The sequence below is a fragment of the Halichoerus grypus genome, chromosome 8 (assembly GCF_964656455.1).
Source record: "Halichoerus grypus chromosome 8, mHalGry1.hap1.1, whole genome shotgun sequence".
NCBI lineage: Eukaryota > Metazoa > Chordata > Mammalia > Carnivora > Phocidae > Halichoerus > Halichoerus grypus.
In genome coordinates this window covers 118,206,485-119,325,858 of record NC_135719.1, presented here as the reverse complement: position 1 = coordinate 119,325,858, position 1,119,374 = coordinate 118,206,485, and the positions used below count along the sequence as shown (strand labels likewise).

Below are 1,119,374 nucleotides of genomic sequence, written 5' to 3'. Positions count from 1 at the left end.
AGAAAACTTTTTTGCTTCAATTGGGGTTGTAGGTGGAAGTAGGTTATACATTCATCAGGTATAGAAAGTAAGTGAAAAAAGTCCCTCCCATCCCTGTCCCCTCAACCCAGTGCTCTCCCAGAGGCCACCAATGTTACCAGTTTCTAGTGTATAGTTCCAGAGCTATCTTACTGTGTAAACTAAACAGCAATGACTAAAATATTCCATGGTGAAAGATATGCCATAATTATTTAACCAGTCTCTTGGATATTTTAGGTCATTGCTATCTTTCACCACTACAAACTATGCTGCAGTGAATTATCTTGTCCCAAATCCCCTGGACAAGGATGAATGGATGTGTGCATTTGGCAGATATTGCCAGTTGCCTTCCAAAGAGGTCATAGCAATGAACTGTTCCACCAGCAGTGTAGGACAGAACCCACTTTCCCATATCCTTGCCATTGAACTTTGTGGCTCTTGGCCAGTCCGATACATGAAAAATGGTACTGAGCATTTTTTTAAGCTGCTCATCATTTTTAAAAATCTGTATGTCTTTTTAATATCAACCAAATTGTAAATCTTCAAAACCAAGTGTAGGATCTTTGGGGAAAGTAGAACTGAAGCTTAAATTGTTTTCTTGCCACCCTCTTAGAGCATGTGTTTACAGTATAATACTTAAGCCATGGACTGTAGCATTGCTGCCATTATCTCCTTTCCCCAGATACATGACCTCCTCTAAATTTCTCATTAAAAAAAAAAAAAGTTCAGAAATTGTGATGAAAGTAGACCTGAAAATCACCTGGTATGGACATGGCACAAAGATGTATCACAACACAGATAATTAGAACACCCAATCTAACTCTAGGATAGGGGACTATAGACTATGTTTAGAAACCTGAGACACTCCAAAGTTACCAGTTATCTTTGGCTGGAGCTTAAACGAAGTAGGTCAAATGCTTTTAGACTGTCTTCATACCCAAGCAACCAAATATGAATAGTCCCATAACCCAAAGGTTATGGCCTTTGTTGGTCATCATCTCTTCCATAGTAATAATGACTGACCTGTCCTTAAAACTTCCAATTCCTCTACAACAAATTCATTCCACATCTGGTTATTGAATGGCTTTCTTCAGAGGAGGGCTTTCCTGCTCGTTTCTTCGTGTTGTTATTTCTGCTTGGAACCCTTCCTTCACAACCTCCCAGTCTCTACCCCACCCACCAGTCTACTGTTGTCAAAACCCTTTCTTCAGGTTCATTTTATGTCCCATTTCCTCTACAGATTATTTCTCTGGCTATATACTTCCTCTTCATCCTACTTAAAGGCTGAAATTCTTCAAGGTTCTATCCATTCTCTCTTGACCCTTATACTCTCCCATACAATCCCATAATTTCAGCAATCATCTTGGCTTGCTGAGTTCTAAACCAAAGCTGTCCCTCTTAATTCCTGTCCACATCAGACCTGCCTTTTGATTGTTTCCAGGAAGTCACCCACATGGATGACCATGTGGCTAATATTATAAAAATATTAGCAAGTCCAAAATGGAACACATCCTATTCCACCCACAAACCTGATCTTCCTCCTTCAGTGATTTGTATTACTGTTATTATCACTGTTAGGCATGCTGCCTGGGTTAGAAACATCAAGGTTTCTCTGTATTGACTATTTCTTCCCATTCCTCATTCAAACCTTCTGGTGCGTACCATGCATCAAGCATATATCCAGTTGGAAGCCAAATGCTATTATCATCCTACCTTTCCAGTCAGAAGAACCTCAATTTAAAGGAAACAGGAACTCAAACAATGGAAATTTGGCTCCTGCTATCTTTTTAGAAGTAAATTGTTAAACTGATATGTCACCTGCATGAGATTGCACCCACAAAGAACTGTAGCTTTTTTTTAGAGAGAGAAGTGACCATAGAATACATTGAATGCATCTCTTATTTTTTCATTCAATTATTTATTCAACAAATAAATACTGATTACAGTTACATAGTGAGCTGCATGCTAGAGATATAAAGATGATCAAAATAGACAAAGTTCATGTGCTCCTGGTACTTACAGAGTCCTCACAGATGTCCAGTCACTTGCTGTACTCACATGTAAAATGTTATTTGAGCAGAAGTCCAGGGTGTAAATGAGAGCTCTCGGGAGGAGCACTGGATATGGGCTCGAGGGAGATCAGTGAAGACTTTCCAGCAGATGTAATGCCCAGTATATGAGTGGGGTGGGGGGGTTTCCCGGCAGAATGAACAGCTTATCCGGGGGTCCAGAGACAACAGAGCATCTGACTGAGAGAAACTAAAGAAGTCAGCTGGAACCCAGTCAGGGTGCTGTGACAAGGTCATGTGATGTCTTGTAAGCTTGTTAAGGAGTTTGGGATTTAACCCATCGGACAATAGAAAGACACCAGAATGTTTTAAGCAAGAGAGTAACATGATGTGACTTAAATTTTAAGATCATTTGGCTGCAGAAGGAAGCACAGTTCAGGGGAAAGAGTAGAAGCAGAGATGCTAGCAAATATGGGCAGTACTGAGGCTTCCTGAAGCCCTTAGAATAAAGTCCAAAATCTTTCTTTCTTTTTTTTAAGATTTTATTTATTTATTTTACAGAGAGAGAGCACAAGTAGGGGGAGCGGCAGGCAGAGGGAGAGGGAGAAGCAGGCCCCCCGCCAAGCAGGGAGCCCGATGTGGGGCTCGATCCCAGGACCCCAGGATCATGACCTGAGCCAAAGGCAGACACTTAACTGACTGAGCCACCCAAGTCGCCCCTATAAAGTTCAAATTCTTAACAGGGCTCACAAGGACCTACCTTATTAGATCCCTGCCTACCTCTCATGTCTCACCTCCCACCCCACCCCCTTCTTTTAGTTCCCAGATGTGGCATGTTCTTTGCCCCCTCTGTGCTGCCTGGCCCACTTTCCCCTCTTCACCTGGTGACTCATCCTTCAAGTCTTGCTTAACCATATGCCACTTGGTTCAGGAAGTCTTCTCTGACCTCTTCCCCCTTGCCCAGATTAGGACACTTCTGCCAAGTGTCCTTGTAGTGAGGGCAGGAACAAGAGCTGTCTTGCCCACTTCATATTCCCCATGCTTGCAATAATCCTAAAACATAGGGGCGGGGGTGGTGGTGGCGGTTAATAAATGAATAATCTGATGGTGGCCTGAAGAAATCTATGATACAAAGGGCACGCAGAGGAGGAGGAAGCTGGCAGCAGGTTCTAGAGGGAGGAAGAGAACCAGGAGACTAGAAGTCATAGAGGCCAAGGAAGTAAGTTGACTTCCAGCTCCATGTGGCTCTTTTTACTCTTGAAAACCACCCCCGAAGAGTCAAGGAGGAACAGACTCTAAACAAACATACCTCCAAACAGAAATGAACAATATAGGGGCGCCTGGGTGGGTCATCGTTAAGCATCTGCTTTCAGCTCAGGTCATGGTCCCAGGGTCCTGGGATCGAAGCCTACATTGGGCTCCTTGCTCAGCGGAAAGCCTCCTTCTCCCTCTCCCACTCCCCTTTCTTGTGTTCCCTCTCTCGCGGTCTCTCTCTCTGTCAAAAAAATAAAATCTTTAAAAAAAAAATGAGCGATATAAAGATTTAAAAATAGATGGAGTGTTACTTCTGCTGTAGAAGGTGGAAAGGAAGAAAAGATGAGGGGGATACAAGTAAGTTTGCTGATTTGGTAGCCGAAGGACCATGTTCTCTATGAAGTCAGAGGAGAAGTCACCTGTTAACAGCCCAAGGTTGCTGATGGGTTGAGTGACTTGAGAAGATGGAGAAGACGTGAACCACGTGTTGTAAGCTGAGAAGCAGTGTTCTGTGAAGCTTTTGAAGTTTATTTGGGCCTCTGTGGGTGAAGGGGTCCCTGAGAGCTGTATTCTGGGGTGGGGGGCAGAGAGACTGGTTGCCATTAGCATTTTTATGCAAGTATTGCTGGTAAATTGCCTAAAGAGCTCTCAGAAGACCTTAAATTCCCATGGCTCCAATTACTCATTTTTTTTTTCTTTTTTTCTCATTCTAAAGCAACATCCACTTTTGTACCTAATTTTGTATCTGTAGTTTTGTATTCTCTTCTTTTTTTTTTTTTTTAAGGGAGAGAAAGAGAGCATGTGCATGCAGGGTGGGGGGCAGTCAGAGGGAGCGGGAGAGAGAGCATCTTAAGCAGGCTCCATGCCCAGCGTAGAGCCCAATGTAGGGCTCCATTTCACCACCCTGAGATCATGACCTGAGCCGAAATCAAGAGTCGGATGCTTAACCAACTGAGCCAGCCAGGCACCCCGTATTCTCTTCTTAAATATGGTCCCACAAATTGCCTACGTTTCTCTGGATCCATCCTTGACTGTGGGGAAACAAGTGATCAGGCAGCACTGAAGCCAGCTGACGTTGAGGACCAGTGGTTGATAGTGGTTCTAGACTGCCAGGCTGTGTGATTTTCTCCAGAAATCAGAGATTTGGATTCTTCAAGGCTTGGCTTTTGCTAGACAGGTGTGATAATAGGACAAGGGAATTAGCAAGGGGAGCTGGAGGAGAAGGAAGTTAGGTTAGAGTGGGATGTTGGAAGGTAACATATCTGAGGAGCAGCAAGTTCATGTAATGACAAGGTGTCCAGATGTGACCCTTCTCATGGGAATGGGAGACCAAGGAGGAGTGAAGGAGAAGGTCAGTGCTGAGGAGATCAAGGAACTGAGTCTGAGTGGACATACAGCACACTTTCAAACACTAGTGCTTTGGGCAACCCATATGTACCCATGGTTATCATCCTCCTACAGTACCATGATGGTATTTGAGTCAAGATATTTACTGTCTAATCATGAGGCAGAATTCTCATATGTTCAGTAAACAATCTTTCTTTCGTGCCAGACTGACATTAAACCTCTATGGTAGGCATGGGCCCTGGCACAGGAAAGGCACTTCTTCTTTGGGAATTCCCAGAGCTGGGCCATCAGTGCACATGTCTGGACTATGTGAACAGTAATGCCCTTAGACCCAGGCAAGAAGGGCTCCTTCCCTCAGTCATGCACTTTAAAAAACCCTACATTTCCCAAAAATGCACTTGAAAGTAGTAAATTTATTTAAGAATGTGTGAACATCTCTGTTACTTGGGCTCTGATGCTCAGTTCTGACATAACACAACCTGATACCCTAAACATCTGCTCTCATGCCTAACACTGTTAAAGCCCCCAGGAAAACAAGTTTGACTGCCTCCAAATGCTTTAAAGGTGTTGTAGATGGTGCCGCTGCTCCTGAGTGCAGTGAGGGTTTGAACAGAGGAAGCGACTGGGGAGAAGAGAAGGCCAATTAGGCACATTCATTCTCAGCATGAGGATCACAGATACTTGCATTAAAATGGGTATCATTTTCAGTAGTGCTGAGTGTCTATTTTTTCTTGTCTCTCTTCTTTTTCCAATGTGTGTGCTTGCAACACTTGTATCTGGAGGCTAAATAATAATTCATTTAACCTTTAAATTGATAGACATGAAGGTGTAGAGGAAACGTGAATGAAATATAATATCCATTGTTTACACTGACAACTAAATGGACATTGAATATTAGAATCATGAATAGTTTTATTTTTACAAAAACTCCTAGAATAAATTTTCAAAAGGTAAAAAACTTAGCTTTATTTAAATAATTTTTATTTAAAATGTTGATATTTGGGGCATCTGGGTGGCTCAGTCGGTTAAGCATCTGCCTTCAGCTCAGGTCATGATCCCAGGGTCTTGGGATCAAGTCCCACGTCGGGATCCTTGCTCAATGGGGAGAGCCTGCTTCTCCCTCTGCCTGCCACTCCCCCTGCTTGTGCTCTCTCTCTCTCTCTCTCTGTGTCAAATAAATAAAATCTTAAAAAAAAATAAAAATAAATAAAATGTTGATATTCATAGCTATACTGTAATTTTTTTAAGATTTTATTTATTTATTCATGAAAGACAGAGGCAGAGGGAGAAGCAGGCTCCCCGCAGAGCAGAGAGCCCGATGCAGGACTCGATCCCAGGACCCTGGGATCATGACCCCAGCTGAAGGCAGACACTTAACCAACTGAGCCACCCAGGCGTCCCTATACTGCATTTTTCCCTTTAATTTGAATAAACAATTATTCTAGAAGGAAAATAACCTAAGACATTTAAGGTAATTTTTATTTTTGCATTTCTTTAATTTACATTTTTATGAAAACATTTAAATTGCATTTATTTTAAATACAATTATATTTTGTATTTTTTAAATTCTTTAGGTAACTAATTACTGCCACTAAAACACAAAATATTGGATGATTATAACAACATAACGATTTCGTTGAGATGGAAGCCATATGGAGCAGAACCACCCTCCCACTTTCACCCCATTGGACTATGAAATGAGCAAGAAATAGGCTTTTATTGTATTAAGCCGGTAAAATTTAGCATTGTTTGTTACAGCAGTTAATCTACTCCTCCTATCCAAACAAGTTGTACCTCATGTTCTATGATCTCAGCTGATTGTTTTGTCTAAGAGATATCATATATCCATGTATAGAAAAAATAGATTATACACATAGATTAAAATTTGGATAAACACCTATGAAAGTATTATAACCAGGACTATTAAGACTCTGCACTAGGATGTTAGATTAGTTATCCCTGTGGAGCTTGAAATTAATGGAAGATGACAGATACTTGGAGTGGAGAAAAATACAATCAAAGCAGAGTCAAAATGTCACGTTACAGATGAGGAAATTGGATGAAAGTAGGTCAAGAAGACATCTGCCTTAAATCAGGAGTAATGATAGGGGAATGTACGTAAAGAAAAAAAATGGTAGATGGGGTGCCTGGGTGGCTCAATCAGTTAAGCGTCCAATTCTTGATTTTGGCTCAGGTCATGATCTCAGAGTCCTGAGATTGAGCCCTACATCAGGCTCTGCACTGAGCATGGAGCTTGCTTGAGATTCTCTCTCTATCCCTCTGTCCTTTTCCCCACACCCAAAATAAATAAATAATTTTTTTAAATGGTAGAACATCAGCATTCAATATATGGCTTAATATATGTCAATATAATACTATTGTATCAGGACCTAGATTTCAACAATAAAGACCATTTATTGTGTCATGTAAAAATAAGTCTCAAGGGGGGATAGCTCCAGTCTTGGTTAATTCAGTGACTCACTAATTTATCATCAGCACCCCAGGTCCTTCCATCTTTCCCTCTACCATCCTCAGCATATGAGCTTGTTCTTTTGGCCATCTCAGCTCCATGACTCAAGATAATTGTGATAGATTCAAATGTCATATTCAGCCATGACAACATCCAACAGAAGAAGACAAAACATTTCTTGTGCCTCACTTTTTAGTCAACATCAAAACCTCTCCCAGAAGTTACCAACAAGGATCCTTCCACATCCCATGGGCCATGATTGAGGCACATGCCTTTTCCAAAACCAATCATTTGCGAGGGAAGTGTGATCACCATGATTACCTTGGACTAGCAGTTCACAGCCCTACTTGCACATCAGAATTACCTGGGACTTTCAAAAACTTTTGCCCAAGAATACAACAATTAAATATTAATCTCTGGGGTAAGACCTAGTCATTGGCATTTTATGTTTTAAAGTAACCTAGGTTTGAAAACAACACTATAATGAGTTAATCAGTCACAGACAGTGACAGTGGCAGCCCACACAGTCTACTGAAAGTACTAATAATTTTCATATATTGAAGTATAGTTGACATACAATATTGTATTAGTTGCAAGTGTGCAACATAGTGATTCAACATTTATATACATTAAGAAGTGGTCACCATAGGAGCGCCTGGGTGGCTCATTCAGTTAAGCATCTGACTCTTGATCTCAGCTCAGGTCTTAATTTCAGGGTCATGAGTTCAGCCCCATGTTGGGCTCCACGTTGGGCATGGAGTCTACTTAAAAAAAAAATTTGAAATGGTCACCATAATAAGCATAGCTACCATCTGTCACCATACAAAGTTGTTACATATTATTGACTATATTCCCTATGCTGTGCATTAAATCCCCATTATTTACTTATTTTATAACTGGAAGTTTGTATCTTTTTATCTCCTTCACCTATTTCACCCATATCCCCCTCACCTCCCCTCTGGTACCTACTAGATAGTTCTCTGTATCTGGGTCTATTTCTGTTTTGTTTGTTCATTTGTTTTGTTTTTAGGTTCCACATATAAGTGAAATCATATGGTGTTTATCTTTCTCTGTCTTATTTTACTTAGCATAATACCCTCTAGATCCATCCATGTTGTCGCAAATTGCAATATTTCTTTCTTTTTTATGGCTGAGTAATATTTAATTGTGTGTGTATATATATGTGTATACATGTGTGTATATACATGTGTATATATATGTGTATACATGTGTGTATATGCGTATATGTGTGTGTACATGTACATGTATGTGTATACCTACATATATGTATATGTAGATGAATAAAGAAGATGTGATATATACATACATATATATGTATATATTATATATGTGTGTATATATGTATACATGTATATACATATATGTATATGTACATAATATGTATATACTATATGTGTGTATATATATGTGTATGTGTATAAATGTATGTATATGTACATATGTATGTATATATATAGATGAATGGATAAAGAAGATGTGATATATATATATATTTTTTATCCATTCATCTATCAATGGACATTTGGGTTGCTTCCATATCTTGACTATTGTAAATAATGCTGCAATGAACATAGGGGTTCATATATCTTTTCAAATGAACATTTTTGTTTTCTTCAGGTAAATACTCAAGTAGAATTGCTGGATCATATAGCATTTCTTTTTTGGGGGGGTAGTCTGTTTTTAATTTTTTGAGGAACTCCATATGTTTTTCATAGTGGCTGCACTAATTTGCATTCCCACCAGCAGGAAATCATTCATTTTCATTTCCAAGGAAAATGTGAAAATACTGTGCTTTTTAAAAAATGAAATTTATTTCCTATCAATCCTTCCCAGGGGCAACCTCTTTTATGTGTTCATTGTATATGATTTTAGACCTTTTTCTGTGCTTTCACAAACTTACGTATATACCCACAGAAAATATATGGTATCATGATATATGTGTGTAATCTTTAAATATAAATCTTATCTCCCACACACATTCATCATTCTGCATTTCATCAATTTATCCAATCGTGTGTGTGTCTTCATATATGTGTGTATATACTTTTTAATAGAATTATTTTTTGTAATTATTAAATAATTATTACCCCCAAAGCAAGTATACTAGTACTCCATTGTATGATTATATCAAAGATTAGTTTTCCCCAGATGGACATTTAGGTTGTTTCCACCTTTTTGCTAGTATGAAAAACGCCTCCTTACACATATATGTTAATGTTACTGCAGATATTAAGAAGCAGAATTGTGGAATTGAAATGGCTTCACCATTTCTTCCACTCATACCAGCAGTATATAAAAATATCTACTTCCTAGACTTTTACCAACATTTTTTTAAAGATTTTATTTATTTGTTTGACAGAGAGCATAAGCAGGTGGAGCGGCAGGCAGAGGGAAAGGGAGAACCACACTTCCCACTTAGCAGGGAGCCCAACAAGGGTCTCGATCCCAGGACCCTGGGACCATGACCTGAGCCGAAGGCAGATGCTTAACGACTGAGCCACCCAGGCACCCCAGCATCCAGCTCTTGATTTCAGCTCAGGTCATGATCTCAGGATTGTGAGATGGAGCCCTGCCTTGGGCTCCACGCTAAGCATGGAGCCTGCTTAAGATTCTCTCTCTTCCTCTCCCTTTGCCCCTCCCCTCCTTCTCTCCCTCTTAAAAAAAAAGGTTAAAGCTCTTTATATAATATGGCTACTACTTCTTTGTCTGAGATACATCTATCACTGCAGCAGATGCCCTGGTGTACCAACCAGATTCCCCACTTCAGAAATGAAACACCTATACCCCAGATGCTGGGAGTGTTGGCAGCTGATAGCACTCAGCTCAGTATCTCTCTAGAACTTGCCCTCATCAAAAAGAGCCACCTTGCCCAGGTCATGCCCCCTCCCTGGCTCCCTGGAAGCTGCCCACATCCAGTGACTGGGCAATGTGGTCTATAAAGGCCACCCTTCTTTCCTCAGTACAGGACAACTCTGTTCCAGAGCTCCCTGTGAGTTGAGGATCATTGAAGCCTTTGTTTTGACTGCACCACTAATCCACTTTGCCCTCGGCCCAACCATACTTCCATCAATCCCCCATAGTTATTGGTCCCAAGAGTACTCCCAACAAGCTCCCTGTGTGCCATTTCCCAGGATACCTGGCTTAAATTACATGTATGTTCACCAATATCACTTGACTTTTAACTTTATTTCTGGTGTGTTTTTTAGATGTATCCCAACATTCCCATATGCTTTTTGCTCTTCATGTCTTAAAAAGGCCTTCCCTATTCTAAGGGCTTAAAGATATTCTCCTACATTTTCTTCTGATGCTTTTACTTTTTCTTTTCTTCTTAATCCATCTAGTACTTGTTTTTTTGAGTGGTGTGAAATCAGGAATCTAACCTTATTTTTCATTTGGATAGCTATTTGTCTAACAACGTTGAATAGTCCATGTTTTTCTCATTGATTTGAAATGCCACCTCTACAGTGGTCACATCCTCACACAACTCTTCCCCCTCACCACAGCTCAATGCTGTGAGTGAGCATCTGACCCCAGCCAAATCTGAGGTTCTGTTTTTTAAAAGATTTTATTTATTTATTTATTTATTTATTTATTTATTTATTAGGGAGATAGAGAGCACAAGCAGCGGGGAGGGGCAGAGGCAGAGGGAGAAGCAGACTCACCACTGAGCAGGGAGCCTGACTCAGGGCTCAATCCCAGGACCCTGAGATCATGACCTGAGCCGAAGGCAGATGCTTAACTGACTGAGCCACCCAGGTGCCCCCTGAGGTTCTTTAAATACTAAAAATAGGAAATTCTGCAGTGCCTCTTCAATGGTAGACAGAAGGAGATGTGAAGCTCGATGGTTTTCCACAGTCAAATTTCTTGCCACTTACTCTGAAGTGAAGTCCACATCCAGAGAAAAGGAAATATTGTAGAGAGAGGGGCAGGGGGATGCTTGATGCCTGATCTCTAGTTATTTCTGAGCTACATCCCTGCCCTTTCCCACTTTTCATATCCAGCCTTTCCTTGAATTTATGAGCAAAATATTCTGTTATTTGGCTTAAGCTTGCTCAAAATGGGTGTCTACCTTGTAACTACAAGAGACCAAATACACATGGTGGGTCTTCCAAGGTTTGGAGGCATGGCAACACTGAATACAGAGCTGAGTTGGACAAGGGCTAGTTACCAGCCAAGGTCATCTGTGACAGCTAGTCTTCCCTGAGGTAATCTGTGCTCTGGAACTGTTTGCTTCTTGACTTTATATGTATCTTTGGTTTCCTTTTCCTTTAGTTTCCCAGACAAGTTTTATTTTTTATTTTTTAGAATTTTTTTAAAAGATTTATTTATTCCAGAGAGAGAGAGCAGAGGGAGGAGCAGAGGGAGAGACAACCATACTCCACACTGACCACAAAGCCCAACACAGGGCTCGATCTCAGGACCCCAAGATCATGACCTGAGCCGAAACCATGAGTCAGATGCTTGACTGAGCAACCAAATGAGCTACCCAGGTGCCCCCAGACAAGTTTTATTTTTAAGAAATTTAGGCCAGTCTCACTTGAGTCAAAGGGAAGAATTTTCCTCACCTGGGCTAGGCTAGGTAAGGGCTCCAGCGTATAACAGAAGCCAGGAATCATGAAGGCAGTGGGCCTGCAGCAGCTAGAGAGACACTTAGGAGCAGAGAAGTCTGGGACGACTGTGATCCCTGAGTCCTTCTCATCAGGAGCTTGTCTCCTATATCCTGAGGGGCACTCTGCCAGGCAAGAAGCCATATCCAGAGCACGAGTAGTCGGGAAGGAAAATGACCTCTATGGTCATGGGAGAATCTAATGAGAAGCGAAGTTGAACGGTAACTGGGTCACCAGATTCCTAATGTTGCCTGTGCTGGGCCAAGGCCTTTCCTTTGCTTGGTTGTTAACTTGGGACAAGTCTCTTCTGGAAACATGACAAGAGGCCAGGGCTGGGACTTGTTCCTCACCCAGGCTGCGCAGACTAGACAATGCTTTTGGTGTTGAGCAGGAAGTTACAGAGGTGCAAGATGAAGCCCAAGCACACGGTGGTTCCCCAGGAGTGGTGTGAGGGAGACTGTGTCTCGTGGAAGTGCCTGAAGGCCACAGGAAATGACAGAGTCTGGATCTGCACAGGGGAACAACTGTTGTTTTATATTATGAAAATACCAACAGCATGTAAATCAATACCCACACCTGATTTTTTTTCTCATTTTTAGTATTCTTTGCTGCTCAGCTGTCATATATTTGGTGTCACAACTGTCAGGTACAAATGCATCCAGGGACGCCTAAGTGGCTCAATTGGTTAAGCGGTCTGCCTTTGGCTCAGGGCGTGATCTCTGGGTCACGAATGGAACTCCCCCACCCCCCCACCCCAGCATCAAGTCTGCTTCTACCTCTGTCCTTCCCCACCCCCATGCTCTCTCTCACATGCTCTCTCTCTCTCAAAAATATAAATAAATAAAATTTAAAATATATATATATTTCCCTGGCCAAATAACATTTCACAGGCTTCTTTAAGTGAGAGGCAGTATATTTCAAGTAGAGTCATTCTTTAGGAAAGAAGGGATCTATAGTATGGAAGTTACGATTAGGAAAATTGCACTGGAGCAGTATCTAGGTTTTCCAGAGACCAGGGTTAGGCGATACCGCAGGGGATGGTCCCACCCCCACTGCAAAACTCCAAAGGAAGGATTTCTCCACCAAACGCCATGACCTTAAGGTTAGCCCTCAGCCCCCAAAGTTCCTAAGGCTATTAGACTAGGGAGAGCAAAGTCCTACCCTCTTGGGTGCCAGATTCTCATGCAAATTGCCTTCATCTGTGTCCCCAGCTCATCTGGATTCCTCCTAGCATTAGACCCTGAGGCTCTTACATTCAAGCTGCCATCTTGGCCCTGAGGTCTAGGCTCTACTCCCACACTATTCCCAACCCCTGTACTCCAGATTGAGGCTAAAAGCCCCTTGCCTCCAGCAATTGACCCCATGTCCCCTGAGCATCTTAGAAAAATATACAAAGAGGTTTTCGTATTTCAGATATTTGATGCAAATCAAAAATAGGATGACCTTCATTAAGCCAATCATGCTAGCAAGTAACCTGGCAAACATGGTAAGTTTATAAAATGTAATAGCCCAAAGGATTCTAAACACACATAATGTAAGGATTCTATATAGTTTAAGGAACAGTCTTTGAATGTGTTATCACTGTGTTCTCTGTGAAAAAGATGTTCCATAGAAGACTCCAATTTAATAAAAATGACTATATTTGAATGTGTGACAGTGGAGGAACCCAGCCTTGGGAGCAGGTGTACTCAAGAGCCGTACACCACCAATCCCAATACCAGTGTTGTCTGGATGTGGCAGCTGGAGCCAACGCCTTGCAGCCCATGTGGCTTTGTTTCTTCTGCTTAAAGCCAGCCCCCTCTGACACGCATAAACATCCCCACCCCAAGCCCGCCCCTCTTGCCTCAACGTGCCACTGCTTAATAGCGCTTAAAGGAGCACACAGGTGTGAGTCCTCATTCTCACACCCATGGTCTGCTTGTTCTCCCTGCTGAGCAGAGAGCAACTCTGCATGCTTGCCTTCCATGGCCCCCACTCCTGGTTTTTTGATTTATGCTTGTTCCTCCAGCCCAGAGGACACATCCAGGATCATCCATGCCCTGCATGCTCTTCACCAGCCCTATCTCCCATCCTTGCATGGTCCTTGCCTGTTTTGTTTTGTTTTTTCATCTCCTCTTTTTTTCCCTTTATTTTTCGCCAGGCTTTTCATGGGGACCCAACAGCCTGTGAGGCACAGATTGTAGGTCCCAGTAGTGAACATATATTAGTTGAACCCCAGTATTACCCCCCCACCCACCCCTTTGCCCATTCATGTTCCCGGATGTTTCCTTGAGGGAATGTGTTGCTTCCTCCACCGAGGGAAGCAATAGAGCACAGCAATTGAGAGAGCAGATTCTAGAGTCAGACTACCTGGGTCCATTCCACCATTTAACCAGCTGTATGAACTTTAGCAAGCTACTTCACTTCTCCATGCCTCATCAGTAAAATGGAGATAAAAATAGTACCTACCCCAGAGAGTTCATGTGAGGGTAGCTAATCCTAATTAATTTAAGTGCTCTATGTTAGCTACTATTCTTCCCCATTGGGTAGGTTGGGTGGGATGGCCCCCAGCTCAGGTGTGGATAATGATTGACTTAAGCCAATTAACATAGCCCATCTGTAGTATTCATTCAGGTCAATGAGGCACAAGGAGATTTGCTGGGGCTTCAGGAAAGAAAAGTTTCATCTTTTTTCAGGACCATTTCTCTTTCCCTGATTTGCACAAACCAACAGTAAAAAGACATTTGTGAGACGAAGGAAAATTGAACCCCAAGAGTTAACTTCTATTCAAGAATTATTAATGTTTTCAGGAGTGACAACAGCATTGTGGCTGTATAAAAAAAGTTCTTATTTGGATATGCACATTAAAATATTTTTGGGTGAATGTACAATGTCTGGAATGTGCTTGAGAATATCCCACCTCACCCCCAGAAAAAAACGTTACGGGGGAAGTTGACAAAACGTTAACCATGTTGAAGCTGGATGATGGGTAGGTACCTGGGGATTCATGATACTACTTGTTATGCTTTTATCTATTTGAAAATCTATGTAATAAAAAGGTTGTTTGGTGTTTTGTTTTTTTTAAGTCTCCTTGCTATGGAAGGAAAGGGCATTTTTGTCACCAGAGGCCCTTTGGATGCTTTAGAACTAGAACCAATAACATGACTTTTTGTGTCAGTCAGCTGAAAGATCAGGCACATCTGCACCTGCCTCTTCTTGGTGAACTTTAGCACTTGAGGCAAGAAGCAGGTGATAGAGACACAGCATAGGAGAACAAGGGAGGCCAGGAGAGAGAAGAGCTGTGATTTTAGGTCGAGGATTTATCAGGGCTGGTCTTTGCGCATCTATGTATCAAATTAAATGAAGTTCTATATTACCTCTGGCCTTAATCTGTAGCGGAGATCAGCATCTGTGTGATTTAAGTCCCTCCGGTGATATCTTTGATGATAAAATGGGAGAGCTGGAAGAAACTAGAATAAATATCCAACTAAACCACCTTATTTTGCACCCAGATGCAATATTATAAGAAGGTTATGGGTGGGTGGGTCGGGTGAGCTACTACTCATTAAACTAGAAGGCTGGCTTCCCCACTTTGTTCCATTTCTCCCTGGCTACCCTGACAAAATAAATAAGGCAACAAGATGAATGCACAGTTTTTATTTTCTCTAAAATTTTAGGTAAAGAGAACTTTGTAGAAAGAAACCATCTACGTGATTGAAAATGAGAAGGCCCAAACTTACTCAATATTATGTCAATTATATCTCAATAAATCTAGAAAAAAATGTTTTTCAACTCTTAAAAAGAACCGGAAAGAGAACATGGGAAGGTCCAGCTTCATGCAGTGGCTCCAGGATGCTCAGAGAAAGAAACCAAAGTCGGCCAAGAATAAGCCAAGATTTTCCTGAGTTGGTGTAACCTCTAGAGTTGTGACTAGTATCTCAAATTAAAAGGAGCCCAGAGTTTGGGTCTATAGCCCCGGGAAATACAGTATGTCACTCTGACGCTCCTGTCACATCAACTGAGCATGCTGGCTGGTGTTTCTGGTAATGGTGAGGAAACTGACTTAATTTCCCACACTCTTCTGCCATCCCTGTGCCCAGCCTGGCATCTGGCCAATCTTCCTGCCCAAAGAGGGCAGCTGACTCTGCAAGTCTTGGAGAAGAAGGCTCCGTAGGTGTGTGAACATCTTGTTCACCATGAGCCAGCCTCACAAGAGCGTTGGGTGCGCAAAGGTTTCTAGAAGAGTCGGGAGAATCGGAGCAGGGCAGGATTCTCAAGAGCAGCCAACCAGGAGGATGGTCCTTCCGAGGTGGCCTTCTCCTTGGTCCCCTTTCATTAAGGCATGCACTAGGCCTGATAAAGCTGTGGCTCCTCCACCAGCTCTACTCCCACTGGATTCCTAGAAGTTCACAGCTGACATTCCACAAGCGCTCCGCCGTTTCGTTATCTCGAGCCTTTGGAGACACCCAGGCCTTCTTGCAGTCACTGGAGGGCAGTGAAAGAGAATGAACATCCAGGAGTGGAAAACGACAGTCTGGAAAAGTTTATGGCCTCTTTCTTAGGATATATTTCTAAATGTGTAAGATACATCAGATGAAAAGGAACTAAGTGAACTGAAATGTAGTTTTAAAGTATTTTAAAAACAGGTGCGTGATAGAGTAATAAGGAGGCTTCTTTGTTAATGTATTCTATAACAAGAGCTTGCGTTGCGTCTGATAGCCACCAGCCTTTGAAGTAGGGGTGAGCAGAAGTGACACCGTGAGACATCTGCACCAAATGCCATGTGATGCGAAAATATTTCGTTTTATTGGTGACAAAGGCACAGGTAGCACTGTGACTCCTGCAGTTTACGGTCTACGTTTGTCATCAAAGGAAATGTCAAATTTCAGGGGGAGGTTAGTGAAATTGAAGACCCAATTATCTTCCCATCCAACTTCACAGACCCCTTGAATTCTATCCGTAGATCCACCTGTGCCTGATGAACCCCAGCCTAAGCACCCTGTTCTCTTTTGTTTTGGGGGGAGCAGGGGATGGGGAAGGGGCTAGATGGAGGAGGAGGTGGGGGCAGAACATAGCGCTCATGATGTTTTTCTTTAAATAGTTTTTTTTTTTAATTATAAAAGTTCTGTACAACACTTGGAAAATACAGTGCTGACAAGGAAGAAAAGCCTATTTACTTTTTCTTATACTCTTGTTTGCTTTGTGCATGAATATAGACTTTCTCTCTTCCGTCTACACAAAACTAGGATCATATTGTATCTAGTATTGAGGGAGGATATGTTTCTCTTGTTAAAAATGTATATTTTAGGGACACCTGAGTGGCTCAGTTGGTTAAGCATCTGCCTTCAGTTCAGGTCATGATGCCAGGGTCCTGGGATTGAGTCCCACATCGGGCTCCTTGCTCAGTGGAGCCTGCTTCTCCCTCTGCCTGCCACTTGTGCTCTCTCTCTGACAATAAATAAATAAAATCTTTTTTAAAAATGTATATTTCAATTATCAAGTTATAAGAAATATGTGACCTTTAAAAAAATTTTTTTAATAAGGAAATACCTGGAATAAAAGGTTAAAATCCTCCTTCACACTCCCCTGACTCTCAAACTCCCTGGAAGTAACTACTACTTACAGTTTATTGTGTATCCTTCCAGACTGTCTTCTATGTATTTACAATGAATACTTACATAGTTCTGTATTGCAGTTTTTTCTCACAATATTATATCACCGACATTTTCTGATTAATTGAATATTATTTGGAAATGTTTTAGCGACTGTATAATATTTTATCACATACTTAGAGCTGTGATGTTAAACACCTAGATATCAGGGTAGCATTGTCTTAGAGAAATATGATGTGACCCACATGTGTAATTTTAAATTTTCTAGTAAAATTTTTAAAAGTATATTTTATTTATTTTTTTAAAGATTTTATTTATTTATTTGACAGAGAGAGAGACACACCGAGAGAGGGAACACAAGCAGAGGGAGTGGGAGAGGGAGAAGCAGGCTTCCCGCTGAGCACAGAGCCCAATGCGGGGCTCGATCCCAAGACCCTGGGATCATGACCTGAGCCGACGAAGGCAGACGCTTAACTGACTGAGCCACCCAGTGCCCCAAAATAAATAAAAATCTTAAATAAATAAATAAATGGTGTGCCAATGAACAGCCTTGAACAAATGGGACAGAATAGCAGATTGGGATGGATCAAGTCATGGAATGGGAAGGAGATTTAATCTTGGGCTTCCTTTTATTCCCAACCTCTGATTGCCCGTTGAGTCTGTGGCGAGATTCAACAGTGAAATGTCTATTTCTGCATTCCAACTGATGATGCCAGTCTTGGCATTACTGGGAGAGAGTTCACCCAAGGAGAGAGGTGACCTTGCCCCAGTGCTTTGTGCTAAGTGGTATTAAAGAATTCATGAAAGAAGGCGGTCAAAAGCTTCAAGGAGAGAAAAGGATCCAGAGGGCCTGTTAATGTTCTTTCCAAGGCATAACCAATAGGGACAGTCCTTTCTAGAAGCTCTCAGAAATCTACAAAGCTTACCTGGAAATGTGGTACACAGGTATAAAACAAAACTTTCTGATGCGAGCTCCCTTGGAAAAGTAACAGCACTTGGTTTGCAGGCCCAACCCAAACCTGGATTCCATGATCAGGCACAAACTTGGCCACTAGGGTCGGGTGCAGCGCCCAGGGAGCCCTGTGCCTCACCACATACCCAGGTGATGGAGAAAACCAGGACCGCCTCCACGTACCTGAAGTACTTGCCACTCAGCGGCTCCAGGCCCTCAGCCAGGGCGCAGTGCAGGCTGGTCTGCGCCCCCTCCCGTGCCGACTTGACGAAGGGGGAGAAGATCCTCCAGAGCAGGCACAGCAGGAAGGAGTGTCGGACTAGCTCAGAGCTGACGACACCTGGGTGCACAGCGTAGGTGGTGACCCCCGTGCCTAGGGCAAAGGAAGCATAGTTAGTTCGGGGGCACATCTGAGCCCAAAGAAACAGCTCATCTCCTGCAGCAAAATGCACAAGTGGGAAGGGACTCAGAGAACGAAACGCCAGGTTCAGAAGGTGCCTCTCCTAGCCAGGTAGAATCTGATAGGAATTAATTGATCTCTCCCAGAAAGATCTATTGCCTTCTCAGCCTTCTGTGACCCACAAGGAGTGCTTGCTTGAAGGTCCTTTTATTTCAATGTCACCTTTACTCTGTGGCTTAAGTATTAATAGTAGAAAAAAACACAGGTAGTAGTAGGAGGAGGAGGAGGAGTATCAATTATTAACAGTGGTATCCTTAAAATTTCTATAGAAGGGGCTTAGGGGAAGCAACTAGTTAGAAGGCAGGAGGCTAGGACCTTGTTTTGAGCTGCAATTGCTGGGCAAGTGCATTTTATGGGGTATAGATTGAGGGGTGTTGATGGAGATAATGGATGTTAACAGGACCCCAAGACACCCCCTGGTGCCTGTACTATCTTTAGTACTTATTATGACCAGGGGCTGTGCTACGGGCTTCACGGCCATTATCTTATTTAGTTCTCAAAGAGGCTTGGAAGGTGTCCATTTATAGTTGCGGAAACTGAGCTTTCATCACAGACAGGCTATGTAAATTGCCCAGTCGTACCTTAACAGGCTGCAGGACTAAGGTCTGAACTCTGATGAAGAGTAAAGAGCATAGACTCCAGAGCTAGACTATCTGCATTTGAATCCTGGCTCAGCTAGGAAATTTGCTTGGTCAAGTTTCTTAATATATCTGTGATGAGATATAGCTATCTCTTCATTTGTAGAGTGGGGGAAACCTACCTCATAGGAATGTTGTATTAAATGAGTTTAGACGTGTATAATAATATGGCACATACAAAACTCTCAATTATTATTATTATTATTTCTTCTAACAATTACCCTACTCAACTATCTTCTGCATTCTGATAGTAAATACCATTGTTCCCAGACTCTGACTGATTCCCGGTGGCAAATGGTCTCCAGATTTTATAGATTCCTAACCCTTGTTCCAGTTTAAGCTTCACAAGGACAAGAATTATTTTTAGTCTGTTTATAACCTCATTCTCCTTAGTGTATAAAGCTACCACTGAAAGGTGCATGTTTGACATCTTGACTTCAGAAGTTTCTGTGAATCTCTAATCTAAACAGAAGACCTTGCTTTTGCTATCTTAGCCATGGCCCTTTCTCCAGTCTTACCTTGGAGCCTCTTGGCCAGCTCACGTGTAAAAAGCACATTGGCCAGCTTGCTGTGGCAATAAGCCAAACCTCGGCTGTAGCGCTTCTCACCCTGGAGGTCATGGAAGCGAATCTTGCCAGCATGGTGAAGCACTGATGACAGGTTTACCACCCGTGAAGGGGTGGACTCCTTCAGCCGCTCCAGGAGCAAGTGGGTGAGAAGAAAGTGACCTGCAAGGAAAGCCAGCAAGGGAGACTGAAGAGTGGCATGGTAGCCCAGGCTCAGGGGGTGGAAGCTGATGACAGGACTTCAGTAATAGCTCACTATCTTCTGGGTATGAACAAATTTTGGTGCTGTGATAACTCAATGCAAATGATCATTCAGTGTGAGCTAGTGTATTCCTACACTAGCTAGGCCCAGAGCTAAACTACAGATAAGGCAATACAGACCTAATCTGTATTTATTTGTCCCTCTGCCCTGTCCCAGTCAGAAGAAATGCCGCCTGCTGGCTTCTGGCCACCCTTTGGCCATGATCACACAACTGAGGGTCCAGGTACATTCATGTACGGAAGGAAGGATGGAATAGTCAGGGAAAATAATTTGCCTAAGACCAGAGAACATGTTCCATGATCTCCTCACTAGAGCCATCACCTTGAATTCTGAACCCCAGCCTCATTCATACCTTAGGTCTTCAAGGTCTGCCTCTTCCATGGTCCAACCCTTGACTTGCTTGGCCCTCAGTTATAGATGTGACCCTCTCCAGCCAAACACAGACTCCTGCACCCACCATGCCTGACCCTGCTTGGCAAGCCTTGCACTACCACAGCCCCATCTGAGAATGACATTCTTCTTGGTATCTCTCAAGTTTTGGGGTTTGTCAATGGTACAGGTAGGAGGATCTCACTTTTCTGTACTGGTCAGTGGAAAAATAGCAAAAAACCAATATGTCCAGTCTATTTGAATCCTGGGGTCTGTGAAGACCACTAGAGATTCTCAGTACTCGTATAGGGTCATCTCCATATAGAAAACAAGATGGGGTTTGTCTTGTTTTTCAGTCACTTGAAAATACTTACCTGGGCACCTGGGTGGCTCATTCAGTTAAGCAGCCAATTCATGATTTGGGCTCAGGTCATGATCTTGGGGTCCTGAGATCAAGCCCTGTGTCAGGCTCTGTGCTCAGTTGGGAGTCTGCTGGAGATTCTCTCTCTCTCTCTCTCTGACCCTCCCCCCCAACTTATTCTTTCTACTTCTCTCTCTAAAATAAATAAATGAATCTTAAAAAAAAAAAAAAAAAAACTTACCTAGGTGATTGACTCCCAAGTGGGTTTCAAAGCCATCAGCTGTCTTAGAATATGGACACATCATCACCCCTGCATTGTTGATCAGAATATGGAGCTGCTTTTCCTCTGTAGAGCAAAACCAAGGAGACCCTGTAGTTAGCACAGAGCCTACTAGCTGCCTGTTGCAATCCTGAGTATTTTCTCCTTGCCCTCGGATCTATCTCAGTGATATTTAATAAACACTGTCATTGGGTTTCTAAATTTAGCTACTGATATCTTCCTGGACACCACTCATTCATCATTCATTCATTCATTCAGCAAATGTATACTGAGTACTGACTCTGGGCCAGGCCCACTAGGCTATGCACTGGACATATAGTCATAAAACAAGACAGACATGGTCCCTGTCCTTCATTAATTTCATAGGCCTTGGTGGAAGCTAGTCATTTTCCAAAATACAGAAGAATTCTGGCAACAGCTAGTGCCTGTGGCCACAGAAGGTTGATTCTCAGGATTAGAGAAGAGAGTGACATCAGGGCCACACCTTGATGCCAAGCTGCAAGCCCAGACAGAGAGCCCGACTTTCCCATTGTTGAGGAAAAGGATGATAAGGATCCTGCCCAGCTTGTCCACTGCCAGTTCCTTGCCCTGATGGTTCAAGTGGCAGAACCTGTCCAGGGGGATTCATGGTGGCTCTGATGTAAGGGTCCCAGGTGGCGCAGGGTGGAGCAGCCACTCCCACACCCAGCTTCCTGCTTTTCTGTCTACTCACAGGGGCCTTACCTGCCAGAAAGCCCTCAGCAAAGCCTCGGATGGATTTGGTATCAGATAGGTCCAGTTTCCGCACCAGCACCTGGGAATTCTTTGTATCAGCTCGGATTTCACTGGCTGCAGACTCCCCCTTCAGTACATCTCGGCAGGCAATGTATACTCGGGCTCCTGGGGCCAAAACAAAGAGAGAATAATATGTTCAGACCCTAGGCTGAAAAAGAGGATGTAAGCTTGTGACTAGGGGACAGAGCATTCTCCCAGCCCAGCCATTCATATACGGTGAGGGGCTAGTTCACCGCCTCAGCATTCTCAAAAGTAGAACTGCTCAGTCCCTTTGCTGTCAGCTTAACCCAAGCCTGGGAATCCTGGTTTTTACACGCTGGTATTTAATGGCTTGGTACCTCCTTTTAGCATAACTGATTTGACCAATATTATACATGGACGTCATTATTTCCCTTTATACACTAGGGAAAGAGAAGGGGGGGAAGTTTGTTTAAGGGTACCGAGTAAGTTGGTGTCAGAGCTGGACTTGAATTCCAGGTTCCTTGAATTCCTGACCAGAACCTCCAAGCCCAGGAGGAAAGAGATGGAAATGTGGACAGAAGTCCCAATGAGAGGGCGCCTGGGTGGCTCAGTCGTTAAGCGTCTGCCTTCGGCTCAGGTCATGATCCCAGGGTCCTGGGATCGAGCCCCGCATCAGGCTCCCTGCTCGGCAGGAGGCCTGCTTCTCCCTCTCCCACTCCCCCTGCTTGTGGTCCTGCTCTCGCTGTCTCTCTCTCTGTCAAATAAATAAATAAAATCTTTAAAAAAAAAAAAAAAAAAAGAAGTCCCAATGAGAAAGGCAGGACGCACTGTCCTATGAACATGGAAGGGGAACGACTTGCCTCTGCGAGCCAGCTCTCTGGCTGTCTCCTTGCCGATGCCCGTGTTGGCGCCGGTGATCACCACTACCTTCCCGGGAAGCTGCACGTTTGATCTACAAACCCCACCAGCAAAGAACTTCCTACAGGCAAGGGAAACAAAAGCATTCATGCACCATCCTTCCCAATTCCAGACTGAGAGCAACAGAAAATCCATCCAGCCTCAAAGAGAAATTTCTTTAAGTTGTCATCAGGAGACCCAAAGAAGCTAATCTTCAGGGGACACTGTTTTCCCACTGGGCATCCTGCTCATCAGCTCAGGTTGGAAGGTCATGTGTCCAGAAACTACAAATGATCATTTGGACGAGCTGAATAAGTGCTCTTGAGCCAGGGCCAATGGAGACCTCCCTTGTTAGATAACACAGATGCCTAGCCCTCATCTAGAGGTTCCCAGAGGTCAGCTTCCTCCTCTAACCTGCATTTAAAACATGTGGATGATGAGCATTAGTGGAATCAGTGGTCCTGAGCTCTAGGTCTTCAATAAGCGTCAACAGTGAGTAACTGATTAACAGCGCTACAAATACGGTCTTGGGCTTCCTCTCCAGTTTTAGAGAGCCGACATCTTCAGAGGTTTTCTGCTGTCCTACTAGAGATTCCATTCTAGCCACAGCACCCAGAAAGAAACTTACCTTGTTCAGATGTCTGTGCAGAGAGCATCCTCTCACATAAAGTTGATTTGACGACTTCCAAAAAAGAGGATGGGAACAGGGCAGAACTAACATTTCCTGAGCATCATCTGACTGCCCGGCACTAGGCTAGGCACTTTCTGTAGATAACTTATTTCAATCCTCTTGCCACTCCATCATTAGCCCCATTTTATAGTGGAGAAGACTGAGGGTCAAAGAAGTTCAAGTCACTTGCTAGTAGTGGCAAACTTGGAACTTAAACCCAGGTTTCTATGCCAGGACCTAGAGCAACACTCTGTTCCTGATATGTCCATTTAATCTTCTTTATTGTCAGCAATTTTCAAATTTTTCACTCAGAACACACATTTCTGTGACACCTTCAGACATCCCACAGCAGAAGACCCATCCTGAATCATTAGTTGAGGGAGTCTCAAAGGTAAGAGAGTTTGTTTCCTTTGCAAAATGCCTGGTACTTAGCAATGAGTCCCTCAGCAATGACCTCCCATAATAACCCAGCAGGGCTACCTTGATCAGGGGCAGTGAAGAAAGGACCTAGGGACCTTCAGAGAAACCCAAGGGAATAGAGTGAAAGAGCAAGCACTCCCACCTCGGTTGTCTGTAAAGCGACTTCATAGGGTCAGCTGTCCACAGCATCACATTCAAAAGAGCCCCTTCTCTCCCAGCCCTAGGTGCTTCCTTCCCATTTTCCCACCAGGATATTCCTGACGACCTCCTTCCTGCTTTTTCTGCCTGACCTTCCCTCCCTCAGCCTCCATCCCTTTCTCTTCTTTCAGCAGCTGAGAACTCATCGATTTACAAGCTCTGTGTCTCCCAATCCAGGGCTTTGCAAAAATATTCCATGAGTTACTGAAATAAGACAAACCTGATGGATGGAGCTCTGAAGTACAGGAAAGAAAGGAGGAAGGTGAGCAGTCCCAAAATAACCAGCATCTTTTCAACTTCTTTAGTTGCTGCTGCTTTAGCAAAAGCAACTTGGACTCCAAGTCTGGTTCAAGCTCCTGGTCTGACTCCAACTCCTGGCTGCTTGGCGCTGCCTCTCCCTCCTCCAGCTCCTCTCACTCCAGGGTGCTCGGCAGCAGCCTGACTCTATCTAAGCTTGGCCCAGAATCCTATTTAAATCCGAGAGCTGTCAGAGCACAGCCTGCTGGGAGTTGTAGTCCTCGGGGAAGAGGCCAGTAGAAGGGGCAGAACGTCACACTTACTGGCAAAGGGAATGAGGGAAAAATAGAGCAACTACCTGCTAACTCTCCACCCTCAATTATTTCTCTTATCTGTGGAATGTGTTCTCCCAACATCCCCCACCCCTACTCCTGCAAGACAGAATATTTTTAACTTTAGCAACAGACCCAATGACACTTGGAATACAAGTGTGATTAAAATAGAAAGAAAGAGAAGGCAGAACCCCCCAGGAGAATGGTAAGAGAAGTCAGGAGGGTGGTTTCCCTTGGTGGGAAAGGTGTAGAGACTGGGAGGGCGCATGTTGGGAACTCCTGTGGGGTAAATGTTCTGTTCTTTGCGGTGGGTACTGGTTACAGAGGTGTGAAAATTCATTGCGTCGTACACTTGATTTGTGCACTCTTCTGTGTTTTATGTTATCCTTCAGTGACGTTAACACACATGTGTACATGCCAAGGAAAGAGTTTCAGTGCATGGGTTCTAGAGTGGAGTTCCTGGTTCAGATCCCAGCCAATCTACTTACAAGCTCCATGGCCCTGTGTAAGTTACTCAGTTTCCTCACTGTGCAATGGGTATGGTAAAAATATATACCTACCTGTTTTTTAAGTATTAAACTAATTAAATAGAAAATTTGAGACAGAAACTGGCATATAGGAAATACAGTGAAAGAGTTGGCTGTTTTGATTAATTGTATTGATTCCTGTCTCCTTTGCTCTGCCACTTGCTTTACTCAAGGGTTTGGGGCAGAAAAGGAAGAGGTAGTGAACGGGAGTAACATTTCAGTTGGATGCTATTATTTTTTTTAAAGTAGGCTCCCAGTGCAGGGCTTGAACTCATGTCCCTGAGATCAAGACCTGAACTAAGATCAAGAGTCGGGCACGCAATCGACTGAGCCACCCAGCTGCCCCTCAGTTGGATGCTATTAAAGATGAGCGAAAACACAAGACAAAAAGCTATTAGAGCCCTCCAAAAATGTGTGAGAGGGTGGGAGGAGGGTTCACAGCCCTTGCTCACTCAACATCCCTCTCCTGGACGGGATGACAGGCAAGAATCAGAACAGGACCCCAAGAGTCGTGCCCTAGTTCTGCTCCTTCCTGTGAAGCTCGAGGAGGCTCCAAGAAGATGCATGTGATGAAGAAGGCCCCCGTGGCAGGCAGGTGTTCCCTCCCTCATTCATCCATTCAACATATACTTTCTAAGCACCTGTTGGTGTCAGGCATTGTGCCGAGTATCCTGAAGACAGAGTTCCTGCCCCTTGGGAATCTCATGGGCCTGATGAACAGAACAAGGCATAATCAGATCATTCCCAGGAGGAATCTCTCTTGACTCCCATGGTGCCTGTCTCCTCTCTTCCCACTTCTCCTGCTCTGACTCCAGTTCAATGCAGCCATGCCAGCAGCAGAGCCCTCAGAGTCCCAGGAGCCCCTGAGATCTTGCCACTGGTGCTCCCCCATGCCCCTCTCCTAGCAGTTGATGTCCAGTGAGCCAGCATGGTCCAGCTGACTGGACAGAGTCCTCTTCCCCCATACTTGGTGACCCTGGGTCTGCAACACCTCACAGATTTTGTGTGAAAACAAGATCTGTTGGTGTTTTATGCTTAGAGTCCTTCCTTGCCGTGAAATCAGGGCCAGGGTCAGCCGAGAAACAGACGCAATGCCATAGCACCCGAAGGAAAGTGCATCTCATAACCTCACATCTGGATAATTTTGTACTGAGGTCTTCCGGCTCTGCAGTGCTACTGAATCAAATCCAACGTCTCCTAGTTTGTGGAGATGATATTCAATTTATCTAGAATTATGGAAATACATAGTTTGCTAAAAACACACATTAAATATTATAATCCAAAGGCCACCCTCAAGCAATTGATTAGTCCTACCAAATGCTAAACTATGTTACAAAGCTGTAATAATTTAAAATAGTGTGATACAAGCAGGTGAATAGTCAGACAAGTCAACAGAACAAAATGGAAAGCCAAAAAACGGACCCTGTGGGTTAGGGGAGGCGGGAGACGGATTATTCAATAAAGTATTAAGCTACTTAGGTAACCAGCAGGAAAAAGTAAACTTGACCCTTACCTTACTCTTTACATCAACCTTTCAAATAGATCAAAGATAAAAATATAAAAAATGGAACCATTAAAGTATTAACAACAGCCACTGGACAAATTTGAAAATAAGGGAGTGGTAAGACCCTTCTAATAAGATAGGAAACCCAGAAATCAAAAAAAGAAATAAATCTTCGGGGCACCCGGGTGGCTCAGTCGTTAAGCGTCTGCCTTTGGCTCAGGTCATGGTCCCAGGGTCCTGGGATCGAGCCCAGCATCGGGCTCCCTGCTCAGCGGGAAGCCTGCTTCTCCCTCTCCCACTCCCTCTGCTTGTGTTCCCTCTCTCGCTGTGTCTCTCTGTCAAATAAATAAATAAAATCTTAAAAAAGAAAGAAAGAAAGAAAAAAATCTTCATGACAAAAACTACCATACACAAGGCAACATGAAAGAGAAACTGATGGGAGGGGTAGGATATCACAACACGTACTGCAGACAAGAGTCTAATTTATTTAGTATTTAAAGAACTCATACACATTACTAAGAAAAAGAATAAACAACCCAATTGAAATAACAGTTTTTAAAAAAGATTTTATTTATTTTTTTGACAGAGAGAGACACAGCAAGAGAGGGAACACAAGCAGGGGGAGTGGGAGAGGGAGAAGCAGGCTCCCTGCAGAGCAGGGAGCCCGATGCGGGGCTTGATCCCAGGACCCTGGGGATCACGACCTGAGCCGAAGACAGATGCTTAACAACTGAGCCACCCAGGTGCCCTTGAAATAACAGTTTAAAGAAAAGGAAATACAAGTGGCTGTCCAACCTCACTCATGACAAGAGAGATACAAATTAAAATTACATGAGGAGCTCCTTTTCACTTAACAGACTGGCAAAGACCAAAAAGATTATCACATAGTCCATTGGCAAAAGCATGAAGAAATAGTGATGGACTGCTAGTGGGAGAGTTGACTGTTACATTCTCCCGAGAGAAGTGTGATAACATCTAATAAAGCAAAGCATACACCTGTTGACCCAGATATTCCACGTCCACTTATTTGTAAGACTGTCATTGCAGCAAAATGTGTAACAGCAAAAGCTAAGAAACCAAACTAACCACAATAATGCAGACAGCCACATACACAACAGATACTATGCAGCTGTAAAAAAGGAATAATTACTTTTTAAAAAACACAACTGATAATAGAACAATCTTTGAGACATGTTAGGTGAAAAAGCTGGGAGAAGAACAGTGTATATAATATGCTACCATTTGCTTAAAAAATGGAGGGAATACATGGACAATATTTGTTTGTATCTGAATAGACTATCTCAGAAGAGATGACAAGAAATGGCTAATGATGGTTGCTTCTAAAAGGACAGGGGGACAGGAAGAGGAAGGTTTTCACTGAATGTACCTTGTGTATCCTTTTGTACCTTGTGAACCTATAACCCATTGCTTCTTAAAAATTAAATTAAAGTTTTGAACAAAGAGATCCAGATCACTTTGAAACAAACTTACTGGTTTAATTTCATTAATCATTGCAACATCATAAAACAAAGCTATTTCTCAAACCAGTATGGAGACATTCTTAAACATGTGTTGCCACATTAGCAGGACTTACTTCATCATTGTAATCCACACTGAAGGACAATGGAGCAGTGCTTGTTTTTAGGGACATTCAATGTGAAACAAACATAGATACAAATCAGAGAGAGAAGAGGATGAAAACACCAGGAGAACTAGTATGGGAACAGATCTGAAATTCAGGGATGAAAAAGTACTCATCAGTTACAACACCACTGAGAAAGACCCTCTTCCTGCCACTGGTAAATCACAGGTCAGAAGGTAATGCCATTACCTTCTAGGGCATGCTATGAAGCTGGGAAGCTGCTCCATAATTTGACCTTTGGTCCGAATTTAAGCGGAATCATACTGCACTGGCCACCTGGTTATCCCTGTCCTGATTGCTCTGGAAAGGAGCCTCTTATGAATTAGAGCAAGAGAAAGAACTGTAAACCTTTCTTTCCTTCCCTCCCCTCCCCTAGTCTTAAAGTCACAGATTCTAGAAGCTAGACAAGTAAAAGATTCCAAATCCAATCTTCCTACTGCAAACCATTCCCCACTTTCCTGAAAGGGCTCATGCAACACCACATAGATATTTCCATTTCCAGCCATGAGGAGCTTGCTGCCTTTTCCCATGTCTCTACCCCAAACGTCACCAAAAAGGAAGCACATTTTTGTATTTATTTTACTCAGTAATAATGATTGTTCCCTTCTCTTGATTTTAAAAGCTGAAATAAACACACTATCTTTCAAAAGAAAAAAGAAAGAAAGGAAAGAAAGAAAAAAGAAAAGAAGATAAAGGAAAAAGAAAAGAGAAAAAAGAAAAAAGAAAAGAGAAAAGGAAAGGAAAGGAAAGAAAAGAAAACAAGAGAAAAGAAAAGAAAAAGAGTTTGCTGCTAACATGCCCTTCCCTACAGCAGGCAGTATGGACATTCTGGGCCAGATAATTCTTTCTCTTAAGGTTGTCCTGTATATTGGAGGATGTTTGGCAGCATCTGTGGCCTGAACCCAGTGACATGTGACAACTGAAATGTCTCCAGATGTTGCCAACTATCCCCCGGGGGGCAAAATCACTCCTTTGAGAACACCGCCTTCCAGGATGGGCCTTCAGGATAACAGAATGATACAACTTCAGTATGTGTATATTGAATAGGATTCGAGCACAGTAATGTTTTGCTTAGTGTCCCATACCTTTGGCTCAGCTGGAGTCTAACCAAGCTAACCTGCTAATCTGATCAGTCAATAGCAACTCCTCAGGGCCTAGGGGTGCTACCCATCTCCTAATTCTTCTGCCCTTCAAAACTTTTTCTGGGCGCCCGGGTGGCTCAGTCAGTTAAGCGTCTGCCTTCAGCTCAGGTACCGATCCCGGGGTCCTGGGATCAAGCCCCGCATTGGGCTCCCTGCTCGGCGGCAAGTCTGCTTCTCCCTCTCCCTCTGTGATCACGTTCTCTCTCTCTCAAATAAATAAATTAAATCTTCAAAAAAAAAAAACTTTTTCTTTTCCCAGCTTAATTCTGTCTATCTCTGATCACTCCATTTGTCTACTGTGGCTGGGATCTGTACACACATAAATTTCAAAAACACCTCTCCTGAAGGAACTTTCCAAGCATGATGGGAATGAACGATCTATATCTTAATAGGAGTTTGGGTTACATGAATCAATGCATTTGTCAAAACTCAGGGAATGTACACAGAGATTTGTGCATTTCACTGTATGTACATTTTACATGAAAAGAAAAAACCATAGACAAATACTGAACTCTAGTTGATGATATGCATCTGAAGTTTTTAAAGGGAAAGTGTCCCAATGTCTGCAATTTACATGGAAGTGCATTAATGAAAGAAGACGGACTGGCAGATGGAGAGAAGAACATTTATTCTGCTTGTTTTATATATGTGATAAATGTAGCATAATGTAGAATCTAGGTGATAGATGGATGATTGCTATAAAATTATTTAAACTTTTATGAATGTTCAACATGTTTTCACATTAAAATGTTGGAAACACGCACACACCATTTGTCATGGAAAATCAAGAAACAACATTTCAGAATGCAAAGTTGGAATACATCACCATATTTACTCTTTTGCTTTTTTTTTTTTTTAACTTTCTAACATCATGGAAATTTTCTTCAGCTGAAGGAATCTTTGATCCTCTTTAAAGTCCAACTTAAGTATCATTTCTTCTTTATGGGTTTCACCCACCGTATCCATCATTCCCTTCTCTGGCTCCCACCCACTGTATTTTTTTTTTAATATTTTATTTATTTATTTGACAGAGAGAGAGACACAGCAAGAGAGGGAACACAAGCGGGGGGGGGAGTGGGAGAGGGAGAAGCAGGCTTCCCGCCGAGCAGGGAGCCTGATGTGGGGCTCGATCCCAGGACCCTGGGATCATGACCTGAGCCGAAGGTGGCCGCTTAACTGACTGAGCCACCCAGGCGCCCCCCGCCCACTGTATTAACCTCTCCCTTAAGGCAGCAGTAATAGTTTAATTTGAAGCTGAGTTAGGTAAATTCTTGTTTCCCCCATTCAGAGACAGAAACAGGACCTATGTCTTTGTGTTTTCCCAGAACCTAGAGCTAAGGTCTCCAAGCAGCTAAATTTACAGTAATCTCTCTCTGGTTATTAAATCCTAGAATATTCTAATTCAATTCTTTGCAGCTTTGTGAGTACCGTAAAGATTTTGGTTCTAACAGAAGTGAATTGTGAGTCACTCCTACAAATGATACTTAGAAAAAGGACAAACTGGGGCGCCTGGGTGGCTCAGTGGGTTAAGCGTCTGCCTTTGGCTCAGGTCATGATCCCGAGGTTGGGCTCAAGCCCCGGATTGGGCTCCCTGCTCAGCGGGGAGTTTGCTTCTGTCTCTCCACCGGCTTGTGCTCTCTCTCTTGCTTGCTCTCTCTCTCAAGTAAATAAATAAAATCAGGGCGCCTGGGTGGCTCAGTCATAAAGCTTCTGCCTTCGGCTCAGGTCATGATCCCACGGTCCTGGGATTGAGCCCCGCATCGGGCTCCCTGCTCCACGGAGAGCCTGCTTCTCCCTCTCCCACTCCCCCTGCTTGTGTTCCCTCTCTCGCTGTGTCTCTCTCTGTCAAATAAATAAATAAAATCTTAAAAAAAAAGAAAAGAAATAAAATCCTTTTTTTTTTTTTGTAAAGTTTATTATTGAGTGATAGTACAAAGCTCCCGAAGAGGGAGAGGACCTGAGAGGATTGCCCAAATAAATAAAATCTTAAAAGAAAGGAAGGAAGGAAGGAAGGAAGGAAGGAAGGAAGGAAGGAAGGAAGGAAGGAAGGAAAGAAGAGAACAAACTGGGCTCTGGGGACTGAAACGGGATGTAAAGCAGAAAAGAAGCTAAGGGTTTTTTTTGCAGTTCAATCTTGGGAAAATTTTGGGGGCGCCTGGGTGGCTCAGTCGGTTAAGCAGCCGACTTTTGGTTTTGGCTCAGGTCATGATTTCAGGGTTGTGAGACTGATCAGCCTGCAATGGGCTCCACGCTCAGCAGGGAGTCTGCTCGAAGAATTCCCCGCCCCCCAACCCCGCTCACGTGCTCTCTCTCAAGGATGGGTCTGGCTTATGAAATAAGACATCATCAGAAGTGGATCTAGATGTCTATTCTACTTAGAGGACTCTTTTAAAGAAAAAGAGTATAATATTATGAATAAATATCAAGCACAAGAGTGAAAACAGGAGAAGTCAGTGCAAGAAAAGAATTGAATAGCACATTACAAATTCTAAAAATCTGACAATTGCCATAAATACCACGAAATCCAGAAAATGACATTATAATTTTATTAACTAACTGGCTGACACACTCAATTTCCTTTTTCTTATTTTTTGGCTGCATACTTTGAATGGCCTCTTCCTATGATGATTTTATAAAATCATTTTCTATAGAGAGAATAAAAAGATAAATCAGCCTTTCCTTGATCATGGGTTATCAAAGTTGTTTTAAAAATATTTTATTTTTAAATGTTACAGAAAAGTTTAAAAACAGTATGGAAAGATCCTGCATACCTGTCACTTAGCTTCCCCTAATGTTAACATCTTAAATAACCCTAGTATTATCAAAATCAGGAACATGTTGATAGAATGCCATTAACTAAATGGCAGACCTTATTCTAGTTTCACCAGTTTTCTCATTAATATTCTATCTCTGGTCTGGGACCTAATTCAGGATCCCACACTGCATTCAGTTGTGATGTACAGTGATGCCTTTGAAGAGTACTGGTCAGTTATTTTGTAGAATGTCTCTAAATTGGAGTTTTCAGATGTTTTCTCATGCTCAGATTGAGGTTCTCCTCAAATGTGCTTTTAATTATTGATAGTTGCATAAATTGTGTGATTGATTTCATACACAGTCACATACACTTGTGGTCTGTAGCATTGCTGCCCTAGAAACAGGAATTCTGATCAATCATTTTTTCATGTATTCACATAAAAAAAAGAAGAAATGGTACATTTTAAAATTGCATATGCTGCATTGTTGAATAATTTCCATTTTGATGAGGCATGGATGAAAGAACCAAATATTGCACTTAAACTTTTACCTTTTTTTTTTTTTTAAGATTTTATCTATTTATTTGAGAGAGAGGGAGCACAAGCAGGGGGACCAGCAGGCAGAGGGAGAGGGAGAAGCAGGCTCTGCGCTGAGCAGGGAGCCTGACGAGGGTCTTAATCCCAGGACACTGGGATCATGACCTGAGGCAAAGGCAGATGCTTAACTGACTGAGCCACCCAGGCGCCCTACCTTTTCTGATGATTGGAAGAATTTTCTACTGATTAGCTTCTAGCTCCATACATTTCTTTTTTATTTTAGGATTTTATCATTTATTTATTTGAGAGAGAGAGAGAGGGAGCGGGGGGAGGGTCAGAGGAGAGGGAGAGAAAGAATCTCAAACAGACTCCACAACAAGCACAGAACCTGATGTGGGACTCGATCCCAGGACCCTGAGATCATGAAGTGAGCCTAAATCAAGAGTCAGATGCTTAACAGGTTGAGCGACCCAGATGCCCCTGGCTACATACATTTCAAACCTTATTACTCATGTCCTACCCACATGATTGCAGTGCTTAGCACCATGAAATGCAGTCATACTGTGATGCAATCTCTCCTACACCCACCCCTAAAAATCAAAGGGAGATTTCTTTTCCAGAGCAGTGAAAAGCCAAACAAGTTGAAGGTTTCAGAAAGTTATTCTGCCACATTTATTTTAACAATCCTTGATCATTATATTTTAATGATAAAGATGTAACCTAATCATTCTATCTTTTGATTTTACATAAAGTTGATCTAGACCCCTTTCCTGTATCTATTGGGAAGACCAAGAATCTCCCTAAGGTTTCTGTGAATTCCTGGGGGCTTCCACTGTGTGTGCAGTAGACATTCCAAAAAGGTTTGGAAAGAAGGAGGGGGTTTACAATTTGGCAGCATAAATGACAATACAGAACTTTTTTTAAATTTAAATTCAATTAGTTAACATATAATGTATTATTAGTTTCAGAGGTACAGGTCTGTGATTCATCAGTCTTTTTTTTTTTAAAGATTTTATTTATTTATTTGACAGAGAGAGACACAGCGAGAGAGGGAACACAAGCAGGGGGCGTGGGGGAGGGAGGAGTAGGCTTCCCGAGGAGCAGGGAGCCCGATGCAGGGCTTGATCCCAGGACCCTGGGATCATGACCTGAGCCGAAGGCAGACGTTTAACAACTGAGCCACTCAGGGGCCCCTGTGATTCATCAGTCTTACATACTACCCAGTGCTCATTACAACACATACCCTCCCCAATGTCCATCATCCAGTTACCCCATCCTTTCATCCCCCTCCCCTCCAGCAACCCTCAGTTTGTTTCCTATGATTAAGAGTCTCTTATGGTTTGTCTCCCTCTCTGGTTTCATCTTGTTTCATTTTTTCCTCTTTTCTCCTATGATCCTCTGCCTTGTTTCTGACATTCCAAATATCTGTGAGATCATATGATAATTGTCTTTCTCTGATTGACTTACTTTGCTTAGCAAAATACCCGCCAGTTCCATCCACATCGTTGCAAATGACAAGATTTCAATTTTTGATGGCTGTGTAATATTCCATTATACACACACACACACACACACACACACACACGTATATATATACCACATCTTCTTTATCGATTCATCTGTCGATGGACATCTGGGCTTTTTCCATAGTTTGGCTATTGTGGGCATTGTGGGGTGCACGTACCCCTTTGGATCACTACATTTGTATCTTTGGGGTAAATACCCAGTAGTGCAATTGCTGGGTTGTAAGGTAGCTCTATTTTCAACTTTTTGAGGAACCTCCATACTGTTTTCCAGAGTGGCTGCACCAGCTTGCATTCCCACCAACAGTGTAGGGGGGTTCCCCTTGCTCTGCATCCTCGCCAAAATTTGTTGTTTTCTGACTTGTTAATTTTAGCCATTCTGACTGGTGTGAGGTGGTATCTCATTGCGGTTTTGATTTGTATTTCCCTGATGCTGAGTGATGTTGAGCACTTTCTCATGTGTCCGTTGGCCATTTGGATGTCTTCTTTGGAGAAATATCTGTTCATGTCTTCTGCCCATTTCTTGATTGGATCATTTGTTCTTTGGGTGTTGAGTTTGGTAAGTTCTTTCTAGTTTTTGGATACTAGCCCTTTATCTGATATGTCATTTGCAAATATCTTTTCCCATTCTGTCGGTTGTCTTTTGGTTTTGTTGACTGTTTCCTTTGCTGTGCAAAAGCTTTTTACCTTGATGAAGTCCCAGTAGTTCATTTTTGCCCTTGCTTCCCTTGCCTTTGGCGATGTTTCTAGGAAGAAGTTGCTGCGGCTGAGGTCGAAGAGGTTGCTGCCTGTGTTCTCCTTTAGGATTTTGATGGACTCCTATCTCACATTTAGGTCTCTCAACCATTTTGAGTCTATTTTTGTGTGTGGTGTAAGGAAATGGTCCAGTTTCATTCTTCTGCATGTGGCTGTCCAATTTTCCCAACACCATTTGTTGAAGAGACTGTCTTTTCTCCATTGGACATTCTTTCCTGCTTTGTGGAAGATTAGTTGACCATAGAGTTGAGGATCCATTTCTGGGCTCTCTATTCTGTTGCATTGATCTATGTGTCTGTTGGACAATACAGAACTTTAAACAGTCCTGTACTTAAAGTCCTTTGGCCACCCTGATACAACTTTTTTCACTCGTCACTTTTACCTGTAAATTCTAGTTCATGACATTTTTCTTAACTCTCTCTCTCTTTTTAAGCTTTATTGAGGTATAATTAAGAAATCAAATGACAAGATATTTAAAGTGTAAAATGTAGTGGTTTCTTACTTCTCCTCTTTGGTGAGTCTTATCTTCTATCCTTTTTGACTGTTCGCCTGAACTCCCAAATTCCTGTATCTTCTCATAAAGACAGTTTAGCTATTTCTTTATTAAACTGTCTCTTCAGGCATCCTTCCCCTTCCTAAAGATGCTATTAAGGTATTTTCCCAAAACAAGACAGTTATCACCTCTGAGAGAAACTATGTTTTCCAGCTTTTAATGCCTTTTTATTTGACTTCTTACATAAATAGTAATAAAACAAAATTTGTACCACTTTGTAACCATGATGCATAGCAAGAAACAAGAGAGCATGAGAGTTAAGCCCTCATTTAAGGCCAGACTTCTTGGGTCCAAAATCCTGGCTTTACTCAACAATAAAACAGTAAGTAACACAATTAAAACTGGGCAAAGGATCAGAATAGACATAGCTCTGTGAAAATGTTTCCGAAAATAAAATGGCCAATACATACATTCAAAGGGGCTCAGCATCATTAGTCATCAGGAAAAGGTAAATCAAAATGACAGTGAGACACCACTGTCACCTACAGGATGACTAAAACCAATAGACAATAACAAGTATTGACAAGGATGTAGAGAAATTGGAAACCCGTATGGTGTTGGTAGGAATGTAAAATGAAGTAGCATCTTTAGAAAATGGTCCCATAGTTCCTTAAACATGTAAACATAGTGTTAACATGTTATCTAGCAATTCTATCCCTAGGTATATCTCCAAAATAAATGAAAACATGTATCTACACAGACTTGAACACAAATGTTTATAGGTATGACGTCGTTATCTTCAGTGAGCCAGCAATGCCCTGGACCCTCAGTCCCTTGATCTCGTCATCTCCAAGAACCTCCTCCCCTACCTCATCCCTGCCCCTCAGTCTGTCAACACCTGGAACCCCCCCACTAACTTCCTACATTCAGATCCCCACCATCCCACGGTACCTCCTCCTCACCTAGCTCTCTTGTGGTGTGAATACCCACACCATAGTTATGTAGCCCCAGGAGGACCTCCAGAGCACTGTAGCCCCTCCTGCCATTACTTCCTCAAATTATTCAACCGAGATTCCACACTCATCACTTTAGTCATTCTCTTGCCAATAACCCTCAACCTCCTGACCCTCTTGTCTTTCTGCCCCAAGAGCCTGAGAAAACCCCAACTCTCAATGAACCATCCATCTGTCTGCTTTGTGTGGCTGGCTGATGAGAGCTGCTACAGAAAAATCACATTGCCTTGCATGTTGATGCCGTTATAAATACATAGCCACCAGCATCACCCAGGGCCTCCAATTAAACCGTCAATCCTTTTTTTTATTTCCCTAATCACCACTAACCTAATCTCCACAACGATTATTTCACATGTTTGCTACTCTTAAACTTCTTGCCTTTCAATTTCAGCATGTATCCTGGCCTCTTCACACGCATACACACATACAAACAATAGGGACCATCAGAAAGAAGATTTTTCAATATTCTGCCACCAACCTCATAAATCTTTTTGAATTTGTGCTCATCATGTGTTTCTCTCTTCCTAAGATAAATTTCTCTCCATCTCATCATTTATATTCTCAAAAGCAGTGTATGAGAATTACAGTCGCTCCACATTCTCATCAATACTTGGTATGGTCAGCCTTTTTATTTTAGCCATTATAGTAGATGCATGGTGGCATTTTATTGTGGTTTTAATCTGCTTACCCCTAATGACTAAGGATATTGAGCATTTTTTCTGTGGCTAATTAGCCATCTGTGTATCTTCTTTGGTGATGCACTGTTCAAATCACTTGACAATTTAAAAAATGGAGTTATTTTCTTAATCCTGAGTTGGGGATTTAAAAAAAAATCTGACTACAAATACTTTATCAGGTATGTGATTTGCAAATATTTTCTCCCCATATTTGGTTTCTTTTCATTATCTTTCAAAGAGTAGAAATTCTTAATTTTGATGAAGTCCAACTTACCAATTTGTTCTTCTTTGGATCATGCTTTTGGTGCTGTAAGTGCTACTTCTTGAAGTAACTTGTTAATGCATTCTGTTACACCACAGTCCCCAGATTCCCTCCCGTGCCAGTTATCAATTTGTTGCCTCTCAGCTCCAATTCATCCTTTTTGCCTGCCCTGTGAAAGCAGAAATGGACCCTAGAAATATGTTTTTCTTTGCCGACTGGCATGATGTTAAACCTGGGTGAGACATTGCAGGAGGAAAGGGGTTCTCTTGCTAGTTCTGCTGGGCTAGCCCCGCAGGTTTCTGTAGCACTAGACTCTCGTGCTCACACGTTCTCTATCAGCACTCAGAGGCCGGCAGCTTCCTCTTTAGGGTTTTGTAACAAGGTTCCTTCCGCCAGACACCTCCCTGTGGACAGCTTTCCCTGGCACCCTACACAGTGGGCGTCCAGCAACGTCTCTGCCCTTCAGTACACTCTACCTATCCCTCTCCAGCAAGGTCTGGGAGTGAAGGAATCTCTTCCTCAAGGACTCTCTCTCAGCCCCAAGTGGTGGCTGTTTTATATTATATTGTATTATTTCTATTACATCTGCGATTACATTTTTAAAATATTATATTTTTAGTTGCTCTTTTAATCTTCTTGAGTGTTCTCTTTACTTCTTCCTAGCCCACAGGTGGGCAAACCACGGGCTAAATCCAGCCTACCGCCTGTTTTTGTGAATAAGTTTTACTGGAACATGCTCATTCATCTATATATTGTTTAGGGCTGCTTTTACACAGCAACAGCAAAATTGAGCAGCTGTAATAGAGACCAGATGGCCCCCAAAGCCTAAAATATTTTTTTTCTGTACAGAAAACATTTAGGGGCGCCTGGGTGGCTCAGTCGGTTGAGCACCCGCCTTCTGCTCAGGTCATGATCCCAGGGTCCTGGGGCCGAGCCCCGCATCAGGCTCCTTGCTCTGCTTCTCCCTCTGCCTGCTGCTCCCCCTGCTTGTGTTCTCTCTCTCTCTCTGACAAATATATAAAATCTTAAAAAAAATTTTTAATATCCCCTATACTAGCCAGTTCCTCATTAGTCCAATTCCATTATGTTTCATCATTCTTGATATTAAACTCTCTCTGTTCAAATTACTGTGTGGCTTCTCTAATTTCATTGGGCCCAGTCTAATGCCTCACCAACCTCTCTGTCCCTTTGTCATTGTCCATTTTCAGGCTCACCTTCCTCTACCTATCCCATAATGTTAGTGCTCCCCAAGACCCTCCTCTCTGCTTTCTGTTATAGCCCCTCTAAGCCACTTGTTTGCTTACTCATCTTCCATTATTGGGTTTAACCGATGGTTTTTAATTTGGGTTCTATGAATGAAATTGCATGCAAATTTTGTGTGGATGTGCAAAAGCACATACATGTGGGGAGGTCTCCAGCCTCCTCTTTGGGCAACATGGCTTAGTAGTCAAGGGCACAGAGCCTGGATATATCCTTCTTAAGTTTGAATCCCAGTTCTGCCACAATGGCCTGGGATAATTTATTTAACCTTGCTGTTGCCTCAGTATCCTTGTCTGTAAAATAAAATAAAAAAAATTGTAGTCCTACCTCATAGAGTTACTATGGGAATTAAGGTAGTTAATATATACAAAGCACTTGGACAGGGCCTGGCACATAATAAGCACCATTTAGGCATTGGCTATAATCGTCATTTCTAGCACTCCCTCTTGCCCCTGTGCCACAGCTAGACCAGTGTTTTCTTGTTGTAGTGCCCCTGCTTTCTCTGACTCTGAGATCTCCAGTGGGCTCTTCCCTCTGCTCGGAGCACTCTCGCCTGTATGTTTGCCCACTAACTCCTGACCTTCCCTCAGGCCTCAACTCAAATGTATTTCTTCAAAGAAGCTTTTCCCGATCTCCAGACCAGGAGGAGCTTCATGCTATGACCTCCCAAAACTTTCTTTTCCCTAATAACCCTCATCACAATTTATTCATGGTGATCACGTAAAGTTCCTCCCCAACAGGCCATAAGCTCTGAGAGGGCAGAGGTAATTTCTGCCCGGCTCCCTGCTGCACCTCAGCACAGTGCCAAGGAATAGCATAAACATTCGTCAAATGAATAAGTGAATGAATAAGGAACAAAACACATGAAAGTCTTTTAATGAAGGTGTAAAAACCTATGCATATATTAGGTACCACAATAATGAGCATATGACAAAATCTGATGATTATTAGATAATCTATCATGAAATCAGTAGAAATTTATATTGTGTGAAGGAAACCTCTTCAATTTCTATAAGATATATTCATTTAAATTGAGCTTGGAACATGTCTTTCAATCAAATGGAAATGAATTATCCAATTACTGACTTGTTACAACATCCCCTACCTCTACCTCTTGGAAACCAGATATAAGCCTCAGATGGCAGAGCTGAAAGGAATAATTGAACAGGGAACCTGCTTGTTCTCAGAGAATTTTCATGGCCTTAATTCAAGACAGGATTACAGACTTTCATGAGTAAGCAAAACCAACTGTGCTAATCTGAGAAATTCATTGCCACCCTGGGAGTTAATGTATCTAATCCAAGTCACCAGGAAAACTGTGTTCTATTATCAATTAACACTCAAACAGCAGGAAAATGATGATAGCATTATAATACAAAATAGACACAATAAAGTGATTCTCCTGGGAATGTCTTCAGGGACGGGTTGCTTACAGTCCCCTGGATGAAGGAATCCTTAAGGAGGAAGGATCCCCACCTCCCCTCTTCCTTCCCAACCGTCAGACTCCAACCGCTCCTCTCCTGTGTAATCAGCCTCGGAACACTCCCCAGACGCCAATCTTTGATCTCCAGGAGAACAGTGCGGTAACTGCTTCACTATGATTGGGGAAAACTTAACCAAGATCTGGACTTGGGCACCGGGAGCTAGAGGACTGGGGAGGGTTCACGACAACCCTGGCGGCCAGAGGGCTGTGGGAGAGTTGGACGATCCTAGAAGCCCCGGTAGAGCCTAGATGGCTGGGGATTTGTTGCGTTAACTAGCGCAAGGGTCAACTTGTCTGAGCAGCGCGGAAAGCAGCGCCCTCATGCCCAAGCTGTGGACTACATTTCCCAGACGGCTTTGCTCCCCGGGCTGTCGTACTAAGATTAGGGCGTGCCTGGGAGGAGCAGCGCGGTCCGCGAGCACAGCTGGGGCATCTCGCTCAGCTCCTACCTACGGCCACAGCAGCCATCCCACAAGATGATCGGGATCCTCCTGCTCCTACTCCTGCTCCTCCCCCTTTTCCTGTACATCGCTGCACCCCAAATCAGGTCTGTGCAAATGTATTGCCTTCTTTGAGAAGAATTCAGGAGGACGTTAATCCTCACCGAAGCTCTGTTTCCAAAAGAAGGAAAAGGAAAATCCCTGGGGGGCTCCAAGTAGGTCGAGGCCGGGAGTTCGGTTGGTCGGAGGAGGTCCAGCTCTCCTGGATGCGGGGGGGACGAGAGCAAGAGACCCCGGGCGGTGGGAAGGGGCTGTAGTCCGGACCCCCTCACTCTGTTTCTCCCGATCCCTTTTTTCGTCTCAGAAGCCCTTGCTTTCTGCTCCAGAGAACCCCGAGTGCAAGGCTACCTCAGACACTTAAGTTTCCAGCATTGGGAGATTTTAGACCCTGAAATGGGGTGTGGACCTTAAGACTGTTTTCCCCTTAGCTCCCATCCCTTGAACCAGCCCTGTCTAGTTTCTTGCTTCCAGCCTTTGAAGTACAATGGAGCGATTCGACCTTTTGCTCTCAGAGACTGTCCGTCGATGGGAATCGTGCTATCTGCAGACCCGTTGCTTGCTCTCTTGTGGCAGTTAGATTCGCCTTTTTTTCTGGGCGGATGTTGTAGAGGAAAGAAATGAAAGGGTTTCATCATGAGCCGTATCCTGCGTTCAGAGCAGAAGTATCTGGGGACCTGAATCATGCCCAGGGTTTGGGGGTGAGGCAGAGAGGATGAAGGGTAGTGGGCTCTTGACCTGGTGACAGATCAGCCAATGGCTGGCTGAGTGCCGCAGAGAATCGGCGGAGAGCTGCACAACGGGCGCCTGCTGATTGGTTCTGAGTAAATCACCCGTGGTGACGGTGAACCAGAGACTGTAGAGACAGAGTCCTTCCCCCGGGGCTGGGGGCGGGGGCGTGGTCACCATCCACCCTCGTGCTCCTCTTCTAGTTTTATTTTTCCTCCCTTCTGAACACCTAGTGCTCCCACTCAGATGAGAACGCTTTTTCTCTTTCCACCCCAAGGTAAGATCCTTTTACCCAAATAGAATTCCAATGAAAAGTTGAGCCTGCACTGAAAATAGTGCTCACACCTCTGCGAGGTTTTTCCGAGGAAGATTATACTGCAAGGGTCATATCCCCAACCACCTGGCTAGGTCATGGGAGCTAGCCTAGAGCTGGACTTTTCAGCTGATTCTCTTTCAGTCCTGTTGGTAAGGAGAAGAAAGAACTCAGTAGAGGTCCTGGTATGTTGTTGCTCCTGGAGCTAAAACTGAAAGGATGTGAAAAACTGAGCAGGGAGGCTTGTTCTCTGAGGAGGAAGATATCTTTTGGTGAGCACCAGTTTGCTTCCTTATTGGCCTGTGTGCACTAAGCAGATAACTTTAGTGGCTAGGAGTGTGTGCCTTGCAACTCCAGGTTCAATGAAAAAGGCTGAAATGCTCTTTAAAAGGGCATCTCCTGGTCAAGAGATTCTTTTAACTTGAGTCTTGAAATTTGTGGAGAAGAAAAAAGAACAATCCTTGTTTGTGCATTCATGTCTTTGGAAAAGAAAGGTAGTATAGTGCTTAGGAACAAGGACACTAATTAAACCAGGACTTGAAACCCAGCTCCCCTTTATACTGATTTACGTCTTTTCTTTGTTTTATTTTTGATTGTGTGCGCGTGTTTCTGTTTGCTTTACGCCAGCAAACAAGCTTCCATAATTTTAACTTTTTGTGTTGGATTAGCTGCGTATCAAGACCATAAAGTGCCAGTTGTGGACAGATTGACATAAGTGGACCAGTTCTTGCTTCTTCTAGGCTGAGTCTTATGATTCCCTAAGCCTGTCAAAGAGCTCAAACTGAAGCCAGGTGCCTGGATAATCACATATTTATCCAGTTCTTGTACTGCAGGGGGCAGCGCTAAGGTTTGCCCTTATAATAGAATCGCTTTTGTTCTCGAGCAAGAGCAGAAATTTTTTGAGCAAAAAAAAATCTTGAGCAAGAGCAGAAAATTTTTATTCAATCTTCCTTAAATCTATAAAAAGACAGCACTAGAAAGAACCAAAGCAAACTTTAGCCTTGGGATCGGAAGACATGGTAGTTACAGGAACCTCTGAGACAAGGAAAATGAAGAACTGATGAGCTCTCCTTCTCCCTACAGGAAAATGCTGTCCAGTGGGGTGTGTACATCAACCGTCCAACTTCCTGGGAAGGTCGCTGTGGTCACTGGAGCCAACACGGGCATTGGAAAGGAGACAGCCAAAGAACTGGCTCAAAGAGGCAAGCTTACTGCTTCTGATTCCCTCCTACTCCTGCCATTTTATCCCTCACAAGGATGACCATGCTCATTATTTCCTCCCAATCTTGGAATTCAAGAACTTTCCAAGTGTCCCACAGATTCACTGGTCTGAACGTAGTATTAATGCTCTACATATAATGGACACTTAATATTATTGATTTATTTTTCTTTTTTGATTTGTTCATCAAATACCCCTGTCATGAAGTAGGGGTAAAATTCCCATTAAAAAAAAAAAAAAACAGTAGAAAATAACATTTATAAGTCTATGGGTCTATAGTGTCCACTCAAAAGCAGAGCTGACAGTGTGTCTCTTTTATATATTGGTTGATAGGAGCCCGCGTGTATTTAGCGTGCCGGGATGTACAAAAGGGGGAATTGGTGGCCAGAGAGATCCAAATTGTGACTGGGAACCAACAGGTGTTAGTGCGGAAACTGGATTTGGCTGATACAAAATCTATTCGAGCCTTTGCTAAAGACTTCTTAGCAGGTAAGTATAGAACTGGAGATTATGTTGTTGGTCTTGCAATTAACATGGCAGACTTAGTTAAAGGAAAAGATCCTTCTCCCTCTTTAATACATAGAAATACTAGATAGGGCACCTCGGTGGCTCAGTCAGTTAAGCATCTGCCTTCGGCTCAGATCATGATCCCAGCGTCCTAGGATCGAGCCCTGCATTGGGCTCCCTGCTCCGCGGGGAGCCTGCTTCTCCCTCTGCCTCTGCCTCTCTGTCTCTCTGTCTCTCATGAATAAATAAATAAAATCTTAAAAAAAAAAAATTAAAGAAATACTAGATAAATTAAAATAAACAACTTTCATTCGTAGCGGAACTCCTTCGTAACAAAGGGGAATCCTCAAGAAGCAGCAACAAAAAATGAGTTTAAAAAGTCATAGCAGTGCATAAGAACTAAAACCAAAAACCTCACGGGAGTATCAGAACTCAATATGAGCTTTAGGGTCTGGAGTCTAAATACTCACACGGACAGAAGATGAGGCCTCAGGCCCTGAGAGGAGGGAGCTGTATCTTAGGCTCCACATAAGGTTGGGAGTCACAAAAAGTCACCTGGTCCATGGTACAGGGGTTTAAAAAAAAACATAGGCCACCAGCTCCAAGACATGGCAAAGAAGCTTATCTTCTCTTTAGATGGCTAGAGAGTCATCTGCAAGATATTAGAACCTCAAGTTGGCATCCTCTGTGGGGGAGAATTTATTACATCACCAAATGGTGTAAGAATCTTGAGCTGAGAAGTTAACATAAAACCCTGTAGCGTCACATCAAAATCAAACCCAAGAGTATTCCGTAGGCATATCCCCTCGTAACACAGGGATCTTGGCCTCCATAGGTAAACAACTTCTACAGATATGAGCTCATAGTTAGAAATTACAAATCACATGAAAAAATCACGAGAAAGAGTTGTCAAATGCAACAAAGAGGTGAAACCAGTATTTCTTTTGGCACCTTTTGGAGTTCTCCAGTGGCAAGGGGTGCATACAGATCAGCCTCTTTGCTCTTGCTTTGGAATCTTCTGATTCAGCTCAGGAAGTCTTTCTATTGGGAGAGGTGAGCAGAACATTTTCCCAAAAGCAGTGAGTGAGTAGCTCCTTAATTGGAAAGATCGGAAAGGCCATTTGGTTGTATGAGATGGAATTTTGCTCTGTAGTAAGTATGTAGGATGCAACTAAAGTCTTAGACAATGAAAAACAATACAAAATACATATGAAGGGGAAATGGAGGAAAGACTAAAGTCCTGCATCCCCATTTTCAAAGCCTGGGTGTAAGGCAGGTTTCTCAGATATAACTGCTGTGGCTGGCTGCTTCCACATCACATCTCTTCCCTGCAGAGGAGAAGCATCTTCACATTCTGATCAACAATGCAGGAGTGATGATGTGTCCCTACTCTAAGACAGCAGATGGCTTTGAGATGCACATGGGAGTCAACCACTTGGGTAAGAAATTTGGCCTCATCCCCAAACTAGAGGAAGCCTAAAATTCTCCTTGGAAAACTCAGGGGTCAGGCTGAGCCAGCCGCCTCTGGACCCTAATAGACCATAAGTGAATAGTAAATACTATGGTCCTGCCTGAAAGCTCAGAGGTAAACTTAGGCCCACTCAAGCTTCCACCTGCTTTTTAATTTGCAATCCAGATTCAGTTTACCTTGGGGCATTTTTGAACAGCCTAATTGGACTGGGGACTGTGGTGCTTTCTTTGTGGTGATCCTCATGACCAGCATCAGGTAGAGGCTGCCTGCTCTTAAAGAGTAATATTAATCAAAGTTGGAAGGAGACAAGACTTCATAGTCACATGATCCAGACCTCCCTCATGGAAGGATGGCTGTCCTATTTCCCCAAACCCTCCCTGAGCTTGTTCTGTAGTTGATAATGAATTAATGAGGCAAACAGCCTTGTTCCTGAGTTCTCTGCAGGGCTCACCATGACTCCCTTCATCCTGGCATTGGCCCTGAACTCTGTTAATTCTAGTTTTTCTCATAGGTCACTTTCTCCTGACCCATCTGCTGCTAGACAAGCTGAAGGAATCAGCCCCATCAAGGGTAGTGAATGTGTCTTCTCTAGCACATCACCTGGGAAGGATCCACTTCCATAACCTACAGGGTGAGAAATTCTACAATGCAGGTCTGGCCTACTGTCACAGCAAGTTAGCCAACATTCTCTTCACCCAGGAACTGGCTCGGAGGCTCAAAGGTAGGCTTAGAAGAAGTAAGTATAGAGATATGAGTCAATGGGAAGTAGCGAAAAGCCACAGGAATACATACTGTTTTCTGGAGCCCATCCCCTGGACAAACCTGCTGCCATGACTATAACTGGGTATTATTTTAGTAAATAGTCCACAGCTGAATATTGGACGTGGCTGGCAGGAGATGGGGACATTCTGACTTTGAGTCATAAGGCTTGGCTTTAGCACTTACTAGCTGTGTGACCTGCAGCAAGATACTTAACTTTTCAGACTCATTTCCTCATAAGTAAAATGGGACTACTTTATAGGTTATTATCCTCATTAAATCAGGCCTCATGAACAAGCAAGGTTTTTTACTCATAGTGAGACTAGCTAGAAGGGAAGGACCTGGGGGTGCCTGGGTGGCTCAGTCGGTTAAGCGTCTGGCTCTTGGTTTCTGCTCAGGTCATGATCTCAGGGTTGTGAGATCAAGCCCAAGTTCAGGCTGTGGGCTCAGCGCAGAGATTCTGTCTGAGATTCTCTCCATCCCTCTCCCTCTGTCCCTTCTGTGCATGTGCTCTCTCTCTCTCAAATAAATAAAATCCTTTTTTTTTTTTAAGATTTTTTTATTTATTTGACAGAGAGAAACACAGCAAGAGAGGGAACACAAGCAGGGGGAGTGGGAGTGGGAGAAGCAGGCTTCCTGCAGAGCAGGGAGCCTGATGCGGGGCTCGATCCCAGGACCCTGGGATCATGATCTGAGCTGAAGGCAGATACTTAATGACTGAGCCACCCAGGCACCCCTAAATAAAATCTTTAAAAAAAAAGTGGGGGGAGGGACCTGAACTGGCACTAGATACAACCATTAGGATAAAAGAGGCACTGGGACTATGGTGGTGGTGGTGGGGAGGGGGAGTGTCTCCCTAACAGCAAAAGGTTAAATAAGTGAGAAATGTATGCTCGAAGAGGGGAGTCTCCAATCACAAATACACAGAGGTCCTTAGCACTCTCTACTCTGAATTTTCGATAAAAAGAGGGGTAATCCAGGGTGGACAACTGGAGTTGCTTAGCAGTTGAGGCAGGCAGAATTTTGGCTCAAGGAATCAGACACAGGAGCCCCACCATTGGAACAGGGTCATCAAACTACATGGAAATTAAATGGGTTACAGAGTGGGTGGGATGAGGCATCTGAGGATGTTAAGGAACATTCCAGGCAGACGGAAGAGAATGCACAAAGGTCTGGGCTCGGTTTGAGTAACTGAGAGGCTGCTATGATTAAAATGTAGAAAGCAAGAGGAATAGAGGTCTGAGCTGAGATGGTGAGGTAGACAGAGGCAAAACCCTTAGAGGCTATGGTAAGGATTTTAGTGGAAGAGCAGTGGAGAACCTTTAAAATGAAAGCCTTTTTAAAATGGGGGCAGGAGTGTGTGCAGCAGGTGATTTCTGTAGTCTAGGTGAGAAATGAGGGTGGCCTGGACTAGAGTGGTGGAGATGGAGGGTAGTGGACATTTCTAAGAGATATTTAGGATGAGAAACCCCCAGGGCTTGTTGATGGATATGCATGGTAAGGTAAGGAGTTGTCAAGTACTGCTCTGTGTGCCTGCCTGATTGGGAGTTAGGGAACACTGCAAGATCCAGGTTTGGCCTTGAAAGTGTGAAGTTAGTTTTGGACCTCTGTGTCAGCATTACTACGGGTCATCTAGAGTAGATGTCAAGGGACACCTGGGTGGCTCAGTCGGTTAAGCATCTGCCTTCTGCTCAGGTCATGATCCCAGGGTCCTGGGATCAAGCCCCATGTTGGGCTCCCTGCTCAGCAGGGAGTCTGCTTCTCCACCTCCCTCTACCCGTCCCCCCCCGCCACCTTGCTTGTGTGCAAGTGCACGCTCTCTCTCTCTTGCTCACTCTCTCTCAAATAAATAAGTAAAATCTTAAAAAAAAAATAGAGTAGATGCCAAGTTGGAAATAATATATGTCCATTGTCCTTTATCTGCAATCATGAAATCTACAAAGATCTGAAAATTCAATTTTTTCAGAACCTTGACACCAAAGCTCATTTGGCAGCAAAACCTCCCTTGTACTAGGGAGATTAGGTAATAAGCAGTTTATATATGTTGTGTCATATTATCTTTCTAAAATCAGTAAAAATTTGGAAACCTCTCTGGCCCCAAGGTTCTAGTAAAGAACCGGGGACCTGACCTAGCATATGCAGAGTGTCATAGTGTCATTTAGCACTTACCGTGTACCAGAGACTATCGAGGCTCTCGTACATATGAACTCATTTAATCCTCAAAACCACCTTGTGAGGTGCAGGTATTAGGATTATCCCCATTTTAAGAGGAAACTGAGTCACAGCATCGAGCTTGCCCAGGGTCACAGGGCTCGTGAGTGGTATAGCTAGGATTTGAAAGTGGGCAGTCTGACCACAGAGTCCATGCCCTTAGCCACTCAGAGTCAGCCAAGAGTTCCAAGGAGTACAATGTGTATAAAAATGTGCATGCCATATAGTTACAGAGAGGGAGTTTAGCAAGCCATGGGAACGCCAGCATTTGAAGTTTGGGTAGAAGATGAGGGACTGGTCCGCGAAACTGAGAGGAAGCAGCAAGAAAGGTTTGGAAAACCAGGAGTGTGGGGTCATGGAAGCCAATAAAAAGGCAGCTTTGAGGAAGGAGTGGTCCCTAGAGTTAAGTGCTGCTGAGAGGTTGAGTCCTGGCTCTGCTGTTTCCAAACAGGTGTTTTTTTTTTTTTTTTTGAAGATTTTATTTATTTATTTGACAGAGAGACACAGCGAGAGAGGGAACACAAGCAGGGGGAGTGGGAGAGGGAGAAGCAGGCTTCCCGCTGAGCAGGGAGTCCAATGCGGGGCTCGATCCCAGGACCCTGGGATCATGACCTGAGCCGAAGGCAGATGCTCAATGACTGAGCCACCCAGGCGCCCCTCCAAACAGTTAATAACCTCTTTGAGCTTTAATCCTAACCTATGAAATGGGGAGGTGTAAATTACTGTGAGGAGTGTTGTGGGAAGGGGGTCTTCCTGGGGTGGGATGTTTATTCATGTCCTCTGCTCTCCTTGGCTATCCAGCAACATTAAGTCCTGCCTTCCTTTCCCTATGGGGCACCCCCCAATTAGGCTCTGGCGTTACGACATATTCTGTCCATCCGGGCACAGTCAACTCTGAACTGGTTCGGCACTCATCCTTCATGAAATGGATGTGGTGGCTTTTCTCCTTCTTCATCAAGACCCCTCAGCAGGGAGCGCAGACCAGCCTGTATTGTGCCCTCACTGAAGGTCTTGAGATTCTCAGTGGGCATCATTTCAGGTACGAATGCATCTGGTTTTGAAGATGGGGTTTTTATGGCTCAAAGGAAATAATCTGGATTTGTCTGGTATATTATACTCCTCTTACAAAGTACATTGTGTGACCTAGCTTTTGTCTTTTGACTAGTGTTTTTACCTTGTAATAAGGGGGTTGACTCACTTGCATTTTTCATGGTACTGCGAGGTTTGATTTTCTCCATGGCTATCTTTTATTATGCTTTCTGGTTGTTTCTTTTCTTCCTACCTTTTGTTATGTCCGTCTAGTTTTCTTTGTTCCCTTTTGGACTCTTGTTCTTTTTTTTTTTTTTTTTTTTTACATGAAAAAGAATTTGAATCTGTATTTCTCTATTGTCTTCGGGACTAAAAAAGTATCGATTGACTCCCTTCGTGAATAAGTGAAGACTTTTAAAATTGTTTATTGTAGAGAACTTTGAATATGTACAGTAATAGATAAAATAACATGTTGAACCCCCATATGCCCATAATAAAGCCTCAACAACCATCAAGCCATCCCCATGCACCAGCCCTTCCCATATTTTTTTTCCCTCTCCTATTATTCTGAAGCAAATCTCAGACATCACATAATATTGAAATGTTAGCATGTTTTTACCCCCCACCTTCAAGATTATGTGGAAATAACTTGAAATTTTAGAGAAAGGGCTGTAAATAAATTAAAATTGGAAAGAAAGGTAGACAGATCATGAAAGGCCCATAACTCCAGGCTTGTGAGGAGCCACAGAAGTTGTTCCAGTAGAGAGAGAAATAATCTGCTCTGTGCTTCAGAGAAACATCCCTGGTGACTTGGTTTGATGAACAAGTAAATAACCCAAGCGAGAGAGAATGAGTTCCTGATTTAGGGTAATGACAGTTGGAATACAAAGAAGGGTTAAGTGAGAGAGGTCCTGAAGAGGCAGAATTGTTACAGCTTGATGACTAAATGAGTGAGGGGTCTGGGAGGAGTTAGTGACCTGGGGTCAAGCCTGACTTACTAGGAGATTGATAATGACATTAACTGAGACAGCAGACATGGAAAAATCATGTGTATAGCTTAGGGTTCTTTGATTCCAAAGCAGGGAAACAGACTCATGCTAACTTAAGCAAGAAGGGAATTTATGAAAATATGGGGGAATTCTTCTAAAAACCAAAGAGAAGACTGAAGAGCCAAGCTTAGAACAGACAGAGTGGCCAGTCAGCTGCTGCTAGAATGAGTATCCGCCAGCTGTCTTCAGTCTTTGTTTTGTTGCTCACCATTCGCCCTCTAGCAAGGAAGCACTAGATCTTCCATCCTCTCATCCTCACTCCCTTGGTTAGGGGAACACAGACACTTGATTAATGGGGTCTTCAAAGTGTGGGAAAGAGGTAATTCCTCAGAAAGGGATCAGGTTGCTGTTGCCAAAAGAATGTGGAATGGAGGCACCTGGGTGACTCAGTCGGTTAAGCATCCGACTCTTGATCTCAGCTCAGTCTTAATCCCAGGGTTGTGAGATTGAGCCCTGGATTGGGCTCTACACTGGGTGTGCACACTGCTTGAGACTCTCTCTTTCCCCGCCTCCCTCTGCCCCTTCCTCCCCTTAAAAAAATGTGGAATGGATCAGGTGCCCACTGTGTAATAAACCTGGCTCTGTCCATGTTGAGTGTGTTATCCATAAGACTCCATGTGAGTAGAAGTGTGTAGCACGTAGTTGGAAATGTGGGTCTGAAATCCAGGAAGATAAGTTTACATAGTTTTATGTACTAGAATGATTTTCCATGGGTGACTGGATTCTTCTTCCCTGGAGATTTTAAGGTTTTGACTAGTAGTTTAAAGAAAGTCAGCCCCGGGGTGCCTGGGTGGCTCAGTCATTAAGCGTCTGCCTTGGGCTCAGGTCATGATCCCAGGGTCCTGGGATCGAGCCCCGCTTCGGGATCCCTGTTCAGCAGGAAGCCTGCTTCTCCCTCTCCCACTCCCCCTGCTTGTGTTCCCTCTCTCACTGTGTCTCTCTCTCTCTCCGTCAAATAAATAAATAAATAAATAAATAAATAAATAAATAAATAAATCTGTCTTAAAAAAAAAGGAAAGTCAGCCTCAAATCCATGACATAGTAATTATTTAATTGACTTTTGAAGAGCCTTTCCAGTGCCATGGATTCTTAATTTTAAGCATTTTGAAGATCCAACATCAGCTATGTTGACCACTATCAGGAAATGAGCATAAGTCTGTCTTGACTGAAGCATTAGAAACCTTGTGCTGCTTATTATTCCTGACTGAAACCACAAATCTACTTTTTGTCTCTATGGATCTGTCTGTACTGGGCATTTCCTATCAATGGAATCATATAATATGTGGCCTTTTGTGACTGGCTTCTTGTTTACTTGGCATAATGTGTTCACTGTCATCCATGCCAGAGCGTGTATCAGTACATTATTCCTTTTAATTGCCAAATAATACTTCATTTTATGGGTATACCACATTTTATTTATGCATTCATCAGTTGATGGGCATTTGAGTTATCACTTTTTGGTGATATGATGCTGTGATATTCATGTACAGATTTTTATATGGAGATTTCTCTTGGTTTATATACCTAGAAATGTAATCCCACTGAAATATGGGTTATATGTCAGCTCCGTGTTTAACTGTTGAGGAACTGTCAGACTGTTTTCCCAAGTGGCTGCACCATTTCATGTTGCCACCAGTGGTAGACAAGGGTCCCAATCTCTCCACGCCCTTGCTTACACTTCTTATTGTCTGTCCTTTTGATTTTAGCCATCCTGGTAAGCATGAAGTAATTTTTCTGCTTACGTTTTTCTAGTTTTTCTCTAGTTTTCATTTGCATTTTCTTGCTAATGACGTTAAGCATCTTTTCATGCGCTTTTTGTCCATTTGTTTATCTTTGTTGGAGAAATGTCTATTCAAATCCTTTGCCCATTTTTAAAATGGATCATTGTCTCTTTGTTGTTTAATTGTAACAGTTCTTTAGATAGTCTGGATCAAGTCCCTTATCAGATGTGTGATTTACAAATATTTTCTCCCAATCTTTGGCTTATCTTTTCACTTTCTTTATGGTGTCTTTGGAAGCAGAGAAGTTTTGATGAAGTCTAACTTACCAATTTTTTCTTTTGTCACTTGTGCTTTTGGTGTAATATCTAAGAAACTATTGCCTAACCGAAGGTCATGAAGATTTACTACTGTGTTTTCTTCTAACAATTTTATAATTTGAACATTACATTTTGGTCTATGATTCATTTTGAATTAATTTTTATATATGGCATGAGGTAGGGGTCCCTATTCATTTTTGCATGTGGATATCCAGTTGTCCCAGAACTGTTTGTTGAAAAAATTATTCTTTCCATTGAATTTTCTTGGTAGCTATATTAAAATTCCTTGGGCTGGGGCACCTGGGTGGCTCAGTTGAGTGTCCAACTCTTAATCTTGGCTCAGGTCTTGATCTCAGAGCTGTGAGTTCAAGCCCCACATTGGGCTCCATGCTGGGCATGGAGCCTACTTAAAAAAAAAAAAAATTCCTTAGGCTGCCACAACAGAATACCAGAAATTAATTTTCTCAGTTCTGGAGAATGGGAGTTAAGATCAAGGTGCCAGCAGGGTTGGTTTCTGATGAGGCCTCTATCTTGGCTTACAGAGGGCTGCCTTCTTGCTGTGTCCTCAGATGGCTTTTACTCTATGTGTGCACACTCCTGGTATCTTCTCTTCTTATAAGGACACTAGACCTATTGAATTAGGGCCCTACCTTTATGACCTTACTTAACCTTAATTATCTCCTTAAAAGCCTGATCTCCAACTATAGTCACATTATAGATTCAACATACGGACTTTGGGGAACGTGATTCAATCCATAACAGATTTATCAAAAATCAATTGACCATAAATGTAAGGGTACCTCTACACTTTTAGCTCTGTTCTATTCATTTATATGTCTATCCTTATGCCAGTAGCACGGTGTCTTGATTACTATGGCTTTGTAGTAAGTTTTGAAATTGATCTTTTTATGTATACTGGTTGATACTTCCCAAAATCCTACTGGGACTGTCAGCACCATGACTGTGCTGATGCCATAACCACACGTAAGTAGTTTACTGTGGTATTCGAATACATTTTACAGCATGTCATAGCTTATGATGCAAGGCACTTTCATGTCCATTGTGTCATTTGCTATTCATCGTAATCTTGCAAAGAACATAAGGCATAATGCTGTAAAGGCTACAGAGGCTTACAGAGGCCAACTCATTTCTACAGTCTTACGGAGCCTTTGGTTCTCAGTGATGGTCTTTTTACTCAGCAGTGGCAGGTTGTGCTGCTCATGCTGGTAAGTTCCCTTAAACAGAAGTACTATACTTACCAGGCTTGTTTTGTAATTGCAAAGATATCTTTAAGTGGTGTTTCTCAAACTTTGGTGCATTTTAGAACCATCTGAGGAAGTGGTTGAAGACAGATTCCTGGACCTCTACCCTAGAGATTCTGATTCAGCAGGTTCAGATGGGGCCTGAGAATTGGCATTTATTTTTTTTTTCTTTAAAGATTTTATTTATTTATTTGACAGAGAGAGACACAGCGAGAGAGGGAACACAAGCAGAGGGAGTGGGAGAGGGAGAAGCAGGCTTCCCGCTGAGCAGGGAGCCTGATGCGGGGCTCGATCCCAGGACCCCGGGATCATGACCTGAGCCGAAGGCAGACGCTTAATGACTGAGCCACCCAGTCGCCCCAGAATTGGCATTTCTAACAAACTCCCAGATGATGCTCCTGCTAGTCCGTAACCTGCTCTTTGATTAGCAGCGTCTTTATGGACGTAGTGTTAGGAGTTTGCTTCATGTGCTTATTTCAGACTTGCCAACTTTCCTTTCCACCTTCAGAATTTGCTTAGAATGTCCTGGAAGCAGTTCTCTTGAAATAGTATATAACTTTTTAAATTGCTTCTTACGTAACTTAAAAGATAGCAATCGGTTTATTCAATCACTTTTCAAAAAACCCTTTATTGAATACCTGCTGTGTACTAGATGCAGCTAATTCAAAAATGATAAAATTTTCTGGGCAGTGCAGTGTTTGAATACCCCTCTGCATTTAATGGGGACTAAAATAATTGGGATTACAGCAATGAAGGGAAGGTGTATGAAACATACAGTACCTTATTGTTACATTTCTTTTATGCTATCATCTTTTCCTTCATTGTTTATGAGGCTGGCTTTCTTATTTGAGTTTAAAAACAGTTATAATTTGGGGGTGCCTGGGTGGTGCAGTTGGTTAAGTGTCCAACTCGGTTTCGGCTCAGGTCGTGATCTCAGGGTCATGAGTTTGAGCCCCACATCAGGCTTCATGCTCAGTGGGGAGTCTGCTTGCGATTCTCTCTCTCCCTCTCCCTCTGCCTCTCCCCTGGTGTGCACTCTTTCTCTCTCAAAAATAAATAAATCTTAAAAAGAATTAAAAAATAAAAAGTTATAATTGCAGGTAGACCTGAAATAGTAAGTTTTGGGGGTGGTTTTGTTTGTTTTTACCACTCCAAGCATCTGTAACCAATGTAATCTCAGCAGCGTGACACTGTACAAGGTCCTGTGTGAACAGGCTGGACATACACAGGTGTCAGGCGGGCACTGATATTATAGTTAAATATATACATATAAAGGAGAATATAAAGACTAAATGCTATGTATTATATATCAGACATTCTGGTCAGAGGGAGTATAGTGAGGAGATCTAAATGGTAAATACATTTTCTCTGGGGTAAGGATTGGCGAATGAAGAGATAAAGACTGGCCCTATGAAGTGCATAGAGGACATGTCATCCCTAGGTTGTTTTTCTGTCACATTCCTTGTTCCAGGCAGAGAATAGACTCCATTCATAAACCTCTGTTTTAAGCCTCTCTCTTTCCCTTCTAGTGACTGCAGGGTGGCATGGGTCTCTGCCCAGGCTCGGAATGAGACAATAGCAAGGCGGCTATGGGACGTCAGCTGTGACCTGCTGGGCATCCCTATGGACTGACAGGTGGTAGCAGGTGGACTCAAGAGAAACCCGCAGCAGACTACTCAGTACTCCCTGCCAAAATGATTCTCCTTCATGACGGCCAAAACCTTGAGCACAAAGAAAACAAACCTTCCAGCCTTTCCTGCTTGATGTCTGATAAAAGCCCAGTGTAACTGCCAGATTCATCAAAACACGTTGCATTAGTCCAGATTGATTTTGCTCTTGTTACTGCCAGACGTACAAGAGGTATCATTGGATAAGATCTTCATATGACCTGCAAACTCATATTCGCCTTCTGAAACCTACTACCTAGGAGAATCTTAGCTATGGCAGCGTCAATTTATGGCAGTTTGGATTAGTTTCTACCCTCTTTGTTCACAATATAGTTCCTCCCAACCACCAACCAACCTTCATTTCAAGAGAACCACACTGCAGCCCAGCTGAACTCCCAGAATCAACGGTGGCTTGGCTTAAGAGCAGGGCTCATCCCTCACCTATTAAGAAAACCATCATATGCCAACATCTGGATTCTCTCAGGAAACTCTTAACTGAATCTGGATTATGGGATGGGCTTTATCTTCAGCAACCTAAAGCCACTTTAAGACACTTTTACATGTCGACCACAGAAGAGCTTCCTTTTCTAGGAAGTTCATGGGGTTGGGAGGATGGCAGAAATATGGAGGAAAGCAGAAATAAAAATCAAGTTTAAACTGTCATTTTCCTACTGTTTCTCAGGCCAGCAAGTGGGTAAAGAAAGGAGCAGTACAGGAAGATAGATCACGTACCTGACTTCAGTTTACTGACCCCAGACCCATGGAGGCCTTTTTGTGCCTTAATTTCTCTTAGAAAATCAGAAGAAGGGAAAGGCGAGTGATTGTCACTGAGTATATCTTTGTGTGTATTCTTATGTAGTTATGCAATTGGGATTATTTTTACAAAATTCAAAGTAGCTACAAAGGAACAGTATTAAACTGGACCCTGATGCAGGTAAGTGTTCAAAGATGGAGAAAAGAGTGTCATCCAATCTTTAATACAAATGAGTGGAGCTACAAAGGGAAACAGATTGTGTATATGTGGATAACTACTCACCAAGAAGCACATGGGTAGAAGGGAAGAAGCCCAAAAAAGAGAAGAATCCTGGAAGATAATGCATACAGTGAAGGGCCAGTTAAGGATTAAAAAAACAAAACAAAAAAAAACCAGCTAAAGATGGCAATATGTAACTATGGAAGAATTGAAGGTGAGCACCTGAGTTAGCAAGACTGATACTGCACTGTCTTAACAAGCACCAATCAATCAAGGGGGCAGAAAAAGACCCCAAAAAAACCCAATTCTTTATTAGGCAAAATTATCCTAAGGACTGATATTGGTAATTTATAGTCAATTTAATAATCTTCAGGGCATTTCCTGACATTATCTTGACAAGATTAAAATGTCTATTTGCTAAAAACCTACATTTAATTTGGAGAACTCTTATCAAAGGTAATGCTGCCATAGGAAATTGGAGGAATCAGTAATGTTCCCATCACTTGTTTGGAGTATGTTATTCTAATAGTTTGTGATTACCTTGGACTGACAATTACATATTCACTTTGGTGGGGGAAAGAGTTATAGGACCACAGTCTTCTCATATTTGTAAATGCATATTCTTTTGTTGCACTTGTTTTGACTATTAAGGTATCTAATTTAGAAATGGTCGTTTTATGGAAAAATTTTAATAATAGTTAAGTAGCATAATTGAACTCATATTTTACTTAATTTATGTTGAACTGTCAATAACAGAATGTTTTTGATTATTATGTTTTTATTTACCAAAATAAAAACTGTATTAAATGAAAGTTTAGAGTCAACGGAAGAAAACAATTAAATGAAAGTTTAATTATAAGAAGAAAACACTTTTCATTATTATGGTTATACAATCACTTCTCATTTTTAAGGATAATTTGTCCCAGAGTCTAGCCACAGTACAGCCTCAATCAGATGTTATAACTTCAGTTGTGTGATAATGTGATTGTTGATTCACCATTTTTCTACTTGTCTTTTATGATGCTGTTCAAAGATCCCTTTTTTCTATCCGAGGCTATTACGTCTCCTTTTTGTACCTGCCCCTTCTATAACAATGCTGTGGGTCTTATCACAGTACACCTCCACTAACAACCTCAGATTTTGCTATCTCTGTATTCAGTGAACATTAGGAGCTCAACGCGTTTGTTCAATCAGTGGTCAATGAATCAGTCTAATAAAAATAAAGGTCCAGGAGATATAAATCACATCATTTCCCCCTGAACAATCATGTATCTTTTAATATGTTTGGGCAGTTTTATATATTGGGCTGCCAAGCAATATTTCAGAAAAGGCTTCGATAGGAAAATCATTTCATAAGTTGAAAATAAGAATTTCCCGCCACTGAACCATGAAACCCCATGTAGTGCAGAAAAGGACTTCGTAATTGTTAACACATTACACACAGTGGGAAAGAGACCTGAAGACGCCGGGTCTGCCTTGCTCACCACATTATAAAATAACCCGGCGCAGGGTGGCTCTTTTATTCGCCAACATAGGCCCATATCCGGCATGATGACTACGCGTAACATTAACAAAGACTTGCTGAGTGAATGAATGCACTAGGCGAGCCCAGACGCTAGAGGCTGAGTGTGTATTTTGGGAGTCACACTGGGGACCATTTCTGAAAGCATATGACCCTGGTCACTTGACTTCCCCAGTAAAAGTGCTTTACTGCTCCAGGGCAAGCTGGAACCTGGCCCGGCTATCTTTCGAGGGCTGAAAGCTAACGTTTAGTCAGGACGCGAACTGAGGAGGTCAGAGCGGTCATACAGTGCGATGACATCGAAGATGACTTCCAGGCGCTTACTGACACCAAAGTACAGGGTGTCAGCCCTACCCACTGCGGCTGTGGCATTGACAGAACCACCGCCCCCGCCGACGCATGACTCCTGCGTCCCAGCGTCTTCCGCGCCGAACTACAGCTCCCGGCATGCACTGCTGTTCCCCCCCCCACCGCCGCCGGGAGGTGGGGCCCTGGGGGACAGGTCGGCGGGCTGCCGGTCCCGCGGGTCCTCACAGTCCCTTCCGCTGTGGCTCTCTCTCCAACCCTGGACCGGGTATTTCCGGGGCTCCAGGACTGCCGCTCGTCCGGCGTGCTGCCACCCTTTCAGGAATCGCCCGGGCGGGCAGCCCACCCGACTTTCCGTCAGGCTTCCGCGCCCGGCGCTCCCTCAGTGACGGAATGAAGGGGGTGGGCGTTCTGGCTCGGGAGGACCCCGCCGCGGCCCCGGAAGCGCCTCGTCCCGGGTGGTGGTGGCGGCGGTCGCCGTGATGTCTGCGGGGCTGGGCGGCTGACCGCCGGGATAGGAGCGGCACCGGTGCCCCAGACCTCGGTGGCCGCTGCTGGAGCACGGCCTGCGCCATGGCCACCTCTGCCATGTCCTCAGAGCATTTCGAGAAACTTCACGAGATCTTCCGCGGCCTCCATGAAGACCTGCGAGGGGTGCCGGAGCGGCTCCTGGGGATGGCAGGGACAGGTGAGGCGAGGGCGGGACGAGCCATGGGGAACTCGGCCCCGCGCGTGCCTAGGGAATAAGAACCCCCCACCCTTCTCCTGAACCGGGTCCCTCTTCCCCTCCGATGCATGTTCTCAGACACGCCCCCTAGGGTTGGGTGGGTCTCGGCGCTCCAGATTTCCCTGCTGCCACTTGAGGGTGCTCTGGGATGAACCTCTGAGTGTTGTCTCCTAGGGATTCTCCCTCTAGATCCTACTGTAGCCGTCAAAAATTTCTTGTCTCATTTTCACCGTGGCAAGAAGAGCATAGGAGACCTTAAATCTGAGGCCCTATATTTCAGTAAAATTGGTTTCTTTCATAACTGTCTGTATATTTTGTTTTATGCACTTAAAACCATTCTCAAGAGAAGTCCATGGTTCTCACCAGACTGGCAAAGGATTTGTAGCACCAAAAGGGCTAAGAAGCCAAAGGAAAAACAACTTTGGGATTGGTAAATTACCAGGTTTGGGGAGGGGGTGGTCTTTAAAATCGGGATTGTGAGTTCAGGTGTGGTCCTCTTGTGAACTTTTTTATGCTTAGACTGTTTCCTGTCCCTTGATTTCAAAATTCAGGTTGCTGCAAGCTTTGCCTGGAGGAGTTAGTTTTCCAATTAAATCTCTAGGAAGACCTGTCAGGTTCTTTGCCACTCAGAACAAATAGATCTTGATGTCAAGGCTGATAAGACTTTGTTTTGTTGTTTTTACTTAAGGGTCAGAGCTTGAGTGTTTGCTCCGCGAGTTTCCTGGTCATGTGAGTTGAATGACTCTGATGAGAATGCCAGAGAATGTTAAACATATTGAGAGAGACTGCTGTGTGCCAGGCACTGACCTAAGTGCTGGTAATATTGCAAATTATTGCAGTGAGGAGACTTACAAATCCTTGTTCTAGTGGGTTGATGATGATGTATAAATATTAAGAGGAAAGTAATGCAGGGCAAAGGAATGCAAGGGAGGACTCTAATATTAAATAGGGTGGCTGTGAAAGGCTTCTTTGAGAAGGTGGCATTTGAGCAAAGACTTGGATGAATTAAGATAGTAAACCATGTGAAAATTTGGGAGAAGTGAGTCTGAGGAGGACAGAATAGCATTGCAAAGGTCCTTAAGCAGGTATGAGCTTGGTAGGTTCTGGAAAGAGCAAGAAGGCCAATGTGAAATGAGCAAAGGAGACAATGGTAGCAGATGAGGCTACAAAGAGGTAGGCAGGGCCAGATCACGTGTGGACTTATAGACCCTAGTGAAAGATTCGCACTTTTTTCTAAATGTGATGGGATGCACTTAACAGGGTTTTAAATTTTTTTTTAATTTATTCATTTGATACAGAGAGATACAGAGAGAGAGCATGAGCAGGGAGAGAGGGAGAGGGAGAAGCGGACTCCCTCCTGATCCGGGAGCCCGACGTGGGGTTCGATCCCAGAACCCTGGGATCATGACCTACCTGAGCCAAAGGCAGACACTTAACCATCTGAGCCACCCAGGCGCCCCACTTAACAGGGTATTGAGCAAGAGAGTGATGGGATCGGATTTACATGGTTGAAAAATAGACTATTTTTTCAGCTTGTTGCTGAATTAAATTTTGCAGTGTTCATTTCTGGAAGAGTAAATAGTGCAAGAGGGTACTCCATTTTGAAAAATAGAAAACTGAGTTATGTTCACTTTTATCACCTACCTGACCTTCTTATTGCTGCAATGAGGTATGAATATCTACCCAAGCGCAAAATACTCTTAATACAAGTTGCTGGAAACAGACTTCGTTGTTTAATGGGTAAGTAAATACAGTGTACACATAGCCATAGGTTACAATAAGAATTTCAACAGCTTTCAATCTCTGCTCACTACTTTGTTCATACTGTTCAATAAATATTTGTTGAATAAATTGAATTTAGCTGAGCAAACATAGTGCCTCATCTCTGAATCCTTTCTTTCTAATTCTGAGATTACTTCATACACTTTCCAGAATTTTAATTTCCATCATGAATTATTAGGTTCTGAGTAATGTACATAACACAGCTCTTGCATTTAGCTTATGCTCTGTAATTGAACCAATCAGTTTTTAATAAATATTTAAGAATTATTATGTATCAGTCACTGTCCTGGGCCCTGAGGAGTTTCAAGAGTTCTTGCCTTAAATGGGACCAAATTTACAATAAAGTTTGTGATTGGTCCTAAGATAGTTTTGAGACCATAAAGAAAAGGCTTACTTGGGTGTTAGGGGAAGGAAGTTTTGCAGAAAGGAGAATTGAGTATCAGGGGTTTGGTGAGAGTTTGCCAGACAGAGGGGAAATGGGAAGAAGGAACAACAGAATAGAAAGTTGAATACTCACAACCATGACTGGAGCTTAGGGTGTGTGTGGGAGGATAATACTAGATGAGCAAAGTGAGACACAGCCAGATTGTGAAGGGACCTGTATAGCTCATTAAGACATTTGGGCTTCTCACAAAGTACTTGACATATAAAAAGTACTCAACAAAAAGTTTTATTATTCTGTCAAATATTTATTGAGCACCTATTATGCAGCATTCCCTGAGCTAAGCGCAGAAATACAGTAGTCAAAGGCACAGACATCTTTGCTCCTATGAAATGTACAGTGCAGAAGAGAAAACTTAAAGCAAATATTTGTTTAACTTCCATTCATCAAATATTCACTGACTATTTACTATAGGTCAAAAGCAAATAATTACCCAAGTATCTTTCTGTATATAGTTGTGATCATTGTTCTGGATAAACAAAGTACCTATATGAAAAAAAAAGACATTTGGGCTTGATATGAGGAATCAGTATAAGAATTTTAAACAGCTAACTAATATGGTCAGATTTTATTTTACAAGGAGAATGCTGGTGGCTGAATAGAGGATGAAGGAGAGGCATAAGACTCTGGATACAGTGGACCATGTTAGGAGCCTTTGTGGCAATTGTCTGGGTAACATGGGAATGTAGAGAGTCCTAAATCCAATTTCTGAGGCAGAAATTAACCAGACTAATTGGACATGGGGAGTAAGAGAGAAAGATTCAAGGGTGTCTGCATTTTCTCACTTGGTCATTTGAGTGGATGATAAACTTAAATAAGAAATATAAAAGAAACAGGCTTATTTGAAAGCATCAGGGTGCTTATAGAATAGAGAGCATAATGTATATCCAGTCTAGCCTGACAAAGTATTTCTTCTCTTGCCATTAAAAATACCATTTATGAAGAAGATATTATGTGAATTGAGAGGCAATATACTATAATATTTAACAGCAAGGATTCTAGAAACAGACTGCCTGGGTTCAAATCCTGGATCCATCTCTTAGTAGCTATGTGATCTTGGACAACTTACTTCAGCCTAACTAGTTTCTCTCTGCAAAATGAGGGTAAATCATAGTATTTATTTCATAGGGGTTTTGTGAGGATTAAATTAATATATGTAAAGCCCTTAGAATACTGCCTGACAACCCTGTGTTGAGCAAATTTATTAGCACCATTATTCCAACAGCACTTGGTCACTTCATGTCTCTCACATTCTCATAATACTTCAAACTTAAATTAGGCCAATTAATAACCCTACATTGGCCTCTTAGTGTTCAAATGAAAGGAAGAGTTGCACATATCTCACTTTAAATCAAAAGCTCAAAATGATCAAGCTTAGTGAGGAAGCCATATTGAAAGCTGAGATAGGCCAAAAACTTAGGCCTCTTTGACCAGAGAGTTAACCAAGTGGGAATGCAGGGAAGGGCTTTGAAGGAAATTAAAAGTGCTGCTCCTGTGAACACACAAATGATAAGCAAAACAGCTTTATTGCTGATGTGGAGAAAGTTTTAGTGATCTGAATAGAAGATCAGACTAGCCACAACCTTATCTTAAGCCAAAGCCTAATCCAGAGCAAGGCCCTAACTCTTCAGTTCTGTGAAGGCTGAGACAGGTGAAGAAGCTGCAGAAGAAAAGTCTGAAACTAGCAGGGTTGGTTCATGTGGTTTAAGGAGAGAAGCCGTCTCCATAACATCAAAGTGCATGGTGAAGTCCCCAAGTGCTGATGTAAAAGCTACAGCAAGTTATCCAGAAGATCTAGCTAAGATAATTAATGAAGGTGGCTGCACTAAACAACAGATTTTCAATGTAGACAAAATACCCATCTAGGATTTTCATAGCTAGAGAGGAGAAGTCAATGCCTGGCTTCAAAGCCTCAAAGGACAGGCTGACTGCCTTGTTAAGGGCTAATGTAGATGGTGACTTTAAGTTGAAGCCAATGCTCATGGACCATTCCAGAAATCCTAGGGCCTTTAAGAATTATGCTAAATCTATTCTGCCTGTGCTCTATAAATGGGACAGCAAAGCCTAGGTGACAGCACATCTGTCTACAGCATGGTTTACTGAATATTTTAAACCCACTGTTGAGACCTGCTGCTCAGAAAAATGGACTCTTCAAAATATTACTGCTCATTGATAGGGTACGTGGTCACCCAGGAGCTCTCTGATGGAGAAGTATGATGAGATTAATGTTGTTTGCATGCCTGCTAATACAACATCCATTCTGCAGCCCCATGGATCAAGAAGTAACTTTGATTTTCAAGTCTTATTATTTAAGAGGTACAGGGGTGCCTGGATGGCACAGTCAGTTAAGTGTCTGACTCTTGGTTTTGGCTCAGGTTGTGATCGCAGGGTTGTGGGATCGAGCCCTGTGTCAGTCTCTGCACTCAGCGCAGAGTCTGCTTAAAATTCTCTCTCTGCTCAGACACTTAAGCATAGGAAACAAACTGAGGGTTGCTGGAGGGGAGAGGGATGGGGGGATGCGGTAACTGGATGATGGACATTAAGGAGGGCACGTGATGTAATGAGCACTGGGTGTTATATAAGACATGCATCACTGACCTCTCCCTCTGAAACCAGTAATACATTATATGTTAATTGAATTTAAAGATTTTATTTATTTGAGAGAGAGAGAGAGAGCACAAGCAGAGGGAAGAGGCAGAGGGAGAAGCAGGCTCCCTGCTGAGCAGGGAGCCCAATGCGGGACTCAGTCCCAGGACCCTGGGATCATGACCTGAGCTGACTGACAGATGCTTAACCAACTGAGCCACCCAGGTTGAATTTAAATTCAATTAATTGAATTTAAATAAAAATAAATAAATTTTTTTAAAAATCTCTGTTCTCCCTCTGCCCCTCCCCCATGCGTGCTCTCTCTCTCTCTCTCTCTCAAAATAAATAAATCTTTTTTTAAAAAAATAAATACATTCCATTAAGTCTGTAGCTGCCATAGATAATGATTCCTTTGACAGATCTGAGCATAGTAAATTGAAAACCTTCTGGAAAGGATTCACCATTCTTGATGCCATTAAGAACATTCATGATTCAAAGGAAGAGGTAAAAATACCAACTTTCATGGGACTTTTGAAGAAGTTGATTTTAACCCTCATGAATGACTTTGAGGGGTTTGAGACTTCAGTGAAGGACGTAACTGCAAATATGATGGAAATAGCAAGAGAACTGGAATTAGAAGTGGAGCCTGAAGATGGGACTGAATTGCTGCGATCTTGTGATAAAATTTTAACTGATGTGGAGCTGCTGCTTATGGATGAGCAAAGAAAGTGGTTTCTTGAGATGAAATCTTCTGGTGAAGATGCTGGGAAGATTGTTGAAATGACAGCAAAGGATTTAGGATATTACATAAACTTAGTTGATAAAGCAGTGCAGGACATGAGAAGATTGACTCCAGTTTTGAAAGAAATTCTGTGGGTGAAATGCTATCAAACTGCTTCACATGCTACTGAGAAATTGTGAAAGGAAGAGTCCATAAGTGCAGCAAATTTCATTGTTGTCTTATTTTAAGAAATTGCCACAGCACCCTAACCTTCAGCAGCCACCACCCTGATCAGTCAGCAGCCATCAACATCAAGACAAGACCCTCTACCAATGAAGATTATGACTCACTGAAACTTCAGATGATAATTAGCATTTTTCAGCTGTAAAATATTTTTAAATTAAGGTTTGTACATTTTTTTAGACATAATGCTATCACACAATAGAGTACAGTATAGTGTAAACATAACTTTTATATGCATGGAGAAACCAAAAATATTCATTTGACTTGCTTTATTGTGTCACTCACTGTGGTGGTCTGGAACCAAACCTGCAGTATTTCCAGGGTATGCCTGTGCTTTTACCTTCTTATATAGTATGAGATCAGGTGAACTATTGTGGTCTACAAATAGAGGATGTAGGTCCTAGAAATGCCACAGTGGGGCACCAAAAGCAAATTAACCATATGATCCTGGTGAAACTGAAGTTCTTTCCACCACTCTAATGGGTCAAGGTTAGTCGTTCTTGGGTTGATAAATCAAACCATCCATGAAGAAGAGAGGCTGCCACCTTAGTTAAACATTAAGGTAGGCTTTCTCTAGCTATTTCAGAGCTGACTCTTTCATGATGCCACCATCCACCCAGTTTACCCGTTGGTCAGTCTCAAGAGTGAGTCACTTCCATGTGACTAGTTTGGGAAGGCATGTGGGATGGGGGATAGTGTTTGAAATGGCTCACTCTTGTTTTTGGTGCCCATTCTACTCAGTATAAGGTCCTGCAGTTTTGTAGTTAACTGTGGTGTTAACTCTGACTCTCTAAAAAATTAAAAGGTCTGAACAGGTTTTACCTGTTGCTGAAGGCTATTCCCTGGTAGCAGAAAAATGCCCCTCAATGCTATAATGTACAGAAGCCTTGGATTGGGAGTCAGGAGATTTGCATTCTAGAACTAGTGTCACCACACATTTGCTCCTCCTCTGACCTTGGGAAAGGCAGTTTCTCCAGGCTCTAGTTTCCTCAACTGTAAAATGAGGTTAGATTAGATGATCTCTGAGATCCAATTCCACTTTAACATTTGTCGGTTTCACAGTTCTGAAACTAAGTATAAAGAAGCACCTACTGATACCTCTCGGTTGGGTAGAGTTCAACCTCTTTTGAACCTTTAAATATCTTCCTCCCTGGCTTCATCATCAGAAGGGAGAATTTCAGAGGCTTTTTTTTTCTTAACCTTAGGATTCCATAAAGGATCTCAATGTGGTGAAATTCTTAAAATTGTTTTCAAAGGGAGCATATTTCTTTTAAAAGTACACAAGCTGTAGAACACTCCTAAGAGAAGGTCTGCCTTAATGAAATTGGGTAGAGAGTGGAGTATCCCAATTTCAAAAAGACTGAGAGTAACAGAATCACGGAGAGAAATTAGTGAAAGGATCAAGATTCTGTGAGCCGCTCTTTGCCCCCTACACTTATTTATGTAACCACATTCTTTGAATCATTCTAGAGTTAGCCTCTTAAAAATGCAGATTTTCCTATCTTTAACGAAGAATAAAGAAGAAAACTTTATGACTAACAGTTGTAGAAAAATCAGAGCTAGGAAGGAATGCACTTATATGTAGAATATTTCTTGGATCAGAAGTGAGTGTGTTTGGGGGGTGGGGCGATGGGTTAGCCTGGTGATGGGTATTAAGGAGGGCATGTATTGCATGGAGCACTGGGTGTTATACAAAAACAATGAATCATGGAACACTACATCAAAAACTAATGATGTAATGTATGGTGACTAACATAACAAAATTAATTTTTAAAAAAAGTGAGTGTGTTTGAGTGTGGAGATGTGCCTATTCAGAGGAGCGGTGACACTCAGCGACAGCTTATTATGGAGTAATAGGATACCTTTCTGTGGAAGTAGCCATTCTTGATTGCAGATATTATTTCACTGCTGGTGGCTGAAAACACTACTCAGGGATAGTGACAGCTGCTTCTGTGCTTACTTTAGTTACATCATGGATGTCAAGATGCAAACCATTTGCCATGGCTGAACTTTCTCCTATTTAAAACAACAACAAAACCTCGGTTTTGTGAGCCGTGTGGAGTGAGAAATAGTTCACTTGGAGTGTCTTGTGTGTATTAAGGGTATGTCACATGACAATGAAGGAGGTATAGTAAAGGGTGCATTGTCATTTGCTCTTGCAGGCAGTAGTAACATCTCAGGAACACCCTACCAGGTTTAGAGTTCTAGAAGCTATGGGATTTGTAAAAGAAAAAGTAAATTTCCCTGTTCTGGAGGAGCTTGATCTCCAGTTGCGAATATAAAATGTACACATCCAGAATGGCTCATGATCACTTAAAAAACAGCAGACAACTGACATGATAGATACTGTTGTGATTAACAGAATGTAAATCCATATAAAGCATTATCTTGGTATTAGATCTTATATGGGATTGCATTCGAATGCTTAAGATGAAAACCAGGGTAAAGAAAATTAGCCAAGAAAATCTGAGGACAGCATATTGAATACCCATGTGCCATCCCTCCATAAGCCCAACTCAGCTGTTTTCTTTGGCATTGAATAAAATTGCTCTTTTTTCAGTTGATGAAGTGCTAGCTTGTATTTAGGAGTCACAATGAATGAAAAATAGTATAGCTTTAAAAGACCATGTCTGCACACATGACACAGCATGGATGAACTTGAGGACATTATGCTAAATGAAATAAGCCAGACACAAAAGGACAAATATCTTATGATTCCTCTTCTAGGAGATACCTAGACTAATCAAATTCATAGATACAGAGAGTAAAATCGTGGTTACCAGAGTCTGGGGGAATAGGAAGTGGAGAATTAGTGTTCTTTGGGTATGGAGTTTCAGTTTTGGTGGTGAGGTTCTGGAGATGGGGTAGTGTTGATGGTTGCACAACAATGTGAATGTACTTACTGACACTTAGCTGTATACTTAAAAATGGTCAAAATGGTAAATTTTATGTTATATAAATTTTACCAAAATAAAAAAAAATGACCATATTCCCAGGTTGTAAAAGTAATCCCAAAAGATGAACTCAAAAAAACAATTTAAGCAGTGGTAACTTTTTGGTAATAAGTAGATTGATTATATGTAGATTTTCAGGGAGAGTATTCATTTGGACGCATACATTTTTAGAAATCAAACTGTTCATAAGTAGGGCTAATGTTTGCTTGTTACATATGAAGGCATGACCTGCCTCCTGTTTTATAGCTAAAGAAGGAGGTCAGGTCCCAAAGAAAAGAAGAATTATTATCCAAGCTTATCCCAAGGAAAGGTCCCAAATCTAACCCCCTTTGCTCACCGGTGGTTCCCTCTTACACAAATGTTTACCAGGTGATATCATACCAGTACTCCCTTGTACCATTTTTACTGTTACTTAATTGTTTTCTTTGTTGAGAGTTTTTATCATAAACAGATGTTGTACTTTGTCAGATGCTTTTTCTGCATCTACTAAGGTGATCATATGGCTTTTTATCCTTCCTCTTGATGTGATATATCACGTTGATTCATTTGCAAATATTGAACCATCCTTGAATCCCTGGAATAAATCCCACTTGATTGTGGCGAATGACTTATGGGATTTATTCCAGGGATTCAAGCAGGAGTAGTAAGGGAGTAAGGGAGTAGTAAGGGCCATGCAACCATTAATGTATTGTTGGATTTGGTTTGCTAGTATTTTGTTGAAAATTTTTACATCTATGTTCATCAGGAATATTGGCCTGTAGTTTGTTGTTGTTGTTGTTGTTGTGTCCTTATCTGATTTTGATATCAGGGTAATGCTGGATTAGAATGGATTTAGAAGTTTTCCTTCCTTTTCTATTTTTTTGGAATAGTTTGAGAAGAATAGGTATTATCTATTCTGTAAATGTTAGCTAGAATTTGCCTGTGAAGCTATCTGGCCCTGGACTTTTGTTTGTTGGGATTCTGTTGATTACTGATTCAGTTTCTTTGCTGGTAATCAGTCTGTTCAAATTTTTTATTTCTTCCTGTTTCAGTTTTGGTAATTTATATGTTTCTGGTTTTTGTTTTTTTTTAAGATTTTATTTATTTGACAGAGAGATAGCGAGAGCAGGAACACAAGCAGGGGGAGTGGAAGAGGGAGAAGCAGGCTTCCCGCTGAGCAGGGAGCCTGATGTGGGGCTCGATCCTAGGACCCTGAGATCATGACCTGAGCAGAAGGCAGACGCTTAACGACTGAGCCACCCAGGTGCCCCCCCTTTTTTTAAAGATTTTATTTATTTATTTGGGTAATTTATATGTTTCTAGGAATTTATCCATTTCTTCTAGGTTTTCCAGTTTTTTGGCATATAGTTTTTCATAATGACATGAAATTGTATACCTGTGGTGTTGGTTGTTATTTCTCCTCTCTCATTTGTGATTTTGAGTCCTTTCTCTTTTTTTCTTGTTAAGTCTGGGTAGAGGTTTATCAGTTTTACTGATTTTTTTTTTTCCCAAAGAACCAGCTCCTGGTTTCATTGATCTGTTCTATTGGTTTTTGTTTCTATATCATTTATTTCTGCTCTAATCTTTATTATTCCCTTCCTTCTGCTGGTTTTAGGTTTTATTTCTTGTTCTTTTCCTAGCTCCTTTAGGTGTAAGGCACTCTATTGTTTTGGGGGTTTTGTTTTGGTTTGTTCTTACCTCTATTGATTTCTGTGCTAATCTTTATTATTTCCTTCCTTCTACTGGCTTTGGACTTGGTTCTTTCCCTGTTTCCTTTAGGTGTAACATTAGGTTATTTCTCTGAGAGTTTTCTAATTTCTTGAGGTAGGCCTGTATTGCTATAAACTTCCCTCTTAGAACAGTTTTTGCTGCATCCCAACAATTTTGGACCATGGTGTTTCATTGGTCTCCATGCATTTTTTTTTTAATTCCAGTATAGTCAACATACAGTGTTATATTAGCTTCAGGTGTACAATATAGTGATTCAGCAATTCTATACATTACTCAGTGCTCATGATGATAAGTGTAATCTAATCTTAACCCTTCACCTGTTTTCCCTCCATCCCCCCCCTTCTTCGTCCCCTCTGGACATGAACAGTTTGTTCTTTATATTTAAGCATCTGTTTTTTGTCTGTTTGTTTTTGTTTCTTAAATTCCACATATGAGTGAAATCATATGGTATTAGTCTTTCTCCAACTGACTTATTTCACTTAATATACCCTCTAGATCCGCTCACGTTGTTGCAAATGGCAAGATTTAATTATTTTTTTATGGCTGAGTAATATGCCAGTGTGTGTGTGTGAGTGTGACATATCTTATCCATTCATCTGGGATGGACACTTGGATTGCTTCCATGTTTCTTGGCTAGTGTAAATAATGCTGCAGTAAACATAGAGATGCATATATCTTTTCGAATCAGCGTTTCTGTTTTCTTTGGGCAAATAGTTGATTTACTGGGTCGTAGGGTAGTTCTCTTTTTAACTTTTTAAGGAACCTCCATACTGTTTTCCACAGTGGCTGCACCAGTTTGCATTCCCACCAACAGTGCTTGAGGGTTTCTTTTTCTCTACATTCTCACCAACACTTGTGTCTTCATGTATTATTTGATGTACTGTTTGATTTCTTGGTTGACCCATTCATTGTTTAGTAGCATGTTATTTAGCCTCCATATATGTGTTCTTTCCAAATTTTTTCTGTGATTGATTTCTAGTTTCGTACCATTGTGTCGGAAAAGATGCATGATAAAATTTCAGTTTTTAAAAATTTACTGAGATTTGTTTTGTGGCCTAATATGTGATCTGTCCTGGAGAATATTCCATGTGCACTTGAATGTGTACTGTTTTTGGATAGAATGATACATATATGTATGTATGTATGTATATCTGTTCAGTGGAAAGTCTTTCAAACCTATCTAAATGATCAGAAAAATACAGTGAAGGCAAAACATTGCTGTTTTAGTTAAATGTTACTGCTTGGCAGCTGCAGCCTATTCTATTTTTGTTTAAAGAAATTAGTTATTTTTAGGTATTAAAGACATTACTATTTCGTTAAGCATATAAAGACAAAATGACAAGATGCAAAGGACTGAAACAATTGAAAGGGGAATGACTTTCTCACTGTGAGTCAGTGGTATTTGCATCGTTTTACATATTACCACCAGTGGGTATGGCCAGGAAATATGTACCATACCATGCACTCTCCCCAGCAAGCAGAGTGGGTGAGTTTTGAATTTGTTTTGCAGAAAAGCAGTGGATAAGGGTTAATATAGAGAACTGTTTTACAGTGGAGGTGAAAGTGGGACAGGGATTTAAAAGAATCAGTATTGCTAAACATTCTTGTTGATGAAGGCATGCCTGATCCCTCTAGGGGAAAATCAATTGACAGTGATTACCTTAGACCTGTAGTGTTTCTTAGACCTTTGGGGCCAGATAATTGTCATGCAGGAGTGTCCCAAGCATGGGTGTTTTTGTTCCCTGGGCACTGAATGCCATTCATAATATCCACCCTCTCCCCTCCCCCATCATTGTGATAACAAGTTCCAGTACATTTCTAAATGCTTTTTAGGGGTGTCTGGGTGGCTCAGTCGGTTAAGCATTCGACTCCTTGATTTTAGCTCAGGTCATGATCTCAGGATTGAGAGATCCAGCCCCACCCCATGTTGTGCTTGTGCTGGGTGTGGAGCCAGTTTAAGATTCTCTCTCTCTCTCCGTCCTCCTCCCCACCCCCACCAGCTGGCATGTATGCGTGCTAGCTCTCTCTCAAAAAACGGTAAAAAACTTTAAAAAGTACTTTTTAGAGATAATCGATTAAGTACTAGTAGCTCCATCAGGGGAAGGTTGGGCAGTTTATTCTAAGCAGAGGGAATGACCTCTACAAATATATGAAAACAGGACTGAGCACTTGAAACTTGTCTATCTTTTCCAGAAGAGAAGAAGAAGCTGATCAGAGATTTTGATGAAAAGCAACAGGAAGCAAATGAAACGGTGAGAACAGGGAGCAAATCCTTACTTCTTCTACCTGGAGTTAGTCTTTTCCAGAAGTAATGCTTATTACCTGATCACAGATTAACTGTTCCTGTCTGTTGATCTTGATTTTGATTATTTCTTACTAAATAAACCAATTGATGGGGTGAGTGATGAGGGAGTTTGACAAACACAAATGGGTAAAGCTTGGATACTGTCTTAAAATGAGTCTTTGATATAATACATTCCTGATATGAGTAGTAAGGGCATTCTCAAACCTTTACCTGGGTGGTCTTTTAAAATTTCATTTAGGGGCACCTGGGTGGCTCAGTTGGTTAAGATCCAAGTCTTGGTGTTAGCTGGGTTCATGATCTCCTGGGTCATGGGATTGGGCTGCATCAGGCTTGCACTCAGGGGGAAGTCTGTTTGAAGATTTTCTCCCTCTGCCCCCACGCCCCCCATGCATGCTCTCTAAAATGAATAAATAAATCTTTAAAAAAAAATAAAATTTGGGGCACCTGGGTTGCTCAAGCAGTTAAGTGTCAGCCTTTGGCTCAGGTCGTAATCTCAGGGTCCTGTAATGAGCCCTGTGCCAGGCTCCCTGATCAGCGGGGAGTCTGCTTCTCCCTCTGCCCCTTCCCCCACTTGTGCTCTCTCTCTCTCTCTCTCTGTCAAATAAATAAAATCTTTAAAAAATAAATAAAATACATAAAATTCCATTTAAAAAGCTGGCCGTCGGGGTGCCTGGGTGGCTTAGTCAGTTGGGTGTCCCCAACTCTTGATTTCGGCTCAGGTCATGATTTCAGGGTCATGGGATCGAGTCCCAGTTGGCTCATGCTGGGCATGGAGCCTGCTTGGGATTCTCTCTCACCCTCTGCCCTTCCCCCGCATTCTCTCTCTCTCTCTCTCTCTCTCTCTCTCTCTCAAAAATAAAAAGCTGGCCATTAAAATCAGTTATTCTTCTTTTAAACTTACTAAATCACAAAAAATGTACCTCATAAGTGGTTGTAGCCACATTCCCTTCTGTTTTAAAAGACCTCTACAAAGACATTAGCAAAATTAACCAGTCCAACTCTGGCCATCCCAGGTGGATGAAAATAATTCATGGCCTTTTGTGAACATGTCTGGGTATTACATTTTACTTACCCAATAAAATGGAAATCTGGTTTGGACCCTGGTTATCTAGGACATGGAGACAGATGACTGATTTTCAGAAAGAAGAGGAAGGAAGAACCTTGCTGCCAGACCCCTATCATTTTTAGTATAGTAGACTTCAAAGTGCTTCACGATAGCACTTGAACCATAACAAACGAAAAATTTGTTATACTGAAAAGGGAATTTGAAGATTTGTGGAATCTTGAGCAGATTTCTTCAGTTCTTATATATGAAATAGAAGTAGTATCTCCTACCTTATTGAGGACAGGAAAGATTAAATGAGGATTAAATAGGATAATGTATATAAAAATGTTTAATAGGAAATAAGGTGCTTGTTAGTTTTTTCACTCACTCATCACATACTTTTTGAATGCCTGTTCTCTGCATGCTGGGCGCTGTGCCAGGCACTCAGAGAAACGAGGTCAACATGTCACATGTGATCCCTGCCTTCGTGGAACATATGCTTGAGTACTTACTTGCAGTTGTCTGCGGTTTGATTAGTCCAAACTAGGCATATGCCCAGATGAGAGAGAAAAAAAACCCAGCCCATCTACTCACTACTTTCTGCCCTCCTAGCTGGCAGAGATGGAAGAGGAACTACGTTATGCACCTCTATCTTTCCGTAACCCTATGATGTCTAAGCTTCGGACCTACCGGAAGGACCTTGCCAAACTCCATCGGGAAGTGAGAAGCACACCTTTGACAGCCACACCTGGGGGCCGAGGAGACATGAAGTATGGCTCATATGCTGTAGAGAATGAGCATATGGTAAGCTTCAGCTGTTTTTTTCCCCTTAAGGGCCTGTGGCACAAAAATTAGCCATGTTGTAGGGTACAGTTTATGTTATCGGTGCATAGTAGACTCTTGTTCTTCCCACCTGTTTCCTGTATCCAGCTCCCCTTCTCCTCTTGGGTATTTAATGCAGACCTTTCCAAACCATGCTTACTTAGATTTCTTTTTATCTTTTATAAAACAGTGCTTGGTACTTAGTGGAGGGGAGTACAAGTGTTACCTATTCTTACTATATCCGGACTTTGTATTTTGACGCATTGATCCAGTTTTTCACTTATGCTCAAAAAATTCAGTTAGGTTTTTAATTTATCCAGAGTATTGTTACAAATTAACCCAAGCTTTTTTTTACATTTATATCAAGATGGTCCAACAGCAGAGACATAGTAGAGAAGGCAGGATGCTTTCAGGAGGGAGCTCACGGCTTACTCAGTTGTTTATTGTTTTTGTTTTTGTTTTTAAAAAATGGCTTACTCAGTTGTAATGGAAAGCCAGCCAGACTGCCTTTCTAGACTCCAGTATTCTGATTTATAAAATTAGACTGACAGAATTGAAAATCTATATTCTCAAACTGTCTAGAGAAGCTGGACAAGTTCACAAAGATTAAATGTATTGCATTTGAGATTATACTCTACTGTACAAAGTAGAAATGGCCTGGCAAGTGGCCCAGCAGGCAGTGTGGGAGAGAAATGGATGGGGCCCACAAGTACAGACTGCACGTATGTAGAAAGGCTAATAGTGCAGTGTTAAACAATCCTGTTTCATGATGCATCCTGATTATGGTTCAAAAGACATGCAGATGATACTGGCCTGACATTGCTGATGTCAAAACTAGAGAGAATGATAGAAACTTTTCAAAATTCAGTTGTGAAGAGAGACTGGGAAAAGGCAGTCAGGTGGAGCTTTGTTAAAGTAAGATGAGAGGTATAAAGTGACTTTGGGCGTTTGTTACCAAAAATCAACAACAAAAAGGGGAGATAAAGCCAAACAATAATTTGCTTTAAAATTACTAGGTTCAGAAATTATAAGGACAATTTAGATATACATACCACCTTCAGTGGTATTATTGTTCCAAACCTGGGGTTGATTTATATGATCTTACTGTCTTTTCCTGCTCTTCAGTCTAATCAGTTAAAAATCTCCATCTTTTATTTTAAAAAAGCCTTATTCTTTTAAGCTAAAGTAACTGGGGTTTATTTCAGTGTCATTCAGTGGTTCCATCATCCACTGGTCTGTATGCCATATATGAAAAGACTTGTTACTTATCTGGGAAGTCAATATTTTGGTTTCTTGATGGTGGTATCTAGTGCTAGTGGTCACCTGTTTAGTAATAGGCCTTGTGAACCAACCCTTTCTGAGTGTGTGTAAGTGCTTTGAATGGCGAAGAACTTAGCTGTACCCATTTGTCAGTGGTTAATTCCGGTTGACAAAGGCTACTTCTGTCATCATGCCTTCTGTGCTTGGGATTATAGGCAAAGTAAAACTTTGGCAGGGATTTAGAAAATTAGGGCACTTGGGAAATTAGGGCAGCTTACTTGGCCCCTGAGAGCAGTCACCAGTCTAGCAACTTCAGAGTTTTGTTTTGTTTGACCTGGGGTGAAATTCTTTTTTGGGTTTCCAAGACTGTAACCACATAAGTGTCTTCCAAAATGTGATAGTGTTTCAAACTTCTAAGTGATTTCTGTATGTGCTGCAAATGAATAGCTTATTCATGGTCCCTCAATCCTCAGTACCAGTCAGGTGGAAATCTTCAGTGAATTAATCTATTTCTAGGCTGTGGAGTTTAGTTGGTTTGTTGTCCTGTCAACAGTTATAGGCTGTACGTATATTCGGGTAGCTCCTGCACCCCAACTCTGGGCCACTGCCCCTCAGAAGTTGTTAGTCCAGAAAGCACATGAAATCAGTTCAAATTCATCACGAACACAGGGGAAATGCTCTGATATTTTTAATTCTTTTTTTGCCTCACATAAGTATAACAAGCAGTGACATGAGAGGTATGTGATCTTGTATTGGATTCTGATACTCTTATGGTTGATTAGTATCTTTTAAAGTCTTAAAAGTAATGAAAATTACTGTACATGCAATATCCCTTCTTATATCAGAAGGTTCACAAGTCATGTGCTGGCAAATGAACTTATAATGGAAGAAGTCTAACATTTCCTTGCTGTCTGGTTCCCATCAGAACCAGCTACAGTCTCAAAGGGTGTTGCTTCTGCAAGGCACGGACAGTCTGAACCGGGCCACCCAGAGTATTGAGCGTTCTCATCGGATTGCCACAGAGACTGACCAGATTGGCTCAGAAATCATAGAAGAGCTGGGGGAACAACGTGACCAGTTGGAGCGCACTAAGAGTAGGGTAAGTCTGAGCGGATAGGGGAAAGGAGGTGGGCCCCTTATATCCTGATGCCTTGCCACTGCCAGAAGCTACGGCAGTTCAGAATTCAGGGTTAGGACCTCTTAGATGCTTACACTTTCCTTGGCTGAGGGATTTCTCTTGAAAGTAATTTTACCCTTTGGATTTAGAGGTTATTGGAGGCAAAAAAAAAAAAAAAAAGACTGAAGAAACCAGTTTCTGCATTTGTGGAAGATTGTCAAATCTAAGATTGTAGCCACTCTGTTCTTCAATTTCTAGGTTACCAACCTGAGATTTTTCTCATACATCTAGTAGGATATTATGCTGTTCTTATGAAAGCACCATCTACTTAAACATTCCTAGTTTTTTTGTCCTTTAGATCCAAGGCTATTTTCCACATGTCATAAAATAGTACTGCTGACAATTTAGAGGTTCAGTCCTGGACTATATAACTCTGTTGTTACCCACGGTAAGCTAGATCATTGTGGAAGAAAATGGGAAATAACTTAGGCCAGATAAGTATATCAAGACCTCTGAAAACACCTGCATAGGAATTTTAAAAATAGTACAGTTTGCCAATAGAATGTTATATTCTTAACATTATGAGGCAAATACAAATTGAAGAACAGATACTGTCGGCAAGACTTGGATGACTTCCTCCGTGTGGGGACTGGAGAAGATTTCCTCATATCCTAAGAGCTGCAATTCTCCATTCTTAAATCAGAATGATGCCCTTCCCTCCTCAGTAAAAATTCACAAACACGGAATTCAAGGTAAACTGTAGAGAAGGCAACTTGCTTACAGACTGTGTGGTTTTTGACTTTTGAACACATCGGGTAGATTGGTTGAATTTAAAAGCCAAGAAATGAGCTGAGGGATCAACTTACTTATGGCCACTGGGGTATGGGAACAGATGGCAGGTGGCATCTGTTGAAATATCCCCCAGCTATCTAGATATTAACAGGCAATCAAAAGGACATGATTTTTAAAAAAGCTTTTAAAAGAAGGATTCCTTTCAGAATTCCATTTGTCTGTTAGAGGGATTAAAAAAAAAAAAAAAAGAACCAGATCCCAAAAGTGGTAATCCACCAGCCTACAAAAACAAAACCTCAAGAGGCTCCCTTGGAGTTTGGCTGATGAAATTCAAATCTGAAGTTGCCTCACAGTTACTGGCAAAGTACACTTGAGGCCTTTTTTTGTTTTGAGTAGCCAAGGTGAAGGATTAGTTTGGTCCCAGGAGTTCCCCACGGTAACCTTGGGGTATAATAATTCCTAAGCCTACTTATCCAGTACTAAAGTATCTTGTCCTTCCCAGTTTCTTCTGCATATACTCAGGCCATCATTCAAATTGGTTTGAGGGAGTTTTTCAGCACACCCCCTTTAGTGCCCACTGTCAGTTTAGAAACCTCCAAGTTCTACAGTATGTACTTTTAGAAGGGGGAATAATTGCTGTTTTCTCTTCTCAGCTGGTAAACACAAGTGAAAACTTGAGCAAAAGTCGAAAGATTCTCCGTTCAATGTCCAGAAAGTAAGTTTTCAAAATAGAGTTAAGAGAAATTTTGTGACTAAGACATTAAACAGTGACTTGTAAAGGTCCTGATAAAGCAGAAAGAATAAAGTATTATCTTGTCCAGTTAAATATCCCGGGACAAAATCCTTTGTTAAAAGTATATGCTGCTCTGGGGCGCCTGGCTGGCTCAGTTGGTTAAGCGTCTGCCTTTGGTCCCAGGATCAGGCTCCCTGCTGAGCAGGGAATCTGCTTCACCCCCTCCCTCTGCTCCTCCCCCCCACTGTGCTCTCTCAAATAAAGTATATGCTGCTCTGACTTGGAGCAGTGAGAAATTTGTCCACTTTGAATCCCAGCTTAAGATTTTTCAGAGCACATGGGAATAATGGAGCTTCATATTCCTTGAAATATATTTGTGTAAACTTGGTTAGAAAAAAACTTTTTACTGCTACTGCTTAGTACTTGCTTTTGGCTCTGCTTGTCCTTCATGGGAGTCAACCCGTTATCAGGGAGTTCTGTCCTATTAGCAAAAAGTTGACTTTAAAAAAAAAAACCCTGAAGTGGGTAGTATGCACAAAACAAAACTATACCGAACCATGGAACTAGTAAGAGAGTGAGATTTTCCTAAACAATGGTAAATGCCTTGTCAAACAAGAGGAAACCTTCAATTTAGAGTTAACATGAGAACCAGAGATTGGATTCTTTATGTTAACATAGAGTAAATTTTTGAAGCTCTTATACTGCCTTTATAAAGATATCCATTTGGGTTGGTGGAGGAAAAGTAGTTAGTGGTATTATATTTCTCTTTTTTGAAATATGATTCAACCTGATTTCAGAAAATGATTTTTCAGGGCACCTGGCTGGCTCCGTTGGTAGAACGTGCAACTCTTGATCTTGGGGTTTGTGAGTTTGGGCTCCATGTTGGGTGTGGAGCCTACTTTAAGGAAAAACAAAAACAAAAAAAACCCATTTTTCTAGGAGGAGCTATTTATAAAAATGTATATTAAATAAAAATCTCATTGTTCATATTTAAGTAATCTCTAGAGCCAGTGTGGGGTTATCCTTAAGTTACAATTGAAAAAAGCTTTCAAGTTGTCACTTACCAGCTAAAGAACTGCTTGAGTGGCTATGGGATTTAGAAAAAAAAAAAAATTCAATCTGCCTCACAGTATCCAGCCTTGGCCACAGGGTCAAACCCCTAAGTATTAAGAATGGAAAGAAATAAGGTCATCCAGACTTCTGACTGTTCCCTACTTTGCTTCTCTTTGTAGAGTGACAACCAATAAGCTGCTACTTTCCATCGTCATCTTACTGGAGCTGGCCATCCTAGGGGGCCTGGTTTACTACAAATTCTTTCACAAGCATTGAACTTCCTAGAGGGAAGGGTTTGTGGACCAGAACTTTGACCCTCTGAACGAATGGTGTTAGAGATGGGGAAGAAGCGTAGTGCTGCTGTGAGGTAATGGTTCGAGGATGCCAGACTGTGGGAGGTGAGAGGGGAGACAGAAAACCGCGTAACTGTGAAGGAACAGCAATGAGACCAGTATGATATACCAACGTAATAAATGCTGTTTATGACTTCTTTAAATTTACATAGTATTCCAACATATTAATACCCTGTGAACTGCCAAAAAGCACACAAATTTACAGTAGTATTATTGGTCACCAAAATGGAGAGGGAAAGCAAACAACTGTGAGAATGCGCAAGTGTTCTCATTAAGGCAGTATTGACCCAGACCATTTAGTGTCTCAAATGCCTCATAATTCTGGAATGTCCTTCGCGACAAACGTGTCAGCACACAAAATTTCCTAAATTCTCACACGTTCTTCCCTTTCTGATTCATCTGGTGAATTGGGAGTTGGAAGTTGGTCATAGACAATGTGCCCTCCCTCCCTTGTCTGCCCAAAACTTGAAGCAATCACATCCACTGCCAGGCTAGCTGTAGCCTTGGCCTCTTCCTCTGAAGCAGCCAACTGAGGATTGACTTCAACAAGATCCAGTGCTGACAACAACCCTGAAAGAACAAAGTATGACAAAACCTCAGAAGATATCCTAGCTGCTACTTTCAGTGAGGGTCATCCCACTAGACAGAACAAGCCAAGGTAAAAAGTCATTTTCTACTATTAAAATTATCCACTGTCAGGAAGCCCCTTACACCTAACCCTCTTCTGGGCATGAATTTAGGTTCAAATACTGTATACTGGAGTAGGATTAAAATTTATCATCCCTGTTCCAACTAACTTAATAGGCATCGCTGTCAGGCTTTCTGGATAAGGAAAGAGCTTGTGGGGAAGAGGTAGACAAGGATTTTCCAACCTGCTCAGGAAAAGGTATGCTATACTATGTCCAGTATTACTAGATGTCTGGATGTAGTTGTGTAAAGAGCTGTTCCCATTTTTGAACTCTGATGCTGTCTTAAGGCACCCCACATGCCCTAAGTATAGTTATTAGTGCATCTCTTAGTCTTATCCCTGCAGGTCTGAGCTGAGGGAAGACTTGACCATACTTTAATTTGGACTTACCGTCTTGACGGTTTAAGAACTTCTACTAAAGGGCTTGAGAAGGGAAGATTAGACCAGAAGTACCTATCCAGACCTGCCTTCTACTCCCCACCTCCAACACAAAAGCTGAGGTATTTAACTTTTTAGTTGGTTATTCTGGGTGAAGTTAATCTACCTCTTCAAGTCATCTGAACAAACTAGCATTGGAGAAGAATACAAGTATCAGAATACTTAGGGTAGCCATAAAGCCTGGAAACATGGGTGTATATACCTACCAGCTTATTGATATTACAGTGTAATACATGGTATGCTCAATGCCATTATATCTATTTAGTGTGCAGTCCCTTATTAGCAGTGCATAGTCCAAGCATGTTACTGCAGCATTTCCACTGTGCAAGCATCTGGGTGTCTGATGATCTGTCTCATTTCAACTAACTAAACCTGAGTCTTTGGTGTATCCCAGAAGTAATCAAGAGTGTTGGAGCTATTAAAAACGTAATTACCCATGTTTTCCAGACTATTGCCACCCTCTAATTTAAGCAAAGTGCTTTATGTAGCTAGTTAAGTGTCATGATAGTCTTTTGGACTAGAATAATGTAGCAACGGAGGGAGAGACAAGGTGTGACCATTACCCCATCTAACTACTAGATGATACTAACCTCTGCTTGAAGTAGGGTCATTTGGAACCAAAATGGAGGATTGAACATACAGGTTCAGTGGCCACTAACCAAAAGACAACTGTAACATCTAAGATTGTGGGTCTGAGAAGGAGACTTATCTTACCACTGTCAGACCTGATGAACCTAAGCATTCTTTTCCTTCCTTTAGTGCCTAAGGTTCCAGTAGGCTCCAGAGAGACCATTTCTCAATTTCCTTATCTATCCCAACCATTCAAGGGTTTCCCGTACCTCTAGACCTTTCATTGTGGGCTCTCTCTGCTGTTTAGACTCCAATTTCATGAAATGGTATTGAAGTATCATGTGGTAGTTGTTTAAATTTTGCAAGGAAAGGTCATTTAAAATAACCTTCAGGAACTGGAAGCTTTCTGATGGAAATGGAAACTGCAAACAAGTATGAATGTGGGAACAGTAACCTGTGTAGCCACTCTTAATAATCTAGCACTCATTTTACTAATCTTTTGTCAACCATTCATCTTTAGTATCCCCATATTAAAACTCCTATCAAATAAGCTCTAATATAAGGCTTATCCCTTATGAAAAGGCCCAAGATACTGTCCAGCTTTGAAATATCTTTAAGGTTTAACTCCATATTCTCAACTCTAGAACTCACTCTTAATATGTCAGCTGTACTAAAAATTATAGCTACTTGGCCTTGCCTTTTAATCTGAGTCTGCCTTTAGACAATTCAGATGCAAAGAACTACATCGGTTTGGCAGGTTATTCTTGTATTTAATAAGTATTTAAGTAGACAATTTTTTATTCAATACTACCTTAGCATATTTTGATATGAGCCAGGTCCAAACATGCCTCTAAATGACTATCCTTTATTAGCCTGACCATGTGGTTTTTAAAGTTTAAACAAAAACAGTATCTGTAATGACATGGAATAGTAGAAAAAACCTTCCAGCATGCAAGAGGCATCAGCGTATTTACTTAGAGTTAACAGGTTGATCCCTTCTTACCTGTATTGTGTATTTCCTCAGTAATATACATGCCTTCTCGATAGGTCAGTCCCCCTACAACAGGGGTTCCGGTGGCTGGAGCCAGGGTAGGGTCAAATGCATCAATATCAAAACTCAGATGGATTGGCCTTTGTCTTCTTGAGGGGAAGATGATATGAACAGTCATTTGGGTGTGCTTGGACATTGATCCTTCCTACAGTTGCAACTCCTTGATTTTGTTGCTGTTAGTCCTGGTACTTCGCTAATACAGATTTTCAGGTTTCCTATTCTGGAAGTTATTATGTATTACCATATTAGCTTCCTACACACCACCTCATAATTTTGCCATTGGTTCTTTGTGCCTCAGACTAACTCCAATTTATATTTCTGACATAACCTAGGCATTAGAGCCTTTTGCATTAACAATTCTTCACTTCCCTATGAGACTGGGCTCTGACAGAGTCTAGCTTAAGTTAGACTGACCTAGGTTATAGTTGCTCTTATTTTCTCCATGTAACAGCAGCTGAACTTAATTGATTTGGTGTCTGTAATCTTATCTCCCAATTCTAACTTCAGTTTAGCACAGGTGTCCAAAAGTAGAAACTAGCATACAACACATATATGCTAGATAACTAAAATTTCTTACAGCTTAAGAAATGTAATTGCTACCTAGTAGTATGCCATTAATCACTTGGAAATAAAGACTCAGCACTGAGAACATGCTCTTAAAACTAGCTTTTGGCATTTATCTGCCATCTTTCTATATTACCAAGATTTGCTCAATATAAAACTTCCAGATGAAGCAACAGTGAGCTTAGGAAGAAGGGAATAGTTGAATGAACGCTTCCCATCTTCAAAAGATGGGCAGTAAAAATGGAGCTAAAGAGAAATTCATGAGACACAGAGGAGCCAGGCAGTGACTTCAAGGAAAGCCCCTTCCAACCCCAGAGGAAGAATAGGACCTATGTTTCATATTCTCCCTTTCCAAATTATTTGAATTTTTTGTATGTGTACATATTTTGCTTTTATTTTAAAAGAAAAGCTGCTATCCTTAAGAGATAGGCTAAAGTGTGCTGCTCGTTGAGAGTCTGCCCTATTCCCTTTGGGACTTTTCCTTTTGGAAGTAGACATCGTAAGTTACTTACTTGCCAATTAGCAGATCAAATGTCTGTTCCATGACCTTCTGAATACCAAGTCGATCTATGTCTCTCATGGAAAAATACTGGATATCATAATTCTTTAAAATAAAACTGTGTGAGATATAAAGGAAGGAGTCCTTAGTTTAAAGAACATTTTTAATCAAATGCATGTTGGGGTGGGGGTTTGTCCTGTTAGTGACCTACAAGAGATTAAGGCAAGGAACAACCTATCAAAAGGAACCTAAATGGCTGGACAGACCCAGTGCTTAACCCCAGTGTATCAACTTACTGTTCAGGAGGGTCCACATCTCTTAGACCAATATACACAATACTTGGGGAAGAGATACAAGGTTTGATCCAGGAAAATCCTGGGAGTTGTGGCACCTGTCAAAAGAAGAATGGACAGGATTCATTAAGGATTCTTGGTCTCACCAAGATAATCACCGTGTGCTTCCCAATGTATGCAGTCTGCTTTCTCCTACCTACAGGATATGCTTAATTAACATAAGACACACTTGATCTGGGAAAGAGAACTTATAAAAGTGGAAGTGATTCCGAAGGCAGCTGAAGAACAGATTCCTCAGAATTAAAAAATTTCTCCTAAGGTGGCCACAGTTTCTCATTAACTTACCTAAATAACAGGAATACTGCTGATTAGCCCCTTTCCACCCCTTTGTACATTACTGAATTATTTACACATTGGTTCTTGAAACACAACCCGGTTGCCATCTTAAGTTGTCTACAGCCTAAACACAAATTCTGCCTAATGAATAACTTTTGTACTATCCTGGTTTAACTTGGTCCCTCACTGAGGGGAAGGATATACAGATTCTAGTCTATGCCTAACATGGACTCCCATGTCTTCTGAACAGCCTAGGAAAATAATTACGTAGAGGTAATCATGGTTTTGCTTTCCTCTAGACCAATGGGTCTGAGAGTAAGGCAGGCCTGGGAGCCTCTAACCAAGAAGTCCTCCTGCTGTGGGTATATCAATCACTAGAGTTACGACCCACTGCCACTTTCCTTTCTTGCAAGTTATGACACCCCCCCCCCCCCCAGAGCAGGGACCATGTCCTCGTCCTCTTTTTATCCCTAGCATTAGTAGACTGCTTGGCCCATAATGTTTGATGAACAAATGAAGGAATATTAAACATTCCTACCACCACCATCAGCCCATCCTTCATAGAAGTCTTACTGAACTAGTTCCTGAAAGCCCCAGCATAACCTCTGCAAGCCATTCAGCCTTTTCATTTCAGCCCACTGACCTTGTCCTGTAGTTCTCTGAGGAGAAATGAAACTGGCTGTCCATGGAGATTTCCAGATGAAGTGGTGAGGGGTGTATTGATGTCAGCATGGGCATCAACCCAGATCACACAAAGGTCTGGGCAGTGCCGGGCGTGGCCGCTAATGGTTCCGATTGCCAGGCTACAAGGAACAAACACAGTAATTGAGGCCCTCTGCTTGGCACACCTCACCAATAACAAATATCTTCAGTCAGTGCAGCTCACACTTTGTCCTCAGGGCAAAGTCAGGGCCCCAGACTAAGGCTGGATTTGGATGACCAAAAGTCCCTCGGCCTGTAGTACCCAAAGATTAACCTTAAGTGAGTTAGCGAGAAATGGAAGGTTCCAAGGATTCAAAACTTGACTAGTTACGCTTCTAGTTTGACAGATGTCATTGCTGCCCCCAAATCCCTAAAATTTGATCCATTAGCCCTGGCCCAGAAAAGGACCTCAAGTATTTGTTCAATGAATGAAATCCAGTTAAATGATGTGTTCTGTGTGTAACAACTCACAAATATTTAATACTTTGTAAGGAAGACCCAGGAGATCTAATTATTTTAAAAAAATCATTCACTCACTTTTTAAGGATAAAAATTTGCATTATAGTTTTTTAGAAAGTAACAATTTTGACATTTCCTTCTAGGAAGTATAACAAAGACATTAAAGTAACGGGAACCCAATTAAAGACCTCATTTAAATGACTGAATAAATGTTTATTTGCATGTTACCTTCTATATATTAGCATGGCATTCAAATATCAATGTTTATTTTTTTGCCTCTCCTTATCCTTGGACTCTGTGTACATTGGCCAACTGTCGTGTCTCAGATGTAGGAATATAGCTGATGAAATCATGGTTGGAAAGCTGCCCAGCTTCCCAGTAACTGAAGAATTTGACATAGATGGGAAATGCAACTTAAGGGGCGCCTGGTGGCTCAGTCAGTTAAGTGTCTGCCTTTGGCTCAGGTTATGATCCCGGGGTCCTGGGATTGAGCCCCACGTCAGGCTCCCTGCTCAGCAGGAAGCCTGCTTCTCCCTCTCCCACTCCCCCTGCTTGTGTTCCCTTTCTCGCAGTGTCTGTCAAATAAAATCTTAAAAAAAAAAAAAAAAAATGCAACTTAAACACTTTAGGAGCTAACAGCAGCTATCCTTCTTAGTATGGCATGAGATAGCATTTTAAGCTCCATGCTCCACATAGGGCCTTTTTGAAGGATAGCATGGTCTAGTGTGAAAAGCAGTGGATTAAGCCAGAATACTGGGGTTTTTCCCAGAAAGCCAGGTAATTTAGGACAAGTCATTTAGTTCTGCTAGACAGTTTCCTTTTTCTAGAAGAAAGGGATAATAATCTTGTCTTGTTTAAGTCAGAGTTAGTCTGACATCTACGGGAATAATTTATACTGTGTAAAAGGAGCAGGGTGACCTAAAGATGCCTCCTTCCTTTAAAATGTTCAGTAGCTGTTCAGTTTATATACTCATCCCTTCCTTTGTAGAATCTTCAGATAGCCTAGGTTTTAGCACTGAACAGGGAATAGGGAATAGTGACAGGGCTGCAATAGATAGCTATAGACAAAAGAGAAGCCAAAGACTATGATAATAACATTGATAAGCAGTTCCCAAATAGACAATCAGAAGAAAGTCAATAAAAATGAGAGAGAGCACTGGGCTAAGAGGAAGACCCACCTTCTGGTTGATTTAATTCGACCGCTGTAGAGAACCTGGACTGCTCTCTTATTCTACCTAAAATTTTATTCTTAATGACGAAATCTACCTGCACTTAAAATTGTAACAAAGATTCAACTTCTGTTAAGGAACCAGAAAAGTTCTCTGTGCACCAGGGGAAGTTACCAGATTGGCTCTCAAAAGAAAATTGCCTTCAGAGGTCACACTGAATTTGAATCCCACCCTGCCACTTCCTCGTTCTAGAAGTTGGGTAAGTTATCTGACCTCTGTCCCTCAGTGTTCCTAGCAGTAAAATGGGTAAAACTGTATCTGCCTCATGGCATTATGAGGGGGTAAATGAGAATATATATGAAGTGCCCAGTACTCCTAGTATTTTAGTGTTTTTCTTTCTACCAAAAACCTTTATTACTTAGCTCAAATAGGACTTCTCTGGCCCAGAATGATCTCTTTGTTCTCTGAAATTCTGTAGAGTTCAATATATTTTTTTCATCCCATGTATTTCATCTAGTCCTAATCACGATTTCCACAATCCCTAGCATTGCTTGAGAACACACCAAGCAGTGTTCAATAAAGTACATGCTGACTCACTAAGAGAAGGGATCTATTAGTCACCTAGGGGTCCACACTGTGAAGGTAGAGAACATAGTCACATGGCAAGTGGGAAATCTATAACACATTACCAGAAATGCTTTAACAACAACAATAACAACAACAAAAACCCACAAATTCAGACTACTGATGGATCCTTCGAATTCTCCCAAATAGCCAAATGAAAGTCATAAGATGGTTCTTCCTCAAGAAAACTTTACAAGAGATAAGCACAAAATGAAACAGGAACACACTTGTGTCTAAAAACTTTGCTTAGTCTACCTCTGAACTTGACCTCATACTATACAGTGTGTTTTACAATGAAAACCACAGGTGCCTCTAGCAGCTCAGGATTTTAGATATTAAAATGCTATTAAGCACATCATACCATAAAAATTCTGAAGGGTATTGTCCTCTTAATGGGGAAGCAGATAAGCTAACTGATTAGCCCAAGGCACCATACAGTCCAGCCCCCACCAGCCCTGCATCCCAGCCTACCTGTGGTCGCCTCCCACTGTGACACAGCTGTAGCCACTTGACACCGCTCTACTAACCACCTCAGCCAGTTCCTGGTTGGCAAGGCCCACTGAGCGAGGATTCACTATCAGGTTGTTGTAGAGATCATCTTTAGGGACTGGAGTAAAACTCAAATCTCCAAAATCTTTTAGGCGGCAGCCTGGAAGCGAATGGGGGATGATGAGATTAATTGTATATGTTATTCCAACTCTTACTGGTCTGGGCCACATATCAGAACTTGTGACAAAGAGCACGTCATACTCCTTTTGCCACAGTAAAATTCAAAATGTCACGTGACTGGCAGGATGGTCTTAATCCTCCCAGCAGTCCTGTGGGGGTAGATCCCATTAAGAACACCATTTTGCCGACAAACTGAGATTTGGAAAGTGAATTAAATTAATTGCTACTAAATTAGTAGCAATTAGACCTCACATATCCCAGAGTTAGAGTATAAGTAAAATACCAAGAGGGCCCATCAGGATTTACAGAAAATTAAGTAGTACTGTTAATTTAGAGCAAAAATACATAAAGCTTATAACATGAAAATTTCTAATAAAAGGCCAATCTGAGGATCTCAAGCATCCTAAAAGAGAAATGTCAAACATTTGTTACTTACAAAGGTCCCAGGCAGTGTTTTAATTTCTTGATATAAATTTTTTTAAGACTTTTTTATTTATGTTAGAGGGAGAGAATCTCAAGCAGACCCCGCACTGAGAGCAGAGCCCGACGTGGGGCCTGATCTCACAACCCTGAGATCATGACCCCATCGGGAACCAAAAGTTGGACACCCAAGGTGCTCCGCTTGACAAATTCTTAAACTCACTTATTTAAACAATCTGTTAGGCAACTAAAACATACCATTCTATAGACAAGGAAACAAAGTCCCCAAATCTCATAGCCGCTAAGTGGCAGAAGCAGGACCCAAATTCAGGCCATCTGCCCCCAAAATGTATATTGACTACAGTTTGTTTCCCAAAGAATCCCTCTTGATTCCTCCCTGTTAAGAGCAAGTCAGACCTTTTCCAAAAAACCGACAAGATGGCAGAAACGCAGCAGCAGCAGTGAACCTTCCACAGGGTCACCTGCGGCACACGCCTAGACCAGCTGCCAGCCACGTCCTCTGAGTAGCTGACACGGTGCTAGTGGCCGCAGCACCTGCAGAGCCAGCCAGGAGGCACGGCCCAGAGAAGCCAGAGATGGTGCACACACACATGTGGGGCAGCAACGTCCAGCCCGAGATGGTGGGCAGCATGGCGGGCAGCATGGCAGGCAGCATGGTGGGCCTCTGCGGCAGCGAGACCTTCACCCAGGTGGATCGCAGGCTCAAGATGATCAGCCGCTACCTGAGCGAGTCCTCCTCCACGTAACAAGCCCATGAATGTGGCTGGCCCACCATCTGGGCCACCCACTCCTCCTCCCCCTCAAGTAGCCTGTTTGGTCAATAAAAGCATAGACTTCTCTTAAAAAAACAAAAAAAAATAAAAACAAAAAACTTTTGAAATAACTAGTGATATGTTCTGACATTATACTGTAATATTTTCACTCTTAGATTTCACATATTCTGAAGAACTATGCCACCAGTCACTGTACATTGACTTTCTTACCTAAGTACTATTCTTGCCATGTAACTACATACCAATAAATTGGTTGGTGCCATTTTTTGGGGTTAGGCCTAAGTAATCCAGCTCTCTCATGAACAGATCTGAACTATCAGAGAACGTAACGTTACCATAGATAGTAGCTTAAGGCCCTGCTTCTCCAACGAGTCTGGGTATGTTGGGGGGTAAGGGAGGGAAGTGGTCACAGGATAGTAATACTGGCAGAGATTTGTGTTAAAGATCTGGATTAAGATCAGGGGTTCCCCAGTGGCTCAGTCGGTTAAGCGTCTGCCTTCTGCTCGGGTCATGATCTCAGGGTCCTGGGATCGAGCCCTGCATCTGGCTCCCTGCTCAGCAGGGAGTCTGCTTCTCCCTCTCCTTCTACCCCTTCCACTCATGCTCGAGCATGTTCTCTCTCTGAAATAAAATCTTAAAAAAAAAAAAAAAAAAGATTTGGATTAAGATCGGCATGGACCCATCTTGAATTTAAACTGTACAGTTTTGAGCTTTACTTTTTTTTTTTTTTTTTTTTAAGATTTTTAACTTGAGAGAGAACGTGCACACACAGGGTGTATTGAGAGGCAGAGAATCCCAAGCACACTCTGCACTGAGTATGAAGCCGGATGCAGGGCACAATCCCACAACTATGAGATCCCAACCTGAGCTGAAACCATGGGTCGGACAACTTAACCAGCTGCGCCACCCAGGTGCCCCTTGAGCTTTACCTTTAACCCATTGTCAATTCAAAGCTAAATAACTGAGAGAATGTAAAAATTTGAGAAGTAATGACTTGTAACATAAGGCCAACCAAGGGATCAAGGGATCACCACTAAAAAGGATACCAGAAGCAAAACAGAGAACTTTATTCTATTCCCAAAATTAAGATGCAGCTACAGCTGCAGAACTCTATGTATCTTTTGGTCACTGCATTTTATTTTATTGAAGATTTTCATTTGTCAGAGAGCACACAAGCAGGGGGAACGGCAAGCAGAGGGAGAAGCAAGCTCCCCGCTAAGCAAGGAGCCCGTTGCAAGACTAGATCCCAGAACCCTGGGATCATGACCTGAGCCGAAGGCAGTCGCTTAACCAACTGAGCCACCCAGGTGTCCCAGTCATTGCATTTTAAAATATAATCCTAAAAATGCTCAGAGATCTGGAAAACTGAAAGAGAAAGTATTGAAGGTAGGAGAAGAATGTAACAGGCCAAAGCCATTGGGATCTAAGAGAAAAAAAATATGACCAAATAAAACATCTGTAAAAATCCTTTAAAAAGATAAAAAGCCATAAGGGATATGCACTTTACAAGATTGCAGTACAGGGGCACCTGGGTGGTTCAGTCAGTTAAGCATCTGCCTTCAGCTCAAGTCATGATCCCAGAGTCCTGGGATCGAGCCCCACATCAGGCTCCCTGCTCAGCAGAGAGCCTGTCCTCCCTCTCCTGCTCCCAATACTTGTGCTGTCAAATAATCTTTAAAAAAAAAAAAAGAAAAAAATCTCAATACAGGAGGACAGTTTAGATTTAAGAGAAATGAAGCTTTAAATTTTAAGTCAGTATCGGGTCTTGCTATTGGCAACAGTCTTAGGCTGGACAGATTTTGATTGTCAGTTTCTACTTCCCTATCCGTGTTTACCTCTGTACCCCCTTAAGCCACATCAAGCATTTAGGTTCTTACTAGGTATAAGACATCAGGGCATGCCTGGCGTTTTAGAATATTAGGTGTATAAATAGAGAATGTTTATGATCTAATTAATGTTGATATTAACTAATTGTTGAAGACAACTTTAACTCATTTAATCTTCACATGACCAATAAATACATAGGAATCAACCCAGTGGATAAGTAACAGAACTTGGGGGAACACGCAAGTCCAGTCATGGAATCTAGGATGTAGACTCTGATACGATAAGTGTGACAGAATACAGTACTCAGCTCACTATTATTTACTTATCAGAAGAAAGCTGCAGAAAGCCTATAAAAGAACCTAAAGAGAATTTGGCAGTCTTAGATAACGCTCTCCAAGAAGAGAGACTAAATTTCACAAAAGGATTTTGGTCATTAAATGTGTAACTCTGAAGTGGATCACCAGATTAATTCACAGCCTAGACAGTGGGTTCTTTTAAGATTGTCTAACTCCATTTGCTCTCATTCCTTACTCATCAAACAGCCTCCCTCTGGTTATTCATTTAGTCTCCCTGTTGCCCTCCTACCAGCAAGAGGGCTTCCAACCAGTGGATGTCGGAAGGACTGTTGCTCACCATAATTATGAATGGGCATTTTGGTATATACATCACAGCATGAGTCTCTGGGTTGTAAAGCCTGATAAGCTCTGCACATAAAGATTTCTGTTCCTAACTAATTTAAAGAGATCTATGCACTCCTATGTTCATTGCAGCATTTTTACAATTACCAAGATAGGGAAGCAGCGTGTGTGTGTGTGTGTGTGCACGTGTATTAGAGAAAGAAAATGATTTTATATATTTATATTTATATTTATATATACACACACACACACATTCAGCCATAAAAAGAATGAAATCTTGCCATTTGCAACAACATGGATAGACCTAAAGGGCATTATGCTGAATGAAATAAGTCAGACAGAAAGATACCATATGATTTCACTTGTATGTGGAATCTAAAAAAAAAAACAGAAATAGACTCAAATACTGTTGCCGGGGGCGGGGGGGCGGGAGGGTAGAGGGATGGGCACAGTAGGTGAAGGGGATTAAGAGGTACAAACTTGGGGCGTCTGGGTGGCTCAGTTGGTTAGGCGGCTGCCTTCGGCTCAGGTCATGATCCTGGAGTCCCGGGATTGAGTCCCGCATCGGGCTCCCTGCTCGGCAGGGAGTCTGCTTCTCCCTCTGACCATCTCCCCTCTCATGCTCTATCTCATTCTCTCTCTCAAATAAATAAAATCTTTAAAAAAAAAAAAAAAAGAGGTACAAATTCCAGTTATAAAATAAGTCTTGTATAGTCAGTAATACTATAGTAACATTGTTTGGTGACAGGTGGTGAAAACTTATGGTGAGCACTGTGGATCTATAGACTTGTTGAATCACTGTGTTGTGTACTTGAAATTACTACTGTATGTCAACTATACTTAAATAATAAAATTTAAACAAAACAAACCCTTCTGTTCCTGGGTCTACAAAGCTGAGGACCAGACCCCCTGAAGGGATTAGTATCTTGAGAGACCCTGCCTGAGTTGTCCACCCTATAGGACTCCCAATTCTGCTCTTTATTTTCAAAAAAAAAAAAAAAAAAAGTGCCAGGTAAGAACTAAGGACAATGAGTGTTAAAGGACTGAAAGGAAATTCAGATAGGATTGGGGGGTGGGGAGGGGATCAAGGAATGACTCCTCCATCAAGTAAAGTTTGTACCAGCATTGTTTTGCTATTTTCGTTGTTCTCTTTCCTTACTGGTAGAAAATTTTTGTAAAATTGATAAGGAAGTATCTAATGGTGCAAGTCCCTACCCCACTTCCCAGGCTTGACTACTCTAGCTTTGCAGACCTTTATGCATAAACACAATTCATACTATTTTTAAATAAGGTTGTTGGAGTAGGCTTAACTGCTGTACCTAACCTTCCCCAAAACAATGGCTCATACTCAGTAAATTGGTTTCTTGTTCATTTAACATCCGGGGTGACTGTTCTAGGTTAGCAGGAGGCTCTCCTTCATGCAGTGATTCAGAGACCAAGCTCCTTCTGGCTTGTGGCTCTTCCATCACTAGGGCCTTGCCATCTGTGTAGCTAAGGTTGGGTCTCCCTGGGGTCAAAGCAGCAGGAGAGGAAGTAAGCCCTGAGAAGGCACATCTACTTTTAAAGGCCCTGGCCTAGAAAGGACTGGCATGATATATTCAGGGCACTAAACGAGAAAAATATGCAGCCAAGAATACTATATCCAGCTAGGCTGTCACTGAAAATAGATAAAAAGCTTCCAGGACAAACAAAAACTAAAAGAATTTGTGAACACCAAACCAGCCCTACAAGAAATATTGAAAGGGGTCCTCTAAGTAAAGAGAGAGCCTAAAAGTAACATAGACCAGAAAGGAACAGAGACAATATACAATAACAGTCACCTTACAGGCAATACAATGGCACTGAATTCATATCTTTCAATAGTTCCCCTGAATGTAAATGGGCTAAATGCCCCAATCAAAAGACACAGGGTATCAGATTGGATAAAAAAAAAAAAAGCAAGACCCATCGATATGCTGTCTGCAAGAGACTCATTTTAGACCCAAAGACACCTCCAGATTTAAAGTGAGGTGGAGGAAAACCATTTACCATGCTAATGGACACCAAAAGAAAGCTGGGGTGGCAATCCTTAGACAAATTAGATTTTAAACCAAAGACTATAATAAGAGATGAGGAAGGAAACTATATCCTACTTAAAGGGTCTATCCAACAAGAAGATCTAACAATTTTAAATATCTATGCCCCTAACATGGGAGCAGCCAATTATATAAGCCAATTAATAACAAAAACAAAGAAACACATTGACAACAATACAATAATAGTGGGGGAATTTAACACCTCCCTCACTGAAATGGACAGATCATCTAAGCAAAAGATCAACAAGGAAATAAAGGCTTTAAATGACACACTGGACCAGATGAACCTCACAGATAAATTCAGAACATTCCATCCCAAAGCAACATAATACACATTCTTCTCTAGTGCCCATGGAACATTCTCCAGAATAGATCATATCCCAGGTCACAAATCAGGTCTCAACCGGTACCAAAAGATTGGGATAATTCCCTGCATATTTTCGGATCACAGTGCTTTGAAACTAGAACTCAGTCACAAGAGGAAAGTTGGAAAGAACTCAAATACATGGAGGCTAAAGAGTATCCTACTAAAGAATGAATGGGTCAACCAGGAAATTAAAGAAGAATTTTATGTCTTTTTTTTTTTTAAAGATTTTATTTATTTATTTGACAGAGAGCGACATAGCGAGAGCAGGAACATAAGCAGGGGGAGTTGGGAGAGGGAGAAGCAGGCTCCCCGCGGAGTAGGGAGCCCGACGTGGGGCTCGATCCCAGGACCCTGGGATCATGACCTGAGCCGAAGGCAGACGCTTAACGACTGAGCCACCCAGGCGCCCAAAGAAGAATTTTAAAAATTCATGGCAACAGGGGCGCCTGGGTGGCTCAGTCTTTAAGCATCTGCCTTCAGCTCAGGTGATGATCCCAGGATCCTGGGATCGAGCCCCACGTCGGGCTCCCTGCTCCGTGGGGAGCCTGCTTCTCCCTCTCCCACTCCCCCTGCTTGTGTTCCCTCTCTCGCTGTGTCTCTCTCTGTCAAATAAATAAATAAAATCTTTAAAAAAAAAAAAAATTCATGGCAACAAATGAAAATGAAAACACAACTGTTCAAGATCTTTGCGATGCAGCAAAGGCAGTCCTAAGAGGGAAGTGTATAGCAATACAAGCCTTTCTCAAGAAACAAGGAAGGTCTCAAATACACAATCTAACCCTACACCTAAAGGAGCTGAAGAAAGAACAGCAAATAAAGCCTAAACCAGGCAGAAGAGAATCAATAAAGATCTGAGCAGAAATCAATGAACCAGAAACCAAAAGAACAGTAGAACAAAACAACGAAACTAGGAGCTGGTTTTTTGAAAGAATTAACAAGATTGATAAACCCCTGGCCAGACTTACCAAAAAGAGAAAAGACCCAAATAAACAAAATCATGAATGAAAGATCACAACCAACACCAAAGAAATACAATTATATGAACATATTATGAGCAACTATATGCCAGCAAATTAGACAATCTGGAAGAAGTGGATGCATTCCTAGAGATGTATAAACTACCAAAACTGACCCAAGAGAAATAGAAAACCTGAACAGACCCATAATCACTAAGGAAATTAAAGCAGTAATCAAAAAAATCTCCCAACAAACAAGATCCCAGGGCCAGATGGCTTCCCAGGGGAATTCTACCAAACATTTAAAGAAGAATTAATATTTATTCTTCTGAAACTGTTCCAAAAAATAGAAATGGAAGGAAAACTTCCAAACTCATTTTATGAGACCAGCATTACCTTGATCCCAAAACCAGACAAAGACCCCATCAAGAAGGAGAACTACGGACCAATATCCCTTATGAACATGGATGCAAAAATTCTCACCAAAATACTAGCCAATAGGATCCAACAGTACATTAAAAGGATTATTCACCATGACCAAGTGGGATTTATTACTGAGCTGCAAGGTTGGTTCAACATCCGCAAATCAATGTGATACATTAATAAAAGAAAGAACAAGAACCATATGATACTCTCAATAGATGCAGAAAAAGCATTTGACAAAGTACAGCAACCTTTCTTGATTAAAACTCTTCAGAGTGTAGGGATAGAGGGTACATACCTCAATAGCATAAAAGCCATCTGTGAAAAACCCACAGCGAGTATCATTCTCAATGGGGAAAAACAGAGCTTTTCCCCTAACGTCAGGAACACAGCAAGGATGTCCACTATCACCACTACTATTCAGCATAGTACTAGAAGTCCTAGCCTCAGCAATCAGACAACAAAAAGAAATAAAAGGCATCCAAATTGGCAAATAAGTCAAACTCTCACTCTTTGCAGATGATATGTACGATACTTTATGTGGAAAACCCAAGACTCCACCCCAAAACTGCTAGAACTCATACAGGAATTCAGTCAAGTGGCAGGATATAAAATCAATGCACAGAAATCAGTGGCATTCCTATACACCAACAACAAGACAGAAGAAAGAAATTAAGGGGTCGATCCCATTTACAATTGCACCCAAAACCATAAGATACCAAAGAGGCAAAGAATCTGTGCTTAGAAAACTATAAAATACTCATGAAAGAAATTGAGGAAGACACAAAGAAATGGAAAAACATTTCATGCTTATAGATTGGAAGAACAAATACTGTGAAAATGTCTATGCTATCTAGAGCAATCTACACACTTAATGCAATCCCTATCAAAATACCATCAACTTTTCTCAAAGAAATGGAACAAATAATCCTAAAATTTGTATGGAACCAGAAAAGACCCCGAATAGCCAGAGCAATGTTGAAAAAGAAAAGCAAAGCTGGCAGCATCACAATTCCGGACTTTAAGCTCTATTACAAAGCTGTAATCACCAAGACAGTATGGTACCGGCACAAAAACAGACATATAGATCAATGGAACAGAATAGAGAGCCCAGAAATGGACCCTCAACTCTGGTCAACTAATCTTCCACAAAGCAGGAAAGAATGTCCAATGGAAAAAAGACAGTCTCTTCAACAAATGGTGTTGGGAAAACTGGACAGCCACATGCAGAAGAATGAAACTGGACCATTTCCTTACACCACACACAAAAATAGACTCAAAATGGTTGAGAGACCTACATGTGAGACAGGAATCCATCAAAATCCTTGAGGAGGAGGGGCGCCTGGGTGGCTCAGTCGTTAAGCGTCTGCCTTCGGCTCAGGTCATGATCCCGGGGTCCTGGGATCGAGCCCCGCATCGGGCTCCCTGCTCCGCGGGAAGCCTGCTTCTCCCTCTCCCACTCCCCCTGCTTGTGTTCCCTCTCTCGCTGTGTCTCTCTCTGTCAAATAAATAAATAAAATCTTTAAAAAAAAAAAAAAAAAAAAAAAATCCTTGAGGAGAACACAGGCAGCAACCTCTTCAACCTCAGCTGCAGCAACTTCTTCCTAGAAACATCGCCAAAGGCAAGGGAAGCAAGGGCAAAAATGAACTATTGGGACTTCATCAAGATAAAAAGCTTTTGCACAGCAAAGGAAACAGTCAACAAAACCAAAAGAACTGACAGAATGGGAGAAGATATTTGCAAATGACATATCAGATAAAGGGCTAGTATCCAAAATCTGTGAAGAACTTAATCAAATTCAACACCCAAAGAAAAAATAATCCGATCGAGAAATGGGCAGAAGACATGAACAGACATTTCTGCAAAGAAGACATTTCCAAATGGCCAACAGACACATGAAAATTGCTCAACATCACTCGGCATCAGAGAAATACAAATCAAAACCTTAATGAGATACTACCTCACACCAGTCAGAATGGCTAAAATTAACAAGTCAGGAAATGACAGATGTTGGCGAGGATGCGGAGCAAGGGGAACCCTCCTACACAGTTGGTGGGAATGCAAACTGGGGCAGCCACTCTGGAAAACAGGATGGAGGTTCCTCAAAAAGTGTGTAGAGCTACCCTACGATCCAGCAATTGCCCTACTGGGTATTTACCCCAAAGATACAAATGTAGTGATCCGAAGGGGCACATGCACCCCAATGTTTATAGCAGCAATGTCCAGAATAGCTAAACTATGGAAAGAGCCCAGATGTCCATCAACAGATGAATGGATAAAGATGTGGTGTGTATATATAAAATGGAATATTATGCAGCCATCAAAAATGAAATCTTGCCATTTGCAATGACGTGGATGGAACTAGAGAGTATTATACTAAGCGAAATAAGTCAATCAGAGAAAGACAATTATCATATGATCTCACTGATACGAGGAATTTGAGAAACAAGACAGAGGATCATAGGAGAAGGGAGGGAAAAATGAAACAAGATGAAACCAGAGAGGGAGACAAACCAAACTCAATCTCAGGAAACAAACTGAGGGTTCCTGGACTGGAGGGGGGTGGGAGGGAGGGGGTGGCTGGGTGATGGATATATGGGAGGGTATGTGCTATGGTGAGCGCTGTGAATTGTGTAAGACTGATGAATCACAGACCTGTACCCCTGAAACAATACGTTATAGGTTAATAAAAAAAAATAAATGTTGTAAGTTCCAATAAATAAATAAATAAATAAAATAAAATAAAATAAAGGCCCTGGCCTAAAAGTGGCACATCACACCTGCTCACATGGCACTGGTCAACAAATGCAGGTCTAACCTCTGTCCAGAAGAGAATGGATTTTGGTAGACAGCTAGCCATCTCTGCCACAATCCCTACTTTTAATTTCTACTGCCATAACCTTTAAGTGATTAAGAACTCACAATACCAAAGCCTATGTTGCTGATTTTTTTTTTTTTTTAGATTTTATTTATTTATTTAACAGAGGGGGAGAGAGAGAGAGAGAGAAAGCACAAGTAGGCAGAATGGCCAGCAGAGGGAGAGGGAGAGGATGAAGCAGACTCCCAGCTGAGCAGGGAGCCCAATGTGGGTCTTGATCCGAGGACCCTGGGATCATGACCTGAGCCGAAGGCAGGGGCTTAACCAACTGAGCCACCCAGGCACCCCTATGTTGCTGATTCTTAACTATTCTAGTTCATTACAGAGCTGAATCGGTGAATACACTAGGCCATCCTGATACAGCCTCTTAGGAGCTTTCTCCTCTAATGCGCTCTACCAGGAGCATCATAGCACCAAAAGAACAGCGGAGAAGAGCCCAGGATTGGTTTCTAAAGAGTGAACAAGGTTCTGAAAGAAGAAATGTACAAGCCATGTTTGGAAACAGTTGAGCAATTTAATAGAAATGAGAAGTTTGCATATTGGAGTAATGCAAAGCAGGCTGAAGAGAACAGGAATTGTAACCCACAGGGCAGCATTTCTGAGGAGTGGGGAGGCTGATGAGGTTAATTTTTTGTAAGAACAGGATGAACAGTAATAATGAAGCTATTACTTTATCAGAGTGCTGTGGCGAATTCTTCCAGCTCAGAAGGCCCAAGAAATGGTCTGATTTTTAAAGAATCTCAGAGTCCTAGTGAAAAGAGCAAATATTACAACATGGGAAGAATATCTGCCTGTCATGCTTGAGAGAACTGTCCCCTTGTCAAACTTTTTGTGCCTCAGTTCAATTCATCAGCAAGTCTAGATCAGATGAGACGACGTTCCATTGCCACTCTTCTAAGAAGGCATTGTAGGACAAAACAACCCTAAGGCTTCAAAGAAGCTCTCATGACAAACAGATTTGGAACCAACCTGAAAACGCTCTTGTTTTTTACTTGCGGTGGGGGAAAAAAGTAAAGCTCTGTACACATTGGCACAGCCTCATTGCTTCTCTCTGCAGTGCGGGTCATAAAAATCCATGAATACTAGTGATCTTTTAAGCCCAAATGTTACCTTTGGTCTTGATAAACCTCTCCAGGCTCCATCAGAGTGGAGCGAGGACACAAGCACCTCAACAGAATGATGCAACCCACTGGTGGGAAGAAGTCAAAACAGCCCTCCCTGACCTTAGCAGTATCTGGGGACAGCACTTCTATTTCAGGGCCCCAATCACTAGGGAATCCCTGAAGGAAGCCAGTGACAGGGAAAGGAACAAAACTGTCTCCATCCACCACACTGTTCTAGATGCTTTACAGAGAGCAGCTAATCCTCACATCCTTGGCTGCTATCAGCATCCACACAGTGGAGAGGAAGAAACTCGGCTAAGTGAATAGCTCCAACTGTGTAGGACAAGCCTGAATCACGCTTTCACTAGAGACTCACATGAGACAGTGTTCTGAGTCAGCGGCCCCTAAAGGGGCCCCGTTCTGTTTCCTGCTCTGACTTCCACTTACAGGAAGCTCTAACTGCTTCCAAGGCTCCCAGCAAGGCAAGAGAAATGGGCTCAAAAGGGGGCTGACACACGGGAGAGTCTACCACACCACAGGGAGCCCACTGGCAGAACAACAGACTTTGAGAAAGCTAGGAACTGAGTAGTGTGCAGTTTTTTCAAACTGTCCCTGAATAGGATGGCATGTTTATTATGACTTGTCAGGAATAACAAGTCAGTGAAACTTGAGAAAAATAAAGACACAGATCTCACTTGGTGCTGGGAGGATACTAATGGCTTTTAAAAGTTATAAACTCAAATATTGTACATGACAGATTTAGCCCCAAAGGGAATTCCTGGTATTATAAGGGAATGTAACTGCTAATCCTTAGAACCTCAAAACCGTACCTCTAAAACCAGCTTATTGAAAACAAAATTGCAATGTTACCAGAGGTCTAAGTTAGGAAAAGAGGGCCAGAGTTACTTCAGGCCATTTGAAGTAAGAGTTTCTCTCCTATCTCTAAAATGTGATTTGCGGGGCGCCTGGGTGGCTCAGTCGTTAAGCGTCTGCCTTCGGCTCAGGTCATGATCTCAGGGTCCTGGGAGCGAGCCCCGCATCTGGCTCCCTGCTCCGCGGGAAGCCTGCTTCTCCCTCTCCCACTCCCCTTGCTTGTGTTCCCTCTCTCGCTGTGTCTCTCTCTGTCAAATAAATAAAATCTTTAAAAAAAAATAAAAAAATAAAAAATAAAATAAAATGTGATTTGGGTAATAACCTTTGAAGAGGCTATTACTTAAGGTAAACTCATTTGATTACCACTAAGAAAATGCAGATGCCTGCATTTTAGTTAGTGCATTAAACTGCCAGAGACTGGACAACGTCCAGAATCAGGTGTCCCAGAGGCCTCTAAAAATCCACCCTTTGCTTCTTAGACTCAGTCTCCGAAATAAGTTTAGCACATCGGAAAAAGAAATCCTATCACGCAGATAATACCTATTTGTTCTAGTTAACTTCTTCTGGGTCTCCGAGAATCCTGCTCCAACCAGGGCTCTCAACATCTCCTTACCCCTCACCCGGTTCTCCGAGGCAGCGAGGAACACAGCTGAGGAAGACCAGGGCAGGGAGAATGGCACCCACAGCTTGAGGATTGAAGGTGACCCCAGGCTGCCAGGCCAGTCGTGTCAGACAAGTCCATCTAACATGTACCAGAGCTCACCTCAAGATCAAATGATACAAACATGGTGTCAATAGGTGCTTTGCAGGAACGGGATCCTTGAGTAAAAAAATCCAAATATAGAACTCGAAAATTTAGTTCAAGACCTGTAACTGAGATGACTTCAACACCATTTACAGTTTTCTTGCTACTTGGTTCTCCGGCTACATTGGTCCTTCTTTCCTAAGGAGAAGAGAGTATCACTGTCTGAAGATAAGCTTAGTAAGGTATGCCCTCTGGACCAAACTCGCATCAACCTCAAAGCACCTCTAGGCCATGATGAACCAGCTCAGGCGTTCTCAAATGGACCGTTAGCTGGCAGCACCCCAGCAGCCTGGTTCCAATGCAGGCAGGGGTGGAGAGAGAGGAGGGTGCCTCTGGCTTCCCAAGTCACAACAACATAACCATTGCCTCCATTCCGAACAGGATCGTTGAGCTTCTCTGGAAAAGAGATCTGCTATTGTTAACAGGCTGACAAAACTTCAACCTGCTCCTATATAGAACCACCGGCAGAGATAGTGACAATCCCTGGGGATAAAGTGCTGCTCTTCAGAAAATGGGATCTTTAAGTTCTTCATATTCCACCTTGTTCCAGAAAGGATTTAAAGGGAAACATAGCAGCCCAGTGACTACAGCTTTGCCAGCTAACAGTTCTGATGTACAGCTCCCTGCCCCAGACCCTGGGCCGGCATCCTGGGGAGTGTTCCCCAGGAACCTCAAACCAAACACACCGCATTCCAGACCACTCCGGGCGGAAAACAGAGTGCACACAAGATAGCCACAGGAGGTCAGGTGCCACAACAGACGCAAAAGGAAGAAGTCTTGCCCTCTGGCCCCTAACTTCCTAGAAGAGTCAAGATCGCCAACCAAGTTCAGTTTCTGAGCTTGTCCTATCTCACATGCTCCTTAGGAGTATTACCGGAGGTAACAAGGGAAAGCCTCCACACGCTAACGATTACATCTCAGTTCAACTGGATGAAACATCTTTGTGGTTTTGCGCCCCACCCTACCCTTTTTCTTTTCCTCGAAACGGATGGCGTAACCCAAGACTTCCCAAAACCTGTTTGTAATAGGACTATGTCATTTTGATAAAATCAGGTTTTGGTGAGAAGTAGCAAACACACACGGGCCCACTGATTGCTCACTGAGACTGCTCCTAGAGTCTCCAGTTCTCACACATAGCTTGAATCTTCCACATCTGTGAAATACAAAGGCAAAGCCAATGAATCTTGGAACGTCAGTTCTCTGAAGCCCTAACCACAAAGCCATACCCTTTCTGTAACTCAATTCTTGGGTCACACAGGAAGGAGTTTGCTCCTTTCCCTCTTCAGTGGTTCTGGTCTTGTGGCCGGGGGGAGGGAGCTGGGAAGATTTGGTCTTTCTTCTCCCAATCTGAGCATTACCACACCTTTTATATTAATACACCCTCACTACCAAGAGAGTTTGTTCATTAATAGGGAGGGATAAAAAACTTTATTCAAAGATTAAATTACTTAAACCAACCACAGTAATCCCTTGGGTTCCAGGCCTCTGAACCGTGCTATGTTGGATATTAAAAGAAATAATGCAACATCTTTCTAAAGTAACTAGAGGCCAGCCTAACTTGAAGCAGTTGTCATTAACAACTCAGGTCCTGATTCAGAAACAAATAGGTCTCAAAAAGGGGGCAACAACTGGCTGCTATCACCTACTTTTACATTTAGCTTAAATCATCAGCTGGTAGCCTAATACCTCAAAAGTTGAACAGTGACATGTGACTGTTATTTTGAGTCATACATTCTCAAAAATCTGGAAATCAGCTGGCTTCTGAGGAGCAAATCATTTTGAAAGAAAGGAAATTGTGATCTGGGAAAATTGCAAAGGTCACGATGTGAGTGAAGTTACAGGACAAAGCCAGGACGCTTGGCCCTCTCTCCCTTCAGCAAAGGCAGACTGTGGGCTGACTGTGTGCCTGGCACTCTAAGTCCTGGGGATACAGAGAGGAGGTATGGTTGCAGCTTTCAGTGAGCGCACAGCTTGGTGAGAACAGAGGAAGGTGCCGACTCAGATCCAGGAAGAGCCAGGACTTATCAGAAGGGGCAATATCTGAATCTTGAAAGTATTAGCCAGCAATAAAAGTGGAAAGGGGAAAGGCTTACAAGCAGAAGGGGCACATAATACCTTCAGCCCTACAGAACAATTCACAATTCCCTGGAGCCCAGGGTTCCTGGGAGGACTGTGGGGGGGGTGGGGGGTGGGCAGGGGCGGGGGAGAGGCAGTGGGGAGAGGGGTGGGCCCAGATCCTAAGCAGGGAGCTACTAAGGTTTCCATGTCAGGAAGTGACAAATCAAATCTGCACTGCAGATCTAGTGCCCTGGGGGCCTGAGGGAAATGGATTGGCCCAGAGAAGAGCAACTCCACAAGGGGACTGTAAAGATAAGGCCATAGGAGAGGAGCAACAAATTCCAGTAATACTCAGAGTGGGTGTGGAGATGGGCTCCTGCACACCAGCTTTCTGGCTCTGCTACTAGAGTTGAGAAAGACACAGGGGAAGGGAGTGAAGAAGATGAGAAGTTCAGTTCTGGATAGATGGCCTTGAGGTATTAGAGACTTTCTCATTGAAAATACGTGGAGGGGCGCCTGGGTGGCTCAGTCAGCTGAGCATCTGCCTTGGGCTCAGGTCATGATCGGGGATCCTGGGATCGAGCCCTGAATTGGGGCTCCAAGCTCATCAGGGAATCTGCTTCTTCCTCTCCCCTCTCCCCTTCCCCCCACATATGCGAGAGTGCGCACACTCTCTCGCTCTCTCAAATAAATAAAATCTTAAAAAAAAAAAGAAAGAACACATCATAGGACACCACAGAGATGTAACCTGCAAAGTTCAAACAGACTATACAAATGACCTAGTCTCCTCCACAAATACACAGCAAGAAAGAAAAAACAAAAACGAAGTGAGGAACCTATCAAGAATGTAAGAGATATCAATCAATGTAGAACTTATTCGGTGTATGTGCTGCCGAAGCAAGCACTAGAACTTATTTGGATCCTGAGTCAAACAAACTAAAAAATAAGTGCAAAAAAGACTAAGTCAGTCGAACAATGTCACCATTAACTGGTTTAAGGACAGAAACAAAATAAAAATAGACTGAATTTTCCCTGTTTAAAAGGGAAAAGACTTCTTGTTCCCTTATGAGAATTTCCTTCTCTGTCCTTTTCAAATGCATGTAAATATAACAATTAAATAAGCCTCTTGCCAGTCTCCCAACCCAGGAATGTTTCCCAAGGACTAGGGATTAAGAGACTAACTTCTGTGGACACAGGGGATGGGCAGCCTGCTCCAATTTACAAAACTACCTTCTGCCTTAGAATAGAAGTTTGTTTCCCCTCTGGTGGCTGTTCAAATTTCTATGATAAAGTTAGGATGAACTCTGACAAACGGTACTGTTCAAGTCTTCTAACTGGTGGACTAGTTACTATCTTGAAAACGCATAATGGGCTGCCCCTGCGTGGCTATACAAACAGGCCAGACTTCTTTCTCTTCGAAATCTCTTAGATTGCCTGATTTGATGCTTATTCAATAAACTGTTTTCTTTCTCTACTACCTTTGTGGAAAGGTTCTCTTGGTTAGGAGATTATTTTTTTTTTAATTATTATATTTCCCCAACACTGGGCATTTGATATTAACTTCTTTTGGTGTGATAATGGTATTGTGGTTTAAAAAAAAAAAAAGAAAAGAATTCTTTAAGATTTAAGTAGGCTCCATGCCCAACGTGGGGCTCGAACCCATGACCCTGAGATCAAGACCTGAGCTGAGACCAAGAGTCAGACGCACCCCAAATTTTAAAGAATTTTTATATTTTGAAGATAACTAATGAAATATTTGCAGATGAAACAATGTGAGGTCTGTGATTTGCTTCAAAAGGCATGGAGTAGGGGCACCTGGGTGGCTCAGTCGGGAAGCATCCCACTCCTGATTTGGGCTCAGGTCATGATCTCAGGGTCATGAGATGGAGCTGTGTGTTAGGGTCTGCACTCAGCGGGGAGCTTGCTTCTCTTCCTCTCCCTCTGCCCCTCCCCCTGCTCATGTGCTCCCTCACTCTCTCAAATAAATCTTAAAAAAAAAAAAAGGGCATAGAGTAGGGTGATTGCCATGTATTGATGATTGACACTGGGTAACAGATACAACAAATTCACTAGATCACCGTATCTACTTTTGTTATGTTTGAACACTTCCATAATAAAGTCAAAAAGATACACAGAAGCCAACTGGGCTACAGATTTGAAGCTAAGAGGGGAAACAAGCGTTGGAGATAAAGCTTTGGAGGCATCAGCATACAGGTGACAGGAAAACCAGAGGAATGGACAAAATGCCAACTGACATAACATTAAAGCAAGAGATCAAGGGCAGAACTCTGAGGAACACCAGCGGGTAGCTGAAGATCTAGCAAAGGAATCTGAAGAGCTAAAAACAGAAGAATGTGGGGTGTGTTTCAATAAGGAAGGAGTGGCAGACAGTGATGAATAAGGTAGATGCTGCAGTGTCTACCCTGTTAGAAAGTAGGAGGTCGAAGACCACAGCAAAACCAGTTTCATTGCAATGATGGCCCAGGATGTCAGATGATAGCAAGTGAAAGCATGCAAGGGCAGTGGAGAAGCCAGGATGGTGGCTCTGAAGGGAAGTGACAACAGCCAGAAGGCTACTTAAAGACAAGGGAGGATAGCAGGACAGTAAGGTCTGCAGCTAGTTATTGAAGGGATGGGTTAGAAGTTGAGAAACAAGGGCAAGGAAGGGATAATTGCTGGAACAAGAACACTCAGAAGGCAAGAGAGATAGGACCGATCTAGAGCACAGGGAGGTGGTGTAACCACTCGTTACTTGTCCAAGATCTGTTCTTCACTTCTTCTGCAGAGACAGCAGACCTCTAGCTGGCAACAGGAGGTCTTAGAACTGTGACTAAATTCACCATCTTCCTCTGTAACTGGGTGTGTCCATGTGACCATTGGGGCCAACAGGATAAGCAGAAGTGCCCTGCAACTTCTTGGAAACTTTCCTTAAGGGAAAGCACAAGTTCTCCCTTCACCTGCTTCTATCCATTCTTGCACCCTGATGCCGGATAGAAGGCCACACCATCTGGGACCATTAGATAGAGGCCTTGCTGGTAGAACAGCAAGATAAGAATCTAGGTCTGAACTTTAAAAACAGAGTGGCCAAACCAGTTCTGGACTTCTCTCCAGATCCAATTTACTGGAGAGTGAAATGATTTTTTTTTTTTTTTTAAGATTTATTTATTTGAGAGAGGGGAGTAGGGAGAATGTCACTTCCCTTCAGAGCCACCATCCTGGCTTCTCCACTGCCCTTGCATGCTTTCACTTGCTATCATCTGACATCCTGGGCCATCATTGCAATGAAACTGGTTTTGCTGTGGTCTTCGACCTCCTACTTTCTAACAGGGTAGACACTGCAGCATCTACCTTATTCATCACTGTCTGCCACTCCTTCCTTATTGAAACACACCCCACATTCTTCTGTTTTTAGCTCTTCAGATTCCTTTGCTAGATCTTCAGCAAGGCACAGGAGGGCACGGGCACAGAAGCAGAGGAAAGAGAGGGAGAGGGAGAAGCAGGCTCCCCGCTGAACAGGGAGCCTGATGTGGGACTCAATCCCAGGACCTCGGGATTATGACCTGAGCCGAATGATCTGAGCCACCCAGGCGCCCTTGAAATTATTTTTCTTAAACTGCTGTTATTTTGTGCTTTTATCACATGCAATTCTATCTACCTGACACAGGGAGGACTGGATCCCTCATCCTCTGAGGGTGTAAAAGAATCTTGGTCGATACAACTAATTGGGGGGATGACAGGGAAAAGGGCTGTTAAGGGAGTTCATGCCTGAGTCAGAAAGACAAGGCCGTGAGGATTATGAGTAAACTTGAAATAGCCGTCACGGGAAAGGTCAGAGGGAATACACTAGGAACACAGAGGACTTTAAGAAGTAGGAGACCATCCACTTATGATGGTGCCACAAGACCTGAGAAGGCAGCTGACTGCACCAATCCAGGGATCAGATTGTATAGGGCAAGAAAGGAGATTCTCTACTACTGCTGACCGTATGACCTAGGGAAAGTTTCTCACGGTCTTCGGGACATACTTTTTCGGTTTGTTCATGCTGAGATTTATAAAGCAAAGCAATGTGCTAAAAAGCTGAAAAGAAATTGTTTAAGCACATGGCATTGTTATGTCCTAGGAAAAGCTACAGCCTCGTTCTTAATTCACATTATATTCTAGCTTACTTTAATTCTCCTTTAAATTGTGGTAAAATACACATAAAAATAATCACTTTTAAGTGGTATTAAGTACATTCACATTATTGTATAACCATAACCACCATCCACCTCCAGAATTCTTTTCATCTTGCAAAACTGAAATTCTGTACCCATTAAACAATATTTCTGCATTCTCCCTTCCCCCAAGCCCTGGCAACCACCATTCTGCTTTCTGTCCCTATGACTTTGATTACTCTAGGTACCTCGCAAGTGGAGTTATATAGTATTTGTCTTTTTGTGACTGGCTTATTTCACTCAGCATAATGTTTTCAAGGTTCCACCCATGTTACAGCATATGTCAGAATTTCTTTAAGGCTAATATTCCATTGTAGGTTTGTATCACATTTTATCCATCCATTCATCCATCAATGGGCACTTGGGTTGCTTCCACATTTTGGTTATTGTGTATAATGCTATGAACATGGGTATATCAGTATCTCTTCTAGACCCTGCTTTCAATTCTTTTGGGTATATGCCTGAGGTGAAATTGCTGGATCATATGTTAACCATTTTTAATTTTTTGAGGAACTGCCATATTGTTTTTGACAGCAGCTATATCATTTTACATTCCCACCAGCAGTGCACAAGGGTCCCAATATATCCACATCCTCACCAAGTCTTGTTATTTTCTGGGGGGATGGGGAGGGTTTTGTTTTGTTTTGTTTTTGTTTTTTACACTGGCCATCCTGATGGGGGTCATCATTTGTTTTTAACAAATAGAATGACATAGTAGCAAGAGCCTAGCACGGTGTCCAGAACACGGTAAATGGATCAAACAACTTTGAAATAAAAGGTCTAAGTTAAATTCTTTGCTCTCTATGAAGGAAAGATTGGTTATACGCAATTTGCCAAATCCCAATAATGCCTTTAAGAGATTTACCTACACCCGTGATGTAGGCTTTTGCTACGGCATATTACTAAGCAAATTACTAATAATTACTAATTCTAGAACAGCTTCATCACCTTCCAAAAAGAAACCAGCACCCATTGCCAGCCACTCCCCATTGCCTTCTCCCTGCCAGTCCCTGAACTAATCCACTTTCTGTCTCTATGAATTTGCCTATTCTGGACATTTCATATAAATGGAATCCTAGAATATGTAGCCTTTTGTGTCTTTCTTTCACTTAGTATAATGCTTTCAAGTTTCATCCCTGCTGTAGCATGAATTAGAAATTCATTCTTTGTGGTTCAATATTCAATTGTATGGATATATCCTATTTTTTATTAAAACAACTTAGATCTCCCATAAAAATCCAGATTTCTGGCTTTTCTTGAAAAACTGAAGAGTAGAAGGCCCTCCCCTTCCCAGCAATCACTGGCTAGAGCTCGGTAATAGCATCTTGTTCCCTGAACATTCCAGGCACCTTTCTGTCTCTGGGTCTTACTGTTCCTTCTGCCTGAAGTGCTCCCAGATACACACCTTGTTCCTTTCTTCACCTGCCAAAGGTCTGCTCACATGACTCCTTGCTGAGGCTTCCCCAACTACATATGCAATGCCTACTCTATCCCCAATACTTGCTATCCCTCACCCCTTGCCTTCATTTATTCCACAGTACTCATTATCATCTGACATACTGTATGTTTTACTTAAGTCTGTTTCCAACCACCCTTCATTAGAATGACAGCTCCAAGATAACAAGGCTTTGTTTTTGTCCACTATTATATTCCCAGTACCAAACCTTAGCAGCGCCCAAATTTTTTTAATATAGAAATTAGTGAAAGAACTTGTTATAGTTTTTACTGACTAAAAGCTGCTCCTAGAAAAGTAAACCTGAAAATTATGTTTAAAAAGTTTTGATGCATACTTTATATTACTTACATGTTAAGTTCAATGAATTTTAGCAGATGTATACAGTCTTGTAACCCTATTAAGATATATGCTTAAGATCTAGAACATTGAAAATGATTTTAAGTCATAGTAATAAAGTTGGTCTGTTTACTACAGTCAGGCATGCCTAAAACTTAAAAATGTCCTTAGTTAAAACTTGAGGCTGTTTTCAGAAGTCACGTTAAGGGGCGCCTGGGTGGCTCAGTTGGTTAAGCGACTGCCTTCGGCTCAGGTCATGATCCTGGAGTCCCGGGATCGAGTCCCGCATCGGGCTCCCTGCTTGGCAGGGCGTCTGCTTCTCCCTCTGACCCTCCTCCCTCTCATGCTCTCTGTCTCTCATTCTCTCTCTCTCAAATGAATAAATGAAATCTTTAAAAAAAAAAAAAAAAAAAAGAAGTCACGTTAAGGAATGTGATGGTTCAAAAATCAAAGCACCAAGAGAACAGGGAGCTGCTAAAACCCAAAGAGACTAAGATCTAGTCCTAAATTAACTAAAGGCCAAAGAAACTGTAACCTAATGAGTTATATTAACTTACAAGAAGACTGTGTTAAGTACTAGGGAAAAAGGCAAACAAAAGAATAAGAATTTATTATCAAAGGGCTAGGGAGAGGATGTGGAGTATCCCAGTCCATGTGGCAATTTTTCTCTCACCAGAATTTATAAACTAGATATCAATCAGGATCTCTAAACTGCAAGCAACAGAAACCTGTTCTAGCTCATTACAGCAGAAAAGCAATTTACTCAATTTGGGTAACTCCCAAAATCTTTTAAGAGGGCCAGTATCCGGGTTAAAAGCCACATTACCAGCAATAATGGCTCCAGAAGTCACACTGCAGGACGGTCCTGTAGAGATCTATTGCTGCTATCACCTCCACTGCTAGGGAAAGGCACTGCATGAGCCGGCATGGCTGACCCCATGATGCTGGACAGAAGCCACTGCTGGTATGGTTACCACCCTGCCCATCACAGAATGAATTCTTTGCTGCCCCTTCTTGAATTTCAAGTCAAAGTTTAAGATGCATGCTTCTATTGGTGGAGCCTAGGTCAAGTGCCCACAACTCTAGCTGCAATGAAAATACGGCAGAATGTGGGTGGAGAGAAGTCTAAAGAGGTAGATGAAGGTCAAATTATGGTGCTATGTGTTCTACACTTCAACCTAGTGGTCGAAGGACAAATATCAAAATATAAAACTATTAAATGAAAGTGTATCAGAAAAAATGTATCTAGAACAAGCCTGAGATTTCATCGCTTATTATAGGTTCAGGCTACGTTTTAAAAGTATGAACGTTTAAAGCCAATTTAAAGAAATACAAAGTGAATAATATGGCAAATTAGCAAAGATGGTATATGAATACAAGACTGAAGCATGGATGCATGTAAAAGAAAGCCATGGAAAGACTAAGCAAAGGAGAAATGTCTTAGAAAGCTCATTCTGGTGGCAGCGAAGAATGTGAACCAAGGAAGGTAAGAAAGGGACAAAAGATACCAATGGAAAGTTACAGTCAAGTGTGAGGAGATAGAACGACAGCAGCACCATTATGGTGAAGAACTCTAATCATTTGTGGGGTGGGGGAGGGTGGAATCAACAAGACTTTGTGATCAACAGATGTAACGCACAAAAGGGAAGGAGCAAAGAACTGTGATGGTCTTCTAGTTTGACTTAACTCGATAATGGGTGACAGCATGAAACAGACCATGGAAGCACAGCAGGAGAAACTGATTTGAGGAAGAAGATAAGGAATTTTGTTTTTGAACAAATGGAGTTTGAGACATCTGTGAGAGCGAGATGAGGCTCCTTAGAACAAAGTTGGAGAAACATTAGGGTCAACATTTAAGGGTTGGGAAGAAGAGGAAGATCCCACAAAGGAGTCCAGGAAGGACTCGTCAATGGAGACAAGAGACTCAAAAGAGAGGGGTGTGTTTGGTAACAGAGGATTTCCAGAATAAAGCGGTCAGTTGTACAACAGAGAGGTTCAGCAAAATAAAGGCCAACAAATCAGTGGGCTTGCTCAAGGGCGTTGCAGTGGAACAGCAGGGTGGAAGCCAGGCTGAAGTATCATGATCATACAACTAATGAATGCTAACATCCTCTACCAATCACTGAAAGCAAATACACACCCTTGAACTCACACATCAATCTGTACCAAAGAGTTCTCAGATCTCAGTTCTTCCTGTTAAACTACCTCAGGTCCTCCATCAGTTCTTCCTGAAGCAGACCAGATTCTGGGTCTCAACCAGAAGAGATTCCTGGTCTGCTATCTGACGGAGAACCAAATGGAACAGGAAGAACAAATGTCTCTAGCCTAGCTGGGAGGAATCGGAGTAGCTCCCACGCGGCTTCGCGAACTCCAGGACTCTGGGCAGGTCCCAGCCGCAGTCCGTTTAGATAGTTGTTTCGGTGGCCGGCACCTCTGTTAATCTCCGTTTACAGCTAGCTTTCCCCCACAGAATACTCCTTCAACTTCTGAAGAAAAAAAACAGAGGGCCAAGGACCGTGGCTTTCAGCGCTCACCAGAGTCAGGAGCAGAAGCACCGAATCTGAGCCTTGCCAGAGCAATTGCCTCTTCGTCTCTCCCAGGCTCTCCACATATGCTCAGATAAGGGGTTACCTGAGAGAGGAACCGAGTGTTCTTACCAAACCCAGACACTAACATCAAATCCACTCATTCACGAAAACAGGACGTTTGGCCAATGCCATGGCAACACCAGCAGCCTGTGATATCAGAGCTGAAGGCAGGGAACAAAGGGGTTTGTGGAAGTTACCTTTCTGTGGGTCTTCCCTGCCTTGAAATTTGACCCATGCTGCTCGTTTGAAAGTGTACTTTAGTACTGTTTCACAATACAGCAATTGAAACTTCTCTTGGTACTTCTCTCCAACCTATTTTTGGAGATTAGCCAAAAGCACATGCCACAAATCTGCTGAGTGCCACACTCTTATTAATATGCAATGAGATTCTATTTTGGGCTGCTGGTGATACTGGCCTACCAGTCAGCTACAGGGTAAGGATATAAATTGTAAGACTAAAAATATCTGGAAAAAAAAAAAAAAAGGGAAGACCAAAATAAAAACTGCAGCTTCCCCATCACTTTAGGTTGAGAGTTTATAGAGGAGGTATTTGAGGATGTAGTATTTAAGGGAGAATGGCTTTTCCAGGTTGGAGTGGAAAAATACCATGAGCTAGGACAGGAAAGATCTACAAAGCATGAGTAAGAGAAGCTGCCACAGATGTGCCCCTCCCCCTCATTCAGCAGCCTCAGCTGAATATTATAAATATGTCCTGTGTAAGAGGCCGAAATTGATTCTTGTCAGTCTATTAAGGTAGAATTGAGCACTGAACAGGCAATTCAAGCAAGGCTAGGCCCAGTTCATCAGATGGGCTGGAAGGGTTTATCCAGTGTTTAAAAAAAATAGTGATTCCCAGAGATTGTCCTCTTCGGTGTAAATGCTGCCTTTTAAAAAGGTTGAATGTGGGGCGCCTGGGTGGCTCAGTCGTTAAGCGTCTGCTTTTGGCTCAGGTCATGATCCCGGGGTCCTGGGATCGGAGCCCCGCATCAGGCTCCCTCCTCAGCGGGAAGCCTGCTTCTCCCTCTCACCCTCCCCCTGCTTGTGTTCCCTCTCTCGCTGTGTCTCTCTCTGTCAAATAAATAAATAAAATCTTAAAAAAATAAAAAATAAAAAGGCTGAATGTGTACAGCTGATTTAAAGGGACAGTATCCTCATTTATAAGCAGAAATAGAAACTTCTTCCCATTAGGTAACTGATGACACATTAAAACTAAATCCTCATTTCTCTTTCATCTTTGGTGGTGAACCTGGAGAGTCATTAAAAGGAATAAGAGACCCTACTGAAGAAGGATCTGTAATTATTTAACAGAGAAGAGTTTTGAGTATTCAGCCAAAGACATCATATCTAGATGCAGCCAGATTATAGGAAGTACACCTCAACTCAAGGTGGCTTTGGTGACTTCACTAGTCCTGTGTTTTAGAAGGAAATGATCCACCCCTGGAATGGACTCAATGATCAGCAGAGGAGGTTTCAAAGCAAGAGTGGGGAGGGGATTTGTAGTTCACCTAGATTCCCCACTGATATCTGCAGCACCTACAGCTCGATGCTGCCATGCCTTTTGCACTTACAGCTTCAGAAAAGATCTGTGAATTGTCCTAATATGAATGGAGGAAATGGCCTCAAACAGCAGCTAGAAACATTCAGGTTAGATAAAGGGAAGAACCTTCCTAGCATAACAGTTGGAATTTGGTGCCCTCTTACCAAAAGAAGCGTTCTCTATTACCATATAAATGGCATTTGTCTTTGGGTCAGGTTCTGTAAGTTTAGAGTACTATCCTAATTACAAGACTGCAGTTTTCCTGCAGATTACCTGGGCACTTGTGAAAATGTACATACATGTCTGGGCCCCACCACAGAGCCAATAAATCAGACTATTCCATGGAGGAGCCTAGGAACCTATATTTTTAACAAGTAACTTAAGTGATTTTCATAATCAGGGAAGTTTGAGAAACACTGATCTAAGGCTCTGCTTACATTAATATAAAGCTGTTCACCCTGGGGAGGAAACAAAGGATATGAAGAGAGGAAACTGGCTAGACTGATGCATCAGAAGCGCCTCCTAATTGAGTTCAGAGAGCTAGAATTTGAGAGGGAAAGGCTGACTGAGCAGTTAGAGCTGGGGCTAGCTAGCATTCTTTCCACTGCCTTGCATTCCCTATGCTCCCCACCCCCCGCCCCCACCTCCTTGCCTTCCACACAGTTACTCTCTTTATTGCCGACAAGACTCTGCCTGAAGACTCCCAGATCTTAAACCGCAGATGGGATCTAAGGGAGGATGAGAGGCTTCCCAAGTACAAGCAGATCCTGTGCAGTCCCTGGATAGGAGAGGAGACAGAACTGGTCTGTTACCAGCCATCACAGACATCTAAAATCCAGCCACTTACCCAAATTGGAGAGTCTTTTCATCAAGCCAGCTTCTCTAATGGCAGCAGGACCATACTCCACTCCTTTTCTTTTCTGTCACATAAATTACACAGTTAGATGCAAGGAAAAAGGGTTAGAAATAAGACCCCTTTATTTCACAAAATACAGAAATCTGCTATTCTATACATAGTTCCCAACAGATCCCTCTGAAAACCTGTGACACCATCAGCCCTTCCTTTTATTATTTTCACCTGAGGTCTGATCATTTCAAACACTTGCAGGGAAGGACCGAAAAACAACAATTACTGGAATCAAATCAACCTCCAAAAAAGCCCCTGGCTGTGGGAAGAACAGGCGGAGGCCAAGACGGAGGAAGGGGCTGAGCAGGTCTGGATCTGGTGGTTGGCGGGGTAGGGTGGGGTGGGGTGGGGTGGGGTGTGTGTGTGTGTGTGTGTGTGTGTGTGTGTCTGTGTGTCTGGCAGAGGCCTGAGCCTGGGCTCACTGAGCAGTGAGCTCTCCACGACTGCAGGTTTCTTCCATTGAAGAGAACAAAACAGCCCCTCCCGTCCTCCCGCCGCTAGAGAAGGCAGCGCCAATTTCCCCGCCAACGAATGGTTTCTGAGAACGGACCCTGGAGCCTTAAATCCTCGGTCGCTCTCTTTAACCTCTTCTCTCTCGACTTTCCACCGGGTATTCTGGCCGGTTTCTCCCCCTCCAGCCCCTCCCTGAAATCCCGCCCCTTCCCTCTCCCCCAACACCCCAAGCGGGACCCACCACTTTCTCGCTCCTCGGGAGGAAGGCCGCAGAGACCCGCCAGCCCCCCGCGACCCCCCGCCCGCAGCGCAAGCAGGATGCTCTCCATCTCTTTTCTCCTTCCCCATCTTCTACCAGGGGAAACCCCACGTGCTCTCTCGGTGCCCAATCGTGGGAACCCACCACCTCGTCCTCCTCTCCGTTTCTCCCCATCTTCTCCTCGCCTCCCAGTCCCTCACCCCACCCCCGCTTTCTCCAGGTTCTGCCCCACGGTGCCAAGTCTCGGTTCTCACCTGTCCCTGTGAGAACGGGGCTCCGATCACAGCCACCGAGTGAACAGACTTGTTCAGGACGGAACGCACTTGCGTCCGGAGGAGACGCGAGAGGCTGCTTCTCAGGGACATGACTGGCAGCGCGGGAGGGAGGTGAGAGAGAAGCTGCACTGTGCGGCTCGCCGCGTTAAGTGAGCGCAGCCGCCCGGCGCCGCTTTTCACCTACCCGGGCGCCAGCTGCACCGCCCCGCCCTGTGACGTCACTGCCATCCGGTCCCGCCCCCAACCAGCCCCCGACACACCTTCCAGCAGACCCCGCCCACTGCTCCTGGCCGGGACACGCCTTCGCTGACGTCACCCCGCCCTAGCCCGGGCTCTCCCTCGGGGAGGAGCCCCTGCAGCTGACGCCACAAGGCTAGTGTCAGTGTCGGACCAATAAGAGCGCGGTCACGGACAGGTGTGTCCCGTCTCGGGAAGCGACCGGTACCTGCGAAGTTAGCGAATTCGGCGGAACACGGGAACCAACTCGCAACCTCTCAGATCGCAACTCTCTTCACACATATGCATGCCCGGCAGATGTCAACTCTAGGAAAGGGCTGGCTGCCCGGGCTGGGCTCTGGGCTGGTCTGACCCCACCTGAGTGCTCTGCCCAAGATGAAACCAGCATCCATCTGCTCTGTTCCATCTCAACTCAGGGTCCAAAAAACACACTTACCCATCTTCGGGCTTTGAAGTCTAGGAGATCCAATATAGATAGAGCTCTCTGGGCCGGGCATGTTAATAAAAACTCACCTATCCTAGGTATTTTGGATGGGGAGGTTAGGATTTTTCAAAACAATCACCTTCCAGGTGTTTCCAATTCTTCACCTGAATAACGGGACCACTGGTTATAAAAACCAAACTTAACAACATATCTGGACTATTCCTAAAATTTGGGGAGGCTAAAGAGCTGAAAGTAACTAGAGTTTTAATAATAATAGCCAACTACAGTTCCACGAACGTTTAGTCCTCTAAGAATTCCATAAATCGGGGACTATTGTAAAGAGGAGGAAAGAAGATCAGAGAAGATAACTTTCCCAAAGTCATATGGCTTGTAAGAGACAGAGTTGTGTGACTCCAGATTCCAAGTTCTTATCCAGGGTGGGCTTGCAGGAATTTGGACATTAGTCCTACCAAAATACATTTTTACGTAAACAACAGAAAATTATCTCACCTGATGCCAACTTACATGCTGCTCTCCAAAATAGCTCAGAAGTCTTCAGGGCAACATCATAACTCCAAGGAGCTTTAGTATTATAAGGCAGTTTATTTTTAGAGGATAAATTTTACACCTGTCTCCCCCTGCTGGTCTAACAAAGACATGTCTGAAGCTTTAGCAAATAAGCAGTTACTGTAAGGCAATAGTTCTAAAAGTGTGGTCCTCTCGCCAGCAGCACCAGCCTTTGCATACTTGTCAAATGGAAATTATTAGGCTCTACCCTCAAATTTACTGACTCAGTAACTCTTGGGGTGGAGCACCAGCAACCTAAATTTTAACAATCTCTCCAGGTCCGGGAGCTGTAGGGAGCAGTAGGGGTGTGGTCAGGGATTCAGTCACTGATACTGATACACACTTGTTCAGATTCTTGGAATTATCTTGGTACCTTTTTCTTGTCCATCACCACATCCAATTTTTTTGTCCTTGACTGTATTTTCTTAAATTGATTCAGGCTCTCCTAGACTACCGCAAAACCTCTGTTTCTTGAGCAGCTACTGTGGGTCACCAGATTGACCTTTCTAAAGTACTACATTAATCCTGCATGTCATTTCAGGGGTTTTCTGTTACCTATAGTTTAGTCAGAGGTGAATTACTAGTTCCACATTATTATGGTCGGGGGGGAGGGAGCAGTAGATTGTTATATTACTATTATCCTTTAAAATTCTAATTATTATTGCTTCCATATGTCTGAAATATTTTATAATTCATTTTTAAACCCTGAAAAATAAGTGGTCTGCTTTTGTTTTCAAAATAGGCATTTGTTTTCAAAATAAGTTATTAAAGATACTATTCTAAAGTTATTAAAAGTCATAGTAGAATAAGTTGTTTTAGAAATTTACTTTACAGGGCGCCTGGGTGGCTCAGTTGGTTAAGCGACTGCCTTCGGCTCAGGTCATGATCCTGGAGTCCCTGGATCGAGTCCCGCATCGGGCTCCCTGCTCGGCAGGGAGTCTGCTTTGCCCTCTGACCCTATCCCCTCTCATGTGCTCTCTCTCATTCTCTCTCTCTCAAATAAATAAATAAAATCTTTAAAAAAAAAAAGAAATTTACTTTACAACTTGTACTCTCTTATTGCATAAGTCTACGACTCTTCCTCAGATCCAAAACAAGTTGTTCTGCTTTTCTTCTTCCTTTATTGGAGGACCTAGGTATTCTACCTCTCTAATTCAGTAGCTGCCAACACACTATCCTTGATAGGTTGCTGGCACTGTGTATGTGGGGAGTGGGGCGGGGGAGCTGGGTGAGTAGGTAAGACGTGATCATGATGTTTGCCAATTTCCATGGTGTATATACTCCCAAGCTACCATTGTGATGTCACTGATCGTGGAGTTGGGAAAAAGTGCTCATCATATAGTATTTCTACCATACAGATACGATCAACATAAATAACTTCAAGAGCACAGATAATACCACTGTAGTTATAATTAGGCAATGACAAGTTCTGAATGTATATTATCTTTGTTTTTAATACAATTTACTTGTAAGTTTATATAATTTTATTTTTAATAATGATTTTTAAGAACTGGTTTGAAAGAGTCTTGAAAATGTAACGATAAGGTTTTGCAGGCGGCAAGCATACCTCCAGTATGTCTCCAGCAGACCACTGTTTACTGAAAATCCAAGGGAACTCAGAAAAGACTAAACTGGAAATTCTCAAGGGCTGGGACCATAAATCTTTCTGCTCATCGTTTTATCCCTTCCTGAATACAGTGCTTGGTACATAGCAGGAGCTTGGCAAATAATTGACCTTCCAGATTTTTTATGAAATCCTTACTCATAAGCCTTGGTCTATGGCTCTGATATGGAATGGAAGTCCCCAAAGATTTCTTTCTGAATTTCTACTTTTACATACTAAAGAGCTGAACTCACCAACCACACCTTTAGACTCTAAAATTTAGAGTCTCTTTCATTTAAAAAAATTTATTTGTTCACTCATTTATTGCCAATACTTACTGAGCACTTAGTGTGTGCAAAGCATTGTTCTATGTGCTGTTCATAGAGATGAAGACATAATAGCTCATCACTCCCAGTGCTTACATTCTAGTGGGGAAAAGAGTCAAGTAGTTAAATAATTTCAGATAGTAGTAAATACTATGGAGAAAATAAAGGAGGGAAATGGGACACGAGGTGCTGTTTTAGATAGGGGTATCAAGGAAGACCTCTCCAAACTAACGTTTGAGCCAGACACCTGAATGATGAGAAGGAGCTGGTCATAAAAAGTTCTGGGAATAGAGCCTTCTAGGTTTACAGAAACAGCAAGATCCAAAACCATAAAGTTAAAACATGCTTGTGGATCAGAAGAAGAACAAGAATGCCTGTGTAGGCCCAGTGTGCCCCAATGTGCAGAGGAAAGGGCGTATAGTCAATTGAATCAGATTGATAGGCAGGGAACAGAGGCAGCATTGAAGAGCATGAACTTTAGAGGAAGAATTTTTTTACACAAAGGCAGAGGGTTAAATTGTTCTGAACCTGTATTATGTTGTTGGGAATATTTGGTCCCTTCTTTTTTGCTTTGCTCTTCTATCCCAAGTCTGGGAGAATTAACATAATGACCCTAGGATACAGTTAAGGTAAGGAAGCAGAGGATGAGTACTATAGAGGGTAAAATAAAGAGTCTGTTTACCATGCAGTGGGGACTCCTGGATTCAGTAGAAAGGCTGGATAGAGGGGAATAAAGGAGGGGGATAACTATAAGTGACTGGTTTCATTGCCTGCCCAACCCACAGCCTGGTCTAGAGGCAGCCACCTGAGCCCCTTACATACTCCTCACCGCCCCCAACACCACCACAAAGACAGGAGTTTTCATTACAAGCCTTGATCAGTGATAGGGATGTGAAAGCAGCAATATGGCTGCCAGCAACGTATAAATGAAACTTAGGTGTGAAATCTGTTTTGGCACCAATGGAGGCCCAGGTTGCTAAGGACACCTGAATGCTTTTTCCTTTGTTCAGGTTCCAAACTGAAAACAAGTCTTTTTTTTTTTTTTTTTAGATTTTATTTATTTATTTGACAGAGAGAGACACAGTGAGAGAGGGAACACAAGCAGGGGGAGTGGGGGAGGGAGAAGCAGGCTTCTGCCGAGCAGGGAGCCCCATGTGGGACTCGATCCCAGGATCCTGGGATCATGACCTGAGCTGAAGGCAGACGCTTAACGACTGAGCCACCCAGGCACCCCAAACTGAAAACAAGTCTTGAGCCCTCTGTACCTGAATGTTCTATTTGGGATGTTTTGTAACCAAACTAACATTGAGTTCCCTCCTTGGTGAGTTATAGATAGAGACTACACCAGGTGGAGTTGTCACACAAAGGAAAGTTTATCTGCAGCAAATAAGGAAATCATGGAGATTAACTTCCAAAGTTAGCCTTTGGGGGTGAGTGGGTTTCTTTGAATATTAGGATGAATACTCGGAAAGGGGAGCTTTGTCATTGCATGTAAAGATGGGCATAAGGTTGCCAGGCGTATTTAGAAGACATGCCTACACAGGTATCCCGTGTTATGTTAATGAAGCTTGTATTCCTCCTCGGGCCGAGATTTTAATGGTATAATGAGGTAGAAGTAACCGTCAGACACTCCATGGTCCCTCTGCTCTGGTGTGAGTCAATGGTCAACCTCAAACTGCTCTAGGCCTGTGGAGCTTTTCCTGTTGTTTGCCTCAAAAAGATAAGGTTAACATTCCCATGAGGAAGAAGGGTGTCCACAGGGGTCTTGCTGGTGACAGTTTTAACCTAATTAACCCTATGGGGCACAGTTTCACTTCCTCCCCACTCCCTACCTCCTTCCCTTCACTTAATTTCTTCTCATCCTTCAGGTTTTGGTGTCAAAGGCCCTTCTCTGAAGAAGCCTTTCCAGACCTCCAAAGTTGAATTAAACATAATCATAAAATTTGCTAAGGTTGCTGAATGATTACTATATGCTAGATAGCTACCTGCTCACTACTTCACAGTTGTTATTTAATCCCCATCACAAGACATGAGATAGGCACTATTATCATCTCCATTTCAGATATGGTAACCAATGCTTGCAAAGGCTAACAAATTTGCCAGAGCTCACACAGTAAGTGGCCAAAAGCAGAATCCCAAACCCGAGACAGAGCGAGGGTTTTAAATACCCCTCGCATGGTTCACTTAATCCTCTGAATTATAATTGTCTATTTAAAGGACTGTCTCCTTCTCCTCGAGAGCAGCTTCTTTGAGAGCAGGAATAGTCCCTTACTGTCATTTAATACAGTGGCTAACATGAGAGGTGTTCAATAAATTTTTATTGAATGATTATATATTTTAACACTGCAAAATGGTGTGTACACTATGACTACAATAATTTTTAAAAGTGCAAAAACTAAGAGATGGAATGAGAGAGAAACATGTAACACTGAAAGGTTTTTAGGATTGTGTATAATATTTTTCTCTCATTCAAAAAATTTCTATATTATGTCATCTTTTCAACAATGAAAACATTAAAATAAGAGGACTTAAATGCTTGGGAAATGAAGATTTATTGGTTTAGGTGGCAGGATTATGGATGTATTTTCTTTTATATAATTTCAATTTGATGGGAAAATAATAAACATATCTTATTAAAAATGGACAAGTAATAAGATTTTAAAAATATATATTATTTATAAGAGTATCAAAAACTACTAAACACCTAGAAATAAGTCTAATGGAAGATGTGCAAGACAACTACAAAATATTGCTGAGAGAAATTAGATAAGAACTAAATAAGTGGAGAAATATACCAGGTCCATGGACTGGAAGACTCAGCATAGTTAAGATATCAATTCTCCCTAAATCGACTGATAGATTCAATGCAACCCAAGCAGAATTTTTGGTGAAAATACAAAGAACCTAGAACAGCCATCACAATCTTGAAGAAAAAGATTGAAGTTAAAAGACAACATCATGAGAAATCAAAACCTACTATAAAGCTATAGAAATTGAGACAGATTGATGTTGACACAGGGAAGACAAAATAGAAAAAGAGACCAAAATAGAGTCTGGAAAGAGACTGACTGACACAAAAGTAGTCACTTGATTTACAACAAAGCCACCATTGCAGTCAGTGGGGAAAGATGGTCTTTTCAACAAAGCTATTGGGGTAAAGGCACTTGGGTGGCTCAGTCCGTTAAGTGCCTGCCTTCAGCTCAGGTCATGATCCCAGCGTCCTGGGATCAAGTCCTGCATGGGGCTCCCTGCTCAGCAGGGAGACTGCTTCTCCCTCTCCCTTTGCCCCTCCCCCCAACTCATGTTTTCTCTTGCTCACTCTGCTCTCTCTCTCAAATAAATAAATTTTAAAAAAATCTTTAAAAAAAAAAAAAAGCTATTGGGGGAAAAAAAGAACTTTGACCCTTACCGCCTATCAAAAATTAATTCCAAATGGATCATAAGCCTAAATATGAAAGGTAAAACAATAAAGCTTTTAGGAAAAAAAAGGAATAGAATATTTTCATAACTTGAGGCAGGCAAACTGTCTTGAATAAGATCTAAAACAACATTAACCATAAAAGAAAAGATTGATAAATCAGACTACATTAAAATTAAAACCTCTCTTCACCAAAAGACACCATTAAGAGTATGAAAACATAAGGCATAGAGTGCATTTTACTGCACGGATGATAGCACCTAAATAAAAAATTGTTTTAAATGGACAGATAAGGAAAATTCCACTTCTAAAAGATGGGGTAGGCATATCCTTCCCTATCTTTCCCACTGAGAACAGCTAAAATCCTTGGACATTTTTGGGGTGCTTGGGTGGCTCAGTCTGTTAAGCATCTGCCTTCAGCTCAGGTCATGATCTCAGGGTCCTGGGATTCAGCCCTGCATTGGGCTCCCTGCTTGGCGGGGAGTCGGCCTCTCCTCTGCCCCTCCCCCTGCTCATGCTCTCTTTCTCAATTCCCTCTCTCTCTCAAATAAATGAATAAAATCTTTAAAAAAAAAAAAATCCACAGTGCCTGGATGGCTCAGTTGGTTAAGCAGCTGCCTTCGGCTCGGGTCATGATCCCAGGGTCTTGGGATCAAGCCCCACATCAGGCTCCCTGCTCAGTGGGGCACCTGCTTCTCCTTCTCCTGTTTGCCCTGCTTGTGCTCTGTCAAATAAATAAAAATATTTAAATTAATTAATTAATTAATAATATCCTTGGACATTTTATATGAAACAAACAAAAGACTCTGAAAGGTGGAGAGGAGGCAGACTGACTAGAGAGTCTCACTATGACACAGCAGTGTGTTCCCTGGGTTTTCTTTTTGCCTCATATATTCCAGACTGGGCGCTGGAGTAAATGGCAACCAGGAAATGCTCTATAGAAACCTGCCTTCTCTAGACAAAGAACAAAGTAAGGCACAAACTAGCAAGACAGAAAACTTTTAGACATTACCTACTCTACAGCAGCCAAGCATTACCAAAAAAAAAGTGCCCCCTTCCCACTCCTGCCAGCTGGGGAACCTAGACTTATACCTCACCAGGCTGTAAAGAGGAGCTCCACCCCTGCCACTGGGGTGGTATCAGAGAAGGCTGAGTGCAGAGTGGGGGTTTTATCCCTTTTGAGTAGTAACAGCTTCCCCCAGTGCCACCCCATGGTGTCAGTGGAGTACATGAAGGGGCACTTGGACTTCCACACCCATCCAGAAATTACAAGGAACACCTCCCCACCAGGTGTCAATGGAGGCCAAGTGGAGGACTTGGACTTCCACCTCTACCTAGCAATAATGTGTTAGTGTCCCTTTTCCTCCACTGGAGCAGTGTCAGTGGAAGCCTGTTAGAAGATTAAATAAGATCCAAAATCTCATAATATTCAAAATGCCCAGGTTTCAACTGAAAATCACTCATCATACCACGAACTAGAAAAATCTCAACTTGAATGACAAGACAATCAACAGATGCCAATACTGAGATGACATAGATGTTAGTATTTTCTGATAAGGGTTTTAAAGCAGTCATCATAAAAATGTTTCAACAAGTAAATACAAACACATTTCAAATGATGAAGTTGAAAGTCTTAGTAAGGAATAAAATATATCAAGAAGAACCAAATGGAAATTCTAGAACTGAAAAATATAACTAAAATAAAAAACTCAAGGTATGGACTTAACAACAGAATGGTGAAGACACAGGAAATAATCAGTGAACTAGAAGACAGAACAACAGAAATTACCCAGTCTGACTAACAGAGAGAAAACAGACTGAAAGGAAAAAAAAAGAAGAACTGAACTTTAGGGACTCTGAGACTATAACAACAACAACAAAAAATCTAACAATCATATCATCTGAGTCTCACAAGGAGAGGGTGAAGCTGAATAAAATACCTGAAGAAATAATGGCTGAAAATTTCCCAAATTTGGCAAGACATAAAACTTACAGATTCAAGAAGCTAGCAAATGCAAATAGGATAAACCCAAAGAAATTCATGCGAAGATATATCATAGTCAAACTTCTGAAAGATAAAAACAAAGAAAAAATCTTGAAAGCATTGATGGAGAAACAACACCTTACTTATAGGAGAAGAATAATTCAAATGACAGAGATTTACCATCAGAAACCATGGAGACCAGAAGAAAGTGGCACAATATTTTCCAAGTGCTGAAAGAAAACTGTCAACCGGGTGCCTGGGTGACTCAGTTGGTTAAGGAACTGCCTTCGGCTCAGGTCATGATCCCAAAATCCTGGGATCGAGTCCCACATCGGGCTCCCGGCTCAGCGGGGAGCCTGCTTCTCCCTCTGACACTCTCCCCTCTCATGATGTTTCTCTCTCTCTCTCTCTCTCAAATAAATAAATAAAATCTTAAAAAAAAAAAAAGAAAGAAAGAAAACTGTCAACCAAGAATTCTATATCCAGGGAAAATATCCTCCACAAATGAAGGGGAACTCAAGACAATCTCAGATGAGAGAAAACTAAGAGAATTTGTCACCAGCAGACCTATCTTGAAAGAATGGGTAAAGGAAGTTCTCTGAGCAGAAAGCCAATGACAAAAGAAGGAATCTTGGAACATTAAGAAGAAAGAAAAAACAATGAAAAGAGCGAAAATATGAATAAACATAATAGACTTTCTTTCTCCTCTTGAGTTTCCTAAATTATGTTTGATGGTTGAAATGAAAATTAGGTCACTGTCTGATGGGGTTCTCGATGAATCTGAGGAAATATTAGGCAATTATAAATGGGGGAGGGTAAACAGAGGTAAGGTTTCTACACTTCACTCGAACCAGTAAATCACTGAAATCAGTAGACTGTGATAAGTTTTTGTGAGATCATAGAAAATAGGTACATTGGTCTCTGCCCCCAGTTCCTGGCACAGGGCTTCTCAAACCCTTTTAATTTCCTAAGAACACTAGAGCATCTTTTGTTCTAGTGTTTGGTCTTTGACCCTGGTTCTCGACACAGAGTTCCTAAATCCCTTGGAATTTCCTGGATGACAGCAGGGTCTTTTGTTCTAATGAGGTGATTCTTGGTGGGTTCCTGGGTGGGGGCTGCTCACCAGAAAGACCAAGACATGATTAGAAGCTTGGGATTTTCAACCCCATCCCCCACTTTCCAGAGAGGGGAGAGGTGCTGGAAAGGGGGTTAATGATTCATTGTGCCTACATGATGAAACCTCCATGAAAATCCCCAAAGCAGAGCTTCCAGGTTGGTGAACACATCCACACACCAGGAGGGTGATATACCCCAACTAGAAAGATGAAATGTGTTACACTTATCTTTTTTTTTAATGCAAAGGAAATTATTTTCTCAATCAACTTTACTAAACTGCAACAAGTTTTATAAGTTCTTTTCATTGGCTTTTTATAAAACTGAGATATGATGGACAATACTTATCCTTTTATTAACCTTATTTATTTGGAATTTTTTTACTTATATGGGCCTTTGTTTTTTCTCACCAATTGGTAAGTAGAAGGAGACCTACTCTCAGTTGACATAATAGCAGCAATCATTAATGCTTTATCATAAAATAATAAATATAATAAAAACTACAGTATGAGACAGTATTCTTAGAACAACTACTCAATCCTTAAGTGCAAGCAAATACTAAAAAAGAAGGTTCTATAGAAGGGTTTTAAGAACCCAGCATGGGCCATAAAAATAAAAAGTTAACTGAATTGTTTGATCAGATTTTTTCTTTTTTTTTTTTTAAAGATTTATTTATTTTAGGGGCGCCTGGGTGGCTCAGTCGTTGAGCGTCTGCCTTCAGCTCGGGTCATGATCCCAGGGTCCTGGGATCGAGCCCCACATCGGGCTCCCTGCTCCGCGGGAAGCCTGCTTCTCCCTCTCTCACTCCCCCTGCTTGTGTTCCTTCTCTCGCTGTCTCTCTCTCTCTAGTACATGAATTAAAATCTTAAAAAAAAAATTTATTTATTTTATTTTTTAAAAAGATTTATTTATTTTAGAGAGAGCACAAGTGGGAAGGGCAGAGGGAGAGGGAGAGAGAATCTCAAGCAGACTCCCCACTTAGCGTGGAGCCCAACACAGGGCTCAATCCCAGGACCCCGAGTTCATGACCAGAGTCAAAATCAAGAGTTGGCTGCTTAACCGACTGAGCCACCCAGGCACCTCGATCAGATTTTTTTTACTTACTATTCATGTTCATAGATACTCAGATTCCAAGAATAACTTCACTAGTAGAAATAAGTACCCATTTTACTAAAAGTCAGATTAGTTCTGTGTACTGTGACCATAATGCTCAATTCACTCAAATATATTTTCTGTTTCTTGTAGCCAGTACTCTTTGGAAAGTGTAGCAAAGACTGGCTAGTAGTTGTTCTTACCAAATCACTTCTCTCTCCCCTCTAGGCATACCGATAAACCATGTTTCCCAGCCTCCTTTGAAGTTTGGTATAGACAAGTCAATAAATTCTGGCCAGTGGAATGAGGGTGAAAGGCTTGGCCATAAAACCCTCCCATGCATGATCCTCCATTCTTGCCCCTCATCTGTAGGCCAGATACAGAGGATCAAATGGAGAGAAGCATGATGAGGTCCCAAGGGATCATGAAGCCACTATCTGGAAGAAGCCTGGGTCTCCAAATTACCTCTTGGCAGAAATTCTAAGTCATCTGACCACAAGCATCCACGTGGAACAGAGAGATAATAAATAAACACTTGTGTTCAGCCTCTGAAATTGTGTTTTTGTTTTGTTTTGTTTTTAAAAATAACAGGGTATCTTGACAAATACAGAGTACACATGTTTCTCAAGCTTCCTTTCTTTGCTTCTCCACAATGGAATTCATTAGGGTATTATGACCCTGCAAAAAGATAGTAAACTTTCTTGGAGAAACTTGCTAATTGGTAAGTCTTTTCATCAGCTGCCCTTCTTTGCTGAGGCTTATTAATACTTTGAAATCCAACATTTATTTATTTATTTATTTATTTATTTATTTATTTATTTAATGGACAGAGAGACAGAGAGAGAGGGAACACAAGCAGGGAGAGTGGGAGAGGGAGAAGCAGGCTTCCCGCCGAGCAGGGAGCCTGATGCAGGGCTCAATCCCTGGACCGTGGGATCATGACCTGAGCCGAAGGCAGTCGCTTAACTAACTGAGCCACCCAGGGGCCCCTGAAATCCAACATTTAGAGCTAATCAACACTCCTTGCTCTTATTTTAAAGCTTATTTATTTTCTTTTAGTAATCTCTGCACCCAATATGGGGCTTGAACTCACAACTCCAAGATCAAGAGTCACATACTCTTCCGACTGAGCCAGCCAGGTTGCCCCTCCCTCCTTGCTCTTTTTATTCGGTCATGGTCATGAGAACTTATCACTTTACGTCCCAGATGGCATCTAGCTAAATGGCAAATACACAGGTTTCAATTTCTACTGAGGTCTCAAATGCAGAACAGAGTTAAGATGACATTGTGATCTGACAGAACAAAGGAGTTATAAGGATTTTGGAATTACATTACCACACTATTTATCCCTAATCATTTAATATTCAAAATTAAGTACATTAGGTACCTTTTTTCTTTCAATGATCTACAGTTATGAACCTTCTGAACCCGCACAGATTCTTAATCTTTTTTTGTGCCACAGACCCTCTGTAAGTCTGGTAAACTTTATCACTATGTTTTTTAAAATGAATATAATACATAGGATTTAAAAAACAACTGAATTAAAATACAGTTATCAAAATATTTTTAATATGTGTTGTATGTGTCTCTATGACAGATTAATAAGATATAGAAGGGGAGGTCTAATAATTACTGCAATTTTGAAGTAGTGATGAATGGAAATGACATTTCGAGATAACTGTTATTGTGAAATGAAAATATTTGTGGTTTCTATCAGAGTGACAAGTATTGCTAATACTAATTGGTTTGCTGCCTGCATTCATAACCAAAAAAAAAAAAAAAAAAAAGGTTAAATTTCAGTTAGAAGTTCATGAAACTAAAGATAAACTTCTGATTTTACCCATGGAGTTCAGGTTAAGAACTCTAGGACTGGAGGTTCCCCCAAAACATAGACAGTGTTTCTCTGAGTGGTGGAAATATGGGTGGCTTAAATTTTTCTTCTTTTCTGTATTTTTCAAATTTTCCACAATAAGCAAACATCACTTTTGTAATTTTAAAAGACATCATGTGTTATTTATTGCTTGGTAAGATTCAGAGTATAGAAATAAAATTGGAAAAACAGCAATACTTGAAGACTATCCTTTAGGGGAAAAAAAGGAAACAAAATCCTGGATGAAGATGGAAGATTGCTTGGTAAGATTCAGGGTAAAGAAATAAAATTGGAAAAAACAGCAATACTTGAAGACTATCCTTTAGCGGAAAAAAAGGAAACAAAATCCTAGATGAAGATGGAAAAATGGAACCTGACTTTCATCAGAAACTTAAAGCTGCTGAGACTGTTATGCCATTTATCTTTATAGACAGAGGGATCAATTTAATACATGATGCTGCCTCAGGGCTGAAGCACCATAACTCTAACAGGCCACAATCCACTCTTAGGCCACATCCAAAGTTAAAAAAAAAAAAGAAGAAGAAGAAGAGGAAAAACCCACAGGCTACTACTCATGAGTTTAGTAATTTTATTATCCACACCCTGTGCATCTTCCTCTCTTACTAACCTCCTAGCCAGGACTCATCTGTCTACTCAGTGCTCCACGCAGCGGTTGGGAAGAGAGAACTCCCAGCCAGTGAAATCCAAACTTCTTACCAGGCCCTACAAGACCCTCTAGGATCTGAGCCCCGCACCTACCTCCCCAACTTCCAGATGCAGTTTTTTTGTCAGCCTCTTGACTCCTCCAGTAAGTCAACCTTGTTCCAGCCTCGGGGGCTTTGCCTTTCCTGGTCCTCCAACCTGGCAAATGCCTCCTCCAGAGCTCTCCCAGACCAGTCTGGCTCCTCATCCGTGCAGCTCCAGTGTCCTCACAGACACTTTCCTGACTGCCCTATTGCAAGTCCCCAAGCCAGCCCTGCCCGTCATATTATTGCCAGCAGCACTCCCTGAAGTTATTTCCATATTGTTTCTCTTACTAAGAACGACGCTACTTGAAGGCAGAGACCTTCAATATTGGTCAGCGCTGTATCCTCAGCACCTAAAACTACCTGGCCCAGGAATGAATGAATGAATGAATGAATGAATGGAATGAGCGTATACCTGTGGACTGTCTCCTCGGGGCGTACTCTGGCTTAGAAATAGAAAACGGTTTGCCGAGCGAAAGCGCGTTAACAGCGGTTTTAATCGGCCGGCTGAGTTAGCCCCCTGCGAGGCTCTGGAGTAGTCGGACAATCGCAGAAGCCCGGCCAAGCCAGGGAGCGGAAAACAAGCCCGGAGACCCGAGCCGCAACTCTCGACGCGGAACTGCGGCTGCGCGGAGCGTGGGGCGGGGCGGAGCGAGGTGGGGCCGACGCCGCTCCCCGGAAGTGGGTCCAGAGCCGGCGAGAGGACGCTGGCGGGCGGACTAGAGCGGCCCGGTCCGGCGGGGAGGAGGCGACTCGGCCATGGAGGACGAGCGGAGCTTCTCGGATATTTGCGGTGGCCGCCTGGCCCTGCAGCGCCGCTACTACTCCCCGTCCTGCCGGGAGTTCTGCCTCAGCTGCCCTCGGCTTTCGTTGCGCTCGCTCACCGCTGTCACCTGCGCCGTGTGGCTAGCGGCCTACGGACTCTTCACCCTCTGCGAGGTAATGGCCAGTCGGCCCCTTCCCGCGGTCCGAATCGGGGGCTGGGGTTTGGAAGGGTCTTTGGAGTCAGAGGGTCGAGCCCGGACCTCCTGTTGTTGAGTCGGAGGGCGGGAACTAGCTGGTTCCGCCGCTGGACAGCTGTGAAGTTTTTACACCTGTACTTTATCCCTCATGGGTGGTGCTCTGCGGTTCCACCCGGCGTACTTTTAGCCCTGTAACAACAGCCTAAGGCTTTAACTTGCCTGTGCTCCACGTAGTACACGCTCACAGTAATTCAGTTCCAAGAGCTCAGAACTATTAAGTGGATCGTCCTCATCCATCACTTCCACTCCTCAGAGGAGTCACTGCGAACAGTACTTTATGTAGTCTTACAGAAACTGCCTTTGCCTCCACAGCGTGAGCCTGATAGTTCTTCCTAATGTTTTTCAAGGCAGTCGGCCCCCCCCAACCCCCCTTTCCCCAACTTCAAGTACTTTCTAAAGAACTGTGAAGTTTTGGAGATAAGTTGTTTCTGTGCTCACTTTCCAGGCTCATTCCTATTTTCTGAGCCTCGGTTTCCGCACGTCTAAAATGGAATTGCTCTCTGCCATGCCAGCGTCACAGTATCACGAGGGTCCCGTGCGGTAGCTTTGTGACAGCCCTCAAAAGGAGTCATCCTAATTGTCCTTTTCAGGATGAGTTTAGTTTCATACGTAGTGCCCTAAATTGAGTATTATTATTCCAGGAGTGATTCGACCAGAGCTAGGGCTATTTATTTCTATAATTTGGATCTTGTTTTCATTTAATGCATTCATTCATTTACCATCAAAGCATGGAAATTTGGTGTAGATATATGCAGAATTAAGACTGCCCTAATTTGTACCAAACTGTCTAAAAGTTTGTTCAAAAGTCAGTTGAAATGGTTAAGTTGACAGGACAGTCCTCCTCCTTCCCCCTAAGAAGATTTAATTTATAATGTAGTTGAGTTTAATACTAGCCTGCGTTCTGGCCATGTGAGGGGGAGGGAACAGATCCTAATTAAATGCCCCGACTGCCTTACTTCAACCTTAGAAGAAAACTAAGGCTTAGAAAGAGTAATAACTTACCCAAAGTCACAAAGCTAGTAAACGGCATACTTGGGCTTCAAACCCAGGGCTGTCTGACTATGAAACCCTTTCTTTTCCACTATACTGTCTCCTCTTAGGGGAGAGTTTGCTTAGGCAAAAATTTTAAATAGAAGTTTGTTTTTATGCCAGCTCCTTTTTGTACTGTCTCTCGTCCTGGTATGTCCCACTTACCTCCATCAAGCGTCCACGACTCAGTAACCTTATCTTCCTTAAACTCCACTGCAACACTTCTTGAGGGCTCTGTGCACCAAAGTTTCTATCTTTGTGTTCAAAACTATTTTGTCAGAGTAATGACTCTCAGGAATGAGAAGAAATGAAGGAATTCATAAAAACATGTGGCTTAATTTCAGCCCCAATGAATATTGAATTGTTAGAATTTCAGACAAAAAATTGAAGTATAAAGAATGCAGGTGAGGGTGCCTGGGTGGCTCAGTCATTAAGCGTCTGCCTTGGGCTCAAGTCATGATCCCAGGGTCCTGGGATCGAGCCCCGCATTGGGCTCCCTGCTCAGCAGGAAGCCTGCTTCTCCCTCTCCCTCTGCCCCTGCTTGTGTCCCCTCTCTCACTGTGTCTCTGTCAAATAAATAGAATCTTTAAAAAAAAAAAAAAAAAATGCAGGTGGTAATGAAGTTTTGGGCAGGGATTACCTTATTAAAAAGCTGATATGAATGAAATCCCCTCACTTTTACTGTTCTTTATCCCTTCTTTCCTTCTGGTTTTTGAATTCACAGTTCTATTAAAATTGCAGGTTATTGCCTTATTTATTCCAATCTGGAATGCTTTTCCCCCTTCCTTTTCTCAACTAAGTATATCTGTCAGTAACCACCACCTCTTCTGTTCCAGTGAAATCCTTCTTCCTTAGAGGTCTTCATGGGATATCCTGTGTGCTTTGATGTCTCTTTCTTGCTCTTTCTCTTTTAATCCTTTCTTAGGCACTTACAGTCAGTTTCATAGTATTCTCCAAAAATACTTTATATGTATTAATTTTGCCTCTTACACATCTGTAAGGGCCAGGACTGAATTTTATTTCTCTCTATTCTTCCATAGTGCTTATTCAGTTCAGACTATGAACCAGACACTGTACTAGATACTAGGCATTTAATTAACTCAAAGTAGGTATTTCTGGATCATCAGAGACCCAGCACATAGATTTTTCCATTCTCCATTCATTAATCAACAAGTAATTACCTAGCACAGAGGTCAGCAAACTTTATCTTTAAAAGTCCAAATAGTACATATTTTAAGCTTTACAGGTCTCTGTCTCATAGTCTTCTGTTTCTTTTTCTTTCTTTTTTAAACAACTCTTTTAAGTGTAAAAACCATTCTTAGCTCAGGGTGGACCAGACAAAAATAGATCACAGGCCCAAACACTCTTGATCCAACACTTACTGTTGTGTTAGGTAGAACGAAGTAGAAAAGTATTTTCAAAGAACACCAGGGGCGGTCAGTAGTTAAAGCAGTAAAAACAGATTTTATTCAGAAACTATTGCAGTAGGAGAAAAGAGTGACCTCAGTGCAGAATTGGGCTCAATTCTGAATACAGCAAGGACAAGTAGGAATTTATAGCCAAAGAGCACAGTGGGGGTGTCAGTGGATGGAAAATGACTAAAAGGAAACATCAGGGGTAAAGGGGGATTCTGGCTAACTTGACATGATTCTTGATAAAGGCAGGCCAAGGTGATCAGATGCCAAGGGTTCTCTCTAAACTGACTTAGCAAGATTCTTGGTACAATTTGCTGGGCAATGCAGGCCCAACAAGGATGGACACCAAGGATGATGGTTTAGAAGAGTATGATTAGGGTTAGGTCAAAGAGGGCATCTTGTCAGTAATAAAGAATAGATACTTCCTGCCATCAAGGAATGACATTCATAAATTACTGAATCTGTTTTGTTTCTAGGTCATCAGTGATTTTTTTCTCTGTCCCATCCTTCTAAATAATAGCTTTTTGGGGGAAAAAAAAAAATAATGGTACATAAAAAGAAAATACATCAATAGAAAAACACATTCAACTTCAGAAATGTTAAAAGATTGTAAATGTGTCTTAGAATCAAAGGAATAAATACCTTTTGAGCCCTTAACATGTAAGTTAGTCATTTCAGCTACTCCATCAGCCTTAACACATCAGTTAGTCACAACCCGTAAGAACTAAAAGAGCTCCAAATGATATGATCTTTATTATTTAACAAAAGGAGTCAGGAGGTAGGAGGGCTCTTGAGGTCATAAGAGGCTCTTAAGGGCCTTTTGATTCTTTTCATGTTACTGCTCCTCCACCATTGGTGTACTCGTCCTCGACCTGGCTTTCTGCATGGTCTGTCAGAGTAGCGTGGTTCCATAGTAGTTCCAGGCATCAAACCCCAAGAGGAAGGGACCTTTTCTTCCTTAGATCTCTTTTTAAGATGGACTTCCATTTTCCAGAGGCCCCTTCAGCAGACTTCCCCTCACATCCCATTGGCCAGGTTATGTCATGTGTTCATTTCTAAACCAATCATTGGCAGGAGTGGGAACCAGTCATGATTCCAAGTTCTATTAGGAAGGAGTAGCTGTTGAGTACTATCAGCTACACTGTGCTAAGCATTTTATTATTATGCTGTCTAATTTTGCACTGTATAATCTCTGATGGAGCATGAGAGGAAAAGGTCTGAGTCCTTAAGTTTCAGTTTTGGAAGAAAAACCTCTGAGAGTGGTGTGATGGTAGATACTATTTTGGTGATGGAGGTTCTCCTCCCACACCTCCCACATTTGTTGTCTGGACGTATTTCATCATATGCTTTCATAGCATTACAAAGTTGAAATAAAAGTGATTTCCTCTTCCTCCATGCATGTTCCTTCCATCTTTTCAACTCACAGTAGAACACAGGCTTTTTTCCATACTGCCTAGAGTGGACCAGTTAAATAGCAGAGATCTGTGCGGAGGACCATTTGGTGACCTTACCGCCTGTGTCTGGCTCTCTCTTCAGAACAGCATGATACTCTCTGCTGCCATCTTCATCACCCTCTTAGGCCTGCTTGGTTACCTCCATTTTGTCAAGATTGATCAGGAGACTCTGTTAATCATTGACTCCCTTGGCATCCAGATGACTTCATCCTATGCCTCGGGCAAAGAAAGCACTACCTTCATAGAGATGGGCAAGGTGAAGGATGTGGTCATCAATGAGGCTATTTACATGGTAAGTAGTTAAGTAGTAAGTATTACAGGTTTCTCTGGAGGAGATAGCCCATGGCCTTTGCCTGGATCTAAACTGAGTCTTAATACCTTGATGTTACAGAATTAAACTTGAAGATTCTGTTCCAGTATTGTAGTGTTTCCTTTTTGGATGGCATGTCCATAAACCATGAAAGTGAAACTTATATTGGAAAGATACATTCCTTTGTTTTTATAGAGATTTAGCAGGCTTTCATAGATCGTAAGTTAGCATTTTGACTTTATTTTTTAGCCCAGCTTCAAAATCATCTCTTAGTGTTGTTGCTGCTGACGTTTCATCGTTTTTCATTTAAAGAATGAGAATATACTTTTCCCTCACTTCAAAAGCAATCAAGTGTTCTACTACTTAGAGATAACCATTTATAAAAAAGTTTTTAGCCTTCCCTTGAAGAAAAAGAAGACAAAATAAGTTTCACTTAGATCTCTATTTGGTTTATTTTCTTACAGCAGAAGGTGATTTACTACCTTTGCATTTTATTGGAGGATCCAGTGGAACCACATGGGATATCCCAAGTAGTACCTGTCTTCCAGGTGAGCACAGAACAGTTGTCTAAAGTTTTTTCTCCAAAAAAAATCTGTTGCCTTTCCCCGTTCTCTGCATTTCTCCTGCTACTTATGTTCCGTAGGAATGTAAATTCTTCTTGTCAAGATTATTTGAGGACACCTGACAGCTATTTTTAGTGAGAATTAGTGATTTCAAAAGTTTCTTTCTGAAGCAAATACAGGCTTTCAGAAATACTACAAATTTATCCAAATTTTAGAGAAAAAAATAGCCATTTCTGCTTATAAATCACCATTCATCTACTTTATTAGTCTGCCAGTATAAGATTTTACATTGATGTCATTGATCTACACATACTGTTATACCCAATTTATGTCTTGCTTTTTAAATCTAATATACATATTTTCATGCATCTACAGAGTCCATTATACTTATCATTTTAAATAGTTATCATGTTGAGTATCAGTTTATTTAGCCACTCTACTGCTAGCTTTTGAAATCATCTCCAGGTTATTTTTTGTCTTACTCTTACAAAAAATACTTACACAAACAGGATTATAAGTATATAAAGTGTTTATGTATATAGTTAACTGTGCCTTACTGCCCTTCCTTTTCTCACAAAGGATTTAAGGCTGCTAAGCTAAAATTCTTTTGCATTACAATTCAAAATTATTTTATTAATGTTTATGAACAATTTCATAGATTTTTACAGTTTGAGATTTGGCTCCAGAGATTGGACTACTTTACCATACTTTTTGGAATTTGTACTTGTTTTTCTACCGTCTTGGCTAAAACAGCAGGTTTAGTTATTTGTTTCCTTTAGTATGTAGGTAAAGGAATTTAAAGTTACTAAATTGCTCCTTAAATGACAAAGAGATTTTTCATGTTTCCTTGAATTACCTATCCGTGTTTCCTTTGTTTTAAACTATCCATCTCCTCTGTTAGTCAAGTAGAATCTAGATATTGATTATGCATTTGTAACAACTTACATATTTTGGATAACGAACTTTTATTAAATATGCTTTCCACATATATTTTTCCCATTCTGTGACTTTTCTTTTAATTTTGGTTGTATCACATTTCATTGTGCAAAATACTTTTCAATATTTACATATTAAATTGCCCTCCTTGTCCTTGCAGACTGTTTCACAGCTTGTGACATTTCCAAGAGGGTCTGTCTTTTGTTATTCCTCTTGCTTTCTTAGCCAGTAAGGTGCTGTGTGGCCTGAACTTCTGCCTCTCTGAGCTCACACCTGAGCCATTTAGACCCCCTGCTGTGGGGAGAGATTGAGGTTGCACATGGATGCAGCACTGCTAAGCTCTCTCTTACGTTCATCTTGACTCTGCATTTCTTCCCTTTGGAATTCAGAGTGCCAAGCCCCGCCTGGACTGCTTGATTGAAGTGTACAGGAGCTGCCAGGAGATCCTGGCACACCAGAAAGCCACATCAGCAAGTCCATGAGTCCCAGCATTTCAGAAGGCCAGTATTGTCTTCCATGGGAGATGACTCCTAAGCCATAGTGGCTGGTTTATTTTCTGTATTCTAAACCATCAGGTGGACATAGTCCTAGGAACCAGTATGGATGCAGTGGATCTCAGAGCCATAGAGCAGGTGACTGGGAACCTAACTCATTGTGTGATGTTGAGCAAAGTATTTATGTCTATTTTAGTGATCCCCTTGTAAGGTTTTGCCTACTTTATCAATTGAGGGGAGACTTTAAGCAATATGTCAAAAGTAACGTTGACAAAGAGCACTTTGTGAAATTCCTAAGCACATTCAGGTTTACATTTTGTAGAGATTTGTGGTGCAAGGCAATGGGAAACTGACATCAGATCTCTTAAGAAACATAATTTCCAACTACGCAGTACCCCTGTATAAAAGTCAAGCCTTTCAGGTTCTGGTGAGTAGGAAGAAATGTCCTACAAAAGACTAGTCTCTGTCCACCTAGCTCCTGTGTTCTGTACAGGGTTAATTTATGATGACTGTCTTAATAAACCGATCTCCTTCCAAAACATACACAATAATTGCCTGGTTCACAGACAGCTGCTTTTTATTGACAACACGAACATGGCACATTTCAGCCATGGATGTCAAGCACATTAATACTCTACTGTTACTCAGCATTGTCTATGGTTTCAAAAACATTTTTTGCCAAGAGGGGCGACACGAAAGGCTGGAGAGAAATTCGACTTTGGTTTCCAGACATGTTAAAGAAGGATAAACACACAAACTGTAGAAGCCTTTGATTATAAGGCAGTTTCTTCTGTGTAAAATTAATAAACTACGGGAGGATTCCTGAAGGGCTGGGAGGGAGACAGGGTGGGGGAAATAGCTTGACCCCTAAGTTCAGTGTGAACACAGCTCCATCCTTGCTTGCTTTTTCCTTGGGATCCTAATTTTTTTTTTTAACTCCCAGGTAGATAATATTATCCTCATGGGCTTCAGAGACACTCAGGGTATTACAAACTAGAGCTGTAATTCCTGCCTTTTACACCAGCCCAGTAGGGGTTATTCGGAGCCTGTGGTACATGCGATGTTTGACTTGTTCGAGGTAGAAATGTCTCAGCTAGTTCCCAAATCCTGGGGGAAAGGCAGCAGCAGAAATGGGAGATGGCTGTAAAATTTCCAGCCTTGCAAAGTCAAGTTCATTTAAAAGAGGCAGACACTCTCATGTGCTTCTTTTTTTTTTTTTTTATCATGCTTGTCAGTTTAAAGGGTGAGAGGGGAAGCCTACAGCAGCTGAGGTGTTCAGATAAACTAGTTCCAGCCTTGAAGTTCTTGCAGTGTGCAACACACACACACTTTGTTGAAGTCAAAGGCTTGGTTCTTAGATGCTGCTGCTAAACCCATACAGTTTTCAGCACGTTATTGACAAATGCTCAGACTGCCTTAGAGCTATGAAATAAAACTCTGTTTCTCCAATGCTGGAAAATCAGAGTATAATGAACTCTTTCGTCTTTTTTTCTGTTAGGGGTGGGTGGAGACAAAGATCATCTCCGTACTCAACATAAGGTCTTAGTTGGGGATGGGGGGATATTTGTATCACCAGGATGCTCTTAGCCTATGTGCCTTCTGCCTTTGGACTAATTCCCAGCGGAAGTTCGCCAGAAGTCTTGAGAAGCAAGACTGGATTCTGTTTCTGACTCATCTTTGGTGGCCTCACAAAGCAGCAGAAACCAGTGCATTTGCTTGGTCTTTCAAAGAACAAGGAAACAAGTGATGACCACCCATTCTACAGTAGGAAGCACAGCCTTCACTGAGCCCTGTCTAGTCGTTAAAATGAGACAGGGAGAGGTCATGTTGGACTTACCCCCTGCCCTTGCTTGTACCCAGCTGGGCTGACAGTCCAGTGTGAGGGAGAACAGCTTCAGTCTCAGCAGGGATAGTGCCTTTTCCTTGTCCTGTAAAGACAGGAGCTGCTGCCCCAGAGGGGCACTACCAATGCCTACTCATTTGCAGTGGGGAAGGGAAAAGGTGAGTCTGTTCCTTTTTCTCCAGCCCTGCCAATACCTTTCCCATCTGGGAATGGAAGTCCAGTTTTAGGGAGTTCCAGGCTTTTGTCACAGTTCAGGTGAACTGGAAATTTTAGTCCTATCTTGTTCAGGGATGTTGGGAAAACTTCAAGTATAAATCCCCACATAAGGACCATGTACAATATAAAAGATACTAGCCCTCCCTGAGAGTATCAGTGCAGAAAGCCTTGATTTACAGCACCGATGCCCTCAGTAACCAGTAACAGTGGACCATCCCAGTCTGTGTCTAGAATCGGGCAGCATCCAGAGCTCAGTATTCTGGTGAAAAAAAGTGGTTTCTGTACTGGGTCTGGATTTTTAAAAGTTGGGCCCTGAAACAAGGCACCTAGAGAGTAAAGGCTTCATGGACACTGAAATACACATTTCATAGAACAAACAGGGTGGGGTTGGGGGAGGGCTGTCAGGCCCATCACAGTAGTGTCATACCCCAGGATACAGATCTCTAATCCCAGAGGCACCAGGTTCGGCGGGGGGCGGGGGTAGGAGAAACATTCACAGCAACGTTGGCCCTCTGGCAGCACAGGGAACAGAAGCAAAGAACTGTTGTCCGTCCAGTTCCCATAGCTGGTGGGCAGCAGGTGGGTTGGTGGGGGGCTTCACAGTTGCAGAGCAATGGTTCATGTAGCTGGCCATGATGAACGTAGCCTCTGCAATCTTGAGACAACAGAAACAAAGGAATTGAACCAGCCTTGGCTTGAATCCTGGCTTTCTCACATACTAGCTGCTACACTGGGTGCATAACCGTCCTGGGCTTCAGTTTCTTACCTCGTAAAAATACCTGGGAGAAAATGTCGGGATCATTTCTGTAAGGTTCAGAGGCCCAGGGAAATGGGTGCCTGTTGGTCTGAAGGGCCACTGACACACAGTACCCTCCTGAGAACAGGAGAGGCGATATTCTGCTCTGCTCATCTCCAGGCCAGGGAAGCGGGCCTCCCTGGAGGAAGTGTCTATATCCTCTCCTTTGGCAGGGGTGGTATTAAAAGGAGGAGGTTGGGGAAGCTCCAATTTTAGGATTAAAACAGCAGGGTTTCTACTTACTCTCAGAAGGGAGTCAGGAACTAGATCAGAACTTGGGTTTTGGAGTCTTTGTTGTTTTTGCTAGTCCGTATCTCCTGCACTGAGCAGGATACAGAGGCCTTAAAGCAGAAGAGGTCTCTGGGATGGACTTTAAGACTGTAAGGAAGGGGGAGCACGTGGAGACCGTCCCGCTTGGGGAGCGGTGCTGGCAGAAGGCAGGAGAAGAGAGCGCGCAGAGGAGGAAGCTGGCCGCCCTAGCCCCTGGGTCGGCTGCAAGAGGAGCAAGTGGGGAGCAAGTGGGCACCCGCCTCCAGCCTGTGCAGCGCCGGGCTGCGGGGGCTGAGAGCACCACAGGAGCACCTGGACCAGAGCGCACACCCTCCCAGCCGGCCCCTCACCCGCCAGCTCGGCAGTGGCTACTGAGCTGCTACCCGACCTGAACCCTTTGGAGGACTGATTATAGACAAGACCAAAGTTTTACCTGGGGCAGGGCCCTTCTAGGGTATGGTCATAACCCAGCTTCCTCCCTTCACTTCAAGCCCACCTCCTCAGACCAGAGAGATCCAAGTAACATGGTTTAGCAGCTGTCAGACCCACCTTGGGAGCAGCCATCCGGAAGAGCAACTTCTCAATGTGGCCTTTCGCAGAGCTCTGGTCTGGAATGGATCTAATCACAAGCATGAAGTCATCCCGGCAGCCGCCGAAGGTCATTACTGAAGAGTAGGGGTAAGTGATGTGCACTTGCTGCAAGAAGAAGCCAGTCAGTTCTGGGGAGACTTCCCAGCTGCCTCCTGAGCTGAACCAGCACCCCGTCTCTGCCAGGCACGGGCAGCCTTAACCAGAAAGGGAGAACCTGGAAGTGGTCCTAATGTGGAGATCTACATCTTGAATGTCGATAAGCCGTGTCTAGACTAGAGGACATCAAGGCTTGGGTGGGGTGGGTAGGGAAACCATGGTCACTTAGCTCAGGCCTTTGAGTCTACAGAGGAGAAGAAAAGGCACTGTTCAGGAGAAGGAAGGGTCAGAGAACCAGCCCTTATTCTTTCGTACCATAGTGTTGTGGTCCAGGATGCTGACACCATCCTCATTCACAGCAATCCACACCAGAGTGCTCTCCTTGGAAGACCTCTGTGCAGGCTGGGGAAACAGGAAAATCCCATCAGACATATCCACAGCTAGGGATGCTCCACAATAAGAGCTTTTGGAGGAAGAAGGCACATCAAGGAATCTGCTAGGCAGTGATTTCCAACCTTTGTCTTGGAAAACATGAAAGATGGTATTTGTACAGCATGCTGAAGTAAACAGAAGACATCTGGCCTTGGGGCTCTGGCCACCTAATTACCATCTTGAGAGGGGAGGAGTACCCACAGTACACTGGTTGGGAGGCTCTGCTGCAGAGCAAGGCCAGCCCCAGCGGCTTGGTCATGGGCACAGAGAACGGGCTGTGTTCTCCTAGTGCTCACAAACTGACAGCATAAAACCCACAGTCTCTCCCGGCTGAAGTACATCTTGGTTCAGCCAATTTCCTACGGGCCGAGAAGGAAACAGGAAAGTAAGAATGCAATCCTTTGGGCTTTAGGCTCTACTAGTGAGAAAAGTGGCTATTTGGTGGACAATTCCTGGTATGACTAATTTTCACGGCCGCACCTGCAATAGGGCAATCCAGATTTCCTAGCTCTCCTACCCAAAAGGCTGGGGACAGGGATGGACATGTCCTCATTTTCAGAAGCTTTTCCCAACCTCCCAGACTGAAAGGGTCCCAGGGTACCCTGTTATATGCCTTTATAACACCCCAATACTTCTCCTTAAGCACTTAGGACAGCTTATAAAATAACTTACATGTGTATTTAAAGAATAAATATGATTATTTGATTAACGTGTATCTCCCCTACTACACGGGAAGCTCCACTAAGGCCAGGATGGTATCTGATTAGCTCATCTCTTGCAATCTCAAACAGTGCCTGAGACCTAGTAGCTCAACAATTGTTTCCTGAATGAATGAGTGAATGTCCACTGTCTAATCTATACCGTCAGTGAATAGGATCATGATCCAGCTTTGAGGACATGATACTCTGATTATGAATGAAGTTATGCACACCAGACACCTGGCCAAGAAAAGTTCCAGCTGAAATTACTGCTGGCCACCTGGGCTTCCTGCAGGGGAAATTAACTGTTGCCCGAGTAGTTAAGAGTCCCCTGTGGCCATGCTAAGTCAGTAGAGATGTATTTGTTTAGGTTATATATTATTATTTTACACTTTTTTAAAAATTAAAGTATTCTTGAGGTTGTCATGTCAAGTTTGAACCCTTGTGTGCGAATTAGTTGGTCCTATATTTTTTCTTTAGGGGTAGCACTGAGAAAGAAGTCAAAAAGGAAAGATTAAAGGACGCCTGGGTGGCTCATTCGGTTAAGCGTCTGCCTGCCTTCAGCTCAGGTCATGATCCCAGGGATCCTATCGGGTCCCGTATCGGGCTCCTTGCTCTGTAGGGAGCCTGCTTCTCCCTCTGCCTGCCGCTCCCCCTGCTTGTGCATGCACCCTCTCTCTGACAAATAAATAAATAAAAATCTAAAAAAAAAAAAAAGGAAGGAAGATGAAGGTCATCCAGAAATCATCCTGGCCCAAAAGCAGTGATCATAACTCTGCTCTGGACCATGGAAAAGTGGAGGCCAGAAATGGGTGGAGAAATAGCGCCCCCTGGTGGTTTTGCTAGCGTGCAGGCGGGCCCTGCAGCCTGGACTGGCTCAATCAGGACCAGATGTGGAGTAGTAGCTTGAGGACAATTTTAGGGCACGTTCCTGACGGTGTGGTAATCATTCCTTCCCCTGGAAACCATCGGCACTTACCTGAGCAGCAAAGAGCTTAGCACCAAAGAAAGGCCATTTCCGGGCCACTGTCAGGTAGATGCGGATGCACTCAGGAGGGGAGCAACCTTGCAGGGCTGCCCACTTTGTGGTCAGCAGATCTGCCAGGTGCCTGGTTTGGATGGATGGAGAGAAATGGGTCAGTAAGATGCCAACAGGTTTTCACTGCAGCTCTGAGGCCATCCAGCCCCTGCCTCCCCACAGCAACTCCCTCCGAGACCTTGCAGCCTACCTCAGCTGTTCAGGGGGTGCCCCATGTCTGTAGCGCCTCGGGTAGAACCTGTCCAGGACCTGCTGGAGGTGATGCTGAACCTTGGCAGGGAGTGTGCTCCCAGGGCCTGGTGGGCTGGGCCTCTCTAAGTCCCCATATTCTACCTGGGTTGGAAGCACATGGAAGAAGCAGTCAAGAATCCAGAGGTGGGTGGGGTGGGGCTGGGGCTGCTGGAGAGGAGAAATAAACCATCACTTCATCACTTCATTGATGGGGTGTGGATGGATGTGAAAACACTTTCTGTGAAGAGACCCTTCATCTCAAGTTTCACAGACACTAGAGAAACCACCTTATGGTCCTCGATTATTATTTACATCCACTCTCCTTTTACAGCGGGGGTTAAGTGCCTTATCCAAAGACACAGTTAATTAGTGACAGGCAAGGGAAAACTATGGATCTTCTGGCTTCTAATCCAAACATATGAGATCCAGAACTGAAGATGCTATAGATCCTAGAGTATTGCAGTGTTCCAAATGTGGCCTTTGGAATCACACCCGGCTCAGATCCCAGCTCTGCCATCTGCTGGCCTTGTAACCCTGAGCAAGTTATTTAAATTCTCTGGGCTTCAATTTCCTCATGTGGGGATAAGAACTAACTGGGATAATACATATAAAATACTTAGCAGAGAATCCTCTATGGAGTATTCAGCAAATATTTATTATTATAAAGGTCAACTATTATTTCCCCTTCCTCTCCAGCATGTAGATTGAGGCCCTCCTCTCTCATGGGAACCCCGAGGGCATCCCAGATACCTCTGGCAAGACAGCCTCCTAAAGGTAATAGGGAGAAGAGTGGAAGTCCAAATGTACGTTTCTCTTCCTGATTCTACTTACAATGTTTTACAGTTGTAAGTACAAATCTTATCACATCTGTTACGCGATATACATCATTTCAGTAGCATACTGAAGTACATGGTACAACCCCGTGGGGGAGGGCAGGGAGGCATTTTTGTTTTCGGTATACAGAGAAGGAAACTAAGGCAGAGACCACTGCAGTGACTTGCCAAGATCTCACGGTGGGAAGGTGGCCAGTGCGCAAGGGCAGGGCTCTGCATTCCATGTCCAGAGTTCTGCATGTAATCTCTATCTGCAGTGAAGGGCTGTGATGGTGAGGAGTCAGCTGCCCTCCACAGCCAGAGACAGCCAGGCCGCCCTCCCCTCGGGCACCGCAGGGTCTGCGGTCTCCTGTTTCAGGCTGTGTGCTGTGTGCCCCCTGTGAGTCCAAAGATGGTGCCCTGATCCTCCCAGTTCCTGAACAGAACCTTACCTGGGCCATCAGGGCAGCCATCTCAAGAGCCAGCTCCTTGTTGACAGGAAACCTCCCTGCCACTACCTCCCCGCTAGTCTGGGACGCCAGCAGCAGCCGCTCCCGCTCCGTCTCCCCTCTGACCTGACTCCGAAAGTACAGCCTGCAGGGAAGACGGCGAGAAGCAGCCAAGACTCAGCTGGGATCTCAAATGGATGAGGTCATCTTGGCATCTGTTTATCTTGATTTCCAAAGAAAGAAACTACTCTTTTTATACCATCTGTGAGCCTATTTTCTGTTGCCTCCAGAAAAATTTAAGCACGACCCAGGGCCGACACAGGGCCGTGAGCGCTCATAGCAACAGCGGCCCGGAGTACACCTGACCGCACCACTGCCCTGCTGGGTCTGCTGAGGGGGTCTGCTCCCCGGAGCCACAGCTGCTCAGGGAACTGGAGGAGTTCAAGATGCCAAGAGAATACTGGAAATCATGTGCCTGGAGACAGACCTGGGATGGGATTTTCTTATCTAAATGGGCAAAAAATCATGGTATCTACTTCTGTATTTGCTGGAATTGTTACAGGAGCTATTTATTCTTGAGCCTTAAATATCTAGCGCTCATACAAAATTTCACTCTTCTAATGGAACCTGTGCAGCCACCCCACAAGGGTGGTCCGTTTTCCTGGCAGGGGTGTGTGTGTGTGTGTGTGTACATGCAGTTCAGGGACCGAGAGCCTGAGCTACCCAGGGTCTCACCGAGGATCACCAGAGCCAGCCTGGGCCACCACCTACTGCCCACAACACAGTGCTGTCTGCGGACACGCAGTCTGCCCGGCACAGGCCCGAGGGTGCGAGTGATGGGTGCCCCCCTCCCCCTCCCCCTTGGGCGGCGCTCGGGACCTGTTCTTGTACATCAGCTTCACAACACGTGTGCCACCCTCAGCCTTGCCAGGGTGCAGCTCCTTCAGGGCTTGCTCCCACTTGGAGATGGCATCACAGATCTGAAACAGGCAGGAGAGGACAGTCAGAAAAGGGCCTGAGGAGGGGTACAGGTCCCACCGGGGGCAGGACCCAGGGAGAGCAGCAGGGCAGAGTCGAGTGACTGTCCTCCATCAGGAGGCTGCCATGCAGGCCTCATGCGCCTGGGACCAGAGGTGTCTTACAACGACCCCCCAGACAGAGCGGTAGAGCCCTGGGCATGGCGTGAGGAGAAAGCCTGGGATGCTGCCCCCCGTTGGCCTTGACACCTGAGGGGGCCTCCCCAGAGGCTAGGCAGGCCTCCGTCAAAAACCGTGGCCTCCCATTACCAGCTCCATTTCCCTTCCACCGACCACTATTCTCTTCAACCAGTACACCCGGAGGCCTACTGTGTAACCGAGCCTTACAGACACGCAGACGTTTACAAAGAGGACACGCGTGCAGTAGTTCCGGGAACGGTAAAGGACTGGAGGAGCCTTTGTCCTGTTGCCATAGGAAGAACAGACACGGAACCAAAACCCTCATACTCATCAACACTACAACACGTTCCCACAAACACTTAACATCCCCCATGGCACTAATCCCAGACCACAAGACAAGATAGGTCTTAAATCCCATTCAAGGGCCTTTCACTTGTAGACGCGCCACATAGATCTACCTGCTTAAAATGCGGTTGAACCTGTAAGCACGGCAGAGGCCCTGGCAGCAGGGCAAGAATGAGGGGCAGTGCACAACACATATCAGCGGGTCCGGGGGATGGCCGTCTACCTCTGCGTGTGTATAGGGGCAAGAGCCTCCCTGTCCTTCCTACACCAAGCTGAGAAGCAGCTTTTCCCCTGGATACCGCACAGCCCCTCGAGGGCGGGGGTGGGGGATATGGGGATATTCTCTCCAGAGACAAGGGCAAAAACAACTTTTCTCTGCCCATACAGGTAGGTTTTCGGATGACACAGATTCTGACCAGGGGAACACCTTGGGCTCCCAACCTAACAGTCCGTGGAATAGGAAGGCACCCGCCAGAGGGGCTCTTTCCCCACCGTCCAAACCCTGAAGCCTGGAGGTATCCCAGGAGGGGCTCAGTTGGCTCAGTGGGGGGGCCATCACCTTGATGCTCCCCTGCAGGCAGTGTTCCAGGTCTCTGCCGGAAGGATCGTCTGTGAAGAGGGCAAAGCCAGAGTGGGAGGACTTCCTCATGCCGGTCTCTTGGTTCAGATGCTGGAGGAACTCATCAACTGTGGAGGAGCCATCAAAACCGACCACCTGCACGGGAGAGGGGTTAGTCCCAGAGGAAACTTCCAGAGAGGAGCTCGTTAGGGCTAGTGGAGGGCTGTGAGTCTGAAGGTGGGAAGGCTTGGCTGCAAGGAGCAAGGGCAAATGCAAAAGCCGAAGGAAGCTGGTTTCCCTAGTCACGTGCAGAGGGTGCATGCTTCAGGGACAAGCCCGCCCGCTGTAAGCTGGCGTCAGCAGCTCTGCTGCCCCTTTGCCGCCACGCTTTTGGAGGCCTTTGGTCCCGCCACTTTCTCAGTCAATGTCTCAGCTTCCCTGTTCATGCAGTGGTTTCGAAAGATCTACTTCCCAGGTGCCAAACAGTGAAGCACTTTTGCAATTCAAGCTCCTTTCTCCCTCCACACCAAGTTCATGGTCCCACCCCCACCTCCAAATCCCAGGCCCGCCCTTCTGCTGGTCTGCCTATTAAGAAGCTGCCAAGCCTAAGGAGGTTTAGCACCCACCTGGCCCGAACGTGTTCTCTGGGCTAGGGATAGGAGAGGACCAAGGACAGGGAAGCCAGCGCGGCCTCCTCACCTGGTAAGTCCCATTGGCAAAATGCACGGGGATGCTGAAGGGTGAGGAGTGGTGGAAGGGGTTGCGCAGCAGGATGGACACCACTTCCATGCGGGACGGCCTGGCCTCCCGCTCCCCAGTCTCCAGCGTCCGCTCCACAGCCCGTTGGCAGTAGGCGGCATACTGGCCAGTTTCATTTCTAAAGAGACGGGGAAGAAAGAAGATCCCAGGGAATCCACTCATCTCTGCTACCTTGACCCCTTGGCCGCTGACCCTGACCCAGCCGAGACCCCATCTGCAGCGGGGCCAGTGGTGAGAAAGGCCCCGAATGCTCTGGTCTGCGGTGTTCATCTGTCTTTCAGGGTCTATCTGCTGCAGGCGGCTCACACAGATATTTTCTCCAGAAGCCAGAAGAACGGGGCCACAGACCATGAAAATGTGGGGATGATCTGGGGACACCCACAAAGCATGCATGCGTACACGGACTGGTGTGCAGAGCCGCCCAGGCACGGCCAGACTCCACGTGCCCACTCCTGTACACAGCGACGAGCGAAGTCTCCGTGACCGCCGTGCCAACCTCAGGGGCAGGGCGGCCTGGTCCCTCCCAGTCTGCCCCCCCCCCGCCCCCCGGGCCCTCTTCCCCATGCATGGGCAGCGGGAAAGGACGCTCACACACCTGGGGTCCGCGTGGCGCTGGAGCTGCTGTTTGACGTACCAGAGGAAGTGGTGCTGAGGCAGGAAGAGCGGGGCGCACAGAGCCAGGAGCTGCCAGCACTGCGGGAGCACAGGCAGCATGGGGCGGGTGCCGGCTCTGCAGCACCGGCCGCCCGCACAGCCCTGAGCTACCGAGCCCGCAGCACTCTCCAAACCAGGGCTCCCCCCCCAACCCTCTGTGGCCGCCAGGATGGCCAACCTGGTCAGGCTTCGTCCATCACACGATCCGACCAGGTACAGCCGTACGGAGGCAGCCCACGGGCTACCACGCTTAGAACGTGCCTGCCCAGCCCCCTCCATCCACCTTCCTGCCCCCCACCCCCCTGCAGTCCCCCCGTGGCTCCGGTCGGCTGCTCGCCCCGGGGCTGCTCACCTGTATGAGAGAGCACTTCTGAGGTGGGCGGCAGCTGGTCTGCTTCATGAGCTGGCAGTAGATCTCGCTCTGCAGCTCGGGGTGAACCAGGCAGACCTGCAGGGCCGTCTGGGCCAGAGACACGTGGTAGTCCACCGAGGCTGCTTCCACGGGCACGTTGATGAAGAGCTGGCAGGACTGGCCGGGCAAGGATGGTGGGCACGGGCAGACCCACGGCCCCTCGGTTAGTGTCCTTGGTGACAGTGGGCGGACCGGGCCTCTGTCCCCCCAGGGCCGCTCTGGTTCACCTTCTAAGAGGGAGGACTGCTACTGCCTGAGGGCGTCTGTGCCTGCTACTTTGGGATAAGCATCCTGCCTTCTTTAAACGTGTCCGTTACATAAGCAAGTCATCCATTTTTTTAAGAGAATATTCAGATGGACACAAAGTAGGTCAGACTCTCTCAGGTTCAGAAGCAACCTACACCTGGCCTTTCCTGCTGTTCACTCCAGGAGGGGAGTGCCTCAAGGGGAGTCTCACTGCTCTTCCCCAGGAAGCCGTGAACGCCTCCCCGCCGTAACAGGCCGCGGCGAGGACCCGGGGGGACTCTTTCCCTTCCACTCAGACCCCTCTGTGAGCTACCCCTACCTGCACGGGTTCCACCCCGGCATCACCATGGTGGGCAAACTGCTCCGGGGAGAGCCTGGCCCACAGAAAGGGGGCACCTGCTGCTGGGCCTGCGCTCCGTTCCCGTTTTACCTTGAAGAGCTTGAGAGCCTCCGTCTGCAGGGCCTCCGAGGGCAGGGTGGTGAGGGAGGTGTACAGCCCGTCCTTGCTGTAACACAGCATGGGGTGCCTCCAGAGAGGGGAATCTGCCCAAACCACAGCACCGAGAGCGGAAGCGGTTACCGCTGGTGAGGGCACTTGCCTCCCACCCCCACCCCCTCCTGGATCTGTGAGGAAAACAAGGACAGACTGTCTGGACACAGAGTCGCGCTGGGTTTATACCCACAGAGGGTGGGGCACGCAGGGCACCCCTGCCTCTAGCACGCTCACAAGCGTGGCTCACAGGAAGTGGCTACTGCTTTGCTTGCAGGGTGGCAACAGGGGTGAGTACGTGTGCTTGTGGGTATCTGAGCGCAAGCGTGTGTGTGCAGGGGCGGCCCCTCCCTGCAGGGTCGGGTCTGGATGGAGAGCGCACATCAGCCTGACGTCGGCAAGTCTCAGAGGAGCAGGGAAGGGGTGTGTGGCGTGTGCCGTTAGTTCCTCGGGGTCCTGAGGATCAGGAGCTAACACCCCACACTTGGGTTGGTCTAATCCCAATGTAGGCTTCGTTCATGAGTTAAACTCTTACTATGCACCAGCTACCTTCTTTCCTCAACCCTTGGCCCAGCCGGCAAACCCAGAGCGAGCGAAGTAAAACATTGACCTGGGTCACTGGGAAGTCTGTTCCCAAATCAACTCCCCCAGATACAGCCTGGTCACCTCAGTATCTTCACCAGAACAGGGGCTCTGGAGCTTGGATGGGAATGTCCTTCTATGGCTTAGACGGTTTTAAAACAGCTTCGGGGTATAGAAATGCTTTCTTTGGGTTTCTGACCAACCATCACCCAGCCACCACCCTCCAACCCATGCAGGGATGGCCACCCTTGCCTTACCTGGGTCTCCCTCCCCGTCCATCAGTTTTCCAATGAGCTGCTCATAGGTAGTGCCGACCCGAGCACTGCTGCCCCCTGCAGCCACTGTGAGGTGGTACAGCCACGTGTCCTAGAAGGGGATGGAAGCCATCTGCGGAGACTGGAGTGGGAAAAATGGAGACGAGGGCTCCGGAGAAGTTTCCTTGAAGGGGCCAAGCCCAGGGTGAGCCTAGGCTAGTCTGGTTGGCACAAGTCAAGGCCACCAGTCTCTAAGAGGAAAGACTTGGGATCAGGCAACATGAACCCAAGTTTCTAAGCTTGAGGCACTATCTCATGGTCCCAGTGGAGAGACACTGGTCCCTGGGAGGGAATTCACTATAAGGAATAGTCCCAGTCAGGGAATGCTAGTTGCCAAAATGTCCAGGAAGGAAAGAAACTTGAATCTGGGGAGGTTGGGAAAGAAAGAAGGGAAGATGGGAATCACAGGACCGAGCTAGGCCATGGAGGCCCAGCCCCCTCGCTTACCATTTCATGCTTGGTGCCAATGAGGAGGTAGGTGGGGCTGTGCTCTGGGGGGTGGATCGCCAGGGTGCGGTGGGAGGAGAGCAACCGCCGGCTTCCTCCAGCCTCGTAGTCCTCGTCTGAGTCACAGGATCGATCTACTTCCTCTATGCGCGCGTCCCGCACAGGCAGATGGCCCAGGGGTCGCTGTGGACAGGAGCCTTCCATGAATGGGAGAGCCAGCAGCGAGCAGGGCAGCCTCCTCTCTCTGAACCCTCAGGCCCTGTTGGGCTGGGAATCATGGATGTGGTCGGATCATGGAATGAGGGGCTTAACTACAGCTCCCTGGCTGAGGCTTGCCTGGAGAAGCAGACAGACCCTACGGGTAGAATCTGTGGGCCATGCACACCGGCCATTCAGGCTACAGGGACCCAGCCAGCTCTGTACACTTGTGGTGGCATGAGGTGGGGTCAACAGAAAAGCTGGGGCCTTCCATCAAGGACATGGAGCCACAGGAATGTGGTCTGGGGAAAGCAGAGAGTGGGTGCTGTCAGGAAGCCAGGAAGTACCTTGTCCTCATGACTTCGATAGTAGTAGAAGGTTCTCCCAACAAGAGCACACCAGACCAGCTTGGAATGGCCATGTTTTACCTATAAGACAGAAATTAAGACCAAGTGATTAGAACCAGGTAATCCCAGAAGTAAATCCAGGACTGCCAAAGAGAAGCCAGAGGAAGGCAGGTCTCAGAACCCCTGGTCAAACTCAGGTCCTTAGTGGAGATGCCACCCAGGTGCCCTACTAACAGGACCGGCCCTTTCACATGGAGGGTCCGTGGCGTGTACCCTGTGACACCCCATCCATCCTTGCACCACATGCCATTAAAAGATTAACCAGGCCAATCAGATGTCCTGTCCCAGGAATACGGACACAGCTGTAAGAATGCTGAGGGCGGGGGGGCAAGGCCATGCATGGGGGGCTAAAGCCCCCGGACAAACGTAAATCACGAGGGCACAGCAGGTGCACAAAAGGCGGAGGAGACTGACTCAAGCACAGACTGAAAGTGGAGGCAGAGAGAGAGCCAAGAGCACCGAGCTCGCTCACACAAGTGGCTTTGCTTCCTCATGGCATTCTGGCCTAGTTCATGTGCTTCCTTGTTTACTTCCATTTTCTTGAGGATAACAAGTACTTCTCTGCTCCTTATAGCCAGAAGAGTCCTAACTCAAACACCTTTAGGGCAGGCCTGGCACCTGACGTCTTTGAGTGGCCACACCTGCCTCGCCTACCTCACGGCTTCCCACTATTCATACTGAGGCACGGTGGGCGCAGGTGGGGGTGGGCAGCAACTCCTAATAACTCCTAATAACTCCTAATAACCTCAAAATAGGTCCTTTCCCTCCTGTCCTGACAACAGCTGTGGTGCTCACAACCCTGATCTCTGTGTTCACTCACTGACACTTTGAGTGGTCAGACCCTGTTTGAGGCCCACCCGCTAATCCCGTGAGCCAAGTCCTGCAGACGGGCTGTAAGGAAGGCCGCACTCGGGCGCCTGGCTCCCTGGCCTCTCGGGAGGCCCGCGTTCCTCCTCACCAGCCCCTCTCCTACCTTGGTCAGCCAGCCCTTCACAGTGGGTTTGGTGCCACCCCGCGGCGGGGCTGGAGGCCCCATGGGCTGGACCTTCAGCAGGCTCTGCAGTACTCGGATCCACTCCTCCAGCAGGCCCGGTGAGTCCGCCGTCAGGTAATAGGTTTTCTTCTCAGAGATAAGCTGTGGAGGAGGGATTGGGGGCAGGGGCGGGGAGATGGCAGGATGGCATGCCAGGGACCGGGCTCTGAGGTGGCACAGATCCCTGAACCCACTGGGCCTTCCTTCATCCCACCCTGGGACTCCCTCCCTTCTTTCCCTTGTTCTCTTCTCCCCGTCTCTGCTACCTTCACTCTGTCTCACACATTCGGTCTCTTCTTCCCTCCCGGTACTCACAAATTAGAGTCACGTCCACACGTCTCTAACACATGCTCATTTTGCCCCAGCTTTGCTTCCATCCTAGTCCTATCCAAACCCAGCAGCTCTTTGTCCAAACTGCTGGCTGCTAAGAGCCTGCCCACCTGGAATGTCTGTGCACCTTCCCCTCGAACAATTTGGCAACGGGAGTTCAGTTCCACTTGACCCTGAGGTTTCCGGATGACGTCACTCTGTAAAGACAGGAATGGGGAGGAACACGGTAGGAGCCTTCCCAGAGCACATCATTCTCCCTCAGATCTTAATCCAGGCCACAGGCAAAGGGGAAAGTGATTCCCAAGCTTTCCTGGGCTATGGTATGATGGGTAACTTGTTCTGGATCCTGGTTCTAGCTAAATGGAGCAATGATTAGAGACATGGGTCTGACCCAGGCCTCAAAAAGTACAGATTGAGCCTTTAACATTGGATCAGAAGCCACCATGTTATTACTGAGCTATAAAGCCTTTAAATTCTTTCTACTACATCCTTTACACCAAGTGTGGCAAATAAGTGGCATACACATCACCATTCCCCTTCCCAGTGTGCCCGCACACCTTACTTATCAGCCAGAGCATGCCCACTCACTGAGTGATACGGGCCCAGAATCCAGACACATGGCCTTTTCGCTTTCTTTATACCATGAACGTTGGTTCCCCAAGGAGGTCCTGCCAAACTAGATCTCAACATCCAAGGCTCCCTAATTCCAAACTGTACAGGAAGGAGGTGGAGGAGGTGATGGGCTCTCTGTTAGAACAACCCAGATGATGTGAGGGCAACCTGGGAACAATTCTTTTACGGGACCAGGAATTCAAAGAAATCAACTTCTGAAGTAAGAAGGAATCACCAAGCCAACTCATCTAGAACTGCCTTTCCCTGCTCTGTGCCTGATTTCACTCCAAGAACCAGTGACCAGCCTCATGGTCCCATGTGAGGCTCAAAGCCCCCGGTGCCCAGCCAGGCTGCCTCTCCCCACCTGCCAGTCCTCTGCCCTCTGGCCGTGGGCCCCACCGACCCTTCTTCTAGCCCCTGCTGCACAGTTCTGAGTTTGGGCTGGGGTCCTTTTGACTACTGTCCTGGGGGAGGAGGGTCTCACCGGGGACTTGTAGTACATAATCTGGCCCTGTCTCAGGACAAACCAGCGCCTCTTCCACGTCTTCACCCGGCTCCCCAGTTTTAGCAGGTAGCCTGACTTCTCCAATGACTCCTGCAGGGGTGAGAGAGTACGGGGCGGGGGAAGGAGAGGAGTGGACAGAAAGGGGGAATCACTTGGGGTTTGTAGACGTCATACAAGCCAAAATGGCCCCGTTGAGTTACTGCTTTGTTGTCAATTAAAAACAAATTCTTGAGAAGCTACTAGATGTATTTTCAGGGCACCATGCCCTGCTAAGGGTTCAGAGAGAACTAGCATAAAGCAAGGTGGCCCCGTCAGGGGCTGCATGAGGGAGGCTGGTCAGGGAGGGCATCCCGAAGAGCCAGACCAAAATGGCCTTGGAAGGAAAAGTCAGCTTCCCTTCAAAGCCACGCCAAGGGGAGGGAAAGGCCATGGTAGGCAGCAGGAAGGGAGGGGGAGGTTTGGGGACGAAGGGACACATCAGCCAGGCTGGGGCAGAGGGCTGGGGAATGAGGGATGTGGGTTTGCAGCACGGCTCTGAGCCTCGGGCTTCTTATCCAGAAAATGGGGTCCTCATCCTGAGAGGATGGTGAGGACACGTGAGACAAGGCATGAAGAGTACTGAGCACGGTGTGTGGTGCTCTGTAAGAACCCCGTAAATGTCCGCTCTCAGCATTCCAGGGTGAGAACACATGGAAACGTGTGGGGCTGGTGGGCCGCCACGGGAAAGCCCACTGGCTACTCCCGGTTTGATGAGGAGCTCACTGGGTGCCCTCTCCTTCCTCACAGGGTCTGTGTGTACCAGACTTGGGACCTGCCCGTCCCCCAGCTCACTCCCTGGTGCCTCGCACCTGTCATGGCCCCCCTACCCCCGCCTTCACCATGCCCCAGGACCCCTCGTCTCAGGCTGAGGGCTCCAGGCAGGCAGCCTCTGCTGGAGGCCGGCTCGCATCCTGCCTGGCTCACCCCGCCCAGGCCGGGCCACTCGGCGGAGTAGGACGAGGTCCGCTGCAGTTTGTGCTCTGGCTCGGAGTAGTCGCTGTCCAGCGAGCAGGCATCCGGGGGGATGGCGTAGTCACCTTCTGAGCTCAGCGAGGACATGGAGACGCCTGCCAAGGGAGGAGGAGTCAAGGCCTGGGTCCCAGACTTCCCCAGCTTACACAGCCTAGGAGCTGCAGGAGCCTTCCTCACCGACCCCGGGACCTCTGAGTCTGGAGCTGAGGGTCATGGGCAGAGATCAAGCAGGGGGCCCTGGATAAGCCCGCCCATGGGAGAAGGAGAGGGGCTGCTTGCTGCCCTGCACCCTCCTGCTCCCTCCCCTGTACCTCTCTTGATGGCCCGGGGGCTGCCCAGTCCGCTGGTCTTCCTGGACTCAGAGCAGGGGACCGAAGTTCGGAAACTCGCCTGAGAGCTGCGGTCATCATCGGACCCAGAGGATTCGTCCACAAAAGGCACGGTGCTGATCTGCGTGGCTCTCTGCAAGACAGGCGCCCTCCCCCACTGCAGCTCACCTTGCAGAACATGGCCCTTCCTGTGGGCACTGGTACTCCTGCTCCTGGGGCCCGGGGTGTGGCCAACACGGCCTGTCGGGGCACATGGGTGCCATCGTCTGCCTGGGACACTCCAGACAACTGTTCTGTCTCCACCTTACTCTCGTGTCCTCACCTCCATCCTTCTCCTTAGGCCTCCCGCCCCCCACACGCCATCCTCTCTGGTCCCCAAAGGACCTGCCCCATCCAGGCTGAGTACGCGGCTGCTGTGACCCTTCCTCCTGCCACTAGGGGGCCAGAATGCCCTGCGGGCCAAGCCCGAGACAGGCGCTTTAAACGTAGTATGCCGATAAGGAAACAGGCCATCTCAGTTGGCAAACATTTAAAAAGACTATCTCAACAGTTGGTGAAAGTGCGGGGAAAAAGATACTCTGTAGCGTGATAAAGGCTTTTAGAGGGTAACGTGGCACTACCTGCCAAAATTTACGACATGCCTATCATTCGCCCATAAATTTCCCCTCTAGCACTCTGTCCTCTGGAAATACACATACATGATACTTAAGTGCACAGAGATGTGTTTGCGCAATGATGTTCATCACAACACTGACTGTAGAGAAAAACAGAGATAGGACCTAAACTGTCCATCAGTGGAGGGCGGGTTAAGGTAGTTACGGGGCATCCACACCAACGGGTCCTGGACGGCCCTATAAGAGGAAGCGGAGCTGTGCACGGAGGTGCGGCCGGGAGATCGGACTCACGGTCGTGCGAACAAGCAAGGGGCGGAAGGACATGTATGTTATGATCCTCGTTGTGCGCATGCGCACGGGTGTGTGCGTGCGTGTGTGTTTGTGCGTGTGCGTGAGAGAGAGACAGGGACACGGACACGGACACAGACAGTATCTGTCAGTACACTGGTAAATGCATCAGAGAGCCTCACAGAATAAACAAACCATGAATGACAGTTGCCTCCGGGGTTAGAAATTAGGGAAAAGCAATGTGAAAGAAAATTTCACTTTTGGCTCTTTGATTCTTCTATAAAAAGTTTTACAAAGTATTACTGTTTTGGCCGCAAAAACCAGTAACAAAAGGAGACGAAAATATGTATGCAAACGTTATGTTGCAGTTATAGCTGAGTTTTGTTAAAAAATACAGAGATGTAACTAATGTAATATCGTGTGCCAACTAATACGCAAAGAAAAATACGCAGAGATATTATGAGAGTATACATGGGAATATGTGTTTGAACACGTATGAAATACTCTGGAAAGAGTCCTCCTGGGACAGACGTGTAAAAAGATGGGGAAGACAGGTGAAGCAGGGGTAGGTCTAACATTTAACTTTTCACTTTGCCCACGATCATATGGATGCAAATTTTTGTAAACATACAATTTTTATAATAAAAATCTAATAAATACTAAAAATAAAATGACATATAAATGGTAGCTGAGCTCCCTGCCCAGAGTCCTGTGTGTGCAGAAGCCTGACCCTAGAGCCCCACTCGAGCCACTACATGGACAAGGGGCCTCCTGGGTGGAACACCCCCACCTCAGACAGCAGCTTCTTACCCCCTTCAGGGCGGTGTAGACAGGCACGGTGACATTCTTGTAGACAAGGCCAGAGAAAGGCCCAGGGGATGCAAGGGCAGGAGGGCTTGAAGCTGGAGGGGGTGGGGAAGAGGGATGAGATTAACTCAGGTGCCATAACTCACTCAGGGGCCTGTGGGAGGCAGAGACCTGGGCAGACTGAGGAGGAGATCCACGCAGATAGTGTTCCCTGAAAGAGCACTCCAGGTGACAGGTGGGGTGGCTGTCCTTAGGATGGGGGCCAGGGACTTCTTCAGTCCCACTCTTGCGAAGGTGAATTACGAACCGTGAGACTCTGGAGCTCACATCACGGGGGATTCAGTGGCGGGCCAGCTGACTCAGGAGCCAGAGGGTAGGGATGCGGTTCCTTCAGGGAGCTCATCTAAATCAAGGCACTGGGGAGCTCTCCCACCCCCAGTACTGGGCACTACAGACCGGAAGCCAGTGCAGGTGGGAGGCTGAGCTGGAGGGCCCCGCCTCTAAGGTCCCTTCCAGCTCTGTAATTGGCTACAATCCTGTTAAAGGCCACGCCCACCCTGTAAGTGATGAGCTAAACATTCACAGCTTCCTTTTCCCTCCTAGGTAGCCCGGCTGTGTGATTTCACTGAACTCACCTGTTGGGGGAGGGAACGGGGTGCTGGGTGACACTGGCCCTGGGTGTTGCTAAGAGTCTTCTCCCTGCATGCCCACCCTGTCCAGCATGTGGGGCTCACTTGGGACTCACCGCAACAGGAGGCATTAGTTCTGGGAGATGCATCTGAGAGCCTCATGCCAGCCATGGCCACAGCATAGATCCGGCTCTCCTGGAATGGAAGGTCCCAGAGGGTCAGAGCGCAGCACAGAGCCTAGCCTTGGCCAATTACTGCTGGGGTAATCCTAGGCAAGTTACATCTGAGTGTCCTTTTCCTCAGCGCTAACGTGGGGGTAATGCTCACCTGTCAGTAAACATCTGACACCTGGAGCACAATCAGCATCCAACAGATAGGCATTCCTTCGCTTGCCTCCACCCTGCCCTTGGGGCAAGGAAGTTCAAGAGGAGGGGGTCAGTGACCTATTTCTCTGAATCGTACCCATTTTAGAGGCCCTGGGTCTCAGGCTCTCACCCCTCAAAGCTGGGGTGCTGATAATGAGGAAGTGGGAGCCCCACGGCAAGGGCATGCCCTTTTGTAAGCCTGTTGTTTGGAAACTGGGACACAGTTTCTTCCTACAGTAACAACATGCTGTTCGTGGTTAGGCCCAACCTGCAAAGGCTGCCTGAGCTCACCCAGGACCCTAAGCCCTGCTGTATAGACACACGGACGAGAAGCCCGTCAACTCCTCCCTGACCCCTTGGGATTCCTGGGTCTGAAGCAGGCCCACAGGCCTAGGCAGCTTTTCTAATGGGTTTGATCAAACAACCCAGAGGCCTCGCAGGTACTTTTCCCATCTCTTTCCTCCACTCAAGGTAAAGGGGAAAAAAAGACCCCCTCAGGGGACAGGGGAGTCGCAAGGACTAGGGCAGGTGGGCCTGGTTGGCTCAGGGAGGCAGCGGGGCTGGGGGGGGCTGGAAGGGCTGTGGGGTGCTACTGGGGTGTCCCCCAGAAGGGAGCAGCAGCTCTGGGTACGTGGGGAAAGGAGGGCTGGGTGGGACCTCCCCTGAGCTGAGCGGAATGGTGGGAGGTAAGAGATAGAGGAGCAGCGAGGAACGGGGTCCCAGGAGGGGATTATTCCTGCTAGTGCTGATCATGGAATTCAACCACGGTCAGGCTTCTAACTTCACAGAGGACATGCAAGTGAAGCTTGAGGGATTTAGGTAAAACAGATGTGGGAGTGTTTCACAAAAGTTATCCACTGCCCAACTCACAAGGTTGCTTTGAGGATCAACCGAAAAAGGGCTCTGCACGCTCTGAACTGGCAGATCAGCATACCTGACGCCCTCTGACTGAGAAATGTCCTTCTCTCCTTTCCCAGTCTTGATTTCCCCTCAGATGGTCCCCCCTGAGAAGAGAGGGTGGGCACCTATCGGAGTTTTTTTTAGGAGCAAGTTGCAATGAGGATTGTGAACAGGGGACAACTCCCCCTTAGCTGGTATGGCCGATTGCTGGGTCCCGGGCCCCAGCTGAGAGCAGGGAGGGCCTGTGGGAAGACCCGACACCCTTCACACCTTCACCCCCACGGCTCAGCCGATGTCCCATAGGGAAAGTGTCGTCCGAAGCATCTTCTGTATTTATTCACTCCCTTTTCCCCTGGGTCTCTCTCCCCCTCCCCTCAACCCACACGCAACACGTACAGGCAGAACTCAAGAACTCCTCGGAGGCATCATGGCGGACGGCTCTATTTCGGCCAAATGGCAGAAGTGAGCAGCACTTTTCTCTGGTACCACCTGCTGAGGCCTCCTGTCACATCCCTCACCCGAATGCTCCCTCACTGCCCACCTCTGCTTTAGGATTCGAGAGCGTTTGTAGTTACAACAATGAAAGAGAAGAGGGATGGTTCTGACGGTGGTCCAGCCTGGCCTGGCCCTTCCCTCCTTGCCGACATCCGCTCCACTGCTGCCCCGCCTGCCCCTTTGCTCCTTCTCTGCCCGCTGCCCCTCCACCTCACCCTTGCTCTCTGGGAGGCAGCATCTCATGTGGCGTTCCCATGACCCCAGAGCTTCAGGGACAGGGCAGCAGCAGCATAAGGCCTGAGGACCGGCCCGGGGAGACCTGCTAGGCCTCCCCGCCCTGCGGCCCCGCTCCCAGGTGTGGCTGTGTCTCCGGCCATCGGGCCCCCTTACGGCCCTCAGGGCTGGTCAGCAAGCACTGCTAAGGACATGGCCCATGTGCTTGCAGCGCTGAGGCTCCCCGGGCCGCCAGCATTGCAAACGGAGCCCCTGGCAAGGTGCTGCTGAAAAGGCAGGTCTCCCGGGCAGCGGTGAAAATGAAAGGCGGTGTCGCCCTGAAGTACGGCCCCCAAGGACGCCCTCCCTGTGCTGCCAGGAGCCGGACACTCAGACGTCTCCCACCACAGCAGCATCCGGGGGTCTGAGCACGAGGAAGAAGGGACATCTGCTCTCTGACGTCCCCCAAGAGACAGTGCAGCCAGAAGGCTGGAGCCGGGTCTGGGGGCGGCGAGGCCCACCTCGAAAGCCCAGCCCCTCACGAGCTGCTCCATGGCCGCCGGCAAGGACGCAAGTCTGTGGGGACAGCACCTCTCGGCTCGCCCAGACGCGGGGTCCTGCGCTTGTGCCGGGCCCTGAGCTACACGTTCCACACCCCGAATCTCGTCTCACCCTCCACACTGACCTGTGCAGCCTTATCCAGGTCCACCCACCCCCCAGTATCACGGAAAATGCCAAACAGACACAAAAGCGGAATGAAGAGAATAAAGAATGACCTCGCGTAGCCATCACCGGGCTCTGGTCTTGTTTCCTCGGTGTCCCCATGCCCAGATCCCTGATTCTGACGCAGTGCCACCGGCCATCGTGTCCTTTATCCAGTATTACAATAAGGAGGCGAAGGCTTGCAGGTAAGGACAGCCAGCCCTCTCTGATTCTGTGAACCACGGCCGCAGGCACTCCCTGCCTGCTCGCTCGCTCCATCCTCGCAACGACCCGATAAAATACTGTCATCCCCAGGTCACGGATGGGGAACCGGGGCTCACAGGTGGAGTAACGTGCTCAGGGTCACACAATCAGCAGTTCGACCCCAGTGGTTTGATTCGGAGACCTGAGCTCCGTACCAGCGCACTGCACCACCTCAGAGTCCAGAAGATTAGATGAGAAAATGTGCACCAAGCGCCCAGCTTGGTAGGTGGCGCATGCTCACGAAAGGAGAGCCAGCCACCGTGCAATCACTCCAAGTCCCTGCTAGTCGGCCACGCGGCCCAGAGCCTCCTGGCGCGCTCCGTGTGAGTCTGTGCTCCCTGAGCCGCTCTGCCCCCTGCCCCCTCGCCCAGCAAACAAACTGCCTCTTACCCAGGATGGAAACCGGTGCAGGGGGGGCGTGGGGGGTTTGTTGCCCAAATCCACTTCCTCCAGCTCAGCTCTGGGGGCCTTCGGGCTCTCTCTCTCCTCCTTCTTCCCCGCTGGGGCTGGCTCCTCCATCTCCACGTTCTCTGCTTCCTCCCGGAGCTCGGCTCGGGCCTCGGCCTCAGGAAGGCTGGAGGGGTGGAGGGCTGAGAGGGTCCCAATCTCGATGCTCACCACGTGGTTGAAGCGCTCAGGGCCCACCTGGGGCTGGCTGTGGTGCCGCTTGACCAGCTGGATGCTGTCCCGGGGGGTGTTGGGGACCCGCACCTTTGGTAGCGTGAGGCTGCAGCCCGGGCTACCTTCCCTGGCAGAGTTCTTTGTCCCAGGGAATGTCCCTCCCTGAGCAGTGACCAGGCCCTCCCCCCAGGAAGCCGAACCATGTCTGTGGGTGCGAGGCTTCATGCACAGCCGGCGGGGAGAGCCCTCCCTTCCCAGATGAGGTGGAAGGGTCTTGGCCTCTGCTATTTCCCCAGGATGGACCACGATGGAACTAGAATCCTCCAGGGAAATTCCTTCTTTAGGACCAGAGTCCTTGCTCTGCAGAGCACCTGGGGAAGGTGCAGGCAGAGAGGCCTTCAGGGCACCCTGGGCCTGGGGACCACTGTCCTGCCCTACCGGCTGCGCCCCTGGCCCTGAAGGGGCAGAATCCTGCTCTGGGGTTTCCTGGGCGGCCACCAGCAGCTTCCCCGAAGGTGCCATCTGAAGAGCTGTGGTTGGGGGGAAGAACAGGCATAGTGAGAGCCCCCTCAGTTCAGCGCACACCCTGACACGCGCGCGCACAGCCTGTCCCGCTTACCTTCTAGAGCATCTTGGAGGGCTCCCACCTGCTCCACCAGGTGCTGATTACTGCTCTTCAGGTGCTGATTCTCCATCTCAAGCTGGGCAAAAAGGAGAATAAAGATTTAGAATACTTAGCCGACAGGTTCAGGCATATAATTCAAAACAAGATTAAAATCCTTTTTAAAGATCAAATCTTTGAAAAGGAACACTTGGTGCCCCAGCAATCCAGGGCTGACCCTCCCAGGGAGCCCTGACCTACCCCCTTTCCTTTGTGCTAACCAGTTTCGGTTGGGATAGAATTCCATTTGGCAGCCCCGGCACCTTCTTTTCTAAAATACCATTTTTTTTTTTTAACTGTGAACTAGAATTCATACCCAGGAAACTGCATACCACATCGATGAAGAGCTTGGCAAATGACTCTGAAGTGAACGCTCGTGTGACCACCACCCAGGTCAAGAAACAGGAATTTGCTGGCACTGCCCACAACCCTGGGCTCGCCCTTCCCAGTCACAGGCTTCTTCCTCCCCCGGAGGGCAACCACTCTTCTCAGGGTACCAGACTCACTTCCTTGCTTCCCGGGTTTTATCACCCAGACATGCACCCTGCACACAGTGGCTCGGTTGTACCCATTCTGGTATAAATGGGATTATACAGCACGTACTTCTGGGTCTGGCTTCTTTAACTCAACACACTGTCTACGACACCCTTGTGCATGGTTGCTGTATTTTCTTCTGAAGGAAATCCAGCCCACTTTTTTGAGCACCTTTCAGCAAATATGGAGGCAAACCAGGTATGAGCTCCGCACCCCAAGAGCTCATAGTCTAGTAGGTGACAGGAGACGGGGAGGCAAAAAGAGCCCATAACCCGTGCAGGCATGAACCCCTTGTGTCGGGGTAGAGGAGTTGATGTTTGTTCTTTTCCAAACTTCAATTCCTTTCCCTTTTGTTTAGAAAGAGGTTGCTTTTGTTTCTTGTTGCTAGTAGCATGGCAGCTTCTAGCCCCAAGCTTTCCTAAGTGAGGCCATAAAACTAGAGGGGGAAACAGGACGGCGGCTCTCGGGGGCTGGGGGACGAGAGATGGAGAGATCGGGGACTCAGTGAGTCCTGGGCACAGAGCTGCTGTCCGGGGTGACGAAAGTTTTGGAAACAGTGGTGGTGGCTGCACGACATTGTGAATGTACTTAATGCCACTGAATTGTACAGTAAAAATGGGGAAAAGGGTCAATGACACGTGTATTTGACCACCACCGCGGAGACCAGTTGAGAAGAACGCAGAGGACGAAGGGCAAGTGCAGAGGGTGGACGCAGGGCGTGTGTGCTCTCAGGGCGAGACTGACGGGGCGCCTCCCCGAACACAAAGCCGATCAGGGGCTCTAGGGCGACAGGAGGAAGGGAAAAGTGAAGCGCCGAGTCTCAGTGTTGAAGCTGAGTGAAGGACAAATGGTTAACACAAGGAAGGTCAGTCAAGGCCCCGCAGACAGGAGGAAGAAAAATGCTGGGGGACGGAGGGACCCCCCTCGCATGTCCACTCCAGGCTTCCTAAGATGAGTTTTCCACTTACCTCTGCTAACTTCAGGGTCACCCATTCTTTGATCTTTGCAGCTTTTTCCTGGACAACTTTTGCTTCTTCAGCTCTCATCTGCTTCTGCAAGAAAGGGAAGGCTTAGTTCATCAGAGTGATCACCAGTGGAGTGAATGACTGGAGGCGGGAAACCCTGAGAAGGAATATCAAGCAACTGGGGCGGGGGGCGGATGGAAAAAAAGAAACTCACTTATGAATTTAAAAAAATATTCTTAAAGTGGGAAAAGCCTTCCTCAGCATGATACATACCCCCAAGCCATGAAGAAAAAAGACTAATGAATCTAAACCGTCACTATAAATTACTATATGACAAACAAAAGTTCCCCTAAAATCAAAAGACCAACTGGGGGATGATTTACAACACAGATGACTTATATAAATATGGCTAATTTGAAATGAACAAACCAATAAACACATGCAAAAAGAACATGAACAGAAAGTCAACAGAAAGAGAAATAAAGGGAAAGAAACCCATGAAAAGCTGTTCAACCTAACTGTAATTTTAAAAATGCACATAAAAGTCAGACATTGTTTCCTCTATCAGACCAACACAATTTAAAAGTTTGATATTATCCCAAATTGTCAAGGCTGTTGACAACAACCCCTCTTCTAGAAACTGGCAAAGCCTTTTTGGGCAGCAATTTGATAATATCTGTCAACGTTTTAGATGTATATACCGCTGACCTGACAAACCCACTAGTTAGGAATCATTAGTTGCAATATTATTTGATTAAGCCAAAGATGCACAACTGGACATAACCTAAGTGTCCACAAATCAGGGCTAGGCTAAATAAACAAAATGAAAGTGGAATGCTGTCCTTTGATACACAAGAAATGTTCACAGGGAATACTGGAAGGACCTTAAGGACAACCAGTTGAAGGGGTTTGCAAACTGGCCACCATCCAGCCTTCCACCTGGTTCCTCTCCCCCACCTCCCCCGCCCCGCCCCGCCTCTTTTTATAAAGAAAGTTGTACTGGAACACAGTCATGCCTATTACTTACGTATTGTCTAGGGCTACTTTCCTGATGCAACGGCAGAGCTGAAGAGTTGCCAACAGAGGCCACACGGCCCACAGAGCCGAAAGTATGTCCTCTCTGGCCCTTTACCGAACAAGTCTGCCAACCCCTGACCTCGTCTGACACGTCTGTATGTGGCTGCAGAAACAGAGGCCCAGAGGGTGACATGACTTGCCTCTGTCAGGGTGGGGAGCACCGCTGCAACTAAAGCCAGGTCTACTGACTTGCAGAACAGCATTCTTTCTATTCTGACCTTTTATTATTGGAAAACGATTTTTTTCTGATCTAAGCTTCAGCAGGAATCATTTTGCCCACGAATCCCCAGATGCAGCCACTTCTGTGAACCCCTGAAAAAAGGAGGTAAAGGTATCTCCAAAGTCAAAGAATAACTGATGAGAGATTTCACGGGTGGACATCGTATTTTCCCACGATGTTTCAGAAACACAGGCTGGGTGCCCCAGAGCATACCAAGGCACATCGCACGATTGGTATGTTCAGAGAATGCCAATGGACGATTCCAAGTTTGCCCATGATGGTGGGGAAATACTCCTAGGGCCGGCTGGCACCTCAGGGCGAATTCACGTGCAGAAAATGAAAAGTCATCTGGCCACACCGTGAGGTGGTTTGTGGGAAATGATGGTGCTCGGGCGCCAGGGGATAAGTGGGGAGGCGAGGCTGAGGGCAGAGGGAAGGGACAGCATCGGGGTGAAGTTAATGGGATTGTAAAGGGGAGGAGGCCGGGCACAGGGGACTGGCAGAGTGATGTTTCAGATGCCCTCTCCGGAGCAAAGGGGCTAATGAAGCTGGAACGCTGGGCATGGCCTCTCCTGGGCACCCACGTGTCTGCCTACTCGGGTTCACTGAGAAACTCTGGCCAACCAGCTGACCGAGGCTCACGGTCCAGCTCCGCGCCGCTCCAATACTACGCTGGCAGGGCCCAAGGCCAGGGTGGAGGAGGACAGGCTCTGCTGACCAAACACCAACCTCATGTGTGACACTATACATAGACTACCTGAGTTCATTCTCTGGACAGCCCCAGGGTGTATTATGACCCTTACCTTACAGCTGTGTAAATGAGAATCCGTGACTTACTTGCCTGCGGTCAGAGAACAGCAGGTGCTCGTGGCGGGGAGGGGATTCAAACCCAGATCAGTCTGCCTCCTCGGTCCTCTCCCCACTATATCCCCTGCCTGGCTCCTAACATACCTTCTAACAGTTAAATCTCCATGTGAAAGAACAGTTGCATGAGGGGGCATGCTCCCCACCAGCAGAGGGCTCAAGCAGAGGGGCTCTGTTCAGTCGCAGGGGGCAATGGTGCTGAGCGCATCAGCCCTTACCTGCTTCTCCAGCTGTGCTTGCAGCTGGCCGATGAGCTCATCTTTGCCCTGCGTGGCTTTCAGCAGTTCTTGGTACTTCCGGTGCAGGCTGCCTGCTGAGTCCACATTCTTCAGATTGGACAGTTTCACCTTCTCCTCCATCACACCCACCTTAAAAGTACCATCGCCACATAGGGTTGGCATGTGTGTGTGAAATGGCCACTAACCTGCCCTGGGACCCTTCCTGATGCCCCAGCCCACGATTCCCAGGCAGAGCCCTCACCCAGAATAGGTGGAGCCAATTAATTCCATGGCCATCTATCAAGCCTCATCTGGGCAAACTAAGGACTTGACGAGGAAGAAACGGTCGGGTACTGGGCCATCTCACTCTGGGGGCCCCAACAGGGACAAGCTGGGCAGGACAAACAGCCCAGAGGGAAACTGCTTCAACCTCACTGTGGCACAGATATCTGCTGCTCACTGAATGTCCCTGTGCTTCTCGCTCTGCCCCAGTCCCCTCGTAGCTAGATGGCCATGGACTTCACTCCAGTCAATGGGTCCGAGTGGAGTGCCTCATCATTTCTGGACTGAGGTATTTAAGAGCTCTCTCCCTGCCATGGCAACCAAGGAGGCTGCCTGTTCCAGAGGGTCCAGGCAGAAGATGGAGAGCTCCATCGTGGAAAGCAGAATCCCCAGCTAACCCTCAATGGAGAGGCACCACGACTGAGAACTGAATGGGATAAGCTGCTGAGACCTGTTACCTTAGCATAACTTGGCCTATCTGGACTAATCCAGCCACCTGCTCATGCACTAACCCTTCCCCAAAGACCCCTTTGTGCCCAAAGAGAGCTCCGTGCACCTGAATTAATTTGTTCAGGAGAACTGACATGTGACTGCTGGTTTTCCATGTCCCCATGAGGGGCTGATGGGGGTGATGAGCACGTGCGTGTGTGTCCCCGGGAAGGATCAGGGAAGGCCAACAGCCGTTTCTGCTGCACAGGGCCGCCCCTCCCCTGCGCCGGTTACCTGGGTCTCTGCATTCTCGGCCCTCCGCTCCGCCGCCAGCAGCCTCTGCTCCAGCTCCTGCATCTGCTCAGCAGAGAGGAAGGACAAATGTAGGCGGGGCGTCCCTACGACGACCACGGCCTCAGGGCAAAGTGAGCAAACTGTGCAGGCGCTCCACACAGGCCAGGCTCAACTGCCAACTCAACGGTGGCTCAAGGGTGTCAGGGCAAAGAATTTCATGGCAACCCTCCCTCATCCCAAATTTAGGGGGCAGGTGAGCCTAGAGCTGCTGTCCTCTCTCCCGTGCATGGGGTACCTAGGCAGGTAGCAGGGACGTTCTTCATGAGGCAATGCTGCCCTCAGCCCTCGGGCTCCTCAGCACCGGGTCACAGGCAGGGCCCTGCCACTGCTCACCACGTGCCTGGCGTGCAACACGCTCCCACGTGAGCCGCCACGTCAGCAGTAAGAGAATGTTCCTTCCCACCCAAGGACAGCTCACTGGCTGGGGACAAATATTTATCCCTTATCACGGACATCTCTGACTCTAAATGGCATTAACAGGCATCACCTTATTTGATTTCTTTAATCTTAAACAGAGAGGCTCAGGACACATTAGTACTATATAACGCGTCCCTCTTAGGCACCAGACCTGACTGGGCCAATCAGGTTCTCTGTCCCCAGGAATCTGACATCCGGGATCGAGAGACCAGAGACAAGAACCAGGGGGCTGCATGGGAGATCGTGCATAAACTTCACCAAGTCATGGCTGTTAGGTCATTCTTCCAGTTCCATGAGCTGGCCCAGGATCCTCCAAATTAATTCCATTTGCTTAAGCTAGCCAGAGTTGGAGTTTTGGCCCACCTTAGAAACATCTCTAATACAGTTGCTGGGAGCATTTACATTTTTTAAATAAGATTTATTTATTTTGAGAGAAAGAGAGAGGGATCACGAGCAGGATAGGAAGAGAGAGAAGCTCAAACACTCCTCGCTCAGCACAGAGCCCAATGTGGGGCTCCATCTCCCGACCCTGAGATCATGACCTGAGCTGAAACCAAGAGTTGTATGCTTAACCAATGCACCACCCAGGTGCCCCGGAAGCATTTAATTTTTTAAAGAATACAATGAGGGGGACCTGGCTGGTTCAGTCAGGACAGCATCTGACTCTTGATCGTGGGGTCATGAGTTTGAGCCCCATGCTGGGTATAAAGGTTACTTAAAAAATAAAATAAATAAAAATACAGTGAAATATTGAATAGGAAGGCTTTGGATTCCTGACAAGTTTCCCTAGATTATCCTTCAGCTGGACCATTCAGATCCAACATCTGCTCTGTAGCTCAGAAAACATGGGATTTCCATAGGAAATGATCACTCATATTCAGAACCTTCTGTAACAACTGTCTGATATTTTCAAACTCTTTGGATAGAGAAACTTGTCTTCCTATTTTATGGATGGAGAAACCAAGGTAGAGTGAAGAAGAGAATTGTATTTGAGTCCTACTGCCCAGCTGGGCATTTCTACTTGGGCCAAGAGCAGTCAATGACACTGCTCAGGGCCGGAAATCACTCTGTTATTGACAACACAGTGAGCACTTTTTCCCCTCGAGATTTTACTACTAGAAGTCCCTTTAAAGTATACTATCCGGGGCGCCTGGGTGGCTCAGTCATTAAGCGTCTGCCTTCGGCTCAGGTCATGATCCCAGGGTCCTGGGATCGAGCCCCACATCGGGCTCCCTGCTCAGCGGGAAGCCTGCTTCTCCCTCTTCCCCTCCCCCTGCTTGTGTTCCTTCTCTCGCTGTGTCTCTCTCTGTCAAATGAATAAATAAAAATCTTTAAAAAAAAAATAAAGTACACTATCCAACAATGTCCACAATAGTCAAACTATGGAAAGAGCCCAGATGTCCATTAACAGATGAATGGATAAAGAAGGTATGGTACACACACACACACACACACACACACACATGCACACAGTGGAATATTCTGCAGCCATCAAAAAATGAAATCTTGCCATTTGCAACGACGTGGATGGAACTACATGGTATTATGCTACGTGAAATAAGTCAATCAGAGAAAGACAATTATCATATGATCTCACTCATATGTGGAATTTAAGAAACAAGGCAGAGGATCATAGGGGAAGAGAGGAAAAATAAAACAAGATGAAATCAGAAAGGGAGACAAACCATAAGAGACTCTTAATCTCAGGAAACAAGCTGAGGGTTGCTGGAGTGGAGAGGGTAGAGGGATGGGGTAACTGGGTGATGGACACTGGGGAGGGTATGTGTTGTAATAAGCACTGGGTATTATATAAGACTGATGAATCACAGACCTCTACCTCTGAAACTAATAATACATTATACGCTAATTTAAAAAAATAATAAAGTACGCTATCACTAAAGCAAATGGAACAGAAGGCACCTTCCAGAGCCTGGGGTCTCCTCCCAGCCTGGGCTGGCAGCCGCTGGGTCCCTGTATTGCTGCCGACCCTCTAGCTGTTCTTACCTGCCCAGCAGGGACACTAAAAACTCAAAGCATTTTGTATTTGCCTTTATGCTGGAGTATTTTTTTTTCCTCTAAAACTAATTTTTGAACACTGAAAACATTTCAAACATCTGGAACGTTTTTGAGAAGAGTCTAATGACCACGTATCCATCACTATGGTCCAACATTTACCAACGTCCTGCCATCCTTGTTTGAAAAGAATATTTTTAACACCATCTTCCCCTGGTTTCACGAACGCACGTTTTCTCCACTGCTGCAGGAGTACTCCAGGTGTCTGTGCTGGAATGTCATTTTTAGAGTTTTCGAACTTCACTTAATGCCAGGATCAATACTTTTCACGATGGCAGACTGTTCTTTACACTTGCATACAGGGCCACCCCTCATCTGGGTTCTATTTCTCCTCTCAGCAGGTTCCCTAGGGCCGTGTCCTCAGCTGTCCTTTTATCCGTGGGCCTGGGGTGATGCGCCAGCCAAGGAGGTGCTGGGTTCAGGCAGGTGGCTCTGAGGCGGATCCACTTTCACCAGCTGTGACCAGCACACGAGACTCATAAATCAGGGGCCCTGGCACTGGCCGCGAGCGACCTGATGACGTGCGTTTGGTGCCAACCTGGTGCTTAATCCCCGAGTGCACAGCTCCTTGTTACGCTCATGACGCTGTGAAATGGCAGCCCCAGGGCAGCAGCTGCAGTGGGCCCTCCAGTGCGCTCCCGGCACAGTCCCGTGAGCAGAGCGGTGGCCTGAGCCGAGCGCTGCACCTGCTGGGGCTCAGCCATCCTTGGAAAAGGGGGCTCCGCATTCCTACCACTGCTCTGGTACGGGGAAGCACTAAGGCTTGAACCTGACTGGCTTTGCCACTGTGTGGCTTTAGGTAGGTTCCTTAACTGCTGTGCCTCAGTTTCCTCACCAGGAAAAAAAGATAATGAGTCTCCACCGCCTAGGGTTGCCGGGAAGATTCACACGAGGTGCGTCTCGTAGAGCTCAGGTACACAATGCAGCCCTTACGGAGAAGCTGACAGTAAGTTCCTTGTTGGTTTTCATAGAGACGACACGGAGGACCAGGGAGACCAGTTTGCCTGGGACAGTCTGGTGTTCCCCTGTTGTCCCACAATAATTACTAACCGAGCCTTCTTTTCTCCCTCCAGAGTGCCCTGGGTTAGATGATAAATTATACAGCTGTCCCACTTATGATCCACCTAGAGCAAGAATGGCTTCAAGCCTGAGGCTGCCAGCTCTCGCCTGCAGAGCGTCTTGTACGACCCCCCGTGCTAGGGGCATTTAGCTGACACAGACAGAACTAAACAAGGCCACTGGCTGCGTGTCCAGCACTGGCTTAAGCACTCGACACGTGTCGACTCATTTAATCTTCATCCCAATGGGAAGGAGCTCGTCCTACTACTAGTGCTGCTGTGTGCAGGGGCGGGCAGCGTCGCTAACAGGCCCCGTGGCTAAGAGGCAGAGCGAGGGCTCCCCCCCAGGAGGGCTGGCTCCAGAGTCTACTGCACCGTCAGCCGCCGCGCCTCTCACATCCAAATCTCGCGTGTCACGTAAAAACAGATTCCACACACAATCCCTGGCTTCCAGCTTCCCTTGAAAACTCAGAAGATCTGGACATGCTAGGGTTCCACTTTCTCACGGCAATAACTGGCTTCCTCCTCTTGCTCCAGCACGTTCCCTTGAATCCTTTCCAGAACCCACCTGTCTCACTTACGTAAGTTACCTGCAAGCGTCTGAGTAGCAACCCCCCGTTTTAGCTATTACATGGTTCTAACTCGGTTATTAAAGACGATGGCTTTCGACTTTTTCTTTTTTTACTGGATCTTTTGTTTAATTCAAATCCTATGTTTAGTCCCAAATATTTAAAATACAGCACCGTGGGGCTGCCCTGGTGTCTGACTACAGAAAAGGCAGGAGAGAAAGGGCTCGAGTCTTCTCTGTGGGTTCCCCTGCTCCTCTGGGGCGCATTGGGCTTAAGATGTCCACTAGAAGGACAGCTGAATGAGGCTGAGGCAAGGCCGTGGACAGAGTCTGTGCCTGTAGATCTCACTGTCAGGGGTGTAAGGCCCCACATGGAGCTTACTCGAGGCAGATTCCTGGGCCTTGCCCACAGAGGGTTTTAATTAGCAAGCCTGAGGCACGGACCCAGGGATGTGCTTGGAAAGAAAAATCTCAGGTGATCCCGATGTGGGAGGCCCACAGACCACTCTCTGAAAAACACTAGCCTGGCCACAGGATGCAAAGCATAGCAAAGCTTCTGGGATACATTGTGGGGCCAAGCCCGTATCAGCACAGAGCTTCTCGAATGGCTTCACAGGGTTACAGAGCTCTTTCAATACTAAGGTTCCAGAAAAATACTACAGTGGACCCTATTAAAAATAGGTAGCTAGGAGAATAAAAAGCCTCTCTCTCTCTCTCCCTCTACACACACACACACACACACACACACACAGGATCATACACAGTGAATAAAAGTTCTAGAAGGTATCTCTTCCCAAAGCAAATTGGATCTGTCAGCGAAGGCCAATTCCGTGATGACTGTATGCAGACTTCAACATATTTCCAACTAGTCCTGACAGCCCTAGTACTCTCCTTTCCCAGTACCTGGCCTTTTCGTAAATTCTAAGGTATGTAAGGATATGTTTTTCTGGCCTCTGTGTTCTATCCATACGTTGAGAAGCTGATGCCTACAGAGAACCACCGCCTCTGTACAGTCCATGGTCTGAGGGGGGAGAAGCGACAGTCGTTGTTCTTTTGTTTAAGGGGCCTGAACTGAACCATTTATATGTTCAAAAAAAAAAAGTCTTGAACTACACATTTTTGGTATATAAATGTAAAACTGAGTTATTGCATTTCAAAATCTTGGTTCGTAGAACTAGTAAGAAATTCCAGAAACGAGGAAGTGCACACAATCCTACTGGAATGGGTCTTGGGAAAAAGCTGCTTCAGTGAAAAATATTCAAGCTAAAAAATGAGGGATGTTTCATTACATTACTTCTTCTTTTCAATAAATCCACTCAAATCCCTTTTGGAAGCGGATAGAGAGTAAATAAATAAAATTAGTTCTAATACTGATGCCATGTATTCGTCATGGTCATTCCTACTGTGGAGAGCTCACCTGTGGACAGTTACTACACTCCCACTTTCCTGACGGGATAACTGAAGCACAAGTTTAGCAAGAATGAAAAAAAACCCAAGGGACTTTCATACCATCTCTAGAGCCTCCTAGAACAGTATCCAGTTTTGAATTGATCTGAACAGCCTTTGCGACTTCTTCAGCACAGCAAGGAAGAGAGCCGGCTGGGGGTGCGGGTGGGGGTTGGGGGAGGGGGGCGGACGGCTCCCAGGAAGCAGAGCAAGATGTGAACTCTACGGCATCAGCCATTCCCTCGACTCCTGTCCTGGACAGAAAGTGCGCCCACAACTCAGCTGGCTGCACAGTCTGGGTGTCCATGGCAACGGCACACCAGGCCTCGTGAGGTGAACCGGCAGAAAAAGGTCTAATACTGTTTCCCCTCCCCTCCCCCCCTCCCCCTTAGGCGAGGGATTATGTGGTAACCTTGACACCTTTTCTTTCAGAAAAATTTGCTTTTTAGCACAGATCATTCCGTGCCCAGAATGGCAGTTCTGCGAGAGGGAGGTGGATAGGAGCAGGCTGTGGGGTGCGGAAGGAGGAAGGGCACGTTTCCAAGCCTTCACAGCCCGTGGGTAGTATCTGATCCCAGGAAGGGCCGATCCCCTGGGAAGCACCCAGGCTTGGCCTGCCCTGCATCACAGCCAGCAGTGAGTGAGCGGCCATCAGTCATCCGGGCGGTGCAATCCGCACGGGCCGGCGGCCGAGCGACAGGGCTGCTCAGAGGGACCCAGCTGACCTGGCTCACCCCGTGTAGGAGGGTACTGGTGATGATTAACTAGTAAGCTCTAGGAGCAGCAACACAGACAGGACCTGGGCTTGGCCCCAGCACGAGCTCTCCTGAGAAACCTGAGTCATCTCTTCCCGTGATCTGAAACTTACCTTGATGTACTGGGGAAAATCTCTAAGTGAACTGTTGAACCTGTCCTGTGGGTTTGGGGATGATTGCAGGTGACAGGAGCAGCCCTGACATTGAGCAACATGGTGTTTATGGCTTTTAAAGTTTCCTGCCAAGGGCTCTGTGTTGGGCTAATGTCCTGGTACTCTTCCTTAATTCTTCCAGCCTGTGAGTCCTAGTCAAGATTTTATTCTCTACCCTCTTCCCTTTGCACCCCAGTCTCTTCTGCCCTATGTCTACATGCTTCCCCCCCCCTTTTTTTTTTGCTTCCCCTTTCTTTACCCAAGTCACACTCTGAGCGCCCAACCTTTTTATGGGAGGGCATTCCAGCTACATGACAATCAAAGGCAGCCTGGAAGAGAAGATGGGGCCGATCCTACAAAAGTTCAACCTACTGAGACCCAAGGGGCTGTGGAGAGAGAAGGTGTGTTTATTGATGTGTTTAAGGACCCTGGGAAATAGGGGAGGAAGGCACTTGAAGACATTTTTTATTATGAAATATTTCAGAAAACACATAGAGAATAATATTTTAAAACATGTATCCACCAGTCAGCTTTACCAAATCTTAATTTCTGTCCTCTCTGCTTCCAATATCTTTTAAGAAATGGGCCACTACAGAGAGGTGAAGGCCCCAGTCTACTCCACAATTTCACTTCTAGCATCTACCCCACACTTGGTTGTGTTTACATTTTACCTCATTTGCCTACACCCCTAATCAATAGATAGACTGTCCTGTAGGTTTTAAACTTTATATAAACCATATTGTTCTCTATATGTCCTCCTGATCTTTTTTGTTTAGCGCTGGTGTTTGAGATTTTTTTTTTTAAGATTTTTTTTTTTAAGGTTTTTTTTCGAGAGAGAGACAATGACAGAGAGAGCACAAGATGGGGGAGGGTCAGAGGGAGAAGCAGACTCCCTGCCCAGCAGGGAGCCCGATGCAGGACTTGATCCTGGAACTCCAGGATCATGACCTGAGCCGAAGGCAGTCGCTTAACCAACTGAGCCACCCAGGGGCCCATGGTTTTTGAGATTTATACATGTAGCTCACCTGATTCATTTTTACCTGCAATGTAGTATTCCAAATACATTCAGCATGTTTATCCACTTCCCTGTTGATAAACATTTAGGATATTTCTAATTTTTCATATAGCAATGCTACATTCTTGTATGTGACAAGACATTCTTATGTATGTCTCCTGTGACTGATACATTTGGATTTATTTCTACCATTGCATTTTGTGCCTTCTATTTACTCCTTTTTTTTTTTTTTTAATATTCTTGTTTTTCTTCCTGGTCTAGATTTCATAGATTTTATTCCATTTCCCTACTCTACTGATCTGAAAGTTACATACTCTGTTTCTGTTTATTATCATTATTCTAGACTTAAATTCCAGGCTTAAGACTGCTACTTGTTCCCCAGTATCTGTTCTCTCCTTCTCTCTCACACAAATCAAAGCCTCCAACTTTTAACTGAGCACATCGTTATCCAGAATAAAGACTACACTTTCCGATCTTCCCTGCAGCTGGGAACAACCATGAGAATAAGTTTTGGTCAATGGGATATGAGAAGAAGCAATGAATGGAACCCCCGGGTCATACAGGTAAAGGGAAGGGTGGAATGTGGCCATCACGGGAACCCTCTTCAACCATGCAGCTAACATCACCCTAGGACTACACACCGCTCATGTCTGGGAGGTTACATGAGAAGGAAATAAACAACTGCCGGTTTTAAGCCATTGTATTTTTGGGTTCTTTCTTATGGCAGCCAAACTATAATCTAGCTCATACGGTCAGCACAGATTTTTAAGAAATGTATACTGCCTAGATTCATTCTGCTTCACAAATGTGAGGCTTCACAACTTTCATTAAGTTTGGGAATTTTTAAACCATTGTCTCTCTGAGTAATGTCTCTCCTTCATCCTGTCCTCCACTTCTGGGACCTTATAGGATCTTGTCATCCTAGCGTCCATGTCTCAGCCTCTGGGCCTTTCTCTCTCTATGCTGCATCGGGGACGGTTTCCCCAGGCCCATCTTTCCATCTTTCCACTCATTAAGCTCATCTCGATGGTGCCTCATCCGATGTTTAATCTGTCTGTTGAACATTTAATTTCAATGAAGACATGTTTTGCTTCTAGCAGTTCTATTTGATTCTTTTTCCAGTCTACCTGATCTTTTTGAATAGTGTCTTATTCTTGTCTCACATGTTCAATTACTTCATTACATCTTCAATAATTTTGAACTCATTTATTTTACGGTGTCTTGCCAACAGTTCTTTATTTGAAGTTCTTGTGGGATCTAGTTGTGTATGTGGACTCTAACTCAGGACAGATCATTCTCTCAAGCATTTAGTCGTTTTGGATCATATATTCATCTTTACTATGGGTTTACTATGGGATAATGTGAGGATTCCATGTGATCTGGGTTGAGATCTTATTTCTCCAGAGAGGTTCTGTGTCTATTCCTACAAGGTCTCTGAGAGGTATCACTGGCCCAGAACTTAGGGTTCCCGATCCACACAAATAGTATAAATTCTAATGCTAAACCAATACCATCATCAGACTCTCAGGGAGTACTTTTCTTGGCTTTCTTTTATTTTTTCTGCCCAGAGCCTTGGCTAAGCATGAGAAGCTGTTCTGTCATCTCCCTGTGTTGGTAGATGATTTTCTTTTCCTTGTCTACCTTTTTATTTACAGTAAAGTACTTTGATAGTCCTGACTTTACAGGAAAGTTTCAGTTTCAGCTCCAGCTTCCAACGGGCCAGACCTCATCTCTGTCTCCACAGATTAAACCTCAAACCTCTCATCACTACAGGGAGGCCAGTCACACAGCCTGTCCCACTGAGCTGCTTGAGTTGAGTACCACTTAGGTTTTTCCTCTTCGTTTTGCCCCCTGAGGACTCCTCCTATTTTCTTCAGTGCATGGCTCTGCACTGAGAAGGATATTTTAAATATTTAATCCAGTATTTCTAGGTGTTTCATAGAGGTCTTTTTTTAAAAGGTTATTTTGTGGTTCTGATCACTAGGAACAGAAGTCTCTTTCCTCTGAGATGTGTTTTAAACCAGCTGGGAGACCCTTACTTATCCTTTCCTTCCTTCCCACACCTCCCCCAGTAACATATCCTAAGGCAAGGTTCTCAAACTTTACAGTGTACAAAACTAATTTCTGGGAGCCTGTTAAATATGCAGATTATGAGCTGCACCCCCGGGAGACTTGGACCAGGAGGACTGGGGTGGGGCCCAGAAATGTACATGCTTAATAAGCACTCCAGGTTTCTGGCATGGGTGGCCCCAGGACCACCCTTTGAGAACCACTATCTAAGACCTGCTTTCCTTTTCCTAAGGTGGCCGAATTCTACCCTTTCTCTTAGTACCTGAACCAAAGCCACAGGAACCTGCCAGTCTCTGTTTTGCGAAGCCTGAACTAGGAGACAGCAATGCCAACAGACCCAAAGTTGGCATTCAGGCTGGTCCAGGGCCTGAACTCAGCAGTGGAAATGCAGAGGTAATGCCAATAACCTGTCTTCCTAGACTCCAGGTTGTGGGGCTATCAATAAAACAGGCCATCGGGGCACCTGGGTGGCTCAGTTGGTTGGGCGACTGCCTTCGGCTCAGGTCATGATCCTGGAGTCCCGGGATCGAGTCCCGCATCGGGCTCCCTGCTCAGCAGGGAGTCTGCTTCTCCCTCTGACCCTCCTCCCTCTCATGCTCTCTGTCTCTCATTCTCTCTCTCGCAAATAAATAAAATCTTAAAAAAATAAAAAATAAAAAATAAAACAGGCCATTTCCTCAGGCTTTACTAACCAGACTTTGACATTACTTGGAGAGGAGTGGACTGAATTTTACTTTTGTCCTATGAAAGAAGGGTTGGGTAAGCAGATGGATGATGTAAACAAAGCTAGAAAGAAAAGAGTTGATTCAACTGAGATATATATATATATAGTATAGGTCTCTACTCTCTAGGTAGGTTATGCTCCAAAAATGCTTCTGAAAGTCAGCTGTTTAGAATGCATCTTCCCAGAGAAACGTTACAAATGGTGGTCAGTTTCGCCGACCAGCCCATTCAAACCTATAAAGATAATAATCATTCCCATATTCCATGCCAGAACCTTTATATATGTGACCTGACATAATTCTCAAAATAACTGAAAAGCAGACATTTGTGTACCTGCCTTAGAGGTGAGGGGACTCACCAGGTAACACAGCTAGTAAGTGGCAGAGCTAGTTGGCTCCGAAACCTGTGTCCTTATCATCAGGAAACCAGGCTGCCTTCCACAGGCTCCTATACTTAATAGACGGTGACAGCAGGATGGGAGTTTCCCCTCTTCTCCCCTAAAACATCTTCCTTCCCCACACTGAAAAAAGAAATATTAAGGGAATAAGAGCTACAGTTGACCCAAGAGGTAACAGAGGACCAAGAAGATTTCTATCATTTCTCTGGAGCAGGAAAGAATGCAAGATGACAGCTTAGTAAGCTGCTTTGATTTTGGACTTAAAAATAAAAAAAATACCCTGGGTTTCATTTTGCATGTGTGGAAAGTATCTTATTAAAAGTTCACCTTCCTGCAATGAGTAGTAAATAAGCCCTAGGGATCTAATACACAGTATGGTGAATATAGACAATAACGCTGCATTATAATCATCAAACTTGCTAGGAAACTGGAACTTCATTATTCCAACCACTAAAAAGAAATGACAATTACGTAATGGGATAGAAGTGCTAATTACTACTACAAAGGCAACTATATTATAATATATAAATGCATCAAATTAATGTGTGGTATACCTTAAATTATATAATTTTATAGGTCAAATATACTTGGATTAAAAATTAATACCTCAAAAAAAAAAGCAGCAGCAGAAAGTTCACCTTCCCTAACTCTCCCTCTCTCACTCTGGCCCTGTCTGACGTTGACCTCTGCAGGGAGGCTGGTTAGCTCCCCAGGACTCACCTTGTCGGCCAGCAGCTCCCTGATCTTGCTGGCCTGCAGGCGGAACCGGAAGAGCTGGGTTTCCAGGGCCAGGCAGCGCTTCTGCCAGTCCACGCCGGCGTGGGTCTCCACCTTGAGTTCCGCCATGATGGAGTCAACTTCTGGCTATTCCAGGGATGCCTGGGAAGCAGCACACAGGGAAAGAGAAGAGCAGTAAGTGTGTGAGGAGGAGGGCGGAGAAAATAGGGCTGGGGAGGTGAGTGAGTCATTGCCATGGCCACTTTTCTTAGCTCAGTGTGTCCCGTTCCATCGTAAGCTAGCTGAGCAAACTCAGGGAATCACAAAATCTGAGAAACTGTAAGGAGAACCTAGTCTCATTTTTTTTTTTAAAGATTTTATTTATTTATTTGTCAGAGAGAGAGAAACAGAGAGTGAGCACAAGCAGGGAGGGCGGCAGGCAGAGGGAGAAGCAGGCTCCCCGCTGAGCAGGGAGCCCGATGTGGGACTTGATCCCAACACCTTGGGATCATGACTTGACCCGAAGGCAGACGCTTAACCGACTGAGCCACCCAGGCATCCCCCTAGTCTCATTTTTATAGCAGTAGAAAGTAGGGCCTCATTTGTTTTTCATTCAATTATCCATTTAACAAATACGTATCCATTCAATAAACATTTATTGCCAGACGCTGTTCTAGGCACTGGAGATGCAAAGGTAAATAAAAGAGATCCCTTGATCTTTGAGTTTTCCAAGGAACTCTTAGGAAAGTCTAATTGCAAAATTACCATGTACTCCCAATTGCTAATCAATACGCAGATAAATGGGAGCAGGGAAATGGGGTAGGCTATGGGGCAGGGATAAGGGGGGGATGATGGATGTTTAGGGGAGGCTTAAAGTGAGTGACAGATTCATTTGAGATCACATAGGTAACTGGAGGCAGAACCGTGGTTTCCCGTTTAGTACTGATTCTACTACACCTATATAGATTTTATTTATTTATTTAGTAATCCATCCATCCATCCATCCTTCCTTCCTTCCTTCCTTACCTTCTTCCTTTCTCCCTCCCTTCCAAGTAGGCTCCATGCCCAATGTGGGGCTTGAACTTGAGACCCTGAGATCAATAGTCACATGCTCCACCGATTGAGCCAGCCAGGTGCCCCCACTTATATAGCTTTTTGATGAGAAAAAATGGAATGAAAATGTGATGCTTTGATTTTCCTTGACAATTTTCTATTTAGTTGGGATTCTGTCAGTTGTCATCTAATCATCCTCTTTTGGAACAGATTCTCACTCTAATTTTTAAAATGCAAACAAAACGTTGGTAGATATTCTGCTGTAGCCTCTGGAGAATGCCACACGTCTCTGGGAAGCAATCACACAAATTCAGAACAAATCAAGTAGACACCTATAATATGCCCAGTCAGGGAAATGGACCCAGATGTCTCCTGGACAAATTTTAGAGAAGACAAACTAGGTTGGGGATGAGAAAATGCAGAAACAAAGAGAGGACACAGCAGAGTGAACACAGAGGAGAGATGGGCTGGAAGACACATCCGTCACCAGGACTTTAAATGCTCCCTAACCCCCTGCTAACAATAATGACACTTGGCAACAAACATAAATTTGGTCTGTCCCAAACCATGACATATAATTACTCTAGTATTAGGTGATTTTTAAGGAACGACTTTTAATTGTTTAGGTTAATATTTTTACAAAGTGATCGGTCAGAGATACATATGACTTACAGGTGAAATGACAGAACATCTGGAATATATGCTTTAAAACACTTCATGGTGGGTACCTGGGTGGCTCAGTCGTTAAGCGTCTGCCTTCAGCTCAGGTCATGATCCCAGGGTCCTGGGATCGAGTCCCACATCGGGCTCCCTGCTCGGCAGGAAGCCTGCTTCTCCCTCTCCCGCTCCCCGTGCTTGTGTTCCTGCTCTCGCTATCTCTCTGTCAAATAAATAAATAAAATCTTTAAAAAAAAAAAAAACAGTTCATGGTAGGGGGCTAGCAGTGGTGTGGGGAGGAGATACATGAAGTAAGATTTATCAAATTGCTGATAAGTTTTAAAGTTAGGTGATGGGCACCTGGGAGTTCTTTATACTGGTTTCTCTACTTGAATAAATGCCTAGAATTTTCTGAAATAAAAATTTGTTGTTGTTGTTTTTTAATCCCTTTTCTCTTCTTCAGGAGCCACATGGCCGCAGAAAACCCAGCCACCTCCTGCACTGTTGCCGATGCTACCATGGTGACCAGTGAGCCTGCCCTCCGTAGGTTAACCACCTCACATCTGACTTCTATAAGCATCTTTCTACTATACCACAAATAGCTATCATTTATTGGGTTCTTACTGTATGCCAGGCATGTGTGGCCTCTTTAATCCTCATGACAATACATAAGACAAGGTGCAGGCATTGTCCCTACTCTCGCACGATGACACCGAGGAACTGAGAGGCTACACAGAGAGTTCTAGAGCTAGTAAGTAATGGGGCTGGGATTCTTGTTCCAAAGTCCCTGCTCTGAGCGACTGTGCTCTTTACCCATCCAGAAAATGGAAAGAATTCTGATTTTACAAAGAGTGAGCTGGATTGTTAAGAATACAAGAAATAGGGGCACCTGGGTGGCTCAGTCGGTTAAGCGTCTGCCTTCAGCTCGGGTCATGATCCCAGGGTCCTGGGATCGAGCCCCACATCGGGCTCCCTGCTCGGTGGAGAGTCTGCTTCTCCCTCTCCCTCTGCCTGCCTCTCTGCCTACTTGTGCTCTCTCTCTATCTCTCTGTCAAATAAATAAATAAAATCTTTAAAAAAAAAAAAAAGAATACGAGAAATATTTTACGGGATCTTTCAGGATCCTTGGCACTAAGGTGAACCTATATTCAAGATCTTCCAGGGCATCCTGGTCTCAAACATTCTGACACCATAACCTCCGTAAGCACAGACATTTATCATGTGTCCTGACTTTTCATTTAAAAAACAGGGTCAGTAGACTTATAGAGAAAGCCCCACCATAAAACACTGACGGATCTGGTGTCTAAGTCTTCGGGTTCTGGGCAGCTCAGAACTCTGGACATGTGACCTCAGCCCTGCTCTCCCGGGACTGTCATCCTGAACAATCCGGACATTGTGACCTCCCAGCAATCCCCACCTCAAAAGACTGGGACCGACTGGGACGGGCAGGAAGACAAAAGACAAAAACAAAACATGACCTTCTCTGAGCTAAGATCACAGCTGAAAAGACAAAACAGAACCTTGTGGGGCCTCCAGAGAAGGCCGGGAGGCTTCATCGTGTTTCATTTGCTTTGTCTTTTAAAGGAATTTTGCTTTTCCTCATAGGGAAAAAAAAAAAAAGTGGCAGATCTGAAAGTAGGACCTGGAAGTCTTGCAACCTAGCTCAGGGCTAAGAATTAGCGGTAAAAACACCCAAGCAAAACCAAGGGGCAGGGGAAACTTAATCCTGTGGCATTAAAAGGGTTTGGTGAATATTTTTTTAAATTTTTTATTGTTATGTTAATCACCATACATTACATCATTAGTTTTTGATGTAGTGTTCCATGATTCATTGTTTGTGCATAACACCCAGTGCTCCATGCAGAACGTGCCCTCCTTAATACCCATCACCAGAAAAGTTTGGTGAATATTAATTCCCTCTTATTGATTGTCAAAGCTGCAGCTCCGATTCCATGAGGACAGTGGAAAACCAAATCATCAAAATCTCCAGGAGCTTTGGAAATAAAACACATCAGTGGCCTCTGATGAGCCCTGATATCTGAAATTATACCCAGACTGCAGGGAGTCCTTTCCCAATCAAGCATCTTATGACATCACACTGTTGAACAGATCAAGTGCTCTGCTGAAGCCTCTCCCTTGCCCTGGGAATGTAGTGAGGGGGCTGGACCTGTGCTAGGCTTGTCTCAGCATGTGAGACATGAGAAGAGCTACGGGCATGAGAAAGGGAACTCGAGCAAGGTGCCTGCTGCCAAGCACGTGGCCCAGAGGCTCTGCCGACAGAAGCAGGTGGTTGCCGCAGCAGCTATAAAACATGAGATGTTAAGGCAAAATCCCAGTAAATTGAGCTTCACCTGCTAAGTCACCTCACACTTGTACCTCCCGTGAAGATGTGCAAAGATGAGCAGAAAAGAATTTACAGAATGGTTTTTAACTTTCCAAAGCACCGTGAAGGCGTGATTTCTCCCCTTATCCTCCCCAAATCCCTGAGATGTAGGACAAGTGATATTATTCACAATGAACGGATGAGAAAACCCATCACATCTGTGACTTGAGACACGGAGCTAAGTAGTATCAGAGCTGGGCCAAGCATCCCGATCTCCCAACATACAGAACATCCCCTCTCCATGCAGATGCCGCGGTGGTGGTAGAGTCTCATGCTACCTGGCTAGCCTAACACAGAACATTAATGGCAAAACAGATGGGGAAATGAGAGAAGGACAAAAGCCAGTACAACTGTTCATTTTTTCATTCTGGAAAGTTTCAAATACACACAAGAAGTAGGGAGAATAGTACAGTAAGTCCCCATGGGCCCTCCCCCCCCACCCCCCAGCTACAAGATCAACTCATGCCACTCTTGTGAAACCCACTTCTCTTGATTCCTACTAGTGCCCAGCATGCTAAACTGCTCAGCAGGTGACAAATGACTGCACGGCCTGAGGCCCTGCTTTGGAACTCCCTAAGTCCTCCAGCATCCTGGACTGACAGCCAAGGAGGGTGGTGGAGTATGCCTCAGAGGCAGGGGCTGCGTGCAGGATGGGTGATGTTAGGTGACCTCAGACTCTGGGCCTGTATCAGAGGAAACACAGACTTGACCTGGGATGGCTTTGGCAAGTGTAGGGATCTGACCAGAAATTGACAAGATGCTGAGATTAAATTTAATTCAACCAACTTTTGTGATGTGATTCCTCCGTGCAAGGATGGGGACATAAAGATGAATAAAGATCCCACGGTTTGCACGGCTCAGGTCTATATATCCTGGATATCCTGGAACTTCCCTGCAAAGAGGACCAGCCAAAACAAGACCCTAAAAGGAAGAGGTCAGAGGTCACTGCAGGAGGCTTCCCAAGGTAACAGGAACTCTGTTCTGGGTACAGTTTCCACTGGGCTCTCCCGTGCCACCTCACTATGGTTCACTCCCTGAGTGTGAGGACCTCTTGTGATTCCCACTTGCTAATGATGGGCTACCACCATCTTCTAAAAGTGCTAGACTAGGCTGACCACCTGCCCAACTGTGGGAAAGGAAGAGCTTTGTGCCCCCTTTCTGAGGATGGAGTTGGGGGAAGGGGAGTAGACAGAGGGGCATAGCTCCCCCTGCCCGCACCTTGTCATCTGATCAAGCCAACAATATGTGTTTTACTCTTGGGTGCTGAGCAGCACATTTCACAATGTTGGAAGAGACAGGAAAAGGTGAGGATGTTCCAACCTTCAGGGATCTAAATACCAGAAGGGACTAAGACAATCAGGAATAGGATCCTTTGAGAACAAAACCAGTAAAGAGAAACAGCAGAGTACAGTACTTAAGATCCCCCCCTTCTGGCACCAAACAAGCCTGGGTTTGAGGACTGGCTCTGGCATTAATTAATCTTGTGACTTTAAACCATTTGCTTAACCTCTCTGAGCCTCAGCGCCATTTTGAAGTTGAGAGCAATAATATTTGAAAAGGAGGGCAATAATATTAGGTTGAACCACATGACATTATCAACATTTAACCATTTTTCTGACCTTCAAAAATGGCAATTTCAGGGGCGCCTGGGTGGCTTAGTTAAGTGTCCGACTCTTGGTTTCGGCTCAGGTCATGATCTCATGGCCTGTGAGACTGAGCCCCGCATCCATCTGGGCTCCGCTCTCATCTGAGAGTCCACTTGAAGATACTTTCCCTCTGCCCCTCCCCCCACTTGCACAGGCTCCCTCTCTCTCAAATAAATAAATAAATCTTTAAAGAAAAATGGCAAGTTCATAGACCACACTAGGTTGTATTTTTTTTTTTTTTTTTTTTTTTTTTTGAGAATTACAGGAGGTATTACAAAAGCCTGGCACACAGTAAGCCCTCAATAATGATAGCTACTATCAACAATGAAAAGGCAAACTAATTACCAGTGCCTGGGCATACTAGGAGGTGTGGCCCACAGATGTGTTCACTACCAGATCCACTAGGAGGTGTGGCCCACAGATGTGTTCACTACCAGATCCACCTCAGAAGGGGCAGGAGATTTTTAAAAATTATTTTATCTCTTTATTTTTGAATACTGAACAAAAGAGTATGTCGTACAAAGGCTTCTTTCCCTGCCCCCCGTACCCCAGCCACAGTTCTCCCCAGAGGCAACTGTGTTATGGGGTTTTACATCTTTCAGAGATATCCGGTGCAGACACAAGCATTCCCATATACGTTGCATGCACACACATAAACACAAATGGCGGCCCACCATACACACTGCACTTAACCTATAACTGAGAGGTCGTCCTATACCAGCATACATACCTGACCTATCTTCCCTCCATGCTTTTTCACAGCTATACTGTATTCTATTGTATAGGTATTACATGATTTTATTTAAGAGTCCCTTACTGACAGACATTTGGGTTGTCTGAAACCTTTTGCTAAAACAAACAATGCTGCAACAAATATGTATCATTTCATGTGCATGGGAGTATATCTGAAGGATAAAGTCCCAGAAATGGAATTGTAGGATTAAGTGATACACATTTTTAAATGGCCAAATAGTCTAAATTGCCTTCCCCAAGACTATTCGAATTCATACTCCAGCCAGCAATCAGTGCCTGTTTGCCCATGGAGGAGGTCAGTTTTGAATTTGACAGAAGGGAGAGAAAGCTCAGCTGGGCTCTCCAGAAAATGCAGGACGGTGGCTCAACAGCCAGCCTGCTGTGAACTCACCCAGATCAGGAGTGAGGGAATCCTCCACACATTAACATCAGCATGTATAAAGCACACTTCAAACCATAAGGAGCCCAGAGCTCCCCACATGGATACATAGCCTCATAGAGAGAAGGGAATAGTAAAGAGGAGTGCACCATGGGGGTGCAGAGTAGGAGGTACACGCTTCTTCCCCTGACTTCTGAAGAGGGCAGAGGGGCACCACATTTTCTCAACTCAGCTGCTGGTCTCAATGAGTTTGAGACCACGGGGTGTCCCCCGCCATCACCCGGCTCTAAGCAGGTCCCCTCAGCAGCCTGTGGGAGGGAAGGCGGCTAACAGTGGCCCCCGCATTTGGAATTTAGGAGGCTTGGGTTTGAGTTTTGCCTCTTCCACTTTTTAGCTATATGACTCTGGGTAAATCACAATTTTTCCAGGTCTGTTTCCTCCTTTGTAAAATGGAGGATAATAACATGCAGAAACACTAGAACTGAAGTTCTATAAAGTCTTAAGTGACACTACCATACACAGTGTCTGGCACGGAGAAGACAGTCCAAAAAGCCTGATGAAGGAACCCACGACTTTTCCAAATTGGTAATAAAATGATCTTTCAAGTAGAAATTTTACCTGAAATGAAGGCTGTCCAAAAGAGTTTTATGAGATAGACTCACAGTAAAAGCTTATAGAGATGTCCTGGCAGGGAGAAATCCAACAGGGAGCGGATTCTACTCCCAAGTGCGGGTCTTCACTGCCTCTGCCACCCCCATTAAGTCTTCCTGGTCCCTGGTGACACAGTCCTCTCTAAGGCTCCCAGGACACAAAGCTCCTGCTTGTCACTCAGTGCCCAACTTGTTTTTCTTTTCTGCTTGGCTGACCTGCCCCTAGAAGCCGAGCCTGACCCAACAGAATCCCTAAAAGAACCACCGCGAAATCACAGAAGAGATTACCTGAGCCAGGCGGGGAGGAGAGCGGGAGGGGGGACCGCGAGCGAGAGCCCGGGCACCGCGGAGTAAAGCCGGCAAGTGCGCCCGAGGGCCCTTCCCGGGGGCAACTGGCTCCAGCCGGTCCCAAACTCTCGCTCCTCCCGAGGAAGGCGACTCCTCGCCGCGCGCTGCGGGTCCCCCGAGCCCGACCGCGGCTGCCAGCGCCCCCAGCGCCCCCAACGCCAGGTGGGGAGGCACCTGCTCCGGGATCGCCCCGCGGCCGGAGATACCCCGTCCTCTCCGCCCCGCCAAAGCCCTCCGGGCCGGCGCACACCTCCGAGCCCGTCCCTGCCCGCCGGGCGCGCGCGGCCGCGCAACCTCCCGCCAGCTCGCCGGCGCTCCCGCCGCCCACCCGGCACCCGGGCGCCCTCCGCGCGCGTCCGCCGCTGACCTTGCGTCCTTCTAGCCCGACTCCGCGGCGGCCGCCGGGTCTCCGCTCGGCGGCAGCAGGGGTCGCGGTGGGCAGGGCGGGGCGAGGCGAGGCGAGGGGGGGCCGGGCGGGGTGCCGGCGGGCTGGCCGCACAAAGCCGAGCCGGGCCTCGCGGCACCCCATTCACCGCCGCGCCGCGCCCCCTCCTCCCCGCCGGCTCCTTAAAGGCCGAGCGCCCGCGCGGTTCCTCGGGCGGCTCGGGGAGAGGCACAGGAAATGACCTCAGCAGGCTCCAGCCTCCCACCTCTCCGCACCGCTGGGCTTGTCCCGGGGGCAGGCGGGGAGGGCGGCGGGGTCTCCCGGCCCCCGCCCCGAGCTCTCCGCGGGCGTCCGCACCCGCTGCCGCGAAGGGCGGCCGGGTGCCCCGAGACCCGTTCAGCCCCCGGCGGGCGTGGGACCCTCGCAGAATGGGGCGCAAGACCAGACCTTCCCACCGCCTCCCAAGGAGGTTCCCGCATTTGCTGGCAACCTGTGAGAACTGTAAGGCCGGGATATTTGGAGAAGTCCTTATTTCCAGCAGTCTGTCCCACTGCCAGACCAATGCACTGATTTGTAATTTGGGGAAAAAAGTCACCACAACCCAGAGGGTGACTTGCTTGCTAATGTATGTATGTATGTATGTACGTACGTATGCATGCATGTATATGCATTATTTATGAGAAGGGAGCCGGCCAGGGAGCCAGAAGGCCAACGAAGGAGACAGCTTGGGCAGCTTCAGAGGTCTGCTTACCCTTGTTCTTCAAGGACTTGCCGTCCCTCAGCTCACCAGTACAATCCTACACCCAGAGGAGATTGGAACACTCAACTTTTTTTTTTTTTTTAAGATTTTATTTATTTATTTGATAGAGAAAGCACGAGCAGGCGGGGAGGAGGGGCCAACAACAAGGGGCTGATTCAATAAATTAGGATCTACCCACACAAAAGAAGGTTACACAGCCATTAAAAGTCATGTTTTTAAAGATTATTTTATTTTATTTATTTTTTAAAGGATTTTATTTATTTATTTGAGAGAGAGCAAGCACAGAGGGAGAGGGAGAAGCAGACTCCCTGCTGCTGAGCAGGGAGCCTGATTAGGGGCCCCATCCCAGGACCCTGGGATCATGACCTGAGCCAAAGGCAGACGCTTAAGCGACTGAGTCACCCAGGCGCCCCTAGAACACTCAGCTTTTGGTAAACAAGATGAATATAGAGAATATTGCAGGGAATGATCCACATTTCAAAACTGCTTTCTTCCCCAATCCTACAGGCTCTCTGTCCAGGCTGAACAGAGGCAACCACCACCAGGGCCCATTTCTCCAAAGGGGCTTTGGAAGACTCACTCCAGGCCTTGATGAAGGATTCCCCTGGCTCCACCCCAAGTTTGAATTTGAATCTCTGGAGGTGAGGCTGCTAGATTACCCAGTTAACAAGCTCCCCAGACAATTCTCAGGCATAACTTTGAGAGCACAGATACTTTAGAAAGCTGGTCCCAATAGTTCAGAGAGCCAAGGGCAAAAGTTCAACTGGGCCAATGGGACTCCAGGGGCTGAACTTGCAAATGGATTCATAGCTCCTGGGGATTGAGATAGATCAACCCCAGACTGTGGGACCCTGGCCTCTGCTATCCCTTTAACACTCAGGAAGATGCCTTAGGTAGCCCCAAAGCAAATCTTCTGGAGTTGGTTAGGGTGATTCATTCATTCATTCATGCCTTCATTCACCTTGAATAGCTCATCATGCACATACATTTCAAATAATATGGAAGGGCTAACGATGAAAAATGTCTACCTCCCATCCTGCCCTTGTCCCCCAGATCATTCTCCCCAAACACAAAAGATATTTTATGCATAAAATATGCATGAATACATATACAGTTGACCCTTGAATAGCATGGATTTGAACTACACAGGTCCGCTTATACATAGATCTTTTTCTTTCTTTTTTTAAAGATTTATTTATTTTTAAGGCAGGGAGGGGTAGAGGGAGAGGGAGAGAGAGGATCTCAAGCAGACTCCCCAGTGAGCACAGAGCCCAATGCGGGGCTCGATCTCACACCCCTGAGATCATGACCTGAGCCAAAATCAAGAGTCGGATGCTTAACCAACTGAGCCCTTACATGGATCTTTTTCAATAAATATATTTGAATTTTTTTTGGAGATTTGCAACAATTTCAAAAAACTTGCTGATGAACCACATACCTAGAAATACCAAAAAAATTAAGAAAAATTCAGTATTATTGTAAGAATACAGTATTTAGTACATGTAACATACAAACTATGTGCTGATCAACTGTGTTATCAGTAAGGTTTCTGGTCAACAGTAGGCTACTAGTTAAGGTTTGGGGGAGTCAAAAGTTATACTGATTTTTTACTACATGGAAGTTGGTGCCCCTAACCCTGGCATTGTGCAAGGGTCAACTTTAAATATATTTATATGTATCTATTTATATCCCCTTTTCAACACTAAGGAAGCATCCCTTGCTTTTTTTCTCTTGACATTACCATTTGTTGACTGTGTGTGGCATATTAGCACACTTGGACATGCCTTACTTTTTTTAGAGGTCCCCTAGTGTTCCTAATGATGGATACTTAGGATGTTTCCAATCTTTAGATATTACATGCTTGCTACAGTGAATGTCTAGGTACATACTTCTTGGTCCACATTTATGGCTATCTTTATGGATTAATATTTAGAAGTGGAATTGCTGGCTCTAAACACAATATGAATTTTAAATTTCAATAGATGCAGCCACGTTGCCCTCAGAGGAGACTGCACCCACCTACACTTCGATCAGTGTGTTTTGAGTGCCTCTTTGTTCCCTCCCACCACACCAATTAAGTGATTTATCACAAAGTACAAAGCTTTTAGGAAGGGAGGATTAAATGAGTTCATGTGCATGGATGAGTTTAAAACGCTGCTAGCACACAGAAAGGCTCAAAGAAGTGTTAGCCCCTAGTCTTCCCACCGCACTCCTCCCTGTGACCTCCCCCTTCCTTTGGGCTCTGTCTCAATCCCAGCTCTGTAAACTGGAGCAAGCTCCTTAGCCTCCCTGGGACTCCGTTTCCTTTCCTCTAATACGTGAATCATAATGTCTCTCTTTGGAGTTGGTTTGAGGATGAAATCGGATAATAGAGTTACATAAATTTTAGGATCCAGTCATTGTTCAATAAGTGATAGCTATTCTTCTTCCCTCAAATTTCCCCCCCAGCTTTTATTTTGAAAATTTCAAACTGGGTGCCTGAGTGGCTCAGATGGTTAAGCGTCTGCCTTCGGCTCAGGTCATGATCCCCAGGGTCCTGGGATCGAGTCCTGCATTGGGCTCCCTTCTCTGTGGGGAGCCTGCTTCTCCCTCTGCCTGCCGCTCCCCCTGCTGTGCTCTCTCCTCTGACAAATAAATAAAATCGTCAAAAAAAAAAAAAAATTTCAAACTGACAGAAGTTGCAAAAAACAGTGCATTAAACACCCATATACTCTGCCTAGATTTACCAGTTGTTAACACGGTTGCCACATTTGCTCTCTCTCTGTCTTTACACCTATATAATATCTATTATATTATATTACATTATGTTATATATTTATGTTACCTATTTCTATTATATATTGTGTATATTTTTATATTTACATATATTTTAGTGTATTATATATAATATGTTATAACATATCATTCTTTTCCTCTACCATCTGAGAGTTAGTTGTACACATCATGACCTTTTACCCCTGAATACTTCAACATGTATCTTCCTAAGAACAAAGGTATTCTCTTAATACTATCACACTTAGGAAACCTATCATTGGTACAATACTATCATCTACCATACAGACCATATTAAAATTTCCCCAATTGGGAATATGGATAATGGATAATGTCCTTTATAGCTGAGTTTTATAGTTCTTCAATTTTTATTATTAGTCCCTACCTAATACTCACCAGATGCCTAGAGGAGAATGGGCTCATCCCCTCCTCTGTTCCAAGGAGAGAGTGCCTCCCATAACCCTAGAGCCCAGTATTCCTCAGGGGCTGCAGGTCATCAATAACCAGGCTAGCAGGGGAGGTCCCAGGAGGGGCAGTTTCCCATCTAATGCTGGGGATTGTCCCATCAGCCTTCTTTCTGATGTTGCCTCCTCTGCCTGACCCCAGCCACCGCATGCTGGCAGCCCGGGGAGGTTCTGCCCACCTCCCTACCAACTCTGGTTGGATTTCTGGTGTCTCCTTCCCCTCCCCTCTTAGTCCCAGTCAGTAAAGGCAGCTGTATGGCCTTCAGTGAGGGAAGCCTGGCTCCCCCGTCACACTTAACTGCAGCCCTCCTCATACCACCCCAACCCAGGGAGGAGTTGCTATGGACCTCCAGGCTGGCCTACCCCTAACTTAATTCTGGAATTAAGGGTTGAGATGACGAGACACTGTCTATTCCCCACAATCTTTCTGTCTTAAGTCACCTTCTCTGAAGCCTTCCATGGATCTGAGACTGAGTCAAACTGGCCGCTGACCACATCCAGACAATAACATCAGCTGATGCTGATATCCTTCTCTTCTCCCCTCCCTCTCTCCTTCCCTTTCATTCATTTGTTCATTCATTCATTCATTCATTCATTTATGATAGCTGACTTTGAAGTTGTTCCAGGTACTCCATTAGATGCCCAACTGTAAGCTTGGATAAACCATCGCCTTGCTTCTGGCCTCAGTTTGTCCTGTGGTAAAGTGGGGAAATTATTTCCTCAGCACAGCTACCTTTCAGGTCAGAATATTTGAGAATTGGAGGAAAAGGCAGGATTATGAGAGAGTCACCACAGCAGAGGGGAACTTTGCAAAACTGAAGTAAGGAAAAAGCCATCTTGGGCACTGTCTTTGACTGGACCAGTAGCGGGAGAGAGAGGAGAGAGGTGGAAGGCTGGTGGGAGCCTGCTGGAAAGGCTCCGAGCCCCCAGCCTCCTCTGTGGGTCCATGCAGAAATGGTGCTCACAACACCTAAAGCTCATTCCTGTCTGATGTTCACTTATGACAGTGGCCTGACAGCAGACGGAGAGGAAGAAAGCCATTGTGCGCTCAGAGTCCAAGGCTCAGTTGGGTCACTGAAGCTGAGAGTCTCCTTTTACTTTTCTGAGAGGCCTTGGTGGTCACTCACTGTGAACAGGTCTGAACCAATTTGGTCTTTTGGCGCTTATCAGGTTCCTATACTCGTGGCCTGTGGAGATTAGGGATGAGTGGAGACCGTTCATCTCCTTCTCCATAACCTCCTACAGGTGGGATAGTAAGAATGGCCAAAATTCTGCCAGTTACACAGATTTTTATTAGCAAGCAGGCACAAAAATTCCTACAACCTGCTTCATGGGAGTCAGGGGGTTGGCCCGATCTGGTTCCTCCACATTATTCATGTGAGGGCCCAGATCGTCTTTCTGGCTAACTCCTTCTGTTGAAAACCTCTAGCATACCTCAGCACATTCAGCCCGCTGGTGTAGGCTTTGATGCCATTTGAAGTGCTTATGTAACCACCCTCTAGAGTGCGGATTCCTGATTAGAACACTTCAGATGATAACTAACCCCTCCAGGGGTTATACACATACAGCATATGTTTTAGACTGAAATAGTTAAAGAATAAATTCCTACAGGGTCAATATAACAGCATCCTAGTCTGTGCTTGGTTTCCTGGGCAGTACCGTGGGGAAGAATGGGGACCACAGAACTGGCCAAACAGCAGTTCACGTACCATCTATACCATGTCAGTATAGGGCAGGTGCTTAATTAATTCCTCATTTGTCAAATGATGATAATAATTCTTGCCTCTTACGATTTTTGAAAGGATTAAATGAGATAGTATTGTGTCTGGCAGGTAGCAAATGCTATATAAATGGTAGCTTTTGTTATTCATTTTTTGAACAAATATTTGCTGGAGGTCTCATGTTTATCAGATATTCTCCCAGGTCCCTAGTATCTACTCTACTGGGTCAAGAGGTGGTGGTATCTCAAGGAGCTCTCTCTGTTGCAAGATTGCAATAGATAAGAAAGATGTCTTGAGAGACAGTAATAACTCTAGGAGAACTGGTGAAATGTTGGACAATTCATCTTCCCATGTCCTGTGCATTCTAGAAACCCCACTTCCCAACACCACTTGTTTTCTCTGAGTGAGGCGCTGGGCTCCAGAGAAACCCTTCTTCACTGAAACCCTCCCAAATCAAGCACCCCTTCTTCTGCCCTCAGGGCCTTGTTCTCAGTTGCTGTTGGAAGGAGACTAAAGGAGGAAAGAGAGGGAGAGGAGACGGGGAAGGGGCCTCAGAAGCCCAGAAGCCCAGGGGCCAGTCCTGGTCCAGCCTTCTATCTCAGGAGCCAGAGGCCGAGCTTGGCAGCTCTTGGGTTATGGAGAATTCAGGAGGCAATTCCTACTGCTGAATCTCTGGGAGCAGCCAGGGCAACCATGGGCTGGAGCAGAGAGGCTCAGAGTCATTGTCCAATTCAGGTGGAAGGCAGTGACCAGACATGTAGAGAGATGCAGTGTAGGAAGGAAATGAAATGGTCCAGAGGCAGAATTCTGTGTGTGTGTGTGTGTGTGTTGGGAGGGGGAGGTGTCTTAACTTTGGGCATGGACTCTTCTTTCATTTATTCATTCAGTTATTCAGGAACAAATATTTATGGAGTAGTTGCCATTTTCCAGGCACTGTGTGAGGAAACAAAGTGTAGCAAGTGTGACCAATGAACTCAGGACATAGACTTCAAAACCAAATATGCCTGCCATTGAATCCTGGGTCTTCCCAGTGGGGAGCATGGCAAATGATCTCTCCAGTCCAGCTGTGGGCTCCAGAGCCAGCAGAAGCAGACAGAGCCAGGCAGAGAGCAGGGAAGGGAGAGATTCTACATTTGTAAAACAGCAATTGGTATTCTTTCCCTAGAGGGTAGTTGTAAAGATGGGGATAAAGGGTCTGCCCCAGTGTCCGGCATATCATATGCACCTAGTAAGTGTTACTAAATGGAGGTTTAAAGGACTAGCAAGGTGCCCAGAGACTAGAGACTTGGAAGCTAACAAAGAGCAATGGGTGGAAGGAAGGGCTGGTCAAGAAGGACCCCAATGAGAGGGAAGGCAGTGATTTCCCATCTAACCTTATATCATAAAACCCTAGGGCCACTGATTAAAAATATGGATGGAGGCCCTGCACATTGAGATCAGCAGGCCCAGGGGTCTGTATTTTCATGATCCTTAGACCAATAGGGTGCCTGGTATTGACTGGTTTGTCATACATCATATTCCAACACACCAGTGATCTTCTCAGAGAGGAACACCAGCTCCAGAGGGCAACACAGGGTAGAACTGACGTAATTACAACAGATATCAGTGCAAAATGATCTGTCCAGTGCAGCTGCGAGCTCCCCAGGCAAGAGAGAGCCAGGCAGAGGGGGGGCTCAGTAGGATGGGGGTGCGGAGGGAGAAAAGGAGGTGGCCCCGAGGTTGAAAGGGAAGCTGAGTAGGGAGCTGATAGAGCTTGGGGAATGAGAACTGGGTAAATCCAGCCAGCTAAGTGGGATTCTTGATCATTTGAGAACTTACAACATCAAGGTTTTAAACCAACTGTCTCACTTCTCCATCCGTTCTCATCGCAGTTGAAAACAATGGTGGCTCCCATCAAGGGGCAGGAGGGACCAGCTTCAAGTCAGTGGCAGGTTCTCCAGCAGCCTAGGGAGCCCATGCAGGAAGAGACTCTGGGGTTCTAAGAAGCCAAGGGAACTCAGGCTAGTCAGGGAGCTGGTCGTGGCACCTCGGCCCCTTTTCTTCTGCCCAGTGTGTGGCAGCCTCAGACATTTGAGTTCTCAGGGCGACAGTGTGTCGCCTCTGGGATTCTACTTCCAGAGTTCAAATTCCAGCTCGGGCACTTAGCTCAGTACTGGCAGATAGCAAGTGCTGAGTAGATGCTATACTTTATTATTCCTTCTTCGGCTGATGACAGACCATGGGAGAGGTCTGGTGGGCTAGGGTTCTGCTTTCACACATTGAGTACGTGCTTGGTGAGTGTCCACTGTGGACCGGGAAGAGGGGAGGGAGAGCATCGAGGAACATGTGGCTCATTCCTGGGCAAACTGGACTGTGGAGGGCCTCTCTGTGCCTCTTGGCCTCCCCTCTCTGAGCGGCTGCTTCACCTGACTGGGTGGAGATCTACATGCAGGGCTGTGAGTAGGGGTCCCTCTGCTTCAGGGACACGGGAGCTCCCTTGCAGGGCACCTTCCAGGCTGAGTGGTTCCTGTAAGAGGGAGCCAACAAATGCCGCCGAATTCACAGGGATGGCAAGACATGAAATACTTGGATGGAATGAGCAGACCTAACCCTTGCAGCTCTTCCTCCTTCCTTCCCCCAAGGGTTTATCATGAAACCAATCGGTCAGTTATCTGCTTTGATCAATCAAGCCTTCATCTGTCATGCTTATGATCGTTGTTCTCAGACTCAGGGGCTTTACGACTGTCAGGTCTTAGATCCTATTGGAAGCCCTCTTTGCCAGCTCCTTTTTATGAAGGGGGTTTAGTCCAGGCGACATAATCTGTCTTCCCTCTCAAAATCCCCAAGTTGACCAGCTTCTAGCCAGGACAGGGGAAGCTATCTCTCAGCGCCATCTGGTGGTCAGGATGGCTTGTTTTATTATTTTTCTTTTTAATGATTTATTTATTTATTTGAGAGAGAGAGAGAGCGAGAGAGAGCAGGAGAGGGAGAGAGAATCTCAAACAGACTCTGCACTGAGCACAGAGCCTGATGTGGGGATCAATCCCACAACCCTGAGATCACCACCTGAGCTGAAACCAAGAGTCGGTGGCTCAACCGCCTGCACCACCCAGGCTCCCCAGGATGGCTTTTGTTTTCTTAAAGAACGCGAGCTCCAACATTCCTACTCCCAGCCATGCCTAGGGACAGATCTCTTCCCTTCTGATCTGACCAGTGCATGCTTTGGTCACCTTGAAAGGAAGTGGTTAATGGGGCTTTAACTTCTGTCTAAAGTGGAGACTTTAAACCTTAAACTGTATACTTTGTTCCTGTTCAATGTTGCATGGTTTCAGGGAAGGGGATTGGAAAACTTAGTGGTACTAAAGGATGAAGGTAAAGTAGAGAAAGCTGTAAAGAACATTCTCCCCTGCCCAGCTCTGAACACTTGGTTTCAGCAGTGCACAGACCATCAGCTTGGCACTTCTTCCAGGCATCTCTCACCCAGTCATGGCACAAGAGCGGGAACAGGAAGAGTCTCTGCTGCAAAAGTCCAAGCTGCAGTTTAAGGATCATCTTCCCTCTGCCACAGATAAAGCGACGAGACATGGAGCTAGAACCAGACTGCTCAACTCAGAGTACCGAGGGAATCCACAGATTGAGAGATTTGCTCATGTAAAAGTGAGCTTTGGAGACTTCAGAGAGTTGGTACGGACAGTGCGCCTTTCCAAAATGCAGTTTCCGCATTCTGAATTTCCTGGTTCAGGTCCAGAAGAGGGTCCCTTTCCAATTACAGTGTGGGGACCACCCAAAGGAATCAGGTAGAGCCAACAGGTCTCATACGTAAGAAGGGAGGTTGGTGATGGAACAGAACCCCCAGATTCCTAGGATCAGAAGCAACAGGCTTTGCTCTAGGGGTAACACATGACTGTTGTTCCTTCCAAACACTATGTGTTGCTCCAGTGGCCACTGGGGAGACTCTCAGATGGCTTTGGAATGGTCTGTTCCTGAAAGCAGGAATTTCCCTACAGAGCTTAGGGGATTGTTCTTACGTGCACTCAGGATCTCCCAGGAAAAAATACTCTTGGGAAGAGCATGGCTCTTTGGGAAGCAAAATTTTAGTGTTGAAATAAATCCATTGGAATATTCAGAATAAGAAATTTCCCTAAATATCCTCGCCATTCAAACCAGTGGAAGATAATGTACATATGTAGTAATGTACCTAAGATTGGAAGCTATTTATAGATAAGGATCACTAAAATTTTTCTGGGACCTTTCCCTCCACTCTAAATCCCTGCTTTCCCTGACATAGTTTATGATTTTTTTTTTCTTTTTTAGAGAAGGAGAGAGTGGGGGAGGGGCAGAATGAGAGGGAGAGAGAATCTTGAGCAGGCTCCACACCCAGCACAGAGCCTGATGCGGGCTCGATCTCACTCATGACCCTGAGATCATGACCTGAGCCAAAGTCAAGAGTCGGACGTTTAACCAACTGAGCCACTCAGGTGCCCCGAAAGGTATTCATTTCTTAATGTCAAGTGAAACAATTTCTAGAAAAATGTATGTAACATGAATTATTTTACGTAAAACTGTATGTATACAGAACTACATATATATCCATGTACATAAATGTGAGTGGAAGATTTTTTTCCCAAAACATTAATGGTGTAGAAATTTGGTGTAATGTTTTTAGTTTCTGCTTTGTTCTTTTCTATATTATGCGAATGTCTTACAAGGAATATGAGTCATTTTTCTAATAAACTATTAAGAAGTTTTTCAAGTATTGATTTCATCAGTAATGTAGAAAGCTGAGATTCAGGGAAGTTGACAAGCTGAGATTCAGGGAAGTTGACAACTAACAAACAAGAGTTTTCTCTATAGAGGGTGGTAGAGAGAAAGCCAGGTCATGGAAACAGCTCCGTGTCATAGAAGGCAAATAATCACAGACCTTCCAAGGCACCGGAGGTACGGTAGAGCCACAGTCTGCCAAAGAGCCAGAATTTGCCCTTGTCACTTCCCATCCCTCAAGTTTAATGCCAATCCCTTTGAGTCACAGCCTTGAACAGGTAAACGTCCCGGGGAGGGATATTGCGAGTGGACACGTGGGAGAATTGGGGGTCAATGTTCAGATCAGAGGGGACTCACATGCTTTTGATGTTGCCCGGATCCTTGTTACCTCTTCAGAGCAATTAAGCTACGACCACAATAGCATTACTGGATTCCTGTTCTGCACTGTGTTCTTGTGGTCTGGCAGGTGTCCAGGTCTTGAAGGAGCAGACACAAGTCTGGGGACAGAGTTAACTTGGGCCTAGTTCTAATCCAAGTCCATTTACATCCTGTAAAGGAAATGATGTATTCGGCCACGTTCTCCACTTGAGGGAAGGAGGAACATGTGGCTAGTTGGATGTAATCCAGAGGACTGACTTCATGGGGCTCTGGGCAGGAGCAATATGGTGAATGATTTCAAGGAGAAAGTCCAGAGTCCATTTTCCTTCCCTCCACCGCTTCTCACTCCTCCACACTCACCCATGTTTATCCATACTCCTTAACGGTAGTACCGGAGACCCTCAGACCCTTCCCTTGACGTTCTTGGATTTCTGGGACGTCATCCAACTCCATTCAGCCTGCTTATCAAGTGGCAGGACAGGGAGTGGGACCCACTGAGCCTAGTGTCTTCCTAGAACAAGAATTTGGATTTAAATAGTAAAAACTCAGAGATAGGCTATGGTAGTAATTTTCCCATTATACCAACACCCCAAAGGGCACTTACTGGGTCAAGAAGAGGCCCCCGCGCAACCAGTTCTCTTCTCAGCCCCTGCACTCTGAACACAAACATGCAGGTCCAGACAAAGTACTCAGCAGTGCCAAGTTCTTTTTTGTGTCATTGGAAACCCCACTCTTCTTCCCTCCCTGTCCCCAGACCTGTCTACTGTCTTACCTGGAGGAGGTCACAGCTCTATATACTCAACATAACAACCCACAGATAGGAAAGAAGATCCATCAAAGATGGCATTGCTTCCTTCCTAGGTGTGTATCTTGCTGAAGGACATAAGAGAAAGCAAACCTTGACCTAAGCTGTGGGCAAGAAGGAGGGGCAGAGTCTTTTGATAGAAAAAAGTGTATAAATTTGCATATACTCATCAATTTTGAGTCAAGGTGGAGAGTTTTCTTTATAGAGGGTGGTAGAGAGAAAGCCAGGTCATGGAAACAGCTCCGTGTCATAGAAGGCAAATAATCACAGACCTTCCAAGGCACCGGAGGTACAGAATTTAAAGCTAGGACCAGGGAGGAATGCTTTGTTGTTATAGACCATTGTGTATTGTTCTCATGGCTACGTGCGTAGGTCTCAATCTCTTTACCTGTGTGACCCTGATCTTTAGCACAGTACATTAATGTTTGTTGAATTGACTAAAAAGTTCCTTGAAGTCAGGTCAGTCCTCACAACAGCACAGTGCTTGGGAAGAGAAGACACTAAATACATACTTATTAATTAATTAGCATCTGAGACTAATAGGACACCTAATTGAACTAATTCCCTAGACAACTCAGAGTCCCTAGGATCATCAACCTCTCAGGCTTATGCAGCCTTTCCTGAAGATGGCAGAGTTCTCCTAGAAGGGCCAAGGCAAGGAGGGTAAAAAGAATTGAAACAGGTTTTCTCCGACCCTTGGTGATGCGATCTGCACACCCCACCCCCACCCCTACCCCACCTCCAAGCTGGGTGGCCTCAGAGCCAGCTCCTAAGGCAGAGACCTTTTGCCTCAGATCTACAAAAAGAAAGATTTTCCCACTCTCACCCATCCCAGGACCGAGTGGGGCCCAGAATTGGGACTTGGATGAGATGTTGTGATAGAAATTCTTAGCCTATTAGTGTTGCCAAGTCCCAAGATATCCTTCTGCAATCGTGGTGTCTGGCTGAAGTTTCTCTTTGAACTGATAACAGTGAAGTTGGGAGAGGCACACAGTGCCCCCCCCCCCCCCCCGCAAGGCAGAATGGCTTAGATAGCAGCATAAAAGCTTTTAGTTGCAAAGCCTTCTCAAAAGCGGGCTCCCCTTAACAATATCCCTTTGTCCCTCCTCAGACGACTAAGCTCCTTGTATCCTGGCAAAGGGAGGCACGGAGGGGAGGTGACCAGCTTGGAGTTTAGTTTCTAATCTCCAGGGCAGAAATTCTTTCCAATTTGCCCAGCACCTGGGCTGACTGCTGAGTCGGAAATGAGAGCAGCTGGGGAGTGGGGGTAGCTCTCTCCATGATTCCTAAGTTTTATAATGAACTCTGTCTCACCCTCCCCACCACTACATTTACAACCTTCGCAGTTAAACTCAACACGTAGAAATATGAAGCAGTGTAATTTCAATGTATGTTTTCATATTTTCACTTCGATTTCTTTTAGCATTAGCCTTTCCCCACCCCCCCTAATTTACTGCTAATCTCATGAAACTGCACTAATTTCCAGGGCTGTCTTAGTGCACACACATTAATGTCTTAATGCTTTATGGATGAATTCACATTATCACAGAATGGTGAGTTCTTCATTTTCAGGCTCGAGGTGTTCATGAATACTGAATAGTCCTTATCTGTTGCATTTTCTTTTTGATGACTAAAAAAAGAGAGAGGACGTGACTTTTAAATACCAAAGTAAGAACACACACACACATTATTTTGAGAGCTCTGTGAAAGTTCATACCCCTTTCCCACATAGACATATGGAGAGCAAAACTTCTGATAAATCTGCAGGCAGTTGAGCATTTCCCTGGGGTTTAACTCCTCTTCCCCCTCTACTGGTACCCCTTTTCCCCTTTCAGAGGCATTTTGTGAACATTTGAGGACATTCGTAACAACCTTTTGCAACTCACTTCCCCTTATCACAATTCACCCATTCCTGAGCACAGCTCAGAGTTGGAAAAGTCCATAAAACATCTGCCTGTTTCCAGCTCTATACCAACCCCAGAACGAGCAGTGACTTTATTAAGCAAACTATGCCTTCCTGTCCTGGTACTTTTCAGAGCTTCCTGCTACTTTTTTGAGGCTTATGTGTTTCTCCCTTCACCTTCTTTCATAGCTAAGAGCTCTACCAGGGCACTGAGTCAGGTGCAAATTCCCTGCGCTGTCTGCTTCCCCCATGGCATGGACATTTGCTGCACGGGGCTGTGTAGCAGCCTTTGGCCTCCTTTGGGAAACTGCTCTTTGATTTCTCTCTCACCGCTTACCTCTCAGTCATGATGTGGGTGCTGGTAGAGCCCATGTCAGAGAATCCTGCCGGCCCTTCCTGGCCAAGAGGTGGATGCCTGACTCAACTTAGGTAAGTTTGCCTCTAACAGGAGCAGAAGTGATAAAAAGATTGAAGTCCTGGGCACCTGGGTGGCTCAGTCCATTAAGCGTCTGCCTTTGTTTGGCTCAGGTCGTGATCCCAGCGTCCTGTGATGGAGATCCTCATCGGGCTCCTTGCTCAGCAGGGAGCCTGCTTCTCCCTCCTCTCCCTGCTCATGCTCTCTCTCACTATCTCTGTCTCTTCTCTCTCTCTGTCTCAAATAAATAAATAAAATCTTAAAAAAAAAAAAAAGATTGAAGCCCAATTGTTTAGCCACAGAGCCCTGAGAAGACTCTCAATTACTTCCTACTACCCAGGGTTCCCAATGCTGTTCTGGTTCTAGCCTTTTTGAGTTTGTTTTGCCATCATTCCCTTCAAATCTGTGAGCCCTCTGATCATATCCTTCCAAGAAATTCTTTTCAGACTTAAGATAGCTAAAGTCAGTTTCTGTTCCTTGCAACCAAAGACTCCTAAATGATGCAGGTTCACTCTTTAGTCTATGACCCTTCCTTCCTATTTCCAGAAGGGACAACTACAATTTTCAAACTCCCGATGATTGTCTTGACCTCCTCTCATACTGCTAAGACCATGCCCATATTTCCTGAAAGACAAGAACTTCTCTGCCCTTCTACTAAGCAAACCATCCATAAAGGGGTTGCTCTTGTCCACCACAAGCAATTTTCTTGATGACTTACAAGAGAAACAGAAAGACTTCCTGGATGCTTGTTAGGATCGGAGGCCTGAGGTTTCTCCAGTTGTCTCTTACCCAGCTGGTTTTCCTGTAAAGCTGGTCCACATTATTCCAATCTTGAGATTGCCTTTGGCTTCAATGCTTCCTCGGCTCCTAACCCAGCTTTCCTGTCCCAGCATCTGGGATGGACTATGCAAATACATGTACTATGCAAGAGACAGTTCTCTCTTGGCCTCCAATTTCCATGCTCGGGCTCCCTCCCAGGTCCTTCCTTTTTTTTTTTTTTTTAAATATATTTTTTAAAGATTTTATTTATTTATTTGGCAGAGAGAGAGGGAACACAAGCAGGGGGAGTGGGAGAGGGAGAAGCAGGCTTCCCACGGAGCAGGGAGCCTGATGCGGGGCTCAATCCCAGGACCCTGGAATCATGACCTGAGCCGAAGGCAGACGCTTAACGACCCAGGTGCCCTCCCAGGTCCTTCCTGATCTGGCTATGGGCCCAGTCCCCCCACTGAAATCACCCTCTTGAGCCACATCACTCCTGACTTGTGGTCAGAGGGCAACCCCCAGGAAACCAATTCTCTCTAACAAGTATACAGAAATCTTCCTGTTTCTCTTGAAAGTCATCAAGAAAATGACTTATGGTGGACAAGAGCAACCCCTTTATGGATGGTTTGCTTAGTAAAAGGGTAGAAGAGTTCTTGTCTTTCAGAAAACATGGCTGAGAACCTAAACTATTCAAGACACTTTAGAGACTACAAGGACACTTGAAAGACTCTCTTTTTCCCTACCTGATGTTAGAAGAGAGATGTGGCAAGAATTATCGTTAACTGCCTACTACGGCAGGGACTTTTCACTACGTGGATGTGCCTGACAATATGCTAGATATCTAAAATTATCTTATTTATGCTTATGACAGCCAGGGGTTGGGGATTATTGCCATTCTATTCTGTAGATTAGGATCTAGCCTCAGAAAGTTTAAATAAATAGCCTTAAGACCTCTGGCTAGGATGTGGAGTCTGGACTCAAATCCAGCTTGCTTTGCTAAGACAGGAAGACAAAGGAGGGGCTGCCATCCTTCGGTGTGTGTTAGCGCAGTAGAGCTTGGTTTGTCCCATGCCTTCCACCTGGAATCTGTACTTGAACCACTAGAGTTACTATGACTGTGCCTACCTTCACCTGGCGTCATTCTCCCCACCCCCTCCCACAGCACGGTACGTTGGTCTCAGCATTCCTTGGGTGAAAAGCCAGGGGACCCACCATTGCCACAGATGCTCTTTTTAGGTCTGCTTCTGGTGCCGACTGCTCTGCCCGGTACATACCCAATCTTATTCGAAATTTTCTAGGTGCAGACAGACATAAAGGACCTTGGATGGAATGTCAGAAGACCTGAGTTTGACCTGCATTCTGCTTTTACTAGCTGTATAGCCTTGATCAAACCACGCAATCTCTCTGAGCCTGGATTTCCTCATTTATAAAATGACGGTTAAAATAGCTGCCTTACCCAAAGAGAAAACGATATGTTAATTTTAAGTTATTATATGAATTTTTGTTAGGAAGCAATGATTCCTAATTTAGGAATGAGGAAAACCCAGATTGTGCAGTTAAGTCCATGGGAGAGCTGGATAGAGTAGAGACCGGCTGATGTCAAGCCTTGTGCCTTGGTTTCTCACCCTTCCTTCTTCTTGATTCTGTAACTGGCAACTTGGCTTCTACACTAAGGATGAAAATATTAATATTATATATGAAAACATTTTCTTTGATCTCAAAGTTTATTTTTTGTCTCTGATTTTGAAAGAAATTTAAACATTTTTGTGGGTCCTAAAATATCATGGGCACTAGGCACTGTACATACTGTCCATTAGGATAAGTCCCCCGGAATTCAGATCATCTGCCTTAACAGCCCATTCTGTGTTCTGTGCAATGCTGCCTCCCAGAGCCAGGGAGGGAGCCGAGTCAGCTCCCAGCCACAGACTGAGAAGCAGAGTGGGAGAACTGGGCCTCTGAGGCAAGAGGGCACAAGGGGGTGGGGGGTGGGAAGAGGGCACAAGGGAGGTCCTTCTTCAGTAGGTGGGCTTTGCTGCCAGACTAACCGAAGCCCCTTCTTGCTAAGGTGTTCCTGAGAGGGGACTGTCTCCTGTCTCTCTGATAGTGTTCCAGGGACAGCCCATGAGCCTCGCTGTAGCTCCGATCCCTTCTGCCCACTCCCTGCCTTACTCCCAGCAGAAAACACTGTCCTGTTATTGAAGGCCCACTGTGTACTGAGGACTGTACATGGATTATATTGTTGGGTCATCACAACATACTTATTTTTTTAATTAACATATAATGTATTATTAGTTGCAGGGGTAGAGGTCAGTGATTCATCAGTGTTATATAACACCCAGTGCTTATGACATCACATACCCTCCTTAATGTCCATCACCCAGTTACACCGTTCCCCCACCCCCCTCCACTCCAGCAACCCTCAGTTTGTTTCCTGAGATTAAGAGTCTCTTATGGTTTGTCTCCCTCTCTGGTTTCATCTTGTTTCATTTTTTCCTCTCTTCCCATATGATTCTCTGCCATGTTTCTTAAATTCCGCATATCAGTGAGAGCATATGATAATTGTCTTTCTCTGATTCACTTACTTCGCTTAGCATAATACCCTCTAGTTCCATCCACATTGTTACAAATGGCAAGATTTCATTTTTTGATGGCTGTGTAATATTCCATTATATATATATATATATGTATGTATGTATGTATGCACACCACATCTTCTTTATTCATTCATCTGTCGATGGACATCTGGGCTCTTTCCATAGTTTGGCTATTGTGGACGTTGCTGCTATAAACATTGGGGTGCAGGTGCCCCTTTGGATCACTACATTTGTATCTTTGTGGTAAATTCCCAGTAGTGTAATTGCTGGGCTGTAGGGTAGCTCTATTCTCAGTTTTGGGGGGAACCTCCATACTATTTTCCAGAGTGGCTGCACCAGCTTGCATTTCCACATCACAACATACTTATGAAAGAGGAAACTAACTCAGGGGAGCTAAGAGCTCTTGCTACTGGATCCACATGGCTGTGTACTTCCTACACTGGTTTGAGAAATCCAATATAACTCCTGCCCTCATGGAACCCCAGTGCTTTCCTTCTGGAAAGAATGATTCAGCCAGCCTAAGAACTAGGTTGGATGGGATGGCCTTAGAACTCCTTGTCCACATTGCCCATCCCTAGCTGGAAACACCTTTGTTGATCTTTGAATATCCTGGCTAGGGACAGGAGGTTGACGGAGGACCCACAGCCCCATAAAGCAATTAGAAGACATAGGATCAGATTAGGTTCAGGTAGTTGGAAAGCAGCCCAGCTTCTCACCCAGACTGGGGGAAACTAGCTGGATCTTCAGGTCCCTTTTCTTTGAAGACTCAGTGCTGCTCGGGACCTGTGAGAACCCTTTGTCACTGTGGCATGTGGGAAAAATAAGTTAGAGGGCTAGGAGAGATGGGGCCTAGGCACACCTAAGGTCTGTGTGTGAATTAGAAAAGGACACCTGCCCCCTCAGAATGGACTGTTTACAAAAAGACAACCTCAGGGGTCATTACCTATAAATTAAACAAACAAACCAAAAAAGTCCTTTCCTCTTGGCTGCCATACCCAGTGCCAGAACTGAGGCTTGGAGTGGGGATAGGGTTTGGATTATATTCCCACTCCCTGCTCAGCCCCTATGCAGGACCTAGGACCTGTCTGACCGGCCTGTCTGGTATCAGGGCCCTCTCACTCATTTCCCAAGATCCATATTCCAGAATCTCCAGGCTTTCCAGATGACATCCATTATTTTTTTTCACCTTCTAAGAGAGGATATCTAGACTGACCTCAGAAAGAACAACCTGTTTTAATCTTTTCAGTATAAACCAAATGTGGGCCTTGGAGCTTCAGACCTTGCCTTAGGCAAATTCCTTAATTTCCATAGGCCTCAGTTTCTCCATCTTGAAAATGGGGACAATAAAAATGACCTGGCAGGACTGATTCAATGAATGGATTGCACAGAACACAATGCTGGCACATAGTGGGTCTGCAACACCACGTGGTCCGTGGCCCTCAGGTGGCGGAGACCTGCAGGATGCCCACAACGGCCGTCGTACGCGCAGTCCCCCAACTCCTGCAAGCTGGGAGGTGAGGGGCGCGGGCCGGTCCTCTCCCCCCGGCTCCTGCGGACGCGTCGGCTGCAGGCGGGGAGGCAGGGGCAGGGAGCGCCGAGCACCTCTGCACTGCAGCCACCTGCGCCACGGCCTGGGCCGAGGGAGGGCGCGTTTCCAGGCGCCCGGGGTGCGGTCGACTCCCGGAGGCGGGAGGCGGCGGGGCCGGCGGCGGGGTCGGCGGGGCAGCGGACCCAGCGGGCGAGCGGGCGAGCAAGGAGTTAAGCGGGGCCGGAGGCAGCGCGCCTGTCAGACGCGAGCATGTGCAGTTTGCACAGCATCCGTACTATGGGTGAGTGCCGCCGCCGCCGCCGCCGCCGGGGGCTCGGTTCGGCCCGGGCAGCGGCGGCTGCAGCCCCCGGAGCCCCGCGCCGCCGCGCCGGGCGCCGACACACAATGCGGGACTAGGCGCGGCGCGGGAGGGCCGGCGGGGTGGGGGAGGCACGGCCGGCAACCCGACGCGGGGGGGAGCCGGAGCTCCGGGCGTGGGGGCGGGGAGCAGGCGGCGCAGGAGAGCGCCCCGAGTCCCGGCGCGGGAGGAGGAGCGGGAGCGAGCCGGGAGACGGCGCTCCTGGCCGCACCTGCACCCGGCAGGCGGCCGGCCCTGCCCTGCCCTTGCCCGCAGCCTCGGCCCCGCACCGGTAGGTGCCCCCGATGCCGGCGGAGAGGCCTTTTCGCCGCCGGTAGAGGTGGCCGCGCGGGGCGGGCAGCGCCGAGTGCGCGGGGCCCGGGGATGGTGCAGTGATGGGGGAGACCGGGCGGCCGGGCTGGGGGGTTCTGCCCGATCCCTCTACCTCTTTGCTTTCGGTTTCGAAGCGGCTGCCCCGGCTGGAGAGCGAGCCGCAGATTAGAAGGTGCGCCCGGGCTTGGCTTCCCTGCGGGGGATGGGCGCACAAGGGGGCGTGTTGGGGAAGGGGTGCACGTTGGCAACTTTCCCCGCCTGAAACAAAGGTGTATCGGGGAGGAGGGGGGGAGGAAGGGGCCAGCGGGGATCTCCGGCCCGGAAGGTTGACATCCCCCCCTTCCTCCGGGCGGAGAGCACCTCTGAGGCCGCCTTGGGAGCGCGGAGGGGGGCGCCAGTTTCAGTGGGAGCTAGGGAGCCAGGGCATGGGAGTGAGAAACACCGACCCTCCTGAGTTTGAGGCTGAGGACTTTCCTGAAGGGGATGGAACCGTGCCAAGATGACCCTGCTGCTTTCTCCCCAGAGTGCATGGAAAAACTGGGTGATGGTGGACTGCACACCTGGGTGTCCTCTCTTCTCTGAGTCAGTGCCCTGAGGCCCGGCCCAGCCGCCTGGCCGTCAGCTCTCCATTTGCCCTCTCTGATTCGCGGTCCTCGGGCGGGAGATGCAGGGTTGAGATGGGGACCATTACAGCCCTGTTCATGGCAAGGGCAGGGAGACATTGGTCTCTTTCCCAGGTGTCTTCCTTCCCCTCTTTCAGCGCCCGGTCAGAAGCTGACCCCCTTTCCTTCCTTCCTCTCCCAGGTTTCCTCGGGGGTAGGTTTGGTTGTCTCAGGTACAGAGCTCAGGGCGCTAGGCTGTTCTGATGCCACTTCAAACCCTCCCTGGAGAAAGAGATCAGGACCCCAGGGAGCTGTGCCAGAGTAACCTTGGGGGCTTTGCTCACCAATTCTCCTGTGTTCTCAGCACCGAGTAACAAATGCGCTGTGACTCTGGCCTTTGGACTTTGGTTATATTACCACCTGGATTTCTCTCTTTGCTATAAACAGGAAGAAGCGTAAAATATAGGGCTGAATGGCTTAACCGGGGGGTGGTATACTGTTTTTCTCTCTAGAGAACAAATGGGCCGGCTTCTAGGTCGCTGGTGTCTCCAGCCCCAAGCTGGCTTGCATGTGACCACCAGTTTCCATTCTGTGGCAGGGCGGCCCCCATTGCCTTTCTTCCTCTTAGAAAGGACGGCGCTGTGAGAGTTGGGTTTTCCCCTGGTTGCGGGGCAGAACTACATCTGCTTGCCTGTGGAGACGGAAGGCACTGAGGGTGGTGGGGAGCTGGACTGTTGGGTGCCTCTCCTGCGTGCTCCTGTAAATGGGCTAATGATACCAGTGGTTGGGCCGGGGTAGGCCGTGCTGCTCTGGAGACATGGATGAGGTGGGCTGGGATGAGATTTGGCCTTCCACCCCAAGGCTTTGTACTGGGGACAGAGGGGGGTAACTGGGAGACAACAGGTCCTTGGAGGCCAGATGACAAGCTGATATAATGTTGACTTTGGCCATTCAAAGGCACTGGAGTAAGGGAGGTTCCAGGACCGATGAGGGGTGGCAGGAGAAAATGAAGTCCCCTGAGTCCTACATGTGTGGTGGAAGTCAGGTGCAGGTGCTAGACCAGAGAGCACCACCAGCCGACTTGTAGGGACCTTTCCCTTCTAAATGGGTAGGGTTGATTATTGCTCAGCCCCCCACTGGGTTTATCCCAAGCTGTTTACTCAGAACTGAGAGTAAGGATATGGAGGCCTGACCTCCCCACCCCGGGTGGGGACTGTTCCTCAGATGTACTGACAGTCTGATCGAAAACCATACTCCCCTGACTCCCTCTCTTAAAGCAATGAGGCATGAAGTTTTACATTTGTAAATGTAAAGGACCCAAGGCTCCTTGAAAGATGTGAAGCAAGTTAGGGAAACTTATACTGGGTTTATTTCACTTGTATCAGATTTATATATTGTTTCTAAAGCGAAAGGTGTCATTTTGCAGGAAAGGGCTAAATTACAGCTTTTGTGATAGGTAAAGCTCCGCGCTGGTTTTAAAAGCGTAGTTTTTCATCGGAAGGCACTGCCGCACGCAGGCCGCAAGGGTTTTTCTTCGGCCTCTGCTCTCCGGACATCCTAGAACTCCTTCCAAGTAGGATTTTCCCCGGTAGACAGGGTCCAGCCTGGACATCAGGGACAGTCACCTTCCAAGCTCTGAGAAGGGTCTCTGATGATGTCAGGGACTCTGATGTTACAAGTTGAGACCTGGCTGGGTACAGGCAGTAAAGTGAAGCCGTTTGGTCTTATCAGAGGCCATATCAGATCTGGCTGTCCTTGAGGGAAGGGAAATCTAAGCCCGCCCCCCCCCCCCCTCCCCGCACAGCCTGGCCATTTTCAAATTTGTATTCCTTTACTTTCCTCCTACCTTCTCCCCTCACCCCCGATTTATAGGCAAGGTGGTTTGGGTTTTCTTTTTCTTTCTTTCTTTCTTTCTTTTTTTTCTTTTATTGCAGGAACATTCCTTTTAAGGTGTGGATAATTTCTGTCTTGGCAAACTCTCAGCTCCCTTTGTGGCAACACCTGGCTAAGGAGGGAATGTCAGAAGGGATGTCAGGAAGAAATACAGCCTTTCTGGCCAGGTCTTCTGCTTGCTCTACCACCCCATCTCAGAAGTCAGAGGCTTTGTATTTGAAAAGTGAAGCGGAAGCGGATTTTGGGGACGGGCTAGGAGGCCGCACTTTTGGTTATGGTTTCCCTTTAGGGAAACTGAGCCACACTGAGAGTTAGGCCAGTGGCTGTGGTATGTGTGACGGTCTATGGGGGGCAAGTTTTCCTTTCCTGCGATTTCACCGTGTTTGAGACTCAAGCACTAGAGGAGTCCCTGATAAGATGAAGACCCACCGATGGAGTTTAGGAACCCAGTGTTTGGTTTCTGATGCCCATGGGCCTCAGACTCTGCACTGTGGGATGCTCCATGCTGCTGTGATTTAAGGAAAAGGAAGTGGCTGTCACCCCTGCAACTCACATCCCTGGATAGAGCTGAAGCTGAATCAGTCAGGTCTCATTCCCAGATAAAAAAGGAGGGCCTGCCCTCTTGCCTGTGCTCACACCCATCCTGCAGGTGTGGGCTCCTACTCTCCTCCACCCAAGGCTGTCCTCAATGTTCATTTTAACATCAATCCCCCTATATATACATTTAGTGGGGTTGAGGCCACAGAGTGGTATTGGTCCCCTGCTCCTTCAAAGGATGGTTCTGAAAGGTAACTTTCTACCCTCCTCTGATGTTGGTGTTTCTATCTTTGGGGTTGGTCACAGTCCTGTCTGGCAATGTGAGGAGTAACCGAAGTCATTGCCAATTTCTGTTTCTGACCATCCAGCTGCCCATTATCCTTTACTCTGCTGGCTCCCCAACAGAGAGCTTGATATCCTTTCAGGGCTCTTGGCCCCAGTGTGACTGGTATTGTAGAAGGGACAGCGTCCTTGAAATTAGGGCCAACAGTGTACACGGACAGGACTTGGGTCTCAGGTTGCTCCTTCCTGCTGCTCCATCCTTTAGAAGCATAACAGTTTTAAAAGAAATAAGACTTGCATTGTCAAATCCTAACCTCATGTAGGGAGATCTAATAGAAGGGGGGTGGGGGCGCATAATCTGAGAGCATTTTCTGCCATTCCTTTCTACTTTGGAAGCCCCGCCTTCAGAACACACTGGATTAGCCATTTCTGACTGCTTCCGCAGTTGAGCTTGAATGATGAATGCTTTCTAGCTGGTTCATTCATTCACTGTTTCCTTTCAGTTTTTAAGGGGCACCCCATCACATGAGATTCTGGAATGGTCCGTTTCCATCAGAAAGGTCACTCACCCTGAGTTTTCGTTAAGGCCTCGATACCAGCCCCGAGGATCTAGGGATGCCAGCCAAGAAGGAGATTGAAGAGCCACAAAGAGAGGATTCTTTTCTGGACTTCTGAAGGGTGATTCATGCTTCAAGATAAAATGTGCTTCCTGGGCTCCATGGTTTCAGTGCTTGCACGGGCGGTGGAGGGACGGACCCGGGTGCCTCGAGAAGCCCACCTTATAGACAATAATCGATGTGCTTTGGAGCAATGGTGGGGACCTATTTTTAGCCTACTGCCAAACCCTACCTTCTTTTTTATAGCCATCCTTGGCCAGATCCCATTCTAGTCTGTAGTTCCCCCCTCCCTCTCATTCCCAATCCAAAAGGCCTTTTGAAAGCCAGGACTAAGGCCGCCAGGGTATTGGTCTTACTTTCAGCTCTCTCTTAAAACAAATATGGACAAGAAATATGTCAGCACTGGGTAACACAAGGAGCAGCTCCAGATTTTTGTTTTTCTAACTGTGTTTTTGCCTGCTACAAACAAGGGAATGACTTCCATACGATGACCTATAGGTGCCTTGAAGCTTTCGTAGCGTCTACACAGTTTCTAGCACATGGTGAGTGCTTGTTAAATCATCAGCTGTGGTACATGGATGTGATCAGATACTCAGATTTCTAGGTCATTAGGCAATGATGTCGTTTGTGCAGGAGCCGATGCTTGGCAAAACCTTCCAGAATCAGGAAAATCTTGGATCCCTCCCTGATTCACTTGTGTGATCTTGGACAGCCGATTTCAGCCCTCTGAGCCTTAATTCCACAAATGGAGCTTCGGCTGGTTTCAGTGATCATAACAATGATAACAGTGACAGCCACCATTTATTAAAGACTTACTGTATGCCAGGCATTGGGCTAATCACTTGACATATGTTCTCTTTCTCTCACGGCAATGAGATAGCTACTACTAATTATCCCCATTTTACAGCTGGAAAAACTGAAGCTCTGAAAGATAAAGTGATTGCACATGTCACACGACTAGAAGTGCCCAAACTGGAATGTGAGCTGGGAATCTGTCTGATTCTGTTGTGTTCTATAACCTTGGATCAGGGCATGAAACAAGTCTTGAGGAGAAAGTTAACGTGGAGATAGTGTCAGTAAGATAGAAGAAGGAGAGCTGATGTGGATTAAACACAGCTAGTTAAAAGGAGATGGAAGTACAGAATCTTATTTGAAAAACAACATCCCAATGAATGTTCAGGAAGGAGAGAGAGGTTGGTACCCTGCACTGAGGAAGTAGACCAGATGGCCTGGGAGTTACTATAAGGGGAACAGACTCTCTGCTTGGCATAGGAATGTATCTCATAAACCCCATTTCATTTTGATGCCAAAATTTTTCTCTCACTGAACAGACTCCCTGGGCAGCGTTTTTCTTTCTGTCACCCTACTGCCACTAGTCATAATGGCTTATCTTTGCAGATTCTTGACTCCAGACCTCATCCTCCAACCTGGTTTCCGGGCCTTCCCCTGCTCATCATTAGAGTCCAGCTGTGGAGACCTGATTCTGACTCTGGGGTCCCAGGTATACTCTGCAAAGGGTAGCAAGCACTGGACTGTCCTGTTCTTCTGAGAAAGTATTTGTGGCCACTGAGTGTTCCCTTCAAAGTCACGGGTTAGTTCATTGAGATGATTCTCATAATTTTCATCCATATTTGTTCCAGGCAAATTAACTCTAAGGCTCTTCTACCATTGTGAAGTGTTTGTGGAAGAGGAATGAAGATTGAGGTGGTGGTCTGGGGAGGTAAGCGGACCCCACTTTGAGAGTTAGCATGATGGTGTATAGTGGAGCATCATCCTGGGGGGCAGGGAGATTTGGGTTCTCTTGGCTCAGTGACTCCGGCCACATGACATGAGTGCTTTGGCCTTTCGTTTCCTTATATGTAAGATGAGAATGTTGAAAGAGAGATTCTGTAAATCTCCTCCAGCAGTAATGCTGGCTGACCCAGCAGAGTCTGGACGACTTGGTCCTTTCTCAGGGAATAATTCAGCTGGTCTAGAATTGTAGGAAGTTAGAGCTCGGAGAACAGAGGTGGGGTTGAAGGAGAAAGAAGCCAAATTAAGGGACAAAGAGCAGGAGTTAAGTCCCTTCTTGGGAAGGGGGACTGGGTTAGGTCATTCCTCCTTTGACTGTTTAAGTGGGGCAGCTGAGAGGTGGCATCTGTTTACCCTGTATTCACCATCTCCTGAACTGTGAGGAGCATGCCTTGTCTCTTGTCTTAACACTTAAACTTCACACTCCCCTCATCCTCCAACTGTCCCCAGCCAAAGGCAGCAGGGAAGTTGTGTTTTGGCGTATGTTGCACATTCTGCACTTGATTTGGCAGACTCTAGGGCATGGTTCAACCCAGAATCCACGCCCCAGCCCCCCAGCCCAAGGCTCTGGGACCGTGGCGCTTTGACCGATGCTTTCCAGGTGACTTGGAGTTAGTGAGAACATGCCTCCTCTGGCGGCCCTCACTCCCCCTGGAAGCTCAGCCCAGGAACTCAGGGAGTCACAGCATTTCTGTTCATGGATTTGGGTCATCTCAATTTCCCTTTGAACAAAGCCATTTGTCCAAGGACCCTTGGATTCTGCTGTCTGTTGGTACATCGTCGATTTTCATTTCATCATATTCAAGGTTGAGGAGCAAGTGAATTCCCACTGAACCCACCAAACCAATCTTTTCTGTCCCCGCCTGCCTTGCTTTTCCTCTTGGTTCCTTACTGTCCTTAATCCCATTATTTCCAGGGAGTGGTTACCATACCACTGGGAATATGAGAGATGATTTCAGTTGGTACAGGGACAAAACATTTCATTTAAATAGCTATGTTTCTAATGAGTTAATGAGTACAGAGAAACAAGACTTATTGGGTTGTACTCAGAAAGTGACTTAATTTTGTCTCCCACTGTCCCTTTATGCTTATTCAGTGGGATTCGTTCTTTTCCTGTCCTGGGATGAAAACTCAGGCCCCATAACAGTCTGGGTCATTCTTAGGCAGTAGAAGGTCCTGTGGTCACTGTAAGTCACAAAACATTGCCTCAATTCAATACTTACTCTGTCCAGTCCTTTGTCACTGGGCTGGGAGGGACAGGAAACGGCTTACTTGGGCAGTACTGGTGTCTGCTGGCTTTCAGCTTCCCCGGCCTAGCAGGTATTTGATGCTGATTCTCTCTTGGGGCTGTGTTCATGGCTTCCTCAGAGACTCCTCCCCACCCAGTTGCTGGGATCATTCACTTCTGATTGTCTTGAAAAGAGCAAATTATCCTCTATTCTAGATCATTATTCTTTCATCAGCCCATAAAACCCAGTGATTTACCTCAAGCTTCTTCCAGCTAAGGTCCTACAGTCTGTCTGGGTGGCCCTCTTGGACAAGACCTGCTCGGGTCTCATGCCAGCCTTCTCTTGCATATGATGAAATGAAAATCTCTAGCTATATGTGTATCAAAACCATAATTGTCACAAGAAGCCCGTGACGTCACGGATACTATTGCTCAAGATAAGGCTGCAGCACATATTTAAAAATTTAACTTAAATAAAAAGGTTAACAACAGCTAATACTTGAGTGCTCATAATGCCAGGTACTGTTTGCAGTCCCAGAAACATGCTCTTCCATTTAACCCCTGTGGGGGAGATGCTTTTATTATTTCCATTCTACAAAACGAGCAAAGAGAGGTCGAGCAGCTTGTCCAAGGTCATAGAGTTGGCATCAGAGCCTGGATTCAGATGGGAAGAATCTGAGCCCAGAGCGTGCTTTTTTGACCCACTCCATGCTGTCTCTGCCCACAAGGGTGGTGGGCAGCCATAAGTCATGAGGTGAAAAGCAAATGGTTGGCAAATGCTGCCTTAGGGACGTAAGTGTAGGTTCTTCACTGTGGCATTCAAGCTCTCCGCGTTGCCTTTCTGGCAGTTCCTCTGCCCTTTACAGGAGCCTTATCCCCTTGTGCAAGGACCCTGAGAGACTCATGCCCCGCCCCATGTCTTTTTTCCCCACCCAGAGGGCCCTCCTCTGCTCTTCTGCCTCCCCAAATCAAAGTCCTTTCTCCAAGTCAGACTCATCTTTGCTGCAAGGGTGTATTTGACCAAAACCACTTCAGCTGGGATCTTTTACTCCTCTTGGTATTTCATTACTATATTGGCAATTATTATGTGCTTTTCTGCAAAGAGTAGTGAAGGGCAGTTAGCAAACCCAGATTCTCATCTCTCTGTGCGGTTAACTGCCTGGTGCTAACTTGTGCAAGACCTGAGACCTCTCTGAACCTTGGTTTCAACATTTTTTTCCTCCAAATTTGTATTTAAATTCCAGTTAGTGAACACACAGTGTGTAATAATTACAGGTGTGGAATTTAGTGATTCGTCACTTACGGAGGACACCCAGTGCTCATCAAGAGTGCCCTCCTTAATCTGCATCACCTTTTTCCCCATGCCCTCCATCCTCCCCTCCTGTAATGGTTTCAACATTTGTAAAGTGAGAGTGTGGGTTAGCTCCCTTCAGTTTTCAGTATACCATGATTTATGTTTACCTTCTTGTCACCACTAACCTCTAAGCTCTTGAGGGCAGGAACTGTGTGTCTTGCCGGTCTTCTACCTCCCAGGACTCTGCACAAGGTTTTACACACAAAATGGATTGACTATTAGTTGGTTGACTTGTGGGAAACACTGCTCTAAGTCTGCCCTGGTCTTGACCAACTTTTGTGATTCGTCTTCTTCTGGGTTATCAATGTTTGGGTTCAACCTGCTGCCTTTTGTCTTTGAGAGACCTAATGTAATGCTGTTAAAGCCCACACGCCTTTATCGGCAGTGTCAAAATCTAAAACGTTCTAAAACCAAAAAACTTTTCTTTAACTCACGTTATGGCAATACCGGCTCAGGACGTATCTTCTTTGCAGAGCGTGACTATTCATAGGTCTGACTGCAGAAATGTTAATGTGCTAAATTGAGGTGCTCGCCCCAAACCCTGCTGTGGGGATTATGTAATCCATGGGATGTGTTCTACATCACCTCTTAAAATCTAAAAAATTCTGAATTCTGAATTTGGGATAAGGGATGGTGGTGCTGGGTAGTGTTTGTCCACAGAGGTGCTGTTGGCATTGCAGGTGGGACTGGCCTTTGTTAAGCAGGACACGTCTAACATCAGAGAACCTCACGTTGCCCTTGCCTGGTCGGCCTTGCCCTAATCCCGGCTCTGATTGCAACATGACTTTGTTTACCAATTTGATTTTTTAAAAATACTGCATTATGAGATCGTGTAACTTGATTTGTAAGTGTTTTTGGTGTCTCCTTAAAGTTTGTGCCTCTCTTGCCTCACCCACCTTACCTAATCCCAGCCCTGCATGACTCCTGAACCAAGGCTTTCCTCTTCCCATGTCCCTGTTTCTGGGATGAACTGGTGTGTCCTTAGAGTGGGAGCTACCTGCTGAGTATTTGCGGCTCAGTTCAACCTGTGGGGTCCTGTCGGCTCCTTGGCTGAATCAGCTCTCCAGAGAGACTTGTAAACTGGTTCCTGGAGACATTTCCTATATCTGGATGCTTTTTGGAGCCCAAGTGAGCCTGGTTCCTCTACTTCCTTCTAGGACGTGATGCAGCTACTCACGTGAGAGTCAGTCTGGTTGATAGTTTCTACAGCTACTTTGACCTGACATTAAATAAATAAATAAATAAATGTACACACACACACACACACACACACACACACACACACACACACAGATGCTCCTGGGAAAACATGAAAACAATAGAAAAATGTACAATGATGGAATCTAAAGCGTTCCATTGTGTGTTTTTTTAAAAAGTACTATCTATGCCCAATGTGGGGCTCGAACTCATGACTCTGAGATTAAGGGTCATGTGCTCTACCAACTGAGCTAGCCAGGCGCCCCTCCATTGTGTTTTATTCATCTTTTTTTTTTTTTTTAAGATTTTATTTATTTATTTGACAGAGAGAGACACAGAGAGAGAGGGAACACAAGCAGGGGGAGTGGGAGAGGGATAAGCAGGCTTCCTGCTGAGCAGGGAGCCCGATGCGGGGCTCGATCCCAGGACCCTGAGATCATGACCTGAGCCGAAGGCAGACGCTTAACCACGTAAGCCACCCAGGCGCCCCTTATTCATCTTTTTGATGAGGGAACTGAGAGGTGATAGAGTTGCAAGTGTTTGTAGAAGAGCCAGGCTCAGACGTCTTGTTTCTGGACCTTCCATTGGCACTCCAAGCTGGCAGGCTGCTCCCTTCCTCTTTTCCCAGGCCCTGGCTGTCCTCAGATGGGGGAGGACTCATGAATCAGTTAGCTATCCCCTCTTGATTGAAAGATACCTTTTTTTTTTTTTCCAGCCCTTAGTCCTTATTTGGCAGTGATGCGTGTGCTTATGGGAATTCAGGCCATCTTTCTCCCACCATTAAATAACCATCCCTCTCAGAATCTGAGCCCGAAGTATTTCTGGCCTGCCTTTTAACCTAGTGGAGGTCCTCTGAGATCACTTCTCTATCCCTATTCCTGTCCGTGATTCCTCACCATATAGCATTTTCCATAAATATCCGTAAGCATCCTCTTACATACTGTTTACTCATCTTCTCATCCATTAAGAAGATGTTCCCCAGACCAATCCTGGCACCTATTTCTTTGACTTCTTCTAAACACATCTTTGCCTCCAGACATTGAACTATTTATCATTTCCCAGGCCCTATGGATGCCTTGTGGTCTTTTACCCATCATCCTTAGGCAGGAAAATGCTGAGATATAGTATAATTTAAATTAATCATGGAGATGAAATTTCCCAAAGGTGCCCAATTGAATAGTTTTCTTACACCCCATAAGTTGACCACATTATCTGTACACCCATCATTCAGGAGCCTCGTGCCGATATCCGTAACAGATCGTTAAATTTCTTCCATGGCATGATCTTTTGAAGCCACTGTGATTCTGTTCACCCCTTGATTCGCCTTGGCACTGCAGTTTCCCCTTGATTCTAGGGGCACATGATCTGGAATGGTGCCCCCTTTTTGTCTAGCAAATATTTGTAATGCCTTCTGATTACCCTGAATAAAACTCCTAAATAATACGACCTACATATACACATGTTAAAAAAAATCAATATAATACCCTAAATGTAACATAAAAGAGAAATAAAGGAAAAGTTAGTTACAATACAATGTCATGTATTCTAGTATGTAATTGCTTGGGGACGACTACGCGGGAAACAGAAGGAAGAAGTCAGATGCTTGAGCGTGTACATAGACTCGCGGAGTATAACAGCCACAAATACCCATCACTCAGATACCAGGAGAGCTGCCGCTGAGGTTGACGTGATTTTCCCAGATGGTCAACCACTCTTGGTCAAGTTCCAAAGAATATGAGGTACAGTATCGCCTCGAATTGCACTGTGATGGCATTCCCAGACAATTCAGTATATGTTAAGACCATGCAAAAATCCTCTGTGTTTATTTCAGAAAGGGAGTTTGGTTCTAGATGCAGATGATTATAAATGGGCTTTTCACTTCTGTGAATATCCAGTGGAACATTCTAAAGTCATGTGGGAGAGTTTGTTTGTGGACCGTTGTGGGAATTCCGGATTCCCACCTCTAAGGACCTGTAAGCACCCTCATCCACCATGGTGCTGACCGAGGCTCCCTCCAACCCTGGGGTCCCCATTGAGAACTACTAGTCTGGAAGTCTGGAAGAAGGACTGTGTTCCAGGTCTGGGCTCTAGCACCTCAGTGTTTGCATGACCTTAACTCCGGATGCCTGGCTCTCCTCTCGTGATGGGGGTTATGATGATGCATGTGTCCTGCTGGCATTTGGGATTGGGGCTTGCTGTGCTCTCCTCCATGGCCAGAGCATCCGTGTGTACCCCACAGCACTTTTCCTATCTACAAGTGTTCCCTTGCTGTGTGGTTTTTTTCTTAGCATTTCAGCCTCCTTAGGTCTCTGTTATCTAGGAAAGGAGGAAGGGAGAAAGGATACCCCCTCATCGCTGCTTCTCCAGCAGCTCTTCCATCTCCATCCCTTCACAAGCAAACTTCTCAAAAGAGTTATCCTCAAGAGTCATCAGTACACACTGTCTCAGTCACCTCCTCTTGTGGTGGTTCTTCCTTACTGAATGGCCCCCAGTGACCTCCGTGCTGCTAAATCTCTCCAGCCCCTGTCTGACTTGCCTCTGCAGTTGACCATGGCCCCTGACACCCCCCAGCTCCCTCCTCCCTGACGGGGTCCTTTCCTGGGGATCCTCCTACCTCCTTGGCCCTTGCTCAGACCCCTTCACAGTGCCTTATCCTCGGTCAGCCCCAGATATCACCGCTCTCCCCTTCTCCCCAGCAGCCTCGCTCTGTGTTGCTTCATCCAGCTGAGGGCCCTTGACCTGCCTCCAACCAGAGGCTGTGGGCAGCTCAGACTTGGAGCATCTGAAAGGCAGCGCGTAGTGGGTTATCTCTCCCCCTCTCCTTGTATCCTCTTCTCTCAGAGAATGACACTGCTATTGCCCAAGTCAAAAGTCTGGGTGTCACCCTTGACTCGCGCCCCCTCCCTAGAAATCCCTGCCAAGTCCTGTCAGTCCTGTGTGCTTTATTTTATTTTTTTGAGAGAAACAGAGCGTGAGATGGGGTGGAGGGGCAGAGGGGGAGGGAGAGAGAATCTTAAGCAGGCTGCTCGCTCAGTGAGGAGCCAGACTCGGGGCTCGATCTCACGACCCTGAGATCATGACCTGAGCCAAAATCAAGAGTTTCACTGACTGAGTCACCCAGGCACCCTTAGTCCTACTTTCTTAATAGAATAGTTCTTATATATCTTCAATAATTTGAGTTGGCTGCTCGACTCTTGTCAGCATTCAGGACTGCAACCTCTACTTACTGTCTAGGCTGGATCAACATCTTTGGAGGTGGTCAGCACTGATGCACTTATAGTCCCATAAATAATTAAACATAAATTAATATAATTCTAAGTTCTAAGATAGAGTCATGTGTTTAGAAACAGCAAAATTTATTGGTGCACTGAAGCCATAATAGCTTCTTTCTGACTCCCTCTCATTTTCTCTCCTTTTAAATAATTTTCATTGGTGCCCCATCGCGGCAGGCGCCCTAAGCATGTATGCCCAGGCCAGTCGGGTGATCCAGGGCCACGTAGAATGGCAGCTTCCTGTGGCCCAAGAAGGGCCTTTGCCTCTCCAGCCTTTTCGTGTCCCTGGTGGCCCAACACAGATCCTGAGTAATTGTTTACTGAACATGTGAATGAATGCATGAATAATGAGATGAACTTGAAAGGGCTTAAGTGAAAAGCACTGTGAGAAGTGAAACTTACTGTTACAATTAGTTTTCTGGTGTTTGATAGTAGGATTTCCAAGATTTTATATTTCCAGTGTTTCGAAAACAACCAGCCCCACTCTTGTGCTTCAGTTTTCATACTCCAACCTCCTTAGCGCTGAGTAGTCTGCACATAAAAGATGTGTATAAGGACTTCTGAATTAATAAATGAATTTGTACAATGTGATGGTTTGCTTGATTCCCTTTAGCCCCCAGGGAGGCTGCTTCAAGAGACAGCGGTAACTGTGTGTTGGGACCACACCCAGCTGTGACTGAGGACACCAGGGTGTGTGTGTGTGTGTGTGTGTGTGTGTGTGTGTGGTGGGAGGGAGGTTTACTCTGGAGTCAGGTGGTGGCAATGGTGGTGGGCTGTGGGAAATGGGGCACGCACCCTAGAAAGCCTGTGTGAGATCTCCAAAGGGAGGAATAGGGCCTACAGGCCTAAAAGAAAAGCCATATGAATAGGACTAGCCACAAAATCTGGGGGGTCTGGGGAGAAGAAATATCATATAACACCTCGAAGGCTGTGGCTTAACAAATATAACCTGACTCCTTATGGTGGGCTTGTGGACAAAAGAGATGCCAAAACATCCCCAGAAGATATTAACTACATATAATAAGAATAGACCCAAGGGGCGCCTGGGTGGCTCAGATGGTTGGGCGCCTGCCTTCGGCTCAGGTCGTGGTCCTGGGGTCCTGGGATCGAGCCCCACATCGGGCTCCTGGCTCAGCGGGGAGTCTGCTTCTCCCTCTCCCTCTGCCTCTCCCCCTGCTCATTCTCTCTCTCTCTCTATCTCTGTGTCTCAAATGAAAATAAAATCTTAAAAAAAAAAAAAAAAGTAGACCCAAAAGGTGAATCAGTCCTGCCCTCTGGTATTAGTAGGGAGGCCTCCTGGAAGACTGGTGATCTTGGGGAGAGGAAGGAGTAAATGGATGGAGAAGTAAGAAAAGGGGAGGTCGAAACTGGGAGAGGAAATTTTGGCAGAGGTGGAAATTTTGTGCCCAATGCCTACATGTGATGACTAATGTCATCCCTGGATTCACCCTCTATGTCTGCTCCATCCCTGCCCCACACCGTCTGGTGGAAGGGGCCCCTTTGTTGTGTTTTTTTTCTCCAAAACTTTTTATTTGGAAGTCATTTCAAACTTATAGAAAAGCTGTCAGACTAGTACAAAACACCCAATATACTCTATCCAGATTCAGTCTTTTTGACATCTGGCCTCATTTGCTTTATCACTTAGGTTCCCTTTCTCTTCCCTTTCTCTGGACTATTTAAGAGAGCGTTGCCTACATCATGGCCCTTTCTTTGTAAACCCTTCAGTGTGGGTTTTCTAAGAATAAGAATATCATTTTATATAACCTTCAGCAAATTGAATGTTGATATGATACTTTATCTAATCTGCTGGCGGTATTCCAGTTTTGTCAACTGACTCAATAATGTCCTTTATGGTTTTTCCCCCCTCTCCAGTACAAGGTCCATTCTGGAATCCCATACTGCATTTAGTGGTCATGTCCCTTTAGTCCCCTTGCATCTAGAACTGTTCCAGAGCCTGTCTTTGGCTTTCAGGACATTGACATTTTCGAAGAATATAACATTGTCCTCCCCCTTTAAAAAAAAAATAGAATGTTTTTCCCTTTGGATTTTGTCTGATGTTGCCTCATGTTCAGACACTGGGTTATACACTCCCGATGGGGACATAATGAATGACATTGCGTTCTTTTCAGTGCATTACATCCAGAGGCACTGTCTGGCCATCTGCCCCTTATGTGTGATGTTAAGTTTGAGCTCTTGGTCAAGGTGTTGTCTAATTTCTTCACTGTGTGTTTACTAATTTGCCTTGCTACTAATCAATCTGTGGGGAGACACCTGAAGACCATATAAATATCCTGCTCATCAACATTTTGCCTCTAGTTTTACCAGCCATACTCTCTGGGTTTACAGGTATTTCTGGATCCTAGGCAAGGGGTAGTTCAAAGCTGTCTGGGACCAAACAGGTGGCCCATTTCCGGGATCTCACACAGGTGCCCAGCCCTGTTGAGTAACTGCATTTCCGGAGTAGCCTGCCTCTTCTGCTCCCACCAGGAAGAGCAGCTCATTTGTCATTTATTCAACTGGCGTGTAAGCATGTTCTTGCAAAAGCATCTCAGCTTTACTTGGGCACAGTGGGGCGTAAAAAGAAGGCTCGTGCCCTCTCGGTGTCTTTAAGGAGCCTAGGATGGAGTCAGGAGACAAGACTTGGACTCGCTGAAAGGTAAAGTGCAAATAAGTTGTCAGCACTATGACCCCACCAGGCAGCTCAACCAGAGCTGTCCCATGTCCCTGGAGAAATAGGTGCCCTTAGGAGTTTGGGGAAGAGGAATGAATGGGCTAAGGGGGGTGCAAGGATCTTTCGTTAAGGAGGGTAATCTTTGAGTGGGCACTGAAGAACAAGCAAATATGGGTAAACAGGGAGGAGAGATAAGGGCACTCCAGGAGGGCGGCTGTGTGCACAGAGGCGGGGAGATGGGGTGTGGATGGTGTTACTGGGGAGCAGTGAATTATGGGCCGGCCAGGATAGGGCCAAGTGTTGGCGCGGTGGGCAGGATCGACTGTGCGACCAAATCTTACTGAGTTCCTACTTCATGCGGACATTTTAAAAATAACTTTTCCAGTTCTCAAAGTAATACGCATTCAGTATAGGAAGTTCAGAAAAGCAGACATATATAAAGAAAAAATTTTAATGAGATCATTCTTTCCTCCAGAGATAACTGGTCAACCATGGTGTATTTCCTTCACTTGTAAGGTCTTTAACATTCTTCTGGTATCAGACTTGTTTTGGTTCATGGATTTAGGAGCCCTTCTTATCCCTCAGGGGATATTAACTGTACCTTTAAAAATGTTTCATTCTGTTGACTTTATTTATTCTGTTTTCTACCTATAACTTCTGTTCTCAAATTTGGAGCTTCTTTGACGGTTTTGGTTTTTGTCAAATGTTTGGTGAGTTATGGTTATGTGTTCCTCTCTTTGTATTGTGAGGTTTTTCAGTCACCACTCTGCGAATCCCAGTTCTGTGCCAGTCACTGGTTGTGGGCAGGAGGGTGGGATGTGCCTGCTAGGGACTGGTGTCTTAGGTGTTCCCATTGCCTCCCTGCCCCAGTGTCCGGGTACAAACCTGGGTGGACGGGTGGGGTAGGGGCCCACTTGCCCAGCTGCTCCAGATCCAATCACCAACCATTCAGGGCTTCTCGTGCCCCGCCCCCATCCCCGATGAGCTTGCTCCAAACTTGAAGCCCCCAGAGCCACTCTCCTGACTGAACACAGAACCCTCAGCCACACTTGCTTGGGTTCAGATCCTAACCCAACACTTATTAGTACTCTGACTTTGGGAAAGCTAGGTAAATCTGGGTCTTATTTATAAAGTGAGGATAATGGCCTGTACGTGAGGGTCACATGAGATCATGCATGCAAAGTTCTTAGACTGGTGTCTGCCATAGATGTGCACTGTATGAGCGCCAGTTACTAGGATTATTATTGTGATTACTTGTTTTCATGGTTTTATTTTGGGGGGTTGTGGTTTCTCCAGTTGATTTCCTTTTACCTTACCATCTTACCATCTTCAGGGAGCCCGTATCATTCCTTCTTGTTTTCTGGTGCTGTTATGGATTTATTCTTCCTAGAAAATGTCTCTTCTGTCATGTTCTGGGGCCACGGGGGAGGCAGGCACATGCCCCAGCCCTGCTGTCTTGATATAGTCATGCATTTCCTTCAAGGGCTTTTCTCTGAGTGTGTGCGAGCATGTTATTGTTATCCATAATACATAGCTGGGGGCCTCCCGGCCGGGGCAGGACTCACCACCAGGTCTGGGTTACCGGATGCTGACTCTGGCCTGTGCAGGACTGGGAGGGGATGACTTCTCTTCTCAGCCTTCCTCAGGCTAGTTTGAGGCTGTCCTAATGGATGTAATGGGTCCTCTGTTTCCTTTGTCAAAAGGAATGTTAATTATTTTCAGCAGTCTAATTACGTGGCTAATGAGAGACTGACTGTGATAACATCCCTTTAATTACTCTTGCCTAAGTGCTGTTTGGAGCCATATTTTGAACATGTTGCAAGGCTCAGTGTTTTCACTCTAGATGGAGCTGTCCAGCGAGAGGCTGAGTGAGGGGTCAGGGCTGCTGGGTTTACACTCATGGTGGAAGTGCCTGGCAGCTGCAGTGGGGACCCAGCCTGGTGTATGGGGGCCTGCCCTCTGGGCCATTACTTAAATGAAGGGGACATTCGGATTGGGTCATATGTAGAGCAGACGGAGACCATCACAGCTCCCTCAGAATACCTCATTCCCATCTTTCCCCCCAGCGTCTCTGCCCTTCAGGCTCCTCTTGGCCAGGCCTCCTCACTCATGGAGGACCTGCACCTTGTCCTGTCCCCCATTCAGCACTTGGATATTGAGTCCCTACTGTATGCTTTATCCAGGACACGGGGATGCAAGGATAAGGAACTCGTGGTTTGTATAGTTTTCTATAACAACATTTTATCATGCCCCTCCCTTCTTTGCCCAGGAGAAATGCCACGTATCTGGGTTCTGACCCCTACCACCTCAGATCTGTCCTCTGTAGTGTGGCCTTCCTGTGGTTTTGATGTGATGTCTTTCAGTAACTGGGCCTTCATGGGCAGACCCTTGGAGGCAGCTCTCCCAAGCCCCTGGGTGGACTTGAGTAGGCTGGGGGGGGCAGCTCACATGAGACTGTCCACCGTGAGCACCCACTGTCAACTGTGGGTGGCCCGTTGTTGTGGGTAAATGAAGTCCCCTATTTTCTGTCCATACATCCCCATCTCCTGTGACTCTTATAAGAGAAGAAAGTGCTGGTAAAAACCTGGGCCCTCCCATTTTCTAGCTGTCGTTGAACTTCTTTGAGCTTTGCTTGCCTCCTGAGTAAATCCGAGTTAATGTGTGCCTCACAGACTTGTGGGGGGGATCAATGCGATGGCCTGTGTGGAAACTGCCTGGCACACAGGAGCTGCCTAATAAATGGTCTGGACCTTTTAAACACTCCAAGCAGCACCCTAGACTGAGTTATAGCCAGAGACCCAGGGGCTGGCCTCATTCACCAAGAGCCTCTCCTGGCTCTCGGATGTAAGTCATGTAAGTCACTGTTCAGACAGCGGACAGAGACTTTCATGGAACAAGGGTTCACGGTCCCCCGCCCCTTCCATCTCACAATGGTTAACTAGGGCTGAGCCTGAGGAAGAGAGGGAGGGCAGGGGTGTCCGTTCAGATGAAACACTTGAAATGTGGCTAGTCCAACTGAGGGACAGAATTTTTTATTTTATTCATTTTTAAGAAGTTAAAATTAAAATTTATTTTTAAATTTTTTTTTTTTAAAGTAGGCTCCACATCCAGCATGGAGCCCAACACAGGGACCGAACTCATAACCGTGAGATCAAGACCTGAGCTGGGATCAAGAGTTGAACACTTAACTGATGGAGCCACCAGGCACCCCTAAAATTAAAATTTAAATAGCCACATGTAGCTAGTGTCTATCAAATTGGACAGTGCTGTTCTGGAGTTTGTAGAAAAACAATCTAGTTGTGTATTACTTGTTCTTGGCTTAGGCCTCACCTCCCGGCTTCTAGTTTTCTCATGTCCTCTTTCTAGAAGATAATCAAGGTGTGCTAGGTTGCTGGCAAGGGTCACGTGAATCAAGGAGAAATGACAAAGTCTGGGCAGCATCCAGAAGGGAGATTTGGAGCCTCCAGAGCTATAGACATCCTGCTGAGATGGACGCAGCTTGATAGGCACCTGACCTATCTTATTCTCAGTTCTGCCCCTCACTGTCTGCAAGGGCAGAGCCACCAGTTTGCATGGTGACAGAGGTGGGCAGTTGGCACTCAGATACGTGATTCTCATGCCAAAGAGGCATGATCCAGATGTGGGGAAATCACCTGTGTTAGTCAGGATTTTCTTGATTCCAAGTGACAGAAAACTTAAGCTAGCTGGAGTTAAAAAGGAACATTGACTTTCTTGTTAAAGTGAAACACTCAGGCTAGAGAAGGCCCTAGTAAAGTTACTTCGATTCTTTTGATGAGAAGCAGGTGGAAATTCCAGACCACAGGTCAAAAGATTTCACTTTCCCTCTCTTTATTAATAAGGGCATTGCCAAACAGCTGCCCGGACCCGCAGTTTCCAGCTCTGCCCACTGGGGGAGTCTCCAGGTCTGGGGGGCATGTTTCCTTGGCAACTGGGGCTTTGCCCTGGCCCATCTGGCCCCGTGGAGACCACCAGATGACTTTTGCCATCAGGGGCAGGGAATGTTTGGCCCTGTAATTACACCAACTTTAGCTGCGCTGGCCTTGCTTTTCTCAAACTTGGTTTGTTTTTTTTTTTTAAAGTAGGCTCCATGCCCAACATGGAGCCCAAGGTGGGGCTTGAACTCACAAGCCTCAGTCAAGGCCTGAGCTGAGATCAAGAGTCGGACACCTAACCGACTGAGCCACCCAGGCGCCCCTCAAACTTGTTTTTTAGCTCGCTCCTCCCTCAGGGTCTTTTCACTTACCGTTCCTCTGCCTGGAATGCTTTTTCCAAAGCTCTTTGAAAGGCTTCTTTGCATCTTTTTTGATCTATGCCGAAACGCTACCTCCTTAGAGAAGTTTAAGACTTGCCCTCTAGCATCCAGTTTCTCTGTCTGCACTGGCCTTTCCCCTTCTTTGTGGCCTGCTATCGGACATTCCAGTAAGTCAAGGAGCTTTATTGTCTGTCTCCCCCAGAGGGATGTGGGCTCCCAGGGGGCAGGAACATCGTCTTGTTCACACTCAGTTCAGTGCCTGACCTTCAGCAGGTGCCCCATCAATATTTGCTGACCACTGGAATACAGCACCTTGAATAAACAAATCAGCCTCCACAGGACGTCTTGGATGAGGTCTCTGGTTGTTTAGAAATCTCTGGGGTGGCTTGGCTGTAGGAAGCTGGGAAAAGCAGCACCCTGGGTGTCGTGCTGCTCAGGGAGCCCAGGCTTATCCTCCAAAAGACCCGGGGGGCCTTTTTTCTGCCTCCATTGCTGAGGCAACAACGGAGCAGTGTCCCATCGCTGCAAAGGTGTGGGCTGCTGGCGTCACCTGTGCCACAGCCGAAGGACGTGGGCAGTGCTAGGGAGAGGCGGGCTAGATAAATTCCTGGTCACTTAGTCGGTGGGGCTGTGAGGCCACTGTCCCTTTGCAGCTGCCAGGAGGAGCCTTGCTGGTCTCACGTGACCAGGATTCCAGGGCCCCTCAGCGGCCGCCTGCTGGGATCTGCAGAGGGGATTATTGATGAAGGGGAGGGGCGGCAGCTCTTTACCGTAACACATGCCCTCCTCTGGGACGGCAGCCAGGCGGCGAATTAGGGAGCCCAGCAGCTGTCCAGCCTTTCAGGCAGCAAGCGGCCGCTACCCAGTGCCGGGGGTAGGATGGGAGGGAAAGGGACGGGGCACGGGGCCAGAGACCACCCTCCAGGGTGTAGGGGATGGGTGGTCTGGGTTTGTTCAGAAGGGGACATTGAGAAAGGCGCGTAAGGTAGGAGGGGCTGGATGGGAGGAGGAAGGAAGGAGAGGAGGGTGACAGGACAGAGTAGCCCGCAGGTGAGACAGAAGACAGAGTGGTGAGCTGTCCGGCTGGCAGAGAAACCCAGATCCCAAAATGAGGGGGCATGGCGTGGAAGGATGGGGTCAAATGGAGTGTGTGGGCGGTCTGTCTCCTGTCTCCACCAACCTTCCCTATGCCAGTCAGGCCCAAGGGCTTGGGGCTCCTTGCTTCCCCAGGGGAGCTGAGCAGACACAGGCTTTCCCCTGGGGGGATTTGGAATTCCCGTTGCATTTGTACCTTAGCATGGTCTCTCCACTTGGGAAGTTGCCAAATCCACTTGTGTTCAGGGTTGATTTTACTACAGAACAAGTAAGAGCAGTGGTTCGGGGTCTTGTGGGAAGAAGCAGGGCACTTGGAGTAATCAGAGAGCTCCCCCAGTGGGTCCTGGGGGCATTTCCTCTTTACTTCGTGGGCACCTGGGGTAGGGGAGATTTGAGGAAGAGGGGAGGGTGGGGGAAGAAGGGATGGCGTTTGCCTGCCACTTCCTGGCTTAGGTTCTGGGCCATGGAGATTGCGGGGAGAGTGGGGGCAGGTTTGGTTTTTAGGTTCTGGTCAGAGAAGTGGAGATTCAATCCCGCAAGCCCAGCTTACCCTAAATAGTCATAGGGGAGGGGAGAGAATGATGCAGAGGGAATTTCCTGCCAGCCGCTGATGGTTAAACCTCTCTGGGCAATGAATGCTCTGTGCATGAAAACTGGATGTGCCTTTTGAGAGTGCCAACACGTTGCAGAAATAACAGAATAGGCATTGTTTTTCTCTGACCTGAGCCCGAGCCTGGCCCCTTGCCCACGTAGGAGCCTGCACTTTCTCCGGGGACGCCTGGGACGCTTCCTCGGGTGACACGTCTTCTGTGTTGCCCGGACCCAAGGCACCCCCTCATCTATCCACACCTCGCGGTCCAGGTGATAGCTCTTGGAGGTGGGAGAAGGAGAGCGAGCATCCTCCTTTCTTCCCTCATTTGCAGAGATAGCCCTGCCACTGGAAACCCACATTTATGGTGCTTTGTGGGAGACAGCCCTTTCATGACGTTGGCCTAAAGATTAGGGAAGAATGCGAGACATCCCTGTTTAGTTAATAACACTGGATAGTGCAATCACCCAAGAATTTTTGGCTGGACCCTTCTCAAGCTGGCTTGTCCATCCATCCAAAAGAAATTCCCTGGTCTTGAGGAATTCACTGTGTGGAGGGGGAACCTTTTTGACAATAATAACTTTCAGATGGGACATGATGTTTCAGGGCAAGGATGTTCGAAGTCCTGTGGGAACATCAGTGATGGACTAGCTGGAGGCTTAGGAGGATGGCCTCACAAAGGAGTGAAGAGGGAGCAGGTTCTCAGAGGAGCCCCCGGGGCCTGTTGATGAAGCTGGATGGATGGACTGAGGCTGTCTGTTTACAAATAAGCCGCTTACAGAACCGACTAAGTAGATGATAGTGAAGGAGACAGGTGCACGCAGGCAGGCGCATGGAAAGCAGCTTGAAGGCATGCTGTGTGGGGAGAGGGGGACTCTGAAGCCCGAGGACCAGGGTTTGAGTCAAATGTATAGATTTGGCCTAATCTCTTAATGTCCCGAGAGTCAGTGTTTTCATCTCTAAAATGAGGGGTGGGGCTGGGGTGGGCAGGGGATGATTCCTGCCCTCTCTGCAGGAGTCTTGGGAGAATCGTGAGAGATGATATACTCAAAAAAGTGTAAGTTCTGCCCACGTTAGTTGCTATAAGGGCTCTTCACACATTGCTGTGCTCCAGAAACGTCGAGCTCAGGCCCTGCAGTCCACAAAAGAGCCTCATGCCATCTACACCAGGGGCCTGCTCTCAGGGGCCAGGGAGTGTCAGAGGGGGCTGGGGACAGCTTGCGCACTTAGAGGCAGAGGTGGGACTCTTGCTGGACGATCGCCTCCTCGTCCAGCCCCCACTGGCTCCCTGGGGGAAGAGCCTGCAGACCAGGAAGCAGGAGGTGTCCAGTGCCAGGCCGGCCTCGGAAGGGAGCCTGTTCGGACCGCGGTGGCTTCATCTGCCAGGGGGGCCCCTCAGCCAGCAGCGGGCTCCCAGGGCTGACTAGAGCACAGGCTGTGCTACCAGGATGTGGGCTTTGGTTTCTCTTTCTCTTTTGTCTTGTGCTTGCTGATGTGGCCCACTTAGGGCCCAGGGAAAGGGAAGTGCCCGGGGGTGGGATTGAACTCCCCAGGTACAGGTCATGGTGATGCTGGGGGTAGAGGGGGGGTCGGACATGCCCCACTAAAGCCCTTTCCTCGAGGTAATGGGTCTGGCCAGGCAGGCTGGGAGAAGGGGGGAAGATGGACAGGTGGGGCAGGTTGAGGCTCCTGTTTGGGGAGGAGCCGGGGAGGGCCAGGCCAAGCTCAGCAGCCCATTGCACTTTGCTCTCATCCTTCACTGGTCTCAGTGCGGGGGTGGGGGGGGCCCTGGGGGATGCACCCTCCAGGGCCACAAACACATATGCGTACAGTGAATTTCAGGTCCCAACTCTTGCCCTTTCGCTTCTCCTCGGCGGGGATGGAGGAAGCCGGTCGTGGGCACCCACTGGGGTGGCGCCTCCATGGATGACCCTGCTTGGAGGGTGGGCAGCTTCCACCCCTGTCCCGCTGTAGGGCCGAGCCCGATCTGAGCTCTGTCCTTGGACTCGTGCAGATGGTGCTGCATCCAAGGGGTTTTCAGAGAAGCTGCAGGACCTTCACGTTAAAGTCAGAATCTTTATCAAATGGTCAAATCTTAGGGATATATTAAAAATGTGTATGTGGCGAGGGGCATCATAAAGTCAGATTTATATCAGCTTGTGGTCGGTTATTGATGTTAACAGGAAGGGCCTTAACAAGAGTAGTGATAAAATAGAGTGAAATAAATATTAGGGTGGTGGGATTGTGGGGAGAGGGTCTCGCACACATTTTGTTGGTGTGCTTGTTTTTCTGTGTGTAGCTGTGCTCGACTCCCCAAATGCTATGACACATTTCCTACGTTATGTGCCTTCTGTGAGGTTCTTGACCGCGCTTGAGAGCAGATGTAGCTACTGCAGGGCGAAGGTGAGAGTGTAATTTGAAGCTAAATGAGAAAGGCATTGGAGTCTAAAATTATACCCCCTCTCAGATTTACAAATGTGCACAACATTTACTCTCGGTGCAAGAAGCCCTAAGTCCTAGCCCCATGTGTGAATTGCCTGGGACGCATCCCAGGCTGTCATTGCCGGATTAACAAGACCTGAGCAAGCAGGACTGCACAGAGGAGGTGTAGGGTCCAAGAGAGGGCCTCAGTGGCCTGGGTGGGATGCCTGCCTGGTGCTGAGCCCGGAGCCTGGGCAATTGTAGTGTTTGCCTTGAGGCTCCGTCTCCCCCTGGCCTGGTGGGCAGCGGAAGGTAATGAACGCCTCCTTTTTTATTCCCAGGGACACATGGAAGCCTCCGGCCCACCAGCCAAGGATCAGCTGAGCCCTGGGGCTGATGCTTGCCCCCACTGCTGAGAATGGCACTGAGGCCCAGCCAGGCACCAGGACAAAGGTTAACCCGGGACACTCCTGCACAGCGATCCTGATGTCTGTTCTGAGCCGTGCACTCAGAGGTCTGATAAGTGAGTACGTGACAGGCTCCGCAGGGATCACCAGCCCTCCCTGCCGCAGGGGCACAGACCCAGGTTTGGAGGTTCCAGTTCTGAGCCTGTGTTCTGTCCGAGGGCCTGTCAGAGGGCTGTAGTTCCGGGGTAGGAGGGGAGTGCCCGGCAGGTTCAGGTCATTCCGCATGCTGGAGCCATCTTAGAGCCACATGGCCTCTGAAATATGTGCCCGACCCAGCTGGGCTGAATGAGTGATATCAGACACCCAGCGCACGGGAGATGACATCTTCCCACATTCCCTTTCTTATCTGTAGGCTCGTGGATGCTTTGGGCCTCAGGCTTTACCTCTGTGCATTGAGAACTGTATCTCATCTGGGATTCCAGACTTTGCCCAGAGCCATGAGCGGTTCACGTGGCCTTGGGGAGAGCATCCAGGGCACTGGCAGGAGTGGGATTTGCGGTGCCTTAGCTGCTATGGAGGTGGCCACCAGGGGGTCAAGAGGAGCAAGTCTTCTGCTGCTTTTGGCTTGTGGAGGGGCTCCTCCTAAGGCTAGACGAGCTGTGGGTAGAATGCCTCCCCCCCACCTCTGACCCTGGAGTCTCACCTGTCCTCATATGGCCTTTCTTTCCAGCCTTGGCCTCTGGCTTTTCCTTAATGGTGCTTTAAAACATGATGATTGGCTGCTTTCCCAAGCCCCAGAGGTCTGTCTAGCCTGAAGGCTGTTGTCTGCATAAGGCAGACAGTCCCACTGTGGGTCAGGGACCAGCCAGCAGAACACTCACCTGGAAGACAAGGAAGGAGAGCTGGTGCTTTCGCACTCGCGAAAGGACAAGCTGTTTGGGAGCTGCCGGGCTGGCCCCTGGGGACCCAGAGCCTTAGATTCCAGGCAGGAGCTTGCAGGGAAGGAGAAGGGCACCTAGGTAATTCTCAGCTTTAGGTAGAACTTGCTGGTTGACAGTTTAACACTCAGGGCTAGCATCTATGTTTCCCTCAGCCTGGGCTTGCAAAATCAGTCTGTGGTTGGAGGGCCTTTCAAGTAGTGCGTCGTTGGGGTGATTTGTAGCCCGGGAGGTGTGCACCTGAACTGCGGGGGTGGGGTGGGGGTGCAGAGATGGCCACAGAGACCATGGCGGGTACCCGGGGACTCAGACCAGAGACCAGCTCCCACATCATGCAGAATTCCCCAGGGCAGTCTCCACCATCGGCTTTAGGACTATTGTACCCTCTGGTCCAGTGACCCCACTCCTGGAATTATTCATTAAGAAATCTTTCTTTAGGAAATAGTCCCAGAGAAGAAAAGAGCTGAATTCTTTTGTTAGAGGCATAAAAAAGATGTTTCTCGTGGTGTCATGGTAATAGTGGAAATGGGAAACAGTTGCTCTCTTTTTGTTGAACAGCTAGGTTAAGGAAATTATAGTTTTCCACCTGGTGGAATATCACACCGCCATTGTAATAGTGAGAACATAGGCAATATAACAATTTGGAAAAATGAGTATGATATACTAAGTGAAAATGTCAGGTTACAGGATAAGTACATTAAGGTAACTTGTAAAATAAACACGTGAGAAATATGGCCAGAGAGAAATGATGGTGGCTGCTAGCCTGGTGGGATTAGGAATTCCTTTTCTTTATATGATGCATGGATTTGCTTCTTGTGAAACTGAATGTAATCTGGATGAATACACAACACATGTTAACAGTGACTTTTTCTAAGAGGTGGGGTGATGGGGGACTTTTGCTCTCCAGGTCATTCTTTTCTGTGATGTTTAAATTTTAGGTGTGAGCACATGTTACTTTTATAATCAGGAAAAATAATAAAGATCTTCAAAAATGTTAGAATTGAAATTTTAAAAAGACCATATTTCCCAAGAAAAGAGAATAGAGAAAGGCTGAGGCAGCTAGTTGTTTATATGTGCTCTCATCAGTGTTTATACCTGCCCTGTGTGGGCCCATTCATGCTCTCATTCATTCATTCATTCATTCATGCCCCAGGTATTAGTAGGTCTTATTGCCAGGCACTGTTCTACGCACTGGGCACCCAGCACTGAAAGAGACAGAGGCCCTGACCTCCTGGAACATTCATTCTAGTTGGGGGAGGTAGACAACAGACAAGGAGCAAAATACCAGAAAGTGAAAGTGCTGTGAGGACCGAAACTGGATGATGTCAGTGACAGGGAGGCTATTTTGGATTGGAGACTTGGAGAAGGTCTCAGGGGTGACTGGTTGAGCTGAAATCTGAATAACAATAGAGAGGCAGCTTGCGGTGGGGGGGAGCAGGGGGGGCAACACACAGGATGCCCAGCCTGAGGGCCCCACCTGCCGCCGGGTGCCCTTCCTGGCCTGAGCCCTGGTGAACCTCTGTGCCAAGCTGACTCTGTTCCCCAGGCCCGCTTGCCCCCCTGTGCCTTCCAGCTGGGATTTCCTTAGCATTGGAGGCCTTCTGAAATCCTCTCCAGCCTGCTGATGCTCCAGGTGCCGGGCCTCTCTGGGCAGTGTGATGCTGGTCTCTGCTCTTGGCTAGCATGTGCGTGGCAGGGCTGGGCCTTCTGAGATTCCCAGCCACATTGGGGCAGGCTGGCGGTCAGGAAGGGTCTGGGTAACGTGTGTCCTGGTGAAAGGTCTTTGAATGGCACCTACCTTGAGGCCCTCAGTGGTGGTTGCCACCGTGGTCCTATGAGGGTCAGCTATGGCCCTGGAGGACCACTGTGTGGGTCTTGCCAGAACTCAGCCTTAGAAAGAACTTGACCTCTCAGAATAGGCTGAGAGCCTTCAATAGCTCTGACACCAGTTCTGAGCTTCCCTGATGACCTATCTAGAAGCTCATGTCCTTCTTTCTTCCTGTTGTCTCTCCATATACCATACTAGCCTTCTAGAAGCAGAAACTCAGAAAAAGGTGGTGCCCACAGAGGAGGCTGTAGTCAGCTTCAAGGGCAGCACAGGGTGCTGAGAAGGCTCTGGAGCCAGACTTGCTGGTTTTGAATCCCAGCTCTGCCTTTTCTAGCTGTAATTACTTAGCCTCTCTCTTCCTCAGCTGCCCTGTCTATAAAATAGGCCTGAGTATTATCTGAGTTAATACATGGTAAGCGCTGGGAAGAGTGCCCGATTATTCCTGTGACTTGGGAGGTGGAGGGAGGACCATCCCTGGGGACTTTCCTGGGAGATGCCCATAGCAAGAATGGGTGGAACTCTGTGGCATCTGGGCTAGCCAGTGACCACAGGTACTGAGCTCCACTTGCTTCCCTTCTGGCCCTGAAGCAAGCCCATGTGCTCCTCCCAACCCCACCCCGCCCCCAACCCGACAACCACCGAGGACGCTCAGGACAGTTTCAGACCTTGCATCTTTCACCCAGATGTTAGGGCAACTGCCCACACCCCTCTTTGATTCCACTCACCCCCAGTACAGAGCCTGCCAGGAGACTGGACTCAGAGTCCCCCCACTGCCTTGCCCTCAGGGGCCCCCTAGGGGGCTGTGCAGCTCCTCAGAGCATGGAACTGAAGCAATTTTAGTGCCTGGGAATGGGGAAGTAACTGAGGTGAAAGAAGAAGGCAGGCCTGCCTTGTCTAGTTGCAGAGAAGGGGAATCCCGATTTTTTAGCAAGACGCTCCTCTGGACAGAAGTTCCCAGAGTCATTGTGTTGCGGCACCTTAGCTTCCTGGGACAAGATGGGAGTTTGGGGTAGTACCAAAGGCAATCATCTGGTTTTGCCTCCAGCCTGTCGTGGACTTTTATGGCGTTCTCTTCGTCCCTCTCCACTTGCTCTGCTCTCTGCCTAAGGAATAGCTCAGCAGGTTCCAGGAGCTGGTGAGATCCTCTTAGGGAGCAAGACTCAGAAACCCCCCTCCCTCCCCGCCAATCACCTGTCATCCGTCCCCTTGGAGCGGCAGTGCCCTGCTCTGACAAGTCACCTTTGCTGGAACTCCGTGTTCGCAGGCCCTTTTATCAACAAGTATGAGGGCTCTTGTACTTGAGTGTTGTTCCCCGGTATCCTGCTTGTGAAACCGTCCCCAGCTCTCCAAATTCTTTTCTCCTGTTTTCATCCTTGCCCATGCTCTCCTCTTTACTTCACCTTGAGTTTTCTTTCCCCGGCTGTCCTCTCTCTGTGTCATGGTCCTCAGGATGGTTGCGTTTGTCAGCAGGAGAAAGAGGCCGACGTCCAGTGAGCTGCTGGTTCTTCCTGATGCAGGCCTTCGCAGGGCTTTGATCCCAGTGCGGAGCAAGGAGGTACTGGGAGGGTCTGGAGCAAAGGGTTCAGGTGGGGGGAGGCCTGGCTGGGCCAGGGGAGGGTGGGGGAGCTTATCCCAACTCAGAGTTTACACACTCCTGTGAGTGTGAGCAATGGGTTCAGGGAGCAGAGTTTTGTGAAAATCCAGCCAAGCCAGTGCGGCCTCTCTTGAGTGTCTATACCACCACAGTGTGAGTGGCCGTCCTGGCTCTTGACACGGTCTCATGTCCCTTTTCTCTGTCTTCGCTCCCATCTCCCTGCCCCAGTCAGGACTTCCAGCTTCCCCTGTTTGTCTCGTGCGGAGTAGGCGTGTTCTCCTGGCACAACCCCTCGGACGTGGGCCTGACTTTGCCTAGGTATGCTTCCCCTCTGCCTACCCCTGTTCTTCCAGGGATGGAAGATTCCAGAAATGGAATCCTGTCCTTGGGCTCACCCTGTTCTTTCTCCCCCATCTTCTCTTCTGTTCCACAGCTTGCCCTCCTTCACCCTTTAACAGCGGCTCCTTCCATCTTGCTTCTGTTCATAGGGTTTGGAAGTCCAGCTCTTCCAAGTCACCTGCTCCAGGGGGCTGACTGGAGCCCCTGAGTTGTTACTGACTGGGAAACCATCCTCGGCCATGTCTAGAGATGAGCCCACGAGGCAAGGAGGGCAGGGTTTTAAAGTCAGCATTAAGGTGGGGGCTGACCCGAGGAGTCCACTAGTTCTGTCAGGCCGCTGCATAGGATGAACGGGGATCTCGCCTTGCCTCTCCTCAGCTCAGTCTTTGTTCTCCCATGGGGTGTATGTGCAGTTATTGGTTTCACGGGTTTGCTTGGCTGCTGGGTTGTGCTCTGTGTGGAGGTGAAGACCTGACCTGCTCAGTAAGGAAGGCTGCTAGTGAGAGCAGGGGCAGAATGACGCAGCCTCAGGGAGGAGGTGGTGCTCGAAGTGGGAGAGGCTGACCAGGAAGCCTGGGCTCTGTGCGGGAAATGCAGTCATCCTCTCTTCAGCATTTGCTGTCATCTTAGTGGTGTCTATCTGTTACCTCATTCATCCTTACAGTAACCCCCAGAAGTACTTATTCTTATTATTCTCACTTCACCTATAGGAAAAGTGAGGCACAGAAAGGTCAGGTAACATACCCTACATCCTACAGGTGAAGGGTACCAGGAAACCGGAAAGGAAAAGGCAAGGGGGGAGACCAGGAAGTTAGGACCCGGAGGCCCTGAGTTTAACCACTTCATGCTATTCAAACCCATGAATCATGGTTTGTTGTTGGTGATGGCTCAGGAGGGAAGGACCTGCATGAACTTTATAGGACATCAGGTTTCCTTAGCTTCCTTTGTCTGGTGAATTTGTTGAGCATCTTCTATATATAGCACACAAAGATGATTAACACACAGTCATACAACAAATGTTTTTAAGGTACAATTTTTTTTAAAGATTTCTTTTTTTTTTTTAAGATTTTATTTATTTATTTGACAGAGAGAGACACAGCGAGAGAGGGAACACAAACTGGGGGAGTGGGAGAGGGAGAAGCAGGCTTCCTGCTGAGCAGGGAGCCCAATGCGGGGCTCAATCCCAGGACCCTGGGATCATGCCCTGAGCCGAAGGCAGACGCTTAACCGACTGAGCCACCCAGGCGCCCCTTTAAGATACAATTTTATTTTTATAAAAGTTTAGACAAACTTGTTAGAAAAAGATTTTAGATTATACGGAGAAGTTTAAAGAAGGAAATAAAAATCACTTGTGATGTCACCATTCAGAGATGATGGTGGCTAATTTTTTTGTACATTTGTATGTATGTATGCTTTTGCAAAATCAAAACCATATTAATTATTCAGTTTTGAATCCTGCTTTTCCCCTCTCTTACCATCATATTAAACGTTCATCGAGTGGCCACTAGTGCAGAGTGAGAACTGTTGTCACAGAAGTGAACTGGGAGCAGAGGTGGGCAAACGGGGCAGCCAAGGAGGATTATGGGCCATGGGCCAGGGGCTGGGGGTGGTGGGGGCAGTAGCAATTGGGAAGGGCACCCCAGGTAGCAAACGCAGTAATGCAAAGATCCAGAGCACACGATCTGAGGCAGAAGTGTCTCACAAAGGGCTTTGCCAGCCGTCCCTAGGGGTTCGAGCCTTCCTGTGTGGATGGTAAGGACACACTAGGGGGCCTTACGTGGGGGGAAGCATCGGATTTGTGTTTTAGAAGGACTGCTGTTTCTATACACTCTTCCTTCGCGTGATGAGTGAATTGGAAAGGAAAAGGCCGGGGAGACACCAGCTGCCGACGACGGGGGGCATCTGGGTAAGGGATGGCGACGGCTTGAAGCAGAGCAGCAGCAATGAGAAAGGGGCGTCAAGAAGAAGGGATGATTTCAAAAAGGGTTACGTGGTAGAAAAGGACAGGAGATAATGGCTGACTTGGCAGCTTCGCCATGGGACTTGCTAGGACCAGTAAGATGTTCCTGGGCATGACTTAAGCAGAGTCTTGAAAAGCATGGCGCAGTAGGGCCTGCTTGTCTGTGTGTCTCTGCCCCAGCCACGAGAAAGCGTGCCAGGGACGAGAGACAGGTAGATCAGAGCCACCCCAGCCAAGGATGGGACAGAGCTCCCAGACGACCAGCGGTCTCATGATCGAGGCCAGCCAAGATCCGCCAACCCACAGACACACAGGCTGTAATAATAAATGAGAGTTGATTTAAGCCGCTGAGTTTGGGAACGCTCTGTTATGTAGCAGTGATGAACTGATTAAGAAAGGTCTTTTTTAGTTGAATGCTGTGTGCCAGGCACGGTCCTAGGCACCGGGGATGCAGTGCTGAACCAGACAGACAAGGTCCTCATTCTCAGGGAGTCATGTTTGGGTGGGGATGCGGCAGAGGAAGCTAAAATGACCCCAGGGCCTCTGGCTGCTCACTGGGTGCAGGGTGGGGTCACAGGAGGAAGACGAGTTTTGGGGAAAAGATACTGAGTTTGAGGTGCCTATAGGACGCTTAGGTGGAGGTGTTCAGGAAGGAGTGGGGTACGTAGGTGTCAGACACAGGCGAGATGTCTGGATGGGGACTGGAGGTTGTCAACTTAATGAAACAGGAAATCATCTGGACCAAAGCGAGACAGAGTAAGTGCTCTGTCTATTCAGGGGAGGAAGAGGGCTGTGGCGGTGGGGATGAAGACGATTTGATTCTGAAGGTCACCTGGAAGTTGGGTTTGTACTTGTAGACGGTGAGAGGAGAGGCACAGGAAACAGACAGGATCTGCAGAGGCAGGAGGGAGAACCAGGAGAGCCAGCTAGTGAGGAGAAGGCTGAAAAAGTAGGCTGGAGTGAGGTCCTGGAGAGTCCTGAATGCCAGGCCAAGGATGCTGTGGTGTTTCCTTAGGACATGGGGGGCCACTGAATGCTTTTGAGGAGAGGAGTGCTACTAGGCACGCATGTCTAGGAGCTGGGCAATAGTGGGCAGTGGGATGAGTGCTGAAGTACAAATCAGGAGATGTGGATTCTAGGCTCAGCCTATCCATTCCCCGGCCCTGGGATATGGGGCAAACCCACTTCTCTTGGAGCCCCAACTGTCTCTCTGAAAAAATGGGAGCAAAACTTCCAATTTCTCCACATCCTTGCCAGCACTTGTTATTTTCTGGTTTTTTGATGATGCTTCTTTGCACGAATCTTAATTTTGTAAGAACCAATGACAAAAATGTGAACGAAAGTGCCTGGAAGACCACAAAGCGATGCACCAGGGCGGGTATTTTTTTGGCGAGGTCTGCTTCAGCTGAAAGATGAGGCTGGGATTCCCAGACAGGCGGGCAGACTGCAGGTGCCTCCTGTTAATGTCTGTCCCCTCTCCCACCCTGACGGAGGTGTCCAGCCTGGGGTCCACTGGGATGCGTGTTTTCATGCTCTGCCTTCCCATTCCTGATGCTGCCCTGAACCCTCCCCCCCCCCCCAAACCCGCATCATTTAGAGAGCACCTGCCCCGGAGAGGCCCGTGCTAAGGCTGCAGAACAGAGGAGTGCGAAAGAGGCGCCGCCCTTGGGGAGGACACAGGCCAGCGAGGTGGATCAAGAGGGCACGTGCCTTCTAACAGGAAGCAGGGTGGTGCTGGATAAAGGGCCAAGGGAGTCATCCAGACAGTCACTGATGCAGGGCAAGGAAAAGCAGCGAGGTCTGTGGGCCAGGCCAGCCTTCAGGGAAGCAGCTTGGGGCCTTAAAGCCCAGTGGGGCTAGAGGAGAGGAGGGGAAGGGAATAAGAAGGAGAGAGCAAGGCTCTCTCCTCTGTCAGCCCACTGGTTTCCTCTCAACATTGAAACCAAACACCCAAACCCGCTTAATGGAGCAGTTAAAGACAAATGTGACCACAACGAGCTGCCACATTACACCCATTAGGATGGCCATGATCAAAAAACCAGAAAATAACAAGTGCTGACAAGGATGTGGAGAAATTGGAAGTCTTGTGCCTTGCTGGTGGGAATGTAAAATGGTGCGGCTGCTGTGGAAAACAGCAAGGCTGTTCCTCGGAAAACAAACATGGAATCACCATGTGATCCAACAGTTCTACTCCTGGATATAAATCCAAAAGAATGGAAAGCAGAGACTAGAACAGATACTTGTACACCCATGTTCATAGCAGCAGTGTTCACAATAGCCAAAAGGTAGAAACAAACATTCATGGACAGATGGATAAAGCAAATGTGATACAGATAGATAAATGGATCAATCACAAAGGAATGAATATTATTCAGCCTTAAAAAGTGAAGGATATTCTGACACAGGCTACAACATGAATGAACCTTGCAGGCACTGTGCTCAGTGAAAGAAGCCAGTCACCAAAGGACAAATACTGTGTGATTCCACTTATGAGGTAACTAAGAGTAGTCACATTCAGAGAGACGGAAAGTCGAATGGGGGTTGCCATGGGCTGGGGAGGAGGTGGGGAGGTAGTGTTTAATGGGTATGGAATTTCAGTTTGGGATGATGAAAAAGTTTTGGAGATGGACGGTGGGGACAGTTGCACAATAGTGTGAATGTACTTAATGCCACTGAACTATACACTTAAAAATGGCTAACATGGTAAATGTTAGTATATGTTAACACACACACACACACACACACACACGACAAATGTGATAGGTTGCTTAGAAAGATGAGTGAGGTGGAGTTGTCTGAGAAGAAGTGGAGGAAGGGACGGTGACCCCAGTGGATGGGCCTGATGAGAAATCAGCTGGCAGCCTAGAAATGGAGGTGACTGGTGGGTCAGGACAGCCAACTCTTCCATTCGACCACAGATAATCCATAAAAAGTCTAGGCTGTGTAGGAGACCCCTCCTTCCAAGTAGCGTTTGAGTAGAGTTGGTCAGAGGAAGCCAGTGGGACTTTGAAGTTTCTTCCCTTCCTTTCTCATGCCCACCTGGCTAAGGTAAGGAAGAGGGAATAAAGTAATGAACAGGAAATAGGGTCAAGAATAGGACCGGTCACCCAAGAGAGCGGCAGAGGCAGGTTTGGAATCCCCTGGAGCCCGGCCCCGGCAGAGACTTGGGCTGGGCATGGGAGGCCAGGAGGAGGGGCCCCCTCCCTCCCTCCCTCACCCCTCCCTCCCTCCCTCACCCCTCCCTCACCTGTCTCCTCTGTGTCCCAGCAGCCGGCTCGGCAGCATGGCGTCCGCCGAGCCCCTGACGGCGCTGTCCCGCTGGTACCTCTATGCCATCCACGGCTACTTCTGCGAGGTGATGTTCACGGCGGCCTGGGAGTTCGTGCTGAACTTTAACTGGAAGTTCCCGGGGGTCACGAGCGTGTGGGCGCTCTTCATCTACGGCACCTCCATCCTCATCGTGGAGCGCATGTATCTGCGCCTGCGGGGCCGCTGCCCGCTGCTTTTGCGCTGCCTCATCTACACGCTCTGGACCTACCTATGGGAGTTCACCACCGGCCTCATCCTGCGCCAGTTCAATGCCTGCCCCTGGGACTACTCCCAGTTCGACTTTGACTTCATGGGCCTCATCACCCTGGAGTACGCCGTGCCCTGGTTCTGCGGGTCCCTCATCATGGAGAAGTTCATCATCCGCAACACCCTCCGCCTCCGCTTTGACAAGGACGCCGAGCCCGGGGAGCCCAGTGGCCCCCTGGCCCTGGCCAACGGCCACGTCAAGACAGACTGAATGGGGCTGGTGGGTGGGGCCCGGGGCTCTCTCATGGACCCGGTGGACAGAGGTACCAAGCTGGTGGGGTTACATCTTCTGAACAGCACAAGCCCTGGCCGGGGACCGGCCTCAGCCCCCTAGGGCCCACACATACGCGACGCCCCCCTCACCCCAGCACCCTCCGCTGGGGGCGGGGCCGGGGCGGGGCCAGGTGTGGGGGGGCGGGGGTGCAGGTAGCAGAGGGACTCTGGGAAGGGTCTGTGGATCTCTGCTCGGCTCGGAGGCTGGCGGTCGGAGGCCTGTGGCTAAGCAGCGGCTGGACGCCCCCCCCCCCCGGGTGATTTTGGAAGCAGCAGGCCCTGTCCTGGCTAAGGGGCTCTGAGAACAGGGCAGAAGGTGGGAGGCGAGGCCTGAGGAGGCTTTGGGCTGCTGCGTGGCTTCCTCCCTCTCACCTGGTTTAGGTGGGCTTTGGCTGGTTCTATTAGGCAAAATTCAGGTGCTTGCTTGCAACCAATACCTCCCCGGGGGCCTGCTGAGCTGCAGCCTAAGGAGAGACTGGGCAGCTGGGAGGCTGCTTGGCGGCAGCGCTGGTGTGCAAGGGCTGGAGGCCTTCCCCTGGCTCCTCTCCCCTCCCCCAGGGCTCTGCCGCTCCCTTGGCCTTCAGGGGGCCCCCCGGTGCTGGATTCCCACCAACCTTGGGCTTTTGGAGGTTTCAATCCCTGTGTGTTCGGTGGCGTTTCCCCCTTTTCTCTCTTATTTTCAAGGCCTTTACCACTAGCAGCCCCTTTCTCCATGTCAGTCACCACACCTGCCCCCTTCCCCAACGCCCTGGCCAACACAGCAGCTGCCAGAGATGGACCCTGAGACGGACCCTGCCCACCCTCTTGCGGCCTTTCCCCCACTCTGTCTGCTGTCTGATGACTGGGAAGTCCCCCTTTCACACCTCCCCACCTGTCTGGCGGGCTGTGGCAGTGCCCCCTCCCCATAGTGGCCCAGCTGAAATGGGATGATACCCTCCCCAACACAGTCAGGCCAAGATGCACCCCCTCAGATCCACAGTGGGGACCTAGAGACAAATCAGTTTAGTGGAGTTGCGGGGGCAAGGGGAGAAAGCATTCGGTTTCTTTTCAAGCCAGTCAGAGTCAATAGAGCTTTCTAGGGGATGGAGGGGCCGGCATCCAGTGTTGGAGACCCATGGAGGATGAGTGAGAGAGAAAAAGAAAACAGCCTTTCAGCTTTGGGAGGGTCTTTGGAGCATCCTTAGTGGGAAGGGATCAGCTGGTCCAGCCATAGCCCCAGGCCCTGCAGCAAAACCCCCTCAGGGCTACCCCCATCCCACCCCTCCCAAGCAAGGCTCACCCTTTGAGCTTACTCCTTAAACAGTATTGACCCTGCCATGTTCACGGGCCTTGTCATCTTGGTTGCCCCCCCTCCTCTGTGATGGGTCCATTGCTGGCAGTGGACAGGTGAAATCCTCACTCCAGCCCACTTCTGGCTCTGCCCCCACTCCTCAGAGTGCAGCCTATGCCATGGTACGTGGTCTCATCTTGACCACACTAGGACTCTTAGATAGAAATTAGCCTTTCCCTTTTTATAGATCATTAAAAAATGATAATACCACCTGTGGCGAGAAGCTCCTCTTCCTTGCTGTGCTGCTCCACCTAGACTGCAGATAGCACCAGCCAGGACGTGAGCCAGGGCTGATTGGCTGGGGATGCGCAGGACTGGGAGAAAGGCTAGGAGACTCTGCCTTTGACAGGGTTGCTTTGTGCAGTTGACCCTGGCCAGGACAGGATGAAGGGCATTTCCCAGCCTCTGTGTCCTGGCCAGGCTCCTCAAATCCAGGCATGAACTACATTCTGCAGGGGCCAGACCTACCTTCAATTTTACTGTGGCCCCAATTCCAGGGCTTTGGGGCCTCCAGGGATTCGGGTTTCCATCTACAGGTGGAAGGGATTCCAGAGGAAAAATATTGTCTGGATTCTCTGTCCCCTCTGGGAAATTATTTCCTTGGCCCTGTCCTCAAACTCTGTGATATCTGTTTTCTGGACCCCAACCCCTTCCAGGCCCCTCATGTGGGCCCCTAGACGACACCACCCGCCTTTGACCTCTCCTCCCATGACCGAATCTGTGGTCAGCTTGTTGATGTCTGCCAGCATATGGCCTCCATGATTCTCAGCCAGAGCAAGCCCCTCTATGGCCCATCAGGTCTGGCCACTCCAGATGTTGCCCCATGGGCATTCCCTGGCACCATCTTTTCTCTGGGCCCTACAGACTCCCAAGGACGGGAGGTCCTGCAGTGAACCTGCCTGCCTGATACATGCAGAGTGCTGTTTTTCTGCTTCATCCAGGTGCCCCATGGCTCTTTCTGTCCCTCATAGGGCACAGAGTCCCCAGCAAAGGGAGGCAACAATACAGGGCTTGAGCTCAGGGTCTGCAGGCTCAGAATTCACCAGGGGTAGCCCAGACTTCAACACTTGCTTCTTTGGGTATCTTCAGGGCCCTCATCCCTTAGTGCCCGGGCACCCTAGCTCTGCCAAGCCTTGGGGGTGCTGGCAGGAAGAGTCTGCTGACTGTGAACCTCTGGTGTCCTGGATCTCTCTCCACTGGACATGGCAGCATTTCTGAGTCACTTATGGATGGCCATATGCTGCCCTGCATGGTTGAACCGCTTCTGAGGTCTGCTAGGCATCCTGTCCCTTGTGCCCTGTCCCCTCTGTTGCCAGTGAGTCACAATGGCCTGTGCTTATCTACAGCAATAATACATAGGGAGTGCCCATGAAATCCTCTTGTCCTAGTCCCTCACTCTCTGCGTGGGTCTCCTTGGGGAGGCAGTGCTGAGTGGGTCAGTTCCTGAGAACCTGCATTTATGAAGCTCTGGGCCGTGCAGACATCATTATGGGGAGTGCAGAAAGGAGAGATGCCCGGCCCCCGAGCTATGGCTAAGGCAGGGAGGGTACCTTCCACCCTGAGGCCACCCCAGACCCGGAGGAGCTGCAGGTCCCGGCACTCCCACTTCGAAGTGGGCGGGACTGTCTCCCAACTGCAGCAGCTCTTCAGGACACGTGACTGGTTTGTGCGCCCATCGCCTGCTCTGTCTCCATCGGTCTCTTTGTCTCTTCCTTTTCACATTCGTGCACATCAAATATACTGGTGTTTGTGTTCCAGGACTGGCTCTGATCCATCTCTGTTTCTTCTATTTTGGAGCCCCTTTCCTAGGGGCTGCTGGAGGCCAAGCCCTTCACACTGTGTCATGCTGCTGACCTAAACCAAGAGGACTGTTGGGTGGAGCCACCCCGTGGGGAGGGCAGGTGGTACTCCCTGACAGTCCTTTTCACCGTCTCTGCTCTGACCATCTCAGTAACCAGAATTCTCCACCTAACCCCCCACTCCTCACCACTAGCTTGATCTGGTCCACAATCTTGCTTTGGTCCTAGGCTGCAAAGCCAACGGGGAGGCCTGGGCAGCTATCCAGATTGGCTGCATGGGCTCCGGAGATGAGCTCCTCTAGAAACAGACCAACCATGACCTGGGGTGTCTCACGAGCCAAGAGGGGCCAGGGGAGGAGGCTGAGGATTCTCTAGAGAGCTGAGCCACCAGAGCCCCTTACTTTTCATTATATCAAAAGTGATGCTTTGAAGAAACAGCTCTGCACTCCTCCCTGGCAACTCTTCATTCCCTGAGAGGTGCATTTGGAGGAAATAATCCCTCCCTACTTTGTGTGCCTCTGCTCTGTCTACTGTCCCTCGTCCTCCTCTCCCCCCACCATGCTCCTGCCTACTATCCTACTTCCAGAAAGAGAACGTAGGGTTCAGAAATTGTTCAGTCAGTTCAACTAAACCCAAATGGCTTGGTCTCTGCTGCTACAGCCACTGGTCTTCTGGATGGAGCAGGCAGTGTGCTTTCTGAGTCATTGGGAAGGGCCCTCTGCCTCCCCCACTCCCTTGAAGGTATTCATTTTGTTGACTGAAACCTTTTCCCCTTATAAAAACAAGCAAGCATAAAGCCCTGACAGCCATTTACATGTTAGTATAAACAAATATATAAGGTTATTGCCTTAGAGCAGGTTTTTAGAGAAAGAGGCAAGCATCATGAAACAGGGTCTACCTTATGGAGCTTCAGAGAAAGGCAAGAGGTAGGGCTCAGAGCAAGAAGTCTGAGGGGACCCAAGACCCTTCTTAACTGGCCAGCTCCGTCTGTCCTCAAGAGTACAGTTTGCTTTCTTGATACTTTCCTTCTTCACCTCCTCTGCCCACCCTCATTCGATCCAAAGGGACCTTCTGATGACACTGCCTTGAGGCAAGTGCCCCAGGAGAGCTAATGCCAAGGACCTTGGCCGCATCTTCTGACATTTGCCCAGCCTTCACAAGAGCCTAATCTTTAATTAATAACAATGAGTGAATGACCATAACCTTGCCTTTCCTTCTGGGGTGCCCATCTCAGAAGGGTAGCTTGGTCCCCACCCCACCCCCCTGGTGCAACTGGGAATGGCTAGAGGCCCTGTGTTTGGTGAGCAGGGAAACAGGTACAGGGAGAGGGAGTAACTGATCACACTGCAAGGTAGAGGGACTTATCTTAGTAATTCTAACAACAGCTGCGGCTCTTAACCACTGTCAGCACCGAGACTAGTACTGACGACTGGGACTGCAACTGGGCACAGCACTGAGCGTGTGATGCACGATCTCAAATGTTCTCCCACTTGAGGTGGGTACTGTTACTCGCCTTTTTAACAGAGGAACTCTGGTGGGAACCAGTCCGCAACATGGATTTACCACATTTCTCTGCAAATCACTTTTTTGTTTCAGGGCAAGAAGATGACCCTTTGGGGAGAATTTGTGAAGAGTCAGGTGCCCCTTCCTACTTTGATGAGATTCTGGGCATCATTAGAGTCCAGCCCATCTGAATGTTATTCAAAGGGAAATTAATCTTTAGGAGGGAGAAAGCAGGGGGTGGGGTGGGGGAGTTTGGGTTATGAGGAAGGAGGTATAGGATGCCATCTTAGCCAAGACCTAAAAAAAAAAAAATAGGCACAAGGACTCCTCCTATGGAGGGAGGGTTGTAACATTTTGGCCTCCGGCAGCCCTGGGTTTAGGATTGACATCTTCTTCCCCTCCCACACATGGCTTTATTTTTGCCCTTGGCCTTTCCTCTTTGATTCTATTTCTTTCTCTTAAGATGAAGCCTGAGCCCCTAGCTGTTGGCACTCTCAAAGGGTTTGAAACGACCAGATGAAATCTTTCTCCTTCCGAAAACTCAGGTGCCCCTGAGAATTGGCCTGTCTCATTCAAATTCTTATGGGACACCTCAGTGAGCCAGGTGTCGTTATGGGGGTGCTTATAGCTAGATGGGGAGAAAGACACTGAATGGGCACTCCCAGAGATAATTATGTGATTGCAATGTTAACTGGCCCTCCAAAAAGAAACTTCTAACAGAGGAAGCTGGCTCTTCTACAGAGATAGGTGAGGATTCCCCAGGGAGGAAGGGAGGACACACACACACCCAGCCACCCCCCCACCCCCCCACACACAGTGCAGACCTTCAGGTCAAATGCTGGTGTTTTCAGAGGTGGGCTGGCTGCTCGCTGTCTGGAACTGTGGATGTTGGCTGTGCCTAGATGGGTAGAGTGCAGAAGAAAGCCAGCACACGGTGGGTACGTTAAGAAACGCTTAATGAAAGAAGCCTGACAGTGTGTCGGCCCCAGTAATCCCACCCTAAAGACCAGACTGACCGTTCCAGAGCCCCACAGGCCCCTTTGGGAACCGGAAGCTACAAATCCTATTTGAACAATGACCATCCCTGCCGCATCTGTGCTCACCCCCATTGAGCAACTCACTGTCCTACCCCCTTCTGCCAAACCATTAGTCTCCACAGAGCCTTGCCAGCTTCGCTCTCAGAGTCTCTGGAGCTTGGCCCAAGACCCAGCTCCACCGACTTGTCCATTGCTTCATTCTGGTGATACATTTCTCCGTGTGGGCAAAGATGTCCTTTCAGTGCCAAGCGCTACAGAGGAGGTCCACGGAGAGGCTGGTCTGGCTCTGTGCTTCTGTCACAGCTCTACCTTCCACACAGCAAGGAAGCTTTCTGATTTATGAGGGTCCACCCGTGGGGAAGGGTCCTGAGGCTAAATCTTAGTCTGAGTACGGAGTTGTATTAGTTTCCTAGGCTGCTGTGACAGATTACCATAAACTGGGTGGCTTAAAACAACACAGACTTATTCTCTCACGGTTCAGAAGTCAGAAGTCTAAAATTGAGGTGTCAACAGGGCTTTCCCTCTGGAGACTCTAGGGGAGAATCTTTCTTCGCCTCTTCCACCTTCGGGTGGCTATCGGCGTGCCTTGGGCTTCCCAGGCTTGTGGAGGCCCCACGCCAGTTTCTGGCCACAGGGCCTGCTCCTCTCCTGTCCTGCCTCTTCTAAGGACACTTGTCATTGGCTCTAGGGCCTCTCTCGGTGATCCAGGATGATCTCATCTCAAGACCCTTAGCTCAATACATCTGCAAAGACTCTTTTTCCAAATAAGGTCACATTCACATGGTTCTAGGGGTTTGAATGTGACTAAATCCTTTTTTAGGGGGTGGGAGGGGCACCATTCAACCTCCTATAGGGATTAAGGCGGGGAGATTTCTACTGAAGCCCTTGCCTCCTGTACTGATCAAGAGCAAGAGCTGGAAGAAGTATAGTGTGGGGTAATCTGCGAGAGAACTCAAGGATTGAAGTTGAGAATGGAGCTCTTCAGCCCAAAACACATCCAGCTGCTGTGGTTTTTCAGTTTAGATGCAGATCTGACCATTTCCCCCACTACTCCATACTCTTTAATGATCTCCCATTATCTTTAGTATCCAGCTCTCTGCCTCCTGCAGGCTTATACAACCCTCTGTGGTTTGGCCTCATTCCTCACCTCCCCCTCAGTCCTGCACAAATCTGGAAAGAACAGCGTGTCATTTCTCCGAAGCCCCTGCTCCTGCCCCGGTGCCGCTCTCTCTGGAACACTCCCACTGCTCTCGCAGCCGGCAGCATGCTCTCCATCCACCGCAGCAGCTCTCGTTCAGGCCAACTCCGGGTGGAGCTGTTTCCCTGGAAACTCTCCGTGTGACAGCCCACCAGGGGCAGCGGCTACGTTCTTCCGTTCTTCCCCTGCTGTCGATGCGGCGGGTTTCATGTGTCTGTCCAGCCTACTGGGCACCCGGTCCTGCGCCAGGCCCCCGGCACAGCAGCGAACAAGGCAGACTCATCTCTGCCCTCCCCGTGTGATGCCTTCCCCTGCATTACGGGGCACCAAGAACCCTGATGGGCTGATGGAGGGAAAAAGGAATGAACTGGAGTTAGGGGTCGGCAACTATTTCTATGTCTGATCTAGCCAGGAGAGGGGGTGAAGTGGGAAGTGGGGTGAAGAGCAGCCTCCAGGGAGAAAGGAAGCCAGGTGCTGAGGCTGGGAACGCAGAGAGAGCAGGGTCCCGGAGGGTCTGCATTAGCTTCCAGGGGTGAACAATGGAGTTCATGGGAAGCCGGGCCTGGATCATGAAATGTCTTGTAAACCAAGGCAGGGAGAGACAGATGATAAACAAGAGAATAACAGGTTGTAATACATTGAAAGAGAAGGGTAGGCAAATGAACAGGCAGCTGCTTTAGACTGGGCAGCCCTGAGAGGTCTTTGGGAAGAGATGATACCTAGCCTGAAATGGATAATGAGGAGGGTCAGCCTGTGAAGATGGGGAAGACGTCATGCAGAGGAGACTGCTAGTATGAAGGCCCAAAGGTGGGAATGAGTTCAGATAGTCCAAGGAAAAGATAAAAGGCCACTGTGGCTGGTGCTTGGTGAGGAAGGGGTTAAGGCGTACAGGATGGGGACAGGGGTCAGAATGTGGAGGCCCCTGAAGCCTTGTGGGGGGGAAGGGGACGGGGAAGAAACATGGAGAGAGTTCTTAAGGATGGAGAATTGTGGGACCTGGCCCAGTTCCCCACTCTCCCACCCCCGCCCGGGGAACCCCTCCTGAAGGACAGGACCAGGCAGGGGAGGACTGTAGGCAGAGCCTGGGGTCCCTCATACCCTTATACCCTTAGCATGTGTCCTGTCCTCCTAGAGGCTGGGGCATGGATTGGGTTAGCATGACTGAAAGATGGGTCTGTTTGGTTTCTGCCAACCCATCTCTCTACCTGTTACATAAGCATTCCTGCCCTGGCAAACATGGCACCAGGCTGGATCCTGCAGAGCTCTACAAGCTAAACTTCTCTCTCTCTCTCTCTCTCTCTCTCTCTCTCTCTCTCTCTCTCCCACACACACACCTCACCTCACCTCACCTTACCTCACCTTGCCATCTCTGACCTTTGTGAGATGGGCCTGCAGGGGCCCTCCTGAAGGTACCTGGATGCTCAGGCCGCCATCTCTCCCACAGACCTTGGAGTCTCCAGGGTCTGGCGGTATCGGGACACCCCAGAGCAGGGCAATGCTGGGGAACCAACACAGGAGTGGAATCAGACAGACTTAAGTCTAACCTTGGCTCTGCCACTTATTATCTGTAGGACTTTTGAGGAGACACTGAGCCCCTCTGAGATTTAGCTCAGTGGATGTAGTCCAAATTTAGTCGGTTTAGTTTAATTCACTGGGAACACCGTCTAGCCTCCCCGCTAAGACTGAGTGTAGAAGCAACTGAGTTGAAGGCTTGCAGCAACCCGAGAGAACATTAGCTTCTAGTTCAGTGCAGCAAACATTTTTAAATTAGATATTAGGCATTCCTGTTATTAAAAGTTTTGTGGGGGGGGGGGTGGGCACCTGAGTGGCTCAATCAGTGAAGCGTCTGACTCTTGATCTCGGCTCAGGTCATGATCTCAGGGTCGTGAGATCGAGCCCCACGGCAGGCTCAGTGGGGAGTCTGCTTGGGATTCTTTCTCTCCCTCTCCCTCTGCCCCTCCCCCTGTTTGCGCACGCTCTCTCTCCCTAAAATAAATAAATCAATAAATCTTTAAAAATAAAAAATAAAAAAATAAAAGATTTTGGGCATTGCCCCTAGGGGATTTTTCACTGGTCAACTCTGGCCCACCATGCTCCTGGTCATAGGGTGTCCAGCCATCCTGGTTTGCCTGGACTAAGGGGTTTCCTAGGATATGGGACTTTCTGTGCCCAAACTGGGAAAGTCTTGCACAAACCGGAGCCAATTGGTAACCCTAACTGGTGGGAGTTTAAAACATTCCACCATTTGGGTTTCTTTTGTTTTCTCAGCATGTTCTTTGGCCTTTCCTTCAACTCCTTGAGGTGCTCCTCACAGTGTTGCAATGAATTCCTTTTTGGTTAGTCAGTTGATTCTGTTGCTTGTAACCAACCCCTCCCCTATGCTCTGTGCAGGAGTGAGAATCTTCTGCAGGTGGACAATCCGGATTCCCGCTACACACCTGACTTCTTTAAAACATCTGTCACCTGCGATCGGATCTTTAGCCCCTCCTCCTTCCTAAACTTCACGAGATGCTGCTCATGCCTTGAACTAGTACCCCCTGCCTAGTTCCCACCCCGCCTCCAGGAGACCTTGCCTGTTACGGCCCACGCTTGGCACCGCTGCACTGGTTTTGAGTCTCAGGTTGACTGCTGAACCCTGGAGGAAGCTCTGACCTGGGAGCACCCCAACCTAAGCCCTTCCCTCATAAACGGTAAGGCACCCGGAAAAGCAGATGACCTTTCAAATTTTATATGTACCCCAGGATTCAGTTCTAATCCAACTGGGATTGATCTGATTTCGGAGCTGTCCTTTTCTGCAGTGGGGTCCCCAGTAGTTCTTTAGACAGTCTGCCAACCACCTCGGGGCGGACAGTCAAGGACATCCAGTGCCCACCACCTCCCCCGCTTGTCCGCAGGCAGCGCCCTGAGACACTCTTTCCTTGTCTGGACCTCTTCGATACCAAAAAAGCAAGCCTCTTCCTTGGATCGCTTTAGAAATGAAAATGCAATGACATTAGGTGTGATTTTGCTGACTTTCACTCAATCTGTTCCCCAGGGTCTTAGGCCTGCTGACCAGCAGGACCAGATGGCGCCTTTTGCAGGAATATCTCCTCATTTCCGCCTTTGTGTAGGCCCTGAACATCCTAAGAAACAACTTGTTTTCCTCTTCTGATGGACATATCTGTGCATCAGATGTATTTTTCATATATTTTTCCTTTCTATGACTCTGCTGAAGGCACTTGGCAGCCAATCCTAGTTCACATTTCACATCCTTGAGATGACCTTGTTGCACAGAAGGAAGAAGGCGAGGGGAAGGGAGAGGAAGGGAAGGGGAAGGACCAGGAAATGGAAGGAGCCAGATTGCTTTACGTTCATAACTCTGTTTTGCCACCAGCCCCTTTCTCGGTCTTTCTGGAATGTGGCCTTCTACACTCCATGTTGCCCTGAGAACTTTCTGATTGTCGAATGAAAGACGCAACATCCCAGGCTTTGAAATCATTAGACCTGAGTTTGAATCCCAGGTCCCTGACTTACGTGTGTTATGTAACCTGTTTAAGCCTCAGTTTCTTCATCTACAAATGGTGCTAATACGTGTCGAAACCTCCAGAGCTGTGGAGATCAGATGAGACAATGTTTGACAAGTGCTTGGCATACACTCGGTGTCAGATATGAGGAGAAATATTCTCCTTTGTTAGTTTCACAAGTCAAATGCAAGCAGATGTCACTCCAGCAAGCGTTTCTGGACTCCTGCTGATATGGTCATGGTGGCCAAAATCATGGGCTTTGAATGCTTCTGATCTGAACTGGCCCACTTGTTTTTAATAGGGAGGCCAATTACTTCATCTCTAGACACACAAGTTTTCTCATCTGTAAAATGGGAATGATAAAACCTATTCTATAGGATTATTGTGAAGGTTAAGTTAAATAAAATAATGTGTCTAACATGCTTAGTACAGGTCCATGATTCCTTATTCAAAACCCATGGGATTTTGCAAAGCATTTTGGATTTCAGAAAAATAGTAACATTTATATGCTGTATATTTTGTAGCTTCTGGGCCAGGAGTGAGTCAGTACCTCATAGTTGAACACATTAGTACTTCTACATGGAAATCTAGAATGTCATATTAAGTGGGGGTAAATAAAAACTCTAAATGGCCTTAAAATCCTTACCTGTGAGACAGACAGGGCAAGTATAAAATTCCCACTTGACAGATAACAAACTAAAGATCAGGATAGTGAACTGTTCAAGATCACATTGTTCAGGGGCACCTGGGTGGCTCAGTGGGTCAAGTGTCTGCCTTCAACTCAGGTCATGATCCCAGGGTCCTGGGATCGAGGCATACGTTGGGCTCTCTGCTCAGCAGGAAGCCTGCTTCTCCCTTTCCCACTCCCCCTGCTTGTGCGCGCTCTCTCTAATAAAAAATTAAATCTTAAAAAAAAAGAATCACATTGTCCATAGTTGACAGCATGAGGATTCCTAGGTCATCTGAATCCTAGGGACTCTCCCCATTACAGCACACAATGTGACAGACTCGACCCTACAACCATTCTCTTTGCTTAATGAACTTTAACCCTTGCTCCCCACACACAAAGGGCGACTAAATAGTCAAGTTTCCTTCTCATCTTTCTAAAGGTATGTATGTATATTTCTACATTTTTTTCATATTCTGCCTTTTTTGCTTTGGTACCCGGTACACATTTCTCTGTGTGATATCATCACTTTTTTTTTTTTTTAAGATTTTATTTATTTATTTGACAGAGAGAGAGACAGCGAGAGAGGGAACACAAGCAGGGGGAGCGAGAGAGGGAGAAGCAGGCTCCCCGCTGAACAGGGAGCCCAACACGGGACTCGATCCCAGGACCCTGAGATCATGAACCAAGCCAAAGGCAAGCGATTAACCGACACCCAGGCGCCCCACATATCATCACTTTTAAAAACTATAGATCTCCCAGAATCTTAATATAACCCAGATAGCTTAGCTATTCCCCTATCACTGAGTATTTGCATGTTTCCAATTTTACGCTGTTCTAAAATAATGCACAGCCACTCACTTTAAACTTTGCCTTGGGGATGAACAAGCACATGGATCTGAAAACACCTGTCCCCTGAGCCCCTGGCTTGCTGGCAGCCTTTGGGAGATTGTATTTCCAGGCACTTCAACTATGTATTTGTTGTTCCCAATCAGCTAATCAATTAGGGTTTATTGAGTGTCTGTGCAGGGAACAGGGTGCTCTTTGGTGCTGGAGGAAGCACAGAAGCAGAAGCATAGACACGTGAGATTCTCTGATATATGTGTGTATGTGTAACCAAGCAGGTGTTTCAGCTTCAAACCAAGTTGGGTTTGCATCCAGCCAGTGAGGTCTTCTAAGCAGAACTGGTCAAGATGGTCACCAAGTGTGACATTAGTGATGAATAGCAAGACCTTCAAATAGATCTCTGATCTACCCTCCTGCCTGTCCAGGGTGTTGGTTCTGTTCAGGAAGAAGATGCTAAAAATGAAAGAGTAAGGAAAACAAGGTCAGGGGCTCCATGAAGCCTTCCCTAATTCATCAAGTTTTACTTTCAGATTCTAATGGTGAGGGTGAGCCATTACAAATCAAAATAAGGTACCAATTCCCTGACTCCCCTTGGTGGGGCTCAGCAAAGGGATAAATAAGACCTGGTTGCTGGTTTTGCCTTGCTTCCCCTTAAGCAAATTACTTAACCTCTCTCTGCCTCTCTTGCCCATCCATCAAATGGGAACAACAGTAATGCTCTCACGGGATTCACAGGACTATAACGAGGATTGCTTGAGATCCTGACAAGTGCTTTAGAAAGAAGAGAACATTGCCCACATAATCTGAGGGAGGCTGGGGACCACATCCCATTCAAGCACCCAGCACAGTGTGGGTCTGGCACGCAGTAGGAGCCCAATAAACATTTGGGGAGTGTACAAGGGAATTGGCAGAAGTTACCATGAGCCCATAAAGGCGGAGAACCACACATCATTCCATCAACTCAGAGCCTGAGGAGGCAGCTCCCTCCACTCCAGCCGCACCCCCATATCCATCCTCCCTAGAGCAGTCCTCACCCTGTCACCCCTGTATCTACTATAAGGAGTCCCACATTCAGGGCAGCAGAGATTCAAAGCCTAAAGTTTACCCCCAGGGAGGGAGCAGAGGCAAGCTCTGACCTCAGCCCGTCTCCTCAGGTTTCAAGGGCTGCAGGACTCACTGTCACAAGGGACTGGCCAGCTCAGCCCTCATTTCCCGCTCCTGGCTGCTGAGGCAGGAGAATGTCAGGCCATTGTGTCAGCTCTCTGGCCTTGGAGCCAAGAGCAGCTCTCTAGCCTTGGAGGACACCCGGCACCAGACAACAGCTGTGCCCTGATCCACCTCCAGCTGGGGCCTCAGGAGCTCCATCATCTCCTAGCCCAGCCAGCCTGCCGCTCCTGAGCATTTGGTACCAACAGCAGAGGACCCTCCCCTCCCCCAGCTGGCCTGTGCTAGGGAGCCAGCTCAAGGTGACTCAGGCCCGGCCCACTGGCTGGATTTCCCAAGGAGCTTTCCTGTATTTCTTGAGTCATCCTTATTGTGATATCCGAGAGGACAGGATGAGCTATGAAGGCCTGCAGCCGTGGGGTTCTGAGAAGGGGTCACTTCCCAAAGCCTGATTTCTTTCTTTCTTTCTTTCTTTTTTTAAAGATTTTATTTATTTACTTGACAGAGAGAGAGTGAGAGAGCACAAGCAGGGGGAGCAGCAGAGGGAGAGGGAGAAGCAGGCTCCCCGCTGAGCAGGGAGCCCAATGCGGGGCTCGATCCCAGGACCCCGGGATCATGACCTGAGCCGAAGGCAGACACCTAATGACTGAGCCACTCAGGCACCCCCAAAGCCTGGTTTCCTTCCTCGTGCCTTTGTCTCTTTATTTGCTTTCCGCCCGAATACAAAGTCTAGAGGGCAGGGCACATGGCTAGCTCTTATACTGCTTTCTCATCCCAGTGCTGAGAACTGTGTCTGCCCCCAAACGGGTGCTTCATTAATATGAAGTGAATGAGTGAATGAGTGAACAAGTGAAATTTTTGCAATGTTTACTATAATAAATGATAGTTATTATAAATAAGTGATTATTATAATTAACTTTAAAAAGAAGCTGTGAGGGGCACCTGGGTGGCTCAGTCGTTAAGCGTCTGCCTTCGGCTCAGGTCATGGTCCCAGGGTCCTGGGATCCAGTCCCTCATCGGGCTCCCTGCTCAGTGGGAAGCCTGCTTCTCTCTCTCCCGCTTCCCCTGCTTGTGTTCCCTCTTTCGCTGTGTCTCTCTCTATCAAATAAATAAAAAAAAACTTTAAATAATAAATAAATAAATAAATAGAAAGAAGCTGTGATTTCCATAGTCTTTCAGGATTAACATACATATTGTCCTGCCTTATTCATTGATTATGCATTCATGCAGTCATTCAGCTATTCATTTAACTTTGTGTTTGATCTGTAGGAGTTGGGAATTGAATAGTTATGTAATGCAGTCAGGGCTATAAAATAGGGCTACAAAGTTCTAGGAGTGTCTCTGATGTGGAGATCTGACCTAGTCAGGGAGGTCAGCGGAAGCTACCTGGAGGAAGCCCCATTTGAGCCAAGGTCTAAACAAAGAAAGTCATTAACTGGGAGCCACAGAATACTGTCAGAAGAGGGATGCCATGGGAAAGGTTCAGTGGCGGAAGGGAACGTGCCAGGAGGAGGAACTGAGGGTCAGCTGGGAGGTAAGGGAATAAGACTGAGTCAGCCACCTTGGAGGCGGACAGAGGAGCAGCAGATGTTCAGCAGCATCCAGATGTGCTCAACAGGTGCCTTGGGCCAGGGCAGGGTGCCCTTTAGGAGATGTCACCTCCTCCAGGAGACCGTTTCCAACCCTCCAGTCTAGGTCAGGGCCCTCCTTTGTATTCTCATGGGACTCGGGGCTTCCCTCATTGTTTAACTTACCAAGTCTACTTTAATGATCTGTTTTCTTCCTTTTTGGCCTCCTCATCTCTTGACTATTCATCTCTTGCCACCAGAACCTAACACAGTGCCTAGGACGTGATGGTGTCCCCATTAGGGTTTGGTGAATGGATGCATGGAGAGCCCTCAGATCACAGAGTGCATTGGACAGGCAGTTGAATTTCTGCGCACTCACGAAGCCCCCGCTGTGCTGCAAACAGGAGAGACAGTGGAGGAGTAGGGAGTCGGAAGTCAGAAGGAAAAGAGAAAGCTCAGGGGATGCGATGCAGTTAGTGCTACATGAAGGAAAGAAAGATTTAGAATACCAGCCTTAATAGGAAGGAGGGATGACAGTTGCAAGGAGGATTTGTTTACCAGATGCTGAAAAGAAATTTCAACAGGTAAAGTTGCATGAGTCTACATGGATGAAAAAGAACATCTGCTGGTATTTAACAGATTCTCATGTATTAGGTGCCAAGCACTGTTCTCAGTGTTTTGCCAGTATTAAGCCATTTAAATCCTCATAATGATTGCATGAAGCACTTAACTATGACTCTGTCTATTTTATAGGTGGGAAAACTGAGGAGCAAAGAGTACTCCTCCCTCCCCTCCACCCCACCTCCTGGGCCAAGCAGCCAGGAAGTGACAGAGCCAAGCTCTGAGCCCAAGCACTTTGACCTGGAAGCCAGGCTCTTACTGCCACCCTTTCCCACTCTGGAACCAGCCCCCGCTCTGGTGCTTGTGTACCTGATGATTTGGTATCTTTTCAAAGATCCTCCTGAGAGGGAGGCAGGATTCTTTCTCATTTTGCAGAGAAGAAAACTGAGGCTTAATGACATTAATTTACCAAAGATCAGCCAGCGGGTCAGTGGCAGAGCCAGGATCTGTGATGGCAGACGCCCTTATTGCCTCTCTCATTCCCTCACTGCTCTCGGCTGAGCTCTACACCTGGGTCATCTTTTGTGCCACTCCCTTGACAGCTTGGGAACCTCAGCCAAGGCCTGGCAGATGGCTGTACCCTGTGCACATGGCTGAGTCAGCAGCCCCTTCTCTACTCCCCGGCTTCCCATCCTAACGCTGAGCCTCTAACCCGCCATGGCAGAGACAGGGACATCATCCCAACCTGGCATGGGATTAAAAACAGCTAAATCCATCAACAACTTTTGGGGGAAAAAATAGGTGCAGTTGAAATCTATTTATACTACCCTGATGCCCCAATGGGCAGGATGGCGTCAGCCCAATCTAGGAAAGGTGGTTAAGGATTCAGCAAGTCACTATCCCAGGGCCCCAAAAGGCTAATGTGGAACATTCCCAGCTTGGGCTTGGAGCGTCAAGCAGACTTGCTGTCTCACCAGTTGGATGCCAGGGTGCTCTTCCTAGTGCCGCCCTACCCCTGCTCTCCTGCTTCATCTCTCAAGGGCTCCCTTTGCCCAAAGGCTGGCAGGCTCATGGAGCAGCTGAGACCAGGGAAAGGGGAAGTTGGGCCCAATTCAGTCTCTTTGACACAGAGTCCTAGGGCCAAGTTGATAGCACAGGCCTGTTATCCTGCATCTTGTAGTAACCTGACTCAAAAGACATCTGATGCAAGCTTCACTACTCAGTTCCCCTTTCTAAGGTGACATGTCGCTGTCACGTCTGTGCCTTGGTTTCCCCATGTATGAGAACAGAAACTTCTCAAGCTTCTAGCACATACAAGCTTGACCAAGGGAGCCCTCCTTGAGACAGTAACTGAAAAGATTTCCTTTTGTGGGCTGAGGTAGGGGGCAGGAGACACTTGGTTTTCAGGATCAGGCAGATCTGGGTTCAAACCCTGGATTTGCCTCTTCCTGTCTATGTGATCTCTGAGCCTTGGAAATCATAACCAATCGAATTCTCAAAACAGTCTTCTGAAGTAGGTGCTATCTCTAGTTACATGGGTTTTTTTTCTTGTTTTGTTTTGTTTTTTTAAAGTAGGCTCCACACCCAGCACGGAGCCCAGTGTGGGGCTTGAACTCATGACCCTGAGATCAGCACCTGAGCTGAGATCCAGAGTGAGATGCCTAACTGACTGAGCCACCCAGGCACTCCTCTAGTTACATCTTATAATTGAGAAACTGGGGTACAGAGAGGTAAGTTAACTTGCCCAAGGTCACAGAGCTGGTAGGTAGCAGAGTCAGGTGGCCTAGCTCTGGTCTGTGCTCCTAACCACCAGCCTACACTGAGATGCTTCCTGTGATACCTGAAGAGCAGAATTCTGATCCTGGCCCTGGTAGCAGCTTAAGTCACACAGTCGCTTGGGCCTCATCTGTAAAATGAGGGGAGAAGACCCCTGATTCTACACAATGTAGCACTATCTTAGCCTCTAAGTCGTTTCCGAGAGTGTGTTGTCTCTGCGCATCTGCCCACAAGGTGCTGGGACAGTTGTGGGCAGATCTCTCCTCCTTGCCCACCCCCCCCCCCCCCGCCATGCCCTGCCTCCTAGCCTTGGCTTCAGGGATCTGCAACCAGGGCAGTGAAAGAGCATCCTCCCGGGTCTCCTGGGGGTCCACAGCAGCCCTCTTACAGAGCTCCAGGGTGCTATGAGGAAAGAGGCGCGCTTCTGGACCATGTGGACCATGCCGATAGGTTGCATCACCCCCCACATCAAAGTTTGCTTGGCTTCTTAGTCACACTGCGTGACCAATTTAAAGTAATTCTGAGAATCTCAGTATTGGAGGGGAATGGGCAGCAAGGACAGGAATGCAGGAGCATCCTCTTCAGCAGCTCTAACCCAGCTGGCTGGTGTGCCCTCGTAATGGCCAACTCAGCCTAACCTAGGGCTCAAGCTAGGGTTAAGAGAGTCTGAACCCCTCCTGGTTGGCCCAAACAGAAGTTCTTCCTGAAGTTGGGCTGCAGTGTGACTTTTCTGTCATGTCCACCTTCTGGGGCTAGTGTGGCCCTTTGGAGGATTGCAGGGTCCTTCTCATGGGACAGTCCTTTATCAACTTGAAGAGAGTCCCTGTGTCCCTGAACTCTTCTATTTTCTAGATTAAACATCCTCATTTCCTTTCATTCTACCTCTTAGTAGTTCAGAGTTCTTTGAGGCTTTTTTCTCACCACTCTCCTCCCTCTCTTCTCAATCCGTCCTAATGGATTTTCCAGGAATCCCAACTCAGGATCCCTTTCAAAATACTATTCTCAGGGCACAAGACTCCAGTGCTTGGTAGGCCAAGACTCTATCTATGGTTTCTCTTTGCCATCTCTTACCTCCACCCCCTCCAACTCTCCAGGCTTTCTTCTGGAAACTGCACCCCGCAAAACTCCATCCACGTGGTCCTCGTAGGGGCTGCCATGTTCAGCTATGACTTTGCCCCCAAGGCCAGTTGATTGGCCAAGAGGTTGGCACTATATTTAAGCTGCTCCAATCAATTCATTTCTTGGGATTTGGGGATTTGAGGGCCTCTCTGGTGGCTAAAACTGTGAGATACAAAACTCAGCAGCTATTGGCAGCTATACTGATCAGGACAGAGTGGGCTATGCTGCAGAAATGAATCAATCCTGAGATGTCAGTGGCTTAATCCAATGAAAATGTATTTCCTTTCCATGCAAAGTTTGATGGGGGTTGGGCACTTCTGGGAAGCCCCTCTCCAAGTGGTGATTCAGGGATCCAAGATCCTTCTATCCTGAGGCTCCATCCTCTTAAAAGTCTTTCACTTCCAGCTGCAAAGATGGCGGTGAAGGGAATAAAGGGGTGGGGGGAGGACGTGGAGAAGTCCTGTCTGCTCTGAATGGCTTCTGCCTGAAAGGGATGCACATCACTTCTCCCACATTCTCCAGTCAGGTTTCAGTCTAAAGTCTCACTTAACTCACTGCAGGGGAGACTGGGAGAGGTCATCTTTCTATGTGCTGAGAAAGAAGAGGAAAAAAAAAACAAGATTGTGAGAGGACACTTGCTGTTGCCATGTTTCTTTGCCATGTGCAGAAAGCTGGTCTATACTGAGAGAAGGAGTCACAGGCGGGGTGGGCGGGGGGGAGAGACAGGGAGAAATTTCCTGATTAGACTGGCTCCCAAGGGTCATCACCTTCTCTAGGGCTTGTCTGCTATGTGATACACCACCACGGCATCCCTCCAGGACATTCCTCCTGTGCTAAGCTAATCTTGTATGACTTTTGGTCACATACCTCTAAAGGAGACTAATTATCTAATACATTCCTTGTCTTCATATTATAATGCTATTGATGCAAACTAAATGATCACACACTCTTTTCTGAACCTTTTCACTCGAGTTGTTATCAATTCAAATCTCCCCATCTGGACTCCCTTGTCTAATTCAAGCGACCTCTGATAGCACATATTTTAGACATTATGGCCCATACAATCCCTGTCCAACTATGCAACTCTGCTGTTGTAGCATTGAAAGCAGCCACAGATAGTATGTAAACAAATGAACGTGGCTGTGTTCCAGTAAATCTGATCTTACAAAAAATGGACTGCAGGCTGGATTTGGCACACAGGTCATGGTTTGCCAACCCCTGATCTAGTTGGTCTTCTTAGATCTGAGCTTGGGATTCTCATTTCTCCCTACTAAACAGAATCTTGTTAGCATCAACCCATCCTTCACGTCAGCAGACATATTTTTGGATCCTGACTCTACCATCAGCCTAGCAGCTCTCCCTCCCTGCTCTGTGTCATGTGCATATCAAATGAGCTTTCTTAATGGTTCATCAGACTAGCAGGGCCTTGACAATGTAATGAGTGGTGACCATGCTGCTCCTCCTGAGAAAGGTCACACTGGGAAGGCGGGACCCAAAGGATAAGATACTGGACAGCACTCCCTTCTAATCACTCCGTGCACGGCCTCTGCTGACCTGGGGCCAGCACCCTCTCTGATTCTCTGATTTCATGCAGGGCATCTGACTCAGGGTTGGGGTGGGAGTCATTTGGGGCTGTTTCCTTCTCTGAAGAATTCCCTTATTCCACACTCATTGCAATTCAATGTGATAAACACAACGTCCATTCCATTCCTTCTCTGTGTCCTCCAGCAATCTCTGGACATCCTCCATAGTTAGAGCCGCAGATCCCAATCTTAGTGCTGGGGGGAGTTTAGCAAATCATCAAGTCCAGTACTCTTCCTTTTACAGATGAGAAAACATGAAGGCAAGATGGGGACAACTTGCCCAAAGGCAAGAAGGGCATCTGTGGAAGAGGCAGTCTAGAACCCGGGTTCTTTCTTCCTCCTTCCACATCTTTCCAGAAGGAACCGCCTCCAGTGAGCTTCTAGGCCATGAAGCCCTAGGAGCCCTCCTCTGATACCAGTCCAGTGGACAGAGAGGATAGGAACTGGGGGGCTCTGTATACTGCAGGGCCTCTATCTGGGCCTCACAGCTTGCCATCAAAATGAATAGAAGATCGAGTTTTTCCTGGGATATTCTGGTTTTGGGGACTGTCTCTCTCATCGGCTTGGCTCTAAAGCCAAAAGGACTTTGCATTAGTCATGAGCAAAATGAAGTCCATGAGCTGCTTTATAAATTGTCTTCCTTAAACCAAGTTGATGATGTTTCCTTATGAATTACCATTTCTATATACATGGGTTTTTTTTTCTGATTCCCATGTGTTTTTTTTTCCAACATCAAATATGTGTTGTTTTTCCACTTCAATTCTCCAATTCTCTATCACCACCTAGGTGTCCAACAATTCAATTCAATTCAATTCTGACACCATCTACCTGGAGTTAGCATCAGATCCCAGAAGCTAAAGGACCCGGTCCTATAGACTGTCCCCACTTTAAATACCAGTTGCAAGTAGAGTCCCCAGATGACCCTTACTTCTGCCTGACCAATTATAAATTCAGAGGTTTCTATGACTTCCCCCCCAAGTTTGATAATTCACTGGAATGACTCATAGAACTAAAGACAGTGTTTTATTTATGACTAGCATTTTATTATAAAGGATACAACTCAGGAACAGCCAAATGGTAAAGATACATAGAGCAAAGGATGAGAGTAGAGGGGAGGGTGGAGTTTCCATGCCCTCTTAGGGCACATCACTCACTTCGATGTGTTCACCAACCTGGAAGTTCTCAGAATCTCATTATTTCAGAGTTTTGATAACTCAAATCTCCAGCCGCCCTTCTATCCTTAAGAGTTTGGGAGGTGAGGCTGAAAATTCCCACCCTATAATCACGTGTTTGGTCTTTCTGGCAATCAGCCCCCATCCTGAAGCTAGTTGGAGACTCTGCCCTGAGTCTCCGCATTGGCATAAACTCAGGTGTGTTCAAAAGGGCCCATTATGAATAGCAACAGACATTCCTATCGGGGAATTGCAAGGGTTTTAGGAGCTTTGTGCCAGGAACCCAGGACAAAGACCAAAAAAAAATTTTTTTTTATTATACCATATTATACTATATAGTTCATAAATCAGCCTGATGTTTATAGCTAGAGCCCTAAAAACACACTCTGGACACAGTTTATCACAATCACTAAGAGGCCACCCTCCTCCCATAAAAGGCAAGGATACTCCTTGTCTTAGTACCTGTTTCCTTATTTGGGGTAAAAGACTTGATTGTGGCCATATCATTGTTATCCTCCCATTTCTGACTCCACAGGACTCCCGGTCCCGGAAGCTGGCCCTCTTCCCCTTCACATGCACGGAGCCATCTGCTTGGAATGTTCTTCTTGCCCTTCTTTCCCTGTCAAATTGCAGATGGGTAAAAAGGTCTCAGGGCACAGAATATTTTGTGGTGGTGGTAGGTCTTCTATGACAGGGTGCTCCTAATTTACATTTGTTTCAGGTTTTTTTTTTTTTTTTTGACTAGAAAAAATCATTTTACACCGTCACAGAACAAACAGTTGTACTTTTTGGCTCACAACTTACAGAGCTCATTTAATGGAACTTTTGTTGGTTCTACACATTTCTGACCATCACAAAGAAATTCTTCCCTATGGGAGCTTAGAGGGATATGTGCCCAAACTCCCCTGTGCCCTGAGGCTACATTTGTGGTCGAAATCATATTCATCCTTCCAAGCCCTGCTCAAGTGCTTCCTCCTCTGTGAAGCCTTCGTGGTTAACCAGGTAGAATTGAAACGGACCTTCGCAGAGCACTTTATACTCTGTGCTCTAACAACTTGTTTATGAGGCTGTTTGCCTGCAAAGGCTTTAAGCATCTAGTTGTTTATCTTTGCCCTGAGGAGTATCTGACACATAATGTGGGCTTACTAAATATTTTGTCCTGATCTTTTGGGGAAGAGAAGTCAACCTAATTAGACAAGAACCAGGACAGGACCCAGAGGAAAACTGATGGTGGGGGCAGGGAAGGTGCTCCTGGATAGTCTTCCTCTTTTCAAAGGAGAAGCTAGCACTATCCTCTGCCTAGTTCTGGTTTACTCAGCTTTCTGCATGGGTAGACCTACCTCCCCCAAGAAACACACATAGTTCTATTAATAGATACAACCCAAAGACAACAGCTCCAAAAATAACTTCTTCTTCAAGGTCAGGGCAAAGCCATAGAAACACCATTCTGGTCAACCCACTGAACCAATGGGTAGACATTGGGTCCTAGGTCAAAAGACTCCCAATCCTCATGGATGGGGTACTGTGGAGTGTTAGCAGCGTCATATTATGGCTTTCATGGGACGTAGGCACTTGTTCCTTTGTGGGCTCATCCCTCCATAAAAATACACTTAAAATTGTATTTTGTAACCACATTGGCATAAAGACAAATATAATCCAGCCTTGACTCATTTTTTATATATTCATTATTCTTATATTCATCTCCTGATTTTAAAAGAAATTAAAATTAAAGCATTTTCATGGGTCCCTAAAAGTATCGTGGGACTGCATTAGTCTGGGTTCTCCAGAGAAACAGAAGCAATAGGAGACATACAGATATTGAAGGAGCTTTATTATAAAGAATTGGCTCGTGTGTTATTGGAGGCTGAGAAGCCCACAATCTGTAGTCAGCAAGGTAAAGACCCAGGAGAGCCAATATGGCGTAAGTTCCGGTTCAAATGTGCGATTAAAGGCAGGAGAAAATCAATGTGCCAGCTCAGAGATAATCAGGCAGAGAGAGTGAATTCTCCCTTACTCTGCCCTTTCTGTTCTATTCAGGCTTCCAATAGATTGGATGTGGCCTATCCACACTGGGGAGGACAATCTTCTTTACTCGTATCTATAGATTCAAATGTTAACTTCATCCAGAAACATCCTCACAGACATTCCCAGAATAATGTTTAACCAAATATCTGGGCATCCAGTAGCCCAGTCATGTTGACCCATAAAATTAACCATCACGAGTCCACCCCTCATCAACTTGGCATCCATGTGCATCTCCTTAAACCATACTTATTCTCCAAATAAAGACAGTAAAAAGGCCATAAATCTGCCTAACATGATGCAACCATCTTGCATACAACCAAAAATACACTAACTTCTTCCCCGGAAGAGGAAGTACATTCCTTTAAAGATGTTTACTCTTCTTCTTGATATCCTATAACTTGATTACTAGGATGTAAAATTAACAAATCTTTTAAACTATTATATAAAGACAATACATCTTATGTCCTCATTTCTGTAAATGGTCATGTGGTCATAACAGGTACTTGTAACGATTTTCTTACACTAGGCATTCTGTATTCCTTTTACCTTCAGCAAGCACCTCAGTTAGTCACATTTCTTTACCTGATGGGGTGACCCAAACCTTCATTCCTGTTGGGTCTGGGCCATTAGCAGTCCTGCCTGGATTGAGTTGTTGTAGTTGTTTGCTAACCTTACTCACAGTGCATGGTAATACCAAAGGACACCCTTAGAGATCTCCTATATTCCAGACGTACTCTTCTCTACCTCCATTGTTCATTTGCAGCCCAATTTCCCCTTGTTAGTGAAGACCAATTACCCCAGTCAGCACAGTAACTCGCTTCTCTGCCTGTTGATTCAGGGACATGAGGGGTCCAAACTGGCTGGGCTATAATCTTAACTTCCAGTTCAATGGAATCATTGTCGTGTCTCCTGGTGAAAACATTCCTCCCTTTGGGACAAAGACCACTAGGCCAGCAGAGCATAAGGTCATGGGAACAGGAGGCAAAAATTTTGCTAGTGAGCAACTAGGGGTAACAGTGGGTGTTGCCCCTCCCATTTCCATCTCTTGATTCCTGGACCTATGAATCCTGGCTATGGGGGGAAACAGCCCCATATACCGACCCTAATTCAGAGTTGATAGAGCCTTCTGGAGAACTTCACCCCAGCCCTGCAAGGTATTGCCACCTAACTGGCATTACAACTGAGTGTTCAAAAGACCATTCCACTATTCTATCAAACCATATGCTTCAGAGTGGTGGGGACCTGGTAGTGAATTCCATGAGCACGGACCTATTGTTGCACTTATTTTGCTGGGAAGTGAGTTCCTTGGTCAGAAGCAATGCTGGGTGGAGTACCATGGTGGTGTATCAGGCATTCTGTAAGTCCATGGATGGCAGTTTTAGCAGAAGCATGGCACTACAGGAAAGGTAAATCTGTGTCCAGAGTGTCTATTCTAGTAAGAACAAAATGCTGCCTCTTCCATGACGGAAGTTGTTCCGTGTCATCACCCTACCCCCGAGTAAGTGGGATGATCACCCTGGAGAGTGGTGCCATGTCAGGGGCTCGGTGTGTGTCTCTGTTGCCAGCAGTTGAGGCACTCATCAGTGGCCATAGCCAGGCTGGCCTCGGTGAGAACAAGTCCCTGCTGCTGAGCCCTGCATAACCACCCTGCCTGCCACCATGGCCACCTCGTTCATGAGCCTGTTGGGTGATGGTGGGGTGGCTGGGGAAGGAGGCTGACTGGGATCCACAGGTCATCCTATTCATTTGAATATTAAAATCCTCCTCCGCTGATGTCACCCTTTGGTGAGAATTCACACAGGACACAAATATCTTCATGTTTCCCACCACCCCCCCCCCATTCAGAGAAGTTTATCCACATAATTCTGTGGATAAACTTCAAATTTCCTTGTCACCAATTTTCCAATCATGCTCGTCCCAAATCCCTGACCGTCCAGCCAAACCACTGGCCACAGCCCATGAATTGATGTATAATCACATGTCTGGTATTTCTCCTCCCAAACAAAATGAAAACCCAGGTGCGCTGCCCGAGTTCTGCCCACTGGGAGGATTTCCCTTCACCACTGCCTTCAGGGCTGTCCCAGAGAGGGGCTGCAGTGCCGCGGCCGACCGCATCCAGCTGTGCCTGCACATCATGCAGAACCGTCTGTAAACCAGGCCTGTGTCTTCTCTTCCTCTGTCCACTGACCGCAAGGAACTCCCCGTGAGGTTCCATGTGCGGGCTGGGAGAGAGACCGCGGGGGAGCCAGGGTGGGGGGCCATGAGCCTTTGGGCACTTCTCTGTGTTGTATCTTACTTCTGCCTTCAGGCCAGGGTCTGCTCAAGCAGGATCCTGTATATATTATTTCCTTCTGATGATGCAGTACACCATCATGGTTTGGTGGGTCCTATAACATCTGGTTCACGATGGGGAGCTCAGGTTGCCTGGTGACTTGGTGGCCCATGGTTAAGTGTTCAGTCTTTGCTGAGGCCCAGGAGCAGACAAAGAGCTGTTTCTCAAAAGGAGAATAGTTAACTTCGGAGGATGGCAGGGCTTTGCTGCAAAATCCTAAGGGCCGAGTGCTGTGATTCACCTCTAATGGCCTGCTAAGGACTCCAAACAGCATCTCTATCTGCTGCTGGCCCTTCAAGCACCATTGGATTGGCTGGCTCGTAAGGCCCTAGTGGCAGGACAGCTTGTGCGACAGCCTGGACCTATGGCAGAGCGTTCTCCTTTCTGAGCCCACTGAAAACTAGCAGCTTTTTCAGTCCCTTAGGGCTGGAGTAACACACCCGATGAGGAGTATGTTGCGTCCAAACACTAGAGGCCCACAGAACACTGTGTCTCTTTCTTGGTTGTAGGAGGAGCCAGATGCAACCTATCCTTCACCTTACCAGGGATATCTTGACATGTTTCACACCGCTGGACACCTAGAAATTTCACTGAGGTAAAAGGCCCCTGGATTTTTATGGGATTTGTTTCCTACCCTCCGACATGCAAATGTCTTACCAATAACTCTAGAGTAGTTGCTGCTTCTCGTTCACGAGGTCACTCCGCTACTCTCATCAATGTAACGGACCAGTGTGACATCTTGTGGAAGAGAAAAAGTGATCAAGGTCCCCGTGAACTAAATTATGACATAGGGCCGGAGGACTGATATACCTCTGAGGGAAGATAGTGAAGATATATTGCTGGCCTTGCCAGCTGAAAGCAAACTGCTTCTGGTGATCTGTACTAAAAGGTGTCAGGAAAAAAGCATTTGGCAGCCCAACAGCTGCATGTAAGGTATCAGGGACAGAATTTCTGCAATCCTTCCAGGACTGTGGTAGTGCTTTTGTTTACCATTTTTTCTAGATAGAGGCAGTCCTAGTGGCTTCAGTTGACCTTTCCTACCATAATAATCCTCACTCCACAGGTCAGGGAACCAAGGCGGGGATTAGACCAGCTGCTGAGTATATCTATTCCAATAATGCATTTTGGAACTAGGGAAATAACCACAGGATGGGCTTGAGGACTGCAATGGCCTGAATGTTTGTGTCCCTTCAAAATTCATAGGTTGAAATCCTAACCCCTAAAGGTGATAGTATGAATAGGTGGGGCCTTTGGGAGGTAATAGGAGTAGTGCTCTTGTAAAAAAGATCCCGCAGGGCTCCCTAGCTCCTTCCACCATGTGAGGATACAATGAAAAGTCTGCAACTCAGAAGAAGGCCTTCACCCAACCATGCTGGCACCCTGATCTTGGACTTCTAGCTTTCAGAATTGTGAGCAACACATTTCAGTTTATAAGCCACCCAGTCTGTGGCATTTTGTTAAAGCAGCCTGAATGGACTGAGACAGGGACCCACTGGGCCCACTGGGAAATGAATCTGAGTTAAAATTCCACTATCACTTGACTTCCACAAGCCCCTACTCTGACCACAGGGACATTTTGAGTCTCTTGGAATTAATGTCACTTTAGAATCAACGCCTAGTAGTCCCTGAAGGGCCTGATTATTTCCTTTTTCCCAAAACACAGTTAAAAGTAAAAGTAAGAAGTTAAAGTTGTTAAAAAGTAAAAAAGTTTAAGTAAAGCAAAAGGCCATAGGTCCCTTTGGGGAAGGCTAGGCTAGGAGAAAGTTTCACAGTATAAATACTGGGCTCCTTCCTTCAGGGAACCTGGCTTTTCCTGCATTCATGGGGTTCTGGGTATTTAAACTGGCTCACCTCTGGAAACTAACTGAGGGGGCATGACTCTTATTTTTATGATTCAGGTTAGACTTTTGTTCCTTTGACCTAGACCGTATCTGCTAATACAGATCAAGTAAGAATTTAGTAGGCTTCCTATGTGTTCCTCTTCGAGGAACACCATGATCAACCAGCCAACACCAGGGGTCTATGGGAGTCAGACTACTCTCATTGCTGCTTTGGCTCTGCTGTCCTTTACCATAACCATGCCCACTTTGCCTCTGGCAGTTGAGGGCTGATATTTGACCCCTACCATACCAGGACCCAATTACTCCCACTGCGTTTAGGTTTTTTAGGTTTCCCGGTTCAGTGACAGCAGTCCTGACTATAAGGTCGGCCTATAGAGAAGAGTGATCCCAGAGCTCTTCAAGGATGCCTGGGCTCCCTTCACAAATTGATTTCTCACAGCAGTGGTGGAGGGTATGTCTTCTGGACTCTCCCAGTGTGCGTGAGTAAATCTTTTTTTTTTTTTTTTAAAGATTTTGTTTATTTACTTGACAGAGACAGAGATAGCGAGAGCAGGAACACAAGCAGGGGGAGTGGGAGAGGTAGAGCAGGCTTCCCGCCAAGCAGGGAAAGCCCCTTATGTGGGGCTCAATCCCAGGACCCCAGGATCATGACCTGAGCCGAAGGCAGACGCTTAACGACTGAGCCACTCAGGTGCCCTGGGTGAGTAAATCTTAAATGATAAATCCTCTCTAAAATTCCAATCTCCCTAACCCTTTGACTTTCTTCCTCTACATTAAACTAAGGCTGGCAAGGCATTTCTAATTCACTCACTGTGGGTCACCTCTTGATCCATATTTCAGACAGACAAACTGTTAGAGTCCTTCATGATTCCCTGAGCTGAGACATTAAATGCAGAATTTCTGCCTAGTGAACCCATGTCAATGAATTTGGCCTGATCCAACTTTACGTTCTTTCCACCATTATCCTACACCCCCAGGATTCACTCACACACACGTTCCCCAGATCTCTGTCTGCATAAATTAGAAAACTCAAATAGTTCTTTTGAAGGGTAGCGCACCTCCTCATGGGTCCCATTTTGTAGCTCATCTTTAGGGGTCCACTGGGACTTGAGTCTGGTTGTAGGTCTAGAAGCAGAGAAGTGATGGGGGTGGGTCCTGCATTGTCTTGCATGGCAATGCCTCAGGGGAGGACATTGCCGGGTTAGTGCCCTCGGATGAGAGGGAAAGACTGCTACTGGAGGTGGGGAGGCTGCTTCCTCTGGCAAAGAAGACTCTTCAAAATTTGGGAGCTCAACATCCCTAGCTTCATCAGGGTCTTCTTACATGTCCCCATTCCAGGTTATGGGATCCCATTCTTTCTCAATGTCTTTAACAGTAGACGCCTTGTGAGGGTAGGAGTCAAACTTGTACTGTAATTCAGCTAGTGGCAGGACAACATTCTGTGCTTGATTTGCAGCAGGCTCAGCTCTGCGTCTTCAGGAGATAAGGCTCTCTTCAGGGCAGACACAGAAGCTTTTAGGTCATTTGGCAGCATTTGAGCTGGGAATTCCAATCCCTGAAACTCATCCTTTCCTTTCACCATTTTATCCGGTGATAATAGGAGCAACCAGTCAACCTCGTTATATTCTTTAGTTTTCCATAACGTATGAAAAGGTATGATAGCATTCTAAATACCATTACTTGGTTCCTTGCATCTTATAAGTGGTTGATCAGGAGTATCCAAAGGAACAATTTTGCATATCTCTATTGCCAGATTACTCCATGGACTATCAGTGTTCTTTCTACTACTAGAAATACAGTCATTAGCATCTTTAGGTCTAATAAATTCTAGACACCAAGAACCAATTCAGAAAACTCATTCTTAAATTCTATTCCCCTGGAACCACCTTCAGATTGAAATCTATAGTGGTCTGGATTCTCCAGAGAAATAGAATATATATATATATATATATATATATATATATATAATCACTCCAGTTCTAGGCCAAAGGTCTGAGAACCAGGAGGGCTAATGGTGTAAGTTCCAGTCCAAGTCTGAGATCAAAGGCAGGAGAAGATCAACATGCCAGCTCAAAGACAGGCAGAAAGAATGAATTCTCCCTTACTCTGCCTTTTTTTGTTCTATTCAGGCCTCCAGAGGATTGGATGAGGCCCACCCACATTGGAGACGGCAATCTGCTTTACTCAGTCTACTGATTCAAATGTTAATCTCATCCAGAAACTCCCTCACGGACACACCCAGAAGAATACCGTTTAACCAAATATCTGGGCACTTCGTGAGCCAGCCAAGCTGACACATAACATTAACAATGATGGGACCCTAGGCACTTTGTCTACTGAGTCTACTGGAGCAGTCAGCCCTGAGTGTTAGGGTGTAGATTACATATGGTCCTTTCCTTTGTAAAGGGGACCCATAGGAAAGATGGCTCTGCTCACACAGTGGTCACCTGGGTTCCCTGCAAGGGGTCTTGAGCGTGGAGGCTGGTTCCCATGCATTTTAATGCCCTAAGCATTATCCAGAGGGAGACAAAGTGAGAGAGACAGAGATTTTGCCCCTAAGATTTTCAGCGCAAATCCCACCCACCTATATATTCAAATCACAGACCATAGTCTATGCACCTAAGGCCCATTTCATATAACTTTACATCCATATCAAGGAAGTTCAATCTTTGAGAAAATAAACATTGACCCAGCTTCAAACAAGTCAGATCTCCTGTTTATTTTTAGTTCTCTGGATGTGTGCAGATCATTACCAATGCAATGAAGAAAACGCAGATGCTTCCCATAATTACCCAGCTAATAAATTAGGGCTGAAAGGCTGCTGGGGATAGTGTGTTCTGTTGGCCTTGGCTAGGGAGGGAGCTCAAGGTAGTCCCTGAAGAACAAGTGAGATGGGTGGCATGGGGAATGCATTGGACACTCCTGGCTGGTGCTTCCTGAGAGAAGGCTTGAGTGAGGGTACAGTGTGTCAAAGAGTGGATCTCAAGGGGCCTACATAGAATGAGGAGTGTGTGGGGGGTGTGTGTGTGTGTCTGTGTGGCGCATGGTGTGGTGTGTGTGTGTGTGCTGCATGTATATGTGTGTGGTGTGTGTATGTATGTGTGGTGTGGTATGTGTGTAGAGTATGTGTGTGTGGTATGTGTGGTGTGGGTTTATGCGGTATATGTTCGTATATGGGGTGTGTGTGTGTGTAGTGTGTGTATGTGTGGTGTGGTATGTGTGTGGTGTATGTGGTGTGTATGTGTGGTATGTGCTTATGTGGTATATGCTTGTGGGGTGTGTGTATGTGTGATGTGGGTGTGTGTGGTGTGTGTATGCATGTGGTGTGGGTGTGGTGTGTGTGTATGTGGGTGGTGTGCATATATGTGCCTATAATGTGTGTTTGTGTGTGTGGTGTGTGTGTGTGTGTGGTTATGTGTGTGGCAGGTGGGGTGTGGTACATGTATGTGCATGTCGTGTTTGTGTGGTGTGTATATGTGTGTATCGGAAGGGATGGGGGTGGGAAATGAGGAAAAGACTGCTCGTGGGTTTTGAAATACAGAGGGGAGACTGGTGGTGATGCCATCGATCCCTTGGTGTTTCATGAGCATTCAATGTTTTTTCCTGCCACGACTCTATTTCTCTTTTTTTCCTGGTTGAAATTCTTCTTGAATTCTTCCCTTTTGCTGAAGACAGTTTGAGTTTAGTTTCAGTCCCTGGCAAGTGAAAGAGAGTAAACAGACCATGGAAGAGTCCTGTGAAAGCACATGAGACTGAAAGTCAGGAGCACGGGCTCTGTCACAAATTGGGCTTGTGACCTGGGCAAGTCACTCCTCACCTTTGGACTTAGTTTCTCCAATGGTAAAAAGATGAGTGGTTTTCAGATTTTTGAATTTCATGGACCAGTTAAAATCATCACAAATAACCACGTCACCCACAACTATCACTAATATTTTATAAAGAAAGAATATTTTAATATCAAAAGTGTAAAGGACAAAAATCTCAAAATTGAAAAACAGAATTAAGTTAGATTTAAGAAAAATCCACTCTATCACTTATGTTTTTTCCCCATATTGCCCAAGACTGAAGAAAAAAATCGTTGTAGATGGATACTGCTCCCCCGTGCCTGGAGTCTGGGGACTGTGAAATGGCATGAGCTCTTGGGTCCATCTTCAGACTTGACTCTGGCAGGCTGGATCTTTCAGCTCTGCACCTGCTTTCAGAATGTCAGTGTATCAGAGACCTTTCCCCCTAAAGCACACCTGCTGATGAAAACCTGCTGCTGCCGCTGCTAAAATAGGACCAAGAGTCTGTTCCTGACACTGCTCTGAACACTTTCTTGTTTAGTGTTTACAAAGCTAACTCACTAGAGTTTCACAAAACCTCATGCGACAGGCGTGATTATTATCTCCCTTTTGCAGATAAGGGCAGGGCCTCAGAGACCCGAGGCACGGCCCTCGAAAAGGCTCTCTGAGAAAAGGAGGAAGGCTCGAGGGGAGAGGAGGGACAGAACAAAATATCTTGGGGCCAGAGCATCCCGTCCTGGGCACTTGGCCAAGATGGCTCAAAGTGGCCTTGGTGAGATATCTGAGAGGGGGTTTCATAGCTGGGCCAGGAAAGAAGGTGCTAGGCTGGATGCAGAAATATGCAAATGGCAAACAGACTCTTTGGTGTTATCTCTCAGCCCTGACCCTTGACTTCAGCGGGCTCGACGTGGTTTCCTCAGCCTGTAAAATTGGGTTGTCAGGCCCTACTCTTGAGGCTGGGAAGGAACATGAGATAATAACTTCCTTGACTTTGGAGTCAGGACAAGCCTGAAGACCTTGTCCTCTTCTCGCTCCCCACTCCTCGTCCCCCTGGCTCCCACCAGTCTTCCCCACATTGGTAAATGGCACCACCCACCCAGCACGGGCTGCTCCAGCTGCAGGTCTGACCTTCAGCCTGACTCCTCCCCACGCCCCAGCCCAGCCCATCAGCCAGTCCTCTAGGTCCAACCTTCCAAATATGTCTCCAAATCCCCACGTCTCTCCCTCACTCAACTCCACCGTCTCTGTCTCTCTCTCATCCTCTCCCTGTTCCCACTCCTGCTCCTAAAGCCTGTTCCCAGACCTGCAGCCACCGTGACGGTTGACAATGTAAGCCATGTAGTGTTACTTGTTTAAGCCCTTCAACGATTCGCCATTCTACTCAGACAAAAATCAAAACGCCTAAACTTGACCTGACTGGTCTGGTCCCTGCCCACCCCTCCCACCATCTCAAGTCACAGGTCTTGCCTTCACTCACTGAACCCCAACCCCAATGAACCTGTAGCTCCTAGAACACACCAAGCTCGTTTCCATGGCAGGGCCTCTGCACCAGCCTCCTGCTATTCCCTGTTTCCTGCTTCTCGTCACCCGGACTCAGAGGGGCCTTCCCTGTCCGTCTTATCTAAAGCAGAATTCTACTTTATTTCCTATCACAGTACCTGTTTATTTCCTTTGAGCACTCGTTACCATATGAATCTGTCATTCCATGACTTTGCTTGGTTATTTTTTGCCTTGTTCACTGGATGTCTGTTCATGGTTGTAGGTTTCTAGCACAGCATTCGGCACATCATAGGCACTCAAGAAAATCTTTTGGATAATAGATGAAAGGTCTATTTCACAAGTCACGATAGAATCCCCGCCCACTGTCTCCCTTGCTCCCCACCCCTGACCCCGCCCCACCACCCACTCCACACCTGCTTCTGCTCCTCCAGAGGGTAGGTCACCACCCAGGAGGCTGGGAAGTGCTGAATCTGCTCTCGGGGCTGGTTTCTGACCCCATGGAAAGGGCTCACACAAGGTCTGAAGGTGGCAGTAGCATTGGAGGCTGGGAGAAGTGACAAGTCTGGTGTCCCGAGGGAACGCTTTCCCCAGCCTGGTCTCCCTTACGGAAAAGGGGCCCCCTCTGCTGGACCGTGCAGGGCTGCGAAAGACTGGGTACCACCCAGAGGGAGAAGCTGTGAGGTAGCCAGCAAGAGGTGAAATGTGGTATTTCAGGGCCAGGGAGCTGATGTGCTAATTTGAAAGGAAGAGTGTAGACTCTCCCTCGGGGCTGCAGAGCACCGAGAATGAGATCTTGGGCGTGTTGTTGCCTGGCTCCCCCACTTTCCCCCAGCTACTCTGTGGTACAGAGTGGACTCTCCCTTCCTGCACAGATGCCCACTGGCTTGGCATCCTGGGCATTTGCCCAGCCTTCATCAGGGAGGCCGGCCAGCTCCGTCTGGAAGGTGGTGTCTTGTGACATCTACAGATCCTGGCAAGGAGCCCCACTGCTTCGGGCAAGAATGGATCTGTAGGTTCCAGGAAAGAGGCTTCTGGGGGAAGCGGAGCCACAGTGGCCTTTCTGCACCTCAGGGATCAGACCACAGGAAAGTAGGCCCTCTGGGAGCCAGAGAAGTTCAGAATCGCATTAGCAACATACCCCATCAGACCTATCTCCTCTCCTCCTCCTGAAAAGGAAATACTTAACAGTCTCCGGCACGCTGCCTGCTAAGCTCTCCCCCTGCTCTCGAGTCGGTACAAAAATGTCCTGATGCGCGCACCCCACACAGCAGCCCCAACACTAGACGTGACCAGGGATATAGTGGGGTGACGCTTATGGGATGCCAGGCCTCAGATCAAATCCAAGGCAGAAAAGGCCTGTTACCCCCGGGATCTGGGGGTCCAAGGGAGGAAGAGGGCAGGGGGTGACATCCAGACAAGTACAGCTTGAGGCAGGAACACGGAAGATCCGTTTTTCTGATAACTATTCAAGTGACCCTCCTAGGAGTTAGACAAGTAAATGAAAACTCGTATTACTACAATGGAGTTTAAAAACAGTTTATAGAACCAAATACAACATAGTGAGCACCCCAGGACCTCATTACTCTGTCCTGTTGTGGCCACAGCTCTGTGGGCATCTCACACGTGCGCATTTGCTGCTCACAGGGTTGGGTGTTCTCTCTGCAGTCCTCATTATTCTCGTTTCATTTCTGTGCATGTGCAGGGTCTGGGGCTTCAAAACCAAAATTTGGTCCTCCAAATGCCCCCGGCTCTGTGGTTTGCTTCGAGCGTAGCAGCTTCCAAACGTCAGTGCAATTCCGAGTCATCTGGCCTGCGGATAAAATGCATGTTCCTAGGCCCCCTTCAGAGACGATGATTTACTAGGTCTGAGGTGGGCCCCAAGAATCTGTCTTCCTACAACCATCCCTGGGGACTCTGATGAGAAGGTCCTAAGAACCCCCTTTGAAAAGTACTGATGTCGAAGTCACTGTGCAAGTGGGTTGGTTTCTAATGTTTTTCTATTTAAATAATACTGCAAGGAAGACTCTGTGGAAATGATCTTTTTTTCTTTTACATTATTTTCTTTAGACTTTTGCTTAGGAGGAGGATTATGGAATCAAAGGATAGGAATTGTTTTGTAGTTTTTGCTAAATTAGTCTCACAGGGAATTTGAATAATTGAACATTAAGTTTTAGCATTTAAATTGGTTTTCATAACAATATACAAGTTGCTCAGATTGCAAGTTCAAGATTTATAGAGGGACTGCGCGTTTTCCTATGTAAAGCTTTGTGTGTAAACTATCCTTTGACTATTCATCAAAAAAGGAACAGGATACTGGCCTTTTATAGTTATATCAATTCCTTAGCTATTTTGGATAGAAAGCTTTATTTGCCACATATATTTCTCCCCCTTCTGCGGCTTTCATTTTTGTGTTCGCTTTATTACATTTGGTGGCAAAAAAGGCTTTTAAAAACACATTTGGATCTATCCATCCATCCTGTCCCTGATATCTCTTTTCATCAATAGTCAAAATGGTTTCTTCTGCTCACAGTTGAAACAAACTTGCTTTTCCATTTCCTTCTCTGGCTTTTTATGACCCATTTGAAATGTACTGTAGTGCATGGGGTGAAAAATCTGGATACAAGCTAATTCTGATTTATGCTGATGTCTTGCCATTTAGATGATATTTGTTAAGTAGTGATTCTTACAGCATTGTGTTGATGCTTATTCATTTTACATAAAGTCCTTAAGTAACTTCAGTCTGTTTTTGCAGTCTATTCCCCTGGTCATTTTTTTTGTCTTTACCCTGATAGATTATACTGATCGCTGTCTGGTTATTTTAACTTCCCCGAAACATTTTTTTGGTATTTTGCCCATTCATACTTCAGATGAATTTTACTATTTATTTGTTAAACACTCCAATGCATCTCATTGTGTCTTTAATTTACATTCTATTGTAAACTTTATTTAGATTTCATCATCAAGATCAAGATATAGCTCTTCATTCATTCATATATTCCTTTATTCTTCTCACTTTAAAATTTTCTTTGAAAAAAATCACTTTTTCCAGGTTAAATTAATTCCCAACTATTTACTTTTTGTTTTTTGTTCTTTTTTTCAATGCACAAAAGGCACCTACAATGTGTGTTAAGTTTTGATTAGCTGTTATCTCCTCTTTGTCTGCCTTAGGACTTGGTCCCAACTATTTACTTTTTGGGGGGTGGAGAGATTATTCTTGCGACTAAGCCAGCTCTCTCCTTTCTTCTTTCTTCTCTCCGCCCCACTCCTACTCTCATTCTCATGCTCACTAAAACACAAGCATTTTAACCCCAAAGTCTTGCGATAAAATGATACAACACCCCCGCCCCACCCCGGCAACACTCCCAGCACCGCCCGCCCCCCCACCACCACCGCCCAGCCCATGCTATTTCTTGGCTTCAGCCAGCAGTAGTGTGTAAGCTGCTCTGAGGATTCCTCCATTTGTCTTTCTCCCCTTTCTTTTCCCTCTCTATAAGATAGACAGAATTGCCCTGGCTCCACCTTCCTGTGTTAGGACATAGCTGGTCAAAGAGGACTCAGCATATTCTAGATGTACCATCTCTATTCATTGAATACAACAGGAAGATACAGTGCACTAGGTTGAATAAGCATCCTCTCAAAACTCATGCCCACCCAGGACCTCAGAATGTGAACTTACTTGGAAATGCGGTCTTTGTGGCTACAGTTAGTTAAGATGAGGTCATGTCGGATTAGAGAGGACCCTAAATCTCATGACTGGTGTCTTCATAAAAAGGAGAACAGAGACACGGGCACACACACGGGAGAAGGCCATGCCATGAGATAACAGGGGCAGAGATCCTAGTGATGCATCTACAGACCAAGGAATGCCAAGGACAGCTGACAACCACCAGAAGCCAGGAGAGACCTGGAACAGATTCTCCCTCAGAGCTTCCAGAAGGAACCAACAAATTTCATATTTCTGGCCTCCAGAATTGAGAGAATAAGTTTTCGTTGATTTTAGTCACCCAGTCTGTGGTACTTTGTTATGGCAGCCCTAGGAAACCAATCCACATAGGATCCTCACCTGAAAGCATTCCCAATGCTTTTAATTGTAGGATTATTTAAAACACAGAGAAGTGTCTTTGTAAACCTGCCCCAAAGCAGAGAATGAACAGTCCACTCTGGAATGTAAATACTTAAGAAATGATGAGGTTTTTCCTGTTTCCTAACCAACTACAAGGCTCTTTCTGTAGAAGGTAAACTATTTATGGCATATTCCAAGTTCTAAAAACTCGGAACTCTTCTGCCAAGGGAGGTAGTGTGGTGGGATTCAAAGGGTTCAGAAGGTGGGCTCAGACCACCAGGGTCTTAATCTTGGCTCTGCCATTTATTAGAAGCATAACTCTGAGCAAGTCATAAATTCTTTGAGCTGGACTCCCAATGTGTAAAAGGAGAAAAGAAAAATTTCTGCCTAACATATTTTAGGAAACTGTTGCTGGGATCTGATGAGATAATTTCTGGGAAATTATTGTTTAAACGGTAAAGCATTGGGCGGATGTTACCAATCAATAGTGGTTGCCTGTGAAGTGGGAGGAATAGGGTGAAAGGGTGGGAGGGAAACTTACTTCTCACTGTATCCCCTTTTGTTCCATGTAGTATTGAAAATAATATGTTAAAGAAAATTTCATGTGCAAGGAAGAGGAAGAAGTAAATAAAGCTGTGTGTTTTATTTAACTCACTGAAAGAGGACCTCTAGAGTATGGGCACTGATGACCCATGAGGGGGAATCTGTCTCTCCCAGGCTTCTAGTGTGGGAGCTTCTGGGACACGATCCAGCTCATAGCTCCTGAACTATTTTGCCTGGTTCCTGTTAACTCAGAGTTTGCAGACTAGAGTTGGGTGTTCAGCCCTGCCATGGATTTCACAGTGTCTGATTTATCTTTCTGAAATCTAGAGAGAATGAGGACCCTCTTGCTACATGGCTAGGGCAACCCATAGGATCGCATGTAAAGACAAAGACATATTTGGGAAGACATTTTCCCAGAGCATTTTGAGGTCTTATGCTCATCAAGAGGCAGGGCAAGAAGTGACAGCTTAGATCAGAATCCCCAAGGGATCAGAATGGGAACCTGAGCCTTGTGGTCCACTCAATGAAGCGCTCTGCCCCACCACCTGCCAGGTGATGAGCAGGCCCTCCAAGGTCCTGAGGTCACATCTGGGTCCTTCCCCTTGCCATGTCTGACACTGGCACCAGCCACTCACAGCCAAGACTCCATGCTACCAGTTGTCACCACTGGCCTTCTCCAGCGCTCTATCCCCTAGACGCCATCAACACTAACTGGTCAACATGATACCCTAACTGGGCCTCCTCTCTGTCAACAGAGAAAGCCCTCCCTTCTTCCTTCTGTGGGGTTGAGGGCTGACAGCAAAGTCACTTGAGCCCCTCCACAGGAAGGGTCTGCCCGACAGCCCTCTCCTTCGGAGCACTATGACATTCCCATCTGGCCATGAGCCACGGCCCGTCACAGGCTTTCACCAGAACCAGGGCCACCAGGACAGGATCCTTCCTCACATACACTGGATTTTCTCTCCCTGTGCCCTGATTTATTCCCCATAACCTATAACCTACCTTTCCCCAGCTCCAACTTTCATATGGATGAATCCAAATTGTACACGGGATTCACGTTCTGTCCCAGGCAGCCCTGGGTCGGGTCCCTGTCATCCAAAGTATGTTTTGTGGTGCATAGGAGGGAACTGAAAGGTAGGATTGGAGTCTGTTTCCATGTGCCATTGTATCTGAGCCTTGGCTCCAGCCAAGACACAACCAGGCTTGCTCTCCTCTTGCAAGAGTTTAGTGAGGATGCTTGCGATTCCCAGATAGACAGTAATAGCTCAGAGCAGCAACTTTAGAGTCAAAGACAGACTGGGGTTCAATCCCAGCCCTGTAGCTTACCAACCATGTGATTTTTGAGCAAGTTACTTAGTCTCTCGGAATTGGTTTCTTATTTGTAAAGTACAGAACAGAGCTAGGTTATAGGAATGTTGGGTTAAACGAAATAATGCATATAAAGGTTTGGTACGGCACGTTGTAAGCACTTAATAGATGTTAGATGCTGTTGTTGTTATTAACAGATTAATCTGGTTTCTAGTCATGGCTTCAGCCTACTTGAGCTTTGTGAATGAGTAAGGTATTTCACCTCTGCAGGCACTTATTTTATATAAAATGAGAGGGTGGGTCTTGAGCCTTAATGTTCCTTCTGACTCTAGGATTCTACGATCCCTTTGACCCTAAAGGAGGAATTCCATTTGCCATGAGAACCAACATTAGGATGATCAGATGAGGGGGCTGCCTATAGGGTAAGATAAGAGAGGCTGCCAAAAGTTCACCTGGCTTCTACAAACCAAAGCCTGTCTCTCCCTCCTGGCCTAGATCCCAGGGCAGCAGTGGGGAGGAGCTGTGGGGAGCTTGCCTGTGGAGCAGCCTGGTAGATAACGGATAGAAGGCCAGGCCCTTAAGCCTACCTGAAAAACAGATTGAGAGGTCCAAAGGAAGGGGAAGCACCAAGCAGGGCAAGAGTATGTCCCAGACTGAGTCCCAGTGAGAAAGGAGGCTATGAGGAGGCTGAATATGCAGTTTCTGGAGCTCTCTGAAGAGGCGTTGTGGGCACTGGTTAAAAACCCAGCTGCAGAGCCAGATTGCCCTGGCTCTTCCATTTACCATCTAGCTGTGTGATCTTGGTCAAAGTACTTAACCTCTCTGGGCCTCAAATTCCCCATTTATGAAACAGGGATAAGACTAATAGTTCCCCCTTCTGGGTTCTTGTGGAGAATAAATGTGTATAAGGACTTAGGAAAGTGCCAGGCATATAATAAGTGCTACATAAGGGCTGACTGTGAATATTTTTAGGATATTGGGGAACAAGATATCATTTGGGGCTTGGTCCACTCAGGGCACCCTTGTGTGTAGGTGGGGGAAGGGTGGAGCCTCCCCAAGCTGACGTTGGCGGTCTGGGGCATGGGTGCAGCTCCTATAAGACACCTTCAGGAGACTCACAGAAATAGGGGATCATTCAATATCTCTTACACACCACAGTGGCAGAATATGCCAGAGAAGTATAGTGCCTGATAGTTACTATAGCCCCTCTATGCAGGGGCTTGAGGAAACTAAGTTTACACCATCATCGTTAGGGTTCAAATCCCCTCAAGTAGGAGTATCCTTGGAAGGGCTAAATAATAAATTGTCTCCAGCCATGCAGTGCAAATGAGTTTCTCAGATGAGCCAGTATTTTGGCAGAATCTGAGGGAATAAGAATTAAAATTGGATGGGGCAGGTCAGTCCTACCACGAGCTCTGTGTGGGACAGAAGGTGGGTAGGGCCCTGGGGGGCAGACAAGAAGTTCTCAGTGTGCTTTGGGTGTAATGTGAGGATTACAGAGAGTAAGGAGGGAAGCGCTGGACAAAGGTGGCCTGCTTCAGCTTTGCCCTGGAGCCCCTGGGTCCCTGGGTTGGCAGAATTTGCATGGCCACAGCGGGTGAGGGCTGCACCTCTCGTCCTCCTCCCCTGGTGGACTTTACTTGCCAGGGATATCTCAACTGTATGGGGCTTGGCTGCCTCCTAGTGGCCACTAGGAGAAGTTCTCTTAAAATGGGCAGACAACAGTAAGGTTTTACAAAAGCATCTGGATAGCATTTTACCCTCACAAATATGAAGGTGTAGCTTTTCTGCTTGAGCATGCCCCCCACCTCCCCCATAGCTTTCAGCCACCTCAAGCATATCCATCCCAGCCCCTCCCCAGCCACCTCCAATCCCCACCTTTCGGTTTCCCTTGACTCATCTAATTTCTCCTTTGAGGAGAAGGTCCTGGAGCCTGAAGTAAGGGAGCACCGGGGAGCTCTGACTCCTCCAGGGCCTTGGGTCCTTTCTCTAGCCAGAGGACTAGAGCGTGCGGCTGGAAAAATGACAGCCCCTTCCACAGGGCTTGTGCACCCTCTCCCCTTTTCACATGGTGGTGTTGGCTCCCAGGACACGCCTCAGGCCTGGAACTGCTCTGAGCTGCATTTGCTTCCCAGCTACAAGCCCAGGAGTCTTTACACTTTCAGTTCCTCTTAAAACTGGACCATCCACCGCCACTCCCTTCCCCAAACCAGCACACAATCTGCCCTTTCTCTGCTGCTACGGATACTAGTCATACTTGGCCATTTGAGAGGCTTACCAATTGTTCCTATAGTGAAGGGGGCAGCGGGTAATGAAACCTCCAACAGGGCAAGTTACAGAGGGTCCCACACGTTCAAAGGTCTCACAGTCATGGTCCCCGGCCTTTGGTTCCTAACTCTGCTGAGATCATTGAAAACCCCAAGGGTGAGGCTGACATCCTCTTCCCTCCTCCATACCTCGGCCCAGATGCTATCAGACCCAACAATATTCTCCCTTGTGTGGAGAATATCCTAGCGACTGTTGTTCTGATTATCTTTCCACAGGAAAAGGTAATCTGAGAGTCCTAGTGATTATTTTAAATGTTTGATGTGGAGTGTGTTTTGGTTTTGATGCGTTATTTTGAGAAACCACTTAGAGATGGTTTATTTGGGGCAGCATAAGCCAGCCATGAAAATGGTTTCATTTTCAGTATTAAACTTTGTTTCCCCAGGCAAGACAAAGCAGTTGAGCCTGTTGGGATAATGTCCTTCCTTTCCAAATGGGGCTTTGGAAGAATTAAGGCAGTGAGAGGGGAGAATCCAGTGGAGGGGGGCTGGGTCTTCTCAGATGGACAAGAGCTGGGCTAGGACAGTGGGGAACCGACTTCCAGGCACAAAGTGGGATCACAGCAGAGGGCACCTCCCTTCTGATCCAATGGCACCCCAAGAGCCAACCCAACTCTGTCAGCTTTACCCCTCATGGAAGCCTCAGCAGGGACCCTGGTCACGCAGGGCATGACCCGAGAGAGAATGCCAGATGCTCAGAATGGACAGAAGGGGGAAGAGGGGGTTTGGTTCTGCTTCCTTCTCTCTTAATCCAGTATTTTAGCTTCTCTCCCCTGCCTGCTATTGGTATTCCATTCCATAGGACCATAATAGGTGAGAATAGAGAGGAGCTAATTCAAAGCCTTTAATTCCTCCAGTTACTGCAAGAGCCATCAGAAATACCCACCAAGTATTCATTTGCACTTGGATGCTTCTGAGGAGAGTGACAGCCGCACACTTGGCCTCTCTGGAAGGAAATAACACCCTGAGAGGGAAACCTTGGGGCCTACAGGAGGCTGTGTTGGCACAAACCCCTGGGTCTACACCCTTCCCTTTTTTTACAGCTCCTTACCAACACTGCCAGTATTTGCCACAACTCTCTCCCTTCTCCTCTCAGACTTACCACTTCCTGTTTCCTGTGCTAGGAGTGCCGTGATGTCCACTTTCCCTCCGAGTTCCCCAGTTCTGGCAATGGACACAGCGTCCTCTCCCACCTTGGCCCCTCCCCACCTCTCACTCTCGGCCACCTGAAGGGCTCCCCCTTCTGCAAGCACCATGGGTAGTTCCCGATTGTGCTAGGGGTTGGTGGAGGACATTCCCCAAATAGCATCTGTGAGGAAAACGCCGGTTGGGGAGGTTACTGGGGAAGGATACTCCTAGACGAGGAACCAACTGCAAAACCATGTTGTAAGTACTACCCTAGAGGCTGGTACAGATGGTCACTTAATTTTTTAAATTCAATCTTGCAAACAAATACCCTTACAATCCCTTTTTTTCCCTTTCCTTCCTGCTGGGGACACTGTTTGGAGAGAATGTGATGTTGGTTGCGGGGGCAACGAATGTGTGGATGATGACAAGGCAGAAGGATGGGGAAGTCTGGGTTTCGATGACAGCACTGAGCCACTGAGTGAACTCTGGGATCACCTACCTCCAGACTTCTTGTTGAGTAGATAAAAGCATCTTCCTAGGGTTTAAGCCACTGTTGGTTGACTTTTTGGTTACTTCCCGCCCAAAGCACTGTAATTGATTTTCTTCCATGTATGAGAAAAGGAGTTAAGGGTGACTTAGGGACAGACTCATCACGTCCTGGTGATCAGTCGGGGCAGACTCAACTTCTTTGTGGAAACAGGCAGAAAGCCCCATGGTGGATGGACCCACTTCACCTTCCTTCACTGAACGGATTCAGCCCAGATTTATGGAGTGGCACCTATGTGTCAGGCATCACGGGGAGTTGTTGTGGCTAAAATCAACAAAACTGCACATAGTCCCTGTTCTCGTGAAGCTTAGAATCCAATGAGGGAGTAAGACATTAATCAAATAGTAATCCTAACAAATAAATAATCAGAAGCTGAGCTAAGGACATGGAGGAGAGGAGCAGATGCAGTGAGAACATGCAACACAGTAAATACGATATAAAGCCTGGGAGCCAGAAAGACATCCTTGAGAAAGTGATCTTTAAACTGGGGGCTGAAGGAGGAAGAGAGGGGTGCACCAGGCAGAAGCTAGTGAGGGCTGGTGGACAGGGAACTGTGCATGCAAAGGCCCTGGGACATGAGGGAACCAGGCTGGCTTGAGAGCCCTGAGAGAACAGACTGAGTTTAAGTGGGTTGAAAATGTGCCTTCAGTGCCTCCCCCAAATCTGGCCTCTCCCCTGCTTCTTCACGCATCCCACACTGCCCCCCTGAACGCTGTGTCTTCCAGGCCCTTTGACTAATGTTTGTCCATGCTGGGGTTCTACCCAGTGCTGCCCTTCCCTCTACCCTGCCTTTCAAATGACTCTCCCCTCTATCAAAACCTCCTTTTCCTCCCCATAAACCAAGCTATTAAAGAATCTCTCCTATATTTTGTTCAGAGAGAGAGAGAGAGACAGAGAACCATTGGTGGAATGCAGACAGCAAGCAAAGAAGTTCAGGCAGGAGGAAGGCCCTGGACATCACATGTCCCACCCGGCAGTCTCCTGGCCTCCTCCACGAGACACCTGTAAGCTGGGCTGTAGGTCGGGCTCTGTGGGTGGGCCGACCACTCCCCTGCTTTCCTGGTTACACCTATAACTTTCCCTCAGCAGCTGAACTCAGAAGTCTCCCTACCCCAGGGTTGTGCCCAGGGCTTTGTGGGATGGCTGGGCCATTCTCTGACAAACTGACTTCAAAGGGTCTACAGAGAGGCAGTGGGAAGAGCCTGGCTTGGGAGCCAGACAGCCAGACACCTCTGGGAAGAGGCTGATCCCTAGTGTGCTGCATGACCTCAGGCTGTCACTTAGCTCTCTGGGCCTCAGTTGCCTCATCTGCAAAAATAGAGGAAGATGATCTCCTTTACAGAGTTGCTGTGAGGATTAGAAATAAAAATGTATAAAAGGGGGACAAAGATGAGGTTTTAAATCTGAGCTCAAGGACCGAGGTAGCATGGGGATTAACAGTCCAGTCCCAATTCCACATAGTTTGCCCTACACATCCACTCCCACCTATCATGCCCTGGGTCCTGAGATTTTATTGGAAAGCATGACGATCCCTGTAGATCTAGATCTGCGTTGTCCAATTTGCCAGCCACTGGTCACATGTGGCTGTATAAATTCTAATTAAAATGACATAAAATTTAAATTCAGTTCCTCACACTAGCCACATTTTAAGTGCTCATTAGCATTTCGTGGTATTGGACAGAGCAGATACAGAACATTTCCATCAGCCAAGAAAGTTCTATTGGACAACGCTGACTCAGAGAAAGGAGCCACATATAAATAGACGGTCTATTTATTTTACTTACCATCTCACCCCTGGACCAAGACACTGATTGGGACAAACTAGCAGTTAGAGAATCAACGAGAGGTTGGCACACACGAGTGCACGTGTGTATGCACGCACATGCATATGTGTATGGGGGGTGGACGGGCCACGGGTCCAGCCTTCAGGCCTTCTGGATGATCTCAACACTCACCACTTGCAGGGCTAGACCTGGTAAGTCAAGTCACAGAATGAAAGCCCACCACAGAGTTCTCGACCTTGCCCTCCCTGTGAGACACAAGGCTGGGGGCAGGGAGGAGGCCCACCACCCTGGAATCCAGTCCTGACCCAGGACCCCAGGAGGTTGCTAGTGTTGCTTCTAAGGCCGAAGGAGGAGAAGACATAGAGCTACAAGACTCAAGTGTGCAACCCTTCGGACAGAGGGCCCTTGCAACTCTGATTGCTACCTTGATTCAAGTACTAAGACAAGGACTTGGTGGGTGAATCAAACAGGCTCCTCAAGGAGTCTGCTCTACAAAAGACACATAAGGAGGGCACTGGGTCATTCCAGAGCCTGGGCCTGATTCACACCAGTCAGCTACACTAGGTCTCCGCTCCCTGAGTGCCTCCGTGTTTCTCCTTCACAAATATGACATTCTCTCAAGTTGTCCCCGGTCATGAGAGACATATGGACTGTCTTGGCATCATAGGTGACAGACTTCCTAGCCAACTCCACTTCCTGGAGCCAGAAGTGTCCTGAGCAGGCCATAGCCATGGAGAGAAACACCCAGGGCTCCCAAGCATTTCAGCCCTGGAAATGTGCGGCAGAGGTGCCTGCCCTCATTCATTCATTCACTCACTCATCCATTTCCTTCAGAAGTCACCGGAGCCCCATGCCTCTGGTCTGCTTCTTGGAAGGTCATCTCCATAGTACATAATACACTATTCAGTAAATCTCTGAAGTTAAGAGCCCAAAATTTGGAGTCAGCCTATACAACTCTGGCAAGTTACCTCTGTTTCATCATGCAAGGAATAACAGCACCTACCTCGTAAGGCCATTGGGATTAATGGATGACTTAGCACAGTGCCCCAAATAGGGCCACTATTACTCTTATTACTTCTATTAAGCTGTGGTGACACACAGAGCTGAGCCCCAACTCCAGGGGTAGCTGGAGGGAGCTTCAGAAGAGGGGCCACAGAGGTGGGTCTTTAAGAGAAGCAGGATCCTGCTGGAGAGGGAAGTGGGGAGGACCGTTCTGGGAGGACAGTGGTCTTGCTCAGTCCTTGGGGCTACCTGAATGGGCAGATACCCCAAGTCTCACCCACTGCTTCCTTCCCAAGCCAATCATGAGACACCTGGGCAGGGGGGCTGGTAAGAGGGAGAGAGGGAAGGAAGAGGTAGCCATGATTTGTGCCCTGGCTTGGGTAGACACAAATCTGAATAGCTAACTACCCTATCTTCACATGTCTGGCCAGAGTGTACCCCCATGTTTAGAAAATGCAATTAGGGGTCAAGGGCAAAATGCCATTCTCAATATAAGCTGCCTGACAGTGGTCTCGAGAAAGAGAAGGCACAGCATGGCTTACCCCAACTTATAATAGGAAGTGAAAAGCTGGTCTGGTTCTCAGAACAGCCTCAGAAATCCATTGTCAATCTTCTTGTCCTAATAGTGACAAATAAAATAGTAATAATGGCAATAATTCTTAAAACCTGCAATTTTTCTGTTATCGATTTCCTTATTGTTACAATGATAACTCGTTCATCCAGAATTCAATATCAGGCAACCTCACTCATGCAAAATAAAGCACAGAATCAGAAACCAGGCGAAAAAGCAAAAGCCTGGAGAAGCTCAGGTCACGTGACAAAAGCACTCGGATACCATTTATCCTCATGTTAAGCCCAGTTCTAATACTCTGCTTTGTTTTGTTGTTGTTGTTGTTGTTGTTTTTAAGTAGGAGCCCAACATGGGGCTTGAACTCATGACTCTGAGATCAGGACCTGAGCTGAGATCAAGAGTGGGACACAACCCACAGAGCCACTCAGGCACCCCACCCTGGGTTATTTTTCTATTCATCAGATTGTAAGCAATTTATAGAGTAGGTGCTGGAGATGGGCACCCTGACAGCAATAAGTGGCAATAAGGGAGGAGACAGAGAGACTGCAAGGAGCAGACCAAGAACCACAAAGCACAGCAACTGGATCTGTTTCAGAGGCAGTGGTTGAGGGCACCTGTGCTGTTCCCGCATAATTCTAGGCTCCAACCCATGGGCTCAGAACACACAGCCCAGAAGTCCAACAGGTGACTGATCCAATGGTTTGGACTGTGTTCATGCAGGGCCAACCTGCACCCATGCAGTCTCGACCCCCCCCTCAGCATTTCTTTTCTTTTTAAATTCAATTAGCTAACCTACAGTACATCATTAGTTTCAGATGTAGAGTTCAGTAATTCATCAGTTACATATAACACCCAGTGCTCATCATCCCCTCAGCATTTCTGAGAGATGTGATGTTACTTCCCTGCAGTCTTCCCCTCCACCCCATCACACACACGTGGAGTAGACAGCCCAGAAGGAAAAGCCCTGGCTAGATGTCTGGAGGCCTGAGTGTGACCTCAACAAGTTGTCCCATTGACCCATCATTTATTCTCTGAGCTCTTCCTGTGAAGCTCGATTTCCTCCCCTGTAAAATGAAGGTTGGACTACCTGGGGCTGAGCAATAGTATCACTAATGTTATCAAGGATTTACCACCAGGGTGATATCTAAGTGCTTTATAGGCTAACCTTTAATCCTCTCCACAGCCCTGTAAGGCTCACACAGGGGCACGGGGCCCCAGGACTGTTTTAACAGTCTGCAGTTGAAGCCTTCAAATTCTTCATTTTTAAACAGAAGCCTACTTTTTCATTTTGTATTGGACCCTGCAAACTGTGTAGCCAGTCCTGAGTTCAAGGTCTCCCCTTTACAGGAGCTGAGTAACTCCCGTGGTTCCTAACCAAGGGCAGGGGCAGCACCTGGGAGCTGGTGAGCAATGCAGACTCCCAGGCCCGGCACAGCCCTCCAGAGTCAGAGCTGCACTCTAACAAGGTCAGGTGCAGAGTCTGTGGCCTTCATCAGTCTGTTATTTTCTTCCAGTCTACACTTATTGCCTTAATTGACAGGAAAGATCTCAATTTCGGATCTTCAAGTGAGAGGAGATTCACCTTGCTTGTGGAAGGTGGGCTTCTAAGGGCCCCCAAATCTTTGAACAGCGCGGGCGGGCAACCCCAAAGGCTGTCCGAAGAGCCAGCTAACTCAGAAGTCGCACCCGCTCGGGATCGGGGCTCCCGCGGGCACTAGGGCGGGCCTAGCAGGAGACGGCGGCACAAAATTTAAGGAGGCACGCACGTTCAGGTGTGGACCCTGCACCTCCACGACTCCGAGAGCCTCCTTAAACTTTGCATCCTCGGCTCCTGCTCGCCCCGCCTTAGTCTGACCAGGTGTTTGTGGGACTCTGCCATTAGCTGGCGCTCGCGACTTCCATGCTGCGCCTGCCCCCGCTCTTCGGCGTCGGGAACGCTCCGAAGCGCTGGCCTCCAGTCCCTCCAAGTCCTGGCTAGAGCACCTCCCGTACCCGAAACGCCCGAAGGGGGAGTGCGCGAGGGCTCCGACCGAGGGCTCAGCCCTCACACCACCTCTTTGCATTTTTAACCCCAGGAGGCCCGCAGCAACCCCCTCCTCCTCCTTGCCCCGAAGTTCACAGCTCTACCTTGGGGATTGTTGGGGCAGGCCTCGCCCTCTTTTAATCTCCCCAGCAGCCGGCTCCACCTAGCAACAGATAGCCTCTCCCACGGGCGGAGCTGGGTCGTGGGGGCTGGGGACGCTTTTATGCCGGGCCGCCTGAGTGCAGGTGGGAGACCAGGCTGGAGACTGACTTGTTCCCCGAACTCCGCTCCAGCCACCACATCACCTGGGAGAGGCACGGGATTCCCCACCCCTCGCCGCTGTCGTCGTGGTTGGCCGCGGAGCTGATCTTCAGCGGCACCCATGTCTGAGTTCAGAGGGCCCCTCCCCTAAGACGGCTGAGAAGCTCAGGGGTTTTCCAGGACTAAGGTTCCCAGAGCTGAACCACCTTCAGAAGATTTTCCTTTCCTTTCCGTCTTTCTGTCTTTCTTGGATTTTTATTCGAGAGAGAGAGAGAGAATATGAGCAGGGGGAAGGACAGAGGGAGAAGCAAGCAGACTGCCCGCTTAGCGGGGAGCCTGAGGGACCCTGAGATCATGACCTGAGCCCAAGTCAGACGCTTCACCGACTGAGCCACCCAGCAGCCCCACCAGGAGAGATTTCTCAAATGAGGCTTCTCCAACCCACAAATCAGAATCTTCTGGGGATGGGCATGGTCCCTGCTACTTATGAAATAGAAGAAGGTGCCTGCTCTGGGCAAAGGCAGTCTTGCTGGGATGTGACCTGGCAACTGGACAGAGGCTTTAGGTGAAGAAAAATCCCCCCTCCCTTTGGGAAATGCAGCCCCGAGTCGGGATCACGTGTGTGGAGCATGGCCCTCACTCTGGCTCCCGTTGGCCCTCTTTATGCAGTACACAACCTGCATTGTTAGGAGTGGAGGCCCTGAGTGGGGCTGGTAAAAACCCTACAGGTGATTCTGATGATTGGTCAGGTGGGAGCCTCTGAGGCCTGAGAGCAGATATGACCAGATGTGATACATGGTGGCCACCCCCTTCCTGCTGGGGTTCCTCAGACATTAGCAGGCCAAGGTTCTAGAGCCCACCCCCGCTTTTTTTTTTTTTTTTAACACACAATAAGCAAGAAGAAAGTCTAACCTCCAGGAATAACATTTAGAGAGGGAGGGAAAGAGGGAAGGGGGAGGAGAAGGCGGGGGAGGGCCCTTATCTATATTAAACAGGTCCAGTTCTCTCTGCCACAGACAGCTGAGTCATGAGCATCCTGCCCCACCCCCCGCCCCTCCCGTCCACGAGACCGCTGCCACAAGCATTTCTCCTTCAAGGCTGGGTTCTGGGGGTTAGGCAGGATTGAGGGCACTGGCAGGGAAGCAGGGGATCTGGGCTGTCCCCAGACCAAAGGCTGACTGAGCACCCTGGAGAGAGTGACAGCCCTCTCGAGGAGTTTCAGCTTTGCCAGTGGAGCAGGGGGGTGGGTTTCCGGGCGTTCATGAGAGGGCACTGCACCCGTCCATGCCAGGGAGGTGTTCCCAGCTGGGCAGTGCTGGTATTGCCCTGTAGTATCCTTCATCGTCGGAGAGGCAGCTGAGGTGGAGAGGTGGGCCTATCAATGAGCTTTTACTAGTTACACGTGGTAGCAAACAACCCTCCCTCAACCTCAGTGTCTACAACAACAAAGGCTTACTTCTCACTCACTTGGGCTGTAGTTCTCTTCCCAAGTTGTCTGCATTCCTGGACTCCAGTTGTAGAAGCAGTCCCTATTTGGGCCATGCCGGGCTTGTGGAAAGGGCAAAGGTGGAACCAGGTGATGGTGCTTAAATCTTCCGCTATTATGCAGCGGACCTTCCATTGGTCAAAGCAAGTCACCGGGCCCATCCTGAGTCAGAGGATCCGGGACATATGTATTGCAGGGAGAGGGCAGTGAATAATGGGGAACAAGAATGCAATCTACCACAGTAGGCCCCCTGACTTAGGCCAAGGGGATTCCTTCTCAGGAAGAGTATCCTTTGGCCAAAGGAAACAGTGTGAAGTAGTGGAAAGAACAAGGCTTGGAGTCAGACGGGTCTAGATTTTACCCTGGATTGAGCCATGTACTAGCTGTGTGATGTTGGCCAAGTTCTTTAACTCCTCTGAATCTTCATTTCCATCTACAGAATGAGTACAATACCTAATTCACAGGGAATTTTTGAGGATTAGATGAGATAATATACACTAAATCTTTGGCTCATAGTAAGAGCACAGTAAATATAAACTCTCTACTCTTCTACCCACTGCCCTGCTTTGGCATTTTATCCATAACTATGGGGGTACTTACTACCAATACTCCTACCAACCTCACAAGGTTGGGATCGAATGGAATTGAGGTAATTTATTGAGTCCTACTGTGTGCGCACTGCACTATACAATTTACTTTCATGATCTCATTTATTTTGCCCAATAACCCTGTGAGGTACGTACTTTATTACCCCATTTTACAGATGAGGAAAATAAGGATCAGAAAGGATAAGTAACTTGCCAAATTTCCTGCAGTGGCCAAAATAAGACTTGAAGTTTCTAGAACTCACGTTCAAAACCAGTGCTTTTCAAGAGTGGTCTGTCTGGTACTGCTCCATGACAAGAACAGAACAGAAATTGAGTGTTTGGAAACTTCTATGAGCTGAACATTGCCACGATATTCAAGTGCATGATTGATGCTCATTTCACTGAACGGAATATAGATGAGTTTAGTGGATGCAGAAATCTCTGGTAAGTTGCCTGTGGTGGAGGCTACATTCTAGTTATGCACAGTAGGACCACAAAATAGTCCCTGACTCAGGGAAAATAAAAAATTGGTGTGAACAGATGGGTGTGAGCAGCATTTTGTGTTGGTGGGCCTGTCCTGTCAGCTGTGGCAGACCAGGGGGATATTCATGGTTCACCAAAAGGGTACTTAGGTGGGGCGCCTGGGTGGCTCAGTGGGCTAAGCATCTGCCTCGGCTCGGGTCATGATCCCGGGGTCCTGGGATCGAGCCCCATGTGGGCTCTCTGCTCAGTGGGGGGCCTTCTCCTTCTCCCTCTGCCTGCCTCTCTGCCTACTTGTGCTCTCTCTCTCTGTGTCAAGTAAATAAATAAAATCTAAAAAAAAAGAAAGGGTAATTTGTTTACACTGATGTGTAAGGCCAGGAGGCAGGGTCTGTGTATTGCTCATGGCACCTGGTTTGTGCTTTGTACACAGGACATACTCAATATGAGTCTCTAGCTGGGTGAATGAATGAATGAAATAATGGATGCATGAATGTGTTTCTGGTTGTAAGAGGGCAACTTGATGGATGGCTTTGGGCAAAGCCAGGAATTGGGCAAATTTCTCTTCCAGTTTTTTCTGCTGCCTGCACTTCTAGCCCCCCTCTCCTTCCTTTTGTTGTCTCTGCCCATGCTTCAAAGCGCCTTCAGGGTGCTCTCCTGACTGCCCAGAACCCCATAGGCCCTCCTTTTCTCTCACTGCCCTCCTTCTGGCCACTTCCCAGTTCTGAGTCGGTTCCTGGGGGGGAGCTCCTCCAGCGGGCTGTCCCCTGATAAAGATAACACAGAGCCTACACATCTGGGAAGGGGCTCTGCTCCCTCTGATAAAATCAGCGAAGGTTTCTAAAAATACTCCAGGTAATGCTGGTGTAGACACCTGAGACTGCCGTTATCATACGCTGCTGGTGGAGGCATCTTGTGGTACATTTCTAGAACGCAGTTTGGTGATGTGTATCAAGATTTTTTTTAAGATTTATTGATTTATTTGAGATAGAAAGTTCACAAGGGTGGGGGGGAGGGAGAAGGAGAGAGAGAAAGAATCCTCAAGCAGACTCCCCACTGAGCGCAGAGCCCGGCCTCAATCCAGGACCCTGAGATCATGACCTGAGCCAAAACCAAGAGCCAGCCATTTAACTGATAGAGCCACGCAGGCACCCATATATCAATAATTTTTAAACGTTATACCCTTTAACCTAAAAGCATGCTTTAAACATTTATCCAGGGGTGCCTGGGTAGCTCAGTGGGTTAAGCATCTGACTCTTGGTTTTGGCTCAGGTCCTGATCTCAGGATCCTGAGATCAGCCCAGCGTGGGGCTCAGCGGGGAGTCTGCTTAAGATTGTCTCCTTCTCTCTCTGCCCCTCCCTTTGCTCAAGCTCTCTCTCTCTAAAATAAATTTTTTTTTTTTTTTTAAGATTTTACTTATTTATTTGACGGAGAGAGACAGCGAGAGAGGGAACACAAGCAGGGGGCAGTGAGAGAGGGAGAAGCAGGCTTCCCAATGAGCAGGGAGCCCGACGCGGGGCTTGATCCCAGGGCCCCGGGATCATGACCTGAGCCGAAGGCAGATGCTTAACGACTGAGCCACCCAGGCGCCCCAATAAATAAAATCTTTTTAAAAAACCCACATATATCCAAAATAATAATGGATGTGGCAGAATGTTTGTGTATTAGGGTATTTATCATATCATCATTTCAAAGAAACAGGAAATTCAACCTAAATGGAAACGATGAAATACATTATGATACAGGTATAATGAAATGTTATTCAACCATTAAAATTATGTTTTTGAATTATTTTTAATGATCTGCTAAGGTGCTTATTAGCTATTATAAATGAAAAAAGACAAGTTTCAAGAATTTTTAAATAAAAAATATGTGCATGTAAAAATACTTATCTACCTGGATAATGGGATTTGGGTGGTCTTATCTTTTTTTGGTATTTTCTAAATTTTCTATAATGAGCACAAAAATTATTCATGGTCAGCAAAAAACATAAAAAACATTGTTTAAAGTCTTTTCTGGCTTTGCAGACAGAACTCTTTCCAGCCTGTGTAGTTACTCCCTGAAGGCAGTCCTACTCTGATGCAGGACACTGCTGAGGGAAGTGTCCCTGCATTTGCTGAGAGTTAGCCTTGAAGTACTTACACTGTTAGCCTGTTTTCTGGTCCTAGCATTGCCACTAACTGGCTGTGAGACCTTGGACAAGTCATTTTATTTCTCTGGGCTTTGGGAGTCCTCATTTATAAAATGAGGTGTCTAGATTGGATGATTTAACGGTTAGATTCTGATTCTGTGATTCTGATACATTCATTAAGTCAATGTATTCATTGTGAGTAAGACTCCATGATTTACCTTTCTCTGCTGTATCTTAAACAGTGGATTCTTATTTATAGCTAAAGGAATGACTCTCTAATGGTGGAATTTCACATTGGGCCACCCAAACACTGACCATATAGCTTTCTACAACTCACACATTCTAGATATTATCTGACCTTCGAGAGAGTCAGGATCCTTCCACATTAGCCTAAGCCTTGAGAGGGAGGGGAGTGGTGTCTGCCTAGAAGAACAAGATAAGCTCTTGTGTTCTGAGCTTCCTTCCCTTTCCTTCTCCCTTCCCCAAGTCTCAGCTGTTCACCAGCGTCTGCTTCCTCTGTCTTCCTCCTCTTCCCAATGGTTATATCGGGCTTACGTCAGTGTGGTTCCCTGGTGGGCTAGACAGCTGGGTGAGGAAGGAGTGTGACTCAGGCTCTGAGTCTAGTGAGTCAAACTTGGGGTGGGCTGGACCAGGGGCTTCCCCAGGACAGGAAGCAGGTTATGTATGCAGGAGATGAACAGACCATACCTGGAGCCAAAGAGGATTAGAATTTCCTATTCTATCCTCTCATGTCCTAGGTTTGAGCCCAGCAAGATTTCAGAGCTCATGGGATTCTTTCCTCTTCCCAGCTCAAGAACTGAGAAGAAAGTGCATCATAATTAAACTCCTACCTTGTGTGACCTTGGCCAAGTTATTTAACTGCTTTTGAGTTTCAGTTTCCTTTGCTGGGGGACAAAAAAAAAGGAAAATAAACTCACTTAATGGAGTTGCTGTGCATTAAATAAAACCTAGCACCCGCTACAGACCTGGCTTCAGAAGGTGAGTCTATGTTCATTCTGAAATGGAGTGGAAGCCCCATTCCTTTTGGACTCACTGGGAGATGTGAAGTCAGTCACTGAGAAGGCTGAAGTGGGGCCATTTCCAGGGCAGGAGTGCCCTTTTGTGGTTTGGGAATTGGCCCCAGGCTGGTTCTGAAAGGCAGCCTGGGGTACTTTCTCCTGACAGAAACGTTTCTTCCCTTCTAGGTCTCTGGGGCCTTTCCCCATCCTGGTGAACAGTCCTAAGGGGGCCCTTCACACACAGTGCAAACAATGAACAAGCTGACTATGGATTACTAAACAGAATCAGTATTACTATGTTTCCTTTTGTTTCAGGCTCCAATTGTTTGTCCTCATTTAAAATTTTGGTATTTTGTTCATCCCGGATTTTTTGCACTTTTTATTTTAAAAAATATTGAGTTAAAATATAATTTATCTAGATTACTGAGTTCCTTGCGTTCCCTTAAATTTTGCCTCTAATGATGGAATCTCTCCATCTCTAGCTTTTTTAGGGGGGCTGGAGGGTGGGAGGGTGTATTTTGGAGGCAATCTGTGCCTGCTTCTTTAAACCTGTGACCTTTTTTTGCGAATGGGAACTTTGCTCTGTATCCCCACCAGAGGCCAGGATAAAGTTCCTAGCCTGGTTCCACTGCATCCAGTCTCCCACCCGCATTTCCACTGAGCTCGGGGATGACTCCGAATTCTTGAAAATCCTCAGTTCCGTTGAATTCCGTAAATATTACTCAAGGGCCAGGCAGGCAGCTGGTTAAGGCTGGGGGCGGGCGAAGATGGGCGCCGAGCGCGCTGGGGGCACCTGGATGGGGCACCCCGCCCGGTCGGAGAGCGCGGGGCCGGGAAGGCTCCCGGAGGCTCCGCCAGGGCGGGACGCTGAGAGCTGGCACACTCTGTACCCGGAGGCCTAGCCGCGGACCCTAGCGCACCTTCGCGGGGGCAACCGCGTCAGAAACCCCGACCTGGCGTGACTTCCTGCCCGGGAGGCCCCGTGGCCTCGGGCTCTGGACGCGGGCCAGGGAGGCGCCGCTGCGGAGGCGCTTCCTGGGCGCAGCGGCCGCGGGAGGCGCGGGAGGAGCGCGGTCAGCGCACCTGGAGCGCCCGCAGGCCCGGCGGGCGCGCGCGGCGACATGGAGGACGGCGTGCTCAAGGAGGGCTTCCTCGTCAAGAGGGTGAGCGCGCCGGAGCCTCTCCGGACACCGGCCCGGCGGCCAGCGGCGGGCGGCGGCTCCCGGAGCCGGGTCCCCAGCCCGCGCGCGACAGCGGGCTCGGCGGGCCGGGGGCGGCCGGGGGGGGGGGCCGGGGGCGGAGGGCGGCTTCGGGTGAACGGAGCGGCCGGGGCACAGGCAAGGAGGAGATCCCGCTTGGCCGGTGGTACGGGGTGGGGGGCGGCTCCCGAGGCGGACATCTTAGTTAAAACAACTTACTAAGATGTGGAGAGGACCGTATGTCAGTTTGCTCCCGTAGGGGTGCTCTGTGCACCATCTCCCGCACTCTCCACCGTAACCCCCGGGCAAGGAGGCAGCCCAGGCTGCTAAGCACTTACGGTGTTCCGCAGTCCCCCAGCCGCCCCGCACGTGGAGCACCGCATTCCTCCCTCTCCCCAAAGGAGAAACAAAGTTCAAGGAGGTGAATTAAGCAGTTTGCTCAGGATCTGGGAGCTCGTGGGTGATGGAGCAGGTGCAAACCCACTAAGGTTGACTCCAAGCCTTGATCTGTCCACCGCAGGGTGGGTGTTATCACTGAATGACAGATGAGACCGCTTGCCCCGAGCCCCAGGACTAATAACAACTGGGACCCAACCTCCATCCTCAGTCCTTGCCCACGGCCCACGTGGCCTTTCCCTCAGCTAGCAAGAGTCCAGACAGACACAGAACACACAGATCAAAGTGGAAAATGAACCAAAGAGCAGCAGCAAGAGGAGGTTCAGTTTTTTATAGTTCTTTCAACATTGATGTTGACCCTAAGGGTTTGTACTAACATAACAGCAGAGCATAAAATCTGGGGATGAGCCTTTTGGCTCTTCTACTGAGATTATAGCTTTGGGAGGGAGATGGATGAAGAGGGATGAAGGGGCTCCCCCTGGCATTACCTCCCGTGGAGGCCAGAGTAGCCCCAAAGTCTCCAATCGCTTTCAGGTGAGTAGGTAATGTAGCCATGTTGTGTTGCACATTATTTGATATAGGAGGGCGGGTGTGTTTGCTCAAAACTGTAAGCAGGAAGGCGTAGTGGGAGGCTGATGCCGGATCAAGGGTCAGGGAGCAGGTACCAAATTCCAAGCCACGGCGGTTAGAGCGATAGCCTGTCCCTCCCGGTTTGTGGAGGCAGCTGCACCTCAGAGAGACAACCTGTGGGAGGGCTTCTGCAGCCTCCCACTTTCCTGCAGCTCCTGAGGTGAGAGGGAGAGTGTGACCTGGGCAGGGGGGTTGGTGGGCATTGTTGATTGTCCAGACAGCTGGGGCTATCTGGTAGGGGCCTCCCCTGTCGCTGGGGTTACCTCACAAGATTCCCGCCACCGCCTCCATGAGAGTCAGGGAAGGCCACAGGGAAGGAAGGACATGAGTTCTCTTCAGGATGGCTGCCCAGTCCTGGGTGGCTGGCTTAGGGAGTCCGGGGTACAGGGAAGTGAGGACAGTCAACAGGGCTAGCCCCCAAAGCCCACAGCACGGGCCTGGCTGACATGGGGAAAGCTCATTCCAAAGACGGGAGTGTGGAGGCTGACCCCGAGGCCAGGGGAAGCCACACCCTTTCCTTCCAGGTGAGGGACCTGGCCCTGGGGCGGGGCGGGGGGCGGGGGGGGGGGACACCCTGCTCACTGTTCCCGCCTACGGATCCATCTCAGCTTTCTCTCCCCCTTAACCCCTTTCCTCCTGGGTGGCAACAGCAGCTCTGTGTCCCCTGGAGAAGTTGCAGGGCTATGGCCGTAGGATTCCATACATTTAGGAGGCTTTACAGCCCCGGGGGTGGGGCAGGACCTGAGCTGGAAGCCCAGAGTACAAACAGTCATCACCGGTGAGGGTGAAGCAGGAGACGGGCAGGGGCATGATGGATTTGGCTCTCACTCCCGCCCAGACACGAAAGAAGCAAAGCTCCAGGCAAATGCAGGGCACTCACTTGGCCTGGCTTTAAAGGAGGGTGAGGGGGAAGGAAGCGGGATCAGCACGGGCAAGATTGCTCTTCCTTTAAGAAGACGCTGAGGCCCTTCGGGCGTTGCTGCGGGCTCCGATGACACTCTTCGAAAATGACATGGCAATGTTAACACGCTTTGGCCTAAACATTTCCTTTGTCGGACTCAAACCCAAGGAAATACCGTTAAAGCTTTATGAACAAAGTGTTTTTTTTTTTTTAAAGATTATTTATTTATTTATTTATTTGACAGAGACACAGCGAGAGAGGGAACATAAGTGAGGGAGAGGGAGAAGCAGGCTTCCCGCCGAGCAGGGAGCCCGATGCAGGGCTCGATCCCAGGACCCCGGGATCATGACCTGAGCCGAAGGCAGACGCCTAACGACTGAGCCACCCAGCGCCCCCAAAGTGTTATTTTTATAGTGAAAAAACTGGAAACTACCTATATGTCTCCACAAATAAATGACTAAGTATGCTTATGCAGATGTTTTAAATGCTTATAATATGATAACCCAAAGAGTAAAAATATACAAGGCATTAGGAAAAAATAGGCATAGAAGAAAAAAATCTAGAAGGAGTTCTGCAGGCTAGAAGTCTGAAATCAAGGTGTTGGCAGGGCCATCCTTCCTCTGAAGCCTATGGGGAGAGTCCTCCCTTGCCTCTTTTGCTTTGGTATTTACAGGCTGTAAAAGAAAAACCCAGATTTTTCCTTTCCCTATAGGGAAAAACTTTGTTCCTCCCTATTGTTGTTTCTTTATCCTGTGAGTCTCCTTTACTTTTACCGAATGTGTGGAGGTTTTTCCCCACACCAAGCAATTCTCTGTGGCACCAGTGGCATGTTTTTAACTCAGTTCTGACACTATCTACCTGGAGATGGCGTCACATCCCACAGGTCAAGGGATCTGTCCCCCAGGACTGCCCCCCACCCCTCCGACCCCACTGTACCCATACTTCAGACACTAGTCACAAGCCCGGGTTATCACTTGTGCTTCTGACAAATGGACTAATTGTTTGGATAATTGTTTGGATGTTCCAATGACCATTTCAATTAGTTTGCAGCAGTGGCTCACAGAACTCAGGGAAACACTTACATTTGCCAGTTTACTAAAGGCTTCGATAAATGATACAGATGAACAGGCAGTTGGAAAAGCTGTGTAGGGCAAGGTATGCGAGAAGGAGCATGGAGCTTCTGTGTGCTCTCCGGGCATGCCAGTCTCAGTACCTCCATGTATGCACCAACCCAGAAGGTCTCTGAACCCCATACTTTTGGGATTTTATGGAGTCTTCATCACAGAGGTGTGATTGATCATTAACTCCATTTTCAGCCCTTCTCCCCTCTCAAGAGAATCAAGCTTCTAATTGTGGCGTGTTCTTTATGGTGACCAGCCTTCATCCAGGAGCCTACCCAGAGTCACCTCATGAGAACAAAAAATGCTCCTAGCACCCAGGAAATTGCAAGGGTTTCAGGAGCTCTGTGCCAGGAATGGGGGGCAGAGACCTATATATATATATATATATATAGCCATCATCTGACACAGGCAATCCACGGCATTCCCTGGCCTGTGGATGCACCACTCCAATGTCTGCCTCCATGGTCACATGATGATCTTCTCCCTGTGTGTCTCAGTGTCCAAATTCTCCTCTTCATATAAGGACACCGTTAGTATTAGGGCCACCCTAATCCAGGATGACTTCATCTTATCCTGATCACGTCTGCAAAGACCCCATTTCCAAATGAGATCACATTTGTAGGTACCAGGGGTTAAGAATTCAACATACCTTTTGGGGGCACATAATTCAATCCATAACAAGTACCATCTCTGCTTCTTTGGGGTTGTAGGGTCTTGGGCAAGAACTTTCTGGGCCCTAGTTTCCTCATCATTAAAGTTAGGGAGTACTATGGACTTTTTCAAAGGGTCCCTCCAGCTGTAACATTCCATGCCTCTTAAGCCCAACTGTGGAGGTGCTGTCCTACCTTATGGACTCTCCTCCTTCCCCCTAAAGAGGTTCTGGGGACCCTAAGCTGCTTGTGGTCCAGCGGGCCTCTGGCCCCGGCCAGCTACTTGCAGACAAGGAGCCTGGAGAGGGAGGAAACTGCCCGGTTAGAGGAGGCCTGGCATATTTTTCAGCTGTACCACTGTGGTTTTGGCCTCTGACCCCCTTTACCTGCTGACTTTGAACCAGTTCCTTATTTCCTCTGAGCATGATGTGTTTATCTGTAGCCCAGGGGTAATCGTGCTCTCCTTCCCATTTGGTGGATGTTCCTGCAGCCTCCAGCTGAGGTGCCTGCTGCGGTCTGGCCCGCTTCATTCAGCCCTTCTGCCACAGTGTGGTCAGGGTGATCTTCTAAACATGAGAACCCAAGCTTTTCGTCGTCCTTCTAGTTAAAAGTCTTCAAGGACTCCCCTCTGGCCATGGTATAAAGATCGAACTTTGCAGCATGGAACCTGAAGCCCACTGGACCCGCGTCACTTCCCCTGTCTTTTGCCCACAGGCCTCTGAGCCAAAGCCAGATAGAACCAGATAGAACTTGGAGTTTCTCACAAGTGGAAGTGGCTCAAGCTCTCCCTTCCCTGCCTTCCTGACCTGGCCAACTCCACTCAGCCTTCCAGACTCAGCCCTAGCATCAGCCCTTCCGGGAGCCTTCCTGAGCCCACTCAGCCTCCTTGGAGCTTCCTCCATCAGCAGAGCTGCTTCTTGGGGTTTGCATCGTGACCTGTTTTACTTCTCTGTTGTTCTGTAATAATCAACCCAAAGCTTAACATCTTAAGACAATAAACACTTATCTCACGCGGTTTCTGAGGGGCACGTATTCAGGAACATCTTAGCTGCAAGATTCAAGTCTCTCTTGAGGTTCCAGCCAAAATGTTGCCCAGTGTGGCAGTCTCCTGGAGGCTTGGCTGACCGGAGGATCCAACTGCAAACTCACTCACACAGCTGCTGGCTGGTGGCCTGGGTTCCTCTCCTCTCTGTAGGGGCTGGTCATGATGTGGCAGCTAGCTTTCCCCGGAATACATGGTCAGAGAGAGAGAGAGAGAGAGTCCCCAAGACTGAAGCTACAGGGTCTTTTATAACCTAATGTCAACTGACAAATCATCCCTCTGCCTATTCTCTTGGTCACACAGAGCAACCCTTGTACACTGTGGGAAGAAACTATACAAGGGTGTAATATCAGGAGGTGGGGGTCCTGGGGGACCCCACCAATCGTCTGTCCTAGAACTTACCACACTGGCTGGCATCACTGTCTCTTCCACTGTCTTAGGTCAGAATCTTGTTCATCTTTGTCTCCCTGCTGCTAGCACAGTGCTTGCTGAAGTAGTCGTTAGCCATTGATTGTTGAATGAATTGATAAATGAATGATTTCCCTAGTCATCTCATCAGGATTTTTGTCTATTTGAATTTCAATTCATTTTCCATTACAAAAATAATACATGCTTATTATTTAAAAAAAAAACTAGAAAAGTACTCAAGGCTGTAAATTGAAAAATAAGTTTTCATTCTTGTTGCCCTGTATCCAGTCTTAGTCCTTAGAGATGATAACCATCAACTTTCCTGAGGTATCCCTTCAGAAATTTTCTAAAATTTTTTAAATTTTCGAAATACCTAAAATTTTAGGTATCATATGAAAAAATGTAAGTAAAAGTGCTTTGCCTGTGTCGAAGACCATGGGCGCTGTGATTCTTGGTAGGCTCAGGCTGCTGCGTTTGACCTTGAGGGTTCCACCAGTGACCTTTCCTGCCATCTGTTAGGATTGGAATCCCTCCTCTACGGCCACAGTGGGCACAGTGTTGTTACACAGTTAGAATATTTTGCATTATTTTATCATAAGCAATGATTCAAAGTGTCTCAATACATAAAACCTCTTCCATATCCTAGACAACTTACTCAGCACACATCCTTGGAAGTGGAATTATTGGGTCAAAGAACTTGAACATTTTTTATGAGGGTTGCCAGCTGCTTCAGGATTTCTACCTACACAGTCAGTCCTTTCTCATCAGCCTTTCTCTGCAGACCTTTCTCCTTTGCTGTCAGGATCCGCAGTTGCTCATAAACACATTCCACTCTAGTGAGTCTGAACAGAAGGGGATTTCATGGAGGAATATTAATTATTAAGTAACTCAGGAATATTTGGGAGGGCCAGTGAACCTGGCTGGGATGCTATATAGCTAGGGACGATGTAGCCAGACAAAAATACCCAACAGCACCACCAGACATTTCTGGTGGAAACATCACTGCTGACATTATTTGCCGTTTGTCCCTGATAGCTCTGGGGACTGGTGTCAGAAGAACCTGTTTTTCCAACACTGTTCTTGCCCAAAATTCCGGTTTCCCCCTGTTGCTGCCAGATATGTATCAGTTCCCCGTGCCAGAGAGTGGCAGCGACCTGGTCACCCACCTGTTGCCTTCGTGCCAGGGATTCTGGGAGATGTAGCATTTTGTCCAGGAAAGTACAGAATCTCCATATTGGTTTGTCCTGTTCAACATCTGTTGGTGACAATTTTCTCTCTGACATCTCTAAGCCCCATTTCTCCTCTCCCTGTTGTTTTAGTTTGCTAGAGCTGCCGGAACAAAAATACCACAGACAAGACGGCTTCAACAGAGATTTGTTTTCTCACAGTTCTGGAGGCTAGGGTGCGAGTCCAGCTGTCAGCAGGTTTGGCTTCTTCTGAGGCCTCTGTCCTCAGCTCGCAGATGGGCGACTTCGTGCTGGGTGCTCGCACGGTCTTTCCTCTGTGCATAGGCCTCCCCGATGTCTCTCTGTGTGTCTAAGGGTCCTTTTCTTATAAGGACCCCAGGCAGATTGGGTTAGGGCCCCCTTAATGACCTCATTTTAACCTAATCACCTCTTTAAAGCCCTATCTCCACATACAGTCAATACTGGGAGTTAGGGCTTTAATATATGAATGTGTGTGCGTGCGGGCGGATGTAATTTAGCCCGTAACACCTATGTTTTAAGGTTTAAGATTATTTTGCCCTCGTGCCTTCTCCACCTCACACCTGCCCCCATTCCATCCACTAGGATTGCCTTCTCCCCATACACAAGCTTTTGAGCCAGCAATTTACTGCTAATGCTGCTCTAGGAGCCCCTCAGTAGGGGGTCATCTAGAAAGAGGACCCGAGTCTGGGCCACGTGGAGAGCAGTAGAGAACCCCCGCCGCTGAGTAGCCAGAGCCAAATCTTTTTGTTTCTTTAAACATGTCTACCCACGTCAAGGACCTCTGTTAACCGTCATGTTACATGTCGATCCTAAGCACGGGACAGTGTGGAGAGCAAAACGTAAAATTCACAGCCCAGCGCTCGCTCTGTCAACTCCTTCTACACCTTTTGGTTCCCTAACAGCACTCAGTACACACTGAGCTATTCCAATACCACAGGTGTGAGAACTCAGGGAGACTTTGAAATAAGTAAATGCTAGGAAATGTAAGGAAAGGCATGAATGGGGGAAATGGTCTCTGATTCAGATAAAGTGCATCTCTCTTAGTTAGAATCCAGTCCTTATTGGGCTCTGCTCTGGGAAATATGCCAGGAAAGTTGCTTTAATGAGCGTGTACTAAACCCATTCCTTTCTAATTCCTCAGTAGACATTCCCTCATCTGTTGCTCTTGTTTTAGGAAAAGGCTCTTTAGGGGCGCCTGGGTGTCTCAGTCGGCTAAGCATCTGCCTTTGGCTCAGGTCATGATCCCAGGGTCCTGGGATCGAGCCCCACATCGGGCTCCCTGCTCCGCGGGAAGCCTGCTTCTCCCTCTCCCGCTCCCCCTACTTGTGTTCCCTCTTTCGCTGTGTCTCTCTCTGTCAAATAAATAAAATCTTAAAAAATAAATAAATAAATAGTTTTAAAGAAACATACTGGTGTGAGAAGATGCTCAGCAAAGCTAAACAAAACAAAAACTAGATAATAAAACTATAGGTAACATGGTCCTGGTTTTTTTAAAAACCAGAAAGTAAAAACGAAGAGGAAAAAAGACTATAAGAAAACACAAAGTGTTAGCAATGACTGTCTCCTAGTGGTAGGACTCTCTCTTCTGGGACTTCACAATTTCTTTCAAGGTTTATAATCACAAAAAAGGCCAACTGGGAACTAGAAGGTCAATGCCAAAGGTCTTTGTTACATACTCAAAAGAGATGACAAGGAGATCCAGACAGATAACACTTTTTTCATGAAAATGAAAATAAAAGGTATGATTTTTGACCTGGATCCTTTGGCTATTAAGGACATTATTGGGGCAATTGGTGAAACTTGGATGGGGGTTGTGGAATCGATGAAAATAACATATTAATGGAAATTTCCTGATGTTGATGGTTGCATCGTGGTTATGTTGGAAATATTTCCCCTCCCCTTTTTTGTAGGAGATACACAATAAAATATTCAGAAGTGATGGAACATCATGTTAAAAGTTTACTCAAATGATTCTGTAAAAAAGTTCTTTAATACTATTCTTCAGCTTTTCTCTGAATTGAAATTTTATTTTTTTAAAGATTTTATTTATTTATTTGAGAGAGAGAGAGAGAGAGAGAAATAGAGACAGAGCATGAGCAGGGTGGGGAGGAGGCAGAGGGAGAGGGATAAGCAGATTCTCCACTGAGTAGGGAGCCCGATGCAGGTCTCAATCCCAGGACCCTGAGATCATGACCTGAGCCGAAGGCAGACGCTTAACTGACTGAGCCACCCAGGTGCCTCTGAATTGAAATTATTTTAAAATTAAAAAAATAAAATGAGGTTTTTTTTAAAAACAGATAATGCTGTCCCCCTCTTTGGTCCCCTCAGCCACCTCACTGCTGGGCTCTCCTGTCCGTCCTCAGGGTCACATTGTCCACAACTGGAAGGCACGATGGTTCATCCTTCGGCAAAACACGTTGCTGTACTACAAGCTTGAGGGGGGTCGGAAGGTGACCCCTCCCAAGGGCCGGATCCTTCTGGATGGCTGCACTATCACCTGCCCCTGCCTGGAGTATGAAAACCGACCGGTAAGTGAAGGCCCCTGCTTCCCGGCTCCCCCTGCCTCAGACCCTCCCAGCTCTGGCCTCTTTGGTGAGAGTAATGTGGGTGAAGAGCTGAGTTATCACTGAAAAACCTAAATTCAAGTCCTGCTGCACTATGTCCCAGGTGTGTGACCTTGGGCAAGTAGTTGAACCTCTCTGAGCCTTAGTTCCTCATCTACGAAATGGGGTAGAATAATGACCCCTCGCTATCTCCTGTGATTATGTTGGGGATCATGAGAGATGGCTGTGTTGAGGATCATGACAGAAGGTGATGGTCTGTCAAAGCACTTTGTTGACTAGGAGGCGCGCTACATATATGGGCGCAATCATTGCTACCTTGGAATTTAATATGGTGGCTTTTATCCCCTGAGGGGGTGCATGTTCCAAAAGTCAGGTGCAGTTTCAACCCCACCGTCAAAAAGTTATCTGAATCAATCGTTTTTGAGGGCCCATTATGTGCCAAGAAATTTGCTAGGCTTGGAGGAGTCAAGGAAGAAAATGGTTAGACTGTTTCTCCTTGAATTATTAATCTTATTATGAAAGCAAGTGGTTAAATGAAAAACATTCAGAATTCCAAATGTTGGCACAAACATGATTAGCTGTAGAGAACACTGTATTCCCGAAGAGGAGGAAGATGTAATTAGAGGCTGAGTCAGGTACAGCATTGGGAGGAATAGAGATTTGGCAAAGATCTGAAAGAGGAGAAAGGCAGACGTTATGGGCAGGTGGAAAAGTGTAAAAGTGAGGGGAGAGATCGATTTGGAGATAACAGTGGCCTGTGTGGCCAGAGGGGAATGTTCACCCAGGGAGCAATGGGAGATTGGCTGGGGCCAGATGGAGGAAATGGGGAGCCATCGAAGGTTCTGAGTGAGAGAATGGATGGGTAAAAACGCTCTTAGGAAGACTAAAGTGAAGAACTGCGTTCTGTTCCTAATAAGTTACTAGATCCATAAAGAAGGGATCTTATATTTTCTTCTTTTTCTTTTTTATTTTTTTAAGTATTCTCTACGTGGGGCTCGAACTCACAACCCCGAGATCAAGAGTTACATGCTCCACCAACTGAGCCAGCCAGGCGCCCCACCATTTTCTTCTTTATTACCATGTTTGTTTTTTTTTTAAAGATTTTATTTTATTTATTTGTCGGAGAGACAGCACGAGCAGGAGGGAGCAGAGGCAGAGGGAGAAGCAGACTCCCCGCTGAGCAGGGAGCCTGATGTGGGACTCAATCCCAGGACCCTGGGATCATGACCTGAGCCAAAGGCAGCCACTTAAATAACTGAGCCACCCAGGCGTCCCTACCATGTTTTTCTTCTTTGACTCTTTTAGACTGATTGACAAGTCTTCCAAGTATAAGAAAATATTCATGACCATCCTTTCTGGGTGGTGGGTTTCCTGGTATTTGTTATGTTAACCACTGTACTCTTTTGTAGTTTTGAATCTTTCTCAAGAAAAAAAAGGGAGCTATTAAAATAATGAGGCATGAAATAAGGCAAAAAGTAGGGGGAACACAAGAAAACATTATGAAGGAAATGTCCATAAGACATGGTTGACTGGATGTTGAGGGCAAAGGAGAGGGAGGTGGTGAGGGTCATTCCAGCCTAGGAGGCTGCAAAAAGGAAATGCCCTTCTACAGTTACCCACTGCCAACCTGCACGGGCTGATGATGAAGAAGGACAAGTAGTGTTCTGCTGGGTGGAGGTAGGGCTGCCAGAGAATGCCCAGCCTGGGCAGACTGGGGCTGCACCTTCCTCCTTATCGCATCAGAAGACCAAACACGGTGTCTGGACACATAGCAGATGATTAGCAAATGTTTGCTGAATTAATGTTTGTTTGTTTTTTTTCTTTTTAAGATTTTATTTATCTATCCGACAGAGACAGAGAGAGAGGGAACACAAGCAGGGGGAGTGGGAGAGGGAGAAGGAGGCTCCCCGCCGAGCAGGGAGCCCGATGCGGGGCTCGATCCTAGGACCCCAGGATCACGACCCGAGCTGAAGGCAGACACTCAACGACTGAGCCACTGAATTAATGTTTAAGAAAAAAAACAAATTTACAGATAAGTGAGATGATTTTAAGAGAAAACAACCCTAATTTTCTAAGTGAATTTAAGGCTCTAGTTCTCCATAAATTACACCCCAGAACTTGTAGGTTAACTTGTTGACCCAATGCCCCTTAATACTCTTTAAGGAACAGTAGAAAGCGAAAGTGCTGGTCGAATTGGCTAGATATAGAAAAACTTCCAAAAAAGGACACAAGTTAAATTTGCTAACTGGAGTTGTGAACTTCATGTTAATTCCCAGATTGTCATCTGCCTGGTTCATGAGTCCTTGAGCTGGAAGAGGTCAAGAGGAGCCCATAGGTTCACTAAGAACAAGTTATAAAGCATATATATGTGTATATGTGTGTGTGTGTGTGTATATATATATATATATATATATATATATATATATATATATTTTAAATTATGGAAGCTATAGAAGAGTATGCCTGGATTTCACATGGAATTTTATAGTCTCTCCTGAAATTCTTTCATTAAAATGTTGACTGCCCACTGATAGTGCAGGTACGGGGAGCTGGTTGAATTTGTTCTCCCACAATGCTGATGAGCGAGTCAGTGTTAACTCAGAGGAACAGATTCATGGTATTCTTTGGGACTGTGAGCCAGCCTTGTCTTAGCACCGCTTTTGCTGTTAGTTGAGAGGAGGGATGTTAAGTTTGCAAGCAAAGCAAGTTGGGAGCTAATACATTGGAAACCAGAATGGGAATGAAAGAATGCCTCTGGGCTGCCCCAGTGGCTCAGTTGCTTAAGTGTCTGTCTTTGGCTCAGGTCATGATCCCAGGGTCCTGGGATCGAGCCCTGCATCGGGGCTCCCTGCTCAGCGGGAAGCTTGCTTCTCCCTCTGCCTGCCGCTCTCCCTGCTTGTGTGTGCGCTCTCTCTCTGTCAAATAAATAAATAAAATCTTAAAAAAAAAAAAAAGAATGCCTCTGTTTTACAACAGAAGTGGTAGGCCCAGTCTACTCAGATGACATTTAATAGGGTCAGCATCCAAATCCCACAATGGTCAAAAAAACTCAATGCACATTTAGGGAATGGAGGAGATGCGGCCTACCTCAGAAGGACTCGGCTGACTGCACGGAGCTAGTCTACCGGGCTGCCGGTGTGAGCTCGGGCTGCAGGCCCCGTGCACCCCGCATCCCTCAGAGCCTTCCCGGAGCAGCTGGTTCCGTTCCATGGGTCAGAGCTTCTGAGAATGTTGACCAACTGCAGAACGTGTAGCAGAGCATGAGCTGGTTAAGAGTTTAAACCGTACCCTGTGAGAAGTGTGTGAAAGACTGGGGATGCTTAGACTAAAGACGAGCACGGAAGGGAGCGTAAGGAACAGTGCCTCCGAGGTAGGGGTTCATATCCCCATTTGACAGATGAAGAAAGGCCCGGTGGGGTCCCTTAATGTGCCCAAGCGTCCACAGCTAAGTGGCAGAGCTGGGATTTGCATTCAGATCGGTCTGACTTGAAAGCCAGTGCATTTCCCACTTCAGCCCAGGGGCTGTCGTGGGAGGTAAGGTTAGTCTGTGTGGTTCTCGAAGGCAGTCAGAAGCAGGGAGGCAAAGTGCCCAGGAAGCAGTCCCTACGCTATATAGTCTGTGCAGGAGGGAAAGCTTACCTTAGGAGGCCAAGAGCTCCCTGTGGCTTGAGGTGTGCAAGGGGATCTTTGAAGACCACCCACTGGGATGTGGCTGAGGGGCTGGGCATTCGGCAGCTGCTGGACCTGTGTGTCCCGGGTTGCTGTGGCCCTGTCATCTTTGCTGCCCCACCACCATTCTCTTGCCCGCTAGGCCTCTGAGTGCTGGTCTGACCTGCTGTCTCTTCCTGCAGCTCCTCATTAAGCTGAAGACTCAGACATCCACCGAGTACTTCCTGGAGGCCTGTTCCCGAGAAGAGAGGGACGCCTGGGCCTTTGAGATAACAGGGGCTATTCATGCCGGGCAGCCGGGGAAGGTCCAGCAGCTCCACATCCTGAAAAACTCCTTCAAGCTGCCCCCTCACATCAGCCTGCAGTGAGTGCCTAGCCCCCCCGCCCCTCGCCCTGCACGTCTGTGCGACACGGGGAGGGGGCCCCGAGGTCGCCGCACAGGCCTGTCCAGTACAGCACGGTGCTTCAGGGCCTTTAGGCCCTACCCACCTGCCCCGCTCCTCTCTGACCTCTGGGGACCTCTGCTGCTTTTGCCCCCCTCAGTGTCTTGAGACCCTCCCTCAGTTTCAGCCAGGGTGCCCAGGGCTCCGTCACAGCCCCCCAGGGATCTCCACTCGCCACGTCCCCGCGCTTGTTTGCAGCCTACTGGCAAGAGCGTTGTGTTCAGGTAGCAGCTGTATTCTTGCTCTGTGAGGTTCCTCGTCCAGCCATTCCTTCAGGCAGCAGTTAGAGAGTGCCGACTGCATGCGCTTCGCTGCACGAGGTGCTCAGGAGATGCAACCGGGAGTACCTCAGATCTCATCTCGGGGGCTTTCCAACTCAAGGACGAAGGTAGGAAATGAGAAAAGATCCTCCATGGGTGGCAGGAATCGTCTTCACAGAACAGAAAGCGGGTCATTGGTGGAGGCAGCCCTCTGAAGTAGGGAAGTATGAAAGGAATTCCATCCCGGAGAGGGTTACCTCTGCCGGCAACGCCCCGAAACTCCCAGGTAGCAGAACTGTTACGCCCATCAAAGACACAGGACCAGTCCTTTTCTGGGCTTGCAGAGAGTTCCATGCCGCCCTGAAATCTTGATTGTGCAGCAAGGGTGCTGTTAGACCATGGTGAGCCGCGGGGGGTGGGGGAGCAGCGCGGGGGCAGGAGCAGCGGGGGGTGGGCAGGAGCAGCGCGGGGGGGGGGGGGAGGAGCAGCGCGGGGGGGAGGAGCAGCTGGGGGCGGCGGGGGCAGGAGCAGCGAGGGGGGGCAGGAGCAGCGTGGGGGGGCAGGAGCAGCGCGGAGGGCAGGAGCAGCGGGGGGGGGGCAGGAGCAGCGTGGGGGGGAGGAGCAGCGCAGGGGGGGCAGGTGGGGGGGAGGAGCAGCGCGGGGGGAGGAGCAAAGTGGGGGCAGGAGCAGCGCGGTGACAGGAGCGGGGGGGGGGGGGGCGGGCAGGAGCTGCATGGTGACAGGAGCAGCGGGGGGGGCAGGAGCAGTGCAGGGGGGGGACAGGAACGGGGTGGGGCAGGAGCGGGGCGGGGGCAGGAGCAGGTGGGCAGGAGTGGGCTCAAGTGACAGGTGACTTTGAGAAGTAGCTGGAGGTCACATTTTATGTAGATAATAGAGAATCATTATTGTATGTTCTTTTGCTCTAAAATTAAAAGTCACAGCTGTTTAATTTTGCTACAAAAGTAATACCTGTCTCATATAGGACCATTAGAGCCTTTAGACAAGCAGAAGAAATGAAACATCTGAAAATCCTACCTCTCCAGTTCCAATGCATCACGGAATACCCCCCCACCTTTGTGACGTGTATCACACCGGTTGCCCCTTGCTTTATACCCTTGACCCCTCCCTCATGGTGTTGCTGCGATGAGCGTCCCCTCTCCTTTGCCTTCCTGTAGTCGCATCGTGGACAAGATGCACGACAGCAGCAGTGGAATCCGGCCAAGCCCCAACATGGAGCAGGGAAGCACCTACAAAAAGACCTTCATAGGTGAGCCTCCCCTCTTGGGGGCTGGGGCGGGCGGTGGAAACTGGACCACCGTGACCCGTGACTCGGCCATGCTTGCCCTCCTGTGTTGAGGGTAGAGCGGCCTACGGCCATCGGGCTGGTCTGAGATGGCCACATGTGGGTGTGGCCCTGGGTCTGCCCTTGGGTAGAGCCCAAGGCTGCCCAGAAGGTTAAGGTCAATGAGGTCGCAGCCAAATACCCCCAGGGAGGCTAGTCTGTAGCTTGTTGTCTGACTGGTGCTGCTGCCCTTGCCCCAATGCAGGCTCCTCCCTGGTGGACTGGCTCATCTCCAACAGCTTTTCTGCCAACCGTCTGGAGGCCGTGACCCTGGCCTCCATGCTCATGGAGGAGAACTTCCTGAGGCCGGTAGGTGTCCGAAGCATGGGAGCCATTCGCTCTGGAGACCTGGCCGAGCAGTTCCTAGATGACTCCACGGCCCTGTACACTTTTGTAAGTTAGGGAGGGAATTCCTCTTGCCACTGGGGCAGAGGAAGGAGGAGGTAACAGAGTGAGGGCTGGGGGTGCACAGTCATGGGCGAGAGGCCTAGGGTTGGGGGACCTCTTTCCCCCCAGGTGGAGTGAGGTTTCTGTATCGAGGATTTTCCTTTCCCCTGTGGTAGCCCCCAGAGCCTGGAACCGGGACTTTTTTGGTAACAGAATCCTCATTCTTTCCTTCCCGCTAGGCTGAGAGCTACAAGAAGAAGATAAGCTCCAGGGAAGACATTAGTCTCAGCACTGTGGAGTTAAGTGGCACAGTGGTGAAACAAGGCTATCTGGCCAAGCAGGTACGCCTGCCTCGGAGTGGGGGAGATGGACAGAGGCCCCCAGAGGGTGGGAAGGGCCGAGAGTGCCAGAGGCGGGCGCTCCATACCAGCAGAACCTGCTAAAGCGGCAGCCGCAGAGAGCAGATCGAGAGGCACGGACATGCCCTCTCTCTCTCTCTCTCTCTCTCTCTCTCTCTCTCACACACACACACACACACAGCGTCCCACACACACAGAGTCCCAGGGCTCAGGGGAGACGCGCACACGAGTCACCATCCCAGTCCTGAGAAACCGTGTCCGCGCCACTAGCCGCCGCGTGCACCGGTCCGCGAGAGCGTGGCTTGCCGGCTGGCGTTCTGCACTTGCCGGCCTTCGGCTCCCTGACGCTTCCTGGGCCCTCGGCTTCTTCTGTGGACGCTGCACGCCTCCCTCATACACTTGCTGAACAAAATATAAGTCTTTTGTCCACTCACTTCAGTAGGTTGAAGGGGACGTTCTGTGGTGTCACCTCAGTGTTTAAAAACTGACTGTGGTCACTGCTGCTGACTCTCCCCCGGGGGCCCCGCCTCCCAGGCCCGGGAGTCTAGCGAGCGGGGGTAGCCGGTGCGAGGACGGTGGGGGAGGGCTCCGGAGGCTCCAGGCTGGAGGGCCAAGGAAGCGTTGTGATCTTGGGGGTGAAGGCAAAGACAGTCATACCATCAACATCTCACACATTTAGATTTTAACATAGACTCGGTCATTTCCTCCTTTTTCTGAGGCGGAACGTTAAAGTGGTTTTACCTCCGACGTGTGCGCATATATCCATATGCAGCTGCAGGGTTGCTTTTGATACTTAAAAGCTGGTGCCCTCGGGTTCCGGTTTGCCTGTGAGCTCTTGGTCCAGTGGACACCTGCTGCCTCCCTGTCCTCCTTACACCCTGACCGGGGTCTGGGTGATGCTCCCCTTTCCCTTCAGTGCTGACCCTCTTTGGTTCTGTCAACTCAACTAACTGTGACAAGTGTTTTTGCTCAAGTGTCTCTGAGCAGGGAGGTCGGCGTCACTGCAATCCTTGGGTCTGCAGCAGACTCCTTCCAGAAAGTAGTCCACTGTAGCAAGCTTTGATGCACGGAAGTGGGAGGAAGGGACAGAGCTGTCACAGATGAGCCTTGAACCCTTTCTTTGCCTTAGGGGCACAAGAGGAAAAACTGGAAGGTGCGGCGCTTTGTTCTGAGGAAGGATCCGGCTTTCCTGCATTACTATGACCCTTCCAAAGTGAGTGCCGCACATCCACTTGGCAGCCGGGTGTGAGGCTTCAGACACTTGTCTCCCAAGCCCAGCGGGCAGCTGGCACTTGCTTCCTTCCTCCCAGCGTCCCTGCCCTCACTTCCACTGTGCTCTATGCCTTTCCTCCCACGATCCAAGCCACACTCAGTGGTCTGATCATTTCTTTCTCTCAGCACGCTGTTGCCTGTGCGGAGGGTTATCATTATTCTGAGAGGAAAGCATCTTTTAGTTTTTCCAAAGCTCTTTGTGGGGCTGGGGAAGGTGGGGTGGGCTAAAGGAGACTCCTAACTAGTGCTCCCCAGGCCTCTTCACCCCTTTCTGTGCGGAGATCCCATGAATTCTGCCCCTCAACCCGTTGTCCCCACTGATGGTTGTGGAAAGTTTCTTTTATCATGTACTGTTTAAGCCATAATTTACTAATTGTGATGAGTAATGATTTGATTCTATGATTATGATTTGATTCTAACCGATCAAAGAATTGCTACTCTGAGTTTCAGAAAATAAGTATTATTGTATGATGAGTTGATCGAATTCCAGTCAAAACCAAAGATAAATGGTCTTTGAGCTGGCCTGTCCAGCCTTGTCTTGGTAGATGTATGATTTTCATTCAGTTTTTGAAATATTGAAGAGTGGGCAGTTCCTCCCTCACCAAGCTTGTCAAGAATCCCCGCCCTAAGGGGAGCGCCTGAAGGAGTGAGAAGGAGCCCTCTGGGACCCTGGCAGACGACAGGGAGGGCCGTGGAGCCAGGGAGGAGTGTGGCCCTGCAGGCTGTTGGCAGTGAAACGAAGCGCAGACTTCCTTATGGTGCATGTAACGTGGCCACGTGATGTCCAAATTCGGCCTCATCTATTACAGATGACTCTCACTGACTTCGTCAGCTGGCCTCAGGGTGGTTTCAGGCAACAGGGCAACTCCTTTCTCCCTTTTGTGCATTCACACTATGCCTCATCAGGAATTCTTTCTGCTGCAGGAGGAGAACCGGCCAGTGGGTGGGTTTTCTCTTCGTGGCTCACTCGTGTCTGCTCTGGAGGATAACGGCGTTCCCGCTGGTAAGGTGCAGCTCCGGGCCGGCCTGCAGGCCTCGGGGTGCTCCCCGCCGGTCGCTCTCTCAGTGGCACCCTGCTGATGGACTGAGCGACGGGGGCTCAGTGAGACGGTCTCAGTGAGATGATGAATAGCCCGAGTTTTAGAGCCAATTTCAGAATGAGGAAAAAGGGCGTGTGGGGTCTTCTCAGTGCTTTAACAATGCAACGAAATAATCCTTGTCTCTGGTATCCTTTCCCCTCAGTTTCTGTGCTTACCGGCAGATAAGCTTCCACCTAAGAATAGCAGCCTACACAGTGTTTAAGGGTTAGCAACACACGTTAGTATCTATTAGCACACTAATTTCACAATAGCCAGCTAAGAAAGACAGTATTATTCCCATTTTATGGATGTGGAAACTGAGGTTCAAAGAAGCTAAACAAGTTAAAGTCAAGTCCCAAATCTGTGCCTACTTTTAACATAAACATTCTGGATTCTTGGGTGTGAATGGAACTGTAGATCTGTGGTTAGTGTAGGCAGCAGGCCAAGAGGGCACAGCGGAGGGATGGGGAGTGGAAAGGAGGAAAAGAGGAAAGCAGGCATCTGGTGGGATTCCCTAACCTCATACATTGGTATTTAAGAAATACTTCATCGTGTGTATTTTTGTTTGTGGCTCAGTTTGACTTCTAGCTGAAAGCAGACACAGATATTCACAAATTTTTCTTCTGTCTAGGGGTTAAAGGGAATGTCCAGGGGAATCTCTTCAAAGTGATTACCAAAGATGACACACACTATTATATCCAGGCCAGCAGCAAGGCTGAGCGAACTGAGTGGATTGAAGCTATCAAAAAGCTAACGTGACAAGGAAATGTGTTCCCAAAGGAACAAAACAGGATTCCTCCCTCCTACCAGATGGTACAGACAGGATTTCCTGCAGAATGAGAGTGTGTTAAGACTTTTAGCTTCTTTGTATATTTTGTACGGCTTTGCAGTGAGACTGGAGTTCCTTCGCTCACAATCGGCAGTGGTGCTATTTCCTTCCCCACCTTCCTGTTAACAGCCTGGAAATGCTAGGACCGCCGTTAGGCGTCAGCATCTTGACATTCACCCATCCTCACAGCTAGCCATTCCTCCGGCACCAAAGTAGGTTTCCCTGTTGTAACACTAGCCATATTGTAATACTAAATAAAACACTAGTCTCATGTTGGCTTTCTCTGAAATGCTGTCAAAAACTAACTCCTTCTGTGGAATTAATAAAAACGGACACATTTCTAGCTATTAGAATTCCTGTGTGAAGTTTTTATAGTTTTCAAAGGTTTTTCATGCTTGAGGCTATTCAAATTATTATGCAAGATTATGAAAACATCTCAAGTGATCTCTGTCACTAAGACATGCTTCATCTTAAAATGGGGATAGTGGCAAAATTGTAAACATTGTTTTGCTTTGAAAAATAAGCCTGCATTTAAGTATACACTACAGAAATCATGGACTCAGTTGGAGATTAGTCACACATACAACAAAGAGTAAAACTACAGCATTTCTATGAAAAATGGCAATTCAGAAAGAGACACACAGCAGGAGCTGCTGAAGGACAGAGAAAGATGTAAATGGTAAAATAATTAAGGAATGAAATTTTGGTTTTAAAGTGAACATTAACTGAGACATATAGGTACCAAGAAGCTTCACCAGTTGGGAGGTTAATCTGAAGTAGTGAAAAGTCTGTATCATACAATATCTTTAAAAACATTTTTATTACTTTCAAGTTTATACAGTAATCTGGCACAAGCTACTGCCAGCATTCTTGCCAAGTACAAGTGCTTAGACTTCCTTTAATGAATAGATATGTAACTTACATTTATGGGGAGTAGATACTTCCAAAGTGCTTAAGGAAAAAATTTTCCTTTTAAATAGTGTGAACTGTCTCCTCTTAATCTTGTCTAGAATACCTGACCTGCATGATCAGGAATTCCAAGCTAATGAGGTTTTATTTTATTCCTTACATTGTAAGAGACTGCCTTTTAAAGCACCATTTTCCATTTGGCATTTCACCAAGGTCTAATGTCCCTGGAATTATTTCTTTATTGCTCTTTGAATATCAACAGGTGTTTATCTAAATTAAACTGCATTTGGTGTGATGGCTTGACTCCCAAATTGGCACAACTGCACCCTGTTCTGTATAGGGCTATCAGAATCTTTTGTGTGTTGAAAAAGTAGATGGCCATCACCTTGAGGCAACTCTTGCCAAAGTACTAGTACTTGGATTTTTAAAAAATCCCAAACCATTTTAATTTAATGATTCTTCACACAAAAGTACTAGGTCAAGAGTGTTTGAAAGGATGGCAGCTGAGTAATAACTGCAATGCCTAGCGTGTCTCTGTAGGTTCTCACTGAGTATTATCCATGTACATACTGGTTGTCTTGTTTTGCTATAAAACACAGCAAATGAAAATGTTCCCATTTTTTTCTCAGCTACTTTTGACTTTCAGTTACGATTAAACGAGACCCGAACTATTGCTGATTTTCAGCTGTATGAGTTGATAACCGCTTTAACGCACAGGCAGAATGGGGAGATGAAATTGTCAATTTTTAATGAAAAGTCTTCATATGGTGATCCGAGATTTGGATAAACTGGTCAGTTGTCTTTGTCCATCTGTTCCTCAGGTTACTTGGAGCTGGGTGTGTAGCCTGTCCTCATATTTGAAAGTGGTATTTTTAGGTCAGCAGGTATGTATGCTTTAAGTTTAATTAGGTCTCTCCTTCATGGTGTCAGTGAGGTATTAATCTTTTCTCTGGGAAGGGTCATAAATTTTGCAAAACTGTTGTGGAACTGAGCAAAAGGCTTGCATGGGATAAAAATCACTCACCATGGAGGTCACCAGTATTTCTCAACGATTATGCCTTCAAGTGTAAAAAATTCAGGAAACAAAGTGGAAGTTCAATTCAATTCCCCTGCCTACAACAAACATTTAAGGAGCCACTGTTATATATTGAGGACATTCTTGATGCCACAAGCTTTATAGACTTGTTTTCTGACTCCTCATAAAGACCAAAATGAGAATCATGTGCCAATTTTGAGTACACCTAGATCCTCGTCTAAATATTCCCAGTATGGCATGTACTAGCAATCATGGCTACCTCGCGGCAATAGTCACATGAGGTTATACTTGTGGATTTAAAAAGCTAGTAGAGGCTGCTTAAACAGGGGCAAACCAAATATGGCATAAACTGTCTCACCAACACACTTCTATTTTCCAGTCCCTTTAATACTGAATTAAGTCTAGTACTCAATCAAGGTGGGTTAGGTTTAATCTTTTAAGTATTTAAATAGCTATTCTTAGGAATAATTAATAAAATAAATCTAGTACCTCAAGTATCCTAAGAGATTAAATCTATGAAAAAGACCAAAGTAACTCAACACTTTCTACACCCTGGCTAACATAGCTGTAACTTCAAACCATGTGTTATCTATGAAATCTATTTACTTTTATTATTTATTTACCTTTAGATTCATATACCTTTTAAACAATTAGCTCTTAAACACAAAAATGATGGAAATGTCAAAAAATTATTTCAATTGTGTTTAATCAGATCCCTATTCGTTATAAAGAGCTGAAGCTCTAGGTGGCACCTAGTGAATACGTTAATGGGGGAAAAAAAAATCAAAAGTTGGGCAACGACACTCTAAATAACTAAAGCAGCAGCATCTTTAAAAACAAAAGAAAACAAAAAACTTTACCACCCTGAATTACAAACTCAGGGAAAGCAGCTTAGTACACCAACAAGGGCCAGTGTGATAAATTCTCCCTCATACCATATATTGTTCTCATACCATATACTGTTCAATATTTACCATATATTGGTAAAAGGCACACATCCTATGTAATTTTAAAATTCGCATTTTAAGGCTTTTTTCCCCTAAGAGTCAACTTTAACTGTGGTTAAAATTATTTTCTCTACACCCTCCTTTTGAAAGGATCCGCTATATAGATCTTTTGGTCACCTGCCCCTATATTTCTACATCTAGACTAAAATGAAAGTAATAGAATTAGGGTCTTAGTAATCATAATGCTTTTAACTGGTGACAAGAAGGAAGAAGCCTATAGTTAAATATCCCAGAAATTTATTTAATGTTTGCTTGATACATTTTATATAGAAAGGTTGAGGCTATTTGCTTTGGGTGCCCCTGGTAAATCTCAGGGAGGCACTGAACTACAAAGGGGTGCCAATCTGGAGACATCAGAAATGGAAACCACAAGCCCAATTTTATGACTGTTCTTAAAGATTTGTCTCTAGTGAAGTTAGGCCCACTCCCTTAAAAACTGCTGAATGGTGGAGCTCTTGTGTGAAAACAGCTGACTTTAAGGAGGGCATGTCACGTTTTGGTCTGTTGGAACATTTAAATACTTGGAAATAGAAAATATTCAGCTTTGAAGTTTTCAATACTGGAAAACTTTCAAGTCTAGGGTTTACAGCCAGGAAGGGCTGCTTTGTGTTCCTTAAACTGGACTGTTTCCCACAAAGTTAATCTTCGGCTTTGGCTTCCATTTCTTCTGCATCATCATCTCCATCCACTTCTGCATTCTCTCTTTCAAGCCTCTCAAGCTGCCTTGCAAGTTCGGTCTCATCTGTATCTGTGACCACTTTAGGCTGCGGAAGCAGAGGCATCATTTCAAAGTGAGATAGTTCAACAGTATGCAAATTCCACTTCAACACTATTACTGCCTAGTTTAACTCTTTTTAAAGAACCACCTGTCCTAACAACTCTGCTCTATCTGTTCATTTTTGAGTGCTACTACATCATTAATAAATTCCATTAGATAAATATTGGGAGAAATGGATGAGAGTAACACAATCTAGGAAAAAGAAATATGTGTGTAGTAAAACAGAATATTCCTGTTATCTCTATAAGCCAAAACTGAAAAAAATATGAAAATAATCTCAGTGGCTGTATCTTTAAAACCCAAAAAGATGTCTTGTAAAAATGCATCTTCTGGATTCAAAATAAATTAGTTTCTTTCTAAATAGGTTTCATATTTGTTGAGATGAGGAAAATACACTAATGCTGTTTCTAATCCTCAGATCATATTTTAAGCCTTCCATATTAAATTCTGACAATAATCAATCACTCATTTTTGTTGCCTAATTTTTTCCTTTGGCGGGGGCATAAACCTAACACCATCAGTGACCTCAGTCATGAATAACCATCACACGACAGTTCTCATTTACTCATAAAAAGCCCTTTTAGAACCCTCTGAGTCAATGATTGTTTTAGGCTTAGCAGTGTTATAATCCTACATGTATCTCATGTTTTGAAAAGCCGTAATTAAGGATTTTAGAATGCAAATCATTTAGATGACTTAAATATCTATATCTATCTATTGATCGATCGATCGTAATCTCTAACCCCAACATGGGGTTTGAACTCACAACCCTGAGATCAAGAGTTGCATGCTCCTACCGACTAAGCCAGGCAGGCGCCCCTAAATTTCTTACATATTTTAAGAAAAAGGCAGAATCACTATAGATCTTACCTCCATTTGAACATTGAAGACACCCCTCTTTTCCTCAATCTTTTCTTTAATAACAGCCATAGCTTGATTGAGAACAGAGAGGCCTTCTGTTCTCTCCAGGGTTGTTGTAGTCATCACATACCGAGGAGGAGCTATTAGATTAATCTAAGGAAGAAGACAAATATTCAATTATGAACATACCTATACAACACAAAACTATTAGGATGTTTAAGAACTCTTCCTTTCTGCTGCCTTAACAAATCACCCCAAAACTTAATTTCCAATCCTGTAAGTCAACAATTTGGGGGTGGTCTGTTAGCAAAAGCGAATTGATAAAAGTGATATAATCCAGTATAAACAGTCTACTGCAATACCAAATATGTTGAATTATGACTTTCAGGTGTCTTTGGTAGGTAAACTAACTGTAGCCATCATCAGAATGGATAATTTGTCTCGAAAACAAAAATTCTTACTTGGTTTTAAACTAAACTGATGGAAGAAAATCTGAGATTGTGAATAACAACCATCTGGTTAATTTTATTGCTTAAAAGATTCAGACCAAACTCCTAAAAGATGTGTGTGAATACGAGAGAATATGTTACCCTTTTCAAGGTCCTAGGAGCATTATGGACTCAGGAACTCTTTAAGTTTCGCACAGCTGGCCCTTTGGCACTAAATACGAATCAAAATCTTTATCCACTGTGACACTAGCAGTAGCATCCCTTAGACAACATCACCGAGAACCATTTCTCCTTAACACTTGTTATGAAATACGATCATAAAAAGAATCTGATTTGGTTTAGGTTGGTATTTTAGCAGGGAGAGAGAAAACGGACTACTCACCTTGATGGGCATGGTTTCTGTAGAACAATTCAAACCTGCTCTCAGGGCTTCTTTTACGGCATCAATGCCTTCATAACCGTAACAAGCCACTTCAATATCTAAAATTACAGAAATTCAAAAACTTGTACCAAAAAATGCAAAAAAGTATTTAAAGGTTTAAAAGAAATCAGAGATATGGCAGACACACTAGGATTCAAATACTTATAAAAGTTTTTATCACCCTTTCACAATTAGAAATCTACCCCAACTATTAACTTTCTTAATTATAAATTATCTGAGTAGGCAGTGAAAATATATCTTCTCTTCCACATTGAGCCCCTGAATGACAAAATGATAAAAAATAGAAATTCAACAAACACCTTGATTTCTGGCTATGCTTGGATTAATATGGTGATTCCAATCTCTCCATGCCTCAGTTCCTTATTTGTAAAGTGGAGAGGAGTGTGATAAAGACCGAGTGAAATAATCACTGCAAATTGTTTAGAATGGTTTAGAAATTGCACACCCTCTGCCCAGTGGTTCCACTTTTAGGAGCCTGCCTGACAGAACACTTATACAACTGGGTAAGTGTCTATGTTATAAGGCTGCTAATTTGTAGTGTTTTTTGTAATAGTGAAAAACATGGTAAAACCGAAATGTTCACCAAGAGACAACTGGTTTATTATTCTATGAAATATTGTACCTTGCCATTAAAGAGATTGAGGAAAACGTCCCATGTTCTGAATGGAAGGGCTGCCATGACAAACCAAGTGGAAAAAGCTAGTTGAGGAAAATTTTGCATAGTATGATCCAATCTTTATAAAAGCAATTTATGTCTGAATGTAAACAGCATATATTCCTATACAGTATATGTGTGTAAGAAAAATGTTTGAAAGAACATACTCCAAACTATATTAACAGTGGTTAATCCAGGGAAGCATAAAAGGACAATACTCTACTTTTAAAATATTTTAAAGTATTTACTAAAACAAAATACCACCCCCTAAAAAAAAAAAAAAAAAAGGGCTGGAGCGCCTGGGTGGCTCAGTCAGTTAAGAGTCTGCCTTCGGCTCAGGTCATGATCTCAGGGTCCTGGGATCGAGCCCTGTGTTAGGCTCTCTGCTCCGTGGAGAGTCTGCTTCTCCCTCTCAAATAAATACAATCTTTAAAAAAAAAAAAAAAAAGAAGAAAAAAAAGGACTAACTTAAGGTTAACTGAATGCATATATGACAGTTTTCACTTGTGTCAATATATACATTTTATGATGGTTCAGTAGAAGCAAAAATAATTTAAGCTTTTCTTGTTATAAGAAATAGAAAAACGTGCAGATGCTGATGTAGCAACATATTCTTTGGTAACGCTCATTATTTAACAGCTTTTTGGTTCATGCAAAATATTTTAAACATTATTTAAAAAAATCACTTACCTGCTCGAATTTTGACAGCTTGTGGTGTCAAACGCCTATTAATATTGTTAATAAGTACTCCCCGTTCATCTTCATTCAGATCTAAACTATCCAAAATAGATGGGTCTCTAATTAAAGCAAAACAAAACACACACAGACACAAAAACAACAAAGGCCAAGGTTACTGTACAGATAACTGTGATACCAAACACAATACCACAGAATGATGTTTAAGAGCACAGGCTTTAGTGTCAGAATTGAGTTCAAATCTTAGCTTTACACTTCATTAACTATGTGTTTTGGGACCTTTCCAGACCTTAGTTTCCAAATTGTAAAATTAGAATGAAAACTGTACATCTCACTGGTTGTGGTATTAAATGAGATCATGCAAGTAAAGCACTTAGCACTACTATGACAAAAAGAAAACCCCCAGCTGATTATTTGAAAAAAAATTTTAGGGATCTGGCTAAAGCAAGGAACTTAAAAATGTCTCCTAATATACTGGACATCCCACTATAATTAAACATTTCCACGTAATTAGCAGTCCCTGCCTCAAGGAGCTTGAAAAGGACAAAAACATACAAGCAATTTTAAAATAAAAGTACATCCTTGGAAGTCGGGGGAGTAAGGTATTACTTTCAGTTATGGGCTCAGGAAGGGCTGCACAGACTGAAGGGGCATTTCATCTGGCCCTTCTGAGTGCCAGGAGACAGGGAACAGGGTCACCTCTTAGTCACCACTGTTTATGGAACATGAACAAATGAAAAAATTGAAATAATGACTAAAAAAATGGTAGGACTTTAAAAAGCAAAGGTAGAACTGTTTTAAGAAAGTTGTAAAGTATTAAAACAGAAATGGCACATCAGGCCTAAAAAAGCAGGGGTTAGAGAATGAAAGGTGAAAGAATCTGGGTGGAGGGAACTTTCATTCGGCTAATACTGCTTACAAAATATAACAAGAAGACAAACCACCAGAAAATGAGCAAAAGAGATGAACAGATGTTTCACAGAAGAAATAGTAAACATATGAAAAGCTGTTAACTTCAACAACAACCAGTAAAATGCAAACAAAAAACAAAGTACTATTATACACCCATCAGTTTGGCAAAAGGGAAAATAATCTGAGATATATACCAAACGTTGGTGAGGATGAAGAGAAACAGGAATGCTCATACAACTGCTATTGGAAATATAAATTGTAGAACCAATCTGGAGAGTATTTTGGCAAAACTGAGTAAATTTAAAGATGCATATAATCAATCCTATGACCCAACAACTCTACTGCTATGTATATACCTTAGAAACTCCCAAATGTACATGGAGACATGTACATGGATATTCATAATAGCATGGTTTAAAAAAATGGGAAAAAAAGGGGGGAGGATGACCTAATATCTCTTAATAGAGAAACAAATAAAGCATATTCTTACAATGAAGTACTACACAGAAATTAGTATGAAGTAGGTACACATCTATCACTTTGGAGAATCCTATTAACAGCCTTATAAATAAAACTGTAAGGTACAGAAAACTACGACAACAGAATAAATTCCTTTTTTTTAAAGTTTAAATAAGCTAAGGAAATTTTTAAAATACAAAAATGATTCTATACGTACTTCATAGATACGTATATGTAATAAAGCCACAGAAATGTAAATAATAATGGTGAATACTAATGATAGAATAGTAGTTCCTACTGATGAGTGAGTGGAATGGGTTGGGAGGGATAAAACATTGTTTCCACCTATCTCAAAAACTTTTTCTTAAAGAACATGTGGCACAGAATTATCATTAGTTAAACGTGGACAGTCACTACATGGCTGATGAAGCAAAGAACGTTAAGGAAAAGGGAAAAGATGTATGCCACTGCTGAGCGGTCATGGAGGGGGAGCTGGAGGTGAAGTGAAGGACAGCTGGACGATGACAGCACGCCGAGGGATGAAAGGCGTGCAGGACTGAAGTCAGGGAGGACGGAAATATAAAGCAGTGCTTAATGGTTAGCAGCATAAACTCCAGATGGGAGCCAGTGTCTAGGTCTGAATCGGGACTCTTCCATTTGCTAGCTCTGTGCACATGGACAAATTATTTAATCTCTGCCTCAATTTTCTCATCTCTGAGACATGGATAATAACAGCACTTATGCCATGTGTTGCTGTGAGAAATCTATAAATGTTTGCTGTTGTAATTATTATTATTCTTACCTTTCCCAAAATGTGGTATGAAAAAAAAGTCACATGGTGGGGGAGGGGGGGAGCTGGAAAGCATTTGGACCCCAGATGAGCCGGCCTGCTGGAGGCTCTATCGGTCCCAGGTCCACTCGGCCATTCTGAGAGCTGAGGGGACCAATACCCTTCGGCAGCACAAAGGTTGGAAAGTAACCTCAGTGTAATGGAGAGGCTGCTTGTGGAGCGTTAACACTTGGGCAAGAGTAGGATGTGCAGAAGGAGAGAGACTTAAGTACAGAGAACCAAAGGGGTCCAGCTATTTTAAAGAGAGAGGATACAGTGCTTGCTGCAGGAGAAAGTAGAGGGGAGGTAAAGTTTGCTTTTAGTATAAATGGGAGATTAGAGTGTATTTTTATGCCAATGGAGCAAAAACAACAAAGAGAAAGGCTGAAGACACAAAAGAGGGAATAACAGATAAAACGATCCCTGAGCAGTAGCTGCGCACAGGTGGTATGATTAGTTTGAGAGCAGGAAGGATACGAATTCAGCGTGACAGGAGCGCAGGAGGTAATGACGGATGGGAGAGAAGGTTGCTGAGACAGTGGAAGGAGTAGAGGAGATCCTGGGCAATGGTTTCTATTCTCTTTATAAAACAGGTAGTAGGCATACCAGTTGAGAGTGAGGGAAGGGGGGAGTGGGTATCTGACAGAGTGTTTAAAAGCTCTAAAATAGCCACTCTACGAATGGGAGGAAGAATTGACAAAGAGCAGAGAGAATGTGAGGAAGCAGTGAAGGCGCAGCTGAGGTTGGAGACCATGATGAAAATGCAGTGGCACCAACCTGCAAGACTGTGGTTTTTCCTAGCAGCACCCAGCATTCTACAAGTGCAGAGAAGGCAGGAACATCGATCCAAGGCTGGATGTAACAGATGGAAAAACAGGGCAAAAGCTCATGATATTGGCAAGAAGTTGTTGAAATGATGTACCATGGTATGTCTATGCTGAGTAAGAAAGAGAAGGCAGGAAAGGGTAAAAAGACATGGAGGAAGAAAAAGGTTTGGAATTATAGTCTGGCATAAGAATTAAGAAGACACAGAGTAGGACTAACTATGGGGGAGCTGGAAGGACAGGAGGCTGTCTGTGGTAAAAGAATAGAATGTATGAATTAAAGGTTTTGGAAGCACACCAAATTCTGGTGATAAGACCCAGGGCGAGGCCATATGGAAACTGGCTAAAGTGGCATGGGCTGCAGGTGTAAGGAACTGAGGTAAAGAAAACAAGGTACAGTTGTAGATGAGACATCTACATTGACCAGGAGCGGAAAATGTGAGACGAAACCATACGGTTTACGAAAACTAAGGTGAACACAATTATATATGCTTGGCTACATAGGACTGGCCCGCATTATGGGCCTTTTACATGGAAATACTTTAATCTAAATTTGGCAAGGACTTATTATGTGGGTGTTGTGCTATTATTACATGTCAGGCTCTCAACTTGTGTGCTAGACCCATCAGCTGTGTTATCAAGGTAGAATCAGAGCCAAGAAGGTGTTCTTACGAGACTGCATGCTTAAATGCATCATAGGCACCGTATCCAGGTCTCTTGTATTTGTCATCAAAGACCCAGGCAGTCCTCTGGAACAGGCTCTCCAGTTGCTCATCCTTGGTGTACTCTAACACCTCAGCAACATGACGAAGAATGCTGTAAACCTAGAAACAAAATGAAGAGTTCAACAATTCAAAGATAAGAGATCTTAAAAAAAAAAAAAAAGAAAAGGTATTTTTACATTTCAGTAGACAGCATATAAAACAAACGTTTGGTTACACTACAGTAATTCCTCAACAACAAAGGGTTAACATACAGCAAGTTCTTTTTTCATAGAGAAATATTCTCTTTCCTATAATACTTAACTCAAGTGGGTGTATAACAAGTAGAAACAGCACAAAACTTAGTGTCCTAAGACCCAGATCAAGTTCACTTAGGAACCAATTAACCTCTCTAAATTTGTTTCCTCTTCTAGAAAAGGGAAATACCAGTATCTCTCCTTTTTACCGCAGAGAGATCAAATCTATCCAAATTATAACTGGAAAACATTATACAAATATATAGAATTTGTATATTACACAAAACTTGTTATACAAGTGTAAGCTATTACTATTACTCCGTATGACAGCATGGAACAGGATTGAGATTTTAGTATTTCTTTTGCTCTTTTATCATTTAGCAGTTATCCTTCAATGCACCTATCTCCTACTCACTGCTGTCAAACTCTTTTTCTAATTTCCTAAAAATAAAAGGGCTTAAAGAAGAGAAAGGATATAAGAGAAGAGGTTTTTCACGTTACACGTGAAAGTTGAGTGAGGAAATGTACTAACATTGGTTATTTCATTCTATCACCTTATCGTCCTGATAAGATCTACTAACATACTCATTTTACAATATCCTAAGGGGACAAAACAAAGTTGAAGTTTCCTAGAGCAGAGCTTCTCAAACTTGGTGGAACTTGAGGATCCTGCATTAAGCAGTCGGTGATGTCAATGCTGTTGGTCCAGAGACTACATTCTGAGTGGCAAGGTCCTCGGTTTATGAAGATGGGATTTCACTAATAGTGTTTCCTAATGTGTAAGTCACACTGCAGTAATAGTAAACACATCAGTAAAACAAAGGGGAAGATTTGGGTAATGGCCTTTTGGCTTTTAGATTTTTATTCTCTTATTTACTGGGGTTAATTAAGCAAGATTTCAAAAATCTTCTCTTCATTTAAACACTGTTTTCTTGGCATTTTTATCCTGAGGACAGAAACACACATGAGAGAAAAGAACAAAAAATAAAGAAAAACACAATGGAAACAATGCCATTAAGAACTAAGAATCTAGAGAATGAAAGATAATCTAAATAGAACCAGAGAAGAAAAAACTATAGACAGAACATAAAGAATGAAAAAACAGTTGTTCTTGCTTCATTAATACTTATTGTACAGAAGTAGGAGATTACAGCCAAAATAAGAAAGTGAAACAGAATGGACTTAAACTAGGGGGGAAAAAAACTACTAACAGGCCCCTGCCTTGCTTTCCTGGATTCACATTTTACAAAACCTTGCTTATTCTTTTTTTTTTTTTTTCAAGATTTTTATTTACTTATTGAGAGAGAGAGAATGATAGAGAGAGAGCATATGAGAGGGGGGAGGGTCAGAGGGAGAAGCAGACTCCCTGCTGAGCAGGGAGCCCGATGCGGGACTCGATCCTGGGACTCCAGGATCATGACCTGAGCCGAAGGCAGTCGCTTAACCAACTGAGCCACCCAGGCGCCCAAACCTTGCTTATTCTTAACATACAACAGCTGATTGTCTCTGTGACTCTTATCCCAGAATGGGGTTTAAAGTCAAGAACTACATGTTATGAGAAGTCAAACCAACTGAAATCACCCATAGTTAATTTAACCTAAAATAACTTAGAAACACTAATGCAGTATACTCATTTTAGAATATTAGACGATAAGCAATGCCTTAAGGTAGTACCACCATAAGGTAAAAACACTGCAGTCGTAACTCTTTTGAAATTAAGTCTTCGAATTATCCTATGTAACTCCTAATTGTAAATGGAAATACAGGTAGAGAAAATCCAGGTTTTCATTTTCTGCCAAGAATATTACATGCTGATTATTTATTAAACATATTAAATAGTGGACTAATTTCACTCAAAAATCAGACTTACAGTTTTGGATTTGGTGAATTTATCTTCACATTTGATTGCTTCCTCTGGAGAAACTCTTCTTTTTGACAAATCAATATATCCTGTATGAAAAAATTTTGGGGAAAAAAAAAATCATCTCTGCCCAGGTGCTAGTTTACCACTGTGATAAATTTTTACACCAGATTGTTTAGTTGGCATACCTATACTTATTCCCCACTAAAATCCTATCAATAAAATACTGCATAAGATTAGAGATTTTTGTTTTCAGACATGCATTTGTATCATCATGTAATTGTATATTTTCTATCACTTCAGTGAAAGGAACTAATACTTCCAATTACCCAAATGAAAGCTAGTCAAAGGATTCGTACTTGTCTTTTTGGCATCCACTCATCAAAGGGTCAGTTGTGCTCTATGTATTTTCTATATTCTTGATGCTCCTTCTGCTTCCTGACCAAAACTGGTGCTTCCTCCTCCTGGTGGCCCTGCACTGGCATGGTGTGGCCATGGCATTGGCCTAACCATGCTGTCCATCACCTCCATAAATTAAAATCCCATGGGTACAAAATGAGACAAGCACTTAAATGTATTTTAAAGAATTTAAGAGGGAAAAGTGATCTTTTACATTTACTTACATATTTCCCATGTCAGGCATCACACCTCATGGGCCTGCATAATTTCCTTTACCATTTCTTATAATGCAGATTAAGTAATAAATCCTCTTAGTTTCTATTTACCTGAAAATGTCTTCATTTCTGATTTTCATTGTTGAATATTTTCTTTAAATATTCTAGAATTCTGGGCTGACAATTTTTCTCTTTCAGTGCTTTAAAGATGTCATTCAATGCTCAGCCATTATTTTCAGTAAGAATACCATACTAACAGTAATTTATATTACTGTTCCCCTGTAAATCATGAATCATTTTCCTCTATCTTCAAGATTTTCTCGATCTCTGTTTTTCAACAGTTTAATGTGCCTAGATGTGGTCTTATCAGTATTTATCCTGCTTGAGGTTTGCCAAGCTTCTCCAGTTTGTACATTTGTTTTTTCGGCAAATATGGGAAACTGGTCAGAATTTCCTCAAATATATGTTCTGCCCTTTCTCTCTCTTCTCTTGGAATAGAGCTTTTAATATTCGACAGGTTGCTTTTTCCTTGCTCTGTTCTTCACACTGGTTCTTTTAAATGAACTACCTGCAAGTCTGACTTGAGACTTCTGCCATCTTTACCCTGCTGTTAGCCCATTTGGTGAGTTTTTTCGATATTATACTTTCAATTTTAGAATTTATATTTAGTTCTTTATGAGAGTTTCTAATGTCTTTACTGAGATTTCATTTGGTCATTCATTACAAGCTTATTTTCCTAATATCCTTCAGCAGTTGCAACGTCTGCTTTAAAATTCTTATCTGCTAACTCCAATATTAAGGTCACCTCTAGGTCAATCTCCATTGGTTCCTTTTTCTCTTCTGTATGGGTCATATTTTCCTGTTTCCTCAAATGTTTAGCAATTCTGAACACTGTGAATGAACATTCAGAGAACACAAACATTCTAATAATCAAAGAGATACAGAATACTGGGTCTTGGGTGTGTGTCTGCAGTATATTCCTTTTTCAGAACCTATATAAAATATTCCTAAAGTCCATTTACCTTTGCCCCATTTCCATGTTCCTCCAATAATCTGATTACAAATTTAGCTTTAAATCAAGAAAAAAGTATCTTTTTTTTTTTTTAAAGTAGGGCTCCACGCCTAACATGGAGCGCAACGTGGGGTTTGAATTCACAACTGTGAGAACAAGACCTGAGCTGAGATCAAGAGTCAGACACTTAACCGACTGAGCCACCCAGGCGCCCCTGAATAAAAAAGCATCTTAACAAATATATGAACTAATACTCTAGTTTACTTATCTGTCTCTTCTGAGTTTAGCCACAATGAGTCAACTATCAATTTCTGGTAACCTCTGGGAATAAAAGTCAAGTTATTTGACACAAACTAGCCCTGGGATGTGCTAATTAAACCACTACTAACAAGAGGTCTTGCCTAGATGGGTAACTGGCATTCTTATCTAACAACTTTGTATGTAAAAAAAGTTTAAGTATAAAAGGAGATGTTTTTGTTTTGTTTTTACAACAGTCAGCAATTTACAAAAATAAAATTTTAAATAAACCATTTTAAATCTGAAATTTTATTTTAGATATTTTTATCACTTACCTTTTTCTTTGTCCACTCTAATGACAACCACACACTCATTCCTGCCAATTCTGATGAGTTTGTTTATAGAACGGATACGCCTTCTGGACAACTCACTAAGAAGAATCATGCCTTCAATATTGTTGTATTCCAGCAAGCTGACATAAGCCCCCATTTCAGCAATGGACCTTACATTCACCATCACTACATCTTCCACCTCAGGAAATTTGTGTTGATAAAATCTACAACTTAGACCCGGCATTCTGCATTTTAAACAAAAGAATCAAATGAGTATTAAGGTCAAAATAAAGAAATGTCAATCAATTTTCCACATCTTGCCACTGGAAGAAGTGATTAGTCTTATCTCTTTAAACTTCTTAAATGGTACCAGAAAACAGATGGATGTTTGGGAATCAAGCTTTGTTACTTTGCTCCACATTTTTATAAGGCTTGGGTGATTCTCTGACCTTGGTTTTAGAGGAATCATAAAAAATAATGACCATCTATAAAGTACTTTGAGACCTAAGGATTAAAAGTACACCTCAAGAGTAAAATACTATTTTAATACAACCACTTTAAGAAATAACAAATGATGGTAAGCATCACTACTACTATAAACCTATCAGCAAAACTAAAGCTACTCAGTTCTCTAAGTCAGCTAAGACTATATACTACCACCCACTATATAAAGGGAAGACTCTTCCATCTACTTAAACCATAGTCCTAATCATGTATCAAGTAATATACCCTATCCTTTTAGCCAAAATTACAGTATCGTATGTTAAGACAAAACCTAAAAATTTACTAATCACAAAAATATTAAATATAATTAAATACAACTAAATAAATTCGTTTATTGAACAGATATACCCAATCTTGAGAATAGCTTTATAGAACTCCATTACTATAAAGTTCAAGAGTCTCTTAAAAACTATTCTCTTTGATCTAACCAACCTACTTTCAGCACTCCTTTTATGATCCACAAGACTGAAATCATACCATGCACAGAAGTGTATTTTTAAAAGAAAGCTGTAAAACTAATCACAGCTGATGACTTTCATGTTTTTCTACTAACCTTAATTTACTATTGTCAAGGTTCAGAAAATAGGCAGTAACAGGACCTAAACACCTATGAAAAATGTGCGAAAATTCATTTATTTTTTGAGAGAGAGAAGGACAACGAGCAAGTAGGGCAGAGGGAGAGGGAATCTTAAGCAGGCTCCACGCCTAGCCAGAGTCTGGTGTGGGGTTCCATCTCCCAATGCTGAGATCATGACGTAAGCCAAAAATCGAGGGCTGGATGCTTAACCGACTGAGCCACCCAGGCACCCCAATTTTTTTCTTATTAACTGGGAATTAAGGCTGCCATTACTTGATCTTAAAGACAGGATATCCACATCCAGCTTACAGAACCCGAGAGTTCTGGGGCAGTACTGTTTGAGAACTGTTAACTGCACCCACAAATAACTTCACAGTGGCTTTCCACTGACTTTTACATCTTTCTACTACATACAGGGTCCTACGTGATCTGGCCACTGCCTCTCTCCCTAGTTCTCTCCATTTTATCGTCGAGGAAATAGAAACACAGGCCAAGTAACTTGTTCGGTCATATACTGCTAACAAGTGATAGTCAGAATCTGAACCTCTGAAGCTTGGATCCATAGTCTGTGCTCTTATTCACCATGCTGTATTTTCACTCAATATTACCAATAAATATATTAGTTAGAAACATCTTTTTAAAAAAAGTAACATTAATATACATACTCAGTGTTAAAGCATATACCGTAGATTAATGCAAGCTTTTAGTACTAATCTATCCTGTTTAACAAAAAGAAATAAAGCAGCATATTAATAATAATGGCAGAAATGCATTTCTCTTGTACCTTGACAAAATAGGGATTTAGGAAATAAAGGGAAGTAGACATTCAATGGCCAGAATTACCCAAGAAACTGCTGAGCTGGTTGTTTCATTCTTAAACAGAGCCTCCCCCACCCCCCCTTTGGACAACTGTTGTCAAATATCTGTATGTAAAGCACTAAAGTTTGAGAGCTAGAAGTTTCAAACTGGGTATCAAAGTAAATAATGTCAGAGAAATGTGTGAAACAGTTTTAAAAGATTTAACAGGGGCTAACCACATTTACTTACCAGGTTTATTCAAATAGTAAAGCTGATTAATTCTGGGGAAGCAAGACTTAATGTGATGATTAAAGAACACAGGCAATACTGTAAAAGAATCCTAATGAGAGCTATGAATACTACTGCTTTAAGAGGTACCAATCTCTTCACATTATACAGGGTACAAAAAGAACACAGCTGAAGGTATGTTATTCAACACAGAAAGTAACTATTAAGTACAAAATAGCTCCAGACATGGGTTCCAGCCCTTACTCTTGTATTTACTAGCTGTGGTTGCTTGGGAAATGCATTCCCATTAAACTGTAGTTTCTAGCCTGTGTCATGGACCTCGAAGGTTTGTGGAGTGTATCAAATGAGATTAAAATATATGTAAAAATTTGGAAAGTGTAATGTGCTATACAAATATGACATTAAAAGGCAAAAGAGGTACTATTTCCATTTTGTAACTTAATTTGTTAAACAATTATTTTTGCAGTATCTATGTACTAAGCACTACCGCACTTAAGAAAGATTCTTACCTAAGGAAGTTAAGTATGGAGTGCGAAACAAACTAGTGAGTAAGTAACAATATAAAGTACTATGAAAGGAGTAGAGTGAAGTAATCAAAAGGGAACCAAGAGGGGCGCCTGGGTGGCTCAGATGGTTAAGCATCTGCCTTCGGCTCAGGTCATGATCCCAGGGTCCTGGGATCGAGCCCCACATCAGGCTCCTGGCTCAGCAGGGAGTCTGCTTCTCCCTCTCCCCCTGCTCATGCTCTCTCTATCTCGGGGTCTCAAATGAATAAATAAAATTAAAAAAAAAAAAAATTAAAAAAAACGGAACCAAAGAACAGAAATATTAAATGACTTTCTCAAGGATAAATGCTTAATAAGTACCAGAACAGGAACTAAAACCAAGTCTTCCGATATCAAATCCAGAATACCTTTAACCCACAGAGCCTCAGTATGTCAGAGTACTACAATATGGTATGTGTTCTTCAGTAAAAAAGATCTTTCAAAATATACTAACTGAACTCCAAGCTAATTTCAAATACCCTGCATTGTCAGTAATTTTGCGTGGTCAAATGGTAGGTAGGACTTCTTTCTTAAACCAGTGCATGGTCAAGTAACCATGACAGATCCAGGAAGTCCACATTCCTTTCCAAAGTTAAGTGTATTATGTGATAGAGACAACTTGTGAGAATTCTAATTTGGCTCTAATGCTTACCGATAAGGTTCTCTGAATGCTAGTTTTTAGTATAGGAGTGCTACGCAAATAAGCTTTTAAACTATTTCACTGTAGTTGAAATAGCACCAATCTCTACAAATATTACTGTGTGTCTTTTCGAGATCTTAGGATAATCATTAACCGTCACTTGGCATCAGAATAGGCAATAAAGCTCTATATAATTCACGAACTATTGAAAGACACATAATCACAAGTTTTTTTCCTTGGTAACTTCAACTGGGAGACAAACCAAGACTTCTCTGCTACACCTTTTCTCCAAGAAGCAATGTTTCTTGCTTAATGATAAAGTAGCCTAAGTTTGGGGGATAATAATAGGGGCCTCAGGCTGAATACGTATTTAACCCCCAAATTCCCTTTTCTCTTTAGTTATGCTTAACTGTGAGGCCACAGCGTGTAAGTCTATTCTCATTGGTGCTGAAATACGGAAAACCGATACTAAGACTAGTGAACTCTTCAACAGTATGTTTTAGTATCGATGCAAGAGATGGCTCATTCTATAAAAATGCGCAACTCGATACGGTAATATGAACGCCAATTAGAAAAAAATAAATTATCGGACAAATAAACTATTCTTGATCCTTTTAACCCAGCTCTTGTCAAAACTGCTGCCCACCCCAACGGTCCCTTCAAGTGTCTGGTCTGGTGTCCACTGAGAGGCAGTATATTTGGTGGGGCGGAAGGAAAAAAAAAACCTGGTGGCGGTGGGATTCTCAAGCCCAGAAAGAGCAAAGTGCTCAGCGTCCTGGGGCGGGGGTGTCACAGTGTTTTCCCGAGGCCGCCCCCATCTCAAAGTATCCTCACTTTCAGCATATCGAAGAGGCTGTACGGTCACTTGGCCCACTTTGCTTCACGAGAATCCTCCGCTCGTACCATGACACCGCTGTAACACGGAAGACCCACCCGGCGCCGGCGGGTGGTGTCGGACACTTCCCGCGCAGGAACGGGAAAGGGAGGGGTGTTAGCCCGGGGCCTACCCTCTCCCGACCACCCAAGTCACTGGACACAACTAAAGTGAGTTCTTGAAGAAACCGATCTGAGGGACCAGTCACCTGAGGTATGTGTCTGAATCCCGCGCCGGGATCCCGTGCCGAGCTCTTTAATCGCAGAGACCAGACAGTCCACCCGCACCAGCGGCCGATCTTCCTCGGCGTGCGCTTGGTTCTACCCCACCGCGCATGCGGAACCACCTCGCATCACGCAAGCGCCAGGAGAATAGCGGTCCCTCTTCCTCACTGACCATAGAGTCTAGGTCCTCCGAGAAAAAAAGGAAGAATGTAGATCAAAGGAGGACCTGAAAAGTACGCTTTCTCGATATCTGTCGTTTTCGCTAAGTAACTTTCAAGGCGCAGGGAAGCGGTAATACTCTGATTCCTTGTCCTTGAAGAATTAATCCTCTCTCGAGATTTCAGTCAACCATGAGGTGGCGCTGTGACCAAAGATGAAAAGTGGAAGAAGAGAAGGAGTGTACTCTTCTCTCCTGTTTTTTTTCCACCCCGCGCGTGCAGAGCCTTGCGCAGCCTCCTGGGAGCTGGAGGGGGAGGGGCTAGGAGGAGAACCGGAAGTGAGGGGCGGTTCAGTGCCGGGTTCGAGGCCTTAACATCCGGGCATCGCCTCATTCTTGTCCTCCCCCCACCCTCCCCCCGGGCCAACAGGAAGCGGAAGTGAAGAATGCGTATATACGTAGCCCAGCTGCCCCTTAGCAACGCGAGGGGGTCAGGTGACCCAACCAGCTGACTCCCTTAGAGGAAGACCCTGTGGCTGGGGCAGTTGCAGCCTCGATTGCTCGGCCGGGGATCCGAGCCAAACTGTCATCGTCAGAATGTCGGGCAAAGACCGAATTGAAATCTTTCCCTCGCGCATGTGAGTAAAAGAACGGGTCTAGCAGCATTTCTAGGTTCTTGAACGCCTGTCCCGAGCAGCAGTCCCTGCATACCCTGGACCAGCAGCGAGGTTCCTTGTTTGCTGGGATCTTGAGCTCTCCCCCGTCCCTTTTCGTGAGTCTGGGGCGATGCTCCCTCACACATACCTCTGAGGGAACCATACTGGACAGAGCAATCTCAACCCGTAGGAACAGGCTACCCGGCCTGCTGGTTTTTACGGAGGACCGCTGACTTTATTCATCAATCGAGTCATTCATCCCGTATTCCCTTATTGAGCTGGGTAGTGGTTTTATAGAACTGTGAATCATCGCCAGTTTTGCCTAAGAACTCACAGTTTAACGGAGAGATGGACCAGCTAGCGAGGTCTGATAAATGCTTTGAGAGGGGAAGTTTACTATGGTGAGAAGCACATAGAAGAGGCTTCTAGGCCAAATTGGGGTTGAATCGAATTGCCCTAGCGTGGACGTCAGATTTGATCTTGGATCCCCTTTCTCCTTTTCCAAGATCCCATGAAATGCTACCTGCGGTGGGAAGATACCCCTGAGTTTTCGAGGCAGTCCATTTGCTCCATCACCATTGCGCCTCATTCAGACAGACCTCGGTTAATACCACCCATCAGATTGTAAAGTGGATATTTGTTTACATATCTTTCCCACCGAAATGTGAGCTGTCTCCAGGAGGAGAGAGTGTCTTGAGAATTAATCCATAGAAGGTCTACAAAAAAAAAGCATAGCGCCTTAAGCGTTGGGCCAGTTTTTATTGTTGTTGTTATTATTATTTTAAGATTTTATTAATCTGACAGAGAGAGAGGGAGAGAGCACAAGCAAGGGGAGCGGCAGGCAGAGGGAGAGGGAGAAGCAGGCTCCCAGCTGATCAGGGAGTCCGATGCGGGGCTCAATCCCAGGACTCTGGGATCATGACCTGAACTGAAGGCAGGTGCTTAACGGATTGAGCCACCCAGGTACCTCTGTTTGGCCAGTTTTTAAAGGTTTTGTAGTTTTCTCAAATTTGCCTAACAATGTGTGGAAAGTAAAGATTAGTTATTTGCCCTCTCCTCTTCTACTTCCTCTCTCTCTCTCTCTCTTTTTTTTTCACAGTGAGGAGTAGAAAATCAGGTTTGGCTTTGACATTTAGATATTTGATTGTGGTCCTATTTCTTTGGGGATGTTCTGGGTTTTTTTTCTTCATCCTGACTTTTTTTCTCAGAGAATCTGAGAATGCCTAAAATAAAAGAATTATTTTTCAAACCCCAGACTTATATTTCTGTCTCTTCCAGGTTGGCTGCAGCTCTTAATGAAATGAAAGGGTTTGGGGTTTTGTTTGCTTATTTTTTACCTTCACCTACTGATTTTTTAGCAGGTGTTTCTATTAGGTGGGAAGCAAGTCAGTTGTGGAGAAAGGCACTGTCTGTAAAATAGATAAGGATTAAGGCTACCAGAACTCCCAAACCAATGTCTGCACTGAAAGACCACCAAACTAGCATGGCCTAAGGCTGTGTTCTTTGAATGACCCTGGCACCCATTAAAATGCCTGCCTGAGAAAGCCCAGTGCTTCCAGGAGAATTTATTGTTTGTTCTATCCAATACCTGATGATTAGGCCCCTGACCTCCCTTTCTTAGGGCATTCACTAAAAATGGCTTACAATTATGAATCCTTTCTTTTCCTTTTGAAATATATATCTCTCTCCTACAACTTAGAAGTGTCATTCTCAAGGATCAGAAAGCCATTTCTTTGAAATGTAGTTATTAGGAAGGATGGACGTCTCCCAGTCTCTGGGAGGATAGAATCCTAACTTCCATGATTGCCAGCTAGCAGACACAGCTGGCCAAGTGTCATTTTCAGTGACCAGCCCTTTGTAATTTTTTACTTCTGTGACTCTTCTTGAGTCAGCATTTGCTCCTCTCCCTATTCTTCCTTTAGAATGCCCAACCACTTCTGCACAAGTCAGAATGGAGCTCAGCTTTTTCTGCTACTGTCAGTGGTTACTGAACAAAATCTGTTTTCACCACTTTAATGTCTGGCTGTGTTTTTTTTTTTTTTTTAAGATTTTATTTATTTATTTGACAGAGACACAGCGAGAGAGGGAACACAAGCAGGGGGAGTGAGAGAGGGAGAAGCAGGCTTCCTGCTGAGCAGGGAGCTCGATGCGGGGCTCGATCCCAGGACCCTGGGATCATGACCTGAGCCGAAGGCAGACACTTAACAACTGAGGCACCCAGGCGCCCTGTGGCTGTGTTTATTTTTGATAGTAGTCAGAATGTTAACATTTTTTTGTTTTTACTTTGAGACTAAGAAGTGAAAATGGACTTCTTTGGGCTTAGACAAGAAGACTAATAGGTTTGTAAATTGAAAATTGCTATTTGAGAGCACTCAGCTTGCTGATTGAGAGGAAAATAAGGTGCAGGAAGTTACTGCTTCTCTAAATATTTTCCCCAAGGCTTAGCAGCAGGTATTTTGTCATGTAGTCAGATGTCTTTGATTCAGCTGAAAACAAAGTCATCGTTCTAGCTGAAGGTCGAACTTTTTTCCTAGTGCTGAGCAGCACTAAAACTTATAAAGCAGTCGGTTTTTTAAGAGCTAGGATAGAAAATACTTTAGTGACTTCTGTGTCAGTTCCACCTTACAGTGTTATTCTGTGAAGTGGGGCTGTCTCCCACTTAGGCAGCAGAGAGAACAAAACAAGTTTAGAGTGAAAGCAAAAGAAGCATGAAGGATTTGCAAACAGGAGTCCGTCAAATCCAGGTTCTATGACATACTGGCTGTAAGCACTTAGGCAAGTCACTCTTCACGTCTCAAGAATTAAAATGTGTTTATTTCACAGAGGTGCCATTAGCTAGGAGGAAATCAAAATTAGCATGGTAAATTCAATTTTATCAACCAGCTCACCTTTTTTACTATATTGAATCTGCAGTACTGGGATTTGACTTAAATTTGATCCAAGTCTTTGAGCCCAGATTCTGGTCATTAGTGTCAACAAGATAATATGCTAAATGTACACATTGGAGTGGATAGCTCCAGCTAAGGCTGGAAACTGAACCAGCTTCACTTGGTTAGACCTCCAATGAGGCCAGTCAGTGCAAATTCAACTACTAATAGTAGTTTTCAAAGAGAGGACTGTTCATCTGATGCTATTTGTAGTAGGCAGTGTGGCATGTGGTTGGGATACAGTGGGCCTAGGTTTGAGCTTAGTTTGAGCCTTGGGCAAGGAACTGGAGTCAGAAATGTGTTTCAATCAGTTTTTTTTTTTTTTCCTAGAGTGACTGGGAGAAAGTGTTTCATTTTTCTAAGCCTCATTTTCAAGATAATGTTCAAAGTTTATTCCAGCTATAGAATCGTCTCAGTAACCTTTCCCCAATGGTAAAAGATTTCAGTAAAATCTAAGAATTTACCCAAAGGTCCATTAATACATGCTATTTTGCAGTTGGTATAACACCGGTCATATGAAATTATATTCCCTTATACAAATCACCTTAAGTATCTACATTATACAATCTATTGTTAAATCATATTTCCTACTTTTTTCTTACTAATTTTATCTGGCATATGGTAGCAAGAACAGAAATGTCAATTTCTGCTGTTATTTTCTTGACTTTGGTATTGGGGTTTCTGATGGGAAAAGATTGGAATAAGAGGTAAGAAGAGTTCTGTAGTTTGTCACTTCTCAGAAATATGCGTCATTGATTCCTTGAGTCATTTACAAGTTAATAAAAGTATTGGTAGTAGGATTTTGTCTGATGAAATGAAAATACTTTAATGCCACACTTTTAGTAGAAAAAGTAATTATTGGTTGTGGTATATATTAGAGAAGGTCCAAAAGAGTATTATAAATACAGTAAAAAGTAAATCCATTTTTTCCACTCAGTCCCATTTCCCAAAGGAAACTGTTAGCAGTTTCTGTGAATCTTTTCTAGAATTATTCTCTATATCAATATAAGCATATTTATCCCTTACTTTGCATGAGTAAGAGAATATAATATAGATTATATTCTTCTTTTACCTTCCTCTTTTTTATGGCTGCATATTGTTCCATTTTATGTGAACCATGATTTATGGAACATTTAGCTGGTTTCCACCCTTTTGCTATTACACACAAGGCTGGAGTACCCATCCTTAACCTTGTATATATTTTTGTGTACATGTGGGAGTAAATCTTTAGGATAAATTCCTCACAGTGGAATTGTTGGTCCTGAAGGTAAGTGCATTTCAAATTTTGATATTTATTAGTGGACAGATTTTTTAAAAATGCTTAATACACCTATAATGGAAACACAGACATTATTTTAACTTGCAAATCAAATAAATATTTTAGCTATGGTGGCATCATAAAGTAGGACTCCTGATAAATTTTATTATGATTTAATAAATAACTTTTCCCAGGTATTGGTCAAAGAATTATTTCTGTTTTAAATAAATGAACTTCTTATTTATGGAACACTGAAGATGGAAATCTACAGTATTGAGAAACCAATTAGTTACAACTGTCAGCACAGATGCTATATATTCTTATTCTCATGACATCATAGAGTAAAGCATAATTTTAGTACTATATTGGGGGAAGTATTCTTATGTTTTTTAAACAGTGGGAATAAATATTTTTAATTTTGTTTATATAGGGCACAGACCATCATGAAGGCTCGATTAAAAGGAGCACAGACAGGTCGAAACCTCCTGAAGAAAAAATCTGATGCCTTAACTCTTCGATTTCGACAGATCCTAAAGAAGATAATAGAGGTAGAATGAACTGTGCTTAGAACAGTTATTTATTTTAGAGATATTTAAGGAAAATCCAGCATGGCTATTGGCATTTTAATTTTTAAGTTATTTTAATTAAATTTCTTTCTTTCAGAAGTAGAAATACCATTATGACTGTAACAAGTTTCAGATCATTTAATATAAAATATGGACTCATTACTCTTGCCTGCCAAACCCCACTTGATCCGATCTGGCCCCTGCCTGCCACTCTGACCTCGTTTGGAGCATTCTCCCTGCCATTTTCCTCCAGGACCTTTTCATTACCTTCATTAGCTGTTTCTTCTGCTTGAAATGTTCTTTCCCAGAACTTATGATTTGCTCCTCTGATCATTCTGGTCTCTTCAGAGAAGCCATCCCTGATCACCCAATCTGAAGTGACCACTATATTTACCTCTGTCTTGTTTCCTTATTTTTTTTTTTTAAAGATTTATTTATTTGAGAGGAGAAAGAGAGCAGGAGCACGGGGAGGGGCAGAGGGAGAGGGTAGAGAGAGAGTCTTAAGCAGATTCCACACTTAGTGTAGAGCCAGACGCGGGGTTCGATCTCACAACGGTGAGATCATGACCTGAGGTGAAACCAAGAGTCTGACGCTTAACTAGTTGCATCACTCAGGCACCCCACATTTCCTTATTTTTGTCATAGCATGTACTACTGCATATTTTCTTGTTTGATTGGTTGCCCCCACTAGAGAGTGTTAGTTCTGTGAAAGCAGGGACTTAATCCTTTCAGCACTTATTTCCTGTGCCTAGAACAGTGCTGGCACAGAGTATGTTTCAGTTCAGTGCTTTTTAGGTAAATGAAATGTGAATATGGAAATATATTTAAAAAAATGAAGATTATTCCCCTCCCCCTCCCAACTACCTTTCTCATTTCCCAGAGTTCTCTGTGACACTTTGATTTATAGTCTTTCTGTCTGTCTTTCATCATGGATGTTTTTAGTAACATGCAGCTGTTATACATTACATAATTCAATTCCTGCCTATTCCCCTTGGCAGAGTATAGACCGCTTTCTACATCAATACATAGATCTGCCTCTTTCTTTATAACAGCTGCATGGAATGCCATCGAATGGATAATGGAATTTAACCATTTTTCTGTTGATGAATGCATAGTTTTACTATTTAGTGGGGGAGAGTACTCTTCAGTCCTCATGTCTATGTGTAAGAGTACTGACAACACGGACTCCATCTTTGGCCCTCCCTCTTGTTCGTGGCTGCACTGTCACCTTCCTCAGGGCTATGTGTTGTGGGCTCCATGGAGGTTAATGTTTGCCCTGACCAGAATGCGGGAAGGCTTTGTTCTGACCCTCCCTAGAGTGGCGCGCAGGAGGCGCCGTGTGAGCTAACTATCCCGTGACCGCCCCCCCAAGCCCCTCGCTCTATGAAAGCAGGGGGTTAGAAGGCCTGCCTGAGAGGAGAAGGGAGAGCCGCCGCCCAGCGGTTGCAGCGTGGCTGGGCCTCCATGTGTGCTTGGTGAGGTGCCGGGGAGGAGAGTCAGGAATAGGGCGGGAATCGGAGCAGACTGCAGACCGGAGAAGTGTTGGCTTTGGAAGGGGATGTGTGAGCCGCACATTCCTCCTCTCGGGATGCTGTGTCTGGAGGAACCCCAACAGCCCGAGGGACACTTGGGAATTATGGGCTTGGGAGGGTGGAGAGGGTGAGTGCCAGCCGCTGCACACTGAAGGGAGAACTGTGATGTCTCAGGGGAGTGGGGACCCAGAGGCCTGGGATCCCTGGGGTGATGACTCTGATGAGGAGGAGGTTGTCCTAGAGGAGGAACATGATATATAGACACGCCCTCTGATTCAAACAGAGCCCCAGGCTACCTGCTTGCCTGAGGATGAGGGAGAAAAAATTCCCGCTAGTCAGGGTATGACAGTGAGGGAATATTCTGCCACTGACTCAGTGGAGCAGGTCAGCTGCTTTAGGCAGGGCGGCCGACAAGGGGTGGCAGCGTGGGCGTTGCCACGGTGGGATACCGGGAAGAGGGTATCCTCTTGGAGGTTTGGGATGTCAAAAATGGCCCCAGTCAGTGCTCATTCTGCCTTGCAACAAATATATGCCACAATCCTGGGACAGAATCTCAGGCACTTAGTTAACTTGATTGGACAAATGCTAGAATTAAGATAACTTGGCCTAAAAGGGGTATGTTCCTTGATCTCCAGGGAACAACTACAAGAAATTCTGTGTGAACTGGGAATGAAACCTGCCATTTACACCTAGCATTTTAGAGATCTAGACAAAGAATTACTTTTCTCTGTGGAAGACTTTATATTACAGTCAGCCACGGGGGCATGGTGTGGGACTTAATATCTGTCCTTGCCCCTATGGTTAATCGGTCCATTGCTACCATGGTGGCTGACGTAAGGGAAACCAAAAGAATCCGCCATAAGAGAAATAGGTTGAAAAACGGGAAAAACAAAGGATTCTCCCAGTGATAAAATTGCAGAAATGGGGCCCATCGAGGTCTCTCAAACAATTATGGCAAGATCTAATTTTATACAGGATCCTGAAAGAAAATTCAGACAACTCAATTTGGTCTTGCTGAGCATTATGGAAAGTAAATACCGACAAGATCCAAGGGCTGGGTTAATCGGTAAAGTTCATGGGCATCATCTGGTCAAGTAAGACAAGTGATGCCAGAGACGGTCATTAGTAAAATGCAAGCCTTCCCAATCCCTAAAATGGTAGAGGAATTACAGGCTTTTGGTTTATTGGGTTACTGGAGACTTTTTGTTCCCTATCTAGCAATAGAGTAGATATTAAGACTTTTTAAATGCCTTGGTTAGAAGGGTAAGCCGATGGGATTGGGGTGCAAACTGATAAGAGGCTATATATATATATATATATTTTTTTTTTGAAGATTTTATTTATTAGAGAGCATGAGAAGGGAGAAGAGGAGGAGCAGAGGGAGAGGGAGAAGCAGACTCCCAGCTGAGCAGGAAGCCCGAGGTCATGGGGCTCCATCCCAGGACCCCAAGATCACAGCCTGAACCAAAGGCAGACGCTTAACTGACTGAGGTGCTCCAATAAGAGGCTATCTTAAGGGCAAAAATGGCAGTAAAACAAGTATGGACCTTGGGGGTATTAATGTGAATTAGATGTAAATTCGTATCTAGAAGGGCTTGGCTGGGGCTTGTGGGATCCTGTTAGGATTCTGGTCTCATTTATGGAAGGGAATAGAAATCAGGTGTAGTCTCATGGAAGAACAACTATTAGCTGTGTATCTTGCACTGCAGCAGACAGAAGGAATGAGTGCTGATTTGCCTATGATGGCATGAATTAAGGACTTGTTCAGCAAACCTAAGTGTGCCTGTGCCCAGGGAAGCACCTTCTAGAAATAACATGCTTACCTACAGCGGAGGAGCGCTTGTAACTAACCAACCCACTATCTCAGGAGCTACACTCATTAATAGGGCCGGTCACCTAAGTCGACCCAACCCAACTTCCAGGAGTCGCTGACATCGTGCCTCCCTTCCCCTAAGTAAAGGAAGGGAAAGCCTCGCCTCCGGTGGATGCATAGTATACTGATGGCAGTTGCAGGGGAAACCTGCCTATTTGGCATTCCTCTGCCATTCGGCTGGATTCTGATGTACTTTGGTTTGAAGAAAAAACTAAACAAAGTAGTCAGTGGGCAGAATTGAGAGTGGTATGGATTGAGTTGACCTACGAGCCAGTGCGCATTGATTTGGCTACTGCAGCTGGGCAGTGTTGTAAGGGTTGACAGCATGGATGCTTTGATGGCACAGAGAAGCGTGGGGTATGTTATTTATTTATTTATTTTTTTTTTTTTTAAAGATTTTATTTATTTATTTGACAGAGACACAGTGAGAGAGGGAACACAAGCAGGGGGAGTGGGAGAGGGAGAAGCAGGCTCCTGGATGAGCAGGGAGCCTTATGTGGGGCTCGATCCCAGGACCCTGGGACCATGACCTGAGCCGAAGGCAGATGCTTAACGACTGAGCCACCCAGGTGCCCCAGTTGGGGTATACTAAATAGAGCTCTGTGGGGAGTAGAACCGTGGGAAGGTGTTTGGGAAGTATGCCCTGAGCCTGACGCAGCTGTCCAAGTATGACCTGTGTCCCTGCTCACTCCCCATCCACACTACCAGGCAGTTAGGCAAACGCTCTAGGCCAGGCACAAGTTCTCCTGGAGGAAATGCTGACTCTGTCTGATGTAGCAGAATGGGTTCATCATAAATCGGGACACCGACTGAGGTCCCAGAACTACTTGGCAAATAGTAAAAAGATTATGTTTGCCTTTAAAATATTTCAATCTACAGGGGCGCCTGGGTGGCTCAGTCAGCTAAGCGTCTGCCTTCGGCTCAGGTCATGATCCCGGGGTCCTGGGATCGAGTTCTACGTCAGACTCCCTGCTTGGTGGGAGCCTGCTTCTCCCTCTCCTCCCCACTTGCGCTCTCTGTCACTATCTCTGTCACTGTCTCTCTCTCTCAAATAAACAAAATCTTTAAAAGAAAATAAAATATTTCAGTCTACAAGCTGCTGACAAGGACTGCCTCCAGTACACGCCTGGTCACCGTGCCATACCCTGGGGTGTATTGGGCGGACTACAAGCCTTGTTTCTCGCTGGCAGGTAGATAACATAGGCCCTTTGCCAGTGTTGGAAGGGCTCAAACGTGCACTGACCCACGTGTGGACACTTGCACAGGACTTGTATAAGCCTTTGCCTGTAAAAGAGCTAATCAGGCTGCAACCATAACAGGTTAACAGAACTGGAGAGCATGTACAAACCGACTCAGATAGTGAGCCAGGGACGTTTTACTGGTCATGATGTCCAAGAATGGGCAGAGGCCTGGGATATATTGTGGACTTCCCACCCGCCATACAGTCTCACTGCTGCAGGTCTAACTGGAAGGATGAATGGACTACTAGGAAACACCTTAAAGACTTTGTCACCAGGTGGCGCCCTCAAAGGATGGTCTCCAGTAGTAACTGGCAATTCAACTTTTTAAGGCTGTGCCCATAGCAGGACAGACCTCTGCATATGAGCACCTAAGCAGCGACACCCATGCAGCTCTTGGGTGCAGGTATTGTCGGGAGCTCTGAGGCCTATGGGCGGGGGAGGGACTGCTTCTGTGATTGCTACAAGACTTCCCATCTGGGAAAGCTCTAGTTCATTGGAAATTGACTTGGAATGCCTCCTCCAGGTGGCTTGGTGTCCTAATCCCTTGGGGCCAAGGCCTCACATCTGGTATCCTTAACCCTTCATTATATATTGGTCAGGGCCCAGCACATGCAAGGAACTGCTTCTGAACCTCTGACTCTTGGTGTGGAGGTAGGGTTGTCAGTATGGTTGTGTATGTACAACGTAGATACGTCCTCTGATGATATTAAGGAGCAAAATAAATGGTTTCATCTCCCAGGGAAAATACCAAAGCCAGGGATGGTATAGATTACCTCATGGGGACGAAACCACTACCCTGTTGTTGCTAACTGAAGATTTGCCATATCTGTTGCTTGTAAGACATTTCTTACAGCCCATAACCTTGCATTGTTAATGTTTCTGTTGTGTCTGGAAACATCTTGTTATAGGCCACGCTTACACCGAAGTTTACGGTCGCTCCAACTGCTGCGTCTGTGGAAGGGACCTCTTTCCTGGGGTGTTGGGGAACCACAGTTCTAAGTATTCTCTCTGGTCTTAGAAGTATAATCACAGTGCTGCTGTGGTACAGGGATGCAGGTCACCTCCCAGTACCTGGCTGCATGGTCCTTGCGGAAGAATGGCGTGAGAAGATGATCCGGGCCGGAAGGATGTCGAGGGTGGAGTGTAGGAGTGCTGACAACACTGCCTCCCGTTTCAGCTCCTCCATCTTGTTCATGCCGCACAGGGACTCCGTGGGGCTGTGTGTTCCGGGCCCCGTGGAGGTTAATGTTAGCCCTGATTGAAAGGTGGGAGGGGTTCTCATCCTTCCTAAGTGGTGTACCAAGGGTGCCGCGGACGCAGCTAGTAGAGATGGCTGGCGCACACGTTACGGAACTACCCTGTGACCTGCCCACCACGCCCCCTCGCTCTGTAAAAGTGGTTGTGATGCAGACTTGGCAGGGAACAGGGGTGGGGAGAGCAGCCGTATAGCTGCCTGGGTTGTTTGTCTTCCCGATCCCTCCCTGTCGGTAGGTTACCTGGAGTAAAACTCTGTGTAAGTAGTATGGAGTGGCTTGTACTGTTTTTCCGTCTCAGAGTGCCTTCTCCCTCTGGAGGATACTGTACTGTCCCTCCTCCACCTTCTAACAGTATGTGTGCTAGCATTTCTCTGGAAAGTCTTAGAATCTTCAGGATCTGTCATTTGCATTTTTTTAAAGGTTTTTAAAAAATTTATTTGAGAGTGAGAGAGTGCATGAGTGGGAGTGGGGGGTTTGGGGGAGAGAAGCAGACTCCCCGCTGAGCAGGGAGACTGATGTGGGACTCGATCCCAGGACCCTGAGATCGTGACCTGAGCCAAAGGCAGATGCTTAACCAAGTGAGCCACCCAGGTGCCCCTATTCATTTAAATTTTGATGGATAATTGCCAAATTGTTCTCCAACTTGTAATACTAATTTACATTCCCACCAAATGATTAGTGAGAGGATCTATTCTTTCAGATTCTTCCTAACTGGGTGTTAATCTTTTTTATTTGTTGCCAATCTATTGAGCTAAAATGGTGTCTTTTATTTTTATCCATTTTTTAAAAAAAGATGTATTTATTTCAGAGAGAGAGTGAGCGAGTGAGCCAAGGGAGGGTAAAGGGAGAGAGTGAATCTCAAGCAGACTCCATGATGAGCACAGAGCTTGACGCAGGGCTCGATCTCCCGACCCTGAAATCATGACCTGAGCCAAAATCAAGAGTTGGACGCTCAACTGACTGAGCCACCCAGATGCCCCTAAAATTAGTATCTTTAATTTGTACTACTTTTGATTGTGAGGTTGAACATCTTTTCATGTTTATGGGTAATTTGATTTTCTTGGTCAATTTCTTTCTTTTTGTAGGAGTTCTACAAATATTCTAGTTAGTGTGTAAAATACTAAAAATATTTCCCTCTGGCCTTTAACTTTTTTAAAAAAATACTTATTTGGTCAAATCTGTTAGTCTTTTTTTTTTTTTTTTTTAATGTGGCTTTTGGGTTATATATAGTGCTTAGGAAGGCCTAAAAAGATTAAGAAAATATTCTGTTTTATAGTTTTTTATTTTTTTAAGTTTTATCTTTAAGAATTTCTGGAGTGTGTGATATAAGGAGATAGGGACAAGCTCATTTTGTAAGTGGGTGGCCATTTGAATGGCCTGTTTATGTTACTAAATTTCCATAGAGACCTGCGGCTCTTTCTGAACTCTATTACATTTCACTGACTTATTTGTCCCCATATTGGATGTATTTCCTTATTTTTAATACTTGGCAATTCTGCCTACCTGCCCCCGCTTTTTTTCTTTCAAAAAGATTGTTGGATTTTTTCAAACATTGAATATTCCAGGTTTATATTAGAATCACTATGCCATTAAGATTTTCACTGCACTGCAGTGAATTTGAGAGATTAATTTGAGCACATTAGTATGGACCCATGCAGGAATAAGATAGGTCCTTTAGTAAAGATCATTTTCTATTTCTTAATGTCTTTATTCTAACGTTTTAATTATAAAACATACGGTGTTGCAACACTGTTAGTGACCATAACCAAAACTGTTCAAGCAAAATTGGATATCCATTTTTGTTATCAAGTCAATATTTTAGACACACCTGGTATAAAATACTGGTTATTAAAGGAACATGATATTGATGTTTTTTTCCTTGTACAAAACGAGTTGAATCAGCTGTTGGTTTATGCTTTTCCAGACTAAAATGTTGATGGGTGAAGTGATGAGAGAAGCTGCCTTTTCACTTGCTGAGGCCAAGTTCACAGCAGGGGATTTCAGGTAAGAAGAACTTAATGGGGTGTTTTAAAAAAACAAAGTGCTTTCATGTTCATAATTTCCCTTAAAAGTTACTGTTAATGATAAAACATCTAAGCACTGAAGACAAATGATGGGGTTATATGACCCTAACACCAGTGTCTTTATTATCACACACACGTGTCTGGTACAGAGTTGTAGGCACAGTATACTTAACATTCTGTAGTCTGTTTTCATTTAACATTGTGTCCTAAACATCTTATTTTCACATAGCTGTATAACTTTTCTCTAGATGTACATAATTTATTAACTGTTTCTCCTAATGGTGAACTTTTGGGTTGATTTTCAGAGTTTTAGAATATTAGAAAAGATGCCATGAACATTTTCATGCATATATATTTTTGTTTCTGTAGAATTATTTCCTTAGGATAAGTTTGAGAATGGAATTGGTTTAAAGGGCATGAATTCTAAGAGTTTTGTCATATCAATATATGCTTTATATACAAAGCATGTAAAATGGTTTAGTTTTTGCTTTACAGGGGGGTTTTGCCAGTTATGTTGTGTGATTCTCCCCAGATAAGCTTGTGTGGTAAACCAGGCAAACATTGTTATTTTCCCTTTTTTTTTTTTTTTTAAAGATTTATTTATTTATTTATTTGAGAGAGAGCGAGAGAGAGAGAGAGCACATGAGAGGGGGGAGGTCCTTTAGTAAAGATCCCTGCCGACTTTTTCATCTTTCATCTGAGAAGCAGACTCCCTGCCGAGCAGGGAGCCTGATGCGGGACTTGATCCAGGGACTCCTGGATCATGACCTGAGACGAAGGCAGTCGCTTAACCAACTGAGCCACCCAGGCGCCCCTGTTATTTTCCCTTTAAATTCAGTGCCTTCCTGAGGTCAGATGGCTATTTGGGGACAGAGGTGGAAACTGTTTTCAGGATTTTTTATTTTAGTTGTCTTTACCCAGTGACACGATGTCTCCATTCCTAGTTTGTGTTACTCAGGAGCATTAGCTGACAGGTCTTACAACCACAGGGGCTTAAGCCCTCTTGAAGAGATGGACTTTAATTTTTGCCAGTGTTCTAGCAGCAGAAGGGAATCAACAGTATGTAAGTGGTATGTGAATGCGTTTTAGGGTGGTTATGGTGAAAACACTTTATGATAAGAACAGGTTGGGGAGTCAGACAAAACCAGAAGGAAATTAGGTTCTGGGGTAAAGGAATTGAACTCCTACTTAGCCAAATCTAGAAGGTTTGGACAGCAAACCTAGAAGGAAGGAGTTTTCTCTAAAAAAAAATTTTTTTTTTTAAAGATTTTATTTACTTATTTGACAGCGAGAGACAGCGAGAGAGGGAGAAGCAGGCCTCCCGCAGAGCAGGGAGCCTGATGCGGGGCTCGATCCCAGGACCCTGGGACCATGACCTGAGCCGAAGGCAGACGCTTAATGACTGAGCCACCCAGGCGCCCCAGGAGTTTTCTCTAAATTACATTGGCTGAATAAAAATCCTTAAAGTTACATCTGTGGCACCACATGCCTGACTGAAAACTCAAGCAGTCTGTGTACTTTAAAATCATTCTTTGTTTTCCTACGGTTCATTCTTTGCTCTCTGAGACCTTCCTCTGGCAGCAGTGATTTTCCTTTTTCTGGAAAGACAATTATCAAAACATACTTGTGCTTTCTCACCCTTGTTGAAATTACCTGATGGGTCCCTGTAGTTTCATTTCTCACTCTAAAATCTCAACTAAATCAAGGCCTTTTCTTTTTCTGCAGCACCACAGTTATCCAAAATGTAAATAAAGCCCAAGTGAAGATCCGAGCTAAGAAAGATAACGTAGCAGGTAACTTTTCAACCCTTCAGAATCCTTAGGAAGAAAAGATGACCTTTAAAAATTAACCTGTTTATACGGCAAGATCTTCATGTCCTAATTAATCTCTTCTACTTAGAACAAATTGATTTGCTTTACATGTTAAAATCTTTGTAACTGGTGGTTGCCAGAGGATGGGGGTGGGGGAAATGGGGATAAAGTTACAGTTATACATGAAGAATACCTTATAGAGATTGGCTGTACAATGTAGTGCCTATAGTTAACAATGCAGTGTTGTGTATTTAAAAACTTAGGGTAGATCTTGTGTTGAGTATTAACGTACACACAAGAAAAGGGACACAAATCTTTGGAGGTGATAGATAATGTTTATTACCTTTATTGTGGTGATGGTATCATGGGTGTATGCATATATCTAAATTCATCAAAATGTATACATTAAGTATGTGCAATTTTTTTTTTTTTTTTGCATTTTACATATAGCTCAAAGCTGAAAGGAAAATAATTGTTAACAGCTTGATCTCTTATTACTCAGGATAATTTGATTATTAAATAGGAATGGACACTTAAGGTACCAGGTTCCTAAATTCATTCATTGAAACCAGTTAAATTCCAGTCTTTTGACTTTTGAGTATTTGCTGAAAAAGAAACACAGGGAACAGTGGTGATCAAGAAACAGTACTTCATGGACATGCTTGTGAATCCACATGTTTGTGTTTAACAGGTGTTACTTTGCCAGTGTTTGAACATTACCATGAAGGAACTGACAGTAAGTGTGACTTTGGTAGTGTATGTTTCTGCGTTCTCCAGATTCCTCTTTAAATGAACCTTTTCCTGGAAAATTGGTGCTGGATGGACTTTCTTAGAGTTTAGTGGTTCCAGTGTTAGTATCCTTCTTATACGGTACAGTTGGGACAAGAGTTAATCAGTTAATAAAATTGGGAGTCATAAAACATTATAATGTCTTAAAATATTTTATTTCAACCTAGAAATACATAAACAGTCATTTGCCATTAAAAAAATGTGCAAGCCCATGGCCTTTGAGTATGAATCCACTAATTAGACTTCTGTGTTGTCTTTCTGCATAAACTACACCCATAATGCATTGTTTATAATTTCCAGTTTGAGCTTCTATAAAGTAAAATAAGGTCTTAGACTCTGTGATGCAATCTGAATGCTAAATCTTCCTAGATTTTATAGCTCATTCTCAATTTTTTACAATTGTCTTAGCGTTTCCTAATTTGATAGCATTTGAGTAGTAACACATCTTTATGGAGTCTTTCCAAAGTAATCAACTTTTTTTCATAGAAACAATAATTTTTGGCACTCGTCTTCCACTGGTTCACAGAGAGTGTTTAGTGTAGCTCAGATGAAGAAGTGGAGCAAGCTAGGGAGCCCCCTGCTAGGGAACGGTACTGTACTGTGGGCGTCAGGCTGTGTCACGCCCAAGGCAGTGGGGCCCAGTGGTTAAAAGCTTCTCCTATAGTTATATTTAGAGTAGTTTCCTTGGGAAGAAAAACATGATCACTGTTACTCTTAACTGTAGAGAACAAACTGATGGTTACGGGAGGGGGTGGGGGGCAGGGGTGAAATAGGCGATAGGGAGTGAGGAGCGCACTTGTGAGAGCACCAGGTATTGCGTGGAAGTGTTACATCACTATTCCGAACACCTAAAACTAAAATGACACTATATTTTAGCTGGACTTTCAATAAAAACTAAAAAAAACCAAATGCTTAAAACCTCACGTCGGAAGAACCAGACCTACTGACTGTGCAGCCTGGCCTGGCGTCAGTGAATTCGTTTCTCCTTGTTTGGTATTAGTCTGACTGCTTTTGGGGAAATTTGTGGGGAAGATTATTTACTCGGTAATGACAGACATCGCCTGACTGGTTCTTTCAGGTTATGAACTGACTGGGTTAGCCCGAGGTGGCGAGCAGCTGGCCAAATTAAAGAGGAACTACGCCAAAGCAGTGGAGTTACTGGTGGAACTAGCCTCGCTTCAGGTGAGCGCAGCAGCCGGAGGGCCCCTGGCGCGCGTGGGCATCTGAGGGTCCTTTCTCTGACAGGGTCCCGCGCTTAGGGCTTTAGGCTGTTCCCGGGATTTTATGGGAAACGAACCAGAGACATTTTGATTTCTGAAACGGTGGTTTCCGCACCAGCGTCCCTACCGATGACTAACGAAACGTGTGTGCATCGGTAGACTTGCACTCTTTGGTAGGTGAGAACGGCAGCAGTCAATACCAGATTTAACTGCAAATATAACAGTTTATGCATGAAAGCTATTTTTTCCCCTTTGTGGCCAGTTCATATATATAATATGTCATCGTGCCTGATTCTCTCCCCTTGCCATTTTTATAACTTCAGGCAAATCGGAAGTAAACACATTATAATAGCCTGGAAATAGTGTTCTATGGAAATTGTTGAAATGTAGCCTTGGTTTGCAAATGTTCTCTACAAGTGCAGCCTGCTTAAAGCCAGACAGGACACGATTAGGAAAACTTCATGCTTAAATTATTAATTTGTCCTCTTATCTTAGACTTCCTTTGTTACTTTGGATGAAGCCATTAAGATAACCAACAGGCGTGTCAATGCCATTGAACATGGTGAGTGTGTGCTGCTGTGAGGCTCTTTGTTCGTCCACTTGTCCATAGCTCCATGTTTGCATGGGATCCAGGCACCGACCGCACGGGGAGTAAGACCTTGCCCCATCCCCAGTGGGCAGGGCAGCGTGGGTCAGCCGCACAGGAAGGGGTTAGTAGTAAGTGCTTTAAAAGAGTTGTGTAGGGGCGTCTGGGTGGCTCAGTCGGTTAAGCGACTGCCTTCGGCTCAGGTTGTGATCCCAGGGTCCTGGGATCGAGCCCCACATCGGGCTCCCTGCTCAGCAGGAGGCCTGCTTCTCCCTCTCCCACTCCCCCTGCTTGTGTTCCCTCTCTCGCTGTGTCTCTCTCTGTCAAATAAATAAATAAAATCTTTAAAAAAAAAAAAAAGAGTTGTGTAACCCCCCCCAAGTCCATATACATAAGGGAATGGTTAAGTTAAAAATTCCAAAGTGTTTAATTCATTTCTGGTCACAAATAAAGGACAAAACAATTTTTAAAAACCCTAGTGTTTTCTTTAGTTCTTTCCAGTGATTCAGTGATCTTTTTGAACACATTAAATATTTAACTTTAAATCCCTTTCCTGTAGGCTTTATGTCCTGCTCTTCTCCTTGATTCCTAAACATTTTCCCATTTGATGCATTTATTTTCCATCTCTTACTATTCTGTAACTGTGCTTAGTGTTGGCACGATACTTTCCGTTAAAGAAACTCTATTTTCATTAAAGAAATACTCAGTTTTAAGGTAAGAAAGGAACAAATTTTGAACAGCAAAGAAGTTATTTTGCACGCTGTGTTAACGAGGAAGTTCTCTCATTTTTAAAAACTCAGCACACCCTTCCTGACCAGTTGCTAGTGCCAGACCCTGTAAGTGGAACTGCAAGCAAAACAGGGTGGATAAGGTGATAGTTCCAGCACTCAACGAGTTCACATTTTATTTAATTTCTTTCTTTTTAAAGATTTTATTTATTTGACAGACAGCGAGAGAGAGAGAGGGAGCACAAGCAGGGGGAGTGGGAGAGGGAGAAGCAGGCTCCCCGCCGAGCAGGGAGCCCGATGCAGGGCTCGATCCCGGGACCCTGGGATCATGACCTGAGCTGAAGGCAGACGCTTAACGACTGAGCCACCCAGGCGCCCCCTACGAGTTCACATTTTAGAAGCAGATAGGCAAATTCTCTGTAAAGCAGCACCTTGTGACTAACCTAAAACTCAACTTAGTGCATTCTCTCTGCTTGATCTGCTTTTTAACAGGGATTGTGATTATATTTAAAATAACATCTGTGGTTCAGTGTTGTATATTCATATAAATTCAGTATGTTCAGTGTTACATGTATTGTGGTCCATAGAATTGTGTTGTATATATTGTGTATATTATCTGTCCATAGAAAGGACACTAGAAGGGCATATACTGAAATACTTACAGTAGTTATTTTAGGGTGGTTGGATTATACTTACTTTTATTTTTTGTTTTTGTTTCCTAAGTTTTCTGCATTAAATGTAGATTAATTTTACAATTAGAAAATGTTACACAAATGAACACGGGCAATTTGAAAAAAGGTCTGAAGTTCTCATATATATATTTTTTTAAACCCTAGTCATCATTCCCCGGATTGAACGTACCCTTGCTTATATCATCACAGAGCTGGATGAGAGAGAGCGAGAAGAGTTCTATAGGTTTGTTGGAATTGGCAATTATTGATCATTTTTTGTTTTTCCTATTCAAAGGCTCAGTTTGCTGAGAGACTGTTGGCTTATGTTCTTTAGAATTAGCACAGCCTGCATTTTATTCTGATAAATGAGAAGCAAGACATAATATTGGCAAAGGCTCTGGAGAACTAATCTGTGCCAAGTTTTGCATATATTTAAAATATGGCATCTCCAAAAAGTTAGGCCCTTAGGAGAAACTATTCATAGACTTGATTATTCTTTAAAATGAAATAATAATTTAGATCAGGTGTCTGCCTCATAAAAAGAAACTGGAATTAATCAACAACTATGTATTGCATGGTGAACATGTTGCAGGAGAAAGTATAAAGTACTTGGGGGCATTATGTAATAATATAAATCATACCATTAGAGAATTAGCACAGTACTCAGAGAAATGAGGCATGTACATGAATTGGTTATGACCAACTGGAGCTGGTAGGGACAACAGATACTAAAAGGGTAGTGTACAGAGGTCAGTGTGTCAGGTTCAGAGATGGTGGGAGACAGGTGAAGGCCCGTACTCAGGGAAGACGTGGCCATCTATGATTTATAATCTTAATTATAAAAGGTTATTGTGTTTCTGTCCTTCAGTGACATTCAGGATTGTGGTGATCCAAACTGATTCAAAATTTTAATAAATGTCTGATGCTTAAAAGGTGTTCCATTATCAAGGGATGGATTTCAAGGTTTGAGTCTGGGATGGGAACTTTTAAAAAATTTACTGCTAAGAGTATCAGTCACATTCTTATGCTCAGATTGGCACATGGGATTGTCTTCTAAAAAGAGCTTTCTCTGCAGACATGTAGGACGTGGATAGTCTCCCTTCCCCCCACCCCTTCAAAGTCCATTATCAGCTTAAAATGTGTATATTCTACCTCAAATCTTTATTTTAAAAATGGATTATATAGATCACTGAAATGGAAATAAAAGTAAAATTTTGTTCTAGTTTGTAGGTGTTCATGATCCTTGTTACAAAACTAGCAGAGGTCAGATATACTTAGAACTGAAACAGTGTTCAGAAAATTCCCTCCTTTTGTTTTACAGATTAAAGAAAATACAGGAGAAGAAAAAGATTCTCAAGGAAAAATCTGAGAAGGACTTAGAGCAACGGAGGGCAGCTGGTGAGGTGATGGAGCCTGCTAATCTTTTGGCTGAAGAGAAGGATGAGGATCTTCTGTTTGAATAATCTTTCCCGCTCTGGTTCTTTCATAAGCTCTAACATGGTACCATTTTAATTCACGGTGTGTAGGTTTGGTATGTGTGGCTATTTATTTTTTGGCCTAAGAATTTCACTGGTGGTAAAATTTCCCTGGATGTTGGTTATGGGACTACCTTTGCAAAATCCTAATTCAGCAACCATTTATCACATGAGATTTGTAGCCCCTACCCAGGAACCTGTAGAATTTATTCAGCAGAAGCAGTACCCTGCTCCATGTATATCTGTTCAAGTGATCTGCTTACCAAGCATATTAGGAAATCCCCCTTAGGAAACAGCAGTGGCCTCAGGCCAGCTGTGGCCGTGGCCGCCTGTGTCCCCACCTGCCCCGACACCGACACCGTGGCACTGCTGTCTGAGATCGCTCTGGCCATCCTTGGGACCCTGGTACTTCTCTCCAGCTTTATGAAACCTTCACTGTTTGCCTTGCATGACAGGTCTCTGTCCTGTCTGTCATGGGAGTTCTGCCAATTTTAATGTGATTATGGTATAAACAGTAAAATGATTTAAAAGTGAATTGTTCCTTTTTTTTTTTAATTTACTATCAGTCACGTTCTTATCCTCAGATTGGCACATGGGTTAGAGCTTCCTCTGCAGACATGGAGGACATGGAGAGTCTCCTCCTTCCCCCTGCCCCTTCATAGTACGTGTTTTCCCGATAAGCTTACTGGGATGATTGTTGAATTTTGGGGTATTCATAAACATGCCAGTGAGTTAAGAGGGGTTATTAATACTTTCTTTCCTAATCTAAGAAAAAATAATTCTCATCTGAGAGTAATAAGGTAACTTTTTATAAGCAGTAACACTTGCTGTCTTCCATTAAATAGGAAGATGAGGCATTTGAGTGGCCATATCAGGAGCTGACTGAGGTTTTTCGTGCTGCTTGATTTGGTGAGCCATCCATGTTTACTCAGGCTTTCTTGTACCCAGTCCTGGGCGTTTCTGAGGTGACTGGCTATGGAACAGTTTGGGTAAAATTGTTAACACTTGGCTTATGTTGTTGTACTTAAGTCAACTGATATCGTAAGCCTAGACTTTTTAAAGTACCAAGTAATTTTGCGAACATTTAATACCTGCTACAAAATAATCTTAGTTTTGTGCCAGGCCCTGCTTCAAGTGTTTTATTTATATTATCACAACAACCATAAGACATACATGTTATTTTAATCCCACATTTCACAGAAGAAAACTTTAAGGCCCAAGGAGCTGGAGTAATTGGTCCTAAGTCAAAAAGCTAGAAAGTGGTGAATCCGGGATTTAAATCCAGGCAGTCTACCTTCAGTGTTTTTATACCCTTCTAACCTCTCTTGCCTCCCCTGTATTTAAAACTTTGGGTAAAGGTAAGATCTAAGGCCTGTCCTGGAGGAGCTGAGTTTTGGTAAACCCTGTTTTGAATCGGAGGTTTTATTCTGTAAGTAACTTCAGTAGTGATTGGAAAACCAACAGGTGAGTTCCTAAGCAGTTCAATGTTACCTATTCTCAAGGCTTAACATTTAATCCTCCCAACACCGGAGTGAGGTGTAAATACTATTCTCTCCATTTTACAGATGAGGTAACTGAGGCTTTGTCAGGTCAGACAGCAGAGCTAGGATGCAGGCCTTGGTTCTTAAGCAGTATGTTCTGCCTCTCTAGGAGGCAAAAAATAGCTCAAAGGGTATGAGAGCCCAGATTACTTAATGGTTTTTCACTTAGGTAAATTCAGTGTTCACCTTCACCCGCCGAGGCCAGAGAAGCACCTAGATTTCTCCTGTGGCTTCTTAAAGCTCTTTTTTATTGGCCTTGGCTAAACTCCCTACAAAACTGCGATGACTTTATGGTTTTAGCATATCGTTAACTTAGAAATCAGAAGAAAATTGTGAACCAGATTTGTTGCGTGGGGTGATGTGATCCATAGGGGAAGGGAATGATCATGAATAGAAAGCCAGATGTGTGTGTATGTGTGACACTTTTTGTTGGTATGATTGCCTCCTTTGGGAGATCTAGAGTGGTACAGTAGAAAAGTGAATGTTATGTATTTGTCAACTCACATCCCTAGCCTTTGTCCCCGCAAATCCTTGGCTGCATATAAGTGGAATTTGCCCGAGTATTACATACGTTTTTTCCTAGAAGATGTTTAAGTTCCCAGTGTTACGCTATCTTTAATAAAATTTTTTTAAAACAAGGAAACAGAACCTATGTCTGTGCCAATAGGGGGCACTCCCCTACCATGAAGAATAAATTAAAAGTTATTTTATGTTTCACGCAGAGGTTCCAGTGGACTTATTTCTGGCAAAAACTTGCAGACCGAGTGGTTAGGTGAGTTGAAACCTTGACTAGCAGAGGATGTAAACACAGAACGTACTCAATGGTTTTATTTGAAATATAATTTTACTTTGTTTTTACAATACAGTGTGCAGTATGACAACTCAAAATAAGAGTGCGGATACAAGATAAGAGTACAAAGGAGGATTAACAATAGATGTCAGAAAGGTTACCTTTTATTAAGGCTAAATCCCTGGTTTATAGTTTCCATACACATTCACAAATCTACATTCAAATTATTCCTTATCAATACTTATTCCTTAGGCCATGAGAAAAGGAGAAAGAAAATCCAGATACTACATTTCTCACACAAAGCAAATCTGGATTAGTCTAAATACTATTCTTTTCCATTTGTTCTGACATAGGAAAATTTAGCAAAGGAAGGTATTTCCTTATTTGAACTACCCGTGCATTTTATTAGCTATTGCTATCATTCCTGTAAGTGGTTAAGACCTCCCCCACACTGGGGTCTCCAATCAGAGCCACAAAGGACAGGAAATGCAACTGGCCAGAGCAGCTGGACAACTGGGTGTATAGCAAGGCTTTTTTTTTTTTTTTTTTTAAGGAGGTCAACAACTAAGTTTTCACTTTGTTTAGGGACTGTGTTGAATATCAACACATCCATGTCACTGAGACGGAGAAAAGTTTGGGACATAAACATTTCTGTCCCTCTCCCATTGCTGATAAGGAGAGAACTGTAGGACTTCACTGACCCCCAAAATCTCTTGTCAGCTAAGAGTATACTATGACATGGCATGTGCCTGTGAAAGCACATGGCCCTCGTGTGGCTCTACGGTCTGCAGGGTAACTCAGGAACCGGCACAACAGCTACTTCAACCGCCAACCTTTTAGATCTTAGGGCCAAAAACAGTTGTCCGTTACGAAAAGCAGCTCATAAAACTCCATTGTCTACCATAGACTACCTTTCATTCCTTAAGAGAAAGTAAACTGGAAAACTGAAAAGATTAAGTGCTAATATTCCTTCGTTTTCTCTGTCCTAAACTGGAGTGTTTCAGATCTGGAAAGATAGTATGGCATTCCTTCCCCTGACCCAGGAATGTTACTTTCTTCCTAAGGAACGGTTATCTTGAAAGTACTTCCATATAAGACACATTGCAGCCGACTTCAGGCCATGCAGATTTGAACAGAAAAGGCAACATAACTATCTACATTTGTTCAAGTAAAATTACATAGAAATCAAATATATACACAACAACGAGACAAACTACTCATTTACAACAATTGCTTATGTTAAATTAAGTGACAACTCCATGTTATTCCAGTGTTTAGCTTTGGGAACAGGTAATGCTGTAGCTAAAGTCATAAAAATAAAATCAAGACATTCACATTTGAGGTCGTTTGACACACATCACACCATCCCTAAAGACTTGAAAAGACTACAAATTAACTTTCCATGCCAATTGCAGAAGCTGAATTTTATAGCTACAGCTATAGAGACCGTATGAAAATCCCATTAGCTTAAACATTTATGATTTAGCAAGCCATTGCATTCTGGTCGCTAAGAGGCAGAATTTGATAGGATAAAAACCTGCTTCTGTATGCTTAACCCCCCCTCACCCCCATGTTCTTTTCCTATAATGTTCAAATGACTTTCAGGTCATCCTTTCCTTGTGATCTCAAAGTCAGTTGTTACAGTATTTCCCCTTGGATATAATTTTATTCCAATGCTGAATGAGTGTTACCAATGACCATTTGTCACCTATTAAATATTAGTATACAGCACAGCAGCTATATTTATCCCAGAATTCCAGTTTATTACTTATATATGGCACAGTCATCAAATTATACTGTGCTCATATATAAAAATGCAAAACTGTCAAATGTGCTATGTCCTCTCGTGTATATGAAAAACGATTTGCATCATGAGGAAAAAACAGTTTATATGACCATCTGCCATTCATGAAAGTGTGACTTATACATTCTATTGTACTATGCAGATCAGAGAAGGAAGCAAGGTTATAGAATCACTTGTGATAATTTAAGCAAAAACTTCAGAAAATCATTAAAAAAATCAGCATATGCTATATATATTTAACTAGATCAGAATCTGTTGAGTGTGCAGTGAAATCTGATCCACAAAGTCTGAGCTAAAAAACTGGTGTTTCTAACGGAATGTTTTAGAATTAAAAGACACACAAATGAATTCAAGCCTAACAGAGTAGCTTGAGACCAAAGTGGTGCCATTTTTTTTTTACATTTTAGGAAAATATTTCTGATGACAAAACCAGCCTTCTAACCAAATACTGTCCCGCCCAGTACACAGAAGCACAGCTCCCCCCACCCGGCCCCGCCATGAAGTCCTTTAAGTTAACGTTAAATAGCATCAATATTTATAACTATGTGAGACATGGACCGTTGTGTATATACAGACAAGTTTTTTCATGGAAATAGGACCAGGCAGAAAAGATTTAGGTGAAAACAGAATTAAAAGGGTTTTACATGGATAAAATGGAACTGGTCTGTTGAAAGCTTCCATTTAGAATCCCCAGAGGAGGCAAGAACCTCTAAAGCCATGTACAGAGAATAAAGACTGCTATGCACAAATTGCCTAAGGGAATTTTCTCACTAGTTTGAGATCAAAGAACAGGTCTACAGCTTATTTGGCCTGCCACCTCAGGGTCTTGCTGAAGTATCAGGGCTCTCTTCCTAGTGGCAGTTTGCCAGATCAAGTCCAATCATGTCATAGAATGGATGTTTCCCTCACCTCAGCCAAGTGGATGGCACCCACTGAGGTTCAGTATCAAGTTTGTTAATTAACCTAAGCAGTTCCTGATAGGCTTTATCAAGATCTGAATTCACAATTGCTGTGTCAAAGTAGTGGCCATTGTTCTGTTCCATCTCTCTAGTCTTCTCAATGATTTCTCTCAACTCTTCAGGCTGGAAAGAGAAGACAAAAACTGAGGTAATTCCATTCCTTACCAAAATATACAATGAGTCAGAGATGACTGAAGAACAAAAAAATGGCCTTCTATTGTTTGCTGTCTCTCAAAATATGCCACTTCAGGAGCTCCTCTTCAACCCAGTGATGGCCTCAGTGATTATCATCCTTTGCTCTGGTGTCTTCAGGACTCATACTGAATCATTTGGGACTCAATATAACCTGTTTATACTGCTACTCAGGTTTTCATGTATTTCTGTTTTACTCACTAGAGGCTTCAAGGCAAAGACTGTTACTTAGAATTCCCTACAAACATTTGTTTTCAAGCATTTTAGAACATCATAACCTTTCCCTAAAAAATAACATCTTTTGTAATACAGAGTGAAACTTTCAGGTTGAAGCAAGGTTGGTAGGACCCAAAATGCCATCTACTCTTGGCTTTTTAAAGATCTGCTGTCCTTTAGATCTATTACAGAGTTAAGCAGGGTAAACATTATGGGAAAAGAAAAGGATCAATAGAATGTGTATCTTTCAATGAAAACACTGCCGGTCAACCCAAGATTTAATAATCTAATGTTCTGGGGGAATTAACTTGGCTTTAGTTTAAAGCTTCTCTGTTTTCAGTACACCAAGTAGGTTTTAGAGATGCAAAAAAAGTATTCTAAGAAGAGTTTGGGAAATGATACAGAGCAGGCTACTTTAAAACACTGGGTAAAGGAAACAGCTGTTTCACACAGATGAGCAGGTAGTAAGGTAGGGTGTGAAACTTACACAGAATCCTCTGATTACCAGGCACATGTGTTCAAGAAAGTAAAACTGCCCCCAAATCACCCATCAATGAAGAGGACTAACTCAAGTCCAAATGTCTCCGATATAAAAGTCACACACCAATACTATATTGGACCCACAATACAAAACAACTTATTCAGCTGGTTGAACTTCTTTAACAGTAGGAAAACATATTAAAAATACGACAGCTCCGGCCTGTCCTGAGGCAGTTTCTTGTGCGGCTCTCTAATTTTCATTCTGGAATGTTGTGCATCTGGCTGTGGTACACAGAATCCTTTGTTTCCTAGGGGACTCTCCTACACCATTATAACTGAACACACTGTAACATTCTTGCTAAAACTTAGGTCTACTCATATCTCAAGACTATTGAAAGAACATTCCAGAAGTCAAAACAGAATCTAAACTTTGTGGTGCTAGAGTTGAAATGTAAAGCCCTACATCTCACATAGATTCACATAAAGAACCAATCCACCTAGTTTTTATCAAATTTAAGGCATTATTTTGTCTTTTGCCAAAATGGCTTATACCATTTATTTTAATTTAGGTTTTAATTTCATCCTATTTTTCAAATTACAATGCATGACTAAGATGAAACAAAATGTTTTTGCTCAAAAAGTTCTGGACTGAAAAAACTGGCCTGTAGGCAAAATTGACTGTAACAGTTCATACTACCAGTTTACCACTCTCAGGCCCCCATTCTAGCAGAGAGATTCAGAGTACAATCAGACTAACTGATTATTTACATTCTGCATCCAGTGAGAACACCATCACTTTCCTGATTAGCACAGAGTTAAAATTGAGGACTTGTTTTTATTCAACACTTCTATGTATGATAAAAAGCACTACTGGAAATACCAAAGGAGAGGAAACATAAGTGGAATAAAAAGGCAGTAAGATACACCAGCCTCTATACATTCTCACCGGTGTGCATGGAACATGCACCCAGACAGAACTGATGTTGGGTCATAAAATAAGGCTGAAAACATTTCTGAAAGATTCACATCTTTATAGGCTATGTTTTCTGACCACAGTGGAATTATAAATCAGTAAAATATTTTTTAATCTCCCAATATGTGGAAATTACATACTTCTAAATAACCCATCTGTTCAAGAAGAAAATGACAAACATGAGAAGAGACATGAGAAAAATGAGAAAAAACAATGTCAAAATTTGTAGGATGCAACTAAGGAACTGCTTAGAGGGAAATTTATAACTTCGTTTTAGAAAAGAAGAGGGGCGCCTGGGTGGCTCAGTCGTTAAGTGTCTGCCTTTGGCTCAGGTCATGATCCCAGAGTTCTGGGATCGAGCAGCCCATTGGGCTCCTGGCTCAGTGGGGAGCCTGCTTCTCCCTGTCCCTGCTGCCCCTCTGCTTGTGCTGTCAAATAAATAAAATCTTAAAAAAAAAAAGACTTAAAGATCTAAGTTTTCTTCAGAAACCAGAGCAAGTGCAAATTAAAGCCAAAGTAGAAGTCAGTTAAATAGAAAGACAAATAATAAAATTAACAAAGACAAAAGGCCTCCAACTTTTTTTTTTTTAAGATTTATTTATTTGAGGGCCCTTGGATGGCTCAGTTGGTTAAGCAGCTGCCTTCAGCTTGGGTCATGATCCCAAGGTCCTGGGACTGAGCCCCACATTGGGCTCCTTGCTCAGCAGGGAGCCTGCTTCTCCCCTGCCTGCCACTCCCCCTGCTTGTGCTTAGCTCTCTCCTTCTCTCTCTCTGTGTCAAATGAATAAATAAAATCTTAAAAAATTTAAAAAATTTATTTGAGAGAGGGAGAGAGCACATGTGAGAGTGGGGCGGGTGGGGGGGAGGGGCAGAGGGAGAGAGAATCTCAAGCAGACTCCTGCTGAGTGTGGAGCCTGACACGGGGCTCCACTCCATGACCTGAGATCATGACCTGAGCCAAACCAAGAGTTGGACACTTAACTGAGTCACCCAGGCGCCACTGACTTAGTTCTTTTTCTAAAGTGTTTTAGTTATTCCTTTTAATTTCAATATAAATTTTAAAAATCATCTTTTAACTTTCTATAGAAACACCTGCTGGGATTCTTCTTTTTTGGTAATGGCTTTCTTGAGATAGAATTCATTTACAATTCACCTATTTTAAAGTGAATGATTTCAACTGTTTTTACTATAGTCACAGAGCTGTGCAATCAACACCACAATTTTAGAGTGTTTTCATCTCCCTCTCCCCAGCCAACACCCCCATATCTATAGGAAGCCACTCCCCATTCTCTCCCAACCCCAGCCCCAGGCAACCACTAATCTACTTTAGGTCCCTGTAGTTTTGCCTGTTCTGGACATCCCATAAAACAGAATGATACAATATATGGTACTTTGTGACTGGTTTCTTTCACTTACAGTGTTTGTAAGGTTCGTCCATGTTGTACCATGTATAAGTATTTCATTCCTTTTTATGACTGTTTTTTGAGACTTTTAATAAAGCTGCAGTAATCAAGACTGTGATATTAGCATAAATACAGAATAGAGTCCAGAAATAATCCCCACTCTGCTTCCTGCTACATATTTGGCCAGGTCATTTTTAAAAAAGGTATCAATGTAATTCAATGGGAAAAAGGATAGTCTTTTTCAAGAAATGATGCTAGAGCAATGGAATATCCTCCATATGTGTTAAAAAAACAAAAACACCAAACCAATCACCACCATTACTTCACACTGAAAAAGATTAGTTTGAGAGATTATAGACCTAAAAGTAAAAGCTAACACAAGAAAGGTTTTACAAGAAAACATGGGATAAAATCTTTATAATCTTGGGGCAGGCAAGTTTATTTTAGACAGTACACAAAAATCATTAACCGTAAGAAAAATAAAAAAGTGTGCTTCTCTAAAACACTTCTGATCTTCAAAACACAAAACATTATCATTAAAAAAGATAAAGATTTTGAGAAAATATTTATATCCAGAATATATATAAGAATTTTTACAATTCTGTAAGAAAACAACCCAATTAAAAAAAAAGACATTTCACAAAAGAATATGCCTAAATAACTACATGAAAAGATACTAACAGTCATCAGGCAAATGCAAATGAAAACCTTAATGATAACACTTCACCCTTACTAGAATGGGAAAAATTCTTAACAAACCAACAAAAGCAAAATCTGGTAAGGACGTGGAACAAATGGAACCAAAGTGGGAACAAATGGAATCAAACGGATTTAAAACAGTTTGGCAGCTTTATACAGTTAAAATATACACTTACCCTTTGATCCAGCAATTCAAGAGAAACGAAAACATAGATGTCCACCAAAAGACTATGAATGTTTATTTTATTTTTTATTTTATTTTATTTTATTTATTTATTTGAGAGAGAGAATGAGATAGAGAGAGCATGAGAGGGGGGAGGGTCAGAGGGAGAAGCAGACTCCCCGCTGAGCAGGGAGCCCGATGCGGGACTCAATCCCAGGACTCCAGGATCATGACCTGAGCTGAAGGCAGTCGCTCAACCAACTGAGCCACCCAGGCGCCCAAGACTATGAATGTTTAGAGCTGCTTTAATCACACCAGCTCAAAACTGGAAACCCAAATAATTTTTAACTGATGAATATATTTGTGATATACTTAGCTCATGGTATACCACTCAGCAATACGAAGGTATGAACTACTAGACGCAATGTTGATGAATCTCAAAAACATTATGCTGATCAAAAGCCAGATGCAAACTTAAACTCTATGGTTTAAGTTCCATTTATATGAACTTCTAAAACAGACAAAATAAATCTATGGTGACAGAAAGCAAATTAGTGGTTGCCTAGGGAAGAATGGAGGGGTATTAACTTCAAAGAAGCACGAGAGAATTTTCTAGAGTGATGAAAATGTTCTAAATCTTAACTGGCATGGCAGTGACACAGGTATACATTTTGCCAAAACTCACTGAATAAAACGTATGCATTTTATTGTATATAAAATAATTTCAATGAAGTTAATTTTTAAAAATTAGAGAATTCTCATTAGAAAATCAAGCATACTGTAAAGTGTTAAAACATTTTGGTACTGATTAAGTTCTTCCTTTAAAAATATGTATAATTGGTATCTTTCTAGACCTTACTCAATTGGGGATAGCTAATTCAAAATAAATAATAGGATAAATAATCCCATGAGAACACTATCTGAGACTACCAATCCAAAGAAAGTTGCCTAACCTGTTTTGGAATGGTATATAGCCCTTGCATGATACTGAATCCTTGGAGAAGAAAAACATAACAAAATAAGTGTGCGTATTAGAAAACAGAAAAATTAGGCTGAACAAATAGGAAGAAGTCCACTCTAGTCCATCCTTTTCCTTAAACAACCATGGTATTTGTGGTCTACCAAAGTAGTTACTGGGCACTTAGTTTCATAGTTTTGTTTTCTTTATTGTGATCCCCCTCAAGAACAGCCAGTGACCATGTCTCATTTTTTTTTTTTTTTTGGTATCATCCCAAGTGCTAAGAACAGCAGATACTCTGACTCCACTAATTTATGAACTTACGATTGTGTGGCAAACATGGAAAAGGGTGTTGTGAACACTACTTTAGCCAGCCGACCTATTTAGCCTAAACAAAGCAACCAGAATTATGCTCATCATGTAGGATGGGAAAATCCTTGACTGTCTATTGCCTAAGACATTGAAAAATACAACCTTCACATATAGACTGAATAAGAAATACTAAGTAGATCGAGAATGGAAAAAGATCTATCTTGGGGAAGAAGAAAGACGGTTGGTGGCTATGGTGTACAGCCAAGAATCATGGGAAAGGAGTGATATGCTTTTACTGACTTTTAAGGATCTTATAAAGAAATGTGTTATGATGTGTGCTTATGGCTTTTAAGGAGATTTAGAGAGAGCAAATGAAATGAGGAGAACTGAATGATTCCTCTGTAAAACAAAAATATTTAAGAAATCAGCAAAAAACAAGGAAAAGTATTTGTTACTTCAATATAGTAAGTCACTTGACAGTTTTCATTTCACACATTTAAATAAAGTCAATGCTTTCGGATTAACACATTAATATAATTTTATTATTAATAATGTTTAGTAAAATGTGAACTACCCTCAACCATGTCCTGCATCTAAAATAATTTTTAAAAAATTTACCATTTCAGATCATGTGAGAAGACCAAAGGGAGAAGACAAACAGAACATAAATTTCAATCAGAGAAAAGCAAGATTTGGCTCCCCACATATGCAGAGTATCTGCAGAAAAAAGTGGGTAATTCCTAAGAATCTGCAGAGAACTTTTTTCTTGGGAGCAGAGGGCAGGGGGTTACGGTAATCCCTACTGGAAATAACATAGACCCATGTGAAGAAGATTAAGGATGTTTCAAGGAATACCAAAGGTAACCATACATTTGGGGTAGCTATGGGGAATGTGTGGGGAACAACAAGAGAAGCCCCTGGTTTGGAGAGCTGCCACAGTCCAGCCAGAGGCAACAACAGCAATTTTGGGAAAAGTGATAGGGTAGAAAGAATAATCAGTTTGAAAACTTAAGCTGATATAGCTTTTAAGCACTGTGACACATTATGTCATGACTGTTTCATGTTTACTTTCAATGGAACAGTACAACAATATAATAACTTTACCTTTGGATTCTTGCCCTCCTTGGCCAATAATGCCCGAAGTCTTTCTTGTGAAGGGGGTGCAATGAAGATAATATATGGTTTCAAGTCTGAATTCCGGAGAGTCTTCAAGGACTATTTAAACAAAAGATATTTTGGATATTTACAATAATTTTCATTATTTAACTACTTCCCAATAATATACTTGGAATAATAATGTCATTAAAAAACAAACAAACATCGCCTATGAGTGTTTCCAAACATCTTTGTAACAAACAATTCACAGTATTTCCAGATCCTACCATTCACTGTAAGAATATATTGTGTACCTGGAACACACAAACACATAAAATTAGCTTACCCTGTTTATATAATGAAATAAAAATGAATGACATTGAAGGTCTACAACTGTGATGCTAAAATATCCTCTAATAAGATCACATAAAGATTATAAATAACCATATTCAAAATCCATTTTCGAGGAAGCAGAAATAAGGAGTAATGTTACCATGTGCCAGGGTCTAAACGCAAGCAGAATAGAAAGAGAAACTTCACACACACACACAAAAGAAGTTCTGGAAAAGTACACCCGAAAGAAAGCAGACTGTTTGAATTAGGAGACTGGTTTTGATCCTGCCTTGGCCATTGCATGACTGTGTGTTCCTGAACTGAAGCACTCTACCAAAACAGGGATTACAGGAACATGCCCTTTTCTATCTAAAAACGTCATTAATTAAGACAACGTGCTTTGATAAATATGTTAGCCCAAGTAATATAAGGAATTCTGAAGGCATTCAGTAATTTATACTTTTCTTAAATCAAATGTTTATAACTGAAATAGTAGAGACTAAGCTCTTTTGTCCATTAAAAAACATAGAGGATCAGTGGGGGAAAAAAACGTATGAGAACTTTATTTACCTGTGTACGAAGACTTAAAAGACATATTTTGCCAGAGTTGATCACCTGCCGTACTGAATCTATGCTGGTTCCATACAAATTTTTCTCAAATTCACCATGTTCGATGAACTTCCCAGCTGCTATGTCTCCCTCAAATGCTTGCCGTGATACGAAGTGGTAATCTCTGCCGGCGACTTCGTGGTCTCGCCTGCTCCGAGTTGTATCTAGGCAAACAAAATCAGGTAAAAATAACGGGCATGGATCAGAGGAAGGTTGGGGACAATTGGGGACAATCTGCTAGTCAGGGACAATTTCAATTTTGTAATACAGATGAAATGTAAAAAGATGAACTGAGGAAATCTTAAGAGCCCATGTGTTTAACACTGATTCAGTTTATTTCTAGACTGAGAAATGAACAAAAATGTGGTTTTAGTATCTTAATAATAGTTATATTTAATTGCCTTAACACATTTTATGCTTACACTTTAAATTACTTCTGACATTTAAAACACTGCCACTCATCTTTTCCTAAAGTTTATTTCCACTAAGATTTTTTTTTTTTTAACCCTCCCCACCCCCCAGGTATTATATAATCTAAACAGAACTTCTGTGTTCAGAGATTAGGTCTCAATTTTTGTTCTGCATCAGTTTAAAAAACCAGGAGCTGAGGGGCGCCTGGGTGGCTCAGTTGGTTAGGCGGCTGCCTTCGGCTCAGGTCATGATCCCAGGGTCCTGGGATCGAGCCCCGTGTCGGGCTCCCTGCTCAGTGGAGAGTCTGCTTCTCCCTCTCCCTCTGCCTGCCTCTCTGCCTACTTGTGCTCTCTATCTCTCTGTCAAATAAATAAATAAAATCTTTAAAAAAAAAAAAAAAAAAACCAGGAGCTGATTCCATATTGAACAGGGAATTGTAAGAAGCCCAAATTGAAATTCATTTAGAAAATAATTAGTACCATAGGAAAAACTGAAGTTTCTCAATAATGACTACCTTGAGTTACAAATTCTCAAAAGATTTTATTAAAACAAAGTTCCTCTTTCCTGGGCAAAACTGTTTCAATGAATTGGATGAAAAATTTCCCTCCAGTTAGGTTCTAAGGTGGTCAACTGAAAAGCACAGGAAAATGAGAATGCATCCAAACTTACGAGGAACTGCAGATGCAAAACGGTCTTTTTCTTTGTTCATGAGCCTCTGACGCAATTCATTCTGGCCACAGTTCTGCGGACCAATCAAAATGATAGGTCTTTTCCTATTTGCTGGCTGATGATAAAGTGACATTTCCTCATAAGTTAAGATTTCTTCATTGTCATAATCTTTGAAAAAGAAAAAGTTAAGCCCTTCAGACAGAATGATTGCCATGTTATAAAGATATAGATCTTCCAAAACAATTGGAAAGAAGCACAATTTATTAATAAAAACGCTTAACTTTTTGAATCAAGATAAGTAATAACTGGGTAGGATTGTACGAATGTTTTCCAGTATCAATCTATACTTCCCAATACTATGAAAATAAATCAGACAATATATTAATCCTTCTAGAAGCGTTTATTGCTTCTCTTTTTTCGTAGTTTGAATGTTTTAATACAATAAAACTACTTGTACTGCTTGTACTGTAAAATAGCTAGTTGGCAGCCCATACTCTGACAGAGGGTAGGGCACCAGGGGATGAACTAATGAGAATACGGTCTGTCATTTTTGTAAAATGGGGATACTAATACTACACTTAGAGGGCTGGTTTAAGGATCAGACACAATATATATGCTAAGCACAATTCCTGGCATAGACAAATATTTAAAATAGTAGCTTACAAACTAGTGTTATCAGAGAAAGTAGTTCTGATTACAGAACTTGCAATCAGTTTGTGCTATCCAAACTTGGAATACTAACCTGAGGTCATGATTCAAGAAAAGGTATAAATTGTGACAGGTGGGATAACATTCCTAAAGCCCATAATCCAGATGAAATCAGAGCTGTCAAGTGGTAAGAAACAAAGGCAGACAACGAGCAGCCTGCCATCTTCCCACTCATATTACTTCCCCTGACCAGGAAAGAGCATTAGATGTAAGTCACACTCAGCTGTAAGTTCCATGGGGGCAGGCAATCATCTTAGGCTTGCCAGTGCTTAGCACAGAGTGCAGAGTAGGAACTCAAACTGTCTTTGTCTAAATTCTAGCTCTATATTAGCTTTAAGAACTTAAGCAGATCTTTAATATCTGAACTTCAATTTATTAATCTATAATCTCAAGGAATTTATTGTGAGACCTAAGATGAGGGTATCTAAAGCATATAGTTACTGCCCCTGGAAGAGAATGGTTATTATAAATGATAGTTATTATTAATAAAAATATTCATTATGATGACACCATTATGAATAGCAATGTAATTCCTGCCCTTCCCAAAATGCTGTGCCCTCTGAAAAATCAGAGTTCTTTCTTGTAACATGTACAGATTGTGGCAGCATTTTTATTTATAAAGACTTAGTTATACATCTGTAAGTTTCAGATTTGCAGGTTTTCTGTAGCATAATAGTTATTAGAGCAGAACCAATTTAGTGTGTTTCAAAGAATGAAGAAACAGGTATTAATCACTTACCCAAATACAGAGGAAAGGATTAAAAATTCAATAAATCTTAGCTATACAATGTTTCGATTAGTATTAAGGATGTTTATTTTGGAAAAAAAGTAGATTGAATCTCAGATTTAGTTTTAAATGGGATTTTTCAATAATCTGTAACATTTTATTTTCATGTTTAATTTATGCTGCCTAAAAAAAAATATCTGAAGGTATTGAGAGAATAAGCCTTATAAATTGTTAGGAGTGCCTTTGCTTTATTTATTTGGCTTCTTTCTGACAAGAACCAAAGCAGGGGTAGCAAATTCTAATGCACATAAGGACCAACCAAGAAGGTAATGAGAAGCAGTAAAATCAGGTTGAGTTTATAATAACTGGATGTGGTGGAAACTGTTGAACTAAGATAGTATGTCTCTCTAATAGAGAGACAACAGCCATCACTCAGGTCCAGCAGACTGCTGTCACTTGGGAATACAAGCCCTGTGTTATTAGAGTCTTTGATAAGAAGAGACGCTACACTTAAAATTTTTTTTTAATTTTAGTAATAAAACAAAAAACTGTATGTGCCGGACTCAGCCAGCAGGTAGCAGGTTCTGTGGAATGGGTTGCCTCAGTGACATGAGTTATTGTAGACAAAATACTCATTTTTACTTAAAATACAACGATATTGTTAGATTTTGTTAGAGGTATGTATTAATTTCACAAAGAATTTAAGTAGGAAAAACAGAGAAAACTCTCAATATAACACTATATAATGCCACACTGTACTTTAATTTTTATGCCAGTTTTTCTCTAAGTTCAAAATGCTGCACTACTCATAGGATTCCAAAAGAAAATACTTTCTGCGAAATGACTTTCTTAAGCATATGTTACATTAAGAAGCAAAACAGGACTAGAAATATAACTCCCTGAAAACAGCAGTTTAATTTCTTTCAAGTGTTAGATATGGACCTCTTTCAGATATAAATCCAGCTATATCTAAGAGTAGAACTCACCATCATTTTTTTGGGCGGGGGAAGAGCAGGAGTTGGGGGGAGAGGGGCAGAGGGAGAGGGAGAGAGAGAATCTTAAGCAGGCTCCACGCCCAGTGCGGAGCCCAACTCAGGGCTCGATCTCACAACCCTGAGATCATGACTTGAGTGGAAATCAAGAGTTGGACGCCCAACTGACTGAGCCACCCCGGTGCCTGAACTCACCATCATTTTTATTGGCATTATATAAAACCTTTTTCCTCTTCTTTTTATTCTTCTTTGCACACCATAGTTTTCCTGTTGAACAATTAAAAGCATAACTGTAAACGTGATACTTGTTTCCCTGAACAAAGCTACATATTTCAAACTGAAGAACTCAGTTTTCCATTTAAATTTATAAACACATATTGTTGTATAGAACTATTTTTCAGTGAAATAGTTATAATTTTCCATTAGTCTCACATTGTAGATGATCTTTAATTCTTATATCTGGTCCTTTCTTTAGAGTTCTAAGATAATTAGTATTGCCTCTCATATCACTCTTACCATGAATACATCTTTTTTGACAGTTCTGATATGTAAATTTTTTAAAAAGATTTATTTGAGAGAGAGAGAGAGAGAGAGAGAGAAGGAGTGAACTAGCACGAGCAGGGGGAGGGGCAGAAGGAGAGAGGGAATCCTCAAGCAGACTCCCCAGTGAGTGAGGAGCCCAATGTGGGGCTAGATCCCAGGACCCTGAGATCATGACCTGAGTTGAAATCAAGAGTTGGCTGCCTAACCGAATGATCCACCCAGGTGCCTCCCGATATGTAAATTTAAACATAGTTCCAGATGGAGACCCAAGAAACCTTTCATTAATGTCAAATATTAAGTGTCCAACCTGATTTTTCTGGCTCCTTGTCTTCTTCTATGGTTTGCTTCATGGCTTCCCTTTGCTGCTGAAAGCTTTTCCCTTAATAGCAGGAAGAAAAGACAGTAAAATTTAAGACAAAAGAATGTAAGTTTGTTTTTTAATCAAGGGGAAAATACCAGAAGTAACTTTACATTTATATTTCCTTTTAAATCTTTCTGCCACCATATGAGAGTATGTCAGCTATGATTATAAGCCTCCAAATGTTTAAAGTATTAAGTTTCAACCTCACTATCAACCAATCCTAGGACACGTATTACTAGAATATAGACATATCATCTATTAGAAAAGATAAGTAATAAACCAGTGTTAGAAAAATTAATAGTTCAATTTTTACAAAGCTTTCACTGTGCACTTACTAAGTGGAAAGTACTATGCTGGATCCTGGTTCTGGATCATTTAGAATTATCTCAAATCAAACAAATTAATTCCAGGAGTTAACTTTACAAAATATGTGAACATTCATCACTTTTTGATTTTAAGATACCACTCAATATATTCCCTTGCATTTATTATTCTCAATCCCTTTTTCTTTGTATGTACGTGTATGTTTTAACGATTTTTTTTATTTCCACCTTTAAGGTACCAGTGATATAAATATATGAAAAACATACAATGTTTGTCCTGTCAGAATTAAGATCTTAATATAGGAGGCTCTCAAGGTTTTTGATTTTCATCTTCTTTTCAGATATCTACCTTAAAATCAAATGTATTTTTTCTGGAGGATAAAAGTGGTTTTACTTAGAAAATTTGGATTAGACTTCTACTTTTAAAATTTTTGTATCTTCTTTTTCAAGCCAAGGATTTCTTGAAATCAATAAGCAAATTCCATCTATGTTGGGATAATCTGTAGAATTTAGTGCATTTCGTAAGAACACAAGCAAAAACATTAATACTGAGTTTGGTATACATAAAGTATTAAAGATAACCAGGTTATCTTTAGGAGCTATACAGATTGCATTCCTAGTAAAAACAAGTAACTATGATGACAGGGGAAATTTTAAGAGCATTAAAATTTAAAAATAAGTAAAAAAAAATTTTTTTTAAATAAGTATCTGATTTTGACAGATTCAGAAAAAAATAGGGAACAAAATAATTTTGATCAGTTACACTTTAAAATGTTTAAAAACATTAAGTCATGTACTTCTATGGCACATTTTTATAGTACACGTATGTAGACTGTTGTAATGGCAGTAGACATTAATGGGAGGTGGACAATATGACCTCTTTAATCTTCTAATTCTAACACTTAAAACCATCATCAAACTCAAACTAAGGTGGATCCATTTATTTGTCCTATAAAAAGACTTACAAATGATATCACCCAAATCCCCTTGATGCATCTTTCAGAAACTCAATGTAATCAGTCAATATACTCTAGTTCTAAATATTTATGGGCTAAGGCTGGCATGATGAGAAGATATCAGATTGATATCTGGCACAAGCACTAAGTAGAACATGATGGCTACTCAATACTCCAGGGATTTTAGAGGAATGTCCCATGTCTGTTACTGTGAAGAATCAAGGGTATAGCATCATCCTCTAAAGTTAATAAAAGAAGCCCATTCCTCATTCTCTGAAATATGACTGAGTATAGACAAAACTTGTTTTTAGCTTTTGGATTTTAAAACAGAGGATGTGTAGCTTTCTGTGACCTTATTAATACACATAAAGACCCAACTGCATGAAAAAGTAATTACATCCTTTTTTAAAAGACATGAAAAAGTGAGTTTTTCCTCTGTGAAGGCTTGTATTTTAAATGTTCTTTTAAATATGTTCTACTGTATTGTCTTTTACCTGGAACGAGCCCAGCTAGAGGTTGATTATCTTCATCCCCTTCCCTGTAGGCTTGCCACCAATTTGGATCTTCCTGACTGATGACATGAAGTATATCCCCTTTTTGGAAAGACAGACCTAATTCTCGACATGGAACATAAGGGTCATCTGAGGGGTCATAATCAAAATGAGCTTTCACATGGATCTAAAAGATAAAAAAGGTAAAAATCAAAATAACAGTAATGATAAAATAACAAAATATTTAGCGTAAACATTAAAATGTTACAATTTTTCATTACTGTAAAGCAATTATGAGTTGAAAGCAGGGAGGTTTAGTTAAGTAACAGCAGTATTTTCTCAGGCTTCTGTTTTCTTCAATTAAGTTCATCTCTCTGTTGACTGCAAACATGTACAAGAGTAAAAAACAAACAAAACCATACAAGAGTACGCAGAGCACTGCACTGTTAGCTACTAACAAACCTGACATGCTCAGGGGCCTCAAAGGCTTGAGAGAAGCAGGAGGGAATGTAACTGAGACCCCTTCACCCTACATTCCTGACAGGTGAAAACAATGACTCTGCAATAAGGTATGTAATTTCTAAACCACAACCACCCGGAAAGGCAGACTAAACCTCACCACAACTGTCCCCTTCATAGAAGAGTGTCTGTTTCCCAGGTGCTGTCATCCCTTCCTGAATACACGGTCAATGTAACTGTGTCTTCGACTTCTCTCAGTGTTTCTTTCAAAGGGATGTGTTTAGATTCATAAACAATCACACCCCAAACTGCTAAAATTATCTAAATCAAATTAATTTTTTTTTAAAGATTTTATTTATTTATTTGACAGAGAGAGACACAGTGAGAGAGGGAACACAAGCAGGGGGAGTGGGACAGGGAGAAGCAAGCTTCCCGCCAAGCAGGAGCCCGATGCGGGGGCTCGATCCCAGGACCCTGGGATCATGACCCGAGCTGAAGGCAGACGCCTAACAACTGAGCCACCCAGGCGCCCCTAAATCAAATTGATAATAAATTCCTGTTGTGTTCTATTTGTAGGCTTTGAAATTTAACTAGTGGTACAAGTTATAATTTTTGCTAACAATGTATTTTTGCATATCAAAAAATGTGTTAGACTTATAGCATTAAAGGTAGGTAAGATTCACATGAATCTTCTTGAAAGCTAAGTTATTGCCTATATTCTTTCCTCCAGTATACCTCCATAAGATATAACAAAGTCATCTTAATTCTAAGAAGTTATTAAAGGAATTAATATTAATATTCTTTTGAACTTCTCCATCTGTAATTTTCATCCCATCTGGTTAAGTGGCATGTGGCCATTTCCAAAACCTCTTAAGTAGTCCATTTTTTGTCTAATGAAATCCAACACCTGTACGCAATGAGTATTTCTGCTCCATATAGGTTAAACTGCAGCTCAATGAGCCAAGCAATTGATTGACATCCTAAGAATCTTCTAATTCAGAGTCCTTTTCTATCCAATTGTTACTTGTCTTTCCTTAACTAAGAAGCCTTTTACCCTTGCCAAAACTGAGGCCACCTATCATAAAGATAATAATGGTCTACCTCAAAAACTGTTTTATGAGAAGACAGGATCTTTTTGCAGCTCCTAAAACACAAAATTGACTATTCTCAATCAATGATGATAGACATGAAATTTGATAAAATACTTTCTAAGTGATAAAGATATATATATATATCTATCTCTTCATAATAAGGCATAACTAAGAATTCTCATGAAAGCAGCAGCGTCCTTCAGAAATTATGCTTGAGGGTGTCATTAAATACTTTTATAATTTCAGAAAAATATATTACTACTGTAAAGAGCAAATGAGGAAATCTAAGTCCCAATATATACAAATAACAACAATGAGGTAAAGCAATCAAATGATCCAGTTAAAAATGTAGAATTTACATGCTAGTCTGTTTTGGGGGGTAGCTTTTCATGGATATACTCCGTAAGTTCAGTAATACACAAAATCGTAAGTGTATGGCCCAATGAATTTTCACAAATGAAACACACCTGTACAACCAGCACCCAAATCAGGAACCAGACTGTGACCAGCACCAGAAGCCCTGCCCCTCATGCCCCTTTCAGTCACTAACCACCCTACGTCCTCCAGGGTAAACATCATCCTGATCCTGGAAGCATAGATGACCTTCCCTGATATTGTACTTCATACAAATAGAATCACATAGTATTCACTCTTGGGTTAAATATGGTTAAGAGAACTCATTCATTTAGACCGTGTTCTGCTGCATTCCAACTATAGAGTGCCCTAACAAGCCTTTTTCTTGATGTGAAAACAGAGTTTTGATTAAAATCTTGAAAACTCTGCCAGGTAAAACCAAAAGTGAATTTTAGAAAGTTATACAAAGGTAGCAGAGAGTCAAAACACAGTTGAGAGACTGGTTAAAGAGAGATACATACAATTTTGTAATCTTGGCATAAGATGCAGGATAATCTAGAAGTACCTAATATGTAGGATTATCAAAAAACTGCTTATCATCTCTGTCAATCAATGCTTCCAAAATCTGCTTAAATTGTTGCTTTTTAGCCAAAAAGTCTTGGAAATCTAAATATGGAATTACAGGGATTATTTAAGGTGGTGAAGAGATCATTTTTGTTAGCAGGCTTTTAGAGATCTGTGAAATCAGACTAACTTGGTCACCTGATTGATGATTTTATCAAATAACTTTCTGAAGGCAATACCCAACACATTTTCAAAGTGTTCTCCTCAGATCACCTGCTTGGAATGTTTATCAAATTACTAAATTCTTTTTTTTTTTCAAGATTTTATTTATTTATTTGACAGAGAGAGACACAGCGAGAAAGGGAACAGAAGCAGGGGGAGTGGGAGAGGGAGAAGCAGACTCTCCGCTGAGCAGGGAGCCCGATGCGGGGCTCGATCCCAGGATCCTGGGATCATGACCCAAGCCGAAGGCAGCCGCTTAACCGACTGAGCCACCCAGGCGCCCCAAAAATACTAAATTCTTTTGCCATATCTCAGACTTCAGGATTCTTCATTTTAACTAGCTTCCTTGGATAACTGTTATATAAATGCCATTTAAAATGTACCCTAAGGGGTGCCTCGGTGGCTCAGTCGTTAAGCGTCTGCCTTCGGCTCAGGTTATGATCCCAGGGTCCTGGGGTCAAGTCCCACCATCGGGCTCCCTGCTCTGCGGGGAGCCTGCTTCTCCCTCTGCCTGCCACTCCCCCTGTTGTGCTTATGCACTCTCTCTCTGTCAAATAATCTTTTAAAAAAAATAAAAAATAAAATGTACCTTAAAAATTTTAGGGAACTACTACCCTGAGGGAAACTAATTAGATCACTGTGGAGCCTATATCTAGATCTATGACTTTTGCCAAAGGTCGACAAAATCAGCCAGAGATGCTTTTCTCTCTCCTCTTGCCTAGGTATCACTACCCCTTGACTCCTCAGATTTAGCTGGTTTGGAATGGAGCCTCTCTCTGTGTAGGCTGAAGAAGAGTACAGAGGAGAAATGCTTTGCTTATATAATAAGTTTATCTAGTGCTGTTTAAAATGTACCCCCTAAAATTAAGAGCAAAATTTATTTCACATCAGAGATGAACCATTTGGTTGAGTTAAAGTCTGAGCAATGCCTTGACATGCTCTATGTGACTTCTATCCATATAATCTAACTGATCAATTCTTATTAGTGCTAGAAGTTATCTTCATCCATCTTTCTTCTCCAACTCTGTTAGTGGCTAATTTAGTTTACCATACAAAAAAAAACAGAGCCCCCCCCCCAACTTTTTTAAGAGAGGGAGAGAGAGAATCTTAAACAGGCTCCACACCCAGCATGGAGCCCCACGTGGGGCTCCATCTCATAACCCTGAGATCATGACCTGAGCCGAAATAAAGAGTTGGAGCCACCTAGGAGCCCCCAACAGAGCCCTTTTTCAAAATGGAGAGATGCTGACCCTTATAGAAGACTCGGGTTTAACAATGCTGTAATATCAGTACTAATCAAAACAGTGTTTGCTTTCTAAATGAAACAAAATCTTCTGAATTTCAAATTATAGGATTATAGGATTGTTTAAATACAATTATCTTCCAGCCCAACATTCTTCTCTTTGCCTTTTTTTTAGTACCCATAAGCTCGTAAGCTATTCACATTTGAAGTCCTAACGATGGGGATATAGTAAAGAGATAATGTTTCATCAATTTATTTACATCTTTCCTAAGGGATTCAATACTCCAAAATAATTTTCCTTTTTAATTTTTATTTCTGTATTTCTTATTACAGATTTATTTTGAATTTTAAATTATTGGTGGAAGAGAAAAGAATTTGAAAGTGTATCTTCCTTTAGCTTGGCCTAAACTTTACCCCTCACTCACACTATAAAATTAAGGACGGCATCAAGAAAAGCCTTTGCAGTGTCAAGCAGTTTTCAAAATCCTCCTCCAACCTGAGATTGCTCCTCCCAATGCCCACTCAAGAAGGATTATCTTTGGGTGTCTGGGTGGCTCAGTCTGTTAAGCGTCTGCCTTCGGCTCAGGTCATGATTCCAGGGTCCTGGGATCGAGTTCCTGCGTCGGGCTCCTGCTCAGCGGCAGGGAGTTTGCTTCTGCCCACCCCCCGCTCCAGCTCATGTGTGCGTGTGCTCTCTCTCTCAAATAGATAAATAAAATCTTAAAAAAAAAAAAAGGATTATCTTTATTGTTTGCTTCCATTTTTTTACATGGGAAGTTTGGGGTACGTGGGACATCCAAAAGATTCTTAGTAGAAGGCAGACAGAAATATGAACCTTAAGGTAATAGCAAACTTAAAAAAGCAACTGCCCTAACTTGAAAAGGGATGGCCTTCTAATATACACGGAAATTTTCTATATTTTTGGTATCTCTAATATGTATTCATAAAACCTTACTGCATTAATAAAATTCCAGATCATCTTCTAAATGAGAAAAAAAATTAAGATGAAAATTGGATAATACATTTTATACCTCTAACAGAGAAGTAAATACATTTGACAGCAGGGGTTCTCAACTCTTCCTTCCAACCCAGTTATCTTTATAAATTGTGAATGTGAACATCCTTAAACAATTATTTTTAAATTTTGCAAACACATCAAGTACATATAAACAGACTGCTCCTCTGACCTGCTCTGCCCGCAGTAAATACAACTATAGCCCAGATCTCTCCTTAGAATTCCAGACTGATATATTCTTTCTTTTTTTAAAGGTTTATTTATTTTAGAGAGTGAGAGTGTGTGAGTGCATGGGGGGAGGCAGAGGGAGAGGGGAAGAGAGACTCTCAAGCAGACTCCCCACAAGCGCAAAGCCCTACATGGGGCTGAATCTCATGACCCTGCGATCATGACCTGAGCCGAAACCAAGAGTCAGATGCCCAACTGACTGAGCCACCCAGGCACCCCTGATATATTCAGTTCTATGTTCTCAGTATGTCTACCTGAATGCCCTTCAAACCTGGAAAATGGGCCTCTTCATTTTTCTCCCCAAATCTGTTTTTCCTTCAGACTTCCCTTCAGTAATAACCAGCACCACTATCCACCCAGTTAAGTTCCTCAGGCATTCTTCCTCCTTCCTTCACCCTCCATGTTCATTACAAGGTCCTGCCATCTCTACTTCTAGAACACAGCCTGATCCATTTTCTCCACTGCCACTATCATCCTAGTTTAAGCCATCATCATACTTTATGACGACTTCAGTTTCCTAAATCTCCTTGCTTCCATTATTGGCTCTACTAATTCAATTTCTACACAGCAGCCAGAAGTGTTTTTTTAAATACAAACCAGATCATCCTATATTTAATATCCAAACTCTTGTTCACAGGAGAGACATAGGAAAAGGCATAGAGAGATACTGAGGCTGCTGGAATTCAGAGACAAACTATTTCCTCATTTTTCTGCTTATAAAGAACTTTAAACAGAAGGAAGGTTGCAGATGCAACATCAACTTCAATATGTTCCGTAAGGAATAAAGGCAAATGTGGAATGACAGCCAAAATATAAAGCATAACTGTTATGAAATATTGAGAAAAAAAATGAAACTGTGTCCTCTTTCAAAGTGTTACGTTTTTTGTAAAAGTTAATAACAGATGTAATACATGAGCCTTCCATGTAACTCATTTTGAAGTCTATAATTTTTTAACAGCTTTACTGAAAAATAATTCATATTATTATAAAAGTCACTACTGTATACAATTAGTTTTTAGTAAATTCAGAGTTGTGCAACCATAAACAATTTTACATTTTTATCACCCCAAAAGGAAACCCCATACTCATTAGGAATCACTCCCATACCCTCCTAACTCCCCTTCCCTATACCTAAGGAACTCCTAAACTACTTTCTATCTCTACGAATTTACCAACTCTGGACATTTCATATAAATGACCAATACATGGCCATTTGTGACTGGCTTCTTTCACTTAGCCTAATTTTTTCAAGGTTCATCCATGTTGTAGCATGAATCAGTACTTTATTCCTTTTGATTGCCAAATAATATTCCTTTCTATGGATATACCACATTTCACTTTCCATTCATCATCTAGCAGACATTTGGGCTGTTTCTACTTTCTGGTTAATAAAATAATGCTACTATGCACATTCATGTATGATTTTTTGTGAGGATGTATGTTTTCAATTCTCTCGGATATATACCTAGGAGTGGAACTGTTAGGTCGTATAATAATTAAGTCTGTCTGTTACTACAGCTAGTTGAAAAAATGTTTAACATAAAGAACAATATATATTCTAAAATTAAAGTTGTGCATACTTTGTAAAAGCACTTTTTCACCCTACTCTAAGTATGTTTAAGTTAAATAAACGACCTATAATGACAGAAAAATTCTGACAAAAGTTAGAATTCATAAAAATTCTGGAAGTATGTTCTACTTTTTACTTTTCAGAGTTTAATAAATTTGAAATATTAATATTTCTTTAAATAAAAACTGCTGAATTTACCTTTTACTTGAATGTAAGAAATAATTACAGTGACATTTCTAGGGGCGCCTGGGTGGCTCAGTAAGTTAAGTGTCTGCCTGCAGCTCAGGTCATGATGCCAGGGTCCTGGGATCGAGTTGGGCTCCCTGCTCAGTGGGGCATCTGCTTCCTCCACTCCCCCTCCCCCCAGCTTGTGCTAATATATAAAAAAAATCTAATAAATAAATAGATAAAGTGACATTTCTAATACTCAAAAGTAAACATTCATGTGTAAGTTTTGTGTGGATGTTAAGTTTTTGATTCCTTGGTATTTACCCAAATGAGATGAAAACATGTCCACACAAAAAAACCTGCACAGGGATGTTTATAGTAGCTTTATTGGTAACTACCAGAACTTGGAAGCAACTAAGATATTCTTCGGTAGGTAAGTGGATAAACTATTATATTACCAGATAATGGAATATTATTTGGGGCTAAAAAAAATGAGCTACCAAAAGCTAAGAAAAGACATGGAGGAAACTTAAATGCTTATCATTCATGTAAAAAGCCAATCTGAAAAGGCTACATACTGTATGATTCCAACTATATGACATTATGGAAAAGGCAAAATTATGGGGATCAGTGGTTGCCATGGGTTGGGGAGGGGAGGAAGTGATGAATAGGCAGAGCACAGAGGATTTTTAGGGCAGTCAAACTATTCTGTATGATACAATGGTGGATACATATAAATTATACATTTGTCAAAACCCAAAGGATGTACAACAAAAGTGAATCCTAATGAGAAATAATGAAAGCACTGATTCATCAGTGTAACAAATGATACAAGATGCTGATAGTGGAGGTATGCATATGTGGTAACTTTGTTCAATTTTGCTGTGAACCTAAAACTACTCTAAAAAAATAAAGTTTATTAATTAAATAAAATAAACAGTAGACATCAGACAATAAATAACATAAAAAAATCACTTACTACTGTTTCCTTGGCAGGAGGAGGCTTGATCTGTTGACTAGGAATCAGAACAAATGTCAGAGTACCATGCATATCAGACTGCAATAGAAAGATCAGGTTATTTTAAAAATCTATCTTTATGAAAATTGTTCTATGATGTTATGATGTTATGATCAATATTCCCTAAACTGGACTATTCTGGATCCCCTAGAAGACCTTTTAAATAGTTGGTAAAGATGAATGCCATTTCATCAGGAAGCATAAATTAGACCTTTAATGGACTCCATTATAGTAGAGCTACCCAGGAATGTGGCATTCTGTATTCTGGTCCACTGGAGAAAGCCACTTATCCCAGAAGTCTTTGGTTTTTGTCTTCCATTTTGTGTAAGCTTAGGAAGATCCCACAGTGGGGGTGCCTGGGTGGCTCAGTCATTAAGCGTCTGCCTTCTGCTCAGGTCATGATCCAGGGTCCTGGGATTGAGCCGCGCACTGGGCTCCCTACTCCGCAGGAAGCCTGCTTCTCCCTCTCCCACTCCCCCTTGCTTGTGTTCCCTCTCTCACTGTGTCTCTCTCTGTCAAATAAATAAATAAATAAAATATTTTTTTTTTTTTTTAAAAAAAGGAAGATCCCACAGCAAAGGTTTGGAAAATACCACAGTGCTATAACAGTTCTGGGTTATCTACTCTGGCAAACATCAATTTTAACACAGTAGAATTTGAAATAGTAATTGTGACCAGGATTAGAAAAGTGATGCAAATATACAAATATATTCCCACTTCCCAGATACCCAGTCTCTGTCACCCATTCTGTTTTTTAACTGTATAGTGTTACTGTTAGCTATTATTTCCCAGTACACCACTGACTACCTTGTTCAGATACCTCCAGCCTAAACAGTAATCACAACTTCTGGTCCTGACATAGCAGGGAGCAGTGCTCAACAGAGACAACAGCCAATAAAACAAGGCCTAAAAATGATGACTACTAACACTGCTTTACCAAAGCAATGAATGAGGGCAGGTGAAAATAAGGATGTTTTCCAGATTCTTCAACAAATGTCAGAAGATAGGAGAGATTCTACTGTAACTACTGATGCCGTAAATAAGAATATGAATCTGGTTTGTGGATATATACAAAGTGATAATAAACTGCCCTCAAAGACTAACTATAAAATGGCTTCCTGATTATACTGGCACTGTCCAATAGAACGTTCTACAATGATGGAAATGTTCTATATCTACATCTTAATATGGAAGCCATTTGCTATATACTGCTCTTGAACACCTGAAATGCAGCCAGTATGAATGGGGAACGGAATTTTAAATCTAAATAACTAGCACATGTAGCTATTGGCTATTATGTTGGACAGTGTACATTAATACCATGCTATTACCTAATATTGTTAAGGAAACAGCAATCAGTTGAAGAAAATTAAAAAAAAAAAGAACTTAAAAAATGATTACAGCATGGACTTTGTTTTGTCACTATTTTCCTAGTGGCTAGCACATAATAGGCACTCAATATATATATATCGAAGAATTAATTAGTTATATTAGTGATTTCAGAGGCAAATAAAATATACCTAGTAGTAATAAAGCTCAAAATAAAAAAAATAACAGTGGTAAGCATAGCAAAATAAAACTCTACTAAAAAATACTGTGGAAATAATTACATTATGTGAAATTTAGGCTAGAAATTGCCTAGTGTTCTTAATAATTATTTTTAAAATACTGCATTTTTAAGTCTTTTAAAGTCTTTCTTTTAACAAAGAAAACAGCTTTTAAGAACCTATCAGTTACTCTTCTGTATCAACTTACCAACAAGTCAAAAACCTCATTGACATCTTTCCCTCGAATTTCAATGCCATTAATTTCCAGAACCTCATCTCCTTCATGTAATAGACCACTTTTCTCTGCAGCACCTCCTTTTACTATCCGACTAATGATGACAGAATCCATTTCATTACGAACTGTAGCACCCTAAAAAAAGGCAGTATCTAATTTAAAATAAAAATGTACTTTTTTATTAAACATTTCTTCATTTAAAACTTTTCTATTCAACAATATTAGCCTTCAGTTATCTTGAGAAAAAAACTAACTTACACAACTAGAGTAAGCATGGTAATTAGCTTTGAAAGTTGACCATTTTCCTTACAACATTTTCTGCTTCCGACATGCTGTATGCATCTGAATTCTAAAATCAAGCAGACTTTTGAAGTCTGCAACAACAGAAAAATGCACTTACTTTTAAAAACAATGTGAAGACCTAAAATCAAATTTGTCCTCTATATGCTGGGTGCTATTCAAATGGTTATACTATATTTAGATTTGTAATTAGTGTATACAACTTATAACTATAAAAGTCCTTTTTAAAATTCAAAATATGATTAAGGACTGAATAATCTGGTTTATTATTCAAATATGAAATATAGCTGCACCAATTCAAATTAAAGTGTATTTAAACATTAGTATTTATTACATAAATTGGAAGCACAACTGAAATATATGCCTTCAAAAAATGGAAATATGTAGTACAGAATAAAGCTTAAAAGTAGACAGAGTATGTAACATTTTTCTCCTAAACTTTTATTTTAAAATTTGTTTTTTCTGGTGGGGAAAAAACCTAGTTACATTAACTGCCCATAAAATACAGTCCTTATTTATGTACCACACTATTCAAGACATAATTTGAGACATGAAGATTCGAGACTATTTCTCTGAAAATAAAGAAAATTAAGGCAACTACAGCAGACTTAGAAAAGAGATTGAAAAAAGTTTTACATACAAAACATTAAAAATGCTGGCTAACTGAACATAATAAAAAAATAAAAACATTAAACAAAAACAAAAAATTTAAAAAATATTAACATTAAGGAATACATACTTCTAAGTATATGTGAACCATATAAGTAATTATATTTCAACAGAATTAATGGAAGGCAAAGATCAGAATTTCTAATTACTGTTTTTTAAAAAGCTGGGAGAATAATGAAGCAGATAACTTGTCCCTTCTTTGTTACTCAATAATTATTTTACAAGCTATTATTTTCATCAAATTATAGGTAAGAAAAGATGAACAAATTTTTCTCAACTGAATAAGAACATAAAAGAACTCCAGCAAATGAACCTCAACAAAGAAAAACTACTAGAAACTCAAAGGGGTCTTCAACTACCTGCCAAACATAAGATCCCTGTGTAGAAAGGATCTCAGATCAGAGATGTGGAACACTTACCAGTGGAATATCTCGAGCCTTTTCTATACGAACTATTTTTACAGTTTCTCCTCCATACTGGCCAACGCTTTCATAAACTCTCTCATCTGTAAAGGGTTCTAGCTGCATTTCCTGCTCAGCAACCTTATCGTGGGCCAGTAAAAGTGCCTGTTTCAAAGAAATCCACAGCATTTAAAGTAGCAGCATATTTCTGTAGAGAGATTTTAATCTAATCATGTTGACTAATATTCTAATCATTAAACCTTTAGAAGAAGTGCTATAATTATTTATATATTCAGATCTGTTTCCAAATTTTCTAATGAAGTACAGATGCAACCCTGTATCTTTTATAGCTAATAAAAAAGATGTGTTACATATAACAGGGTAACTCTGGGATGGGTTATGAAAGTCTAAAATGCTTATTAAACTTCATAATAACAAAATCAATTTAAAGGCCCAACACCATAGATAATTAAAATTTATGGAAAATATAACCAAAAAAGGGAAGAATTTTTGTGTAGAATACAAAGTTGTTTCAAAACTAATGTGGTTAATTTTAAATATAAAAATATATAATCAAAAATAAAGTAACGTGTGTGTGTGTGTGTATTCCAACATAGTAATTATTTTGCACTGTGAGTTATAAACCAAACAGGCTACACAGATAATGTCTGAGGTCTCTTCTAGCCCTAAGAGACTTATCAGAGACTTTGAATGCTGGAAAAATCACTTATATATCATTTTGTTCATTTTCTACCTGAAAATGTGGAGCACTCAGCAAAGCAGTTAATTCTTGTCCTTCCTTCTGGTGGACTGGCTTCAAAACAGTTTGCACCTAAGAAACATAAGATTATTTTTCCTAGGTTATAGGAAGTATCACCAACATCTATACAGGTATATAAAAAAAAGATACAATTTAAACTTGTAAGAAACTACCTGTAAGAAAGAAAAGCACTACAAAGTAGAATTATAAGAGAAAAAAGGAATATGTTTCTTCTCACACAGTTTTCAACCTTGTTATCATTGTTAAGAGCATTCTTTAAAAAAATACACTAGGTAAGATTTTGGTATTTACAACTATGAATGACCTATTTGCTTCTTGAAAGTTTCTCCCAACATACCATAAAATAGACTAATAATGATTACATAAGGGAAGAAAAACTATTCTAACCGTTACTAGTTTTTTTTTTTCCCTTTGTACTGATTTTTTATGTTATGTTATAATCCCATACATTACATCATTAGTTTTTAATGTAGTGTTCCATGATTCATTGTTTGCGTATAACACCCAGTGCTCCATGCAGTACGTGCCCTCCTTAATACCCATCACCAGGCTAACACATCCCCCCATCCCTCTCCCCTCTAGGACCCTCAGTTTGACTAGTTATAGTTTTAAAATGTTTATATAACTACATTTTAAATCAGAGATGACACTTTAAAGAGTCACAGACTAACAAGATACACTTACGTGAGAGTAATGGAACAACTACCAGGCCACAGGCACAGGTAATTACATTAAAAAATCTCCTGAGGTTGAGCAATTCTTGTATTCCTAGGATAAACTCCACTTGATAATGATGAATTTCTTTTAGCCTTTATTTCCTTATCTGTAGAATGGCACCTACCATTCAAGGTTCTTAAAAGATTGAGATAATCCATATAAACTGCTTAGCACAATACCTAGGCACATAATAAATTACTACTTTAATATATTTCTAGATGTGAGTTATTCATATTTTAAGATTTCTACATTAATGTTCCTAAATTGGATTGGCCTCTACTCGTTGAGTGCAAGTCATGTACACTGGTTTGCAAAACTACTGTCTGGTTTTAGTATCTAGGTTATACTATTCTAGTACACTGAGGTGGGAAATAGTCTATATTTATGTATTAAAACAGCTTATTTAACACCAGAATTGTATGTTCTCTAATGTTTTAACAGAGCTTGTACATAAATTCATCTGGGCATGGTAGAGTTTTTAAGGGTAGATTTCCTAATGTTACTGGAATTTTTTTCCTTTATGTAACTTGTCAAAGGTTTCTCTATTTTCTTGTACTTTTCAAAAACCCAGCTTCTAAGTTTAAATCTGTCGTTCTTTCCATTTAAATAATCCCAATTCCTTTCCTCTGCTTTAGTTTATTCCCCTTTTCAATTTCTAATCATTTAGGCTGTATGCTCTGTTCATTTTTTTTTTTTTAAGAGTTTATTTACTTAGTAATTTAGAAAGAGTGCTAGTGAGGGGAGGGGCAGAGGGAGAGAGAAAATCTCAAGCAGATGCCCCACTGAGCTTGGAGCCCAACGTAAGGTCAGATCCAGGTCAGATCATGACCTGAGCCGAAATCAAGAGGTGGATGCTTAACCGACTGAGCCACCCAGATGCCCCCAGTTCATTTATTTTCAATCTTCTTTCTTCTACCACAAGTATTTAAAGGTATAAATTTTGCTTTGTGGACTATTTTTCCCCAAAGATGATTCTATATATGTTCTCAGTGTCAATACCTCTGATTTTCTTCCCTTTTCTATTTCCAAACTCAATTACCCACCAAAAAGAGTGCTTTGCAATAATTCAGATAACAAAACCAAAATTATCACCATTTATGAAAACATATAAATTCTTATATAGAATTTTTTATAAAAGTAACTCATGATTAAAACAGTAATTCTCTAATACTTCTGGCTATTTTAAATCATTTTATTTATTTATTTTAAAGATTTTCTTTATTGACAGAGAGAGAGAGACAGCGAGAGCAGGAACTTATTCCAGGGGGAGCAGGAGAAGCAGGCTCAGGGGGCCCGATGCGGGGCTTGATCCCAGGACCCTGGGATCATGACCTGAGCCGAAGGCAGACGCTTAACGACTGAGCCACCCAGGCGCCCCGATTTTAAATCATTTTATTAGTAATTCCCCCATCAAACCTAAGAGATGATTATTTGGGGATTAACTAATTTAATTTGACCACAAGTGGATCAAAGCAACGACAGTTCCCAAACCAGCCTGTTCTCTTGTTTTGGTTCCCAGACAAACATGTTTCTAATTGTAGAGTTCTGTATGTATAAACAGGATAGCTAACATAGCAATTATTATCTTCTTCAAGAATTCTATTAAAGCCTTACTAATGGACAAGTGCAGTAACTCAAAGCTGGAGGCAATTAAATGTTGATTTTTTAAAATAAGGTGCCTTTCTTTTTAAAATACATCAAATCTAGGCTAATTTAACATGAAATTTATGGCCCTGATCCTGACCTTTTGATAGCTGGAAAAAGTAATTCTGAGGGGAAAAGAAACATCTGGATTACAAATGCTAAGGGTATACAGTGTGTACCAAATCAACTCAATAATAATTTTATATACATACATTTTTTTCCTTTTCCTTTTAAATCCTTTCCTAAACATCTCTGAGATCTTCCCTTCTATAGAAATGTAGAGCTCCTCTTAAGTGTTTATTTCCTTTCCCTATTAGTCCATATGTTACCTATTTTAGTGTCCTCACACATCATCAACTATTTCTACAAAGGACTAAGGAATTAAAAGGCTATTCTTAGGGGCGCCTGGGTGGCTCAGTCGTTAAGCGTCTGCCTTCAGCTCAGGTCAGGGTCCCAGGGTCCTGGGATCGAGCCCCGCATCGGGCTCCCTGCTCAGCGGGAAGCCTGCTTCTCCCTCTCCCACTCCCCCTGCTTGTGTTCCCTCTCTCGCTGTGTCTCTCTCTGTCAAATAAATAAATAAAATCTAAAAAAAAAAAAAAAAAAAAGGCTATTCTTACATTGTACTGCTTCCTTTCCAATGGCCTATAAAAATGCTCTAATCTCTTATCTTTAAAAAGAAAATACTCTCTCCTGATCTAATACTCTTTTCTAGCTACACTATTTTTCTCTATTTTCTTTCAGAGCCAAAATCCTTTTTCTTTTTTTAAATTTAATTTTATTTAAATTCAATTAATTAAAATATAGTATATTATTAGTTTCAGGGGTAGAATTCAGTGATTCATCAGTTGTATATAACACCAGTGCTCATTACATCACGTGCCCTCCTTAATGCCCATCACCCAGTTACCCCATCCCCCACCCTCCTTTTCATTTTTAAACTTTTTAAATTATAGAAATGGTATATGTTAGGGGCGCCTGGGTGGCTCAGTCGTTAAGCGTCTGCCTTCAGCTCAGGTCATGGTTCCAGGGTCCCAGGATCGAGCCCCGCATCGGGCTCCCTGCTCGGCGGGAAGCCTGCTTCTCCCTCTCCCACTCCCCCTGCTTGTGATCCCTCTCTCGCTGTGTCTCTGTCAAATAAATACATAAAATCTTTAAAAAAAAAAAAAAAAAGAAATGGTATATGTTAAATGTAAAAAATTGGAAAATAGTTAAACAAAAAGAAGGAAATAAAAGTCATAACCTTCAAACCCAGAGATATTAATCTGGTATATATCCTCCTGTATTATCCTTATCCTTGTTTTTACCAAAATTCACCATGAGATAGATATATGACAAAAGAACCTGTAACTAGAATATATTAAGAACTCTTAGAACTCATTAAGACCAACAATATGACCTTTTAAATGGGAAAAAAATCTGACAAAAGAAGACAGGGAAACAGCCTATGAAAAATGCTCAATATATGTAAATACAAACCAAAATGATATACCATTACACACTGCTAGAATAATAAATAGGAAACAACTCAAATATCCATCAATAGGTGAGTGGTTAAACAAATTATGGGATACTTATACAATGGAATACTACTTACTCAGCAAGAAGTTACAAAATCTGATACATGCAACACATGGATGAATTTGAAAAATAAGTCAGACACACAAGACTACATATTATCTTATTCCATTTATATGAAATGCCCAGAAAAGGCAAATTTGTAAAAACAGAAAACATATCAGTGAAGGCCTAGGGCCTGGGGAGTGGGAGGGAGGTGGTTATTGTTTGTAAAGGGCCAGGAGGATGCTTAGTGGAATCATGAATGCTTCCATAACCTGACTGTGGTGGTAGATTACACAAGTATATAATATGTCAAAACATACTGAACTATACAATAACTGTACCCATTTTAAGCATATGTAAATTATATCAATAAAGTTGGTTACCAAAAAAAATATGCCCATAACCCCAAAACTATGGGAAAATCTGTGTTTATCCATTATACTTACTTTTATTGAAATGAGATCATGCTATTTATACAATTCTATAACTGCTTTGATTTGATATTGATTTTTAAAATATTTTATTTTTCAAAGTCATTAAATATCCTTTTCAATTCTAGAACAGAAATATAAACATTTTAGTTCTGGTTGGCTGTCATTTACAGGATCAAGTCCAAGTTCCTTAGCATCATCAGTGACTTCTGCTTCTTTTCCAGCCCTATCACCTGGCATTCCTCATGCCTTAACCTTTTTGGTCCAGCCCTAAACTGCTTGTTGTTCTCTGCATGCATCATGATGATTATGAATGCTCCCTATGATGACTATGATGATTATGAATGTTCCCTATGATGCTAGCTCTCCCAGCTACCTGAATTGTCAAAGTAATTCAGCCTATTCAAATTAGAAACAATTTCACAGTTTTGCTGTTCTCCCACAACTTTCTATTCATTACTTCTTTCTGTTTCATTGCACTAGCTAATACCTCCAGAAAAGTGTTGAATATTAGAGGTGAGAGTCTGTAGATTGTCTTATTCCAGGCTTAAAAAGCAATGTGTTGGGTATTTCAGCATTACACAGGATGCTCCCTATTGATACCTGATATTATTTTTTTTATTAAGTTAACAAAATGTGCGTGGCTTTCTAAGAATTTTCATCATCAAGGGTAGGAACTAAATATTTTTCAGGTATCTTTTCCGCATCATCAAGTTGATCATATGGTTTCCTCCTTTTATCTATTCATGTAAGTTAATTATTTTAAAATATTTACCACACAGATCCATCATAAGTTAAATTTAAACTTATTAATATGGCTTATCTGGCTTTCGGGATCTGGACTCTTTTAACTTTTAAGATTGTATCCTACCCTTTACTCATTGTTGAAGAAATAAGCCAGACTTCCTCAGTCACTACAGTCTTTGTACCCTTTGCCAATGGAATGGCTTTTCCTCTTTCCTGGATTTCCTGGCAAATTCCCAATCATTCTTCAAGACTCAGCAAATTAAATTTTAATCTATATTTCTTCCTTTCTCCTGTCCTCTCCCCTTGAATCGGACACATCTATCTCATGCTCTTGGTACCTTACAAATACTGCCATCACAGTACTTTTCATTAGACTGTAATTGTTTATTCATTGTTCTTCCTCAGTGATAGCCTAACAACTTTCACTGATCAATGGACACCTGGGTTAATCCCAGTTATTATCTGAATGCTATAAAGAGTATTTGTACTTAAGTCTTTGTGCGGATATGTTTTCATTTCTCTCAGGTACATACCCAGAAATGGAACTGTTGGGTCATAACATATAGGTACGTTAAGCTTTAGCTTGCCAAACACTTTCCAAAGTGGTAGTACCAATTTATACTCCACCAGTAATGTGTGAGAGTTTCTTTTCTTTTCTTTTTTTTTTTTAAAGATTATTTATTTGACAGAGAGACAGACAGCAAGAGAGAGAACACAAGCAGGGGGAATGGTAGAGGGAGAAGCAGACTCCCCGCTGAGCAGGGAGCCCCACATGGGGCTGGAGCCCAGGACCTTGGGATCATGACCTGAGCCGAAGGCAGACACTTAACTACTGAGCCACCCAGGCGCCCCTAATGTGTGAGAGTTTCAATCGCTTCATAAGTTCACTAACATTTGATACTGCCAGTCTTTTTTTTTTTTTTAATTTTAGTCATTTTGGTGTCTATGTAGTGGTATCTCATTTTGTTTTAATTTGCATTTCTGTTAGCTAATGATCTGAACCCCTTTTCATACTTATTGGCCATTTGGATTTTGTCTTCTTGTGAGTGTCTCCTCAAGTCCTTTGCCTATTAAAAAAAAAAAAACTGAATAGTCTTTTTCTATTAATTTGTGAGAGTTCTTTTGGATTCAAGTTTTTGTTATATATATTTATGCACATGTATATATATATCTCAATATCTCAAAAATCAAATAATAAAATAAAATACTATTTCCTAGTCTGCTGGCTCACATTTTTACTGGATAAGCAGAAGTTCATTAAATGAAACCCAAGTTTTCAACCTTTTCTTGATAAAAGCACTTTAGTGACGAAAAAAACCTTGATTTGTGGTTATTAATAAATACTCTAGATTGTCAAAGATTTAATCTGGATCTCAATATATGAAGTTTTCATAGCCTTTATTATCTATTATATAATATCTAATGTTTAACTAACATAAAAAACTATAAAAATACTATTTAAAAAAGCTATAAAAACAAAGCACACTTCCTAATGTTTTAAGACATTCTTTTGCTAAATTTCTTGTATTTTTTTAATTTTCGTGTAAAAATGATACAACTGAAGCATGAGGTACTTTCTTCACTGCATATTAAAATGACTGGAATTAGGAATGCTATAAAAGCAAAACAGTAGGCACTGAGCAGATGAGCAGCCTAGTTAGTCTTAAGCTAGTCACAAAATATCACCTGACCTCACTATCAATATTCAGAAGAATTGAATTAGGTGATTGGTAGCATTTTTCCAGCTGTAAAATAAAGGCAACGTGTCCATTTAAACTTTTAGCATTTTGTCATCAGATTTAACACTTTGCTATGATGAGCTAAGTATATACTTTTCTTAAGTGTTATGCACTGTAAGTTAGGGCTGCCGCAGAGTTGTGCAGACACAGCTCTGGGGGAAGTTATTCACACAGCAGCACAACCACTTAACACTGTGGCCCTGACTAGGTCCCTCAGTTTGTACTCATTTAAGACTAGTCTCAGCCCAAGGTGACTATCAGCCACATATCCTACCATCATCAAAGCAACACAATTCTTGAGTATTACTGAAGATATTTTAAGGATGTGATAGCAAATATTCAGAAAGTCTCCTTGCTATGGTACTTTTAAAATTGTGAACCATGTAAATATGTTCACTATCCTAAAATTAATTTTCAAATTAATTTTTTAAAGTTCTTTTCAACACTTTCCTTCTCTCCCAAAGCATTTACTCTTTAAGCCATCTGCAGGTTCTTTGCCTCACTCAATCCGGGTGCCTCTTGATACGCAGTCAACTCCTAAAACTTTTTAAGCTATGTTGCCTCTTTTATCCTTTTTCTTTTCACCCTTTCTGTTGTCTGTGCCACTTTCTTTAACTGGAGCAATTTTGGTCTCTCTTGCTTATCTCATTCTCTTTCCCACCCATTGTTCTATTCAACAAAACAAAGGCCCAGGAGGTAGTTAGACAAAGACAGGGAAGAGAATGATTATTATTATGCATTCCTCCCAACCCTACACAATAAAAGTTACCTGTATTTGTGAGTAAATAAAATCAAAGTATGTCGATTATTTTGATCTCTGTAAGGAAAGCAATTTTCAGAAAAATCATTTGGGGGTGCCTGGGTGGCTCAGTCGTTAAGCGTCTGCCTTCAGCTCAGGTCATGATCCCAGAGTCCTGAGATCAAGCCCTGCATCGGGCTCCCTGCTCAGCAGGAAGCCTGCTTCTCCCTCTCCCGCTCCCCCTGCTTGTGTTCCTGCTCTCACTCTCTCTCTCTCTCTGTGAAATAAATAAATAAAATCTTTAAAAAAAAAAAAGAAAAGAAAAATCATTTAAGCTATGATAAGTAAAACTGCAGGAATAATTTTTTAATTAAAATTTTTGCGTATTTAATTTCAATAATGAAAGATGAGCACAACGAATGGGTTTCAACTAGCTCTTTTAAATTCTAGTGGACAGAAAATTTCCTCTCTAGAATATGTCCTTAGGTCACACTCTCCTATTCTGGGTGATACAAGACTTCTCTCAGTCACTCTTGCACATAGGATTTTTATCCATTGTATGCACCTAAATAAAGAAAATATATTCTGTGCTCATCTGAAAAAATGCCTCCTAAGATATTTTAAAGGCCTGTAGATCTCAAAGTCCTACCCTTCCTCAGAGGCCATTTACTGTCTTGTGTCTGGGTTCAATGAAATAGATTTACTTAATGGGCTTCCAGAATTTTTAGTTTTTATAATATCAAAGTAACTTAAAATCCTATAATAATGACAGAATTCCATCCCAAAAAACAGGAGATGGCTTATTTATAACTTTTTAAAACCTTCAATTTAAAAAACGTTTGCAGAATACATTAGACACCGAATATCAACATCCACAAGCAGCAGAAACTAGAACTTCAAAGTCAGCATGTTAACGAGAGAAACTCTCACCATACATTAAAATTTAATTTTTTTGGACCTTCTATAGAGTTTTCATACAGGAAAAACTTCAAAATATCTACAAACAACACATTTTAGAAGTTGTATATTTACGACACCTGGTTATCAGATATGACTTTATCTCATCAGTACTCATCTCAGTTTATAATGTATAATGCTTAAAATAAAACTATACACTTAAAAAAGCACTAAAAAAACTTCCCTTTAGTAAGTTAGACAAATATTTATCTCACTATGCAAATATATAATTTTATATATAAAACTAACACTTCTTTTCATGAAACAGAGCTCTGATTTTGAAGTATATATTTTTTCAGGATAAAATGCATGTAGCAAATTTTTCCTAACACAATAAATTATTAACATGTGATCAACAGTAATTAATTCAAACAAGGCTTATAGTCACATCAGTATTTTCCAATAATACTGCCTTACTAACACTAACAATTAGCCTGTCTATTTCAAGCAGATGTTCAGAATACATACCTCTTGGGCAAGATCTTGTGCACTGGAGATAAGAGGAAAAGGAGGACTGGCCTTGTTCATGTGTACTGTGACAGCGTTGTGTATCTTAAATGCATTCTGGAAATCTTTATTTTGTACAAGTTGTAAAAGCAGTGAGATATCCTCCTGGCTCTGAGAATCTACCAAAGTATGTTGGATATGTTTAAGTGAAGAAAACAAGTCTTCCACTTCTAGTAGGAGAAGGAAAAGGTATCCAAAAATTAATTGTTTGTCTTAATTCAACATGTGTTTTAAGATAAACTTTCTTGAACCAGTAACGATTTAAGTTTTCCCAAAAAAAACCTTGCATATATTTTTGAGAGTTAAATCACTATAATTTTACCTATTTTTAAGTAAAACTCTAAAAATTATACAAAATAGAATAACATTTTTTCCAAGCATTTGAAATATAAAATACATACTCACTATAAAAATAAATGAGGAGGAATACAGAAATAAATTTAAAATCACCAATAGTCCCATCACCTAGAAACTTTTTTTAAAATATCTCTGAGTATTTGCTTTTTTCATTTAACAGTACATTTTAATTATTTTCCCACATCGCCAAGTACTCTTTTAAAAACATTATATATAATGGCTCCATGATACTCGGTTGCATGGCTAAACCATAATTTAAATTACCATTACATTAAAATTGAGCATTCAGGTTACTTCCCTCCCAATTTTCTGCTACTATAAATAATAAGCATTTCAATACATAATGATCATAGCTGAATAAAATTTGTCTGAGAGTCTGATGTTTTCTTAAAATAACTCCTAGAAATAGAATTTTTAAATAAGATTCTGACATTTTAAAAACCAAAAAGCTTTCCAGAGAAGTTTTACTAATTTAATTTACATCCCATTAGCAGTATTTTCACTAATATTCAACTTTACAGTTCTATAAAACCAATTTATTTAATGGGGAAGGTGAGATTTAGTCATATTTACCAGGCACTTCTTTGTGGTCCATAAAACTCTTGTGAACATGTTAGTTTCCTAAAATCATACTGAAAATTGTGGGCATGTGTATGTGTGTACATGCCTGTTAGTGTGCATATGCAGCGCACGCATTTTTCTGGGAGAGTGTTATCCCAAAATGGTTAAGAGCCACCAGTTGTTTCTTCCCTGCCCTGCGACAGGTAGATGTGTGCATGTGTGTGTTTTTGTTACATTTGTCAGAAACAGTTTTTTCATTCATCTGTTAACTGTGTCTATGGTAGCTTTTATTATAGAAGTTTTCAACTCTTATATGTTAAGAATGATCCACCTTTTCCTGTGTGATTTCTTTCACTGTTTCTGTGCTTATAAACTCCTTCTGCTAGGTCATTAAATATTTGCCTACATTTCTTTTGGCTTCTTATGGCTTCTACTTCATAATTAACTTTAATCCATCTAGAATTTACTTTGGTATAGATTTGAGGGGAAATTTTAACTTCATTTCTTTTCTTCCAAGTGGTTAACAATTATTCTAACACCACTTATTGAATAATCTTTACTGTTCCACTGATTCATGATACCACCAAAATCTTACATATAATAGGGTCTGTTTCTAGTCCATTGGTCTATCAGAGCCACAATGTTTTATTATAGTAGCATTTCAGTCTTTCCTCATATTGATATGTCAAGTACTTGCTAATTACATTTTCAAAAATGTCTTGACCATTCAAAATGAGTTACAGAATAATTTTTTCAAGGTACTACCCACTCTCTCTCATTCCTCTAAAAAGAGAAGTCTATTGAGATTCTGACTGAAATTAAGCCTGTATGAGTCTGGGAAAAACTTACAGTGGACACTACTGTCTTATACACAGTCACATGGAAAAAACCCTCTCAGCTTAAGTCTTTTTATTAGTTTTCTTCATATACAGCCTGCAGAAAAGCTACTGATTCTTATACATGTATCTTATAATTACTACTATACAGCAGTTAAATTCTTTCATAGATTTGAATAGTTCTTCACAGTTGATTCTTGAGGTTCCTTATCCTTTCCCCCCAAATCAAACCAGATTTAGTCCCTATAAAATATACAGATACACTCTTCAGTAATTTAAAATGCAGCAAATAACTAGGGGAAAAAACTGGAAAGTCAAAACTTGTCAATCGTGTGCCCCAGAGCTAAATAAAACTTGAGAAATAGCTAGAATTTAACCATAAGCTAAGCTAATATCTAGAACACTAGAAAGAGAATATAGATAGGGGAAACTGGGAGATGTTCGTCAGAGTACAAACTGTTGCTTTTAAGGTGAATAAGTTCTGAGGAGCTACATGATGACTATAGTCAAGAACTACTCTCTCATACTACACACACACAGTAAGTGAAGTTATGGATGTGTTAATTAATTGTGCTAAATATCTCACAATGTATACATCAAATCATCATATTGTACACTTTAAATACATACAATTTTACTTGTCAAATACACTTTAGTAAACCTGGGAGGAAAAAAAGAATATGGATTGTCAGATTCCATCAAATTCAAAGAGGTTACCACAGAATTACCTAAGTATATAAAGAATTCCTAAGAGTATAAAGAATTCAATAGGCTTAAAGTATCTTTAGAGCAAAACAGGAAAACATTTAAATATCTTAAAAGGAAAAAGAATTATAAAACCAACAAAGTAGTTAAAGCAGTAATTGTCTACAATCCTAGGAGGACTATCTTAGACTTCACTGGGTGGATAATGAGATTCCTATTTAAAAGTTTAGTAATTATTTAAAAGAGCTCAGACTGGTTGTCAGGGCAATGAGAAAAATCAAGGGCTTCAGATATCACCACTGACTGTAATCAATAAGCAACTTTAGTCAGCACAAAAGATAACCATCTCTCTATTTTCTGTTCAACACCAAGAATATTTAAACTTTTAAAGGCAAAGGAACTTCTGCATTAATGTCTCCTGGTACCAAAGCCACCCATAAGGACACTGCAATACTGACATTATTAAAAAAATAAAATAAAAATTGTTGTTTTATATTCCAGCTATAATTACTGGTGTTAAGTTGTTATACTATACAGCGTTTCAGACTTTTTATTTTTTTAAAGATTTTATTTATTTGACAGAGAGAGACACAGCGAGAGAGGGAACACAAGCAGGGGGAGTGGGAGAGGGAGAAGCGGGCTTCCCGCTGAGCAGCGAGCCCAATGTGGGGCTCGATCCCAGGACTCTGGGATCATGACCTGAGCTGAAGGCAGCCGCTTAACGACTGAGCCACCCAGGCGCCCCCCTTTCAGACTTAAAAAAAAAAAAAAAATGCTGATTTAACCATATAGGTCACATAGTAACTGTTTTGCAATCTGTTATTTTCCAATTTCTTTAAAATAAACACCTAAAATTACTGATCAGATAATAAAAACATTTAACTTTGATACATATTGACAAACTGCCCACCAGATAGGTACTAACTACCTTTTCTTGCTTTATCAGAACAATGATTTTTTAATCGAGGATATTTATGAGAATTACTAAGGGAACCTGCAAAGATAGGTCGTGAGAGTTCTACCTCAAACACAGAATCTCCTTGTCTTCCTGAATGTCATTAAATATAAATACATATGTACTGATTTTAAGTTTATTATAATGTACCCTTCTGGTTAAGAACCACTGACTTAAAAGCTTTATTAACATTGGTTACTATAATATTTTAAGACATGATATACTTGAGACGAAGATAACTGACTGCTATATGGAGTTTTTGTGTCTTTTTTTTATAGTTATTCTGTTTCCTCATTGGCAAATAGTTTTTGTTGCCCTTTTTCTGCTCTGTGGTAAACACAGCATATAATTCTCATATTTAGAATATTTTAAGTATAAAATGAGATAGTATAGTCATATGTCATAGAGAAAAACTAGGGAAAGTAAAGAAGAGTAACTCACACTAGGACGGCTTAATGAGAGATACAACTTGAGATCAATGACCTTATTTCAGATCAGCTCACAGTTAAGACACTGCTCAGATAGGAAATAGGAAATTTTGTTGTTAGTCCAAAATGGATAGTGTAAGGGAATGCAGGTTCCAGAGAAAGATGAAATCTGGCAATTTGTGCATACTGAGTTCTAAAGCCACAAAGACCATGGAGCAGTATAAGAAGAATCCACTTCTTCAAACTTGTAAGGCAATGCTTTTCTGCCACACCAAGGGAATAAAAAAGATACTTTTTTGTTTTTTTGCAGATTCTAGGGTGAAAAGCTGTCCTGAGATGTCTTTTTGCCCCATACAGCAGCATGTAATGTACACAGGTCAGTATTTAGAGGAGCTTATACGTTCTAGCTAAAGATAGCTAGAACCATGTATCTTTAGAAGGAATTTTCTCTAGCTGTTTGTACATCTTCATACACATAATGCATATAATGCATGCGTTTTATTCACCCTCCAAATGCTACTTTTATAATACCATGCAGGAAAGCTGCTCAAAGTACTCTTGTCCTTCAGATCCAAATGTTTTCATTAAGAATGTTTAGTGAACAAGTAGAAAAGCAGACACTCAGTGAGTTAAAACTTCATTAAATATATGTAGATTGACTAGAAGATATAGACTAAACTACATGTAGGTGAAACAAATGAATATCATTTAAGAAAAAATACAAAATACCCAGACCCTGATGAAATTAGTGTTTTTTTAAAGCTTTTTAAAAGGCTTATCAATTTAAAAGACATTAAAAATGATGCTGCCTCTGTCCAATAAGTTTTAAAATCACATAGAAAGCAACAGACACCTACAGCATTAGTCTTAAAATACTAATCACGATATGAGTTCACAATCTTTACTCAGTTCTTTATTAGAAAATTCTAAATGTAATTCTGACAAAGCATCTTTTCTTTGGTATTAAGGTTGATATCTAATGAAAAATTATTGTGGGTAACATCAACTCAGGGATTCTCACTTTGACACACATTCTCATTCACATTTTAGTTTCATATAAAAATTCTTAATTTCAACGGTCAGAATATTTAGTTGTAGGTTAAAAAACCCTTAGGTCCTATATTGTACATCTTTTTTTTTTTTTTTTTATTTGAGAGAGAGAGTCAGAGAGAACGAGCACAAGTGGGGAGAGGGGCAGAGCAAGAGGAGCAAGCAGACTCTGTAGTGAGTGGGGAGTCTGATATGGGACTCGATCCCAGGACCCTGAGATCATGACCTGAGCTGAAGTCAGATGCTTAACTGACTGAGCCACCCAGGCGCTCTTATATTGTACATCTTTAAAAGCACTTTACAAATAATTATTATTCAAGAACAGTTAATTTTGTATACACTTAAAGAAATGTTCCATTGTCTGATGCAGGTTATATTTGTTTACTTAAAACAAAACATTCTGTACAATTCCAGAAGGAATTTTTTTTTTTTAATTTTTTTTTTTTAAAGATTTTATTTTATTTATTTGACAGAGAGAGAGACAGTGAGAGAGGGAATACAAGCAGGGGGAGTGGTAGAGGGAGAAGCAGGCTTCTGTAGAGCAGGGAGCCCGAAGCGGGGCTCGATCCCAGGACCCTGGGATCATGACCTGAGCCGAAGGCAGTCGCTTAATGATCGAGCCACCCAGGCGCCCCCCCAGAAGGAATTTTAAAAATCCAATCAGATACAACTAAATCAGTCCTGTCAAATATGTACCCTCTTCTGTAATTAACAATGAAGATACACAATAAAAAGATGACAGAATCCAGAGAATAGAGACTCCTTTCCCCACTCCCATAAACAGAGACACAACAGAGGAAACACAAGGATAAAGAGCCACATGGACAGAAAAATAGAAAGATACATGGAGAATCACAGGGCTAGCGAGAATGACACAGTGCAGAGAGGGAAGTGGACAAAGAAGGGAGTATTGCAGCAGAGATATAACCACAGTAAGGCAGGACAGAGGGAGGGCAGAAAAGGGGACACTGCAGAGGAGAAGGCGGCAAAGGCAAGTATATCAAATCTGGCTTTGAGGATAAATTCTAGTCTGCCACAGCTTCCCTACAAGAAAGTTCTTTAGATCTAGTTTAAATTCTTTGTCCCACAGTTCGATCTATTTCTTCTTACTTGATGTTCAGTAGAAATTGTTTTAAGTTCCCATCATCTTTTCTAACATTTCTTATAACAAATAATTTAATATTATCTAGATCTATTATATTATCTATTATTTATTATTATATTATCTATTATACATTATCTAAAAAATTACTTCTATTTGGCATTGGAATACAATTAATCAGATAAATACAAACATACACATAAATCCACAAATCTACCCCCCGAACCCTCTCCTTTCCCCTTGGCCCTCTCCTGGTAGCCTAAAATATAAAAGAATGAAGATTTAAATTAGGCAACAGAAAGCAAAAACCAAGAGTTGCTCTATCTGAAATTCTATCATAGGCAGTCATATGGGAGAACTTTTTGGCTTTAAGGGTACAAAATAAAATTACACAAGGAAGCTAAGGAATCTCCATCTCTGGAGAACTTTCGAAGTAATGGTGATCACCACCTACCCTGGATTAGCTTTGCTTATTTTAACTCATGCTATCATTTACACCCAAATGAAAAGACAGTTTCTAGAGATCTATTCTAGCATAACAATCTTCCATCTCATTGTTTAAATAATACAGATTTCCTTAACCTATCTGCAGAAATTTCTGGATTTTAACCAACTTTTAACTTTTTTTCTGAAACTTTTAAAGATTTCTTCTTTTCTCCTAAACTGGACAGTCAAACTGAATATTCATATGAGGACCTTAATATTTCTGAGTATGAGGAAATTATATCAGTTTCCAGTATATCTATCTGCTGAATCAAAATCAGAACATTCATTCTGGAAATCTTTGCTTAAACAGAGGTAGACTTTTTCTTTTTTCTTTCCAAATTTAAGAACATAAAATTCAGATCTTTGATTTTTGGTTGGCAGTGGACCAAGTCAAAATGAATTAAAAAAACAAAAATCAGAAGCTCATGAAAAATCCTGAACAGTAATTACTCATTAACAAATTGGGTTACAAATTAAAAACAAATACCAGTTAAGTATACAGGCAAAGAGAGTTAAGAGAGACAGCACAGGAAAAATCTTATCCCTAAACATGGTAAGACAATGAAAAACTGTCACTGAAGCCCCAAATCTGGGATGAGAATACCTGGGTCCTAATTATTGCTCCATCACTTGTTAGTTGCATTATATGTCACTGGACAACCCACTGCAAGTCTCTGGGCCTTTCTATAAAATGAGTGGGTTTGACTAGGATAGTATTTCTCAAACTTTTGTTGGCAATACACAAAGCTATTTGAAATATAAGATTTATAAATACCTATGTGCAATATATTTTAATGTTTTCTATTTAATCTAGTTCTTAAAAAAATTACTGACTGATAGGATGGCTAAAATTAAAAAACATATAATACAAGTAGAAGCAAGGATGTACAGAAACTGGAACCCTCTACACATTGCTGATGAGAACAGAAAACAGTACAGATACTCTGGAAGCCTCAATAACTTAAACACAGAATTACCACATGACCAGCAATTCCATTCCTAGGTATGTACCCAAAAGAAATTAAAAACAGGTGTTCAAACAGAAACTTGTATGTGAATATGCTTAACACTATTACAGTAGCCAAAAGGTGGAAACAACCCAAATGTTCCATCAGCAGATGAATGGATAAACAAAATGTGGCATGTCCATACAACAGAGTATTCAGCCATGAAAAGGAATGAAGTACTAGTCCATGCTATAACACAATGAATCCTGAAAATAATATGCTATGTAAAAATAAGCCCGTCACAAAAGGTCACATATTGTATGAGTTATAGGAAATGTCCCAAATAAACAAATCTATAAACAGAAAGTAGACTAGGGTTGTTAGGGAGAGGAGAGAATAGGAGTGACTGCTAACGGGTACGGAGTTTCTTTTAATGAGAACACTCCGAAATTATACAGTGGTGATGGTTGCACAATCTTGTGAATATACTAAAAACTCGTGAATAACACACCTTTAAAAGAGTTAATTTTATGGTATATCAATGTCTTTTTTTTTAAGATTTATTTTAGAGAGAGAGAGAGTGTGTGTGTGTAGAAGTGGGGTGAGGGGCGAAAAGTGGAGGGGAGAAAAGTAGACTCCCCGCTGAGCTCAGAGCCCAACACAGGGCTCAATCTCATGACCCTGAAATCATGAGCCAAAACCAAGAGTCGGATGCTTAACGGCCACCCAAGCCACCATATGAATTATATCTTAAAAAATTTGTTATTTTAGAAAAACAAAATGAAAATTTGCTGGTTAAGATCCACAAATTAACTTCAGGGACTAAGAGGTTAGATGATCTCTGGTGGCTTCTGGTTCTTACAAAAGTTAAATTTTAGGGTGCCTGGGTGGCTCAGTCGGTTAAGTGTCTGACTCTTGGTTTCGGCTCAGGTCATGATCTCAGGGTTGTGAAACTGAGCCCGCATTGGGCTCCATGCTCAGCATGGAATCTGCTTGAGATTCTTTTCTCCTCTGCTCCTCCCCCTGCTCCCCCCACCCCCAAATAAATAAATTAAAAAAAAAAAAGCTAAATTTTAGTCAAACTTCAGAAGCTTAAGCTTAGAAAAGTTAAGTAACCTGTCTAATGTCAATAGCAATTAAATGAAAATAAAAAATATTCAAACTCTACATCTGACTCCAGACATCCCTTTCCAATGATTCAATGATGTCCTGCATTTCTGAACATATCATGACACAATGATGCAAGTCTTTGCAAGAAGCAAAAGCTAAAATCTATTATTACTTAATAGGCAGAATGAAGTTTTGATGCAATGTATCAAAGACTGGTATAGCAGTTAATTATTTTTCAGTAGAATTATGCACATTTAACAACCAAACATTACGTGACTATAAACATATTATAATGAATTTTCTAATCTTTACTCTAGATTAGCTCTAATTTTAGCAATCTGAACAAATCAGAAAATTTTCAAACAGACCCAACATTTTAAACATTAAATCTAGTACCCATAAGTCTAATCATGTTACTCCCAGAAAAAAAAGTTCCTCAAGGAATGACTAAAAGAAGCTTGGAAACATCTATAGCAGCTGAGAAAAAATTTAATAATAATTATTAGTTTTTCAGAAGTAGGCTGAACTCAAGGTCACTGGCACTGGAATTTTGTTTGTTGAATTTAAATAAACTTTCCTTAAAGCCAATCTTTAAAAACATTTATCACAGTCTAGCAAAATTCCAGTATATCCCATGGTCAGTCAGAAGTCAAAAAATAACAAAGAAATGTAGAAGATATATTTTACTTTGTAACATCAAATACGGGAATACTATTGACTTTATAGCTGAATACTCAGAGACGTGGCAAAAATAGTAGACACTAATCAAGACTGAAACATGCTATTAATTAATATAATGAAGTATTTTATTCATCCTAATTTTCTGCCCCTTGGCGTACCTTTTATCTTCACACTAACAGCATCTGGTATGAATTAAAAAGCCCCTAATCACGAATTTCAAGGATCTCCTTATTAACCACAAAACATCATGGGTGTGTGTGGGTGGGTGGGTATGCCTTTCCAAAGGTCTCTTCATATGTGATAGATGACAGTGTTTCCTCCTTTATTCCCTTTAAATATTCTATTATATTTACTTGTCTACAACCCTGGCCCCAAATTACTTCTATGTGAATACAAAAACAAACAAAAACAGTGGCACCTGAAATCTAGAGGTATCTGAAAAATGATTCTACTCTACTTCATCCTACTCTAACCTGCTTTGTTATTTTCTCAGAATTTCCCTCATGAAGTAGTTTGTTTTGCTTATGAAAGAGAACAAGACAATGAGATTTTATTTGAAGCAAAGCCAAGTTTTAATAACTCATGCCAATTTTAAGGAAAGCTTCCCTAATATATCAAAATTCTTATAATTTATAATACTAATATTATTTGAAATTAAATTCCCACATCACCCTTTTCTTTTAATAAGGGTCTAAAAATTTTTTAAAAGACTTTATTATTTGTGAGAGTGCATGCACATGAGAGAACACGAGTGGGATGAGGGGCAGAGGGACAAGCCGACTCCCCGCCTGCTGAGCAGGGAGCCCGATGCGGGGCTCAATCCCAGGACCCTAGGATCATGACCTAAGCCGAAGGCAGATGCTTAACAGATTGAGCCACCCAGGCACCCCTTTTAATAAGATTCTGACTGCTTTTAAACAAGCAAGTTCAGTTCATCCTTTCAGAATATTTTCTATCAATTCCATCCCTGCACTTTTATTATTAAACAGTACCTAATTTATAAATCCTTTCATTAAAAACCACTACCCTCAAATAAATAAATAAAATCTTAAAAAAAAAAAAACCACGACCCAAAGTATCTAACCTTCCAATCATATTTTCAATTCTTAAAATAGTATTTTCTCTACTCACAGATAAATGATGATTTATCACTGGAAACTGATGGCTTCCTCTTAAAGAAAGAAATTAGTTGTCGCATCCTTCCCTCATTTAAAACAAGGTGGCTGTTTCTGGCTGTGAAAAGGCTGAGCAGTTGCCTCTGGCATGTGTTTATTAATTAAAATACTGGCAGGGAGACACAACTTTAAGGGAGTACTTCTGTTGTAGTTTGATGTGTTAGCAAATTATGTACAGGAAAAAAATGTTTGGTATAAAGCTATTACACTTCATTTTAAAATGAAAACTTAAAACTCAGTATATCCAAAAATGAAGCTTTGACTGGCAATAACAACTCTATAACTTCCACTAACTTATCATGTTTTCTATAATTAACACATTTGTGTTGAGTCTATCAGCAATAAACCTATTACTTATTTCTCAAAGTATTAAGTATTCTTTTCAAAAATTGAATTACAGATACCTCTTACATTTTTTAAAAAAAGATTTATTTGTGAGAGGAAGAGAGCACATGAGTGGGAGAGGCAGAGGGAAAGGGAGAGAGAATCTCAAGCAGGCTCCATGCTGATCGTGGAGCCCGATGGGGGACTTGATCTCACAACCCTGAGATCATGACCTAAACTGAAACTGAGAGTCAGACTCTTAACCAATTGTGCCACCAGGTGCCCCTGGTATTACATTTTGAACTACTTTAAAACAAAATATGTGAAACAGCCTTAAATTCAAGGACTGCACAAAGGTATTTTTGAAAACCACAGTGGACTGCAAGCTGGAAGAAAATATAGCTGTCCTTTAATCTACACTTGCAGAAAAGTTAGGCAAGCAACATATAAACAGAAATAGGAAAAAGCAAAAAATTTGAGAGAAATGGTCTCCAATCTTCTGTGCTTAGGGAAAAAAAAAGTTTCACTAAAGTGAATCTGGCTTAAGCTGTATTTGTTTCTTTACTGAGAGTACATGAATATTATCTATTAGATAGATTTTTCTGCCTGATCTAAGTAGAGCAAATGGACAAATACATTAATCTTAATTTAAAAATTTAAAAATTTAAAAGAAAAAAGGAATAATCAATCCAGGCTTGGGCTGGATATATTACAATGTAATCATTCTCCAAGTCAGAGAGAATATTTACAAGAATATTTTAATAAAAAACAATGGAGGGGTGCCTGGGTGGCTCAGTTGGTTCAGCGTCTGCCTTCCTCAGGTCATGATCCCAGGGTCCTGGGATCGAGCCCTGCATTGGGCTCCCTGCTCAGTGGACAGCCTGCTTTACCTTCTCCCTCTGCCCCTCCCATCCCTGCTCGTGTTCCCTCTCTATCTCAAGTAAATTAAAAAAATCAAAAAAAAAAAAAGGAGTGGTGGGAGATGAGGGCCAGTAAGAGGCAATCGGGAATTAAATATTTTTACTCTAACAAAACTCTTTGGAAAAAAGAGCATAAAATTCTTTCAGGTAAATGTATTTTGAAAATATGTATTTTTTCTGTTTTCACTATAGTTTTTTTTTTTTTTTAAAGGAGACAAAGTTTATTGAATACACTGTGAGAGAGCAGTGGGCAGGACAGCAAGGGAGATGCTGTCTGCCTGTTTTCACTATAATTAAAATGCCTGAAGGCATTTACCAGACTTCACTATCACTGCACACATCTGATTTTTTAAAACACAGAGAAGCATGCATGTTGCTTTCTGTCAAGAAACGTGGTTCCTTAATAAATTTATAACAAAGAAGATGATGTGATATAGTAGAAACTGTTTCAGACTTAAAACATAGAGACTTTGTGAGGAACAAATCTAGTATATATGGTATCTTTGGGAAAATTACCTTGCTACTACTCCTGGTAGCAAGAGTTCTGATCCAGTGAGTGAAGAGCACACTGGACATCATTCTTTACTCAAACTCTTTGGAGTACACCAACTGCACACCTAGATCAAGCAAATTCAGACTTGGCTCTACCACTTATTAGCCTGGAATCTTAAACAGTGAGTTAACTCAATTTCAATTTCTTTATTTCCAAAATGGAGATTATAAAGTCCTGTTAATAGAATTATTGTGGATATCACATAGGATGGTATGAGTACAGAGCTCAAATGACACTTAAATGAATGGAAGAACAACGACAATGAAAACTCTCTCCTTCCATAGAAAAGTGGAAGTAAAAAAAGAAAAAAAAAAGTGGAAGTAGCTCTATTTTCACATCTATAAATAATAAATGCCAATAAATAGAATACTTAATTTGAGTTAACCTGGTTTTAAGGGAACGCAAATTAATGTATACCCATAACACCAGTTCACAGATTATTCGTGTGTGTGTGTGTGTGTGTGTGTGTGTGTGTGTGTGTGTGTAGGAAGGGAAGGAAGTACGTTCAATGATCAAATATTCTAAGTTTGGAAACATATATTTGACATCAATCTCCCTTGCAGATTCATAATGCATATTAGCACTCTAAAGGATCTAAAGTCCTATAATAGAGGTTTAACTTATTTAACCCACTGTTCTCAAAATTTATTTAGTCCTAGATTTCTTTTTTGTTTACATCTACTAATAACTCATGGTGCTGTTTTGTTTTTGTTTTTGTTTTTTTCACAGAATGGAGTTTGGTAGTTTTGAGTCATGTTTTATGTGTATGATGCCATCGGAACAGCTCCACTTCTTATTGGCAGTCATTAATTAAAGAAAATCAAACAGATTATAAGTTACAGATAATAATTTCATTACAATTTTACAAACTTCAAGGAAATCAAATTCAAAACCTGAAAAACTGCTTTTCAGTAATTTTGATATAAAAGTTTGAGTTTGAAATAAAAGGTGAATTTCAAGGCTATGAATGTTAGCCCACATATAGAAATTTTTAGTTCAAAGATTGTATCTAAAAACCATATAGTGACTGAACATTTTAGCTATATGCTTTAGCTCTATGTGACTAAAAGTAAACAATGATGGTTGGTTATATGGCCTTTGCATGAAAAGAACTTATCTTGGTCTGAATTCAAATTGCTATTACTTACATTCTATTATACTCCTCTTCCTTCCTGTACACATTTATGTTAAAGCAAGAGAAACAAAAGTATTTTCTATTTTTCTATTTCCTATTATACTGCTGTATTTACTTACCTAGTATTTTCACAGCATAATGAGGACTTTCTAAGACAATTCCTTCCTCTGTATCAAATATAGGGTTATCTATTCCAGTCTTTGGAGGAATTTGGGCTAGTTTCTTAAGTCTCATGGAAGAATTAAGGTCAAGTTCTTGTTTTTTCCCTTCTTCTTCTCGCCTACGCCTCATGTCTTCCTGTTGTTGCCGAATACGCTCCAACTGTGCACTTCGACGTACTGGCATCATCCTGGTGCCCAAATCTCCGGGGCAGTCAACAGCCATCTCTCGATGCTTCTGATGTTCCTCTGGTGATGCAAGATCAACATTTTTTACTTCGCTGTCTGATTCCTCAGTAACATGCCCATTCATATGGGATGTTGTCATGGTTATCTATAAAAACCTGTACCACTTTTTATAAATCAATTTCTCCTATAAAGCCAATCTCTTGATTCTGTAGTATAAAATCCATGTTACTTCAAAAAAAAACAAAAAAACAAAAAACTTCTCACATCACATAATAATGCTATGAAATGTATCCATGAAGGAAATCTAAGGGGAAAGATGGGGAAAAAAAGTATAAGAATTACAACATAAAAGTAGATTTTACACAGCCCACTTCCAATCTATACACAATATAGTATCTCGTAAGTGTACAACATTATTTGGCTATATAGGTTAAGTACTTTCCTTTCATTTTACAGATAATGCTGAAAAAATCAAGGTATTAAAAAAAAATCCCCTCCCAAGAATTTGAAGCATACTGTTTAATTCTATAGCTGAGAAAAATCAATGTATCAGAAAGTTTAGCAAAGTGGGAAAGTAATAAAGTTTTAGGTACTAGTCTGGTAGAGAATAGGTGCTTAAGGTTTAAAGATGTTTTGATCATCTTTGTATAGTCTCAACATAGTACTTTACACTCAATTAATACAGGAGATTGAAATAACTTCTTAGTTAACCGCTAAAGAAATGGGCATATAGCAAGCCATGCTGGTGTCTCACTTGAGATTAAGGCAGTATTGTGGGGGACAATTCACTTTTAGGAGTTTATGAGATGCAGGAGATACCTAATGAAAAAGAAACTTTAATTAGCAGCTAAGGCATCTATAGGATAAAATCACATTAAGTGAGAAAAAGACTATGTGGGTTATCAGTCCTTATAACCAGGCACAATAAAAAAAGAATTAAGAGTTAATTCTTTATGAGGACTCATTCAGAGAATATGGTTGATCTGCTACTACCCAAAAATGTTAAAGTCACACTGCACAGCAAATAAGAATATATTGGACTTAGAGACCAGAAACTGAATTTTAATTCTGCCGCTGCCGGTTCTTCTGGTTTTATGATTTAAGACTAGTCAGTTTCTCTCTCTGAACCTCGGCTTTTTTTTCTTAAATGATTTTCTTTTTTTTTAAGATTTTATTTATTTTTTGACAGAGAGAGACAGCAAAAGAGGGAACACAAGCAGGGGGAGTGGGAGAGGGACAAGCAGGCTTCCTGCTGAGCAGGGAGCCTGATGCGGGGCTCCATCCCAGGACCCTGAGATCATGACCTGAGCCGTAGGCAGACGCTTAACAACTGAGCCACCCAGGCACCCCTGAACCTTGGATTTCTTTGGAAAATTTATTCATAGGCTTGTTCTGAGTTTTAAGTGAGATATCATATGCAAGTTTTAAAACTAAAAAATACATATATGCATATTAATTCTTAACATTAATTTGATTCTATTTTAAAAATCCATTATTAACTTCATTCTCCTATTTTAAAAATCCTTCAACATATTTTATTATTTCTTAAAAGATTTATTTATTTATTTTAGAGAGAAAGCATGCACAAACAGGGGGAGGGGCAGAGGGAAAGGGAGAGAAGCGGACTCCAGGCTGAGTGCACAGCCCCACTTGGGGCCAATCCCACAACCTCAAGACCACGACCCAGCAGAAATCAAGAATCAGATGCCCAAATGACTGAGCCACCCAGGCTCCCTACTTCAACATATTTTAGACAAGAAAAATATTTTACTGGATGACACTGGCTTTTCATCTAGCCATTTCTTAGGTATAAGTAGGCAGATTGTTTATGTATGTGTGAACCCACACATTAAATCTAATTAGTCTTCTCTGGGACTTTAAAAATATTTACAATAATAAACCTACTACCTCCTTGAGTTGAGCATCACTTCAGTAAATAGGCTGGTTAGAGCATATGCCAACTCAGCAAAAGCTTGAGTTTTCAAACAATATTCCTAAATGCCAGCCAATCTTCTCTCAAACATCTTGTCACAGACTTCTTAAACCCCACCTAGACTGAGAGGAAAATGACTAGACCAAGAGGCAGGAAAACAGGTGCAAGCTACATAAGCCACTAGCATTACATTCTCACAAGAATTTTGGTAGACTTTCCTGTCTTGTATCCAAATTTTAACTTCTCTCTTTATTTATAACTATGTGACCTACACATAAATAACTTATTTATAATTGGATTGCCTTCTTTTTCAGTAAAATGAAAACTATTAGAATTATATTAGGCTGTTCTTAAGTTTTATATATTGATTATATGTAATGCAAATTCAGCTTATTTAATGTTCTCATTATAAGTAAGCAGAAATGTATGTGGGAGTTACTGTAATCCTATGCTTAATTTTTATTTTAAAAATCTAGGCGTATAGGCATGCCTGGGTGGCTCAGTTGGTTGAGCGTCTGCCTTCGGCTCAGGTCATGATCCCAGGGTCCTGGGACCGAGCTCTGCATTGGGCTCCTTGCTCGGCGGGGAGCCTGCTTCTCCCTCTCCATCTGCCTGCTGCTCCCCCTGCTTATGTTCTCTCTCTGTGTGTCAAATAAACAAATAAAACCTTAAAAAAAAAAAAAAAAAAACTAGGAGTGTACATATGTCCAGAAAATTAAAACTCTCAACTTTTTCCAATTATAATATTTACTGGGGATTAAAAATCGTATTTAATAATGAATAATGTACTTTTTACCTTATATGCTGGTCTATAAAAATATGATCTGAAATTAAAACTCTCAGCTTAAAAACTGTAAGACTGTGTCCATAATTCATCATGATAGATCATGGGAGGGGAGAATTACAGCTCATGCAAAAGAGACGGGGCCAGGTGATCTGGTTAAAAGTTTTCATGCTTGGACTATTATCATGCTTGTCTTTCTGGATCTAGTCTTCTACTCTCAGAAGAATTTCTGCAACCTGATATTAATCTGCTTAAAATTCCATTTTGGTCATTTCCCTTGGAGTGTTCACAGTCTACTGGGAGAGACAGCAAAGAAAATGAATGATTATTCTTCCCCAGTTGGTTCCTCCTCATTAGATTCTAAATTGAAGACAAGAGTCTGGTCTTATTTTTATACCCCCCAGTATTTAACACAATACATATCATATAGAGAATGCCCAGTGAGAATTTGTTCAACTAAGAATGTCAGAAATTCATACAGGATTGCACAGACCATAGACTCTGAAACTTAGTATGTGGTAAGGAGTCACAGCAAACACTCAAAACATAAGGATACATTTCTTTGAGCAATATTTCAAAGAACAACTAAAAATTAGCCAGATAGAAGAGTCTGTTCCAGGCAGAGGGAATCACATGACCAATAAGAATGAAGAGTATGAAAATATAGCACTTTCAGAAAACAGAACAGAATGCAATAAGGCTGGATGGGACAGTGGGAGCACACCGAACATGAATAATGATAAAAAGGCAAGCAGGGGGCCAGACTAACACAGTTTAAGAGCTAAGGACTTAGACCTTTATCTTAAAAGTAATAAGAATTATTACAGGATTTAAAGCAGAGCTGACATGGTCGCATTCACTTCTAGAGGAATATCACTCTGGCAGAAGTGTGTAAGATTGACTGGCAATGAGACCAGTTTGAAGGCAACTGTAAGAAATGAGGTCCTGAACTAAGACAGTGAGGACAAAGAAAAGTTATGTTGAAAAAAACATATAGGTTACAGAATTACTGGAACTTGGTGTCTGCCTTTCATATAGCAAAAAGAGGAGAGTTGAGAAAAAGGAAGAGAAGGAAGTAGTAGTAGCAGCACTTAAACTTTAACGTGTACTGAGCACTTCGTGCTGGAGAATACTGCAAACACTTAACACAGTATTCACTCATTTAATCCTCATTACTATTCTAAAAGTAGTTCCAAATATGCCTGTTTTGTAGATGAGGAATGGGGGCTGAAGCAGGTCTTGAAGATAGAATGGAAAAATAAGCAAGAGGCCATATGAACAAAAGGCAGGAAGATAAAAGGTGTGGGAAAAGTACAAATAAGGCTAGTTGAACTAAGGCAGTCAGCTTGTACAAGAGAATAGCAGCTAGAAAGTTTGATTGGGTCCAACTTACAAAAGGTCTTAAACATAAGTCCCTAATTCTCAAGACAATAAGAAAGTCATCAAAGATTTAGAAAAGAAGAGTGATTTGTACATAAATGTAACTGAGCATTTACTCTTGGCTAGGTACTAGGGTTATAGAGACAGGATTCCTGCCCATTAGCTTATCTACCAAAATGTCCTACAGGGATCTAGAAATTAACATGTCCAGAGTTAAACTCATTATTTCCCTTTAATCCCCTCATATTTCTCCTTAATCTTCTTCCTCCACTCTCAGTTCTAATTAATGCCATTATACTTACTCAGTTACCCAAGACAGCATAATATTTAAGAGAACAGGCTCCAGAATCAGACTACCTAGGATCTAATCCTTGCCTACTCTCCTTTTAAAAGTCTCAGTTGAAATACATCCTCCTCCAGATTTCCATGACTCCCCAAACTGGTTATGTGCCTGCTCTGAAATCCCACAGCCCCTGTCACATCTCTGATCAAACCAGACTACAGCTATTTGTATCTCTGTCTGCCCGCCCCATCAGACTAGAAGCCTTTAAAGGTCAGGAACCATACTGACTCATCTCTGGATCCATGATACTGTCCAGCAGAGGGACCAAGCAAATAGGGAGGCTTCAGAATAGGAACCTAGGCAGTGTGACTCCAGGACCAGTATCTTTGGGTTACTAGATGGATGGCAAATATCCTTAAGATGGAAAATACAGGAGAACAATTAGATAGAAGAGGACAGAAACTGAAGGGTAATATGGGTTTAGTTTTAGACACATTAATTTGAAGGTGACTACAGGTCATATGGGTAAATGATCTACACCTATTAAGCAGGGATCTATCTTATTCATCTCTATAGCCCTGACATCTAGCAAGGGACAAATGCTTAATTAAGCATATGAGTAAAATCGCTCCTATGTTCAAATACCTCTAATGGCTTTCATATTGCTTAGAGAACAGAGTCCCAACTCACAAGGTAAATCCAAACTTTCTATTTCCAACACAAACTTTCTAAGTTTGCTTCCTCATTTGTGTCTATCGCATATCTTTTTTCTTCCTGCCCAAGTACCTTATGAAATAAGAAATATAAACTGCTTCTCCTTTCATCTTCTGACTTCAAGATCTATCACAAGTCCCCATTTCCTTCAAGAAATCTTCCCAGACCGCCTTGGTTAAATAATGATCTCACCAAACAACACTCCAAAAGACTTTATAATGGTCACAAGTTAATTCATGAGGGCCATAAAAGATTCAAAAGTCCTTCCAGAATCAAAGAAACATTATGCTATGTCCTATAGTTCTAGCATCGAAATCATTATAATTCTTAAACAGGCAAACCATGAATACTCTAGCTCACATATGTAGTCAATACATATCAATAAAATGTGGCAATCCGAAGGAATTATACTCTCCCTTTCCAAAACACACACACACACACACACACACACACACACACACACACACACACACACACATGCATGCAAGCAAAAGAAAAAGAAGAAAGTCTTTTGACAATTCAGAAGCTGGTAAATAACTTAACTAGAGAATTACCTCCTTATGTGTAAATAAAAGACCGCCTTATGCAGATAATATAGTTACAGGTTCCTGGCCCTAAGACTATTCTATTCCTCTCTTCTCAACCTTCTAATTATAAGTTGTTTTTTAAATGCCTCAAAAGCCCACATTTCACATCCTCATCAGAGTCCCAGCTCATACCCCCACCCAAGAAAAAAATAAAAATAAAAATAAAAAAGAAGTCAAAACTCTTTACATAGGCCAAAAAACAAGAAAATGAATTTTCAGGTTGGCAGGCCAAAGCTGTTTCAGTGCTAGCTTCAAACCCGTTGGGGAGAAAGAGCTTTGCTTATGTGAGTTGGCTATAGGAGAAGGGGGTAAAGGGAAGCTAAATAGGCTTCAAATAATTAAAAAAAATTGAGACTGGGGGACCTGAAATAGCCTGAAGGATATAGGCCCACTGAAAACTCCACACCAAGAAACAGAACCATTTGTGTGACAGCTGGGGAACATGAAGATGGTCGTCTACACTAGTGTCCAGAACTCTGGATTTTTTTTTTCAATTATCCTTCCTCCCCTTCTCCCACAAGCAATGCCTTTTGACTAGCAGCTGGGAAGTTTCATTTTAAGTGATCAGCATTCCTCTGACATTCTAAGAAGTTGGACTATTTGTTTCCATAGAAACAGCTTTGTCAGCTAACAGAAGATTCAGGCCAAGAATAGTGAAAAGAACTTACGTTATGCAAATTGTAAAGAACTTGTCTACTATCCTCTTAGTTTTTCTTCTCTGGCTTTTCACAGAACGCAGGTTTTCTTACTCTGTAAAAGAGAGGAGAGACAATCAAGTGTAAAGGTCTGCAGTATTTTTTAGGGGGAAAGAGTGAGAGAGAAAGGTTAATTTAATATGATATCTAATTGTTTGCAGATGGCTAGGATTTCCTGGTATGAAGTAGTAAAAATGTAAATCCTCCCCCCCAATATTTAATAGACAGCAATTAAAATCAATGTGAATTACCTGAAATCAGTGAGGAGAAAGAAGTAAGCATAACTGGTAAGACCCTTTGCAGATTATTTTTGATGATACCTTTTGACCTCTAGTTTAAGGTTCAAATAAAAATGCAGTTTATATATTTTCTTTGTTTTAACTACAACTTCTGGACCAATTTTAAATATTATGAATAGCTTACGATGCTGAGAAAATGAGAAGTTAGGGATCTAAAAAGATAAAAAAGAATTTGACAGACAGGAACCATAGTTAATTCAGAGGGGGAAATTTTGATGCTACACTGGACCAAGACAGGAGAGGATCCTGCTGTCCTAATGGAGCTTATATTCCGGCAGAGTAACAGATAATACAGAGCAAACATGATAAGATGACTTCAGATAAAGAGCTAGAGAGAAAGTGAAACTAATATAATAAACAGTGATGTTTGGAAGGGACAGCATTAGATAAGAAGGCCAGGGAAGGCCTATTTTAGAAGGTGATATTTGCACTGAGACCTAAATGACAAAAAAAAAAAAGAAAAGAGTCAGCTGTGGGAAGGTCCAGAAATAAAGGGTTCCAGGTTGAGGGAACAGAAAGTACATTTCTATACAGATATCACCAGGAATCTCAATTTCAATATATCCCAAACTGACCTCAACTTCTTCCCTACTGTTAATTATACCACTATCTCCAAGATCTTAATCTTTTTCAAGCTCTATTATCTAGTCAGTTGCTAAGATCTGTGGATTGTACAAAGTTTTTAGAATCCACTGAAGGGTGGCAAAATAAGCCACCCCAAAATATCCCACTAAAAAATCATGTTCAGAAAATGAAAAGGCATGCTAAAAAAAAGGGAGAAATATTTGCAAATAATTATGTCCACTATAAACATTCTTACAACTCATTAAGTAAAAAAATCCAGTTTTTAAAAACAGAGCAAGAGATTTGACCACTTCACCAAAGAAGATATACAAGTAGCAGAAATGAACATTTGGAAAGATACTCAAAATAATTTTTTTAAAAAGATCTTATTTATTTATTTGACAGAGAGAGACACAGCGAGAAAGGGAACACAAGCAGGGGGAGTGGGAGGAGAAGCAGGCTTCCTGCCAAACAGGGAGCCCGATGCAGGGCTCCATCCCAGGATCCTGGGATCATGACCTGATCCAAAGGCAGACTCTTAACGACTGAGCCACCCAGGCGCCCAAATAATTCATTTTTTTAAAAAACTTTATTTATTTGAGAGAGAGAGAGAATGAGAGAGCAAGAGCGGGGAGGAGGGACAGAGGGAGAGGGAGAAGCAGACTCCCCACTGAGCAGGGAGCCTGACATGGGGCTCCATCCCAGGACCCTGGGATCATGACCTGAGCTGAAGATAGATGCTTAACCGACTGAGCCACTCAGGCACCCCGCAAAATAATTAATTTTTTAAAGACTAATGTACATTCATATACACTGTATTCAAAACAATTCATATATTCACATCATATTAAAAAATCCCCACAAAATGAAAGAATGGCGCATATACCATCTTCTCAAAGAAAAAACTTTAGCTATATCCAAAACTAAGTAAATACAAGTTAAAACTCAAATATTTTTGGGCTAGTCATGCAAAGTATTTAGCTCAGAAGTTATTACTGACAACTTTTTTTTTTACTTCAGTGAGAAAATGCTCCATTTGCTTATATCAAACACAAAGTTGAAGGTCTTTGGAGATATTCAAGACCACAAATTCACAGGAGGAATTGGTTAAAAGCCAAACAGTATCAAAGATATCAAATGGTTGGTTACTTGAACTCCCCCTTATCACCTTCAACAACTTGGTAATAAAAGATTAAATGAGTCCAAAAGGTTAGTCAAGTTTTTGAAAAGGTACTAGGACAAAAGGTAATTTATAACATTTTCAAACTGACCAGAAATGGATTTTTAAACATGTGGGATAAAATTACTTGTAATATGGCTTTCCAGTATATTGCTACCAATCAAGAATATATATGGCCTAGTTAGAGAACAAGAACAATCTTGATAAGGAACAGAGCCAGTGTAAGAGATAGAAGATAAAACCAGAGCTGACTGAATGCTAAGCTAAATTGTTTGAATTTTCTCCTGTAAGCAATGGGAAACTCTGGATTTCTGAGTTTTAAAAAAAGAACCAAAAATTGTCTTTTTAGAAAGTTAAATCTACACTGTAACCAGAGTTGACCAGGGGAAATGTAAGTAGAGTATCCAACAGAGATAATGTTTTAATACTTTATGCATGGAAGGATAAAGGAAGTAGCAGAAAGAATGAAAAAGGGATAATTTCAAACAATGGTTATTACAAAGGATAACTTGACAGGATTTGGAGACCAGTAGCCAAATATAATTCTAAAACATTGAGCATGAAAACTGAACCTGGAAGAAATTATGGGACCTTAAAATAGAAGAATTCAGAGAATAAGGTTTTCTCCTTGGGAGGGAGGGGAGGATGGGGAGAATTGGAAAGATGATAAATTCCATTTTAAAGGATAATTTTTGGCAGGCTAGGCAGGGAAACCAAAGAAAATGGGCTAGAAATGAAAATTTGTAAGTAATTTACATATTCATAGCTTACATTTGTAAAGCTTTTCAGTTTCCATAATAAATTCAAGCACATTATCTCATTTGAACTCACTTCAGTTTCCCTGAAAGGTAAGCAGGTTGGAGATCCCCATTTTCCAGAAGATACGCAGACATTGCAAGTTAGGTCACAGAGCTACAAGTAATAGAACAGAAACTAAAATCCAGATCAGTGAACCCTTATGTGGATCCACAGTGCAATGTCAGTTATATCTCTGTAAGATGAAACCACCCTGTCTACATACTTCTTTCAAAAATCACATAATTACATCATTCTTTTACTTTTAAAATATGATTAGAGAGAATTCATCTTTTCTCTTCAACTGACTGCTTCATAAAATGACACAGTAATTAATTTCACTTATATATTAACAGACTACAAGTTTACTATAACACCAGACTCTGGTAGCATAACATCTATTGCTCAAAGTTTCTAAATACTCAGCGAAGAAGAGGTAGTCAAGTGGAGAAATGATAGAAATGCATATAAATTTCTCATTTGAAAACTGACACTAAGATACAAACATTTCAGTTTCCTAGTGACATTTTAAAAATGTTACTCTCTACTCTGTATTGCTGCAATTTCAGTATGTGCTGCCAAACTAAGCTACATGTCCTACCTTGACAAACTGTTTTTAATAATAAAATATTAATTTATACCTTGAAAAATGAATACCATAAAAATAAAAAAGACTAGACAGACTAATCTTCTCAGATAAATTAGGTGTCCCTTGGGGTCAAATTTAAGTATTTCAAATTGTAACTGTAATATCCTTAAATATGTTAATAATTAATTACCCCAACTAGCATCAATTCTCCCTCCATAATATCTCACATATATCCCTAGCTTCTCATACTACTACCTTAAATCATATTCATATTATCTCTCTCAGGAGTTTTTCTATGAACTTCAAGTCACCCCCATCTTGTTCTATATCTAGTTGCCACTTACTTTGCACAGATGACCCTTGAATAACATGGGGGTTGAGAATTACTAACTACTAACAGCCTACTGTTGACAAGAAACCTTACTGATAATATAAACAGTTAACACATATTTTGTATGTTACATTTATCATATACTCTATCCTTACAATAAAGATAGAGAAAAGGAAATGCTACTAAGGAAATCAGAAGAAGTAAATATATCTATAGGACTGTACTGTATTTATGGGGGGGGATGGGAAGAACCTGCATACAAGTGGACCCAGGCAGTTCTAACCTGTGTTGTCCAAGGGTCAACTGTACTGCTGAGTAACTTTTCCTGAAGCACACCTATTATCATGGGTGTCCCTTTTCAAAAGTTTCTGTTGCCTTTCCCTTTTCTTAAGCTACCATTTACCCCAGGTTTACTATGTACCATTCTTCCACTGTGCTAAGTACCTAGTGTGCATTATCTCATTTAACCCTCACAACCATCTCCTTGCTGAATTTTCTAACTTAGCTTAGTAAAGACACTGACCTGTCCAATGTAAAAAGCTAAATGGCACAGCTGGGTCTCAAACTGAATTCTGTTTGACTCCAGGGTACTTTAACAACTTCTGGAGAACCCATTTCAAGTTCCTTAGCCTGTCATTCAAATGGCTCCCCTTGATTAGTCCTAGAATACTTTCCCCATTTCTCCCTCATCTTCCGAATCAAACTACTTGCTATTTCCAGTACAAGCCCTGCAACTTCCCACCTCCACAGCTTTGACATATTTGTTTCTTATACCCATAAAAAAAAAAAAATCCTTCCTGTTCAATTCTTTATCTGTTAAAATTTCCTTCTACCATTAAGAGTCTTATGAAATCTTCCTTACTCCTGCCTGCTCCCATCCACAACCTACACTTCTACGGTACTTAATCTATGCCCCTGCTGTAGCATTTATTTATACATTTCCTTCTCTCCATAAGTTATATTTCCCTTTTTAGTTAAATCACTAATATATCCCCATACATTCTGGTAGAAGACTCAATATACTCTTTAATGTATATATTCAAATAAATCAGGTAACCTATCAGTTTCTTCTTTTTTTTTTTTTTAAGTTATACCCTTTCTGGAGTCCTCCATTCTCTAGCTCTAAGCTGGATATTTTCTTTGTGCCCAGATTCACTCATCCTTCTCCATTTGCTCCAGGTCTAAGAATGTTGACCTCCACAGACTGCATTACTTATATTTTCTTATCTTCTAGTTTCTGGTGGGCTTGGCTAGGGAGAAGTACCCACTGGGAGGGAGAAGAGAGGGTTGGGTTCTTTATCCCTCCAGCTTCCTCCTGTGATTTGGCAGAGGTTATGTTCCTCTAAGGCCACAGTTCCCACTAGGTGGCTCCTCTCCTAAGGTAGTAACTAGTCCCTTCCTTGCCCATTCAGGCCTAGGCTAAGGCATTCCGCTGTTGGTAACCCTGAGATGCTTCTCAGTTCCCTTATCTCAACCCACGCATATCCTTGTAAACAGTCCCTTCATTAAACTCTCTTCCATTGCTCAGGTTTATTTTGCCATTTGTTTTCTGCATGGGATCTGACAAAAGCATATTCTAATCTGAATTTATTCTCTAAATCATTTTCATTCATTCATCTTTATCCTAAGAAATTCTTCTCACCTCTTTCCTCTTCATCTATTCCCTTCTCCTTGAGAGATCTCTAAAAGCTTCCTAAGAAAGGGTACATGGGGGTAAATTTTTTAAGACCTTGATTTACATGGTACCAGAGCAGATTACATCTTCTTTGAGTTATTCTTTTGCATCCTTGCCCCCAACCTTAATTCCTCACAGCTTCTCATGACTTCTAGGTCTGGCTTTTTGTTGGTTTCCCTAAGGAAGTATTTATAGTGAGAGTGACCCTTTTCTTACAACTAGACTAGGAAGAAAAACAAGCAGCGTAAATGTGTAAAAATATTTACCCTGGTATAAGTGACCAATTGAGTGACCAATCATGTCCCGTGTTGGAAACAACAAAGGAAAAGACATTATGTACTGCTGACTCTATAAACCAGTACAATGCTATGAAGGACAATTCTGCAGTCTACCAAAAATTTAAAATAAACCTTTGATATATCAGTTCTTTTTCTAGAAACCTATCCTATAAAGTATCTTTGAAACAATGTAAGGATGTTAATCTGTGTTTTCAACTATAAATTTAATAAAATCTAAACACAGATCAAGTATTTCCAATGAAAATTTATCATTCTAATTGAGATGTGCCATCAGTGTAAAATACACACCGGATTTCAAAGACTCCATATGGGAAAAAAAATGGATATAACACATCTCAGTTATTTTTAATGTCTGTTGAGATGGTAATATTTTATACATTATGTTAAATAAAATATACTATTAAAATAAATTTCAACTGTTTCTTTTAAAATTTTTTAATGTGGCTGCTAGAGTTGAAGCTCTGTATGAGCTGACAGGGAACAAAAGCGAGTGAATAAAGATAGCTTCAGAATGGTGTTTATATATCATATCACTTTTACAAATGCACATAAAGGATGTTTATAAAGTTATTAACAAAAAAATCTAGAAGAATATGCACAATATTGTTTTTGCCTAGTATCTCTGAAAAAGCAAAGATAACAGACCTCTCAGGTTTTTTTACTTGCACTTATGTACTATTTGAATATCTTACAAAATGCTGACCAAAATAAATGTGTTGCTTTTATAATTTGGAGGAAAAACACAAAGATATTACCTTTTTGAAAGGAAAAAACCCCATAGAAACTTTAAATTACAACTACTGTCTTAAAGTCTATAAAAATTAGCAGCAGCAACAAAGGCCTTTCAAGAGTTTTGGAATCTTTTCACAAAAAGAAGTAATCAAAATGTTATCCCTACAGCCCTAAACAATTTCATAAACAATACAACAATAAAATAAGAATTCCTTAAAAAAAAAATTCTTTTTTTTTTTAAAGGTTTTATTTGAGAGAGAGAGCACAAGTAGGCAGAGCAGCAGGCAGAGGGAGAGGGAGAAGCAGGCTCTCGCTGAGCAGGGAGCCCGATGCGGGACTCGATCCCAGGACCCTGGGATCATGACCTGAGCCAAAGGCAGACGCTTAACCGACTGAGGCACCCAGGCGCCCCCCCCAAAAGAATTCTTAAATAAAGCACTTAAGCAATCATTAGGAGCATGACTCTTTCGTACCCAAGACTTCCTCTGCCACACAACAAATATATTACATCTTTAATTTAAAAATGAGAGCAAACCAGTTTACCAAAAGAAGAGGAGGAATAATAAGAAAAATTTCAAAAGGGACCACCTACACTTTAAAATATAAAAGTCACGTTCATAATTTTGATAGCATTGATTCTTTCATCACGTTAATAATGCACAATGACAAACTCAAAAAATCCCAATTAACCAGACTCACATGACTATTGCTTTGCTTTCTTGATACTTATTTCTACGCCTATTCTATATAGATTTTCTCCATCCCCTTTAATCTTGGGTGTCAATCCTTTAGTCAATTACTTTCCCTGAAACATATACCACGAGTTACAGGTCTGTAAAAACACATTGTAAGAATTCCAACTTTTGACCTCAAGTGATTTACAGCTTACTAGAGAAAAAAATATGCTCTAAAGGTCAGCAAATTAGTAGATGATTACCTCTACCTAGATGACTTATTGGTATGCAATTCAACAACTGGCCATAAAAAAAAATGAGAACCGTTTGCCTTGCCTACCTAATAACTATTTCTGAGTTACCAGAACAAGATTATTAAGCAAAATTGATAATAAATATTCATATCTATTGCTCTCTACAAATCAGACTAAAGAAGGGGCAATGGAGAGTATTTTCAGGACCAGAAGTAGGGTTGTATCATCAGAACAGGAAAGAAGAATCTAAGAAAGAAGACCGATGATACAAATGTCACCAAGTTTAGAATCCATTGAACTACCACTGATGGAGGGCATGAATAACGTTCTGACTCTGACCAGATAGTATCAGAAGGCAAGAAAACATAAGAGGAATATTACGCAACAAGAGAAATAAGAACAAAAGGTCAATTTTAAAGATTACTGTAAATCCTGGAGCTAAAAAGGGTTATTAAAGTAAACTTTCATTCAATAATATAAGTACCCACTTGGTACAAAATCTTGGATAGTCGCCAACAAGAAAAAGATTGCTAAGGCAGAGTCTTTATCCTTAAGAAACTTAAAAATCTAGTGTGGAAATCAGATAAGCAAATAAACAAAACCCCTATATACTGCAATGCTACTTGATAAGTGCTGTACTACAACTGCAGAAAATTCTACAAGAATTACCTGCAGAGTAAGAGCATCCTAAGAAAACTTGTATAAATGGGAAAGAATGTAAGAGACAGATATGAAAGGTGTCCATCACACAACAGGGGGAAAAAAAGTAAACAAAATATTAAGACAAGCATGTTGGTATTTGTAAAATTAGACAGATGCTTTATTTAAATATAAGACTTTAAATTATGGTAATGAAACTCAATTCTGTGAATGCCTATTTAAAAATGTGTAGTAAAAATGATCTAGTGAAAAACATTCTGTAACAATTGAGTCAATAAGAGAAATTGATAAAACCAGGTAAAACTTGGGACGCCTGGGTGGCTCAGGCAGTTAAGCGTCTGCCTTCAGCTCAGTTCATGATCCCAGGGTCCTTCATCGAGTCCCGCATTGGGCTCCTTGCTCAGCCAGGAGCTTGCTTCTCCCTCTGCCTGCCGCTTCCCACCCCCCACCTCTGCGCTTGTGCTCTCTCTGACAAATAAATAAAATCTTAAAAAAAAAAAAAAAGTAAAACTTGATCTCACTACATATGTAAGCTGTTTTTAAATAAGGCAACATTATTTCCCACTGACTTTCACTGTTATTTCAGAGATGAACAGAACATTATTTCAACAATTACAATTCTTCATCACTGACTCAGTCTATGACACCTGATTCACACAATTCCTATAAAATTGCTTAATCAGATTATTGATAATCACACAATCTACTCAAAATATATTAAAATATAATTTATTAAAATGCAGTTCACTGATATTCCATGTGAATGTCACAAAACAGGCTTGTATTCTACCTACCTCTTATCTAACATTTATGGAGTGCTTAATACACACCAAGGCACTATGCTAACCTTTTTTAATTTTTTTTAAAGTAGGCTCTACGCCCAGCATGGAGCCCAACTCGGGGCGTGAACTCAAGACCCTGCGATCAAGACCTGAGCCGAGATCAAGAGTCAGATGCTTAATCAAGTCACCCAGGTGCCCCTATGCTACCCATTCTTGATATGGCATCTCAGTTAATCCTAAAAATAAGGCTCTGAAGGGGATCACAATATGCTACCCAAAATGTGACACTTTGACATAAGGATTTTTTTGAGCTAAAGGCAATTAAGAAACAGCAGACACAGCGGCGGGGTGGGGGGGGGGGGGGACTCTGGGCTCTCCCCTTACCCAGCTAAAAAGCAGGGCATTAGTTTCCTTTTGTAAAGATAACAGAGCGAGAACTCTTAATCCTGGGAGGTTACTCTCATCAATGGAGAAGGCACCAGCTTAAATCTGTATAACAAACCTTACTAAATTTTATCTTTCATTAGTTTCCCCACATATTTACATTCCCACAATTTACATCTCCTAAAGGCCTAAACGTCTTTTCCTTTGTCTTGTCACTTCTCCACAATTTATTGCTCAGTCTCACTGCTTCTTTGGGTCAATTCTTTTCTATGAAGGTCTCAATATGCACAGTTAGTAATAGGTTATTTTTCCTGTTAATCTGTCTTTTGTTTCAGTGAACCTACGAGGATAGAAAAAGTCTTTTCCTCCTCTACATCCCTCTGAATCAGGCACTAATATAATCCCCATTCTACAAATAAGGAGGCAGTCTTTGATGAGTTAACATGCCCAGAGTCACACCCAAGACAAGAAGGTATTGCAGCGTAAGTCTGACTCTATAGCCTGAGTACTTACTCCATGCAAAGACGGTAACTGCACCGTAATGCCTATCAGTAAAGACCCTAGGAAAAGCAAGAAAAAGCCATTAGCAAATTTATCTGTTTGTATCTATATCTTTACAGAGAACGTTAATCAAGAACACGTGAAAGTTAGACACCCCCACTCCCATTAAACATACTTATGGCCGACATAGGACCAACGGAACTGCATTTTGAATCTCAAATTCTAACACATTATAGGGGGTGACTAGGTTAGAACAGTCTCTGGTATTAAGCTCACCAGCAAAGCTAAAGTTTAAACAAGTAAATGATGCTGAGCAAAATAAGTCAATCAGAGAAAGACATGTATCATATGATCTCACTGATATGAGGAATTCTTAATCTCAGGAAACAAACTGAGGGTTGCTGGAGTGGTGGGGGGTGGGAGGGGTGGGGTGGCTGGGTGATAGACACTGGGGAGGGTATGTGCTATGGTGAGCGCTGTGAATTGTGTAAGACTGCTGAATCACAGACCTGTACCTCTGAAACAAATAATACATTATATGTTAAAAAAAAAAAAGAAGATAGTAGGAAGGGAGAAATGAAGGGGGAGAAATCAGAGGGGGAGATGAACCACGAGAGACTATGGACTCTGAGAACAAACTGAGGGATCTAGAGGGGTGGGAGGTGGGGGAATGGGTTAGCCTGGGGATGGGTATTAAAGAGGGCACGTACTGAATGGAGCACTGGGTGTTATACGCAAACAATGAATCATGGAACACTACATCAAAAACTAATGATGTAATGTATGGTGATTAACATAACATAATAAAAAAAAAGTGCAAATTGGGAACAAGCATCTCCTCTGTGCCATATTGGGCAGTGAGATACTAACAGGTCATACCCTTAAGGAGCTTGCAATTTACAGGTTCAAGATTCTTCACTTTAATTCAAGTACATTTTAAACACTAAATCAAAACCAGCTTTCCTCAAAAGGATTTTCATTTTACAAAAAAGACACTGTTAAAATAAGCCTTAAGACAGGCTAAAATACAGGCAAAGTAGAAAAATCCACGGGCTTTGGAGTCAAATAAACTGAATTCAAATCCTTGCTATTGCTTGCAATAAGACTTTGGATAAAACAGTTAATCTCTCCAAGCCTCTGTTTCCTCATTTGTAAAAGGGAGAATACTGATAAAAACCTTACAATGTAGCAGTTAATATTTAAAGTATATACAAAGAATATACATACTGCATAACACATTAAGAGACAGGGAAGGGATACTGTTCTAGTAAGAGTTAGGAGAAAGCAAAAAATACTGTGATTTAGCCAAATGAATTACTACTCTTACCATAAAGTTTAAGTGTAAAAGGAGAAGCTATAAAGTATAAATCGGTAAGGTATATAAAGAACACTCCCTTCAAGATGCCTACAAAGAATTATCAAATTTCCTTTCATAAACTCTTAAGTATCTATTGATTTCTTTTAAAGTGAATCATTTTGAAAAACATCTGCAGGTCACTTGTATAGTCCTTAGATGAATCACCGGGGTTAGAGGTTGAAAACTGGGGTTCACAACCTAATTTCCATGAATCCCCTGATACTATATACATAACATTGTGTGTTTCAGGGGAAGGGTCCAAAGAACCATCAGATTCGCAAAACATTAACAGTAGTTAAATGTGCTAGTCCAGTATTAATAAACTGGAATTTATACAATTTCCAGCAGAGTACACTCACAGGAGGCAATTATTTTATTTTTATTTTTTCTTAAAGATTTTTATTTATTTATTTGACAGAAAGACAGTGAGAGAGGGAGCACAAGCAGGGGGACTGGGAGAGGGAGAAGCAGGCTTCCTGCAGAGCAGGGAGCCCTATGCGGGGCTTGATCCCAGGACCGCGCCCCCCCCCAATCATGACCTGAGCCAAAGGCAAACAACTAACGACTGAGCCACCCAGGCACCCTGAGGCAATTATTTTAAACTGCTTTTTAAGATTTTATTTACTTATTTGAGAGAGAGAGAGAGAGAGAGAGTGAGAGAGAGCATGAGTGAGGAGGAGAGGAAAAGCAGGCTCCCCGTGAGCAGGGAGCCTGATGCAGGGCTGGGTCCCAGGAACCTGTGATCATGACCTAAGCAGAAGGCAGATGCTTAACGTACTGAGCCACCCAGGCACCTTAAATGAATGCAGTGTTAAATGAACTTCTGAAGCATACAAGCAAAATACAGAAAGGCTACTTCTTAGGTCAAATCAAAGTAATGCATTTTTTTTTAAAGATTTTTACTTGGGGCGCCTGGGTGGCTCAGATGGTTGGGCGTCTGCCTTCGGCTCGGGTCATGATCCCAGGGTCCTGGGATCGAGCCCCACATCGGGCTCCTGGCTCAGCGAGGAGCCTGCTTTTCCCTCGGCCTCTGCCTCTCTCCCTGCTCATGCTTTCTCTCTCTCTCTCTCTGTATCTGTGTCTCAAATGAATAAATAAAAAATCTTTAAAAAAAAAAAGATTTTTACTTATTTATTTGAGAGAGCGTGAGAGTGCACACGCGAGAGCAGTGGGAGGGGCAAAGGGGAGGGAAAGGGACAGCAGACTCACTGCAGAGCACGGAGCCCCAAACGGATCCCACCACCCAGAGATCATGACCTGAGCGGAAATCAAGAGTTGGACGCAAACCCACTGAGCCACCCAGATGCCCCCAAATTAATGCATTTTAAGTGACATTATCAAACATTTTCTGTGACAATGTAAAACCTTCAAAATATGAAATCATATTTCAAAACAAATTCTCAGTTTTTTGATGTGAAGTTTCTGATACTATTGTGAAGCCACGCAGTTATAACTTAAATCAAAAAAACCCCCATAATTTAACACAATTTAGCTATAAATACAAACACAATTATTTATAATTCTTATTCTAATAATTTCTAATATTTGGAGTAAGTATTTAGATATACTACAAACTGTAAAAATGCTGAATCTCCTTAATTATTTCTTATCTGTCGATTTGTCACAAAGCATTGTGCAGTAATAAAACTGGATGAAGAGAAGCAAATATTAAGTATCTACTATGTGCCAGAAAATTTCGCTCTGTGCCTTCCACACCTTATTTTAATCTTTTCAATCATCTTCTGAGGTGGCTACATGTTATAAGATGAGGAAACAGAGCTTGGCTGGGAATTACAGAATGGACTAACTTCCCAATTCAGCTGATCCTAAGGTTCTTCCACTAGATTACTATAATTATTTTCATTTCTCCTGCTGACTTTTTGCCTAAAACAAAAGTAGGCAAACGAAGCCCATAGGTCAAATCAGGCACACACTGTTTTTATAAAGTTTTATTGGAATATTCATTCACTTCTTTGGTTGCCTTTGCACTGTCACAGCAGAGTTGAGTACTTGCAACAGAAATGATATGGCCCCCAAAGCATAAATATTTACTATCTGGCCTGTTACAGAAAGTTGTTAACCCCTGCCTAAAAGGATCAAAAATGCCAAGAACTTCAGAGGCCTCAAAACTTCAATGTTTAGGGTTTTTGGGAAAACTATTAACGTAATAAAGGAACTTTAAAATTATATGAGACAAAAGGCCAAATTGCTTGAATATTTTGATTAAATCATATAAGCCCAAACTTATAAAAGTGATAAAATTAAACAGCTTAATTATGAGATTACTGAAACCTTATTTTCATAATAAACTGTTTTCTGTAGTTTGAATTGATGGAGGAAAACTTCACAATTCAAAGTGTTATGAGCATGCATCTTTTTTACCATGCACCCAAATTTTTCATGAACATCTTCTGTAGAGCAAAAGGGAGCCTGGCTTTTTCTAATAAGTAATTTATATTTCACTTCACACTTTATGATTTAATACATTCACTGAATTCATTCTACTCTAAAACAAACATATATGTAATTTCTCAAAGGTCTACAGTTGATTTTCTGGCGTGAGAAAGGAGCCTGGGTTTTTGCTGTTGTGTTTTTTTCAAAATTCCCATTGCTTTTACTCCAAGTAAAAAAACCAATTAAATAATTTTATCTTCATTCAAAATATACTTCGGCATTTAAATATAAATGTATTGTTTAAATAAACAACTTTCCTGGGGCGCCTGGTCGGCTCAGTCGGTTGGTTAAGAGTCTGCCTTCAGCTCCGGTCATGATCCCAGGGTCCTGGGACAGAGCCCCGCACTGATTCACATTGCTTTGGGCTCCTTGCTCAGCAGGGAGCCTGCTTCTCCTTCTCTCTCTCCCTCTGCTTGTGCACACTCTCTCTCTTTTGCTATCTCTCTGTCAAATAAATAAATAAAATCTTTAAATAAACAACTTTCCTAAATTAACTCAGCATGAAGAATGTTTGATTATAATGATACAAATAATATTTTCTTTCTTCATTTATTAATTTTAAACAGGAATTCTGCAGTGGTAAACTACAGTTTATAAACTCCAGTACAGATCAAGAAAACTTAAGTTGTACCAACATGTAAAATTTACATAATTGTTAAGGAACATCTTGACTCCTCTGACTTTATAAACACTTTAGTTCACAAAATCTTATATTTGGTTTCCTTCTTCATTTTTAAGAATGTTAATGTATATAAATCAAAGAATAATCCAAAATTATTTTGTTTGAAACAACTACAGAGCTTTCCTAGAACCAAAAATTAATCAGTGTAAGTCACCATACTAACAGATTAAACATAAGAAATCCACATGATTATCTCAATAGATGCAGAAAATGCATTTGACAAAATTCAACATCTACTCATGATAAAAATCCTAGGCAATACCTTGGAGGAAATTTCCTTAACCTGATTTAGAGAATCTACAAAATTACCTACAGGTAACATCATATTTATAATTTTTAAAAAAGATTTATTTATTTTAGAGAAGTGAGCAAGTGAGTGTGGGGGTGGGAGGGAGGAAGACAGAATCTCAAGTAGACTCCCCACTCAGTGGGGATCCCCAAAGCGGGTCTCTTGAATGTTCTCCTTTTAAGACTGCAAACAAGGCAAAGATGTTCCCTTTCATTCCTCCTATTCAAACTTCTCACTAGACTGTGAGATGTGCAGTTAGTGCAATAAATCAAGAAAAAGAAAAGGTATACAGATTAGAAACAGTTCTTTAGTCACAGACAACAGGACTGTCAACTCAGAAAATCCTAAGAAATCTATCCCCAAAAAAACCCCTAGAACTAATAAATGAGTTTCATAAAAACTGAGGATACAAAGTCAATACAAAAGAAATCAACTGTAATTCAATATACTAGCAACGATCAATTGGAAACCCACGTTTGTTTTTTTTAAGATTTTATTTCACAGAAAGAGAGCGTAGGCGCACAAGCAGGGGGAGCAGGAGCAGGAGAGGCAGAAGCAGGCTCCCTGCTCTGCGGGGATGCAGGGCTCCATCCCAGGACCTGACCTGAGCCAAAGGCAGATGCTTAACCGACTGAGCCACCCAGGCACCCCAAAAGCCACGTTTTTTTAAAAAGACCCTTTATAATAGGACCAAAAAAACTGAAATACTTAGGTATAGATTTAATAAAATATTTGCAGGATCTATATGCTGAAAACTACAAAACATTCATGAAAGGAAGCAAAGACCTAAATAAATGGAGGAAAATACTATGTTCATAGATTGGAAAACTCCATTTTGTTAAAATGTCAATTATCCTCAAGTCGACCTATAGATTAAGCACAATCCTAATCAAAATGCTAGCAGATTTTTTTTTGTGGATATCAACAAGCTAATCCTAAAATTTATATGGAAAGGCAAAAGAACTAAAATAGCTAAAACAATTTTTTGAAAAGAATACAAGTTGGGGAACTCACATTACCTGATTTCAAGACTTATTTTAAAACTACAGTAATCAAGACACTGACAGTAGCAAAGGATAAGTGTATCAATGAAACACAGAAGTCTAGAAAGACCCACAAAAATGTAGTCAAAGGGTTTTTGACCAGGACACAAAGGCAATTCCATGGAGAAAGGAAAGTCTTTTCAACAAATGGTCATGGGACAATTGGACAAATAAATGAAACTCAACCCAAAATTCTCTTTATAATAAAAATTAACTCAAAATGGAACACAGATCTAAATATAAAATATAAAACTATAATACTTGTAAAAGAAAACATAGGAGAAACCTTTGTGACCTTGGATTAGACAAAAAGTGCTTATATACAACGTCAGAAGATCCATAAAAAAATGCTAATACTCTGGACTTCATCAAAATATAAAACCTCTGTACTTCAAAAGCCACTGTTAAGAGGATGGAAAAGGCAAGCAACACACTGGAGAAAATCTTTTTAACAATCACCTGTCAGACAATGGACTATGAAAAACTCTCAAAAGTCAACATTTAGAAAATCCAATTTTAAAATGGACAAAAGAGGGGCGCCTGGGTGGCTCAGTCGTTAAGCATCTGCCTTCAGCTCAGGTCATGATCCCAGGGTCCTGGGATCGAGCCCCGCATCGGGCTCCCTGCTCAGCGGGTCTCCCTGCTCAGCAGGAAGCCTGCTTCTCCCTCTCCCACTCTCCCTGCTTGTGTTCCCTCTCTCGCTGTGTTTCTGTCAAATAAATAAATAAAATCTTTTAAAAAAATAATAAAAAATAAAATGGACAAAAGATTTCACTTCACCAAAGAAGATATACAGATGGCAGATAAGCATATGAAAAGATATTCAACATCATTAGATAAAAACCACGTGAGAAACTGCTACAAACCTATCAGAATGTAAAACTAAAAAAACTGACCATACAAAGTGATGAGGATGTAAAATAACTGGAACATTCTTCATACATTGCTGGTAGGAATATAAAGCAGTTCAGCCTCTTCGGAAAAAAACAATTTGCTGTTGTAACAAATTACCACAAACTTGGTTGTTTAAAAATAACACAAATTTATTATTTTACTGTTCTGTACATTAAAAATCTGACCTAGGTCTCCCTGGGCTAAAATCAAGATGCTGGCAGAGCTGCATTCTCTTTTGGAGGCTCCAAACGTTAATCCATTTCCTAGCCTTTTCCAGCTTCTAGAGACCACCACATGCCTTAGCTTAAGGCTCTTCTCTCCATCCTCAAAACCAAGAACTCTTCATCTATCTGGAGCGGCTTCTGTTTTTATATCTTTTCTTTCTTACTCTACTACTTCTTTTTTTCCCTTTTAAGGACATTTGTGATACACTGGACCCACCTGGGTAAACCAGCATACTCTCTCTATTTTAAAGTCAGTTGATTAGCAACCTTAATTCCACTGCAACTTTAATTTGCCTTTGCTGTAACCTAGTTTATTCACAGGTTCCAGGGATTAGTATATCTTTAGTCTACCTACCACGGGACTGTTTTTTAAGTGAAGTTAAACATACACTTCCATATAACCCAGAAATGAAGACTTATGTTCACACAAAAACCTGTTCCCTGAGATTTATAGCAACTTTTTCAGAGTTAAAAAAATTTTTAAAAATTTTAAAACTAACTCAAATATCCTTCAACTGGTGAACAAACTGTGGTACATCCCTACAATGGAATACTACATTCAGCAGTAAAACAGAAGGAACTGCTGATACACTCACAACATGGATGAATACTCAACTGTATTATGCTAAATGAAAGAAACCAGACTCAAAAGGCTAAATACTGAATGATTCCATTTATATGACAGTCTAGAAAAGACAGACTATAGGGAAAGACAGATCATTAATTGCCAAGGATTACAGGTGAGGGAAGGGTTGATTATAGAAGGGCAGCTTAAGGGAATTTTATAGGTGCTGGACCTATACCTGATTTTGGTAGGTACACAGATCTACGCATTTGTCAAAACAACTGTACAACAAGAATTGTACAAAAACAAAACAAAACTTCATTTCATGTAAATTAAAAATAAAGTTAAAATCTTTTTTTTTTTTTCAAAGATTTTATTTATTTATTTGACAGAGAGAGAGAGAGCAAGAGCAGGAACACAAGCAGGAGGAGTGGGAGAGGGAGAAGCAGGCCCCCTGCTGAGCAGGGAGCCCGATGCAGGACCCGATCCCAGGACCCTGGGATCACGACCTGAGCCGAAGGCAGACGCTTAACGACTGAGCCACCCAGGCGCCCCTAAAGTTAAAATCTTTTTAAAACAAGGAAAATGAAACATCATTTATCAGATTGGCAAAAATTTAAAAATCTGACCATGCCAATCAGACAAATCCAAGCGTGAGCAAAGATGATTTCTATACTGTTATAAATTGTTAAACTTTAGAGGGTAATTTGGCTGCAGCTAGTAAAGCTTAAAATGCACATCAACCTATGGCCCAGCAATTCCAATTAGGGTAGGTATACATTCTAGGAAACCCTCACACATGTGTCTGAGGAGACATGCACAAAGATATTCACTAAACACTGTTTGAAATACTGAAAAACTGAAAACAACCCTTTTGCAGGGGAATGAATTAATGGTGGTCGGTGGTTGTTAAAATAAGAGAGAAATGCATAAAGGAAAGAATCAACCCTGCTAAATACATACAGGAGTTTGAGAAGAATATTTTATTGGTTTGTTTATCTAATAATAGTATATATATAGTGAAAAGAGCACTGTACTTGGAATCTGGAGACAAGTATTCTAGCATTTAGTTCCAACTCTGCCACTAACAAGCAGTCAAACTGTGGACTACTTAACTCTACAAACCTCACTTCCTTTTCCTGGAAAACACTAAGATTATTTCCTAACTCAAGAACTCTATCATTCAATAAATATATAGTCAAAATTTATATATATTCAATATATAGTCAAAAATTATATTCTAAGAACGTTATGTTGAGAAATTTTCCCCAGACACCCTGAAATCAGAAACTATCAGAGAAACAGAACATCTTAGTAAATTGATACATATAATGGACCAAATTTCTTGTTATGTTTGTGCTGAACTTTTTAATCAAGATCATAAATCAGAAAGAGCCTATAAAGAGCTAAACCCACCATACTGACTCAGGTCACCCTCAAGTAAAACTCTCCCATTTTAATATTCTAAAACAAGTTAATATTATTAATGAGTCCATCTTTACTTGTCAAGTTCTGGTCTGTCTAGCCAAAAGTCATTTAAATACATGGTAAAATTTACTTGGTCCTTTTTAGCAAAGATAAAATAATGAATTGCTTTTCGTATTTTTGCCCGTTTCATCTATAAAGATCTTACATTATAATTTAATAGCTTTAGCCTACTACAATAGTTTAAAGAGCCTTTTAAAACTTCATATGCCATGTCCACAGGGAACTAGTAAAAAACCAGTAGTTCATAATCCAAAAAAGCTTACTTAACAATTTCATTACCACCAATACTTAAACTTCAAAAGACACCAATAACCACATGTCATTTGTTCCTATTGCAGAATTTAATAGGTTATTAACTTCTGGTATAATCCAAAGGCATAATTAGGATACTACCATTAAAGCACGAAATTACTTTTTTCTAAAAAATCAGAAATATTAACACCTTTTACCCTGTCAGGAAAATCAAAATTTCGAAAGTCCTGTTCTACAGGATTTCAAATCTAAATTCTCACAATTCTAAAGGAGTACGGAGACAAAACACACACTGTATGCTACTTCTAAAAACCTCTCAGCTATCAAGATTTTAATTTTAGCGCCAACTGCCAAGAAAAACCTTCCGACCGAAACCTAAATTCCGTACACATTACTGTAAGCCAATCAACTAAACAGGTGAGTTACTATTATTAGGAAGTTACATAATTTACGCCAAAGATTGTTTAAAGCGTCTTTCATTAAATGAGGGTTATAATAATTTACAGGCTTCAAAGTTCACCTTGCAAACTTCAAGTAAATTACCAGAAACCATTAACGAGATGAGGCTTTTCTTTAAAAGTGGACACAAGGAAGTAGGAACTGTTTATTTGTTTAAAGAACGCAATAAGCACCGAATACCAGGAGCTGAGTCAGGCAGAGGAACGCTGACTACATTCCGTCTTCTAAAGGAAAGTGTTCGCCCCACCGATTTCCCCCGCCCGGCCTGAGAGGGAGTCCAGGGAGCCGCGAAGCCGGGCACGGGGGACGCCGAGGGCAGGGGACTCCCTGCCGTGTCCCCTGCAACCCCGGCCGGGCTGGCTGGAGCCCCCGCCAAGGTGGTCCCATGCCAAGGCAGAGGGAGCGGGCAGGGCCGGGCAGCGTCCCCCCGAGGGACAAAGGTTGGGCTCACGCCGCCCGGGGCAGCCAGCCCAGCAGCCCCGAGTCCCTCCCGGGCCGAGCGGCGAGTGGGGGAGGGGACAAGCCCCGCCGCCCCTCCCCCCGACGCGCTCCCCGGGACCTGTTGATTAAGATCTCCACAAACAGCTGCCGCTGGTCCGCCTCTTACCTCTGCGCCACCGCGGCCGCCGATCCTCCCGCCCCGGCCGCTCCCACACACTGCACAAACGACAGCTCCCCTGCGGCACTTAAAACACCGGATAAAGAATCCAGAAACTCCCGATTCCCCACCTCACAATCCTTAGACCCCGCCTCCGCCCCACCGCCAGTCGCCGCCGTCGCCGCCGCCGCCAGCGACTCACTCCACCTCGAGACCGCGCGAGACCGGCCCCCGCGGCCGCCGCGAGACCGCGCACGCGCCCCCGGGACGCTGGCGCAGCGGGCGCGCCTATCCCAGTTCCTTCTCGGCGCGCCCCGCCCGCTGCTAGGCCGAGAGGCTGGCGCGGTTCGCCCAATCCCGCGCCGGCGTGGAGAGAGGGCCCACTCATTGGTCCGCTCCGCAGCCCCCAGCGGCGGGTCGCGCGCACTCGCGCACCTCTAAGGAAGGCTGGAGCTGCTTCGTGCTCGCCAGCACAAGGGCTGTGTGGGGACGTGAGGTTTCCCTGAGACACAGTCGGACGCGGGCTGTTGTCGGGAGAGCCCCTGACCTTCCTCTCCCTGGGGGCCCGTCAGCTCCTGAAGAAAATCTGATTCCCCTGGAGGCGACTCCTGGGTCCTGTGAGGCACGTCACACAATCTAACATTTGTTTAAAAAAGAGCCACGACATACTTAAACACGTGGATATGTGTAACGTCCCCACAGAATTCTCTGCTACCGCAGAAGACGCCCAAAAGCTAGCAGCTAGGACCGAGTTCTGGAAACCAGAAAGGAAGGATGCCAAGGGCCAGAGCAGTTGCCCAAAACTCGAGTGAATGCACCTAATGACCTGGGCCAACCCATAAGCAGTGGGGTCTTCAAGGAAATCCAGATAAAGTCTTCAAGATTCCTTAGAAACTGTTAGCTACATCCAAAAAGAAAAAACAGCTGTAGTGTGTATGGGACCTATTTTCTCTTAAATGCGTAAAATAAGTAATAATTCAAGGAAGCTTCCTCTAGCTCCTCCACGAGTTTTTCTTTAGCACAGGGTTTCTCCGTCTTAGCGCTATTGACATTTGGGCCAGATAATTTGTTGTGGGGGCTGGTCTGTGCACCGTAGGATGTTCAGCAGCATCCATGGTCTCTACTTGCTGGATGCCAGTAGTACCACTACCCCGGTTGGTCACCATCAAAATGTGTCTAGACGACGGTAAAGGTTCCCTGTGGCAAAATCACCTCCAGTTAAGAACCACCGACCTGCGGCTCAGTCGGTGAAGCGTCTGCCTTCAGCTCAGGTCTTGATCCCACAGTCCTGGGATAGAGCTCTGCATCCCTTCGGGGCTGCTCAGCAGGGAGCCTGCTTCTCCCTCTCCTCTGCTTGCTGCTCCCTCTGCTTGTGCTCTCTCTCTCAAATAAAATCCTGGCGGGGGGGGGGGGGGATGAAAAAAAGAACCACTGACCTACCTGTTCAAAGAAATGGCCTCTTTAGAAAGATAGTCTCTCTTTACCCATACCTTCCAATTGCCTGGCCCAAAGCAGTTTTGCAAAACACCCCCACCCAAATGAACCCTCCATCTACCTAGACTTGCTTCTCCAGCTGCTTGGACTCCTCTGTCACAGGACCCCACCCTAATAAAATGATGATCACTATCTGTAGGAGATAGCAGCTATTGATCTCAAAATATGTGGAAATGCCTTTGTAAAGTGCTACACAAATAGTATTTTTAATTCCTAAAGGTATTTTCTTTTTAAAAGAGGGTAGACTCAATGGCAGATAGAAAATTTATTCTCTGCTAAATAGAGACATTCCCAGGATCCCCAAATCATTCAAATTACTGGCCTCGTGTGCAAAAAATGAAGGATACCTGGAAGAGTGGAAGGTATAGAAACTGGAGGCAAGGTGATTAGATTTGAGTTATAGTTTTGATGGTTACTAGTTCTGTGATCTGATGATAACTACTGGGATGCATGACAGGTTTGGGGCCTAAATTTTCTCATCTGTAATATAATGAGTTAGCTACTGTTTATTTTTGTTTTTGTTTCTGTTGTTTGTTTATTTTCTAGTTTTAAGATTCTGATAGCCTCTGCATATGGACTCTGACATGGATAGCTTAGGGGGTTAAGAAAATATAATATTCATCCTCAAACAGAATGAAATCGTATTCTGTGGTTTAAAGCCTCCAAAGAGTTATTCATTCTTGGCACAAGGCAGTTCATCCACTGAGTCACTCTGGCAAATTTGTAGCTAAGTATTTTGGGTGAGTAGTAAAAGCCAAACTATAAAGTCAAGTGTATAGTGGAGAGTACCCATAGTTAAATACCCTTCTGCCTTCCTCATTTTGGCATCTGCTTAATCCATTGTTTGCCAACATTCTCTATTATATGTTTATATAATATAATGTTATAACATTTATTTCATTCAAGGCTTGGGGAAATATATTAACATTTCATTTCAGCCATTTGCAACAGGTCTGAAATCTCAGTTTTCAAGATTCTACCACTCACCATTATATGTGAAATCCTTAACTAAAGCTATTGATTATATCCCTTTGGTTTTATCACTTCTATGTACTAGTGAAAGCCAAGTTTCCATAACTGAATTAGCAGCCTACTCTCTTATAATTGTATGAACCAGATGATCAGAAATAATGTAAATTTAAAAAGGGGCGCCTGGGGCGCCTGGGTGGCTCAGTTGGTTAAGCGGCTGCCTTCGGCTCAGGTCATGGTCCTGGGGTCCTGGGATCGAGCCCCACGTCTGGCTCCCTGCTCAGCGGAGAGCCTGCTTCTCCCTCTCCCTCTGCCTGCCACTCTGCCTACTTGTGCTCTCTATCTCTCTGTCAAATAAATAAAATCTTAAAAAAAAAAAAAAAAAAAAGGAGGGGGGGAGCCTGGCTGGCTCAGTCAGAAGACCATAAGACTTTTGATCTTTGGATTGTGAGTTCGAGCCCCAAATTGAGTGTAGAGATTACTTAAAAATAAAAAAAATCTAGGGGGCGCCTAGGTGGCTCAGTCGGTTAAGTGGCTGCTTTCAGCTAGGGTTGTGATCCCAGGGTCTTGGAATGGAGCCCTGTGTCAGGCTCCCTGCTCAGCGGGGAGCCTGTTTCTCCCTCTCCCTCTGCCTGACGTTCTGCCTACTTGTGCTCTCTCTCTCTCTCTCAAATAAATAAATAAAATCTTTGAAAAAAATAAATCTAAAAAAAGAATAAATTAGAATACTCACTAATTCATATATAAGAGAAGTTATGAAACAAGCACTTAGTAGGTTTATTAGTTATTAACTACATATCTTAAAAAGTGTTAAATATATAAAAAAGGCAAACCAACAAACCGTGAACTTTTCGAATTTCACTGGGTTTAGTTATTATTTTGATGTGTTATAGTATTTCTTAACCTTTCCTAAATCTAGCTTAAAAAATTGTCTCTAAGCTAAGGACATTATGCAGTTATTACTATATGGAATGGGAGGTGCCACTGTCTAAGGTTAGAAGCAGTATCATTTAGTACAGGTCAGTATCATTCAAATCAAATAACTTTTCACCCATTAATTAAAAAAATATATACTGAGTATTTTCTATGTGCTAAGCACTGTGCTGTAAGGAATTAAAACATGTGATAGTTACTGTCCTGGAGGAATTTATAGTAAGCTGGGGAAAGGGACAAGACAAGTCCTTATAGGTAAAATACAAGGGAAATTATGGTAAATGAAAATAAAGTTCTCCGTGGACTCAAAGGTAAAGTCTTATACCAGGAGAAGCTTTACTATTTAATGATGGGGGACAGAGAAAGGGACAGAGAATAAGCTATTATGAAAATACACACAATAATAGGAAAACCAAGATCTTGTACATGGCTTTAAAAAGATGGGCATAAAACTTTTTATCAATTTGAATAACTGCATGAAAGTACACACAGAAAAGCATGGGCTTATTATGGGAACATTAAGTAGTCGACAATAACTTCAGGGTAGGATATTCAACATTTAGGATGTTAGTCATTTATCACACTTTCATTGGTACCTTTCTTGGCTGGTCCTGGGCTAGGCTGGGGATGAGCAGACAAATAAAACATGGTCCTGGAGAAATTTTATTTTGAAGAGAGGAGATAGGCAAATTTGGAGCTTGGAAATTTTTAATGAAGGAAAGACCAAGATTGAATGCTAAGAGAAAGGAAATCAAGTTTGTTCTCCTTGAAAATGGCTATAAAATTACCCATATCTTTTCCTCCCCAAGCTCCCAATCAAATCTCTGTTTTGTTTGTAGAACAAATCTCAGCTGCTGTTTTTAATTCACATAGATATGTGAATACCTATGACTGGGTAGGGGTGGTATCTGTGCTGAACTCCAGAGTTGAACTTAAATGCCTCTTTTATCCTCTCTTGGACCGACTCTGAGCTTTAACTCCACCACTGCTTCAAAACAGTCTTTGTCAAGGTCACTGATTAGAGCTGCTTTGTTAAATGCAAAGGTCAGTGTTGAGTTCTCATCTTCCTTATCTGTCAGCAGCATTTGATGGCAGGGAGCATTTTCTCCATTTTGTCCTCTGGGCTCTGGAAACATCATTCTAGCTTCTCTTCCTACCCGCTGGAACCTCCTTTTCATTTCCTTGCTGGTTCTTTATCTCCCCGAATGCTAACAATTGGAGTGTCCCAGGACTCTAACAGTCAATATTTACTTCTCTGCCTGGCTTTGAATCCCCGCTCTACCATTTGGGGCCATTTGATCAAAAGGAGATCACTTAATTTCTCTGAGATTCAGTTTCCTCATTTATAAATTGAGGATAATGAAAGTTGCTACCTCCCACAGTGGTTGTGAAGATGAAATGAATTATATATGTAAAGTGCTTAAAACAGTGCCCTGCACTGTATACATTAACAACTTGTCCTTATTTTTTAAAAAGATTTTATTTATTTGAAAGAGAGAGAGAGAGCAAGCACAAGCAGGGGGGAGGGGCAGAGGGAGAGAGAGAGAAGCAGACTCCCCGCTGAGCAGGGAGCCTGATGCGGGACTCGATCCCAGGACCCTGGGATCATGACCTGAGCCGAAGGCAGATGCTTCACCGACTGAGCCACCCAGGCACCTGATTTGTCCTTATTTTTTTTTTTCTTATTTTTATCGTGTCCTTTATCATTCGCTCCCTACATGATTTCATCTGATCTCATGGCTTTAAATTCCATCTATACGCTGTCAACTTTAAACTGATCTCTAGCCTGAACTTCTGCCTCAAACTCCAGAATCATATAGTTAACTGCTGACTCAACATTTCCATTAGGATTTCTAATGAGCATTACAAATTTAACACATCAGAACTTTTTTTGTCCAGTTTTCTTCATTTCAGTGTATGGTGATGCTACGTGTTTCAGTTGTTCAGGTTTTCTCTCACACGGCACATCCAATCCATCAGGAAATCCTTTTATTTCTACCTTTAAAACATACCCAGAGTCTAACCACTTCTCACCAACCCCACTGCTACCACCCGACTCAAAGACATTATCATCTTTTGCCTGGATTACTGCAATAGGCTCTTTCCCACCCATATTTTCTCTTAATACTACAGCCAGAGTGATTCTGCTAAAATAAAGGTGAAATCAAATCACTGTTGTGCTCAATAGTGTATAGTCCAACACGACCTTCCTGACCTTAACTCTTACTGCTCTTTCCCTTTCTCATTTCATACCAGCCACACTGGTGCTTTTGCTGCTCTTTATATATTCCAACAGCTTCTGCCTCGAAGCCTCTGCATTCACTGTTTCTTATACCTGAAATATCCAATCTCCACATGCCTACTTTCCCTCACTTCCCTTAGGTCTCATTTCAAATGTTATCTTATGAGTGAGCCCCATTATCTCTCATGCCCTACGTCCTGGCACTCCTTACCTCCCTTCCCCAACTTTATTTTTCATTGTAATTATTCACCATCTGACATATTGCATATTTATTATCTATCTCCCCAAAGTAGAATGTAAACTCCATGAGGGCAAAGACTTTGTCTATTTTATTCATCACTACTTATTTTTTACGATTTCCCAGCATCTAAAACAGTATCTGACATATAGATGGTACTCAGTAAATATTTGTTGAAAAATGACTTAATGAAAGAAATAGACATAAGTGGAATAGGGATGATGAAAAGGTCAAAGAAAAACTTCAGCTTTGTCAAATGTTTGGCCTGTAACTAGCCTGTCTTAGGAATAACTTCTGCCTAAAGATGACTGTTTTTGCTCCTAAGTGGTGGTCTGGGTGGGGAAGGAGGAAGAGAGCATGGCAAATGCAAAGAGAAAAGGGAAAAGAAAACTTCTTGCTCATTACCACCTCCTTCCCATGCTTCATGGTTCATTCCAGCTACTATAATAATCCCTCATTTAATTAATACAGCTGAGAATTAGAAAGCAGAAAGTTCCTTCAAAAGTCAAAATCAGTTGCTCTTACATTTTATTCCTGAACTTCCATGAGTCTCTGACAAGCTTAGATATCTTGTTTCTAACTTCTAACAGATTACTATTATATGTGTGACCCTTTGATGGATGTGTCAGTTGAAAGCATACATACCCCGGCCACGAGACAGGGTCAGGGAAGTCAGTCAGGAAAGGAGTTTCCAGTGGAAATTACAGATCAGATAAAGGAGGTAGTTCTAACTAGGAATTTGCAAAAGCTCAGTAGAAACAGACATCTGGGACTTACAAACTTTTTTCTCGTGGAAAAGTCCTAAACTTTAGAAGGCAAAAATCAATTTATAAAGGCAAATCAGAGCAGTGGTCATATGGGGTGAGGCTGGGCTGGAGGGAATTAATTGCAAAGTGGTACATGGAGAGTGATTCATTTAAATGAAATCATGTAGGATGTATTTACATCCAGTATGGGGCTTGAACTCATGACCTGGAGATCAAGAGTCCCATGCTCTACTGAGTGAGCTGGCCAGGCACCCTGCATGTTTTCTTTTTATATCTGATTTCTTTCCCTCAACGGGATGTTTCTGATTCACTCGTGTTTTTGTTGCACTGTTTGTTTTTTGTTGTTGGTAGGTAGTATGAATAGACTACATGTATACTGTATGAATATACCACAGCTTGTTGAAACATTCACCTGTTGCTGGGCATTCAGGGTGTTTCCAGATTTTGGCTATTATGAACAAAACTCCTATAACCATTTGTGTACAAGTCTTGTTTTGAACATATGTCTTATGAACATGTTTTAATTTTTCCTGAGTAAATACCTAGAGTAGAATTGTTTGGTCATATGATATGATGTCTTAACTTTATAAGAAACTTCCTGTTTTCCAAATGAGTTGTACAGGGACCATCATGTATGAAAGATCAAATTGTTCCACATAGTCACCTACACTTGTGGTGGTCTGGTACTGCCTCTTGAAGGACTCTGTTACTAGGTAATAATAGTCTTAGTTGTGACTTTCTTCACCACAGAATCAATTTGTTCCAGATAATCTCTCTCAAGGAAATATTTTCTGTTGTGAGACAGCCACCTCCAAATTAGAAACTGTTAGCTTATATATAATCATAACTTAAAAATGGCCCTAATGGTGATCCCATAGTGGTTGCATGGAAAACTACTTCACTCTTGATTGTGGAAATGGGAAAGAACTCCTTTTCATCTTTGGAGCAACGAAAGGAGGAGGATGAATTCCTTGGGATTGTGGGCCAAGGGGAATGGGTAGAGGATTTTCCTGTCTAACAGAAATATAATGTGAGTCACATACGTAATTTTGTGAGATCTTATTTCGCAGCTAGTTAAGAAAGTAAAAGGAAACAGATGAAATAAATTTATAAATTTTAACTTGATACATCCAAAATATTGTAATTTAAACACATAATCAATATAATTATTAAGATATTTTGTTATTTTTTCATACTAACTCTTCAAAATCTGATGTGTATTTTATACTAAAAGTATTTCTCAATTCAGATGCTAAATTTTCAGCAGTTGAAGTGAAAAAATGTACCCTTACCAAAACAACACATTTAAGTTTAATGCAAAAAATATTCTACACTGCCTCAGTTTTTAAATTTAAATTTAAATCAATTAAAATTAAAAGAAATTTAAAATTCAGTTTCTCAGTTGTACTAGCCACATTTCAAGTGCTCACTGGCTACATATACCCAGTTGCTACCATACTGGAACATATATTTCTAGAAGTTTGTCTGTGGGACAGGAAGGAGAAGATGGAGAGGTGAGATGTATTCTTTGTTGCGCCTCAGGTCACAGTAGAAATACAAGTACTATATGCTATTTGTGTGAAATTTGATATAGATAGATACGTATCTTTTTCCCTAGTTGCATGATTTTGAACAAATAACCTCTGTAAGCTCCACTTTCACCATCTGTCCGTAAAACAGGAAAATAATAATACCCCTCAGATTGTTGTGAAGATGGAGAAGGCATGCAAAGCACATGGGAGAATGACTGGCAGTGTTTTGAAAAGGACTAAGTAGTGGCTTTTCAAAATCCAAATTATTCTTTGGATGGGGACTGTCTATAGTTCTTTTTCTATATTTAAAGGAATGGAAGTTTTTAAAAACCTGTTTGGAAGTGGCATTCATTGATTCAGCAAATACTGTCTCTCAGGCCAGATGCTCAACACTTAAAACCCAAAGACAGAAAGAACACGGTCCCCGCCTTCAAGAACCTCATAGTGCTTAATGGTAGAAACAACACAGTGTTGGGCTAATGTCCAAGTGAGGAAAGTGAAACCAAAGAGAGTAACATTTATCCAACAACCCCAAAGAAAAGAAGCCCTACAGATAAAAATTGAGTTTATGAAGTGAAAACCTTAATAGTTCTATTTCTCTACCTTCCTTTAAAACTGACATCCACAATTATAATAACCAAGATTTAAGAGGTTATATTGGCATGAATTTAAATGCTCAATGATTGATTAGTAGTAGCCTTTATTTCTGCCACATGGAAGACACTGCTTGGTTTTTCTCTTGTGTTGGTTATTTCTTGAGCCATGCTTGTTTTTTAGTTTAGTAGTTTGTATTTATCTGACAAAAAAAAAGATGGAAAAGTCAGTTCAATTCAAAGGTCTAAAATACAGCACATTTTAAAAGTTATTATTGTTAAGTATAAAACATTAAAAAATTAAATATGAGTAAAATAAGTGATCAAAATAAGCAAAATTGCATTTTTAAATATAGTTTCTTTTCTTAATCTAACAATAAAGATCCTCTGGACAGATAAGATCTCATTTTTGAAATCTAGAGGTTGAAGTGATGTTAAAGAAACCTCCTTAATTTCTTAAAATTTTTGTTTTTAAAAGCTATTTCTGGGGTGCCTGGGTGGCTCAGTAGGTTGGCATCTGCCTTGGGCTCTGGTCATGGTCTCCGGGTCCTTGGATTCAGGCCTGCGTCAGGCTCCCTGCTCAGCGGGGAGTCTGCTTCTCCCTCTTCCTCTGCTCCTCCCCCTCCTCATGTGTGTACTCTCTCTCTAATAAATAAATACAATCTTAAAAGATAAATAAAAGCCATTTCTACCCATGTAAGAATCTAATAAATCAAGATGTCAAGATTAAGATTATGGGCTTTTAGTCTTTAAAATTTATAGATGGGTCACTGAATTATTTGCAAGTCCTTAATCTGTCCTAAACTGCATCCCAAAATAAGCCATATGTATATATTTACATACACATGATATATGCTCATTGTAAACAAGGGGCCAAGTAACTTTCACATTTCAGTTGTGATAATATGAAGCCTTTGTCAGTAACAAAATTTTTTCACCATTAAAAAAAACCACCTACTTTTTCTTATATATTGGCAATTCACAATTTAAATATATGGGAGCCACTTTTTAAATTTCAGAAGCCAAGATTTAAATATGGTATGTATATTATTATTTCTGCTCTTCTTTGCATTTGCTGCTCTCTAATAAGACCCTAATATTTGATATTTCATTGTTATAGAATATATATCCATCAAAGGATGAAATCCTTGTAGAATATTGAGCTCTCTTCCAGTGAATTTTTCTTTCTAAATTCTGTAATATATTGAGAAACGACAGGACTTGGGACTCTCCCTAGGTGGACGGAGGTCCCAGCACGCATTACCCTAGCGCCGCTCCGTCACTGTCCACCACCACCATGGGACAATATTATTGGGGGGAGGGGGCAAGAAATGACAAAAGAGCAGGCACAGACTGAGGAGTGTGTGGAGAAACCAGGGTGTCATCGTGCATGGACTTTTGTTATTTTTCGGCCACACCGTCTCCCTCTGGTGCACCACCTCTGGCCCATGGTGTGCATCTGGGTGAGTTCCTGTTACTAAGATAAGTGACCAAGTGCTAAGCTAACTTTGGTGGCAGAGTGACACAGAAGGGTGGGCACCTCAGTTCCAACAGCAGAGCCCTGACGAGATATGGCCAAGTGGTTCCTGCCAAGAGTGTGAGGAGGGAGCAAACAGGAAGAGTAGGAATGCGAATGACGGAATCACGTGTCAAAGCAGTGGCAAGCAATTCTCTTCCGGTGCTTCACCTGACACTCCCTCTAATCCATGTGCTGACATTACATTTTGACCCTTGAAGGATTCTAGGGCGGAAACCACCACAAACTGTCAACATCCCATTCCACCTCTATTGTTACTACAATAGAAGTAATAAGATTCCATGTTCAAAGAGTCAATTTGTTGACAACTTCTTGTGCAAGTGTCACATCTGTCCTTTATAGCTATAGCGACTTATAATTGTAAAAAAAAATTACCTTTTGGTTGTCTTACATGTTTTTTCCATTGGCCTTTTCTTTTTCTGTTTTACTTTCCTTTCCTCGCATCCATTCCCCTGAGAAAAGGGGAGACAGATGAGGCATGAGATTGAGGGAAGTAGATTTGACATGAGGGGAGGGAGCCAGAGGGCAAAAGAAAAATAGTGGGGAAAGTGGAAGAGAGAGAGGGAAGTGAGGAAGAAAGAAGAAAGCCAGAAGCAGGAGAGAAAAAAAGCACAGAAGGAGAGACAACTTAATTTGGTCTTAAGTTAAAAAATGTCTTTATCCTTGCAATGGAGCCCATTGTTAAATTTCACAAACAGCTTCTCTTTTAGGGTCCTCCCACCCTTTCTCTTTTTAGACCTGGTTTCATAAATAGAGACTGAACCTGGCTGCTTAGGATTGCAAGGAATTTGATTTGCAATAGTTCAGAGGAAAGTGGAACAGAAAGATGGGTTTGGATGAAGGGGACATGCCCAGGATTTCGTAAGCAATTTTCCCCTTTCTTCCTTCTCAGCTCTCTATCCTTTACCTAATTGCCCACAATCCTGGGAAAATCCCATAGGACCATAGGTAAGCCTAAGTTTGGGCTCCCCATAAAGAGATCAGCAGAGCTAAGGACAGTAAAACCTAAATAGGTAAGAAATTAAAAGTTAAGAAAAGGGAGAGATGGACCCAGATCCAGAGAGACAGTGTCCATCTGGGCTCTGCCCTGTAGCCTTGTCATAAAAACAGTACATGTGAAGTGCCACTTTACCAAGCCTTACTCAGAAAGGAGGAAAGTGTCAAACTGCAGAGAGGTTTGAGACATGAATAAGAGACCATGGTCCCCAGGCAGTGTGGTCCCGGAGTTGGGTGAACGTGAACCTGACCAGGGTTTTGTTTAATTGCAGTGGGGAGCAGTTCCTGGTTTCTGCTGCCTAGAATAGAAATCAGATTCGCCGACTCATTTTTCATCTACATTCAGTCTAAATTCAATGGGACAAGGGAGTAAGATTCTAATCTTTGCTCTTCTTGGTGTAAGAAGTGTAAAATGTGAATAAGTATGAAAGGGGGAAAAAGTGATTCAGAGGAGTGTGGAAACAGGGAAGGAAATGCCAATCAGAGGGAAAATGGAAAAACTATGTAAGCCTAAGTCAGAAAACATGGGAAGACAGAGAGAGAAGTGGGAAGAATGAAAAAGTATGTGAAAGAAAACAAACGGGGAAAATAATTAATACTTTGTGACAACTGCAAGCCAAATTTGTATGTCGTACCACCCTTGTGATTTAACAAGCTGAGCGTGGAACTCGGCTGCATGTTGGCTGTGTCTTTGCTGAACTCCTGATTTCCAGAGCCCCATTTCAAGCTGTTGCTGAACTTAGAAAGATGGGCCCCCAGGACCACGCACGTATCAGCTCATGACATCATAGCAGCTGAAAGGGCCTTGAGACACCAGACACGCCCACTTCAATCCCTCACCCATATGCACACATATTTGATAGTTGAAGAAGCTTGAGGTCCAGAGACTTTAAATGACACACCCATGGAACAGAGGAAATGCAATTTAGAACTCAAACCTGGGACTTTTCATTCTAGGTGCAGTATTTAACAGCTGGTTTCTTCATCGTTTCCTTCCAGATTTCCTGGAATTCATTTTCCCAGCTTGTGTCATGGACTCATTACCTCCTAGCTATGTTGTCTCCCAAACTCTGTCATCCTCTGGTTAGTTTTGTTTTGTTTTGTTTTTTTGTCTCTTGTCCCCACTGGTAGTCAGTCAACGAATCTTGTTAACTACGTATTCACGTCCTTGTTGCCCTCTGACTCCTTTTCACCGGGTTCATGACGGGCACCTTTCATCCTGGACTATTCTTTTATTTTTATTTTTTAAAGATTTTATTTATTCATTTGAGACACAGAGATACTGAGAGAGAGAGAGAGAGAGAGAGAGAGAGAGAGAGCATGAGCAGGGGGCGAGATAGAGGGAGAGGGAGAAGCAGGCTCCCTGCTGAGCCAGGAGCCTGATATGGGGCTCGATCCCAGGACACTGGGATCAGGACCTGAGCCGAAGGCAGACGCTTAACGACTGAGCTACCCAGGCGCCCCCACCTTGGACTATTCTAATGATTCCCTATCTGTAGCCTCCTCTAGCTCTCTTGGAGATCACAGTCGGAGTAATCGTTCCCAAATACAACACTAATTTTGTTAGTTCTGGTTTTCAGTGGCTCCTCCTTAGCTACCAAACTGTACCATCCAAACTCCCCAGCATGGCCCGAGACTTCCGTAATCTGGCCCTGCTTTGCTTTCCAGCTGCATCTCTCACTGTTCCTAAATGGGATAAGCCTAGCACTGTCCCATTCTTTGATTTTGTTCACACTATACCCTAGATCCAGGATATTCTTATTTCCCCTTCCCTAACTCAAAGACTGCCTCCTTCCTTCATAAATCTTTCATGATTTTCTCTCGAGCAAAAACTAGGTTCTCCACTTCTTTCTCTTAAAGCACCTGTAAGATTCCACTTTATGTTATTTGTGCCCATGTCTTGAGGCCAGGCGATGTCCTCTTAACTATTTTTAATCTCTCTACAGTGCCTCAAATATAATATAAATGCTTGTTCATTTGAACAAAATTGAGTTTGTGCCAGAAGACAGGTGAAAGAATCAGTCATATATAGAATGAAACTAAATCTATCAACAATCTACATTAACTTTAAATTCCCAAGGCTTAAATAACTAGTGCTTCAGAATGGATGTTATATGCTATTGTACTAACTATATGCTAACATAGTAATTAGCTATTAGTGATAAGACTGCTGCATGATTTATCCTTACTTTTAAAAGAGGAAAATATTTGCCTGTTGGAAATCTCTGGAATTTCTCTCAACTTACTGCGATTTCTTTTTGAAATAAAATTTGGAGTAGAAATCGATAGGTGAAAATTCTATATACTGCAAAGGAGATTTTGTATTTTTCTTCTAAACTACAATGGCATTTCCCTACAGTGTTCTCAGGTTCAGTACTACAGATTGGACTATAGGTAAAACCACATTTCAGTGAAGTTCTTCGGGTACTTTGGGACACTAAAGCCCAGTGGGAAGGCCTACAGACAAAAATCCCACTTATAAAAACACCTATGCTCAAATTGTTTGCTTTTTTTTTTTTTTTTGGTAAGACTCTTGAAAATGTGACTAAGAATTGCCTTCACGTGGTCCTGGTTTTTAAAGTAGAAATATTTTTTTTCTTTCCATTTAAGTCCAGTGAAATGTGCCCCTCTGTTCCTTCCATGTGTTCTTTGATGCGCATGACTGGAGCTGAGGTCCACCCCCCCCCCCACTTAGACAGTAGCTGAGAGGTGGGTCAGCAGTAAGCAAGGGGACACAATGTCCACTGGTGCCCATAGGACAACTCCCGTGTCAACACTTGTTGTTAAGAAGTAAAAAGATCCTGAGTCGTGGGAAGAGGTAAGGAAGCAGAAGCCGAAGACGCAAGTAAGAAGAAAAGAGGGGTGAGATGATTTTAGATTTACCAAGAAATTTAGTTGTACACCACTCCCCTTCCAAATCAGCAAGGAGAAAAGGCCCTGTGGTTTGGGTTCTGCCTGCAGAGCTGGCCTGGGAGTGGTTCCTGCCCAGTGAGTCGGATTCAGTACTCTACTGGCACAGAAAAAATGCCAAGATGCCTGCTACTTGAAAGCTAGTGTGTGGACAGGCTTTGAGGAAGAGTTCCTACACTGTGGGACTCAGAGTGGAGCAAAGGGAATTCATCAAAACAGCTCGCTGCATTCCTTTGCTCTTAACTACTCTGTTCCCAGACGCAGAGGTGACTACCAGATACCAGAGATCACAAAGAAATGTAGTGGGATTTCTTCCATACCTGAGGTGACCGAATCAGTTCTCATGCTCCTGTAAAAACAAACAGCACATTTCAAAATGTTGCCAGTGTAACCACAAATATTTAGAAGAGAATGACTGGGTATGAGATAACTGTGAGGCTGTGGGCATCACCCTCCTATGCCTCTCCAGTGTCTGAAAACTCATTTGGGGCTGAGACTGAGCTAACTGCTGCTGCCCAGGGGCTTGTGTAGAGTCCCTTGTGTTGGGAATATAGGCTCTCATAGAGACATGGGAGGGATTCTGGGTGCCTGGCGTTAGAAGGTGCCCACCTCTGCTGGCTTCTTCATCACAATCTCTATGGCTCTGATGGGGGCGACAGCACTAGGAAATTTTGCAGGCAAATAGCATGCCCAAGTATTTGCCCAAGTAACTGCATTTCTTATGGTTTATGGGCTCAGATAGGAGGCTAGCTGTCAGTTTTTCAGATCATTTCACTTTCAGAAATGCCTTTGGATAAAGAAGGTTTCTGCATTCCTGATTTTTAAAATTAATAACAATAATTAAAATACTTATTTTCTTAACCTCATTGGCATGCTGAAACATAAACTTCAGTCACTTAATTTTCACCAAATCTTTGTTTCTTGGCTACATTTTCGGGGGCATTTTGGGAAGCATTGCAGTTTGAGTAAAAGAAAGCACTTGGGAAGAATAATTACCCTCAGACAATAGCTTCCCAGATAAATGTATAGAGACATAATTATGATCCGTTTTAAGGGGTCTGGCAAAGAAATCCCAGGTGGCGGTCTACAATGGATCTTTCTGAAACAGAGGTTAAATTAATAATTTTCTAAGAAGTTTGCAAATAAATGCTCACATAGCCTTCACCAAATAGGTCTGGTGATTTACATGAAGGTTGAGCTTAGCGATAAAAGTTTTTAAGAGACTGAGAAATATTCAGTAAATGTACTTTAAAAAATAGGTGCAAATTAAAATGAAGCCTGACATCATCCTCTTTAAAACAAAGGGAAGGGGGTGCCTGGGTGGCTCAGTCATTCATTAAGCGTCTGCCTTCAGCTCAGGTCATGATCCCAGAGTCCTGGGATCGAGCCCCACATCGGGCTCCCCGCTGAGCGGGAAGTCTGCTTCTCCCTCTCCCTCTGTCTGCTGCTCCCCCTGCTTGTTCTCTCTCTCTCTCTCTGTCAAATAAATAAAATCTTAAAAAAAAAAAAGAAATTTATTAAAAAAAATAATAAATAAATAAAACAAAGGGAAGAGTCATAGTAGCACCATGGTCAGGGTATGAGAAGGAATATAAATGCTTCATACAGTAAATCCTTCACTTTTAAAGGAATTAAAGTGACATTATAGACATCTCCATAGTCTTTCACTCATCTAGATTGAAATTGCTCAATTTACATTTTAAAGACTAATAAATCTGAGGGCAAAATATTCAACAAGGTCATCCTTTAATTTTTTTTTTTCATTTTCCCAAAGTACATGGTTATAAAATGTCACTGAAATCCCTGGTCTTGGAGAAGAAAAATAGATAGAACTTACTTATCACTCTCACAGGATATTGACTTAACCCTACAAACGTCGCAGGAATAAACTGAATTCCATTCTGTTTTTAGATGTAACATCTTTCATTCATATTGAACATTCTCAAATTAGGCTCTAGCTAGTAATTATGTTCCAGATGCAAATACGCAATAAAAAAGAATCCATCCTTGATTAAGTTGAGCTTAAGAGGATTGCTTGGAACCAAAATTTGTTTTTTTCTTTCTTTTTCTTTTTCTTTCTTTCTTCCTAGTAGACTCAGCAGATGAATGATACAGGAAGCTGACAGACAGAAGGGTAGGGCCTTGAAGAATTTGGGATTTGCTAACCTTCAAGATCCTTTTTATCTTTAAAATTCTTTGATGTTTGCCATTTATATAGGAATTCATTTTCTCATTGTTTCTAATTGTGATCATAATAGTTAGACTAACAAAACGTTGTACCTACAGAGCATTTTACATCCTAAAAATTTAAGTTATCCTTACAATTTTTAATATTTAGAAAGCTATTACAAGCTAATCTAATGAGGATTTTTTTAGGATAGTGAGACTATTCTGTGTGTAATAGTACATGTCACTGCATGTGTCAAAACCCAGAGAACTGTGCAACATAGAGTGAACCTTAAACTAGGAACTATAGTTAATGATTGTATCAATGTTGTTTATTATCAATGTATCAATGTTGTTTATTAATTTGTAACAAATGTGCCACACTAATGCAAGGTGTTAATAATAGGGAAAACTGGAGGTAGGGGGAGAGTAAGGAGGTGGCAGAGGGGTGGGTATATGGAGCTCTATGTACTAGTTGCTCAATTTTCTGTAAATCTAAAACTATACTTTAAAAAAAGTAAAGCCTAGGGCGCCTGGGTGGCTCAGTCGTTAAGCATCTGCCTTCGGCTCAGGTCATGATCCCAGGGTCCTGGGATCGAGCCCCACATCGGGCTCCCTGCTCGGCGGGAGGCCTGCTTCTCCCTCTCCCACTCCCCCTGCTTGTGTTCCTGCTCTCGCTGTCTCTCTCTGTCAAATAAATAAATAAAATCTTTAAAAAAATAAAAAAATAAAAAAAGTAAAGCCTATTACTTTTTTTTTTTTTTCCTTTTTTTCTTTTTCAAGATTTTATTTATTTATTTGAGAGAGAGAGTGAGAGAGAGAGAGAGCACAAGAGGGGGGAGCGGGAGAGGGAGAAGCAGACTCCCTGCTGAGCAGGGAGCCCGATGCGGGACTCGATCCCGGGACTCCAGGATCATGACCTGAGCCGAAGGCAGTCGCTTAACCAACTGAGCCACCCAGGCGTCCCAATTTTTTTTTTTTTTTTCAAGATTTTATTTATTTATTTGAGAGAGAGAGTGAGAGAGAGAGAGAGCACAAGAGGGGGGAGCGGGAGAGGGAGAAGCAGACTCCCTGCTGAGCAGGGAGCCCGTAAAGCCTATTACTTTTATAAAGTTTTTTTTTTTAAATGCACTAAAAGCTAATCTCATGCTTTAGGGCATTTATTATGTGCAAAAGGGCAAGGAAAGAAGAAGGTGAAATGACGTAAACAGTTAACTTCGTGAGATTTTGAATTGTGGTGTTTCTGAAGCCTCAGATAAGGGCAGGTCATAGAATTGGAGACATATGGATGAAACAAAACAGAAGGAAGACATCACAGTCATCAGGCCTGATCAATTATTATTTAGAATACATTGCTAAATTGAATGGATTCATTTTTTATCTTGTTTTTTAGAAATCTTATGCTTTTCTGTGAAAGCCATACTCATGCGTGGTAGCGAAATACATTTCCTACTGAGTGGCCCTGTTTCTATCCCCTCCTTCTTATATTCCTTTCTCCTATCACTACTTGAACTGATGGTTGATATTTCCAACTCCCTTCCTTACTCTGTCTCCTGGCTTTTTCTTTGTCTTTGTCCTTCTTTCTCCTCTAACACATCAGACTGACCAATTAGCCCTTCTGGTCATTGTTTAGTTCCCCAAAAGAATTCAATGGTTGTTACCATCAAGAAATAACAGATCAGTGTTCTGGGGGATATTATTTCAGCTACTTCTCCACCCTCAATTCGAAGCAGGATAATTTCTTGAACATTGAACCAATTATTTATTTATTTATTTTCTTTTTTTAATCCAAATTTCAGAGCTCCTGGTCATATAGGAAAAGTTCCTGAAGAAGGCTCCCTTGAGTTTGAACCGATAGTTCTTACTCTGGCTATAAAAAGGAATACTTATTTTGGCTATGGGACCCCAGGAGAAGCCCTCATGAGAGAGTAATTCTTGCTAAACTCTCCTTTGTGTCTAGGACTGGCTTCTTATAAGGCAATGGTTCTCAGACTTGAATGTGCATTAGAACCACTTGGATGTCTATTATAACACAGAAGGCCAGAGTTCAGGATTCAGGAGGATGGGATGGGCCCAAGAATTTACATTTCTAACAAGTTCCCAGATGATGATGCTAACCAACCACACATTGAGAATCATTGGCAAAGAAGCCCTAGATATTAATGCTTTGTTTGAGCAGACAGCCAAAAGTATTGAAATCATTATCCAGATCTACCAACACCTGGAATGTGTTGGCACTTGGATCTAGAGGCTCTAGAATTTCCAGAATTGTGGCAGTCCAGAAGCGAAAGCAAACATTGCTCTGATTTCAAGGTCTGTGGTTCTCCTAAGGATCACCCATGTTCCTTTGCTTTTTTTGACCCCTCCTTAGCCAGGAAAAAAGGTTAAAAAGAAAGCCAGCTTGAGTAACTAATCCTCAGTTGCTTAAGATATTTTTTGAGTAAGAGTTTCTGGTTTTATTTTTGTTTTTTGTTTTTTTTTTTTGAGACAGAATAGCCAACTTTCTTTTATCTACACTATTGGAAATAAATAATTAGTGACAATAGTGATCATTTACTGAGCATCTAATAAGTCTATTTCTCAGAACCCTAAACTGTTTCCATTCCATTCCACTCCTTTAAGGAATCTCCAGAACATACTTATATTTGACTTCACCATACGTTCTGTCATTTATTTTAGCAGTAGATTAAAATTACATACGTAACACAAATGGGACTTGATCCCTGGCAGGAGAATGTCTGAAGTCTATCCAGGACAAATGGCCTGATGCATGTTTTTGAGAAGTTTCCAGGGAGAAAGATTCTACAACCTTCAGAAATTAGTTCTGTTGTTTATTAATATCTAATCAATGATATCCATTAATTATTTTTTATTGATTGGTTATCTGCTATATTGTTTTACTATGTAATCAAATTTTCTTTGTGTTTAGTTACAATAATTTTCACTTTAAATCCACACAGTGAGAGAGGGAACACATGCAAGGGGAGTGGGAGAACGAGAAGCAGGCTTCCTGCCAAAAAGGGAGCCCGATGCAGGGCTCGATCCCAGGACCCTGAGATCATGACCTGAGCCGAAGGCAGACGCTTAACGACTGAGTCACCCAGGCACCCCTTAAATCCACTTTTTAAATTTAGCCTTAAATCTGTACTTCCTCGTACACTGAAGATGGTAATTGTCACCTATTACAGTTTTTCTCTTCAGTTTAAATAACCTCAATTTCTTCACTGCATTGAAAATATTTAATCAGTTTTATGCTTCTTCCCCCCAGTTCTCTGGGTTCAGTTTTGGATGGTATAGTAGAAAGGTTACTTCAGAGGTATAGAATCATCTTTCTACTATATTCAATGTAAGTCAAAACTATGTTAGATCTGTGTTCAATCTAATCTAGAATCTGTGGGCCCTCGCTCAATCCCTCCCTTTCTTTCTTCCTTCCTCCTTCCCTCCCTATTTTAATCAATTCTTTTTTTTTTTTTTTTTTTGGAGTAATTACCAGGTGCCTGACACGTGAGCTTTTTAATATCAGCTTATTTAATCCCTGCAACAACTCTACATGGTCAGTGTTATTCCTAGTTTACAAATGAGGAAACTGAGGCCTGAAGAAATTAATTTAACTTGTGCAAGAATAAAGGAAGCAGGATTTGAACCCAGGGTTGTCCGACCGCAAAGTTCATTCTCTAGCTGCTATGTCTTCCAATTAATGTATCCAATTAAAGCCTCTTAGCATCAGTTTTGATTTTAAATTATGCATGTAATCATAATAATGATTATGTACAATAAAAGTTTAATGGAAACATCTATCAATAGCTATAACAAATATTAATTCCTTTAATCACCAACTATGCCCAAACACTGTGGTTTCTTATCATCCTTTTGTAGAAATAAAATACCATTGTATATACATTTTTCAGAATTTTACTTTTCTAGCTTGCAGTTCCTTATTAGTCATATAGGTCTTTTTATTGAAATTCTCTATTCTTTCCCTAATGGGGATCTGCTGTTCCACTAAATTAACATAATATTTCCTGGTCAGCTATTCTTCCACCAGTGGTCGTTTGGATCACTTTCAGGTTTTAACTACAAAACATGTGTTCAATTAAGTTATTTTCCCTTTGGAATTACTTCTTTGACACATGTTCTGTTAAGTCAAGCGGTATAATCATTTGTAGTGTGAATTGCCAAATCACTCTAGAAAGTTCCCACCATGTACAGTGACCCCATCAGTGTTATAGTTAACAGCTAATTGAAAGCCAACTGGTAATTGCTTAACTTGTATTTCTTTAATTATTAATGAGATTGATTCCTCATTAAGTGTTTATTTGTCTTCTGGAGTAAATTTCCTAATCATAACTTTAACCCATTTGTTAACTGGATCCTTTACAAATTCCCATCAGCTATATCTATATATGGGAGGCAAAACCATTATAGATTATCTAGTTATTATTATTCTCTTCCTGTTTTACTATTATGTATTTATTTACCTAAAATGATTTGGGGGGGCAGATATTTATAATTGTTATACAATCAATCAGCCTGGAACTCTGTTCCCCAAGATCTCTGCCCTTCCTCAGAGAAGCTGTCCCTGACCACTATAAGATATCCTTCCTCCTCCTCAAATCCCTGTTTCTATTCTGTTACTCTATTTTTGTTTTTATCACAGTACATTCCAGCTGGAATAATGTATTTTATTTGTGTATTATCTATATCCTCCACTAGAATGAAACCGCCTCTAACTTATTTTCACAGCCGTATCCCCACACCTAGCACATAGAAAGTGCTCAAACTTTGCCATTGAAAATTTCTTCTGTTGCTTCGAAGGAGGAGAAATGATCTTTCTTATGCAACTGAGGCAATTCAACCATCCCATTTTCTTCTAGTTTATTTTAGTTTTAAAATATTTGACTCTCTTCCTATCTGAAATTTTTTTTTGTGGTACAACATATATCTTTGACCAACATATTCTAGACTTTTGCTTTTTTTTATGTTTCTTTCAAACCTTTATCAGTTTGAATCTATTTTACTATCTTAATTTCTATATCCTAAACTTTTTACTGGTGTTTCTGATAGCCATTTAATTATAATATGGCTTAAGATTTTATACAACTGAGTCCCTCTAGACATTTTCCAGCCCCAATGGTTTCCTTGAGATTCTTACCCTATTTTTTCCACATACTTTCTATAATTGTACAATTTCTATGAGATATACTATTGAGATAATTGGTACTGTATTAAATTTCTAAATTAATTTAGGCCTTATCATCTCTGTTGTCTTAAATATACCTGCCCAGATAGAGAGCTTAGTTTTCCTTATTGAAGTTGTCTTGTGTTTCTGCCATTAGAGTTTTATAATTCCATAGATACAGGACTCTTATCACTCTCACTAAATATTTGATTTTTATTGCTGCTTTTGAAAAATACATTCTTTTTTCAGTGCATTTTTGGTTTGTTAATAAAAATCATGAAACAAACAATATTTTGTGAGTTTATCTTATAATCTGTGACCTTCCTAAAATTGTTTACAAACCAAGATGTTTGATGATTCTCAAATTTTCTAAATATGAATTTCCATTTGCAAAGAGTGATTTTTAAAAATCTCATATTTATCTATCATATTTCTTTGTTCTACTGCAATTGCTAGACTCCCTTAAATTATATCACATAGAAATATTAATAGGAACATCCTTAATTTGTTCTAAGTTTTAAGTAGCACACTTCTAGAATTTCTTCATTAAAAACAATGTTGGCTCTGGTTTAGAATAAATATTCTTTACTGTGCTAAAGGAGAACTCTTCTGCATTTTGTGGCTCTTTATCAAGAATATCAAAGTCTCTCAAATGTATTTAAGGTATCCACGATTTTTTTCTGCTTTTCTTTTAAATAACAATGATATATTGACAGTTTCCTTAATTTTATATTAAGCTTGCTACATTTTGCCTGCTAAGATTCTATGAATTTAACATTTATTGTCTTAAGTAGGATTAATCAAGAATTTTCTTTCTTGTGTTGTCTTTCAGGCTTTATAATCCAGACAAATTATTTACTTCAAAAAATTAGGAGAACATAACATAATTTTTTTATTATTTAAAAGAAAGACATAGCAGCTAGAGAATGAACTTTGCGGTCAGACAACCCTGGGTTCAAATCCTGCTTCCTTTATTCTTGCACAAGTTAAATTAATTTCTTCAGGCCTCAGTTTCCTCATTTGTAAACTAGGAATAACACTGACCATGTAGAGTTGTTGCAGGGATTAAATAAGCTGATATTAAAAAGCTCACGTGTCAGGCACCTGGTAATTACTCCAAAAAAAAAAAAAAAAAAAAGAATTAATTAAAATAGGGAGGGAAGGAGGAAGGAAGAAAGAAAGGGAGGGATTGAGCGAGGGCCCACAGATTCTAGATTAGATTGAACACAGATCTAACATAGTTTTGACTTACATTGAATATAGTAGAAAGATGATTCTATACCTCTGAAGTAACCTTTCTACTATACCATCCAAAACTGAACCCAGAGAACTGGGGGGAAGAAGCATAAAACTGATTAAATATTTTGAATGCAGGGAGCCTGATGCAGGGCTCAATCCCCGGACCCTGAGATCATGACCTGAGCCGAAGGCAGATGCTTAACTGACTGAGCCACCCAGGTGTCCCTAATTTTATCATTTTTTAAAAAAAGTTGTCCAGTGGTTTGCCTGTTTTGTCATTCTTTTTGAAGAACTCCGTAGCACTTCAAATTACTTATAATCTTTTTCATTTCTTTCTTTTTTTTGGTTTGTTTTTGTTTTCTCCTGCTTGTTTTTTTATATTTAAAAAGATTTTAGACATAATTCATTACATTCCCTATTTCATTCTTGCTCAAGTAAGCATTTAAAACTCTGCATGTTTCTCTGGTTTCTTTTTAGGTGTTATTTTGAAATGATTGGATTAACTTTTATCTTTAGAATACAGCAGTGCTCTCTCACATTCAGCTTGCACTTGAGTATTAAAATGATGAAAACAGGGGCTCAGTCGGTTGGGCTCAGTCGGTGGCTCAGTCGGTTGGGCGCCCAACACTTGATTTTGGCTTCAGTCATGATCTCAGGGTCGTGAGATGGAGTCCTGTGAGTCAGGCTCTGTGCTCAGCTGGGAGCCTGCTCCAGGATTCTCTCTCTCTCCCCCTCTCCTTCTGTCCCTCCCGCTGCTTGCACTTTCTATTTAAAATATTAAATAAATAAATCTTTAAAAAGAATAAATAAAATTATGAAAAAATTTTTTCAGATTATGAAGTTGTTTGTTGGAAATGTAGAAAAGCATAAGAAATATGCAGAGAAGAACATGGAGAGAAGTACAAAGATAAAAGGAAGAGCACCCATAGTCACTCTGGGAGATGAGTGCCTTAACTCCAAAACGTGGACACTCTGATTTTATCCTATATTCTTTAGCACACACAGCTGACGCCAGGTAGTCTAGAATGTGAGCTGCATGGTGTGAGAAGTTGACAGGAAAATAAAAATTAGATGAGGTTAAACCAAATGTGGATAATCAAGAGTTGACTATGTCATCATTCATTGTAGCTATAGCTGAGAATCTTCAGCAACAAATGCCAGAGTGGCAGAGACTTGAGAGCATATACTTACTTACATTACTCCCCGTCTCAGCACCCCTGGCGTTTCCCTGCCTCACATACCTGGATTCTTCAGCCTCGAGAGCTGTGCTTTTAAATTCAGTTGTCCTTATTTCAGAGGATCTGGCACTCATCCCTTTGAATGAACTTGTCTCACTTTCTTCTTGAGTCAAGGTAGTATGAAAACATCGTTCACCTTGGAAAGTCAATGTTACATTTGAGATGGTGACATGTTTTGAGGGTTCTCTGAGCTCGTTCTTAGTTTTTGCATCTCGTAGACACCCAGACTTCAGAGTGTTTCCTAGTCTTTCCTTTGAAAATAATAAACAGCAGCAAATCAGGTAACAGAAGAACATCACACAGAAATAGATGATTTATGGAGCAAAAATATCTAATACAGTAATCATTTCATTCATATCTACTGAGTTCCCTCAAGTACACAGGCGCAATGTTGAGGGAATAAGGCTTGGGGGTTGTGTGGAGGCTGATAGTCTGGGACCTGACACAGCACATTCAGAAGCTCATGTGGCCAGGTACACCACTGTCAGCTTACACCAGAAAATTAGCACTTAATTGTAGCATTTCCTTTTTCTGAATTGTCGGGGCAAGGAAGGTTGTCTAGAAATACCTTGCCACTTCCTCCCCAATCTGATGTTGCTCTTAATTTAAAAGTATCTAATAGGTGGGGGCGCCTGGGTGGCTCAGTCAGTTAAGCGTCCGACTCTTGATTTCAGCTCAGGTCATGATCTCAGAGTCTTGGGATCAAGCCCTGTGTCAGGCTCCGCACTCAGCGGGGAGTCTGCTTCTCTCCCTTCCTCTCCCTCACTCTCTGCCCCTCCCCCTGCTTACGCATGCTCTCTCTCTCTCCTTCAAATAAATAATAAATCGTAAAAAAAAAGAGTATCTAATAGGTGACATGAGTTAGGAGGTTCACACTAAGACAAAAGAGGTCGTTTTTCAAGAGACTTAGAACCTATACTTAAAACTAATACCATAAAATCTTTACCTGTTCTCCTAATTTCCTGGGTTCTATTAATGGACCACCTCTCCTAGCCACTCACTGCCTTCCTCAGAATCTGTCCCAGGCCTCTGAGCAATTGATCAGCTGGTTCTAAACACTGTGTCTCTCTACTGTCCTCTCACACCTGCGCATTCCTCCCATAGCCACCACCTCATCCACCACCTCTATTAACTTCCCTGGAAAATAATACAGTCCCCTCCTCCTTAACGAAAAAACTTTTTTTTTTCTGTCAGTGAAAGTAACACATAATTTACATATTTATTGTAGAATATTTAGAAGATCCTTTAAGATATAAAGTGAAAGGGAGAAAATTATTGTTTGCTTGGGGCCACTGGCCAGAAATAACTACTCCTATGGCACATTTCATTCAGGCTTTTTGTCTTTTTATTTATTTTCTATGTGTCTGCTTTGTGACAACATTTCAGTTCTATATCCTACATTGTTCACTTGACAATTTATTAAAAGCATTTTCCTCATGTCATTAAAAATTGTGTGTAAAACTGCTTGAATTTTTTTGGATTTAAAATTATTTTTATTGTAGGAAACAGAAAATTCAGAAAAGTGTGAAAAGGAAAACATTAATTGCCTATAATTCCACAATCTAGAAATAAACTGCTGCTAATAATATGACTTTTCCCCCTCCTATTGCTTGTGAGCATATAAATGTATTTTTATATGATAGGGATCATATTTCATTTTTCACTCAACTTTTTTCAATCATGAAAATTTCTCCAGGTAAAGAAAATTTTTTCCAACAATCTTAATAACTACAGAGTAGTCTTTCACTTAACAAATATTTACTGTCTATGATCTTGTCAGATACGATGATCACTCCTGAAAAAGATTAATACAGCACCTGCCCTTCATGGATTTGTATCAGTTTAGTGATTCTCCTGTGGTGGATGTTTAGGTTCCTTCCAAATTTTCATTATTTCATTTTGACAAACATGGTATAGATTTGGTATAATTAACATCTTTACAGCTAAATCTTCATTCTTATTTCTGACTAATTCCTTAAGGAAGATTCCTAGAAATGGAATCACTGAGTCAAAGGGTATAAACATTTTTAGGCCCTTGATTCATAATGATTTCAAGAAAGTTTGGGCCAATTCTTATCTCTACCATGAATCTATATGAATCCCAAGTTGACCACACCTTTACTAACATTGACTATTTTTATTCTTTCAATTAACAGTTTTATAGGTTTTTTTTCTAAGTTTGCATTCCTTTGATTAATAGTGAGGTTTAACTTTCTCCAGTGTATTTATTGGCAGTTTTCTTCTGTAAAATGTCTATCCTTGCCCTTTATGATTTTTCTATCACGGGCCCCACGGAGGTTTTCCAGCAGTAGGTCCTCAAACTTATGCCTTTATCTACAATCGATGCTACCATCAGATTAATCTTTCTAAAAACACAGTTCCTTCACTCCCTCACACAGAGGGTTTTTATGGTTAAAGTTTGCCCAAAGAGCAATGTCCACGCTTCTTGATTTGGCATTCAAGGTTTGCAAACAACTTTCCAAACCTATATCCTAATATTTTCCACATATATTATGCTCCAGCCAAACTGAACTAAACTTTCTTGGATACGGTTGTGTTTTTCCACTTACTAGCCTTTTCTAAAGCCACTCACTTCTTTTGGCACTTTATTTTTCTATATCCACCCTCACTTTTACCCGTTGAAATTTCACCCCATCCTTCAATGTAGTGCATACTTTTATACACATTTAAACCTTAAAATAGCCGTTATGTGACATTAATATCCTTATTTTGGAGACGAGGAAACTCATGCAGCTCATGCAGCTCCAGTGGTTTGGTCAAACAGCTATGCAGTAGGGCAAGAGTCCAACCCAGGTCTTCTGACCCTGGTCCTGAAGTTCCTTCCATCCCACCATAGCTTTCTGACACTGGGTTAAATTTGATGGTAAGGATAGTCCCTGCCTCTTTCAGGATACATCCTACAACTCCTTTATACCAGGGCTCAGGGCTAATATCCCATTATTAAAATTAGGTTACTCAGAGCACATTCCATAGCATTTTGATAACCAGTGTCAAGGAGCTAACCAAGAAGAGTGATCTTGGTTATCACTCTTGTTCTTGATTATTAAAGAATGAAAGTCTGCCATGTCGCTTACCTTTTCCTCTTGCTTGGCCCTTAGTATGTCATCATTTTCAAACACCACCGTGACCTCTGAGCAGTTTGGGATGTCACAGAGGTCTGTGACTTCTGTGACTTCTGTGACAATATTTATATCTGGGGCTTCTCTGGCCTCATTTTCTGGAACATCTGTGACGTCGGTGATGTCGGTGACATCATCTGTGAAATCTGAGAAATCAGTGCTTTCTGCGGTATGTACGGGGTTTGAACATGTGCACAGGGGTGGGCTCTGTAGAGCTGTGAACGCTGCAATATCCATGATGTCCGTCGAGCCTGTGATGTCTGTGCTATTTGTGATTTCTGAGAGGCTTGAGACTTCTGACAGTTTGGAAGCTTTGGCTTTCTCGTCATTCAAGAGGGAGATGAGTTCCACCCACTGACAAAAGAGGGTGTCCTGTTTACATGCAGGGGCACAGAGCTGTAGGTAGTAGGCTCGTCCACTCACCAGCTTTACTTTGAGGCGCATATTCTCAGCATCGTGCACAGAAAGAGTCACAAACTGCAGAGGGAGAAACCTGAAAACCAACACAAATGTCGTCTGAAGGCCTGACTGGAGACCTAAAAAAAGGCCTTTCCTTCTCTGTTGTATAGCAGTTTGCTGAGTGAGATGCAGGACAACAGGCTTGTTTCCCAGACAGGCCCAGGCTGGGGCAGGCGTGGGGTTGGGCGGTACCTTCTTGTGGCCACCATGTTCCCAGATCTGGCCCTTAGCTTTTGAGGCTCAAAACTTTGATTTTTAGCACATGGAACCAGGCTCCCTGGGGCCATCTCACTCAAATCATACTCCTAAGACTCTGATGAACTAAAAAAATCAGAGTATCAACTACTTATCATGAGAGGTTGTCGGGCTTCATTAATCCTGCAAAGTTGAGAGAAGTTGAGTGATTGCTCTAGGTCACATAGCAAGTTAGTGGCTTGAGACAAGACCAGAGCAAATTCTGATGGAAGCTGGGATGCTGGGGAAGGAAGGGCCTGTTCTAGAGAGGCAGTTCATAATGGATCTTCAGTTGCTGTTACTTAGGTTTGATTTTTAAAAATTAAATACCTCTTTGACTGCTAGCTTGTCATAAGCTATTTTCCCAGACTTTAAGGACATGACTGACTGTCAGTTGTAGCAGAGTGCAAGTGAGAAGCTCCCTTGGAGCAAATGCCATTGGTGTTTTTATTTTCAGCTTCTCAGGGGTAAAGCATATTTTCTGAGAGATCCTTAGCCTCTTCCCTTTGTAACTCACCTGGTGAGCACCAGGTTCTCTGGCGAAGGAGATGTCAGGAGACTTTGAAACAGGGGTTTTGTATCTTTCTGAGCTTCAGGGGTCAGATGTGCCAGAAGCATCACACTGGGGGTCTTGTGGGTTTTACTGGAAGAGCAGATGCCTACAGTCACCCAGTTGGCTCGGTTATGAAGGTAAATGGATTCACCTCTCCTGTTAACCTAAGGCAGAGAACAGGAAGAGGCGTTTTCTGATAAAGTGCATGGCCCGGACAACTGCACTTACCTGAGCAGTGTAGGAAATAAAGTAGAAATGAACCGTGATGATGCATTTGTTCAATCACTTGCTGATGTGAATTCCTAGAGATACCACAGTGAGCGGACAGACACAGTCCCTGGGCCGTGGGGGTTCTATCAGGGAAGGTGAACATCAAACAAGTATGTCACTAATTATTATTGCAGGAAGTATTACCAAGTACAAGTTCAGGGTGCTGTGCTGTAAGGCATATAGCAGGAAACTTGATTTAAGAGGGGAGACCGGTGGTGGTGTGCTGGTAAATGTGTAACAACTATCTCTTGGAAGATAGGCATATGTTTATTATTTACAAATAATGCTATATACAAAGCTTTCTTTATTTTAATTTCAGTATAGTCAATTGATGCTCACAGAAGTCTTCATTGACCTTTGTCAAACTCTTTTATCTGTAACCTTAAGAGCATAAATAATAGTAAAATGTTGTAAAATAATATGAACAATGAGGTTTGAGTATATGAGTTTATATGATTTAATTTTTAATAATGCCTGTGTTTAACAATGGACTTCCAAGTTTCCTGGACACTTACCAGTCAGCCAGCTCCCGCACACCCCACACATAGGGTCAGAGAAATCTCCTCTGAGGGGGAGACCTCTGGCTGAGACCCGAACAATGTGGGAGTTAAACTGGCTGGGTGGACAGGAGCGATTTTCAGGCAGAAGAACAGCATATGCAAAAATCCCAAAGTCTGAGAATCTTGGCCAGTAAAATCTCTGCCAGTTGGAAGAAAAGAACACTGGAAAGTGGCCAGACAGGGATGTGAAGGAAGCCAGAGAGGGGCAACACCTGGTTTCTCAGCTGTACATTAACTCAAAAACACACAAAAAATCACTAAAAATATATATACATATTTTATATATATATATTTATATATATATTATATATATTATATATATATAATATATATTTACATATATATTATATATATTTTATATATAATATATATTATATATATATCCCGTCAGAAAGAGGTTGCAGCCCATACTATGGACCTGCCCAGAGCCATGCCTGATTAACAGAATCCAGAATCCATCTAGTACTGCCCCTGAGGGATGGTGCTCTGGCTCAGGGGCTAAATACTGATAAACCTCAACTGGTCATGGTGATTTTCATCCCCTTGCTAGTGCTTGCTCTCAGCAGGGCAATGTGGCCTAGGCCTGGCCAATGAGACACAGTGGGGGCCTCCTGGTGCCTCTAGGAAAGGTTTCTCAGTCCTCACAGAACGGTGCTATGATGAGAGCATCTCTTCTGTTTCTGGCAACTGTCACTGTCCTGTTTGCCTGTAATGTCCTGAGGGGAGCTAACTCGAGGGGGATAGAGCACAAGAGAGGACCTGGGTCCTTGAAGACTCCCTGCAAGTGAGCTGATGCCCTGTGGCTCTTTTACTTTGACGTAACTGTTGTTCTTTTTTGTTTAAAGTCGGGTCAGGGTCCTGTGGCAACTTGCTGCCCAAGACATACTAACCGTGAGAGGCTGTGTATGTTGAAGGGAATAACTCACCCAATTATGATATGCGGCGTGTCTGTCTATAGAGTGCTACCTGCCTCCCCCAGGGTTCATTAGAGCATGCAAAAGGTTATTTGAAAAGGGTGTAGGAAGAAGTGTGAAAAATAAAATAGGAAGATTATTAGTAGGAAAGAAGCATATAGAAGGTAAAATCATCAAATCATGACTCATCACATGTGTTCTGGGCATTACTTAAATGTGTTCTTTAAACACCTGCCTCTGGTGTTCTGGAGGTGAGGAGGTCTCCTTCAAGCCCAAGGCATCAGGGCAGAGAACACATTTATGGAAGAAGAAGTATCTGCTGTCTCCCCTGTCTTCCCTCTGTAGAATCAGCTGAGGAGCTGCTTGAATGGGTGTGTTTCATGTTACACTTGGTCGAGGCCTTACTGTGCGGTTTAGGGGTATGGCCTGCAACAGTGAACTCATTTCCCCTTTAATGTTGTCTGAAGGTTTTAATGTTGAATGTTTAGAGAAAAGCGAGCACTGCTCTCAAATGCATTGAAATGTAGTTTCATTCATAATGTAGGTATATTTTTATGAGAAGAAAACTCTTCTCCCTCACAATTTGACAATTATCTTTTAATTTCAAAACTAAGAGCTACATACCCAGTTGTGTCATAGATGTTATTCTTTAAAATGTCTTCTAAATCTAGGAAAGGAGCTATCTGAATGCTTTCCTGTGGTAGGACGTTCTGAATTTACTGTAATCTCTTCATGTCATTTTGGGAAGATTATGATAGAATGACAATTATGATGGAGTTAGAACAGAATTCCTAGGTGAGAGTTTGCTGGGAAAATTTGAAATGAATCTTTCTTTACCATTATAATTATTTTAGGTTGGTTAAAGTCCCAAAATTGTTCCCTTTAATTGTCTCACGCATTCCTTTATCACATTTAAAATAATTCTCCTCTTAATCTTTTCAATTTCTTTGAGAAAATTAATCACTGAAGTTATTGGAACTTAATTCAGGGCTCAACTATTATTTACCTGGATAAAATTGCTCTCTAATATGGGAGGAGATACAAAAGGGGCATACTCTCCTCCATTCAACATATTTTGAAGATCTCCTGGATCTTGGGAGGGTGGGACGGAGATGGCATCTTGCTCATTGATCCTTGTGGTAGAGTTCCTATTGTTCTTCTTCATGGTGCTTACATACAAACATTAAAAAGTCGAGGGAATGGGAACACAATGAACAGATACAGAGAAAATTTAATATAATAAATTTGCCTCATTTACTCATTAAGTCAACAAATTTTATCAACATCTATGATATGCCAGGCACTGCATTGGGCACTGGTGATACATCTGAACATGACTGGTAAGATCCCTGCCCCTATGCAGCCTGGGGTGTGGGGCTGGCAACCCTAATTAATGAAGGCAGTTAGAAAAGGCCTCTCTAGGAGGTCGTGAAACACATGTGTCATATCCCCCAAACTGTCATTTTCTGTCTTTCTAATTAATGGTACCACTACCCTTCCCATTATGCAGAATTCTCGAATACTTTTTTTTTTTTTGGTAAGTATGGTATCAAAACTAAACTGAGAACATCTTTTCCTGACCATTCACCCTTGACTGATGCTTAGCTCTAGGTTGACAGGTAAATAGTGGCTTTCTACCTAATCAATGACTGTTGTCTATCTCCTCCATTCTCTCACTCTGACTCTCTCCAGAAATTGCTTCAACAAGGAACAGGGGCTCTGCATCATTGGATTTCACCTTTTATCAGCCAGAAATGACAGAATTCCAAGAGGGGAACAAGGCCTCAGAATGTAATTCTGTTCATATGTTCAAAAGGTCACCCCCTTCCCTCTTCACCAAGCCTATGTCAGTTAGAGGAGGGGTCCTTAACTGGCAAGGAGCTGTCCTGTGTTCCACTGGGGGCATATAGTTACACCTCAGTCCTTTCTCAGAGGCTTGTTTTCCCCTTTTGTTCAGGCTAAGTAAGTAGGTAAGTAGTGGACATGTCTTGTTGCTGTCCCAGCCAGGGTCACAGGATGCAGAGACCACAGCTACCTGACATCCTATGAGCAATGACTCTGGGCACGGGAATTCCCCATCAGACCTCCTGCTGGTGGCAACTCAATGCTTTCCTTTAGCACATCTATGCATGAACAAACATAGGGAAAGTAAAAAGAATCAGGAAAAGCAAGCAAGTAAAATAGTTCAGTGAAGCTAAAGTGTAAAAAGAATGAGACAAAAAGAAAGAGCATTCAGGAAAAGAGAGAGAGAGAGAGAAAACCACCACCACCACCACCACTACCACCATTTAAAACATAGGGGATGAGAAATAAAAATAAAATTTATTTAGTGCTTGATATGTGGCAGGCAGCAAAGACTTTACATGCACTATCGAAAATACTATGAAGTAGCACTCTTAAGATGCTCATTTTATACACCATGCAGCTGAGGCTTGGAGAGGGGAAGTAACTTACCCAAGTCCCCATGCCAGGATTCAAACCTTCATAGTCTGACTAGTCTGACTGATTATGCCTTTGCCCATGGTTCAATACCGCCTTGAGTTCTTGGAAAGATGGACGTGAGAAGTGGCAAGAGTGAGAGGGGTCAGAACAGGTCAGGACAGACGGAAAGGAGGAAAGGGAGGGAGCACCAAAGAATACAGAATGTGTCCTCCTTCTTCCTATTCCCTTTTATTCCTGAATAGTTTTGTCCTAGATCCATTAGCTGGGACAAAGAGATCTGTACTGGGAAGGCAGAGAGCCTTGGCTCAGAACCCAAAGGAGGCAAGAAGACCTCTGTTGTCAGGAGAAGGGAGGTGCAGTGTAAGAAATCAGAACCTAGCAGGGTGAGGAGGATGTCCAAGCAGGAGAGAGGATGGTGGAAGAGGAGGGTAATTGGTTACATACAGGGGAATTGATCAAATAAAATAGGAAACCATGAGAATCGATACTGATATAAATAAATGAATAAATTAAAAGTTTGGTGAAGAACAGAGAATTTACATCATTCAAAGTACCTTCTACCAGCATACTTATTAATTTCAAAGGAGGAAAAAGTAACTTTATAGTGAAGAAGTCACACCATCATAGTGGAGTGATGAACACTACCAGTAATGGGACAAATCAAAATGGTGCATCACCTTACAGGATGTAAGGAGAAGCACAGAGCATTCTCCTGTGATATCCCTCCCAAAGATGCATGACCCGAAACCAACCATTAGGAAATACCAGACAAATCCAATTTGAGGGATATTTGACAAAATAACTGGTCTGTGATCTTAAAAAATGTCAACATAATGAAAGTCAAAGAATGACTAAAAAACCATTCCAGACTGAAGGAGACTAAAGAGACGTGATAACTAACTGCAATTGAGCTTCTGAACAGGATCTGTTAGCTATGCAGCTCATTATTGGGACAAATGGTAAAATTTGAATGGGGTCTCGGGATTAGATGATGGTATTACACAATGTTCATGTTCTGATTTTGATGGTTAAATTTTGGCCATGTAGGAGAATGTCCTTGGTTGTAGGAAACACAAACTAAAGTATTTGGGGGTCACGGGGCATCAAATTGGCAAATTACTCTTAAAAGATTTGGGGAAAAAAGTTCTTTGTACTGTACTTGCAATATTTCTGTATGTTTGTGATTATTTTAAAGAAGTTAATGGAAATAATAATAATATAAAGAAAGAGGAAGTAAAAGGTATAGAGGAGAGGGTGGAGGATGTAAAAGAAGATATGGAGGAGATAGACAAGGTCTGAGGGTTAACACGCAAAAAGGTTTTATTTAGTTACCCCAGGTTTCCAAGAAAAGAGCTTTACAACATCAATGGAAGACTCCTTATAGTGATTGGATGGTAGGAAAAAAACACAGAAAGGCTTGTTGTCATCTACATTTTCTCTCCTTCCCAACTTATCCAATAGCACAAGCCATCTATTCCATCATCACTTTGTTGAGAGACGGTGAAGCTGCCTTAGAGAACCAGAGGACATAGCAAGTGATCAAAGCATCAGATGGATCTTTGGGGGCTAAATATATGGGGAGTCTTCTGGAACACAACAAGAAATCACTAGGAAAGAGCATTTTTTTTTTTTAAATGAAAGCAAGGTATGATGGCAGAAGGAGAAAAAAGGTCAGCAACCTTTTGGGTCAGGGTGACAAGCAAAGTCACAGCAATTGTTCACCCTTCATTTTCCAGAACAGCTGTGATTTCTTACACTTTTGTATCCTTCTGAGCTCAGATTCTCTCACATCAGTTCATGTGCCCCATCCTCTGAAGATCTAGAAAAGTTGATCACTGTAAGCAGCATCCTTGGTACACTGAGTTCCCAGATGAGGGGAAGAGGCAAAGAAAGCTTGGAAAGTAAGTCAAGAAGGAACAGAAGAGAGAATGGAGAAAGGGAAGGAGAAGGTGTGATGAGGTAGAGCTTAATCTGGTCTCATCAGTACGCACCAACATATCTCACCTCAACTCAGGGCCAAGCCACAATCCTCTCTCGGAGATGAAGTTCTTAACTCATTTCAGTTTGGGTTTCCTCCTTTTCATGATGAAGTCTTTTGCGAAGGGAACAAAAATAGAAAATAAAGTGCACACAAAGGAAAAACCATACAAATCCTTACTTTCATTTCATACCTGAGAGGTCCGTGTCTTAGAAAGAGGTTTTCTACCTAAGCAAGGTGGGTGACGTGCTCCTAGGGCTGCCATCTATATTTGAGCTGAGCTGTTGTCAATGATTCTAATTATGGTCTTTTGGTGAGTGGAACCAGTCAGTCATGAGTTCATAGCTCAGGGTCGGCCTGAAACTGTCAAACAGTGGAATCTTGGGCTCTTATAGCCAAGGAAGATATTTGATAATGTGACAAAGGAAGTAATACAGTCTCAAATAACTATTGTAAAATGGAGGGTCATAAGAAGCCCGAGTTATTTTCTTCCTGTAAAAAGCCAGAGTAGCCTCGATTACTAACTTTCCAGCTGGTGGTAGTTGTATGAATGAATATCCTTACATATGGTTACGCTCACTCTTTTATCACTTGTGTCAAGTTCTCCATATTGTGCTTGCAGTCACTACAGACAATACCTTCTCCTCTTCATAAAATTCTGACTTAAAGAACCCCTTCAGGAATACCTGGGCCAGGTGAACAGCGACCATAATCACCATCAGAACTCAAGTGCCATGAGGCCACTATGGAAACTGGTATTGTGGGAATATAAAGGACTCTGGAGTCAGACACATCCAGGTTCATATTTGGGCTCTGTCACCTACTTTTGAGACCTTGGGCATGTTACTTAACATCTCTGAGCTCAATTTCCTCATCTGTAAGATGAAGATAAAATGACCCAACTCAATGCAGTGATGTATAGGAAACAGTGAACACCATAGCTATCACATGGTAAGCACTGACGGCCTATATTGGTCTATCAACACCTGCCCCTCTGTCAAGAAGGTATAATTTACTCAGCATTTGCTAGGTTGGGTTCCCTCCTGCTCACTTACAGTTTCATATTTCCTGAGTCATTCATTCTAAGAAACATATTTTTTCCTCAGCTTAACAACTCTGAAATGGAATGTTCCTTGTGCTGGGGAGGGCGTGGGGGCAACTGCATGGTGGCTGTTGTTTGGCTGCACATGCATGAACTCAGTCATGGTTATTCATATTAAATTATGTACATTGATTGTACTACAAGGGGTGCATTTAATTGCCATTTAAGATGTGTCTCTAAATAAAAAAAATACATGGTGACAAATGAAAATGAAAACAGTCCAAAATCTTTGAAATGCTGAAAAAGCTGATCTAAAAGGGAAGATTATAGCAATACAGGCCTACCTCAAGAAGCAAGAAAAATCTGTAGTAAACAACCTAACCTTACACTTACAGGAGCTAGGAAAACAAAACAAAACAAAGCCCAAAGCCAGTAGAAGGAAGGAGCTAATAAAGATTAGAGCAGAAATAAATGAAATAGAGACTAAGAAACCATAGAACAGATCAATGAAGCCAGGAGCTAGTTCTTTGAAAAGATCAATAAAATTGATAAAACTTTAGCCAGGCTCACTGAAAAAGAGAAGAGAGAAGACTCAAATAAATAAAATCAGAAATGGAGGGAAAAGAACAACAGATACCACAGAAATATGAAAGATTATAAGAGAATATTATGAAAAATTATATGCCAACAAATTGGAAAACCTAGAAGACATGGTTAAGTTCCTAGAAACATATCACCTTCCATAACTGAATCAGGAGAAGTAGAGAATTTGAACAGACAAATTACTAACAATGACATTGAATCAGTAATCAAAAAACTCCCAACAAACAGAAGTCCAGGACCAGATGGTTTCACTGGTAAATTCTACCAGACATTTAAAGGAGAGTTAATACCTGTTCTTCTCAAACTTTTTCAAAAAATAGAAGAGGAAGGAAAACTTACAAATTCATTTTATGAGGCCAGCATCACCCTGACACCCAAACCAGACAAAGACAATACAAAACGAATAAAGCTAGAGGCCAATATCTCTCATGAACATAGATGCAAAAATCCTCAATAAAATATTAGCAAACCAAATCAAGCAACACATTAAAATTATTCCCCATTCACCATGATTAAGTGGGATTTATTCCTGGGGTGTAAGGGTGGCTGAGTATTAGCAAATCAATCAACGTGATACATCACATTGATAAGAGAGGATAAAAACCATAATGATCATTTCAAAAGATGCAGAAAAAGCATTTGACAAAGTACAACATCCATTCATGATAAAAACCTTCAACAAAGTAGATTTAGAGGGAATATACTTCAACATAAGAAAGTCCATATATGAAAAACCCACAGCTAACATCATCCTCAATGGTGAAAAATTGAGAGCTTTTCCTCTAAGATCAGGAACAAGACAAGGATATCCACTCTTACTACTTTTATTCAACATAATACTGAAGCCCTCCCCATACCAATCAGACAAGAAAAAGAAATAAAAGGCATTCATATTAGTAAGGAAGAAGTAAAACTTTCACTATTTGCGGATGACATGATACTATAAATAGAAAGCTCTAAAGACTCCACCAAAAAACTACTAGAACTGATAAATGAATTCAGTAAAGTTGCAGGGCACAAAATTAATATGCAGAAATCTGTTGCATTTCTATATACCAATAATGAAGTAGCAGAAAGAAATTAAGAAAACAATCCCCTTTATAATTGCACCAAAAAGAATAAAATATCTAGGAATAAACTTAACCAAGTCAGTGAAAGATTTGTACTCTGAAAATTATAAAACACTGATGGATGAAGTGAAGAGGACACAAACAAATGGAAAGATATTCCATGCTCATGGATTGAAAGAAACAATATTGATAAAATATCCACACTGTCCAAAGCAATCTACGGATTTAATGCAATCCCTATCAAAATACCAACAATATTTTTCACAGAACTAGAATAAACAATCCTAAAATTTGTATGGAACCACAAAAGACCCTAAATAGCCAAAGCAATTTTGAAGAAGAACAAAGCTGGAGACATCACACCCCAGATGGCAAGATACACTATAAAGCTGTCATAATCAAAACAGTATGGCACAAAAATAGCCACATAGTTCAATGGAACAGAATTGCTCCCCACACTTTTATGGTCAATTAATCTACAATATACGATGGGGAAAAAGATAGTCTCTTCAACAAAGGGTGTGGGGAAAACTGGACAGCTACATGCAAAAGAATGAAACTGGACCACATTCTTCCACCATACACAAAAATAAACTCAAAATAGATTAAAGACCTAAATGTGAGACATGAAACTATAAAATTGCTTTAAAAATACGCAGTAATTTCTTTGACATCAGCTGTAGAAATATTTTTCTAGATGTCTCCTCTGGCAAGGGAAACAAAAGCAAAATTAAACTATCAGGACTACAACAAAATAAAAAGCTTTTGCACAGCAAAGAAAACCAGTAGCAGAACAAGGCAACCTACTGAATGGGAGAATTTATTTGCAAATGATATATCTGATAAGAGGTTAATATCTAAGATATATAAAGAACTTATACAAGTCAACACCAAAAAACACAAATAATCCAATTTAAAAATGGTCAAAGGACCTGAATAGACATTTTTCCAAAGACATTCACATGGCCAAGAAACACATGAAAATATGCCCAACATCACTAGTCATCAGGGAAACACAAATTAAAACAACAAGGAGATATCACTGTACACCTGTCAGAATGGCTAAAATCAAAAAGACAAGAAATAACAAATGTTGGAGAGGATGTGGAGAAAAAGGAACCCACATGCACTGTTGGAGGGAATGCAAATTGGTGCAGGCCCTATGAAAAACAGTATGGAGATTTGTCAAAAAATTAAAAATAGAACTACCATATGATCCAGTAATTCCACTACTATTTACCTAAAGAAAACAAAAACACTAATTCAAAAAGATATATGCACTACTACGTTTATTGCAGCATTATTTATAAAAGCCAAGAGGGGCTCCTGGTTGGCTCAGTCATTAAGTGTCTGCCTTTGGCTCAGGTTATGATCCCAGGGTCCTGGGATTGAGTCCTGCATCAGGCTCCCTGCTCAACTGGAAGCCTGCTTCTCCCTCTCCCACTCCCCCTGCTTGTGTTCCCTCTCCTGTTGTCTCTCTGTCAAATAAATAAAATCTTAAAAAAAAAAAAAGCCAAGGTGTGGGAGCAACCCAAGTGCCCACTGATAGATGAATGAATAAAGATGTGGTATATAGGGGCGTCTGTGTGGCTCAGTCAGTTAAGTGGCTGGCTCTTGATTTCGGCTCAGGTCATGATCCTGGGTTGTGGGATTGAGCCCAGTGTTGGACACCACTCTCCGTGGGGAGTCTGCTTGAGGATTCTCTCTCTCCCTCTGCCCTTTCCCCCACTCGAGCGCACTCTCTCTCAAATAAATAAATAAATCTTTAAAAAGAAAGATGTGATATATAGATATATATAATGGAATATTACTCAGCCATAAAAAAGAATGAGATCTTGCCATTTGCAACAACATGGATGGACCTGGAGGGTATAATGCTAAGTGAAATAAGTCATTCAGGGAAAGACAAATACCATATACTCACATGTAGAGTTGAAGAAACAAAACAAAACAAAAAGCAGACTCTTAAATATGGAGAACAAACTGGTGGTCTTGGGGCGGGGGGGCGGGGAGGGAAATGGGTGAAACAGATAAAGGCAATTAGGAGTATACTTATCTTTTTATTTTTTTTATTTTTTTTTATTTTTTTTAAAGATTTTATTTATTTATTCATGAGAGACAGAGAGAGAGAGAGAGGCAGAGGGAGAAGCAGGCTCCCAAGGAGCAGGGAGCCCGATGCGGGACTCGATCCCAGGACCCTGAGATCATGACCTGAGCCGAAGGCAGATGCTTAACCATCTGAGCCACCCAGGCGCCCGGAGTATACTTATCTTAATGAGCATTGAGAAATGTATAGAATTGTTGAATCATTCTATTGTACACCTGAAGCTAATATAACTCTGTATGTTAATTCATACTTGAATAAAAATAAAATGTGTTTCTAATAGTTACCTGAAAACCTTTTGTTGACACCTTCTGGTGTGGTTAAGAAAGTTCCAGTAGAAAACTTGCAGAAGGCATGTCAGAGGCTTGGAAGGAGATCCCAGAGACTGGAGTGGAGCACTCTTTTAAGAAATGCACAGAGGATGACAGAACAGAGTATGACAGACATTGTGGGGAAAACTTCTAAGTAATAAGAAAGCATTCAGTTATGTAATTAGCAGCATTTTTTTCTTTCTCTGTGGTCCATAACATAATGGATAATTGATGGATCTTAGATTTGATGAAATGCAGTAGTCAACTCTTGCTCATCCAGAAGTGAGTGATAAAGTGTACATTTTTGAAAAAAATCACTCTAAGAAAGTGACAACATGCAGTATGCCTACTGTTTACAAATTCTTGCTAATCTGTGGATGTTCCAAGGTCACCAGGACTAGGGAATGCCCATTCCCAGCACAGTCATTTATGTGGTCCCCAGGACCCCTTCCATGTGAGAACAGTCCCTCCAGAGAGCAATCAGTAATGAACTCCTGAGGGAGCAAGTAATATTGTGAATTTAGGGCCACAGAGAAGGAACGGAAAATGAGAGGGAGGAGAGAGAGTCAATGGATTTGCAGCCATATCAGGCCTTGCCCTTCTCATCCCTTTTGAACTCCAGAATGAAGGGGAGGTCAGCTAAGAAGCTAAACATGTAACAGAATCTTTTATCTTCACTGGTGTGGTGGTTTTTTGTTTCTAAACATTTGTTCTGGAATTATTTTGAGACTTTTGAATTATGTGTAGAGATGGTAAATGTGTGCTGAATTTTAACTAGTTTTATTGTAACTGTCATTTGAGATTACCGATCTGTACACCACAACCCCTGCCCCCACCTCTCCAATTATTCTGGTAATAAGCCGAGATTGCACTGTTCTTGAGACATATGAATTGTTTTGTGAAACCGATTTTGGCCAAACACACACACCACCAAACATTTTGTCAAAGGTCCAAAAGCAGAATCATCAACTGTTGAATTAACTGTTTACTAGGTTTGCTTTCAGTATCTGGAGATAGTATTAAAGTTTTGGTATATATGTGTCTTTCTAGTTTTATAAATTTATATATATTTATATAATACATAAAATATACAATATTGTATATTAGTTATATATTGCATATTATATATAATACATATTAATATTTTCATGTAACATTAAATATTTTTAAAAGCAGAAATTACCAATCATGGTGTGGACCTATTTGGAACATCACAATCTCTTGTAACAGGTACCAAAATTAATTGTGCCCAGTGGCTAAACTGATGCTTGAGACATGATTTTTCTCTTAAAAAGCAGTAGGTAATTCATGGTCCTCAACTCTGATAAGTTCCCCGTGCTCTGCTGGGCTTTCCTGTGGGAAGACCATGGAAGAGTAGCCTGACAGCTCACAGCCCCCCAGTCCTCTTATCCAACCAGCAACCCTTACTGAGATATTGTTATTAATTTTGATGATTCAAAATAATTCTAATTTGTGTGGGCTGGACTTTTACAGATAGTTTTGTTTTCCTAATAATTTAATCGATGGATCAGTTCTTAATATAGCTTTATTGAGATATAATTTACATATTATCAACTTCACTCATTTAAAGGCTATAATTGGGGATGCCTCGGTGGCTCAGTCAGTTAAACATCTGCCTTCAGTTCAGGTCATGATCTCATTGTCCTGGGACTGAGCCCTGCCTTGGGCTCTCTACTCAGTGGGGAGTCTGCTTCTCCCTCTCTCTCTCCCTCTGTGCTCTCTCTCTCTGTCTCAAATAAATAACTGAAACCTTTAACAACAACAACAACAAAAAATAAAGGCTGTAACTGAATGATTTTTAGTGTATTTACAGAGTTGTGCAACCGCCACCATAATCTAACTTAGAACATTTTCACCATTTCCGTGGATACATTTGTTTAATAAGGATAAATGTAGACAATGCATAGTGCACTTATGTTTCTTTTGCATGACCACTGCAGGCTAGAGAATGATATGACCATAGTCATTATGATGAGAAGTCAAAGCAGAGAGCCATTGCAAGTGAAATTTGCTACAATGTCATTCACATTAATAAGCACAATATTTGTGGGGCGCCTGGGTGGCTCAGTTGTTAAGCGTCTGCCTTCAGCTCAGGTCATGGTCCCAGGGTCCTCGGATCGAGCCCCACATCGGGCTCCCTGCTCCGCGGGAAGCCTGCTTCTCCCCCTCCCACTCTCCCTGCTTGTGTTCCTTCTCTCGTTGTGTCTCTGTCAAATAAATAAAATCTTTAAAAAAAAAAAAAAGCACAACATTTGTAGATTCTACATAAATATATTTTAAAAATAAAGCAAGTCTTGTCTGCAAATTCTTTGTGAAAGTTCATACTATCTTGCTTTATTAACATTACATGTACAATAGAGGTCTGCAATATAAAACTCATAAATGAAAAGTAAATTTTAGTATTAAAGTAGCTCAATCACATTAAAGGGTCAATGAATGTATATGTTATAGAATTACAATAAATATGGTTTGAATGAGTATGTGAATTAGAGCAGAGAAACAAAGCAGGGTTGCTAGAGGCCATCCCTGGGAACTTAGCTTCATTTCACAGATACACAGAATCTTTTGTTATAACTTGTTCTAACAGAATTGTGTATTAGTTTTCACAATCACAGTTTATATTTTTCCAATAATTTATGCCTTTCACTAGGCTCCTTAAATGTCTTATACATCTAGTTAAGCAAGTAATGTACCTGAGAGCATGTATAACGTTTTTAACTGTGTTACAGAGCACAGAGGAATCTAATTCCATTTGAGATGGATCCCAACTTATCTGGTCACTAGCAGATTCTTTACATTCTTTGTTATTTCTTTTAATTAGGAACCGCCCCCCCATCCTCTTTTCTTTTTTTCAGCTTTAACTGAATGGAGATTAATTCAGCAGATAGTTACAAAAGGTTACATTTTTTTCTGCAGAATTACACTGTAATTGTCATTCGAAAAAGCATTGTTGGCTACTTTTAGTAAAAGAAAAGGTAGAGAGATTCCATATTAAATCTGATTGCAGACCAGAAACCAATGCCAATAGTTTAAGGGGGAAACCAAGCAGAGAGAAGCAATGAGGTGTCTACATTACAGGGGTGGAACTTCTTCAGCTTTTGCTCCAGACTTTCCATGACATCACCAGACTTCCCTATGTGCATAATGTTTCAAGATCACCAAGGCCCCATTAGGGCTAAGAATACTGTGGATCTGAAGTACACTCACCCGTGGGTGGTGGTAGGATGTCTTGAGTTTCCCAGGAATGAATGTAGTCACTGGGAATTTTTTGAACTGGTGACAGCTTGAGTTTAATGGAAATTGGGATGGGGAGGGAGGAGTCTGGGAGCCAACATGGAAATGTTTTCAGGGACTTTTCTGACTGCTTAATTTGGGGGAGGTCTATAAATGCCCCTGAAATATTCTCTATAATTGTTTGCTATTTACCATTCCCATTGCATCTTTTCCCACTGATATTTTGTTATAAAAATTTTTCAAACCTACAGCAAAGTTGAGAGAATTCTGAACACCTACATTCTCTTGTCTTTCTTCTCTGTGTGTTATTTTTTGCCTGTAATTACATAAAAGGTCTTAAATGGTGGTGTTTACCCATTACTTGTTAAAACTGTTCTCTGTGGTATTTGTGCTTTGACGTTGGTTCTGCACAGCACTTTGAAGCATGGCATTTCCTTAGTTTTTTTCTAAGATTCTTAACACCATAATAAACATATTTTTAGGATTGGGCCATCACAATTTGATGTTGCAGCTCTGGTTGTACTTTTGAGAAGGTTTGGCTGTTGTGGACCTCGCTTCCTCCATGGGATCCCAAGCTAACCTTTCAGCTTTGAACAGAAAAGCCCTATATTCTAGATCTTCTCTTCCATTTGAATAATTAAAAACGACTGTCTTTCCATAAGTTCATTCAAGTCTCACTCATGAGAGAAAATTGGGCTAATGGTTTGGAAAACCAAAATTTAAAAACAATTAGAAAATTTGTTTTCATTTTAACTCGAATTCTCAATGAAATCATTTTTAAGAAAAATTCAGTAACCAGATTTAAGTCTCTGAGGTTTCCTGCTTGTTTTGGTTGCTTTGTAAGACATGAAACTAGGAGGAAAAGAGAAAGATGGAAAGGAAATAGATATTTTTGCCCTTGAATTATTAGAATTCATTCAACTAATGTCCATTTCCTTCTTCCTCAGGTTCTCACCAAAATCGCAGTAATCACACAGTCACTTACATAGACGTGAGGCTGAAATAGATCTCTGGAGATCTCCTGGATGTCTACTTAGGAGAATAGTCTCCAAATAGCAGGTTTCCAACTCTTTTCACATTTCTTTGGCAGAAGGTGTTTATGTCTACCGGGCAGGCAACTAACCACTTAGTAAAAGAAGTGCAGGAAGCCAGGCTGCTCTGGGCATTGTTCTAATGCTCCTGCATCACAATGTGCTGACATAGTCTCTGAAGTAAGAGAAGAGTGCTGGGACGGAGCAGCCCTGACGTCAGCCACTGAGATCAAGTGTTGCCAGCATTCCTGGGGATCCCAGACGGCTCAGGAGTGGTAGTTCTGGTTGTGGTGTGAAGTTTACAGAGGCTTCCTTGGGGAGAAAAGTCAACTTAGCAGGAGAATCACCATGGCAAAGATCTCATACTGAGAAAGAAAACACTTTATATTGCTTACCATTCAATTGATAATTTATCCATTTCCTTATATCCTAATTTTCAGAGACTTAAACATATTTAAGTCACTTTGAGCTTTTGTACAGAAAAGCTTCAAGAGAGTGTAGCATTCTTAGAGAGCAGAGGCATCTTCCTGCCTCCAGCATCTAGTGTAATCTGTACACACGCTATATAGTAGGCACTCAGTGATTATTTGTTGGATGAATGAATGAATATTAATAAATACATGGCATTCTCTCTCTCTGAATGTCTTCTCTCTCTCAAGGCTATAGTAGTCCCTCTTTCCCTTTCTGTGGCTTCAGTTACCAGTGGTCTGGTCTAGAAGCAGATGATCCTTCTGATGATTTGTCAGAAGGTCAATAGTAGCCTAACACTACATCACAGTGCCTATGTCATTCCCCTCACTTCTTCTCATCATGTAGACATTTTATCATCTCACATCTATCACAAGAAGGCTGAGTTCAGTTTAATAAGATATTTTGAGAGAGGCCTCATTCACATAACTTTTATTACAGTATATTGCTATAGTTCTATTTTATTATTAGTTGTTGTTAATCTTACTGTGCCTAATTTATAAACTTTATTATAGGTATGTATGTATAGGAAAAAACAGAGTTAATATAGGGTTTGGTACCGCCCATGCTTTTAGGCATCCACTGGGAGTCTTGGAGTGCATCTCGCATGGATAAGGAGGGACTACTGTATGTGAGTAGGTTGTTTGTCTCTGCTTTTCTGTATGGTTAGAAGATTCTCCTCTTCCCTATCAGATCATCCTCTTCACCCTTGTGTTTTAGCCAAGTGCTGCAGATTCCCATCTATCTAGCCACCTTCTTGCCTGCTCATGAGGATAGAGGGACACAGGAGGATACTAACTGACCACTCAGGCCTGGGGGCCCACTACCTTAGTGAATTTACTTCATTTGGGCCACCATTCTAGACTTAAACACTTGCTTTTGACGAGGCCCAGAGAAAACTCAGTTTCTCAGAATAAACATGAACCATCCAAGTTTTTGAGAGGATGATTATATTCCTGTTTCCTCAAGAACTGTAACTTAATTTGGGACCAGGTGTTGGTGTCACGGAGACCATGGCATCCACACTCATAGGATATATAGCAGGCAGAATTGAGGGGTGGATGTATAACTTCAATGTTTAAAGACATCAGGGCCTGGTGAGGAGAGCCCTCCGCATATAACTGGTTCAGTCTGTAGGCGAGGGCAGCCTCTCTGTGAGCAAGCTCAAAGGGTTTCCTGTTATCTTTGCATTAGACACTCCTTTTCCTGTCTTCTATCCTGAATGTCCCCTGTCAGATAGAAAATTCTTGCTCTCATCATATGAGTACCATTGGCTAGATTTCTAGTCATCCAATTCTTCATTCAGCATATTTATTGCATGATCACCACTTGCCATGTTCCTGTTCTTCCTGCCTCAAGGCCAGGAAACATTTTTGCATAAATCTGATCTCCTCTTTTCCATGTTGATATTAATTCTGACGTACCTTGATGAAACTCTTCAGTATTATCTCACTTCCATTTTTTTAAGGCTATTGGTATATTAAAAAGTGAAGAAATAGCAAAAGAGGGAAATAAAAATTATGATATATTTTAAACATTTACCTTTAAAATATTCTTTTTAAACATGCACAGAATATAAAACCATATGTATAACTTCATTTGGAGATGATGGCACAAGTCCGAATATGAGGTGCTCTGTCAAAGTGAGGTCTGTGACCAATGAGCCTCTGTCCTTGTCCCTCATGAGATGTGCCCACTTGCTCATGCCTTCATGGGCTCCTCTCGGCTGCATGTTCCAAGCTTTCCTGAAGTTTTCCTGTCAGGTTCTGTCTTTGGCTCCCTGGTGAGTGCTATACAAGGTAATTCTGTTGGTCAGTTCAGTTATGAGTACCTACTATTTACAGGGCACCATGCCATGCTGGGGCTACAAAGATGAACAGTCTTTGCCCTCAAGGAACTTACCATCAACTGGGGGAGGGGCCATATAAGCAGACTATTCCAATGAGATGCAGTGATAAGTGGGACCACAGATGAGGGGCACTTAGTCCAGTTTGGAGATTTGGGGAAGGGTTCCTGGAGGAGTTAATGCCCAAGCTAAGTCCTGAAAGATTAGCCATCTTGGGCAAAGGCGTTGAGGCTTAAAACGACATGGTTTGAAGGGGTAACTGCAAATGGTCCAGTGTTACATAAAGCAGGAGGGGAACAGTGGAGTTGGAGGAGGGAGGGGCTAGGTTCCAGATGGCTTTGAATGCCCTAACTGGGCGCTTGGGCCTCATCTGCTGCAGTAGTTTTTTAACAAAGTCTTAGCCTGAGGAAATTTGTGATCTGGATTGATCACTCTAGCAGCAGTGTGAAGGATGGATTTGGGGAGGGCAGTTCTTGGGGCAGAGGAGAGATCAAGGTAGTAGCATTTAGAATAGAAAGGAGAGGGTTATTTAATAACTATTGGTAGAGTTGACAGAATTTGGTGACTAATTGGATGTGGGGAGTGAGAAGAAAGAATGACTCAGAGGTTTCTGGTTTCGGAAACTGGGTAGACCAGAAAACAAAATGCAGACAGAGGAACAGGTGTAGAAGGCAGAGAGAATGAGTTCCTTGTTTGCAAGAATCCTTGTCTAGCATGGTGCCTTGTACTCAATGGGTATTTAGCAAATAATAGACTTTTTTCTTAAACCTTTAGTGCCTTCCCAATGTTCTTAGCAGATTTGGCATATATCATAAGGTGTGTATGTATTTAGTATTACACCCAAGAGCCTGCACATTTGTGAGCATGATCTGGCTCCATCTTGGCTTCAGTTCTAACTATCTCAGATTGTACCCCTATTGCTCATCATACTCTGTGTCCTTTCTGACGTTGTATTCTTTAAGCCCTTTCCTCTGTCTGAAATGCTCTTTTCTCAGTTCTTAACATGTGGGGCTTATTTTCAATCTTTAGATCTGAGCTCAGAGGTCACTTGCTTAGAGACCCCTTCTCCATCACTTTACTAGTGATTGTCTCTCAGCTCTAAATCCACCATTGTGTTCTGCATGGTGGTGCTGGGGCTGGAACTCTGCAAACGGTGTCTTTCACCAGCTGGCTTCCTGTTATGTTCAACGATAGGTTGCATTAGACTACAGGGAGCTTGGAAAGCATAGGGAGGGAAGAAGGAACTTGTGCTTCTTCCTGTTGCCTTTGTGTTTCTGTCAGTGTTGCCCTGGAAACAGCAACTGGTTCTAGCCTCCATTTTTTTTTTTTTTTTCCACTCAGAATTAGCAGCTGGGCAGTGCCTTCTCCTTAAAGGGTTGAGTCCTAGCTCCAAAGGGTCTGACCTCTGAACGTCTAGATTCTGATTACTCTTCCTCCTGCCTCCCAGACCCAGTTGTGATAGTTGCTTCCTGTAGTTATTCCTCTGACATCTTAATGTTTCCTTCGTGCTTTTCCAGGTCTCTAACACTTATTTAACTTATTCGTACAGTGAAGTCTCAATAGGCTTTTTTATTAATGGCTGCACCCTGACTCAATAGTCTTTTTTATTAATGGCTGCACCCTGACACAACAACTTAATATGATCTAGGCCTCCATTCAGTTACTCTCTAACATATCACTGGATTTTCTTCATAGACTTTTCATAATCTATATTTCAAATAATTTTTTTTCTCAAAATCTATGTCCTCCACTTGGATATCAGAGTCTTTGTCTCATTCATCACTGTAACCTCAGTGCCCAGCATGGAGCCTGCATACTGTAGGGACTTAATAAATGCTTGTTAAATAAATTATTGAGTTATTGCAAAAATACTTCATGAGACATATTGGTAGCTGACCATAGAAAATGGCCCAAGTTGAACAATTCTTTAACCTTTTGGCTCTAGGCCAAGTTATTGATGAACATTGTAAAAATGTAATTCTCTGTTATAGAGTGCAGCTTAATACTTCTTATAAGCATGTTAGAATGCAATGCATTATTTAACTTAGATCCATCATCATTGGAATAACAAGACACATAGTTTATTTGCTTTGAATCCTGTACTTACACAAATGTCCACTTTCTATATTTGGGAATAATAAAGACTTACCTTTTTATGTAGAGTTTCATGAAGATCAAGAGTTGGTTGTGGGTTAGGTCCACAAAGTTTTGTTCATTAGCAAATAATTTTAAAAATGAAAGCCATCCAAAGAATCCACTTGTAACATACAACATCATTTAATAGCATTTACTTGGCACACTTACTCTGCTTATGTTCTTTTTCTCATTGTGTGATATGGTTTGAAACAACTAAAACACAGAACCAAAAAAATAGGTTAAAAAGGAACTGCTTGACTTCCACATAGTTATAAGCAAGAATCTGAAGGTGTCATCTAGTCTTTTACTTAAGTATCAACTAAGACAAAAAATTGTAATACATCATATATGTATAATTCTAAAATAACTAGGTCAAATAAATGCAAATAGATTAAATGGCATCGACTTCCATTGTGCCAAGTAGAACCATTTCAGTGAATCTTAAATTTCCCTTGTATCTACTTCAGATGTATTCATATTTTTTATCTCTTTTCTAACTCAGAAGGAGAAAATGTTCCATTTCTTCTCTAGGTTAATTAGGCCCCCAGCATATCCTTAAATCCAGCCCTTGCTTTATCTTCTTTTTCCATCTGGCACCTTACTCTTGCATTTTTAATATGCCCACTACTGTTTTCCTTCTTTCTCAAAACTCACAAATAAAAGTCTTTCTTCCACCTTGTTATCAGTTTAAGCTACCATCCTGTATCTATCTTTTCTCATGTACAAGTTCCAAATAATCTATATTCAACTCTATTTTGCAACCCGGCTTTTGCCCTCAACCCACTATTGAAATTGCACTCTTGCAGCTCACAAATGATTGCCTAGTCAGCAAATCATTTTGAGCCTTCATGCTTGACTTTTTTTTTTTTTTTGGTGGTTGATTACCCTTCCTTCTGGAAACTCTCCTTGGTTTGGGGACATTTAATTACTTGGTTTCTTTTCCACAAACGTCTTTTTCTTTCGTTCTATTCATGATCTTTTTTCTCCAACACTTCAAAATAAGGTGCTCCCCAAGGCCCTGTCCTCTTCTCCTATTATTCTTTCCCATCCACCCTTATATTTTAAATATCACTACCATGTGAATGATCCCCAAGGTTATATCCAGCCAGTATCTCTTTTGTGAACTCCTAACCTACACTTTTAAATGCCAACAGGACATATCTACCTTAGTATTCCTCTGGCATCTCAAACACCTATCCAAACCCATCATCTCCTTCACAAAATTCATTTCTTGCTAATGGTTTAACATTTTCTCTGTCAGCTAAGGCCAAAGAGTTTGATTCATCTCTTACTCCAATACCTTCCTTTTCAGAATTTGAAATCAGTCATAAAACTCTTTCCATTCTTTATGTCCAGAGGCACATTCATCTGTCATGATCTTTCCGCCACCATCATTTGCACCACTAATGTGAAGGCTGTCATCACCCCCCCAGATGCAGCACCAGATCACTTCTTACCTGGTGTCTCACTCCAGTTCCCTCTAGGCCAATCCATCCTCCTTGGTGCTGCCAGACCTTTTTCCTAAAAAGACAGTTCTGATCCTAACACTTCCCTGATCAGGAGTCTCTAAACAGTTTGATATCTCTAGAATAAATCTAGACTTCTTAACCTGGCGTTTAAGAACTTCTTACTTTGGGCCTCAAACATGTATTTTTTGGTCTCACAAATGTATCAGTTTTCTGTTTCTGTAGTTTGATGTTTAAGAGTATGGATTCTAAAGCCAGATTGTTAAGTTTGAATCCTGGTTCCTTCTCTAACTAGCTGTGTGACCATGGACAAGTTTCTTAATTTCTCTGTGCCTCAGTTTCCTCATCTGTAATATAAAAATAACAATCCTATTATTGTTGTGAAAATTCAACATATGAAAAGTGCTTAGAAAGTGCCTGGCATAGAGGTGCCTGGGTGGCTCAGTTGGTTAAGTGTCTGACTCTTGATATCCGCTCAGGTCATGATCTTGGGGTCATGAGATTAAGCCCCGCATTGGGCTCCATGCTGAGAGTGGAGCCTACTTGGGATTCTCTCTCTCATGAAAAAAAAAAAAAAAGCACCTGGCATATAATAAGCTCTATACTATCTGTTTCACTGAACAAATATTTACTGATGCCTATACATATGTATATCTGTCAGGAACTCTTCAAAGGACCTGGGGGTAATATCAATGAACAAAATAAACAAATCTTTGCCATGTGGATCTTACATTCCATAATAAAAATAATTATTTTTAATTGTCCATAATCCTCTATTTCTGGAATACCCTTCCTCCTGCATCATCATCATCATCGTTAAAATTCTACTCTTCCTTCAAGATCCACCAAAATCCCATCTTGCCCCTTGAAATCTTACCTTGTAGGAAGTTCTCACTTGAACTCTTCCAACTCTTTAAATCTGAATTATAGCATTTATCACATTCTATACACTCTACCATGTATTATCAAATATCATGCATATTAAATATTATAGTTATTTGTACATTTTTGTCATTTCCCTTGATGGAGGATAAATGGAAAGCTGTTATCCCTATACATCTTTTAAACAGTAGTATGATGCACCTTGTACCCAAGCACACAGTAGATGCTTAATAAATGTTTCTTCAATGAATATAGGTAAAGAACACTTTGCATGATCTTTCATTTAATTTCTATTAATTAACCTTATGTTCTTTAACTGAAAATATAAAAGACTTAAAATATAGATCATTTTATTTTCAACTCTGGAAATATCAAATATCAGTATCAAATTTTTCTTGTTTACTACTTGGCTTTATTCATCACCATCATTTGACACCTTGTTCACTAGTAGCCCAATTTTTGTTGTTTGCTTTGCTAAGTACACCCTACAGGATATTTAATGTCCCTTGTTACCACCACTTAGAAAGTGCCTCTAAGTTTTTATTACTGGAGCCATGTGGATAGAGTTTATTTTGTTTGTATATTTTTTATATGTAGCACAGATTTTTCCCATTTCTCACTTCCTTCCTAACATGATAAAAAAAACTTCCAGTTACTCACTAGCAATTTTCTGGTTCATTACTTACTCTTTTTCTCCATTCCAAAGAACTGTAGATGTTTGAAATTTGTTTTTATTACATCTATAATAAGAAATTAGTTTTTTTCCTCTGTATCGTTTCTTCCCTCTAAATTTGCTTGCTATTCTCTAGCTATGACTGAAAAGACCAGACCAACTGTAGGTTTTCTTGTATTCTCTAATTTGTATTTTTGCAATGCTGTAGTAAAATACAGAGATATATTATAACACATTTTCAATCACCTTTATACCATTTACCCTTGCCACATCATCTTAACTATTCCTTTTGTCCAAGCAGAACCTCATTAAAATGGCTTGACAATCTTCTCTTTTTTAATAACAAGACCAATACAATAGATTTTTAAATAATGATCAAGGATTTTTTTTTTATTCATTAAGTTTCAGTATCATTACAGAAAATGTTATGGTACAGAGTTGTTTAACATTTTTTCTTTGCTCTTGATTTCCACATGAATGCTGGTAACACTAATATCTGTACAAGATCAGTCTTTGATTTTATTTTTTGTTCTGTACAATTTTAAATGTATTGGTTAAAAAGGCTGTCAGCACTTAAGGAAGCATTTTCCCCCCAGTTTGTTTATTCAAATAAAAGGTATCCAGTTACTCCCGAAGAGTACTGTGCCTCGAGGCTACTGGGGGCGGGGCCTCCCGGATGCTCTGCGGGGGAGGGTTCTCCCTGAGGCAGGGCAGGGCCTCCCCACCCAGTCACTCTTCAGTTGGCACTGTGCACATAAACACGAGATACATGATAAAGAACAAGCAAAAGCTCTCTGAAAAGCGGTTATGAAGCATACTAAGAAGGGAAATCCAAGTGTTGCCTACGCTAGTATAAATAAGCAGACAGCCTTGATTAAGAGCATAATTAGTTGTATTTTAAAGATGAGAAAAACACAAGTTCCGCAGGCACCTACTGCTGTCTACTAAAAGCTATCGCTATCAGACCTAGCATTGAACACACAAAGCAATTTGCAAGAAAGGAAAAATTTGCTTTGATATAATCAGAATAGAGTTGTCTGTTAAGATTTATTTTTAGGTGTTTTTTTCTTTAAAAGGTGTATTTAAATTCTTTTGAAATATAGTTCAAGATGTTGACTATACAGATCAACTTTTATCCGAATCAGAAAAACTAGCTGTGCCGTTGCATATTACAGGATACAGTCAATGATATGTGGACATGCATCAAAGCTTTCTCGCTCTGGTGACCATCATAGCCGTCCAATGACCATGACATCCACCACCTCGCCCTTGTGGAGCTCCACATACTGCTCTGTCTTTGGAGGTAGCATCAACAACCCGTTCGCACTGCGCATGCTCATCAGACGGCTGCTCATCTGATTACCTAGAAAGAAATATCTCATTGTAGCAGCAACATCACAGTGCATACATTTGGAGCCCTTACAGTTCTTTTCAAAATAAACACCAATGAACAGAAACACAGGTCTTCGAGAGGAAGAGAGAAGACGAGGCTTCCCTGTCCCTTTTCCAGGTAGCCTTGCTACTGTATCCTACTCCTTTCTCACTAAACTTTGAAAATAAACATTAGAAATTATTGCTCTAAAGAATAAAACAGGATTTCATAGCATTATGCAAAATGCCACAGAATTTCTCAGTTCAGGCTAAAATGTTATGTTTGTCTGAAAAGAGAGGTTTTTAAAACTTATTTTTAAAAAGACAATTACCATTTCTTTAGTGTTTACTAAGTGCCGGTCAGCACAGCGGGTAGTTTCCTTAACTATCTTATTTAATTTGTACAAGATTCAAAAGAGGTTAGGTAACTTGCCTATGGTCCTACTAACTAGTTGGTGGCCAATTTGAATGCAGGTCTGGAGGAAACACTGCCTATGTATTCAGTCACTATGTTAACTGATGTTTGTACTTGATAGGACCTTGTTTAAAGGGTGATACAGCTTTTCTGGAGACACATCAAAAGTTAGGTAAATATGACTAGAATACTTGGGGATAAAAGTTTAAAGTCTAGAGGAGGTAACTATAGAACTCTTGAGTTATCAATATTGATTTCTCAGTCCTTAAACTTTGCCAATATCTAAGGTATAGTAGAGGCTACAGAGAATCACATTATAATTGAGCTTGAATCTCACATTACAGGGTAGCATGGTCATAGTACCTTCTACAACCAAAGTTTTATACTCAGGACTTAGAGGTTGAACATATAGATAAAAATCTTCTGTAATTCTAGAATTGTATTTCAAAAGTTTATCTAGAAAATATGGTTCCATGGAATAAGTAAATCTTTATTAAAAAATTTGTTTTTACTCTTGTTTTCTTCTTATGCTGTACTGTTTGGAAATAATTTATCTCATCTAATCTTTCAAAAAGGACAATGAAGAACAATTACAAAATTAGGTGTACCCAAGGAAGGAGGTTATACATAAGTTTTGTGTTTTAACAGGATATATGCATAGAAATACCCACTGGTATGAATGACTAACCTGTACTCTGTGCCCAAGGCAGTGGTTCTTGGTGATGCCAAGTCAATATACACCGATGGTATTCTGGGCGAGGATCCAGTTTTACATCACATGATAACTATAGAATACAGAGTAAATGAAAACAAACTTGATCACCTGATCATCTCTTAAAACTACAGGGTGGTGGAAGTTGTGCAAGAAATAAAGTAGACATGGAAAGTGTCCTGGCATTCTGTTGTTTCCACCACTGCCACCTTATGTTCCTAATATAGGAAGTCCAGAGGTTGGGTTGCTCTGGTGAAAAAGAAAAGAAGGCTAAGAAGTTGGTATTCATAGTGGGGAAAAGGGCAGATGGAAAAGATAAGATCTATCTTTGAAGTCTAATTTTATGGGTTGATAGTACAGATACCTCTGACCTATGAATTGAGAAATCAAAGCACATTTTTTTAAACAGTGAAAATAAAAGAAATAGAACTAAACAAACAAATAAGCTCAATATCCATTTATATGTCTGTCAATCTGTCTGTCCATCCAACCAATAAATATTTACTGAGACACTCTTTAGCTACCCATTCATATACCTACCTTTAACATAAAAGGGTTAGTTACTTTCTCTTAAATATTCCCCTAGTGTCCCAATACAGTCCTAAAAATATACCATTTTTGTTTAGCACATCACTGGTATTAAAAGAATTCCTCTGAATGAGTCTTTGCTGGGCATCTTTCATATCTTTCCAATAAGGATAAAATCCTTTCTAACATAGCAACTGCAGTTTACACACACAATATGGAATGACTAATCAACCTTTAACCTAGAGCCATTAAAATAAATCTATTTCATTAAATTCATCCTGAAATCCAATAAATTAAAGTGATAATGTGTTGGTAGCAGGTGCCTAGGAGGTATTCCTTGAACAAGTTTATAGAGCATATAATTATGGACTATAGCCCATCAAAGATTAGTTCAATGTTGGTGAATATAAGACTTATTCATTTGCCATTAGCAAAATAATCATTTGTTACTCTACCTTAAAATGGTCCAGAAACCCTTTATCCAACTAAAACAGGTATTGCTTAGACCAATGATAAAATTATAACTTGAAGATCCCAGTAATTTTGATTCAATTAAGTCTATCTCCAATCCATTCTGGTTATGCTGTTTTTAAACATTCTAATTATTCACTCTGACAATTCCTGCTTTTCCTCTGGAATCCCGAATAAAATTCAATTCTAAGGTGTTTTTCTTTTTTTTCTTGTTTAAAAAAGATTTTATTTATTTGAAAGAGACAGCACAAGCAGGGGGAGAAGCAGGCTTCCCGCTGAGCAGGGAGCCCGATGTGGGACTCAATCCCAGGACCCTGGATCATGACCTGAGCTGAAGGCAGACGCTTAAGGACTGAGCCACCCAGGCACCCCCTATGGTGTTTTTCCTTGATTAAATCACGTTCAACTCTTTCACTTGATATTGCTTATGTTTATACTCTATTTCATATCTACTGAGGGGTAACTTGCCATTATTCCTAAATTATTGTGTGCTTACTTGACGGCAAAGATGTCTATCAGTCCGTCACTCTGTGTATGGGTGTTCTCCAGCATGAAATTACAATGAAATTATTTGCTAAGTGTTTACGCAGATATTTCCGTCGGCAAAGGCACAGATTGGCTCTTGGTAGTTTGGTGGAACAAATACCAGGATGGGATGATATCTGACATCCAGGTTCGACTCCCACTTGTACTGCTAATGGGTGTCTGTATTAGCAAGTTATTTTGCTTTCCTATACCTGTTTGTTCATCTAAAAAATGGGGTTGTTTGTTTTAAAAGAAGATATTTATAGTAATTAAGAAACAAGAATCAACTGCAGCAAGAGATGAAACTGACTAGATTTTTATGGTATTTTACTAAAATGCAGAATACTTTATTAATCAATATATTTAGTTGTACTGACATTATAATTCTGGCATATTATATCACTTAGCTTAAGAAATCACTTACTATGAGTGTCAGTGCTTACAAGAATATGTACCATGAGTAAACACAGATTTTTTTTTTTGGTGAAAAAAATTGATGTTTCACTTCAATGACTTCTTCTATTCGTTCAAAACTGGAGTGGGCTGTGGACTCAGACTGTTTCCTCTGTTTCCTTTTGAATATTTTTCTGACACTCAGTAGTCACTCAAGAGATAAAACCATATTATGTGGTATAATATTACATGGTATGTTCTACATGTAAATGTTTAAGGGAGAAAATCAGAAAAAAAAAGTCAACAGAATGAGATGATAAGCCACAAAATGGGAGAAAATATTTGTAAAAGACATCTAATGGAGGCCTGTTATCCAAAATATACAAAGAATTCTTAAAACTCAATAACAAACAACCTGATTAAAAAATGGGCAAGGGGCACCTGGGTGGCTCAGTCGGTTAAGCAATCAACTCTCGATTTCAGCTCAGGTCATGATCTCAGGGTTGTGAGACTGAGCCCTGCAATGGGCTCTGCACTCAGCAGGGAGTCTGCTTGAGATTCTCTCTTCTCCCTCTCCCCTCCCTCCGCCCCTGTGTGCTCTCTCTAATAAATAAATAAATCTTTTAAAAAAATGGGTGAAAGACCTCAACAGATAACTCATTAAAGAAGATATAGAGATGGCAAGTAAGCATATTAAAAGATATTCAACATCATATGTCATTAGGGAATTGCAAACTAAAACAATGATATATCATTACCCACCTACCAAAGGCTAAAATGCAAAACTCTGGCCACACCAAATCCTGATGTGGAGGAATTCCTGGTGGGAATGCAAAATGGTACAGCCACTTTGGAAGACTGTTTGGTAGTTTCTTACCAAATTAAACATACCCTTACCATACAATTTAGCAACTGTGCTCCTTGCTATTTACCCAACTAATTTGAAAATTTATGTCCACACAAAAACCTGCACATGGGTTCGTAGCAGCTTTATCCATAATTGTCAAAACCTGGAAGTAATCAAGGTATCCCTCCATAGGTGGATGGATAAATAAATGGTGGTATACCCAGACAATGAATATTATTTAGCACTAGAAAAAATGAGCTATGAATCCATTAAAAGATATGGAAGAAACTTAAATGCATATTGCTAAGTGAAAGGAGTCAATCTGAAAAGCCCACACAATTCTGGGAAAGATAAAACTATGGAGATAGTAAAAAGATCCAGGGTCAGCATGGAGGGAGGGATGAATAGGCAGGGCACAGACAGGTTTTAGGGCAGTGAAACTACTCTGTATGACAGGACAATGGTAGATACACGTAATTATACATGTGTCAAGACCCTCAGAATATACAACACCAAAAGGGAACCCTTGGTAACCCTGAGTGGTGATAATGTATCAGTGTAGGCTCATCAGTTGTAACAAATATACCACTTTGGTGCAGATGTCAATAGTGGGAGAAGTTGTGCATGTGTGAGGACAGGGGGTATATGGGAACTCTCTGTACTTTCCATTTAATTTTGCAGTGAACCTAAACCTAAAAAATAAAATTTATTAACTAAAAAAAAGGAGAATATTTTGTTCTTCCTTTTTGTCCTGCCCATCTTATAGAGAAGTGATCTTAAAGAATTCTCAGAGTAAATAATTAATTGCAAATACAGGGCAATAATGTTATCCCTGAGCTGTTAATATGGTATTAAAAGGGTACAAAGAAGCTAAGTAATCAACTGTTCTTAGGGACATTGAGAAAGGCTTCACAGGGGATGCGATATCTGAGTCTTATGACTAGGAATCTTGAAAGCTGAGAAAGGAAATGGTGGTGGTTGGGGAAGAACCTTCTAGAAAAGGGAATAATCACAGTCACAGGCAGGAGATCTCATATCCATTCTGGAAGCAGTAATACATTTAATATGGTGAGAGTGCAGGATGAGACGCAGATGAAGCTGGAAAGGAAAAAAAGGCCTTGGGATGAAGGGCCTCCTATGTTCATGTGAGAAGTTTGGATTTAATCCTGGGGTCATGGGAAGATGGAAGCATTTTAGCTGGAGATGCTTACATGATTAGAGTTAGAATAGGGGTTTAGGAGGAGGCAAGATTAGAAGAAGGGAAATTGTTAAACAAGTCAAGGGTTATAATCTAGTAAATGTTGGAGCCATCATTCAAAGCCAGGCTTATTTGGTTACGTAAGTCAGGGGATATGGATGGTGGAGGCAGCTTTAGGAGAATGGTGAAGATTTGGAAGGCTGTAGTAACGACTGGAAGAAGTTGATCCATAGGATATAAAGGGATCACAAGGGGAATCTGGATCCCTGCTGAGGTATGTAAATTGGAAGTGATAACGTGAACAGCTGTAGACTCTTCTCTAGTTGTGGCCTAGAAATAAAAGTGAAGGATAAAGAAGGGAGGATTGATCCAAGTTTGTGGATTTTTAGAGTGGGCTATTGTGGAAGGAAGGGGCAAAACAAAGTTGACATGCTTGACATGCTACACCACAGGATTTAGGTTGGATGAGGGAAGTGACAAAGCCAGTGGGGCTTAAGGACTGATGGAAAGGGATAGAGGTAAAAGGAGTGTTTACACCTTTTCATATCTATGGAGAGCTAACTTGCCCTTGTCCCTAAATTGTATGCCAGAGGTGGTGATTTTGAGATGGAGTACTTCAGGATATTGAAAAGGGATGTATGTGTGAGTTGTTGCTGAAGTAGAAATAAAGGTATTTAGAATTGTGGAAATAAAGCAACTGATGGTAAGAGGTGAGGTAGAGAGGTAGACTATGATTCACTTGCCAAAGACCTGAATGTCTTTGGAAGGTTTGATGGCAGTAATGAGGAAAAAGTGAAAGCTCCAGAAGATTCAGGGGAATAGGTTGGGACTCAAGACTGCATAGATCGGAGAAGAGAGTTTGTGAGAAAACAGATGACCCACGGGGATTCTATTGGGTGAGGGCCCAAAATAACATGCTCAAGGCCTTGGTTGGTCCTGGAGGCCTGGACTTTGCTCCAGTCTGGTCAAAGCTTCTAAAGAGTGGTTATGGCAGCTTTACACTAACTTTTTTGATAAGTGCTATGAAGTTATGAGGCACTGATTTCATTAGTCTTCCAGAGAAATCCTTGAGTTTATTTGCCTGTAAATCATGTGTCTAGAATTTATCATGTAGGGGTGCCTGGGTGGCTCAGTCGTTAAGCGTCTGCCTTCGGCTCAGGTCATGATCTCAGGTCCTGGGATCAAGCCCCGCATCGGGCTCCCTGCTCCGCGGGAAGCCTGCTTCTCCCTCTCCCACTCCCCTTGCTTGTGTTCCCTCTCTTGCTGTGTCTCTCTCTGTCAAATAAATAAATAAAATCTAAAAAAAAAAAAAAAAAAAAAAAAATAGAATTTATCATGTAACTTTAAAATCTTTGCACATGGATCAGTTTCAAATTAACTTTTCTAAAATGCTTATAACCTAGTTATATTTTTCATTTCCTAATAAGTTAAAACTGATTTACATTTCTTATAGATCATGGACAGTTCTATAATTTTCAATATCTGTTTTTTAATCCTCAGGCCATAATATTCTCATATAACGGGCATCCAATCATATCTTTTTTTTCCCACCACCGTATCTTTTGATGATCAATGACTGATCTTGTCACAATAAACATATTTCTCTCTACAGTTGCAAATATCTTTTCTCTCTACAGTTGCAATTTTCTTTTTCTTTTTCTTTTTTTAAAAAGATTTTATTTATTTATTTGACAGAGAAAGAGAGAGAGAGAGCATGAGCAGGGGGAGCAGGAGAGGGAGAAGCAGGCTCCCCACTGAGCAGGGAGCCTGATGTGGGGCTCGATCCCAGGACTCTGGGATCATGACCTGAGCCAAAGGCAGACGCTTAACTGACTGAGCCACCCAGACGCCTTAGTAATTTTCGAACAAAATAAGCATTTTGTTAAAATGCTTTGTATTTTACTGTTTATGACATCAGACAGAAAGCATTCACCATGTTCTTATAGCATGAGGTCAGTAATGCTGAAGAGAAGAGGTAAGATGGACAAATTAGAGTAGTCCAGTAGAGTTCAACATGCCCATACTCTCCAGGACATGCTGACCTGATCCCATGGGAGATGAAAATATTTTCCCTTTCCCTTCTCTTAATCACTACCTGAGGTGGGCTATTAATATTAATAGGAGTTATCTCAGGTATGTTTCTAGAGAAAAAAGTTGACAACAAGGGGCAGTAGAGGGTACTTTGGTGGGATATTAAGGAAACACAAAAGGATATCCTTTTGTAGAAACATTAGGTTAATAATTCAGTGAATTAAGATGATGTTTCTGATTGTCTACTGAAAACCAGAAGTATTTCAACTTCAACCATAACTGACCAAGGACATAGGGCAAGTCTTTATTCTAAATTGATGTTTGTCAGAATGCATCGATATAAAAGGATGACATTTTTTTTTTTTGTGCTGACCTTTTAAAATAATGCAGCATTGCCCTAACCATAGGCCAGCTGCATCAGATCCAGCACCGTGAGTTACTGACACCAGCGTTTAACAACCATCTCACTTCCTGAAAACAGTAAGGATTGGGAGAGGCTGTGATTACGGCAACCATTTTGGAGAACAGTAATAAGTGGTGTCTGTAAGCTGCGTATTGGCTGGTCAGAAAATTGAGAGAATAGGCTTTACCTTGTTTCAAGAAAGTGAATAAAGTTATGTTCTAAAAGTGGCAGTTATGTCAGGAAAGGTGTGGGGAGGACTTTAAGAGTTAAAAACAAAAGAAGTAAAGAGCCAAACACCCTGATGACCCATTCTGACAGTCCCTGTGACACTGCTCTGTGGGAGAAAGGAGTTTGACTGATTCTTAGACCAATTGTCAATTTCATGGGTTGACAGGAATGAGCAGCGGTGTGAGCAATGTACCAAGGACACTGCTCTGTAATTACTGTTGTCAGTAAGGATAGCTCCCACAATGTCAGTTTTAAAGAAAAGATGGTGAATGTTAAAATGAGAAATAAACAAAAAGATTCATAAGAACTCTGCAAAGTCAAAGAGAAGTCCTCTTTTTCTCTCTTATAACAATGTGGATTTTTCTTATTTCCTAAATTTAGCAAATATGAAAATAGTGAGCAAATTCATATTACTGGTTTAGATGTCTAAGCTTTATAACTCTGACTTTCTGATTTGATCAGAATACTTTTTGTTCATTAATAGCTTTTTTCTTCTTTTTCCATTAAATTTAAAATAAGACCACTGCTATGATTATTGAAACAAAACCCCAAAATAATTTGTTTTCAGAAATATCTAGTCAAACTTTTACTAAACTTCTAAGAAAAGGAGGGTATCTCTCCATATACTAGTCTACAAAATCTCAGTATTTAAAAGGTCAATGTTAAGAATATCTGAAGCCTAGATTTTCTTAATGTTTTATCCTATATATTCTCACAGTAATATTTTATTAATATTTCTTCTTCCTCTTCTATGCCTTGTGTTCTTCCTGTCAAGTAATCATAGCATTCTGTCATATCTGAATTTATTTCTAAGCTCTTGAAGTGTAACAGTTTAGGGATTTGAAAAAAATGGATACATTCATGCAAAAGATTACATTGGGACTCCTTTTTTTACACAATACACAAAAATCAACTCAAAATGGATTAAGGACGTATATGTAAAACCTGAAACAGTAAAACTAGAAGAAAATATACAGGAAAAGCTTTTTGATATTGGTCTTGGCAATGATTTCTAAGATTTGACACCAAAAGCACAAGCAACAAAATAAAAAATAGACAAGTGGAACTACATCAAGCTAAAAAGCTTCTGCACAGCAATGGAAACAACAGTGTGAAAAGGGAACCAAGGGAATGGGAGAAAATATTTCAAACTATCTATCTGATAAGGGGTCTATATCCAAAATATATGAGTCTCTTACAATGCAATAGCAAAAAGACAAATAACCTGATTTAAAAATGGGCAAAGGAGTTGAATAGACATTTCTCTAAAGATATACAAATGGTCACTAGGTATATGAAAGAGCGCTCAACATCACTAATCTCAGGGAAATGCAGATCAAAACCACAATGAGATACCATCTCACAACTGTTAGGATAGCTATTATTAAAAAAACACACAAAAGATAAGTATTGCAAGGATGTAGAGAAACTGAAATACTTATATAATGTTGGTAGGAATGTAGAATGGTTCAGCCACTACTGCTTGGGGGAAACAGTATGAGGTTTCCCCTCAAATTAAAAAGAGAACATATAATAAAGCAATTCTATTTCTGGGTATATATTTTAAAGAACTGAAATCAGGATTTCAAAGAGATATCTATGCCCCCATGTAGCATTATTCACGATAGCCAAGATATGTAAACAACTCAAATGTTCATTGATAGATGAATGGAGAAGGAGAATGTGCTATATTCATACAATGAAATATTATTCAGCTTTAAAAGAAAAATATCCTACCATTTGTGGCAACATGGATAAACCTAGAGTATATTATGCTAAGTGAAATAAACCAGTCACAGAAGGATAAATACTGCATGATTCCAATTTTATGAGGTATCTAAAATAGTCAGTCATAGAAGCATATAATAGAATGGTAATTGTCAGAGGCTGAGGGGGGGCATTGGGGAGTTGTTGCTCAATGGGTATAAATTTTCTCTTCTGCAAGGTGAATGAGTTCTAGAGATCCTTCGTACAACACAGGACCTAGAGTAGACAACATGGTATTCTGCACTTAAAATATGTTAAGAGGATAGTTCTCATGTTAAGTGTTCATACCACAAAACAAACACATAAAAAACCAAACAAAACCACAAAATAACACAGGAAAATTTATGGAGGCATTGGGTATGTTTACTACTTTGACTGTGGTGATGATATGGGCATATGCATATGTCCAATTTCATCAAAATGTTCACATTAAATAGGTGCAATTTTTTTGTATATCATGTGTATCTCAATCAAGCTTTGAAAAAAAGCAATGGCTTGATACTGTAGGTTATATTGCCAAGAAAATTGTTCATTAGTTATACAGAAAGTGTGTTACATAATCAGCTGAGTAGCAGTAGTAAATCAAATTGAAGTTAGTGTTGGTGGAGAAGGGGACTCTAATTTCTAGGTGACTTTTCCTATAAGCATAATTCCTCAGCCTTAGTTCTCCTTTTCCACACAATGTGGTCACCCTTTCCTCCTGATTCACTTGTTTTCTAGTCCATTGATTGTCTTTTTCTGGACTATTTAAAATTTATGAGTAAGGTCCCAGAAAAAGTGAGCAGACAGCAGTGCTGTCCTGTGTGAGCTTGCACAGGGGAAAGGGAATTCTTGTCCTTCCTTCTGTATAGGTTTAGTTTTAGTGTAGTGCTAGCCTCATTCTATCTACCATTTTATCATTACATATCCACTTTCATATGGATTCTAGCTGGAGAAAATGATTCACTTTAGAAGTAGTGGAATAATGTGGGCTGGGAATAAAAGGGACCCTTTTCCCCTCCATTTTCTATCATGAAGGGGAGAATATAACTACATTTTCCCTCAAAACGATATAAAATTTAGATGTTTGTTTTGGGCAATTGGGAAATCATATCCTTAATTGTTATTAGGCTTCAGTTTTGGTTCCTGGTCATTTAGATAACATTACCCTGGCTTTGATGATGGTTGGCCGAGGATCCAAGATGCCCTGCATCTTTCTCAGTGCAGGCACAACAAAGAGATTGCAGGTGACCACGGCTGACACAGGATTCCCTGAAAGTCAACCAAACAGTTATTTATAGTATACATATAAAAATTTGCCAAATAATTCTGACTGTCTATACCTTCATTCATCATAAAGAGTGAGGAGACTAACCACTAATCTTCCTCTTCTAAATCCCAAAGGACTCCAGAATAGAGCTACAATTAACCAAAGGCCACAGAGGGTGTAAACATTAGGTCTACCAGTGAAATGCAGAAACTTCTGATTCCCAGAAGCTGTTTACACCATTTATTTCCACTTTCCTGAGAACTATCCATTGAAAGCCATTACCAATCTTGATAAATTTTAAAGCAGATTCTTTAAATTTGCTATTTTTAAGATGTTTTAAAATTGCCATAGTAATACATGCTCAGGACAAAAACATTTAGAAAACAGGTTAAGCATAAAGAAATGTATCCATAATCCCCCCCTTCATCCAGAAATTTCTTTATATTAAAAAAAACCCTAAATGATTTAAGATGCAAAGGACTTGAAGATGAATACTGTTATGGACTGAATTGTGTCCCCTACAAATTCATATGTTGAAGTGTAGCACCCAATATAAAGTATTTGTAGATACTAGGGCCTTTAAAGGGGTAATCAGAGTTAAATGAGGTCATAAGGGTGAGGTCCCAATCCAATGAGACTGGTGTCTGTGTAAAAAGAGGGAGAAACACCAGGAGCACATGTACACAGAAGAAAAGCTATGTGAGGACACAGTGAGAAGGTGGCCATATTCAAGCCAGGAAGAAAGACTCAACAGAAACCAGCTGTGCTGGCATCTTGGTCTTAGACTTTCAGTCTCCAGAACTGTGAAAAAATAAATTTCTGTTGTTTAAGCCATTTGGTCTGTGATATTCTGTTATGGCAGTCTTAGCAGACTAATAGAAATACCAAGTTCTTTTAAAGTTATAAGAAAAATTTGGGGTGCCTGGGTGGTGCAATCGGTTAAGCGTCTGACTCTTTGTTTTGGCTCAGGTTGTGATCTCAGGGTTGTGGGATCGAGCCCCACATCTGGCTGCGTGCTCAGTGTGGAGTCTGCTTGAGACTCTCTCTCCCTCTCCCTCTGCCCCTCCCTGGCCCCTGCTCTTTCTCTCTCTCAAATAAATAAATAAATCTTAAAAAGTTATAAGAAAAATTTGAGGAATTCAGTTGTACCTTTCCAAGAAGAAAGTGTCATGTGGGCTGAGACTGTCATGCACTTTGAAGAGAGGAAAGTAGGCTATGAAAAAAATGACTGTGCTGAGAATCACAGATTTAGTTTCTTGTGTGGTATTGTTAACTAAACAAACTGAGCAACGCTTTTTTGTTCAGGGTGAGTACCAAATCTTTCTGAATCTAGTTTTACTCTTCTACAAAATGAAAGGTTTGGACTATATGATTCTCAATATCCCTCCTGGGTCTAAAATTCAAATTTTATTAATACTAATACTTTTATACAGTGCTGTTGAACATGTATGTATACACTGGGGGTGGGAGATGGACTAGTAGATTTTTAGATTCCCTTGGCCTGGCTATGTGCTGTTAATTGCATTATCAAAGTAAAAGGCAATGGTTAGTTTAGCCTATTATTAGCTAAAACCATACCTTTAATTTTCTTCTACCTACAAAAGTAGTTAAGAATAGATTTTTTTTTAAGTTGTAAAAAGTGATGAGTAATAATGATTTCAATAGAAAAACAAGTTCAACAGCACAGCAGACTCTTAATAAAAATTAATTGCTTTTCTCTTGTCTCAAAATACATAGATGAAAATTTTTCTGGAAAAGCAAAAAAAAAAAAAAAAAAAGCAAGCTATTGTTTAGCAATGATTACCGGCATTCCTATAATGCTATTGCCTTATAAAATTATTCTATTAAAAATGGATTGCAAACAATTGCAAATAGTGGTTATTTTGTGCTGGGGGAGGGATTATGGATGATATTTCTTAATGTTTACCTGTATTTTCTAATGTTTTTATAGTGAACATGTTATTATAGTAATTTTAAAAGTTAAAAAAATTGCAAGTAGATACATAAATCTTTTAAACTGCTTTAAAAGTTACCAAGATTAATAATGGCTTTAAATGTGTACCCTTCAGGAAAGCAGAAATATAATCATGAATTTTAAAATCCTTTTAAAAGGAACCACTTTACTGGTTCCACAATCTGAACATCTGGGTTGTTGCTGCCCTCTTTTGGTTCATTCAGGCTGGGCAGAGAAAATTGCAAGTGAGAGTAGCAATTTGAAAATAGGTTATTTAATTATCACTTCTTTGGCAGATCAAGTTTAAAAGTAACGGCAAAATAGGCTCCCACTGTAACATTCTTTGTCTGTAGGTCAAGTCATATCTTCTGAAGACAAAGTAAACAGTCTTTTGTAGGCAAAATGAAGCCAGGAAGAGGATCACATTTTTTTTTTCAGAGTATCTAACTATACATATGTTAAAGGCCCTAATAAAGGTCCCAAGGAGTTCTATATTATAGATACATTTTGAGGACTACTTTACTTACCTGTCTTCTCTCTTAAAATTTCCTATAGGATAGAAATCTAATCTCTTTTATGCTTATACATAGGAGCTTTAAAAATGCTTTCAAAACTCAAAACTCAAAAAAATGCTTTTCAAAATTTTCTGCTACCTTCGTTTCTTTATACTCTATTTTGAGATTTAGTTAATATAAAAAGCAGATAAATATCCCAAAGCCACAAGATTTGTGCTCCTGAAAGGAATAAGCAGGTTACTTTCTGAAGGAATCTGTGCCAAGAAATAGAGAATGGGACACTGCTACAGATCAGAGCATAATTTCAAAAGCTGAAAAAATAACAAGTAGACATACAAAACTCCTAAACTGCTTTAGAATTTATCAAGATTGGTAACGACTTTAAAAGCATGGCTTTAACTGCAAGGCAAACATCAATAAAAATTGAAACTGAAAGTCTTTATAAATGGAACCACTTTGCTTTTTCTACACTTTGAACACACAAGTTTCTGCTCACATGGGAGCAAGCATGAGGACAGTGATGTGGTCAGACTGATGATGGCTGGGGTTTGGCTGAGAAGCACCAGCACTAGTAGTCCCTCCTTCTGTATTGCCCCCCATCTCCTGGCCCCAGTCCAAATCTGGCAAGGATCAAAGGCAGCTTTGTATTTTTTTGTTCTAGCATTTACTTGCATGGTTGATTCAAGGCCCTTTCGAACTTTGAACACAATACTGGTACTATGGGAGGTGATTAGACTACTACCTTTGACCAATTTTCTATAAGGAAAAGCAGGTACCCCAGAAAGATTTAGTGACAGCTAACATTTGATTATCATCTTAGGGTTTGGAATATGCTTTGAAAGATACTATCTAATTTGACCTTTACACCAATCGTACAAAGTAGATTTTAGGTCCATTTTACAGATGAAGAAATAGCTTTGAAGAGGTTAAGTGATTTGTCCAAGGTCATGCTTTACGAGCCCAGGTCTTTCAGATTCCAAATCAAGTGCTCTGTTAGGGATTCAAAAAGATTTTGATCATTTTTCCAGAAAAAGCAAAAGAAACTATTTCAATTATTCTTACCTGGTAGTGCAAAGATTATTTTTCTTACACCATCAATATCCAAAGTCGCAAATGTTGTTGGCAGGCTAGAGAATAAAAGACGTTGTTAGTGACTGCTAAGTAATATGACAAGTAAATTAAGTACTCCAGTTTTCTTGCTATGTGGCTCTTCATATAGAATATTTATCATATAAAAATACTTTTTTTTCTGTTGACTCTTCCTTAAACCTTTATACCATGAAGTTTCAAGAGCATTTAAATTAATATGTTTTTAGGGCGCCTGGGTGGCTCAGTTGGTTAAGCGACTGCCTTCGGCTCAGGTCATGATCCTGGAGTCCCTGGATCGAGTCCCACATCGGGCTCCCTGCTCGGCAGGGAGTCTGCTTCTCCCTCTGACCCTCCCCCCTCTCATGTACTCGCTCTCTCTCATTCTCTCTCTCTCAAATAAATAAATAAAATCTTTAAAAAAAAAATAAATTAATATGTTTTTAGTATCTTCCGTTTTCAAGTAACCAAACTTCTTGGTTTTCTGCAGCTTGCTTTTTTCCCCCCTACCTGCTAGTGCCAGAGAAATGTAACTCAAATCCTGGAGTTTCTCCACCCCTCTAGTTAATAATATCCATATTATTTTTGCTGGAGATTTACAACAATCATTCTTATTATCAGAAGACTAGCTGGTAATACATGTCTATCAGATAAATGCCTGCTGTTCAAGCTGAGTAGTCTTCAACCCTTTAAAACTATACTCAGCAATAAACATAAAAACGGCCTCCTATAAGGGAATTTTTTGAAATGTCAAAATAAATAAAATACCATGACTAGAACAAAATTAAAGCAACAGTAATTTAAAATATTTTCCAATTATACTTCCTCAAGATTCTGACATGAATCTTATCTAACATGAATCCTTATCATGGAGGGGGTGTGGGAAGGGATGAGTGTGAGTGGCACGGAGTAGGTGGGCAGTCAAGAATAGTGATTTTTTTCTATTGACTATGTTTTATATGAACGTCCAGCTAAAAATTTCATTATATTAATGAAACTTGAGCATTACAGAATCCCTAGGGAATGATAAAATTTCCATGTAGTTGAAAAATTATCTTTTTCAGTGCCTAAATTGTTTTTATTTTATTATTTTTGCAGCTTGTCTTTCAAAAATGGACCACTCATTACCTTTTGCAATAATACGATGAACATTAACTTTTTTTTGATGACTTAAAACCATCATTAAGTTTTTTGTTTTCTTTTTTTTTTTTTTTAGAGAGAGAGAAAATGGGTGGGGGGGGGCAAAGGGAGAGGGAGAGAGAGAATCTTAAGCAGACTCCACATCCAGCATGTAAGCCTGAGGTGGGGCGCAATTTCACAACCTCTGAGATCATGGCCTGGACCAAAATCAAGAGTCAGAGGCTTACCTGACTGAACCTCCCAGGAACCCCCATCATTATTAACTTATTCTACTCTGCTATACTACAGTGACGTTGGGTCACAAGGGTATATTATGTATTGTTTTTACCTATAAACCATAACTCCACACCACACACTGTGCTTCTTTTCTTTTTTTCCCCCTAGTTTTTCTCTGTGGCTCCCCTTAATGTTAGACTCTGTCATCTTGGCCCTTAAAACTGGCTTTAGGGGGCGCCTGGGTGGCTCAGTCAGTTAAGCAGCTTTGATTTTGGCTCAGGTCATGATGTCGGCTCAGGTCATGATCTCAGGGTTGTGAGATTGAGCCCCTTGTTGGACTCTGTGCTGGGCATGGAGCCTGCTTAAGATTCTCTCTCTCCCTCTGCCCCTCCCCACACTCCCTCTCTTAAAAAAGAAAAAAAAAAGCTGGCTTTAGGTTTGGGAACCAGAGAGTAGTAGTAATAGTTATACTGTCAGAATGATAATAATAATAGAAGTTACTATTTTTAAAGAAACATCTATGCATTATGTCCATTATTTCATTTTAACTCTCACAACAATCCCATGAGGTGACAATTATCATATGTGAGGAAACTGAGACTCAGAGAGATTAAGAAATTTGGTCCAAATCTCTTAGCTACTAGGTGGGGAAACAAAGATTTGAACCCAGATTTCTCTAACTTTATGGCTCATAATTTGATAAGGCTCTTAGAGGGTCTGCTGTGAAGTGTTAGTGGGTGTACTTTGTAACATCTATTTTTGGCTACTCTGAGACCCTTTTTGCTTACTTTCTGATTCTTTGCTGTATTTTAGAAAAGCTAGATTAGATTATCATATCAATTTATGAATAAGTTATTTGGCCACGACTGTTACTATGTGATGAAAATAATGTCCAAGATACGCTCTTGACAACAGCTATGTTCACTGTAGATGACCCATAAAAATTATGATTGGTAGTCCTGGCTGATAATACTCCAAATGTTTTTTTGAGTACCTCTCTGTCTAAAATGAAAGAGGTTAATTATATTCTTAATGCACTGTATGTGGGAAGAGCAAAGCTAAATTGTTCTTGAGCTTTTTATATTTCTTCTTGTTCTACTATTAAGGAGCAATTACCTTTAAATTCTTCTTATCTTTAGACAAGTATAAATTCTGGCCAAGTAAAGGAAGCCCATTTAAACTTCTAAAACATTTTATTAAAGCAAACTAACACACATAATAAGAGTGAGGAAGGAATGCATTATCCTTTCCTTCTATATTTAAAGCCAATTTAAATCATCTTTTGCATCTTGCAGGTAGGTTCTATGATTTCTCTAAAGGTATTCATTTAAAAAGATTCTATTACAACAATACATTTTATCATGCATTGCTATCATGAGTGTCCTATTGCTATACTGTGAAGCTTTTGTTTAAGTTTGAGAAAGCCATTTCCTTGGAACCCAACACCTATTGTTCAATTCTCCTCTTGAGATCAGAACATAGTAGCATTTATACAATGACTGAGGTCACAGTGTTACAACTTTAAGGGAGGGGAATAAACATTAGGAACTGATGAGAGCCTTAATAAGTGGTAAAAAATAAACTGAAAATAAAAATAGTACCAAAACTTTGCATCACAGGTGCTGAGATTAATTTAAATAATAGATACTACAAATATTTCTCCTCTAATTCTCTCTCTCCCTCTGCCCCTGTCCCTCTTTATTTTTATTTTTTTAAAAGATTTTATTTATTTATTTGAGAGAATGAGAGAGAGAGAGAGCACATGAGAGGGGGGAGGGTCAGAGGGAGAAGCAGACTCCCTGCTGAGCAGGGAGCCCGATGCGGGACTCGATCCAGGGACTCCAGGATCATGACCTGAGCCGAAGGCAGTCGCTTAACCAACTGAGCCACGCAGGTGCCCTTCCCCCGCCCCTCTTTTAAATAAATAAATAAATCTTAAAAAAAAACAACCCACAAATAATTCTCCTCTACAGGTGAGGGCAACTAATATCAGCTTCTTTTTCACTGCAAAAAGAATAGTCAGTTCGATTTTTGAGGTTAGTGAGAAGCACATTGACGTGCTTTTGGGATATCCTCTTATTCCAATCAAATTAATACTGCCCATAGGGACAGGAAAAAAAAGCCTCTGCACTCATAGCATAGTAATATTTGCTTAAAACAAAATATTCTTTTTAAAAAAAATATTTATTTATTTATTTATTTGAGAGACAGCGAGCAGTGGTAGGGGCAGAGAATCTCAAGCAGACTCCCCGCTGAGTGTGGAGCCTGATGTGCGGCCTGATCCCAAGACCCCGAGATCATGACCTGAGCTGAAATCAAGAGTCAGATGCTTAACTGAGCCACCCAGGTGCTTCAAGACAAAATGTTCTTAATGAGAATGATCCAAATCCAATAGTTTGAATAATAAAAGGGCTTTGTTAGCAGTAGCAATATTGGGAAACTACAGAAATATAATGTCAAGAATTCTAAATTCTATCAAACTGTGGAGAAGATGTTAGGGTTAATCTTAACTTCATACTTGAATGGCAAAATCATAGTGGTAAAGCCTGATCTCTGTCCTAGACCTGATGAGAGGTACCCAGTAAATCTGGGAGATTAGGAAGGCTGGCTTGACACTTAAAAAAGGTTTCTGGAATTTACTGATGGTTCCCATAGCTCACTCATAACAACTGGTAAGTATCACCTCTCTCTCTCTTCAGATTCACATGAGCAACCATCAGAGTATAGTTCTGAACTAAAGCATTATTTACTGTTGTCCCTGACAGCATGGAGGTGTGTTAGAATTAGAATGCTCACCTACACAGTGAATCCTTTAAATAATGAATGAAAGGTTTATAGAGTAGTAGGGGTCTGAACAGGCAAACTATTGCTTAAAGACATGGCCACACATATTTCAACACCAATGTGTGGCATTCTTTGAGGATTTACAACTGATTACAGAACCTCCATCAGCCCTTTAGGAGATGTGCCAGATCTTGGAATGTAGTTATTTTTCTTTTTCCTGGGAGGTAGTAAGAAACAATATGAAACATTACTTTTGAAGTATTTTTGCAAAGGAAAAAAAAAAGAATCTGAATGTAATCAAGCTTTTAGATCTAACTTCCAGTCTGTAGAATATACTGGAAAGAGAGAGGAACAAGTTAACTACCACTGCAAGGAAACGATTACCCAAATCCATTCATTAGGACAAATGATGCAGTTTCTTCAAGTCAATGGCATGACAAAAAAAGGAGGTAAATGTTATTATTTAACAGAGATTTAACAACAAATACAGTGAGTGGACGTGACTTGAATTCTAATTCAAATAAAACATGTAAGAAGGCATTCTTTTTCTTGACATTTGGGAGAATTTTGAATATGATCAGGGTATCAGATGATATTAAGGTATTCTTATTTATTTTGTTAGGTGAAAAATACCATTGTGATTACACAAGAGAATGCTGCTGTTATTGTTATTATTTTTTAAGATGTATACCAAAATGACATTGTAGAATTTGTTTTAAAACAGTCCAAAACAAACAAACAAAACAAAATAAAAACACTAAACAATCTAGCCCCCTGTCCCCTCAAAAAGGTGAGGGAGGGGAATGATAAAACAGTTATGGAAAGATGTTAATAGTTCCTGAAGCTGGGTGATGGGTACATGGAGGTTTCATTGTACTCCCTACTTTTATGCATTTTGAGAATTTTCTTTTCTTTTTATTTTAAGATATTATTTATTTGAGAGAGAGTGAGAGAGAGAAAGCACTAGAGGAGGAAGGGTCAGAGGGAAAAGCAGACTCCCCACTGAGCAGCGAGCCCGATGTGGGACTCGATTCTGGGACTCTGGGATCATGACCTGAGCTGAAGGGAGACGCTTAACCGACTGAGCCACCCAGATGCCCATTTTGAGAATTTTCATACTAAAATGTTTTTAAAACGAGAGAAAGAAGCAGTATGAAGAGAAAGAGAAAAAGAGAAAGAAGGAACTAGACATGGAAACTAAAGAGAGAAAAGGTTTGGAAAGTTGTTTTGCTTCATTTGTAACAAATCCAGTGATTCATAAGGAAGATGAATTCCATTTCAGATAGGAGCTACCCTTGTGCAAGGAATTCTAATAGTATAATATTTCTTTTATTAGAGTAAATAATCCATAATAGAAAATGTAAAAAAGAAAGCATTTAAAACTTTGTTAGTGAAAGCAAGCCAAACCAACCCCATATATGAGATAATAAGATTATTTTCATACCCGGGTTTCATAAAAACCCTGCCAAAATGGATCTGAGCATGAAGATCAATGTCCAGCACCTGCTTGAGATAGTCCTGCAAATATGAAAAACAATCACTTTATTTTCAAACATTCTAATATCAGACTTTCAAAACTTTACATGAAAATAAAACAAATTTATAAGATTGAAATGAAAAGAAACATCTTACTTCAGTGAAGTTGATTTACTTAAGGCAAATTCCTTCATTTCTTCATTCCTATCATTCACTTATTCTTTAATAAATATTTATTGAGTACCTGGTATATGCTGAGTACTAATCTAGGTATAGGGGGATATAGGCTTGAACAAAAGAGACAATGGCCCCGCTTTCATAAAAAATACATTCTAGTAGAAATAGTTAGATAATAAACCAAATAACCACATTACTTGATGGGTTATTGTTTCTCTTTTAATACAGAATTTTATGTTTGAGAAAGGATGTTAACAAATAAAAAGCTTAAGAAGTTTTGCTAGGTCAGGGAAGCCCCATGTATGTGTACTACATTATTCTCCTTAATGGACTTAAAGTAATGTACACATTCCTTGAGGAAAGACTTGGGCATTGCCCACGGACTGCCAAATCTAAATAAGTCAATTAAAATAAAAAAATAGGGAGGGAGTTCTAAAATAGAAAGTCAAGGGAGTTTAATTGTTCCAAATTTTTATTCTGCCAACAAAAACAACCAACCTAAAGTTACAACTAATCCACAGTGGTTTCACAAAACCTGACCTTTGGAAATGAAAGACAACATTGCCATGCAATTGGTTTTATAGACATAGAGAAAAAAATTGCAGTCCTAAAAATTTCTCAACTCCTAGGTCTATTGCTGAGTTTCCTGTTCATTAATCTAAGAAACCTACTAAAATTGTAAATATTTCACAAGCTTGGGATATTTTATTTTAAAAATCTGTTCCCTTCTATTTCCACAGCCTCAGCCAACATTATCTCACTTGGATTATTGAAATAGGTCTCTCTCCCAATAGTCCTGCCCCCCTCCAATTCATTCCCCCCCAGTAGTAAGAGAGATCTCTTGAAAACAAGTCTGATCAAGTCATCATATAATACATCAAAACTTCCTCTTTTCCAGGAAAAAAGTCTCATCTTCTTTTTTTTTTTTTTTTTTTTTTTTTAAAGATTTTGATTATTTATTTGACAGAGAGAGATACACAGCGAGAGAGGGAACACAAGCAGGGGGAGTGGGAGAGGGAGAAGCAGGCTTCCCGCAGAGCGGGGAGCCCGATGCGGGGCTCGATCCCAGGACTCCGGGATCATGACCTGAGCCGAAGGCAGACGCTTAACGACTGAGCCACCCAGGCGCCACCAAAAGTCTCATCTTCTTAATATCATATCTATGATTCTCATGTTTTCTAGTCCCCTTTTAACAATCATTACTCTCATCAGGCAATCCTCTTCCCATCCAACCCCATTGCTCTTTCTCAATCCCAATCTCTCTCTCTTTCTTCCTCCTCACCCTCTTTTCTCTCTCTCTCTCTCTCCATTCCAGCAAGACTATATCACTTTTAAGTTTCTAAGACTTTCTTGCCCTCAGTCTCTGAAAATGTTTTTCCTTCTGTCTGGAATACTCTTTCTTTCTACCTTCCTCTCTCCACCCCTTATCTCAGTCTCAGTCATTTTCTCAGTCTCCCTTAATTCCCAAGGCTGGATGATAAATTGCTTATCTTTATTTTGAGGTTATATTATCAGATGCAAATTCAGAGTTGTTATGTTTTTCTGATGAACCAGTCCATTTAAATATATGAAATTTCCCTCCTAATATCTTGTAATCCTTTTAACCTCTCTGATATCAATACAGCCACACCAGCTATCTTGCATTGTAACTTTTTTTTTAATTCTTTTACTTTCAATTTGCCGTGTCTTTCTATTTAAGGTGGGTCTTTTATTACCATCAAACAATTTATTGTCTTTTTACAATCCAGATGACAATTTTTAATTGGAGGACTTAGTCCATTCACATTTAATATAATTTCTGCTATATTTGGGTTTAAAACTACCACCTACTATTTATTTTCTATTTGTCACTTCTGTTTTATTTCATTTTTTCTTCTTTTGAATTCATCAATTTTTTTGTTATTTTAATTTCTTTCTCTTCTATTAGCTTGTTAGTTACACGTTCTTTTATTATTATTTTAGTGGTTATTTCAGAGATTACAATATGCATTCTTGACTTATAATAGTCCACCATAACTTGATATTTTTATTACTTCCCAGACAATGCATGAAACTTAAAACATGTTAACTCCATTTATTCCTCTCTGCTTTTTGTACTATAATGTATCATATATTCTATATACATTTTAGGTATGTGTGTGTATATGTGTGTATATATATATTTAACTGTTATATATATTTCTATATATACTATACAGACAATATACACTCTATATTTACAATTTAATATACAACGTTTATATATAAACATATTTTAACCTCATAAGACATTATTATTTTATACAATCAACACTCATTTACATTTAACCACATATTAACACTTTCTTTTGCTCTTTAATCCTTTCTGCATTTCCGTAGCTCCACAATCTTTCTTTCTTTTTTTTATTTAAATAATTTTAATTCAAAAGTTAAAAATATATTGTGGTAAAAACGCAGATAGAAAAATGGAAAATAAAGTTTTAAACTCGTCCTTCCCATCACTGCTACACTTGTCTGTGCATTTACAAACATATTTTTTGAATGCACATGACAGAATACTTTACATACAGATTTGCAACTTGCTTTTCTATCCAAAGGAATATCTAGGACATCTCATGAGCTACCTCCTCTAATTTTAAGTGGCTACATTATATTCAAAATACAGTAACTTAACCCATTGGTAGGCTCTAATTACTTATGTTCTCTCTTTTTTTTGTTTAAACAGTCAATATCTTTTTATTTCCTCTACAATTTTCCTGATAAAAAATTCCCTGTGCTCAGTTTTTATTGGGCTGAAAATGTCTTTATCTTCATTTTTGAAGGAATTTTTTGCTGTATATACAGTTCTACACCAGCCGTTATTTTCTTTTAGCACTTTACAAATGCTATGCCATTGTTTTCCGTGTTCCATCGTATCTGTTTGGATCATTTGTTAGTTTAATTGTTGGTCCTTTGAAAGTAATGAATCCTTCTGGCAAGACTTTCTCTTTGTCCTTGGTTTTCAGTAGTTTTGCTATGATTACCCAGGTATGTGTTTGTTTGTTTTTGTATTTATCCTGCTTGACATTAGCAGACTTCCTTGAATTTCTGGCTTGATGTCTTTCGTTGGTTTTGGAAAACTCTGCCAATATTTCTTCAATATTGCTTCTGCTCACTCTCTTTCCTTTCCTTCTGGACTCCAACTACATGTATGTTAGACCTTTTACCACATCCCATATGTCTTTTATGCTCTTTTCCATATTTTCCATCCCTTTTCTAGAATTTTGAATATAATGAATAGACTCTAGCTTTCCAGTGAAATTCTTCATTTTGTCATTTCTTTTTTCTTAAAAATATTAATTACAGTTTTTAAAATTTCACATGGGACAAAATAAACATCAGTAACATTTTTAGGGCTGTCCTATCTTGTTTTTCTTTCTTGATTTTTAGTGATTTTGTCCTATCTCTAGCATGTCTGGTGATTTTAAAAACTGAAGCCCAAACATTAAATGTGAAAAGAAGTAAAGAGGTTCTAGATGATGATATATTTTTCCAGAAAGGATTTAATTTCCATTGGCAGTTAGTTAAAGTAAACTAAAGATTGCCTGACCTAATCAGAGACTGAGATAATCTAATGCTCAATTTCAGTCTTTGTGAAGGCTGGTATATTTCCAGTTTGTCCTTATACCTAGCGCTTCCAGGGTTTAAACTGAGAGCCTGAGATATTTGCCAGTCAGCCCCCGCCCCCTCCACTACAGGCCCTGAACGCCTAAGACTGCCAAAAATTGTTTTTTTTCTTAGGCTCTTAGCTACTCTGCGATGGTTGGCTTTTGGTCTCTTGTACCATTACACCTCCCCCTATTCTCCTGGCTTAGGAATTAGTAAATGCTACTTCTCTGTGGTTCACTTTTCTGAGATGTTGGTGCCTTGAATACTGGCTGTCTTGGTGGTTCTCTTCAGACACCTGCTTTTTCTTTTTTCTTCTTTAAAATATGAAAAAAAATTATACAGCTTTTATAGTTGTTCTTGGTGGGAGGGTTGGTCCAAATAAGCCACTGTATCACAGCAGAAGCAGAACTCTAAAGAGTTCTATGTGCCCTTATAATACTATGTCCTTCTGATATCACACACCTAGGTTCTATTGCAATTGTCTGATAACTGGTATGTATCCTTTATTGGACTACACAGTTTGTAAGAACAGGAACCTTGTATACATATGTGAAATCCTTAGTGAATAGCACATGCCATTCATTTATTCATTCATTTCTTAGTTCAATACTTATGAGTCTATCATATATCACAAATTCTATATGTGCTAGAGATTTAATGGTGAACAAGAACAGACATGGTCCCTGACACAAAAATGTTCTGTTGTATTTTACCAACGAAGACAGACTAAAATAAGTAAACCAAGAAATAAAATAATTATAAAGTGTGGTACATGATATGAAGGAAATAAGCAGGTGCTGGGATAGAGAATAATGGGCAGGGTGGAGAATAAGGAAAGGCCATTTTAAAAGAGGTAGTGAGGATGAGAAGAATTCAGCCATTCCAAGCGTGAAGAGATGAGAATTCCAGGCAGAGGGACGTACATACCAAAGCTTCTAAAACAGTAAAGAATGTGTCTAGAACTGAAAAGACAATGAAAGGTAGTGAATGAGTGGAAAGAGGCATAAGATGAGGCTGGAGAGACAGGCGGAGGCCATACTTGCAGGGCCTTAAAGGTTATGACACAGAGTTTGGAAAGCAGATATGCTCATTACATATTTGCTAAATGAATGGAAGTATTTTATTTTTCTTGGAAAAAAAAAAAACCCCTCTCACTCTTTTTGAACATGAATATTCATGTTTCTTGTGACAGAGAGAAAACCTGTACCAGACATAGCCATAAAGGCTGAGAATCACCACTGTTCTTAAATTTTGTTTACCTATAGAAGCAGCAAGGATCTCTGTCTGATATTCTGAAAGCTAGAGTCAGATGGGAAGAAGAAAAATGAATGGATGAAGAAGCAAGGTCTTTTCCTCAACTCAGGTAAGAACAAACAACATTAGATAAATTGTGAAAGACTTTAAAATGGGCAACAAAGATTATTGGGTGTCCAGTATAGCACAACCTTCTGGCTTGTGTGTTTTATCATCTTTGAGCTATTTTATAAAAATTAAGGTATTAGAAATGGAATATTATTCAGTGATAAAAAAGAATGAAATCTTGCCATTTACAATGACATGGATGGAGCTAGAGAGTATAATGCCAAGCAAAATAAGTCAGTCAGAGAAAGACAAATACCATATGATTTCACTCATATTGGAATTTAAGAAATAAAACAAACAAGCAAAGGGAAAAAATGAGAGAGAGAAAGAGAGAGAGAAATCAAAAAACAAACTCTTAACTATAGAGAACAAACTGATGGTTACCAGAGGGGAGGTGGGTGGGAGGATGGGTGAAATAGGGGATGGAGATTAAGGAGTGTGCTTGTGGTGATGAGCACTGGGTGATGTATGGAAGTGCTGAATCACTATATTGTACACCTGAAACTAATATAACACTATATGTTAACTAACTGGAATTAAACTAAAAACTTAAAAAAATTAAGGTATAGAAAACTGATGGTAAATAAGATTATTATTCAAAGAAATGCAAATTAACTCTGTCTGTGGAGATATAATTGATTATTTGCCTGTGGATATAAAGCAGTTTTGCATCTATTAGCAAATTTATCTCAGCATTCCTGATTATCTGTATGTGTGTGTTCTTTGAATTCTCCTTTGAACCAGTTGTAACATCTTACTGGTCCCTTCATTAACTAATGAGTTAAATAAAATCTTGACCTGTGTTTATTTTATATGTATATGAAATTCATGATTTTACCTATAAAACATTACACTAATAATTCTGGAGGCTCCACTGAGATGCCCCATGGGTTTACCTGATGGAGCCAGGTAAACTTGATTGCTAGAAAAGTGTACTTTATAGGTGGCTTACACCTGACCATACTTTTCTTAGGTTCATGGAGTCAATGCCAAGCAGCAATAAAACTTGAACTCTGCTAACTTTTGGTTTCTCTAATTTTGTTCCCTTTATTGATTTTGATTCTATTTTGTTTCCGTGCATGGCCAATAAGGTATTCCCCCTTGTGGCAGCCATGATTGGGAATTTGGTTTTATAGGCTGATGATTCCTATAAGTGGATGATTGAAATTTATTCTCAGGTAAGAGAAGACAGAGAATCTGGCTTATTAGTCTTTCTCGCTTATTTGTCTTACTGTCATTTTGAACCTAAACCAATCAAGAACTTTGTGACCTCTAGGAAGGGAAACAGCTCTTTATTTGTGGACCAGTAAGTTTTTTTGTTTCTGTGTTTATTCGTGACCTGTGGTTGAAGTTGTTGAGATGAAGCTGTATTTTTTTTATGTGTCTGTGTATCTATGTATCTGTGATCCACAAAGACATTTATCTCATTTTGTGAGTGTGAAATGTTTTCCTACTTCTGGAAAGTATTCATAAATCATATGCCTATGAGACCACCAAGCAGAGTGGGCCTTCCTCAGGGTGTGCTTTGGATTCAGGGTGCCTCCCTCCTACCATACTCCTCCTACCCCACCCCTCTTCATCTGAGTCTCAATGTGATGAAGGTGTTGGGAGGGGTGATCCAAGAGTCCCTAATCTCCAACTCTCCAGTTTCAGAAGGATCTGGAGAGAAGCGCCCCCATTTTAGGGCCACAGTAAAGTTTGCTTTGCAAGGGGGAAGAAGAAAAATATATCAAAATAATTATATTGTCTCTTAAATTAAAGGTGCTCTGTTCTGATAGACTTAGAGAAATAAATAAGTGCTTATATAGAATCTTCCTAAAATTACCAGATAATAAGGAAATTTAACTTATATTTTAAATGAGCTACATTAAAAGGTATTCTTGTAAGTTTAAGCATCAAAGATCACAAAGTTAAGATAAATCTTTGACAAATAACTTTAGTCATTACGAAAACCCAGCCATGTTCTTTTTCTTATTTATCAGTGTTAAGTATAATTAAGCAAATACTTTTTATTTTGCTTGGGTTTGTTTTTATTAAGTTTATATAGGTTTATTCATCAAATAAGCTAATGCTTTTCCTATGTAATATTTTAAGAATGTGAAAAATGTAAAATTGGGTACAATATAATTGAATCATTATTCTGAAAAACTTTAAATTTCAATAGTAATTATGTTTGTAGTATGTCTGCTTGAAAATAATTTTCAGGATCTTTAAGTAACAAAATCTTATTGAACTGATATAAAATTAATTAATTAACAAATAATTATCAGACACCTAGATGATTTCTAAGTAAGACAGAATACTGGATCATTAATAACCAAGCATAATTTTAAGTTAATATACAGATCTTCCTTCACTTATGGTGAAGCTACCACCTGACCCATTGTGAATTGAAAATATCATAAGTTGAAAACATATTTAATAAACCTAACCCACCCAACATCATAGCTTAGCCTAGCTTACCTTAATCATGTTCGGAACACTTACATTACAGAACACTTCTGCAAAGCCTATTTTATAATAAAGTGCTGAATATCTGATGTAATTTGTTGAATACTATACTGAAAGCGAAAATCAAATCAGAATTATTGTATGATACAGAATGATTGTAAGTTTATCAATTGTTTACCCTTATGATTGTGGCTGACAGGGAGCTGCAGCTTGCTGTGGCTGCCCAAAATCATGAGATTATTGCCCTGCATATTGCTAGCCTGGGAAAAGATCAAAATTCAAAATCTGAAGTATGGTTTCTACTAATACGCATCACTTTTACACCATCGTAAAGTTGAAATTTGTTAAGTTGAACCATTGTAAGTTGGGGACCATTCATACTTTTATTTTAAAGCTAACATACTTTGCTTCTTATTTTTATATGCTAGAGAGAGGCTATATCTTTAGGTCATGTTAATTAATATGTTTGTTCATCTTTGCTACATTAAGAAAGTACAAAAGGGATGCATGTGGCTGTAGAAAGTTATATTCTGTGTGTTTATGAACTTTGCTAATCTGCTCAAATGTTTATATATGATTTCTCAATTATCTAGTTTTCACTGTGGAATAAAAATTAGTTATTTTCTTAAACATTATAATGAAATATGGGTGTTACAATTATGCTAGGGACAATAATGACAGAGAAGTGTAACTATGTGTGTTCTTTTATTTTTCAAGGAAAAAAAGTATTTTTTTTTAGGTTCAGTCCTCAAGATATTTGGTCTCAGGACACTTTACATGCTCTTAAATTAAAATTTATATGGATCCCCAGAGCTTTTGTTTATGTGGGTTATGTCTAATAGATATTTACTGTATTAGAAACTAAAGCTAAAAAATTTTTAAAATTTGTTGTTTCATTTGGAAATAGCAATGACAAAGCCATTTCATGTTGATATAAGTAACTTTTTAATGCATTGTTTTCATAATTTTGAAACTTTCTTTAGTGTTTGGCTTAATAGAAGTCAGTTGGATCCTCTTATTTGCTTCTGCACTGAGTCTGATGTGATATCATATAATATATAGCCACTGGAAAAACTCATGGTACATTCATGAGAGGAGAATAAAAAAGTCAAATAAAGTCTTAGTTTTATTATTATGAAAGTCGTTTTGACCTTGCAGACCCACTTAAAGTGTCTTAGGGACCCTCGTGGGTCTGGGGCCCACTCTTTGTTCTAAAGTAAAGTGGCGGTTTGTTTCAAAATATAAAATAACATAATAAAGGACAAAACTTTGAAAGAGATTTTTTATTTGCCTTGGTTTATAATACCTTTGTCTAAAATGAAGCTGAGAACTATATTAAAATTTTAGTAAGTTTACTCAGGTTTGATGAGCTTATTTCTTTAGTTTACTGATTAATGCTTTCCCCATGAAACTCAAGGTTATTTTTTGTGCAATCTCCTTTTTGTACTTTATGTTTATTTTGCCTTTATTTAAAGAAAAAATAAAGAACAAAGTTTCCTCATTTACAAATGAGCTAAGATTATTTACAATTATGTTACTTTCTGTGCTTATCCCCAATTATTTTATTCTTGCTTTGAAAAATTAGGTAACCAGTACTGTTTCTCAGGTACCCATGATCCTATCTTAATCGAATACCCAGTTCTTTTTTGACAACTCTTTTGATTTTGCCTTCTAAAGAGCAGACCTAAATTTAGTAAAAAGTAAAACTTTCAGAATATCTTTTACACCTAAAACTATGTTTGAAATTTCCTAGAAGGTCTCTAGAAAATCACAGATTTTTTTTCTTTCATCTTATAAAAAGGGATGTTAGAAATAATTAGGTTTGTTTGATATGTTACCATTGTAAGAGTGTCATGTGAGGGGAGTTGCTGTCATATCTGAGAAGAGATGCTCAGTGTGCCCTGGGTTAGATCCATATATGTAAAATGTTAATATAAACATTTCAGAAATTTTGTTTTATGGGACATGACTGGAGATTTGACAATGCCCTTGCTGTCCGTAATGTGTCTGCATCCTCAGGGGAAACACATCAAAACTTTTATGACATAGTTACATACTGTATCTGAATAGAGAATTTTACTTATCTTCTATTCTGATATTATTGGTTACAGTAATAAATTAAGTACAGCTATTAAGTATCTGTCATCTTTAGAAAGTTTCTGTTTTCCTCTAATGCTTGCCTGAAAGCTCTGCTAAAAGCTACAGTAAATAGTTTGTGCCTGCAACAAAGATTCAGAGCACTAGGGAAAAGGACTATCACAGGTACTTTGAACTATTGGCACTTCAGAGAACAGTCTCTTGGGTATAGGCACCTGAGGTGACATAGCTTAGATAACTTTTCTGTAGTACCAGTAGACCGTCAGGAATCCCAGGGCTCTTTAGAATAGAAGCAGATGGGTTCATGAAAGCAGACCGGTTACCCAAGATCTAGCAGAACAAGAATGACATACAGCTGAATGAAATAATAAGGGAAATTTTATTTGTATTTATTTGTTTGGAATATTGTTGATTAATTTTTAATATTCTATTGCTTTATGGCTCTAGATTTGCAAAACAAACTTAAAGAGGCCTATATGGTTAATTAACACTTTTGCTGTTAAATAATCAGGGCAAGCCTCTGAGAAAAGCCTTTTTTTTTGTGATCAGTAATGATCTTTGTGATTATTTTGATCATATGAGGTAGGAGGTGGATACTATCAGGAAAAATTAAGAGACTTTCAAATAGGCAAAAAAAAAAAAAAATTACTGGGGGTCCAATCTAGTGTATCCTTCTTGGCAATCTGCACCTTTCATTGTCTTTGAGCTATTTTACAATTCTGTAGGTTATGGAAAATTTATAGTCATGCATATAATTCTTTAGTTTTCAGAGCAAAAAGCAGATACTGTTTACTTGAAACTGCCAGTGTTTCATTAAAAAAAAAAAAAAACACTTTGGGGCAGAGGTGGAGGTAGGAAAAGATTTTGAGGGAAGCAACTGTGGAAGGGCCATTTCTTCTTGGCTGAGAAGAGGACTGAGGTCTGTGGGTCCCATAAGCAGCAGGAGCCCCTTCTCCCTGCCCCAATACTCCCAGCTTCCCCATGACCCCAGTGCTGCTAGCAAGGCCTAAAGGAGCAAATACCTGAGATCACAGCACTACAGGGACATTCTAGATGTATACAGTGGAGACTGGTGACCATCTGTGTCTCCCTGATTCACTGTTGGTCTCTTGAGCCCTTATCAGTTTCTTGGCATAATCCTTGGTGCAGGTGAGCTCCATAATGGCTTAATAAAATTTCCTGCCAGTTCTGTAGCATAGGTGCTCATAGTAGGATTTAAGCTGAATCAAGTAAATAAATTTCTTGCATATCTGAGTTTCTGCATGTAAGATTCATGCTTGCTAAATAATGCTTTTGGATCTTTCCTTGACCTCCCTATCTTTTCAGTGACTGGTCTTCAGGCTCAGCCCTTGGGCTGATGCAGATGTTCTGTCTCTTAGGCTTTTCTTTCTGCTATTGAAGTACAACTGAAATTCTTTTGGCAACTAGAATTTGCAGGTTGGCAGGAGTTTGCTGCATTTATGCTTTATCTATCTCTTTCTTCCTGGTTCCTTTCATCTCATTTCCACTTAAGGAGGTAAGAACAACAATTATTAGCTCCCATGGAATACTATGGGATGCCTAGTTCCTAAAATTTCCTTCCTAGTAAATTAAAGGTTTAGTGTAAGTATCTTACCATACAGATAATAAAATAAATAAAACCAATATGCATTACTATATTGCCTCGCTTTATTTGTGAGCAAATTCCTAGGACAAATGAAATCTTTGTTAGCATTAATAAAGAAGGTTAAGGTTGAGAAGTGTTCTGTCCTTACATAGTTGAGCCACAATTGCCAAGCCTATGTTTGTTAGAAGCTTGTTGCCTTTTCAGAAGTACTGGAAAAGACAACCTTCAGGTTTGCAAAATAGGTATTGTCCATAATTAAGCTCATTAGCAACCAAAAGAAATTATACATGAAATACTCCCTGGAAACAACAAATTTAACATTCAAGTACTCTTAACTTCAGGGTTTGCTCTTAAGTTATTCAGAGCACCACAGACAATTTGATGGAAATGAAAACAGACAGGTTGAAAATTATTTCTTATAATTCTACCATAATGCAGACCTCAGCTCTGGCCTTTGTGATCTCAGAAGAGGTCTGCAGCAGTTTGCTCCACCTGGGGCTAAGGACTTCTATGAGACTTTGAGGAAAGACTAATCCAGCAATCTGTCTGCTATAAGGAGAATACTACCCACACTTCAACACCTTCACTCCTGGATGTAATCTGAGATGGTAGTCTTGGACTGAGATTCTCTATTTTTCTTCTATGATTTTTGGCTGCTAAAGGGCTATTTTTAGACACTCTAAAACTGGTTGTGAATGAAAGGGAGGCATTCTCTGTTCACACCACTAAATTCTGCCGAACAGTCAGGTTATAAATTTAGGCAGTTTTATAGCTAGATAGGGCAGAGACCAAGAACAATCATATATATAAGATCTAGCTAAAAATGCTGCTCTCGGAAAAAATCTGAATTTTAGTAATAACTGCTATTATGACAATATTTTTATAAATTTTCAGTTTAGTCATTAATATGAAAGAAAAATTAGAAAGGGATTATAGGCCGGCAAAATATTTTGTGTTCTGAAACATTTTTGAGCCAAAACATCAGGTTGGTTATTTTTTTTTTTTAAAGATTTTATTTATTTATTTGACAGAGAGAGACACAGCGAGAGAGGGAACACAAGCAGGGGGAGTGGGAGAGGGAGAAGCAGGCTTCCTGCAGAGCAGGGAGCCCGATGTGGGGCTCGATCTCAGGACTCTGGGACCATGACCTGAGCCGAAGGCAGACGCTTAACGACTGAGCCACCCAGGCGCCCATCAGGTTGGTTATTGTAGTAAAGTATATTTTGCTTTTATAATATTATTCAATGGACCCAATTATCATCATGAACCAACATATTTCATTAAGATATATAAAGTTAATGATACTGAGACACTGAAATTGTGATTTTTAAAGGACTAAGCATATACTTTATGCAAATAACTTAGTCTTATGAAATCCTATACATACTTATATATATGTTTGTATTTTATTTTCATCATTATTATGATTATGATCATTATTATTTGTCAAAAGGGGCAATGGAATACTTAATCCTGTCTTTTCTCCCTGTGAGGAGCTAAGGGTTCTTTATCAGGTTTGGAATATGTGGCAGGGGAGAACAGGATCTTGGGTAAATATCATGTATAAAGGAAGTCCTAACGTTATAGTAAAGTTGAGTAAGCAAAGAAACAGAAATCTTCAAAGGAACATGAAAATCATTTTGCAAGTTGTCTCCAAGCTTTTCCTGAGGTAAGCCCTCTGATCTACCCATACTGCATCCCTTTTAGAACGCCCAGAAATTTCTGAAGCCCTATGGATTTTCAGATTTGTGCAGATAACAGATAACTACCAGACTAAAGTTAATCAAGGACATTACCTTAGATAAATTTTCATGAACCCCACTTTTTCATACCTTTTCCCCCATGGACACACCCCCTGATGTAATGATGACATCAGCACGACTGATACCCTCATTCAAGGCATTGAGTAAGTCATCTGGGCTGGAAAAAAAATAAAGACAAATAAATTAACCACAAGAAAAGATTTTAGATATTTAAATGCCAACTTAACACTAAACCACTTTATTCACTGAGTAGGCATTAATATGGGTGTAGCACTATATTCTGTATGAAGTGGGAATCAAAAAGGTCTCTGCCCAATGGAAGCATAACTCTTATTGCAGAGAAAGAACCTTATAAGTGTGGAAGTAGTGGCTACTGATACTTTCACAGGGCTTTTTGCTCTAACAAGGCAGCATAATGAGGGAGACATTGAGGTGCTGGTAGGCTGTCTAACCATCCCAGTTTGCTTAGGATAATCCCAGACTTAGTACTAAAAGTCACATGTCCTAGGAAATCCCAGGCAAACCGGGATGGTTGGTGACCCTAGGTGTTGGGAGAGGTCACACAAGACTCTTTATAAAGGGAATATGACTTAAGTTAGTTAAGCCTTGAGAAATGGGCCAGATTTTCACAGGTGGAACAAATGAGAAAGGGCCTTATAAACAAGAGGATCAGCCTGTGATGCATCCTCAGTGGAGATTAATATGGGGAAAAAGAACTATCTAGAGTGAAGGACTTGAAGGACTGGAATAGGACATGATTTTGGAAGGCTCTCAAGCTCAAGAATTGGGACTTCATCTAGCAAGACAAGGGTGGTGGTGGGGGTTCCCTAGAAATATGAAGAGGCAATAGGTGTTTATTAGGAAAAAACAAGGAAAGCAGAGACTATGAAATATTCTGAGAGGGTAAAAGGACAGGATGAATATTAGGGATTGAAACTAGGCAGATTCCTGATAGTCAACTGAAAAGACCAGTTTACAGGCCCTTTGATTGCACAAGTCAAAGGTCTCAGAAGAAGAGATGGAGCAATATCAAAAGTCTATCCTCTGGATGTTAGAAGGGTTATAAAGGCATAACTTGAGATTGATAAATTGAGAAAAAAACCAAAGTGCCAGGTATGGGGGCTTATAGGGGGACAGGAAGGTAAGGGTTAGCTAAAAAGAACTATCCAGTTACAACCTGAATTCCATACAAAGGTACTGGTAATACACACTGCACTTGCATTCCCCTTCAAATGACAGAGTACAGAAAGGGAGCCTTTTGAGGAATATCTGTCTAGCTTATACCCTTGTTTTCTGAGAACTTCTTACCCTGTGGGGAAGGGAGGTAGTTCTCTTTTTTCCCCATGGACATCTAACAAGGGAGCAATCCTAGCTTGTTTTTCCAGTTCTTGAGTTTAGTCCCTCTTGACAACTATTTTGCTCTTGGGTTCCTTGAGATAACCCTACATCTTCCCATAAACCCCTCCTTTGCTTAAGTTAGCCTCAATGTTTTTTTGTTAACTTGAAATCAAATGATGTCTCAATGAGATAGCATACATTCCTCCAAATCACTCTTGATTGTGAAATTTTTTTCATGTCCCTTTACCTTAAGGTATTATTTGATGGGGGAGAGAGGGAGAAAGGAGGAGGAAAAGTGGGTGGAGGAGAAGAAGATTTATAAGTAGGACATCATTTCCCTTTTTATCTACGGGTGACAGAGGTAAAGAGAGGAACTTGAGGTTCACCTGAGAGGCTACCTTCAACTCTCTAAGGCTCTAGAAGAGATAAGCTAGTTGGGAGGTGGCATAGCACAGAGATCAAGAATCTAAACTCTGAAGTCAGACTGCCTGAGTTTAAATCCTGGTGCTACTATTTGCTAGATGTAGAATTTTGGACAAGTTGCTTAACTTCTCTTTGCCTCATCTTTCCATCTATAAAGTAGAGATAATATAGGGTTGTTATGAGGATTAAGTGACATAATACATATAAAACAGTTTATGGAATAGTACACAGTACAAACTAAGTTTTAAAGAAAGGTTAGTTGCTATTATTGTTGTACTACTGACAGAAGCTTATCATATAAACATACCTAACACCCTGGCAAAGTTCAACTTTAGCATGCTTGATAGTTTTTATTTAGGAGAATATTTATGACTAACACAGAAGAATATCATAGATTGGGCCTTAGATACATTCAGAACTATATGTGAAAAGTCCAAATGGCTCTATAGCAAGCTAGGCCTGGTTCCAGCCTAAATAGTTTCATTTACTGGTTGGTTCTCTTACTGGATCTGGATAAAATTCTCCTCTCCAAGCACTGGCCTGTCTATGAGTATATTGGGGGTTGTTTGGTTCTGAGGAGAAAGCTCCCAAGGAGAAGACACAAATATAGATAAGTTTGAAAAATGGCTCACACGGGCTTCAATCTACAAACATAGGGACTCTTTAAAATCATCTACTGAATTGCTTATGCAGCCAAAAAGGTACCCAGGTATTTGATAAAGATAGGATCTATGTTAAAACATAAAAAAAAAACAAAAAAAAACCCTTAAAAAAATCCCTTTCAAAGTTAAACTGGTTAGGCAAACATCTTAGAGGAATTATATTCAATAATGGGTATATTTAAAGTAGTTTTGAATTAAGTATTTTGTACAGATTTTTCATCAGTCTTTTTCATTTTACATTAGTGAAAAAGACAGCAACTTATTCTATTGTATTGAAATACTATAAGATATGCACATGATGGGTTCCTGATCACTGCATGCCCAGAGCTCCAGGCCCTTCCCTTGTTGAATATTATTATCATCAGGCTGAGCCAAATGGCTGGTCAATGGAGTAAATGGAAAAACACAAACACAGGATAATGTGGAATGTGGTTCAGGTGAATGGACAATGAATATTATTAACAAAATATAATTTTGTGTTAGTACAAAGAGACATCAGCTAATTTCACCAGTTTTACAATATGTAATTTATAACATGTCAACTTCAGAGGATTATGGTAAAGTCCCTGGAAACAAAGCAGCAGTAACATACACATCTTCATGGTATTAATCTTTGTAGATGGAAAAAAGGTCCTGGGACACGCTAGCTGATGATGCAAATAAACATACATTTCAGTGATTTTTTTTTTCTTACTTGTTTTTATATTATCTGGGGAAGATTTTTTTTCCTATTTTATAAAACTGCAGAGTCATCAGCTCTCCATATGAACTTTTCTAACTTGCAGAAATAAACTAAAAAGGATTTTATGCCTTTTAGTATTCAAAGAACATTTTCAGTGTTGCTTTCTACTTTGTGTCTGGTGTATTCACAAAACATTGAATCTCAAAGTTGGAAGGGTCTTTGGGGGGCTCATTGTGTTCATTATCACAACTGGGTGCATTCTTTGGGTCCTGCTCTTCTCTATCCCCCTCTGCCCCTCTCTTTGACTCTACTTTCTGTTGCATATTTCTGGTGTCTGGGATCTAGTAAGAGATCATGGCTTAGTAGACGGTCAGGTACAAATGTATGCCAATAGTCAGAGGATCTATAACTTCATTTATGTTGCATACTATAACTCTATTTATTGATAATAAGTCTGCGAAGTAGATTGAACAGGTAATATCATGCTCATTTTATAGAAAAAGAAAGTAATATTCTGAGAAAAGTAGCGTTTTATTTATTTTTTAAGTAGGCTCTACGCCCAATGACCTGAGATCAAGACCTGAGCTGAGATCAAGAGTCAGATGCTAACCAGCTGAGCCACCCACGTGTCCCCAAAGTAGTGTTTTAAAGGTGAGGTAGAGCAACGTGGCAGAGCTAGAACAAGAGCCTCTGGATCCTCATTAAGTATTTATTCTATCCCACTGACTCATCAGAGTGACTGTCTAGTTCTTTTAGGAGCATGACATGTCATACAAGGAAAACTCTCATGAGAATGGGCCTTTGTACAAAAGCATCAAATGGTAAGGCAAAAAGTGAGAATCTATCTGTGTTGACTAGGAAAGTGCATGTGTGGACATGTCAGTATAATTCTGGGGAATGAAACAAATGTGATTCTGATCCTATGTACAGATGGAAACTAAAGATTTTGATTAAATGTAACTTTAGGGCTTGTTTACAAGTCATAAATTTGCTCTCTTTTTATGATTCATATTATATTTTAAATGATAAAAATATTTCCAACATAACATAATAGTATAACAGCCATGTATCTATCTTTCAGAATTGACAAATGCTAATATTTCCCCATATTTCATATTCCCTCTTCCCTCATTTTCTTAAGAAATAAAAACAAGTTTGTTTTCTAAAACTAAGCAATTACTCTGAATAATGATAAAAGGAATAGGTAACAAGGATTATAATTGTGGATATTATAGCAGAATAAAAACTATTCATGATTTTTCAGTTTTGTTAAATAGATCATGGTATATTAATTTTCTCAAAGAAGGGAGAGTAAAACTAAAACATCATAATCTGATCTTTTATTATATAATATTACCTTATATATCTTATATGTCTTTTAAATGACATTACTTTGTATATATTAGATCATTTGATATTTAAGAAATAAAAGTAATGACAATAATATGCACATTTTAGAAGAACAATACACTTTCACAGGTATGTGTTAATTTCACAACTCTATGTGGTAGGCAGGGCAGGAGAGGGCACTGAGGTTCACAGTGGTAGTGAAATGTTCGAGGTTACCCTTTGTTCACTCTACTACTCTTTTAAACTATAGTAATATTCACATAATGAAAGGTAATTTGTTATACACAGTATGCCTTCAGATAAAAGCTATTTATCATTTTTATCTAAATATATAAATCCTATTTATGGATGCTATATAGAAATGATAAAAACCGGACAATTTGTACTTTTAAAATTTGAACTATCTTCTCACCATTGCCACTGGAGGGGATGCTGGATTAAGCAGATTAACTTTCCTCAGTATATACCAGTAGCTTCCCTTTTCTCAAAGAGCAGCCACATCTTAAAGGGATATTGTGATATCATTTAATTCTTCCTTCATTAACAACTGTAATTTTAATTAGACTTGAATGGCGATTAATCATTTCTTTAAAGATAAATCGAATACCAGCATTAATCTTGGTTTACTAGCACTTTCCATTTTCACTTGAATTATTAAGTATCTACCCATTGTTCTCTTAGAGTACCAATATTATATAAAAACATTCTAAAAGACAGCTGATTTAGTACAAAATGCTAAAAATTTAAGTACTAGGTGAGAAAATAGAACTGTTAATTGAAGCCCTGAGTGTCACAAAGTCTAGAATCCAGTTTTGTCTCCTGCTAACTGAGATAATTCTGAAAAGCAAACATCACTTTTTGGAGTCTCATTATTCTTATTTGTAAAATAAGAACATTTGGACCACATTCTTTCTATCTCTAACATTCACTGATGTAAACCCACTTGAAGCTGAGTGGAACCCAATTTAAGCACAAAGGTATCATTCTTTCCTTCCTCTCTTTCTTTCTTTTTTTGTATTTCAATAGAACACAGACAGCTTGCTGTTGGTGCCTTGCAATTCATGAGTTGTGATTTCCATGCCTTTTACTTATGATCCTTTTATCTACTACAATTACGTTCACATCAGGGCCATGGTATCCTAGCAGCTTCCTGAGGGCTGAGAATAAATAGAACTCTCAGTAGGCAAAGGAAAATACCAGCAATCTAAGAAGCCAGCAGCTGGAGGGTAGAAGAATAAGCACAATTTAGGACAGCTTCTACTGAAATAAAACTGCTGGGAGAAATAATAATTTCAGCAAGAATAACAACAAACAATTAAAGCACTAATGGAAATAGACATAACATTAAAATGATGTTCTGGAATGAAAAACATGATTTTCAAGTTTAAAAATTTAGTAGATGAAGGTGAATATAGTGCCTAATGCAAACTCAATTAGTGGCCTGAAAGACTAAGTGGTAGAAATATCTCAAAGGAATGGGGGCACCTGGGTGGCTCAATTAAGCATCTGACTCTTGATTTCAGCTCAGGTCATGATCTCAGGGTCATGAGATCAAGCCTCCAGTTGGGCTCTGTGCTCCTCAGGGAGTCTGCTGGAGATTCTCTCTCTCCCTCTCCTTTTGCCCCTCCCCCCCTCTAAAAAATATCTGAAAGGAATGTACAAAACTAAAAATGATGGAAGTCAATGCAGGAAATAATAAGAAACTTGGAAGACAGAGCAAGAGGCTGACATATTATCAATAGGAATTCCATAAAGAAAAAAAGGAACCGATGGAGGGGGAAAAGAGAGGAAAATTTCACTTATTTGAAAAGGGCTTGGAAGTTAAAAAAATTTACTGAGTTCAAGACAAGATTGCCCAAAAACAGAAACCTAAGAATGTCTTGGTAAATTTTGTAATTTCAAGGATAAAAAGAAAATCTTACAAGCTGTCAGACAGAAAGATTGGGCTTATTAACAAAGGAAAAAGAATATTGGCTTTGGACTTCTTACCTACAATACCCAAACTATAAAATAATAGATTACCATAAACATATTCAGAGAAAAAAGGCCTGCAACCTCCAAATCCTATACCCAGTCAGATCCATTCACCTATCAGGACAGAAGAATCATATTTGTGAAAATGCAAAGATTCAGATAATAAATCAACCAGTAATGTTCTGGAAAAATGACTCTAAATGAAAAAAAATAGATCAGAAATCTCAAGATAGGGGAAGATGAAGAGGAGAGGAAGCACTTTTCAAATACATTTACAAACACATAAATAAAACTATACAGCTAAATCTAAGTGAATAATGATCAAATAAACTGGAAAGTTATAATGTATGTACTAAATATGGATTTCCCAGAAGTTGTAGAGACATACTGCAAAAGAAAACTTAATTCTAGAATTCAAAGCATTTTCTCAGCAATACCTAAAAGTTTAGGGGTGAGAGGAGATGGGGAAAGTAAAAGTTCACTGGTGTAGGGGCACACAGAGGAAATAGGAATGCCTTGGAGAAGGGATATAGTAAGCACCTTTTAAAAAATATAATAGTGGAAAAATGTATATTTGATTATGAATATCAGAAATTAGAAGGAAGCATGAAGAGAATGGTAAAGTATAGCACACCTTCCAAAATAGTAAGAGGGCAAAAGGGAACAAATAACACCTGGATCAAACCAACAACAGAAAAAAGGACAAGGAAGAAATAACAAAGTTGGATAAATTGTAAACATAAAGTAAGTTGGAAGAAAAAACATCAAGGGAATCATTTTTTTAAAAGATTTTATTTATTTATTTGACAGAGAGAGAGATAGCGAGAGAGGGAACACAAGCAGGGGGAGTGGGAGAGGGAGAAGCAGGCTTCTTGCTGATCAGGGAGCCCGATGCGGGGCTCGATCCCAGGACCCTGGGATCATGACCTGAGCCGAAGGCAGCCGTTTAACAACTGAGCCACCTAGGCGTCGCAAGGGAATCATTTATGGCAAACTTCATGGTAAAGCAAAATAAATTTTATGCCAGGATCAGGGTTACAGTAACTCAAGGCTCGTGCAAAATCAAGCCTTTTTTTTTTAAAGCTCAAATCCCATTTGAATGTTATTCACAATGGATACGCTAAAAGATGAAAGACTGAAAAAAACCTGATAGGGCAAAAAGACACCAGCCAGGTATAAATAAGTGAAAAAGCAGGAGTGGCATATTAATGTCAAAGTGGAATTTAAGTTAAAAGAACTAAAAAGGATAAAGAGAGGCAACAAATTGTGAGAAAAGGCAAATTTATAAAATTGATACAATAATGTATGGTTGTCTCACAAGACAAGGTCTCATTTTTTCTAGGCTTCTTGATTGCCCTGCCAAATCCCTGCACATTGTAGGCACTCAACAAATCAACTGAATTAACCCTGGCCTCAACTCAATCTCTCTACAGTAGCTTTGGGAATGAAGAATGTACAGCTATTACAAGTATAATATAATATAATAATATTGTCTGCAGATAGAAGATACTACTTAGCATTTATATAATCATAAATAGCACTCTCTTTGAAAGGTTGTCATGTAGAAGAGGTAGTAAATTTATTTGGTGTTGCTCCAGAGGGCAGAATTAAGGGTAATGGATGGAAGAAACAGAGATAAAGACTTTGGCTCAGTGTAATGCAAAAACATCCTCAGCACAACAGCCATTCAACAATAGAATGAGCTGCCTCATAATGCAAGTAAAGATGTTTCTCACTAAAAGCATTGAACAAAAACCTGATGGCTAGCTGTTAGACATTTCTCTAATACCTCCATCGGGAAAAAGAGACTGGACTGGCTAACATTGGAAGTTCCTTTCAATTCTAAGATACTGTGATTCTATGGAAATAACTGAAATTAATATTTTCTTTTCACATATAGACTGAAGTGTAGAGGGAGAAACTGACTAGAGCACTGAAATATAGTACTCATCTTGCAGATCATACTTTTCTTTCTCTCACTTTCTGAACATCAGGAGCATTTGACTATTTGACTTGAATTAAAAAAAAAGGCATTTTTCCCCCCAAAGTTATGACATTCACTTTCAGCTTGGGAAATGGCTATCAATAATAATAACTGTACTTTCCCTGGAATTCTAACTTAATTCTAACTTAACTGAATATCAAAGAAGCTTAAACTTAACAGAAAGTAGATAAAAGGGAAAGGTAAAACAAATCTCAAAATAAATCTCAGAGAATGCAGGTAGCTTTCTTAATACTTTATGTACTTCAATTTCTGTGAAAGAAGAATATGTCTAGAAGGTATGATATCTTTTGATAACATCTTTTCAGATTTCAGAGGGCTTTGAGAGCCCACTTTCAGTTCAGATTTTTGCTTTTTAAAATTTGTGTCTGCCTTAACTTACTATAATCCTGACTCTGACATAATTTTTTTTTTGCTTTATCATGAAGTCTACTATAAAATTCAAAACGAAGACAGAGTCTTTACCCAAGTTTAGATTTTATGGATTTCAGACAGAGCATTCAGAATGTAAATGCAGTTTTATTTTAAAATATTTAATATAAACATGCAGATGGACAACAGCTGTTAATTAGTTTCCTATTTCATCTGTTTCACCAACTGTAGCTGTATCATTTTAAGATGAGTGAAGATGACAGTGGGAAAGTGAGAAAAATTCTAGGATTTGGAGATTAAGGAATAATGTCAGCTGATCATAGCAAGATAACAACAACACAACAAAACCCCCCAAAACCCCAGTTCTGGAAGTATACTAATCATATACTGATTTCCTCAGAGGTCCAGGGTAAATTCCTCAACTACAAGTATTTTCTGGGTATCAACTTCATTATTGATTAAACTTCATACTACATGTAGCCATCATTTAGTCCTTCTTCAGTCCCACTGGGTGTTTAGGCACTATAAAGTCATGTAAAGACAGAAGAAAACATGGTCCCTGCCTTTAAGTTTAAAAGCTAATACAGAAAACATATGATAAAAATTTAGGAAAATGAATGAAATAAGCAATGAAATTAATATCACTGATTGAATTCAAATACATTAATTAAAATGAAAATACATATAAGGTAAAATGGTATAAATATTGAGTGGGACAGAATGATCAGAATTGGCATGGGATAATCAGGAAAGGCTTTCTGGAAGATATTACTTTCTAAGTAAGAAAACAATTTCTAAAAGTACAGTAATACCTGGAGGTCATTTTTAGAAGAATCTAACATCAACTATAACAGCAACTCTTAAGGCTTAAGAAAGGAAACTGTAGTAGCCACCAAAAAAGTCCGTCCCCGAGAGTGGGAAGAATCTCTTATTGTTAAACACATTTGGTAAGTAGAAAGAATATTTTTGGTTCGCCAATAGAAAATGAGATACCTCTCTTAATAAATAAATCTATTTAGAAATCTATGAGAAAATAAATCTATTATGTTGACTCAAAAATTAAAACTTTACATTTTGAGCAGAAAAGGTGTTCATTTCATAAGAGAAGAAAGGCAGTTTATAAAGATGACAAGAATTAAATTTGGATCTAAATTCTCCCTGATAGTTAGAAATTTCTACTTTTAGAACAGTAGGTAAACAACTAAGATGTTAGGATATGTTTGTTTCACAAATTGGAAGACATGAAGCACTGAGCTTTGCCCGAATAATCACTGTACTGTGAAGTCTACCTTGATAACCCCTTCTAAATATGCCAGTTTTATAAGAATCCAGTTTGCTATCTCAGTGCTTGTTCCCTTTCTGTTTCATGCTTTAAGGTGAAGAGGCAGCTTCACAAATTGGCAACAACAGGAGCAGGCAATTCAAATCCCAAACACCAGTCTGTGACAGAGCCAAGCAGGCCCAGCAGATATGAGTGGGGCAGGCTTCTGCGATAGCAATTTTCCAGAAGGGGTAACTCTTTTCTTAATTATGGGAATTTCTCAGCCCTTCAGGCTTGCAAAGTCTAAGTCAGCAGTTGGAAGCTACATTACCATGCTGTTTTAAAGCTGATGTAAAAATATAAACAGCTCAATAGTTAAAATCAGTTTTAGACATGATATAAATTCAATTAATGCTGAACTTCAAGAAATTTTCCCCAAGTGGATTCTGTGTATTTGGATCATGATTACCGCTTATTATATTTAAGAGGTAAATGTATAACATCATCTACTTAAGCCTGAGGGAGCAGTTCCCCAACTTTTTAAATTAGAGGCTTCATAAATCCATTTGGAATGCTACTCCCTCTCCTCCCACTTTATATTTCTTTTTCTTCAGAAATATAAAATGAATTATCTCAGCCATAAAGCTTTACGTTGTACCCTTTTTGGGGATGTGTCTCAGTTACTAACGCAATTCTGTTGTCAGTGCCATACTTTCTGGTCTATTCCTATGGCTACAGTTTTTGGATTCACTGTGAAGGGACCCTGTAAGCTCTTCTGGACAGTTGCAGTTTCTAGGTTCCATGGAAAGAGAGGGTGGTATAGGAAAAGATGGCAGGGCTATCTAAATCTAGGAGATATACTCCTACTAAGTACTACGCATATAGGGTCACCAAGACACACCTTTATGTCCTAGCCTTTGTGGAGCTTATAGGCTGGTGGGAAAGAAAACAGCCCTAACTTAATATAAACAAATCTTTTTTCCACCCTGTTTTTTTTTTTATTATGTTATGTTAATCACCATACATTATATCATTAGTTTTTGATGTAGTGTTCCATTGTTTGCATATGATGTAGTGATTCATTGTTTGCATATAACACCCAGTGCTCCATGCAGAACGTGCCCTCTTTAATACCCATCACCAGGCAAACCCATCCTGCCACCACCCTCCCTTCTAGAACCCTCATTTTGTATTTCAGAGTCCATGGTCTCTCATGGTTTGTCTCCCCCTCCGATTTCCCCCCCTTCATTCTTCCCCTCCTGCTATCTTCTTCTTCTTTTTTTTTTTTTAAACATATAATGTATTATTTGCTTCAGAGGTACAGATCTGTGATTCAACAGTCTTGCACACTTCACAGTGCTCACCATAGCACATACCCTCCCCAATGTCTATCACCTAGCCACCCCATCCCTCCCACCCCCCACCACTCCAGCAACCCTCAGTTTGTTTCCTGAGATTAAGAATTCCTCATATCAGTGAGGTCATATGATACATGTCTTTCTCTGACTAACTTACTTCGCTCAGCATAATACCCTCCAGTTCCATCCACGTCGTTGCAAATGGCAAGATTTCATTCTTTTTGATGGCTGCATAATATTCCATTGTGTGTGTGTGTGTGTGTGTGTGTGTGTGTGTGTGTGTGTGTATATACACACCACATCTTCTTTATCCATTCATCTGTCGATGGACATCTTGGCTCTTTCCACAGTTTGGCTATTGTGGACATTGCTGCTATAAACATCGGGGTGCACGTACCCCTTCGGATCCCTACATTTGTATCTTTGGGGTAAATACCCAGTAGTGCAATTGCTGGATCGTATGGTAGCTCTATTTCCAACTTTTTGAGGAACCTCCATACTGTTTTCCAGAGTGGCTGCACCAACTTGCATTCCCACCAACAGTGTAGGAGGGTTCCCCTTTCTCTGCATCCCCGCCAACATCTGTCGTTTCCTGACTTGTTAATTTTAGCCATTCTGACTGGTGTGAGGTGATATCTCATTGAGGTTTTTTTGATTTGGATTTCCCTGATGCCGAGCGATGTTGAGCACTTTTTCATGTGTCTATTGGCCGTTTGGATGTCTTCTTTGGAAAAATGTCTCTTCATGTCTTCTGCCCATTTCTTGATTGGATTCTTTGTTCTTTGGGTGTTGAGTTTAAGAAGTTCTTTATAGATTTTGGATACTAGCCCTTTATCTGATATGTCATTTGCAAATATCTTCTCCCATTCTGTCAGTTATCTTTTGCTTTTGTTGACTGCTTCTTTTGTTGTGCAAAAGCTTTTTATCTTGGTGAGGTCCCAGTAGTTCATTTTTGCGCTTGCTTCCCTTGCCTTTGGCGATGTTTCTAGGAAGAAGTTGCTGCGGCTGAGGTCGAAGAGGCTGCTGCCTGTGTTCTCCTTTAGGATTTTGATGGACTCCTGTCTCACATTTAGGTCTTTCAACCATTTGGAGTCTATTTTTGTGTGTGGTGTAAGGAAATGGTCCAGTTTCATTCTTCTGCATGTGGCTGTCCAATTTTCCCAACACCATTTGTTGAAGAGATTGTCTTTTTTCCATTGGACATTCTTTCCTGCTTTGTCGAAGATGAGTTGACCATAGAGTGGAGGGTCCATTTCTGGGCTCTCTATTCTGTTCCACTGATCTATGTGTCTGTTTTTGTGCCAGTACCATACTGTCTTGATGATGACAGCTTTGTAATAGAGCTTAAAGTCTGGAATTGTGACGCCGCCAGCTTTGCTTTTCTTTTTCAACATTCCTCTGGCTATTCGAGGTCTTTTCTGGTTCCATACACATTTTAGGATTATTTGTTCCATTTCTTTGAAAAAAGTGGATGGTATTTTGATGGGGATTGCATTGAATGTGTAGATTGCTCTAGGTAGCATTGACATCTTCACAACATTTGTTTTTCCAATCCATGAGCGTGGAACGTTTTTCCATTTCTTTGTGTCTTCCTCAATTTCTTTCATGAGTATTTTATAGTTTTCTGAGTACAGATTCTTTGCCTCTTTGGTTAGATTTATTCCTAGGTGTCTTACGGTTTTGGGTGGAATTGTAAATGGGATCGACTCCTTAATTTCTCTTTCTTCTGTCTTGTTGTTGGTGTATAGAAATTCCACTGATTTCTGTGCATTGATTTTATATACTGCCACTTTACTGAATTCCTGTATGAGTTCTAGCAGTTTTGGGGTGGAGTCTTTTGGGTTTTCCACATAAAGTATCATATCATCTGCAAACAGTGAGAATTTGACTTCTTCTTTGCTGATTCGGATGCTTTTTATTTCTTTTTGTTGTCTGATTGCTGTGGCTAGGACTTCTAATACTACGTTGAATAGCAGTGGTGATAGTGGACATCCTGCCGTGTTCCTGACCTTAGGGGGAAAGCTCTCAGTTTTTCCCCATTGAGAATGATATTCACTGTGGGTTTTTCATAGATGGCTTTTATGATATTGAGGTATGTACCCTCTATCCCTACATTCTGAAGAGTTTTGATCAAGAAAGGATGCTGTACTTTGTCAAATGCTTTTTCTGCATCTATTGAGAGGATCATATGGCTCTTGTTCTTTCTTTTATTAATGTATTGTATCACATTGATTTTTTGTGGATGTTGAACCAACCCTGCAGCCCAGGGATAAATCCCACTTGGTCGTGGTGAATAATCCTTTTAATGTACTGTTGGATCCTATTGGCTAGTATTTTGGTGAGAATTTTTGCATCCACATTCATCAAGGATATTGGTCGGTAATTCTCCTTTTTGATGGGGTCTTTGTCTGGTTTGGGGATCAAGGTAATGGTGGCCTCATAAAACGAGTTTGGAAGTTTTCCTTCCATTTCTATTTTTTGGAACAGTTTCAGAAGGATAGGTATTAATTCTTCTTTACATGTTTGGTAGAATTCCCCTGGGAAGCCATCTGGCCCTGCGCTTTTATTTGTTGGGAGATTTTTGATGACTGCTTCAATTTCCTTAGTGGTTATAGGTCTGTTCAGGTTTTCTATTTCTTCCTGGTTCAGTTTTGGTAGTTGATACATCTCTAGGAATGCATCCATTTCTTCCAGGTTATCTAATTTGCTGGCATAGAGTTGCTCATAATATGTTCTTATAATTGTTTGTATTTCTTTGGTGTTGGTTGTGATCTCTCCTCTTTCATTCATGATTTTGTTGATTTGGGTCCTTTCTCTTTTCTTTTGGTAAGTCTGGCCAGGGGTTTATCAATCTTGTTAATTCTTTCAAAGAACCAGCTCCTAGTTTCGTTGATCTGTTCTACTGTTCCTTTGGTTTCTATTTCATTGATTTCTGCTCTGATCTTTATTATTTCTCTTCTCCTGCTGGGTTTAGGCTTTATTTGCTGTTCTTTCTCCAGCTCCTTTAGGTGTAGGGTTAGGTTGTGTACTTGAGACCTTTCTTGTTTCTTGAGAAAGGCTTGTATTGCTATATACTTTTCTCTTAGGACTGCCTTTGCTGTATCCCAAAGATTTTGAACAGTTGTGTTTTCATTTTCATTGGTTTCCATGAATTTTTTAAATTCTTCTTTAATTTCCTGGTTGACCCATTCATTCTCTAGTAGGATGCTCTTTAGTCTCCATGTCTTTGAGTTCTTTCTGACTTTCCTCTTGTGATTGAGTTCTAGTTTCAAAGCATTGTGGTCTGAAAGTATGCAGGGAATGATCCCAATCTTTTGGTACCAATTAAGACCTGATGTGTGACCTAGGATGTGATCTATTCTGCAGAATGTTCCATGGGCGCTAGAGAAGAATGTCTATTCTGTTGCTTTGGGATGGAATGTTCTGAATATATCTGTGAAGTCCATTTGGTCCAGTGTGTCATTTAAAGTCTTTATTTCCTTGTTGATCTTTTGCTTAGATGTTCTCTCCATTTCACTGAGGGGGGTGTTAAAGTCCCCTACTATTATTGTATTGTTGTCGATGTGTTTCTTTGCTTTTGTTATTAATTGGCTTATATAATTGGCTGCTCCCATGTTAGGGGCATAGATATTTACAATTGTTAGATCTTCTTGTTGGATAGACCCTTTAAGTAGGATATAGTGTCCTTCCGCATCTCTTATTACAGTCTTTGGTTTAAAATCTAATTTGTCTGATACAAGGATTGCCACCCCAGCTTTCTTTTGGTGTCCATTAGCATGGTAAATGGTTTTCTACCCCTTCACTTTCAATCTGGGGGTGTCTTTGGGTCTAAAATGAGTCTCTTGCAGACAGCATATCAATGGGTCTTGTTTTTTAATCCAATCTGATAGCCTGTGTCTTTTGATTGGGGCATTTAGCCCATTTACATTCAGGGTAACTACTGAAAGATACGAATTTAGTGCCGTTGTATTGCCTGTAAGGTGATTGTTACTGTATACTGTCTGTGTTCCTTTCTGGTCTATGTTGCTTTTAGGCTCTCTCTTTGCTTAGAGGACCCCTTTCAATATTTCTTGTAGGGCTGGTTTCATGTTTGCAAATTCCTTTAGTTTTTGTTTTCTGGAAGCTTTTTATCTCTCCTATTTTCAATGACAGCCTAGCTGGATATAGTATTCTTGGCTGCATATTTTTCTCATTTAGTGCTCTGAATATATCCTGCCAGTCCTTTCTGGCCTGCCAGGTCTCTGTGGATAGGTCTGTTGCCAATCTAATATTTCTACCATGGTAGGTTACCTATCTCTTCTCCCAAGCTGCTTTCAGGATTTTCTCTTTGTCTCTGAGACTCGTAAGTTTTACTATTAGATGTCGGGGTGTTGACCTATTTTTATTGATTTTGAGAGGGGTTCTCTGTGCCTCCTGGATTTTGATGCCTGTTTCCTTCCCCAAATTAGGGAAGTTCTCTGCTATAATTTGCTCCAATATACCTTCTGCCCCTCTCTCTCTTTCTTCTTCTTCTGGGATCCCAATTATTCTAATGTTGTTTCGCTTTATGGTATCGCTTATCTCTCGAATTCTGCCCTCATAATCCAGTAGTTGTTTATCTCTCTTTTTCTCAGCTTCTTTATTTTCCATCATTTGGTCTTCTATATCACTGATTCTCTCTTCTGCCTCATTTATCCTAGCAGTTAGTGCCCCCATTTTTGACTGCACCTCATTAATAGCCTTTTTGATTTCGACTTGGTTAGATTTTAGTTCTTTTATTTCTCCAGAAAGGGTTTCTCTAATAACTTCCATGCTTTTTTCAAGCCCAGCTAGTATCTTTAAAATCATCATTCTGAACTCTAGTTCCGACATCGTACTAATGTCCATACTGTGTAGGTCCCTGGCAGTCGGTACTGCCTCTTGTTCTTTGTGTTGAGGTGATTTTTTCCGTCTTGTCATTTTGTCCAGAGGAGAATAGATGAATGAGAGAACAAAATGTGAACAGGGTACCAACGTCCCCAGAAAATATACTCTAAACAAATCAGAAAAGACCTGAAACCAGGGTAAAAGAAAGGGAAAGAAAGAAAAAAGAAAAAAAAAAAAGAAAAAGATAAAGATAAAAACAAACAAAAACAGAACAAAACATAAAAACCAGAATATGATCAAATATGATCAGGCTGGTGCATAGATCAGTGCCACATACTGGATTTTGGATGTATTTTGGTCTGTTAGAAGAAAGTGCCTCCCAAAAATTTAAAGAAAGAAAAACTTATATATGTACAAAAATAAGGGTTAATACGATGAAGGGATGGAATATGACTGTAAAGATGAAAATTATAAAAGATTTTATAAAAGGAATTGATAAGAAGTTGTTTGAAAAAAGAAAGATGAGGTTTAAAAAAAAAAGAAAAAAGGGAGAGAATGCAATGAGGCAGGAGACTAGAACAAAGCCATACACTAGAGATTTAGGGTATATTTTGATCTGTTAGAAGAAACTATATCTCAAAAATTTAAAGAGAGAACAACTTATATATATATATATGCCACAAAGAAGGGTAACTACTATGAAGGGATAGACTATGACTCTAAAAATGAAAAATAAAAATGTTTTTTAAAAAAGGGATTGATAAGATGTTGGTTGAAAAAGGGAAAAAGAAAAATTCAAAAAAAGAAGACAGTTAAAAAAAAATTAACTTTGAAAGACTAAAGAATCATGGTAAAAAAGCCATGAATTCTATGTGCAGTATTCCCCTAGCGCTGGAGTTCTGCCATTGTCATTGATCGGTAAACTTGGTCTTGGCTGGCTGTTCTTGCTGATCTGGGGGAGGAGCCTGTTGCCGTGGTTCCCAAATGTCTTTGCCGGAGGCAGAATTGCCCCGCCCTTGCCGGTCTGGGCTATGTAATCTGCTCAGGTTTGCTCTCAGGAGCTTTTATTCCCTGCAAGCTTTCTGTTCGGCTTTGGAGGATGACAGTGAAAATGGCGGCCTCCGAATCTCTGCCCCAGAGGAGCCAAGAACTTGGGGCCCAACTCCTCAGTGTGCCCCCAGAGAAAAGCAGTCAATCACTCCCGTCTCCCCGGTCTCCAGCCGCACTCCGTGCTCACCCGGCCTGTGACCGAGCGTTTCTATCTCTGGCACACGACCCCGTGTGGAGTCTCCAAACCCAGCAGATCCCTGCGGTGCAGTCCCGCGTTGCTTCTCCCGGGGGAGGAAGGGGAGTCTCCCTGGATCTGCCGCTTGTTGGGTCCCTGCTGGAGGAGCAGTGGCCCGACTGTGCCGCGGATCACGGTTTATGGCAACCCTGAGCTGAGAGCCCGTGCCTGGGCTCCGTCTCTGCAGCCGGCTTCCCCGCTCCGATACCTGAGAGCTCTGCCGCACTCAGGCACCCCCGGTCTTTCTGTGACCCTGAGGGTCCTGAGACCACACTGTCCCACGAGGGTTCCACCCACCGCTTAGCCACTGGAGCGATGTCCCTCCGCGGAGCCGACTTCTTAAAGTTCCAACTTTGTGCTCCGCGGCTCTATCACTTGCCAGGAGCGGCCGATGGAGGCCCGTTTCCCCCGCCATCTATCCTCCCGACTATTGCCTTGAATTCACTTCTCCTCACGACCTACCTTCCAGAAAGTGGTTGCTTTTCTATTCAGAGAGTTGTTGCTATTCTTTTCTTTGATCTCCTGTTGAGTTCGTAGGTGTTCAGAATGGTCTGATCCCGATCCAGCTGAATTCCTGGGACCAGACGAAATCCAGGTCTCCTACTCCTCCGCCATCTTGCTCCGCCCCCCCTTCTACCCTGTTTAAGCCACAAAAGTAGCAGTTTCTCTAAGAAATTTTATCAGGAAAGTGAGGGAAAGAAAAAAAAAAGGAAAAACAGAGAAGAAAGTATGTGCCCAAATGATGACTATCTCAACCAAGTCTGGCCACAATTATCTTGGCTGGAACATATAATACACTCTACTCATTTACCTATCCAAACCTCTTCATTTGTTTTAGACTCTTCTCCATAGTAGGGAAACAGTAGTAGCTCTTGCTGCCTAGGAAGACAAAAGGAGGCTAATAGGTTATTTAACCAGCCATGGGGAAAAGAATACTAGGACATCTATTGTCCCATATTCAAGGTAGACATAGGATGGAGCTTAGAAAGAGTTTATCCCTATAAACTCACACCAATTTGTGCCAATTAGAAATCTCTAGACTTGACTAGTTTCATATTCAGGTCATACTCAGTGTTTCTTCTCTTTTTCTCTTACTTCCTGGCATTTGCTGACTAGCTACCATGCACCGACACTGTTCTAATTGCTGAGGAAACAGCCATAAACAATTTGTTTTACATGCCTACCAGCAGTTGAGGACAGCAGTTGTTTTATTTTCATTTTACCTCTGCTATCAACATAGCTTTGCATATGTCAGGCAATCAACAAATGGTCATAAAATGGATAAAATAAAAATTTAAAGACACTCTCAAATAATTGTGGGTATATGCCAAGATTTAGTTTACAGCTGTTCATCATTTACTTACAATTGAGAAAGGTTAGGAACAACCTAATGTCTGACAACAAGGGATTGTATAAATAAATAATATTAAACTTTATACTGAGAATGACATATAGGCATTTAAATGATATCGCAGAGGACTATGTGATAATAGAGATGGATGTTTATGATACACTGAGTGAAAATGAAAAGTTAAAATAAGACTATGATTTCTTTGTTTTTTTATACTTACACACATATAAACTGTACACACACAGAATTGAAGAATGGAAGAAGAGTAATACTGGGTAATGGGATTATGTAATGTATGTATTAATTTCTTTTCTTTGCTTCTTTTTTGTGAAACAGTATTCTCTAAATTTTCTTCAGTGAACATTTATTTGTTCTAAGATTAAAAAGTTACATAAAAATGTACACTAGAACATCTAGAACAATGGCCCAAGAAGTACATAATAGAACTGGACCAGGACTAGAAGATGATCATGTTATCCCCAATCTAAAATCTTTCAATGTCTTACTACTAATTATAACTCTGTAAACAGTATTAAAAGATACCATGCAGTCAGTACAAAGCTGACAACTTAGGGTAAGTCTTTTCTGCACAGCTGATTTGTAACTCACAGGTTATGTTCCCAGAGTCTTTATATAAAATTGGTTGTTTGGAACTTAGAATACATTTCTAAATAAACATCTATAAGTACTATAGATGTTGGGTATGATTCTAGGGTAAACAAACAAACCTTAATTTAGCTCATAATGTTACTAGTATATTGCTGAATCCCTCTTTAGTACTAGCCTGAATTATGGAAGCAAGATGGAAGACTGAAGAAAGAATGCTGAAATGTAAAGCATTTGCTTATGACATCTTCTCACCTACCTTTCTTTAGTCTTTTCCTGCTGCCAAGTGTACTTCTTGCTAGACCTTCAGTATCTTGCTATGCTAAGGTTCTGATGTGGTCTTGCTTAGTTAGTTTGCCCTCTGCCAAAGAACTCCAAGTTCTTCTTCTCCTTTTTTTTTTTTTTTTTAAGATTTTTATTTATTTACTTGCGAGAGAGAGTGCACAGAGGGAGAGGGAGAAGCAGACTCTCCACTGAGCAGGGAGCCCAATGCGGACTCTATCCCAGGATCCCGAGATCATGACCAGAGCTGAAGGCAGACGCTTAACTGACTGAGCCACCCAGGTGCCCCTAAAGAACTCCAAGTTCTAAGTGATTTGCTTCTGTTCATTCAGTGCAGAGGATTTACACAGATGTTGGATGTCTAGTTTAAACTCATTCACATTAATATGCAAACAACTCTTTGTCAGGTAGAATGCTCTTTAACACAATTGGATCTTTAAATATTAGATTATCAGAAAATGCAGCAAAGTGAATAGAACACATTTAGCCAGTGTATGGGTTATCTGGGCTTAATAAAACACGTCTCCTAAATAGGCTGTATCTTCAGGGTTGGGGAACAAGGAGATTAATGGTACCACTAAACTGTTCTTGTTCTTCCTGCCTTCCCCCCTTTCACTTCTCAAATGCTTTTTCTCCCTTCCCTTCTCTTAAAGTAGTGACAAAGGAGCTTTATATGGTGAGTAGGAAAAAGGTAAGAATAGGGGTGGCCATTTGTGAATCTAAGTTGAGTAATATAGGCCTGACTACCAAATTGTCATACATTCACATTGTGTGCATGCTCTCTTCCCCTCTTTTCCTCTCTCCTTCATCCCCCCACCCCCATAGAAGATACTATGAACTTGGTATAACAAATTACCCAAAAGTAATAAATGCTGCAAAAGCAGCCCCAGCAGCTGTGGAAAGAAAGGTAAAGGAAGAGATTATAAAAGAAAGACCATAATACATCCTCCTGACATTTTTCCCATTTCTATATCACCTAAAGATTTGGATTCTGCAACTCAAGTCCTTATAATTCACTTGTCAATATGTAATTCACAGTTTAAACTAAATTTTCCTCTCTGGCTTTTGAAATGTTCATAGCTACTGTTTACTAAGGGGTTTTATTCATTACAAATGGAGCTAGCCTATTTAGTTTATTAACCTTAATATTAATGAAATGTGGATGCTAACTCCAGTTAAAAAAGTAGGATGGTAGAGCAAAAGGAGAAAGGACCCTGAAGTTAAGACGGGCCTGGGTTGAACTCCTTACTCTGCCTTTTACTAGCTGCATGACCCTGAATAGGTTGATTTTTTTAAGCTTCAGTATTATTATCTCCAAAATGGGGATTAAAGATACTTATCTAGCTCTGTTGTTTCAAGAGGCTTAAATAAGATACATACATGAAAGAATGTAGTATAGTGTTATACACACACACACACACACACACACACATATATAATGGGTACTCAGTAAAGACTGACATGTTTGCAGTAAGGAGACAGGAGATTGGAGACTGGGAGGAAAGAGAGAAGTGGATCAGAATTGAAAACTTTTTTGTAGTTCTTACTAATATCTGTCTTATTTATCTCTGTGGTACCAAAGACTGGTACAATGCCTGATAGAGCATAACCATTTGTAAAAGTTTGTTGAATTATTACAGTCTGCTTATCCACATATAATAAAACCCCAATTCTGCCATAGGTATAGAATATGCACCTTAGAAAGGTAGCAGAATAGAGGGTGAGTTAGAGGGGAACAAGACTTAAGGCATGGAGACCAGTTAAGATGCTAGTCTTGTATGTCTAGACAAAAAATAAATGGAGCCCTGAACTAAGCCAGGATGGTAGGAATGAAGAGATGGGAATGTAGAGAAGAAATACCAAGGAGGGAAAGCCTGTAGGACTTAAATATAGAGTGAGTGGAAGAGAGGAGCTGTGATGACTCTTGTTCAGGTTTCTTCTGGCTTGGGTGACTGGCTGGTGGCTGAGACAGAATAATGAAAGGAAATGGAACAGGGTGGCAGTGGGGAGGGGCAGTGAGAGAGGTGGGGGGATGGTTAGTTTTGGACAGGTTGAGTTTGCAGTGCCTATTGAACTTAAAAGAAAATGCACCTAGTAAGCAGGTGGATCTAGGCATGGAGCTCAAGATAGAGATAAGATCTAGGAGTCATTAGCATAAGAAATTAGAAGGACAGAAAGCCAAGAGTGAGCCATGGGGACCCCTAAATTTAGGGAATGAGCACAGGAAGAGGAGCTACAAAAACCAAGAAAGGATAGACTACAAATGGAGCCTGAAGAAATGGAAGTGGTGTATTGCTGGAGAGGGATGTAAAATTGTGCTAGAGAGACCTACTGGCTGGGTTTTGTAGGTATTTTATTTGTGTTTGTAGTCACATATCATTTTGATAAGGCTTTGTAATCCAGATGAAGAGAAATCAACATTGACGCTCTTCCGTTCTATGTAATAGCCTTTACAATGTCTTTTGATTTAGTCTCTTTTTAAAAAAAAATTCTACTTCCAAATGTGAGTTTAAGCTCTGAAACTTTCCAAAACATTTTTATTACTAGTCTATAGTTTCTAGTACATTTCTAGTACATGTAATGTCAAAGGCAAGATCTATGTTTCAGCTTTGTATCTTCAATAGCCTTTGTCTTAAAATCCATAGTAGATGGCATGATTAAATTGACAAAATCCTTGTTATTTCCCGTGATCCATGGACCAGCAGCTTGGTATCCTTGGGAGTTTGTTAGAAATGCAATATCTTGGCCCACCCCACATTTGCTAAATCAGAATCAGCATTTTAAATAAGATCTTCAGGTGATTCTCATAGGTACACAACACATACTTCCTGACTGAATAATTAATGAACAAATTGTATTGTTCTTATTTCTAGCCTATCTCCAACTTTAGCCCATGTTTTACCTTGTTCAAATTATTCTAAAATAATGGTTATTATGTCAATTCTGCTTTTTAAAAAAGTTTAAAATTTAAGTGAGTTGGGTAGTTCTGCTTGGATTGTAAAGCCTTAAATTTCTACCAAATTGACCCCATTATCCTTCTACCTGAACCTCCTGTTCTGATCAATCTGGCCTGACCTGTAGCTGTTTATTTCTACTTCTCTACTTTATTTTCTATTTCTCTATTTTTTGTTCATTCCATGTTTCCTACTTGATTAACACACTCTTTTTCTAAATATACAAATTCTATTCATCCTTCATGTTTTAACTAACATTGCACCTTTATAAAACTCTGACCATTCTAGCACATAGTGATGATTCTAATTTCTGACATATTTATAGTTATTATCTTGTCTTCATAATGATAGCAAAGAATTGTAGATTGTTAATTTCAAGACTTAGCTTCCATTTTCACCTCTGCCACTAACTTGTATAATGCTGAGCAAGTTCATTTAACATCTCTGGGTTTCAAAATTTGTCTTAAAAACAAAACAAAACAAAAAAACAACTAGGAACCCCAAGAGTATTGTGTTCCACGTGCTGTGAGAAACTATGTCTTACAGAATATATTTTAATATACACAAAATATTTATAAGTGAATGCTTTAAAATATAGTTGTTAACTCTCAGGTATTTGAAGCATCCTTCCCGTAATCTTCACTGTACTCTCTTTTTAAATAAAATGTAGAATAAGCAAAGGCAAAATTTAGCTCAATTTAATCCCAATAAGTTACAGAATCTTAATCTTCAATTTTAACATTTATCATTAAAATTATGGTTGGTGATAAGAATAAGAGCTGAGAAGTAGAATCACAGAATTTAAAAACCAGACACCAATCTTTCTTTAAATACAAGAATAGAGCTCTTACTCCCTATTCTTATCTGTCACAGCTGAGCAGGGGTTCTGGGCTTACTGACATTCTTGAGCTATTTCTCTCCCTGCTTTACACAAAGTGTAGTTTCTCCCATGACCCTTGTGTTTCCCTGGAGAGCTTCACAGAGAGGCTTCTGTATAACATTTGCTTTCATTAGCAAAAGGCTACATAGGAAGGAGAAGAATGAAGTGGGAGGTAACCTTCACAGAGTATCAACAGGCTGCAGATTAAATGTACCTTGTTTCCTTTGCAAAACTTCAACATAGATTTCCATTAGAACAGTTATAAATTCTTTCCACCCGCATTCCATCTCCTCATTCCAACCATTTACTCTGGGCCTCTTCAAAATAGCACTCTCACTGAGAAAGTCTAGATTTGCATTGTTGTATTTTTAAAAAATTGTTCTCAGTTTTATGGAAGATATTTCCATCTGAGAAAAGAATATACACTAGAGATTTGCATATTCTCAGAATTGCCTATATCTTGCTTATCATTTTATTGTTCTTTATATGCTGTTTTCAAGGTATATTTTGGAGTTATATGTAATATCAATATTAATTATTAGTAAATGTCTACCGCAAATCAGCAGACAATTAAATATTAGCATATCAACATAGGCTTTCACTGGTGTACTGGCAGCATAGATAGTATATCAAGCAAGCATTTTTCTTATACAAAAGTACAAAAATAGGAGGAGTAGACAGAATTATAGTACAGAACAGCTTAAGGTAAAATGAAAAACAAACAAACAACAAGCTTCTTTTACCTTATAATATTCCTTAGAGCTCATTAATGAACTTGAAGGCAGGACCAGAGCCAGTTGTGGGTGGGAAACAAATCCTAAACGATCTGGTAAGTTGTTCTCTAGAGTTTCAGGATCTGCTCTGTGCTTTTGGAACTCTTGGGTTCCTCTAACCTCCTTTGGGAAGTTAATTTTTGTCCTCTTTAAAGGTGTATCTACGGATAACTTTTAGGTTTATATGAAAGGACAGGTTATTGGTGGTCAGGCCCAAATTCAAATAAATGCACCCCCCCCTTTTTTTTCCAGTGGGTTCTTTCTACTTCTTTCCAAGGGCTAGGGAGCCTGGGTCAGGGTGATACTAAGCAGCCTGTGACATTGTCTTCACCAGCATGGGTTCTAAGTTGGCTGGCTACTTAGCTATGGGCTTCTCTAGAGCTAAGCATCCAGGTAAATACAAATGTTAAGATTTTAAAAACAATGACATTTGAAAGTATATCTAACAGCTTCTATTCCAATATCCTCAGAAAAAGAAAAAAACAAGGAGGAAAGGACTTTAAAAAGTGAAAGGACATAAAAGCTACTCCCTTTCATGTTAGGATGCTGTGTCCAAGGTTTGGATTATACTGTGTCCAGGTTGGGCTTAAGCTGGGATATAGGTGTCAGAGCGTATCTTGTGAAATGGTAAGGCAGAGCCTCTTCAAAAGCACATTTGCTGGGAAATTCCTACCTTGTCCTGGGGAAGAAGGATCCTGACATAATGAGCTTTATTCAGTTACAAGGTGGTGATAAAGGAAAGGGGCAATTATGGGGGACAGATACATCATGCTATCTGTCACTCAGATTTGTCTCCCAGCTCTGTCTCCACCAGGCTGATGTTTGAGTATTATTAAAAGCAGGTATGCCTCTTGTGAACTGGAAATCCTGGTGAGAGAGGGCTGAGTAGCAATGTCACATGGTAGTGGGATGCTCAGAAAGAGCAGACTTGCTCTTGATCACATGTGAAAATCTGTTGGAAGTTCATATAAAGCCTTGGGGAATTTAGCAGAGGGCTCAGTTAATTTAGAATATAGGGTAATATGCTCTTAGAGATGGGCAATTCTAGTCAATGTGCCTCCATTTGTACTTACAAGTGGGTGAAGGCTACAGAAACTTGGGTTACATAGGATACAAAAAAATCAATATAAAAGTCCTAGAAAACAATTGTACTTAAACTGCAAAGGAGCAGTTAGTGAGAATTTTAACATTCTTTATGTTCTTACTCATGTCTTTCCTGCCTTTCTTGAAACAAGTGAGTGTGAATAGGAATAATACCATCACCATTAATTCCATTAGGATAAAGCCAATGATATAAAAAAAAAATCCTTGGAAACTTTACATACCTATAGGAGAACAAAAATATTTCTCCTGTTGTAATAGACACTCCAGGACAATGTCTATCCCAAAAAGGCACAGACATGTTCATAATTCTTTTGCTTCTGAAGAATGAGATTAATGAAAATTATGGTATTAAATTTCTCTTTAACAACAATCCCACCTAGGTAGTACTCCCAAAATGCAAATGTGTACAATAACAACTTCCAAATAAAATCCAGTACTTACTTGTCTCCCACAATTCCCAAGTTGATTGTGGGATAACCATGTTCCTGAATTGTTGCTAAGAGGGTTGAACGATTGCTGTCTCGAATCTTTCCTGGTAAGAGGTCATCTTCGGGATTTAGCAGCTACAAAGCCAAAAAAAACACCACAAATTATTCTTTTTGGTGTTGCCTATGGTTGATGGAAAAGAAATAGATCTAGTAAGCAGAGTTTACCTTATCTAACATCTACTACAGTATCTGGCACATAGAAGATACATGCCCAAAGGATCTCTGAATAAATATTGAGAGTATAGGAGATTGAAAAAAACATTCTTCCAGAATTAAAAAGCATGCAGAAATTTAAATGGTGACTAAACAGCAGGCCAAATATCACACCTGCTTTGGCTACAGTTTGACAATAGTGCTCTGTAGAGATTGGCCTTCCCAGTGGTTGCTCACCAGGATAAACTAAATAAAACAACCTCCTTTATCCCTCCCAGTATTATTTTCCAGTTTGTCTTTCACTGAGAACATCTGAGGTAGAGACTGTGTGACATGATATTCTCAGGTATGAAGAGAATGATTGTTAATATTTTGTTTCAAGCTTTTTGATCTCTTTTCTGAAGTGAGATCAATAGTACCAAAGAAGCTGAACTTATTTGAAGGAGAGGGAGACAGGTGTCTTGTATCTTTATTAGCAAATTTAAACAAATAATACTTAACTAGACATATGCACAATTATTCCATGACTCTGAATTGAGTCACTCTTTAGAGATTTAATATCTACCATTATATGTCTATGAAAAAAATTATTAGAAGCTTATTCTATGTTAGGATGTTCCAGTGAGGCAGGGTGGTATAGTAGGAAGAGCTTGGGATTCAGACAAGATTCAAATTCAAGTTACCCAAACACATTATGCCTAATGTTCTCGATTATAACATATAGTAATAATAACTATCTTGAAAAGTAGTTGTCAGGATTGATTGAGGTAATGAACACTCAGTTAATACGGGCAAATATATAATAAATATGATTCTCTTCCTAAAGAGCGCATATTTTACCCCACTTGTTCTCATATTTTACTCCTAGATGCCAGTACAGATAGAATTAGTCTATAGTGTGAATACAGATTTAGATTAGGTTATAAAATACTTAAGAGTAGGGATCCTTAACACATGCAGACTTTACCAAAATGCAACTTTAATTTATACATCAATTTCAAGATGGACTTTTGATTTCAGAAATATAAAATGAAAAAAAGTACATCTTGGAAGTGAGGAAATCTGGAATATTATCTTAGGAGGTTGAAGGCAAGCCTGCATATTTTAGATACGTAGGCTATTAATATGACCAATACTCAGGGCTTCATATCTCAGTTCTCCCAAACAATACTCAGTTCTTCATATCTCAGTTCTCCCAAACAATAACCTCTAGCCCTTCAATCTTCCTTCTGACTCAGTGGTGATACCATGTGGCAGGACCTTTGGCTTTGCATTGGAAAAGTAGTAGCTTTGCAACCAACTGTCCCCTTAAAATAGCTAGAGAAAAACTGATCATCTTATTCAGTGTCACCTGGGAGCCTTCCCTTCAAATATGCATTAATTTAACTTAATCAGATGCCATGTGACTGACAGAGCTTAGAAAATTGCTACTGCAGTGCTAATATAGATTAATTTTCTGATCTTAATTAACACACAGTTATTGAAGTCATTATAATTTTATAAAGGCAAAGGCTTACAGCTCTTTAACTCCATTAATTAGACAAATTGCTTCAGAAAGAAAACTGTGTGGTTATATAATTTTTTTTTTTTTCACAGAAGGGTACTGACCACCAACTAAATAAGAGTCCCTCTTATTAGGGTGTTTTCTTTGACATTCACATTCCTTTCTGTTATTTGCTGCAAACAGTTCTCAAAATAACAGAACAATTAAAGATCATTGGAGAACTAGTTATTTATATGTAAAACTGACATAATGAAATAATACCTGGTTAAATGAGGATGTGGGATTTACAGTGCATTTTAAGTATTTTCAAAGAAAACAAGCAACTGGATGGGAGTATAAGTCTGAATATAGAATAAATTCACAATATTTCCTTTTAAAACTTAATCTTATTTTCTGGTATCCTATATTTCTGGTCATCTTTGGAATGATGCCTGAAACTTGTCACAGTTAAAATACAAAAGAAAGAAAAATACAAAGTAAAAAAACATATAAACAATCATCTCCATACCTTGTTACTTTCCTGTCTACCATATATTAAATTTCAATTTCTTCTGTTCTTATCAATGGTGCACTGCTTTCACACATTAAACCTTTGATTCTTTTTATTTCCCTTTGTAGTCCACTATCTTCCCAAAGATTACAATCCTTAAGAACATCCTAATATATCTCCTCCTTGACCCTGTTTTCAGTCACGCTCTTACCAAGGCCCCCCCTTACATTCAATATGTCTGACTGTTTGCAAATCCTTATAATTGGTTATCTTGCCTACAAAGTCTTTCCTTCTGAGAAAACAGAAACATCAATTTGCAAAACTGTACTATTATTTGCATAACAGATAAACTGTACCAAACTATGAAATATAACTCAAACAACTATCTTAAGTCAAATTGTTTTAACACAAACTTGTTTAGATTTATATGCTCCAAGAACAAGGACAAATTGAGACCATGATAACTCTACATGAACTCATGTGCTCCAAAGATAAGACTGTTTCAGCGACTCACCTATTTTACAAATCTGATCAGTCTCTACCTAGACCTTACTTACTAACTTCTACCTTAAAACCACCCCCAGTTCTCATGACCAACTTCAGTTCTCAAACTCCTGTAACTGTCCTTAATTTCCTCCTTTTGGGACACTACCGGGACTGTGCCACAGTGATACTCTCCCTTGCTCAGAAATGTTAATATACACTGCTTTATATAATCAACAGGTTTCCCTGATGGTCATTGTATTAAGACTTTGATAGTCATGTAGGTCCCACCAAGACTTAGTTAGGCAAGAACCCTTTCTACCAGTTCTCATATTGGTTACATTGCACCTCATGGAGGTCTCTTGAGCCTCTTTGCTCTGGAGATTCTTTGTCTATGATGGTAAGTCCAGCACTTGCTTAAGGTCTAATCCTTTTTTGTTGAGCTTCCAAAGCTAGTTGATATCAATTTTGTTTTTTGTAAGAATAAGGTTATGAGGACTTTTTGGTTATCTGATCCAATTTGTATGAATTTTTGTTTTCCTCGTAGAGGTGCTAAAGCATTGATTTGATACTAATCATTCTATTTGTCAGCAAAAAAGATGTAGTTTATTTGGCTACATTGTTGTGTGTCTGTAAGAACTTTTCTTTATGTTTGAAAAACTGGCTTTGGAAGCCATCTCTACCTCTTTCCACTGATTTTTAGGGTCACCTGTTAGGGATTCAACCTCAGTGCTAAGGACTTTAGACATAATACATAAGCAATATTTTCCCTTTTGACTGACCTTAGCTAATGAATTCATGTGTTCATCTAATAATAAACTTGTGCCACCTCCTGGCATAACTCTGGCTTGTTTTATTTTTCTTGCATTTATCTTTCTAAAAAGTATAAACTCGGGGTGCGTGGGTGGCTGGATCAGATCTTAATCTCACGGTTTTGAGTTTGAACCCCATGCTGGGCTCTACACTGGGCGTGGAGCCTACTTAAAAATAAATAAATAAATAAATAAATAAATAAATAAATAAATAAATAAAATAAAAAGCACAAATTCATCAAGAACAATTTGGACCTTGAGAGCTTATTTGGAGGTTCTACTAGGGGAGTGCAGCTACTCGTATACCCTTGACTGAAGAACGGTCCTCCTCTATCGGGGAAGGTCGTCCTCTTCGACCCAGTGCGTAGCTTTGGGAGGGACGCACATGGAGCGGTGAGGGAGGAAGGGGACACCCGCCTAGACAGCCAGATCAGCCGAATCAACCCTGGCGATCAATGGGGTGACAGATGTCACAGCCAGATCGCCCTCACATCCTATCAAGAACAATTTGGAATTCCAGTGGTCATTTTGGAGTACATATGACATTACCACATTTATTCACTTAAAAGCATGTTGAGAACAAAGGGGAATACATTTATGAATATTCAATGCAGATTAGCATTTTTATTGTTGTGCCAAGCTTCAAAATAAAGTTTAAATAAAAATGTAAAAAATTTAAAATTTTTTTGTTCAACCCTCATGAGGAGGTTCTCTGTCTCCTTTCTAAAAGAGAAATCACTATGGACTCTGAGAAACAAACTGAGGGTTCTAGAGGGGAGGGGGTTGCGGGGATGGGTTAGCCTGGTGATGGGTATTAAAGAGGGCATGTACTGCATGGAGCACTGGGTGTTATACGCAAACAATGAATCATGGAACACTACATCAAAAACTAATGATGTAATGCATGGTGATTAACATAATATAATGAAAAAAAACCAAAAAAAAAAAGAAATCAGTTTATTTTAAGAAACATCCTTCTTTGTTTCTGTTCTTCAGGGATTTAATCCCATGGTCTTGATTGAATTACCAAAGGTCCTAAAATTGGCTAGAATGACTCACTTTCCCTTTTTTATGTTTTGAAATGGGTTTGTCTGCATCTAAGACCTTTCCTCTCTTTGCAAAGGGAGGATAATTAGACTTTTATAGTGGTAACTCTTTCCATATCCCTTGCAAGCATCTCCCTTATACATTCCTACTTTTCTTTCTCCCGTTTCTACAAAACTCAATTCACTAATTGATCAAAAACCAGTTCTAGTCATTATGGACACACCTTAGAAATATGCAGAGTAAAAAAAAAATACTCAGTCCGGATAAACAGATCTAACACAAAGAGAGGGGAGAAAGGTCAGATTATAAGCTCTAATGGAGCATGTTCTTATTCTAAATAGCTTTTGATTAAACTCTGGGAAAAAAAGTTTTAATTGAGAGTTAAACTAATTGCCTTGGTTACTGGGTTATAAGAAAAAAGAACATTTGGACCTTCCAAACATAATTTAAGAATTTGGTTTATAAATACAGAGATTTACAAACTGTATTTGAAAAAAAGTCCACATTCTATTTCTATTATGATGCCTTTTTGTACAAATTAGACTGATTTGATAATCTTGGTTTAAAAATTGTCCTGACTTTAATAGTATGTAAGAAATTATACTAGAACAATATTTTAGTTTAATTTTAATCTTCTCAATTTCCTTTCCTGGTTTTGCTACAAGATAGCAAAATTTGTGTTCATCTAAGTCTGAGAATGATGATATGGAATGTGTCTGTGAGAAGAGGCTGATGAGGTCCAAGACATGCTACCCCAAAATATGGCAACTGTTACACTGGATGTTTCAAGCTGAAGGAATTTGAGAAATGGCATGTGTAGGAAGGACTTTCTGATCTTCTCCTTAAGCAGGTCATAAAACCCTCACGTGAGAGGTGCCCTCCCTATGCCTGGAGGAAAGGAGCATTCTTATCTCTGAAGATGAAGGGACTAGAGGAATCTGAATGAACAAGCCTTGCTGTTTCCCTCAGTTTACTATACTTTCCTCATACCCTTTATCCTATTATCTTTTTCCGTGACTTTCCACTCATCAAACCTAATATAAAAAGGCTCACGTTTAACATTTCTTCAGGTCTTCATTTTCTTAGGAAGGCTCTTATGTCACATAAAACTTATATTAAATAAATGTGTATGTCTTTTCTCTTGCTAATCTGTCTTTTGTTATAGGGTTAACAAAATTTAGAACTTCAGACATTAAAAGGCTTGAGGAAAAAAATATTTTTTCCTCCCCTACAAGATGAATTAGTTTTTTAAAGATTTATTTATTTATTTTAGAGAGAGAGCAAGAGAGCGAGAGAGCGAGAGCACGCAAGCATAAGCAGGGGAAGGGGAAGAAGGAGAGGGAGAGAGAGAATCCAACAGACTCCCCACTGGCATGGAGCCCAATGTGGGGGTTCAATCTCACAACCCTGAGATCATGACCTGAGCCTAAACCAAGAGTCAGACGCTTAACCAACTGAGCCACCCAGGTGCCCCAATAAATAAATCTATAAAGAAAAATTGCTTTAACACCAGCTCATTCAGAACTGTAATTATATATTCACAGAAAGTTATACAAATAGTACAGAGAGGTCTCTGTACCCTTCACCCAGTTTCCCCAATGGTTACATTTTATATAACTATAGAATAATATTAAGACCAGGAAACTGACATTGGTATAAGGTATATGTATACTTCTTTTTCCACCTCAACACATATGTAGATTTCTGTAACCTGCCACCTCAAATCAAGACACAGGACTGTTTCATCACCTCAAAGATATATCCCTCATGCTATCCCTTTATAGTCACATTCTCCGTCCTCTCCATCCCTAACCTATGGGAACCACTAATACATTTTCCATCTTTATAATTTTGTCATTTTAAGAATGTTATATAAATGGAATCATATAATGTGTAAACTTTTAAGATTGTTTTTTTTCCTCACTCAGCATAATACCATTGAGATCCATCCAGGTTGCTGCATGTAGCAACAGTTCATGTCTTTCTATTGCTGTTTCCAGTTTTGGGTATTACAAATAAGGTAGACCACTTATATTTAATGTAATTATTGATATGTTAGGGCTTACATCTGCCATTTTATATTTTGTTTGTTCTTTTTTGTTGTTTCTTTTTTCCTTTCTTTTTTTCCCCCCTTCCTCTGAATTACTTAAATATTTTTTAGAATTCCACTTTGATTCACCTGTATTATTATTATTATTATTATTATTAAAGATCTATTTATTTATTTATTTGAGAGAGAGAGAGAGAGAGCACACATGTGCAGGTGCGTGAGTGATGGCAGGAGGGGCAGAGGTAGAGAGGGAATCCCAAAGCAGGCTCCTCACTGAGTGCAAGCCCTACACACCTTGATACCAGGACCCTGAGATCATGACCTGAGCCAAAATCAAGAGCCAGCTGCTTAACTGACTGTGCCACTCAGGTACCCCTCACCTGTATTATTATTATTATTATTTTTTAAAATTTTATTATCTTATGTTAGTCACCATACAATACATCATTAGTTTTTGATGTGGTGATCCACGATCCATTGTTTTCGTATAACACCCAGTGCTCCATGCAGTACGTGCCCTCCTTAATACCCATCACCAGGCTAACCAATCTCCCCCTCCCCTCCCCTCTAAAACCCTGTTTGTTTCTCAGAGTCCCTAGTTTCTCATGGTTCATCTCTCCCACCGATTCCCCCCCCCCTTCATTTTTCCCTTCCTTCTCCTGATGTCCTCCATGCTTTTCCTTATGTTCCACAAATAAGTGAAATGATATGATAATTGACTTTCTCTGCTTGACTTATTTCACTTAGCATAATCTCCTCCAGTCCCATCCATGTTGATGTAAAAGTTGGGTATTCATCCTTTCTGATGGCTGAGTAATATTCCATTGTATATATGGACCACATCTTCTTTATCCATTCATCTGTTGAAGGGCATCTCGGCTCTTTCCACAGTTTGGCTATTGCAGACATTGCTGCTATGAACATTGGGGCGCATATGGCCCTTCTTTTCACTACATCTGTGTCTTTGGGGTAAATACCCAGGAGTGCAATTGCTGGGTCATAGGGTAGCTCTATTTTTAAATTTTTGAGGAACCTCCACACTGTTTTCCAAAGTGGCTGTACCAACTTGCATTCCCACCAACAGTGTAAGAGGGTTCCCCTTTCTCCACAACCTCTCCAACATTTGTTGTTTCTTGCCCTGTCCATTTTTGCCATTCTAACTGGTGTAAGGTGGTATCTCAATGTGGTTTTGATTTGAATTTCCCTGATGGCTAATGATGATGAACATTTTTTCATGTGTGTTAGCCATTTGTATGTCTTCTTCAGAGAAGTGTCTTTTCATATCTTCTGCCCATTTTTTGACTTGATTATTTGTTTTTTGGGTGTTGAGTTTGAGAAGTTCTTTATAGATCTTGGATACCAGCCCTTTATCTGTAGTGTCATTTGCAAATATCTTCTCCCATTCTGTGGGTTGCCTCTTTGTTTTGTTGACTGTTTCCTTTGCTGTGCAGAAGCTTTTTATCTTGATGAAGTCCCAAAAGTTCATTTTCCCTTTTGTTTCACTTGCCTTTGGAGATGTACCTTGAAAGAAGTTGCTGTGGCCAATGTTGAAGAGGTTACTGCCTATGTTCTCCTCTAGGATTTTGTTGGATTCCTGTCTCACCATGAGGTCTTTCTTCCATTTTGAGTTTATCTTTGTGTATAGTGTTAGAGAATGATCGAGTTTCATTCTTCTGTATATAGCTGTCCGATTTTCCCAGCACCATTTATTGAAGAGACTGTCTTTTTTCCATTGCATATTTTTTCTGCTTTGTTGAAGATTATTTGACCATAGAGTTGTGGGTCAATATCTGGGCTCTCTATTCTGTTCCATTGGTCTATATGTCTGTTTTTGTGCCAGTACCATGCTGTCTTGGTGATCACGGCTTTGTAATAGAGCTTGAAATCAGGCAACGTGATGCCCCCAGCTTTGTTTTTCTTTTTTTTTTTTAAGATTTTATTTATTTATTTGAGAGAGAAAGAATGAGAGACAGAGAGCATGAGAGGGAAGAGGATCAGAGGGAGAAGCAGACTCCCTGCTGAGCAGGGAGCCTGATGCGGGACTCGATCCTGGGACTCCAGGATCATGACCTGAGCTGAAGGCAGTTGCTTAACCAACTGAGCCACCCAGGCGCCCCACTTTGTTTTTCTTTTTCAACATTTCCTTGGAGATTAGGGGTCTTTTCTGATTCCATACAAATTTTAAGATTGTTTGTTCCAGCACTTTGAAAAATGTCATTGGAATTTTGATCGGGATGGCAGTGAAGGTATAGATTGCTCTGGGCAGCACAGACATTTGAACAATGTTTATTCTTCCGATCCAGGAGCATGGAATGTTTTTCCATCTTTTTGTGTCTTCTTCAATTTCTTTCGTGAGTGTTCTGTAGTTCCTAGAGTATAGATCCTCTACCTCTTTGGTTAGGTTTATTCCGAGGTATCTTATGGTTTGTGGTACTATTGTAAATGGAATCGTTTCTCTAATATTTCTTTCTACAGTTGCATTGTTAGTGTATAAGAAAGCAACTGATTTCTGTGCATTGATTTTGTATCCTGCCACATTACTGAATTGCTGTATGAGTTCTAGTAATTTGGGGGTGGTGTCTTTTGGGTTTTCCACATAAAGTATCGTGTCATCTGCGAAGAAAGAGAGTTTGACTTCTTCTTTGCCAATGTGAATACCTTTTATTTCTTTTTGTTGTCTGATTCCTGTTGCTAGGACTTCTAGTACTATGTTGAACAATAGTGGTGAGAGTGGGCATCCTTGTCGTGTTCCTGATCTTAAGAGAAAGTCTCTCAGCTTTTCCCCACTGAGGATGATATTCGCTGTGGGTTTTTCATAGATGGATTTTATGAACTTGAGGAATGTTCCCTCTATCCCTATACTCTGAAGAGTTTTAATCAGGAAAGGATGCTGTATTTTGTCAATGCTTTTTCTGCATCAATTGAGAGGACTATATGGTTCTTCTCTCTCCTCTTATTAATATGTTCTATCACATTCATTGACTTGCAAATGTTGAACTACCCTTGCATCCCGGGGATAAATCCCACTTGGTCATGGTGGATGATCCTTCTAATGTATTGTTGGATCCTATTAGCTGGAATTTTGTTGAGAATTTTGGAGTTCAGATTCATTAGGGATATTGGTCTGAAATTCGCCTTTTTGATGGGGTCATTGCTTGATTTGGGGATCATGGTAATGCTGGCCTCACAGAATGAGTTTGGAAGCTTTCTTTTGTTTCTATTTTTTGAAACAGCTTCAGGAGAATAGGTATTATTTTTTCTTTGAATATTTGGTAGAATTCCCCAGGGAATCCATCAGGCCCTGGACTCTTGTTTTTTGGGACGTTTTTGATCACTGCTTCAATCTCGTTACTGGTTATTGGCCCATTCAGGTTGTCAATTTCTTCCTGTTTCAGTCTTGGTAGCTTATAGGTTTCCAGGAAGGCATCCATTTCTTCCAGGTTGCTTAATTCATTGACATATAGTTGTTGATAATAATTTCTAATAATTGTTTCTATTTCCTTGGTGTTGTGATCTCTCCCCTTTCATTCATAATTTTATTAATTTGGGTCCTTTCTCTTTACTTTTGGATAAGTCTGGCCAATGGTTTATCGATCTTATTAATTCTTTCAAAGAACCAGCTTCTAGTTTTGTTGATCTGATCTACTGAGTTTCTGGTTTCTAATTCATTGATCTCTGCTCTAATCTTAATTATTTCTCTTCTAATGCATGGCTTAGGCATCATTTGTTGCTTTTTCTCTAGTTTTTTAAGGTGTAAAGTTAGTTGGTGAATTCGGGATTTTTCTGTTTTTTTGAGTGAGGCTTGGATGGCTATGTATTTCCCCCTTAGGACCGCCTTTGCAGTATCCCATAGGTTTTGGACTGATGTTTTTGTTCTCATTGGTTTCCATGAATTGTTTAAGTTCTTCTTTGATTTCCTGGTTGACCCAAACATTCTTGAGCAGAGTGGTCTTTAGCTTCCAAGTGTTTGAATTTCTGCTACTTTTTTTCTTGTAATTGAGTTCCAGTTTTAAAGCATTATGGTCTGAGCATATGCAGGGAATAATCTCAAACTTTTGGTATTGGTTGAGACCTGATTTGTGACCTAGTATGCGGTCTATTCTGGAGAAAGTTCTGTGTGCGCTCGAGAAGAATGAGTATTCTGTTGTTTTAGGGTGGAATGTTCTGTATATATCTATGAGGTCCATCTGGTCCAATGTGTCATTCAAGGCTCTTGTTTTTTTGTTGATTTTCTGCTTAGATGATCTGTCTATTGCTGAGAGTGGAGTATTGAGGTCTCCTACAATTAACTTATTGTTATCAATATGAGTCTTTATTTTGGTTAACAGTTGGCTTATGTAGTTGGCTGCTCCCATGTTGGGGGTGTAGATATTTACAACTGTTAGATCTTCTTGTTGGACAGACCCTTTAAGAATGATATAGTGTCCTTCTGTGTCTCTAATTACAGACTTTAGTTTAAAATCTAATTTGTCTGATATAAGAATTGCTACCCCAGCTTTCTTTTGAGGTCCATTGGCATGGAAGATGGATCTCCATCCCTTCACTTTCAGTCTGGATGTATCTTTAGGTTCTCTTGTAGGGGTGCCTGGGTGGCTCAGTTGGTTGAGTGATTGCCTTTGGCTCAGGTCATGAACCTGGAGTCCTGGGATCGAGTCCCACATCGGGCTCCCTGCTCGGCGAGGAGTCTGCTTCTCCCTCGGACCCTCCCTCCTCTCGTGCTCTCTCTCTCGCTCTCTCTCTCTCTCAAATAAATAAATAAATTAATTAAAAAAATGAGTCTCTTGTAGACAGCATATGGATGGGTCCTGTCTTTTTATCCAATCTGCAACCCTGTGCCGTTTTATGGGAGCATTTAGGCCGTTCACGTTGAGAGTGATTATTGAACAATATGAATTTATTGTCATCCTGTTGCCTGTAAAGTCCTTGTTTCTATAGATTGTCTCTGTAAATTTCTGTTCTATATCACTCTTGGGGTCTTTCTCCTTTTATAGAACCCCCCTTAATATTTCTTGCAGGGCCGGCTTAGTGGTCACATATTCTTTCAGTTTCTGCCGGTCGTGGAAGCTCTGCAATTCTCCATCCATTCTAAATGACACCCTTGCCAGATAAAGTATTCTTGGCTGCATGTTCTTCTCGTTTAGTACCCTGAATATGTCTTGCTAGCCCTTTCTGGCTTGCCAGGTCTCTGTGGATAGGTCCGTTGTTATTCTGATGTTTCTCCCTCTGAACGTAAAGAATCTCTTCCCCCTCACTGCCCTTAAGATGGTTTCCTTGTTTCTAAGATTTGCGAGTTTTACTATTACATGCCAGGGCGTTGGTCTGTCTTCCTTGATCTTGGGAGGGGTCCTCTCTCCCTCTAGGACACGAATGTTTGTTTCATTCTCCAGATTAGGGAAGTTCTCAGCTATGATATGCTCAAATATGTCTTTTAGTCCTCTCTCTCTCCACCCCTTCAGGGATCCCAATAATTTTGACACTGGAACATTTCATGGCATCACTTATTTCTCTAATTCTGTTTTCATGGATTTTAAGCTGTTTCTCCCAGGCCTTTTTTCCTTCTTTTCTATCAGTTGGTCTTCTAGATCATGAATTCGTTCTTCTACCTAGTTTAACCTAGCTGTTAGAGTATCTAGATTAGATTGGATCTCATTGTAGCACTTTTAAGTTCTGCCAGTTCAGCTTTCATTTCTGCCCTTAGAGACTCTATGTTGCCATTAATTGATTTCTCCATTCTAGCTATCATCTTCATAACTGTTACCTGAAGCCCATTTCCAACATCTTGGTTATATCTGTATCCATTTGTAAATCTGTGGCAAAAGTCACAGTCTCTGAGTCTTTCCTATTTTGGGGGTTCCTCCTCTTAGTCATTCTGTTGAGGGGTGGTTGAGGGAATGTACAGAGTCTAAATTATTGACCACAACCCAAGCAAGATGCACCTGTTTTATAGGGACCTTAGGGTTGTGGCCTCTTGTTCTCCTAGCCTGTCTTCTGGGGGAGGGGCCTGCATTGCTGTTACTCAGGCAACCCTGTTTGGGCAGAGTTGTCCTGCCCCCTGTGGGGGAGGGGGAGGATGGGCTCAGTGAAAACTGGTTTTTGGGGGCTTTCATTCTCTGGGGGCTTTCCAAGTCTCTTCCTAGACTCAGAGCAGAAGAGACTGTTTCCAACCCTCTGCCTCAGAACAGAGAGATCGAGAGATCGCGGTCTGTTTTTCAGTGAGCTCTCCAGGCCACACTATCTCCGTTTCTGTCTGTGCTGCTAGAAACTGCAGTGTCTTGGGTTGTGCGCCCCTTAGCAGCGCTCTCAGCTGTCGCTTCCAGGTCCAGGCACATTTTTGCCCTTTGTGCTTCTAAAACCACCAGCTGCCCTCAGTTCGCATGCGCGACCCTGCAGCTCCAGGGTTCAGTCTGGGGGGCTGCCCTAAAGTCCTTTCCCCACTGCTACCGGTCTGCGAGTTTGTCCCCTGTCCCGAGTGCGGGAAGCAGGATCCCAAAGGCTCCCTCCCCCTTTTCGTTTATCTTCCGATATCTGCCCATGGAATCACAGCTCCCCGCTTCATACCTCGAAACCAACCGCCTGCAATGTTCTGTTTGTAGAGATCCAGATATATCTTCTTAAATCTCAGGCTGATTTCGTGGGTGTTCAGAGTGGTCTGGTAGATATCCAGCTCAATTCAGGGGACCAGTTGGAATAGGGTCCCCTACTCCTCTACCATCTTTTCCTCCTCCATAAGTATATCAAACTTAACATGTCCAAAACAGAAGCCTGATTTCTGCTGCCTAATTTTTCTCACCTGGGTAAGTGATAACTATCCTTAGAACTGATCAGGTCAAAACCTTGGAGTTTATCTTGACTCCTCACTTTCTTTTATATTCTACTTTGAATTCACTAGTAAAACCTGTTGGCTTTACCTTCAAAATATATCCTTATTATTTCTCACCATCTCCACTGCTACCACTCTGGTCCAAATCTCTTGCTGGATATTATATGTTTTTCTAACTAGTCTCCCTGCTTTTTTCCTTTTCTCTCCTATATGCCATGCCATATTGAAGCCAGAGTAAACATTTAAAAATTTAAGACACGTTATGTTTCATGTTATGTTTCCCTTTCTCAAAACTATTTAGAATAAAATGGTCTTATCTCCCCCACCTCACCTCCTTTTACTTTGCTCCTTTCCTTCTAAACTTCAGCCACAAACATGACAAGCATACACCCTACCTCAGGGCTTTTCTGTCTCTGTTGTTCCTTTTGCTTGTAACTCAATTCCCCTCACATGGTTGGCACCACCCTTAGTACCTTCAGATTTCCACTCTAATTTTGCCTCATCAGTGAGGCCGGATTACCCTATATAAAACAGAAGACTCTATCACTCAGGTCTGGAAAGGAAAACCAAATCATCTAGGTATTTCATATGAAGAGGAGTGGAAGAAAAAAGGATTTAATAGGGAATTGGTTACAAATGTGTTGAGAGGGTTGGAGAAACAAAAGGAGAAAAGTGTGTCTCCAATGATCAGGAAGTCACCACTGTCCCTAGGGATGCTGGGGGAAAGTGATGTTACTGAGGATTGAGGAGCTTATACTTCTGCTAACTTCTTTCCAACTTCTAATATTGTGTTAATGCATTCCAATGACAAAACCTAACAGGACGACAGCTGGAAAGAGAGCCCAGGAAATTGGGTTTTCAGCCTTCCAGCCTTATTGTATAGGGGAGAGTATGAAAGGGCTGATGCAGGGTAGGCTTCAACAGGTAATATCTGGCATATACTTCTTCTACTACTAGTCTTTATCATCTTATTCTTTATTTTTCTTCATACCACTTACCACTATTTGTTCATTGACTATCTCCCTTACCCTGCCTCCATCAGAATATAAATTCTGTAAGAATAAGGAATTTGTTTTTCTGGTTTGCTGCTATATCCTGAGCAGTCAGAACAGTGCCTGGCATCAGTATGGTAGCACACTAAATGGGAAGGGGTGGTGGAAATGGTTTGCCCCAGTGCAGCATATTTTATCACTGACTTTGCTTAGAATTGCCAGTGCATGGTGATGATAAAAAGCGGAATAGCTTGTAGTCAGTTTTATTATTATTTTCTAATTTTCTACAGCCAATGCATCCTATTATGTGAGGGTAAAGAGTTAACAAAACCCTTTTCCATCTCTAAGGACAAATTTGAACTTGGGTTAACTTTCTAGTTCTGTTTCCCTAGAAATTTGATAAAGATGAAATGTCAGCTTGTTACTAGGCAGCATTTCTTATGGCAAAAATAATCTGTGATTGGTAACTTGCAAATGGACTAGAAGGAACTATAAAGGAACTATAAATACCTAGTGGGAAGTGACAGCTTTGGGCTTCTGTGAATATGGTGACACTTGTATCTGGACATTTCCCTCATAGGGACCCTGGAAGCTGTCTAAGATTGTTATAAGAAACATTGATTCTTATGTAGGATATGCTTCTAAGTTGGTGGCTCCTATACTCTCCCAGTATAATTCTTGTTCCCTTGCACCTGAATGTCACTTGAAGAAAAAAGAGAATAGCTCTTGGATGGCTGTGTAGATGACTAAGAGGACTAGTTCCACTGAAGATGAAAGTCTGATGCAGCCCTGCTGGACACTGAGTTTCCTGTTCAAAATCCTTCTAAATAAACTGGTTCATGATACAGTGTATTCACATCTTATAAGTCTGATTTTAGTTAACATAATCCCTGATGGGCATTTCAACATGTAATAGATGCTTAATAAATATTTATTGAACAAATACACGAGGTTGGAAATGTATGCCACAGTTATGTAATTACTGGATGGTATTACCTAAATGTTAACATACACAGTTTGTTGAAACAAACAAATGTCTATATCGACTGTTCTGTATTAGTTTTAGTTCACAACTGTACCTCCCCAATTTTGATATAATTCCCTCATCCCAAATAAACACATGTAGTCACAAAATACTGGGCAGGTTTTAAAGACAGTATACACAGACATCTTGTATGGCATTCTTTGGGTTGCCCCAGGCCACTGTTCTGCTTACTATCATACCACACTGGATTCAAAAGTGGACATATGTGAAGGTACTCATATCAGGGGAAATCAGCACTTAAGGGGAGCTTGAGCTGTGACTGACTAAATTATAGACTTGCCACATTAACAGACAAGTGTAATTTCTTTTGGCCTCTCTGAAAATAAATAATTTTTTCCTATTATTTTCTGTGTATCTAAGATCTCAAGCCTTCAAAAGAGATACTATATTTTATTCATTTCTTTTATCCCCATTTTCCAGTATAATGCCTGGCATAGAGGTACCCAACAAACATTTGTTGAGCTAAACTATACAATCACAGAGAGTCATAATAACAGCTAACTTTGGATGGAAATAGGGAAGGAATACCGAGCTATATGGAACCAGAGATTATGGATTTAGAAACATTATTTTAGAATGTGGATTTAGAGATTTAGAAACATTATTCCCTTGGAAAGCTATGATAAATACAGTAAGCCACAGAAAATAGCATCTATCAAAGCCTCTCCAAGGATAATCAAGCCTATGGAGGCAGGAAACTAGGACTACAAATTCTTCCTTAGATTCCATGATGTAAGTATCATCTCTAGTCTTACCCCATCACTTTTCTTTCACTAGCAAATAGTTTTAATACAGAATGCATGATAGCTTTAAAAAGGATAGGTGAGACTATAGTCCAGCCCTACAAAAACATTAGGAAGAATACAAGAAATATAGCTTAAACAAAATTGCCTAATAACTAGTTATTTATGAATTTGCTCATTCTCTTTAGCTTTCCCAACCCCCATGAACTCACTTAGATGCACAAAGCATATAAATATATCACAAATAAGAATAGTTCATTAAGTCAACCAGTTTATTAGAATTTCTTTCTGATGCTAAACATAGTGTCAGTTGGTCCTAGGGATATTAAAATCTTCACTATGTAGATCAATTGAAAAGAATGTTTTGGGTCAATCAATAGTTTTAGGGAATGACCAGTACACCTATACTGGGTATAGAATCCTGATTCATCTCTCCATTAGCGAAACAAATACTCTATTCTTTTCTTTTGCCCTTTCTAAAAGAACTATAAGGGTAATGGAGAGACCTTTGAAAATATTTATTTCCAAGACTTTAAGAAGTTAAAAATAATGATAACAAATAAATGGCTTATTTTCAGAATAAAATTAGAGATTAAAAGAGAAAAAAAAAGAAATCCTGTTAATCTTTTAAAAAATAGTAAGGTCTAAAGGTCTAAAAAAATCTCAATAGTTTCTGATTCTGTTCTTAGGCTTTGAATTACCAGCAGATCCATTTTTCAATATTCCCAGTTTGATTAGAACCTCTGACTTTTTGTATAACCTAAGCAAAACATGGAACAGGAAATTTTTCAAAAGTTTTCAGAGAAAGATTGACTAAATCCCCATCCTAAATCAGGGCTGAAATGACATTTGACATATTGAGAAGCATGCCACTAGAGATGCTATCTTTGGAGAAAAAGAGAAAAGATTATCAAATTCCTCCTGGTGATTAAGGATCACATGGACCTTCCAGGAAGATGAAGGGCTAACCATTGTATCCCAATTCATTGATTTATTTCCCACACAGAGATGGCCCATCATCTCAGCAGCAGGGTAAGTAGAATTCATTGTCCTAATAGACTGAGAACTAAATTTGCATAGTTGAACATCTATAGCTAGCAGTCAACATTCTTTGTTTATATGTACTGAGTGTGTGCAAAGGTCATTGGTTGTAATAGTTTATTCTAATCAATGGAAGGGAACATTTCTCAATATGTAATTTCTAGTCTTCCTCCTTCTTATCTTCTGTACTTGAATTATCCTGAGGCCAATTTAATATCCTTGTTACAGGTATGTGGTAAAATCTATAATCCACAATGTTCTATTTACAACACAGAAGTCAAAAAGACTTTTACCTGAAAGTCCAATTACCTCCCCCTTCCACCCTCCCCCCCCCTTTTTTTTTTACCTCATTCCCTGTCGACATGACTGCAACAACTGGAAACTTATTAACTTCAACCTCTGTGACACCTACAGTTGCCAGAAGACCAATCTCTGAGGGGCCCATATGGGTTCCTTTGGCCAAAACGCATTCCCCTCTTTTAATGTCATGGCCGATGGGTCTGAAAGTCAAAGCAGAACCATAAACAGAGTGATTAAGAATAATATTTTCTCAACTGACTTTAGTGTCAAGGAAGGAGGACATTCAAGAGGAGAAAAAAGTCAAGAGATGAGGCAGGAACAGAATAATAAAATAAAAAGCTTCTAAAAACTATGCTTTTTTAATAAAAAAATTTAAATCACACAATGGAAGAGAGAAATAGGATTTCCATTATTGCTGAGGAATATGTTATTTCACATCTGAAGATTTTATTTATTTATTTGACAGAGAGAGACACAGCGAGAGAGGGAACACAAGCAGGGGGAGTGGGAGAAGGAGAAGCAGGCTTCCTGCTGAGCGGGGAGCCTGATGTGGGGCTCGAATCCAGGACCCTGGGATCATGACCTGAGGCGAAGGCAGACGCTTAACGACTGAGCCACCCAGGTGCCCCTGTTATTTCACATTTGAAAACTATTTTACAAATTGCTTTGTACTAAATTACAGTCAAAAAATACCAACCACAAACTTTCTTTGATATAAGGCAAGAATTTATATGAAAATATCTAGTGGCATTAATGATAAGAGGTCCATAGCATGTTAGCTTTGAGGTGAGGAGAATAATATTGATGAGGTTACAGTCACAGGGCTAATTTCTATTTGGACAACTTAGGCTGGCCCAGGTCTATGGCCACAGAAGTCCACTCAGCTTGGCTTCTTGCCATAGGGATGTGAGAATTGTAGCTTTGTTATAAGCACATTTGAGCAAATTAGTATTGATGGGATCAGGGCAAACGTATTCCAATGTAAGAAAAATAATTTATATATGCACTCCTTATGTTAAGACAGTAGTCTCATTTTTGTATATAAAGAATAGCAGATTATTCTATTCTTATTGGTAGTCAGTGGAGGAGGGGCTATCAGCTAATTGCCTAAAAACTCAACTCTGGGATTATCTGTGTTGATACCAAATTCTGGAGTACCTAGGGGTGGAGGTGGATAATTTTGGATTATCTAGAAGTAGGATTAACTGTGGATGACTTTACTTCTTTCTCATGTTGCTTTTGACTATTTCATTTGCCTTTATTATGTTTATGAAAATGTAGGTAGAGTAGACATGAGCTGTAGAATTAAGAAAATTCATTTTGCTACTTGTTAAAAGTCCTGAACACTAATGGCTAAATGCCTGAGCTGTGGATTTACAATAGCCATGCTCTCTTGAATTTATGATCATGTAGAAACAAAAGTTGGCTATACATTCTATACATTATGAATTTACCTGATATCTTGGCCTGGTCGAGCTTGCACCAGAATTCGCACTTCAAGCTCCTCAGTGCCCTATAATAAAAGCAAGTCATGTAATTTTAAACAGAATAATCTAACAGAATTTTGATCAATACAATTTAGCTACTCAGATGCTTTTATAATCAGATAGGTCCAGAATATATACAAATACAGAGAAACAGAACCATTTGCTACACATTTTGAACATGATAAATTTCTATCACAGGTTTCTGAAAAACTAGGTTTGATGCCAATAAATTTATTTGTAAATCAATAAAAATTTTCTTCATAATTTTCATGCTTTTAAAAAATGTACCACTTCAAATACTGGATCTTATATTGTAAGTAGCATTCTCAAGGGAAAATAAAAGATATATCTATATGGCTACCCTAATAGATACATCGAATGTGGATGGAGATAACCTGTCTCTTCTGTTCCCAGGAATCATGCCAAGTTTCCCAAATATCTGCAGAAATTTCAGCGAAGGACTTACAGTTTTCCTGGTAGTAGGTGTTTGTCTGTAAATTAATGGTGATCATTAATTTTACATTTATGGGCTGTGACACTGGAACTGTGTCTTGTCATCTGTCAGAGTCTGTGGATGCATGTGTTCTGGATTTCAATGCTTTGCTGGCTTCCCTGATGCCAATAAATCTGTTGGATAGTTTTAACAGCAGGCAGTGTGATCTGTATGCCAAGAGTTGAATTTTATAAGCCTTACATGTGGGAAAGTGATTGAAAAGACAATCCCAGACCAAGAGAAGTGGCTGTCTCTCAGCATGCCCAACTTTTACTATTTAGGCAGCACAGAAGAATGTTATTTATTTTAGCTCTAGCTTTTAAGACATAAAATATCTTAAACTACTTCAAAAAACAAGTTAAGATAGCCAGTCATTAAAATATCAGTTGAAACTATTCTTTTATTAGTGGCTGACCCTCTGGTTCCAATAACTGCCACTAGTTTCAGTAAGATGAAGGCCCGTTTAGACCAAGACAATTCCCAGAAGCCTTTAGTGTAGACTAGAGAGGGGGCACTGGCATAAATTCAAGTTTTCCAGGCTGTCCTTTGATGGCAAAGATTTTTCTGAATTATAGAAAATCAGAGTTGAAGGGTTATTTGGTTCAAATGCTTGGCTTAATGTAATATTCAAGAACTTGCCCAAGCATTCTCTGTTAAATTCTCCTTCACATTTTATCAGAAGCTAGTCTTGATGAACAAATTTCTCAGCTATAAGGTATGTCAACAGTTAATATCTCTGCTGTTCTATTTGAGGTAGTTTCCTTCCTTGTTTGCATGTGAAATTTTGTGGATCAAATGTGGTTCAAATTCTGTTAAAATTATAGTAATGATCATAAAAACAGCTCCTGTAACAAAAGATTTTCAAATATAAGGCAATTCCTATTTACTGGAGACCCATACACTACAATGTAAGATCCGAACATTACCAAAACAAACGAACAAACAAACAAAAGACAAAACAAAAACAAAAAAACCCAACCCAACCGGATTAATCTTATAAACATTTCAGAAAATGGGCATGGTTTGTAATACTGCCATAGGAACAGAGCAGTAAGACCTGGTGATGACGTACATCATCAGACTCCCTGATTAGTTCGGTATCTTCTACTTGTACTACTGCATCAGCACCGCAGGGGATTGGAGCACCTGTTGTAACCCGCATGACTTGTCCTGGCATTACCGTCTGAGTCGGCTGAAAATACAAACATGTAAGAAAGAATTGATTTACTTTGCTGTTGCAAAGGAAAAGTCTGCAGGAGATGTATTATTTTTAGAAACAAACCATAGGCTCTAAAGATAGTAACACAGGTTGGAGAAAAGTCTGAGAAGATCACCTAGAAACTATAGATCTATTCAGAACATTAATGTTTATATAGGAAGAAAGAATTATCTAATCATAGGACTGGAAAATGTTTGTGGGGTATGTCTGTGAAACATACCAAAAATACCATGCTGTATATTAAAAGATGCAGATTTCTTTCAGTTAAAAAATAATTATTTTGGCTCTTTCTCATGGGAACCTCCTTTAATCTCTTTGATAACCTGTCTAATTCATCTCTAGTATTTCCATTACAATGATGGTAGAAGCTTAGAATTCAATGCTAGAAGTCCATGAAACTGAAATCTTCAGGGCCTTTCAGGCCTATGAATCTCACCTGCTCACCAGCTTGGGATTCCCCAATGATGAAACGATCTCCTGGACCATCAGCAGCTGTGAGGTGAACAGAACCAAGAACAAACATCAAAATGGACCTATAGCAAGGAATAAGGATCTAGTGTTGGAATTTTAAAATTTGACTCAAATGATCAGATAAAGCTTCAGGAAAATGAATACTTTTCTGATCTCCTAGACCAGATAATGGCGTTATTACTACTGGTTTGATCTTTGTATCCACCATTCAAAAGTACCAGTAGAAGTGATTCTAATCATGCTGTTTCTTGGTGTCACTGGAGATGGTCTTCCTGTTGCTCCATAATTTGATACTTGTACTTTTAATTTTTTTCAAAGATTAATTTATTTAAATGAGAGAGAGAAAGACAGAGCGAGAGAGAGCATGTGCGAGTGGGGGGAGAGGCAGAGGAAGAGAATCTTCAATCGGACTCCCTGCTGAGAGGCTGATGTGGGCTGATCCTACCACCCATGAGATCATGACTCATGAGATCACGACCTGAGCTGAAAACAAGGGTCAGAAGCTCAAATGACTGAGCCACCCAGGAACCCCAAATACTTGTATTTTTTAAATAGAACTATTTCTTCTAGCCTGTCCTTCAAATAAATACCCCCCTTTCTATGGGTATATATTTGTGATGTATGTATACACTATCGTGGATATATCTATCTATACTGATATATTACTATTTATATTCATATTTTTCCATTTTCTACAAATTTCAAGCTATTTCATACTATTTTCTTATTTATCACCCAGTCTGATTTTCATAATAACCGTCGAGTAGAAAGAACATATCTTCTTTTTTACATTTGACATTTGAAGGAAATGAGTCACAGAACGAAGGAACTTAGGTTGACAAGTTCTTGTTAGTAGTAGACCTAGGACTAAAACACAGTCCCTTAATTCCCAATACAGCATTTTTTTTTTTTAAATAATTGGCCAAAATGCTATTTCTAAATCATAATATATAGGCAGCTGTGCATTACAATTTCCATTGACTATTTATTTTTAAATCAGAAGAAACACTTTCAGAATTGAGATGGAAAAACTTATCCATTTTTTTTCTATATACAGTATATATAGAATTACCCCATCCCCCACCCACCTCCCCTCCAGCAACCCTCAGTTTGTTCCCTGTAGTTAAGAGTCTGTCATGGCTTGTCTCCCTCTGATTTCTTTCCATTCTGTTTTCCCTCCCTTCCCCTATGATCCTCTGCACTGTTTCTTATACTCCACATATGAGTGAAACCATATAACTATCTTTCTCTGACTGACTTATTTTGCTTGACATAATACCCTCCACTTCCACGTCGATGTAAATGGTAAGTATTCATCCTTTTTGATGGCTGAGTAATATTCCAATGTGTGTGTATATATATACACAGACACATTTTCTTTATCCATTCATCTATCGATGGACATCTCAGCTCTTTCCACAGTTTGGCTATTGTGGACATTGCTGCTATAAGTGTTGAGGCGAAGGTGCCCCTTCGGATCACTACATTTGTATCTTTGGGGTAAATACCTAGTAGTGCAATTGTTGGGTCATAGGGTAGCTCTATTTTTAACTTTTTCAGGAACCTCCATACTGTTTTCCAGAGTGGCTATACCAGTTTGTATTCCCACCAACAGTGCAAGAGGGTTCCCCTTTTGCCACATCCTCACCAACATCTGTTGTTTCCTGACTTGTTAATTTTAGCCATTCTGACTGGTGTGAGGTGGTATCTCATTGTGGTTTTGATTTGCATTTCCCTGATGCCGAGTGATGAGCATTTTTCATGTGTCTGTTGGCCATTTGTATGTCTTCTTTGGAGAAATGTCTGTTCATGTTTTCTGCCCATTTCTTGACTGGATTTTTTGTTTTTTGGGTGTTGAGTTTGATAAGTTCTTTATAGATCTTGGATACTAGCCCTTTATCTGATAAGTCATTTGCAAATATCTTCTCCCATTCTGTAGGATGTCTTTTAGTTTTGTCGACTGTTTCTTTTGCTGTGCAAAAGCTTTTTATCTTGATGAAGTCCCAATAGTTCATTTTTGCTTATGTTTCCCTTGCCTCAGCAAATTATTAAGCCTTTCTCTAAACTTCAGTTTTCTTGTTGATAAAAATTGGGATAATACTTTAAAAGTAATATCTTTTAAAGCTTTTTAATTCTTTCATTCATTCACTAAATTTCTATACAGTGTTCTATGTCTTAAGTGTCATATCAGATGCTGGGACAGAATGGAGTAAAACCAGCAGACATGGTTTCTATTCTAATGCAGCTGTGATGTTTTTCAAAATCTGGACCAAATATGGAGGTGGACTGTAAACTTGTAAACAATTTTTAAAATGAGAATGAATAGAAATATATTTCATCACACATGGTAAGGATGAATATTGTTTCATGAAACTTATTTTTGTTTATATGTGTGCATATGTACATTTATATATTGTATATGTTATATATATATATTTTAAGATTTTATTTATTTGACAGAGAGAGACACAGCAAGACAGGGAACACAAGCAGGGGGAGTGGGAGAGGGAGAAGCAGGCTTCCTGCAGAGCAGGGAGCCCGATGCGGGGCTCGATCCCAGAACCCTGGGATCATGACCTGAGCCGAAGGCAGATGCCTAACGGCTGAGCTACCCAGGCGCCCCATGTTATATATGTTATATGTGTGTGTATAATGTATTTAATGTGTGTCTTCTTATGGGTGGGGTTAAAGCCATTGATGTAGTGGAGGAGATGGATATTAATCAAATAATCACACTAATGAATATATAAATGCAAATTATGAAAACCATTCTAAAGGAAAGGAATATAGTTTTATGAGATCATACAATGAAAGTGCCTGAAGTATACTGGAGGGTCAGGGAAAGCCACCTTGATAAAAGGATCTCTGGTTTGAATATGAAGGATGAATAAAAGGTAAGTAGGCAGAAGGGGTATGTGAGTGTGTGAGAGAGAGAGAGAAAAGAAGAGGGGGAGGGAAGGAAGGAGGGAGGGAGAAGGAGAAATATGAAGTGGAAATGCTCCATCTAAAGCTCTTCACCTATGTGCAAAGGCCTCTGGTTCATATCCTCCTTATATCTTATGCCCTAGCCACTCTCAATTTCTAGAACTGTAGCTCCCTGAGAATACCAAGATGACTCATATTTCAGCTCCATAATATATGTTACTTTCATTGCTCGGAGTGTCCTTTTTTTTAATCTGTGCCTTCTGATTAAAGACTTCTTAGCTTTTAAGACTCAGCTCAAGTGTCACCTTTTCTATGAAGTCATACCTGACTCCTCTTCCCTCAAGAGTCAGCTACTTTCTCTTTTGTTTCCCCAGCGTATTCCCTAAATAACCCTAATTATGGCTTTTTAATTATTTGCAATTATTTGCTTATTTGTCTCAGGGGAATCCGTAGCACTTTCTGCATAATAGGTATTCAATAAAATTTCAATATGTGAAGTATTAAAAATGTTTAATAAATGAATATGGCTTCTAAGAATCTATTTAGAAGGATGCATGCATACATGAACAAATAAATAATATTTCTCAACACAAAATGCTACATTTTGAATGCCTTCCATTTCCTGCTGGTCTATGTATATAGTTTTCAAATGTGAGTCAAAATTGACTGTCTTTAGAATGTTTAGAAAGACTGCTCTGGTTAATTTTATATAATAATTCGGATATAGAATAGTGCCTAGCTCATCATTGATTTTCAATAAATATTTGTTAAAAGAATAAAGAAATGAATTTGGCATTTCCATAATACTTAGGTGGGGAGTTTGTAAACTGATTTGTACATATTAGTATTGTGTTTTCTAAGTTTTCTTGAATAATTTCAAAAATGTGTATGCTTTATTTCTTCAGCTAGATTATGAGCTCCTTAGATACAGGGATCACTTCCTTTATTTTTTTTTGAAGATTTTATTTATTTATTCATGAGAGACGTGGGGGTGGGGGGGGGGAGAGAGAGAGAGGCAGAGGGAGAAGCAGGCTCCCTGAGGAGAAGGGAGCCTGATACAGAACTCAATCCCAGGACCCTGGGATCACGACCTGAGCCGAAGGCAGACGCTTAACCGACTGAGCCACCCAGGTGCCCCATTTATTTCTTTTTTGAAACCCTCTGCTCTTCAACCTTCTTCCTGTCTCCTGTTTCCGACACATGCAAATACACCTACACTCAAAATGCCTTATATCAATATTGTGCACAAATGCTCCAAATAAATGTCACTGAATAATGAGTGGCTGGAGATCATTTGGGGCAAGCCTGCTATAGAGTGTCAAGAAGGCCAACATCTGAAAGAGTCCTTAAATGAGTCTAAGGAGGAAAGGTACACTGACTGGAGAGAGAATATGTGCTCACTTACACTATGTTCTTCACCTTGCCCTGAAAATTTCTATCTGGGAAACATGTCTCTATATTGCAAGCTAAAGAAGGCTCAGTCAAACCACATTATAGAAGGCTCTTGGTAGCAAGAGAGAAGTTGTTTTTATTATTTCCTTTATAATAGTACTTCTCAACCCTCAATGTGCATACAAATCACCTGGAGATCTTGTTAAAACACAGATTCTGATCCACTAGGTCGGGATAAGGCTTGAGGTTCTACATTTCGAACAAGCTGATGTTGATGGTGCTGGTTAATGAACTACCTTTTTTGAGGAGCAGAGCACTCTAAGAGTGAATTGAATATAGACAAATTCAGACTTAAAGAAAACATAAGGAGTAAAAAATTAGTGAACTACAACAGAAATCCTGATTTTACATTATCACAAGGCTCACTATTTCTTAAAAAGACAGAAAAATAATGATCTATCTAACTTGCTGATATTTATTTTAAAATATCTATTAAAGAGACAGGTAAAAGAAAAGTTGCCATTTTCAAGATGAATTCTACAAGCTTGGGTGGGAAGGAGCAGAAGTGGAGGTATGTTGGCACATGAATCTAAAGCTTGGAAAGAAATAAACTAAGTAAGCCACAGTATGCCATTAGAAAAGATGGATGGATTCCAAGGATTACTGTAGAGGCTTAGAACCCCCTCCCCCCACATTTAGAAATTTCTCTTAATGAGTTTTCTTTTCTTTTTTGTAACTGTAGAATTTAATTTGAAGGAAGTGATAAAAACCAATATAAACCAAATCATATAATGCAGCAAATGCATTATATAACTGATTCATAATGCTTAATGCTATACCCTGAAGTTGCTCCCACTTCTACCTTCTTTTTTTAATGTCCAGAAAACACTTTAGTCTTCTTCACCTGTTTATTTAAAGATTATATCATTTTTAAATGAATACCATTAGATAACTATTTATTGTGGCAATGATCTTCCTTGAGCCCTCTGCCATAGAACTATCTTTCATTTTCATTTTCCAGCCATATGGGAACTCCTTTTATGCCTCTTGAGACACTTTATAGCTATATGTATTTTCAATAATAAAGAGTTTTGACATTTCCATGGTAGGATTGAATACACTGAGACTATAGAGATGGCATAACTTTCAGAGGTCCTAGGAAATATCTTTGACAGAATAATCAGACAGAGGGATTAAGAATTGATTATGGAACCAAACTGTCTAAGACTTGATAATAGGCAACAGGGTAGTAGTATTTATGTGTATACTGAAATTAAGATTATAGAAAGTGTTGGGTGGGGCAAGGGAAGGTGAGAAGACTAGCACAGCAGGATTAATACTTGCTGCAATTATACTGAGGAATTAAATCAGGTGAGTTGTTTGGAATTTTAAATCTGTGGCTTTTTCTTATGGAAAGCAGGAAGTTAAGAGTAGGACAGGTGAGTGAGCAAGCATTTTGAATTCTTTACCATCATCTTCCAGGAAAAAAATGCCCATTTATTGTTAGTATTGGGAAAAGAGATACTATTTCCTTAAATACAGTATTTTAAGTTTTTTGGAATTGACCAAAATTAATTAATTCAAATATCTCTCTGTTCACTTGAGTAATATTTCCACATCATAAGGCCCTCTTCTTTATCCAGAGTGACTTATAGTGAAAGGCAACAGGTTATCAAATGGAAAACCAGCTGTGGCCAGGGATTTAGGTGGAAGAAATAGAAACCCTAGAACATGGCTTTTGTAAAAGAACAAAAGCTCTAAATCAAAGAGGTGATACTGAATTTTAGTATGCACTTTAACCCACTGGAAGGAAGTACACAAAATGTTAATAGTGGCTAGGCAGTGAGATAATGGGTAATTTTAAAATGTTCTTTTTAATTTTCTGTATTTTTCATAAGTATGTATTTCATTCAGAATGTAAAAAAGAAAAATTTAAAATTTACTTTACCCCAGTGGCAAAGATTTGTCTTATATCCTTCCAGAATTGTTTGTTACACGTGGTTCTCAAAATAATTAGTGGCTTGTTCAGACTTTTCCCTCTTTCTAAATCATCTCTGTAAAACAAGTTCTGGAAGGGATAATACACCTTTCGAATTGAAAAGTTTTAAGAAAGCTGAATTTGGGATGTGAGGTACTTTTGCCTTTATTAACATCTACAAAAAAACTGTGAGATAATAGGCATCCATATCTCTAGGGGAAGGTGGAAATGCATCGAGATGATGAGCTTAATCAGTGTGAAGGGAGAAATAACTCTTCAAAAATATTAATAAAAGTATTGATCTTAATTAAGTGATAATATGCTACTTTCATTTTCTTTTACCTTTAAATTCATTCCATCCTTGGGAGAGGTCAATTGTTAAGACTCGAGCCTGTCACCCTCCCCAGCTGTCAGCACCCAAAATAAATCTTTCCCTTTCTCTTTTACCAAAAAAAAAAAAAGTTCACTCCATCCTGAATGCAGTTTTAGGTTTATTAGGTTACAGGTCTTCCTTTTATATCATGATTACTTGATTCCTGCCTTCTTTAAACTCTATTTTTTCTTTCTTTCTTTTTTTAAAGCCGTTCTTATTTCTTATTTGCTCAGTCATTTTTTACTGTCTTGATTTTTCAACCCACATACCTTAAAGCAAGTGATCCTCCAACTGGTTTGGAGTGTTATGCCACATGTTTCTGAAGGATACTGGCTAATGCTTAGTGATCCAGAGCAAGTTAGCAACCTCTTTACACCTACAGGGTTAGCAATGCTCACAGGTGCCACTGGTTATTACTGGAAGGCCTACGGCAAAGGCAGAGGAGAAGAAAAAAGGGAAAATAAAGGGAGTGGGGAGAAAGGAATGGGAGTAAAGGAAGACAGGGGTGGAGAGAAGGTACACGAAGTAGAGAGCCACAACAGCTTCAAGGATATTCTTTACCAAACACTGCCTGTGGGCGGTGTTCTAACACAGAAAAGACTGGGACCATGCCTCTTTGTTCACTGATGGCTTCTGCTGCCTTAATTATGATGTTGGTATATATACACAGACACAGCAAACATTCCCACTTTTGAGATTTAACCATATCCATAATGGTTATCTGTTATGTATTATGTCTCTGTTATATATTCTGTATCTTGGAGATAGCAACACTCCACAGGAAAGAAATAATGTGAACAAGCTGTGTAATAGTCTGTTGGAACGTTTTATATTGTGAGATGTTAGATGTTTTTTATTTGTGTGTGTGTGTGTGTGTGTGAAATAGCTAAAAACACCACCATTTCAAAACAAAAGAATAAATAAGATACCAGATGGTAATTTTATATAAAATTTCTTTGGTAGATTCTATGGTAGCAGAAAGGCTCTTCTAAGACTCATGTAGGCTAATCACTCTTTTTGGCAACTAGAAAAGCTAAGAGCAATAGTTTCTTTTTATTGAGCTGCTGCTATTTCATGCAAAAATCACAGAACAACATTCTGTTTGAGAATAATTCTGTCTCAAATAATTTATTTTCTCCCTTTCTCCTTCTTTATATTACCAAGAATGTAAAAAATAGACTTTCTTATCCCTTTGGTATTTTATTTGCTAAAGTTGTCTATTCTACTCTGGAAGTAAGACTTCTTTTTCATTTTATAGTAATCCTATATGGCTACCAATTATAAATTCAAAACAACTGAAATTTTATTTAATTAGTTAATTTATTTATTTTTAAAGATTTTATTTATTTATTTGACAGAGAGAGACAAAGTGAGAGAGGGAACACAAGCAGGGGACGTGGGAGAGGGAGAAGCAGGCTTCCCGCTGAGCAGGGAGCCCAATGCGGGGCTCGATCCCAGGACCCTGGGATCATGACCTGAGCCGAAGGCAGACGCTTAACGACTGAGCCACCCAGGCACCAGAACTGAAATTTTAGTTGGAGAACAAGAAACAAGAAGAGCCAATGAGGCTATCAGAAGATTGAAATAATTTTCTTTCTGGACAATATTCATTATAATAAGCACTGTAGAAGGAATAAATTTGGAAGAAAAAAAATCATAAGAGCCACTGGGGATTTGTTATTCATGTTTTCAGAAATACTCTAATTTAGTGAGATCAAGCTGAATGAGATGCATCCAAGATAGTATCCCCAAGAAAGAATACACTAGTAGAAATTAATCTTTCTACCACTTTATTTACATAGAATAGGAGAGTAACAATTCAAATAAATGTTAACCTTTTTTTTCAGAAATGGTCTACGGAAATGTGTTTATAAGAATGATAGTGATAATAATAGTTACCATTATCAAACATTTTATAAGACAATTATTGAGTGCTTGTTTTTGGTGCCAGATAATTTACTAAGGCTTTCTAGGGTCTCATTCAATCCTCACAACTTGTTGGGGTAAGTATTGTTATAATTATCATCATTTTACAGATGAGACAACTGAAGCTCAAAAAGTTTAAGTAATTTGCTCAAAGTTATAAAGATGTAACTAGTACTGGGACCCAGATCACCCTTACTTCGCTTTTCAAAGCCCATAACCATAACCATTTGCTATAGTGCCTCCAACACAAAAAGATACCCCTAAGAAATCGTGATGGGACATGGAGGAGATGAATGAATATATTTAATTATAAAAATGAAATTATTTTAATGGCTAGATAGAGTAAAAACAACAACAAACAAGTTAGAGACTCCCTAAAGAACCATTAAAAAGGAACTGGCCTTCTTAACAGCTCTGATAAGCTGGGAAATGTTTTTAGACATTTCTTCAATGAGATCAGCCTTGAGTTAATAACCAATAATAGTTTCTAAGTAATTCCATTGCATTTTCATTTTGGGTTCTTAGATTAGACTTTAAGCAGGCAATTGCTATTCAGTATATGCTTTTAACCTTTATGCAATCTCAGGGAACTCCAAAGGTATGAGCTGCTGGTACCATAGGAGGTTTCAGAGCTTTGAAATACAGCTCTTCCAGGGAATCAGAGGGTTCCCCTGTGCTTGCTTTTTATGAAGCCCTTATTGATGTTTGAGTTTAAAACAGAAGAAAAGCCCACCCTACATGATTCCTGTGTTGGGAATCTGCTCTTCTTTTTTGGACCACATAAATGTTTTCAACTAGAAAACATGGAAAACTTCCAGACCAAGACTGTCTGCTACCTGGTATGTAGAGAGGTCAAAAGAATAAATTATGGTACAGTGTTTCTATCAATTTCTACACATTTATTTGTCAACAAATATTTTCAAGTAATGACAGTACTTTCACTGAAAAGTTTTAATCCAGATTGTTATCTGTGAATAAAATTATTTTGATAACCAGGCAGGAAAAAAGTGTAAAACTCATTGGGTGCCTAGGCTGAGCAAAATATCTGAAGAAAAAAAATACAGTGTGAGTATGATGATACTCAAAGTCCCAAAATATTTACCTCGGACAGCATAGCCATCTTTTACTGATGCTGGAAAGGGGGGTAGGTTGTCTTTTGCATATACATCTTGAGCAAGGACTCTCCCCATTCCATCTGAAAAAAGAGAAAATAAGAAAAATATTGATTTTGAGAGCAATGGGTTAAACAGGCAGTCATAAACAAGGTGGATAAGTGCCTGTCTGACAAAGCTTTTACATGGGCTCAGTCAGACCTCCTGATTTCTATCCCAAGGAGTTGAAGACAGAAGGAAGAGATGTATCCTTGTGTCTGAAATGAAAGATTAGATTCAGTCAATTAATAGTTATGCTTGCAGAGATTATTTGAATATGAGCAGCTACACAGTCATCAAACATGTGTTCAATTTGTTGTGTCATTAATCCTTTAACAACCCAAAGAAGACTTTCTTTAAAAAGCCAATTCTTGAACATTTTCATATTTGTTGATCTGGTAATTTCACTTCTAGAAATCTATCCTAAGAAAATAGATAAATCTTTATGCACATGTTTATTTTAGTTGTTTACATTAGTGAGAAAAGTAAAATAAAAAGATCAATAATATAGAAATTTAAGTAGGCAATGATCTATCCTTATGATAAAATATTATGCAGGTTAAAGTAATATTTATGAAGAATATTCATTGACCAGGAAAATTCTTATGACACATATTTAAAAAACATACGGAATTGCACATGTAGTGTATAATCTTTACTATGTTAAGATAGATGTGTACATGTCAACAGAAAAAGATGAGAAGGGCATACATGAAAATATAAAGCATTTGTTATTTTAGTATATTAGAATTATGTATGATATCCCTTTGCTATACTTTTCTGAAATTTTCCAAGTTTTTTTTTTTAATATTTTATTTATTTATTTGACAGAGAGAGAGAGCACAAGTAGGCAGAGCAGCAGGCAGAGGGAGGGAGAAACAGGCTCCCCGCTGAGCAGGGAGCCCGATGCGGGGCTCGATCCCAGAACCCTGGGATCATCACTGGAGCTGAAGGCAGCCGCTTAACTGACTGAGCCATCCAGGCACCCCCCAAGTTTTTTTATAATGATCAAATGTCATTTTTATATAAAGAAAGTTTTTTTTCTTAAGAAAAGTAAAGGAATTTTAGCCTTTGATTTTGGCTTTATTAACCTAAAAAAATTAGTGATTACAAATAAGCAGAGGGCCAGTAACCTGTCTTGTGAAATGACTATTCAAACTACTCTGGATAAAAATCATTTTCAGCTAGAGCTTAGGAATTTGAACTAGTGCCGAAAAGAATAAAGTTTCAAGAGTCATGACCAATTCCTTAAATCTTCTAGTCAGAATCTGTCTTTATTATTATTATTTCAAAGAGGCAAAATAATAACAAATAGGAGGTGGAGAAGGAAGAAGAGGGGAAGGAAAAAAAAATCAAGCTTGTCTCCAAAGACTATAAGTAATACAGGACTTGATTTACATAAGATGTTCATATAATTGTTTCCAGAGCTAGATGGGAGTCTTTTTGTCTGTTTGTTTAGTTTTTTGTTTTTGGCTTTGTCCTTCTTGCCACCCAAGGCCTCTGATTTCCAGATCCCAGGACCTAGAAGTAAGTACCGAGAGATTTTTAGTTTTGTACTCTGATCCACAGTGACAGTGATACTCTTTCCTTTTAGGGAGGTGACAGCTGAATTGGAAGGGAGAACTTCTTAGCAGATTCTAGCTTCAGATATTCCTAGAAGGTTGTAGTTATTCTGGAGCTACCCTGGAGCTATGGACCTTTATTTAGTAAGTCCAGGGAAGTGGTGAAACCAGAGTCTAGTTTGGATTCACTTATACAAAATTAACTGCCAAATGAAGCTATAAGATAGTTCCTGATGGTATTTGCCCAGGATCACAATAAACCTCCTGGGGTGGCTCCTTGCCTGGAACTAATCTGGCCTGGGGTGGTTCATGAAAATGTAAACTCTACCCTAGTTTAGATCCTAAGAGAATGACTTTGCTAGGATTTTGAATAGCTCATTAATAGTAATAGTTAATAATAAAAGATAGCACAAGGATATTAAGAAGTATAAACTTCCAGGTACAAAATAACTGGTTTGCCTGGGTCTTCAGCTTACAGATGGCATATCATGAGACTAAACAGTATCCATAATCTTGGGAGCCAATTCCTCACAATAAATCTCATCATGTATATATTCCTATTGGTTCTGTTTCTTTGGAGAACCCTAACTAATACAAATGGAACAGAATAGAAAGTTCAGAAATAAACTTTTGTGTATATGGTCAAATGATCTTCAATGGGGGAAAGGACAGTCTTTTCACAAATGGTATTGGTGTTGGGAAAACTGGATATCCACATGCAAAAGAATGAAGTTGGACCCTTACTTTATACCATAGATAAAAATTAACTCAAAATGGATTAAAGAACTAAATATAAAACCTAAAACTATAACATTCTTAGAAGAAAAGATACAGGAAAACTTTATAACGTTGGATTTGGTAATGATTTTTTTTAGAGCGGTGATGAATAGATAAAATGTTTTCTTTATTTTTTCTAATTTTATAATGAAACATTTCTCCCAAACATTTCTGATTTTATAATGAAACATTTCTCCCCATTTCTGTAAGTGGGCCTCAGTTTTTTTAAAGTTTTTATTTCAATTCCAGTTAGTTAACATACAGTGTAATATTAGTTTCAGGTGTACAATATAGTGATTCAATACTTCCATACATCACCAACGCTCATCGCAACAAGTGCACTTCTTAAACCCCTTCACCTATTTAACCCATCCCCCTACCCACCTCCCTTCTGGTAGCCATCTAGTTTGTTCTCTATAGTTTAAGAGTCTGTTTCTCAGTTTTGGTAATGATTTCTTGAGTATGACACCGAAGGCACAGGCAACTAAAGCAAACATAGACAAATGGGGCTACATCAAACTTAAAAACTTTTGTGCATCACTACTGGGCATTTACCCCCAAAATATAAAAACACTAATTCAAAGGGATACATGCACCCCTATGTTTATTGCAGCATTATTTAAATAGCCAAATTATGCAAGCAGCCTGTGTCTACTGACAGATGAATGGATAAAGAAGATGTGGTGTGTATATACACAATGGAATATCATTCAGCCATAAAAAGAATGAAATCTTGCCATTTTCAACAACATGGATGGAGCTAGAGAGCATAATGGCAAAGCGAAATAAGTCAGTCAGAAAAAGACAAATACCATATGATTTCACTCATATGTGGAATTTAAGAAACAAAACAAACACAGAGAGAGACACATACCAAGAAACAGACTCTTAACTATAGAGAACAAACTGCAGATTACCAGAGGGGAGGTGGGTGGAGGGATGGGTGAAAAAGTGATGGGGGATTAAAGAGTACACTTATCATGATGAGCATTGAGTGAATCACTATGTTATACACTTGAAACTAATACAACACTGTATGTTAATTATACTGGAGTTAAATAAAAAATCTAAAAAAAAAGATTATATAGGGAGAAAAACTTCTGTGCATTAAAGGACAAAATCAACAGAGTAAAAAGGCAATCTATGGAATGGGAGAATATAGCTGCAAATCATATATCTGATAAACAGTTAATGTCCTGAATATATAAAGAACTCTTATAACTCAATAACAAAAAGATCAAATAACTCAATTAAAAATGGGCAAAAAATTTGAACAGATGTTTCTCCAAAAATGATCACAAATAGTCAACAACATATGAGAATCAACATCATTAATCATTAGAGAAATGCAAATCAAAACCACAATGAGATATCACCTCATACCCATTAGGATGGCAATTACAAAAAAAAAACAAAACAGAAAATAACAAGTGTTGAGGAGAATATGGAGAAGTTGGAACCCTTGTACACTCTTGGTAGGATTGTAAAATAGTGCAACCACCACGGAAAATCATAAGAAGTTTCCTCAAAAAATTAAAAATAGAAATACCATACGGTCCATCAATTCTACTTCTGGGTTTGTATCCAAAAGAATTGAAAGCAGCATTTCAAAGAGATATTTTCACACCCATGTTCATTGTAGCACTATTCATAATAGTCAAGTGGTGGAAGCAGCCCAAATGTTCATCAACGGATGAATGGATAAACAAAATGTGGTGTATATATTTATATACTGTCACATGATACAACATGGATGGACCTTGAAGACATTATGCTATTAAGTAAAATAAACCAGACACAAAAAGACAAATACTGCATAATTCCACTTACATGAGGTATCTAAAGTAGTCAAATTCTTAGCAACAGAAGGTAGAATGGTGGTTACTAGGGGCTGGGATGAGGGGGGAAAGGGGAGTTGTTTAATGGGTGTAGAGTTTCACATATCCAGTATGAAAAAGTTATGGAGATATGTTTCACAGCAGTGTGAATGTACTTAATGCCATAGAATTATACAATTAATAATGGTTAAGATGGTAAATTTTATGTTAATGTGGTTTTTACTACAATAAAAAAGGAATGAGGTACTGATACATGCTATAACATGGATGGATCTTGAAAATATTATGCGAAGTAAAGAATCCAGTCACAAAAGACCACATATATGATTCCATTATATGAAATGTTCAGAGTAGGTAAATCTATAGTAGAAAGTACATTGGTAGTTACTTAGGGCTGGATGGGGGTGATTGGAGAGGATAGGAGAGAATGACATCTAGTGAGGATGGGGTTTCTTTTGAGGTGATGAAAATGTTCTAAAATTGACTGTGGTGATGGTTGTACGTATCTGTGAATTTACTAAAAACCCTTGAACTATATACTTTAAGTGGGTGAATTATATAGCATATGAGTTATATCTCAATAAAGGGCAAAGAAAATAGATGAAAAATAAGAATATTTATCTCATTTCAACATATACTATATTTAGAAGAACAAAGAACAGTCATTATTTGTAGCACACAATATACCATCTGGTCTTTATAGACCTTCAAATATCATGGAAAGAAAAATAAAACATTTCATCTGGAAAGAAAGAACTGCTTCACATTTAACTAAAGTTATTAATATAAATTTAATAATATATAGAATTAGCCAGTTTTTTTTTTTTTTTTGGACTCATGCTAAATACAGGGGTTGCTATCTTTAAGGTGAATTTGTTCCCTACTGGATTAGTTCTGATTTTGGATGTGGTATCAAGTTAACAGCAGAGATTAAGTTTCTTCAAAGAAAAAAACAATCATTACCTCAAGTTTTGGTCCAAAAGCCTAGGGCAAGGGAAAGGATTGGGAGAAAAATATGCAATTGATTGAAAAATGGTCTGGGCTACCAGTTGGCAGAAGATACTAGAGAACAGAAGGAATATATGTCAGATATACCTCTCAGCTACACAAGCAACTATATCCATATCTCTCAGTAGGGTTCAGGACTAAACAGTCAATGGATAGCTCTTTCAAGCAGTTAATATTAGCCTTGATTCAATGTCTGCCCAGATGATCTATCTTGTAACTTAAAGAGTACACAGTAGTGGTGCAAATCACATGGGACATTCCTGCATACACGTACCTACATGTTAAACCATCCCTTCTCTTTGCCCATAGGTGGAGCCCAAGTATTGGTGTTGAATAAACTTTGGGCATGAGATTTTTAGAAAGAGAGGCTCAGCATTCAACTTGAATGGAACCAGGTAGCAGTAACTTCTCAACTAGATATTATAACGGTTTTTTTTTTTTTAAAGATTTTATTTATTTATTTGACAGAGAGAGACACAGCGAGAGAGGGAACACAAGCAGGGGGAGTGGGAGAGGGAGAAGCAGGCTTCCCACTAACAGGGAGCCTGATGCGGGGCTCGATCCCAGGACCCTGGGATCATGACCTGAGCCGAAGGCAGATGCTTAACGACTGAGCCACCCAGGCGCCCCATATAACTGTTTTAAGTATATAATTTGGTAGAGAAAGCTGAAGCTGTGGGAGCTAAAGGTCTTACTAAAAGATACAATTTCAGGGAAACATGAGCAAAATTCCCTTTTCCCAGTCTTTCTAATCCAGTGAGAGCCCCATTTATAATAAGCAAAAGACAGTTTCCCCAATATATAGTTAATATGCTTTCTAGGAATATTTGGTGGTGGGAGTTTATAGCTCTTCACAGTCTCCAGTGAGCATATTTCAGTTGTAGAAAGTTAGGCGGTGTACCAAGAAGCTATGGTCCTGCTTTCAGAATCTGAGGAGGTCATGTCCATTCTGTTCTATCCTATCCCACACACAATATTCTCTAAGTTCTGTATAATAAAGGATGTATTAAATTTGATGAAGATGATAATAAATGCATATTTCTAGATTCTATAGGGATCAAAAATATTAAACGTAGGGCTGTGTATCACTGGGGACCCTTGTCCATATATACAATTAAGTAATCTCAAGAGGTTGATAAGAAGAAAGGAATGGAAAAGAGTGGTTGATGATTTATACTGTTTTGTGTAGTATGCTCACTTAGGCTGCAAGAAGACAGTGGCAGAGTGCTTCGTTAAAAGGTGATAGACTTTTTATGTTGTCAACAAGATATTCATATACAAGTCAGATTCCCACATGATGATAGTTATTAAATTCTCTATTCTTTGGAGTGCTAGCTTTTTTATACTGGGATGACTGGCCTAAAAAATATCTTCAGAAAGTCTTTATAGATTCACATGGTTGACAATGGACATATATAGAAGGAAATCAAAACAGAGAGCTATTTATTAAGTTGAATACAATTTGTAAGCATTGAATCCAAATGTAGTCTCTAAATGGTATAAGTAAAATATTTAATTTGTTTGGTTGGGCATTTATTCTGGCACAGATAATACTTTTTTCTTGTGTCTAAAGTCAGATGTTAGGATACCCAAGTGGCTTTTAGATATAAGAGGGAAAAGTCACTTATCAAAATGATTTCACAGTTGTAAAGTTCCCTGTGTTGTTAGCTCTAAGAAGGCTTTGGAAGAAGTCAAGGGAAGTTCAGTGATCCAAGAAATTGATTCCTCATCCTCACTTTGGGTAACCAAGATACTATCAGTTTTATGTATCAGGAGTGTAGAAGAATGTGGTAGATAGCAGAAGGCTGAAAAGAAAAGATACTATCTAAGGCTTCCTCATATAAAACATGGATATTAGTCAGTTTGCTGTTGATTATAAATTCCTCAGAAGTTTATTTAAGTTCATTGTGACAGCATTGATACTGTAACATTTAAAAACTATCATCCCTTCCAATCTATGTGAGAGGCTACTGAAGACTACTTTGACTTAACAGCTATCCATTGTATTCACCAAAACAGTTGAGAAGGCAGGCTTGATACATATACTTACTCAGGCCAAATAACTATTGGTAGGAACAATATTAGCTAGGGCCAGGGATTAAGAGGAAAGATGAATGAAACATATGCAGCTTTGGGTTGTTACTGCATTAAAACAAAAAACCCCTTAAAATGAAGCATAGCATATTTAAAGAAAACTTGATGATTATTTAACAGACACTAAATATTTAACATGGTGGATGTCCTCAAGCCTATCCTAATACAATTTATTCTCCACATCTTCATTGTATATTTGAAAGACTAGACAACATTATAGTTCTCATTTATGCATTACAGTCTTCATTTATATGAAAGTTTCAGATGTATAAACTGAAAAAGAGTGAATGATTGAGATGTGAATATCCCTTTGATGAAAACAAGTATATTAATTACTCTCTAGTTACTCCAGAAGTCATGGTTATGGAATAGTACAATAAAAATCCCTACACTTTTAAAATAGATAGCTTGTTCGAAGTGGCATTATGTTGTGTATTTGTATTTTTCCATCTAGGGATGCTCATTACCTGCAAGTGTCATGAGTAAGGGCAAGCATTACATTATGGTTCTTATGTCATAAAATACAAATAAGCTTTGTGCAAAGTTATAGAATTTGGAATAAATGGATGTGTTATGATTACCAGAAATGACTGTCATGATTTAGCAATACAAAAAGATGCAATGCAATTGGTAATAAACTAATTCTTAAGTTGTGTTGTGGTTCCATGATGTCTATTTTATTATTGATTACCATAACCTGCATCTGTGTTACATATATTCATTTCTATATATAATACATTAAGCTTTAAAAATAATAACAGTATCACTCTAGAAAGTATTTAACTTGACTAAAATGAAAAATTTTTTAGGGGAAGTATTTTTAAAAAAATATCTAAAATGTTCCTAAGGTCATAGAAAATATTTCAATTGAAATTAAGTGCTCACTTCTTTTAGTACTTAATGATGGACACTTTGCCACACCCAGGTCAAATAAATAGGGTATCATTGATAAGTGGGTAACATTTAAGTCCAAGGGGTCAGGATTTGGTACAAATAAACAAAATGTTCTTTCTATAGTTTGAACAATTTAAACTTTTCTTTATTGGTAATTTCTTAATCACTATTCTATAAAATGTCAAAAGCTCCACAGGAAAAAAAAGTTTTTTAAATCTAATTTACATAATTTTGAACTACATATCCTAGTATCCTAAAAATAATTCTTAACTTTTTCAACATTGGTTTTATATTAGTATATTACAATGGTTATTAAAAGAAAGGGAAAAGGTAATATGCAAGAAATATTTTATAAAAAGAAAAAAAATACATGCTAAAATCAAGCTCCTCCTTAATGCCCATCACCCAGTTACCCCATCCCCCAACCCCCCTCCCTTCTGCAACCCTCAATTTGTTATATACAACTAATGAATCATTGAACACTACCTCAAAAACTAATGATGTACTATATGTTGGCTAATTGAACTTAACACAAAAAATAAAAATAAAATTAAGCTCCTACATGTAATGCAGGAATAAATAAATAACAAAAGTACCAACTGTGATATTGACTTGAAAAATTACTGGTGGCTTATTTCCATATGGCTAAAATCAAAGTAAGGAAATTAGTAAGGCATTATAGTTTCAAGGATGCAATAGTATCACTGAATTAATCACTCAATGTTGTTTCCAAATGATAAACAAAATGTTAATAGATGACTAGATGACTTTTTTTCTTCTGGCAAGTTAACCAAGAATATCAGGATTCTGTAGGAAAGGAGTTTCTAGACACAGAAATACAAGATTTTTAACCATTTAAATAAATTGTGTTCTCAGAAAAACTGAATTAAAGTTTTAAAATTGCAAATCTATTTCTTTCTTACACACATTCAGATACATTACAAAAAGCATTATTGATTACAAGAGAATCCTTGTGTCTCTGACTTTCTTCCTATGCTTTTTCTCACAATTAAATGAAAGACTATTTGGTTTTCCCTGGCGCATAGCCCATGCTGCTTGGGGTAAGCTAACAGCCTGCCAGGAGAAGAGTCTTTACTTGACAAAACAGTCAAAAAGGTAACTTCTGGTGGGAGGAGCAAGATGGCGGAGGACTAGGAGACTTAAGTTTCATCTGGTCCCAGGAATTCAGCTAGGTAGTTATCAAATTATTCAGAACACATACAAACTCAACAGGAGATTGAAGAAAAGATAGCAGCAATTCTATGAACAGAAAAGTGACCACTTTCTAGAAGGTAGGACGTGAGGAGAAGTGAATCTGAGGTGATATTTGGGAAGATAGACCGTGGTGGGGAGGGAGCCTCTGTTAGCTGCCTACTGGCAAGTGATACAGCAACAGAGCACAAAATCGGAACTTTAAGAAGTCTGCTCCGCTGAGGGACATCGCTCCAGTGGCTAAGCGTGTGTGTGTGTGTGTGTGTGTGTATGTGTGTGGAACCCTTGCTGGGACAGTGTGGTCTCAGGACCCTCGGGGTCACAGAAAGACTGGGGGTGACTGAGTGCGGCAGAGCTCCCAGGTATCAGAGTGGGGAAGCCGGCTGCAAAGATGGAGCCAAGGAGTGGGCTCTCAGCTCGGGGTTGCCATAAACTGTAATCTGTGGCATAGTCGGGCCACTGCTCTTCCAGCAGGGACCCAACATGTGGCAGATCTGGGGAGACTCCCCTTCCTCCCCCGGGAGGAGCAGCATGGGAGTGCACCGAGGCAATCTGCTGGGTTTGGAGACTCCAAATGGGGTCGTGTGCCGGAGATAGAAATGCTCGGTCACAGGTCGGGTGAGCTCAGAGTGCTGCGGAGACCAGAGAGACAGGAGTGAATGACTACTTTTCTTCAAGGGCGCACTGACGAGTGGCGCCCCAGCTCTCGGCTCCTCCAGGGCCAGAGATTGGGAGGCTACCATTTTCATTCTCGTCTTCTAAAGCTGTACGGAAAGTTTTCAGGGAACAAAAGCTACTGAGCAAACCCAAGCAGATTCCTTAGCCTGGCCCCTGGCAAGGGCGGTGCAATTCCGCCTGGGGCAAAGACATTTGAAAATCACTACAACAGGCCCCTCCCCCAGAAGATCAGCAAGAACATCCAGCGGAGACCAAGTTTACGGATCAATGAGAACAGCAAAACCCCAGCGCCAGGGGAATACAGCACATAGAATTCATGGTTTTTTTTCCCATGATGCTTTAGTCTTTCAAAGTTAATTTTTAAAATTTTCTTTATTTTTTCTTTTTCTATTTTTTAGTTGAATTTTTCTTTCCTTTTTCAACTAACGTCAATTCCTTTTTTAAAATCTTTTTTTAAATTTTTCATTTTTAAAGTCATAGTCTATCTCTTAATTATATTTAACCTTATTTTTTATATATATGTAAGTTTTTCTTTCTTTAAAATTTTCTTCTAACAGAAAATTTCTTCTAACAGTTTCTTCTAACAGACCAAAATACACCCTAAATCTAGTGTATGATGTCCTAGTCTCCTGCTGATCACATTCTCTCTCTCTTTTTTTTTTAAATTTTTTTTCATTCTTTTTTCAACCAACTTCTTATCAATTCCTTTTTTAAAATCTTTTTAAAATTTTCATCTTTACAATCATAATCCATCCCTTCATCATATTTACCCTTATTTTTGTATATATATATAAGTTTTCTTTCTTTAAAATTTTGGGAGGCAATTTCTTCTAGTAGACCAAAATATACCCAAAATCTAGTGTGTGGCTCTGTTATATTCACCAGCCTGATCATATATATATATATATTTTTTCCCTTTCTTTCCCCCTCGGTTTTGGGTCTTTTCTGATTTGTTTAGTGTATGTTTTTCTGGAGTCACTGTTACCCTTTTAGCATTTTTTTTAGCATTTTATTCTTTCATTCATCTATTTCCCTCTGGACAAAATGACAAGATGGAAAAACTCACCTCAAAAAAAAAGGACAAGAGGCAGTACCGCTGCCAGGGACCTAATCAATACAAACATTAGTAAGATGTCAGAACTAGAGTTCAGAATGACAATTATAAAGATAGTAGCTGGGCTTGAAAAAAGTATAGATTAGAGAATCCTTTTCTGGAGAAATAAAAGAACTAAAATCTAACCAAGTCGAAATCAAAAAGGCTATTAATGAGGTGCAATAAAAAATGGAGGCTCTAACTGCTAGGATAAATGAGGCAGAAGAGTGAATTAGTGATATAGAAGACCAAATGATGGAGAATACAGAAGCTGAGAAAGAGAGAGAGAAACAACTACTGGATGAGGAGGGGAGAATTCGAGAGATAAACGATACCATAAAGCGAAACAACGTTAGAATAATTGGGATCCCAGAAGAAGAAGAAAGAGAGACAGGGGCAGAACGTATATTGGAACAAATTATAGCAGAGAACTTACCTAATTTGGGGAAGGAAACAGGCATCAAAATCCAGGAGGCACCGAGAACTCTCCCCAAAATCAATAAAAATAGGTCAACACCCTGACATCTAATAGTAAAACTCACAAGTCTCAGAGACAAAGAGAAAATCCTGAAAGCAGCTTGGGACAAGAGGTCAGTAACCTACAATGGTAGAAACATTAGATTGGCAGCAACCTATCCACAGAGACCTGGCAGGCCGGAAAGGACTGATATGATATATTCAGAGCACTAAATGAGAAAAATATGCAGCCAAGAATACTATATCCAGCTAGGCTGTCACTGAAAATAGAAGGAGAGATAAAAAGCTTCCAGGACAAACAAAATCTAAAAGAATTTGTGAACACTAAACCAGCCCTACAAGAAATATTGAAAGGGGTCCTCTAAGCAAAAATAGAGCCTAAAAGTAATAGACGTGAAAGGAACAGAGACAATATGCAGTAACAGTCACCTTACAGGCAATACAATGGCACTAAATTCATACCTTTCAATAGTTACTCTGAATGTAAATGGGCTAAATGCCCCAATCCAAAGACACAGGGTATCAGATTGGATAAAAAAAAAGATCCATCGATATGCTGTCTGCAAGAGACTCATTTTAGACCCAAAGACACCCCTGGATTGAAAGTGAAGGGGTAGAAAACCATTTACCATGCTAATGGACACCAGAAGAAAGCTGGGGTGGCAATCCTTATATCAGACAAATTAGATTTTAAACCAAAGACTGTAATAAGAGATGAGGAAGGACACTACATCATACTTAAAGGGTCTATCCAACAAGAAGATCTAACAATTGTAAATATCTGTGCCTCTAACATGGGAGCAGCCAATTATATAAGGCAATTAATAACAAAATCAAAGAAACACATTGACAATAATACAATAATAGTAGGAGACTTTAACACCCCCCTCACTGAAATGGACAGATCATCTAAGCAAAAGATCAACAAGGAAATAAAGGCTTTAAATGACACACTGGACCAAAGGACTTCACAGATATATTCAGAACATTCCAACCCAAAGCAACAGAATACACATTCTTCTCTAGTGCCCATGGAACATTCTACAGAATTGATCCCAGTCTGGGGCATAAATCAGGTCTCAACTGGTACCAAAAGATTGGGATCATTCCCTGCATATTTTCAGACCACAATGTTTTGAAACTAGAACTCAATCACAAGAGGAAAGTTGGAAAGAACTCAAATACATGGAGGCTAAAGAGCATCCTATTAAAGAATGAATGCGTCAACCAGGAAATTAAAGAAGAATTAAAAAAATTCACAGAAACAAATGAAAATAAACACATAACTGTTCAAAATCCTTGGGAATGCAGCAAAGGCGGTCCTAAGGGGAAAGCATATAGCAATACAAGCCTTTCTCAAGAAACAAGAAAGGTCTCAAATACACAACCTAACCCTACACCTAATGGAGCTGGAGAGAGAACAGCAAATAAAGCCTAAACCCAGCAGGAAAAGAGAAATAATAGAGATCAGAGCAGAAATCAATGAAATAGAAACCAAAAGAACAGTGTTGACAGATCAACAAAACTAGGAGCTGGTTCTTTTTTTTTTTTTTTTTTTAAAGATTTTATTTATTTATTTGACAGAGACACAGCAAGAGAGGGGACACAAGCAGGGGGAGTGGGAGAGGGAGAAGCAGGCTTCCTACTGAGCAGGGAGCCCGATGCGGGGCTCGATCCCAGGACCCTGGGATCATGACCTGAGCCGAAGGCAGACGCTTAACGACTGAGCCACCCAGGTGCCCCAAGGAGCTGGTTCTTGATAAACTCCTGGCTAGACTTATGGAAAAGAAAAGAGAAAGTACCCCAAAAAATAAAAACATGAATGAAAGAGGAGAGATCACAACCAACACCAAAGAAATACAAACAATTATAAGAACATATTATGAGCAACTCTATGCCAGCAAAATAGATAATCTGGAAGAAATGGATGCATTCCTAGAGATATATAAACTACCAAAACTGAACCAGGAAGAAATAGAAAACCTGAACAGACCCATAACCACTAAGGAAATTGAAGCAGTCATCAAAAATCTCCCAACAAACAAGAGCCCAGGGCTAGATGGCTTCCCAGGGGAATTCTACCAAACATTTAAAGAAGAATTAATACCTATTCTTCTGAAGCTGTTCCAAAAAATAGAAATGGAAGGAAAACTTCCAAACTCGTTTTATGAGGCCACCATTACCTTGATCCCCAAACCAGACAAAGACCCCATCAAAAAGGAGAATTACAGACCAATATCCTTGATGAATGTGGATGCAAAAATTCTCACCAAAATACTAGCCAATAGGATCCAACAGTACATTAAAAGGATTATTCACCACGACCAAGTGGGATTTATTCCTGGGCTGCAAGTTTGGTTCAACATCCGCAAATCAATCAATGTGATACAATACATTAACAAAAGAAAGAACAAGAATCATATGATCCTCTCAACAGATGCAGAAAAAGCATTTGACAAAGTACAGCATCCTTTCTTGATCAAAACTCTTCAGAGTGTAGGGATAGAGGGTACATACCTCAATATCATAAAAGCCATCTATGAAAAACCTACAGCAAATATAATTCTCAATGGGGAAAAACCGAGAGCTTTCCCCCTAAGGTCAGGAACACGGCAGGGATGTCCACTATCACCACTGCTATTCAACATAGTATTAGAAGTCCTAGCCACAGCAATCAGACAGCAAAAAGAAATAAAAGGCATCCAAATCGGCAAAGAAGAAGTCAAACTCTCACTGTTTGCAGATGATATGATACTTTATGTGGAAAACCCAAAAGACTCCACCCCAAAACTGCTAGAACTCATACAGGAATTCAGTAAAGTGGCAGGATATAAAATCAATGCACAGAAATCAGTGGCATTCCTATACACCAACAACAAGACAGAAGAAAGAGAAATTAAGGAGTCGATCCCATTTACAATTGCACCCAAAACCATAAAATACCTAGGAATAAATCTAACCAAAGAGGCAAAGGATCTGTACTCAGAAAACTATAAAATACTCATGAAAGAAATTGAGGAAGACACAAAGAAATGGAAAAACGTTCCAAGCTCATGGATTGGAAAAACAAATATTGTGAAAATGTCAATGCTACCTAGAGCAATCTATACATTTAATGCAATCCCTATCAAAATACCATCCACTTTTTTCAAAGAAATGGAACAAATAATCCTAACATTTGTATGGAACCAGAAAAGACCCCGAATAGCCAGAGGAATATTGAAAAAGAAAAGCAAAGCTGGTGGCATCACAATTCCAGACTTCAAACTCTATTACAAAGCTGTCATCTTCAAGACAGTATGGTACTGGCACAAAAACAGACACATAGATCAATGGAACAGAATAGAGAGCCCAGAAATAGACCCTCAACTCTATGGTCAACTCATCTTCGACAAAGCAGGAAAGAATGTCCAATGGAAAAAAGACAGTCTCTTCAACAAATGGTGTTGGGAAAATTGGACAGCCACATGAGGAAGAATGAAACTGGACCATTTCTTTACACCACACACAAAAATAGACTCAAAATGGATGGAAGACCTAAATGTGAGGCAGAAGTCCATCAAAATCCTTGACAAGAACACAGGAAGCAACCTCTTCGACCTCAGCCGCAGCAACTTCTTCCCTGAAACATCGCCAAAGGCAAGGGAAGCAAGGGGAAAAATGAACTATTGGGACTTCATCAAGATAAAAAGCTTTTGCACAGCACAGGAAACAGTAAAAAAAAAACACAAAAAACAACTGACAGAATGGGAGAAGACATTTGCTAATATCTTCCATATATATATATCCAAAATCCATAAAGAACAAAGAACACCCAAAGAACAAAGAATCCCATCAAGAAATGGGCAGAAGACATGAAGAGACATTTTTCCAAAGAAGACATCCAAATGGCCAACAGACACATGAAAAAGTGCTCAACATCGCTCGGCATCAGGGAACTCCAAATCAAAACCTCAATGAGATACCACCTCACACCAATCAGAATGGCTAAAATTAGTAAGTCAGGAAACAACAGATGTTGGTGAGGATGTGGAGAAAGGGGAACCCTCCTACACTGTTGGTGGGAAGGCAAGCTGGTACAACCACTCTGGAAAACAGTATGGAGGTTCTTCAAAATGTTGAAAATAGAGCTACCCTATGACCCAGCAATTGCACTACTGGGTATTTACCCCAAAGATACAAATGTAGGGATCTGAAGGGGTACGTGCACCCTGATGTTTATAGCAGCAATGTCCACAATAGCCAAACTGTGGAAAGAGCCAAGATGTCCATCGACAGATGAATGGATAAAGAAGATGTGGTATATATATACAATGGAATATTATGCAGCCATCAAAAGGAATGAAATCTTGCCATTTGCAACGACGTGGATGGAACTGGAGAGTGTTATGCTGAGCGAAATAAGTCAATCAGAGAAAGACATGTATCATATGACCTCACTGATATGAGGAATCTTAATCTCAGGAAACAAACTGAGGGTTGCTGGAGTGGTGGGGGGTGGGAGGGATGGGGCGGCTGGGTGATAGACATTGGGGAGGGTATGTGCTATGGTGAGTGCTGTGAATTGTGTAAGACTGTTGAATCACAGATCTGTACCTCTGAAACAAATAATATATTATATGTTAAAAAAAAAAAGAAATCTTGCCATTTGCCATGACGTGGATGGAACTAGAATGTATTATGCTAAGCGAAATAAGTCAATCAGAGAAAGACAAGTATCATATGATCTCACTGATATGAAGAATTTGAGAAACAAGACAGAGGATCATAGGGGAAGGGAGGAAAAAATGAAACAAGACGAAACCAGAGGGGGAGACAAACCGTAAGAGACTCTTAATCTCAGGAAACAAACTGAGGGTTGCTGGAGTGGAGGGGGGTGGGAGGGATGGGGTGGCTGGGTGATGGACATTGGGGAGGGTATGTACTATGGTGAGTGCTGTGAATTGTGTAAGACTGATGAATCACAGAGCTGTACCACTGAAACAAATAATACATTATATGTTAATAAAAAAATTAAAAAAAAGATAACTTCTGCACACTGGATGCTCTAATGCAGAAATTAATAAATTCAAACTTAAAAAAAAAAGCTATTGTCAAGTTTTTATTCCTGACAATTCTCTTGCTGGTAATGGCAAATCTTTTCCTGCTACTTAAGTTTTGTCTCTTTTCATTTGTACTAATTTTCTTCCCCATAGTTTGGAAAATCTTGTATATTTACATGAATTTTCATAATTCTACTAATATAACATTAATTAAGAATAGACAGAAATGAGTTATCACTTCTAAAAACCCAAGAGCTTTCTTTCAGATTTTGATTACCATAGGAATCAAATATTTTGATGCTTTCTTCTTAAAAATTTTCTGGTTTTGTTCCATTTTAACTAAAACATTTTTCCATTACCTATATTCTGAATCCTAACTTAATGGTATTAATATAGACTATGGTACTTCAAAATAGATACTGAAAAAAAAGACTGTTAAATAAATTATGCAAATAAAGCATGTATATTTAAAATGTGAAAAGATAATGAGGTATCCAAAAAGAACGGAAAACTAGGAATCAATCATATTTAAAGACTGAATCTTGTTTCAGCCTCAGATATATTCAATAAAAGCTGTGTAAATTAATTTTAAAAATCATATTAAAATTCCTTCTAAGGTTTTTTGATTAAATATGAGTTATTTTTGGGGTGCCTGGGTGGCTCAGTTGGTTGAGTGTCTGCCTTTGGCTCAGGTCATGATCCCAGGGTCTTGGGATCAAGCCCTGCATCAGGCTCTCTGCTCAGCAGCAAGTCTGCTTCTCCCTCTCCCTCTGTCTCACTCTCTCTCTCAAATAAATAAAATCTTAAAAAAAAAAATATGAGTTATTTTCTATCAAAATTGCTTAAAGTGAGATATATTTATAATATGCTTTATTTAAGAAAAGAGGATACATATATGGAAATATATGATGGTGTGCATAAAGGAAGTATGAAATAGGAAGATTAGTCTACCTGCTTGTAACACAGGGATAATTAGGCCAATGTTCTAAGTCTGATTCCTATGTGAGTTAATTTTACTCAATTATATAATTATAAAAATAACTCCCCCACACAAAGAGGTTTTGTAAGTATTGTGATAATAGCACACATGTGGTATATCCACAATATTGGGGAGGGGGGAAGCACCTAGAGCACTATACAGAGAATAGACTGGTAATATAATCTTTGGATATGAAAAACAGCATAATTCTCTAGACATTGTGATTATACACACACATACACACATGTACATGCACATAAAGATACATCACAAATATACAGATAGGGATGTTTATATTTGAGGAATGCAGCGAGAAATATGAAGGGAATCATGTAATCAGAAGCATAAATAGGAGAATTTAATGAGATGTACACATTTTAGAGGTGTAATGAAGTTTATGGACTAAATAGATGAGACCATCTGAAGGCAATTATGAATGAATTCAAATGGCCACACTGATATAAAAACCTACAGCAAATGCCAGCACAGACCAATCCCCAGGAGATATCTGCAGTTAAAGAGGATCATCCTGGATGAAGACCTTACTGGACTGCAGGTAGAAACTGGAGGCAGTAATTTGGATAATAAAAATTTATGCTTTCACTTGAAATATTTGAATAACTGTCTCAACTCTCTGCTTTAATTTTGTAAAGCTCAACCAGAGGTAAGGAGAAAAACAGTGAAAACTGTTTTTTAGGTAAATTTTCTTTTTTTTTATTTTAAAAGATTTTATTTATTTGTCAGAGAGAGAGAGAGCAAACGAGCACAAGCAGAGGGAGGGAGTGGCAGGCAGAGGGAGAAGCAGACTCCCCGCTGAGCAAGGAGCCCAATGTGGGACTTGATCCCAGGACGCTGGGATCATGACCCGAGCCGAAGGCAGGTGCCTAACCGACTGAGCCACCCAGGCATCCCTGGAATTTTAGGTAAATTTTCTAATGAGATAGGGAGCACAGGCCTGAATGACCCGGGTGGGTGGAATGTAAATCTGATTACAACAAAATGCATAGGATCCAGAGATTGTTAACATGGACCAACAAATGCACGTGAGCCAAGGAATTCTAGCTTTGACTTTGTAATTTACAAGTGCTTATCCTAAGGCCACAATCTTAGAATCCCAACATAGAGAAGGAAGGGAAGGGAATCAGTTAATAAATTCCAAATATGACAGCTTTGTGAAAAACTGATTTATATATACTGTTTCTTTTAATAGTACTTCATAATGACCTTACTGGGTAGACATTATTTCTATTTTTAATGTATGAGGGAAATGATACTCAGAAGGTTATGTAGCTTGCCTAAGGTCTCTTAGCTACTTAAAAAGTAAAGCAAGGCAAAGAATATGTCTGATAAGCTCCTGCCAGTGTACCTTACTTCCTTTCTCTTTATTTTCTGACAGCCTCTGAACTGTCAGGAGGAGTTAATGAATTCCTAGCATGACTTGTGAACGACTTTGGAGGGAATCTCCTATGGCTTGGAATCAGGAGCTTCTGCATTTCTTCTAGAAGGCAGTGAATTTCTGCTTTAGATTACTGCCTGAAAATAGGCAGTTATCTATTAAGTAAGACACAGGGAGAAGTCCTTCTGCTATGGTCAGTAATCTAAAAGAGATACTTTACTGTCTGAAACTAGTTCTAATGGGAAAGCTTAAAGTTTAAGCCCTTTATGGAAAAACAAAGAACCCAAGTCAGAGATGCTGAAATCTTTGGTCATGTTATCTTAAATAAGAAAGCCTAGTCCTTGTAATCTAAAATAATGGTCCTAAGAAAGCAGAATTCTTTCTATTGAAAGCTCAAGTTTTTCCAGTGTTAACTGAAAGAGATTGGGAATTATAGGGAGTGGTGCCAGAATATTTTTATCTGCCTTACAGTAAGTAGCTGGTGCTGCACCAAATGTGAAGTTGTAATTTATTCATGTCATGAATTTTATAAGCAAAGAGGATGAATCGTATATGGTAGTCTGACAAATACTTTCATCTATTGTTACTCCAGGTATGCCTCTCCCAAGAAACCAATGCAAGTTTATTTATAATCAGTGGAGCACTTGCTCCTTAAAGGTCTTGCTTGAAGATAGGAGCTGAAAATATAAATATGCTAAAGAATAGACCAGAGACAACAGAAAATTCATCTGCAGTCCAAACAGATTAAAACAAACAAATAATACATATACATGTACATCTAGGCACTTGTTTTTAGAAGAATAACTTTCATGCTGATTTGAAATGTAGCATACTGTTGTGGAATGAACAGCAGACTAGGAGTCAAGAATCCTAGGTTATCCTAGGTTTCAGTCATAACCGTATGTCCAACTTTAAGAACATTATTACACTTCTTTAGTTTTCAACTTCCCCATCTTTAAAGTAAGAGAGACTACTTGATCTCCGAATTACCCTTTCTGTAATATTCTAAGTATTTCATGTATTATACTCTAAAATTCCTTCATAGAGTTACCCCATGTCTCTGACCTTGACAGCAATCACTTTCAGCATTTCCGTACATGTTTATCCTTCGTTTTCTGGAATTACTGTTGATTCTTCTCAGACATAAAAATTTTTTTAGAGATGTTACAGTTCCAAACTGCTTCATAGATTCAATGGTTCTGGACATTTCTCAGGAAATGTGGGCTCTCCTCTATGGGCTTCTCTAATTGTAGGTGTCAGAATTTGCAGAGGTAAAATATTTAGGATTTCAGAGAACTGTGAAGGCCTTTTAGCTTCCCCTTCCCCACTCCCCATACTTTTTCTACTCAGTGACTGAAGGATGAAATTCAATATTTAGAGGTGCATCTAGTAGAAATAAAAATGAACTATGAAGGTTCTGGATAGAAGATCAAAGCAGCCACAACATTCCTTTAAGCCAAAGCCTAATCCAGAGCAAGGCCCTAACTCTCTTCAATTCTGTGAAGGCTGAGACAGGTGAGGAAGCTGCAGAAGAAAAGTCTGAACCTAGCAGAGGCTGCGTCATGAGGCTTAAGGAAAGAAGCCGTCTCCATCACATCAAAGTGCAAGGTGAAGCAGCAAGTGCTGATGTAGAAGCTGCAGCAAGTTATCCAGAAGATCTAGCTAAGATAATTAAGGAAGGTGGTTGCACTAAGCAAGAGGTTTTCAGTGTAGACTAAACAGCCTTCTATTGGAAGGAGATGCCATCTGGGACTTTCATAGTTATAGAGGAGAACTCAATGCCTGGCTTCAAAGCTTCTAAGGACAGCCTGACTCTCTTGTTAGAGGCTAACACAGCTAGTGACTTTCAGTGGAAGCCAGTGGTCATTGACCATTCTAAAAATCCTAGGTCCCTTAAGAATTATGCTAAATCTACTCTGCCTGTCCTCTATAAATGGAACAACAAAGCCTGGATGAGAGCACATTGGTTTATAACATGGAATAACATGAATATTTTAAGCCTACTGTTATGAGCTACTGTTCAGGAAAAAAAGATTCCTTTCAAATGTTACTGCTCACTGACAATTCACCTGGTCACCCAAGAACTCTGATGGAGATGCACAGTGAAATCAATGCTGTTTTTTAAAAAAAATTTTTATTGTTATGTTAATCACCATACATTACATCATTAGTTTTTGATGTAGTGTTCCATGATTCATTGTTTGTGCACAACACCCAGTGCTCCATGCAGAACGTGCCCTCTTTAATACCCATCACCAGGTTAACCCATCCTCCCACCTCCCTCCCCTCTAGAACCCTCAATTTGTTTTTCAGAGTCCATCGTCTCCCATGGTTTGTCCTCCCCTCCGATATCCCCCCCTTCATTGTTCCCCTCCTGCTATCTTCTTCTTTTTTTTTCTTAACATATATTGCATTATTTGTTTCAGAGGTACAGATCTGTGATTCAACAGTGTTGCACAATTCACAGCACTCACCATAGCACATACCCTCCCCAGTGTCTATCACCCAGCCACCCCAACCCTCCCGCCCAACCCCCCACTCCAGCAACCCTCAGTTTGTTTCCTGAGATTAAGATTCCTCATATCAGTGAGGTCATATGATACATGTCTTTCTCTGACTAACTTACTTCGCTCAGCATAGTACCCTCCAGTTCCATCCACGTCATTGCAAATGGCAAGATCTCATTCCTTTTGATGGCTGCATAATATTCCATTGTATGTATGTATATATATACACATACATACATACATGAATATATATATATATATATACCACATCTTCTTTATCCATTCATCTGTTGATGGACATCTTGGCTCTTTCCACAGTTTGGCTATTGTGGACATTGCTGCTATAAACATCAGGGTGCACGTACCCTTTCGGATCCCTACATTTGTATCTTTGGGGTAAATACCCAGTAGTGCAATTGCTGGATCGTATGGTAGCTCTATTTTCAACTTTTGAGGAACCACCATACTGTTTTCCAGAGTGGTTGCACCAGCTTGCATTCCCACCAACAGTGTAGGAGGGTTCCCCTTTCTCTGCATCCCCGCCGAGAACTGTCGTTTCCTGACTTGTTAATTTTAGTCATTCTGACTGGTGTGAGGTGGTATCTCATTGAGGTTTTGATTTGGATTTCCCTGATGCCGAGCGATGTTGAGCACTTTTTCATGTGTCTGTTGGCCATTTGGATGTCTTCTTTGGAAAAATGTCTCTTCATGTCTTCTGCCCATTTCTTGATTGGATTCTTTGTTCTTTGGGTGTTGAGTTTAAGAAGTTCTTTATAGATTTTGGATACTAGCCCTTTATCTGATATGTCATTTGCAAATATCTTCTCCCATTCTGTCGGTTGTCTTTTGGTTTTGTTGACTGTTTCTTTTTCTGTGCAAAAGCTTTTTATCTTGATGAAGTCCCAATAGTTCCTTTTTCCCCTTGCTTCCCTTGCCTTTGGTGATGTTTCTAGGAAGAAGTTGCTGTGACTGAGGTCGAAGAGGTTGCTGCCTGTGTTCTCCTTTAGGATTTTGATGGACTCCTGTCTCACATTTAGGTCTTTCAACCATTTGGAGTCTATTTTTGTGTGTGGTGTAAGGAAATGGTCCAGTTTCATTCTTCCTCATGTGGCTGTCCAATTTTCCCAACACCATTTGTTGAAGAGACTGTCTTTTTTCCATTGGACATTCTTTCCTGCTTTGTCGAAGATGAGTTGACCATAGAGTGGAGGGTCCATTTCTGGGCTCTCTATTCTGTTCCACTGATCTATGTGTCTGCTTTTGTGCCAGTACCATACTGTCTTGATGATGACAGCTTTGTAATAGAGCTGGAAGTCTGGAATTGTGATGCTGCCAGCTTTGCTTTTCTTTTTCAACATTCCTCTGGCTATTCGGGGTCTTTCTTTTTCAACATTCCTCTGGCTATTCTGGTTCCATAAAAATTTTAGGATTATTTGTTCCATTTCTTTGAAAAAAGTGGATGGTATTTTGATGGGGATTGCATTGAATGTATAGATTGCTCTAGGTAGCATTGACATTTTCACAATATTTGTTTTTCCAATCCATGAGCTTGGAACGTTTTTCCATTTCTTTGTGTCTTCCTCAATTTCTTTCATGAGTATTTTATAGTTTTCTGAGTACAGATCCTTTGCCTCTTTGGTTAGATTTATTCCTAGGTATTTTATGGTTTTGGGTGCAATTGTAAATGGGATCGACTCCTTAATTTCTCTTTCTTCTGTCTTGTTGTTGGTGTATAGGAATGCCACTGATTTCTGTGCATTGATTTTATATCCTGCCACTTTACTGATTCCTGTATGAGTTCTAGCAGTTTTGGGGTGGAGTCTTTTGGGTTTTCCACATAAAGTATCATATCATCTGCAAACAGTGAGAGTTTGACTTCTTCTTTGCCGATTTGGATGCCTTTTATTTCTTTTTGCTGTCTGATTGCTGTGGCTAGGACTTCTAATACTATGTTGAATAGCAGTGGTGATAGTGGACATCCCTGCCGTGTTCCTGACCTTAGGGGGAAAGCTCTCGGTTTTTCCCCATTGAGAATTATATTTGCTGTAGGTTTTTCATAGATGGCTTTTATGATATTGAGGTATGTACCCTCTATCCCTACACTCTGAAGAGTTTTGATCAAGAAAGGATGCTGTACTTTGTCAAATGCTTTTTCTGCATCTGTTGAGAGGATCATATGATTCTTGTTCTTTCTTTTGTTAATGTATTGTATCACATTGATTGATTTGCGGATGTTGAACCAAACTTGCAGCCCAGGAATAAATCCCACTTGGTCGTGGTGAATAATCCTTTTAATGTACTGTTGGATCCTATTGGCTAGTATTTTGGTGAGAATTTTTGCATCCACATTCATCAAGGATATTGGTCTGTAATTCTCCTTTTTGATGGGGTCTTTGTCTGGTTTGGGGATCAAGGTAATGGTGGCCTCATAAAACGAGTTTGGAAGTTTTCCTTCCATTTCTATTTTTTGGAACAGTTTCAGAAGAATAGGTATTAATTCTTCTTTAAATGTTTGGTAGAATTCCCCTGGGAAGCCATCTGGCCCTGGGCTCTTGTTTGTTGGGAGATTTTTGATGACTGCTTCAATTTCCTTAGTGGTTATGGGTCTGTTCAGGTTTTCTATTTCTTCCTGGTTCAGTTTTGGTAGTTGATACATCTCTAGGAATGCATCCATTTCTTCCAGGTTATCTAATTTGCTGGCATAGAGTTGCTCATAATATGTTCTTATCGTTGTTTGTATTTCTTTGGTGTTGGTTGTGATCTCTCCTCTTTCATTCATGATTTTGTTGATTTGGCTCCTTTCTCTTTTCTTTTTGATAAGTCTGGCCAGGGGTTTATCAATCTTGTTAATTCTTTCAAAGAACCAGCTCCTAGTTTCGTTGATCTGTTCTACTGTTCTTTTGGTTTCTATTTCATTGATTTCTGCTCTGATCTTATTTCTCTTCTCCTGCTGGGTTTAGGCTTTATTTGCTGTTCTTTCTCCAGCTCCTTTAGGTGTAGGGTTAGGTTGTGTACTTGAGACCTTTCTTGTTTCTTGAGAAAGGCTTGTATTGCTATATACTTTCCTCTTAGGACTGCCTTTGCTGTATCCCAAAGATTTTGAACAGCTGTGTTTTCATTTTCATTGGTTTCCATAAATTTTTAAAATTCTTCTTTAATTTCCTGGTTGAACCATTCATTCTTTAGTAGGATGCTCTTTAGCCTCCATGTATTTGAGTTCTTTCCAACTTTCCTCTTGTGATTGAGATCTAGTTTCAAAGCATTGTGGTCTGAAAGTATGCAGGGAATGATCCCAATCTTTTGGTACCGGTTGAGACCTGATTTATGACCTAGGATGTGATCGATTCTGGAGAATGTTCCATGGGCACTAGAGAAGAATGTGTATTCTGTTGCTTTGGGTTGGAATGTTCTGAATATATCTGTGAAGTCCATTTGGTCCAGTGTGTCATTTAAAGTCTTTATTTCCTTGTTGATCTTTTGCTTAGATGATCTGTCCATTTCAGTGAAGGGGCTGTTACACTCCCCCACTATTATTGTATTATTGTCAATGTGTTTCTTTGCTTTTGTTATTAATTGCCTTATATAATTGGCTGCTCCCATGTTAGGGGCATAGATATTTACAATTGTTAGATCTTCTTTTGGATAGACCCTTTAAGTAGGATATGGTGTCCTTCCTCATCTCTTATTACAGTCTTTGGTTTAAAATCTAATTTGTCTGATATAAGGATTGCCACCCCAGCTTTCTTTTGGTGTCCATTAGCATGGCAAATGGTTTTCCACCCCCTCACTTTCAATCTGGAGGTGTCTTTGGGTCTAAAATGAGTCTCTTGCAGAGAGCATATTGATGGTTTTTTTTTTTTTTAATCCAATCTGATAGGCTGTTCTTTTGATTGGGGCATTTAGTCCATCTACAGTCAGGATAACTATTGAAAGATATGAATTTAGTGCCATTGTATTGTCTGTAAGGTGACTGTTACTGTATATTGTCCGTGTTCCTTTCTGGTCTATGTTGCTTTTAGGCTCTCTCTTTACTTAGAGCACCCCTTTCAATATTTCTTGTAGGGCTGGTTTCATGTTTGCAAATTCCTTTAGTTTTTGTTTGTCCTGGAAGCTTTTTATCTCTCCTTCTATTTTCAATGACAGCCTAGCTGGATATAGTATTCTTGGCTGCATATTTTTCTCATTTAGTGCTCTGAATATATCATGCCAGTCCTTTCTGGCCTGCCAGGTCTCTGTGGATAGGTCTGTTGCCAATCTAATGTTTCTACCATTGTAGGTTACCTATCTCTTCTCCCGAGCTGCTTTCAGGATTTTCTCTTTGTCTCTGAGACTCGTAAATTTTACTATTAGATGTTGGGGTTTGACCTATTTTTATTGATTTTGAGAGGGATTCTCTGTGCCTCCTGGATTTTGATGCCTGTTTCCTTCCCCAAATTAGGGAAGTTCTCTGCTATAATTTGCTCCAATATACCTTTTGCCCCTCTCTCTCTTTCTTCTTCTTCTGGGATCCCAATTATTCTAATGTTGTTTCGCTTTATGGTATCGCTTATCTCTCGAATTCTGCCCTCGTGATCCAGTAGTTGTTTATCTCTCTTTTTCTCAGCTTCTTTATTTTCCATCATTTGGTCTTCTGTATCACTGATTCTCTCTTCTGCCTCATTTATCCTAGCACTTAGCGCCCCCATTTTTGATTGCACCTCATTAATAGCCTTTTTGATTTCGACTTGGTTAGATTTTAGTTCTTTTATTTCTCCAGAAAGGGTTTCTCTAATAACTTCCATGCTTTTTTCAAACCCAGCTAGTATCTTTAAAGTGATGATTCTGAACTCTAGATCTGACATTGTACTAATGTCCGTATTGAGTAGGTCCCTGGCAGTCGGTACTACCTCGTTCTTTTTGTTGAGGTGATTTTTTCCATTTTGTCATTTTGTCCAGAGGAGAATAGATTAATGAGAGAACAAAATGCTAACAGGGTACCAACGTCCCCAGAAAATATACTCTAAACAAATCAGAAAAGACCTGAAGCCTGGGGAAAAGAAAGGGAAAGAAGGAAAAAAGAAAAAGAAAGAAAAAAAAAAAAGAAAAAGAAAAAGATAAAAACAAACAAAAACAGAACAAAACATAAAAACCAGAATATGATCAAATATGATCAGGCTGGTGCATAGATCAGTGCCACACACTAGATTTTGGGTGTATTTTGGTGTGTTAGAAAAAAGTTCCTCCCAAAATTTTAAAGAAAGAAAAACTTATATATGTACAAAAATAAGGGTTGATATGATGAAGGGATGGAATATGACTATAAATATGAAAATTATAAAAAAATTTTATAAAAGGAATTGATAAGAAGTTGTTTGAAAAAAGAAAGAAGCGGATTAAAAAAAAAGAAAAAAAAAGGGAGAGAATGTGATCAGGCAGGAGAGTAGTACAAAACCATACACTAGAGATTTAGGGTATATTTTGATCTGTTAGAAGAAACTATCTCAAAATTTTAAAGAGAGAACAACTTATACATATATGCCAAAAATAAGGGTAACTACTATGAAGGGATAGAATATGACTCTAAAAATGAAAAATAAAAATGTTTTTTAAAAAAGGGATTGATAAGATGTTGGTTGAAAAAGGGAAAAAGAAAAATTCAAAAAAAAAAAAAAACAGTTAAAAAAAAATAAACTTTGAAAGACTAAAGAATCATGGTAAAAAAAGCCATGGATTCTATGTGCATTATTCCCCTAGCACTGGAGTTTTGCAGTTCTCATTGATGGGTAAACTTGGTCTTGGCTGGCTGTTCTTGCTGATCTGGGGGAGGGGCCTGTTGCCGTGGTTCCCAAACGTCTTTGCCGGAGGCAGAATTGCCCGGCCTTTCCCCGGTCTGGGCTAAGTAATCCGCTCAGGTTTGCTCTCAGGATCTTTTGTTCCCTGCAAGCTTTCAGTACAGCTTTGGAGGCTGAGAGTGAAACTGGCGGCCTCCCATCTCCCTCCTGGAGGAGCCAAGAACTTGGGGCCCCGCTCCTCAGTGCGCCCCCAGAGAAAAGCAGTCAATCACTCCCGTCTTCCCGGTCTCTGGCCGCATTCCGCGCTCACCCGGCCTGTGACCCAGCGTTTCTATCTCTGGCACCTGACTCGGTGTGGAGTCTCCAAACCCAGCAGATCCCTGCGGTGCGCTCCCGCGCCGCTCCTCCTGGGGGAGGAAGGGGAGTCTCCCCGGATCTGCCGCTTGTTGGGTCCCTGCTGGAGGAGCAGTGGCACGACTGTGCCACGGATCACAGTTTATGGCAACCCCGAGCTGACAGCCCGTCTCCTCGACTCTGTCTCTGCAGCCGGCTTCCCCGCTCCAATAACTGGGAGCTCTGCCGCACTCAGGCACCCCCGGTCTTTCTGTGACCCTGAGGGTCCTGAGACCACACTGTCCCATGAGGGTTCCACCCCCCGCTTAGCCACTGGAGCGACGTCCCTCAGCGGAGCAGACTTCTAAAAGTTCTGATTTTGTGCTCCTTGGCTCTATCACTTGCCAGAAGCAGCCATCGGAGGCTCCCTCCCCCGCCGTCTATCCTCCCCAGTATCCCCTCGGATTCACTTCTCCGCATGTCCTACCTTCCAGAAAGTGGTCGCTTTTCTGTTCAGAGAGTTGTTGCTATTCTTTTCTTCGATCTCCTGTTGAGTTTGTAGGTGTTCAGAATGGTTTGATCCCTATCCAGCTGAATTCCTGAGACCAGACGAAATCCAGGTCTCCTACTCCTCCGTGATCTTGCTCCACCCCCCAAAATCAATGCTGTTTTAATGCCTGTTAGCACATCCATTCTGCAGCCCATGGATCAAAGAGTCATTTTGACTTTCAAGTCTTATTATTTAAGGAATACATTACATAAGGCTATAGTTGCCATAGATAGAGATTCCTCTAATGGATCTGGGCAAAGTAAACTGAAAACCTTTTGGAAAGAATTCATATCTCAATGCCGCTAAGAACATTCGTGATTTGTGGGAAGAGGTCAAAATAGTAACATTAACAGGAGTTTGGAAGAAGCTGACTCCAACCCTATTGGATGACTTTGAGGGGTTCGAGACTTCAGTGGAGGACATAACTGCAGATGTGGTGGAAAGAGCAAGAGAATTAGAGTTAGAAGTAGAACTTGAAGATATGACTAAACTGCTGCAATCTCATATAAAACTTTACCTTATGAGGAATTGCTTCTTATGGATGAGCAAAGAAAGTGCTTTCTTGAGATGGAATCTACTCCTGGTAAAGAAGCTGTGAAGGTTATTGAAATGACAACAAAGGCTTAGAATATTACATAAACTTACTTGATAAAGCAGTGCAGGATATGAGAGGATTGACTCCAGTTTTCAAAGAAATTCTGCTCCAGGTAAAACGCTATCAAACAGCATCACATGCTACAGAGAAATTGTTCGTGAAAAGAAGAGTCCATTGATGTAGTAAACTTAATTGTTGTCTTATTTTAAGAAATTGCCACAGCCACCCTAACCTTCAGCAGCCACCACCCTGATCAGTAGGCAGCCATCAACACTGAGGCAAGACTCTCTGCCAGCAAAAAGATTGTGACTCACTGAAAGCTCAAATGATGGATAGCATTTTTCAGCAGTAAAGTACTTTTTAAAAATGTTTATTTAAATTCTAGTTAGTTAACATATAGTGTAACAGTAGCTTCAGGAGAGCAGTAAGGTATTTTTTTAAAGATTTTATTTATTTATTAGAGAGAGAGAGTGAGTGCACAAGAGAGAGCACAAGTGGGGAAGGGGCGGAGAGAGAAGCAGACTCTTCTTCTGCTCAATGTGGGGACTCCGATGTGGGGCTCAATCCCAGGACCCCGGGTTCACCTGAGTTGAAGGCTGACGCCCAACCGACTGAGCCACCCAGGTGCCCCAGTAAAGTATTTTTTAATTATGGTATGTACTTTCTTTTTTAGACATAATGTTACTGCACATTTAACAGAGTTTGTATAGCATAAACACAATTTTTATACGCAGTGGAAAACTGAAAATTCATTTGACTTGCTTTATTGCAATATTCACTTTGTATTGTGGTGGTCTGGAACACCTGCAATATCTCCAAGGTATGTCTGTACTTTGGCATCAAATTGGAGAATGGATTGGAAGGATGCTAATTGGGGGGGGTGAATCTATTATAATTATCTGGGAAGTTAATAATAAAGATCTGAACTAAATCAATAGTGGTGGGGATGGAGAACAAGGGATAGATTCCAGAGGATGTAGGGTAAGTTTAGTACTGGTCATGTTAAATTTACTAGCAGCAGGTATACATTTGGTGTATGAGTCTGGAGCTCAGGCAAGGTCTGGGAAGTGATATAGAACTAGAAATCACGTAATATTTGAAACATAAGGTTATGTGAAGTAAAAGTGTAAGATCTGAAAAGGGCCAAAGATGAAAACTCTAAAGAAAGTTTACATTCAAGGAACTGAAAAAGGAAAGCAAGCCTACAAAGCCAATAAAGGAGACAAATACCACATTATCTATCTGTCTCTCTCCTATACTATAGTGAGGTCCGTGGGGCAAGAGTTTCATTTTACTCACCTTTTATGTCCAGGACCCAACATAGTACCTGACATTTAGTAGATGTTTAGTAAATATTTGTTGAACAAACTGAATATGTTTCTATATATGGTATTGTTTTTTAAATACCTAACTAAAGAGCTTGGGAGGTTTAATTATAATACCCTTTTGCATTAAAAATTGAGTTTGGTCAAACTCAAAGGTTGAATGCAAACCTCTCTATTATTTCTCATCATCATGGGTGGAAACACTTGACAAGGAAATTAACCATCCATGAAGAGCTTGCTTACTTATGAGTGACAACTGATTTAGTGAACAAATGAAGGGGAAACAAGCACATGAAGGGAAAAGAGAATCCATTTGCCAGCATTCTTTTTTTCTTTTTTAAAGATTTTATTTATTTACTTGACAGAAAGACACAGCGAGAGAGTGAACACAAGCAGGGGGAGCGGGAGAGGGAGAAGCAGGCTTCCTGCAGAGCAGGGAGCCCAATGTGGGGCTCGAACCCAGGACCCTGGGATCATGACCTGAGCCAAAGGCAGACGCTTAACGACTGAGCCACCCAGGCACCTCAGCATTTTTTTTCTTAAAAGAAAAATAAAAATGGCCATTTTCAATTCTGTTTTTTTCCTTAGAAGAACTGGAATTTCTATTTAAATGTGACTTTGGCATAAACAGTGAGATTATCCAAGGGACTGATATTAAGGGAAACTACCCTGAAATTATCACAAGCCAGGCATGTTAACTTATTTTTATAATAAGTAAAGTATTACTTAAACTTTTTTTCAACTTAAGTTTATATTCATATTTTCTGAAAATGTCTTGGTGTTGATATAAAAATATCTGAATATTTTGCTTTTAATAATATAAAGAAACCTATTTCATTATAATTGCTTTCTGAAATCACATAGTTAATTGCTGACTAAGTCCCCACTCCAGTCAATTTTTAAATCTTTATTTCCTTTAATGAGGATAAAAAAAAATGAAAGAAAAGGTTTCAGCCTAATGATATACACATACCTAGAAGAATATAAGTCAAAGATATATAACTATATAAAAACAACTTTTGTCTAAGTAGGGTTGGGGACCAAAAAGCCAGAACTGGGCATTTAATATTTCACTGGTTTTTGACTTTAAAAAAAAAAAGTTTTATTTATTTACCTAATCTCTACACCCCACATGGGGCTCAAACTCAAAATCCCAACAAGAGTCACATGCTCCCCTGACTGAGCCAGCCAGGTGCCCCATAGGCCTTTTAACATAACTTATTATGTTTTCTACCATTATTTTTAGTATTTTAATACTGAAAGAAGAGCACTATCATGTAGTAAAAAGAAGAATGTAAGTCTTAGCTTTAATCCTATTCCTTTTCTGCTGCTCTGAGTCTGAGATTCCTTGCAGAAAAATTATGGTGTTGGTATAGATGCTCTCTAATGTTCATTGAAGTTTGAATATTTTATGATCCATGAATGAAGTCTTTTATTTGTAAAATCAATTCTTTTGTGTTTATCTGTATAACAAAAACAATTGAGAAACTATATTTTATTCAAATTGCACTTAAACTTCTATGCTGAATTTTTAGAAAAGAAAATGGTTGATTAAAAACTGAAAACACTGGAGAACACTACCTATCCATTGTCTTTCTACAGGTTGGTCTCCATGTGCTTTTAACCTAAGAGCTTATATGCTTCTCACTGAAAACAGGAAGATGGATGAAGCAGAAATCCCAGAGGTCAGACTGGTTGCTCAGTGATCAATGGATAAATTAATATGGTTTTGACATTTTACATTTAAAAAGATGTTTTCCACAAAGGAAAACATGGTTACAAGACACATTCATTATCTCCCATAAAAAGGACAACAGGACATCAGGCAGACATAGAGTTAACTATTTTCCTCACTCGGTGCTGATAACCCTTTCTTTCTTTTTTCTATAAGACTTATTTTATTTAAGTCTTTTTTTTTTTTTTAAGATTTTATTTATTTATTCGACAGAGAGAGTGAGAGAGTACAAGCAGGGAGGAGTAGTAGAGGGAGAGAGAGAAGCAGGCCTCCTGCTGAGTAGGGGGCCCGACGTGGGGCTCGATCCCAAGACCCCGAGATCATGACCTGAGCCGAAGACAGACACTCAACCATCTGAGCCACCCAGGTGCCCCTTTTTTTAAAAAAAGATTTATTTATTTATTTGAGAGAGAGAGAGAGTGGGGGTAGGGGCAGAGGGAGAGAGAATCCTCAAGCAGACTCCCCACTGATCACAGAGCCTGATGTGGGGCTTGATTCCAGGACCCTGAGATCATGACCTGAGCAGAAATCAAGAGCTGAACACTTAACTGACTGAGTCACCCAGGTGCCCCTATTTTATTTATTTGAGAGAGAGAGCATGCATGAGCAGGAGGGGGAGAGGGAGAGAGAATCTCAAGCAGACTCCCTGCTGAGCATGGAGCCTGAGGCAGGGCTTGATCTCATGACCCTGAGATCATGACCTGAGCTGAAACCAAAGGTTGAACACCCAACCAACTGTGCCACCCAGGCGCCCCTGATAATCCTTTCTCTAGTTTAGAGTATTGGTATTTTGACGGACAGGGTAAACACAGTTGATTATTTTCCTTCCCTTTTTTTTTTATGAAAAGGAGGCTTTATACGTGCTTTATTCTATATACCATTAAGATTGATCTTGGAGTTGAGCAGAAATAAGAAGCAAAAAAGCAAAAAGAATGATGATAGTGATTGTGATAATGGTTAATAACCTTTCTCCTTCAGGAAAACCATGTATTTATATTATATGAATCTTACTTGGAAAAAAATGAAAAGAAAAGACAATGGGCAAATATAATAGTACCTCGGTAGTTGATGATTTCTGTCCCAAGCACCGGAGTCATCTCCAGGACTGTGATGAAAGCTTTGTCCATAGACGTTAGAGGAAAAGGAGACATGCGGTGTCTTCTAGCCACCTTGGTGATATCAACAGCACTGTGACCTAAACAGGAAGATAATTAACTAAGACTATGATGCTGAAACAGTGATTACAAAGTGGTAATGTCTTATAATTATCATCAATTCTCATTTTCATATGTCTGTAAATGAACATTACAAGGTAAGAAATTTTCTCCTGCTTCCAAAATATAGCCTGCTTTGGTGGAATATTAAACCAAGTCAGCAGTGTTACATTATGTGTCAAAACCTGGTGAAATTTAATGTTATTGGATAATCCTTTTGAGTGCTTACTATGCATTATGGCATTATTCTAATTAATCTTTACAACAACCTTATGGGGAGGCATTATTATTATCCTTATTTATAGATGAGGAAAGGGAGGTTTATATATTTTGGCCTAAATCACAGAGCTAGTAACAGCACAGACAGGACTCAAACCGGGGTAGTGTGGCTTCAGAGTTAATGTCCTTAACCACATACTAAACATCGAACACTTAATGAGCTAGTTAGTAAAATGAAATACTCAAACTTGAATTTATTTAGGAGTTCATAGGAAATTTTCTTTTTTAAGAAAAGTCACAGGAAAAGATTATTTAGCTACTCAGTCCTTATTCACTCTCCTTCATGGCATTAATATTACCCATACACTAAAACTCCTAATTTAGATCTCCAATCCTAACCTCTACCTTCAACTCTAGATTTAAATGTCATCTAAACAGCCGGTGGATAAGAATGTGTATCTCCAAACTTATAAATCATCCAACATGCACTTGGATGCATAACAGGTAATTGAAACTTAACATGTTCAAAATCAAACTCTCGATTCCCCCACCCTTCTATCTTGCCCTTATGATGTTTTAGTCTCTTACAATTTCCATCTCAGAAAATAGCAACTTGATTCTTCCAGTTATTAATCCAAAATCTTGGAAACATCCTTGATTCTTCTCTTTCTGTCAGAACCGTATCTAAACTACCTTTGAAATAGCTCTAGAATCTGACCATTACTTACTATCTCCACAATTACTACAATAGTTGGATCCATCATTTATTTCCTGGGAAACTGAATAGGCTCCTAACTGATCTCCCTACTACTGTCCTTCTTCCACTATAATTTATTCTCCACACAGTAGTTATGGTGATCCTTTTAAATTTTAAATTGGATTGTGCTAATCTTTGCTCATAACTCTCCAATGACTTTCCATCTCACTCAGAATAAAATATTTGCTATGGCCTATGAAGTCCAACATATTATGGCTTCCACTACCCTCATCTCTTATCATTTCCCCTCTTGATCACTGTGCTCTAACCATACTGGTTCCTTGCTTGTCTTGAGCATGCAAAATACATCTCTCCTCAGGGTCTTTGTACTTGGTATTTTGTCCACTTTGACATCCTTCCCCAGATATAATGGTTCCATCCATCCCTTGTTTCTTTCAGGTCATTGCTAAAATATCATCTTATCAGAGAGGCCTTTGTTAAACATCCTATGTAGAATATTACCCACCATCATTTTCTATTCTTTTTATCCTTTCTTCATGGATATATAAATAAATGCACACACGTATATATGGATATTCATATCCATATGCCTATAATTTATATAATATATACATTTATATTTATTTGTTTATAGCCTTCCTCTTCATAGAATGTAAGCTCCATTGTCTTTTTTGTTCAATGTTATCTCCAGTATCTAGAACAGTATTTGGCACATATTAGGCAATAAAAATAAATATTTGTTAAATTAATGAATCATTTACTGACAAAAGGGGACTTCTTAGTAAGATCACTATATTTTCATGCATAAATAACTTGGCCTTTTCTTTGGAACCTTAAAGGTCTATAGCCCAGATGGTAAACAGAAAAGGAGTAACTGCAAACACAGTTGGTTGGCTATCCTGTCTGCTATCCACAACTCCATTCTTCCCTAGCCACTGTGCAGCGGAGTGTGGTCATATGATAGAGTTCTGGCCAGTAAGATGTTGGAAGAAGTCCCTGGGGGCAGGGTTCCTATGGTGAATAAGAAGATAAAGAGATAAAGCCTTAAGAGGAGAAAGCTTTTGCCCTTCTTTCTTCTTGGAACATGGGTAGATACTGGGAGGTGCCGTAGCCATTTTTTAACCATGAGGGTGGAAACCCACACAGTAAGTATGGAAATATGAGAAGAAAAAAGAGCCTCTCCTGACAATATTGAGTTGCTGTACAAGCCCTGGACTGCCTGTCAACAGGCTTTTGATATGAAAGACAAATAAGCTCCTATTTCTTTAATCCACTTTATCATGATTGTATATACTCCTCAGTAGTCTCTAAGTTCCTAGTCATTGCAATTTATTAAGTTTAATACCCCAACCCAACCCCAGAAGCTGCTTCAGACATATTCACTGAATAAATCAAAGGTACCACCTCAAAGAGTTTCCATTCTAAGATGAATAATATTGTCATAAGTACTGAAAGAAAAAGACATATAAAGATGCTTATACTTATGATATTTCCCTCCAATGGGCAATCATAAAATTACAAAATTTTCAAAGCTTGAAGGGCCTTAGAGATTTAGTGCTAAACATGAATAACATTTCTACTCAAAATTTAAGTGAATGCTTATAAAGGATTATGTATGATATGATTTATCGTTTACTTACAATTTGAAACATAAATTTATTTCTCGCTTTCACTGAAGTCCCAACCTTGTCATTAAATATCATGAAAACATATTGTCACAACCAGTGTAATTGGAGAAAATGATAGAGATAGGTTCTTCTGTTTTTTATTCAGGTTTATAGGTCTCAGAGATGATATTTTCTAAAATATGTTTTACTTTCTTTATGGTGCAAATGTGTAAAACCTTATAAAAGCTGTCCTTTTAAAATGTTTAGTTTCTGAGGAGAAAATTGTACTTTTTAACTGAATAGTTTATTTGTTGAATTGCTTTGTAATAGAATTTTTCTTATTAGAAAGCTAGTTTGATTATCAGTGATATACACAGCTATTCAACAAATATTTATTGAATACATTTTATGAGCCCGTTATGGTTAGGGACTTGGGATACAGAGTGAGATACACCCTGCCATGAAGAACATTATAGCTCAGTGGAAAGGAAAGATGGTAAATAAAAAAATAAGAGCAGGTAGGTAGTAAACCACCTGATGATGGTTCTCTAACCATAGAGACTGGTGGTTCTCTGTCTCTAATTGGAAATTACAATGTGGATATCTACCAGCCCGGAAAAATCTTTCAAATAATTTTGCACCTTATTTATATATATATTTTAGGGCACCTACCACTTCTGTCTTATGTTATAGACATTTATATATTTGTCTTACCTGTGTTAGTCAACTGTAAACTCCTTTGAAGGTAAACCCTATATTTTACTAAATTTTTGGCTTCCATTTTTTAAAGAAACATGATTTCAACTATTTTCAGATGTTGACAGTAGTGATTTACAAGAAGCTTCAAAGTGAAAGCTTCAGAAAATTTAAGAATAGTTATCTCTGACTCCTTTTATTTTACAGGTTATAATCCCAAAGCACTTTTATTTGTCCTGGCCATTACAGAACTCAATCAGACAGGAAAAAGGATCAAGAATTGTTTTTTCCACACCCTAATCCTCTTCTTGATTCTAAGCCCAGCATAGAAAATCTAATGGAAGAGAAAAAAAGTATGTACTTTTATGTCTTGAAGGCGAGATGGATTACAGCCTAGCAGCCAAATTTCCCTGAATGGTCCATAAAATCCAGTTTGGTAGAAGTAGAAAGGAAGGAAAGAAAAAAAAATTTTTTTAAAGTAAGAAGGTTATAAGAAAAGGCAGTTTGGTTTTTGGATAAAAAAATATCCAAAAATTGAGAGAAAATTCAGATAGTTTTTCCTATAAAGCAAAGATGATTTCATGGCCATAAATACATTCTTATAGCTACCTTACAAAGAAATACCAATGGTCACAAAGAGAATCTGTGAGGGCATTAGCTCCATTCAACTCGTGTACACTACAAAACTAACATGAAAATATGTGTCCTATATAGGAGATTATACTGTTCAAGGGAATATTTATTTTAACTTATAATAGTAAAATTAGCTGGTGATCTATGGCTATCACTGATAATTTGTAGGCAGGGTAGCTACTTTAACAAAAATAAACTACAAAGTGCTGTAGGATATGGGATCTTTATATGCAAGTGGGGCAAGGATGGGGAAAGGATGTCTAGACTTAGACATCCCCTCCACTAGTAGATGTCTGAACTGAGCAAAGAATAACAGGTTTGAATTATTATAACATCTAAATTGATAGCATTCTTCTGCAATCAGTTTAATTTTCTCAAGTAGACTTACAGGATTAAAGCAATTCCAAATTAGCCACAGACTGGTGACCTGGAAGTTTCTCTTAGAAATCTAGGTTTTTAGACACCGTCTTTGGGGTGATCCGTGGTGGACGTTTTGAGGGCAGCTGACCTGCAGCCTGCGCTCCCCGGACTGCCTCCTGTGGAAGCCTGAGCCGGCCGTGCCCAGGGCTGGCTGAGACACAGCGTCGGAAAAGAACATCACCGACTGAAAGATAACAAATCCTTTCTCCCTTTGTCTCATAACCATGTGCACCAACGAGAATGCTAATTCACCAGCTGCCCGCCTTAACAGATTCAAGAACAAGGGGAAAGACAGTACAGAAATGAGGCGGCGCCGAATAGAAGTTAATGTGGAGCTGAGGAAAGCTAAGAAGGATGACCAGATGCTGAAAAGGAGAAACGTAAGCTCGTTTCCTGATGATGCTACCTCTCCACTACAGGAAAACCGCAACAACCAGGGCACTGTAAATTGGTCTGTTGATGACATTGTCAAAGGCATAAATAGCAACAATTTGGAAAGCCAGCTCCAGGCTACTCAAGCTGCTAGGAAACTGCTTTCTAGGGAAAAACAGCCCCCCATAGACAACATAATCCGGGCTGGTTTGATTCCAAAGTTTGTGTCCTTCTTGGGCAGAACTGATTGTAGTCCCATTCAGTTTGAATCTGCTTGGGCTCTCACTAACATTGCTTCTGGGACGTCAGAACAGACCAAGGCTGTGGTAGATGGAGGTGCTATCCCAGCATTCATTTCTCTGTTGGCATCTTCCCATGCCCACATCAGTGAACAAGCTGTATGGGCTCTAGGAAACATTGCAGGTGATGGTTCAGTTTTTCGAGACTTGGTTATTAAGTATGGTGCAGTTGACCCACTACTGGCTCTCCTTGCAGTTCCTGATATGTCATCTTTAGCATGTGGTTACTTACGTAACCTTACTTGGACACTTTCAAACCTTTGTCGCAACAAGAATCCTGCACCCCCATTAGATGCTGTTGAGCAGATTCTTCCTACTTTAGTTCGTCTCCTGCATCATGATGATCCAGAAGTATTGGCAGATACCTGCTGGGCCATTTCCTACCTTACTGATGGTGCAAATGAACGGATTGAAATGGTTGTGAAAACAGGAGTTGTGCCCCAGCTTGTGAAGCTTCTAGGAGCTACTGAATTGCCCATTGTGACTCCTGCGCTAAGAGCCATAGGAAATATTGTCACTGGGACAGATGAACAGACTCAGGTTGTAATAGATGCAGGAGCACTTGCTGTTTTTCCCAGCCTCCTAACGAACCCCAAAACTAATATTCAGAAGGAAGCTACGTGGACAATGTCAAACATCACAGCTGGTCGCCAGGACTAGATACAGCAAGTTGTGAATCATGGATTAGTCCCATTCCTTGTTGGTGTTCTCTCTAAGGCAGACTTTAAGACACAAAAGGAAGCTGTCTGGGCTGTGACCAACTATACAAGTGGTGGGACAGTTGAACAGATTGTATACCTCGTTCATTGTGGCATAATAGAACCATTGATGAACCTCTTAACTGCAAAAGACACCAAAATTATTCTGGTTATTCTGGATGCCATTTCAAACATCTTTCAGGCTGCTGAGAAACTAGGTAAAACTGAGAAACTTAGTATAATGATTGAAGAATGTGGAGGTTTGGACAAAACTGAAGCTCTACAAAACCATGAAAATGAGTCTGTGTACAAAGCTTCATTAAACTTGATTGAGAAGTATTTCTCTGTAGAGGAAGAGGAAGATCAGAATGTTGTGCCAGAAACTACCTCTGAAGGCTATACGTTCCAAGTTCAGGATGGCACTCCCCGGACTTTTAACTTTTAGATTGTACAGCTGAGGCAGAAAGTTGTTTGTTGTGTACTCTGTTTGGTAGAAGTTTGTCTTACTGTTTCTTTACTAAGAACTCTTTTTAAATGTGTTTTGTTATTGTAGCACTTTTTACAAGGAAACTCTACTTGACCAGTTCCAAACTGTACAACCTATATGAAGCTCCTCCTCTCAGTGGGTTTCTTATTTCTATGTGGAATCTCCTCTCTTGCAGTGTCCTGTAAATAAAGATTAAATTCCACTCTTTTCTTTAAAAAAAAAAAAAAAAAGAAATCTAGGTTTCTATAAGTAAAACTTAACTTGTCAGTTTTATATTTTCTGGTGCGTAAGTCCAGATATGGGATTTACTATATTTGAGCTTGGAATCTTTGCAGGTAAAGTACTCAAAATGTTATTGAGATTTCCTATCTTCCATGCAGCAGTTATAACTACTAAAAAGACTATATAAGAAGTCAGTGTAAAAACAGTATGGATTCAATCAGGATTGCCATCATGAAGGATATGTTTAAATACTAATGGCAATGTCTATGATGTACAAGGCCTTCAAAGGGGCACAGAAAGTACAAATGGATTCCTTTCTACTGAGTAGAGTAATTAATAAGGATCTTTGTCATATAGCAGTAACCTTTTTCTTATGGCATGGCCATCATGAAATGAGCTATTTATACCAATGAAATTACTTTCCCCAATTCAAATGCATCCTTTGCAATCTGACAATTCTTAATATACAATGTTTCATCTTGGCTTGAAAATCCAATCTAAATTAGAAGTAAATGAAGAAAAGATGCTTTCAAATGATAGAACAGAATATAATAGAAATAAGATATTCTAAAATGTTTATGCTACCCAGATCAATCTGTACCTTCAATGCCATCCCGATCAAAATTCCAATGACCTTTTTCAAAGTGCTGGACAAACAATCCTAAAATTTGTATGGAATCAGAAAAGACCCCTAATCGCCAAGGAAATGTTGAAAAAGAAAAACAAAGCTGGGGGCATCACGTTGCCCGATTTCAAACTATATTACAAAGCAGTGATCACCAAGACAGCATGGTACTGGCACAAAAACAGACATATAGACCAATGGAACAGAATAGAGAGCCCAGATATGGACCCTCAACTCTATGGTCAACTAATCTTTGACAAAGCAGGAAAAAATATGCAATGGAAAAAAGACAGTCTCTTCAATAGAAATGGTGCTGGGAAAATTGGACAGCCACATGCAGAAGAATGGAACTCGATCATTCTCTAACACCATACACAAAGATAAACTCCAAATGGATGAAAGACCTCAATGTGAGACAGGAATCCAACAAAATCCTAGAGGAGAACATAGGCAATAACCTCTCTGACATCGCCCACAGCAACTTCTTTCAAGATACATCTCCAAAAGCTAGTGAAACAAAAGCAAAAATGAACTTTTGGGACTTCATCAAGATAAAAAGCTTCTGCACAGCAAAGGAAACGGTCAACAAAACAAAGAGGCAACCCACTGAATGGGAGAAGATATTTGCAAGTGACACTACAGACAAAGCGCTGATATCCAAGATCTATAAAGAACTTCTCAAACTCAACACCCAAAAAACACATAATCCAGTCAAGAAATGGGCAGAAGACATGAACAGACACTTCTCCAAAGAAGACATACAAATGGCTAACAAACACATGAAGAAAATGTCATTATCATTAGCCACCAGGGAAATTCAAATCAAAACCACATTGAGATACCACCTTATACCAGTTAGAATGGCAAAAATTGACAAGGCAAGAAACAACGAATGTTGGAGAGGTTGTGGAGAAAGGGGAACCCTCTTACACTGTTGGTGGGAATGCAAGTTGGTAGAGCCACTTTGGAAAACAGTGTGGAGGTTCCTCAAAAATTTAAAAATAGAGCTACCCTATGACCCAGCAATTGCACTCCTGGGTATTTACCCCAAAGACACAGATGTAGTGAAAAGAAGGGCCATATGCACCCCAATGTTCATAGCAGCAATGTCTGCAATAGCCAAACTGTGGAAAGAGCTGAAATGCCCTTCAACAGATGAATGGATAAAGAAGATGTGGTCCATGTATACAATGGAATATTACTCAGCCATCAAAAAGGATGAATACCCAACTTTTACATCAACATGGATGGGACTGGAGGAGATTATGCTAAGTGAAATAAGTCAAGCAGAGAAAGTCAATTATCATATCATTTCACTTATTTGTGGAACATAAGGAATAGCTGGAGGACATTAGGAGAAAGAAGGGAAAAATGAAGGGGGGAAATTGGAGGGAGAGATGAACCATGAGAGACTATGGACTCTGAGAAACAAACTGAGGGTTTTAGAGGGGAGGGGGGTGGGGGGAAGGGTTAGGCCGGTGATGGGTATTAAGGAGGGCACGTACTGCATGGAGCACTGGGTGTTATACGAAAACAATGAACTGTGGATCACTACATCAAAAACTAATGATGTATTGTATGGTGACTAACATAACATTTTAATAAAATAAAATTTAAAAAAAAGAAACAAGATACTCATGCAGGTTCTTCTTGATTAAATTAAAATCCTCAAGAGGAAACTTTATTCCTCAAAACAACAAAACTGCCTAAAAGTATAAATAATTATTCATTCTTTGGATATACAGAAAATCTCAAGGAAGAGGCTTGTTCTACCCTATTAATAATACTGCCTTTCTTTATCATACTATTTGCAGCTTGAATTCCTTATATTTCTATTTTCTGGATCTTTCAGAGAAGCAAACCACCCAAAATAATGAATAGGTTTCCTAGGAAACCTAAAGAGTGAAAATGATAGTTTGTTCAGGTTAAATAGCTAGGACCTTTGGTAATTCAAAGGATGGGTGGTTCAGATATATAAGCATTTACTCTTTCATATTTATCTCTCAAATTAAGAGAAATCAAGTTCAAAGCCTAAGGAAACATTGGCAATAGTAGAGTTCATAGGCTTAGGATGACATGGCAGTTTGGGTATCTGAAAATAATTTCTCATATTGTTTTCAATTTAATAGTCTTAAATGTTTTTCTACTTGTTTATCTAAGATAGTGAGCCTCACAGCATTCCTTTTCCTTTTCCTGCACTGAGGCACTATGAATTACTCCACCTTAGGATTCTCATAATACATACTGTATTAACTATATATCTTACAGTAATTATACTTATTTATATACATGTCTATTTTCTTAACTAGATTTTCAGCTTTGGGAAAGGAAAAAGTGTCTTAACGTCAAAGCCCAAGGATGCTGTGCACATAGTGGTCACATAGAAAATTTTTGTTGAATAAGGTCCTAAATGCTTGATTTTAATCACTCTAGAATATACAGCTTGACAAAGATGAGCTGAGAGATAAACACTCATACAATTTCAAACATTATTCTGGTCAATAATTTCAACGTTCCTTTTACTAGACTTGTCCATTTTTAAAAACAATTGCAAACATTTATTAAATAAATTGAAACTAGGGTTTTCTTCTCTTTACCTTTTTGTTTAAAAGTGGTAAAAGGGTCAGTGCAGTAGGGAAATGAAAAAAGAGAATAAAAAATATTTTAGCTGTGGTCAAGCAGTCAGAGAAATGGAAAATTAGCTTTGGGTTCAGTGTATGTACTGCCTAAGTAATTAACACTCTAGGTAAGTAACACTGTAACTAAGTCCTTATAGGTTATCTTTACATCAGGAGGTTTATCTATAGAAAAATTATAAGACCAAAGGAGGAAAAAGTGATTTATTTCCCATGGTCAGGTGTGAACTGTCTTTATAGCTATCTTCCTTTCGTTTTTATTTTCGTCACTTACAAGTAAGCTAAATATATAATATTAAAAGTAAACAGATAAAATTAGCTGAGAGTACAGGGTAAAAAGATTAAGTGAAAAAAATGATATTAGAAGTATAATGATAAAATAGCTAAAGCAACTAAAAAGGATAAAATTATTATTTTCATTTTTTAAAAAAGATTTTATTTATTTATTTGAGAGAGAGCACTTGCGTGCGTGTGCATGCACGTGGGGCGAGAGGGGGGCAGGCAGAGGGAGAGGGACAAGCAGACTTCCCGCTGAGCAGGGAGCCCACTCATGACCTGGGCCGAAGGCAGATGCTTAACCAACTGAGCCACCCAGGTGCCCTAAGGATAAAATTATTTTTAAAAAACTGTAAGTAGGAGTCAAGTGCTAACACACCCAACAAAGGCAAGCAAAGTCTTTTGAGTTGAGGTGGCTGCAGATGATCAGCAGTAATTTTTCATGACTGTCTTTATGGGGTTGGACTTCACTACAAGTGTTTTAAGAACTGAGGGCTCTTGAGGAAGGCCTCAAACCATGATCCTTAGGTTCTTGCCCTTATTAGCAGCACTAGTGCTGTATATAGATTAAATATTGTGGGTACTGGTTATAGCTACTATGGCAAAAGACCAGCTTTCAACATAATCTTCCCCTTTCAGATACAATCTTTCCCTTTCCCCTTTCACAAACTTTCTTTTATCAGATCTTTCTCTTTGCTTACACTATTGGTAATTACCCTCTGCTTTACCGTCATTCTGCTTCAGGAATACAAACAAATATATTATCTGATCTGAAACCCCTTGGTTCATTCTTGTCCTGCTATTGATTTCTGGTTTTGTGCCCTTTTTGGGTCTCCGAACTTCAGCTTGCTTTGTTAGGCTGCTAGGACCCCCTTTTTAAACCTAAATAGCTAAAAAGCTGAGAATTCTCTTATTCCCCAAAGAGGTTGTCAGGATATAATTTCAGAGGCATTAATATAAATGTATGTATGTATATATGTGTGTGTGTATATATATATGTACACACATATATATAAACTTAAATATATTTTTGTTAGCTTCTATTTGGAATGTTTTCGTAAGTGCCACTAGCATTAAAATGCAAAATTAGAATTGTTTTCTTCAGTAGGTCCTTGTTCTAAACATTCTTTAAGACAATGGTAGAGAAAAAGTAATTTTTCTTTAGAAATCATAAGCCATTATATCTCTATAAGTGGAATCTAACAAGTATCTTTTAAAGCCCTTTCTAAGCATTAACTCACTAGTCTCTATAATGCCCTGGGGAAAAGAACCAAGAGAAGTTCAAAGTCATTTTTGTAGTTAGAAGAGTTTTACCAGCTCATAAAAGTCGCATTTCCCTTAGTTAATCTTCTCTAGATGGTGTCGTTTTTCATATTATTAGGTATAAGCACATAAAGCTTCAACTCCAGAATGCCTATCCTAGTTATTAGTGTCAATGACAGACTAATAAAAAAGTAAATTTTGACTAATATCTTTTGTAAGATGTAAACATTGTTAAACATGATCATTAGGCACGTGGTAGATGTCAATTTGTATAGTTGAGAAAGAAAATCTTAGAACAGGTGATCATACAGGCAAATCTAGTTTTAAGGTATTTTGCACATAAGCAGAAACTATAGAGTTTATTCTATATTATTGGGCACTTGGTATGACTCTCATCTTTCAATAGGCCTAAAAAGTGGCCTTTCGATAGGCCTAAAAATTCACAACTAATTCTGCTGATATGAGGGCTATCGTTTTTTAAAAAAGTATAACTCGGGCGCCTGGGTGGCTCAGTTGGTTAAGCGGCTGCCTTCAGCTCAGGTCATGATCCTGGAGTCCCTGGATCAAGTCCCGCATTGGGCTCCCTGCTCGGCGGGGAGTCTGTTTCTCCCTCTGACCCTCCCCCCTCTCTCTCGTTCTCTCTCTCTCAAATAAATAAATAAAATCTTAAAAAAAAAAAAAGTATAACTCACAGTATGACTATAACTGTAGAATTAAAATACAATCCAATGTGTATACTGGAAGAAAATAATTATATGTGTTAGTAGCAGTTATCTTTAAGTAGTAGGATAGGACTGATTTTTTTTCCTTCCTACTTTTCTGTATTATTCAGATTCTTGACAATAATCCTGTATCACTTAAAAATATTTAATAAATGTTTTAAAATTTGAAATAATTATTTTCTTAGCCAACCCTAGCCAATATCTTCCAAAGTCATGGTCCAAATTCTGGGGTTCTAAGGAAATTTCTCAATAGCATCTGATTTAATTGTGTTTTTAACCATCAAAAAAGCTTCCTACATGTACACCTGAAACTGTATGTTAAATATACTGGAATTAAAATAAAAACTTAAAAAAAAAAACTTCCTATTGCCCTAGGGATACAGTTCAGACGACCTAGAGTAATGTGTTAGGCTTTTCATGATCTGTCCTTTCTCTTTGACTTCATCCCTCTTTGCTCTTACATATACCCTTATTCCAGCTATAGCAAACTTAATAATTTCTAGTACACAGCATGATTTTTTTCTCACACATCTGTCTCAACTGCTCTTCTATTTCCAGTCAAGCTAGCAAACACCTGCTTATTTTTTAATACTATAAAGATAAAGTATGAGTCATATCAATATAAGATCTTATAATTCATGTTGCCTAAGTTAGAAACTGGTGGTCATTCTTGACTTCCTTACCTTCCATATCTAATTCCCAATCCTGTCAATAGTGATCCCTTAATATCTGAAAAAATCCTGTATTATTTTTCTATTTCTATTGCTCCAGCTTTAATTCAAGCTCTCATCAGATTCCTGCTTCTGATCTCACCCGGAATCAATCCATTCTTCACACAGTAGTAAATGTTCTTTCAAAATTTCAAATTTAATCTTGTCATTCCATATTCAAATTCCTTTATTAACCTTTACAATAGAATCCAAACCCATTAGCATGGCAACTAAGAGGTTCATCTGCAAAAACTATATGGCCAATTGGAGGTCATCATTTGGTAACTTCTCCAGCCTCTTATTTCCCTTATTACCTTCCTCCTCAAACTGCGCCCCCTCCTCCATCTGTTTGTCACAATGCTTGGTGCATAGTAAGCTCTTCATAAATGTTAGATATTTGCATTAATGGTGCCTGGGTGGCTCAGTCAGTTAAGCATCCTACTCTTGATTTCGGCTCAGGTCATGATCTCAGAATTGTGAGACTTGAGCCCTACGTTGTTGGGCTCCATGCTGGGTGTGGAACCTGCTTAAGATTTCCCCTCTCCCTCTCCTTCTTCCTCTCCCCCTCCCTCCCTAAAGAAATGTTAGATATTTGCATTAATATTATTTTTAATAGAGTTATCATCTGAGATAGATTTAAATTCATGTGGAAAGAACAGTTTGAATAAAGCAGCTGCTTTTGCTTTCCCACATTCGTCTCCACTTTTTTCTACCCTGCTCTGTGCCCCAAAGGGCTAGCATTTATGGATAGAACCAATAGAAACCTTATACCTGTGACTTCTGCTTGAGTTCAACCAATGGAAACCATTGGCAGAAGAATGGAGAGCAGAAGAGTACAGACAAGATATTTATTCCTTTGGCCTCCTGTCTGCTGGTTGGCAGTGGTTATGTTCCTTTAATAAAAACAATTAGCTCTGTGAGGCAGGCCTCTATAACAGACTTATTTTAGACATTTATTCCCTTCCTTGGCTCTTTGAGGCTTAAGAGTAGCAACAATTTCCTGCTTTTGCTATCCCCAAAAGTTCTTCAACTTATCTTGCTTTTCCTTAACCCTGGCTACTCTGTTGTAACTAGTTCCTTTATTAAATTCTCCATTATCCTGTTTGAGTGATACAGCAGCCAAGGTGAGACTGTACACAATATGATTAGGGAAGAATGTAGAGATTGATATTGGTAGAGCACTGGGTTCCTAATGGGGATCAGAGGAAGTTGAGGCTAGAAAAGTAACTAAAACCAGACCATAAAAGCCCTTGAATGCTAGGCTTTGGAGACTGAACTTTATCATGTAAGCCAATTGGAAACCATTTACATAATTTTATCATGTAATCCAACATTTTGAAGTTTTTAACGTAAGAGTGACACCTATAAAGATTTCTTGTAGACAACAAGTTTTACCATAGAAAGGCTGAAAAATTAGCTCAACATCACATGTTTAAATAAATAGAAGACCAGGTGACCAGAATTTGCCTGGTGTGCTTTCTCCTATATTATGCTAGGGGAACTTTCTTTCCTTCAACTTCACTTACTAGAAATAAATTGAATACTCTATGTAAGGCACTTTATTAAACACTAGGGAGTAATGCTGAAGTAAGTAAGATGAGATTCCTATTTCTCAGTCTCATGGAACACAGAAATTAGACAGTGTTTTAAGGAAAAAATAAAATGAACCTATAAATGCTTATGTTTTAACGTTAAAACAAAAAACTGTGTATGATAATGCAGAAAAGGGAATAACTAATTCTGATGGCACAAATGGTAAAGTTCCACAGAGGAGGTGACAATTGAGCTTTAAACAATAAGAAAAAGGGGGAACATTTGAAACAGAATGAACAAAATAATAGAGATTTGGAAGTACTTTTAGAGAATGAGGAATCACCTAATGAGGCTGGAGGTGGAAAGGATGAAATATAAGGCAGAAGGGTGGTCATCTCAGTTAAGGATAGGATTTGAAGAGGCTTAATACTGTAGAAAATGGAGAACTATTCAAGATTTTTTATAAAGAAGTGATACATATTTAAAAATGCAATACTTGACTGATGGTAGCTTGCAAGGAAGAGAGACTGCAGTCAGGCAGAACAGTTAGTATGCTACTACAATCTTACAAGTTAGAGAGAAGGAAGGCCTGAACTAATAGGAACTGGAAAAAGAATATTTAGAAGAGCCATAATAAATGGTTCTATGACTGTGCTTTGGGGAGGACGGGTAAATATTATGATGAGATTTCAAGTTTGGTTATGAGGGTAAGTGGGAATGACATTAACTAAGATAGCAATAAAGGGACAATTTGGAGGGAAGGGTACTTAATTTGGTTCTGATCAGGGAAATGTGAGATCCCACCAGAATATCAAGGGGTGATTCCAAACAAGAGGAGTTTGGAGTTTGGGAGAGAAGGGTTTTTCACCTTGTGTGATTGAAACTCTATACATATGGAACAGTAACACCCCATTTCCTCCTCCTTCCAGCCCCTGGCAACCACCATTCTGTTTTCTGATTCTATGAGTTTGATTATTTTAGATACCTCAGGTAAGTTTTTGCCTTTTGTGACAGTCTTATTTCATTTAGCATAATGTCTCAAGGTTCATTCATGTTCTAGCATATGACAGGATTTCCTTCTTTTTAAAGGCTGAGCTGAGTAATATTCCATTATATATATGTATTCATTCATCTGTTGATGGACATTTAGGCTGCAGAAGCTATTGTGAATAATGCTGCAATGGACATGGGATATGCAAATATCTCTTTGAGATCTTGTTCTCAATTCTTTTGGGTATATACTCAGAAGTAGGACTGCTGGATCATATTGCAGTTTTACTGTTAATTTTTTGAGGAACTTCCTTACAGTTTTCTATAGTAGCTGCACCATTTTACAATCCCACCAACAGTGCACAAGGGTTCCAATTTCCCAATTTCTCCACATCCTTACCAACACTTGTTACTTCTGGTTTTTTTTTTTTTTTTCTTGTAGTGGCAGTTTTGATTTGCATTTCCCTTATGATTAATGATATTGAGTATCCTTTCACATGCTCAGTGGCATTTGTATATCTTTGGAAAAATATATATTCAAGTCCTTTGCCCACTTTTTAATTGCTTTTTGTTGTTGTTGAATTGTAGGAATTCCTTCTATATCCCAGAGATTAACTCATTATCTGATACATGGTATGCAAATATTTTGTCCCATTCTATAGGTTGCTTTTTCATTCTGTTGATTGCGTACTTTGCTATGCATAAGTTTTAAAATTTAATGTAGTCCCATTTGTCTATATTTGCTTTAGTTGCTGTTTTTGTGTCTAATCATTGTCCATTCCAATGTCATGAAGCTTTCCCCTTATGTTTTCTTCTAGTTTTATAGCTTTAGATCTTATGTTTAGGTCTTTAATCCATTTTGAGTTAATTTTTGGTATATGGTATAAGATTAAGGGTCCAGCTTTAATTTTTTTGCATGTGGATATCCAGTTTTCCCAACACCACTTGTTGAGGAGACTATCCTTTCTCCATTGTGTAGCTTTGTTGGCACCTCTGCCAAAGATCGTTTGACCATACATGTGACAGTGTATATGTGGGCTTTCTATTCTGTTCCATTCATCTATATGTTTGTTTCTATGCCAGAACCACACTGTTTTGATTAATATATCTTTGTAGTATGTTTGAAATCAGAAAATGTGAGGCCTGCAGTTTTGTTTTTTCTCAAGACTATTTTACCTATTTAAAGTTCTTTGATTTTTTTTCACTGAATTTTAAAATGGTCTTTCTATTTCTGAAAAAAATGTCTTTGGGATTTTGATAGGGATTGCACCAAATCTTTAGACTGCTTTGGGTAATATGAATATTAACAATATTAAGTCTTCCATGTCATGAACAAGGGGATGTTTTTCTGTTTATTTGTGTCTTTTAGAATTTCTTTCAGCAATATTTTATAGTTTCAGTGTACAAGTCTTTTACCTCCTTGTTTAATTTATTCCTGAGTTTTTAATTTTTGATACTATTGAAATGGGGTTGTTTTCTTAATTCCTTTTGGATTGTTTATTTATTTATTTATTTATTTTAAAGATTTTATTTTATTTATTTGACAGAGAGAGAGAGAGACAGCTAGAGAGGGAACACAAGCAGGCGGAGTGGGAGAGGGAGAAGCAGGCTCCCGGCCGAGCAAGGAGCCCGATGCGGGGCTCGATCCCAGGACCCTGGGATCATGACCTGAGCCGAAGGCAGACGCTTAACGACTGAGCCACCCAGGCGCCCCTGGATTGTTTATTGTTAGCATATGGAAACACAACTGATTTTTTATTATTGAGTTTGTATTCTGCAACTTTGCTGAATTCTTTCATTCTGACAGTTTGCGTGTGTGTGTGTGTGTGTGTGTGTGTGTGTAATCTTTAGGGTTTTCTACATATAAGATTGTGTCATGTGTGAACAGAGATTATTTAACTTCTTCCTTTCCAGTTTGGATGTCTTTTATTTGCTTTTCTTGCCTAACAGCTCTGACTAGAACTTCCAGTATCATATTGAATAGAAGTGGTGAGAGCGGGTACTCTTGCCTTGTTTGTGATTATAAAGGAAAACCTTTCAGTTTTCTACTGTTGTGTATAATTTACCTGTGGGCTTTTCATACATAACTTTTATTATGTTGAGCTAATTCCTTTCTATTCCTATTTGGTGAGTGTTTTTATCAAGAAAGGGTGTTGAATTTTGTCAAATGCTTTTTCTGCATCTATTAAGATGATCATGTGGTTTTTGCTCTTTGTTCTGTTAATGTGGTGTATTCTGTTTATTGACTTTTTTATGTTGAACCATCCTTGCATCCCAGGGATAAATCCACTTGTTCATGGTGTATAATCTTTTTAATGTGCTGTTGAATTTGGTTTTCTTGCTGAGGATTTTGCATCTACATTCATAAGAGATATTGGTCTGTATTTTTCTCATAATATCATTGTCTGGCTCAGGATAATGATGGCCTCAGAAAATGAGTTATTAAGCGTTCCCTCTTCTTCAATATTTTGGAAGAATCTGAGAAGAACTGGCATTAATTCTTCTTTAATTGTTTGGTAGAATTCTACAGTGAAGTCATCTGGTTCGGGGCTTCTTGGTGGGAAGCTTTGGGTTACTGATTCAATCTCCTTACTAGTTGTTAAGTCTGCTTGGATTTTCTACACCTGCGTGATTCAGTCTTGGTAGAATGTATGTTTCTAGAAGTTTATCCATTTCTTCTAGGCTATCCAATTTGTTGGAATATAATTCAAAGTAGTCTCATAATCTTTTTTTATTTTTTGTGGTCTATTTTGAGTCCTCTCTCTTACTCTCAGTCTAGCTAAGGGTTTGTCAAATTAGCTAATTTTTTTAAAACAATGCTTTGTTTTGTTGATTTCTCCTATTGTTTTTCTATTCTCTATTTCATTTATTTCTGCTCTAATATTTATTATTTTATTCCTTCTGCTAACCTGGGGATTAATTCTTTTTTTTTTCTAGTTCTTTGAAATGTACAGTTAGATTGTTGATTTCAGATCTTTCTTCTCTTTTAATGTAAGTATTTACTGTTATAAACTTCCCTGTATTATTGCTTTTGCTGCATCCCTTAAGTTTTAGTGTTTTGTTTTGGTTTTCATTAGTCTTAAGATATTTTCTAATTTCCTTGTGATTTCTTCTTTGACTCATTGGTTGTTCAAGAGTGTGTAATTTTCCACATATCTGTGATTTTTCTAATTTTCCTACTGTTATTGATTTCTAGTTTCATTGCCTTGTTGTTGGAAAAGATACTTGGTAGATTCAACTTTCTTAAATTTGTTAAGGCTTTTTTTTAAGGTCTAACATTTGATCTATCCTGGAGAACGTTCTGTGAATAGGTATGAGCAGAATATGTATTCTGCTGCTGATGGGTGCAGTGTTCTGTGTATATCTGTTAGGTCCAATCATTTTATAATGTTCTTCAAGTCCTCTGTTCCCTTGCTGATTTTGTTTGGTTATTCTATCCATTATTTTTTTAAATTTATTTTTATTTAAAAAATTTTTTTTATTGTTCTATCCATTATTAAAAGTGGTATATTGAATTACACTATTATTATGTTACTATCAATTTCTTCCTTCAATTCTGTCCATGTTTGCTTTGTATTTTTGGGCACTCTGATGTTAGGAGCTTATGTATTTATAATTGTTATATCTTTCATTGTTATGGAATTGACTATTTTATCATTATATAACATCCTTCTTTGTTTCTTATAACAGTTGTTTTTGACTTAAAGTCTATTTTTTCTGATATAAGTATGGCCACTCCTGCTCTCTTTTGGTTACCATTTACATGGAATAATGTTTTCCATCCTTACACTTTCAGCCTATGTGTGTCTTTATATCTAAGGTGAGTCTCTTGTAGTTGCATCTTATTTTTTTTAAATCCATCCAGCCACTCTATGTCTTTTGATAGGGGAATTTAAATCATTTACATTTAAAGTTAGTACTGATAGGGAAGTACATACTATTACCATTTTAAAAATTGTTTTCTGTTTGTCTTGTAGTTATTTTGCCGCTCTTTTCCACTCTTGATGCTTTTCTTTGTGTTTCATTGATTTTTTTGTATCGACTTTTTATTTCTTTCTCATTTCTTTCCTTGTATATTCTGTAGGTATTTTGTGTGTGTGTGGTTTCCTTGGAATGTACATAAAACATCTTATAGTTACAACAATCTATTTCAGCTCATAATAACTTCAATCAGATACAAAAACTCTACTCTTTTACATATTTCCACTCCCACTTTATATTAATTGATGTCACAAACCACTCTTTATATACCGTGTATACATTAACATAGTCTTAAGGTTATTTTTTATGATTTTATCTTTTAAATTCTATACCAAAATTAAAAGTGCTTTACATACCACTATTAAAATATTGTAGAATTCTGTATTTGTCTATATATTTACCTTTGCTGGTGAGTTTTATATTTTAGTATGCATTTGTGTTGCTGTCTGATGTCCTTTTGCTTCAATTTGCAGGAGTAACTTTAGCATTTCTTGGAAGGCAGGTCTAGTGCTGATAAACTCCTCAGCTTTTGCTTATCTGTGAAAGTCCTTATTTCTCTTTCATTTCTGAAGGACAGTTTTGCTGGAAATAGTATTCTTGGTTGACAGTCTTTTTCTTCCAGGACTTTGAATATATCATCCTACTCCCTTCTGGCCCATAAGGTTTCTGCTGAGAAAACCACTGATAATGTGATGAAAGCTTCTTTAGACATGAGTTGCTCTTGCAGCTTTCAAGATTTATTTATCTTCCACTTTTGACAGTTTGTCATGTGCCTTGGTGTGGGCCTCTTTGGATTCATCCTATTTGGAATATTTTGAGCTTCCTGAATTTTGATGTCCATTTATTTCCTTAGATTTGGGTAGTTTTCAGCCATTATTTCTTCATATAAGTTCTCTCTCTCTCTCTTCTCTGGAACTCTCATGATGCATATATTGGTTTGCTTAATGTTGTCCTATAAATTCCTTAGGCTTTCTTCACTTGTCTTCAATTTTTTTCACTTTGCTCCTCTGACTTGATGATTTCAAATTATATTTCTTCAAGTTCTTTCTTTTGCTTGATTAAGCCTGCTGTTGAATGCTTCTAGTGAATTTTTCAAGTCAGTTATTCTTCAGTTCCATAATTTCTGTTTGATTCTTTTTTAATAGTTTCTACATCTTTGTTGATATTCTCATTTTGTTCATGCATTGTTCTCCTGTTTTTGCATAGCTGTCTATCTGTATTCTCCTGTAGATCATTTAGCTTCAAGAATATTACTTCTAATTCTTTGTTAGGAAACGCATAGATTTCTGTTTCTTTGGGGTTGGTTTCTGGAGATTTACTTTGTTCCTTTTTTTTAAAAGATTTTATTTATTTGAGAGAGAGAGACAGAGAGAGCATGAGCAGGGGGAGGGGCAGAAGGAGAGGGAAAGGGACAAGCAGACTCCCTGCTGAGTGGAAAGCCCAACACAAGGATCGATCTCAGGACCCTGAAATCATGACCTGAGCCAAAGTCAGACACTTAACCAACTGAGCCATCCAGGCACCCTATTTTGCTCATTTGATTGAGCCATATTTCTTTGTTTCTTCATGTACCTTGCATTTTTCTTTTCTTCTGAGTTTTATGCATTTGGGAAAACAGCCACATCTCCCAGTCTTATAGATTGACTTTGTACAGAGGAAGACTTTCACCAAACAGCCCAGCTAGAGATTCTGAGGGTTTCATGACTTCTCTTGGCTGTGCATGGAATTTTCTAATCAGAGGTTTGTTGGTTTCTTTTTCAGGAGTCCATAGTCTCTTGTTTCCTCTGGTATCTGCCTATAGCACTGTAATCTCTCTGGTGCTGCAGCAGCAAGCCACCTACTCTTCTTTAATCTCAGTGGCTCCTTGGCATCCAAAGTATGCCAACTCAAGCACCCTAAGTCAAATGAGACAGAAACCAATCCTTTGGATAGGCCTCCCCCTGACCTCTAAACTGGACTGCTGCATATACATGCTGTGCTCTTTTCTCTTCTACCTAAGGAATGAGCTGGGAGTTGAGTGCCTTCTCTCTGTAACAGTGAACCATGTCAGTTTCTGCACTATTTCAGACTCTCCAGTGTCACTGCAAGCTGCCACTGCTCTCACTTGCTTTCAGTGGCCCCTAGGCACACAAACTATGCTGGTTTCATCAGCACTCCAAGTCAGATGAGACAAACCAGTTCCTTAGGCAGCCTTCAAAAAACTGAAACATTGGATGCTGATTCCACTCTTCTCTCTCCTTTTCCCTCCAGTGAGAAGTTGCAAGCTGGGTGTTCTCTGATGACCATAGTGAGCTGTGCTGACTTAGGGGGAGTAGAGATCATAGGTAAAATGAAAATACTCTTCTTTCCCATTTTAATTGACCTTTGCTTGGCTTGTTCTTGGCTTTGCACTCACCTGGGGTTTGCAATTTATTAACTGGTTTGTGGAGTTCTCACAAAGGTATTTTGCTCCATATACTGTTGTTAAGTTGGTATCTCTGTGGAGAAAAGAGGGGTGGGACTTCCTATTCCATGATTGATTGATTGATTGATTGATTTTTCCTATTCCATGATTTATTAACTTAATGTTTTTAGCTATACCAGATAAAATATTGACAATTAAGAGGCTAAAAAGATTGACTAAAAGTAATAAGTGAGTCACAATTTTTCATATGAAATAAAACAAGTAAGATCAAATTTAAATTGAAGGTAAATACTGCTTATGAAATTATTAGGTTTCACAAATAAAAAAAGAAAAATGTTTGAGAACTTGGTAAATAAACTACATGAAGATATATGAAAAAATCTGATTTACTTAGGAGATTAGACGAGAAGGTTGAGAAGGGCAGTGCTTATAAATAGTAAATCTTATAATAAATATTTATGGAAGTGAATTGCTAATTATCTTTAGTTATGTAAAGAAAAATTGAAGAAGTGATGATAAGCAGTTGTTGTCTGATCCAGTAAGTGCCAATCAAGAGGGTAAGGGATTAGATCACAGCAGGAGAGAATTAGGAAAATTTTTCTAAAAATAAGAACTACAAGAAATTAACATACTTCTTCTAGGACTATTTCATAAAAATCTTAAGAATTTCTTCTCATAAAGAAAAAAAAACTTCATTTTTTTCAAGGGGGGGTGAGGGGCAGAGGGAGAGGAAGAGAGAGAATCCTAAGCAGGCTCCACACCCAGCACAGAGCCTGAGGTGGGGCTCGATCCTACAATCCCAAGATCATGACTTGAGCCAAAATCAAGAACTGGTCACTCAACTGACTGAGCCACCCAGGCACCCCCAAAACTTCATGTTTTTGGTGCAAGAAATTTAACTACAAGACTTATCTATCTAGGGTAAGTTGAAAAGCATAAGACTAGAACCAAAAAGTATGATAATATACTTTAGGCAAAAGGTTGTGAATTTGGTGACAGTAGTGAGAATGAATGAAGGAATAATAAGGGCCAGAATGAAACATGAAATAATTTAAACAGAAGGAGCAGTTAAGAAAAAACAGTATTGGTAACAAAAAGATTAATGCTTTTGCTAATGTTTATTGTTTTCCTTCTCTGCTCTCATTCTCTTTTCTTACTCTGGATATTCTGTCGTCACTTCCTTGCTCTGCTTGCCCAGGGTTTTCTTTTCATTTATTTACTCACTCACCAATTCATCCCATTTACTGAGAGATCCTGGGAACAGTACGAGTGAACAAGACAGATGAGTTACTGTAAGGAGCTTAGGGGGGAGTGGGGGGAATAAGTGGAGAAGGCAGAAAAGCACTCTACTGTAAATGGGCTTGCAATAAAGTAAGAGAACTACAGAGTACTAGAGGAGAACATAAGAGAGACACTTGGTTCAGATTTGGAAGGTGACAGAAAGCCTTTTTCTTAACTGCTTCTTCTGTTTATATTTCCTTAATTTCCATAATTTTTCCTTAATATGTCCTTAATATTTGTATTGGGTTTGTTTATTTGTTTGTTTATTTATTTTAGAGAGGGAGAGACAGAGCAGAACCATAAAAATCATGAAGTTCAGTCGATTACTATAAGACTAGCAAACTTTTACACATAAAGTAGGAAAAGCAAAGTCTTATAGAAAGTTAGGAGCTGCAGATAAACGAAATACCTAAAACTTTTCACTTAACAGTTCTGGTAAGAATTTTAATGAATATTTATCTTATTTGCATCCCAATGAACCCTGTTCTATTATATAATGAGTGTCTCCAACAAAATAGTAATGTCTTCAAGTAAACATGTCCTTAATATAAAATTATTTTAAAATTAAAAGTCCATTAGAGACCTAGATAAATGTGCCATTCTTTGAGAACTGGCAAAACAATTTGGAAAAAAGAGTGGTTTGAAAAGGAAAGCAATGCTGAGTCAGTTTTAAATCCAGCCATGGGGAATCCCTTACTTGAATAGTGTCTCAACTGAATCATTATTCTACTTTTTGCTGCTAAAGTAGTAAAATCTCTTAATTCATTCAAAGGAGAAAGTCAATTCTGTTTTTATATAACCCAAAACCTGAAGCCTCTATTTTACTTATTATATAGTTTGTTCAAATAAGAATCTCCAGAAATTAGCATACAATTTTATACATAGTTAAATGAAGAAGGATGCCTTCTTTTAGGCACCAAGTTAGGGCGCAGATAAATTATTTTGCATTTTAGGGATATTTCTGCCTAGATAAGTACTGTTGGCTATTACATTATAGTCAGAATTGAAATGACTTTACTATTTTATGTCTTTATCAACACAACTTTATTAATCCAGAAAACTACTGCCTGAGAAGATAAAACTTGCAAATACTTTTATTATTAATTCTAGAAACTTCTTGAAAGACCCAACCCATTAATTCTTTTTTTAAAATATTATTTTATTATGTTATGTTAATCACCATACGTTACATCATTAGTTTTTGATGTAGTGTTCCATGATTCATTGTTTGCGTATAACACCCAGTGCTCCATTCAATACGTGCCCTCTTTAATACCCAACGCCAGGCTAACCCATCCCCCCACCCCCTCCCCTCTAGAACCCTCAATTTGTTTCTCAGAGTCCATAGTCTCTCAAGGTTCGTCTCCCCCTCCAATTTCCCCTTCATTTTTCCCTTCCTACTATCTTCTTCTTTTTTTTAACATATAATGTTATTATTTGTTTCAGAGGTACAGGTCTGTGATTCATCAGTCTTACACAATTCACAGTGCTCACCATAGCACATACCCTCCCCAATGTCTATCACCTAGCCACCCCATCCCTCCCACTAACCCTCTTATTTTGGCATGGCAATTTCAGAAAAGAAGTTTCTGGCCAGCCAAAAGGGAAAAGGAGTGGAGCAGAGGGAGAGATGGAGCAGAAGGAAATGGAGTAGTATAGGATGGAGAAAGAGAAACAGTTTTAACTCACAAAGAGAATAAAGTTTCCAAAGAGAAGTTACAATTGTGTCTATAGGGTCATTACCTAGAATATGCTTTATCTCAAGAAAGTAAATTCCTACTCCTGACAGTACGGACTTTATGAAACTTTCCCATGACAGTATCTAAGAGATAATTAAAAGGATTCCTGAGTCTCACAGACTTATTGCAGGCAATAAGTTTTCAACTTTTCTGAAATTACCATGCCAAAATAAGACTTAACCAAGTTCTTGGAAACTGAACCTCTTCCTTGGATGCCAAACACGAACAGGGCTTTTGTGAATTAAAATTAGCTCTTCAATAACTTCCCACCTTATTATCATAAAACTTCATCCCTAGAATATGATCCTTTGCCAGAGGCAAATCTGCCCACGTGGCAGAACTCAAGTTAGCACAATGGACGTTTCAGTTAGCTATAGGTAAGAGGGTTAATATATGCACTAATAGTAGATAAGCTTTGGGGTTACTTCACGATTTTGAAATGCTTTGGAAACAAGGTGGGCTTTGACCTCAGAAAGAATCCCAATTAAGAATGGTTAGCAATTTATAGAACTTTTAAGTGCTCTAATGCTTCTTGAGGAAGTGGCTATTATAAAATAGGAGCTCAACAAAAGGAGATAATATAGAGGCTAAAGGAAATCCTTTGTTAATCATGCCAGACCAACAGCCTTCACTAAGATTATAGCCATTAGAATATCCCAAGGACCAAGTCTTCGTTTTAAAAGCAAAGAGAGTTCAAAGCCTCTATTACAGAATGCCAACAATCAGCTCCAGAGTCAGAAAAGAGGTACTGGGAGAATTCTGAATGTAAATTGACTATTGGTTATTTAGTAGCATTGAAAGACCTCAAATGTAATCTTGTAAAAATTTTACATGAAATTACCCACCAGTGAAAGAACAAATTTGCCAATGTACATAATTAATATTGATAGGAAAGCTTTACTATATTTCATGTGTCACCAACATAATCCTGGTAAAAACTAAGGGTGGAACATGGACAAATGCCCAAACCTCAGGGCCCCCTTAAAGACCTTCAAATGGATCATATAACACTATTCTCTATAGTGGGTTTTGTATATGTCTTGGTCATTCTTTGCTTGTTCTTGGGATGTTTGAAGCCTTTTCTTGACAGAGAGCTACAACCCTAACAGTACCAAAATTTTCTTGATTTTGTGTACCCATCCTGGGGAATACTGACCTCTCTAGTAATGGAGGCATCCATTTTACTGGGCCTATTATTAAAGAGTTTTGTAAAGCCCTGCCACTTAGTAAAAAACTTATTGTCAGTCTCACCCCCAATCTTTAGGAAAGGTAGAGAGAACAAACATAATTTTGAAAATTAAATTAGTTAAATTCTTAAGAGACTCTTGAACTTCCATGGTCTAAGGTATTATCCTCAATGCCAATGAGATCAAGGCTTTCTGGGGTTCATCAGCTCTCCCCCATGAATTAGTAACAAGCCAGTCCATACATCTAGGAATATCATACCTTTAATTCTAAATTCCACATGTGCAAGCAGATAGAGCAAAATATTGCATGGGGATTATTCCTGCTATCCACCAAGTCTCATAAATAGGTATGAGTTGTCTTTCCTCAATACCCTTCTAAACAACCATTGCATGACCTAAAACCCAGGGACATGGTCTTTTTTCTAAGAGACATCAGGGAAAGGCAGCTCTGAGGCCCACTGGAAAGGACCTTATAAGGTATGGTCTGCAATGAGCACAGCAATAGAACCCCATAAGATTTGATCCCTGTATTCGTGTCTTGAAGAGGAATAATACATTCTTGAATTTATGGAAGATCTTAAGCTGGGGTGTTTTTAGGAACCCTGTAGAAGCAGACAGTTCTCTGAAAGAGACATCTTCTACCCAAAACCTTTGACCACATGAAATGCAGAGACCTTCTACCCAAGATCCATGGAACAAGACAACTGATTGCCAGGCTTTAATGTGTTCTTTGGTTCTTTATTTTCATTGTTGTTCCCACCCACCTCTAACTCCTCCTCCCCAGTTTAAGGATTCTCTTAACTGTGTTATCTATATTGCCCTATTCTTAATATTGCTCTTTACTTCCTTAATCGTTCATTGGTATGTGTCTAGTACCCAGCTATTATTTACTTGTGAACTAGCTAAAGCATACAACCAAACTGGTTTTATACACATTTTTCTTTGGTAGCCATCCAGATATTTTTGGTTCCACATCCTTGTAATGAATCAGTTGCTTTCCTAGGTAACTGGACTCAACTATTAGGTGACTTTTTCAGATGACAAACTACATAATAGATTAGACAGATGGAAATCCAAAACTCCCTGTAGATCATACCTAGATGAGAAGGTTCTCAGGGATTTTTTGGTGGGAACTAGCTTTTGTAACCAAACTTTAACAGAAATAGAACTTGTAAAAGAACTAGGAAACAATGATGTATTATTTGGATGCTGCCTCACTTTTATACATCTTACAAGTAAGGCACTATATATAAATCTCTTTTGTTTTAGATCTACAAATAATTTCAATACTTTACATTTTATTGTTGGCACGAATTTACTCCTGACTAGCGGCTCCAAAATGTTATAACATATTTGCTAAGCACAGAGGGGTATATTGACCAAAATTAGATCATTGGGTGCTCCCCAATGACTGGTACTGCATTTGTGGTACAAAAGCTTGCTGGCTACCTGCAAACTGGACAGGAACTTATTATCTTGGTAGGTTGATGGCTGCTTTCAGTAAAGTCCCCATCATCATCCACAGTCCATTTTAGCCCATCTGTCTCTTTTCTCAGAAAAAAAGACTGTTGGATAACTTAATTTTTAAAAAAGTAGGAAAAATGGTTTTGATTTAAGAGTCAAAATCCAGTGGAGCACTGGGTGTTATAAGCAAACAATGAATCATGGAACACTACATCAAAAACTAATGAGGTACTGTATGGTGACTAACATAAACATAATAAAAAATAAATTAAAAAAATAAAATAAAAACTCATAACTACAAAAAACAAAAAGAGTCAAAATCCTCCATACTGTTTATTCATAGTGGCTGTACCAATTGTACCAACAGTACACATGGTTCCCTTTTCTCCACATCCTCTCTAGCATTTGTTATGTCTTATCTTTTTGATGATAACCATTCTAACAGGCATGAGGTGATATCTGATTGTGGTCTTGAATATTTTTCCTTAAGGTTACTACATGTTGAGTGCCTTTTCATGTACCTGTTGGCCATTTGTATATCTTCTTTGGAAAAATGTTTATTCAGGTCCTCTGTCCACTTTAAAAACTGGATTATTATTGTTACTTTTGTATTGAGTTGCATGAGTTCTTCATATATTTTGGATATTAACCCCTTATCAGATACATGTTTTCATTTTTTTCCCCATTCCATGTGTTCTTTTCATTTTCTTGATAGTTTCTTTTGCTGTGCAGAACATTTTTAGTTTGATGTCCCATTTAAAAAAATTTTTTTATTTTGTTGCTTATCCTTAGGTGGCATATCCAAAAAAAAATCATTGCCAAGACCCATGTAAAGGAGCTTTTTCCCTATGTTTTCCTCTTGGAGTTTCATGGTTTCAGGTCTTACATTTAAGTCTTTAATCCATTTTGAGTTAATTTTTGTAAGTGCTTTAAGACAGGTGTCAAGTTTCATTCTTTTTCACATATTATTCAATTTTCTCAGCACCATTTATCTTAAAAGACTATCTTTTCTCCATCAAGTATTCTTGACTCACATATGCATGGATTTATTTCTGGGCTCTTGTTTCTGTTTCACTGGTCTATGTGTCTGTTTTAATGTTAGTACCACACTGTTTTGATTACCATAGCTTTCTAATACAGCTGGAAACCAGGAAGTGATGCCTCCCTCTTTGTTCTTCTTTCTCAGGATTGCTTTGGCTATTTGGGGTCTTTTGTGGTTCCATATACATTTTAGGATTTTGTTTTCTACTCTAAAAAATTCCACTACATCTGTGTCTTTGGGGTAAATACCCAGAAGTGCAATTGCTGGGTCACAGGGTAGCTCTATTTTTAATTTTTGGAGGAACCTCCACACTGTTTTCCAAAGTGGCTGTACCAACTTGCATTCCCACCGACAGTGTAAGGTTCCCCTTTCTCCATAACCCCTCCAACATTTGTTGTTTCTTGTCTTGTCAATTTTTGCCATTCTAACTGGTGTAAGGTGGTATCTCAATGTGGTTTTGATTTGAATTTCCCTGATGGCTAATAATGATGAACATTTTTTCATGTGTCTGTTAGCCATTTGTATGTCTTCTTTCGAGAAGTGTCTGTTCATGTCTTCTGCCCATTTTTTGACTTGATTATTTGTTTTTTGGGTATTTACCCCAAAGACACAGATGTAGTGAAAAGAAGGGCCATAGGCACCCCAATGTTCATAGCAACAATGTCCGCAATAGCCAAACTGGAAAGAGCTGAGATGCCCTTCAATAGATGAATGGCTAAAGAAGATTGGTCCATATATACAATGGAATATTACTCAGCCATCAGAAAGGATGAACACCCAAACTTTTACATCAACATGGATGGGACTGGAGGAGATTATGCTAAGTGAAATAAGTCAAGCAGAGAAAGTCAATTATCATATGGTTTCACTTATTTGTGGAACATAAGGAATAGCATGGAGGACATTAGGAGAAGGAAGGGAAAAATAAAGGGGGGGAAATCGGAGGGAGAGATGAACCATGAGAGACTATGGACTCTGAGAAACAAACTGAGGGTTTTAGGGGAGAGGGGGTGGGGGGATGGGTTAGCCTGGTGATGGGTATTAAGGAGGGCATGTACTGCATAGAGCACTGTGTGTTATATGAAAACAGTGAGTCATGGATCACTACATCAAAAACTAACGATGTATTGTATGGTGACTAACACAACATAATAAAATCAAATTAAAAAAAAAACAAAACACCGGGGGGGAAAAAAAAGTACTCCATAAAAAATTCCACTGGAATCTTGATAGAGATTGCACTGAATCTATAGATCACTATAGGTAGTACGGATATTTTATTACTATCAGTTCGTCCACTCCATGACCATGGGATACCTCTCCATTTATTTGTATCTTCTTCAATTTCTTTCAACAATGTGTTATAATTTTCAGTATAGAGATCTTTCACCTCCTTGGTGAAAATTTATTTTGGCTAAATTTATTCCTAAGTATTTTTTTTTTTTTTTTGATGCTAGTATAAATGGGATTATTTTATTTCTTTTTCAGATAATTCACTGTTATTTAGAAATGCTACTAAGTTTTGTAAGTTAATTTTGTACCTTAACAACTTTACTGAATTCATTGATTAGTTCTAACAGTTTTTGGTGGAGTTTTTAGGATTTTCTAAATATAAAATCATGTCATTTGCAAATAGAGACAATTTTACTTCTTTTCTAATTCTGATGTTTATTTATTTTTCTTGCCTGATTGCTCCAGTTAGGACTTCCAGTACTATGTTAAATAAGAGTGGTGAGAATGGGCACCCCTGTCTTGTTCCTTATCTTAGAGGAAAAATTTTCAACCTTTTACAACCTGGCCTTGTAAAATGAGTTTGGGAGTATCCCCTTTACTTCAGTTTTTTGGATGAGTTTGAGAAGGATTGGCATTAATTTTTCTTTAAAGGTTTGGTAAAATTTACCAGTGAAACCAACTGGTGCTGGTTTTCTTTGTTGGGAGATTTTTGATAACTGATTCAATCATCAGTCATCCAACAACAACAACAACAAAATATAGGGAAACTTGACACTTATGAAGACTGAAACAACTTCTTTAGTAGTTGATTTACTATTGTGATTCCTTAGTGAAGGTCTGTGTTGATTGATTGATCACACTCTCAGATGTCAGGCTGAAGACTGGCCACAAGGAGAACCTTGATACCTGAAATCATCTATAACCACACAACTTACTGTCTTATTAGCATGGCATTACTATTACATTGTCTTTATTAACATAACTTCACTATTCCAGAAAACCCTCCCTTATAAGACAGAAGTTGTAAATAACTTTATTACTCATTCTAGAAACCTCTTAAACAGAAAGTATCAAAAGACAATTTACATACCAAGACTCTCAGAATCCCTTGCCTTGCTGTGTCCATGATTCCTTGATGATTATATATGATCCCTATTTAATTTTAACTAAGGTCCATATTAAAAGATCTGCTTTAAATCAAACTTCAAAATCTCCTAAATATCCTGCGTTTGCATTTCCTGAGAAAGTTTTAGTTGAGACTATTAACTTTATTCTAGTGGTATTTTCCCATATCATATGTGATTTATTTATTTATTTATTTTTTAAAAAGATTTTATTTATTTATTTGACAGAGAGATAGACAGAAGAGCACAAGCAGAAGGAGTGGCAGAGGGAGAGGGAGAGGGAGAAGCAGGCTCTGCACTGAGCAGGGAACCCGATGTGGGACTTGATCCCAGGACCCTGAGATCATGACCTGAGCCGAAGGCAGACGCTTAACCATCTGAGCCACCCAGGCGCCCTCATATGTGATTTAAAAATTTGTAAGAAATATATATTTGGCCATTCAGATAAAATATATTTCTCAGATATATTTGGTCTTCATCCACAGTTCCTAAAAATACCTGAGAGCCTTAAGATGAAATGAGTATCTTATTATTAATGATGGTGACTTTTGGACCCCACCCAAGGGCAGGAGACTGACTGCCAGGAGGATCAACCATGTGATTAGAGGGTTGGAACTTTCAGTCCCACCCCTCAACCTCTGGGGAGGGAGAGAGATTGCAGGTTGAATCAGCCAGTTGCCAATGACTTAGTCAATCATGACTATGTAATGAAGTCTCCATTAAAAACCCAAGAAGAAGAACTTTTTGGCCCTTCTTTTATGGAGAGCTTCCACGCTTGGGGAACCAGAATGCTTCCACGTGCCACTGAGCAAGGCCCCAAGCTCCAGAAGGGCAGAAGCTCCTTTGTTCCAGGCCCTGCCCTATGTTTCTCTTCATCTGGCTGTTGATATGTATCCTTTATCATATCTTTTAATAAACTAGTAAATGAAAGTGTTTCCCTGAGTTCTGCAGGACACTCTAGAAAATTAATAGAACCTAAGGAGGAGGTTGCTGGAACCTCTAACCTGTAACTCGTTTGTCAGAAGCACAAGTAATAGTGTGGGGCTTGTGACTAGCATCTTAAGTGGAATTATGGAAGGCAGTTTTGTAGGACTGAATCCTTAACCTGTGGACTCTGATGTTATTTCTGGGTAGACAGTATCAGAATTGAGTTGAATTCATGGACATTCTGCTGGTGTCTGAGAATTGTTTGGTGTTGTATGCGGGGGGACACCCCCAAGTCTGAATTGGGCTGGGAACCCTAAAAGATCATGGAAAGAATAAACTCAGGTTTATTATCAACAGGTTGTTTTGATAATTTTTTTGAGGAGCCAAAGGAAAGTTACCTCTTACTTAGAAAAACATTACCAAAGTTAAGTCCTCCTTCGACAATTCTAGATGAACTCCAAGTTCTAAATCTTAAAAGTTAAGTATAACTTTTTTCCTTTCTCTAGGATCTATTGATGTTTTGTTTTGACAAATTTTTATATATGCTAAAAAAGAAGTTGATTACAGGCATAACTTGTTTTATTGAATGTCATTCTTTTGTGCTTTGCAGATACTGTGTGTGTGTTTTTTTAAACAAATTGAAAGTATATAGCAACTCTGCATTGAGCAAGTCTATTGGCACCATTTTTCCAACAGCATTTGCTCAATTCATGTCTCTGTGTTACATTTGGTAATTATTTCAATATTTCAAACTTTTTCATCATTATTATATTTGTTATGGTGATCTGTGATTGGTGATTACAACTTGCTGAAAGCTTAGAGGACGGTTAGCATTTTTTTAGCAATAAAGTACTTTTTAATTAAGGTATATACATTGTTTTTTAGACATAAAGCTATTGCACACTTACTAGACTACAGTATAGTATAAACATAACTTTTATATGCACTGGGAAATAAAAAAAATACATTTGATTCACTTTATTGTGGTAGTTTGGGACCAAACCTGCAATATCTCTGAGGTATGCTTGTATAATTTTCTTTACCTTGGCTACATTTTGGAAATGTTTTCCTTGAAAATAGGTAATTAAGTATATAAATGAAAAAATGATTAAAGTACAAGGGACGGGATGGGTATACAAGAAGAATTAGTTATAGTTACCTTGCCTAGGGGGATTTCAGAAAACACATCACAGAGGAGCTCACACTTGAACTGAGTCTTGAAGGATAACCAAGAATTTTCTAGCTCAACATCACTCATCATCAGGGAAATACAAATCAAAACTACTATGAAATATCACTTCACACCTGTTGGAATGGTTAAAATTAACAACACAAGAAACAACAGTGAGGATACGGAGACAGGGGAACCCTCTTTCACTGTTGGTGGGAATACAAACTGGTGCAGCCACTCTGGAAAACAGTATGGAGGTTCCTCAAAAAGTTAAAAATAGAACTACCCTATGACCCAGTAATTGCCCTACTAGGTATTTAATCAAAGGATACAAGAATACTGATTCAAAGGGACACATGCACCCCGATGTTTATAGCATTATCTACAATAGCCAAATTATGGAAAGAGCCCAAATGTCCATTGACTGATGAATGGATAAAGAAGATGTGGTATATATATACAATGAACTATTACTCAGACACCAAAAAAGAATGAAATCTTGCCTCTGCAATGACATGGATGGAGCTAGAGTGTATTATGCTAAGTGAAACAAGTTAGAGAAAGACTGTTATCATATGATCTCACTCATATGTGGAATTTAAGAAACAAAACAGATGAACACAGGGGAAGGAGGAGGGAGTGAGGGAGGCAAGCCATAAGAAACTCTTAAGTAGAGAGAACAAACTGAGGGTTGATGGAGGGGAGTTTGGTGGGGTATAGCCTAAATGGGTGATGGATATTAAGGAGGGCACTTGTGATGAGCACTGGGTGTTATATGTAAGTGATAAATCACTAAATTCTACTCCTGAAACCAATATTACCCTATATGTTAACTAACTAGAAATTAAATAAGAACTTGAAACAAACATACAAACAAACAAAAATGGTGTATGTACATATACATGTATAAAATAGATATGCACAGAAAAAAGATCTGTGGCAGCACAGACCAAACTGAAAATAGTTGTTGCCTATAGTGGAAAGAGTGATATTGTGGGATGAGCAGATAAAGAGGAAATTTATACTTAGTCTCTATATTTCTGTATTATTTGGCTCTTCTATAAGAATTTGTTTATGCATCATTATAAAATAAAACATGTTTGAAAAGGAAAAAAAAAGAATTTTCTAGGAAAACAAGGGGAATGGATAATTCATGCAGTGGGGGAAAGGGTCCAAAAGAATAAAGGCAGAACATAGCACTGAGAGAATGAGGAACTGTTAATAGGATCTACATGACTGCAACATTAATAGTTCATGGCAAAGGAAGAAACTAAGGGTGATTAAAGTAGACTAAATAAGCAATGAGATATTGAAGTTCAGAAGTTCAGAGTTAGAACAGCTCATGGTGATGAAAGAATCCTGGGTGTGGCTAGTGGCATGAGTATGAGTTACTAAAGTGGGGTTGAGAGGAAAGACCTTAAACTTACAGAGAGGCTACGAAGTTGGATGGGCTCTCTACATGGATCTAAATGGCTATACGGACCATGTACGTGACTATTTCACCATAAGAAAACATGATCAGGGAAACCTGGACAACTGTGATGTCCATCCAAAGTGGTTAATAGTCTACAAGCCAGTAAGAACATAACTGAAATAAAAGACAGTTCTAATAACAAAGAGATCCATGATAAAGGTGTAAGAGAATACAAAGAAATCTGTTGTCAGTAAGAAATTATTTTTGTTCCTAATCATCATAATCACTATCAATGATCCATCATCATCTCAGGATCAACAATAAATGGAAATCATACAGTAATCATCACAAAATGTCATTTTTAAAGTTCACTTATCTGTATTGTTTTATTTTAGTGAATATTCTATCATTACTCCCCTGACGCAGGTTTCTCAACCTTAGGTCTTAGTAAGGGATTACAGAACGTTATGTCTCTTGTATTGAAGAGCCTCCCTCAGATTCACATGTCTGTCAAATATTGTGGAAACCTACAGTAGTATAGTTAAACATGTTGTTTGAATTTATTTTTATACAACTCTAACATAAAGGTCCTGGGCAAACAATTGCAGTGTGCTTGCCTACCAACTCAAGGGTTTCAAGCTAACATAACAGATTCACAACACAGAAATAGGAAAAACTTACAGTAAAGAAAAGAAAATAAAACAGAAATTTTTATCTATTTGAAGTTCTCCAATTACTTTTGTTATTGTTAAACAATACAGACATTCTATTGGAAATATAAATCATTCTGTTTACTAAAATTCTCAGTGGTATAAGTATCCAATAGACCCATTTAGTTATGGTCCACCTGTACTTCTTCTCTTGATAAAGATCAGGGAGAAGACAGAGTGATATCATTAATTTTAAGTGACAGAAAACAATACTAAATTATTAGCATTTATATAGTACTTTTAGGATCCTAAAACTTTTAAGGCACAACTTTCAATGTTATATCATTTCAAGGATACAGGTAAGGAAAAGCTATTTATATTTCCTTTTTATAGGATAGTAAAATGAGTAATACACAAAGTTAGATGACTTCAAGTTAATGTTATTAGTGATCAAACAAAAAAACAAAGGTTTCTTTATCCTTGGTTCATGGCACTATGTTCTAAAACATGCTGCTTATGAAGGTAGGGTATTTCAGGAATTCATATTTACAAAATGATTATGACTCCTTTCAGGAGTCACTTACTTTTTTTAAGTTAGATTCTTATTGTGGATTTATATTATTATTTTCAGTTAAGTCTGTTTTCAAATATTTTTTGGCAGTGGGGCAATTAAAGAGGGTTCTCACTGTAGTATCATTGAGGAACTCGTTACTACCCTAACTAGAAGTGCTATCAAAATTCTGTTGTCAGCTTCCAGAAACAGTTGGAATGAGGGAAATATTCACTAATATGTTGATACGAATATTTTTAGGAGGTGAAAGCCCTAACATTTATATTCTTTATATAAACTGTCCCCAATTGCTCTTCGTTGTTTCACCAAAATATTTTTAGCTCTTCTTCCTGTTGAACTGCAAACTCTTAATTCAGTAGTCCATCTGAAATGATGACATACTTACTGGCTCTGAGAATGTTCTCCTTGCTGCTGCACCTGGACTGGACCTGCAGAGAGAGCATAAACTCAGTAATTTAGGGCTCATAACATAGATAGCCAGATATGTATGCATACTTAATGGGCAAGCTCCTGAGGTTTAGGAGCAAAGGCTTAATATATCTCAGATATCATAACATATTAGTAAAAATATATTATATTTGTTCCATATTTTTTCCTTACTGTAAAGAAAGAGCAGACTTCTAGAAAAAAATTGGGGGTACATTATAAATGGGACAGAAGCAAAACCAAAGGCAATTTTTTATTGATGTGCATTGAAATTAGTATATGGAAAAAAATAAGTTACCACATATTCAGGTATGAATACAGACCCCTAATCTTAAGGCACTGTGATAGCTCTTGACTAGATTAGTAAGGCAATTCAAGTAATAAAGTTATAATAAAATACTCCATTGTAGTAATTTTTAATTATACATGTTGATAAGTGGAAAACAGAGAAATCCTCATATACAATATTTATGTGTGATTCCAATGACTTATTTACTTATTAAAATAATTGTTTATAAATAAAATATGGGCTATGAAAGATGCCTGTGTTGGAAATCAATAAAATTGAACTCATTTATTTATCAGTTCTTAGGTGTTTATATAAAGTTTATCAATCAGAAACCCTTATGCTTTGATTCAAATAGTTTAGGTCAAAGCGGAACATTCTTTTAAATGTTATAAGTGTTGAATTCAAGAGCCACGTTGGATGGCACTAACATTTGTTAATATCGGAGGAAATTGTACTTAAACTGCACACCTCTTCTTCCCACTCCACAGCAGCTTGCCCCAAATGGATATATATACACAACATATTAATTTCTATTGCTTAACACAATCTACTATTGTAATGAAACAACTTATGAAAGGAATGTTGCAACTTAGGGTGGGTTATGGTTGTCCTTCCCTGAAAAGAACAATTGTTAATGTTTAAAGAAACAACAACAATAATAAAAAAAAAATCACAGACATACACACAAGAAAAACACACACACACACACACACACACCAAAAAAAGGGAAAAAAAGGGAAAAATAATTCCAGATGTTAAAGTTATTCTCTTTTGGCCCAGATTATTTAATTAGTTTTAAATATACTAGAATGAAGAAGCTAATCTGAAAGATAATATTCTTATATTCTTTTACTCAAAAGTTTTATTGAAAAACCATTCTGGGCCAAAGGGAAAGGAAATTAATGACTACTTGAAACAAAAATACAGGGAGGAAGACACGAGAGTGAGAAAAAGAAAAAGAAGAAAGAGAAGCTTGGGGAAGTAAGTCTAGACAATAGAAAAGAAAGTATGGGCTTACAGAAGGGGACATTATGTAAATGCAAAATGTTCTGCTATTTCTTATTGAAAATTCATACTAAGAGGGTAAGAATCACTAATGAACTTGCTGCAAAATAAATAACCAAGTTTGCACACCATGGAATGAAAATAGGTGTAACTAGACTACTACAGCCTTAAAGGAGAAAAGAAACAAACACTAATAGACAAATTAATAGACAAGCTTAATAAAGAGATAAACTACATTTTAGAAAGCAGTTTAAGGAACACAAGAGAAAGCTAACAGAGTGAGAAAAATCTGGGAGAGAGAAGGAAAAAAAAGGGGAAAATGTTGAAAGACAAAAACAGAGTTCAAAGAAGTCAAATGGAAGTCAAGAAAGTCTTCAACAAGATGTAGAAACAGAAGGAGCCCAAACCCATAGCGCAAAGCAATGTTTGCGAATGGAAAGCAGCTCCTTTGATCAGTAATAGTTACTCTTAAGTCGTAGCCTCTATTCCTCCAGAGTTCATCTTTAAGCCCTTCCAATCTAGAGTGGAGCTAGTGTGTGGATAGAAACAAGAGATTTATAAAGAACAGAGCAGTTCAGATGAGTAGTTCAAATTGTCTCATCAAATGTTTCAACAGATTTATATAACATCTAAATGGAAATGGTGGTGAAGAACTAGCTAGCTTTACCAAAAAAAGTCAAACCAAACCAAAACAGCAATTTAAAAAATCCCTCTCCCTGCCTTAGGTGGCTTAGAAATTAAAAAAATTTGTTCATACCATGAATTTAATGATAAAATCCCAAATCTTGCTTTGTGGAGCCTGAGTTTAGAATTATATATTTCATGGTTTTGGAAGAGAAATTTGGATGATAAAAAACAATTCAGTTTCCTGAACAAATTGCTAACAGCAGTATAACCAATGTTTTTTCATTTACATTACATTGGCTATTTGACCCAGATTGAGGGAAATCACTTAAAATCAATGATTTCATGAACTTCTTAACTTTAGTGATCTTGAGTATATATAAAAAAACTGAGGAAAATAATTTTAAGACATTTAAAATATATATCCACAAGCAGATGCCCTCTCTCTTGCATCATGAAACTGGTCATCTTTATAATATTTACCTAATATTATAAAAATCCCAATATGAAGATTTTACCTAACTCACAATGTAATGGGATTTACTTGAAAGAATAAAGTCAAGAAACAATTACTCTTCTTGTTCTCACACATATGGACTAGAAAGAAGGTAACACAGTTCTGTCCCAAGTTTTACAGTTTACTGTTTTTTGTTTTTTTAATCTTACCCTGGCTTTTTAGTCAATGGAAAAAAAAAAGAAAAACAAAGGGAAGTCTGAAAAACAAAATGAAAGGTATGGTACTGGATTATCTATTACTTTATTTTATTGATTATGTTTTTTACTATAATTAAAATCTAACTTTATGGTGTTAACAATTCCCCTTTCAGCTGGAATTAAACTAAAATAATGTGCAGAAACAGCATTATTATATTACAGTCAATGGAGGAAATGAAAAACACAAGAGACTTACTGAAAACATAGGTATTCATTTACTAATCAAGACTGCTTTCAGACATCAAATAATTCATTTAATTCATTTCAACATGTGTTTACATGTGTAATATAATTTTTGCTGAAGATCACATTGTCCAGTAAGAAATCTTAAGCCATGAAACAGAAAACAAAAGAGGGGAAAGCATGTAATAAATGGTAAGGAAAAAAGTGAAAATTCTTTAAACAAAGCTGAGAAAATATTAGCAAACAACCACAATCTTTAGATACAGTTAGAGAAGTGACTTACCTTATGCTTAGGTCATAACAAGAATAGCACAGTGTTTAAAGTCAGCTCTTCATTATGGGAGGTACAATTGAAAGCCATAGGTTATAATAACATGAATTGCTACACAGAAATGAAGACTTTTTCAGCCCAACATGAAAAGCTAACTCTTATGGGAGAACATTTCTACTTATGTTTAATGCAGCATGAAGAACAACTAAGGGTGTAAACATCAAAACACATGAATCTCACACCAGTAAGAGAGACTGTCCAATCTCTCAGGAACACAGAAGATTTAATCTGTGACCATAACCTGTGACACATAAGGGAAGGCACATCACTCTAACACTGAAAGATGCATGCATAATGTATAAACATCCACTGACAACTCTCCCCACCCCCTCCCACTCGTACACACACAAGCCCATTAAGATACAGGGAAAAAACGTAGTGCCAAGCTGTTATGAAGAAAGCAGGATACAAGGAAGCGCAGCAGTGGTCATGTGCTTTGAGAGGTGTTCTTCCCTTAAACCATCCCATCACCATGCTTATTTTAAAGAAGCCAGGAAAAGACCCCTTCAATGCTGCAGTAGCTACGAGCCCCCAGCTTGAAGCTAATGTGTGGAATTTCAATCACCGTTCCCTGCGATGTCAGGGGCTCTCCAGTGGAAGCCAGATGTATAACACCAGTTAGTTGGGTACAATGTGTGAATAACAAACATCCTTTCCCTTCTGCCTTTTGCAGAAGTGAGGGAGGAGAGAAACAAATAAAATAAAGCCCATGTTAAGAATAGGTTCATAACAATATAAGATGTATAAATATTAAAATGGAGATTACATTTGATTGCCGGTTAACACAACTCAGGTTTAAAACTGCTTCTATTTTGCTGCTCACCAGGCTAAATTGTATTCTTTCTCCTTGCAAATATTAGGGATAATTCTTTACAATATGGTTCATACTGAAAAATTCTGAGCAGTTGGGTCAGATGGGGTCAAACAAGAACAAAGGAAGTCATCTTTGATAGATATTAAAGAAAGCCCTCTCTTTCTGTTTTTAGCATGATTGTACTGGCCAGCAGTCACATTTTTAAATTAGAAATTAAGCTTCTGTATATCTGCTTACTTACTAATTTGAGAAATTCTATGGCAATGGTTTGGAAAGGCAATTTAATCTTAATCTTCTTACATTTAAAAAAAGAAACAACAAAAAAGATTATCTATTTAGAAATTGTTACCAAGTTTCCTATGTACTCTTCTCTACTGTCAATAAAACTTATTTTATTAACATGAGTTGTTCCAGCTCATTAGAAAAAAATTTCAACTTTGCTTTTCTATTATTCATGATAATAGTTAACTTCATCCATTTTATTTTTTGGTTTATGTGTGGCATGAAATTTAGTTAGATTTTTAATTTTTTTTTTAGATTCTTAATTTTTAAAGATTATTATATTACCATTTTCTCTCCCTCATCCTATTCTTAGTAGGCCAGAATATCTTGACCTTTCCCTTAGCATGTCTTTATTATTCTAGGCTCTAGGCCCTCCTTTAATCTCAGTTCCTCATGGGGAAAATAAAGATTGTTAAAGGGCTCGAGGGAGATAAGACATGTATCAGGGATTTTAAGCTATAAAGGTAGGAACAAATGTCAGTTGTGATCATGCTATCATCAGGGGAGGTACTGACACCTGTAAAATAACTGTAATCACCCACTCTCCTCATTGTAACTTCCACATCAGCTCAGAATGGAGGCAAATTCTTCTTTTTGACCCAAAGAAAGAAAGAAAATCCATGTATAGTTACATGTTTTTCAAGACAGATTGACCAAAACTTTTTGGAAATGTCATAGCCATATGGCCATATGTACTGGTAAGAATGCAGGCCACATAATCTAAGGCATGTAGGAAAGTCTGAACTAGCTCCTCTAGAATTTTCCTTGTACTCTTGAGGAAGCTGTTTTGCTGTTTTAGACCTTAGACAAACTGTTTCATCTGTCTGGTACCCTTTGTTTATTTTCTGATTCAAATAGTACTTGTCCTTTAAGAACCAGCTTAAACCATACCAGCTGCAAAAACTATTCCCAAAGTTCCTCAATCAGAAATAATTTCTTCTTTCCCTAAACTTTAATATCTTTATTGAAATACAATTTACCTACCACAAAATTCACCCATCTTAAGGATATAGTTTGATGACTTTTAATAAATTCACATGCCTGCACAACCGTCATCATAACTGAGTTTTAGGCTTACCTAAATTCTTAAAGCCTCTATCTGAACTTCTATTATAAGAATGATCATAGTTACTCATATTCCAATTATTGATAAGGGTCCCGAAATATACTATAGGTTCTTGGAGGGAAAGGATCTTACTTTAATTCTCTTTACACTTCTACTATGTCAAATACAGTTCTTTGTATAGAATAAACATTGCTAATTCTGAATGTTTATTTTGTAGTAATCACAGTTTTTTTCATCTCAGCAGATTAAAATTTATTTTTTATGGTTTAAGTATGATCATAGCCACTCCTGTACTATCTTAAAAATGATTTTTACTTATTTGGGTAGGCTAATATGAAGAAATGTAATATAAAAAGCATGTGGATTATAGCTAAGACATATCTGAGCTCCCCACAGAATGATCTTAAGAATTTGGAAAATACATTAAGGTTAATCAAACAGTGACATTTGGAGTCCAATAACGGTTATTCTACACTAAAGGTTTCAGGTCAGGTTAAGCAGATTCCTTATTTTCTAATAGAACAAGATATTCTTTATCTCACATGATCATGTTACTAGAATGACAGATGATAGAAATTTTTGATGCAGGGTGGCTCTTTTGACTTTTTCTACCCTATTAAGCTTATTTAAGAGTAATTTGTCTCTGAAAGAACAAACTTCCTTGAATACCATTTACTCATCAAAATAAAACTTAAGAGGATAGAGAAAAAGGACCTCATCGGCATTTACTTAGATTACTTGCCTCTTTAGCCTACCCAGAAACAGAAGGAAAGAAAGGTTTGGTTTAAACATTAAGCCAACAACTCTACAATCTCAGATCTTTAAATTCTATTTCTTTTTTCTTTTTTTCTTTTTTAAAGATTTTATTTATTTATTCATAAGAGACAGACAGAGAGGCAGCGGGAGAAGCAGGCTCCCTGCTAAGCAGGGAGCCCGATGCGGGACTCGATCCCAGGACTCTGGGATCATGACCTGAGCCGAAGGCAGACGCTTAACCATCTGAGCCACCCAGGCGCCCTAAATTCTATTTCTTTATCTTCTCAATTCTTATATAAAAAATTGAGAATGATTTAGAAAAGCTTTTTTCCATAGTTCCATTCATTCATCATTTTATCTAGATAAATTAGGGTACAAATATTTGGCTCATCTGAGCATAATCACAATTCATTTGTGTTTAATCAGACTTATGTTATCACAACACATATTCAACTGAGGAACTCAGAGTTTTGGTTTATTTATGACATGAAAGGCAGCATGATAAAAAGAACGTCCTTTGCAGTCCAGTGGTATGGTTTCTGATACTGGTTTATCTTTTTCTTAGCTGTGTGACCTTAGACATAACATTTAACATCTTGGAGTTTTAATTTCCTTATCCATAAAATGGGGAAAATTCAGTAGGATATTGTATGTGAAAGTGAAAACTATTATAAGTGAAAAAAAGCAATACAAATCTAAGTCATTATTATTATCCTTATTTAGATTTTTAGTCACCTACATTTACTTAGGTAGACTCTGAGGTACAATGAGAACAAAGAATTTGCTCCAGATCATGCCATGGATCAGTGACAAATGACAGACTACAACTGCCAAATTCTAGACTAAAACTTCAGGAAAAGGCTGAGTTAAGGTCTGAAGTTACCTCTGCAAGGATTAATCTAATGTTGTGTTGTATGATTTTAGTTAAGCTATCTCAATTCGATGGGAATTGATTTCCTGATTTGTAAAATGATAATGTTTCCAGGGGTTTCAACTAAAGATGATGGAGCCCTTGAGAGAACTTGTGGATAAAAGTCAGGTGTCCATTCATTGGGATGGAGAAAAAAATTAAAATTTTTATATTCACCAACCTAAGTAAATTTTATTTATTTCTTTCATTATGAGCTTAGGTGACTAACCACATTAAAATGATAGAATTTATTGCATCAGATTATTATGGATATCTTAAAATACTCTTCATATTCACCAAGATTTCAAATTACAGTAGTCTAATGACTTGCTGCTAGATTTAGTTATTTAATGCATTTTAAAAGAGGCATTATTATCACACAATTTGTTTTTCATAGATATTTTGATAATGATTTTAAATTTAATTAGTTTTCTTTGTAATCCCACGTATTTTATTTTATATGTTTAAAAATACTTTCCTGAAAAGAAGTCTGTAGGCTTTGCCAGATTCCCAAATGGCTCCATAGGAGAAAAAAGGTTAAAAAACTTTGAAAGAGACAATTTCCAAGCTTCCTTTTATCTCCAGGATTTTGTTGCTCTAAGAAATCTTTCCTATCTCCATCTGCTGCCCTTTATCAAATCATATATAAAAGAAGTTGTTCTTTTTTTGAGAAAATTATATAAAATTGGTCATGAAATTAACCAATTGCCCACTTAATAGACCATCTAAGAAACAAAAAAGAAATGTTATCAAAAAGTTATAAGAGCTCAGGCTTATAAAAAATTTCTGCTTCACTTGCTCTTTTCCTATTGGTTTAGATATTTAATTAAATGGAATAATCATTAAAAAAGTCATCACATTTAAAAGTCTCTAACAAAAGGTGAACTTCTACACACACACACACACACACACACACATATCCATAACTAATTATTCTTTGAACTCTTAGTCGTGTGTTGATTACAGATAAAAGCAACAATGCTATTATCTATGTATAACGTAAGCCTTTTCAGGAACACAGACAATATTTGTAAGCAGTACAATTTTACAATCTTTTCCAGAGGACTATTCTTGAATGTTTCCCCACTAATACATGAATTATTATTGCCTTGAATTCCACTGAGCTTTCTTAACTCCTAGGCAAATGTGAAGAACTCTTCTTTTCCAGCACTGACTTCTTCTAAAGCTGGAATTACAGCAGGTTACACAGTTGGTGAAGTGAATTATAATGAACACTGAAAATCAAAAGCCTATTTATGCTGCTTTATACGTAACTTGTTGAGCTCCTCATTCTCAAAGAGAATGCTATGATATGTAGAACATAACTAAGAAGAGAACTGGTTATCACCATGGCTGAAAGGGATACAAATTTGAATATCAATGGTGAATATTCTTAATGCATTATCCATAAAGCTTTAATTCTAAATTGAGTCATTCTCAATGATTTCTAGAAAATTTGTAAATCCCAGGCTGGTCTCCCTTTGGTATCAACAATATTTTTGAGTTGATGTTTGTTCTGAGAATTTTGATGTTGATCATGATAAATATGAGGAATATATATTACCAATTATATAAACATAACAAAGCTGAATAATATAGTTTTTGACTGGTAGGGATTTCAGATTATTCTTGACACCATTTCCTAATCTTTAGATGAATATTTAACTACTTTACAGAGTAATTTATCTTCATTCTAGAGATGAGAAAGCAGGGGTTGTTATCAGCTCTAGTTTACACAGTAAAGTTGTAATGAAACTTAGCCCTCCTGACTTCCAAATTCATTTCTCTGTACACCCTAAATGAGTAAATGACCCTATCTTTCTAATTTACCAGTGGCAATCACTGCATTCCTAATCTGTCCTTGAATTTTCATTGCCTTTTGCTCTTGACTATTTCTCTTGGCAATAAGAACCACTCAGAATAGGCACGGGGATATAGGAGTGAAGGAAAACTGGTATGAAAGGCAGTTTGGGGAGTAGCACTCCAGAGCCAGACTGCCTGGATTTGAATCTTGGTTCTACCATTATTAGCTGTGTAACACTGGGTAAGTTACAATCTCTTTTAGGTATTTGTTTTCTTATGTATAAAATGAGAATGACAGAAATCCCTATTTCATAGGGTTGTTATGAAGAAAGTGAGATAATATGTGTGAAGTGTTTGATTTAGAAGAGAATCTGGCCCAGAGTGAATGGTATATGAGCATTAGCTATTACTATGCTTGTTGTTGTTACTTTTGTTTGGATGATACTCTGGAACTGTAACACAGGATGTTGACTAATTTCTTCGTAATTTTGACAGCTCTAATAAGATCAAGTAAGATTAGGTAAGTATTTGAATAGGAAGTTTAAAAAACCTGTTAGTTTTATGAACTAGAGCCTGAAAGATGGATATAGTCAATAATATAAAACCCTGAATTATTGAGCATTTGCAATTATTACCACTTCCTGGCACTTCTGGAAGAAAGTCACATTGGCTTTCATTAAACATAGAGTTTTAAGATACTGAGTTTTTAACTAGATTTAATATTCTCTTTGGTTTTCATTTAAGGGTAGCAGAATATGTTATAGGCAATGAAAACTCTTCCCTTCTTCTCTTCTAGGTTCTTTGGCTGGTCTAATAATTAAATTGGCATAGGACAGATTAACAGGAGAAAAACAAATTTAATTTTGTACGTATAGGAACCCCAGAGATATAAGGCTCAAAGAAGTGACCAAAGCATTCAGCTTTTATATCTTTTAGATTAAGAAACAATAAATCTGTGAAGAATTGACAAGACAAAGGAGTGTGAGCCAGGGGGAGTAAATTAGTGAAGGAATAAGGTTTGTGTATGTAGTCTTCTTGGAGCTAAAATCCCTATCTCTGGTAGTAAGGATGCTTTCTCCCCTTCTGGTACAGGGAGGGTACCTTTCACACAGGAGATTTATTTTCTGCTTTCTGGGGAGTGTCCTTCTTGAACTGGCTGTTTCTTAAGTAACTTTAACTGCAAATAATCAGTATGTCATATTTTGGGGGTGGCATATAAAGGGAGTAGAATATGCCACCCCAAAATATGCCTTTTTGACATAAAGATTATTTGAGCTGATTATTTTGAGAAACAGCAGACACAGAAGTTCTGAAAATAGAGTGGAAGTTACCCTTTGGTAAAGGAAATTTGTATTTATAAAAGAAATCTCCATTTACAAGGGTGTCTCCCTCTCTGTACCGAGAAAAGGATGATCTAAATCACAAGAAAATGTTATCAAGGGAAAAGGCATGGATTTAAATCTGTATCACAAACCTTACTTTTGTTTACTGTGTTTTCTGGTAACCTCCCCATAACTGGCCTCTCTGCCTCCACTTTATTTTGTCTTTAGCTATATGTGGTATTTAAGCTGGTGGTTCAGGCTATCTTGGGGAGTTACTCTCAAATATACATGAGGTATACATGTTAATAAACTTGTTTGTTTTTCTCTTGTTAATCTGTCTTTTGTTATAGAAGGTCTCAGCCAAGAACTCAGAAAGGTAGATGGAAAATTATTTTCGTTCCTTACACATTTTTTCCCCTACACATTCTTAAATGTCATGTCATATCACTTATTCATTAAAAAAACCCCCAAACTTCTGCTTCTACTGAGTATAATATACCATATAAGAATATGGCTACATAGTTTTCCTTTCTAAATCAAAGGATGCTATATTGCAGTTTTTATTTTTCTAAATGCCTAGCTAGCATTCATAAGGCACATGGAAAATGTACAAAGACAAAGACATTTCTACACTGTATTAATAAAATAGCAATGATTTAGAAAATGTTTAGGATATTCCTTTGAGGACTGGAGATAAGACCTAAATTTTTTAAAGACTTTTATTACAACCCTGTGTGGTATATATTATGTTAACCAAGCCTCTTATGATATAACCAAGTAAACAGTTTACAGATATAGTTTGATATTATTAGACTCTTGTTTACATATGTCCTTTCCATTTTCTCTGAATTTTTAAATTTTTCATGTCTGGGCTAAATCAGATGGAAAAGCAGCAAATCCATTACCATTAAAATTGAACTTTTAGCTTATAAAGAAGAACTGTGTTAAAAGAACTGTGTTAAAAGTTAATTTTTTAAAAAAGATTTTATTTACCCATTTGTCAGAGAGAGAGAGAGAGCGCACAAGTTTGGGGAGCGGCAGGCAGAGGGAGAAGCAGGCTCTCCACTGAGCAAGGTACCTGATACGGAACTTGATCCCAGGACGCTGGGATCACAACCCGAGGCAAAGGCAGACGCTTAACCGACTAAGCCACCCAGGCGTCCCAAAAGTTAATTTTTTAAAAAAAGGTAAATTCATGACTTTTGTACAAATATAAAATGAATGTATGTCAAAGATTTTATCTAAATGTTAATAAGGGGACCAGAAAAATGTTCCAATTGATTCAAAAAAGAATTAAAAAAAAAACATATACAAGGACCATCAGGAATGTTGAAATGAACTTTCAGATTAATTGAACAAAAATCAGTTGCATCTCCAAATAGACACAGTGTGCACTTCTATGGATTAGGATCATTTGCATTACTATTCACATACTACAATTTAGTGTTGTACAATAGATCAGACAATGAAAGAGGAGATGATCCAGAAGGGTGCCCTAGACAAGACAGCCAAAAATCATTTTTGTTTATTTCAAAGTCTTTCACAATTTTACCTGAGAACTTTATGGCCTGGGAGTACCTATTAATAGAATTTGTCTGTTAGTTGAATTCTGGTTTATTTTTGAGTTTGTCCCCTAGTGCATACCTTTGGTTTCTAAGATTGTATGAAATACCAGCTGTAGTCACTTTTAAATGGACTGCAGTTTGTATTTTGACTATAATATTAAAATAGTAGTTTACCATATTAGAAATGGAATACATTTATATGAAATATACATTATATCTTTAAAAAATTTGACTTAAAATATAATTTCCAAGGTTTAATACACAAAAAATTTTTGTAGTTTCTTTTTTACCCAAATCTAGTGAAAACTCAGTTTGAATATAAACTTTTTTTTGTCAAGATTCAGTCATGAAAAATTCCTAAGGGAAAGAGAACTTATTAAAATCAAAGAAATGCAATATAATGTAAAAATTATATAAGATAAATATATTGACCATAGATTACTATGTAATTAAGGTAAAATATAGTATATATATTTTCTGAATAAAGCTTCCTTTTAGACTTTTTTTTTTAAATAGAAAAAGCTAAACATGTGTAAGAAAAAGCCTGAAGAAGAAGGGATATTCTTTCTTAGAACATTGCTAAATTTAGGTCTATCAGTAGTTTGAGTTGTTTCAGCCCACTTTAATTACCTTGCAAAATTTGCATTTTCTCTATATACACTACTGGTTCTATTCCCTCATACTAGTGTAAGCTCATATTTATATAACTCATTCTCAGGATGAAGAAGATAGGTAAGATTATTTTAGATGTGTGCAAATTTTTACTTCAACATAAGCCTGAGAGCTGTAGGTCCAAGAACATGTGCTAATTTGATATGCTAAAGCTAGAGACTTGTACATGCAATGAATCCTTCTTTAAGCAGACAAAAAACAGCTACATGATCTTGGCTAAATTACTTTAACTTTTTAAGCATTAGTTTCCACATGTACAAAAATCAGGACAATGATAACATTCATTTACTGAAAAAATACTTCTTGAGCACATACCCAATGCCAGGCTTAGATCTAGGTACCGGGGTTAAAACCTAAAGAAGATCGACAGGCACCTTGCTACCATAGAGCTTACAGTCTAATAGGAGTAGACAGATATTAAGCACTTAAGCTAATATGTAAATAAGATAGTTTCAGCTAGTAATAAATGCTTATAAAGAAAATAAAAGATAGTAATGAGATAAAAAGTGATTAGCAATAGGGTATAACTTTTAGATAGAGTGGACAAGGAAGACTTTTCTGAATAGGTATCATTTGAGTTAAAATCTGAGACACTTAGAGGAAGATGGATGAGAACTTTCCAGACTGAGGGAATAGCTAGTAGTATGCAAAGGCTCATGCTTTGTTGAGTTTCCACCTCATAGGATTGTTTTGAAAATTAAATAAACCAATGCAGGTGGAAATTTGGTCTATACTTGACATTTAATAATGTCTGATGATAATAATAGAGGTGAGAATGATAATAATAGATGATAATAATAGAGGAGAGAATGATAATGGCTATGATGATTATGATACCAACTATCAAAAGCCAAGTACTGCAACTACTCTCCTCAATCCTTCTTAGTCTGGAAACCGTTTGAAACCTCTTTCAGACCAAAGAAGAGTGTTGTAATTTGTCAGAAGGGCCAAAGATTGGTAATAAAAAGAGGCATAGTAGGTGTTCAGACTTAGGTTTCCAGCTATGTAGGACATAAATATATGTTTTGAAATTAATTTGGTATTTCATAAAAATCAATGAAGGGATCTCTGATAAAAGAGAATACTTTTCTGTTTATTGAAGTTTTAATGTAAATTTCTGCATAAAAGCTCTGTGATACCATATTGTTAATTTGTGATAGCTACTGTACTTGTTAGTATTCTCCAGACAGTGGATCTATACTTCTAAATTAGAAGTACTGAGGCATTTTCAAAGTTTATAAAAAAAAAAATGTATCACATAGGGAAACTAGTGAAAGCTTACTTATAAAGAATATCTATGCTGTTAATCATCAATCATCAATACCCATGTCCAAGTCACATTAAGCTTCATTTGGAACAGAACAATGTTATTAATGATGCCAGGGGGTGTTTTGGTTCAGTATTAGTGCTTTTGTTACTTTTGCATTCCTGTTTTATTCCTTTTGATTTCCTATATATTTATATATAAATCTATGGTATTATGGCTTGGTTGGGGTCAGTAAGAGCAGTTTTTGAGATATATTACCTACTTCTGGCCAGTTTATTTGCTGTTTCAACACAATAAACAGGAAAATGATCATATATATGTGTGTGTGTGTACACACACATACTTAGTATGTAAATAGCTTATTGAAGGAGTTCAAACAAATATCCTCTAAGTGTGCCACTTAGGCATGTGGACTATTTTGAGCTGAAGGCAATCAAGATCCAGGGGGCTCAAGAGAAACTCCTGCCCCTCCTTTAACTACCTAGAAGAATTTATTTTTTATTTTTAACTGTTTTAATTTATTTTTTATTAACATATAATGTATTATTTGTTTCAGGGGTACAGGTCTGTGATTCATCAGTCTTACACAATACACAGCGCTCACCACAATACACACCCTCCCCAGTGTCCATCACCCAGCCATTCCATCCCTCCCACCCCCTCCCCTCCAGCAACCCTCAGTTTGTTTCCTGAGATTAAGAGTCTCTTACTGTTTGTCTCCCTCTCTGATTTCTTCTTATTTCATTTTTCCCTCTCTAATAGAACATATATTGGGGGTCTTTCCCAGAATTAGAGTTTTTACCATACATAAATTTTATATAAGTGACCTATCTGTATAGTAGGGCAAACATCTAATTATCAAACATCTGCTCTTCTTCTTATTGCCCTATGAATTGCCCTCCTTCTTTTTAAAGCCCAAACCCCTATTTCATTTCTTAGCTCAGAATGACATAAATACCTCATTTTACCCTTTGAACCTATCATGTATGTGAGATTCTCTTATGTACAAAATTAAAATTTTCTCCTGTTAATCTGTCTCATGTCAATTTAATTCTTAGACCAGGCAAAAGAACCTTTGAAGGGTAAAGGAAAAATTTTCTTCCCCGACAATTTTTATACATATAGTATGTGTATGTGTGTATTTTATCTCTACTAGCACATACCAAAAATCACTGAAATCATGCTACTAAACCAGTGTTACTTTAAAAATAAATATAAGCAGGACCATATCAGGTTGTCACAGGAGCAAAAGGGATCCTGACAAGTATAGCACCATTCTAATGCAGGGTTAGTATATGCCATATATGTGCAAAGAATATATTTCTAATTTTCTATCATACAATGTATTGTTCTTATATAATGAAAATTCTATGCAAAGGGAATTTGAACTTTGTCATAATTCCTTAATTATTAAAAACATTTTAAAAGATCTAAAGAAACTATAATAAAACATGAACATTTGTTAAATCTAGGCAGTCAGTGTATGGGTGTTTGTTATTTATTCTTTATTGTATATTTCTTTTTTTTTTTTTTTAAGATTTTATTTATTTACTTGACAGAGAGTGAGACAGCGAGAGAGGGAACACAAGCAGGGGGAGTGGGAGAGGGAGAAGCAGGCTTCCCGCAGAGCAGGGAGCCCGATGTGGGGCTCGAGCCCAGGACCCTGGGATCACGACCCAAGCTGAAGGCAGACGCTTAACGACTGAGCCACCCAGGCGCCCCTTTATTGTATATTTCATTAAAAAATGAGAACTGTAAAAAAGAAAAGATAAAAGGGAACTGATTCACCAAAGGACATTTACATGAAGCTGCCAATACCTATAAACCTTTTAGCACAGATTTCTCAAATTTGGAATTTGGGATCATCTGGATACTCTTTTGCCCTCTTGTCTAAGAACAAACACAATGCCAATGTCTACAAGTCATATATTTTTCATTGTTTTTTTCCTTCACTAAGTATATATTAATTGAGAATGTTGTTAAATTGTAACCACTGCCTGACAGTTTCATCATTAAACAATCTACTCCCTCTACCCTTCTCAGGGTTGCTTCAGGTAGCTTTGCTGTGCCCTGCATTGCTCGGTTGTTAAATGAGGAATACAATGAAGTCAAACTCTGCAGAAACTAATTCAGCAGAGCTTTCCAAATCTTAAATTTCTTATACACTAGCTATTCTTATTTTTTTTTTCCACATAGGGAATCCTTTGGTGGTATTCTTTCTATATATGCTTCTTTATTCTTTATTTATTCTATATCCTTAAGGAAACTCCTACTTTCTCCTCTCTTTTCTTCAATTCACTTTCCTTATTATTCTGTTAAGTTTTAACAATTAATATGGGGGAGTTCAAGAGTGATTTTTTTCTCTTTGCTTATCTATATTCTTCACGGAATACGTGAAAAACAAGACAAAAGTTATTGAAAATGAAAGAAAAATAGAAACTGCTGCTGAAAATGATAGACATTTGATTTAAAAAAACTTTTAGTATAACACAGGCTGAGCATCATATTTTTTTGTTAAAATCAGTCTCATTCAATTTTTGATGAATTTATTTTGAACCATCAACACATCCTTCCTCAGTCCTTCCCCTGCATACATATCTGCAATAAGATATTTGGGATTAGTTTATAGTCTATAATGAGAGAAAAGCTATGAAGTTAACTGGTTTTACAAATTTGTAACCCTGGATTCATTAGTATTATGTTTTAACTCAATTAAGGTGAAAAAGGCACATACATTCTTTTTATAAATAGTCTTTTCACAGAGTCACTGTATAACTTAGAAATTTTATAGGTAGAAATATTATACCTAATTCATTTATGCTAGTTTCATCTAGATTATCTCTCCCATATTGCTGTGAGTTAGGCTGACTTAGAATTTAGGCACACATGGTTGGGTTGCCATAGTCCAACACTAAAGCAGCTATGCTCATCCCATTTTGTTCCTTCACAGCAAGCTGAGATATACATATTCATTTTAACAGCAATTATTAAGGTTAATACTCTTTCCTCAGTGGCTGAGATAGGTTGGGTTACTATTCATTGAAAAGGGAAAGGAAAACAAGAAACAACTAGAGATAAAAAAGACAGGTAGTTTCTGCTAAAACACACACACACACACACACACACACACTCACACTCACTCACACACACACACACTCACAAGGAAAGGGAAAAGCACAGAAAAAAGTGAAATGTAGGGAACTGCAGGTAAGAAAGTGGGTGAATGTAAATGAGGTAATAAATAACAAAATGGGGATTCTTATAGATACTCTCTTCACATTTCTTACTTCAATTGACTTTCAAAATACATGGCAGACCTTAAAAACACCAGTATCATTCCTGATCTGAAATTCTCTTTTAAAGCCAATAGGCCATAGTCAAAATGCATAGCTTATAAAATTCAAAAGGTGTGTGTGTATGTAAGAGAAAAGACAGAATCACATCAACACTAATCTTAAAAGCAGCAGCAGAATTTCCCTTTGTGGATGGGATGTTTAAAAGGAAGCCAAAGTGATTTCAAACATAAAGCAATGAGAGTATGACTGCATCCACCAGGATAAATGACTTAGTAAAACAAAGTCCAAGTAGATAATTCTAGCTGGGGAATGTTTCAGACTATAAAGCCTTTGAAATAGAGTTCAGTTATGTCTGAAAGTTAATCAACTGCAAGTTTACTGTCAATTAATTGCAAGTGAAAGGGTAATGATATAGATGGATTGAAAGAGTGGTACTTACATGCCCAAGAACACTTTGGAAATACTACTTTCACTGAATATGATAGAGAATGGCTATAGAGACCCTTGCTATATGGTGGCAGTTGAGGTTGAATGAATGACTTAAGATTATTTTGACCTGTCCTTTAATTCTTGAACTGTGTTACATGGCTCTGTATAGGACTTGGGGAGATTACAGATAAACTTGCTATGTATAAAGGGAAATGAGCTAAAGGAGGCCATTTAGATGCTTCTGGGCTTCTGCTCATATAACACTTTTTGTTCGTTTAAACTTCATTAACCTATATATCAAAGGTTGGAGTAATTGATAACTGTCTGGTTCAATTACTGTACTAACATTAACTTTCATTGGGAACATCCTGATATAAATTAAGCAAAACTTAATAACTTATGCCCACAAAAATGACTTAGGAATATAAAGATTAAATGTTCAATATTTCCTCATAACAACCTCTTGCAGGTTCCAATGGCATCTTTTTTTTTTTTTTTTCCTCTTTCCTACTCTCCCACTCATGTGTATTCTTTGAAGGGATGCCCTTTCTCCACTACTGAGAAGTACCTGTGACTAATTTAGCAGCATCTGACTGCAGAAGACCATTTTCTGCCTCAGTTCCCACTTTTATTCCTGGGGAACTCCCTTCTCTGTAAAGCACTGCACGGAAGTTCATCATTAATTACTGCAGCTTCAATACTGAATTAAAAGGGCTAGACTGCTATAAGAACTTTTCTTCATGCAGATACACACAGCAGCCTTCTCAAAAGCCATGCATTAGTTCATGCCATGCTTCTTAACAAGAACACTTAGGCATGTAGCCCAAACAGAATTAGATTTAACTGCGGTGTGCTGGGATAACAGCAAGTTGTCAAAGAGGAAAAAAAATTTAAAAAGCAGCAAGCTGATTTTTATGATTCTAGGCAATACTGATGCAGAATGGCATCGGCAAAATTTCAAAAATAGACCTTTCTTTTCTGACCCTAGGGAAGATTCAGAAAAGGAAAATTGCTAATATAGTTGAAAACTGTGGTTATAAAAGTCCATATGAATCTAAATCCCTTTTGGGGTTTCATGGAACATGAATCTAAAAATATCTTTAAGGTCTTTCTGAATTCACTCTTGTTCTATAAGCTGCTGCTTATGCACTGAACTATTTAATATGGGAAACTCAGAATACATTACCTACTCTTTATTTTTTTTTGAAGTTTTTATTTATTTATTTGAGAGAGAGAGAGAGCACAAAGGGAGAGTATGAGAGAGAAGCAGACTCCCTGCTGAGCAGAGAGCTCGATGTGGGACTAGATCCCAGGACCCTGAGATCATGACCTGAGCTAAAGGCAGACACTTTAACCGACTGAGCCATCCAGGCGCCCAAATTACCTATTCTTTAAATACTGAAGCAGAAAACGGAATGAAAAACCAGGGCTTGCTTTCTTTCTCCATCCCTCCCTTTCTCTTTTTCCCTCTCCTTCCTCTCTTATTCACTCTTTTTTTTCCCTTAAAATGCAAAACATTTGAGTACCAACATACCTACTTTTTCTGCCCTCTCAATTCCAAGGGATATATACAATATTAGTTTTCCTGTGCACAATACACATCCAGCTCTGTTTTATTATAAAATAATATTTTGTATAATAACCTTACTACTTTTCAGAATTCTTCACTTTCTGTAGTAACAAAAGTCACATGAAAGTCACAGGGAGGCAGAAAATGGTCTTCTGCAGTCAGATGCTGCTAAGTCAAAAGCATTTTAAAAGGTATACTCATAAATGATGCAGGCATATGTATTTCAAAGGTTGTATGTGGTTTCAATTTATCACCCAACGCATTGATACTTACTCCTGGATATAAAATACATCACTGAACATGAGACTGGGTTCCCAAAATATTCAAGCTGAAGAGAAGTAAATAAGTATGATAAAATGAGCATACCTATCAAAAACTGACATTATATATATGTAACTATACAAGTGAACCTTTTAAAACCAATGGAAAGAATACCATACGTTCTCCATTTTTACTTCTAGCTTAGCATATTGATGATGATAGCGTACATCCTGCGGAAAAGCCCTCAACACTTCTCTGTAATTCTCATTTCTGTAATTTTTGTTAAAATGAGAATAAAACGAAAATTCTGTCTTAGATGTTGTGAAAAGATAAAAGGCTATTAAAAAACCTCTTGAATAATAAGTATAGTACACATAGGATTATTAAGACTATAAATATTTTAGATTAATCTAATTTGGAAAATGATAGCTGCAATTTTAAAATTGGGTAGGAAACATTTATTAGATGACCACTAGTAAGTGGCTAAAAATATATGGGAAACACTATTAGTATGATTAAAATGGATTCCATAGGATTCAAAATATGCCCTTACATTCAACTGAATGGACTAAAAAGAAAATATCAGATTATTACATAAACACTATCTCCTTTGCTATATGTTATTTATTCTGACCTATACTGCTTACTGGAGTCCTTTCTTTCAGGGTCTCCTATACAATTCAAATGTGTTAGATAACTTAGCAAAGGAGAGCATTTAAAGGGTGAAAATTTGCATTTTCCTCCAATAAATAATGTTAATAAAGAGTAATATCATGCTTTGCCTTTATCTCTCTTTCCCAAAAAGGTCTGTACTTGGTAAATAAATTAAATAAGCCTACTACCTACTTAGAATAATGATGTAATCTCTGTATAGACAAAAATGTGGCCTAAAGAAATATATTTTTTTAAGATTTTATTTATTTATTTATTTGAGAGAGAGAGAGCACGCACGTGTGAGCACAAGCAGGGGAGGAGTGGAAGGCAGAGGGAGAAGCAGGCTCCTAGCTGAGCAGGGAGCCTGATGTGGGGCTCGATCCCAGGACCCTGGAATCATGACCTGAGCCAAAGGCAGACGCTTAAATGACTGAGCCACCCAGACACCCCGCCTAAAGAAATATTATGGCACTTTTAAAGTTACATAATAAGGCCCCAAGAACTCAAATCTATTCTAGGAAAATCTGCCCTAAGCAAGTTCTTTTTTGTTATTGTTAACAATAATTTGGTGAATTTTAAAATAACTCCCCCATGACTCTTTTGTGAACATAGAATGTTCTATGGCTTTTTCCTATAGGCTTTTTTTTTTAAAGATTTTATTTATTTATTTGTCAGAGAGAGAGAGAGAGAGAGAGAGAGAAAGAGCGTGCACAAACGGGGGGGAGGGGCAGAGAGAGAGGGAGAAGCAGGCTCCCCACTGAGCAGGGAGCCCCATGTGGGACTCGATCCCAGGACCCGGGATCATGACCTGAGCTGAAGGCAGATGCTTAACCGACTGAGCCACCCAGGTGTCCCCTATGGACTTTTTTAATGCTAACGTTGAATAGTTTTAATTTTCAGAGCCAAAGGCACTGTTTCTAGTAATATTCCTGAACACCACAGCCTGAATACATAAATATGATTTAAAAAATAGACAATATTCCAATTTGTAAAATCCTTAAGTGAGGCCCTATATTTAATTTTTGCTACAGTCTCTGTATACCTAATATGGCAATGTCTACTCTGTAGTGTAGATGCTCAGTAGATACTTGATGACTAATCATGACTATTGGTACTGTTAGCAAAACTGAAAGTATAAACAACCAAGTAAGAATAACAACCATATCAATTTTAATTCTTACAATCATTCAGGACATCAAAATCCTTTATAGGCTTTCAAGCTCAACATACGTTTTTTTACCTTCATTTGGCACTCTGAACTTTTAAGTAGAAAGCAAAATGCATATAACATAATCAAGACCCAATTCCTCTAAAATTGTACCACTAAAATTTTTAACAGGACTAAGGATCCTGTTTGCTACATTCATGATGAATTAGCTTTCTCATGAATAGACCAGGCAATAGAAGTCACCTCTTTTAATTCAGTCATATATTTATTTTACTTTGCTCACCTGGATCAAAGATCTATATCTTATTTGCAAGATAATGACAAAGAAGGCATTTAATAAGTCAGAAATAATCAGCATTCACTAGAAAGAGATAGTAGAAATAATAATACCACATAATAGAAAGCTTATTGAAATTTAACTATATAGGTGTAAACCCCTGATATCAACATCCATCTTATAAATTCATTCAACAAACACTGATTGATGATGCTGTGAAGAAGTCCTGCCCCAAACTGCCAGTTTCCCTCTCCCTTTACCTTCCCCTAGTAAATGGATATTCTAAGGAAGACGCCCCATTTGAGGTTTTGGAGGAAAGAAACAGGATAAAAGATTCTGTTGCCATTCAGAATTTGTCAGAATAAAAATGCCTTTCAGTAGGCTGGATTCTGTTAAGGGTTAAAATGCATTTTCCCAAGAAATAATGTTATAAATAGTACACAGATTCCTTCCTTAATCCACATATTTCTATTTGACTCTGAATTCAGTTAAACTATAGTGCTATTTCAGTTTTGAACACTAGTCTAGAAATCTGGTCACCATTTATAAAGTTATTTTCATGGGAAACTGCTTTGCCCCACCTATAAGTTGGTGGGTGCCTGCAGAGTGACATATAATGGAATTCAAGGACAATAGGATGATGGGATTCAGCACATGCTACCCCAAAATACAGCATCTTAGCATGCTGAATAATTTAAACTTAATAATTTTGAGAAAATGGCAGAAGCAAGAGGGTCTCTCTGTCCTTCCTCCCCCCTTTACCCCCAAAACAGGTCATAAGAGTTGCCCTCCCTGTACCCTGAGGAAAGGAGCATCCTGATCGCCAAGATGGAGTGACACTGAGAAGTATCAGAACGAAAAGCTCTTTTAAATTTCCCCCAGTTTATTACCCTTAGCTCATACCCTTTGCCCCATCATAATTCTCCATGACTGTTCTCCCTTCATCAAGCCTAGCATAAAAACATCAGGTTTAACTATTTCTTTGTGTCTTCATTTCCTTATGAAGGCTCTGTAAAATTTACATTCTATAAATTAGTATGCTTCTCTCCTATTAATCTGTCTTTGTCAGTTTAATTTTCAGACATAAGCAGGGATCCTAAGAGGATTGAGGAAAACTTTTTCCTACCCTAAAGTAACAATTACAATAAAAAAGTACTATTCTTATCATTCTGGAGAAAAAGACAAGAAAAATTGGAGAAGACAGTCAACTGGCTGAATGAAAAGAAAGACATATCTCAAAAATAGAAGTTCATATGTATCATATTCAATATACTTCGGCAATGGTTAGGAAAAAGAAACAAGGCAGGAATGGTACAAATGTTGATGTTAACTTAGGTCCAGTTGATAGTGTGCTAATACTTGATTTTTCAGTCAGGTTGTGATAATAACCATAATGCAAAACATATTTTACTGTGCGATAAATGTTGCAGATAATATGTTTCACAGTTACTTCAAACTAAAAATAATTTTACCTTTGGACTTTGGTATAACAATCAGTATTGATAATACAATAATTCTCATTGAGTAATTATTCATATCAGGCACTGCACCAGTTCAATAGTTAAGGTCCCCTAAAATGTTGGTATCATTCCATTTTATAGGAACATGAAGTGCAGACAAGTTAACTTGCCTAATATTACAAAGCTAGTAAGAGGCAGGATTGGGTTTCAGATCAAGGGCTGGGATTCAAATGTAGCCCAGACTGAAACTTTTAAGTACTATGCTGAATTGATCTTTAGTAAGTTTACTTCAATACTGTGAGAAAACCAGTAAAATATTAGTAACTGCCAATGCACGAACATCTCTAGACTATGATGGAAACCTGGTTAAAGTTAATTCTTTTGGAAAACCTAGGAGTTTACTAAAAAAAAAAAAACCTCTAAAATAAAAACATCCTTCACATCCTCAAATCTGAAAATCACATGGTATGCATGAAGCTATTTAGAGATTTTAGTATCAAAGAAAAAGGCAATAAGGAGAATTCCCAAATGGCTTAAAAGTACTGAACTATGTAAAAGCAAAGACAGAATTACTGTATGTTTCACAACTCTAGGAGAGAATTAAGCCCTAATGCACTATATATCCACTGTATGTAATGAACTAACTTCTCTTTTATGAATCTAGAATGGCAACATCTTCACAGGAGCTTGAAAAAACAGCCACACAAATCACTTCTTGTTCTGTGGTTTGGATCAGGAATCCTGGTTGAGAAAGGAAGGTTTTTTTTTTTTTTTTGTAGTAGAGGGAAAGTAATTGAGTTTTATTTATTTTTATTTTTAAAGTTTTTATTCAAATTCAGTTAACATACACTGTAATATTAGTTTCAGGTGTACAATATACTGATCCAACACATCCATACAACACCTGGTGCTCATCACAAGTGCGCTCCTTAATCCCCATCACCCATTTCACCCTTCCACCCACGTACCTCCCCTCTGGTAACCATCAGTTTCTTCTCTATAGTTAAGAGCCTGTTTCTTGGTTTGCCTCTCTACCCCTCCCCCTACCCTTTGCTCATTTGTTTTGTTTCTTAAATTCCATATATGAGTGAAATCATCTGGTATTTATCTTTCTCTGACTTATTTCACTTAGCATAATACTCTCTAGCACCATCTATGTCATCGCACATGGCAAGATTTTTATGGCTAAGTAATATTCCATTGTGTATATATATATATATATATATATACACACACACACACACACCACATCTTCCATATCCATTCATCAGTGGATGGACATCTGGGCTGTTTCCATAATTTGGCCATTGCAGATTATGCTGCTATAAACATTGAGGTTCATGTATGCCTTTGAATTAGTATTTTTGTATTCTTTGGGTAAATATCTAGTAGTGCTTTTGAAAGGAGGAAAAAAGGTAACCAGAGAAAACTGATAAATTCCATTTGCTGAAATCTAGGTTATGCATTCATTTCAATACCCAAATGCATGTTTGTGTGTACAAGCAAAGAAAATTTACATTGTTGGTAGTCAAGAAGATATTTATCTAAATGTTTAAAAATTAGACCAGGATTGGTGGTAAACCAAACCTGTCTGTAAAGCTATGAGTATGAACCAAAGCAGGATATGACCATGAGCTATTCTGAATTCATTAAACCTATGTAGTTTATTGGAAGCTGTGCAAGCATGCATTGATATTATCTCCCATATAGAAGAGACAATTGGGTTAAGAAAGAAGAGAAATGGAGACAGAATGCTGGCTGTGCTACATAAGGGCACACGAAGAAAAAGAAGGATGAGCATCAGCCCAGTGAAGAGTAAAATTCACTTTGATATCAATTTCCCTCACTATTGGATAGGAACAATAAAAACAAAAAAGAGCATTGGAAATTTATATGTTGATCCTTCTTTTGACTTGCCTGCCAATACTCCCTTTGTGTCTTGGTAATCGATGAAGAAGCTTTAATCAGAGGTGTATGTACAACTTATTTATCACTCAATAACACTAGATTCTGACTTCAGTTTTGTTTAAAGCTAACTAAGGAATACTTCCTACTGGCTTAACAATAAACCTCAGCTTTCTATATTTTTTTGTGTACCAATTCTGATTCCCATATGAATTCCCATCTGAATTTATGAGAGCATGATTTTTTATAGACTTTAGTTCCCAGTATTTTTCAAACAGGATGTCAAGGGAACTGATTGGGGTCACAGAGAATAAAGCTATCCTGCTCTAAGTAAACTTTAGGTTCCAAAAACAGGGAAAGTCAATTCTACAGTTTGAGACTCTTCTCTCCTATAACATCCGAGGTCAGTAAGGATTTAGAGTTGTAGAGATTGGAGTAACATATTATTTGAGCCCACATTCAAGAAAAATTAGGCTGCTATCCCTGTTACTTATTTATTTAAAAAATGGAATATCAGAGTATACTGTAGGAATAGTCAGGCAGAGTAGAATTAAAATGTTTTAGAAGTACTGACTTAGATTACTATATACTTTTGGAAATGAGAAAAATGCATGCAAATGTTAGAGACATAAGACACATATATAATGGGATATTTGAAACTGGGTTCTAACTCATGATCTGGTCAATATGTGTTTAATAAATGCTCACTGTATGCTAGATGGGGGAAAGGAGTAAAATCCAAAAGGAGCTAAGTCAATGTCTTTACCCAACCAAGTTTCACAACCTAATTAACAGAGTGAATGCTATTATAAATATACCCATTAGGGAATAATTAAATGTCATTCATTCAATCACTCACTCAGCCACACTTACTGAATATCTACTGTTTGCCTCAAAATGATCTAGCCTCTGACTTACAGCTTTCAAAAAAAAAAAAAAAAAGCAACCTCTGGTCTCTAGGAGCTCACGATGCAATAGATAAAAACAGTTAAGTAAACATATAATTACAACACATCATGATAAATGCAGTTATAGAAGTTAGTACAAACTGCTATGGGGATATGCATGAGATGCTCCTAACTCAGATGGGGGTAGGAGTTGGACGGAGATTATCAGGAAAGGCTTCCTGGAGCTGGGATATATGAGCAGAATTTTAAGGGACAATTACAATTTAGTTAGGTGAAGAAAAGAGGAAAAAAATCAGAGAAAAAGGCAAGCGTAATTCACAGATATGAGGGACCCTGGCAACTGGGAAATGGCAAAAAAAGTGTGGCTGAAGCTAATTTTAACCATGATAGGGGGTGGTAAGAGGAATAGTTAATGAGTTAAGTAAGGGCCAATTCCTAAGGGTTATGGAGAGCCACTGAAAGACATTAAATAGGGGAATGGCATGATTACATTAACATTTTAACAAGTTCATTCTGGTGAGCAATGTAAAGATAAATAAGAGATAGTCATGGAATAAATGATGAGGGTAGAGAAACTGGTTTGGAGATTAATCTAGTAATCCAGATGAGAAATCCAACTAAATCATTGAAAGTCATTCTAGAGAGAAGGGCATAGATTCTAGAGATACAAAAAGGCAGAATCTATAGGACTTAGGTTATGTGGTCATAAGGGATACAAGATAACACCCAGATTTCCAGTCTGAGCCATTGCATAGTGTTATATATTGAAATAGTGCATGAAGAAACAAATTTGGGGGCTGAGTTATGTTCAAGATGCTTATAACTTCAGAGAGAGATGTGGGCTGTAGACAGTTGATCCCAAGGTAGTTACCAAATAGTGACAGTGATATGTGACAGTAATATATGTGAAGCTCCTAGAATTATCCTTGACCAAAGTAAATGCTATATAAATAGAAGTAATAATGATGAATGGTGATGATCATAATTATAACAATAGTTGATTATGAAAACTTTTTGTGGTGATAAAAATGTTGTAGTTGTATATCTATGCTTTCTAATACAAGAGCCACTAGCCACATTGACTACTGAGCACTTGAAATGTGGCTGCTGCAAATAAGAAACTAAATTTTAAATTGAATTAATTTTAATGAATTTAAATTTAAAGCCACATGTGGCTACTGGCTATTGTGCTGGACAATGCAGATATATAGTGAGAAATGAAACGAGAATCTGAGAGTGAATCAAGTTGATCATCAACATGTAAGGAACGGTAGTAAAATAGTCAAATAGGCAGGAGGAAAAGCAGTATAGAGTAATACTGCCTATAAGCACAGTTGAAATTCCTTTCAGAGGATGACTAGGGGTAAGTAGGAGTTTTCTGGAGAAAGGTAGAATGGAGCTATGAAGTGTAGGAGGGCATTTCAGAAAGACAAAATAGCACAAATAATGGCCAACAAGAAAGAAGGAATATAATATAACAAGAAGGTCCCCTTGACTAGTTGGTAGGTACATGAAAGGGAATAAATGGCCAATTGTCCTTGTTTGACAGGGCCTGAGGGGTTTCCTGGAGTACAGAACTTTCAGTTTTAAACCAAAATAGTCCTAGGAGGTGGTGCTTTCAGTGATAAAATCAGGAAAAGTCCTGGGCAAACTGGGAGGAGTTGGTCACTAGAAAATAATACTAGATAAATAGCGGCTGGCCAAAGTATAAAGGATGTTGGGAGAGAGGCAGAAAGGCATTTACTCTTGATACAACAGCTCAGAGGTAGGCTATTATAGCTTTTTTGATTAGATAACTGATGGGAATTAAAGTAGTACTTGGGAAGATTAGTCTGATTTAAGAAGAAAGAGGAACTATCAAAGAGAATCCAATTGTTTAGCTAATGTAATAATCCAAGTCTGAGGTGACTAGAGCTTACACAACCAAGGAGAAGAAAAATAAATTAATGCTTACTATGTCCCAGGGACTCTACTGATTTTACATAAATTACAATTCTCCCTGAAACCCAGATGTAGAAACTTTATACACTTTAGAAAAGTTGATTGATGATTTAAGTATTCACTCCCCATTTCCTAAATATTTTTTGAGTGCCTTCTACAGAAGTTGCCAAATTCATTGTTTTTTGAAAGTCAGGATTTGAAAGTGGATCTGGCTACAAGTTCATTGTATGTATTAGAAGGATTAAAAGGAGATAATTCTTTCTCAAAGATATGCATAGCCTCCATCTTAGTTTTAAGACACTTAAAAAACTTACTAAACCTGTTATCCATGCTTTAATATTTCCTCGTCTTAAACTTTAAAATTCTCATGACTTATTTTCATTGATGACCTCTTTTGTATTTCAAATGATCAGAGTAGATGAGGTAGTATATAAGGATAAGCAGAAATTCACTAGTGTCAACTACAATACTTTGTTTAAAAAATCTTTTTATTATGGAAATTTAAAAATGTATGTCCAAGTAGACAGAAGTACCTATCATCTTTTTTTAAAAAATGTCAATCAATTCTTTTCAATTCTTTTCCAAGAAGGTTTTGATTAGATAGATTTATCAAATATTCCTGTCAAATGTGATTTTCCATTACCTTTATGGCTGGTCACTTATTTGGATGTAAGAGAAAAGTATGTAATTAATTAATTAATTAATCAATTTATGTTTAGAGATGGAGAGAGAGGTGGAGAGAGGGGCAGAGGGAGAGGGATTGAGAGAATCTTAAGCAGGCTCTATGCCCAGTGCTGAGCCCGACATGGGGCTCGATCTCACAACCCTGAGATCATGACCTGAGCCAAAATCGAGAGTTGGACGCTCAACCAATTGAAACACACAGGTGCCCCCTTAATTTTCTTATTTTGACCCAAACAATTTATATACTGTAATTCCTTTTTAAAGGTTCAAAAGTGAAGTAGGAGTTAGGAAACTTTGGTAAGCAGCGGTTGTAGTGTTTTTAAAAGATTCCATTTCTAACAGATTTCTTCACATTATCTCCAAATTCCCAACTATTATATACAAACAGAATGAAAACAGTAAACATAAGAGTGACAGGGAAGAGTGGAGCACCACAGAAAACTATACTGAAATAAATACTAAATTGATTATTAATACATTTTCTAAGTAAGATTTTGTGAAGTAGAAAATATTAGGTGATCATTTCACAGTGTTGAATCTTTATTTTATTTTATTAGTTTCTTCCAATCTAAATAGTTTGTAGTCCTGTTAGTGGTTCAAAAATGGCCCTATTTTTTTTTAATTTTAATTTTTTTTTTTAAGATTTTATTTATTTATTTGACAGAGAGAGACACAGCGAGAAAGGGAACACAAGCAGGGGGAGTGGGAGAGGGAGAAGCAGGCTTCCTCCTGATCAGGGAGCCTGACGTGGGGCTCGATCCCAGGACCCTGGGATCATGACCTGAGCCGTGAAGGCAGATGCTTAATGACTAAGCCACCCAGGCGCCCCCTATTTTTTTTTTAAAGAGGAAATGTTGCTGTATTTAAAATCCAGTTTTCTTCGTTCCCTTCCATCTTTCCTTCCTCCGTTGAATATGCAGATGTACTATCTGCAATTCAACTGAAGTTTCCATTTGCTGAGGCTCCAAACTATCAGTCAGCCAAGGTTTGTTTAGATCAGAATTGGTGTTCTAAAAGTGTGTTGGGTTCAAAGGGCAACTGTTTTGCATGCTACAACTTAAAAATGCCACCGTTTCTTTAGGTAGCTAAAAGTTTTCAAGCATTAAAATAAAAATAAAATTGGGGCGCCTGGGTGGCTCAGTCAGTTAAGCATCTGCCTTCGGCTCAGGTCACGATCCCAGGGTCCTGGGATGGAGCCCCGCATCGGGATCTCCAATCAGCAGGGAGCCTGCTTCTCCCTCTCCTTCTGCCTCTGTCCCTACCCCTGCTTGTTCTCTCTCTCTCTCTCTCAAAATAAATAAATAAAATCTTAAAAAAATAAATAAAATTAAATTTTGGTCTCTGTCCACTCAACAGTAAAAATCAATTTAACTTCAAAATCTCAAATTATCTAAATCAACCTTGCTACTAAAAAATCTAAGACATTAAAGAAAAGGTTTTAAAGGCTTCAATGTTTATTTTTTTTACTGTTACAAATCATAAAAAGATTTATATCTAGTGTATATTTCAGCTTTTCAAATAAGTCAGAAAGAGCACTACAAGGAGATAGTACTAATTCTGGCTTTTGTCTAAGCTAAGTGAATTCTGAAGCAATTTTTTCAAAGGATCTTAAAAAATGAACACTGCTGGAACAATACTGGAGCAAAGCTGAGATTAGTTGGGAATTTGAAAGGTGAGTTCTTTTTTTACTTGACTTGAGGGGATGAACAATCATGTACAACCTGTGACACTGATCTCATTATATTCATGATATTCTACGCATTCTAAATGTGAAGCCAATTCCAAAGGTCAAGACATAGCTAGCAGATTATAATTACATTTAAAGAAGAAATAGTAGGTGTTCAATATATATTTATTGAATGACTAAATATAAGAAAAATAAGAATAATAAATTACAAGAGGAAGGTCTTTCTACTATTTCCTTGAATTAAAGCTTTGTATCTTATAGATACATATCTAAATCCTCTCATAAGATAAAATAAAAAACTATATGATCAGCCTGAACCAGGTAAATATATACTGTGAAAATACAAGACTATTGCATGCCATGCAGAGCTGATGACTTTTAATAACTCCTGAATAGCAGAAGGTGTGGTATTTAAGAAAAAACAATTTTCTGACACTCATTTGGAAGCTTTATGACTTAAGGCAAGATATCTAACCTCTTTGAGCTCATTTTCCTGGTTTGTAAAATCAGGATGACGATAATGTCTTCTCTAAATAGCTGTAGTGAAGACTAATTGAAATAAGATCAATGAGATGTCAAACACAGAGCCTGTCACATAGTGAGTGAATTGTAATTTTTACAAAGGGGCAATCAACTACATGGATTAATATTTGCTGAGCAGTATCAGTCAGGTGAGGTTAGAAATTATCTTGTTCTTGAACAACTTATGGATAGACTCATTTTTGAACATGGCTTATTTTTTGGTCTTATGAATGTCACAGAAGATAGTGACATGAAATTGATAAAGCCAATGTGCTACATTAGGTACTGGAGAATTTATTCCTTTAGTAGGAAGGTCAGTAAAGATGGTATAAATGTGAGGGAAAGAAGAGACTGAGTCATGGAAAGTTTGGCTACCTCCACTGATGCTATAAAATAAAAAATACACTTAACCAACAGTCCCATCAAGAGGCTTCCATATGAAAAATTGAAACATGAGGACATTTCTTGAAATTCTAATTATTAAGACTCATAGTCTAAAATTTTATAAAATAATTGTTTACCAATTTAAGATGAAATAGAAAAAATTATGGAAGGTTATTCTGTCTGGAGGGTTATCATGAATATTAGAGCCCTAAGCAGTTCTTCATGGTCTTACTGGTCTTTATAGCATCATAAATTAAACATAAGTACCACTGATGAAGTCCGCAGAGATGTATCACTGGAAATATAAAAACCCTACCACAAATGACAAAAAGAGAAACATATTTCATGACAAATAAATAAAGCTAATGTGTCACAATAACAAATCCAGATAAAGCCAGAGTTCATTTAAGAGCCGAGTGCTATGGAGCAAATGCTACAGCATACACAATCCCATCCCCCCCAGAAGCCAGTTCCACATTCCAACCTGAGAACCCTCCTGCACACATGCTATCACAGAGAAAGTAATACCCTGATGGATGCTGTAGGCTGTGATTGAAGATGATGCCAATGGTAGACTTCTTATACACTCTCATGGGAAATGGAGAATTGCCTGGATGAAGTGTCAGAAAGAAATGGGTTATATATTTTTTACACTGGGAATCATAATCCTGGGGAATTAAGAAAAGACCTATGGAAAATGTGGTGATGAGATGATATTAATCTTGTCTCTCAAAAGTCTGCTGATAGCACAAGTAATTTATTTGCCTTTCATTACTTTCCTTTCCCTACAGATATATATTTCAAGAAGAAATTAATTCTCTACAAAATCAGTTTTAAGAGAAAAAAATCTAAAACAGCTGAAACTTAATCAGAATTAAGCTAACAGTACTAAATATGTGTAGAAATGTGTTTTGTCTGGAAAAAATTAGGATCTTAAAATTCATAGAATATTAAAGTCCTTTTATTTACTAGCCATATTTTGAGGCACAAATACTCTTTTCTCTTAGTTACTTAACAGTGCCCCCCTGTTTCTCTTAGTTACTTAACAGTGCCCCCTGCTAATAAAACAATTATTTTATAAAGGATATTCAAAATCTGTTAATATTTCAATGAATCTGTTTCACAAAAACAGAAACACACATATGCTATGGTTTTACATAGTAAGAATAAGAAATTAGACCCCTAAAGAGGCAAAAAAAAAAAACATAGTTCAAGTGTCATATAAAATATTTTGTCAAAAGAACATGAATCTCATGAGTGATTATAAAATTAATCTTCCAGATTATAAGAACCTTATAAAAATACAAATATCAAGGAAGCTATTCCCCTGAGTAACCTAATCAGTTTTTTAAAAAGGAATGAGTCTTCCCTTTTATACAAAAACAGGGGAATCATATTAACTTTTCATTTAGTAGCCAATTTGGGATGCTGTGTCTATGGTTAATGGGACAAAACTGTCACTAATTCAATGTAAATCTTCAGCTACCAGAGAGACGTACACAGGCCTACAAACCAGAATCTTTGTCTTTAGCCAATATTAATTTAATAACAAATTGCCTGGCTCAAAGGAATTTTTACAGAATTAAAGTCGTGGTAACAATCAAGTTGGCTACTCAGACTTTAACCATTTCAACATGATACAGTGACTGCCCTCCCCCCAAAAAAGTTACTCAGAAAACAGTACAGTTATTATAAAAATATAGAAAATTCCTTCTGAAACAGCTAACTTTTCCCCTTTGGTACCCTTATCCCTTCCAGCCAAGTGCAAAGTGCAAGGCAAAATAAATTAAGGCAAAAGGAAAATAAAATAAGAAAAATGGTGAGGGCGAGCATGTTGTTGACCATGTAAGATAACACGTGCAGAGTATACCTCAGATACACTATAGGTAGATGAGCACGAGGGAAGCCGAGCCTGGTTTTGCAGTGGGGAAAAGAAAACACTGTTAAAGAGGAAATGATAGCATAGTAAGGGTCTCAGAAGATTAGATGGCTCCATCACCAACACATTTGCCAGATAATAAGAGAGCCTTATAAGCAGACACCTGAGTTTGAAATCTCAAGGTTCAAGCTATCTGAGGAGAGCCTTGTGATAAAAAAATACCTGGCTTAAAAAAAAAAAATCCATGACAGAGATGACTCCCTCTGATCAGATCTGATTTTATCTTGCTGAGAAGATGCTCATTAAGGTTAATCAGAAAGCAGAACACTGGTCATTTTTCTCCTGTGGTACTACACTGATCTTCATTGGTTTAATAACACTAGCAAACTATATGTGAGGTTATTTATAAGATGAGGGCTCTACTGTACATCTTCATATTGCTTTTTAAAGAGGGCACCAAAGCCGGCTCAGTATTCTGATTCTGATGTCCTGTTCCTACTATTCCATTAGCAGTATTACTGAATCTTCATATATGTATATATATACACACATATATATGTATATATATTATGTAGTATATATGTCTATATATTAATGATACATTAATGTATGTATCAATAAAACCATAAGAGACAAAATTTGAAACACAAAACTCTTGTCCAAACCTATCTTTTATCAGAATGCTTTACTGATTTTTTAAAACAGCTGTTTTATACTCAAAAATATATTTAATCTTCATGCTTTGAACTGATAATTTTCTGGCCTGTTCTTATTTTCTAGGTTGTCATACTGCCATGTTTAATTCTCTGACCTCTTCTTTCATTAGGTTGTTACAATGCCAGGTGAATTAAATTAAGTATGCATTCTCTAGTTACAAATTCTTCATGAAGTTACAAAACACAAAGGTAGGGTGGGGAAATGAAGATACAGAAGATGGCACAGTGGAGGAAGCAGAAATGCCCTTATTATCTCATTTGTTCAATGGTATTTCTAGCACCCAGCACAGCAGAATGTAGTAGGTGCTCAATAAGTGTTCAATGAATAAATGAATATACAAACTCTTTTCTTCTATCTAAAAAACTGAACTGTGTGAAATAATGTTGAGAAGGTTTTATATTTACCATCACAAAATCTGTGATAAAATGTTATCACTGCCACTTAATAGGTTACTTTGAGGTATTCCCTAAAATACAGTCAATTCTATACATACTAAGAAATTAAATCTTTTTCCAACCATATACACACCTAATTTTCAGCAAGGTGTTAGTTCTAAGAAAACTTTGGTATGCATGTTTTTTCTGTCTCTGTATATCCATAAAACTGAAAAACTTTATCTTTCAAAACAGTTTAAGTCTTTATCTTTTTTCCCCCCTCACTTCTCCATTTTCTGTTACTAGGGAAATTTACTTGTCAAGGAGATCTTTTATTAGTACCTTATTTTTGTATTAAAGTCAATTCTGAGAATGGCAATTCTGCAATAAACATTTAACACCTCACAGTGTGTGTCATTTCCACTTCAATGATGTCTTAGGTGCGGTACTGTAGGTGATTTTATAAGTATTAGATGAGATTTTTTTTTCGTTCTAAACAGATAGATTTTTGTTATTCAGAAGTGAAACCTCAGAATTGTATTAACAAGTAAGTTAAGCAAATTCTAATGGATTGAAAGGTAGCAAAATTAGCCTGTTTTCCAAACAGATAATACTAAAGTTGATTTACTGTCATTTCATCATTACTGTAGTCTGGTCATATTTGTAAGACACCATCTACCAAGATACTCAGGATGTTACATAATTATTATAAAATAAAGAGTAAATAAATGCATATTATTGATATGAGTAAGTGCCAAAACATCAAACAAGGAAGACTTATTAGGAGGCTCAAATAATATTCTACAGAAGACTCTAAAATTTGTCTGAGAAAGTAGAGTATATAGACAAACTGATGTTTACTCGTTTAAAAGCTACTGAATGTTTATTTAAGGATTAATGTTCCAGCTGTTCTTCCTTACTTCAGTCAGAGTTGGCTGATTCAATGCAGATGCCTTTTAGATATTTAAGTGCTGTATATTAAGATATGATGTATTAGTTGATCATATCAGGGTGTCTTTACCAGTTGCACAAAATTTCCTGTAGATGGCATGATTTTTTGGTGCAGTTACATATGAGAAATCAAAAGGTGGTCTTATCTTTAATAAAATAGAATGAAGTAATAAACAGAAAAATGTGGTGTGCAGCAAAAATACTCTAAAAACACATTTTAAAAAAGTTTAAGAGAGCAAGATTGGAACTTATCTTTTACCCTAAATCTCTGTAGGGGACTCCTCAACAAAGAGGAATTTATAATCTATACTTTATTTCCATGACAGTTCTATATTTGAAGGATTTAACGTTAATCCCATGGTGGGTTTACTTTGTGTGTGTCTGTGACACGATGTGAAAAAAGAGTAGCTAGAAAAAACAATGGCAAACAGATGAATAAAAATGTAAAGATAGAGATTTCAGGGTATTAACTCTTTTAGACATATGCTTCTAGGCAGAACAATCTGAAACCATCCCCCCAAAATGAGCAGCTCTTCTTTCCTCAAGCTCTAAGATGAAGATAATTTTACAAAGCCTCTATTATAATCACTTCTCTGTCATTGTCGTTTTGCACACTAGCTCATTATAGCAGGTCTCAGCAAACTTTTCCTGTAAATAGTCAGGTAGGAAACATTTCTGGTTTTGTGTGCCATATGGCCTTTGCTGTAACTGTTTACCTCTGCTTTTGTAGGGCAAAAGCAACCACAGATTATATGCAAATGAATGAATGTGGCTGTGTTTCAATAAAACTTTATTTTTGGACACTGAAATTTGAACTTCATATGCTTTTTACATGTTGTGAAATTTTGGTTCTCCCCCTATTCTTTTGGTCTCCCTCTATCATTTAAAAATGTAAAAACCATTCCTAGCTTGTGGGCCCACAAAAGAGAAACAGGATTTGGCCCAGGAGCTATAGTTTGCTGACCCCGGAGTTATAGCATTAATTCGATGAATATAAAAAAGCCAAAAAAGCCCCGTAACACTTCATCAAAAATATAAGAACAGTTAGTTCAGAACTAAGACTGCAATGAAAATACTGATCTTAAAAAAATCTATAAAATTACAACTATCTAATCCATTATTTATATCTATCGCATTTCATATTAGTCTTATTTCAGCATTCAGAAAATTGTTAAACATTTAAAAATCATTCTTCAAAAGACTTATCACTTTCGGACTTGATTCAGATATTTTTCTTAAACTTATTAAAAACATAGTCTTATTTTAAGTGATAACTCCTCCCTTAACTTTTTCCACTTCAAGTAACACATCCTTTTATTTATGTTAGCATAGCAAGTACTTATAATTATCATATTCCTTTTACTTCATTGACTTTCTAATTCCTAGTTTGCTTATGTGCCAATAATCTGCTTTCATAAGTCATCTTCCCTTTTATTGTTTGTCAAAGACTTTAAAAAATTAATATATTTGGTTACCCAAAACTTAACTGTATATGTTTGTAGCTGAATAGAAATTTATTTATCACATAAACTGAGTGAAAACATAAAATTTGTGGCTTTGTGGTATTTTTGCTCCTCTCCTTTCTTTTCTTTCTACTTGTCTTTATTTCATGAGCATTTATGTTCTTTTTCTCTGAATATTTTAACACTCAAGCTTTTCAGGGCCCCATCACTCTTTAATTAACTTCAACTTTGTAAACTTACCTTGATTTATATTATCTAAATAAAGTATTAGTTTGTATTATCTTATGTTTTCCAATTCTCAACACTGTTTACACTGTTTTTCTATCTTAAGCCTAACTTTAAATATTCTTCCGACTAGATTCATGTATTTGATTATTTTTTTCTTTTTTTCAATTTAAATTCAATTAGCCAACATATAGTACATCATTAGTTTCAGATGTAGAGGTCAGTGATTCATCAGTTGCATATAACACCCAGTGCTCATCACATCACGTGTCCTCCTTAATGCCCATCACCCAGTTACCCCTTCCCCATACCCACCTCCCCTCCAGCAACTCTGTTTGTTTTCTATAGTTTAGGCTCTCATGGTTTGTCTCCCTCTCTGATTTCTTCCCAGTTTTCCCTCTTTCCTTCTATGATCCTCTGTGCTATTTCTTATATCCCACATATGAGTGAAACCATATGATAATTCTTTCTCTGACTGACTTATTTTGCTCAGCATAATACCCTCCAGTTCCATCCACATCGATGTAAAGGGTAAGATTTCATTCTTTTTGATGGCTGAGTAATATTCCATTGTGGATCTCTCTCTCTCTTATCTCACATCTTCTTAAATGTAAAGACAATTTTTTCCTTTATGTGGGATTATTTTCTAGTTATTATTCTCAACACATTATTAGTCTAAGGATTTGTAGTAACTTTTGAAGTTATTAAATTAGGCAAACTCTGCTTACAAGATGATAATTTATAAAGGCAAAAGATGATGGTTTTATTATTATTAAAATTACTAAAAACTCATGTGGGGTTCAGAATACTTCTGCTTTGTACCATGTATAGAAAATGATGACACATTCTTAATTTATAATTCAAGAATCTAACATATCCTACTTTTTGTTATAGAAGTGCCAATGTAGGATAAAGTATATTTTCATATGAGAAATAAATAAAATTTATTATTATTCTAAAAATTACATCTTAGAATATTCTATTTTATATCACTGATTATCTGTAATAAGTAAGGATGCAGGATTCTTTTCTAAAAAAATAACATATCATATAGATGAAACCAATTGAAGCATTAATGATTTAATTAAATCCTTATTCCAAACATTTGAATGATGTCTCATTTTTCCAACTATTAAATAAAATATTTAAGTACAAACCTGGTTCTGAATCTTTCATCTTATCGAATTACTTAGAAATGTTTCAATGAATTAAAAGGCACCCACAGACTTGCTCTTGTGTATAGATGCCTACAATAAATTTTCGCAAAATGGAATGGTCATTATACGCCGATTTATCTCATTTTAGAAACAAAATCTGTTTATATAGCTTATGGAACTGAGAATAACTTTATTCTGCTTCTAAGCAACAATTTTTAACATGCAAGGGTTATTTTAAGGCATTCTAGGGTAATGGGAATTAAAAGGAAGGGGAGAAACTGAACACTCAGTTATGTATTTGATATGTATCTTCTCTAAACTGAACTCTCTGCGGAAGATACAATTTGCCTTTTGATAGCTTTCCTCCCCATACTTTTCTAGTTAAAGGGAATCTTAGAATGATTTACCTAATATTCAATCTTTTTAGAAAAAAAGGTAATCAGAACAAAGTGTGACCCAGTGAAATGAAACAAAAGATGAAGACATTGGGGTTAGTTATTACATATTGTACCAGGCAGTACAGGTGTTAAAAAAAAGAAATTGAAAAGTGGCATGATATAACTTAATTTTTGAAGCACAAAACTTTTAACTTAATCCTAATCTCACACTAACTCCCTTCCATATAGACCTTAAGAAGTCTCAACTTTCTAGTCTTGGTTTAATAGGAAAAAAAAAATCACTTCTCATGATTGGTTACAGAGAGTATGACACTAAATACATTTATTAATGTTGTCTGAATCTTTTTAGGGCTTTCTAGAATAATATTCAGGTATGTTTAGACTGATTTAATCATAAAATTCATACTAATCTTTTTTGTAAGATAGTGGAATAAATTCTGGGAGTGCTTATGGTTGATCTTTCAAATTCTGTAAGAATATGCATAGAAAAGAACTGGCTCACAAGAAAGTAGAAAAATGAGATACTTGCATTAATTGTTAAATCACTCAATTTAGCAATCAGAATTTAATGATTAATACTATAAAAACAACTTTGGATTTTAGTAATCAGAAATTTAATATAGAGATAGAAATAACTATGTATGGTATATAATTAAGAACAAGCTGAGAAGCCAAGAATTATCATATCACTATTGTTTATTCTACTCTTTATAACAAAACTATTATAGCAATATGAATCAAATGTATGGCAATAATCTTGGGAGAAGTAAATCCAGGCTAGGATGGATAGATACTTTTTAAAAAGCCCCAGGATAGGGATGTCAGAGCTAAACAGAGCCAGAAATTATTTATTGCAATAATTTATCTTTTCTTCTGCCATATTTATACCATATACCATTTTAGAGATTTTATTTCCATTTCTCTTGAAAAGATATATTCAGGAGAAGGATGAAGCATTCTGAGTCTGAGCTATGGGTCACAAAAAATACTATTATTAGTATTGCCTATCTGACACATGTACAGTATTGCGTGGCTATAAGGTATTCTCCTTCAAAGTGCTGTCTTGGGTATATTAGCCTTTATCTCAAGTATTTATAAGATGTTATGACATTGAAGATGCTTACTGCCTAATTTTTTTCAACAAAAGAATCTTATAGCTATTCTCAAAGAGTTTGAGTTAAGAGAAGTCTATTAACTCAGCAAAATGTGTCTACTTGCCAGATTACTATTATGATACTCTAACATTGATCATTTTCCTTGACAAATGGAATTGAATCATCAAGGCTCTATCACTTGGATCCAGCCAATAATTTATAATCCTGCTGACAAATCCAACAAGGGGCAGAAGAAATGGTCAATGGAAAAGCTCCAAGTGAAGTCTCATGAAAAGATTCTCAGAAATTTATACAATTGTGTAAGAAACACAGATTTTGAAAAGAAAATTTTTATTTTGCATTGGAGCCATAAATTATTAAATCAACTGCAATGGGTAGTGTGGCTTAAGTGTCCTCTACCCTGCCAATTTAATCTTTATTTGATAAATGTGAGCATGAAGCTACAGCTAGGAAAGAAAGAAAGAGATAGAAAAGAGACAGAAAGTAAAAAAATGGAGATGAGAGGACAAACCAATCAGATTTGGAATTACCAGTCAGCAGAAGTTTAGGAAAAAAAAAAATCACCGAGTGAAATCGTACATTTACTCTGAGAGAGTATCCTTTCACATTGCCTTCTAGGTGATCTCTGAGCTCCTCCAGCTTTCGATGGAGCTACATGTAAACATCAGAAAATGAATTGAAAAAGCAACTTGTTCTCTTTTCAGTTTTCCTTTTTCCTTTTAAAAATAAGATCATAGCGTTATACATTTCTCACTGCCTTTGGCAAACATATCAAAACATCAAAGATATTTGTATAACACAAGAATACATGCTCAATAAATCCGTGAGTAGGAAGCCAACATTTTATTTTAATTACAGCATCTTTTCTCCCCAAAGTGTTGGAGGAAATAAATACTATAACTATCCTTATAATCCCCTAGAGATTCACTTTAAAATTTTCTATTTGGTAGAAATATGGAGTAAAAATATTTAGAAATTATGAAATTTGTTTTTCCCAAACACACTTTTTGATTTAAAGCTGAAACCATATTAAAGTAAACTGACTGAACCCTAACATGTATCTTTGATCTTAAACATATACATGTGTATATACATAATCATACTGTATATACACTTAAAAATAATAAATGTACAATTATAAGTTGAAGCTCTATACAGCCAAAAGCTGAACTTAAAGATAATTAAACACACGCGCACTTGCACACACAATCCAGTTTATAGCAGATGGTGCTGCACTTATGGATGCCATTTTATTTTATTTCACTCTCAATAATTTTTAAGAAGTTATGTCACGTTTCACCTTTTCACTTGAACCTGGCTCATAATCCATAGTCTAAACAATAATGGACTTATATTCCCTTAAAGACAAAGGTAAAATATGATACCTCACAAGTAGACAGTGAGGAATGCTACTGATGTATCACTGGGATACATAAACTTATATTTTTCTGACTGAATAATTTTAACTTGCTGTGATTTTGAAACAGGCACATAATCCATACTTCCCATCCCCTCTCATTATTCTTAGTGAAAAAACATTAAAAACAAAACAAAACAAAAAATGCTACCCAGTATACAGCAGTGTTAGAGAACAGAGAAGATGGCTTGTCTGGAATAAAGGACACAAACATACAGACACACCTTCATCCATGTGCACTCATGTGCATGCACACACACAAATAAACAACAAAAAAGTAAAATTAAGAAGGCAGAAGAGGCAAGGAGAGGAAGGAGTGCAGAAATTAGTGCTTCATAAATTGTTAAATGGAAATAAATAGGAGGTGTATAAAATTTTGAATTGACTTAATATTAGGCCTCAAGGCAGTTAATGAATTTTGGGATATCCCAATGCAGTGAACTGTCTGTCATTTTGATTAACAGTTACTATTGCTGTTAGGACACATAGGATTGAGATATAAGTAGTAGTTAATCTGGGGGGAATTCCTCTGCATATTTTTAAAATTCAGCAAATTTTCTAACTTGCATTTATGGTGGCAGCATTAATAGTGATCAAGGGCTATGTCTCTGTTTCTAAAGAGTGATGACTGGCTTACCTTTTCATTGTCATTGAATGTTAGAGTATCGAGTGCCCAAGATATATTGACCAAATAGATATTTAACAACTAGCAAATGGGGCCATCAGATCAGAAATCTTAAACTTGTGTATTAGCAGATCACATACACAAATGGGCAAACATTTAGATATATATTGGTTTCCATTGATTGTTATATCAATTTTTTAACTTTAAAAAAACAAATCAAAGGGGATTAAAAGTATTTAAATACTATTAGTTATATGTGAGCCCATTATACCAGCATCATATAAAATTTCTTTCCTAATTCTTAAGATTTATATATATATATATATATATATATATACATAAAATACATGTTACTAACTCATAATATTTTTCTGGAATGAACTACAAATGGTAATGACACTAACATAACATTTAGTTACTTTTTATAAAAAAAGCAAAAAGGGGAGATAATATTCTGAAAATAAATATTAGTTCTCTGTGTAACAGGAACTTAACACATAGTCAGTGACATCAATCAGAGGAACGGTTTACTCTAGAACCCCAAATTATAGGCACCTGTAATGAGACAGTTGCCCTTTCTCTTGTTTGTGGTGCCATTCAAAGCTAGTTATTTGGCAGCTTGCCTTCAGCTGGTTGCTCTATGTGTAGCTGAAACAAACAAACAAAAAATATGACCCAACAGCCAATAAAAATTTTAAAATAAAAAAAATGGGATGGTGAAAAATGGAAAAAGCCCCCTTCCTCCCACCACCCTCCAAAAAGGAAGAAGTGTAGGCTATAGACGAAATCTTGCCAAAAAAATGTTAGAAACATATTTACTTTGAGGGATCCAACTCTACTAGCAACTCCTTTGCTTTCATCCGGCCGTCTAATTTGCTACAATGAGGGAAGATGGGTAAAAAAGACAGAATAAAGAAAAAGTGAACTTAAAAAATTTTCTACACATTAGTAAGTAATACATGCAAAAACATCATTTGACTCTTTGAGGTATCTCTTAGGAAGCTGAGGAGTTAACTAACCCAGAGGCTATATGACATGCTCTGCAAATAGGCTGGTCACTAGAATTGTCCTTATTATAGCATTATTCCTGAGATTAGGAAATGGGCACTTACTTTTGGTTATCTTGGGGCCTTCTGACGTAGCAGTATCTGGAGTAGTGTTACATTTGCATTTGGTTTACGAAAAACAAAGAATTACAAATATATCTATGCAGAGAACTTTGTCTCTTTAAGTGTTATAGTGTCTATTCCATTGTAATATCAGAAAACATCAATGGTATGACAAACATGACTGTTCCCTAAGTGGAAAGATCAGTTCTAACAAGCATCATTCTTGATAGGTGACAGAGTGAAGCCCCTTTGCTTGCTGACCCAAGCACTGAGGTTGTTCAGCTGTCACTGAGATTCCCAATTAAACAATTGTGCTGCCCAACCAGAAAATTTTAATGCCAGACCAATGTTAAATACATTCACTCCCTCAAAACTTTCTTTTATTTCAGTTGAATTTTCCTCTTGGGTAAGGTAGGGGAAACTAAAAGTAAAACTACTATTTTTAAAACTGGTTTCACATCACTATATAAATGAGAAAACGAAGGTTGTCAACACAAAGTGTTCTATTAGATGAGATACAAATTAGAATGTTTTTTTGTTTTTTCATAGAGCTGTAACAAGAACTAATATTTGGTCAGAGAGGAAGACAAGCAAACAAAAAAAGGTAGGGAAGAAGGGTGAGGAAATTTCAGACCAAGTGCTTTTATGCTATGGGTCCTATACATGCAGAATGATGGTCTCCATTCAGACCAACATAGGTCAAGTTAGCTGTGATGCTCCTGTTTTTTTTGGTTTTGTTTTGTTTTTGTTTTTGTTTTTTTTGTTTTTCTAAGACAGTAGAGGAAGCATCAATGTGATAATGTGATGCCAGGTTCCAAGTGTTAAAGTCCTCAGGAAAAATAAGAAACCTGACCATGCTACAAAATTATATTTCCTGGAGGCAGGCTATACATTGTCTTATCCCTTTTAGGATCTCTCTGATAGCATATGGAGATTTCTTAGGAATAATACTGAGAAAACTGAATTTTTATTTTGAAAAAAAAAAAAGCATCTTGGTACATAAGAATTATGTCAACTTTTGGTTTTACTTGATATTTACTAATTCTTCAGCATTAACTAAACGATATACCCAAAAGATAATCACCAATTCTTATTTTTCTTAGTCAATATTTCTTGGTCTAATACTAATTACAATGGCAACACTATAAGAGAGGGCTTCGGAATGGGTAGTGAACTTATAACATCTAGTCTTTCTCTTGTGCTCTTTTCTTTGATCTCAGAGAGCATACTTACATCAAAAATTATTTTCCATTTTAAGTGGAGATTCACAGTATTGTGATTATAAAGATAAATTAGATAATTTCCTATTAAAAAATAGTCTAATGCCTCATGCTGCTTTCTGGAAAACTTTGAGAAACTGAAGATTTTCAGAATTGTTATCTAGTAACAAGTGAACACCACTTTCTACATTGTCTTTTATTTCTAGAAGGCTTAAAATTACATCAATTCCAGCAACATGGGGTATCTTCTTCAAGGTTATCTGTTAATGACAAATCTAGGAACAACACCCACAGTTCCTGAGTTCCAGTTTAAAGTTGTATTCCCTTTATAGACCTGGAAATAAATGGGTTGGAAAAAAATTGATGCTTATAAGAAGATGTATATGTGTCTCTGTCTTATTTATCTGTCTCTCTTTCCATCAATGGAAGAAATTTAATGTTATTGTATTTATGGAAGAAATTTTCCCTGAACCATTTCAGTTCCAAATGCAAGTGCAAATACAGAAACTTAATGAGTTATAAGAGTCACCCGTGAACTCTAAATGTGAAAAACAGACTATAATAACAATTTATTTTTTATTTTAATACCAATTTAAACAAAGATGTTTGGGAACAGAAAGCTCATCTGTCAATGCTTGACATCAATTTTCTGTATATAAATCTGACTTTGTAAATTTGAAACTCTCATAAGACAACTTTAGAAAACCAATGTGGTTATTATCAATGCCAGAAGTGGTTGTAATTCAAGTGTTACGTGATATTTTTGTGGCTCCTGAACCAGGTATAATAGCTAATACTGAAAAACTTCAGAAAGAATTTGAAAAAGATTTGTCTCATAAACTAGAATTTGAGAACTAGAGAAAAGTAACATCAATAGATTTAGTTTAATACTCTCATTTATTCTAGTCAACCCTTAATCATCAATTATGATGGAGTAGTATAAATAAAAGAAATTCACAGCTAGTCCAAATGCCTGATTATTATTTTTCTTTGATAAGAAGTTAAAAGTAATCACAAAAGATTAGCATTTGGATGAGATAAATTACTTTACTCTTCATGATAATTATAAGATCTTCACATCATTAGCTAATTTTATCCATATTTGTCTATGAGGCTAAACATTTTGCACAAGTAACTAAGAGATGTTAAACTGCAAATGTTTTTATTACATATAGGATCACTGCAATATAAATGAAATTTGAGAATTGGATATAAAGAATTGTGGGGGTTATGATTGGTTGAGATTATTAGTTTATATATTTGAAAATTAAAATATTGCAAAACAAAAAATGTTATCACTAATAATTTTTCTACCCTGAAGAAAACATTTTATAAGTATTTCATTGTGATTTCAAAAGTTATAAATCAGGGGGTCAAAAACATTTCAACTTTCTATTCAGCCTGTCAGCTAGAATATATTTAACAAAATATCTATTAAAAATAATCTGAAAATATTGCAATGTATCACCTCTTTTGCAACCTCCTGGGAATCTTTTGTCAGAGATTAACTGCAGAGGAATCTATCCTCAAGGATTAATTACCAGGATGTGGCCTATAAAGCAGTGAAATGACTCTGCTATATGTATTTACCTTTTTTATAAGAGCTTGAATTCTAGAAGTATCATGCAACAGAAGAAACTGCCTGGATGCTAATAAAATATGGGCTGTTGATTACCTTTGATTTAGCCCAATTCTCCAAACCTGAGCTCACTGTAAAATCATTTCCACTTTTAACAAGGTAGAAAATTATCCCATCTCAGCCTCACCTCTCTGGCCAATATTAAGTAGTTGTAAACGTTATATTTGTATTAAAGGAAACATGTAGATTTTGGAGTAGAAACCCAACGTTTTATTAATTTTCAAAATAAAATATAAAACTTGAAAGAAATTTTAGGTTTGTAAAAGCCACATTAAGTCAGGTGCCCATATCACTGGGTATATGTATTCACACTTCTCTTTAGTTAATATAGATTTGTGAAAAAATTTGAGAAAAGATTGTATATTTTCTGTGTTTGAACTCAGGTCTAGAGAGGTTCAGGGGCTTTCTGGAGACATATCAATAAAAAAATGTTCAGTACTATTAAATTCTCTCTCAGGTCTTTTCATTAAACTTAGGCTCTCATTTATGGAATGACTAATACAGATCTTTCCTCTTTCTCTCATGATATATTTTATATTCATTTGAATTAAAATGGCACAGATTAAGCAAACATTTTTCCTTGTTTTTTTGCCCTAGGAATTGAATTGCTTTATTTTTAGAATTACCTAATTTACATTCAGAACTACCCTGAGAGACAAATATTTCTAACCCTATTTTATTATGCTACTTTTTTTAAAGTATGGGTATCAGTGAGAGGAAATAAAATTTTTTTCTTAGAAATTATTTATCTTTTAACCAATACCACTCAGTATATATTGGTACAGCTATAGATTGTTTCTTGTAGTCATGATTTGGAGGAGATTTTAAAAAATGTTTTACTTTAGAGCTCAAAATTTAACCATACTCTTGAAAATAAAGAAATACTTTTGGGATTGGTTAATATTTCAATTAACTATATTTCAGCTCTTTCAATAAAACTGTTGCTTCATCATAAAACAATTCAGTTTCATTTATGACTTATTAAAGCAAAGTAAAAAAGAGGGAAGAAATGAAAGTAAGATAAGTGACAATTATGTGTCAAGGAAAAATAAGTAATGCATTTCTGGAGAAAACAATATGATTATAAACTAAGCCAACAAAGGAATAGAGAAGATCAAGGAAAGAGTTGCAAAGGTTACTGAGGAAATGAGAAGTCAAAAATCAGAATCTTGGTAGCAAGTCACAGATCCACCAACCCACCTCTTCCTGAAAAAATTTTCTATCCTTAAGAAATCCTTCATTTTTAAGGATCTGATTTCTCATGGTATATTAACATTTGAAATTAATTATTTATAGCTTATTATGGATTTAATTTTGATCTTTAGGTTTCAATAATAGCTTTGATTCCAAAACAATCTATACAAAATTAGACTTTTCAGCAAGTTATTTCCTGCCAGAGCTTACAATCCATGTTCTTTTTTTCCAAATTTTTTATATCCCTGAAAAGAAATTATGAAGCCCAACAATGGTGTGGTATAAGAGAAGTACTAGGCACTTTGAAATAACTTTAAGTAGTTCAGTGTATGTTATTAAGAATTATTTATTATTTGTGTATGAAACAGAAAAAATTTTATTTTAAAACTTTCATTGAAATATGATACAATTTTCTACCCAGCAAGATTAAGAATAGAATGGCTTAGCCTAGATATAAAAATGCTCTGGTATAAACACAGTTACAAAAACAAAGATCTTTATGAAGATTTGTTACAAATCTGAAAAGCAGGCAAAAGACATCTCTGTCATTACCAGACCATGTTTAAATAACAAAAATTTTTATTTTTCTGGTTTAAAAAATAATATAGATTATAAAATAACTTGCAATTCCATCCCTATGCACTATTGTTTACTATTTTTTTCTAACCACATATTTTATTTTGAGCATTTTCCATGTCATTAAATACTTCAAAAGATATGGCTTTTTGGGTTATATAAATAACTCATATATGTATGTATAAGTTATTTAACCATAGACATTAAGGTTGGTTCTAATTTTTTATGAATATGAATAATGTTATGATAAATAGTCTTGTACATAAGTCTTTGATGGCTTCTTTGATAATTTCCACTGGATAAATTTCTGGAAACTATGACTGATAAAAATGTAAGTAAAATTTTAAGGATATATCCTTATATATAATGTTCACTTGAAAGGTCACACAGATTTATATTCCTACTACTGTCAATAGGAATACTCAGGTCACTGCTCGTTATAGTATGGATGATTATAATTTAAAAATGGTTATCATTTGGACTGCAAAATTTGTATTGTTTTAAATTTTAAATAGATTTCTAGTGAGAGGATACCTGTTTTCTGACATATTTCTTTGCTGAATTTATTTCTTTTTATAAAATGGCTGTTCCTGCTCTTCAGTTATTTTATTTCTTTTTTTCCTATGAGATTAAAAGAGCTCTTGTGGGCTATCAACACTTTATCTGATAGATTTGTTGTAATTTTTTTTTTTTCCATATCAGCTCCTCTATAAGGTCCTTGAGAGCAGGGCGAAGAAGTCTGTCTATTGCTGTTTTCCCAACACCTAGCATAGTATTTGACATAATATGCACTAAAAAATATTCATTGGATAAATTTCTGAATTAATGTATTGCTTTGTTTTTAATGAAAATAGAATGAGTAGGGACAGGACAGCAGGTAATCCTGAAGTTTTGGGCAAGAAAATACATGATTAGTTTTAGAATATATATCATTTTACAATATAAAGATCTAGAGATTATGTTAGTTTGGGATATGCTCTGTACTGTACTCCTACATGAGACACGGCAGTTAATTACATGGATTTGAATCATGGCTCTATCTAATCAACTCTGAAATCAGCTGCGAAAATAATGTGGCACAGGTTATCTTTGTTCAGCTGCTTTTTGCACAAAACATGCCCCCCAAACAATTAAAAATGAATTTATAGAAAGCAAAGCTATTAAATGGAACTGAAAGGTGGTATTCTTAATTTCACTATTCCTTCTTGTTCTACAGTTCTTAATTTTCTATCTTCCTATAACTTAAATACAACTCTAGTGGATACCAAGAGAAACCAATATTCCATTTAAAAGAGATGAGTTTGATCTGAATGAGAAAGATCTTAAATGAGATTAGAACGTTTTCAGTTGATAATCTCTAACTTTATATAGTAGCATGGAATGCAAAAGCTGAATAAATAAATGTAAATTATTTTATATTAATTAGATATTAATATAATATCAGACAGAAGGGCTAAATAGAATGATAATATTTATTCAAGTCAGTGGAGAAACTTATTTCAAAGGAATGGGATTATAGGCCTACAAGGGAATTTAGAGGCTGATTAATTTAATACCAGAGTGCTACAGAAATAGAAACTGAGGTCTACTAGTTCTCAAAAAAGCTATAAAGTGGCAGACTAGGGCTGATACTCAATATTTAGTGCCTCATAGTGCAATACTTTTACATACTCAATGTTAATTTTTCAAACAACTTTGGATCCATAATTTTTAAATGTCTGCCAATAAGTCAGTCAAATACAAATGTTAAACTAGCTTCTTACATAATATCATCAAACTGAATTCATGAATATGCAAAAATAATCTGTTTTTGGTATCCATATAAATTATAGGAATCAAGGGCCTAAAAGTTCTGCATATACTTTCAGAGGTAAAATTAATACAAGCTGCTAAGTTTAATTAAATGAAGACTAAAACATTTAACTTCCAGAAGATTATTACACCATTGTTTTTAAAACTGGGAAACAGGAAATACCTAAGATATCCAAATAGGGGCTGGAAAAAACTGGAAAAAAAAAGTAGAATGCCAAACAATAAGTAATAATAATGTTGCAGAAGATAATTTTTAAAAATATAAAGAAGTTCATGACATAGGAAGATGTTCATACTACTAAATGAATGAAATAGGTTAAAATATTATATAGTTTAGTAATAATAGCTAACATTTATTGAACACTTCCTATATTTCAAACACTGTGATAAGCTATTTGCATTTTCAAATTTATACCTTAAAAAAACTCTACGAGGCAAATAGTATTATTTTTCATTATAGATTAGATAAGTAACATTATAGAGGTAAAGTAACTTTCTAGTAAGTGATAAAGCTGATATTTCTCACCAGGTCTGTCAGACTCCAGAACCTGAGCTCTTAACCACTGCCTTCCCATTACTATCCATTTAAATAAAATATCTGAATTTTTAGAAAAAATAACAGGATAATATATAGCAAAATTTAGATGTTGCCATTTATTAAGGGTTGTCATACATGAACTCTTTTTTTTTCCTTTTTTCTTTTTTGCTGTAAAATGAGTACATATATTACTTTTTTAAAATTAAAAAAACACCATGCCATTTACAGACTATCTAAACTATAAAACTATTAACTCTATAGCTAATAATTTCTGGTTAACTGTATCTTCTCAGGCTAACTAATCAAAATTCATTTGCAAGTTCAGATTTCAGGATGGCAATTATACATTCACAGTTAAGTTATATTCAGCTTCAATGATGAACATGATTCTGTGAACATTCAATAATTAGAAAAGGATCAGGGGAATTCCATTTTCAATTTCTATGATATATAAAGGCAGATGAATGAACAAACAGAAATTAATGTATAATGCTGCATACTTGCAGAATGTCACAGAATAACCATTTAAAATAATTTGTAAATTCAAAATTAATAGCTAAAATATACTGTTATTATCTAATTCCAGTTTTTTCAAAATATGAAATATTTTACCATACTGGGTAGTACCTTTCTCATTAGAAAAGGATATAAGAGAACCGTCCTTTATTTGAAGCCTCAAAAATCTGTTTTGCTATGAAGCCAGAGTAAATAGCAAAACATACATGTTACAGAGGAGAAAGTAGGCAATAATGAATAAGAATCAGTTATATCTATAGGTGCCAGGCATTTAATGAAAATAAAGAAAAGAGCTTGGTGGGTATACAGAATGCTAGGTGAGTATTTATATATGTCAGTATTAGCCCAATAATGTCAATCTGATTTTTTTAGGAAAAGCTGAAAATTTATATTTTTATTTAAAAATCTCACCAAGTTTAAGTGTTCCAACCTAATTAAAAAAAAAGAGTCACCCCCAATTATATCCCTAATACATGATCTTCCAACAACTATGCTATGACTTAAAAGAGGGCTCTCTGTGTATTTATTAGGACAGGATATCCTGGGGAGAAATCAATTGGTACCCAAATACAGAAGTAGCATCACATTGGAAATGAGTAGAGTTAGCCAGAAATTACAAGTTCTGGTTATGTGTCTTCAAAAGACTCTTAAAGTCTTCTCTCATTTTGAATCAGGGAGAAGAAACTCTGTTCCCTGCCCTAGAATTAATCTGGATCACAGAGTCGGGGTGAATCATTTGTAATGCTTGAGCATGGTACTGGTGGTCATTTACATAAAAAAAAGCAATCTCTGGACTGAGAATACCACCATAACACTGTCTCAACGGAAGATAAGATTCAGCATACATAATTTTGACCTAGGATATTTTCAAGAAACATAAGCCAGTTTACCCATTTTATTGTACTAGTGACAATTTAAGTATGGTCCATGGACCCACGAAGGTCCTCAAGACCTTTTCAGGGGTCCACAAGGTCAAATCATTTCAACAATAGTACTAAAACATTATTTTCCTTTTTCACTAAATTGACATTTGCACTGATGGTACAAAAGCAATGGTGGGTTGGTATCTTAGTGCAAATCAAGACAGTGGATCCAAACAGTATGAATAGTCATTGTACTATTCACTACTATGTACTAATAGTTAAAAAAAACCAAAACTAACAGTTTCAAAAATGAAAAGCTAGTTTCATTTAATCTTGTCTTCAGTGAAATCATGAATACTAATTTAATTAAAACTTGTCCCTTGAGTACGACAAAATGGAAAGTATGAATAAAATACTTCCATTGAATACCAAAGGATGATGGTTTTCTCAAGGAAAAGCACTTCTGCAGTTGAGGTGTAAGCTGAACTAACCAGGTTTTGCACAGAACATTATTTTTACTTGAAGGAATGAAACAATGATGGACAAACTATGATTATCCAGACTCAGATGTTTGGTAGACATTTTCTCAAAATTGAATGAAATAAGCCTGCCAATTTAAGGAAAACAGACAAAATTTATTGCTTTTTTTTTTTTTTTTGCCAAGGATAAAATTTTAAATTTTAAGAAAAAATTAGAATTGTAGAAAACATATATCACCATGAACTTGAGAGCTTCCAATGCTTGCAAGGCTTTTTTTGATCAGCATGGTGGTTATAGCAATGAAAATAAATTTTTAGTATAATATAATGAAATATGTCAACATTTGGAAGAACTTATATTTTCTAAGTGACCAACAAATATATTCCAAAATCATGCCCGGGTATAAGATCCATTCAAAGTTCAAGATGGACCAACAAATTTTAATATATCAGAGTGTAGTATAGTCCGTGAGAGGGTTTTAGATTTCATACTTCAACTAACTTTTAATAAACTATCAATTGTAAATTTTTGGTGTAGTGTCAAAAGAATATCCAGGACTATGTGAAAATGCTAGTCCTTTCTTTTCTAACTACATAACTGTGTGAAGCTGAATTTGTTTTCTGTTTTTTCATATTCTTCAACCAAAACATATCACAACAGACTAAAGTACAGAAGCAGATGTAAGAATCCAGCTATCTTCTATTAAACCAGACATTAAAATATATTTGAGAAATATAAAACAATGCCATCCTTTTCCAACTTTTGTTTTCTGTTTTGGAAAATATTATTTTCATTACAATGTTGTTTATGTTAACATATAAAGGCTTTATTATTCTTATTTTGAAGCAAATAAATAAACATTAAAAAAATTTCTAGATATAACACACATAAACAGAAGCTATTTGGAGTCCTTAATTTTTAAGTGGTCCTGAGACCATTAAGTTTGAGAACTGCCAGATTTGACCCATAATGTTGAGACTATTATTACTCAATATTCCCCAAATGGGGCAATTAACTTTGCACAAAAGAAAACTTACATTTTTATGTCCAGAGAATGTACTATTGATATCACTAATTCTGTGCTTTTCAAATATTTTGGCACTTTTCCACTCTACATATACAACCATAAATTTTTATAATGTCATTAACAGTTGAACAGATTTTGATATACCAATGTTGATATAATTTCAGACAAAAGCAAAAGAAACTTAGTATTTAAAGTAGTCTTACTGATTTTGTTTAGGTTCTTCAAAATAGTAGAAAATAATTTGTGGGGTCCACTTAGCATTTTGATCTAGGCTAGAATTTTAACAACTTCATAAAATTCTCCAGAGACCTGGGAGCCTCAGGTTTAGAACCAATGAAACTAACCATACACATAATCACTCTGGTGTGCACAAAGGAAAATGGTGACACTGTGCAATAGTTTGTACAAACTAACATGACTAAGAAAAAATCTCAAGGGAATATGTAAAGAAAATCACACCGCTTTTCAGACATACACATTAAAAACTGTGAAAATCATTTATTCTTTATCCAGAGTAATCTAAATTCATTTTCTCAAAGGAAAATAATAGAAACCTAGAGTGAAGTCATAATTCTGCATTTTGTTTGAATTAAGATTAGACATTAGTGTATTAATTAACATACCCTTCATATTAAGATATTTCAGTACATATAGTTTTTAATAATTCCATAACCTTTAGTTTTATATAGATAGTATTTATATTTTCTTCCTAAAGAAAAAAAATAACTTGCTGGTTAATCTGGGTACAATTCTATTCTAATCTTTAAGGTATAGAGAATATGTGGCAATAGACTACATTTAGTTTTTAAGCCAAACTAGATGCTTAATGAATCAAAAGATAATTAAATTGGTCTTTAAAAATTATTCCCTATTTTAACAACATCTATTGGGAATGGTGAATTGATTGAAAGTTTTTTTTTTTTCTTTTTTGCTCTGGTCATTATTCTCTACCCATGCCTCTTGATTTCAAATAGAGATGCTGCTACCTTTTATAATTGAAAAATCAACATTCATTTAAGTTGTGAATCATGCTCACTTTATAAGAGAATTTATCTGTTATAGAATTATTCTTTTAGCAAACAATTTTTGGGATATTATCACCGTGTTAGAATCTGAGTCTTCTAGATATTGCTCACTATTATTTAAATGGAATCTACATACTATTTGACTTTTTTGGCTAAGCCACTCTTTTACTTAGGGCAATATAAGATTAAAATTCCAAGTTTTTCTTCAAAGATACTTCACAGTTTCATAAAGCAAGTAGAGTGAAAATCATTTGTCATTTCAGTCAGGTTTCATTAAAAGAAAATAACTGGTAAAAAGAGAAAAGATTTTTTCCCCACATACAATAAAATATTACATCATTTCGGCACAACAAATAAATATTGTTGGAGACAATGCCATTTAATAGATTGTTTAGAAAAGTTGGTTGTCTTCATTAGATTGCATATTAAAAAAGAAATCCAAATGGTGTATTTTATAGATCTTGTTCTCACTATAGCTGGTAATCTTAAAGAGTAAAAGGACAGTCTAGGCTATTACATTGTAGTAAACATATAAAATGTGAACCCAAAATAATGTTTAATATTATAGTTGTTGACTTAAAAAAAATAGAGGCACAGAGGTAAAAGAACAGGAAGTCTTTTAGCTTAAATACTGCCCAGTTGATAAAAAGCTACAGAGGGAAAGTGCTTCTGATGGTTATTCCCAGAGTATTCTGTACTCTTGGTGATAAATCATGGCACTTATACTTTATTGTAATTTGTAGTTGCCTATTTTGTCTTTGTAATGGCAAGAACAATGTCTACTGCTCACCACTGCTTTCCCAGCACGAGGCAAAGACTATTTAATAAATCAATAACCCTGTTGGAGAGGCAAGGACTGCATTTCTTTACAGACACGAAGCTCAGAAAAGTTGAGCAACTTGCTTAAGTTAGTGTGGTTACTAAGCAGAGAAGCCAGCATCTGAATCCATGTCTTCTATTATTAAGTCAAGTGTTCTTTCTACTGATGACCATTCAAGACCATATTGTATTTCTGATGAAAAGAAAATACATTTGCACATATATTTCTGCATATGACAGACTGCATGTCTAATCTGAAAGGTAAAAGAGGGACCTCTGTGGGGTTTGGCTGACTATTAGGTACTAAATTATAAATATCAGCACCAAGATGCAGTAACAGTAACAATATCAAACTCACTACTGTTGTGATTTTATGCAGCATACCATTCCTGGGATGTCTCATACGTATCTCAGATTGAATACATTCAAAACCAAAATGTATTAACTCCTTTCTCTTACTCTAAAATGAGTTTCTTCTCTTATTATTCCTTAATATAGTTAATAATATCACCCTTTACCCATATCTCAAATTAGAAGCCTGGCATTCTAACTTTTCTGCCCTACATTTTTATGCTACAAAATTAAAATAAACAATTCATCTAGAATAGATTTAAGTGCTAAAACCTATAGCCCTGCAATCTGACTTAGTAGGGAAAGGCAAAAAAACTATATTTAAAATAAAAAGGAAGTAATATCTGAAGTTGGATTATGAAGTCACTGAATTAGACTTTTCATGTAGTAACGAAGTTTTAGTCTGAGAGTTCTTGACTGGTGATAACTGGTTGGTGACAACTGTGTTTAAAGTGGTCATTATTGCTGAATATAATTCTCAAAACCTCCACCCAACAGAAAAGCTTTTGTTTTTTATTCATCCTTCATATCCCAGGTGAAATGTTCTCCTTAGAGAGGACTTCTCTGATAATCCTACCTAAGTAAGGTTTCTCTCCTATTTTCTATCAGTATAACTTGTTCATTTCTGCTTAGCATGAATCTCTTTATAATTAAGTTATGGTGAAATTATAATTATTAGAATAATTTATGTTTACCTACCTATTTATTTTAATATACCATCAACTAAACTGTAAACTCCATGAGGGCAGAGATTGTATCTGTCACTGATATAAAAGCACATATAAGAATATTAAGTTTAGGTTTAATTAAGCACTTTTATAATTTGAGACTTTCAATAGATTAATTTGACTTTCTTCACTCCTTCTAAAAAAAAATCAATATTCAAACTAGTTTTTTATTACATTAGTATTCTGGTTCAGCCTTAGAAGTTTAATTTTAAAATTACACTGAAGTACTAATTTTATCTTTGAGGTATATATTCTGGTGCAGGTAAAAATTATCTAAAAGGAAAAGAACCTTATTCCTAGGTAAAAATAAAGAAAAAAAATCCTAGGGGAAAAAAAAAGGTATCCAAATACACTGCTTTATTTGAATTCATTGTTATTTTGAATGCCGAAGCAGTAACTAAGGAAAAAATATTAAGACAAGCTATTTGTTCTCCTAAAGTTTCGTAATGAGCAAATTAACTTAATAGATGTTAATATTTTTATTTTTAGGATTTCACTTTAGAAAATTTGGAATGCCAAGTTATTTTAGAATTGCTTTTAATATTCCTTTTGTAATTAGAATGTAATTACAAAGTTTTAAAAAGGCTCAAGATCTACTGTGTTTAATTAAATTTAGCTTAGATATTTATGTTCACAGTATATTATTAAGGAAAAGAATACTGCACCTTGAATAGTCCCACATTCCTAACATTTGGGTCTTAATATTTGGAGAATGATTAAACATTTATAGTGGACTAAACTTTTAGCTTTATTTCCCAGACTTCAGAAATGAGTATAGCTTGTATAGTTGGGATTGAATGTAAACAATAAATTCTTTTGTTTTAAAAATCTTAAAGACATGAATAAGATTCTTCTAACCAATTCAAGTCTTAGAACTCCATGTTTTCATTCAGTTGAAGATACAGCTGAATGGCACCTGAATGGCATTAACATATATTTTGTCTAGAATATTCTTATAGTTTTTCTTCATTGAAGATTTAGAACCATAATTTTTTTAAACTATAAAATTAATATTGGTTATATTTGACACAAATCCAAAAGTGATGATATACAACAGTAACACTGTGAGGACTTTCCTGAGAAGGTTGTACCACGGTATGTAAAAGCAACTGTACTACACATATGAAGAACTGCTTGGGATTAACTTCTAAGTTAAGTCCAGTTTTAACATTCTAAAACTCATGAAAAAGTTGGAATTGAGGAAGACAGCCAAATAAGTTGTAAATTTGATGACAGAGAAGAACCCATAGTTTGAAAAATTACCTGCAGATCCCCTGAATAAATTTAGTGTACAGCTGATATCTAATACCATATCTTATTAAATAAGAAGGAATGTTACTGTTAATCTTTTGATGCCAATGTTGGATCCATCATATAGAAAACTTGAAAGCACAAATGACTAACTTAACCAGGAAAGGGACATTCCAGAAGAAAGCAGTTACAGCCATTATTAAGTCTGCTACTTAATTTATCATATACATGAAGATATGAGGCAGCAAATAAATGTCTAATCCTTTTTTCCTCCCACATATGATTCAGTACTTGGGAAAAATTATAAGAAATAAATACTAAAAAACTTCCTTCCTCCCCCAAAGGTTGGCATTAAAACTTTCTTTCTAATCAATTTAGATTTGTTTCCAAATACTAGGCAGCAACATTCCAAGTTGAATATGTTTGAAAAAATTTGGAATGATACTAGAGCAGGGAGCTACCCCAGCCTGGACAAGCTAAAAAAAAATTCTTTTGGTGACATTTTTTTATTTTGTTAATCTTACTTTTTATTGGCCAGAAATGCATTCATCCTTTGCATAAACAAATAACTTCACATCTATACTGATGAGTAGCTAAAAAATAACAAGTCTAAAACAAAGAAACAGGGAGCTACAGAAAGTAATACCTGTAGCTGTGATGTAGGAGTAGACATTTTACATGAAATTTCTATTGTCCTACTGTTGGCCTAATTTGACAATCTGTGAAACAGTAAGTGTCAATTATTTTATAGTCCATTCATTTTTCATTGCATTATCTTGCATGCAATCCAACCTTGACAAGCAGAGGGAAATATTGGTTAAATTTCCCAGACTCGTATAGTAGAACAAATTTAAGGTGCCAAGGAACTGTACTTACTTTTGGTGTTGGGCAGGAAGCTGTAGAAAGGCGAGATGTAGCCTGAGCACGAGGCGATTCTGAAGGAGTAGTGCTGAGGGAGGCTGTGTCTCGTGGGAGCACCTGAACGCCACGAGAAATGATGGAGTCTGGAATCTGAACAAGAAAAACAAGAATGGTTTAATATTCTGAAAATACCAACATTAAAATCAATGCCCGTATCTAACTTTTTTTTTTTTTAAATGGCATTCTTTGCTGCCTAGCTCTCATATATTTGGTCTCACTCACTGTTAGGTATAAATGCACCCAACAATTTGGGATAGGATAGGAACCTTCAGTTTTAAAATATTTTCTCTTACCAAATAATATTGCATGAAACTTTTTTAATGAGAGGCAGTCTAGCATTGTAGTTAAGGAGTAAAATGTTCGGCATTCATATACTGGCTCTGCTATTTAATAATTATTTAATTCCTAGATATTTTCCATTTTCCTTTCTCCACACTTTATCCTCTTGGCTCTAAGCTGACCTGTATAGATAGAATCAACAAGCCATTCTGTGCTCTCTAGTTTCTAGTTGGGTTCAGCTAGTGCCAGGAAACTGAAAGGTTAGAGGAGAGTAAGGTCTGATCTTTATTCCCCTGCCTCCTTCTCCACCAGGTTACCACAGGTTGGCTAAGTCACAGCCCTGATCATCTGACAGGGGCTTACAGCTCTTTTCTGGATTCCAGTAGCAGTTCCCTCCCTTTGCCCCATTAGGACTAGGGATATTGATGGTTCCCAGTATTACTAGTCTCAGGGCACTGCACTGTGTTTTTTGCTTTCCCTGAAATCTGCCCAAACCTTTGTAAACACACTATAGTTCCTTATTAAACTCTTCACAATTATCCATATAACTATGCTATGACTTCTGTGGGGACACTGATGGCTTTGCTTTTTAAATCACCATTTCCTTTATCTAAAAAAATGAATAATGACAGCATCTACCTCACCAGATTACTGTTGAGGATTAAATAAGATAATGCATATAAATTATCTAGCACTACAAAGTAGTACTTAATAAATATTGACTATTATTATTGATCTTATTATATTATACCTATCAACATGGTAAAAACTGATGTAATTTGAGTATCACTATTCTAAAAATATACAAACATAGGAACAAATAATGTGGATTATTCATTATAAAAATTATTATTTATGTTGATTATAAAATTATTATTTTGGGCTATGCATAATTTAGTTCCTGTTCTGGGCTAATACTAATGGGTTTAGATTTTCTGATCTCAAAATGAGAACTTGACCACTTTCAAGTTTTGAGCACAGAGGGGACATACATATGATAAAAAGATAAGCAATTAACATTCGATCAGTAAATATCTCTAACCATGTGAAAACAAGGAAGCAGCAACCATACTTTATGACTAGAAAGGTGCTCCTGATCTTATGCATCATCTGTTTCTCACAAATTTCCATAGAAGTTCTTTTATTTAGTTTCCATACCAATATCCTCATTACCAATGGTATTGCTATCATTTATCATTAGTCAATTTATGTGACTTATAAATAATGTTCTCATAACTAGGGTGAAAAGCAACGGGAATTCTGAGATGAAAAACTGCTCTACCTGCTAGTTCATTTGAGTACTGAACTGTGATAAATAAGTTAAGGAAACAGAAGTAGATAGTCTGATTTAAAAGAGCTATATGTTGCCATTAATGTCTAGCAAAAAAGGCCATGTATTAGAAAAAAAGTCAAAGAAATCTCCTATTATACTTCACATGACACCATGCTCCTCTACTTCATAGTAATTTCCACAGTTATACTACATTTATATCTGTTATAGTTTGATCAATGTCTATGTCCCATACTAGAATGCCTTGTCATGATGAAGCCATGCTTTTGCTACTATTTTATGTCCAGTACCTAAGAAAGCACATGCACAAAGTAGTATGTATGTAAGATACATAGATTTCCAGACAAACAAACACATGTGTACATATACTACCCATCTCTCTCTCTCGCTCTCTGTGTATGAATGTAAACAGGACAGTAGGATATTTCAGGGGAAAGATGAGTTTAAATTTGAAGTACATTCTTTGGGGTTAATAGTCTGGAGATACCCAATGAGCTTTTAGAAATATGAGTCTGGAGCTCAGGAAAATGTTAGGGGTTGGGTATACACTTTGGGAATTATCAATGGAGGTAACAGTTTCAGTCATGCATATATTTCAGATCATCCAAGGACACTATGTAAAAGAACAAAAGATGATGGTTGATAATTCTAGGGGAGATCCATATTACAGGCTTAACAGAAGAAAAAAATCAAGGGGAAACACAATCTGTAAATGAAATACCAGTACGTCCTATTTTTCCTATTTTGAACAATCAGGATTTATATCTATCATACTGGCTCAATTATTTTTTTTAATTTTATTTATTTATTTGACAGAGATAGAGACAGCGAGAGAGGGAACACAAGCAAGAGGAGTGGGAGAGGGAGAAGCAGGCTTCCCGCCAAGCAGACAGCCTGATGTGGGGCTCAATCCCAGGACCCTGGGATCATGACCTGAGCTGAAGGCAGACTCTTAACGACTGAGCCACCCAGGCACACCATACTGGCTCAGTTATTAAATAGCACATCTTTTCACTTCAAAAGTATTTCAGTTTGGAAGATAAATTATTTACTTTTCATATCTTTAAGAAATTGTTAGACACACAAGAGGAAAATCAAGACTGAATGAATATATGGGAAGGGAAAAGAGAAGAAACTTTCAAGGAGATGTGAAAGAATATCAACTATGGAGAGAAGATAAGTAGGATAAGAGTTGAAAAAAAGACACGACATGAATAGACATTTTTCCAAAGACGACATCTAAATGGCCAACAGACATATGAAAAAGTGCTCAATATCGCTCGGCATCAGGGAAATCCAAATAAAAACCTTAATGAGATACCACCTCATACCAATCAGAATGGCTAAAATTAACAAGTCAGGAAACGAGAGATGTTGGTAAGGATGCGGAGAAAGGGGAACTCTCCTACACTGTTGGTGGGAAGGCAAGCTGGTGCAGCCACTCTGGAAAACAGTATGGAGGTTCCTCAAAAAGTTGAAAATAGAGCTACCCTATGACCCAGCAATTGCACTACTGGGTATTTACCCCAAAGAGACAAATGTAGTGATCTGAAGGGGTACGTGCACCACAATGTTTATAGTGCAATGTCCACAATAGCCAAACTATGGGAAGAGACAAAATGTCCATCAACAGATGAATGGATAAAGAAGATGTGGTGTATATATATACACAATGGAATATTATGCAGCCATCAAAAAACCCCGAAATCTTGCCATTTGCAATGATGTGGATGGAACTAGAGGGTATTATGCTAAGCGAAATAAGTCAATCAGAGAAAGACATGTATCATACGATCTCACTGATATGAGGAATTCTTAATCTCAGGAAACAAACTTAGGGTTGCTGGAGTGGTGGGGGGTGGGAGGGATGGGGTGGCTGGGTGATAGACATTGGGGAGGGTATGTGCTATGGTGAGTGCTATGAATTGTGTAAGACTGATGAATCATAGACTTGTACCTCTGAAACAAATAATACATTATATGTTAAAAAAAAAAAAGATAGTAGGAAGGGAAAAATGAAGTGGGGGGAAATCGGAGGGGGAGACGAACCATGAGAGACTATGGACTCTGAGAAACAAACTGAGGGTTCTAGAGGGGAGGGGGTGGGGGAATGGGTTAGCCTGGTGATGGGCATTAAAGATGGCACATATTGAATGGAGCACTGGGTTCTATACACAAACAATGAATCATGGAACACTACATCAAAAACTAATGATGTAATGTATGGTGATTAACATAACATAATAAAATGAAATAAAAAAAAGAATATTAAAATAAAAAACAAACAAACAAAAGAGTTGAAAAAAAGCCATTGAGAACTGGAAAGACCCCACCAAAAAACTGCTAGAATTCCTAAATGAATTCAGTAAAGTTGCAAGATAAAAAAATCAATGTACAGAAATCTGTTGCATTTCTATACACCAATAATGAAGCAGCAGAAAGAGAAATGAAAGAATCAATCCCATTTATAATTGCACCTAAAACAGTAAGATGCCTAGGAATAAGCCTAATCAAAGAGATGAAAGACCTGTACTCTGAAAACTATAAAACACTGATGAAGAAATTGAAGATGACACAAACAAATGGAAAAACATTCCATGCTCATGGATTGGAAGAACAAATATTGTTAAAATGTCTATACTATCCAAAGCAATCTGCACATTTAATGCAACCCCTATCAAAATACCAACAGTATTTTTCGCAGAGATAGAACAAACAATCCTAAAATTTATATGGAACCACAAAAGACCCCAAATAGCCAAAGCAACCTTGAAAAAGCAAAGCAAAGCTGGAGGTCTCACAATTCCAGACTTCAAGTTATATTACAAACTTGTAGTGACCAAAACTGTATGTTACTGGCACAAAAATAGACACACAGATCAAAGGAACAGAATGGAAAACCCAGAAACGAATCCACAACTATATGGTCAATTAATCTTCGACAAAGCAGGAAAGAATACCCAATGGGAAAAAGACAGTCTCTTCAACAAACAGTGTTGGGAAAGTTGGACAGCAACATGAAAATGAATGAAACTGGACCACTTTCTTACACCAAACACACAAATAAATTTAAAATGGATTAAAGACCTAAATGTGAGACTTGAAACCATAAAAATCCTAGAAGAGAACACAGGTGACAACCTCTTTGACATAAGCTGTAACAACTTCTTTCTAGATATGTCTCCTGAAGCAAGGGAAACAAAAGCAAAAATAAACCACTGGGACTTCATCAAAATAAAAATTTTCTGAACCGCAAAGGAAACAATCAACAAAACTAAAAAGGCAACCTACAGAATGACAGAAGATATTTGCAAATGACATATCTGATAAAGGGTTAGTATCCGAAAACTATAAAGAACTTATAAAACTCAACACCCCAAGAACAAACAATGCAATTAAAAATGGGCAGAAGACATGAACAGACATTTTTCCAAAGAAGATATACAGATGGACAACAGACATATGAAAAGATGCTCAACATCACTGATCATCAGGGAAATGCAAATCAAAACTAAAATGTCACCTTACACCTGTCAGAACAGCTAAAATCAACAACAAGAAACAACAGGTGTTGGCGAGGATGTAGGGAAACAGGAACCCTCTTACACTGTTGGTGGGAATGCAAATTGATGCAGTGATTCTGGGAAACAGTATGGTGGTTCCTCAAAAAGTTAAAAATGAAACCACACTATGATATAGCAATTGTAGTACTAGGTGTTTACCCAAAGAATCCAAAAACACTAATTCAAAGGCATACATACATGCTCCCTGATGTTTACAGCAGCATTATCTACAATAGCCAAATTATGGAAACAGTCCAATGTCCATTAACTGATGAATAGATAAAAAAGATGTGGTATGTATGCATGTATGTATATATGTATGTATGTATCTATCTATCTATACAACAGAATATTATTCAGCCATAAAAAAGAATGAAATCTTGCCATTTGTAGTGACATGGATGGAGCTAGAGAGTATTATGCTAAGTGAAATAAGTCAGTCAGAGAAAGACAAATACCATATGATTTCACTCATATGTGGAATTTAAGAAACAAATCAAATGAGCAAAAGGGGAAAAAAAGAGAGAGGGAGGCTAACCAAGAAACAGACTCTTAACTATAAAGAACACATATAGATAAAATTTAACAAGCCACAAAAAGGGAAAGAGACAGATGCCAAAGAACAAGATGGGAGTAGTTATTAGTTGTCTGAGACACAGCTATTTCATTATTTGATGAACATAGATAACTGATTACAAGAAGTAAAAAAAAATTAGAGGTAAGGAAAGGGAAGCAGTGAATATGGATTACTGAGTTGATGGACATTTGTACTGTTTCCATTTTGGAGACACTACGAACAATGTTACTATGAACATTCTAATTCTAGTATGTATCATGATTCCTATATGCATTAATTTTAGGATATATATATTCAGGAACAGAATTGCTGGTTATTGGGTAGGCATACCCTTTCACAAATTTCCAAATTGGTTAAGCCAATTTATATGTCTATTGAAAGAAAATGGCGATAGTTCCTCTTACTCCAAAACATATCTCTATCTAGTACTGTCAATATTAGCAATTTTTTTCACATCTGGTAGTAGTAATAATAGTTATCATGGTTTTAATGTTCCTTTCCCTGACTGTTAATGAGAAAAAGCATTATTTTATATGTTTATCAGGCACTTAGATGTTCTTTTTTGTAAAGTCCCTGTTTAAGTCTTTTGCCCCAATTCTCCCTTATTGGGTTGTCCTTTTTTACTGAATTGTTAGATTTTAGTATCTATCCTGGATAACTAGTTCTTTATCAGTTTTATATGGTGAAAACATCTATTCCTATTCTGTAGCTTGTTGTCTCACTTAATCATGTCTTATGGTTAACAGAATATTTTAATTTAGCCAAATCTATCAATACTTTCCTTTATAGCTAGAGGGTTTTGTGTCTTAAAAGGAATCCAGTGGAAATGGCAGAGTAGGAAATGCCAAAAGTCCATCACTCCATGAAAGAGGTGACTAAATTAGCAAAAATGGTCAGAATCAACCAGGTGAATGCTTAATCAAGGAAAAAAAAAAAAAAAACCAAAACAACTATTCCTCCACTAAACAGCTCAGTGGTACACTTGAAGACACAGCCCACATTCCTGGTAAGCATTCTTAGTACTGGAGGAAGAACAAACCTTATTCTAAAGAATTGCAGTTCTTTGTTTCAATATGTCTAGTGGCTCAATGAAGGACATACAGGGTTTGCTTTTATTTCCCCTAACCTGGAACTTTCCCTGGGGTTCTGCAGCTAACCAGGAGGTGGTATTGTTCAAAAATATAAAGGCAAATATATTAACTACTGCTCTCAGGGCATGGGATGACAGTTGGGATAAAGAGTAGATTCACTGAGAAACTTGGAAGGAAAGGCTATGTAATGAAATGCTTTCAGGCATTAAGGACTTTGAAAAGCATATTCCTGGGAATCCAAAGGTTCATGTTTATGCCCAGGGTTAGCCACATCCTCAGAAGACTACCTAATCTTTCAACTCTTGCTGAACTTCAGACTCTGCACAAGCAGGAAGTGAAGGCTAAGAGTTGTAAACTGGCTAAGTGTCAAAGGCATGCCCTGATACATACAAAGAGTCCAAGTGAAAAGAATAAGAGATTATCTTTTTCTGTATACACTTTCCTCAGGCATTTAAGGAAATCTCTGTTGAATCACTAGCTGACCACACAGCTAATGGAACACAGACTTCAGTTACCAATAATTAATAACAGACTTGACAAGAAAGTTAATCAACAAACCAAAAACAGTAATTACGACAAAGAGCAATATCATACCCCAGGGAGGGGGAAGAATCTGATTTCCAGAGTTTCCACTTGTAATATTCAAAGTGTCCAGTTTGCAACAAAAATTATAAGTTATGCAAAGAAACAAGAAAGTGTGGCCTATGTATAGGGAAAAAAAAGAGGAATAAATAGAAACTGTTATGGAGAAAGCTCAGACACTAGACTACTGAAAAAATTTAAATCAACTATTTTTTCAAGATTGTTTTGGCTACTTGGGGTCTTTTGTGGTTCCATATAAATTTTTAGGATTGTTTGTTTACCCAAGGATACAAAAATACTGATTTGAAGGGACATATGCACCCCAATGTTTATAGCAGCCTTATCAACAACAGGCAAATTATGGAAAGAGTCCAAATATCCATCAATGCATGAATGGATAAAGAAGATGTGGTACATATGCAATGGAATATTACTCAGCCATCTTAAAGAATGAAATCTTGCCATTTGCAAGGATGTGGATAGAGCTAGAGTGTATTATGTTAAGCAAAATAAGTCAATGAGAAGAAGACAAATACCATATGATTTCACTGATATGTGGAATTAAAGAAACAAAACAGATGAACATAGAGGAAGGGGGAACAAAAGAGAGAGGGAAGTAAACCATAAGAGACTCTTAACTACAGAGAACAATCTCAGGGTTGATGGAAGGAGATGGGTGGAGGATGGGTTAAATGGGTGATGGGTGTTAAGGAGGGCACTTGTTGTGATGAACACTGGGTGTTATATGTAAGTGATAAATCACTAATTTCTACTCCTGAAACCAATATTACCTTATATGTTAATTAGAATTTAAATAAAAACTTGAAATAAAAAAAAAATCAACTATTTAAAATATATTGAAAGAACTAAAGAAAACTATGGATAAAAAACTAAAGAAAGCATGGGGAAGATGTCTCCCCAACAAGGAACAGCTTTTAAAGAGACAGAAATAATGAAAAAGAAACAAACAGAAATTCTAAAGTTGAAAAAAATAGTTGACTCTTGAACAATGCGGGGATGTGGATGCCAACCCCCTGTGCAGTCAAAAATCTGTGTATACCTTTTGACTCCCCAAAACTTAACTACTAATAGCCTACTGCTGATTGGAAGCCTTACCAATAAACAGTCAATTGACACATATTTCATATATTATATGTATTACATACTGTATTCTTACAATAAAGTAAGCTAGAGAAGAGAAAATGTTATTAAGAAAATCATAAGAAAAAATAAACTAAAAGAAAAGAAAATCATAAGGAAAAAAATACATTTACAGTACTATACTATGTCTATTGAAAAAAAATGCACATATAAGTGGACCCACACAGTTCAAACCTGTGTTGGGGTTCAACCATAAAACTAAAATAAAAAATTCTCTACATGGGTTCAGCAGCAGATCTGAGCAAGCAGAAGAAAGAATTACTGACTTGAAGATAAATCAATTGAGAATACCCAATTTGAGCAGAAAGAAAAAAAGAATGAAGAAAAATGAGCAGAACTTCAGAAAACCATGGAAGGACACTAATAACTGCACCAAGATATGCATAATGGGAGTCCCAAAAGGAGAGGAGAGAAAGAGGCAGAGAAAATATTTGAAGAAATAATGACTGAAAATTTTCCAAATACGATGAAAGACATAAGTCTACATGTTCAAGAAGTTCAACAATTCCAAGTTAGATAAAGAGATCTACACCAAGACACATTATAACAAACCGTTGAAAGTGAAGGACAAAGAATTCTAAAAGCAGCAAGAGAGAAGCAACCTATATGAGAGATCCTCAATACGATTAACAGCCTATTTCTCAGCAGAAACTATAGAGGTCAATAGGTAGCAAAATAACATATTCAAAATGCTAGAAGAAAATGAACTGTCAACCAGAAATTTTATATATGGCAAAACTATAATTCAAAAATGAAAAGGAAATCAAAATATTCTCAGATAAACAAAAGCTGAGAGTTCAATACTAGTAGACATTCCCTACAAGAAATGCTAAAAGTTCTTCAGGTTGAAATGAAAGGACACTAGACAGTAATTTGGAGTTCACATGGAGAAATTTATAAATAACACTGGTACTCAACATAGGTAGATATAAAAGTAATACATATTTTGGTTTGTAAATCAATACAGTTTAAAAAGAAAACTATATAAAACAATAATTGTAAATCTGTGTTGATGAGCACACAAGGTATAAATCTGTATTTTGTGAAAATAACATAAGTGAGGGAGATTGGGCAAAGATTTTGCATAATATTTAAACTAATTTGGTATTAATCAAACTAGACTGTTACAAAGTAAGATGTTAATTTTAACCCCTGGAGCAACCACTAAAAAGATAACTAAAAAAATATTTGCCAAAAGAAATGAGAGAAAAATGAAAATGACACACTAGAAACTATCTATTAATCAAAAATGAAAGAAGTAATGGAGAAAATGAGGAACAAAAATAATAAAAGAAATATAGAAAATAAACTGGAAAAAAAATTACCTTATCAGTAATTACAATAAATGTAACTGGATTAAACTACCCAATTAAAAGTAGAGACTAGCGGGATGGATTAAAAAACATGATCTAAGTATCTACTTTAGGTCCAAAGACACAAATAGGTTGAAGGTGAAAGAATGGAAAGATTTTTTTCTATGCAAACAGTGATCAGGAGAGCTAGAATGGCTATAATGATATCAGACAAAATGGACGTTAATAAAAAACTGTTACAAGAGACAAAGACATAAAATAATGATAAAAAGGTCAATCCATCAGAAGATGTAAGAATCATAAACATATACACACCAATAAAAGCCCCAAAATATATGAAGCAAAAACTAACAATACTGGAGAAAAAGTCCAATGATAATAGTGTAGGAAACTTCAATGTTCCACTTTCAAAAATGGTTAGAACAACTAGTCAGAAGACCAACAAGTGAAACAGAAGATTTGAACAACAGTATAAACCAACAACCATATAGAGAAAAATCTACCTGGTAACAGTAAAATACACATTTTTCTCAAGTGAACAGGGAACATTTTCCAGGATAGACTAAATGTTAAGCCACAAAATATGTCTCACTAAAATACTGAAATCATACAATGTATCTTCTCTGTCCATAATGAAAGGAAAGTGGAAAACAATATAGAAAGAAATTGGGAAATTTACAAATATGTGGAAATTAAACACATTCTTAACTGAAGAGTCAAGGAAGAAATCACAAAGGAAATTACAATATTTTGACATGAATGAAAATGAAAACACAATATACCCAAACTTACAGGTACAGCAACAGTAGTGTTCAGAGGGAAATTTGTAACTACAAATAAAGAGGAAAATTTCAAATCAATACTCTAACCTTCTACCTTAAAGAACTAAAAAAATAAGAGCAAACTAAACCCAAAGCAAAGAGAAGAAAAGAACTAATAAAAAGTATAACAAAGATAAATAAAATAGAGAACAGAAAGACACTGAAAGAATCAACAAAACCAAAGTTGATTCTTTGGAAAGAGCAATAGAACTGACAAACCTTTACCTAGACTGGCAGAAAAAAAGAAAGAAAACTCATATTACTAAAATCAGGAATAAAAATGGGGACATTACTATTGCTCTCACAGAAATAAAAATTATAATACTATAAACAATTGTATGCCAAAAATTGGATAACCCAGATAAACCCAGAAATTATGAAAATTGGTAGAAGAAATAGAAAATCTGGAGTAGACATATAACAAGTATGAATCAATAATCAAAAAAAACAAAAACAAAAAACACACCTTTCAACAAGGAAAAACTCAGGGCCAGACGGCCTCACTAAAGAATTCTATCAAATGTTTAAAAAAAGAATTAACACAAATCCTTTACAAACTCTTCCACAAAACTGAAGACGTGGGAACACTTCTTAATTCATTTTATGGGGCTCGTAGTACCCTGATACCAAAGACAAATAAACACATCACAGGAAAAGAATATTATAGACCAATGTTCTTTATGAATATAGATGCAAATATCTTAAATAAAATACTGGAAACTGAATCCAACAGCATATTAAAATGATTACATACCATGACCATGTGGGATTTATTCCATGAGTGTAAGTATGTTTCAACATAAGAAATATAATCAGTATAATCAGACATATAATCAACACATTAACAGAATGAAAAAAAAAAAAACCCCATGATCATCTCAAGTGATGTAGAAAAAGCATTTGACAAAGTTGAACACCCTTTCATGATAAAAACACAAAGAAAACCACAAATAAATAGAAGGCAACTTCCTAAATCTGATAAAGGGCATCTAAGAAAAACCTAAGACAAAAAACTCCCCCCTAAAATCAGGATCAAGGATGTCTTCTTTCACCACTTCTTTTCAACACTGTACTGCAAGTTATAGCCAGGGAAATTAGAGAAGAAAAAGAAATAAAAGGCATCCAAATTGGAAAGGAAGAAATAAAACCATCTCTTCATGGATGATATAATGTAATACATATAATATCCCATAATCCACAGAAAGATTAGAGCTAATAAATTCAGCCAAGTTGCAGGATACATGATGAACTCACAAAAATTAGTTGTATGTTTATATACTAACACTGAAAATTCAAAAAGAAAATCAATAAAGCAATCTCATTTACAATAGCATGAAAGAGAATAAAAGATTAAGGAATAAATTTAACCAAGAAGGTGAAAGACTGGTACACTGAAAATTACAAAACTTAAGAATACATAAATAAATGGAGAGATGTATATTGTTAAGATGGCAATATTACCCAAAGGGATCCACAGATTCAATGCAAACCCTATAAAATCCCAACAGAATTTTTTGCTAAAATAGAAAAACCCATCCTAAAATTCATATGGAATCCCAAGGGATCCCTATAGCCAAGACAATCTTGAAAAAGTAAGTTGGAGGACTCAAACTTTCTAATTTCAAAACTTACTTAAATGGTACAATGACAATCAAAACAGTGGAATCCTAGCATAAGGATAAACATACAAATCAGTGCCACAGAATTGAGAGTCCAGAAATAAACCCTTTTACATTTATGGTTAGTTGATTTTTGACAAAGGTGCTAAGACAATTCATGGGAAAGAATAGGCTTTTCAATAAACTGTGTCAGAACAACTGGATAGTCACACTCAAAAAAATGAAGTTGGATCCCTATCTCACACCATATACAAGAATTATTTCAAAATGAATCAAAGACCTAAATATGAGCTAAAATGAAAAAATGCTTAGAAGAAAAGGGGTAAATATTCATTATCTTGCACTTGCTAATAGATTCTTAGATATGATACCAAAAGTACAAGGAACAAAGAAAATTTACACAAATAAGATTTCATCAAAATTAAAAACTTGGGGTGCCTGGGTGGCTCACTCTTGATTTCAGCTCAGGTCATGATCTCAGGGTCGTGAGATCAAGCCCCATGTCAGGCTTCACTCAGCATGGAGTCTGTTTGAGATTCTTTCTCTCTCCTTCTCTGCCCCTCCCCCACTCTCTCACTCTCCCTCTCAATAAATAAATAAATAAATAAAATAAAAATTTAAAAACTTCTGTGCATCAAAGGACATTATCAAGAAAAGCAGAAAAGACAACCTACAGAATGGGAGAAAATATTTGCAAATCATATATTTGATAGTGGTCTAGTACCCAAAGTATATAAAGAACATTTGCAACTCAACAACAAAAGACAAATAATCCGTTTAAAAACAACCTCATTTTTTAAAAGAGGCAAAAGACTTGAATAGATATTTGTTCTAAAAAGATATACAAATGGACAATAAACAGCAATAAAAGATGTTCATCATAATTAGTCATTAGGGAAATGCAAATCAAAACCACGAGATACCACTTCACACCCACTCAATGACTATAGATTCATTTTTTAAAAAAATTTACTTATTTGTCAGGGAGAAAGAGAGAGAGAGCAAGCAGCAGCCAGAGGGAGAAGCAGGCTCCCCACTGAGGAAGAAGCCTGATGCGGGACTCCATCCCAGGACCCTAGGATCATGACCTGAGCCGAAGGCAGACACTTAACGGACTGAGCCATCCAGGGGTCGCTCTTTTTTTAAGGAAAATAACAAATGTTGAGTATCTAGAGAAACTGGAACGTCACACATTGCTGTTGGGTATGTAAAATGATACATCTCGGCAGAAAACAGTTTTGTGCTTCCTCAAAAAGTTAAACAGAATTATCATATGATTTAACAATTCTATTCCTAGGTGTATATTCAATAGAATGGAAAATGGTCCTCAACCCAAAACTTGTACACAGATGTTCATGCCAGCGTTATTTTAATAACCAAAAATTGGAACCACTCCAAATGTCCATCAATTAATCAACAGCTAAACAACATGTGGTGTACCTATACAATGGAATACTGTGCAGCCATAAAAAGGAGTACTGATACATGTGACAACACAGATGAACCTTGAAAACATGATCTTAAGCAAAAGCAGCTAGACTTATAAAAAGCCACATATTGTATGATTCCATTTGTATGTAATGTCCACACTAGTCAAATCCAGAGACAAAAAGCAAAATAGTGGTTGCCAGAAGGTGGGGAAAGGGATTATGGGGAGTGACTGCTTAATTGGTATGGTGTTTTTTTGGGGGGGGGGGTGATAAAATATTCTGGAATTAGATAGAGGTGATGGTTGCCCAACAATGTGAATGTACTAAAAGCCACTGAACTGTACACTTTAAAATGATTAAAATGGTGGATTTTATGTTATCTGAATTTTACTTCAATTAAGTTCCAAAAGGAATCCTTCTATAACCCAGCATAATGAAAATGTTGTCCTATATCTTTCTATAAAAGCTTTATAGTTTTGCCTTTCATATTTAGGTCTCCATTAAACTTAGAATTGATTTTTGTATAGTCTATGAGACAGACAAACCAGCTTCATTTATTTGATATGGACAACCTACTGTCCCAGCAGCATTTATTGAAAAAAAGAATTTTTTCCACCAGTATGTAGTACAAACTCTATCATATACCAAGTGTCCACATGTGTGTTGGTGTTTTTTGGGTTTATATTCTGTTCCACTGGTCTGTTAATTCTTGCACCAATAATGCAGTACTTTAATTATGTCATTCTAAGTCTCGATATTTATAGAACAGGTGTTTCCACTCGGTTCTTTTCTTTATTCAAGAGCATCTTGGTTATTTTTGGCCTTTGAATATCAATTCTATATAAATTTTAGAAGCAGCTTGTCAAGTTTCTCTCTCCCTTTCTTAATTAAACACATGCACACACACCACTTACATACTGTTAGGATTGCATTTACTATGTTTGTATAGAAAGTATAAAAAGGTTTTGAAAGATAACCTTGAAAGATTAAAAAGTGTTTATTTCTGGGGCAGTGTGAAAGCAAATGAGAAAAAAATGAGATGGTAATTCAAATGGGTGTTAATCTTTTCTGTTTCATTTTTATTTTTTTATTTCTTTTTTTTTCACTTTTATTTTTTAATAAGGAGAATGTATTCATGTATTACTTGCACAATTACAAACATTTTTTTAAAGATTTATTTATTTGAGAGCAAGAGCAAGACAAAGAGACAGCATGTGACTGGGGGGAGAGGCAGAGGGAGAGAATCTCAAGCAGACTCCCCACTGAGCATGGACCCTGATGGGGAGCTCGAGCCCACTACCCATAAGATTATGACCTGGGACGAAAACATGAGTTGAACACTTAACCTACTGAACCACCTAGGCACCCCAAAGGAATTACAAATATTTTTAGTAATAAAAACCATGAGAGGGTTGTTTCAAAATTAAGAAGTGGCCTATGCACTCAACAATTAGGGAGAAGTAAAAGAATGAACACAATGTCTTGTACACAGTTGATACTGAATAATTATTTCCTTAATAACAAAGAAGTAGAAGCAAACACTAACTTTTTAAAAAAGATTTTATTATGTTATGTTAGTCACCATACAATACATCGTTAGTTTTTGATGTAGTGATCCATGATCCATTGTTATCATATAACACCCAGTGCTCCATGCAGTACGTGCCCTCATAATACCCATCACCGGGCTAACCAATCCCCCCTCCCCCCTCCCCTCTAAAACCCTGTTGTTTCTCAGAGTCCATAGTCTCTCATGGTTCATCTCTCCCTCCAATTCCACCCCCCCATTTTTCCCTTCCTTCTCCTAATGTCCTCCATGCTATTCCTTATGTTCCACAAATAAGTGAAACCATATAATTGACTTTCTCTGCTTGGCTTCTTTCACTTAGCATAATCTCCTCCAGTCCCACCCATGTTGATGTAAAAGTTGGGTATTCATCCTTTCTGATGGCTGAGTAATATTCCATTGTATATATGGACCACATCTTCTTTATCCATTCATCTGTTGAAGGGCATCTCGGCTTTTTCCACAGTTTGGCTATTGCAGACATTGCTGCTATGAACATTGGGGTGCCTATGGCCCTTCTTTTCACTACATCTGTGTCTTTAGGGTAAATACCCAGGAGTGCAATTGCTGGGTCATAGGGTAGCTCTATTTTTAAATTTTTGAGGCACCTCCACACTGTTTTCCAAAGTGGCTGTACCAACTTGCATTCCCACAAACAGTGTAACAGGGTTCCCCTTTCTCCACAACCTCTCCAACATTTGTTTCTTTCCCTGTTCATTTTTGCCATTCTAACTGGTGTAAGGTGGTATCTCAATGTGGTTTTGATTTGGATTTCCCTGATGGCTAATGATGATGAACATTTTTTCATGTGTCTCTTAGCCATTTGTATGTCTTCTTCAGAGAAGTGTCTTTTCATATCTTCTGCCCACTTTTTGACTTATTTGTTTTTTGGGTGTTGAGTTTGAGAAGTTCTTTATAGATCTTGGATACCAGCCCTTCATCTGTAGTGTCATTTGCAAATATCTTCTCCCATTCTGTGGGTTGCCTCTTTGTTTTGTTGACTGTTTCCTTTGCTGTGCAGAAGCTTTTTATCTTGATGAAGTCCCAAAAGTTCATTTTTGCTTTTGTTTCACTAGCTTTTGGAGATGTATCTTGAAAGAAGTTGCTGTGGGCGATGTCAAAGAGGTTACTGCCTATGTTCTCCTCTAGGATTTTGATGGATTCCTGTCTCACATTGAGGTCTTTCATCCACTTTGAGTTTATCTTTGTGAATGGTGTTAGAGAATGGTCGAGTTCCATTCTTCTGCATGTGGCTGTCCAATTTTCCCAGCACCATTTCTATTGAAGAGACTGTCTTTTTTCCATTGCATATTTTTTCCTGCTTTGTCAAAGATTAGTTGACCATAGAGTTGAGGGTCCATATCTGGGCTCTCTATTCTGTTCCATTGGTCTATATGTCTGTTTTTGTGCCAGTACCATGCTGTCTTTGGTGATCACAGCTTCGTAATATAGTTTGAAATCGGGCAACGTGATGTCCCCAGCTTTGTTTTTCTTTTTCAACATTTCCTTGGAGATTAGGGGTCTTTTCTGATTCCATACAAATTTTAGGATTGTTTGTTCCAGCACTTTGAAAAATGTCATTGGAATTTCGATTGGGATGGCACTGAGGGTATAGATTGCTCTGGGTAGCATAGACATTTTAACAATGTTTATTCTTCCGATCCATGAGCATGGAATATTTTTCCATCTTTTTGTGTCTTCTTCAATTTCTTTCATGAGTGTTTTGTAGTTCCTAGAGTATAGATCCTTTAACTCTTTGGTTAGGTTTATTCCGAGGTATCTTATGGTTTTTGGTGCTATTGTAAATGGAATCGTTTCTCTAATTTCTTTTTCTACAGTTGCATTGCTAGTGTATAAGAAAGCAACTGATGTCTGTGCATTGATTTTGTATCCTGCCACATTACTGAATTGCTGTACGGGTTCTAGTAATTTGGGGGTGGAGTCATTTGGGTTTTCCACATAAAGTATCATGTCGTCTGCGAAAAGAGAGAGTTTGACTTCTTCTTTGCCAATGTGAATACCTTTTATTTCTTTTTGTTGTCTGACTGCATTTGCTAGAACTTCTAGTACTATGTTGAACAATAGTGACGAGAGTGGGCATCCTTGACGTGTTCCTGATCTTAAGGGAAAGGCTCTCAGCTTTCCCCATTGAGGATGATATTTGCTGTGGGTTTTTCATAGATGGATTTTATGAACTTGAGGAATGTTCCCTCTATTCCTATACTCTGAAGAGTTTTAATCAGGAAAGGATGTTGTATTTTGTCAATGCTTTTTCTGCATCAATTGGGAGGACCATATGGTTCTTCTCCCTCCTCTTATTAATGTGTTCTATCACACTGATTGATTTGCAAATGTTGAACCACCCTTGCATCCCGGGGATAAATCCTACTTGGTCGTGGTGGATGATCCTTTTAATGTATTGTTGGATCCTATTAGCTAGGATTTTGTTGAGAATTTTGGAATCCATATTCAACAGGGAAATCGGTCTGAAATTCTCCTTTTGGATGGGGTCTTTGCCTGGTTTGGGGATTAAGGTAATGCTGGCCTCATAAAATGAGTTTGGAAGTTTTCCTTCTGTTTCTATATTTTGAAACAGCTTCAGTAGAATAGGTATTATTTTTTCTTTGAATGTTTGGTAGAATTCCCCAGGGAATCCATCAGGCCCTGGACTCTTGTTTTTTGGGACGTTTTTGATCACTGCTTCAATCTCGTTACTGGTTATTGGCCTATTCAGGTTGTCAATTCCCTCCTGTTTCAGTCTTGGCAGCTTACAGGTTTCCAGGAAGGCCTCCATTTCATCCAGATTGCTCAGTTTATTGGCATATAGTTGTTGATAATAATTTCTAATAATTGTTTCTATTTCCTTCGTGTTAGTCTTGATCTCTCCCCTTTCATTCATAATTTTATTAATTTGGGTCCTTTCTCTTTTCTTTTAGGTAAGTCTGGCCAGTGGTTTATCGATCTTATTAATTCTTTCAAAGAACCAACTTCTAGTTTCGTTGATATGATGACCTCTGCTCTAATCTTAAGTGTTTCTCTTCTAATGCGTGGCTTAGACATCATTTGTTGCCTTTTCTCTAGTTCTTTAAGGTGTAGAGTTAGTTGGTGAATTTGGGATTTTTCTATTTTTTTGAGTGAGGCTTGGATGGCTATGTATTTCCCCCTTAGGACCGCCTTTGCAGTATCCCATAGGTTTTGGACCGTTGTGTTTTCGTTCTCATTGATTTCCATGAATTGTTTGAGTTCTTCTTTGATTTCCTGGTTGACCCAAATATTCTTGAGCAGAGCGGTCTTTAGCTTCCAAGTGTTTGAATTTCTGCCACTTTTTTTCTTGTGATTGAGTTCCAGTTTTAGAGCATTGTGGTCTGAGAATATGCAGGGAATAATCTCAATCTTTTGGTATCGGTTGAGACCTGATTTGTGACCCAGTACGTGGTCTATTCTGGAGAAACTTCCATGTGCACTTGAGAAGAATGAATATTCTGTTGCTTTAGGGTGGAATGTTCTGTAAATATCTATGAGGTCCATCTGGCCCACTATATCATTCAAAGCTCTTGTTTCCTTGTTGATTTTCTGCTTAGATGATCTGTCCATTGCTGAGAGTGGAGTATTGAGGTCTCCTACAATTAACATATTGTTATCAATATGAGTCTTTATTTTGGTTAACAGTTGGCTTATGTAGATGGCTGCTCCCATGTTGGGGGCATAGATATTTACAATTGTTAGATCTTGTTGGATGGACCCTTTAAGAATGATATAGTGTCCTTCTGTGTCTCTTATTACAGACTTTAGTTTAAAATCTAATTTGTCTGATATAAGAATTGCTACCCCAGCTTTCTTTTGAGGTCCGCTGGCATGGAAGATGGATCTCCATCCCTTCACTTTCAGTCTGGATGTATCTTTATGTTCAAAATGAGTCTCTTGTAGACAGCATATGGATGGGTCCTGTGTTTTTATCCAATCTGCAACCCTGTGCTGTTTTATGGGAGCGTTTAGGCCATTCACGTTGGGAGTGATTATTGAAAGATATGAATTAATTGTCATCATGTTGCCTGTGAAGACATTGTTTTTATAGATTGTCCCCATAAATTTCTGTTGTATATCACTCTTGGGATCTTTCTTCTTTTATAGAACCCCCCTTAATATTTCTTGCAGGGCCAGCTTAGTGGTCACATATTCTTTCAGTTTCTGCCGGTCATGGAAACTCTGCATCTCTCCATCCATTCTAAATGAAAGCCTTGCCAGATAAAGTATTCTTGGCTGCATGTTCTTCTCATTTAGTATCCTGAATATGTCTTGCCAGCCCTTTCTGGCTTGCCAGGTCTCTGTGGATAGGTCTGACGTTATTCTGATGTTCCTCCCCTGTACGTAAGGAATCTCTTCCCCCTAACTGCCCTTAAGATGGTTTCCTTGTTTCTAAGATTTGCAAGTTTTACTATTACATGCCGGGGTGTTGGCCTGTTTTCCTTGATCTCAGGAGGGGTCCTCTCTGCCTCTAGGACTCGAATGTTTGTTTCATTCCCCAGATTAGGGAAGTTCTCAGCTATGATTTGCTCAAATACATCTTCTAGTCCTCTCTCTCTCTCCACTCCCTCCGGGATTCCAATTATTCTGAAATTGGAACGCTTCATGGTGTCACTTATTTCTCTGATTCTATTCATGGATTCTGAGTTGCTTTTCCCTGGCCTCCTCTTTTCCCTTTTTATTATATTGTCTTCCAGGTCGCTTATTTGCTCTTCTGCCTCAGTTACTGTAGCTGTTAGATTATCTAGATTGGATTGGTCTCATTGATAGCATTTTTAAGTTCTGCCAATTCACCTTTTATTTCTGCCCTTAGAGACTCTATGTTGCCATTAATTAATTTCTCCATTCTAACCATTGTCTTCACAATTGCTAGCCTGAATTCCAACTCCGACATCTTGGTTATATCTGCATCCATTTGTAAATCTGCAGCATAAGTCATAATCTCTGAGTCTTTTCTATTTTCGGGGTTCCTCCTCCTAGTCATTCTGTTGATGGGTGTTTGAGGGAATGTATAGAGTCCAAATTATTGACCAGAACCCAAGCAAGATGCACCTGTTTTCTTGGGACCTTAGGGTTGCTGGCCTCTTGTTTTCCCAGCCTGTCTTCTCGGGGAGGGGCCTGCCGCGCTGTTAGTTAGGCAACCCTGTTTGGGTGGAGTTGCCCTGCCCCCCTCTGGCGGGGGATGGGCTCAGCGGGAATCAGTCTTTGGGGCTTTTGTTCTCTGGCGGCTTTCCCTGGTGGCTTTCTGCGTCTCTTCCGTGAGTCAGAGCAGAAGAGACCGTTTCCAACCCTCTGCCTCAGAGCAGAGAGATCGCAGTCTGTTCTTCAGTGAGCTCTCCAGGCCACACCATCTCCGTTTCTGTCTGTGCTGCTATAAACTGCAGCATCCTGTGTTGTGCGCCCCTCCACAGCGCTCCCAGTCCTGCCTCCAGGTTGGGGCAGGTCTCTGCCCTTTGTGCTTTGAAAACCGCCAGCCACTCCCAGTTCGTGCGCACGCGATCCCGCCGGTCTGGGTTTCCACCCCGGGGGCTGAAGTTCGCCCTCGCGTCCCCGCCACTCCGGGTTTCCGCCCCGGGGGCTGCCCTAAAGCACTTTCCCCACCACTACCGGTCTGCGAGTCTGTGCCCCGTCCGCAGCGCGTGAGGCTGTCGCTCACCGGCAGTGTAGGATCCCCACGGCCAGTCACCCTCCCGCTGCCATTTATCCTCTGATATCTGCCCGCGGAATCACGGCTCCCTGCTTTGTACCTCAAAACCAACTGCCTGCGATATTCTGTTTGTAGAGATCCAGATCTTCTTATATCTCAGGCTGGTTTCATGGGTGCTCAGAGTGGTCTGGTAGATATCCAGCTCAATTCCGGGGACCAGTTGAAATAGGGTCCCCTACTCCTCTGCCATCTTTCCCCCTTCTCTCTGACATTCCTATTTTTAGAGAACTAATCTGTATTCTTATTGTCTTATGCAACTGATAGCATGGAGAAAACAATTTGTCCCAGTTGATCTCAAACCTTCTGCAGATATGCAATGTAATTTCAACTGTGAATTATTAAACAACAGAATTTTCCCCATTAAGGGAAACTGTAATGAGAATGCATACATTTTTAAGGAACTGTGCTAATTTTTTCAATCTATGTTGCTTTTCTGTCCTAAAGTTAATTTGACTGATTGGGTGAATACTTCTAAAAGAAGAAATAGATAGTCATAAGATTTGGAATACATAACGAAATTATCACTTCTCTTTTAGAACTCTGTGGTCTTTTAAAATGCCGGTAAGAATAGCAATAAAATAAACACATAAGTTTGTGTTTTGATGCCAAGGAAATTCATAAGTGAGCATACAATTCCCCTTTGAATCATTTTAACCACTTAAAATTTTTGTATTGAAAAAATGTTTAAAATTACAGAAAAGTTGGAAGACTAATACAGTAGAAGATTTCTATGATATTTGGATTTAATTTTGGGTAGGTAGTGAGCAAATGCATTAATAATTGGAGCTAGTTTCCTAAAGTAGGCATTTATAGAGGTTTACGGTTTCCATAGCAACAATTTGTCAGTCTCGATGGTAATGCTTTTAGAGTCATTATCCAGCTTGTTGGTTAGCTCCAACATATGTACCCTTTCCTAGTAACTTCTCTGTTTAAAGACCTTTAAGGTGGGTTGTATTTTCAAAAAATCTAACTAGATATCCAAGTTTGCAATATAAGACCTGAACTGATAATAAAAATAGATTAAAAATATGAATACCTAAGAGGATTTTCAGAAAACATATATCATGTATCTTTCCAGAGTTTCTGATACTGATCCTTTAGTGGCTATGATTGTTATAAAAATTTTACTAAAGACCAGAACTGTCAAACTAGTGTATCTTGAGTTCAGTAAGGTATTTGACAAGTCATTGATAAAACTCCTGTGGACAAGATAGACAAAGAAAGTTGGTTTTGATGGGCTATAAGAGAAATACGTGTTAGCTGGTTAAGCAACCATAACCAGTAGGATTTCCGGTAGCATGTGAAATGGTCTATCCTAAAATAAGTTCTTTCAGTGACTTCAATGAAAGCATCATTAACATATATGCAGGAGCTAGAAAAGGCAGGTAATATACTAAAGCAGATACCGATTTAAAAAAAGATCTTCTTGGCTAGACTGATCAGATAAATGTAGCAAAACTAAAGTTAACAAGAATAAATGTGAACTGGGGCACCTGGGTGGCTCAGTTAGTTAAGCGTCTGCTTTCAGCTAAGGTCATGATCCTGGGTTCCTGAGATGAAGCCCCACATCAGGCTCCCTGCTCAGTGGGGAGTCTGCTTCTCCCTCTCCCTCTACTCTTTCTTCCTACTCAGGCACTCTTTCTCTGTCTCTCAAATAAATAAATAAAATCTTAAAAAAAGAAGACAAAATGTGAACTGTTGGATGCTTAAAGGCTGAATAAGAAGGAGAAAGAAAGGATTGGTCAACTGGGTGTGAAGGGGGAATTGTATAGGTATCATCTGAAAATTGAGTTAGGATCAGTGAGGTGATCAACCACCTAAAATAACAAATATTTACTTTTATTCAGATACTGCATTAAGTACTTTTACATCTCTTTTCCTATTTGGATATTCATAACTTAACCATTAAGTAATAATAAGGTTAATATTATTACTATTCCTATTTTAGAAAAGACTGGGGCTTAGAAAGAAAAAGCAATATACCCAATGTCATAGAGCTACTAACTGACAAAACTGAAAATATGAGATGCCAAAGTTCATGCTGTTTTGTAAGGCACAATGCATATTGCTTCCCAGATTTGAAAAAGGTCTTTGTAGCTTATTTTAATACAGCTTCCTACTTATTTTATTGATAATAATAGTTAGCTTCATGAAAAACTTATAAGAACATGTATTTATTAGCCCAAATAATTACTACTAATTCCTAATACATATATACATAATTGGGCCATAATAATACTCAAAGGTCAATGCTAGGAAAAAACAGTTGGCATCCTATCAAGTCATCCCTTTACTAACAACTACAGTAGTGTTATAAAAACTTCTTGGCTTTTTAAATTCAAATTCTGAGAAAATCAATAGTGCTTTTTAAAGAAACACATTAGGTACATGGACATTTTGAGCAAAAATTGTACTTGCTTTTTGTAAACATCTATGCACTTTGTACTCCTTTCATATGTGTCCTGTATAGTGGACCAGTCTAGATTATCTTCTACAGCCTTTCAGCTATTTTACAACTCTAACTTGCAAAAAACTGATAGTAATGTAAATGGTTTGTATCCAAATGATTCTTTTGTCCAACAGAAGTGCAATGGGTTGCTTTGCAGATTGACTAAGTGTTGCATTTATTTGTAAATTCATTTCCACATTCTTAATGCTTATCTATTTGTGTTTGAGCTTTCCTGTGAAGCAGTTATAGTATCTTTCTGGTTCCCTCAATAATTAATGTATGAAATAATACCTTGGATATGTATTCATTTAGTATTTGTAATAGTCATGATTTTACTTTCAAAAAGTTATTAACAGTTTTAGAGATCATCCACTGAGATGCCCAGTGAATTCAACTAATAGGACCAGGTAAACCACATTGTTGGAGGAGCATATTTTAAGAACTTGCTTAAGCTCACAGGTATCTTTGTGTTGCGACCACAGGTAAATCCCAAATCTCATTTGTTTTGTTTTGAATTCCACATGTGAATGAAATCATATGGTATTCTAATTTCGCTTAGCAATTATACTCTCTAGCACCATCCCTGTCATTTAAATGGCAAGATTTCATTCTTTTTCATGGCTGAATAATATTCTAGCGTATATATATATATATATATATATACACACACACACACACACACACACACACATATAAAAACACCACATCTTCTTTATCCATTCATCAGTTGATGGACACATGGACTGCTTCCATAATTTGGCTGTTGTAAATAATGCTGCTATAAACACAGGGGTGCACGTCTTGTTTGAATTAGTGTTTCTGTATTTTGGGGGTAAATACCCAGTAGCGCTATTTTGGTTTGTAGGGTAATTCTATTTTTTGTAAATTTTATTTTATTATGTTATGTTAGTCACCATACAGTACATCATTAGTTTTTGATGTAGTGTTCCATGATTCATTGTTTGCATATAACACCCAGTGCTCCATGCGATACATGCCCTCCTTAATACCCATCACTGGGCTAACCCATGCCCCCACCCCCATCTCCCCTCTAAAACCCTCAGTTTCTTTCTTGGAGTCCATACTCTTTCATGGTTTGTCTCCCCCTCCGATTTCCCCCCTTCCATTTTTCCCGTCCTTCTCCTAATGTCTTCCATGGTATTCCTTATGTTCCACAAATAAGTGAAACCATATGATAATTGACTTTCTCTGCTTGACTTATTTCACTTAGCATAATCTCCTCCAGTCCCATCCATGTTGATGCAAAAGTTGGGTATTCATTCTTTCTGATGGCTGAGTAATATTCCTTTGTATATATGGACCACATCTTCTTTATCCATTCATCTGTTGAAGGGCATCTCGGCTCTTTCCACAGTTTGGCTATTGTGGACATTGCTGCTATGAACATTAGGGTGCATATGGCTCTTCTTTTCACTACATCTGTGTCTTTGGGGTAAATACATAGTAGTGCAATTGCTGGGTCATAGGGTAGCTCTATTTTTATTTTTTTGAGGAACTTCCACACTGTTTTCCAAAGTGGCTGTACCAACTTGCATTCCCACCAACACTGTAAGAGGATACCCCTTTCTCCACAACCGCTCCAACATTTGTTGTTTCTTGCCTTGTCCATTTTTGCCATTCTAACTGGTGTAAGGTGGTCTCTCAATGTGGTTTTGATTTGAATTTCCCTGATGGCTAATGATGATGAACATTCTTTTCATGTGTCTGATAGCCATTTGTATGTCTTCTTTGGAGAAGTGTCTGTTCATGTCTTCTGCCCATTTTTTGACTTGTTTTTTGGGGTGTTTAGTTTGAGAAGTTCTTTATAGATCTGGGATATCAGCCCTTTGTCTGTAGTGTCATTTGCAAATATCTTCTCCCATTCTGTGGGTTGCCTCTGTTTTGCTGACTGTTTCCTTTGCTGTGCAGAAGCTTTTTATCTTGATGAAATCCTAAAAGTTCAGTTTTGCTTTTACTTCACTAGCCTTTGGAGATGTATCTTGAAAGAAGTTGCTGTGGCCGATGTCGAAGAGGTCACTGCCTATGTTCTCCTCTAGGATTTTAATGGATTCCTGTCTCATATTGAGGTCTTTCATCCATTTTGAGTTTATGTTTGTGTTGGGTGTTAGAGAATGGTCAAGTTTCATTCTTCTGCATGTGGCTGTCAAACTTTCCCAGCACCATTTATTGAAGAGACTGTCTTTTTTCCATTGCATATTTTTTTTCCTGCTTTGTCGAAGATTATTTGACCATAGAGTTGAGCGTCCATATCTGGGCTCTCTATTCTGTTCCATTGGTCTATATGTCTGTTTTTGTGCCAGTACCATGCTGTCTTGGTGATCACAGCTTTGTAATAAAGCTTGAAATCGGGCCACGTGATGCCCCCAGCGTTGTTTTTCTTTTTCAACATTTCCTTGGAGATTAGGGGTCTTTTCTGATTCCATACAAATTTTAGGATTGTTTGTTCCAGCACTTTGAAAAATGTCATTGGAATTTTGATTGGGATGGTGTTGAAGGTATAGATTGCTCTGGGTAGCATAGACATTTGAACAATGTTTATTCTTCTGATCCAGGAGCATGGTATATTTTTCCATCTTTTTGTGTCTTCTTCAATTTCTTTCGTGAGTGTTTTGTAGTTCCTAGAGTATAGATCCTTTAACTCTTTGGTTAGGTTTATTCCGAGGTATCTTATGGTTTTTGGTGCTATTGTAAATGGAATTGTTTCTCTAACATTTCTTTCTACAGTTGCATTGTTAGTGTATAAGAAATCAACTGATTTCTGTGCATTGATTTTGCATCCTTCCACATTACTGAATTGCTGTATGAGTTCTAGTATTTTGGGGATGGAGTCATTTGGGTTTTCCACATAAAGTATCATGTCATCTGTGAAGAGAGACAGTTTGACTTCTTCTTTGCCAATATGAATACCTTTTATTTCTTTTTGTTGTCTGATTGTTGTTGCTAGGACTTCTAGTACTATGTTGAACAACAGCGGTGAGAGTGGACATCCTTGTCGTGTTCCTGATCTTAAGGGAAAGGCTCTCAGCTTTTCCCCATTGAGGATGATATTTGCTGTGGGTTTTTCATAGATGGATTTTATGAAACTGAGGAATGTTCCCTCTAGTCCTATACTCTGAAGAGTTTTAATCAGGAAAGGATGCTGTATTTTGTCAAATGTTTTTTCTGCATCAATTCAGAGGACCATATGGTTCTCCTCTCTCCTCTTATTCTACCTTGCATCCCAGGGATCAATTGCACTTGGTCGTGGTGGATGATCCTTTTAATGTATTGTTGGATCCTCTTAGCTAGGATTTTGTTGAGAATTTTGGAATCCATATTCTTCAGGGATATCGATCTGAAATTCTCCTTTTTGATGGGGTCTTTGCCTGGTTTGGGGATTAAGGAAATGCTGGCCTCATAGAATGAGTCTGGAAGCTTTCCTTCTGTTTCTATTTTTTGACACAGCTTCAGTATAATAGGTATTTCTTCTTTGAATGTTTGATAAATTCCCCAAGGAATCCATCAGGCCCTGGACTCTTGTTTTTTGGGACGTTTTTAATCACAGCTTCAATCTTGTTACTGGTTACTGGCCTATTCAGGTTGTCAATTCCTTCCTGTTTCATTTTGGCAGTTTATAGGTTTCCAGGAAGGCATCCATTTCTTCCAGGTTGCTTAATTTATTGGCATATAGATGTTGATAATAATTTCTAATAATTGTTTCTATTTCCTTGGTATTAGTCATGATCTCTCCCCTTTCATTCATAATTTTATTAATTTTGGTCCTTTCTCTTTTCTTTTGGATAAGTGTAGCCAGTGGTTTATCGATCTCATTAATTTTTCAAAGAACCAGCTTCTAGTTTTGTTGATCTGATCTACTGAGTTTCTGGTTTCTAATTTATTGATCTCTGCTCTAATCTTAAGTATTTCTCTTCTAATGCATGGCTTAGGCATGGTTTATTGCTTTTTCTCTAGTTTTTTAAGGTGTCAAGTTAGTTGGTGAATTCGGGATTTTTCTATTTTTTTGAGTGAGGCTTGGATGGCTATGTATTTCCCCCTTAGGACCGCCTTTGCAGTATCCCATAGGTTTTGGACTGATGTGTTTTCATTCTCATTGGTTTCCATAAATTGTTTAAGTTCTTCTTTGACTTCCTGATTGACCCAAACATTCTTGAGCAGAGTGGTCTTTAGCTTCCAAGTGTTTGAATTTCTTCCAAATTTTTGCTTGTGATTAAGTTCCAGTTTTAAAGCATTATGGTCTGAGAATATGCAGGGAATAATCCCGATCTTTTGGTATCGGTTGAGACCTGATTTGTGACCCAGTACGTGGTCTATTCTGGAGAAAGTTCTGTGTGCACTTGAGAAGAATGAGTATTCTGTTGTTTTAGGGTGGAATGTTCTGTGTGTATCTACGAGGTCCATCTGGTCCAGTGTGTCATTCAAAGCTCTTATTTCTTTGTTGATTTTCTGTTTAGATGACCTGTCTATTGCTGAGAGTGGAGTATTGAGGTCTCCTACAATTAACGTATATTATCAATATGACTCTTCATTTTGGTTAACAGTTGGCTTATGTACTTGGCTGCTCCCATGCTGGGGGCGTAGATATTTACAATTGTTAGATCTTCTTGTTGGATAGACCCTTTAAGAATGATATAGTGTCCTTCTGCATCTCCAACTACAGTCTTTAGCTTAAAATCTAATTTGTCTGATATAAGAATTGCTACCCCAGCTTTCTTTTGAGGTCCATTGGCATGGAAGATGCCACTTTCACTTTCAGTCTGGATGTATTTCAGATTCAAAACGAGTCTCTTGTAGACAGCAATATGGATGGGTCCTGTCTTTTTATCCAATCTGCAACCCTGTGCCGTTTTATGGGAGCATTTAGTCCGTTTACGTTGAGAGTGATTTTTCAAAGATATGACTTTATTGTCATCATGTTGCCTGTGAAGTCCTTGTTTCTACAGATTGTCTCTGTAAATTTCTGTTCTATATCACTCTTGGGGACTTTCTCCTTTTATAGAACCCCCCTTAATATTTCTTGCAGGGCCGGCTTAGTGGTCACATATTCTTTCAGTTTCTGCCACTCTCGGAAGCTCTGCAAGTCTCCAACCATTCTAAATGACAGCCTTGCTGGATAAAGTATTCTTGGCTGCATGTTCTTCTCGTTTAGTACCCTGAATATGTCTTGCAAGCCCTTTCTGACTTGCCAGGTCTCTGTGGATAGGTCTGACGTTATTCTGATGTTCCTCCCTCTGTAGGTAAGGAATCTCTTCCCCCTCACTGCCGTTAAGATGGTTTCCTTGTTTCTAAGATTTGTGAGTTTTACTATTACATGCCTGGGCATTGGTCTGTTTTCCTTGATCTTGGGAGGGGTCCTTTCTGCCTCTAGGACTTGAATGTTTGTTTCATTCCCCAGATTAGGGAAGTTCTCAGCTAGGATTTGCTCAAATATATCTTCTAGTCCTCTCTCTCTCTCTCCTCCCCAATAATTCTGACAATGTAATGTTTCATGGCGTCACTTATTTCTCTAATTCTGTTTTCATGGATTTTGGGCTGTTTCTCCCAGGCCTCCTCTTTTTCCTTCTTTTCTATCAATTGGTCTTCTAGTTCACAAATTCGTTCTTCTGCCTTGTTTACGGTAGTTGTTAGAGTATCTAGATTAGATTGGATCTCACTGATAGCATTTTTAAGTTCTGCCAGTTCAGCTTTCATTTCTGCCCTTAGTGACTCTATATTGCCATTAATCGATTTCTCCATTCTAGCTATTGTCGTCATAACTGTTGCCCTGAAGTCCATTTCTGACATCTTGGTTATATCTGTATCCATTTGTAAATCTGTGGCAGAAGTCACAATCTCTGAGTCTTTCCTCTTTTGGGGGTTCATCCTCCTAGTCATTCTGTTGAGGGGTGGTTGAGGGAATGTAGAGAGTCCAAATTATTGACTGCAATCCAAGCAAGATGCACCTGTTTTGTAGGGACCTTAGGGTTGCCAGCCTCTTGCTCTCCCAGCCTGTCTTTGGGGGAGGGACCTGCCACACTGTTACTCAGGCAACGCTGTTTGGGCAGTTGCCCTGCCCCCTGTGGGGGGGAAATGGACTCAGTGGAAACTGTTTTTTTGGGGTTTTTGTTCTCTGGCAGCTTTCCCTGGTGGCTTTCCGCATCTTTTCCAAGAGTCAGAGCAGAAGAGACTGTTTCCAACCCTCTGCCTCAGAGCAGAGATTGCAGTCTGTTCTTCAGTGAGCTCTCCAGGCCACACTATCTCCGTTTCTGTCTGTGCTGCTAAAAACTGCAGCGTCCTGGGTTGTGTGCCCCTCAGCAGCGATCCCAGTCCTCGCCTCCAGGTCAGGGCATGTCTCTGCCCTTTGTTCTTCTAAAACTGCCAGCCGCCCACAGTTCTCATGTGCAGCCCTGCTGCTCCAGGTTTCATTTGGGGGCCTGCCCTAAAGTCCTTTCCCCACCGCTACCAGTCAGTGAGTCTATGCCACATCCGCAGCCGGGAGGTTTTCACTCACCAGTAGTTCAGGAACCCAAAGGCTCCTTTCCCCTTCCGTTTATCTTCTGATATCTTCTGGTGGAATCATGGCTCCCCCCTTCATACCTCGAAACCTACTGCCTGCGATATTGTTTGTAGCGAGCAGATATATCTTCTTACATCTCAGGCTGATTTTGTGGGTGTTCAGAGTGGTCTGGTAGATATCCAGCTCAATTCAGGGGACCAGTTGGAATAGGGTCCCCTATTCCTCCGCCATCTTTTCAAACTCTAGGGTAATTCTATTTTTAAATTTTTGAGAAAACTCTATATTGTTTTTCAACGTGGCTGTACTAGTTTACATTCCCACCAATAGTGCATGACGGTTCCTATTTGTCCACTTCCTTGCCAACACTTGTTTCTTGTGTTACTGATTTTAGCCATACTGATAGGTGTGAGGTGATATCTCAATGTAGTTTGGATTTGCATTCCCTTGATGATGAGTGATATTGATCATCTTTTCATGTGTCTGTTGGCCATCTGGATGTCTCCTTTCCAGAAAAGTCTGTTCGTGTCTTCTGTTCATTTTTTAATTGGATCTCCCTAAGGATTTTAAGCCAAATTTTACTTTATTCTTTTTTTTTTGCCTCTCATTTTTAAAATTTTTTTTAAAGCTTTTATTTATTAGAGAGAGAGAGCATGTGTGAGAGAGAGAGCAGGAGTTGGGGCAGAGGGATTGGGAGAAGCAGACCCCCAGCTGAGCAGAGAGCCCAATTTAGGGCTCGATCCCAGGACCCTGGGATCATGACCTGAGCTGAAGGCAGAAGCTTAACCAACTGCCTCTCATTTTATATCCATAGTAGGGACTGAGAGATTTTTTTGGCACCCATCATCTAAATTATTACTGTTTAGTCAGTTATACTTATCAGTTTAATCTTTTCTACCCTGGAACATTTACAAACTATCATTCATCCAGTGACTAAAACAAGTGATATGCATTCTTACAAGTTTTTATCTGAAGATTTGTAATCTCAGAAATTGTATCAAGAGTCAACTCCCTAAATGGTTTTAATGAGAACATAATGAAGGAAAAGAAAGATGAAAGATTATGAGGCAAAAAGGTTAATAGAAATTAAATATTAGTTTGACCAATTTCTTTGTATTTTAAGAATCCTAAAGATATTAGAGTATTTCAGGTATAGGAGAAACTCTATTAAATTAAATTCCTTGATGGAATAGGCTCAGTGGCAATTACAGTTTTAGAAATAAAGCATGCTGAAGATCCTTCAGAATTCTTCAGAATAAAACACATCTTCCATAATATTTTATAGCCTATCTCCAAGGATAGGATGTAGGCTATATGCTTGCAAAACCATCAACACAAAAGCCTATTGTCTTACCCGTTCATCTGTACTGCCTGTTGCATGATGGGAATAATTGATGATACCAGGAATGGGCTGCTCACCGTGTGCCATGATAACAGCTGGACTGGTGTAGAATGGATGCTTCTAATGCACAACACATAACAACTATGAGTACAGTGACAGGAAGACATGAAACTATACAAGCAAAATGACTAGAAAGGAAAAGGGTGAAACAAATGAAACAATGAAATGCCAAAATTTTTCAAATGTAGAATGACCATATCAGCTTAGACTTCAAATGTTGTAAACTTTTTCTTAAGACTGAAATTGATCGTACTTTTTACTCTTTTAATTAACAGTAAAAGAGTAAGAAGATGTAATGATTTAAAAATGTACCTATTTAACCAATCAGTTCCATAAAAACAAAATGAAACAAAACAAAACAAAAATCACATACAATTTAAATATTTACTAGCCTTAAGTAAAGACTTAAGGGACCACTGAATAGATATGGAGACATTTGGTCTTCAGTGAAAGAATTACCTACTGGTTGTCTAAATGGACACTTTAAAAAGATTTCTACGATCCTTTCTAAACTATGTGTTGTCAAAAATCCTCTTAAGCTATGCTCAAAGCCAAAATATCTGCATGATAACCTAAAACTTTAGGAATTCCTTCATAGAGTGAGATTAGGTTTTCAATCTTGTGCTCTCAATCAGTGAACAATCATTATTCCCAGAAGTGATATGTTACTTTGTGAAGATTTTAAAGCATACTGGGTGGTTTATACTAGGTATGACTAAAAAGGTAAGTGATGTTCTACGACTAAGGTGACTAAATTTATGCAAGTACCTCATTGTACTCTGTACATTGTACTACCAAAATTGCCCAAAGCGAATCTGTAATACTTTGGTACTATCCTAATAATATTTATTACTTTATTGAATAAAAAATGCAAATACATTATATCTATTTCCTCTCTATACCACTAGGGTAATTTAGGTCAAGTAACATTTAAATAAGTGTTAATTGCTGAAAAACCCTGTCTTAAAAAAAAAATTAATCTTTCTCAACTAATTTTTTGAGTCATCTAAGGTCTCCTACTTGCAGTCTGCTGCTCTTTTATGAATTTGTGAATATTTGATTTTTTAAATATATAAACGTTGTATATTTAATATGACCACAAAAATGACATTTCCAAAGAGTTCTTAAATGTCACATTTTACCTATTTACCTATTACTTCAGTAGGTAACAGCAATCTTTAATGTCTCAGAACTGAGAACAAACTTCAATGCTTTTAAGGACTCTACATTATGGAGGGCACATAGCTACGGAGTGTCATAAATATCCTGGTTCTTTTTTAAGGATGCCCTGAAAAGGTACTGAACTTATGAAAAAATTGGATGGTAAGAGGGATGAAATCAGTACATTTACCTGTGGTTCCTTTAGATCTTTTGGTCTCTGTCAGCAGGCTTACCTTGGCAGCAATCGCTGCTGCAGTTATATGTGATGAAGAACTGTCTTCTGTTGAAGCAACACCACTGTCTTTCTTCTCTTCTTCCTCTTCCTCACATTGAACCCCTTTGTCTTCTGTCTGTTTATGGGGGCTAGTTGTAGGAGGAGGGGAAAGAGGAGGTGGTGGGGAAGGTAAATCTTCAAGTTCATCATGCACTTCCTTTACTTTTACAATGGCATCACGTAAAAGGTCAATGGCATGAGGTAGAGCTGGCAGTATAAACTGAAAGCATTCCTGTATGCAAGAGGAAGAAAAAAAATGAAGATAAAGCACTTTTATAGGCATATAAAATGGTAAAAAATCAAACTTATTTGTGATTTTGGATCTATATTTCTCTCCATATATCTTAAGAATGAATCATACTGAAAATATTATCTTTTGCAATGTGAAATATGAAGTAAACATGGTACATAGTATTCTCTGTAAGCTGTAGAACTACAGTACTATATAAGCACATAGTACATTTTTCTTAAAGTAAAATTTCTGTACAACTTCGGGTTTTAAAGATTAATTATGGGAAAGGGAGGAAACAGTTTTCACCTTTCTAGTCAGAGCAGAACACTAGAATTAACCAATTGAGGACTGACTTATTTTATTCAGACAGCTAAGGTTCTGACTATTATCATAAAATGTAGCTAAGCAAAACTGTGCAATATGCAAAAATAGATATGTTTGTACAGAGCACTGCATAAAAATTAATATAGTTTCCTGTTCAAGTGCCCACTATTACCTATAATGTATCACCAAAAGAGAATAGGTGAGAACTTTAAAATCAGAACATAGGGCCAAATGTGTTTGGGGAATGTGTTGGGGCAGAGGACTTTGTCTTTTACATTTAAAGTAACTTACCTTAAAATTTAAGATGTAAAAAAATATCTTAAAATTTACAGAGGGTTATGGGAATATCTGTAAGGGTACTTGATCTTTTGACTTCTCTTTATATGGCTCAATCATTTTAGTGATAAAGATTATATAGCAAAAAATTTAATCTTGACCAATGAGAGCTCTGGCCTTTACTTTCAGCTTTGGGGAGGTGAACTCTAGTTCCTGGTCTTGCCTAAAAGGAGTGTCTTTGTTTGCCTGTGATTTGGCCACTGGACAATCTAACAATGTGGATTATTATGAGGACTTTGGGAAACATGGTATTAGTTTTGCCTCTGGATGGAACTGGAGACTAAAGGCATAAGTTTCCCCTCTGGGAAGGGTTAGACTAAAGGTCAACCATGTGGGTAATATGTGATCAAGTCCCAGTAAGAACTCTGGACATCAAAGGCAAAGGTGAGTGTGCCTAGTTAGTGATATTCTGTGTGTATTGTCTCTTTTATGGTCAAGAAGAGGTAATGCTATCCCTGGCTCCATGGGAGAGGATGATCAGATTTGGTACCTTTCAGCATTTGCCCTATATGCTTCTTCTCTTGGCTGATTTCAGTCTGAATTCTTTCCCTGCAATACACCACAAAGGTAAGTATAGCAGCTTTCAGTGAGTTCTGTTAGTCCTTCTAGTTAATTATTAAAATTGAGGGTGGGTTTTAGAAACTCCCTAAATTGCAACTTGGTGTCAGAAGTGAAGGAAGTCTTGTGGAGTACTCCAACTTTATAGTTCGCTAACTTTTGCAGTTGGCCCAAACTCCTTACAGTTGGTGTTAGAAGTGTGACTCACTAGAAAGATCCTGACTCATGTGATCATGAAACATCATCTGGGCAGAGAAAGGAAGAGATGGTGGGGAGGATTAATCTTTAGAGGCTGGATAAACACAGGGTCACCCACAGAATGCAATTGCAGCTGTGTTGTGATTAGTTATTGGAGCTAAAAGTTAGCAATGGAATTTTGAAATAAAAGATCCAACTTTTAAGGAGTTGTGTCATTGGATGTATAAAGAAACAAGGTAAATTTAGAATCTCTTAGTTATTGTTATTTGCACTAGCTAAAACAAAAGGAAGAATGTTGGGGTGAATCCTAAGGTTGTGCCAATCTTAAGAGTTTGGCTGATCTAACATATAGCTGCTGGCCTCTGAGCTGCTTCCAAAGAAAAATGTTATGCTGAAGTGATTAACAGTGAATAAAGTTAGACTTATTCATAAGAGAATGGAGCAAAAGAAATGAGAGATTCAAGGGACTTGTCTTATAAGGGTAGAAATATTTAAGCAATTATTAAGAAAATGGATTTATAAAGTGAGTATTGTTGGGGGCAAAAGAAAGGTGTTAACGTAGCAGCACTGTGGGTGGAGCAGACAGATGGGAGCACTGGTCTCCCAACATTGAAGGGTCCTCAATAATCTCTGTTTACCCTAGTCTGAAGGAATTTTAAAAACTAGAAGGCAAATATAACTAAAAGAAACCTCACCTTGCATCACCTTAAGTGATGGTCCTATAATCTAATCAAGATAAGGCCTGACAAAAGAGTGTGAAATCCCTTGGTCCAAACCAGGCCTAGAAATCCAAGGCCAAATGCACATAAATGGATAAAATGGTCATGGGATAGAGAAGATACTTTTCTGGGATTCCTCAACATGGGATCCACCATGTACTATGATTCTAATACCTGTTGAAGTTCTAATGGGAGGTACAGTTAGATTGGAAGGATACAGGGATGCAACAGTTGATGGAATTAGAGTGAAAGTTGGGATGAAAACTAGAATGTCTGGACAGTGAACTTCATATGAAGTGATCTGTCTCCTTTACCTGATTGTATTATGGGGATGGATATTGTGTTTGACTGGACAATTTTTCTTTTACCTAGTATTGTAAAATAGAAAGCATATAAATCCACTCTTCCACCAGTATACATTATATATGCTAAGTGGGAACAAATAAGATTGCCCAAGTCCACACAGGTCATTAATTTGCTGTACAACAGACCTGAGTGGAGTGCAAACTGGGTTTATGGAAAAAAATCTGTGAGTACCACCTAGCAACAACTGCTGGGACTTTGGGCCAGAAAATTTCCATTTGAGAGACAATTACTAGCTTGCTATTGGACTTTAATTGAGACTATCCTTATGACTGAAGAACATAAAATAATCTTGAAACCTGAAATATCCATAATGTTTTGGGAATATCAGAGAAATGCTCTAATGGGGAAGGCAATGCCCAGGAGAGTTCCATAATAAAATGGAAATGGTTCATATAGGATCATGCTACCAGGAGAATACAAGGAGGTACTCACGAGCAGGTAGCCTCTTTTCACCTAGGGTCGACTTCGGAACCACCTGAGGAGCTGCTGGATCCTATGGCCACTTGGGCCACTTGGGCGGTGCCCTATAAACAGCTTTCTATTGATCAACAAAATGCTGCTTGGTTTATGGATGGCAATTCCAAGGTGAAGGGACAGCATCCTGTTTGGAAGGCCGCCACTCTGATTGAAGAAGGTAAAAACAAATCAGCTCGATAGGCTGAACTGCATGATGTTTGCCCCTATGTTTGGGTTTTTACCAACTCATAGGAAGTGTCCAGTGGCCTGGCCATATGGTCAGGCAGAAGGGCAATGGAAAATTGGTCTATCAAATGGATGCTTGTATGGGGCATGGCCTATGGAAGTCACTCTGGGAATATAAGGGGTATGTTAAAATAGGATACATCAATGCCCATCAGAGGAACCCCCTTTCAGAAACGGAAGTTAATTGGAACTGGTGAACAGATATCCCAGTATGCATGTTTGACATGGCACCTGGGCCCATGAAATGAGTGGGCAACCGGGGGGCTGCAACGATGCAGATATGGGCTGAATTGATATATTCTTCTTGCACCCACTAAGGCAAAAAAATGCCAATGAGAAGTGTTCTGTCTGCTAACAAAAAAGAGAGACAGCAGAAGGTTATGCAGCATATTCCATAGGGGAAAGTCCTGCATATAGCTAGCAAGTTGGACTGATGCTGCTAGTCCCTTGAGGCTACAAATCAGTCCTAACAGGAATAGACACTTACTCTGGACTGGGCTTTGCTTACCCAATGGTAGATGCAAATACTCAGTGTACTATAAAAGGACTAAACAGAAAATACCGTACCAATGACTGCAGAGTCATATTTCTTTAGACCAAAGTACACACTTTCATATTCAGAGCAATGATTTGACAGAAAATTGGAATGGGCTATGGAAACATTTGTTGTCTAAAAAAGGAGAAGCATGGCTTATATGCTCTCATTAGTGTGTGGTCCATTCAACAAGAGGGAGGCCAAGGGAGGGTCCCCACTAAATATAGTCCTCTACTTTTCTAGGGAAGAGGGGGCTGGGCCACGATGCTGGTATGACTATACTTTTTTCTTTAGGACTATACTTTTTCTTTTAGCACATCACATCAACTTTCTTTTTTTCTACCTGATACTGTGGTACTAGGATCAGAGCTACAACTATGCATGCCAGAAGCAGGATGATTCTTAAGCAGAAACTATTAACTATACCTTTAAACCTTTATGTCAGAGTGCCTAAGGGCCTGATGGGGTAGATTATGCCTGACTCCATCTGGCCAAATTGGGACTGACAGTGGATGCAGTTATATCGCCTGGTGTTTGAGATTGCTCACTAGTAACCCTACCTTGTATGAATGGAAAAGGACTACGCAGGTGGCATTTGTTAAACGAGTATTACTGGTGGCAATCTGGACCAGCACAGTGGCCAAATCAACTGTCTCATTAAAAGAGTTTCAAAGGAAAAGTCTGAGTATAAATGGAAAGAAGGAGGAATGATAGCTGGAGGTAAAGGAATGAATAAATGGGTTATGCAATGAGGGAGATCCAATATATTGGTTTCTCAAAATCTTTAAAACAAGAGAGGATATTGTTTCTTAGCTCAGTTGTAACAGATGCCAGAAAGGTTAAAGCCATATGTTGCTGAGACTACTACTGCTTTGGAAACCTGACAAGCCCATAAACCTGAGTAGTGTAGTTCTGGGAGACATTTTGATCATATGATATGATGACAGACTAGGTTAACTGCTAATGTCTATGTAGGACTCCAGTAGTGTGTCAGTTACCTTTTAACTCATATTTCAGGTTACGTCTACAACTCTACTGTGAAATGTTATAATACTGTCATTGCCAGTAAGATTATAATACTGATATTGATGATCATATGTATTGGGAAATTGAGTTAAATCCTCCTCAAAATGTAATACCAATGGAAAATGATTGGCCTAAACAAGATAGCTAATGTCTGTGGAACTAGTTCTGTGCAAGTGTATCATAGGATAAAAATAGCACATCAAGGTAAAAATTAGTATATTAGTACAAAAATACGAAATATGTATAATGGCTTTAGAGGATAAATTAGCTATTTCTCAAATTTATCCCTATCCCACACTGGCTCCTCTAAATCTTAGACACATTCACACCGATACTGTTGTTATATCTGTAATATAAATGCTATAGTAAATATTGATGCTCAGCCAGACAAATACAATCATTTTTCTATAAGAGAGCTTTGGCCAAAAGCCAGGGGGGTAGCTTGTGCAATGAAGAATTAACCTTACTCCAAGAGAGTCTGGCCTTAGCTCTCAGTTACTGGGATGTGATAGGAGTGTCTTTGTTGCCTGGGAACTTTGGCTACCAGACAGTGTAACAGTGTGATTTATGATGAGGGCTTTGGACATTCTGGTATCAGTTTTGCCTCTGGTAGATGTTGGAGACTAAAGGAAACAGCCTAACCTTAAAGGGCTAGAGACTAAAGGCCAGCATTATGGGCAGTATGTGATGAGCCCCAGTAAAAACTCTGAACACTAAAGTCTTGGAGCTTCCCTGATTTTCAGTGCTGTTATACACTGATGCCAAGAGAGTAATGCATTCATGATTCTATAGGGAGAGGATAACAGAAGGTCTGCATTTGGTACCTCTCTTCTCCTCTTCGTTAACTTGAATCTGTATTCTTTCTGTGTCATAAAGCATAACTGTCAGCTTAACATCTTTTGGTGAGTTCTGTGAGTCTTTCTAGTGAATTACTGAAACTGAGGGTGGTTTTGGGAATGCACTAAATTGCAACTGGTGTCAGACACTAGTGAGGGCAGTCTCATGGAGTCCTCTAACATTTTGGTTGACTAACTCTCATAGTTGGCTAAAACTTTACACTAAATCATATAAATCACAAGGTTGCTTACCTGAGATCCTTTCTTGCTACCTGGCAGGTTAATTATGAGAGTTTTCCCTCTGATTCCACATACAGGCCTGAAAGGAAAGAGAAACTGGATGAATACTAAATTGCAATGAACGGTTGGTTTAAATACATTCAACAACAAAGTTCAATCATTGTACTTACATGTGAACAACGGTTTTAGAATAAAATTGTTACAACTAGAGATTTACCAATTGCTATATAAATTGGGCACTCTGGCTGAGGTTTTTACAATAATGGTTAGTGTGGTAGACTGGAAAAATGTACTGAACATGGAATCAGAACAAATTAGCCAATTAGAAGAAATAATGGCCAAAATATCTTTTTTCTCAAACTTAGCTTCTTCATATCTCATATAGTTCTAAGATTTCAATGAGATAAATGTGTTAAAAATGTCTAGCACAGTAACATTTATGCTCAAAAGTCTAACACAAAAAGCACTCAAGAGTTGAATGAGACTTACATTTAAGCTCTTGCTTCTCAGAAAAGGGTGTATATTTTAGAGTAAAATAAGGTTTCGAATGAATGGCAGTTGGGAGAGTTTGGAGAGCTTAGCTGCTGAAAGATCCACTGAAGAATATGGGCAAGTAAAAGTAGAAAGGTCTTTCAGAGATCACTATAAATTTCCAAGCCACTTTTAAACCAAGTGGTTAGATAAGAAACATAAACAGTGGAAAAGCACTGGAAGACAGGAGTCAAGAGTTGAAGGCCTGGATTTCATATGACAGTTGGAATCATACTCTACCAATAATTGGCTGTTACTTTTACCTGGTATCATCTCATTTTCATCATCTGAAAACAAAGGGATTCATCTAAAATTTTACAACTAAAATTTTAAAAGTCAGGTAAGAACCTTTTCCCAAAACTTCTTCCTAAGAATGAGTTTATTTTTAAACTACTTTTACTCTCTGAAATAACCTAAAGTTGTCTTATATTTTATTGTTTTTTTTCTTGTGTCCTATACACAGAGTCAATAGCTATTTTAAGATTTCCATATTCCTTTTAATTGAGATATAATTGACAAATAACACTGTATTAGTTTTAGGTGTACAAAAAATGATGTGATATGTATATATATTGTGAAAGGATTGCCACAATAAGTTTAGTTAACATCCATCACTGTACAGTTATTACTTTTTTTTCTTGTAATGAGAACTCTTACAATCTACTTTCTTAGAAACTTTCAAATATACAATACAGCAGTATTAAATATAGTCACCACGCCGACATTACATCCCTAAGATTTATTTAACTCGTAAGTTTGTGTTTTTGACCACCTTCCCCCATTTCACCCACTCTGCAATGCCTGCCTCTGGCAACCACCAATCTGTTCTCTGTATTTATGAGTTTGGTTATTTTTAGATCCCACACAAATGTGAGATAATAAGGTATTTGTCTTTCTCTGTCTGATTTATTTCACTTAACATAATGCACTCAGGTCCCATCTATGTTGGTGCAAGTGGCAGGATTTCCCTCATTTTTATGGTTCAATAATATTCCATTGCACATACATACCACAGTTTCTTTATCCATTCATCTATCAGGAGACATAGGTTGTTCCATGTCCTGGTCATTGTAAATAATGCTACAATGAACACAGGGATACAGACATCTTTTCAAGACAGTGATTTCACTTCCTTTGGATAGATGCCCAGATGGAAATGCTGCATCACATGGTAGTTCTATTTTTAATTTTTTGAGAAACTGCCATACTCTTTTCCATAGTGGCTGAACCAATTTATATTCCCTAACAGTACACAGGGGTTCCCTTTTCTGTATATCTTCTTGTTATCTCATATTTTTGATAATAGCCATTCTAACAGATGTAAAGTGGTATCCCATTGCAGTTTTGATTTCCATTTCTCTGATGATTAGTGACATTAAGCATCTTTTCACATACTTGTTGGCCATTTAGATGTCTTATTTGAAAAAATGTCTATTCAGATCCATTGTCTATTTTTTAATTGGATTTTTTTTTCCTACTGAGCTGTATGAGTTCTTTATATATTTTGGATATTAACTTCTTATCAGATATATAATTTGTGAATATTTTCTTCCATTTCATAGGTTGCCTTTTCATTTTGTTGATGACTTCCTGTGTTGCACAGGTTTTTAGACTGACATAGTCCCATTTATTTTTGCTTTTGTTGCCTTTGCTTTTGGAGCCAAATCCAGAAAAGCACTACCAAGATTGATGTCTAGAAGCTTATCCACTATGTTTTATTCTAGGAGCTTTATGGTTTCAGGTTTTACATTCATGTCTTTAATCTATATTGAGTTGATTTTTGTGTATAGTTTAAGATAGTGGTCCTATTTCATTCTTTTACATGTAACTGTCTGGTTTTCCCACCATTTATTGAAGACACTTCCCCCATTATATATTCTTGGTTCCTTTGTCATGAATTAATTGACCACATATGCATGGGTTTACTTCTGGGTACTCTATTTTGTTCCACTGATCTGTGCTCTGTTCTTATGCCAATACCATATTGTTTTGATTACTACAGCTTTGTAATAAAGTTTGATCACGAAGTGTGATGCCTCCAGTTTTGTTCACCTTTTTCAAGATGCTTTGAATATTTGGGGTCTTCTGTGTGTCCATTAGGAATGATTGATCTATTTCTGTAAAAAATGCCATTGGAATTTTGATAGGAACTGCACTGAATATGTAGATTGCTTTGGGCAATAAGGACATTGTAACAATATTAATTATTTCAATCCATGACCATGAAATATCTATTTATTTGTGTCTTTAATTTTTTCATCAATGTCTTAAAGTTTTCAGTGTATAGGATTTTCACTTCCTTGGTTAACTTTATTCCTAGGTATTTTATTCTTCTTGATGCAATTATAAATGGGATTGTTTTCTTAATTTCTCTGACAGTTCATTATTGGTGTATAGAAATGCAACCGATTTTTAAATACTGATTTTGTATCCTGCAACTTTACTAATTTGTTTCTTAGTTCTAACTTTTTTTTGTGTGTGTGAAGTCTTTAGGGTTTATTATATCTAATAGCATGTCATCTACAAATAGACAGTTTTATTTCTTTTCTGATTTGGGTGACTTTTATTTTTATTTTTTTCTTGCCTAATTGCTTTGGCTAGGACTTCCAGTACTATGTTGAATAAAAGTGGTGAGAGTAGGCGTCCTTGATTTGTTCCTGATCTTAGAGAGAAAGCTTTCAGTTTTTCACCATTGAGTATGATGTTAACTGTGGGCTTGTCATATGTTATTATATTCAGGTACATTCCTTCTATATCCATGTTGTTGAGAGTTTTCATCATGAATGGATGTTAAATTTTGTCAAATGCTTTTTCTGCATCTGTTGAGAGGATTATATAATTTTTTATCCTTTATTTTGTTACTGTGGTCTATCACACCATTTGATCTGTGGATGTTAAATCATCACTGCAACCCTGGAAAAAAAAATTCCACTTCATCATGGTCCTTTTAATGTACAGTTGTAATCAGTTTGCTAATATTCTGTTGACGATTTTTGCATCTATATTCATTAGGGATACTGACCTGTATTTTTCTTTTCTTGTAGTTTTCTTCTCTGGTTTTGGTATCAGGGTAATGCTGCTCTTATAAAATGAGTTTGGGAGTGTTCCCTCCTCTTCTATTTTTTTGGAAGAGTCTGAGGATTGGCATTAATTCTTATTTAATTGTTTCAAAAATTCAGTAGTGAAGCCATATGGTCATTGACCTGTTGGAAGGTTTCAAATTACTGATTCAATCTCCCTACTAATTGACCTGCTCAGATTTTCTATTTCATAATTAAGTCATGGTAGGTTGTTTATGTTTCTAGAAATTTACCCATGTCTGGTAGGTTGTCCAATTTGTTGGCGTACAATTAATCACAGTAGTCTCTTATGATCTTTGTATTTCTGTAGCATTCAGTTCTAATGTTTCCTCTTTTATAAATAATTTTATTTAGTTGAGTGCTCTTTTCATTTTTTTTTTTTTTTGTGAATCTAATTTTTTAAATCTTTTCAAAGTATCAGCTCTTAATGTCATTGATATTTTCTGTTGTCTTTTTAGTCTCTATTTCCTTTATTTCTGCTCTGTTCTTTATCTCCTTCCTTCTAATAACTATGGGTTTAATTTGTTCATTTTAGTTCCTTGAGGTATAAAGTTTAGTTATGGCCTAAAGTTGTAGGCATTAATTGCTATGAACTTCCCTCTTGGATTGCTTTTGCTTCATCTCATAAGTTTTAGTATGCTATATTTCCATTTCTCCCAAGATATTTCTTGATTTTGCTTTTGATTTCTTCTTTCACCCATTGGTTGTTCAGCAGCATGTTGTTGACTTTCCACATATTTGTGATTTTTCCAGTTTTCTTCTTGTAATTGATTTCTACTTTCAAACCATTATGGATAGAAAAGAGGCTTGATAGGATTTCAATCTAATTAAATTTATTAAAATTTGTGCTGTGGTCTAATATATGATCTATTCTATATATGATATGTCATGATATATATAATGGAGAATGGACCAAGTGTTTGAGAAGAATGTGTATCTGCAGCTTTTGGAAGGAAAGTTCTGTAAGTGTCTGCTGAGTCCATTTGGTGTAAAGTGTCATTTAAATTCAATGTTTTCTTATTGATTTTCTGTTTGGATGATCTACTCGTTGATGAAAGTGGGGTACTGAAGTCTCCTACTATTACTGCATTTCTATTTTTCCTTTCAGGTCTGTTAATATTTGGTTTATATATTTAGCTGCTCCTATGTTTAGTGCATAAGTATTAACAAATGTTATATCCTCTTGTTGGAGTGACTGCTTTATTATTATACAATGACCTTCTTTTTTCTCTTATTACAGCCTTTTTCTTGAAGTCTATTTTGTCTGATATAAGCATAGTTACCCCAGCTTTCTTTTGTTTTCCATTTGAAAATATTTTTTCCATCCCTTCACTTTCAAAACTCAGTTATTATAAGGATTAATATAATCCTTGAAACATAATGTATTGTACAGTACCTAGAAGAGACTGGATAATGAATAAATACCTGGTCAATTTTCTCTTAAAAAGAACATTGGGGTTAGATAATGAAGGTCATGAATTCACTGTAAAGATCTAGACCTCTCTTTTTAAATTAAGTTTTTAATTTCAATTCCAGTATAGTTAACGTACAGTGTTATATTAGTTTCGTGTGTACAATATAATGATTCAACAAGTCTATACATTTCTCAGTGCTCATCATGATAAGTGTACTCTTAAATCACCTTCACCCATTGCATCCATCTTCCCACCCACCTCCTGACTGGCAACCACCAATTTATTCTCTTGAGTCTATTTTTAATTTTTCTTTTTTGTTGGTTTTGTTTCATAAAGCCCATATATAACTGAAATCATATGGTATTTGTCTTTCTCTGAGTTATTTCACTTAGCATTATACCCTCTAGATCCACCCATGTTGTTTCAAATGACAATATTTCATTTTGTATGGATGAGTAGTATTCCATTGTACATATATACAACATCTACTTTATCCATTCATCTATGGATGGACATTTGGGTTCCTTCCATAACTTGGCAATTATAAATGATGCTGCAGTAAACATAGGAGTGCATATATCTTTCCGAATTAGTGTTTTCATTTTCTCTGGGCAAATACCCAGTAGTGAAAATTAATGGATCATAAGATAATTCTATTTTTAAGTTTTTGAGGAACCTCCATATTCTCTTCCATAGTGGCTGCACCAGCTTGCATTCCCACCAACAGTACACAAGGGTTCCTTTTTCTCTACATACTCATCAACATTTGTTAATTTTTCTGTTTTTGATTTTAGTCATTCTGAGAGTAGTGAGGTGGTATCTCATTGTGGTTTTGATTTGCATTTCCCTAATGATTAGTGATGCTGAGTATCTTTTTATGTGTCTGTTGTCAATCTGTATGTTTTCTTTGGAAAAATGTCTGTTCATGTTCTCTGCCCATTTTTAATTGACTTATTTAGTTCTTTTTGGTGTTCAGATGTATAACTTCTTTATATATTTTGGATACTAACCCTTTATCAGACATGTAATTTGCAAATACCTTCTTGCATTCAGTAGGTTGTTTTAGTTTTGTTAATGCTTTCCTTTGCTTTCCAAAAGCTTTTTATTTTGGTATAGTCCCAACAGTTTAATTTTGCTTTTGTTTCCCTTGCCAAAAGAGACATATCTAGAAAAATGTTTCTACAGCTGACATCAAAGAGATTACTGCCTATGATTTCTTCTAGGAATTTTAAGGTTTCAGGTCTGACATGAGGCTTTTAATCCATTTTGAGTTTATTTTTTTGTATCATGTAAGGAAGTGGTCCAGTTTCGTTCTTTTCAATGTAGCTATTCAGTTTTCCCAACACAATTTGTTGAAAAGAATGTCCTTTACCCATTGTATATTCTTCCCTCCTTTGTCACACACTAATTGACCATAAAAGCATGGGTTTATTTCTGGGCTCTCTATTCTGTTCCATTGATCTTTGTGTCTATTTTTGTCCCAGTACCATACTGTTTTGATTGCTATAGTCTGTAGTATATTTTGAAATCTGGGATTGTGATACCTCCTGTTTTGTTCTTCTTTTAAAGATGGCTTTGGCTATTCAGAATAATTTCATACAAATTACAAGATTATTTGTTCTAGTTTTGTGAAAAAATGTTGCTAGTACTTTGATGGGATTGCATTAAATCTGAGATTGCTTTGGGTTGTATGGACATTTCAACACTACTCATTCTCCCAACCCACAAGTATGGAATACCCTTCCATTTGTTTGTGTCATCTTCAATTTCTTTCATCAGCGTTTTATAGTTTACCAAGTACAAGGTCTTTCAACTCTTTGGTTAGGTTTATTCCTAGGTATCTTATTGTTCTTGGTGCAATTGTAAATGGAACTGTTTTCTTAATTTCTTTCTGCTACTTCATTATTAGTGTATAAAATCCAACAGTGTTTTGTATATAAATGTTGTATCCTGCATTTTTATTGAATTCATTCATCAGTTCCAGCAGTTTTTTTTTTTTTTTTGGTGGAGTCTTTAGGGTTTTCTATATGAAGTACCATGACATGTGCAAATAGTGAAGGTTTTACTTTTTCTTTACCAATCTGGATGTCTTTCATTTCTTTTTCTTGTGTAATTGCTGTGGCTAGGACTTCCAATAATAGGTTGATTAAAAATGGTAAGAGTGGACATGCTTGTCTTGTTCCTGATTGTAGAAGAAAAGCTCTCAGTTTTTCACCATCGAGTATGATTTTAGCTGTGGGTTTTCATATATCATCTTTATTATGTTGAGGTAGGTTTCCTATAACTGTACTTGAGAGTTTTTCATGAATGGATGTTGTACTTTATCAAATGCTTTTTCTACATCTTTTGAGTTATATGGTTTTTATCCTTTCTCTGCTAATGCGACGTACCATGTTGATTGATTTGAGAATATTGAGAATATTGAATCACTCTTGTATAGCTGGAATAAATTCCACTGGATTATGGTGAATGATTTTTAAATTGTTGGGTTTGGTTTGCTAATATTTTGTTGAGGATTTTTGCCTCTTTGTTCAGAGATATTGGCCTGTAGCCTTCTTTTTTTGTGATGCCTTTATCTGTTTTTGGTATTATGGTGATGCTTGCCTCATAGAATGAATTTAGAAGTTTCCTTCCTCTAATTTTTGGAATAGTTTGAGAAGAATAGATATTAACTCTTCTTTAAGTGTTTGGAAGAATTCACCTGTGAAGCAATCTGGTCCTGGACTTTTGTTTTTTGGGAGTTTTTTGATTACTGATTCAATTTCATTGCTAGTAATTGGTCTGTTTAAATTTTGTACTTTTCCTGATTCAATTTTAGGAGGTTACATGTTTCTAGGAATTTATCTTTTTCTTCTAGGTTGTCCAATTTGCTAGCATATAATTTTTCATAATATTCTCTTATAATCCTTTGTGTTTCTGTGGTATTGCTTGCTATTTCTCCTCTTTCATTTAAAATTTTGAGTCCTCTCTATCTTTCTCTCTCTCTCTCACTCTCATTTGAGGAGTCTGGCTAAAGGTTTATTGATTTTGTTGATTTTTTCCATAGAACCAGCTCCTCGTTTTATTGATCTGTTCTATTGGGTTTTTTTTGTTTGTTTGTTTGTTTCTATTTTATTTATTTCTGCTCTAATCTTTATTATTTCCTTTCTTATACTGGCTTTGGGTTTTATGTTTTTCTTTTTCTAGCTCTTTTAGTGTAAGGTTAGGTTGTTGAGATTTTTCCTGCTTCTTGAGGTAGCCTGTATTTTTTTTTCTAGCCTCCATGGTTTTCTTTTTTAATTTTTAACTATTATTATAGTTATATTTTTTTTAGATTTTATTTAAATTCAAGTTAGTTAACATATAGTGTACTATTAGTTTCAGGGGTAGAATTTAGTGATTCACTACTTGCATAGAACACCCAGTGCTCATTACATCAGGTGCCCTCATTAATGCCCATCACCCAATTACCCCATCCTCCCACCTCCACTCCAGCAACCTTCTGTTCTCTATAGATAAGAGTCACTTATGATTTGCCTCCTTCTCTGTTTTTATTTTCCCATCCCTTCCCCTATATTCATCGGTTTTGATTCTTAAATTCCACATGAGTGAAATCGTATGGTATCTGTCCTTCTCTGTCTGACTTATTTTGCTTAGTATAATCCACTCTAGTTCCATCCTCATCACAGAAATGGTAAGATTTCATGCTTTCTGATGCTGAGTAATATTCCAGTGTGTGTGTGTGTACACATACACATATATACTACACCTTTTTCCTTTTTTTAAAGATTTGAGAAAGAGACAAAGGGTGCATTGCGTGCACATGGGGAAGGGTTAGGGACAGAGGGAGGGAGAGAGAGAGAAGAGTCACAAGTCACAAGCAGAATCCACACTCAGCGCGGAGCCCAATGCAGGGCTTGGTCTCACAACCCTGAGATCATGATCTGAGCCAAAACCAAGAGTTGGGACGCTTAACCAACTGTGCCACCCATGCACCTCTATCTTACATCTTCTTTTTTTTTTTTTTTTTTTAAAGATTTTATTTATTTATTTGAGAGAGAGAGAATGAGAGAGAGCGAGTACATGAGAGGGGGGAGGGTCAGAGAGAGAAGCAGACTCCTTGCTGAGCAGGGAGCCCGATGCGGGACTCGATCCAGGGACTCCAGGATCATGACCTGAGCCGAAGGCAGTCGCTTAACCAACTGAGCCACCCAGGCGCCCCTATCTTACATCTTCTTTATTCATTCATCAATCAATGGACATTTGGGCTCTTTCCATATTTTGGCTATTGTGGACATTGCTGCTATAAACATTGGGGTGCATGTGCACCTTTGAATCACTGTTTTCCTATCCTTTGGATAAATACCTAGTAGTGCAATTGCTGGGCCATAGGTTAGCTCTATTTTTAACTTTTTGAGGAACCTCCATACTGTTTTCCAGAGTGGCTGTACCAGTTTCCATTCCGCCAACAGTAAGAGGGTTCCTCTTTCTCCACATCCTCGCCAACATCTGTTGTTTCCTGACTTGTTAATTTTAGCCATTCTGACTAGTGTGAGGAGGTATCTCATTGTGGTTTTGATTTGTATTTCCCTGATGATGAGTGACATTGAGCATTTTTTCATGTGTCTGTCAGCCATTTGTATGTCTTCTTTGGAGAAATGTCTGCTCATGTCTTCTGCCCATTTCTTGGATTTTTTTGTTCTTTGGGTGTTGAGTTTGATAAGTTCTTTATAGATTTTGGATGGCCCTTTATCTGCTAAGACATTTGCAAATATCTTCTCCCAGTCCATAGGTTGCTTTTAGTTGTGCTGATTGTTGCCTTTGCTGTGAAAAAGCTTTTTATCTTGACAAAGTCCCAATAGTTCATTTTTGCTTTGTTTCCCTTGCCTCTAGAGACATATGTACTAAGAAGTTGCTGCGGCCAAGGTCAAGAGATTACTGCCTGTGTTCTCCTCTAGGATTTTGATGGATTCCTGTCTCACATTTAGGTCTTTCATCCATTTTGAACTTATTTTTGTATATAAGAAAGTGGTCCAGTTTCATTCTTCTAAATGTGGCTGTCTACTTTCCCAAACATCATTTGTTGAAGAGACTTTTTTTTTCCTGTTGGATATTCTGTCCTGCTTTGTTGAAGATTAGTTGACCATGGAGTTAAAGGTCCATTTCTGGGTTCTCTATTCTGTTCCATTGATCTATTTGTCTATGTTTGTGCCAGTACCATACTGTCTTGATGATTACAGCTTTGTAATACAGCTTGAAGTCTGGAATTGAGATGCCCCCAGCTTTGGTTTTCCTTTTCAACATTATTATGGCTACTTGGGGTCTTTTCTGGTTCCATACAAATTTTAGAATTGTTTGTTCCAGCTCTGTGAAAAATGCTGGTGTTATTTTGATAGGGATTACAAGGTACTCTGTATTGTTATAATCTTACCTCTTGGAATAGCTTTGCTGCATCCCAAAGACTTTGGACTATTGTATTTTCATTTTCATTTGTCTCCATATATTTTTTTATTTTGTCTTTGATTTCTTTGTTGATACATTCATTGTTTAATAGCATGTTATTTAACCTGCATGTATTTGTGTTCTTTCCAAATTTTTTCTTGTGATTGATTTCAGGTTTCATATTATTGTGGTCAGAAAAGATGCATGATATGATTTCTTTTTGAATTTGTTGAGACCTATTCTGTGGCCTAACATGTGATCTATTCTGGACAATGTTCCATGTGCACATGAAAAGAATGTGTATTCTTCTGTTTTTGGATGGAAAGTTTGGAATACATCTGTTATATCCATCTGATCCAATGTGACATTCAAAGCCACGTTTCCTCGTTGATTTTCTGTCTGGATGATTTATCCATTAATGTAAGTACCGTGTTAAAGTCCCCCACTATTATTGTATTATTATCACTTTCTTCCTTTATGTCTATTTATAGTTGCTTTATGTATCTACGTGTTTCCATGTCGGGTACATAATTATTTACAATTGTTATATCTTGTTGGAGTGTTCCCTCTGTGATTATGTAGTGTCCTTTGACCCCTATTACAGTCTTTGTTTTAAAGTCTATTTTATACGATGTAAGTATTGCTACCTCAGCTTTCTTTTCACTTCCATATGCATGATAAATGTTTTTCAATCCCTTCACTTTCAATCTGCATGTGGCTTTAGGTCTGAAATGAGAGTCTCTTGTAGGCAGTATATAAATGGGTCTACCTTTTTTTTTTTTTTTTAAGATTTTATTTATTGGGGCGCCTGGGTGGCTTAGTCATTAAACGTCTGCCTTCAGCTCAGGTCATGATCCCAGGGTCCTGGGATCGAGCCCTGCATCGGGCTCCCTGCTCCGTGGGAAGCCTGCTTCTGCCTCTCCCTCTCCCCCTGCTTGTGTTCCCTCTCTCACTGTCTCTCTCTCTGTCAAATAAATAAAATCTTAAAAATAAAATAAAATAAAAAAGAAGTTAAAAAAAAAAGATTTTATTTGACAGAGAGAGACACAGCGAGAGGGATCACAAGCAGGGGGAATGGGAGAGGGAGAAGCAGGCTCCCGGCTGAGCAGGGAGTCCGATGTGGGACTTGATCCCAGGACCCCGGGATCATGACCTGAGCTGAAGGCAGTGGCTTAATGACTGAGCCACCCAGGCGCCCCAAATGGGTCTACCTTTTTATCCATCCAGTCACCCTATGTCTTTTGATTGGAGCATTCAGTCCATTTACATTCAATGTAAGTATTGATAGGTATGTACTTATTGCCATTTTGTCACTTGTTTTATGGTTGTTTTTGTAGTTCTTCTCTGTTCCTTTCTTCTCTTACTCTCTTCCCTTGTGGTTTAAATGGCTTTGTTTAGTGGTATGCTTGGATTCCTTTCTCTATTTTTTTGTATATCTATTACAGGTTTTTGATTTGTGGTTACCATTAGATTTATATATAACATCCTATGCATACAGCAGTCTATATTAGGATGATTAAGTTTGAACCTATTCTGAAGTAACAAATTTTTACTCCCCACATTTTTATGTATATGATGTCATACTTTACATGCTTTTATTTTGAAAATACCTTGACCAATTTTTATAGATACAATTTATTTTTACTGCTGTTGTGCTTTAACCTCTGTACTGGTTTTATAAGTGATCAATGTACTACTTTTATTATGTTTGTATATATCTGTGAAATTTTTTCCTTCCGTTATTTTCTTACTCCTGATTATGTCTTTTTCTTTCCACTCAAGGAATTCCCTTTAACATTTCTTATAAGGCTAGTTTACTGTGATTTTATTTTGCTCTTCAATTTAGGACACATTCCTCTGTCTCCTTATTTTGTCTAACTCCGTGTTTTTTCCTACATATTAGGAAAGTCAACATTTCCTGATCAAGAATAGGTCCTTTAGGGCCCTATAGTGCAATATCCCCTGTTCACCAGAATCTGATGCTTCAGGGGTGTCCCTATGTGTGTTGCATGTACTCTACTGTTATGGTTGAGCCATGTTTGCCTTCAGTCCAGTTGGCTATCATGGCCCTCTGTGCTTGCTGTAAGCAGTATTTGGTCTCCATGCAGTAAGGGGTCAACCTGGGGCTGCCTTGGGCCTTTAGTTTGGTTATATCAGATGCTTGCCCTCAGTCTGTTTGCCTGAAATTAGACTGCACTGAATTGCAAGGCACTCTCCCTGTGTTGTCCCCCAAGTGGCTTTCTTTGGTGGGTAGAGCTGGCAGTCAGATCAGATGTCTGCCCCCAGCCCACAGTTGGAGCTGCAGTTGAACTGGTATGTGTGGTTATCTTCCCTACTCCCCAGGGCAAGAGTCACTTAGTCACTTTGGAGTGGTATTGGCCACTGCTGGGGCTGCTCACAGAATGAGACATGTTAGGTACCACTTCAGAGAGACTCCTGCTGAGTAGGGCATGTTGGATGGGGCAGTCCACAGGAGCTTTTCAAAGTCTCAGGTGCTTTTCAAACTGCTGTTTCTGTGCTGTATCTCAGTGGGGTTGTCATGCTGTCTTTTTTTTTTAATTAAAGATTTTTATTTATTTATTTGACAGAGAGGGACAGTGAGAGAGGGAACACAAGCAGGGGGAGTGGGAGAGGGAGAAGCAGGCTTCCCGTGGAGCAGGGAGCCTGATGTGGGGTTCGATCCCAGGACCCTGGGACCATGGCCTGAGGTGAAGGCAGACGATTAACGACTGAGCCACCCAGGTGCCCCTGTCATGCTGTCTTTTTAAGGGTGAGGATTCAGTTTCCTATCAGTCTCTGGCTCTCCCAGAGCCAAGTCACTGGTTTTTAAAGTGCCTAGTATTAAGCCCCACTGACTGTAAAAACTCATGAAGCTAAGCCCCTCTGGTTTTCAATACTAAATATTATGGGGATTCATCTTCCCAGTGCAGGTCCCCTATATCTGGGGTCCCTGGTGTGGAGTCTATTCTCCTCCACTTTCCATTCTTGTGGTGTCCCTCCTGTTTGTGGTTAGTGTCACAAGTTAGTTTGGTTCCTGGCCATAGTTGACCAGGTCTCCACTCTTCCTACTGGTTTTCTTAATGTGGCCTCTTCTCTAATTAACTGTGGAGAGTCTGTTCTGCCAGTTTCATTTTCTGGGTTTGTTACACTGATGTGGCTGTTATCTAGGTGTATCTGTGGGATAAGGTGAGCTCAGGATTCTACTTCCCAGGCTCTAGAATGTATTCTTAAGACATTGAGGATGACTGATGGATTCTATTTAATATTATCAAATACTTTGTCAAAAATAATGGTCTAAGATAAAATGAAAGGGGATGATATAAGATATAAAGAAAAAAAGTCTGATAATAGAAAACACTAAACACAAGTTGAATGATTTTTGCTTCATATTCTCTGATGTATCTGTTTCAGTACCTTATATAGTGCCTTGTTTTTCCTAGAGATATCCTACTTCCTTTTCTACTGTTTTTATCCTCTTTTTTTTCCTTTGGGGGAACAGAGGGGGCAGAAAACTTTTTCTTTTGCCATTATTGATGTGGAAAAGAGATTGAGATGACTTGTAAGTAACTTATCTAATATTTAACTAGTGCTTATTATCCGTTATATACTTGTAATTTTATATTACACTCAGAACACCCATGAGGTAGTCATTATATATTACCTTCCAGCTTTTTATATGTAAACATAGATTTTTGTCACCTTTGACAGATACTACTTACCCTTTAGTTCTAATTTTTAAATATTTCTACATCTGATACAGAAGATAAATTACTTTTGTCAGCACTAGAGTTGGATAGCAACACATTATTCAACAAAAGTTTGAGGTATATGTCTGAATTTATACTTATAAAATAAACCTCAGAAAAAGGAAATAGAAATAAGATAAGGATTTTTGTTTATTTTCTTTGAAAGATTATTCTGGTTTTATCTTCTTCAAGCATATCAAATTAGAAAAGGCATAAACAGCCAGATATATTCAATATTATTAAATGATAATACAAAAGTACTTTTTAAAAATAAAGAATATATTTAAAAATCAGGTCAACTCCGCTAGTGCACTAGACTGCTTAGCAGACTGAATTTCCATTAATTTCAATATAAATTCATCTAGTGGAAAGCTACCAAGGAGAAAAACAATAACAAAAAACAAGAATAAAAATCCTGAACCTATTTTCAGATTAATTGTGGGATAATTTGTTAATTTATTACTTAAGACAGCTTCTAAAATATATAAAGTACGGTTATGAGAATGAATTCATTTATTCATTCCGCAAGTATGGTTTGAGTACTTACCATAGGCAAGGCAGTGTTAGGCAATGGAGCTACAAGAGTCTTACCCTAGGGGAGTTTACAGATTTACAGAAAAATATCAGGAAGTGTTAAGATAATTAAATAAGTGCTGCAGGTACATGAGAAGCTACGTGAATGACAGGAAGAGTGTTTTAGTCTTAGGTGAGGGAGGGTAATGGTGATTAGGGAAGAAAGAAAGAAAAATCGAAGCTGCTACCTGAAAAACAGGTGTTATAGAGGCAGACTGGGAAGAACATTTCAGGCAGAGGAAATGGTATATAAAAAGGACAAGAAGTTAGAAAGAGAACCTGATGTGTGTGCTAACAATTAGGATGGATGGGTGTAATGAAGTAAATACTTGTGTCTCCCCAGAAAATTCATATGTTGAAATCCTAACCCCAATGTGATGGTATAAGGAGATTGGGCCTCTGGGACATGCTTAGGTCATGAGGGTGGAGCCCTCATAAGTGGAATTAGTGCCTTTATAAAAGGGACTCCACAGAGCTCTTGACCCATCATCACGTAAGGCTACAAAAAAAGTCAGAAGTCTACATCCTGGAAGAGGCTCTCACACCAGAACCTAATCACTCTGGCACTCTACTCTGAGACTTCCAGCATCCAGAATTGTGAGAAATAAGTTTCTGTTTGTTTAGAAAGCACCCCATCTATGGTAATTTGTTATAGTAGCCCAAGTTAAAACAGTGGGAAATGCTGTTAAAAAGGCAGTTAGCAGAGATAATTTATACAGGCCCTGGAGAATAATCTTAAAGAATTCAGTCTGTATTCATAGGAAAATGACATTTCACTGAAGTTTTGAAGAGGAATAATATGCTGATATTTTTGTTTTCAAAAGATATCTCTGGGCTCTGATTTGAAAAACTAATTGGATAGATGGAAAACAGGAAGCAAAGAAACCAGTTAAGAGAATGTTGGAATAATAGGAGATGTGAGTTAGGATGGTTGCAATAGTGATGTAAAGAAATGGACAGGTTATAGTTCTTTATATTCTGACTTACTGAGAATATAACAATAACTTTTATATTCTAAAATATATTTTTTGAAATTTAAATACATAAAGAATCATTTTTTAAAATGGGATATTGCAGCAAAAACTGGTCTTAATCAAGATTTATACCAAAATTTCGATATATTGTGTTAAACTTATAGGCATGGATATATAAAGAATAATTTAAAATAATCTTATTGCCCTTAAAAATAAATTTTTATTAAGTATTAAATACATAAAAATTTATTTGCATATATAAAATGTAGACAATAATAAGAACCCACCTGGGTTACCTATAATCTAGGTTAAGAAAGAGACTACTACTTATATCTTCAAAGGCTACTGTGTGCTTACCTGGATCTCAAGTCTCTTTTTTCCAAAAAACTCTTTTCCTGAATCTTAAAACCATTTCCTTACTTATTTTTATAATAACTTTATTGAGATAGAATCCATATACTCTACAACTTATCCATTTAAAGTGTACAATTAAAAAATTTTAAAGTATATTCACAGATTTGTGCAACCATCATGATGATCAACTTTAGAACATTTTTATCAGCCTGCCCAGAAAATCCTATACCCATCAGCAGTCCACATTTTCTTCCAATCCCCACTCCTACACAACCAGTAATCTATTTTTTGTCTCTTTATGTTTGCATATTCTGAACATTTCATATAAATGGAATCACAGAACATGTGGCCTTTTGTGACCAGCTTCTTTTACTTAGCATAATGTTTTCAGGATTGATCCATGTTGGAGCACACAACAGTCACTCATTTATTTAAAAAATACTTTTGCAAATATGTTTATATAAATATATTATTCTATCCAGTTTAGCATATTTTTGAAATTCATACAAGTGGAATCATACTGTATATATTCTTATACAACTTGGTTTTCTCACTCAACATTGTGTTTGTGATATTTCTCCATGCTGATGTACATAGCTATGGTTCATTTTCACTGATGTACCATATTCTATTGTAAAATTATACCACAATTTATTTATCTATTCTTCTGCTTATGGGCATCTTTTGCTTCCATTTGTTGCTATTACAAAAAATGCAGCTATTAAAAAACATTTTTACATTTCTCTTTGTACATATGTGCAAGGCTTTCTATAAGGCAATGTTCTTCAACTTGCAGGTCAAAGCCAATTAAAAGGGCAGTAAACTGACTTAAATAGTCATAAATAGCATGCCAAAAAACCCAAAAAGAACAGAAAATATCAGAATGCCTTCCTTATTGCTAGGATTATTGTTTCTTAAACCCTTTGTAACTTCTATATACACATATATGCATGTATGTGTATACATATATACGTATATATACATACCCAAACAGAGACATACACACACACGTATATGTGTGGGTATGGGATTACAATGTAAAGTATATCTCTTATTGTGGCTCATGGTCAAAAAGTGTAAGCTATCTTTCTAGGGTATGTTACTAGATGTGGTTTATGAGTCAATAGTAATAAGCAGATGTGCATCATTATATATAAAAACAAATCATTTTCCACACTCCCACCAGTAGTATTGCTGCCTATCTTGACAAGGCTTGATGTTGACAGGTTTTTTTTTTTATGTTGTTTGAATGACTAAATGATAGATAAGTAATAAAGCAACTACAGTAAAATGTTAATGGTAGAATTTAGGTAGAATCTATATAGAGTATTCACTGTAAAATTCTTTCAATGTGGTATATAAAAGGTCAAGGTACCTGTACCCCTGAAACAAATAATACATTATACGTTAATGAAAAAAAAAAGAAAAAAACTGTTTGGCAGTATCTAATAAAGCTAAACATACTTTAAAAAAGGTCAAGGTAAAGTTGCCTCAACTTCTAACAGTTTTTTACAAAGCAATACCATACTGGAATATTCTTACATTCTAACCACAATTCAGCTGATCTTATCCCTATAAACAGATCTAATAAAACCACTTCCCCTAAGAAGTGTCCAATAGAGTTACTAGAAAAGAATTATATATTTCACCTTGACCAGTTTGGACAAGGATATCCTATTGATTTTCTTCAAATTTCCTATTCACTATCTTTATCCTGTTTTCCCACTTTTACAAATATATAAGCACCTTACTGTTCATTTATATTGGCCTATTATTTTTGTTCTGTAACTTATGTATCTTCATCTGTTTCTGCAGGGTGTTTTTTTTTTTTTAATTTTTTAAAAGATTTTATTTATTTATTTGACAGAGAGAGACACAGCGAGAGAGGGACCACAAGCAGGGGGAGTGGGAGAGGGAGAAGCAGGCTTCCCGCGGAGCAGGGAGCCTGATGCGGGGCTCGATCCCAGGACCCTGGGATCATGACCTGAGCCGAAGGCAGATGCTTAACGACTGAGTCACCCAGGTGCCTCTCTGCAGGGTGTTTAAGACTTGTAAACTTCTGGAGGGTAGGTATGGACCCTTTTGTATAGCATCTAGTAGAATGTTATGATATTTATGCATTTAATAAATCCATTTTTATGTAACAAGAGTTCAGAAAATTGAGCTAAAGTTATAATCTCCACATCATGAAATAAAAAATAAACACAAAATAAACCTTGCAAAATTTGACTCTATTTAAAAAAATATATTTTGGATTTATAGGATAGCAGTTGGTATACATATATATCTTGATCTTTTATCTAACAAACTAGATAGTTGGTTCTTCATTGGTTCTGAAAGACTACTGATTTTTATAAGTTTCTATAATAGATAATCATGAAGTTCTGTTTCAACCTTTTCAATGCCTATTCTATTTATTTCTTTTACTTTGTACAGTGTTGAACAGAAGTAGTTACAGCAGGACTCTGTCTTATTCCTAACTTTTAAGAGAAGACTAATAGCATCTATTAACTGTATTTGCTTGATCAGGTAAAGAAGTTCCCTTCTAATCCTATCTTGCTAAAAGCTGTTATTCATAAATGGGTGTTGAATTTTATTAAATCGTTTTTATAAATCAAATAAGAAGACTATATGGTTTTTCCCCTTTAATTTGTTAATGTTGTGATTCATGTTAATCAGTTATCTAATGTTGAACCATCTTTGTATCCTTGAAATAAATCAATCTTGGTCTTGATGTATTGTTTTTTACATATTGCTGGATTTGGTGTGTTAATATTTTATTTTTTAAGTTTTTTTCATCTATGTTCACTATGATATTAGCCTATACTTTTCATTTTTTCAACTATTCCTTTCTGGTTTTGGTAACAAGATTATTGTAGTCTCATAACACGAATTAGGAAACGTTTACATTTCTACTATTCTCAGGAAGAGCTTATATAAGACTGGAATTATTTGTTCCTTGGAAGTTGTACAGAATATGGCTCTAAAATGAACCGAACTGTTTTTAAAAATATAATTTTTTTTTGAACACTACATTTACTGAAAAATTGAGATTAAAAATATAGAGAGTTTACATATACCCTGTACCCAGTTTCCCCTATATTTAACATCTTACATTAGTATGATATATTTTGTTAGAATTAATGGACCAGTATTGGTATATTATCATTAACTAAAGTCCATACATTATTTATATTTTCTAATGTCCTTTTTCTGCTGCAGGATCCCATCTAGATTGCTATATTACAACATTTAGTTTTCAAGTCTTATTATGCTCTTCTTGGCTGTGACAATTTCCCAGACTTTCCTTGGACTTAATGACCTTGACAATTTTGAGGAGTACTGGTCAGGTATTTTGTAGGGTGCCCATTACTTGAGTATGGCTGATATTTTTCTTACAAATTTGGGGATTTGGGGAGGAAGACCACAGGAGTAAAGTGCTATTTTCATCACATTATATCATCATATCATGATACATGAATGTTACTGACTTTGATCACTTTGTCAGATTTCTCTACAGTAAAGTTACTCTTTTCCTTCCCTTGCCACACTGTACTCTTAGGGAGGGGGTCACTGTGTGCAGCCCAACCCAAGGAGTGGGGAGTTAACATGCCCCTTCCTTGAGGGTAAAAGCCTCTACATAAATAATTTGGAAATCTTCTACATGAAAGATTTGTTTCTTTTCCCTCAGTATTAATGTATTTAATAATTTATTTATATCAGTATGGACTCATGGGTATTTATACCTTGGGTTATAGTAAAGTACTACTACAGTTTGTTGCTCAAACTGTTCCATCTTTCACCATTGGGAGCTTTGTCAGGCTCCTATATTTCTTCAACATACATCCATTAATGTGGTTTTTTGTTTGCTTTTTGAGCACTTCCTTACTTTTGAGCACTAAAAGACACTCCAGGCTTATCTTGTATATTTCTTGCCCCAGTCCTAGAACTAGCCATTTGTCTGAGGGGAAATTCCTTTTATTGGTCAGTAGTATTAAAAAGCCAAGACCTGAGCATTAGGTATGCTTGTTGTTACTGAGGTATTGTTTCTTTTGGACCCTTTCTGCCGAGAGAGGAAAGGAATACATGTGTATATGGGTTAATATTAAATTAATATTAACCTAAACATGATTAAAATTAAATATAATCTTAAACTAAACATGAATCCATAGTGATGTCTCCAACTCTGAACACATGGATTGTTCTAAGCTCCTCCCACTGTAAATATGTGATTTCTCTACTAATGAGAAACATGGTTCCCACCAATCACCATCCATTTAACTTAATTGTCCAAATATACAGCAAACATACAGAGTAATATCAGAATTGTTAACCCATACTTCCCAAGGGATAGAACACCTAGAATAAAGTGCTTATATACAGTTCCTTTATCTTTAGTCTTAAAAACACCACTTATATCCAAAGTTAGAGTAGTCCCCTGCCCCTTATCCATGGTTTCACTTTCTACAGTTTGTTACCCATGATCAACTGCAGTTTGGAAGGAGATGATCCTCTTTGTAACATATCATTAGGAGGTCAATAGGAGCCTAACACTATGTCACACTGCCTATTTGTAATTCATCTCACTTCATCATATTACATAGGCATTTTATCTCACATCATCATCATCATCACAAGAAGGGTGAGTAGAGTATAATTAGATATCTTGAGAGTGAGACCACATTTACATAACTTTTACTACAGTATATTGTTATAATTGTTCTACTTTATTATTAGTTATTGTTGTTAATCTCCTACTGTGTCTAATTTATAAACTAAACTTTATCGTAGTTATGTATGTATAGGAAAAAACCAGCATATATAGGGTCTGGCACTAGCTGTGGTTTCAGGCATCTACTGGGGGTCATGGAATGAATGTATCCCTTGTGGATGAAAGGTGACTACTGTATTTAGGTCGGTATCTTTTCCCTCAAGCCCCTTCAGTGAAATTGTTTCTTATATTTATAATACACTTAGATGCTCTTGTCAGAGTCTGCATTATTTTCTGGGATCTGGCAACTGCTTAAATGCTGTTTTAAAAAAATTTTGCATATGTTAAGCATTCTTTGTGATGTAAAGTTCTGTGAGTTTTGACAAATGCATAATGTCATGTTTCCATATTCCCCCCCCCCACAATATCATATAGAATAGTGTTACTGCCCAAAAAATATGCTATGATTCATCCATTCATCTATGTCCCTCTTCCCACAAATCCCTGGCAGGCACTGATCATTTTACTGTCTATACTGTTTTCCTTTTTCTAAAATGTCACAAAATTGGAATCATATGGTATGTACCCTTTTCAAACTGGCTTCTTTTACTTAGCAATATGCATTTAGGATCTTCCATGTCTTTCTGTGGCTTGATAGCTCATTTCCTTTTATCTTTAAATAATATTCCATTGTATGCATGCACCACAGTTTACTTATCCATTTACCTGCTGAAGTACATCTTGGTTGATTTTAGCTTTTGGCAATTATCTTCTGAACATTCACATGTGGATTTTTACGTGGGCATAAGTTTTCAAATTAACTGGGTAAATACCCAGGAGTTCTGTTGATTTTGGATACAAGTTCTTTTTTAGATATTGTGATAGAAGAACTAGATGAAAAAATCAATAAGGATATGGAAAAACTCAAAGACACCATCAATTATCAGGATCTAATTGACAAAGAATGTTCCACATGACCGAACAATCTACATTCTTCTCCAGTGCCCATGGAACATTCACCAAAAGAGATCCTATCTGAGACCATAAAAATAAACCTCAAGAAGTTTAAAATAATTGAAATCATACAGTGTATTTGCTGACCACAATAGAATCAAATTACAGAAAGATAACAGTAAATTCTCATATGTTTTGAGCCTACACCAACTTATAAACTTCTAGATAACCAATGGAGCAAAGAAATCTCAAAAGAAATGAAAAAGAAATACTGCAGTGATTGCAAATGAAAAGACAACATATCAGAATTTGTGGGATGCACCTAAGACAGTGCTTCTAATACTCACATTAAAAAGGAGGTAAAATCTCAAATCAACAATATAAGCTCCCGCCTTAAAGACCGTACAGAGCAAAATAAACTCAAAATAAAGAATGAAATCATAATGAGCAGAGATCAATGAAATTTGTGAATGGAAAAATAAAGAAAACCAATGAAACAAAATCTCATTCTTTGAAAATATCAATAAAACTGAAATATCTTAAGCAAGACTGAAAAAGAAAAAGAAGACATATTAGCAGTATAGGAATGAAACAGTAATATTAATACAGACAGTTAAGACAAAAACAATAATCAGAAGATAATAAGAAAACTCTACATACATAAATTAGATAACGTAGATGAAATGGATGAATTCCTTAAAAAGCACAAAATGCTACAGTTAATCAAATATAAAATAGATAATTTGAGAAGCTTTATAACTTTTAGGGAAATTGAATCTACTGTGCAAAAACTCTTGAAAAACAAATCTCCAGGCCGTATGTTTCACTGGTAAATTTTATAAAATGTTCAAAGAGAAATTACTATAAATTCTACATTAACTCTTCCAGAGAATAGAAAAGGGAACACTTTATACTACTTTTTTAATGAAGCTAAATGTGACCCTGACAGTAAAAATATATAAAAAGATATCTCTTATGAATACAGATAAAAAATTCTTACCAAAATATCAGCAAACAGATTTCAGCAATATATAAAAAGAATGAAAAGAAAAAAAAGAATGATATGACATAACCCAATGGAGTTTTTTCTAAGAATGCAAGACTGGTTGTAAATGTAAAAAAGTCAATCAACATAATCTATCACACTGACAGGCTAGAAAAAAATAGATCACATAATTATATGAATATGCAAAATGCATATCAACATCCATTCATGATAAAAACTCTCAGAAAAACTTGGAATAGAAACAGAGCAGAAATTTTCTCAAACTTAAAAGCTTTTAAAAGCCTAAAAACGATATAATACTATTGATGAAAGACTGAAAGCTTTTCCCATAAGATCAGGAAAAAGGCAAGGATGTCCATTCTTATCATGGCTACTGAGCACAGTGGTGGAAGTTCTAGTTAGTACAACTGGCAAGAAAAAAAAGATCAAGGCATGCTAATCAGGAAGGAAGAAATAAAATTGCCCCTATTTGTAGATAATATATGTACTGAAAATATGAAAGACTCTAAAAAAAAAAAAGCAACAGAAAATATCCCCCTAGAACTAATCGTACTAGTATTTAAGCAAGGTTGTAGCACATAAGATCAATATAAAAATTGTATTACTACAAAGAACAAACTGGTGGTTGCCAGAGGAGAGGGGAGTAGGGTGATGGGTGAAATGGGTGAAGGGGATTGGGAGGTATATAAGTTTCAAGTTATGGAATGAATAAATCCCAGGGCTGAAAGATACAGCATAGGGAATACATAATGTTATATGGTAACAGGTGGTGGCTACATTTGCGGTGAGGATAGCATAATGTTTCAAGTTGTCAAATCATGTTGTACACCTGGAAGTGATGTACTAATGTGTGTTGACTATACTTCAATAAAAAAAAAAATAAAAATAAAATACCATTTACAGACTTCTGATGTCCAGTACTGCGTGTTAGAAGCTTGGGAGTTGCCACTCCATCCTAATGACAAGTAAAAGGCTGAATGGACTGAAAAATCAACTCTTTGGATCTATAAGAGATGGGAGATACAGGGCAAACTGCTGTCTCCAAGACTGAAGAAACCAACAAGCAAGAAAAAAAAGAGCAGAGACTCACAAGGAAAACAGCTACAGGAAACAGTGCTGAGGTGGGAAACCTGAATTGTAATTGATGAATTGCTGGATGCTTGGTATGGACAAGTGGAAGTTATAAATTCCAGGAGGACCCAGTCATACGGGAGCCTCCAAAATATTTTGAGATTTACTTCCAAGAGCATAACCAGGTTCCTATGGAAGATAATGAAGAAAAATCCTTGTGCTTCTAGCAAGGGGAGAGGAAAGGAACCATTCCAAAATGCTGGTAGCACTGTGTTCTTAATAAGGCCTGACTTCAGGGATAACTAGTTAATCAGAGTATAATCTGCTGGGATATTATCAGAGCCTAATTGACCTGGAAGAAGCAATAACCCAACTTCTGCTCACTCTGGCCCTGCTATCCCACCTAAGGTTGGGGGTGGTGGTGAGAAAGAAATGAGAAACACTTGTGAGGTGTAAAGTCCAGAGGCATAGGATCGCTAAAGGACTGAGACCTAATTGTACAACTACAGAACACTTCCCTTCCCCACAAATCTCATGACCATATTACCGAAGGACATTTAAAACAGTTCCTTTTTTGTGGAGAAAGGGGAACCTCTTGCACTGTTGGTGGGAATGCAAATTGGTGCAGCCACTCTGAAAAACAAGATGGAGGTTCCGCAAAAAGATATAAATAGAACTACCCTATGATTCAGCAATTGCACTATTAGGTAATTACCCAAAGAATACAAAAATACTAATTTAAAGGGATACGTTCACCCTGATGTTTATAGCAGCATTATCTACAATAGCCAAATTATGGAAACAGTTCAAATGTCCATCAGCTGATAAATGGATTAAGATGTGGTATACACACAGACACTGGAGTATTACCCATAAAAAAGAATGAAATCTTGTCATCTGCAATGATGTAGATGAAACTACAGAGTATTATGCTAAGTGAAAAAGTGAAATAAGTCAGTCAGAAGAAGATAACTACCATATGATTTCACTCATATGTGGAATTTAGGAAACAAAACAAATGAGCATGGGGGGAAAAGAGAGGCAAACCAAGAAACAGACTCTTAACTTTAAAGAACAAACTGATGGTTACCAGAGGGGAGGTGGGTAGAGGGATGGGTTAAAGAGGTGATGGGGATTAAGGAGGGCACCTGTGATAAGCACTGGGTGCTGAATCACTAAATTGTTCACCTGAAACTAATATTACACTGTATATTAACTGGAATTTAAATAAAAACTTAAAAAAATAATCTAAAAAGAAACCCAGTTCCTTTTATCTATCTAGAAAAAAAATTACAAGGCATACTAAAAGGCAAAAAACACAATTTTAAAAGACAGAGCAAATATCAGAACCAGACAAGGCAGGGATTTTGGAATTATCAGACCAGGAATTCAAAACTAAGAATAATATGTTAAGGGTTGTAATGGATAAAGTAGATAGCATGCAAGAACAGATGGGTAATGTAAGCAGAAAGATAGAATCCAATGAAAGAACTAAAAAGAAATGCTAGGCATAAAAAAACTTTGAATAGTAATGAAGAATGCCTTTGATGGGCTCATTAGTAGATGACACAGGTGAGAAAAGGATTTCTGAGCTAGAGGATATATCAACAGAACCCTTGAAAACTGCAAAGCAAAAAGAACAAAGACTGAAAACAAAATAATAAAATATCCAGGTACTGTGGGACAACTACAGAAGGTATAACATATGTGTAATGGGAATACTAGAAGAGAGAAAAGGACAGAAGAAATACTTGAAACAATAATGCTTGAGAATTTCCCGAAATTAATGTCAGACACCAAACCAAAGATTCAGGAAGCTCAGAGAATTTCAAGTAGGGTAAAGGCAAAAATGAAAAACAGAAAAACCCCAAACTACACCAACGCATATAATTTCAAACTACAGAAAATCAAAGAAAAAGAATCCTGAAAGAAGTCAGAGAAAAAGGCAAAACAAAACCCTTACCTAAAGAGGAAAAAAGACAAGAATTACACCTAACTTTATCTCAGAAGCCATGCAAGCAAGAAGAAAGTAGAGGGAAATATTTAAAGTGTTGCAAGAAAAGAACAACCAAGTTAGAATTCTGTACACTGTCAAATTATCCTTTTAAAAGTGCAGGAGAAATAGAGGCTTCTCAAATAAAAATTGAGGGTATTTGTTGCCAGTAGATCTGCCTTGCAAGAAATGTTAAAAGAAGTTCTTTAGAGAAAAGGGAAATAATGTAGGTCCTTTCATAGAGCATAAAAGACAGAATAAGTGAAAGTAAAATAAAATTTTATTTTTCTTATTCTTAATTGATCTAACATATAATAGTTTGTTCAAAATTATAACACCAATAATATATTCAGTTATATATGCTTATATATATATCTTACGTGTATATGTATGCTTATATATATATGTGAAATGAGTGACAGCAATAATACAAAGGATGGAGGAAGGAATTAGGATAATTTTATTATAAGGTATTCACACTATTTGTGAAATAGTATGATGTTATTTTAAAGTGGACTTCAGTTAATTGTAAATGTATACTGTAAACTCTAGGGCAACCACAAAAAAAGTAAAACAAGAAGTATAGTCAATATGCTAAGAAAGGAGAAAAAAACAGAATCATAAATAAGGCTCAATTAAAACAAACAAAAGGCAGAAAAAGCAAAAGATAAAAATAGAAATGAAGAACAGCAACAAATAGGAAACAGTATTGAATATGGCAGACATTAATCCAACAATATTAATAATCACTATGGATGTCAATGGTCTAAATGCACCAATTAAAAGACAGAGATTGTTAGACTCCCAACTGCATGTTGTCTAGAAGAGACCCACTTTAAACAAAGATACATATAGGATAGGTTAAATGTAAATGGATATAGAAAAACATATCATGCTAACATTAATCAAAAAAAGCAGGAGTAACTGTATTAGTTTTAGACAGTTATCCGTGCTAAGGAAGGACATTTATAATGATAAATGGTCAATACCCCAAGAATACATAATGATTTTAACGTGCATGCACCTAACAACACAGTGTCAAACTTGTGAGGTAAAAGCTAAAAACTGCAAAGAGAAATAAGTCCACTATCATACTTAAAGACTGCAACACCCCTCTGTCAGAAATGGACAGACACAGGAGTATCTGAGCAGAAAATGAGTAAGGACAAGCTTGAACTCAACAACTCCATCAAACAACTGGGTATAATTGACATCTATATACTACTTCACCCAATAATGGCAGAGTATACATTCTTCTAAAGCTCATGTGAAATATTCACCAAGGTAGACCACTTTTTGGGCCATAACACACACCTTGACAAATTTAAAAGGATTGAAATTCTACAGTGTCTACTTTCAGACCACAATTGAATTAAAATAAAAATCAGTAACAGAGAAATGACTGGAAAATCCCAGAATATGTAGAGAATAAACAGCACACTTTTAAATAACACTTGGGTCAAAGAGAAATATCAAGAGAAATTTTGAAATATTTTGAAGTAAATAAAAATGAAAGGGGGTAGGGGAATTGACAAAACAGATGAAGGGGATTAAGAAGTATAAATTTCTAGTTATCAAATAAATAAGACAAAGAAATGAAAATTTAAAAAAATAGGGAGAGAGGAAGGAGGAGAGGGAGAGATAGAAGGAGAGAGAAACTTTAAACTTTGAAATGCAGAGAAGGCAGTGCTTAGAGGGAAATTTATAGCACTGAATACAAATATTACTAAAAATAAAGATCTTAAATCAATCATCTGAATTTCCACCTTAAGAAAACAGAAAAATAAAAAGAAAAAAGAAAAAGAAAATAAAATTAATTCAAAGTAAGCAGAATAGAAATAACAACAATTAGAGAGGAAATCAATGAAATGGAAAATTGGCAACCAACAGAGAAAATCTACAAAACTGAAACTAGTTCTTTGAAATGATAAATAAAACTGATAAGCCTCTAGCCAGGCTAAGTAAAAAAGAGAATACACAAATTATAAATATTAGAAATAAAAGAGAGGACACCAAGAGAGGACATCACTACAGTTCCTACGCACATTAAAAAGACAAGAATACTTCGAAAAACTCCATACCCATAAATTTGATAACCTAGATGAAATGGACTATTATTTTGAAAATGTAATCTGCCAAAACTCACATAAGAAGAAATAGACAATCTAGATAGGCCTGTTAACTTCTATTAAGGAAATTAAATCAATAATTAATAATCTTCCAAATAGGAAGCACCAGGCTTGGATGTATTCAATAGTGAATTCTACCAAACATTTAAGGAAGAAATTACTCCGATTCTCTATAATCTCTTAAAGAAGATGCAGAGGAAATACTTCCAAACTCATTCTATGAGGCTGGTATTACCCTAATGCCAAACAAAGCAAAGACACTGGAAGAAAAAAAAAACAAAAAACCACACACCAATGTTTCAAAAATCCTCAACAAAATATTAGCATATTGAATCCATTATGTGTAAAAAATTATACACCACGACCAAGCAGGATTAATCCCGGGTATGCATGGCAGGTTCAACATTTCAAAATCAATTAATGTAATTCATCACAGGCTAAAAAAGAGAAGTCACATGATCATATCAATAGGTGCAGAACAAGCATTTGACAAAATCCTACACCCATTTGTGATCAAAACTCAGTAAACTAGAAATAGAGTGTGGACACGAGGGAAACATCCTCAACTTGATAAAAAAAAATCTATAAAAACCTACAGCTAATATATTACTTAATGGTGAAAAACTCTTAGCTTTCTTAGTAAGGTTAAGTATGATATCCCCTCTCACCACGCCTTTTCAACACTATACTGGAAATTTTAGTTAATGCAATAGGACAAGAAAAGGAAATAAAAAGTATACAAACTGGGAAGGAAGAAACAAAACTGCCTTTGTTTATAGATGACATGGTCATCTATGTACAAAAGCCAAAAGAATCATCAATAAAAAACCTTCTGGAACTAATAAGTGATTACAGCAAGTTTGCAGAATACAAGGTTAATATGTGAAAGCCAATCATTTTCCTATATACTGGCAATAAACAACTGAAACTTGAAATTAAAACACAATACCAGTTACCTTAGCAGTGCCCAAATGAAAAAATTATAATCTAAAAAAAATCTGTATAATACTTATATAAGGAAAACTATCAAAGACTCAGTGATATCAACAAAGAACTAAATAAAGTTCCTATCCCATGTTCCTGGATTAGAAGACTGAATATTGTCAGAATGTCAGTTCTTCCCGCCTTGATCTGTAGAGTCAATGGAAATCTGATTCAAAATTCCAGCAAATTATTTAATGGGTATCTATAGACTGATTCTAAAGTGTCTATGGAGAGGCAAAGGATTCAAAATAGTCAACAAAACATTGAAGGAGAATGAAGTTAGAGGACTTAAATTAACAGACTCTGATTCTTTCTATAAAGTTATAGTAATCAAGATAGTGTGGTACTGGTGAAAGAACAGCAAATAAATGAATGGAACAGAATAGAGAGCCCAGAAATGTAGACACACATAAATACAGCCAACTGATTTCTGACAAAGGAGCAGAAAGCAATACAATGGAGCAAAGATAATCTTTTCAACAAATGGTACTGGAACAACTGGACATTTACATGCAAAAAAAAAAATGGATCTAGATACAAACTTTACATCCTTCTAAAAAATTAACTCAAAATGGATCATAGAACAAAATGGAAAACATCTGTAATCTCTCATTTCTTATGATGCCTTGATTTTTGTGTTTTGTCACTTTTTTTTTTTTTATGTGTATGACCTTCTAACTTCCCTAGAATTCTAAACTCCTTAGAAGTTAGATAGAATCTAACTTCCTGAGAAATCTGTAAGGTCTAAGTTGAAGCAGAATCCCTTGAGAGATAATTTGCTTCTGTCAATTGCTTAAGACATTTTCAACCCAAAGCCACTTTAAATTTTCCCTTGTTTGATGCTTCTCATACTGCATAAGTAGTCCCAACATGAGCCATCACGAGGTTATGAGAGAGAACAGCTGGACTCAACTCCCTTCCAAAGTTAAGGAGATACCTGAAGGATCATTCTTTTTTTTTTTTCAGGCAAGGAAACCTTTTATTTTAAACCACAAATAGTCAGCAGGTGGCTACAACTATCCATGTTTCATTAAAATCACATAAAACCTAGGTACAAAAACACCACTGATTATTGCTCTAGAAAAACTGTGTGAAAAATGTAAATACGCACACTAAAAACACCACAGTATGCACAGGACTCGATTTTTAAAGCAAGCGCATGGAATGCTGAAGGATCATTCTTAAAAATACACTAAATTGATCCTGTGCTCTAGATGTTATGATCTATAAGTGAACTAAATCTTCATAGAATTGCTATGCTCTGTGCAAGGATCTAAAGATACTGTAAGGAACCTGAAACATGTTATTCAGGTTGTGTATTATATGACTCATGATGAATGGGTCTCAGCTAGGATAAAACTCTTAGGGGGCTTATAATATAGAGCAAACTATACATGCTGGGTGGGAGGAGGGGAAAGCTGTCAGCTGGAGGTGACCATTCACCCCAAGTGTGTCTCATTTGTCTTTTGCAACCTGGTGCACTTCCTCTGATATTGAATCTGGTTGTGCCTGAAGTATTGTAGAGCTGTCCCAAGAAAATGTACATGCTGTGTATGTTGTATTTCCTATCCTAAAGCATTTTTTAAAAATTGTGGTAAAATACACATACCATAATATTTATTATTTTAATTAATTTTAAGTGCATAGTTCATTGACTTAACTACATTAAAGTTATTGTGCAACCATCATCACTGTCCATCTCCAGAACTTTTTCGTCATCCTACACTGATACTCTGTGCCCATCCTATACTGATACTCTGTGCCCATTCCTGTTCTAGTCTTCCAGCCCCTGATAACCATGTTCTACTTTCTATATATTTGGCTATTCTAGATACCTCATACAAGTGAAATCAATATTTGTCCTTTTTGTGTCTGGCTTATTTCACTCAGCATGTCTCCAAGATTCATCCATGTTGTGTCATGTATCAGCAGCTCATTCATTTTTAAGGCTAATATTCTATTGCATATATATAACACATTTTGTTTATCCATTCATCTGTCAATGGACTTTAAGTTGCTTCTACCTTTTGGCTATTGTGAATAATGCTGCTATGAACACCGGTGTACAAGTATCTGTTCAAGTCTTTGCTTTCAGTTGCTCTGGGTTCCACCCAGAAGGGGAATTACTGCACCATATGGTAATTCTGTTTAATTTTTTTGAAAAACTTCCATACTGTTTTGAACAATGGCTACATCATTTTACATTCCCACCAGCAATGCACAGTTCCACATCCTTACCAACACTTTTTATTTTGTTTGTTCATTTATAATAGCTATCCTAGTGGGTGTGAGGTAGTATCTCATTGTGGTTTTGATTAACATATCTCCAATGATTAGTGCCTTGAACACTTCATGTGCTTATTGGCCATTTGCAGAAATAATCTATTTCTTTGGAGAAATATCTATTCATCTTTAAATTGGGTTGTTTTTGTGTTGGAGTTCTTTATATATTCTGGATGTTAAATCCTTATCAGATACATGATTTGCAATGTTTTCTCCCATTCTGACATTTTACTTGGTTGATAGTGTCCTTTAAGTCACAAAGGTTTTAATGCTGATAAAGTCCAATTAAGCCTCTTTTTTGTTGTTGCCTGTAATGTTGGTGTCATATTCAAGAAAACCACTGCCAAATCTAATGTCATGAAGCTCTTCCTGATGTTTTCTTCCATGAGTTTTATAATTTTAGTTCTTACATTTAGGTCTTTGATACATTTTGAGTTAATTTTAGTATATGGTGTTAGGTAAGGGTACAACTTCATTCTTTTGCCTGTGGATATCCAGTTCTCCCAATACCATTTGTCGAAGACTGTCTTTCCTCATTGAATTGTCTTGGTACCCTTCTCAAGATTCATTTGACCTTATATGCAAAGGTTTATTTCTGGCCTCTCTATTCGATTCCATTGGCCTAAAAATCTGACTTAATACCAGTACAACTTTTTTGATTATTGTAACTTGCAGTCAGTTTGATAACAGGGAGTGGGAGTCCTCCTGCTTTGTTGTTCTTTTTCAAGGTTGTTTTGTCTCTTTGGGGACCCTGGAGATTCCATATAAATTTTAGAATGGATTTTTCTATTTCTGCAAAAAGTTATGTTGCTGTATTTTGATAGGGATTGAATTAAATCTGCAAATTGCTTTGGGTAGTGACAACTTAATATTAAGTCTTTCAAACCATAAACATGGGGTTTATTTCCATTCATTTAAATCTTCTTTAATTTCTGTCAGCAAAGTTTTATAGTTTTCAGTGTACAAGTCTCTCACCTCCTTGATTAAGTTAATTACTAAGTATTTTATTCTTTTTGATGAGATTTTAAGTGGAATTGTTTTCAAAATTTCCTTTTTGCATTTTTCATTGTTAATATATGGGAACACAACTGATTTTTGCATGTTGATTATGTATCTTCAACTCTGCTGAATATGTGTATTGGTTCTAATAGTATGTGTGTGTGTGTGTGTGTGTGTGTGTAATTGTTAGGGTTTTTTACAAATAAGATCATGTTAAACAGAGATAAATTTACTTCTCCCTTCCCAATTTAGATACCTTTTATTTCTTTTTCCTGCCTAATGTTTTGGCTACAACTTCTAATAGCATGTTTAATGAAAGCAGCAAAAGTGTGCATCCTGCTCTTATTCTTGCTTTGGAGCAAAAGTTTGGTCTCTCCCCATTATGATGTTAGATGTATGTTTTTTAATATAAGCCTTAATTATGTTAAGGTAGTTTCTTTCTATTCCCAGTTTGTTGAGTGTCATTAATATGAAAACATGCTGAATTTTGTCAAATGCTTTTTCTGTATGTGGTGTATCACACATATGTAATATACTGTGGTATATTACATTGATTGCTTTTCATATGTTGAAACATCCTTGCATTCTGGGGATATATTACACTTGGTCATGGTGTATAGTCCTTTTAAAATATTGCTGAATTTGTTTTGCTATCATTTTGTTGAAGATTTTTACATCAATGTTCAAAGAGGATACTGGTCTGTAGTTTTCTTGTAGTTCTTCATCGGGCTTTGGTATCAAGGCAATGCTGGTCCCATAGAATTAGTTAGGAAGTATTCCCTTTTCCTCCATTTTTTGGAAGAATTTGAGAAGGACTGGTGTCTGTTTTTCTTTAAATGTGTGGTATAATTCTCCAGTGAAGCCATCTGGTACAGTCATTTTATTTGTAGGTAGGTTTTTGATTACTGATTCAATCTCCTTACTAATTACAGATCTATATGGATTTTCTATTTTTTTCTGATTCAATCTGAGTAGGTTTTGTGTTTGTAGGAATTTTTCCATTTCATCTAGGGTATCCAATTTATTGACATACAGTTATTCATAGTATTCTCTTATAGTCCTTTTTATTTCTATAGAATTGGCAGTGATGTCCCCATTTTTGTTCTGAGTTTAGTAATTTGAGTCAGGTCTCTTTTTTTTCTTAGTCAATATAGCTAAAAATTTTTAGTTTTGTTGATCTTCTCAAAGAGTCAATATTCGGTTTAATTGATTTTCTGTATTATTGTTCCATTTTCTATTTTATTTATTTCTGCCTTAATCTTTATTATTTTCTTCCTTCTTCTAGCTTTGGGTTTAATTTGTTCCTTGTCTAGTTCCTTAAATTTTAATGTTATGTAGTTGTTTCTGAGGTCTTCCTCTTTTTAAAAAAAGATTTTGTTTATTTGTCAGAGAGAGAGAGAGCGAGCACAAGCAGGGGGAGCGACAGGTAGAGGGAAAAGCAGGCTCCCTACTGAGCAAGGAGCCCCAGGACTCTGGGATCATGACCTAAGGCAAAGGCAGACACTTAACCAACTGAGCCGCCCAGGCATCCCATGAGATCTTTCTTTTTTTAATGTAAAAAAGAAGGGTTTTCTTTTTTAACCCATTTACAGCTCTAACTTTCCCTGTTAGTATTGTTTTCTGCGAATCACTTAAGTTTTGGTAGGAAACATAGGGCCAGAAGACAGTGGAATAATATTTTTTAAAGTGCTGAAAGAAAATAACTGCCAATCTAGAATTCTATATCTAGTGAAAATATCCTTCAGGAATGAAGGTAGAATGAAGATATTTCCAGACGGAGGAAAGCTACTAGAAGGTTTTGTCAGCAGACTTGCTCTCGGCCAGTAACAATACCATAATTGTGGTCAACACTTAAATAAGACTTACTATGAATCAGTTGTTGTTCTAAGCATTTTATATGAACTCACTTAATCCAAAAGGTTAGTACTATTAACATCCTCATATACAGATGAGAAAAAAAAAACAAACCAAAAAAATGTTAAGTAGCTAGTAAGTAGTAGAGCCAGAATGGAACGCAAGCAATCTGGCTTCAGAGATGATGGTCTTAACTATTACTTGGTACTATCCTGTAACTGACTTGCACAAAGTAACTGGAGGATATTTCATCACATAGATGAAAACCATTTTAAACAGATTTAGTAATTAAAACAATTTTTACTTAATGCTGCTCTCTAGAGATAAAAATAGGAAGGCAAGGAAACAACTTTGATATATTACTTTGAAAAAAGTTCTATAGAATTAGGATGAAACACTGATTTATCAACAGTAATCATAACAATAAACATTTTTTGAGTACTTACTATGTGTCAGGAGTTGTTTTGGGGTCTGAGGATATAAAAATGAACATGAGAAAGTTCCTGTTCTTAGGGATTTTATACAAATTAGGTTATACAAATAAGTACATAATTGCAATATAGCATGTGCTATAATAGAAGCACGTACAAATCCCAAGGAAGATACAAGGTAAAAATGCTGTAGAACATAAGCATCAGTATAATCATGGCTGTTTTAAAATAGTAATTTTTTAAAAGCCTAGAAAATGTTCACAAAAAATGAACATTTAGGAAAATATTCCACAATTTCTTATGCATAACTCATATAGACTACTATCTCTGTTTTAAATTTGTAAATAAACTCTGTTAAATCAGCAATGAACAGGAAAAAAAGCCACAAGAATCTGTTACCACGCTGTGTATTTATTTTAATTTTCAAAGCCTTCAGCATAAAGATGATGGACTTATTCCAAAGTACTTAGAATCAACTCCTGCTGATTAATTTTCTATCACTCAGCAGTCATGTGGATTCAGAAGGTAGAAGAGGAATTAATTCAGAAAATTCTTTCAATAAGACAAAAAGTGCTATTTCTATACTGTATCAAGAAAGCTATAAAGGGTTATTTTAACAGTTGCAAAGAATAAGTTCTCCAGCTAAACTGTGGGATCTTTAAGGTGAGGGCCATGTCATAATTTTCTTTCTATCCTTAGTATCTCTGATGGTTAATTTGGGGCCTAGCAAATAGAGTATTACTATGTTTGCTGAATTAGATTTTTATTAAATAAAAGAATTAACAAGAGATGAAGTTTAATTTTTTCTTGACTATATCCTTGTATGTCAAGAAAGAGTTCTTTTATGTTCAAATGTCACTACTTAATTCCATAGAGAAAAGGATCAAATGTGACCCCTGACCTCAGAAGTGTAGGGAATGTAAGTATGTTTAAAAAAAGAACAGCAAAGGGGTGCCTGGGTGGAGCAGTTGATTGAGCCTCTGACTCTCACTTTTGGCTCAGGTCTGATCTCAGGGTCATGAGATCGAGCCCTGCGTTGGGCTCTGTGCTCAGCATGGAGTCTGCTTGAGTTTCTCTCTCCTTCTTCCTCTGCCCTTCCCCCCTGTACTTTCTCTCTGAAATAAATAAATAAATCTTAAAAAAAAAAAAAGAACAGCATAGAAGAATGATAAGTTCCTTAAAGATCAGCATGGACTTTTAAATTTAAAATTTCTACATGCTATTGTAATTCTTTTTTGCTCTTACTTAAATGAAATGTTATAATATAGTACCTATGACAGCAAAAAGAATACAGTAACTAATGACCAATTCACATTTCCCTGTAGCTGTGCTTCAAGTGTCTGCGATTAATGGGATATAAACCCTAAGTAACAGAAACGGCATTATTATTCATATTCCATGTGCTATGTAGATATACTTAGTTTTGTATTCATATTTCACACAGGATGAATAAATGGCTATACATAATGATTATGAAACCATGCAATTATAAAGTTGCTGTGTATTTTTAGATTGCTCTGAGATCAACTGCCTATTAATCAGTGGTCATTAAATCAATAGATTCTAAGTTGATACTTCTGTCTTTAACTTAAATGATGTATGTTGTCCTCATTAAAGGAGATTTTAATCTAAGAGTTACTAAAACAATAATATCACACAGAGAATCGATGTCACCATCTATGTCAACAAAGGCATAGTTTTAAATATACTAACATAATATACTACTAATATACTATTAATTCAGCTTCTTTTTATGACCACACATGAATATGCCTATTTACAAATTCCTAACATATAAGAATAACTTATTGAAAAAAACCTCTACTGTTTTGTTTTATTAAATTAGCATTTGATGACAATTAATGATTATTAATTGATGATTACAAATAATCACACACAAAAATAATTTTATATCTTAATAAACTGGACTCCTCTCTGGGTTTGGATTGACACCTTTTAGCAAAGTATAATATTTTCTAAAAGTTTAAACATAATATGTAAAAAAAAACGAGGGAAAATGGTCAAGATTTAGACAGGATACTAAGACTCTGAACTCTGGGGAAAAAAGGGAGCAAATTTAAGTGTTATTGACTGAAGTTTCTTATGTTTATCAGTCTATTGTAGTGATTAGTGGTATGGAATTAATTTTCTTTGCAACATGTTAGTGACTTTCTTACCTAGAGAGCATGCCCAGAGGTGTAACATTAAGTGATCCCATCAGCATTGCCAGGGCCATCCCTGGTGCTTCCCGTTCTATTACTTCTTTTGTGGCCTGTAATTAAAGATTAAATAGCAGACTGAGTGAAATTAGCCAAAAATAAGGAAGGCAGAGTAGTAAAATTAACTTAAAAATAATTATAAATCATACTTTCTATTGACCATACCTTGTAGTTCCCTAAACATTGTTTTTAAGGTATCAAGACTCAGTTCTTCGGGACTAGTGAATAAAAGCTGAGAACCAGGACATCCAGGGAAATTTTATACATTAGCAGACCCTTCTTATCTCTTATAACTCGGAGGTATTTGATGTAAGTCCCATCTAATAACCTAAATTTTAAGATGTAGACTTAGATTGCTATAATAGCTCAACAGATTTTCATAGGGCAAGAAATCTGGGTTACTTTTTGACTATTACGCATGAAATAATCCCTAAAACCTGAGATCATTTGTATCTCTCCCAGCTCTATGATTTTATGATATAATTAAAACGAACTCAGGAAGTCACCACGTCAACTTTCTCATGTATTTGGTAGAAGAAAAACTCAATTTGCCATCTTCTATATTTTCAATACAAATTAACTATCTTATTTTAAAAAAGAATCAATGAAGTGATAGGCTTTCACTATACAATAGAAGTTTTAAGATAGGGCGTTCTTAACACAAGTGTGGTTAAACCTGAAATAAGAGAATGAAGAAGACAGGAAAATTTCACTTTCTAAAGGTCAATCAAAATAGGTATATATTTATATTGTGATGGTAAAGATATGTTTTAGGCTAAAAGTTATGAGTGAAATACATGACTGAATCCATTCCTAATCCTCTATTTCTACAGATGTTAACAGGTTAAAATAATTGGGAGCAATATAGGAATAAAGCTTGCAAAATAAACTATTCCATTAAAGAAGAAGAAAGGCAAATGAAATAAAAGGAAAATTATGGAGGAATATAGAGAAAGGTTGATTTTTTAAGTATTTTATTAGAAGTAGAGAGATAGTACTAAATAAGATTGTAGCTCTGGACAAAATTTAGGTTAAGGACTTGGCAAAGTAAAATGTATCAAGTATGTGTTAGATGCTGGGATGTTATAAACTTTGAAGATGCATATAAATTAGTTATTTAATACCTTATAATTATATAGAATAAAGGATTACCAGAATTAATGTGATCTACTCGTCCACTGAATCCCAGCATAATGTAGTATTTAACAATGGCAGAAATTTTAAAAAAATATTAACACTACCATTATGCTTTTCAATAAAACCTGCCTTAAAAATAGAGAATTTTGGGGGCGCCTGGATGGCTCAGTCATTAAGTGTCCGCCTTCAGCTCAGGTCATGATCCCAGAGTCCTGGGATCGAGCCCCACATCAGGCTCCCTGATCAGCAGGAAGCCTGCTTCTCCCTCTCCCACTCCCCCTGTTTGTGTTCCCTCTCTCGCTGTATCTCTCCCTCTGTCAAATAAATAAATAAATAAATAAATAAATTTTAAATTCTCTAAGAAATTCTTAAATTCCTAAGTTTGGGAGTTAATTACTTTGATTTAAATATATAGCTAAAAAATGTCAAGCTAGCATTATTCAGAATCTATCTGTTGTTTTCCAAATTCAAGCTATCCGGTATGACTTTGAGGTGTCCTGAGAAGAAACACTTTCTATATTACAAACTGCTTTATTGATGTTTATAACTTTTTCTTAGAGACTGTAAAATCTTAGAGTCTTAAAAATCAACCATGTAGTATTACTGAGAACAATCTTAAAAGAATTCTTTCGATAGGGCTAATATTTACTTCATTATCTACTTGAAAAAGTCACAAAAGCAGTGTTCAACATTTAATGAATTTGGGATCACATAAAGATGATGTACTCCAAAGTACAGTAGCACACTTTATTTAAGGGAAAATGAAAAAAATATAAAAATAGCTGAGAAGTCTTTCACTTAAACAGATACTTCAAATAACAACATTTATCCATCCATCCAACAAATATTTATTAAGTATCTACTATGTACTAGGTATTATTCTAGGCATTGATGTTACAGTAGTGAATAAAACACATTTCTAAGAGTGTGTAAATTCAGTGTCACCTACTACATGAAAAACCTGATTGATGAATTACATATGAGAATTACCTACAAGAGATGCAATTCACTAATTTCTATAGATTCTCTAAAATACACCGTTGGATTTGGTTGGGCCGCAGTGGTCTACCTAGAATGCCTTTTCCGACTCTTCAAAGAATTGTTTTACTGTATGCAAGTGGATCCAATGAAATGGCTCAGTGAAACTCACATTTACATTAGGAAGTATTTGAGGCCATTGTATACCACATTTCTCTGTGATCCTCTTTAAGAGGAGCTATTGGAGAAACTTTCTCTTAAGGTACTCTGTGCCACCAGTTTTTTTTTTTTTTTTTGATCTTTTTTTTTAAAAATTACAGTGCTTGTGAGTCAAGTTACCCTTGAAAACAGAGACAAACCTGTGGATACTTTTTAGTACAGAACACAGCTTAATTTCCTCTTATTTTTCCTTGCCTTATTTCCCCACATTTATCTTATTAAAAGTTCTGTTGTGTTTTACGTATTTGGGCAAACCATCCTAAATATTTTTCAGAGTATTAATAACTGTATGGATGATGGATAGATGGATGGATGAAAAAATGTATTTTTTGTTTAAAGATTTTATTTATTTATTTGAGAGAGAGAGAATGAGAGAGAGCACATGAGAAGGGTTAGGGTCAGAGGGAGAAGCAGACTCCCCGCTGAGCAGGGAGCCTGATGTGGGACTCGATCCAGGGACTCCCAGATCATGACCTGAGCCGAAGGCAGTCGCTTAACCAACTGAGCCACCCAGGCGCCCGAAAAAATGTATTCTTTACAGAGAAGTCTTCATCTTTTTCTTAACATAATTTAGGGAGGTCAATTGATGGTGAAGCCCTCTAGATATCTGGACCTATAGACACAAATTTTCCTTATTTGAGAACATAAAAGGAAAATATACGCTGTGGTGATGCCACTAAAAGGCACTAGTGTCTACAGTGGTTAGTGCTGAAGTTGTCAGACTCTTTCTAGGACTACCACAAATCAACCTCTTCGATAAGGTATTTCTAAATAATGCACAAAATAGCCTTTTTTACATCTATATCAAATACAGCTTTTCCATAAAACATCAGAACCCTTCTATTTCCTTTTTATTTTCTCTTCCTCTAAAGCTGTTTGGTATAGCAGAAAGATCACCATCTGTGAAGTCAGACAATGCCAGCACACAGTTAAGCTTCATGAGAGCAAGGGCTGGACGGGTTGCAGCACCTAGCACAGTGCCCAACTTATAGCATGTATACTAAATAAATATTTGTTGAATAAAAGGATGAATAAATGAACCAATATAGGTTTGAAACCCAGCTGTATCACTTAGTTTCTCCGTGAATTAGAACAAAATATTTAATCTCTTGGAGGTTCAGTGTACTTATGAATAAAATGGAGATAATAACAAAACCTACCTACATCTTATGAGAATTAAATCACCTAGTATAGAATAGGCATTCAATACATGTCAATTCTCTTTATGCCTCTTCTTTCCAATTCTCCTTATATCCTTGAAGTTTTGATTGTACCAGTTAGAGAACAGGAACAATACAAAAATCCAGAAACCAAACCTAGAAAACAGTGGTTGAAAAGCAAAGATGAGGGGAAAGAGAACAGAGAGCAAGAACCTAAATGTAAGAACACTGGCAAGTGGGGAACAGGGAGCAGAATACTGAAATACTGGATCTAAGGAATAAGCAACCAAATGAAATGTTTGAATTGGAAGATGGACAGGAGGGTAAGAGCTGGGTAAAAACATATATAAACCATAAATGAAAAGATACAACTAGAAGGCAAAGAGCAAGGGAATAAAACTCAATTTAGAATAAAATGAGAAAATATTATCTATCTAAATTATTAGAAAATAGAAACAGAAGAATAGTTTTAATAAGTGTAGCTTTATCTGTGCCTGTTAATGAAGAGATAACAAGCACTCATTATCAATAGGCTATTTATAATCAATGACAAAAAAGAATGCCATTAAAAGTTTGAAATTTTTTCTTAATTAGCTTAAAAATGTTTCCAACTTTCTTATACATTATTTATTTATCAATTCTTTTTTCCTTGAGCAATAGCAGAAGTTTATAATCCTACTTCAGATATAACCTTTTCTGAACTATGAGAGTCCAAAATAATAAGGTTTAATTGGATTTAGCCATTCTCTTTAAATAAAACATTTCATCTTTAACTTCTAAATACTTTCTAAACTATGAAAATTGTTGAATACTTTCTAAACTATGAAACCTCCAATGGAAAATCACTTATTGTGATCTTTTTCTTTTATTAGTGACACTTTCAAGATAACATTAAAGTCAAAAAGTGCTTCAAAGACTGCTCAAGTTGCAAGAAAAAAAAAAAGCGTGTCATAAACAATGATTTTATAGCCCAGAGAACTGGTCAATGAAATTCAGATCCATTTTAATTTCACAGGAAAAACAATCTTAAAAGATGTTATTGCTAACAGGCAATGATGTTTAAATATGTATAGGACACATATTACCTAAATGTAAATGTGCATAAATTCCTTATACCTCATGGTGAATGTGAATAAACACTTAGTATAGCACTTTTATTTATTTTTCTAGACATATTTTTGTCAATAATCTATATATTAATAATTATATGCTTGCTACTTGACTATATAAATTTAGTAAAATTTCCTCCTAACAATTCTTGCAGTGCCCTCTACTGAATAACCTTAAATCACAAAGAGTATCTTTGAAACACTATCTAATAATGTTACTAATAATATTATTAATAATGTTACTCTATCAAGGTAGGATATTTACAGCAGTAGTTCTCAGCCTTGAGCGTGAATCAGAATCTCCTAGACTCCTTGTTAAACACTGACTGCTAGGTCCCACCCAGAGATTTTGATCAGAAAGTCTGGTTGGGGCCTCAAAATGTACATTTCTAACAAGTTTCCAGGTTGATGCTGGTCAAAGGACCAAATTTTGAAAAACACATTGCAGATGGAAGAAATGAAGCAGATTAATGATAATGTATACCACTTGATCTAATCTTCATGATTACCTTATGTTCAACTTTGTAAAGCAGATTGAAATAAATGTGAGGAGTCTTTATCAGAGCAAATATAGACCTACTGAAGAGGTAAATTAGGTAAAAAATAGGCAGTTTAATGACAGCCAATTAAATTTTCCTTACTTTATCGATTAAAGGGCAAACACATTAATTTTATTTTACAATTTAGAAAAGGGTTGTAATAACCTAAACATTCAGAGCCTGCTTCTATAATTATCCTATGGTACAAAGAAGCTATCTTTAATGTACTTCTTTTCTCAGAATTACACATGATGGATAAAACTTGTACATGACTAACTCCTATGGATATTCAAGGAACACCAGCTATAAATCTACTCTTCTTCTCTCATTTAAGAAACAGCAGAATGGAAGAGTCATATTATTCTAAGGACAGCCTTGAATTTATTCTAATTAATTAAAATATTCATTTGCATATTTTGTTCATTTTAAATTAGTTGCAAACACCTTTCAACCAATCATAACACATCAGTGTATCATAACGTGTGACTAAGTGGTTAAATGCTACTGTTACACAGAAGCTGCAACCAGGGAATGGAGGTAGTTATCTCAGTTTTACTTGGAAAATATGATCTTATTTGCGTATTTCTTTTCCTCAGAGTTTTTAGCCTTCTTAAATATTTACATCTTCCTCCACTCTCGGAAGAAGTAGAAAACTTTTCAAAATGGAGATATTCCCATTTTGTTTTTCAGTTAAAGTTATACAGTGTTTAAATAAGATCTTGGTATGATGAAAGATCAAAGGAGACAGTTTAATTGTACAGAGAAAACACAAAAGAGTAAAAATTTAAGTATTGCAGCAGTGTCATTTTCCATTCCATTTAATGAACATATACTTTGCAGTGAGCATCAGATGAAAAGACTCCAGAGTTGAAACTCAGTTCCCATTAAGTGTCACAGAGTTAACATATCATCATGCTAAGTAAGGTTCTAATGTTTAAAGATAAGTATTTCTTGTATAGCATGGCCCCTAAAGCAAGCCAACCAATTTATCTAGCTCAACAAAAGGATTTATTTATTTTTTAGATTTTTTTTTTTTTAATTATTTATTAGAAAGAAAGAGAACAAGAGTGAGAGAGAGCAAGAGTGAGAGCGGTGGGTGGGGGAGGCCGGAGAGAGAGAGAGTGAGCAGGGGCAGAGGGAGAGGGAGAAGCAGACTCCCTTCTGAGTAGGGAGCCCAATGTGGGGTTTGATCCCAGGACTCTGGGATCATGACCTGAACTGAAAGGCAGATGCTTAACCAACAGAGCCACCCAGGCACCCACAAAAGGATCTATTTTAATGATGGAATAAAAACTGGTTTCTGGGCTACTGAGAATATGCTTTTTCATGGGTGATTATAAGATTTCCAAGTGTTGGGGCGCCTGGGTGGCTCAGTCGTTAAGCGTCTGCCTTCGGCTCAGGTCATGATCCCAGAGTCCTGGGATCGAGCCCCACATCGGGCTCCATGCTCCGCAGGAAGCCTGCTTCTCCCTCTCTCACTCCCACTGCTTGTGTTCCCTCTCTCACTGTGTCTGTCTCTGTCAAATAAATAAATAAAATCTTAAAAAAAAAAAAAAAAAGATTTCCAAGTGTTACTTTATGAAAAATCTCACTATGTTTGCTAACATTTAGATCCCAACTCTTGTTAACCAACTTGAGAGTATATAGCAAGTACTTCCTAACTTTACAACTTTTCTTTTTACACAGTGAGTTATTTTTCACATTATTTTCCTCCTTTATCTAAACATTAACTTGATAATCAAATTATCAAACAAAAAATCAGGGAATTCAGATGAGAAAATTAGTTTTGTGAGATTTTCATGAGAATACTTATCATCATATTCCACTTATATAAATAGCACTACTTTACATCTCACTGCAGGGAAAGGTGAAAGAATGGCGATATTTCTATCGATTATTAGCATTTTTATATCTGCAATATACATTTATTCATTTTTGGCATTATGTGAAAAATAATAAAGTTCTCTTTTAAGGTAGGGTGTGGTTGCATATATCTTTTCTTTTTTCCTTTTTTTAAAAATATTTTATTTACTTATTTGAGAGAGAGAGAGAGCGCGCATGCGGGGGGGGGGGGGAGAAGGAGAGGGAGAAGCAGACTCCCTGCTCAGCCCTGATGTGGGGCTCAATCCCAGGACCCTGGGATCATGACCTGAGCCAAAGGCAGATGCTTAACCGACTGAGACACTCAGGCACTCCTGCATATGTATATAGAAAAAAATGTTACTCATTCATACTCTTCAAAAGCTGATATATAGATATAGGAAAATATCCTGTTTCTCAAATCTGAAGAAAGAAGAAGTTGAAAGATGATACAATTTGAAATTGTACTAAAAGGGGGCTGTCTGGTTAGTCAACTGGTGAGAATATAACCCAGTCTCTATTCCAGCTACTCTGGAGTTGTTTTTTGTTGTTTTTTTTTAAATGTAGTTAGTAGTGTATAATATAAACAGAAACAAAAAGCTGCCTAAAAAAATCTATACATTGAATTTTTACTTTATTATGATGATACACAATTACTTGGTATACCTAAAGCAATGCAAGTTTTAATATTCATATAACAACATAACTAACTGTGCTTAAACATCTTAATTGAGACTAAAAGAAACAAGCTCCCCTACAACCCAGCAGTTGTACTACTGGATATTTACCCCAAAGACACAGATGTAGTGAAAAGAAGGGCCATATGCACCCCAATGTTCATAGCAGCAATGTCCGCAAGAGCCAAACTGTGGAAAGAGCCAAGATGCCCTTCAACAGATGAATGGATAAAGAAAATGTGGTCCATATATACAATGGAATATTACTCAGCCATCAGAAAGGATGAATACCCAACTTTTACATCAACATGGATGGGACTGGAGGAGATTATGCTAAGTGAAATAAGTTAAGCAGAGAAGGTCAATTATCATATGGTTTCACTTATTTGTGGAACATAAGGAATAGCATGGAGGACATTAGGAGAAGGAAGAGAAAAATGAAGAGGGTGGGAATCGGAGGGGAAGATGAACCACGAGAGACTATGGACTCTGAGAAACAAACTGAGGATTTTAGAGGGGAGGGGGGTGGGGGGATGGGTTAGCCCGGTGATGGGTATTAAGGAGGGCACATATTGCATGGAGCAGTGGATGTTAAATGAAAACAATGGATCGTGGATCACTACATCAAAAACTAATGATGTACTGTATGGTGACTAACATAACATAAAAAAAAAAGAAAGAAAGAAGCTCCTACTTTAGGCCTATATGTACTACTTGCAAATGGCTCACTGTCAACTGATTTTACAAAGTCTAAAACTTTGCTCTTTTGCCCTGAGATGTGATAATTCTCACTGTGGCCTCTTTATAAAGTATCTACATGAAGAACATGTAATTATCACGTTTAAAGTTCTCATTCTGCAAAACTGGATTCTCACCAAAATAGGCACATGTGATAAAGTGAGAGGAACAAGAAATAGGTGAAGTAAAGGAAGTGGGATGAGTGGAAGAACTGCTGAGAAGAGAGAAAAAAGCAAAAACAGCTCCTTTCTATTTTAATTATCATTATAAAGTGTTGTACTTTGTCATCTCATACCACCCTCAGTTTTAAAATTAGAAGCCAATTGGGAAAGAAGAAAATGAGTAAGTCCTTCCTAAAAAGAAAGAAATTCAATATTTCTGTTGTTTTGATAAAAACTTAAGTAAGTAGAAGTTCCATTAGTAAAGATGAGAGAAAAATGTATACACGTAAGTATCTGGAGCCTATGACATGCTGTAGCTTGAATTAAACGAGTTGCTCTACAGTTTTGCTCATCTAAAAATTGATTATAGAGCTATTAATGTCTCAGTTTATGATCAGGCTTTTTATTTATCATCTATAATCTAATAGTATTTAATTGTTCACATATTAAATGATTATCAGGTTATGTTTTTATGCCTCTGGAAGTTTATCTATCTCTCAGTTTTCCATTTGTAAAAAGGGGTAATGATATTTGTTGTTATTCTTAAAAAACTGAAGTGTTAACACTATAAAAAATTTTTAGCTAACTGAAAGGATGTCACAATATAATACTAGTATGACAACATACACCACATTAAATTTATAATGCTCTGACAAGGCTCTTATTTCTCTTATTTACTACACTGGAGAGCTAAACATGAGTAATATTTTTAACTACATAATTCAATAATTATAAGTTTTTATTTATGGTCCTTTCTTATAAAACACCTACTGATATTTTCTATTTAAATAATTAACATATTCCTGTATTACATAATACAGAGGAGATTTATTACTTCTCTTTTTGTAAATCCTACGACTAATCCAATGCCACAGGGTAAATCAATAGAAAACCCCAGAAAGGAACTCAGACCTATGGACTCCATCCAATTCTGAACTTAATCCATTAATCTGTTATTGTATGTTTTCAGTTTATAAGACATTGCACCCCATTCAGACATAGGAATGATTTTTTTTCTCTGCTTAAATGCAATAAAACATATAAAATACTTAGTATCATTCCTAATATATATCAAATACTTAACAAATGTTGGGTACTATTATTTATACTAACACACAAATCTAAAGTCACCTATGTTGTAGAAATTGTTATAGCCAAAGCAACTGTGAAAACTGAATAGTTCTATAAGAAAGAGTACAGAATAGAAATTATGAGAGGAATATGTCTATTTTTGAATGTACATGAATTACCAGAAGATGTCTAAAGAATGTAACATGCCAGCAACAATCTTGAAAATTTAATGAAGAATTATCAGAAGCAGCAGTTTTGAAGACACTGATTACCAGGAAGATAGCCTTGGACATTACCATACCTCTGAAGGAGACTGGGAAAGGAATGTGAGAAGATAGAAAATATCTTTTGAAGGAAAAAGAACTAATAGCACCTCTTGATTTACACTTTTGCCTAAGTCCAACAGAAAACAGCAATGTAGGGATGCCTGGCTGTTGCAGTCAGCCAAGTGTCTGGCTCTTGATTTTGGCTCAGGACATGATCTCAGGGTTGTGGGATCAAGCCCCACATCGGGCTCTATGCTCAGCGCGTTGTCTGCTTGTCCCTCTTCCTCTGCTTCCCCCCATTATCTCTCTCAAATACATAAATAAAATCTTAAAAAGAAAGAAAACAGCAATGTGATTATGTTCCTAAGCAAAGATGAAAAAATGTGTCCATAACTTTATATTAATTTTTAAATTTCCCTAACAATCATACACTAAAAATTAAAGATGTAAAAATAACAGCTGTCAGAATGGGAATAAGATTCAGGATGGTGAAAAATAGGGTAACACAAAGAGGCAATGTTCCACTCAATTCAAGTTAATGCTCTGCTGCTCATATTAAACACAGGGTTCTTAACATACTCATTTTCAATCAACTATTATTATACTCCATAGTAGAAAAATTTACTTTTTAAGAGCCTCCACATATACAAGAATGGATTAAAAAATTCAGTAAGTTACAACCTGGAAGAAATAGAAAAGGAAGAAGACATTATTTATTAAATAAAATTGACATAAGTTAGATGAAGGAAAATCTTTACCTTTATTATATTGGAAGTAAAATCTCTTAACAAGAAACTTAAAAATAATCAGGGGCCTAATTTTTAAAAACTGTTCTAAAAAGAGGTGCAGATATCCTTTACCACTGAAAAAGGTATAACCACAGGAATGCAAAAAAATCATAAATATAAAGAAAGTCTTAGAAAATTAAATATCAGTTCTCATATACACTTTAATTTGAAAAACGTGTATAAAAATATTTTATTCAATGAGGTTCTTCCAAGGAATCATAATTTTTATAGACTTGTGCACACATACACACACACACATATTTTTTTAGTGTGGAATTTGGGGTTAATATCTCCAAATCAGGATCTGTAATTTAAGCTTTGAGGATTGCAGACTCTTACAGAACATCCATACTATAGTACTTAGAATAAGGTAGTTTGCTATCCAAATGAAGCCTATGTTGCCCTAAAGACAGATTTAAGAAAAGTCAAAATAGAGTCCATTATTGAAGAAAAAAATTACACTTCATAAAATGAGGAATTGGGATTGAATTCTTCAAGTTAGGGCTATAGGAAACTGAACAGTTGACTTTATTAGAGCAGATGGTAGGAGTGGGAGGAAGTTGGTTGTATCTACTGGCACTAAATAAATCCCATCATCTAGTCAGAATGGGTAGAAATGATTATCCTTATTAACATACACACAACACACATACCAACATACACACACAGCCATGAGGCTGTTCATTTATAACCTTTCCTCTTTCAATGTTACCTTGATGCCCATTTTAGTCCATTGATACGCTCTAGAAATTGTACCCCTAAGTGTGGCTTAGTTATGCAAGAGCCAAACCAAATTCATAAGAATCAACCAACAAAGGATATAAAAAAAATCAGTTCTTTTTAAAATTCAGGTTTTTAAAACAAACCTGAAAGATTTGGTAACCAAGCAATATTATTTTATACTGAGGTAATTACGAATAGGTTAACTTGGGTCTTCTCTTCACATAAAAAATTAAGTATCCAAGAGCAGAGGATACCCAATGCAGGAACATTAAGTGGAACAGATGGAAATGCATTTTGCTCAAAACTGCAATAGGAAGGGCAGATTCTATACCTAACAGAATTTGCCTCTAGGGAAAGGAGAGAAAACAAAGAAATAGGTGGGGATGTGGGGAACAGCAAGACTAGATTCTGTCATGTCCTGGTTTCCCAGTTTGGTTTTTTTCCCCTTAATGCAAGCTGCCCAGAAGCTATGAGATATTTTGAAATTTTCTCTGAATAATTTTCAGATACCACAGCTTCATCAAATTCTCTATCTTTTTAAAGCCTTTTCTATTACAAAATGATGGGTCAATATAAGGAATATTTTCCTTAATCTTCTGACCTGTCTCTGATCAGCAGCAATGACAAGAAGATATCAAAGAGAAACATTAGTTGTTTAAACTGAAGGAATCAGAAAAAAAGAATAAAATTATTACATAGTATTCATTCCCAGCACCTCAAAATAAATCTGGCCTAAATCAATCAGGGCAAATGTAGGTCTACTCTTAGAGCTAGTTATAAAAATGGAGATTAAATCTGAGTTGTTCTTGTGTCACTGAGAGAGGTAGGTCAGGAAGCTAAATAAGTAATAATTACTAGAAATCAAAACATTAGTCTGTGAAAAGTGGTTAAGATTATTAAAGCAGAAGACAAATGATAAGGGTCATTATCATAACTGAAAAGCAAGCTCAGATATTTAAGTTTTACCTTAGAGTAATATGAGACACTATAATGTTTTGAGTCTAATATGACATTTCAGGCATAAATCTTTAAAGACAAGGTCACTGCTTTTGGTTAAACTATAGATAACTGTAACTTAAGATTCAAAAATGAGTGGGTTTTCAATCCTGGCATTTTTTTTTTCTTTCAAGATTTTATTTAAATTCGAGTTAGTTCACATATAGTGTAGTATTAGTTTTAGGGGTAGAATTTAGTGATTCATCCATTGAATATAACATCAGTGTTCATTATATCAAGTACCCTCCTTAATGCCCATTACCCAATTGCCCTATCCCTCCATCTACCTCCCCTCCAGCAGCCCTCAGTTTGTTCCCTATATTTAAGAGTCTCTTATGCTTTGCCTCCCTCTCTGTCGTTATCTTATTTTTCCTTTCCTTTCCCTATGTTCATCTGTTTTGCTTCTCAAATTCTATATATGAGTGAAATCATATGGTATTTGTCTTTCTCTGTATTATTTCGCTTAGCATAATACACTATAGTTCCTTCCACATCATTGCAAATGGCAAAATTTCATTGTTTTTGATGGCTGAGTAATATTCCATTGTATAGATATACCACATCTTTATCCAATTCATCAGTTAATGGACATTTGGGCTCTTTCCATGTTTTAGCTATTGTTTTCAATCCTGGCATATTAAGATCATTCTACAGGTTGGTTTCAAGATTTTTCAGAGTTTTTCAATTAAGTGGGATAGTAAAATTATTATAAGTCAGAGGTAAAATTATTATGTGGGAGGAGCAAAACTTTTAATATATTATCTTACATTAAAATATACTATTTTTATTATGTAATAAAAGATTTTATTTATTTTTTATTTATTTTTTTAATTTAAGTAGGGTCCAAGCCCAGTGTGGAGCCCAACACGAGACTCGAACTCACAACCGTGAGATCAAGACCTGAGCTGAAATCAAGCGTCAGATGCTTAACCAACTGAGCCACCCAGCTGCCCCCGTGATAAAAGATTTTAAAAACTTGTTACCTAAAACATAAAAGTGGGAAGGCACATAGCAGCAGAAAAAATGACAATACTGAATACATCAGGAAGAGAAAATAATACAATGCTTATTCAATTCAGTTTTGAAATATACGATCTTCATCAAGAAAACACTTTAGAACTTTTAATATAAACCACAAATTTAATAGGTACATGGCACCCTAGGATTTGATATATTGTTTTCCTAATAAATGTGGTCTGTTTTCTATCTAAAATTTTAGAACAAGTTTCTGTATTATATTATGAACCTCAAAGTAGACATTTCACATATTTACAACACAAAATGAAAACCTGTGTAAAATAATTTATAACTTTTTCAATACTTTGAAGATACATTTTTCTGTCTGTTTCATTCCAATGTTGTTTAAAAGCCTACTGTCATTCCTTTGTAAGTGATCTGTCCTTTCTCTCTGGCTACTTTTAAGATCTTCTCTTTTATTTTGGATTTGAAGTTTCATTTTAATGTATTCAGGCATCAATTTATTTTACTTATCCATCTCAATTTATACTGTATCTCCAGGACATGTGGTTTCATGTTTTTTTCAGCAGTTTGGTAAATTTACAGCCGTTACCTCTGTAATCATTGCCTTTCCTCCATTCTCTTCTTTTGGGGCTTTGATGTAATGTAGTTTGGACCTTCTCATTTCTTTCTTCATACCTTATGTCTCTCCCATATTTATATAACATCATCTCTCTATGTAATTATTCCAATATGAAGTAATTTTCTCAGAACTATGTTTCAGTATGCTAATTCTTCTGCTGGTCTAATCTGCTGTTTCATCTGTTCACAGATTTAAAAATTTTAATTTATATTTTCCCATTTCTAGGAGTCCTATTTTCTTCCAAATTGCTCATTCAAAAATAATGGTCTTTTGCAATGTTTTTACCTTGTGTGTCTTTGTTCTTTTGAAGATTTCATCATAGGTAGCTTAAGCATACATCCTGGCTTATCAGGGACAGTTTGATAAACTTTTCTTGTGCCTGTATCCTGTCTGGGTTAGCATTAGTCCTAAACAAAAGTTCCCTAGTATGAAAAATGAATGATAGTGGTCACCAAATTCTGGGATGTGCTGTATTTTGTATTTGACAGTTCTAGTAGTTGTCACATTTTTCAGTCCCCCTATTGATTAATGATTTTACTGATATTCATGACTTGATCTTAATCTGTTGGAGTATAGCTTACCTAAACTAGGGAAAATTTCCTTTGGTAAAAATTTATTTCTGCTTCTACCTTTAACTAGAGGATACATTTAAGCACTGACTGGTTCCACTTCAACCTCCCACAGTGGTCTCACAGACTTAGGGAATCCCAGACTGAATTTCACATACTGCTGTTTGTCCAAGCCTAAGTGTCTCACCAACACTGTAGCTATACCCATCTGTCCTCAGGGTGTCTCCTCTGTCTCCAAAGTCCTGGTTTCCTACAGTTCTGGCTCCTGCTCCCTGCTGCTTTGACCTACAACTCATGGTAGTTTTTGGGGGAGAGTGAATCTAAAGACAGTGTGTATGTCCTTTTACATGGTATGCCTTACAGGTTATTTCCTATTAAACCAGATCAAGTTTTTCTACAGTGGGAAGGTTTTTCAAAGTACTAAAACAATAATTATTCCAGGCTGTACCCTCTTTGTAAACTGCTTTATTTCCTACAAAATTAATGTCTTTTATAACATTACACTGAAATTTTTGATACATTGCAGATTGCCCTACAGAAAAATGGTACCAATTTATACTCTGAACAGTGGTCTTTTCTCCCAAACCTTGCTACTTCCAGGCAATCTGTTTTAAACAGCTATTTAACTCATGTGTACAAAGGATACAATATTTTTGAATTTTACATTTCTTACCAATTATAATGAGCACATATTTAAAAGCAATTTGCTTCTTTCCCACTGCAAACTGCCTGATTATATCTTTTGCCTGCTATTTTATATTGGAGGCCATATTCTTCCTGTTGAATTATTAAGAAATTTCTACATATTAAAATATTAAAACTTCGGCAGTTGAATCTCTTGCAAATATTAATTTTTAACATTTAACATTTGTAACAATTTTTGCTTAGTTGGCATTTCCATTAAGAGGTTTCCAATGTTTAATGATAGGGGGTTCTATCAATATTTTTATTATATTTGCTAGTTTTATGTCTCATCTAGAAAGGTTTCTCTTACCTAAAGATCATAAAAATAACTTAATTTTTAAATCATAAGCTTACAGCTTTTAATGTTTAAATATATAATCATCTGTGGTTTAATTTTAGGTTGCATGATCCATTTCCACCAAAATGGATAGCCAATTTCCTCAACATCTTTTATAGACTGACCCTTCTTTCCCTGAACTTCTTAAAATGTCACATTTATAATGTGTTAAATTCCAATTTTATACATAGTTATATTAATAAATATCATTTGGTGTCATTTATCTCTGACTTTATTTTCCTGTAACACACCAAATACTTTAATCACTGTGCCTTATGTTTTTACATCTGATTGAGTAAGGCCTCTCATTGTTTTACTTAAAGAAAGCACTAGCTATTTTCATAACTTGTTCTTTTAAAAGTATGTTTAGAAGTCAACTTGGTATATTCCCCCCAAAATCCATTGGGAATTATATCACATTCATCAATCAACTTAAGGTAAATTGACAATTTCACAAAAGTATTTGCATTTAAGAATATGGCATAACTTCTTAATCATTCAAGCTATATTTTATGTCCTTTAATAAAGTTTTCTTTATTTAAATCTGGCAAATTCCTTTAGTTTATTCTTGAATATTATAAAGTTCACTTTTTTCTGCTATTGTAAATGAGATCTTTTTTTGTTACTTTTTTTTAGGGAGAGAGAAAACACATGAGCTGGGGTTTGGTGGGGGTGAGGGGCAGAAGGAGAGAGAGAAAATCTTAAGCAGGCTCCACACACAGCACAGAGCGTGACGCTGGACTCGATCTCATGACCCTGAGATCATGACCTGAGCCAAAATCAAGAGTCACATGCTTAAACAGCTGAGCCACCCAGGAGTGTCCCCGTCGTTACTTTTTCTAATGCTTGTTTCTAACTTAGTAATATTAGCATGTAGATTTTTATAAAGTAAAATACTCCTTATTTAGCCACCATGCTGAACTCTTCTTGTTTCTAATACTTTTTCAATGGATTCTTTTGGGTTTTCTAGGTGAATAATGATATCTATAAAGGGTTTACAACGTTAAAAAAATTTATGTTAGAGATGTTCATCTTCAGAAATATTGATAGGTAGTGCGCTGTTATCAAAAGCTAATTGCACTCATTTTCTGGGTCACAAAGAGCCAACTATCTTAACCACTGTCTCAGCAATAAATATATCTTTGCAGTGACCCTATTGCCTGGTGACTATGGGGAACTTTCTGACTCACTGCCTTTATTCTCTCTAGTGATGCATGCACAAACAAAAGTAAAATGCAGCAATCTTCCGACCTAGAAATAACAACTGGGAACTCTGTTAATTCCATCTCAGACAGTCTCTTCTCATTCATATGGATACAATATTTTAACTCCTTTTTTCCTTTCCTCTCTCAACTCTTGCTTTTTAGTGTACACAAGAACACACACACTTCTTGCCTCATTTTTAATTCCTGAGCCGAAAACCACCTTATTCATGACTAAATGTATAAATTTAGTGTAAGATAAAAATAAAATAAAAATAGTGAAAATATGAAACAACAGAAAAAAGTTACAAATTTTAAATTAAAATGAAAACAAATAAAAAGCCAATACCATTAGTCTAGACTTGTCCTAGATTATAGCCAATATTCTTACAGATTCTCCATGAAGATTTTCATCAATTTATTTTTTCAACTAATGACATATGTTTTTCTACAAGTTCAAACACTATACATAGATTTGGATGTTATTTTGAATTCAATTTTAATTGCTAACATTGAATTATTTTTCTTTACTGTACACATTTTGTATTTCAATAACACACATAGGCTTTCGAAGGTTGGCTCAGGAAACTATCCTCTGCAAATTTCATATCCAGTTAGTCAAAAAATGCTATTAATTTTATCCTCAGAAAGTCATCTGATTCTTTCTACCCTTGTCTGCCTTTAGGTACTCAGCATCCTTTGTTTGAATATTTCAATAACCTCCTGATTAATGTTAATAGCTAAGTTTATTACCATTCAATCCATCCTCTACTCTGCTGCCAAAATGGTCTTTCTAAAATGCAAATCTCACTACATTCGTTGCTGTTTAACATCTTTCAAAAAAAATCTTCACTTTCTACTAGAAAAAACCCAAATGCCTTTTATATGATACAGAGTGTCCATCATTTGGCCTTACCTACCTCCAGGCTCTTTGTTACCAGTTCCCCTTCAAAACCCATTCTGCAGCCAGACTGACCTATTGGCAGACTTAGGATTTCAGCAATTGTTTCTTTACAGTAGATTAATATATACTGGCATATTCATACAATGGATTATTGTACGGTAGTGATAATGAACAAACAACTACATGCAACAAATCAATTTTACAAACATAATGTTGAGCAAAAGAATCCAGACACAATACATTTCACAGTATAAAATTTCATTTGTATAAAGTTTACTAAAAAACAAAAACTATCAATGATGCCAAAAGTCAAAACTGTAATACTCTTGAGGGTTGGGCTGTTACTGAAAGGACCACAAGAGGGGGCACAATCTGGGATGTTGATAATCTGGTTCTTGATGGGCCTGCTGGTCACACAGGTATGTTCATTTTTTGAAAATCCATTAAGTTGTAACTATGGTATTTGTGTGCTTTTAGTAAACTTAAAGTAAAAGGTAAACAATGATAAAAATAAGAAAAACAGCAATAACAACAGTTCCAATATCACTTCTTTGAAAATTTCCCTAACTCCCTCAGATGAACTTTATCCTACTCCTAATATATCACATATACACCATTACTATATCATGTTATAGTTTATTTATCCAATTCCTTCCATTTCCTAACCATAATGTAACTTCCTTGAGTACTATGATAATAACTTTCTATCCATGTGTCCCCAGCCCCAAGCACAGTGCCTGGCAGTTAATAAGTACTCAATAATATTATGTAAATGAGGATTTCTCATTTTCTGCACTATTACATTTTGGGCTGGAAAATTCTCTGTTGTAAGGACTGTTCAGTGCATTGTAGGATGTTTACCAGCATCCCTGACTTCTATTCATCTAATGTCAGTAGGAACCCTTCAGTTACGACAACCCAAAATGTCACTAGGCATTGCCAAATGTTCCTCAGGGTCCAAAAAATCCCCAGGTTGAGAATCAGTTATATAAATAAATCTTTCTGTGGAAAAATTCAAGCCAAGTGTTAAACAGTTCACTTACTGAAAAACTTTGGGCATGAAGTGATTTGCATGTTAGGGGCAACTAAAAAAAAAAAAAAGAAAAGGGATCTTTTGAACACTCGAGGGGAATTAAGCTTTACGTATCTGAAAAAGTGTATAAAATGCCTTAAATGTAGATAATCAAATGGTAACTCACATTAATTGCATGCTAGAATATTATTTCTTTTGGAATTCCTATGAAGAAAAATGAGTTTGCCAAGGAAAAAATTATATAAATAGAAGGACTGGGTATTTGGTATTTAAAAAAAAAATGATTGCAGGGCGCCTGGGTGGCTCAGTCATTAAGCGTCTGCCTTCAGCTCAGGTTATGATCCCAGGGTCCTGGGATCGAGCCCCTTATCAGGCTCCCTGCTCAGCGGGAAGCCTGCTTCTCCCTCTCCCACTCCCTCTGCATGTGTTCCCTCTCTCGCTGTGTCTCTCTCTATCAAATAAATAAAATCTTATAAATAAATAAATAAATAAATAAATAAATAAATAAAATGATTGCTATAGTAGCCATGTATATTCAATGTCCTAATCATAAATTTTGAAAAGCTTATATCTATGAAAGGACAATTAATTCTAGAATATTATGGTTCAATAATTTTCTATCCATAAAGTATTTAACATGAACGTTCCATAAGAAATGAATAGTTAGAAAATAAACTATTGTGCATCAGCTATGGAAAAAAAGAAAAACCTCACAAAGGGCATAACTAGCTTGTTAGAAAAGAATGTGTTTGTACTTTATTAACTGCATGCCTTTGATTCAGGATGTGTTTTGGGCTTGACCTCTGCTGTAAGAGGGTAAGTAAGGAAATAATTGAGTACTATTATGTTAATAAAGTTTGAAAAAAGAGAAAATAAACTATATTTATGTATATCTATATTTATGTGTCAAAATAATATAGTTAAAATATAAATCTCATTCTACAAAAATTATTTCCTGACAAGCACTTTCTTAAACTTCTCATTGTAACTAGAATCAGTTTTTAAGAATAGGCTACTGAACCAAAAGAAAACAAAGAAAATGGGCAATATATAAAAGAAAAAAAAAACTAGACAAATACAAGTATTTAATCTCATTATTAGTCTACAATATGCCAATAAATCCATATAATTTTTATCAAATTGTTAAGATTAAAAATGATAATGAATGTTCAGTTCCATAAACTGAGAGTATGAATATATAAATATGCACATATATTCTAGAAGGCAATTTGGCAGTATGTATTATGAGACTTAATTTTTAATCAGTTATTCTATTTTAAGGAAATATTTCTAAAGCGATAATCAGAGATATTTTTGACAATTTATATAAAAAGAATGTTTATGATAGGAAATAAGAAAGAGCCTAAATGGTTCAGACAGGGAACTTAAATTAATCATAGCTTGTTTATACTCTGTAGTGATTGACAACTCCACCCCCCACCCCCGGCCGTTTTTTGGTATTACAGTTATTAAATGGAAAAAAGCTTAATTTTTCCCTTCCTACGGAGTGGGGGGGGGGAATCGGAGGGGGAGACGAACCATGAGAGATTATGGACTCTGAGAAACAAACTGAGGGTTCGGCGGGGGGGGATGGGTTAGCCTGGTGATGGGTATTAAAGAGGGCACGTATTGAATGGAGCACTGGGTGTTATACGCAAACAATGAATCATGGAACACTACATCAAAAACTAATGATGTAATGTATGGTGATTAACATAACATAATAAAATAAAAAAAATAAAATGAAATAAAAATAAAAAAATTTTTTTAAAAAAGGAAAAAAGCTTAATTTATATAAAAAGGAGAGTGGTTAAAAAGCAAGGACTTTGGAGTCAAGACTACCTAACTGAAATTCTAATTCTATTACCTTCTACTGGCTCTGTGATCTGAGTTATTTTATGATTTAATCTTTCTAAAACTAGTTTTCTTAAGTGGTACTCATGTAGGTTTGTTATTAGGATTAAATAAGATATTATATAAAGTGCTTATCACAATGCTTGGCATACAGTAAGTAAACTACAAATTTTAGTAGATAGGATAACAGTTGGGATGATGGGATTAAGAAACCCAAGATATAAACCTGTATATATGATGGGTACCAATGTGAAGACTAATCAATTAGTCCTAGGCAATAATTAGGTGTCAAGATTATTCGTGATTTTTATTTACTTCATTTTGTTTCCTGTATTTCCCAAATTATTTTTTGGAAAAAACATTATAATCAGAAATATAATCAGAAATATATATTCAGAAAAAACCAGGTGTTTCTTTTAATGTTATTAATAAAAGGCAAGATAAATATTTAAAAATCTACACCTTTTCTTTCTCCTAAATGACCATATACTTTTCTCATCTTTAATCTCATCTTTAATACTTTAAAATCTCATCTTTAATATTGTGTCACAATAAAAATGTCACCATTTTATGCTTTTATTAAATACTTATCACATGCAAAATACTATGTTATACTGTGTTCCTAATATTCTAACACTAACTGGGAGGTATGGAAATTTGAAGACAAATTTTCTTGTTAATAAAATAGGAGCTCTCTGCAGATGGTCTTAAATTTTATTTTTTACTAACTAATCATAATGAGAGGATAGCTAAAAAGGCTTTTTACCTTTACCTCCTCACAAGATCAATCTTAATTTTGACCAGAAGGCATTGAGTTGAGAATGAGAACATACGAATTTATCTTATAAGAGATTTTTTCTTTCAGAATATTTGCTTAAGATATCTATACTGGGATTATTACATCTAACTGCAAAGTAAATACATATCTACTACTATTGTATGGCTAGAAACAAACCAAAGAAAAATTGATTCCTGAACATCTGAGATGTTTTTATACTGCTGACATGAATAAAACATAATCTCTATTTCTTCATAAAGACGAAGTATCATAAGAAATCTAAAAAGTGTTCAGAGATAAATACAAAATTGGATGGTTTGTATTTTGTACTTTCAAATATCTAACTAGTGAGCTTTTCAAGTACTGATTTGATATTCATGAAATTAAATACTATTAAATATACATAAAGGATCTTTGTATCAAATAGTTGCCATAGATGATGCAATGAACCTCTCACAATGATCTTTCTCACTCCACTGGACCTCTGTGCCACAGGTGTAATACATTAATTTTTGCCAGCAACATTGAAATATTGGATGGTGGGATAGCAAAGAGGAGAGAAAGAGATTAGGGGATGTAGAGACTAGCTATTAGTGACTGCTGTTGTCACGGTCTATATTCAAAACTGAAAGAGTAAAACTACTTCCATAAAATGTTTATGTAAGGAAGCTATATCTTCCTTTGCCAGGTCCTAAATTTGCCCCACTGTCTTCAGGAAAGAATGACAACTTGTTCGTTAGGGGTAGTTGCCTACAAAGAATCTCTTAATAGCAAGGAAATTTAGGGGATTTTCTTGTTACTAAATGTAAAACAGACTTGAGTCCTAATAAGGGTGTGATAGGAAAATTGCCTTTTCAAGTTAACTTTCACAAAAAAGAAACACATTATATAACATTATTTTCAGTTTAGCTTTCCTTAAAATAAAAACAGGATTTCAGAGATCACAAGAAAAGGAAAAGTATATTTATTACTAATAAAATGTTACTTATATTTTCCTTTATCCCAGATCTTATACCTTAAAATTTCTGTGTAATCTTTATTTTGCACTAAAAATGTTTCCCAGAATAAATACAAGTGAAGCAAAATCTTTTAAAATTATTCACTTTTTTAAGAAAACAAGTTAAATCTGGATGTAATTTCTATTTTGGTCCTTCTCTCCTGACATGAGAACTTTGATCTTCCCTCACCTGTGCTGACAAAATAAATAACTTTAGTAGGACATCAGGAGATGGGAGGAAAAAATAGGTTACTAAAACTTATCTTAGGTATAAGCACTTTAAAGAGATTCCCTTAAAGCAATCATTGTGAATTAGTGAGCCAATGGGAATGAAGCTTACTGCTCTCAAGTTTGATGGCACCCATCAATCTGGGGAGGACAAATAAATTCCTAATTCAAATGGCTAATTAATCAAATTCATAATAAAAACTAATGAATATAACTGAAACTTCTGATACCAGGAATTCAAGCGAGTTTTAGTTGACAGTGAGAATGAATTAAATTCTCAAACATTTTCAATACTGGTATGTAGCTATACACCCAAGAGGAGAATACCTCATTGTGCTTGCAATAACATTCAAGAACAACCTCCTGAACATTGGTTATCAATTTTTTTCTAGTCAGTCTCTACTTTTCCACTATAAAATTAATAACATTGGGTTTAGATAATGCTATTTATTAACAGCTACCAAAGAAATCACTAATTGTCACTGAATGCTCCAGGTTTCAAAATTAAAGAGATCCTTATTGGCATTTAAACTATTAGCAGAATCCTTCAGTTGTGATGAGGCATTAATTATAGAAGGCATTCTTACTCCTGAATCACTGAAGCTTAGAAGAAGTGAAAGGATTTCCTTATACACAATTACTCTGACTTTGAATATTTTCTCTGAAGAACTAGAAGAAAATAACAAAATTTTGAAATGATACTAGAAATGCATTTTTTTTTTTTTTGTTAAATGTCTTTTCCCCTCTTTTGGAATGTAAGCTCCTTGAGAACAAGGCCTTATCTTTGTGTTACATACTCCTAACAGACTACATAGCACAGAACAAGCCTTTTAAAAACAGGTTCTGAGAGAATTATTGGAAATTATGAATTAACTTCTCTCCTATGCATATAGAATAGTACTAGTTTATGTACCACTCGGGAGAATTGAGAAGCCCCTCAAATCATTTTTTTGTGTTTGATAGTTTAGATGAGAAATCTTGGCTGAGAAAAGCTAGACAAAGTATGTAAAATCACCAAAAAATTGTTAACAAGTGAGAACATTATCACCTAATGGATTGAAAGTCTTCTTTCCTAAATCCATTTTTATTGCATATTTAACTACTTCAGTTTTAAACTCCTTAAAGACAAGACCAATTCTTCCCAACTTTTGTAACCCTGTAAGGTCTAGGATACTATGGTATAGAGTTCAATTTAACTCACATTGTGTTTTACCAGTGGATTAAAACACACACACATGCATACACACATTGCCTAAACCATATCTCCAACCTACTGAGCTAGAATCTCTGGGGGTTGGGTCAAAGGCATCTTTTTAGAAAAATCTCTATAGGTAGAAAACTGGGTATCCAGAATTGAGTACCAGTGAATTTAAAATTGAATTCCTATTAGTGTTGCTGGCTCCTATGAACGTGTAACCTAGTTGCCTCATCTCAATCCCATTATCTTCATTTAAACCTTGCCTTTCAAATGCTTACTTCTTTAAAAGTCTGCATTATTTCATCTCAAAGACTTGCCATCATCTGTCCTAAAATTGGTATATTTTTTAATTCAATGTCCTTCAGAATCATCTTTGCTGTCCTTCAAACATGAATCATCTGTCCAATTTCATTCTCCCTTTCATTCTTAGAATGTAAGGTCTTCCAAATCTCACTTGGTCTTCTGTGTCTTCCTAAAAGTTTATAATTTCTTCTGTTCCTAATACAGTATCTTGGACTTAACCATCTTTCATGTTACTTATATAGTTCCCCTGAGGTCTTTAATTTCCTCTTAGACAAGAATATTAAAAGCTATGGAGTTCACTTCTACATAAATACCCAAAGAATGGAAAGAAAAACAGACCCTTGCACACCAATGCTAATGGCAGTATTATTCATAATAGCCATAAAAATGGAAACAACTTAAGTGTTGTCTATCAACAGAAGAATGGATAAACAAATTGTAGGATACACATAAATGGAATATTAGTCTTAAAAAGGAAGAAAATTCTGATATATGCTACCACATGGATTAACCTTGAAAATACTGTTAAGTGAAATAAGTCAAACACAGAAGGCCAAAAATTGTATGATTCTACTTATATGGGGCAAATCCTAGAATAGGCAAATTCTGAGACAGATACTAAAACAAAGGTTACCAGGGGGTGGGGGAAAGAGATATGGGGGATTACTGTTTAATGGGTACCGAGTTTCTGTTTTGCATGATGAAAAAGTTCGGGAAACAGATAGTGGTAATGGTCGTACAAAATGTACTAATGCCACTGAATTGTATACTTAAAATGGTTAAACAGTAAATTTTATGTTATGTGTATTTTGCCACAATAAAAAAAATAAAAAGCTACTGAAATTATTTTCTTGACTTTTCTACAGCAGCCTTTTTCTTCATACTAATTTTATCTCTATTATTAAAGGAAAAGGAAAAAAAATGTCCATACCCTTTTTCTATATTCCCTAAATTTATCATTCTCTTTTTAGCTTTTTCCTTTTCCTTTTCCATTTCATTTTTCATAAAAATAAAATAAAATTTAGTATGGATACTCAGAATTTTCCACACTTAAGCACAATGATGTTGTGGATACATACACACAAAGTACACCTCAAAAGTACACACAAAGAACACTTCAAATCTATACACACATACACACACGCACACACACTTGCATACACACATACATACCCCACTTTCAATTTCCTTAGACTTTTGAAATTGTTTGCAAGTTTCACCAAAATTCTTCACTTCTTGTTTGATCTTGTTTTTCATTTAAATGTAAGTAAATAAGACATCAAGCTTCAAGCAAATAATTTTGTATTCCAAGTTCTTTTTAGATGTCAAATACTTAGCAAATAATGGGAAAATGTCAAAGTTTACCCACACACAAGAAAATATAGTCTAAAAGGAGGGAAAGATAAATATATCAAAAGGATCTCTAAAGAACTGATATTACATAAATTATGCGGTGGCTGAGAAATGATATTCTCAAAGGAAAAATGGAGCAGGGTGGAAAGCTACTTTAATCTAACCACAAAGAACTATAACTAAATTTATTATTTTTTTGAGATGAAACTTAAAGTTTTAAAAAATTCTTCCAGTCTTACTAAAAAGGATAATATTAATAGGAGTAACTCATCCTCATGAAGCCCTGGAACATGAAAAATAAATTAGGAAATAAATTTAATATATGGAAAATCATTGAAAGATCCCATATACAAGAAACAAAAGTACATAATATATGACGTGAAAGGTCAACTGAAGCAAAGATGATAAATTATTTGAAAAAAATCTATTGCTAAATAAAGGGAAGAATGTGGAATTGTTTAAAAAAGCAGAAAGGATGGGTGATAGTTTAAAAGTCAGTTTAGGAGTAAACTGGACTGGACTGTTAAATAGTGAAGCATTTTCCTATTTCTAAGGTATGTTTGGACAATACGTAGGCAACACTTTTCTTGGAAATAAAATCTGATCAGAGTTACAAGACAACAGAGGAACAACGCCAGTGATTTACCAGATGCAGAAAAGTATAAAGGAGGCAATATGAGCCAATCAGCAAGTTGCCAAGGCTGAGTACAAAGGAGATGAATGCAATGTCTCAAGTTAATTAATGGAGCAGCCATGTGCAGCAAATAGGTAAAGGAGACAGTAGTCAAGCAAACTCAGTTAGCAGTCCAACTTAGTGGCATAAGACAAGTGGAGATAGGTAGGAAAAGTGCTAAACAATCTGAACTTACTTATAATATTACAGGCATAGATTGGGCAGGGCAAGATCAAGCAGGCAGATGGCATAGCACTTGGAAGGCCATGATATAAATGGTAGGAGAGCAGATAAACAGGGCTGGGTAGTCTAAAATGCTAAAATAGCTGATGGATATGGCAGTATCAGGCCATTTGCTGATAGACAAAGTACCAGTAAGTGAAGAATGCAAATCATTCAGCAAATGCATAAAGTGGGGCAAAAAGTAGAGGCAAAAATCAAAGGCAGTCAAAGCAGTAAGACAGAACAGCAGAGAAGCAATGACAGATCATCAGAAGCAGTTGTGTAGGGTAGGAAAAAGCTGTCAGCAGGGGAACAAAAACACCATTCAGGAAAAGATGAAATCGAGAATAAAGCAGTCTCCTGAATTGGGTTTCTTTCATCTAGGAAACAGTCATCAATAAACTGCATATGAGAATCCACAAGAGAATAGCACACAAATGGAAATAGCAGATGAATCTGAACTCTATTACCCAGGGATACAGAATGATCCTAGAACATAGATACATAACAATCCACAAGGAAATTAAATGGATGGGAAAAATGGGTCCAAGCATTCTTTATGATGATTAAAAAAAAAAAAAAAAACCAAAACACTAAAAATTATTAATCTGGAAATGATTGGCCGGGATTGAAGTCTTCGCTTACCCCTTTCTGGAGCCCACAAAATGGGAATGTTGGGAATTTCTGCAGCAGAAAAACAGAAGAGAAAAGGGATTTCTGACTCCCAGTTTGAGGAAAGCAGGTCAAATTTAGGGCTGTATGAACTGGTTCAGGGAAATTAGAACCAGCCTGAACCTTCTCCATTCCTCAGAATCAACAATTTCTGAGGTTTGGAAAAGGTTTAGGAAGCCCTCACCCCATCATTTCCCACAACCTCCCCTCTCACACTTACCTCCAGTGCAAACAGTTTCCAGCAAGGAGGTACTTGGGAAAACTCACTCCCATGTTTATACCATGGCAAAATTTGAGGATGGCCAACTAATGGTACTTCCTGTGTAGATCAGGTTTCTGATTCAGTGGGATCCCTGCTATTTGTGAGTGAGCAGAGGGGATAGGTTACTAGAAACTACCTACCTCTTTGAAAGTGGATGAGGAAAAAAGGCAAGGGCAGTAATACCAATAAATAAATAGTAATACTAGTAAATACCTTGATGATCTCATTGTCATGGATTTTAATTCTATTAAGATGCTGATGATTTTTAAAAAAGCATCTCCAGCTTAGACTTCTCTTCTGAACTCCAGATGCATCTGTCTAATTGCCAATTTAACATCTCCACTTGGGTATCTAAAAGTATTTTGCTTCCATAACCAAATTAAAACTGATCTTCCTCGTCAAACCCACTCTTTCCACAGTATTCTCCAATTCCATCTTTTCAATTGCCCAAGTCAAAATCCTGGGTCTTATACTTGACTTCTCTCTTTCTCTTATTTTATCTGTTACCTTCTATCTTCAAAATATATAAATAATGTATTTCTCACTACCTTCACCTCTATCATTAGTCTAAATCACTATCATTTTTCACCTGGATTAATTCAATAGCCTCCTAAATTGTTTCGCTATTAAAATGTAAGTCAAATTATGTAGTACCTCTGCTCAAAACACTCCATTACACTAAGGGTGGCATACAGATTCTACATGATCCATGGCTTGCTCCCTCTCCTCCTTTATGTCTTTGCTCAAATGTCACCTTATCAATAAAGCCCTCCTTGATGGCCTTTTAAAAATTACAACTCTCCTTCCTGCCTGCACTACCTATTCACCTTCCCTGGTTTATTTTTATCCACAGTACTTATCACCATCTCTAATACTATACATTTTTTTGTTTACCTATATTTGTGTCACCCACTAAAATGTAAATTTCATAAAGGCAGGGACTTTTGACTTCTTTGTTTATTGCTATATCTGCAGCATCTTGAACAATGCCTGTCATATATAGACAGCAGGCACTCAAGATATATTTGAATCTATGAAGTGTTAATTTCTTATGGTGCATTACCTTTCTCTGTCTTAAATTCTCAGAGCATTCTTCTGAAAGCTCACTTGCTATGAGCCTTTGATTAACAGAGGAGATACTAGTACACTATAAGGTAGGACTATTCCAAAACAGGGGTTGGCAAATCATATCCAAGGGGACAAATCCTGCCTGCTGCCTGTTCTTTGCATCGCCTTCAATCTAAAAGTGATCTTTAAATTTTTAAATGATTGAAAAAAAAAACAAAAGAAGAATATTTCATGACATGTGAAAATTATATGAAATCCAATTTCAGTATCCATAAATATTTATTGGGGCACAGTGAGGCTCATTCATTTATATCATTTTACAGTGGCTTTTGTGCCAGAGGGCTGGCAGAGTTGAGTAGTTATGATAGAGAGTACAGAACCCACAAAGCCTGAAGTATTTATTGTCTGGACCTCTAAAGAGTAAGTGTGCTGACCCCTGTTCAAAGGTATTTTATAAGTAGAAGGCAAAGAGTAATAACTAAAGTTTAAGCAATGATAAACTAGAGCATTATTTTTAATACTGTTGCTGCTGTCGCCGAAGATACACCTAAGAGGGAAGATGCATTTATACTAGGATTTGCTTTCAGTATATATAAAAGTAGCCTTCTCATTCCTCTAAATGTTATTTAATACTGGTGGTAATATTCATTCATCTATCGACCCTACAAAAGCAGCCTCATCTTAAGGGATAGGGTACAGTATAGGTAAAGATAAGTCTTAAAAATGGCAAAAAGGAAGGGAATGAGAAAGTAAACAAGGCCCACAAAGAGAGTTCATATTGAAGTATCACATAATTAACCAATACCCTATTTAACATACCCTGTTTAACAACAGTGGGAAATCGGCATGATGTGAATCTCTTTTGAACCTCATCAATGGGGTTATGCTAAACTGACCTCATTATAATGGGGTCTCCTAAACAACTGTAGTCTTGAATCACCACAAGCAAGAGACACATTATAAGACTCCATTGTATTTAGACAATATTCAAAACTAATGGTTATTTTCTCATTGGTTCAAATGCCTATGTTTTATAGAAAAGTATTTTAAAAATTTGCAAAACCCTATTCAAAATCACCTCATAATCACCTGTCTTACCTTTCCTTACATAAAGTTTTACCTTAAGGATTAAGACATACAAGTATATCATATGCAACAATCAAACTTATGGAAAGGGGTGGAGAAGGTAAGGGGGAAACAAATTATCTCAATGACACCAGCACTATAATGCTATCTTTAATCTTCATAAAGAAATATAATTTATGTCCTCCTACATCAATTGGTCCTTGCAGCACAATATTATCAACTGCTTCTTTTACATTGCTACCTTGACCTTTGGTATCTTCGTGAAACTGACAGCAGTTCATTTTCGAACTCCATACTTCCAACAGCTTTACTGCTTCTTTCTTCTCAGCATTTTTAAAAGAAATCTTCCTGTAAATTGTCACCTGTGTGTCAGTTACTAATGATTATCTAAAATGGTTACTCCCTTCACTGGGCATTTTGTCCTCTACTCTTTAATATCAGCCATGCTCTTTCCAAGTTCCAACATGAGAAAATAATATTGGTAAAATTATTAGAATCAATCCAAATAGTTTATTTTGTTATCTGAATCCACTTTCTGACTCCCTATCAGTTTCCTTTTGTGGTAGGCAATAACATAAAGTCACAAATATTCTGCTCTTCTACAATGGCATTCTAAGAAGCTCAGAGGACTTGACAGGTATAAATCCATTTGTTGTCATCTTTTACATTTTGTGTGAAAAGCAACATTAAGTCTGTTTTATAGATGGAGGTCTACTATAGAGAAATGAATTCACATTCTTGATTCCAGACAATGAAGAAAGGAATATCCTAAAAACTTCATTCCTACAACTATTATCTCTAGATAAATATGCTTTTGGAACTTTATATTTGTAAAATATTTAATGATATTTTGTTGTCATTGTCTTAGTATATATTTTGTAAAACTGAAGTATTCTGGCATGCCAGCCTCTGCTCATTTTACGAGAGTAGGCTTGTAATGATGAGCTGGAAAGATGATTTCAAGATATTATCACTCTGATAAATTCAAGGTAAAAATCAACATTTAGCATGTCATCTCTATTTCTTTGTCCTTTCCCACAGCTATACCATTGTATACTTTAGGTTCTATCCTACTGGATTTTTTTCCCTAGAGAAAATTCTTTCAATATTTATTCAACCATTATCTACTTATTTTTAAGCTAAAGCTATATTTATATTGTAGGTAATAATAGCAAATATTTATGTAGCAAATAAATACTTTTTTAGTGTTTTACTTATGTTAGTTCACATAGTATAACTATCCTATGAGGTAAGTACTCTTACTCTTTCTATTTTACACGTAAGAAAACTGAGGTATATAGCAAGTTAAGGAAGTTGTATGAGGTCACTAGTAAAAGGTGGATCTAGGATTCAACCCAAGTAGTCTGTGCTCTTAAACACTATGTTATGCTGCCTCACAAATGGTTTATATGGGCAATACTACTTTTCTAGTAAAAGTTTTCTAAATAGATATGGAATTTACCATAATAAGTGTATTTGTAATTATTTGTATGTTTACTGATAATGATCATCTTAAGGGCCTCCAAAAGCTGAGTACATATTCTGAAACAGAATAGGCATACAATTAAGAAACATACTTAAGGGAATGAAGACAATATTTTATATATGGGTTCTTCATATATGAAATTTTTGGTTTTACCTTATGCTCAAAATTCTAAAATTCTGACCTTGAGGAACAATGTACCTTTCCCTTTTTATTCTTACTATGTGGAATATGAGCCTTTCAACATAATAGTTTTAAATTCAATGTCACTTATTGCCCTAATTACTTTATCTAAAAGATTGAATTTTGTATCTTTACCTTTCCCCTGGTACAATTATACCAAGGAGCTTTTTTTTTAATGCATAAATAAAATAGAGGTTGAATATCTTGGGAAAGATTGTGTCTGGTGGAAAAAAAGAATGCAAAAAAATACAAAAGTAATTGGACTTAAGGGGAAAATATAATATTTATCTTCAAATATTAGGGGAACTATCATGTAAAAAAGAAATTTACATTCTTTTGTACAGTGCAAAGAATTAGAACCATGGGGTAGAAAGGATAAGGCACCAGGTTTCAGTTTGATATGTTTGTACTTTCAAACAATAGAGTTGCAAAAGCAACAAACTCCCTGATGGAAGATGTAGCAATTGAGATGTTCAGGCAAAGTTTGGGAATGATGAAAAGGTATGCTAGGACTTTGAACATAATGGCCTTTGAATTCTCTTCAAACTCTGACATACTGCGATTCTCTATTTTTTATATAGTTTGTAATTTTATATAAAACACTAAGCTAACTTGCGATACAGCACTGACAAGATCTATGATGAGAAGATGTTTCCAAACAACAAATCAAAAAACTGGAACTTGATGCTTCACAGCAGTTTCAGTTTTATCTACAAATAATGGTGTGGATAGTCATTAGGTCTGTAGATTAAATCAGGACTTCAAAACAAAACAAAAAACATTTAAAAAAATCTTCAAAAAGAATGAAGTTAGTCCTACTGAGGAATGTGTTGATGTGTATTTGAATAAATGACATCTCAAAAAGTATCTACTTTTAGAGAGCCTTGATGGCATGATTTTACTGTGTGTACTGGTTGATAGTAGACTTAGACTTAGGAATTCTGGCTTCTAAGGAATCTCAGAATAAGGATGGTTGCTGTTTTTCATCTCTACAGATGGTGCTACTCTAGATGTTCTAAGAAAGAGATTAAAATAACAGGCCTAGTTTATCCAACCTTCTATGTAAAATGAATCCTCTGCTCTAACTAGGAAGATTTTCTTAATTTTATCTTTCTCTGTAGCTTGATCATACATTTCCCCATCTTCCTTACTCCCATTAGTAATGTCCTTCCTCTTCTCTCCTAATCTGAATCCTATCTCTCTTCTTCAATTTTAGCTTTACTATTACCTGTCCAAAATTTTTACTGATTAATTTTTAAATTAGTTTTTAAGTACTGATTAATTGTAATTAAAATTAATTAATTTTAGCTTTCTCTTAATCTTTCTCTTTAAAGAAATCTTTTGGCTGCACGTTTCTGATATTAGGTTTATACTGTCTTGATTTGTCAGGTGACTATTTTAGGAGTACATGTATTTTAGCACTCACTCAATGAAGCCCAAGGTGCTTGACAAATACTTGTTAAACTGAACAAAAACTATATATGATGTTTTTAGCAATCTGGTAGTTCATAAATGTGTCCATAATCTAAGGCATATGCTGTTTTTTAATGGATAATGCAAAATAATTATAAACCCCAGCTATAAAGTGGGCTATTATGGAAAAGCTATCCTGAATGTCATATATCTCAGCTGATTCAAGCCATATTCCAAGAACTTTAAACTACAGAGGAATTAGAGACCTAAAACAAAATAAATAGGTTCAGGTAGGATATCAAGAGGTACTTAATGCAACTGCACTAATAACCCACCTTCCTCATATCATATACACTTTAGAAATTCTTAATATTGTTCCTTTACCCCATGCCTGAAAGTAGTAGTAGGGAAATGTTGACTTACATCTTTATTTTTTAGACTATCCACAAGGTATGTCAGTAGCTAACAACAGATACCAGAAGTACAAGGGTTAGTAGCAGAACTATTTGGGGCTGTCACATCTAATTAGAGGTAACAGGTAATATTAATTAAATGAGGAAGGAAAAGGTAAAGAAAAAAATGAACATTTACCAAACACCTACAAAGGTGCCAGGCATTATACTAGATCTTTTTACATGCATTACTGTCACTTACTAGTTTGGATAACCTTGGGCAAGTCAATTAATTGATCTGTGTCTCGGTTTCTCCATCTTTAAAATAGATATAAAATAGTACCTGCCTCATATGGTTGTTTTGAAGACTAAATGAATTAACATATGCTTAAAACAGCTGCTGACACATAGTAAAGTGCTATATATAAGTGTTAGTTATTATTACTGGTTATCTTTATAATCTCAATCACTAGAAACAACAACCCTGAGAGTGGGCATTAACTAATTTAGCAAATGAGAAATATGAAGTTGGAACAGATTAATTTGCCTTAATTTCATACTTAGTGGTAGAGTTGAGATTCAAATTCATGTCTGACTATATTGTTAGTGTTTCCACTATATCATATTGCATCTCAACATGTTTAGACAAAGATAAGACATGGAAACATATTTCTTATGTCCAGAACTATTTCATAAAAATTAAAGGAAGAGCTTAAAATGGCATAAAATGTATCTGACCATAGAAGAGTGATGTATTTTAGTCAATCTAGTTTAAAATACTTCAATTACAAGGGTTTCTGATATCCTGCTTCATCAGTTTCATATTGTTTAGTTATCCTATTTATACAGAACAATTTTAAGATACTCAAAATCCTAGTTCAATACAGTTATATTTAGCTTTATCATGTATACCAGGTATTAGTAAAAAAAAAAAAAATCCTAGTACTGTAAGATAAGTATTTACAGAGTTCTAGAATATTAGTATATGATATTTTTCCAAGGAAATAAAGTTTTCTGAAGAATATTATATACTTGAAAACAACTACATAATTTAAATGACCTATGTTAGTGATTAAATTTTCTTTCAAAAACAGAAATTGTTACATATGGTGTTTTTCTATGCTTCTGCTGTAATACAGGAGTTTTTCTGATTGTCAAAATGCCCAATGTTAAAATAAATGCATATAAAAAAATGCCCAATGTTAACTTTTAGGTGAAGCTGTTAAATGTTAACTTTTAGGTGAAGATATTAAATGTTCTCATTGATTTTCACAAGTCACAAATTGAGAATCATTATAGTCAGTAACTCAGATCAAGAATGTCTCCTACATTTTACTTACACAGTATTCTTGCTTTTGAAGCATTATAATTATGAAAGAAAAATGGCTAATGACTACATAAAATGACTCCTGGCTTACAGTACACTCATACCTACAATGATAAAATATATAAATTGTGACAAATTGATTATAAAGAAATTTTACAAAATAAACAATTTTTCTTTGATTTGATATTTTTGTGAAAAAATTTCTAATAACCTAAGTGGAAAATATTTATAAAATGGCTTAAATAGTAATCTGTTCCAAAGAAATGTAAATATTATAGGCTATAAACAGAATATGTCTTCTAGAATTCATAATCCTAGAAATTCATCCTTTGTACCAATTTTTTAGTATTCTATCCCTTTTAGCATTGGTCATTTTGTCAGATGCCTCTTCACTTCCATAATGAACCTACTCCTGTGGCTGCAACAGCAGAGTTAAATAGTTGCAACCAAAACTTTATAGCCTGCAAAGCCTAAAGTATTTACCATCTGACCTTTTGAGGAAAAAGTTTGTCGACTCCTGGTCTGATGAATGAGAATGTCATCTTTACTTACATTTTTTACTGACTTTTTAAAAACTGATTTTTACCTTTTTTTCTTTAGTAATCTGAAATGATGTTGGGTTTCATTTCTTAAATGCTTAATTTTAGAAGGAGCAAAGAAATAACACTTTTCTGCCATAATGAAGTGTATTGCCACGTTGTCTCAATAGACAATACAGCACAACAAAAGTAAAAGACCCTCATTCTAAAATTTTTAACTTTCAAAATTGATCAAACTAATGGCTTTGTTATGCATTAAGTAAAATCTCACTCTTAAAAAACTTTCGAACTGTTGTTCTTAGCAATATCTTCTAACAAAAGTGTCCTGATATAATTTGTCAGAATAAAAATAATCAAACAAAAGGAGGAATAGCAAAAATTTTAGGAAACTATAAATTTTGATACAAGGGATATTCATTTAAAAGGAAAAGTGTTGGTTACAACTATTTAACTCTGCTGTTGTAGCCACTGGCATTACATAAATGAATGACTGTAGCTGTGTTCCAATAAAACTTCATTTATGGACACTGAAATTTAAACTTCAAATAATTTTTATGTGCCACAAAGTATTATTCTCCTTTTGATTTTTTTCAGCCATTTAAAAAGTACAAAATCCATTCTTAGCTCACAAGCCACACCAACACCAACTAAAAAGGCTGGATTTGGACTATAGGCCTTGTTTGCCAACTCCCAAAACAAATTAAGAGTTTCTTGAGAATAGGGACCATGTCTTATTAATTTTTTAACTCCAGCACCCAGCACGGCATGCATGGGATACATATTAAGGATTAAAAATAAAAAGTTTGATGAATGAATAAATAGATGAGAACTAAGATGTATGTTAGGCTTCTATTTAACTCTTTATGATCAAAGTAAGATATTAGTATCCAACCCTTTATTCTGATGTAGCCTAATAATCTAAAAATGCTTAAAGTTATTTTTACCTTATAAATATCAAATAGTTTAATATTTTCAAATTTACCATATTATAAAACATTTCTTTGTAACTATATATACGTTTTTTAATGCTTCTTGATCTTTTAGTCTCTTCTAGAATTTACGTCTAAAGGGTTTTCACTTCGCCTCACTTATAAGTCCCTAATTTTACTTTTTAAGAATAATAAGATTCTTTATGTAACAATACCTATTTTGGACATATATTGTTTTTAACTGATAATGAGACATGAAGAGATAATGTTTTGTATAGCAATGAATTCTTATGTTCTATAGAATTTTATAATTACTAGCACCAATGCCAACAGATTATTCCACCTTTGTCAGATCAGAGAAAATAAAATCTACTCTTTTTTAAAAAAATTATTTATTTTAAGTAATCTCTATGCCCAATGTGGGGCTCAAATTCATGACCCGAGTCAAACAAACACTACTCTGACTGAACCAGCCAGGAACCCTGAAAATAAAATCTATTCTTTTTTTTTTTATTATGGTATGTTAATCAGCATACATCACATCATTAGTTTTTGATATAGTGTTCCATGATTCATCGTTTGCATATAACATCTATTCTTAAAATTTAAAGCTTTTTATATCAAAATAAAACTCTAAAAAGTTGAAGGGAGTAGATTATTATGCTATTATATATAAGCTTTGATAGTATTTCATATTTAGAGGCAGGGAGCAGGCATGCAAATATCAGATGAACTATATTCTAAGACACAGGGCCCAAAAATAGAAACAATTTCATAATTTAGGGAAATTGATTGATTGCCTTATTCCTATTAAAAAGAAAAAAAGAAACAAGATATACTTTACTGAATTTGCTACTCCATTTTTCTTTTTAATAGACCTGGGAAGAAACCCAAGTTCATTAAACTTTTCCTTTTCTCTAGAGTTCATACCCACTAACACTAAGTTTAGATTGCTTTATTTCATTTATTCTATTTATTGTTTCCTCCATTTTTTTTTCTAACAACACACACATTCCACAAACAACTGTCCTTTGTGTTTGTAGATTACATTAATTATTGTCAATTATTTACTGTAAAATATTATTACCTTAACGAAGAAGTCTTTTATTATTTTACCTTAATATTTAGTATTTGTGTTTTTTATAACTCGACTATTTAAAAATTTTTGCAACTCTAAGTTATGTATAGTTAAATGTAGTCTAGAAATAGTTTCTTCTCTTTTTAGGCACAACTATCTAAGACAAACAACTGTATTATAATAGAACCCAAATTATATTTCTGGATTCCTAGCAGACATCCCAGTGTTATATTTTGGATAGTAGAAGAATGACAAGTATTTAAATGTGTAGAGAAGATGGGAAATCAGTAGAATTATTTTTGGTTGGCCCTACTTTGCTTTTATGTTTGCTTATTTTTCAAAGGCTTAACAGTCCTGTGGACTTTTACTGTAAATAAACATACCCTACGTATTTATATATAAGATATGAAATAAAGCAAACCTACTAAAAATCAAGATATTTACAATCGGTAAGTCACCCATTCTCCAAAAAAAGATATTAAAAAAGATATATTATGTATATTTTTAACTCATTTAAAGAAAACACCCAAATACAACTCTACCCAGGTAGTTGCTATAGGCATATTTAAATGTAAGAATTTAAGAGCACCTCTACTGTTTTAAGGTAACTGAAAGACTTCATTAAAAGCTTCTTAATTTCTGATATAATGAAACATACATGGTCAGGGAAAGAGACTCTTATCAACTAATGGTACTAAAAAAAAAGTGGATGGGATAAACAGATATTAGAATGGTAGAATTTTAAGACCTCTGAATTACATTAAGCCGAAAAAGATAAAATATGAAACTTACATCAAAATTTAAAAAATAACAAGATTGTAAAGATTTCATGGATATATTTTAAATCTACTATAAGACTGTTTTTGTCCATTTGGTAGTTACATACAAAAAAAAAATACTACCAAATTTGTTCACTTAGTATTTATGTAGCAACTAATAAAAAAAAATTTAACCCTTATTAAGTTAACCCTTGCATATAGCACTTACTAAAATGCCAGAAATAGTTGTCATTGAATCCCACAGCTACCCTTATAGACAGGTACTTTTGTTTACCTCATTTCATAGGAAACTGAGGCACAGAGGGATTCAATAATTAGTCTATGGTCACCTTGTTAATAAGTAGCAGAGCCAAAATTCAAAGGTTTAAATTTTCAACCTAACATTTTGGTATTAACTTGATGCACCACAGAATACAAAATACTTAACTCTCTGTGGGAATTATTCTCCCCCAGTTAAAAATAATGTTATCTGGTTATAAATGAATTCCATAGTAACTTATTTCCTGATATAAAAAGAAATAATATGAAAATATTAAATCATCACAGAAAAAATAGGGACATATAAAGCCAAGGTCATTTACTTCAAATACTTAACACAAGGACCAAACTCCAAAAATCAATGTCTTCACATATGTAAGCAATTTTCTTACGAACAGAACACAAACACACCCCTACAGGAGATGGCTTCCCTCCAATTGTACTTTTTAAGTTAATCTCACAGTCTAAAAGAAATGTAAAAATTGGCCAAAGGACCGTTTCCCCTTAACACCCAGAAGCTTATTATGTAAGAACGACTTCTTTTTTAAGCAACTGAAGTTAACACTTTCCCAATACAACTCTATTTTGATTGCTTTAAAAACAAACTACTTTATTTATAAGTCCAATTTTAATAATATCCAAAAAAATTCTGTCACAATTTTTACACAGAAGAACAGAAAATATTTTACAATTGGTTAAAAAAAATTCCATTTTCATATACTAGAACTGTGGTTTTCAAAGTTTGAAAGTATGGTCTATGGGCCAGCAACATCTGCATCACGTGGGGCCTTATTTGAAATACAAATTCTTAGGACCCACTGCAGATTTACTGAATCAGAAACCCTGTGGGTGGATCCAACAATCTGTTTTAACAAGTCCTTAGTTTGACTGTGGTGCAGGCTAAAGTTTGGGAACTACTATGATAGAGTAAGATGGACAATAAATATTTAATAGATGCAGAGCAGAAGTGTCTTGTGTTAATAAAACAGTAGATACAATTATGTATTGGTTTGAAAACAGAAGGATATATTTAACATTAAGTTGAAATTCAGCCAGCAAACACTTTTTTGGGAGGTAAAGGAAACAATATCACAAGTGGTAATATAAGTTTGCATATGACTCTGAGGTTTATGGCTTCCTCAAAAAAAAAAAAAGACTCTCCTATATCACTGATCACTGCCTACTCTTCATTCTCTCCCTAATTTTTCTCCTTATGCAAAGATTTAAGGTGATTCTTGTGGCATAAAGCCTGGATATTAATTCTGTTTTTTGGCTTATTAAATTCTGCATTTAAATTCACATTAGAATTATGGACTATGTAACCCTTCCTCTCCAAAAGTGCTATAAATTTGGTATATATATTCTATCGCAATTTCCTGTGCTTTAAGACCAATGACAAGGGTATCTCAAAACAGAGAAATCAGATACATTTTGAATTTCATTAACAAAGTACATCAGACCAGATGCCATGCTAAGAGAGTTCTGCTATCACCTCCTTTGGCAATGTGCCTGAAGTTCAGCTTCTATCACAGACTACTGAACAAAAGCAAAATTACCTTCTGGACCAGTTGAATCTTCCTCATTTTATATCATGTTTGTGTAAGTCCAAAGAAAGAAGTCAAAAAACATTTTTTATATAGTAATTCTTCCAGAGCAAAGTTTTTACATTCTTAGAACCACAAGTCTCTTGTTCTGCCTAGCAAAATTATAAATATAAAACATAGTAAAAAAGACTAAAAATAATATGAATAACCTACTTCTTGAATATGAGAAAGGCACATACTATCTCACCTCTGGAGTGACATCTCGTGGTGCAAACCCTGTTCCTCCAGTTGTTAATATCAAGTTAAGTTCCTTTTCATCGCACCAATCTATCAGGGTTTCCTGAAAGAAAACAGTAACACTGTCACATGCAGAAGAACTTACCTACCCGCTCAAGACATCCACATACCCAAATACCTTATATACAGTGAGCAAATGCAGATTCATTTCAGCAATCAAGAAAAAAATTTTGAAGCGCAATTCATGGAACCGGTTTGTTATTGATCAAAACACACTGCAGTTTGGGGTATTTATTTCATGCAGTATAGAAAATGAGGAAGAAAGTATCAAATTCTTAAACATAAATGAAACACAGGAAATACAATAAATTATGAGCTTATAAAAAAGTCTAATATTGGATATTTAATAAAATCTCAAAGGGAAAAGCAGAGCATTCCAACAAAGATTATAAATTGTCTCTTTTTTTTATTTCTCCATTTTTCTCTGTTCAAGTCTGTCCAGATCTGATACAGTCTGGGCTAACTTTATCTTTCTTTCTACATCTCTGCAATGGTTTCTGAAATAAGTTCAGTCTGAAGACCAGATATGGTTCAATTAGGGCTTTTTTTTTTTTTTAAAGATTTTATTTATTTACTTGACAGAGAGCACAAGTAGGCAGAGAGGCAGGCAGAGGGAGAGGGAGAAGCAGACTCCCTGCTGAGCAGGGAGCCCGAGGTGGGGCTCAATCCCAGGACCCTGGGATCATGTCCCGAGCTAAAGGCAGCCACTTAACTGACTGAGCCACCCAGGCGCCCTAGGGTTTTGTTTTTATAATTATATAATAATCAGACATTTGATGGTATGAAGAAGATAGGTTATACAGTAGTGCTAATATCCTTATCTTTCATAGCAGAGTTTGACCAAACCCAAGGCTTAAAAAGATAGTAAAAAATATGATTGTAATTAATAATTTTCCTTATTTTTAAACTTTAGAGAGATCTCTGTTTAGCATATAACATATAACATGCTCTGACATTCACTTTTCTTTTTTCTATTTAAATGAAATAAAATGCTTCTGTATTAGCTTGATAGTACTATTTTGGTTTTGTATAGCTATTTCTTTCACTCAATTAAGCACCCATCCATTCTTCTATCTGTAACATAGGCAAAGAAAGATGAAATGTTTTACAACTTATAACAGTTATTTCTGGATAATTAGATTTATAGTACATTTCAATTTTAAAACCTTTTTATTTTCATTTGCATTTTCCACATTCTTTAAAATTTGCAGGTATTATTAAAAAATAAAGGGATTTTACAAATTGAATTTTCTGGTATTTGTTCTTTATTTTGATAACCTTAATGTCTTATTTTCCCCTCATTTTCAGCCAACTCAGAAACAAATTTTATACTCAACAACTACGCATATTCTACTGTAGTAGGTTAAATATAGCCACATATTCTTTATAAATCCTCCTGTCAAAAGGTGGAGTCTATTTTCACCAATTCTGCATCTGGGTCAGACTTGTAACTCTGACAAGGGCAAAAATCATGGTGTATGAGTTCTGAAGCTAAGTTCTCAAAAGGTCTCACATCTTCTACATTCACTCTCTTGGTAAACTTCTATTATCATGAGAGGAAGTCCAGTCTAAATAACGGAATGGAGAGAGAACATTTGGAGAGAAAGCTTAGCAGAACAGACAGCACCAAAGCCCCAGACACCTGAATGAGGCCATCTTAGATTCTCCAGCCTCAGTTGACAAATTATTTCAGCCACATGAATGACACAAAGTAAAACCAGAAGAAAATACAACCAGCTAAGCCCAGCAAACCCACAGATTTGTGAGAAATAATAAATCATTGTTGTCACTAAGTCTTATGGTGGTTTTAATGCAACAATACAGTACAAATACAACGACTTTCCTAGTTAGCATCTTTGCATCCTCCTCTTTTTCAGGCTATTTTCAATTTATATTTTATTGTATTTTATTAGTAGTAAGTCTACACATCCTTCACAATAATCTTCAAAATAGTTTTGAAAGTAAACTTGATGTGAATTAGGTTTAAATAAATTGTCATGAAGTCTCATTTTTAATCATTCAGTTTAAGAAACATACCAATGCCTAAAACAGTATGGAGATTCCTCAAAAAGTTGAAAATAGAGCTACCCTACGACCCAGCAATTGCACTATTGGGTATTTGCCCCAAAGATACAAATGTAGTGATCCGAAGGGGCGCCTGCACCCCAATGTTTATAGCAGCAATGTCCACAACAGCTAAGCTATGGAAAGAGCCCAGATATCCATCGACAGATGAATGGATAAATAAGATGTGGGATATATGTATATATATAATGGAATATTATTCAGCCATAAAAAAAAAAAAAAAACGAAATCTTGCCATTTGCAACGACATGGATGGAACTAGAGGGTGTTATGCTAAGCAAAATAAGTCAGTCAGAGAAAGACAATTATCATATAATCTTATTCATATGTGGAATAAGAAACAAAACAGAGCATCATAGGGGAAGGGAGGGAAAAATAAGACAGGATGAAATCAGAGAGGGAGATAAACCATAAGAGACTCTCAATCATAGGAAACAAACTGAGGGTTGCTGGGGTGGGGGGATGGGGTAACTGGGTGGACATTATGGAGGGCACGTGATGTAATGACCCCTGGGTATTATATAAGACTGATGAATCACTGAACTTTATCTGTGAAACTAATAATACACTATATGTTAATTAGGTGAATTTAAATTAAAAAAACCCATAACAATGCCTAGTATGTGCCAGGAAAATATGGGAATGAAAAAAATGCATGATGAATGCCCTTGATGTCAATAAGCTCAGAGGTATGGACAAACTAATATGGTACCTCAATATATCATGATTAGTGCTATGAAAGAGGTGTGACCATCTTAAGAAAACTGTTTTACAGGTATTATATGTATTTATGAATATGTAACATTTTCTTTACATTGACCAGAATGTAAGAGATTTTTAGCAATATTTTTCTCTTGCCCAAGACTAGAGAACCCAAAAAAGAGGAAAATGGGAGAGTAACAGAGCTAAGAGGAAGTAAGTTTAGACAAGCCACCATTTTATACATCTACTTAGAGTCCCATACTCATCTATTACAATAGATTTTTTCTTTTCTTTACATTTATTGATGGAAACATGAATCACTGAATTAGGCAGACCTCAGCAATATAAAATCATTTCAGAAACGTCACATTTTTCTTTGGTTTATTAAAGAATCTGATATAACCACCTAAGAAATTCCTATCTATACTTAATGAGACACAGCATTAGGACATCTTATTAAAGTCTCCTCTGACTCCTCCAGGCAATTTGTTCCCTGTGTGTATTACCAGTTATTCCTTTGAGATAGCACTTTTCATATTTTACTGAAATTTACTTGCTTATATGTCTCTTCCTCTGTAAGAGTGATCTCCAAAATTCTGATTATACATCTGTATCAGTAAAGCAATTTCTGAATGTTATCAGACATTTCTATCAGTAAAGCAAATTCTGAATGTTATGCTAAAACACATTCAGCATGTCACACAAGAAATTTTAAAAGATGAGATAAAGACAACATAATACTTAAAATAGCTTTTATTTTAGTAATTGTGCAAAAATATTTTTCTCACCAATATTTTATGCACATGATTGAATATGCATTATTTTAGAAAATCTTGGTTTGATATTTTGTGATATAGTAATTAAAAAGTAAAAGGTAGTTTTAAAAAATAAATACACTGAAATGAAAGAAGTACAATAGCTAGACTTAAAAATCACTTACATAGCATTCATTTTTCAATTTCATCCACCAAATACGCAAATGGCTTTTTGAAATGGGGTTAGTAATGTCCATCTTTCATGATGTTTGTTAGTTGTTCTTATAAAATAATTGGGGGCGGGGTGGGAAGATGGGCAAAATGAGTGAAGGGAAGTGGGAGATACAGGTTTTCAATTATGAAATGAGTAAGTCATGGGGATAAATAAAAGGTACAGCATAGGGAATATGGTTAATGGTATTATAAAGGCATTATATGCTGACAGATGATGGCTACACTTGTAAGCATAGCAGAAGGTATAGACTTTTTGAATCACCATGTTGTACACCTGAAACTAATATAACATTGTGTGTCAATTATACTTTAATGAAAAAATATAAAATAATTGGAAGATGTTACTTTAAAAAATATTTTTAACAAATGGGTTCAAAATCCACTAAAACTTTTCAAAGGGAAGATTTTTAAATGGATAAGGATCTTGATTTCCTAGTTTTTTAAATGTGCAGTTATGTTTTTATAAATGACACAAATAATTTCCACTAACAAAATAACATAATGCAAGCAATTTTAAGTATCTAAGTATCTTAAGCATCCTTTTATATTTCATGAAAATTTTCCTAAGATCTTCTTTCATGTCTTTTCCTCCAAAGTTGTCTACTGAATTAACTCCTCATTTATTTTTCTACCCAGATTCTCCCAGGTCCTTTTTGGCTTTGACAATTTACTCCAAATCACTTTAAAATTAGAATTCTAAAAATATATTTCTTTAAAACGTTCCCAACAAACCCACTTTTCTCCACTGGAGAAAACACCAACACATTTCCTAAATATTTGTTAATATAGTTGAAGCTTTCACCAAGTCCTTCAAAAAACAAATGCAAATAATAGTTATCATCTATTAGAGTAAAGCACACAGCAAGTGATTACTTAAATGAGAAGTATAAGGATTCCTAGGATATTTGGGGGTTGTAGAGACACAAGGTAAGCAGGTGTCTTTAACCAAGGACTATCCATGCATTATTTTTCATACATTCATATTTTCCATTTGCATGTGTATAAACATTATATGCATTTATAACATATATTCTTAAAATATATGTGTTTATATAATTTTTAGGACACCTCCTGCCCAGAGAAGATCCCCAAACTGAGATTTTGTTGCATTTCAAGTTATCATTTGATATTCTCACACTCCCACCATAAACGTCAACCCAGAGTGCCATTTCAGGGTAACTGTATCTTCTTTTGAGAAAGTGAGGGGTCTTCTTTTACTCAAGTGTTCTGATGCTTAATCTTTAGGTCAATTTCAGTTTAATTCTATTCATTTAAACCTCAAGTACTATAATATTCAAATACTGTATGTATTGCTTATGAAGATAGTTTAAAGAATGTGAATTATTAGAGTTCTATTCATTGTTTACCTTAATCAATGCAAAGATCCTCCAGTGATTGTGTCAAATGGTTCTGAATAGCAGATTACTATTATTTGTGATAATCTTTTTTTTGTACTTTATAAATTCTTTTTGTCAATACAATTTTCTCAGCTTTACTAGATAACAATATATTAATCTCCCCGCTGTTGAAATAAATAGAAATAAGTAGATGCAACTTCATCATATGCCTACTTATCCAAAAATAATTAATTTGTGCTTGGATATCTCCAGTGTATTGTTCTGAATGAAGGTAACCTGGGTCCATATTCTGCAATCATCACAATAGCATGGGAACAATGTATTGTGATGAGAAGTTAGTAAACTCTATTCCTTCACAGAATACCAAGGATTTGCTCCTATGATGGAATCTCACTGATGCAAGTTAAGCACTTGACAGAGTACTATGCACATAGTAAGTGCTAAATAAATGGTTTCTTTTGTTATTTTTTCAACATTATTGATGTCAGGGTTACATTGCCTAAGGGTGAAGCTTCTCCACAAACTTAATCACCTTAGAAGACCTAGGTAGAATCAGGGTTCATGGTAATCCTTTTATCACTAACTCTGGAAGGCCAAAATGAAATGTCATTTTTTTTTTTTTTAGGGATGAAATGTCATTTTTAAAGGGAAGATAAACTGCAAAACAGAATCAAGTGATTTATAGAGCTAAATGGATCTAAGAGATACTCTTTTGACCTTTTTATTCTATCTTCCATAAGGCCTTCCCCAAACTTAAGAGCCAAATTTAATGCATATTGGTACTCTTCAGTGATCTCAATATAATTGGTGACCTGAATAGATGGTGATGATTCTACTGACATAAAGCTTGTTCTAAGTTCGACTGGACCTCTGAAGAGGACTTTAGAATAAGTTATTAAAACCATATAATTGTAAATCAAACACATTATCTAAAATGACTCTAATAGGAATCCTCGGAAATCTACCCAACGTAAGAAATGCAGTATTAGGCTTTTTCCAATCAGGCAAGTATTTGCTACCTAGGAGAAGAAAATGGGTGAAATATGGAAAACAAACAAAAAACCCTCTCAACAAAATTGCTCTTAGAATTCTAGGATTAGTTTGCTCTGTATCAAAACACAAGAAAAAGATTTAACACCAACAGTTTGAGAGTAGGTTAGTATTGAATATTCTATATATTTGAATCAAAACTCAGAGAACTTTAAAAACAGGAAGAGAGAGAACCATTTACCTCTTTAGCATACTAAGTTTAGAACTCAAAGTTGTTAAACACAACTGAGAAATAACATTCTCAGTTATTCTACATGTAGAAGACACTGCTACAGTCTTCAGGTTTTGCTCAATTTTGTGTGTGTGTGTTATCTGCAACACCATTCTTTTTCTATTATAGATGAAATATGGATTCCTTTGGTTTCAAAATGTAGGTTGGTTATATTGTGGCTCACTACTAAAAAAAGTCAGCAGGATAAGGACGAATTTGCTTATTCCATGAGATAATGGTAAGAATATTAATGCCCATTTTACAGAGATATCACACTAAATAAAAATATATGTGACCAGCCTGATAATGACCAACTTATGATCAAGAAGCTTAGTAAGCATTTTCTGAATTCCATGATCAATGTAGCCAATAGAAATATTAAAACACGCTGCTTCCAAGGTCGATTTTTTAGAATAACTCTTAATATGCTATGTGTGGATTTGTTGAGATAGTAAAGATATTACAAGATAAGGGATGCCTGGGCAGCTCAGTCAGTTAAGTGTCTGCTTTTGGCTCAGGTCATGATCCCAGGATCCTGGGATCAAGCCCCACATCGGGCTCCCTGCTCAGCAGGGAGTCTGCTTCTCTCTGCGCCCTCCCACCCCACCCCGCTCATGCCCTTTCTCTCTCTCAAATAAATAAATAAAATCTTAAAAAAAAAAAAGATCTAAGAGAAAAAGGAATGGTGAAATCTTCTTTGACCTTCCATGTTAAGATTCTCAAATCTCAATGGAAAACAATAAAAACTCTTGCTTCAGGGAATCATAACCGTGGAAATTAATCTTTTAAATGATTAATTAAAAATGATTATGGGGTTTTAAAATTATATTTGTTCTATGCTTCCCCCCCCCCGAAAGATTATACTTCCCATGCCTCTATAAGGTAATGGAAAATAATATTAGAATGAACAATTGGGATGCTAAGAAGGCTGACATAGGTGTTTATTACAATATGGTTGTATTTTTGCTTTCATTATTGGTACTCTTCCCATTCATTATCCTCTATTCATTGCTTTACCAACAAATTTTGTTCTTCTACAGACAGATTTGTTCAATCAGTAGTGGTAGATAGCAGTAATAAAACTCTGGTCTCTAGATTCTCAGCTGTTTACCCATTTTTAACCATAGTTCCAGAGTGCTCTTTCTTGTCTTACATTATTTTTCTTGTGGTGCCTATTTTATATTAATGTTCTCACTCAAAAATTCCTCATTGTTTTATCCAATTCAGGCTATTTCATTAGAGCAAGGGTCTATGTTCTTATCATGGTCCATGGCTTATATTTCTTATAAAATCATATCCAAAAGCATATATGTATAAAGATTTGCCTGAGGGACAGTAATCAAGATATCCATAACCTCCAAAAACTTAAATATAACTGCTCTAACAGGTCACATAATATAATCATTCACATTTAGGCAGTATTGATATAACACCTAGTAAACAGTGTAAAGGTAAATATGCATTAGTATTTCTTGGCTATCTTTTTGTTTACTCACACCAGTATATCCTGATTTCCCCAAACATATTAAGACCATAAATTATAAAACTAATTATACACACTTAAGATCTGTATTAAATTATTTCTTCACAATTCTTTAACTTTTACATTTTTTCACTAGACTATCCCATGATTAGGCTTTCTTAAGACAAAACAAAACAAAACACAAAACAAACATATAAAACTGCATATTTGGGGGCGCCTGGGTGGCTCAGTCAGATAAGTGTCTACCTTTGGCTCAGGTCATGATCCCAGAGTCCTGGGATCGAGCCCCACGTTGAGCTCCCTGCACAGCAGGGAGTCTGCTTTCCCTCTCCCTCTGCCTATCTCCTCTGGCTTATGTTCTTACTCTCTATCTCTCCCTCTCTCTGTCAAATAAGTAAATAAAATCTTTAGGAAAAAAAAACAAACCCAAAACTGCATATTTGTGTAAAATCGTATTTCTTTTAAAAGAGCTATTTTGGGATATATTTCATATATCATAAAGGCATCCATTTAAAGTATACAGTTCAGTGGATGGAACTAGAGGGTATGATGCTAAGCAAAATAAGTCAATCAGAGAAAGACAATTATATGATCTCACTAATATGTGCAATTTAAGAAACAAAACAGAGGGCGCCTGGGTGGCTCAGTCATTAAGCATCTGCCTTCGGCTTAGGTCATGATCCCAGGGTCCTGGGATCGAGCCCCGCATTGGGCTCCCTGCTCAGCGGGAAGCCTGCTTCTCCCTCTTCCACTTCCCCTGCTTGTGTTCCCTCTCTCGCTGTGTCTCTCTCTGTCAAATAAATAAATAAAATCTTTAAAAACAAAACAAAACAAAACAGAGGATCATTGGGGAAGAGAGGAAAAAATAAAACAAGATGAAACCAGACAGAGAGACAAACCATAAAAGACTCTTAATCATAGGAAACAAACTGAGGGTTGCTGGAGGGGAGGGGAGATAGAGGGATGCGGTAACTGGGTGATGGACATTAAGGAGGGCATGTGATGTAATGAGCACTGGGTGTTATATAAAGACTGATGAATCGCAGACCTGAATCTCTGAAACCAATACCTTATATATTAATTGAATTAAAATATTTAAAAAAAAGTATACAGTTCAATGGTTTTTAGTATATTCATAGGGTTGTGTAACCACCACTATAATCCAATTTTAGAACATTTCAACACTCCAAAAGGAAGCCTGGTTAATATTAGTAGTCATTCCTCCTCTGACTGAGAGGACCCAGGTAACCACAAGTTTACATTCTTTCTCTATGGATTTGCCTACTCTAGACATTCAAAAAACGGAATTCACACAACATGTGGTTTTTTCTGACTTCTTTAACTTAGCATAATGTTTTCAAGTTTCACACATGTTGTAGGATTTACCAGTACATCATTCTTTTTTTTTTTCAAAAATTTTTTGTGGTAAAAAAATTTATATAATAAAACTGGCCATCTTAACCGTTTTTAAGTGTACAATTCAGTAATATTACATTCATGTTATACTACAACTATCACCACTATCTATTTTCAAAAACTTTTTATCACCCCAAAAAGATCAATATTCTTAATTCAGTGTTTGCTTGGTTATTATAAAACTTTGTTTTCTGAAATGCAGTGCTGAAAAAGTTGGTTTTAACAATTTCTGCTTGTTTTACAGTTTCTGTGGAGGGATGGGAGCTATGAGCTATAAAACTAGATATTCTATTACTGCTCATTATTAATTCTAAATCAATAGATGAAATTTCTTAAGAAATTTTCCAAGGTAAAACAATACATTATTGTTAGTGTGGTTGCTATCTGGAACCTAAGATTATTTTTTTTAATAAGAATTATGAATATTTTCCAACTTTCCCTTTATTCTACTTATAATTCCTACAGTATAGTTCCACTAATGAACAATACCAAAACATTCCAAACACAAATAACTAGGCATGAATCTTACTGGTTTGAAAGCTAATCCAACATGCTTTAAAGTTTTATTTAAAATTATATATTTACTACAGGATTACATTACCATTAATCTTAAACTGGTTTAAATGTAAACCTGTTTTTTTTTAATTTTATTTTATTTCATTATGTTATATTAGTCACCATAGAGTACATCATTAGATTTTGATGTAGTGATCCATGATTCATTGTTTGCATATAACACCCAGTGCTCCATGCGATACATACTCTCCTTAATACCCATCACCGGGGATAACCCACCCCCCCACCCCCATTTCCCCTCTAAAACCCTCAGTGTGTTTCTCAGAGTCCATAGTCTCTCATGGTTCATCTCCCCCTACAATTTCCCCCCCTTCATTTTTCCCTTCCTTCTCCTAATGTCCTCCATGCTATTCCTTATGTTCCACAAATAAGTGAAACCATATGATAATTAACTTTCTCTGCTTGACTTATTTCACTTAGCATAATCTCATCCAGTCCAATCCATGTTGATGTAAAAGTTGGGTATTCATCCTTTCTGATGGCTGAGTAATATTCCATTGTATATATGGACCACATCTTCTTTATCCATTGGTCTGTTGAAGGGCATCTCAGCTCTTTCCACAGTTTGGCTATTGCAGACATTGCTGCTATGAACATTGGGGTGCATATGGCCTTTCTTTTCACTACATCTGTGTCTTTGGGGTAAATACCCAGGAGTGCAATTGCTGGGTCACAGGGTAGCTCTATTTTTAATTTTTGGAGGAACCTCCACAGTTTTCCAAAGTGGCTGTACCAACTTGCATTCCCACAAACAGTGTAACAGGGTTCCCCTTTCTCCACAACCTCTCCAACATTTGTTGTTTCTTGCCTTAACAATTTTTGCCATTCTAACTGGTATAAGGTGGTATCTCAATGTGGTTTTGATTTGGATTTCCCTGATGGCTAATGATGATGAACATTTTCTCATGTGTCTGATAGCCATTTGTATGTCTTCTTTGGAGAAGTGTCTGTTCCTGTCTTCTGCCAATCTTTTGACTAGATTATTTGTTTTTTGGGTGTTGAGTTTGAGAAGTTCTTTATAGATCTTAGATACCAGCCCTTTGTCTGTAGTGTCATTTGCAAATATCTTCTCCCATTCAGTGGGTTGCCTCTTTGTTTTGTTGACTGTTTCCTTTGCTGTGCAGAAGTTTTTTATCTTGAGGAAGTCCCAAAAGTTCATTTTTGCTTTTACATCACTAGCCTTTGGAGATGTATCTTGAAAGAAGTTGCTGTGGCTGATGTTGAAGAGGTTACTGCCTATGTTCTCCTCTAGGATTTTGATGGATTCCTGTCTCACATTGAGGTCTTTCATCCATTTTGAGTTTGTTAGAGAATGGTTGAGTTTCATTCTTCTGCATGTGGCTGTCCAACTTTCCCAGCAACATTTCTTGAAGAGACTGTCTTTATTTGACCACAGAGTTGAGGGTCCATATCTCGGCTCTCTATTCTGTTCCATTCGTCTATATGTCTGTTTTTGTGCCAGCACCATGCTGTCTTGGTGATCATGGCTTTGTAATAAAGCTTGAAATCGGGCCACGTGATGCCCCCAGCTTTGTTTTTCTTTTTCAACATCTCCTTGGCGATTCGGGGTCTTTTCTGATTCCATACAAATTTTAGGATTGTTTGTTCCAGCACTTTGAAAAATGTCATTGGAATTTTGATTGGGATGGCATTGAAGGTATAGATTGCTCTGGGCAGCATAGACATTTGAACAATGTTTATTCTTCCGATCCAGGAGCATGGAATGTTTTTCCATCTTTTTGTGTCTTCTTCAATTTCTTTCGTGAGTGTTCTGTAGTTCCTAGAATATAGATCCTTTACCTCTTTGGTTAGGTTTATTCCAAGGTATCTTATGGTTTTTGGTGCTCTTGTAAATGGAATTGTTTCTCTAATATTTCTTTCTACAGTTGCATTGTTAGTGTATAAGAAATCAACTGATGTCTGTGCATTGATTTTGCATCCTGCCACATTACTGAATTGCTGTATGAGTCCTAGTAATTTGGGGCTGGAGTCTTTGGGTTTTCCACATAAAGTATCATGTCATCTGCGAAGAGAGAGTTTGACTTCTTCTTTGCCAATTTGAATACCCTTTATTTCTTTTTGTTGTCTGATTGCTGTTGCTAGGACTTCTAGTACTATGTTGAAGAACAGTGGTGAGAGTGGGCATCCTTGACATTTTCCTGATCTTAAGGGAAAGGCTCTCAGCTTTTCCCCATTGACGATGATATTCGCTGTGGGTTTTTCAAAGATGGATTTTATGAAACTGAGGAATGTTCCCTCTAGTCCTACACTCAAGAGTTTTAATCAGGAAAGGATGCTGTATTTTGTCAAATGCTTTTTCTGCATCAATTCAGAGGACCATATGATTCTTCTCTCTCCTCTTATTCTATCTTGCATCCCGGGGATAAATCGCACTTGGTCTGGTGGATGATCCTTTTAATGTATTGTTGGATCCTATTAGCTAGGATTTTGTTGAGAATTTTGGAATCCATATTCATCAGGGATATCGATCTGAAATTCTCCTTTTTGATGGGGTCTTTGCCTGGTTTGGGGATTAAGGAAATACTGGCCTCATAGAATGAGTCTGGAAGCTTTCCTTCTGTTTCTATTTTTTGACACAGCTTCAGTAGAATAGGTATTATTTCTTCTTTGAATGTTTGATAAATTCCCCAGGGAATCCATCAGGCCCTGGACTCTTGTTTTTTGGGACGTTTTTAATCACAGCTTCAATCTTGTTACTGGTTATTGGCCTATTCAGGTTGTCAATTCCTTCCTGTTTCAGTCTTGGCAGTTTATAGGTTTCCAGGAAGGCATCCATTTCTTCCAGGTTGCTTAATTTATTGACATATAGATGTTGATAATAATTTCTAATAATTGTTTCTATTTCCTTGGTATTAGTCATGATCTCTCCCCTTTCATTCATAATTTTATTAATTTGGGTCCATTCTCTTTTCTTTTGGATAAGTCTGGCCAGTGGTTTATCGATCTTATTAATTCTTTCAAAGAACCAACTTCTAGTTTTGTTGATCTGATCTACTGTGTTTCTGGTTTCTAATTTATTGATCTCTGCTCTAATTTTAATTATTTCTCTTCTAATGCATGGCTTAGGCATCGTTTGTTGCTTTTTCTCTAGTTCTTTAAGGTGTCAAGTTAGTTGGTGAATTCGGGATTTTTCTATTTTTTTGAGTGAGGCTTGGATGGCTATGTATTTCCCCCTTAGGACCGCCTTTGCAGTATACCATAGGTTTTGGACCAACGTGTTTTCGTTCTCATTGATTTCCATGAATTGTTTAAGTTCTTCTTTGATTTCCTGGTTGACCCAAACATTGTTGAGCAGAGTGGTCTTTAGCTTCCAAGTGTTTGAATTTCTGCCAATTTTTTTCTTGTGATTGAGTTCCAGTTTTAAAGCATTATGGACTGAGAATATGCAGGGAATAATCCCAATCTTTTGGTATCGGTTGAGACCTGATTTGTGACCCAGTATGTGGTCTATTCTGAAGAAAGTTCCATGTGCGCTCGAGAAGAATGAGTATTCTGTTGTTTTAGGGTGGAATGTTCTATATATATCTATGAGGTCCATCTGGTCCAGTGTGTCATTCAAAGTTCTTGTTTCTTTGTTGATTTCCTGCTTAGATGATCTGTCTATTGCTGAGAATAGAATATTGAGGTCTCCTACAATTAATGTATTATTGTCAGTATGACTCTTTATTTTGGTTAACAGTTGGCTTATGAGTTGGTTGCTCCCATGCTGGGGGCATAGGTATTTACAATTGTTAGATCTTCTTGTTGGATAGACCCTTTAAGAATGATATAGTGTCCTTCTGTGTCTCTAACTACAGTCTTTAGCTTAAAATCTAATTTGTCTGATATAAGAATTGCTACCCCAGCTTTCTTTTGAGGTCCATTGGCATGGAAGATGGATCTCCATCCCTTCACTTTCAGTCTGGATGTATCTTTAGGTTCAAAATGAGTCTCTTGTAGACAGCATATGGATGGGTCCTGTCTTTTTACTCAATCTGCAACCCTGTGCCGTTTATGGGAGCATTTAGGCCATTCACGTTGAGAGTGATTATTGAAAGATAACTTTATTGTCATCATGTTGTCTGTGAAGTCCTTGTTTCTACAGATTGTCTCTGTAAATTTCTGTTCTACATCACTCTTGGCATCTTTCTCCTTTTATAGAACCCCCCCTTAATATTTCTTGCAGAGCCGGCTTAGGGGTCACACATTCTTTCAGTTTCTGCCGGTCTCGGATGTTGTGCAAGTCTCCATCCATTCTAAATGACAGCCTTGCCGGATAAAGTATTCTTGGCTGCGTGTTCTTCTTGTTTAGTACCCTGAATATGTCTTACCAGCCCTTTCTGGCTTGCCAGGTCTCTGTGGATAGGTCTGACGTTATTCTGATGTTCCTCCCTCTGTAGGTAAGGAATCTCTTTCCCCTAACTGCCCTTAAGATGGTTTCCTTGTTTCTAAGATTTGTGAGTTTTACTATTACATGCCGGGGCATTGGTCTGTTTTCCTTGATCTTGGGAGGGATCCTTTCTGCCTCTAGAACATGGATGTTTGTTTCATTTTAAGCTGTTTCTCCCAGGCCTCCTCTTTTTCCTTCTTTTCTATCAATTATTCTTCTAGTTCACTAATTCATTCTTCTGCCTCGTTTACCCTACCTGTTAGAATATCTAGATTAGAGTGGATCTCATTGATAGCATTTTTAAGTTCTGCCAGTTCAGCTGTCATTTCTGCCCTTAGAGAATCTATGTTGCCATTAATCGATTTCTCCATTCTAGGTATCATCTTCATAACTGTTATCCTGAAGTCCATTTCCAACATCTTGGTTATATCTGTATCCATTTGTAAATCTGTGGCAGAAGTCACAGTCTCTGAGTCTTCCCTATTTTGGGGGTTCCCCTCCTAGTCATTCTGTTGAAGGGTGGTGGAGGGAATGTACAGGGTCCAAATTACTGACCATAACCCAAGCAAGATGCACCTGTTTTTTAGGGACTTTAGGGTTGTAGGCCTCTTGTTCTTCCAGCCTGTCTTCTGGGGGAGGGGCCTGCCACGCTGTTACTCAGGGAACTCTGTTTGGGCAGAGTTGCCTTGCCCCCTGTGGAGGGGGGAATGGGGTCAGTGAAAAACGTTTTTTGGGGGCTTTTGCTCTCTGGTGGCTTTCCCTGGCGGCTTCTTCCGAGAGTCAGAGCAGAAGAGATGGTTTCCAACCCTCTGCCTCAGAACAGAGAGATCGCAGTCTGTTCTTCAGTGAGCTCTCCAGGCCATACTATCTCCGTTTCTGTCTGTGCTGCTAAAAACTGCAGCCTCCTGGGTTGTTTGTCCCTCAGCAGCGCTCCCAGTCCTTGCCTCAAAGTCCAGGCACATCTCTGCCCTTTGTTCTTCTACAACCGCCAGCTGACCCCAGTTTGCACGCACGCCTGTGTGGCTCCAGGTTTCAGTCCAGCGGTGCTGCCCTAAAGTCCTTTCCCCACCGCTACCGGTCTGCGAGTCTGTGCCCTGTCCCCAGCGGGGTAGGCTTTTGCGCACCGGTGGTGCAGGATCCCGAAGGCTCCCTCCCCCTTCCGTTTATCTTCCGATATCTGCCTGTGGAATTACGGCTCCCTGCTTCATACCTCAAAACCAACTGCCTGCAATTTTCTGTTTGTAGAGATCCAGATATATCTACTTACATCTCAGGCTGATTTCATGGGTGTTCAGAGTGGTCTGGTAGATATCCCGCTCAATCCAGGGGACCAGTTGGAATAGGGTCCCCTACTCCTCTGCCATCTTTTCCCTTCCCCCCAAACCTGTTTTATTTAAAGACAAAAAGATACTTTCAAAACACTTTCCAGCAATTATACTTTTCAGTTCTACAATTTTGATTTGGTTCTTTTTAATATTTTCTATTTTTTCTGCTAAGATTTTATATCTCATCATTCATTACAAGGCTATTTTCCTTTACTCCTTGAGCCTGGTTATAGAACTGCTTTAAAAATCTGTTAATTAAAAAAAAAAAAAACTTTGTTAATTCAAATAGCTGGGTCATCTTTGGGTTAGTGACAGTTGATTATCTTTTTCCTTGAGAATGGGTCACATTTTTTTGCTTTTTAATGTTAAATAATTCTGGACTGTATTCTGGACATGGTGAATGATATATTGAAGAGACACTAGGTTTTGTTATATTGTTTTGAAGAATGTTGATTTGTTTTTATTCTAGTAAGTAGATGACTTGGGTAGACTGAATTGCAAACTCCATCTGTTCTGCAGTGGATGGCAATTCAAAATTCAATTAAATTCCTTTAGTCCTAATTGTGCTGCCTGTAGTTTATCCAGCACATTCATGGTTCAGAAATCAGCCAGAAACCTATGCTTATTTACAGAATTTGAGGCTCCTCCCTTTGGCTATCTCCTTTACAGGTTATCTACTCCCCCCTCCCAACTTGAAAGCAGTTGTGGTTGTCCCAGACTCTGTTCTTCTAGCCAGTAAGCTTGTAGGTTTTAGCTACCAGGTAGTCCAGACTGGGACCTACTCTCAGGTTAAAAGTTATAAATATGTAATATTCAACTAGAGCCTTCTTCCAAATGATAGAATCTTCATGCTTTTGGTTACTATCCAGTGCTTTCAGATAGTTATGTTTTTGTTTAATCTAGAGTTTATAACTATTTATGGTAACAGATAGGAGCTTCTGATAGGAGCTACTGAGCAATACTGGAATAGAACTTCCCTGTAAAGCAAGTTAAACACTTATTATTTTATTTATCAATAAAATATAGTACCACCTCTATGAGTTTGGCATTCCAAGCATTCTACTCACTGTTGTAGAACAGGCAATATAAAAACAAAGTAAGTGGCTATGTGAAAGAAATTTGATTAAATATATCATCTGTTCATAATTTTAAAGTAGGTTCTAGAAATGATAGTTGGTGAAAAAATAAATGTTTTGTATTTTAACCTATTTCTATTTTTTATTCTGCTTCTAATTTTTTGGCCCCAAAAGAGAATAGGCTGTGATTTTTTATGATTCTAGAAAACATACTTATTAAAAAGACAAAAATAATTCAATCAACATAAAAGGTATGAAGAATTGAAAATCACTAAAAATTTAGCAAAAATAACCCATTTTAAATTTATGTTAATCATCCTTCCACACAAATTTCTATACATAAATAAATACACATGGATACACAGAGATGCACATACACAATCGGATATTTTTAACTTGTTTTTTCATTTTGACAATATGTCATGAATAAGCTCACTATAATGATTTTTAGGTCAACCAATAGTCTGTATATTTTAATTTGAAAACCCTACTGATAAATATTTATACTTTTAGTTTTTTTTTTTTTTATTTATAACCAACAACATTTACTTTTATAAATTTTCTAATTGTGAGGCACTGGGGTAGAATAAGAGGTAATGGAAAGGGTGTTAGACAGATCTGGGTGCCTGTTCTTCCAGTTCCAGTCGACTAACTAGCTTTGGTTCCATAGGCAAGTTACTAAAACTCTTTGAAACTTGGGTCACTGTTAGAAAGTATAAAGTAAATGAGAACATGAAAAGCATCTACTATAATTCTGGATACAGAATAAAAACTTAAAAAAATAGGTGCCTGTTTATATGCACACATGTGTACATCCACACACATTATGAAACTTCTTAAGGAAGCAAAGATATTTGGTCAAACCACATTATTTATTACAAGTTTCTGTATATACTAATGTGAGAACGTGACGTAAAAATACACCTTCAGATTGAAATTATATAATGGGCAGGAAATAGAATTTCTGTCACAATTATATCACCTTCTCTCAAATGTCAGTGATAAACCTCTGACCAAGTTTTGTATATGATATGGGTTTTCCTTTGAACATTTTATTCCAGGCTGAGTATAGCTAGACAAATAATTAAGCATGGATAACATATATTATATAATTACTTTAATTCTACTTAAAAATTTCCTTAACAAAAACGATCTAGAACAGCTTTATTCACTGATATTTAGCACTCTGTGGAATATAAAAGGTCTGATTTATAGTAAGTCTTACACAGTAATAACTATCACTGTGGTTTTGTTTTCCATTAGAATCTGAGTGATAAAAAGAATCTTTAAGATGTTACAATATAATTTAAATGTCTATTAGTAAAAATAGCAGTATTTAGCAATACTAAATTGATTTTAGTAAGTTAAAGAAAGTATAGTGTTCTGTTAAAATTTTAGCAAATACTTCTGTATAAATATTATGTAATAATTAGTAAGAGAAATATAGAACATTGATTTATAGGCAGCAAAAAATACAGGTATCTTTTCAGAGAGTCAAGAACTAGAAATGAAATGGTTCTGATGTCCACAGGAAAATTACCTATTCCACAATATACGATAAGTAATAGTAAGTTCTGGGTAAAAAAAGAAGCGGGGGGAAACTAAATGATCAGAAATATAGTAGAGAGAAGACCTGTATAAATTTAATATTTATTATACTTAAAATATATTTATTTTTTCCTATTATTCCTCTTGGATTCTCTTACTGTGAGAAGATAGCATAGAAAAAGGAACTCTCAATGAAGTGAATAGTACCAGAAAAAAAAAGAGAAAGATGAAAATCACTAACAGTGGGGCGCCTGGGTGGCTCAGTTGGTTAAGCGACTGCCTTCGGCTCAGGTCATGATCCTGGAGTCCCTGGATCGAGTCCCGCATCGGGCTCCCTGACGGCAGGGAGCCTGCTTCTCCCTCTGACCCTCCCCCTTCTCATGTGCTCACTCTCTCATTCTGTCTCAAATAAATAAATAAAATCTTTAAAAAAAAAAAAAAAAAGAAAATCACTAACAGTGGATAAATCAGACAAAGGCACTAAATTGTTTGGTTGGGAGAATGAATACATTTTTAAAGCAGGATCTTACTTGTATGTTTTAAAGACCACCAACATTCATCAATCCCCCCAAATAGGATTCTTCCTTTGAATTCCTTAGCTCAGAGATTGGCATTATCTCCCATGAAGTTGTCTAAGCTAAAAACCTGAATTAATCTCCATTTCTATTCCTCATTACTCAAGTCTACTTGGAACATACCACATAGCTGTCATTGTGTTTACTATGTACTACGTACTGTGCTAAGTACTTTACATTTACTTCTCACAGCAAGGTAGGTCTTGTAATTCAACAAAGGTAGGCTTTTGTTATCTGTATTTTTAGGAAAACACAGAATGGTTAAAATACACACAAGGTCACAATCCAATTAAGGTGCAGAGCCTGTTTTATTAACTATTGTGATATACCTTCCATACTTTCATTACTGTTGCCACTGACATGAACCTTGTCTTTATCATTGCTCATCCAGATTGGCATACAGTATCCTAAGTATTCGACCTCTGACTCTATACCTCCCTCAAACTCATTTTGATAAGGAAAATAAATCCTCTGAAATAAATCTGGAAATGTCTTTGCTTCAAAATTTTTAGAAGCTTCCCTCTCTAAGACATTAAAATCATTTACAATGTGACTCCAACCTAATTTTTCAGCCTCATCTCCTGCAATTATTAATAACCCCTCGACTTCAGCCAATTTGTACTTCTCTAAAAACATTGTTTATTAATGTTTAGTGTCATTTTTCACATTTTTTTTCTTTAGAAGTCCTTTCCATCATATTCTCTATGAAGAATTCCTTGACTCTCTAGCCAGAGTTAGTCACTGTCTCCTCTGTACTCTAAAAAAAAAATTTATACATATATTTAATACAGAAATTACATTTTATAATAAAATAAAATTGTCTCTTCTACTAGACAATGAACATCTTCAGGTCATTCATTTAATCAACAAATATTTATTTACTAAATATAACTGAAAAGATAGACAAGATGACCTATATTAAAATTAAGTTATTTCTATTCATCAGAGACACTTTTAAGAAAGTAAACAGGGAAGCAATAGAGTGGGAGAATAAATGTGCAATACATATATCAAACAAAGGACACATATCCAGAACATTTAGAGAACACCTATTAATAAATAAGAAAAATATAGTTAACCTAATCCTTTAAAAGTGAAAGACGTGTATAGTCACTTCACAAGAGAGGACACCCAAATGGTCAATAAATATGTAAAAAGATGCTCAATATCATTAGTTATTGGGAAAATAGAAATTAAAAACAAATTTTGGTATCACTATTTTGAAACAGTTAAAATGAAAAAAGCCTGACAGTACTAAATGTTAGTGAGAATGTGAAGCAAATTGGAGTTCTCATAAAATGATGATGAGACTATAAATATATACATATACTTGGGAAAACTTTAGAATCTAGTAAAATTATTCATTTCCATACTCTATGAATAGTATTTCTAGGTCATATCTAGCCTGTTAGGTGAATATCTAAGGTCTATGTATACATGTGTGCACCAAAATAGATGTTCAATATCATATATTGCAGCATTATTCATATTAGCCTCAAACTGGAAACAATCCAAATGTACTTGAACAAAACAATAACTACACTTTGTGATAATTTATCTTCATACCTATAATTTGTATACTTTTCTTAATTTGCAACTCATATAGAATATTATACTTCAATAAAAAGTTTTACTTATGAAATAGAACACAAACAAAAGCTATGAAACTGGATGACATAACAGAATTTAAATACACAAAAAGAACAAATGTTAAATACATTATTATTATTATTATTGAATAAATAAATGGGTGAATGAGAGATTTAAGGAAATTTAGGAATAGCATTCCAATTAAAAGAGGGGAGTATCACAGATGGCCAACAGACAACAGACACATGAAAAGATGCTCAACATCACTCATCATCAGGGAAATACAAATCAAAACTACACTGAGATATCACCTCACACCTGTCAGAATGGTTAAATTAACACAGGAAATAATAGGGGTTGGCGAGGATGTGGAGAAAGGGGAACCCTCTTACGCTGTTGGTTGGAATGGAAACTGGTGCAGCCACTCTGGAAAACAGTATGGAGGTTCCTCAAAAAGTTAAAAATAGAACTACCCTATGATCCAGGAATTGCACTCCTAGGTATTTACCCAAAGGATACAAAAATAATAAATCAAAGGGATACATGCACCCTGATGTTTATAGCAGCATTATCAACAACAGCCAAATTATGGAAAGAGCCCAAATGCCCACTGACTTGGATAAAGAAGATGTGGCGTGTCTGTATGTGTGTGTATATGCATATACACACACACACCCATATATATGTATCTGTGTATGTATGTATGTGTGTATGTGTGTGAGTGGAATATTACTCAGCCATTTGACACAACATGGATAGAGTAGTATGCTAAGTGAAATAAGTCAGTCGGAGACAAATACCATATGATTTCACTCATATGTGGATTTTAAGAAACAAAACAAATGAACACAGTGTGGGGAAAAAAGACAGGAAAACCAAGAAACAGATCTTAACTATAGAGAACAAACTGACGGTTATCAGAGGGGAGGTGGGTAGGGGGATGGGTTAAATAGGTGATGGCAATTAAGGAGGGCACTTGTAATGAGCACCAGGTACTGTATGTAAGTATTGAATCACTAAATTCTATACCTAAAATGAATATTACACTGTATGTTAACCAACTGGAATTTAAATAAAAACTTGGGGGAAAAAAGAGATGAAGGGGGTATCGGAAAGTAACACATTGAAGTAATCTGTTTCTAAGTGGGTTTGCAGTATTCATGTAGAAAGACTAGGTGAATAATATTTTATATCTATGCTAATACAACTCTTATGATGATAAAAGGATCCAGATTCTGAGTATGAATCTGGTTCCACCACAAGTTGCTGTGTGATTTTGGGCATATCACTTAAACTCTGTTTGCCTCATTTTTCTCACTTATGAACAGGAACAATAATAATACCTACCTTATTTTTTTTAATGAAAATTAAAACAAGTTAGCATTTGTAAAGCACTTACAACAGTGCCTGATAGATCAAACATTAAACAAACACACCAGAATTCTGGCAAAATGATTTTACTTTATAATTTCACTTTAATAAAGCTTAATCAACTAATATACTACTAGATATAATAAAAGTGTTTCACTAATAAAGGATTTATACACAAACCAAACAGCTTTTCCATATCCTGGCAATAATTAGTTAAAAAAAATATAAAAGGATTCCTGCTTTTGGGCAGAATGCAGTAGGTCACAGCAGGTCAATACCATACAGTAACAAGTAAACAAAATCAGATAATTACAAAAATCTTACTTTTAAAGACATAGGAGAACTACAGAAGCAATAAATTAGACAAAGTAAAATTCCAGAAATGGGAAAACATTTCTGAGTTAAACTAACATTCTCCAGCTTTTCACATCTACCCAGCAACCCATCCTTACTGGGGGTATTTGCTGATTTGGGTCAAAGGGCTGACCATCAGCTTTTCCATGAGGAGAGTCTCTACTGGGAGGAAAATAAACCAGAAAGCTTTTAGGCATTTAGAAATTAGAAATCTGAATACACTCAAACACATGGCTGTTTTTCTCCTTAGAACCACTAGATTGTGGTGCTATACACAAGGCTGTAAAATGAGACAACAAGATTAAAGACAGAATAAAATCTTTTGCATTCTTCATGGTGCTTAAAAAACAAAGGCCTGCTAGGGAAGCCTGACCATAGAACAATGCTAGTTTCCCCTTCAAGATATTTGCCAGTTTTTGAGGCTTATATTGGTTAGGCTGCAGGTAAGAGAGCTAGGCTGGGCCCTATGCCTATCAGAGCTAAATCTCCTGTTGTCATTCAGGAATAAAGGGATGTAAACCCACTATTCTCAATCCAGCTCTAAACCAGATCAGTTCCTGACTGGACTGGAGTAATCAGTTTCTCATACGTTCTGCCTATCAGTAGAAAGGGAGACATTCTATGATGAGTGATAAATCATTGACAAACAATATGGTTCTTTAACCTATAAAATAAATTTATAAAAATTATTTGGCATGCAAGAAAATAGAACCCAATACTAAGATAAAAAAAAACAAAAACAAAAACAAACACACAGATAAAAAACCCCATAACAGATGCTTGGGGAGTTTGCAGCCAAGAACTTTAAAGTAAACCATAATTAATACATTCAAGAAAATAGAAGAAAGTTTTTTTTTTTAATAGATGAAATGATGAAGAATTTCAACAGAAAATTAGAATCTAGAAAAAAATTAAATGGACACATACAATATACTGGAACTCAGATCTAAATAGATAGGTTTATTAGGATTAAAGAATGTAAACATAGGTCAAAAGAAAAAATGCTGTAGAATGCAAGAATATTAAAGACAAATAAACAAAAAAGGTATAAACTGATGTAGAGAAAGTAGGAAGAATGAACAAGCAGGGCAAACCATATATGTGGAACATACTTTCAAAAGGTCTAATATCTGTATAATTAAACCCCCAAAAGAGAAGACAGAATGGGAAGAAGCAATAGTCAAAAGAAATGTTTAAAAATCCCCCCAAGTTACTATGGGAAATGGCAAAAGTGATGATTAGTATTAAAAAGGTAACAGGTGCATAGTTGTAATGCACCCTGGGATAAATCACCAAAAAAAAAAAAAAAAGCCATAAAAAAATCAAAAAAATCCCCACAACAAAGCCCACTCAAACTACATGTAACAAATTAATAAAAGGAAAAAACTAAATAATACAAGCTACTCTATTAATCTAAAGGACAACAAAAAAGGAGAGGAGACAGAAACTAATGAGCCAAATAGGAAACAAACAATAAAGACTATATTAATAATTATAATAAATGTAAATGGCCTACATGCTGTAAGTGAAAAACAAGTGTTTCAGAAAAAGTATGAAGATGCTTATAAGAGACATTTATATTTTAAATATAACAAGAAAGGACAAAAGTATATGATAGAAAAATAAATGCTATGCAAACATCAACCAAAGTAAAGTGGTTGTAGCAATATTATATCAAACCAAGTAGACTATAAGGCAAGAAATGTTAGATGAAGAATATTTTGTACTGATAAAAGAATCAATTCAATAAGCAGATATAAAAATATTTATAAACAGTAACAGAGCTACAAAAAATATACGGAAGAATTTGACAGAATTAAAAGGAGAAATAGATATAAATCTCCCTCATAGTTATTTATATACAACACTAAATCCAACACTGCAGAAGGTACAGACTTTTTCAAGTGCAAATGTAAAATTACCAAAATAGACAATACACTGAACCATTAAGCTGCTGCCCGAGGGTCTTCTGCTCAGCCTGAAAGTAGATGCTAAATGAGATTCCTTCTCTTGGAACACTGAGAAGTCTTGAAAGATCCTCAAAAACAAGGACATATCAAAAATAAATCAGCATATTTAGACAATCACAGAGGTTCAAAAGATAACCAAGAACAAGTGCAAGGGTAATTGAAAAGGTTCATCACATACATAAGACAATTCCTTCAAGACTGAGAGGAGGTAGCTGTTTTGCCTAATACATAGAAGTAAACAGAGAGTTAAGCAAAATGAAGAAACAGATAAATATTTTCCAGTTGTGAAAACAAGACAAAACCTCAAAAAAGGCCTTAACGTTATAGAGATAAATTATCTGATAAATAAATCAAAATAATGGCCATAAAGGTGCTCACTGAACTCTCAGGAGAAGAATGGAAGGACACCGTGAAAACTTTAACAAAGACACAGAAAATATAAGAAAGTATCAAACAGAAGACACAGAACTAAAGAATACAGTAACTGAATTGAAAAATACACTAGAGGAGTTCAACAGTTGACTACTGAAATGAAGAATGAATGGATCAGTGAGCTGGAAAACAAAGCATTAGCACTCACCCAGATAGAGCAGCAAATAGAAAAAGGAATTTTTTTAAATGAAGACAACTTAAGAGACCGACAGAACATTAAGTGGGATAACATTTGTGAAGGAGAAGAGATAGAGAGAGAGAAAGGGACAGAAAAGAAATAGCTGCTGTAACTTCTCTAACATGGGTAAAGAAATAGACATCCATGTCCAGGAAGCCCAGAGAGTTAAAAAAAAAAAAAAAGGGACCCAAAGACCCATCAAGACATATTCTAATTAAAATGTAAAAGTTAAAGATAAGAGAGAATCTGAAAGGCAGCAAGAGAAAAGCAACTTATTAAATACAGGGGAAACCCAATAAAGCTATCAGATTTCTCAGGCAAAACTTTGAGGTCAGAAGAAAGTTGCATGACATATTTGAAGTCCTAAAAGAAGAAATTCAAACTAAGAAATCCCTACCTGACAAGATTATCATTCAGAATTGAAGGAGAGATAAAGAATCTTTCAGATAAGCAAAAGCTTAAGGTGTTCATCACCAATAAACTGGTATTATAAGAAATGTTAAAGGGAATTTTTTAAACAGAAAAGAAATGGCACTAAATAATAACAAGAAAATATATAAAAGTAAAAATCCCACCAGAAAAGATAACTATATAGTAAAGATAGTAGATAAGTCACTTGTGAATCTACTGTGAAGGGTAAAAAACAAAAGTAACAAAATTAAACTAAAATAATTGGTTAAGGCACACATACAATAAAAAGAGATAAAATGTGACTTTAAAAACATAAAACTTGAGGCGCCTGCGTGGCTTAGTTGGTTAAGCGTCTACCTTCAGCTCAGGTCATGATCCCAGGGGCCTGGGATTGAGCCCTGCATTGGGTTCCCTGCTCAGCGGGGAGCCTGCTTCTCCCTTTCCCTCTGCCATTCCCCTGGCTGTGCTCTCTGGCTCTCTCTATCTCTCTGTCAATTAAATAAAAAAAACTTAAAAATAAGTAAATAAAAAATAATAACATAAAACTTAGGGAGAAGTTGTAAAAATATAGTTTGGGAATGTATTCAAATTTAAGTTGCTATCAACCTAAATAGACAGTTCTATACTTAGAATGTTATATGTGAACCTCACGGTAACCACAAAGCAAAAACTTATAGTAAAACACTAAAGAAAGACAACAACCGCAAGAGAGAAGCAGCAGAGAGGAACTACAAAAACAGCCAGAAAACAAAGAACAAAATGGCAAGAAGTATATACCCATCCATAATTACTTTAAATGAAAATGGACTAAATGCTCCAATCAAAAGATGTAGAGTGACTGAAAGGACAAAAAAAAACAAGACTCATCTACATACTTTCTACAAGAGACTCACTTTGGACGTAAAGACATACACTGACTGAAAATGAAGGGATGTAAAAAGATATTCCATGTAAATGCAAATAGTATAGCTATACGCACATCAGACAAAACAGATTTTAAAACAAAGACTGCAACAAAAGACAAAGAAGGACATTACATAATGATAATGCAGCAGGAAGATATAACATTTATAAATGTATAAGCACCCAAAACAGGAGCACCAAAATAATACAGCTATTATTAGCAGACCTAAAGGGGGAAATTGACACCAATATAATAATAGTAGGGGACTTTTAACACCCTACTTACATCAAAAGATAAATTATCTAGACAGAAAATCATAAGGAAGTACCAGTCTTAAATAACATATTAGATCAGATGGACTTAATATATATAGAACTCTCCATCCAAAAGCAGCAAATATACATTCTTCTCAAGTGCACATGGAACATTCTCCAGGATACTCCACATGTTAGGCCATAAGATAAGTCTCAATAAATTCAAGAAGACTGAAATCATATAAAGCATCTTTTCCTACCACAATGATGTGAAACTAGAAATCAATTACAAGAAGGAAATTGGAAAACATTACAAATACATGGAGATTAAGCAAAATACTACTGAACAACCGCTGGGTCATCAAAGAAATAAAAAGAAGTAAAAAAAAAATGGAGAAAAATGAAAACAAAAAAAGGAAATACCAAAATCTATTGCATGCAGCAAGAGCAGTTCTAAGAGAGATATTCATAGCAATACAAGCCTACTTGAGGAAACAAGAAAAATCTCAAACAATCTAAATTTATACTGGTAAAGGAACTAGAAAAAGAACAAACCAAGCCCAATGGTAGTATAAGGAAGGATTCAATAAATAACAGAATGAGATAAATGAAATAAAGACTAAAAAGACAAAAAGAAAGATCAGTGAAACTAAGAGCTGGTTCTTTGAAAAAAATAAACAAAAATGATAAAACTTTAGCTAGATTCCCCCGGGAAAAAAGAGAGTAGGCTCAAATAAATCAGAAATGAAGAGGAGAAGTTACAACTTATACCATAGAACTACAGAGGATCATAAGAGATTACTACGAACAATTACATGCCAACAAATTGGACAACCTGGGGGGGAAAAAAAGATAAATTCCTAAATATATACTATCTTAAAGACTGAATCAGGAAGAAACAGAAAACATAAATAAAGTGATCACAAGTAAGGAGATTGAATCAGTAATCAAAAACATCCCCCAAAGAAAAAGATCCCATGGCTTCACTGGTGAATTCTATCAAACATTCAAAAATGATTTAATATCTATCCTTCTCAAACTTCTCCAAAAAGCTGAATAGGAAGAAATGCTTTCAAACTCATTTTACAAGGCCAGCATTACCCTGACACCAAAACCAGAAAAGGACACTGCAAAAAATAAAAATTATAATCCAATATTGATAGAGATGCAAAAATCTTGAACAAAATATTAGCAAACTGAATTCAGTAATACATTAAAAAGATCACACACCACGATCAAAGTGGGGCTTTATTCCAGGGATACAAGAATGGTTCAACAAACACAAATTAATCAACATTATACCCATTAAAAAATGAAAGAAAAATCACATAATCATCTCAATATATGCACAAAAAGCATTTGACAAAATACAATCTCCACTTATGATAAAAGCCCTCAACAAAGTGGGTATAGAGGGAGTGTATCTCAACATAATAAAGGCCATATATGTCACACCGATAGCAAATATCATACTCAATAAGTGAAAAGCTCAAAGCTTTTTATCTAAGATCAAGAATAAGACAAGGATATCAGCACGTACTGGTTTTATTTGAAGTAGTATTAAAAGCCTTAGCCACAGCAATTAGGTAAGAAAAGGTACCCAAACTGAAAAGGAAGAAGGAGAACTATCACTATTTGCAGATGACATACTATGTATAGAAACCCTAATACTGCACCCCAAAAATTATTAGAATAAGATAATTCAGTAAAGCTTCAGGATATGACATTATTATGCAAAAAAATCTGTTAAATTTATACACTAATAACGAATTATCAGAAAAAGAAATCAAGAAACAATCCCCCTTATAATTGCATTCAAAAGAATAAAATGCCTAGGAATAAATTTAACCAAAGAGATGAAAGGCCTTTAAACTAAAAAATATAAGAAATCGAAGAAGGCACAAAAATAGAAAAAACATTCTGGGCTCATGGATTGGAAGAACAAATATTGTTAAAACGTCTGTACTAAACAAAGCAATTTACACATTTAATGCAATCTCTATCAAAATAACACAAGCATTTTTCACAGAGCTATAACAAACAATCCTAAAATTTATATGGAACCACAAAAGACCCCGAATAGCCAAAGCAACCTTGAAAAAGAAAAGCAAAGTTAGAAGCATCACAATTCTAGGCTTCGAGTTATATCACAAAGTTGTGGTGATCAAGACAATATGGTACTGGCATAAAAACAGACACAGATTGATGGAACAGAATAGAAGACCTAGAAATGAACCCACAACTATATGGCCAACTAATCTTCGACAAAGAATCTCTAATGGAAAAAAGACTGTCTCTTCAACAAATGTTGTTGGGAAAACTGGACAGCAACATGCAAAAGAATGAAACTGGACCACTTTCTTACACCATATACAAAAATAAATTCAAAATGGATGAAAGACCTAAATGTGAGGAAGGAATCCATCAAAATCCTAGAGGAGAACACAGAAGTATCCTCTTTCACATCAACTGTAGCAACTTCTTACTAGATATGTCTCCTGAGGCAAGGGAAATAAAAGTAAAAATAAACTATTGGGACTTCATCAAGATAAAAAGCTTCTGCACAGTGAAGGAAACAATCACAAAAACTTAAAGGCAACCTATGGAATGGCAGAAGATATTTGCAAATGACATATCTGATAAAGGGTTAGTATCTAAAATTTATAAAGAACTTATCAAACTCAACACCCAAAAAACAAATACTCCAGTTAAGAAAAGGGCAGAAGACATGAATAGACATTTTTCTAAAGACATCCAGATAGCTAACAGACACCTGAACAGATGCTCAACATAACTCATCATCAGGGAAATACAAATCAAAACTAAATGATATAGCACCTCACACCACTCAGAATGGCTAAAATTGAGTTATTTTTTGTACAAGGTGTGAGATTTAGGTTGAGGTTCATTTTTTTGGGTTATGGATATCCAATGGTTCCAACATCATTTGTTGAAAAGGTTATTCATTGAATTGCTTTTGCAGCTTTATTAAAAAATCTATTGAACATATCTGTGGGGACACCTGGGTGGCTCCGTCGGTTAAGCGTCTGCCTTCGGCTCAGGTCATGATCCCAGGGTCCTGGGATCGAGTCCCGCATCGGGCTCCTTGCTCAGTGGGGAGCCTACTTCTTCCTCTGCCAGCTGCTCCCCCTGCTTGTGCATGCTCTCTCTCTCTAATAAATAAATAAAATCTTAAAAATAAAGAACATATCTGTGTAAGTCTTATGGGTTGTCTATTCTGTTTGACATGTCTGTCTTTCTACCAAAACTACACTGTCTTGATTACTGTAAACCTCATCACTGGATAGAGTATCATTGGATAGTCCTTCCACTTTGTTCTTTTTCAAAATTGTGTTAACTGTCCTAGGACCTAGGCTTTTCCATATAATTTTAGAATAAATTTACATAATTGTATGTCTACAAGAAAACGTTGGGTTTTTGATAGGAATTGCATAAAACTATATATATCAATATGGGAAGAACTGACATCTTTAGTGTGTTCAATCTCTCAATTCATGAATATAGCTTGTCTGCCCATTTTTTTAGGTGTTCCTTTATTTCTTTAGCATTTTGTAGTTTTCAGCATACAGATTAACATATGTGTGTTCTTCAGTGTATGCCTAAGTATTCAACTTTATTTGGAGTGATGGTAAATAGTACTGTTTTAAATTTCAGTTTCCAACTGTTGTGAGCATATAAAAATGCAACTGGAGTTGTGTGTGTGTGTGTGTGTGTGTGTTGCTTACATTCCCCAAATTAACTCACTTGACTTACTAGTTGTAGGAATTTTTCTGTAGATACTTTTTTCTATATAGACAATCATACAATCTGCAAATAGGGAGTTTTGTTTCTTACTTGCCAACCTTTGTGCCTTTTAATACTTTTCTTGCCTTACTGTACTACTTAAAATTTCTAGTACTCAGTTGGAAAAAAGTAGTGACAGCAGACAACCTTGCTTTGCTCCTGATCTTAAAGGAGAGCATTCATTTTTTTTCACCATTAAGTATGTTTTTAGCAATAAGTTTTTTGTAGATGTTCTTTATCAAGTTCAGGAAGTTTCCCTCTATTCCTAGTTTGCTGAAAGTTTTTTTTTTTTTATCATGAATGGATTTTTTGATTTTGTCAAACATTTTTTCTACATCAATTGATATAATCATACAATCCTTCTTCTTTAGCTTGTTGATATGGTGGATTAGATTGATTACTTTTCCCATATTGGACAAGTTTTGCATGCCTCAAATAAATCTCATTTGGTAGTGGTTTATAATTTTTTTAATACCTTGTTGGATTTGATTTGGTAATATCTGTAGATTTTGAGTTCATGGTAAGTACTGGTCTGCAGTTTTCATTTTTTGTACTATGTTTTTCTGATTTGTTAGCAGAGTAATACTAGCCTCATAAAATAAGGTGGGTAGTATTTCCTCCCCTTGTATTTTCTGGAAAAGACTGACTAAAACTGATGTCAATTCTTCTTTAATGTTTGGTAGAGTTCTCCAGTAAAACCATCTGGCATGCAGATTTGTTTTTTAGGAGATTTTTCATCATGAATTTAATGTCTTTCATGGTTATAAGACTACACATAATGTCTACTTGGTCTTGGTTAATTTTGGTAGTTTGTGGGTTTTGAGGAAGTGGTCCACTTCTGCTAAGCTGTCCAATTTATGAGTATAAAATTTTTCATAGTATTTTCTAATTATCCATTTAATTGATGGAAGATTTGTAGTGATAGTCTTTGTTCAATCCTGGTATCAGTAATTTTATCTTTTCTCCTTTATCTTTTTTAGTCTAGTGTGTATCAATTTTATTGAGTTTTTAAGAGTCAGCTTTTTATTCCATTGATTTTTCCCCATTGTTTTACTGTTTTCAATTTCACTGATACCAATTCTTGAGTATTACTGGTCTTGCTTTGACAATATCTGGCTCATCTTTTTCTAGTTTCTTGAGAAAGAAATATGAATTACTGACTTGAGAACTTTCCTCTTCTCTAAAAATTAATATTTTCATAGTATATCTTTTTACTTTCAATCCACCTATGTCATTGTTTTTGAAATGAGTTTCTTGAGAATGACATATATTGGATTTCTAAAAACCCATTATGTCAATTTCTGTCTTTCCACTGGTATATTTAAATTATTTATATTTAAGGTAATTACTGATATCTTAGGACTTAAACGTGTCATTTTATTATTTGTCTTCTGTTTCTGTCTTGTTTCTCATTCCTAATTGGGGATTACTTGAACAAACTTTAGGATTCCATCTTAATTTACAGTGTTTTTGAGTATATCGTTTTGTACATTGTTTCTAGTGGTTGCTTTGAGTGGATGCTTTCTATATTATAATTACAAATATGACTTATTGCAGTCTACTTGCATTAACATCTATCATTTCAAGTGAAATGCAGAAAATTTACTTCCATTTAGTCACCCTTTACGTTGCTACATTTTAAATATTGTGTTATTTACTCTACATGCATTGTGCACCACATCATACAGTGTTAAAATTTTTGCTTCAACCGTCAAATGTGACTTAAGAAAACCATAAGAAAAGACAGTCTACTATATTTATCTATTCTGCTGTTTTTCTTTCCTTTCTGAAGTTTCAAGCACTTTTCTGTTATCATTTTCCTTTTCCCCTCCTTTTTTTTCTTAAGTTTTTTCATTTCCTCTCCAATTCTCTTTGGAGAATTTATTTATCCATTCATACAGGGTAGGTTTTTTCGAGACAAATTCTTTAAGTTTTCTTTTGTTTGAATGTGTCCTCATTTCCCTTTGATTACTGAAGAATAATTTCACTGGATTTGGACTTTGTGATTGACAGTTCTTTATATCAGCACTTGAAAAATGTTGTTCCACTTCCTTCTGGCACAACTGTTTTCCACCACCCTCCCCCAATCAGCCATTTATATTGGTGAGTGTACTTTTCAGTTCTGTAATTAACATTTTGTTCCTTTTTGTAATTTCTATTTTCATTTGTTTCAAGAAAATTAGTAATTGCTTGTTGAAGCATTTTTATGATAACTGCTTTGAAATCTTTGTCAGATAATTCTAACATCTGATTCATCTTTGTGTTGTTATCTGTTGACTGTTTTTTTTTTTTTTTCCCCACTGAAGTTGTGATTTTCCTTGTTCTTGGTATGATGATTTTTTACTGTACCCAGGACATTTTGGATATTATGAAACTCTCAATCTTATTTAATCTTTTTTAGCAGATGTCCCTTTGTTATAATATTGTATGAGGGCAATATAAATATATATGTTCAGCTTCTTTCTGGGTCCCACTGACACCACTCTGGCAAAATTGAGGCACTCATTTATACTGCTTCATTAAAGACAGTAGGGTAGAAGTTTAGGTCCTCTCTTGGCCAAAAAGTGGGGCACCCGTTTGCTTCACATTATTGGTAGCGGTAGATGTTCACCTCCCTGCTGGGCCCCGCTGACACCAAGAGGGGAAGTAGAAGGTTAAAACTTACCAAGAACGGAATTATCAATTATCCCCATCTCATTCAGCCTTATTGATGCAGACAGGGATGGAGTCGCATCTCCCTTATAGGCCTCAGAGACACAGGAAAGGGAAGGTAAAGGAGAGTGGTGAGTAGCTCCACCGTGCGTGGTCTCTTTAGTCTTACTGCTGCTGGGTGGGGGTAGAGACTCAGCTCATCACTGGAGTCCACTAACAATATCCTGTCATAGAAAGCAGAACACAGCCTGTTTCCCGTGAGCTGATGGAAGATCCTATCCTACCAGGGAAATCAGAGCACTGTCTATTTTGTGGGAGTGTGGGAGACTGAACAGCTCCCCACCCGTCCTGCCAATAAACACTACCAGGGGAGGGATTCAAAGCTTTGCCATCTGCTTCTGTGGGTAGCAGGGGTGAGGTGGAAGATCAGCTTCCTGCTTGGCTGCGCTAAAACTGTGGGGGAACTAAGTAGTTTCCCCATTGGTGTTTGGCTGGAGTAAGATGAGTATTGCCAAAGGCTTTTGTTCTGTTAGTACACCCCTATCCTGGGTCCTATGGCTTGAATGACAGGATTTCCTAAGTGTTTTTGTTTTGTTTTGTTTTGTCTGTGCTTGTTGGTGTTTCCAGATCGGAGCCTTCATCAGTGTCCTGTTGAGATTAAATAGGAGGCAAAAAGGAAACCCAGCTAAGTCATTGCTGTGTCATTCCTCAAGTCCTGAAGTCCTTAGAAAGTCTGATTTCTTCTTCCTCCTTCAGAGTCTTTCTATGCTTGTTTATTTTATAATGTCCAGGAATTTTTAGTCGTAAAAGAAAAGATTTGGGAAGAACAGAGCTACTGTATTTGGCTAGCACCACAAGTTTCCTCAGTAGGAATACTTTTGAAACTTGATAAACTTACTATAATATTACCTGAAGCAATTAATATATGAGCCAACAGTATAAAAAAACCCCACAAACCTTTCCTATTATGTTAAAAAAAAGCACTATAACCAAAACAGTATGGTGCTAGCAATGGAATAAATAGATAGGTGAATCAAAAGTTCAGGAAAAGACAGACTTATATATGTGTATGTGTGTATCAAGGCATATGAAAATTTAGTATATAATAAATGAGGCAATTCAAACCAGGGGGGGACAATTTGTTTTTTTGTTTTTTTCAATAAATTGGGCTGGGAAAATAAAAATACATTTGAAAAATATTTTGTAAGTTTAGTCATCCCATATATAAAAATAAATTTATACCAATATAAATTACAGATAAAGAATATTTAAACACTTCTATTTAAAATAAATACACCCAAGGTGGTAGTATACCTGCCATAACTATTTGGAAAACAGTTCGATTTCATACAGAAAAGTTGAAAATACACATTACTTAAAACTCAGGAATTCCATTTTTCAGTATATACCTCACAGAAACTCTTACACAGGATGCTTTTATAAGATTTTATACCATCATTTTTCATAATAGCTCCAGATGGAAGCAAGGTGAATGTCCCTCAAGAGTAGGATGTCTCAATAATTTGTGGCACAATGGAGTATTTTACAGAAAAAAAAAAAAATAATAACAAACCCCCCCAAAATCTTAGCTATAGATAACAATATGAATAAATCTCACGGTGTTGAACCAAAGAAGGCACAAGAGAATGTATACATTGTGATTCAATTCATATAAAATTCAAAGAGAAACACAAATAAATTATAATATTTAGGGATGTGTATAAAAATAAAACTAAATGAAATAATAAGAACTCAGGATCTTGGGTGGAACAGATGGTCATGATTGGGCCAGGAATGCATTTGCACTTTACCTCTTAAGCTTTTGGCCATCCATCCGCTATGTGGTGATTTATTGTAATCAATCAACAAATGCTTAATTCAAACTATGTATGAACTAAATAATAATTTCTGGTGCTAGAAATATTGTGAAGATTACCATACTTTGTAAAAATTGAATTATGTTTTATTAATCAATCATATTTTAATAATAAAAATACACATGTGTATTTATTTATACATGGTATATTGTGGATGTATTTCAAATTTAAACTCAATTTTACTATTCAGATAATTTAAAATTACTCAGTTATTTGCCAACTAAAATGAACATTACAACCAGATGTTTCACATTTTCTCCAATCAAAACAAAAAGATTATATCTGATTTCAGTTGAAAATGATAATGGTGCCATCAAATAAATGTTGATGAAATATTTTATAGCAAGTTTTCTTCTAACGCTTTTGAAACAAGAATCAATTTCATATCTTTTATGCCTCAGGCTTCAAACTCTCTGAAGCTGTTTTAGATATAATTCCAGTAATTAATTTTAAAAAAATCATATAGTAATGTCATCATGAATCATGTTTTTTTGAAGGAATCTCCTGAGGGACAACTCTTATAATTCTAGAATTTCAAAAAACACAATGAAAAAATTATTTCTTTAGAGAAAAGTCACTATAAAACATAGCAATGTTTCTTCTAATTAATTAAACTAATAAAAAAATATATGAATCCTGTGGTTCTTGGACAGGTCAACAGTTTTGGTCTACTGCTATTACTTCATAGAGCTTTTTTAGGTGATTCCATTAACTAGCATGCCCTCAAGTAATTCTTGGATAAGGACAAATCCCAGTATCAACTGAAAGATAAAATTATCTTTCTTCTGAGGTTCTGGCTGATTTAACCAATGACTTAATGGGTATTTGGTTACCTGAGAGGGACCTCAAATTCATAAGTCCAAAACTTACCCTCTTTCCTCTCAAACTTATTCCTTCTCTTATATCTCCTCTTTAAGTTAATAGCAACACAAGCTGGATTGGACTTAAGGTTTCTGTCAACCAAAGTATTTTATGAATATATATAAAGTTGGAATGGGTCTTTTCACACTCCTGTTTTTTTTTTCCCTGCTAGAATATAATTATTGGATTAATTTCTGATATTGGCTATACAGAACACCAGACATATTGAAACTAATAGTATATTACATAATAAAGACCAATGACATTAACTGATTTGAAAATAATGTGAGCAAATGAACGATTATTGACTAAGATTTGAATTTATTGAACTTGATTTTGGAAAGCTTGATTAAATCAAGCTTGATGATTTGTTTGGATCTTTAAATGTCATTGTTAACAATTTAACTCAGTATTGCTATCCTTGATTATTGCTATCAAGTTGTTAAATTTTATTTATATAATAGATAATAAGTTCAGTTCTGATTAGATTGTAAATTGCTCTTGGGGAAGGGCCACATGATATGCCAGAAGACTAACAGTCCATAGGACTGGGTAAAATGTTAACAACAGAAGAATGCAGATTATGTAATTTTCAAAGAGTAAGGTCAAGTTTTCATTTAATGTACTATAAATTTTATTTTATTTTTTTAAAGATTTATTTATTTATTTATTTGACAGAGAGAGAGAGACACAGCAAGAGAAGGAATACAAGCAAGGGGAGCAGGAGAGGGAGAAGCAGGCTTCCCGCTGAGCAGGGAGCCCGATGCGGGGCTTGATCCCAGGACGCTGGGATCATGACCTGAGCCAAAGGCAGACACTTAACGACTGAGCCACCCAGGTGCCCCACGTACTACAAACTTTAAATTGCAATTGGCATACTGTGTTTTCAGTGGAACCAGAAAATATTTTCTAGAAGATTGGTATTTATAATTAGTGAAAGCCTACAGGGAAAATAAATTAAAACAAGATAGAAAGATAATCCATTATGCACACTAATGCTATATATAGTGTTTCTTAAATAGATTTTCAATGAATTTCACATGAAGTGTTCCTTTTTAATCTTCCAAATAATTTTCAAGAAATGCATTGATAATGGTGATTGAAATCTGATGGGAATTACCTTATATTTTTTAATTAAAATAGATAACTGTATTAAATGAGATCCCAACACACCCAAACATTCAATAGTATAAAGAAAAAGCAATCCTTCCCCCACCTACCCGGCAAGATACTAAGTCTTCTTAGAGATGAAAAATGGCATACTATACCTTGATTTCTTCTATTTCATCTGGTACTATCTTGTATGCTGATATAGTCCCACCCAACCTGAAATTAGGAAAAGAAAATATTCTCAAAACTGGCAATAGTCTATAAAAATATATGGAGTATTTCTGCCATTAGCATCAGAATGCCACCAATAATTGCCCATTGCCCGCCCCAATGACCATGGAATAAAAACGACCTTTTCATGCTTAAGTTTTCCATATGTTACTTAAAAAGAGGTAGATAATGAATGACTACTAAAAGAGGAAACATTAAGTTATATTTTTAACTATAAACTTCTCTTATTGATACTTTTAGTAATGTTACCACTTTTACTGATGGATTCTGTCACAACTAAGATGTAGCAAGAACTAATAACAGATATGATATTTGCCTTTTTGGTTTGTTTTTAATTAACATAATTTACTTTTTATAGAGTAGTTTTGAATTTACAGAAAAATTGAGTAGAAAGTAAAGAGATTTATTTCCCAGATGCCCCACCAGTTTTCCTTGTTATTAACATCTTACATGAGTCACAATTGATGAACCAATAATGATTTTGCTTCTTTTTAAAAATAATTTAAACAAGGACTTGGAGAGATGTGAGTGGTGTCCAGCACTGTCCAAGGAAAAGAGATGAGTGTTTAAGGGTTACAATTTAATCCCTAAAATATGATCTTTGCCTTAAGGCAGTGAAGTCATTACTGCCATGATCACCTGTTTGAAAATGTTTTTTTAAGAAAGTAGCTAAGAATTATGTAACACTTATCAATTGCCAGACATGTGATATATTATCTAATTTAATTCTTTTTTTAAAGAAGATTTTATTTATTTATTTGACAGAGAGAGATATAGTGAGAGAGAGAACACAAGCAGGGGGAGCGGAAAGGGGAGAAGCAGGCTTCCCCATGAGCAGGGAACCCGATGCAGGGCTTGATCCCAGGAGGCTGGGATCATGACCTGAGCTGAAGGCAGACGGTTAACTACTGAGTCACCCAGGTGCCTCTAATTTAATTCTCATAACAGTTGCCATTGTAAAAATTGGGATATTGAGACACAGAGTGATTCAGTAATTTCCACAGGTAATTGAAGGATGTAACTGAGATGCACATTAAGTATAAAATATGTACCAGATTTAAAGTACTTAGTATAAAAAAAGCTAATTAAAAAATACTGAATACATTTTAAAATAATATGGTGGATATATTGAGTTAAGCTATAGTTTTAAAATTAACTTCATCTGCTGCTTTTAGTTTTTAAAATGTGACTACAAAAAATTTTAAATTACACATATAGCTTGCATTTGTGACTACTATCATGTATCTATCAGGTACTCTAAGCTCTTAAACATCAAGATTACCTATCTACCATTACTCAAATTCAGTGCTTAAAAAGGAACTTTCTGACTACTTATTTAACTTTATAAATACTTCAATATCAGAAAAGAGAGTATCAGTCCAAGATGGTGGAGGAGTAGGAGACCTTAGTTTAATCTGGTCCCAAGAATTCACCTAGATAGCTATCAAATCATTCTGAACACCTGCAAACTCAACCAGAGATCTAAAAAAAGAATAGATGCAACTCTAGGGCGCCTGGGTGGCTCAGTCGTTAAGCCTTTGGCTCAGGTCATGATCCCAGGGTCCTGGGATCGAGTCCCACATCGGGCTCCCTGCTCGGCAGGAAGCCTGCTTCTCCCTCTCCCACTCCCCCTGCTTGTGTTCCTGCTCTCGCTATCTCTCTGTCAAATAAATAAATAAAATTAAAAAAAAAAAGAATAGATGCAACTCTAAAAATAGAAAAGCAACCACTTTCTATAAGGTAGGAGGTGCAGAGAAGTGAATCCAAGGAGATTTATGGGAAGATAAACCACAGGGGGAGGAAGCCTCCATAAGCTGGCACCAAAAAATGATATAGCAGCAGAGTGTAAAATCGGAACTTTTAGAAGTCGGCTGTGGTGAGGGATGTCCCTGCCTGAAAGGTGCTCAGGTGGCAAAGCAGGGTGGAGTCCTAGATGGAACAGTGTGGTCTTAGGATCCTTGGGGGTCACATGAAGACCGGGGGTGCTTGAGTATAACTGAGTTACCAGGCATTGGAGCAGGGAAGCTGGATACACTCAGTGAGCCCAGGAGTGGGCTTTCTGCTCAGGGCTGCCACATACCACGAACCATGGCACAGTCAGCTGACCACTCTTCAAACAGGGGCCCAAAAAGCGGCAGAACTGGTGAGACTCCCCTTCCTACTCTGGGAGGAGGGCACCACAGGAGTCTGCAGGGTTTGGAGACTCAAAATAGGGTCATGTGCCTGAGATAGAAATGCTCGGTCTCAGACTGGGTGAGCACAGAGTGCAGACAGAGTCCAGGGAGACAGGAGTGATTGACTGCATTTACCCCAGGGCACACTGAGAAGTGGGGCCCAGAGCTCTTGGCTCTGGGGCTGGAGATTTGGAGGCCACCATTTTCATTCTCATCCTCTAGAGCTGTGCAGAAAGCCTTCAGGGAACAAAAACCATAAAGAACAATCTGGAGCAGATTACTTAGCCTGGTGCCCTGGCAAGGGTGGTACAATTCTACCCAGGACAAACATACTTGAAAATCACCACAACAGGCCCCTCCCCCAGAAGATCAGCAAGAACATCCAGCCAAGACCAAGTTTATCGATCATTTAGAACTGCAAAACTCCAGTGCTAGGGGAATATAGCATATAGAATTCATTTTTTCCCCCCACAATTCTTTAGTCTTTCAATTTTAATTTTTTCCCCTTTATTTTATTTATTCCTGGGCTGTAAAGTTGGTTCAACATCCACAAATCAATCAATGTGATACACTACATAAAAGAAAGGACAAGAACCATATGATCCTCTCAACAGAACCAGAAAAAGCATTTGACAAAGTACAACATCCTTTCTTGATTAAAACTCTTCACTGTGTAGGGATAGAAGGAACATACCTCAATATTTAAGAGCCATATATGAAAAGCCCACAGTGAATATCATTCTCAATGGGGAAAAATGGAGCTTTTCCCCTAAGGTCAGGAACATGACAGGGATGTCCACTCTCACCAATGTTGTTCAACATAGTACCAGAAATCCTAACCTCAGCAATCAGACAACAAAAAGAAATAAAAGGCATCCAAATTGGCAAAGAAGTCAAACACTGACTCTTTGCAGATGACATGGTACTCTATGTGGAGAACCCAAATTCTCCACCCCATAATTGCTAGAACTCCTATAGGAATTCAGCAATGTGGCAGGATATAAAATCAATGCACAGAAATCAGTTGCATTTCTCTACACCAACGAGATCCAGAAGAAAGAGAAATTAAGGAGTTGATCCCATTTACAATTGCACCCAAAATCTAAGATAGCTAGGAATAAACCTAACCAAAGAGGCAAAGGAGCTGTACTCAGAAAACTATAGAACACTCATGAAAGAAATTGAGGAAGACACAAAGAAATGGAAAAACGTTCCACGCTCATGCATTGGAAGAACAAATATTGTTAAAATATCTATGCTACCTATAGCAATCTATACATTCAAAGCAATCCCTATCAAAATAACACCAACTTTTCTCACAGAGCTGGAACAAATAATCCTGAAATTTGTATGGAACCAGAAAAGAGCCTTAATAGCCAAAAGAATGTTGAAAAAGAAAACCAAAGCTGGAGGTTGGACTTCATATGGTCACCTCAAAAATTACTGAAAAATAATCTGGTGAAACCAAGTATCTAATCCTAGATTTAAAAATAAAACAAACTGCTTGTTAACTAAAAAAAAAGAAAAAAGAAAAAAAAGAAAAGAGAGTATCAAAAATAAGGCACTTACATATTCTAGATACTTGGGGATATTTCCTGTCTTAAGTATAAATTAATAAATGACATTCTGGTTTCTATTTTAAAATAACTTAATTCAGCCCAACGAATTTTATTAAAAACTCTACATTTAAACCCTTTACTATTACTATTTATTCTTGCTAATGGAAATAGTGTTCAAACCTTGATTTGAGAATTACTTCCTAGATTTAAAGTGCCATGATTGCATGATGAAAATACTAATGATATTTAACTTAATTCAGATTATACAACATATATAAGTGATACAGTAAATAAGACCATAGCAGGGTAAACAGCAAAAGAGGACTACATGTTACTAAAATGAAAAATTATATAACTATCTGTAAGAGGTTTCAAGTAGGCATTAAAAAAATGTTTTTACTGTCAATTATTAAATTTTTAAATTAAAAGTTGAAATTGTTGGGATATCAGTAAGGAATTTAGAGCAAAAAACTATTGAAAACTCAGGACTTCAATTTCCCATCTTGCAAATAATGAGTTAATCATTTTATTCTTTGAGTTTATTTTATGTAAGAGATAGAAACCAGGGACTGAGAATGCAAAGAAATCATAGTCTTATATAGAACCAGACTGAGTAAACAAATATCTGTAATATAACGCACTAAGGTGTCAAAACAGAACTAGGCAGAAGTTGAAGTTAGAAATTATTTCAAAATAAAGAGTATTTGAGACTTTTCTTGTTTCTTGAGGAAAGCCTGTAATGCTATACACTTCCCTCTCAGGACCACCTTTCCTGAACGCTTTGGACTTTCATGTTTTCATTTTCATTTGCTTCCATGTATTTTTTTAATTCTTCTTTTTCTGGCTGACCCATTCATTCTTTAATAGGGTGTTCTTTAACCTCCATTTTGTGGTCCTTCCAAATTTTTTCAGTTTCAAGTGGTTGACTTCCAGTTTCATAGCATTGTGGTCTGAAAATATGCATGGTATGATCTCAATCTTTTTGTGCTTGTTGAGGCCTGATTTGTGACCCAGTATGTGATCTATTCTGGAAAATGTTCCACGTGCACTCAAAAATAATGTGTATTCTACTGCTTTAGGATAAAATGCTCTGTGTGTATCTATTAATTCCATCTGGTTTAGTGTGTCATTCAAAGCCCTTGTTTCCTAGTTGATCTTCTGCTTAGATGATCGTCCATTACTCTGAGTGGGGCGTTAAAGTCCCCTACAATTATTATCAATGAGTTTAAGTTTGTTATTAATTGATTTATATATTTGGCTGCTTCCAAGGTAGGGACATAAATATTTACAATTGTTAGATTTTCTTGTTGGGTAGACCCCTTTATTATGATATAGTGTCCATCTTCATCTCTTATTACAGTCTTTGTTTTAAAATCTAGTTTGTCTCTCATGAGCACTGGGTGTTATAAGCAATTGAGAAATTATTGAACACTACATCTGAAACTAATGATGTATTATGTTGGCTAACTGAATTTAAATAAAAAAAATCTAGTTTGTCTCATAGAAGGTTGGCTACTCCAGCTTTCTTTTGATGTCCATTAGCATGACAAATGGTTCTCCACCCCCTCACTTTCAATCTGGAGGTGTCTTTGGGTGTAAAATGAGTCTCTTGTAGAGCAGCATATCGATGGGTCTTGTTTTTGTATCCATTCCGATACCCTGTGTCTTGATTGGAGCAGTTAGCCCATTTACATCCAGAGTAATTGTTGAAAGATAGGAATTTAGTGCCACTGTATTACCTGTAAAGTCGCTGTTCCTGTAGATAGTCTCTGTTCCTTTCTGGTCTTTGTTACTTTTGGTCTCTCTTTCCACTCATTGGGTCCCCTTTAATATTTCTTGCAGGACTGGCTTAGTGTTTATGAATTCCTTTAGTTTTTGTTTGTCTTGGAAACTCTTTATCTCTCCTTCTGTTCTGAATGACAGCCTTGCTGGATAAAGTATTCTTGGCTGCATATTTTTCCCAATTAGCATGTTGAATATATCATTCCAGGCCCTTCTGGCTGCCAGGTCTCTGTGGACTAGTATGCTTCCAGCCTTATGTGTCTACCATTATAGGTTAAGAACCTTGTCTCCTGAGCTGCTTTCAGAATTCTCTCTTTATCTTTGTATTTTCAAGTTTCACTATGATATGTCACGGTGTTGACCTGATTTTGTTGATTTCTCTGTGCCTCTTGGACTTGAGTGCCTGTTTCCTTCCCCAGATTAGGGAAGTTTTGAGCTATAATTTGTTCAAATGTACCTTCTGCCCCCTTTTCCTCCTCTTCTTCTGGGAATCCTATGATATGATAGTATTTCATTTTATGGTTTCGTTGAGTTCCCTAAGTCTACCTCATGATCTAATTGTTTCTAGTAGTTTTCTTTCCCTCTTCTTTTCAGCTTTATTATTTTCCATAATTTTACCTTCTATGTCACGTATCTTCTCCTCTGCTTCTTCAGTCCTCATAGTGATTATATCCTATCTGTTTTGCAAGTCAATTATACCATTTTCTGTTTTAGCTTTACTAGTTTTTAGGTCTTTTATCTCAGCTACAAGGGCTTCTCTGGTGTCTTCTATGCTTTTTTTCAAGTCCCGGTAGTAGACTTATTACTGTTGATCTAAATTCTTTTTCAGATATATAGCTTATATCGGCTTTGAGAAAGTCCCTGTCTGGGATATCTTCCTGACCTTTCCTTTGGGGAGAAATTCTCCATCCTGTCATTTTGGCTATGTTTGTTTCTTTTGTGTGTTATGAAAGTTGCTATGCTTCCTGCACCTCAGAATAATACTACATTAAAAAGAGGTCACACACTGTCCAGGGCCTGGCACTTCAGGAAGTGTTTCTGGTGTATAGTGTGTGTACTCTGCTGTTGAAATATGGCTGCTCTTTCCCACTGGTCAGTCCTCTGCAGAGTTCCTCCTTGCTTGCACTGGGGAATGCTTTGACTTTTATCTAGGTGTGCTTTGATCTGTTTGTTGTAAAATGCCTGGGGGGGAAAAAAAGGAAGAAAAAAGAAAGCCTATTTCAAAAAGAAGGGAAAAGAGAACCAGAAAACCAAATAGGCAATTAAAAAAAAAAACTATAAGCCTGATTCCAAAGAAAAAGAATGGGGACAAAAAAAAAAAAAGATAAGAAAAAAGAAGTCTGATCAAAAAGAGAGAGAGAGGGAGAGAGAGAGAGAACAGGAAATGAAAAAACTAACAAAAACTCTAAGCCTGATTCTAAAGGAGAAAGGGGGAAAAAAAGAAAAAGAAGAAAGAAGAAAAAATTACATCCTGGTCCTATTTCAACCAAAACTGAAAGGGATGCTTTGAAGCACAGTTTGATCAGTAGAGTTGGTGCATGGGGCATGCTGCCTGTTTTGCTCTTCTGGGGAGATGCTGGCTGTGCTAGTTCAGGGTCGAACCTGCCCCAGTAAAAAAAAAAAAAAAAAAAAAAGCACTTGCCAAGCACAGGGTGGGCGGGGTTTGATGTAAATGGCTTCCACCTCCACTGGGGGCCACTCTGTTGCTCTCTGATGTCCCATAGTGTTGACGTGGGGCGCAAATGGTGACACCCCACTCTCTCCTCCCTGGACAGGGGATCTCACACCACCTGCTGTTCAGGAAGCCCTCACAGAAAATCGAGGGCTTTCAGTGCACTCTGCACCCAGTTCTCTTCCATTTATCTCTGGTGCCGCTGGGATTCAAACCTCCAAATCTTAAAGGAGATGACACCACTTGGACCCACTCCCTCCTCCGACTTAGAGGCTTGCTGTGCTCTGACCAGTGTCCTTTGTCCCATAAATACAATCCTCCACCTGCCCATTGTACAAACTCTAGGCACCACGAAAAAGCAGCAACCAGGTTATCCCGTCTGTGCATGCCTTAGTCGCGTGCCAATGAAAGGCCATTTAGTGGTGCCTGCAGGGTCTTTTGTACTTGGAGAGGCATAATACCCACTTCCAAATGTACTCCAGGAAGGGGAACAATCTCTTCCACTGCGACCCCAAAGATCCCTACATTATTCTGTGCACACTCCCTGGCTAGAGCTATTCTTCTCTCCAGGAGCACACTCTACAGCTCTGCTCCAGTGAAAGTCGAGCACTTCCAAAAGCTGAGAGTTTGAGCTAAACTCACTGTTTGCAAAAAACCTGTGCCACTCAGTTCCCCCAGCTCCCCAGTCTGTGGTCCAAGAGGTTTTCTTCCTCAGAAATAATGTTTTACCAACTATCTGGACATCACTTAGGCCAGTCAAGTTGACACATACAATTAACGATAATAGGAAGATTAACTTGTAAGTAGTACTGGGGCATGAGGTGACAGAAACATCAAAAAAGGGATAAATCTAAAAATTTATGTATGTGATAATAAGGGTCTGATCTAGAAGAAAAAAGAGACTAGAGAGAAACAGGGAAAATTAAGGAAGAACAGTTATAATTCTTTTTAAAGAAGAGTAAACATTTTGCACTTAATATTTAAAGAACATTTGGAACACGGATTTCAGATAGGTCTGCAAAACACCATAGAATTAAAAAACCTTATCTAGATAACAGCTCTATTACTAACAATGAGTTCTAAGACTTTAAGTAAACTACTTAATCTCCAGAAGAGCCAGATTTTATTATCAGTAAAATAAGCAAAATTGTGACCAGTTTGTTTACCTCATACCTTTGTTGCCAGTAACAAATTAAATAATATATATGTTTCCAAAGAAGACATCCAGATGGCTAACAGACACATGAAAAGATGCTCAACATCACTCATCATCAGGGAAATACAAATCAAAACCATGATGAGAAAACACTTCACACCTGTCAGATTGGCTAAAATTAACAACATGGGAAACAACAGACATTGTCAAGGATGCAGAGAAAAGGGAATCTTCTCAAACTGCTGGTGGGAATGCAAACTGGTGCAGCCACTCTGGAACAGTATGCAGGTTCATCAAAAAAAAAAAAAAAAAATAGAACTACCCTATGACCCAACAACTGCACTACTAGGTATTTACCCAAAGGACACAAAAATACAGATTTGAACATGCACCCCAAGGTTTATAGCAGTAATGTCCATAATAGCCAAATTATGGAAAAGAGCCCAAATGTCCATCGACTGATGAATGGATAAAGAAGAGGTAGTGTATATGTATATATATACACAACAGAATATCAAAAAGAATGAAATCTTGCCATTTCCAATGGCGTCGATGGAGCTAGAATGTATTATGATAAGTGAAATGAGTCAGAGAAAGATAAATACCATATGATTTCATTCATACGTGGAATTTAAGAAACAAAACAGATGAACATATGGGAAGGAAAAAAAAGGAGAGAGAAAGGGAAGCAAACCATAAGAGACTCTGAAAGATATAGAACAAACTGAAGGTTGACAGAGGGAGGTGGGTGGGGGATGGGCTAAATGGGTAATGGGTATTAAGAAGGGCACTTGTTATGAGGAGCACTGGGTGTTGTATGTAAGTGATGAATCACTAAATTCTACTCTTGAAACTAATATTACACTATATGTTAACTACAATTTAAATAAAAATTTGAGAAAGAATATATATATATATATATATATATATATGAATATACCTCACAAAGTCTAAATGCTACAGGAAATAATTATTATTTAAAGTAAGAAAAGCTGAAACAGTATCTGATCAGTTTTATGATTATAACAAATATGGGCTTACTAAAATATAATCTTAAAGTGAGTAAAAATTATCTAATTTTTAATTTTAAGTGATTAGAAACTGAAACTCTAACTCCAGGTTTTTATATAAAATTTTATTTTGCTTAACTATAGTTTATTTTGTCCATTTTGATAGTCCAACTGTTACATGACTTTCTGAATACAAAAATGACTTTCAATTACATGTATTTTTTTATAGATCTACATAAAACAGATGATATGAAAATACTATAGTATAGGGGTAAAAGTACTTACTCAGAAATCAAGTCTGCCGGGTTTTATTTCTAATTATTATATGAATTTGGGTTATTTACTAATCAACTTGTAAACAACCTGAATGTCTAAAAAATATGCAATTAGTTATATAAATTATGGTATGTCTAGGTAATACATTCAAATATCAAACAAATTTTGAAGCTCATTTAGTAACGAGAAAGATCATATTCAAAGAAAAAGAAAACATGAATTTATTCAATAATTCTGTATGCAATATTGTGCTCACAAATTTGAAACAGCTAAAGGAAGTGAAAGATTTCTATGAGAATACGAAATAAAAATTGATATAGGATGAAGTTTAAAAGTTAAAAAAAAAAAAAGCCAGTCACAAAGAAGAGATTTTTTTTTTAAAGATTTTATTTATTTATTTGACAGAGAGAGAGAGAGAGAGAGCACAAGCAGGGGGAGTGGCAGGCAGAGGCAGAGGGAGATGCAGACTCCCCACAGAGCAAGGGGAGCCCAATGCAGGACTCGATCCCAGGACCCTGGGATCATGACCTGAGCCGAAGGCAGTTGCTTAACCCACCGAGCCACCCAGGTGCCCACTAAGAAGAGATTTTTAAAGGCAGACAAAATCCACTTCCAAAAAGGCATCAGGAGCAGAAGCAATATGGTTTTTATAGGTGAGTCCCACAAAACAGTGAATTAATAGAAATTCCTACCTGACTTAAACAATTTCAGAACATAAAATGGAAAGCTGCCCAATATATTCTATAAGGCTTGCATTAATTTGGTATCAAAACCAGGTTAATATCTTTTAAAAATGTAGATGCAAAAATCCTAATAGACTGTAGCAGTGTATTAAAATAAAAAACATATCATGTCCAAGTAAGGTTTATCTCTGGAGTAGGGTTAAATATAAATGAAAAAACTTAAGAACATTGCAATAGATATTGAAAAAGTACTTGATAATATTCTAATTAACTCCTGATTCAAATAAACAAAAACTAAAGCTTCAAATAAACTAGGAATAGAAGGAAATTTACTCAACCTGATTAAGGGGATATATAAGAAATCAAAAGTAACATGATGCTAAATGGTGAAAAATCAGAAGCATTCTCACTAAAACATGAACAAGTCTGGAAATCACAGTATCTTCAGTTATTTATTTATTTGACAGAGAGAGACACAGTGAGAGAGGGAACATAAGCAGGGGGAGTGGGAGAGGGAGAAGGAGAAGCAGACTTCCTGCTGAGCAGGGAGCCCGATGTGGGGCTTGATCCCAGGACACGATCATGACCTGAGCCAAAGGCAGACGCTTAACGACTGAGCTACCCAGGTGCCCCAGTATCTTCAGTTTTAATTAAATTCATATTTATTTAATTAAATTCATATTACAGGCCTAGCAGAACAAGTCAGAGTTCAATATATTGGGTGGACATGAGATTAACAAGAAAAATCAAAATACTAATAATAACCAATAAGAAAATGTAAAAGAGAATAAAAGGACCATGTTCACCATAGGAAATACACATGCACATACATACACATACACTTATACACACTAACTAGAAATAAGTCTAATGAGTAATTTGAAAAATCTGCTTTTTCAGCAAAGAAAGCTATATGTGTGTGCACTTGCAAATAACTTTGTGAAGGCACTCCTTTTAAGTTCATGGTCCTTTTAGACATATAAAGATTGATCCACAGTATCAGAGGTTGGGTTGTAAACCTATGGGCCATGCTAAATTCAATCTTTTAAGGTGATTCTTTGGACATCTGTATGTTTGTTTGTTTATGTGCATACCTCTAATCAGCAAATGAATTCTCTAGGCTAACACAGGTCCTAACTCTCCCTGTTGTCTTATACCAACATCTGGCATATTTATAATACCTGTGTTGCAACTGAAGACATTTGATTTTGTGACTCTAAATTTTACTATATGTCAACTTGAGTGTACAATTTCTGAGAACAAAACACTATACATTATGTCTTTTTATCTTCCACAAAACCTAATACAAATCCTACAAAATAAGTGTTCAATAAATATTTGTTGGTTTGTTGATTTTTGAATGATTTTAGGGAGATTTAAAGCTAATTTGTGTTAGAACAATCATGTGTATAATGACCAAAATAATCATATAGTTTATACATTTAAAGTATTAAACCCCTTTGCTTCTAAATTCTATTTTGACTGAGCTTATTCCCATGTTGGCTAGAAGATAAACTCTAGGCATTTTGTTACAGGCTTGCACTCTTAATCTAATGATACGGTAAAGGAATAGTATAGTTAGAATTCACTATAGTAAGCATTAGTAAATGAATATGTCCTTGATTAAAATCAGGTAATTTTCAAAGAATGCCAACACTAAAGCAAATGAACTTGGTACACAATGGGGAAGATAAAGCCTTATAGAAAGTCTCATAATAAGAATATAGAAGTTAAGAAATATCTTTTCCTTCACTTATTTCATCCCGGTGGCCTACAAAACTCCCCTTTTACTTCTTCACAAATGGTCTCGGAACAATCAAACATCCATATGTCATCAAATGAACCTTGATCTAAACCTCACACCTTACACAAAAATGAACTCCTACTGATCTTAGATCTATAAGTAAAAATCAAATTTTTTTTAGAAAATACAGGAAAAAATCTTTATGACCTAGACTTATCAAAGTGCTCATCAAAACTGAGAACTTTTGCTCTGTGAAAGGCACTGTGAAGAAAATGAAAAGACAAATTACTGACTGGAAAAAAATATTAGCAAATCACATATCCACAAAGGGTTGTATATAGCTCCACAAAGAATATATAAAGAACTCTCAAAACTCAACACTAAGAAAGCAAACAACATATTTAAAACTGGGCAAAAGATTTGAATAAACACTTATTGACCAACAATGGTACACCGATGGAAATACACACATGAAGTAATATGCAACATCATTAGCCAATAAGAAATTGAAATTAAAACAATTCACCTGTGATGATTACAGAGTATTATATGGAAGTGTTGAATTACTATATTATATACCTGAAACTAATATTACACTGTATGTTAACTAACTGTAATTTAAATATAAACTTTAAAAAAGAGAAAACAATTATGAGATAGTACTATATACCTATCAGAATGGCTAAAATAAAAAATACTGACAATATCAAGTGTTGAATACAGAGCAACTGGAACTCTCATATATTATTGGTGGGAATATAAGATGTTCCAGCAATTCAGGAAAACAATTTGGCAATTTCATTAAAAATTAAACATAATACTTGTTCACAGAAAAACTTGTACATGAATGTTGGTAGCAGTTTTATTCATAATCTTTTTAAAAGAGAAATATTTCATATAAAAACATGGGTTTCAGATTTTCACTTTAAAAAACCCTAAGCCCCCAAGCCCTAAAAGATCTGGCAACATAGGTCCCACCTTAAAACAGGGCAACATTGGCATGTTAATGAATAATAACTTTTCTATGTTCAGGACATGCCATAGTTCTGCCCCTGCCTCTTACAATCAGTGCATTATTCATTGACATCTGGCCCATTTCACTTTTGTATATTACTTGCCTGGTCTTTTATGACAAAACTATCAAAAATTTGTGTTTTCTACCAGAGTGTCAAATTTATTGCTGGACAGTGGCTGCCTCATCAGGGACTACATTTTCCAGTTACCTGGATCCAGAAGTGGCCACATGACTAGTTCTTACTAACTGAATGTTAGCAGTTATCCTTCTGATTTTCAGGCTAGGGTTTTTAAGAAGTGGACTTTTCTCTCCTTTTGTCATTTGGAAACAAAGGTCTCCAAGGTCTGAAGGGATGATGAAGCCACAAGATGAAGAAGAAAGATCTGCCCCAGGCATACAGAAATATTCACATTGGACTATTACATAAAAGTAAGTAAAACTTCTCTTGGGTTAAATAACTGATATTCTGGGTTTGTTTGTATAATATCTAGTGTTACTAGCTACATGCGGTTATTCAAATTTATTAAAATATTTTTTTGCTTCTCAGTTGAATTAGTCCATTTTAACTGCTCAACAGCCACATAAAGTTAGTGGTTACAGTACTGGACAATAAAGATAGAATACTCCCATCTTAACAGAACGTTATATTGCACAGAGCCACTCTAATATACTTCTATGGACATCTGAGTTTGTGACTACTGATTTAGTACCTGAAGAAAAAAGAAACATTTACTTGTCAATTTAATGTAAAATTATTCAGGAAGGCTTAATGAAACTGCTATTATCATTTATATGGTAGTTAAAGGTTAAGAAATACTTTGACATACATCATCTAACTTGGATCTCCTAAACCAACTTTTTTAGGTTGGCAAGCAATAAATTTCACCTCTTTCATTCATTGGAGCATTTTCCATCAATCTACAGATCACATTGTACAGGTAAAATTTAACATAATATATATTGAACATAAAAGTATCAAAGAAAATATTACTGAGGCAAACCTAGAATATCCAGAACAAATAAGTAAGGGTAGGAAAGACAGCATCTTTATAATTATTCTTACTTTTTCCGATTTTAATAAATATTAATGATTTTCATAATTTCTTGCTATAAAAAATTTGAGTAGAAATAAAATTTTTAAATTCCCTTTTAGATCAATTTTGGGATCTCAGAATCAAGACATATTGTGGTTTTGAAGAAAAAAATGCATTTTTATCTGCAATCTTTTTTCAAGGGGTAAATAAATAGATATTGACTTTCTAGTAAAAGATAAACTATTTGATCTCCAGATAATTAAAAATGGAATTTTATTAGGTTTTAAAATTCTCAAATAATGTCATTGTTAGGCCTTTCATGGTCAAAAGCACCTTGGAGTTCTAATGCTTTTCTGAATGTTTGCTTCTGTGTGAAGCTGCGATGGCCCCTCCAGCCTACCTAAGTAGCCTTTAAACTGGCAGAATTTAAAAATGCTATCAATGAGATCCAATCCAATCTAGATAATCTAACAGCTAGTGTAAGTGAGGCAGAAGAACGAATAAGTGACCTGGAAAACAATATTTAAAGAAAAGGGAAAAGAGGAGGCCAGGGAAAAACAACTCAGAATCCATGAAAATAAAATCAGAGAAATAAGTGACACCATGAAGCATTCCAATGTCAGAATAATTGGAATCCCAGAGGGAGTGGAGAGAGAGAGAGGCCTAGAAGATGTATTTGAGCAAATCGTAGCTGAGAACTTCCCTAATCTGGGGAAGGGAACAAACATTTGCGTCTTAGAGGCAGAGAGGACCCCTCCCAAGATCAAGGAAAACAGGCCAACACCCCAGCATGTAATAGTAAAACTTGCAAATCTTAGAACCAAAGAAGCCATCTTAAGGGCAGTTAGGGGGAAGAGATTCCTTATGTACAGAGGGAGGAACATCAGAATAACGTCAGACCTATCCACAGAGACCTGGCAAGCCAGAAAGGGCTGGCAAGACATATTCAGGGTACTAAATGAGAAGAACATGCAGCCAAGAATACTTTATCTGGCAAGGTTGTCATTTAGAATGGATGGAGAGATGCAGAGCTTCCAACACCGGCAGAAACTGAAAGAATATGTGACCACTAAGCCGGCCCTGCAAGAAATATTAAGGGGGGGTTCTATAAAAGGAGAAAGACCCCAAGAGTGATATACAACAGAAATTTACAGAGACAATCTGTAGAAACAAGGACTTTACAGGCAACAGGATGACAATAAACTCACATCTTTGAAAAATCACTCTCAACGTGAACCCACTAAATGCTCCCATAAAATGGCACAGGGTTGCAGATTGGATAAAAAGACAGGACCCATCCATATGCTGTCTACAAGAGACTCATTTTGAACCTAAAGATACATCCAAACTGAAAGTGAAAGTGGCATCTTCCATGCCAATGGACCTCAAAAGAAAGCTGGGGTAGCAATTCTTATATCAGACAAATTAGATTTTAAGCTAAAGACTGTAGTTAGAGACACAGAAGGACACTATATCATTCTTAAAGGGTCTATCCAACAAGAAGATCTAACAATTGTAAATATCTATGCCCCCAACATGGGACCAGCAATCTACATAAGCCAACTGTTAACCAAAATAAAGTCATATTGATAATAATACGTTTATTGTAGGAGACCTCAATACTCCACTCTCAGCAATGGACAGATCATCTAAGCAGAAAATCAACAAGGAAACAAGAACTTTGAATGATACATTGGACCAGATGGACCTCATAGATATTTACAGAACATTCCACCCTAAAACAACAGAATACTCATTCTTCTCGAGCGCACATGGAACTTTCTCCAGAATAGATCATATACTGGGTCACAAATCAGGTCTCAACTGATTCCAAAAGACTGAGATTATTTCCTGCATATTCTCAGACCACAATGCTTTGAAACTGGAACTCAATCACAAGAAAAAATTTGGCAGAAATTCAAACACTTGGAAGCTAAAGACCACTCTGCTCAACAATGTTTGGGTCAACTAGGAAATCAAAGAAGAACTTAAACAATTCATGGAAATCAATGAGAATGAAAACACGTCGGTCCAAAACCTATGGGATACTGCAAAGGCGGTGCTAAGGGGGAAATACATAGCCATCCAAGCCTCACTCAAAAAAATAGAAAAATCCCGAATTCACCAACTAACTCTACGCCTTAAAGAACTAGAGAAAAAGTAACAAACGATGCCTAAGCCACGCATTAGAAGATAATAATTAAAATTAGAACAGAGATCAATAAATTAGAAACCAGAAACACAGTAGATCAGATCAACAAAACTAGAAGTTGGTTCTTTGAAAGAATTAATAAGATCGATAAACCACTGGCCAGACTTATCCAAAAGAAAAGAGAGAGGACCCAAATTAATAAAGTTATGAATGAAAGGGGAGAGATCATGACTAACACCAAGGAAATAGAAACAATTATTAGAAATTATTATCAACAACTATATGCAAATAAACTGAGGAATCTGGATGAAATGGATGCCTTCCTGGAAACCTATAAACTGACAAGACTGAAACAGGAAGAAATTGACAACCTGAATAGGCCAATAACCAGTAACAAGATTGAAGCAGTGATCAAAAACCTCCCAAAAAACAAGAGTCCAGCAGGGCCTGATGGATTCCCTGGGGAATTCTACCAAACATTCAAAGAAAAAATAATACCTATTCTACTGAAGCTGTGTCAAAAAATAGAAACAGAAGGAAAACTTCCAAATTCATTCTATGAGGCCAGCATTACCTTAATCCCCAAATCAGGCAAAGACCCCCTCAAAAAAAGAGAATTTCAGATCGATATCCCTGATGCATACGGATTGCAAAATCCTCAACAAAATCCGAGCTAATAAGATCCAACAATACATTAAAAGGATCATCCACCATGACCAAGTGGGATTTATCCCTGGGATGCAAGGGTAGTTCAACATTCGCAAATCAATCAATGTGATAGAACACATTAAAGAGGAGAGAGAAGAACCATATGGTCCTCTCAATTGATGCAGAAAAAGCACTTGACAAAATACAACATCCTTTCCTGATTAAAACTCTTCAGAGTATAGGGATAGAGGGAACATTCCTCAAGTTCATAAAATCCATCTATGAAAAACCTACAGCGAATACCATCCTCAATGGGGAGAAGCTGAGAGCCTTTCCCTTAAGATCAGGAAAACGTCAAGGATGCCCACTCTCATCACTATTGTTCAACATAATACTAGAAGTCCTAGCAACAGCAATCAGACAACAAAAAGAAATAAAAGGTATTCAAATTGGCAAAGAAGTAAAACTCTCTCTTTTCGCAGACGACATGATACTTTAAGTGGAAAACCTGAAAGATTCCAGCCCCAAATTACTAGAACTCATACAGCAATTCAGTAATGTGGCAGGATACAAAATCAATGCACAGACATCAGTTGCTTTCTTATACACTAACAATGCAACGGTAGAAAGAGAAATTAGAGAAACGATTCCATTTACAATAGCACCAAAAACCATAAGATACCTCGGAATAAACCTAACCAAAGAGGTAAAGGATCTATATTCTAGGAACTACAGAAAACTCACGAAAGAAATTGAAGAAGACACAAAAAGATGGAAAAACATTCCATGCTCCTGGATCGGAAGAATAAACATTGTTCAAATGTCTATGCTGCCCAGAGCAATCTATACCTTCAATGCCATCCCAATCAAAATTCCAATGACATTTTTCAAAGTGCTGGAACAAACAATCCTAAAATTTGTATGGAATCAGAAAAGACCCCGAACCACCAAGGAAATGTTGAAAAAGAAAAACAAAGCTGGGGGCATCATGTTGCCCGATTTCAAGCTATATTACGAAACTGTGATCACCAAGACAGCATGGTACTGGCACAAAAACAGACATATAGACCAATGGAACAGAATAGAGAGCCCAGATATGGACCCTCAACTCTATGGTCAAATAATCTTTGACAAAGCAGGAAAAAACATGCAATGGATAAAAGACAGTCTCTTCAATAAATAGTGCTGGGAAAATTGGACAGCCACATGCAGAAGAATGAAACTCGACCATTCTCTAACACCATACACAAAGATAAACTTAGAATGGATGAAAGACCTCAATGTGAGACAGGAATCCATCAAAATCCTAGAGGAGAACACAGGCAGTAACCTCTTTGACATCGGCCACAGCAACTTCTTTCGAGATACATCTCCAAAAGCTAGTGAAACAAAAGCAAAAATGAACTTATGGGACTTCATCAAGATAAAAAGCTTCTGCACAGCAAAGGAAACAGTCAACAAAACAAAGAGGCCACCCACAGAGTGGGAGAAGATATTTGCAAATGACACTACAGATAAAGGGATGGTATCCAAATCTATAAAGAACTTCTCAAACTCAACACCCAAAAAACAAGTAAGTCAAAAAATGGGCAGAAGATATGAAAAGACACTTCTCTAAAGAAGACATACAAATGGCTATCAGACACATGAAAAAATGTTCATCACCATTAGCCATAAGGGAAATTCAAATCAAAACCGCATTGAGATACCACCTTACACCAGTTAGAATGGCAAAAATGGACAGGGCAAGAAACAACAAATGTTGGAGAGGTTGTGGAGAAAGGGGAACCCTCTTACACTGTTGGTGGGAATGCAAGTTGGTAGAGCCACTTTGGAAAACAGTGTGGAGGTGCCTCAAAAATTTAAAAATAGAGCTACCCTATGACCCAGCAATTGCACTCCTGGGTATTTACCCTAAAGACACAGATGTAGTGAAAAGAAGGGCCATATGCACCCCAATGTTCATAGCAGCAATGTCCACAATAGCCAAACTGTGGAAAGAACTGAGATGCCCTTCAACAGATGAATGGATAAAGAAGATGTGGTCCATATATACAATGGAATATTACTCAGCCATCAGAAAGGATGAATACCCAACTCTTACATCAACATGGATGGGACTGGAGGAGATTATGCTAAGTGAAATAAGTCAAGCGGAGAAAGTCAATTATCACATGGTTTCACTTATTTGTGGAACATAAGGAATAGCATGGAGGACATTAGGAGAAGGAAGGGGAAAATGAAGGGGGGGGGAATCGGAGGGAGAGATTAACCATGAGAGACTATGGACTCTGAGAAACAAACAGGGTTTTAGAGGGGAGTGGGGAGGGGGGATGGGTTAGCCTGGTGATGGGTATTAAGGAGGGCACGTACTGCATGGAGCACTGGGTGTTATACGAAAACAATGGATTGTGGATCACCACATCAAAAACTAATGATGTATTGTATGATGACTATCATAACATAATAAAATTAAAAAAAAAAAGACAAAGATACTAAATACCTTACAAGGGGAATCTTTATGTGTCATTGACTCATACTACAACTGATATAGGCTGGTGACTTTGCCTTCCCAATTAGTCATTTTTTGAAATTGTGAATACTTATACTTTTCTTTTTTGTTTTTTTTAATACTTGTACTCTTCTAAACTATCTATGAAACTACATTTTTCTTTCCATAGTCCAGCAGGAAACAGTGCTGACTGACAAGATGGTAATTTTGAATGTAGCATAAGAATGTGATGGTATTCTCCTTTATTTTTATTCTACTAATAATTTAATATGTTACTGGGGAAAAAATTCAAAAGTTATCAGCTTTTAGGTGTGATTTATGTAACTATGCATTTTCCTGCTGTTAAAACTAATAATCAAAGAACTGTAATAAACTTCTACTTCAAGATGCTCATATATAATTCATATCCGAAGGCTTGGATTTAAAGTAATTTTCTGTGCACATGGTGTTGTATTCATTTAATTGCCTAGCAAGGGAAACTACAGAATGGTCATTTGTTAGATAAAAGAAATAAGCAATAGGTTTTTTTATTTAGAAATAAACAATGTGCAGAATATAAAGATTAAAGGAGTAAGAAATGGAAACTCACTTTAGCAATATTCAGGGAAATCTGTGAGATAAATATTGATGGGTTTTAGCTCCAAGAAGCTTATAATCTTGATGAAAAAGCCCAATATACATAAATATAAATATATGTATAAAAAATATATATGAATAGTATATATATGATAGCATATCATATAATAGATATGTATATCACATAATATAAACATGTTTAAAAATAATATATAAAATATGTTCCCAATATATTATACATTTTATATATCATTCCTCATATTTTATCATATATATCTTATATGATATATGTAAAAAATATATAACTTACATATATGTGGGAAAATATGAGGAAAAACCATTTAACTATAAAATATGTGAACATAAAAATTACAGGCATAGTTATATTTCTTAAAAGCTTTTCTCCATTCTCATCAAGGGTCTTGTATCTCCTTTAACTGCAATCTCTCTTACTTTCTCTCTAAAACTCACTCAAAACTCCCCTCTTTCCTTATCCTTTCTTTCCCCTTTCAATTCCTCTTTCTCTGGCCACTTCTTTATGATGTAAAGCAATCTAGTACATACACTTTGTTTCTCCAACTTGCCTCTCTAACACTTATCCAGAAAGAAAGTTGAAATGAAGGGTGTAACATGTCAAAATATAATATGTTTTTGTACCTATCACAGATGAGTAGATGAAAAAGTAGAAGATAATTCTGAAGGGAAGGGAAGTGTGAATGAAAGGAAGATGGTAGAAATTAGAATTATACATATAGAAGACAAAAGGCAGCAAAATAAGGAAAACTGTGCTGAAATGTAGTAGAAAATAAATATATGTAAATAAGGAGGTGTTAAATTATGGACACATTGGAACACATTATGGACTTTTGACTAAGATGAAAACAGTTTTTCTAAGAATAGAATGCAAAATGATTTAATGAGTGAGAAAGAAAAGTCAGAAGGATAGTGAGATATTAAAAAAATAGGTGATAAAGGACTGTACAAAGGTAGTAGAAGCCAACAGAAAGAAAAAACTTTCTAAAAATATAGATACAAAAAATCTTCAACAAAATTCTGGCAAACTGAATTCATTGGCATATTGAAAAGATCTTACATCATGATTATGTGGGTTATTTCCTTGGAATGCAAGAATGGTCAACATACTAAAATCAATTAATGTAATATGCCACATTAACAGAATGAAGGATAAAAATTACATGATCATGTCAACAGATGCAGAAAAAATTATTTGACAAAATTCAACACCTTCTCAAGAAAAAAAAACTCAATAAACTAGGTATAAAAAATGTAACACAATATAATAAAGGCCATATATGAAAAGCCCACAAATAACATCATACTCAAGAGTGAAAACCTGAAAGAAAGCTTTTTTCCTTCAAGATCAGGAACAAAACAAAGATGTCCACTCTGGAATTTCTTTTTTTTTTTAAATCTTTTTTTTAAAAGATTTTATTTATTCATTTGAGACACAAAGATACAGAGAGAGAGAGCATGGGAAGGGGGAGAGGCAGAGGGAGAGGGAGAAGCAGGCTCCCCGCTGAGCCAGGAGCCTGGGATCATGACCTGACTTGAAGGCAGATGCTTAACCAATTGAGCCACCCAGGCGCCCCCACTCTTGAATTTCTAATTCAACATAGTTCTGAAAGTCTTAGCTAAAGCAATTAGGCAAGAAAAAGAAATAAAAGACATCCAAATTGGAAAGGAAGAAGTAACACTGTCTGTTTATAGATGACATAATCTTATACATAGAAAACCCTAAAGAATACCCACACACACACACACACACACACAACTCTTAAAACGAATTAAGGAATTCAGCAAAGACGCAGAATATAAAATCAACAAACAAAAATTACATTTATATATACTAACAACTATCTTTAAAAAATTTAAAAAACTATCCCATTTACAAAAGTATCAAACTGAGAAGGCAACTGACCTGTGCACTGAACCTACAAAACATTACTGAAAGAAAATGTAAAAGAGGGACGCCTAGGTGGCTCAGTTGGTTAAGCGTCTGCCTTTGGCTCAGGTCATCATCCCAGGGTCCTGGGATCAAGTCCCGCATGGGGCTCCTTGCTCAGAGGGGAACCTGCTTCTCCCTCTGCCTGCTGCTCCCCCTGCTTGTGCCCTCTCTCTCATACAAATAAATAAAACATTAAAAAACATTTAAAAGATACAAATAAGTGGAAAACTGTCATGTGTTCAAGGATTGGAAAAAATCAATATTTTTTTAATGTCTATACTACCCCAAGTGATCTACAGATTCAATGAAATCCCTATTAAAATACCAAAGGCGATGCAAAGCAAAGGAAACAGTCAACAAAACCAAAAGACAACCGACAGAATGGGAGAAGATATTTGCAAATGACATATCAGATAAAGGGCTAGTATCCAAAATCTATAAAGAACTCATCAAACTCAACACCCAAAGAACAAAGAATCCAATCAAGAAATGGGCAGAAGACATGAACAGGCATTTTTCCAAAGAAGACATCCAAATGGCCAACAGACACATGAAAAAGTGTTCAACATCGCTCGGCATCAGGGAAATCCAAATCAAAACCTCAATGAGATATCACCTCACACCAGTCAGAATGGCTAAAATTAACAAGTCAGGAAACGACAGATGTTGGCGGGGATGCAGAGAAAGGGGAACCCTCCTACACTGTTGGTGGGAATGCAAGCTGGTGCAGCCACTCTGGAAAACAGTATGGAGGTTCCTCAAAAAGTTGAAAATAGAGCTACCATATGATCCAGCAATTGCACTACTGGGTATTTACCCCAAAGATACAAAAGTAGGGATCCGAAAGGGTACGTGCATCCCGATGTTTATAGCAGCAATGTCCACAATAGCCAAACTGTGGAAAGAGCCAAGATGTCCATCGACAGATGAATGGATAAAGAAGATGTGGTATATATATACAATGGAATATTATGCAGCCATCAAAAGGAATGAGATCTTGCCATTTGCAACGACGTGGATGGAACTGGAGGGTATTATGCTGAGCGAAATAAGTCAAACAGAGAAAGACATGTATCATATGACCTCACTGATATGAGGAATTCTTAATCTCAGGAAACAAACTGAGGGTTGCTGGAGTGGGGGGTGGGGTGGGAGGGATGGGGTGTCTGGGTGATGGACACTGGGGAGGGTATGTGCTCTGGTAAGCACTGTGAACTGTGCAAGACTGTTGAATCTCAGATCTGTACCTCTGAAACAAATAATGCAATATATGTTAAGAAAGAAAAAAAGAAGAAGAAGAATGTAGCAGGAGGGGAAGAATGAAGGGGGGGAAATCAGAGGGGTAGAAGAACCATGAGAGACGATGGACTCTGAAAAACAAACTGAGGGTTCTAGAGGGGAGGGGGGTGGGAGGATGGGTTAGCCTGGTGATGGGTATTGGGGAGGGCACGTTCTGCATGGAGCACTGGGTGTTATGCACAAACAATGAATCATGGAACACTATATCTAAAACTAATGATGTAATGTATGGGGATTAACATAACAATAAAAAAAATGAAAAAAAAAATACCAAAGGCGATTTGGGGGGAAAGATGGCAGAGGAGTAGGGGACCCTATTTCAACTGGTCCCCAGAATTGAGCTGGATATCTACCAGACCACTCTGAGCACCCACGAAACCAGCCTGAGATGTAAGAAGATCTGGGTCTCTATGAACAGAATATCGCAGGCGGTTGGTTTTGAGGTACGAAGCGGGGAGCTGTGATTCTGCGGGCAGATATCGGAGGATAAATGGCAGCGGGAGGGTGCCTGGCCGTGGGGATCCTACACCGCCCGTGAGCGACAGCCTCGCGCGCTGTGGACGGGGCACAGACTCGCAGACCAGTAGCGGCAGGGAAATGACTTTAGGGCAGCAGACTAGTACTGCTTGAGCTGAGAGTTGAGTGGGCAAAGCAGATTACTCCCAGAGGAAAACCAATATTGGGCAGGGGTGCCTCACATGCTACTCACAGGCAGATTCATTCATAGGCAAGGCTGAGAGGATAGATCCCAGCTACTCCCAACCAGAGAGCCTGTTTTAGAAATTGCAACTAGCCTGGAGCAACTCCTCCCACTCCTGCTCAGGCAAGGGGGCTTAGACATAGCTCCCCTGTGGAAAGTGTCTTCCAGCCCCATCTGACCAGAAGGGATGGTGAAAAAGCCTGAAAGCTGTGTGGCCCAGCAGTGCTCAAGCCAAGAGAAGGGCAGACAGGGTTGACAGTTTGTAGAGAAAAGCCAATGGTCTTCTTTGACCAGGGAATTCTGAGTGCAGATTGGCTTGAGTTAAGACAACAGAAATTCACCTGTATTAGAGCTTACTTCTCCCACTGGGCCCAGGCAAAAAATCTAATTCCCAGCCTAGCTCATTGGTGAATACAACCTTCAGCCTGTCTGAAAAAGGAACCTAAGCAGAGCACATGGGAAGCTGTGTAACCCATTCAAAAGCCCTGTGACACTTTAACTGAGAGCAAAAGCCATAGCTTCCCAATTCTGGAGAGCAAAACTGGTAGCCCCTCTTAACAGGAAATTCAGTGCACACTCAGGCCTGATTTGGACCCCCAAACAATGAGCTGCACAGGGCTTGGGCCCTAGCCTGCTGGTCTGCCAGAGCATGGCATCTAATTCATAATCTGATATACTAATGAATATAGTATTCGGCCACCATAACCTAGAAAGACTGACCAGAGAATTCAGGCAATGATGGAGTACATCCTACATCCTTATATGGGTAAGAAGCCAAGCCAGTAGTCCTAACCACTATTCTTAGACAATAGCAGAGCCTCAGATCCATCCACATCCTCAAGCTCAAATAGTCACTTTGCCCAAAAATAAACCATAATAGCAGACCTAACTGCCCAAAGATATTAGCAGTAAACACACCCAGAAACCCAAACTGAGCTGACCGATGAACCATTTCTACCAAAGTAAAATCTGTAAAGTCTAGAAGAGGAGCCCCATTAGTCAAATGCGCAGACACCAATGTATGGAATTAGGATCAGGAAAAACCAAGACATCACCAAAGGAAACTAATAAAGCTCCAATAACTGACCCTGAGAAATAGAGGTCTATGAACTGTGAGACAAAGAATTCAGAATAATCCTCTCACAAAAGTTCAGTTAAATAAAAGAGAGAATTAATTTAGGAACACAATACATGAACAAAATGAGAAGTATGAAATTAACAATCAAAAATACTAAAGTTGAAGAAAAACTAACTGAACTGAAGAATTCAATAGAAAAATATCAAAAGTAGATTAGACCATGGAGAAGAAAGAATAAGGAATGTGGAGAACAGCACATGAGAAATTACCAAGTTAGAAAAGTTAAAAAAAAAAAAAAGAATGATAAAGAGAGAATTATGGGATATAATGAAAAGAAAAAATATTTGCATTATGGGAATTCCAGAAGAAGATAAAGACAAAGGGACAGGAAGCATATTTAAAGAAATAATGATGGAAAACTCCCAAAAGCTAGGAGAGAAATACATATCCAGAGTCATGAGATCAGAGGATCCCAAATGGGTTGAATCCAAATATGGCAACACTGAGACATGTTTTAATTAAACTGCATAAAGTCAAAGACCAAAAATAGATTTTTACAAGAAAGCAAGAAAATAAGAGAAGTTACATACAGTGGAACTGTAGAAAACTATCGTTGAATTTCTCAACAGAAACTTTTCAGGCCAGGACAGAATGAAATGACATATTCAAAATATTGAAAGAAAATAACTGTCAACCAAGAATTATATACCCAGCAAAGCTGTCCTTCAGAAATTAAAAAAGGGATAAACTCTTCCTAACAAACAGGAGCTGAGGGAGTTCATTAGACTTCCGTCCACAAACTTGACTCAAAAGAAATACTAAAGGGAGCTCTTTGAGTGAAAGTGAAAGAACTATAATTAACATTATAAAAACAAAAAGGTAGTATAAATCTCATGAGTAATAGTAAATATATAGTCATGGATTCTACAAAATGATAATAGTGTTGAATAACTCATCTATAACTCTAGTTTAAAAGTAAATAAAACAGCAAAAATGACCATTAATACAATAATCTGTTATTAGTTAAAACACATACACAAGTAAATTGTAATAACAATAATTTAAAATGTGAGAGGGAGAAGTAAAAGTGTAGTATACAAATTCTATTGAAGTTAAGTAGTTACAAGTTTAAAATAAAGTGTTATAAGTTATTTTATTTAGGCTTCATGGTCCCAAGATACAACACTGTAGTAATTACACAAAAGATAATAATAAAGAAGTCAAAAATACTGATATCAAAAGACATGAAAACACAAAAAGAGAAGCAGGAAAAGAAACAAGGAACAAGGTCATCTACAAAACAACCAGAAAACAATTTTAAAAATGGCAATAATAAGTCCTTACCAGTCAGTAATTATTTTTTTAAATTTTATTTTTAATTGAAGTAAAGTTTACATACATATATTAGTTTCAGGTGTACAACATAGTAATTTGATAATTACATACATTACAAAATGCTCACCACAAGTGTATAAATCATCTGAAGCCATACAAAGTTATTACAATATAATTGATTATATTTGCTATGCTGTAAATTTCACCCCCATGACTTATTTATTTTATAGTTTGAAATTTGTACCTGTTAAACCCCTTGACCTACTCTGCTGGTCCTCCCAGCCCCCTCACCTCTGTCAACCACCAGTTTGTTCTCTGTATTATGACTCTGCTTCTGTTTTCTTGTTTGAATGTTTTCACTTTTTACATTCTGGATATAAGTAAGATCATGGTATCTTTCTCTTATTTACTTCACTTAGCATTATATCCTCTAGATCGATCAATGTCACAAATGGCAGATGTTCATTTTTTTATGGCTGAATAATAAAATATTCCATTGTGAATATGAGCCACAAATTTTTTATCTGCTGATTTGGACACTAAGGTTGTTTCCATATCTTGGCTATTGTAAATAATGCTGCAATAAAAATAGGGGTGCATATAGCTTTCTGAATTAATGTTTCATTTTCTTAGGATAAATAACCAGCAATGGAAATACTGAATGGTATGATATTTCCGTTTTTAGTTTTTTGAGGAACCTGCACATACAGTTTTCCATAGTGGCTGCACCTAGTTACATTCCCACCAACAGTGCACCAACAGTCCCCTTTTCTCTATACCCTCACCAACAATTATTATTTCTTGTCTTTTTGATACTATCCATTCTGACTGGTGTGGGGTGGTATCTCATTGTGGTTTTGATTTGCACTTCTCTCTTGATTAGTGATGTTGAGCAATTTTTCTTATGTGTTTATTGACCAACTGTATGTCTTCTTTGCAAAATATGGCTATTCAGTCCTCTGCCCATTTTTGAATTGAATTGTTTGGTTTTTTGGTGTTGAGTTGTATGACTTCTTTATGTATTTTAAATATTAACCTGTAATTGCAAATATCACTTGCAAATATCTTCTCCCATTCACTAGGTTACCTTTTTGTTTTATTGATGGTTTCTTTTACTGTACAAACACTTTTTGGTTTGATGTGGTTCCAATGGTTAATTTTTGCTTTTGTTTTCCTGGACTATAGACACACATCCAGGCAAAAAACAAAAACAAAACAAAACAAAAAACATTGCTAAAGTGGATGAGCAAGAGATTATTATGTTTTCTTCGAGTTTTATGGTTTCAAGTCTCACCTTCAGGCCTTTGGGCCATTTTGAGTTTATTTTTGTGTATAATGTAAGAATGTGGTCTGGTTTCATTTTTTTGTATGTAGCTGTCCCATTTTCCCAGCACCATTTATTGAAAAGCCTTTCTTTTCCTCATTGTATATACTTCCCTCCTTTGTCATCGGTTGATTGAACATTTAGGTGTGGGTTTATTTCTGGGATCTCTATCCTGTTTCATTGATCTATGTGTCTATTTTTGTGCTAGTACCAAACTGTTTTAATTATTATAGATTTGCAGTATAGTTTGAAATCTGGGATTTTGATACCTCCAGCTTTATTAGTCTTTCTCAAGATTGCTTTGGCTATACAGGGTCTTTTGTGGTTCCATTAAAAATTTAGGATTATTTGTTCTACTTCTGTGAAAAATGCTATTAGTATTTTGATAGGGATTGCACAGAATCTGTAGATTGCTTTGAGTAATGTGGACATTTTAATGATATTAATTCTTCCATTCCATAAACATGGTATATCCATTTTGTGTGTGTGTCATCTTTAATTTCCTTCAGTTCTCAGTAACTTGGTTAAATTTACCTCTAACTATTTAATTCATTAATTTTACTTGGGTAAATTGACTTTTAGATATTTTTGGTTTTTGCTCTAACTGTAAGTGAGTTTGTTTTCTTCATTTATCTTTCTGCTAGTTTATTATTAGTGTAGGCAACAACAAATTTCTATATACTGATTTCCTATGCTCTAACATTACTAAACCCTTTTATTAGTTCTAAAGTTGTTTTTGATGGAGACTTAGGTTTTTCTATGTATAATGTCATGATACATGCAAATAGTGATGGTTTTACTTCTTCCTTACCAATTTGAATGAATTTTATTTCCTTTCTTGTCTGATGGGAATGTAACTAGGTGCAGCCACTATGGAACATAGACTTCCAGTACTATGTTGAATAAAAGTGGAGAGAGTGGACATCCTTGTCTTCTTCCTGATCATAAAGAAAAAGCTTCAGCTTTTCAACATTGAATATGATGTTAGCTATGGGTTTCCCATGAATTGCCCTCATTATGTTTAGGAATGTTCCCTGTAAACCCACTTTGTTGTGAGTTTGATTATAAACAAATGTTAAATCTTGTCAAATGTTTTTTCTGTCTATATTGAGATGATAATACGCTTTTTATCCTTCACTTTGTTAATGAGATGTACCATGTAGATTTACAAATGTTGGAACCAGCCTTCCATCCCTGAAATAAATCCTACTTAATCACAGTAAATGATCCTTTTAACATATTGTGGAATTCAGCTTGCTAATATTTTGTTGAAGATTTTGCATCTCTATTCATCAGGATTATTGGTCTGTAGTTTTCTTTGTTTTCTGGTGTCTTTGTCTGGTATTATTAGGGAATGCTGGCCTTGTAGAATTAATTTCAAAGCACTCTTTCTTCAACTAGTTTAGAATAGTTTGAGAAGAATAAGTATTAACTCTTCTTTAAATGTTTGGTAGAATTCACCTGTGAAGCCATCTGGTCCTGGGGTTTTGATTGTTAGTTTTTTGATTACTGAAACAATTTTCTTAGTAGTAACTTGTCTGTTAAGATTTTCTATTTCTTCCTGATTCAGACTTGGAAGATTGTATACTTCTAAGAATTTATCCATTTCTTCTAGCTTGTCTGATTTATTTACATATAATTTTTAGAGTAGTCTCTTATAATACTTTGTATTTCTCTGGTCTTAGATGTAACTATTCCTCTCTTTCATTTCTGATATATCTGAGTTCTCTATTTTTCTTAATTAGTCTGGCTACAGGCTTATCAATTTTATTTATCTTTTCAAATAATCGGCTCTTGGTTTCATTGATCTTTTCTGTTGTTGTACTAGTCTCTATTTCACTTATTTCTGCTCTAATATTTATTATTTCCTTCCTTCTACTAAATTTTGGTTTTGTTCTTCTATTTCTAGTTCCTTTAGGTGTAGGGTTAGATTGTTAATTGGAAATTTTTCCTTATGTCTTGAGATAAGCCTGTAGTGCCACAAACTTCCCTTTTAGAACTGCATTTGCTGCAACCCAAAGATTTTGATCTGTTCTTTTTCCATTGTCATTTGCCTCCAGGTATTTTCAACTTTCCTCTTTGATTTCTTTGTTGGCTCACTGGCTGTTTAGCAGCATGCTGTTTAGCTTCCATGAGTATGTGTTTTCCCAGTTTTGTCCCTTGTACTTAATTTCTCGTTTCAGAGTGTTATTATGGTTGGACAAGATGCTTCATATGATTTCAATCTTCTCAACTTTGTGAGACATTTTTAAGATGTGACATTTGATCTATCCAGGAGAATGTTTATATGCACTTGAAAAGCATGTGTATTCTGCTGTTGTGGGATGGATTCTGTATATGTCTGTTATGTCCACGTGGTCTGATGAGTCCTTCAAAGCCACTGTTTACTTATTATCTGTTTGGATAATCTATCTATTGATGTTAAGCGGGATGGTTAAAGTGTCCTACTACTATTGTATTACTGTCAATTTCTTCCTTTATGTGTGTTAGTATTTGCTTTATAGATTCAGGTGCAGCTATGCTGGATACATATATATTTACAATTTTTATACCCTTTTGTTGGACTGATCTCTATAATATTATGTATTGCCTTTTTTTGTCTTTTATTACAGTCTTTGTTTTAAAGTCTATTTTGTCTGATATAAGTATCTTATCCTAGTTTTGTTTTCAATTCCATTTTCATTGAATATCTTTTTCCATCCCTTGACTTTCAGTTGATACGTGTCTTCAAGTCTGAAGTGAGTACTTTTAGGCAGCATATACATGGGTCTTATTTTTTTTATTCATTCAGTCACAATATGTCTTTATTTTTTTTTTGAGACTTTTAAGGTTTTATTTAAATTCCCAGTTATAATGTTAACATACAGTGTTACATTAGTTTCAAGTGTAGAATCCAGTGATTCACCACTTACATACAACACCAATGCTCACCACAAGTGCCCTCCTTAATACCCATCACACATTTAACCAATCCCCCTGCCCACCTTCCCTCCAATAACCTGCAGTTTGTTCTCTACAGTTAAGAGTCTATATCCTGGTTTGCCTCTCTCATTTTTTTAAAACCCTACGTTCATCTGTTTTGTTTCTTAAATTCCCCATATGAGTGAAATCATATAGTATTTGTCTTTCTCTGACTGACTTATTTCTCTTAGCATAATACACTCTAGCTAAGTTATACATACTAGTCAATACAGAGAGAAGTGCATTTAGCAAAATTTTGTTATCAATTTTAAATTAATGCCTTATTGATATCACATTCTATATCTTACAGAACAGTTTGAGAAATTCCAGTGGAAAACTATCAACCAAATACCGTACTAAACATATTTAGAGTTCCCATCACCATCTCATTCTATGTTAAATAATAAGTTAGAAAAGGCAGACCAGTCAATTTCCTAAAAACTAAAGAAGGAATATTATCCTACCTAGTATCAGATAATCTTAAAAGGTTTCAATTAAAGATATGAAATAGATGGCATATTCAAACTCAGTAAGGAAAGAAGAGTTTAACAAAGGTGTAAACTAGGCTTAGGGAAACGAACAAGGGATAGGATACTACCATACAGCTAGCAATGATGGTAAGCCATTACACCTAGGACTAAAGAGGTAAGGGGAAGAAGCAGTAACTAGAATGTAGTGGTACAAATATGGAGAAGGTTTGCCAGAAAGAAACCCCTCCAACCTGGCATGGTGTGAGCTGAGAGAAAGAGATTTTTAATTTTAGACTGAAGACCCCATTCCCAGTTCTCAGTTACCAACTACCAACCAAATGCTCTCCAATTTTCCAACAGAAAGACAAAAGTTTCACCTTAATAATGGAATCTACAGTTGTAATTTATCCATTCCATAAATATATTTTATAAATATATTCCATGAATTTTCTTTTTTTAAAGATTTTATTTTATTTGAGAGAGAGAGAGCACATGCACAAGTGTGGGGGAGGGGTAGAGAAGGAAAAGCAGATGCCCCAGGGAGCCAGATGTGGGACCTCATCCCAGGACCCCATGATCATGACCTGAACCGAAGGCAGATGCTTAACCCACCGAGCCACCCAGGTGCCCCTCCATGAATTTTCTTCAATTCATTTATTCCTATTCATGTCATGCCAATCACAAAATAGAGATATATTAGATTAGACTAAGAAACTGATCCTATGTCAAGAGAAAAAGAAAAGAGGAAGTCAAACTGTCATGAATATATGAGTTACAAGTAGAAGGAAAAACAACTCTGGTTATAAAGGATGCTATTATTCTGGCCATACATTTTAAAACCACAAACAGTTTATTTCTGATTACTATCTTTTATATATAGTTATTATCATTCTGGATTATGACATTAAAGTTTCTAAGAGCACAAGACAAATATTTACTATAATTAAATTGCTATTAGTTTTCCCTCATAAATTTCTGGTGAGAATGTAAAGTGGTACAGTTACTTTGGAAAACAGTTACACAGTTTCTCAAAACTGTCAAACATAAAGGTACCATGACCCACCAACTCTCCTCCTAGATATTTACCTAAGAAAAATGAAAACCTATGTCCAGACAATTAGCAGTATTAGTAACAGCCAAAAGTGGAAATAACCCAAACTTCCATTTACTGATGAAATGGATAAACACTGTATATTCATATAATAGAATACTATTCAGAAATAAAAAGAACCTAAGTATTGATACATGCTGCAACACAGATTACCCTCAAAACATGCTAAGTGAAAAAAAATTACACACACACACACACAAAATCACATGTTGTATAGTTTCATTGATATAAAAAGTCTGAAATAGGCAAATCTCTAGATATAAGAAGTAGATTTGTGGTTGCCTAGAGTGGGACTGGGAAGGTGAAGAGAGGAGTATCTGGTAATGGGCACAAAGATTTCTTTTGGGATGATGCGAATGCTCAAAATTAGGTTGTGGTGACTTGCAAAACTCTGTAAAAATACTGAAAACCAGTGAATTATATAGTTAAAATGGGTCAATTTTATGTAAAGTATATTTTGATAACATTTTAAAAAAATTAATACTAGTTTTCTTTTTTCCCTTTCCAGCTGTGTGATTGCTTCTGCTAATAGTCTAATAAATAAAACCAATAATGCAATAGTCTGTTTCCCTGTTGGACCAATAGATAGATATAGATCTTTTGTTTCCATATCAGTTAATGACACAAGAAAAGATATCAGAATAGAACTTGCCTTTAAATATTTTTTCAGCAGAACAGACATATTTGTATCAACTATCACCATCACCCTAAAACTCAGAGGCTTAAAACAAGCATAAATGATTGTTTCTCCTAAATCTGTGGTCTGGCGGAATAATACCTTTTCTAGCCTGGGCTCAACTGGATTCACTCATGAATATGTGGCTAACTGGCATGTTATCTAATCCAGATGGGACTTGGCCAAGGGATAGCTGTCCTTAAGGTGTCTCTTGTTCTTCTCTAGAGACCAATAAACTGTCACAGTATGTTCTCAATGCATGATGGATGTGTAAGAGAGAAAGCAGATACACGGGGTCTCACTGAACTGGTAACAGCAAGTTAGCTGGTCGAATCCAAAGTTGTAAGACAAGGAATTGTGAGCGGGGCAGACTTCCTTACCTTATACCTTTGGATCTGACCACCTAATTTCCTATTGGAATTAATGAAAACGCTGAGTTCAAGTGCAATTAAAGACATAAAAAAGAACAATAGAATAAATTTTTAAAAAGTAGAAGGAGATAATAATATAAAAAGCAGAAATAATAAAATTCTTAAAGATGAGGAGCAGCCTGGCCACTCATGAGGCTGATTCAACTGATTTGTGTGTTCAATATACTTCCTATAAAATGCTTGGAATATAATGGCCCTTGAAGAAGGAGAAACTAGCTCTTTCAGCTATGGCTCTTTAGCAAAAGTATGTGACTGTGGTGCCTACTAATTTGCAACTTCAAACAACTTATTTGGGTAAAATATAAAGCATATTCCATTATATTAAAAAACTGCAGCTTTAATAAGTGATACACATAATGGGCATATCTGACAGATATATAGAAATATCATTTTCACTAAATCTGGACTTGCTCCTCTGGGTCAAAGCTGGCCAGTAAAATCTCAAGGTATCCTAACTATCTGGCATATTGAACCCAACTTGTTGGCTATTATTTAAACCATATATCCCCTTATCTGTTATTACATATGAAGTGGATGATGGCAGAAGGAAAAAAAGTATTACTCCTACAACTGAGATTGGCAACCAATCTCCTTCAACAATAAGATTTCAAATAGAAAAGATGACATATTATGTAATTCATTCTTAAAGGATTCAATTAATTCATTAAACAGATGTTAAATGCCTCTTAGGTACCAACCATTAACATTAGGTGGTAGGAATATAAAACAAGGCTCCACAAATTTTATAGAATCAGAATGATACAAACCAAGTTTTCAGAACACAATATTACTAAACAGAAGTCAACAATAATATGATAAACACAAAAGTCACATATATTTGGAAATTAAGAAACATTCTTCTAAAAAATCTCATGAGTCAACAAAAACAAAAAGTAAACAATAGTGAAAAGACTGAATATCAAATTTTGTAAGCTGAAATTTATAATTATAAAGCTATGTATTAGAAAAGAAAATGGATGAATATTAAGGAGCTTAATGTGCAATTTAAGATATAAAAAAGAACAATAGAATAAGTTGAAAGTAGAAGAGATAAAATATAAAAGCAAAATTTAATAAATTAAAAAACATATATTAGAGAAAGGACAGTAAAGTCAAAAAGTTTGATCTTCCAAAGACTAATAGACAAACTCTGATAAGATACGTACGTACACACACACACAAAGCTTTGAAAACACACAAATAAATAATATTAGTAATAAAGAAGAAACAGAACCATGAGAGACTATGGACTCCGAGAAACAAACTGAAGGTTTTAGAGGGGAGGGGGTGGGGGGATGGGTTAGCCTGGTGATGGGTATTAAGGAGGGCACGTACTGCATGGAGCACTGGGTGTTATACGAAAACAATGAGTCATGGATCACTACATCAAAAACTAATGATGTATTATATGGTGACTAACATAACATAAAAAAATAAAATAAAATTTAAAAAAAAGAAGAAACAGAATTACCAATCCAGCCAGGCTTCAAAAGATAAGGGATTAGTATGAATAATTTTAGTATAATAAACTTGAACACTGACCTAGTGAGCACATTCTAATAACAATATAACCTTTTAAAACAGACTCAAGATGAAAGAGAGAGTCTGAATAGTATTAACAGCATTAAAAACTGAATCAGTAGTTTAAAATCTTCCCACAGCATTAGGTCCAACATTCACAGAATATGTATTTGTAATATTATACAAATCTACAATAACAAGAATAACAAGGAAGGAAATAAAACAGTCCCAAATTCATTCAATTGTACCAGTAAAAACTTGATATGAAAACAAAAACCAGGCAAAAGAAGTACACAAAGATGAATTACAGGCCAATATCACTCCTAAAGAGATGGAAACATTCAAAACAGAGTAAAAACAGAGTAAAAAAATTTCTCATTCTAGAAAGAGAAGAGAAATACATAGTAAGTGAAAACAACCCAACAAAAGAAAATTTCCAAAAGCTGAAAGACAAATCTTTTGATTGAAATGGCTTATCAAGTGCCAAGCAGGATGAATGAAAAAAGAGCCATATCTAGACATATTATTACATGCAATCTTATAAAATTTCAGATAAGAAAAGATCTCTCAAGGGCGCCTGGGTGGCTCAATTGGTTAAGCATCTGACTTTTGATCTCAGCTCAGGTCTTGATCTCAGGGTCTTAAGTTTAAGCCCCACATTGGTTGTGGAGCCACTTTGAAGAAAAAAAAAGGTCTCTCGGAGTTAGAAAAATAAATGTTTAAAAGAAAGGAAATAAGAAATCCACCAATACCACATCACAATGGAGAATCGCTTTAAAGTTTTGAGGGCAATTGATTTTGAATCTGGAATTCTATGACCAACCATAATATCAATAAGAATAAGGAAAATAAAATCTTTTTCTTTTTTTTTTAAGATTTTATTTATTTATTTGTCAGAGAGAGCACAAGCAGGGTGGAAGAGGGGGAGGGAGAGGGAGAAGCAGACTCCCTGCTCAGCAGGGAGCCCAATGCGGGACTCGATACCAGGACCCTGGGATCATAACCTGAGCCGAAGGCAGACACTTAACCAACTGAGCCACCCAGGTGTCCCTAAAATCTTTTTCAGTGATACAGGAACTCAGATACTTTACCTCCTACCTGCATTAATTCATTAATTAAGTACTACCTTGAGGATATAATCCACTAAAACTAAAAATGAATTTAAGAATCACTAACTGTCTGAGGAGTGCAATGAAAATAAAGCACACAGCAATAGCTGTGTAGTAGGCCTAGAGAGCAAATGGTCTGGACAAAATCAGGGTACTCTGGGGGAGGATAAATTCAAAGATGAAAATATGCAACAGAATAATAAATGAGAAAATGGAGAAATTTAATGACAGGGTAACAACATATGCTATGAGGGAAGAAAAAGGCAATTAGAAACCTCTGAAAAAACAGAAAGCTATAAAAAAAAAAAAGCATAATCCAAATATAAAGCAAATACAAATGAGTCATTATTTTGAACTCATGGAATATAGGAAGAGAGAATGCATTTGATCTTGACATTCTTCTTTGAGAAGCAGAGGGTTAGGGGACATAGTATTACAATTCCTTCCTTATTAGCTTTGTCATATCACCTGGTTCTGCAGTGAAGAATACATACAAATTATAAACACTTATATACAATTTATTAGATTTAATTTTTAGAATTAATGCTTACACAAAGCATGGAAGACTAGACTATAAGCCCCATGAACGCAGATACTATATACTATATAGTACATGTTCACCACTGTGTCCAGAGCACCTAACAAGGTATCTGGCACTTCAAAAGCAATCAGCTAAAATTTATGGAATGAATGATTTAATATGATTATAAAAAGTAATGTAAAGTTTAGAAACGTTCACAATATGAAAGTAATGGTATAGTTGACAGAATTTGGGAAGCAAAGGAGGGCTACTGATTTCCTCAACATATAGAAAGCAAAGAGAGGATGTCTAAACTTTATGTTAAAAGAAATGGATGCATATTATGTGAAGTAAAAAGACTAATCCCGTCAAAGAACTAAATCAATATAATTACCGAAAGGTGGGGCTGGGAAAGATGTGATGGTGTGAGTCAATTCCTCACCTTTTATAGCAGGAAGTCCATAAATATTCTTTACATTTGAAGACTTAGAAACAAGGAATAGGACTGTCATTTTTAATAATGATAGTAAATATGAGAATAAATAAAATCAGAAACAGTTAAAAGTGTCTCTAGGGAACTGGTATAGGACTAGATGTGGAAAGAGTAGTATCTTCCTTTTATGTTTTTTTTCTACATAAATTATTTTACTACTTTGTGAAGAAAAAAAGAAAAATAGATTTCTTAGTCACATAAATTTTATAAATCTGTCAGTAGGTGGCAGTCTCAGCAGAAATCTAGACATACAGGTGACAACTCCATCACATCTCACACTTGAACATTTGAATTCTGATGGCGTAGATCTGGTGTGGGAGCTGAAATACTGCATTACTTAAAAGGTCCTTGGTGATGCCAAAGCCACTGGACCAAGGACTACACCTTGAATAGACAACAGAAATCAACTTTACTTTTTATAAACTCATTCATGATTACTCTCAGAAATTTTACAATTTGAGATTCAACATGAAATTAAGAAAAACCCACTACTTTTCTTTTAAAAGTACATCTCTACTGAAAATACATGAAGATATAAAGCATACAGTTGGTAAAAACAGTAAAAGCACTTTTTAAAAACAAGTTGTGTCTGTATCCAAGTAAAAAGCAACTCTTATATATGAATTCATCTAAATTTGTGACAAATCAGTAAACCCCAATGAACAGACACAATAATGGCACATGATATTAAATTTAGACAAATACTAGGGCACCTGGGTGGCTCAGTCGTTAAGTGTCTGTCTTCGGCTCAGGTCCCTACTCAGTGAGAGCCTGCTTCTCCCTCTCCCTCTGCCTGCCACTCCCCCTGCTTGTACTCCCCCTCTCTCTCTGTCAAATAAGTAAATAACATCTTTAAAAAAATTTTAGACAAATACTATTTTTTAAAATCCCACAGAACTGTTGAACCATAAATTTTTTTAAAAGTAATTTTTTATGCATGTTATTACAATCAGAAGAATTATTCAAGTGTTAAGTAATCCTCTATGAGTTTAATTTGACAATATCACAAATGTTTGCTAAAACTCTAAGGCCCAATTGGTTTGCAATGATTTCGCAGTTATACTCACAGAAACATGATAAAAGGCATATTTAAGTTCAGTAGCTCTTTAGAATTTTTTAGCAGACTCCTAAAATTGACACTGATCTTCCCATTAATCTCATTAATATATGTTAACCTCTCCCTATGACATAAAAATTGTCGGTTTAGACTTCAGCTATATACTAATATTAAATAAAATATGTGTTGTCTTCATTATTCAGACGAATAAAGGAATAAAGAATAAGAACCGTGTAAGAAATTGAGAGCCTCTAATACCCAAGTCAATGTTTGTAAGCTGTAGACCAGTGCAGTCCAATAGAAATCTATGCTAGCCACACTGTAGTTTTAAAGTTTCTAGTAGCCACATTGAAAAAAAAAAGTAAAAAGAAATGGGTCAAATATATTTTAATATATTTTACTTGATTCCATATAACAAAATGTTATCATTCAACAAAGTAATCAATTAAATAATTATTGAGATAGTTTACATCCATCTAAGTCTTCAAAATCTGATGTGTATTTTACACTTGGACATCCCAGTCTAGACTAGCCACCTTCCAACTGCTCAACAGCAACAATTACCATACTGAACAGTGTAGATCTAGATCAATGTTCTCCAAATTTTTTTGATTGAGCATCCCACCTGTAAAAATTTTTAGCCTGCACTTCCAGTTTTCCTATGTGTATTTATGTATAAATTACAGCTGACCCTTGAATAACTCAGGGGTTGGGGTGCTGACCTGCCCTTCCCCACATAGTCAAAAAACCATGTATAACTTTGACTCCCCAAAAACTTAACTATTGATAGCCTACTGTTGACCAGAAGCTTTACTGATAACATAAACAGTCAATTAACACATACTTTCTATGTTATATGTATTACATACTGCATTCTTACAATAAAGTAACCTAGAGAAAAGAAAATGTTAAGAAAATCATAAGAGAAAATACATTTACAATATTGTACTGTATTTATCAATACTGTAAGTTTACATCTGTTTGTAAGATGAATTATCTGTCAATACCTACAGCAATATTATATGATACAAAACACTGTAGATGTTATCTGTATTATACCAGACATCAAAAATGAAAAGACAATGTGAAAAAGAAACTCCTATTTACTTACAGGTATAACGATTCATGCATAGAAAACAAAGAAGCAGCAATATGATTGCCTTGTGGTAGCCTAGTGTAATCAATATGAATGGTTATAAAATTTTTATGGCATACAGTATTAGTAATACCACTAATACAATACTGGAAACATTGTTACTTAAAAAAAAAAACACCTACGATGATAGGCTGACACAGTTTCTCCAATTAATGTGAGAGGGCATACTGTATGATAATGTAGTTCTTTGAAAGTAAAGTTATAAAAAAGTAAGAGAACTAACACATTGTAATTTTATACTGTATTAAAAATCACTAACTTCATGCTTATATAAGGATAGGCTATCCACTTCCATACAAGACATACACACAATGTTCGACATGATGAATACTTAGGTGATGATGATGATAATACAAAAACATCTCATACAATTCTTGCTGTACAGGCATCAGATTTTCAATGAAGACACTTGCATACACAACAGATAAGTTTTTTAACTGTACAACATGATGATTATTTACTATCCATTTGGTGGAAATGGTTCATCATAAAGGTCTTCACCCTTGTCTTCATGTTGAACAGGATGAGGAGAGGGAGGAAGATGAGAGGTTGGCCATGTTGTCTCAGGAATGGCAGAGGTGGAAGAAATGGAGGAGGTGGAAGAGGCAGACACACTCAGTGTAACTCTAACATTGTAATTTGTCTTTTTTGCTTTTACATCTCTAAAAATGTTACTATACAGTGCCAATCCTTCTGATCCTTCCTCCACCATTTGCTTCAGAGTCAGTGCTCATACCAAGGTCCGTGTCTTTAAAGGAGTTAAAAGTAGTCTTAAATAACCAGAATCCTTCTGCCAGATTTTCTAATGTCAATTTGTTTTCTGGCACTTCTTCCTCTATGTCTTGTTCCTCATCATCTGGCACTGGTTTGGAAACACTCATCTCCATCAAGTCATCTTCTGTTAATTCCTCTGGTGTGGTGTCTATTACCTCTTGGGTTTCTCCAAGATCTACATCTTGAAATCCTTCACCTCTGGCCTTTTTTTCCCCATATCCACAATCTCATGATTTCCTTGACTGGTTCTATCATAAATCCTGTGAAGTTATGCACAACATCTGGACAATTTTCTTCAGGAGGAATTTATGGTTTCAGAAGCTTGATGGCTTTCATGGCTTTTTCTATACCAATGATGGCATTTTCAATGAGATACTTCTTTCAGACTTTCAAGATGTTCTATCAGGGTTCTTCCATGGTGCTGACAATCCTTTACATAGAGTACTGTGTATAATGAGCTTTAAAGGTCAATATGACCTCCTGATCTTGAGGCTAAGAGATATCATATTTGGGGGCAAATAGACCACTTCAACACCTTCAGTAGATGAGTTCATGGGGTTTTGGGTGGCTGGGGCATTGTCTAATACCGAAAGTACTTTAAAAGGCACACCCTTACTGGCAAGGTACTTCCTGACTTCAGGGACAAAGCACTGATGGAAAGAATCCAGAATAAGAGTTCTTGTTATCCAGGCCTTCTTGGTGTACAACCAAAAGACTGGCAGCTGGTGTTTATCTTTTCCCTCAAGGCTTAGGAGTTGGCAGCTTTATAGATAAGGGCAGTCCTGATCATAAACTGAATTGCATTTGCACAGAACAGTAGAATTAGCCTATCTCTTCCTGCCTTAAATCCTGGTGCTCACTTCTCTTCCTTACTAATAAATGTCCTTTGTAACATCTTTTTCCAGAATAGTGCACTTTTGTTTTCATTAAAAGCCTGTTCAGGCAGATATCCTTTCTCCTCAAATGATTTTCTTAATGGTGTCCGGGAACTAGTCTGATGCCTCTTAGTTGGAAGAAGCCACTTCTCCTGTTATCTTGACATTTTTAAAGCCAAACCTCTTTCTAAAATTATCAAACCATCCTTTGCTGACATTAAATTCTCTGGCTTTAGATCCTTCATCTTCCTTTTGCTTTAAGTTGTCATATAATGACTTTGCTTTTTCTCGCATCATATTAGCCTATAAATATGTCTTTATTATAGCAATCCTGCACATTCAATATGAAATAAAAAGGTATGTCACAAAAAGCACAAGACTTTCATGCCCGGTGGCATAGGTGCACTGACGGCTTCACTAATTTTTTTTCTCCTTTTTTTTATAATGGTTCTTATGCTGGATTATCTTGAAATGGCAGGCAACCACAGCTACAGACCTCAATCTATAGTACATATCAAGCAATTTGCCTTGCAACGTCATGACTTTTCTGTATCTTGGAACACTTGCAGAATCACTAGTGGCATTTTGTATGGGTCCTAGGTGTTATTCAAGGTTGATGATATTGCACTAAACACAATTAAAAATATGTGAGAACCAAGAGACCACTTTTTAGTGTGATAAGCAATTTATTGGAGATGAACTGCTCTCCAGATGATTAGCATCTGGAAAAGTCCTAGTAGGACTTTCTCTGGGGAAGAAGGCATTGACAAGTGCCAACACATGGTGTTCTACAGATACTCACAATACTTGAGGTCACCACAATAGCAATAAGGTGGATGAAATTATTATCGTAATACAGTATGTACTACAGTTATTTGCAGTTATGATTTAATACTGCAACTTTACATCTGTCTATTTTCTCTCAATTGCAAATGTCATGTACAGTCTATTAAGTGTTTCTGTGTATGTTTGGTAAGTTTTAACTTTTTATAAGAGATTTGTATATATTTTATGGTAGTATATGAGAAAATAAATTAGTGTCTATATACATATTTTATGCATTCATGAAACACCTAACTTTTTCTTAAAGTTTTTCAGTATTTCTAGGCTACACAGTTTGTAACTTTTTCCAAACTGTCACAAATCTCCAAAAAAATGTCCAAAATATTCATTGAAAAAAAGCTGTATATCAATGAACACACACAGTTCTAACTCCTATTGTTCAAGGGTCAACTGTATATGCATATACTATTATCATTAGACAATATTTCAAGATATGAAATGTACTTAAGGTAAGGCATGCTACATTAAGTGGGCATATGAACCACATGAAAGCTTCTTAAAATCTAGATTCCTGAATTCCATTCCTGGAGATTCTGATTCAATAGGATTTAGATAAAGGCCAGAAATAAGCATTTTAAACAAACTTCTAGGTGATCCTGATGTAGGTGGTACAAGATCATACTTGCAAAAACACTGCTATAGACCTTATTTCTCAAATTGTGATTCATAAACACCCACAAATTTGTGAAAGAATGAAGGTGCCCTAATCTTTCCTCTAACCAGAGTTCATTTCTAGCATGCGGGGAAAAAAAACCAAGATAAAAAGAAAACAAGGATAGGTGTTATAAAATATATCAACTATAGAATAATGCTTCTTTTAGTAGCCTTCAGAAGTGCATGACCAAAATGTGAATGCCACAAAGTTTTCAACATCATTTACTGTCCTGCTGTTTTTTAAATTCACAACTTCTAGAAAAAAATAATACTATTAGTACAAATCTTTGATACCAAAGTAACACTTAATTAATTCTGATCCAAATCCAAATAAGTTAGAAAATCAGCCAAATGATATCCCAGAAGTGTAAAAACTTTATTTTTAGGATAACTGTTCCTGCTTGCCTGGCTTGCTGGAATCTAAGCCAAAGCCACCTTGCACAATTAGGAGTAACAGTAATATAGGGAAGATAAGTCAGAGGATCAAAATGATGAAGTCTTAGAACATGTTTAGTCCATCTCATATTCATTTAATTGTGGACTTAATCATCAGATTTTCTACATAGATAAAATATAGATAAAATTTATAATTATACTGAGACATGTTAAGCTTTATTTTGTTCCTGCTATCAAAAAAACAGTATATACTGACATTATTATAAAAAAAAGTATACATGACAGAGTGTGTTACCTCTGTTAAAAAAAAAAAAAAGCACTGAACCCATCTTCTCCACTCCTCCCAAATTAATACATTTTCCTTATTTTTGGACCAATAAGACTATGGTCACCACTTCTGTGCTAGTCCCTTCTATATTTGCAGATGCAGAAAACAGAGCTACTATGTCTGATTTTAGTATCAGAATAGTGTCAAAACCAACCCCAGCCAAGGAATCCCTTCTGAAAAAACTCAAAATCTATAAAAAGTATATTGGATATGTTTGGGTTATTTTATTTAGATTTTATGAAGAAAAAAGAATTCTGAAGTAATTTAATTCTCCATTTTACAATAAAAAACACAAATAAGTGCCCTGTCCAAGGTCATCCAGATAACACTGCATCCAGGCATAGAAGTCTTATCTCTTGGCTTTTATTCCAGTATTCTACTTCAACATGATGCTTTTGTCATCTTGTTAGATAAAATGTAAAATAGACATCAAATTTAAGAAATAATACTGGGCATATTTTTTAACCTGCTATAAACAGTCTATAAGAGAATGAACAAAGTAATTGGATAATATGTTAATGATTACTAATATTATAGAAAGTAATTGCCTAACTTTGGCTCCAAAGAGATACTGGTATTCAGTGCATAGAAAGGCACATAGCCTCAGAAGACATAAACAAAGGGGAAAAAAAAAAGAGGAAAATAATAGGACTGAGAACAATAAGTCTCACACTTGTTTAATATTCAAAATATTTTCTGATGATGCTTCATACAGCAATGAAGCAGAAGTCATGAGAAAATACAGAATTGATTATTTGTTTCATTGACTATGAATGCTGTTTATTTCAACATGGGTGTGTTGACTGATTAATCAATAAAATTAGTTAAGGTGAGGAATCATAAAAAAAGTAAATTACACAATTTATTTTACCTTAAAACATATAAATGAGTATCTTTTCACCAATCTTTTGATATGGAACTAAGGCTTTTCTCTGAGTATGGGTCTTCTGACTGGAGCTAGCATCAGGTTTCTTTCATTAACACACCACTACATAGTTACCTATAAGTTCTTATGAAACAATCATTAGAAAAGATTTTACCCCATATATATAATCTAGTCATACCTAATTTAAAAACAATTTTTAGTGACTCAACTTTATAATCTCTTTTAGTCTCAATATAAATGAATTTTTCACTTATTTCAAGGATTTTTAACATTTAATTCAAAAATTATAATAAAAAGCTCTATTGGCATAAACTGGCTTCGAATATATACAACTGATTCTTGGAAGCATAAATGTCAACTGCTGGGAACAGAAGTATGCTAGAGAGTAGCCTAGCACTCTAGTGGAAGGTTTAGTATACAGTTGATCCTTGAACAACATAGGTTTAAACTCCGTGGGTCCACTTAAATGAAGATTTTTTTTTTTTTTTTTTTAAAGATTTTATTTATTTATTTGAGAGAGAGAATGAGAGACAGAGAGCATGAGAGGGAGGAGGGTCAGAGGGAGAAGCAGACTCCCTGCCGAGCAGGGAGCCCGATGCGGGACTCGATCCCGGGACTCCAGGATCATGACCTGAGCCGAAGGCAGTCGCTTAACCAACTGAGCCACCCAGGCACCCTAAATGAAGATTTTTTTAATAGTACAATACTGTAAATGTATTTTCTCTTCCTTATTTCTTTTTCTTCCTATTTGTATGTTTTATTCCTACAAGACAGCTAGGGGTGAGGGGGGCAGGAAGCCACCAGCCAGAGTAAGGGACCTTCCTCTGGCAGGAAGTACAAGCTGGTTTCCAGGCAAATCCTCACGGTTGCCAGGTGGAAGACTCCAGGGGATGGTGTTGGTGGTCCTGGGTGGGGGATGCACACTTGTGGAGCTAGAGGTAGCAGGGAAGGTCCTCCCCTACTACCAGGGCTCTTCCATGAGACCACACTGCTTAACCATAGAGCTGTTCTTATCAATGAAGAACTTGGTGAAGTTCCACTTGGTAGTATTTTCTAAGATTCTTCTCCCCTTGGGCTGGACTTTAATCCACTTCCACAGCAGGTGGTCGTTGTCTCCATTCTCACAGACATTGCACATACAAAGTTTGATGTTATACCCAGCAGCAAATTCATAGTCTCTGCAGTAATCTCTGGGTTTTGCCCCCTGAACTACTTGCAAGGGAAAGCCAGGATCTGTAAATATCAGTTAGGATATAGGGCATGCAGGTCAACCAACTAAGTATAGTTTACATCTGTTTATCTCATTGTGAGGCCACATTGGTGAAGATGCACACGAAGCCCCAGTGCTTGTCCAGGTTAATTATGCTGCCCTTGATGTCCCTGGCTGACAACTCATGCATGGAATGAGCACAGTGCCAGACTTCCCAGGATGTGCACACGATACCAGCCAGGTTGGTGATGGGTAGGGCCCCACATAGCAGCACAGGCTTCCTTTATTACGATTCTCTTAATAACATTTCTTGTAGCTTACTTTGTTGTAAGAATACAGTATATAATACATATAACATACAAAATAAGTATTGATCAACTATTTATGTTATCATTAAGGCTTCTGGTCAACAGTAGGCTATTAGTAAATTTGGGGGGAGTCAAAAGTTATATGCAGGTTTTTGACTAGGTTGATGCTCCTAACTCCTATGTTGTTCAAGGGTCTACTACATTATGGACATATGTCAGTGTGTTTTACAGAAGCAATTGAGAAGATAGGTTATGCTAGTGAATTGGTTAAGGGTAAGTCATTTAAATGTGAATGAATATCTTGTATTCTTTAAATTTTGGCATTTATCTTATTTCATCCATTTTATTACCATGTCTTTCTACCTTTCCACATAAAGTTTTTAAGATCAGGAATGATTTTTTTCCTTACTCCAAAGCCTAGAAATACACCTGGTTACAGGAGGAGCTTTATGTATTCTTATTGCAACAATGAAAGAAGTGAGATCTCTCAATAACTCATCAAATTGTCTAAATGTCTCATAATTTTTCCTTTACAAAAAGGCAGTAAGAATATCCATATCTTGTTATATGAAATAGAAGTGTCCTGATATAGAGAAATTCCTTAAGTCAGAAATACTGGGAACTACATTCTGAGTAGATACAATAAAGTATAGTGAAGAAATGATACTGAGGAAAATGGCCCTTAGAAGAGGTGGTAACTATGGCAGGGCACGACAAGTGTTCTAAGCCAAAATCACCAAATTCCAAACTCATAATTTCACTTGAGTTTTACCATATTAGAATTTAAAAAGTCATCAGTAATACAATACATTTGACAGGTCTAAAATAATCTTCAAAAAATCTACAGCTAATGACAGTTTACTTCGAGTTTGATATCCGGTTTATCAATTCTATATCTAAAATACTGATTTAGGAAAAAAGATGATAACTAATGTGGCCTCTTAGGGACTGGATATAAAACTACATAGGGAAAAAAAGTGTAAAAAAAAGGTACTTATAGCCTGATAAAAGATGATTTTAAAGGATTATGGACTTCTGTTTTCCAGGCTAGCAGTTAAGGTGCTTTGAAGTTGTTTATTTAATGTTAAAATTATAATTCACTACCTAAGTAAATAATGTGGCATTTAAAGCCTTGAAAGAAAAAGAAAATTGATGACTTCATTTACAAAAATATGAAATATCTCCCCTTTAACCTGCTGGTCTGATTACTTATGTAATTTCTATAATTACTTTAAACGCATTTTAACAAACCTTTTAGAAATTTCATATATAAATGCATTAATGTACACTTACTATTAATACAATCCCAAGTTCCGGAAAGTTCTATCTTAAAGAATAAATGAAAAAATATTAAAAGAAAACAAATATGGGTTCCCTCTGCACATCTGAACATAGTATTTTTTATAATGTACTATAAATGCCTGTCTCAAATATGTTACCCCTTTCTAGAGAAGAAGCTCTTCCTTATCTTATTTATTATCATATCTCCGGTCCCAGGTCAAGAGTGAGTATCCATTAAATTTTCGTAGAATGAATAAATTAATGAATTAATATTTCATTTGGGATCAATTTCTTCTTATGATATTCTAATTATACCTCCCACAAACTTTATCTCACACCAAAGGTACAAATAACAATGACAAAAAAAAAAAACAACTTGATGTTTAAATGTGCATTTTCTACACTTTAGAAGTTATTTACTGATGGTTGAGCAATCATATCCTCAATATGGTTTAAAAATTCAATTAGTGATTCTAGTTCCAGTGGGATGGAATAAAGACCAGCTTCAGAGAGTGGTTTCACGATGTCAGTGTAGGAAAATCCTGAATTTACTTCCTTCCACTAGAGACATCAAATACATAGTTATATATGAATCAATTCCCTCTCAAAATGTCCTGAAAACTAGCTGAAGGGCTCCTCTACAATCTAGGATAAAGGGCCACATTGAGACCACTAGGAGAGGCAGAGATGTGGTCTTGCCCCCCTCACACTCCCCCACTTACAAGCACTGACCCACAATTGGGAGAGATCTCAACAGTATAGAATTCTGCCCTCATAAAAGAAAGATTTGTACCCCACATTAGGAACTCCAATCCTCAAGATCTACTCCAGAGAGATGAGCCCCAAAACATCTGCCTCTGAAAACCAACAGGGCTTATACCCAGAAGACCTGGAAGACTATGGAGAATGGAAAGCCCACTCTTGAAGGGCTTATGCACAGACTCACCCTTGGACCCAACACAAAAGCAGCAGTTTGAAAAGCACCTAGATCATATGCGAAGGAGATTCATGAATAAATCTTCAAACATCTGCCAAAGATGCAGGAGTCTAGTAGGACTTTCCCTGGGGAAGAAGGCATTGACAAGTGCCATTTTTGGATGCTTACTCCACCTTGCTAGCACTGAGGCTGGTGGGTGCCATTTTTGTGCTTATTCTACCTTGCTAGTACAGACAGGCTTGCCGCACATCCATGTTCTCCTGCAGCCCCAATGAAGCGGGTAGGAGCATGCAGTCCACATAGGGGATGCCTCTTGAACACACTTGGCTATGATGGCCAAGGGAGCCTGTACTGCTGGGCCCCATAGAAATGAAATAACTGGAGAGACAGTTCTTAGTAGGCTACCAATCCCAAGGCATGGCATAGCTAGCAGACAGAAACTCATCCTCAGTCTTCCTGTGAAAAAGGCCTAATTATTCTAGAACTTCAGCCTGAGGGGTAGGCTTCACGTTTACCACACATCTGGAGGCTATGGAGGAGCTCTCAAGGGACATAGGCTGGGGGATGTCAAAATTTGCACTCTCACATGGCATCATTATGCTTACCACATATCCTAAAAAGAAGCTACACACTTATCCTGAGCCCTATTTTTTGTGACTATCACCAAGAGGACAACTCCAAATCACCTTGTCTAGAGACCAGTAGGGGTTATGACTGCAATCTCACATGACCGCATATATTTCCTTCTTTAAAAGCTGCTGCCTTCAAATCAGCCTGAAACTGGTGCTGACTGAGATCCTTCCCTTTCGAACACTGACAGAATTTGTCACAATCTCAACAAATGGGACCTATCAAGAATAAATCAGGCAGCTTACACAATCACAAAGGTTCAAGACACAACCAAGAACTAGGGCAAGTTGAACTATAAAGTTCATCACCTATACAAGAAGACTCCTTCAAAACTGAGAGAAGCAGCTATTTTGCCTAATACATAGAAATAAATACAAAAAGAAAATCAAAACGAGGAAACAGAGGAATATGTTCCAACTGAAAGAACAAGATAACCACCCCCTGCAAAAAAATCTTAATGAATCAGAGATAAGTAATTTACATGATAAAGTATTCAAAATAATAGTCATAAAGATCTTCAGTGAGCTTGGGAGAAAAATGAATGAACACAGTGAAAACATCAACAAAGGGATAGGAAACATAGGAAAATACCAAACAGAAGTAACAGAAAAAAATAAAATAACTGAACTGAAAAATAACTACAGAGGTTCAAAAATAGATTGAAGAAAGGCACAAAAAACTTATCTGAAAAAATAATTGTTGAAAAGTTCCCTAACCTGACAAAGGAATGAGACAACTAGATCCAGGAAGAACAGAGAGTTCCAAATAAAATGAACTGAAAGAGATCCACACCAAGACACATAATTAAAATATCAAAAACTAAAGATAAAGTCCACTCTCACCACCGCTATTTAACATAATAGTGGAAGTCCTAGCCACAGCAGACAACAAAAAGAAATAAAAGGCATCCAAATTGGCAAGGAAGAAGTCAAACCTTCACTATTTGCAGATGACATAATAGTATATATAGAAAACCCAAAAGAATCAACCGAAAAAACTGTTAGAACTAATAAATGAATTCACTAGAGTCACAAGATACAAAATCAACATACAGAAATTGGCTGCATTTCTTTTTTTTTTTTTTTAAAGATTTTATTTATTTATTTGACAGAGACAGAGATAGCAAGAGCAGGAACACAAGCAGGGGGAGTGGGAGAGGGAGAAGCAGGCTTCCCGCTGAGCAGGGAGCCCAATGCGGGGCTCGATCCCAGAACCCTGGGATCATGACCCGAGCTGAAGGCAGCCGCTTAACGACTGAGCCACCCAGGCGCCCCCAGAAATTGGCTGCATTTCTATACACCAATAATGCAGCAGCAGAAAAAGAAATGAAGGAATCAATTCCATTTACAACTGCACCAAAACCAATAATATACCTAGGAATAAACCTAACCAAAGAGGTGAAAGACCTATACTCTGAAATATATAAAACACTGATGAAAGAAACTGAGGAAGACACAAAGAAATGGAAAAATATTCCACACTCATGGATTGGAAGAACAAATATTGTTAAAATGTCTATACTACCCAAAGCAATCTATACATTCAATGCAATCCCTATCAAAATAACACTAGCATTTTTCAGAGCTGGAGCAAACAATTCCAAAATCTGCGTGTAACCAGAAAAGACCCCCGAATAGACAAAGGAATGTTGAAAAAGAAAGCCAGGCAGCAACTACCTGAACCTCAGCTGCAGCAACTTCTTGCTAGACATGTCTCTACAGGCAAGGGAAACAAAAGCAAAAATGAACTATTAGAACTTCACCAGGATAAAAAGCTTTTGCACAGCAAAGAAACAATCAACACAACTAAAGGCAACCTATGGAATGGCAGAAGATATCTGCAAATGATATCAGATAAAGGGCTAATATCCAAAATCTATAAATAACTTATCAAACTCAACACCCAAAAAACAAAAAATCCAGTCAAGAAATGAGCAGAAGACCTGAACAGACATTTGATCTAAGGCTTTTGGACATGTACCATAGGGATGAAGCTCCTTTACCTAACAAGATTTTATACAAATGTCAAATATGTCTTGGTATCAAAATCCTCCTAAGGAAGTCTTTTTAAAAAACTGTTCATTGCTATATTAAATCTCCAACCAGAAACTTCAACTAAAACACGGCTCAAATATGTGACTGCTTTTCTAGATGGGACGAATCTACACAGTCTAATCTAGAGGGCCAGAGTTTTTGTGGATTTGTCTATAATAGCATCTTAAAATGTTTTCTCAACTACAATTCCTAATCTTTTAGCATTCTGAAATTTTAGTCAATTAATCAATATATAAGAACTGACTATATGTCTAGCATTAATCCATATTTCCTGTATAAGAAAATTTATGAACATTCTTTCAACATGTAAAAAAAATTACAAAGTGTATTAGATAATTGCTTACTCTAAGCACTGGATTTACAAGTAGAGAGTTGCATACATAGTGTGATTAATGGCTACTATGAAGATTTCAGAAGCGTGCACATGCACGTGAGCACGAGCACACAACACACCTCCCCACCAAAAACTGTATGACTTCATTTCTTTTTTGATCTGCATATAGTACCAGAAGAATATGTTTCATACCACCAGTCACTTAAATCTTTAGTAAATTGGCTGATTAGACTCTCTTTTCCTGAGAAAAAGTTTAATAAGAGACACAGGGAGAGATCATGAAGGCAGTGAGGATAGGAGGGAATAGATATGGAAAAGAAAGTAGAAATAATAAAATTAAACATTGTGTAATACAATAACTCAGAGTAGGACTTCATTAGATTCTTACTTTACTGGAAGCAATTTTATAATCAAGTTACACATAGAAGGCTACAGAACAGATATAGCTGGATCCAATATCATCAACCTATTATAATTAAAATTTTAAGTTATGTTTTTATTGAGATGGCTGAAAGATGAACAAGGAGAAAGCTTACAACCTTTTAGAAGAAAGGACGAAAAATAGTAGTGTAAATAACAGGCAGAATTCCAAGGGTAAGAATAAAATATAACTGTTTCATATATAGTAACAATACGGCTAAAGTTTATTCTTTACTAATAACAATTTATTGGCTTGGCAAACATTAAATTCTAAAATTTTTCACTTTTGACAAGACAAGGCAATACAAGAAAAATACAAAAGGAAAAAGGAGTCAAGACTTTGTTAGCTATTCTTAATTAAAGAGCTTTTATATAGAAGGGTGAGTAAGCTCTCCTGGATGCCCTAATAAAGGGAATTAGAACCAGCAACAAGACAAATTTGGGCTCAATATAAGAGACGTTACTGAACACATTAGAGTCATTTTTTTTCAAAAGAGAAAAAGAAATGCAATATGTTACCTTGAAAAGCAATGAATTTTTTCTTTCTAAGTACTTGATTAGGGAATAGAACACTGCCAGTGTTTAAACTGATAGTGGGATTGCAAGGACTTTGAAGGGAAATAGAGATTAAAAATCAACCAGAAGTATAAACTGGAACAATAAAAAAAAAAAATTAAAAAAAAAAACCTTCTCTACATAAGAGGAACTTGTCCATGACCACACAGATCAAGAGAGGCAGGCAAGTTCTCCAGGTGCGTGTTCATAAGAAGCAAACAACTGAAGCAATGCGTGGTCTCTATATCAGTCAGAATACTTATTTGTAAACAAAAACTAACTCCAGCTTTCTTAAGCAAAAAAGGGAATAAACTAAAGAAATAGTAGGTTAGAAAAACAAATAAAGGCCAGAAAATCAAGCTTAGAAAATACATGGAAACAAAATCAACTCCAAATGGAGCAGGAAAAATAACCATGTTTTAGGGGAACAGCATGGCTTGACTGCTATCATATATATCTCCATCCTTAGGCCATGGCTGTTGGATCTTGTTACCATTGCTTCCAAAAATGAATCGGAACACTAAAAAAACACACATACACACACAATAAATTTCTACAATAAGTGTTATACAGACTCAAGGGCATATTCAATCCTGTCCAAAAGAGATAGAATCCATAATGCAATGGCCTTCAAAACAAACTGCACAAATTTGTCTAGTGTTTCTGCTAATTCTCATTCACGGTACTTCATTTCCTTGTGCCTTTTCTTATTCATTGGAAAATAATTTGTGGTATCTAGTATATTCATCAAAGAATTTATATTATTTCTGTCAGGTGCTCAGAAGCACTTTTAGTCATGGTCTAGTTTTTAAAAATACACATTTAAGGTTTTTTGTACAAGTGATATTTGAATTCGGATTATAAATTTACTCTAAAATCAGCGTATAGCTACTTCTCAGGGAATTTTCTTCAACCCCTGCTTTGTCCAGCCTAACGTTTCTTTCTTCCCAGTTTCTAGTCCTCTGCGAATGGGAATGAGTGAGTGTGTTTTTGTGAGCAATGGGTGGAGGGAGTACAAGGGTGACTAAGCTCTCTCTAAATGTTTAACAGTTTAATGGAATGCCATCCAAAAAGAAAATATAAAATAAGTATTGAATAAAACATGTACTCATAAAAATGGCTAATTGAAGACATTAATTTCCTGGAGTTATAAAGATGATACTAAAATGATTTCATAAGGAGGGGTGCCTGGGTGACTCAGTTGGTTAAGCATCTGCCTTCAGCTCAGGTCATGATCTCAGAGTCCTGGGATGGAGCCCCGCATCGATCCCCTGCTGAGCAAGGAGGCTGCTTCTCCCTCTCCCTCTGCCTGCCATTCCCCCTGCTTGTGCTCTCTCTCTCTCTCTCTCTTTGTCAAATAAATAAAATCTTTTTTAAAATTTTAAAAAATTAAAAATTAAAAAAAATGATTTCATTAGGAGAGGGTAGGTAGCAAACTTTCCTCAACATTTCTAATAGAAGATTCTTATTTAATCAAGGTAATGATTTTGAACATAAACCTACCTAAACAGAACTCTAAATTTAAGGAGTCAAATATATTTATTGTGGGAATAAATATATCAAGTACAGTTTTTATTTGTGTTTCTTTTGTTAGACTAATAATTATTTTTAATAAAATAGTTTCATCCAGATATAGAGGGTCCTTTCTATAAGAGAGTTTAAAACTTTGTTCTGTTTTTTTTCTTTTTTATTAATGTGAATAATGGCATGTTTTGCAAGTAAGCTTCCTATATTAACCCATTTCTACTCAAAGACAGACATGCTGTACAAAAATCAAGAGTCAACAATGCAAAGGTTTTCAAGTATTTCCATTTTTCAGATTTTAGTATAAAATACTTATGGGTATTTAGCAGAGCAGATGGCTCAAAAGGCTAAATATTTGTAGCTTAGCACTTTAAATAGAAACCATACCCTTTATAATAGACTAACTATAAAAGAATGACTTCTGTGACAACAGACTGTTCTTATGTAACTATTTTGGGGTAGGAAGAAAATCTGTTTTATTTTAACAGTTTAAAATAAAACAGAAAGTTTCAAATTAACAGTGCTTTAATTTCTAACTTGAATTTTATCTTACTATTTTGGTATAAAATTCAAGAATGAATATAAAATAGCTAACAACTGGTTTCCTATCACCACTACCATGTCAGTATACCTTTTCAGACAAATTTTACCATTTTAAATGTTCCTTGGAAAATCAGGAGTTACCTGGCTATGGCCAGGGCAAAGAGTTCTAATTCCATCTCTGCATAAAGTAACAGCAAATCCATATAAAAGAGTTCTAAACTTTGTAACCTGTTTCTGACTCCCATGAGTACAGATTCCAGAAAATCTAATGAGTTGTCTTTTTGTACAATGACAGATCAAGATATTTAGTTAATGCCCCTCCAAGTATAGAATGTCTAATTATATTGAATAAAATACATGCTTTTAAAAACTTATTTAAACATATGGCTGGGATAGTTGGAAACTAAAGAATTAATAAAAGAATACAAGAAAAAAGGAGGCAGAAATCCAGACAGTTAAGAGTTCTGGGGCTAGTATCTGCTGAACCCTGATGGCCTACAGTTTAGGCATTAAGAGTCCCATTTATTTTTTTAAGATTTTATTTATCTACTTGAGAGAGAGAAACAGAGAGCGAGAGAGCACAAGCAGGGGGAGCAGCAGAGAAAGAGGGCGAAGCAGGGTCCCCACTGAGCAGGGAGACCGACGTTGGGCTGGATCCCAGAACCCTGGGATCATGACCTGAGCAGAAGGCAGATGCTTAACTGACTGAGCCACCCAGGCACCCAAAGAGTCCCATTTTTAAGGGCCCAGAATTTAGAGTTCAATCTGGATGTAAAGTCATATTATTTAAAATCTACATACAAGAATCCCCAAATCATAAACTATAAAAAATAAACAAAAACCCAAACAGGGAGGTGACGGAGATGCATGCCAGAGATCAGGGTAAAATAGAAAGATATAAAAAGAGGAAAAAAGACTCCCCTGAGAATTAACAGCCACAAACCAACACTTAAGCAGGTTTATAGCCTAAATTCATACCACTCAAAAATTTGGTGGTTTCAGATTGATACTACCTCCACATGCATTGGCGAATCACCTTTCTTGCAAAAGAATGAGTTCCACATATTCAAAAGTCACCAAAACAAACAAAAAACTACAAGAAGTATATGTAGAAAAATCAAACTACAGAATCTGACCTGAAAATACTGTAAGTATTAAAATTATTAGGTAAAGAACATTAATATACTTAATAGGCCTACAGAAAGTACTAAATATAAGAAAGCTGTCTAGGCACCTAAAGGAGCAAGAAGAACAGCAAATAAAGCCTAAGGCCAGCAGAAGGGAAATAATAAAAATTAGAGCATAAATAAACAATATTGAAATTTTAAAAAAACTGTAGAAAAGATCAACAAAACTGAGAGCTGGTTCTTTGAAAGAATTAATAAAATTGATAAACCCACAGCCGGATTAATCAAAATGAAAACAGAAAGGACCCAAATAAATAAAATCAAGAATGAAAGAGGAGAGATCACAACAAACACCACAGAAATACAAACAATTACAAGAGAATATTATGAAAAATTATATGCCAATAAACTGGGCAATCGGGAAGAAATGAGCAAATTCCTAGAAACATGTAAACTACCAAAGCTGTAACAGGAAGAAATAGAGAATTTGAACAGGCCTATGGCTAACAAAGAAACTGAATCAGTAATCAAAAATCTCCCAACAAACAGAAGTCCAGGATCACATGGCTTCACAAGGGAATTCTACCAGACATTTAAAGAAGAGTTATTACCTAGTTGTCTCAAATTTTTCTAAAAAATGGAAGACAGGTCTTAAGAAATGACACAGAATGCAGCAAAAAGAGTCAAAAATACAGAAATTTCAAAACAAATGTAAAGAGATATGGAGAACGGTTGAGATAATTCCAAATACTATAAAAGTTCCAGAAGAGAGAATAACAAATAGTAAAAGGCCTTTTATGGGATCCTGAAATATCTTAATGCTCTGGAAGCACAAAGGCAGGAACATATTCAAAATGCAAAATTCATAATGAAAAACTAACTCTGTAGTACTTGACTTCTATGGACTATTAAATTGTAGATGACCAAACTTAACTATGTGTACACTAATGCAATCTTCACCGACTGTCTACTATGGAAATAAGGTTACCAAATATACTAACAAATCTAATAATTCATCACATGATGCAAAAAAGCCAGCATGGGGGCTCCTGGGTGGCTCAGTCATTAAGCGTCTGCCTTCGGCTCAGGTCATGATCCCAGGGCCCTGGGATCGAGCCCAGCATTGGCTCCCTGCTCCCCAGGAAGCCTGCTTCTCCCTCTCCCACTCCCCATGCTTGTGTTCCCTCTCTTGCTGTATCTGTTTCTGTCAAATAAATTAATAAAATCTTAAAAAAAAAAAAAAAAGGAGGTGTGTACAATAGGGACTATAGTTAACATAAAAATCTAACTTTTAGTGTTTACTTCCAATCCCCAAATCTACAACACAGAAATCTTTGTTCCTTTGATCCTCCACCCATTTACCTTCCATAAGTTGAAAATAATATCACTTCAAGAAGCCTTCATTACAGGGTTCCCATATATAGGAAAACCACTTGTCCTCTATAATGAAAACTGTGCAAGCTCTGGAACTGGATTTAAATGCTAGTTTCACCCATTGAGATTTGTAGCCTTGAGCAAAATACTTAGTTTCTTTGACCTTTGGTTCCTTGCCTATTAAATGGGAATATCACTCAACTCAGGACTGCTGGTAAGTATTAAATGATATTAAAAAATAATGCCTATAACATAGTAAGCACCCAGAAATATTACTTCTCATTCTCTGTGCTTCCATAGTACTCTATACACCAGTTACAAACAGAAACGTTATCTAGAGTGACTGCCAAGGACAAGATCTCCAGGCTAATGTCATCAAAAATGACTAAAATCACACGTGAAGCAATAAAAAAATACAATATTGGCTACATGAGAGAGTCCCAGACTTTCTCATTTCAGGATGCCCTTAGTGTCTCAATAATTTTTCATGGCATTTTCAAGTCAATAGAACTACAGTTCTGTTTATTAAATAGTCAGTTCTAAACAACATATATACATTTTTATGTCCTAACAACTTAGTAGCTATTTTTTAAAACCATAAAAATTAAAAGAAAAATAATATTTTATTTTCATTATTAAGTAACCACATTACTTATGATGGATGGATATATCCGTTGAGCCCTGCACATATTCTAAAACCTTGAAATCATTATTTTTTTTTAGATTTTATTTTTTTATTTGAGAGAGAGAAAGAGAGCCCACGCGCACACATGCTGGGGGAAAGGCAGAAGAAGAGGGACAAGCAGACTCCCGCTGAGCAGGAAGCTTGAGGCAGGCTCGAACCCAGGATACTGAGATCATGACCTGAGCCGAAGTCAGACACTTGAGCCACCCAGGTGCCCCAACCTTGGAATCATTATTTAGTGCATGTTAATCAATACTATTGAGTACAACTTAGCTAAAATGCATCTATTTCCATGGATCAAAAACTATTCCTGAAACTAGTTTAAAAAAAAAAAACTACTTATGACTATTTTTTTTTTAATTTTTTTATTGTTATGTTAATCCCCATACATTACATCATTAGTTTTAGATTTAGTGTTCCATGATTCATTGTTTGTGCATAACACCCAGTGCTCCATGCAGAACGTGCCCTCCTCAATACCCATCACCAGGCTAACCCATCCTCCCAACCCCCTCCCCTCTAGAACCCTCAGTTTGTTTTTCAGAGTCCTACTTATGACTATTTTAATATTACTTTTCTTCTGTCATTTAAACTTTGTGGCCTTTCATATCTTCCAAATAAGCCTTGGCATACTAACTTTTTTGTCTGCCCACACCTCATCCTCCCCCAATATTTTCTTTTAAAAACAATACCAGAATTCTACTTCTGACTAAGATAAAATAACAAAGACTGGATTTTCTCTACTGCCTAAAACAACTAAAAAAGTCAGGCAAAATATATAAAACTATGGTATTCAAACAATGAAACTCAGGCAGTGATGGACGGTGATCCCAGAGAGATGGGAAACAGATGAGCCTTCTGATTATCCCCATTTTAAATCCTTGAGAGAATTTCCAGGTTCCTCGAATAGGTGAAGAATCCAAGGTGGAGCCCAGCCGACTCTGCATCGAGACTGATTACAAGGGAACCAGATTTAGGCACAAGCCCAAATCCTATGATAAATCCCTATTAAGTCCCTCTTACCACAGCACCCCAGTTCCTCTGGTATACATCCTTCCTTGCTTCAGCAATTAATATGCTTATCAATATTACATAAAGTTGGGGTTTTTGTAATTAACTTAACCAGAAGTGATAACAGTACATGATATTCTTGGTGATTGCCATCTAGTGGGCTTTCGTAAATTAATGTCCTAGCAAAAAATTTAAAAGGTTTTCACTGCTTTTACAATCTTGGTGAGAGATAAGACCAGAATTACAATGTATATAAAAAAATTTTTCATAAGAATCTCTTGTTCCATACCAAGAAAAAGGTAATTGTCACTTTTGTTTCTGAGAAACCATTAACTATTAGTGCCCACAAAAGACATAAGCTTTAATTTTCCATATATTCCATCTTCTTTACCATTGCTAAACTGATCTTAAATGCAAATTTAATCATATTATACTCCTACTCAAATTCTCATATGAGGTTAACATACAATAAAATACAAAGATTGCAGGTGTTGTTTGATAAGTATCAACAATTATACATACTTGGGAAACTGCACCCAAACAAAATATATGATATTTCCATCACCCCAGAAAGTTTCAACATGACCCTTTTCAGTAAACCTCCTCTCCCCTAGACAATTATTTTCAGATTTCTATCACTATAAATTAGATTACATAATCTTTTTTTCACAACCTTTGCATTATATAATTTACTTAACTTGTTTTTTGGTTTTTAAGATGAGACTGCAACTTTCTACACATAAACCAGGTATTTGTACATATTTTTTCACAGATGGATCAGTAAATTGTTTATGGTGGTTTGTGAGCAAGTCGGGATTTTTCTCTTAGCTATATATATTTCTGTTGTGTTCATTTTTAAAAATTTTTTTATTATTATGTTCAGTTAGCCAACATATAGTACATCATTAGTTTTTGATGTAGTGTTCAACAATTCATTAGTTGCATATAATACCCAGTGCTCACAAGGATTTTCTGATAATAACTACTAACTTTTATGGAATATCTGACCTCGTAAGAGGAAATATGCTATATAAATACAAACTAGAACATAAAATCATCATCTCATCAACCAGCACTTTGATGACTTATTCATTCTCCAACCAATAATAATTAAGAGATTCCATAAAGCTCTGGAAAAAGATTGCCCAGCAAGTGTCATTAGGTATAGAAAAATATAAAAAGGGATTCATTACTGGATTGATTTGCTCATCACTATTAGTAAAAAATATACTAGATCTTTATCAGAACTCAACTTTATAACACCACCATCTTCTAATTAGAATTTGTTGTGAATTTAATTAAGTTCTGCCTTTTATGAATTTCAAAATTCTTCTACTTCTACTGTTACGCTGCTACTGACAGCCTCCTGAGAGCTTGGAGTGTTAATTATTCCAAATCTTTCTGGTATAAAGCTAAAAAGAAAGCACTGTAGTACATGTTTAAGAATCGTGTATTTTTATTAATTTAACAGAGAGTAATAAAGCATATTCGTCTTCCAAAGAAGTGTTTACTTTGTAGCGCTACTTGATAATTTACACTTTCTAATTTTAAAAAGGTTTAGCCATAGCTGTTACTTGTATGTCTTTCAGTTGAAATAGCTGATTTAGAGCTGATGACGGTTATTAGTAATTATGATGCTAAGGACCAGATTTATCAACATGGTACACTGTAAATGTTAAGATAGAGTAAAAATTTTAATAGTAAGTTGTCAGAAGGACTTTAATGACCTATTAAGTGCCACATATGAATTACATGACCATCCTATGATTCTATGCTGAACATTAAAATTGAAATATTTTCTCCTAAAAAACCTACAGCAAAATTTTAGTCTAACATAAAAAAAACCCTGGATTTAATATTCTGTATTTACAAAAGAATGTCGAAATGGGATAATTAAAATAATCTGTCCTTTTCACACTTAAAATCATTATTTACAAAGATCAACTACCACAATAAGAGGCACACTGTTTTCTAATGAATGCAAAGAATGAGAGGGAAAAAAGATTAGCACTAAATAAACACCCAACTAAATCAACACCTAAGAAAGTAACTATATACACCTTAAACTTGACAGTTGTACAACATTTAAGTTTACCAAGTGTCTTAGTCATCTTATGTTGCCATAACAAAACACCATAGATTAGGTGGCTGAAACAACAGAAACTGATTTTCTCACAGTTCTGGAGAAACTAAAAGTCTGAACTCAGGGTGCCAGCATAGTTGGGTTCTGGTGAGAGCTCTGTCCTTATCTTGCCTGGCCACCTTCTTGCTCTGTCTTCACTTGGTGGCACTCTGATCTCAGACTTCCAGCTTCAAGGCTGAAGTATGCACTAGGTTAAACCAATCATCATATTCCATCCATATTCCCCTTGCCAAAGTGAGTGATCATCTCAGGTGTTACCTAAGCCAGCCAATACAGAGTGAATCTATGATCTTTCATGGGGAATTCAGAAATATAAAAGCTTTTTTCTTGATCTCAATAACTTAAAATTGCTGTCTACTCTGTCAGCCTGAAAGAGGGCAGAGCTGAGAAAAGTATGAAAAGTAAACAATCAACTAATCAATCAAAACAAAAACACAGCTCAAACTCTGATTAAACCATACTTAAAGCCTAACTACCTATGGATAGATGTGTTAAATTTTGTAAACGAATATCTTCATTTTATTTTTTAAGCCAATTTGAGTTATATTTTGTTGTTTTCTAGATGGTAAAACCATAGTAGATTAACTTTCTCTTAGAATAATAATTTTAGAAAAATCTAAAGATTCAAACTGTCAAACAGAAGAGTAAACAAAAGCAACCTGGCTGATAGAAAACAAAACCATTCTTTTATCATGTCATACTCTATTTTCTGAATTATCATTTGCCACAAAAACTGTCATTTAATTAATTGATTATTCACCTACTAAACAATACCAGCAAGGGATGGGAATACCAAATTTGTACTTACTGGCTATGGTTTATGGTGTATATATATAAAATGTCATATCCTTACTTAATGCCTGTCAGCTTTCTTTTTATATGCCAGCAGACAAATAGAAAGCAATTATTAACTCTTACTGCAACATTCTGGAATTGTGTTGAAAATTAATTCATTTTCCTATCTTTGACAGTTAGAAGGGTTCCTGATGCCAGGGCTCTACTCAACAAATAGACCAGAGAGAGCCCAACTCCTCTGAATTTGGGAAAGTGTTTTATAATAATATTTATGAAGTTTTGTTTTGTTTCATTTTATCTTAGGAGTTGTTATACACACAAAGAAAGCTGAGACAAAAAGTATAATTCATTGAATTTAATCCATATATTGTACAAATATTTTGCAATGGATTCATACGTATACTTTCCCCCATTTTAATTGATCCTAGGCCAACTATTTTAAATTTGAACATATTCTTTTCATTCTTTGTTCACTTGACTACTTATATTTTTACATAACTGCAAAAGTAGTATGAGTATAAATTGTGCTTTTTTAATTTTTTATGTATTTCTACCTATGATACTGTAGTATTCATAATAATAAATTTTAATGGTTATGTAATGATCCACTAAACAGATAAATAGTAATTTACATATTGTCATATTTAATATCAAAATTGCAGAAATAAAAGATAAATTAATGGAATTTTTGGATTATTTCCTTAGGAAAAATAATCAAAAACAAATTTTTTAAAGATTTCTTCATTTATTTAAGAGAGGGAGAGAGATAAAGAGCACAAGCTGCAGGGGCAGAGGGAGAGGCAGAGAAAAATCTCAAGCAGACTCTGCCCTGAGTGCAGAGCTAGATGCAGGGCTCCATCTCACAACCCTGAGATCACGACCTAAGCCAGGAGTCAGACGCTTAACCGACTGCACCACTGAAGGCACCGAAAATTAAATTATAACTCTTGAAAGAAATGCCAAATTTCTTTATAAAGTTGGTATGATTTACATGGCAACTAGTAATATACAATACATCAATTTTTACCACAATAATGCAACTGTGAACATTTTCTGAAACTCAAGGAAAATTTCTGAAAATATATCCTATAATAGGATTACCATAATGTTTCTTAAAAAATGCAAATTTGGGAGTTTTACCCCATTCTAATAAATCAGAATCTCTCAGCTATGACCTAGGAATATACAATTTAATAAATTCTTAACATTTATACAATAAAATTTGACCAATAAAGTTTGAGAACTATTCTAGTAAAGTATGATTATTGCTTTCTCAGAATATCTAAATAATTCAAGTTATAGAATCTATTCTAAGAGCTTTTACTTGTATCATCTCATTTGGGCCTGATAATAAACCTATGTAGTAGGTAAGATTATTATCCCAGTTTTACAGATATGGAAACTAAATCTCAGTGGTTAAAAAGCACTGCTAAGTGAAAAATATACTATATATATAAATAAACTATTTCAATCCAGGTTATCAAGCTCTTAACTATTACGCTATACTGTCTCTCTTATGTCAATTATTTTCCCACTTACTACTCCATCATAAATCATTCATTCCCTTAACAGATGTTTTACTGGCTACAGAAAATATAAAGCAGTATAAAATAAAGAGAGAAAATAAAATGTAAGGAGTATAGAGTGTAAAATACAAGGAGAAATCATATTTGTCAAGAACCTCAAGAAATTATACATATACTATTTTTATATTCACATATGTGTAAAAAAGATATATCATGGGGCACCTGGGTGGCTCAGTCATTGAGCATCTGCCTTCGGCTCGGGTCGTGATCCCAGGGTCCTGGGATCGAGCCCCGCATCGGGCTCCCTGCTCTGCGGGAGGCCTGCTTCTCCCCCTCCCACTCCCCCTGCCTGTGTTCCCTCTCTTGCTGTGTCTCTCTCTGTCAAATAAATAAATAAAATCTTTAAAAAAAAAAAAAAAGATATATCATGACCTAGTAAACTAGCAGCCTCTGAAAAGTGATGATGCATAGACTAAGATTGGATCCACTATAACATAACTCATGTAACACAAAAAATGTTTTGGAAAATAGACTTCTAAGATTCCAAATCATGAACACATTCTGGGATTTATAAACAAAGAATAGCAAGTTACTATATGACTGATGACTAGAATCTACAAGGCATTTATTTATATTTATAGAAGCAATCCTACTATTTCAACAACTTAATATAAAGGTATCAATGAACTTTTGCAATATGAATAACTTAGAATGAATGGTGACTTATGTGAGTAATATGTGAAGTATATACAATAGCATTAATACTCTCTGTGCTTTTCTGGACCCAGTCCATTTCATGCACACCACTGTCAGTTAATCATCCTTATAATGACAACTGTAAACATGCATTTCCTGCTCAAAACTTTTCCTCCCTCTGCCATTCAAGTCCCTTCCTTCAAGTTTCCCATTCCTTTCATAATGCTTTGAACATTCATTACTCCCCAAACAATTCTTACTCTTTTTTTTTTTTTTTTTAATAACCACAACTGTGCACCTGTAATCCAGTTTATTTCTGGGTATTGATGATTCAAATACTCTCTCCTAAATGAAACCTCTGGCAAAAAGGAGATTTGCCCTCTTTAAAATACTCTATACTTTGGGCGCCTGGGTGGCTCAGTGAGTTAAGCATCTGCCCTCAGCTCAGGTCATGATCTCAGGGTCTTGGGATTGGCTGGTGTAGGGCTCCCTGGTCAGTACGGAGTGTGCTTCTCCCTCTCCCTCTGCCCCTCCCCACTGCTCATGCTCTCTTTCTCTCTCAAATAAATAAAATCTTTTTAAAAAAATCCTCTATACTTTTTAAAAAAGATTTTACTTATTTATTTGTCAGAGAGAGAGAGCACAAGCAGGGGGAGCAGTGGGCAGAGGGAGAAGCAGGCTCCCCACTGAGCAAAGGGCCTGATGCCAGACTCAATCCCAGGACCCTGGGATCATGACCTGAGCCAAAGGCAGACACTTACCCGTCTGAGCCACCCAGGCATCCCTCTATACTTTTTTTTGATATGTAAGTAGAGAGCCAAAACTTAAAATTAGGTATTCTTATTTCATTAGGAAAATTGCTAAGTATGAGAGACTATCAAGCAATGAAGAAACATATTGAATATGACTGATGAGGTTCCTCCCCTCAGAGTGCTTTCAATCCTATAAAAAGTTCAATCCTGTTTTATATTGTTTTTCTTTTATATTTTAAAGAATCATTTTTAGAAAAGCCTGTTCATCTTTTTCATTAACACTTTTCAGACCACAAGGCCATGACAAGAACTTTACTGATACAATGAGGCATTACATATTATCTTCCTATACAAATTAATTGAAAAAAAGCATATTAAATGATATGGAAAAGAAAGGCAAAGGAAATATAAATAAAATTAAATTTCCTTATAACTTGCAGTCCACTGACAAAGACTTGAGACAGGCAGAGTATGACATTTCTCCAGGAACTCCCAACTGTTTTAATGTTACTGCCTTACTAGAGGGAAAAAACCTTAACCTAACAATAGTTAGGCTTCCAGGATCCTATAAGTCTCCTTTAACATATGAAAATCCTTTTGGAAGCTTCTTTTGAATCTACCCCTCCAAACTTAAAAGTATATAATCAACTGCTCCTCACAATCCCAGTACAGCTTTTCTACCCAGGGGTCCTGTCCCCATGCTTTAGTATCACCACCTTTTTGCACCAAACATGTCTCAAGAGTTCTTTCTTGACCGTTCACTCCTGGAACCACCAAATGACATCATTTTGGTGCCCAACATGGGGCCTGAGTCTTCTCTTCTCTACTCTGAACCTCCTGCAAATTTGGTGAGTTCGTCCTCTTCTCTTCCTTTACTTTCATTTCAGAGGTTTTTCAAGAAGGACAGTGTTCTTATTGCAACACTTTCATGTCAATTGCCAAGGCTGCAATTCTCTAGTCCATGGCTTCTCTATAGGGAGGAATTAATAGCCTGCCTTTGGTTGGAAGCTATTACCCTGGCCAGAATGGCAAAAAGACCCAGAAACTGATGTCCTCTCTTTATTCCTATTTTTTTTTAAGATTTTATTTATTTATTTGAGAGAGAGAGAGAGAAAGAGCAAGCACAAGTGGGGTGGAGTAGCAGAAGGGAGAGAGAAGCAGACTCCCCACTGAGCAGGGAGCCCAACACAGGGCTTGATCGCAGGACTCTGGGATCATGACCTGAGCCAAAGGCAGACGCTTAACCAACTGAGTCACCCAGCCACCCCCTCTTTATTCCTATTCTTATACAAAGTTGTCATTCTTGGGCACAGGAGAGCCACCTAAGTCACTACTAGGACAGCTGCCAATTTCAAGATTCCCGTGTGAGGTTTCCTCCTCATTGGTCTAATGTGATCCCCTCCACATATCTGGAAGAGCCACTTCTGGCCACAAGAACTCCACTGGGAGCCAGATGAAACCAGTACCCAATTGAATTAAAATCCAGCCAGGGAGGTTTCCTAGGAAAATAGGCTGTAAGGACTACATGTGTCAGAATATCACTTTGACCATGATGGATTTCTATATTTACTGTTTCTATCAATGTCCCCTACTAACAACTTGAATTAAAAACTGGGTAATTTCCCCTTGTGAAACTATTCTAGTGCTTTCCATGGGTTAAAAATGGTGGGTTCTTCACAGCATGGCATGGCAAGGCAAAGCATGGAATGGTATTTTGGTACATTCAACGGCACTGATTTGTAGCCTAGGATTCAATGGGGAAGCAGGGGTACGCCAGCATCCCTCCCATAGGGCAGAGTGGTGATCACAGCAATTTCATTCAAGGGATGCCTCAAGTTGCTTTGACACCAGGAACCTCTAACATATCCTGCATGGGACACAACCTGGGAGTAGGAGGGGATTTTCGTGGTAATGAACCTTCCCTAAGTTTCTTCTCATGTTCCCAAGGATCCTCCCTTGGGATGCCTTTTAACCCACTGGAAACAATTTGGATTGTAAGATTTGAGGGGGAAAAAAAATTGATCTTCCTTTGTAACACTGCATGGCCTCAGTACTCCTTAGGAGATGAGGAAAAATGGCCCAATAATGGGACATTAAACTTTAATACAATCTATCAGTTAGATCTCTTCAGCAGGAAACGGCAAATGGACAGATATACCCTATGTACAGGCCTTTGTGGCTCTGTATCTTAACGGCCTCATGCAGAATGTGTGTGGCCACTAACCAATCTAAAAAACTCCCTGCTGAGAAACTGGATGATTGTCTAAACTGGCCTCCTCCGAATAAACCCAGGTTGCTAGGAAACACAGGCCATTCCTGATAAAGGAGAACAGACTCTCTCTCTCTCTCTGTTCCTCTAATAGACCCAGGTTACTCTAGCTGTATGTGGGGGTTTATCCCTCATTCATTTCCTGGGTTAATGGCTATGATCATTGGAACCAATTATCTCAGGTTAGTCTAACTTGGGAAGGGGACTTTAAGGAATATTCCCAAGCAGCTGCTTGGAAACTCTTTTTGTTTCGGGGGAAGTTCTCTGTCTTCTTTGGCCTGACATGGACTGCCTATTTTCCACTTGCTGGTGGAAAGAAAATCTGTCTTTTTATCTGCCCAAGCTGATGAGCTTTAGGACCGGGAGTCCTCTTTGTCTGCCCTCTGGACTTTTATCCACCTCCAGCCTTCCTGTGGGCACCTCACCTTTTCTACCTCCCCCACGCCCCTTCTGTTTCTTCACCACTTGGGTGCAGCCTGGCACCTACACCATCTTAGGTGCCTCCGGCACCACTGGCTCCTCCTCCTCCTCTCACTGTCAAGGAGTGAAAATCACCCCCTTGGACTTACACCACCCACTTCAGATTTCCCCACCAGTGCCCCAGGAAAAAATTGATAATGGAAAACAAACTGACTTTTAAGTAGACCCAGAAGGAACATAATTCAGTATTTAAACTAATTTAAGTTTGTTGGATTAATTAAGATGGGTATGTCTTTAAAGTTACCAGCATCAAATATGAAACTTTTATTCTACCTAGGTTTATTAAAGATCAAATAATCTCATGATCTCTGTTGCAATTTGTCAGCAAAAGATGACTTAAATGTTGGTTAATTTTGTCTGTCTCAAAGTTTTCAATGGTAATTATTAAGATGGCTTTCAAAGTCTGTAACCTGAAACTTTAAAGTTTTGCTTCAATGATAAATTGGATTGAGTTCATTGGACATCTGAGACTTTTCCAAATGAGATAAAATACTAAAGCACTGATTACTGAATGTAGGTTTGTGCTTTTAGCTTATCGCAGAGAACCTAAAGATACTTGGGTCTGTTGGTAAACACGTTTTGTGCTTTCTTAAAAGACTGTACTATAGAAAAACATGTTTTAAAATTATGAAATGTATTCATAAATTTGCCATCTAAAGAATTCTGGTGTATCAGACAGTTCACAATTGGTTACTACTTAGTTTTCACTGGAGAAGAAGTTTTCTAAGAGTTAAAATTCTTCTGCTAACTCTAACTAAGACTAATGGAAATAAGGTAAGCAACTCTGTATGTAGAAATGTTGTAGAAGGTTTATAAAGGGAAATCTTTGGAAAGGAACTTTATATGTGGTCAGGACTAAAGTTGAAATGAATGCACTTAAAAAGTACACTGGTATAAGACTGAAATTCTGGTTTTCTCTCTGTTAAAAACACAAAGTTTTCTTGGACTGTTGGTCTGATCTAGATAAGAAAATGTAAACAAAGAATCTACTCTTGTAATAGAACACCACTGGAAGTACTGGTTATTTTACCAAGGCTTTACGTGGAATGTCATATTTGAGAGACATGCATAGACTCAGATATGACCATACGGCATTAAGGAACCAAGGTTAACTTTATGAAGCATGAAGCCAATAGAGCTCATTGGAAATGTTGGCCTGATATATAGCTTACAGAGTTCCCAGCAGCCTTACCAGGTAAAGTTCCCAGCAGCCTTACCAGGTAAGTAAGGAATGTGACTTCCTGGCAGGTGCAGGAACCTCAGGATATTTGGGGGACATCCAGAAGAGGAATTCACCTAAATCTACAGGTATTGCAGGCATGTCTGATGGTAACTATTTAGCTTGGCTTCTGGCCTTGAAAGCCTACTAAAAGTTCAATCAAGATTGCTTATAAAAATTCCAGCAAAGCAGATTTTAAAAGATCTATACCATCAATCACTATTCTTGGTGAGTTTATGTAAATAATTAGTCCATGCTTTTTAAAATTGGACTTGTTTTTCAAATGAATTAGTATTGATTTGGCTAGCTATGATAAAAATGAGAGTGACTATAGAGGAAAATGTTTCAATAACCCATCTTTGTAGATATTAGATTTTAAGCACTCAAAGACTCAAGACATTGGGTTTGTAATGTGCTCCAACCATTAACTTATATTTTTTTCACTTCTGTAAAGATGCCCCTTATTAATTACCTGATTGCTTGCTAAACAAAACAGAGTATGTGATGGCTAACACCACTTACCACACAATTAAGGCCTTAAATGACTGTCAAAATGGTATTATTTTAACTGCTGTACAAGGTGGAACACGTGCTATCATAAAAACAGACTGTTGTGTATATATTCTAGCTATCACAAAAATGTAACAGGACTGCTAAAAAATATATTCAAATTGACACTTTAAATGATCTCTCTCTTTCCTTCAGTGATTGGTTAAATTCCTGGACTGGGAAGAGATTTTGGTCAGCTATCAAAGGCCTTTTTTATTGGGCTTCTTTTTCTCATAATAATAACCTTATTTTGTTGTTTCTGGTGTCTCCCTGGCTGGTGCCAAGACTCCTTCACTGCCAACAGATGATCCTTTCTACTTGAGGAAGTTCATTTATGTTGTCTACCTTGGATTCAGCTGCCTCTGCTTTTGGTAACTGCTATATGTAAGTTCCCCCAACTGACCAATGTTGACCCATATGTAGGAACATCTCTACTCATCTCTTCATCAGGAAGAAGTTACAGAAGACCTCCCACCCTCGACAACCTTAAAGATTAAAGGGTCAAAATTGTTCAGGGGAAATAATGTGGAAAACAAAGGCAAAAGGAAATGTAGATAAAATTAAATTTCCCTATAACTTGCAGCCTATTGACAAATATTTGAGACAGGCAGAGTGTAACATTCCTCCAGGAATTCCCAACTGTCTTAATGTTAATGCCTTGCTAGAGGAAAAACAACCCTAGCTTAGCAATTGCTAGGCTTCCAGGATCCTGTAAGTCTTCTTTAACATATAAAAATCCCTTTGGAAACTTTGTCTCTACCCCTCCCAGATTCAAAGTATATCATCAACTGCTCCTCACAATCCCAGTACAGCTCTTAGACCCACGGGTCCTATTCCCATGCTTTAATTTAACTACTTATTTGCACCAAAAATGTCTCAAGAATTCTTTCTTGATGGTTTGCTCCTGGACCCCACATCAAATCACATCATTAAAGTGATAATCTCATGACACATTGTAATTCTGTATTCTGTTCCTTTTAATGTATTTGGATCCATTTTATAAATTACTTTATGTTTGGATCTCTATGTCTAAGGAATTAATAAAAGTCCTTCACATATTCAGCTTTCATTAATTTAAAATCATTAGAAAGGCTTTCTCAATATAAAGTACTGGTGATAGGGACTTTTCTACTATATTCTACTAGAAGAAAAACAGGTTGGCTATGTATGTAGCTTATAGTAAGAACAGCACCAATACTGTTATATGAAAACTGTCTCTGTAGGCCTACTTATTTAACATTTAAAAATATGAAATGATAACACTCTGATTTCTTCTAATAAAGAAGAGCAGGCAAATCCAAGAAAACCTGGCAATTTCTCAAACTCAGATGAAAGGATCCATAATATGACACTGTGGCACAAAAATTATTTTGAGCTAAAGGCATTTGAGTTCCTAAAATTACTTACCGACCTTAAAGCATAGCCTCCCAAAAGAACTCAATTGTCATAAATTCACTCCCAGGAAAGAACTCTAATCTTCTCAGAGGAAAAGTAAACAACACACCAACACAGACATTGTCATAAAAGTACCATATCTCCAATATGTTCTCAAAAGGGCCCATTCATCTTTCCAAAGTCATCTGTCATCCCATAAGTAATCTTTCTCCTCCCCTTTTAAAAAGTGATTTGTTTCCCCTAAATGCTCTTCTTCTCCTCCCTGGTATATAAGGCCCAAATTCTAATACCTGTTTGAGTCACATTTCTGTGTGAACTCCAGTATATACATACATAATTTTGTTTTTTTCTCTTGCTAATGTCTTTGTCAGTTTAATTCACAGACAACCAAAAATTAAATTAAGAGGATAAGGAAAAAATTTTTCCTTCCCAAGACAGTAAATTACAGCTATAGATTTAAATCTCTATATTTCCTTATCATGTTTTGTTGAATATTAAAGATACTAAACATATAAAATATTTTCTTCTAAAGTGAATTACTTTTATCTTGTAAATAAATGCCCAAGAAAAGGTTGAGAGTTCTGTCTGAATGTGTCTCAATTCTTATGAACCTCCAGGCAGGAGGTGTTATACTGGTAACAGAATTTTCAGATATATAATGAAGTAACATTTCACTTACTGTATGCCCTCTCAAAATACTTCCAAAACTTCAACCAAGAGATTGAACCACATTGCAGGCTTTTCTGTCCTTTTTCTCTCCTTCTATTATCCCCCATTATTGGAAGGCAAAGAAGGAAGGTGAAAAGACAGATAAGAAGGGCAAACAGTCTGTTGGGGTGTTTGTTTTCTAAAGAAAGCTATAAAGCTTTGAGACGTCTCTAAAAAACTAAAAAGAAACGTAATACTTTAAGCTTTTCAAGAACTATTTTACAAACCAACTTAAGTGCCTTACAATGTTAAGTACTTTTATAATTAAATCATCTAATTTTGAGTGCATGTTTTTCAAAATCAGTTGAAACTCTCATCAACGTGATGTGGGAAATAAAGGCAGAAGAAAAATTATGAAATTTCCTTACTACCTACAGCCCATTGACAAGTCCTTGAAACAGGCAGAGTGACATTCTTCTAGGGACTCAACTGCCTTGATGTTGACACTTTGCTAAGGGCAAAAGGCAATCCTAGCCTCCCCTCCCCCCAATCCTCTAAGTCTACTTTAACATATAAAAATTCCTTTGGAAACTTCTTTTATCTCTAAACCCCCCAAGATGCATGTTGGCAATCATCCCCCAAGCATATGACCCACCGATATACATGTGAAGAGTCTCATGACTAAGGTTTTATTAGATGGTAATAAATGACCTTTTCCCAACAATAGCTAGCCCCCTCAAGGTCCTGGAAACCTTGCTTCCAAAATTCATTAGAGACTTATGCTATCCCTAACCCCCTCCCAACTTGAAAGTATATAATGGGCCATTGCTCATGACCCCACTGCAGCTCTTTCTGCCCACAGGTCCTGTCCCCTTGCTTTAATAAAATCACCTTTTTGCACCAAAGACATCTCAAGAATTATTTTCTTGGCCATCAGCTTCCAACCCTAATGTCTTTCCTACATCAAAAGTACTCAATAAACAGAACACCAAACTTCAGTTTTGAAACTTTTTAGTTAATTGCAATCAATGAAAACAAAGATTATAGAGGAAGATGTTGAAATTCATCCTTTCAAAAGCAAAGGAGGAATTGGATAACTTAAAGAATAAAAGCTCATACAGGGTACAAAATTTAATTTTGAATTATATACTGGTGCTTCATAATACCTTAAGTTGTGAGAAGAATCTTTTTGATGGAGCTCCCAATTTTAAATGAAATTATATAATTATATTTAGTACAGAATTGAATAAAATTGAGAAGGCCTACAGTTTTGCAACATCTTACTATGATGAAACATTCCCAAGAATCACAGACACAAGTTATGTTTAAAAATTTTAACATAAAAATTTGTCAAAGCAAGAAATTCTGAATAGAACAAAAAAAGACATCACCTGTGGAAGAAGATAATAGGCAATTTATTTTTAAAAGAAGACAATTTTAAAATTACGCTTCTTAATAAATATCAATGATACAATATTATAGATTGATATGGTTAAAAAAACTCCTTGAAACATGTAAATATGTACAAAAAATTATTATTCTGCTTTTGCCACTTTTTACTATGTTATAAATAAAATTTTTAACTGTGACATTAAAGTACATGCATATTTATTATTATTATTTTTTTAAGAGATGGTTTTATTGGGTGCCTGGGTGGCTCAGTCGTTAAGCGTCTGCCTTAGGCTCAGGTCATGATCCTAGGGTCCTGGGATCGAGCCCCGCATCAGGCTCCCTGCTTTGCAGGAAGCCTGCTTCTCCCTCTCCCACTCCCCCTGCTGTGTCCCCTCTCTCGCTGTGTCTCTCTCTGTCAAATAAATAAATAAAATCTTTAAAAAAAAAAAAAAAGAGAGATGGTTTTATTTTTGAAGAGTTTTCAAGTAAACTGGTTTATGAGTATACCAATATAAATCCAACTTGTTGGTCAATAAATATTTCAAAACATATGTAACTTTTTTTAATGTCCCTTTTCTCTCTCAAACATAACATTGCTAGAAATGACAAATTATCTCTTTAGCCTACTTATAAACTGCCTGACACTTACTTGACTGCAGTTCACTAACCAGGAGACAGAGAGAAAGTCAAAAATTACACTGCAGGAGATTGTGGTAAATAGAGCAAAAGTGGCTTAAAACTCAGTGAAATGTTGCATTTCAAAAATCAACATTATGACTCTTCTAAGACAAACTGCAGGAAACACTAGAATTCTGGCAAAGAATTCAACTGTGATCTTATTATTAACAGTTAAAAATACATTTTGAGTACATATTCTCTAAAGTCACAAACTATTTTCAAGAATACCTCCTATAGGGGCGCCTGGGTGGCTCAATCAGTTAAACATCTGCTCTCTCCTCCCTCTCTCTCAAATAAATAAATAAATAAAATCTTTAAAAAAAAAAACCTCCTATAGTCACATACTAGCATCTGTAAAAAAAAAAAAAATGACATCAACACAAGCATTTTTATTACATAAATATTTGAATAGCAAAAGATTGAACATATCCAAATGGCCACCAACAGAGGACTGCTTAACTAAATTATGGCACATCCATAGAACAAAATGCAAAGCAGCTATTAAAAAGAGATAGGTCAATTTATGCTAATATTGAAAGATCCTTGACATATAATGTTAAATAAAAAGAACAACATGCGAAAGACTGTACGTTTATAAAAGTAGAATGCGTTTATTTTTACAGAAATATATATTGCATATATACACATTTACATACATATGTAAGTACAAATATATGTGTACAGGTGTGTATATATCCATATACTCACATTTGTGTGTGTGTGCATGCCTGTGTGTTGGCTGGGCAGGGCTGGCCAGAGGTTTTATATGTGAGGGTACCCTTTAGTAGCATCATAAGTACATATTACATACTATCAAAAAACTTAAAAATATCTGAGAAACAATAAAGATCTTTAAGTGGACATTTGTTCTATTCTAGGACAATTAAATTCAAGGGCAATAGGAGAGTTGCAAATTTTTTTAAAAGATAAAAAATATATATAAATCAGACTATAATGGAGAAATGCAAATCAAAACAAGATCAAGCATGCCTATATTACTGTCAGATTTTTTCCCCTAAATCTAAATTACAAGTATATTTTGTTCACTGAACTGCAGTTGTAAAATTATTTTACTCCTCACTATGGAAAGTCTAGTATTTTGTGGCAAAAAATGAAAGTATTAGTTGAATTTACATTAGCAAAGTGTCTCTCTCTTTGAAAGTTTACAGTTGCATTCAACAAAACCATCTCATTACCTCCTCTCCTCCCCTCCAAAAGACAGAGTATTATGCAATTTTCCATTTCAGTGATAGCAAGAATGATCAGAATTTCTTTCAGAGGGAATTGCTCTATATATAGCTGTAGATTCAGTATGTCCGTGAAGGGAGATGAGATAAGGAGGCTCCTATGTCATCAACTTGAACTGAACTTCAGAAACTTAAGGGACAACTTATTTTATCAAGACCCAGACCTTATGGTGCTAAACCCCAATACATTTCTCCAAGATGGACACATAGGAGCCTCCTGATCTCACCACTTCCAATGGACACACTGAATCAACAAGAACAAATAGAACAACCTCTCTGAAAGAAATCCAGAAACTAGCTAAGCAAATAGTACACATTAGGCAAACAAGAAAATCAGAACTACATCACCCATATAAAAATGGGTCTCGGCATACCCACAACTGCTATAAGCCAATAAAAACAAAGATGGCAGCTTGGACAATCACAAAGGTTTGACAGAAAACAAACAGCTTGAGTTGGGCTGATCAATAAGGTACATTTCGTACAGAGGGCCAATTTGTCAAATTGGGAGAGGTGACTACTTATCCTAATGAATCAAAACGAATACAGAGAGTCAAGGAAAATGAAGAAACAAAAAATATGTTCCAAACAAAAGAACAATATAAAACTCTAGAAACAGATAAGAAAATGAAGGTAAGTAATGTACCTAACAAAGATTTCAAAATAATGTAATAAAAATGCTCTCCAAGTTTAAAAGAACAATACATGAAGAAAGTGAGAATTTCAACAAAGAGAAAATATTAGAAAATATGAAACTAAGAACTGAACTGAAAAATTCAATAGAAGAATTCAAAAACAGGCTAGATTAAGTGGAAGAAAAAGAATCAAATTTGAAGTCAGGGCAATGCAATTCATTCAATCAAAGTAGAAAAACAATGGAGAATGAAAAAGAGTGAAGATGACTTAAGGGACTTATGGGACACCAGAGTGGACAAATACACTCATGATAGATGTCCCAGAAGGAGAAGAAAGAGAGAAAGGGGCTGAATGCTTATTCAAGAAATAATGGCTTAAATCTTCCCAACCTGGGCAAAGAAAAGGACATCTAGACCCAAGAAGACTAAAGAATTCCATATAAGATGATTCCAAAAAGACCAACACAGAGACACATTATAATTAACTATTAACAGTTAAAGAAAATGAGACCAATGAAGCCCAAAGTTAGGTACAATGAAGGAAATAACAAAAATTAGAGCAGAAATAAATCAAATAGAGACCAAAAATAAAACAATAAAAAAGATTAATGAAACTAAGAACTGGGTGTTTGAAAAGATAAACAAAATTGACAAGGCTTTATAGTTAGACTCACCAAAAAAGGGGGCAGAGGGCTCAAATTAAAAAATTCAAAATGAAAAGATGTTAAAACCAACACCACAGAAAGAGGATCATAAGAGACTACTATGAATGATCAGATGATAACAAATTGGACAAACTAGAAAAAATGGATTAATTCCTAGAAACACCTACCAAGACTAAATCTTGATGAAATAGAAATCTGGGGACACCTGGGTGGCTCAGTCATTAAGCGTCTACCTTCAGCTCAGGTCATGATCCCCGAGTCCTAGGATCGAGTCCCACATCGGGCTCCTTGCTCAGCAGGGAGCCTGCTTCTCCCTCTGCCTGCCGCTACCCCTGCTTGTGCTCTCTCTCTCTCTGGCAAATAAATAAATAATAAAACCTTTTAAAAAAAAAAAAAAGAAAGAAATGGAAATCTGAAAAGAACAATTAATAAGGAGATTCAATCAGTAATCAAAATCATCCCAAGAACAAAAGTCCAGGACAAGATGGCTTCATTAACAAATTCTACCAAAAATTCCGAGAACAACTGACACCAATCCTTCCAAATTCTTCCAAAACACAGAAGAGGACGGAACACTTCTAAACTCATTTTATAGGACCAACATTACCCTGATAACAAAACTAGACAAGAATGTTACAAGAAAAGAACAGGCCAAATCTCTGATTAACATAGATGCAAAAGTCCTTCAACAAAATATTAGTAAATCAAATAAAGTTAATACATTAAAAAGATCCTAGACCATGATCAAGTGGGGATTGATTCCAGGGATGCAAGTTAGTTCAATACCTACAAATCAGTCAATGTGATACACCACATTAACAAAATGAAGGATAAAAATCATATGATCATCTCATGAATGGATAAATCAGATAAACACATACACACACACAGGAATATTACTCAGCCATCAAAAAGAATGAAATCTCCCTATTTGCAGTGAAATGGATGGAACTAGAATGTATTATGCTAAGGAAAATAAGTCAGTCAGAGAAACACAAATACTATGATTTCACTCATTTGTGGAATTTAAGAAACAAAACAGATGAACATAGAGGAAGGGAAAGAAAAATAAAATAAGATAAAAACAGGGAGGAAAGTCTTAAGAAACTCTTAACTATTAGGAACAAACAGGGTTGTTGGAGGGGAGGTGGGTAGGGGGATGGGGTAAATGGGTGATGGGCATTAAGGAGGGCACTTGTTGTAATGAGCACTGGGTATATGATGCAAGCGATGAATCACTAAATTCTACCCCTGGAACTAATATCATACTATATGTTAACTAACTTGAATTTAATAAAATCCTGAAAGAAAAAAAGTCATATGATCATCTCAATAGATGCAGAAAAAGCATTTGACAAAATTCAAACTCCATTTATGATAAAAACGCTTAAAAAAGTAGATATAGAGGGAATGTACCTCAACATAATAAAGGCCATATATAACAAATCTACACCCACTGTGGAACTCAATAGTGAAAAGCTAACAGCTTTTCCTCTAGGATCAGAAACAAGACAAACATGCCCAAACTCACCACTTTTAATCAACATAGTATTGGAAATCCTAGCCAGAGCAATTAGAGAAGGAAAATAAAAAGCATCCAAATTGGAAAGGAAGAAGTAAAACTGTTACTACTTGCAGATGACATGATATTCAATATAGAAAACCCCAAAGACTACACCAAAAAACTGTTAAAATTAAAACAAATTCAGTAAAGTTGTAGTATAAAAAATCAATATACAAAATCTGTTGCATCTTTACACAATAATTACGAGCTATCAGAAAGAGGAATTAAGAAAGCAATCCTATTTACAACTGCATCACAAAGAACAAAATACCTAGGAAAAAATTTAATCAAGCAGGTAAAAGACCTTTATACTGAAAACCATGACATTAATGAAAGAAACTGAAGACAAAAATAAATGGAAAGATATTCCATGCTCACGGTTTGAAAGAATATATATTGTTATAATGTCCATACTGAGCAAAGCATTTACAGATACAATGCAATCTCAATCAAAATTCTAATGGCATTTTTCACAGAAATAGAATAAACAACCCTAAAATTTGTATGGGACCACAAAAGACCTTGAAGAGCCAAAACAATACTGAAAAAGAAGAACAAAGCTGGAGGCTTTATGGTCCCTCATTTCAAACTATACTAAAAAGCTATAGTAATTAATGTAGTACAAAAACAGACACATAAATCAATAGAACAGAACAGAGAGCCCAGAAATAAATGCACGCATATATGGTCAATTAATTTACACAAAGGGGACAGGAATATACAATGGGGAAAGGACAGTCTCTCTAATAAATGGTGTTAGGAAAACTGGACAGCCACATTCATAAGAATGAAACTAGATCTCTACATATACACAAAAATTAACTCAAAATGGATTGAAGACTTGAACATAAGAGCTGAAACCATGCAACTCCTAAAAGAAAGCAGGCAGTAAGCTTCTTAACACCAATCATGATAATGATTTTTTTAATTCGATATCAAAAGCACAGGCAACAAAAGCAAAAATAAACAAGTGGGACTATATCAAATTGAAAAGCTTCTGCACAGCAAATGTAACCATGAACAAAATGAAAAGGCAACTTATGAAATGGGAATAATATTTGCAAACCATATATCTGGTAAGGGCTAATATCCAAAATATGTAAAGAACTCATATACCCCAATAGTGAAAAAAAATCCAATTAATACATAGGCAAGGAAACTAAAGAGACACTATTCCAAAGAAGACATGCAAATGGCCAAGTACATGAAAATGTGCTCAACATCATTAAACATTAGGGAAATACAAATCACAACCACAATGAGATATCATCTCATACCTGTTAGAATGTCTGCCATCAACAAGAAAACAGATAAAAAGTGTTGGTAATGATTTAGAGAAAAGGAAACCCATGTGCACTTTTGGTGGGAATGTAAATTAGTGCAGCCACCATGGAGAACAGTATGGAGGTTGCTCAAAATATTAAAAAAAGAATTACAATGTCCAAAAATTCTGCTTCTGGGTGTTCATGCAAAGGAAATAAAATCACTATGTTGAAGAGATATCTGCACCCCCTATTTACAATAGCCAACACATGGAAACAACCTACATATTTACCAATGGATAAAAGGATAATGATAAGTTATATATGTGTGTGTGTGTGTGTGTGTGTGTGTGTAGATAGATATGATAGAATATTATATAGCCAGAAAAAAGAGTGGCATCTTGCCATTTGCAACAATATGGTGGATGTTGAGGGGATTATGATAAGTAAAATAAGTCAGAAAGAAAAAGACAAATACTCTATGATCCCATTTATGTGTGGAATTAAAAAAAATGAACCCACAGAAACAAAGAAACTGTGAGTTGCCAGAGATAGGGGCTGGTGAGATGTGGGAGATGTGTGAAGGTGGTTAAAAGGTAGAAACTTACACTAAGGGGCACCTGGGTGGCTTAGTCAGTTAAGTGTCTGCCTTTGGCTCATGTCATGATCTCAGGGTCCTGGGACTGAGCCCCACATTGGGATCCCTGCTCAGTGGGGAGCCTGCTTCTCCCTCTCCCTCTGCCCCCAACTCATGCTTGGTTCTCTCTCAAATAAATAAAATCTTTTAAAAAAAATAAGAAACTTACACTGATAAGATAAATAAGTGCTTAGGATATAACGTACAGCATGGCACTTATAGTTAACAGTACTGTTTTGTATATTTGAATGTTGCTACGAAAAAATAGTTCATTAGTTCTCATATGAAAAAAAAATTGTAACTATATGAGGTGATGGATGTTAACTAAACTTACTGCGGTAATAATTTGGCAATAAATACATATATCACATCATTATACTGTACATCTTAAACTAATACATTGTTTTATGTTGATTATATATCAATAAAACTGGGAAAAGGTTAAAGTTAAGGGAGGTATGATGATACTTTCTCACCAAATAAAGAATAAAGATACAGAAATTATAATATTGGAACCAAATTAAAACTCTGGATCTGAAAGGCATAAAACTGACATGAAAATTCACTAGAGGAATGCAACATTAAATATGAACTGCCAGGAGAAAGAATTGATGAATCTGGAGATAGAGCAATGGACATTATGTAAACCAAAGAACAGAGAGAGAAAAAAATGGAACAGGGGCTCAGGGAAATACGGGACACGACAAAAAAACACCAACATGTGTATAATGGGAATATCAGAAAGAGAAAAGGTGAAAGGAGCAAAAAAATATTACAAGAAAAAATGGTTGAAACTTCCAAGATTTGATGTAAAACATTGCACATTTAGAACCTCAACCAACTCTAATTAAGATAAACATAAAGAGATCCACGTGAACACATCACACTGAAAATGTGAAATATCTAATTGAAAGCAATTAGAAAAAACAGGGTCATCACATACAGTGGAACTCCAGTAAGATAAACATTGGCTTTCTCATCAGAAACAATGAAGGCTAGAACAGAGTTAACAATGGATGATATACTCAGACTACGGAAAGAAGAAACCTGTCAAACAAGACCTTGGTCCAGTGAAGTAATGTTTTTTTTAAAATGAAGGCAAAATAAAAACATTCACAAATAAGGAAAAATTGGCAGAATTTATTTCCAGCTGAACCCCCTCACAAGAAATACTAAAAAGCTTTCAGGACTGAAAGCAAATGACACCAAATAGTAATCAAAATACACACACACACACACACACACACACACACACACACACAGACACATACGCACAACATGAAGAGCAAAGGTTATTAAGTAGGCAACTATAAAATACAACATAATTGTATATTTCTCCTTTTTTTAAACCGATTTAAAAAGCAACTGCATAAAACAGTATATATGTAATTATATTGTTGGGCCTATAACACATAGAAGCAAAATATAATTGACAAAACAGCACAAAAGGCTTGGGAAGGAGAACGCTATACTGAGTTAGGAAATGACACTAGATGGTAACTAGAATCTTCAAGAATATAAAGAATCAAAATGGTAAATATGAATATTAATATAATAAACACTATTATACACATGCACACTTTCTTCTCTTAGTTTCTTGAAAAGGCATAAAATTATATAACCTAATAATTATAACAATGTTTGAATAGTTGACCCTTAAACACTATGTGTTTGAACAGTGCAGGTCCACTTGTAAGCAGGTTTTTTATATTACAGTACTGTAAATGTACGTTCACTTCTTTATGATTTTCTTAACATTTATTTCCTTTTCCCTAGCTTACTTTATTGTAAGAAAATGGTATATAATACACATAACATACAAAATATGTTTTAATTGACTGTTTATGTTATCAGTAAGGCTTCTGGTCAACAATAGGCTATCAGTAAAGTTTTTGGGGAGTCAAAGCGGATTTTTGACCACTACAGCTCATGTTGTTCAAAGGTCACCTATACTGTTGGGATGGTAAAACATATATAGAGGAAATATGTCTAACAACTGTAGAAGGGAGGAAATATAACTACATAGGAATATTTTCATATCTCACTGAAACTGTTATTATAAATATGTACTAGAATCTAATAAGATATTTGATGTAGCTCTAGAGTAACCACTAAGAAAATATTTTTAAAATATAGTTAAAATTGTTAAAGGAATTAAAATGTTATACTATTGTAAAACTGAATGTCCATATGCAAAAGAATGAGTTGGGTCCTTACCTTACATCTTATACAAATCTTAATAAAAAATGGATCAAAGGCCTAAATGTAAGACCTAAAACTATAAAATTCTTAGAAGGAAACATAAGGCAAAAGCTTCATGACATTGGATTTGTCAATGATTTCTTGGATATGACCCCACAAAAGAAAAAAAAAGACAAACTGGACTTCATTAAAATTTAAAAAAAAAATCTGCATCAAAAGATGATGTCAACAGAGTTTAAAGGCAACCCACAGAACGGAAGAAAATATTTGCAAATCATATATCTAATTAATATCCAGAATATAGAGAACATTTAAAACTCAACAACAAATAAACAAACAACCCAATTTAAAAACAGGCAAAGGACTTGAACAGGCCTTTCTCCAAAGAAGATATACAAATGACTAATAAGCATATGAAAAGATGTTCAACATCACAAATCATTTGGGAAATGCAAATCAAATAAATGAGATACCACCTCACATCCATTAGGATGGCTACAATTTTTAAAAAAGGAAAATAACAAGTGTGGAGAGAATATGGAGAAATTGGAACCCTCATGCACTATTTGTGCAAAATTTAAATGATACAGCCATTGTGGAAATTAGTATGGCAGTTCCTCAAAAAGATAAAAATAGAATTACCAAAGAATCATCCATTTTCACTTCTGGTTATATATCCAAAAGTATTAAAAGCAGGATCTTGAAGAGACATTTGTATAGCAAAGTTCATAGCAGCAGTATTCATAATAGTTAAAATGTGGAAGTAACCCAAGTGTCCACTGACACATGAATCAATAAATGTCCTATATGTATTCAATGGAATATTATTCGACTTACAAGAAAGAAAATTTTGGCATATGCTACAACATGAACGAACTCTGAAGACATTATGCTAAGTGAAATAGGCCAGTCACAAAAGAACAAATACTGTATGATTCTACTTATATGAGGTTTCTGGAGCAGTCAAATTCTTAAAGACAAAAAGTAGAATACTGGTTGCCAACAGCAATTTCCTGAGAATTGGAGGAAAGCACAGAATGGGAGTTAGTGTTTAATGAGTAAGGTTTCATTTAGAAAAGATGAAAATATTCTGGAGATAGATGATATTAACTGCACAACATGAATATACTTAATATTTTTGAATGAGGATTTTGCCACTTTAAAAAAATTGGGGGATAAAAGGGAGTCAACCACTTCAGAAAACATTTTCGTATTTCCTTAAAATGTTAAACACGAAGTTACCATACGAACTAGCAATTCCATTCCTTGCTATATATCAAAGAGAAAAGAAAACATATTTCCCTATGAAAACTTTACATGAATGTTTATAAAAGTATTAGTCATAACAACAAAAAGTGGAAAACTCCCAAAGCCTATTAACTGATAAATCGATAAATAAAATACGGCATATCCAAAGGAATATTCTCGCAATAAAAATAATGAAGTACTGATATATGCTATAAGATGGATGAATTTTAAAAATACTTTGCTCAATGAAAGAAGCCAGTTACAAAAGGACATATTTATTCATTCATGCAAAATATCCAAAATAGGCAACTATACAGAGACAATGAATAGATTAATGGTTGTCTAGGAGGGAGGGAGGGTTCTGAGGAGAAAGAAGGGGAGTGGTTTCTGAGGAGATGAAAATATTCTAAAAATTTGATAGTGATGATTATTGCACAACTCTGAGAATATACTAAAAACCACTGAAGTTATCATTTAAATGGGTGAATTGTACAGCATATGATTTACATCTTTAGTAAAGAATAAGCTGTTTAAAATAAAAAAGATCCCAAGGAAAGGGAAGTGATTTATCTAATTAGGCTCCCTACCTACTCCACCCAACCCTCCCAAAAAAGTGAAAGTATATTCACAAAGAATTAGAGGACGTATAACAAACATAATTTTACCAAGTCTCAATGTCCTCAGTGACAGCCAGGTCAAATCTAAAACACTGTGTTCAGTTCTTGCCATTACACTCAAGCTATAGCTTATTCTGGGTGGCTTTCTCAAATCCAATTATCTTAACTAAGTCACTGATCTGAATAAATCAACAAAATAACTAAATTAAAAAATTATAAATAATACATATGAAAAGTTATCTAATTTTACCCTTTTGGGAATATAATATACTTTACACCAAGATGCACAATTGAGTTTTGGACTATATCTTTTTAGCAATACCCAATACTTTCCCAAGCCACTGTCTTTTACAGAGTTATCCTGGAAGCAAAAAGAAAAAGCGGAATTCCATTAAACATGCTATTAGTTATTTATAGAAAAAGAAGAGATAAGATAGAACTTTACAAGGAGAAAACTACCACTTCCTTAGCTTACTTTTTGAATTACTGTCTTTTAAGAAACAAGTTAATTTATGAGTGAATTACTCAAAATATTTTTTTCCTCTACCAAAATTATGCTATCAAAGTTTTTGTTAAAGTAAACTGTTTAGAAATACATTCAATTTGAAAATAATTTCAGGGATCTTCCTTACTTTCATCAGGGAAAAAATGGAATTGTTTCTTGGCTATATCTGTTCTTAGTATTCCAAGCATCAAGTACTTATAAACCAAAACAATGGGGATTAGTGGGTTATCATTTCCTTTTGCTCCTGGAGTTAGGTTTCATTATCTCATACACACTGACAAAGATGCTGAGGCTTAGAGAGAACCAGTGTTGATCAAAATTTAAATACAGCCATCAGGTCACTAGAGAGTACATTTTTGTACTGAACATCAACAAAGGGCCGAATATTAGAATCTGAATGTAATATGAACACTGAATCTGTTACTCTTACTCAATCCATTACATAGTCTTTCATTTAGTCACTAAAACACTCACATATTCATTCCTTCATTCATCTACTTAAGGAAGATTTCTGGTGGGGCTACTGTTTATTAAAATACTATGGTGGGTATAACATTAAACAGGAACACAAGGTATGCCCTTAAAAGGTTATAATCCACTGAAAAATATAGATAACACACAGACAATGGCAATATAATGTACAAGCTACAAAAGATGTTTAGATAACACATAGGAGGAACACATAGGAGATCATAAGAGGTACCAAGGAGAAAAAAACACCAGCTCAATCAGCTCATCCAGGATTCCCTCTACCTACATTAAAAAAATCAGGCTTTTTTAAACTTAACTTTCATTTACTTTCTCTCAGAGAAGAAAAAAAATATTAAGGTACTTCTAGTTTACTACGCTGTTTAGGCAGTAGTATAAAGAGCAGCAAGGGCTGGTCTCCTTGAAACTGATGCCCAAAAGTCTAGTATTAGGGAGATTTTCCCAGCTGGGTAGAGGTAATTTAATTCTATGTAATCTATCAAAGAATAGTTTTTTATCATTTTTTTAAACTCTCAAAATGTCTCTAAAAGAAACAACTAGTATCTTCTACCTTTCCATTTGTCATTTTCTTCCTAATTTCGGCTGAGTCACAAACAGGTGTTTCTTAGGAAGCTCATTAGGGAAGCATACTTATGTAGACTTCTTATTAGCAAACTTCTTTACCTGCCTATTTGATTATCTTCCCCCCTCCCACAGCCAGAAATCTTGCACTGAAAAACGCATAGAAGAATTCATATACTGTTAAATCTCACTCTCGGTCTCACTTTTAGTCTCTGTAGTCTCACTCTTCGGGTACCAACATAAACCAAAATGAAGAGAAACAAAAATTCTGTTCCTCCTCCTATGAACAAAAATTGAGGAGAAAAAGGCAGACAGACAATAGGTAAAACTTTATTGTGAGAGGACAATCAAATGATCAAAAATCATACACCTACAGATCATACACAAAAAAATATTTCCAAACATTTTAATGTCCGTGCCAAGATGTAGTCATCATAATTTTTTTCTAAATATTTGCCAGTCTTTTTTTTATTGAATTTTATTTATTGACAGAGAGAGAGCGTACAAGCAGGGGGAGTGGCAGGCAGAGGGAGAGGGAGAAGCAGGCTTCCCTGTGAGCAGGGAGTCCAACATGCGGCTCGATCCCAGGACTCTGGGATCATGACCTGAGCCAAAGACAGGCTCTTAACTAACTGAGTCACCCAGGTGCCCCAGTCATATTTTTGACAAACTTAGGACACAAATTAAAATCAAAGGCCAAGTTAAGTCATTGTGCCATATGCCTTAAAATTACACAGTGCTATATGACAGTTATATCTCAATAAAACAGAGAAAAAAATAAAATTAAAAAAGTGCTAACAAAACGAAGAAAGTCAAAACTAAGGCTGGAAGTGGAAAGACAATGCTTGGTTGTCAGGTAGCCCATCACTACGCAGTTTTATGAGCTGAGATAAATCACAAGTCAAAGGAGCTTTAATTTTTACATCTCTACACTGACAGAGTTAAACTTACTATGACTCTGTGTAGGAAAGAAAATTACAGAAGTAGTGTGGCAAACAGACCCTACAGGGATCTCCAATGATCCCATCACCTGGTATTCACACTTTTGTGTAATCCCCTCCCATTGAGTGTGGGTAGAACCTGTGACTTGCTTCTAACAAAAAGAATATAGCAAAGGTGACAGTGTATCACTCCCATGATCAGACAACATTACATGGCAAAGATAATGGGAGCTATGGGGAAACTAGCCAACACCCAGCAAAAAGCAGAACATTCAATCATGTAACGCAGGGATATGAATTCTGCCAACAACCTGAATTAGTTTGGAGCAATTCTTTCCCAGTCAAGCTTCCAAATGAAAATGCAACCCAATCAACACCTAGATTGCAATCTCAGGAAACACTGAGCAGAGGAGCCTTTAAAATGTGCTCAAAAGCCTGACTCATGGTGGTGTGAGATAACAAATATGTTTTTTTAAGCCAGTAAGTGTGTGGTAATTTCTTACACAGCAATATAAAACTCTAAGTAGACAATCCAATCATCCATTTGTTCACTCTGACCATTAATGTCAGATATTTCAATGTGTTCCGGATAAACTAAATATACGGATATCATAAATTGTTTTAATCATTAGTTTTAACCATGTAGGCTCTCATTCATTTCAGACAAACTGCATTTCTAGACAGTATAAGTAGTATTCATGGAGTTTCCATTCTTTCTCATAATCAAACTCTCCCCTATCTCTCTCTCTGCCCCCTTCTTCCATCCTTCCTTCCTCCCTCCCTTTCGAAGTCCCTTAGTTCCTTCCTGCTCCTCACCTCCCTTCATTCCTTCCTACCTTTTTTCTTTTTAAAAAGCTTCAAGGATCACCTCTCCTTAAAATACTTCATCAGTGTTCCCATTAAACTTTTATATACATCTATAATGATATTTCTCAGTTAAGTATTATAATGGAATGGTAAATGAGAATCTTTGACTCTTTTTCCCTTTTTGATTTATACTCGTGAAATTCTTTTTAAGCCAGAAGAAAGTATGGAAAAACAGAAACAACCTGTTACTATTCCACCTGCAGTCTAGCCAGTTGTAACTGAAGTAATACATTCATCTAAGTCATTTCACATTTATGTATGTGTTTTATATAAAGTTAATAATATCAAAAATTAGGCAATAACTACTGTCAATTCATTGAACTATGTCCTTTAAAATTACTACAGATAGTCAGAGGGAATCCAAGATGGCAGAGGAGCAGAAGACCTTAATTTCATCTGCTCCCAGGAATTCAGCTAAATAGCTATCAAACCATTCTTAACACCTGCACACTCAACCAGAGATTGAAGAAAAGAATAGCTGCAACTCTACCAACAGAAAAGCGACCACTTTCTGCAAGGTAGGAGGTGTGGAGAAGTGAATCCAAGGCAATATACAGGAAGATAGACTGTGGGGGGAGGAAGCCTCTATCAGCCAGCTACTGACAGGTGATAGAGCAGTGGAGCACAAAATCGGAACTTTTAGAAGTCCGCTCTGGTGAGGGACGTCACTCACGAGGCTAAGTGGGGGGTGAAACTCTTGCTGGGAAAGTGTGGTCTCAGGATCCTAGGGGTCACAGGAAGACAGGGGTGTGAGTGCAACAGAGCTCCCAGGTATCGGAGTGGGGAAGCCGGCTGCAAAGGGTGAGACCAGGACTAGGCTCTCAGCTCAGGGTAGCCATAAACCATGATCTGTGGCACAGTTGGGCCCCTGCTTGAAGTGGCAGAACAAGGAGACAGTGCCACAGGAGTCCACTGGGTTTGAGATTTGAGCCAGAGTCGTGTGCCTGGGATAGAAACGCTCGGTCAGGGGGTGGAGCAAGATGGCGGAGGAGTAGAAGACCTGGATTTCGTCTGGTCTCAGGAATTCAGCTGGATAGGGATCAAACCATTCTGAACACCTATGATCTCAACAGGAGATCGAAGAAAAGAATACCAATAACTCTCTGAACAGAAAAGCAACCACTTTCTAGAAGGTAGGACATGCGGAAAAGTAAATCCGAGGCCATATTCAGGAGGATAGATGGCAGGGGAGGGTGCCTCCGTAGGCTGCTTCTGGCAAGTGATAGACCAGCGGAGCAAAAATCGGAACTTTTAGAAGTAGGCTCCCCTGAGGGACGTCGCTCCGGTGGCTAAGCGGGGGGTGGAACCCTCGCTGGGACAGTGTGGTCTCAGGACCCTCGGGGTCATAGAAAGACTGGTGGTGCCTGAGTGCAGCGGAGCTCCCAGGTATCGGAGCAGGGAAGCTGGCTGCAAAGATGGAGCCGAGGAGTGGGCTCTCAGCTGGGGGTTGCCATAAACCGTGATCTGTGGCACAGTCGGGCCCCTGCTCTTCCAGCAGGGACCCAACAAGCAGCAGATCCAGGGAGACTCCCCTTCCTCCCCCGGGAGGAGTGGCGCGGGAGCGCACTGCAGGGACCTGCTGGGTTTGGAGACTCCTCACGGGGTCGTGCCACAGATAGAAACGCTCGGTCACAGGCCGGGTGAGCATGGAGTGCAGCCGGAGACTGGGGAGACGGGAGTGATTGACTGCTTTTCTCTGGGGGCACACTGAGGAGTCGGGCCCCAAGTTCTCAGCTCCTCTGGGGCGGAGACTGGGAGGCCGCCATTTTCACTGTCATCCTCCAAAGCCGAAAGGAAAGCTTGCAGGGAACAAAAGCTCCTGAGAGCAAACACGAGCAGATTACTTAGCCCAGACCGGCAAGGGCGGGGAAATTCTGCCTCCGGCAAAGACATTTGGAAACCACGGCAATAGGCCCCTCCCCCAGAAGATCAGCAAGAACAGCCAGCCAAGACCAAGTTTACCGATCAATGACAAGGGCAGAACTCCAGCACTAGGGGAATACTGCACATAGCATTCATGGCTTTTTTACCTTGATTCTTAAGTCTTTCAAAGTTAATTTTTTTTTTAACTGTCTTTTTTTTTTTTTTAATTTTTCTTTTTCCCTTTTCAACCAACATCTTATCAATCCCTTTTTTAAAAACATTTTTTTCATTTTTAGAGTCATATTCTATCCCTTCATAGTAGTTACCCTTATTTTTGGCATATATATAAATTGTTCTCTCTTTAAAATTTTAAGATACAGTTTCTTCTAACAGATCAAAATATACCCTAAATCTCTAGTGTATGGCTTTGTTCTAGTCTCCTGCCTGATCACATTCTCTCCCTGTATTTTTTTTTTAATATTCTTCTTTCTTTTTTCAAACAACTTCTTATCTTTTCAATTCCTTTTATAAAATTTTTTATAATTTTCATCTTTACAGTCATATTCCATTCCTTCGTCGTATTAAACCTTATTTTTGTACATATATAAGTTTTGCTTTCTTTAAAATTTTGGGAGGCACTTTCTTCTAACAAACCAAAATACACCCAAAATCTAGTATGTGGCACTGCTCTATGCACCACCCTGATCATATCTGATCATATTCTGTTTTTCTGTTTTGTTCTGTTTTTCTTTTTCTTTTTTTTTTCTTTTTCTCTTTCTTCATTTCCCTTTCTTTTGCCCCGTTTTCAGGGCTTTTCTGATTTGTTTAGAGTATATTTTCAGGGGACATTGTTACCCTGTTCGCATTTTGTTCTCTCATTCATCTATTCTCCTCTGGACAAAATGACAAGACGGAAAAAATCACCTCAACAAAAAAAACAAGAGGCAGTACCAACTGCCGGGGAGCTACTCAACACAGACATTAGTACGATATCAGAAATAGAGTTCAGGATGATGATTTTAAAGATACTAGCTTGGCTTGAAAAAAGCATGGAAGTTATTAGAGAAACCCTTTCTGGAGAAATAAAAGAACTAAAACCTAACCAAGTCGAAATCAAAAAGGCTATTAGTGAGGTGCAATCAAAAATGGGGGCACTAACTGCTAGGATAAATGAGGCAGAAGAGAGAATCAGTGATATAGAAGACCAAATGATGGAAAATAAAGAAGCTGAGAAAAAGAGAGATAAACAACTACTGGATCACGAGGGCAGAATTCAAGAGATAAGCGATACCATAAAGCGAAACAACATTAGAATAATTGGGATCCCAGAAGAAGAAGAAAGAGAGAGAGGGGCAGAAGGTATATTGGAGCAAATTATAGCAGAGAACTTCCCTAATTTGGGGAAGGAAACAGGCATCAAAATCCAGGAAGCACAGAGAACCCCTCTCAAAATCAATAAAAATAGGTCAACACCCCGACATCTAATAGTAAAACTTCTGAAACTCAGAGACAAAGAGAAAATCCTGAAAGCAACTCGGAAGAACAGATCTGTAACCTACAATGGTAGAAACATTAGATTAGCAACAGACCTACCCACAGAGACCTGGCAGGCCAGAAAGGACTGGCAGGATATATTCAGAGCACTAAATGAGAAAAATATAAAGCCAAGAATACTATATCCAGCTAGGCTGTCATTGAAAATAGAAGGAGAGATAAAAAGATTCCAGGACAAACAAAAACTAAAGGAATTTGCAAACATGAAACCAGCCCCACAAGAAATACAGAAAGGGATCCACTAAGCAAAGAGAGAGCCTAAAAGCAACATAGACCAGAAAGGAACACAGACAATATACAGTAACAGTCACCTTACAGACAATACAATGGCACTAAATTCATATCTTTCAATAGTTACCCTTATTGTAAATGGGCTAAATGCCCCAATCAAAAGATACAGGCTACCACATTGGATAAAAAAACAAGACCCATCGATATGCTGTCTGCAAGAGACTCATTTTAGACCCAAAGACACCCCCAGATTGAAAGTGAGGGGATGGAAAACCATTTACCATGCTAATGAACACCAAAAGAAAGCTGGGGTGGCAATCCTTATATCAGACAAATTAGATATTAAACCAAAGACTGTAATAAGAGATGAGGAAGAACACTATATCCTACTTAAAGGGTCTATCCAACAAGAAGATCTAACAATTGTAAATATCTATGCCCCTAATATGGGAGCAGCCAATTATATAAGGCAATTAATAACAAAAACAAAGAAACATATTGACAACAATACAATAATATTGGGGGACTTTAACACCCCCCTCACTGAAATGGACAGATCATCTAAGCAAAAGATGAAAAAGGAAATAAAGACTTTAAATGACACACTGGGGGGGAAAGATGGCAGAGGAGTAGGGGACCCTATGTCAATTGGTCCTCAGAATTGAGCTGGATATCTACCAGACCACTCTGAGCACCCACAAAACCAGCCTGAGATGTAAGAAGATCTGGATCTCTAAAAACAGAATATCTCAGGCAGTTGGTTTTAAGGTACAAAGTGGGGAGCCATGATTCCGCGGGCAGATATCGGAGGATAAACAACAGCAGGAAGATGCCTGGCCATGGGGATCCTACACTGCCGGTGAGCGACAGCCTCGCGCGCTGCGGACGGGGCACAGACTCACAGACCGGTAGCCTTGGGGAAAGGACTTTAGGGCAGACCCCGGAAGGCAAACCCGGAGTGGCGGGGTCATGCGCGCGTGAACCAGACCGGCTGGCGGTTTTAGAAGCACAAAGGGCAGAGACGTGCCCCGACCTGGAGGCAGGACTGGGAGCGCTGCGGAGGGGCGCACAACCCAGGACGCTGCAGTTTATAGCAGCACAGACAGAAACGGAGATGGTGTGGCCTGGAGAGCTCACTGAAGAACAGACTGCGATCTCTCTGCTCTGAGGCAGAGGGTTAGAAATGGTCTCTTCTGCTCTGACTCATGGAAGAGATGCAGAAAGCCACCAGGGAAAGCCGCCAGAGAACAAAAGCCCCAAAGACTGATTCCCGCTGAGCCCATCCCCCACCACAGGGGGGCAGGGCAACTCTGCCCGAACAGGGTTGCCTGAGTAACAGCGCAGCAGGCCCCTCCCGCAGAAGACAGGCTGGGAAAACAAGAGGCCAGCAACCCTAAGGTCCCAAGAAAACAGGTGCATCTTGCTTGGGTTCTGGTCAATAATTTGGACTCTATACATTCCCTCAAACACCCATCAACAGAATGACTAGGAGGAGGAACCCCGAAAATAGAAAAGACTCAGAGATTATGACTTATGCTGCAGATTTACAAATGGATGCAGATATAACCAAGATGTCGGAGATGGAATTCAGGCTAGCAATTGTGAAGACAATGGCTAGAATGGAGAAATCAATTAATGGCAACATAGAGTCTCTAAGGGCAGAAATAAAAGGTGAATTGGCACAACTTAAAAATGCTATCAATGAGATCCAATCCAATCTAGATAATCTAACAGCTAGGGTAACTGAGGCAGAAGAGTGAATAAGCGACCTGGAAGACAATATAATAGATAAAAAGGGAAAAGAGGAGGCCAGGGAAAAACAACTCAGAATCCATAAAAATAGAATCAGAGAAATAAGTGACACCATGAAGCGTTCCAATGTCAGAATAATTGGAATCCCGGAGGGAGTGGAGAGAGAGAGAGGACTAGAAGATGTATTTGAGCAAATCGTAGCTGAGAACTTCCCTAATCTGGGGCATGAAACAAACATTCGAGTCCTAGAGGCAGAGAGGACCCCTCCTAAGATCAAGGAAAACAGGCCAACACCCTGGCATGTAATAGTAAAACTTGCAAATCTTAGAAACAAGGAAACCATCTTAAGGGCAGTTAGGGGGAAGAGATTCCTTACGTACAGAGGGAGGAATATCAGAATAATGTCAGACAAAAGAAAATGAACTTTGGGGACTTCATCAAGATAAAAAGCTTCTGCACAGCAAAGGAAACAGTCAACAAAACAAAGAGCAACCCACAGAATGGGAGAAGATATTTGCAAATGACACTACAGATAAAGGGCTGGTACCCAAAATCTATGCAGAACTTCTCAAACTCAACAACCAAAAAACAAATAATCAAGTCAAAAAGTGGGCAGAAGATATGAAAAGACACTTCTCTGAAGAAGACATACAAATGCCTAAGAGACACATGAAAAAATGTTCATCATCATTAGCCATCAGGGAAATCCAAATCAAAACCACATTGAGATACCACCTTACACCAGTTAGAATGGCAAAAATGGACAGGGAAAGAAACAACAAATGTTGGAGAGGTTGTGGAGAAAGGGGAACCCTCTTACACTGTTTGTGGGAATGCAAGCTGGTACAGCCACTTTGGAAAACAGTGTGGAGGTTCCTCAAAAATTTCAAAATAGAGCTACCCTATAACCCAGCAATTGCACTCCTGGGTATTTACCCCGAAGACACAGATGTAGTGAAAAGAAGGGCCATATGCACCCCAATGTTCATAGCAGCAATGTCCACAATAGCCAAACTGTGGAAAGAACCGAGATGCCCTTCAACAGATGAATGGATAAAGAAGATGTGGTCCATATAGACAATGGAATATTACTCAGCCATCAGGAAAGATGAATACCCAACTTTTACATCAACATGGATGGAACTGGAGGAGATTATACTAAGTGAAATAAGTCAAGCGGAGAAAGTCAATTATCATATGGTTTCACTTATTTGTGGAACATAAGGAATAGCATGGAGGACATTAGGAGAAGGAAGGGAAAAATGGGGGGTGGAAATGGAGGGAGAAATGAACCATGAGAGACTATGGACTCTGAGAAACAAACAGGGTTTTGGGGGGGGGAGGGGCGATTGGTTAGCCCAGTGATGGGTATTAAGGAGGGCACATACTGCATGGAGCACTGGGTGTTATACGAAAACAATGGATCGTGGATCACCACATCAAAAACCAATGATGTATTGTATGTTGACTAACATAACATAATAAAATTAAATAAATAAATAAATAAATGAAACTAAAAAAAAAAAAAATCACCAGGGCTTCCACAGGGAAATGTTTTTCTAATTACCAACCAACGAGTATCTCTTTAAAAAAAATAAATCTTTCTGCTGTTAGTGAGGGACCAAATTTGACCCTTCATAGGATATAGTTCACATGGTTTACAGTTGTTTTCCCTTACGAGGATTGTATATTCAATTTCCTCATATTAGTGGAGGGAGGTGGGTGGGGGAATGGGTTGGATGGGGGATGGGCATTAAGTATGGCGCTTGTTGTGATGAGCCCTGGGTGTTGTAGAGAAGTGATGAATCACTAAATTCTACTCCTGAAACCAATATTACACTGTTATGTGCACTAACTGGAATTTCAATAAAAATTTGAAGAAAAAAATCTCATCATGAAAAAAATAAATAAATGAATTACACACTGGACCAAATGGACTTCACAGATATATTCAGAATATTACATCCCAAAGCAACAGAATACACATTCTTCTCGAGTGCCCATGGAACATTCTCCAGAATAGATCACATCCTAGGTCACAAATCATGTCTCAACTGGTACCAAAATATTGGGATCATTCCCTGCATATTTTAAGACCACAATGCTTTGAAACCAGAACTCAATCACAAGAGGAAAGTTGGAAAGATCTCAAATATGTGGAGGTTAAAGAGCATCCTACTAAAGAATGAATGGGTCAACCAGGAAACTAAAGAAGAATTAAAAAATTCATGGAAACATATGAAAATGAAAACAAAACTGTTCAAAATCTTTGGGATGCAGCAAAGGCGGTCCTAAGAGGGATGTATATAGCACTACAAGCCTTTCTAACGGAAAAGAAAGGACTCAAATACACAACTTAAGCCTACACCTAAAGGAGTTGGAGAAAGAACAGCAAATAAAGCCTAGACCCAGCAGGAGAAGAGAAATAATAAAGATTAGAGCAGAAATCAATGAAATAGAAACCAGAAGAACAGTAGAACAGATCAACGAAACTAGGAGCTGGTTCTTTGAAAGAATTAATAAGATTGACAAACCCCTGGCCAGACTTATCAAAAAGAAAAGAGAAAGGACCCGAATAAATAAAATCATGAATGAAAGAGGAGAGGCCACAACCAACACCGAAGAAATACAAACAATTATAAGAACATATTATGTGCAAGTATATGCCAACAATTTACGCAATCGGGAAGAAATGGATGCATTCCTAGAGATGTATAAACTACCAAAACTGAACCAGGAAGAAACAGAAAACCTGAACAGACCCATAACCAGCAAGGAAATTGAAGCAGTAATCAAAAATATCCCAACGAGCACGAGCCCAAGGCCAGATGGCTTTCCAGGGGAATTCTACCAAACATTTAAAGAAGAATTAATACCTATTCTTCTGAAGGTGTTTCAAAAAATTGAAATGGAGGAAAACTTCCAAACTCTTTATATAAGGCCAGCATTACCTTGATCCCAAAACCAGACAAAGACCCCACCAAAAGGAATTACACACCAGTATTCCTGATGAACATGGATGCAAAAATTTTCACCAAAATACTAGCCAAAAGGATCCAATAGTACATTAAAAGGATTATTCCCCACAACCAAGTGGGATTTATTCCTAGGCTGCAAGGTTGCTTCAATATCCACAAATCAATGTGGTACACTACATAAATAAAAGAAAGGACAAGAACCGTATGATCCTCTCAATAGTTGAAGAAAAAGCATTTGACAAAGTACATCATCCTTTCTTGATTAAAACTCGTCACAGTGTAGGAATAGAGGGTACACACCTCAATATCTAAGAGCCATATATGAAAAGCCCACAGCGAATATCATTCTCAATGGGGAAAAACTGAGAGCTTTTCCGCTAAGGTCAGGAATACGGCAGGGATGTCCATCACCGCTGCTGTTCAACATAGTACTGGAAGTCTTAGCCTCAGCAACCAGACAACAAAAAGAAATAAAACACATCCAAATTGGCAAAGAAAAACTCTCACTCTTTGCAGATGACATGATACTCTATGTGGAAAACCCAAAAGACTCCACCCCAAAATTCCTAGAACTCATCCAGGAATTCAGCAACGTGGCAGGATTTTAAATCTATTTGTCTGTTGCAGTTCTAGACACCAACAATGAAACAGAAGAAAGAGAAATTAAGGAGTTGATCCTATTTACAACTGCACCCAAAACCATAAGATACCTAGGAATAAATCTAACAAAAGAGGCAAAGGACCTGTACTCAGAAAACTCTACAACACTCATGAAAGAAATTGAGGAAGACACAAAGAAATGGAAAAATGTTCCATGTGCATGGATTGGAAGAACAAATATTGTTAAAATGTTTACACTACCTAGAGCAATCTACACATTCAATGCAATGCTTATCAAAATACCATAAAGTTTTTTCACAGAACTGGAACAAATAATCCTAAAATTTGTATGGAACCAGAAAAGACCCCAAGTAGCCAAAGGAATGTTGAAAGAAAAAAATCCAAAACTGGTGGCATCACAATTCTGGACTTAAGCTCTATTACAAACTTATAATCATCAAGACAGTATGGTACTGGCACAAAAACAGACCCACAAATCAAAGGAACAGAATAGAGAACCCAGAAATGGACCCTTAACTCTATGGTCAACTAATCTTCGACGAAGCAGGAAAGAATATCTAATGGAAAAAAGACATTCTCTTCAACAAATGGTGTTAGAAAATTGGACAGCCACATGCAGAAGAATGAAACTGGACCATTTCCTTACACCACACACAAAAATAGACTCCAAATGGATGAAAGACTTAAATGTGAGACACGAAACCATCAAAACCCTAGAGGAGAACACAGGCAGCAACCTCTTCGACCTCAGCCACAACAACTTCTGGCTAGACATGTCTCCATAGGCAAGGGAAAAAAAGGCAAAAATGAGGTATTGGGACTTCATCAATATAAAAAGCTTTTGCAAAGCAAAAGAAACAGTCAACAAAACCAAAAGATAACCGACAGAATGGGAGAAGATATTTGCAAATGACATATCAGATAAAGGGCTCGTATCCAAGATCTATAAAGAATTTTTAAAACTCAACACCCAAAGAACAAATAATCCAATCAAGAAATGGGCAGAAGACATGAACAGACATTTCTACAAAGAAGACATCCAGATGACCAACAGACACATGAAAAAGTGCTCAACACCATACAGCATCAGGGAAATACAAATTAAAACCACAATGAGATACCACATCACACCAGTCAGAATGGTTAAAATTAACAAGTTGGGAAATGACAGATGTCAGTGAGGATGTGGAGAAAGGGGAACCCTCTTACACTGTTGGTGGGAATGCAAGCTAGTGCAGCCACTCTGAAAAACAGTATGGAAGTTGCTCAAAAATTTGAAAATGGAGTTACCCTACAACCCAGCAATTGCACTACTGGGTATTTACCCCAAAGATACAAATGTAGTGATCTGAACGGGCACCTGCACCCCAATGTTGATAGCAGCAATGCCCACAATCACCAAACAATGGAAAGAGCCCAAGTGTCCATCTATAGATGAATGGATAAAGATATGGTATATATATATATATATATATATATATATATACACAATGGACTATTAGGCAGCCATCAAAAAAAAGAATGAATTCTTCCCATTTGCAACATCATGGATGGAACTAGAGAGTATTATGCTAAGTGAAATAAGTCAATCAGAGAAAGACAATTATCATATGATTTCAGTGATATGTGGAATTTAAGAAACAAGGCAGAGGATCATAGGGAAAGAGAGGAAAAATTGAAACAAGACGAAACCAGAGACTCTTAAATCTTAGGAAACAAACTGAGGATTGCTGGAGGGGAGGGGGGTGGAGGGATGGGGTAACTCAGAGATGGATATGGGCAAAGGTAGGTGTTGTAATGAGCAATGGGTATTATATAAGACTGATTAATCATAGACCTACATCCCTGAAACAAATAATACATTATATGTTAATAAAAAAAAATAAGTAAATATATAAATACAATTACTACAGATATACTACCAATATCTAATTGAGATACTTTGTGCAGGCAAGCAAAATGTTCCATTTTTAAAAAATAACAATTTTTGACAATGTATATATTCTTTTTTAAATTAACAACTGAAAATCAGTACAGTAGACCTCTCTTAGTTTAACCACTCTTTTTTTCTGAGACTACCTCCTCTCTCATTTAATTAGAGTATCCTACCATTCTGGCCACAGGTATCTGTTCCATGACTGATCAACCAAGACAGACTGCCACAGTGATTAGTTGATGTCACCAAATTAACCAGATTATCAAAGCCAGAACTCTTTCTTGGGATTTTACATTTCAGAACTGGAAGTGAAAAGAGATCATGGAGCTAGAGGAAAGTAAATTGGAGTAAGTTAGCAGCCATCTTCCTGGTTTCATGGAGAAAGTCTGACTGCCATAACTGAGACTAAAGAAAGACCAAAAGAGATAATGGCAAAGGGTGACAAACTCAGTTGCACAAACACCTTAAATCTATTCTTTGGGGTTTCCATACCTGACCTGGTTTTTAAGCTTTCCTGATTCCATGAGAAGTATATAGTTACATAAGCCTATCAGGTCCAATTTTGCTTTTTAAGTTAGTTTGACTTAGGTTTCTATACAATGAAAATAAGAGAATCCACTAAATAAAATGATACATTATTTATTTCATTTAAAAATTCTAATATTGGGGGCATCTGGGTGGCTCACTCAGTTAAGTGTCCAACTCTTGATTTCAGCTCAGGTCATGATATGGAGACCTACATCAGGCTCCACGCTCAGTGTGGAGTCTGCTTGAAATTCTCTCTCTCCCTCTCCCTCTGGCCTCTCCTCTTGCTCACTCTCTCACTCTAAAAATAAATGAATAAATAAATGAAATCTTAAAAAAAAATTCTAATACTGTATTGGTCATCTATATGCGTCAGGTGGACAACTCAGGATATTGTCCATCTTCAATCATATGGTACTTGACTACAAGAATAATGTCTGTTAAACATAATTCTGAAGAATTTAATATAAGCATCTAGTAGTGCTTTTTGATTAATAAATTATAAAATGAATGAACCCACAAAAAAAATTAAACATACATTCTCAGGAATATATGGAATGACAGAAATTAGGGAAAGTCTTCTAAAAGCAAAGTAAAAATCCAAAGTCTTTGGATTTGCAGTTCTGACATAAAACATAGTACTATAATATTGTACTACAAGCCTACATTAAGCTGTGTTTTCCCAATATATAATTTACAGACTAATAAATATATAATCCAAAAAAGAACCTGATTAAAAATGATAATAACTTACATTTAGAGATAAAATTACAAAGATAATTTTGGTAGCTGTCTTAGATTCAGCAGAACTATTGTAAGCATAGCAAAATGAATGATCAATAATTGTTAAACAGCTGCCATTAAAAAATGCATTTTTCACACCAAATGAATTTATCTTCAGAGAAACAAAGGATAACAATATAAAAATCCTTGTATTTTGTTTAATAAACATTAAATGTCTCAGAGATAGTCTAAAACTGAAATTTAATAAATAGACCATAAAAAATAGTAACTAAATTCTAATCTACCTGAACATGCAGTATGAGAATGTATAGCTCTATGGAAAATAACCACTTCAAAATCCACTGTTTATCCTCTGCTGACTGGCATTTTTAAGAAATTCAATTCACCATAGCAACCTGTCTTAACACCAGCAGATAAGTACAGGCTATATTTAGATATGATTGCTTTCCAGACGGCAATCCTGTCTTTCCTTCACATTTAATGTCATGATCCAGAGGACCAAAATATCACTCAATCTGATTGTAGTGTGAAGTCAAGTATATTCAGGGGGACACGGCTATGTTTCAGAACCATGAAAAGAAGTTTCCACCAAAAATGGTAAGATTTGTAAAGAAGTACATTAAGGTAAGTAAAATTTTCATGTCTAAGGAATTTACAATCAGATACAACTATTCTGTTCGATTTTATCTATGAAATGCTGTTATTAAGCACTAATCATCTATAATATCAAAATACGTTTCAACTAGCACATTGTTATTATTTTTTAATTACTATGCTGCATTTCCAATGTGGCATTATCTAACTAAAAAAGTAATTTCTTTTTTACACAAAAGCAATTCTTCACTGATGAGGTATAACAAGAACTGTAGTAATACAAGGCAAGTAACAGAATACAGTATAAGGGAAATGAATTGATTAAAATGCTATTGTTACAAAATTACTATGGACATGATTCATAATCTTCTTAATGATAATGAAAGGAAATAAGTAACAGTTTTTATACAGTTTAATGCACAATATGCCAAAGTTCTTAACAGACATTTTTCTTTATTCTCTAGATGAGTTGCACTGAAGTCATTAAAAAGACAAAATGTAAAGAAGTGAAGTTCAATTAAAAATACCAAGAACATATCACGTCACACCCATTAGAATGGCACTATCAACAACAACAAAAACCACAAACAAACAGAAAATAATGAGTGTTGGTGAGGAAGTCAAGAAATTGGAACCCTTTTGCACTGTTGTTGGGAATATAAAATGGTGCAGTCACTATGGAAAAAAAAGTATGGCATTTCTTCAAAAATTAAAATTGATTTACCATATGATAGAGCAATTCTGCTCCTGTGTATACAACCAAAAGAATTGAAAGCAGGGTCTCAAAGAGGTATTTGCACATCCATGTTCATAGCAGTATTATTCACAATAGACAAAGGTTAGAAGCAATCCTGTGTCCACTGATGGATGAATAAACAAAATATGGTGTAAATATATCAAATATTAATGGAACATATAATGAAATAATGGAATATAATTGAGCTTTAAAAAGGAAATTCTTACACATGCTACAACATGGGAGAATTCCCTTGGGACTATTATGCTAAGTGAAATAAACCAGTCACAAAAAGACAAATACTGCATGATTCTACTTACATGAGATTTCTACAAAAGTCAAAATCATAGAAACAGAAAGTACAATAGTAGTTGCCAAAGGCTGGAGGAGGGATGGGGAGTTATTGTTTAACAAGTATAGCATTGCAGTTCCGTTAAGATGAAAAATTTCTAGGGACTGATTGCATAATAGTGCATATATACTTAACATTACTGAACTGTACACTTAAAACTGGTTGAGATGGTAAATTTTATGTTATTTTTATTTTATGACAATTAAAAGAAATACCAAGAATACTGATAAGAAAAAAAGTATTTCTTGATCCATAACATAATTTATTCAGGATTCAGAATTAAGATCTATTTCATTGAATCATACTTTTTTACAAATCACAAGAGGTTATAAATTGGTAATATCTTTTCAAAATCTATATATCACTGAAACAATTGAAAAAATGCTGAGTACCATAAAGGGAAAAAAAAGAAGACTGACATATTTGTCATGCTGTACAAAATTCTCAAAGAATATAAACTTTCCCTGTTTGACTATAAAGAAAATTACTAGTATCCTGCATTATAAATTATATTTCTAGTGTCAAGAGATATCCAATTCTGCTATGAATTAAACTACTCTTCCTATAACTAACTTATGTAACACATATCTAGGATGGTCCTAAACTTTAAGGGCTTCTGCAAATTAAACAAGACATACCCACCTATACCACACACATCATCGGCATCAACACAATGAATAGTACAAACAGGTGTTCAATTATGTTAGCCCTTTTCATTCTTATTTTTCCTCTTTTGATTCTTAAACAGCTTCAATAATTTCTATAAATGTTTCTGAGTTCAAATAATTATTTGTGTTAAATAGTGTATAAGTAAGCAATAGGAAATCTAAAGTATAAATATGGTAATATGTTTTATCTTTCATCTTCAGCACACAATCAATGGGGATTTAAAAGTATTTTTGAGAATTACCTCTATAAAGAACACAACTAAATATAACTTAACGTTATATACAGTATATAATTTGCATGTAATAAGTCCTCTCTTTAGCATAAATAACAGGCAGCAGCATAAATGATTTTTTATAACTTAAATATCATGCATCCCTCAACTTAAAGAGAAAAAAATTAATTATATCATGCTAAGAATAACTTCCTTTATGTATGAAAAGTATCTATCACATTGGACGTGTTTCTAATACGGTGAAATATCAAGTTAAATTTGACAATGCTTTTCAATGTGCCATTGAGAAACCACAGTAAAACAAGAGGTCTTACAACACAACAGAACAAATTATACATATAGCAGAGGAAATCAATCTTAAAATACTTAAAATCATAAACATAAGATGAGCTTTTAAAACAGATAAAATTGTTCATTTTGAAATTTAATATGCATGCAAATTACTAATTCAAACAAATCCTCAGACACATTCATCAGCAAGAAATGAAGGTCAAGATCCTCTACTTGGTCTTACACTTAACACCTGCAGGATTGTGATAGAAAAAATTATTCCCAGAATAACTACCAAAGAAGAGAGCCTCTCAGGTATCCCCTTTACCTCAATCTTCCCACAAGTCACATTCTGCTCTCATTATTGAAACAGCTCAAAAGCAGTAAGGCCAGAACGTCTTTCTTAGGGATTCACAACTTTCTCATCTTTTTCTCTCATGGCATCCCTCCATCATGTTCTTATAACATAGATCACTCAGTTCATTCAAGCCCAATTAGTTCTACCATACAATGGAAGCAAAATCTTGGCGAGTGTAGTTTACACAGACTAGATAAATGACAGAAGGTCTATCACATTACTCCATTAGCTCGACACAGATTTAAAAGTATCACTTTTTGTTCTGCTTTTTCATTCTCCTCTGAGGCAATAAACCCTTAAAACTTCATTCATTCATTTATAGACACACACTCATACAGACACACATACCACATTTGATTTGGTTTTATTTTTCTACTTTGCCCACAGAAATTCCATACGTGCTCATTTATCCAACTATGACATACTATAAACTGCTCCAAGTGTCAATATTGACCAGATAGCCTGGGTTCTCTTCACTTCTTTTTTCCTTCCCTCTTTATCCTCTTCCTTTTGAATAGCCTTAGTGATTGTAATACTTAGTTTTTCTTTACACATCAATTCCTTTCAGCATTAGCAGCTCAGGAATCTGGAGTATTTATCAAATGCCAGTGATTTTTTTAAGCAGGAGATTTTTTTACTGTAAAGACATTATTTCTGACATATTTTCAACTCAATGTTGCAACATAAACAATTCAACACCATATAGAACCATGTAGTATACATGAATCAATGAACAAATAGTAAAGATTTTTGTCAGGAGTTTGGGACAGAAGAGAGGTAAATGTCTTTAAGAAAAAAATCTGTATCCATGAGGTATGTACTAAGTGAATATTGTTATAGAATAATAACTCAGAATAAAATATTTCCCATCATAACAACTGAAAAAAATACATGAATTTCTACACTAGGCATTTCCTTCCTTTAAGAATTTTGCTAAGGAAGAAATATATTGCTAAAATATGAATTAGAGTCATTAACAGTACATTTTGACTATTAATAAAAAAAAGTTCTTTCCAAGTGGCAAAGGCAAAATGAATTCTCACTAAATTCTTACATTCAAGACTAATGTCAAGAAACTAATGCCAAGTTAAGAGAATGATGCTAAGGTAAGATATCTGCTATTTCAAAACAGAGACAGAATTATTTTCTACAACCCATGCTGTAGTGATCTCAGATAAATTTCTCTTAGAATACTAAGATTAAATTTAAAATTTAGTACGAGGTTGCATGATGATTATTCTACATTCTTGGAAGAAGTACCAAATTCTCTCAAAACACTGTAACTCATTGCTATCATCAATTATTTAAGTATAATTCTCCATAGCTTTTATATCATTAATGTCTAGATGAGCACATTCTTTCCACAAAGACTACGCAATACAGATAAATAATACTATTGTGACCAAAAATATACCTTCAAATAATACAATGGAATAATTTGTTATTCATTCAGATGGATGAAATCTTTCAAAAACAATTATAAAGTTTCCTCCTATATCTATAAGGAAAACAGAATTCTTCATGCAAATAAATATTATTTGACATTAATTTACTGGGAATATTTACATCAAAATAAAGAATAGTTATATTCTTTATTAAATATTTATAGGACTGAAAGGACAACTGTCAATTTTCAGTAGCATAAAGATCATGGAGAAGGAATACTGACATTCCTTTTGAGTGAGAAAAAGAGAAACAGATTAATAAAAAAAAATTGAGAATTGAGTTTAGAAGCTCATTTCTAAATTCATTACATTATAAACTTTAAGATTCAGTCATTTTCAAGATTCTGTATCTTGTGACTGTATTTTTTTTAAATGACTGGGAAATCATTAAAGAATCAATAACCTCCAGATTTGACACATGCTTGTGCTTTATTCCTCACAAAACACTCAATTACTAGTAAAACTTGTGGGAGTGTACATTATATATGATATGAAAGACTGATTTCCTGTTCTGTTTTACTGAACGCATTACATACATCATTAAAGAAAGCACCTGCCAGCACTCCATTTTCTTTTCTCTGCTGCATAAGGCTTAACTAGTCTTGATTTTTTTTTTTTTAAATAAAGGTGATCCTACCAGGAGGTATGTTCATATAGAAGATAGGATGCATAATTTACAGTATATATAAAATTGTAAAAAATTAATTCATAAAATGAAAATAGAAAGTGACATTAGTAAGAACATTAAAAATTGAAACCTATAAAACTCTTCAAAAATTTTTCCTTCAATGGCTTTCTAACGTAAAATATTAAATATATTCTAAATATTCAAGTATATTATAAATACTTTATATTTATAATTGTACTTATAAGTAAGTATTACAAATTATCCAAAAAAAAAAGTTTAAAATTGATGCGAGCAAATTTAATTGCACCTTTCCCAGCAAATGAATTACTCATCATCTTCCCTACCCAGTATCTACTGCCACATTGGCAAGATACCATCAACCATTAATAAAGACTCTTTGAAAGTTGATCATTAATCACAATGCTATCTCTTCTTCTAATATCTCTTCTATTTCTAAAAAGAAACTATTCTATACCTTCACTTCTATTGAAACTGTTGGATGTCCTTCACTATATGCAACACAAATTGTTAGAAAAGAAAAACTTACTCAACATTAAATTAGTTCTCATTTACAACTCTTTTGAAAAAGTCACACTAACTATAAAGTTTTAAATTATGCTTAGTACTGAAAACCAAATACTCACAAAGAAGGATCTTGTACGAGATCTTTGAGATTTATCCCACTGCGATCTTCTGCAAGATTCCTGAAGCAACTATCACTCACTAAATAGGAAAGGGGGAGAGAAAAAGAAAATTAATTTTTGCTTACATTTTATTTCAATTACTACTGACAAAATGGAATTTTTAATTGGCTGGCTCTATGGATAGGATTTTTCCAAAGATCAACGGTAATCAATTTCTGGGCCTAATAGATTTAGCAACAAATATTAATATTCAATAACAAGCCAATAATCTAAACATACAAACTTTATATAAATACAACATATAAAAGACAAAACACATGGGTTTAAATTTTGTTCTTACTTTTATAAAACTATGTTACAGCACATAGTGGCAAGTCACTGCTTCAACAACTAGAAAAAAAAAGATTAGCTGTCCCCTCAAATCATATTTTTAAAGATATAAGACAGCAATGTGAGCTAATAAGAATAAACTAGGAGAAAAGCTAAGCCTCCTATTGTTTTCATTTCCAGGAGAATTTGCCACTTACGAGCTAAGAGCCAGAAAGAGGGACACTACTAGAGAAAAGAAAAACCAGCATAGTTCTTGATGGTTCACAGGCTGGCATGACAGAATGAAATCCTATGGAACCCTAAGAAATCCTATGAAATCCTATGAAAACCGTTTTCTGCTGGAAGATTTGCTGAGGGTTGGACAGCACAAGAGGATTTGGAATGAGGAGGAAAAAATGGGCCAGAGGGCAAATAATGTTTTCTATAGTGCTATGGTGATTAGGAGTCCAAGTCACACTACAGTAAGTGGAGCCTACCACTTTCAGTGTAGAATTTCAGCAGATCTCCCCTAAGAAAAACATTTGCTCTCAACCAAAAGCAAGGGGGGCAGGAGGGGTTAGTAAAAGGGGGCAGAACTCAAGAGATACAGTAAAACTTCTCACAATTTCACAATACATAAGAACAAAGTCACATCAGAATATCTGCAACACAAGTTTTACCCATAAAGACATTTAAGACCAGAGATAGACTAAGTATATCTAAAGTTTTCACTCTACCCAGCTCAGTTTGAAGCTGAGTTAAAGTGATTGGCACTTAACACTTAATAACATTTATATCAATTTCTTTGATCCTATAATAAACAATAATGGTATATGACAAAAATTACAAAGTATGCAAAAGGACCCAAAATGTGACCAATAACCAAGAGAAAAAATTATATATTTTATATATATGTATATATATGTACACACACATACACAGATAGCTAGCTAGCTAGCTAGCTAGATAGCTAGATAGGTAGATAGATACTGACCACAGATGATATAGAATCAGAGGACAAGGACTTTAAGAAAACTTAAACTTTCAAAAAAATTTATTTAACATAAGTTGAAGATACAGAAAAATGTTCACAGTGGATGAAAGAAGGAAAATTTCAGCAAAGAATTAAAATCTATAAAAAAGAATTAAACAGTAATTTTAGAATTGAGAAACACAGTATCTGAAATTAGGAAATCAGTGGATGAGTTTTATAGCTGACTCAACACAGAAAAACAGGATTTGTGAACTTGAAGTGATCAGCAAAAAATATCCAAACTGAAGGAAAGAGGAAAAACACATACGTGAAAAGAACAGAGCAAAAGAAACATGGGAATCAAACAGCTCAATGTAACTGTAGTTGAGGAGAGAGAGAATGGGGCAAAAGCAGTATTTTCAGAACAGCTGAGATTATTCCAAAACTGATTCAATACACTAATTCGCTGACTCAACCAACCCACACTGGAAAAAGTAAAATAAAATGACATGAGCAGCCAAACTGTTGAAAATAAAAGATAAGAAAATCTTAAAAATAACCAGGAAGAGAAAAAGGACACCTCATCTTCAAAGGAAAAACAGTAAAACTTATAGCTGAGTATTTAACATAAACTATGGAATCCAGAAGACAATGGAAAGCTTTGATTAATATGCTGAGGGAAAACTGGAAGTCTAAAAGTCTAGACCTTGATAAAATATCCATCCAAAATTAAAGGCAAAATAAAACTTTACTTATATAGTATTTTTGTATTTATTAGCATAAATATTAAATGATGGATTTTCTATTTCAATTCAACAATTTTATTCTATGTATCTTAAAGAGTCATTTCTAACCTACATATGGAACAAGAAGAATATGACATTCACCTTATTCCTTTCAAAGATCCATTACCTAATATTTTATTTGGATTTTATATTCCCTTTCTTTATAGAGTCCCTCAAAATTATAAATCTGAATGTCTCTCTGAAATAAATGAAAATGCATATAAACAATGATGCTACAAAAACATCTGAAATTGAAAAAAGTTTGGATTCTTTCTTATTAATTCCCAAAAGATATTTCCCACTTTTAATTTTTTTGCAATGAGTGGAATAATTTTGATTAATACATAATTTTCATCCCATATTTAGCAGACACTCAAATCAACCTGTTGATTTAAGACAAATTTCCTGCTTTTCATAATTTTAATATAAATGCTCATTTACACCACTTCCTGAGTAGGGTCAAAAGGAAAAAAATAAAATGTTGGCACACTTTAAGGAAAGTTGGTTTCCTGCTGAACTAAAATTGAAGCTATAATATATCATAAAATTTGTTCTCAAGTTTCTTGCCCAATTTGGCAAATATGAGAGCTTAGTTATAAACCTCAGGAGCCTGAAAGTTTTGCAGGCTTAATGAAAATGGAATAAACCTTTGCTCCTTTAAAGGCTTGCTAGTCAGCTATCTGTGAAATGAGTTTTGCTAAAGAAGGCACTTTTCTAAAATTCATGTTCCATCCAAAGTTTAAGTTAAAAACAAAGCAAGAAATCAAAAACAGACTCAACAAAAATTCTAAAATTTTAGCTGCCTGACAATATATATTATAGTTAAAGCTTTTTTCCACCAACACAATAAATTTTCTTATTGAATTATAAATAAGAATATGGCACTTTTTAAGAAGCAAGTGAATATAATAATTTTTGTATGTAAAAACATTAAAATCAATCAGTTTGGGTCACCATATTTTACTGTTTTTTACCCCCCCAGTATATGATGACTACAGGAACTACTATGCTCTTCACTGCACTGACTAATAAAAAGTCATCAACATGTCATCACAAAAATCAGATAAAATGGGAAAAATTACAATAGAAGTAGTCAAACTTTTTATGGTATTAACATGAAAATTATAAACTTTACTTCAGCCTGTTTTATACTGATATAATAATTAACTTGAAGGACACAGAGAAAAATTAGAAATATTAGTAAACTGAACTCTTTACCAGAGTTCCTATCCAATCATATGCATTTTTTCCTTAAATGTTCATTGTTTGGATCTATAATCAAGATAATAATTGAAATTCATTATATGTTAAGCATTTCATATTTATTATCTCACTTAATCTTCTTTATCATCCAATGATAAGCCTATCTGTGTCACCATTTTACAAATGAAGATTCTAAAGCATGGGAAGATTAAGCATCTTGCTATGGATCATATAGCTAATAAATAGCAATACTGGGAAAATCTAGATGCTGTAACTCGAGAGGTTGTACTCTTAATCACTATACTATATGGACCATAGTTCTCAACAATCACTCATATATTCTGAATTCTCTTACATTTCCATAACTTCAAAACACATAAAAGTTATACAATTAAAATTCATTACGAGACAGTAAATTCCAACTCAAACCAGTATTAAAGAATTACAGTTTTTAAAGTGGAATGAAACATTATGGATCTTCTAGTTAAGTGGTTAGTTAACTGTGCTTCATTTCTCATGGATTCTATGGAGGTGTCTCAGAGTAATGACATTCCTTTTCCCCTTTCAGCTAAAGAGCTCTGTTTTTATTTGCTTATATATTAAGTTGCTTTAAAATTATATTTGCAAAAATTTTACTAAAAAATTTTTTTTAAAGATTTTATTTATTTCTTTGACAGAGACATAGAGACAGAGCACAGACAGGCAGAGCGGCAGGCAGAGGGAGAGGGAGAGGGAGAAGCAGGCTCTCCGCTGAGCAGGAAGCCTGATGTGGGGCTCGATCCCAGGACCCTGGGATAATGACCCGAGCCAAAGGCAGACGCTTAACCCACTAAGCCACCCAGGTGCCCCTAAAAAATTTTTTATAGAAGCTGAAACACACATACATACACAGACCTCTAAAACAGTATTAATTCCACTCATTATTTTATAGATGAGAATCACATTTTGCCTATGGTCAGCAAAAGTCAGCAAACGCAGTATATACTTAGAAATATTTGTAAAATGGATCCATAACAGGGTTCTTAGCTAATCATAAACACCTTTTTTTTGGTATATATTCATCTTTTTTTCTGGTATAGAATCAAAGTAATAGCTGACATTCATTATGTGCTAAAAGCACTTTATGTTCATTTTCCCACTTACAAGCATTATGTATAATCAATATGATCTTTGATAAAATCTTTATACTGTATATTCTAAGTCCTACTATTATGGATTATTCAACCTGATTATTAGGAACTACACTATGAAAGACCTAGCCATCTCTTTATTTTAGGATGACATTTATATTCTATCTTGTTCGGGTCAGGAAGGATTTTCCTGTAACAAAAGAATTGCTATCCTCAAAAATTCATGTTTAAAATATACCATGGTAGGAATTCAGTATTTAACTTATTGTATTATCCATGTTTATGAACACGAAAATAAGGCACCATTTGAAAATTGCCAGGATAACAGTAAAAACAGATCCAATTGAAAACTCATTTATTTGGTAGTTTCAAAATACCCAGTGAAATAAAATCCCAAAGAAATGGTCCTGTGAAAACAATTGATAATTGAAATGTAACTTTATACAATCTAGAGATTCCAATTAATTTATTCAAAGTTAGACCAAATAAAACAATAGTTCACAATCACAGAAAAAGATAAAAATACTGATGTGTGTTTCAAAAAATACATATTTGAGTATCAAAAATTTAAGACCTAGTTGTTAGAAACATTATATATTTTTCTTAAAAGTGTCCCCATCTATGATCAGTGTGAAAGTTAAATGTTTAACAGAAAAATGTCAATATGCCATGATTTTAAAATATCACCCAAAAAATTGAGCATGTTGTTTTATTCTAAACATATATAATTTAATTAATAGCTAACCTAAGAAAAATTAGACTGATTCCATAATTCTTAGTCACACTTTTCAACATAAATCTCTATATTTTCTTTTTTGTTATTTAGATAAAATTCACATAACACAAAATTCAGCATCTTATTATTTTTTTAATTTTTTATATTTATCGAAATTAACCATTTTAAAGTGTACAGTTCAGTAACATTTAGTACATTCACATTGTTGTGAGATCACTACCTTTATTTCCAAGACATTTTCATCATCCCAAGAGAAAACCTGCTACCCATTAAGCAGCAAGTCGCCATTCCTCCCTTCCCCTAAGCCCTGGCAACCACCAATCTGCTTTCTATCTCTGTGGATTATTTATTCTGGATATTTCATACAAAGCAAACATACAATATGTAATTTTTTGTGTCTGAATTCTTTCACTTAGCATAATATTTTCAAGATTCATCCATGTTGTAGCATATATCAGTACTTCATTCCCTGTATGGCTGAATAATATTCCATTGTATATAGGTCTGACTTTTGTCTATCCATTCATCCTTTGTTGGCCATTTGGGCTGTTTCCACCTTTTGACTATTGTGAATAGTGCTGAACGAGCATGTGTGTACAAGTATTTGTTTGAGTACCTGTTTTCAATTCCTTGGGGCATATACGAAGAAATAGAATTGCTGGATCATATGGAAATTCCATGTTTAGATTTTTTGAGGAACTAAAAAATTGTTTTCCAAAGCAGTTACACGATTTAACATATCACCAGCAATGTAAGAAGGCTCCATTTCCCAACATCCACAGTCGTTTTTTTAACTTAGTCATAACAGTGGGGTGTGAAGTATCATCTCATTGTGGTTTTGATTACATTTTCCTAATGACAAATGGTGTTGAGCATCTTTCCATATGCTGTTGGCCATTTGTATATCTTCTTTGGAGAAATTTCTATTCAATTCCTTTGCACACTTTTTAATTGGGTTCTTGACGTTCCTGTTGAGTTGTAAGACATATTTACATATTCTGGATACTAGACCTTATCAGACATATGATTTGCACATATTTTACCCCATTCTGTGAGTTGTTATTGTGTCCTCTTGAAAGTATCCTTCAAAGAACAAAAGTTTTTAATTTTGATAAATTTTAATTTGTCTATTCTTTCTTTTGGTGTCACATCTAAGAAACCATTACCAAATTCAAGGTCATGAGAAATTTCCCCTATGGATTCTGGTATGAATTTTATAGTTTTAACTCCTTAGGTCTTTTATTCATTTTGAGCTAATACAGACATTAGCATGTGAGGTTAAAAGGCTGACTTCATTCTTTTACATGTGTTTATTAAGTTGTTACAGCACCATTTGTTGAAGAGGCAGTTTTTTCCCCACTGAATGATCTTGGCACTCTTCTGAAAAATCAATTACCTATACACATATGGGCTTATTTCTAGACTCAATTCTATTCCATATATAGAATAGATATATGTTTGCTCTTATGTGACTATCACACTGTTTTGATTACTGTAGCTTTGTAGCAGGTTATTAAATGGGGAACTGTGAGTCCCCCAACTTTTTCTCTTTCAAGGTATTTTTGGCTACTCACCATTCCTTGCAATTCTATATGAATATTAGGATTCTGGTCCATATTTTACACCAAATTTTGGTCCCCATTTTAAGCAGATTCACTTTGTTTTATTTTTTTAAAGACTTTATTTATTTGTCAGAAAGAGAGAGCAGCAGGCAGAGGGAGAAGCAGGCTCCCCACTTGAGCAAGAAGCCCAATGTGGGACTCGATCCCAGGACCCTGGGATCATGACCTGAGCCAAAGGCACATGCTTAACCGACTGGGCCACCCAGGCATCCCTAACCAGATTTATTTTAAAACACATTTTAGGATAACCAATTATCTATCCTCAGATACTACTTTATATTTTCCTCCACACCTAATTCCTACAATTTTCTACCTACTAAAAGAAACTATTACTGAGCAAACTGAATGAGGTAAATGAACAACAAATGAAGGTAAACAGTAGTGTTTGAAATTTGATAATTTTCTTAACATATTCAACCCAAATTACAAGCCAAAACAATGCATTTTTGCAAAACGTATTATTTTCACACAATCATTTCACTATGATCAACGTTGCTTTTTTAAGTAATTTTAAGTAATTTCAAGCTGTTTTATGAACTTCGTGTGAGTCAAAAAGTAAAACATACCCATTCTGACAAAAATTAAAGCAAGAAGCAAAATCTCCTTTCCCAATACATTTACAACAGATATATGTTCTGAGTTCAAGCTACAGTTTTAAAATCATTTTTTGAATCTGATGCAAGTGCAAAGAAAATTTTATATTTCAAAATCCATTTAACTCTGCAACTGAGGAGCTTCCACCTTATCTTTAATTGGAAGTGATTATTCTGCAATGTAATAGCATGCTAAAAAGAAAAAACAATCCTAACAGAATTCTAAAAACACATTCTAAATAATTAATATGCTCAATTAAAATCATACATTCATGAATTCATTCAGTATTACCAATAACTACCTGTGTGAAGAGACATTTGCAAAGATAAAATACTCATGCAAATCAACATGAACAGATGAACATTTGCAATAGATATTAATGACAGGAAATAGTACCTATAAACTCTAATTACCCCCCATTCCTCTATTGAAATTGGTAAGTATGTATGATAATATTGCACTCAGTTATGATTTTTATCTATGGACATCATAAATTTAAAAATTGTGGAAATCTGTTGTCTTTTTTATTATAGCAGTATATACATAATATCCTCAATTTTGCCTCTTGGCCTGCAAAACCTAGAATATTTACTATCTGGCCTTTTATAGAAAAAGTTTAGTGATCCCTGCTTTACAAGAAAGAATTACCATGCATGTTAGTGGATGTTATAATTCCTGGAATGTGCATTTGTGTAACATATGCCCATGACTTTGCATAGAAGGTGCTGACTTATGCTCTTCTCTATTCCCTCATATCTCTGGCCAAAGCCCATTTCAAAACTCAAATTATTGAGAAAACTTCGACAAAGCAGGAAAGAATATCCAATGGACAAAATAGTCTCTTCATTAAACGGTGTGGGAAAACTGGTCAGGTACATGTAAAAGGAAGAAAGTGGACTCTTTTCTTCCACCATACACAAAACTCAAAATGGATTAAAGACCTAAATGTAAGACCTGAAACCATAAAAATCCTAGAAGAAAGCACAGGGAGTAAGGTTTCTAACACTGGCCATAGGAACATTTTCCTAGATATTCCTGAGGCATAGGAAATAAAAGCAATAATAAACTATTGGGAATACATCAAAATAAAAAGCTCCTGCACAGAGAAGAAAATAATTAACAAAATTAAAATTCAACCTACTGAATGGGAGAGAATATTTTCAAATGAGACATCTAATAAGGGTTAGTATCCAAAATACAGAAAGAACTTATCAAACTCAACACCCACAATAGAAATAATGCAATTTCAAAATGAGCAGAAGATATGACAGATATTTCTTCAAAGAAGACATCCAGATGGCCAACAGACACATGAAAAGATGGTCAACGTCACTCATCATCAGGGAAATGCAAATCAAAATTACAATGAGATGTCACCTCATTCCTGACACAATGGCTAAAATCAAAAACAAAAGAAACAACAAGTGTTGAGGATGTGGAAAAAAAAAAAAAGGAACCCTTTTGCACTGTTGGTGAGAATGCAAACTGGTACACCACTGTGGAAATCAGTATGGGGGTTCCTCAAAAAGTTGAAAATAGAACTACCCTATGATCCAGTAATCACACTACTAGGTATTTACCCCAAAAATACAAAAACACTAATTCAAAGTTATACCTGCACCCCTATGTTTATAGCAGCATTATTTACAATACCCAAAGCAACCAAGTGTCCATCAATAGATGAATGGATAAAGTAGATATGGGATACAAAGACACACACACATATACACACACGTACACACACAAACACAGGAATATAATTCATCAATGAAAAATTGAAATCTTGCCATTTTCAACAAAATGGATGGAGTCAGAGAAAGACAAATATATTATTTCATTTATATGTTTAAGGAACAAAACAAATGAGCAAAGGCAAAAAGAGAGAGACAAATCAAGAAACAGACTGTTATAGAAAATAAGCTGATGGTTACCAGAGGGGAGGTGGATGGGGGGATGGGTGAAATAGATGATGGGGATTGAGAGTGCATTTATGATGAGCACTGGTTGATGTATGGAATTGCTGAATCACTATATTGTACACCTGAAACTAATATAACACTGTATGTTAACTATATTTAAATAAAAATAAAAAAGAAGTACCAACCTGGAAAGAGACTGAGATGTTATTAGGATTTATTATAAGCCAATTAAAAAACCCAGGAAAATGGAACCAGACAAATATCTTTTAGTTTAATATCATTCTTATCATTCATTTCAGCTGTCTTTTCTATTTCTCATTTCTTCATAGGATTTTAAGTACCATTTTCTTCATTCATTGCTTGCTTCCAGGATATTCTTATGAAGCTTCTAAATATTCAGGAATTTCCAAAGAACAAGTTAAGAATTCCATATCAACTTCATCACGTACAGATAGAATACTACACAGAGATATAGAAGACAGATCATGAATTACTTCCTTCTTATCTTTCAACAAAGATAAACAGAGAAAGACTTTCAAACATGAAATAAGAAAACATTCACATGCCTTACTGAAACTGTTAAATTAGTATTTTAAATATGCAATTATAAAAATATTCATTTAAGAATTAATCACTTATTTTAGGATAATCACTAGCCTTTTCAAAAATGTGAAAAACTTGTAAAAACCTCAGAGTTCTTTATTTAGTGAATTTCAATTTTTATCATCTCCTTATCTGTCTTTTACTCACATAGTGTGGTTAAGAACAGACTCTGAGGTTAGATAAAGTGGATTTGATGTTAGTGCATCCATTTAATGTGTATCTTCAGCAAGGTAGTTAACCTCTCCTTTCCTTGAACATTTCATGTTTAAAATGAAGCTAATAATAGCACTTCTCTCAGAACTGTTGCATTAAATAAGTCAATACCCCTAAAGTAATTAGAATATTGCCTGACACAATATAAATGGATGCGGCTATTATTTCTATTACTATGATGAAACCAAAAGTGAAATATTTTTGATGGTTGGTGGCACAGTTAAAGGTTTATCTAATTATCAAAGCAATCAAAAAAGATATCAATGTAGGCAGAGAACAAAATTAGTCTTAGAAAGCATCATGAATATCTAAAAAATATACCACATCACTGAATTACATTGTAATTTAGATAGACAAATTTAAGAAGGATGGTACCCGCATTATACAAATTTATTTTCTTAAACTTAATATGCACTTATAATTACTTCTTCCCAAACTCAGAAATTTAACCCAAGGTTTACTGGGAATTTTACAGAACTAAACACAAATCTAAGTGATTAAATACAGAAATCCAAATTTCAACAAAGTAACAGGCAACTTTAAAGATAAACTCTAATAAATATACAGGAAGTAAAAAAAACTGATTAATTAAAAGAACCAATTTAAAATCCAGTAGAATTAGGCCATTGCTTATGAATAAAACTCAGCTGGTTATCATTGACTGTGCATGTATATACTTATGTCCTTGCTTGGCACAGGTACAAGGCTCATATAAAAGTGTAAGTAATTAGTACCATTAAATGATAAAAATTAAAGAGGAAATAAACCACGTTTATTATATACATAGGAAAAGAAGGAAAAAAGTCAAAAGACTACTTCCTCTAATATAAACATAGGGTTTGGAAGTAGTGTGTATATCTTTACTTTTATAAAAAGGAAAACTCCCGGGGCGCCTGGGTGGCTCAGTTGGTTAAGCAACTGCCTTCGGCTCAGGTCATGATCCTGGAGTCCCAGGATCAAGTCCCGCATCGGGCTCCCTGCTCAGCAGGGAGTCTGCTTCTCCCTCTGACCCTCCCCCTCTCATGCTCTCTATCTCATTCTCTCTCTCAAATAAATAAAATCTTTAAAAAAAAAAAAAAAAAAAGGAAAACTCCCTTAATGCTTTCTTCCATTCACAACTCCATGAACAATAGTAAGAATTATTATCTGACTTCTAAAACTATACATTAGTTTTGCCTGTGTCTGAACGTTACAAAAATCATACCATAGGAATTCTTTTTATATCTGGTGTTTTTTGCTGAACATTATGCTTATGAGATTAACCTATGTTTTTCAATTTAATTTTATGTTGTTCATTCTCATTGTAGTATACTATTGCATGGTATAAAAATACAATGATTTGACTTCCTTACCCAGTTGAATGCCTTTTATTTCTCTGACTGCTGAGGTTAGGATTTCTAGTACTATATTGAACAACAGTGGTGAGAGTGCACATCCCTGTCATGTTCCTGACATTAAAGGAAAAGCTCTCAGTTTTTCCTGGTTGACAATGATATTTGCCATGCCCTTTTCATATATGGCTTTTATGATTTTGAGGTACGTTCCCTCTATCCCTACACTGTGGACAGTTTTAATCAAGAAAGGATGCTTTATTTTGGCAAGTGATTTTTCTGCATCTACTGAAAAGATCATATGGTTCTTGTCCTTTCTTTTATTAATGTGATGTATCACACCAATTGATTTGCAGATGTTGATCCAACTTTGGTCTGTAATTCTCCATTTTGGTGGGGTCTTCGTCTGGTTTTGGGATCAAGGTAATGCTGTCCTCATAGAATGTGTTTAGAATTTTTCCTTCCATTTTGATTTTTTAAAACAGCTTCAGAAAAATAGGTATTAATTCTTCTTTAAATGGTCGGTAGAATTCGGTTGGGAGCCCATCTACTCCTGGATGCTTGTTTGTTGGGAGATTTTTGATTACTGCTGCTTCAATTTCCTTGCTGGTTATGGGTCTGTTCAGGTTTTTTATTTCTTCCTGTTTCAGTTTCTGTATTTTATGTTTCTATGAATGCATACATTTCTTTTAGATTGCCTAATTTGTTGGCATTTACTTGCTTATAATATGTTCTTATAATTGTTTGTATTTCTTCAGTGTTGGTTGTGATATCTCCTCTTTCATTCATGATTTTATTTGTGGGGGTCGTTTCTCTTTTCTTTTTGACAAGTCTGGCCAGAGGTTTATTGATCTTTCCGAGAAACAGCTCCTAGTTCCGTTGATCTGTTCTACTGCTCTACTGGTTTCTATTTAATTGGTTTTTTTTACTCTAATCTTTATTCTCTTCTGCTGGATTTAGGCTTTATTTCCTGTTCTTCCTCTAGCTCCTTTAGGTGTAAGGTAGGTTGTGTATTTGAGACTATTCTTGTTTCTTGAGAAAAAACTTGTATTGCTAGATATTTCCCTCTTAGGACCACCTTTGCTGCATCACAAAGGTTTTGAACAGTTATGTTTACATTTTCATTTGTTTCCATTAATTCTTTCAATTCTTCTTTAATTTCCTGGTTGACCCATTCATTCTTTAGTAGGATGTTCTTTAACCTCCATGTATTTGTGTTCCTTCCAAATTTTCTCTTGTGATTGAGGTCAAGTTTTATTTATTTTTAATTTTATTTTATTTTATTATGTTATGTTAGTCACCATACAGTACATCATTAGTTTTTGATGTAGCGTTCCATGATTCATTGTTTGCATATAACACCCAGTGCTCCATTATACCCATCACCGGGCTAACCTATCCCCCTCCCAACCCCGTCCCTTCTAAAACCCTCAGTTTGTTTCTCGGAGTCCATACTCTCTCATGGTTCATCTCCCCCTCCAATTCCCCCCCCTTCATTTTTCCCTTCCTTCTCCTAATGTCCTCCATGCTATTCCTTATGTTCCACAAATTAGTGAAACCAGATGATAATTGACTTTCTCTGCTTGATTTATTTCACTTAGCATAATCTCCTCCAGTCCAATCCCTGTTGATGTAAAAGTTGGGTATTCATTCTTTCTGATGGCTGAGTAATATTCCATTGTATATATGGACCACATCTTCTTTATCCATTGGTCTGTTGAAGGGCATCTCGGCTCTTTCCACAGTTTGGCTAATTGCAGACATTGCTGCTATGAACATTGGGGTGCATATGGCCTTTCCTTTCACTACATCTGTGTCTTTGGGGTAAATACCCAGTAGTGCAATTCTGGATCATAGCATAGCTCTATTTTTAATTTTTTGAGGAAACTCTCCACACTTTTCCAAAGTGGCTGTACCAACTTGCATTCCCACCAACAGTGTAAGAGAGTTCCCCTTTCTCCACAACCTCTCCAACATTTGTTGTTTCTTGCCTTGTCAATTTTTGCCATTCTAACTGGTGTAAGGTAGTATCTCAATGTGGTTTTGATTTGAATTTCCCTGATGGCTAATGACGATGAACATTTTTTCATGTGTCTGTTAGCCATTTGTTATGTCTTCTTTGGAGAAGTGTCTGTTCATGTCTTCTGCCCATTTTATGACTTGATTATTTGTTTTCTGGGTGTTGAGTTTGAGAAGTTCTTTATACATCTTGGATATCAGCCCTTTGTCTGTAGTGTCATTTGCAAATATCTTCTCCCATTCTGTGGGTTGCCTCTTTGTTTTGTTGACTGTTTCCTTTGCTGTGCAGAAGCTTTTTATCTTGATGAAGTCCCAAAAGTTCATTTTCTTTTGTTTCACTTGCCTTTGGAGATGTATCTTGAAAGAAGTTGCTGAGGTCAAGTTTTAAAGCACTGTGGTCTGAAAAAAATGCAGGCAATGATCCCAATCTTTTGGTACCAACTGAGACCTGATTCGTGACTCAGTATGTGATTCATTCTGGAGAATGTTCCATGTGAACTCAAGAGGAATGTGTATTCTGTGCTTTAGAATGGAATGCTCTGAATACATCTGTGAAGTTCATCTGTTCCAGTGTGTCATTCGAAGCCCTTGCTTTCCTTGTTGATCTTCTGCTTAGATGATCTGTCCATTGCAGTGAGGGGGGGTGTTAAAGTCCCCTACTATTATTGTATTATTATCCATGGGTTTCTTTAATTTTGTTATTAATTGGTTTACATAATTGGCTGCTCTCAAGTTAGTGGCATAAATACAGTTGTTAAATATTGTTGGATAGACCTTTTAATTATGATATAGTGTCCTCCTTCATCTCTTATTAGTCTTTGGTTTAAAATCTAGTTTGTCTGATATAAAGATTGCTACCCTAGAGTTCTTTTGATGGCCATTAGCATGATAAATGGTTCTCCACTCCCTCACTTTCAATCTGGAGGTCTCTTTGGGTCTAAAATGAGAAGTCAAACTCTCACTGTTTGCAGATGACATGATACTCTATGTGGAAAACCCAAAAGACTCCACCCCAAAATTGCTAGAACTCATACGGAAATTCAGCAGTGTGGCAGGATATAAAATCAATGCACGGAAGTCTGTTGCATTTCTATACACCAACGAGATACAAGAAATTAAGGAATGAATCCCATTTACAATTACACCCAAAATCATAAGATACCTAGGAATAAACCTAACCAAAGAGGTAAGGGATCTGTACTCTGAAAACTATAGAACACTCATGAAAGAAATTGAGGAAGACACAAAGAAATGGAAAAACATTCCATGCTCATGGATTGAAAGAACAAATATTGTTAAAGTGTCTGTGTTACCCACAGCAATCTACACATTCAGTGTAATCCCTATCAAAATACCATCAACATTGTTGTAGGAACAAATAATCCTAAAATTTGTATGGAAACAGATAAAACCCTGAATAGCCAAAGGAATGTTGAAAAAGAAAACCAAAGCTGGTGGCATCACAATTACAGACTTCAAGCTCGATTGCAAAGCTGTAATCATTACAACATTATGGTCCTGGCACAAAAACAGACCCATAGCAATAGAATAGAGAACCCAAAATGGACCCTCAACTCTAATGGTCAACTAACTAATCTTTGACAAAGTAGGAAAGAATATCCAATGGGAAAAAGACAGTCTCTTCAACAAATGGTGTTGGAAAATTGGACAGCCACATATAGAAGAATGAAACTGGACCACTTTCTTACATCATGTACAAAAATAAATTCAAAATGGATGAAAAATCTAACTGTGAGACAGGAATCCATCAAAATCCTAGAGGAGAACACAGGCAGTAATCTCTTTGACCATGGCTGCAGCAACTTCTTGCTAGACGTGTCTCCATAGGCAAGGGAAACAAAGCAAAAATGAACTATTGGGACTTCATCAATATAAAAAAGCTTTTGCATAGCAAAGGAAACAGTCAACAAAACCAAAAGACAACGTACAGAATGGGAGAAGATATTTGTAAATGACATAACAGATAAAGGCCTCATATCCAAAATCTATAAAGAACTTATCAAACTCAACACCCAAAAAACAGAATCCAGTTAAGAAATGGGCAGAAGACATGAACAGACATTTCTCCAAAGAAGACATACAAAGGGCAACAGACAGGAAAAAATGCACATCACTTGGCATCAGGGAAATACAAATTAAAACGACAATGAGATACCACATCACACCAGTTAGACTGGCTAAAATTAACAAGTTAGGAAACGACAGATGTTGGCTGGTTGCAGACAAAGGGGAACCCTCTTACACTGCTGGTGGGAATGCAAGCTGGAGAGCCACTCTGGAAAATAGTTTTAAAGTCTACTTTGTCTGACATTAGTATGGCTTATCTCTTTCTATCCTTTTATGTCAACCTCCCTTGCTCTTCATATTTAAGATGTGGTTCTTGAATGCAGCATAAAACTGTGTTGGGTTTTGTTTTACACAGTCTGACAAGGTTAGTGTTCAATTGTAATGTTAGTCTATTTATATTTGATGTAATTGCCAATATGATTAGGACAAAACAGAGGTAGAATGTGCTTTACCACAGATGCCACTGAAAAATGGAATATGCTCCTGAGGTAAACTAAGTTGCAGAATGGTGATGTCTATATTTTACTCTATTTTTCTGTTGTTATAAGCAAAGAATGCTAATTTGCTTCCTGCTACTCCATTCCACTCAGAAGCAAAGTCTCAACACTTAGCTTTTTACATCATCAAACATTACCTGAAAGCCTATATTAAATACAAAATGTCACACAAAGTCAAACTTAGTCACTGAATAATCTTTGCCCTATACACAGGTTTTAGCAGCACTGCTGACATTTTACAGTACAATATTAAGAGAGTGATACACTTTAAAAATTCTAAAGGACAAAAAAAATTTCTAAACTAAGTTTATATTAATTTTAATGTGACCTAGGCAAACACTGTAGATGCCTTCTAAAACAATTTCTTGTCCAAAAAAGATTATCACACATATTAACTAGGACTAAGCAAAATAATAAGATCCATTCCACCTAGGCATTTTATCTTATCACTAATACCTTATTCCAATCCATGTTATCCCTAATACCTCACTAAAACCCTATATTTAATCTTTTCTTCTAAAAGGCCATTACTTAACTGCCAATAGACTCTGAGTTACCCTTCTAAAGACAAATATATAAAATTGTCCCAATGGTAAACAGTGGTTTCAGGTAAAATCCAATCTTTTGATGTCATATGAAGCTTTTTATAATGTGCTCTCATTCTTCTTTTATAACATCATCTTGAGAAAATATATTTCTATATATAAACTAAAATAATAAGTTGATATGTATATAAGTATATATATAGAGAGAATATATATTTCCAGTTATTCTTTTGCCTTTCCCTTCTATTTCCAAACTTCAATATATTCAAGGTCTACCTTAACCTTCAGTATGCCAGAAAAAATAATCATCACCTTTTATCAAGTAGGCCAAATAAGCAATGTAATTTTAAAAATATTTTAAGTCCTTTCATGAATAATTTACAGAAATAAAAATAAAGGGATAATGATATTTTATTAGAATTTGGAATTTTATAATCTCCAATATCCTCCTCTAACTGCAACCAATTTCTCATCAACTGTCATATAGGACTTGAAATATTACTGTTTGGTAAAGATTGATTCCAGATGTCAAATACATTCCAAATTCGATCTGACTTATTATTTCTGGTTCTTCTTACACTTGCATTGTCAAAAGGCAACACTTGAAGAATTATTTAAAAACTTAGATTGTTCATAGTTTTGTTGGAAGAGAAAATGACCATTCTAGCTAGGCTGAGAGCCAGCGCTATTGACCAGCAAGCCTATGACAGCTACAGCTGAGCCTCTTGCTAACACTGTGGGGAGCAAACCCAGTCTCAGTGGCTCATTTCAGGTAGCCAGTCTCAGTACTGGCCCAGCAAGCCTGAAGCTGCAGGTGGGCTAGTAAGCCAGTAGCATGAGGTACAGACCCAGTTATAGCAGTTCATTGTAGACAACCAGGCTGAGAGCCAGGCCACCACCAGCATGCCCATAGAAGCTGCCACTGGAGGGGCACCTGGGTGGCTCAGATGGTTAATCATCTGCCTTCGGCTCAGGTCATGATCCTGGGGTCCTGGGCTCAAGCCCCACATCGGGCTCCTGGCTCAGCAGGGAGCCTGCTTCTCCCTCTCCCTCTGCCTCTCCCCCTCCCTCTGCCTCTCCTGCTGCTCATGCTCTCTCTCTCTCTCTCTCTGTATCTCTGTGTCTCAAATGAATAAATAAAATCTTAAAAAAAAAAAGTTTTAAAAAAAAAAGAAGCTGCCACTGGGCCTCACAGACAGCCACATAGAAAGGAAACCCTGCCCACCGGTGTGTCTATAGCAGTTGCAGGTCAGCCACAAGAGGAGTGCACATAAAGGCCACAGAGGAGGGTGCCTGGGTGGCTCAGTCGTTAAGCATCTGCCTTCGGCTCAGGTCATGATCTTGGGGTCCTGGGATCGAGCCCTGCATCGGGCTCCCTGCTCTGTGGGAAGCCTGCTTCTTCCTCTCCCACTCCCCCTGCTTGTGCTCCTGCTCTCGCTGTGTCTGTCTCTCTCAAATAAATAAATAAAATCTTTAAAAAAAAAAAAGGCCACAGAGGAGACACCCCAGGATCACCTGCTTCTGAGGATCAGGGGGTACTGTGTAAACAAAACCCTTTCTACACAAGGCCACTACTTTCAAGACCAGAAGACATATATAGCTGACCGATCTAATACACAGAAACAAACAGAGATTTAGACAAAAGGAGGAGAAAGAGAAATATGTCCCAAATAAAACAATAAGACCAAAATCACAGAAGAGCTAAATAAAATGAAGATAAGCATTAAGCCTGATAAAGAATTCAAAATGATGGTGATAAATATACTCACTGAACTTGAGGGAAGAGTAGATAAAGTGTGGTGAGAACTTCAACAAAGAGAAATTATAAAAAATAACAATGCAGAGCTGAAGAATGCAGGAACTAAAAAGAAAAATATACCACAGGGAATCAACAGCAGATTACAGGATGTAGCAGAACAGATCAACAATCTGGAAGACAGGATAATGAAAACCACCACCCAAGTTGAAAAGCAAAAAGAAAAAGAATTTTTAAATAAAGAGAATAGGTTAAGGGACCTCCAGGACAACATCAAGCATACTTAACTTCACATTACAGGCGTCTCAGAAGAAGAGAGACAAAAGTGGGTAGAAAATTTACTTGAAGATATAATCATTGAAAACTTCCCTAATCTGAGGAAAAAAACAAACATCCAGGTCTCAGAAGCAGAGTCCCAAACAAGATGAACCCAAAGAGGTCTACACCAAGACACTTAATAATTAAAATATCAAAAATTAAAGATAAAGAGACAATCTTAAAAGTAGGAGAGAAGTAGACAGTTATATACAAGAGAAACCCCAGAAGGCTATCAGGTGATTTTTTAGCAGATACTTTGTAGGGCAGAAGAGAATGGCATGATATATTCAAAGTACTGAAAGGAAAAAAACCTGCAGACAAGAATATTCTACACAGCAAGATTATCATTCAGAATTGAAGGAGGGAATAGAGTTTCCGAGACAAATAATAGTTAAAAGAGTTCATCAACATTAAACCAGCCTTTGAAGAAATGTTATAGGGAACTCATTAAGGGGAAAGAAAAAAACAAAACTAGAAGTAAAAAAATTATGAAAGGAAAAAATTTTACTGGTAAAAATAAACATATAGTAAAGGCAGATTAATCACTTATAAAGCTAGTAAGGAGGTTAAATCACAAGAGTAATAAAATCAATTATATATATAAAAATTAGTCAAGAAATATACAAAAGATGTAAAATATAACATCATATATATAAAATGTAGAGGAGAAAGTAAAATGCAATGCTTTTATAATGTGTTCAAACTTTTGAGACCATCAACTCAATGCAGACTGTTAAAGACATACATAAATATCCAGATGGAACTGCTGAATCAGATGATAGTTCTAATTTTTTGAGCAGCTGTCATATTCTTTCCATACTGGCTCAATCAATTTACGTTCCCATCAAGAATACACAGAAGTTCCCTTTTCTGCATCTTCTTGTTATCTCATCTTTCTGATACTAGCCATTCCGACTGCTATAGGGTAGTATCTCACTGTGGTTTTGATTTGCATTTTCCAGATGATAAGTGATGTTGAGCATTTTTTGTGTGTTTGTATGTCTTCTTTGGAAAAATGTCTATTCAGACCTATGCCCATTTTTTAGTCAAATTTTTTGGTTTTTTGGTGTTGACTTTTAGGACTTCTTCATATATTTTAGATATTAACCCTTACTAGATATATCATTTGCAAATATCTTCTCCCATTCACCAGGTTGCCTTTTTTGTTTTATTGATGGTTTCCTTTACTGTACAAAAGCTTTTTGGTATGATATAGTCCCAATGGTTTATTTTTGCTTTTGTTTTCCTGGCCTGCAGAGACACATCCAATGTCCAAGAGACTACTCCTCATATTTTCTTTTAGGATTTTTATTGTCTCAGGTCTTACATACATTTAGATCTTTACTCTATTTTGAGTTCATTTTGTATACAGTGTAAGAAAGTGGTCCAGTTTCATTTTTTTGCACATAGCTGCCCGGTTTTCCCAGCACCATTTATTGGAAAGACTGTCTTTTCCCCATTGTATATTCTTTCCTCCTTTGTCATAGATTAATTAACCATATAAGTGTGGGTATATTTCTGGGCTCTCAATTCTATTCCATTGATCTGTGTATCTATTTTTGTGTCAGTACCATACTGGCTTGATTACTATAGCTTTGAAGTATAGTTTGAAATCTGGGATTGTGGTATCTCCAGCTTTGTTCTTCCTTCTCAAGATTGCTATAGCTATTCAGAATCTTTTGTGGTTCCCTATAAATTTGAGTATTATTTGTTCTAGTTCTGTGAAAAACACTATTGGTATTTTGATAGAGATTGCACTGAATCTGTAAATTGCTTTGGATAGTATGGACGTTTTCACAATATTAATTCTTCCAATCCATGAGCATGGCATATCTTTCCATTTATTTGTGTTGTCTTTGGTTTCTTTCATCAATGTCCTATAGCTTTTACAGCATAGGTCTTTTACCTCTTTGGTTAATTTTTTTAGGTACTTTATTCTTCTTAATGCCAACTGTAAATGGAATGTTTTCTTAATTTACCTTTCTGCTATTTTGTTATTACTGTATGGAAATGCAACAGGTTTCTGTATATGGATTACTGAATTCCTATATTAATTTAATCGTTTTTTGGTAGAGTCTTTAGAGTTTTCTGTATATAGTCCTCTGCAGACAGTGACCATTTTATTTCTTCCTTACCAATTTGGACGCTTTTTATTTATTTTTCTTGTTGGATTCCTATGGCTAGAAATTCCAGAACTGTGTTGATAGTGGTGAGAGTGTCTTGCCTTGTTCCTGATCTTAGATAAAATCCTCACAGCTTTTCACCATTGAGTATGATGTTAGCTGTGGGTCTGTCATATGTGGCCTTCATTACGTTGTGATATATTCACTCTAAACCCGCTTTGTTGAGAGTTTTTAATCATGAATGGATGTTAAATTTTGTCAAATGCTTTTTCTGCATCTACTGAGGTGAGTATATGGTTTTTAACCTTCTTCTTGTTAATGTGATGTATCACTTTGATTAGCATATATTGAACCACCTTTGCATCCCTGAAATAAATCCCACGGATTGTGGTGAATGTGGTGTTTTTTGGTTTTTTTGTTCTTAATATTCTTCTGTTTCACACATTGCTTATGTTTCCTCCAAGGTCATTTTTGTTTGCTGCTTTATCTTGCTTGGTTCTTTAATTCATTGTCTATTTATATTAAGATTCTGGCCCTTACAGGATAGGATGTCATCTGACTTAGCAGGTTATACATGGCCATGCTCTAATGTTATTCCATTGCATTTAGGATAAAGTGTAAAATCCTTGCCATTATGTAACTCAGATTTTAAAATTTTAAATTATTATCTTTTTGTCTTAATATAGCAAACAGGAAACATTAATAGATTTGGTGAATTAAGTCCTTTTCTTTTTTTTTTTTTTAAAGATTTTATTTATTTATTTGACAGAGAGAGACACAGTGAGAGAGGGAACACAAGCAGGGGGAGTGGGGGAGGGAGAAGCAGGCTTCCCGCCAAGCAGGGAGCCCGATGCGGGGCTCAATCCCAGGACCCTGGGATCACGACCCGAGCCAAAGGCAGACGCCCAGCGCCCCTTAAGTCTTTTTCTTAAGATAATCAGATTACAATTTTATCTCATCTGGAAATATAATTGTAGGGTAATAACAACCTGTAAAATATAGATTAGCAATGAGCTAAAATAGAACTAAATTATATTTGTTATATTAAATCCAACCCCTACTAGAGATTTTCTCATCCTTCTTCAAGTTTAAGGAAGTTAAATTAGTTTCTTTATGTTATAAGACAGTATTACAGGTAATGGGAAAGTTTTAATTCAACAAACACTTGAAGGAATATCATGTTTAAGGCATTTTCCTAAGTTCTAGAAATATAGTATAGCTGGTGAATCAAATGTATATATGTATAATATAATGCAATGGGTAGAATAATGGAAGCATGTATAAAATAAAACATGAGAACACTGATTAAGTGTGGAGTTAATATTGCTTAGATGGCTTTCTGAGAAAATCATAGGAAGTTAGTGGTCTTAATCCTTAGTATACCAAAATCCACTGCACTTTGTTTTCATTTTCTCTTTAGAGAAGTCTAACAATTTGTAAGGATATTTATTATTTTTTCCCCTTTCTTAAAGATCTTCTAAAAAGCAAAGACTAAGTTGTTTTTAAGAAAGAATCGTTTTAATTTTGTGATTACCAAATACATCTACTGGGCCCCTTTATAAATCTCAGATGTATATTGGTTTCATGGTGTTCTTATTCTAACTCTATTTTATAACTCTTCGAATTATTTCATCACTGCTCATCAGTTATCTCCAACTATCCTTAAAAAGTTAAAATAATAATAAAATGAAGAATAGTGGAATTACCTAAAAAGGTGATGCATAGTTAAATAAATAGTCACTATTGAATCATTCTTTACTTTTCTTATCAAGTTGCCCAAAGTACTGCATCATTTTTCTAAAAGATATAAAAGGCTCACTACTTTTTTATCTTTGGGGAAAATACCCAGTAGTGCAATTGCTGGGTCGTAGGGTAGCTCTATTTTTAACTTCTTGAGGAACATCCATACCATTTTCCAGAGTGGCTGTACCAGCTTGCATTCCCACCAACACTGTAAAGAGGGTTCCCCTTTCTCCACATCCTCACCAACATTTGTTGTTCCCTGTCTTATTAATTTTAGCCACTCTGACTGGTGTGATGTTGTATCTCATTGTGGTTTTAATTTGTATTTCCCTGATGCCAAGTGATGTGGAGCATTTTTTCATGTGTCTGTTTGCCATTTGAATGTCTCCTTTGGAGAAATGTCTGCTCATGTCTTCTGCCCATTTTCTTTATTCTTTGGGTGTTTGATAAGTTCTTTATAGATCTTGGATACTAGCCCTTTATCTGATATGTCATTTGCAAATATCTTCTCCCATTCCATAGGTTGCCTTTTGGTTTTGTTGACTGTCTCCTTTCATAGCAGCAATGTCTACAATAGCCAAGAGCTCAGATGTCCATCAACAGATAAATGGATAAAATGGATAAAAAAGATGTGGTATATATATAAAATGGAATATTACTCAGCCATCAGAAAGGATGAATACTTACCATTTACATCGACATGGATGGAACTGGAGGGTATTATGCTGAGCAAAATAAGCCAACCAGAGAAAGACAATTATCCTATGGTTGCACTTGTATTTGTAATATAAGAAACAGTGCAGAGCACCATTGGGGAAGGGAGTGAAAACTGAATGGGAAGTCATCAGAGAAGGAGAAAAGCCACGACAGACTCTTAACTATAGGAAATAAACTGAGGGTTGCTGGAGGGGAAGTTGGTGGGCGGATGGGGTAATTGGGTAATGGGCATTAAGGAGGGCACATAATGTGATGAGCACTGGCTGTTACATGCAACTGATAAATTACTGAACACTACATCTGAAACTAATGATGTACTATAAGTTGGCTAATTGAATTTAAATTTTAAAAAAGATATAAAAGGCCAGAAACCCCATATTTGTGATCTGCTTTTAGCTTTCATTGAACACAGCTGAGAATTCAGAACTTTTACTTTTCTTCCAATAATGGCAAAGATACAAAATGGACAAAGTAAGACTTCACAATTTCTAGCCAAGTCAGAAAATTAATGCATAGAAACAGCAGTAGTCTAGACCAATGTTGATGCTAAAACTGATCTTACAAGCAAATTCTGACAATCTTCAGATCACACACTATCCTACATGAATATTCTCAAGAATAATTGAGAAAACAATGTATTTCTGAGAACAAAAAGCAAATGATATCCTAATTATTCATTCAACAGGAAGGGCTTTATCACAATATCTTTATTTTTTTTAAAGATTTTATTTATTTGTCAGAGAGAGAGAGAGAGAGAGAGATCACAAGCAGGGAGAGTGGCAGGCAGAGCAGGTAGAGGGAGAAGCAGGTTCCCCGCCAAGCAAGGAGCCCGTTGTGGGACTCGATCCCAGGACCCTGGGATCATGACCTGAGCCGAAGGCAGACACTTAATGACTGAGCCACGCAGGCGTCCCGTATCACAATGTTTTAGAACTAAAACCTGGGCCATCTCATTTTGCTAAAAGCATACGTGTTATTTTCTTGCATCTTTTATAATTTTGTGCTAAAATTTATTTGATGTGGTTAATAAGTGGACAAAAACTGAAAGTAACTATACACAGGTGACTGGAAGGAAACAGGTGGTATAGAAATTAAGATAATCCATTATTTGTTCAATGTAAGTGGTATTCTAAATCTATAAATGAAAATGTTTTTGCTGTTACGGAGCAAGAAGATACACATTTTTTAAGACTATTTCATTATTTTTTTTTTACTTTTTAATTGAAGTATAGTATTATAGACATATTAGCTTCAGGTATACAATATAGCAATTAAATACATTACAAAATGCTCATCATGACTAGTGTAGTTACCATCTGTCACCACACAAGGCTATTACAATCTTATTGACTAGTTCCTTATGCTGTACTTTTCATATCACAAATTTATTTTATAATGAAGTCTGTACTTCTCAATCTCCTTCATCTATTTTGCCTGTGCCTCCACTCATCCTCCCCTCTGGCAACTACTAAGTTGTTCTCTATATTTATGAGCCTATTTTTCTTCTTTTGTTGTTTGTTCATTTTTTTAGATTCCACATAAAAGTGAAATCACATGGTATTGGTTTTTGACTTATTTCACTTAGCATAATACCCTCTGGATCCATCCATGTTGCTACAAATACCAAGATTTCATTCTTTTTATGGCTGAGTAATATTCCATTGTGCACATATACCACATCTTCCTTATCCATTCATCTATCAAAGAATACTTTGGTTGCTTCCATATCATGGCTATTGTAAATAATACTACAATAAAGATAGTGATGTATATATCTTTTTGAATTAGTGTTTTCATTTTCCTTGGGTAAATACTCAAAAGTGAAATAACTGGATTATATGGTATTTCTATTTTTAGTTTTTTGAGGAACCTGCATGCTGCCTTCCATGGTGGCTGCCCCAAGTTATATTCCCAAGAACAATGCACAAGGCTCTTTTCATAATCTTGTTTCTGTGTTTCTGGGAAGAGACCCACTGATCAGATTTTGACTCACCAGCAGTTAAAATAGGCTCAAAGGAAAAGATACCTACAGAAGTCAGCTCACTCCTCTAAGGTTCTCTTCTCTCTAGAACCATAGCTTCTCTGGTCTTTGCTTTAGTGGTGTGACTGCCTTTTGGCAGATGATTCTTGAATTTTACCTTGCTTTTCTCATGGTTCTCAGGAGAATCACTAATCTACTGTTCATTACTCCATGTTACCCAAAAGTAGAAATCAATGGGTAATCACGTAAAGACATTTTAAATGGCAGTTAAACTGAAAATGTGTGGTACCAATAATGCACATAACTCAATTGAAATGAGACTATTAAAAGCTATTACCAAATTTGTATATACACAATGTTAACTATGTCATAATAGTTGTTTCAACAATGTTTAAGATGCAATTCAATTTCAGAGGGTATTGAAATCTGTTTTAAAACTAATATTAATTTATAAAACTTAGCTTAATTTATAGTACTAAACAATATGTGCCTTAATTACCTTTAAAAATCTGTACCTTTCATGTGTACCGAAAGGAGGCTCAAAGTTCCTTTATGAGAACTTGGTAATGATCCTAGCACGTATGTTTTGAAATAATCATAGAGACTGATAGTAGAATATTATTCCAAATGGAAGATTATCACATGCCCAGGTTTATCAGACAGATGTTTTCTTAAATATCTTACTTTACTTGAGATGGAATCAATAGATACCCTTTTTCTTTACTTGAAGCAGGTGAGAGAAGAAACTCCTTCATTAATCAAAAGTAGCAAAATTTTCAAGAAGATACACACCATAAATAAGCTCCACTGTAACTCTAACCTGAAGCAGAGGATCAAGTTTGTCATTAATTATTCATAGATTAATAAATTTGGAATCCAAAAGTTTTATGTATAATGTTTGATATCCACGTGGGTAACAATTAAATAGGTTACCATGAACTTAAAAAAATATTCCAAGAGAGACTGCCCATGAATATCACATAATTATCAAAGTTCTGATTAGATGTACTGTCTAGGGAACTAACTCTTAATATGCTGACACTCCACATAAAGTCAAATTTTTGTGCCTCTGCATTTCCTCCTGTAGCATCAAACAAATTGGTAAAGTGATCTCTGATTTCCATTCTATAGTACCTGGTACTCTATTAAAATGTTGCCACATCTTACCAGCAGTGGCTATAATGCATTTTTACGTAACAAATTGTGTATTTTCTTTTACTTTTGAATTGTTGTGATAAATCTTTCCATTTCATACTTAATATCAATGCAGCTCCTTGTTTCCAAAAAGAAAACACAAGAAAAAATATTTTTAATAGTCATTTCCTCTGTCTGATTTTAAATAATTATTGTTCCATATCTACTTCCCTGATTCTGCCTAGCTACAATGTTTGGATCACAGAAGGTACTATAATAAAAGAAATTTGACTGCATAATCTATTCCTTTGAAATAAGGATAAAATCAGGAACAATGATAGCAATAACACAAATAACAACTAATATTTATGAGTAATTCCTACGTATCTCACACCAAAGTGCTTTCTATGCTTTATATCATTTAAAAGCCATTCCTTAGGGACTTCTTTTTCTGCCTAAACTTTAGTCACCAGAGAATGTCACTCTCATCTTAAAAATAAATACATGCTAAATAAATAACAGTAATAAAAACTTTTTTTAAAAACTATTACTGTACTAAAAGACAAACCTAAATGAACTAAAATCCAGCAAATGGAAGAAGAGAACTGCTTTCATCCTTGGTAGAGCAGCTATAGCAGGAAGAAGTCACCATAAATGGGGATTAGGAGACTCAGAACCATTTTAATGAACATTTAAAGATAAGGGTAGGCTAGCATGATGGTTAAAATCTCTAGAACCCTAGCCACAAAGAGAGTCTGTACTTGCCTGCCAACTTTCCCCCTTTTGGCTAAGCTGACACACTGAGGGTATAAACAACCAAACTAGCCAGGAAAAGAAAGAAGCATCATGCCCAGGAATGGTCAGGGCAAAATCTCATATTTTCAAAATAGGTCTACATAGTCTTGTATCCCTTTAGCCCTTATCTTTATCAGCAAGGAAGCAATCAAGAGATGATCCCTTTCTGAGGATGACCAAAGTTAGTGTCAAACTGCCTAACCATGGTATGTGCACCAGGAGCAGTTAAGACAGAGTCAGAAATCTTTCTGAGCTGATGTTGGAGGAGGCCAGTCCAGCATTCAAGGCCAATTCAGGTACCTGTGGATGGCATAAAACACAGAACTTCATCAAACAGTTTGACTACTGGCCCACTGAGTTTGCCCTTCATGACAAAAAGAACACTACTGTCAGAATGTAAATAGTTCAGAAGGCCAAAAACATGAAACATTAGTTTTAAGGCACATAATGGCATGGCCAGTTAGTGATGATCTGACTGGACAACACTATCATTAACTGAAAAAATTATAGGAAGCACCAGGAGTAGAACCAAGATGGAGTCAAAGGTCCTTCACCATGAGAAAAAGGGGACAACTTCTGTCAGGAATAATAAGTTTGGCAAGCAGTGACAGCTTCCGCATCATAAACCTATAGTACTATATTTTTGGCTTAGTCTATGATGGTGGATACACTGCCACACCCAGTGCTACAACAATGGATCTAAGTAGCCATGGTGGTGATCTGGGCAGTGGGGATTTGATCAGCAGTTTGATTCCAGTTAATCCCATTGAGAAATAGCCCCTTACTCTAAGCATCAACATGAGTGACCAAGCCCTTCCAACTGGCAGCTATGACTTGTTTCCTCAGCCTGTGGCCCAAATAAGGAATGTGCCTTTAATCTGCTATTCTGTAATCTTATACAAGTGAGGTCTTTGACAATAACCCAACACTCAGGAAAAATATAACATACTTGATCCTTTGGAGTATTGTAAGGCAGGAGTTGGCCTTTCTTGAAAAGGGCAAACAAATATTTTAAGTTTTGCAAGCCACATACAGTCTCTAGCGTGTATTCTTTTTATTCCCAATGCTTTATTTTTTTTTTTAATATTTTTTAAAGTAATCTTTACACCCAATGTGGGGTCGAACTCATGACCCTGAGATCAAAAGTCGCATGCTCTACCGACTGAGCCAGCCAGGCATATACCCCCAATGCTTTAAAAAATGTAAAAACCATTTCCAGCTCAAAAGTAGTACAAACATAGGCTGCAACCAGATTTGGCATACAGGCTGACATTTGTTGACCCCTGGTCTAAGGCAGAGAACAGATTTCAATTCAGCCTATTGTGTGAATCAACTCTTACCACAATTAGTCGTCCAGAGTTGTCCTTGGAGCTGGAGGGTGGCTGCCACCCTGTGGACACTTAACTGAACCATCAGTGAACCCGGCCTAAACATTTCAGGTAAACTGTACATGTAACGGTCCAAGGGCTTTATCCACAAGGTCAATTTAGCATTATTTCCCCACTGAAAATTTTGTTTAAATCAGTTGAATTCAGGTACTTTTCCCCTTAACAGAACATGACCAAGATGTCTAACAGGCACACATCAGGGACTATAGCAACAGCCACAAGTAATTATATTCCCAGGTAGAGTCACAGGGGGAAAATGCAGCATGAGAGGAGAAAGACAGTAAGGACACTAGGAGCAGTGGGCTTCTTTCCTTTGGCTGGTCACTTGAGGGTTGGGGCTAGACCCCAGGGTTGCTTCCTCTCTCACATGGCTTCTGGTATTTGAAAAGCACCCAGTTCAGGGAAAGGACGTATCACTGCAGCTTTTCCCTAAAATCTGTGGCACTTCTGGCAACGCCTGCACCCAGCTTTCCCTCTTCACCTAGGACCAGGAAAGAGTGAATTGAACACCTGTATCCAACAGAGTCACAAAAGTTTGAGTTTTTCTTCCCCTTCAAAGATGCCAAAAACACTTAATTTTTCTCTTGAAGCACCTGAGGTCAAAGTACACGGAAAAAGATAAGAGGATACAGAATGAGAAAGTAGCACGTGCCAATAAACATGGCTTTGCATTTACTTTCAGTATTGAGCATCAAGTCCCATAGTTCAACCAAACCAACTTCTAATGTTGGTTCACTGAAAGGTTTCTATCCTCACTGCTGACACAACTTATTTCAGCTTAGGGGACCCTTTGACTCAGCATCCAAGCAATACTCTATTTTGACTAGGGCCAAGAACTTGCTACCACCATGTCAGAATAACCTTCCCCTTTTCTCCCTCATAGAGTGAACAACCGAAGTATCTTTGGGCAGCTTGTTTCAATCCTCAAACACACTGCTTAACCTCTAAACATTCATCAGTCAGCAGAACAGTGGGGTAATTCCTTCCCCACCTACACTCATGCTCAATACTTGGGTGAAAGCAATGGCTATTATATATAAAGAAATCTCACATTTCCTAACCTGGCCCATAGGGACCACTGTCCTTCTTCCATAAAACCACGTCTTGTCAGCAACCCATTCTCTCATCAAAACTACATAAAAGCTACTAGAACTAATCAAGTTACTGAATACAAGGTCAATATACAAAAATCAATTGTATTTCTATATACTACCAATAAAAAACTAGAAAAAAATTAAATGAAATTTTATTAAGTACCAATTACAATAATATCCAAAATATGGAAATGCTTACACAAAAATCTGACAGTACATGTGAAAGATGTATATACTGAAATTATAAAACATCACTGAGAAAAATTAAAGATCTAAATAATCAAGGACATATGCCTTGTTTATGGGTAAAAAGATTCCATTGATAACATGCCAATTATTTCAAAATTGTTCTATATTGATTCAATACAATTCCAGTCAAAAATCCAAGCAGATTTTACTGTAGAATTTGACAAATTACCTTTAAAATTAATATGGAAATGAAAAAGATCTCGAATAGGCACCACACACACACACAGACTTGAACAAAGAACAAAACTGGAAGGTTAACACTACCTGATTTCAAGAATTATGAAGACAGAGAAATCAAAACAGTGTGGTATTGGTATAAAAATAAACAGGTCAAAGGAGAAGAGTCCAAAAACAGACCGTGACATACAGGGAAGTTTTTTTTCTAGACAAAAGGTGAAAAAGAAATCAAGTAGAGAAATGTTAGTTTTTTCATCAAATGGTGCTGGGAAAACTGGATGGGAATATGGGGAGAAAATTTCAATGCAAACCTCATACGATGTATAAAAATTAACTCAAAACGGATCACAGACCTAAAACTTAAAGTTGTATAAATTCTACACATAAACCTAGAATAAAATCTTTGTGATCCTGTGCTGTGCAAAGATTTCTTAGAATTAATATCAAGAGTACAATCCCTTGGAGAACAAATTGATTAACTGAATTTCATCATAATATACGTCTTTATTTTAAAAATAATCACAGAGGTACAGCAAGTTGCAAAAATACTATAGTCCCAAGTACCCTTTAACTAGCCTCCCCCAATGGTGATATGTTATATACTACAATATCAAAGCCAGGAACATTAATATTTGTACATTACTGATAACTATTCTACAAATCTTATTCAGTTTTCAACAATTTTTTACATGTATTCATTTGTATAAATAGTTACATGCCAATTTTATACCACATATAGATTTGTCTAATCACTACTGCAAGATATAGAACAGAACCATAAACTACAAAACAACTCCCTGATATTACATTTCTGTATTAAAACCTGTATCTCCCCATGATGCCTAGCCCTGTTCCTGTGGCAACAACTAATCCATTCATCTCTGTAGTTTTTTTTCTTTTGTTTTCTTTTGTTTTGTTTTTTGGAGAATGTTACGTAAGTGTAATCAAACAATATGTAACCTCTTGACATTGACTTTCTCTACTAAGATTAACATCCTTCAGGTCCATCAGGTTGTTGCATGCTGCAACAGATCATTCCTTTTTATTCCATTATTTGGAAGTACCAGAGTTTGTTCAACCATTAAAACAACGGGGGACATTTGGGTTGTTTCCTGGAGTTAGCCTATTATGAATAAAGTTCCTGTGAATATTTATACATAGGTTTTTGAGTGAACATAAGTTATCATTTCTCTGGGATACATGCCCAAGAGTGTAATTGGTAGGCCATATAGGAACTACATATTCAATTTTATAAGAAGCTTACAGACTATTTTCCAGAGTGGCTATACCATTTGACATTCTCATCAGCATTGTATGGGGAGAATAATTTTTTCTCATCCTTGCCAACGTATGGTATTATCACTATTTTTTTAATTTTAGTTATTTCAATAGGTTTGTAGTGATACCTTATTGGGATCTTAACTTGCATTTCCCTAATAGTTAATGATGTGAAACATTTTATTACGTGCCTATTTGCTATCCAATTATCTTTGGTAGAACATCTATCTGTTCGTGTATTTGTCCATTCTATAATTGGATTGTGTATTAGTTTTCTAGGGCTGCCATAACAAAATACCACAGACTAGGTGTCTTAAACAATAAACTATATTTTTTCTCTATTCTGGCGTTGGATATCCAAGATCAATGTGTATCGGCAGGTATGGTTTCTTCTGAGGCCTCTCCCTTTGGCATGCAGATGGCTGCCTTCCTGCTGTGCCTTCACATGGTCATCCCTCCACCTGTGTGTGTCAGTATACGAATCTCTGCTTTTTATAAAGACACCAGTCATACTGGAATAGGGCCCTCCTATATGACCTCATTTTTACCTTAATTACCTCTTTAAAAGCCCCATCACCAAATACTGTTAGGACTTCAACATATAAATTTGGAGAGGGACACAATTCAGCCCAAACAGATTGATTTTTTTTTTAATGTTGAGTTTTTAGAGTTCTTTATATATTGTAGATGTAAGGCCTTTGTCAGATATGAGGTTTGCAAATATTTTCTCCAGTCTGTAGCTTATATTTTCATCCTCTTAACAAGGTCATTTACAACACAGTTTTTGATTTTGATTTTGCATTTTTCTTTTATAGCTTGTACTTATGGTATGACATCTCAGAACTCTTCACTGACTCTGAGATACCAAAGATGTTCTCATGTTTTCTTTTAAAAGTTATGTTATTGGGCGCATGGGTGGCTCAGTTCGTTAAGCAACTGCCTTTGGTTCAGGTCATGATCCCCCGGGGTCCTGGGTTCGAGTCCCATATCGGGCTCCCCCTGCTCTGCAGGGGGTCTGCATCTCCCTTTGCCTCTGCCTGCCACTCCCCCCTGCTTGTGCACTCTCTCTCTCTCTCTGTGTCAAATAAATAAATAAAATCTTTTTTAAAAAGTTATGTTATTAATGATAATTTAAAATTTCTGCTCTTTATAAGACCCTGTTAAAAAAATGAAGTCATAGACTGTGAGTAAATATTTGCAAAGTATATATTTGACTTGCATTCAAATCTATGCTCAAATCTTAATGAAAAGGAAAAACTGAAAATAATGAACAAAAGGTTTGAACAGACACTTAACAAAAGAAGACAGATGTATGGTACAAATAAATAAATAACAAAGCAAAAAAAAAATCCCACTTAAAAAATCCTCAACATTAGTATTATTAGTAACTAGGGAAATGCAAATTAAAACCAGATACAGCTAGATACCTATCAGAATAGCTAAAATTAAAAAGACTGATCATAGTAAGTATAGGTGAGAATGTGAAGGAACTGGTGGTGGGATTAATACACTGCTGGTAGGAACAACTACACTGGTAACAATTTGGCACTTTCTTAAAAAGTGAAACTTATACCTACCAAATGATCTAGCCATTCCAACCCTATAAATTTACCAGATGAATAAAAAACAAATATCTATACAAAGATTTATATATGTATATTTGTAGCAGTTTTATTTGTAATAGCCTAAAATTAGAAACAACCAAATGTCTATGAGCAGGTAAATGGATAAACATATTCTAGTATATCTATACAAAGAAATATGAGTAGGCAATAAAAAGGAATATTGATATGATCAACCTCAAAATAATTTTGCTTAATGAAAGGAACCTCCAAAAAACCCAACTATACACTACATGATCCCATTTATTCAAAGGTCTCGGAAAAGGAAACTAATCACTGTGAAAGAAAACAGATCAGAGATAGACGGAAGTAGAGGGGAAGCAGAAGAAAATGACTACAAAGGGGCACATGGAAACTTTGTAAATTCTTGGAGATTTATAATGGATAGATTTATCATCCTGACTGAGGTGACAGCTTCACAATAAATATATGTATCAAAATATATAAAATCATGCATTTTAAATGTACAGTTTACTGTATGTCAATTATGCCTCAATAAAGCTGTTTTAAAAATAAATGGAGGGGTGCCTGGGTAGCTCAGTCAGCTGAGTGTCCGACTCTTGATTTCAGCTCAGGTCATGATCTCAGGTTTGTGAGATCAAGCCCTGAGTCTGACTCTACTGCTTGAGATTCTCTCTCTCCCTCTCCTCCTCTCCCCACTCCTGCTATAAATATAAAATCTTTTAAAATAATAAATAAATAAGTAAGTGGAATCAACACCTAAATTAGAAGAACATATAAAGCTAGGGGAAAAAAACAGCAAGACCCAACTCTATGCTATTTATTTAAAAATACAATTTTTAAAAGATAGATACAAACAGGTAGAAAGTAAAAACTGGAAAAAAATATGGAAAGATTAAAGGGGACAACAGGGAGTTCTTGCTAAATAGGAATAGTTTCCATTTTACAAGGTAAAAATAATTATGGGGATGGATGGTGGTGATGGTTGCACAACTATGTGAATGTATTTAATATCACTGAACTGCACACTTAAAAACTGTTAAGATGGTAACATATATATTTTACTACAATAATAAAAAAACTGGTATGGGTATATAAGTATCAAACAAAAAATGCTTAAAGACAAAGATTAAAAGGGAGTTTCCTAATGGTTAAAAAGGTTAATTTGTCTAATATATATAACATATTACAACAAATCTCCAAAATACATTAATAAAAAATAGAGCTAAAAGAATTTATTAATCCACAATCATTAGATACATTAGATACTTCAATGCCTTCTTCTCAGGAATGGAACAAGTAAAAAATTATGCATCAGTAACTATACAGGAGATTTGAACATTATCAACTAGGTTTGTTTGGTTTTTTTTAAAGATTTATTCAGTTGAGAGAAAGAGAGAGCAAGGGGAGGGGCAAAGGGGGAAAGAGAATCTCCAGAAGACTCCCCACCTAATACAGAGCCTGACTCAGGGTTCAATCTCATGACCCTGAGATCATGATGCAAGCCGAAATCAAGAGCCAGATGTTAAACCAACTGAGCCAACCAGCCACCCCATTATCAACTAGCTTGACATAAAACATTAACAGTAGCCAAAGCAATCTGAGAAAGAATAACAAAGCTGGAGGTATCACAATTCCAGATTTCAAGATACAAGACAAAACTGTAGTAAACAAAACAGTATGGTGCTAACACAAAAAACAGATACATAAATCAATGGAACAGAATAGAGAGCCCAGAAATAAACCTACACTTACATGATCAATTAATCCACAACAAAGGAGGTAAGAATATATAATGGGGAAAAGATAGTCTCTTCAATAAATGGTGCTGGGAAAACTGGACAGCTACATGCAAAAGAATGAAACCAGACGACTTTCTTATATCATACACAAATATAAACTCAAAATGGATTAAAGACCTAAATGTGAGACCTGAGACCATCAAACTCCTAAAAGAAAATATAGGCAATAATATCTTGGACATCAGCCTTAGTGATATATTCATGGATATGTCTCGTCAGGCAAGGGAAACAAGCAAAAATAAACTTGGGGACTATACTGAAATAAAAAGCTTTTGCACACCAAAGAAAACCATCAACAAAACAAAAATGCAACGTACTAAATGGGAGAAGATACTACAAATGATGTACCTGATAAAGAGCTAATATCCAAAATATATAAAGAACTTATACAACTCAACATGAAAAAAAAAACCAAATAATCCAATTAAAAAATGGGCAGAGGACCTGAATAGACATTTTTCCAAAGAAGACATATAGATGTCCAAAAGACACATGAAAAGATGCTCAAATCACTAATCATCAAGGAAATGTAAATCAAAAACACAATGAAATACCACCTCATACCTGTCAGAATGGGTAAAATTCAAAACACAAGAAATAACAAGTGTTAGCAAGGATGTGGAGAAAAACGTACCCTTGCACCTTGTTGACAGGAATGCAGATTGGTGTAACCACTGTGGAAAACAGTATGGAAGTTCCTAAAAAAATTAAAAAAAGAATTCCCATATGGTCCAGCAATTTCACCACTGGGTATTTATCCAAAGAAAACAAAAACACTAATTCAAAAAGATATATGCAACCCTACGTTTACTGCAACATTATTTATAATAGACAATGTATGGAAGCAAATCAAGTGTCCAGTGACAGATGAAGTGAAAGAAGATATGGTTATAATAACACACACACATTAGAGTATTACTTGGCCACAGAAAAGAATGAGATGTTACTATATGCAATAACATAGATGGATGTAGAGGGTATAATGCTAAGTGAAATAAATCAGTTAGAGTAAGACACATACCAATGATTTCACTCATATGAAATTTAAGAAACAAATGAACAAAGAAAAACAGACAAAAACAACAAACTCAAATATAGAGAACAAACTAGTGGTTGTCAGAGGGTAGGTGGGTGGAAGAATGATTGAACTAGATAAAGGAAATTAAGAGTACACTTATTTTGATGAGCACTAAGTAATGTATAGAATTGCTGAATCATTATATGCCTGAAATCTAAAATGAAAAAAAAAAATTTACAGAACATAACACACATGAAAAACAGATACTCAACGGTACATGAACATTTGCCAAACAGATCTTGTGCTGGATTATAGAATAAGTCTCAATAAATTCTAAAAGATTGCAATTATACAAAGAGTACATACTTTGTATGTCAGAGAACCTCAAGAGCATTACATTAAAAAAAAATACGAAGATAAAGCTTTATTCTTTAGTGTTAGAAATATATTATATCTAATAACTAGCCTCATTAGTAGAGCAATGTATTAAAACAATGTTTTATATAAGAAGTGTTTATCTTCAACACCAAATACATAAATATATCAATTATAAAAAGAGCTTTCAAACACTCCCCAGAATATTCTTTTAAGTATGTCAGTGAAGTAACTTGTTATTTGAACATTGTTTTAATCATTATAAAACACCGATTACTGTAAGTCTTCCTGATCCTGTGGTATTGAGAAGAACTGGTAGGTTTGTATCAAATAAAGGTATATTCACTAAGGACTTGGCAGACAAAATTAAAAATGTCAATTTAAGTTAATAAAAATCTCCCAATGTGAAAAAAAAATCAATAAAATTAACTAGAAAATTCCCCAAGTAGTTGGAAATTTAGTAATGTATTTCTAAATAACCATATGCCATAGAAGAAATCACAGGAAAAAACAAAAAATATTTCAAACAAATAAAATGCAACACATCAAGAGGCAGGGGCACCTGGGTGGCTCAGTCATTAGGCGTCTGCCTTCGACTCAGGTCATGATCCCAGGGTCCTGGGATCGAGCCCTGCATCGGGTTCCCTGCTCCCCAGGAAGCCTGCTTCTCCCTTTCCCACTCCCCCTGCTTGTGTTCCCTCTCTCGCTGTGTCTCTCTCTGTCAAATAAATAAATAAATAAATCTAAAAAAAAATTTTTTTCAAAAGGCAGATAAAGCATTTTGTAGGGAAACTTACAGTTTTAAAAGCCCATATTATTAAAAAAAAAGTTTTATATCAAAGATCTAAGTTTCTACCTTAAGAATCTGGGTGGGGGTTGGGGGGAGCAAACTAATCCCAAAGTAAATTAAGAAAAAGGAAATGATAAAAGAACAGAAATCATTGAAATAAAAAACAAACAATAGAGTAAATCACATCAATAACTGGGTCTTTGAAAGGCTTACTAAAATTGATAAATTTGTGGCAAGACTGAGGAAAAAAAACACACACATGACCAATGTCAAAATTAAAAGATCTGATATACATCACAAAAGAATATACAGACATTAAAAGTATATGGTGGGGGCGCCTGGGTGGTTCAGTCGTTAAGCGTCTACCTTCGGCTCAGGTCATGATCCCAGGGTCCTGGGATCGAGTCCCACATCGGGCTCCCCGCTCGGCGGGAAGCCTGCTTCTCCCTTTCCCACTCCCCCTGCTTGTGTTCTTGCTCTCGCTCTCTCTCTCTCTCTGTCAAATAAATAAATAAAATCTTTAAAAAAAAAAAGTATATGGGGATATTATGACCAATTGCTTGCTATTATATTTCAAAATTTAGATGAAATGGATAATTCCTTGAAAAACTACAACTTACCAAAATTCACACAAGAAACATAAAATTAGAATTGTGCTCTCCCTAATTAAGAAACCTCCAATCCCTGCAGCCACTCTGGAAAACAGTATGGAGGTTCCTCAAAAAGTTGAAAATAGAGCTACCCTATGACCCAGCAATTGCACTACTGGGTATTTACCCCAAAGATACAAATGTAGGGATCCGAAGGGGTACATGCACCCCAATGTTTATAGCAGCAATGTCCACAATAGCCAAACTATGGAAAGAGCCAAGATGTCCATTGACAGATAAATGGATAAAGAAGATGTGGTATATATATACAATGGAATATTACGCAGCCATCAAAAGGAATGAAATCCTGCCATTTGCAACGACGTGGATGGAACTGGAGGGTATTATGCTGAGTGAAATAAGTCAATCAGAGAAAGACATGTATCATATGACCTCACTGATATGAGGAATTCTTAATCTCAGGAAACAAACTGAGGGTTGCTGGAGTGGTGGGGGGTGGGAGGGATGGGGTGGCTGGGTGATAGACATTGGGGAGGGTATGTGCTATGGTGAGTGCTGTGAATTGTATAAGACTGTTCAATCACAGACCTGTACCTCTGAAACAAATAATACATTATATGTTAAAAAAAAAAAAAAGAAAGAAAGAAAAAGGTAACAGGAGGGGAAGAATGAAGGGGGGGAAATTAGAGGGGGAGACGAACCATGAGAGACTATGGACTCTGAAAAACAAACTGAGGGTTCTAGAGGGGAGGGGGGTGGGGGAATGGGTTAGCCTGGTGATGGGTATTAAAGAGGGCACGTTCTGCATGGAGCACTAGGTGTTATACGCCAACAATGAATCATGGAACGCTATATCGAAAACTAATGATGTAATGTATGGTGATTAACATAACATAAAAAAAAAAAGAAACCTCCAATCCCAGATTCCAGTCACTGATGATGTTATTGATAAATTCTATCAGATATCTAACTTCCTAATTAACTTTATGAGGCAGCATAATCCTGACACTAAAATAATCAAGGATATTACAAGAAAACAAAATTACAAACACAGACCAGTACTTGTCATGAGGACAGATGCAAAAATTCTTGGAAAAAAAACAGAAAATGGAATATAGCAATATATAAAAAGACTAATATGTCATGACCAAGCTGGGTTTATCCCACAAATGCAAAACTGGATTAACATTTTCAAACCTTTACCGACCAATGAATAAAACTATATAACCTTCCCAATAGATATTGAAAAAACATTTGAAAAAATTCAACACAAATTCATGATATAAAAAAATGAACTCTTATTAAACTAAAGATACAAGTAAACTTCCTCAATCTAGTATAGGGCATCTAGTAAAAATCAATAAATAAAACCAAATACTTAAAATGCTTATAATAGTGAAGTACTGAAGGCATTTCCTCTAGTAACTGGCAACAAAGTAAAGATATTCACTCTGACCACTTGTATTCAATATTGTACTGGAGATCCTAGCCACTGCAACAACACAAGAAAAACAAGTAAGAGTAACAAAGAACAGAAAGGAAGAAATAACACCAGTCTTATACAAACTCTTCCAGAAAAAAGAGTGAACCCTTCCAATAAAACCTTGATAACAATTCAAACAAAAAAGAAAAATTGTAAGACAACCTCTCTCATAACCATATACACAAAAATTGTAAACGTACTATTAGTATTAGCACATTAAATCCAGTAACTACAAAATACAGTTCAGCCACGTTTATTAGAATGTAAGGTTGGTATAATATTTTAAAAGCCAATGGATGTAATTTACTGTATTATTTTCTCTTTTAAAGGAGAAAAACATATGATTACCTCATATTTGTAAAAAAAATTTTTTTAATAAAATGCAACATCCATTCATGTTAACTTCTCTGAGTCAAATAGTAATAGAGGAAACTTCCTTACTTGGTATCTACAAAAGATATCTACAAAAACCCTAAAGCAAACATTATAGTTAATGGTGAAATGTTAAAAACTTACCCTTTCAAATTGCAAATGAGACAAAAATATCCACAATTATCACTTCTATACAAAAATGAACTCGTGGTGCTAGGCAATACAATAAAGAAAAAATGCAAAGAATGCACAGATAAGCTATGAGAATTAAAAAGTGAATTTACAGAGGGAAAACTGAAGGGGAAATCATCAGAGAGGGAGAAAAACCATGAGAAACTCTTAACTATAAGAAACAAACTGAGGGCTGCTGAAAGGGAAGTGGGTGGGGGTATGGGGTAACTGGGTAAAGGGCATTAAGGAGGGCACATGATGTGATGAGCACTGGGTGTTATACACAACTGATAAATTATTGAACACTACATCTGAAACTAATGATGTACTATCTATGGCTAATTGAATTTAATAAAAAATTTAAAAAATAAAAAGTGAATTTAGCAAAATTGAAGGGTATAAGGTTAATGTAAAAAATTAATAGCAACAAGCAATTAGAAATGAAGATTTTTTTAAATGATACCACTTACAAAAGCATCAAAAGATACCACATAACCAGGAATATGTCCAATGAAAGATATGCAAAATCTCCATACTGAAAATTATGCACTTTTATTCAGAAAATTAAAATGCCTAAGTAAATGGAAAGAAACATCAAATCTATGAATTGGAAAGCTCAATATTTAAAGATGTATCTTCATTCATTTACATCTTAATTGAGGATAGTAAAAATATTTAATGATATACAGTAGGTTTTAATGTGGGATTCAGGTGGCGGTACACTATGCTGTATAGTAGTTAAGAGCATTTAGGCTTTGGAGTCAGTTAGGCCTAGGTTTGAAATCTTGTTCTACCACTTCCTACTCATTTGATCTGGGACAAGTTACTTAACCCCAAAGAAGCTTGATTTCCAAACTTAATTGTTTCTTGCGAAACCCAATTAATTAATCATGAAAAGTTCATTTACTACTATGTTATTTTTATTGTCAAGGTCTCAAAACTTATATGTGAAAGAGCTGAGCTTTGATTCTAGGCAAGCTGGTTCCAGCATTTGTACACCTGCCGGAGTCCAGCTCCAGCCGGGGTGGGTCTCTCGTAGGAAAGGACGGCGTTGGCGAATGAGGAGACACAGACACAGGGTCAGGTTGCAAGCATCTCCTCCTGACAGCCTCAGAGGAACTTTATTTATATGTTAGGATATTTTTGTTTTTCCAAATCTTAGATCATTTTCTGGATTACAGCCATAGCCTTCTTTCATTTTTCCTTTGTAATGATTAACATGACCTTTATTGATTTCTGCTTATTGGCTTTCACTAAAACTAAAAAACAGTACGCAAAGAGAAAGGTGCTAGACAGAGCGTGACCGTCTTGTTATTTTGTTCTATAGAAACTAATTCTTCGTGGAATTAGTTTCATTATGATTGCTTAGATAGGCGTAACTAAGATGAGTAGTCACTTTATCATGAAACCACAGAAATATTCCCACAATTATAAAGATTGCCATAAATAAAATGAAAAAGAATAGCAGGAGCCAGCCCAGATATATTCCCACAATTATAAAGATTGCCATAAACAAAATGAAAGAGAATAGCAGGAGCCAGCTGTGGAGTCTCCTGTTTTCAGGATCATCCCCCATACTTGGACTTTGTCAAACAGCATGAGTAGCTTGGCTCGTGCCACCTAACAGTAAGGCTATGGTATCTCTCAAAAATATCAGACTAGCAAAAACAAAGATGAATTATATACTGTCATCAAAAAGCTTTCAGTTGGGAGATACAGGAAAGATAAGACAGGAACAGATAATTACAGCAAGTAAATATCAAACGAGCAGCACAAAGATTAAAATTAAGTAATGATAATACCAGATATTTGTGAGTATATGAAACAATTGGAACTTTTATGCATTGCTGTTAGGAATTAAAAATCATACAACTACTTTGGGAAAAGGTTTGGCAGTATCTTATAAAGATACTATTTGACCCAATAATTCTGCTTATATTTATCCAAGACCAATGAAAACATACAATTTTCATTATTCAAAGAATCCATGCTTGTGAATTTGCCTACTCGCTAAAATTCATTTGTAACCCAATAATCAATATCGACACTGCTTTCACAATAATTTGTGGACATGAATAGAATAAAAACTTGAGTTGTCTGATACTCTCATCTGAAGTTGAATAAGGTAACACTTCGCCTTGTTTTAACTTTCATACTGTAAGTGAGTATCCTGTTTGTAGTCTCTTTAGTGCCATGTTTTTTGTGTTATGGTGCTTTCTGTTGGGGATATTGATCTTTAGAATTGCCCCCCAGCACAGTACTGAAGTGCTACCAAGTATTTTTTTTTTTTTTTGAGGTTTAATGATTTATTGCTGATCACATGGTTTTAAATGAATACATTTAGGATGCTAAGAACTCCTTTTTTGAGATCTACTTTTTTTTTTGTAGTTTTTAATTTTATTATATTATGTTAGTCACCATACAATACATCATTAGTTTTTGATGTAGTGATCCACGATCCATTGTTTTCGTATAACACCCAGTGCTCCATGCAGTACGTGTCCTCCTTAACACCCATCACCGGGCTAACCAATCCCCCCTCCCCCCTCCACGTATTTTGAGTGAAAGAAGGCCATAATGTGCATAAGGAAAAATAACGAGTTTTAGATAAGCTTCATTTACACATGGTTGTGGTGCTGTTGGACATGAATTCAGTGGTTAATGAATCAACAATATATATTAAATAAGGTGTCTTTAACCAGAAACACACATGAAATAAGTTTACTGATCAGTTGACAAAAATACTGTGATCAGAGGCTCAAAGGAACCTAATCTTATTATTTCCTTTAGAAGAAATGGTTCAGTATTAGCTAATTCAATGTTCATAGTGACTTTATAGAACATAAATACTGCAAATAATGAGAATCAACGGTATCCACAAAAAGACATATGCTAATATCCATAGCTGTTGTACTGACAATAGGCAAAAACTGAAAATAACCCAAATGTTCATTAACTAAATAAACTGTAGAATAGTCATACAAAGCAACAGTACTCAGAAATAAAATTGGAATAACAAGCAATAACAAAGGATAAGCATCAGAAACATTATGCTGAGCAAATGTAGCCTTATATAAAGAGCATAATTCCATTTACATAGGAAGAATATGAAAGATATAACAAATACATAGTGAAAAAATTAAACAGTGCTTGCCTCAGGGTAGGAAGACTGACTGGAAAGGCGCATGAGAAACATTCTTGAGACAAAAACATTTTTTATTATGAAAGTAGAGGTAGTTTCATGTGTGCATTTAATTGTCAAACACTATACAGCTAACATTTATGAATTTTAATGTATGCAAATTTTACCTCAAAGAATTAACAATAACTGAGTGGAAACTGGACGTGGAGGGAGATATAAGTGAAACAAGAATGTCATAATAACTGCTATATATGGGTGATGGGCACATGGGGGGTATATCATATTGTTTATATATTCCTTAAATTTTCTAAAATGGAAAGTTAAAAAAACAATGAGAGGAGTAGCAAATATGTAGAGGAACTACAAGAGAGAAAATGAGCTTTATAAAAAAGAAACAGTTAAAGTAAAACTTGGTTTGAAGGCCTTCATGGAAAAGTCATTAGAACTCAGAATATTTGGTAGATTTTGAATGTGAGGCAAGGAAAGGCCACTACAGAAAAAGAAAAGCGTGTAAACAAAATCATAAAAGTACTATTGATGTTGGGCTATTTAGGGAACATTTTGGCTTAACTATAAGGTCAAGAAATGAATAATGGGAATTTAAAAATGAAAAAGAATAGGAGAAAAACCTGAAAAAGTAGATGGAAAATGAAATCACCAAAAACAAGCCTGAAATGTAAGGCCAAAGAAACACACTGGGCAACAGGGAATCATTTTGCACATTTGTATTTGGCAATGACAATATCAGAGCTAAGCTATAGAAACTTTAATCTGACAGTAATGTGAAGGACAGTACGGAAGCATTAGTGTTCCTGTAAAACATAATAATACCTTAACACAACAATGACAGGGAGATTAGGGAGCCAAAGGCACAGGCATTTTAATTGGCTGATCGCTAAGATTTTCAAGAGAGCAGTGATCAAGTTATGTAGCTCTGGAGAATTTTAAGCACTAAGATTCTTTTCCATAGCATGATATAACACTGAGAACACTAAACTACTGAAAACAGAGTATGTTAAAGTCTGATGCCAATTTCCTCAAGATCTACAACTGGAAGTGTTAATTTACAGCTAGAAGTGTCAATCCAATAATGTTGGAATTTCAGTTTTGTATGTTAGTTTTTAAAATAACCTTGTTATGGAACTACATAAAAGCATAAGCAAGGATTCCAGATTTGCCACAAAGTATTCCAAATAGCAATGAGTATAATTTCTATGCTCCGTTGCCCTTAAAGAAATGCTATTAAAACAAAATGGGTTTATATTGGTGTTAACGGCATCTTATCCAGCAAATTTCTTTATTATAGGCCCTACCACCACTATCACCAATGGCTGTGGCCCTGAAAACTACTTTATATTCAAGGTAATAAACCTTAGTCAACACAAGTTATCACTGCTCCTCATGTACCTTCTAAGGAAGGAAAAAAGAAAAAGAAACACATTACTAAATTACTAGTAAAAATTACCCTACATATAACCCTGAACAATTAGTTTCTTACCTGGAAAACTTCTAGTAAAGATTAAATTCACAATTATTAAAGCTGTTTTTATTCTCTGAAGGCCTTTGTAAGGACAAACTATTGTGCATCTTAATGACAACAAAAATATTTTCTTAAAACTTAATAATTTTAGATTACAGATAAACACTTCTGATATAAATACAGTAACATATTAAAATAATCTTCTAAAAGAAATAGCAAAATCTGTTTTTCTAAAATACTTTTTAGGGGCGCCTGGGTGGCTCAGTCGTTAAGTGTCTGCCTTCGGCTCAGGTCATGGTCCCAGGGTGTGGGATGGAGCCCCGCATTGGGCTCCCAGCTCTGTGGGGGAGCCTGCTTCTCCCTCTCCCACACCCCCTGCTTGTGTTCCCTCTCTCATTGTGTCTCTCTCTGACAAATAAATAAATAAAATCTTTAAAAATAAATAAATAAATAAAATGCTTTTTAGAAAGAGAGACATCTAAATTTGTATTTTAATTATACTGTAATTATAGCCAGAAACAAGATTTCATTTAATGGGTATCATTCTATAGCCTAGTATCTACAAAGTAACTGTTTTAATATTTTAATATCAAAAGTTGAATATTCAGTTGTGCTTGTGGGTGTATACTCATTCCCATCTGAATACATACACACACATATACACACAAATATATGCACATATATTATACATAGTAAATTTCCCAACTTTTGCTAATGGAGATAATCCACAAAGGGAGATAAACTTCAGAAAATAAACTTAAATGAGTGTAAGGACAAGTAATGACAGTAAGTAATGAGAGTTATGAGAGTAAGCAACATACATTCCCATAGTATATGTTTACAAATTCAGATACTAGAGCCAGAGTTCTTACATTCTAATAGTGGTTCTACCACTTATACTTTGTACGAACTCTGGCAAAATTTCTAACAATCAGAATTCCTCATCTATAAAATAAAATACAACCTACAGTTCATTCTCAACATTGTGAGCATTAAATGAGATAATTCAGTTAAGGTGCTTAGTCTGAGATATAGGCTAATATTAAACTGAAATGTTTATACCCTAAAGCCATGACAACTAATACATTCAGAAGGTAGCACAGAGGCTATTTTATCACAGCGGACAATGTAGAGCTGACTGCACATAAAGGACTAGAATACTCTCCTCAGGGAATATTAACATTAATGATAATGTATGTAACCAAATTGTTAGATATGAAGAAATAAAAGCTTCCTTATTTAAATTCAAAGTTTTCAGATTTGAGGAAATATAAGATTCCTTCATTACATCTACAACTAACTTACGTAGAAATAGAATAATAATGAAAATAAACAGTATTTTCTTTAGACAAGTGACCTCTAATTTGTCAAATATTTATTGATTATATATCACCCAGATAAATATTTAAAGATATAATTTGATAATATTTAAGATAAAAGTACAGCTGAAAGGCACAATCAATGTATGATTTCTTTTTTTTTTTAAGATTAATTTATTTATTTATTTGACAGAGACAAAGGGAGAGAGGAAACACAAGCAGGGGGAGTGGGAGAGGGAGAAGCAGGCCTCCCGCTGAGCAGGGAGCCCAATGTAGGGCTCGATCCCAGAACTCTGGGACCATGACCTAAGCCAAAGGCAGACACCTAACGACTGAGTCACTCAGGCGCCCTCAATGTATGATTTCAAATCCCATTCTGTTAAGTCTAAAAATGAGTAATCATGTACTAAAATTTACACATAATGAGGCTTAGCATAGCACTGCTCATAATATAAGTGGATATAAATAATGGTCAACTTTCAACAGAAAATTATACAATCATTTAAATGGCATGGGAAAATGTTCATAAAGTTGAAAAATGCAAAGAACAAAAGACTTCTTACAGTATGATCCAAAGTCTGTAAATATTTACATGTGTGTACATATACACACCTAGAGAAAACAAAACTGGAAGGAATTACATCAAAATGTTATGATTACTTTTGGATAGAAGGGATGCATAAATTTTTTATTTCTTTCTTTGTGTGTTTTTGCATTTTTCCAACTTGATTATTTTATTATTAAAAGGTTACACTTTTAATAAATGTTATTCTTTGTTCTTTTAAAGATTTTCTTTATTTGTCAGAGAGAGAGAGAGAGAGCGCATGCACAAGCAGGGGGAGCGGCACGCAGAGGGAGAAACAGGTTCCCCGCTGAGCAAGGAGCCCAATGCAAGACTTGATCCCAGAACCCTGGAATCATGACCTGAGTCAAAGGCAGATGCTTAACCGACTGAGCCACCCAAGCATCCCCAGAAGTGTTTTTCTTTTAATTTTTACCCACATATAGGTTTCCTACCACCAGGATTTAATAGCCTATGTATGAGACTGACAGTGTGATCCCATGCTTAAGAAGATAATTTTTTCTATTTTCTTCAATGAAATACATGCTAAATGATCCCCATTTCAGCCTCATTAAGCTGCTATGTGTAATAGAGAGAACAAATGTTGAACACTGGTTCAAAAAAACAATGTCTTGTGAAACAAAAAGCTTAACCAACAACAAATCCTAAGCAATCTATAACACCCATTTCAAAATGTTCAATTTTATTGGCCCTTGACTGAAGCCTTTGTGATGCTTAAATTTTGTCTTCTACCTCTCCTCCCTAAAATATGTGAGTCCAAGAAGCTTGCAAGTTAAAATGTTCTATTTTCTTTATTTGGTAGTAACTTGTCTTTCTGACCTTGAATTTTACTGGTTACCTAAATCAAATCATTTTGTCAGAAATAAGTATTTATTACTATAGGCATTAAAATGGAATTGGAATAAATAACTCCTAAAGCTCCTTCAACAACTTAGGATTTTATAAAGATCTAAGGAACTTACATATGAACAAACATGACTAAAATTCACATTGCTAGTTATGTGTCACTTATATTAGTCACAAAGGGTTTTAGAATATTTATTCATTGAGTCAATAAAACATTTCCTATGGACTTCCTATGTAGTAGGACCTTTGGTAGGCATTAGAAATGTAGACAATGAAAAGATACAGTGCCTGCCCCAAATAGCTTATACTCCAGTAGACTTATATTATGTATAAACTATCTATTATAAATCCATTCAAGTATAACAGTCCAACTCTAAGAAGGTAATCATAATTTTGCCTATTAAAATTAAATTATTATGTTTAAAATAGAGCCTAAAAATTCTTAATTTTCTGGTTTTTATGCAGTTGAAAGATATGGTTTAATGAGATGTAGCTCAAAAAGATGATGATGAGTGTATTACAAAAGTACTACATGAAGGGATAAAAAGTCTCTATTTTAGCAATTCTTTTTTTTTAAAGATTTATTTATTTATTTTAGAGAGGGAGAGAGCACACAAGCGGACTCCCGACTGAGCATGGAGCCTGACGTGGGGCTCATTCTCACAACCCTGAGATCATGACATGAGCCTAAATCAAGAGTCGGATGCTTAACCAACTGAGCCACCCAGGCGCCCCTGTATTTTGGCAATTCTTAATAATTACTTGGCTTTTTTTTTTTTACTGTCACAAAACACCCACTCTTAGCAGTCCCATTATAGAAACACCAGTTGCCTTCAGCTAGTGTTTCTCCTTCTTCCCTAATAAGAAATCATGCATTTCATTAAAACATTGCCATGTTCCTCTTCCAGTTAAAAGTGCTATTACCTTATTTCCTGATATTACAAGAGCAGAAGAAAATAAAAAGAGATAGTAATTGAAAAATAAAGAAAAAACTCAGACTATAATGAAATAATAAAATAAAGTACCTAGATATACACATAGCAGAGAAATACATGAACTCAGAGTAAGGAAGAAAAAGTTATAAATAAGTAAGACAAAAGAAGTGTAAGAAAAATGAGGTCAATAAAAATCCCTAAAAACTTCTACCTTGAATTGGAATTAGAATGAATTTGAGATTTAAGGTTTCTGTCCAAAAAAAAAAAAAGTGTATTTCCTACTACCATTCAATGGAAGAGCTTAAAAACAATACAAGATAGCAATTAACACCCCTAGCAGATTAAACTCCCTAATACCACTTTCATCTAAAAGTAGTTTCTTCCAGGGAAGGAAAGAAAATGCGCAAAGTGAACCAAGGATATGTAATACCTGAAAGTAAGGAAACTATCAAAGATCCATATCTCAAAAGCATTTTAAGCTCAATGTATACAAAACTATAGTAATGCCCTTCCCTCTTAAACTATTAGAGTGTTTGTTTAGTTAAAGACTACATAAACTACAGGATTAGATGAGATGACCACTGAGTTTTTTTCCATTTCCTTATTTTACTTTTTGGCTTTTAGAGATGGAGGTGGGGAAGAGGGCACTGTATCCTTTGGTTAAGAACAAGCATCCAAAGCAAAACTGTTGGGTTCACTAAACAGATAACCATGAGCAAGTTAATTAATGTCTTTCTCAGAGTCTCAGTATTCTTATATGTAAAAAGGGCAGTTGTGAGGATTAAATGAGACAAAATAAACCAGTTACTCAGCTTAGGACTTGTCATAATAATGAAAGACTACAAAGAATAAAAAAGAAATAACACTCAAAACAAAACTATATGGCTAAGAGTTTCCACAATAGATCAAGGACTTGAATCCACAGAAACAAGAAACAAATGAAAATAAACACAAATCCATACTATATATATTATAACCCAGATATATTATACTGAAATTGTAGTGCAAAAAGACAGGTGTTAAGAACAACCCAAGTAAAAGGACTGATCCCTTACAAAGAAATGGCAATTAGATTGATAGATGACTTAATAGCTCAAATGAAGCTAAAAGATAATATAACTTCAAAATGCTTAGAGAAAACAACTACTAACTTAATGCTAATGGTATATCTTGAGGAAAGGGGGAAATTACGCCTAAGAGCAAGCCAAGACAAAGACATTTTCAGATAAGTAATAAATGAGTTTGTCAAGCTTTCAAAAAGAATTTCTTAATAAAGCATGCCAAAGAAGAGGGAATATTTCCTCAAAAGCTGTAAGTGGGTGAAAATGGTGATCAAAAAACTTGGTTAACATATGGGTAAAGGTAAACACAGTATAAAACAACAATTATGTTTAATTATTAATTAAACAACAACAATGTCTCATTTAAAGTATATATAAAATAATTTAAAAACTGCACAAAAACAGAGAGTGCAAGTCCAGGACAATTTCGGCTCACAAATGTTCAAAAAAATTTTTTTGAATGAAAGAATGAAATACTATAGAAAAGTGAAGCTGAAAAGGATAAAGAAATGTAGCCAAAATCAAATCTAAATAGGCCACATTAATAATAAAAACGACATCATTACATTGATGCAGAAAAAGCATTTGACAAAATCCAACACTCTTTCCTGATAAACAAATTCAACAAACTAAGAATATAAAGGAACTTACACAACATGAAAAGTGGCATTTATGAAACATACAGTTACATCATTCTCAATGGTAAAAGAATTAAAGCTTTCCTGGTAAGATCAAAAACAAGAAAAAGGATGACTACTTTCACCACCAATTATTAAACATTGTACTAGAAGTTTTAGCAGAGCAACTAGGTGAAAAAAAGAAAGAAAAGGTATCCCCACTTGAAAGGAAAAATCACTACTAATTATATTTGCAGAAACATGATCATGTACACAGAAAATACAAAGGAATCCACAATATAGTTTTTAGAACAAATTCATCAAGGTTACAGTATACAAGTTCGATATACAAAAATCTATTGTATTTCTATACACTAGCAATGAATAATCCAAAAATAAGATTTAATAGACAATTCTATTAATAGCATCAAAAAATACTTAGGAAATTTTCTTTAAGTACAAGACTTGTACACTGAAAACAAAGAAATTGAATAAGATGTAAATACATGGAAAGACATTGAATGACCAGGAATTGGAAGACCCACTACTGTTAAAATGGTAATATAATCCAAATGTTCTAGGGATTCAATGCAATCTCTATCAAAATCCCAAAGGCCTTCCTTGCAGGAATGTAAAAGCTGATCCTAAAATTCATATGGAATTGCAAAAGACCCTGAATAGTCAAAACAATCTTTAAAAAGATGAACAAAGTTCGAGGTCTCATACTTTCTGATTTCAAGTTTACTAGAAAGCTGTGGTGTGTATAGGGGTGCCCGGTTGGCTCAGTTGGTTAAGCGTCAGCCTTCAGCTCAGGTCATGATCCCAGAGTCCTGGGATCAAGCCCCACATTGGGCTCTCTGCTCAGTGGGGAACCTGCTTCTCCCTCTCCTGCTTCCCCTGCTTGTGCGCTCAATCTCTCTCTCTCTGTCAAATAAATAAATAAATATTAAAAAAAAAAAACCCAGTGTGTTAATGGGATAAGACTAACATAAAGATCTATTCAAATAGAAAATCCACTAACCACAAAACCAACAGATATACTAAGAAGACATGTATTGTATTATTTATTTTATATGCAATGACCAGAATAGTCAAATCAATAGAGAGAGAGAAAATGCATTAGTGGTTGCCAAGGATTGAGGGGAAGGGGAAATTGGGAGTGACTGCTACTGAGTACAATATTTCTTTATGGGGTGATAAAAATGTTCTAGAGGCAGACAGTGGTAATTGTTCCACAACTTTGTCAATATACGAAATATCATTGAATTGTATACTTTAAAAATAAATGAATAAACAAAAACAAACCAACAGAAAAGTTATCTTTGTATTTATTCAAATACAAAATCCACTAACCACAAAATCAACAGATATACTAAAAAGACATTTGTTACCATGTCATCAAATTACTTTTATCCTAGTTGTCAAAATTTTTGTTACTTCCCAGAAAAAAAATAGCATCTCTCACTCAATGAATATATTAATAAGAGGTTTTACTTTTCAATTATAACATTACCAATATCTTTTATTAGTCCCGCTTTGCAGTTTTTTGTTAATCCAGTATCAAACAAACTTCAGGTTCTACAATAAGGTACAACAGAAATACACATATGGCTGAAGAGATACAGAATATAAGATGCAGAAATGAATTAACATCTAAATGTTTATATGGTTTCAGAATGATTTGCTTTAATGTTACTCTCCTATATAATATGGCTTAAATAGTGCTACATGAAAATTAAGTTTGCTTTTGATTACTGGCTTTTTTTTTGCTGTTATAAACTTTTTTGCATTTTCTAAAAAAATCCAAGCAAATTTTAAAAAGTGGAAAAAATAAATCTGATGGCCAATACTGATAAAACATACATTCATTACAATAATACCTCTCAAAACCTCATTTACAGTACTTTTATAATTTCTTTATTAAAAAAACAACAGGATTTCTAGTTTGGGGAACAATGTCCTAGACTCATCTCTCCATGCTCCTCTATGCAAAGAACAACTAAAAAACCTGGAAATAATGCACCAGACAAAGGAGAACTCTGAAAGATGGGGGGAAAAAAGGCAGTTGGCGAGGGACCCCAGAATTTGAGTAACAACATACAGCTCAGCATTGCCCAATTCAACCACCCAACTAAAGAAAAGGCACCCCAGGCTTGATGTCATCTGAGCCCACACTCAAGGGCAAAAAGGTAGCCCAGGAAGATGGAGGAACCACTTCCACCATGCACTAAGAGCACCAACAGAGATGGTGGGGGAGTCCTGCCAGCAACAGGAGGCCAAGGGAAAGGCTTTCTGTTCCCACAGGGATGACATCTCCTACCCCTTACATAGCAGAACCAGACCAGGGACATTCATTTCACACCTGAGGATGTCACCATTAAGGACCTAATAGGATTCCAAGCAGCACCAGGTCAAAGAAGACCATAATAGCACTATGAAAGCTCTGAGCACTAAATTGTCATTGGAACTACAGCCCCCATAAGTAAGCCAAGACCTATACACTAAACTGACACAGTGTGACTGCTTGCTAAAATATAAGATTTAAATATAATCAATAACAATATCCACCATTTGCAGGTTACAACCCCCCCCCAAAAAAAAAAGCTGCTCATACCAAGATGAAGGAAAATCAAAACTAATGAAAAAAGAAAATCTACAAAAACAGGAATTACATGTTAGAATTATCTGACAAGGATTTTAAAGTAGCCAACATAGGGCCCTGGGCGGCGCAGTCGGTTAAGTGTCCAACTCTTGGTTTCAGCTCAGGTCATGATCTCAGGGTTGTGAGATCAAGCCCCACATTGGGCAGAATAAACATTTTGTTCAAGTTCCCTAGGAACAGTCAAGATATACCATATTCTGGACTATAAACCAAACTCCACAAATTAAAAGAACTGAAATCATACAGAGTATGTTCTCTGACTAAAATAGAGTCAAACTAGAAATCAGTAACATAAGAACAAAAAAATCTCCAACTCCTGGAAATTAAATAACATACTCCTAAACAACCCAGGGGTCAAAGAAGTCTCAAGAGAACTAAAAAAAAATACTCAGAACTAAATGAAAATGAAAATACAACATATCAAGTTATGGACAGAGTTATAGCAGAGCCAAAAGAAAAATTTATAACACAAAATGCTTATATCAGAAAAAAAGATAGGTCTCAGATTAAATAATCCAAGTTCCTATTACTTCAAAAATGTACCCAAAGCAAACAAAAGGAAGAAAATAATAAAACCAAAAATTAATAAAATTAAAACTTGGAAAACAATAGAGAAAATCAATGAAACAAAGAGATGGTACTTTGAAAAGGTTAATAAAATTAACAAAGCCGTAGTAAAACTAACAATGAAACAGAAAAAATGCAAATCATTAAAATGAGGAATGACACAGGGAATTAGCAGTACAGATCATGTAGCCATTAAAAAGGTAATAAAGGAATACTACAAAGAATTTTACACTCATAAATTTAATGAATTAGAAGAAATAGATCAATTCCTCCAAAACTGCAAACTACCAAAACTCAATCAAGATAAGATAGTTTTGAATACCTGAATAATCTTATACTATTAAAGAAACTAAGTTCATAATTTTTAAAGTCCCTCCCCTACAAATCTCTAGGTTCAGATATTTTCATTGGAGAATTCTACCAATATTTAAAGAAAATTTTTACAAAATCTCTTCTTGGACATAGAAAACACTTCCTAACTCATTTTATGAAGCCAGTATTACCCAGAACCCAACATGACACAAAGACAATACTAAGAAAACTCTGCACCAACATCTCTAATGAACACAGATGCAAAAAACCTTCAGTAAATATTAACAAATTAAATAACAATGTATAAAAAGAAATTAGACACCAAGACTAAATGACATGTATTCTAAGTATGCAAGGCTGTTCAGTATTCAAAAATCAATGTAATGCACCACATCAACAGAAAAAAAAAACTGGCATGACTGTTCAAATGACAGAAAGAAAAAAAAAAAATCACAGAAATCATCTGTGTTCCAGGAAAGGACATTTGTAAAATGGCTATTTTACTACTATGATAGTTACAGTTACTACTATGTGCCTCAGAATTTTTTATTATAAATTTTTATTTTTACTCATATAATAACAGATTTTACACATACAAAAATTTGATGTCTTCTATGACCCAAACACTGGAAAAATAAGATATTCTACTTAAATGAATAATTTTATTGCTATTTGCATTCATTTATATTTACAGTTCTTTCCTGCCACTCGTAAATAAGTAACATGATGATCTAAGACTGATAAAAATAATATTTTTCTGTTTGGTATAAGAAACATAAAGTACACATCACAGCCAGATTAAGAAACTTCCACAACTTGACACAAATTTTCCAATAATAGAGCATCTTCTTTTTGTAGTCCTATATTGATGCTGCTGCTGGCTATGAAAGTAACCAACAAAGGTAAACAAACTGAATCACCTAGTCAGTATTACAGTAGCAGATAAAACTTTGTTTTTCAAAGTCCATGTCTGCTTTCTTTGTGGCAAAGATTAAAGTATATGAGAAAATACATCTCAACAAATACATTATAATTGGTCACTTAAATAGCAGGCATTCCATCTGCATGTGACACCAGATTAGAATGGATCCCTTCAAACCAACTGGTATTTTTATACCAGAACTGCATTAGGTCATTTACCATAGTCAGCATCTTTCTCCCACAGAATTATTTACCACATGTAGATTTCTGTTTCCAGGGTGGTTCAGATTTTCTAATGTCACCTTTGGGACCACTATAAAGACACTATCATATAATTTGTGATCACTTACACCCTCAAATCTACTTTTTAAGTCTAGAAACACACTGAACAAATAACATCTCCAGTACCCATGCTGTCATATTTGGAAAAATAAAACCTGGTATCTTTGGGTAAAATATAATACATAGTGATTTCCATTCATTGGAAAAGTATGTTATGTTATGTTCGATTCAATAAAAGTATGGGGGTTTCTTCTACCCCACATCAGACATAAAAAATAATTTGAGATAATTAAGCACAAAAACTATGAAGCTTTTATAAGAAAACATATATTTGTGTCTTGCAGATGATGTTTCTTGGACAGGTCATAAAAAGCAATAAGCAAAAAAGAAACAGTTAATTAGACTTCATCAAAATTAAAAACTTCAGTTTATCAAAAGACAGCATTAAAAAAATGAATTAGCAAGCCAGAGACTGTGAGAAAATATTTGCAAACCAAATCAGACAAAGGATTTATATCCCAGGATATACCCAGAATGCCTACAACTCAAATATAAACAACCAACCCAATTTTGTTTAAATGGCCAAATATTTGTGCATTTCATTAAAAATGTTTTAATTTTTATTGAGATATAACTGATACACAACATTGTGTAAGTTTAAAGTGTATAGCATGTTGATTAGATACATCTAAATATTACAATATGAATATATTAATATTCATAATATTCATTCACTATATGTTAGTGTTATCTAACACCTCCATTACATCATATAGTTATTTCTTTTTTTATGGTGAGAACAATTAAGATCTAGTTTCTTAGCAACTTTGAAATTCATGATACAGTACTGTTGACTATAATCACTATGCTGTGCATTTAGATTCCAGGACTTATTTATCTACTAGTTGCACGTTTTTACCCTGAAACAACATCTCCCCCATTACCCTATTCCTCAGCCTCTGGTAATCATTCTACTCTCTGTTTTTGCTTTCTTAGCTTCCACATGTAAGTGATATCATGCCATATTTGTCTTTGTCTGTCTGGCTTATTGCACTTGGCAGGATGCCCTCAAGGTCCATCCATGTTGTCACAAATGGCAGGATTTCCTTTTTTTTTCTCATGGTTAAATAATATTCCAGTGTGTGTGTGTCTGTGTGTATGAAAGAGAGAGAGACATCTTTTTTATCTATTCATCTGCTGATGGACACTTAGTTTGTTTCCATATCTTAGCTATTGTGAATAATGCTGCAGTAAACATGGGAGTGCAGATATCTCTTCAACATCCTATTTTCATTTTTGGGGGGTATATATATACTCAGAAGTGAGTTTACTGGATCATATAGCAATTCTATTTTTAATTTTTGGAGCAAACTCCACACTGTTTTTCAAAGTCGGTGAACCAGTTAACTTTCTCACCAACAGTGCCCTTTTCTTCACATCCTGGCCAACACTTACCTTCTTGACGACAGCCATTCTATCAGGTATGAGTGTTATCTCATTGTGGTTTTGATTTGCTTTCCCTTGATGATTGGTGATGTTGACCACCTTTTCATATACCTGTTGGCCATGTGGATGTCATCTTTGGAGAAATGTCTATTCAATTTCTCTGCTCATTTTTTAATCAGATTGTATTTTTGTTATTAAATTGCATGGGTTCTTAATATATTTTGGATATTAACTCCTTATTTGATAAATGGTTTGCAAATATTTTATCCCATTCTGTAGCTGGACTTTTCATTTTGTTGACTGTTTATTTTGCTATGCAGAAACTTCTGAGCATGATGTAGTGCCATTTGTTTCTTTCTTGTTTTGTTAAAGCTTGTACTTTTGGTATCCTCTCCAAAAAATCATTGCCAAAATCAATGCCAAAGAGCTTCTACTCTATGCTTTCTTCTAGAAGTTTCACAGTATCAGGTCTTATGTTTAAGTCTTTAATCCATTAAGAGTTAATTTTTGTGAGTGGTGTAAGACAGGGGTCCAATTTCATTTTTCTGCATGTGGTAATCTAGTTTCCCCAACATCACTTGTTGAAGAAACTATCCTTTCCCATTGAGGGTTCTTGACTCTCCTGTGAAATATTAGTTGACCATACATGTGAGCAGTTAGTTCTGGGCTCCGTATTCTATCGCATTAGTTTATGGATCTATTTTTATGTCAGGACCACACTAATTACTATAGCTTTGTAGTATAGTTTGAAATCAGAAAATGTAATGCCTTTAGCTTTGTCTTCTTTCTCAGGATTGCTTTGGCCATCTGGGGTCTTTTGTGGTTCCATACAAATCTTAGGAATTTTTTCTATTTCTGTGAAAAATGCCATTGGAATTTCGATAGGAAATACACTGAATCTACAGGTGTCTTTGAGTAGTATGGACATTTTAACAATATTATTCTGACCCATGAACACAGGATATCCTTCCATTTGTGTCTTCAAATTTTTTTTTTTTCAGATTTTATTTATTTATTTGACAGAGAGAGAGAGCACAAGCAGGGGGAGCGGCAGGCAGAGGGAAAGAGAGAACCAGGCTCCCCACCGAGCAGGGAGCCCAATGCAGAGCTCGATCCCAGGACCCTGGGATCATGACCTGAACCAAAGGCAGATGCCAAACCGACTGAGCCACCCAGGCACCCTGTGTCTTCAATATCTTTCATCAAAGTCTTGTAGTTTTCATTATATGGATCTTTCACTTCCTTGGTTAAATATACACCTAAGTATTTGATGTTATTGTGAATGGAATAGTCTTATTTCTTTTTTAGATATCTTGTTGTTTATGTGTAGAAATGCCTCTGATTTCTTTATGTTGATTTTATATCCTAAAACTTTACTGAATTCATTGATTATTTTCAACAGTTTTTTGGTTAAGTGTTTAGGATTTTCTATATATAAGATCATATCTGCAAATAACTACTTTAATTCTTCCTTTCTGAATTGAATGTATTTTTGCCTAAATGCTCTAGGTAGAACACAGTACTACACTGAATAAGAGTGGTGAAAGTGGGCACCCATGTCCTGTTCCTGATCTTAGAGGAAAAGCTTTCCATATTTCATGGTTGAATATGATGTTAGCTGTGGGTTTGCCATATACGGCCTTTATTATGTTAAGGTGCGTTGCTTCTACACCCAATTTATTGAGGGTTTTTAATAATGAAAAGATGTTGAACTCTGTCAAACGCTTTTTCTGCATCTATTGAGATCATATGATTTTTACCTTTCTTTTTTAAATTTTTATATTTCATTTTATTAATGTGGTCTACCACTTTTATTGATTTGCATATGTTAAACCATCTTTGCATCCTAGGGATATATCTCACTTGGTCATAGTGTATAATCCTTTTAATGTGTTGTTGAATCCAGTTTGCTATTTTTTGAAAATTATTAAGCAGAATAAAAGATAAATGACTAGTAAACAGATGAAAAGCTACTCAATTTCATTAGTCATAAGAAAAATGCAAGTTAAAATTACAATGAATTCCTACTACACACCCACTAGAACAGTGAAAATCATAAAAATTGACATTATGAAATGTTGGCAAGATTATAAAGTAACATAAACTTTTTTATACATCATTGGTGGGAATGATACAATCATTATGTTCCAGCAATTCCATTTCTAACTACCCAAAAGAAATGAAAACATTATCTTCACAAAAAGAACTGCACAAGAAAGTTCATATAGCTACAGTCTGGAAACATAGCAGGCATCCACTAACAAACCAGAAAAACTTATATCTCATGCAATGGAATCCTAATATTTAGCAATAAGAACCAAAATTACTGATATATACAACAAGATGGATGAATCTCAAAAACATTAGGCTGAGTGAGAGAAGCTTTGTGAGACTATTCTGCATGATTCCATGTTAATGAAATTCTAGTACAGACAAAGCTAATCTACAGTAGAAAGAATAGTGGTTGCCTTTTCAGATTAGCAGTTAGTGTTGACTGGGAAGGAGCATGAATGAACTTCTTGGCATGGTAAAATAGCATGATCTGTCTTAGGCGGGGCTATATGACAAAAATACCATAGACTGGGTATCTTATAAACAACAAAAATTTATTTCTCACAATTCTAGAGGCTGGGAAGTCCAACATGAAGGCACTAACAGATTTGGTGTCTGGCAAAACCCACTTCCTAGCTCACAGTATGTCATTTTCTTGCAGTGTCCTCACATGGAGGAAGGCACAGAGGAGCTCTCTGGAATCTCTTTTATTAGGGCACTAATCCCAATCATAAGGACTCCATCCTTATGACCTAATCACCTCCCAAAAACCCCACCTCCAAATACCATCACATTAAGGATTATGTTTCAACATATGAGTTTTGGGGGAACGCAAACATTCAGTCTATAGCAACATGAATTTTGATTATACAGATATACACATTTGTCAAAACTTAGGAAAAGCAGACTTTTTATTTTACTGTATGTAAATTTTACATCAAAGAACTTGTAAAGCAATACCAAACTCTAGTTAATAATATGCATGCTGAAGTACTTAGGGAGAAGTATACCAATGTCTGAAGTTTACTTTGCACCAAAAATAAAATGGATTAAGTGATGGAATGTGGGTTACACAGATGGTTAGATAATATATGATGAAGAATAATAAAATATTAACAGCAGAATCTAGGTGGTTGCTATGTGGATATTCAATGAAAAATTATTTTACCTTTGCTATGTCAGAACATTTTCATAATAAAATGTTGGGGGAAAGTATAGGAATTTCTATTTACTTTTTTCCTAATATTTACCAAATGAAGCTAGTTCTTTCTTTATATAGAAAAGAACATGACTACAATTAAGCATTGGCCATAAATCCAAAATATGAATGGAATCCAAAGTCCCCAAAGTACTGCTATTTCACCCAAAATCTCACACTGAATGATTTATGAAGTTTCTCAATATATTCCTTATTAATAGTATATAAGTACATCAACCAATTGCTTAGCATCTTTTTTTAGTCTTAGGTAATCACACACATTGTGGTGGTTTTGTAACGCCCACTTGGATAAGCCAGACCTATGTTCCCCAGAATCCCCTTTCTGATTAGTTCCAGGCTAATCCACAGAAATGTGTATAAGACTTGGAAGGTGGAAGTGAAGCAACACCCTCGAGTTTCTGAAGATCATCATGGTTAGATAGGGTGGAACACAGAAGCAGAGGCAACAGCCTTCCACAGACTTACCCACTAACTATTCTTCATGATCCCACTACAATGATTTGAAATGCCTGGCTTCCCATATTCCCTTGGAAGCTCCAATCAGGCAACCCACAATAGTGCCTCTACAGAAGTGATTGGTGACTTTTCTCTGCACTTCCAACTCCCCCTTTAGGTTTCTTAATTCCCAGTTGTTCCCACAACTGTGTAAAGTTTTATAGGGCCATAATAAATCCTTGATATCAACACTCATAGTGGTTCCACTTCCTTGACTGAACTCTGACTGATAACACAGGCATACTTCACTTATCCCATTACCTATGTCTCTAAAAGTTACAAATAAATTAAAATTTCTCAAGTCATTTTTGTTTTATAAAGGATTATGAAACCCTTCTCTAAAGGAAGCATAATTCTTTTCTATAGGAAATGTTTATGTTTAGCAATTTTGTAATAAATCTGAATTTTTCTTGTTCAAGAGAGAAACAGTGTGGTATAATGGAAGGAGAACTGAACTCAGTCATTCTAAGATATCAATCATGGCTCGGTCAGTTAATAACTTAGTCAATTTACTAAACCTCTCTGCAACCTGTTTTCCTATCTTGAAAATGTGTATAATGATACCAGCGATATGTATATAAGAAGGGCTTCAGGATAGCAATCTGCCTGCAAGAGTAGAAGTCTAAAAGATTTATCTTAAATTTCCATGGCAAGCATACTATATACAACCGAAGTTTATTTGGAGGATTGGTGGGAGTGGAAATTATTGGTGGAAATAACAGAAAGAGCTAAAATAACCTCATGTCAATCCCTTAGTGTTCTCAACAGAATACATCCATGTAATTAAGACTAGTATATTATCTTATTTTTAAGATTTATTTATTTATTAGAGAGAATGCATGTGCAAGCTGGGGGAGGGGCACAAGGAGAGGGGGAGAGAGAACCCTCTAACAGACTCTCTGCTCACCGGGGAGCCTGATGCAAGGCTCGATCCCAGTACCCTGAGATCATGACCTGAGCCGAAATCAAGAGTCAGAATTTAACCAACTGAGCCACCCCGGCACCCCAAGACTAGTATATTCTTAACAAATGCTAGCTATCATCTTTCTCTTCTGTTAAACTCCTTAAAGAGATAAACTGTTTTAAAATCCCCCTTTTCTAAAAATGAATTCTAACCATTTAAATAATTCATAATTTGAAATAGCATTGTTAGGTTTAATTGTTCTTCAGTTATGCTAATCTTAAGAGACATGAATCATCACATTTCCCTTTTCTCAAATCAATTCCTATGCCTTCTAGTAAGTTCTGATGAGCAACTGAACATTCAAGTGAAATAAAGAAGTGCTTCTCAAACCTTCATTTCCATGTACTCACCAAGGACTCTGATTCAGTAGGTCTAGGATTGAGGTATGATACTATGTTTCTAAAAAACTCTCAGATGATGCTCTTACTAGTCCACAGACCAAACTTAAAATAGCAAGGGACTAAAATAGGGTATATACTAGGTTATTAAAAATTAGAGTTGAAGGGACTTTAACAAAATTTATAATCCCTCCAAAAAACAAATATATCCTTCTACTTTAAGATTTTATTTATTTGAGAGAGAGAGAGAGAGTACAAGCAGGGGGAGCGGCATGCAGAGGGAGAGGGAGAAGCAGGCTCTCTGCTGAGCAGGGAGCCCAATGTGGGGCTCGATCACAGGACCCTGAGATCATCTCCTGAGCTGAAGGCAGACGCTTAACTGACTGAGCCACCCAGACACCCCTATTCTTCTGCTTTAAAAATGAGGATGGTAAAACAGAATTTAAGGGTCTTGGACAAGGTCACTATATTAGAGAGTAGTAGAGCAAGAGAAAATTCAACTTATCTTAGCTACAGATTCTATACATTTTCCACCACTCCAGTGCTTCTCATAATTCGGTTATGTGTGTATAATTATGGAGCATACTCATGTAAATCAATAGAGGGAGCCTAGAAATCCCTAGAATGTGTCATGATACAATTGTTCCTTTTTCAAGTAACCCAGAGTATTATTTTCCTTTTAGTGATTTATTTATTTATTTGAGAGAGAGAGGGAGAAAGAAAGCATGCGCACACATGAGTGGGGGGAGGAGCAGAGGAAGAGAGAGAGGGAGAATCTCAAGCAAACTCCCCGCTAAGCACGGAGCCCAACACAGGGCTTGATCCCACTACACCAAGATCATGACCCAAGTAGAAATTAAGAGTCTGACACTCAACCAACTGAGCCACCCAGGTGCATCATCAACTAACCCAGAGTATTACTAAATTACAGCAAGATTTGCGAATCAAAGTCTAAATAAATTTATACATCTACACTAAGGAAAAATGAGTAATACATACAAATCTTCCTTCTGGTATTTAGAAATTCTGCTCCCTGTTTTTTGACCAATCTCATTCTAAGATATCTGACAGAGAGACTTGTCCATAGGATTACCAAAGAAAGCAAGAGAAAAAAAAACTAGTGGGATTTTGCCTGTCTCCACAGGTTTAGTGAGATTTCACTATGCACAAAAGTATGAATAAATTTCACCATAGGACCTATAATGTCTGTCCTAATAAGGGTTACATACAGGGCGCCTGGGTGGCTCAGATGGTTAGGCAACTGCCTTCGGCTCAGGTCGTGATCCTGGAGACCCGGGATCGAGTCCCGCATCGGGCTCCCTGCTCAGCGGGGAGTCTGCTTCTCCCTCTGACCCTCCCCCCTCTCATGTGCTCTCTCTCTCTCATTCTCTCTCTCTTAAATAAATAAATAAATAAATAAATAAATAAATAAATAAATAAATAAAATAAGGGTTACATACAATTCTTCTGTACTCCTCTGCCCCTAATCATGAAAGGAACAATATTATGTCTGGAACCAACACCCTTGGACAAGTGAACAGTCCCACTTTCAGACTGAAGACTGAAAGTAGAACATGTACATGTTAAGATACTGCATTAATAAAGAATAAAAACTGAATAGTATCTTTGACCCATCTCTCCTAAAATTTCTATTTTGTTGTGATTAAATATAAATTAAAACAGTCCAGGCAAGAAAAAGAAGACATCACTAATTTTGGCAATTCTTAAAATAGTATATCAGCTTTCCAATGTTAGCATTTTTAATCAACTTACTTTTTAAACAAAAACTTCCAAATAAAACCTTTATGTCATTACCACAATGAGAAAAAAGTAGCTAGCCATAAAGGAAGAATAACAGTAAATACATTATTTCATTAAATTCTACTAAAGAATGTTGTCCATGGAATGTTCTGAGCCTGAGCCCCTCTTTGTTGAAAAGTAATAGTAAGTGCTCAAGGAGTTAAAGGCTTATGTTTATAGACTTAAGGAAAACGACTGAAACATCACTAAAAAGGGGAAAACATTTTACAAGAAATTTGATGTTACTTAATGCTTTGTCCATAACATCTCTAACATCATACCAAGTATCTGAATGTAACACACTTTGAAAAACACTACACCACACCATGTTGGGATTTTTTTTATTTATACATGTGTGTATGTATGTACATACACCCAACATGGGGCTCGAACTCATGATCTCAAGATCAAGATTCCCACACTCCACCAACTGAGCCAACCAGGTGCCCCACAATGTTGTTTCTTTACTGAAATTTCTCTCTGAATAATCCCCACAATAGCTTAAATTCTATCAACAGAAAATGAATCTTATATTTAATTCTCTAGGGCACCTAGTCTTATAACTGGTAAACAGTAGGCAGGCACTTCATGACATATTTAAGTAGTGAAAAAATAATGTCATTAAACCAGGCAATTTATTTAGAATTGTTGCATTCTTAGAGCTGAAGACTCATGAGATCACCTACTACTTCAGTATACTCATTTAAGGATATGAACATTAAGGACCAAAGACATTAAGTGACTAGCCTAATATTCAGACTTGTTTTTAGTGACACTGAAATTTCTTAGTTCTGAATGTGAGAGCTCTATGAAGGCAAATGTAAAAGAAATTGCTTAAGGCAAATGAATCCTGGTAATGTTTTATTTAGGATCAGAAGGGTATTAGACTGGAAGGGAGTAGAAGGGACATTCATATTCAGAGATATAAGATGCCCAAAAATGTTCCACAAGAAGTAGAAGGAGGAATCTTAGGCTAGCAAAGATACCCAGCCAGAATTCTACCTACATTTTTAAGATTCTCCTGGGGAAAGGGTTAAAAGTCAGAGGATCTTCTTATGAAGGTGGCTGTATCTCCAATCTCCCTTAGTGAAAATTTTCTAAATTTTATCACTATAAGAATTGTCCCAAGCCTGGAATCTCAAACATTTCTGACTCCACTGTTTTCCTCCCAACTCCCCCCTTCATTCCAGAACTCACTATAAGTATATGTTCAAGACTGCAAGAAGAGTGGCAATAAAAATACAAAACACAAGTAACCCTGGAACTAAGAATTTTATCTGCAAACCCCTGACTTAATGATAAAATTTAAGGCCTCTTCTAGCCCATTGAAAAAAGATTTAGGGCACCTGGGTGGCTCAGTCGTTAAGCATCTGCCTTCGGCTCAGGTCATGATCCCAGGGTCCTGGGATCGAGCCCCGCATCGGGCTCCCTGCTCCACGGGAAGCCTGCTTTTTCCTCTCCCACTCCCCCTGCTTGTGTTCCCTCTCTCACTGTGTCTCTCTCTGTCAAATATATAAAATCTTAAAAAAAAAAAAAAGATGTAAATTTGAGGACTAAAGTAGAATTAGCTTCCACAGCAGATGAGCTTAAAAAATGAACTGGTAACACTACTATGTATGAAAAATAAAAAGTTATTTAGTTTGCAAATGATGTTATGTTTTTTGTTAATTTAATAAGAACTTTAATCTTTGATCAATTTTTAAAAACATAACACAATTTAGGGGTGCCTGGGTGGCTCATTCAGTTGAGCATTTACTCTTGGTTTCAGGGTGGAGACATTGAACCCCATGTCCAGTTCTATACAGAGCGGGGACACTGCTTCTCTCCCTCTCCACTTGTCACCCCGCACACATGCAGGCACTCTTTCTCGAAAAATAAATAAATCTTAAAAAAAATAAAATAAAACTTAAAAATTCTACATTATCCACTTTAACATTAATTCACTGAATTTTTATTAGAATCAAATATTTTATGCAAATGGCTTGATTTTCTTTTTGTTGGTTGGTTTTTATTTTACTTCCAGTGTAGTTAACAGAGATATATTAGTTTCAGGTGTACAATATAGTGATTCATCAGTTCCATATATTACACAGTACTCATCAAAATAAGCATGCTATTAATCCCCCTTCACCTATTTCGCCCATCCCCCTACCCATCTGTCCTCTGGTAACCATCTATTTGTTCTCAGAAGTTAACTGGGGATTTGTCTTATTTTTTTCTTCACTCTTTTCTTTCTTAAATTCTACATGTGAATGAAATTGGATGGTATTTAGCTGTCTCTGATTGGCTTAGCATTATACTCTCTAGATCTATCCATGTTGTTGCAAATGGCAAGATTTCATTCTTTCTAATGGGTGAATAATATTCCACTATAGATACATAGATATATATCACATCTTCTTTATCCATTCATCTACTGATGGGACACTGGGCTGCTTCCATAGCTTGGCTATGTAACTAATACTACAGTAAACATAGGGGTACATCTGCTTTCAAATTACTGTTTTCACATTCTTTGGGTAAATATCCAGTAGTGCGATTACTGGATCATAGATTACTACTATTTTTGAGGAACATCTATACTGTCTTCCATAGTAGCTCCATCAATTTGCACTCCCACCAAGAGTACACAAGGGTTCCTTTTCTCCACATCCTCACCAACATTTGTTTCTTGAGTTTCTCATTTTAGCCATTGTGACAGGTATGAGGTGATAATGTGGTATTCATTTGCATTTCCCTGAAGATGAGTGATGAGTCATGTTTACCATCTTTTCATGTGTCTTTTGGCCATCTGGATGTCCTCTTTGGAGAAATGACTGCCCATGTCTTCTGCCCATTATTTTATTGGATTACTTGTTTTTTTGGTGTTAACTTAACATTTTTATATATTTTGGATTATAACCCTTTATCAGATAAGTCATTTGAAAATATCTTCTCCCATTCAGGAGGATACCTTTTAGTTGGTTGATTGTTCCCTTTGCTGTGCAAAAGCCTTTTATTTTTATGTAGCCTAATGGTATATTTTTATTTTTGTTTCACTTGCCTCAGGACACATATATAGAAAGACGATACTATAGCCAATGTCAGAAATTATTGCCTATCCTCCCTTCTATGGTTTCTATGCTTTCTACTCTCACATTTAGGTCTTCGATCCATTTTGAACTTATTTTTGTGTATGGCATAAAAGTGGTAAGTCTGAACAATTTGTTGAAGAGACTGTCTTTCTCACACCGCATATTCTAGCTACTTTTTTTTTTTTTTAAAGATTTTATTTATTTGACAGAGAGAGACACAGTGAGAGAGGGAACACAAGCAGGGGGAGTGGGAGAGGGAGAAGCAGGCTTCCTGCTGAGCAGGGAGCCCGATGCGGGGCTCGATCCCAGGACTCTCGGATCATGACCTGAGCTGAAGGCAGACGCTCAACGACTGAGCCACCCAGGTGCCCCTCTAGCTACTTTTATCAAAGATTAATTGGTCATATACTTGTGGGTTTAAATATAGGCCTTCTATTCTGTTCCATTGATCTCTCTGTCTATTTTTGTGCCAGTACCATACTATTTTGATTACTACATCTTCATAATATAACTGGAAGTCTAGAATCTTGATAGCTCCAGTTTTCTTTTTCAAGATTACTATGGCTATTTGGGGTCTTTTGTGGTTCCAAATAAATTTTAGAATTGCTCTAGTTCTGTGAAAAATGCTGTTGGTATTTCAATAGGGATTACATTAAATGTGTAGATTGCTTTGGGTGGTATAGACATTTTAACAATATTAATTCTTCCAACCCGTGAGCATGGACTGTCTTTCCATTTCTTTGTGTCATCTTCAATTGCTTTCATCAATGTTTTATTACAGTTTTCAGAGTACAGGTCTTTTACCTGTTTAGTTAGGTTTATTCCTAGGTATCTTATTATTTTTGGTGCAATTGTAAATGGGATTGATTGCTTAATTTCTCTTTCTGTGGCTTCATTATCAGTGTATAGAAATGCAACAGATTTCTGTATGTTGATTTTGTATCCTGGGACTTTAACTGAATTCATTTATCAGTTTTAGTAGTATTTTTGTGAAGTCTTTGGGGTTTTCTATAAATAGTATCATGTCATCTGCAAATAGTGAAAAGTTTTACTTCTTCCTTACCAATTTGGATGCCTTTTATTTCTTTATGTTGTCTGACAGCCGTGGCTAGGATTTCCGTACTATGTTGAATAAAAGTGGTGAGGACAGACATCCTTGTCTTATTCCTGACCTTAGGGAAAAAGATCTCACTTTTTTCCCATTGAGTATGATGTTAGCTATGTGGCTTTCATATTAGGCCTTTATTATATTGAGGTATGTTCCCTCTAAACCTACTTTGTTGAGGGTTTTTATCATGACTGCATGTTGTACTTTGTCAAATGTTTTCTCTGCATCTATTGAAATGATCATAGGGTTTTTATCCTTTCTCTTACTGAAGTGATGAATCACATTAATTGATTTGTGAATACTGAACCACCCTTCCATCCAGGGAATAAATCCCATTTGATTGTGGTGAATTACTTTTTTTTGGGGGGGGGGTGTTGTTGGATTCAGTTCACCAATCTTTTGTTGAGGATTTCTGCATCTTTGTTCATCAGAGATACTGGCCTATAGTTCTCTTTTTGTTTGTGATGTCTTTATCTGGTTTTGGTATCAGAGTAATGCGGGCCTCATAGAATGAATTTGAAGTTTTCCTTCCTCTTCTGTTTTTTGGAGAAGTCTGAAAAGAATAGGTATTAACTCTTCTTTTCAAAGTTTTGTAGAATTTACCTGTGAAGCCTTCTTTTGTTTGTTGGGAGTTTTCTGACTACTGATTAATTACTGGTAATTGGCCTGTTCAAATTTTCTATCTCTCCCTGCTCCAATTTTGGGAGACTAGATGTTTCTAGGAATTTATCCATTTCTTCTAGGTTGCCCAATTTGTTAACATATAATTTTTCATAATATTCTCCTACAATCTTTTGTATATCCATGGTGTCAGTCATTATTGCTCCTCTTTCATTTATGATTTTGTTTATTAGAGTCCTCTTTCTCTCTCTCTCTCTCTCTTTTCTGATGAAAATGGCTAGAGGTTTATCAATTTTGTTGATCTTTTCAAAGAACTACCTTCGGGTATCATGATCTGTTCTATTGTTTTTTTAGTTTTGATATCATTCATTTCTGCACTAATCTTTATTATTTCCTTCCTCCTACTGGTTTTGGGTTTTGTTCTTTTTCTAGCTCCTTTAGGTGTAAGGTTAGGTTGTTTATTTTGAGATTTTTCTTGCTTCTTGAAGTAGGCCTGTATAGCTATAAACTTCCCTCTTAGAACCACTTTGGCTGCATCTCAAAGGTTTTGGACCATTGTGTTTTCATTATTGTTCATTTCCGTGTACTTTTTGATTTCTTCTTTGATTTCTTGGTTGACCCATTCATTGTTTAATAGCGTGTTATTTAACCTCCATGTATTTGTGCTCTTTCCAGAGTTTTTCCTGTTGATTTCTAGTTTCATGGAATTGTAGTCAGAAAAGATGCAAGGTAGGACTTCAGTCTTTTCAAATTTTTTGGAAGATTGTTTTGTGGCCTAATATGTGATCTGTTCTGGAGAAAGTTTCATGTGCACTTGAAAAGAAAGTGTATTCTGTTTTAGGATGTAATGTTCTGAATACATCTGTTAAATCCATCTGGTCCAGTGTGTCATTCAAAGCCACTGTTTCCTTGTTGGTTTTCTGTTTGGATGATCTGTCCATGGATGTAAGTGGGGTGTTGAAGTCCCCTACTATTATTGTATTACTATTGATTAGTTCGTTGTTTTGTTATTAACTGTTTTATGTATTTGGGTGCTCCCATTTTGGGTGCAGAAATGTTTACAATTGTTATATCTTCTTGTTGGATTGCCCCCTTTATTATTATATAGGGTCCTTCATTGTCTCTTGTTACAGTGTTTGTTTTAAAGTCCATTTTGTCTGATATAAGCACTGCTACCCCGGCTTTCTTTTCACATCCATTTGTGTGATTAATGTTTCTCCATCCCCTCTCTTTCAACCTGCAGGTATCTTTAGGTCTGAAACGAGTCCCTTGTAGGCAGCATATAGATGGATCTTGTTATTTTATCCATTCCATCACCCTATGTCTTTTGACTGGAGTGTTTAGCCCATTTAAAGTAATTATTGATAAGTGTGTATTTATTGCCATTTTTTACTTGTTTCTTAGTGGTTTTTGTAGATTTTTCTCTGATCCTTTCTTCGACTCTTTCTCTTTCATGGGTGCTGGTTTTCTTTAGTGATATACTTGGACTCCTTTCTTTATTCTTTTCATATCCATTAGTGCTGTTTGATTTGTAGTTACCATTAGGTCTGTATACAACATCTTCGGCATATGGCAGTCTACATTAAGTTGATGGTCATTTAAATTCAAACTCTTTCTTTACTCCTCTCCCCCGCAACATTTTAGGTGTATGGTATCATATTTTACATCCTCTGGGGGAGGTGGGTGGGGGAGACCCCTTGACCAATCTTTTAGAGAAATATATATTTTTACTGCTTTTTTCCCCCCCATTTTCATACTCTCATTAGCAGTCTTTCCTTTCAACTCAAAGAATCTCCTTTAATTTTTCTTGTAGGGCTGGCTTAGTGGTCATGAACTCCTTTAGATTTTGTTTGTCTGAGAAACTCCTCCTTTTATTCTGAATGACAGCCTTGCTGGATAGAGTATTCTTGGCGGTAGATTTTTCCCTTTCAGTGGTTTGAATATATCATGCCATTCTCTTCTGGCCTGAAAAGTTTCTCCTGAAAAATCTGATAGCCTTATGGGGTTTCCCTTATATGTAACTGTCTTCTTTTGTCTTGCTGATTTAAAATATTTTCTTTAGCACTACTTTTTACCATTTTGATTAGCGTGTGTCTTGCCGTGGACCTCCTTAGGTTGATTTTGTTGGGGGATCTCTGTTCCTCTTGCTATTTGGACATGTTTCCTTCTCCAGATTAGGGAAGTTCAGCTATTATTTCTTCAAATAAATTTTCTGCCCCATTTTCTCTTTCTTCTTCTGGGATCCCAATAAAGTGAACATTATTACCTTTGATGGAGTCACTGAGTTCCCTGAGTCTATTCTGTTTTGCTTATTTTTCCCCCTCACCTGTTCAGCTTAATTACTTTCCATTACTCTGTCTTCTAGTTCATAATTTATTCCTCTGTATCTTGCAGCCTGCTATTTATTCCACTTAGTGTACTCTTAATTTCCTTTATTGTGTTCTTCATCTGACTGGTTCTTTTTTATCTTTGTTAAGGACCTCACTGATGTACTCCACTCTTAAGTCCAGTGAGTATCCTTATCATCATTACTTTAAATTCTCTATCAGACATATTAGATCTGTTTCTTTTATATTTCTTGCTGTGGATTGGTCCTATTCTTTCATTTGGGATATATTCCTCTGTCTCCTCATTTTGTCTAATTCTGTGTCTGCTTTCATGTGTTCAGGAGGTCAGGTATGTCTTCTGGTCTTGAAAGTAATGGCCTCATGAAGATGTCCTATAGTGCACTGCAATGTCCCTTGTTCACCAGAACCTGATGCTTCAGGGGTGTCCTATGTGTGTTGCATGCACCCAGCTGTCACGTCCTGGACACATCTTCCTTCAATCCAGTCATCTGCAGAGGCTCTCTTTGCCTGTACTGGGCAGTGTTGGTCCTGTTCTGAGTGGGGCGCCATTTTAACGAGGTGCATGCTGGTCCACTTGCACCTATAACCGCTGCCATAAGATGGGAGCTGCATGGGTATGGCATGCAATTTTAACAAGGCGCACCTCAGGTTTCTACAGGGCCCAGCACTACCACCACTGCCTCCAGGACTAAGACCCCACAAAATGTAAGGGTTGGGAGATGCAGTGTTTTCAAGATCTGCATTGGTCTTCTCCCAGAGGGGATGCAAAAACCAGGACTAAGGCAAACTTGACTGGGAAGGGCAAATCCCCCAAAGTACCACAGGGATGGGAGAGGATGCTTAGTGTCAGCAAGGTAGTGAATGCCAGTGTTGTGCTGGCTCCCACATACAGACATTTGTTTATACTGAGGTGCCTGACAGGAACTCTGTTCCTGGGAGAGTCTCCCTCCAGGATGCACACTGTTACTTCTACATAACTCTCTCTCGATGTGCCCCAGATGTTTTTCAAACTGCTGCTTATATACATATCTCTACATGTTGTTCATTGTGCTGTCTCTTTAAGGGCAGAACCTCAGCTTCCTAAGGCTTAAGTTTTAAAAACAAGAGTGGAATGGGATTTTACTTACGTTTACTTAAGTTTTAAAAAACAGAGTGCAGGGGCGCCTGGGTAACTCAGTCGTTAAGCGTCTGCCTTCGGCTCAGGTCATGATCCTGGGGTCCTGGGATCAAGCCCCACATTGGGCTCCCTGCTCCTTGGAAAGCCTGCTTCTTCCTCTCCCACTCCCCCTGCTTGTGTTCCCTCTCTCGCTGTATCTCTCACTGTCAAATAAATAAAATCTTTAAAAAAAAAAAAAAAACAGAGTGCAAAAGGATTTTTATATCTAAGTATCTCAGAGTGTATAAAAAACAGGCCGGATTCAGAGCCATTTCAGGGACATGGGAACTAGGAATCAAGCAGACCATCAGGCTTATCTTTGCCTCTCCAGCTCTCTGGTTTCTGCTGCTCTCTGAGTGGATCTCATTCTCTCCACCTAAACATAGGCTATCTGACTAAAAGGTGTGGAAGACTGAAGGGGATCATGTCCTTTGGCAGGCTGGAATTCCTATCCACCCCTGGTTATATTACTACAGCTGTGGGATGGGGCATAATGACTGGCTACATCTGGGTTAAGTCTCTATCCCAGTAAACAAAGATAGAATATTGTGTTTGGGAAACCCATCAAAAGCACAATGGTATATGTATTGGGGGAAAAGGGGTCTATTAACAGAAATGGAAAAGTATGCTAGACAAAGGGAAATAATATGTATAATTACATATTTTAATTCAATTTAAAAAAGATTATGACAGTTTTACCTCAGAGTTGTGTATAACCAGTTGCCTAGGATATCTTTGGGGTAAATACCCAACAGTGCAATTGCTGGGTCTTAGGGTGGCTCTATTTTCAACTTTTTGAGCAACCTCCATACTGTTTTCCAGATTGGCTACACTAGCTTGCATTCCCACCAATAGTGTAAGAGGGTTCCCCTTTCTCCACATCCTCACTGACATCTGTAATTTCCCAACTTGTCAATTTTAACCATTCTGACTGGTGTGATGTGGTATCTCATTGTGGTTTTAATTTGTATTTCCCCGATGCTGAGTGATGTTGAGCACTTTTTCATGTGTCTGTTGGTCATCTGGATGTCTTCTTTGCAGAAATGTCTGTTCATGTCTTCTGCCCATTTCTTGATTGGCTTATTTGTTCCTTGGCTGTTGAGTTTGACAAGTTCTTTATAGATTTTGAATATGAGCCCATTATCTGAATGTCATTTGCAAATATCTTCTCCCATTCTGTCAGCTGTCTTTTGGTTTTGTCGAATGTTTCTTTCGTTTTATCTTGAAGTACAGAATTGTGATGCCACCAGTTTTGGTTTTCTTTTTCAACATTCCTTTGGCTATTGGCTAGTATCTTGGTGAGAATTTTTGCATCCATGTTCATCAGGAATATTGGTGTATAATTCCTTTCGGTGGGGTCTTTGTTTGGTTTTGGGATCAGGGTAATGTTGGCCTCATAGAAAGAGTTTGGAAATTTTCCTCCATTTCGATTTTTTGAAACACCTTCAGAAGAATAGGTATTAATTCTTCTTTAAATGTTGGTAGAATTCCCCTGGAAAGCCATCTGGCCTGGGGCTCATGCTCGTTGGGAGATTTTTGATTACTGCTTCAATTTCCTTGCTGGTTATGGGTCTGTTCAGGTTTTCTGTTTCTTCCTGGTTCAGTTTTGGTAGTTTATACATCTCTAGGAATGCATCCATTTCTTCCCGATTGCCTAAATTGTTGGCATATACTTGCACATAATATGTTCTTATAATTGTTTGTATTTCTTCGGTGTTGGTTGTGGCCTCTCCTCTTTCATTCATGATTTTATTTATTCGGGTCCTTTCTCTTTTCTTTTTGATAAGTCTGGCCAGGGGTTTGTCAATCTTATTAATTCTTTCAAAGAACCAGCTCCTAGTTTCGTTGATCTGTTCTACTGTTCTTCTGGTTTCTATTTCATTGATTTCTGCTCTAATCTTTATTATTTCTCTTCTCCTGCTGGGTCTAGGCTTTATTTGCTGTTCTTTCTCCAACTCCTTTAGGTGTAGGCTTAAGTTGTGTATTTGAGTCCTTTCTTTTTTAGAAAGGCCTGTAGTGTTATATACATCCCTCTTAGGACTGCCTTTGCTGCATCCCAAAGATTTTGAACAGTTGTGTTCTCATTTTCATTTGTTTCCATGAATTTTTTAATTCTTCTTTAGTTTCCTGGTTGACCCATTCATTCTTTAGTAGGATGCTCTTTAACCTCCACATATTTGAGATCTTTCCAACTTTCCTCTTGTGATTGAGTTCCGGTTTCAAAGCATTGTGGTCGGAAAATAGAAAATATGCAGGGAATGATCCCAAACTTTTGGTACCGGCTGAGACCCGATTTGTGACCCAGTGATCTACTCTGGAGAATGTTCCATGTGCACTCGAGAAGAATGTGTATTCTGTTGCTTTGGGATGGAATGTTCTGAATGTATCTGTGAAGTCCATCTGGTCCAGTGTGTCATTCAAAGTCCTTATGTCCTTGTTGATCTTCTGCTTAGATGATCTGTCCATTGCAGTGAGGGGGGTGTTAAAGTCTCCTACTATTATTGTATTATTATCTATGGGTTTCTTTGACTTTTTTATTAATTGGCTTTTATAATTGGCTGCTCCCATGTTAGGGGCATAAATATTTACAACTGTTAGATCTTCTTGTTTGATAGGCCCTTTAATTATGATATAGTGCCCTTCCTCATCTCTTATTACAGTCTTTTGTTTAAAATCTAATTTTTTAAATAAAGGATTGCCACCCCAGCTTTCTTTTGATGTCTATTAGCATGATACTTTCACTGTATAGCCCCTCACTTTCAATCTGGAGGTGTCTTTGGGTCTAAAATTAGTCTCTTGCAGACAGCATATTGAGGGATCTTGCTTTTTTATCCAATCTGATACCCTGTGTCTTTTGATTGGGGCATTTAGCCCATTTACATTCAGAATAACTATTGAAAGATATGAATTTAGTGCCATTGTATTGCCTGTAACGTGATTGTTACTGCATATTGTCTCTGTTCCTCTCTTGTCTATGTTACTTTGGGGCTCTCTCTTTGCTTAGAGGACCCCTTTAATATTTCTTGTAGGGCTGGTTTGGTGATCACAAATTCTTTTAGTTTCTGTTTGTCCTGGAAGCTTTTTATCACTCCTTCTATTTTGTATGACATCCTAGCTTGATAAAGTATTCTTGGCTGCACATTTTTCTCATTTAGCACCCTGAATATATCATGCCAGTCCTTTCTGGCCTGCCAGGTCTCTGTGGATAGGTCTGCTGCCCGTTAATGCTTCTATCCTTGTAGGTTACAGACCTCTCATTCCAAGGTGCTTTCAGGATTTTCTCTCTGTCTCTGAGATTTGTAAATTTCATTATTATATGTCCGGATGTCGACCTATTTTTATTGATTTTGTTTGGGGTTCTCTGTGCCTTCTGGACTTTGATGCTTGTTTCCTTCCCCAGATTAGGGAAGTTCTCCACTATAATTTGCTCCAGTATACCTTCTGTCCCCCTCTCTCTTTCCTCTTCTTCTGGGATCCCAATTATTCTATTATTTCACTTTGTGGTATCACTTATCTCTCGAATTCTCCCCTTGTAATCCAGTAGTTGTTTATCTCTCTTTTTCTGTTTCTTTATTCTCCATCATTTGGTTTTCTATATCACTAATTCTCTCTTCTGCCTCATTTATCCTAGCAGTTAGAGCCTCCATTTTTTATTGCATCTCATTAATAGCCTTTATGATTTCGACTTGGTTAGATTTTAGTTCTTTTATTTCTCCAAAAAGGGATTCACTAGTGTCTTTTATGTTTTCAAGCCCACCTAGTATCTTTATATTGTTACTCTGAAGTCTAGTTCTGACATCTTACTTATGTCCATACTGATTAGGCCCCTGGCAGTCAGTCCTGCCTCTTGTTCTCTTTTTTGGGGTGAGTTTTCTGTCTTGTCATTCTTATAGAATGTGATCACTTTTCTATTCATAGAGTTCCAGCTATTTTTTTCTTAGATCTCCAGTTGAGTTCACAGGTGTTCAGAATGACTTAATAGCTATCTTGCTGAATTCCTGGGACCAGATGAAATTAAGTTCTCCTACTCCTCTGTCATCTTTGGTCTCTCTCGTTTTTATATTCTTGAAAACAGATATTTCCTAGAATATCTTTTCAAGGCCAAACATAACCATATTTTTATACACATGCTATAAGTTTATGTAATGATGGAAAATCAAAATAATTTTCAAAATTCACTAAATTATCTCACTGAGTTGAAAAGACAAGAATTCATTCCATTATTAAAAACACTTTTTTGACTTAGGAAGCAGAAAAGATATGCTTGTGAAGCGAGGAATATTAAAGTAGGAAAACATCAGATAATGTACTGGAAGTAGGCTTTTGATAGTATTCAATCTGTTAAATGTACTTGAAGACAGAGTATTTAAAGTTCAAATTCAATTGCTTTTCCTGCCAAGGAAATTTTTAGAATCAAAGCACCTGTTTATTCATAATCTTTCATTAAAATTTCTTTAGAGACTAAATAAACAATTAGATTTTAAAAAATAAATAAAAATAACTTTATAAATATGTATTTCCCCTCTTTTTTCTCTGGAAATAATAATAAATGTTATAATATCATGTTGGTGACTCAGTAGATGGCATTGTTACCATTAAATCAAAATGAAACATATTCTGGCTTGAAATGTCATTGCAAGAAACAGCGCAAATAAGCCTAACCAAGAACACTAATGAACTTTTACCAGAAATATAAAACAATATCCTGAGTATTCCTATTATTTAACGCACTGAACCAATCAAATCTTAAATATGGTGAATAATTATTCACAGAACATGTCTTTCTTTCCCACTGCAGCTTAACTAGAATTCTATAAATTTTGTTTTGGAAATATTAATGAATTATCTAGTAACACGTCTATCGAATAATAAATTGGTTTTCTGCCACCTAATAAAAATGTGAAATAACAGTACTTTCTTTTAACAGTGCCTATTAAAAATAAGAGAATATTAGAGAATATGTTTTCAAAATACTAATTAAGCTTTCATCCAGTTTTGAATATAGAGTTATAAATATCTTCTCAAACATCACTCACCGCACTCTTCATTTACTGACTGGCATAGTTACCTACCTTTCGGAGCTAGCTACCCTAACTAAGTTCCTTATTGGCAATGAGTACATCTTAACACTTTTTTTATAGATCTCTTAGTGCTTAGTACATGAATATACCCATAGTGACCCTTGAAAAACACCTCACAAAATGAAGTTAATCATGAAACATAACATTCAGCAATAAAACATATTCATTATTTACTGAATGGGGTATACAGTGAACAAAAGCAACAGAAGTGACACCAATCTAACCTATTACCCACACTGATAATTTAACCTGGAAATTTTATACTTGAGTTTTGAAGTAATGAGGTTATTATTCCCATAATCACATAAAGGAAATAATCCACATACTTAAACTAGGCTGTATTAATAGCCCTAGGGTATCTTCATTTAGTCATTCAGGAAGTATCTTCTGAGCACCTGTAATGTACTATATGACTTCACAGTCCAAGATAAAAACAAATCTCTGGAGATTCTAACAGGAATCAAAATAATTCTCCTAGATCTACTACATCTATAAGCTCTGCATCCCACATCTCTCTAATTTCCTTGCTCCATATCTGGACAAAAGAGTCAGGCTTCTGGATGATTTCAAATAAAAGGAATTCAGTATTAAATAGACTTACCTACTTTTCTGTGAGTGCTTAGCAATAGTCACCCTTCCAGACCAAGTACTGACATAGACCCACTGTTGCAAAAGCTATGCTACCATCCCAAGTACTCTAGGCTACTAAACAAATCTAAAGATCAGACACCACACCACCTTTAGGTTCTAACGTAGCTCTGGAGTCTCAGCTTTCCCTAGTATGTTCAAGATTCCAGGGTTGGATTTTGCTTTGGTACCTGCTTCTCTATTTTCTTAACAGTTCTTTATCTCGGGGACTGAAGCCATGTTCCAGGCCTCTGCTGATTAGCAAAATTTGGCTCCAAGATATCATATCCCTTCATGATGATTACCTATCCTGAATTTCCTGATATGCCCTGCCTGATCTGTGCTCGCTCCATTTGAAAACTTAGTATCAACAACACTGTAGACAATCTAGAGTGCCACACCTTTTGATTACTCTCTTACCTATTCAGTTTAATTCCAAAGTCAGCATCTACAGCCAAATCTATGCCACAAAGTTCCAAAGGGACTAAATTTCTATTAAGTCCCAGACTTCTTAACAACAGTCAACAGCTCTGTGTTGCCAAGAAAAACCTTGCATTTGCCTTAAAACGTGATGTGCTCTGCTTTATGCTACACAACATTTTTTTAAAGATTTTATTTGTCAGAAAAAAGAGAGAGGGAGCGCACAAGCAGGGGGGAGCAGCAGGCAGACGGAGAAGCAAGCTCCCTGCTGAGCAAGGAGCCTGATGCGGGACTCAGTCCTAGGACCCTGGGATCATGACCTGAGCTGAAGGCAGACATTTAACTGACTGAGCTACCCAGGCATCCCTATGCTACAAAACATTTAGGAGTCTACAGTACTCTTAAGCCTCTAAAACTCAAAATATCTCCAGTTCAGAAGATAACCCAACAAACAAAAATTAACTAATTACCTGCCACTGCAAGACCTGATTATCAAAGATCTTACAGATCATGAAGAAAAAATTCCTTCCCTCAAGGAGCTCAGTCTAGTGAGGTTAAAAGGCTTACATTAAGTTAATAGTAAGAACAGTTTAGGAACACATACAACCTAGACTGGGAAAAAAGTAGACCAAAAAAATATTTACCACTTGCCCACTATGTTTCAAAGACATAGTCCACACACTTCCTTAGTATCTTTATTCCTTCATAAAACAGCCTAGCTATCTTCTAAAGTCTACTGCAGAATTAAGAAAATACTCAAGACACAAGGATCTATGTCTCTAGTTTGCCTACCCAACTGATTATTTCCATTTAATCAGATAGGAATTAAATTCTTTCAAGACTTTTCCAAATCTGACACTACCTTTTAGCTTCATTTTCTTTTTTTTAAAGATTTAATTTATCTGACAGAGAGAGACACAGCGAGAGAGGGAACACAAGCAGGGGGAGAGGGAGAAGCAGGCTTCCCACCGAGCAGGGAGCCCGATGCGGGGCTCGATTCCAGGACCCTGGGATCATGACCTGAGCCGAAGGCAGACGCTTAACGACTGAGCCACCCAGGCACTCCTTAGCTTCATTTTCTTAGTATTTCCCCACCTACTTTAAATCTTGGATTATTTCTGTAGCAGTGTGGTAAAATGTCAAAGATAAAGCTAAAAATACAAAAATATAAGTTAATATCTGTTAGTTCACACACAAAAGCAGGGGTTTAGAGTTGAATTTTTCAGTTCAAGGGTTACTTACGTTTTGTATTTTTATATATGATATTTTTTGTTACTGCTTTTATTGAATTTTAAAATTTAGGATTGTAATAAGTTTGATTACAATAGTGATAATTATTAACATTTTATAATATCTTTTTACATTAATCAGCATAATCCTAAAAATCATATATGGTTCAACAAGTCTGTTATCAAGTTATATGAAAGTAAACCAAGGCTCAAAATGGTTAATCTATCCAAAGACCAGAATTTGAAAAGAGGAGTTAAAGTGAATAACCTCTAAAGCCCTTCTGAGTTCTAACACTTTCTGACTATACTGTTTGCCTTAAGCTCTTGCTTAGCCTTTGCCACTCAGTACTAAAATTAGTAAATCAGAATTAACTATATGCTATTTTTCTTGCATTGGAAATACTCACTTTGTGGCATTTAGCTTAAATAAATTTGTATCTGGACTGAGAGAGTGAACATGAAACAGATCAGAAAAGAGTACAAAATCATTGCCTTCTGTATCTTCTATTAAAACAAACAAAACCTTTGCTTATGTCCAAACATCATACACTTCAAAGGAACAAAGCCTAGTTCTCTACAATTAAACACCAATAAATTATAGGTAAGACCACGGCAGTGTTGCAATAGCAAAGCAAACTTTACCTTATGCTTTGAAACACAAGACACACTTTTAAGACTGTTAACCTATTTGTCATAGATTATTTAACAACTCATCTTAGTGTTCTGTCCCTCTGAGACTACACAGTGTGGGACCAAGTCTAATTTTAATCAGAAGTTATATAATTATAACTGTAAAAATTAAGAGAAACATTTCTTCATTCCTAATCATTTTTCTTTTACCAAGTGAATGGAAGAAAACAAATTGTTAGGTCCTCTTATTCACATCTCAAAAATTTAGACAAAATTATTTCCTATTTTTAAAATATTTTAGCTCTCTAGTTTTATATTAAGAAATAATACTTCTATTTTATTTATTCTTGGTCAGATGATATCTATCCATTTCCTCTGACCTATGAATTATCATAAACTTTTTGTTGACTTTGAAGTTTCAATAATTTTAACTACAAGTTTTTAAAGAATATTAATTTACATTTGTATAGCCCTATATCATTTGCAAATTTTTTCCATGTAAGCTATCAAATTAATTTTCAAAATAATCCTGGAAATCTTAAAATTCTTAATTTTCTTGATAAGGAAACTGAGGCTGAGAGAAGATGCCTCCTGTCCGAAGGCATTTGAATCCTGAAGTTAACAGGTACCTCCTACCAATTCCAATGCTTTTCTCAACCATACCACAGTAATCAGATAAATACGACATTATTATAAGAAATAAACCCCCAAAGGAATCTAAGACTCCTTGTGCCATAATGTAGCAATTTGTCCTTGTGAAAATAAGTGAGACTAACAAATCATAACCCTTACTGCTAGACAAGGTATAAAAAGTCACTGTACCCTTTCCCACAAGACAGATTATATTTCTTCCCCTGAGAGAAAATGAATAACTTATGCAAATTCCCTGTTTAAAGATTCTATTGCCATTTTTCATGTTTGATATGTTTGTCTCCATAAATAGATTAAGGACAAACCTGTCCCTAGTTTTCCAAGCAAGGCAAAAAAAAAGTTGTCACTGAACCTCATAATTTCTGCCATAGAGAAAGTAAATGAAGGATATGAAGGGCCAGAACACTTCCACTTTTTGTTTGAACAGTCATTTGCTGGTATCTATAGATGCCTGAACACAGTTAGTAGGTAAAACTTCTATTGCCCAACCTACAATTTTTGAGCTAACTAAGCTAGTTCTGAGTATGACGACTTTAGACAATTGAAGATTCCCACCTTTAAGTGGATGTATAGAAAAGTACAGATACTGTTTGCATTCCATTGGACAAGAAATAAAGGTTGGGAGAAATCCTTTTGAAAGGTTTCTGTTTCCTAGTACACTGAAATTTCATCTCATCGTGATCAAAAGAATCAGAGTATATCTAGTCCAGAGAAAGGCAATTCCAGCATCCCTAAAACTGTCAGTCCCTAGAACAAATATGATTCAACATTAACCCACAGAATACAGAGTTAATAGGCCAAAAAATAATTCAGTAGTCCAAATACAACTTGGAATAAAACTGCTAATTAAAAGTGGTTTAAATACAGCATTCAAAACAAGTGCCTTAGAGGTTTTACAAATTGAAATTCTGATAGATTATGAACAAAGAAGATTGAAATTTTTATTTTAAATTAGTAAAGAAAGACACTTAAAAGTGTAAGCTTCTGGCCTCATATCCTAATTCATCATATATTTTTTAGTTCTTTTATTGACATGAAGATATTTATCCATTCTCCAAAGTCACCTAAGAAACTGAGTTCATTTTCATCTCTCGTTTCACTGCTGTCAAACATTCTAGAACCTAAACAACTATTTGTCTTCACCTTTCTAAGCAATCAAGTTCAGTCACTTTGGTATAGATTAGTTATGAATGACTTCATAGGTTTCTTAGAATTGGGTTTCTAGTCATCTCAGAAAACCCTCCTAGAACTTATACTCCAAGCATACTTTTTATATTACTTGTTTTTTGTCAGTTCTAATGTTTTGCTTTGTTTCCTCCACACAGGAACTATGCCCTCTTTCTGAACTCTGACCCCAACACAGTCCCTTTCTTATTTTCCTCTAACAAGTCTTATCATTCGTTTCACTTTCATTTTCTTGGCTTTCCTTCCTTAAGTTCTCTTATGTGGACATATTCTAAGTTGCCATTCTAAATAACTGCTTTTCTCTCTATAAACCCCTCATGACAATGGGTTGTATATGCTAACATATATTAATTTAACTTCCTAAATATGTCAGAAAGTATCCTACTTCTATAAAGAAACAAACCACCTTCATTTAAGTTGTTTTACCTAACAATTTCGATGGTTTGTAATTGATCTGTAATTTAATGTTTAATTAAAATGCTAAAAACGTATACTAATTAAATAGTATAAGCATGTCTTTGTGTCTTAAGCTGTTATATAAAATTACTGAATTTTTATTTTTTAATTAATTTTTTTTTAAGATTTTATTTATTTATTTGACAGAGAGAGAGAGAGCGCGCGAGCGTACACAAGTAGGCAGAGAAGCAGACAGAGGGAGAGGGAGAAGCAGGAGGGATAAGCTCCTTGCTGAGCAAGGAGCCCGATGTGGGGCTTGATCCCAGGACCCCGGGATCATGACCTGAGCCGAAGGCAGACACATAACCGACTGAGCCACCCAGGCACCCCGATTATTGAATTTTTAAAGTGTATTAAAAATTTTGCTATTTTTAAAATTTATTATTTGGTTTTGAGAGTAGATACCCAATTCGTTACAGTAGGGGTTGGAGAATTTCTTCTTATAGGGCCACATGGTAAATATTTTAGATCTGTGGACCATACAGACTCTGTTGCTAGTACACAACTCTGCCATCATAGCTCAAAAGTAGGCATAGAAAATACGTAAGCAAATTGGTGTGCCATGTTCCAGTAAAACTATTAAAAGAGATGACCAATTTGTGGGGCCCTAGTTTGCTAACTGCTGAAATTAGATTGAGGGTTCCTGTGGTTTTGATCTTTAGTATTTCCATATGTGTTCTTTTTTTCTTTTTTTACGTTATTGTTGAGGAAACTTGGCACTTTGTAGTGATAAAGATCATCTCCAAGTTTGTAGGTAGTTTTACATAAAATGAACTCCAGAATCTGCAATAAGGTCTACAGCTTTGGCAAATTCCACACTTGCATGCACAGCGTGAGATTCTGTGAGACCTGGCACACTATGGTACTAGAAAGCTTGGGTTAAATTGTTATTTCAGAAATCACAGTGCTGTACTATTAGGAGGAGTGTTGACCATTCAGAGTAGAGCAAACTCACTCAATGCTCCAGGCATTCGAATAAGATCCCAGAAAGGCTACTATTTAGTACATTTACTCTAGACTTGCGTAACAAAGCTACAAAAAGATCAAGCTGACAAAAAGACATCCATTATATGATACAATATACAATAAAAATTATACAATGTATAATTGTACAATAAAAATTACTTGGAAATTCAAAGGCATAAGAAAACATGACTCGTAAGAATAGAAAAACTGAATACAGAAGGGAGCATACAAAAACTTTAAATCAGCTATAGTAAATATGTTTCAGACTTAAAGGGAAAAAAAGACAATTAGTTAACAGAGAATAGCAACATAAAAATAGAAGTATTTTTAAAAAGCAGAAGGATTTCTAGTTTAAGATGGAAGGTATAAAGATATGGAAAGAGTGTCACTCCCACTAATACAAGAAGAAAAAAAAACTGTTAAACACCAAATTATCGATTCCTCCTGAGCCCATCAGGGAACTAATAAGGCCATAAGTCAAACAACAATATGAAGAAAGACAGGCACCTAGGGAGAGAAACAGGACCCGAGCTTTTCCTAACATGAAACAGATGCCACTGAATACTGTATAAACCACCAAGAAGATTAAACTAGGAATTTTAAATGAACTACTAAAGGCTGACCAGGAGCTATCAAGAGAGTGTGAAATCCTGGGGGCCACAAACATGGGGGGGGGTGCTGCACACTGTGATTTATAATAAGAAATATATATTTGTTCTTCCCCTTTCCTGGCAGAGCTCCTAAAACCCTTCCCCTTTCCTGGCAGAGCTCCTAAAACCTTGTAAGTGATGAGAGGGATAAAGGTGTCTTCTGTTATTCATGGCAAATGCCTTTCAACCACACCTGAGTTAATGAGGTGACTTTTGGAAAGCCTGATAACCTAAGGATGGGGATCGGCTGCCAGAAAAACCAACCAAGTGATTAGACGTTTGGAACTTTCAGCCCCAAACCCCTCACTTACACATTGGTGAACACGTGAAAATGCTGAGGGTAACACCTGGAGAGAACATGGAAACCCCACAGCTCTTTCCACATAACTTGGTCTATGTGTATCTTCCACCTGAATTATATCATTTTCTAATAAACCAGTAATCTAGTAAGTAAACTGTTCTCCTGAGTTCTGTGAGCTGCTCTAGCAAACTAATCGAACCCAAAGAGGAAGACTTGAGAATCTGATTTCTGGGGCTTTGGTCAGAAGCATAAGTAACAACCAGGACTTGCAAATGACACCTGAAGTGGGAAGGGAGCAGTCTTAAAGGACTAATCCCCTAATTGGTGGGATCTGATGCTAACTCCAGGTAAATAATGTCAGAATTGAGTTAAATTGCAGGACACCCAGCTGATGTCAAAGAACTATTTGGTGTGTGAAAAAATCCACACATAAGGTGTCAGAAGTGTTGTGAAGTAAAGTGTTCTGGGTGCAAGTAGAGTGTTGAAAGTAGAAGACACATACAGGAGTGTGTTCTTCCTTTACACACACCTTATCACACACTCTTCCTCCTAGAACCCCACTAGGAACACAGAAAAGCTGAGGGAGAATTCTGAGTAAGCTCCCCATTGCTGGCTAAGGGAGAACAGTAAACAATGCTGAAACTCCACCGAGAACCATCTAGTTTACCTCCCTTACAAAACAAAACCTTAATCTGCAAACCTGTACTTGAGGGCACTAGTATAATTCCATTCAACCTAGGTAAGAAACTTTGGCCAGAATCATTTGGTTATCAACCTGAGGCAAAATCTTTAATATGTTGGAAGAGGTACATCAAAACTTCATGGAAACTCACTGCAGCTATGAGAGGGAAACATGGGAGGGAAGGGGTTGCTCTACCCTTGGAGGAAAAGTAGGAATACATGCTGGTCTCAACATTACAACTGTAAGAGGGACAGGTATACTCCAGAAGGCCATAATACCAATATCCAGGTTCTAAACACCTGCCTAAAATAAAGACTTAATAATAACATGATTTGATAGTAGGAGAGTGTATGCATTACATGAACACATAAATACATTTAAATACATATACACATACCACCAAAATGTATACATACACAAAATCTTATTCCCACCTCACATTAGTCTAAAACCCCTGATTCCTTAACTTCTTCATTAGGTCACACATTGCAGTCAGCAAAGAAATTTTTTTTTTTTAATTTTTATTCTGAAGTATAGTTGAAATACAATGCTGTATTAGTTTCAAGTACACAAAATAGTGATTCCACATTTCTATACATTATGCAATGCTCAACACAATAAATGTAGTTACCATCTGTCACCATATGACATTATTACAATATTATTAACTATATTCCCTATGCTGCAATTTTCATCTCTTCAACTTATTTATTTCATAACTGGAAATTTGTACCCATAATTCTATTCACCTATTTTGCCCATCCCCCAATCCTACTGCCCTCTGGCAACCACCAATTTGTTCTCTGTATTTACCAGTCTATTTGGTTTTTGTTTGTTTCTTAGTTTGTTTTTCAGATTCCACAAATAAGTGAAACCATATAATTTGTCTTTATTTCACTTAGCCTATATCCGTGAGGTCTATCCATGTTGTCACAAATGGCAAGATCTCATTCTTTTTTATGGCTGGGTAATATTCCACTGTCTGTGTGTGACATGCCTTCTTTATCCATTCATGTAGTAATAGACACTTAAGCTGCTTCCATATCCAAGCTATTATAAATAATGCAATGAACATAGGGGTGCATATGTCTTTTCAAATTAGTCTCTTCGAAATACCCAGAAATGGAATCACTGAACCATATGGTATTTCCATTTTTAATTTCTTGAGGATCCTCCATACTGTTTTCTACAGTAACTACACCAATTTACATTCCCACCAATAGTACATAAGAGTTCCCTTTTCTCCACACCCTCACCAACACTTGCTATTTCTTCTCTTTCTGCTGTTAGCCATTCTGAATGGTGTGAGGTGGTATTTCATTGTGGTTTTGATCTGCATTTCCTTGATGATTATTGATGTTGAATATCTTTTCATGTGCCTGTTGGCCATTTGTATGTCTTCTTTGGAAAAATGTTTTTTCAGGTTTTCTGCCCCATTTTTTAATTGAATTGTTGTGTTTGGGGTTTGTTTTTGTTTGGTTGGTTTTTGGGGTTTTTTTTGGTGTTGAATTGTATGACTTCTTTATATATCTTGCATATTAATGCTTTATTGGATATATCATTTGCAAACATCCTCTCCCATTCTGTAGGTTGCCTTTTTATTTTGCTGATGGTTTTCACTGCTGTGCAAAAGCTTTTTATTTTGGCACAGTCCCAAAAGTTTGTTTTTTGCTTGTCTCCCTTGCCTGAAAATACCTATCCATAAATATGTTGCTAAGGCCAATGTCCAAGAGATCATCGCCTATGTTTTCTTTTAGGAATATGATGGTCTCAGGTCTTACATGTAGATCTTTAATCCATCTTGAGTTTATTTTTGTGTATGGTACAAGAAAGCAGTCAGTTTCATTCTTTTGCACATAGCTGCCCAGTTTTCCCAGCACTATTTATTGAAAAGACTGTCTTTTCCCCATTGCATATCTTTGCCTCCTCTGTCAGAGATTAAATGACCATATAAGCATAGGATATATATCTGGGCTCTCAATTCTATTCCATTGATCTAAGTATCTATTTCTGTGTCAGTACCATTATTGTTTTGCTTACTACAGCATTGTAGTATAGCTTGAAATCTGAGATTGTGATACCTTCAGCTTTGTTTTTTTTTTTTCCCTCAAGATTGCTTTGGCTATTCCCTCAAGATTGCTTTGGCTATTCAAATAAAAATTTAAATTGTTAAAAAAATTCTAGCATTATTTGTTCTAGTTCTGTGAAAAATTCTGTTGGTATTTTGATAGGGATTGCACCAAATAGGTAGAGAGTTTTGGATAGTTTGGACATTTTGACAATATTAATTATTCCAACCCATTAGTATGGTATATCTAATTTTTTATGTAATGTTTAGATTTAGAACTTACACCCTCTCAATTTCTAAGTCCTAAACCATATTTATATATAGAAAGAGATATATTTAAGTATAACTCAAAATTATTTTGCCCTGGGGGGTAGGGGGGTACGTGTGGAATAGGATCATAAAATGTCACCATATATTTTAGAAGCAGATTGGATTTCAGATATAAACTAGGAATTCAATTCCACTATTTAAGAAGTAAAAAAAAAAAAAAAAAAGCCGCAGGAATTTTCCCAAGGTCATACAACTAAATAATGACAGAGTCAGAACTGAAACCCAAGTTTACTCAGTTTTTTAGTTGATGAACACAATAACCAAACTTGCTAGCTCACTAAAAAAAATTTCAGAAAGTTTAGGATCAAAGAGAAAAACAAAAACGCTAGTATTATTTAAGTTCTAGTCCCTGACAATAAATTAACATTAGTTTCCTATACCCTACAAAGCAGAAATTCCTTCCTAACTTTGAATATAGTAAACTTAAATTATGTGTCACTTTAAACATATTATTAGTCATTACTACTATAATCACAACACTGATTTTTGGTATGGAGACAAGCCAGAATTTCAGAAAATAAATCTGACAAGCAGTATTCAAGCTAAATAACCTTAGCAAACATATTTGTATCTGTATATTCATGTTTATATATAAAGTAATCAACCAAGGCCTAAGAGTTATATGTAAGTGATGAATCACTAAATCCTACACCTGAAACCAATATTACCTGCTATGTTAACTAGAGTTTAAATAAAAACTTGAGGGCGCCTGGGTGGCTTGGTTGGTTAAGCGACTGCCTTCGGCTCAGGTCATGATCCTCGGGTCCTGGAATCAAGTCCCGCATCGGGCTTCCCTTGCTCTGCAGGGAGCCTGCTTCTCCCTCTCCTTCTGCCTGCCATTCTCTCTGCTTGTGCTCTCTCTCTGGCACATAAATAAAGAAAATCTTTAAAATAAATAAATACAAACTTGAAACAAACAAAAAAAGAAGGCCTAAGAGTGAGAAATAGTTTTCCAAATTTGTGAATCCCACCATGCAACCAACTCATTCAAAATTATTGGTTGTGAAATCACACAGAATTATCTGGATTGTGTAATCATTAGGTTTATCTTGTTCATGAATAGGGGAAGGTTTTCACCTAAAGTTACTTAATTTTGAAAGGTCAAACACCCAGCATTAAATCTCTTATTAACTGCTTCTAAGAAGTGACTTTTATTATAAATGACATATCTGAGTTAAACACAATAAGAAACAGCATGACAAAAAACACATGTCCTACACCAGTTTAGCAGATTTCTTTTGTCAAGACACCAAATTCACTGTCTTAAGAAAACTGTCAAGTCCAGGTAAAACTGACCTATGATTTTCAAAGTACCACTCTTTTCCAAAAGATGCCCAGTGTCATCAAATGAAAGCACTCTCAGTCCACAGTTAGGTAATTTGTCCAAAACAGTTATATCTTTCAGGATGAAAGAGAAGTGTAATCAAAGAAGTACACAACACTTAGCCATAAAAGATCAGCAAGTGGAATGGACAATGTATTTATCATAAAAAGAACTAAACCCTTTAAACTGTGACTGCTGCAATAAACTGCATTTTTATGAATGGGCATGGCTGTTGGCACATAATAACCCTCTCCTGTGGTAATTTATTTTAATACCTTTCTAAGTTAAGCAAAATCTGACATACACACTTACCCATCTTATTTTCCTCCCCATTTTATAGATGAATCATCCAACACAAACACTAACTAAAAATAGTAAATTTTACTTAGTACACAAAACTTTGCTATAAAATTTGAGGAAAAGATTTAATATACATGCCAAGGAATAATATTTTCTAATAATTTAAATTGTTAAAAAAATTATTGGCTTACAATTATATTAGCACTTGTAAAGAAGTAATTTATAATTATCAATCTAGATTTAATTGTAGCATACTAAAAATATAACAAAGTGCTATTTTTTTGTATCCTTACTTGTACCAAGAATTTCAAATACAAATGTATTTAAAAAATGGGATAGAGAGCCATAAATTAAACAGGAACTCTTAAATATAAAAAAACAACAGTAAGGCCAAAGTAGAACCTGAACTAAGGCTAAAAATGTACCATTAGTGTAAACCCATTTGTGTATGTTTTAATAGATATATACATTAGAAGATACACATAAATAAATCCAGCTACTGGTATATGTATAAAATGTTTTTTAAAAAGTTATACTAGAAATTTAGTGATTATCTTTAATGAAAAGGACAAGCAGCTGAGGTCGAGAAATATCTTTCATTTTAAACACTTCTATGCTACTCTGAATATATCATGTGTATATACTTTAATTCTTCAAATACAAATAAATCATAAATAAAGTACTAAGTAGGCCAAGACAAAAGAAGCATTAGATTGCCACAACAACAAAATTAAGGCTCAAGGATACGGAAAGCACAGAGGATTAAATAGTACTAAATACCCTTTAAGGTGGGAGAATGTGATATTTTTGTAGGAAATGGAGTACAGCAGTGGGCAGAAAGGATAAATTGCTATTTACCATACCAAAATGTTGGATCTCTAATCAAAAGAAGTCACCCTAAGAAAAATACTACTACTCCTAAATTCCTCCTACTCCTTACTTTCAACCATTGGCTAGCTTTAGGATTTAAAAAAGCCATATACAGAGTCTTAAGCCCCACATAAAATGAAATAAAAGGCAAGGACTATTAAAGGTACTCAAGATCAATTTTTTTAAATGAATTTTAGTCATTCTCAGTAAATTTAGACAAGTAAATGAACGTATTAAGTTCTTCTATAAAGCTAACTTTATTGAATGTAGAGAACATTTTATTCTGTGATTTTGTCCTTCCTAATTTTTTTGATATCCAAATGTTCTTTTTTTTTTTTTAGAGAGGGAGAGAGAAAGAAGGGGTAGGGGCGGAGGGAGAGGGAGAGAATCTTAAGCAGGCTCCACGCCCAGCATGGAGCCCATGAGGCTCAATCTCACAACCCTGACATCATGACCTGAGCCAAAATCAAGAGTTGCACGCTTAACCAACTGAGCCACCCAGGTGCCCTCAAATGTTCTTTTGTGATACAATGGTGATAGCTGATAACAGCTGGGGTTTTGTTATGCTCTTAGAAAAATAAAAAGTTGGAACTTCTTTGTCCATCCTCCATACTTTCTAATACATTTTACTAGTTCATGAAATCCAAAAATTTAGGAACCATTGTGGTAAATACTAAGGATAGTTATTTTTGAGCCCAAAGTAAGGTTTAAATCTCCTTGCAATTTAATAAGTAACCATATTTACATAGAGATAGCAATCTATTTCCCTGGAGGTATAAAGACGAATAGGAACTTCAGAAATCATTAGAAAATCATTAAGAATACATGTTCATGCCCTCTGAATGCTTCAAATGGAAGATGCAATTATTTTATTCATCAAGTACCTACTGTGTATCTATAATGACAGTAATGTAAAACATTAAGATAATAAAAACTTAATATGGTCTCATTTAAACTCTAAATAGCAAAACCAAGGGTTTGTCGGGCAAGAAAGCCAGACTAGAAATTGCCAGCATTTGGCAATTACAGTATATATTCTGTAAGTAACTTTAGGCATTTGGCAATTACAGCATTTGGCAATTACAGTATATATTCTGTAAGTAACTTTAGGCTTACAAATTAAGATATTAATTTCAATTTACTCAGCCCAATTTTAGAAACAATACACAAACACACACAAAAGAAATAATACACAAACATATCAGAGTCATACACATGACCAGTGAATAGAGATGCAAGCAGCAGGCAGAATTACCAAGATGAGTTGGCAAAAGAAATAAAAAACTAGCCATGAGGTCTAGGTTTCAGAAGCAAAAGTCCTTTCTCTACAAAGAGATAGTGATGAATTAACATAGGATACCTATTACTGGAACCAAAGTACTAAAAAAACTATTTGGTCATCAGAATCAGAAACAAATATATTGAAACTGTAACATAAAAATAAGAATATAACAACTAGGTTCATTACTAGCTGAGGATTGCTTTACATTTCCTTTAAACCAGAAAGAAGGGACTCCTATTCTAAGGTCTAGCTGAACTTTCAAATGAGCATTAAAAAGTGTCAGATGAAAAATTTAGAGAGCTAAAAGGAAAAGGGGCAAAGTCATTTAAATGAAATCTACTATTCAGAAATAATACAGAAAGAACTCTATTTCTCAGCCTTTGGAACAAAAGTGAAACCAATAATAAAGAATTAGGTACATACATAATAAACCCACTATGTTGCAAACCCTCTATACGTAGTATGAGGTTTAAATTACATCTTAATTTATTATGTACAAAATTAGCCATGCTAGATGTTACACCCTATATTATTCTTTACAATTATATTTCTAGCATTCAAGAAACTAAGTTCATAAGTCATAATTAAATGATTGTTATTCTTAGGTCTAGAGCTTCACATGCTGTTTAATAAAAAGTTCTTCACAGATTATATATTTAAATCAATAAAAATCCCTTAAGAAAAAAAAAAAATTTTTATCTGTGCCTCCCTACTAAAAGCTGTCAATATCCTTATCCCCAGAACTTGTTATCTTACATGGCAAATGGGAGCTTGCAAATGTAATTAAGATTATGGGCCATGAGACAGATTATCCTGGTTTATCTGGGTTGGCCCAATATAATCACTTGAATCCTTAAAAGAACCCTTCTCAGGTGTTTTCAAAGAAAGAAAACAGCACAGATGGCAGTGTAAGGACTAGACCCAGTATCGCTGGCTTTGAAGATGAAAAGAAGTAGCCATAAGCCAAATAAAGTAGGCTGCCACTAGAACCTGGAAAAGACCAAGGGATCATCAGATTCTCTCCTACAGCCTCCTGAAAGCAATGCAGCCCTGTTGACACCTTGATTTTACCCCAGTGAGATCCATGTTGAACCTCTGACCTAGAACTATAAGATAACAAACTTACATTGCTTAAGCCATCTAGTTTGTGATAATTTGTTACAGAAACAGAAAACTAATGCAGTATATATTCTGTAAGTAACTTTAGGCTTACAAATTAAGATATTAATTTCAATTTACTCAGCCCAATTTTAGAAACAATACACAAACACACACAAAAGAAATAATACACAAACATACATATAGATGAAAACACTCGACTAAAAATAAGATAACCTATATTCCAGTTTCAGTCTGACAATTAAATATCTGTGTGACTTTGAGTAAACTATTTCTTCACCATTTGGACACCAATTTCCCCATCCATAAAATGAAATCTAGTAAAGCAATGGTTATGAAATAAATCAAAACAGCAATTATAGCCAATACTATCTTGGACTCAAGAAACCTCAGGATTAAACAGAATATAGAAATACCTTCTAATTCAAGATTATGTTAATGAAACTAGCATTACATTTTTAATTCCATTTATAACAATGAATTCTATACTAAATGATATGAGCAATTAAAAGAAGAATGACTTAAAATGTGTAACAAAGCCCTTAACAGAAGAACCACATTTCAACGTTGAAAAAACAATAAAGATTTCTTGAAAGGAAATCTATGATATAAGAAATATATGGGTCTGATGAGTACCATTATCTAAAGCACAGACAGTAAAATCAGATTATTTTTCACTCTTTCTGACACCTTTTCTCTCACTGTTCAAATTAGAGAATTGCACAGAAAAATTATCTTTGATCTTCAGAGACTGTTGTCTTCTTTGTATTTTCTTCACTCTATTTCAGTACTTTTTGTACAATAACAAGGTATTTATGTCATTTCTTAAATTCTGAGCATACATACTATCATAATGCTATAGTTCCTCATGAAGCTATAAACTGTCAGTCTTATACAGTGATGCTTGCTAATACATCATGATAAAGATTACCAAAACTCTTCAACTGGAAACCTATCCCACTTTAGTTTGAGGGATTTCATTTAAGGGGGAAAACATATCACTTTTTCAGAGTTGTAAAGAGAAAATATTTCTACTATGAAATTTTTAAATAATTTTTCAAATGAATTACTAAACTACTCCTAAAATAATGAGTATCTACTAATGATTATCAAATGTCTCTGGTAGATAGTAATTAGTGCCATTTATTATAAATTCCAGCCAGATCAAAGAAACATTTTCAAACCAAAATTAGAATCAAGGGCAAGGGGAAATTCCAAATCAAAATGTGGAATTCCACAACTACTAGATATATTAATAACTCAAATAACTGAAAAATAACTCAATTTTAAGGGATTTAATACATATATAATTCTGAAGTACCATATGCTTTTAAAAGTCAAGATAATTTTTGATGACAGCCTTATTTAAACATTTAATTTACAGAATCCAGTGGATTCAGAAGAAAACATATACTCTGACAGTGAGACCCCAACTATCTTTTTCTCAAATTTTTATTTAAATTCTAGTTAGTGAATATACAGTGCAATGTTGGCTTCAGGAGTAGAATTTAGTGATTCATCACTTATACACAACACCCAGTGCTCAACAGAACAAGTGCCCTCCATAATCCCCATCCCCCATCTAGCCCATCCCCCACCAACCTCCCTCCATCAACCCTCAGTTTGTTCTCTATCTTTAATGGTCTCTTATGCTTTGTTTCCCTCTCTCTCTTTTCCCCCCTCCCATAAGTTCAACTGTTTTGTTTATTCCACATATGAGTGAAAACATATGCTATTTTTCTTTCTCTGAATGACTTATTTCACTTAGCATAATATATTCTAGCTCCATCCATGTCATTGCAAATGGCAAGATTTCATTCTTTTTGATAGCTGGGTAATATTCCACTGTATACGTATTCCACATCTTCTTTATCCATTCATCACTTGATGGACATTTGGGCTGTTTCCATAGTTTGGCTATTGTTGATAATACTGTGCAACTACCTTTCTTGTAATTTAGTATTTTGATCTTATTCATGAGAAAACATGGACACTTTGAGAACAAAATATATACTACCTTCACAAACACTATGTAGTATGTTCTACCTTAGGATTTAACATTTATACAAACTATCTTCTTTCCCCTAGAATATTTCCCTTATGAGAAATTATTGTAATTCTGCCAATACAACTGAAGACAAATTTCTAAAGATATAATTTATATAAGCAGTCATTCTATTTGCAAGTGCCAAGATTCTAAGTCATTGTTCACTTAAATCAGTGTTGACTGGCCTTTTATTTTAAAGTGGTAATTATAAGTTGCGTTGTATTAAGCCATCATTTTATCATTATATTCTTGACAAAGCTTGGAAAAACATTTTAATATCTTAGTACTCATTAAATTAGCACATGTAACAAATGCTTGAAGTAGAAGTCTTTGTATATTCTAGCACCCAAAGATGCTATGAAAACTGCCATGAAGGAACATCAATTTAAAACGGCAATGAAATAAAACATATGTCTGTAAATCTTCAATGAATTCAGGGGCTCCTGGGTGGCTCAGTCGGTTAGGCATCTCCCTTTGGGTCAGGTCATAATCTCAGGGTCCTGGGATCAAGCCCCGCATCAGGCTCTCTGCTCAGTGCAGAGTCTGCTTCTTCCATTTCCTTGGTCCCGCCACACCCCCCGGCTTGTGCTCACTCTCTAATAAATAAATGAAATCTTAAAAAAAAAAATCTTCAGTGAATTCAATATTGATTGCTCAATATATTTAATGTAAGACTACATAAACAGATTTTAAAACTTTTTAAATGGAGGAATTTATAATTCAGAGCCAAAAGTTAAACTAATCTCTCAAACTCAGTTGATCTGAATATAAATTAGTTTCATTTCAATTTATAGATCAAAAAATTTACCTAAGAAGGAATATCTAGTGGGATTATTTAGATATTTCTAATTATGTCCTTCCATTTCCATTGTTTCTGCAATCCTTTCACATAAAAAATTCTGACTTCAAAAATGTTCTCCTCTAAACTTTCTATCAAGATGGCATAGTGAGTTATCAATTCCTTTTATAAAATCTTTTATAATTTTGATCTTTACACTCATATTCCATCCCTTCATCATATTTACCCTTATTTTTGTAAATATATAAGTTTTTCTTTCTTTAAAATTTTGGGAGGCATTTTCTTCTAACAAACCAAAATACGCCCAAAATCTAGTGTATGGCACTGATCTATGCACCAGCCTGATCATATTTGATCATATTCTGTTTTTTGTTTGTTTTTTTGTTTTTATCTTTTCCTTTTTTTTTCTTTTTTCTTTCTTTCCCTTTCTTTTCGCCTGGTTTCAGGTCTCTTCTGATTTGTTTAGTGTATATTTTTCTGGGGTCGTTGTTACGCTGTTAGCATTTTGTCTCTCATTCATTTATTCTCCCCCAGACAAAATGGCAAGACGGAAAAAAATCACCTCAAAAAAAGAACAAGAAGCAGTACCGACTGCCAGGGACCTAATCAACACAGACATTAGTAAGTTGCCAGAAGTAGAGCTCAGAATGACGATTTTAATGTTACTAGCTGGGCTTGAAAACAGCATGGAAGATATTAGAGAAACCCTTTCTGGAGAAATAAAAGAACTAAAATCTAACCAAGTCAAAATCAAAAAAGCTATTAATGAGCTGCAATCAAAAATGGAGGCTCTAACTGCAAGGATAAATGAGGCAGAAGAGAGAATTAGTGATATAGAAGACCAAACGATGGAAAATAAAGAAGCTGAGAAAAAGAGAGAAAAACAACTACTGGATCACGAAGACAGAATTTGGGAGATAAGTGATACCATAAGATGAAACAATATTAGAATAATTGGGATCCCAGAAGATGAAGAAAGAGAGAGGGGGGCAGAAGGTATATTGGAGCAAATTATAGCAGAGAACTTCCCTAATCTGGGGAAGGAAACAGGCATCAAAATCCAGGAGGCACAGAGAACCCCCCTCAAAATCAATAAAAATAGGTCAACACCCTGACATCTAATAGTAAAGCTTACGAGTCTCAGAGACAAAGAGAAAAACCTAAAAGCAGCTTGGGACAAGAGATCTGTAACCTACAATGGTAGAAACATTAGATTGGCAACAGACCTATCCACAGAGACCTGGCAGGCCAGAAAGGACTGGCAGGATATATTCAGAGCACTAAACGAGAAAAATATGCAGCCTAGAATACTATATCCAGCTAGGCTGTCATTGAAAATAGAAGGAGAGATAAAAAGCTTTGAGGACAAACAAAAACTAAAGGAATTTGCAAACATGAAACCAGCCCTACAAGAAATATTGAAAGGGGTCCTCTAAGCAAAGAGGGAGCCTAAAAGTAACATATACCAGAAAGGAACACAGACAGTATACAGTAACAGTCACCTTACAGACAATACAATGGCACTAAATTCGTATCTTTCAGTAGTTACCCTGAATATAAATGGGCAAAATGCTGCAATCAAAAGACACAGGGTATCAGATTGGACAAAAAAACAAGACCCATCGATATGCTGTCTGCAAGAGACTCATTTTAGACCCAAACACACCTCCAGATTGAAAGTGAGGGGGTGGAAAACCATTTACCATGCTAATGGACACCAAAAGAAAGCTGGGGTGGCAATCCTTATATCAGATAAATTAGATTTTAAACCAAAGACTGTAATAAGAGATGCGGAAGGACACTATATCCTACTTAAAGGGTCTATCCAACAAGAAGATCTAACAATTGTAAATATCTATGCCCCTAACATGGGAGCAGCCAATTATATAAGCCAATTAATAACAAAAGCAAAGAAACACGTCGACAACAATATAATAATAGTGGGGGACTTTAACACCCCCCTCAGTGAAATGGAGAGAACATCTAAGCAAAAGATCAACAAGGAAATAAAGACTTTAAATGACACACTGGACCAAATGGACTGCACAGATAAATTCAGAACATTCCATCCCAAAGCAACAGAATACACATTCTTCTCTAGTGCCCACGGAACAGTCTCCAGAACAGATCACATCCTAGGTCACACATCAGGTCTCAACCGGTACCAAAAGATTGGGATCATTCCCTGCATATTTTGAGACCACAATGCTTTGAAACTAGAACTCAATCACAAGAGGAAAGTTGGAAAGAACTCAAATATATGGAGGCTAAAGAGCATCCTACTAAAGAATGAATGGGTCAACCAGGAAACTAAAGAAGAATTTTAAAAATTCACGGAAACCAATGAAAATGAAAACACAACTGTTCAAAATCTTTGGGATGCAGCAAAGGCGGTCCTAAGAGGAAAGTATATGGCAATACAAGCCTTTCTCAAGAAATAAGAAAGGTCTCAAATACACAACGTAATCCTACACCTAAAGGAGCTGGAGAAAGAACAGCAAATAAAGCCTAAACCCAGCAGGAGAAGAGAAATAATAAAGATCAGAGCAGAAATCAATGAAATAGAAACCAGAAAAACAGTAGAACAGATCAACGAAACTAGGAGCTGGTTCTTTGAAAGAATTAACAAGACTGATAAACCCCTGGCCAGACTTATCAAAAAGAAAAGAAAAAGGACCCAAATAAATAAAATCATGACAAAGAGGAGAGATCACAACCAACACCAAAGAGATACAAACAATTATAAGAACATATTATGAGCAACTCTACACCAGCAAATTAGATAATCTGGAAGAAATGGATGCATTCCTAGAGATGTATCAACTACCAAAACTGAACCAGGAAGAAATAGAAAACCTGAACAGACCTATAACCACTAAGGAAATTGAAGCAGTTATCAAAAATCTCCCAACAAACAAAAGCCCAGGGCCAGATGGCTTCCCAGGGGAATTCTACCAAACATTTAAAGAAGAATTAATACCTATTCTTCTGAAACTGTTCCAAAAAATAGAAATGGGAAGGAAAACTTCCAAACTCATTTTATGAGGCCACCATTACCTTGATCCCCAAACCAGACAAAGATCCCATCAAAAAGGAGAATTACAGACCAATATCCTTGATGAACACGGACGCAAAAATTCTCACCAAAATACTAGCCAATAGGATCCAACAGTACATTAAAAGGATTATTCACCACGACCAAGTGGGATTTATCCCTGGGCTGCAGGGTTGGTTCAACATCTGCAAATCAATCAATGTGATACAATACATTAATAAAAGAAAGAACAAGAGCCATATGATCCTCTCAATAGATGCAGAAAAAGCATTTGACAAAGTACAGCATCCTTTCTTGATCAAAACTCTTCAGAGTATAGGGATCGAGGGTACATACCTCAATATCATAAAAGCCCTCTATGAAAAACCCACAGCGAGTATCATTCTCAATGGGGAAAAACCGAGAGCTTTCCCCCTAAGGTCAGCAACATGGCAGGGATGTCCACTATCACCACTGCTATTCAACATAGTATTAGAAGTCCTAGCCACAGCAATCAGACAGCAAAAAGAAATAAAAGGCATCCGAATCGGCAAAGAAGAAATCAAACTCTCACTGTTTGCAGATGATATGATACTTTATGTGGAAAACCCAAAAGACTCCACCCCAAAACTGCTAGAACTCATACAGGAGTTCAGTAAAGTGGCAGGATATAAAATCAATGCACAGAAATCAGTGGCATTCCTATACACCAACAACAAGACAGAAGAAAGAGAAATTAAGGAGTCGATCCCATTTACAATTGCACCCAAAACCATAAAATACCTAGGAATAAATCTAACCAAAGAGGCAAAGGATCTGTACTCAGAAAACTATAAAATACTCATGAAAGAAATTGAGGAAGACACAAAGAAAAGGAAAAATGTTCCATGCTCATGGATTGGAAGAACACATATTGTGAAGATGTCAATGCTACCTAGAGCAATCTACACATTTAATGCAATCCCTATCAAAATACCACCCACTTTTTTCAAAGAAATGGAACAAATAATCCTAAAATGTGTATGGAACCAGAAAAGACCCCAAATAGCCAGAAGAATGATGAAAAAGAAAAGCAAAGCTGGTGGCATCACAATTCCGGACTTCAAGTTCTATTACAAAGCTGTCATCATCAAGACAGTATGGTACTGGCATAAAAACAGACACATAGATCAATGGAACAGAATAGAGAGCCCAGAAATGGACCCTCCACTCTATGGTCAACTCATCTTCGACAAAGCAGGAAAGAATGTCCAATGGAAAAAAGACAATCTCTTCAACAAATGGTGTTGGGAAAATTGGACAGCCACATGCAGAAGAATGAAACTGGACCATTTCCTTACACCACACACAAAAATAGACTCCAAATGGTTGAAAGACCTAAATGTGAGACAGGAGTCCATCAAAATCCTAAAGGAGAACACAGGCAGCAACCTCTTCGACCTCAGCCACAGCAACTTCTTCCTAGAAACATCGCCAAAGGCAAGGGAAGCAAGGGCAAAAATGAACTATTGGGACTTCATCAAGATAATAAGCTTTTGCACAGCAAAGGAAACAGTCAACAAAACCAAAAGACAACCGACAGAATGGCAGAAGATATTTGCAAATGACATATCAGATAAAGGGCTAGTATCCAAAATCTATAAAGAACTTAACAAACTCAACACCCAAAGAACAAATGATCCAATCAAGAAATGGGCAGAAGACATGAACAGACATTTTTCCAAAGAAGACATCCAAATGGCCAACAGACACATGAAAAAGTGCTCAACATCGCTCGGCATCAGGGAAATCCAAATCAAAACCTCAATGAGATACCACCTCACACCAGTCAGAATGGCTAAAATTAACAAGTCAGGAAATGACAGATGTTGGCGGGCATGTGGAGAAAGGGGAACCCTCCTACACTGTTGGTGGGAATACAAGCTGGTGCAGCCACTCTGGAAAACAGTATGGAGGTTCCTCAAGAAGTTGAAAATAGAGCTACCCTTGAACCCAGCAATTGCACTACTGGGTATTTACCCCAAAGATATAAATGTAGGGATATGAAGGGGTACGTGCACCCTAATGTTTATAGCAGCAATGTCCGCAATAGCCAAACTATGGAAAGAGCCAAGATGTCCATCGACAGATGAATGGATAAAGATGTGATATATATACACAATGGAATATTATGCAGCCATCAAAAGGAATGAAATCTTGCCATTTGCAACAATGTGGATGGAACTGGAGGGTATTACGCTGAGCAAAACAAGTCAATCAGAGAAAGACATGTATCATATGACCTCTCTGATAGGAGGAATTCTTAATCTCAGGAAACAAACTGAGGGTTGCTAGATTGGTGGGTGGTGGGAGGGATGGGGTGGCTGGGAGATAGACATTGGGGTATGTGCTATGGTGAGCGCTGTGAATTGTGTAGGACTGTTGAATCACAGACCTGTACCTGTACCTCTGAAGCAAATAATACATTATATGTTAAAAAAAAAAAAGAAGAAGAAGAAGAAGAAAGCAGGAAGGGAAAAATGAAGTGGGGAAATTGGAGGGGGAGACGAACCACGAGAGACTATGGACTCTGAGAAATAAACTGAGGGTTCTCGAGGGGAGGGGGGTGGGGGGATGGGTTAGTCCGGTGATGGGTATTAAAGAGGGCACGTACTGAATGGAGCACTGGGTGTTATACGCAAAGAATGAATCATGGAACATTACATCAAAAACTAATGATGTAATATACGGTGATTAACATAACATAATTTAAAAAAAAAGAAATCCCGTAAATTGAAGTAAATTGAAAGTGATAAATAAGTAAACTGAAAATAAATTATAGTAAGTCTGGGACTACCTATCAAAGGAAGAACTAAATGTAACCAGTTTGAGGGCTCTTCTATTATTATGAACAAATGATTAAAAAGACAAAATCTTATTTATAATTTATGTCAAGTCTATTCTTTTCAAAGAACCATCAAGTTAGCATAATAAAAAGATTTCAATCCTGAATATACACCAAAGTATCATCACTGATGACCTTAGAAGGCAGAAGGTAGGATTCTACTATGAATACTATATAACTCTATATTTATTTTCAGTTCACATGTGTGGTAAATTTTATTACAATCTGTAACTATTCATTCCACCTTCCTTCAAAAAGATAATCATCTCCACCTGTTCCTAAGTAACCTACAGTACTCTTATACAGGTAAACATCTCTGCCCACTGACTCTGGCTTTGGCCATTGGTTTGCTTTGGCCAATGACATATAAACAAACATCCAAGCATAAGTTTCAAAAGCCACTGTGTATTTCTGCCAGATCTCTTTCTTTTTTCCCTGTTATAAGAACAGCATGTCCCAAACAGAAGTTGTTCACCAGCCTGGATCTCAGATTAGAAGATACATGGAGCAAGAACAAAACCACTGCCAGCCTTCAGCTAACATGTAGCAAGAGCAAAAAATAAACCTTTGTTGTTGTAAGTCAATGAAATACTGAAGTAATCTGTTATGCAGCATAACTCAGCAAAAGTTAATACAGCATGTATTACTTTTATAATCAGAAAAAATAGATTTCACTGCTTCAATCTTTAAGGACATCAGTTATTATGATATCTCAACAACAAAAAAATGAATGAATTGCAACCATATTTTTAAGAGATCAGAGAGCTTATAAAGTAAGAAGTTAGGAAGTTTAGTTTATTTTTTAAACTAAAATTCCAAAAAGAGAAGATCCCTTCCTAGGTGAGTTGACAATCACCTACTACTTCTTTCCCAGGAGTGTTTAAACATTCTGGGCATACACTGAGAACCGAGATTGGCCTAAGCAGAAGGATTGGTAAAAACTGAAAGCAACAGAGCTTTTTAGTGTGGTCGACTAAAAGAAAGTACCAAATGCAAGACTAAAAGAGACGTTTGCTGAATACTATGATGATGCAGGAGGCTGGAAGAATGAGCTAGGATGGAGGAGTGAAATCTCCCTCAGTCTCGGGGTACTTAGCAGAAAATTTATTAGACAGGGAAATAACCACAAGCAATACATGACAAGTTTCCAATATTTGCCCGAATTTGAAGCAGTGTGGAGCAAGATATCAAAGAGCCAACCTCAAAACCTCCAAAGAACAGAACTGAATCTCCTGTAGTCTTTTAGGACTGTAAAAAAACAACCTGACAGTCTCTCAATCAAAAACCTAGTAGCTCAAAGTTGACAAATGAGAGATGACTAAATCTTATTAAAACTGTAATCTAGACTGACCCGCATTAAATTCAGTTCAATTCTTAATTAAATTGTGGTGTCAGCACCTCACCCAATTGGCCTAACAGTTGAAAAGGAAAACCATCTCGTGGAGGAAGACACCCTTTTTAGCCTCTACATAGTCAAATTACACAGTGTTTGGTATATAATTTTAAAAAATGAATGTCTATTAATATAATCACTCTTCTTTTCATTAATATTCATGGTACCTTTTTTCCTTCCTTAACAATATATGTGACGAGACAAGAAAATATGATCTGTAATCCAGAAAAAAAGCAGAAAATAAAAGCAGAGATAATGCAGATAGTGGAGTAAGCAAAGACTTTAAAAAGCAGTTCATGAAAAGAAAGAAAAAAGTAGATAAAATATACGAAAGTATGGACAGAATCAACAAAAATGGAAATCTATTAAAAAAAAAAATCACACAGGGGCGCCTGGGTGACTCGGTCGGTTAAGCATCTGCCTTTGGCTCAGATCATGATCCTGGGGTCCTGGCATCAAGCCCCGCATTGGGCTCCCTGCTCAGTGAGGAGTCTGCTTCTCCCTCTCCCTCTGTCCCTCCCCAGGTTCCACTTCTGCACTTGCTCTCTCTCTGTCAAATAAATAAATAAAATCTTTAAAAAAAAAAAAAAAGGAAAGGAAAGAACAGAATCACACAAGGGCCGCTGGGTGGCTCAGTCGGTTAAGCATCCAACTCTTGATCTCAGCTCAGGTCTTGATCTCAGGGTCATGAATTCAAGCTGCACACTGGGCTCCACACTGGGCATGGACCCTACTTTGAAAAGAGGGAGCAGGTGCTTCGGTGGCTCCTTCTGTCAAGCCTCCAACTCTTGGTTTCAGTTCAGGTCATGATCTTGGGGTGCTGAGATTGAGCACCACATCAGACTCCATGCTCAGTGGGGAGTCTGCTTCTCTCTCTATCCTTCAGCCCCTCCCCCCACTAATGCATGCACTCTCTCTCGTGCGCGCTCTCAAATAAATAAATAAATCTTAAAAAAAAAAAAAGAATCACAAAGACTTCCTAGAACTGAAAAAATGAGACAACTGAAATTAAATTCACTGGATGGATTTATCTGGACACAGCAAATGAGGGAACTAGTAAGCTTAAAAAACAAGTCAGTAGAGGGGCGCCTGGGTGGCTCAGTCAGTTAAGCGTCTGACTTCAGCTCAGGTCATGATCTCAGGATCCTGGGATCAAGCCCAGCTTCAAGCTCAACACTCTGCGGGGAGTCTGCTTGTCCCTCATCCTCCCCCTCTGCCCTCCTCCAGCTTGTGCTCTCTCTCTGTCAAATAAATAAATAAAATCTTAAAAAAAAAAGTCAGTAGAAATACTTGACTCACAGAAAGAAAAGAGTAGAGAGAATAAGCACAAGAGACATATGACAACTAATGATGACAAAACATCTAACAAGGTTAAAGACAGAGAAGAAAGATTAAGGTGGAAACAATACTTTAAATATTTATTTAAAATTTTTCCTGAATTGGTAAAAAACACCAACCTAGTAAACCCAAAACAAGATAAAGTCAAACAAAATCATGCTTAGCACACAATCTTAAAACCAGTCAAGAAATGCATATTACCAGGGCTCCTGGGTGGCTCAGTCAGTTAAGTGTCTGCCTTCAGCTCAGGTCATGATCACAGGGTCCTGGGATCGAGTCCCACATTGGGCTCCCTGCTCAGCATGGAGTCTACTTGTCCCTCTCCCTCTGCCTCTACCGCTCCCCACTGCTCATGCTCTGTCCTTATCTCTCAAATAAATAATCTTTAAAAAAAAAAAAGAAATGCATATTACCTTTAAAGGAGGAACAATAAGACTGATGGCTGACTTTTTCAACAGAAATTATGGTAGCCAGAAAAGGAATATTTGTAGTGTTGAAAGAATAAAGATGCTAACCTAGAATTCTGTGTAAGAAAAATTTTTCTTCAGAAAGAAGTCAAAATAGAGACATTCCCAGACAAAAGCTATGAAAATCTGCCTTTGGCAGATTAGCACTACATGAAATACTAAAGGAATTTCCTCAAGCAAAAGGAAAATTATCCCAGATGGTATCAAAGAACTGCAAAAATGAACAAAGGGCACTAGAAAGGGTATATATATGCATAAATACAAAAGAATATTGATTGCTTAAAAAATAATGCCCATGCAGTTTATAACATATGTTGAAATAAAATATATGAAAAAGTAGCACTTAGAGTAAATGAAGTTAAACTATGTTATGTTTTCCACTGTTTGATAAGTGGTGAAAGTATTAAGGTACTAAAAAAGGTATTTATTAAAATCTCTATGATAACTAAAAAATTATAATTACAGAAGGTATAACCACCAAAAAGCTAATTAGTAAAAATTAAATTTAGAAAATTGACAAATCAAAAAGTAGTAAAGAATTAAAAAAAAAACAACAACAAAGAACATATGGGATAGATAGAAAAGAACTGGAGAAATGACAGATTTCTACCCAACCATATTAGTAATTACATTAAGTGTAAACAGAATAAACATTCCAGAAACACAAAGATTGTCAAACTGGATCAAACATTACCCAATAATATGCTATTTCCAAAAGATATACCTCAAATATAAGAATACAGATAGGTTGAAATAAAAGGAAAAAAATAAACCACAGAAATACTGATGAAAAGAAAGATTGCATGATTATATTAACAGAAGTTCAAAGTAGACCTCAAGGCAAGAAATACTAGAAATAAAGGACATTTCATAATTACATAATGGTTCAACCATAAAGTATAACAATCCTAAAATTTTATATAACTAAATGAGTTCCAGAATACATAAAGGAAAAGTTGAAAGAACTGAAAAGAAAAAAGCCACAAATCTACAGTCATAGTTAGTGATTTTAAGATTCTCTTCTGTCGTAACTGATAAAAACAGGGGGGAAAAAGTCATTAAAAGATTTGAACACAATTAACCAATTTGACCTTGGTGACACACAACATTAATATCAACAAACTGCAGAATAAACATCCTTTTCTAGTACACATGAAGCATACCAATCTAATACTCCTTCAGCGGATTAAAAAGAGAGACAAAGAACGCTTCCCAACAGTTTCATGGGGCCAATAAACCTTGATACCAAAAACTGACAAAAATTTTACAGAAAGGAAAATTACAGGTTCCTATTTCTCATCAATAGATGTAAAAATCCTAAACAAAATATTAACAAATTGAATCCAATGATATAATACATCATGACAAAGTTGGACTTATCCTAAGAGTGAAAGGATAATTTAACAGTGAAATCAATCAGTATAATTCATCATATAACATAATTAAAAACACAAACCAGATTATCTCAATAAAAGCAGAAAATCATTTGATAATATTTAATAGCCATTAATGATTTAGAAAACTAGAAACAGATGGGAACTTCTTTAATCTGATAAAGGTAGCTACAAAAACCTATAGCTAACATAATAATTGATGGTGAAATACTAAATATTTTCTTCCCTAAGTTCAGGAATAAGACCACCACTATTTCTACTAACATTGTTCTAGAAGTCTTGGCCACTGTAATAAAGAACAACAAAGACGGGGCGCCCGGGTGGCTCAATCGGTTAAGCATCTGCCTTCAGCTCAGGTCATGATCCCAAGGTCCCAGGACAGAGCCCCGCATCAGGATCCCTGCTCTGCGAAGAGCCTGCTTCTCCCTCTCCCTCAGCCTGCCACTCCCCCTGCTTGTGCTTGCTCTCTCTCTCTCTGTCAAATAAATAAATAAAATCTTAGAAAGGAGGGAAGGAGGGAGGGAAGGAAGGAAGGAAGGAAGGAAAGGAAGGGAAGGAGGGAGAGAGAAAGGGAGGGAGGGAGAGAGAAAGGGAAGGAGGGAGGGAGGAAAGAAAGGAAAGGAAAGGAAAGGAAAGGAAAGGGAAGGAGGGAGGGAGGAAGGAAGGAAGGAAGGAGAAAAAAGTACAAAGACTGGAAAGGAGTAAGAAATATTATCATTATTTCCAGATGATATGGCTGCATACATAGGAAATACAAAAAAATCTACAAACTATGAAATATTAAAAATAAACTAATTTAGCAAGGATGCTGTTTATAGATGAAAATACAAAAATCAGTGGCATTTCTATGTATTAATATGAAACAATAGGAAAATGAAATATAATGAAGCAATACAACTTACAACAGTATGTTTAAAACATCAAATATCTAGCCATAAACCAAAGATGTGTAAGATGTCTACATTGAATACCATAAAACACTACTGAAAGAATTTAAAGATCCAAGTAAATGGCTAGATATCCATGATTACAGAATGGAAGACTCTATATTGAGATGCCTGGGTGGCTCAGTCAGTTAAGCATCTGCCTTCAGTTCAGGTCATGACCCCAGGGTCCTGAATCAGGCTGCTTGCTCAGTGGGGAGCCTGCTTCTCCCTCTGCCTGTCACTGCCCCTGCGTGTGCTCTCTCTCACTCTCTCTCTGACAAATAAATAAATAAAATCTTAAAAAAAAAACCAAAAAACTCCATATTGTTAAGATACCAATTCCCTCCAAATTCATGTACAGTTTTGATGCAATCCCAATCATAATACCAATAGATTTTTGTATTGTAATCTGATTCCAAATGCATATGACAATACAAACAATGAAGTATAGCTCCCTTCCAAAAACAAACAAAAACGTTGAAGAAAAAAAAAGGAAAACCTATATTACCACATATCAAGACTCAGTGTAAATCTATAGGAACTAAGGGTAATACTGGTGTGAGGATAGACAAACAGGCCAATGGAACAGAATATACATTCTAGAAACAGAGCCATATGATTTATATCAAAGGTATCCTACAATCCATATGTTTAAAAAAAAAAAAAAACTACTGATTTCTACCTTACCTCATACAAATTAATCTGAAATACACCAAAGAAATGCAAGTAAAAGGGAAAGCAATACAGCTTCTAGAAGAAAACTTTGGAGAATTTGTTCATGATCTTAGAGTAGGCGAAGATTTCTTATAGAGGCATACAAAAACCCCACTAAAAATAAAAAGAAATTTTAATAAACTTCATTAATATTAAAAATTTTTATTTATTAAAAGACATATTAAGAGAGTGAAAATACTAGGCTAAGACTGGGAGTAGATATTTGCCATTATGTATATCCAAAGTACTTATGTTCAGAATTATAAAGAATTCCTACAAACCTGTAAGACAGCCCTATTAAAAAATATATTTAAAACTAATACATTAGAAGGTGCTCAACATCACTGCTCATCTGGGAAATGTAAATAAGAAAACACTACACGCTACCCAGGATGGCTAAAATTAAAAAAGACTGACAACACTAAATCTCGGCAAGAATGTAGAGCACTAAACTCTCTTCCATTGCTGGGTGGGGATACAAAATGGTACAACCTTTATGGGAAATGACAACCCAGCAATTCTACAAATAGAAATGAGACAATTTATTCATCAAGGGACATATATGAGAATATTTATGACAGCTTTATTAACAATAGTTAAAACTAGTAATAATTCAAATGTCCATTAACAGAATAATGACCCATTCATGCAGTGGAATACCACATAGCAATAAAATGGACAACTGCTACACACAACATGGATGAGTATCACAGACATAATGATGAGTGACAGAAGTCATTCTATTTATATAAATTCAAGAATAGGCAAAAGTAATTCTTGAGGACAAAAATCAGGATAGTGATTACTTAGGCGTGGCAGGGGAAGTGGATATTGACTAGTAAAAGGCATGAAGGAAGACTCTGGAATGCTGGAAATACTCCACATCTTGATCTGGGTGGTACTTACAAGGGTCTATACCATGAAAAATCATCATGCTGTGCAATTTGTGGATTTTACTGTATGCATGTTTTATCTCAAATTTTAAAACCATTACAGCAGGGAATTCAAATGGTGTATATTGGGGCAAAACTTCTTACTATAGAGAACACAGTGCATAATTTTTTTTTAATACCCAAGACTAGAAGTAAGGTGCCTTGGGTTTTAGCTGCATACTCTATCATGTAACCCTAAATAAGTCATTTAACTGGGTCTTGGTTTCTTTACGTAGTAGAGTGGGTTTGTACAGATAATCCTTACAGTTCTTTCTATATCTAAAAATCTGAGTCTTTGAGATAAACTGTTTAATTAAAAAATCTAATTCTTGGGGCACCTGGGTGGCTCAGTCATTAAGCATCTGCCTTCAGCTCAGGTCATGATCCCAGGGTCCTGGGATGGAGCCCCTCATTGGGCTCCCTACTCAGCGGGAAGCCTGCTTCTCCCTCTCCCACCCCCCCTGCTTGTATTCCCTCTCTTGCTGTCTCTCTCTGTGTCAAATAAATAAATAAAATCTTTAAAAAAAAAAAAAAGAATAACCCCTCCCCCCCAAAAAATCTAATTCTTAAATTTCAAACTACCACAGTCACCTAAGGCTTTCATGTAGCAAAACCAAGTTAGGTCTTGTAATTCTAATTGAAGAAGGTTAAAATCAGATAAATCATGCTGCTGTATATCCTGAATTTCCTATACCTATATTTAAGCTCATCTACTTTAGTCAAGACATTCTAATGCCACCCCTTTAGCAGCCAAGAGAACCTGACAGCCAGATTACCTTCCCTTGCTTTTCTCAGGATGGGTTATTCATTCTTCCAGGCCCTGCTCAAACACTATCTTCTTTATTTTTTTTTTTTAAGATTTTATTTATTTATTTGACAGAGGGAGAGAGAGAAAGCACAAGTAGGGGGAACAGCAGAGGGAGAGGGAGAAGCAGGCTCCCCACTGAGCAGGGAGCCTGATGCGGGGTTCGATCCCATGACCCCAGGATCAGGACCTGAGCCGAAGACAGACGCCTAATTGACTGAGGCACCCAGGCACACCAACACTATCTTCTTTAAGGTACCATCCCTCCTACAGCCATTCAGTCTAAATTAATTGTTCCTTCCTCCATGCACCCACAGTATGTTGCTTGTACTTCTATTATAGCTCTTACTTCATTCTGTCTTATAGGTATTTGCTTTCACGTATTTAAGTGGACACTTTCCAGAGGAAAACTGTACTTACTCAGCCAGCCACATCAGCCAAATCAACCCTGGAAATCAATGAGTAACAGCACAGTAAGATCACTTTCATATTTAATTCTGTTAATGGTGGCAAAGTGAAATAGTATATCCTAAATGCTGCTGTCCCCTACTCAAAGAAGTAACAGATTACTATGAATATTCAAGCTACTGAACTAATCCCAGTCCTTATTTCAGCCTACTCTCTAACAATTAAACAGCCAAAGGCAGACAACTAAAAAAAGTAAATTAGGGCTGTAATGGGGAAACAAATTATTTATGAAATTAAATTATTTATCTCAATAAACAGATGGTTAGGGAAGAGGCAAGTAAACTACTTTGGGATTATATATTCAAATTCCTTTTCTGTTAACTGACCCTGCTCCTGTCCACATGGTTGGTATAGCATAATCTCTATCCTCTAATCACAAATGATTGGTCCAGGACAAAGTTCTTCCACAAAAATTTTAGAAAACAACATGAAAATAAACTCAGTCCTTCTCTGGATGGCTGAAATGGGAAGATATAAATAATATAGGAACTGTTGATGGCACTATTTTTCCATTGTGGAAAAGGCAGATCTGTGGTAAACGAAAATAAAACTAACTTACAGAATAAAGCAAAGATGAGAAACAGTCCTGAGGACCTTCAAACCCTAGATCCAATATTCCTAAGGTTTCATCCTGTATTTAGTTTTTGTGAGATAGACACCCCATTATTCTTATAATAAATTTCCCCTTTACTAAAGCTAGCTCAATTTGAATTGTCACTTGCAACCAAAACAATACTGTGATAGACTGTTACTTTGATGACCCCCCAACTAACCACACTTCCTAGTATTCCTAGTCTTTTCCCACAAAGACTCTGGGCTAGGCCTGTGGCTATTTTGACCAATAAAATAATGGTGAAAATGAAGCTATGCCAGTTTCAGGCCTATCCCTTAATTGTCCTGGCAGCTTCTGCTTTCTCCCTTTCATAATGCTTGCTCTTGGAATACTTCTTGGAACCCAGCCACCACACCATGAGGATAATGAATCAGCCATGTGGATAAATCCACATGTAGGAGAACCGGCCCTGGACAACAGTCCCATTTAAGCCTCCAGATGACTGCAGTTATACCAGAACCCCAACTAATGCCACCCACAGCAGAACCACTGAGTTAATTCATAGAAATGTGAGAGACAGGGTGCCTGGGTGGCTCAGTCGTTAAGCTTCTGCCTTCGGCTCGGATCATGATCCCAGGGTCCTGGGATCAAGCCCTACATCGGGCTCCCTGCTCAGCGGGAAGACTGCTTCCCCCTCTCCCACTCCCCCTGCTTGTGTTCCCTCTCTAGCTGTGTCTCTCTCTCTCAAACAAATAAATAAAATCTTTAAAAAAAAAAAAAAGAAAGAAAGAAAGAAATGTGAGAGACGTTAAACTGTAGTTTTAAGCCAGTCTTAAGTTTTGTAGTGGTTTATAAATGCAAATTTTAACTAATACAAAAGTTCAATTCCATGCAAGTAACTTGGAATTCTACTTTCCTAACACAGACTATGTCTTGGAGCTTGGATTGGCAAACTATGGCCCTTGGCCAACTCTAGCCCACAATCCGTTTTTATAAATAAATGCTCATACATTTACATATTGTCTATGACTGTTTTCATGCTACTGAATAGCTATGACAGAAATCATATAGCCCACAAAGCCTTAAATATTTACTATCTGGCCCTTTACAGAAAAAGTTTGGTAAACCTATCATACAGTACTTGGCAAGTATTTTTAATATATAAATGACTAAAAATGTAAACCTACTTTACAACCAACTCCTCATACTCATAGGATAGATGACACTATAAATATTTTGTAGTTTTAGCCTCACATAATGCAAAGCAAATCTCATGCTTGCCACAAGCTGAATGTTTGTCTCCTCCCCAAATTCATTATGTTAAAACCTATCCCCCCGGTGGGATGGTGTTTGGAAGTGGGGCCTTTGGGAGGTGATTAGGTCATGAGGATGGAATTAGTACCCTTATACCCTTATAAAAGAGACCCAGAGACTTCCTTCCCAATTTCTGCCACATGAGAAGACAGAGGATAGCTGTCTGTCAACCAGGAAGTGGACCCTCACTGGACATCAGATCTGTTGGTACCTTGATCTTGGATTTGCCAACCTCTAGAACCATAAAAAATAAATTGTTGTTTATAGGCCACCCAGTCTATGGTACTTTGTTATAACAACCCAAACGGACTAAGACAATATTGAACTGGGCTGTACTGTTTGTTAACAAGTAAGGCTACAGTCAGACTAATATATTAATCATGGACAGGAAAACAACAGAGTAATAAAATCAGATCCATAATTATTTCACTGCTTCTAAGTGCTCCTACTATAGGAGCGGGGGGTCTGGGAGTGGAGGGTGTCTCCATTTCAAGTTTCTCATATATTAAGTATGACCCACTTCTGAATTGCATTAAGAATCAGAAAAGAATGAATGTTTCCTTAGGATGCATAGTTGACAGTTTTGTTTTTACCTAACAATACTTCACAGACCCATCTGCATAAGAAGCCAAGTCCAATATTAACCTAAGTCAATGATTCTCAAACTTTCCTGCCAAAAATTATCTTTGGCAATGCTCTAAATTCTATAGATTTTTCTTTTGGCATCTGTTATTTCATAAAGTACTTCTACCTTTTTATATATAATATTCCTTTGCCTTATACTCCAACTCATTGTTACTTCAATCCAAGCATAATAAGGCCTAAGCCTTGGCTCCTTATCCCTGGGGTTTACTATTTTCCTCATCTACCAATTAAAAATCTCTCTTCATGGGGCGCCTGGGTGGCTCGGTTGTTAAAGCGTCTGCCTTCGGCTCAGGTCATGATCCCAGAGTCCTGGGATCGAGCCCCGCATCGGGCTCCCTGCTCAGCGGGAAGCCTGCTCCTCCCTCTCCCGCTCCCCCTGCTTGTGTTCCCTCTCTCTCTGTGTCTCTCTCTGTCAAATAGATAAATAAAAAAAAAAAAATCTCTCTTCTACAAATCAACAATTATCTATGTAGTTTTATTTTGCTATCACTTTACCACCCTGTATTATCGCACCATTTGTATAACATTTGAAACTTTTCCACTTTCTTTACTATAGAACTCCATAACACCACACAGATGTACATAGAGGCAGTTTTCTCCACAGATCTTAACATGCCTTAGAGAATTGATCAGAAAGAGTTTCCCATATATACTTTAATTTCAACCTATACCTCAAAAATCTCAAGTTTTTGTCATTAGTTACTACACTACAAATACCATCTTCTGACTCTAACAGCCCAAAATTTAAGCTAGGAAATAAGAATTTAGATCAAGGAGAACCCCTATACAATACTAATCTTTAAAGAAGCTCATAAAATAAAATAAAATAAAATAAAATAAAATAATAAAATAAAATGGTGGAAAAATAGCATGAAGGTAAACCATGGCTAGATCATATATCTAAAAACTGTACTGGCGGGGTGGCCGCCTGGCTCAGTCAGTAGAGCATGTGACTCTTGATCTCAGGATCATGAGTTCAAGCCCTACGTCACATGTAGAGCTTACTTTAAAAAAATAATAATAATAAAATAAAAGTTGTATTGGCTGATTTCTGCTACCATGTTTATAAAGGTAATTATTTTCACATTTATTACAATACAAACAACAAACATTTAATGAGTACTTATTATGTGGGCACATTCATTAAACGTTTACAGTTATCTCATTTATCACAACAACCCTCTAAGGCAGGCATTGGTATTATTCCCCATTTTACAGATGAGAAAACCATAGCTTAGAGAAGTAACTCTAAAAATTTAACTTCATTTAATTAGGTATAAACCCAGGTAGTCTAATCCAGAGCCTACCTACTATTCCAACTATCTGTGTGAACCTAAAACAATATTGTTCATTAAAGGTACACGTCTGGGGGCCTAAGTGGTTCAGTTGGTTAAGCTTCTGACTCTTGATTTCGGCTCAGGTCACCATCTCAGGGTTGTGGGATGGAGTCCCACATCTGGCTCCGCACTCAGTGGGGAGTCCGTTTGAGATTCTTTCCCTCTGCCCCTCCCCGCTTCCCCTCCCACCATCCCCCCACCCCACAGGCCCAGGCTCTCTCTAAAATAAAAATAATTTTTTTAAAGTAGGGGTCTTATTTTACAATAGCTTTATTTTAAATATGTAAGATCAAAATATTTACAACGTTGGGGTGGGGGGGCGGGAGTACTATAACTTTGTTTTCCAGATCTCTGGTATACTAATTCAAAAAGAAAAATGTAATACATCAGTACCTCTAAATCACTAGTATCCTTCTAAGTTTGATTTTGTGAACCAGTTATTACACTTACATGCATGTAATTTTTATGCTAAATTTTAAGCATTTTGCAATTTGAACTCTGTAGCATGTACTACTGAAGGAAATAAAATTGCACATATTATGCAGTGGAAGTAACAGACATTTATTTCCATTTATACTCGGCATGAATGTCAGTGTCTTTTTCTAGCAATTTTTCCTATTTGAAGTAAGAAAGGCATCTCAGATCAATAACTGTGCTGTCAGTAACAGATCGTAGATAACATGAATACAAGCAATAAGAGAATGGTAAATATGAAGTATGTTCTGAGTTTGGGATTAATAAGATTTTAGAGCTGAAGGAGATTTTAGAGAGCATCTCTTCAACTTTACATTTCACAGATAAGGATATCAAACCCCAACTGGAAAAATCCAAAACAGAACTTGATCCAATGTTCTTTCCCATGTAGTAGTAACAGAATCAAGACTGGTCTGTCTAGTTTTTGCTATCATAGATTTTCTGAATAAGATAATACATTCAGCCACTGTTTTAATATGGGGAAAAAAAAGAAATGGGAGGTGGTAAGTGATTGGGTGAAAATAAATAAATAAATACATACACGCACACACACAGACACACACACACACACATCCAAAATAAAAGAATTAATTTTCACAATATAGATTATTATAGGTAACCACTACTTCTAGAGCAAAAAGCTAAAAAATAAATATAAGGGTCTTACATAGACTTCTGGAAGATCATTTGCAGGGGAAAAACCACAATTTCCCAAAGAAGTGAATTCTCGTGTGCCTTGGAACAGTGTTCCATTTTCAAAAAGTTTTAGAAACACTAGACTAAATAAAGTTCAAAAGGATCCACAATTGTAATATTACTCACATCTTTAATATACTAATATGCTTTAATATACTATCAATCTCCAAAAGGAGGGTTAGGTTATTATATAGCACTTCCCAAATTTACTTGAAAATAAAAACCTCTTTACACCATACCTATTATAACATCTCCCAGAGAAATGTTGCTAGAACAAAATTTAGAAAACAGTGGGAGAGGCTGTTTGTAGAAAAAAGGACTAAAGAGCCATAACTGATCATAAATTTAAAATAAAGCAACATAAAACAGCTGTTGTAAAAACTAGTAAAATCTAACTATTACATGTACACTACTGTTCTAAAATGTCCTTCGATAAGCATTCATATACACAGCATGAAAAATTCGAAGTCAGTTAATTAACATGTCAATTAGTCACTGCTGATATTAGGGAGCCCTAATTTAACCCACTAATTCTCAGACTTTAACTTGCTCCAGTTCGAATTTATAACTCTCTGCCAGAGAACCATTTTCATTGAAGAAACAGGAGAAAGAAGAAAAGGGGAAGATATAATAAACTATATTCTTAGGAAAAAAAGAAAGCAAAAAGGCACAAGACCTCAGGGAACCTCTAGCAAAAGAATTCTCTGCCCAAGCACACTTTTCCCTTTCTAGTAGCAGAAATTCCACTTCTTTTGAAGGCTTCCCTTTCCCCTTTCTATGTGATTCTGGTGAGGCTGCCTATTTAGTGTCCCACTCTCAAGATAGACATGTGATATAGGCCTGGCTAATCAGTCCTCACTCTCCTAGTTCTAATGATTGGCTCAAAGATGGACATGTAAACCAAGCCAGGTAAAGGAGCATCTACATGAAGGAAATCTACTTGCACCATGCTCAGAAAAACAAAGCACTGAAATGGAGAATAAGGATTCATGATTAAGAGGTACCTGGGTGGCTCACTGGGTTAAACGTCTGCCTTAGGCTCAGATCATGATCCCAGAGCCCTGGGATCAAACCCCACATGGGGCTCCCTGCTCAGCGGGGAACCTATTCTCCCCCTCCTTCCCCTCCCCATTGCTTGTACTCTCTCTCTCTGTCTCTCCCTCTCAAATAAATAAAATCTTAAAAAAAAAAAAAAAAAAAGAATTCATGATTACATTAATTCCCTGATCACACTGCTTGAGACCCTAAAATCAGTTCCTCCTCTATATTCCATCCCATGTAAATTAATAACTTCCCATTTTAACATAGCTAATTTTGAGCTCCAGTATCTGTCATTTGCAATAAATGGTCCTAATCCACATATGCAATTAAATAAAGAGATCTCAAAAGAACTTGTAAAGATTAAAAAAACAAAAAGGGGGGTAATATTAATTACAATTAGTACATTCTTTTGGGAAGGCAAGTTTGTAATTTCCATCAGAATTTTAAAATTCATATACCATTGACCTAAAAATTATAGTAATTAATCTCACATTTAAAAACAAATCACAAATATGCAATGATAAATGTACAATGTTACTGTCTACCTTTGTCACAGTGAAAAATTAGAAATTTTGAGGACTAATAAATACCACACACCCTATGATGCAATATGATAGACCCATTAAAAGGAAAAATGTATATCTATATGAACTTACTGTTACATACCAAGGAGTATAACGTAGTGGTTAAGAGCTTACACTCTAGGAAGAGACTACATGGGTTCAATTTGGAGCTCGGCCTTTAAACTTTGCCTCTTACCACAGTAATTTGGGCAAATTACTTAATCTCTTTCTGCTACAATATCCTCAACTGTAATACAGTGATACTATTATGAGGATTAAATGAATTAATAGGCTCTGTAACAGGCTCAGAAAAGCATTTCATATTTGGTAAGCTCTCAAAAAAGTTAACTATTATTTTCACTAATATGAAAAGATGTCCAAGACATGCTAGAAAGGAAGGGAGGAGAAAATACTATGTATAAGCAAAGGTCACAAATTCAAAGGACTACAGAGCTAGGCAGAGAATATAAATAGGTTAAATGGGAATTGTGAGAAACTGAAGAATACATGCCCTATTTCCAGGGGACAACCACTCTAACCAACTATTGTCATGTGAGAAAGAGGTTGCAGTGTTGCTCAATCTTAAAAAGCTAAAAATATGGGTTTACATGAAATTGACCTTTTTTAAATGTTAGAAACATACTTTTTTTAAAAAGATTTATTATTTATCTTAGAAAGAGAGCGAGCGAGCATGCAAGTGGGGGGAGGGGCAGAGGGAGAGAATCTTCAAGCAGACTCCCTGCTGAGCATGGAGCCTGAAGTGGGGCTGGATTTCACAACCCATGAGATTATGACCAGAGCCAAAACCAAGAGTCAGATGGTCAAACAACTGAGCAACCCAGGGGCCCCAGAAAAATACTTTTTGTAAAAACACAGCAGGGGCCTAATGAAATGTGTACTGGTCAGTTATGGCCATTGGTCTGCCAATTTGCAAACTCTGATGTAATAAATATATACTTGTACATAGAATAAACAAAAATAAAAACCTTAAAAATGATTAACACTAGAGAGAGACTGGGAAAGTAGAGTGATAGGGCTTAATTTCACACTTTACCTTTCTGTACTGTTACATATCTTACAACACAAATATACTCCATAAGTTTTTAAAACTCATTAAAAACATGATAAGAATTTAGAAGCTGTCCCACTTGCAACTAAATTCAAGTGCAACTACTATTGTGGGGATATTAATTTTATCAAAGCATAATTTTTGAAATTTGCATTAGAATCAAAATTCACTATTGACTCCTCTAAGTGGAGGCAGAATAGGAGATCACATTTTTTAAAATGTTTCATCCTTTTTTTTAAGATTTTATTTATTTGTCAGAGAGAGAGCACAAGGAGCGGGAGCTGCAGACAGAGAGAGAAGCAGGCTCCCTGCTGAATAAGGAGCCCAATGTGGGACTCAATACCAGGACCCTGAAATCATGACCTGAGCGGAAGGCACTTAACCAACTGAGCCACCCAGGCGTCCCTCATCCTTTTTTTCTGAAAAAATATGTACCCTATTCAATTTCTTGTGTCCGAGATATCCAAAAGTTCTTAACCTGAATTAGACTTTAAAGATCATTAATTCCAAGTATACTTCTTAATGTTTGTAAAAAAAAGAACTTAACAGTACATTTCTATTTAGCGCTCAGATTGTACTTCTCTCTTCCTTTCACAAGTTTCTGCATTTTTATTAGCATTTTCAGCATGAGGCAGACACAATTAGCCATGATCCTGAAATCTCAAAGTACAAAGAAACAAGTAAATTTCTTTTGGTCTTATAGTAATAATCATTCATCCTCTGATGCCTTCAACCCAAAAGTGAAAACAATTATTCTTTAGACCTGCAAGTCTAAGTGGATGTCCTATCATATATAATTCTTAGCAAGATTGTTTATATGCTTCCCAAGGGTATAGTAGATTAGAAACTAGAAGGTGAAGGGCAATTTATAAAGGTTGTAAGAATTAAATAACATGTGTCAAGTGCTTAGCACAAATAGAACATATTTATGCCATGTATATAGGCCTGATAAATGTTAAACCTGATTGAACAAAAAATAATTAAAATTATGTTCAGTATATTCTATCTTAGAAAGCAGGAAATATGTAATGGTTTAAAAATTTGAGTCAAAAATGGCTTGACGTGAAAATAACTTTGGCATTTATACTTAAGTTATCTACATCAAAAATAAAATACAGAAGCACTTTTGCAACATAAATGAAGCATGAATTTGTCAATATCCAACTTGACTAAACAGTGTTTTCCTATTAATGCTAAAATAAGCTCCAAGAGGACAAGGACCGTATGTTATTCACTACTTGAATCCCTCACTTTAGCACAGAGCTGGCACATAGTAGGTGTTGAATACTGAATAGATTATTTCCTTTGTTCTTCACATTACCCCTATTAGATAAGCATAATTACCCTCATTCAAAGCTAAGGAAACAAGTAAAATGTAATTAAGTGTCTTGGAAGTGGTAGAGGGGCGCCTGGGTGGCTCAGTCAGTTAAGCAACCAACTCTTGATCTCAGCACAGGTCTCCATCTCAGTCGTGAGTTCAATCCCCGCATTGGACTTTACGCTGGGTGTGGAGCCTACTTTAAAAAGAAAAAGGAAGGAAGGGATGGAGGGAGGGAGGGAGGGAGGGGAAGGGAGGGGAGGGGTAGAAGAGGTAGAACTTTTGACTCCTATTTATGCTATTTTGCTATTTTGACTATCAGAACTGACCTTCAAAATAACATTTTCAGAATTTATTCAACCTATAATTTTTTTCATTTGTTAAGATGACATTTTTTAAAATTACTATAAAATTACTCTAAAATAATCCTCATACAGACTTGCCCATCAACTAAGAAGCAATATATCAAATTTGATAGTATACAAATGTTTCAAATATACATTATTAATATCATCCTCTTACCAGTAACATATAGGAAAATACTAAACCCCTGAACTGTCTTCTTAGTAATAACAGTGAAGTTCTGATTTACCTAAATGTTTCTGGGTAGCTGCCTCCTAAGCCACTATATAAATATCACACCACCCAATTTTTTATTAAACATCTTCTATGCAATTACTTCATTAAGAGGTGCTATGACAAAATGGCACAGAAGAAGTAAAGCACACAATCATCTGTTTCAAAAACTTTAAAATCTACTTTGACTAAGATGTTTATACATGAAGCTGTTAGCAAACTACATCAAAGCAACATATGATGAGGAAAGGAAAAAAGGATTATTGAATATATTCTCCAAGTTAGACATATATGGTAGGCATTTTCACATACATTATCTCAGTTCTTAAAACTTTGTGAAGTATTGCCATCTTCATTTTGGAAAAGGAAACTGAAATTCAGAGAGATTAAATGACTTCCCAAAATAAAGAGCAAATCTGGGTCTGAAATCCAAGTCTGTTTGACTCCAAAGTACTTTTTTCTTGTTGTTGTTGTTTTTTTAACTACATCTTGCAGCCTCCCACATATACATGATTATAGGGTATACACAACATTAATAAATACTGCAGGAAAACAAAGAAAGACATCATTGTAGAAAATAATTCCTAGGATTTTGTTGAGGAAGGGAGGCTTGAGCTGAGTCTGAAATTAAGTGTAGGACTGAAATTACTGATAAGAAAAAGAAGATTAGTAAGGCCACAAAAATTTCTAAATAAAAAAAAAAAAATTTCAGGACTTAATCTCTGAAATTTTTATCTTTTCTTCCATTTTTTATTCTCTTGCATTTCTTTCTGCATAATCTACCTCCTTCCATAATGATTCTTATTATAGAGACAAAAAGTAGTAACTAAGTCTAGTATCCCATATTTCTCTTTGCAGCCGTTAAAGATGCTAAAGGATAGAAACATATTGCCATGAGAACTTAAAGTGATCTTAGAGAATGACTCCTCTGGTTAGTGGTAAGAAAAGCTAAGAGAGAGAGTTAAGTAATATTACAAAACTTTACTGGCCAAACTAGCATTAGAAAGCAAGTCTTCTAAGTGTTCTTCTTATGACCCAGTTCTCCTTAAATTTTTGGTGCCAAAGTACCAATAACAGAGAAGACTGATGGGTCTGGAATTACATAATGGGTTCACTTGAAATTTCTTTGAAGTTTCTAATTTTATCTTAACAGTTCGTGTGAATTCTACATCCTGTTCCTAATTTACTCATACTTATCTTAATATTAAAATGGTTTAAATTACATAGTCTCAAAACTGACACTTCAAGAATTATTATGTTGGTTCTCATAGCTTAGATTCTAAGGCTTAGAATCCTTAAAGAGTATCCCTTGACACAGTGTCATGCACCCAATATGAGAAGCAGGACACAAATTGTGTAATACTCCTTTTTTACCACATCTCATTTCCTTGCTCCTTTATTTTTCAAATTAGGAAATTTTTAAAAAGCATAGTAAATTTCATTCCATTCTTCCAAAATGCATACTTACTGGCAAAACTGTAAAAATTGCTGGGGTTGTTTATTTTAATTACAAAATTTTCAAGAAATTTTACTTAATTAAAATTAATTAGTTAAATACAAATTCACTTATGAATCCATTGAGCAACCTAAATAGACTTCTACATGAAGATACTTCATTAGACTTTTGCTTTTGGGTTGGCTATTCAAAAATTAAGTTAAGATTCCATGCTGTCCATACTAACTACAGTCCCAAATACTTTTGAGCAGGTTAAATAATCTTTTCTTCTTCCTTGGTATTTATCATCTTTGCCCAGATGTGAAGGAGAAAATCCCTTGTGGTTTTATTACTTTCTTCTTTAGGATTTCTCGCTTTTTTTTTTTTAACAGCTCAAATTCCAAATATGTTTCCTTATTGTTCAATCCTATTTACAGGAACAAAGTACAGGTTTTATCTATTTTACCTACTGTTTCAAAAAGCACCCTATTCCCTTAAATAGGAATCTATCACCAGTAAGAATAAAAATAGACTCTTATTCATCACTTCTCCCCAGCAACAAACTGCTGATTCTCCACCATACACCTCATTTAATGTCAAATAGTCGTATGTGGTTTTAATATAGTTAAAACTCTTAATATGTAACAACATATGTACTAATAATTTAGAAGTCTTTAGCCAGTGATGATAGTAGTACGTGCATTAGAAATTAACAATTTCTTGCTTTAGCTAAACATTTAATTCTCTAATACGTTGGTTCCAACCAAAAATTCATGAAGGAATGACGTAGTTTGAGACATAGGATACTTTTTAACAATGATCATACAGATCAATATTGGTATGTTTGCCAGAACACACAATTCCATTTGGTAGGATTCAGATTTGGTTTGCAATACTAATTTGCCTACTTAATGACAACACCCATTCTCAAAACAAAGGTATATAAATATATCTTTATCAGTAAATAGGCTTTTTAGAAAACAATATGAAAACTTTTAATGTACAAGGATAAGCTTGAGGAATGAAATAAAAATAAATGCTTGAACAATTCTAGACTTATTTGATTATAATTTCCTTGGCTAAGAATTTGTTTTAATATTTTGAATGACTATTTATGAATAACTAAAATACTCCCTATATGTAACTAATATTTTTGATGCTCTATTTTATAATTAGTCTTTAATGTCTCTTATCTAGTCTTATATTTGTTCTAATATCTTTTACTGATTACAGATCTACAGCTTAGTACAATAAAAATGTATATTACTAGAGCAAAAAAAATGATTTTAAAATGCTCTTTCCTAAACATTTGTATCTTTTTCTCATCCATACTACTGTTAGTGAAAATTTAGGTAATAGATTATCATCTTTAGCTAAGTGCTAGATGCTTTGGTACTGAACATTAGCAATAGCTAGCTAATACAATATTAAATAACCAATGGAATATCACCTAGCTCATTCTATATTATATAAATGCATGTATTCGTTATTTTCCTGATGTTTCTGTGGAGCTCTTACAGGGGTAGAAATAGTGTGCTCCCTTGATAAAGTTTTCTTTAGAAAAAGTAAAAAGTAGGTGAAAAGTGACACATTAAAATATAATGATTCTGCTACGTAATTGTTAAGACTAGCTGAAAGTATAATTACTACTAACGTTATCAAGGGGAGAAAAATCCTACATCTGCCCCACATCTTGTTTCTAGCTTCAAAGAAGCAAATACCTCTTTATTTGCCTCATATTATGCATCAGCACATTACTTTAATCTCTGTTATAAACAGCAAGAGGAGTAGAAAACATTAGAAACACATATATTAAAAACTGTCACCAAAGATCATATAATCTTCATTTTTAGCAAATCAACATAAGATAGTTACTAATAGAAGTATTGTTCTTACAGATGGGCAATTATTGTCAATCTAAAATTTTCCATGATAACCAATTTTTATATACATAAATGTTCCCATTTTCCTGATAAAAAATAATCTGTATAACTAAAATAGCGATGTCACACTAATTATTATAATCAAATTTCCAAGTCCAAAATGATTCAAGATCATCAAGCAAAAAAGAAATGTCATTGCTAAATACTGTCCTACCACTGTTTCAAAATTCTAATATTATTTGATGAGAAGTTTAATAGACTGCATACATTTATTTGCAAAATTCATTGCCGAGATGAAGACTAAAAAAATCTAAAGGATGAAAAGTTTCAAAGTATAAATATTATCTTTCAACAGATAATAAAAAAATGTCACAAAGAAAGTCAATTGAAGACTTGGAGAAATGACAATACAATTTCACCAAAATACAAACGCATTGTAAAACGTGTGCATGGGTAGACAACACTTTCAACCACCTTTGTAAAATAGATAAAATACTTAGAATCACTGTTATGAAGTATGCCGAAGATATTTTATAAAACACGCCCTCCGCCTTTAAGAGAGCCAAATTATAACTCATAAAATCACAGAATTAAGGGTGGCCTCTTAATTCAATTTTCTTAAGTAGGAAATCATAGTACTTCAGTTCAATAAAGAAAAACTCTACATAGTAAAACTAAAAAACCTGAAGTTCTACAAGACACAAAATACACAATATAGCCTCATTTTTGTAGTTTTTTTTTTTCTTACGCAAAATCACATGGAATATCAAGACCATAAATATTAAGCTGTCTGTAATAAAATCCTCTAATTGCAGACTGAGGGCTGGTGCTCTTTCCTCTGATTCTTCTGTTTCCAGGCTCCATCATAGAAAAGACAGTAACTTTTCAAGTAAAAACATCAGTTATTTCTGACTTCAAATATCCATTTTATCAGCATATCCAGTTGTCCTCCATTACCACTTCTCCCAAATCGGTCATATTCCTTTTGTTCCTTTAGCTACGTCCTTATTCTTGACCCTAGACCTTTCCCCCTAAACTACTGTACCTCATTTTCATGAGACAGCTTCTCCAGATTACCTATAATTCCACTGCCAAAGTTATCTTCTCTCCTTGACATTTTGCCTATGCCACCCACCTATTCCACCTAAGCTTTTCAAGGTCTTTGAGTTACATTTTTATTCTGCTCAAGAGCCTCATCCTCACAAACATATTCATTTATAACTTTGCCACTGACTTTCAACTCCCCTTTAAAATGCCAGTTTCTGGGGCACCTGGGTGGCTCAGTCGTTGGGCGTCTGCCTTCCACTCAGGTCCTGATCCCAGGGTCCTGGGATCCAGCCCTACATCGGGCTCCCTGCTCCGCGGGAGGCCTGCTCCTCCCTCTCCCACTCCCCTTGCTTGTGTTCCCTCTCTCGCTGTGTCTCTCTCTGTCAAATAAATAAATAAAATCTTAAATAAAATAAAATGCCAGTTTCTTCTTACCTTTGGTAAATGAACCAAATTCTCCCCTCAGGTAGTCAGTTATATTTGCTCCTAATCCATCCTGGAATGGAATTCCTTTTACACTTAGCCCTCAAAAACACAGGTAATTTTATTTAAACAACTGTAGCACAATAATTACATACATTGTTTCTTTAGTTGTTTGCATATCAATGTTATCCCTATTGGACTGTATGGATAGAGATAAGGGCTGTATCTATCAAAGCATTCTGTAAAGGCATCTACTGTGTTACTTGACCCAGGTAAGATGATTCACTAAATAAAACTATTAGGGAAAGCTTAAATGAACAAAATATACATATATATATATGTGTGTATATATATATATATATATATGATTCTTTTTTAATCGCTATGGCTTCACTTTAAAACAGCTTTGACCTTTCGTTTCCATGGACAGCTGAAATACTTTGATTTCTATAAAGCTTCACTATTACTACTCTATTAATTTTCAAAACCGGCTGGAATTTAAAGTGCAAGTTGAAGGCTGATATGGGCTATACACTTTACACCCCGCGATTAGATTCTTTGAAAATCAGCAATGTCAACTTAAGAATTCTGATACAACTGAATATTCACACAAGGCAACAGTTTCAGCACCAAAAGAAGAGAACAGCGTATCATGGGGGGGGGGGGCGGGGAATGGTCCCTTCCCTGCAACTGGTTTAGACTAGTTTCTCTATCCCAGGGGCTTTTGATTAGGAAAATTCAATAAATCACCATTAACAACTGGAAAGCATACCAGGGCAAGGCAACCCTTTTACTTAAAAGAGAGGAAGGGGTGCCATGGGTATCTCCTTTTCATAAAACTCAGCAGCCAAATTAAGCTTAGCACTCAGTATCTACCGACAGAGATTTTTTTCCTACCTAATAAAAGCAAGTCTAATTCAATTTAGTCCCTTCCCGAGCACCGTCTCAACCTGTCAGATTTGACAAGAGAAAAAAAATTAAGAAGTGAGGGGCGGGGGACGGGGGAGACACAAGGATTCCCGTCTACATCTCTTCTTTTTCCGAAATCACATCAGTGTGTCTTGGATTTCCTTCACTCCAAACTAAGCCCTCAGATTTCAAATATAGTTCTTTAACCCCCATCTCGCCAATGAATTACACGTAAACCTTGCCAATTACAGAACCACACCAGAAACCCCTACAAATTGGCTTGCTATTCATCTCGGAAGTCATGCCCTGCAGCAACTGCCTATCGCCGAACTGAGGGATATTACCCAAATACAACGCAACGGAATCAGGCATGCAGAGCACACACAGCTTCTGCGAGGGAGGGAAACGAGACCCAGGAAAAGTGCGCTCCTCACAAGCCTTGGGACCATCCGGAGGAGGGGGGGTTCCCAGAAGGGAGGAGGACAGAGAAGCCCAAGTCGGGGAATCCTACCTTCTCAAGTAAAAAGCCCAAGCCGCAGGATGCAACCCGTCCCTCTAAGAAAAGGAAGAGGAGAGCAGAGGCCCCTTTGCTCGGACAAGCGGAATGCAGACACTTTCCGAGGTCTGGGTGCAAGCGATCCCCCATCTCTCGGGAGAGACAAGGGGTGTCCCTTGGGTGACTGAGGGGATGCCCCGCTGGCGAGGGGCAGCCTAAGGCAGAGCAGAGTTTCGCCTGATATTCGCCCGTGCCGGGTCCGGCCGGTGCCCAGGGCAAGCAAAGCTAGAGCGGCGCGGGGCCGCCGGCGTAGGGGGAGGGGAAGGAGGGGGTGGAAATGGGAATCCCCCTTCTCTGAGATGAGCATTAGCGGAGGAAGCGCGCCGGCCAGTCAGAGCGGCGTGCTTCTGGCTGCGGAGCCGGGATCCCGCCGCCTGCACCGGCAGCAAGGAGCCCCGCAGCGCCCGCCGCACGGCCCCTCAGTCCCCCGGGGCCAGGGACTTCGGCTGCGAAGGTACTGGGGCCTGACATCCCACGGGCCGGCTCCAGCTCCCGGGGGGCCCGCAGGAACACCCCAACCTCCGTCAGCTCTCAGTGGTTGTAAAACGCACCCCCCCCCGTCCCCCTCCTCAGCCTTCCCTCCTCCCGAGGCCTCAGAGAAGAGTCACCACAGGCGAGAAGCCTGAGATTAGTCGGGGACAGCGGACGCGGCGGTCCCGGACCTCCTTCCCCGGTTACCTGTGAGGACTCCGACACGGATTTGATGGTCGTGGTTAGTGAGGATCATTCCCTCGGTCGCCATGTTTCCCAGCGCAGTCACCGCACTGACAGGAGCCGGGAGAAGCCGGAGCCCGGAGCGCGCGGGCCGGGAGCGCGCTCGCCTCGGAGAGCGCGAGAGCGAGAGCGCCCGGGGAGCTCGCAGCGACCGGAGAAGGAGGGGGAGGCGGCCAGGCTTTCCGCGGCCTGCGCGGGGTAGAGGCCGGGCCGGGGGTGCGCGGGTCCGCTGAGTGGGGGGGCGGAGTCAGGGCGCGCGACCCCGAGTCCAGGTCGGAGGCGGCTAGCTGCGGGTGGGGGCCGCGGGGGGAGAGCGCGCGGAGGCGTCCGAGTGAGGCCGTTGAGACCCAGACCGCTCTGAGAAGCCCGAGACCCAGACCGGCTAGACAGCAGGAGAGTGAAGGGAAAGGAGTGCACACGCTCGGACGGTTGCGGGGGCGGACTCGGGGACAGGGGCGGAGCTACACCGCGAGGCGTGGAACTCGTGGAGAGTGAGGGGAGGTGTGAGAGCCCGGCTGCGGAGTACTGGAAGCGGGAAGGAGGCGGCCCAGCCCGAAAAGAACCGGGGAACGCTCTTAGGCGCGCGAGTAGCGCGGGATTGGCTGGAGAACGCGGAGCGGGTGCCCGCGAGACAAGAACGCAGCCTCGACCGAGCCTCAGACAGAAGCAATCCCCTGCCGAGCCAGCGCCTCGGCGTTAGAGCCATGGGGCAGCTCTCGGGGCCGCTGAGCCGCTCTCCCAAGGGGACGAAGAAAGGACTCCGCATGCGGGGCCTCTCCTCGAGCCCTGGGGCGCGATCAGCCGACCCTCTGAAAGCGCCAGGGCATCTGGAAGTGGCTTAGAAAGCTACATGGTGGCAGAACAGTGGCCGCTAAGACCGGGACCCCGCCGTGGGTGAAGGAGGAGTTATTCTGTCCCGCCTCACCTTCCCGCTTGCTTCCTCAGTCGGCTCGCCCTGCCGGAGGATATCCGCTTCCCCTGTGCTTTAGGATCCCATCTCCAAGTCGCTACCCACATGACGATCCTCACAGTCGAAGCAGAGCATCTTGAATGGGGATACCTGGCTTTTCTCCCTCCCGCTGCCCCCTGGTTTCGTGGCCTTACGCTTCATCACCACGGTCTCTGCTTTTAGATGAAAAGCACCAATCTTAGAGAACGAGTAGAACGTGTTCCTCTCCCCTGAACCACGATCAAAAAATTGGAAGTAGGAACTCAGGCCGTGACAATTGAGTTTCATTTCAGTATTTGTGAGATGTGAGATTACCATGAAAATAGCTTTTGTTGCCACTTATTTTCATGTATCTTTCAAAAATGTGTTATTAATCACCTGTGGCTATTTCACATCGGTTCCTTAGTTCCTTTCTTCCTAGTCCTTTCAACTTCTGAATTAAAAAATAATAATACACACAGATTTTTTTCCTTCTGCTCTCGGCCATGGTAAATCTGGGAAGCGTAAGAATGAAAAGCAAAATGTCAAACATGTATAATCATCGTTTGTACACAAAATCTCAGTTAATTTGATGGTTATGTTTTTTATTGTGCCATTGGAACATGGATCTGTCCTCTAACTTAAAAATCATATCGTTATGTATTTCATTTTAAATAATGGGAGTACAGGGGCACCTGGGTGGCTCAGTCCTTAGGCGTCTGCCTTCGGCTCAGGTCATGATCCCAGAGTCCTGGGAACGAGCCCCCCATCAGGCTCCCTGCTCCGCGGGGAGTCTGCTTCTCCCTCCCCCACTCCCCCTGCTTGTGTTCCCTCTCTCGCTGTCTCTCTCAATGTCAAATAAATAAATTAATAATAATAATGGGAGTACAAAGGAGATGATGGATGAAATTGAGGTGGGATTTTAAAAAAAATAGTAAAATTTCTTTTGAGTATGTGTATTGCTAGAATTTTTGACAATAGATTAAAAAATTGAAGCCAGATCATAAAGCCATTTCCTTTAATAATCTATCACCATAGAGCCTGGTGACCAACAGATTCTTAACTAGTTTCATATGAGAGGGATATATATATGTGAAAGTATGTCCAAGAAAATGGTTTATCTCAAACTAAAGATGAAGAGCAAATAGTTGGTTACATTACTACCTTTTCAATCTATTACCTACAGCACCCTCAAATTGAAATGTTGTTAAAATGCCTTGAAGTTTTAGAGAGATAAATTCTAAACCTGGCTACTAATAGGTTCTATAACCTTAAACTAAGTTGGGGTTTTTTAAGGATGCAGACTAAATAAACACCCTTTAAGTAAAGTGGTTGTCTAAATAAGCACCCTCTCAACTTAGAATATTCTATAATTATTCATGGAAAGAAACTGGTATTTTTGTTTCACAATAAATAACAGAAAACAAGGGACTTTAGACAAACCATAAGAGACTGTTAACTACAGGAAACAAACTGAGGGTTGCTGGAGGGGAGGCCTGTGGGGGGATGGGGTAACTGGGTGATGGAGGGCGAGGAGGGCACTTGATGTAATGAGCACAGGGTGTTATATGCAACTGACGAGTCACTAAATTACCTCTGAAACTAATAATACACTATATGTTAATTAAATTGAGTTTAAATTTTTAAAAAGGTAAAAAATAAAATTTTAAATAAAACAAGGGACTTTCTATGTAAAAGTAAGAATGGTGAAATTTAATTGGGAAAGGTGAGAATTAACCCTAAAGTATATGGAGTTTTGTTTGCTAAAACTACTAAAATTCCTGAAAAAAGTAATTACTGGAACTAAGCTGAACAACTATTAATATGTGCTTGTTTTCCAACAATTTTCCTCAAGTGTATTCATCTCTATTGAATTTAGCAAGCTGTAACAAAATTTGCCCAAGAAAAACTCAGTGACCTTACTGTCTAATATGACTTTTCTTTTACTGCTGGTTATTGAGTAAATATTGCAGTATGCACATGTTTTTTTCCTCCTGTTTTATAGTATGAATTTTCTTCAAAATTCATCCTGGAATCAAACATTATAACAGAAAAATTTTCAAACCAAGGTAAGAAGAGAGTAGCATTCCTGAATATTGACAGATGTCTCAAGAATATACTGAGGGAAAGGGGAAAACAAGAAATGAAAAAGAGTTTGTATGTAAAGAATTAGCAATGCCCAGGGTTTCACTCTCTCTATTCTTAAGGTTTTAATGAAAACTACAGGAGTTTACATTAACTAAAAATTAATGCAAAAGATAGGTAAACATCTGGCTTTCATAATGATTTTCATTATGAAGATGAAAGTTTATCAGTAGAAATGAATTAGTTAGTGTAAAGGTTGAAATTTTTCTAATAATAGTATGTTTACACTTAGCCCTCCTGGTACTTTAGTTTTCCTGTGGTTAATTACAATTTCAGTATGAGGTAAAAGCTTACTGGCTTTTCTGGGGTCAGACTCTCCTCATTAAGACTGGATATGAGCAAGAACAAATTTGGCAATAAGTTATTCCTCCTCTAAGGCTTATTCCATTCTTGCCTCTTTCCTGATAGGCTAACAGCCACAATTAAAACTGAGTCAATTAAAAATGACTTTGAATATATTTAATGACATTGAATGGCTAAAATAGTAAATTTTGTTATGTGTATTCAGCACAACAACAAAAATGGGTGCAAGGTGAAACTGTGGTTGATTTTAACCTATTATTTTCCCCAAAGGAAGCCTGATTATACTCAAGATGAATTTTAGATTGGCTGAGTTAGGCAATGTATTAGTCCCTAGGGCTGCCATAACTATCACAAACTGGGTGCCTTAAAACAACAGAAATTTATTCTCTCAAAGTTCTGGAGCCCAGAAGTCCAAAATTAAGCTGTCAGCAAAGCCATGCTCCCTCTGGAGGATCTAAGAATCCTCTGAAGAGGATTCTTCCCTGCCTCTTTCTAGCTTCTAGTGGTTACTGGCAATCCTTAGCATTCCATGGCTTGTAGCTGCATCACTCCAATCTTTGCCTCCATCACCACATGGCCTTCTTGTCTATATGTATTTTCACTTGCACTTCTTATAAGGATATCAGTCATTCGATTTAGGGCCCACTATAATCCAGTATGATCCAAGTTTAACAAATTATATCTACAAAGACCCTATTTCCAAATAAGTAACATTCTGAGATCCTGAGTGAATGTGAAATTTGGGAGCAGTGGGGGAAGAACTATTCAAACCAGTACAGGCAATGACAAAGGTTCAAAGATTTCTTTAAAAGCTGGGATTTAGAAATTAGATACATGCTTTTTTTTAAATTTTATTTTATTATGTTAATCACCATACATTACATCATTAGTTTTTGATGTAGTGTTCCATGATTCATTGTTTGCGTATTAATACCCAGTGCTCCATTCAATACGTGCCCTATTTAATACCCATCACCAGGCTAACCCACCCCCCCACCCCCCTCCCCTCTAGAACCCTCAGTTTGTTTCTCAGAGTCCATAGTCTCTCATGGTTTGTCTCCCCCTCCAATTTCCCCCCCTTCATTTTTCCCTTCCTACTATCTTCTTCCTATTTTTTGTTTTTTAAACATATAATGTATTATTTGTTTCAGAGGTACAGGTAGACACATGCTTAGAGAAAACACAGCTCTATAGTAGAGAATACTGGGGAAGTTTTTAATATTTGAACTAAATGGCCTAATGCTTTTCCCCACAAAAGCAGTTTCCAAAATTAGAATTTTTCAAAGGCTGGCAAGATAAATTTATACATTCCTACTAATGAAATTGACATTTTGCTGTCAGTTTTGATGCCTTTGTTGTCTTTTAATGAAGCTGAGCCACCACAGTTGTCCACAGAATTTGATGGCACTTATTTGAGAATAATTAGGACAGTGTTTTCCAATGTCTGCCATGTTTATAAAAATAAATTCTAACTTTTCCTTGGGCTTTTGATATTATATTTTTGCTGCCCAGATTTCTGCTTGAATAATTTTGTGCCCTGGTCCTTTGTATTTTTCTCACCCTTGCTCTCTTCCTCTGAGGTCCCCAGCTGGAAATCCAGATGTATGAGAACATTTTGGTTACAAGTGACTGATCCTAGCTTACACCAAAAGGCTCATACAGCTATGAATTCCAGACATGTATATAGCTTCAGGGTTGGCTAGATTCAGGATCTGAAACCATGTCATCAAAATCTTTCAGCTATGCTTTCTCCTTTGTTGTCTTACTTCTCATATTGATTCTCCCTACCTGGTGGCAAAGTTGGTATTGTTTTCTCTAAGCAATAATTTAGATCAGTAGTTTTCAAGTTTGTCTGGGGATACCTGGAGACCCCAAGACCCTTTCTTGAGGGTCTTCAAGGTCAGAAATATTTTCATACTAATACTAAGGCATTATTTGTCTTTCCACTCTCATTTCCTCATTAGATATGGTGGAATTTTTCCAGAGGCTAAATTATATATAATGATATCATCACTCTGACAGCTAATAGAATGTGTGTTTATATATTTTTATATTAAAAAGGTTTTAGAGGTGCCTGGGTGGCTCAGTTGGGTAAGCATCTGACTCTTGATTTCAGCTCAGGTCATGATCTCAGGGTTGTGAGATCAAGCCCTGTGTCAGGCTTTGCACTGGGCATGGAGCCTGCCTAAGATTCTCTCTCTCCCTTTCCCTCTCCCCCCACCCACCACTCTCTCTCTTTAAAAAAAAAAAAAAAAAAAAAAGTTTGCTAAATATTGATAGATAAAACCTACTTAAAAGTTCTTGGGAGTCCTCAATAATTTGTAAGGGTGTAAAGGGCTCCTGAGACCAAAATGTTGAGAACCATAGAACTAGGTCATGTCCCCACTTACTAAGGCAAGTTAACCTGACTGGTTAGGCCTCAGTCATGTACTCATCCAGAGCATGAGGATCATCTGAGCCCTACCAAATGGCTAAGACCAAGGGAGGATGGATCTAGGTACCATATATAAAGGTAGTACCTTGATAGATCAGCAGTTAGTTCTTCAACTCTTCTTACAGACTCCTATCTCCACCATTACTACAGATTTTATTCTTTTCTGAGGGCTCTAATTTATACCTTTAATACCACTGACATTGTCTTCTGTTAATATTCAGAAGATAGAGAAGCACTTCCCAGTGTGTCATGACAATTTACAGAAGATCACCACTTACTTACATGTCTGCTCATCTGATAAAAGAAGGAAGCAAGGAGGGAAAAAGTTTGATTTCTAAAGAAAGCACTGGTTTTCCTCCCTCCTTAATTCAAAGAAAGGGTAGACCATAGGTGAGGAGGACAGTAATTGGTAGAAGAGGAAGGAATTATTAGGTAAGAAAAAGGAGAGTGAGATTTGTTAAATAGAAAAGTAGCATTAAGTGCCTAGAAGTTATTTGATTTTTTAAAGGGGCTCTGTCTACAAGTCCTTCAGGTTTTAGGATTCAGTATACACAAGTCAAGAAAAGATAGTCCCAGAGTGCCTGGGTGGCTCAGTCGGTTAAGCGTCTGCCTTCGGCTCAGGTCATGATCTCAGGGTCCTGGGATCAAGCTCAGCAGGGGTCTGCTTCTCCCTGTCCCTCTGCCCCTCCCCACTGCTTGTATGCACTCCCTCTCTCTCAAATAAATAAAATTAATAAAAAAGATATTCCCAAGTTTGAAAACTGACATGGATTGAGTTTAAGTTTTGAACTTCTAAAAAAATCGAAAACATCATCCTTTTCCTAAGTTATTATTAATTGGTTTTCATGTAATCAAACATAGCTTAAGGTCCAGCTACCCTAGGAAAATATATTTGTCTCTATAAAAGCAATATACAAAAGGAAAAATATTTTTAAAAAGGAAAGAAAATTATTTTGTTAGCCTAAGTAACCTCATTTTGTCCTAGGTTGACCAATGATTGGAGGAAAAATGGTTTATAAGAATATTTATCAGTGTTTTAGCTTAAAGTGAATCTTAAATAAAGGTTTGAGATGTTAAGAAGCATAAATGAATATGTGAAAGAAGCAGAGATGATAGATTTTTCAGGACCACTCATTTTACCATGTGATTATTACATTTCATATTTATCTGCCTGTATATCTCCTGCTGTGGGATTGATTTGTTGCAGAGCAAGTATCCCTTTCCAACATGGAACCTTGTTCTCTTCACATTTCCTAATATCTGATGATTAAATACAGAACGTATGAAGCAATAGGGACTTTGAATTGTGAGCAACACAGGCTCCTCCCATGGGGCCAGAGGGGCTGTTAGAAATTTGCCTTGGCATGGGACAGATTGCAGAAGCCTCTGCCTATAAAGAAGACACCATCTAAAGTGGCCACAGTTCACATAAGAAATACTGAAGCTGGATTTTCTGCCTGGATCTAAAAGCATAAGGCAATATTCTTGCATATTGTCAGTTGTCTCTTTGGTGATTGCAATTCTAGACTAAAGATGAAAGTATCAATCAGGCTGCTGTTGGCCTTATTTCATTTAGGAAAGCAGTATAACAGACACTACTAATCAATTGTGGTCATGGCAAAAAGATAACTTTTGGAGGTGAAATGTTAGCAAATATTCCCTGAATAGCTCAGAAGTCAAGGTAAAATAAATAAGAGTAGCTACAAAAATAGTACTACCCAACATTATGGCTTGTATTGTAATTGTATTGCTAATGGGACAAAGTTTTTCTCAGTTGAGGTTAAAACTGAAAAGTATCTCCCAAGTACAGTCAAGGATCAGAGGTTTTATTCTCAGAGAAACATAATTGGAATATTACGAGTGTACATAAAACTGTAATAATGTTTCAATTCCACCAATACTTTCTTATTGCTAATTCAGCTTCCCTAATAATTTGATTCTGAAATGGGAATGGCCTACATATAGACATATTCCAACCACCTTGGAAGGTATAGCCATCTGTGTAATTTAAATTAATTTGGTTTATCAGTGATTGTCTTGGGAGTTTGAGTAGCTAGAATGAGTCTCTGATCTGTTGGGTAAGTTGACCAAATAAATTTGTACCCACAAAGCTGAGATCCATATCCTGGATTTATCAAAACGCAGATACCCACAACCAGCCAACCCAAATGATAACTTTGCATTGCGATATAAGGGCATGTCAGAGTCCAGTGTGAAGTCTTACAGATAAAGTAAGATAAAAGGCTACGATATTTCCATTTTGTGTTTTGAAGAAACTGAAAGATGTGGAGCATTGGAGGGAAAGATGATAAGCCTGACTGACAGTAAACATACAATTTCAATACTTTGGAAATAGCAAATGATTCTTTTTCTAAGAAGTTACAAATTTCTCCTAGCAGCTAGTTTATTTCATGTCTTACTTAATGAAGAAAATAGGGGGGAAAGGTCACATACTAAACCTATTGAATGCCAAACAAACAAAACACACACATATGATTTTAAAACATTTGAATGATGCTCTCTCAATCCAGTTTTAAAATTGGGAATCTAAGGCCCTGAAATTAAATGACTTATTTAAGTAGTGAGTGTACAGTGAGATTTTATATTCTTGACTTTAGCTCTCATTGCTCTGTCTAATTCAAATGACTTGAAAAGTCTCTCAGGACTGCTGAAGTGTACAAGGACTAAATAAGTACAGAGGTGGCTTTCTTGAAACAGAACATGGATTACATACTCAGCTAATTCAGTTGGGAGAACATGAAACTAATCATTTCAGGGCTGCCAAACCTGTTATTCTTGTGGCCCAGAAAGGAAAGATATGAATTAGATTGGAATATGAACTGGTAGTAAGAATACCTAGGCTCTGGTAATCAGCCTAAACTGTTAACATCCCCAATTAACTGTGGGACTCTGGACACTCTTTCAACATATCTGAACTCCAGTTTCCCCTTCTATAAAATGAAAGAAATTCATACTTATTTAAAGTTCCTTCTAATACCCAAATTCTGTGATTTCATGTGAACCTTTTCAAGTCCAAAATTACATTTTAAAATACATCTTTACAGATTTAAATTAACCTTGGGGGAAAGAAAATTTTTAATTGGTTGTCTTACTTTGCTCATTACCAGAACATACAAGGAGTTCCTACAGACTCGGAAATGTTTTGTAACAAATCAACTTTCCCCGTATTGACATGATATAGGAAATTAATGACAACTTAGAGCAAAGAAAAGATCTGGAGAACTCAGGAACTACAGTATGATCCAAACTGACACAAGACAAGGTATCAAGAGACCCTGGGACTTTGCTATTAACCTGGCTGAGGCCTTATGCAATATCTGAGCCTCTATCTAACCCCAGGTGCTGTTAGGTAGTCAAAATGAAAAGATGAGTAAGACATAGTCCTGGGCCTCAAAGAGTTCACAATCTGGTGAGGGAGATAACTGGGTAAACAAATAAGAAATTGCAATATAATTCATTAAGTGTTATGATAAAGCCAAGACAGCCTGGAACAGTGATTCTCAAACCTGGCTGTGCATAAGAATTTCTGGAGGAGCTTTTAAAAAATACAGATGCTCTTGCCCTATCCCTAAGAGATCTTGATTTAAATGATCTAAGGGAGGGGCCCAGTGAATTGGTATTTTCAAAAACTCCCAAAGAGATTCTAGTATAAGAATTAGGATTGAAAATCACTGGGATAGGAGAAGGGCACCAAACTCAGCCCTAAGGACAAATGATAATGCACAGACAAGGAGAGAAGAATCAACTTTGTGCAGAGGCATGGAGATAATAGACCTCATGGTACATCAGGGGAATTGTAAATAGGTCTGTTGAGCTCAATGTCGTATACCTGAGCAAAGGGAGATACAGTGAAAGAGGAGACTGGGGACATAGGCAGGAGGCAGATCATTATGGTCTGTGAAGGAGTTTGGACTTTATACTAAAGTCAGTGGAAAACCAGGAGGGAAGAGACATGATCTCATTTCTCTTTTAGAAAAGCACCTCTTTAGGTGGTGTGGAAGGTAGGGTTAGAGGGACTAGAAGTGGGAAAACCAATTAAGAGGCTGTGGTAATCTAGGCAGGAAAGATGGCCTGAACTAAAACAGTGGTAGGTTGAAGATAGGAAGGTAGAAGGTATTCAAGGAAAAGATAAGTAGGAGACAGAATCATCAGGGCAGGTGGACAAGGTAGGTGAGAGAGTAAGAGAACTGTATAGCTTATAATTTTCCTTATTTTGTACCTACTTTTGCTTATATGCTAGTGATGGATCTGCCCAGAATGAAACATTTCAAAGGTGGAGGGGAACAGCCTTTTATGGACTTGTTAACAATATACAATGTGGTTTGAATCTAGTCATTTCAAAATCAAGAGCTATCAAAATAATCAGAGACTGTTTTCCAATCCCTAAATGACGAAATTCCTGACATACTTAAGGTCAAGCATCTAACCTGCATTTAAACCCAATTTGGTGGGGACATAGTAAACAGCACTAAAGCAAAGGTTTGAGAGATTTTAATTAACACAAATGGCTGTGCCTAGACTTTAAATCTGGCCAAAGCAAATGGAGTGAAAGCCTTCTAATCCTTCAGAGCTTCATCTGGCAGTGACCTCAGAAACAAGAGCATCTCTCCTACATCATCAAAGTGACTTCCTTCAGTTCCTTGTTGTTCTGTGTAGGTCTTTGATTCAAGAATTCTCTACAACATAGAGGAGGAAAAAAAGCAAAAAACAGCTAAAACATCAAGTGCCCTGGCACTCACTCTGCAAATCCCCTAAAAATATTAAATTAGAATGTATTAAAAAATAAATTCCAGAGGTGCCTGGGCGGCTCAGTCGTTAAGCATCTGCCTTTGGCTCAGGTCATGATCCCAGGGTCCTGAGATGGAGTCCCGAATGGGGCTCCTTGCTCAGTGGGAAGCCTGCTTCTCCCTCTCCCTCTGCCTCTCCCCCCTGCTCATGCTCTCTCTCTCTCTCTCTTTCTCAAATAAATAAATAAAGTAAAAATAAATCCAGGGGCACCTGGGCGGCTCAGTTGGTTGAGCAGCTGACTTTTGATTTTGGATCAGGTCATGATCTCAGGTCATGGGATCTAGCCCCATGTAGGGTTCCACACTCAGTGAGGAGTCTGTTTAGGATTCTCTCTCTCTCCCTCTCCTTCTGCCCCTCCCCGCCTTTCTCTGAAATAAATAAATCTTTAAATAAATTTAAAAATTCCAAAAATCTATACCCACTACCTATGCAAGCCTTTAAAATAATTTTGAAAATGAAAGTAATTCTTACCACATTAGATTCATGTTTGCTGGTAGTTGTTCTGCCTGTCGTTGTAGTACTTACAGTACCTGGTGGGAAACATTAGGAAAACGGGAGCTTTCTTTGAGGAAAAAAACAAAACAAAACAAAACCTGGTTTAATTTTGAGTTGCAAAGCTACTAACATTCATCACATGTTGCATAACATATCCTTGCATCACTGTAGGAATGACTCTGGTATTAGCATTAACGTGGATTTTCTAACTGTTGTTTTAGAAGATAACTTCAAGCAGTATTTTTAAAGTTGGAATGGCAAACCTTTTTCAGCTAAGGGCTCATGTCTCACAGGCAGAAGAAAATCATTTGAGGATTATATGCAAGTAGAAACAATTTTCTTTGAGAACCTACAAAACTGTACTTTTAATACAACTTTTAAATGAAGAAATGGGATGATAAATCATATATATATATATCCTCAGATAACCCAGATACATATTCCATAAAAATGGCCAATTGTGGATAGTGGAGAACAACAACAAAAAAAAAAAGATAAAGGTGGGTGTGGGAACAAAAAAGAGGAGGCAGAGAGAATGACAGGCATAGGCTGAGATAGAGAAGGAGAAGGGAGCCAATAAAAAGGGGAAAAAGGAAGAATTGGAGGGTGCAAAACAGGCTCTGTAGGGAGTTTGTCCTAGGTCAGGATTGCCAGGATACCCAGTTAAATTTGGATTTCAATAAAAACCAAATAATTTTTTGTGTAAGTATGTCCCATGAAATGTTTAAGACACACTTATACTAAAAAGTTAACTATCTGCAATTCAAATTTAACTGAGCATCCTCTTTCTATTTGCTAAATATGACAACCCAATCCTAACAATCCTGCCAAATTTCCTAAGCGTGTAATATAAAAAACTTTGGAAGCTATTGTCACTCATTGAAATAATCATAATATTAATAAAGGTACAGTTTATTTTTTTCAACCTTCAGAATTTATATTTAGGAAAGAAGAATTTTATTCTCCCCCTGGGCTTCTGTGGGGTTTTATTTATTTATTTTTTCTAAAGATTTTACTTATTTGTCTCAGAGAGAGAGCACAAGCTTGCGGAGTGGCAGGCAGAGGGAGAAGCAGGCTCCCCGCGGAGCAGGGAGCCCAAAGCGGGGCTTGATCCCAGGACCCTGGGATCATGACCTGAGCCGAAGACAGACGCTTAACCATCTGAGCCACCCAGACATCCCTCTGTGGGGTTTTATAGGAAGTAAAAAAACGACTTAGTTCAGAAATTAACTTCATAACCTTCTATCAGTTACTATAGTAACTATTACATAGCACTACAAACCATAAACCTAATTTTGACATTCAAAAAGTTCAGGTTGCCTCAAAGCTTTAAAAAGCCTGTATTTGAGAGCGTTACTATTTATCAAGGACCCAGATTCAAGTTAACTGTGGGTTTCCACCCCTGCCTTTGAGCCTTTTAACTTAACACTACTATTTTCCTTTCAGCAGCACCTACTGAAGTATATTTCAGCCATCAGGAAGAGTCATACTAAAGTGAAGTAAAGGTTAAAGCCAGGAAGAATGACTTGCTTTGGGAAAGGAGGGAGTTAGAGAATAAATAAGGTCTCAAGAATATTCATTTCCCACCTCACTGGGCTTTCATCTGAATTTATAAGTGTAGCAAAATAATCACATCCAACCTTCAGCTTCTTCTCAAAAGAGCTCAAAAAAATGCCAACAGGATGAGTTTGGTGGGGGGAGGGGGAGGGGAGGAGAAAAACGAAGTGTCAGAATCAACTGTCTTATCGTCAGTTACATTATTACCAAAGATAAACTTCTTCTTTAAACTACCAGCAGGCATGATGGGAAATTCAGCTGAATTTAAAGATTACTTCTTGCCTGTACTCTTTAAGATAGGTGGATGCCAAAGGCCACGAACTGTTCTCTTGACTCTACAGAAGCCAGGGAAGGGCTGTTACACAGCCTGGGTCAAATTGTAATTTTACACTGTAAATTTACACCTTCAAATGTGACCCGTCCCCAGAAGGCACACACTCGGTGTAAAATGTTTTTCTCTTCTGTAAGACTAGGTGAGGCAGTATGCCAAACAGATTAGACTGACAATGGTAATGCTATAACCAGGGGCTCAAGAGAATTTGCAAGTAGGGATTGCTTAAAGTGTAACAAACTAATATTAACACAGGTTTGTGTTTTGCCAACCAAATAGTTCATACTACTGCAACCCAGCCAACCAGCACACAGGACAGGTGATGCGGGAGGAAGGATTCTTGGCAAAGAGCAGTGGGAGAAACCTTTCCTTTACTTGGAAATGTGCAGAACAGAAGGACCTGTACCCGGATTTGCGGGGAGGTATGTCCAAAACGACATTTCACCCTTTAAGACAGGTTTGTGAAATTCAATTCTTTTGAGACTGGAGGAAAATGGACCGTATCTAGGAACATTATTAAGTACTTAAACTTCAAAAAATCACCACCTTGTATAATTGCTCAACTCATTTTATAATTCAGTGTCCCGATTACCTGATTTATCTATGGTGGAAAGAAACAGTATTAGGGATTGTGAAGGAAGTGGACAGTGGATGTTTTTGGAATGGAGGGAACTGTAGTTCAAGGAGTAGAATAACAGGTAAGGATTGTACAACAGAATACTGAGTTTAGTAAGGTCTAACCAAGGCTGCCAGTAATACACCTCAGTGCAACAGATCATGGCAGAAAACATCAATAATTTTTTTCATTTGATATATAAATGTAGCACATTTTGTCCTAAGGGTAATAGAAGACCAATCTCTCCCACAGTATATCAGGGTTCCTGAATTACCACTATTTGTAGACTAGAAGCCTGGATGTGATTGGTGCCACCTACTGGGATAAATGTAGAATTACAAACTGTCAACCCATTTTGAACTGTTTTATTACTGACCAAATTACCCTTAGGGAGTATGAGTCTTCATTGGGAGTATTATACATTAAACAGGGATAAGTTTGGATTTAAATCATAGCCTTTAGAGGTGGAAGAGTCATGAGACATCCCATACTTCAACACTGCCATTTTCTGCACATTCTAGAAGGTGAGCTTTAGATACAGAATCAGAAGCCTGGCTTCTCTGAACTAGTTTCTTGTTTTATGATACCTACTCCACAGAGTCATCGTGAGCATTACACAAAACCACATGCTTTCAACATGCTCTATAGTATGTTTTGATTGTTTTAGGCAAAGAAAAAAACTGAAACTAAATGTCTTGCCCAGGTTATTTAACTGTTTAGCTTCAGAATAAGGCCTGCAACTCATATACCTGACTCTAAATGCAGTGCTTTTGCCATTAAAATACTGTTTCCAAAAATTTGATGGCAAGATGATTTTGAGTGGCAACTGAGATAAATTTAGGAGGTGCTAGAACACAGCATTAAACACTATAAACCACAGTGAAACAATTACTCCCTTTTCAATTCTTCAAATTTTATGGCCTCAAGGAGAAAGTTTCAGTTTGTTGCTGGTTTTCTTTAAAACTCTCTACATCTTGCTAATCTCACTTCCTAATAAAGATAAAACAGACCTCAGGCTTTAGCATCTGGTTAGAACATTAAAATTTTGTTTTTCAGTATCCTTATTAAGTTTACTTTCGATTATGGAAAGCTATATTGGTTTTTCATTGAAAACAGTGATATTAATTTTATTTTCCAGGGATGCATTTAAGAAATTAAAGAAGTCAATCTAAACAGAATATATTGAAAACAACAGACCAAGTGACACAGAAATTGGGAAACATGAGCACCACTAAACCGCCTCCCTGTCATATCACTGTTGGTAATGTTAATCTTAACATAATTACTTTAAAAATTCCTCTATGAAGAAAACTAATGCTTCTGTTTTCTTTTCAATAATCAAACAAATAGGTCAAGATAACCAAAATCTAGGACTCAGATCCACTTAGGCTCAAACAAACCCAAAGATTTTGTATATGTGTGTGTTAGAAAATGAAACTGGCCTGTAATCAGTGTTCAGTGAATGCACAATCAATAAAGCACGGGACCAGTGGGTCACACATGCCTGCGGCTACTTGCATTGGTGGTAACTAGAAATTTAGTGCCCTATCACTTAACTCTCCAGAAGCATAAGAAGAGAGAAGAGAAAAGAGAGTACTGATGTGTGGGTTGTCCTAGTCCAAATTTCAAAGATCCAGTGTACTGGGAAAAAAGAAATCCCCTAAGGTGACTGAATCGAATGGAACCCTTCACTATTTACTAATCTTGGCTTGATTTGAATCTGGAGCTAAAAGATTTTTAACTCCCTACTCTAAGATCCCTTGAGATGACCTTCAGCTAATTTTAAACAAAGTAAAACAAGGATCTGTCCTCCTTGTACCCTCCTCTCCTCCAGCTTTTTAATTTATTCCTTAATGACTTATTATTGCTTCTGATTGTATTCTAGGTTCTTGTTTGAGAAGAAAATCTCAAGCTTTCTGCTGTCCAATTCCAATCAAAAGAACAGTTAAAAGAAAAAATATAAGTGTGTGTGTGGGGGGGGCGGGCTGCCTGGCTGGCTCAGTCTATAGAGCATGTGACTCTTGATCTTGGGGTCGTAAGTTCAAGCCCCACATTGAGTGTAGAGATTACTTAAAAATAAAATCTTAAAAAAAAAAGAAAGAAAAAATATAAGTAGAACACTGGCTAAAGGATGGATGGTCGATCCAGCCTTCTAGATTTTGTAAATTTTATATATGAGTCAAGTTAGACTGACAGTGCTATGTACCTGGACCAAATCATCTTGAACTGACCCATTGCTTTTTAAAAATTTCAAATTAATATTTTTTTATTAGATTGTGCCAACAAAAAGATAAGAAACAACCTAGAAAATTTAGATTCTGAATTCATTTTAGAAATATTATTGAGAACATTAGCTACTATAACACATATAGAATGTCCCGTCTCCATGGAGGAGAAATTTCTCTCTGGTCTCAGTACTAGTAAAAGCTATATTCTTGAGCAATTGATTTATTATTATTTTGTGGATACCGTAAATCCATGTTTCTTTTTCTGGGAAATCCAGAACCAAGTTTGAAGCCTGCTTCTACCAACTATATAGTACTTTCATTATACATTTTCATGTATTTACCTGACTTCAACTTATTTTTCCTTCGGCCTGATTTACTCATCTATTTATTTAATCTTATGTGCTGTGTGTGATTTTATCTGCTGTTCAAGCCCTTTATGGAATAAGATTGAGAAGAAATTAGAGATATACAGGGGCACCTGGGTGGCTCAGTTGATTAAGCGTCTGCCTTCGGCTCAGGTCATGATCCCAGAGTCCTGGGATGGAGCCCTGCATTGTGCTCCCTGCTCAGCAGGGAATCTGCTTCTCCCCCTCCTCTCTATTCTTGCTCTCTCAAGCTCTGGAGCTCTCTCTCTCAAATGAATAAATTAAAATAAAATCTAAAAAAAAAGAAATGAGAGATATACATACTGATACTGTTACTGATAAAATATTATCATCCCCTAACCATGATTTCTCATCGAATGTGTTCTCTTTAAAATATAGATTTCAGATTCATAGATCCCTGAAAATTTAAGAACTCTTTCTTCTGCCCCTCAGAAGCCATTCCTTTATTTTTTTATGGTAAACTATACAATTTCCTCTAATGATGCCATAAATTCTTTGGGGGCAAATGCTGAAAATCTCAGAGGAATATCTGGATTGGTGAAACTCACAACCATTGTCAGAAGTCTATCTCTTTGGCTTTCTGTTCTGAAGTAGCAGAGTCTATTCCAACAAGATTCATGAGATCAAACCACAATAATTCCTAGGAAAGGGGTGCAAGTGGGGAGGAAACTAATATTTTTTCAGGGGTCAACTTTGTACCAACTACGTATACTAAGTACATAATATGTAACTTAGTCTTTACAAAAGAAAATTTCATTTCCTCCAGAGGAATCCTTATTTTACAAGAGCTTCTGAGTAATAATAATGATAGTGATAAAATTTATTAGATCACTACTAACATTTAACTTATGGTGTGCCAGGCATTGTGTTGATCACTTCGTAAGTAATGGAATTTTCACTGTAAAATAAAATAAAACCTCAAACTGTGTACCTATGATACTCCACCTACCTCAGGACCCAGGAAGATTAAAATATGCTTGCTTTGGTTCCAAATTCTGCTGTAAGTATAGGGGTAATTTCAGGTCATTGGCCTTCTGGTAGATCTTCAAGGCTTCAATTCTCAGCTCAATCACTTTGCCATTAAAGTCATTCTACAAGACAACATTTTCACAACTACTCATACAGTACTGGCTTCTCTAAAGCACTTGTAACCTGATCCTTTTTACTCAGAAGTTTAAAATCATCCCATCATGTTCAGTCTTTAAAGCTGGGCAGAAAGTATTTGTGATTCCCCCCCCATTTCAAATAGAACAAAACTAAGACTATAGGGGGGAAAATGTATTTAAGTTATTCAATGTGAAGCTGGAGACAGGTCTCTGCAGCTATCTCCCCATGAAACGTTTTCTTTTAGCAGAATAATTGGTAATCCAGATGAGGGAATTGGGATGAATATTACAAAACTAAAAAACTTTACATTGTCTGAATGAAATTGCATCCCATGTTCAACTTTGGAAGATCTTAGTACCTGAAGGATGTTGGCTTGTTCCTGGTACCTGACCCATTCCATTTTCCTCTGTTGCTTTTCCTGGTGGAAGAAAGAGCCTCTGGGTGACAAAGTAAATTGAGATCAGAAATCAGTGTTCTCAATATGCTGCAAAGACTTTATAGCAAAAGCACAGTGTCATAGATTCACTAATAAATTGGTTTCAACTCTTTAGTCCTTTTAGTAGGGCCTCACCTTTATAATCCATCACTCCAAATACTGAAGGCTAAATTAATAGAATCATTTTCTCTGAAAAAGTTTGTTGTGGGAAGATTAGATACAAGCGTAATACTTTTAAATAAATGTTCAAAAACAAATTAGCTATTATTTTGACATCACATAGTTACTGTTGAGTTGTCATCGTTGGTATAGTTTCTCCTACTCTGCCCCCACTAACGTGATTTCCCAGAAATTTGCAGTGTCACTCTAACTCAAATATAATATCCCAAGGGAACCAGATTTCCTATCAAATTTGTATCAGTTCAGAAGCACACTGTAATTTAGACAGATTACTGCTACATTAAAAATTTTAATCTGTCAGCTCTAAAAGCTACTACCATTCAGAAAGATCACACTACCTTCCTTTTCTCCTTCACTTTCTCTGCACATGATGGCTCCAGTTCATTTTTGGTCTTCCTAGGTGATGAGGGGGTTTGGGGAACCTGGGGTAAAAGAAGAGAGCTAAAGGAATAGAAGGTCCCAGAAAAGAAATGCAGTGTCTCAGCAGTCAGTAAATCCAACATAACCTAAAGGCCCAAATCCTAACTATCTGCCTACCCAAATTAGCCCTGATTGTCAACAGGCTGTTTCCAGCAATGTGGCATCAACAACCTTGAAATTCTAAGTGCTCTATAGTCCACTTGCCTTCCCGTCCTGCAAGTCTGCTTTGTTTTTTATCTGCGGTGCTTTTTGTTGACCACCAAGTTCTTCTGTGTCGAATGTCTGTAGAGAGACATTTTGGCAAAGCTTTAAATTAGTGGGAATTAGTGAGGAAAGTGGAAAACCAACATAAGTCAAAGCTTTTGGTTTCTGCCAGTCAGCAACCTGTCAGGGTTCAACATGAAAAGTGTACTACCAAATGGGGTTCAGAATGGAACAAGCCCTTCCATTTGGTCTTGAGTATACCTTATAATAATAAAACCTATTAACGTACACTTATTATATGCCATCACTACTGTAAGCTACTTACACATTACTTATTTACAGTACTTTACTACATTATAAACTTTCTCAATTAACCCTCATAGGACTATTTTTATTTCCATTTCATAAATGAGAAAAGAGATTTGGAGAGGCTAAGTCATTTGTTTAGAAGAATTTGAACCAGATCTTGTAGACTCTGAAGCCTATGTTCTTAACCACTGGGCATACCGTTCTCTCTCCATTTCTCACTGTCTAAAATTATGAGTAGGGAAAGCCAATCACTAGCTAATAAATGTGGACATCGCTTATAAAAAATCTTTTGGGAGCTTTGGAGAAGCTGGATTTTGATAGAGGATTTGTGCTGGCACATTTCTTATCAAAAGGACTCAAAAACTCAAGAACTAAAACTGACAATTCATAGAACTGATTTGTAGCTGCCTCTGAGAAGTAGGACTAGATCTCAGGTCAAGATGCAGGGCTTGATGCTATCCTGATTATTTGTGGAAAGGTCAGATGAAAAAAACAGTCAGAGATCACACCACACACTGTTTATATCGCAAGACACAATCTGTTCTTCTAGTTTTATAGTCTGTGAAAAAGCACATGGATCTCAAGGACTTAGTCCACAAAGGAACTTCCACCCCCCATATGGTTTCCCAGCAAAAGGCCCTATTATTGTGTTTTAAACAATGAAGTGATCATTGCAAAATCATAGGAGAATTAGAATTATATATTCATACATTCATTCTTTCAACTTACATTTATTGATTGTCTACTATGTTCCAAGCATTGTGCTACATGCTAGGGATTCAGAGATGAACAAAGCAATCAAGAAACTGGAGGAGGTTGTATTCCAGAGGGGGTCAGGGAGACAAGAAACAAGTAAAATAATAATAATGAAAAAGTAAAAATAATAAGCTTAATTATAAAGAGTGCTATGGAGGATATGAACAGGGTTCTATAATAGAAAGTAAGAGAGGGGTGCCCTATTTTAGATGGAGTAAACAAGGAGGGCCTCCCTGAGGAGGTGACATTTAAGCAGAGACCTGAAGGATGAGAATGAGCCAACCAAAAGAAAATAGTATTACAGGCCAGGGATAAAACAAGAGCAAAAGCCTTGAGATAGGAAAGGTCTTGGCATGTTTGAGAATCCACAAGGAGGCCAGTGTGGTGGTTGCATAGAAAGTAAGGAGAGGACTTCTTTGAGAGGAGAGAGGTAGGCAACAGCCATATTTTGCCACAATAAGGAGCAGCTATAAATGGTTTCCATAAGGAAAGTGACATGATTTGATTGTTTCAAAAATACCACTTTGGCTGCTGTGCAAAGAATGGATTGGAATGAGGCATGGGTGGAAGCAGGGACATGACAAATGAGAATGGGGACAAGAGGAAAGGGAAGTTCTTTTCATTAGGGTCTGTAAGATAATACTATCAAGAGATCCTTAGAGGCACACCTTGTTCCATAGCATCTCCATTTCCTTCCGAAGCATCTTGTTTTTCCTTTCCTGTTGGAGAGGGAAAAAACCAAACAAACAGAAACGTGTTTGTCCAGTCATTAAAGTGAAGTTGGAAGAAATTATTAAGTAATGAGGGGAAAGGGGTGGGGATGCAGGTATATAGCAAACCATAGAGGAAGGCAATAAATAAGTCTAGCCCAAAATCCAGGAACATGAGAGATGAGTTTGATGATGATGATAGTACAAAAATAATAACAATTTTGAATAATAACTATAATTATGGTAATTGTAATATGATATCAACAGAAATGAGTTCTTCACACAACACTTAAGATATTCTGATCACATGGCAATTTCTCTGGGGTGCAGACCACTAATTTCTAATTTTTAAGATCCTTTACCTTGTCGGTTTTTAGAAATCTTATGAGTCTCCCAGAGCAAACTATTTCTTTTATTTTACTTTGGTATTTTCTATTCTTTATGAAATATGAAGGGTTAATATGCTTGTATTACTAACCCCTAGATGAAAAGTTTTTAAAAGTCAAAGAAATAGAATTTTTGCTAGTTAGTTCTGAGTCTGCCCAACATTTCATCTGACTCCTTTCTAGATCAAGGAGATATGAGTATTGGAGCCTTAGATGCTAGAGATGAGCTCTCTGTCTTTCCTTCCACATTTGATGATAGCAATTGAATTGAGCCTTGTACAGGAGGCCATTCCTTGGAGTGTCCATCAACCTCTTACCAGATTTTGCTTCATCTCTTCTGCTTCCTTAATGAGCTCCATGACTGAGGATTCTTCATTCCCCTTCCCTGCCATGATCTGCCTCATGATCTGCAAACTGGAAGGAAGAGAAAGACATCACAAAACATAATACTTCCTAAAGAGTAATATTACTATTCTGTAAGCAGTCAGAAAGTACACTACCATGGGAATGAGATGGGTGCTAAAATCACAGGAGTTTTAGAATTCCTTCTGGACATAGAAGTTCTCTATAGGATGGTTTCATCCCCAATCAACATTTGCCTCAGCTGTGTCCCTTATAATGAATTCTGTGTTCAATAATGCTCAAAACTTAGTCTCCAGCAGCCAGTGAGGCTCTTCTTCACCCTTTCAGAAAAATGTTTTGGTTTATGGCTTTTGAAGTAGAAAGGATGATTTTGCCCCTGTGAAGAAGGAGGTCAAAGAATCTGTTGTCTTCAGCATAAATCCCAGAATTATGCCCTACCTCATCTCTGTTTATATTGCTTCTTTATAAAAAAGACATTTGAGTTAGTTGGGGAAACCCCTTATATCCTTATGGTAGTTCCCAACATACAATCCAAGGCATTAAGAAGTTTCTAATAAAATCTGAATCAATACCAAGTAAGTCAAAGATTTACTGTATTCTTTAAAGGCATTAACTTATGTTTATGTTTATTATACTTTTTCCTCCTTAATTATAAGCAGAGAAGCAAACTTTGTGTTCTCTTACCCTAAGAGAAGTTTGTTTCTGCATTGTAAGCAGCTGGTGCTTGACCACAACTTTTTGCCTGGCTTTTGTTCTCCAAAAGTCTGAGCTCCCTGAGATGGTTACAGTAAGGGTAGAGAATGAAGGTAGACCCATTAAGGTGAGATTATCTGAGACTAGAAAGGAAACAGAGTTGGTGGGTCTCAAGAACAGTGAGTGCCCTAGATCAGAGTTGAGATTTTATCCGCCTAGTATATTTAGAGAAGCCAGACCCTAAATCCAGAGGACTCCTAGGCCCAGAAGATTTTTTCTATTTCACTGCTTGGCATGAGAAGAAGAGAGTCATCTATCCTAAAGTGATTCCACAAACATGAATAAGGAGCTATCAGTGTAACCATGATAGACTGAAATACTAAAGGCTCTTTTCTGTTTCTTAGGTGGGCATCTTAAGGAAGAAGAGTAGTAACTGTAGCCCCTTGATATGAGGGCTGAATCATTTTTAATTTTACTAAAATAAAACAAAGGATTACTTGCCACTGATTTTGTGGTTACAAATTCTTTATCTATTATAGCTAAATGTCTAAATCTTTTTAAAAATGTAAATAATCATTGTTAATCCTCTGGATTAAAGTTCTCCAGCCTTTTCCCCTCTAGGAAACCCTGAGTAGAGAGCCTTTACCTTCTTTGTTTTTCCTCTAAGTTAGACATCAACTTCTGGAATAAGAGATTGTTCTTATCTTCAAGAGGTTTTAGCATCTCTAGCAGTTCCTGCTTCCTTAGCTTTAAGTCCTCATTCAATTCCTTCAAGTAGTTGTCATCTATTTTGGAACATCTGTGGGAAAAATAATATTTACCTTTAGCCTAAGTTAATAATAGAGACCCTCCTTTTCCCTCTGGATGGTTACCACTTGGCATCTTCTGTCCATGACTCACCTTGTTTTTGAGGGCAAGTAAGATCCTGAAGGGTTTGAACCACTTGTCATCTTGAAGGGAAATTTCTACTCTAAGGATAGAGAGATCTTCTTGGAAGTATGTGCCTTCTTGTTCCATTCAGTTAAGTCATCATTTTTCTGTTGCTGTTCTTGAAACTCCTGTTGCATTGGACTGATTTTAGCTACAGCTTGAGTCACAATGGCCCTAAGACCACAGAATCAACAGGTCTTTTAAGTATCTTCAACATCAATGATAGCTTGATGAATGAAAATACTATTAGATACATCTGATCAATTCTTCCTTAGCTTTAACCAATGCCCAATATTTTATTCTGGAGTCTTTGAATGGGATAGAATCAGAACGTATCTATATTATGGAATTCCTAGAAAATGGTGGCTGGTCAAAATTAACTCATGAACACCATCTTCCATGGCAATTAACCTACATGAAATGTCTACTACCTGTAGGGCACAGTGCCAGATTCTGTAAGGAAAAGATAAATACAAAGCATCTACCTTCTGAGGGTCTTAGGAGAAGGAGAGAAAACCTCTAAGAGACATTTTTGAAAAATAGAGGCCAAACTGGCAAATATAAGGAATGGGTATAATATTGAGTAATGAGCCAATTGTCATTATTCCTGTCTTTAAAACTTGATATATTACAGTGGCAAGGAAGAATAATATTGGGCACATAGCAACAGAATATAATTTGTGAAAAATCCATACTATCAAGTATGTCCTTCCACAGCCAGGCTTTTTCCTGAGAAGCTGTAATTCTACACTTACCTCCAGATTCTGATTCTGCCCCCATTTTTCTCTCCTTGCTAGAACCACATTTCTCCTAGACCCTAAGATCTTCTTTCTTCACCTCTGTAACTTAGTGAGCAGAAAATAACTCAAAGAGTTACACATTTGTTTCTTCATGCCCTTTAAAAACAGTTTTAGGGCAGTGTTTTTAGTGAGGCTCTCAAATGTGAATTAAGTCATGTCAATTTCAAGTATTAACTGGGCATTTCTAGGCATCTTCTAAGGGCATCCTCCAAAGAAACTTAACTTCTTCCTGTCTTGGGAAACCTTAAAGGCCGACTATTGTAGTGGAAATAACACAAGATTTAGTTTGTCAGATCTTGGTTTGAATCTTGCCTTCAGTGTGAGAAGGGAGCTGACTGTGAGCAAGTTACCAAATTCTTTGAGCCTTAGGTCCCACTTTTGTAAAAATGAGAATGGCAAATAAAAAGATTGGAATGAAAATTAAATGTAATATTTAATGACATCCTGTTTCATGTCAGGTGGTCACTTTTTAGTGTGTTTTTGGTTGGTTTGGGTTTAATGCCCTAAGTGATACAAAATACAAAAAAGCTCATTTATATGAGGCTAACGAAGCTTAAACTTCAGAGTACTTCATCTTTACAGACCTCTCTCAAAGGCCACGTACCTCATTTTATATCCACAATTTTGTATTCTTATTTAGAAAGAGAGAATTCCCCAAATTATATACACTTCAGGGTCCCCAAAACACCCTGGATCTGCCCCTGGTTGGATCTGATACATATCTCCTATAACAAAACTTCTCTTTAGGCAGTCTCAACAAATACTTTTTCTAAAGCAAGTATGTGTCACTTGTAAGTTATGTATGATAGCTAGTGTAACATGACATTAAATTAGAACAACCATATCAGCTGAAGCACAATGTAATTCACACTGGTTGTCCTGGGAGTTCCCATGAAAAGTTTGGATTGAACGAGGGTGAGCAATCTCCACACAGTTAAAAGAAGGAACTAAGTGGACTAATTATAATTAGTTTTGGGATGCCTGGATGGCTCAGTCGGTTAAGTGTCTGCCTTCAGCTCAGGTCATGATCCCAGGGTCCTGGGATCGAGTCTTGCATTGGGCTCCTTGCTCAGCAGGGAGCCTGCTTCTCCCTCTGCCTGCCACTCCCCCCGCTTGTGCTCTCTCTGACAAATAAATAAATAAAACCTTAAAAAAATAATTATTATAATTAGTTTTTTAGACTGTAGATATAGGTGATAGCAAATAATAGAGAACAAAAATGGCATTGATACTAAAGCATGGCCTCTTTAAATTTCAGTCTTGACATTTGGTTGGCAGAATAATGTTAGAATTTTAAAACACTTAGTGAGCACACAGCATGCCAACTCACCTTCCTTTGTGTCCTTGCTTGCAAATGATTGTACGGAGAAGAACATTTGCTATTCTGATGTGCTCTTTTCTGTAGCCAATCAGCACCTTTCTTTCCCTAACATTCCAATGCCTGTTTCTTCAACTTGGAATATGACTTTCAGGAAGAGTATTTGTCTTGTAATAATGTATACAGGCTTTATAATAAAGAACTTAAAATAAAAAACTAGTATTGAATAGGGATAATTGATAGACTACATTATCTCTGGGACAGAGGTAGGTAGGGTGAAGGTATAGATGACCATCCGAAGTGGAAAGGAGGGGGGCACCTGGGTGGCTCAGTCGGTCAAGTGTCCACCTTAAGCTCAGGTCATGATCCCAGGGTCCTGAGATAGAGCCCCACGTGGGTCCTGCCGCTCTGCCTGTTTGTGGGTGCGCACTCTTTCTCTCTCTCCCTGTCAAATAAATAAAATCTTTATTTAAAAAAAAAAGAAGTGGAAAGGAGGGAAGTTGAACACTGATTTTTCCTGCAGTAGAAAGTTAGGTCATCTGTTGATTGAGGAAACATGGTGGAAAACTTGGGAAGAGCAATGACTTGAGGTTTGGAATAGCACCTGAGCAGTGAAAAAGGAAGCCAACGAGGCAAGAGTAAAAGGATCGCCAAGTAGTGCTAAAGGTCAAGGTGAGTTTGGGAGTTGCAGATTTGTCATGGCATGAATCAGCAGTTATACAATTTCTCCAGCAGTCCTTGGCAAGCTAGAAGCAATAGTAGGGAGAACAGATGGTTGTTTGACTCTGAGCTGAGACTTGGCAGAATGGATAAGCAGAAGTTCAAGGAGTAAGAGGGCTGAGCATGCTGGTAAGAGGATCCATCAAGGAGAGGGTGGATCATGGCGTTCCAGCTATGCAGGGAGGAAAATGAAGAGCTGGTGGCTAAGAGGGGAAACCAGGAAGGGCTTGAATTTAAGGAGTCTAAGGTAGAAGAACAGGAGGTTATGGTCAGCGAACTTACTTCTTATGAAATAGCTTGTGGAAACTCACCAATGTTTAGATCAATTGTAGTAGCAAATCATAAGTTTTTTTTTTTCTGCAGTAAACATGGTTTCTTTGTCACTGCATAATATCCACTGAAATTCATATGGTACCTCAAAATAGCCCTTATAACAAGCTATTCACGATGACCTCATCCAACATTATAGCATTTGATTTTAGTATCTGTTAAGAAAAAGCGTGATTGCTCTATAATTAGAGAACTCAGAACAGTAGCATTTTAGTGTTGCTTTACCAGTAAAAAATCAGATTAGTCTAATTAAGCCAGGTCTCCAAGAGTAGAGGCAATTATTTTCATATTAAGGGAAAAAAAGTGAGAGAGAGAGAAAGAAACTTTCCTATCCTCCCCTCCCTCAGTTTTGGTTGTGGCAACAAAATTACAGAATTCCTCAGGGAGGAAACAGGAGGACCTTCTGGGCCTTTCTGACCCAGAGGCAGCTCAACCCTTAAAGACATTATGCGAATTCCATTAACTAAAATAAGGAGAGAAGTGCTGGCAAAATCATAGGCAAAACTCATAGGCTTTTAAAGATCACCCACATCTCCCTGTGCTGGCTGTTAGAACCACTTTGTGGTCTGTTTTACCTCTCGATAGCTGTCCCAAGCTAGGCTGCATCCACGTTTGGAGTGAATCCTTGTAGTTAGGAAGATTGAGATACATTTCAGGACTCTTGAATTCCCCGTGTTATTGTTGAGATCTTCTTGAAAGTGATGCATTTTCTCGGTCTGTCCAGATACTTAGTACAACGGTCTACACACTGAGGTATGTGAACTTTCACAAAAGCATTTCAAGAAATGAGGAAACGAGGGTGGTTTTCAATGAGTCTTTTGCTGGATCCTCAGTTTCCACAAGTACTCTTTACTAAAATGGATCTGCCTGCAAATACCCCTTGGCCACCTTCCCCATCTCCTTTTTCTTAATCACATTTTTCCCTCTTGTTAAGATGGAATACCTTTCAACCATCTGAAATCTTACTTGGGTGACTTGAAGTAAGAGAAACAATCTTACTTCAGTGATTTGCTCTGGGGATGTGTTTTAAAAACCTCTAGGGCATTAAACTAACCACAATTCAAAACGCTGGTGTTGGGGTTAAAGAGAGAGAATGATTATTAATGACTGGATTACAAATTATTTTGCAGGTCAAGTGGTTTCCATTTCTTTGCTTTCAACAAAATTGAAGGATGACCTAATCAAATTGTCAGCTTAAATTTATTACAAATGAGATTTGTATATAGGTTATATAAATATATTTATATTATTTATTATATATTAGTTATATATATATATAAACCTATAAAACTACATAGGTTTACCTTATAATTCAGAAAGAGTTCAAAGATTTCAGTGACACTGCTATAACGAACACCTTCCATTCCTATCTACTTTTTTGTGTAAACAAATTTTCTCAGAGTAATGTATGTAAAGCAAATAGTATAAGTAAAATTGATGCTGAAGCCTGTATTATTCTAGTGGTAATATTCACCTATAAATATGTGAACTACATGGGGGTAGGGGACAGTCTACCCATCAATTAATATGAGCATTTCCAAAATAACTTGTTATACTTAAAATTATTTATGAAAAAAATATTTTTTCTTAGTTGTGTACTGATAATAATTATAATGCTAATGCAATTCTGAAAAAATCTTAAGGTTACAGGAAATAAAAAATAAAATTTCAATGTTACATACATATTTTGCAGAGAAGTATGATAAAGTGATAAAAAAAAAAAGTCTTTGGGGGCACCTGAATGGCTCAGTTGGTTGAGCCCCCTGCCTTTGGCTCAGGTCATGATCCTAGGGTCCTGGGATCATGCCCCAGTGCAGGCTCCCTGCTCAGCGGGGAGTCTGCTTCTCCCTCTTCCCCTCCCCTCTGCCTGTGCTCTCTCTCGCTATCACTCTCTCTCTCAAATAAATAAATAAAATCTTAAAAAAAAAAAAAAAAAGAACAGTCTTCCAAGCATAAAATACGTTGCATTTGAATAAAATTCTGTGGGGGAAGTGGGATGGAAACATGAGTTCAAGGAAAAAAAATATAAAAATTTTGACTGCTAAAGGGCTTATTCATGGTTTTAGATGTTATTGGATATGGGTGTTTAAGATTAATTGCATGCATTTTAAAGTGATATAAAAGATTTATTTGAAAATGTCAATATTACAATATGCCAGAAATTATGTTTTCTTGTAACTGCCTAAACTTACAATAACAAATTTTAGATATCAACCTAAAAACACATGAAATGATACAAAACATGTGAAAATTCTTTTAGAACATACAAGCAAAAAAAAAAAAGAAAAGTCTAAAGACCAGTGCTCTGGGGCAGTGGTTCTAGACTCTGACGTACTTAAGAATCCCCTGGGAAACTTGTAAAATCTGCAGATTTCCAGGCTCATCCCCAGAGATTGCTATTCTATAGGTCTGCAGAATATGTGGTTTCAATAAGCATTCCCTGGTTATTCTGATGTGTGGTCTGTGGCCTGGCCTTTGAGAAATACCACTTCAAGATTTCTTCTCTGATCACAGTGCATCAGCAGAAAGCTGCTTACTTGAGTCGTTTTTTTTCTGGCCCATCTGTAGAACTGCCTCCTCTGAGTCATATTTTGTGTCACACCTTCACGTTTCACTTGGAATGCTCTGAGAAAATGTTATGAAGGCTTCCTGCATTTGTAAAGAGACTCATCCAAGACATCATTCCATCACTGACTCTCCCTGGCCACCACCCCTGCCCACAGGTTACCACAAATCATAAATTTCTTTCAGAATTTGGTACTAAAGAAAGTGTTGCGTGGCGCCTGGGTGGCTCAGTCGTTAAGCGTCTGCCTTTGGCTCAGGTCATGGTCCCAGGGTCCTGGGATCGAGCCCCGAATCAGGCTCCTTGCTCGGCGGGAAGCCTGCTTCTCCCTCTCCCACTCCCCCTGCTTGTGTTCCTGCTCTTGCGCTCTCTCTCTCTGTCAAATAAATAAACAAAATCTTTAAAAATAAAAAAAAAGTGTTGCTTCTTCGGGAAAATACTGGCATGTATTATCAGAGCAGTATCAGTAAACTAGTTTTGTTTTTGTTTTCTTCTGGTTTGCTAGGAATCTCAGAGATAATTTTGTGACTTTGGACAGTTGGATCCTAATCTTTGCTTATGATCTTCTAACCTAATTAATATTTTTCTTGGTCCTGATTTTTTAAATAAGTTTTTTCTGTTTTATAATTTTAATAAATCCCCTCTGATCCTTTCTAGAGAAGTATAAATAAGTAAACAAATGAGCAAAATTATTCTGTTTGTATACATGTTTTAAATATATGGATAAAATAGATTGGAACCAAAAACGGTTTCTAGTTTTATTCATCTTTGTATGTATTTGTGTGTGTGCATGTGTGTGCATACATCTGTAAAGGACTTTGCTTGTGGATGTAGAGAATGGATTGATGAAATTTACTGTTACATTTTGGGTGTACTCAGTTGTAAGGCATATTGGGATTTCAGGTGCAAAGCTGGGTAAATGGAAGGTAGGACAGACTAGATGGACTTGAGGGGCTAGTAGGGTGCCCAGGCTTCAGTTCCATGAGGGGACTGTGGTACATTGCCAATAGGAAAAGTAGAATCTCTTAAAATGGAACAGTCTAACCAGTCAATAAGGAGATACAAGGTCCACAGAATTCACCTCAAAGAGGTCCAGACCCTATGGGCTGGTGATTATAAAGATGCCAATATTCTTCCAAATACACCTTAATTTTTTTGACTGTCCTTACAAATAATGTTTAGTAGATGGCAAAAACTAGAAATATATATTCAAGAATCATTTATTTGTCTTATATCTTAAAAATCCTATTATATGTCCTAGACATGCCCAGCCTCAGGGTTATAGAGTCAAAGGAGACAAGATAACATCCTTGCTCTTTGGACTTCCCAGGTATAGAGCAGAATCTTGCAAGGGCTGCTATGGGTCTCCTTCTGTAAATGAGAACAAATGTCCATCTTGGCAATAGGACCCCTCAGGTGCAAGCCCTGGCAGGGGAAGGGGATGAAAGCAGCCCCCACTGGCTTCTTTGGTGAGAGAGTCCTTATCAAGGCACACCTGCACAACTAGATGCAGAGTAGATGCCTTAAATGGAAGAAGCTGGCAGGATATGGGTGCTAAGAGTAAATGTGGAGCTCATTGCATGGTAGGGACTATGCAGGGATAAAGGGCAGCAGAGACATAGTCTATAGTGGGATGTGGGGATGGGGGCTACCACTCAGCTGCAGCTGAAAATTCAAACCCATTCCTGCCAATTCTTTTTTTTTTAAAGATTTTATTTATTTATTTGAGAGAAAGAGACAGAGAGAGCATGAGCTGAGGGAGAGGCAGAAGCAGACTCCCCCCTGAGCAGGGAGCCCGATGCGGGGCTCTATGCGGGGCTCGATCCCAGGACCCTGGGATCATGACCTGAGCCAAAGGCAGATGTTTAAGCGACTGAGCCACCCAGGCGCCCCCCATTCCTGCCAATTCTTAATGACTTTTAAGAGAAAGTGGAAATCTGGGTTTTTCTGTGACCTCTTGACTTTTAAATGCTGTACAGACCCACTGACACACTCGTGGACTTCATCTGACTTGCAGACTACCATTTTGGAACTTGAATTAAAGATAAATCAATCCGTTTTCTTCTGGAGTAAAATTTTTTTTTTGCTTTTGTTTTTGTTTTTCTTCCCTGCATTTAAACGATCATTTTTAAAGAGACATTTAAATACAGATAATTCAAGAAGTGCTTTTGCTTAAATTATATGAAATGTCAATTTGACCTAATTTCTTAATTTGATAGATTTAGATTCAGTATGTCAGAGTGAATGACAGAGGTAACACTTTTCAAAATAATACGAAAACCAAAACCCCCAAACAGCAGATACTTTTTGACATCTATTGTTTAGCTTTATGGGGGACATAAAAAAGCATCACATAGATAAAATGTAAAATTCGTAAAGGGTTAGGAAGTATATAACGCATCTCAAATTAGACAGTCTAGTCATATTGCATAGCCAGAATTAGAAGGAGGCTTAGTAGTCTAAAATGAGCAGAGAATTCTCTAATCCTGGTTTAGTTGTTCATATAGGCTCATTTGCTACCTCAGCTGAAGAACCTGAACAACCTAAGGTATTCCTCTACTGTATTATTTAAAGCTTAATAATAATTATGTATAATTTTAGGCACTACAAAATAAAAATAAATACCAAATTATGTACCCTTGTCACCTATACTGCTTCTATGATCAAATACTAAAAATAAAAAATGACATTTGTCATATTATTAAGCCTGCCTTCTGGATAGCAGCATTTTTCTCCTTTTTAAAATTTACATTTGCAAATAAATAATGAGAGCAGTATAAATGATAATTAGGATAATATTAAAGAAGCAAAGCTCGTGCAAGAATTGTATTTTTTTAAAGGCTCTATACTCCTGGGTGACAAAGTTGGAAATATTCTGGCTTTATAAGCTGCTCTTTTCTACACGCAAAAAATTTGTTTCAGAGACTTGTTTAATACAGCACATCAGACTCCCTTTCCAATTACTTCGATACATGTATTATAAACTTAATCCATAAACCAAGCAGCATTTATTAATAAATAAAATGAAGCACATTACATAGTAACATATCATGACAATAAAAGTCCTGAATTAGATGTTAACTCTAAACTTTTTAATTCATTAAGGACAGTCCAAATGGTCACAAAGCTTGATTGAAGGGGTTCACATTAATTAAAATTTCCTTGGAAGTTAAGTTATGATATGGATCGACATTTAAAAATAATACTGTCCTAGGAACACAAGTTTAAAAAGGTTAAGCATATTAACGGACTTAAGTGTATAGAGCACTTCTGAGAAGTCCTCAGTAAAGCCACTCTCTGGCATGTGATCATGGTGAAAGAGGGACAGATACGTTCTTTTCTCTTGCCCATTGAACAGATTCAATACTTATCAGATCAAAGTGAAATCGGTAGTTGAAACCATCAGCATTATTCAGCTTGAAACCTTTTCATGTGTAGCGGACCCTGTTGTTGTTTGCCTTTATCAGGGCTACTTCCTCTTTCTGCCTCACATCCAGTCCCAGGGCTGGGATCACAACTGGTCTGACCCAATCGTGAGGATTCAGATCCTCTTTGCCAGGGATAGGTCTAAGTATGGACATGTGACTCAGTCCCGGCTAGTGGAACATACCTGGAAGACTGCTGGGGTTTCTGGGCAGAATGTTTCTTTTCTAGTAAGAGGACACCCCCCCCCCCAAAAAAAAAAAAAAAAAAAAATATATATATATATATATATATATATATATATACACACACACAGTTATGCTCTACCTTTTCTTTCCTACTTCGGACACTGTCTTTTTAGGACAGAAAACTTGGAGGTACTGCAGCCATTTTACAACGAGGAGGAAGGCCAAGAGAATAACAAAGGAACCCAGCCCCCTGATGTGGTAGAACCCCTGAAATGACTTTTGAACCACTTACATCCAGACTTCCTGTCTCATGAAAAAATTAAATGCCCTTATTGTTTAAACCACGGACAGTTAGATTTTCTGTTACTTGCACTGTAAAGGATTCTACTTGGAATAGAGTATAAATGCAGGGCCAGTGGTGTCCCAGACTAGCTCCCGCGGGCCTGTGAGACGATTCTGCCTATCTCCCCAGTTCTACTCTCGGTGACTTGGAGTTGGTAGCTTTAAATTACCCATGATGGGAGTATTTATACTATGGAACTAGACCATGATATTTATCAGGGCTTTTTGCCCTAGAGAGCCGGTTGTTAAACATTTATCAGCAGCACAACACTGGTGACTTACCTCACTCCTACAGATAATATAATAACAACTACCATGCTATTTATAATCTTTTACTTTTTATATTTTAAATTTTTTTTAATAAGATTTTATTTTTAAGCAATCTCTACACCCAAGGTGGGGCTCAAGTGTACAACCCTCAGATCAAGAGTGGCACGCTCCACCAACTGAGCCAGCCAGGTGCCCTATTTATCATCTTTTAAAGTGCATTTTTAATAGCAAATGGGTAATAGGTTATATCAAGATATTTCTAAGTTGTGGAATTTTAGAACTGGAAGGGATTTTAGTAAATTTGAGAAGAGCAAAATTAAATCTCGAGTGATTTTAAAACTAACCTAGCATTACATAACTGGTTAATAACAGAGCCAAGCCCATGCTTTGACTCTTTATTCCCATCTTAGTAATTTTTCCAGTACACCATAGAGCCATTATATTACTTATACAATAATAATAATAAAAAAAACAATTCTTTGCTTATAAACATCCAGCATCAAATAAAAATATTAAGCTAGTGAGATATTCAATTTCTCTATAAATAGACCAACCTAGTCTTGATAATGCATATAAAAAGCCATGTTTAACTATATATTCTAAATTTCAGTCTATTCAGCAAAGATGTAGACCTTGAAGAAGGCTGACATATGGAAGCTGTTAGCATGAGATTAAAAGCTGCCAACAATCCTCAATCATTACTCACAGTAAGTCCCAACAAGTAATGGGGTGATCAGCTGGGCCTGGGCTGCCCGGGTACACCAAGTGTACTCTCAGAGAGTGAGCGGCTGCTACATCCGTTCTCCAGAGGCCGAAGAGAACTGTCAGCTGAAGTCTGAGCTCCTCTGCTGGGTTGAAGATAGGCGGTCTTGAAAGATAGAAACTACATCGTGGGATGAAATGAATTCGCAGAAGATCTGGAATGGACAATGGGGCAATGGAATGCCAGATTCTGACAACTTATGTTTGAAATAACTGACCAAATTAGCCAGCAGAGATTAGATACTGAAAATACTCACTACTGGTTAGAGTACTTGTGGGAGCTTCACGGTGCTGGTATGCGTGAAAACTGGTACATTTTTGGAACGCAATTAGGCAACATACTGCAAATCAATAACTGCAAAAATAAAGATTTTGCATAATTTTGATAAATGTAGACTATGTGGTGATACATATGGGGAATTCATTATATCGGTCTCTCTATTTTGGGGTACAGTTGGAATTTTTCATAAAATTTCAGGAAATGTTTATAGGATTTGGCTCAGGAATTCTAATTTTCAATGATCCATTTTAAGGAAATATAGATAAAAGATTAATGACCATTTATTATAAAGTATTGAAAAATTGGAAACAATCTAGATTTCCAACAACAGGGGAATGGATGAATAAATTAGGATATATCCATACAATAAAAGGCAAAGGAGCCATTAAAATCATGTTTTGAAAGATATTTAATAGAAAGAGAAAATACTCAAAATACAATATCAATTAAAATAATAGAGAACAGTACTGTTTGTGTGCGTGTATATGTGTGTGTTTAGAGAAGACTGAAGAAGCACTAAAATCAAGGTGTTCTTAGTGATTATATTTTTCCCCTATTTTTCTGGATTTTCTAAAATTTCTCTAATAAGCATGTAGAAACTTTTTTTAAAATTCAAGATTTTCTTCTTATTATAAAAATCAATACATGCTAACTTAATAGAAAAAGAAAATACTGAATCATCTATATTTAGAAGAAAATAATATAAAAATAGAAAACAGAACAAACAAAAATCCTTCAAGTCACTTGGAGATAATTTTGACAACAAAGGGTATCGGTCTTAATCAGCACTGAAGTCGAGAAGGGAAAACTGCACCCAAAGCATACATCTTCTGAGTAAGCATGATGACTGCTAATACCATCAGGGAGGTGGGGGGAGAGGAGACAGAAGCCACGGACTGGATGTTCGAGATTTGGAGAAGTTGGTAATTGGGAGTGCATTTTTTTCAGGAACAGCTGCATCTGTGTGAGGCTGGGAGAGGCAGCAACAGGAAAAGGACTTAAAAGATTCTTGCTCTGCATTCAGAATGCACTCTCTACTTTGGGGTGCATATTTCCCCACTCAAGAAGTGAAGAGTGAAGAGAGTATTGTGCTAATAATTACTTCGTGATTTCCCAATTGTGTGTCTCCTGATACAAGAACAAGTTGAGAATGAGCCAAGGGAGGCCCAACACAATTTATTTCAGTTATACCAGCACCCTCAAGTTTAAGACCTTGGTTGTCCCAGATATGCAACCACATGGCTCTAGAAATCTGACCTGAAAACCCTAGTTGAGACCAGTGTTTGGCAACTTATTTTCTTCCTGCAACACACGGGAAAGATGACATTCCCATATGGAGCATGTTCTCATGGTGCACCCAGAATTAAGGGACAGGTCTCTAACTCTGATTCTTTCTCTCCAAATTAAGAAAGCAATGCTAGGAGTGTAATGTTATCATAAAGAAATCCTCGACTGTATTGTGATCCATATTTGAAAATAGTGATTAATTCAAAAACGATGGCTTTAACAGGCTCATCCCCAGGGCAACTAGGGTAGCCACCCTGGGCCTCATACTTGGAGGCAGGGCTGTGTACCTATTGCACCTATTCCTATTTCCTGAATGTAATTAAAATCACTTTTAGAATTTCTGCCTTTAATGATAACCCAAGAGGCTTATAAACTTGCTGACTGAGCAGCCTCCTTTCAAGTGAGATTAGCTTGGGCAGGCTGGATAGGTTGAGTTGCCAGGGTCCCACGCCCATCTGGGAGAGGCTTTGCTCTCTGACCTTTCTAAGAATCAAATTACAAATAATTTCACTTGCAAGAAGCCTACACTGTCTTTCATCTTAAATAGGTTCTTTTACATTAAAACTGTGGGTCAAAGGAAACTAAGAATAATGGCTGATGATATTTAGTCATTAACCCATTATTTATTTAAATATATACTGTATGCCGGCACTGTTCTAGGCTCTAGAGATTCAGCAGTGAATGAAGACAGACAAGATTGATCCCTACTTTCATGAGGCTTTCATTCTAGTTGGGGGAGAAATCAGACAGGAAACAAAATTGGAAGCATCGTTGGTTCATTTGGGCCCTCATTCAAATCATTTATTTAGCTAACATGTACCAAAAATACCTAACATGCACCAGGCATTCTAGATGGTTTCACTTAAATCTCTCATTTGATTTTTGCATTAACTCTGCACAAAAGTATATTACTATCTTCTTTTTTCAGATGCATAAATAACATGGCTCATTGTAATAGTAAAAGAGAGGAAGCAATCAATATGTGCAGGATAGGAGACTTGCTAAGTAAATTATAGCAATCTGTGCAATGAAATGCTATATTATATAGCTGTTTTTTTAATGCAGCTATTATAAAGATCTCCATGTGCTGGTATGGAAAGCTGCCCAAAAGAAGTATCAACTTAAAAAAAAAAGGCAAAATGCAGAACAGGATTTAAAATCAGCTCTTGTTTATGTTTCCTTTTAAAAAAAGATATTCATACCCCTATGTTTGTATCTGAAAAATATACGAGAGACTACATAAATAATTCAATAGTGATTCTAGGGAAGGGGACTGGTGATTTAAGATGAGAGGAATACCTACTTTTAATTGTATATCCATCCTTCTGAAAGTCTAAAGTATTAACCAGATACATTAATTATTTTTTTCAGTTAAAACTGTTAATGTTTCTCAGAAGAATGTTGATTAACCTTCTGAGAGCTTCAGGGATATGATTGGCTTATTTAAGGTCATGGGAATTTCGTTTCTAGGTATTTAATTTAGTAAAGAAGATAGGTAAATGTCATGTAAAGGAAAAAGATATTAACGTGTATGCTTTCAGGTAAATGTGTGAGTATGCCTGTGCGTGTTGAAAGGCTGGTGAAAGGAAATGGAAGGGCCCAAGGTAACAACTAGAAAAGATTTAAAAAAAAAAGAAGAAAAAGAAAAAATGATTTGAAAAGGTGCTAATGTTTCAGTCTTTGTATTCATAACACCTGGTACAGTGCTTGGCACTAGGAGATAATGTTTGTTAAAGCACATGAGATTATCTGAGGATATTAGGAGTGAGAATACAATGCAGGTGATTTGAAGTTAAAGCAGTTTCTAGGGTTTATGGTTTGATCATCTCGGCTAGATGAAGATGCAAGGAAAAATGTGGTTCAGAATATAAATTACTCTGTTCCTTCTTATCCCCAGTAGAAGGCATATCCCCCAAGTTTGCTGATTTGGAAAATCCTTATTTTTTGCAAGGACTGAATTCCCCTGCTTGTTATTTATCAGCATTCTGCTGACAAGTCTTGTTCCTTCTCTGTCCTTAGTTCCTTTTTTGTTTTCTTGTTAAAAGATCTATTTTAAAAAAAAAAATGCAGTTCAGTAGCCCAACTGTTTCAAAATCTCATTTCATCTCATTCGTCATTTATTAATGGGCCTATTTTCTCTCCAGTGTTTCTTATCCCCTAGATATATTTGAGGAAATTCTTTTTTAAATCCCTGGGGCTATTATTACATCACTAGTTCTTTTTACTGCCTTTTTAAAAATCAGACTCAGACTTTAATCACTCTATATATTACTCTCCCCTTCCCACTTTTCTATTTCAACGTACTTTTTTTTTCTCTTCTAAATCTAGTACTCTGAAAAATCCCTAGTGAGCCCAAGCTGGATGTATTTTTGTTTTGAGAAATTTATCAGATGAATTATAATTTATTACTGCTTGCCTCTAGGTTATTTAAGGATAGTCTTTTTTTAGCTAACAATTTCCTATATCTTCTATCATTAGGATACACAAAGATGCAACTCATTTTGTGGTTATTTAATATTTTCCCCTAATTTTGACTTGCTATTGGTTTCTTAACTTTAAAAAATAGTTTTATTAGGAACCCATTTTTAATAAACCCTGCCTTCCTAAACATGTCTTTTGGCTGAATCCAATTCTACGGTCCATTTTAATGTTCTTTTACATTTCTATTCACTTGATGACATTGAATAGCACACTCAAGGAAAGGAAAAACCCTTTGCTATCAGAAGGACGGTGGAAAGAACAAACATTAGGTTCAGAGTTAGGAATCCATTGTTAGGATTTTTCTTTCTTTCAATCCTTTCTTTCTTTCATTCTTTCTTTCTTTGATCCAGACTTTGCCTATCTCACCTTCCCCATCTAGAATCAATCATCTCCCCTCTCTTCTTATCTAATATTGAAAAAGATGCATAAGAAATTTTGCAAAACACTATGAATGCCTGTGAGAAAGGACCTTATGTAAATGTCCGGTATTATTATGCTGGAATTTTGCCATGATGCTGTTTGCAAAAGAATAAGATTTAGAATAATATTATCTCCTTTCAACCTCCAGTCCAAGGAGGTTCAGTTACCAAAATACCAGAAAAATGGTTCCTATATGGAAGACCCGTAGCAAAGATCCAGAGCACTAGATTTATGCCTTTTTAATAATGATGACTACTGTCATTATGTTCACTGTCTTGGGACGGTCATGGCAATGGAGGGAATTGAGGGCAGGACATGTTGGCTATGCTTATTGTGCTTAGAGGAGGGAAAAGGCAACAAAGGAGTGGGTCCTGGCTGTAGTCCAAATGATCCAAACAGCTCTGTTTACATGTGAGAGGGGGAAAAGAAAAGATGCTGCATAATGTGAGTGAAATTTGTATAAATATTGACATTGTGTATATAGGGTCTAGGGGTAAGTACTGTGTTAAGAGCCACTAGAACTTACAAGGCTGTACTAGACATTCCTATTCCTAGATGTAAAGGAGTTAACATCCTACACTGAGCAATTGAAGGGCACACACACACAAAAGCCCCGTCAGCCTCTAAAAGGCTCTTGCTTCCCGTATGCCACGTCTGAAATCTCTGCCGTGAGACCTCCATTTGCAGTCAACTATTCTACTCAGAGCCCCTGTGTATGAGACCAGGTGCTTGTTAGAGCAACTAGCAGCTAACTTGCCGTAAGTATGCAAAAGATTGATTTTCAAATCTTCATAGAAAAGATGACTTTTGGATGGGAGATGAATAGGGGCTCGCAAACTCAAGTGCCTTGGGCAGCTAACATAAGTATGTGAAGTAAGCTAGAGAAGTGCTAAGCTGCTTGTGTTGCTGGCTAAGAATAATATGTGCTTTGTATCTATGATAGGCCCAATGAAATAACCAAACAAAACCTGTCCAGGGCCCCAGAGAAATCCTAGGCCACCAATTTGAGACCCCAATTTATATAAGTGGAGAAAAGATAGTGAAAGAGTAATGTGGAAAAAAAATCACCGAGACACGCATGTTATCGAAGGACTCTACTGGTATTGATTA

The 1,119,374-nt window shown here is 38.9% G+C and overlaps 14 protein-coding genes, 3 long non-coding RNA genes and 2 pseudogenes across 59 annotated transcripts; 8 read left to right on the top strand and 11 right to left on the bottom strand.

Moving 5' to 3' along the window:
* Positions 1-15,347: 15,347 nt before the first annotated feature.
* On the bottom strand, positions 15,348-24,549 carry RDH12 (retinol dehydrogenase 12). The gene is made up of 7 exons (XM_036071186.2): positions 24,346-24,549; positions 22,801-22,919; positions 21,929-22,084; positions 21,167-21,271; positions 19,886-20,095; positions 18,453-18,642; positions 15,348-16,190 (listed from the first exon to the last, which is right to left on the bottom strand). The coding sequence occupies exons 1-7, from the start codon at positions 24,411-24,413 to the stop codon at positions 16,088-16,090; spliced, it is 951 nt and encodes a 316-aa protein (XP_035927079.1). The 5' UTR covers positions 24,414-24,549; the 3' UTR covers positions 15,348-16,087.
* A 16,105-nt stretch (positions 24,550-40,654) lies between these two features.
* Positions 40,655-55,680, top strand: RDH11 (retinol dehydrogenase 11). 2 transcript variants are annotated; one of them, XM_036071163.2, is made up of 7 exons: positions 40,655-40,813; positions 42,889-43,007; positions 43,358-43,513; positions 44,866-44,970; positions 45,514-45,723; positions 48,822-49,011; positions 54,880-55,680. In XM_036071163.2, the coding sequence occupies exons 1-7, from the start codon at positions 40,743-40,745 to the stop codon at positions 54,980-54,982; spliced, it is 954 nt and encodes a 317-aa protein (XP_035927056.1). In that variant the 5' UTR covers positions 40,655-40,742; the 3' UTR covers positions 54,983-55,680. The 2 variants fall into 2 exon arrangements, with proteins under 2 accessions (XP_035927056.1, XP_035927057.1); XM_036071164.2 differs by lacking the exon at positions 40,655-40,813 and adding an exon at positions 41,649-41,769.
* Positions 55,681-58,073: 2,393 nt separating this feature from the next.
* VTI1B (vesicle transport through interaction with t-SNAREs 1B) lies at positions 58,074-78,606 on the top strand. 2 transcript variants are annotated; one of them, XM_036071165.2, is made up of 6 exons: positions 58,085-58,506; positions 71,177-71,235; positions 72,946-73,137; positions 75,341-75,514; positions 76,978-77,039; positions 78,290-78,606. In XM_036071165.2, the coding sequence occupies exons 1-6, from the start codon at positions 58,392-58,394 to the stop codon at positions 78,384-78,386; spliced, it is 699 nt and encodes a 232-aa protein (XP_035927058.1). In that variant the 5' UTR covers positions 58,085-58,391; the 3' UTR covers positions 78,387-78,606. The 2 variants fall into 2 exon arrangements, with proteins under 2 accessions (XP_035927059.1, XP_035927058.1); XM_036071166.2 differs by lacking the exon at positions 71,177-71,235 and having other exon boundaries at positions 58,074-58,506.
* On the bottom strand, positions 78,565-113,957 carry ARG2 (arginase 2). 3 transcript variants are annotated; one of them, XM_078053830.1, is made up of 8 exons: positions 113,748-113,957; positions 112,722-112,794; positions 86,328-86,505; positions 83,546-83,705; positions 82,570-82,664; positions 82,287-82,391; positions 81,163-81,296; positions 78,565-79,033 (listed from the first exon to the last, which is right to left on the bottom strand). In XM_078053830.1, the coding sequence occupies exons 1-8, from the start codon at positions 113,856-113,858 to the stop codon at positions 78,828-78,830; spliced, it is 1,062 nt and encodes a 353-aa protein (XP_077909956.1). In that variant the 5' UTR covers positions 113,859-113,957; the 3' UTR covers positions 78,565-78,827. The 3 variants fall into 3 exon arrangements, with proteins under 3 accessions (XP_077909956.1, XP_035927055.2, XP_077909957.1); XM_036071162.2 differs by having other exon boundaries at positions 81,163-81,299; positions 113,748-113,954; XM_078053831.1 differs by lacking the exon at positions 113,748-113,957 and adding an exon at positions 112,953-112,982 and having other exon boundaries at positions 81,163-81,299.
* A 73-nt stretch (positions 113,958-114,030) lies between these two features.
* On the bottom strand, positions 114,031-127,931 carry LOC118522263 (uncharacterized). 2 transcript variants are annotated; one of them, XR_004910547.2, is made up of 4 exons: positions 127,564-127,931; positions 116,938-117,024; positions 114,940-115,011; positions 114,031-114,593 (listed from the first exon to the last, which is right to left on the bottom strand). It is a non-coding gene; the product is annotated as an uncharacterized LOC118522263 (long non-coding RNA). The 2 variants fall into 2 exon arrangements; XR_013440742.1 differs by lacking the exon at positions 116,938-117,024.
* On the top strand, positions 127,827-135,845 carry PIGH (phosphatidylinositol glycan anchor biosynthesis class H). Of its 2 annotated transcripts, none has more exons than XM_078053832.1 (4): positions 127,827-128,087; positions 132,151-132,360; positions 132,846-132,926; positions 134,267-135,845. In XM_078053832.1, exons 1-4 carry the CDS (start codon positions 127,908-127,910, stop codon positions 134,357-134,359), a joined length of 564 nt encoding a protein of 187 aa, XP_077909958.1. In that variant the 5' UTR covers positions 127,827-127,907; the 3' UTR covers positions 134,360-135,845. The 2 variants fall into 2 exon arrangements, with proteins under 2 accessions (XP_077909958.1, XP_035927074.2); XM_036071181.2 differs by having other exon boundaries at positions 127,829-128,087; positions 132,843-132,926.
* On the bottom strand, positions 134,923-183,536 carry PLEKHH1 (pleckstrin homology, MyTH4 and FERM domain containing H1). Of its 2 annotated transcripts, none has more exons than XM_036071156.2 (29): positions 183,364-183,536; positions 175,131-175,289; positions 163,677-163,739; positions 162,672-162,821; positions 160,296-160,379; positions 158,752-158,833; positions 157,902-158,662; positions 154,689-154,767; positions 153,947-154,038; positions 152,217-152,367; positions 151,858-152,000; positions 150,874-150,984; positions 149,888-149,974; positions 149,388-149,549; positions 148,355-148,435; positions 147,810-147,992; positions 147,306-147,414; positions 146,407-146,519; positions 145,671-145,847; positions 145,260-145,357; positions 144,605-144,782; positions 143,906-144,061; positions 142,724-142,824; positions 141,848-141,989; positions 140,543-140,685; positions 140,293-140,422; positions 138,499-138,585; positions 138,046-138,192; positions 134,923-137,085 (listed from the first exon to the last, which is right to left on the bottom strand). In XM_036071156.2, exons 2-29 carry the CDS (start codon positions 175,254-175,256, stop codon positions 136,924-136,926), a joined length of 4,098 nt encoding a protein of 1,365 aa, XP_035927049.1. In that variant the 5' UTR covers positions 175,257-175,289; positions 183,364-183,536; the 3' UTR covers positions 134,923-136,923. The 2 variants fall into 2 exon arrangements, with proteins under 2 accessions (XP_035927049.1, XP_035927050.1); XM_036071157.2 differs by lacking the exon at positions 183,364-183,536 and adding an exon at positions 182,937-183,088.
* An 18,592-nt stretch (positions 183,537-202,128) lies between these two features.
* Positions 202,129-240,741, top strand: TMEM229B (transmembrane protein 229B). 13 transcript variants are annotated; one of them, XM_036071174.2, is made up of 5 exons: positions 206,732-206,906; positions 208,244-208,346; positions 208,486-208,565; positions 227,078-227,263; positions 237,073-240,741. In XM_036071174.2, the coding sequence occupies exons 4-5, from the start codon at positions 227,133-227,135 to the stop codon at positions 237,587-237,589; spliced, it is 648 nt and encodes a 215-aa protein (XP_035927067.1). In that variant the 5' UTR covers positions 206,732-206,906; positions 208,244-208,346; positions 208,486-208,565; positions 227,078-227,132; the 3' UTR covers positions 237,590-240,741. The 13 variants fall into 13 exon arrangements, 12 of the variants coding, with proteins under 12 accessions (XP_035927068.1, XP_035927062.1, XP_035927061.1 ...); XM_036071170.2 differs by lacking the exons at positions 206,732-206,906; positions 208,486-208,565 and adding an exon at positions 202,792-202,873 and having other exon boundaries at positions 208,244-208,436; XM_036071171.2 differs by lacking the exon at positions 208,486-208,565 and having other exon boundaries at positions 208,244-208,436.
* Positions 240,742-291,996: 51,255 nt separating this feature from the next.
* PLEK2 (pleckstrin 2) lies at positions 291,997-311,324 on the top strand. 2 transcript variants are annotated; one of them, XM_078053825.1, is made up of 9 exons: positions 291,997-292,381; positions 301,137-301,301; positions 305,189-305,370; positions 306,885-306,976; positions 307,257-307,360; positions 307,678-307,779; positions 308,927-309,010; positions 309,994-310,072; positions 310,780-311,324. In XM_078053825.1, the coding sequence occupies exons 1-9, from the start codon at positions 292,340-292,342 to the stop codon at positions 310,905-310,907; spliced, it is 978 nt and encodes a 325-aa protein (XP_077909951.1). In that variant the 5' UTR covers positions 291,997-292,339; the 3' UTR covers positions 310,908-311,324. The 2 variants fall into 2 exon arrangements, with proteins under 2 accessions (XP_077909951.1, XP_035927045.1); XM_036071152.2 differs by having other exon boundaries at positions 291,999-292,381; positions 307,257-307,444.
* LOC118522255 (uncharacterized) lies at positions 301,221-306,100 on the bottom strand. Its single transcript, XR_013440739.1, has 4 exons — positions 305,967-306,100; positions 304,977-305,879; positions 304,425-304,576; positions 301,221-301,280 (listed from the first exon to the last, which is right to left on the bottom strand). It is a non-coding gene; the product is annotated as an uncharacterized LOC118522255 (long non-coding RNA).
* A 2,825-nt stretch (positions 311,325-314,149) lies between the features above and the next one.
* EIF2S1 (eukaryotic translation initiation factor 2 subunit alpha) lies at positions 314,150-330,427 on the bottom strand. 2 transcript variants are annotated; one of them, XM_036071153.2, is made up of 8 exons: positions 330,244-330,427; positions 325,852-326,093; positions 323,663-323,742; positions 321,507-321,658; positions 317,805-317,911; positions 316,400-316,497; positions 315,578-315,721; positions 314,150-314,693 (listed from the first exon to the last, which is right to left on the bottom strand). In XM_036071153.2, the coding sequence occupies exons 2-8, from the start codon at positions 326,090-326,092 to the stop codon at positions 314,568-314,570; spliced, it is 948 nt and encodes a 315-aa protein (XP_035927046.1). In that variant the 5' UTR covers position 326,093; positions 330,244-330,427; the 3' UTR covers positions 314,150-314,567. The 2 variants fall into 2 exon arrangements, with proteins under 2 accessions (XP_035927046.1, XP_035927047.1); XM_036071154.2 differs by lacking the exon at positions 330,244-330,427 and adding an exon at positions 329,996-330,140.
* A 443-nt stretch (positions 330,428-330,870) lies between these two features.
* ATP6V1D (ATPase H+ transporting V1 subunit D) lies at positions 330,871-351,564 on the top strand. The gene is made up of 9 exons (XM_036071155.2): positions 330,871-331,054; positions 335,688-335,805; positions 343,650-343,729; positions 345,475-345,542; positions 346,252-346,296; positions 347,428-347,531; positions 348,065-348,131; positions 349,720-349,798; positions 350,876-351,564. The coding sequence occupies exons 1-9, from the start codon at positions 331,014-331,016 to the stop codon at positions 351,015-351,017; spliced, it is 744 nt and encodes a 247-aa protein (XP_035927048.1). The 5' UTR covers positions 330,871-331,013; the 3' UTR covers positions 351,018-351,564.
* A 1,831-nt stretch (positions 351,565-353,395) lies between these two features.
* Positions 353,396-430,976, bottom strand: PALS1 (protein associated with LIN7 1, MAGUK p55 family member). 5 transcript variants are annotated; one of them, XM_036071151.2, is made up of 15 exons: positions 430,847-430,976; positions 410,665-410,746; positions 404,088-404,619; positions 390,605-390,813; positions 381,576-381,653; positions 380,840-380,986; positions 379,425-379,586; positions 377,631-377,708; positions 369,741-369,924; positions 367,914-367,985; positions 367,259-367,330; positions 364,637-364,804; positions 363,518-363,720; positions 362,624-362,734; positions 353,396-356,246 (listed from the first exon to the last, which is right to left on the bottom strand). In XM_036071151.2, exons 3-15 carry the CDS (start codon positions 404,452-404,454, stop codon positions 356,070-356,072), a joined length of 2,028 nt encoding a protein of 675 aa, XP_035927044.2. In that variant the 5' UTR covers positions 404,455-404,619; positions 410,665-410,746; positions 430,847-430,976; the 3' UTR covers positions 353,396-356,069. The 5 variants fall into 5 exon arrangements, with proteins under 5 accessions (XP_035927044.2, XP_077909949.1, XP_077909947.1 ...); XM_078053823.1 differs by having other exon boundaries at positions 404,088-404,375; XM_078053821.1 differs by having other exon boundaries at positions 430,725-430,863.
* LOC144378861 (uncharacterized) lies at positions 362,255-374,903 on the top strand. Its single transcript, XR_013440738.1, has 4 exons — positions 362,255-362,379; positions 363,634-363,738; positions 369,791-369,940; positions 374,004-374,903. It is a non-coding gene; the product is annotated as an uncharacterized LOC144378861 (long non-coding RNA).
* A 10,381-nt stretch (positions 430,977-441,357) lies between the features above and the next one.
* GARIN2 (golgi associated RAB2 interactor family member 2) lies at positions 441,358-462,043 on the bottom strand. The gene is made up of 6 exons (XM_036071150.2): positions 461,885-462,043; positions 459,099-459,298; positions 457,844-458,381; positions 454,752-454,999; positions 445,247-445,275; positions 441,358-441,472 (listed from the first exon to the last, which is right to left on the bottom strand). Exons 1-6 carry the CDS (start codon positions 462,041-462,043, stop codon positions 441,408-441,410), a joined length of 1,239 nt encoding a protein of 412 aa, XP_035927043.2. The 3' UTR covers positions 441,358-441,407.
* A 20,503-nt stretch (positions 462,044-482,546) lies between these two features.
* GPHN (gephyrin) lies at positions 482,547-1,080,924 on the bottom strand. 18 transcript variants are annotated; one of them, XM_036071130.2, is made up of 27 exons: positions 1,080,319-1,080,924; positions 955,557-955,635; positions 851,421-851,478; positions 814,661-814,753; positions 802,046-802,084; positions 775,002-775,096; positions 738,328-738,394; positions 732,203-732,475; positions 730,761-730,868; positions 699,377-699,511; positions 684,172-684,228; positions 681,890-681,961; positions 674,902-674,943; positions 642,242-642,284; positions 606,386-606,523; positions 573,414-573,506; positions 563,683-563,738; positions 563,085-563,219; positions 561,502-561,560; positions 560,094-560,247; positions 542,521-542,642; positions 516,647-516,734; positions 503,463-503,536; positions 497,855-497,919; positions 494,222-494,325; positions 484,660-484,756; positions 482,547-483,548 (listed from the first exon to the last, which is right to left on the bottom strand). In XM_036071130.2, the coding sequence occupies exons 1-27, from the start codon at positions 1,080,380-1,080,382 to the stop codon at positions 483,415-483,417; spliced, it is 2,544 nt and encodes an 847-aa protein (XP_035927023.1). In that variant the 5' UTR covers positions 1,080,383-1,080,924; the 3' UTR covers positions 482,547-483,414. The 18 variants fall into 18 exon arrangements, with proteins under 18 accessions (XP_035927023.1, XP_035927024.1, XP_035927026.1 ...); XM_036071131.2 differs by having other exon boundaries at positions 563,100-563,219; positions 1,080,319-1,080,922; XM_036071133.2 differs by lacking the exon at positions 674,902-674,943 and having other exon boundaries at positions 1,080,319-1,080,923.
* On the top strand, positions 611,014-612,919 carry LOC118522248 (importin subunit alpha-1 pseudogene; annotated as a pseudogene).
* Positions 896,242-905,490, bottom strand: LOC118522270 (phospholipid hydroperoxide glutathione peroxidase pseudogene; annotated as a pseudogene).
* Positions 1,080,925-1,090,661: 9,737 nt separating the features above from the next.
* Positions 1,090,662-1,103,100, bottom strand: CCDC196 (coiled-coil domain containing 196). Its single transcript, XM_036071189.2, is given in 10 exon segments — positions 1,090,662-1,090,861; positions 1,091,445-1,091,503; positions 1,097,536-1,097,677; positions 1,098,052-1,098,111; positions 1,098,648-1,098,731; positions 1,098,934-1,099,011; positions 1,100,667-1,100,717; positions 1,101,412-1,101,508; positions 1,102,797-1,102,949; positions 1,103,051-1,103,100. Coding segments are annotated over 10 exon segments (894 nt in total). The 3' UTR covers positions 1,090,662-1,090,741.
* Between the last annotated feature and the right edge of the window lie 16,274 nt (positions 1,103,101-1,119,374).

Excerpts from the sequence above, each read along its gene's own strand:
- RDH12 (XM_036071186.2), bottom strand. The coding sequence starts at position 24,413 with ATGCTGGTTATTTTGGGACTGCTCACCTTCCTCCTTTCTTTCCTGTAC. Across the intron at positions 22,920-24,345 it reads TTCAGAGCTCCATCCATCAG|GAAGTTCTTTGCTGGTGGGG; the intron begins GTTTGTCTTATT and ends CCTTGCCTGTAG. Across the intron at positions 18,643-19,885 it reads GCTGGCCAAGAGGCTCCAAG|GCACGGGGGTCACCACCTAC; the intron begins GTAAGACTGGAG and ends CCTTTGCCCTAG.
- RDH11 (XM_036071163.2), top strand. The coding sequence starts at position 40,743 with ATGATCGGGATCCTCCTGCTCCTACTCCTGCTCCTCCCCCTTTTCCTG. Across the intron at positions 40,814-42,888 it reads ATCGCTGCACCCCAAATCAG|GAAAATGCTGTCCAGTGGGG; the intron begins GTCTGTGCAAAT and ends TTCTCCCTACAG. Across the intron at positions 43,008-43,357 it reads CAAAGAACTGGCTCAAAGAG|GAGCCCGCGTGTATTTAGCG; the intron begins GCAAGCTTACTG and ends ATTGGTTGATAG.
- VTI1B (XM_036071165.2), top strand. The coding sequence starts at position 58,392 with ATGGCCACCTCTGCCATGTCCTCAGAGCATTTCGAGAAACTTCACGAG. Across the intron at positions 58,507-71,176 it reads CCTGGGGATGGCAGGGACAG|AAGAGAAGAAGAAGCTGATC; the intron begins GTGAGGCGAGGG and ends TATCTTTTCCAG. Across the intron at positions 73,138-75,340 it reads CTGTAGAGAATGAGCATATG|AACCAGCTACAGTCTCAAAG; the intron begins GTAAGCTTCAGC and ends GGTTCCCATCAG.
- ARG2 (XM_036071162.2), bottom strand. The coding sequence starts at position 113,858 with ATGTCCCTGAGAAGCAGCCTCTCGCGTCTCCTCCGGACGCAAGTGCGT. Across the intron at positions 112,795-113,747 it reads CCCCGTTCTCACAGGGACAG|AAAAGAAAAGGAGTGGAGTA; the intron begins GTGAGAACCGAG and ends TTTATGTGACAG. Across the intron at positions 86,506-112,721 it reads GAAAAGACTCTCCAATTTGG|GCTGCCGCCTAAAAGATTTT; the intron begins GTAAGTGGCTGG and ends ATTCGCTTCCAG.
- PIGH (XM_036071181.2), top strand. The coding sequence starts at position 127,908 with ATGGAGGACGAGCGGAGCTTCTCGGATATTTGCGGTGGCCGCCTGGCC. Across the intron at positions 128,088-132,150 it reads GACTCTTCACCCTCTGCGAG|AACAGCATGATACTCTCTGC; the intron begins GTAATGGCCAGT and ends CTCTCTCTTCAG. Across the intron at positions 132,361-132,842 it reads TCAATGAGGCTATTTACATG|CAGAAGGTGATTTACTACCT; the intron begins GTAAGTAGTTAA and ends ATTTTCTTACAG.
- PLEKHH1 (XM_036071156.2), bottom strand. The coding sequence starts at position 175,256 with ATGGCGGAACTCAAGGTGGAGACCCACGCCGGCGTGGACTGGCAGAAG. Across the intron at positions 140,423-140,542 it reads GCACCCCCTGAACAGCTGAG|GCACCTGGCAGATCTGCTGA; the intron begins GTAGGCTGCAAG and ends CATCCAAACCAG. Across the intron at positions 138,586-140,292 it reads CTAAGCTCTTTGCTGCTCAG|CCTGCACAGAGGTCTTCCAA; the intron begins GTAAGTGCCGAT and ends CTGTTTCCCCAG.
- TMEM229B (XM_036071175.2), top strand. The coding sequence starts at position 227,133 with ATGCTTGCCCCCACTGCTGAGAATGGCACTGAGGCCCAGCCAGGCACC. Across the intron at positions 227,264-237,072 it reads CTCAGAGGTCTGATAAGTGA|CCGGCTCGGCAGCATGGCGT; the intron begins GTACGTGACAGG and ends GTGTCCCAGCAG.
- PLEK2 (XM_036071152.2), top strand. The coding sequence starts at position 292,340 with ATGGAGGACGGCGTGCTCAAGGAGGGCTTCCTCGTCAAGAGG. Across the intron at positions 306,977-307,256 it reads CTACAAAAAGACCTTCATAG|GCTCCTCCCTGGTGGACTGG; the intron begins GTGAGCCTCCCC and ends GCCCCAATGCAG. Across the intron at positions 310,073-310,779 it reads GGATAACGGCGTTCCCGCTG|GGGTTAAAGGGAATGTCCAG; the intron begins GTAAGGTGCAGC and ends TCTTCTGTCTAG.
- EIF2S1 (XM_036071153.2), bottom strand. The coding sequence starts at position 326,092 with ATGCCGGGTCTAAGTTGTAGATTTTATCAACACAAATTTCCTGAGGTG. Across the intron at positions 321,659-323,662 it reads AATTCACCAAATCCAAAACT|GTTTACAGCATTCTTCGTCA; the intron begins GTAAGTCTGATT and ends TTTTGTTTCTAG. Across the intron at positions 314,694-315,577 it reads TCTTCAATGTTCAAATGGAG|CCTAAAGTGGTCACAGATAC; the intron begins GTAAGATCTATA and ends CTGCTTCCGCAG.
- ATP6V1D (XM_036071155.2), top strand. The coding sequence starts at position 331,014 with ATGTCGGGCAAAGACCGAATTGAAATCTTTCCCTCGCGCAT. Across the intron at positions 346,297-347,427 it reads TTACCATGAAGGAACTGACA|GTTATGAACTGACTGGGTTA; the intron begins GTAAGTGTGACT and ends TGGTTCTTTCAG. Across the intron at positions 347,532-348,064 it reads TGGAACTAGCCTCGCTTCAG|ACTTCCTTTGTTACTTTGGA; the intron begins GTGAGCGCAGCA and ends CTCTTATCTTAG.
- PALS1 (XM_036071151.2), bottom strand. The coding sequence starts at position 404,454 with ATGACAACATCCCATATGAATGGGCATGTTACTGAGGAATCAGACAGC. Across the intron at positions 367,986-369,740 it reads TCTAGCTGGGCTCGTTCCAG|GGAAAAGCTTTCAGCAGCAA; the intron begins GTAAAAGACAAT and ends CCTGCTATTAAG. Across the intron at positions 367,331-367,913 it reads CAAGGAGCCAGAAAAATCAG|GAAAACTATGGTGTGCAAAG; the intron begins GTTGGACACTTA and ends ATTGTTCAACAG.
- GARIN2 (XM_036071150.2), bottom strand. The coding sequence starts at position 462,043 with ATGAAGAAGAACAATAGGAACTCTACCACAAGGATCAATGAGCAAGAT. Across the intron at positions 459,299-461,884 it reads TAGAGAGCAATTTTATCCAG|GTTAACAGGAGAGGTGAATC; the intron begins GTAAATAATAGT and ends TCTCTGCCTTAG. Across the intron at positions 441,473-445,246 it reads AACTGATTCGGTCACCTCAG|GGGAATGGATGCGAGGAAAG; the intron begins GTATGGAAGAAA and ends CCCTTTTCTCAG.
- GPHN (XM_036071130.2), bottom strand. The coding sequence starts at position 1,080,382 with ATGGCGACCGAGGGAATGATCCTCACTAACCACGACCATCAAATCCGT. Across the intron at positions 814,754-851,420 it reads ATGAAATAGAAGAAATCAAG|GAAACCCTGATAGATTGGTG; the intron begins GTATAGTATGCC and ends GTTTTCTTTCAG. Across the intron at positions 775,097-802,045 it reads TTTGTGGGCTCCAGAAAGGG|GCCACAAAAGAAGTAATAGA; the intron begins GTAAGCGAAGAC and ends CTTTAATTACAG.